This window comes from Mauremys reevesii, linkage group 5 (genome assembly GCF_016161935.1).
Source record: "Mauremys reevesii isolate NIE-2019 linkage group 5, ASM1616193v1, whole genome shotgun sequence".
NCBI lineage: Eukaryota > Metazoa > Chordata > Testudines > Geoemydidae > Mauremys > Mauremys reevesii.
In genome coordinates, this window is record NC_052627.1 from 31,449,595 (window position 1) to 32,598,603 (window position 1,149,009).

General features: G+C 41.1%; 8 protein-coding genes and 7 long non-coding RNA genes across 37 annotated transcripts; 8 read left to right on the forward strand and 7 right to left on the reverse strand.

The window, feature by feature from the left end:
* Positions 1-15,829: 15,829 nt before the first annotated feature.
* PAPSS1 (3'-phosphoadenosine 5'-phosphosulfate synthase 1) lies at positions 15,830-100,618 on the forward strand. 3 transcript variants are annotated; one of them, XM_039540682.1, is made up of 13 exons: positions 15,830-15,844; positions 16,096-16,151; positions 38,344-38,458; positions 46,068-46,303; positions 47,834-47,972; positions 49,579-49,697; positions 66,372-66,485; positions 68,119-68,230; positions 72,800-73,005; positions 75,462-75,597; positions 78,938-79,206; positions 91,441-91,670; positions 99,930-100,618. In XM_039540682.1, exons 3-13 carry the CDS (start codon positions 38,347-38,349, stop codon positions 100,066-100,068), a joined length of 1,812 nt encoding a protein of 603 aa, XP_039396616.1. In that variant the 5' UTR covers positions 15,830-15,844; positions 16,096-16,151; positions 38,344-38,346; the 3' UTR covers positions 100,069-100,618. The 3 variants fall into 3 exon arrangements, with proteins under 3 accessions (XP_039396616.1, XP_039396614.1, XP_039396615.1); XM_039540680.1 differs by lacking the exons at positions 15,830-15,844; positions 16,096-16,151 and adding an exon at positions 29,346-29,612; XM_039540681.1 differs by lacking the exons at positions 15,830-15,844; positions 16,096-16,151 and adding an exon at positions 29,698-29,826.
* A 143,423-nt stretch (positions 100,619-244,041) lies between these two features.
* DKK2 (dickkopf WNT signaling pathway inhibitor 2) lies at positions 244,042-390,352 on the forward strand. Of its 4 annotated transcripts, XM_039539390.1 has the most exons (6): positions 244,042-244,066; positions 276,705-276,779; positions 333,486-333,694; positions 385,630-385,780; positions 386,862-387,011; positions 387,584-390,352. In XM_039539390.1, the coding sequence occupies exons 3-6, from the start codon at positions 333,497-333,499 to the stop codon at positions 387,832-387,834; spliced, it is 750 nt and encodes a 249-aa protein (XP_039395324.1). In that variant the 5' UTR covers positions 244,042-244,066; positions 276,705-276,779; positions 333,486-333,496; the 3' UTR covers positions 387,835-390,352. The 4 variants fall into 4 exon arrangements, with proteins under 4 accessions (XP_039395324.1, XP_039395322.1, XP_039395325.1 ...); XM_039539388.1 differs by lacking the exons at positions 244,042-244,066; positions 276,705-276,779 and adding an exon at positions 273,426-273,549; XM_039539391.1 differs by lacking the exons at positions 244,042-244,066; positions 276,705-276,779 and adding an exon at positions 329,552-329,576.
* Positions 257,259-282,918, reverse strand: LOC120405686. The gene is made up of 5 exons (XR_005598770.1): positions 282,792-282,918; positions 276,487-276,708; positions 261,850-261,908; positions 261,693-261,776; positions 257,259-257,628 (listed from the first exon to the last, which is right to left on the reverse strand). It is a non-coding gene; the product is annotated as an uncharacterized LOC120405686 (long non-coding RNA).
* A 4,802-nt stretch (positions 390,353-395,154) lies between the features above and the next one.
* On the forward strand, positions 395,155-454,381 carry LOC120405684. Of its 3 annotated transcripts, XR_005598767.1 has the most exons (4): positions 419,536-419,594; positions 420,036-420,095; positions 441,560-441,702; positions 454,126-454,381. It is a non-coding gene; the product is annotated as an uncharacterized LOC120405684 (long non-coding RNA). The 3 variants fall into 3 exon arrangements; XR_005598766.1 differs by lacking the exons at positions 419,536-419,594; positions 420,036-420,095 and adding an exon at positions 395,155-395,610; XR_005598768.1 differs by lacking the exons at positions 419,536-419,594; positions 420,036-420,095; positions 441,560-441,702 and adding an exon at positions 395,158-395,610.
* Positions 454,382-472,507: 18,126 nt separating this feature from the next.
* Positions 472,508-491,632, forward strand: LOC120405685. Its single transcript, XR_005598769.1, has 5 exons — positions 472,508-472,630; positions 481,344-481,500; positions 485,031-485,631; positions 488,321-488,400; positions 491,400-491,632. It is a non-coding gene; the product is annotated as an uncharacterized LOC120405685 (long non-coding RNA).
* A 592-nt stretch (positions 491,633-492,224) lies between these two features.
* On the reverse strand, positions 492,225-587,127 carry LOC120405688. Of its 2 annotated transcripts, XR_005598773.1 has the most exons (4): positions 587,020-587,127; positions 497,323-497,360; positions 493,714-493,861; positions 492,225-492,304 (listed from the first exon to the last, which is right to left on the reverse strand). It is a non-coding gene; the product is annotated as an uncharacterized LOC120405688 (long non-coding RNA). The 2 variants fall into 2 exon arrangements; XR_005598772.1 differs by lacking the exon at positions 492,225-492,304 and having other exon boundaries at positions 493,255-493,861.
* LOC120405689 lies at positions 545,861-551,104 on the reverse strand. Its single transcript, XR_005598774.1, has 4 exons — positions 551,031-551,104; positions 550,500-550,629; positions 549,539-549,730; positions 545,861-546,430 (listed from the first exon to the last, which is right to left on the reverse strand). It is a non-coding gene; the product is annotated as an uncharacterized LOC120405689 (long non-coding RNA).
* Positions 580,004-595,704, forward strand: GIMD1 (GIMAP family P-loop NTPase domain containing 1). Its single transcript, XM_039539392.1, has 3 exons — positions 580,004-580,132; positions 580,811-581,223; positions 594,274-595,704. The coding sequence occupies exons 2-3, from the start codon at positions 580,834-580,836 to the stop codon at positions 594,532-594,534; spliced, it is 651 nt and encodes a 216-aa protein (XP_039395326.1). The 5' UTR covers positions 580,004-580,132; positions 580,811-580,833; the 3' UTR covers positions 594,535-595,704.
* A 762-nt stretch (positions 595,705-596,466) lies between these two features.
* AIMP1 (aminoacyl tRNA synthetase complex interacting multifunctional protein 1) lies at positions 596,467-662,583 on the reverse strand. 4 transcript variants are annotated; one of them, XM_039539386.1, is made up of 7 exons: positions 662,455-662,583; positions 627,205-627,338; positions 624,204-624,317; positions 619,463-619,624; positions 616,373-616,587; positions 611,159-611,327; positions 596,467-596,633 (listed from the first exon to the last, which is right to left on the reverse strand). In XM_039539386.1, exons 2-7 carry the CDS (start codon positions 627,311-627,313, stop codon positions 596,467-596,469), a joined length of 936 nt encoding a protein of 311 aa, XP_039395320.1. In that variant the 5' UTR covers positions 627,314-627,338; positions 662,455-662,583. The 4 variants fall into 4 exon arrangements, with proteins under 4 accessions (XP_039395320.1, XP_039395319.1, XP_039395321.1 ...); XM_039539385.1 differs by lacking the exon at positions 662,455-662,583 and adding an exon at positions 662,293-662,385; XM_039539387.1 differs by lacking the exon at positions 662,455-662,583 and adding an exon at positions 662,068-662,091.
* Positions 662,475-835,102, forward strand: TBCK (TBC1 domain containing kinase). 4 transcript variants are annotated; one of them, XM_039539380.1, is made up of 26 exons: positions 662,475-662,605; positions 668,406-668,634; positions 673,951-674,023; positions 703,671-703,785; positions 705,839-705,912; positions 710,506-710,647; positions 711,663-711,723; positions 713,797-713,858; positions 714,729-714,790; positions 716,239-716,387; positions 717,589-717,727; positions 720,000-720,099; positions 722,329-722,378; positions 722,794-722,923; positions 723,953-724,051; positions 726,924-726,986; positions 727,847-727,973; positions 728,677-728,727; positions 734,918-735,001; positions 741,331-741,416; positions 750,426-750,462; positions 752,751-752,912; positions 775,035-775,210; positions 804,334-804,509; positions 814,707-814,866; positions 833,968-835,102. In XM_039539380.1, exons 2-26 carry the CDS (start codon positions 668,442-668,444, stop codon positions 834,076-834,078), a joined length of 2,682 nt encoding a protein of 893 aa, XP_039395314.1. In that variant the 5' UTR covers positions 662,475-662,605; positions 668,406-668,441; the 3' UTR covers positions 834,079-835,102. The 4 variants fall into 4 exon arrangements, with proteins under 4 accessions (XP_039395314.1, XP_039395313.1, XP_039395316.1 ...); XM_039539379.1 differs by lacking the exon at positions 662,475-662,605 and adding an exon at positions 662,639-662,790; XM_039539382.1 differs by lacking the exons at positions 662,475-662,605; positions 804,334-804,509; positions 814,707-814,866; positions 833,968-835,102 and adding exons at positions 662,639-662,790; positions 778,931-779,038.
* LOC120405687 lies at positions 769,515-793,992 on the reverse strand. Its single transcript, XR_005598771.1, has 4 exons — positions 793,930-793,992; positions 772,776-773,050; positions 771,279-771,332; positions 769,515-769,889 (listed from the first exon to the last, which is right to left on the reverse strand). It is a non-coding gene; the product is annotated as an uncharacterized LOC120405687 (long non-coding RNA).
* Positions 835,103-854,444: 19,342 nt separating the features above from the next.
* On the forward strand, positions 854,445-892,345 carry LOC120406109. 5 transcript variants are annotated; one of them, XR_005599093.1, is made up of 11 exons: positions 854,445-855,705; positions 856,833-857,040; positions 857,608-857,723; positions 867,459-867,667; positions 875,334-875,383; positions 877,063-877,273; positions 879,917-880,043; positions 881,415-881,607; positions 884,021-884,079; positions 890,857-890,978; positions 891,718-892,345. It is a non-coding gene; the product is annotated as an uncharacterized LOC120406109 (long non-coding RNA). The 5 variants fall into 5 exon arrangements; XR_005599095.1 differs by having other exon boundaries at positions 877,063-877,216; positions 879,897-880,043; XR_005599098.1 differs by lacking the exon at positions 881,415-881,607.
* On the reverse strand, positions 884,676-962,839 carry NPNT (nephronectin). 5 transcript variants are annotated; one of them, XM_039540411.1, is made up of 14 exons: positions 962,330-962,835; positions 959,894-959,994; positions 943,267-943,317; positions 929,645-929,737; positions 923,764-923,856; positions 917,644-917,763; positions 916,696-916,815; positions 915,293-915,427; positions 914,215-914,337; positions 909,648-910,106; positions 892,089-892,184; positions 891,654-891,752; positions 888,036-888,292; positions 884,676-886,355 (listed from the first exon to the last, which is right to left on the reverse strand). In XM_039540411.1, the coding sequence occupies exons 1-14, from the start codon at positions 962,401-962,403 to the stop codon at positions 886,260-886,262; spliced, it is 1,917 nt and encodes a 638-aa protein (XP_039396345.1). In that variant the 5' UTR covers positions 962,404-962,835; the 3' UTR covers positions 884,676-886,259. The 5 variants fall into 5 exon arrangements, with proteins under 5 accessions (XP_039396345.1, XP_039396348.1, XP_039396346.1 ...); XM_039540414.1 differs by lacking the exon at positions 914,215-914,337 and having other exon boundaries at positions 962,330-962,839; XM_039540412.1 differs by lacking the exon at positions 943,267-943,317 and having other exon boundaries at positions 962,330-962,833.
* Positions 962,840-987,682: 24,843 nt separating this feature from the next.
* GSTCD (glutathione S-transferase C-terminal domain containing) lies at positions 987,683-1,111,577 on the reverse strand. Its single transcript, XM_039540197.1, has 12 exons — positions 1,111,478-1,111,577; positions 1,097,244-1,097,675; positions 1,091,792-1,092,268; positions 1,080,482-1,080,736; positions 1,079,689-1,079,782; positions 1,013,701-1,013,816; positions 1,012,827-1,012,871; positions 1,010,023-1,010,151; positions 1,002,375-1,002,508; positions 1,000,073-1,000,103; positions 994,821-994,890; positions 987,683-988,751 (listed from the first exon to the last, which is right to left on the reverse strand). The coding sequence occupies exons 2-12, from the start codon at positions 1,097,652-1,097,654 to the stop codon at positions 988,615-988,617; spliced, it is 1,899 nt and encodes a 632-aa protein (XP_039396131.1). The 5' UTR covers positions 1,097,655-1,097,675; positions 1,111,478-1,111,577; the 3' UTR covers positions 987,683-988,614.
* Positions 1,111,549-1,145,008, forward strand: INTS12 (integrator complex subunit 12). The gene is made up of 7 exons (XM_039540198.1): positions 1,111,549-1,111,683; positions 1,124,058-1,124,221; positions 1,125,755-1,125,907; positions 1,126,427-1,126,614; positions 1,135,396-1,135,555; positions 1,138,366-1,138,518; positions 1,142,404-1,145,008. The coding sequence occupies exons 2-7, from the start codon at positions 1,124,066-1,124,068 to the stop codon at positions 1,142,983-1,142,985; spliced, it is 1,392 nt and encodes a 463-aa protein (XP_039396132.1). The 5' UTR covers positions 1,111,549-1,111,683; positions 1,124,058-1,124,065; the 3' UTR covers positions 1,142,986-1,145,008.
* Positions 1,145,009-1,149,009: the final 4,001 nt, after the last annotated feature.

Below are 1,149,009 nucleotides of genomic sequence, written 5' to 3' on the forward strand. Positions count from 1 at the left end.
GAAATTGAGCCCTCACAGTTGTGAAGAAAAGCTTGGAAATGTGACCCAAGTATACCCGAAAGGCTCAAGAACCAGATCCCCAAATTCATGATTTTCGTTAAAATCTCATGATTTTTAGTGTGAGAGTTAGCCCTGATGGGATCTTTTAAAGCAGTGCATCTCAAAGTTGGGCCACCGCTTGTTCAGGGAAAGCCCTTGGCGGTCCGGGCCGGTTTGTTTACCTGCCACATCCGCAGGTTTGGCCCATTGTGGCTCCCACTGGCCGCGGTTCACTGCTCCAGGCCAATTGGGGCTGCGGGAAGGCCGGCCAGCACATCCTTCAGCCCGCGCCACTTCCCACAGCCCCCATTGGCCTGGGACAGCGAACTGCGGCCAGTGGGAGCCGCGGTGGGCCGAACCTGCGGACGCGGCAGGTAAACAAACCGGCCTGGACCACCAGGGGCTTTCCCTGAACAAGTGGTGGACCGGCTTTGAGAAGCACTGTTCTAAAGCACATAGTTACCACAGATTCCATAGCACTAATGAGTGAGAGGTGATAAACCTCTGCTTTCAACAGGATGGAGGTGTTAAATCTCTGTCTGCACATCTGAGTGTATAGTAGGAAGGCCAAAACCTCTTGACCCTTCTAATTAATTGTGATGGTTTCAGTATTGAGTCAGACCCACCAGTTGTCCCAACAGTGCAGTTACCCCTTTAATCATCTGCTCTTTAGAAAAACAAGTTTCCTTCAGAGATCTGTTTGCTGGAAGCATAGCCCATGGATCTGGTCTTCACCGGAGGCATTTCCCCGCTAATTGGGTTAGTGAAACAGCTCTTCTCTGAGCTACCAGTAAACTACTGTCTCTGTGAGCATCCCATTCAGCTCTTAGTTGGCTTCATGGTTCTTCAGGGCAAATTTCTCTAACACCCTGACCCTGAAGATTCATCTCTGTACTGGCCTCCATGTGCTTGATGTCCTAGATTGTTGGTCTTGTCACTGAATGCTGGTCATGGAATCATAGAAATGTAAGGATGGAAGTCATCAAGTCCATCCCCCTGCTCTGAGGGAGGACCAAGTATATCTAGTTCATCCCTGACAGGTGTTTGTCCAACCGGTTCTTAAAAGCCTGCAGTGATGGGGATTCCACAACCTTCCCGGGAAACCTATTCTAGAAATTAATTACCCTTTAATCTAGACAGATTTTCCTAATATTTAACCTAAAACTCCGTTGCTGTAGGTCAAGTCCATTGCATCCTGTCCTAACTTCAGTGGAGAACAATTGATCACTATCCTCTTTATAACAGACCTTAACCTATTTGAAGACTATTATCAGGTCCTCCTTCTTTTCCCAAGACAGAACATGCCCAGTTTTTTTAACCTTTCCTCATGGGTCAGGTTTTCTAAAACTTTTATCATTTTTGTGGCTCTCCTCTGGGATCTCGCTCTCTTTCACTCTTTGCACAACCTTGGACTTAATCATTACTCAAGAGTGGAATTTGTTCGGATATTTTCAAAGCATTTTAAATCTGAATGGAGAAGACACTTCAAACATGTATTATACACTCTGGAGTATCATTAATAGGAAAGCTCCAGTGTGACTTCAAGATTTGAGGAAATAGCATCTGGATGCACCACAGGAAACTGCCAAACATCTAATGCTCTAATGGGGTCCTGACAAATTAATGGGCTGGAAGTTATGGCTGTAGGTCAGAAGGAGGGAAGCTGTAGTGAGGTCATGGGTGACTTATCTGAACCTGAAGAAGGTTTAGATTCTATGGGATGCACATAGTTTTGGGCTGGTTATTTTACTTCAACAAGGAGTTGTTCATCCCATTTTCTAGTCCAATGAGAAATGCTGATTCCCTGGGCCACCTTGGGGAAAGACCATGACCTTTCTGTACTTCAGCCTACGCTACTGTAAATTTAACCAAGCAGCAAGCCACTGAAAACCAAATGCTGAATCTGAGCTAATTACGTTTAAAAAACTCATCTGTATTGTTTGAAAGGGAAATTGAGGGGGTCAGGGTAGGTGGGTAGGAAAGCGTATGAAGAAAAGCTTGTTTGTACCTTACACATTGGACGAAGTGTTCCTCTTTGTGAAAGCATGACCCTTGCTATGCTGCCAATGGTCACCATGACTTTGGATATCTGGTGAGTTAGTACCTGTCATCTGAGTTAGTACCTGTCAAACCAGATAAAGATGCCTTTATAATCTTAGTCTGGTTTAGATTTCTACCCTCAACTGCCCCCTCCCCAATGTTTGAAAGAAGACTACATGTAATTTGCTTATTTTGGCTTGCTTGTCCCCCTTTTCTACTTTTCTGCCCCCTATTTTTTGACAGGAAACCCCTTCCCCGCTTACTTACATCTCTGGGAAATGTCCCAAGAGGTACTAAATTCTCAGAGGACGAATACATTCCCTGAGCCAGGAGAGATCCATAAAAGTGTGCTTCTAAAACTTTAAATTACACAGAAAATTACAGAGGACACAAGTCATATGTCAGATCAGAATAATGCTTTATTGGCTGCTGTGCAAATAGATCCAGACTGGTGCTTGATGTGGTTTCCCACACTAATTGCACTAGGCACTCATCTGTTGTAATTTTCACTGACTGTGTGCATCTTCTGACCTAACTACAGGTTCAAGGAAAATCCCTCTGTTCATTTTTAGCTCTTTATAAAACCAAAAAAGGTTAAAATAAAGAGTCACAGTAGCCATAAAACAATCTTAAAAACAATACTTGGTAACTTCATAAGACTATATAAAGTGACCATATGTCTTGTTTTATCTAGGACAGTCCTATTTTTTCAGGATTTTGTCCCAGAATTTGAAGCAAGTTTCTCATTCTATGCTCAGCAGCTCCCTTTGTTCTTCTTCCATAGCACAGGTTACTCCTGTGGGCTCTTGGAAGCCACATGAGGAGATTCTCCTCAACACAGAGCCTGATCCTGCCTATATGACAAGTATCACCCCTTTGTCTACCCACCCTGTACCCTGAGTGACAGATGACCTATGCTTTTTATCTGGAGAACTGTATTCACTTTATATTGATAAGGGAGTCTGGCCAGCTTATTCCAATGAAGTAGACTGTACTGTGGTAATATTTTTACATTTACTATAGCACCCTTTATCTCAAAGCACTTTACAAATTATGCCCCCAGTTCATCCCTCTGTTGAGCCACACCTGGAGGACTCCTTTCTTGTCTGGATTTCTGAATTTTCACAGAGTAGCAGTGGAGTGCTGACTCTATGGCCCCATCTTCCCGTTCCGTGTCTCGGAGCAGATGTCCTCTACCCACACCCCAGGATGTCCCCAGGCTCTGTGAATGGCTGGGAGCAGGAAGGCTAGGACAGGAGGATATACCACTATGTGTACAATTTCCATGCAGAAATCTAGGCAAAAAGTTACTTCAACTCAGAGTTGTATTGCCTTCCTCTTGGTCCCCTCTGCAGCTGTCACTGAGGAGATTTCAGGGACCAAAGAGGACAAATTCCCAACATCTTTGGTGCACGGAGATAAATCACATCCTAATTTGATAACTGTTTATATATAGAGAGAGATCCATAATGATTAGTGCTGATATCATGAAAGACTACATAAAGAGTGTTTTGTTAAAGAGAGAGTTAAATGAAAGGAGGGTGAGAGGGAGGGAGGTGTTTAATGCATAGGGAAAGGGATATTGTTCCAGGCACATGAATCAGCATGAAATGTGAGTGGAAGAAAGATATGAGGTAATTTTATAATATCATGCAGTTTAACCAGATCAAAGGTGTTAGACACAGATGCTCGGTATCACAGGGAGAGAAACTGTACTCAGTATAAACAATGGCTAGTGGCTAGCCAGCTGTTCAAAATAAACTCTTAAAAGCAAGATCAGCCTCAAGCCAAGTAAGGAAAAATGTCCCCAAACTTGCCAAACCATAGGACAATAAATCAGTAAGAGTAGGAACAAATAAAATCAAAACAGTGAATTTTATATGAAAACACTGTTCCTGAATCAAGCAATTTAAAACATTAAGAGAGCGGAAAATAATATTTAACAGCAAGCAGAAATGAAATAATTGATTTGGAGAGAACTTCATGTCCAGCTCTCATGTTTTGAGTTACCTTGATTAGAGGAGTTTGGAATCTAAATTGTTTCTTGTTTGTTTCTAGTTGTCTTCTTTGTCATGATGGTTCCCATGATTATCATAGTTTATCAACTTCTGGTTTTGGAATTCTACAAGGCAAGAAAAGAGTGTGGAGAAAATATCAAGGGGAACTTTTATCTCTTTTTATATTTTACCTCACTCCATAGTCCAACAGTACACTCCACATCCTACCCCACTCCACTGGTTAGCAAAACAGTATTTTTAAAAGTTTAGACTTTAAAAGAAAGAAAGGAAGAAAGGGAGGAAAATCACCAACACAAACTGTGCGGTCAGTCTTGTGATTTAGCCAGACTGCTGCTCGTCACGAGTGCAAGTCAGCCCATGATAGTGTTACAACTGGAAGTATAGCTTGCTACAGAATCTTCTGTGTCCATTTGGTATACATTTAACAATATATAATAGAGTATATGCTACAAAATTTATGTATAAATTTCCCCTCATCATTTGGGGTGAGAGGTGGAGTGCTTGTTCACAAGTCAATACTATTGGTTTCAACATTGCTTAAATGAGAGGCTGGCTTATATGAAAGAAAACTTATATTTGAATGTGTATAACTTCCTGCCCATCCCCATTTCTAAGCACCTTGCCTCTAAGGATCACAGAGTGATTTACAAACTCTATTTAAATAATATTTATATTATTATGAAATACAAGTACTAGCTGTGGTATTAACAAGTGGGTGTTTCCAACATAATGGGTATCTGTTCTCTTGTCAGAAATAATAGAAAGTAGGCAATTAGCTGCTAAAGGTGTCGTGCAAAAGATTTTGTAATAGATACAGCTGCTCTGTGCTGTGGTACACTAAACCTCTTATGCTTCTCCAAAGCATCAGCTGTACACATTTTGGAGGCAGGTGCTGAAGGTGCTTCAGCTGTTAGGCCATATAGCCGCTAGCGCTGGTGACTCCCAACAAGCACTGAGACATGTGGAGAAAGGGATATTTTACTAGGGTTGGCAGGAAAAGGAAGCAAATTCCCTAGGTACAGTGGCGTAACCAATTATAATTCAAGGTAAAACTATAGTGGTTCCTAGCTTGGCTTCTGGGGATAGTTTCAATAGAGGATTATGGCTCGTCAGCCCTAGTGCCTTGGGTGTCTTTTCCAGTATTAAAGGGAAGTAGGTAACTTGCAGGTTTCCTTGCAGGGACCAGTCCATTGTGTCTGTCTTTGGGGGCCCCTCTGCACTTTCGCTGCTGGTAAGGCAGCAGTTCCTCCACAGCTCCTGAAAATGGGCTGCTCCAGTGGCAGTGGTGGCTAGGATAGATGGCCCCCCAGTGCCTGGCTGTATACAAGGATAGTCGTCCCTTCTGTTGGGTCCAATCCCTAATCAGAGCACATTGACCACTTCCGAGTCTAGTCACCAATGTATAGGGCACCTTATCTGCAATAGCATTCTTCAGGCTCCTGTCCCTTTAGCAACCCAATCTAGCTGCTGGCTCTATGTTCCCAAGAGTTCTCTCCAGACCCCTCTCTGCTCTATTTCCGCTGCTCCCCAAAAGTTTTGTGCAGCCCTATATCTAGCTTCAATGTCTGCCATCACAGCCTGCTCCACACGCAGCTCTTCAGCTTCTGCTCCCTTGTTTGGCTTCTCTACAGCCTGCTTCCCGGATCTGCTCCCAGCTTGCTACTCCATGCTTTTCTCAGTTCACTATACAGCTCCTCCAGCTCCAGCATATAGGGCTAACTTAGCTGACATGAGCAGACCCAAGTTAAGAAAAGACATGCCTGATCAAGTAACTGCTGAACAAACCCAAACAAAAGTAACTGCTGAAACAACTAACTATTGTGAATTTGTTTATAGTGTTTGTCGCCCTTACTAACTAAGAGCAGGTCTACATTAAGGGTGGGGGTCGAACTAGGGTACGCAAGTTCAGCTACGTGAATAGCGTAGCTGAATTCGAAGTACCCTAGTTCGAACTACTCACCCGTCCAGACGCCGCGGAATCGAAGTCCACGGCTCCAAGGTCGACTCCGCCACCGCCTTTTGCAGTGGTGGAGTACCGGAGTCGACTGCGGCGCTTCCGGAGTTCGAACTATCGCGTCCAGATTAGACGCGATAGTTCGAACTCCGAGAAGTCGAACTCACCGCGTCGACCCGGCTGGTAAGTGTAGACTAGCCCTAAACTAACTATTGTGGGTACATGTGTAGTAAACAAAGTAGGTAGGAACACCCTGAACTTATGCTTGCTTTCCACAATCTGCAAAGTGGTTGGTTCTTATGCAGTCTGCAAAGTGATTGGTCCTTATATGGAAGAAGTATAGATGTTAATAGCTAGGAAAGATGTATATAAACTGTGTAGTGTGTAACATGAATTGGAATTGTGGTATCACCCTGAACCTAAGCCCTGCATCTTGGCCTATCCTGTGTGGGCAAAGAACTGTTACTTGCCTAATAAAGCAACCTGAGTGATGAGCTGGAGTCAAACCGAGTTTTTGGATTCTAGAAAACTGGATGAGGTATTCTGGATAAGCCAAGTGAGAACAGGTCTATGAGGGAATCCCAATACAGCTTTCCAGCTCTGCTCTCAGCTTGCCATGAAGCCTCTTCGGCTTGTCTTGGTCTTTTTTTCCCAGAGAGAGGTTGCTTCTTGGGTGAAGTTCTTTCAGAGTTTCTGCCCCATCTCAATTGGCTAGAGGAAGGAGATATACCTCTGTGTGTCCACCCTGGAGAGTCACAGGTCAATGATCTGGGAATCTGAGTGCTTTATATCAATGTAGTCAATTTAGGTAAGGAATCAAGGCAGAAGATCTAAGCTAAAACTCCAAAATTACTGATGGAATGGATAAAACAGAATTTGTTTGGATCAAAATCACTTTGGGAAAGAATGGTAACAAAGGCTCTGTCTAGTGCTTGGAGTCTGCTACAGACCCCTCAGGATCCAATTTGGATATGGATAGAGACCTCTTTAATATTTTTAATGAAATAAGTACTCCTGGGAATTGTGTGACTATCGGAGACTGATTTCCCAGATATAAATTGGAGGACAAATGCTACTAATAATGGTAGGGTCCAGATATTCCTGGATCTGATAATCAACAGAGTTCTTCACCAAATAGTCATCAAACCAACAAGAGGTGATGCCATTTTAGATTTAATATTGGTAAGTAGTGAGGACCTCAGAAGAACTGATTGTAAAGGACAACTTTTGTTTGAGTGATCATGAGTTAATTCAATTTAAACTAAATGGAAAGTTAAATAAAAATATTAAGGGAATTAGTTAGGGAAGTGGACTGGACTGAAGAACTCAAAGATCTGAATTTGGAGGAGGCTTGAAATTACTTTTAAGTCATAGTTGCAGAACTATCTGGAGCCTGCATCCCAAGCAAGGAAAAAAATTCCTAAGGAACTGTTGCAGCCCACAATGGATGAACAAGCATCTTAAATAGGCTATTAAGAGAAAGCCGAAAGCCTACAAATAATGGAAGAAGGGATGGATCAGCAAGGAAAGCTACTTCTTGGAGGTCAAAAAGTGTAGCGAAAAAAGTGAGAACTGCTAAAAGACGAGCAGAGCTGGACTTTGCAAAGGAAATTAAAACCAATAGTAAAAGATTCTTTAGCCATATAAATAAAAAGAAAACAAGGAAAGAAAAAGTGTAACTGCTAAGCACTGAGGATGGGGTGGAAATTAAGAATAATCACAGTGTGGCCTAAACAAATACTTTGCCTCAGTTTTTAATAAGGATATTGAGAAGCTTCGGGGCAATGGCAGAGTGACTTACGTGAAGGTTGAGGGGAGATATGATTGATCTCTATAAATACATCAGAGGGATAAACACCTGGGAAGGAAAGGAGTTATTTAGGTTAAGGACCAATGCTGACACAAGAATAAATGGATATAAACTGGTCATCAAGTTTAGTCTTGAAATTAGATGAAGGTTTCTAACAATCAGAGGAGTGAATTTCTGGAACAGTCTTCCAAGAGGAGTAGTGGAGGCAACAAACCTAACTTGTTTCAAGGCTGAGCTTGATAACAGAGAGCATTGTACCGTATGATGAGGTTGCCTACTATGGCATATGGCTAATCTGGGACTGCTATTTGCAAATATCTCCAATGGCTAGAGATGGGATGCAAGAAGGGGATGGTTCTGAGCTACAACAGAAAATTCTTTGCCAGGTGTGTGGCTGGTAGGTCTCACCCACATGCTCAGGGTCTAACTGATTGCCATATGTGGGGTCATGAAGTAATTTGCCCCAAGTAAAATTGGCAGAGGGCCTGGGGATTTTTCACCTTCTTTTACAGCATGGGTCACTTGCTAGTTTGAAATAATGGTAGATTCCCTGTAATGTGACATTTTTAAATCAAGATTTGAGGACTTTGGGAACTCAGCCAGAGGGATGGGCCTATTACAGGGCTGCGTGGATGAAATTCTGTGGCCTGCAATATGCAGGAGGTCAGGCTAGATGATCATGATGGTCTCTTCGGGCCTTAAACTCTAAGTCCTAAAACAGATGTCAGTGTTTTAAGCATTGCAAGTATTGTAATGATGCTTATGGATCACTGCCACTTGTTTATAAAATTTACTTGGGAAGAGTGATTTTATTAAGGGAGTAACTTTTAGTCTGCATAACTTTAAATTTCAAGCCGTTTGATCCTGATGAACTGCCCAGATGACCAGATTAAGAGCAGATTGAAATGAGAGGGAACGTGGAGGGGAAAATATGAACAAAAATATGTTGATGATTCTGTTGGTGTTACCCTTAGCTTTAACATTCAAAGCATTCTTTGTTTTCTCCCTCTTTAGCTTTTAGTAGCTTCTTCCTTTTTTGCCAGTTTGTCCTTCCTATCCAGATGCTCCTAGATACTGGGACCTTTATTTTTCATTCTCTCCATACATCGTGAAATGTTATTCTATGGTATAATTCCCTAGAGAACAAAAAATCACTATTAAAAGGTTCTCTTTCCTGCCTGGCCATACTATACATCACTGCAATCTAACTGTTGATATGAAAAATTATCAATTGAGATAAGAGAATTTCTATGGAAACCCAGTAAAATCTCTAATCTCTAAAATCTCTAAAACCTCTATCAGTGAGGAATCCCACTGTAGATTACTGATTTCTCTGTGTGAATTAGTATGTAAGCGATTATAAATTTAAATACTATGCACAGGTAACATACGTCTCTTTAAAGACAGATTTAGACAAAAGCCAAACAAACCCCTATCACTTAAGTCATGAGCAAAAGAAACATAATACAATAAATGTGATCATGATAATGTGTTCTGTATACGCACAGTGCACATTGCCACATTAGACACTCCAGAAGGGAGCCATTCAACTACCCTATCAAGTTCTGTGTCAAAGTAAGCTGTGCCCTTTCTCTCACAATGGGGTTGGGGTGGGAGTGGGAACTTTCTCAGAAAGATCTCATTGCTCTAGTCTTTCTGACAGCAGATCTGTAGACTTCTTCTAAGATAGAACTTAAATGTGTGTTGTTAGTTCAAATATGTAGCTAACATATGCTAACATGTTCTAAAAGTCTAGTGAAAACAAGCAGTGTATGTCTTAACACATGCTAAGCTGGTCAAGTTAAAGCCCAGAACACAGGTACAAATTCCGTCTGTTGGAAAAATTCCATCTGATATGATTATTGTGTGTGATGGACGACCATACTACTGGGTGGATGACCAGCCAGCATTCTGGTTTCATAGTATTGTAGGGATAGGTTAGCAATCTGATACATCATCAAGTTAAGCACCTGAATCCAAATAACTGGCCTGAGTTTCACAGGTTCCAGTACCTTGACCATCTACAGCTCCCAATGACTTATTGTTGCTTGTTGTTACAATTCCTTGTGTCAGGTTACTGCAAGAAGGCTTTTGCAAAAAAGTGAGCCTTGCAACTCTGAAATGGTCATATGTGGGATCAGTCTTTTATCTGATATATTGTTCCACCTTCAATCAAAAATGCTTTCTCTCCTGCTCAATTGATCTGACACCATGATCAGTGTTAGTTGTATTTGTCTCAGAGGAATATAGCTGCTTCTGTTGGTCACAAAGGGAGATGCTGTCTGTAATGTTGCCATCCCTCAACCTGAGAATCTTTAAAGATGAAGACCAGCCTTGAACTGGCACCAGAACTGAACTAGGAATTTGATGAAGATGTCAGAAACCAGCATACTATGTTCTCAGGGCTTCTTCTTGCTAAGGAGGAGGGCTGCTGCATTTTTACACTAGTTGGAGTTTCCATGTTGCTTGAGCCCTAGACAGAATGAATTAGAATAGTCTAACCTGGGTATGATGAACATATAGATCCTTGAGTGAGAGGAAGATGAGTAGTTTTCTGGCAAGTTGTGGGCAGAGAAAGGCACTTCTCACTACTGTTGCTACCTGAGTATGCAGTAGAAAGCCACTACAGGTGATGCAAAATAGGGATAATATGGTTCTGTTTTCAGGGAGTGAGAGTAATCTGGCTGCAGAATTCTATACCACTTTAAATTTAGAGAGTAAAGATTTAGAAAGAGGGAACTGCAATAGTTAAGTATCAAAGGCATAAAATGTGTATTATAGCAGAGACTCCAAATAAGGACAAATGGTTGTAATTTTCTGAAATAGAATAGGCAGATTTATGAACAAGCTGTAAAAGAAAAGAAAAATCAAGAATGAGTCTAACATTTTTGGTCTTATGAGCAAAGTTTAGATTAGTTAGAGATATGGGACAAGCAAGACTTTTTAGCCAACAGGATGAGTTCAGTAGGGGAAAATCACTATCTAGCCAGAGAAAGAAGTGGTCCTGCCAGATAGAATACGAACAGCCTCCTGTGAGGTGGTGGGGGATGAAAGCACTAAGGGCCTGATCCACTGCTAACTGAAGTCATGAGAGTCTTTTTAGTTAGAAGGGATCTTACAGAGATCTTATAGGTAATATTCTATACTGCCTTTGATCCATACTCACAAACCCCATTGGGAGACCCATCACAGACTGAGGGTGGTATATGGCCCTAATTCTGTAAACTCCCACAAACTAGGAAGACAGAAGAAGAGATGTTTCTCAGAGAGGTTCTGAAGAAAGCCTCTCAGATTAGGCTGTTTCAAGCCTGCCAGTTTGGCAAATATCTCCTATATATTTCTTACCTTAAGGAAAATTATATCTTTTTATTAAAGATATTAGATTAGAAAATAAATTTAATCTTGCCTGCACTTTAATTACTGGGAATAAATCACTTTATAAACTGAATTCTAAAAGGGTTTTGATCATATCTGTCAGCTTAGCCCTTGGCTGCACTTAATTGAAATGCATATGATATCACAGAAAGTTATGTAAATAAAATAATATTTAGGTCTTGCACAAAATGATTCTGGGATTTCAAAGCATTTTCCAAAAATTAATTCATCCTGAAACATCCCTGTAAAATAGACATGATTATTCATATCTTACAGAAGGGAGACTGAAGCATAGAAAGGCTAAGGACAAAATTTTCAAAAGTGATCACTGATTTGGGGGGACCCAACTAAGGTACTTTGAGACACCTTATTTTCAAGCGGTACTGGGCATCTACAGTTCCTATTTTCTTAAACTGCAGAGTGGACATCCAGCAAATTAAAAATCAGATCAAGGTGTCTCAAGCTGAGCACCTGAAAATTGAGGGCACCAAAAACTGATGGAGTTTTTTTTAAGAATTAGAACCTAAGCGACTTCCCCAATGTTACACGTTGGGAATTGAATGCACAGTTCCTAACTCCTTATCCTCTGCTCTAACCAAAAGACTGTATTCTCTTTTGTAATTCTGTAATACAAATTTCATAATAGCTGTTTTTAATGTTTAATGCTAATATAGTAATGGGCCACATATGTGGTCTTTGTCCACATGCGTAACATTGGTACTCTGTAAAATGTTCCACGTTAAGTGCTTTTCTAACTCTTCTTTGGTGTCTTTGGTAGCCTATTCTATATATATGTTATCATGAACTAGTTGCCAAGGTTCATTTAAAAAATTGAAACCAATTTAAAGCTTAAAAACTTGACTGTATTTAAATTGATCCAACTTCATTTTATTCACTGGTAAAGATGAATAAAATAAGTTTTGTGAAACTTCATTAAAATAAATTGCTTCTGTGTTAAATTTTTTAAATGATGTGCCATAGTTCCACTGGCAAATGTGACATCAGGCAATTGCACCTGAAGCTATTTCCAAAAAGTAGCACTTAAGAGCCACTGCAAAATAAGTGAGTGGGCCTGGGAAACAACCATCTATTTAACTATTCAAGTATCTTTTAAACATAGTTAGAGGTACAAATTGTGCTCCTGTACTGTACTTAGGCCATGGATATGCATATTAAGGAATAATGAATTATTGAAAAGCACTCTGTTTGCAATGCTTTGCTCTCTATTTCCTACAATTCAAATGACTAAGGGAGACACATGTTTCTTACTTGTTTTACTTCATTATTTGTTTTACTTCAGGGTTTTTTCAGTTATTGTCCCTAGATTTTTCTCCTACTGTATTTATTTTTACGATTAAGCATACGTTTGCAAATAGATCTATGGCAGGGGTCAGCAACCTTTCAGAAGTGGTGTGCCGAGTCTTCATTTATTCACTCTAATTTAAGGTCTTGCGTGCCAGTAATACATTTTAATGTTTTGAGAAGGTCTCTTTCTATAAGTCTATAATATAGAACTAAACTATTGTTGTATGTAAAGAAAATAAGGTTCTTAAAATATTTAAGAAGCTTCATTTAAAATTAAATTAAAATGCAGAGCCTCCCGGACTGGTGGCCAGGACCCAGGTAGTGTGAGTGCCACTGAAAATCAGCTCACGTGCCGCCTTCGGCACGCGTGCCATAGGTTGCCTACCCCTGATCTATGGTATGCCTTGCAAATTTATTTTGGGGTCAAGCATAGTTGGCTATTTTAAAAAGGAGACAATGTAAATTATGTGATACTGGGGTTGCTGATGTTATGCATGCTTTTTTTTATTTTTAGTGGTTTTACGTGTTCGTTTGGAGTTTAGATATTATACTCAAGCAATTTGGATCAACTTATTCAGAGGTGGGCTATCGGAAATGCACTTTGTACTGCTCAGGATGGGCAATTACTTTTGAATTTGTAATTTGTTGTCTTGTTTTTACTGTTTCTGTATTGATTTTATTAAAAATGTTCTAAAAGTCTAAAGTCTCTTTCTCTGTCTCTCTGTTTCACTATAGAGTTCTGTCTAGAGCCTTCCCTATCCTCAGCCCTGACTGGTTTCCCACTAAAGATTTAAAGAAATAATATACCTCATATCCCTAGTCCTCACATCCCCAGGAAACATACATAATATTGGTAAATTTAACCATGTTTATATCTAATTTTGACTGTATCATACAGACTTTCTATAAATATATATTATTTAATTTATTAAATTCCTTGGTCCAATCTTATAAGCAAAATTCCATCAACTTCCTTTGCTTTCTCTAGCATGTCTTTTTGTTTATTTTCCTCTGCCTCTTTTAGTATTTAATAAACACAGCCAAATCCTGCATTCCAGGACTTCTGCATTTGGGCCCACAAGATCTAAAAACACAATTTGCTGTCTAACAAACACTCTTAAAGACATTTTTTCATGTCTAATCTAACAACCCATTCTAATCTAACATGTCTAATCTAACAGCACAATTCAGATAAAGAACTTTTAGTCATGGAAAGAGATCCTCAATTTTGTTGTAGGTCTTACGGTACAACTGAAATAGGCTGCCAAATGTGCCTATACTGCTCCTACTCTATAGTAATATACCCTATATTTTCACTGTAGGCATTTTGACCAAGAATGAGACAGAACAGAAAAAAAGATGCTTTGGGGTAAAATTTTCAAGAGTACGTAAGTGACTTAGGTGCCTAACTCCCATTGATGTTTGGTGCCTAGTGGAATCTTCAACAGTACCTAGGCATCTGTCTGTATCTTTAGATGTTTAAATGCCTTTTAAAATCTTCCCTAAAGGTACAGATATGTGCTTTTGAAAATTCCACTAGGCACCTATCTGCATCTTTAAGTGCCTATATACATTTATAAATCTGGCCCTTAGCTCTTTTGTTAATTTTACCCTTTATCTTGTTAATAACAAAGAGTTCTTGAGTTTCTATGGAGGAGTGAATATTTCAAAGATATAGTTATGACAAACTATCAGTCATGTCTGTGAAAGGAATGGGAATATGATATCTAAACATATTAAGCTGAATAACTATTTTGTCCCAGTATCATTTAAAAATAAGGTTCACCTCCTATTAGTTTGTCTTACTCTTTGGATGAAGAGGAAGAAGAAGCTAGAGGCAGTTTCCATAGTGGATATGAGATACATAATAATTTTGGAGCAAATCAACATATTCATGCGTATATGTTTGAGGATGATGGGCTTGGCGAGGTAGTGATCAGTGGATATTTACAAGTTCACAAGCTTCTCCCTGCATTTTTGTGAACATCTGATATGTTGTGTGAACAACTCAGGGCAATAATTTAGCTGAATTACACTGTTCGTAGAAGGGAGAAAAAATAATTATTTAATTTTTCCTAGGTATTTCTACTGCACTTTTCAAACTGAATTTTTCCGTGAGAGAAAATGTGAACATTATTGTTCATATTTGCTTGATTAAAATGCCCTGTGGAAAACCTAGTCTTTATCACACAAATATATCTGTGTTTTATACCATCAGAATGGTAGATGAAAATCCAAAACTTTTATTTAATTTGCCACTCCTGACTATTGTAAAAGGAAGAAAAACAGTAGAGCAACATTAGCTATCATTTTTTAAAAAAAAGAAAACTAAAGATCATCAGCTTTACATTATTTCTCATTCATTTGTGACCTCTAGTGGAGGACATATACCATTACAGATTTCATATCAGTGTAAATGCCAGTATGTAGGGACAGATCATCTTTTTTTGTTTCTTTCTCTCTTCGTCCCCCTTCCCCCACCCCCACTTGTGTTTTATTTTTTAAATGGCCCCAAATTTTCAATTAGAGGGTGGTTGAACCTAAGTGGCACTGTAACTCTCTCTCTGATACCACAGAAACCCTTATGTGCCCTTTACATATTTGGGACTGGACTGCTTGGGTTTTGGGTGGTGTGACTGGCTGTAGAGAAATGGACCCAAGGACAAACCATTTTCTGTGGCATCATTCACGTCCAAAATCACATAGATTTCCCCACATGAGTTTTGGTCCCTTAATTTCTGAGTCCATTCTTTTATGTATCCATTCATGATCTTAAAACAGTCCTTGGATAGTATAAATAGACCTTTTTATTTGGATTAATCCAATCAGTCTTGCTTTGGTATCTTTTTCTATTACATTCACTGTTACCAGTGATTTGTGATATTTTATGAATCTTTACCCACTTTCCAACAATTGAACTCACAATTGGGGTATGCCTTCTAGACCCTGATCACTACACTCTTTTACCAACCTCCCTCTTTCAAAAAGGAAAAATGGGGACATTTTACAACAAAAGACAGAGTGGTAGAAAAGAGCATTTACCTCTCTGTGATTCCTTTCCTGTTTTCCCCTTGTCTTAACCTCTCCCATTTCAATCTAGTTATTATGGAGCCATCTCTCCCTGTCTCCCTGGTTCCTCTAAGGGGCTGGGGGCCCCAGTGCACCTGTAACTGATTACCTGCTACCCAACTGGGCTTAAGGGAGGGCACCTGGGCCTTATAAAGGGGGAGACAGTTGTAGGGGAAGGATGGCTACTCACTTACTTCTCTCAACCCAGACAGAAAGTAGCAGCTGCATCCTAAGGTGACATATACTTAGTCAATGTGGGGATTATTGAAATCCCCCATTATTATTGCGTTTTCTGTTTTTGTAGCTTTTCTAATCTCACTGAACATTTCACAATCATCATCATCTTGGTCAGGTGATCAGTATAGTCCTAGTGCTATACTCTTATTGTTCAAGTACAGAATTTGTATCTGTAGAGATTCTATGGTACAGTTTGATTCATTTAAGAGTTTTGCTATGTTTGACTCTATGCTTTCTTTCACCTACAGTGCCACTCCCTCACCAGTATGACCTACTCTGTCATTTCTATATATTTTGCACCTGGGTATGTATTACTGTGTCCCATTGATTATCATTGTTCCAAGTTTCTGTGATGCCTACTATATCAATATTCTCATTTAATACTAAGGCAGTCAGGTTCACCCATCTTAGTATTTAGAGATCTAGTATTGGTATACAAGTACTTATAAAATTTGTGAATATTTAGTTGTCTGCTTTCATCTGATGTAACTGAATGGAACTCTTTCCTTTGACTATTTCTCTTCAGTTTCTACCTTTATCAGTTTCTATCCTATCCTCTTTACTAGGATATAGATAGAGTATCCTCTCTAACAAATCCTCCCCTAAAGGATGTCTCTGTCCAAACCTTGTGCTCCTTCACAACTGTCAGCTTTCCCCTAGCTCTTAGTTTAAAAATTCCCCTATAAATTTTTAATTTTACATGCCAGCAATCTGGTTCCTTTTGGTTTAGATGGAGCCCATCCTTCCTGTATAGGCTCCTCCTTTCCCAAATGGTTCCTCAGTTCCTAATAAACTTAAATCCCTCCTCCCAACACCACTGTCTCGTCCATGCATTGAGACCCTGCAGTTCTGCCTAACTGTTGACCCTGCATGTGGAACTGGAAGCATTTCAGAGAATGCTACCATGGAGGTCCTACACTTTGTATGGGTAGGTAGCAGGGCTGCTACTAGTAGGTCAAACTCTTGTACCAGATAAGAAGTGGCTACAGAGCTTCTTTTATAGACAAATACACCAGAGAGGTTTCCATAAGAGCCTTTAATGCACTGCAGGCTATAGCTATTACCAACCCAGGTATTTTATATATGGGGTCATCTAGTGGCTGAACAGTATAATACAGTCTGGTATTCCATTACAGGGCATTTTCCCTATAAAAACACTTTACAAATGAAGGGAATTAGGGATATTGTTAAAATGAAAGCCTTACTTCATACTGTATATTTCATATGCTTGAATTGTTTGTTTCTTTATTAAAAGGTAAATGGTAACTTGCTTAGTTCCATGGCAGGCAGAAGTCTCGATACGTGTAAGCACAAACAATGTTTAACTGTTTAGTGTTCCAGGTGCCTGACTAGTAAACAATCACCTGGACCTATAAAGGTTACCCAAGTTTAGTCAGAGGGGAACTCCAAAGGGTCTGCATTGGCTCTTCTGTTACTAAATGAGACCCTCCACAAGGAGTGCTCTGTAGCATCTAATGGTCTATTTGGATGTTTTGACATGCTGGGTGAGGAGAAAAAATCAAGTAAGGACTCACCTTCAATATCATGCCTGCCCAATCTCTTTTTTGATGTTTAGTAGGGGCAACTTATTACTTCCTGTATGTCATCTGCTCCTTTCAGGGTCAACCTCTTCTTGCTGTGTGGTGCCACTACCTCTTGCATGTCCACTGCTCATCCTCAAGAGTTGGTTGCTCCTCTCTGTACATCTGTCACTCTCTCCACCTCTACTCCCCTGCATCAGCTGCTCACTTGCTCCCTCTGCAGCTCAACATCTTTAAACAGAAAGCTGCTCTCACATGGTATACTGACTCTGGGTCACTACCAAATATAGTTGGAAGATTTGAACTACCAATCTAGGGGCAAAGGGGTCTGCATTCCTATTGCCAACCCCCTGAATGTAGCTCTCTTGTGAGTTTTTAATTATCCCCTAATCTCACCCAGTCCCAGGGCCACCCTTGCATGTTTGTAAAGCCCAATGACATTTCTGGGAACATAACTGCCAGGGGAATAAGGAAACGATATGGGTGAGGTAATATCTTCTGTCCAATAAAAGTTATAACCTTATTACCAACAAGTTGGTCCAATAAAAGATATTGCCTCACCCACCTTGTCTCTCTAATATCCTGGGACCAACATGGCTACAACTATACTGTGTACAACAATGGGAATAAGAGTCAAGAGGCATAAAGAAGGGTTTGAGATATCCCAGAATATGTATCCTGCTTTAAATTCACTCCCTATCTTATTTCAAAGTAACTTTCATGTGTGGACAAGCTCCAAAACCTGACATCCTGTCATGGTAAATGGCTGCAGTCAGCCATCTTGCATTTGTGATGGGGACCCCCCTCTTATACACATTGAGGGCCCACTGGCTAATGGAATAATGATGCTCCAGTGTATTAGCTAATGGAATAATGATGCTCCACATGGCACAAAGCAGGCATCTTTCTTCCGGCCTAGTGTATTTTAGAGCTATAACTTATACTATCATTACAGCTGTAAAACATCTGGAGTTAAAATTCTGTATGTGTCTGAGTTTCTAATTTTACAGACAGATCCCTGTGTCCAGACACCCATTCATTAGCTATGGAGTTAATCTTTAGTCTCTTCTAATCACAGTTGGTTCCATTGTTGGAGCATAGTCGGTTCACCTCCTGTTTCAATAAAAAGAGGAAGATGGTTGTGCCGAGTCTTTCTTATCTTTCTTTCAAGCACTCTTCACCTAATGTGATGGTCTTTGGTGTTTACATGAAGCCAGAGTGGGATGCTCTTCTTTACCAGCTCAAATCTTTTACCTGGACTTCCCCATTCTCAACAGTGACTCTCAACAGTTAACCCCATGGTGAGGTTGCAGGGAAGCAATGTCATCATAAGACAATGTCATAGGGTTGCCAACTTTCTAAGCGCACAAAACCTAGCACAAAACCTAGCCCCTTCTCTGAAGCCCCACCCTGCTCACTCCATCCCCCTTCCCTCCATCACTGCCTCTTACCCACCCTCACTCACTTGCTCATTTGCACTAGGCTGGGGAGGGTCCCTTTTCAACTGCGTGTTCCAGTTGAAAACTGGACACCATGACAAAGAAGGGGAGAGGTTTCAGAGCTGGGAGGAAGGGCTGAGGTGGGAAGGAGAAAGAGTCTTAAGTTGAAAGTTGGGCAGAAAGAGGTGTTCTGAGCCTGGAGTGTTTTAAAACTAAGGAGGAAAGAGGTTTTTGAGTTTGATAAGGCTGAATGTGAGGGTTGACTGTGGGAGGCGAGGGTCTGGTGGGAAATGGATGCTGAGGATGTGGGATCAGAGGAAGCAGAGGCAACTTGGGGGAAGACCTGAGCTGGGATCAGAATCAGTTGGGTTGGCAGGGATGAGTGTAGGTGGATGAAGATTAGTATGGATGAATTTGTGGTGTATTGAGGAGAATTGGCATGATAATAGCTAGATTGGAGGGGGAGAGGTTGGGAGAAGGAGAGAACAGTGAAAGGATCACAGGGATAAATGCTGGTCTCTTCCCTTTACAGTAGAGCATCTCAGAATGGAAAGCTGGGAGAGGGAGTGTGGTAAGAATTTGTGACCTTGGCAGGCCACTTGCCAGTTTTTGCCAAGGTTGCAGGGCAGGCATTAGCTAAGAACTGAGAAGTTCGTAGCTGGAGACCAGACCAGTTCACTTATGCATTAAAACAATAGGATTTAGCTCAAAATAGATATTAGTCTTATAAGAATCTTTTTAGTGTTTAAACTCTATAGAATGTTGCTGCATGCATTTGCAATGTCTATATTCCATGCTATAAGGAAATATGCAAGTTTGGCTTTATAACTCTGAAAATATTTGCTGTGAACTCAGATTGTTTTATTTCCTTCATTCAGCCTCCAAGTCCATAGGAAGCGCTTCCTTGCACATAATATTTCCAAGGTGCAATAGGGCCATTAACCAATCCTTTGTATTGAGATGTTCGTTGATGGCCCATCTCATTTTGATAGTTCTTCTAAACAGACAGGCACTGGCTATGGGGGGAAGTTACAGGAAAGTTTTCCATCTCTTTGCTGTTTGAATTCTCACAGGGCCAGAGACACTAAACTGAAGCCAGATATTCCCTGGGGTTACCTTGGGTCGGTCTGAAAGACATTTTGAATTGACAATTCATGACAGTTCTGTCACCCTTAGGATTTAGATTGCAACTCATTTGTGGGTATGTTTGCTTGTTTTAACCTGTAAATAATACTTTTATTTATTTTTTCCTAGTTAATAAACTGTAGTTTATTACAGGATTGGCTACAGGCGCTGTCTTTGGTGTAAAATGTAGGTATCAATTGATCTGGGGTAAGTGACTGGTCTCTTGGGGCTGGAAACAATCAGAATAGTTTATGATTTTTGGTGTAAGTGACTAAGTCCAGCTTGCCTGGGTGGCAAGATACCCTGGAGAGTCTAAGGGGACTGTTTGTGGCTCGATGGTAAGACTGTTACAGTGATTCGGAGTTCACATTTGTTACTGACTTGGTGAAATCTAATTATAGAACACACCAACAGTTTGGGGTGTCTGCCCTGTTTTTGACAGTCTGCCTTGAGGTAGGTACTGACAGTTGTGAGCCACTCCAGACAGCATGATAGTGAACAGGCAGCATTTTTCTTCCTACTTTGCCAACTTCCTTGGTCCCTCACCAAAACCCTTCTCCCATGATTCCTTGTCTTCGTTCCTGATTTTACACTGTGAAAAGCTAGCCAATCCCCAAAGGTGGGGAGGGGGACAGATGCCACTCCTTGATTCTTCCTCTGTAGAGAGAGAACTGAATTCATGTCTCCCATATCCTAGGCTTTTCCCCGAACCACTAAACTGCCTTTCTCAGATTTTACTCTTCCCAAGAACAAAGAACTCTCCTTCTAACATGAATTGATTCAGAATAACTCTGTTCAAGCTAATAAAGTTTCTCCATTTCTGATATACACTGATCAGCATCTGGCCAGCTTGATTTTTCATGTCATGTCATGATGGAAGAATGCCAATTAATTTATATATAATGTAAAAAGAAATTAAGTTTGTTAGGCCTTTAAATTAACATACCCACAGAGAAAAATGCATAAGTACTAATGGTAAGCTACAAGCCCCAACCTTTCTAGCAGGATGTCCTTTCCCTGTGAATTGTGGTTTTGGTTTTTTTTCAAGCATGTGTACAGAAGCACCACCTAGCTAGATTCCCCTTATGGCTCCAATTTCTACATAGTTTTGAGAACTAATTGTAGAACAAACTCCAAATGCACAAACCGTCAACTTCCCCACCCAAACTGCCTCCTATTTCTCACTAACGGTTTTACAAACCGTAAAATGATCTACATATGAGGGTATAGTTGGAAAACCTACAAAATCACTTTTGCTAACTGACAGATTGATGTGATAAAATAGCAGTGGACATATGCAACTGTTTTTTGTGGGTAAGTTTCATGTTTGTCAGTTAAAGATGTTCCCAAGAAGGGCTGCTGCTGATTCTTCAATCTTAGTGAATAGGGGGGAAAAAAACCCTCTTCAATTAGCTACATAAGGCTTTTTCCAAATGTCAAAATGGTTTCCTATACAAAGGTGTGTATTCCTTTGCAATTCATTGTTCATTTTAATTCATCCTGCTCAACCAATATTACAATGGCAGAATTAATTTAAAAAGTATTTCAGAAATCTTGTAATGTGAAAAATGGAAAACCCACTTTCTACACATACCAAAACTCACTTTTCAAAGGGAAGCTAGATTATGACACTGAGAGATAGATTCCAGCACTTTCTGGGCTTTGAAAGACCTGATGTTGTCTTGAGAAAGATGACTCATTAAATCCTCATAGCTCTAATCCTGTGTTACACTAGTGACCACCAAGGGAGAGGGATATATTGTATGATGAAAACTAGCTCCACTATTTTGCTTCCCAGCAGTATAATCCATTTGGAAAACTTATTTGCATATAATTTATAACCATTTAACATTTCTAATGAGCTCAGCCAATATTTTATTCATTCTAAAAATTAAGAGTGAGCCCCCTATAATTTTCCTGAATAGTGTTTTTAAAAATCATCCCATATTTCTGTGGTATATCCATTTATAGCATGAGATCCTAAACAGCTTTTAACTGTTGACAACCTCACAGAATGATGGTGTGACCAAGGTCCTAGTGGGAGCCAGCTATGGTCACTCAGTTAGGGTGAACTGCAAAGAATGGGGCAGCCAAACCCCCAAAAGCTGGTGGATAGTCCAATACTTAGATTCACCAAACCAGCATAAAACAGCTTCTTTATTACCTTACTGGTTAGTCAGAAGTCCAAACAACACAGTTTCCCTTAAAGTGATCCAGCCTCAGGCCTCCATCCAGGTACCCATGTCAAATATGATAATTTTTGTAAACCTTATTTCATCATATAAAAGAAAAGGTTCTACCAATCCCAAGGGCTCAGACACATTACCTCCCAGGTTAATGAATGTTTCAGATTTTACCCAAATAAACAATACAGCCCATTTTTTTTTAACTAAACTAAAATTTATTAAAAAACAAAAGAGAGAGAGTATGGTTAAAAGATCAATATACATACAGACATGAGTTCAATTCATTGAGGTTCAGATTCACAGCAGAGATGGTGAGCGTTGTAGTTGCAAAGAGTTCCTTTAGAATTCAGGTCATAGAGGTCATAGTCCAATGCCCAAATCTCATAATCAGGGCATACCAGCATAACTGGGACCTCAGTCTTGCGACTCAAACTTCCCCTGATGAAGTCTAAGCAGATCTGAGATGACAGAATCAGGATCCAAGGATCTTTTATACAATTTCTTGTCCTCTTTGACAAGTTGGGGGGCGGGGAACAAAAGGTAATTAGGATGACTTTGAAGGAGGTCCATCACCGGTACTTAGCTATACGAATTAACATAAGGCCATTTGCTTTTTCCTCCACTATTCACGGTGCATTTAAAATAGAGATCAATACCGAGATATCCCATGTTTACAATTCATTTAAATGATATCAGAATACAGCATAGACAGGACTGTTGATTACATTGTCCATCCTACTCATACATCTGTAAATACACAAAAACACAAGCATTATCTCCCCACATGTCTTTGGAGGGTTATTTATTTTGCAGGATGTTTAACCCTTTCTAGCCATGCATCACAGATGGCCTGTAGTTAAGGCGTGAGACTAGAATTGGGCTGCACTGAACTAGTCAGGCCAGCAGAAACTCACTACTGGATACTAGTGAGGCTCTTGCCCTCTTGCATTGGGATGCTGTTAGGATCACAGAATGTTACTTTATTTCAATTTAAAAAATTTGGATTACTTCGGATATTATGAAGATGGGAGCCACATCAGTACCTAACTGGAACAGGATTTTCCAGGCACTAAAACTCTACAGAAACTTGTGCTGAAACTGCGTTATCAGGAACGATTTAAATATAATCTGTACTTTGATTTCTGCTAGTGTTGCTGATTGTCTGCTATGTGGTAATCTAAATCTCTTTCTCTTTCTCCCCTCATATATGTTTTCTTGGTTTGTTTTCTCTGAGGCAGTGCTACTTGTATGGCCAGGATACCTTGTACCTATAATCCACATCTAAAACTCTTCCACATCATTTATGCAAGTTTCCTTGCCAGAAGTGTTGGTGAGGTACTTGTAAATCCCTTGCCTTCATCTGCCTGCTCAGTTACTACTATGTTTCCATCTTTCTTATCACTCTTAGACGGTACCTTAAGCTATCCTGGCTATACAAGTAGCACTGCCTCAGAGAAAACCAAGAAAACACCAAGAAAGCCATCCTTGAAATAAATTCCTTGACCCATAGAATCATAGAATATTAAGGTGGAAGAGACCTCAGGAGAACATCTAGTCCAATCCCCTGCTCAAAGCAGGACCAACACCAACTAAATCATCCCACCCAGGGCTTTGTCATGCCGGGCCTTAAAAACCTCAAAGGATGGAGATTCCACCACCTCCCAAGGTAACCCATTCCAGTGCTTCACCACCCTCCTAGTGAAAGTGTTTCCTAATATCCAACCTAGACCTCCCCCACTGCAACTTGAGACCATTGCTTCTCGTTCTGTCATCTGCCACCATTGAGAACAGCCTAGCTCCATCCTCTTTGGAACCCCCCTTCAGGTAGTTGAAGGCTGCTATCAAATCCCCCCTCACTCTTCTCTTCTGCAGACTAAATAACCCCAGTTCCCTCAGCCTCTCCTCATAAGTCATGTACCCCAGCCCCTAATCATTTTGCCCTCCACTGGACTCTCTCCAATTTTTTCACATCCCTTCTGTAGTGGGGGGGACCAAACTGGACACAATACTCCAGGTGTGGCCACACCCGTGCCCAATAGAGGAGAATGATCACTTCCCTCGATCTGCTGGAAATGCTCCTACTAATACAGCCCAATATGCTGTTGGCCTTTTTGGCAACAAGGGCACACTGCTGACTCATATCTAGCTTCTCATCCACTGTAATCCCCAGGTGCTTTTCTGCAGAACTGTTGCTTAGCCAGTCAGTCCTCAGCCTGTAGAGGTGCATGGGATTTTTCCTTCCTAAGTGCAGGACTCTGCACTTGTCCTTGTTGAACCTCATCAGATTTCTTTTGGCCCAATCCTCCAATTTATCTAGGTCACTCTGGACCCTATCCCTACCCTCCAGCATATCTACCTCTCCCCCCAGCTTAGTGTCATCTGCGAACTTGCTGAGGGTGCAATTAATCCCATCACCCAGATCGTTAATAAAGATGTTGAACAAAACTGGTCACAGGACCAACCCCTGGGGCACTCCGCTTGATACTGGCTGCCAACTAGACATGGAGCTGTTGATCACTACCTGTTGAGCCTGACAATCTAGTCAGCTTTCTATCCAATCCATACTTCTTTAACTTCCCGGCAAGAATACTATAAACCTCATCATAAAAGGCAATATATAGGAGGAAGAGAGAGAGATTAGATAGAGTGGACAACCAGCAACACTAGCAGATTTTATTAGTGCATAAATCAAAGTACAGATTATTTAAACAGGTCTTGATAACCCGATTTCAGTACAAGTTTATGTAGTGTTTTAGTGCCTGGAAGATCCTGTTGTGAGGTACTTATATGGCTCCCATGTTCATGATATGATATCTGAGCATCTCCAAAGTATTTAAAATAGAAATAAAGTAGCATTCTGTGATTCTAACAGCATCCCAGTGCAAGAGGGCAAGGGACTCACTGGTACCGGGTAGTGAGTTTCCACTGGCCTGACAAATTCAGCATACCCCAATTCTAGTCTCATACCTCCACTACAGGCCATCATTCTCTGAAGACATCAACAGTTAAAAGTTGTTTAATAATCTAACACTATAAATGGATATACCATAGAGATTTGGGATGATTTATGGTTTATTGTAATAAATGATAAATCCAATGTCTCTGTTCAGTCCATGATTTTTGGTGTCCAGAGACACTGCATTTATGGTTTATTACAACAATCTGTAACCTACTAACCCCTTCTTTTTGTCCTATGACTTTACATAAGAATGGCCATACTGGGTCAGACCAAAGGAAGACCTATCCTCCATGAACTTATCTAGTACTTTTTTTAACCCTGTTATAGTCTTGGTCTTCACAACATCCTCTGGCAAGGAGTTCCACAGGTTGACTGTGTGTTGTATGATAAAATACTTTTTTGTTTTAAATCTGCTGCCTATTAATTTCATTTGGTGACCGCCTAATTCTTGTGTTATGAGAAGGAGTAAATAACACTTCTTTATTTACTTTCTTCACACCAGTCATGATTTTATAGACCTCTATCATATCCCTCCTTAGTTGTCTCTTCTGCAACCTGAAAAGTCCTAGTCTTATTAATGTCTCCTCATACGGAAACTGTTCCATACCCATAATCATTTGTGTTGCCTTTTTCTGAACCTTTTCCAATTCCAATATATCTTTTTTTGAGTTGGCGCAACCACATCTGCACACAGTATTTAAGATGTGGGCCTACCGTGGATTTATATATTGGCAATATGATATTTTCTGTCCTATTATCTATCCCTTTCTTAATGATTCCAACGTTCTGTTTGCTTTTTTGACTGCCGCTGCACATTGAGTGGATGTTTTCAGAGAACTAGCCATAATGACTCCAAAATCTCTTTCTTGAGTGGTAACAGCTAATTTAGACCCCATCATTTTATGTGTATAGCTGGGATTATGTTTTCCAATGTATATTACTTTGCATTTATCAACATTGAATTTCATCTGCCATTTTGTTGCCCAGTCACCCAGTTTTGTAAGAGATGTAACTGTAGAGGTGTTAATGGGCCACTCTACCTTGAATTGTCCCTTACAATAGGTGCTACCTACTTATGCTACACAACCTGTTCCACTTTGCATTTTACTGTGATGCTGGGAGTTCCTTTCCCAGACCTGAAGAAGAGCTCTGTGCAGCTCAAAAGCTTGTCTTTCTCACCAACAGAAGTTGGCCCAATAAAAAAATATTACCTAACCCACCTTGTATCTCTAGTAAACTAATTAAGTAAGTCTAGGCTCTAAAATGTGTGTTATGTTTTTATTTTATATGTAATCATTTGTTACCAATAATTATCTTTTGAATCTCTGATCTTTGTTAAATAAACTTGTGCTTTTTTCACTATCAACATATTTAAGTGATGTGTGTTAAGCAGAGCTGTGATCTGAGGTGTAACTGGTAAACTGAGGGGTACTATTCCTTTGGGAGCAGCAAAACTGTGAATTCTGAGAGTGTTCAGGGGACCAAGGCCTGGACACTCCAGGGCAGAGGTCGGCAACCTTTCAGAAGTGGTGTGCCAAATCTTCATTTATTCACTCTTATTTAAGGTTTCGCGTGCCAGTAATACATTTTAACGTTTTTAGAAGGTCTCTTTCTATAAGTCTATAATATATAATTAAACTATTGTTGTATGTAAAGTAAATAAGATTTTTAAAATGTTTGAGAAACTTCATTTAAAATTAAATTAAAATGCAGAGCCCTCCGGACTGGTGGCCAGGACCTGGGCAGTGTGAGTGCCACTGAAAAGCAGCTCGCATGCCGCCTTTGGCACCCATGCCATAGGTTGCCTATCCCTGCTCCAGGGGGTTGCTCAGAGGTCTCCAGGGTTGGAGCATGGTTATCGCTAACTTGCAGAGGGACAGCAGAGCTTCTGTAGGTCAAGAGAAAAGTGCTTGCATTGTTCATGGCCAGTGGAATCAGGTTGCTGACCCATGGCAGGCACAGGCAAGGCTTCCTCATGCTAAGGGCAGCTGGTAGCGAGGCACCTCACAACCCTGGGTACGCCGTGGAAGCATCACAGCATGCAACTGAAAATAAATAGAAAATCTCACACAAAAATTAAGCTGAATATAGTAGCTAGACTTACAGTGTGGGAAACAGTTAACTAGGCCTGACCTAATTCAACCTAGTAGTAAAACAGAAGGACATTTTTAAGTTTTAGTTCTGCAGCTGGATGCTCTTTCTCTGTCAATCTATGGAAGTCTGTGTGAGATGACTCATTTATCCAAGGACTGTGACTGTCAATCTCCATCATGGTCAGTGTGTCCCTAGGTAACAAGGGATCATCTGCTTATAGTTCTTGAAAAGCTTCCCCCCACACCATACCCAGTGTTAAGTTCTTCATTAGCAGGCTGAATGTTACCTTATCATTCACTTCAGACCTCAATCCACAACTACAATAAATGTATTTCCTAATTCCATACATTTATTATTACTGACTTGCTAATTGTTTGTTTGTTTCTTACTTGCTAATAATTTATCTGGGCATATTTCCAACAATTTTCCCATTTCAAAGAACTCTCAAACTTTTGTAAGTGATTTAAACTTTAGATGAATACATAAACCTTGCAAGTCGGTACCTCTGAGAAGGTATCTTCCTAACTTGTGGTTGTGAGTGAAACATTCTCCTTAGAACAGGGCCTTTGTCAGATAACATACAATGTACAGACATCTGTAAAATGTCTAATTTATATAGTAAATATAATACATATCAGTGATTCAAAGTACAGATTGTCACTATCATTTCTCTTACATTTAGCACAAGTGATAAAGCAGTTGCTTAGGGACCTGCGAGTTCTCTCTTTCCAACGTCCATTAAGAAAAGGCTCCTAGAATACAAAATAACACAAAAGCAGGGGTCCAATGGGGTCTTGACTTCATTAAGATCAGGCACTGTGAGAGTATAATATTATCATTGGAACACTTCAGTGATTGCTTTTATTTTAATGTTCTTTTTGTTATGTTTTTGCTTTTCTTCTTTCCCTGTTTTGTAAGTTCCCTTGGCCACAGCATTCCCTCTTCACCTGTTTGCACTGGTGGCCAGCTATAGCTGGGCACATGCATTGTTCTAATTGGTGTACAAATTACATAAGCTGGACCTTTGATTATAGGCATCAGTGAATTCACTGCCCTCAGATTCTCTATAACCCCAGCTTTTAATGGTATGTCAGATGATATCATGAATAAACATTATAAGATGCATTTTTAAAACATTTTTCTTCTTTTGGGCACAATCAAAATAGGGCTGATTTTGTAAATCAGTCTTAAGAGGCAAATTTATGTGTTACAAATTCCTAACATTGCATTGGCACAATGCATTGCAAAGTGGTGGTATATTAAAATATCATCCTGTCAGGATATAGCTTGAACCTGACAACAGCGCAGCAGAATCACACATTGTGCCACAACAGAACGATGTTACAATGCACTGTGAGGTGTCACAATGTAATGTGACAATGGTGCAATGTGTCATGACAAGTTTTTATCATGTCATGATGTAACATGGTGATGATGTGAAGCAATGTGTGTCAAAAAATCCTTGATGTGGTGTGACAATGTTGTGGTTCAACAGTCGGGTGTTACGGCAACATGTCTTCACTTCCCCTTTCTGCCACTGGTTCCCTTCCCAGCTTTGTCTTGTCTATTTTGATTGTAGATAGCTCAATGCAGGCCCTGTCTCTTACTGGGTGCATGTACAGGGCCTAGCCCACAGGGCCTTGATGGTTGTTGGCAGTACTGCAGTACAACTTGTACAACTAAATCATTAAGCGCTGATGCTGTGTGCTGATGGGGAGTGCTTCACTGAGCTGCCACAACCCCGTGCCGCCGTCCCAGTCTGGGACCCTGGTCACACCTGAGGCCAGGGGCTTGGGGAGGACAAGGGGGCTGCTCCCTATGCAGGGATTTCTAGGCAGCCCCCCAAGCCAGGCTGGAGGGACCCAGCCAGCCGCCCCGGGGATGTGCATGAGGCCGGGCCTGGGCTACCAGCAGCACATCAATCACCCATCGCCCTCCCTCCCTCTGCCCCCGGGCCTGGCGCCTCCCCCCTGCCCGGCTCTAGGGGCCAAGAGAGCGAAGGACCGCGGGGCTAGAGCGGCCACACCGGAAGAGCCCAAACCCACCCCTGCCCTTCCCTCTCGGGTGTGTGCGTGGTACAGCCGGCTCCTCGCGCGTCACAACCCAGCGGCGCGCGCGCGCCCTCTCTTCCCTATGCGTAACGGAAGGCTGGGGCGCGCGCGGCTGCTCCTCCTATAGGTCCCTTCTGCCGTCTCGGCGATTCGGCGCGTGCCCGACCCGCCCTCCCGCAGCTGGCGCTCGCGCACGAGCAACTGATCGCTCAGCGCGAGCCGGCAGCGTTCGAAGAGTCTCTTCTCCGCCACTCACCCCGTTTGGAAGCCTCCCCCCCCTCCTCGCTCCGCGCGCGCCCTTCCGCAGGCGATGGAGCGGCCTGGGAGTCAGAGCAAGAAAGTCAAGCTGAGCAACGCGGTGCAAAGCTGGGTGAGCGGCTTGGGGAGCTGCACCGGTAGCGCAGGGGCGGGGGGAGGAGGGAGAGAAATTGGGAAACTGGTGGCTCTCTGTCTGCCTGTGCTGATGTGGCATTGCTCGTCCGCAGACCGGGTTGCTAGCTCCAGAGACGCGGCAGCAGCAGTAGCAGCCTGTGTCCCCGGCTCGCGGTCCCCATTGCACGGGCTGGGTCTGCAGTTTGCAGAAGGTGAGGGGCGGCGAGGGAGGATGTGCGTGCCGTTTGCACACGGGGTGTGTATGTGTGTGTGTGTGTGTGTGAGTTTCGAGCGACGGTGACTTAAATCCTTGGTACTTGGATGGGATAGGGTGTGGCGGTGCAATCGGATTGTAAATGTCTTATTGAAACGTCAGAATCTCCCTACCCAGAGAATGTAAATGTTTCCTTAAAATGAATATACCCGTGAAAGCCTCCCTGTCCCCGGCGAGTGAGTCTGGGTACCAGCGCATCTCTTCATTCACTGGGGCCCTGCCTTCAGGGGCCGTTCTTTATGTTTTAAAAGTTGGGCTCCGGGGGAAGAGGTAGGAAGGGGGGTTTGCACAGGGAAAAATGCAGATTTCAGGCTTTCACTCCTGTCTTTTGCACCTTGGTTCCTCTGCTTCAAATATGTTGGCAGAGGGAAAGATGAAGGATTCAATGTACAATGTAACCATTCATAAATCTGGGGCAGCTTAAGACTGAGGTTCTTTGTAATGTGGTGGCTAAATGGAAATCTGTCAAAGTAAGATTTAAGCCAAACAACGAAAACCATGGTTCTTATTCATAGAGGTGTGGGCATATGGGCAGATCAATTTACAGTGCAGGCCAAAGACACGCAAACCAGGGAGAAAGAAGAAGCCTTCCCTGAGAACACTTTTATGTTGTTTTTGTTACAGTGTGTGAAAATGATTGGGAGTTTGAAAATAATGCTATCTTTAAGCAGATGTGATTTGGAGAGATTGGCCTCTGTTCCTTGCCATAATAAATAATATTTCTTACTATACCATTAATATTGTAGAAATAATCAAGCAGCTAGTGTCAAAGTATTGCTCTGTAGTTTCCTACAAATTCCTTTGGTAAGGAAACTTCAAAATTGAAAACTAGTATGTCTTGATGTAGGACCACATGAATGTTAGACAAAACAGGTGGGATCTCTGTTCCTAAATTGTTTGGTGTTCAACTCTTTTCTTCGGTATTATTTAGAGATAATACTGTTGGTCAGAACATGTGCCTGTAAGTTGTTTCCATACTAACTTATTGTATCAAATTGTTGGAAGTTCTTAATTCTGTGTCAAGAATGAGGAACACGTGACATATTTTTAATCTTTTGCTCTTAAACTGTTTGTGTTCAGTTATTTTGGCTTCTAGTGTAGGAGAACCCTTTGATCCAAAATCGTTGTTGTAATTGACTACAATGGGTTTATGTAAGAATGAATTTTGTCCATTGTCTTCACCTAGTATTTTTGAGGAGTCCTTGTGGCACCTTAGAGACTAACAAATTTATTTGGGCATAAGCTTTTGTGGGCTAAAACCCACTTCATCATAGTGAGTTTCAGTCCACAAAAGCTTGTGCCCAAATAAATTTGTTAGTCTGTATCAGCCCTTGTGGCACCGTAGAGACTAACACGGCTACCCTTCTGAAACCTAGTATTTTATGACATTTTGGGCAGTTGGCATTAAGGGAATACTGGTTAAAATCAAATATTTTGAAAAACAAAACAAGTTTCTAGCAACTCCATGTGTTTTTAAAACATTTTAAAAAAAACCTGCTGGTCACTGTTCCTGCTGGTGTTTTATATAACTGAAAAGATATGTAAGGCTAGTCACTCTTATGTCTGTTTTATAGACAGTCTCGCTTTTTCCTGAGTTATAAACACTGCAGGGGATGTTTTTGTTTTGGTCTCATCTGGAATTTTAACAAACACCTTCCCCATGTCTGTTGGTTTTAGGATTGTATAAACTCACTTGCTTACCAAATCTAAATTGTCAGGGCAAATTTGCCTTAGCAGTGTCACTTAATTTTAACAATGTTTTTATTCATTAAGACAGCTAATGTCAATAGTCCATGTACATTGTTGAGTTTTCTCTAGTACTGTGTAATACTTAACTGTGGTGATGTGAGTAATCTAGGTAATAAGGTAATAATTGGAGATATACCAATCTCCTAGAACTGGGAGGAGAAGGTCAGGAGTCCAGCCCCAGCCCTGGCCTTCACTAGCATTTTTTTTTTTTTCCCCCCATGGTCTCCTCAAGGATTGAACTCACAATCCTGGGTTTAGCAGGCCAGTGCTCAAACCACTGAGCTATCTCTCCCCCCCAAAGGTAAAGTAGCAAATGCTATTAACTTCACCAGTATGTGCTGGATGTTCCCCTAAGTGAGGCTACTGTGGAAGTCAGCATGATACACCTCTACCCCCGCTATAACCTGGTCATGGGGAGCCAAAAATCCCTCCCACCGCGTTATAGCTGAAACCTTGTTATATCGGGGTAGGGGTGGCAGGGGTCTAGCAGTGATTTAAAGAGCTCCGGGCTCCGGCCGCTGTGGGGAGTCTGGACCCTTTAAAGCGCCGCTGGAGCCCCGCTGCTACTGCGCTACATGTGAACCCGTGTTATATCGTGTCGCGTTATAGCAGGGTAGAGGTGTGCTTTCAGTGTCAAAAACCTATGGGTGGCAGCTATGAGTCAGGAAACCATAAAAAGGTTCCAAAGGTTATAAATCCCAGAATACACCCCTTTCCTAACAACACAACTAATTTTTCATTTTGCAGTTCAAATTTAAAACCAAAGGGCTCAATACTATTCCTTCTCAAGTAAATGACAAAACCCCCATAACTCCAAATGAGAGCTGAATCTGGACTAAATCTCTTGAGAGCAGCTTTTAATACAGAGTTACACTAAGATTTAATGACTTTGTTAATTTGTTCTCAATTGAACATAATTGGGAAATTAAGCCGGTTTTCATGCAACACAAATTTTCCTAGTTTAGACAGCCTACCACCAAATTGTGCAGCCGGTGCTACAGAAAACGGGATTATTTATAGTGACTGATTCACAGCAGCCTCAGAAGCTCTAGCACCACTGCCTTAAATAATGGAAAATTACCTCTGTTTCTGTACCACATCTTAACCTTGGCTTGTTTATTTTGCAGTCTATACTTGGGCATGTTGCATTATGTTTGACAAACTATGATTCTCTAGCATTTTTGGCTGGAGAAGGGAAGCGTTGGGAGAGCTGACATAGACCTCTGTGTTCAGCTTGATTTTTGGTGAAGAATTTTCAACATTTGAACACTTGGGAGACTTAAATACCTCCAGAACAAAAGGGTTTTTCAGTAATTCTGTGGGTATGTTTCCAGCTGACCTCAGGGCTCCAGAAATTTACCAATCATATGAGTCAGAGGTATAAACCAACCAGCTAGGTAACAGCACAAAAAAAGAGAGGGGAGTAAGATGTGAGGCAATGGTTACCAGCTTGATCCACAGCAACAGCTCTAGGGCTTAGGATCAGCTGCTTGGGAAAGTTGAGAAAAATTGTCATGATTCCTGCCAGTTTTAATACTGCCCATAGGGTTGCACTGAAGTGCAAAAGCATCCAGTCAATCTTACTGTGCTAGCAAAACTAAGAGCAGCCGCAGGAACACTAGGGCTGTTCTTTCTAATTAAAGATAACGATAGTGCACCAATGTACCTTTGAAATTTTTTTTCAATGAAAGTTTGAATTCCACACTAATGGTTCAGACTTCTTCAGTTTCCATGTAAGATTCCCACTTGAACAGTAAGCAGGCGGGTTTCCCAATTCTTGCTCTGTCTGCCTGCAGAAGTTAACAAGGAGGCTTTTATAAAGCTACAACCAATGTATTAATTCAGTAGCCAGACAACTTTGGAATAGATTCAAGAAACAAACTAGTTCAGGTACATATAATAAATTGGAGATACTCCAGAAAGCTGATTGGCTAGTCTCACTTCCTGATTTCAAAGAAGAAAAAAATATGTATTTGGAACAGCTGGCCCTGCAGTAGAGGAGAACAAGAGTATCCATTCAGTCCTACCCACCCAGTCGTGTTTAACAGTAATAAGCCATTCACTTGTGAAAGAGTAAATGTTCTAATAGACAGACACTATAAATACTGATTTTCCAGAAAAAGTTTATATACCTTTGATACAAAAATATCTATACAACAACCCGGGAATATTACATTCATTCATTACAAGGACGTCCCAGTCTTATTACTTCAAAATAATTTTCTTTTGTAAGGAAAAAGTCTCAGGGAAGCATGTAACATACACTTACTATCTTAGGTAAACATACTCATAACACTTACACATTATTTATTTAAAGTGAGATTTTTCTAAAGCACATAAGTCACTGGAGTTCATAAGACTTGTGTTCTTAAGTCACTTGAGTGCTTTTGGAAATCTCACTTTTGGGATCTTAAAGTGACACAAATCAATATTGCACAATATTGCACTGTTGCACCAATCCGCAATATGCAGTAGTTTTAATTTTGCATATCACACTTAAATGTTATGAAAAATTAACAATGATCACTCAAAATGTGCAGTTTTCCAAAATATTAAGTTGATTTTAAATGTAAAATTTCAAATTATAGTCTGAAAGGTTGCAAAAAGACCAAAAAGTGCTAAAATAATAAGTACACAAAGTCTAAAGACAGGGTTTTTGTTTGTTTGTTTGTTTGTTGTTTTTTTTGGCTCTACTTGAATACAGTATTTCCTGGCAATACGTTTATGTACATCTAATTTCAGTTGGAAGAAGCGAACAGTTAATTTATTCAGGGATTTATATTTTACAATATAAATGCTGAGAAAGCCTTTATGTATATCAGAATGAATGGTGCCAATATAATAAGGTTTATCTACAGATGTGAATCAGCACTGGAGGGATATAATTAGATGAGCCATTCTTGTTGGCCAAATTCAACAGCACCTTTATACTATAAGATTTTTAACAGCCTAAAGGCCATAAATGCAACACTGCCACTGTTACTGGACATATGCACTGCTGTTCCTTCATGAGACCCCAAGAAGTATATCCCAACACAGGTGTCAGGCCTTCCTCTCTCCTGAGGTTGAATTCTACACATTGGCTACTCTTGGACCAGGACCTGGGCTACAGCTTGCTGGGTACCAACCATGACTACACCTCTACCTCAATATAATGTGACCCGATATAACACAAATTCAGATATAACGTGGTAAAGCAGTGCTCCGGGGGGTGGGGCTGCGCACTCCAGTGGATCAAAGCAAGTTCGATCTAATGCGGTTTCACCTATAACGCAGTAAGATTTTTTTTTTTTGGCTCCCGAGGACAGCGTTATATTGAGGTAGAGGTGTACATTCACAGAGCCTGCTGGGTGCTGTGCTGGGTGTGTGTGTCTCTTCTCCACTCCCTCAGCTTTCTGCTTGTGAAGTGTCTCTGCTAATTTATCCTTGGCCAGACGCAGACTCTGATTCTGAGTCTTCCTCCCTAGCGAATGACTCCACCGCCTCTGTCTGCTGCAGTTCACAGTTCTTTCAAGCAGCAGCAGAATGATAATGACCTGATCTTTGTCACTTTCATTGCTGCCTACAGCTTTCTCTAGAACACCAGGGAAAACTATGACTGCTGCTGCTGCAGCTTGGGAGAGCCAGCAGCAGAAGCTCTGGGATAGTGTGCCCTGGGTTTTTGTTTTGAAAGGTGTCTTTGCCCTGGTCTACACTAAGCTCGGGGGTCGAACTAGGGTACGCGAATTCAGCTACGTGAATAACGTAGCTGAATTCGAACTACCCTAGTTTGACTTACTTACCGTCCAGACGCCGCGGAAGCGAACTCCACGGCTCCAAGGTCGACTCCGGCAACTCCTCCTGCCGCGGTGGAGTACCGGAGTTCGAACTAGCGCTTCCGGGGTTCGAACTATCGCATCTAGATCAGACGCGATAGTTCGAACTACGAGCAGTCGAACTCGCCGCGTCGACCGTCCTGGTAAGTGTAAACGTACCCTTTGACACTGTGTGTTGGGGGATAGGGGAAAGCGAGAATGAGGATGGCATTGTGCATGCCACTGGAAATAGTGATGATGGATGAATGCTTCTTTTACTAGATTAAACAGGGTCTTTCTGTACATACAACTGAGGGAAAATACTAATTTTTTTAATACTTCAGGTTATTATTAAAGGAGATGCTAGTGTGTTGCTTCCCACTGACTGTCTTCTCCCCCCCCCCCCACCAGTTGAGACTGTGCGAGATTTATGTGGCAGGGGGAATAAGGTTTCTCATGCTATTGAAGATATCTGAAGCAAAAGTAAGGCCTTGTCTATACTACCGCTGTAAGTCGACCTAAGTTATGCTACTCCAGTTAGGTGAATAACGTAACTGAAGTCAACATAGCTTAGGTTGACTTACAATGGTGTCTGCACCACGCTGTGTTGACGGGAGACGCTCTCCCGCTGACTTACCTTATGCTTCTCGGGGAGGTGGAGGATAGAAGTCGCCGGGAGAGCGCTCTGCCATTGACTTAGCTTGTTTTCACCAGACCTGCTAAATTGACACCCGCTGCATCGATGGCAGCGGTGCCGATCTACCGGTAAGTGTAGACATGGTCTAAGAGCGAAGTGCTGATGAACATACTAAATATGGGTGGCTGGTATTTTCCCACTATTGTTTCTGCAGTGCACATTTTTAGTATTCTGTATCATATCTCTGAACTTCTCCTAATTAAGCATCTCACTTTGGACTCCAAACTACCTGTCCCTCATAAACCTCACTTTAAAACTAACAAATTGCTGAATCCAGAAAGTGAATTTAGTCATGTCAGTGTGTTTGTTTAAGCAAATTCAGCATTTTTTGAGAATCCTTTTCTAAGGTGCTTTGTGTTTTTGTTTTTCTCCTTTATTGTCATATCTCTTATGATCTGTTGTCTAATTACCTAATTTAGGCCTCAATCTTGCAGTGATTCACATGAGCAGCCCTCTACGCCTTTATGAAATCCCACTGAATTTAAGGGACCGCCCATGCTGAGCACTCTGCTGGTTTAGAGCCTTAGATTGTAAGGTCACCTTGACAGGAATGACTTGTTTTTTGACTAGATTGTGTCACACATGCTTACAGTGCTATATAAGTAGGTTATTTATATTATAAAATAATTCTTTATAAAACATCTTGGCCAAAGCTATTAACCCCTCTCCCCGTAATCCTTTCTCATCAACAAACGATGTCCTGGACAGATGGAAAACATATTATGAAAGTGTGTTGAACCACACACCTGCTGACAACTGTCCAGAACTATGTGATCTGGTAAACCGCATGGCCCGCATGGGGAAAACGCTGATCCTCTGTCACTTGAGGAAGTACGAAAGGCCTTCCCAAAGATGCAGAATGGAAGTGCTGCTGGACCTGATGGTATTCCATTTGAGCTACTCAAAAGTGCCTTGGAATCAGTGAGCATCGGCTTGCATCGACTGTTCTTAAAAGTGCAGGCATCAGACAAATTACCACCAGAATAGAAAGTTGGCATCATAGTGTCCCTGAACAAGGGCTAAGAATCTCGCACCGAGTCTGGGAACTATAGGCTGATCTCATTGTTATCAGTGCCTGGAAAGGTCTTTGGTCTCATTCTGTTTAGTAGGATGCAGCTGCTGCATGACAGATATTGTCATCCACAGCAATCAGGTTTCACTGATGGGTGATTGACACTGGATGCTGTCCCTATCCTCCGGCTCCTGGCTGAGCTGTGCTGAGAATTTAACCTCCTGCTTCACATGGCATTTATTGGTATCAAAGCGGTGTTCAGTTTGGTTGATAGGTCAACACTTGGGCTCAGACTGAAAGGAGTTGGCATTCTAGATGTCTTGTTAAACCTGGCACGCAATCTTCACACCAGTACTAGTGTGAGGAGTGCACTTTGAGTCATGGCTTTTGCTGCATTTCAGCACAATCTCAGGTGTGCAGCAGGGATGCATTCTAACCCTAGCACTCTTCTGTAGAGCCGCTGACTGGATATTAGGACTTGCTGCTCCATGTGTTGGAATCAAGGCTGGCCAAGAAGCGTCCACTAATCAAGACTATGCCACCGACATTGCCTTGCTTGTGGAGAAGGCAGAGAATTTCAGCCCTGCCCTTCAAAGTCTCCAGGACACCGCCAGCACTTTGGGGTTGAATGTCTCATGGCAGAAAACCATATAGCTATAAGACCATAGGCAAAGTGCTACATTTAGGTTGGAATGATAGTGGAAGGCATGTTAGAGGTTGAAAGAAGATTTACCTAAAGGCAGGGTGGTCTAGTTGGAAATCAGACCACATGTGCACAATTTGCAGGGAAAAGGACCCTTTTTGGGGAATTTAGAAAGGAGCCAAGATTAAGCCTTATAATGGGAACCTTGTTACAATCCTGTGAGAATAGTTTCTCTTTAATCTAAAGAATTTACAGTACTGCTGAAAAAATCTAACTAGTTTTCTAATTACCTAAATAAGGGTGTTTTTAGAATCTGACCTCATATTTTTTAGCCAGTCAAATTTGCGTGCAATAATTGACTAGCCCAGCTATCCCTATGGTGGAAAGTGGGGAGTTCAATATATGTAGTCCACACAGGTGGTCTGTTTAACTTCCTTTGTGCCCTTTGGCTTTATGCAGCTGAGGATCGACTGAATGTTATCTTTGCTTTTATTAGTGTGCCTGTCAGTTTCCCTTTGTATGCGTGAATAACTTAACCTAATCAACTGTCCTATCTACAGGGAATGCAGAGAGCTACCAATGTCACTTATCAAGCCCATCATGTCAGCAGGAGCAAGAGAGGCCAAGTGGTGGGAACGAGAGGTGGCTTTCGGGGCTGCACAGTCTGGTTAACAGGTACAGTCAAACCCTCTGCATGGATTTATGAAGCATTTCTTCATTTTTGTTTGCCCATTGTATCTTCTCTTTTTCTTCTTTTCAGCTTTTTCTTGCTAAATGTGGGTCTGAGGCTTAGATTAAAACAAAGGGGCTACTGCTAGTTTATTGACTTCACAGTCATAGAGTAGGGAAAAGTTTGCTTATGTCCTACAGAGAGCTGAGTGTTAGCTGTAAAAGGAGATATTCAGCCCCTTTTCTTTCTTTCTTTTTTTTTTTTTAAGAGGTTCTTGCAAGGGCAGTGTTCTGTAGAATCACAGGTCTCATAAAATACAAAAAGTTTGTGTAGGAGAGCAAATGTTTCTCTCTAAATCTGTGTAGTGGGATCCTGGTCAGGCTTGCAGGAATTTACTGTAGGACAGACAGTAAAATGGTCTTTCTGCTTTTAACATAATTTCAAGCAGGCCAAATAGTTTAAATTTGTGTAAACAAGACAGCATCATGCCAGGATTGAGAATTTTCTTCAAAATATCATTTTAAATGGCACTGAGTCATTCTCTTTCACTTTTGTAATGTCCTTTTTAACGTTTTTTCAAGATTTTTCCTTTTACTCTGGCTTTGGATTTCTGTGTCTCTTTTTGAACCAAAAAAACAAAAAACAAAAACCTGATTCAGTTATCAGACTCATTATTAAAGCAGCATATTTATTACCTGTGCTGCTGGGGCATTTTCTACACCAGAGTTGGACTATGTGTAAATTAACCCATTGTACTGCAGTGGTTTAAACCCAAATGGATCAGGGTTTATACCCCTACATATTTGCTTTCTGTTCACACTTAACACTGTTTTAAACTGCTTCAGTTGCAGATTTGTCTAGGTACCTAATCCTATCCCTCACTTCTCAGCACAACTTCCAGAAGCAGTGCATTATGGGAGTTTTAAAAGGCTACCAGTATATTACAGCACTATTGTGGGAGGACTAGTTGAACAATTACAGCTAGATAGCATTAACGCTGGCACTGAATCCAGCTGCAAATATAACCTGCTGCAGTTTCCAGCACCCTGTTAAGTGGAGCTTCTTGAGAGTTACCATTGCTGTGGGAACTGCACTGGCTGCTCATTGGATTTAGAGTGAAGTTCAAGGTGTTGGCTTTTGACTTATAAGGTCCTAAATAGCTTGGCTTGGTTCCTGCCTATTTATGGTATGGAGAGAGGTGGGCTTTGGGTTCCACAGCTAAGGTCATTGAGCTCGAGCCTCTGTTCAAAAATAAGCAAAGACGGAGAAGGCCACGTCTACACTGGCAAGTTTCTGCACAGTAAAGCAGCTTTCTGCACTGTAACTTCCAAGGTGTACACACCGCCAAGCCACTTAGTGCGCAGAAACAGCACTCTAAAAAAACCACCCAGATGAGCGGCGTAGAGCTTTCTGCGCCAGGGCTACAGCATTGCAGTGCCAATGTAGATACCCATGATGATTACAGCTTTGTGATTGGCCGCCGGGAGGTGTCCCACAATGCCTGTTTTCACCTCTCCAGCCATTGGCTTGAACTCTACTGCCCTGCCCTCAGGTGACCAACTGTCAGGCCCACCCCGTACATTCCTTTGCAGATTTGAGAGTCCCCTTCCTGTTTGCTTGGTGATGCGTGCAGTGGTCTCAGCGCATCTTTCCAGGTGGTCATGCCTGCTCCATGCACCAGGCAGTCCCCTGCATGGAGCAATGCCGAGCTGCTGAACCTCATCAGCATTTGGGGAGAGGAGGCAGTGCAGTCCTAGCTGTGCTCCAGCCGTTGGGATTATGATACCTACGGACAGATTTAACGATGCATGATAGAAAGGGGCCATGACCGGGACATATTGCAGTGCAGGGTCAAAGAGAGGGAGCTGCTGAACGCCTACCACAAGGTGCGGGAGGCAGACCACCAATCTGGTGCTGCGCCCATGAACTGCCAGTTCTACAAAGAGCTGGACGTGATACTCGGTGGCGACCCCCCCCCCTCCGTTGTGAAGCACCCTGTGGATATTTCATTGGCTCTTGTGCCAATCAAGAGTGGACCGAGCTAGGAGGAGGGAATCTTGATGAAGAGGGGGAGTGGGACCCAGAGGCAGAGGATGACTTGGAGGCCAGAGATGCATGCAGCCAGGAGCTCTTTTCTACTCCGGAGGAGCATATCCAGTCACAGCAGTCGGATCTTGATGAAGCACAAACAGGAGAGGAGGCCCCTGGTAAGTGGCTCTGATTTTGGGAATTGCTGAAGCAAGTTGTTGGGGGCAGAAGGGTTGCAGAAAGCAGGCTTGTCTCCCACTCATGCCTAATCTGAGCGGAACAGGCTGTTGATTGACTCCCTCGGTTCACGGGAATCTCCCTCAGAGATCTCCAGGAAACTCTCGTGGAGATATTGGTCAATCCGCTGTCACAAGTTCCTCGGCAGAGCTGCTTTGTTTCTTGCCCCATTAATGGTAACTTCCCTATGACACTTTGCCGTGATGGGTGCGGGGACCATTGCTGCACACAGGCTAGCTGCATAGGCACTAGGGCAGAAGCTGCAGGCTTGGAGAAGACCCCCCTTTGATTTCCCTGCTCACCCTCAGCAGTGAGACGTCTTCCATAATGATCACCTCCTGTGGAAAGTGTGGGGACAAGAATGATTATCAGGCCCCCACCTACAGTGCTGGCCCTGCAGCTACTCACCATTTTGAGGGTTTTGTGGCTCATGTGTGTTTGCCTGGGGTCAGCCAGTTAGTGACAGGTGTGTGAGTACTGGCTGTGTTTTAAAGCACTGAAACAGTGTCTGTGTTGCAAACAATACTGCTTCTGTTGCATTTAAACTTCACAGAGATCACCTTGGGAGCACAGCCTCCCTCTTTATTGGCGGAAGAATGGCTGTGCAGAATTAGAAAGGGGCCAAGAACAACTAAGGAGGACTTTATGCGTGAGCTTATGATGCACTCCACCACCGAGAAAAAAGAATTGAAGGAGTGGCGGGACAGCGAGAAGAGGGACTGAAAGGAGAACGCGGCACACCAGAAAGAAGCCACAGAGCGGCTCTTAACAGTTATGGAGCGCCAAGCGGACACACTCCAGGCGATACTAGCTCTTCAAAGCGAACAATTCCACGCCTACCCTCCCCTGTCGCAAAACTCTTTCCCATGGCCCCCACTCCCCCCACACTGTTATCAACCTCCTGGCTCCACTCTCTACCCACAGCATTCCACTCCTCCCTCCGCACAGTTCAGCACTGTGGACTTCCACTACCTACTGCACTCAACACCCATCCCACTGCAGTTTGGCCCTACTGAAGTCCAGCACCCGCTGCATAGTACTCCAAAGGAGAAGGTTGGGTATGATCTGTGGACATACACAAATCTGTAGCTGTCCCGGGACCCCTCCTTCTCTTGAGACCTTCCCTTCCCCCCATCACCCGCCCTGCTGATGATTTTCGTTTGACTCTCTCCTCTGGTGGTTGTCTTTCAATAAAGGAATTGTTTGTTTGAAAGCAATCTTTGTTCTATTAAGTGAAAGCAAAAAGAGCCCTGCAAAGCAACATACAATTATGTTAAAGTCCCTTCTTGCATCATGTGATCCAATCACCTCCTAGCATTACAAGCACTGCAGTCCTGAGCATAGCAACAAATATTAGAGGCTTTCAGCTTCAAATTGCTGCCCCAAAGCATCCCTGATCCTTATGGCCCCACGCTGTGCCCCTCTAATAGCCCTGGTCTCTGGCTGTTCAAACTCAGCCTCCAGGCGCTGAGCCTCTGCGGTCCAGCCCTGAGTGAAGCTTTCACCCTTCCCTTCACAAATATTATGGAGCATACAGCACACGGCTATAAGCATAGGAATATTGTCATCGGCCACGTCCAGCTTCCCATACAGGCATTGCCAGCGGGCTTTTAAACGGCCAAATGCACACTCCACAGTCATTCTGCACTTGCTTAGCTTGTTGTTGAACTGCTCCTTGCTGCTGTCAAGTTGCCCTGTGTACAGCTTCATGAGCCATGGCATTAAGGGTAGGGGGGTGTCTCCCAGGGTCACAGTAGACATTTTGACTTCCTCTACAGTGATCTTCTGGTCAGGGAAGAAAGCCCTTGCTTGCAGCTTCTTGAGCAGGCCAGTGTTCCGAAAGATGTGTGTGTCATGCACCTCTCTGGACCAGCCTGTGTTCATGTCTGTGAAATGCCCACGGTGATCCACAAGCAATTGGAGAACCATTGAGAAATACCCCTTGCGATTAATGTACTCAGTGGCTAGGTGGTCTGGTGCCAGAATTGGAATGTGCATGCCATCGATCACCCCTCTGCGTTTAGGGAAGCCCATTTGTGCAAAGCCATCCACAATGTCCCGCACGTTGCCCGGAGTCACGATCTTTCGGAGCAGGATGCGATTAATGGCCCTGCACACTTCTGTCAACATGACTCCCAGCAGTTGACTTTCCCACTCCAAATTGGTTAGTGACCGATCGGTAACAGTCTGGAGTAGCCAGCTTCCACAGTGCAATTGCTACACACTTCTCCACCGGCAGCGCATTTCTCGTTCTTATGTACTTGCTGCAGGGCTGGGGCAAGCTCATCACATAGTCCCATGAATGTGTCTTTCCTCATGCAAAAGTTCTGCAGCCACTGCTCATCTCAGACATGCATCACGATGTGATCCCACCACTCTGTGCTTGTTTCCTGAGCCCAAAAGTGGCGTTCCACTGTGATCAGCACCTCCACAAATGCCACAAGTAATCTTGTGTCATAGCTAGTATGCGTGGTGAGATCAATGTCACGCTCCTCTTGCCTGTGTAGTTTAAGGAATAACTCCACCCCCATTCGTGACGTGTTGGTCAGTGTGAGCAGCATACTAGTCAGCAGCTCGGGATCCATTCCTGTGGCCCGAAAGAGGCAGGGCAGGGCGTGCAGTATACAAACCATAGAAAGATGGCGCCAAATGTGGACGGAAGCACAGGGATTGCTGAGATGTGAAGCAATGCATCACGGGGCATTGGGACAGAACCCAGGATGCCCCGCAACCCCTTCTGCCTTCCCCCAAGTCTTAGCGGCAAAAGAGAAAGAGGTGCTCTGTGGGATAGCTGCCCAGAGTGCACCGCTCCAACTAGCGCTGCAAGTGTGAGCACGCTATTGCGCAGGCAGCTGTCAGTGTGAACACAAAACAGTGTTTTTCCTTTTGCGCTCTCTGAGCGGCGCTGTAACTGCTGGTGCTGTAACTTTGCAAGTGTAGATGTGCCCGGAGCGGGAGGAGGCTACTGGCAAAGCATTGTCTGTCAGGGCCCTTTTTCTTTGGTATAGTCTCACCCCCACGTCTCTCAGGGCCAAGAGAGCCTGAATCTGTAGGTGTTCCAGGTGCAATGCAAAGCCCATCTGTTTGAATGGGCATTGGCTGAATGCTGACCCAGTGGAATTTCTGTTTAGTGGGAAAATGCTGTCATGGTTTTAAGCTGTATTGGTCAGATGACCAGGGATAAAAGAAATTGTGGGAGGAAGGAGAGGTGCTGCTTCTTTGGATGACTGCATTTCCTAACTCCTGTGGTGGTTGGTTATTTTATTTATTTAATTTATTTAAATATATCTATATATCAATGTTACCTCGAGCTTTAAATGAACTCTGATGTGGAGTTCTTAAAGGTTTAAATTGAAAAAAATAAATAAAACAGTAATTTACCCTACTTGTTTGCATCACTCTTGGGTGTGGACTCAAGATGTGGCGTGTTAGTTTTATGGGGAACAAACTGTAGTTACGGGAAATTTCCCTAGCATAAATAAAGCTTGTGTGAAAGGTTTGATAATGACAAAGGTAGAAAAAACATCAACCGAGGAGCCCAGTCAAGCAGCACATTTGGAATTCAGCCTGTTATATCATGTTCACTCTTTGGGTAATAAGAAGTTGATGCCCTTGCTCTCCACATCTCTACACCACTATGCACCAGTCTTGATCAGCCTTAGTGGTAATCTTCAGACTTCTTTTTTGTCTATTGGGGAGTTGCATGTTATGTCTGCCGAGAGCACCAAGTATTTCATAGACATGATCTGGATTAGTCTAATGTTTTTGATATTATCTTGCAAGTGTGAAAGTCACATTGTTATTCTGCTTTAGTCATATAAATGAGCCAGGATAAGTTTTTAATTGCTGGTCCCTCTGACAAAAATTGGAATGGAGAGGGGAAAGTTTTTTTATGTTTAAATACAATATGCAAGTCAAAAACTTGGTCAAATAACTTTTTTAATATAACTTATTATCGTTGTAGTACAACTTCATCGTAACACACACTCACTAAACCAGGCAAGAATTCGTTTTAAACTGTTATAGTTTGCAGACCATTTCTCTGACTCCCAGTAACAGCTTTTCTAGACATGAACAGCTTTTCCAGACAGTTGCAGTAAGGACTTATTCTTAGCTGCCTATGTGGCCACCTTTCCAGGAAGCTGCCTCAATAATGAAATCTTTGTCCCTCAGTTTTGTTGTTGAGGAAGAGGTGGGATAAAGGACAGAGTAGGAGGATTAAGATCTATGGGAACAGAATGCTAGAATAAGACTATTAGGGGAAGTCATGTGCCTCAAGATCATGGACTGATAGCTCTGCTGATTTAGGACTAGAAATACACCACCAGGATTGATTCAGGTCTCACTGCTGGTTCCAAATATAAATATGGCAAATTCTAAGAACCTAGGTAAGCAGACTTGGAGGAAAACCAGAAGTAAAAGAATTGATTTCTGTCAGGATTCACAGGATGAAATTGGCCCCTTATTGCCAGTCTAGACTCCAGGCAGAGAGTTGGAAGGGCTGTTTCAGAAAAACCTTGAAGCTGCACTACAAAAGGATGGGATTTTCAAAAGTGGCAAGTGACTTAGGATCACAAGACTCTCCATGGGACGTGCTCCTAAGGTGCATCATCGCTTTTCAAAATCCTACTAAAAGTCTATAAGAGATGCAAAAAAGTGTAAGGCTATCTCTGTGCACAAAACAATACATGATTTTAAAACTGGTATAGAGGATGTCAGAGGGTTCTGCAGATGATGACCTCCCTCTGTTTTACTTTTTTGGACAGCACAATGGAAACCTAATTCTTGTTGGATCCCATAGATCGGGGTCGGCAACCTTTCAGAAGTGGTGTGCTGAGTCTTCGTTTATTCACTGTAATTTAAGGTTTGGCGTGCCAGTAATACATTTTAACGATTACAGGGGCCAGCAGATGGAACCCCAGACAGGCAGCGGGCTGAGCGGGCCGGCGGCAGCTGTCGACCCAGGGTTCCATCTATCCAGGGTTCCATCTATCCAGGCCCCGCAGTGGGCTGAGCGGGGCCAGCAATCGGAACCCCAGGCAGTTCAGCTCGCTGTCAGTCTGGGGTTCCGTCCGCCGGCTCCTGCCAGCCGGTAGTCGAAGTCTGGAACGAGAAAGTAACAGTGCAGTAAGCAGCTTCTTAGTGTAGACTGTGGAGCTCCTTTTCATATAGCCTCTCTGGCTCAATTTTCCTTCATCTGCTTAAAAATATTTGAGGGGAGTGTGAGAGAGTGACTGAATATAAATAGAGGAAGCTGATGGAGTTTAACATAATTTTTCTCCCATTTCTTAAAGTGATGTATGTTGAACGGTGAATTGGTCTAACTTTTTTTGTTTTTGATTTGTTTAGGGCTATCTGGGGCTGGAAAGACCACAGTTAGCATGGCATTGGAGGAGTATTTAGTGTGCCATGATATTCCATGCTACACATTGGATGGTGACAATATTCGCCAAGGCCTTAATAAGAATCTGGGCTTCAGTCCGGAAGACAGGGAAGAAAATGTCCGACGTATTGCTGAGGTTGCTAAGTTGTTTGCAGATGCTGGTCTGGTGTGCATCGCTAGTTTTATCTCTCCTTATACGCAGGTAAGCGTACTGCCCTGATACATATTTATGGTGCTACAGGATGCAGTAGTTTTGCTGTGCCACGAATATGTTCATATCACCAGTCTCACTGGAGAAAACACATGCAAAATATAAATCAGTGTCACTCATGGAAAATTTTTGAGCTCTAGGCTAAAATTTTAGTATGTAAGCTTGAATTTCCTTTGAGTTGCCTTAGAGATACAACTGTAGGTGACATTTCATGAATTTCCTAGACAAGTTAAACTTTTTCAGTATTAGTGCAGTCCCTGCTTCTACTAAATTTAAAATGGTAGCTGCCTTTCAGTGTAATATTGTCACAGCTGAGAGATACAAATTTGGTATTAGGACAAGGGGGAAAAGAAGAAAAGACAAACCACAATTTCAGGGTTTTTTCCACATGTCCAGCTTAGAGTCATCTGGATTTCCTTGCTTTTTAAATACCAAGAAGGTGGAGAATATGCTTGGTCTTTACTTCCCAAAATTGTGCCTAAATTGTGCAAGAAAAATATGCAGTTGAGCTTGCAAAATGGGTAACTGTGTTCAACTTGTTCGGTTGTTGTTGTATGCAGTTTTGCATGTGTATTTAGATGTGTTTTTTTGGAAATACAGCCTAAATGTGTGTGTACGTTTTATACTGTTAAGAATTTTTCATTGCGTCTGTGGAGATTACTACTCAGTGAATGAAGGAGAGAGAGTTGGTGAATGGACACCAGGGAGCATCTTTAAAAATAGTGTTTATGCATGAGGTCTATAGTGTGACAGTTTCAAAGTGAGAATTGCCTCAGTATTTCTCAGGGTGTTGCGGTGGAGAGTTCAGGGTACTGTAGCAGCCCAGAAGTTCTAGAGATGAGAAAAATACACTTGTTGGGTATGCACTATTGTGTATTTGTTTAGGGATCAAGAAATCTAGATTTAATATTTCAATGAATTGCTTTGTTAATGATGGCTGATGATTGGGAATTTTGTGACTAATAGTATGCTCTGAGCAGGACCATGTTTGTAAAATGTGTATGTGGTATTTGGGGCTGCACAAGCCTAGTCAGATTGATGTGTGTAGAAGGAAAGTTGGTGGTCAGTGGAAAGCCAAAAAAAAGGGGGGTGGGGGATTGAGAAGAGTTGAAGGATTCATGGGCAGTAAGCAACATCCCTTCATGGCTTCAGTGAGATGGGGTAGATGTATTACTCTCAATGGGAGGTAACTCCTAATATTTTTGAGGGTGTGGGGGGGAGAGAGTAGGAAATAGAATATCCCATTGTACATATGACTTGGGTATATAAATCCAGTTCTGTATAAACTACCTCTGAATTTGGTGTCAATTTTACTATGCAGAAAGCAGCAGACCAACTAATCATATGTAGTTTGTACTTTATGAAAAGAACATATCTGTTTTCCCCCTTCCCCCTGTTTTGTGATCACAATCTTAAATAAGCTAATGTCCTTCAGATATTCTTCTTTAATTATTTTTTTCTGATTCAAAATTCTATTTAAAATATGTTGTTTCTTTTCCCCCTTCCACCCTCCCCGTTCAGGATCGAAGCAATGCCAGGCAGATTCACGAAGGTGCAAATTTGCCTTTTTTTGAAGTATTTGTGGATGCTCCACTGCATGTCTGTGAAAAGAGAGATGTCAAAGGACTCTACAAAAAAGCTCGGGCTGGAGAAATTAAAGGTGAATCTAAGTATAGTCACATCTTTTCCATGCTAAACTTTGATGATGTTGTAATGATTGGCTTTATGGACAAATAAATAAATGGCACACTCCAGGCCACATTTCATTAAGGTGCATTATGGTCCAGTGGATAGACACTGGGCTTGGACTCAAAAAACCTGATTTCTATTCCCTGCTCTGCTGTAAGCCTGCTGTGTAACCTTGCTTTGTCTCTCTGCGACTGTTTCCCCTCTCACCCTTTATCTGTGTTCTCTATTTAGATTGTAGGCTCCTTGGAGCAAGAACAGTTTCTCCACTCTGTTTGTACAGTGCCAACCACCGTGGGGCCCTGATCTAGTTTCCACGTGCAGACGCTACTGTAATGCTCATAATGGCCTGCCCAAAAAGTAATGGAAAAGAAGTACATTCACAATCCTTCCTTCTGTAAAGCTGCATCATGAAGAACGCTTTTACAAATTTATTTTTGTGGTGCTGAAGAAGCTATGGTTGTGTGCTGATGCCCTGTTGCATTTTAATACCACAAATAAGCCCCACTAGAAAAAATTAAAAAAGCTGGAAAACATATCCTAATGGATTGGAATCAGTCAGCAATTTTGTTTAAGGATAACCTCGTAGAAGTGCCTTTTTGCTGGATAGTAGTCCTGCAACTTGTAGTGGTTAGCAATAGTCATTCTGCCTGTATTTGGAAGCAAAACAGTGTTGTATAGTATCTGCTTCAGCTACTTGATCTCATAGACTTTAAGGGCAGAAGGGACCATCATGATCGTCTAGTCTGACCTGCACGTTGCAGGCTACAAAACCTGCAATAAACCCATAACCTCTTGCTGAGTTACTGAAATCTTGATTTAAAGACTTCAAGTTACAGAGAATCCACCATCTTTTTCTCTAGAGAAGATGAAGCTATCGAATCAAAGACTGCTTAATGCATATCTGGATTTCCGTGGCGGTGATTATGGGATTGCCTCCCTGGATGAGAGGCATGATTGGTTAAAAGCTCCTCTGTTTCAGAGTAGCATATTAAGTAGAGATGGCAGAGAAAATTATATGGTGTTTGATTTGGGATGTAAATATAGTCTTTAGGAGTGTAATAGCCATGTATAGTCGGCTTTATTAGCTCACTTAACTACTTCAGCTTTATTAGCCATACCAACGTGCCAGAAAAACCACTGTGATGTTTTGCCCTTTAGAGTTCTGCCTGTTGAATCAAAAACTTGTTAACCAGTCTTGCGTGCAGATAAGCAAAATATGTAAAAAGATTATTTAACAATGCATTCCATATCAAAGCAATTACAATAAGGACAGGCAAAAGGGTGTCTAACTAGTAACTCAAGATTGTTGCACATTGTCCTTTTGCGTCCTTCTTCCTCATCCATGGTATATTCTGTTATTTAGTGTAGAAGGTTGCATTTAGAAAGATCAGGCAGTGATAATAAAGGGCCTCATTTAAAAAAAAAATTCAGTCACCATACAAAATAGCATCAAAGAAGTTAAAACTACGTACTCTGCCATACTGCGTGTCTGCCTACAACCGGGCAGCCACAGTCGAATAATACAAGAACCAGTCTGAAGTATGGAGGAATTTTCAGTTCTGTTTTCTGTCATGCAGGTTTTACTGGTATTGACTCTGAGTATGAAAAGCCTGAGGCACCAGAACTAGTGCTGAAAACTGATTCCTGTGACGTGAATGATTGCATTCAACAAGTAGTGGAACTTCTTCAAGAAAGGGTAAGGAGATATGGTGGTGTCTTCTGATATTGATTTAAATTTTGATTTAAATTTATCTCCAAATTTGAATTCTTTTAAAAATAAGTTTTATAAAACTAAAGAGCAATAAAAACTTTTTCCACAATTAAAAAAAAAAACCACACTGTAAAGATTTGTCTTTAAAAACACCCTGCAGAGTCTTAAAAACAAACGTTGTAGCAGTAAAAACATGAAAATGGAAATGCACTGTAAACAAAAATGAAACTTAATCCATTTTCATTGTCCAAGCTGAGAGACGCAAAAAGTGAGGCGCTCTGATGCCTCACAACTTGTTCATCAGTAATATCATGGTAAGGTGCATATAGCAACATTATATATAGTTATGAACATAAACTGAAATCATGGCTGAAGAATATCTCCCAGTTAAGTCTGGGGAGTGGTTAAACCAGTTTCTCAAAGACAAAGGGCAAGTTGATGCCCCAGCCAGCTGTGCCATTATTTACAAAACAAGGGGAGCAAGGACAAAGACTTGCATCTTAGCACAGAAACAGCATAGAGATTTTTTCCTCCTGAAGCTGGGCAGTCTCCTAGTTTCTAACTGGAAAAGCTTGTAAAAGGGGAACAGGGGCAAATGCCACAAGGGATCCCCCCGCCCCCGATCTGCCTCTGGCATGGCACCTAAGAAGACAGAGGAAAACAGCCATTGGATTCTGGAGAGGCTGGGAGGGGGTGTGGGTCCTGACCTGAAGAATTTGGTAACTAATCTTGCTGGAAGCGTTTGAAGCAAAATTTCTCACCAATCTAATATACTTTGTTAGGCACCAGTAAGCGTTTTATCTTGATGTTTCGTGTAACCATTTCTGACTTTTATGCCTCATTACTTGTACTCACTTAAAATCTCTGTCTTTGTAGTTAATGTACTTGTTTTATCTATTCCAGTGTGTTTAAGTTGAGTGTCTGGGTAACTATTTAAGATAATAAGCTCGTACATTATTCCCTTAAAAGAATAATTGACTTAATACATTTGAACAGTCCAAGAGACATGCATTTCGGGGGAGGGGAATCTGGGACTGAGGATGTGATGTGGTTACCCTGCAGTATAACCAAGGATGATGAGAGCCAGAGTGTAACTGGCAGGCTGCAGTTACTTTACTCACACACTCACACTCACACTATGTGACTTGCTGTGTTTGATTGACCAAGGTGGGAGCTACTTCAGCAAGCCATTCTAAGGCACCCACGGTGACAGAGCAAGGGTGACATAGCCCCTCACTGGTCTGAATTTTACCCCAGTATGTCACATAACCCCTGTCACTGTAGCACTTGAGCCCCTCACAGTGTTTAATGTATTTATCCTTGCAGCACCTCTGTAAGGTAGGGGCAGTACTATTATCTGTATTTTTACAGAGTCTCTGTGTCAGATCTCCAAGTGACTGGCAGAGCAAGGAATTAAACCTAGGTCCTCAGAGTGTCAGGGTGGCACCCTAACCATAGGCCATCATGCTCTGAATATTCTCATACAGGGAAATGTTACTTACATGATGTTATACAGGAGCGGTGCCAGAGTTTCTGGCGCCCTAGGCAGAATTCGGGGGACGGTATTTTGTGCCCTCCCCACAGGGTGCGCGGGAGCTTCCGGTTCCACTCCCATCGTGCCGCCGAAGAAGGACCCTCCACCGAAATGCCGCAGGCCACAGCGGCAGTCATTGAGCTGCTCAATTGCCTGCCGCTGTTTTCCGTGGCACGTCGGCAGAAGGTCCTTCTTCGGCGGCGCGACGGGAGCCGAACCGGAAGCTCCCATGCGCCCCATGGGGAGCGCACAAAATGCCGCCCCCTGAATCCTGGCGCCCTAGGCGACCGCCGGCCCTGCATATATAGGATGCTAGTAATAACGGGATCACAGGATCTCTTGCACTTCTTAGTAGGAAAAGCCATCTTTGTTCTAAAACTTCATAATTCAAGAGACTAGCAGCATGTGAGCCCATGTAATGAGCCTCCAGTTCTTTGCTTAGTGCACTGGGTCTGCTGTGCTGAATAGGATTTGGCATTTGTCTCAATTAAACAGGTTTACCCTGCCCCTAGCTTAGGCCATACTTTAGCACTTACTAAGAAGAGTGAGAGTGAATAACTATTTAGGGAAGGGCGTGGGAGATGTTCTTGCCATTTCTCCCCTGAAGGACAAAGAGAGTGAATCCATAAGGGAGGTGAGTGTTGCTGTGCCGGAGACCGTCTACACTACATCATTTATAGTGGCGCAGCAGTAGTGCTTCTGGTGAAGACCCTCTAAGCTGATGGGACAGAACTCTCCCATCGGCTTAACTCCTGCCTCCACCAGAGGTGGTAGCTATGTTGGCAGAGGAGCTTCTCCCATTCACATAGCGCTGTCTACACCAGTGCTTAGGTCAGTATAATGTACGTCACTCAGGGGTGTGGATTTTTCACACCCATGAGTGATGTAAGTTATATCAAAGTAATTTGTAGTGTAGACATAGCCTTAGTCTCAAGTGAATTATGTATGCTTTAAGAATCTATTAGGAATAGTATTTTACCTATAATAAGCATGTGGATTTTCTTCTTTAGCAATCCGTTAAGACTAGCAGAGGAAAAGCAGCAGAGGGAAGAAGGATTAAAAAATTTGATTTTGTTTAAAATAGCTATGGAGCAATCCTTATGCAAATGTTAGTATTTCTTGAATTTCAGATGATCAATTTTTTGAATGGAAACAAGCAACTTTGATGTCTTCCTGAAATCTGTGCTAAATGCATACATAATTCTCTTGACTCCACCACCTCAACCAAGCTTCACAATCATCATTGCAGTGTTTAGTATTAAATTGTTTGTTTAAAACTTATACTGTGTGTCACACACACACATATATATATATACACACACGCGTATATGTATATGGTGTGTGTGTGTGTATGGGGTGTGTGTGTGTGTATGGGGTGTGTGTGTGTGTGTGTGTACACACCCCCCCCTTTTGTATAGCGAAAAAAAATTCCCTGGAACCTAACCCCTCCTTTACATGAATTCTTATGGGAAAATTGGATTCACTTAACATCATTTTGCTTAAAGTCTCATTTTTCAGGAACATAACTAGTGTTAAGCAAGGAGTTACTGTACAGGTACAGTCCTCCACTAGGGGGCATGGAGAGCCACAAATAGTAGAAGGAGAAGATGAGTTTCGGTGGGGAGTTTCAGACTAAGAGTTGAATTGTGGAGATATATAAAAAGATGGAAGGTAGTAGTGAAATAGCAGAAGATGTTAGTTCTTGCTGGGTTTGGTTCATATGCTCTTTGGTGATATAGCTGAAGAAATAGCATCAGTGGGATTTGGGAAGGAGAGTTGATGAGAAATTGACTCTGAAATGGGACTGTGTGCATGTAGAGGGGGAAGAAGATACAAAATACATCTCCAGGGGCTCCTGGGAGAAAAGGTGTGAGGGAGACTAGAGAATAAGGAAGTACGGGAGAGAAGTGAGAAATCAAAGGGGGTTTTGAAGAAACCTTACTGGAAATCAGAAGAGAAGAGGGAAAGAAAGGACTTAGGACACAGATGAAATGTAGGAATTTGAGTTTCTTTTGGTTATAGTTGGTTTGGTGGCTGAAAAACCTCAAGCACCCTATAAAGAAAGAACCTTCTCACCGCTGCCCCACATATTAAAATTAAGAAACCTGAATGACAAACTAGCGTATAAATATGCTCTCCCTTTACCAATATGCTTTTTACTGATTGTGAAACCTATATTACAGCAGAATAGATAACGCTCAAACTTCCTTGTCTGTGCCTGAGAGACTAATGTTCTCATTGTTAAACCAGGAGGGGAACTGGCCTGTGTGTGATGTGAACAGCTAGAAATAATGAATTGTTCTCTAAGGGTATGTCTACACGGCAATTAGACACCTGTGGCTGGCCTGTGCCAGCTGACTCAGGCTTGTAGGGCTCAGGCTAAGGGGCTATTTAATTGTGGTTTAGATGTTCCGGCTCAGGCTTCCATCCAAGATCTGTGTCCTAGAGCCCAGGCTCCAGCCAGAGTCCAAACGTGTACACCACAATTAAATAGTCACTGAGCCTGAGTCAGCTACCATGGGCTAGCTGCAGGTTTTTAATTGCAGTGTAGACATACCTGAAGGGTGCTTAATTTTACCAGCGATATTGTTGCTAGGTATTTTTCTTTTGTTTATTGTTTAGGGCTAATTATTTTCCATTCCCTTCATTTGCTTAGTTACACATGGTCCCATAATCTGTTCTGAGGAAATTCTCCTAGCTGGCACACTTTCCAGGATGTGACATCCTAGATTCTGTCAGTCTTAAAAAACACATTGTGTTTGAAACACTGTCCCCTGTAGTGTTTTATACATTTCACAACAAAGAACAGCTATTAAGACAAAATCAATCAAATAAGATCCGAGCACAATTTCAGCAGTATGCCAAAAGCCTTGACAAACAAAAGAGGTATTAGCCTTTATTTAAAAAAAACAACCCTTCCCCCCCCCTCAAAAAAAACCCCACAACAAAACAAAACCAAAAAAACCCACAAACTTATGGTAGCTGTGTGGTTCAGGATATTACAATAACTGAGAACTAAGGAAACCAAGATATGGGCAGAGTCTGAATCACAAGAGCCTTCAGAACTCAAAGCCCCATACCCTCCAATCCACTTGAGTGTCAAAAGCTCAGCAAGATACTTGCGTCGGGGGGTCTCCTTTAAACACAAATGTGTAAGTCAGTATATATACCAACAGATTGCTTACTTTGTATTGGCAATAAGTAGGAAGAATTTCTCTCTTCTTATATTCAGCATTGATAAAGTGCTGTCACACACTTGAAATGAGCTCTGGTTTTGCGTAGCCTGAAATAGTGTTTTATAGAAATATAGCTTCTGTGTCTGAAAGACATGCATTTATGGTTGTTTATTCAGCAAACAAGAGGAAAAGCTTCTGTCTCTAGCAACATCCTTGAGATCATTTAAAAAATGGCTTTGCATCTCCTGTAATCTAAATTTGGTTTTATCATATTACTGTAAAATTAGAGTAACTTCATTAAATTTACTGGATTGGCTCCTGATTTGTAGAGTTGTAACAGAGCAGAATTTGGACCTATATCTTCTGGCTTTTTTTTGTCTTTTGGCAAAATAGTCTTGTCTTCTATGCTTTTCTGTATTTTTCTCTAGTTTTGATGATACACCTCTACCTCGATATAATGCGACCCGATATAACACGAATTCGGATATAACGTGGTAAAGCAGCGCTCCGGGGTGGGGTGGGGCTGTGCACTCTGGTGGATCAAAGCAAGTTTGATATTACGCGGTTTCACCTATAATGCAATAAGATTTTTTTTTTGGCTCCCAAGGACCGTGTTATATCGAGGTAGAGGTGTAGTTACTTTCTTATAATTTACACAAGCTGTGGTGCCTAGAACCTCATTGCTGCTCATCAGCCAGTTTCTCACTGGTATTTCTAAGAAGAAGCTATTTGTCATTAGGGTTCTTGGTCTCCCTCAAATTTCTTATTGATCATAGTTTCACCTCCTCTGGGTCAGCAATACCATGCAGGACATACACTGCCCATCCTATGAGCAATAACCACTAATCTGCAGGTATATAAAATGTATAAAATACAAGTTTAAATTGCAATGGTGTCACTGAGTCTTCTGCTGGGAAAGGATGATATTAGGCTATGCTCTGGGCAGTGACCACCTCTTTCAGTAAAATAAATGACAACTATGTGTGACTTTCCAGGGGTTAATTTTGATTAAAGAATATGTAATTTCATTTATTTTTAGTTAGACGGTAATATAATGGTATTAAGAAATAGTTGACGGGGGGGTTAATATTGAAATTGAAACAAAGGCCAAGGAAACCTCTGGGTGAACTCTTAGAGTTCAAATTAGTGTTGGTTCTGTTCTCATACAGTGCACTCCTTTTAGAAGAATCATACATCCCAGATGATTCAATTCTTATAAGTGGTTGATTTTTACAATGGGAATCGCAAAGTGTGGATGAAATCAACTTGTTTTAGAAACCATCTTTTTTTTTTAATTCAATTGAAAAACATCTCATTTACCGTAAGTAACTTCTTTAGATTTTGAACATATTAAACATGGAACAGAACCATCCAACATTCTAACTGTGCAAAATGTTGCTATTATTATTATTTATTTATGTATTAATCATCATCACCACCACCCACCACATCATTTAGCTGATGCTTTTATTCAAAGCAATTATTAATGCTGTACAGCATGTTATAACTTTACACAAAAGGAGTTAGTAGAGCTATTATACCTCTTAAGGTAAAGATCCAAAGAGATGCATTTTAAAAATTGCTCAAATAAACTGCAACAAACATAACGTATGAATGTGCACTGCACTGACTTCTATAGCATAAATACAAATGTGAAACAACTAAACAGACTATTTAACAGTATTGACTCATATTAATATTTATTTTGGAGTGTCCCAGTCTGTCACTGTGAATGCACAGTGTGGGGTAAAAAAATACAGGAAAAGGCTGATGATTACAGGATAGAACAGCATGTTTAAGTTGTAGTACAAAAACAATTGCCTTGTGTCACTGTGTTTAGCCTGTGATGTTGCTGAAATACTGAACAATGTGTTCTGTTAACTTGATGTGGAACAGTAGTCACACATAAGCCATAGAAAGTCACCCTGGAGCATTCATGTAGGGATAATAGATCAGTGTCCACCCTGCTGCTGGATTTATTTGGAAGAAGAAATGGTTTAACATGATAAAATAAAGTATTGTTTTGTGATAGACCAATATTAAGGTGGGTTGGAAGCTATTTTCCTTCATGCTGAGGTCCACAGATTCATTACAATGGTACTGCAGCGTGGGGGCAGAACCTGTCAGTTACTGGCAACAGGAGAATGTCCCACTTTCTGAAATAACCTACGATTTTATCTGTCTCTGCAGCAGCCAATGGCTTAGCAAGACCTTATTGCAGAGCATTATTGAGGACCATTCCAAACTTCATTTCCAATTTTCAAACTAACATTTCAGGTCAATATATCCATGGCTTTGTCCAGGGCTACATTCGGTTCTTGAAGAGATTGTCCCCTTAACTCCCCTTTCCTTTCTGCCCACCATTTCTTTTCTCCATTGTATAAGGCCAGAAAATTCCTGTGTGTGCAGTCAAAACTTAACCTGGTATCTGTAATAAAGATAAATGTGGCTATTTTCCATGGTGGTCAGGGACTTGATATCTTCTGTCGGGGTGGGGGGAGATTTTTACATTCTCATTATACAGCCCCTTTGAAGACAGCTAAGTCCAGGCAGGCATTCTTTCAGTCCTTTCATTTAAGCATAAAATCGCAGGTGGCATCAGTTTAACGAAAAAAATTAATAACTGTCCTCTGACAATATGTGCCTCAACATGGTTTCACAAGCAGCGTGAACATGGGCGGACTGTATTGCAAGTATGGTCTCTCTCTCTCTCTCTCAGCCTAAAAGTCATGTAGTCAAAGGGCTTCTGTCTTGCTGGTTGTAGGGAATGGGATTCAGATCTATTTTAGGCAGATGTATGGAGCTTTGGTCTGTGAAGTCAGGTGCTCAGACAATCAGTTCTGAGTTATCTTGGTGCCATGCAATAGGAAACTTTATGGAGAGCTGAGGTTATTCAGTCATTAGAAAAGTCTGCTTAAAATCCTGACCCCTGCCAGTTCTAGAAAGAGATTTTTTGAAGTAGTCTGAAGTACAACAGGAGAAAGTACCTCTGCACGTGGTTGCTAGATCAAGTTGCTAGATCAGGGTCAGAAGTTGCTCTCTTTTGCCTCCGCGCTATCTACAGATCTTTTAACTCACCCTAGCTGGAGTTAGACCCTCACTTAGTGCCGGCTCTCTCCGTTTTTGGGAGAAAAAGGACTACCTATAGCTTTGGTCATCTGAGGTCCCTGGACGCTGTTTTGAGTGGTACGCTGCAGAGCTGTGAAAGAACTTCAGGAGCAGTGTTGTCCTAGTCCTAGTCTCAACAACCAACCAGAAGGCCACAACACAAATGAAGGCATCCGTCATTTACTTCAGATTGGAGCATTGTGATCTGCTTCCCATCCTATTTCTAGGCTCAGAACCAGGGACAAGCAGAGTAGGACACTGAAACATCTAAAATTCATAATGAAGGCTTATCTTTAAAGCATTCCCATTTTTTCTGTCCTCAGCCAATTCTGTTTTGCAGCTGGATGACCGCCTCTTCCTTCTCACAACTTAGATCATTTACTGTTTGATCTTATGTGTGTTCCCTGTGTCTCAAGTCTCCCCACTGCTTGATGGGGAGGGAGTGTTTGAACTTGAGTCTCCCACCATTCGGGAGAGTGCCCTAAAACTGAGCTATGGGGTATTCTGCTGTGGGTCTCTTGCTCTCCCCTGTTAAAGCTGTTCTACGTTGGTTAGTTAATTAGCCATTTGGAGCAGGACAACTGGACCTCACCTCTCAGGAGAGCGTCCTAACCACCAGGCTGTCATCTCGCATTCACACTGTCCTGAGAAGTGGGAGACACCTGTTCAAACCCTCTCTCATTACAGCCGAGAGAGGCACTGAACTTGGGCGTCTCACCTTCTGAGTGAGTGCTCTAAGTAATAAGGGAGGCACCACCACCACCTCCTCTGGCATTTCTTGCAAAAAAAACTGCTTAGGTGCCTAACTCCAGAAGAGAAGCTATGGATCCCAAGCAGAGGGAGGCACCTACCTACAACTTGGACTCAGGTGCCTAACTCAGGTGCCTAAGGGCAGAACTTAGGACACACCCCTTTCCTTGGCATCTACTACAGGCTACTTTAGGTATCTCCCTGCCTAGTGCGCTGGTTTTTGTGGTTCCCATTCTTAGGTGCCTGTCTGTACCCGTTCATTGTATAGGGAGCCTAGGGTTAAACACTATGCCCAGTCTGTTCAGGCCTTTTCTTCAGGGCACCCTTTATTCATTGCATTGATAACTTTCAGCAAATTGCAAAATAAAACAGTTCAGCAAAGTCAAACAGCTACCTTCCCTTTTGCCAGAGCTTCCCTGTCTTCCCCGGTCTTCCTGTCACAGGGGTTAATCTGCCTCCTGGAGCCCCTGCTCATGAAACTGAGCAATTTCAGTCTTTGCCTGATATGCACCTGATTCCTATAATCACCTACCCCCCCCCATCCCAGCTGGAGCTGATAATCCCTCTACCAGACCCAACACCTGTTCTTAATAGGTCTCTGGCTCAGAACAGGGCTGGTTGGGCCCCAGACCCTTAGGGATCAAAAACCCATTACATGTACCTGTCCAGTAACTCTGTATTCTTTTCCTACCCACTCTACATCCATATTACCCTGTCTCACCCATTGGCAGATGGGTGCCCAGTTGCACAGTCTTCTTTCCCACAACTGGTGAATGCAAAGAAGCAGATTTTTTGAAGGAATCTACCCAGTTCAGCCCAGCAGCCACCCGCTGGAACACAATGATTAATTGAGGTCTCTGAGCACTGCTCCTTCCATGGATAACAGACTTGTTCTGACTGCGATAGTCGGTGTGTCTGAAAGAGTTTTCCGCACTGCTATTATGAAGGGGATTCTTCAGTTCTGGGCAGAACAAACTTTCCTGTCTCTGCGCACTACGAACTATGGGGGATATGAACACCAAGAAGCCAGATTAGCAGGGTTGCTGCTACACCCAGATATATATCTTATCTTAAAGTCAGTTTGGTGAACTGATAGATCTCATTGCATCTGGAAACAGTAGACAAAGGGCCCTGTGGCTGCTATTCGTGTGTTGGATGTTTGGATGTCTCTGTCTTATTAGAAGTCTGCTGTTGGAAGACCATCCTCCATCTGGGACCAGACAGGTTTTTAATGAATTCTTGGTTGAAATGATTATTGCTCTCATGGAGCCCCAAAGAGATATTAACAAATAGAACTTATTCTACTGGCTGGTGCAAAATTTACTGGCCAGTATGTGTTAAACCAGTGAAGCATAGTTGTTTGCAACATTGTTGTAATCATGTAGTCCTAGGATGAGAGAGAGACTAGGTAGGTGAGGTAATATCTTTTATTGGACCTACTGAAGAGGAGCTTTTTGTAGCTTGAAGGCGTGTACCTTCCACCAACACAAGTTGGTTCAATACAAGATATTACGTTGTCATGAGTGGGCATCGCCCAGGAGGGCTTTCTTTATAAAGACAATAGGAACCTGAAAGCCAGTCCTTATGTGCAGAAAGCCCTTAGTGAGGTCTGTAGGAATACTTTGCTGGAACTGAAGGATAAGGCTCTCTGTTTCTCACATGGCTCCTGGAAAATACACAGTTGTAAATATGCACAAACATATACAGAAATTCTGTATTATCTGTGCTATATTTTTGATTTGTACCTGTCTGTTTAGTGGAACAGAAATAGAATCTGTTGTGTGAAGCACAGAATGTTCTGGAGCTAGTGATCTAATGTCTATACCTTGATATTCAAAAATAAGAGTAAAGGGCACTCTGGAGGTCCCCCTGTGTCATAAAATTGAATTATTACAGGCCCACATACATCTTTCAATATTCTTTTATTAAGAAACTTAGGCCATTTCAAGCATAGGAGCCTAATATTTTCAATATCAACATAAAGCATGGCGTATGTAATCTTGAATCCACTGCATTTTCATCATTTTAATATAAATTAGGGAAGCAATAGAGTGCATTTGACACACAATTGATTATACCCATCTTTTAGTAAATTTTGAATAATTATTTTACATAAAACCTTCTTTCCTGTCTCATGCTCTCCCCGAAATGTCCCCAGTAGCCAATTGTATTCCTAGGCAGTCCCCCATTGAATCCTTGAGACCTTTTCTTAGCTAACTGTCTATCACAGAGGATGATTGGGTGGGACTTCTTTGAAGTCATAAGAAAAAGTGCTGAGTATAAGGTAACTTAACTGAGTTATAGATTTCTCACGGTGTGGGAAGGACTTACCGGATAAAATGTAATGCACAGGAAGAAATCTACTGAGCAGCTTGTTTCTAAATCTTCAGTGTGTGCCAGCACTGCATACTCTGGGATATCAAAAGATAAGTTAATGGAGAAAAGTTCATTGTTGATGTTACCTTGAGGAGATTTGTAAGTGTGTAAGAATAAGATTGGCAGTCAATTTCAGTAGTAAGAGGGGGAGAGAATGACTTAACATAATGGTCTTAATGAAATACATTGTTTTGCATCATAAGAGTGACAGCTATATTTTGACACAAATGAGGTGAATTGGTTTAAAGAGACTTCTATCTAATTCCTAAAATATGATTACTTTTATACTTCTAAATTGAAGATTTGAACACACAACACATTGTAAATACGTTCCACACCACTGTGGGCAGAGAAAAGCCTGCATCATAAAAAATGCTCGTAATATTAATTATGATGAAGAATTTCTATATACATTAAACTTCACTAATCTTCACATCATATAGTCAACACACAAAGTGGATCTCTTCCCATATCTCTTTGCAGAATTGAACAGCAGATATGGTATTTAAGTTGCATAAGTTTTCTTTATCTTTACGAAATATACCTCAGTGCGTTGATGGGGTATGCCATTTGGTATAAAAATAAAACAAAACTGTAGCTGATCAAATGAATAAAATACAAGTATAATTGGTTTGAGTTAGTTAATTTGCTGATTTACAAACTTGCACTGAATCTCCCAGTCATTAATGAGGTTCTGCTGTGGTTTCTATTTTATCCAATGCTACATTCTCTCAATGTATGTCATGTTGTCTATAACTTCTAGAAACAAGGATCGGGGAGGACTGATTTGCTAATAAAGAAAAGGTGTAGGAGTGAAACTTCCCCTCTGCGCCGCTTCCTCTTAAGTTGCTTTGTTTTACAGAATATGGGGTAACTTTGAAAACATAGGTGCCTAATTTGAACCCACAGTGTATTTAAACAAATAATTACATCTTTAAAACCATTTGTGCATGCATAAAATATACATACATATGCATGTATTGTGGTTTTAACTACGTTTGCAGCTTTGGCCTAAAATATGTTTACTGTTTGTCTAAATATTATTTTCACATGAAAAAACAAAGTGTATTTAAAATGTTGATCCATAATTGGAGCGGGCTCTTAAGTGCACTTGTTTTCACCAAGGCTATTTAAAGCAGAAAATATCATCAGTGTCATGTACCCAATTTGCTACCCGTCGGTCACCAAAACATTTAAAATTCCCAATGAACACTGATGTCTTTTTAATACTGTAAAATACTTGTGACTAATATGAATATACAGTGGTCACCATCAAGATCTTGACAGTTGTTTCACTGCAGCTCTGACCTTGTCTATGAGACTGTACTTGGACTACTGCAGCAAATGGTATTCTAAGCTGAAAGTATCAGAACTTTAATGGTAATTGCAGTACAGCAAGTGTCTGTACTACTTCATTTTTAATATCTGTTTTTTGTGGGCTTAACTCCATGTTAGTTGAATGACTGGTGTTACAAGTGACTATCTATTGGTGTAACTTAACTGAAGACTGACTGTTCCTTCCTCTAATAGTGTATGTTTTCCGCTACTATCTGATATGCTTAATAAATAGCTTTTTAAATACAATATGTATTCTCTTGAAATGCCTAGTTTTTATTTTTGTATTGGTTTGGCATGTAATTATATAAATGTACCCCAAAAAAAAAAAAAGGGAAATGCTTATAAGCACTGAGGGATGTTCAGTGCAACTTTATCAACCTAAAGTGGTCACTAGATGGCCTGCTAGCATAGCCTTTTTACTGAAATTTCATATGGTTTGAAGACATATGGATTCTTCTGGCTGCTGTTTTTAATCTAAAGTGATGTTTTAAATACTGTTTTTATATCTACCAGGAACACTAGATTTACTAATGCTATAAGTTATTTAAATGTCTGTCTCTTTGTGAAATGGTTTAATGTTCCAAAGTGAATTTTACACTGCACATAAAAAACAGGTTTCACAAACGAATTTTAACGTGCTGTCAAATATATCATTGAGTAGTGTTCACCCCCTTGGATGGGGGAGTGTGTGTGTAATATACACATTATACAGTTCAGATAGAGATTTTAATAGACATAAAATATGACTAAGTTTAACTTTCAAAGGGAAATTTGGTGCAGAAAATGGGGGAGGGGGGAATGTCATAATGTTATGGGAGAGCACAATGTTTTATTAACAATATACCAAAATGCTTTTACATTTAAGGAAAAGAGTCCTTCACCTCTCTTTGATGCTTATGGAGCAAACTGAAAGTTGTGCTTTTTATTTTTTTGTTTCTTGATTTTTTTTTTTTTGGTGGGGGGGAGGGAGCAATGGTTTGATTCTATCATTAGTTGAAGCTATAATTTTCTCATAGCCATGTGATGGAAGTTAAAATAAAAACAGAGGCTAAGCATTAAGATATATGAAAGATGACCAAATTAACATTGCAAAATTTTATTTTTAAAAATGAGAGATCTGGCAGCAATAATAGATGCATATCATTGACATATGCTTAGCTGGATCTTATGTAACTTTTTCCATTTAATTATAAATGTAATTGATTCTGTATTTTCTCATTATATTCATAATTATTAAAATTGAATATCTTCATTTTTGTTTTGCATTCTGCCTCTGCAGTAGATCAACTTTAAAAAAAAATATTTTTACTAACATTGTTATGGTAGAAAAATGTATGGATTTTGAAAAGCTGCACTGTGGAGTTTAAGATTTTTCTTTAAAATAAAGAATGTAATATTTAATTTTTTTCATGTGTACAAACACATCAGGCTTGTAACAGAATAACTGCCAGACTGTTCCCATGAACAAATTATTATCACTTGTAATCTTGTTTAGAAACTGTAAGGATTAGCAGATAGATCCTGGAGATTTCTTCAGTACTATCTTGCTCAACTGGAACTGTCTAGAAATGGTATTTTCTTTGTGTTAGGGATAAATAAATTGGATTCTTCCCGAAATACTTAAGGGAACATACTGACAGCCTAAATATTATTAATGATGCAGTTTTTGCTCTTTTCCTAGTGGACTATGCATCTCTGCAGCTTTTACCTCTAGAATCCTCCCTGTTGCTTGGCTCGCAACATTCTTATGAGAAGGTCTAGATGATGGTCTCTTGGGTCCTGCTTGCCAGTATCACTCTCAAATTGAATAACTGTATTGAGCTCTTTGAGAACCCTCCTTCAATTTTGCCTGGAAGCATAGATGACTACTGCTATGTTCCTGGGTTAGTCAGTGATTCCTGGTTTAGCAGGATTGTCTAAAATGGTTCTTTATGTGAAAGTGGAAGATAACACAGTATTTCTAATGTCAACATATGCCTTTTGAATCTTATATACCTCAGCATTTTATACCGCTGACCATCAGAAGATGACTGAATGCCAGGTGAGAGATTTGATCATGGACCTGATACGCTCACAGTGGCCTAAGCCATGGGGAAGGTTAGCAGATGCTTTCTGGAACATCTAAAGTTTGTGCATAGGCTTCACGTTCAGCTGTAATCTAGCCTAGATGTGACAAATGCATGGACCCTTGTGACCAGATTATGTGACCCGGGAAGAAGGGATGAAGTTTCCTAGTGAGTTGGAGGTGAAAGACGACATTTTTTAGAAACTGATGTTTCCTCTTCATTCAAGCTTACTGAGGGGTCAGAAAGTATCCTGAGGCTTTCTACCACATTGATGAATGGCGGCTGTGTACCTTCAGTGGAATGTGGAGATAGTGTCTTAGAGTATTTTTTAGGGCTTCTTGAGCTTTGGCATGTGTGGTGGGTCCAAACTCAGTCAGGTGCAGTGGAATGGATAATACTATCTGGTCAGTGCTGGAATCTTCTTTCCCAGGTAGCCCCATATGTATTCAGTTGACCTTATCAGCAAAGTAAGCAGACTGCTCTTCACATCAGTCGATGCTTGAGTCTGGTGTATAGGATGTACAGTCTGGGTTGAGAAGATGGTTTACTATGCAAAATAGCTCTCATAGCCATGAGTCTGCTGTGTTGTTTGTGGAGGAGTAGAATGCTCATTTTGCCTTCTTTCCTGCAGTGGCATGTATTGTGCAAATCTTAATGAACAGCTAATAAAACCAACTGCTTTTGTGCCATGTACGTTTGTTGGAGCTTTCTTTTCACATAAACTAGTTCTAAGAGATGGCATTATTTTCACTCTTGTCTATGGAGATTTATTAGTTACTAGTCTAATAATTGGCCAGCCAGTCCTCTTTTTTTCCATAACTACAGGTGCTTTATCACTTACTACCTCTCTGTCCCACCTTGATTTCTGCAAATGATACCCATTATCTGTCATGCTCTCTACTGAAATGATGCCAGTTGCAGAAAACATTCCTTTTTGCAACACTGAGAACAAACGTTCAGCGAATTACAGAAGCACCAATCTGTATATTAGTTGCAGGAAATGGAAGAATTTAGGAATAGATTTATATTCATGCTATGCTTTTGCAAATTATTTATTTTAATACTGTCTGGACCAGTTTTTTTTCCCCTGCATCAAAAGCAAAGCACAATTAACAGTTTTGCAAAAATGAACATCATAATCTAAAAATTACGGTAGCTGACTGACGAATGTTTCACTGACTTTAGTTACTAATACAGGTGGAACACTTGGTTGGATTCTGAAACTAGCCATCATTGGAGAGGAATTAATTTTCTGGTGAAATTATATGGTATTCCTCCTTTCCCTGCTTCAAATATAGTTATCATTCTTCTCTAAGATGGTGAATGGACACTTGTGTGTGTCCTGTACATCTCGTGGAATCTGTTACACAATACAGTATACATTTTTAAAATAGACAGACATGGAATAGACATTTAATTTTTATTTTAGACTTTAAATGATGTAGATTTGGATTTTGGGTTATAGCTATCATAGTACTTTTATTGTTGCTATCTGACTGCCATGTCATATATCTTGAACTTGGGAGGATAAGGGCCAGAGAAAGACTGAGGATGACAATAGAATACCAAGAAACAGAAGAGGAAGCTTGAAATTTCTTCATCTGTGCAGTTTTCTCTTGTCAAGACTTTAGTTCAAATCCTAATCCTACAAACACTTATGTACATGTGTAACTTTATGCATAGAGTGTTTGTTTGTTTCCATTGAACTCAGTAAAACTTCTTGCGTGAAACTACTCATGTTAGTGTTTCGATTGGTGTACTTGTATTATCCCACTATTTACATGTAATATTTAAATTTGTGCCAGTAATCAAATTTGCTTAAGAAGCATACTTTGCACCTGCTTGTTAACCTTGCTAAAGTCTCCTGTGCAATTAGTTGCTTAAATTCCAAAACGAATGTTGTCTTTCTGCTTAAGAAATAAATTAAAAATTTTTTTATTTGCTCTGACACTAGCTAATTTTGTAAATGACAAATACAGTACTAATGAAAAATTGTATTCAGTTCAGTGATAAATAGTTACTCTGTAGTTGCTAGAGTGTATACCATACTATATAATTATAAGAGTTCAGAAAAAGATTTCTTATCAGGGCACTTCACCTCTGGAAAAATTAGTACTTCTAGCCAGCAACTTAGCTAGCAATATATCAAAATTTTAGAATACATTTGGTTTTCAACTGAATAAAAATGATTTAAGATGTATACTGCTCAGTAGAGAGATTCTGCAACAATAAAATATTACCTTGACCATATGTTCAGCAGCTGAAAAGCATTTTGAGTGAGTATTGAATTATGATTTTTTTTTTTATGTAGGACATTGTACCGGTGGATGCCTCTTATGAGGTGAAAGAGCTGTATGTGCCAGAAAACAAGCTCAAATTAGCCAAAAGTGATGCAGAGACTCTGCTAACGCTGGAAATAAATAAGGTAGAGGAGTAATGGTATTGTGTTTCGCTGATTTGATTTCTGAAGCTGAAGCCAGAGCCTAATCTGTCATTCAGGAGGTATAGCATAGTACCTAAACTAGTTTACAAACTGTAACTTTTTAAAAATTGCTACAACATTTGCTTTTCTGTTCTTTCAGTATTTTTGAGTCTCCATGACCTCAGAACTAATTGTTAGCATTTAAAATAAATTTTAGTTAATTCCCTTAACATCTCTGTGACATATGAGTCAGATGGTCTGAATGATATATGTTTTCTAGTTTCCTAAGCAAAGCAGTCTCCTACCTGCCTTTTATTGATAGCTTTTTGTGTAAGGTTTTAATTATTTTACAAATGTTCAGGCTTTTTTATTTTTCTTAAAAACAGATTTATACTATAGAAGGTGACTCTTAGTAATTTCATCCTTTTCTTTTTATTAACTGAGTTAGATTATTTTTTCCTGTCACTTATTTTTCTTTTATGCCTTTGGCTATCATGACCTCACGCTGCTTTTTCACTCCTCTTGGCTTCCCTGCTGGATGCCTTGACCTACTCTGTTCTTATTTGATTAATTTACTGCTCTTCCAGTTCAGATTTGAGCCAGTCTTTTGAAAACACAGTCTGACTGCTTTTTGTTCCTTGTATTCTTCTTTTTTCAGAGGAATTGGGCCATGAGCCAGCAAAGCACTTAAACACAGACTTAACTATAAGCACATGAGTTTTCCTATTAACTTTTTAATGAGGTTACTAGTGCTTAAGCATATGCTTAACTTTAGGTGCTTTTGTGGAATCAAGGTCTGTCTGTCTTGGAAGGATGTCTTAAGATTTCCAGAGTTTTTTTCCACACCTGTGGATTTTAACACTTCCCCTCACTGCAGTTTACTAGATTCCTTGCTCTGCTGCCTTCTGTGAAGTTATCTGTTGCTTTTCAGAATTAAAGTAGCTTATTGGTCACTAGTATCAAGCTTCCTTAGTCTTTTATTGTAAATTGCTTCCTCTCTATTGGTAAGAAAATAGATCTGTCTAGAAAAATAATTCCCCCCTCCTTTTTTTTTTTTGTTACTAACTACCAAACAAGAATACAGCACAAGCTGTGGGAGAAATCTGCATCTTAATTGTCTCAACATGAGGTAAACAAAGTAGTAAATATTAGTCATGTACTTGTATTACATGCGCTCTTGCACAACGGATCTGTACAAGCTCAGCAAGCTCTTCCTTGTGAAAAGCTCTTGACTCAGTCTCATTAATGTACATACAGAAATAATAAAACGGTTGTGATACATCTCGCTGTGTGGCCTTTACTAAGTGTTAAGGGAGGAAATTCCCTGTAAACTGCAATTCATTTATTTCTAGCATAGCATTGGAAATTCAGCTAATGATATGCTGGAAATGTGAAAAGTAGCTCATATTTATAAATTGTGAGGAGGAAAAAGGCATTTTTTTCTGAATGAAGAGACTTTGAGCTCTATGCTCCTGATGATTAATGCTCTCTATTAAAAGCCGAGCTGTACTTACACACACATTAGATTTAGTATGGAGGATATATCTGTATTCTGAAAAAAATTCTCAAAGGTTACTTGGCTCAGTGCATGGAGTTCACTGGTGTTAGCATGTGTGTGTTTCTGTCTCTTTACCAGGTGGATATGCAATGGGTGCAAGTACTGGCAGAGGGTTGGGCGACACCACTTAATGGCTTTATGAGAGAGAGAGAATACTTGCAGTGCCTTCATTTTGACTGTCTTCTGGATGGTAAGGCATTTCAGTTTAAAAACACTTTTTAAAACCAATTGAAGCACTCAGCTCTGTAGCTTTGTTGTGGTACGTTGATTTGTCATAGGAGAGAACTGCATTAGATGTGTGTATCCTCTCCTGAGGACAGAGAATCAAAACTTGCAAATGATTAAACTTAATATGAAAGAATAACCTGCTTTTAGCTCCTGCCTTCTTGTGATTGGATTAGTTTAATAAATGAAAACTCTTCCACAATTAATAATTATCTTCAGCAATGTATATGTTTTTCAAACTTTTCTATTCACTTTTGAAAAACTTTGTCCTTCTCCAGTCTTGTTAATTTTTGGCATTCAGGATTACTGATAAATAACTGTTAGTATGTAACTCTAGACCAAGATTGTCTAAAGACATGTTTTGTGGCTGTGATGGAGTGAAGGGAGTGCAAAATGATTCTCTGCTGAGGCTTGGAGCAATGGCAGACAAAACCAAGAAGAAGGTTCATGCCCCTTCTGGTCCTCTTTGAAGCTCTGCTTGACTCCAACCCTGTCTGATTTTGCTTTTGCCTCTTACAGCTCCCCTTTGCTACAGAAATGACTCCCCCGTCTCACCATTTCCTGCGGCTATTCTTTGTCTGCCATGCTGCCTCCAACACTTGTTACTCCTGTCTTATCCCAATGTTCCAGATACCTATTCTCTCTTCATACAAATACCTCTTTATATCCCCATATTTCTTTTACAAATCTCTCAAATGCTAACCTGTATAATAAAATGCCATCATTATTTCATACTCTTCATTTGCACCACCCTCTGAGACTTCTCTCTCTTTCCCTACCATTCCATTTCTTTGTCTCTCTGCCCTGTAAAGCTCATTCATATAGAGACTTCAGCTTCTTTTCGCATCTTGTACGTGACTGAATGTACTGTTGTTTAACAAAATATACATCCTTTTGTAGTGGAACTATAAATGCAGATAAAAAGTTTAGTGAAAAGTTTTAAAATGGGGGAGTATTTTAAGATTCTTTGGAAGAATATCTGGTTACTGTTTTTGAAACAGAATGTCTCTCTGTGCATAGCTGTCTTGCAATTCTGTTATTTTGGCGGTTGTATCTGTAAATGCAGCAGCTTTCAGTATTGCCTCCATTTCTTCCTTTGATTCTTATTTAGGTCAGACACATGGAGAGAGTAGCACTGTAGGGAACATGTGGGAAGAAAGATGTTGGGGTGAGGGGTAGAAACACCTGCACCCCTGTCAGTACACCTACAATCTATCCTTTGATCACAGATCTTTCAACATTTCAGAGGCCTGTCATTTCACAGATGGTCATTTGAGGGCAGGTCCTTCAGTGAGGTAGAAAAGAAACTTCAATTTTCAGATTGAAGGTAGAGAGGAAATGTGGTGCCTAAGGAGGTGATAGCAGCTATTTGGTAGTGTTAGTTTGGTGGTATTCATTTTGAAACATGCTTTTGTCCCAAAATCACTTCTTCTGTTCACCTGTTCTGTTCCTTACATTTTTCTCTTTGTGTATTACCAGTTAATTACAAGCTAAAATTATTTTGAACAAATAACAAAATGCATTCCCCTGTTTTCCCCATTCTTTGTGCGAATAAAGTTTACTTCAGCACAATGCAGTTTCAAAGTACATAGCCCCCAATTTTTTCCTTCACGGCTTTAGTTTGCAGCCCTAGACTTGCTGTCACAGTTATAGAGCAAATTGCGCTTTAGACCCCCTTACAGTTCCTCTTGAGTGTACACCTCAGGCAACAGGCTATGCTGCCTTCACCTCTCTAGGTGGAACCCCATGGTTCAATCACTGCTACACTAGATCTCTGGGTTGCAGCCCGCACTGGTTCTGAACAATATTAATATGACAGGCCCCAACCGTGGTTAACACCTGCATGAAACTTCTGTCTGGGAAGCATAATTTATTCACCTAAAGATACATAGCATTCAGAGATGTGAGTTAAAACAACAAAACACCTACATGTCTGAATCTTAGCTAAACCTTGTCCTTTCCTTGAAAGTTCTGGGAAGCTTCATCCAGCCTAGGTACCCTGACTTCCAGGCTGGGGAAGACACTCTGCATTCTTTTTCTCTGTCTCTCCCACTTCATCTCTTCTGCTGCTTCCCACACCTCCCCACTCTTCCTTCTCTAGGCAGGTTTTTTTAACTGATGCTCATTTTGATCTCTAGGCTCTGGCTTTGGCAAAACTGCTCTGTAACTTGGCTGGTGCCTGGAAGCAACATCTTTCCAATTAATGGCTTAGCCACTGTTATCTTAACTTCCTTGAAGTTGTTTAGCCAAGTGGTGGTGTTTTTATTGTTATTTCACTTTCTGTTTGCTATTGCTAACAGCTCCTTTGATTTAATTCTGTGTAATCAGACTGAATAATATCAAGCAGGTAAACCGAGGTATATATTCTAGTCAACACAATACAGATATCTCCCTCATTCTCCATACTTGCACACCTGAGGTTTTAATAAAGTTGATGCAACCTGAAATCAGCTGTCTTTAAAGGGACTCTTAAAAAACAACAAGGAGGTGGGGGAAATATTTTTTTCCCCATATACTGCACATGCCTGAGTCCCCTCTGTGACATTTGTGGTTTTTACACTCACAACTTCCAATTAAAAAAATTCTCTCTCCCATTGCTGAGTGAAGGGCCGAAACTATGGAGTGAAACTGATTCTGCTCAAAGTGCATTCCAATGCACAAAGTGAACTGCATGTGAGACTCTTAGGTTGATAAGTTTAACATCAAAGTAACTGTGTTAATTATGTTACAAGTTTTTTTGTTGGGCTGATTATTATTTTTACATTGTCATTTGAAAAATAGGGAAAAGTGGAAAAATCAGCTTAAATTTTCAGAAATGACCCATGATCATGGGTGCCTCAATTTTTGAGGGTCTGACTGGGGCCTTATTTTTTCCAATGGGTGGGTGTCTAAAATCAGGTCCTTTTTAAGAGGTGTCTAGTTGGACACCAACCCTGCCTTAATTTTCTCACCTATGTCATAAGGCTGCTTAACTTCCAGGGTGTTTGTATGCATTTATTAATGCATTTTACAAAATTATAGTAAACCAGAGTTAGCAATTTTTGACTGTCAAGTGAAATATTAATTATGTAACTTTTTTTTGCAACGAAACCTTAGTGGTGGGCAAGTAGACTTTGGCTGATAAAAGGTTTGATACTTTTGCAACACAGTAAATGTTTCTCTTCTGTACAACTAAGTGCTTGATAAGTGCTGCTTTATCCTTTGATTGCTTTGGAAAACAAAGAATCTGGATACTAAGACTAAATTCTGAGTGCAAGTATGCAGCACACCTTTCATTTCAGTTTATACGAGAGACTGGGAATAAAAAAATACTGCATTTTCTCTTAATCTTTTCCAGCCAACTTCATCATTTTTAACTTCCTGACTCTAGGGGCAGGTTTGAAAGGTTTCTAAAATGTATTGTCCATAGATGCGAGTTTAGCATAAGGCCAGAGGTGAATTCCTAACCCCACTGAATTCATTGGCCAAACTCCCATTGACTTCAGTGGGGGCAGGATTTTGCCCTAGGTGAATACCCTGGAGTTTCTCATTCTTATGGTAAGTATGACATTAAGACTTCAAGCTTTTGCAGTTAATTTACAATAACTAGACCACTAGTCTCTCATAACCTAACTCCCTTATTGTTGTCAAGAAAAATAAGACTTCCAGCATGTAGTAATGAAGTAAATCTTTAAAAATTAAGAGCACATGTAGCTTTAGAATTGTCATGCTGTGGGCTAGTTTTGTGGGAAGTTGACAGTTGATAAGATTGCAACTAAACAAACATATGCTAAATGTCAGACCAACTCAGTTGTTAATCTGTTTTGAAACATATTTTCTGACTGAACTACTTGAACCCATATGTTGGTTCTCTAAATATTATAGTAGTAAAACTTAACTTTTGAATTAATTGAATAATATACACTAGCTGTTTTGATGTTTTTGATCACCTTCCATCACATTGAACTTTCCCAAGCATCTGACGTACAACTAACAAAAATGTTAGTGGGTACCAGAGGTTAAAATGCAGATTTGTGCCGAAGTGATTTTTAGATGATCTTCTGATTTAAAAGGCAACATTGAACAAGAAGTGAAGAGCCACCTTTTACTCTCTGAATGTCAGTTCTGGAACCACATATCCTAGTATGTAAGGCTGTTCCGGCAGCCAGAAAACATAGACTATCTTTAGACTCCAAGTATTTGTGTCTAGCGTCAATCTTTTGACAGATAGTTCTGTCTGTGTAGATTAGAAGGTTTTGGTACCATTTTTATTAGTGCACATGTTGACTGTGTCACAACCAATTTTTAAACATGCTGGTTCTTTCTCTAAGACTTGGTGCCTAGATTATTGTATAGCAACCTTGTATCTCATAGAGGAGCACAATCTCAAGTTTTTTATTCTAAAATTTGCCCCTTTAGCACCAGTTAAGTGTAATTACTTGAACCGTGTGTCATGGAATGTGTAGCTTGTATTATAACTTGTTAGAAAGAGAAGATTGGGTTTGCATATGCCTTTTGGTAACCCTTTGTTAAGTGTGTATTCTTTATCCTACAGGGGGAGTGATTAACCTGTCCGTGCCTATAGTACTGACAGCTAGCCGGGAAGACAAAGAGAGACTGGATGGGTGTACAGCTCTTGCATTGGTGTATGAGGGGCGTCGTGTGGCCATTCTTCGTAACCCAGAGTTTTATGAACACAGGAAAGAGGAACGCTGCGCCAGACAGTGGGGAACAATATGCAAGGAACATCCCTACATCAAGGTTGTTTGAAAGCTGTGTTATCTAGCTCTAATTAAAGTTATCCTGTTTGTAGAGTTATAGTTGCAAGTGGAGTAGAATTGACACCGGGAACTGTTTACCTTGACCCAAAATTCTTTGCTCTTCTCTTTAATTTTTAGACAAAAGTACAACTTTTTCTGTTTGATGCAGCTGATCTCTGTTGCATACTCTTCACTTGTTAGTGTGGCATTCTAACATCAATGGATGATCTGCATGTGAAACGTATAGAATGTGCCATAGAATCGGCAATAGATCAGAGAAGAGAACTTTCTCCTTGGGTACACTTAGGAAATGCAACCTTCTGTTCAAGGTGGGCCCAGATGGGTCATCAAAACTACTCAAGCAGCAGATGAACATGGTGCATATGGAGTGTATCTATCCTGTCTGAATATATAGTGGGTGGTTTGAAAGTATTGAAACATTGTCTCCCCTCCCATAGCGATAATTATCTTTCCTGTTTCCTTGCACTCTGCCTACCACAATGCACGTTCTGATCATTGAGTAGTCTTCATGACTGTGTCTTAAGGTTTGTAAACTCCTGTGTGTTAGGGTTTGTAAGCTCTATGTGGATACTGTATTAAAGATTACCTGGGTTATCCCTAGTGGAGATATTTTTTGAGTAGTCTTGTTGGCATACTAATGACTGAAAACCAGCTTATTTTTTAAAAAACTCAGACGAACTGTGAGTTTGTCCTAAAAAAGGAAAAGTTATTGATATGTTTAAAAAAATATATACAACTAATACTTACACAAACTTGAAAACTGCACACTGCCCTACTTTACATTAGCCTTTTTAATAACATAGCACCGTTGGACATTCTTGCGGGAGTATGACTATATCTGGAATATTGCATATTTAGCTGCAGCTAAAATTATTTCAATGATCATGCATTCCGTCCTGTACAATGACAGGTCCTGTGGATATGACGGATGGATGGTGAGATTGCAAGTTCAGTGAAAGCTGACAATTATATCGGTTAAAGAAATCCAAGACAATGGAATGCATACAACAGGTGAATGCCACCTTATAGTATGCCACCAATCGCAATATGACTTGGTTAAGATTGGTGTGGAAAATATGGGCCCTCTTCTCATGTCTGCTTGGCAGCTTTGCACCACATTGTCAGCCCAGAGCAGTAGATCTGGCCCCTCAGAATTCCTCTTAGTTAAGGGGACTGTCTAGGTATCATAGTAGTTTCTATGTTTTCCACGTGCCCCCTTTTTTCTGCCCTTGGGCCTCCATTTCAGCAGTCTTTTTTTTTTTTTTTTTTTCCAGAAAAGGGAATCGTTTTGGCATTCTTAAACTGCAGTGATCCCTAGCTGTTGTAATGGTCTCTTTGGAGAACTGGAAGCCCAACATAAGTTAGATTTGCCATCAAGTGCAACTTGGCTGGAGCAGATATTCTAGGCTTTGTTACTTCAATATCCTGATTTGTGCAGTTTAAAAAAAAACAAAAAAAAACCCCTTTCCCATATTACTGCCTTATTGTAATATTTTGCATGCAGGTGTGGCACAAATTTTGTATTCTTCAAATTCCATAATGCTGGAATTTAAGGATAAATTTGTGCACACAATTGCTCTTTTGTACAACTGGGCAGTTACTGTCTTAGCTGCTCTTTTGTGTATCCTTGCAGAAAGGCAGCTCTAGCCTTTCAAGAACATGAATTTCTTACTTGATTTCCACACATATACTACTTCTCTGTCTACTTAAAATTTGCCATACATTAATGTTTGCTGATAAAGGATGAGCTGACACTAATAGAATACTTCTTAAAAGTTATAAATAAGTAAATACCTGTTATGACACAGATCAATAAAAGTCAAGGCAAAATAAATCTAAAAACTTTTAAGTTCCCTAAGATTCCACTTATATTCACAAATGTAAATCATTGTAATGGATTAATAGTCATCCAAAACTTTATTTCCTTATTTGCTACTAAATTCTTGTTGTTACTTATTGATTTTGGGTTGACCAGGGTTTTTGTAGGCTTCAGTCCAATACTGGGAGTGAGAAGTTTGAACAACAATTAAATGGCATGTGACTTGAAGTAGGAAGCTTCCCAGGCATCCACATCTTTTGGCTGTGGATGTTGCGTAATTACACTGGTTAAGATGTTAGCTACTTTTCATTTCTATGCAGCAATGCATTGTGCAGTATTTTGAAGAGAAATACATGTGTCAGTCACGGATTAGTTATTCTCACCTTCTTTGCCCTACACTATAACTGATTCAGATCACATTTCAGTGATTTTAAAAATTACCACTTAGACTCAGAGTCTCTATAAAATAGAATTAACTCAAAACAGATTTTGGCAATTGCATTGAAGTGAAATCCTTTGGATGGGATGCTCAGGACAGCTGACAACTGTCTTCTGTAACTGAAGTGTTTTTGTTTTAATTTATATGCTGACAAAACCTCTTCTGCTCTTTCTCCTAGATGGTGATGGAGCAAGGGGACTGGCTTATTGGTGGAGATCTACAAGTCCTTGACCGTATTTATTGGAATGATGGTCTTGATCAATACCGTCTCAATCCTGCTGAACTAAAGCAGAAGTTCAAAGAAATGAATGCTGGTGAGTCACTTTTGTAGCTGTATTCTAGTATTCTCTGTATTATCCAGAAGTTTACTGCTGCAAGACTGAATGGGCTTCTTCCCTAGTGGGAACAAACATCATTTGTGGGACATGTATTTTGAAAATGCTTTCAGTATCTTGGAAACTTGAAATTCTGTCTTCCAAATGGAAAATGGACAGACATATTATTTTTAAAAATTTGGGTGAGCTGTGACTTGCCTAAGGCATCATAGCAAGTCAGTGACCACTGAAGTCCTGTCTTCCCAGAACCCTTCAGAAACCACTAGACAGATGCTCCACAACTACATTCCACAACTCAAGAAAAGAAGGTAACACTAGATTGTGGTGCAGCATGATTTTAAATAATCATAAGGTAGATGTACACTAAACCTCTCCCCAGTATACTACATAAGAACGGCCGTACCAGGTCAGACCAAAGATCCATCTAGCCCAGCATCTGTCTACCGACAGGGGCCAATACCAGGTGCCCCAGAGGGAGTGAACCTAACAGGCAATGATCCAAGTGATCTCTCTCCTGCCATCCATCTTCATCCTCTGACAAACAGAGGCTAGGGACACCATTCTTGCTAATAGCTAATTATGGACTTAACCACCATGAATTTATCCAGTTCTCTTTTAAACGCTGTTATAGTCCTATGTTCCCAGCTGGATAAAAGAGTGCAAGTCTGATTTTTTTGTTTGTTTGTTTTAATTCAGTTCTTCAGAAAGAATTCACTAAGCCATTGCAATATTGAGCCAAAAAGGTAATCTTCAAAAACAAGAAAGTGCCTTTTTTCTCCTTCCAGATGTATAAAGAGAGCCTGACTGTTTTCAAAACTCTCTGCTTTTGTTTGTTAGAAATAATGTGTATGTGTGTGTGCGAACACACACACACACACACACACACACACACACACACACACACACACACACACACACACACACACACACACACACACACACACACACAGTTAGAGGACTGGATTAGCTTGACTAACTAAAGACTGAAATCTGAACTAGTTGGAGAGGAAGCTGTTTTTTGTCAGGCTGTCTAAACCTGTGTGTGTCTGATAATACCTCTGAAACTCAGACTCCTGACAAACTCTTGATGGGATGGAGGGTGGGTACATGGCTTTTTTCTGTGAAAGATTTGACATGCCTGATCTTTCAGTTGAATGCCAAGAACGCTCCCACTTCAGTTCCTAGTCTTCAAAGAAGTCCTCCAGCAAAAACAGGGAAGACAATTGGTATTTCTAATGGCTTGAATAGCAAAAAATTAACCCTTTCTTGAAAATAAAAACTTTCAGACCTCCTTTGTACATCATAAAGAAACCAAAAAAGCAAAAGTATAGTTTTTTTTGCAGGTCACCTTTGATGACTGCCCTTTAAATGAGCCAAATATTATTTGTGTTCTGTGTGTTTAATTCTTTGGAATGCCTTTAGTGTTTTTCCTTACATATTATCTTCATTGCCTTTTACACTCTTTTTAATTAAATCTATTCCATGCTGCTCTTTGGGAACAAAACACATGAGCCTTGCAAGGAAACTAGCCTAACAAAAGGTATTAGCACTCTTTTGAAAGTATTTGGGGTCCAATTACTAGCTTCACATCAGAGAAAAGTAACCACCGTGTGTTAGTTTATTTGTTTTCCGTTTTTAGAGGTTCGTGTTAGATAAATAAGTAACAGACCAAGTGGTAATGGCTTGGCAGTATAGTTGTTTGTTCTTTGCTCTTCTAGCAGAGCAGCAACAAACAGGCTGCTAAGAAAGCACTATAAGGTGTGGGAGAGAGAGGTGAAAGATGGAACCCAAATCAGCTAAGGCCTGGGTTCTGTTTTATAATAAATTAAATTGAGTTTTCCCATATATACAGAGTTTGAGATGTAGAATCCTTACTTTAACTCTTAGTTATCCAGTGAACAGACAGTTGTCTGACACCTGAAAAACCTGTTATCCTGTTATTCATTGTTTCCTTATAACAAGGTGGTGGTGCTACTGTGCAGTCATACGTTATCCTCATGTACCTCATTGATTTTCAGTGGAAGGAGAAACACCGGGTTTTTTTGGTTTGATGTATTGTTGAAATGACTTTAAGGTAATATTAACTCTAGTCTACCTGTGTCAGCTGCTTACACTGCATAAACTCCACTATGATGATTAAAGGTGGAAGAGACGTATTAGGTTGTGTCAAATCCCTTTGTAAAAGGTAGGCTACATTCCTTTTATAGTGGGGGCTGGAGGAAGGGGAGGGAAGGGGCAGGAAGCAAGGTGGGATATTAGAAGAATTTTATTGGCATCTCCGATGTTCTGAAGACTGTGTGCTTCCTCAAGTTTATGGGCCGGTTATTTTGTAGGCTAGTTCATTAAGACCTCCGTGTCCAAAGACCTTTCATGTTCTGGGATCACTGATAATGTGATGCCTGTTTGGTAGAGTTCAGCAGCAAGCTACTGGATTTGGATCACTCTGTCAGCTTTATATTCAGCAAATGCCATTGCTGTTGCGTATAGAGAAAAGTTTGTGTATTCGATAACATTTTCTTCTGTGGATATTATGTATTCCTAAAACAAAACCAATATATTCAGTTTCATCCAGAATCCAATAGGTAGAGCCTTGAGTAGATACAAAATTTATATCCGCGGATATCTGTGGAGATACCTGTAAATGAGCAAGACCAGCAGGGCCATGGCCAGCAACCGTGCCAGGAACTGCAGCAGCAAAAGCATCAGCAGGTCAGGCTGCCACTTGCAGGAGCCAGTGCCCAGCCCGGGCAGCTCTTCGGCATGGCTGTACAGCCCCTAGCCCTACCCACTGGGGCAAGCACTAGGTTCACCAGCAGCTGTCCCTGGTCACGCTCCTAGACAGGAGACGCAGACCACTGCATGGAAGGGACCATGGGACCAGCTAGCTTTCTGTGGACCATGATTTGAGAACCTCTTGGTAACCAGTGCAGATCATGGATCACGGCTGCAATATGCTCTTGGAGAGATTCCCCATTCAATAAACAGACTTGTTATTTAGTCTGTTTTTCTGAATACATTGAAGGGGGAGTAGCTCTGTGTAGAGCTCATTGCAGTAGTCTGATTTCTGAGTGATTAACGTAACTGTATAGGCAATCCATTATTGACACAACTTGATAGCCAAAACCTGGACTTATTTTTTGCCTCTGCCCTGTGAGTAAGCTGTGACTCCATGCTGTTTGGCTAGTTCCAAAATGCTGATTAAAATACATAGAGCAGCGATCACAATTTAACACTGTTGAATCTTGCAGCCCACTGCTCATGGTCTGAACTTCGCAAATAGTAACACTAACCATTTTGGCCCTTTTTTTTCTTCCCATAGATGCTGTCTTTGCATTCCAGTTGCGCAACCCAGTGCACAATGGCCATGCTCTGTTAATGCAGGATACCCATAAGCAGCTTCTAGAACGGGGCTACCGGCGTCCAGTTCTGCTCTTGCATCCACTTGGTGGATGGACAAAGGATGATGATGTTCCCCTGATGTGGCGTATGAAGCAACATGCAGCAGTACTGGAGGAAGGAATATTGAATCCAGAAACAACAGTGGTGGCCATATTTCCATCTCCCATGATGTATGCTGGACCAACGGAGGTAGATAAATTCTGAGAGTATAAAAACAATTCCAGTGTTACTCTGTAATGTTTTGTATTATTGCGCTGTGTATTATTGTGCTGTGGTTTGTATTTTTTTTTTAAACTGGCAGTTGAGCCTTTAATAATAATCTTCTCTTCCTTAGCAAACAGCACCACAGAAATCCCTTTCCTATCCAGGCAAATATCCATGTTTCTATGCAGTAATTCCTGTTTGTTTTAGAGGGTTTAAAGTGGGAGATGGGAGACAGAGCAGTGTCAAATTTTTAGATGCTGTTTCCTTTTTTACAGTTAAAAAGACATGATGATGTATTATCGCTTCACCTTTTCTTTTTAGATGAAGTTGTGAAGTCTTTTAACATATTGAATAATTGCCAAAAAACAGGATTTTAGAGATCACAGTTTTATGTCCCAATTAAAAATGGGACAGTGAGGTGGGTGGATGGGTGTGTGTCTTTGGCAAACTTAATCTAGGGAGAATTGCTTTACAGCGTTACATAAAATGACTATGAAATAACTTTTGGCAAGATTTTATTTAGAGGTTTGCATTCAAATTGAACCCGCTAGAGGTTGTGGGATGCAGTGAAGAGAATTAAATGTTGACATTTGGGGGAGATTATTTGACTCGGGGGACATTGGTTCTATATCTCATTATGATTTATTTTTTTTCTTCAGGCCATGGGAAGTTCAGATACTGACTAGGTTCACAATAACTGAAAATTAACCATCGGATGGCGTTTTGATGGACTTAGTCTAGTTACCGTAGACAGGGAGTCCACATAGCAAAAATCAGCAGTCGCATTTAATGTTCGGTTACCTCTCATTGTTGGCAGGCAAGGTAGTTATGGAGCCTGAACTGCCTTTTGGCCCACAGAGAAAGGTAGCCCCAGATCACAGTTGAGTCATGTTAGCCAGGCACCGTGGGAAGCTTGAGCTGTTGCTTGCGGTGGATGTGTTGCCACCTTTCACTAAAACTAGACTTGTGCAGTATTTTAAAAAAATTCTCCTTTTTGACATTAACAATATTTTTGGTTTTGGCTGCTTGTTGTACTGTGTTGTGGTTTAAGAAACCACACAACCGTAAATTAAGTCACTTATGAATACAATGTCCCTGTTTCCATGTTTTCCAAGTGCAAATCTTGAGTGTGTAAGAGGGATTTGAACAAAACTACCCACAGCCTTCAGTCATGATATTGAATAAAATAAGAAACATCTCCTACTTTATGCAGCATTTCCAATGACCTCAGAAAGCAGCCTGCCAGTAATGTGTTGTAACCAGTTAGGGGAAAAAAAGGAAAAAAAAAAAGACACTCTTCCTTTAATCATTTTCTGTAGGTCATTTAGAAGACATTGGTACCAGATTTGTTTCTTTAGTGCAAATGATTTACAGAACAACAGGCAGCTGTTGAGCCAGTATGGTTATCAACAGGATGTACATGGTTTTCCAGTCTGTAAAGATTTAATGGGCATGTTTTGTAGGCCTCAATTTAGCATTTTTGTACTTTAAAAACCTCTTTTTATGGTGTGTTGGGTAACCAGCTAGGAAACTATATTTGCAGTCCTGACAGTTATCTCTGAAGGAAAAGAATCAATTCCAAAAAGGGCAAATGCCATATAAAAACCTTAACTGCTTCACCCACTGGGAAACAAGACCACATGCCAAGGTAGGGCTGGCTCAGGCTTTTTTGCTGCCCCAAGCAGTGAAGGGGGAGGGGAGGGAAGCCGCGATCGGCGGCACGTTGGCGGCAGCTCAACCGCGCTGCTTCATTCCTCGGCAGCAATTTGGCGGCAGGTCCTTCACTCCAAGAGGGACTGAGGGACCTGCCGCCGAAGACCCAGACGTGCCGCCCCTTCCCATTGGCTGCTTCAAGCACCTGTGTCGTTCGCTGGTGTCTGGAGCCGGCCCTGTGCCAAGGAATACGAATGCATCACACTTGGACAATAGCTGCTGATTATTTTCTTGCCTCTCACACTTACACTTTATATGATTCTAAAGCTTTTTGAAATTATTCTAATGAAACACCAGTGGTATCCTCCACCAGGTCTCATTGTGGCTGAGATTTCTTGGTTGCTATTAGACAGTATTAGCTATTAGTATGATAGTAGAAAACAAAATTTTCCTTTAGAGATCAGGAAAAGTCCACCAGCTGTACTGGCCCATCTGTATGTTGCTTGTGTAAGTGATGGTGTGTTTGTGGTGTAAACGTGTAAAATAGCAGGCATGCCTAACAGACTTCAGATGCTTTCTTTGCACCCATAGCCCTCATCAGCAATGGAATCCGGTACATGTGCTGTCTAGCTGTGGTCAAGGTGAAAATTCATACCAGTTGTACAGTGGTAATTCAGTAATTAGTTTCTGGTTCCAGTATTTGCACAGTACTTAGATACTATATGAGCTCCCTTCTTAAATGTTAAATCCTATGTTTCTTGCCCTGTTAACACTATTAAGACTTGCAGTATAATTTAATGCAGAATACAATGTCATGCATAGTAACTAACACACAGGATATTCATCTTTCAATAGGATATATGAGTATGAAGCAGCTGCAGAAGCAGGCTCTTGACTCTTAAAACTGTAAAAATGTGAATTTACATTTTTGCATGTAAATGTTTGGAGTAGGAAGGTGATTATAGGTGTCTGCAGCAGTCTGTTAAACCTAACTTCTTGCTGACACAATTATTTATTTCTAAACTTGCATGTTTATAATGTCACAGTAACATAACAGTCTCGCCCTATGATGGATCTTCTGTATTACTTTTTCTCAGTGGCTGCCTTAAAAGAAAAGTGTCTTTTTCTTTTGAGACATTTTAATTACTGTCTAACAGAGTGTGTCTATTTTATGTTATGTATGTTAGTTTATAGTTATTTTTTAAATTTTGTCTTCACATTATCAAGTGCAAAATTCTGTAAGCTACACTCTTGGAGTCTTAAAAAGTCACCTGCCCTGCAGGGAATTTTCTAACTTGCAGGGTGAATTCTATTGATTTCCTATAAAAGACACACCTTTCTTCAAGATAAGTAGAATTTTAAGGCATCAGGACTGTACACTGAACGAAAATGTGCACATGCACAATGTGCTGTACTTGTTAAGCTGTAGTTAATTTTCCCCCACATGTGCACATCAAAAAGATGTTCTGATTAAAGTGCAAAGGTTGACAAACATGAGACTATTTCCCATTAAGGAGATAAATCGATATCCGCTGAACTTCTCTATCATTTTTAGTCAATTACTTACTTTATATTGTACAGCTAAGCCACACACTGAAAATATTACAACCAGCAATGGAACAAGAAAATTTGCTTAAGATCTGATGGTATAACTGGTTATCCTAGAAGCCACAGAACTGTTACTTGGTTACAAAAAAATCTAGTTCCGTAAGAACCAAAGATATTTAATTGATAGGTGTTACTTTGTCCTATCAGAGATTACATCATAACAAGACTCCAAGTGGTTTTACTCATAGCACACTTAGATTGGGATTTCAAAGGTGAGGGAATTAGGTGCTCAACTTGCAGTGAAATTCAATGGGATTTGGATGCCCAAATCCCTTAGGCTTATTTTGAATACTAGGAAAAATATCTTAAAACATACATGGAATCACACGATACGTTACACTTTTGGAATCTGGTAAGTATTACTTGCAATCTGCTATCCACCTGTTATGTTAATGAGGATTTTATACACACAAAAGTTAAACGAGTTCCTCAGTTCTCTGAAAACAGTTCTCTGTGTTTGGCTGTAGAGGAATGTCAGTTCTGTTTAATGTGGCATAGCCTGTACACAGAATTTGCTTTTTAAAGAAAAAAAAATTCTGCCTTCAATAAATAGCTTAGCTATAGGGGGAAAAATGTGGCAAAGTCGAGCTGATGGAATGAGTGAAGCACTTGTAACTATGAACTTTACAAAAAGTAATGTAGGAAAAAAAAGTTATGTCAGTTTTTAAAATGTGTGAGTGTATATAAGTGCATATTAAAAACAAACCAACCCCGAAATATGCTTTAATATGTCAGTGCTGCTTTAAGATTGAAATTTTAACAAAAAGTCAGGAAATGCAAAGGTAAAGTTTCAAATAAGTGTTATTTCCTCCATTTTTAATTCAGGATATATTTCAGTCTAACAAGTAATCAGAAATAGTGCACAGATGCAGTATGGCTGTGTTTAAAATTGCTGTGGGAACTGTAACTTTCACATTTTCTGAATGTTAAGATTTGCAGTTTTAAAACTATATTTCTCTTGATGTAGGCGAACTAATTGTAGTAAAGTTATATTCTTTTAAGTTCCTGAATCTTTCTCTTGACATCCTAGTCTGCCTGAATATATTGCTAACAGAAATAGCAGTGACTTTGGAAATAGACAAAGGTACAGTATTTCTAGTGTATGTGACATGGGGAATACCCATCTTCTAAGACTCTAAGGGACAGATTTTCAAAAGAGCTCAGCATGCAATAGCTCCTGTTTAAACACCTAAACAAAGTGGACAGATTTTTCATTTGTGCTCAGTATCTGTTGAGACTAATGGGAGCTGCTGGGTACAGAACGCTCTTGAAAATTTTGCTACTTCATTGAGGTACCTAAATAGGTGCTGAGCTCGTAGAACAAATAGCCCCAATTTTGAGTACTGAACACTTCAGAAATGGTGTCCCTACATCTTCTGGATCTTTATAAGAGCGGCCATAATGGGTCAGACCAATGGTCCATCTAGTCCAGTATCCTGTCTTCTGACAGTGGCCAATGCCAGCTGCCCCAGAGGGAATGAACAGAACAGGTAATCATCAAGTGATCCATTCCCTGTCGCTCATTCCCAGTTTCTGGCAAACCAAGACTAGGTACACCATCCCTGCCCATTGTGGCTAATAGCCATTAGTGGACCTATCCTCCATGAATTTATCTAGTTCCTTTGTGAATCCTCTTATAGTCTTTGGCCTTCACAACATCCTCTGGCAAAGGATTTGTAGAGTTCCAGAGGTTGACTGTGCGTTGTGTGAAGAAAGACTTCCTTTTGTGTGTTTTAAACCTGCTGCCTATTAATTTCATTTGGTGACCTCTAGTTCTTGTGTTATGAGAAGTAGTAAACAACACTTCCTTATCTATTTTCTCTACACCAGTCGTGATTTTATAGACCTCAATCATATTCTACCTTAGTTGTCTCTTTTCCAAGCTGAAAAGTCCCAGTCTTATTAATCTCTCCTCTTACGGAAGTCATTCCATACCCCTAATAATTTTTGTTGCCCTTTTCTGAACCTTTTCCAATTCCAGTATAGGCAACTTGCATGCCAAATGGAAAAACTTCATTTCCTGTGTTTGTCAGTTTGGGCTCTTCTGTATATCTTGAAGTAGTTCTTGGTGAGAACTGCTCTTTCCCACAGGAATAGCCGTATGGGATCAGACCCAAGGTCTGTCTAGTTCAGTATCCTATCTCCATCAGTGGATGGTGCCAGAAAGCTGCAAGCAACTGCTTGATAGGTTGACATGGGGTAATATGGCCCCATGAAAGTCTCATCCTAATCCCTAATAGCTAATCTGTCTTCAACTCTGGAAAGTTGAGATTTCATCTCCTTTCTGCTGCAGAGCTACTCTCCTCCTCCATAACTAATGGGTAATGTTACCCATGGAATTTGGATGTGGTCCAGTGTTACTGTTGGAGTCTCCAGGACTAAGCTTTGCCCTTCAGCTCAGGCCACCAGATCTTCTGCATCCAGTGGTATAACAAAATAGTGGTTTAGTTTCTCCTGACCATTTTGTCTTAACTTTAAGTTGTATTTGTTTTTGTGCAGTAGTGACTTTATTTCAGCTTCTCTGGTACAGCACCTGCCCCGCCCTTCCTTTCCCCTAACCTCCCCTCCCCCCAAACACAGCAGAGCAGCCTTGCAACCATTGAACCAAGTCCAAGATGTGCTGTAGGCAGATTTTTGGGACCCTCAGGGGGCGAGCTGCCCTGCTACCATAAACCATAGACCCTCACTTTGCTAGGGTACAGGTTTGGGAAGGCAAATTGTGCCCAGCAGCTGTAAAGCACCCACCCTCACCCTGCCAGGACATGGGGCTTTGACTCAGACAGGCATGTGGGCAGGGTTGAGGCTCGAATATGGGAGGCTGAACCAGGAGCATGAGAATTTTAATGAAGAAAACCCCTCAGCAGGCTGTGAGGGGCTAAGTTGTGAACTCCAGAGAGAGTCTTTCAAAAAAGGCAAAAGCAAACCTCCCTTCATAATGCAATAATTCATATTGTTAATGAGCAAGTGTGGTTTAACCCTTTGTCTGACTTCCCATCCTGAGGGATGTGTTTGCTGAGGCTTTTTTCCTCCCAGACACACTTTCACAGCGCTGGAAAGGATTCATACCTATCAGATGTTCAAAATCAAGACTTTTAAAAATCTGATGCAGAGAATTATTCACCCAGAGGTCAAAACAGACATTGCTATGGACATAATTTTACCATTGTGGTAAAGGTGTGCAAAGATCCAAAACTTCATGCTATCAATCACTTGCTGGCAGTGGTCATCCATAGCCAGTTATCTCCAGCAGCTAGGATTGCTGGTGCCATGTATCAGCTTCATCCCCAGGAATTTTTTCTGAGGACATGGAACAACTCACTGGATGGAGAGGAAAATCAAGTGTCATTCCCAGATCATATCTGAATGTCCCTTTGTGGGAGGGTAAATACAAACAATATGCTGACAGGCAGTCCAGTTTTTCCATTAGACTTATTGCAGAAGCAAGCCTTGTAGGTAGGACAGCATAGTTGAAAAACAAACTTCCAGAATCTTACAGTACACATCCTTTTAGTTCACATTGACAACTGTGTCAGTGGTGTGTCTGAACAAAAGCATACAGCCACGGCCAAACGGGTTCAGACAGGGGTCCGTCAAGTCCACTGTCATATCTGTGACCATGGCCAGTAGCATTTACTTCAGAGGAGTGTACAAGAAACCGTGTAGTGGGCAGTTATGGGGCTCCCAGGGGAAGTTTCCTTTCTCTTTTTGTTAGAGGTTGGTTTGCTTATGATTGAAGCATGAGTGTAGCGGGTAGTGGGTAGCGATCGATCCCCGAATGTACTCCCTGTCAACTCCGGAACTCCACCAGGGCAAGAGGCAGAAGCAGAGTCGATGGGGGAGCCGCGGCCATCGATCCCGCGCCGTGAGGACGGAAGGTAAGTCAATCTAAGATACGTCAACTTCAGCTACGCTATTCTCGTAGCTGAAGTTGCGTATCTTAGATCGATTTCCCCCCCCCCCCCCAGTGTAGACCAGGCCTTACAAAACCAAGGAGTAACCAGAGGTCAAAGCCTCTCTGTGGCAATGGAAGTAGTGTTCTGGAAAGAGAAGAATCTGCTGTTTTTCATGATAGTTCACGTAAAAGGTGCAGACTAGAGGAAGTGGGAAAACTGAAGTTCTCCTCCTCCACTAGCCCGAAAGGTACATCAGACTTGATAGACAGTTACCTCTATTGCACTTTTAGAAAACTCCAGATCTCTTGAAACAAGAATTCCTTCATTTGAAGCTGGTTGACCTACAGCTAACAGCCTAGTCATAGGAAGAGAAGTGTAGTTCAGTAGAGATTCTCCATTCGTTTCATCGGTATTTTGGGGGTATCCAGACAAAATGTAACAAGGAAATTTTATTTATTGATTAGATGGAATCACGTTTCTGGTATGAGAGGAAACGGAAAGCGATCTGGGACACAGACTGTCTCTTTATTTGTATACTGCCCAGCATGGTGGGGCCCTTCTATTATTGTAGCATCTAGAGACAAATAATCATAAAGTTTGGGGGATCCTGGCTACACTAGAGTTTCTCCAAGCCGATTGCCATGGTGCTTGGTTGTAGGAATCCAGTCTGAGTGCGTAACAGCCCTAATGGCATTCTTTATGCAGACAGATCAGAGAATCTGAGTATCATCAGAATGACAGATTAGACAAGCCTGTGGCTGGCCTTTCCAGGTGCCATTACCTCTGAAAGGCAGGGTTTAGAATTAGTTGTTTTATCCTGTCGTTTGTAAGGAAAAGATTATTCTTATAGCTCCAGGATCTCTTAGACCCAAAATGAATTCTTCTTTCCACAGTTAGTGGGAAATAATTCTCGCATCATCTTGTTCCAATCCTTAGCACCTCTTTGGTCATCCTAGAGCTGTAAAGATATATTTCAAGCATATGAAGTACACATGCCAGTTGTACCACTTTTATTTCATTCTATCCAAAATGGCACAGCGTAGGTCTTCAAAGTTGCTGCAGGCAAGATGTTGTACCAGTTGGAATGCTAGGCATCCGAAAAACTATTTATGAAGCTCCCGCTACAGTGTTCCTAGTGGCCTTGCAGGAAGCCTCATCTGAGGAAGATTTGCAGAGTAGGTTTCCATTCCTCTGCAGAGGTATCTACTCATAGGAGGTGCTGCTGGGTTGGTTCCCAAATAATTCCTTTAAATTACAAATCTCTTGCAGTATATGGGGGGAATGTCGGTTTCTGCCTGTAATTCTATTACAGTAATTAAAACTCTGCTTATCCTTTCACTCAGTGGTTCTGTGGTACACTACTTCCTATTAGCGATGAAAGAGGAGAAAAGCTGTGTGACAGAATGAGAAATTTGTGACCTGGTAATTCTCTTTGTTAGCAGATTCTCTCCTTATTCAACCTACCCTGGTGGTCTGGTAAATGACTAGAATGCAATTTGTAACAAATTGGAATTTTTCTCTAAAGAAGACTTGATGAACACTTAATTGCTTTAAGGTTATTATATATAAATCAAGTTATTATTTTAATGCTAATCCGTTGCTGGAGGATTTTTACATTTTTGGAAGAACTCTTCTGGTGGCCTGAGCTGCTGCAGGGTGGGGCTTAGTGCTGGAGCTTACAGCAACACTGGATTGCCTCCAAATTTCTTAGGTAAATGGTATTAACCCAGTAGTGATGCATGAGGAGAGAAGCTGTTAACAGAAAATTATCAGGTAAGAAATCGCTCATTCCAATATAACTTTGATTATGACCTAAAAGTCATTCATCAGAAGTTAACATTTTTCTATTTAATTGCTCAATTCTTGTAATTTGCTGACTTATTCTACTGTGAAAACTCCTTATGATAAAAGAAAAGGACAGTGGGGAACATGCAGTCCTTTGGCACTCTGCCTTCCACCAGTCTCTTTAGTCTCTTGCCATCTTGCAGAACTTGCTAATTGATCAAACTGTCTTCAAGATGCCAGATGCCTCCTGATCTACTATGGCCACCCAGTGCAGTTTGGAAGGCCAGGGAAACGCAGATGGAGAGTTGTTTTTAGTTTGACTTCAGTTTGGCAGAAGTAAAACTGCTGAAAGTGGGTAAATGTTTATTTCATAGTACTGATTAACCTATAGTAATGCTTGCAATTAAAATGTTTATATATGTAATTTTTTTATTGCTCTGATGGGATTTTTGGCAGCGAATTACTGGGCTGCATGTCTTTTAGAGGAGGAATGTATTTCATTTTAAAATGGAAATGTGGAGCCAGATCACATTTCATTGATGGAAAGACTTCCTTTGTATTAAAATGTCATTATACTGTAGGCCAATAAATTACCCCAAAATAAAACATGTTCAGAGAAACTACTAAGTGTTCCCAAAAAGGATAACAAAGAAATTAGATTGCTTAATTTTTCTTCCCAACTGTGTTAAACACAAACGAACAACCCTTTTCTCCATCCTCAGCCCACCTCAGCCCCCCAAAATAATAATAATATAGTTTATTAGGATTTGCAGGTGGGATTTTCAAAAGTGCCTAAGGACCCAATTTCCAAAGGTGTTTAGGTGCTGAGAGATGCAGATAGGCACCTAGTGGGATTTTCAAAAACACCCGAGCAGGATTTCTGAGAGAGAGGCTTTGGGGAGCTTTGGATTTAGCAGTGATATGCAGAGGTGTTGAGAGCAGGGAGCCCAGAATCTCATCAGAAGTGCTCATAGCCACCTCCACTCTTGCTTGGTTCGCTGAGAGACAAAGCAGGAGTGCCCGGGGTGCAGAGTGCTTGAGCCATCTGTGCGCTACGTGTTCCCTACTTCCATGCAAAACAGTGCAATGTTTACCCCAACTGTGTGGTTAGAAATAGCCTCCTTCTTACTGGTTGGAGTATTGAATTGATATATTGAAGTAGATGGCTAATGTGTGAATCCTGTAGATTTTAATTAATGGTTTATGTTTCAGTGTGTTATATTGGGTGATTTGTTAACGACGGGAGTTTTTTAAAGTAACAATAGGTTGCAGTGTATTAATATGGGAAATTATTGTTTGTCCGTGTTACGTAAGTGATGTGGTGTTTTATACGTAACTATTTTTCCAGTAATTGGCATTTATGGTTGGAGATAAATGTTGCACATTTTATGCTGAGATGAAGAGGAAAGACATGTATTATGGTGGGTGTATCTGGGTGAAGTAATATACGTATGGCAAAACTATGGTGGATGGGTGAGCATTGAGTTAGGGATTTCTTGTGGTGGCTTTTTATTTCCTTTTTTTTTCTTTATTGTTGTATTGGTGATATATGCAGTTGAGCAACCGTACCTGCTTTTTAACATTTTGTTGGGACACTGTATATTCAGCTCATGGACCATTTTTTTTTCCTTTTTAGTACAAAATAAGAAGCATAGTTAATTGAACAGTGGTGTACTTTTAAATATGCATTTCCGAATTTTGCTGATGAAAAACAACATTGTGAGAGAATGCATAATCTTTTAGGGAAGTGCATTTTAGTCCATCAGATTAACTTTTACATTTTGGGGAGAGTATTGAGGATTGCTCCTAGAAATTGTAATATTACGGAATGGAGAAATAGTGTGTGCTTGGGCCTAAACTATTGCTGTAGTTTATGTTAGTATTTTATTAGCCTCAAGAATACTCCAGGATATGTGCTCCCTTGTGTCTCAGATCAGTGTTCCAAACACTATGCTAAATTACTGTATTTTAAATGTGTAAAAGACCCAAAGCAATCTTAGATGTCCTTGGATTGCCTGGAGATGAAGCACCACTTATGGGCAATACATATAAAAATGATGCAGATAACTGATTTAATTTTAGGCTAGGTCTAGATGAAGACTTGTATTTACATGTTTAAATATTTGAGGAAAAACTTGTGTGTGTTTAGACTAGGATGTGGAAGTCATTTCTGTATTATCAATCGAGGCTACCTGCCTATGGTCATTCACTGTTTGAAGGGCTAGAGGCACTCTTCTGACATGGCACGTTAGTTCAGTTACATTTCTTGATTTTTGTAGGCTTATCCGAACAGCACTTCTGCATTGCTCTCTACAGACAGGTTAATTTTGACGCTGCTGTTAAACATTAAAAACATAGTGATTTACACATTAGGTCTCTCTGTTGTAGTCTCTTGTCTTTTATAGTGGGCAATACCACATGTTTCAGAGGAAGGTGTAAAAAATCTCTGAAATATATCTACATTAACACTCCAATTTTTCACCTCAAGGGGAAACTTTCTTCCCTAGCTGTTAAGCTTATGTTTAGAAGGCTGAAACATGACAACTCTTTTAACTTCATTGTTGTTAATACAACTACAGATATTCTTATGCACGTGAACAGCTAATCTGTTTTGAATCTGATTGAGCTATTTACTTCCACGCTATCCTACACAAGGGAGTTGCATAGGCTAATTATATTACTTAGCGTTTGCCCTTATAGATTTTTTTTTAATTTAGTGCCTTTAAATTTAGAGGTCCCAGCTGACCATTCAATTCGTTATTCATTCCATTCATCTGTCATGTCAACATATTCTTTCCAAGCTATGTAGTCCTATTAATCTCCTACAGAAGCTTCTCCCTGCATCTTAACATGACATCCCTAGGGCAACTACAGCAATTGGTTACATGGAAAAGTAAGCGGGAAGTATTCATTGTAGCCTGACTGTCTTTTAATGAAACTTATCAGCTGGCAATGGGAAAACCAGAACTGAGACCAGTCAGGTCTTCATGAACCTAATAGCAAGTGCTCTGTTGAACACTCACTGATTTATGGCTGATGTAATATTGCTTTCATGCAAACTCTTGTTTTATATTTTAACTATAGAATAGCAACAAAAATATATACAGTGATGCACATCTTATTTATTTTCTTGGGACACATGAGACACCAGAGCATAGTTCTGCATCATAGGCAATAGTGTTAGTTTAGCAGTAGCGATAGCATTGTTGGTCATCCCCCTTGCCTCCCCACAGCTGCTCTTTGTCTCCTGTTCATTTATTTTTCCCAAATTGTGTTCCAGGTTCAATGGCATTGCAGGTCACGGATGGTAGCAGGAGCTAACTTCTACATCGTGGGACGGGATCCAGCAGGCATGCCACACCCTGAGACTGGGAAAGATCTCTATGAACCAACCCATGGTGCAAAAGTGCTGACTATGGCGCCAGGCCTCAAAACATTGGAAATTGTACCCTTCAGAGTTGCAGCTTACAATAAGAAAAAGAAGGGCATGGATTATTATGACTCTGAACAGTAAGTTGTTTTAATTTTAAAACTAAAGCATTCTGAGTAAAAAACAAATTTTTTTTTTTGCTAAGTCTTTCAGCATTTATTACCTAGTTTTTTAATAAATAGAAGCTTCTCAGAGATAAGAGAGCTTGGTTTGGGAACACTTAGTCTCAGTTCACACTTCTTAACTTGTTTTATGATCTTCATATAGAAGAAATTATTTTAAGCTCCACCTCTTTTGAGGTGGTTGTTCCCTCTGTGTGTCTAAAAACAATTTCTGTATATATATTACTGTTGTGCCTACCAGTGCAGTGCCACTGTAGGTGGAGATCATTTGCCATTTCATTTCAACCCACTTTCTTCAGGAGTTTAAAACACAGCTGCTTTCATTTGATGATAGTTGATATCGCCACAAGCAGTAAGGGTAGATGTCTTTTTAAAAAGACAGCATAAATTAGGTACATTATGTCTATAGCATACATCTACCCTATACTACATCTGTATGCTATGTGGTGTATCAGGTCTCAATTATACAGGCAGTTTGCTTGCCCTGATCACGTGGCCTGCTGAGGGGTGTTGTGTGGCATTTCTTTTTTTCCCACCAGTGGCTAGCCTCTGTGAGAGCTTCCTGTCCCTTCTGGATACTGACCTGGTCTATGAGTGGTTCTAACTTTTTTCTGTGTACACACACATCCCTAATTCTTGTTGCCTTCCAGTTCAGGGAATAGAAAAAACGTGGCTGTGCTGCAGGGCCTGCACATGTGACCACCATGCACATATTGCTGAAGTTGCAGGATCCTTCCCTCAGGATTTTTCTATAGGGTAGGAAGGGTGGTCTAGTGAATAGGGCAGTGGACTAGGACTCTAGAACCTGAGTTCAATTACCAGCTCAGCCACAAATTTCCTGTGTGACCTTGGGCAAATCACTCAATCTACCTCATGCCTCAGCTCCCCTTCTGTAAAATGGGAATAATACTTCCCTACCTTCCAGGGGTATATTGTGAAGATAAAATCAGTCAGTGATTTGAGGCATCCAGATCCCATGGTGATGAGGGCCATATAAGAGAGACAGTGCTTTTTTTCTCCTATCATTTGTTTGAGGCTACTGCTTGCAAGCCCAGGCAATTGCTAAGACGAGAGAGGTTAAATGTTTGTTTGTTTGTTTATTTTTTTACTAGGGGAGTGAGGGCAGATGGAAGTAGGGAGGATTTAAGATGATATTCTGAACTAAGATGATATCCTAAACTCTGCAAGATTGAAAGTGACTGAAGCTGTGTTTTTTCAGGAGCTAAATAACTCCATAGGACCATGGCTTTCACTCTTGTAGAGCTGAGCAGGCATTCCCATCCCCTTCACATTAGCTGGCTGACTGGGGGTGGGGAAGAGAAAAAGGTGGACAGACCTGCTATGTTCAGCCTCGCAGCAGTGCCGACAAGGATTATATGGCAAATTTACAGAGGGAAATGATGCAGGCATTTGGACAGCTCATATAACCATGTTGTGTCTGGGCCCTGTATGATGCTTAACTAACAATTTGGGATGGTTAAGTAGTTTTGGGTGTCTACTGAGCTGGAGTAATTTTCAAAAGTGCTGTAGGTGCTAAGGCGCCCAAGTCTCATTGAGTTTCAGTGAGACTAAGGGCTGGTCTATGCTGCAGAGTTAGGCATGCTTATTTACATAGCTCAGTGCTGGGGAAAATGCCATGCCCTGTGCAATGTAATTAAACCAGTTTAAGCCCCAATGTAGACAACTTTAGGTTGATGGAAGAATGCTTCCATTGACCTACCTACTGGCTCTCAGAGAAGTGGATGAAAGAACCCTTTTGGTCGCTGTAGTAAGTGTTTACAACACTTACAGGCCTTAGGGCATGGCTACACTTGCAGATGTAGAGCTCTGTGAGTGAAACCCGCCTTCATAGAGCGCAGTAGGGAAAGCGCTGCAGTCTCTCCACACCAACAGCTGCAAGCGCACTGGTATGGCCACATTTGCGGCACTTACAGCGGCATTGGGAGTGGTGCATTATGGGCAGCTATCCCAGCATGCAAGTGACTGCAACGTGCTTTTCAAATGGGGGTGGAGTGTGACAGGGAGTGTGTTGTGTGTATGTGTGGGGAGAGAGAGGTTTTGGGGGGCTGAGAGCATGTCAGCATGTTATCTTGTAAGTTCAGACAGCAGCAATCCCCCGCCTCTCTCTCTCTCTCACACAGCATTCCACACTAATGGCTTGCATGCTGGCTGTCTGAAACGGAGCTTTGAAAGGGCATTTTCGCATTCCTACAGGAGTTCAAAACGATGACAAGAGTGGCCACTTGACTTAAGTGGGACGTTTCCGGAGGCCGATCAGAGCACAGTAACCCAGCACCTCGTTCACACTGACACCTGTGCGTTGTAGCCAAGGCTCAGCAAACGTTATTCCTCTCACCGAGGTGGAGTACCAGCAGTGCTGTAGCTGCGGAATCAGAGCGCTCTACGTGCCTTGCCAGTGTGGATGGGGAATGAGCTATGGTGCCCAGGGCTCCTTTATTGCGCTGTAACTCGCAAGTGTAGCCAAGCCCTAAGTGTCTAAGTGATTTTTGAACGTGGGACTTAGTCCCTCTTGTAAATTTTACCCCAGTTTATTTTTTAAAAAGGCTTAATTTTAAAAGCTAATGTGGGATTAGGGACAGGGATTACGTACATAGTTTGGACTGGTGTTGTTTATAATAACTGAGAGCAGTAGAACTACTTAATATTTAAAAGTTACTAACAGCACCTAAATGTTTCAGCATTTGTATAAAATAAACTACAAGCTTTTATAGTAATGTCAAACTAATGATGTGAATATATTGTTACTTGAAGATGTCAGAGTATAGTGATATCATGTGCCATGTGGTCCTAAATCAGCAATGTTAGCAATGGCAAGAAAGTTAAATCATTGAGTCTACCCACTTGTAACATGGGATAGTGCATGGGGAGACTATCCGTATATTATACTGATAAGGTACTGTCACTGCTAGTGCATTGAATAAATATGCAGGCATGGCCAGTAGATTAACCTACTATTTAAGGGTCCTTGCAATAGATACAGTAGCAATTAATATTGAGTATTATATCCAACCAAACATTGGGCAAGTCAAGAGGAGTCTTCATGGAAAGGGTAATGTAAAGAGTAAAAACTACGAATGTGGGGCTAGAAACTAGAGAATTAAGCAACTGAGAAATGTTTTCTTTAGTTGTGTGAAAGGGAACCAGCAACAGATAGCAAAACTGAAATGTGACAACAGAACTCCCCTTTGTATGGTGAAGCACTCTCAGAAAAAGAGGTGCTTAGGAAGCTGAGTTTTAAATCCTTTTACAAAGGGAATGCAAGCCAACCACCTGGGGTCTCAGAGAGCTTGGCATTGCGGAGGGGAAAACAGACTTAAATGGGTTCTGTGCTTTTCCTTTTGTCAAATGATCAAAGCAGAATTGTCTAGCATGGTGTGTTACCATTTCTTTGCATTGCCGGATAGCTGATCTCACCTACCTTTCTGCAGGAAAACTTGAGCATTTTTGCTGAAGTTTTGTAGAATTTCCCCACAAGAGTACATTCTACTTCAGTGAACTACTGCATGCAGAAACCAAGATGGTACAGCACTATGGTCCTGTGCTAACCCTAATCTTTAATGTAACATTTTATCATACTTACCCACTGATAACTGACTCAGTTAACATTAATACAACCAAGACATTTGGAGAAACCTTCCAAATGAATTGTAATCATAACCGTGCACTAGGTGGGTGCAAAATCTGCTTGCTAGCCAAAAATATGCTATGATGGTAACGATGAAAAGGCAGCTGATTTGTTTAACAATCAAAAGAAACCACAGCAATCTTTGGAAAAATTAATAATTCTGTCTTAACACAGAACTCTGTGAGATCCTCTTAGCCATAGGAAGCCCATAAATACAGCTACCAGAGCAGGCTGTTTGTGCATGAAGCTAGTGCATCTACATATGCAAGGATAATTTTGTTCTCAACTGTTCTGCTGATGAACTAGGATGCTTCTTTATCCCACTCCGTTGGCCCTGATAATGGTTTTTGGTGCTCCCAATAGAAAATGGTAAACTTAAAATGTTAAACACTTATTTTAAAAGTGTGGGGGGAAACTTCAATTTGTTTAAACTAAACATTGCACTTTTCTCAGTAGCCTGCTATCGTTCTGCTATGAGCAGACACTTTCCTGGAGGTTAAGGCACCAGACAGAGACTGAGACTCTAGAAAGCTGGGTTCAGTTCCTGCCTGTGCCACAGACTTCTTATGTGACCATGGCCAAGTCCCTTAATTTCTGTGCCTCAATTCCCCATCTGAAAACAGAGGTAATATTTCCTTTCTCCTACCCTTTGTCTTGCCTATGTGGACTGTAAGCTATTTGGGTTAGTGACTTTCTTCGTATTTTTTGTATATAAAGCTCATAGCAGGGCACAACATTGACCCTGATCTCTGCTGGGGCCTCTTGATGCTACTCTAATGCAAAAAATTATTGAATGGTTAAACTTGTAATCTTTAAAGAGAGAGAGAAGCCCATGTTACCGGAGTGATAAGAACTCTGGTCTTGAAAAATGAAAGGAGATAATGAACTGTTAATCTGTTTTGTCTGGTTTGTCAATTATCACATACTTTGTTTGATTTTTATATAGTGATTACTGGTATAGTCCTGTTGTGTTACTGATATACAACATGAGTAATGTGAAGACCAAGGGGACAGCACCAAATTGTTCTCTGCTTGCATCCTAATAGAATATAGGTTTCCACATGTAAAATGCCCTTTCTCTCTCTATCCATCTTGTCTTTTTAATTGACTTATTGCCATTTCCCCCCTATTCAACTGTCTAGCTCTTTAGAACTGAGCTGCAACAGACTGTACTTGTTTTTGGGTCTCAGGCTTACACCAGGCTATAAATCTGGGGCATTATTGACCTTCAAATGCCCTTTCAGCTACAATGGAGGCATGAGGAATACTATGGAGCTTTTTCTTTCTTCCTCCCTCCCTCATCCCCACCCCCGCTATGGGTTTAATAGAGCAATATACCCCAAACGCCAATGCCCGCTCACAAAACATATTTCATAGCACTCTCATGGAGTGATTTTACAGCTTCAGTATAACAGAGCTCCAGTACAGTATGCTTTGGAGAAACTTTCATCATCTCACTGGTGCATATTTTGAAGATCAAGTTTTCTGTTTCCCACGCGATGTTGACAGTTTTCATAGCTGATTTATTCTTGTCTTTTTGGAATGTGTGTTTAATTGCTGTTGCTCCACAAATTGTAAATGTAAGTGGAGATGTTAATCCTTGTGCAGATCCTTCATGAAATTCCCTGCTGTACCAACCAATCCATATAGCTGCTCCCCAAAACAAAAATAGTTTAAATGTTACCAGGCTAAGGGGGAAATAAACTAAGGGGACCCACTCTCTTTTGTTGTTGTTGGCCACTTCTGAAAGCCTGTGGGTAACCTTTATTCTTGTAAAAGGTACTCCATCACATAAGTGCTACAGTCTGAAACACAACTGGCAGGAAAATAATTGTAAATAACTTGTGGAAGTATATATTGTAATATAACTTGGCTCAGTCAAAGCTAATTCCATCCTGTAGATATAATTTTCAGACGTGCCTAAGTCCTATTTTCAAAAGTGATTTAAGTACTTAGGAGCCTAAATTCCCTTAATTTAAATGAGATTTAAGTTTCTAAGTGCCGAAGTCTTTTTTGGAAATCAGACTTAGGTGCCCTTGAAGTGTCCACCCAACATCAACATTACTCTGATGGTAAAGGTGTCTTTCTCTCCCTTTCCTCATCCCATTTTATTCCTGCCCAATTTCCCATTCTACAGAGTAATGAGCCCAAGAACTCCTAACTCATCCAGGAGTCCTCCTTAGCAGTCCTCCTTGATCTGTGTTGTTTAAGATATTTGTTTTTCTCAAGTAGCACCTTTTTCATCTGGAAGCAAATTACCTTTACCAATATGTGTTATTTCAAAAGAATGCTGGGTCTTATTGAATCATAGTTTCAGTAATCAGAGGGGTAGCCGTGTTAGTCTGGTTCTGTAGAAGCAGCAAAGAATCCTGTGGCACCTTATAGACTAACAGACGTTTTGCAGCATGAGCTTTCGTGGGTGAATACCCACTTCTTTGGATGCAAGTGCAAATTCACCCACGAAAGCTCATGCTGCAAAACGTCTGTTAAGTCTATAAAGTGCCACAGGATTCTTTGCTGCTTCTACAGTTTCAGTAATGATATTAGACAAGGCTTCCTTTTCTTGCTAGTTACATCCTCCATTGCTAATACTCTAAGCAAACATTATTGGATGAGATCAGTAGCAGGTTTAAATCGGAATAGTTTCATTTGTCATTTAGCTAAACTTATTTATGCCAGCTGCTAAGAATCTGGCTCACTGGCTTTAAGGAAAGCCATGCATTATAAAAGAATGTTTGCTGGAGTAAAAAAGAAAAGTGAGGAAGAGGAGGAATAACTCCTTGACCAAACCAAAATTTAATTTTATGAAAATGTGTGTAAATCTTTTTTAGATATTAAAACTTCTTCCTGTTTCTTAAAAAATTAAAACTTTTTAATGCAGCAGTGGACCCCGAGGTGACTTTATAATAGTCCCTATAATTCTCTCATCAGAGGCTCTTAGCCATCTGACACATCTTGCTCGAAGTCTTCAGGTCTGTGCTCTACTTGGCTGCTCCTTAGGGGTGCTGTTGTTCAAACAGGGCCAGGAAGAGGTCAAATAGACCATGCCTTTATTGAGATGCACTTAAATAGCATATCTGAGTCTCTTTAAGTCCAAAGGCTGGTACCCTCTTCTGATCCCTTCTGGGAGCTTGAGCCTCTGTTCAAATTCCCACCCCATTCCCTGCCTCTAAACAGCTAAGTGTTGACATATAAATTGTACGCAAGCTTCAGAATTAACACCCCACAGAGTTAGAATGTGGGGAGTCCATTCCCCTACAGCTGACTTAATCTGTAAACGCTGCACTGTCTTATTCACAGTAGGAAATTAACCAGTAGTTTGCAGAAGGAGGCACCCAGTAGAAAACAGCTGCTTGTGTAGATAGGACAAAACTCTTTCCAACACAGTTATTGAGAGGCTGATAGACACCAGAGTCCTATCTATGCCGGGGAAGAAACTTGATAAATGTTCCCTATTTTTCGGTCTAATTCAGAGCACAGCTTTTCTCCGTTCCAGTACCCTCCATTTAAAAAAATAGTTCAGTTAAGTTTTCTTATCTGATGTGTGTTGTATGTTCTGTGTAGTTGAAGTACATTTATATATCTATATCTATATCTATTTCTCCTTTGTTTCCACAATCTGGGCATCAACACTACTGAGAGCAGGAAGATCATTCTAGGCTTTACTGTTCTCCACCAGACTACAATTCAGATCAAAAAGTTGTGCTGCTAACAGCTTGTATGGTATGCATTGTGAAAGGGGACTGTGGAATGCTTTCTGTACCTTGCTAACCTCCAGCTCATTACTAAGCATGGTTTAGCACTTAAAGCTAAACTCTGCCCTCTGATGCACACACTTGGTTCTCATTTGTTTCAGTCTGAACCATGTGCATGTGAGGTCAGTATTTGGCTTTTATTTCAAACAGACCAGGGAAGAATGAGTAACAAATACATGTTGCAAATTGAACAAATGAAGTAAGTAAAATTGCTGTATTTAATTTAACAATAAATCACTTTTGCTTAGGAACACTTGGTGGATTTTCTGACACTGTGTCTTTGTTTTCGACTGTGTTTAACTCTGATGAAGAGAAAGTAGTTTATCTGGTTAGAACTCTTGGGATTTTTCCTTCTTGTCACCCACTCTGACTGGATTACTATTGCCTTTGGTGTTTAAAATGCTGTAGGATGTTGATCTTGAGTAGTTAGATGATGATAGATAATCCTGATTGCTCTCAATTTTCCATGTCTCCTGCTGAATTTTACCTTTAGGAATTATAGCTGTAGGAAGATATGTGGTGGACCAGGATGAAACTATCTATCTTGAGCATGTGCGGACATACACACGTACCCCTTATTTATCTTAAGAATATATTATGTATATTTTATAGGGTGTATGTATTTTCAGGATTTTCTAGTACTCTTCATTAGCAGCATGTCTGAAACCACAGTTGTATTCTCAAATATCACACTCCAAGGTGGGGTTTTATGAAAGTAGTATAAAGTCATTATCAAAAAAAAGGAGGAGGTAAGATCAGTCTCGGCTATAACTTCCATCTTTTAAATTTACAGTCTCTTTTTATTTACATTTTTAGCCATGAAGACTTTGAGTTTATATCAGGAACCCGCATGCGCAAGTTGGCTCGGGAAGGACAAAACCCTCCTGAAGGTTTCATGGCTCCCAAAGCCTGGACTGTGCTGACAGAGTACTACAAATCCTTGGAGAAGGCTTAGGCCTCTTATTAACTGCAGATCAATCTTTGACGCTTGATTTATTACCAAGCAGGGGACCACACAGTCACCGTTCATGCTGCTTTGTTGTGGTGTCTGTCAGGAAGTTCTTCCCTGGAAACAGACTCTTTCTCCCGAACTTAGCATCATTCGTTGCCTGTCTTATGGGTTCTATTATGTATTGGCACCTAACAAACTGCTGGTTTTAATGTCTTCTGTTTTATTACAGTCAATACTCTTGCAGTAGGATTTTTAACTCTTGTCTTTTTTATATTATTTTTATGCCTCTGTCCTATGAACTCTGCAACTGTTATATTGATGCAAAAAAATTTTCATACACTATTTAAGCAGTCTGGTAGTTTTTGATTTCATTGTTTGCAGGATAAATGTAATGATTAGAACTATGGAAGTAAATGAAATATTTTAAAACTAAACTCAATACTTTTTCTGTCAACTAGTGATCACAGAAGCATTGTAACTTTAAGCTCTTGTTATATGTAATCTCAGAGAAAACTTCTTTATGCAGCTCAATTAAACTTTTTTGCTTTCTGTATTACATTTTGGTGTTTATTATTTTATTTTGTACTTCTCTTCTGCATTGGAGCAGCAAAGTGAGAGAAAATGCATAACTCATGAGTAGAAAAAAATACAGGCTTTACTATTAATTATATGTAATGCTTATCCCAGAGGTTTAGGGTGGTGGTTGGATTTCTTTTATTTGCTTGTTGCCAATGGTGTAATATGTACTTAGTGTGAATATTTTATCTAGTTGGATTTTAAGTGTTCCCAGTATTTGGTGCCAATTATTGTCTCATGACCCCAATACTAAAAAAAAAAAAATTGTGGGAAATCATGCATCCATTTTTCTAGTTACTTCTATTTCTGCATATGTTCTTAGGCAGCGTTCATTCTCACCAAAAAAATCTTCGTCTTGGCTACTATTGCAATATAAATACATGTCTCATGAGAGAATTTAGCCCAACATTTGAACTCCCTATTTCCATCTTTTCAAGAGTTCTTGATGCAAAATAAAATCTAGCCTTTTTTTCCCTAGAACTTCTTAGTTTATGTGTGGGGAGAAAGAGAGGTTTTGGGGGGCTGAGAGCATGTCAGCATGTTATCTTGTATTTCACTCAGAAGAGTGAAATACAACTTTCTGGCTCTCAAGTCTTTTTCAGTATAAAATAAAACTGAGCGATTGGGATTCCATCAAGTTATCCCCATTTACGGAGAGCACAGTGCTATCGCAGAGAGCAAAGAGGGAACACTGATTGCACCTATGCACATCAACAGCTTCTAACCAATGTCTGAGTGAGGGGGAAAATTGTAAAAGCTTATCACTTTAACATTGCTGTACAGATTTTCTTCAAACTTTGCTTTCTTTTTAGATCTCGGCAAGATCTACAACACTTGAGAAGTATGAACAAAATTGGCTCAGCACTTTCTTTAAGTTGCACATGCAAAGTTTCCAGTTGTAACATCTGGGTGAGCTAATGTTAGCAGCAGCTGAAATGTGGATTACAATGAAAGTTGGAGCTTGGCCTCCAGTTGTCACGTTTGCTAACTCCATTAGCTATAATGTCATATAATTACAATACTTTGACAGATAGTTGGTGTAGAGATGCAAACACAGAGGCATAAGAGCTCAGCTTAAGAATTGATACTGTAAAAATACAGTTTCCACTGTATGATGTAAAGGTCAGAAATCCAGTGTGAACAGGTAGGCAGGCTCAAGAATGTGGCCCCCCCCCACGTCATTGAATGTAGAGACCAGAATATAAAAAGGGTAATGGGCAACTCTAGATTCCACACTTCGGCCGCTTTGAGGCTGAAACTCTGTTACATTGTTAGTTCTGGATGTGTCTCCTAACCAGTCTCTCTCAAGCATTCAACTTTATTCTTGTTTTAAATAAGCAGCCCATACCATCCCCACTGTCCTTTGCAGGCTCATAAGGCTCAGCTAGGAGTGGAGAGACTGGTCTGTATGGGCAGCACTGGATCTTAGTGCAGCAGCTCTCTGCTCGCCATGTGCTTTGGCTGTACCTTAATCTTCTTTTTCTCCCTCTCCCAGTAATGAAACTGAGTGATTAATTCTGCTTCTCCTCTGTAGACAAACTGTCTCTTCAGAAGGCTTTTTCTGTGTAAAGAGGCATACAACAGAAATGCTGCTCCTTGCCACAGACTCCTCTGTGGTGTCTCATTCATGCCTATATAGTGATTCAGAACCTTTTCTATAGCTGCTCTGCAGCTTAACTAGAGTAGCTTCTCAGTGTCCTTTACTGCCTGGCGCTGGCATCCTTTTCTTTACAGTGGGTGCTACCTACCAGGGGGCCATAACTTTGAGAGCCTTATGAAGAAACTAGCAATAAGTGCCTTACACAGGTAGTAGCAGGACTAATGAATTAGAGAGGTAAATTTATCCCAAACCTATCCACGTAGCTTTTGGCATTTGATGTAACTGAAGACTGACCAAGGTGTTAAAGGCTAACAGGAACTATTTATCTCAGGAACAAGTGAAATTAACAACTTTTGGAAATACTGATGTAGCTCTGAATTGCAAAAAGATAAAGATGTATTTATTTAACGATAATAGAGCACCCATCCAAAGTTCTTCTTTTTGAAGATCATCTTCCTAAAGTATAACCGACCAGAGTTGATTCTGACTCAAAGAATTTGGATTAGACACAAATTTCAAGGTGACTTTTTTTTTTCCCCCCTCTCGCTCTCTGGCTAAAATCCTTACAAATGGGCAGTGGCCTCCCCTTCTGATCTTACACAGGGGGACCATATGGCTGTTCTCCGATACTTTTTGCAGAGCCCTGGAACTCTTACTCACCACTATCAAATCATTCTGACATATTGAGTATAATGGCTTAAAAAAGTAATAAAACACCAAAAAACTAAGCCCCTTTCCTGCTGATTTTAAAACCCTGTATCAATGATGCAGGGACAAACTGGACCCAGCTTTCCAAAATGCAAGAGTTAATGAGGTGGATGGAGTTTACCAAGTCCTGGTCTTTGGGGCTGAATAAGTGTTACAAAATGATTACAGCTCCTCAGTGACATTATTTATTCCAGATGATGCCAATTCCAGCAACATGCATTGAGCAACTTGAAAAAATGGTATGAGTTTTCCTGTGGAGTCACCAGGAAGCATAGAATGGAGAACTCAGGCTGCCTATTTTAAGGTTACACCAAACTGCTTGTGAGTGTAAGTTGTGTGGCGTAATGTTCCAAATCAGATGCCCTGGTTTGTGATGGAAAAGCAGCTAACAAAGACTGAGGATACTGGCTCCTATCTATATATTTCAATAAGGGATCTAAACACTAACAACTCAGTAATATTCCAGACATGGAAAATGTGGAATAGGTTGCATAAACTATTAAGGCAAAAGCCTGGAGATAACCCAAACTTCTACATCTGGAATAATTCTTCAATAAAAATCAGCAAGAATCAAATATACTCAGTGTTTTGGATGGGGAATAAAAGGATTTGAGTGATCATAGATCTTAGAGTGGATCTTAATTGCTGTGGGGCCAGTCCTCCATGTGCTTTGTATCTGAACTTCAGTTTTGCCCTAATTCATTGCCTTCAGTGAGATATTCCCGATGGCATGTGAATTAAGGTACATCTTCACTAACAACTGTACACATGTCCATGCTCATAGTTGTGCCATAACCCTTCTCTTTCCCACATCTAGATCCCCTGAAGCCTGTCTGAAGATGAATACAGGGCATGTAAGCCAACACACTTGAGTGTGGGTATATGCACATCTCGCACTAGCACAGTCACATATCCATCCTACGGGGCAGTAGGGATGAGGGCATGGGCCAATACCAGGTGCCAAATTTCAGTAGTTCTCCAGCCCCACTTCTACAATGCAGTGACCCCTTGGTGGTCCAATCTATAAAGATCCCTGTCTGCCCCTTGTCACTGGGGGTAGCGAACTTGCTGACCAACTGAGAATGTGTTTTCCGCTGCACTCTTTTGATCAATACAGGTGAACATGGATCATGTTCTGAGAGCAGCTGCCTAGTCCACCAAGCACACATGGGTGTTGGTCAATGTGTGGTTGGAATACACTGTCCTCCATGATTTCTCCCAGAGCTGCAGGAACTTTCATCTATACTGGGAAAATTTACAGAGGCTGCAGGAGGTGGGCATTTGTTGGACTCTGTCCCAGCGTCAGGAACACCTGAGACACCTGTACTGGAGACCAAAACAGTCACTCCAGGAGGGATGATCATATGTGCCCATTCTATGATAAACTGGACTGGGTGAATCTAAGGTCCCCAGTGCAGAGCCTGGAGTGGCTAATGACCCCCCACACCTCGACCCTGACAGCCTCATCATCTATTGGGATACCAATGAGGGCCAGGGTAAGGAGGCAGCAGGGACTGTGGAGGAAACCTCAGAAGTCCCACAGGAAGAAGAGCATGTCACTATGCACCTAGAGGAGACAGCTGAGCAATCCCCCACTGATGAGCCTGGGGAGGACTCTGAGCCAAGGCAGAGATAAGTACCGAAGGCTAGTAAGCTCTAATAGACCCACCCCTGCCTCTTCCCTGCCAATATCCCCTCATGCTCTGGTGCTACATGTCTGATTTTAAGCCCAGCCCCTGCTCCACTCTACTTTAGAATGGTCCCCAATTAAGACATGGCTGTAAATCAATGATTTTACTGAATTCCCATGAAGCACTATTATGTATTTGGCAGAACATGATCTTATATACATGCATCTTTCCTGCATAGGCTTCTCCTTTCCCAAAAGGTTCCTCAGTTCCTAATACACCTAAAACCCTGTCTCCTACACTGTTGTCTGCCCCTTTCACTGCATTAAAACTCTGCAGTTCTGCCTGGTTAATTGACCCTGTGTGTGGAACTGGAAGCATTTTGGAAAACTACCATGAAGATCCTGGACTTTAATCTCTTACCTAATAGTGTAAATTTGGCTTTCAGGACCTTTCTCCTATCTTTCCCTATGTCTTTGGTACCTACATGTACCATGGCCACTCCTCTCCAGCACTGCACATAAGTCTGTCTAGATGTTTTGTGAGATCTGCAGCCTTTGCACCCAGCCGACAATTTACCATGCAGTCCTCCTGATTGTCACAAACCCATTACTATTGCCTGGCTCTTCCTAGTAACTGGGGTTCCCTCCCTAGGAGGAGTATCCTCAGTGTGAGAGGATACTATGTGACATCTGGAAGGAGGGTCCCAACTATGGGATTGTTTCCTTCTGCTACAGCTTGATGTTATCTTTCTCTGAGACGTTCATCCTCTTTAACAGCATAGAGGCTGTCAGACTGGTGGTGGGACTGCTTTATTGTGTCCCTTAAAGTCTCCTTTGTGTACCTCTCTGTCTCTCTTAGCTCCTCCAGTTCAGCCACTCTGTCCTCAAGAGCCTGTACTGTCAGAGGGCCACGAGCTGCTTGTACTGCATGCACACCCATGCCACCTGTTCAGAATTGCAGAATGCAGATAATTGCACATGCTGCATTTAGTGCAATGAAGTGGATAGCCCTCACTCTGCTGCTGGACTTCTGCCTGCTTTATTTGTACTCCTGAAGTTCTTTTGGGGGGCGGGGGTGGGTTTATTAACCTAAGTTTAGAGCATGTTTGTTAGGTGTATTTGCCTCTCACACTCCCTTGCAAAACTCCCCCGTTTGCTGCTCCTGGCTTTTTAAACTCCTGTTCTACTGAGTTACGCCCCCCACCAGTCAAGGGATTACAGGACGTAGGGTGACCAGACAGCAAATGTGAAAAACCGGGATGGGGTGGGAGGTAATAGGAGCCTATATAAGAAAAAGACCCCAAAATCGGGACTGTCCCTATAAAAACTGGACATCTGGTCACCCTAGCAGGATGGCAGACTAGAGCCTCATTAGTAAGCTCTCAGCCTAGCCTTGCTGGCCCTTTGGCTCTGCACACAGCCCCCAGAAGAGACTGCACTGTAGTTTGCACGCAGCAAACAAACAAATTAACAAACAAACTCTCCCTAAGGGTCACATAGTCTCTCCTCCTTCACCTGGAGAACTCCCTCACAAAACTCCCCTTTTTGCTGCTCCTGTTGGTTAGCTCCTGACCTGAAGCTATAAAACAAATTATTAGTGAACTATCATTGTGCCCTTGTGTCTGTGCATTTCTTGGCCAGCGTGCTGTCAGCGATAGTCCTGGGGCCAAGCAGCCCAAGGGAAGGGATGGGTTTGGAAAATGCCTGGTTGGGGATAGGATAGTTGTCGAAAACTTACGGTTGTCCACAGTTACAGTTGTCTTTGTCTCCTTTGACGATTACAAAAAAGTTTGAATGATTTACCTGAATTAACCCTTTCTCCTCACCCTGGCTTACTGTCCTCTTACAAATGAACGTTGTGTGAAACGGGGGGGCCTGAAGGGGTGAAGGGTTTGGTTAGATATGGGAAAGGAAAGGGAATCCTTTGGTTGTCCAAGGAATATCACAGCAGTCCTATCTCCCTTTGAAGATTGATAGAGTTTTTTAACCATTCCCAGGCCCTGGTGTCTGGCATCTCCCTGCTCCTAGCCATGTTGAGAAGCCAGGAGAGGTGTGGGCTGGGTGCAGTATCCGCTTCAGCTGTTGCGAAAACACAATGCAGTGTTCCTTTGCAGTGGACTGGTGAGTAGCTTGCAGTGTTGATCACAAAGTTCAGGGAACAAAATAAAGTGGTGGTGTGTCTCTTTCCTTCCCTGCCCCTTTCACTGCTGTTTGCTGGACACAGGGGCTGGATTTTTCTGGTGATGCAGGGGCAGTTGGGGATGGGTGAATGTTCTTAGTGGTTTGCTTCTCTCCTTCCATGGAAACTCCATCTGCTAGCATAGAATATAATCAATTTCCTGTCAAATTGCCTCCTACACCCATAAGCATATTTCAGCAAATTTCTGGGGTAGCAGAAATTCCAGCTGGTTCTTGAGGTTCAGCAGCAGTGCAAATGTGGTTCACCTTCATAGCTGACCAAAACCCTTCATTCAGCAATATGTAGAGGGTTAATCATTAACAGAAACATCTCTCTGGCATTGATTGATGAATCATCTCCGTGGGACTGAAAAGCCACATCTCTCTCTCTCTCGTTCTGGTACCTTGAAAACTAGTGTGTTCTCCAAATGCTGGCCAGCCTTTAAAGAAGAAATTGGCAATTGGTAATATAGCCCCTTGAAGGACCTGAACTCCATCCCAACTGCCCACTTGAGACACTAAGAATTATTTTTAAAAGCATTGCTATATGTATCTTACCATTATTAGCCTCTGCTCCTTGGGGACTGCAAAAGTTGTCTGAGAAGCAAGGATAGTTTAACAGTTGCATTCCTGAAATGCTAAAAAGTATTGATATTGTGGCCTTCAACAGCAAAGTTATGTGCTGGGGGCCAGGAGGTGGTTAGCTTTGTCCAAAATAATTTAAAATAAATTGCTATCCTTGTCTTGTAGGACTTTGAGCTGCAGAGAGGGAAACCATTCCAAGGCAGATGGAGAAGGACCTTGGAGGACTTGCTCATTGATATGGAGACAAGGAACCAGGAGAAGTTTCAGTTCCTCAGAACACAGGAGGATCAGTTTCTTTAGTAGGAAGAGGTACTGATGAACCAGTTCCTGGAGCACGATGCACGCCACAGGGAATGAGTGCTTGCCCCCCCAAAATGGGAGCATGCCCTGGTGGTCACTCATACAACTGGTGGCTGAAAGAATTCGGGGCCTGCCTGCTGCCATGGGCACTGCTCCTCTGTGGGAACTGGCACCACCACCACCTCCAGCTGCAGTCTGATAAGGTGCTTCTGTGGTGGAGGACCCAACCCCCCTGAGTGACTAGGAGGAGCCTGCATGACTCTTGATACAAACACCCCTCCATCAGCACCTGAAAGCCCTCATAAAACTGGCAGCATCCGGTCAGGCACAGTAGCTGTCAACTCCGTCCCATCCCAGCACCTGCACGCAGCAGCTCCCTCCACAGCGGGACAAACTGCTCGGGCAACCCCGTTCCTCCCTGGGCCCTGCTTCTGGGCTGCAGCTGCTCCTCACCTTCTCCTCGCAATCAGAGGTGGCTCTGGGCACCTCGCTCAGGCCTCATCCTGCAAGAACCCAAGGTTCCTGGTTGCAGTTGACTGCAGTTCCGAGCTCCAGGTAGTAGTCAGCCCTATGCTTGCATTGCTCAGTCTGCAATGCTCAGAGCTAAACAGCAAGGATGGTGGCTTTCTACTTGCAGATGAGAGAGAGGAGAGAGCATGCACACGCTCTCCCTACCTATTCTCACACACCCTGGGTCTGCTGTTTCAAGTGCTAAGTGCAGAACTGCATATGCGATAATAATAATACAAAAAGCATCTGCAATATTTCAATTGCAATTATCACGGACAAGCATGCAGCTTGATTATTTGAACATACAACTACCATAATTGTGAGTGTGCCTTTTTTGCGCACACAATTGAGCCAAAAATCATGTGTGTGTGTGTGTGTGTGTGTATGTAATGCCTCTGTCTGTGAATGAATGATCTCTCTCCCTTTCTGTCAGGCCCCTCTCTCCTTCCCTCCTCCCTTCTAAGGCTAGTCCCAGCCCAGTGTTCGCTACCCGGCTGATAGAATGCCAGCAGACCAGGAGTTAACAACTCCCCTCTGCGGGGTTCTGTTTTTCACCCTTCTCACAGACAGGCGGCAGGGCATGCTCAGGGCTGGGCCGGTGGCTCCAGGTACCTCCAGTGCACAGGATTAGGCTGCTAGGCCCATCTCCATGGCAACCCTATGGCATGACACAAAGACCAAACCGTGCAGTCGATGGGCTCTGTTCACAAGGCTCGGACCCAGAGACTCTGGGCAGGGAGCAGCTTCTGGCCCTCAGAACCGTCCCTTGCTCCAGGGACCAACCCCCCACTGTGCCCCAATTGAGCAGGTGGGCAGGCTCCAGTCAGCTTCTGCCAGCCTGACTCTGCAGGCAGCAGGTGAGTCCTGGGAGAGGAGGGAGTGGGCGAGGGATGTGGGGTGAGGGGGTGAGGACTGAGCAGGGGGCTGGGCCTCAGGAGGAGAGGCGGAGCAAGGGTGTTCGGTTTTCAGAAATTAGAAAGTAGACAACCCTCTCCAGGAGACATCCCCAGTTGTTCCCTACTCTCCTTCCCCCGACCCTGAACTGTTTTCTGTAGCCATTTCCTCTCTTGTCAGAGGGAGCGGGAGTGGGAGGGTAAGGAGCAGAGCTGGCTCCAGCTCTTTTGCCACCCCAAGTGGCGAAGCAAAAAAAAAAAAAAAAAATCAAGTTGATCGGCACTTTGGCGGCAGCTCAAAGAGGACTGGGCGACCTGCCGCTGAATTGCCGCCAAAGATCTGGATGTGCCGCCCCTTTCCATTGGCTGCCCCAAGCACCTGCTTCCTTCGCTGGTGCCTGGAGCCAGCCCTGATAAGGAGACAAGTTCACATGATAATGAATGTATGGTGCTCAGGGAGTGAGACAGCCATTGTGTTTTGACATGCAGTTCCTCTTTAAAAAGTTTTACTTTTATGATACATGTGTCACTTTTAATAAATGTTACAGTTTCCTTGACTTGTGTGTGGACCCTCCTGCCTGAATAGGACATTTCTTCTGGTTTGGTATAGAGCCCCCAATTCAAATATCATTACTTTGATTTGTGTAACACTCTGTGGAGTCAGCACACTGCAAAGAATTATTTTTCCCTCCCACACCCACTTCACGCCCCCATAAATATCCAAATTCCAAAGAATATACCAGAAGGATGGGGAAAGTAAGATGTGCTCATAATGCACAGGTAGTTTTAACATGAGCAGAAGTCACAAAACAGAGAAAGGTTAAATAAACTTATTTATGGCTTGGTTCATATACACCTCTATAACTCTGTCCTCGGGAGCCAAAAAATCTTACTGCGTTATAGGTGAAAACCGCATTATATCAAACTTGCTTTGATCTGCCAGAGTGTGCAGCCCCATCCCCACTCCCCTGGAGCGCTGCTTTACCGCGCTATATCCAAATTCATGTTATATCGGGTTGCGCTATATTGGGGTAGAGGTGTACATGTAAGCAGGATCTGAATGACCTTTCCCGCCCCACTCCCTTGACATCTAGTGATGAGCTGGGGGAAAAGATTTCAGGAACAGACCGCATTTACATAAACATACCTACTCTGCCTAGGAATTCAGCAGAGGGAACTGCTTTGTCAGTGATCAATTTTGCTGGTGTAATGAAATATTATCCTGACTGTATGAGTAATGGGCAGCAGAACTGTACTTAGTTTGTCCTGATTGAATGGGTCACCTCAACTGAACCTCACTTGCTAAACAGGTGGTTGAGATGCCAAATCCCAGTGAAAGAGAGAGGGTGGGACAGGTGTTCTTACCCAGTGGTGTAGGTTCTGCCTAACATGTCCTAGGCACTATTTAACTCTCTCTTCATTGTTTAAAGATTGAGCTAATTAGACTCAATTGCCAGACCTTCCTTTGTTTAGTGATTATTAGAACTGAAATCACTGATAACTAGGTCTGAGAGCTAAGCTTTAGACCTGGTGTGGGATGTGTTAGTGAAAGACACGGCACAGCCTGCACTCTAGCAGTGAGGTTCCCCGCTAACTGGTGAAATCATGGAGAGCTCGGTTAAGTGGTGGGACCTCAAGATGTGGTGTCACAGCGGGTGCAGCAAAGAAGCTAAGGTGCAGCGTAGTGTATGACAGTTCAGCAGACAATGGTGGCAGCGTTGGGCAGCAATGCAAAGTGAACAGTAGCAACTGTGAGACAGTTGCAGCGGTGGCCACAGCAGATGAGGTCTTGATGGATGCCTTCCCCCCTCACTGGGGTGGGAGGTGTTGAACACATGCGAATGCTCCTCTGAATTCTGAGTCTTTGCTGACCAAGGACAGCAACTGTGGGGTGAGTGGGGTGTGATGGAGGAGAGGGGAGTGCCATGTTAAAGGAACATTTGTTTGTTGGACTTTTGCACCACAAGATGAGAAACTACCCAATGTACTCTGGGGTGGGTGTTTTTCTCATGCTATATACTTTTGAATCAAAGTTATGGTGTTTTCCCAAATTAATGCTGGCTTCCTTTTTTTCTTTTTATTAAAAGTTTTCTTTGCTACATAGAGACTCAGTATTTGCGAGAAGGGAAGTATTGCCTCTGAGAGGCACCCTGGGGTGGTGTTTAATTTTCCCAGATTAGTTATTGGGGGCTCAAGCCGGTTCTGTTTTGTATCATTAAGAGGAACCCCCTAGATATTGAACCTGGCCCTCATGGCCGATGACTCAACCTGGCAGAAGTTACATACAGAACAAGGAAACACAATTAAATTAATGTAACAATAAAGACACCAGGCACTGAACAGTGATTAAATGGCCCCTCATCCCCACTAAAATTTGACCTGTTTCAATTTTGGGTGTAGTCATGCATAATAGCTGATGAGTGCTGTTATCACCACACTCAGTCAAGTGTGAAAAGAGAATTTCTGAAGTTCTTCTGGACCCTTAAAGAACATTTTCGTCATTGAACTGATTGAGTGCTCCTGAAATTGTTAATGTTAACACTTGTTTGAAGTTAACACAAAAGCATTTCACAGTGGACCCAGTTCTATTGGGATCACTTTTTAAATGCTTTTGTGTTAACACCTTCAGCAGCACAAAAGCCAACCTCTGAGGTGTTAACCTTGTGGAGGTACCCTACCAGGAGTCAGTAGTTACAGAAATGAATGGCTAATTACATCGTTACAGAAACGTCGGCTAGAGGGGAACAAAACCCTCACAAAGGTATGTTGTCACGCTATGTATCAATGTTCTCTCTTGTGCTGTTTCAGCAGCTGCATATGGCGTGATGGTGTCATTTGGCACAGGCAGTCATCACCCAATGTCTTCCGCCTGTTCCAGGATGTGTGCAAATATGGCATCCAAGATTTTCCTTGTCTGCTGGGAATCAGCACCAGTGTGCACATGGGTGGGATCTGGCTAGCTGAAAAGGCTTTGCAAACAAATCCCATTTTGTGCCCACTCTGTGCAGAAATACTCCCCTTAACCATTGCATATGTTGTGGAGGGCACAGCAGGTCATGATTATGCAAATTGTGTTGGCCACATTTGCGAGGCCTACACACTTGTCTGGATGCCAATGAGCCTTCAGTTCCCCACTCCATGACCATTCTGCAACTACTCAGTTTGTAGCTGAAGTCACTTTTTCCTGGATCATGGATGTTGGGGTACCATTTTGTGATCCAAATTAGGAGCTTGTGAGTCTGGTCCCTCAAAATAACCATTGTCACAGACTACCATAGAAAACCATGTCATGTTTGGGAAATAAATTCCCATCTCCACCCTTGAAGTACAATCCCAATCTCCTCAGCACTCTGTCGTCATGAACCTTTCCTGTGTTTCCAGTCTTGGTAATCGTGAATAATCCTCTGTGGTACACTAAGCCTTGCAGAACAAATGAATTAGTAACCTTTTTGATTCACAAACTCACATGCCCCTTTTGATGGGCAAAGTATTGGGATGTGAGTGCCATTGATGGTCCCTGTACTGTTCAGAAAACCCCATCCTCTAAAATCCAGCTAGAATGTCTGGGTTATGGCAACCACCCATGTGTAGATGATAGTATTGATTGCCTTGAAGCCACTGCTCATCATCCCAGGTTTCCAAAACAATGTGATCCTACCACACCAGGCTGGTTCTCCTGTATTGGTGGCAACACTGGCAGTCTCCATATCTGTTCCATGGGACCATAGTGGATAGTCAGTTACCCTCTCAGTCAGCCTTCTTTGGCATGTCAGAAAGTTCTGGCCTGATTCTATCCATTATCTCAGTGACTACTGCACTGCAGAAACTTTTGCGCCATGAGATAGAGCAGGAGCAGAACCACATAATCGTTCACTTGTTCCAAGTCTTCCTCAAGTCTGGCAGAAGAGAGAGGTGAGTGGGAACTGCCATGGGCAAATGAGAGAAGGTGGTGGAGAGTACCAACTACATTCTGCAAGACAGTTCCTAGAGCAGGGTCGGGCAAACTTTTTGGCCTGAGGGCTGCATCGGGTTTCGAAAATTGTATGGAGGGCCGGTTAGAGGCGGGGGTTGTGGCCTGACCCCCACCTCCTGTCTGCTCCCTTCCCAGACTCCTGCCCCATCCAACCCTCCCGCTTCCTGTCCCCGACTGCCCTCAGACCCCCGGCGCCCCATCCAAACCCTCCTCTCATTCCTGACAGCCCCCCGGGACCCCTGCCCCCTTCAAACACCCCTTCTCCCTGTCCCCTGACTGCCCCCGGAACCCCTGCCCCTGACTGCCCCCTGCTGCCCCATCCTACCCCCCCCTCCTTCCTGACTGCCCCTGGGACCACTGCCCCCATTCAACCTCCTATTCCCCCGTGACTGCCCCGACCCCATCCCCACCCCCAGACCACCACCTCAAACTCCCCTGCCCTCTATCCAATCCCCCCTGCTCCATTCCCCCTTACCGCGCTGCCTGGAGCACCGGTGGCTGGCGGTGCTACAGCCGCGCCGCCGGGCTGGAGCCGGGCCACGCCGCCGCCGCCACAGCACAGAGCACCAGGTCAGGCTGGGCTCTGCAGCTGCGCTGCCCCAGGAGCTCACAGCCAGAGCATTGTGCCGGCAGTGGAGCAAGCGAGTTGAGGCTGCAGGAGAGGGAGGACAGTGTCCTGGGCCAGGAGCTCAGGGGCTGGGCAGGATGGTCCCACGGGCTACATCTGGCTCACAGGCTGTAGTTTGCCCACCCCGTCCTAGAGTGTCTTCTATGACCCGGGAATACTGCCCCCAAAATGGTAGTGCTAATGTAGCATACCAAATAGAGACAGCGTATGTGGACACTCTGCACATATGTGGGGCATATGGGCGATCATGTACATGATCAACTACCCAAATATGCTTGCAAATGTAGACCTAACCTTAGAGTCACTGGCCAACGTTTAGCTGAAAAGCCACAGAGGACATTGCGTCCTCCCTAGTTCAAGCATAAATTACCCTTCTCTGGTGTCTGCTCTTCCTAAGATGTGTGCAAATAAGGTCACTGTGTCTTCATTGAGTTCAACCTACTCCATAAGTGGAATAAAATATCTTGCTAAAACTATAAGGCGGCTAGAAATTCCAATCTGAAAGTGATGCACTTTAAGATCATGAGTGCGCTGACTAATGGATGCTTGAAAGAGAGAGCAACTGTTGGCTCAAAACTAGTACTTTGTCCTGGCACAAGAATTGGCTCTTGGAAGTTACTCAGAATTCGGGGTTGTTTGTTTGTTTTTCAATCTGAGAGCTTTAAAAGATGAGTTTGATATTTGGTATTTTCCGCCTTTCCTTCCAATGTATAATGTTAAAAAAAAAGTCAATAGACTGTATCATGCAATTTTAAAAGTGTAAGCCTGCCCTATGGTCAGTATGCCTGCTAGATACCACAGAGCTCTTGACAATGCAGCAGCTGTTAGTCAGTTCGTGATTTGAGAGAGGAACATGTAAGAGTTTCTGCACAGCTGTGTTGTTTTACCTTGAAGAAAGCCTGAGGGTTGAAATAGCAGGGCCTCTTTTAAATTTGCTTTCTACTTTCATAATAAACTTTGTTTTGATTATGAAACAAGTTGGACTTCTACACACCCTTCAAAGTGGAGATGAGGTTTCTGAGTCTCTTGCAAACCTCGTGCCCACCCTTACAATTTTTGGGGTTTTTACATGTATCCCTTTCATTATTTAGCTTTTATGAAAATGTTACATTTTGCTCCTTTATAGGGAGGGCAGGTAGGAGTGTGTGTGCACATGCACCAGTATCATTCTTGTGACATTACCAGAGCTGAGTGCTCTAGAAACACCATCTTGATATCATTTTGAAGCTGAAGGGGGAAGGCAGCGTCACTGAAAACTAGATCAGTGCTTTAAAGTACATCTGGAATTCTTAAAGACAATAAATAGTTCCAAGTTAAAACGGAGCACAGAGGTGTGCCATAAAATTCCATAAGACTTAGATTCAGTCAAAGGATTCCCTCTTTCAAAGTACTTATATGCAGAGTGGTTGTAGTCAGAAGGCTACCTGTATATAAAATGGCATCTTATTCAACGTAAATCCCAGTAGGACATAAGTGGTGCATAGGCCTCGTGCTATTCCTCTGCACTCGAGGGATCATATCCTAAACATCCCACTTGAAATTTCATCTCTTATTATTTACTCTAATTTCACTCTTCCCGTTTCATCTTAGAACAGCAGTTCTAAGACAGACCCAGGCCAGTGGGGTACAGGAGTCTGGTAGAGGGCAAATATACTGGTCACTGGATGAGTAGTTTTCTGTTCCCTGAGTGACCAGAGCAGGGGCTGCACTAGAGTAATCAGGAACCTGCTAGAACCAATTAAGGCAGACAGGCTGATTAGAACACCTGCAGCCAATCAAGACAGGCTAATCAGGGCACCTGGGTTTAAAAAGTCAGGTGAAGGGGAGCCCGAGGAGAGGAAGTGCGTGTGAGGAGCTGGGAGCAAGAGGCACAAGCAGCAGAGAGTGAGAGGGTGTGCTGCTGGAGGACTAAAGAGTACAAGCGTTATCAGACACCAGGAAGAAGGTCCTGTGGTGAGGATAAAGAAGGTGTTTGGAGGAGGCCATGGGGAAGTAGCCCAGGGAGTTGTAGCTGTCATGCAGCTGTTACAGGAGGCACTATAGACAGCTGCAATCCACAGGGCCCTGGGCTGGAACCCGGAGTAGAGGGAGGGCCCAGGTTCCCCCCAAACCTCCCAACTCCTGATCAGACACAGGAGGAGATGATCCAGACTGTGGGGAAGATCACTGAGATGAGCAAATCTGCCAATAAGCGCAGGACCCACCAAGGTAGAGGAGGAACTTTGTCACAGCAGTTATAACATCTTGCTGGGCCATTTCCTGAGGGTTGCTGGTTGGCTGAGATTAATTCGTTGAAACTATAGTAAAGAACAGAATTATCAGACATAGATAACCACCACCTAACTCTAATTCGCCGTCAGTCTGGGCTCTGCGGCAGTATGGGACGGCAAGCACATGGTTAGGGGCTCAGACCTTTAAGCAGGGGCTGAGTCAATAGTTCAATATCAGGAGATCCTAGCCTCTCCAGGCCAGGGAAAAAGGGGGAGTCTGTCACCCAAGGAGTGGGTGGCAGGGGGGGGACACAGGCCCTCCCTCTCCACTGCGTCCCAGCCCGGGGCCCTAGCAGCAGCAGAAACTCGCTGCTGTCAGTGGGGATCCTGGCTGCAACACACTGACATAGGTTCAAGCAGTGCTGCAGCCAGACTGGGGTTGGCTGCCCCCGGGCTACTTCCATACTCCCCCTCGTACGGTATCTGGGTCAGGCTAGCGTCCTCGGCGGTCTCAAACACCATCGGTTCCTCGGGGTAGCTAGCGATGGGCAGGCCCAGCTGCTCCTCGGGGTAGCTGGCAAGGGGCAGGCCCAGCCGCTCCTCGGGGTAGCTGGCAAGGGGCAGGCTCGGCTGGTCCAGCGCGACCTCTGGCTGGCCAGGGCCTGCTGCTGTCTTCCAGGAGGGAGCTCGGTCGCAGGCGTCTGGTCTCTCTGGCGGCTGGTTCTCCACTGAGCTCTGCTGGTGAGTTTTTATACTTCCGGGTCAGCGCCGTGACATCTGAGGGGCGGGCGCAGGACCTGGTGGCTCCGCCCACCTTGGTGTTAGGGGTGGTTCGTTCCTCGGCAGGGTTGTGGGGTATCCCACCGCCTTGCTACACCACTATATAAATCCATGGTAAGCTCACACCTTGAGTACTATGTGCAGTTCTGGTTGCCCCATCTCAAAAAAGATATCTTAGAATTGGAAAAGGCACAGAAAAGGGCAATGAAAATGATTAGGGATATGGAACAGCTTCCATACAAGGACAGATTAAACAGGCTGGGACTGTTCAATTTAGAAAAGTGATGACTACGGTGGGGGGATATGATCGAGGTCCATAAAATCATGAATATTATGGAGAAAGTGAATAGCACAAAGGTTTTATGACCAATTGAGGCCAATGGCAAAAACCCCATTGGCTTTAATGAGAGCAAGCCGTGGGGTCTTAAAATGTCAGATGAGAATTGTGAAGTCGGTGTATAACGTGTTGCATAAATCCATTATTGCATTATAAATAGGCTGGAGGTCTGGTGGCACATAGAGCACTTCTTTGTTGCTTGCCGAAAGATGGCTGGGCACATGGTGTTGGCTTTTCTGCCTCATTTCTAGCTGCTGAATCCAGTAAGTACTCTTTCACCTTAGGACCTGCTGCTGTTGCAACAAGGATGAAATGTAATCACAAATGGAGTGACATATACATTATCTGTATTAAAATGTGGTCCCCGCTACAAAAAATTAGGAGAAGTCTGCTATGGGGGGAGGGATAGCTCAGTGGTTTGAGCATTGGCCTGCTAAAGCCAGGGTTGTGAGTTCAATCCTTGAGGGGACCACTTAGGGATCTAGGGCAAAAATTGGTCCTGCTAGTGAAGGCAGGGGGCTGGACTTGATGACCTTTCAAGGTCCCTTCCAGTTCTAGGAGATTGGTATATCTCCAATTATTACCTTTATTACCTATATAATTATTTTATTTGTATTACCATAGTGCCTAGGAGCCCTAGTCCCGGACCAGGATCCTTTCTATTCAATTTAATTTTATATTTTGTTAACAACTTCCTCTATAAAGCCTTCCAGGACTTGCTCACTAAACTTTCCTTGTCTTTTTTTAGTCTGAACTGGAGCCCATTTGAGTCAAATGAAAACACTCCCAGTGACTTCAAATGTGCAGTGGATCAGGCGCCTTGAGAAGGAGGTGATGGTTTTAATAGTTTTAGTGCCAGAAATCTCTGTGCTGAGCACCATGCAATAGTAGTTCACTGTAAAATGGGCATAGATTTTAGGAATGTGAATTTTATTCCATACATTGACATTTACTCCATGGAATGACTTGAAAACACTGTCAGATACTTATCCAAAACATTGAGTGATGTAAATCTGGAGTTAACGCACTAAAGGAATTACCTCAGATTTTTACTAGCATAGCTGTGAACAGAATCTGCCCTCCAAGATTTGTGAAAATCTTTTCCGCTTTCAGACTATGTCTAGGTTATGAGCGACGGGTGTGATTCCCAGCTTACAGTGCACATACTTGTGCTAGCTCAATGAGAGCTGGTTAAAGTATAAATAGTAGTGTAGCCATGGTGGCATGAGCAGTGGTAGCACAGTTTAGCCATAATCAGGGGCGGCTCTAGAGCCCGCCTTTCCCAGGGGCGGCAGGCTGGGACGGTGGACCTGCCGCAGTCATGCCTGTGGGAGGTCCCAGCCGGGGGATGATGGACCTGCCGCAGGGCATGCTGCGACGGTTCCGCTGGTCCCGCGGCTCGGCTGGACCTCCCGCAGGCATGACTGCGGCAGCGAGCCGCCGGACCAGCGAACCGCCTGCAGCTGCGGGAGGTCCAGCGGACCCCCCCAGTCATGCCTGCGGCTCTGCGCAGCGGCTCGGGGGCGCCTCCCGGGCATGATTGCTTGGGGCGGCCAAATTTGTAGAGCCGCCCCTGGCCATAATGAATACAAACCTACCTGAACCCTGTGGGTATGTACTTGGCATGGCTAAGCTGTGCTGCTGTTGCCTATGCCACTGAGGCTACACTACTTTTATCCTCACGCTAGCTATCATTGAGCTAGCTCAAATATGTGTATGTGAGCTGGGAATCACACCCCTAGCTCAGAGTGCAGACATAGCCTCATTGACTAGTGATTTTGGGTGACTCAGCTTTTGGGTGCCTAATGTGAGACACCCTAAAAAGGCCTGACTCTCAGAAATGGCTGAACTGTGAAATGAGGCCCCATTAAGTGTCACTTTTGAGCACCCAGAAACTTAAACACTCAAAGTCTGTAGTTACTTTTAAGACACAATTTCTGGGTGAATGTCAGGTTGGGCAAATGTTACTCTCCAAAAGGCATCCAGGTGGAAATTTGAAGGCTGTGAAATTGAACAATACTTTGGCCGCATGAAACATAGACCAGATACAACTCAGTCCTACTTTCCAGGCAAGAATGCAAGTCTGTAGTTTTTACCCACGACCAAAGCTGAAGGAGCCTGTCGGTCAACCGTGCGCTCTTCTGTAGCTGGAGCTTCCCTGACTTACTAGCTGAGAGCGCCAGCAGGGCAGAAGTGAGGCACCTTTGGTGGAACGTGCCATCGGTGCCAACATGAAAAACACTATAAATGAGCTCTGTATGATCATTGCTAATTATTTAGAGGCCTTTATAAGTAACTTCTATTACTATTGCTTTATTGGTTATTTCTCTAAACCACAAGCTCAGATGCTTGAGTCAGAAGTCTCCCAATCTACTTGACAGTTAAAGATACATTGAGTAACAATTAACTACTAGTTGTTTTCAGCTCTCGCATTTACTGTTCTGCTTCAAGTTTTTCTAACTGTAGGGTTTTTGTAGCTAATTCTTAAACTCCAAATTAATAGGCTCTTGTGAACAATAGCACCAATTTAAGATATTTAGTTGTCAATTACTAAACTTCCCTCTTGGGTCACATTTTACATTTGTTTTATCATTTTTGTCTCTAGAAGGGCTAACTATCTTATTCGGAGAATAGCTAGCTTGCATACAGAAAACTGTTCAAATGGAAGCCACTAGTCAACAGTTGTGGTCTGGTTATTTCCTTCTTACACAAGTATTCAGCTCAGTGCCCTCTGTGTCCTTACTTTCTGTGTTGCAGTTGCTTCTTGTGAAACACCAACTCTAAAAGCTGGAGATAAGATTTTGGCTTTGTTTAAAGCCAGTGTGGTGGGAGGATGAACCCTCAAACTGAATCAGTGAAACACCGGATCTATTATAAATTAAAGAAATGATCACCTCATGTAATGCAGAAGATTTTTGCAAAGAATAGTTTATAGCTCACTGTTTTAATTACCTGTGGAGGATTTTTATTTTCAAGGGCAAAACAAATACACATTTCTAGATTTAAAGCAATCTCTAACTGAACAGGAAAAAAAGGGGGAATGAATGTCCTTTGCTCATTTGGATATATACCTGATAGAAAAATCTTCCTTTTAATCCTTTAAGTATTCTCTGGAGAACACATTTTTCCCAACAAAAGATGTTTTATAGAGCCCATAAAATAGTCATATAACTGAGACTAGAATGATCAGGTCTCTCTTGTGCTATATTTGGACATGAGCCTTGATGCTACTGGCTTCCATTGTTTCTCTCATCTAACTGTTGAATCATCATCAGTGAGAGAATTTGCTGAACATTTTCACTGAACTGCCCTATGGACATCACTTGCAACAGCTCTTTGATCAAACCAAAAACTGCTCATTTCACTCAAATACTCTGTTGTGTGTTTCACTTGTGAGTTTAAAAGCCACCAAAGGAGAGAAATGCATGAATGTCTCTGCTCTACTTATGCAGGTAGTCATTGCCTTTCTCATCCTGCAACATCCACATGCCTCTCCACCAATAGTAATCTCTCTCCCTCTTCCAAAACTACCTTCAAATCTTGCATTCAGTGTCACATCTTTGGAGCACAGATTTTTACACTGATGCTCAGGAAGCCTTCTCACACCAGTTTTATGAAGTCCATTTTGAAAGAAGTCAGCCAGATATCTTCAGTCTTTAAAATGGCAGCTTAAAGAAAAACTTAGCTGGATGTGGACAAACTGTGACTCAGGCTCACTGAGTGTCTCTGCAAAAACATCTCAAATGAGCTAGTTCTCTTCTTACGTGACTGAAAGTGGGCTATAAACATGCAGGGTTTGTTTGATGACAGGAAATGGGAAAAGCCACCAAGTGAACTGTGACAAGATTGCTTGGAACTTCATTGTGATGAACTTGGCTTAAATAGCTAAGTGAAGATTCTATAACATTTACTTTAGGTTTTTAAAAATGTTTTGGTCCATGACCCACAAAATGAACAAAAATGTGTCCTATTGCCCACCATATCCCACAATTCTTTGTGCCTTTGTTTCCTCAGGGGAGATGCATTTAATGTAAAGGATTCCTGTTCTGAAGATGACTCCACACTATACACATTTACTGTGCATTTTATGGTTACTGTGGGATATTTAATATTTATTCAACCTCCATGTGCAATTTTAATAAAACACGTGCCCATGGGGCATTCCACTCCTGTATCCTCTCTTCCTTTTCTCATAAAAGAGTCCTTTATTGTTTCAGGCTGAAAGTTTGTCTTGAATTTGGACATATCTGCAAGAAAAATACCACAGTTAAGAGTTTTATCATGTAAACTATGAAAAACTCAACCAAATTATGTCTCTCTCATCATGGATTCACAACTTGTAAAAAGCCACGTAATTATCAAACCCAACTGTGAGTGGAAACAGAGACGGTCCACACAGTTTAAAATGCCTCAGAAGGGAAGGGACTACTTTCCTCTCTTACTCTACATTTCCCCAGTTTATAGAGATAGGGGAAATGTAGTGTATGAGTATGGCTACACTGCATTTAAATACCCATGACGGGCCCATGCCAGCTGACACAGGCTTGTGAGGCTCAGCTAAGGGGCTGTTTAACTGTGGTTTAGATATTTGGGCTCAGGCTAGAGCCTGGGCTCTAGAACCCTGCACGGTGGGAGGGTCCCAGAAACTGGGCTGCAGCTGAGCCCAAACATCTACACTGCAATTAAACAGCCCCTTAGACTGAGCTCCACGAGCTTGAGTCAGCTGGCACAGGCCAGCCGTGGGTATCTAATTGCAGTGTAGGCATACTCTAGGAGAGGGGAATTAAAATAATGTAGGTAACGGTAAGAGAGGAGTTCATGAAAGGAAGGATGGTTTCATGGTTAAGGCTCTAAACTGGGATTCACGAGATCTGTGTTCAGTTCCCAGCTCAGCCATAGACTGACTTTGAGCAAATTGCTTCATCTTCTGGTGCTGCAGTTCCCTGTCTGTAAATCAGGGATAATATTTCCTTTCTTTCACCTTTTTGCAGTCTTGCCTATTTAGATCTCAAGCTCTTAGGGTCAAGGACTGTCTCTTACTATGTGCAGGAACAACACTTAGTACAATGCAGCTCTAATCTTGGTGGAGGCATCTAGATTATTATTAAATAACAGTTCTTTTTTATATAAAATTAGGGAAGGGAATTGGTGCAGCTGAAGAAATAAAAACAGAGAGAAAAAGAGGGGGAAATATTAAAGATAAAGAAGGACAGAAGGTGGATGAAGTAAGCAGTATCCATCAGCTAATTACACATTTCTATTTAACCCAAACTCCTTTTCTTCTCGTACGTCTACAAGAAACAGCTAACATATGACGGCTTTTCTGCCCAGGTTCATACAATGACACCCATCACTATAGTATGGGTGGGTTGGGAGTTTGGGGAGAAAATTAGTTAATATTTATGTAAAACCAATGTAAGTATATAAAAATGGGATACATCTGTCTGCCTCCTTCTGCCCAGCCTTTCATGTGTTCATCTTAGATTATGAGTTCTTCAAAGCAGAGCCTTTGGCCACCTTTGGTTGTGAAGCCCCTACCTCAATAAAACTGTGATCCTGAATGGGACTTCTGGGCACTATTGTAATCTAAACATTAAATAATGTAGTCCAAGGAAGGAGTTGGTGCTAGAGCTGGAATTAGAATGCAGAAGTCCTTTCATTTCTTCCTACCTTGGCATGCAGCTTTGCCATTTATTAGTCCCCAAAATCAGAAAGGCTCCTGTGGGCCTCAAAGCTTGGATTTGCTGAGGAAAAGCAGCACCAGCTTTTCTAAGTCTAAGGGACACTGAAGCAAATGAAGTTCTAAACTGGACCTACTTTAAACATATTCTCGCTGGTGTTTTGGTTAGGCAAGTGATTAGCTGTGACTTTTGCTTTCCTACTAAATTCTGTTCATTTTATTGTTGCCTTATCTTCCCAACTCATCCCCACCATCCCCCTACTGTGTCCTGTCTGATACCTAGATAATGAGCTCTCTGGTTCAGGGGGTATTTTTATTGTTACCTATTGGTACCGTGCTAGTCTAATGCAGCTCTGATCCTTGATTTGGGGCTTCAAGTCTATACTGTAGTATAAATAATAATAATGGTGATGGGGAAAATCCTCTAGATTAGCAATGTGTCATACACTTATTCTCCTGCTAGCATCACTTCACTTCCCAGAGCTGCTCTAACATCATCCATGATACTGATGCACAAACCAGGAAATAATCAAAAAGCCATCTTCATTTCAAGCTCCATTAGAAACACAGAAGGAAGGAGAAATCTTGATGTGCTCCAGACAGAGACATACCAAGTCAGTAAGGGGGGCAAAATATTTTGAAAATGTCTTAAAGGCTATTTGAAACCAGATGCAATAAAAGAGAAAAGAAATTAAATTATTTGACTAATATTGGGCCTCATGCTGACAAAACTGTCACTGAGACTTTGCATACATTAGGACTGCATGATCGGGTCTGTTGTTGTTTTTTTATAGCGAGTGTTGCCACTTCTTGTTCTAAAACTAGCTTTCACTTTTAGTCTAACCACTGTCAGATTTAATTTCTTAAATCAACACAGTTTTTTAATTTATGAGTGTGTGTGTGTGTGTGTGTGTATGGGGGGGGAAGCATCTGAAACTGGTAAACTTCTAATGGGTTTTTCTTTTTTAAATGTTTGTATTACTTAAAAATAGCCAAACTTTGTGTGTGTGTGTGTGTGTGTCTCCCTCTCTCCTCCCGCCCCCACCCGTAAGTCTGTAAATAAAATCAAATCATGTTTTGGCTGAGAACTTCTTTGCCAAGGTTTTGTTTTGAATTACCTTTTGTTTTTATATCAGGCTAAAACTGTAGGACATTTTGCAGTAAGGTGTGTTACACTACAACTAGTGTGTTAAACCTGGTCTGAAAATTTAGGGTTGGATCTACAGTGTATATACTAAGGTGGTATAAAGTACCCCTCTATATTTCTCTAATCCTGCTGCCATTTCTGGGCAGGGTCAATTTCCCTTGCACCAGCCTGATCTTCCATACCTTCCCCAGGGATTAATTTGATGTGTTCAGCTTTAATGAGGCCCAGTACTTGATAGGAAGAAGCTGCTCTGTTGATAGCTGTATCAGTGCATTCTCTAGCTACGTAGCCATGCCCCTTCTCTGTCAGCACTTCACATTTTTGGGGTTTTATTTGCAGGGCCGGCTCCAGACCCCAGCGCGCCAAGCATGACTGCGGAGGGTTCGCTGGTCCTGCGGCTCCGGTGGACCTCCCGCAGGCATGACGGAGCTGCCTGCCGCCCTCCCAGTGCACCATCCACAGGCACGTCTGCAAGAGGTCCCCCAGAGCCGCGGGACCAGCAGCGCGCCCCCTGTGGCATGCCGCCATGCTTGGGGCGGCCAAATTCCTAGAGCCGCCCCTGTTTATTTGTTCCCCACAGGCCTCCCACAGTCTCGGCAACTGCCACAAACTCACCCCTCTTGGACTTTCGGCTATTTGAGTCTTCTACTGCAGTCTTTGTTGGCAGAAGTCAGCTGAATCTAGCCCCTTGCCCTGGAAAGGCTACTATGTGTAATTGTGAGGGAAATGTCCCAATGGTATAGTCAATCCTTGACCTTTTTCCAAACAAGCTTTGTTTTCTTCTAAATTGGAATGAGTTGACTATGAGGCTGGGATATTGCCTGAAAGTCTCAGAAATGTCTTCATTTTTTATCTTACTGGATTTTTCTTTGCCTTATTATCTGTGTAGTTTTTGTAAAACTATAAAATGCTCAATAAATGATATTACATGGAAGAATAAACGTTTCTCCACACAGTTTTGTGCTGAACAAGCAGGACTGTAATATCTTTCCAATAGTTGCACGCTAAGCAGACCGTCTACTCATATGTGACGCACTTATTTCCATTCACTCTGATCTTTTGCCCAAATCAGAATGCAGGAACTGAATAGGATTACAGGGCAATTAGGGTTTTCTTTTTATGCAGACAGTTGTAGATTGCACACTAAATAAAGCATTTGAAACATTCACCTTTTCTGTCATCCAGCTTCTCTTGAAGACCAAGCTGCTAACATTGATTTTTTTTTCTGTGTGAAGTCCATAGCATGGTGCAATAATAAAAGAAATCAAAATATACCTGTAATAATTAGAATAAAAGTTACCACTCCTTAGATTGCAAGTCCTAGAGGGAAGAAGCTATGACTGCCTCTGTTTGTACTTTACCTAGCACAATAGGATTCTGAACTTGATCAGGGTGTCTAGGTGTTACTGTAATAAAAATAATTTATATAGTTCTCTCTCCAAGAGCTCAGCTCATATGAACTATCATAGCTAATAGCTAAATTTTCAAAATTCCATATACCTGCTTGCATGAAAACATGACCTGTGAGGGAAGATTGAAAAAATTGGGCTTGTTTCATCTGGAAAAGAGAAGACTGAGAGGGGACATAACAGTTTTCAAGTATGTAAAAAGTTGTTACAAGGAGGAGGAAGAAAAATTGTTTTTCTTAACCTCTGAGGCTAGAACAAGAAGCAATGGGCTTAAATTGCAGCAAAGGAGATTTAGGTTGCACATTAGGAAAAACTTCCTAACTGTCAGGGTGGTTAAGCACTGGAATAAATTGCCTAGGGAGGTTGTGGAATCTCCATCATTGGAGATTTTTAAGTGCAGGTTAGACAAACACCTATCAGGAATGGTCTAGAACAGTGCTTCTCAAGCTATCTGATATGGGGGACCGGCAATGTGCCAGGGACCGGTGCCATATTATTATCCTATTTGACAGTCTTATGAGGAAACTTGCCGCAGACTGGCAGCTGATAGCTCGCGGACCACCACTTTGAGAAGCACTGGTCTAGATAATACTTAGTCCTGCCACAAGTGCGGGGGACTGGACTAGATGACCTCTTGAGGTCCCTTCCAGTTCTCTCATTCTATGCGATGACTAAAATAGTAAAACATTAGATTTATCAGCATCAGAAGAGAAGGCAAATAAAATTGAGGCTTGATTCTGATTTCATGCCTGGGTAAACTGGGTGCAACACCATTTAAGTCAGAGCACCAGTGATGTAAAATTCATATCAGATTTTAAGTTAGTCTAATCGCATCTGCTTCTTCAAAGAAATGTGCATCCTTAGAGTCTCATCTGCTTTCTTTAGCAACAAAACCAAGTGTTTATTCCTGTTGGCATTGCAGATCAATACAGCTCTGGAACAGCCAGCTACGTTCCATTCTACATTATCAACCGAACAGCCAGCTACGTTCTGATTGTGCAATCTTTATAAGCAGAAAGAACACAACCTGATTTTTCAGATCTCAGGTTGTGTTTACTGTGCTAGCAATTACAAAACTAAAATAAAATATGTTATTTTATAAAATAAAACAAACAGAGAAAACCTCCACAAGCTGAAATGACACTTTTTCAGGGTTGACTCCTTGGCTGAGATTTAATGGGGGCCTGTGTTGTATGTCAGACTTCAGTAACATTCCCGAAGTCAACACAAGAAGAGGTCTTACTTTGCCAACATAAAAAAAAAGCTTGTTGCTTTCATGTGCATGTAGACATAAATCTTCATCTTTTAACTTGAACTAGAATTAACTTTCTCATGGCACCAGTAGTTTGAGAATCAGCATCTTTGAAGACAGAAGTTCTTCGTTCTCCCTCATTTTCCATATTCTTCTCTTCCTTTCCCCATTCCACACTTGTAATTATATGTAAATGACCACAAGAATGGTGCACAAAGCATTACAGGAAATGTGATCTATATCTACAGTATGCGGCATATTTTAATTCTTGTATTTGGTAATTACATAAGGAATTGTTAATGAAAAGCAATGTTTTTCATGGACCTGCACCAACCTACAGAATCCTTGTTATTTTCCAGTTGATTTATCTTAATAAAACTGTCAGGAGAAGCTTCTTAGAATTCTTCGTAATGTCCACTCCAGCTACAGCAGCACATACTGCTTAGCAATACCTCACTTTAATTGATTTTTCTTGGAAAAACTCTGTGTGTACCCAACTGCAAAGACAGAGTAGTTAATACTGGAGAATTGTGATTAAGCAAAGTTTTCTAGGTAAGCTCAAAGATAAAGAAACTTTTAATTGCAATAAGCTTTTATTACTGTTCCAGCTTTCACAAAGCCTGATTTAAATTCAAAAAGGCTTTTAATTTCTTTCCTTCAGTAATATGTAATACAGAAAACTCATGGTTTGAATTAGCTTCATATTTATGCAGAATATACTAAAAAATGTTCATAATTAACTCTTCTGTATTTATAGAATTTAAGTCCCTTGGCAGAACTGAAGTTGGTGCCACATAGAGTAGAATTTACCTCTTGATATTAGTAAAGACTTCTGTGAAAACTTAGCTGCAAGTAATACTGATGTGCACTCCACCCTTAAAGTTAGTTTTTCTCAAGTTGAGCCAGTGAGAAATTTGAAGGTATTATGCCCCGATTTCCCGCACCTCCCCCCCAATATTTTTTGTTTATGATTATTTTTATTATTAAGATACAATGCAAATGAATGTTCAAAATAGCTGGACATGTTAGTAAGCAGCATTTTTAAAACTGAAGGGAGTGGGAGGAAAAAAAAGGGGGACTGAGGTGAGGTGAGCGAGTAACTCACAAGGTTTTCTCTCTCTTTTTTTAATGCCTATTATGTGAATAGAAGGGATTTTATGTCATTCAGTAGAAATACTTTCAAAATAATTAAAAAACTGGGCTGGCTGACCTGACTGTGAACAAAAGGACTATATTCAGTAGACAGCAAACCCCAAATATATTTGAATCCATTTGGATCAGTTGCCTAAAACTGGCCAACTAAAGATCCCTGTAGGAGGCCTAGATGACAGGCAGAAGCAGGGGCGGCTCCAGGCACCAGCGCTCCAAGCGCGTGCCTGGGGCGGCAAGCCGTGGGGGGCGCTCTGCCGGTGCCGGGAGGGCGGCAGGCAGGCTGCCTTTGGCGGCTTGCCTGCTGAGGGTCCGTTGGTCCCGGGACCAGCGGACCCTCTGTGCTTGGGGCGGCAAAATGTCTAGAGCCGCCCCTGGGCAGAAGATAAATCCACACAAACACACTCCATTCCCCATCTCCTCTCTTCTTTGTGGCCTGTTTCCCCCCCTCCCCCCCGACCAACATCTTCTCCTCTTGACTCAGTTTCCTTAATTTTATTTGTTTGTTTTTGATATGTGATCTAAAAGTCCATGTGCTGGGAATACATGGGAAATCCAAATATTGTGTCAATATTTGGTCTTCTCTGATGTATGCTACTTCTGTACTTTGTTGTATATGTGGGCACCTAGAATTTGTTTAGTTTGTTATAAGAAAAAAAGATTGAAAACATTTAATAAATAATCAATTTTTAAAAAATGCAAAAAGCTTTGATTAAACCTTATTGTTTTTTTAAAGTGGTAACCAAGACAAAATCTTAAGTGTAAAGAATCTTTTACCAAGTTAAAACAAGCTTCACTCAAATATTTAACATAGAAAATAGCTCATCATATTTTTGCTTTGTCTCCATATAATCTGTTGGGTGATTTCAAAGCAAAGCTGATTGTGGCATTTGAACAGTGTAGGCATCTTCACTGCTGTGGTACAAAGACTACCATTAATTAAAAGTGGCAAAAAGAACTTGTCATTTTGCAGCATGATACCTCACTAGCTTTGATAAGTTTTCTTCTGCAAACTCAGTGGGTGAAATTTGCTCTCGTGCAGATGGCCAGCACAAGACCAATGCACCTCTTAATGGCAAAATTCTCAGTTGATGTAAATTGGAGCTCTATTGAAATCAATGGAGCTATGCCAGTTTACACCTGCTGAGGGTCTGGCACACAATATCATAAACCACCGAGAGCACAAATGCTGATTAGGTCTTGTGCTCTGCACAGGAGTAAATTTAACCAAGTATGAATGGACAAACCCACCCTTACATGAAAGGGCTTCATCATCTTTTAACAAACCATATGGTAAAAACATCTATGCATATTTTTCTGTTACCTTCAGGCACTGCAAAGCAGCTGGTATTAATGAATAAAAATAGCCAGTGAAATCATAGCATGTGGTTGTTAGGAAGGAACAATTTATAGCCAGGAGTATTATAGATTACTGTGGGGAGGGAGGACCCACAACCTCTGAAAGCATGCATGATTTCTGCATTTAATCTAGATCTAGGGCACCTGTACCGCTCAAGGCAACAGAATGCTGGACTGATTAGCAGGTATTAATTCTATTCTTACCACTGATCACCACAGGGAGTGGGAATCTGAGAACTGCAGTTTTTTAAAAGGGCCATTACTGTCATTTGTTTTCTTGTCACGTACAGCATGTCAATTTTACAAGGGAAGTTTCCCTCTCATATTTGGTGCCTATTGGAAGTATTTTCACAACCAGCAATCCAAATGTAAACCATAAAGCGAGCCACTAAAGGTGGCTGTTGTATAACTTAGTTTAATGTGAAAGCACCAGGCCTTGTAACATGAGGCAGGTATTTATAGCCCTCGGTTACATTTTCACACCTTTCTGTTTAGTAAGGTTCAACAGTACTTGAGTGAGCCCCTTTCTCTGACACAGAGCAGTGACTCATTGCAGAACCAAACAGGGGTAACAGGATTAGAAGATTGAACAGAAAAGTGAAGGTTGCTAATTTTCAGGGAGTAATCTGATTTATTGCAATGCCACTGTGTAAGTCAAAGTTCCAGCGTCACTCCCTCCTCCCAGCAAAGAGAGTGGAACACAAAGTGTTGGGCAAGGATCGGGTTCTGGACTTGAGGGATATTTTCCCCCAAATGCTCTGGCGGGTGCAGCAGCCACTATCAGCAAGACCACTCAATACAAACCAGGTTAGCATTCACTGGCACTGTTTCCCACCCTGCTCTGTGAAACCCCTCTGAGAAGCCAGGGAAGCACTGAGAGTTGGGGAGGAGGAACTGGACTGACATAGGGGCTGATCAGCAGGCCTCATGTTCCCTGTCCCTCTGCCTGGGGATGGGAACCTCTTCCTTTCCACAGACAGGGAGCATGGCAAGAGATCTCCGAGTGCAATCTTTCCTAGAGAGGAATGGGGTGGAGTGGGGTGGGGGGATAAGAGTGGCAATAAATCACAATACATCTGACTTGGATAGACAGCACCCACCCTCTTTTAATAGTGTTTCAACACTAAAATCTACTAAGCCCAGCAGACTGGGCAAACTGAACTGTGTCTCCTAGCAGCAAACTTTCTTCACATCTTCCTTAAGGCTCTGCTCACATCTATTTGCAAATAATGTGAAAATTGCTGTGGTGCTTCAGTGAACTGGTTGTTCCCTTCTACCAATAGCTATGGTTCAAACTGGGCTATGTTCTAATTGGGCAATAGTGCAAATTGTCTATAAAAATTATTGTCCCATCATAACATAATGATACTTAGCTCTGATAGTGATCCAGACCTGACTGAAATTGATGGGAGTTTTTCCATTGACTTCAATGGGCTTTGGATCAGGCTCAAACTGTGCTTTTTCAGCTTGAATTTTCAAGGGGGCCCAGGTGAACTAGGCAGAATTTATGTACTTTCTGTAACTCCTATAGACTCCTCTGAAAATTGCAGCCTACATTCACAGATCTCAAGCACCGTAACAAAGGTAAGTTAAATATCTTACTGTGGGTTTTATATTCATCCTGTAAACAATAATTTTATTTTATTTGCAGCTAAACAGTGATTTTGGCAGAATTCTTATTTGGAACCAAGAGTCAAAGTTCACAATGAAGAGCGAAAGCAGAAAGTGTGAGTATATTTAACAAGGGCAAAACTTTCATCACACTTAAGATAGCTAAAAAGAAATACTTTTTAAAAAACATTGCTTTTCCATGCTGTAACTGGCACAGAGATGTTCTGATAAAATAAGTAAAATAGCTATCATAAAATGCACATTAAATGGATTAAGAACTGCCTAACTGATACATCTCAAAAAGCAGAAGTTTCTAATTTCACCTATTACATTCAGTGTCCAGTCTTATGAGAAGGTCAGACTAGAGGATCTAGTGGTCCCTTCTGGCCTGAAACCCTGTGAATCCATTTTATGTATTTGCAATGAAAGGGAAGGAGGTCTGCAATGGGAGCAGCGGTGGCTCCAAGCACCAGCGCTTCAAGCGTGTGCCTGGGGAGGCTAGCCACGGGGGCATCCTGCCGGTCCCTGTGAGGGCGGCAGCCAGGCAGCCTTCGGTGGCTTGCCTGCGGGAGGTCCGCCAGTCCTGCAGATTCGGCAGCAATTCAGCGGTGGGTATGCCGAAGCCGCCCGCGGGACCGGCGGACCTCCCACAGGCGCACCGATGAAGGTTGCCTGACTGCCATGCTTGGGGCAGCAAAAAAGCTAGAGCTGCCCCTGAATGGGAGAGAGGCAATTCACAATATAATCTCTCTACAAAGATTCAACCCGCACTGTGAAAATGTCTGAGAACTCCTGTTTAGGCTACAAGAAGAGCTTTTATACAAAAAGGGGTAGGAATTTCAAAGGCACTCAGCACTAATCAGATTCTTCTGCCATTAAAGTCAACAAGAGCTGACTCAGGCCAGTGTTTACTTGCTTTTGAAATTCCCATTCCTGTAACTGTCCAGGGACATTTCATGTATCATGAAGGTTGTTACTGAGTGGATATTCCAATCTCTATCTAGCTGACAGCTGAACAGAGTAAATGTCTGTGATGTTTTGTGGCAAGCACTAACAAGAACTTAATTTCAGGAAAATTCTTTGGGATTAGGGAAGGCATGAACATCACCAAATCATAAGCAGTAGCAATCACTCAGTACTTGGGAGCACCAAGAGTATTTTGGCAGGCAGACAGGCCTGGTAAAGACTCTAATTACATTTTTTTTTAAATTTAAGCTCTTTTAAACTTGTTTCAAAAAGCAGTTTGAATTTTTTGTTTACTCTCCATTGTTGGTAATGACCTCTTAAAAGCTGGGAAATGTCACATCTTTCCCTAACCAATTTTGTCCTTTCCATTTGGTAAATGTCTGTGTATTTGTCTGATTCTAATATTCCTCTCTGGCCTGGGGGGTTGTGATCCCCTGCCGCCTTTAGTGACTTCCAGTGGCAATTATGGGTGCTCCTCTTAAATGAGACCATCGTTGAGGCTTGGTTTTCAAAGCTGCTGAGCACCTGCAGTTTCCATTGACTTCAGTAGGATTTGTGAGTGCTCAGCACTTGTCAAAAGGTCATTTGCTTTTAATATAGTTGTCACCGTCCTGCTAAAAACCAATCTTAGCTAAGGACTTAATGTAAAAATCAAAATTACATCAAGACAATTAGTCCTTCATATGGACAAGGCATTTATAGATAAATCAGACAAAATATAAGTTGAGATATTTGTTATGAAAACAGAACTCCATAGGTATGTAGCTAAAGACTTAAAACCTTTTACTCCAGAAATCCTGATATGCATAATTATCACATTTTTTGCTAGGTATTCATAAACTCCAATTCTTAGATGCTCACATTAGAGCCATTTCTCATTATATCCAACTGAAACTTGGAATAGCAGCTGCCTATCCTGATCTTGGCTTTTTTTTTTTTAGTATTTAGAAAGCAGCCAAAACCTTACATTTTTCAGGCATTTGGAGACTTCAGTGGCAGCAGCTGCCGATTAAAAAAAAAACCCACAGAGGTACCAGTATCTGTGCATTTGCAACAGAAAGTGAAACTTAGGATGCTGAACTCACTCCCCTTGCTCCCCAAAAGTTTTAAGCACTTCTCACTTCTGCTTGGGATTGCTTGTGCCAGCTACAGTCATGGTGATCCTGGCCTGCTGGGGGTTGAGGGAATGAGGAGGGAATTGCTTGGTTCCATGATTCTAGTAGTGTAGGGCAATGTCACTGAATACTGGCACTGTTTTCCACAGGTGGTGGTGATTTTATCTGATATCTCATTCCTGAGGGTGACAAAGGCAGAGAGAGCACAGGTGTTGCTGGTGTCCTAAAGCCCGGGCCCGTATGCTGCTAGCCCGTATACTGCACTGATGCCTGTGGTAGTTATCACCGAATGGTGTGGGAAAGTGTCCGACTGTGCAGGGAGAAACAAGGCTGCCATCCCTAGAAAACTTTGGCAGAGGATTGCAGGGCACCTTCATGAAAGTTTCATTGAGACCTCTCAGGCGGATTCAAGGGACATCCCTGTGTACATAAACAAACGGCTCTGCATGGTCCCCCCACCTAACTCTAGAAGGGAATGAAAAGCAGATAACAACTCTACCTCTCTTGGTTGAACCACTACCTTGTCTAGCACGAGTAAATTAGTGAAAGGTCAAAAAAAATGTGTCCTGCTGCTTTGAGGATGCCATCCCTGTAATTGAAAATGTATCTATACACTTACCTCAGGTTCTTTGCCCTGCATCAAGCTCACCCGTGCTTGACTGGTGGCACTGGCTGGACTGCAGTGGCATTAAAAACAGGTCCTGGCTCACTGCGCAGCTGAATCCCCTGGTTGCCTGTCTCCTATATTCCTCCTCCTCCTCCTTGTCCATCTCCTCACTGGTCACGGCAGGTGCTTGTGACCCAGGCTTCTTGGAGGTATCCATGGTGCAGTTGGGGGTGGGGATGAGGTCTCCGCCGAGTATGACATGCAGCTCTTTGTAAAAACAGCAGGTCTGCAGCTTGGCACCAGATCGATTGTTGGCCTCCCCGGCCCTCTGATATGCCTGCTGCAGTTCCTTGGCTTTCATTCAGTCCCTATCATAGCCCTTCTCCTGCAATATGCTCAGACATGTCGATGATTTTACAGCTGGATCGGAGCTGTGCCTACACAGTCTCTTCTCTCCACAGATCCATGAGATCCAATATCACCTGTCTACTCCAGGCAGGAGCTTGTCTGGAGTGTGTAGCTAGTATAGCTAGCTGAACAGTTGCACTCAACAATGGAGAGCTGCTAAGTGTGCTTGCCAAGCTGGGCAATCAGGAAAAGGAATTTCAAACATTCACAAGGCTTTAAAGGGCAAGAGGGCTTCCAGTCTCTGTGACCCTGGGTCAGTGGAGTTCACAATGGTGACCAGAGCAGTCAATGTGGGGCATCATGGGACAGCTGCTGGAGGACAGTTAAAATCAACCTAACTAACGCAGTGTCTGCACTCGCACTGCGTAGACATCAATACATCGATCATGGCCCAGTGCCGCTCTGGGAGGTGGTGTTACTATGTCAGTGTAACCGGGCGCTTAACATGGTGGGAGACCAATTTGAGTGTGGACACATGCACAACTAAGTCAACGCAAGCTCTGTTTTATCAGCCTAACCATATAGTATAGACCAGGCCTCAGAGAATGTCAAACAAAGGGGCTTTTCCTTCTAAGATTGGACTTCAGCAATAACAACAGTAGTGACATCTCCAGCCCATCTCAACTAACTTCTTCTCTTTCCCCACAAAAGGACAGTTAGTACATCTTTTATACCATCAAAGAGACTGCCAAACAAGGGATTTTTCTTTCAAAAACCTCTCCAGCTAAAGGGAAAGGAAACAGAAAAATCTTGTTAAAATGAAAGTCTTATTCAATACTTTACATTTCAAATGTTTTAACTGTTTTTCCTTCTTTTCTTTATCTAATAAAAGGTTAAAAGGATTTTTAATGGTGTGTTTGCCATGGTGCTAAGCAGGCAGAGGTCTCTGTATACCAAATCCTGAACCTTGTTTAATACTAGACAGTGACTAAGTTATAGTAAACCTTTGGCCTCTATATCCCATCTTAATTAATACAGTAGATATATGGTACTTAAGTGTGGAATGAAGTTGGAGGAGTTTCCTGAAATGTCTTTGCATGATTACTAGGTTACAGATAAAAGTTTTAGAGAGTGTAGTAGAAGGAAAGTATAAGACTGAGATCAGAAAAGGGAGGCAAGGGGCATGCATGTAAGCTCATTCAGCAGAGAGAATGATACCGTAAATACTGGAAACTGTGAATATATTTGTAACTGACCTTCAGGGGACAATCCACTTTTTAATCATTTTGTTCTTGATGCTTCCTATGTCTGAAACTCCAGTAGGATACTGAGCTAATTGTTACAAAACATGTTCCCAATAAGCAAATCAGGAAGGGACATGGAATCTGAGGAAAATCAAATGTGTGCTATGTTACGTTACCACTCAAATCAAATGCATGTCTGTCACATTATCACTTCCTGTAGTCTCTTCCACCTGGATCACAGTGACTACACTACACTGCATGATTGGCCTGCATGACTACAGTTGTCAGAATACATTGTAGAAGGATGAAAAAAATTGCTTATTGTTTAGCATTTAACACCTTATGTCATTTTAGAAGTACAGAGTGCTAGAATATGGGGGAGACTTACACACACACAAGCTATTGTAGGACTTAGGACATGCATATAAGAACATAACCCTCCCATTTCTCTTCCTTCTCCAGTCTACTATTAAATGCATCCATGCTTTTTAATTTATACCTCAAAATGACATTTGGAAATCTTAGTTTTCCTTATATTATATTATCTCATTTATAATAATGGTGGTGGGTGCTATAGAAAACAATAAGGGCTATGTTGTTACTTTATGATTGCCCTGTGTAAGGCTGCCCCTGGAGAAGCCTGAGAGAGAGTTTGAGACTCAGAGTCACATTGATCCTCCCAGTTTCCTTGCTACTCCAGGGAGGAAGTATTCAGGTCTATGTCTGGTATAGCATACTTCCCCTGGCACAAATATATAGGCTGGTGCATTGGGGGAGTGGAGGGGTGGACCCTTGGTTCTGCCCCTTCATAGACCCCCATTTGTGGGTTGGGAGGACACAACAGCTCTGTGGATTTTGCTTCCCCTCCCATGCTGCTAACCATGTTATGGGGAGCCAAAATAAAGCGGCACCATATGCTTCTGTCACTCCATTGTGCAGCTGTACAAACTGAGCCACTATGATACTTTGATAGGTAGAATATTAACAAAGGTTTAAAAAAGGGCTTTATTCTCCCCCCCCCACACACACACACCGGTTTCTGTGGGTAATTGGACTTTTAGTGTCTGGTCAGCAGTGCTGACTGGAGACTGCCAGGTTCCCTTTCTGACTGGACTTTCTGGTCAAAAACTGGGCACTTGGCAACCCTAAGCTGTGGCTGGAGGTCTGTGGCTGGGAACTGCGGCCAGGAGGGGAGCTGAGGCTGGAGCCAGGGCAAGAACGGAACTGGGAGCAGAGCGGGGCTGGGTGGTACTCTGTCCCTGCCCACCACGCCCCCCTGGACATTCCTAGGTCCCCACAGTTTGGGGACTATTGGTTTAGAGTGTTTTTAAGGTTGAGTTAACAGTTAATTAATAAAGTTGTGGCTTCTTAATTGAACCAACATTGCTTTGCTTGTGTTCCATTGAGTTGAATCCAGATCTAACCAGTCAGATGTATGTACAATGCATTAGATAAAGGATATCCTAAAAACCCTACAAAACTGATCAAAATCATCATGGTTATTTGCACTACTTTTCATGGATCATCAGATATCAAATTGTGATATCACGAGATAAAGATTTCCAGTTTCATCCAAAATTCATGGACCTTTAAAACTCTCAGTACAAATGCCTATTTATTTGAACTCGAGGTAAATTCTAAATCTTCGTCTTATCTGTTTGTTTCATAGAGTCTGATAAAACAACTTACTTTCAAACTGAAAATATCTCATGCTGTCATAAACAGTAAGTGTGTGTGTGTGTGTGTGTGTGTGTGTGTGTGTGTGTATATATATATATATATATATATATATATATATATATATATAGTTTACCTTTCAACGTTAGCCAAAATTTGGCAGGGAAACAAATTGCTCCACTAGAATCAATATTTATAAATTCTTCCTTAAGAAAATGCATGTTCCCCTAGCCAGACTGGGGAAACATTAGAATTTGATAACCCTGAAAATAGTGCCATTTTGAGAACAAATTGCTTTAATAGTGGCAGAAACTTGCTTTCTCCTCTGTTCAATAAATTAAATACATTCCATAACTTCTGCCTCCCATGTGTTTGCTGGACTTCTATTTCAAAATGAATAGTAAATCACATAATAAAGATCTGTAGTTTTGTTTACAATTTTAAAGGTAAATTTTGGTACTCAGAAAAATGTAGAACTGATGGACAGACCAAAGCCAGGTGTAGTTCAGACACATATTCAACAAACTTCCCACAGACAGCTCTGTCAATGCACTTCAATCCTGACTTGCTCTACTCTCTGCTTTGCCACTGACAGAGCACTGCCAATGCTCCTCAGTCCTGAACAGCTGTGCAATTGGCCATTTCAGTCTTCAATCCTGAGCTTTAGAATGCTAGATCTGACTTTGGGTCTGATCCAAAACACACTGAGATCAGTGGAAAGAGTTCCATTTACATCAATAAACTTTGAGTCAGGGCCTAATTGTACCCAGTTGGTTTTTATTTTGGGGGATGAGTGCATTTTAGTATTAAGACCATCCTGCTCCTTTTCGTTTTATTGGCACTGGGTTTAAAGTGAACCAGGAGTTCTAGAAATGTGCCATCTTGATACTGAAAATATATATTCTTCACTGCCCTGTTCAATTTGGCCTCTTACCAGTAGGCCACAAATCAGTATAAGGAATACAGGAGCAGCAATAGAATAATGATACCTAGCTCTTATATAGCCCTTTCCATCTGTAGTTCTCAATGCACTACAAGCACCTCCTACCTGTGTGTCTCATCCACCTATTGTATTTTGTCATTAACCAAGAATACAAACTCTTTAGGGCAGGGACTGTCTCACAGAGCACCTAGAACAGTGGGATTATAATCCCCGAATACGGCATCTATGCACTACAATAATAATACTAAAAATGAAACCTGACACTGAGCAGCTGACAGCTTCTGTGCCACAATACTAGAAGCCAATTGCAGAACAAGGGAGTGTGTCAATAAAGGAGAGACATGCACCTTTATGAGAGAAGAATGGACCACAACACTATAATTTTGGTACCTTTCCTTAGTGTCCCATCCCCACAGCTGTAGGACTTCTTAAATTCTATATAGTCCTCTTCTTGGAGTGCAGTATTTCTCCTGAGAACAAGGCCTGAGGGGTTCATTGATTAATAATCATAAAAGTTAGAGGTTGAGGGTAAATCAGCAATTCACATGAACACCAGGTGGGATCCATTGTTTTATTTTTTAAACTATAAGTCATTAATTAATTCACAACACTAAAGGCAACAAACACATTTGTAACACAATTGCAGCAAAAAATAAACAAACAAAACATGCTGTACTTTCCAGTGAAGAAATTGCAAGTAATTAAAGCTTTATTCTCAAACAATCTTAAATCTTTTAATGAATAATAGTGATTTTCTTTTTTAGATGAAGTAGACAGCTTAATCCTTTCCCCCCAAAGCCCTTATTTCTAAAAGCATTTCTTCATAAATATCTCTTGAGTCTTGGTATTATGTAAGTTAGTGAGTGCCTGGGCTATAATAAATATTATGTAGTTGACATTTTTAATCAACATTTGAATAGTTTGGTTTCAACCCAAAGTTATTAGTAAATCAAACAAATACAAGTACTGCTCTTATTTGTTGTTCATGTTGAGCCAGTTCATTCTTTCGTAAAACTCAGAGTATCAGGACCTGACAGCATACCTGGAATTAAATATACATGATTTATTATTTTAACACATCAGTTTTCAATAGGATAACCACTTACAATACTCATAATGTGATAAACTGTTGCACTATTGGAGATTCAATTCAGTTATGAAGTTTGTAATTTTGAAAGATGTGTAAACTTCTGTTACTGAACCTGTGTTTATGTATCTTTGCAAATAAGATACTTGATTGCATTTTCCAGTTCTCCTGCTGTTATTCTTTTGCTGGAGACCTGAGATTTCTTTTCCCCTTATTATTTCTATTGCTTTAAGTGTCTCAGTTTGCCAGCCTGTTGGGCTCATTTTGAACAACTGTTGTCATGTGCATGTCTTTTTCACTGCCAGCTACCCTCTCCTCCTGGTCTCACAAACAGCAGCATGTATCACATGCCGGAATCCAGATAGGAGCTGGAAATAGCATGAAAGTACCCTTTCCTGCATTATTTCAACATCATTCTCAGACACTGACACTGGGCAAATACCAGAAAACATTCACATAGAAAAATGATTAAAAATACCAAGAACTATATTAATCTAATTTTTAAAATGGGAACTTGAAAAACATTCAGATAGAAAAACAAAATAATACTATGAACTATATGAATCTGATTTTTAAAATGTGAATTTGTCTGACCTCTTAAAATAATGTTTATTCCACACACTCAGAAACATTGCATTTTGGGTTAGGTAGAATAACTGACGTGTGAAACCTGCTCTTTTTTGAGTACTGTGCAGGTTGGGTCATTACTGAATTAAGACTAAAATTATGAACTTTTATTAATTCCTTTGAAATTCATTGTAATAATCTTAGCATCAAAATAATAAAATTCACATGTTGGTCATGTACAGAAAATGTACAGTACTACTCATCATCTTACCTTAATATCTATTTTCTTCTGTGCAATAAATAAAATAATTTAATCCTTGGCTCAAGGAATATATCACACAAATATACCATCAGGTAGGTGTGGGTAAAGATCAAAAGAAAGCAAACAACTTCATACTGTCCATTCAATCATTCCAAATAGTAGAAATAAACCCAGGACCACTTCAATGATGATTGTTCAGGAAATGGATAAATTAATGAATCTTAATTCATCAGAGAATATAGAAACAGAGCCTAAAAATGTGGATAGATGCTCAGCATGAACAATAATTTCATTACCAGGTCACAGAAATAGCTCAGAGCCATTTCATTTCTATAAGTTTATCCTAATGGTATTTGAGATACTATTTGAGAAATGTTTTTTCTGGAGCTAAGAATTGTTAAACTAAGGGCTCACATCATTACTCTACATGTGTTGATCTTATCACAATTACCCATCTGGTCCAGCCTCTATGAGTCCAATTTAATATGTATCCCCTCCAACTCTGGTTCCTCAGCCTCTGATCTCCTCATTCCTATCTCTGTCTAGTTTGCTTTTACCTACTTTGGGATCAAATGTCTTCCCTCACCTGCTGGTTGCAGAACAAAACCACTCAATAGTGATTCTCTGTAGAACCACTGATTTTGATGATTGTCATGACAAATGCACATCTGGTTTGGTTGGGAGGGATTTTAGTCTGCAGTGGTGGCCTAAATAGGTAGGGATCTCCCAATCAATAGGCTAAAACAAAGGACTTTTTCACACAGCATCCACCACTTCACTCAGGGGTTGAGGGAAGGCAGTGAGAATTCAGATGAATTCTTGTTAGGAATTTTCTCTCTTTAAAATATTCATATTGTCAAGAATCTGAACTCCACAAGTGACCAACGGAGCTGGAAACAGATTCATTTTAGGAAATGGGAATGGAACATTCATCATCTCTGCTGTATTGCTATAGAAAAAGGTTTCCCTGAGTGGACCTGCTGGCCCCCCACTCAAACAGGGATAGGGTGACCAGACGTCCCGATTTTATCGGGACTGTCCCGATATTTGCTTGTTTGTCCCGCGTCCCGACCAATGTTAGGTCGGGACACTGGACAAACAAGCAAAGGCTCCGGAGCCCAGAAGGGCTCGCGCCCTCCCCCGCCCTGACTCTGCCCCCTCCTTCCCCCATTGGCTCCCTCCCCAAATCCCCGCCTCTTGCCAAGCATGCCATGCCCAGGAGACGCAGGGGAGTGCGGGGCCGGGGTGAGTGTGAGTCTGGCCTGGCCCCGAGCAGGCAGGACTCGGTACCTGAAGGGAGAGTAGGGGGGCGGCCCGCGGGGCCAGGCGGCGGCTGTTCTCCCCACCTGGGCAGCAGGACTCGGGAGCAGCCGCTGCTGCAGCTCCCACTGCCGCGGGGGGAGGAAGCGGCCAAGCACGTGGCGCTCAGCGGCTGCGGCTTTGGCACCCGGGCCAGAACCCCCCGGGCCTGCTGCAGGGACCCAGCAGCGCGCACGCTGCGCCCAGCCCCTGGCCAGTCGTGTCTGGGCTGGCTGCCCGGCTGGTGCAATCCCGCAGCGGAGGCATCGGCAGCCCAGCCCCATTCGTTCTCCTGCGGGACCCAAGCGGGATGGGGGGGCTGGGGCCTGCTGCCCCCACTCCGGGGCCGCCCGCGGGATTGCACCAGCTGGGCAGCCAGCCCAGATGCGACTGGCCAGGGGCTGGGTGCGCGCTGGGTCCCCGCAGCAGGCCCGGGCTCGGGGGGTTAATGGGTGCTAGAGCCGCAGCCGCCAAGCTTGGCCAGCGGCCGCTTCCTCCCCCCACGGCAGTGGGAGCTGCAGCAGCGGCTGCTCCCAAGTCCCGCTGCCCAGGTGGGGAGAACAACCGCCACCTGGCCCTGCAGGCCGCCCCCTACTCTCCCTCCAGGTACCGCGCCTGAGTCCTGCCTGCTTGGGGCCAGGCCAGACTCACACTCACCCCAGCCCCGCGCTCCCCTGAGTCTCCCGGGCCTCCCTCCAGCGCTTGCGGAGGGAGGAGGAATCGGGGGTGGGGGATTTTTTTTTTTTTTTGCTCTGCCGCCATTTTTTTCCCCTCTGTCCCTGTCCTCCCCCCCCCCCATGTCCCGATATTTGACCTGGGTGATCTGGTCACCCTAAACAGGGATGTGGTCTTTTTCTTTTTCATAATCCAGGATCCAACAGCCCACAGAGTGGATGGTCTCTCTCCTTCCTGGGGGATTGTCCTGGTAAACACTTTTCCTCTGACAAGCAAAGTCTTTACAGCCCAAGTTCACTAAGTATTTCATTATGTGACTAACTTTAAGCATATGAGTCACTGTGGAATGTTCATATACTTAAAGTTAGGCACATGATAGAGTACCTGCTGAAGTACCTCAGAAAATTGCAAGGCCAAATACAAGGACATCTCCAGAGTTCTCTGCAGCTCTGGGAGCCAATCTCTAGATCACTTTCTTTGGCTTCCTTTCTAGCAGTACCTTGGCATTAACTTTTACCTGCTCAACATGAGAATTCGGGTCTTCTATATCAATCAGCTTGACTCTTGAGTTTTAGAGGGAAAAGGGGTTTTTTAACAAGCAATTATTTGACACACTTCTACATCTTCTGCATATTACAGGGTTTATATTGTGATGGTGTGGGTTGTCACTGTGGAATTGAGGGCCTGTTTCTAGTCTAGGAAGCTTTGATTTTTCTGTGTCCATCTGCTGGAATTTGAACTTTCTCCTTATAAAACATTGAGAATTTAAACTAGCAGCTAAGAATTATCTTTCTTTTTCTGAATATTTCTACCACTCCTTGGTGTGGAGTTAGTATGTTTGGGGGATTTGGAGGGGTCTTCTGCATTTGTGTAGCAAATTGACACTCAAGATGGCACTTGTGAAAACACAAGGTCTGCATGACCAGAAGGCAGTTTTCTTCTAGATTGGGAGTGAAATTCTGGATCCACTGATATAATGGGAAAACTCCCATTGACTCCACTGAAGCCTGGATTTCACTCTAAGTCTAAAATTAGTATGTGGCAGAGGAGAGCCATTGAAACAGATCATAACTTGACCAGAAGTGGAGGATGTGCAAAGAAAGGGAATCATAGTAATTGATGACATAAAACCAATGGGGTGCCTGAGGGCTGTTATTGGGCTTACTTGTTAATATATGTGCTGATGTTTCTCTTAAAAACTTGTCAGCTTTGGCAAGATCAATATTTCCTTAATGTAGGGAATATTTGAAAATATTGTAAATATTGAGATAACCAAGGTATCCACTTGAAATACCAGCCCACCACATTCATATCATCAGCAACATTAGCTCATTTTACTGTTAACTGATTGCTAGTTTGTTTTCCTTTTATTATTACCTAAGGAAAACAAACTAGCAATCAGTTAACAGTAAAATGAGCTAATGTTGCTGATGATATGAATGTGGTGGGCTGGTAAATTCCATGGAACTAAACAAACAGTTTCACAAAGATTGGAATATTGGAGGCTCAGGGCCAGATCTAATGCATGTTGAGGTGGCCCTTAGATCAGGCCATAAATAAGCAGCTCAAGCAGATCAATATAGGAAAGCACCAAGAAATGTCATGGGAACACTAATCTCGAGAGGGCATCATGTAGACAACTGATTAGGGAGAGAGACTCCGGGCAGATTGTAGATGCTCTGAAACCATCTGCACAGGATTTGGGAACAGAAAAACAAGGCAAAGCAAGGTTCTCTCCCTGTGTAGATACTGAGAATATAGCACATCAGTTATCAGTTATTGTGGCATTAAATAAAGCACCAATGAGGACACATTTGGAATATTGTTGCAAGCAATTCTAGTCACCATTTTATTGAGAGGAAATTACAGATACTGAAAATGTGCAGCAGGTGGCAACCAAAATGATTTTCTGGGGACAGGAGGCAAGAGGTTTTAAACATATGAGTTATGCTGATAAACTTTCCAATATAGCTTAAAGGAAAGAAGTCTGGGAGAGAAGGGGAAGTTAAAGAAATAAATAATTTCCTGAGAGGTAAGGAACAGATTGATGTCAACAAGCTGTTTGAGTCAGAGACAATAAATAATTCCAAATGAAAAGGTCATGAAATGAAGTTAATAAGGACTTCAGGCAGAGTCTGGTAAATAGAAACACCCGCTCTACTCCATGATGAATTCGAGAAAGGTGGGGGTGAAACATAGCTCTTTTTTTTTTTTTTTACAGTGGAGGTTAAGGCCTCGTTTAAAAACCACCGAAGTCAATGGAAAGACTTCTATAGATTAGCTGCTCACTTAGCGAAAGACTCTGCTACCTTTACTCAGAGTAAGGGCTGGTCTACACTGAGAGCTTATATCATCATGGTTATGTCTTTCTCAAGGGTGTGAAAACTCCACACCCTGGAGAGATTTAGCTATGCTGACATAATCCCTGGTGTAGACAGCACTAGGTCAATGGACATATTCTTCCATTAACCTAGCTAATATCTCTCAGGGAGGTGGATTACCAATGCCAACCTAAGAACCTCTCCTGTCAGCATAGGTAGTGTCTACACTGAAATGCTACAGTGGTGCAGCTGTGGCACTGCAGCTATGGCACTGTAGCGCTTTAAGTGTAGACAAGCCCTAAGTAGTACCACAACAGCACAGTTGATTTCCAAATGGCTTAATGTGGTAGAAGCTACATGACAATAATGACAACACAATGGCAGTCAGTCTGCACCAAAAGGATAATAGGCTGTGCTGTGCAGCATATTATTTTCAAAGTAATAGTTCGATATTTCAGTGATCTCAGATATTGTTGGTCAATGTAAATCACTTTCTTAATACCATTGTCCTATTGAAGGACACTAGACCTGAGTGGATAATGTGTAGCAAATACCTGCACTGGACAAACACAGCCTCTTTTTCTGCCCACGTAATGGCCAGGAACAGATTGTGAGTCTCAAACATTTAGTCTTTATTCAAGTTTAGTCAATGGATTAGTTATCTGATCTGTGTTGATCACTGATCACATAAGTCATGTAATATTTGTGGCATATAGAGCATTTAGGCAGTGTGGGGACTGGGACTAGGAACATGCATAGTTAAAAACATAAAAATAAAAAGAGCCTATGCATCTGGAGGCCATTGAAGCTGGAGTCAGATAGACTCATCTAAGAATGAAGTGGAGTTTCATTGAACCGCCTCATTGTTCTATCTTGATTATTTTATTATTGTTTTTATTTTGAACATAATTAAATTCACAGCAGAGGGAAAGGATGGTCTTGCAGTTAAAAATGGGTCTGGGACTCTGGAAATCTGTGTTTAGTTCTCAGCTCTGTCACAGCCTTCCTGTGTGACTTTGGGCAAGTCACTTAATTCCTCTGTGTCTCAGTTTCCCATCTGTGAAATGGGGTTAATAAACCTTCCTTTCTCCTCTCCTTTGTCTAGTGTATTTAGACTGTAGCCTCTTCAGGGCTACCATGAATACAAACCGTGCCTACTATAATGGGGTCCCAATCTCTTGGAACATTTATGAGCTGCTGTATTACAAATAACCATCTGCTGTAGTGAAATTGAAAGACATGTTTGGCTAAGTTGATTTAGGTAGAAATAGCCATGTTATTTCTGATTCTTGAATGGATAATTAATTCTTAGAGGTCAGAATTCAGCAGGCATACAGCTTATTGGGTTTGAACAATGTATGCATATTGAGTGTATGGAAAGATTCCCACCAACTCCAGCGGGAGCTGGATGATCAGGATCATTGTCCATTACTTACTTAGCAACACAGTACCCACTAAACCCAAGACTGTAGCATGCTGCTATTTCACCACATTTCAAAAAACTTGATCCTTCATATTTCTCATTGTTCACTGTCCCCATCTACTTTCATACCTTGTTATTGTAATTACTGAGCATTACAATATTTGCATTACATTTCACTGTGTGCCTTTATTAGAATATTGTCATTCATAGGAATTGTGGTCAAACTCAGTTCTGTATATTTCAGTGTTTGTAATGCTTCAGATACTCACATGTGTAAATATCCGGAGAATCCCCTGAAAAATATCAGTCTGCAATTAAATGTAAATTCCTAAATGCAGAGGCTTAGAACCATCCTAAACCTATATAGGTCCTTTAGTATCATACTATAATACACACACTGGAGTCACATTTAGACTTAGTTTAAGCAAATACAACTTCCACGGATATCAATAGCCAAATTCAGTGGTGGTTTAAGTAATGGTGTAAGGTTTTATGTTAGCCATAAGTTTGTCACCATTGAATTTGCCTCACTTTTCACACAATTGGAAGTAAAAAGTGCAATTTATTTGAAAACTTCATGAATCGCAACATTTAGTTGCAAAAAATGTAAACAAAAATCAACAGAATTTGTATGACACACAGAGATCCAGACAAAGGCCTCATTATACTAGCCACTGTACAAACACTTAGCAAGAGATGATTCCTAACCCAAACAGCTTACAATTTGAGTCAATGAGCTAGACAAAGGATAGTAGAGGAAAAAGGCAAAGCGTCTTGCCCAAAGTCACAGAGCAGCTCAATGGCAGAGTGAGGAATAGAACCTAGGTCTCTTGACTCCTAATCCATCGCTTTAAAGTCATCACTGACATAAGATTGTTACACTAAATTAAATAAAAAGTTACTAAAGAAGTCAAAAAGCCACCATGGTGTTTATGTGCAGTCTTAATGATCTTGCTTCTCTAGAATGGTGCATAATTGTGTCCTCTGTTCGAGATAAAGGAGATGATGCTCATCACTTGTTAAATTAACATGTTAATTCAATACAAACAATAATTAGGCTGGCCATTTGTTCAGTTGTAAACTGGAAAGTGCTGTTTTGGAAAGGTTTGTCCCTACCTGGCACTGGGAGTGATTTTGTCTGGTATCAGCGGGCAGGACAATTTTGCAGAGCCCAGTGCTCTGTCCCTGCCAGCATGACCTTGATGTGTCAGTGGCTAACAACAACAGGCCAAACCCTAGCATCTTTTCTCAAGTAAAGCTGCCATTGGAATCCATGAGAATTTCACCTGATTAAGGACTTCAATTCTTTCTACGTTTTCTATGCAAGTATTTCTAGTAAATAATAGGATTTATTTTAAAATAACTGAATCTCTAGCCTTTGTCACTAATTTCAATGGGAGTAGAGTCAGGCCCAGTTAACAGAGTTAATTTCATTCAGTAAAATGGCAGCGCCTACTGAGAGACAACAGGAACATTCACAGTTATGGAGATTATTGAAATAGTGACTGGAACTTTTGTTTTGAAACATTATATGGATTTGTATTTATATCTAATGTTTTCAGTATTCATTTAGGCCCTGATCCAAAACCTGTTGAAGTCAATGGCAATCTCTTCACTGAGTGCAATGGGCACTGAATTAAGGCCCTTAACTAGCTAATAATGTAACAGAACTGTACTTTTCTAAAAGATTAACATAAAAAAAATTAAAAAAAAATCTTCAGCCCGAAAAATCCTGCTCAACTGTAGCATGAGAACAATTTGCCAGATAAAACAGGAGGTTCCAATTTTGCAGAGCTTTAGGGGCTCCTGGCAGAGAAGAAAGCTGTGCATGTACATGCTGACAAGTACAAGATAAGCAAGTTTTCCACTCAATGGAATCTTGTCAGTTTAATTACCCTCCAGTGTGTATTTGCCATAGCCATTATGGAAGTCAATAGTGATGATACAGGTTCTGCTAGTTAGCAGGTAGCCATACTGTTTGATTGAGCAAATGGGGCCCAGATTAAAAAGAAGAGAAAATACTGCAATAAAATTCATAGAAAGCATCCTTCTGAAACCACTTAGTGAATCTAGGCTCGGCAAAATTTTAAAACTAAAAATCTTTATTTAGAAAGCAAGTTAAGGTTACTAAGTGACCTATTTACAAAAAAAATGAGGAGTCCGGTGGCACCTTAAAGACTAACAGATTTATTTGGGCATAAGCTTTTGTGAGTAAAAAAACCCACTTCTTCAGATGCATGGAGTGAAAATTACAGATACAGGCATGAATATACTGGCACATGAAGAGAATGGAGTTACCTTACAAGTGGAGAACCAGTGTTGACAAGGCCAATTTCAGACTTGGTGGATGTGGTCTATGTTATATCCTTGGGGGCAGCCGGTTTAGGAAGAAATCACTTGAGGCCAGAGAGCAGACAGCTAACAAAGCTACCATTTATTTACAAACACGGAGCTCACCTGACCAGCTGACCTGAAGCTGGTTGGGCTATCCTCAAATAATCTAACCCAGTTGCCATAGGAACAAAAACCATGGCAACCAAATACATAACATATTCCTCCCCCACTAATAAGAACATCCCCTAAATAAAACACACACTAGACTAGAGAAGGAGGGTAGACTGCCTCCATTCCCGGCTAAACCCTGGGGATTATTTTGCCCCATAACCGTGGGTTCGCCCTAGCTAAAGATCCAGCTGATGAGAAGGCCTTCTGTCTCTAAGTGGATTACGGCAAACTTCTGGTGTTGTTGCACCTGAAAATACCATGGGCTCAGGCCTGACAATGGGCTCAGAGTCTGAAGCACGAACGGGTGAGGAGGTGGTATCAGCTTGTGCTGGGCAAAGGGGTATCTCAGCCGCTGGCAGTAATGGAGGAGAACAGTCAGGAACAGGTGATTCTTGATTCGGTGTCTCACCAGAAGACTGGAAGTTAGACCACTCAACTGCAGATGTGTCCTGAGGACTGGCATGACCTGGCAACAGCTGATCTACATGTCGCCGCCAGGTAAGATTCTCTGCAGTCCGGACGGTGTAGGAAACAGGTCCTGTTTGAGTGATGATCGTGGCAGGGACCCATTTAGTGCCGGAAGTATAATTCAGAGCCAAAACTGGCTGTCCCAAGCTAAAGGTTCGGTCTTTTACTCTGGGTGCCCATCTGATGACTTGATATTGCTGCTGACGTTGCACAATTTGTCGGGGTTCAGAATGTTTCAGCAGATCAAAGCAAGTGCGCAGCTGTCGTCACATCATTAGAAAGGCCGAGGATGCCTTGGTCGTAGCGTGAGGTGTGTTTCTGTAGGAAAGTAAGAAGATATCCAGACGCTTTTGAATGGAGTGTTGTCCCCTTGCTGATTTCAAAGTGTGTTTCATTGTCTGCACAAATCTTTCAGCTAATCCATTGGTGGATGGATGATATGGTGCTGAAGTGATGTGGTGTATCCCATTTGCCTTCATAAAACGCCTGAGAGACGAACTGTGGTCCGTTGTCGCTCACAAGTTGTTCTGGCAGACCGAAACGACTAAAGAGTCCCTGTAGTTTTTGGATAGTACTCTCTGCAGTAGTGGACTGCATTATAGAGACTTCTGGCCATTTAGAATGGGCATCTACTGCCACCAAGAACATGCTTCCTTCAAGGGGGCCAGTGAAGTCAACGTGAATATGTTGCCACGGGTTTTCAGGCCAGTCCCATGGGTGTAGGGGTGCCCACTGGGGTGCATTCCTCACACCCTGACATGACATACAAGCTTTTGCCTTCTCTTCAATAGCACCGTCCAACCCAGGCCACCAAAAATAGCTTTGTGCAATTTCCTTCATGCGCACTATTCCACAGTGACCGGAATGTAGCTGTTCTAACATCAGTGATCTCAGTGGTGGTGGAATAATGACACGTCTCCCCCACAACAAACAACCAGATTGGACCGATAACTCTGTCCTCCTGGACATGTAAGTAACAAGGTCGGGTGAGACTGGAGAGGTTCGTTGAGATTTTCCATGCATCATCAGGTCCATAACTTGGGACAATACTAGGTCAATGCGAGTTGCCTTCTTTTTCTGAGTAGCAGTGATGGGTGTATTCTCTACCTCTTGGTTTCTTCTTTAGTCATTCGGTGCACTTCTGCCCAGTTCAGCTGAATCTTCCCAAGCCAAGACCTACCCATTAAGGCTGGGTAATTACCTCTCACCACAAACAGTGGCAATTTAGCAGCCTGTCCATTGAGCTCCACCTTAACATCAATAGTGCCCAACATGGGCACAGCTTCTCCCGTATACATCTTCAGAACAGTTTTTGTTGCCTTAAGTGGAAGAGGCTGTAGCTTTTCTTTATACACAGTCTCGGAGACCAGTGAGACGGCTGCACCGGTGTCCAGTTCCATGCGTATAGGTTTGCCGTCCAACAACGGGGTTACCCAGTATTCATGTGAGCCCACTGCCAAAGACAAAACATGCAGTGGCACTTCCTCTTGCGATGAGGTGTCACCTTGATCATCCTGGGTCTGCTCTAGGGTATGCAGGGTTCCCCTTTTTGTCGGCCAGACCACAGGCCTCTTTTTCTTTTTGTTTACAGGCACACTCAATGTGTCCCTTTTTGCCACAGTGTCAACACACCAGGTCCTTACACCAGCATTCTGATGCTTGGTGACCCAGCTTGGTGACCCAGCGGTAACATTCCTGACTCTGCACAGTTTTGTGGGTAGGTTCTTGTGATACTTTTTGCACCCTAGGGGATGCATCGATGTATTGCGCCTCCCTTCTAGCCAGTTCCATGGAGACTGCAATATCAACAGCCTTCTGTAAGGTAAGCTGAGCCGGCGCTTCCGTATAGCTTCACTGTATAGGCCACACACTAACCTGTCACGCAGGGCATCATTTAACATCTCCTTAAATTCACAGTGTTCTGCTAGCTTTTTTAAAATTGCTACAAATTGTACAACTGTTTCATCTTCTTTTTGGTCTCTTTTGTGGAACCTATATCTTTCAGCAATTACCAGTGGTTTTGGGGAAAAATGGGACCCCAGGATTTCCACAATGTTACTGTAAGATTTAGTCTCAGGCTTAACAGGGTGTAGTAAGCTGCATAGCAGGGAGTAGGTTTTAGCCCCTACAACACTTAAGAATATTGGCACCTTCTTCACTTCTGTAATGTCATTTGCAATAACAAAAAGCTCAAAATGCTCAGTATACACATGCCATTGCACTATAGTCTCATCAAAAGGTTCCAGTGGCCCGATCAGAGTAGCCATGATTTTAGTTTCACTTTCACAGTCAGTGGAAACAAGCAGTTTTTGTTTGTTTCTTTGTTTGTTTATTTGTTCTTTACCTTGACTTCTACTGCCTTCTGTTGCTGGGGCAGCACCAGTATCCCACCCTTGTTGCCACTTGTTATAACCTTGGGGCAGCCGGTTTAGGAAGAAATCACTTGAGGCCAGAGAGCAGACAGCTAACAAAGCTACCATTTATTTACAAACACGGAGCTCACCTGACCAGCTGACCTGAAGCTGGCTGGGCTATCCCCTAATAGTCTAACTCAGTTGCCATAGGAACAAAAACCATGGCAACCAAATACACAACAGTCTACTCCGAATAATTGATGACGAGGTGTCAATACCAATAGAAGAAAAATTGCTTTTGTAGTGAGCCAGACACTCCCAGTTCCTATTCAAGCCCAAATTAATGGTGTTTGCAAATGAATTGTAGCTCTGCAGTTTCTCTTAGAAGTCTGTTTTTGACTTTTTGTTGTTGTTGAAGGATGGCTACTTTTAAATCAGGATCTCTTCATCAGCCTCACAGAGATCCCCTACAACCCTCCCCGGCCGTTAACCCGGACTCTGAATCAGGGGAAGGATCAGTCGGTAAGTGCTATAAACATGTAAACATTTATTTTTTAAAAAACAGGAATAAAAACTATATGAAAAGAAGGTCAATCCATATAGGGATCGAACAGAAATCCTCTTGGGAGAGTTCCACGAAGCTCTCGTAGAGGTACTCGAAAAGCCTCCGCAGGAGGTTCCTGGGGAGAGGTGCCTTATTGGGTGCTCCGTGGAAGCACACTCTTCCGCGCCAGGCCATCCTGAGGTACAGTGGGAGCATTGCCTCGACCAGCATGGCAGCATAGGGCCCTGGTCTGTGCAGGGATTCACGCAGCATGCGCTCTCTGTCTCTCCTAGTGACCCGCCTCAGGGTGATCTCGCTCGGCGACTGCTGCATCTAATTAGGGGAATTACTGTAATGTTACTATTGTGAATGCTTGACTTTTCCTTTGCATAACAATGACCGTCATTAACAGCCACGTGGTGGAGGCTGCAGAGGAAAAGCATACAGGGATCTTTCCCGGGGACAGCCGCGAGGGGCTGGAACAGGGTCAGACTTTATGTTTTCCAGATTGCCTGCAGCAGGAGGGCACTGCTATCCATTAACTGTTAAGCAGCCTAAAGTTTACGGCTTACCAGGCCTGGCTGCTACACGGATTCTGCTGTCCTGCCCCGCTTGTCCGATCTCCAGTGCAAGACCCCAGGCAATGAAAGCGAATGCCGAAAATTCGAACTTGTCCTGAGAGCGCATGAGATAGGTACCCTGTATGGTCTTGTTCACAGAAACTGAGTAGACTGTGTTCAGTGTTCGCAAACATGTATCTTTGCAAGGAAATCACTTCCTTTTTCCCATCACACAGCTGCGGCTCTTTCCCGAACTGCCCCGGCATCCCCCTCACAGAGGCTGGCGCACATTAGGCAGCGAAAGAAAAAGACTCGGGACGAGATGTTCGCTGAACTGATGGCCTGCTCCAGAGCCGAGGCGGCCCAGCAGAGCCAGTGGAGGGAGACCCTCTCTCAGCAGCAGCGCTCACACAGCGAACGGGAGGACAGGTGGCGGCAGGAAGACCAGCAGGCGACTCAAACGCTGCTTGGACTAATGAGGGAGCAAACGGACACGCTACGGCGCCTTGTGGATGTTCTGCAGGACCGCAGGCAGGAGCAGAGAGCCCCCCTGAACTGTATCTGCAACCGCCCTCCCCCGCCACAAAGTCCTGTCCCCCCCTCACCCAAAATCACAAGAAGGAGGGGCGGTAGGGGCCGTGAAAACTGTCACTCCACCCCAGCAGAGCGCTTATGTACCAAACAGCTCTCATTCCCTAAATTATGAGAATTGCTTCCCTTCCTGGCTCACCCAATCCAAAATCCCAGTTTCATCCCCCAATTGTGTAATTGAGTATTAAAAATAGTTTGCTGTTCATTACTGTTTCCGTCATGTTTCTTTGCAGAAGACTTTGTGTGAAGGGGAGATAGGGGTTTGTTAATTGCATAGGACAGCCACCATTACCAGGGTACAGACATGGGGGCAGGATCAACAGCAGGTCACACACAGAGTGCAGTCACTAGGCACCCGGGTCACTCTGGGAGGTGTCTGCTGCCCCAGGTCAGTCTGGGAGGTGTATGCTGCCCCAGGGTCCGAGCGCCTGGCATCCACAAATGGCAAGGCAGGCTGCCCTTACCATGCCCTTCCACCCTAGCCATGAACCTCTCCGATGCCCTGAGCCCCAGCCAGAGCCATCATCCCCCTACACCTACTCACCCTTCCCACACACCCCTCACCCCTTCCTGCAAACCCACCCCTTCCTGCACACCCTCCTGTAACCGTCCTCCCCCCAGAGACCGCTGTAGGAGCAGGAGCCTGTCAGTCCTCGAGTGTAGAAGCGGTCTGTACATCACTGCACATCATACCCACCACAGTCTGCGTCCCTGTTTGAACCCTTTAACGCGAATTCGTTAGTAAAGAAAACTTTGTGAATTAAAAATGTTCCAATAACTTTATTTTTAAACGTCTGTTGGAAGGGGGGAAACCTGGTGAACGGGGTATGTAACCGCTGAAAAAAGTCAATAGTAACTGAAACAGGGGCAGGTTCAGCTTCTCTGTAAAGAGACTGGACAGTCATAGGTTACCCTGCTCTCTGAGGAACCTAGCTTTCAAAGCCTCCCGGATGCACAGCGCTTCCCGCTGGGCTCTTCTAATCGCACGGGTGTCTGGCTGAGCGTAATCAGCAGCCAGGCAATTTGCCTCAACCTCCCATCCCGCCATAAAGGTCTCCCCCTTGCTCTCACAGAGATTGTGGAGCACACAGCAAGCTGCAATAACAATGGGGATATTGGTTTCGCTGAGATCCGAGCGAGTCAGTAAGCTCCTCCATCTCCCCTTGAGACGTCCGAAAGCACACTCCACCACCATTCTGCACTTGCTCAGCCGGTAGTTGAAGAGCTCCTTGCCACTGTCCAGGGCGCCTGTATAGGGCTTCATGAGCCAGGGCATTAGCGGGTAGGCTGGGTCCCCGAGGATCACTGTAGGCATCTGCACATCCCCAACAGTTATTTTGTGGTCCGGGAAGAAACTACCTTCCTGCAGGCGTCTAAACAGACAAGAGTTCCTGAAAACACGCACGTCATGAACTTTGCCTGGCCACCCAACGTAGATGTTGGTAAAACGTCCCCTATGGTCCACCAGTGCTTGCAGCACCATTGAAAAGTAGCCCTTTCGGTTAATATACTGGCTGGCCTGGTGGGCCGGTCCCAGGATAGGGATGTGAGTGCCATCTATAGCCCCACCGCAGTTTGGGAATCCCATAGCGGCGAAGCCATCTATGACGACCTGGACGTTTCCCAGGGTCACTACCTTTGAGAGCAGGAGCTCAACGATTGCGTGGGCTACTTGCATCACAGCAACCCCCACGGTAGATTTGCCCACGCCAAAGTGGTTCGCTACTGACCGGTAGCTGTCTGGCGTGGCAAGTTTCCAGAGGGCTATGGCCACTCGCTTCTGCACACTCAGGGCTGCTCGCATCCGGGTGTCCTGGTGCTTCAGGGCAGGGGCCAGCAAGTCACACAGTTCAAGGAAAGAGCCCTTACGCATCCTGAAGTTTCGCAGCCACTGTTATTCATCCCAGACCTGCAACACTATGCGGTCCCACCAGTCCGTGCTTGTTTCCCAGGCCCAGAATCGCCGTCCCATAGCATGAACGTGACCCATTGCCACCATGATCTCCGCGGCGCGGGATCCCGTGCTTTGTGAGAGGTCTGTGCCACTCTCACACTTCATGTCCTCACCGCGCTGCCGGAGCCTCCTCGCCTGATTTCTCAGCAGCTGACTGTGGAAGAGGTGGACGATAAGGTGCGAGGAGTTGACAACGGCCATAAGTGCAGCGATGATCGCAGCGGGCTCCATGCTCGCAGTGCTGTGGCGTCCGCGCTGTCACTGACCAGAAAAGTGCGGTAACAGATTTCCTGCCGGCGCTTTCAGGGAGAGAGGGCGGGAGTGACTGTTGAATGACGACAGTTACCCAAAACCACCCTTGACACATTTTTCCCCCAGCAGGCATTGGGGGCTCTACCCAGCATTCCAATGGGAAGCGGGGACTGCGGGAACTGTGGGATAGCTGCCCAGAATGCACCGCTTCCAGTGTCGACGCTTGCCCCGTTAGTGTGGACTCACAAAGTCGAATTAGTGTCCTTAGTGTGGATACACAAATTCGAATTCATAAGGTCGAATCAACAAATTCGACCTAAGTTAAATCGAACTACTCTTGTAGTGTAGACATACCCTTAGGGCTTGGCTGTAGACAATGGATTGTGTGATGTGTCCTGGATGGAAGCTGGAGGCATGTAGGTAAGTATAACGGTCAGTAGGTTTCCGGTATAGGGTGATGTTTATGTGACCATCACTTATTTGCACTGTAGTGTCCAGGAAGTGGATCTATTGTGTGGACTGGTCCAGGCTGAGGTTGATGATGGGGTGGAAATTGTTGAAATCCAGGTGGAATTCTTCAAGAGCCTCCTTCCCGTGGGTCCATATGATGAAGATGTCATCAATGTAGCACAAGTAGAGGAGGGGCGCTAGGGAACGAGAGCTGAGGAATCATTGTTCTAAGTCAGCCATAAAAATGTTGGCATACTGTGGGGCCATGCGGGTACCCATAGCAGTTGTCCCCAATTCTGAAATGGTTGTGGGTGAGGACAAAGTCACAAAGCTCAGCCACTAGGTGTGCCATGGCCTCATCAAGGATACTCTTCCTGACAGCTTGTAGTCCATTGTATATGTAGCTTAATAAGAAAAATATTTAATATTATTGATTTAGGGTAAATATATATCATATGGACTTGCATATGAGGCAGATTATTATGCTCATGTTAATAACACATCACTTGTTTTCATTTTTACAGCTATGTTACAGTATTTGGATTGGGGTCAGATTCCAAACTTTAGAAGTGACTGGTCCAATTTTTGATTCAGCTGCCACCTCCAATATTTAGTTCTTTTACTTTTTTTCCTGAATAAATCAGGCTCAGCAGTCTACTAAGCATTTTTTGTTTCTTTTCTCTGAATTTACCTCCAATTTTAAAATATTTTTTGAATAATGTAATCTGTGATGGCCACAGAACTGAAGGCATTGTTAGCAGTTGTGATCTAGCCATCTAATAAACAATAGAAAAGAATTATTAGCTGTCTAGTCTGTGATGTGATGCTCCTGCATGTATAGCCTTAAATCACACTTACCTGATTTGTTAATTTACCTTTTTTTAGATTATAAACTCTTCAGGGAAGAGACCTGATATACTTCTGTTTGCATAGTGCCTAACAGAGTGGAATTCTGATTTTGATTGGGGCTTTTAGGTAATACAATAAAAATAAATAACATTAACATATCTCTTGACATTACTACTTTTCAAGTTTCTTGCTCTAATTGAATATCTCTCTTTTCAATTAATTTTCCCTGAATATATTGTATTGACTTCCATCTTCCCAGGAAGAATCTCATTTATACTCCTATTCGCAACCTCTCCGGGTCCTTATTGGAGTTCACAACATATCCCAGGTTGCTATACTCTACAAATGTCATTAACTTTCTCTTAACTGTTTAGTTAATTAATGAAAATAATAAATAAGTTCAGACCTAAAACCTGTCTTTTCAACACCACACTAAACTCCTCTCTCAATATGATGCATTATTATTACCTTTCGTTTAGGTTCCTTCAATAAGTTTTCAATCCATGTGATAATGTTCAAATCCAAGCCAATTATAACGTTTCACTAAAATTCAGATACAAAATTCCAAATATATTATTTCTAATGCATTTCCTTCCTCTGCTAATTTCATAACTTGTATAAAAAATAATCAAGTTATCCAATAAGATTTACTCTTTATAAACCAGTGCTGGTTAGTTGTCATGATTTTGTCATTGTCTAAAGATGAAATTCATTCCTGTTTGGAGGACTATCATAAAGCCTTATACATACGCCTCTTAAGTCCCATGTTAGCCCCACGTTAAAAGTTAAAATAGGACTGAAGTGATGTACAGGACCTTGGTCTGTCCCTCTGCACTGGGATTAAGTTCACCCTAGATGCTTAGGGTTTCTTGCTGTTGAAAGTAATTGCCAGGATCATTCTTTTTAAAATATATCAGTTCCACATTAGCTTTTCTGTATCCTGTGGTACTTCAGGGGGGAGGGATAACTCAGTGGTTTGAGCATTGGCCTGCTAAACCCAGGGTTGTGAGTTCAATCCTTGAGGGGGCCACTTAGGGATCTGGGGCAAACATTGGTCCTGCTAGTGAAGGCAGGGGGCTGGACTCAATGACCTTTCAGTTCTAGGAGATTGGTATATCTCCAATTATTACCTTCTCCATGACTTTTTAGAAAAAATGTTAATGGTTTCATAAAATAGCTTATTTCTTTAGCAACCTTGGATGTATCTCATCTGGATATCCTGATTTCTGTGCATTCAAGTTTTCCCGGTTATTCTGTTACCTGCTTTTTACTATAGCTATGCTTACATATCTCTTTCAGCCTATTTGTCCCTGCTTCTGATTTACAACAGAAGTTACATATTTCAAGAAATCTCAAGACCGCTTATGCTTAGAATTCCCTTTTTTCTCCTAATGTACCAAGGACCTCACAGGGCAGAAGTCAGTATCCATTGACTGCAACACTTACAGTCATGCCCAAGTTTGAAAATTTAGTGTAACCCTTCTGCTCCTCTGAGCTGGCAGCAACAAGGGCCGGGTTCAGTATCCAGGGGTTCCTTTTCAATAACACGATGCAAAACTGGCTCGAGCCCCCACCCAGTGACGTGGGACAATTACATACCACCCCCCCGGGCGTCTCTAGGAGGCAATACTTCCCCTCTCGCAAGCACAGAGTGTGAGTGTAGCAAAATCCTTTTAATAAAGGAGGGAAACAATGTGGCATCACGTTGGAGAGACACCACAAACAGGACTATACACAAATCATAAGCAAAAAACCCCACCTCCAAGTACATTTGGCAATGTCCTTTCCCCCTTAGGGTCTTAAGTCCAATCACCCCAAAGTCCAACAACCCAAAAGTCTGTGTCTCTAGTCAGTGCCACCCCAGAGTTCAAAAGTTTATCTGCAGAGTTTTACCCCCCCCAGTCTGGGTGGAAATGGGAGGGGGCACGCACACAGGGTGTTAAGGGGCACCTTACGTGGGCCAGGGCCGACTGCTCCGCCTCTCCGTGGAGTTCTGCTGCAGCCTTCACCATGACTGGCTCCACTCCACCAGCTGTGCTGTTCCTCCAGCCGACCCGTGAACCATGTCAGCCGTCCCCGCAAACCGCTCCACACTGCTCACTGTTCCATGGGCTGCTCCAATGTACTGCAGACTGCTCCGCTCTGCCAGCCACTTAGCAATAGATCTTCAGGCTCCCCCACCAGTTAACACAGCACTCAGTGATCCCAGCTCTTTTAGTGATTTCAGCTCTTAGTGGTTTCAGCTTGTAGTAGGGGAGCCCTGGTGCTGGTGCACCATTGTCCCAATGTGAATTCAGGTCAGCAGTCTCTAGATGGACTCCTAAAGGATTCAAAATTAGCTCTGCTCTTCAACAGTGGAGAGAGGAGGCTGTGCAATTGGTGTTCCAGGCCCTCAAAAGGGGCCCATGTCATCAGGCACACACACCTATCCCCAACCTCCCTCAATTCACTGGGTTTTGGAACCCATGTCCCTTGTCCAGCAAGTACTATTTAATGTAGGTTGAGTCATTTCTGTCATAAAGCAGTCTCATAGTTCCTCATTCACATAATTAAGGTAACAGCACTTTTTTTCCTTCCTGCCCCAATAACAAAGAAATTGGGGATCCCACAGCTGTGAAAATAACCATCCCAGGCTGCTGTGTGTTATGCTAAGTGGAGTGGGTTTACCAATGCAAATGCACATTCCTGAAATTCCTTTGCCCACTCTTCATAATTTACCACCAGATGTCAGGGTAGAGCTCATCCTGACTCTGCTTACATCCTCCCCCCAGCCGAGAATTTGTCGTCCCGACAAATCACATTCCCTACTATACCAACTCACTGGTCCCATCCAAATGGCCTCAGATAGCCCACTTTAGCTTTCACAAACCTGTGTGCTAAATGTATTGGCTCCTCACTAATCACCCCAGGTGCATAGTAAGTTAACCGTTTCACTGGTCTTATTACCCTGTCTCGCCTATTGAGAATCTCTGTTGCTGTGGTAGGGGGGACATCCTCTTGAGTGACGGATGGGTAGGTTTCCTGTGAGTTCCCCTCGGATACTGGCATAGGCCCCTGCATTTCTAGGTCTAACAGTGGAGGGTCGAAGGTGCTTGGGACATCTTCCATCTGTATGTCGCCACTGTCCAATAATCTGTGTAAGTCATCACACGAGGGTTCCACCAGTGGCTCAGGAGTGTCAGGAATGGGCCTAAATACTTCTGCCATAGGATTTAGGGTGGAAGAGGAGGTGCTCTCTTTTGATTCAGCTGATGGAGACTGCAATCTTGTCTTCATCCTAGGATACACCATGGTTGTGTCTTCCTCATCAGACTCACTCTCAGATGTGCTGAGTAGGGGTAAGTTAGCTGCAGGGGGCTGGCTGTCCACGTTGGAAGGTGGCTTTGGTACAGCACCTTCGTTCTGCCCAGTTGCCCTGTTGTGGCCCATCTCATAAGGGCTGCCAACCAATTCCCCCACCGGGAGCAAAAGGTTTCTATGCACGGTCTTTGTCTGCCCTGGACCCTCTTCAGGTTTGATCTTGTAGACCGGCAGGTCTCCTAGTTTTTCCAAGGACCTCACAGGGCAGAAGTCAGTATCCATTGACTGCAACACTTACAGTCATGCCCAAGTTTGAAAATGTGGTCCTCAGTTTCTTCAACAAATCTAAGAATTGGTCCTAAAATTAGAATAACTGCCAACATTACAAAATCAGAACCCAACCAGAGTCCCACTGAAGTCAACAGATAAATAACTATAGTCATTTGTGGGAATAAGATCTGTCCCACAGATCAGTTGACAATACATCAAGCTATGTCTCTTTTATTCAGTATGAGCAAGAATAAAAATTCTGGAATCAGACTTAGTTGTCAATTAGAACAGAAGATGGAATGGAGTTTGCTCTTCTTGGCTGCTAACGGCACAGTGGCTCTGATTATGTCAGTAATTGCAGATAATAGTGATAAGACACCAACTGCAATAACACAACACTTTTACAGAGAAATTTTTCCACTCAGAGCTACACTTTAAGCACTAAATCTAAACCATATGAGGAAGGCAGGTATAGATCAATGAAATAGTTTTATTAGTAAACATCTACAGTACCATTTTTCTCGGCCTGCTCACCATTTTTCCTGCTTTCATGCTACCCAGATATATTTCACAAACCAGGAGACTTTGTAGTTCCATTTTCTATGGATTCTTTACAAAAAAAAAAGTCATCTGTATGAAAAAGGTATAGCATTGTTACTCAGTTGAGGTCACTTTCTATAAAGTAACAGATGGACCCAAACTAAAACCTGAGATCTGAACTTTGGAAAAGTTTCGATCAAGAGCCAGATCTGAACTTTATTGTGTGGGTCCATCTCTATTTAAATGATCTGATGTGGACCTGATAGATTAAATTCTACCTTATAACACCATTTTATATTAATAACTACATATATTGCATTATTTAAATAGGGTACAGTGTCCTTGATATTTCAGGTGGAGATTGTAATGATTAACAGCCTGCTTTATACACCAGGAGTTGAACTGCCAAATAAAACAGAACCCAACAGCAAGACTGCGAGCAACTATTGGTTCCCCTTTTTGCGTCCAGAAAGGAAAAACAAGTACCACATTCTCTTAGTTTTCCTTTACTGATAAAACAGTCTGATAATTTCTGTAGAAAATTCTCAAATAAATATTTGTTCTATACTCTATATACTGCAATATGCATTCTCCATAGGACCACCAATAAGATCTCTGCTTTTCATATCTTTCTCTTATGCTATTTAGGAAATTAAAAACAAAACAAAAACATGGTGGTCTGGGAGGAATATCAGCAAAGTTCAGGAAAAAGGCAAGAACCTTTTGAACTATTGTTTAATTAATATGCTTGCCAAAGGTCATGTACCCATGCAGGTCATGCCACAGGACAAAGAAACTATTACAGCCAATACATCCCATCTGCTAGCTGCCAATTACCCCCAACCTTTTTTCATTTGAACAATTAACATGCTCCCTCCAGGCTAAAATGAGCCTAGAAGAGAGAGAACTCTGTGCTGAAACCAAAACAAGTAAATGTTTCTTAATAGGTTTGCTTAGCACCTATGTTTCTATTTTCATTATTCTTTTATGTTCTTATTTGAAGTCAGTCCTTTTTGGAGAAGTACAAGCAAAAAGCAAGTCCTGTGGCAGGCTCTGGCCTCTTGTGAGCCTGAAGAAAATATTACATTTTAATCACTGGTAGAAATGCTTATTATTATTGTGGGTAGCTGGGTTGGTATGCGCGGGTGCACCCATGTTTGGCTTTTGCTGATAATATGCCAAATTACCAACCTGCCCCATATATCCTTATAATACACTCCCTGGACATATATTCTATAAAGTAGAGCAAATGAGATCATATACTGTACTGCTGGTGTATGTATTTATTATTCCTTGTTTGCCTTTGGAGAATAATGTGACTTTTTTTTCTTCTTTAACTGTCTGAAATAGTCCTTTTCTTGGTGGGTGGGAGGTGAGGTCTCCCCATATGCTTTTGACATATGTTGTAAAGCTCAGTAAGTCAGATGAAAACCAAGCATTTTGAATTACTTTCTTATTTCAGTTTCTGGAATTCCTGACCAACTTTGAGAGCAAAACCAGATGCTAGGGTTTAGGGGCGGGGTCTTCTAAAATGTTCTAAGTGTCACAGTGCCCAAGGCATCAGAACATGCATGAGTTTGGCTCTTTCTTACCCTCTCAACCAGGGTTGTATATCAAGAGGATCTCACCTCCAGGAAGCAGTGACTCACTAACTTAGGATTCTAGTGAGATTGAGGGGGTTTCCACACTGGACCTTCTGTAGGACTGTCTTTCTTTCATCTTAGAAGTTATCCCACCACAATCCACATTTCAACAGCTGTGTATGAAAAGTTATATTACAGTTCAAAGGACAGATGGTCTCTTCTGAGGCTGTACTCAATGCCTCGTGGTGACAGGATGCTAGTGCAACCATAACTCACCTAAACTTTGCCCGCTTCTGGAGATATAAAAATGTTGTTCCCAAGTGCTCTCTCTGGTAGTTCTTGACACCTGTTTCTCACTTGTGGTAATGCAGGGCACTAAGATACTATGGGTTTATCTTCATTGGAGATCTAGCTTAGGTTCAATCATGAATTTTCTCCATAACATGCTCCACATTCACACACCAACATGCCTCAGCTATGCCATAGTCATGCCCTGTGGTGAGGCAGCTGCCACATCCTCAGGTATATCGCAGACCCTGAGTTAGCTTACTGCTAACCCAGCGTAATAGCAGTGAAAATGCACAGCCAATCACAGATGTCAATTTTGTCTCTCAAGCTCCCTGGGCACCCAATCCTGTGTAGTATCTTGCCATCTGTCTGTGCTCTGATCCCTGACTGGAAGAGGCCTACTTTCATATCCCACTGCTTAGTGTCCTTGGTCCCTTGCTGCTTGCAGTTTCTCCTGCTTTAGTTATCTCTGGTCAGCAGTATGGTAGCAAGAAGAAAGCCTGGTAAGAAGTCCATGAATCAGTGTGCAGTCACCTGGCTTGCAGAACTAGGGGAGGACACAGCATCTTAGTGAGGCAAGATGGGTGCAGTCATCTTTGTTGTTATTAAAAAGGACATTAAGAAATATTTATCTTGTAATCCCAACTAACATTTAGTTGTGGGTGGATGAAGCACCATTATCCTTTTCCCCCTTGTTCCCAAAACCCTCCTCCCTCTCTCTTAATCATGCTGTGCAAAATGGCAGACAAGTGGAGAAGAAAACACTGAAAATCAGCAGCTTACAGTACATAAGAACAGCCGTACCGGGTCAGACCAAAGGTCCATCTAGCCCAGTATCTGTCTACCAACAGTGGCCAATGCCAGGTGCCCCAGAGGGAGTGAAACCTAACAGGCAATGATCAAGTGATCTCTCTCCTGCCATCCATCTCCATCCTCTGACAAACAGAGGCTAGAGACACCATTCCTTACCCATCCTGGCTAATAGCCATTTATGGACTTAACCACCATGAATTTATCCAGTTCCCTTTTAAACGCTGTTATAGTCCTAGCCTTCACAACCTCCTCAGGTAAGGAGTTTCACAAGTTGACTGTGCGCTGCGTGAAGAAGAACTTCCTTTTATTTGTTTTAAACCTGCTGACTATTAATTTCATTTGGTGACCCCTAGTTCTTGTATTATGGGAATAAGTAAATAACTTTTCCTTATCCAGTTCACTCATGATTTTATATACCTCTATCATATCCCCCCCCTTAGTCTCCTCTTTTCCAAGCTGAAGAGTCCTAGCCTCTTTAATTTTTCCTCATATGGGGCCTTCTCCAAACCCCTAATCATTTTAGTTGCCCTTTTCTAGTGCCAGTATATTTTAATATTGGAGATATACCTATCTCCTAGAACTGGAAGGGACCTCAAAAAGTCATCAAGTCCAACCTTCACTAGCAGGATCAAGTACTGATTTTTGCCCCAGATCTCTAAGTGGCCCCCTGAAGGATTGAACTCACAAGCCTGGGTTTAGCAGGCCAGTGCACAAACCACTGAGCTATCTATGCCCTGTAGTATTTTAATTATTGGAAAAGTATTCTGTGGCTGTTAAAGACAGATGTTAAAAGCAAAATGTGGCTTGCCATAACACAGTCCTTGAAGGCACTACTAGCAAAACAGTTCAGCCTGTTAAGGCCCCACCCCACAAGTGGTTTATTGCTGATCTTATTTTGCTTCATTCTTGGATTGTAACAAAATAGAATTTTCGCTTCAGTAAATGCTCCAGGTGGTCTCTGATTTCTTGGTATGGAAAGGCTTCCCACTGCCCCCATTACAACTGGCAAGCCATTTTCATCATTTATCACTTTATCTGTCACAAGATGAAGAAAGATTTGTATTGCATAGCTGGATGGTCTCCTCCCCAAGACCTGGAATAACTACTCTTTCTTCCACTCTGGGATTTGCAGCGGCCTGGAAAGTCTTCCTCCCCACCACCCCCAATCCATCCCATTCCCCCCCCCCCCCAAAAAAAAGAAGTGTCTTGGAGAGTTGGAAGGTAAAATTAACTCAGCATTTATTTTACTGGAAATAGTCCTTTACAAAGCTTCAGACCAGCCAGCGGGTTGCTTGGCTAGAAGATCAGCAAAGGAAATGGAATTTTTTTAAAGATAAAAGTTGATACTTTTATCATATGAAATACAGCATTTGCTTGAGCCATGCCTCCATGTTCACATGGCCCTGTGCTGTTGGTGGCTTCTGCTGGTAACTGCAAGCTGATGCCTACTTCCTGTCTGGGCATCTATGAAAAGCCTGTGACCATCTCTTGGCAGCAGCTTCTGCTGAGACAAGCCAAAGAAACATTGCAAAGAAATAGCAGCTGTTGGCCCCTGTTATTAGGATGAGTAGGATCCATACCCTCAGCACTAGCACACTGCCACACCAGCTTGGGTCCTGCCAGAAAATGAATATCCTGGGTTTGGAAAGGGTTTTTAACTGGCTTGGCCAGGTTTTTTTAATTGCTTTTGCCATTTAAAAGATTTAGTGTACCAGTTTCTCCCCCTCTCCCCACTTGGGACACATTAAAGCACTCTACAGTATACGCCCCTGTAGTCCAGGCTACGGCACCATGTTAGGGGAAGATAAGAAAAATGATAAAATAACATAAAAATACATATTGGGTTGTGTGTGTGTATAAAATAGTTCTCTAAAACATTTTAGTAATAATTAGTTATAGTTGGCACAAGACCCTCTTTTTTGTGGTGGGTGAGGGGTAATAGGAGTGGCCAGTTTTTGTTGTTGGTGGTGGCCAATGGCCAGTTTCTCTACATCTCGGAGGCGACAGCCCTAGGCCCAGGCCATTTCCTCCCACAATGCCCAGAGTGATCAGACAAGCTGTTCTACAACACCCTGAGAGTGGCACATAGCATTGTGGTTCTATGAGCAATAGGATACATACCCAGGTATCAGAGGGGTAGCCATGTTAGTCTGTATCCACAAAACCAATGAGGGGTCTGGTGGCACCTTAAAGTCTAAGATTAATTTAAAGATTTATTTGGGCATAAGGTTTTGTGGGTAAACCCTTCCACTTCAGATGCATGGAGTGAAAATTACAGATACAGGCATAAATATACATGAAGAGAAGGGAGTTACCTTACAAGTGGAGTACCAGTGTTGACAAGGCCAATTCAGTCAGGGTGGGTGTGGTCTACTCCCAATAATTGATGATAAGGTGTCAATACCAATAGAAGGAATATTGCTTTTGTACTGAGCCAGACACTCCCAGTCCCTATTCAAGCCCAAATTAATGGTGTTAAATTTGCAAATGAATTGTAGCTCTGCAGTTTCTCTTTGAAGTCTGTTTCTGAAGTTTTTTTTTGTTGAAGGATGGCTACTTTTAAATCTGTTATTGAATGTCCAGGGAGATTGAAGTGTTCTCCTACTGGCTTTTCTATCTTACCATTCCTGATGTCTGATTTGTGTCCATTTATTCTTTTATGTAGAGACTGTCCAGTTTGGCCAATGTACATAGCAGAGGGGCATTGCTGGCACATGATGCCATATATCACATTAGTAGATGTGCAGGTGAGTGAGCCCCTGACGGCATGGCTGATGTGGTTGGGTCCTCTGATGGTGTCACTAGAGTAGATATGGGGACAGAGTAGGCAATGGGGTTTGTTACAGGGATTGGTTCCTGGGTTAGTGTTTCTGTGATGTGGTGCGCAGTTGCTGGTGAGTATTTGCTTCAGGTTGGGGGGCCATCTGCAAGCGAGGACTGGCCTGCCTCCCAAGGTCTGTGAGAGTAAGGGATTGTTTTCCAGGATAGGTTGTAGATCGTTGATGATGTGTTGGAGAGGTTTTAGCTGGTGGCTGTACGTGATGCCCCGTGGTTTCCTGTTATTTTCCTTGTTGTGCCTGTCCTGTAGATACCAAGATATCTGTCCTGTAGATACCAGATATCTGTATTGTCTCTCATGACCAGATACAGTGCCAGTGCAGACACTGGGGATGACAGACACTATAGTTGCACTCTAGTGCATTAGGCTACCACATGTTGACTAACCTGTGATTGCTTAACTTGTGGTTAGCCTGCACTGAAGAAGTCAGAAGTGAAGAAAGCTACAGGAAACAAAACATATTAATTGTGCTGAGGATGTTCTGACGTAAAATTCTTAGATAATCTAACTCCATTACCTAAGGTCAAGGACCTGTAACGATGTAACTGTTCTCACTCTGTTTTCTGTGTACACACCTTTACCGTTTTAGTTTATACCTGTTTATAGACAGAGTGGCCATTTTGTTCTCAAAATGTTGCAGACAGTTAGTCTCCCTGAAAGTACTGGAAGACTTTCAGTAATGCCACTATGGCTTCAGCTCCCACAAAGGGAAAATCCTAACCATGTGGTAGAGCATGGTAACATTAATTGAATGGCAAGTTCAGCTCTGGGGACTGAGCATTCATTGGTATAAGCAATCAGCCTTAAAAATGCCAACAACTAACTGGGCAGAGGAGCATTTTGGGTAGGGCAGCCTCTGCTCTGAGAGCAGGAAATGGCTCAAATTTGTGTGGATCAGGCTCAGAAGGTGTGGATAGCAATTGATCTGGATAAATTATAAATGAAAACTGCTGCAGGGTCACAAAGTGGGCAGCACCAGTGGGCTACTTGTCTCCTGGGTTCTTCGTGTACCATACAGTATTGATGTTTGAGTAATTTAAAACATGGTTCTTCTTCCAGAGTAACTGACGTGCTGTCTTCCAGACAACAGCAAAAAAAATTGGCAAAGACCTGGGCGTTGCAGCCTGGAATGTAGGTTCACTTACAGGTAGATCAAGAGAGGTGGTGAGGCAATGGCTAGAAGGAAAATCCATATATTATATCTGGAGGAAACTAGGTGGTATAGCGGCAAAAGGAAAAATCTTGAAAGATGGATTTAAAATGTTTTGGTTCTTATTCTCAAGAAAGAATATGAATTGGGTAGCTGTCATCATGAGCCAAGAGAGTGCTGAGGGTGTCAGGAGTGTAGAAAGGAGACTGACTGACAGTAGTATGGCTGATGATAGAGAGTAGGTTTATATGTGTGATGGCAGCATATGCTCTGCAACAGGGTAGACTTATGGAAGAGAAGGAGAGCTTTAGAAATGAGTTGGCAGAGTTGATGGTTATGGTTGAGAGTAATACCTTGTTAGTGGTATTTAAACTGCCATGTCGGTGAAGGGAGCCCTGTAGAAGGAGTGGTGAGTAAATTTGGCTTTGGTAAAAGAAAGGCAGAAGGAGAGAGAGAGGTTGAGTGTGGTTGTTCAATGGGTTTTCAGAGGTGAATACATGGTTTGGGGGAGGGGGGGGGAAAGAGAATCCCACACGGTGACATCCTACAGTAGAAAAAGTAAAGCCCAGGTAGACTGTATTTTGATAAGAAGAGAACATATGAAAATGGTGAAAGATGTAAAGGTTACGTTGAGTGAATTTGTGGCAGAACACCATAAGGTATTAATAGTAAAAATCCAACTGCAACCTGAGAAAACAGGAAAGAAGATGAAATAGAGAAAGAAATTGCAGTGGTGGTTATGCAGGGGGAAAAGAATGGAAGAGTTCTGCCAAAAAGCAAAGGAGGGCTTTCATGCTTTGCCAACAACAATGAAGTCAGTGGAGGAAGAATGGAGGAAATTTAAAGAATGTTTCATTAAGGCATTGGAGGCAACATGTGGCAGAACAAGTAGTAAGATGGGGTGTTTTCAGAGAACAAGCTGGTGGTGGAAGTCTGATACACAAGAGAGGTTAGAAAGAAAGAATTATTTAGAGAGAGTGTGGGGTCCATTCACCACAGATGTGCCCCCTTGTGGCTGAGTCTAATAATTAGCCTTTGCCCCATCTAGTGCCCCCTTCCATCAATTGTTTATACTGTGGTGGCTCTCCCTTTCTGTGACTCAGCCCTCTGCCAGGTCACTCTATAGTCCCCCCCACCTGCAGGGTAACAAAGTTCTACCAGACAAGCTGTCTATATGCCATCTCAGGCAGTCTTCTGCTCTGACTCCAGGTCCCATACCACTTTGCTAGTGGTTGGTAGGGGAATCCAGGACTACCCACTACTCCAGGTTCCAGCTCAGGGACTCTATGACTAGCAACCTAGGTCTGCTCAGTCTCAGACCCTGCTGCTGTTTACCTGGGCTCTTTCCTACGCTACCTCTCTATCTCTTTGCCTATCTCTGGATTTATCACTGGAGCTTCCTCTGCTCCTCATGGCTACTTCACCCTTCTTGGCCTCTAGCTGGATTTTCTAGTCCAGAAAAGGTCCCAGGGCTTACTCTCTCACTGGAACTTCTCATTGTCCCTTACCAATTCTCTTTCTTTTAAGAGAGTGACTGCAGGCCCCTTCCCTGCACACCTTCCTACTTGTACTTCCTAGCTTTATACTCCTCCCCAAGCTGGGCTTCCTGTGCAGTTAATGCTTATCAAGCCGTGGCTTCCCTCCAGATGTGGCATATAAGGGTAATTGGCTGCTTCTGGCCCACATTAACCCTCTCGAGGCATGTATAGTGTAGACACCTTATCACAGAGAGTTTGAGGAAGCAGGTCATGACAATGAGACAATCAAAAATGCATACAAAAAAAGGGGGGGAGAAAGGCTAAAAAGGAATTTGTTAAGACAAGAATGGGAGCTAAGAGGAATTATACAGAAATTTGCTGAATGATGATGGTAGGAAATCTTTGTGTATGAAGGATGGAAACGGTGCTGACTAACCCTAAAGGAGTGATAGAGGTATGGAAAAAGCTGTTAAATAAGAAGAGAGAGTTGTGAGTGCAAGCATCACTAACAATTATGGGGAAACCTCAAAAAGTATTTATTTCTTTAGAGGAAGTAGAAGCAGCACTGAATAAGATGAAGAATGGTAAAGCAGCCGGTGAAGATGAGATAAGTGTTGATATGATCAAAGCCCAAGGAGATACTGGTGTAAAGTGTCTTAGAATCATAAAATCATAGACTTTATGGTCATAAGGGACCATTATGATCATCTAGTCTGACCTCCTGCACAATGGAGGCCACAGAATCTGACCTGCCCACTCCTGTATGAAACCTGTGTCTGAGCCATTGAAGTCCTCAAATCATGGTTTAAAGACTTCAAGGTGCAGAGAACCTTCCAGCAAGTGCCCCACACTGCAGAGGAAGGCGAAACCCCCCCAGGGCTTCTGCCAATCTGCCCTGGAAGAAAATTCCTTCCTAATAGGGGTGGCTCTAGGCACCAGCAAAACAAGCAGGTGCTTGGGGCAGCAAATTACCAGGGGCAGCATAATGCTGGGGCCCCAGCTCCAAACTGAGGCAGCGTCCTGGGCTGGATCCTGACCGTCCTGACCGCCCATTGCTCTGACTGGGTGCCGCTGGGGCTGTATGGCGGAGCAGGGGGAGCCGGCTCAGTGGGGAGTGTATCCCCGCCGCTCTCCCATGGGCAGAGGCCACCCCTGCTCAGGCGGGAGCTGGTAGGACAGCCCTGCCCCAGCCGCGGAGTGCAGAGGGTGGCGGCGGAACATGGTGGCTGGGCAGGCCGCTCCTCCAGCGCTGGCTGCGGGCTTCTCCTCAGCTTGGCCCCGCTGCCGCCTCCTCCCTGCTGCACTGCCTCCTGCCTGGGGAGGGGAGGGGAGCGGCAGCCTGGGCTGAGTTGAACTCGTGCCAGGGACAAGGCAAGGATGACCGGGGCTGGGATCCAGCAGCAGCCCAAAGCCCCGGCGGTGGGAGCGGCGGGAGACGAGTCCTCGGGCCAGATCCGCAGCAAGGTAAGAGCCAGGCCGGGCGGGACGGTCCCCGGACATCTGGGGAGCTTCTGCCTGCTGGAGCCCCAGAGGCTGCCGCATTCCTCTACAGCCCCGCACAGCGCTCCAGTGCCTGGGGTGTCCTCCTGCCTCCCCTCTGCAGGGGGCAAGCGACCAGGCAGAGAGGGGCAGCATCCATCTAGCCAGCCTCTTCCTTGGCCGAAGCCCAGCCCTGGAGCTCTCTCCATTACATACCCCTCGGGCTCCCAGCTGTATGGCCTCAGCTCTAGGAAAACACCAGGCAGGGCTGGGTCCAGTGTGTGTCCCAGCTTGTGGGGAGCTCTCTCGCCCCAATGACTAGCGCCTTACCTACGGCCAAGTACAGTAGTGTGATAGGAGTGATAGGAGCATGACGTGAAAAATATTGTGTCACGTTGCGTGACACGGTCATTCATGAACGTGTGTAGATGTGTTAATGTTTACTTGTGTGTACTGTGCCGCCCTATCAGCGCCATTCATGCCAATTTCCGTGTCGCATCGGTGCCAGTGGTTATAGGGCTAAAATGTGGGGACAAAAACGAAAACGACTTTCTGGTGCTGCCTACATGTGTAAAAGCCAAAAAAAAGTGGGGGGGAGGGCAGCCAAAAATTTTTTTTTGCTTGGGGTGGCAAAAAACCTAGAGCCAGCCCTGCTTCCTGACCCCAAATATGGCGATCAGCTAAACCCTGAGCATGTGAGCAAGACTCACCAGCCAGACACCCAGGAAAGAATTCTCTGTAGTAACTTTGATCCCACCCCATCTAACATCCCATCACAAGCCATTGGGCATATTTACCGTTAGTAGTCAAAGATGAATTAATTGCCAAAATTAGGCTATCCCATTATACCATCCCCTCCATAAACTTATCAAGCTTAGTCTTGAAGCCAGATATGTCTTTTGCCCCCACTACACCTCTTGGAAGGCTGTTCCAGAACTTCACTCCTCTGATGGTTAGAAACCTTCATCTAATTTCAAGTCTAAACTTCCTGATAGCCAGTTTATATCCATTTGTTCTTGTGTCCACATTGGTACTGAGCTTAAATAATTCCTCTCCCTCCCTGGTATTTATTCCTCTGATATATTTATAGAGAGCAATCATATCTCCCCTCAGCTTTCTTTTGGTTAGGCTAAACAAGCCAAGCTCTTTGAGTCTCCTTTCATATGACAGGTTTTCCATTCCTCGGATCATCCTAGTAGCCCTTCTCTGTACCTGTTCCAGTTTGAATTCATCCTTCTTTAACATGGGAGACCGCATTAGCTTTTTTCACAGCCATATCACATTGGCGGCTCATAGTCATCCTGTGATCAACCAATACTCCGAGGTTCTTCTCCTCTGTTACTTCCAACTGATGCCTCCCCAGCTTATAACAATAGTTCTGTTTATTAATCCCTAAATGCATGACCTTGCACTTTTCACTATTAAATTTCATCCTGTTACTATTACTCCAGTTTACAAGGTCATCCAGATCTTCCTGTATGATATCCCAGTCCATCTCTGTATTGGCAATACCTCCCAGCTTTGTGTCATCTGCAAACTTTATTAGCACATTCCCACTTTTTGTGCCAAGGTCAGTAATAAAAAGATTAAATGAGATTGGTCCCAAAACCGATCCCTGAGGAACTCCACTAGTAACCTCCCTCCAGGCTGACAATTCACCTTTCAGTACGACCCTTTGTAGTCTCCCCTTTAACCAGTTCCTTATCCACCTTTCAATTTTCATATTGATCCCCATCTTTTCCAATTTAGCTAATAATTCCCCATGTGGAATCGTAGCAAATGCCTTACTGAAATCGAGGTAAATTAGATCCACTGCATTTCCTTTGTCTAAAAGATCCGTTACCATCTCAGAGAAGGAGATCAGGTTGGTTTGGCACGATCTACCTTTTGTAAAACCATGTTGTATTTTGTCCCAATTACCATTGACCTCAATGTCCTTGACTACTTTTTCCTTCAAAATTTTTTCCAAGACCTTGCATACTACAGATGTCAAACTGACAGGCCTGTAGTTGCCCGGATCACATTTTTTTCCTTTCTTAAAGATAGGAACTATGTTAGCAATTCTCCAGTCATATGGTACAACCCCTGAGTTTACAGATTCATTAAAAATTCTTGCTAATGGACTTGCAATTTCATGTGCCAGTTCCTTTAATATTCTTGGATGAAGATTATCTGGGCCTCCTTATTTCGTCCCATTAAGCTGTTCGAGTTTGGCTTCTACCTTGGATGTGGTAATATCTACCTCATATCCTCATTCCTATTTGTCATCCTACCATTATCCCTAAGCTTCTCATTAGCCTCTTTAAAGACTGAGGCAAAGTATCCTTTCTTGCTTTGTTTTCTTCCCTCTCAATGTTAAAATCCGGCATGGAGATTACCTGGACATCTCCCAACCATCTCCCCCCAATTCCTAGTTTAAAGCTCTTTTAATCAGTTGTGCCAGCCTCCATCCTGAAAAGCACTCATAAAGACCAAAGCTGTGTCAAGGGGAAGCTCAGACTGGCTTGGTGTCCATGCAGCCATCACTGCACCGTCTCAGGTATTACAGTTCACACTGAAACTAAGCCTTGTGTCTACACAGGTTTTTGTGAAACTCTCACGCTATGTGACTAGCTCCATTCCTGCTCCACTTGTGGTAGCAATGCAGTGCGCTAGTATAACTGGCCAGTGGTGTTACTATGTGTTTGTGGGGATCAGGAAAGGATACCAAATGACTGAAGTGTGGAATTAATTGTGCCTCTTTGGAGGGGTAAGGGTGATGCAAATGATCCAAATACCTATCAAGGCATTACCCTGTTAAGTCAGCCTCTCAGAGTCTTGAGAGAGTTTTGGAAGCAAAGTTGATGTACAAGGTGGAGGAAAATAGAGGAGAGGGGCAACATGGTTTTAGGAAGGGAATGAGTACTATAGACACAATATTTGCAGCGAGACAGAACTCTAAAAGAATGATAAATGGAAAGCATAACTTCTATGTAGTATTGAATGGGAGTGGGGGACTTCAAGAAGTGGAGCTGATAGAGGAACTGTTTGGAGAGTCAAGAGCTAAGGTGATAAAAATACTTGAAGCCTGCCAGGAAAGGTCTACTGAAGCCTAGTTGAAACTCTCATGACTTAAGCACATGTTTAAAGTAATGTACACACTGAAGTGCTTTGCTGAATTGGGACCTAAATGTGCTAGATTATAGGCAGTCACCTGGTGACAATTTTGTTTGCTGTAAAAAGATCAATGCTGTTAAATTTGTGCAAGATGCTACTTTATTTATCAAACAGATGTGTAATGGTGAACTACTATAGGAAAAATACGACAGTGAGGTGGACATTGAGTTAATGGTGGCTATTTGGGAGCTTAGCATTTCGACAGAGCTGACTTTTTCTTTATTTGTCAAACTCATGTTCCTTCCCCATGCATGGAAGAATTCAGTTTGATTACATGCTAAATGTGACCACATCTTTGCTAAACCTTAAACTCTACCAGATCCACATTCATTTCAGTATTCAATTTAAAAAATTGTTATATTTTAAAAAAATCCTCCAATGGCTTATGGCAGCCTTCAGTATTTTTGAACCCCTAGGCCTCTCCTCCCATTCCTATTCCCTTCTGCTAGTCTAGGGCTAGACCTCTTCATTGTTTCTCCACATTATCTCACCACTGTTGGTACAACCACCTTCTTTTCTGTAACTCCCACCTCTTGGAACAGCCTTCTCGTATCTTTGCTTCTCTTCAGAGATTCACAGAGTTAAAGGACAGAAGGAACCATTAGATCATCTAGTCCAGGCGTTCTCAAACTGGGGGTCGGGACACCTCAGGGGGCTGTGAGGTTATTACATGGGGGGCGCAAGCTATCAGCCTCTACTCCAAATCCTGCTTTGCCTTCAGCATTTATAATGGTGTTAAATATATAAAAAGTGTTTTTAATTTATAAGGGGGGGGGTCGCACTCAGAGGCCTGTTATGTGAAAGGGGTCACCAGTACAAAAGTTTGAGAATCACTGATCTAGTCTAACATCTTGTATATCACAGGCCATTACATTTCACCTAGTTACCCTTGTGTGGAGCCCAATGACTTGTGTTTGACTTAAGCATATCTTCCCAAAAGGCATTTGGTCTTGATATGAAGACACCAAGAGATGGAGAATCTACTATTTTTCTTGATAGCTTGTTCCGATGTTTAATCACATGCAAGAGCCCTGCAGTATCCTGTATTGTCTCCATGTGAACTTTTCTGAACAATGTAATCAAGTCACCTCACGATCATCTTTCTAATAAACTGAACAGATGGAGATCTTTATGTCTTTAATTGAAATGCATCTTCTCCAGCCCTCAAATTACTTTTGTGGATCTTTTCCATACCCTCTTCAATTTTTCAACATCCTTTTTAAAGAGTGGACAACAGAATCGTATGCAGTACTCCAGTATTGCTCTCACCAATGCCATATCCAAAAGTAAAAATCACCATTCTGCTCCTACTCACTATTCCCTATGTATCCATCTAAGGATCATGCTAGCCCTTATTGCCAGAGCATTGCACTGGGAGCTCATGTTGAGTTGCTTATTCATTATGACTCCCAAATCCTTTTCAGAGCCCTGCTTTCCAGGATACAGTTCTCCATGCTGTAAGTATGGCCTGCATTCTTTGTTCCTAGATGTATAACGTTGCATTTGGCTGCATTAAAACTCATTTTGAATGGGCCCAGCTTACCATGTGATCCAGATTGCTCTACAGAAATGTCCAGTCCTTAACATTATTTACCATTCTGCCAATCTTTCTGTTGTTTGTAAATTTTATCAATAGCATTTTTTTTATTTACTTCCAAACCATTGATGAAAATATTGAATAGTGTCAGACCTTGTACCGACCTTTGCAGAACCCTATTAGAAACACCCTGGGCCTAGGGGGGACAGAGCCCTGCTGAGTGGGCTGCAGGCTGGAGCTGGGCCTGCTGTGGAAGTGGCTGGACTGGGAAAGCCAAGGCAAACTGGAGCCCAGGGGCTTAGCAGAGCAGGTCTCCAGAGCTCAAGAGGTGCCTCTGAGTTCCAGAGGGCTGCCAGAAGCTGAGCCTGCTGAGGGTGGTGGGCCTGGTGAAGCAGGGAGGGGAAGGCTGCAGCAGGCTGGGCCCAGGCTGCAGCGGCTAGCTTTGGGCAGCTGGGTACTGGGGCAGCAGCGGCCCAGGCAGGGGTAGGTTGGGACAAGGCAGCAAAGGCCCTTTGCCTGTGTGATGTGCTGCTGATGAGACTGAGTCTGGAGGGGGGAGTGGGGCTGACTCATGACTGCCACTGAGGCAGGCGGGGATAGTGGCGTAGGCGGGGTTCCCCTGGGAGGGGGGACCATAAATAGGGAGCCAGCACCGGGGGGTCAGGGGGGGCGGGGCCCAGAGCAGGCCGGGTCACCAGCCTGCCGAGGGCGCCCGCAGGCCGGGGCGAAGGACCGACGGGACCACGGCAGGAGGCGCGGGCAGGTGAGTACCGCCCGCTTACACACCCCCATTCAATTTTCCAATGATGACTACTTTTTGAGATCTGTCAGTTAACCAGTTCCTAATCTATGTAACCTGTGCTTTATTAATATTATATAGTGCTAATTTTTAATCAGAAATGGGGTGTAATACTATGTCCTAAATGCCTTACACAAATTTATTACATCCATATAGTTATCTATATCAACCAATCTTGTTACCTTGTCAAAGAAAGGAAGCATGTTTGTTTGACAAGACCTATTTTCTATAAAATCTTTTTGGCTGGCATTAATTATATTTTTATACTTTACTCTTTATTAACTGACTCCTATATCAGTTTTTCCATTATTTTGCCTGAATCGATGTCTAACTAGCTGGCCTGTAGTTACAGGAGTCATTCTGCTTGCCCTTTTTGAATATCAGCACAATATTACTCCAGTCTGTCATCTGTTTGTCCATCTTGATTGTATCAGGTCATGATCACTGGTTTCTAGGAAACAACCCATCTTCCAGTCCAGTAATCAATTCATCTTTATCCATCATAATGTCCAAAATACGGTTATCTCATGTTGGGTACAATACCTTTTGAGTTAGAAAATTATAATCTATAATTTCCCTCCATCTTCATAGTCCTCTATTTTCAAATCTCAACTGAAGATATTTTGTTTTTTCCTTCCTCGCCTGTATTTTTTCTCTTGTTCCACTATTTTATAACTTTATTCAGTTCTCAGTTTATTATTTACTGTAACACCAAAGCATTTGTGGGCGGTGTTTACATGAAATACTACATCTTTATTGTATTTTGATTGGTCCCAGTTCAAGCTATAAGTTTTCATGAATAATCTTTTGCTGATGGTGGGAAGATTTACAGTATGAACGAGACAAAATTAGTCATTAATGCAAAAGATATGTTTGGATAATTCAGTGTTTATGACTGGTGTATGTTCTGTCACTTTAGGGCCATGTTATTTAATTTTTATAAATGATTGTGTGAGAGAAAAGGCAGAGCACACTGGAAAGGATTTAGGTCTGCGAGAAGAAGGAATAGAAATATAGTACACAAGGAATGGTAATGGTTGTTGGAATTTTAACCAAGGTGTAAGTAAGGTGGGTAGATAGGGTAAAAATTCGAATGATCTATGCTGCAATTAAAGGTGTGATTTTCAGCTCATATTAACATACCTATGCTAGTTTTAATACAGCTAGCATGCTAAAAATAGCAGTGAAAATATGGCAGCTTGGGCTTCAGTGTGGGCTAGCAACATAAGTACATAGCCAGCATCCCCAGATGAGCTTGTACAGGCAGCATTGAAACCTATGCCACCATGTCTTCACTGCTAGCTGACTACATGAGCTGCAATCACACCTCTGATTGCAGTATATAGACATACCCTAAGACTATCTCCTTTATACAAGATCAAGTCTAATTTAAACTAATCAGATTTGGATGTTTCCTTGCTACCTTCAGAACACCAGCATCCCCAGCCTTAACAAAGGCACAATCCAAGGAATAGAAGAGGGACAATATTTGATCATGGTGTAAATGCAGTCCATATGTACTAGTTGTGATATAGTTAAGTCTTTACCACATCGATTCTTGGGTTCAGAAGGTCTTAACTTAATAGTAAAAGGGAAACATAAGATAATAGACAAAAAATACGTACAGCTAATCAGAAAATTATAAATGTATCAGAGGCCTCTTGCAAAATGGTACCAAAATATATTAGCAGACAGGCCTTTACCTCAAATACAATGTACATCCAGAAGATACAAACACAGATGTAACAGAAGGTGCAGTATAGCACAAGTTCCACAACAGTGCTAACAAGCATATGGCCTATCACAGAACATAGATCTACATGGTGATTAGCTATGTACCCTTCACCCCCATCCAATGGATATACTACAAGAGGTGGCATGTTTTCTAACAGACTAGAGATCACATAATCAAAAGTATTCGTCTCAGATAGATTGGGAATTCTCTGTGTGGCTCCTGGCATGGCCAAGATGGTCCTTTGCCACTTTCTTCATAGTAATTAGGCAGCTGTAATCCCTGATATGAGCAGTGGTTAATCTTCCAGCAAGTGGAATTTGGGAGTCACTACACTGGAACAACAGCACCCAATTCTGTCTACAGCATCATGTGCTTTCTTCTTATTATTTATTTATTATAGGGCAATGGATCAGAAGCGTCAGACTACCTCAGGATCAGCTTGTTTTCAACCCTCTGACACATATTCAAGCATTTATGACTCCTGTGCAAAAGCTTTCTGAACAAATCTTGCATTGCTTGTTCTCAGTTTATTATTTACTGTAACACCAAAGCATTTGTGGGCGGTGTTTACATGAAATACTACATCTTTATTGTATTTTGATTGGTCCCAGTTCAAGCTATAAGTTTTCATGAATAATCTTTTGCTGATGGTGGGAAGATTTACAGTATGAACGAGACAAAATTAGTCATTAATGCAAAAGATATGTTTGGATAATTCAGTGTTTATGACTGGTGTATGTTCTGTCACTTTAGGGCCATGTTATTTAATTTTTATAAATGATTGTGTGAGAGAAAAGGCAGAGCACACTGGAAAGGATTTAGGTCTGCGAGAAGAAGGAATAGAAATATAGTACACAAGGAATGGTAATGGTTGTTGGAATTTTAACCAAGGTGTAAGTAAGGTGGGTAGATAGGATAAAAATTCGAATGATCTATGCTGCAATTAAAGGTGTGATTTTCAGCTCATATTAACGTACCTATGCTAGTTTTAATACAGCTAGCATGCTAAAAATAGCAGTGAAAATATGGCAGCTTGGGCTTCAGTGTGGGCTAGCAACATAAGTACATAGCCAGCATCCCCAGATGAGCTTGTACAGGCAGCATTGAAACCTATGCCACCATGTCTTCACTGCTAGCTGACTACATGAGCTGCAATCACACCTCTGATTGCAGTATATAGACATACCCTAAGACTATCTCCTTTATACAAGATCAAGTCTAATTTAAACTAATCAGATTTGGATGTTTCCTTGCTACCTTCAGAACACCAGCATCCCCAGCCTTAACAAAGGCACAATCCAAGGAATAGAAGAGGGACAATATTTGATCATGGTGTAAATGCAGTCCATATGTACTAGTTGTGATATAGTTAAGTCTTCACCACATCGATTCTTGGGTTCAGAAGGTCTTAACTTAATAGTAAAAGGGGAACATAAGATAATAGGCAAAAAATACGTACAGCTAATCAGAAAATTATAAACGTATCAGAGGCCTCTTGCAAAATGGTACCAAAATATATTAGCAGACAGGCCTTTACCTCAAATACAATGTACATCCAGAAGATACAAACACAGATGTAACAGAAGGTGCAGTATAGCACAAGTTCCACAACAGTGCTAACAAGCATATGGCCTATCACAGAACATAGATCTACATGGTGATTAGCTATGTACCCTTCACCCCCATCCAATGGATATACTACAAGAGGTGGCATGTTTTCTAACAGACTAGAGATCACATAATCAAAAGTATTCATCTCAGATAGATTGGGAATTCTCTGTGTGGCTCCTGGCATGGCCAAGATGGTCCTTTGCCACTTTCTTCATAGTAATTAGGCAGCTGTAATCCCTGATATGAGCAGTGGTTAATCTTCCAGCAAGCGGAATTTGGGAGTCACTACACTGGAACAACAGCACCCAATTCTGTCTACAGCATCATGTGCTTTCTTCTTATTATTTATTTATTATAGGGCAATGGATCAGAAGCGTCAGACTACCTCAGGATCAGCTTGTTTTCAACCCTCTGACACATATTCAAGCATTTATGACTCCTGTGCAAAAGCTTTCTGAACAAATCTTGCATTGCTTGTGCTCATATACCAAGCTGGGGAGTATATTACTAATACCTAGCCAGAAATTAGTTAGGTAGGAAAAGATGGATTACTGGTGCAGCAAGCAGTTCTGGTATTAAAGCATTTGATGATTATGTGGAGGCTTCCACCTCCCTTTCCCATGGTGTGTATGGACAAAGGCGTATTGCAGGAAATATATACCAGTTCCTCTCTCATTGGCTTGAGGTAAGGTGTGGTGTGAAAGGTCCTGCTGGTACAAAGGAGTTTATAATAATAGGAGATATACCTATCTCCTAGAATTAGAAGGGACCCTGAAAGGTCATTGAGTCTAGCCCCCTGCCTTCACTAGCAGGCTCAAGTACTGATTTTTGCTCCAGATCCCTAAGTGGCCCTCTCAAGGGTTGAGTTCACAACCCTGGGTTTAGCAGGCCAATGCTCAAACCACTGAGCTAGCCCTCCCCCAGCTCTTTCACCACCCCATCAATGTGGGTTTGGGTGCTCTCTTCTGTTCTTTGTTCTTTCAAACTTACCATCCTTCCTATGATAAAGTGAAGGAGAAGAAAGGAGAGAGAATGTCTATGAAAGGGGACAAATGGTGAGTGGATTTTAATGATGTGTGCACCATTTTAATTGGGGAAAAAAGAAAAAGGGAGAGGGTGCAATTTCATCCACACCAATCTCTCCCTCTTTACTTTCTCTCTTCTTCCTCATTACAAATCTCTCCCTCTTTTACCTGTTCCCCACACAACCCTTAAATCCATTCCTCACTTTTCCATACTCTCCCTCCTTTTTATCCCCATTCTCCCCATTTTCTTTTTCCTCTGAACTTCAATACTCTGTCAGTCAGTTGAGAGTGGCCAGAAGGGGTTCTGATTGGTGAGAAATTGCTTGCGATGGAATGTTAATAGGATGTAGGCAGCACACCAGATGCAATATAAAATCCATGAAGAAGAGGTTAGTACAGTAATAAAAATATAACTATATGTGAAAGATGGGGAAGAATCTGAAAATGAATTACACTATGTGGACTTGAAAAACTCCTTAAATGTCTTCCAGTCAAAAAACCTCTATTGAAAATAAAAAGCAGAGTGGATGATAAATAACTACAACTCTTTTATTCAGGCAGCCAAAATCTGTATGAGGTCAGTGCTTAGGGCTTGCTGCTCATCCAGCTTGATCTAGCAAGCAAAATCAGGGGTTCCAAGTCTCTTGTGAAACTATTTTCTGTTTTAATCATGTAGAATCATCTCATGTTATCTGTCAGATCTGCCATGAATACATGATGTCATATATACTTCTGATCTGGACAGCTCTGAATAAGGGAGTGACTTGCCTGTGTGGCCACTACTGGGAAATATAAATGTGATCTTGACATTTATTGTTTGGCAGGTCTGCAACTTAATTCTGTAGTAAAATAATGGAACAAATATTTAGAGAAAAGGAACGAAAGTGACCTCTGATTTAAGTCCCATTGAAATCAATGGAAGTTGCATTCATTTACCCAGGACTGAATTTGGCAGATTTGTGAACATCTAGAAGATTACTGAACCAAGAGCTGAAAGTGGCATGGGTTTATGAAATACAAATCATGCCAGACAAACTTGATTGCTCGGGGGTGGGAGAAGATTTACAAGCTTATTGGATGAAGGGAATGTAATACTGCAGATGCAATATATCTGGATTTTAGTACAACATTTCATACTGGGTCTCAGAAAATCTCTCCCACTAAATTAATTCAATATTGGCTTGGATTGGAACACTTTCATGTGCTCTACAAAGTGGCTCATTGACTACAAAGAAAGGATAAAGAATGTTAAATGGCAGTATACTGAGTTGGGGGAGAAATTGAAAGGGATGCAGCTGGTATCAATGTTGTTAGTTTGTTGTGGCTTCAATAGCATTACTAATGACCTAGATGATAGGAGTAAATAATTAATCACATTAATAGAATTTGCAAATGGGACTCAATTAGGAAGAGATGGGTATATCAGTAGGGACAGAGAAAGATAGGGACCTACAGAGGTGAAAACTATAGGCCAGAAATAACAGATTCACCTTGCAAAAATGTAGGTTAGTAAACATTGGGAAAAATAAGCTGAAACATAAATATTCATAGGGAGGGAGAAACCTAAAAACCAGTACATAGGGGTGTTAGAGAGCAGCAAATTAGACATGAATTTGCAATGTGATATGGCAGCTAAAAAAGACTAATTTTGGATTGTGTATGGACAGACATTTTGGGCTATAGGGACTACAAGATCAAGCCCTTGTCTCTCTGTATATGATTATGACAAGACGGCATCTGGACTATTATGTTCAATTTGAAGCACCTCAAGGCAAGAGTTACATAAATATATAGAAAGAGCTCAGAGAAGAGAAACAAAAATGATCAGGTTAAGGGTGTTTCTACTCTTGATTTCAGAGGAAAGACTGAAAGATCTGTATCTGTGTAGCATGGCTAAGCAGCGACTATGTGATGTGTAATAACTTTTTACAAGCATGTGAAGAGTGTAAACACCAGAGACAGGGAAGAATTATTTAGAGTAGGACCTGGGGGTATAACTAGAAATAATGTGATGGAAATTAAATCTAAGAAAAATAGAGAATGCATATGGGAAACTGGTGAAGACCTACTGGGTTTTCCAAAGAGTCACATCCACCTTTTGGACCTTGCACTTACATGAGGCCAAGGTAGAGCTTACCAAAGTTGTTGGCTGTAGTGGAACCTAGGCAATCTCTAGTGCCTCCGGCACACTTCTAGCCGGGGTTTCTGGCTGAGCCACCCTGGGTCACTGTGTAGCTATCTCAACTATTGCTGTGTCACTTAGTTGAATTCAATTAATCTGTCACCAGTTCTACAGCCCGTTCTCCCCTCCCAGTGATCCTTTGCTGTTCATTTTAACATACATATATATAAAAAGGCTTTAATGCTACTTTAGCAGCTGGCACCATTTGCATCATTTCTGCATCAGGGCTTTGAGACCCTAGGCTGCCCACTTCATAGAACTGCCTCCATTCTCAATTGGCATTGTCCAGTTAGCTGTTGTTATTTTTTCTTGTTGTAGTCTCTCTCCCTATAAGCATTTATCATTACAGGAATTAAGAAGCAGCAGCCTAGTTTCTCCAACAAGCACGTGCAATATAGTCAATTTGTGTGCTCCTGACAGACAAGCAAGATGGTAGCATTTTATGCAACTGGCTGTGCTGTGGGATATTCTCAGAAATGATTCCACTAGCATCATGTCCTTGGTGGATATTATACTGATGGAAACACAAACATTCTTCTAGCTCCTATGAATTCAATGTGCATTTGGCTTTGAAGCCCCGGAAGGGGAAAATCTCAGAGCAACTGAGTGGAAACCTTACTAGGTTGTTGCCTATGTCTTTTGTTTCCTTGGGCCAAAAGGAAATCAGCACAGATACTGGCAAGCATACAGGCAGGAGCCAGTCATTCTCCCAGCAAAGGAACCAGATCCCAGATACTGAAAGGTAAAAACAAAGAGACCCTTCTCTTCTGGCATTTGTGTGTTTGGAAGCTGTCTGCTTGAGGCATTTATATTAAATGACTATGGCTTGTTTTGTACTAAGAATGAGGTCGTTCAGTAACAGGCACTGACATTGCTGTTACTGCTCTGCACACAGTGGTTTAATTATTCTCAATACAACAGTAAAGTAATTTGTCACTTTCTTGGCTGCTAGCTTTTTTTTTAAGTCACCTTTTAAAATATATTAAATTAAGTACCTAGAGTAGCTAATATCCGAAAAAGACTCAAATGCCAAAAGATCATTCTTGTTCTGTTTCCAGGGGCAAGTTTGACATACCTCTAGAGGCTATGGGCCAAATTCTGAATCAGGTAGTAGAGGGACTTGAACTTGAGTCTTCTACATCCCAGGTGAGTGTCTTAACTATTGGCTGTTCCAAAGTACAGCTTAATCTAGTTTGCTTTTTGTGAATTTCAGAAGGTCTTGGTTTTGCCCCAATGAGGAACCAGATAATTTTTAAAATCTCAAGATTTTTCACAGGACGGGGAAACCTTTTTCCATGCAGCTCTAGGACTTTTATTGATAGGCTTTGCTGACACTTGTTTTATGGAGTGATTTCAATGAAGAGAGTGTCTTCATGTGTTACAGAAAAGGAGAAATGGAAATACAAGCATAAACACAAAATTAGGTGCAAAGATGAGCATGGGGAAAAGCTGTGAAGGGGTCATAAAGGAGGCAGGGTGGAATGTAAGTAGTAAGAGGCTGAGGTGAGAAGTAGATGGAAATGAGAGCTGTAGGTGGGTCAGAGTTGTGCAGAAATATGAAGGCGAGGACAAGACTACCATTAAGAACCAAAGGGCTTGCAACAGGTGATACCCACCTAAATCCAGCCCAACTGTGGATAATATCCAAGAATGTGAAACTGCGAAAGAGTGAAAATAATAGCTCTGGCTTTATCATGAAGCCTGTTGTAGAGCAGATGCAGAATATTATTAGTTAGTGCCAGAGGAGGTGGATTCACTTTCTGTGAAAGAGTGGTGGGTGAATTTGATCCGCACCCCAAAATTGGATTATTGGCTATTTCAGCTAGCAAACACAGGACCTGCAACCTGATTTTTGTTATTTTGGTGAGCATAGAATGGGATTCACCAGAGAATATGTGGAATTGTTCACAATATTTTAGAAACCAAATCCTGCCCACTTTACTCCCACAACTGTAGGTGAGTAAAGCAAGCAGGATTAGGGCCAAAAATTCATCTGCACTCTGCATTTTTCTTAATCTCCTGTTTTCATTTCTGTAGTTTGTTGGTACCATGAAATCACACTTATGACTTAACATTCTCTGGATCCTATAGGCAATGAAAGTTAATATACAGGGGTGATCCACCCTCAGTGCTACAGCAAAATAAGTCAGGGAAGATACACATGAAAAATAAGTATTTTTCCAGTGTTCTTGAGCTGCTGGAAAAAACAGTTCCAAACTGGAATGTCAATATTTCACCCTTGTAACAAAACTTTGTCTGACAAATATGTGAAGCATCTTAACTACTTCATTGAGGTTTGATTTTCTTCATTAAAACTTACTAAATCTTGTAGCACAATGGTGCTTTTTCTTCACACTAACCACAATAAACATGGGAGGAGATCTATTTTTATTAAAGCCAGTTCAAGGCAAAATAATTTATGACAACCACAACAGTGCTATTGATGCACCAGTTTTGAGAATGAAAGTTTAGAGAGATCTCCCGGAGTTTCTCACCCACCACCATGTTCAGGAGTGCCAGGGACCCACAGCTGAACTGAGACCTTGCTCATTGCCTTCAGCTGGCTCAGATAATAAGCCGACCTCCTGATTGGCTGAAGAATCCAGCAGGCACAGTCTTAAACCCTGCAGCAGGCATAGGTCTCTGGCCACTCAATAGTGTTCCATGCCTCAGTAGTGTTTCTGGTCCTGCTCTCAGCTCCCTTATTGCTCCTAGTCCTTGCTCTGGATCCCTGCTTCTGCTCCTTGTCCCTGATTTGAGTTCTGGGTCCCTGCTCTTGGCTCCTGCCCCTGTTCTGGCTGATATTCTGGCACTGACTCCTGGCTACTAGCTCTAGCTTGCTTCTTGGACTTGGTATTTATCTTCTGACCACAGTTCTGACTGTTGGCTCCTGGATTCTGGCTCTTAGCTCTGGCTTACTCCCTAGACTTGATTACTTGGCTCCTGACTTGACCAGTAGGCCTGGCTACCTCTGTTCCAACTGTTAATTTAGCCTCCTGCCCTATTATGCAAGGCCACCCATGCACCAGTCATTACAAGGAGATGATAATGTAATGCTTTCACTTCTTTTTTTGGTGGGGAGGGAAAGGGGGCGGGGGTACGTTTACTTTTTATTCCTCATTTGAGGAACCTACACCAAGCCAGGTAATCACTGAATTTTGCTTTTACAGAGCGAAGTTTCTGGAGATTGCCTGTCTCAAAAGCACTTAGTAGGAAGCTTTGCACAATAATACACACATCACATAAAGGAAAATGCACATCTTATATTGCAGAAGATTTAGGTTAAGGCTAACATGAAACTTATTCATAAATGGTCTTTAACAGGAGTTTTCATCTGATTTGCATAAAGCTAGTCTGGGATAACAAAAGTTGTTGCATTCCTTTCACTGGTGGTTTAGTTGGCTAGTTGTCTATTTTTTTTTAACGGTTCAATGAACATTTCCTAAGTTTCTCAGGTTCTAAACCAGAGTCTCAGCTGCCCCAGGTCCACTTTTACAGTACACGCAACACCCCAGAGTCAAACAACTTAGTGCTACATACTTAGGTGAGAGTGAAATGTCCGTCTCTACATCTGCAGTTACGACATTCTTTCACACAATCTGTTTCTACTTCTTTAACAAAAGCCTTCATGTCTGATCTGATATGCCAACACATAAAATATGTCAATTTCTGAGCAATGAACACTTTAAATGATTAAAAACACTTATTTTGTTTTTATAAAGGCTTTTTAAAAAGCCATTTTCATTTGTGTATTTTTTTTTTATGATGAAGACTGTCTCTGGAACAATGGTCAATTTTATCAAATGGTTTAGGAACTGCAAAGAATGGCAAATCCAACACTGGTAAGACCTTAAATTATACAGTAGTTTGAGGAGGAAAATTGGAGGAAGATATGTAAGTCTGTGTCTCAAATGATTTTTAAGAACTATAGGTTCAGAACTTCAGGTCGTTGTTTTCTATATATAACACAATAGTCATCTTAGCATATGTGCAACGTGCCTCAGATGGCATGTGACCAGGATTCATCACCAAATTTGGTCCACTGGTTGGATCATTAGCTTCCCTGGCCTGGGCCGGGTACTGATGAGGAATGAAACATGAATGCTGATCCATGCCCCCTACAATATTCATAAAAATAGCTATAAGCAACTATATTTTTCACTGAGTCTTCTTCAGATTGTGGCTGGTCCTTACATGGATGTTCAACGAGGGAAAGATTGCAAGGGATTTTTCCTCAATACACACTTGTGTGAACCACATGTAGGCCCGTCACAATTGCAGTCGCTGCACTCAGGCAAGCACAGGGATTGCTCCAATCTGTGACACACAGAAAAACAAACTCTTGAGCAATAGTCAACATGGTTTCTGTAAAGGGAAATCGTGTCTTACTAATCTATTAGAATTCTTTGAAGGGGTCAACAAACATGTGGACAAGGGGGATCCGGTGGACATAGTGTATTTGGATTTCCAGAAAGCCTTTGACAAGGTCCCTCACCAAAGGCTCTTACGTAAATTAAGCTGTCATGGGATAAAAGGGAAGGTCCTTTCATGGATTGAGAACTGGTTAAAGGACAGGGAACAAAGGGTAGGAATTAATGGTCAATTCTCAGAATGGAGAGGGGTAACTAGTGGTGTTCCCCAAGGGTCAGTCCTCGGACCAATCCTATTCAATTTATTCATAAATGATCTGGAGAAAGGGGTAAACAGTGAGGTGGCCAAGTTTGCAGATGATACTAAACTCCTCAAGATAGATAAGACCAAAGCAGATTGTGAAGAACTTCAAAAAGATCTCACAAAACTAAGTGATTGGGCAACAAAATGGCAAATGAAATTTAATGTGGATAAATGTAAAGTAATGCACATTGGAAAAAATAACCCCAACTTTACATACAACATGATGGGGGCTAATTTAGCTACAACGAGTCAGGAAAAAGATCTTGGCGTCATCGTGGATAGTTCTCTGAAGATGTCCACGCAGTGTGCAGAGGCGGTCAAAAAAGCAAACAGGATGTTAGGAATCATTAAAAAGGGGATAGAGAATAAGACTGAGAATATATTATTGCCCTTATATAAATCCATGGTATGCCCACATCTCGAATACTGTGTACAGATGTGGTCTCCTCACCTCAAAAAAGATATTCTAGCACTAGAAAAGGTTCAGAAAAGGGCAACTAAAATGATTAGGGGTTTAGAGAGGGTCCCATACGAGGAAAGATTAAAGAGGCTAGGACTCTTCAGCTTGGAAAAGAGAAGACTAAGGGGGGACATGATAGAGGTATATAAAATCATGAGTGATGTTGAGAAAGTGGATAAGGAAAAGTTATTTACTTATTCCCATAATACAAGAACTAGGGGTCACCAAATGAAATTAATAGGCAGCAGGTTTAAAACAAATAAAAGGAAGTTCTTCTTCACGCAGCGCACAGTCAACTTGTGGCACTCTTTACCTGAGGAGGTTGTGAAGGCTAGGACTATAACAATGTTTAAAAGGGGACTGGATAAATTCATGGTGGCTAAGTCCATAAATGGCTATTAGCCAGAATGCGTAAGAATGGTGTCCCTAGCCTCTGTTCGTCAGAGGATGGAGATGGATGGCAGGAGAGAGATCACTTGATCATTGCCTGTTAGGTTCACTCCCTCTGGGGCACCTGGCATTGGCCACTGTCGGTAGACAGATACTGGGCTGGGTGGACCTTTGGTCTGACCCGGTATGGCCTTTCTTATGTTCTTATGTTATGTTAATTGTGAGGAAGAAGTAGAGCTAATGTCCTGCCCTGCATTGTGAAATAGGTGTACCATACGTGCAGGCTGCACCATTCTAAAGGATGTACACCACACCATCCTAAAGGATGCACACCATACTGCCTATGTGGATGAGGGCACTCATGGAGGGAATGTTCTATGTCTTAGTCATGATCTAGCTGTATGCTTTTAGCAGTGTACTGTGTTGTTGATCCTTAAAACTTTTGTTTATTATGCAGCAAGATTGCAGCAAATAGATTTGTGAGGGGAGGCTATTTTTGTGCATAAGTACGTTAAGTGCTAATCACAGTTTTTCACAGTGAGCAGTCTTTTCCAGCTCTTTTGACTTCCTGTTGCATTCTTCTCAAGAGCACAGGGTAAAAATGTAGTGGGTAGTAGGTGAAGAATGGCATGTCATCATGCTGATGAGGATCTTAGCTACGCATTCCCCTCTTATGCCATATTCTGGCTACTAGGCAGGAGAAAGCCCTGTAATTCCTGTCTACTCGTTACTTTTTACCTTGTGTTTATATGTGCAACATTCCACACCTAAGCTGTACAATATCTAGACCCATATGTTAGCCAGAATACTGTTCACACTGTAGGAAAGTAATAGAGGACAAAGACTGCTGTTGTTCTCTGGCATTTAATTTTTATAGCTGAGAAACCCGAGGTAAATGGGGTGTTACTCCTAGGCCAAGGGGTCACCTTGTTTCTATAAAACTGCTGGTTACAATGTGACATGAGTCATTGTTCAGCTGTTGGGAGTATGATGAGTGAGACGGTGATGTTGTCATCCTTGCAAAGTCTTGATAGACAAAACACCCAGAAGGGGAGCTTCTGACCATGAAAGAAAGAAAGGTCAAACTTCTTTCCGCCCACCTGCATTTTGATGTAATTCAAAGTTCAGGCAATCTGTCAAAGCTGTCCAAATACGTAGTACTAAAGTGAGCACACCTGAATTCTCTATATTGTACTTTGCATTATTGCATTATCCATAACTATAGACTGTAAGATATGTATCACTTCCACTGGTGAATCTCAAAATCATTCAGTTTTGGTCTAGTTGGGATAGCATAAAAAAGGTGCTGATGCTGAGCTGGGCCTATTGGATCTTCCAAACTGGGCAGGGGATCTCAGAAGAGAAGGGTCTTTTACAGGATCTCTGGATAGTGAGAGATTTTATTTTGAGCTGGATGGACCAGCACCCAAGCAGGTGTTACCAAAGGGCAGTATTCAACAATGAGAGAAATGAAAAAGCTACAAAGAGAATTTGTCTATTTTGGTTTCAGTTTAACATTGTTTTGTGTATTTTGTTATGGCCCCCTGGAGTCTCCTGTTAGATCCATACATACAAGAAGTTTGAGAAAAGTTTTATTCTCCCCCTTTCCTACCCTATACTCCTGAGCCTTCTAAATCCTCACTTTAGGCTGGCATTTTAGGAAACTCATAGTTAAGGTTCCAACACTAACCTTAACTCTGTCCCCATTTCCTCAATCCTCACCAGGTGCAACAATATAACCTGCACATAATCTGCCTTCTGGAAAATCTGAATGTAGTGAGTGGGAGATTTGCCTGTCAGTGTGTACAGTGGATGCTAATGGGAATAATGGTGGTCAGTTGCCCATATAACAAAGAAACATGGACTAATGGGGCCTGGGACACAGGGGCAGAGTTAAAGTTGGTTTGGAACCTTAAGTGCAAATTTCCTGTGTTTCAGGAATTTAAGTTTATTTATTTATTTTAAACTGTCATTTACTGTGTTTTAAAGTGTTTCAATATATTCTCAGCCTTAACTGTGTTTTAACTAAACATTTTATTTGAAAATTACCTGAGCTTTATTCAAATGACAAAAATGACTGAATGGCTTGTGCTTCTAGCAGGAATGAGATCTGCATTTTATTGGTAATTCTCATGAGACTTACAAGCTCTGCAAGCTATCCTGTCAGAATTTAGAATTCCCGTGAAGCATCATATGTAGTTCTCCGACAAATTGATAACCATCATGAGCAGAACAATATTGGAGGCCTCACAGAAATTATAAGCTTTGCTGGCACAGCCTGTGATGCTTGTAACTGCTGCAAGGCTCACATTTCATGCCTAACTAATGAGGCTTATGACTTTCTGGCAGAGCCCAGGGTTTAAAATGGCTTTAAAAAAAAAAAAGACTACATGTGGCTCAGAACCCCAGAGCCTCAGAAACAATCACTGAAGAGGCCCCTTTTGATTCTTCGCTCCCCAAGACACTGTATTATGAAGATATGGCAATCTCTCTCTAATTGAGATTCCAACCAAGAATCCATTATAAATCTAACTTTCGTCCTTTGCTCCTAAGTTTGAATAGAAATATTCTTTAGGCTTCAGTAATTCTGTGGCTTATCTCAGGCCATTTGGGATTTATTTTTTGTGTCAAGTAAATTGATCAACCCCAACCCCTGCCCTCCTCCCTACCCTTTTTTTTTGTTTTTTTTGTTATACAACTTTTAAAATTGCCAGATGCTGTTGGTGAGTGGTGTCTTGTGAGTGTTTCTGGTCAATAGCTTGAGGCTGGGCAGAGATACAGGGTGGAGTTGATATTATTTTTGGAATACGCAATGTGATATCTTACTTTGACGTTTATTGGAGAGATTGCATGGACTGCAACAGTATTTAAATCTTCCCTTTCCTGTAATTGTTCATTTCTATACTCTTACATTTGGAGGTTTGGAAAACCAATTATTTTTCTTTACTGAAAAGTCATGGGGTGAAATTGATCCATGGTATAGAGGGTCTGTCCGAGCCCTGCATGTCACTTTGCACTGAGGGGGCATGGAAGCAGGACTCTATAGGCAATAGCACCCACACCCACGCGCCTGTGCTCTGGGAAAACATTCTTCTCACCAGCCCTGTATGATCAGTGTGGAGGTTGATGGTGCTAAAGGCTGATGCTAATCACGGGAAGAGGCCATGGGACTTTGTTCACATGGATTGAGTAACTCTCTCTCCACACACATTATTCAAGTACTGTAGCATGGAGAGTGCTGTAGCCACCATTTGAACTTGTAGAGGATGAGATCAGGGCTGTCCTTACCCATACGCAAAGTACGCAGCTTCATAGGGCACCAGGAAATTTGGGGCACCAAATTTCCTGGTGCCTAGCTCCTGCTCTGGCTCTTCCCCAGGGTCCCTGCTCCACCCTGCCCTGCCTCTTCCCTGCCCCCCACCCTGCCCCCACTGCCCTGAGGACTCCAGAAGCGGTCAGGCTTGCACTCACTGGTAAGTAGAGCGACCCAGCCCCAGTCTGCTCCGCTCCACTGGCTCCCAGCCGCGCCACCGGCAAGTGCTGGGGGCGGGGGCAGTTCCCTTCTCCCCTCAAGTCTGGGAGCCAGGGGAGCAGAGCAGGCTGGGGCCAGGTCACACCACTTCCCGCAGGAAGTGACCAGTCCCTGTCCCCCATGGTGGCCTGGGGCAGCCTCCCCTGCTCCCTCCAATGAAGGCCTGGGGTCAGCCCCCACCACTGCTCCCAGCAGAGGCCTGGGGTGAGGCCCCACACAGCCCCCCCCCCTCAGATGCCTGGAGCCAGTCCCCCCCGTGGAGGCCTGGGGCCCCACACAGCCCTGGATGGGGGCATTTGTGGAGGTCTTAGACAATGCCCCTCTCCCGGGGGGCGGCGGTGACTCTGGACGTGAGCCGGGCCCTTCCTGTGGATCGCCCCAGCTGCAGCGGGCGTTGCTTGCCTCTCCCCCATCCGCGGGGATGGGGGGGGCCCAGCATTCTGCCTCAGCCGGTGGAGCCTGGGCCTTGGGTTGGGAGATGCATTTCACCTCTCCAGCCTACTTTCATTTCAGACTAGCTACTTAAACAAGAGCTGGAGACAGTGAAACAGTTCAAGTATTTGGGGACAATCCTCACTGATGAAGGATCCAAGGCAGAAATTCGGGCAAGAACTGTGCAAACAACAGCAGCAGTGGCAACGCTAAAGCCAATTTGGAGGAATAAGAACATCTCCCTGGAATCCAAACTGAAACTGCTGCATGCATCTCCATTTTTCTGTATGCGTGCGAGACATGGACTCTTACAGCAGAACTTGAATGGAAAATACAGATAGTAGAGATGAGATGCTTCTGTAAAATCCTGGGCATCTCCTATTTCGATGACATTACTCATGAAGAGGTCTGCAACATCATCACCCAATGCACTGGGTCATATGAAGACCTCCTGACGACCATGAAGAAGCACAAGATGAAGTGGTACGGCCATGTAACAAGATCATCTGGCCTATCCAAGATCATCTTCCAAGGGACAGTGCAGGGGAAGAGAAGAAGAGGTAGACAGAAGAAGAGATGGATTGACTAAAAGAGTGGACAGGAATGGATTTCACGGAGACTCAAGCACTGACACACAATTGTCAGGGGGCGAGACAATTGTTTGATTGCTCATCAATGATGGTGCCCCAACAACCAATGCGGTTATGGGAGTGATGATGATGATGATGACTTAGACTTCAAACAGTAAAGAAATTCCATATACTATAAACAATCTGTGGTTCTAGAAAAAATCACCATGACAGAATTACAAACTGAAGGATGGATTATGTCCATCACAGAAAGGGCTAGAAAATAGACAGTTCACAAATCCAGGGGCTCAAAGTTAGGCACTAAACCCATGTGTAGGTACCCAAATAGAAGTCACCTGATTTTTCGAAAGGCACTGAGCATCCAAATGCTCAGGTGGAGCTGGGGTTGCTGATCAACTCTATAAATCAGACCACTTCTATTTAGGTGCCTAAATATGGCTTTGGAGACTAAATTAAGTTTTATTTTAAAAAAATGAAAGCTTTGATTAGGTGGGACAAAGCCTGTAGCATTCACCAGATCTGTCAGGCAAGCTATAACACCTGTGACAATCACCTGTAAAAACCACAAACGCTCACACCCCAACTTGATTGGTGCTCACTGAGTTAGTGCATGTAGCAAGTTTGCTTTTACCTCAAGACACTTTTTGAGTTAAGTGACCAATAATGAGAAATTGAAAAATGTGGTGGTATTTTATTGTTTGAAAAAGTCTCATTCAACTTCAAAAATGGCTTGTCTGATTACTTCACACTAAACATTGTCCTCTGGGCATAGTCTAGACATGAGGCATTTTATGTGGAAAGGAACCTCTTTTCTCTATTACATGGTTTCAGGATCACCATATATTGGGCACCGTTTCACTGCTCTGATTATGGAATCATTATCATGACTTCATAATAATGTGTGGTCCAGGGATGTGAAGTTTAATAATTTTCTGTTCTGTAATTCATGAGAGGGAACGATCTAGTTCATAAAAACTGGTGGCTGCAATATAGAAGTTGGTGGGGGAAAGTCCTGATCTAGTCATTCTGGCATATGTGCAGAACACAAAGGATGCAAATGAGACATTGCAAAAATTATGACATCCTTGGAATGTTCATATGACTCATCTCACTGAAGGGAAACAGACCCCAGAAAACCAGAACTGCTTGATATAACCCATGATGAATCTCAGATATGATTCTGAGGGTTTTAGTTCCATTTCCTTAAATGTATTTTAAATGTCAATATGCCCTTTCGAAATGTAAACCCAACTAATATAGTCCAACTACCAATTAATTAATTTAACTGAGTGATAATACAAATAGGAAAGTTCAATTCAGCTGGGTTAGATTTTGTCTCTCAAATAAGGCATACACGGTACAATCTTACTGAAACCAATGGGAGCTATTCCTGCTCTCTCTATATGACTGAATTTGTCCATATATTTACAGAGAGTGACCTGAGACCTGTATGTCAAAGATGTGAATGGAAAGACCATAAATGTGCATACATAGTCAAGTATTTGTATGCCCAAATGATCATCATACGGTTAACTGGTTGTTTGCATGTTCAAATACCCAATTTTTGTGTCATCATAATTTTTGTGTGTACTTGCTGTAACAGCTGAAAATCTGTCACTTAAAATTTGTTCTCATTAGCTCAGAAAAACTCATGGATATTGCCTAAAACCTGATTCTGCAATCCTAGCTCATGGTGAATAAAGTCATTAGGACTAGATGCTATTTATCATGAGTGTGGTCAGCAGGAGTGGGCACTTGTGAGAGGTGTTCACCCCACACTTGCCTGGCAGGAATTAAAGTAAAGTGAGAAGGGGGTCTAATTAACCGGATAGGCCACTGCTGAGGGGAATCAGGTGGCTAGGTAATCTACTGACTGAGGGATCCCACTGAGGAGGAACAAGCTGGTCTGGATTTGTAAAGCAGGAAATTGGCAGCCGAGGGGGTGGCTGTGAAAGTCGGCAGTCACACCCTGGCAGGAAGGAGTTAAGAGGCTGGCAAACCCAGATGATAAGAAAGGGCTCAGGGAAAGGTAGTAAGGCAGAGGTCCCCAAACTGTGAGGTATGCCCCCTTAAGGGGCACAGATGAATGTTTCGGGGGGTGTGGCGAGGCCTGGACCAGCCCCCACAGTGGGTGGGGAGGGAACACCACCTAGATCCTCCCTTCCTCCAGCTCTGCTCTGCTCCGGTCCCACCCCCAACCATATCCCAGGTCCCATGCCTGGCCCCGTTCCCAACCTTGGTGCAGCTCTGCTACTGACTCCATCCCTGCTCCCAGCCTCGGCTGCTGGCCACAGCTCCATTCCCAGCCGGGGGCCAAGACTGGGGACAGGGCTGGGAGCAGAGTTACACCTGGCTGTGGGCCTGGCTGCCGGCCTCCACCACTGCCCTGTTGCAGCTCTCCCCCCCCGCCAGCCCCTGGCCGTGCTCCCAGCCCCACAACCAGCCCCAGACTCACCCCTAGCTGCGGTCCCAGTCTTGGGCCTCTTACCCTGTCGGTGTCTTCCACTCCCCCTGAGCCATGGCCCTGTGTCCAACCCTGCTTCGGGTGGGGGGCATGGAGATTGGGGGGGGGATGACCTCACAAGTTTGGGGACCACTGCAGTAAGGTCTAGAAGGGAACAGACTGACTGCTGGCTGGGGTCCCTGAGCCAGAACCTGGAGTAAAGGACGGGGCTGTGTTCCCTTGCCAGCCACTGGGAACATGGCACCATGGGACAGTGACTGAGAAGACTGCCTAAGATTGTTGAAGAAAGACTTTGATACCCTGGAAGGGGGAAATGGGTGTAGTGACCTGGCTGGAAGGCTGAGTCATAAAGAGGCAGCTCGTGGAGCATGAGAAGCTGCAGACTGTGAGGGAAAGGATGGAGAGACAGTGTGCAACTGTGTGAAGGAGCGCTGACCTCACAAGCTAATCCCCAGGAGGAGGCGCCATCCTAGAGGTGAGTAGAGCATTCTATTACAGCTCTGTTTGATTTATTGCATGTTCCCTAACAGTTTTACTCATGTTTGTTTGATGTGCTCTTCAGCATTGCCTACATAATTTTTTGTTGGTAATTCCTTTGGTTTTATTCAATTGTACATTACATATGCTCCATGAATTACACGTAATTCCATAATACGACATTGAGTTAAGTATTACACAGACTATTTTAGATTGCTTTGTAGGTGCATTTTGTTTGGCATTTGTATGCAGTTTTTCAAACTTGGCTGGAATGTTATTTGGTTGTTGCATATGTTAGTTTATGAGAACGTTTGGTATTAAAGGAGAAACAATAATTATCCCCGATTCTCCATAATTATTTAGGATAAGTTCTTCAATTTTTTTTAACTATTCTAAATTAAGACCAGAAATCAAAACTGGACCACTGAAAGATGAAAAACTAACGTCTCACAAAAACTTAAATTACTTAGTGACTTGATTGCCCTATCTATCAAACAAAAATCCTCCAAAGGCCATTTTGTGATATGATAGTGAGTTTTGGGAGGAATTTTGTTGGGAGTTTTCACACTACCTGCCACCATCTATAACTGCAACTCATGGGGTCATATTCTAATCACTTTATATGATCCGTTAGTGACGCTGGTGCCTAGGTCTAAAGCAGACTTTGAACCTTGTAATTTTTGAATGTTTAAGCAACCAGTGTTAGCGAACTGTAAAGTGAAATTATTATTTTGAATAGTCATTGCAAACAACCTACACAAGAGTACATCTCTTCTATATTTAAGGAGAGTGCTTAAATCAAGCTGAATTGATGGTTATATGAATTCCACTGCTTCAGGTGTGATTCTGCTCTGAAAGGTGATTTTTAAAATGGTATTGTGGGGATTCCAGAGCAAATTTGCTCAATTTACTAATAAAAAGATGAGTTTTCGAACTGTGAGCCATACAAAATCACCCTTCTGATTAAATTATGTTCTTTCACCTCTATCAGTAATGTAGTTCATGCAGGCCAGATACTGTCCTCAATTACATATGTTCATCACCATTGCCTTAAAATTCTGAACTCGACTATATCTGCAGCACCATTTGCGTTCATGAGTACAAAATTGAACATTGTAGTTGGCGCTTGATGATCCATGAAACAAAAGAGAATTCAGTTCACTCTCTTAGCTGTATTGGATCTGCAAAGCTAACAGGGGCAGAGTACTGAAAATTTATATTTGCCACTACAGGAGGTAGGTCTGATTTGAACCCACATATGGAACAGATCTGTTGAATACATAGGTGCCATCTGTACATAATTACTTTTCTGAGTAGATGCATTTTAGGCCTGATCCAAAGCCCATTGAAGTCAACAAAAAGACTCCCATTGACTTTGGATTGGGCTCTTCAAGAACTGATAGGTAAATCCTCCAATAAGGTTAAAACAGATTTTCTTTGAAGGTCTTTCAGATGCACACATTGTCTTCATATATGTTTGGATAATGTCTTGGTGGGTGCTATTGGGATAGAAAAAATAACAATTCAGTAGTTTGTCTTCTTAAATTTTCTATAGTTCTCCATCCTTTTTTCTGGACTACTTCTATTCTCTTAAAGGCATATCCGTCATGGTTTTAGTTAGGGCTGTCAAGCAATTAAAAAAATTAATCGCATGATTAATCATGCTGTTAAACAATAATAGAATATCATTTATTTAAATATTTTTGGATGTTTTCTACATTTTTAAATTGATTTCAATTACAACACAGAATACAAAATGTACAGTGCTCACTTTATTTTATTATTACAAATATTTGCACTGTAAAAAACAAAAGAAATGCACCTCTACCTTGATATAACACTGTCCTTGGGAGCCAAAAAATCTTACCACATTATAGGTGAAACCATGTTATATTGAACTTGCTTTGATCCACTGGAGTGCGCAGCCTCGTCCCCCTGGAGCACCGCTTTACCGCGTTATACCCGAATTCGTGTTATATCGGGTGGCGTTATATTGAGGTAGCAGTGTAGTATTTTTCAATTCACCTAATACAAGTACTGTAGTGTAATCTCTTTAGCATGAAAGTTGAATTTACAAATGTAGAATTATGCAGAGGTGAAAGTACGCTGGTTCGTTGAACCAGCAAGAGCTGGTACACAGCTTACTGTACCGGCAGGGAGCAGCTTCCCCAGGCTAGCAATTTAAAAGGGCCCTGGGCTCCCTGCAGCAGCTGAAGCCCCGGACCCTTTAAATCGCTGAAGGTGCTCTGGGGTAGCGGCAGCGATTTAAAGGGCCCAGGAATTTAAAGGCCCCGCCCCTTCTGCCTGAGGCCCTGCCCCTTCCACCTGAGGCCACCCCCCCTTGCTTAGGACCCTGGCCCTGCATATTGGGAAGTTCCTTAAGTTACTTCACCCCTGGAATTATGCACAAAAAATAACCACATTCAAAAATAAAACCATGTAAAACTTTACAGCCTACAAGTCCACTCAGTCTTACTTCAGCCAATTGCTCTGACAAACAAGTTTGTTTACATTTGCAGGAGATAATGCTGCCAGCTTCTTGTTTACAATGTTACCTGAAAGTGAGAACTGGCACTGTTCTCATGGCACTGTTGTTGTCGGTGTTGGAAGATATTTACATGCCAGATGTGCTAAAGATTCATATGTCCCTTCATGCTTCAATCACCATTCCAGAGAACATGAGTCCATGTTTATGACGGGTTCTGCTCGATAACGATCCAAAGCAGAACAGACCAACGCATGTTCATTTTCATCATCTGAATCGATGCCACCAGAAGATTGATTTTTTTTTTTTTGGTGATTTGAGTTCTGTAGTTTCCACATCTGAGTGTTGCTTTTTTAAGACTTCTGAAAGCATGCTCCACACATCGTCCCTCTCAGATTTTGAATGGCACTTCAGATTCTTAAACCTTGGGTCGAGTGCTGTAGCTATTTTTAGAAATCTCACATTGATATCTTCTTTGCAGTTTGTCAAATCTGCTGTGAAAGTATTCTTAAAATGAATATGTGCTGGGTCATCATCCAAGACTGCTATAACATGAAATATATGGCAGAATGCAGGTAAAACAGAATAGGAGACTACAATTCTCCACCAAGGAGTTCAGTCACAAATTTAATTAATGCATTATTTTTTTTAATGACCATCATCAGCATGGAAGCATAGCCTCTGGAATGGTGGCCAAAGCATTAAGGGGCATATGAATGTTTAGCATATCTGGCATATAAATATTTTGCAACGCTGGCTACAAAACTGCCATGCGAATGCCTGTTCTCAATTACAGGTGACACTGTAAATAAGAAGCTGGTAGCAGTATCTCCTGTAAATGTAAACAAACTTGTTTGTCTTAGCGATTGGCTGAACAAGATGTAGGACTGAGTGGACTTGTAGGGTCTGAAGTTTTAAATTGTTTTGTTTTTGAATGCAGTTATGTAACAAAAAAATCTACATTTGTAAGTTACACTTTCACAATAAAGAGATTACACTACAGTACTTGTATGAGGTGAATTGAAAAATACTATTTCTTTTGTTTATCTCTTTTACAGTGCAAATATTTGTAATAAAAAATAAGTGAGCACTGTACATTTTGTATTCTGTGATGTAACAGAAATCAATATATTTGAAAATGTAGAAAAACATCCAAAATATTTAATAAATTTCCATTGGTATTCTATTGTTTAACAGAGCAATTAATTGTGATTAATTTTTTAAAATTAATGGTGTGAGTTAACTGCGATTCATTGACAGCCCTGGTTTTAGTGTTAGGTACAGGAATGGTCAGTTCCATACAGCTCTTTATAGAGAGGGAGAGAGCACTAAGGAAAAACAAACTAGCTTGAGTTTATGTTTATTGACTGGAAATAAGCAGTTTTAAACTGGAGGGAAACTGGACAGGTTTGCAAATACCAACAGGTGTGGCAAAAACTAGTACCACGAATACTACTATCTGTTATATCTTAATTAAAATACAGAGCTTGCATCTCCAGTTTGGCCCCTAGAGTCTAGTATTTGCTGAACTGAGACTAATTTCTGATTGGCTGTTTAGTAAGACTTTGTGCTTTCAGTAAAAGGCAACATTAGTCACTTATTAAAACAATCAAAATCATGTATAGAAAAATCTTATGGAATTTAATAGGGACTAAACCAATATAGCACTGCAAATATTGAATAGTGTTCTACAGAAATTACTCTGAAACCCTACAAAATTTAATAGGGTATGATATTTTCTTTCTCTATTTTTTTATTTTAAAAAAACTGTAGAAAGATGATCATTATCTCTTTAATTATATAGGTCTTTTCTGTAAGTGCAAATTAGATAAGTCCTAAAACAAAAGGTTCTGTTGCTTCAGTTTTTTTAAGGTATTGGTAATATTTCAGATTCAAGGGGATTTCAGTAAAGAGGAGAGCATCTATGTGGAGAATTTACATAATGGAATCTTTAAAAGCACCAAGAGGAACTTTCACTTTCAAAGTGTAATTAGCTTTAAGACATTAGGCAAAGTCATATTGGTTTAAGGTCATTATTTGAGAGTGTAGGAAGGTATGGGAATGGCTGTGCTAGAGAAGGACGACACAGGATCAGAATTGGTTTTTAAGAGAAGAGACTCCCTGCTTTTGGGTATCTGTAAATGCTGAGAAACAAAAGGCTAACTGTATAGATTGCAATTGTGCTGGTAAATTCAGCACACAGCAGTTCCCTAAAATGAGTTGCAATCCACTTTGCTCACAGCCCCATAAATCTTCAGTATCTTTATACAGGGCCACATTCTAGCTTTAGATGGGCCCTAATCCTTTGTGTGTGTGTGTGTGTGTGTATGTTATGCCTCTGTAGTGTACACCTTTAAACTTGCTAGTACACACTGTATTTCTAATAGAAATTAGATTAATCTAGTTAATCAAGATTTTTGTACTGCATGATACCGCAGCATACGGCCATCCATTGCCTAAATAAAAGCTAGAAAAAAAAAACTTTCTAAGAGGGCGTTTGTGAAATCCCCATAAACTGAAGGGAAGTGATAGAATAGCGGGGGAGGGGGCCCTTCTGCTAGAAGTCATGTAAAAACTGTTTAATTTTCACTTTACTTACCCTCGGAGTGTTTTTATGACATCATTCCTCATAAAGGTAGAAATGGATTACTGAGCGCACACAATGAATTTGTATGAGATACAGTGAATATCCCACGAGTGGGGGAACAAGACATAGTTTGGAGCTGGAGCCCAGAGTGATTTATGAAGGTCATTGTCTTACTAGTTCAGATACTTTCCATATGTTATTGTAGAAACCCCCTTATGTATTGTATGTATAAAACATATGTAGTAAATTAGTTTCCATTTAATTTTCCCCCTAAATATGTTTTGGTTTAAAAATGACAGTGTCTGTTTAGTTGATCGGTAATGTCCTACCTTATTTTTAAAAGGAGCGCTTGAAATTGTAAAATTTTGAGATGACAATGGTGAGGTTTGCTTTGGAACCTTTGACAATACAGCTAGGAATCCCTTCAATACTAAAGCATCCCTTTGCATTGGATTTATGGCTTAACTTCTGTATCACGCTTAGCTGATGTATAGTATGTTCTGTATCATGACTAAAGCCCTGAAGGTACTGACCTCTTACAGTATTAGGGAAATACATGAATTGTTCTTTTTGCAGCTGTTGCACATTAGATATCTATCTCATTTTATTTAAAAAATAATTTGAAGATGGAACTGCTTCTATTAAAAGATATGCTATGGAAACATGATTACTAAAAACATTTTGGTATTTGAAGCACTAAAATTACCAATTTTAGCTTCTTATTAGGTGTAAAAATGTTTTTATTGTACTAGAGAGACTTTTATTTTATTTTATTTTACTGGTTCCTTAATATGTGAAGAGACACTTATTAACCAAATAAAGCAACCTCATCAAAAGCAAGTTGACCCTGAAGTACCTATTGAGTATAAATGGGGGAATAATTCATAACTATATTTATTCTGTGACTTTTGTGTCTTTCTGTTTGCAATTTTCTAGAATTTATTCATTATTCAGAATTCACCAAATTCTGCAGAAGTTATGGGCTTGTAGTTTGCTCAGAAGTAATTTGTCATGAGTATTCAAAATACACCGTGTCTAACACAATAGGGTCCTGATCCATGACTGGGTACTATCACAATACAAATAAATAGTAATAATAAAAATAATTAATGCTGTAAGTCACATGGTATGTTCCTAAGCCCATTGAAGTCAATAGAAAGACTCCCATTGACTTCAGTTGGGTCAGGCCTTGAAGAGTATAACTCTTAGAATCAGTTTTTAGAATCTATGGCATTATACATTCAAAATTCAGTCTCCACATTTATTTATTTTTTTTGCATTTTTTGCTTAGAATTCATTGTTTCAGTGACCATCCATTTCATCAAACTCATTTGCTAGAATATTTGTGGAAAGTGAATGTAACAGGAACATGAGCCCAATTGAAATAAATTTTGTTTAAAAATTCATTAGTGGCAACTTTTTAGCTGTGTTCTCCCAGATCTAGGACTAAGGATCAATGATTTTAGGCTTCTTTTCCCTCTGCAATGCTGTATGAGGCCTTTAAGGATACTCTTGTAACTCAAATACTGGGAATCTTAAAATCAGCTCATTGGCACAAAAAACTCAAATTCTAAAGATTTAAAATATTTTCATAAAGTTTAAATAACATCTGCAATAACTGATTCAGTTCCCTAGTTAAATCAACCAAAAACAAGCAGACAGCATGTTATTCAGCAAACATATTTTTTCCTCTTCCTTGTTGCTTCAATATGCAGCTGTGCAATATATCACTGTAGCAAAGTCACTTAGTGTACAATGCTAGTATGACTGAGGGTAAGTAGTACAGTAGCAGGTTTGCGGATGTCTTTCTCCATGTCCTGTGCACTCTTACTGTATTGGTGCCACATGGTTTTTTCAGACTTCAACTGTGTGTGAATTTGCTTCTGTTATGGGAGAAGAAATGTGGCTAAAGTTCTAACATCTGTTAAGAGCCCTGAGTAGCGTGTTGGATGAGCTCATCAGCAGGTAAGTCAGCTTCTCCTCAGCACTGCTATTGTTAGCTGGAGTCACTACTGTTGACCCACTGAGAATTACTAATGTACCTCAATGGACACAGGAGTAAGTAGTCAGCCAAATAGGTATTTTCCTTGTAGCCTAAGGGAAGGACAAACAGCTGTGAATGCAGCTTCCACAATTGTGTGCGTGCACAGGACACAAGGAAAACCTTGCTGGACTTTGTCTGGTTTACTCATTTGTCTGCTAACTAAGGATGAAATTCAGCCCTGTGCAGAGGACTGGAACAAGGTGTATGTACCTCTTAAATCTCACTTAAAGCCCTATTTTGAGGTCTTAAGTTGTTCACAGGCCCTGTGCTGGCCCAATGCACAGGGCTGAATTGTACTTCATAGGGCAAATTCTGCATCTGTCTTGATGGCTGCAGCTTCCATGTGGTTCCACTGCATGGGATGTGATGAGGGAGGATTTAGTGGGAATCCACGAGGGAATTCTGTGCAGCAGTAGGGCAGAACAGGGAGGGAATGGTCATGCTCTGCAGCAGCTCTCTGGCTTGAGGCACTGTATTCTTCTCCTGCATTCACTATGCATTCAACCAGCACTCAGCCTGGCTACTGGGGCTGGGCTCTAGGTGGAGGATTTGTCTCCTGCCATTTCTGTGCACGAACTTGTCTAGTTCCTTTATGGGTCCATTATTCTTTCCTACTTCAGTTGTTTGTCTGAGTAATTAATTGTCCTTTAGAAAAATATACTATCCATTCAGAAACTAACTTGTCATCGGCATTATGTATTTTATAACTCTCTTGAATGATTTTCTTAATAGTTTTTTCTCAGGACTGTGCTGAGGCTTACAGATCTGCAATCCAGGAATTGCCATTAGTGGCAACCCTTGATTCCTTTATATAATAGCGATTATTTTAATAATCCCTTTCATTGCTTCTCAGCACAGAGCAGTCAGATACAATGCATACTAGTTGCAGAAATGAGGCAGTGCTTGGGCTCATTGTGGAAGGTGCTGAGCACTTAGACCCCAGTCTAAAAAGATGCTTTAGTGCATGCTTAATTTTAAATTGACTTCAACTGGATTACTCAAATGCTTAAAATTAAACATATGCTTAAGTGCCCTGCTAGATTGGGAGCAGAGTGCTCAGCACCTTGCAGGATTGAGGCTTAGGTGAGCAAAACACTGCTGTAAATCAATACTAATATTAATACAATATTAATGTAAACAATATAACCTTTTTCCTCATAGGCTTAATGAACCACTCAAATGGTATCACCAGAAATTATTTCTGTAGCACATAAGTCTAGTCTCCTGTGGTTGTAATACTTTGGTCTACTTTTGGTTCTTGGGTTTAGTATGTGGTGGCTGGGTGGTGTTGATTGTCTGTGATACACTGATCTTGTCTCGCCTGCTGTATCTCAACCTTTCCAGACTACTGTACACCTTTCAGGAGTCTGATTTGTCTTGTGTACCCCAAGTTTCACCTCACTTAAAAACTACTTACAAAATCAGACATAAAAATACAAAAGTATCACACCACACTATTACTGAAAAATTGCTTGTTGAATTGAAGTAGAAGTGGGTGGCAACCTGGGCAGCAGTGACTATGAGATGGTTGAGTTCAGGATCCTGACAAAAGGAAGAAAGGAGAGTAGCAAAATATGGACCCTGGACTTCAGAAAAGCAGACTTAGACTCCCTTAGGGTACGTCCAGACTACCCGCCGAATCGGCAGGTAGTGATCGATTTTGCGGGGATCGATATATCGCGTCTCATCTAGACGCGATATATCGATCCCCGAACACGCTCCCATCGACTCCGGAACTCCACCGGAGCGAGTGGCAGTAGCGGAGTCGACGGGGGAGCCGTGGACGTCAATCCCGAGCAGTGAGGACGGGAGGTAAGTCGGGATAAAATACTTCGACTTCAGCTACGGTATTCCCGTAGCTGAAGTTGCGTATCTTACCTCGACACTGCCCCCCAATGTGGACCAGGCCTTAGGGAACTGATGGGAAGGATCCCTTGGGAGGCTAATATGAAGGGGAAAGGAGTCCAGGAGAGCTGGCTGTATTTTAAAGAATCCTTATTGAGGGCTCAGGAACAAACCATCTCGATGTGCAGAAAGAATAGCAAATAAGGCAGGCGACCAGCTTGGCTTAACAGTGAAATCTTCGGTAAGCTTAAACTCAAAAAGGAAGCTTACAATAAGTGGAAATTTGGACAGATGACTAGGGAGGAGTATAAAATATTGCTAGAGCATGCAGGGGTGTAATCAGGAAGGCCAAGGCACAATTAGAGTTCCAGCTAGCAAGGGATGTGAAGGGTAACAAGAAGGGTTTCTACAGGTATGTTAGCAACAAGAAGGTAGTCAGGGAAAGTGTGGGACCCTTACTGAATGGGGGAGGCAACATAATGACAGATGATGTAGAGATAGCTGAAGTACTCAATGCTTTTTTTGCCTCAGTCTTCACAGACAAGTTCAGCTCCTAGACTGCTGCACACAGTATGGGGAGGAGGTGAGCAGCCCTCAATGGTGAAAGAAGAGGTTAAGTACTATTTAGAAAAGCTGGAAGTGCACAAGTCCATGGGTCCAGATCTAATGCATCCAAGGGTGCTGACGGAGTTGGCTGATGTGATTGCAGACACATTGGCCATTATCTTTGAAAATTTGTGGCGATTAGGGGAGGTCCTGGACGATCGGAAAAAGGCAAATATAGTGCCCTTATTTAAAAAAGGGAAGAAAGAGAACCCGGGGACCTACAGACCGGTCAGCCTCACTTCAGTCCCTGGCAAAATCATGGAGCATGTCCTCAAGGAATCCTTTTTGAAGCACTTGGAGGAGAGGAAGGTGATCAGGAACAGTCAACATGGATTCATCAAGGGCAAGTCATGCCTGACCAACCTGATTGCCGTCTATGATGAGATAACTGGTTCTGTGGATATGGGGAAAGTGGTGGATGTGATATATCTTGACTTTAGCAAAGCTTTTGATACGGTCTCCCACAGTATTCTTGCCAGCAAATTAAAGAAGTATGGATTGAATGAATGGACTATAAGGTGGCTAGAAAGCTGGCTAGATTGTCAGGCTTAATGGGTAGTGATCAACGGCTTGATGTATAGTTGGCAGCCTGTATCAAGCGGAGTGCCCCAGGGGTCGGTCCTGGGGCCGGTTTTATGCAACATCTTTATTAATGATCTGGATGATGGAATGAATTGCACCCTCAGCAAGTTTGCAGATGACACTGGAGTGTAGGGATAGGGTCCAGAGTGACATAGACAAATTGGAGGACTGGGCCAAAAGAAATCTGATGAGGTTCAACAAGGACAAGTGCAGAGTCCTGCATTTAGGAAGGAAGAATCCTATGCAACAGTACAGGCTGAGGACCGACTGGCTAAGCAGCTGTTCTGCAGAAAAGGACCTGAGGATTACAGTGGACGAGAAGCTGGATATGAGTCAGCAGTGTGCCCTTGTTGTCAAGAAGGCCAACAGCATATTGGGCTGTATTAGTAGGATCATTGCCAGCAGATTGAGGGAAGTGATTATTGCCCTCTATTTGGCACTGGGGAGGCCATACCTGGAGTATTCTGTCCAGTTTTGGTCCCCCCACTACAGAAGGGATGTGAACAAATTGGAGACAGTCCAGCAGAGGGCAACAAAAATGATTGCGGGTTGGGGCACATAACTTACAAGGAGAGGCTGAGGGAACTGGGGTTATTTAGTCTGCAGAAGAGAAGAGTGAGGGGGGATTTGGTAGCAGCCTTCAACTACCTGAAGGGGGGTTCCAAAGAGGATGGAGCTAGGCTATTCTCAGTGGTGGCAGATGACAGAACAAGAAGCAATAGTCTCAAGTTGCAGTAGGGGAGGTCTAGGTTGGATATTAGAAAACACTATTTCACTAGGAGGGTGGGTGAAACACTGGAATGGGTTACCTAGGGAGGTGGTGGAATCTCCATCCTTAGAGGTTTTTAAGGCCTGGCTTGACAAAGCCCTGGCTGGGATGATTTACTTGGTGTTGGTCCTGCTTTGAGCAGGGGATTGGACTAGATGATATGATTCTACATGGCTACTACTAGGCAAGGAGTTTAACCTATTGTTCTTCTTTGTCACTACCTTCTGGTTGGTGATACTCCATGCGTGGGCCCTGTGTTGGCATCTTCCTATTTATCTATATAAAAAGTGAGTAACGCTTCTGCAGAATAACTCTCCTCTCCAGATTCTGGTAGGTCGTTGTCATCCTCTACAAGGAAAACATGCTCACCAGCCATAGTCTCTAACATGTGCTCAACTGTCCTTAATTGCCCACTTGCAGTTGGGAGGTGCCTAGTAATGGGAAAGCTACAGTACACTGTATCTTCTAAACCAGGCCTATATCAAATTGCTGCTAGTAACTGTACCCCTTCTGGAGGCATTTAGTTTCTGAATGTATAATGAATGACCTACGCCGCTGCTAGTGCTACAGGACTTCTTCTGTGTGGGAGGCTGGGAGCAATTCATCAGGTCCTTGAGAGAACTGTGGGCCCTATGTCTAGAATAGCTCTCATGCCTCACATGAATAGAAGAGCCCTCTCATCTTCACAAGGTTGTTGTGTTCTCTCATAAAACTGTATACCAAGGGGCATAATTGTCAGAGATTAAATCTAGGAAGTTCCTTGAGTCTATTTAGAGTGGTGTTTAGTAGGGCAGTAATGTATGGCAGATATGTATACCTTTTCCTAGCTCATGCATCATCAGAAGAATGGTCTGCTAAGTGTGAAATTTTCATTTTTTGTGATGGTTCAAGAGTGAGAACATAGCTTGACTGTTGGATCCCAGGTGGGTTTGCAGAAGTGGTGGGCTAGGAAACACACACACACACACACATATATACAATTTTAATTTGACAGTTGAATAAATTTGCTCTAGAATCATTGAAACATGTTATTTTTCATAGAAGAACAATACTGGAACAGTAACAGTAGTTGCTTTATTTGTATATTTATTTTGTACTGTCTTCAAATACACAAAGGAAGCACGTGTTCCAAAATCCTGAACTCCTCTACTTTGGAAAGGCATGACATTTTACTTCAATAAATATTTATTGCCTCTTTGTTCCAGCAGGTGGCGCCTGAGAACCTGAAATGCAAACTCTAATATTGATTTTAAATTCAAGTTTGTGTATAAAGTGCATCCTTGAGAGACTATTGCCTTGGTGGTAAGAATATAGTAGTTATAAGACATGTGGCTCAAAGCAAGGATGATCACAACTCATAAAAATAGAACTTGTTCCTAATATTTTATTTCTCGGAAGCTATAAATGAAACTGAGTAGAACAATAGTCAATACCCTCCCTTTATTTCCCTAAAAGGTGTTGATTCAGGAAAACACTTTAAATACTGTCCTTAAAGGCTTATGTACTATCTTGAATAGTTATGTTTTCCTGGTTTGGGACCTAACTACTCAATTTTGTATCTATCTATATCTATCTATCTATCTATCTATCACAATTAATGAAATTAAGTTTAATGGCAGATGATCATAATGGTCCCTTCTGACCTTAAAGTCTATGAGTCTATAAGTACTTATTCCACATGGGAGTGGAAATGGCTAGTTTTTCCTTTATCCAAAAGCCAACACTATAACTCAGTTACCTTCTTTTAAACGTTGTAGGGAAGGCATTTCAAACCAGTTACAGGAAAGCACAGTAGAATTTCAGTTAATAGTGAAGTTCTTGCTTGTTAATTTAATCCAATAGGGCTATATCCTAACTAATGGGACCTGGTGATTTTAGTAATGATTGAACATACACTGAATAATGTGACATGGTTCAGGTTTCAGAAGCTTGGCAGAAGTACACTTCCATGAACTTCCTATTCTGTGGGCTTATATTTACTGTCTCTCAGTGCCTAGCAATTCCTTCCACCATATTTTAGTATGTGTTTCTAAAGACATTTTACAGTTATTTAAAATATTCAATGACAGCTAGAGATAGAAAGTTAATTTTACTCCCCTTAGGTCATTTCTGTTATTACTTTCAATAACAACATTGGAAGGGGAAATAAGATCTCCTTGTGGCATATACACATCTACATTTAATAAACCTCAAATACAGTTGCTAAAAATTAATTACACTAATTTTCAAATAGAGCAAATGACTTAAAATGGTGAAATAAACTCTTAATGAGTCCTAGACCCTTATTAGACTAGCTGCCACATTCCAGAAGAAACTTCTGCTGGGAATTCTATTCTATTCAGTTTCTTACGACCTTCAGGATAATATTTTACCCCTGTGGCCATGAAGCCTACTGAGACTGGAAAAGTCCTATGGCTAGGTATTACAAACACACTTTAAATGAAGATCTAGCCCCTATTATTAAATATCATTACAAATGGACTCCTGTACTGAGCACTGAGATAATTAATGGTAAAAGTGGATGGGCTGTTCCCTGTAAACCCAGTTATAAATGGAGATGCTTCAAAGGAATTCTTCTTAGACTACATTTGTTTGAGATAAACCCAGGTATTTTTGTCTGTACCCATTAGCCCTTAGGTCACAAAGGGTGAGTATATTCCCTGATTATAGCCTCCTGGGCAACTTCCCAAACTCTGGCTTCTTGCCTGATGGTTGTAATGTTGGGAACCAGAAGTGGGGAGTCATAACGTATGGGGAATATATTCTGAAAATTAAGAGCAGTGAGAAGCAGGCCTCACACCTAGCAATTGTCCCAGCCTTTGCTGACTGCCTGGCTGCTTAAACTATGTTCCTCCACAGCTTAATAACTGTATTTGTGTCTCCTAACCCTAGTAGGGACTATACTTATTTTCTTAAACACCAGATTTTGAGAGGGGTGTCCAGCTGGCTGTGCACATGCACAAAAACCTGATTTACCCTTGGATGTCTGGCATGGATATTCGTATGCTAGGGACACACAATTAACCCTCCATGCCTAACTGAAGATCTGGCCCTATAATATTATAGGAGGATTTGAAATGGATACAATCCAGTACAGGAGGTCTGGTTGTCTCATGTCAGTATTAAGGGTCAAACCACACATCAATTAATTGGTGGGGAGGGATAGCTCAGTGGTTTGAGCATTGGCCTGCTAAATACAGGGTTGTGAGTTCAATCCTCAAGGGGGCCATTAGGAATCTAGGGCAAAATCAGTACTTGGTCCTGCTCATGAAGGCAGGGAGCTGGACTCAGTGACCTTTCAGGGTCCCTTCCAGTTCTATGAGATAGGTATATCTAAAAAAAAAAATCCTTTCCCCATTTCCTCCTACCCATGGAAAAGAAGCTACAACCTACCAGCCCTCATTGCAGGGAGAGAGGAGTAATTGTCTTCTGCCTTTCCATGCTCCAGAAAGTGCTGCTATATCAAGACCTCCTTCTTCAGAATGGAAAAACAAATATGTAGATAATGGGCTCTCACCACCCTTGCAACTGATCTAGTCACTTACACCTGTACCAAGTGGGTATAAAACATTAACATGTCTAAATGGCAGCATTTTACATGTACATACCATAAGGTATAGATATGAAGCATCAGACAATGGTAAATAAGGCCCATTTACTTTTAATAGGGTTCTGAAGGCAGCTCATACTCCACAGAGAGGTGTCAATGTGAGCTATAATATTGAATTAACATATGTTACAAAAAAGTAAATGCTTCAGGAATGAAAGACCAAAAAATCCAAACCAAACAAATAAAATAACCCCAGTGAGGGCTGCCAGTGAATTTAATGAAAGTAGGACTGGAAAATGTCCCTCAAGCCCCACACCATCCCTGAAAGGCAATAGCTGCCAAAAATCCCATTTGCGGCCTCCTCTCTGTTATCAAAATATCTACAATATACATTCATAGCTCAGACCAACTATAGCACACAGATTCTTAAAATAAAAGTTAATAAATCTCAAAATAAATATAACCTTCTTACCAAGTAATACATAGTATATTTTGATGCACAACTGAAATTTCAAGTCTACCGCAAGTCCCAGAAGCATGCATTTTCTAAATGAACGCATTCCCGCAAATACCAAACAAAAATAACTTCTCAACAGAAGTCTCTTGGGCTAAGCAAAATACCAACCCCCCGAGGACAATCATGCAGGAAAAAGTTAGTAAATAACTCATCGTAAACTCCAGCTTCTTCTGTGGATGCAGCCAATAACCATCATGCATGGATGGTGGTGAGAAAAGCAAAGATTATTTTCATCTTCTTTATGTGACAAATTCCTTTTCTCTCCAGATAAATGAAATAAAGTCCTCCACTGCATCTGGTATAATAAAGTTATGCTGTTACCCTCCTCCAGGCCAGATGAGGCAATCAGAAACGGACACTTTTCCCTTGCAGCTGCTGCTGCTTCTTTTGATCAAAACTGCTCTGTGTTGTTAGTGACTGTAAATCTGAAGAGGGAAGTATTTTTAGGAGATGTACTAGACATGTATCACCCTCGCCGGTAAGCATTCAAGACATTCTCTATGCTTTTTTTTTCTTTCTTGCATTTCCCAAGTACATATGAGAATCTAGGATGATGGTCCTTTTTTAGAGGGTTTGGAGGTTTTCTGTAGCAAAGGAGTGGTGTGCTTGTTCAGTGTACAGAATATCATGAACATTATTCAACCAAATGACTCCATAATTAAGGATCAAACATTTGTAAGTCCATCAGAATTGTGATAGATCTTGATGGATCTTATGTTATTGGGACCAGCCCTGGATCTATTCACCTGCCTACCAATCAAGTCCATAAAGAGACTGAACAATGTCTATGCTGTCAAGCCATCAGAATCCTTAAGGATTCTAGTAAAATTCAAATGATTGGGCCTGACTATACTTTGCCTCACCAGTCTTTTCCAATTGTTTTGTCAAGTTTTGGTTCTTGTTTAGATGCTTGGTCTCTCCGCAATCCTTTAAATAACTGACACTATGTTCTAGATAATGAATTCTCCAGGCAACATTTTGAAACTCAGCCTGCACATCAATTTAAATTCCAAGGCAATTTCATTACACTGTTTCATGGTATAATGACTGATTCTTGCTCTAATTTGAGAAAGTGGTACTATAGTTATTTGTTCCACTGGAAAAGAGTTTGGGAAACTAGGACGACAGAGATTAAGCATCTGAGTTGGTCTTTTATCCAGGCAGTTTCCTATTAAGATTTGCTTCATTATGGCTGTGCAAGAGGTTCATCTGGAGCCCTAAAGCTACCAAATCAGCTAGGGCCACAAATACTCAGCACAGCTGGCATGTACATAGCCCACATTCCAAGCTGACTTCACACTTTATACCCCAAACTTTATTTGTATTCTTTAAGTGGTTAGTGGCCGTGTCCTTTTCTTCCTGCTCTACCTACTTTTGTCTGGTAGCACCTCAAGTTGTTTATTTGGTGCTGGTGCTTCCTACGATGGTTAGCAAAGAGTCCATAAACACTATGGGTTGAGTGGGCAGCAGCCCAATGTGCCAGCTTCCTTGAAGAAGGAAATTAGGAGGACCTAGCACCCGCAATCCACCTTGAGGAGAGGTCATTTCCTTATTAAATAGCATAGATTTCATAGAGTTTGTGGTCAGTTGGTACCATCAGATCATCTGTGGTATACAGGAGGTATGACAAAGTTCCTCTTCTGCCTTGATGGGTTCTGCACTTTTTGGCAGATTTGCTTGCCTTAGAGATTCAGGGCAGCCCACAATGTAGCCACTTCTGCTAGAGCCTCAAACCTGCAGTTCACTCAGCTAACCTCATCACTGGCCAGCATGGGGAGAACAGAGAACAATCCCCGCAGTCTAGTGGGTTGGGGACAGGCCAGATCCCTTTCCAAATTAGACCTTCCCTTCTGGTGTTGCTCACAGACCAGGTCAACTCCTCCTGTGTCCGATCAGGAGTTGGGAGGATGGGGGAACCCGGGCCCGTCCTCTACACCGGATTCCAGCCCAGGCCCTGTAAATAGCAGCTGTCTACAATGCCCCCTGTATCAGCTGCGTGACAGCTACAACTCCCTGGGCTACTTCTCCATGGCCTTCCCCCAGCAACTTCTTTATCCTCACTGCAGGATCTTCCACCTGAAGCCTGATCACACTTGTACTCCTCAGTCCTCCAGCAGCACACCTTCTCACTCCTTGCATGTGCTCCACTAACTGATGGGAGGTCCTTTTTAAACCAGGTGTCCTGATTAGTCTGCCTGCCATAGTTGATTCTAGTATGTTCTTAATTGGCTCCAGGTGTCTTAATTAGCTTGCCTGTCTTAATTGGTTCTAGCAGGTTCCTGATTGCTCTAGCGCAGCCCCTGCTCTGGTCTCTCAGGGAACAGAAAACTACTCATCCAGTGGCCAGTATTTCTGACTTCTACTACTCTGCTGTACCCAACTGGCCTGGGTTTATCACAGAGGTCAGACTAGGTCACTGTGTTTGCTTTCCCCCAGGTCACCAAGAGATCCAGATGAGTCTGTATCAGTTACTCTTTTTATATTTTGGCACAACATTAACTTTCCTTCCAGTCATCTGGAACATAGCCAGTGTTGCAAGAGTTATTGAAAATCAACATTAATGGTCCAGCGAGCTCCTTGGTCAGGTCTTTTATAAGTTATCTGGATGTGCTGATTTTAAAATGTCTAATTTAAGTAGCTGCTATTTCACATGATCGTGAGGTACCAGTGGAATGGAAAGTGCTCATCATATAATACAGCTACCCTATCTGGTTTTTACCAAAATGCAGAACAATAATATTTAATTAGATGTGTCTGCTTTTTCTGCATTATTATTGACAATACTACCATTCCCATATCGTAATAGAACAATACCTTTGTTAGGAATCTTTTTGTTCCTAATATATTTAAAAATTCTCCTTATTGCCCTTAACTCTGCTAGCCATATATTTCTCCTTGGGTCTTTTGCTTCTATCTATTTTTTACAATTCTTACCTCTGATTTATATTCATTACTATTAGCTTCTCCTTTCTTCCATTTGTTATATATTTCTTCTTTTTTGCTGTTGAAGGGATTATCTCTGAGCCCTTAGTCCCTCTATGAATCACTCTATGAGTCACCCATCCGGTAGGGGAACCCAAATGTATTACCTTGCATTTGGCTGTATTAAAACACATTTTGTTGGACTGTCACCATTTAATCAGATTCTTCAGATCATGCTGCAATAGTAACCTGTCCTTCTCATTGTTTACTGGCCCCCGAAACTTTGTCACCCTGAGACAGAGGTGAAAGTAAGCCGGTACACCTTGGTTCGGTGTACTGGCAAGAGCTGGTGCACTGTCCCGGGACAGCCCGGCTTCCCCAGGTGGCAATTTAAAGGGCCTGGGGCTCTCAGCAGCGGCTGAAGCCCTGGACCCTTTAAATTGCCACCACAGCCCTGCTGCTGGAGCCCTGGGGTAGCGGCAGTAGGGCTCTGGGGTTATTTAAAGGGCTGGGGCTCCCGCTGCCTCTACTGCCCTGGGACCTTTAAATAGCCACTGGAACCCCACTGCCACTACCCCAGGACTCCGGGGACTATTTAAAGGACCGGGGCGGTAGAAGCAGGGGAGTCCTGGGCCCTTTAAATAGCCCCCAGAGCCCTGGAGTAGCAGCAGGGCTCTGGGGGCTATTTAAAGGGCCTGGGGCTCCTGCTGCCTCTATGGCTCCGGCCCTTTAAACCTCTGCCGGAGCCTCCGACTGCCACTGCTACCCCAGGGCTCCAGCAGGCTCCAGTGGCTATTTAAAGGGCCTGGGGCAGTAGAAGCAGGGCAGCCCCAGGCCCTTTAAATAGCCCCCAGAGCCTGCTGGAGCCCTGGGGTAGCAGCGGCAGCCGGGGGCTCTGGCAGCAGTTTAAAGGGCCGGGGCCATAGCAGTGGCCAAGCCCTGGGCCCCCGGCAGCTGCTGCTACCCCAGCGGGGGAGAGAGAGGGCACAGGGTGGGTCGGGGCTGGCTCTGACCGCCCCCATCCCACCCCTTCCACCAGAGGCCCCACCCCTTCCGGGGGCCAGAGCCAGCCCCAACCCAGCCCCATACCGGTAAGTCCCTAATTCTACTTTCACCCCTGCCCTGAGATGATGGATTAAGGCTACCAATCCCCAAAAACAAAAGCAAAAGGGGTGCCCCAAGGATGGGCTGGGCAGGGGTGGAATGGGAAAGAAGGCTTTCTGGGAGATCTGAGTCCTAAGGAGCCATTAACTCCTGGTTAATGGAATCTAATGCCAGTATCAATGACTAAACTCTGCACATTTGTTTCCTGTAACCCACGTAAACTGATATTCAGCCCTTGCCATCGTTTAATGGAGCAAACTTGTATGTAGTTTTGAGAAAGCTATGAATACAAAAAATAAAGAGTAATCCCATTAAAATGAGGTTAGAGGGCCTCCTGGTGTGACCTGCTGGTATCTGCCTCATTCCTGCTAGTGTTCTTTTGACCTTAGAGAGACTGAATGATCCTGGTTAAGTCTGATTACTATTGTTATATCATCAAGAAGGACTTTTTCCATGATCAGAAGTATCTGAGAGTCCTGTTTCTTTTAAGCCTACTAGGTCTAGACCTTAAAAAGCCCATACAATGAAACACTGAAGTTTTCTGTGCCTCCTTGGAAATCATTCTTTAACCTCTGTGTTCCTATCTACTTGATCTTGGATGTCCCGAAGTCCTTTTGGGATGTAGCAAGGTTCAATGACTAGGGCACAGGCCTAATAGCCATGAGATTTGGATTCTAGTCCTACTTCTGCCAATGGCCTTCTTGAGCAAGACACTTAATCTTCCTATACCCTTAGGGTACATCCATACTATCCGCCCGGGTCGGCAGGTAGCGATCGACTTCTCGGAGTTCGATATATCGCGTCTCATCTAGATGTGATATATCGAACTCCGAACGCGCTCTCGTCGACTCTGGAACTCCACCAACGCGAACGGCGGTGGCGGAGTCGACGGGGGAGCCGCGGACTTCGATCCCGCGCCGTGAGGACGGGTAAGTACTTCGAACTAAGGTACTTCAAGTTCAGCTACGCTATTCGCGTAGCTGAACTTGCGTACCTTAGTTCAAACCGCCCCCCCTAGTGTAGACCAGGCCTCATTTTCCCTATCTATATTCTTGCTAGGCATAATACAAACACATAATAACAATCCTTGCCCTGAAGGGCTTGCAATCTAAATACACAAGCGAAGTAAAAGAAGTATTTTCCCCATTTCACAGGGGGGAACTGAGGCACAGAAAGATTAAGCGATTTGCCCTTGATTACAATGGAAGTCTGTAGCAGAACTGGGAGGTTAACTTAGATCTCCTGGCTATTTAGATAGTGTCTTAACCACAAAACCACATATCTGTAAAATTATACTTAATTTTGTAAAGTGCTTTGGTGAAAAATATATGTAAATATTATAACTACTCTTCCTTTTGAGTTAGTGGTGGATGCTTTCTCTTATCTTCTGCAGAGCCAGCAGTAACTAATCCATTTGGTTTCTGCTTGTGGATACACAGGTTTCTTCCTATTCTAGAAATACATCAGCTGATGAGATTCCTCTTCACAACCCTCCAGGATATTGTAAGACACATGCAACTCGCTCTTCTAGGTCAAGAATAGTGATAACTCTTTCTACGCAAGAAATGGGTCTCAGTACTCAGTTTCAACAGTTACTCTGCGTCTTTTTCAACACTTGTGCCACCCTCGGCTTTTAAGAGCACTAGCAAAAGTGCTCAGTGCAACAAAGTGTTTTGGAAGTCAAAGTATAGAGCTGAAAAGCAACAGTAGAAAATAGAGAGGCGATCAAGCCATGTAATTCAGACCTGGATCCAACTGCTGCAAAGCCTCAGGGTGTTCAGATTAATGTTTTGCTTTCAAAGTTGAACAGGAGAAACTTAGGGAAAGTCTTCACTACCGGCCCTATCAGCGGGTAGCAATCGATTTCTCGGGGATCGATATATTGCGTCTCATCTAGATGTGATATATCGATCGCCAAACGTGCTCCTGTCGACTCCGGAACTCCACCAACGCGAACGGCGGTAGCGGAGTCGACATGGGGAGCCATGGATGTTGATCCCGCACCATGAGGACGGTAGGTAACTCGATCTACGATACTTCGACTTCAGCTACGCTAGTCACGTAGCTGAAGTTGTGTATCTTAGCTCGATTCCGCCCCCCCAAGTGTAGACCAGCCCTTAGTACTGGTCTATTGGTGTGAACTGGGGAGTAATGCCACCGACCTCAGTGGGGCTGTGCTTCTGTAAAATTGGTGTAAATGAGAGGTAAATCATTTATCTTCATTTATATAACTCAATACTATTCTTTATTAAGGAAACTAAGAGGGAATTTGTCATGCTCTGGGAATGCCTGTTCTCTCTCTCTTTCTTCACTTGCACCTTATTGACTGCATAGTTTTTGCTGTTAAAGATCTTATTAGTATATAATCGCTATAGAATGAAATAATAGAAAATTGAATCTCCATGTTTTGTTGATTTTCTATTAGAGGAGATTCTTTCCTTTTTTCATACTGTAAAATTGGGTTTATGTCAAGCTATTTTAGTGAACCTGTAATAAAAAACAAAAAAAATCTCCCTCAAAAAGTTTTTTGCTAGGGCCCTGTTAAGATAATGGGTAAGGTCTGGAAAACTCAGAGGAACAGACTTTTTGTTTCCAAGGTCCAGAAAACTCAAGTCCCTCGTGATTTACTGGGTTAGAGGTTTTCATCATGGGACTTAACCAGATGTAAAAAGTCAGCCTTACTTGTTCCAAATCGTACTCCTTTTTAAAATCTACTTGACTGCAGCTGAAGCTTGTGGATACATTCAGGATACATCTTGACTTCAATGAACCATCCACTGTAATATCGGCACAAAAGGAAGCAAAGAGCTTGATTCATATGAAATCAATCTTTTCAAAGCATTTTTACTGTAACATATAACAAAACATATCAGATTAATGGAAAAATACAGTTGTTCCTTTTCTATTTCGTTATCAAACAGGCAAAACCTAAGCCCAAGCAATTAACAATACAGTTAAACCTACTGGTTTTATGAATTCTCATCAACATTCAAAACCACAAATGCCTGAAATGAGATAAGAACATAAACATAAGGAAAGGAGATATAAGAGAAGGACAGAGTAGCAATTGATAATACATTTGTATTTAAAAGTCTTCTGATATCCCTCTCTCTCTCTCTCTCTCTCTCTTTTCACCCTGATCCCTTCCTCTCAAATTAACCTATATCAGATAATTATTTTGTGGGGGTGTTCTGAGATAATTACATACTATCAACATATAAAGGCTGTATCAGCCCAGGTTTTCAACAGAGTTTCAATGGGACAATTCGTGCCTAAAGTTAAGCATATACATAAGTCGTTGCAGAATCAAGGCCTAAATAAATGGCCTAATTTTCTAAAGTGCTGAGCACCCAGCAGTTCCTATTGAAAACTGTATTTGCTAGTTAGCCCAGCCAGCAGATGGATTTTGTGTGTGCAGAGGAGGAAAAGGAGACTAAAATGATTAACAGAAAACATGAATGGGCCTTCAGTTCAAAGCCATTTTATGCAAGTTTAATGGAAAATGATGATTAACTACAATTTTCAGTCCAATTTAAAATTAACACAAACATAACTGGTGACAACAATTTTTTCTTACATTTTTTTCTCCCATAAGTTTTTATTTCAAATTATCCTTTTTATGGTGGCGAGAAGTGTACTTTAATGATCAACTTGTAGAAAATGTCTTTTCTGGCACAGATTTTGTCATTCTTTCCCCTTGTGGGCAATAGAATACTACAGGACTTTCCCCATAAATGGAATATTTAAAGCACAATGAAAGGACATAGCAGATAAAAGCCATATAAAATTTATAAAAATACTAAGTTACATCTTATGTTTCCACTATATCTCTTGTAAGAACAATGAACTTCAAAGCAAAATTCTACAATATTATTTTCTAGTTATAAACATAAGTCTAATGAGTCTGCTATTTATTAGTTACAGATTGCTATAAGTATATGAACTTTGCTTTTTTTCCTGCCATTAACATTCCTAACTTTTAACATGCATTTAAATACATTAAACATTTGGATAGCATGCCAAACTCCCCTAACTACCTATTTCTTCAAAGGTCTGCACTAGTTCAGTCTCTGACAAATAATATTAATTCTTAAAACTATCCAACTATTATATGAGTATCATATGCTACATTTTAAAAACTTCTTAAATCATTTATCTGTGAAACTTGTTTTGATATTTCATGTTTCAAGGGCTACTGTTAACTTAAATACCACACTTCTGTCTGAATTTTTTTATCTACAGTTTTACAGTAGCAATCTAAGGGCTAGATCTTGGCTTTGCCACAGCCCTGAAGTATGAAGCGGTATTGAAGCTACCTCTTAAACTCCTCTGTGGCTGCGTAATTCCAGGGGCGATCTAGCTTCTTTGTATGTAATCAGATTCACTGTTTTGTCTATAGATCTGTATACTGGTAGTCAGTCAGTTTTCCTTGTTGTTGGTTTAGGTCTCTCATACATTAGCAGGTAAGAGAAAAACATGTTTAAAAATAGGAAACCGATTGATTGTACAACAACAAGGTAAATTGTCTTGCAGACTTGGGATGGATATAGTATCTGAAACTAATTTTAACCCATGAAAAAAATTACTAGTTTTCAAATTGATAGTGTCCCTGGAGCTATGCTTATTATGTGGAAATATTTATTTGCACATGTATACATAATGTATACATTTGTACTTACAGTGCTGCATATCATCTATATATGTGCACATATGTAGATATTCATAAATATGTATGCAGAGTATATAAAAGTGAGAATTACAGAGGTAAATTAACATATGAGACATAAGGCTACACAGTTTGTGGGGCTTCCAAATATCGTTTAAAACCACAGAAGTTAAACTATATTATACTGAGTATATCTTATATGCACTATATAATATACTGACCCTACAAAAAGACTACAAACATTTAGGTAAGTAAGTTTAAGGTTTGCTAGATTTGATATAACATTTGCACACACTGTGAAAGGAATGTTCTATACTATCCAGAACAAAATACTACCCAGAATACACACATCAAGAATTCAAAAATCCGAAAAAAGAAACTCTTTATGGTCATAAAAAGTATTTCAAAACAGGAAAGGAAATTACAGATTGTGAGGTCATTAAATTCTGAATGAAAAAAGCATCCTGAAAGTACATGATTAAAAAATCTTTTAGGGATATGACAAGGGGGTAAGAATGCTACTTATTATCCCACTTGGAACAACAGTAGACTCTCATATTAACTCAGTAAAATATCTCTTTGTGTGTCTTAGGCAAAGTGTTGCTGAGAAAGAGATATACAACATTGTCATATGTGAATTTTAATTGGACATCATTCCAGTTTTAATCCTATGTGATTTATCTTATCTAAATTTGCAATTAAATAACTTTGTACTATTATCCTGGGAAACTGAGCTGGCAGGGAACCCATGATTAATGTGTGTGGTCACAAAAGTTTGCCTCAGAAAAGTTATTTGAAGAATCATGAAGGCTGACTGATGACTTTGTATATGAGACATAGAGGAGAAGAGAATTAACCATACTTTGATGAGCAATTATATATCTGAAAAGGCATTATTGGAAGTGGGTGCTTAAAGAGAATATTGCTTAAATATTAGTGCATGTTTGGTGACAGGAAGAACCATTGGTTTGGCAGAAATGGTGTTTGAAAAGGAATGTGCTTTTGTTTTGTTGTTGAGTGGATTTCACACAAAGAAAATAAGTATCTTGGTCTGATCTGAAAGATGAAGTCATCCCAAATGTTAATTGAGACTTGACGTGAAACTACAAAGCCAAGAAGGGCTTCAGGATAAAGAAGTTTTATTGGTTACAAATGGGCACTGGATGTGAGACTGAATAGTGTACTAACAGGCTGAAACAGACTACTTTACGCTGTGAAAGAAGAGAACAAATTTTTCTGTCATACTACAGGTAATGTTTCAATGTTCTGTATCAAGGGTTATTGACAAGGGAGCAATGCCTTTGGTAGTATTCATTTTGGCATATTTATTTTTTTTACTTCTATTGTTTGATTTCCCTCCCTCTCTATTTCTGTACAATTGCCAAGACAACTTGAACTGAGACATGGAAACCATAACTAGAATAGTTAGTGACAGACACCTCAGAGAGGTTTCATTCTAATCTTGTGAGGCAGAAACAGGAGAAGTAGACTATGGTTTTAATGATGGCCAGGAAGGTTCTGGCAGGCAGCAGGGAGAGGTGGCATACAGAAGGGATTCAGTGGAGCTGCAACATCTGGAAAACCAGAATCACCTGACAGTCAATGCAGGCATCTTTACAGTTGCACATCTAAGATCTTAGGAAGCTGAGCTCCTCTCCTCTGCACCTCCCAGAGTAGAGTAGTGGTGCGCCTTTTTGGTAGCCTTAAAAAGCCAACAAGAATTCACAATGTACTCTGTAGAAACAGGTCAGTTTGTGCCACAATAGCCCGAGGAGCATAGAGAACAAGGGTCAAAGGTTTCCTGGAGGATGATGGGAGCAGACATGATAGAAGGGATCCTGACTGGGATCCATTAAGACAATGAAAATTGTATGTGCCTGATGCAGAAACATTTCATTGGAAACTATGGTGTGGAAGAAAGTATGTTCCTGCCATGTACAATTTTCCAGCCACTATCAGTTTTCTTTTTCATGGCTCCTGATATTACCTTTTCCAAAAGAATATTTCACACATTTTGTAACAACTTACAGTTAAGGCTACTACAGTAAATAAAGTTACTAAAAGTTGAAAAAGTATGGAACTGACCAGAGACAGTAATTTATAGATATATTTTATTACTATTACAGCACATACATCCTTTCCAATAATATAGAGATACGAAAATTCACATTACACATTCATGTAACACCTTCACTTCTAATCCTTTGCCAGAACTGATATTTGTAATGGAATATGTTTTGTTTTATTTTAAGCAAGTGGAATTCACACACAAGAATAAACTATCTTGATCTGATCTGAAAGATGAGGTAGTCCCAAATGCTAATTTATGTAATATAGTTGTTCAGCAATTCATATAAAATGTAGTTGTATAAGGAGAATAAATAAACAAACACTAAGGTGTTTGGTAACATACCTTTAATATGTAGAGTATCTTAGTGATGTATATGTTAAAGGATGGATGTGAAATGCTTGGTAAATGTCTTTATAAGATTTTAAATTGCCTTGATATGTTTTAGTCACTCAGTAAGAGTTAAGGCTGTTAAGGTGACTTTTCTTGTCTATTTTATTGGTAAACAAATGTAGGAACTGTAAGGATAAGACTTTTTCCACACTTTTTATACTTAAAAATTGTTTTTGATGTTCTTGTTATGTATTTTGAATCAGGATTGTGTTTACAGTAATCTTAACTGTAAATCAACTAAATTTGTGGGGATTATGGAGAGGAAGGAGCTTCTCTATAATTAGGCTGTAACTCATTCCCATTGTAAAGCTTTATGTCAGCTATCCTCTATAACTGTGGCATGGAAAATTGGTTTGGCTCAAAAATTGCCACATTTACTCAGGAACCAAAGGAAAATATTTTTATATTACCTGATTTGAACTTGAACTTTTGTCTCACATTTGTCTTCCTCCAGGTAAAAAATGGTTTGTTGTTGTCCATTCAGACTTTCAATTTAGATTAATTTTCTCATGTGCCAGTTATACGTGAAGAAAAATACTTTTTAGTTAAAGTTATGCATGATTTTTGTTATGGACAGTTCTGTATAGAGAATGAATAACTGCATTGCAGTTGGGGGAGTGTTTGAAACTGGAGGTTCTGGATGCTGAGTAGGGAACAGCTGGGGCTTTTGGTACCTGGGAAGGTGTGGAAGTGACTTAGAATTGGGGGATAAAGCAAATTAACGTCTCTGAAATGATCAGCAGTGAAATAGCTAACTATGGAATGTGATCGATCACACCTCTCTTAGATTTATTGTTTCAGACAATTTGCCAACTCAGGCAGACATCACCTTTCCAATAATATAGAGATATTTGCACTCAGAACATATTGGAAGGCTTTCATAGTCACCATCAAAGCAAATTTTGTAAATGTAGGCTTAGTTTTCTGATGACTATATTGCAGCAGGTGTTCTTTTCTCTTTTCGCACAAGACCGTGAGTTTTTATACCTGAACGGGGTTTGTATTTTTTATTTTTCATCTTCTTGTATTATCTCCCCCCACAATAGCTACAAACCAACTAGACTCCACATCCAGCTCTTCCCACTAGGAAACAGAATTATCAGGATGTCCTTAGAGTTGCTCCAGACTGTATAATACAATGAATAGTTCCAGAAGTAGATGATCCACCCTTGAAGTTATGGTAGATTTTAACAACTTCCAAATTATCATTTTCTACCCAGTTATATCAACACAAATCCTCTCATTTCATTGGTGTTTGGGTGTAAAGGAGAGCAAATTTTAGCCCAGACTATACATTTTTATTTCCCTTTTAAAACCATGTATTTTTTAACTGATTGACTGGAGGGAGTTTAAAGAGGATATGTTAATACTTAACTGCATTGCAATAAATACAGACTTTTTCAAGTTCTCTTTCATTCAGATTGGTCTGGATCTCACTAGCCTAGTTTATTTTTGATTATAGAAATTTATTTCAGTGAAATCATTCCTTTATCAGCAGGATCTATCCACATTTGGTTAAATTAAATAGCTTAAGAAACCACAGTGTTCTTTTCCCCAATTGCTTTGATCAAAGTCACATTTAAAAAATGTTTTATAGAATTGAGCTGGATCTCATTAATACAGAAATGATTATATTAAAGTCTTTAACATTTAACTATGACAGTACACTAGCCAGTCCCAGCTTCAATTTGACTGCAAGAAAGGACTATCTTTCTAAAAATCACCTTTGCTGCTGTTTGCTGTGTGTGCACATGACCCAGAGGCTTCAGCTTGCACTTTCTTTCTGATAAATTCAACAGTGATTATTTTTTCCTTTGTTGGTTTCTCCTAAAGTTTTAGCTCTTGGCAGATATAGAAGGCAGGCCAAAGATCAAAACTATCTGTGTTATTTTGGCTAACGACTTCCACTGGCACTCCATCAGGTAGCTTCAGATATTAAAGCAGGTAGCTTTACATTGGCTCCACCAAGACAGATCAAGAAAGTTTCAAAAGAACTTTCCATAGGGTCTGACTTACCTCATTCACACGTGTAAATCAAGAATAACTCCACTGACCTGCAGTGGCATTATCAGCGTGAAACTGGTGTGGGCCTGATTTTTCACCTACACTAAGCATATTTACATATCACTCTGGCAGCGTAAAGGGGTCTTAAAGTGGGCATAAACTTATATTATGCCCATTTTAAGGTACTTTTACTACCAGAGCTGTGTAAAGAGGCCTTTGTATAGAAAAGAATCAGGTCTGTGTGAGATCAGAATAAGGCCCATAGTTTGGGTTGCCAGGTGTCTGGTTTTCAGCCGGAACACCCGGTCGAAAAGGGACCCTGGCGGGTCTGGTCAGCACCGCTGACTCGGCCATTAAAAGTCCTGTTGGTGCAGGACTGGCAGGCTCCCTACCTGGTGCCACACGGCTGCTGGGAAGCAGTGGCATATCCCTCCACCACCTAGGTGATCAGCTCTGGGATTCTGGTTCGGCTTTATTTCTAGTATCCACCTTGATATATAAGGGCTTGTCTACACTACCAAATGTTGTTGACAAAACTTATGTTGACACCCAAAACTTGACAAAACAAAAATTGCCAGTGGGTGAGAGTGGGAGGGAAGAGAACCCCCAAGAGGTATAAAGGCAGTGGAACCTCCCTCTGCAGGAACAGCCCCTCTGTTCCTGGCATAGGAGGCATGCTGAAGGTGGAGAGCAGGTGGGGATTGCAGAATGAGGTTTCTAAGCTTGCTTATGGCTCTTTAGGGACTATAGCCAGATGTCATAAGTAAGAGCAGCCCCGTGACTTTCCATGGTCATTTGGCTCATTTCAAACGATAAGATTCCTTCTCAAGTGTTTCTTTAGTTCTTCGTAAATGTCTCTCCTACATTTGAAAGCCCACTAACCTTCACCAGTTTCTGTTTTACTCCTTTACTGGATTTTTTCCTGTTCTAAACTATATTCCTAATTTGAGATCCCTTACATCTCTGCTGTTGATCCCAGTTTGGCATTATTACACTTGGCAAGGTCTAGGTTGCTTTGTAATTGCAGTGACTGAAAGGACGTTGCAGGAACGTGTTTCCACAGCTTTGCAGAATCACAAGTTAAGAATGTGTTACTAGAATACTTTTTTCTATTATCCTGTGTATATATAGTTTATAATTCCAACTACTTAGTTTGAGGAAAACATTGAATTCACAAATACATACATGCACTCTCTTCACAATTTATGTGTAGATGAATTGCAAGTAAAATGATAGTAATCATTAATGAATGCAAACGTATTTATAAGGAATTCAAGTACTGGTATTTATAAAGAATTCATGTTAGGCTTTCTATATGGGAGCTCTCTTTACTAATTATACAAAGACACAATAGAAAAATGTCAGACATGCTCAGAAGCATTGTACAATGGACACAGAATGTCTTACTTGTGTTTAGTCTGAACTTTTACTCTGAACCTTGTATGGGCTTGTCTTGGAAATATCTAGGGTGAAATCCTGACCCCAACAGAAATCAATGGTAAAACTTCCAATAACTTCAATTGGGCAAAGATTTCATCCCCCACGACTTCCACTGCACAAATGCCTAGATAGGTAGTGAATGGTGGGGGCCATTACATAACTGATGCTCAAAGAGGGACTTGAACTCCTGTGGACTTTTGACACTAAAGATGAACTTCCCTTAAGAAGAGAGTATGTAACATGCTTGTAAATGTGTCTCCCCCCCCCCCCCGCCACAGTATGTAGACTGTATAGACAATAACAGCCCTCTAGTACTGTTGTAACTCCAGCTAATGGAGTTTCTTCTTTAGCTCAAGAGATAGGGTTCTGTGGTAGTCTAAACCCTGAGATGATCCTGTGAAGGAGCATGTTATATCTCCAGCATGGATAACCTCGTTACCTGATTTAATGTGGGTCAAATCCAGGTTCTTTGGAGCTGGCTATTTTATAACATGGTGGCCCAGGGTGTATCTCTCCACTCAGAGACATTATGCCCCATAACAAGGTTTTTGTTTTTGCTATGTTGCAATGTTAGGCACCCAGTGTCTTCAGAAATACAGTATTGTTCCACAACTCCTTGTAGCACATCAGAAAAAAGAATAGTGAATGTACCTTCATATTTATTCTAGATCATCTACAGAGAGTGATGTAAATAGGATCAAAGTTTTAGTATATTAAAGCCTTCACCTGGTCTAACAGAGAATTATACCCTTGCTTGGCATATGGCAAAAATATGTTCTGTAGTGGTATTGTGCAATATAACATCATAGAGCAATACAGTAAGTCATTATCACATGAGTGGTGGTGGAGATTTAGGTCAAATTCTGCCGGTCACAGTGCCAGCACTTGGGGAAGAATTATGATTTGTCTGCATATTGCTGAGTCTTTGTGGTTGGCACCCGAAGAGCTTGGAATTTTAGATGGAAACCATCCAAAGGAACTTACTGTATGAGACATACAGAGAACTTACTGTACTGTTAGATACAGTCCAGCTCTTATCTCAGTTGAAAACATAAAACAAAATAAAATTTTAAGACCCCTATACACTGATTATTTTTTGATGACGATTGCAGGTTGTGTGGAGAAAGAATGATTGCTCCATATAACCAATTTCTCAACTCAAACACATTCATCCTACTAATTAAGAGCTCAGCCATATAAGGACAAACAGTGGCCAGCCTGGGGGTCGTGGAGCGTCAGCTTACCACACGGGATGGCCAGGAAGGAATTCTGGCCCCTTGCAATAGATATCCTTCAAGAGTGATCTGGCAATCAGAGGAGTAGGAGTGCAGCATACTCATCACTGTGTGCCTGCCACTGCTTTCCCCCTGTCCTTCCTGTCCCTTTTGGGGTGTCTTTAGCCCAACAGGTGTAAACAGAGTACACTTCCTGCTTTCAGAGGACGTTCACTGGGGAGAAGTTTCTCGTGTCCTCATCTCCTCCCTGTTCACACAGACACAGTCTGCTTCTAAAAGTACAGCGTCCCTTTATATTTAGAAGGTTTGTGATGCATGGAGGGCCCAACCTACTCCCACTGAGATTTATGGCAAAACATTTACTGGAGTCCAGGACTGGGTCTGAAATAGAACACATCTGGAGCTCCTGAGCATTTCTCCTAACTTTTATATAATGTAAAACTAACAACAAGAACAGTTCCCCTACCTTTGAGGTAAATATATTTCCATTTTTTTGTTTCTTCATTTGAATAAAATATTTGGAGTCTGATTAGGATCTTAGCTTCCTGCTGAGGCTTATGTCTGTGATAGTCAGAAACTGGAACCTCAGACCCCTGAATACCACCCCAAACTTTGGAAAAATGGGATCCAAATGAACTCCTCTTTAAGAGCTAATCCCTCTGTTCACCTTTCAGCAAGTCACCCACTCTGCCTCCCAGTTGCTGGTTTCTCCTCTCATCTGACCAACCTTCAAGACACCCAGGGCCATCCTTACCCATATGCAAAGTACGCAGCTGCATAGGGCACCAGGAAATTTGGGGCACCAAATTTCCTGGTGCCCTGCGCAGCTGTGTGATGCTCCAGCCCCTGCTCCAGCTCTTCCCCAGGGCCCCTGCCCCTGCTCTGCCCCTGCCCCGCCCCTTCCATGCCCCACCCCCACTCCCTTGAGCTCTGCAGCAGGGTCGGGGCTGCACTCACCGGTGGTGGGAGTGCAGCAACCCGGCCCCAGCCACACCACTTGTGAGTGCTGGGGGGTGGTTTCCCCCTGCCCCCCAAGCTCCCCCCCACCTCGTGGAGGCCTGGGGCCTGCTCCCCCTCCACTCCCCGTCGCGGAGGCCTGGGGCCTGCTCTTTGCCCGCCGCCCCCCACAGAGGCCTGTCCCCCCCCCACCGGGGGGGCTGTATAAGGCCCCAGAATAGCTAGGGACAGCCCTGAAGATACCAACACTTTTCTTCCCCACTGAATGAAGCTGTCCCCTCTGTCAGCTGTTGAAGCCACCAATTACATAGATCCTGCTTGCAGCACTCAAGACATCAATTTCCTAGATGTCAGCCAACTGGAAATTACATGATATGTTAAAAGGTTTCCAATTAGAAGGAAAAAGGAGCCCTGTAATCAAGTTATTTTTCAATCTTCATAACTAATACTCTCTTGTCCATGAAAAATATTCCTCTTGCACAGAGTTTTTCAATAATGTCTAGTTAAAAAGTTAGCTGGAACAAGTCTGACATTATCTTCTTAAATAATCTCTGCTTCTTTGCACTTTTTCAGTCTTTTTATTTCAAATGCAGCCCGTTAGGAGCCAAGTGTGTTTCAGGGGCTGGAGGAATAGATTTCGGAGGAAAGATAAAAACAACTAAATATGTTAAGCTTGTCCAAACAATTTCTGAGGAGGGGCAGGGGGGAAATATGAGGACCTTTTGTCTGTGGAGTGTAAATTCCAAGGAGGGAGGGGGATTGTTTAGACTTGGAACAAAGGAGATGCAACATGGAGTAATGGGATAAAATTAGACAAAGGAAAATCTAGCTTGAACATCCGGAAAATACCTAACAGTGAGGTCTCTTAGATCATAGGATCTCCCATGGGATTTTATGGAAGTCCACTTGAGTGATTTAAAACTAAACTAGTACAAGTACTTGGAGATATATATATATATATATATATATATATATATATATATATATATATATATATATCTTGCATTATCGATGAGACAGGCAAGATTACCTGAATTCCATGTAGCTTTGGAGTTTAGAATAGGAGTATAAAATATCAATTCAATAAAATGCTATTATTTTATTTGTATTATTGTTGTTCTTAGGTGCCCCACTCATGGACCAGAGCCACAATGAGCTAGACACTGTGCAAACACAGACCAAAAAGACAGTTCCTGGCCCAGATTGCTTATAATCTATGCAATGCATACTTATAATGCTTGCCTCGTAATTTGATCAGTTTAATTACATCAGTGCACTGATTTGGACTAGTTGGCACCCCTTCTCAGACTGGACACAGCAAATGAAGAACCCATCACAAAATACCATAATTTGATTCTATCACAATGGCCATCTTTTAAGCATTTCCCCAGGATTTTTGTGTATAAAACTGTGTGTATGTGATATAATGGATTTTGAGTCAGTTTTGATAAAAAATGAAATATCAAGGATTAGGTGCCAGTCTTGCAAGGGGCTCCATTTAAATGGTCCCTTGTGTCTGTCCACACAGAGCGAGTGGCAGGGTCTGGGCCTCAGACTGCAAAGACACCAGCAGTGCCATACACCTACTGTTTTTGAGCATCTCCTTCTGTATGTCTGGTCCCCACTGGATATTTTTTCCCTTTAAACTAAATTAAGTGCTGCACTCTTTATTTTTTTCCAGAGGGGCTAATGCTCTAAGGTTTTGCATAAAAGTTTCACTCTTTGCTTGCACTGCCTGAAATGAGGCCTCTTTTCAGAACAACCAAGAAGACTCAACTTTCCTGAGTTTTTAACAACCATCAATCTTCTTCTTTGTCAAGGGGCTAAATGGTCTGAAAAATGTGCTGTTGGACAAGTTCCCCCCTAGTTTATCATGGAAAGAAACCTGGCCTCTCCATTTTTCACTCATTGCCATTATTCTCCCAGTGGATACGTTCTAGTATATGAACATCTCACAATTTTGGCAACTGTTTAAACTTAAATTTAATGTATGGGAATGCACTAATTATGCTTACCTAAATGTTATAGTTGAGTCAACATTCATTGTCAAGTATCGGGGGTAGCCGTGTTAGTCTGTATCCACAAAAATAACGAGGAGTCCAGAGGCACCTTAAAGACTAACAGATTTATTTGGGCATAAGCTTTCGTGGGTAAAAAACCCACTTCTTCAGGTTGTTTACCCATGAAAGCATATGTGCAAATAAATCTGTTAGTCTTTAAGGTGCCACCGGACTCCTCATTATTCATTACCAAAAGACTTTCACCTGAAGCACTTGTTTAAAATCTGGTATAAAATTATTAGGAAACATGGGCCCAATCCTAAACTTATAGCAATCTATGGGTGTCTTTACATTGACTTCAGGGTCTTTGGCTTAGGCTCTGAGTCAGATTTTCAACAGAGCTTTGTACCAAATATGCACTCAATCCAGCTACTTTATATAGGTGCCTAAATGGTGTCTTATAGGCTCCCATTTCAATTTAAAAAAAATGCTATATTTCAATTAAAATAGTTACTTACTTGCAGTTAAAAGACTGTATTATATATGCTTTGTAAGATCTTCCTAACAACTTGGCTCAGGAAAATAAATGAAATATAAATAGCTGCCATGGCAATAAGCATAAGAGAAATGGATATAATAATAAAAACAAAACTTGTATCCACAATCTATGGTTCTTTTCATGGGGCAGCCATGTTATACTATATTCCCTAAGCAGTCAAAATGCCAAAACCACAATTCTGGATTGCTCCAAGACTGGGAGTCTGTTCTCTGATTTCATGTACAATAAGAAGAATAGAATAAAACACATTCTAATCTCTACCCCATACTGACTATCTTTATTCAAGCTACTTTTTGGATTTTTTGGAAAGTGAATTTTGGATCCCTCTTGAAGTTGAGCCTAGAGAGCAGTGAAATCTAGGAAGGAACCATAATTCATCTACGACTTGAGTAGTACAAAACTTTACATAATTGATAGAAATTGATATACCAAAAGTGGCTGGTACAAAAAGTTGGGCTATAGTTTTCTATATAAGTACTTTGGTCATTTGGTATGACTAGATGACACCAATATGTATACAAAGTTATCAATATTCTTCTATTTTTTTACTTATCTCATCTGGGGTGAGGTGGGGTGGGGCATAGCTTATGTTTGTAGAGCACTTTGAAAGCCTCACAGTATGTCTACACTTAATTGCTTCAGTGGCACAGCTGCGCAGTGTAGACATTACCTATGACAACAAACAAGAGGGTTTCTCCCATTGGCGTAGGCAAGCCACCTGCCTGAGACGCAGTAGCTAGGTTGACAGAAGAATTCTTCGATTGGCCTAGCATTGTCTACACTGGGGGGTTGGTATAGCTATGTCTCTCAAAGGTGTGGATTTTTCATAGCCCTGGGACATGTAGCTATGTAAATTCCTGGTGTGGTCCAGTTGAAAAGCATTCTATAAATAGAAGTGCTATCAGTGTGTCGTGGCACAATGACAGTTTTAGCCATCTTTATAATAAAGCAATCAATTTATACTCTGAGCTGTCCATATACTGAAAAAACTGGCCGTGACGTAAGTTGTGAGTTGCTGTTAGGCTTTAGGGGATAACTCATGCTATTTTGGAGCATTGCAGCAGGTATGGAGTTGCACTGTCTGAACTTCTGAAATCAGGACCCAGTCACCTCAATGAGATGTTAATTTCTTAGATATAGCTTAGGAACTGCTCCCTGCATGAACCCTTTCTCCAACCACTGCTTCAGTAAAAACAACAACAAAAATTACATATGCACCAAAAAAAACCAGCATGGTGAGTCAGAGGTGGGGCAGTTCTGCACGACACGTGCTATTTATAAATCTGGCCATTTCTGGCTACCCTGTTCCCTTTTTGTCTTCAACATCCTGCAATGGCGAATTGCTTTTTAAAAAAAGTCTAAGTTCAGTGTACTTAGAATTTTTGACAATGGCAAAAATATTCTCTATCAATCCTTTTAAGTGTAGGTGAGCCACAAATTTAGATATGTCTATTCCACAGGTTCTCAAACTTCATTGCACCACGGAAAAATTACTACACGACCCCAGGAGGGGGGACCGAAACCTGAGTCCACCTGATTCCCACTGCCTCGGGTGGGGGAGCCAAAACCAAAGCTCGAGCCCCACTGCTCTGTGTGGAGTAGGGGTCAAAGCCGAAGCCCAAGAGCTCCAGCCCCAGCCAGGGGACCTGTAACCTGAGCCCCGCTGCCTAGGTCTGAATCCCTCAGGCTTCAGCTTCAGCCCCAGCAAGTCTAAGCCAGGCCTGGCAACCCCATTAAAATGGGGTCCCGACCCACTTTGAGGTACCGACCCACAGTTTGAGAACTGCTGGTCTATTCATAAAGTACTTATTTTCTCTATTAGTATTTCCCAAACTTTACTCCACTTATAGCCACTGTGTAGCAACTGCTATGTGGGCTACTAAAAGGAGGAATTTAAGTGAGTCTTTTTGGCAAGGTTGCTCTCCCCATCTAATGATGACAATGTTAGGTTGAGCAATAAATGTTCACTGTTAGTAAATAAACCTACTCAGCTTCTCCTCTCCAGAGAAATTGGAATTTAGATGATTACATCAAATATGAATAAGATTACAACCGCAGCTACCTCCGTTCTAACATCTATCATTGGATCTGTCATTTTAAACAATCTGCTTGGGGTAAGAAATGATCTCTCTAAAATGTGGCCCTATGTTATAAAATGCAAAGTATCTATCTTAAATACTTACATGCCCCACATTACTATCTCAATGTCTCACAATCTCTAATGTATTTATTCTCACAACACCTGCATGAGGTAGGGAAGTACTATTGTCCTCATGTTACAGATGAGAAACTGAAGCACAGAGCGACTTGCCCCAGGTCATAGAGGAAGTCCATAGTGGAGCAGAAACTAGGTTCCCCGAGTCCTAGGCAAGTGCCCTACCATTGAACTATTCTTCGTCTCTTCTAAATCACATAATTGTCATCAGTATGGATCTCTCTCTCCTAAGAGTCCCAAAAAGTCTTTCAGAGAGGGAATGGGTAAATGGTAGAATTGCACGTATTCCATCATATTTTTAGGGTGGGTATTTTCAAAATCACTTAGTGCTGGCTTTATTCTGCTCTTATTGAACTCAATAGTATCTCTCACATTGACTTCAATGGGAGCAGAGAGAGGTCAGTTTGAAGTGCTTTAGAAAATCCCACCCTGAGTGTCTATATTAAATTGTCTGTTATAGTTTTGGAAAATAAATTCTAAATCAATGATACTTCGCATGTACATTGTGCTTTTCATCCATAGATCTAAAAGTGCTTTATAAAGGCACACAAGAATTTTATCCCCTTTGTACAAATGGGAGGAAAATGAGAGATTAAATCCTACTGTTACACAGCTTGATAACAGTGAAACTAGGGATAGAACTCTCCTGACGGGCAGTTCCCTGGCATCTCCATTGGACTCTATTGCCTCCTTGTTATAATGTGCTTGCATTATTTTGTGCCCATGGAGATCATAATACCTGCTCTGGGGGCTTTTCTAAAGAGCAAGATAAAAGAAAAAGAGGAGCGGAGTCCATGGGAAAGGTGAAAAAGGAGATTAAACTGCTACTGTTGTAGTGACTGACCCAAAAGCTGCTGGTCTTTACAAAGTTTGGATACGTCTTTCATCCAGTTCCAGCTTTCAGGGTGGTGGTCGTTTGTTTTACTGTTTCTGATCCTTTTCTCTCTCTGCTGGAACTGAAACTGTACCAGAAAGGGAGTTTAAACACATGATGGGAGGTATCTGAATTTATAGCAGATTATGGTTTAATTGCCTTTTTTTACTTTGTTCTTTTTCTTTTCTAATGGTTCCAAAGTTAACTTTATAGCTGGCATAACTTGCAAACATTGGCTCACTTGTTAATCATTGGAATGGCATTTCTGGTGAATGGTTATATATAAAACTTTGCATCTTCAGTACTTTGTGCATTAAAGAGCACTTTATTTGCCCAAACGGAGACAATTTGTAGGATTTAGTGTTGCAGACACTATGAAAGCCTGTGTCAGCTTTGGAAAGATGCCTGACATATTCTTGTGTTCTATGTCACTACAAACTAGACCTGGACAAATAATTCACAACTAATAATCTATTTGTCATAAATAGCTAGTTGTTTGTCAGATATCCATGACTCGGTTGTAAATTGCGTGAAGTTACTTTTTTAGACTTTATTGGACAAATATTTTTTTCAGACTGGATAGTTGTGTACGAAAATTGTTTGCCTAATTGACCATTTGCATATGCACAGAATGTAACTTTTGTAAATGAATTTTTATATTTTCAGTTGTATGTGTGCAAATTAAAATGTCAGACCCAAAATAAGAACAGCATGCAGGGAAAATCTTTATAATAAAAGAATACCACAGTCTTTTTTCTTTTATAATTTAAGAATTTATTAGTTTTAAAAATCCAAATTCTAATAATATTACATCATCTCTTGGGATGAAGAGAATCCACTTGTGTTTTTGTGAGCCCAGTTCAATTATTTAGCTTCTGCAGCAGAGGGAAACCAGGTGTGCTGTACATTTTTGGTTGAATTGGCCCTTGGTTAACATTTTACTTGTTCTGCTGCCTGCAGGGATGAATAAACAGGACCAAATAAGGGACTAGAATCTTCACCTAGTCATAATTGTCCAAATGCAACTTTTTGATGCGCTGCTTCCACTACTGTACATTATTGTGTGAATTGGCAGGTATCACAATGGAGGCTGGGTTGATGACAAAATGTAACCCCAGCTCAGATTTAGAGCATTCTCCTATTAATTACAAATAATTTCTTATCCTATTCCAGCACCACAATGATCACCTTCTGGCATGTTTTTGTAGCTTCATGCATCCAGATCAGGCAGATTACATGCAGTATACACCTTACCTATATTTTAGAACTTCTGGTATTCAGTGACAGACCACAGAACAACAGTGCCAGTTAAAAATAATAACAACCTATCAAAATAAAGACATAGCAATAGATTAACTCCAACATTGTTTCATTGCACATGCAGCTGTTAGTTTGATCTGCTTCATTTTCTCTAACAAGAACTTTCTTATAAGTATGCCCCTTCAAGACTTAACAAGGAATGACACCTTATTTATTTAGAACATGTATAATAACCTATTGGAGAGACAAAGTGGGTGGGTAAGGTAATATATCTTTTATTGGACCAACTTCAGTTGGTGAGAGACAGAGAAGCTTTTGAGTCTCTTCCAGTAAAATATATATGATCTCACCCACCTTGTTTCTGTAATATCCTGGGACCAAAATGGATACAACAACACTACATATGATAATCTATATTTTTATCTTTCCATGTTATATTCATTTAAAAAATCTGTCCAAGTATACATCACAGACAAGTAGGCAATCGCTACAGGGTAAATAGCGAACAAGCAGATGTGGACGCATCATGGAGCACAGAAAAAGTCAGACACATTTGTCTGATCTTTTCCTTCTCTTTCTCTCATGGGACTCAAATATTATTACTTACAATTCTCCTTTGTTCTGTCTGGTTATTGCAAGAGTAATTGTTCAGCAACATATAAACTGGGTGTTGTTTATCTCATAAAGGGCTGGGTTGTTTGTCATTACTCCTGGAAGACTGTTGAAAGTGTAGTGGGTTCCTTAGTGCCTCATGGGTCTGGGACTACTCCTGTGAATAGGTTCCAGATGCCCAAGTATTCTGTGCTAGAGCTGTTCCTTTGGGGCAAAGCCTTCCCCCATGTGCTAGTCTTGGCACAAGGGAGACTTGCAGGGGAGGAAGGCTGTGAAATGGCATCAGAATCACTAGTTTCTGTCTGTTTTACTCCACATGTTGCAGTGTGATGAGTGGAACTGGAGAAAGAGGGTCAGGTGCCCAAAGGGACCCAGTGGTGTGGTTGTGACATCAGGGGCTTAGGAGTGCAAGTTGGAGCATACTGCTACCAGTCAAACATAGACTTCTCAACATAAACACTGGACTTTCTATATGCTCAGTAAAAATCTCTTTAATGAAACAGGTATTTCCAGGGTACCAATCATAGTACTAGAGCGCCTCAGGTTGTGCTTCCTGGCTAGACTGAGGCACATATTAAGTAGATCCCTACCATGATGTGTCCACTGGCCTCCTGATTGGTCCCTCTCCAAAATGTCAGTGGTCATGCACAATTAACCATCCAGGAGCTCAGCTCCACTCTGTGCAGGAAGCACCCATATCCTGCCCTTGGCTCTATGATGTTGAACCTCAATAGTTCCACTAAGACAGAGTGTAGAGAGAGATTTCTCCCTTTATGCCTGAGTTTTTCCATTGAAAGGCTCTCCCACACCTTTGAAAGTATTTTGTTAGGCACATATAGTACATAGCATTCCACTCAGCATCTATTATGTTTGTTACTAAAAACCATATGCCCTCCTCAGTTTCAAATTCTGGTTTCAGTTACATTAGTGTAAACTCAAGGAATTTCATCAACATCAATGGAATTAGTCTGGATTTACATCTGTCTAACTCAGTCCAAAGTTTGCTCCCAAATCTCCAGGTTTTGAGGCTGAGAAGAAATGCATGATTCATGGACTGGAGGACTTTGGAAACTGGAAAATTCAAGAACAAGACACAGGTTATAATAGAAAAATGAGATGACCCATAAAACGCTGATAATTTGAACAATATGAGCTGTGTTGTCCTGGTTTGCATAAGGGAATTCATAGTTGATATTTTCGTGAGCTAACTGGAATTGTTCTACCTGTATAATGTTGTTTTCATTTTCTGCTATTTTCTAGTTATTGAAATTAACCTTTAAGATGTGGCATTCCTTACGGACATTTGCCTTTGTGGTGTTCAGTGATCACTCAGAGCTTAAGGATCTTGCAGGAGATCTGTTTCATTCAGTGTCCATATTCTTATTGTCTGTGTATAACAACAAGAGTTTCATAGTGCCCCACCCAGACTCTGTCTGGAAAGGCACATCCCCTAAAGGCGCAGTCCCCAATACTATATCTTCCTTTCCAAGTCAAAACATAATAACTAATAAAAAACCAACATTAATATAACATGCAATTATTGTCAACAACTGAGGTGTGGGCAGTCATGGCTAGTGGTCAGAGCCAAGGTAAGGAACCAAGAGTCAGAGCCAAGGGTCAAAGCCAGAGTCAGAAACTGAGCTGGGCTGGAGCAAGGCTGTGGACAAGGCAGACATAGGTGCAATCACAGTTGTGGGCTAAACATTGAGCAGCCATGAGCACATCTGCTGGTTCCCCACAGCCAATCAGATGGTTCTGCTGAGGCTCACATGTGTTCATTAGTCTACTTGAGCTAGCTAGTCCCAGGCTTAGCTGCAGTCCTTCATTCCTAGCAATTACAAATACTTATAAACAAACCCAATAATTAAACTTGCAAACAATTTTCAATTAGTCTTTGAGGTGACCTGCTCTCATCTGGACCAGCAGGGGACCCTCCTAGAACATCAACACTGCTGCCATCTGGAGGCAGCAAATCCCCATGTTCTGGTTGTTTCATGATCTGGGGACCTGTTATTTCAAGCTGTTGTGGTTATTGCCTGCTGAAGACCCTTCTGGGCAAAACAGGAGACTCAGTGCTTCTTATCTTCCTTCCTTCTGTATTTTGGTATCACCTATTCCTCGGTAGTGTGTCTGTCTGTGATGATAACCTTTTGTGACACCACTGCTATTTCTCATCATAGAAACACACAGTGCCATTTTCTTGAAGTGGTGGTTCTCCAAATCATATTGAGTGTTTGTTTTGCTGTGTCTGTCTCCTTACACATGCGCAAGTCCACAGCAACCTCAGTTTCTAATTTTGTGTTCAGTTTTCTGTTGAACAAAATGTCATCAGGTGAAAACTCATGCCTCATCGGTGCCATTTTGTAATTTAACAGTGCTAAATATAGATGAAAGTCTGACTCAACTGTCTTTTTCACTACAAGCTTTCTTATTTTGACACTGTTTCCCACCAACATGTTGGATAATGGAGAGGAGTGGTTACATGTCTAGACCTGTACTTCAGTGCAAACTGCTTAAACTCATGCCAACTACACTGTAGCCCATTGTTAGATATTTTTGTGTGTCAAGTATACCATGTCTAGCAAAAATAGATTTGATATGCACAATTACCTGGTTTGCTGTAGTATCTTCTAGTAAGGCTGTCTCAGAGAAGTGAGAAAAATAGTCTAAGGCAAGTATTTTTTCCCCTCAGCAAGTGTAAACAAATAAACACCTTCTTTGTTCCAGGGGACCAGTTTTTCCTGTGCTATGAAACAGGCTCTTTTGTGTGACTTGTTCTGTATTTTTGGCAAATGCAACAAGCCTTGACAGTTTCCCTAATTTACTGTTCATTTAATGCCAGCATAAAATGTCTGTTTTGCTTAATTTTTTTTCAATCTGTAAATGATCTTCATATTTCCTTTTAAAGATATTTTTATGCAATACCTTAGGAATCACCATCGCAGTGCCTCTGAACAAATCCCACCGACAACTGAGAACTCCCGCTCAAAGTGAGGTGGGGCTGCAAATATGCTGTCCCAGCCACCCTGTGCTAATAACCTTGAATACTTTCTGCAGAGCTTCATCTAAGCAGTTGCTCTAGCACTCACAGTCCATATTTCATCTGAGACCAGACAAGGTTTTTGAGGGTTTTTGTTTTTGATTGACATGTACACAATTTAGGTCTGGACTTTGTTCCACTGTATTTTTGTCAAATGATCTATAGAGTGTATCTGAAACTCCAAATCTTTGGCTATATCACTTGATTCATTTAGATTTTTATAAAGAGTTTGTCTGTTTCAACAATATCTCTAATTATCCAAGCTGGGGCTTTATTCTTAGGGCTAACAGGGAAGGGAGAAAGCAGCCTGCTAAAAGGGTAAATCCTCAGATTCAAATCCATCTATATGTGTATTTTTTATATATTGTAGTTTCTCATATATGTGTATATAAGATACATGTGTACTATTTGTTAAACTATGTATATAATTTTACTATTTAAATATTTAGGCTTTGATCTACCATTGTATTCTTCCAATTTTACCCAGCATAATTCCACTGAAAGAGAGTAGCATGGAAGTGGTGAATCAGGCCCTTACTGTGTTCTATTAAGGAAAAATAATGCCAGAAATGGGGACCTAAGTGGTGCAGCCAATTAGACAGAGGAAGAGAAAGAAATAGGCACTGTCTATAGTACTGCAGTATTTACAATGCACCCATTGCAAAAGGATGTGGATGCTAAACTTTGTCATATCGCGATACAGCTAATCTCCTTTCACCCAGGCGAAAGTGGAGTTCCAATTCCATCATATGTCAAAGAGAATTTGATGGTCTCAACTTTTTCTTGACACCAAATTGGTGTAAAATTTGGCACAATAGCTACTCCATACAAGAGAGGACCAGGACTAAAATATTAAGGGTGCAGGAGGGCAGGAAGGGATTGGCAGAGCTGGAAATGCCAATTTGAAAACATGGACTTGTCATGTATTGCCTACCCAGGCAATTGTTTGCAAAGTAAACCAGAGTTGGGTCCTGGACAGCAATACATTTCCTTAGCTATTTTAGAATAATCTACAGAGAAATAGCACAAAATTGAAAACACATGGACAGAAAGTTGTATTTGGCCACTGAATATTCTGTGTAACCAAGTTAAGTCAGGTGTCTGACACTGTGACATTTTTGTCTCAGTAGGAAAGGAAAAGAACACCTGGAGACTGAGTGATTGGTGGTGGAGTTAACATTTTGATAGTTATGACACAATTTTATTCATTTTGTTTCCTTTTAATAAGTTTTTCATTTGCAAATTGATTTTTCCAACAATCTAACCAAAATATGATTTTGGATAGGAGCTTTAGCTTGGAAGACAAACTGTTTGCTGTTCCATCAAATCATATCCATTTTATCTGAAAACCATTGGATAGGATATATAATCTCTTGTGTTTTCTAGTGGGGAAGTCAGCATTATTGTCTCAATATGTAAAGCAAGGAAACAGCCAGGGCTGCATTAAGTAGTGAATATAGAGCACTCAACCAGTTGAAAAGGCAGCAAGGAGACAATCCTTTTGAAATGGTAGATATGAGAATGTAAATACAGTAAACAAGCCATCTAAGTGTAATTTCTTAGTTAGTGGAAATGTGCATCACATGCCCATAATTAGGGCCTGATGTTGTACCTCCCCACAAGTGCTACCATCCTTTCCTCCCTCAGGACCTAGCAAATGGTGCTCAGCATCCTGCAGCATAGAACCCTCCGGCTGCAAGATTTTTCTGTAATAGCGCATGGCACAAGGAGACTAATTAGGCCAAGATTTCAGAAGTGATTGATGACTTTGAGTGTCTGTTTTTGGATGGCCAAACTGAGACACCTTCTATGGGTTTGATTTTGAGAGAGTGCTCAGTACTTGCCCTCTGAAAATCAGGTGCCCCTAACGTATCTCAAGGTATGGCCCTTCAAATCAATATTCACCTTTGCAAATCTTTGCTTCAAACTTTGTCTATTCAAGAGACTTGAACCATCAGTAAGCAAACTGGTGGGTTACCTCCACTGTAAGCACGACGCAGACTGTCTACACTAGCTATGCTACAGGGTGTGCCATTAGGAAAGAATAATCCAAATATTTTCACTAGGTATTTATTAGTTTCAGTAGATATTATATGAAGTGTTTTATTTGAAAAAAAATCCTGAGAAATTAGACTAATAACTGACTTTAAAAAAAATAAAAGGGGTTAATTCAGTTGAAGCTGTATCAGCAAGAGGAGGCTAGCTCCACTTGTGAGCAATTCCAGAGACATTTTACCCAGTCATGTTCCCTAGCAAGATAAATTAACTCCTCAGAACAGTTTCACTGGTTAGTGATACCCTGAGGACTTCTGGCTTTTCCACATTAACTCTTGATAGGTGCCATGTACACCATAGGCCAGTTTCCCACACTCCTTACACATGTAAACTTCAAACCAAAGTCAGTGGGAGATTTGTTTGAGTAAGTCATACAGGATGACTTACTCACATGGATAGTACTTGAATGGTTTGCAAACTAAAAGATCAAATTCTGTCTTTGGACAGGTTCATGCAACTCCCAATGGACATTATGTGTACTGATTTTGAGGAAATAGCTTGAAACTAATTTAACTATGCTGGTTAAATGACATTACTTTTTTGTGCCTCCAGTGATCAGTTGGATAGTATATCAACATGTCTGATACAGATGAGGCATGTCCTTCCTTGCTTCAGAAGATGCTTCATACTGCTTCTTCACCCTGTTAGATAATGTAAAGAATGGAGAAAAAAGGTTAATTTTGGAGACTAATAATCACAGATATGGCATTTATTTGTTTTTTCATTGGACACTTGTGAGATTCACACATTTGATTTTTATGGGCTGCTGATATTTGTTCAAAGCCAATGGATTTTTAGGTTGTTTTGGAATTTGTAGCATGGTCCTATTAGTATCCAGGAAGTGGGCGGGCAAAGCCTGCCCACTACTAAAGGACCTCCCCCCAGCCTAAGGAGAGGATCCACAGGTCCGGGACACTAACTAAGTACGTGGGACAACTAATGAAAAAAACAGGAGCGGGAGTGAGGTCACAGGGCTAAACGAAGGGAACCAGATGGGGACACCGAGCAGAGAACCCCGGACAACGCCCACTGCTCCTCGAAGGCGTCAAGGGAGCCAGTGGACGCCGCCCAGAGGAACTCCGCCCGGATGCGTGAACGGACGGAGGAGCGGAAATAGGCCCCACAGTCGCAGGAAATCCCATCGGCCAACCTCCTCTCCCTGGTTTTATAGATGGCCAGTTTGGCCAGGACTAAGAGGAGGTTGACAAGGAGATCCCGCGACTTCGTGGGGCCACGGATAGGGAGTGCATAGACAAACAGGTGAGGGGAAAAGTGCAACCAAAAACGCAATAGGAGATCCAAGAGGAGCCAGAACAGGGGCTGCAACCTGGCGCACTCTAAATAAACATGCGCCAGGGTCTCCTTCACGCCGCAAAAGGGGCAGGTGTTGGGGACAGGGGTAAACCGCGCCAAGTACACGCCCGTGCTCACGGCCCCGTGAAGGAGCCGCCAACTGACATCCCCGGCGGGCCTCGGGACTAGGGCAGAATACAGGCTGGCCCACCGGGGCTCCTCACCCTCGAGAGGTGGCAGGAGGTCCCGCCATTTCGTATCGGGGCGGGACGCGAGGGTGAGGTAGTGAAGCGTGTGGAGCACGAGCGTGTACAGATGTTTCCTTGGCGTGGTCTGGAACAAACCGGCTGCAGATCGGGCAGCCGGCTTGCAGTGAAAGGGCGAGGGGGGTGAGTGGGGCCACGGGGCAGGGGCCCGATAAAAAGATCCACAGGGCCCGGGGTGGAAGGTGGGCGGGGCGTGCCCTCTCGCAGGACCCGGTCGAGGTAAACCCGAGCAGCGGGCAGTAAAGCGGCCTTCACCTCCTGAAGTACGCGCCGGGGGGTACGAAGGCTGGAGAGCCCCATGCGCTGAGCGAGCGTCAGGGGATCCAGCCAGTCTCCCCAGTCGTAGTCCAGGAGGTCTCCGACCCTGGTGACTCCTGCCAAGACCAGCCTCTGGCGCACCGCGGGGGACTCCGCCACCTGCACACGGAGCTGGGGGTTGTGTAGCAGGGGCTCCGCGAGGAGATCGACCCCCACGGTGGCCGCCACGGACCTGGTCGTTGAAAAGAGCTTCCAGGTCCGGAGGAGGTCTTGGTAGAAGACCGGCAGCCCAGAGAGGTCTCGCGGAAGACCTCTCGGATGGAGAGAAAAGAGCTGCCGGTCATATCGGAGCCCTCGGAAGCGGCGGAGGAAGGTGTGTGCCAATACGCTCCACGCCGGACTACCCACACCATACAGGAGCCTCTGCAGGGCCTGGAGGTGGAAGACGTGGACCTGAGTGCGCAGGCACTTCAGGCCCTGCCCCCCCTCCTCCAGGGGCAGGTGGAGGACCCCTGCAGAGACCCAGTGCGTTCCTGGCCAGAAGAACTCCAGAACCGCCGTCCGGAGGTTGGCCAGGAAATCCGGGGCCGGGACCAGGGTGCTGAGCCGGTACCAGAGCATGGACAGGACTAATTGATTCAGCACCAGCGCCCTCCCCCGAAGAGAGAGGCACCGGAGTAGTCCTGTCCATTTCCGGAGCCGCGCCCTCACCCCGCCCTCTAAACCATGCCAGTTCTCCGGCGGAGACGGATGCGTGGCAGAAAGGTAAACGCCGAGATAGAGCAGCGGACCCGCGCTCCACCGGATGGCCTGAAGCGCGGGTGGGAGGGAGCTCGCCTGCCACCCGTCCCCTACCACCAGGCCAGAGCTCTGGACCCAGTTGACCCGGGCGGAGGAGGCCGCCGAATAAATGGCCTGGCAAGCCTCCACCCGTTGTAGCATGGTGTCAGAGCCACAGCCACATCATAAAAAACTGGCAGGCAATCCTATTTCAAGACAGAATATTTGTTACAGAATATTCAGAACTATTAGAGATAGGACTGAATCTAAACCTCATGTACAAACATCCCTGAACTTGGAGGGAATTCAAATCTGGCTACAGCCTTTGCAGCTTGGGCCAATCTCTAGTCCACAAAAATGGGTGTCTAAAGTTAGAATTCAAAGGTCATAGTTAGGCTTTAAAATAAATGCTCTGGTTTTCAAGAGTGCTGAGTACCCAACAACTTGCACTGACTTCAAATAGAGCTGTTGGTTTCTCAGGACCTCTTAAAATCTGAGATACTACAGGTGGAGAAAAATAAAGAAACCCTCTCATCCTTCTTGTAAGAGAATTTGGCATAATGAGTAGGAGCAAGAGTTTACCACAAGCCACTTTGCATCCTTATATGTTCCACCTAGAAAAGGGTGCAAGCTGGAGTTTATCATCTTGAAAACTCCCATAATTCTGGTGATTTGGATAATGAGGAGCCCAGATCAAAACAACCTATAGTTGTGTGTTTTTTGTAGAACCAAAACCCACCATGTCTTGCCTATTCATTGCTTTGGGACAAAACTAACCTTTCATCTGAATGCCTCCCCAGACTTTGAGGTTTCAGATAAAATGGAATCCAGATCTGAACCTCATCAGGTTTTGTAAAACCTAAACCCAATGGATTAGATTTTACAAAACCAAATATATCCACTTCAGCCCATTTCTAGTTCCTGAATTTTCCAGCCCAGACTGTCTTGTCATTTTACTTGTTTATTGTGTAAAATATAGTGTTTATTTCATATAATTAACTGTACATAGAATAACAGTCCTTACTTTCAAATGAGCAAAGCCCATCTGTGGCAGGGCAACAACTCACTGGCATGGCACCTCCTGCTGGTCATCCTGGGAATTACCTCTTCCAGCCCTCTGCAGGCTAGTGCCTCACCTGCCACTGGTGCCTGTGTCCCTCCTGGATTCTGGTGCCCTTTCTTTTGGGGTTCTGCCCTCTGTAGTACCCCCACAGTCTGTGTCTCCCCACCCAGGGAGCCCCCAATCTTCTATCCCCACTTTGCCTCAGTGGCTATTGCAACTCATCATCTAGCCCCCATTTCCTGGGGCAGACTGCAGTCTATAAACCACTCATCTGCAAGCGGGGGTTAGACCAGCCGCCTCTGCCTATCTCTGGACTGCCCCTCTGCAGCCCTAGTATCCTTGGGGGCCTGTAAAAGGGTCGACTCACCCCTGCGGCACCTCCTGCTGGTTGCTCTGCGAACTTTAGCTCAGTCCAGCCCTGGAGCACCCTCTGCAGGCCGGTGGTCCACCTGTTCGTAGGCCCCCGTGTCCCTCCCTGGACCCGGTGCCCTTCTACATGGGGCGCTGCCCCCTAGCAGTAACCCCTTTCTCTGGGTCTCCCCTCCTTAGGGAACCCTCACCCTCTATCCCTACCTTGCCTCAGTTTTCAGCTACTGCCAGTCATTGTCTAGCCCCACACTCTGGGGCAGACTGCAGTCTCAGCCAACTCATCCCTGGCAAGGAGGGTTTGGACCTGCTGCTTTGTCCTACCCCTGGGCTGCCCTCTGCAACCCCCAGTACCTTTGGCCCACTGCTAGGCCGCAGCCTGGGGCTTTCTGGGCTGGAGCTCCCCAGCTCCTCAGCCTTCCCCAGCCCTGCTGCACTCAGGTATCTAGTCTCAAGCCCTAAGCAGCCAGAGAGAGACTGTTTGGCTCCTGGCTTCCCTGGCCTTTTATAAGGCCTGTGGCTCAGTTTGGGGCGTGGCCCCAGCTGCAGCCACTTCCCTAATCAGCTCAGCTTTTTGGAGCAGCAGCTCTCAAGCCCTGCTAGGCCACTTTTAAACCCCTTAAAAACCCCGGAGCAGGGAATCCACCCTGCTACAGGGCCCTTAACTCAGTCTGGGGCTTAGCTAAACTAGAGCTCACCAGCTCCCTCTGTCCTTCTCCAGCACTGCTCCACCCTAGATACCCTTCTCTGCTTCCCAGGCAGCCAAGTCCTTCTCTCTCTGAAGCTAGAGAGAGTGTCTCTTGAGCACCTGGCTCACAGCCCTTTTACAGAGCCAGCTGTGGTCTGATTGGGGTGTGGCCTCAGCTGTGGCTGCTTCCCCAATCAGCCTTTCCCCAGCCACAGCCCTCTCCAGGACTGCTTTTAAGCCCTCCAGGCAGGAGTGGAGTGACTACCCCACTATGCTATCTCTAAGAATCTATCCACAATGTATTTTCAACAATTCCTACTATTGCTTAATCCCATTCTGTCTGATTGATCTCTTTGGTGTCTAAAGCAAACGATGAATTGTTTTGAAGTACAGCTGTTTGAGGTTTTTACCCTAGCTTTATAATTCTGTCAACTATGCCACTTGATTATATACTCTTTTCTTGCACATCTTTCCCATAATTTTTTCAACGAGTTAGCAGTTCTCCTGATCATGAATGTGTAAGCTTCTAATGATATCTTTCTTGACAATTTTACTTCTGATTTGATGCCTTCACTACAAATATTTCCTAAATTTAGTTTTGTTTTTAAGATGGTTAAATGCTACAAATACAACTTCAGTATACCTCTTGCAGATACTAGTCCAGGACCTCTCTTCAATGGAACTTTGCTAATATATGCCAGTTGAGGATGTAGCCTTTCTTGTCTGTTTATACTAACAACTTCTTCTGTTTGCCAATTTCCTTCCTATGCAGAAGTATTTTCATATCTTTGTACATTCATTCTCAGTATGGTAAATTTTACCTATTGTATGGGTCCAATTGTCTAGTTTTAGCTCTGCGGGTGAAAAGGGACTGTAAATCCAAGTGCACCAACTCCTAGGGAATTTTGCTGGTATAGGGAAAAATCCTTGAGTGATATACAGCCAGCAAGTGTATGCAACGGATCTCTGCACCTCCTTTCCAGTCCCTTAGTGCAGGGTAAGTTTCAAGAGAAAGGGGGGCATAGTTCTATTGCTTCTGTGATTCAGCTATTCCTGTCTGCTGGAACAACTTCTTGATTAAAAGCAGAAATTTGCTATGGATTAAATATGTAACAGGAACATAGAGGATTAAATAACCATATTGTCCCTCCCACTCACAATCCTACCCCCACAAAAAAGGAATTATCTTAAACAGAAGTGAGCTGACATCCTTTCACAACTAAAACTTCTGGGTTAAAGATCAACAAATAGCAGCAATAAAGAATTATTGAAAGCAGAGAGAAACAGACAGAACAGAAGTAGAAGTAGATTGAATATGTTGAAAACCCAGGAGTAAATGACTTCATAAATTAATTTGATAAAATATTTCATTAATTCCTAACATCTGAAGAGCCCTCTATTGGTTTAGGTCCATTGAATAGAAATATTTGTCATACATAAGTTTAGGGATCTAGATGTCATTGTAGATAGTACAATGAAGCCCCCTGCTCAATGTCAAGTTGTGGTTGTTAAAAAAAAAAAGATGCAAGGATACATAAGGATTGGGATGGAGAATAATATGGAAAATATTATAATGCCATTGTATAAATCAATAGTGTAGCATCATATAGAATACTGTGTGCTGTATGGTCGCCCTATGGAAAATCTGTTATACCATGAAAGATGGAAAATAATAGGATTGTTCATCTTAGATAGGAGATGAATAAAAGGGAATACAAGTCAAGTATATACAATAATGAATGGTCTAGAGAAGGTATATCAGGGTTTTCTGTTCCCTCCCGCCAGTGGTGAACTGAAGCCGGTTCCCACCGGTTCGCGGGAACCGGTTGTTAAATTTAGAAGCCCTTTTAGAACCGGTTATCCCACAAGGGACAACCGGTTCGAAAAGGGCTTTTAAATTTAACAAAAGCCCCAGCAGCTCCCTGCCCTTCCCTCGGCCCCAGCTCACCTCACTCCGCCTCTGCCTCCTCCCCTGACCGCTCCCGAGGCTTCTTCTCCCGCTCCCCGGCTTCCCGCGAATCAGCTGTTCGCACAGGAAGCCTGGGAGAGCTGAGAAGGAAGCAGCGGCTTCCTGCAGGTGAGCTGGGGCAGGTGGGCGGGGGTGAGAGGAGGGCTCCAGGCGTCACACGGCTCCGGCCTGGCCCCCGACCCCATCCCCGGGCGGCGCGGCTCCAGCCCGGTCCAGACCATGGCCAGCCGGGCGGTGCAGCTCCGGTCCAGTCCCGACCTTGGCTGGCCGGGCGGCACGGCTCCGGCCCAGCCCTTGGGCCCGGCTGGCTGCGCGGCATGGCTCCAGCCTGCACCCAGACAGCTGGGAGCCCCAACTCCATCCCCAGCCGACCACGCCAGCTCTGGTCCCAACCCCGACTGAGCGGCCCAGCCCGGCCCCGTCCCATCCTGGACCCCATCTCCAGGAAGCGCGGTAAGAGGGCAGGGAGCATGGAGGGAGTGTTGGATAGAGGGCAGGGGAGTTGAAGGGGTGGATTAGTGTCGGGGCGGTCAGAGGGCAGGGAACGGGGGATTGAATGGGAGCAAGGGTCCCGGGGGGGGCAGTCAGGAAGGAGCAGGGGTTGGATGAGGCGGCAAGAAGCAGTCAGGGGACAGGGAAGGGGGGTGAATGGGGCAGAGGTCCGGAGGGGTTGTCAAGGAACATGGGGGGTTGGATGGGACAGGAGTCCCGGGGGGGGGGCATGACCCCCCTCATGGGGTGAGGAGGAGGGAACCGGTTGTTAATATTTTGGCAGCTCATCACTGCCCATAGGAACCCTAACCCTAGCTCCAAGTGCCCCACCCATAGGAACCCTAACCCTAGCTCCAAGTGCCCTACCCATAGGAACCCTCACCCTAGCTCCAAGTGGCCTACCCTTAGAAACCGTAACCCTAGGGTGGACTGCCCTACCCATAGGAACCCTAATGCTAGCTCCCAGTGCCCTACCCTTAGAAACCTTAACCCTGGGGCGGGCTGCCCTATCCATAGGAACCCTAACCCTGCCCTTAGGAACTATAACCCTAGGGTGGGAAGCCCTAGCCATAGGAACCCTAACCCCAGCTCTAAGTGCCCTACCCATAGGAACCCTTACCCTAGGGTGAAAAGCCATAACCATAGAAACCCTTACTCTAGTTCCAAATGCCCTACCTATAGGAACCCTAACCCTAGCTCCAAGTGCCCTACTCGTAGGAACCCTAACCCTAGGGTGGGAAGTCCTACCCATAGGAACCCTAACCCTAGCTCCAAGTGCCATAACCATAGGAACCCTAACCCTAGCTCCAAGTGCCCTACACTTAGGAACCCTAACCGTAGCTCTAAGTGCCCTACCCTTAGTAACCCTAGGGCGAGAAGCCCTACCCATAGGAACCCAATCACTAGCTCCAAGAGCCCTACCCATAGGAACCCTAACCCAAGCTCCAAGTGCCCTACCCATACAAACCCTAACCCTAGCTCCAAGTGCCCTACCCATAGAAACCCTAACCCTAGCTCCAAGTGCCCTAACCTTAGGAACCCTAACCCTAGGGCGGGAAGCCCTACCCATAGGAACCGTAACCTTAGCTCCAAGTGCCCTACCTCTAGGAACCCGAACCATTAGCTCCAAGTGCCCTACCCTTAGGAAACCTTATCCTAGGGCGGAAAGCCCTACCCATAGGAACCCTTACCCAAGCTCCAAGTGCCCTACCCTTAGGAACCCTAACCCTAGGGCTGGGGGCCCTATCCATAGGAACCCTAACCCTAGCTCCAAGTGCCCTAACCCTAACTCAGAGTGGCCTTCCCTTAGGAACCCTAACCCTAGCTCCAAGTTCCCTATCCTTAGGAACCCTAACCCTAGGGTGGGCTGCCCTAACCATAGGAACCCTAAGCCTAGCTCCAAGTGCCCTACCCTTAGGAACCCTAACCCTAGGACGGGAAGCCCTACCCATAGGAAGCCCAATCCTAGCTCCAAGTGCCCTACCCATATGAACCCTCACACTAGATCCAAGTGCCCTCCCCTTAGGAACCCTAACCCTCGGGCGGGAAACCCTACCCATAGGAACCCTAACCCTAGCTCTAAGTGCCCTACCCATAGGAACCCTAAGCCTAGGAAGGGAAGCCCTACCCATAGGAACCCTAACCTTAGCTCCAAGTGCCTTACCCACAGGAACCCTAACCCAAGCTCCAAGTGCCCTACCCATAGGAACCCTAACCCTAGCTCCAAGTTCCCTACCCATAATAACCCTAACCCTAGCTCCAAGTAGCCTACCCTTAGGAACCCTAACCCTAACTCCAAGAGCCCGACCCATAGGAACCCTAACTCTAGCGCGGGATGCCCTACCCATAGGAACCCTAACCCTATCTCCAAGTGCCCTACCCATAGGAACCCTAACCCTAGCTCCAAGTAGCCTACCCATAGGAACCCTAACCCTAGGGCAGGAAGCCCTACCCATAGGAACCCTAACCCTAGCTCCAAGTGCCCTACCCGTAGGAAGCCTAACCCTAACTCCAAGTGCCCTAACCATAGGAACCCTAACCCTAGCTCCAAGTGCCCTACCCTCAGGAAACCTAACCCTAGGACGGGAAGCCCTACCCATAGGAACTCTAACCTTATCTCAAAGTGCCCTACCCACAGGAACCCTAACCCTAGCTCCAAGTGCTCTACCCTTAGAAACCCTAACCCTAGCTCCAAGTGCCCCACCCATAGGAACCCTAACCCTAGCTCCAAGTGCCCCACCCATAGGAACCCTAACCCTAGCTCCAAGTGCCCTACCCATAGGAACCCTCACCATAGCTCCAAGTGGCCTACCCTTAGAAACCGTAACCCTAGGGTGGACTGCCCTACCCATAGAAACCCTAACCCTAGCTCCAAGTGCCCTACTTTTAGGAACTCTAACTCTAGGGTGGGAAGCCCTACCCATAGGAACCCTAAACTTAGCTCCAAGTGCGCTACCTTTAGGAACCCTAACCCTAGGGCAAGCTGCCCTACCCATAGGAACCCTAACCCTAGCTCCAAATGCCATACGCATAGGAACCTTAACTCTAGCGCGGGGCCCCTATCCATAGGAACCCTAACCCTAGCTCCAAGTGCCCTAACCATGGGAACCCTAACCCTAGCTCCAGGTGCCCTCCCCTTAGGAACCCTAACCCTAGGGCTGGAAAACCTACCCATAGGAACCCTAACCCTAGCTCCAAGTGCCTTACCCTTAGGAACCCTAACCCTAGGGCGGGAAGCCCTACCCATAGGAACCCTAACCTTAGCTCCAAGTGCCCTACCTCTAGGAACCCGAACCATTAGCTCCAAGTGCCCTACCCTTAGGAAACCTAACCCTGTGGCGGGAAGCCCTACTCATAGGAACCCTTACTCTAGCTTCAAGTACCCTACCCATAGGTACCTAACCCTAGGGCTGGGTGCCCTACCCATAGGAACCCTAACCCTAACTCCAAGTGCCCTACCGATAGGAACCCTAACCCTAGATCCAGGTGCCCTCCCCTTAGGAACCCTAGGGCTGGAAAACCTACCCATAGGAACCCTAACCCTATCTCCAAGTGCCTTACCCTTAGGAACCCTAACCCTAGGGTGGGAAGCCCTACCCATAGGAACCCTAACCCTAGCTCCAAGTGCCCTACTCATAGGAACCCTAACCCTAGGGTGGGAAGCCCTACCCATAGGAACCCTAACCCTAGCTCCAAGTACCCTACCCTTAGGAAACCTAACCCTATGGTGGGAAGCTCTACCCATAGGAACCCTTACCCTAGCTCCAAGTACCCTACCCATAGGAACCTAACCCTAGGGCAGGGCTCCCTGCCCTTAGGAACACTAACCCTAGTTCCAAGTGTCCTACCCTTAGAAACCCTAACCCAAGAGCGGGAAGCCCTACCCATAGGATCCCTAACTCTAGCTCCAAGTGGCCTACCCTTAGGAAGCCTAACGCTAGGTCGGCAAGCCCTACCCATAGGAACCCTAACCCTAGCTCCAAGTGCCCTACCTTTAGGAACCCTAACCCTAGCTCCAAGTGCCCTACCCATAGGAACCATAACCTTAGGGCGTGGTGCCCTACCCATAGGAACCCTAATCCTAGCTCCAAGTGCCCTACCCATAGGAACTCTAACCCTAGGGTGGGGCATCCTACCCACAGGAACCCCAACCCTAGCTCAGAGTGCCCTACCCTTAGGAACCCCAACTGTATGGCAGGAAGCCCTACCCCTAGGAACCTTAACCCTAGCTCTAAGTGCCCTACCCATAGGCAGTGGTGAGCTGTAGCCAGTTCCCACCGGTTTGCGGGAACCAGTTGTTTAATTTAGAAGCCCTTTTAGAACCAGTTGTCTCACGAGGGACAACTGGTTCAAAAAGAGGTTTAAAATTTAACAAAAGCCCCAGCAGCTCCCTGCCCTCCTCCCTGCCCCAGCTCATCTCACTCCGCCTCTGCCGCCTCTCCTGAACGCTCCCGAGGCTTCTCCTCCCCCTCCCCGTCTTCCTGCGAATCAGCTGTTTGTGCGGGAAGCCTTGTAGAGCTGATAAAGAAGCAGTGACTTTCCCCAGGTTTGCTGGGGCAGGGGGGCAGGGGTACGAGGAGGGCTCCAGGTGCCGCACGGCTCCGACCTGGCCTCCGACCCCATCCCCGGGTGGCGTGGCTCCGGCCTGGTCCTGACCGCGTCCATCCGCGGCGGTGCAGCTCCGGCCCGGTCCCGACCTTGGCTGGCTGGGCGGCGTGGCTCCAGCCCAGCCCCTGGGTCCGGGCAGCGCAGCTCCGGTCCGGCCCCAACCCCGACCGAGCAGCCCAGCCCCCATCTCCAGGCAGCACGGTAAGGGGGCAGGAAGCATGGAGGGGGTGTTGGATAGTGGGCAGGCGAGTTGGGGGGGTGGATTAGTGTCGGGGCAGTCAGTTGGCAGGGAACAGGGGGGATTGAATGGGGGAAGGGTCCCGGGGGGGGCAGTCAGGAAGGATCAGGGTTTGGATGGGGTGGCAGGGGGCAGTCAGGGGACAGGGAAGCGGGGTGGATGGGGCAGCGGTCTGGAGGGGGGCTGTCAAGGAATGTGGGGACTTGGATGGGGCAGGAGTCCTGGGGGTGGGCATGACCCCCTCATGGGGTGAGGAGGAGGGAACCGGTTGTTAATATTTTTGCAGCTTATCACTGCCTCCCCCACTCATAACACAAGGACAAATGGATATTCATTGAAATTAAAAGGTAGCCAATTCAAAACGGAAAAAAGAAAACATTTCCCTCCACAATGTATAATTAAAATGTGGAACTAGTTGTTATAGAAGTCACTGAGGCCAAGAATTTAGCAAGATTCAAAACGGGATTATATGTTTATAATGACATCAAGAATATCCAGATTTATTATAATGAACAATAACAAAAATTATGGAACAGTTATTAAACCTCATGCTTCAAGACTTAAACCAGTATTAGAGACCAGGATGAGACATATGTAAGGGAATACTATTTCACATCTGCCTTCTGCAGGCTACTTACCTTCCTCTGAAGCATATGATAGTTGACTAGATGGACCTTGGGTCTGATCCAGTTTGGCAATTCCTATGATCCCATGCCCATTAAATATATTAAAGCTTAGTATAAATATCATGTTGAGGTGACCTCTAATTTTAACCTGTTAATTTTCTGCTGAAGTAAGGGCACTGTGAAATACTGCTTTCAAAATTCAAAAGCAAATTTTGTCCTTTTAATCTAGATTAAAACAAGGTGTAGTCTCTAAGGCCTGGTCTACACTAGGACTTTAATTCGAATTTAGCAGCGTTAATTCGAATTAACCGTGCACCCGTCCACACCAGGAAGCCATTTAATTCGACATAGAGGACTCTTTAGTTCGAATTCTGTACTCCTCCCCGATGAGGGAAGTAGCGCTAAATTCGACATGACTATGTCGAATTAGGCTAGGTGTGGATGCAAATCGAACTTAGTAGCTCCGGGAGCTATCCCACAGTGCACCACTCTGTTGACACTCTGGACAGCAGTCCGAGCTTCGATGTTCTGACCAGCCACACAGGAAAAGCCCCGGGAAAATTTGAATTCCTTTTCCTGTCTGGACAGTTTGAATCTCATTTCGTGGTTGGACATCGGGGCGAGCTCAGCTGCACCGGCAGCAATGCAGAGCTCTCCAGCAGAGGAGTTCATGTAATCTCTGAATAGAAAGAGGGACCCAGCATAGACTGACCAGGAAGTCTTGGATCTGATCGGTGTGTGGGGCGAGGAGTCTGTGCTTTCGGAGCTGCGCTCCAAAAAACGGAATGCAAAGACCTACGAGAAGGTCTCCAAAGCCATGAGAGACAGAGGATACAGGCGGGATGCAACGCAGCGCTGCATGAAAATCAAGGACCCCAGACAAGGCTACCAAAAAATCAAAGCAGCAAACGGACGCTACGGAGCCTGCCACCACTGCCCCACCAGTGACCATGGACTCTGACGATGGGACAGTGTCAACGGACAGTTCGTCGGTGATGTTCACGGATGGGGAAGATGAGGAAGGGTTTGTGGAGGACGAGGCAGGCGACAGCGCTTACAACGCTGGTTTCCCCGACAGCCAGGATCTCTTCATCACCGTCACGGAGATCCCCTACCAACCCTCCCCGGCCATTAACCCGGACCCTGAATCAGGGGAAGGAGCAGTCGGTAAGTGCTTTAAACATGTAAACTTTTATTCTTAATATAACAGGAATCTGAAGTATGTGAAAAGGAGGTCTCTCTATATATGGGGATAGAACAGAAATCCTCCTGGGAGATCTCCATGAAGCTCTCCTGGAGGTAATCGAAAAGCCTCCGCAGGAGGTTCCTGGGGAGAGCTGTCTTATTGGGTGCTCCATGGTAGCACACTTTTCCGCGCCAGGCTTTCATGAGGTACTCAGGGAGCATTGCCTCCCCGAGCATGGCTGCATAGGGCCCTGGTTTGTGCTGGCTTTCACGCAGCATGCGCTCTCTATCTCCTTCAGTGACCGTCCTCAGGGAGATCTCGCTCGGAGACTCCTGCATCTAATTAGGGGAATTACTGTAATGTTACGCCTGGTCCAAAGTATTTTTAAAAAATCTCCGGACAGACGGCGTAGCAGAGACTCAGCACGCTGCTGCGTGACAAGCGTAACGGAAAGCCAAAGAATCAAATGGACGCTCATGGAGGGAGGGGGGACTGAGGACGCAAGGTATCCCACAGTTCCTGCTGTCTATGAAAAACATTTGCATTCTTGGCTGAGCTCCAAATGCTTCTAGGGTCAAACACAGTGTCCGCGGTGGGTCAGGGCATAGCTCGGCAATTTATGCACCCCCCACCCACTCCCAGAAGTGAAAGGGAAAACAATCCTCTGTTGACTCTTTTCCATGTCACCCTATCTTTACTGAATGCTGCAGATAGATGCGATCCTGCAGCACTCAACACCAATATCCTTGCTCCCCCCCCCCCGCCATGGGTGGCTGACGGTACAATATGACTGATATCCATCGTCATCATCAGCCTATTGGCACATGGGGCAGTGCAAAAGGACTGGTAACCATGCCGACTAGCATCAGTGAGGTCGATCAAGGGCGCCTGCTCCTAATTTTTCCTGGTAGATGGTGCAGTATGGCTGGTAACCGTCCTCATCATAGCAACAGGGGGCTGAGCTCCATCAGCCCCCACCCTTCATGTGTAAAGAAAAATTCAATTGCCCCTGGACTAGCAGAGGGATGCTGGGCTCCTCTCCTCCACACTCCTTAATGTCCTGTCTGGACTATCATAGCAGCTGGAGGCTGCCTTCCACTCATTTCTCACTAACAAGTCACTGTGTCTTATTCCTGCATTCTTTATTACTTCATCACACAAGTCGGGGGACAATGCTATGGTAGCCCAGGAAGGCTGGGGGAAGAACGGAATGAACAGGTGGGGTTGTTGCAGGAGCACCCCCTGTGAATAGCATACAGCTCATAATTTCAGCAGGATCTGACACAGAGCAGCTGTGCTCTCTGGTTCTCTGATACAGTGGTTCTCTAGTACACTTGCCCATATTCTAGGCAGGACTGATTCTATTTTTAGATACCAAAAAGGAGGGATTGACTCAGGGAGTCATTCCCAATTTTGGCTTTTGTGCCCCTGGCTGATCTCAGCCAGGGGCACTTATGACAGCAGCAAATGGTACAGTGCAAAAGGACTGGTAACCATGATCATCTTATTACCAATTTATGGTATGGTAGATGGTACAGTATGGCTGGTAACCATCTCTGCTGTCATGCAAAAGCAAAAGCATGCTGCTGTGTAGCGCTGCTGGACCGCCTCTGTCAGCGGCATCTAGTACACATACGGTGACAGGCACAAAAGGCAAAACAGGCTCCATGGTTGCCACGCTGTGGCGTCTGCCAGGGCAATCCAGGGAAAACGGGCTCGAAATGATTGTCTGCCATTGCTTTCCCGGAGGAAGGGATGACTGACGACATTTACCCAGAACCACCCGCAAAAATGGTTTTTGCCCCATCAGGCACTGGGATCTCAACCCAGAATTCACAGAGACAGACTAGACTGTGTTCATTGTTTGCAAAAATGTATCTTTGCAAGGAATTCACTCCCTTTTTCCCATCACACAGCTTTGACTGTCTCCAGACCTGCCACAGCATCCCCCTCACAGAGGCTGGCAAAGATTAGGCGGCGAAAGAAAAAGACACGGGACAAGATGTTCGCTGAACTTATGGGGTGCTTCCGAGACGAGGCGGACCAGCAGAGCCAGTGGAGGGAGGCCCTCTCTCTGTACCAGCGCTCACACAGCGAACGGGAGGAGAGGTGGCGTGAGGAAGACAAGCAGGCGACTCAAACGCTGCTTGGACTAATGAGGGAGCAAACAGACACGCTCCGGCACCTTGTGCATGTTCTGCAGGACCGCAGGCAGGAGGACAGAGCCCCCCTGGAGTGTATCTGCAACCGCCCTCCCCCGCCACAAAGTCCCATACCCCCCTCACCCAAAATAACCAGAAGGAGGGGCGACAGAGGCCGTGAAAACTGTCACTGCACCCTAGCAGAGTGCTCAAGTACCCAAAAGCTCTCATACCCTACATTTTGAGAAGTCCTTTCCTTCCCGCCTCACCCAAGCCCCCATCCCAGTTTCATCCCCTAACTGTCTAGCTGATAATAAAAAATACTTTTCTGTTAATTATTGTTTCCGTCATGTTCTTTTAGAGGAGACTGTGTTTGAAGTGGGGGGGAAGAGGGTTGGTAATTGGACAGGACAATCACCTTTACCAGGGTACAGACATGGGGGCAGGATCAGCAGCAGGTCACATACACAGTGCAGTCAGTAGGCACCCTGGTCGGTATGGGAGGTGGTTTCCAGGTTCTGTGTGGCTGGGGGGGTACGTGACTTTGTAGCGGGGGAGGGGGGTTACAGATCTCATGCAACGGTCCCTGTCCTGGACCACAGAGCCACGCAGCAGAGGAATCTGTATCCGTCCTCCCCCGCCAAAAGGCTACATAGCCCCCGCACACAGAGTCCCAAAAAGGAGGGATGGCAGGCTCCGTTGAAACAACCAGTCCGGCACTGCAGACCGCTCTGGGAGCAGGAGCCTGTCATTCCTCGAGTTTAGAGGCGGTCTTTACATCACTGCACACCCTACCCAGCACAGTCCGTGTCCCAGTTTCAACCCTTTAACGCAAAGTCATCAATAAAGAAACCTTTGTAAAGTTACAGTGGAACATGTATTTTATTTTTAAACATGTGTTGGAAGTGGGGGAAGCGGGGTGGACGGGGTATGTAACTGCAGATGCTAGTCAACAGTAACTTGGTAAAGAAACAGGGGCAGGTTCAGCTTCTCTGTAAAGAAACTGAACAGTCACAGGTCACGCTGCTCGCTGGTATTTGAAGAGTTCCTTGTCGCTGTGCAAGGCGCCTACATAGGGCTTCACGAGCCAGGGCATTAGCGAGTAGGCTGGGTCCCCGACGATCACTATAGGCATCTGCACATCCCCAAGAGTTATTTTGTGGTCCGGGAAGAAACTACCTTCCTGCAGGCATCTAAACAGAGCAGAGTTCCTGAAAACACGCGCGTCATGAACTTTGCCTGGCCACTCGATGTTGATGTTGGTAAAACGTCCCCCATGGTCCACCAGTGCTCGCAGCACCATTGAAAAGTAGCCCTATTTCTCAGCAGCTGACTGTGGAAGAGGTGGACGATAAGGTGCGTGGAGTTGACAATGGCCATAACTGCAGCGGGATCCGTGCTCGCAGTGCTGTGGCGCCCGCGCTGTCACTGAGCAGAAAAGTGCACGAACAGATTGCCCGCAGGCGCTTTCAGGGAGGGAGGGAGGCAGGGAGTGTGTGATTGACGGTTCAATTATGACAGTTACCCAAAACCACCCTCGACACATTTTTTCCCCCAGCATGCATTGGGGGGAAATCCCAGAATTCCAATGGGCAGCGGGGAGTGCGGGAACTGTGGGATAGCTTCCCACAGTGCACCGCTTCCAAAGTCGACGCTGGGCCCGTTACTGTGGACTCACACAGTCGAATTAGTGTATTTAGTGTGGATACACAACTTCGACTTCATAAGGTCGATTCCACAAATTCGAATTAAGTTGATTCGAAATAGTCTTGTAGTGTAGACATACCCTAATAGAGCCTGATACAACCCCCCCCTCATTCCCCAACTGAAGTTGATGGGAATCTTTCATTGCTTTCAATGGGAGTTACATCAGGCCCTTAAATTAGAAACAAAAGAAAATATTAATCCCAAACCCCACTGAAATGTGTAAGAGGTTATTTAATAGAGTTGGTTGAATGCATATGTGCATGATAGCTTTTCTTCATCTTGGTTGGGGTAGTGACAAAAATGAAAAATATAAACAAAATTCTGAAATATATTGCAGCTTTCCTATTATTCATTTCTAGGGATTCAAAGTTGTTTTTAAAGAGCTGGCTTTATGCTATTCTAGGTTATGGCTATGAGCCTTAAAAATGTACAGTTAAATATTTCCATAACAATGTAAGATCTTTTCTGTGCAAACTGCTTTCCCCCTTGCATTCATCATATACTTCCAATTTGTGGCATTATGGGATTCTGTTATGTGAGACAAAATTAAATGCAAGTAGGGGGTAGAGGCAGATAACAAAAAGAACCAAACAGCAGATTTATCAAAAGCAATGTGGATAAAATAAAATCTCCAACTGGGAGTTTGCACATTTTTGCAGCCTCAGGGCTGTAGTATAAATTTCTGTCAACACTGTTTAAGTGCAAAATTGCATTGACATAGTGTAATTGATACAATGATGTAACAGTAACACAGTTATGTATGATAACGCATAATCTCACAAACCTATTTATATAGAAAACCCTAATACAATATATAAAAAGTTATTTTTCTTAAAAAAACCTATAACACCCAGTTAGTTAAGTACCTAAATACAGATTTAGGTGCCTGGTTTTTTTACACCCAGTTTAGCCTAGTGCAAGTAGGGTGCAGAAGCAGACAACAAAAAGGGCAAAGGAGTAGACTGATTTTAATTAATGTGAATAAGTATATGCCCAAAATCTGGGTTCAAATTTCATAATTCCTAACTGATCACCAGTTCTACTAGAAACAGAGTGAAAAAAGTACACCAGAAGTTTAAAGCATGATACAGAATGCTTGGAATTTGTGGACATGAAATGTGTAAAGTTAGACCCAGTATAGCTTAAATATTTTAGTGTAAAAATGCTATTTTTCAAATATGAAAAGTGTTTTGCTCTTTAATATGTGACCAAAAAAAAAAAAAGAATTTAGCCTGTTGGTTTTCTGTTTTTGTTAATCTTCATCTTCATTTTTGGTCATCTTCTCCATGTTCATTTCTGTATGTTCTGTCACTGGTTGCTGTCTTCTGCCTTCTGTGTTCCGTTGTCATCATCCTTCTGTGTGTGCCGTTGTCATTTCTCATCAGATCTGGGTGGTCTGGGAGATCATGGGTACCATGTGATCGGAGTGGATTGTGATCCAGAAGGTTCAGATAGCTCTGATGGCCCAAAGGAACTGGCTGGCCTGAGTGGATTATAAATTTCACTTTTCATTTGTTCATTAGTTTGGTGCTCATTTGTCATTTGTGGGTTTTGTTTTTTGCATTGCCTCTTCAGATTGCTCAGCTAAAACACAGTGTAAGATATTTTGGAAAACTGAAAAAGAAATCAGTTTTGAAAAATACTAATATAGAATATGAATTACTAATATGCATATGAAATACTAATATATACATTAAACAAAAGTTCTACCGAAATTCAAAAAAACAAAATCAGCTGGGTTAAAAAAAATCAGAATTATTTAGACTTTTTATTTTTATTTTTGTGTCATCCCCCCATCCCTCCCGCCAACCAGCTCTTCATAGAGTTAGGGGCTTACCTGAGTTTGGGCTTATTTAGTACACAATAGCTAGTGAAGGCAACTCTTGCTATTGTCAGCTGTTCCTTATCTATGTTTCATAGGTCAAATTCTATGACCCTAGTGATCTTGCTTATTACTAACAAAGAATCCTGTGGCACCTTATAGACTAACAGACGTTTTGCAGCATGAGCTTTCGGATGCCGAAGAAGTGGGTATTCACCCACGAAAGCTCATGCTGCAAAATGTCTGTTAGTCTATAAGGTGCCACAGGATTCTTTGTTGCTTTTACAGATCCAGACTAACACGGCTACCCCTCTGATACTTGCTTATTACTGGGATTACACTGTTTGACTCTCCAAGCCCTCTTTAAATTCCTCGCAGAGATGATGGTTTGCCTGTCAAATTTATACTCCTGGAACACTTATTCCTCTGTCAACCCTGTGTTGCCTACAAAGCAACTTTACTCTTTTCACTTTCATTAGCCTTTATACAAGAGGGCTGAACATTTCCTCTTTTGTTTCAAGTTACTATCCCCCCGTTTCCAGAAATAACATATGTATCCAGCCTCTGAGGCTGCATTTCTCTCCCATATGGAAAAACAATAATGTATTCATATATTTGTAATGGGTTTTTGAAAACACATGGAAATTATTGTTTCAATAGTTACATTTAATACTAAATTATAAAACACCTTTGTATAATATCCAAACTATTTGGGAGGTAATGAAAATATACATGTGTAGACATGAGGTTTGTCAATTGCAGTTGTAATATTCAGAACCTATGTAAACTATTAATTGACAATATAGAATATATATATTCCCCATTTTTCAGTTTTATTACATACATATGTATGTTATGGTGTTGGGCCCAAGCTCGCTTTCATTGAAATCAATAGGATTTTGTCACTGACTACAGTGGGAGCAGGGCTGTGTTAAACGAAAATATTTTGTTACTATATTAATTATGGCTGGGGTTTTAAGGAGCTTTAAGGGAGTCAGGCACCAAATTCCCTTTGAAATTCAAAGGGATTTGGGTGTCTAAGGCCTGGTCTACACTAGGAGGGGGGTGTCGAACTAAGGTACGCAAGTTCAGCTACGCGAATAGATAAATTTCCATAGGAAGAAGATCTGAGGGGAAAAAGGAGTTCAGGAGAAACTGGCAGTTTCTCAATACAGAACTGACACCTAGCATGGGACATAAAAGGCAATAAGAAGAGGTTCTGTAAATATATTAGAGCAAGATGAAGGAAAGTGTAGGTCTACTGTTTCGTGGGGAAGGAGGGTTAATAATGGATAATGTCAAGAAGGCTGACACGTTTAATGCCTATTTTGCTTCAGTCTTCAGAAAAAAGGTTAAGATGCTTAAAACAATTCATATTAACAAAAAGTGGGGAAGAACGCAAGTCAGAAGAGGGAAAGAACAGGTTGAAGATTTTTTAGATAAGTTCATTTATTCAAGTCAGTAGGGCCTGATGAAATATACCCTTAGGTACTTAATGAACTAGCTGAAGGAATCTTGGAATCATTAGTGATTATCTTTTGAGAACTCAGAGATGACGGGTGTTGTCCCAGAGGACTGGACAAGTGCAAACATAGTACCTATCTTTAAAAAGGAGAAAAAAGAAGACCCTGGGAATCATAGACAAGTCAGCCTAACTTTGATTGATTGAAACATACTGAAACAAATTATTAAAGTCATTTGGTAAGGACCTAGAGGATAATAGGGTGATAAATAGTAGCCAACATGGATTTGTCAAAAACAAATAATGCCAAACTAACCTAATTTTTTTCTTTTACAAGGCCACTGGCCTAATGGATAAGGGGAAAGTGGTAGATGTGGTATATCTTGATTTTAGTAAGGCTTTCAACACAATCCTACATGACATTCTTGTAAGCAAACTCAGGGAATGTGGTTTAGATGAGATTACTATAAAGTGGGTGCAAAACATGTTGAAAGAATAGTTATCAATATTCACTGTCAAACTGGGATTATGTATCTAGTTTGCAGGGGTCTGTCCTGGATCTGAACCTATTCAATATTTTCATTAATCAGTTGGATAGTGGTGTGGAGAGTATGTCTCTAAAATCTGGGAGAGAATGCAAGCATTTTGGAGGACAGAACTAGAATTCTTGTCAAATAGGAGAACTGATCTGAATTCAACAATATAAATTTAAATAAGAGAAATGCAAAGTATTGCACTTAGGAAGGAAAAATCAAATGCACAATCATAACATAGAGAATAACTGGCTAGGCAGTAGCACTACATAAGAGTAGCTAAGGGTTATAATGGATCACAAATTGAATACGAGCCAACAATGTGATGCAGTTGTGAAAAAGGATATCATTCTAGGTTGTATTAACTGGAGTGTCATATGTAAGACAATGAGAGGTAACTGTCCTGCTCTACATGGCACTGGTGAGGCCTCAGCTAGAGTACCGTGTCAAGTTTTGGATGCCACACTTGAAGAAAGATGTGGACATATTGGAGAGAGTCCACAGGAGAGAAACCAAAAAGACAAAAGATTTAAATAACCTGTCCTATGATGAAAGGTTAAAAAATTGGATATATTTAGTCTTGGGAAAAGAAGACTGAGAGGGTACCTGATAATAGTTTTCAAATATTTTAAGGGCTATTATAGTGAGGACAATGATCAATTGTTCTCCATGTCCACTGAAGGTAGGAGAAGAAATAATGGGATTAATCTTCAGCAAGGGAGAATTTGTTTTGATATTAGAAACTACTTTCTAACTAGAAGGTTACTTAAGCTGTGGAATAGGCTTCCAGGGGAAGTTGTGGAATCCCCATCACTGGGGGGTTTTAAAAACAGGTTAAACAAACAGCTGTCAGGGATAGTCTAAGTACACTCAGTCCTGCCTCAGTACAGGGGGCTGGATTAGATGATTTATCTAGGTCAATTTCAGGCCTACATGTCTATGATTCTGAAAATAGGAGATGATGGAAAGAAAGGATCAATCAGTTTACATTAAGCCCTTCAAATTCTTCATTAAGAGCTGGGAAATCCCTTATTAAAAACTAATGTATTCAAATGTTGCTCTCTTTTCTGTTTGCAATTTATCCAAATGCAGACTTCGATTTTTATGAATTTGTTCATTGCTTAAAATTGTTTAGTGAACACTTTATGTAAGCGTATTTTGGCCTACGAATTGTTTGCAAACTATTCACTTTGTCTTTCTCTGTTCATTGTTCATGGTATGTTGTTGGTCACCTAAGTGAGATGGTATTGATGTTGTTACCTGGCTGAATGGCTGAAACTTCCATAAACACTAGGAGTGACTCAAGGAGATTTTCAGCTGGCAATGGAAATATTTCCAGGATCAGCTTTCCCACAAACATGCATTTGCTTCCATGAACATGCATGCAAACAAAAAATTAGTGGCATGAATGTTTGGAGAAATGAACAAAAAGAGTCACTAATATAATTGATACGAATTTGCAGTTTTTATTAAAATGTTTTTGAGTATTCTTAGCAGTGTTTGTCCAGCTGTATTCTTCATAATATAGAATACCTCACTCAAGGTGCTTTTCTAAATCTTTTGCCTTGTCCAAGCCTTACTAGCTCTTGCAATTTTTCATCATTGGCTAACTTCTGATGCTATTTTAATGAAGATCAGAACTGGCCTTATCAGTAAGTTCTCCCATACTTCTGATATCTTAGTTCCCTTTTTAGACCTTTTTAGTCTCTCTTAAATATTTCTAACCTTGGGCACGGTACTCTCAATGAATGTGTGGTAGTCTATTAAAAAAATTCAAAGACTTCTTTACCTTATGGGCAAACTGAAAAGCATTCTATTTGTAGATATACTGCATATGTAATATTTTTGGTATTTCTCTTACCTTGAATATTTGTAAAGGAATACTCAGATGGAAACAGGATTTTTGTTACCTAAGCGTTCATCAGTTGCTGTTGTTTGTTTCTCCCTAGGAGTTATAATGTTCTGTTAGTGACATCATAAGGAGCTCTGAAGGAGATGGAGAGGGAGAGGATTTTTACCTCAAATGATATATAAGCTGCTGGATTTGATGAACTGTTAAAAAGATCATGGAATGTTCCTAATAAAACAGAGGGGATGGTACATACAGAAAATATGATTAGTACCTTTTGCTTCCAGGGGCCTATAGTATCCCTCTCTTTGCTATAATAACCATAATACGGCTAATAAACACTTAAATAGCACTTCCTATCAATAGATGTCATAGGGTTTTTCAAGGGTGATTAGGCATTGCTATTTCTATTTTATAGATGCAGCTACTAGGGCAGAGATGTTAATTGACTTACTCAAGGTCAGCTTGGCCTCATCATTTTTCTGATGTTGTCTGATCTTTGTGGATGCTACCATCCAGGCTAATTCTCTTCACCTTGGCAAAAGTCCTGCCTCCCTTGAAGTTAATGGCAAAACTCCCAATTACTTCAGTGCGGTCAGGATTTCACCCCTCATTTTTCTGTGGTATTGGGTGAAAAGTTCTTCCTACCATCTTTAGAAGACCTGTACTGTGATGGATTTTGGTAGCACGAGTACTCCTCAAACTCAAGGGGATTAGCCACCCCTAGCATCACTGTGATTTGAAGGAGTTGCATGGAATTAGAATTGGACCTGAACTGAAAAATTGGGACCAATTCCAAACTTTCCCCAAGTTAAGTGGTGTTCAGTTGAGGACTTTGAGTTCAGGCCTATCTCTATATGGAATCTTTCAGGCCTTTACCTAAACTGTCAAACATAAACGCTGAAGAGAGACTGAAATGTGTTTGATTTAACACGTGAATCCTTCCTTGTTATACTTCACATTATATGGTGTAGCACATACTGTAAAAGAATAAACCATATTTGTTGTGTTTATTATACAGAAATTAGATTAACCCTGGAGTGGGATCTTCAATAATGCTCAACATTGTCAATGGTTAGTGACTGCAATGGTAGTACAGTTAGACCAATGACTAACTGTATAATGATTTGTTTTTGAAAATCCCATTCTATACAAGTGTGTAACCTGATGATGTTTGCTTTAGGATCAGTCCTGGAAAGTCAGTGACGGTTCTCACTTATTCCCTTCCCTCCCCCCCAGCCCCGACTGTTTTTGAGCCAATTGAAATGCAACATAATTTGACATGATCTTGAGAATATTAAAATTCCGTTTTCTGCTTATAGAACAGTTTAATATTTCTCAAGTGTTTTATCAGTGGAAGCCCACAAAATTCTAGAAATGTGTGATAATTGATAGCAAGAAACTGTGGGAAAAAATCTGAAATTGCTGCTGAAAAGGGCATTCCTTCTGTCTGCCACAACTGATGCGGACAGCAGAGTATTAAACTTAAAAATGAAATATCCTTCTTGCCTACTCTTACTACTTGATAGTGGTCTAATCAGAATCACGTGTGTGGATAAAAGAGCTGTATGCTAACTCCTTACAAACATAGCAGCATTGAAGGGGAGGAACATTCATTATCTTTAAGATAAGGGGAAAGCCATATTTTGGAATTGGAGTAGTTTCATTCCTGTCTTAAGCAATTCTTCAGCAGAGGAGCTAAAGCAATTTTGATTTATGTGTGGCTAAAAGGGCAAGGGACTATGCACACTGAAGCAGAGCTCTACCAATTGCTACCAACGCAATTGATAGATTTTTATACTTGCCAATATACTACCTCATTTTGCATCAATAGCGTTAGCATGTCAGACAAAGCTAGTGCTGCCAATTGGCTGCTGGTGATGTCATATCTGTTTCAATAATCCTCAGTAACTGCAGGAACATAAGCATTTTTTTTGGGCTCTATTTTTCTTTTATATTATTTCACAATAGTAATTAAATACTCTAGGCAGTGTATTATGCAGGGATTATTGCATTGACTCTCCCGTGACTGAAGTTCTGCTTTTGGCCTCATATTTCTCACAACCCTCTAGTTACTCACTGCCTATTGTATCTTATTGTACTATAAGGTCAGATGCTAGAAGTCAGAAAGTTTCCACAATAAGCCATAAAAATGTGACTTGTTTAAAATGCTGACTTCTGATAAACTGTGGGAAAAGGGCTAGGAATGAACCTAAGGTTATTATTTCTGTGGTCCCCATACCACCCCCCCAAAAAATCTATTGTGAGCAAGAAAGTCATAGTTCAAATAGCATTCAACAGGGGTAGAGTGTAGGAATGAGATGCTAAGCTGCAACATTACTGCTTATTCATACGCACACAATGAAAGGATTCAATCTAATGAGTTTTGAAAATGGGCAGCTGTTGTGTTTGTGTTCCCTCTTGGAGAGCTGAAAAAATAACTTTGCAAATGTGCAATGTATTCAAGGTTACTCAAGGATTTCTTATTTTTTAAATTTCAAGTGAATTTCATGCTGGTGAAAGGTAGCCCTGGAATTCCTCTATAGAGCCCTCAGTGATCCTTGATCTAGCCATCAGTTGTACTCCATTTAAATAGATTCACCCCCATACCCCACCAGTGTTCCTCAGCTCTGAGCTAGAAGGATGAAAGGTCCATTCATGAAAGGTCCATTCAGTCCTTTGCTTGTCTTCTGATATTGCGTTCCAATCTTTAAAAAAATGTATTCTGTGAAATTCACTGCCACAAGATATTGAGGCCAACAGCTTAGCAGAATTTTTAAAAAAGAACTGAACATTGACATAGGTAAAAAGAACATCCACAGTTATATTAGATAGCATAAAAATGACCTCATAGTTTATGACATAAGCCAACATTTGATGGCCTAGGTTTAAAAAGAAACTTTCCCTAATGGACAGGTTATTCTGTAATTGTCCATTGTAGGATTTTTTTACTCTTCCTTCTGAAGGATCAGGTACTGGCAACTGTCAGAGATAGGCTACTAGACCAAAGGAATCATTGATACAGTCCTATACAGCAACCCCTATGTTTTTCGTTTCAAAACCATGTTTCAAACCATGTCACAAAAAGTTTTCAAATGAGAATGGCTTTCTGTGACTAACACTCTAGGTTGTCTTTGAATTGGAGATGAAAGGCTCTGTGAGCTGTAGCCAATTTTCTAAGCCTTTCAGTCACCAATGTAGCTAAAACATTAGAGTTTGATTAAAGTTGCTGTTAATTTTTTGGACGTTAGTAAACTTCAGGGAGTTGCTCATATTAACATGTAAAAGATGAAGGATGTGAATTGCTTCACAGCATATTGTGTTTAATGCTATATTAGTCATTGCATTGAATAAAAAAGATTACAAATTAGTGGACTAACATCTTACTATTAGGTAGATTTTAAGAATATCATTACTATTATATTGATGAGAGATGCATCAGTATTTGAATGGTAAGGAACATCTCTTTTATTGTTGTTTTGCCAGAGGTTCTCTAACTAGGATTTGTGTTGTATTAATCATAAAAATGGTATACTGATACTTTATGAAAACTTTCTAAGCCTTGATAAGTTAAGACAGGACTATCTCCAATGAAAGAGAGTGAGTGTTTCACTAGCTCCAATATGAATTTGGGTTGTTCTTATTCAGCCCAAGGGTTTTTGTTTTATTTTTCTTTTGAATTGTTGCAGATTGAATGAAGGTGATACATTTTTCTAGTCCAGAAACAGACAAATGTACAAATTAGTCTAGTCCAGCAATTTTTTGACAGAATTTCTCTTTCTGAAAGACTTAGAGACCAAACATGACCCCAAACTGGGTTCTAGACTAGGAATCTTAAATTTCGTTTCTTTGTGTAATACTGAAATAACTTCAAACCTTTGGAGGCTTTTCTTAACTAGAAAGGGATAATAATTATGGAGGGGACCCAAAACTCCACTTTATTATAACTGAGTGTGTAGCACATAAGTATGGGCAATAATTATGAGAAACGTTTAGACCACTTATTAAGGCACAAAAATTTTGTTGTGTAAAATTAATTCTCAGGTTTTTTACTTTTTGCTTCTTGCTTTTTAAACTTTTCCTCCATTTCTGATAAAGCAAAACAGTGTTTTGGTCTTTTGGTTTTGGCCTTTTAATTGATAGGTTACTTCTATAATGCATGGGTTTAACTCTAATCTCAACCATACTGTTGTAAATCAGGGGTAACTCCACTGAAGTAAAAGAAGTTAGTTGGTGTAAAAAATGGTGTGAGATGAGAATCAATCCCTGTATCATCATGCATATATCACTTTTTAAAACCATGTGTGAATTTGTAAAAGGAAGAGGGCAAATGTCAGAAGAAAATTAAAATAAACCACTAGTTTTCCAACTCTTAGTGCTCCTGAGCCTTAGGTAGAAGTGCAAAGGAGAAGGATTTACAATACAGAATCTGCTTAGAAGGTCTGGTTTCGATCGCTGTGTAAGCAGGAAATGATGAATCTTGGCAGAGAACCAACAGTGAAACAAAGCAGTGAAGAAAGCTGATGCTGATGTTTTGGAAAGATGTGGGGGGAAAGCAGCAGGAAAGACAGGAGAAAAAAGCGACCCAGAAAATAGGAAACTGCAGACCTATATCATTTCGGCAGAGCTTGAGAAATTGGTTATCATTACCATCATTTTAAGAACAATTATTTGTTAATGATTATGAAGAAAAACAGGAAAGGGTTAAATCTCCAATCAATAGGCTGAAAATAGGGTAAGTGACTTGGGGATTCAGATTTAGCATAAAATATAGGTAGCCTACTTATGCTCTATCTGAGCAAATAAAATTGTAAGAGGAAAATCATACACTTGCTACTGGAAGAAAATTAGGTAGCTGATTTACAGTAGACTAGTGTTGGAGTTGAAATACCAGTTAATCACAATCTTTGTGATTAAAGGGACACTCTCAAAAATCACACATTTTACTCAGCTCAATTTATTAATATTCATTCAAATTATATATTCATAATAATTCAAATTGTACACTTGGCCACTATATGCAACTTTGTATTCCTGTAGAATAGAATAATGAAATCAACAAGTTTATATTGAAGACTTTCTTAAAATAAGAGTCACAGAGCCCATTGAAGCCAATGGAAAGACTCCCATTGACGTCATAGAACATGGTCCTTAGAACAAAGTTCTATAAGAATTTTTTTCTTGGTCATACATCATCATAGATGAAGATTTACTGTGTCTTTTTTCAAAAACATCTGATAAGAGAGTACAAGTATCTCTTATTAGAAAGAGAAATTCCCAGTTTGAAAAGATTTTGTATCAAAATATGGCCACTCCTTAAATACAACTGGAAACTCTAGTTGTACAGAACATGAGCATTCATTTTGCATAGTGGCACTTGTCACAAGGAGTACATTACTCCCTTGTGCCCAGAGATTTGCTTTTTGGTACAATCCAATCTGAGTTGTTTTAAGATTTATAGCTCTAAATGATTTAGGTCCTGGTTACTCAGAAACAACCCCACTCATGTAGTGTGATAATTTTACTGAGAGATAAGTTAACATGCTTGCATTAAAATGTCTTTGAGGGTCAGGAGAGGGCATTTTCAGTGGAAGATCTTAAACTCTAGAGCTGTGACCCTTATTGCTCTGCCAGAGACCAAATTTTCACTGCAAGTTTCATAGCAAGATGGAATGGAATGTTTCATAGCAGATTTTGAATGTGTAAAAACTAGTGATGGATGAACTTCAAAAAAAATCAGTTTCACTTACAAACACTCAGAAGTCAGATGCTTATCTGGAAATATTTTCAGCAGGTAGATCTGCAAAACTGGAATGGAAATCTCATAACTGACTTTCTGCCTTCCTATCGGTTGAGAAATATTGTGAGGCTGTGGAAAAATGGGGGAATAGCTAACTGGAATTTTCTGAACTTGACAAAGGTTTGGTTTCAGATAGGGGTGAGGCATGGGGTTGTCCCAGTCCAAACCAATTTAGTCTTCCCTAGTGAAATTCTAAAGCATGTAAGGCTTTGTAGTAAATTGAACAACTTCTAGGGCCTTAATGATGTGTCTCAACAAAGATTTTATATATAAGGGCATTTCAGATAAATCACGTCTTCAGTATGGCTATAAAAACTTTAGCTTTAACACAGCTCAGAAGATCCCAGGACTTTGCTGTTAGTGACTACAATAAAACTTTCTATCAAAAGAAAACCAGCTAATAATTCAAGGGGTCAAAATCCAGCTACGAATATAACATACCCCACCTGTTAACAGCTGCCTTGACTACAACTTTCTTTGTTTGTCTGTGTGTTTGTTTTAAATAGAGGTTCAGCATCACAAAAGACTAAAATATCTCCTGATTAGAATGTTATTTTAGTTCCTGTTTGGTTTTTAAATAAAGAATGTCCTATTGAAAAGAACCAAAAGGAGAATGAAAAATTATCTGTTTGTAGATTCACCATTCCTTCCTTCCTTCTACACAGGGCTGGCTCTGGCTTTTTTGCCTGCCCCAACAAAAAAAAAAAAAAAAAAAAAAAACTGCGGGGGGGCCGGAGCAGTGAAGAAAAAAACAAAAAACCCTGCAGGGTGTCCGGAGCCAGGGTGCAGGGGGACTCCCTGTGCTGCAGATGTGCAGTGGAGTGCGCACCCAGTCTAGTGGGTGGGGGGGAGGTGGAGGGAGTTGTGGGGGGAGAGAAAGAAGGGGGGCGGCCAGGGCTTCAGCCAGAGCGCTCACCACTCGGCCCCTCCTGCCGCGCCACCTGCCGGGAGGGCTCTGCGCCGCTCCAGTCGGCGAGGAGGGAAGGACGCGGGCTGTCCTGCCGAGTTTGCTGCAGGGCGCTCTCCTCCTCCATGCCGCTGCCCCCTACAGGGCGGCCGGAGCAGCAAACCAAAAAGAAAAAGAACAAGAAAGGGCAGCCAGAATGCCGCCCCTTGGAATCTGCCGCCCCGAGCACGAGCTTGCCCAGCTGGTGCCTGGAGCCGGCCCTGCTTCTACATACTTATTTTTATTATCAGCCTGAAGGGGGCACACATTAGGCAACAAGCCCACAGATCTTCACCTCTTACCATTCCAAACTCACCTATGGCTCCTTATGACCGACCGTGATACTCTTCTCTCTTCCCCAAGCTCTCATACTAAGAATGTTTACCCAGGTCATAATAAGCCTTGCAAACTTTAATTAGACTTTCTGTAGTTTATACAGGTTTTTCTGAATCACTCTGGCCTATCATTTCTCTGTGGTAATTCTGAGACCTAAAAATAATATTTTTACATTCATAGACTTTAAGGTCAGAAGGGACCATCATGATCACTTAGTTTGACCTCTTGCACATTGCAGGCCCCAGAACCTCACCCACTCACTCCTGAAATAGACTCCTAACCTCTGGCTGAGTTACTGAAGTCCTAAAAGTTTAAAGACTTATATTACAGATAATTCACCATTTACACTAGTTTAAACCTGCAAGTGACCCATGCCCCATGCTGCAGAGAAAGGCAAAAAACAAAAAAAAACCCAGGGTCTCTGACAATCTGACTAGGGTGACCAGATGTCCTGATTTTATAGGGATAGTCCCAATTTTTGGATCTTTTTCTTATATAGGCTCCTATTACCCCCCTCCCCCTGTCTTGATTTTTCACATTTGCTGTCTGGTCACTCTAAATCTGACTATGGGGAAAATTCCTTCCCGGTCCCAAATATGGTGATCAGTTAGACTCTGAGTATGTGGGCAAAACCTGCCAGGCATATATCTGGGAAAGAATTCTCTGTAGTAACTCAGAGCCCTCCCCTTCTAGTGTCCCATCTCCAACAGTCAGGGATTTTTGCTACTGGCCGTAGCTGGTGGGCCACATGAAACCTTCAGATCAGTGTCAGTTAATGAGAATTTTAGATAGCCTAGCCCTGAACATGATGAGGCTCTGGAGTGGTTGATAACTGCCTTCTTGCTGTTGTTTTGGTGCTTGTTGCCTTGACCTCTGTTATAATAGAATCCAACTGGCTCTAAAAAAAACAAATTCTGTTCTCAGATTCAAATGAAGCCTTGCCAACTCTTAACACGTCTCTCTGGGATTTTATGGCTTTACATAGGACCCTTAAACTGTGTCTTTTAGAGGCAGCTGCATTTGCCATAGTTAGCAACCGTTCCTATAATTCCACTTCTCATGCCAAGCTAAACTCAAACACCTCTGATGCTTTTTCTGATTTTTCTTTCCACTCCAGATAAGGCCAATATGTATTTTTGGAAAAAAAAATTAGAGCGGTTGGTATAATTAGGCTGTCTGTCTTCCTTTTATATATTTGTTTGGCAAAAGAACATTTTCCACATTTATCTGAGTTCTGAGAAAATAATATTTCATCTGGCCTTGGGCTCAGCATTCATCCCTTTCATCAGTCGAGCCTTGGGAATCTTTCACTGAATGTAAAAACTGCGCCCAGTTTGCCTCTTTCTTTATAAATAGCTGCTTTCCAGGCAGCGAGTAGCAGAAGAATATTTCTGGATGCTTCACATACATGTAAAAAAGGTGACTCTATTGAGAAGCAGATTTATTACCAGCTCTTCTCCTGCAAACCTGGTTATCCCTATTGTTTGCCCAGGCATTATCTATCCCTATTGGTGGCCAGGCATTAGAGCAGGGTGAACTGATTAGCTGAGTCTTCCGTCTGGTGGTTGGACTCTGTGTGCGTGTGTCCTCAACAGTGCCTCAGCCAAGGCTCAAACCACAATCCCTTTAATCCAAAGGCTCTTCTGGATGAGATAAAAAGGGTATTCCCTACAGCCCAAAAGGTAGGCTACAGAAAGGCCACTACTAATGACTTTGTAAAAACTCAGGTTTCAGTCCATGAGCCTTGTATAAGGGGCAATACATTCTTTCACTGCCCAGGAGCAGCCCAGAAAACCAACGGTGATTTTCTGAAACACAAACTGCCTACCAGTTTTCCTCTTCTTTTGACAATGCTTACACTCTGCCCAGTTCCCTGGTGCACCCATCACCCACACTCTGCCCTAGAGAGGAGTATATCCTCTTACTCCTCTGCACAGGCACACAACATGGGCCACCATCTAGCCCTAATTTGGGTTTCCCCACTCTGGGGAGCTAATATAGTACAATGTGGAATATACTGGCCACAGAAAAGCTTACTTGAATCAAATGTGGGAAAGCCAGACAAAATCTGGCAACCAGGCCATCTTTTCTCAACTATGCTGACTGAAATAACTCATTGGCCCCACTGTATGCTAATTAAGTTTATTCTTTTTTCCCTGACTGTACCGTTCCATCTTTCCATTGTTCTGTGATAGTAAGTAATACCTTGCTATGTTCAATGTCATTTTCTTCAGCGACTTTCTTAAAAAGCAAAGACAAGTCAACTGGAAATACTGAAGAGGATGGAGTGTTACAAACTGCTGCTGAAATGGCAGGTTGACGCTTTGCAGGAGAGGGGAACTTTCAGCTTTTTTGCTCCACCTCTAATTTTTTTCCACTCCAAAGCTGCTTCTGTTATTGCTAGGTCATGAGTTCAGATCTGCACAAGATTTAAACAACAGTTAAACCACAGCCAGACTTAATTCCCAGAGAAATCAGTTACTCTTGAAACAAAAAGGTGCAAAAGAAAGTAATCTATAAAAAGAAAAGGTGGTGAGAAAATGGAAGCCAAAATGGATCAGTACCTCCCTGACCAAATAGTAGAAGGCCTTGCTGAACATACACAGGGTTCCAGAACTGAATTATCCCAGACTCTATTTAAATGGAACCTTAGCCAGAGAGCAAGAACAAGTCAGTTTATTTCCTTTACTTTGGAAGAACAGTGTGGGAGAGGAGGTCACTCATATTTTGGTTCTAAATTACTAAGACCAACATTTTCAGACATGCTTAAAGTTACAGACCTAAATAAATTGCCTTACTGGGAGCTGCAAGTACTCAACACCTTTGGAAGTCAGATGGCTAGTTGTGGATTTGGGTGCCTAACTTAGGCACATAGATGTGAACATTTTTGTGGATAAACTTGGGACCAAACTTTAATTGAGTTCAGCTCACTGAAAACCAGCACAAAATGCTGAGGGAAGGTGTTATTAATTGCCCTCCTGTGCCAATGAGAAAATGGTAGCTGCATTTTGCAATTTCTGCAGCCGTTAGATCAATTTAAAGTGAAACCCATTTATACATGAATTATAATAGTCTAGCCTGGAGCTGACATAAATGAGCATTGCAAAATCTGTATTATAGGGGAAAGAGCAGGCTTCCCAGAGACCTTGGGAAGAGCCATTCAAGAGTACTGTTGCTACATGGACTTCAAAAGGAAAAAACTTTCTATATGCATGGATAAACAAAAGTGCACCTCAGGTATTGTGTATATAAATCTAAAATACAGAAAGTTTTGTTAATGTGGTGTTAAGGGCATGGAAAATAGGAAAGGTTCAGATAGGAATATTAACTTGGCCATGTTATTTATGTATCCATTGCCAAAAGTGACAGGTCAAAACTAGAATATTCTGGCCAAGTTGCTGCAATTTCATTAAATCTTAAATTTCAGTTTCAAACAAAATAACTCCTAAAGACCTGTGGTGTTGACTCTACCCCTTTTCCCGTGCTGTTGCCAACAGACGCCTTGCACTGTAACCAGCCGTCCTTCCTATCCATTCAAACTACTGCATAGGGCAGCTATTGAGTCTTCCACAGGACTGTAGGCCTCTCCGTATACCCTACCACCTTCTATGGGAGTGCAAAGCAGGAAGAGATCTGCTTCTACCCAGCGGTCCCTTATATGGGCAGCTTCCCACCACCTGATGACCAATCCCAGTATTTGTCAATCCCAGTGTTTCTGGCCAACAGCAGCTCTTTTAGCTAGAGAAGGTGACCTTTGGGTGGTATTCACTATAATGCCAGCTAAGGGTGTAACCCACTCATACCTGCCCTGCAACCTGGGGCCAGCTTTGCCTTGATTTATTCATTTCCATTTTAAAAAACTCTAGGTACCTGTTATATGGCCTTTAAAATGTTGTTTAAAGTGTCAGGAACATTCATGGTGCTATATAACTCATAACAAAGTGCCAGAATAAGCTAATAGCTCTTACTATAGTGCTGTAACATGATGGCAGGGATTATCATCCCCACAAGGATGCAGGGCTCTCCTGCTGACCCCTCTTATTAGCAGGAGTTAGCACCCTGCATAAGGCTTCTGCCCTGCAAACCTCCCAACCATAACTCTTCACTGCACAGCCTAGCTATTTCCCCTATCCTCTCTACATGGCTCCTCTTCTTCCCCTATCTTCCTTCCTACATCCTTGCTTCCCTCTTTAATACCCCATTCCACATGCTTCCTAATACCCACCTGCCCTGGCTTCCTCCTACCTGCCTGCTTTCCTTATCTTCCAGCATTGTGGTGGTAGGAGTTTATGCATAGTTGGGGAATTGGGGACCCAGGCTGGGCAGCTCTGGGAATGGAAGTGCCTAGCAGAACTTGACAGTTTGGTCTGCTTGTCTTTGCAGAGCTCAGTTAGTTTATGATGAATAAGGAGAATAAATCATTACAAATCAGATGGGACCTAGACTCAAACCACTCATGGTTTGATTTTCCAAAATCATAACACCACTGTGATGGGGGCATGCATGCCTCACACTGGGACTACAGGGATTAACTCCTCACTGTGGGCTGAGGAAGCCACGCCCACATGTGCCTACTGGGCATGCTCCAAGTGTAGTATAAGAGGGAGTGGCCCATCTCAGTCTGGGCTGACTGCTGGAGAGGAAGATGTGTTATAGGCTCCTGCTGAAGGTCTGCTGGTACTTCATGATGTGGAGGCCAGCCAGATGCAATGGCCCACAGGCTCTGGACACCACAGAGGGAGAGGGGACCGGGAGGGACTATGAGACCACAAACTGCACAGAAGCAGGTAGGAAGTAACCCAGGGAGTCTTTGCGGGGAGCTGGTTGGAGAACTGGAAACTATCTTGGTGTGTTTTGGCTGGATCCCTGCCAAGCTGGTGGTGGGCAACCCTACCACCAACAGGGCTCTGGGTTCGGACCCAGTGGAGAAGGAGGGCCCAGGTCCCCCATGCTGGTTGCTGCTCACCCTGGGGCAGTGGCCTGCCTCACTAGCTCTGCTGATTGGCCACTTGGCCACACAGCCCTGATTGGGAGGGTGGCCCTACTGACTCTGGCCGCTAGGCTTCACAGCCCTGAAAGAGAGGGTGGCGATAGGGATTCTGACTGTTAGATCACTTTGCCCTCACAGAGAGGGTGGCATGTAGATTGACTTTGGCCGTTAGGCCACTGGCTCCAAGACCCAGAGGGGTCATGCAGACTTGGCCCAGGCCCCACCCAAAAAGGGATGGGGTGTGCATGACCTGTGATGACCACCAACAATATTTAAAAAAAACAAAATCAACCTGTTTTGTCCAGTTCTAATTCTTTCTTCATTTTTCCTCTATGTAACACATTCCTTTTACCACACCCCTTCATTGTCTAATTTATATGGAGACACAGTAAAATAACACTGTGTATATCACTTCTATTAAGTGGTGTGTCTCTGATTTTTTTATTATTATTATTTTGGACACTTGTTGGCATCATATTCAGTGTTTGATTATTTATTTTTGTACTTATGGCTTTGTTTTTTTCTTTGGTTAGCTATTCTCTATATCCTCTATTTTCTAGTCTTTGCAGATTAATCCATTCAAGAAAGATACTTTGTATTGTTCTAGCAGCTGCTCTGCAGATATACATTTGTCCTAGTCAGAATGAAAACTCCAGTAATAAGCAAATGCATGTTGCCTGTAAAATAACCTGGCTACATGTTATTTTACAGGCAACATGCATCTCTTTCATATACAGTGGTCATACAAATGATTGATAGACCTCATTATCCGGAAGTACTGTTGTACTGTAATGTTACCAGATGGTATCCAATGGAGTGTCACGTTGTTTCTATGGGGAAGTATTCAGAAAATATCCTCTCACTTGTTAATATACTGTGCAATCAGTGATCTGATCTGGTGGTTTGGCTTTATGTAGAAAAGAATCTATCAATTCAAATACATCTTTACTCTGCATGTTATATCAAGGCCTGCAGGCATACCACTTCATTGTATTATCCCATCACATCTTGTTAGCCAAACAGCATCAAACATGGTCAATACTCAGATGGAAGAACATCAAGGAAAATCCAAGTACTGCAGGAAATGTTCTTGGTGAATCAGTAGGTGGCACTCTTCCCTTTATTAGCGTTCAACCTGTGCTCCAGCATGGTGCTAAAATACATCCCGCTATCAGAGGTGCTTCCTTTTTATGAAAAATAGCCATTGCCCTAACTTGTGGTTGTTAAGGATATCAACAGCTTGGTGGGTTTTTTTAACTAGACTAGCCCTAGATACCATGGTAGTGATTGGCATATTGTACACAGACAACTGTGTCCCCAGATAGATTCTACTATGAGGCAAAGCAGACAGACAGATGTTAACTAGAGCTATGTGAAAAATAGTGGTTTAGATCTGGAATGTGTGCTGTGATCTTTGTTTGTTTTACCCCCTAAGTTTTTGCTTTGAATTTTGGTTTCAAATTAATTTAAATTGTACTCAGCAGAAATTTATACTCTGCTTGCTTTGGTTTGGGACCATGCGGAAGCTCCAGATCCCAATGCAAAATCACAAATCCTGAATTCCCTTAAAACACAGTGTTTTGCCAATTCTTGTGATTTTTTTTTAACACAAGTCTGGTCATATTTAGTGTGTGTGGAGATGAGAGTTTATTTTTTTTAAAAGCTTCAGCTCCTGCACTTCCCTTCCCCACTCCCCCCAAAAAGGGGTTTCTAGTTCCCATTTAGAGAAAGAAGTTTCAATCTTTGGTTGTGGTGAAAATTGAAAACATGACCTGTGTACGTTACAGACTCAAAAACCAGAAGATAAAGAAAAAGAACCCAAAATGTATTGTGTAAATCTTTGAACATTATTTTGTAAATCTGGTGATAATTTTAGACAATCTCATAATTTTGTGGGGGCTTGACTCATGATTTTAAAATGCTTGGGGTTGTCAACACTGAAAACAAGACCTGGAAATGTCTAAAATTTAACCTAGGTTTGTAGAGCTCTTGGTGACCCTGGCTTCAGGTTTGTAATAATCCTATGTTCTGAGTTTCTATGCTGTAATTAAAATACACAACAACATGTTCCAGTAAGTCTCATTCTGTGCCATCCATACTGAAATGCCATTGTTCAGAACTGAAAGTGGATTAGTATATTTCTTATAAGGATGCTTAAACATCTTCATTTACCACTTGGCTTAGCTTGCATCTGGCTGGGATTCACCACTTTAGACTTTGGCATCTCTGGATAGGGTACCACTAAACAAAGACATCCATTCATTTAACAACTGGACACATGACACAAAGTTATTAGCACTTCAGGTTTGATCTGATATGCTAATGGATTGGTGTAGGCTTGCCATCGCCTTTGGTTTAGCCCTGAATGGTTTCAGGGTTGTGCTGTTTTACCACCAAACTATAGTTATTAGAGATGACATCCTGACTCCATTGGGAGTTTTGCCATAGATTTCAATTGGGCCATGATTTCATCCCTAGTTGAATAACACATGAGGACTATTGAGGCCCAAAGGCTTTCAGTTTGTAATTTTTCTCCTACTATGGAGGGTTCATAATTCTCACCATTTGGAAGAGTTTTTGTCAGCAGACGAGTAGGGAAAGCATGATTATCAGCATCTCGTGGAATGTCACTTGGAATTTCAAAACAACTAATTTGAAGAAAAGATTACATTTGGGCAGCATTGCTCTTGTCAATAATTCCAATGTCATTCACAGTCAAACTTGTAGTACTCACGAATTGCTCATGCTGCATAAGATCTACATCTTCCTGTTGCTGTTGACTACTGTCCTCATATTCAGGTATTGGCATTGAAATATCATGTGTTGCAGTTGCGGAGTTTTCATTATCTGTAGCATTGTTTGTGTGTTTTCCAGTGGTTTGAGAAATGAAGTTATTGGCTTTGAGCTCTTAGCTGCTGCTTCACTCAGTTGTTTTCGCCATCTCTTGCTTAGATCACTATGAAGAGGAGATTTGAAAGTGATGCATCTGCTCAATATGTAGCCTATCCACACTTGAAATATTCTTCTGTAAGTAAGTAGCTTATCTACACTTGAAATTGTCTACTGTAAAAACATGTACACAAATGCTGAATGGTACACAAATGCTGAAAAGACTTAAAATGAAGGAATACTAATTAAGAACATAAAATGAAACAGTCAGACATGTTATCCTTATCACTGAATCAAAACTCAAGCACACAAGGTATAATGTAACAGGCTGAGCTGAAGACAAAGCGATGACCTATCTATATATATCTATATATCTATAAACACAGATACAGACAGAAAGATACTATCCAAAAATTTCAAACACGTGTCCTCACGAAACTCACTGTACAAGATTGTCCTAACAAATTTTCACCATGAATCTGGGCCTATAGACTATGAAAGCCTATGATGATGACCAAGCTAGGGCCCAACCAACCAACCAGTCACCTCTTTAAGCTACCATATGAAGATGATAATGAGGAATTCTCACACAAGTAATTCTTTAGTCAACTAGATGTAAAACTATAAAGACACTAAAATGTAACAATTCTCTACCTTTCAACACACATTTGATCTAGCACCAGCCACAAGTAGTGGCTTGTTTATATAATCAGCTGATCTGAGAGGAAACATTCATCACGGTCTAATCTTGTGCCATCAAAATCAATATATTTTTATTATTTATGAACATTTTTAACTCTTTAATATGAAAATCTATATCAGATAACAAAAAAAAATCTTTTTTTACCAAATCACATCTCTTATTTGCTTAAATTTGCAGCTCTAAGCTGAGCGAGTGTCACATTTTGGTCCGATAGGGATGCGCATAAAAACAAATTGCTAAACTTATCAAATACCAAAAAATTAAAGTGTCTAAATCTGAGGCCCCCTTTGAGCTTGAGGCCCAGGCCAAATGGCTCTCCTGGACCTTCTCGGATTGGCCTTGGCTATGTCTGAGGGCTTTTAATATACTGCATCCTTTCATTAGAAAATTGAGACATATACGGTCTGAGGAATCACATATTTTTCTTTCTCTTTTGACAACAATAATAACTATGTTAGCCATAGACGCTGAATCTATTATGAGGTTGGGGTGGGGCTGAGGGGTGGTTATAGCTACTGTATTTCAAAGTTTTTCCAGTGATTCTAGTAGCTCAGTAGCTGTCAAATTCTGTATCAGGTTTCTGCCAATCCATACTCACTTTATTAAAACACTCAAACTAGCACACTTAAATGTAAATTTCAGCAAAATCTGTGATGTACTTTAAAGCAGAAGCCAATGGTTGTTTCAATTTTCAGTCACACAGCAAAATTGGTGTTACTGTAGCTGAAATATATTAGGCTTTTGCATATAAGGCATGAAATGTTTGAGAGATTCCAGTGTGCCGATCTGATTGATAGTTTGCAACAAGTTCATATCTCAGAAATGAATTGATGCAATTCAATAGCTCTACTACCTGGCAACTGTCCACTCTAATGTGTCTTACAAGATTCACTGAGGCTAGGTATTGGCTGCATCTATTTCCTTCTACTAAAACATATTTTTATCACACTGTAAAGATATCAAAATTGTTTGGGCTTTTTCATTCGTGGTGGTTTTGACCCTGAATAAAGCTTTACATTCGTTTGACAGGATTACTGCAGCTAATGCTAAATCAGTGATCGGTGACAGTGAAATGGCATTGAGAGACACCTGAGGTCAAGTTAAGCGTGATGAAGTGCTACCTCATACAATTTTTCCATAATATTCAATATTTCATAACAAATCCAAGGTGACAGTTGGAAGGCCCCCTCTATTGTTGAATGCTTTTCAATAGGATAGGAATGGATTAAACTTGTAATGAGTTCCAGAAAACCAAAGAAAATTTTCATTGTGCACAGTATCAAAAGATCATGCTCAGCAAGAAATACAAAAATAATATAGCCTGTGGGACTGGACAGCACAGGGGGATTCATAATAGGATATAGAGCATATAGTTCACCTTTTAAAATCTAGTCCAGGCGAGTAGTCACCAAAAGCTTTTACTGTTTAAATGTGATTGGGTGGCTTATGTGAAAAGAGATTAATCTCAGTCCTGTTTCCAGTGAACAAAAGTCCACATTAGAAAAAACACTAATTGGCACCAATTCTTTGAAGTTAATAGGAGTTGATGAATCAGGCTTTTTGACTGAAATTTCAGTGAGAGGCTAAGGATTAAATTGACCTACACACAAAACTATCTTGTCTCCAAGAGGTAATCCCTTCAGTTCAAGGCAGTGGGAGGGGCATGTACTGTACTGAACCTGTTTGGCTAAAGATCTGGCTGCTCTGAAATCATTGTCTAAGCCATCCATTGTTCGTGGGGATATTCATTCTGTTCCTATCAGCTAGGTGTTTGAAGTATATCATTATGTTTTATCATGTGTACTTTCAGTTTTGCAGGTCTCTTAGATCCTGGACTGAAGCCCATTGGAATCAGTGGCAGTCATGCCATTATTGTTTGACATATATACTTATTTTGATCTACCAGAACAGTGGTGAATCTAAAAAAATTTAAGTGGGAGTATCTTGTTGTTGTTTGAGAAGTACAGTATCCATAAAAATCTTACCATACTTGATGTCTTTTAAGATATCTGCCCTCCTCAGACAGATTTTCCTGACATTGACTGATCACGTATTTTATATCTGAATAAAAAATTGCTTGAAAATAGAAGGATATTTTAGCAACCATCTTATGGGATATGAAATTATGTTTTTCCTTTTTCATGGATGTTTAAACTGCTTTCAGAGAAGCACACAGGACAGATAGTAAGTGCCCTACTATTGCATTACATGTACTCAATTGTTTACATCCACTAATTTAGGTGCCTTGGCTTTTGGGTGCACAACTTGAGATCTATAGGTGTGTACCCAAAATTAGTAGAATACTTTTGAAAATGTAAGCCATAATTTTTAAAAAGCAATGCACCTTCTGTCTGTTTTCTTGGATTTTTTGAAGATTTCACTTGAAGTACTTTAGTTATGGGATATGTCTCTTTAAGCACAAGTTCATCGTAGCTAAAGAACTGACAAAGGAGCTAGTTTAAATAACAATATAACAAAATTGTGGGGAGGGTGGGAGAATTACTTCCTCTATGTAAGATTAGTTACAAGAGTTGAGTACATTATTCATAATGAAGTCTGAAACCAGGCTAGAGTCACCCTGAATTTGTTTTTAATTACAAACTCAAACCTCTAACTTTTCTAAAGTTCCTGGGCAAACTTTATGGTTTTACATAAAATAGGCTAAATTCACACTTTCCTGTGGTATTGGCATCAGACCAAGTGAAATTCAATATTTTGGATTAATCAGGATTAAATACATAAGTGAAGAGTCAGAACTAAAGAAAAATTAGGTTTGCCTGAACCCTTGTGATGTGTTTCTCACAGTTCTGTTAGCTACAAAAAGGATGGGTGGCTTCGTTAGCCACAACTATTACAAGTACAAATAGACACTGAGTATATTTCTCGGTATATATTTCAGTGAATATATTCAATCAGAAGCAGTAAATATAAGTTAGGTTTACAAACATCTCACAGTCCTGCACGGCTCTCCGTGTAAAAGCAAATTTCAAAGAAGTTCAGTGTGACAGGCTATCTTTTTTTCCCCCTCCCAGCACAAATCTTTATGCCAACTTCTCTTGTACCCCACTGTTCCCTGGGGAGCTTGGGCTCACTTCAGTATTGCTGGACAAGAGATAAAAAGGATCTGTTGAACACGTGTAGAACAGATGCTTAGGGAGAAAAACAATCTTGTCCAATTGCAGTATTACTCCATTTCCGCTGTCTCACTGTCCATGCAAGCACTGACCTATATGAAGCTAGTCTTTGGGCTTTTCCCATGCCAGCAGCAAAAAGCCCACCCAGGAGATCATTGCTGTAAACATTCATGTATCAAAGAAGTTGACACCTGCTTCCATAGGGAAAGAGGGCTATGCAGAGAAACAAAATGTGAATAGAATCAAACAGTGAAAGGGATCAATCCTGCAAGATGCAGAGTAGGGTGTACAGCAGCACAGAGGTGAAAAGAGCACAGTTGCTCAGCACCAACATTGGCTCAAACAGGCACTCAGTGTGGTATGCATCTAGGTGCACCATGCTGAGCAAGACTTGCCATGGCTTACTACTACACATGAGTACAGGGTTGCTCAGCAGCCATAGTGGATATCCCAGTGGGTGGAGTTGGGAAAGGGTTAGGAGTCATGTACTTATGTGGTGATCATAGGTATGTATGTAAGGTGATTAGCACTGGCCTAAAGATATATAATTTTTTCAATGCACAGTGACTTCTTACGTAAGTGTGCTCAGCTACAGGACTTAGTGATTCTGAAGAGCACAGGCAATACTTCCTCACAGAAAAAAGTAATTGGGATGTGAAATACCTGAAGGTTAGTGAGGGATTGTCAAGTGGGAGGGGTTCTTTTTGCTTGGTATTATGAGGGAGGAAGTATACTGCTAGATATGGTTTTTGTAGTTTGCCTTGAGATCCTTATTTGAGAGCCCAGCTGTCGCATCTGTGGCTCCTTAATAGCTATCTCAGTAGGGCTTAGATGGTGGAACAAAGCTGCCATGAACTGGTATATGGAAGCATGGATTACAATTGGCTATGAGGACTGCAATCTCTGGGGTAATAAAGATGAAGAGAGAAAGCAGGAAGAAATTGTGTGAAGCATAAATGAAGACTCAGCTATTGCATTGTGATTACACTGGTTTCACCTGTACACAGGAACTCCTGCAATAATGACCGCAAAGCAGAGTTTGGCCAATTTCTGCTGCTAATTAACATATAGAAAACAATATTTAATTTCTTTGCCACCTCAGCCAAAGCAGCAAACACTCTGTTCACTGCAAAGCACTATAGTATCAAAAACTAAATCCAAATGAAAACAAAACCAACTGTTATCTATCATTGGTTCCTAAGCTCAACTCACACACCTAATCAGTGGAGCAAACAGTCAAACTAAAAAGATGCCGAAGAAGCTGGACCACTACCTAAAATAGCAATATATGAATCACTTGGAAGAACTAATCAAAAACATTAACGAGTATACTGCTACAGATCCCTGTGCAGAACTATCATATTAGCAGACTACTGACCAGAGTGAAATATGCAAAACTAAGGTTCTAACCAAATACAGAAACTGGGAGGCACATAAATTAGAAATAGAACCTGGGAGACACAAAGCAAAGACTAAATCCAGGAAAAGTAACTATCTAGTCAATATGACAAAGGAGACTATACAGATGAGGTCTCAAGTATGAAGTCTCCTGATTTCTCTCAGGAAGGTGAGATGTTAGTGGACAAGATATCTAGTCTTTGGTCTGTGTTGGTAAATGTAAGGTCACTGGTTAATTTTATTTAACCATGATTTTATTTAAAGACAAGACCCCAAATTCTGCAGATATAACCAAGATCTAGTTGGATGGCACTATGATATGAGTTTTGGCACCATTGCCCCAGCCAGGTATTTGTGCAGCATGATACATAGAGGCCATGTGGCTCCTGCCCCAAAGATAGATCTAATAAAGTGTGTCTGTCTTGTGTTTGTCTTGTTTGTGAGTAGTCCTGTTAAGTATGTGAGTAATCCATAAAGGTTTATGGTTTATGCAGCTTTTCCCCCTGACATAGCCTTCACAGTTTAGCCTGATTCACGGATGACCTATGGCAGCTGAAGCAAGCAGAAAGATGGCTGGATAGCTGGTAGCTGAAATTTTGTATTAAAGCTGATTGATGGTAGCACAATGATTTCTTGAGGACTTATGCTGTGTAAAGAGGTAAGGAATAGTTCTGGATCCCTTTTCTGCCAATGCCTGTTTGAAGGAGAGTAGTGTCCCGGTTAGCTTTAAGGAAGTACTTGTTTGGTCTCTACTTTGCAGTTAATAAGTTGTCCAATTTTTGCCCTATCTCTAATACTGTATTATATTTTTGGCTACAATGATAGAGAAGGATGAGGCAAGACAGCTTCCTCAATATTTGGATACTTTGGAATCCTCAACCCTTGTCAATTTGGGTTCAGGTTTGCGTAACTCACACAGACTGCACTTCTTGTGGAGCTTGAGAGGCTTCCTGCCAATGGATAATCAGATGTCTGTGCTGTAACTGTTAGCTCTACGTGCTGACTTTGTTACTGTAGGCCACGAGGTGGTGTTGACTTATAGTGATCTAGATGGGAGTAAGTGAGAATACTTTTCAGGCAGTTACTTTCCTTACTTTTTAGGATCTCAGAAAGAAATATTGGATTGCAGCTCTCCTAGCCCAGACACATTCTTATTTGCCACTAGATTCCATCTTGTTGCCAAAAGGGCCATGGTAGGTTCTGAAGATTTCTGGGAAGTGGGAAAGCCCTGGACATATTTCCTTGTCCCCATCACTAAGGCAGCAGGGAGAGGCATTCACATGGAAGCTGCTTTGCTGGCACTAAATCCTTAAAAGATCCCTTTGTGCTCATGTGGACAGTTACCCAAGCTTTCTAGCTACCTGGCACTAGCAGCACCTTGCAAAGTGATCTCAATGCAGGGGAAGTTGTGGGTCATATATTTTGCATGCAAACAGCATTTTAGTCAATTAGCTTATTATATGGTAAAAAGGAGAAAGTAAGCTATTTTAGTCAATTAGCTTGTCAGAATAGTAGTTGATGCATGTGCAATTTTTGCTTTTTGTGGGCACAAATATGCACAAAATTGCAGGCATAAGTGACAGTTTTCCAAAATGTGACCATAGTAATCTGTAATCTGGTGTTTTCAGTAGCAGTGAAATGGTTTAAAAGAAGCTGTATGTCTTCAGATGAGTAGTGTAGTCCAACAAATATGCCATACTGCATTGCTGAGCATCATATTTCATTGCTTCCTGTGAAGTGACTTATGTTTGCTTGGCTCAAGAAAATGAAATGTATAGTAGCTATAATGTTGTGATGAAGATCTTAAATATAATATGAATAGTTCCCAAATCAAGTGACCAAATGGAAAAATAGTCCAGGTTCAGACATGAATACATTACTGATGACTTTGGTATCTTTTTCTCTCCTTCCCTCACTGGCGCTGAAATTGCTTACTGCTTATTACTGAAAATGTTAGTTACTAAGTTTAGTGTATTTCCTAAAACTGTTTCAGAAATAAACTTTTTTCTACAGACAGAAAACTCTATATCATTGGCTATCAACCTTTCCAGACTACTGCACACCTTTCCGGAGTCTGATTTGTCTTGCATAGCCCCACGTTACACCTCACTTAAAAAGTATGTGCTTACAAAATCAGACATAAAAATACAAAAGTGTCTCAGCCCACTATTACTGAAAAATTGCTTACTTTCTCCTTTTTACCATATAATAAGATAAATCATGTGGCATATAAATACTGTACTTATGTTTCAGTGTATAGCATATAGAGCAGTATAAACAAGCCATTGTCTGTATGAAATTTTAGTTTCATACTGAATTTACTAGTGCTTTTTATGTAGCCTGTTGTAAAACTAGGTAAATATCTAGCTGAGTTGATGTACCCCCCACCCCCCAGGGGTCTGCATATGCCTGATTGAGAACCACCTCTCTACATTAGCTGGTAAAACAAAATAATAGTAAGGAGATAATGACAACTGCAACAGGCATAACAAACGAACATGGAAAGAAAAGCTGTGATATGTCAAAGTCAGGTTGCAACACCCACATTTTGTTGAACAGAAAAGAACCTTATAAACTCATGGCCTAGATGTATATACATGTGCATTTTTCTGAACATATTTGCATGGAATAAATAACATGGTCAAGTGGCTTTACTTTTTTTAGTTTCCAAAACTATTGCTATTTTAGAGAGATTAGTTCCACTGAAGTCCCAGGTTTCCTGTTTTTATTATCCACACTTCACATGGTGGTTTAAACTAAATTACCCATTGCAGACTTTGGAAAGCATTCTCTTCAGCTCAGTGTAGTGTATTGCTACTTTTCATAGAAATCTCTCTGGGTTTACATTTTGAGACCAGTTATTTAGAAACATAGTTTTTTAGATCAATCTGTTCTCCTGTGCATACATACTCAGATGCTGCCTTTTGCTACATCCTGGAATCATAGAGCTATTCATTTCATAATGTCTAATTCAGCTTTGTTTTCAAAAACAAAGCAACCTCAAGCACAATTATTTGAGTACAGAACTTGGTCCCAATTGAACAAGATACTTAAAAAGAATTTGCCTCACTTTAAGCATATGACTAGTCTCCTTGACTTCAATGCGGGTACTCAGATGCTTAAAGTTAGACATATGCTTAAGACCAGAATTGGGGACCTTTATTGTGTTCCTAGACATTTCACAAACTTCATATGCTACAAAAATTTCTAATATTTAAATATCAGTTATTTTTTCCTATGGTTATGAGTATTCATATTACCTACTTTTTTATAGTAATATTAGTTAATTTAATGAAATGAAAATATATATCTCAGAGAACCCCTGTTCATACATAGGGATTCTAGACAGTCAATATTTTTAGTAGATTTTTTTTGGGGGGAGGGGTTGTTCTTTCCTGCACTCCTGCAGTATTGTGGATGGATAGTAATGCACATTTTAAATGTAGGAATTGTTAGAGAAGAATAATTATTTAGATTTTTATTGAGTACAGTATGGATTTGAATATATTTTCTTTAATGTGGCTGTGAAACTCCCTCCCTCACCACCCTCTTGCTTCAAGGATTAAAAAAGGTTAATCTGAACCTAAAAATCCAAATGAGATTAAAAGAAAGAGATGGATTATCCTATCATCTACAAAAGCACTGCAGTATATGAGCTGTTATGCAATTTAACAGGAATGCCGTGGAAATGATAATGTGTGCCATCAAACACTGAACACAGCTGTTCATCAATATTTTTCCCCAAGATGAGATGTGAACTATCAATGAGTTTTACACATTTGATGTTAGTGTGTAGGTAGGACTGAGGCTGAATTTTCTTTATGCATTTTGTCTTCCCATTTCTTATTATTTTTGTTCAGTAACAAGTGAGGCATCCTTGTTTTAATAGGTAACAAAAAGAGGTGTCTTCTATGAAAAAACATGAGAAATGGCACAATGAGATAAAACCACACTTTTTTTAGACTGGTGTTATTTCTCTAAGTCTCATAACATAACAATTTATCTCAAATGTATACCCCTCTTGTATGGACATCCCAAATTTGGTTTATTTAGTGAATGTTCTTCAGCGATCATGCCCTTTCTCTTCAAGAGCCTCTGGTCATTTTCTCTTGGGACCCAATTCTCAGTGTGATATCTCTCTCTCTCTCTCGCTCCTCCTCTCCTTTTAGGACATTGTCTCTTTATTTCCTTCTCTCTCTGACTCAGCCACACACTCTATTACTGGCAGTTCCAATCTTACCTTTCTTTTTCCCAGTGAAGACTCTCCATTCAGCCATGGAAGGATGTATCTTGCTAATATTAGTTTACGGCTAGGTTTTAGTGAAAGTAGCATGGCTTTAATGGCATGATTTAAGATGATGGAACCTCTCAAATGATGTGATGGTATAATACATAGACTGAGCATTTCAAAGTCATAGGGCCAAATTGTGCTCTCAGTTGCCCCCATTGTTAAGTCAATGGAGTTAGATGAATGTAGCCGGGGGAAGGATTTGGCCCAAAACATTTTATGTGGGTGCACAATGTACTATTAGTCTTACAGCCTTGTGTTTTATACAACAGTCTGTACCATTCTGTAGTGCAATAACAGTGTATAATTACCTACACTAATGTAATTCTTGGGGTCTAGATCAAGTAATGATTTATCTTTCTCTTGATGGTTAAAAATCCTTACCATAAACTTCAGCATATGGTAATATTCTTCCCAGATTCTCTTATACGTTTTCTTTTCATGCATTTATCATAGTATTATACATATTCTTGCAGCAGATATTACTCTTAAAAATATTTTCAGCTCCAGCCAATTCTTTTCATTTTATTAGTTTTTGTAGTAAGCTTTGCTGTAAAAAAATTGTTCAATTTTGAATTTTATTTTTTAAATAGGCTGTTTGCCTTCAGTCCAGATATTAGATATATCTAATCAAACTCTCGCAAGTATGTTTCAAAAATAGTTCTCTGCTTGCTTTATATTAGGATATAGAGACATGTCTCCCCAAGTAAGCCCAGACAGAGTCATAGAAAGCTCTGTATTATATCAGAATTTGACTTACTAGGAGAAAGACATTATTAATAGAAATAGAAGAAAAATGAGGGGGACAACCTATGCATCTAATGGACAGAAGAAAGAAGGAAAGAAAACTTTGATTTAATCTATTGATTTGCTGTTTAAATAACAGAACAGATGTTTTCTGTTATGTCGCTGGATAAAATTCAGTAGGCGCCAGTAATACTTTTGGACCTGTGGCTTCTGATAAAACTGAAAATTGACATCTGTTCTATTGTTTCTAAATGGATACGGCAGGTTACTCTGCTGTAGGTGGCTCATTTCATGGTATTTTTAATTAAAAAAAAATCTCTTTTCCTAGATCAAGACAAAACCAAGAAATATTTAGCCAGGAGTTTTTCAATCCAAAGATATGTCAGGCAGGATTCGAAGTCTTCCCATGAAAAGTTTAACATTTACAGTAGGCAGTTTCACACACAAATTTGCTTTGTTTTAAGGCTGCATCATTCCTGGTGCCTAGAGAAAGAAGAGCTTATCTTTGTTTGCCTTATTTCTATCTGCCAGCAACCTCTTTGAATGCATAATTCAATAATTATCTATAGTGGTTCTCAAGGTTACATGATTGAAATGCTAAGGTGTTGGAATGAGGTTGTATTAACATTGTCTTAGTTTAACGATCTTCCTCCCCCTCCTTCATACTCAAACATTAACCAGATCACCATTTAATGGAAGTTCAAAGGCTTCCCCAATTCCCCAAAAGGTTCAGAAGGCTCTGTGATCACTAAAAATACATGATTTTTGTTCATCTTGGAAACCACTTGAAGCAGCATAATTCCAGAACTCAGACTGTCTCCTGGTGATTGTGTTTGGGCCTGATGTAATGGGCTTTAGACTGAGCCCTATGGGAAAAAAATTAAGCTGAATCATCCATGTACACATGAAATAGACACAGATTACACATGCTTATAAATATTTACACACATAATTGATACAAAGGATGAATTTGTGCTTTAAGTACAAAATACAACTCAGTCATAACTCTATCATTCCAGTCTGTCAATATGTACCTAGTGTGTGTAACCTTGCTGAGGTGTCAGGGGTGACTCTATAATATATTATATATTATAAAAAGTCATCCTTTGTATCAATTATATGTGTAAATATTTATAAGCATATTATATACATATACATATAATATAATATAAAAGCAATCTTAAAGCAGGATTAAAATTCCTGTTTCATGTTTTGATGACAAAAATTAGCCCCCACATTTGGTACAATCATTCTTTATAGGTAAACTAAATTTTCACTGTAACTCTTTAGTAAAGCGATAGAGTCCTGTGGCACCTTATATGTGTCTGACAAAGTGGGTATTCACCCATGAAAGCTTGTGCTCCAATACGTCTGTTAGTCTGTAAGGTGCCACAGGACTCTTTGTCGCTTTTTACAGATCCACATTAACACGGCTACCCCTCTGATCTTTAGTAAAGAATTTTCTAACTTTTTTCAGAGGAAACATTTGAACATATTCCCATTTTTAAGTTTGGCCCCATTTTTATCACTTTTTCTTTGAGTTCCTTTTGCTAAACAGTCACAGTCCTCCAGAAACTGCAAATTTTAAAACACACATTCTTGTATCACCTAAGAAATTGGCCACTTTTGAAATTTTGAACTTAAATGCATAAAGAATTGTGCTCCTCATTCATGATAACCTAAATGAGCTATGTGAAGGATATCCTTGAAGAGCTGATAAAACTAGAGCTCCACGAGGCATGAGGTAGTGTAGTGGCTTGCTCCCGTAGCACAAAGGAGCATAAAGCTGCCCTGAGTGGGCTGCTGTTGATTCCCCTGACTGACATAGGGCTAGGATATCCAGCTCTACATGACTGGGGAATTGTATAGTTTAGGGTAAACTGAGTTTAACCACTTCTGATTTGGGGAATATGGAATTTAGGTTAGTTTACCCAATTTTGTTTTAAACCACTACACCACAGCTGGGGAAGAAGTTAAGCATGGGGGAGTAGTGTGACTGGATCACTACTGTGCTCCAGCACTCAGAATTTACATAATGGCCCTTTGAGGGCTTTTATTAACTGGCAAACTTTAGAACAGCCCTGGAGTTTCTCTAACCTATGTTGAGGGCAGAACCGGTCTGTGGATATCACAGGGATCAGAGAAGCTCTTTCAATCCAATAGGCCCTCAAAACCCACTCCCCATCATCCCTTCTCTCTCGTTACTTTCTTTCAGGGAAGGATTAGAGGCCCACTTCTCTTCTGTTGATGTTAGGTGGGTGTCTGCAATAACTTAGGCCTACTTCCCATACCTGTCAGAACAAGAGAGGAGGAGGGGAAGATTTGTGCCTTAGATGGGAGTCTCTAAGTCACAATGCCTCCCAAGGCTACTCCAGAGTCAACACAGCTTATGCACCAGCAATTCCTCAGGGCTGTGCACAGACAAGGCACAATCAAACCTTATGTGTCTAGGTAAAAGGAAATACATAAAAGCATATTGTGAGGCAAACCTTGAGATATGGTAAGAATGGCAATGGAAGGAGTTAATTTTGAACTAAACAAGGAGGAACCCCTTGGGCAATCTTATCTATGCAAAGCTTGAATTTGGATAAATTCAGATGCAAATTCGAGCAGAGATTAAAAGGTTACAGTCTATGAAAGAGCCCAAAAGTACTACAATTAGATTTCCAATAAATATCAGAAATTTTCATATTTTTGAGGAAACTAAATTTATCCCTGATTTTAGCTGAAAAACCCAGTTAAATCTTGGACTGCTGACACCTGGGATTTTTTAACACTGTACTATCACCATCTATAATCTTAAAAATTTTAGAGGCAAAACTATGCAAACAGTGGTTTTTCACCTTTTTTAACATACTGTGGGTTGTCTGATTCTCAATATGGAAAATAAGCATGTTGCGTAATGTCTTTTGTGGTATTGGAAAGAACAGATTTTTCCCAGATGTGGTGATGTGCAGTAAGCAATTAATAGGCTCCCTATTTTACATCTTATCATAAGGTCATTTTGTCCTATGCTGAAAGCACAGCTAATTCCATATGTTGTACTGTATGCAGAAAAAAACTCATGATGAACTTAGCAATAAGAACTGGACTAAAATACAAATACAATACTTGGAATCCAGCCTTCACACTGTAGTTAATCCCTATGGGAGAAGTTCATGGCAGTGCAGACAGCCTGTGAAAGGTCCTCCACACTACCTTAACCCCTTGATGGAGGATTTAAGTGGCAGGGCAAAGAATTACTTTCTATTCTTGGAAAGAAGAAAAGAGACTGCAAGCAGCACAGTACAAATTTTGAAACTGTAGCTTCTTCATGAAGAGGTCTGTCTCATTTGTGTAACCATCACTGATGATGCATTAGGGCAAAAATTATTGGCCTCCTACTCAATATTACTGGGCCCAATATAGGTGCTGAATATAACCCAATTGAAGTGTCTTGGCACCACAGTATTGGAAGCAAATCAATTAAATGGAATTAGAATTTAGATTTAAATAACACCTTTTTGCTTTCAAAGTAATATGAAGTGCTTCATTACTGTAGGTTCTGGTAAGAGTATGTGACCACTCGTAGCTGTAAACATCAGGATATCCAAGCAGGGCCGGCTCCAGGCACCAGCGCTGCAAGCAGGGGCTTGGGCCAGGCAACAGAAAGGGGCAGCATGTCCTGGTCTTCGGTGGCAAGTCCCTCCCGCCAAATTGCCGCCGAAGAATGAAGTGGCAGTGGTAGAAGTGCCAGTCACGACTTGATTGTTTTTTTTCTCGCTGCTTGAGGCGGCAAAAACCCTGGAGCTGGCCCTGTATCAGAGACAGCTTTCTTGAGAGAGAGAGAATGTTGGTGGAGACATTGAGATTATCCCCTACTTGAAATATACCACTAGATCTTTGACTTCCACTTTGTTCAGCTTTACCTGGGCAGACACCAAAAATTGATAGTTCCATATAGATCTTGGTTTAGGTTGCATCTCAGCAAAACATTTAAACACAGGCTCAATTCTGAGCACCTGAGTTGCCCCATTTAAGGTACTGAGATTAGTGAATGGAGATCTATAGTCCTAGATTTCGAGGCCAGAAGGAAACTATTGTAGTGATCTAGTCTAATTTTTTTGCATAATGCAGACCATAAAATTTCATCCATTAATTTTTGTATTTAACTCATAGCTCTTATTGAGGCAGACCATATCTTTAAAGAAGATATCCATCACATCCTTAGAATAGTTGTTGTATTGCTTAACCCTCACTGTTAAAAATTTGGCATCTTATATCTAGTCTGAATTTGTCTATCTTCAGCTTCCAGTCACTGAATCTTGTTATGCTGTCGTCTGCTAGATTAAACAGACCTAGTCTATCAGAACTCATTTCACCATGTAGGTATTTATAAACCAGGATTAAAATATCTCTAATCTTTTTTTGGATAAAGTAAATAGATTAAGCATTTTAAATCTCCAGTGGTAAGGCTGGACTTCCCGACCTCAAATTTCTTGTCGCTCTATTCTTAACCCTTTTCAGTTTTTCAACACTTAAGTATATTTAAGTGCTTTTCTGAAATGGAGCCATTCTTCCTAATCTGAAGCAGCAACCTTTCTAAAATGGTAGCACCCTATCAAGCCTCAGAATGTTCAAAAATTTGATTTGGATAAGAACCCAAAGTCTGGTTTCTTAATCAACCTTATCCAAACTTTCCATGCATTTTAAGTCTGGAAAATTGCACTAGAAATGCTCAAGTGAACAGATTTTTTTTTAACATAAGATTTGTGATGCTTCAGGCGAGAGGTATATGGCAATGGAAAATATTATGGGAGAAAAATAAACATATCGATGTCTAAAGTCACACACACATCCTCTTTTTATAGAAAAAATTAAGGTCCTTGCCCTAGATGTGGTTAAATCCCCTCAACTTTCATTGACATCAGGAGAGATTGAGGGCATACAGCAGCTTGCAAACTGTGCCCTAGGACAGCAACAGATCTGAAAGAGAAAGTGGTTGCTTTAAGGACTGGGATAGAAATACATAAAAAATGTGTGTGCTAATCTGTAAGAATTTGTTTACTATCTACATCTGTGTTAACAAAATAGTGCTATATTGTTGAAATGAACTCAGTCAAGTAATTTGGTTTTGGTATGCAAGATTAATGTGAGACAAATTGAATTATCATCATCCAGATTTAGGGTGACCAGACAGCAAGTGTGAAAAATCGGGATGGGGGTGGGGAGTAATAGGAGCCTATATAAGAAAAAGACCCAAAAATCAGGACTGTCCCTCTAAAATCAGGACATGTGGTCACCCTATCCAGACTCCAGAATGGAGATTTCAACATGCAGACGTCCAGGCCATCCTTACTATCTTTAGAATTTTTTCCGTGGAGATCAATTAAACTATTTAAATCAGATTTTCACTAGGCACTAGTTGAACTGACTCTGCATGGTAGAAATATAAATAGATTATCATCACAGCTATTCATGCTCCATAGAGCATAAATCTATCCAATTATAGATTTGCTTATCTGATGAGCTCAGGTTCATCTTAATCAGTATCAACCTGGTATATTCCTTGGGACAACTCCAAAAATATACAGTGGTGATTCACCTAACCTACCACTGGATGTCAGTGTTTACTGTACACAAATACAAGAGTATTAAAGGCTATTGTCTGGCAGTAAAAAATGAACTCTTAAAGAAATCAGCTGAAATGTTAAAGTTCAATTAATTCATTTTTAGTCTGTGGTAAGAATTTGATACTTTCGTATACAGTCAACAAGTTGAGTATTGAAGCTCTAGCAAATGTACTGGCCTGTCACTTATTCTTGTTTAACTCAGTCTGTAAATGTCTGGAGACAAAATCTGCAATGATTCTAGAAAGATTAGAGTGACAATACTCTGTTGGGAAATTAAGAGACTCAATTCCATGAATGCTCTTTGATTGAAGAAAAATCTTAAATTGGGGTGGAATGAATCACTTAGTAAAAATAAGTCCAGTGGAAGTCATCTCATTTGAGACTGACTCATCCCTAAGAGGACTCAAAGACTGACTGTGTATAGGCTAGACTGGGAACACACTACCCGAATGAAGTATTTACAGACTAACATTTAGTTGGTGATTTTAAAATACAATCTTTAATTTTTTGATTTTTCATATATATATTTTTTAATTAAAATGTTTAATCAGAAATCTATGCAAAAACTTCTCAAATATCTTAAAGTTCTTACTCTGGGAATTTCTGTATTTTTTCCAAAAAGGAAACTAAAACATAAAATGTTTTATTTGCATGTCTGATCATGGAACACTAGATACTGTTGACTTCACCACAGAGTCTGTACCATAGCTCATTTTATTTTTTTACCATTAGTTTCCTGGTATAAACCATTAAGGGTTTATTAATGCCCATTTTGCACTTGGTGACATAGTTTATATTCTTTCATAGGGAGAAGCCCCCTTTGGTTTATGTGAACAGTAAGTTATATGTGTGCATTTTTCAATACAATTATCATTTCAACACCCTGTAGCAGGATGATCACCCCGCTCATGCCCTGAAGGGCTTAAGACAGCCCTGGGAGAGGGCTGGGGTGGTGGAAAAGCTAGGCTGATTGGGGGAAGCAGCCACAGATGGGGCCACGCCCCAATCAGGCCACGGCTGGCCCTATAAGAGGGCTGAGGGCCAGAAACTGGAAGACACTCTCTCTAGCTTTCTTGGGGGAGAGAAGGACCTGGCTGCCTGGGAAGCTGAGGAGGGTACCTACGGTGGAGCAGTGCTGGGGAAGGGCAGAGGGAGCTGGGGAACTACAGCCTAGCAAAGCCCCAGGCTGCAGGCCTAGCTAAGGGCCTACAAAAGGTACTGGGGCTGCAGAGGGACAGCCCAGAGATACGCAGAGGCAGCCGGTCCCAAACCCCCTTGCCAATGATGAGTGGTTTACAGACTGCAGTCTGCCCCAGGGAACGGGAGCTAGATGATGACTGGCAGTAGCCACTGAGGCAACGTAGGTTTAGAGGGTTGGGGGTTCCCCAGGGAGGGGAGACCCAGAGTGTAGGGGTACTGCTGGGACAGAACCCTGATGTAGAGGGGCACTGGGGTGCAGGAGGCACACGGGGGGCCAGCGGCAGGTGAGACACTAGCCTACAGAAGGCACTCCGGGCTGGAAAGAGCTAATTCCTGAGACGGCCAGCAGGAGGCTGTTTTTAGGTGTGAAATTGCACAAGTATTTTTGCATGTGCACCTTGGGCCTTTCTGAACATTTGCACTGCTTTACTCAGAATTTTAGCTGGCAATTTTGCTGAGGTGATGTACAAGGCAGAATAGAATTCAGTTATCTTCTTCACACCTGTATTTACACTTCAGAGCTTAAGTTAGTAAAAATACTTAGCTGCTAACAGGTAGGGCTGTGTAATTTCACCGACGTTGAAATAAGTCCTTCCCTGTGAAATCTGATGTCCCCTTGTTCCTAAGTGCACCCAAGCAAAGGAGGCTCTTATCTCCAGCTGGGCAGGGGAGGGACAGGACTTGTCCATCTCCTGCACATCTACTTGGTGGGGGAGGGAGATCAGACCCACTTCCATCTCCAGGAACCTCCTGCAGTTGCAGGAAGCTCTACGGTTGCTGCCTTCAGAGTCCAGCTCTGAAGGTAGCACAGAAGTGAGGGTGGTAATTCCCTGACCTCCCTACAACAGGTTTGTGACTCCACCGCCATCCCCACCCCCACAATTCCCTTTTGTTCGTGACCCCTAAGGTTACAACAATGTGACATTTCAGATTTAAACATCTGAAAATGTGAAATTTAGCAATTTTCAAATCCTGTAGATGTGAAATTGATCATAATGGACCATGAACTTGGTAGGGCCCTACTAATAGGGCTGCATGTCTCTGAACTGACTTCTTGTCAGCAATCAATGACCTTTCAGAAAAGGGGGGAGGGATAGCTCAGTGGTTTGAGCATTGGCCTGCTAAACCCAGGGTTGTGAGTTCAATCCTTGAGGGGGCTACTTAGGGTTCTGGGGCAAAAATTGGTCCTGCTAGTGAAGGCAGGGGGCTGGACTTGATGACCTTTCAAGGTCCCTTCCAGTTCTAGGAGATTGGTATATCTCCAATTATATGAGTAGAAGACATACAAAAGGCAGATATGCTAAACATTAAAGTGCCAATTTTACACAAACATTTTCCTGGCCATAACACACTAGAAAAATATATAACGCATTGAGGTTGTGGGAAAAACTTTTAAAAAACAATCTAGAACATATACTGACAAATTTAGAAGGCTGGCTAAAGCTGCTTTGAAAATTTGGCCTACAATCTTTTTTTAAATCGAAGTGGAATATTTTTATTTGCTTTAATTTCAAAATCCCCAAGATACTTTAAATATAAAAATAAATCTTTTCCCTCTTCCATTTTTAAATACCATATTGAATCAATTTTAATTAGTTGCAAAATCTTATAAGGAGGATGTCCTTAGATCTCCCTTGAATTAGTTAACATATGAATCATGCCAACATTTGGTTTGAATTCTGTAAGCCATTTGATGAAAGCTAATGAGTAAAAGGAGAAAACTGAAAATTCTGATGCATTTCTTAACACTGTTGTGAGTAATTAAAACTGGGAATAAAGTAATGATTATCATGAGAATCAAAAGCTCAGGAACAGTTTATTCTTTGTACTTTTGAGCACTCCATAAATTAAATGATACATTCCATTTTAATATGCATTTAATTTAGTTACACTTCACACTTGTAATAAAAACATTTGAAATTGAACTCAATGTTATTTTTGTTTCATCTCTATAGATTTGTTATTTCTTAGTAGAAGACTGTCATGTTGCACGGTTTGCCTTAGCTGGTTCTAACCAACATATATGTGATTCATTTAGGGTCCAATCCAAGTAGGGTATTAGGTAGGAATAGATAAACTGTTCGGATAAAATAAGAATCCATCTTACCCTTAATTTTTGTTGAAAACCTCTCTGAGGCTCTTTGAGTGTCAAAAGTTTGGCTCTCTTCCTAATATAAATTTTTAGCAATAATTAAATAATAAACCATTTGTTCATATAACTCTGATTAACCCATCCTTAACTGAAGAGGAAAGAGATACTAATACACCTGTCTAATGTTAGAATTTAATTATTTAATGGATAACAATTGTAACCACTGAAATATGCATGGGAACCTTATTTAGGGACTACCATAAATCACATCTTAAAGGATCGTATAGCCTACACAGTTCCCATACACATTGGCCTCTTCATTGCTCCTACCTGGTCCAGAGGTTAAATTACACACTTTTGTCCATTGTGACCATGGTTGCTGGGAGATGCCATGCCGAGAATGGCCAATCAGGGCATACTGCAAAGAATAGGGCAGATGATCCCCAAAACAGGTGGTTTATTGTATAATTAGATTCACCAAGCCAGTAACAAAACAGCTTCTGTAATACCTTACTCGTTACTGAGAAGCTAAAATACAGTTCCCCTTAAGCAATCCAGCCTTTGGCTACCACCCAGACAGCCAGTCTAATATAGTGAGGATTGCTTATAATCTTATTACTCATATATAAAGTTCTACCAATCTCAAGAGATCAGACACATTACCCACCAGATCAATGAATATTTCAGATCTTACTGAATACACACTTACAGCCAATTCTTATTAGCTAATCTAAGATTTATTTTAAAAAGGAAAGAGTTACTATGGTTAAAAGATCATTATACATATAGGTATGAATAAAGTTCACCATCTCTGTTAGGAACAGATCCAAGAACTACTGATTTTATAAAAATCCTTCCAGAATCAGTTAAACAGGGTATAGTCCATGTGCAGAGTTTATTCAAATTCTTCCATGAGAAATCGCAGGAATAATCCACATGGACCTGCAGACCTCAGTCTTGCAGCTTGAACTTCCCCTGACAAATTTAAGGAATCTGAGATAAAAAAGGATCAGGCCCTAGAGTTCTTTTATGGTTCTCTAGCAAGCTATGCTAGCCTCTTGACAGCAGATATCACAGCAGGCATTCCTTGGATGAAGAATAGGTAACATACATTGTTGCTTTGAAGTAAGTCTCTGTTTCCTAGGCACACAACAGTAACTAGCTGCATTCATTAGCATAAGGTAATTAACCATTCAAACAGTTCATAGATAGTTTACTACAAACTTCAAAGAGAAAAATAGACAATCATATTACACCCCAAGTTTCATCTAGATGTTAATATTCCCTTTTGATCTCTGAATCAATAGACTATAGTAACAGACAGGAACAGAAGTTTATGATCTAATAGATATAAGTAAACACAGACAAATACAATTAGTATCTACTTGATATTCTCTGACAATACAGGTTTATATTTCACAGACTGTAGTGTACTTAATATGGCTTCAATAACTATCTACTAGAAAAGGCCCTGTTTACCATTTCAATACTTCTCTAATATGTCTTTAAAGGTTGATTTTGGATCACTTAGCCTGCTGGCTCAGTGTCACACCTATAATGGAGCATAGTATTAGAACCAGTAAAGTCACAGAGCTCTACAGAAGGTAGACACTTTAAAGGAATCCACCGTTGACATTCCAATACCATTATGATGGACACTGTAGAAGAGGTAAGATAGACAGGCATGGCACTGCTAAAGATGCACATTCTTAATTGGCCATGTTGTTATGGTCTGAAACTGCTGATGCACGTTACTAGTTTCAGTCTTTATTATTTCTACTGAAAACAATAGCTTTTAATTACCACAGCATGAAATATCATGTAACATCTTGTGCCAGCTCAGATTAGTTATGGAAAGGGGATCAAATAAAGAGAGAGTATACAGTTCAGTCAACAACATTTGATGTTATTAGGGTCTTTTAATTCTTCCTTCATCTTTATTTCTCTTCTCTTTTGTTGTCATTTGGAAGTGGTACTGAATGCTGATGAGACCATTTATTTCGCTTTGTCAAATCCCAGCCAATCATTTTCAGGCAATTAATTTAGTTACTAAGTATTTTCGGAGGTACCAGATGTTAGCTGCCAATAGGACAATAACAGATTACAAGTCTGGGTGCTATGTCCTTCCTGCTGTGTGAGGTTGGGCAAGTCACTGTGTGTCTTTCTCTCTCATGTCTAAACTGCAAGTTCTTCAGGGCACGATTTATATCTTATTTGTATAGTTTGTTCAGGGCCTCATGCTATGAGGTCCTGACCTTGACTGGAGTCTCTAGGTACTACAGTAATGCAAATAATAATAATTACATGTATTCTATTTTTGACTCTAGCCCATATTGAATTATTGATCCTTTAGTGATCATCAATTTGACTGACCTATCAGCTTTCTTCTGATAGGAATTTCAGTGCAGGCTTATTATTTAAAGTATCTTAATTGAGTTTCAGTTTCCAAAACATCATTACAAGTGCATTTAGTCACCCACCTCTTGCTGTACTTACATATTTCTTAGCCTACTGTATGGCTGAATAGATTTTTCAGGACCACATAAAAATGCTACTGTAAACTCATTTGCCCTTTCAGCTCAGAGTTTATGCAGACTAAGCAAGACTTAAGGCATGCAAAGTGTTGAGATGGGTTTTTTAAAGCATTTTTTAAACATTCAAGTACTGTTCCATCTTTAGCTCTGTTAGAGACAGCATGTTTAAATAAAACAGACAAATTTAGAGTGGGATTTTTGCTCTGCAGAGAGCTAATTTGATCAGACAGATTCGCATATTGTAATGGGTATTGTTTTTCCAACTGTCAGACATGTTATCCCTTTGAATTAAACCTAAAGTTAAAGATATCTTTTCCAAAATTAAGAATACCAAAATAGCTAAATTTCTGAATTAAGTCTTACAGAAACTTAAAGGATAAAAGGAGAGTGATAGAATGTTGTTCATGAAGTTCTTTCCTAATGAAAGACACATTGCTTGTATGATGGAGTGATGGTTAATGTTAGTAACAGAAATATTAAATTGTCTTAAACAAGTACCACCTACATAAATTACATTAGTTTGATCCCCTACCTTACTATTAATTGTACTGTTTAGCCACAGTGTCAATGTACAAATTACTAATACTCTGAATTTCATTCTAGTCTTAAATGTTTGGATCTGGAATTTTGATTCTGCCTCACAAAAAGCCCATAGTCAAACTTTGAATCTGTTGCAGGTTCAGATGTAGACCACTTGATGTAGGGTTTAAATTTGGACCCATCTCTATTTATTTGGGCCAAATCCAATTAACAGTAGCACATACTATCTCTTTGAAATGAATAGAAAAAAATGCTATAAAACTGCTTAAATCAACCTACCAGTGATTTTGTTAGCAGTGTGTATAGGCTGACTGCGTCTGGAGAATGATTCCAATATAGACAAATTCACATTGCTCCTCCTTCTGTTAATTTATGAGAATTTTTAAGATTTTATTTAGCTTTTCTCTACACATCAAAACTAATTTCTTATTGTGAAGTGGCCCCCTGGATTAACTCTGCCAATGATATCCACCCTGATCACCCATTTTCCCCACAAGCATCTTAGTGCTTTTTCCTATGTCAGCCCCTCTGGGAGAAAGTAAAAACGTGCTTTTGGTACAAGCCCCTTTTGATTTTGCTTATTGAAATTGGAAATAACTGGACACTTGCAATAAGATAACAAAAGATGTCGATGAAAACTGATTTAGATATTTCAGTGCAAATTTGTTTATGGACCAGCCTTGAATACGTTGAGATTTGGTTACCTCAGAAGCCACCTCATTCCTTGAGTGAAGTAGCTGCTATTGTAATGTAAGGATGAAGGTGTGGCTGAAAAGACCAAAGACCATCCTCCATTTTGGAAGGTGGGCTCTAGACTACAGGGAGCCGTAGGCTGAAGTCAACACCAGGCTTTGGTTGCTGTTATGTTATATAATATAATATTTAAATAAAAGTAATTTAAGTGCTAAATACAAGGTCTTCCTGCCTTTATATGAATAGCAACACTCTGTTTGGTAATGAGGAAGCCTGAGATCATCTTCAGTGCTGAGCTAATCAGGATGGGGTTGGAAGCAGGTCATACTCAGTGAGGAGGCCTTTAGTTGTGGAAATTGCATCATTCATCATTTTGTCAAAGCCCATGTTGTCCTTTGGGTCACTGCAAGGCCAATTTGTTCTTCAAAGCTTTTCCTGGAAGGAAAAACATAGTTACATTTTGAATGTGGAGATGTGGTAGATTTGAGAGGGTTCCATTTGTTACTGATTGGATGTAACTATTTATAATTTATATTTATAGTGAATACACTCAGAGCCCGAACTGGACACACATTTATAAAATGAAATAAATACACTTCTATTTCCATAATATAGGAAATCTCTCAGTTTTAGCCCTAAAAACTTCTTCATCAGAAGCTTTGTAATGGTATGCATGTTCCCTCCCTGCCCAAACCTAAGGGCTTGTCTCCACAGTGACTCAGTGTAGCAAGCTGGTGTGCTACTTGAAACCGGAGTACATCAAACTAAACAGAATTTTTAATGCACTGTAGCAGTGTCCACATGTTGAGTTAGCGTATGGCAAGCTAGTGCACTGTACAGTTAAACTCTGGCTTGTCATGCACTAACAGTAACCTGATGTGTAAACAATCCCTAAGAAGACTTTTCTCATGTATCCCATGAGACACCTAAGGAATGAGTGGCAGTTTTGCTTATAGACATGTGTTATTTCACATATACAAATTTCCTCCATTAGCGCTATATGCCTTTTTCTGGCTTCACCATTTCCTCCTTGATATTGAGCTGAAACACATGAAATGTAACTAGATGTGGCATTTTGTTTCTAAATATATATATAACTATATTGGTCACACTTTATCTTAAGATTCCATGTATAAACAATTTATAAAGGATTTATAAATGGTTAATCAATTGTTATAGGTTCCAGCAAGTCAATAGGTTGTTTATAACCATAGCTTATAATCATCTATAGCAGTGGTTCTCAACCTTTCCAGACTACTGTACCCCTTTCAGGAGGCTGCTTTGTCTTGCATACCCCAAGTTTCACCTCACTTAAAAACGACTTGCTTACAAAATCAGATATAAAAATACAAAAGTGTCACAGCCCACTATTACTGAGAAATTGCTTACTTTCTCATTTTAATCATATAATTATAAAATAAATCATGACCCCCGCCCCCCAGATTGAGAAACACTGGTAGAGCAGTATAAACATGTCATTGTCTGTATGCAATTTTAGTTTGTACTGATTTCACTAGTGCTTTTCATGTAGCCTGTTGTAAAACTAGGCAAATATTTAGATGAGTTGACATACCTCATGGAAAACCTCTGTGTACCCCCAGATGTACGCATACCCTGGTTGAGAACCACTGATATAGCACCTTTAACTGATCTACTTCTAACCATCTGTAATACATACTACTCATGTCCATAACATGCTTAAAGCAGCTGTTGCTAAATTATTAATTAATTTATAAATCATTTATTAATGGAACTTAATATGAAGTTTGGCTGATATATAATTATAGCTGCATCATTTATATTAAATCATAGTGTTTATATGTTGAACCTTGTGAGCTATTCTCTATATTGTGTCTTGTAAAAATTCAGTACAAATACAGTTAAAAATAAGGCTATTGCAGTATGGATAAGTTTTGTTGCAGAAATATATAGGGGATGCTTGGCTGGCATCTCAGTCACATCACGTGCTGTGAAATCTACCTTTGAACGGACAATCAGTGGGTCCAATAGTTTCTGATCAACAAATCACAGTGACAGAGAATGGGGAGAATGTGGCCTGCCAAATATTTTCTCAATGAATGTCAAGCAAAGTTATTCTTAGTCGCATTCCTCAGATATCAGCACTTACGAGGTGTTGCAGAGAATTAGAATGACTGTCTATAGCAGCAAGTTTGTTCGTTTATGCCCAGATGCTGTATTCACACACTCTATGCAATGGCAAAACTCCCATTGGCTTCAGCAGAAAGGGATCAGGGTCGTATTACAATTAATTCTATAGACAAACACTTTACATTAGGCCAGATTTTACCCATCTATCTGGATGTGATTTGAGGCCTGTATGTGGTGCTATGAAAGTTTATGAATGAAAGGCAAATATTTATTGTGTGAGTAGCTGAATGAATTTTGTTATGCAGCATAATGTGTACTGGGTATGTTCTTTTGCTGGCTCCATTTTGACAGAGGTATAATGAGTCAAGAAACTCTAATAAATAGAGTACAGCACTGTTTAATGATATTGAAGACTTAGGATTTGATCTTGCATTGAGAACTCTTCTGACATATCCCTGTGCCCACTTAGCTCTCAATGCTGGATAGAGCCCTATATCCAGTGCTTGATTACATAATTATCCATTAAGTCACATGGAAGGCATTTTGTGATACTGGAAAATCAGAAGACTGAAATCATTTATCCTAAGTTAATGTTTTGTACCAGCTCGGTCCTGCAAAGTGTGGAGCACTCTGGTCCCAACTGAGCAAAGCACTTAAGTATGAGTTTAGCTTTAAGCATGCTGGCTCTGCCTAGGCATACCCTGTGTCAGTTCAGTTGCCCATTGAAGTCCATAGGACACCACACAGGTGCAGCAGTCCACCAGCATGAAGATCATTGCGAGATCCAGGTGCAAATCTAACGAAACCAAGCTAAGTTCATGTTCCATGCTTCAGAAATGTTGTCCTTATACCCCCAAGCGAGTGTGTTACCCATGTCTTCAAGCAGGAATTTTCATTTTGAGAGAGCTGAAAGAGATGATTGTACCTCTCCAGCATATTTTTCCCAAATGCCATGCTAGGAATGTATTAATATCTCTTTGATACCACAGAGGAATGTAGAATGTGAAATCTGACAGGATTTCCTGTGCTCATTGGAGGAGAGGGCAAATGGGGAGAGAAGCTGGAGTGATGGAATCTCTGCTCCCTGTGGGAAGTAGGAATGGAATTTACTTCATGCCACACTTTCATGCTGGGACTCCTCACAGTTCTGCCAGTGGCATCACGGCATGATATTAAATCATCTGTTCCTAACCATAAGTTAATGGTCACATCTTTCAAATGACCTTGGGACAACCGGGATTTGAAGATATAATGCTTTTAATAAATAATAAAAATAGAGCAAATATCACATCAGTTTAGGGCTAGTTCTAGGTATGTTCATTTTAACTGTGAGCATAGCTTTATCTAATCTTGCTTAAAGCCTCATTGTATTATCACATTTTCTTACTGGTAATTTTGAGCTTCTTAAATATTATTCTAGTCAATCATTTCAATCATATCAGTTATATGCCACTGCAAAGCCCAAAGGTTTCCATTTTTGCCAAAGGAAAATTCAGGTTGTGCTTTGTAATCATAACCCTTTATGGCTGGCAAAATAGGAGAAACAGATTTTATGACTGCCTGAGTAGCAGAGGTATTGACTATTGACCTCAATGGGAGCTGAGGTACCAGTGCTTTTGAAAATCAGGTTATTATAAAATTTGTATCTCTTATTTTGCTGACTGCGGCAGTACTTGAATGTCAATCGGATGAGTGCCATGGGATGAAAGGTGCTATCCAGGTTTGATTATTATTATTATTTTGCTTATTATGACTGTCACACAGCTGGACAATTTAGCAATTTACCTTACTTCTTGCCCTTTCCTTCCCAGGACTCTCTTGTGCTCCCATTCCTTCTCTACTCCCAGGGTAAACTCACATACATATGCACAAATACACACACATACAAACACATATGCATGTTCTCTCTTTCTAGCTAGCTTTATTAACACCTATCACGTACTGACATTTCTATTTATAAGAATCAATCTCTGTGTTATGCCCAGTAGTTTATACTCTCCATTAATTCTAGCTCTTGGTGCTTGTCCTTTGCTCCTTTCTTTAATGTACAAACACTGTAGTAAATTAATACTCTTCCTATTCTTTGTCCTTTGTTTCAGATGCGGCTGTGTTGTACCTTATTTTGTATGTTGGAAGCATGCATTAGTTTTGAGTGAAGTGAAAGCTCCCGTATTCATTCTTTTCTACTTAAACAAGCAATTCCAGTTTTTAGAACAATTCTAGATCCTTCTGCTTCAGTGGAGTCTGAGATGAAGTATCTATACATACAATAAGAAATAACTAGGGTGCCTTAGTTGCTATGTCATGCTCACTGTCAGTAAATACTGATTTTTTAATGTAGATAAATAATACAGCAGGAGTGATGGCTTTTCAATATATGTAAACATGTAACACTGTAGATGGCATCACTCATGACTAGATGCAGGAACATTTGTGTTTGTCAGAGGTCTTCAACTGGAACCCATCTTAAATACTGTGGGACCCTCTTAATATGAATTTTAATGGACTTCGCATGAGCAATATCACTGTGACCCCACTTCAGCCAGGCACTTAAATGCATGCTTAACTTTAAATAATGGGATTACCCATGTGCTTACTGACATCAATGGGAGTGCTTGTGTGTTTAAAGATAAGCATATGCTTAAATGCTTTGTTGAACTGGGTCTAAATCTGGGGATTTGTTGCATTATAGCTCTGAAGAGGAATGGTTTTCCACTTCATTTTAAAACATGAGAAAAACATAGCGGATTCATGAGACCATATGCAGTATTTGGTTGTAGTGTTTAGATGTGCTTGCAATTATTGGAACTGGGAGCACTGGCTGTTGGGAGTCTGAAAGGACAGGAAACAGGAAGGAGGCGGGAGGATCCTCAAGTATAGAAGCTACAAGCTTTAGGGAGGCCTGGTCAAAATGTTGCCATCTAAACTGTTTGACAGAAAATTGGGTTTTCGGCTGAATGAAATTTTTCACTAAAAATGTTTGCTGTCTGTAGAAGATTTTGCTGAAAAACCAAACTCCTGAAAATGGAAAAGGTTTCCAGCCAAAATCTTTTAGTTTTCAGATGAAATATCTTGGTTTTCAAACAAAATATTTCAGTTTTCAATATGTTACCAAAAAGTTGGCATGTCCTGCATATGTTCCTGTCCTCCACATTTTCTGACCCCCTTCCCCAAATCCCCCAAAGCTGTGGCGGAAGAAGATAGATGGCATGTTAGAGGGATTGTTTAATGGAGAAGCAACCCACAGTGTAGCTGAGAAGAACTTTTTGTTCTCTAGGGAAGGAGGCTTGGGGCTGGGTTGTTGTGGCAAGAAACCCTCAGCACGTTTAGAAGTCACATGATAGAAGGCTGGAACACAAGCAGGTTCTCCTTGACCAAACTGGCCCTTAGGAAGGTTTGATTTGGAGAAAGATCTGAGGTTTGAGCTGGCTACTGTATAATACAAATAGGTTGGCTAGCCTTAGAATTCTTTCCCCTTCGCCCGCCACAAGAGGGTTGGGGGCAAGAGGGGAAAGACAAAGGCAGGATTTTCCTTTTAAGTTTAAAATTATAAAAGAATCTTATGAATGAGGAATTTTAAGCTGTTGGTTTTCCCCCACATTAGCGGTACAGGAGACATAACTGTAAGTGACTGCTGGCCAGCTGAATGCTGTTTGTTTTTACAGCACTGGAAGCTCTTTGAAAGCTCTAGGAGTAGGGATGTTTCTGAAGTTTTATTTCATTGTTTAGCTATCTGTCATCCAGAAGTGTAGTGTTTACTTAAACATTACAAGTTCAGTGTTGTAAATTAACAAGTCCTGTTGTAAATTAGAAGTCTTGGCTTTAAATTGTTGGAGTATTAATATTATAATTGAAAACAGCTCAACAAATGTTTAGCTTTTGAGAACTAACTTAACAGAAATACCTATGTTTTATAAAAAGAAATATGTTCCAAAGGAAGTTTCCAAAGTGTGTAAAAACCATATATATGGTCCCTCTAGCCAAGTATCCTGTCTTCCAACAGTGGCCAGTGCAAGATGCTTCAGAGGGAATGAACGGAACAGAGCAATTTATTGAGTGATCCATTCCTGTTATCCAGGGCCAGCTTCTCTAGTGATAAGAGAAATTTGCCACATAAAGGTTTGGGATATCCAGAAAATCAAGGTTTTGATGTCAATAATCCTCTTGAGCTTCTGTCAGGGCCAGCTCCAGGTTTTCTGCCGCCCCAAGCAGGGGGCGGGTGGGGGAAGCCACGGCAGCGCGATCGCGCTGCTCCACTCTTCGGCGGCAATTCAGTGGCGGGTCCTTTGCTCCAAGAGGGACTGAGGGACCTGCCACTGAATTGCTGCTGAAGACCCGGACGTGCCACCCCAATAGCGGACGGAGGGCCGCCCCTTGGTATTGGCCACCCCAAGCTCCTGCTTCTTTAGCTGGTGCCTGAAGCCGGCCCTGGCTTCTGTCTATGCTGCTGAAATATAGGGTTTTGTTAATACTATTAAATGTTTACATGTTTCCAAGAATTAGACTACAACTTACAGGGTATAGTTAAAACGCATAGGGTGTGGGGGGATCACCTCTTTTGTTTACTTTTCACTGATGGGAAGGACACTTTCCCAGGCCCCGCCCCCAGTGTCTACCAGCTCTCTCCTGGCTGCATCTCAGTCAGTGTCCCCACCTTAAATGCCTGACACCTGGGTACTTGCTGTCAATCTCAGAGCAAGAAGTGGCTTTTGAGGTAGTCAAGCCAAATCCACTGATGGTTTTGAAGGTCAGGATCAGGACTTGTACACAATTGGCACAGATATTGCCTAACTATAGCAGAACAAACACACTAACCACTGTTGGCAATTTTTTTTAATGGTGAATATTTGCATATTGGAAATTCTGATTCATGAAGATAGCTGCACAAATAACCAATTTTTCACTTTGGATTGGTGCAAAGCAATATTTAATTTTTTCATGAAATGCAAAGGTAAAAAAAATCAGTTTAGGATGTATTCATTTTAATAAAATCAAGGGAAATTACAAAATGAAACATATTTTAACTTACCATTTTTCAAAAGATCTGCGCCAGGCCAGAGGCGGGGGGCCAGGCCCGCCGCCGCTGGCCGCCATATTTACTCATTTGTCACAAACATTTTAGTTAACTATTTCAGGAAGACGTTTTATTTGCTTATAAATTTTATTTCATTTTATTTGCTTATTTGCTTATTTTCATAAAATGAAAATTCTCCATAATTAGAAGTTGAAACTTCAGCTGGGATGCTACTCCACTTCCTACGCAGGTGGTGGTGGTGTGGACAGGTGGGGTGTGCATAGGATTAAACTATGGCATCATCCCCTCCCACTCCATATACAGCCACTTCACCACATTTGGGTGGTGGAAACAGAGGAAGCAATCTGTTCCAAATATCTTTTCCCCCTGGAGTAAGGGGGAAGCAGTGAGTTAACTACGACTCCGAATTAAAATTTGGCCGTTGCTATGCCCCTTACTCAGGTTGGATTGCAATGTGCCAATCCAGCCCTGAGGAAACAGCTCACCAGAACGTGCATGAAAGAAAACCATCTGTCAAAGTAAAGAAAGGAAAAGTTACTTCGTAAATATGCACCTCTTCAATTTTAGAAATGTGTTTAAATTCTTCATATGACAAGGTGCAGTTGCTAGTTGGTCACTAGAGGGCATTTGACTGTCTGGGGAAGGTCTAGCTAAAGTGAATGCAACAGAAAAGGCAGACGTAGCTGCATTGTAATCGAGAAATGTTAGAATTACACTGTTTATGATCCTAACTCACTCACTTGGCATACCATACAATGGAAGGGAGCTTCAGCCCCAACTCATGGGTTAGGCAGAGAGATATTCTTTGTAATTCATTCTGAATTCATTTTCTCCAGTTCTTCATTGCACATCAGTTTTTCTTAATGTTTCTGAACAAAACAAAACAGATGCCATACTGATCCCCTTCCCTATGAAAGCTGCCAAAACAAGCAGCCCAGATATTATGAAATATCAAGCATTTCTATTTGTAACCACTTAATCTTGTACACATGTTAAAGGAAGTCAGGTTCTTGAACAGTTATTTTAAAAGCTAAAATACCAAAGCTTGGGTAAATCCTATTAACATCAATAAAAGTTTGGATTAAACAACAATTAAGTATCACCTCTTCATTTGACCCAGAACTTTCAATTCAAGGAAATCTGGAATCTTTGATTCTATTCCAGTCTTTCTTTTTTATACTGCACCAACCATGGTAGTACCTGAGGCTTAATTATATTCTAGTTCCTCCAGTTTCATCTAAAATACTGTGCTGGAAAACTCTGCAAGCCCATGGCAGCTCCAGCCACAATGGAAATTCTGTGTTGCTAGTGTGCTTTTGGATTAGGCAGTGTAGAACCCATGCAGAGGGACTTGATGCCTTGCTGCTGGCCACAGATGTCACATCTCTCGTTAGTTTGTAAAGAGGCTTGGAGTGAAATGACTGTATGTGAAGTTGTCCATGATGGATGAGTGGCCAGTGAGTCATGATATTTTCATATTATCCAAGCGCCGCCAATAAATAAATAAATTGGTATTTGTCAAACTTTTAAATAAGTAGGAGCACAAATTTTTCACATTTTGATATATCAAAGAATAATTTTTTTGGAGTACTGGAAAACTCTTAGGCATAGTTTTTATAAAAGAGCTTATAATGTAAGTGCCTCCTCAAGAACACCCCACATCTGCCTAAAGAGGGGTTTCTTGCATATTTCTCTGAAGCATCTGGTGCTGGCCACTGTGGGAGACAGGATGCTAGACTAGATGGACCTTGGATCTGATCCAGTCTGGAAATTACTGTGTTCCTCTACTGCACTGCTAGATCAGAACTAACTGTGTTAAATTTACAAAGGCAAATGTATAGATTGTAAACTTTTAATACCTACTTACTTTTAGATCACAGTTGCTCATCTTCGAGACACAAAGCCTGATCTTGCAGTCCTTGCCTACTTAAAATGTCCACTAACACCTCAATGGGAATTTTGAGTACCCAAGAAATATCTGTTCAAAACCACAACTCTGTTTAAAGATAATATAATAAAGGTTTATATATTTTTAAGAGTGTTATCATAGTGGACCTTTATGATAAATGGCCAAATCTAAGGGTCTCTACTCCATCCTACTCCTCCTTGACTTCTTGGTTTCTTCTGATGATCTCAATCACACTCCTTAAAATATTGTCTTTTCTTGGCTTTTGTGACTCCATCCTCTCCTGTCTCTCTTCCTACTCCTGTGATTCCTACCTCTGCATCTCTATCAATCATTCCTTTTCCTTCTCTCTCCTATTTAGATACTGACTCTCTCCTTGAGTCCTTACTTGCCTCCTTCCATTTCTTCCTTTACAACCTCTTTCTGGGTGATCTCATCTAACATTTCTACTCCCATGACCCACAAATCTACCTCTCCATTCTTGACCTCCATCCTGCTTCTCTCAATCCAATCTTCCATCTCAGCTTAACTCTCTGGCATCTCTTCCTGGACATCTTACTAGAGACTCAAACCTTAGATGCAATGATTGATGACAACATTATGAAACACATTGTTGCAGCCAGCAATGGCTTTGGAGAACTTCAGCATTGACACAGTGTTCCAGAAACAGACTGAAAACAAAAATTGGCATGGGGAGGGATAGGTCAGTGGTTTGAGCATTGGCCTGCTAAACCCAGGGTTGTGCGCTCAATCCTTGAGGGGGCCACTTAGGGATCTGAGGCAAAAAATCTGTCTGGGGATTGGTTGCACTTTGAGCAGGGGGTTGCACTAGATGAGGTCCTGAGGTCCCTTCCAACCCTGATATTCCATGATGTTTACCATGCCATTGTTGTAACCACACTCCTCTAAGACAGTGATATGTGGACTACTGATCAATGCCACATAAAACACTTGGACCAATTCCATTTATGGTGGATAATGGGAATTAAATGGCAAGATTTTGTTCCAAACACAGTGGTCCTTGAGCGATGCACTATCACAGGCACTGACACCTTTATAGTGAAAGCACAGCTGAGAGGGTGTAGTCATGTGGTCTGTATGTCTGAGAGTAGCATACCAAAGCTTGTCTCTTTTTACGAAGAATTGGAGACTGGAGTTGCATTAGGGGCAGACCAAGAAAACATTACAAAGACAATCTCAAGGCCAATCACCAGTTTTTCAATGTTGACCTCAATACCTGGGAGTTCTTAGCCTATGACAAGATCTGATGGCGGCAGCTGTGCCATCTTGGACTGAAAGATTTTGAGAACTTGTAGATTCTTGTAATCAAGAAGATATGTGAGGTGTAAAGCTAAAACCAGTGCACATTAATCTACAATTGTCTTTACTCATGGCACTTGCAGATGGGGCTGGAAGTCCAAAATTTGTCTTTGGTCTCCTGTTCTTTCCTCTAACATGCTTTTTGCTCCCCCAATCTCTGTCACTTATGAAAACACGATCTTCTCTCAGGCATGTTGTGACGATGCGGTTCTGGCGGGACCCAACTGAGAGTGCCAAATCAGGACCAATTGCTTAAACAGGGCAGTCACAGCCCAAGGCTGGGGTTTTTCCACCTCTAAGGCAAACCAAACCAGCCAGACAAAAAGGACTTTGGTTTCACCCCACTGGCTAATCACAAGTCACACAAGCAATTTCTTTAGACACTCCAGTCTCCCAGTATTACCACCAGTGCACTCGTCCTGGGGATGAATAGTTATGAAAACCAACACCCCAATAAAAGAAAAAGGTTCTCTCGATCCCAAAGGACCAAGCCCCAGACCCAGGTCAATATACACATCAGATCTTACCCACAAATCACGCTGTTGCCAATCCTTTAGAATCTAAAATCTAAAGGTTTATTTACAAAGGGAAAAAGGTAGAGATGAGAGGTAGACTTGGTTAAATGGAATCAATTACATACAGTAATGGCAAAGTTCTTAGTTCAGGCTTGCAGCAGTGATGAAGTAAACTGCAGGTTCAAATCAAGTCTCTGGAGTACATCCCCCGCTAGGATGGGTCAGTCAGTCCTTTGTGCAGAGCTTCAGTTTGTAGCAAAGTCCCTCCAGAGGTAAGAAGCAGGATTGAAGACAAGATGGAGATGATGCATCAGCCTTATATAGGCTTTTCCAGGTGTAAGAACCTCTTTGTCCTTACTGTGGAAAATTACAGCAAAATGGAGTCTGGAGTCACATGGGCCAGTCCCTGCATACTTCGCTGAGTCATAAGGCATGTTTGCCTTCTCTCCATGGGTCAATTGTGTAGCTGATGGTCCTTAATGGGCCATCAAGCAGGCTAAGCAGAGCTAACACCAACTTGTCTGGGATATCACCCAGAAGCACATCACCAACTTGAAATACAGACAGTATAGAGCCAATATACATAACTTCAACTAAAAATGATACATGCACACAGACAGCATAATCATAACCAGCAACCCATAACCTGGTCTTAGGGTATGTCTACACTACAAGAGTAGTTCGATTCAACTTAATTCAAATTTGTGGAATCGACCTTACAAAGTCGAATTTGTGTATCCACACTAAGGACAGTAATTCAACTTTGTGATTCCACACTAACGGGGCCAGCGTCGACTTTGGAAGCGGTGCACTGTGGGAAGCTATCCCACAGTTCCCGCACTCCCCGCTGCCCATTGGAATGCTGGGTAGAGCCCCAAATGCCTGCTGGGGGAAAAAATGTGTCAAGGGTGGTTTGGGGTAACTGTCATCATTGAACCGTCAATCACGCCCTCCCTCCCTCCCCGAAAGCGCCTGCGGGCAATCTGTTCGTGCACTTTTCTGGTCAGTGACAGCGCGGACGCCACAGCACTGCGAGCATGGAGCCCGCTGCAGTTATGGCCGTTTTCACCTCCTCGCACCTTATCATCCACCTCTTCCACAGTCAGCTGCTGAGAAATCGGGCTACTTTTCAATGGTGCTGCAAGCACTGGTGGAGCATAGGGGACGTTTTACCAACATCAACGTCGGGTGGCCAGGCAAGGTTCATGACACGCGTGTTTTCAGGAACTGTGGTCTGTTTAGACACCTGCAAGAAGGTAGTTTCTTCCCGGACCACAAAATAACTCTTGGGGATGTGCAGATGCCTATAGTGATCCTCAGGGACCCAGCCTACCCGCTAATGCCCTGGCTCATGAAGCCCTATACAGGCGCCTTGGACAGCGACAAGGAACTCTTCAAGTACCAGCGAGCAGTGTGACCTGTGACTGTTCAGTTTCTTTACAGAGAAGCTGAACCTGCCCCTGTTTCTTTACCCAGTTACTGTTGACTATCCTCTGCAGTTACATACCCCGTTCACCCTGTTGCCCCCACTTCCAACACATGTGTAAAAATAAAATACATGTTCCATTGTTACTTAAGAAAGGTTTCTTTATTAATGACTTTGCGTTAAAGGGTTGAAATTGGGACGCAGACTGTGCTGGGTAGGGTGTGCGGTGATGTAAAGACCGCCTCTGAACTCGAGGAATGACAGGCTCCTGCTCCTAGAGTGGTCCACAGTGCCGGACTGGTTGTTTCAACGGAGCCTGCCATCCCTCCTTTTTGGGATTCTGTGTGCGGGGGCTATGTGACCTTGTGGCGGAGGAGGACGGATACAGATTCCTCTGCTGCGTGACTCAGCGGTCCAGGACAAGGACCGCTGCATAAGATCTGTAACCGCCCTCCCCCGTTACAAAGTCACATCCCCCCCCCACCCACACAGAACCTGGAAACCACCTCCCATACCGACCAGGGTGCCTACTGACTGCACTGTGTGTGTGACCTGCTGCTGATCCTGCCTCTGTGTCTGTACCCTGGGAAAGGTGACTGTCCTGTCCAATTACCAACCCTCTTCCCCCCCTTCAAACACAGTCTCCTCTAAAAGAACATGACGGAAATAGTAATTAACAGAAAAGTATTTTTTATTATCAACTAGCCAGTTAGGGGATGAAACTGGGACGGGGGCTTGGGTGAGGCGGGAAGGAAAGGACTTCTCAAAATGTAGGGTATGAGAGCTTTTGGGTACTTGAGCACTCTGCTGGGGTGCAGTGACAGTTTTAACGCCCCTGGCGCCCCTCCTTCTGGTTATTTTGGGTGAGGGGGGTATGGGACTTTGTGGCAGGGGAGGGCGGTTGCAGATACACTGCAGGGGGGCTCTGTCCTCCTGCCTGTGGTCCTGCAGAACATGCACAAGGCGCCGGAGCGTGTCCGTTTGCTCCCTCATTAGTCCAAGCAGCGTTTGAGTCACCCGCTTGTCTTCCTCACGCCACCTCTCCTCCCGTTCGCTGTGTGAGCGCTGGTACAGAGAGATGGTCTCCCTCCACTGGCTCTGCTGGTCCGCCTCGTCTCGAGAGCACCCCATAAGTTCAGCGAACATCTCGTCCCATGTCTTTTTCTTTCGCCGCTTAATCTTTGCCAGCCTCTGTGAGGGGGATGCTGTGGCAGGTCTGGAGACAGTCGAAGCTGTGTGATGGGAAAAAGGGAGTGAATTCCTTGCAAAGATACATTTTTGCGAACAACGAACACAGTCTAGTCTGTGTCTGTGAACAAGAGTATGCACGGCACCTATCTCCTGCTGCAGGCAATCCGGAAAGCATAAACTCTGCCCCTGTTCCACCCCATCGCAGTGTCCCCCAACCCTTGGAATTCCGGGTTGAGATCCCAGTGCCTGATGGTGCAAATTTCATTGTCGCGGGTGGTTCTGGGTACATGTGGTCACTCATTCCTTCCTCTGGGAAAGCAACGGCAGACAATCATTTTGAGCCCATTTTCCCTGGATTATCCTGGCAGACGCCATAGCGTGGCAACCATGGAGCCTGTTTTGCCTTTTGTCACTGTCACCGTATGTGTACTAGATGCCGCGGACAAAGGCGATTCAGCAGTGCTACACAGCAGCATTCATTTGCTTTTGCATGACAGCAGAGATGGTTATCAGCCATACTGTACCATCTACCATGCCATTGTAAATTGGCAAGGTGATGATGGTTACCAGCCGTATTGCATTATACCTTCTGCTGCTGTCATAGGTGCCCCTGGCCAAGATTAGCCGGGGGCACAAAAGACAAAACTGGGAATGACTCCCCGAGTCAATCCCTCCTTTATGGTGTCTAAAAATAGAATAATTCCTGCATAGAATATGGGGCTAGTGTAGTAGAGATCCCGTGTTTCAGAGAACCAGAGAGCACAGCCACTCCGTGTCAGATTATGCAGGAATGATGAGCTGCATGGCATTCACAGGGGGTGCTCCTGCAACAACCCCACCTGTTGCTTCCCTCCTCCCCCAGCCTTCCCGGGCTACCGTTGCAGTGTCCCCTGATTTGTGTGCTGAAGTAATACAGAATGCAGGAATAAGAAACAGTGACTTGTTACTGAAATGAAATGAGGGGAAGGCAGCCTCCAGCTGCTATGATTGTCCAGACAGGACATTAAGCAGTGTGGGGGAGAGGAAAACAGCATCCTGCTGCTATGACAGTCCAGGCAGTACAGAATCTTTTCTTTACACATGAAGGGCGGGGGCTGATGGAGCTCAGCCCCCTGTTGCTATGATGAAGACGGTTAGCAGGCCGTCTACTTATGGGCTGATGACGAGGACGGGTACCAATCATATTGCACTACACCATCTACAGCAGGGCTGATGATGATGACGACGGATATCAGTCATACTGCACCATCAGCCACCCATGAGGCGGGGGGGGGCGGGAGAGGATGCTACAGTACAGTGCCGCAGCATCGCATCTACCAGCAGCATTCAGTACACATAAGGTGACATTTTAAAGAGTCGAGACGATTTTTTTTCCTTTTCCTTCTGGGGGTGGGGGAGGGGGGTACATTGACGAGCTATGCCCTGAACCGCCGCGGACAATGTGTTTGACCGTACAGGTATTGGGAGCTCAGCCAAGAATGCAAATGCTTTTCGGAGACTGCAGGAACTGTGGAATACCTTGCGTCCTCAGTCACCCCTCCCTCCATGAGCGTCCATTTGATTCTTTGGCTTTCTGTTATGCTTGTCACGCAGCAGCGTGCTAAGTCTCTGCTACGCCATCTGTCCGGAGATTTTTTAAAATACTTTGGACCAGGCGTAACATTACAGTAATTCCCCTAATTAGATGCAGCAGTCTCCGAGCGAGATCACCCTGAGGACGGTCACTGAAGGAGATAGAGAGCGCATGCTGCATGAAAGCCGGCACAAACCAGGGGCCTATGCAGCCATGCTCGGGGAGGCAATGCTCCCTGAGTACCTCATGAAAGCCTGGCGCGGAAAGGTGTGCTACCACGGAGCACCCAATAAGGCAGCTCTCCCCAGGAACCTCCTGCGGAGGCTTTTCGATTACCTCCAGGAGAGCTTCGTGGAGATCTCCCAAGAGGATTTCTGTTCTATCCCCATATATATAGACCTCCTTTTCACATAGTTCAGATTCCTGTTCCATTAATAATAAAAGTTTACATGTTTTAAGCACTTACCGACTGATCCTTCCCCTGATTCAGGGTCCGGGTTAACGGCCGGGAAGGGTTGGTAGGGGCTCTCCGTGAGGGTGATGAAGAGATCCTGGCTGTCGGGGAAACCAGCGTTATAATCGCTGTCGCCTGCCTCGTCCTCCACAAACCCTTCCTCATCTTCCCCGTCCGCGACATCGCTGAGGAACTGGCCGTCGACACTATCCCATCGTCAGAGTCCACGGTCACTGGTGGGGTAGTGGTGGCAGGCTCTGGAGCGTCCATTTGCCGCTTTGGTCTTCTGGTAGCCTTGTCTCAGGTCCTTGATTTTCAGGCGGCACTGCGTTGCATCCCAGCTGGATCCTCTGTCATGGCTTTGGAGACCTTCTCGTAGGTCTTTGCATTCCGTTTTTTCGAGCGCAGCTCCTAAAGCACAGACTCCTCGCCCCACACACCGAGCAGATCCAAGACTTCCCGGTCAGTCTATGCTGGGGCCCTCTTTCTATTGAGAGATTGCCTGGAGTCCTCTGCTGGAGAGCTCTGCATCGTTGCTGGTGCTGCTGAGCTCGCCCCGATGTCCAACCAGGAAATGAGATTCAAACTGGCCAGACAGGAAAAGGAATTCAAATTTTCCCGGGGCTTTTCCTGTGTGGCTGATCAGAACATCCAAGCTCGGACTGCTGTCCAGAGCGTCAACAGAGTGGTGCAGTGTGGGATAGCTCCCGGAGCTACTAAGGTCGATTTCCGTCCACACATAGCCTAATTCGACATGACCATGTCGAATTTAGCGCTACTCCCCTCGTCGGGGAGGAGTACAGAATTCGAACTCAAGAGCCCTCTATGTCGAATTAAATGGCTTCCTGGTGTGGACGGGTGCACGGTTAATTCGAATTAACGCTGCTAAATTCAAATTAAAGTCCTAGTGTGGACCAGGCCTTAGACACCTTATATGACCCCCTTTACCTAAGATTTGGTGCCACTACAGGACCTTGGTTGCAACCCATGTTCTATATGGTCCCAATTTATATCAATAACGTCACATTAATTAGGATTCACCTTTGATTCCTTCCTCTCTTTTGTTCCATGCATCCAAGCTGTATCTAAATCTTTCCACTTCTCTGTCTCTAACATTTCTATGAGCTATCCTTTTACTTTCTCTATGGGGAGTCAAAATTCTTGTCCAGACACTCACTGTTTCCCATCTTGATTAACATAACCTCTTCCTCTCTGGCATCCTTCACAAGCACATTCCCCCTCTATTCCAGTTGAAACACAGCTGCTAAGGTCATCATCCTTGCTTGTCTCTCTGTCATCACTGCCCACATTGAATCTTTCCACTCCCAAGTTACACCACATCAAGTTCAAACTCCTTATCTGGATCTCCAAGGCCCTTTGCTTTGCCTCTCTCCCCCACGACTTTTCTGCTTGTATCTCTTTCTGTGTCTCCCACACCCCACCTTCTTTGTTCCACCAGTGGTGCCAGTTTTATCCATTTGATGGCTTCTCACACAACCTTCTCTGTGCTTTCTTCTGTGCGTCCTCATATACATACACCAAGCGCGTGCTTGTGGTGGCATGCCGCAGGGGGTGCTCTGCCGGTCGCCGGGAGGGCAGCAGGCAGGGTGCCTTCGGCGACACGCTTGCGGGAGGTCCACCGAAGCCACGGGACCAGCGACTGGCAAAGCGCCCCCCGCGCCATGATGCCGTGCTTGGGGCGGCGAAATGTCTAGAGCCGCCCCTGCCTCTGCCACAATACCTATAAAAATCAGATGATTAATGAGGGTGAGCCTTAGAGGCAGATGGGGATAAATGATACTTTGTCTATTTACTATCATTTAAAAAACTGAAAATGAATAAGAAATGATTGTATCCCTCTCCCCCATCTTTCATGTGTCATTTGTCTTTTTAAACTTTGTAAGCTCCTTGGGAAGAGACTGTGTTTCTGTATGTGCCTACCACAAGGGGGTCCCAGTCCTGACTGAGACTTGTGGACACCATGGCACTATTAATATCAAATAATCTGACATAGAAGACAAAGATTTTTGTTAGGCCACATCTCAGAAGTGTTTATAAAATTCATTCACTAAGTTAAACCCTTTGAAAAAATTCCTTTGACAAGCCTTGCTTGTATTAAAAAGGAAAACAGCTGTTTTTAAAGCTGAAACCCTTCAAAACCATATTCTATGGCAAACAATTACATTGAGGGACATGACACCAACCTTCTCCCTAAATCACTTGATAAAGCCAACAAACTGAAATCTGTTCAATCTGGATTAAGCAGGCAGACTGCCTTCTACAGAAGAAAATCAAACTTGGGGTATTGAACTAACAAGAATTTTTTAGATTGTTTTCTTTATTTAAAAATACATCTGATATTCAAGTTTGGTGGCTTAAGACCACAATAAAAGTCAGGGTGGGCTTCATCAGAAAGTCACATTTCACAGAACATTTGTTATTGATATGTTGGAAAAGTGTCAGACTTGTGAGGGGATGGGAGAGTACTTGCATGATCTAGTAATAAGAAACAGTTTAGTGTGCTAGATTACTAAAGCATGGCTAATTTTGAAGCCAAAACCCACACATTCTTAACTTTCTTTCCCAGCTTTAGAGCCAGTATCTGCATACACTGCAGAGGATTATTCTTTGAAAGCAAACCCAGTGTTTAGCAAATCTGAAATTGAACAAACAGCACAATATACTGTTTTAAGTGGTAATATAGCAGAATCATAGAAGATTAGGGTTGGAAGAGACCTCAGGAGATCATCTAGACCAGGGATCGGCAACCGTTAGGAACATGGCCTGTCAGGGAAATATGCTGGCAGGCCAGGATAGTTTATTTACCTGCTGCGTCCACAGGTTTGGCCGATTGCAGCTCCCACTGGCCACGGTTTGCCGTTCCAGGCCAATGGGGGCTGCGGGAAGCGGCAGCTAGCACATCCCTTGGCCCATGCCCGCTGCCCCCATTGGCCTGGAATGGCAAACCGTGGCCAGTGGGAGCTGCGATCGGCCAAACCCGTGGACGCTGCAGGTAAACAAACCGTCCCGGCCTGCCAGCGGATTTCCCTGATGGGCCACGTGCCAAAGGTTGCCGATCCTTGATCTAGTCCAAAGCAGGTTACGTGTATTCTTGCTTTAAAAGTTTTGTGTTACTTGGATGTTTAATTTGTCTTGGGAAGTTCAAGGTCTGTCAAACTGACAGGAGTTATATTAAAGATCCTTTGGAGCTCTGACAATGAGGAATGTACTGTGTTTTCTCCCAGTTTACATTCTTCCCAGAGATCTGCTGTTGAGAGTGAAGTTTTGATAATCTCAAGAGCATCCTGAAAGGACAAGTTAATTTTTATGAACTCCATACAGTTGAACTCAACATTCCAAGCTATCATTCTTGCCTTCCAGAAACATTTGTCTTCTTCCTATATATTAAAAAGAACAGTAGTGTAATACATAAAATTGGGTGGGTGGGAGAGAGTGCTATCCAGAGGTAATTGTAATCTGGGTTGAGTAGTTATTCCTATATTCCAGTACAGAATACAGTAATATACTTCTGTTCTGCTCTGTCTAAATGGGCTGCCACATTCTGCACCAGATGGAGCTTTTGGCTGGCTTTCAGGTATTGCTATACAATTCAAATGGAACAATACACGTTTGTGATAATTAAGGATGATACATCTGTACAAGACTCTGACAGGCTGGACTGGGCCCTGAGAGAGCACAGAAGGGGCTGAGACAGTTCAAATCAGGGTACCATGCTAGGCCCCGCTGGACTGATTGAGGAATGAGCCCAAAGATAGGGCTATAGAGCAAGAGACATTATTGCGATAGGCCCAGCTGTAGTTGAACCCGGAAGGGGTTTGCTTTGTTTTTATTTCATATACAGACTGTGTGAAACTCGGCCGCAGGGCTGAGCCAGCAAAGACCCTCCACAAACAGGTGGAGAGAGTGTGCAGGCACACGCACTCGGCCAGGGGGCACTCGCAAGATGTGAGTGCAATCCCATTACAAAGATTTGGTGTAATTTACACAGGATTGCAAAATTACCATCAAACATCATTTATCTATAATAGAAAACACTCAATCTTTTCTTTTTTGCAATAGTTCAGTATCAGTGACCATTTATCCTCAATCTGCAAGAAATTCTTTGAGTTAATGGCAGAAGAAGCATTAAAGACCATTCTAATGGTATATCACCAACAATTTATTTACATATAGTTAGGGGTGAAAGTAATATAAAATTCTTACCAGTATGGGGGCCCAGAACAGGCCCTTGGAAGGGGCTGGGCCTCGGGCGGAAGGGGTGGGACAGGGGGGTCAGCCTACCCTAGCCAGCCTATTCACGCTGTCTGGTCCATGCTGCTCGGGGATTCAGCGGTGATTTAAAAGGGCTTGGGGCTCCTGCCACGGTAGTGGTGGCCTGGAGTCCCAGGCTCTTTTAAATCGCCAGCACCAAGGCAGCTGCCCCTTCCCTCTCCCTGACTGGGGCAGCGACGTTACCAGTACACTGTACTGGCCCACTTTCATCCCTGCACATAGTCTATAAAACATTGGGTGGATTCTATGGTTCAGGGGTGTGTGTGTGTGTATATATGTAAAAAATGAAGGTATATATCATATATTGGCAGACCAGACTCAGTTTGAATAGTGAGCTGCATCCCTATCAACATTTTAAAAAAAACAACTAACCAACCCTGGGTAATATTTAGCATCTAAAAGGGATCAGATCTGGCTTGTGAAAATGTTCACAGTTTTGTCTGGGTTTTTTTAATTGTAAAGCCTAATAGATAATTAAATAATAGATTCAGAACTTCTATTATAAAAGACACAACCCCCACAAATTCTTATTTTTCTTTCTTTTTTTCCTGTGCTGTTTTTATCTTGTACATCTTGACGCATATTCTTTCTTCAAAATCCTTAATTTCTTGCTCCCCAGATTTCCTCTCTCCATTCTTGGGGCTTTATAATTGTTTAGGTAGTAATAAAGATCTAACTCTAACTTACCAGATACTTCTGTGCTGATTCAGAATCAACCAGGGTTGAAATGAATTGGGCAATCTGAGTGATTTGAGTGCCTACCCTGTTGGGATACAAGTTAAATTTTCTGGGCTTTGAACTAAAGTTCCAAAACTTCAGGGAAGCCAAAGAAGATCTAGCAGGAGCTGAAAGAATAAAAAACATGAACTGGAAATAGTCTTAAAAACCCAAGAATTTCAATGTTTTCATTAATACATTATGCTTTGCTTTAAAAAAAATCAGAAAATCAAAGTCAAAGATCAAAGTCTCCATAGCCATCTAAACAAAAGTTAACATTTCTTCTAGATTAAACATGTAAATATAGTTGCAGTTTCTCCTAGGACTAAAAAGCAAGGGTCAAATGGTGGAAATAAAGGGAAAAACATGTAAATCTGTTTGTTCTGCATTTCTTGGCAGCTGTAATGTTTCAGTATTCTGGTACTTGTTATGCAGAAACATGGAGCTGCCCATGGTGGATATTAGTGAAAAAGGCAAGGGACCCAATGCACCCTGTTATAATTCCACTGATTTCAGTGGAATTCTCCAGGGATGAATTTGGAAGGGTTCTTCCATTGAGTGACCCTAGGAGAGAGGGAAACTGGGCAGGGGATGTGGGAGGGGGTGAAGGAGAGAAGGGACTGGATAAACAAATCAGATGAGATTATAGCAATTGCACCCTCCGCCAGCTCCTAGACTAGCCAGGCATTAGCTGACCCTGTTTGAAAGACAAGCTCTTCTCCTTACTGACCTCCCACCCACAATCACTGGGTGATACAGACAGAAGAAAGTAGCTGTGGAACGTGGGAATATAGCAGCAATAGCTCATTGTGTTGGTATCCTGTATTTGCACCCTCTGCCTAGAAGATAAAAACAAAAACAATCTAAAGTAAGACCAAAGTCAGAATTTTGGACCCCTTGTACTTGCTTCATCTGGAGACTGCATATAAATCCCTTAAAAAATATATAGTTTGACACCATTGTCTGGTGCCCTCTTGTAACTGCCCATCTAGCTGACTTTCAAGCAAGGATGAAGGAAGTTTTTGTGTTGAATGAGAACCAGCTTGAACCTTCTCTACAATCTTGAACCAAACCCAAAGCCATTGTTTGTACTTTCATTTTCTTGGTTTCATTATGTGCAATTATTATGTTTCCTTTCCCTCATTCACATCAAACAAGTTCCTCCACAGTGACCTGATCTACACCTAAACGGGTCTCACAAGGCAGTCTAACAAGAAAATCTAAACAACAAGTAGTTTTAGCAAATATGGTATAGAGATTAAATATCTGCATGGGATGGATGGATTAAGCCTATTTTATCTATTTAATGTGCTCATGACTGTAGTATCTACTCACCAAGGAAGTTTGGCACTTTACTTTTGATTTCATGAAAATATAGCTAAGGTGACAATATGTTTAGCACCTTCTAGATGGTTAAGCTCACTACAATATCAATTTAGTCCTATCCTTAAAGAAAAATAGGAAACAGAATTAAGCATGATCATACAGAAAGACAAGAGAACTCTGTGGCAAAAAAGAGACACTGCTAGATCTCTTTCAGTAGCCCGTGTTAGTGTATCCTCCAAAAAAAAAAAAACTACACTTGGCACACCTTAAAGACAAATTTATTTATGTATGAGCTTTCGTGAGCTAAAGCTCACTTGCTAGATCTCTGTACTGAGATGTTTCCAGATTAAACACTGTAGATATAATGTACTACATCCAGAAACCCCTGCAATATATTTCAAAGCCTTTTCAGAGTTTTGAATGCTGGGCTTTTAACCCAGTATTTTTCATTCATTTTATATTTCCTAGTTTCAGCTTGGAGAGGATGGGGAAGAGCCAAAAATCCTAAGGATGACATTATCTCTCTAACCCCTCCTCCCAAGAAGTCCCTCCTTAAGTCCTAAGAACTTAGGGTGACCAGACAGCAAGTGTGAAAAATAGGGACAGAGGGTGGGGTGTAATGGGAGCCTATATAAGAAAAAGCCCAAAATATCAGGACTGTCTCTATAAAATCGGGACCTCTGGTCACCCTATAAGAATTTAAAATAGGACTTAAATGGTGCATATATAAGCCTTGTTGGCTTTCTGCACAGCAGCAAGTTTATCCCTGTGAGAATGGCTGTCCTACTTTCCTATTTGCTCTGAAATGTTAATCCTGCCTATACTCCCCTCCCTCCCCTCCTCCAAGTTCTGGCTCCTGGATTTGTTCTTGAAACTGACTTAACATCTTACTGCATTCAGTACTTCTGTGAAGTATTGAATGCAGTAAGATGTTAAGATGTTAAGATGTTAAGACTATTTATTTTCACTGTTAATTTTTTCTATTTTCACATTTTGCATTTGACTCCCAAAATTGCCCCATCTAGTTTTAGGCAGAAAACATAATGACCATATGAATTTACTTCATGTAAAAATGTTCAGATGTGATTCCACATACATCAGAAAAAAGTGTGAAAATAACAGTTTTCTTAGTATGTATTATAGCTAGTTTCCTTCTAACCCCTGTTTTCCGCCCCTCATAACTTTCTGAAGCTTTCATCCTTGAGGTTTGAGTTTTATTTAAGGTATTTTTCTTGGGGGAAGTTTGAGCGAAAATGATTTAGCTGCTTGAGTGTAAGGGAAGTTGGGGCATACAGACTTTCCCAACTATAAATAATTATTCAAACTTTTTTTAGCAACTCTGCAGCTCTTGCAGCTGGGGATAGACAGTTAAATTTTGGTAAGGAAACAGCCTTTAGTAAGGCTTTGAGTGTTACAGCAAAATTAAGCTTTAGTTTGACTGTGTTATGATCTTTGAAAATTACAGGCGGCACATATACAGCATATTTTGCTGATAAAGTGCAGCTCAGGCATTCTTGGTGCTCAGAAGAGCATGTGTTCAGCCATAGTCCTGCAGGGGGTATCTGTAAGGACAGGGGAGGAGCAGAACATGCCACAGAACCACTGCTTCTTCCCTTCTGTTCCTGGTCCTAGTCTGTTGCCTCTTTCTTCTCTCTCCAATAGAGGTAGATGAAAGAATCCACTCTGTGGTGATTCCAAGAGACCAAGGATGAATTTCTGACCCCACTGAAGTCAATGGGAGTTTTGCCATTTGCTCTGTAGAGCCAGGATTTCATCCCAAGTATTTGGGCCAGATCCATCAACATCCTCCAGCTGCCACCAGGTCAGCAATGCCAAGCAGCTGTAAACACGGCTGACTGATCAATTAAGCCAGATTTATAGATATATAGAGTTTGATTTTTCCAGACCAGAAAGCACTACTGTGATTAGCTGACCTCCGTATGGCTACTTTCCATCACTGGGGCAGTGTAAAGAAAAAAGCTAGTCCTTTAATAGTGAGAAATACACGTTATGCATCAAATTCATCCCTGATGTAGCTCCATGGACTTCAGTGCTGTTGTACTTATTCAACATGAAGCAATATTGTCTGGTCTTTAAATTTAATTACCATAGCATAGTTTTCTTTGCCACATAGTACAGTAACTTATAGGGAATAGAAACCTTTTTCTCTGTGACTGGTTATGTCACTAAATAAAAGTGACTAAATCTTCCTATACCCTTTTATCTGCTGCTTTCCTCTCTGGTACCTAATGATTACTGTTGGAGTAAGTAAGACCATTTCAGTTTTTCATCCCCATCAATGGAAAGGAACTAGCTAGTTCTGTACCAAAAATTTTCCTTTTGGTTCCTCTTTCTCTCTGATAGGATCTGAGATAAACAGAGTAGTGGAAAGGGTAATCAATACAATTTGGATTCCACTTTTAATTCAATGAATGGGTGAAGGTATATTTAAGAATGTTTTGGGATAATATTTAAATTAATTAGAAATTTTAGTTTCTGAAAGCGATATTTGTCAATACTGATCATTTATTTTGTGTGTGGGATGGGGTATAGTTAGAAACATTTCCTTGTGATTAGTCATAGATTCATGCTTAGTGACCAGGAATGATAATACTCCATGACTGGCTTAATTGTCCTGATCTTCCTTTCATGTAAATTGTAAACTTCTACTGACCAAGTTCATCTTTGGCTGATCAAAATGCCAAATCTTAAATAGTTTCCATGTATGAGTAATGCTTGTCCTGGAAAAGATCAATGATAGCCACAGGGTGGACATTAACACACCCTGTTTCTGGCATATTCCTGGCCAACAATTTTTGCCCCAGGGAAATTCTGATTCCCAACCCTGAAAGATTAACAACTATTAACAAATGAGCTATGTAAATCCTGAATTGTAATTGGCCAAGCCAATCATGCTACTATGCAGTTAATTAATACTACACTGTTCTGTACTGTTTTTAATCAAGGAGGTGAACTCATGTAATGAGCAACAAGAATAAAACTCAATACACACCTGTTTGAATAAGTCAACATGCACTTTTAACCCATTTTATAAATTACTGCATCCTTTCCCTCCCTTCCTATATGGAATGAGGTGCTAGAAATTAGACAAAACTAACAGAACATAACATCTCCTGGTCCCTTTCTGGGAGAAACATTCTGTAGCTAGGGCACTCTTGTGGCAGAGCGGGGAATGGAACTAGGATCTCCCACAACCCATGTGTGTGCTCTGACTACAGAGCTAAAAGTTAAAAGACAGGAGCCATCACCTCCTCCTTCTGCTGCCTTTTGAATAGGCTGTGATCTAGTAGGCATGCGCTAAACACACCTATTCGATTGGGCCCCAGAGGCAAGATAGGTGTTACCCCCACCTCCCTTCACCTAGTTTGAGGATTCCTCTGACGTAGGGTTGGCAACCCTCAAGGGTTGGTCTGGAGTCTCCAGGAATTAAAGATTCATCTTTAATTAAAGATTATGTCATGTGATTGACTCTCCAGGATTATGTCCAACCAAAATTGACAACCCTACTCTGAAGGGCAGTCCTGTAATAGGTCTCCAGACACCTATTATGTCCAGGCAGAAACGTAGGCGCTTAAAGGACATTTACAGCAACACTTTAGCTGCAGAGTAATGCTAGATGCCTATAGGATTAGGTAACAACCAAGCAGGGGTTTTGTGAATTGTAGTGGTGCCTAAATCTGGGATTTAGGTGCCTGTGTCCCTTCTGTGGATCTGAGCCCCAGTACTGTAAGCACTGAGGGCCCAATTCAAAGCCTACTGAAGATGGTGGGAATCTTTCCATTGACTTCAGTGGACTTTGGATCAGACCCTTCATGCTAGTCTGTCATGAGAATTTCCATTGGCGTTAATATAGAAAGTGAAAGTGCACAGCTATGTTCAAGTGTGAAATGCTGCTAGGCAGCAAAGGTACTATGCAGCAGGGGCATTTGTACGTCAGTTTATTTTCCTTCCTTTTAGGTATTGAAGTGTTACCTCTCCCTTAACGCTCTTCAGTGAGCCCAAACAAAACTGGGAACTGCTTTATGACCATGATTGTGTTTTTCAGTAAGAAATTAAACTGCTGAGTTGGCCCTAGTGGGAGCGCTAAGGGAGGCACTGGCTATATCTGGGCTGTGAGAGCTGTCGCATGGAGTGGTGGAAATTCAATGCAGCTGGAAAACCTAAAAAAAAAAAAGCACAAACAATACACCTTTATTTTATATAATGTCTTTCATATAATCTGTATCCCACAATGCTTTACACAGAATTAAAAACAGATTAGAACAGGTAATTTTGTTTAAGGGGAATAAAAACATAGTACCGGAAACTGAACTCAAGCTGGTATAAATCAGGAATAGCTTAACTGAAGTCAATTGAGTTATGGTGTAACTAGTGTAAAATGTGTGAGATTAGAATCTGTCCTGTAATATTTTTCACATATAGGTTGTCACCTTAGCCAGTTAAAGGCTCTTTGAGATCCCTTCACTCAAAGTTTGCAACTCCCTTGAAAAAGGGCTATTTCCCACTTCTGAACTTTATATATATAATCAGAAAAGACTACATCAGCTGTCAAAATATGGACCAAATTTTAATACCCGTAACTAAGCAAAAAGTGTGTTTAAAAATTTCTTTTCCTTTTTGTCATTGAGTAAAAGGATTTTTTTTTAAATTTTCCTTCCTTCTTTCCAATTTTTCTTCTGCCAGTCTGTAACTTTTTCAGAACATTCTCATCTCTTAAAAAGTTTCAGAGTAACAGAAGGAAAAATGAAGAGGAAAGACATGAAAAAGTGGACAAACAAACAAATTAGCCATAATGAATGCATTCTGTGGCACAAAGAGGGAGAAGGAGGGGGAAAGTCAAAATTATGAAAAACTACCATTTTAGAATACATAATGTTGAAAATTAATTTATTTGAAGGTTTTTTTGGGGGGAGGGGGGAAATGGTAAAAAAATCATAAAACTGGAATATTTTTCCAAAAGTTTCTAGTTTTTTAAAAAAGTCCATTTGATAGTTGGATGAAAAATACATGACCAGCTGTAATTAAAGTAAACACCCTGATATATTTCTAGAACAAGTCTAAAAAAGTATTTTTTATGTGCAACAGTATGGTTAAAAGCATTCATACAACTAAAATTGTTTCCTAGTACCCAGAGAACAAGAGAGAGGCTCAGTTAAAGTTGCAAACATTAAGGTCCAGAGACAAACTTGAGGGATACATTCATCAAGGAGATATCTGCATACATTTTTAGAAATAAGAGAGCTTTAGTTAATCACATTTCAACTTCTGAAGCTGTCCTCTTCCTGAAGGGGAAAATGGAAGCTTACTTTTCCCTCCCTAATCGTGTGTTTGTGTGTTTGTGTGTTTGTGTGTTTGTTTGTTAAGGTTCACTGGCTGAATCGAAAAGCAAAATATGTTTCTGTTTTGGATCAGCCCAAAGCAAAGTGTTTTTGCTTTCTCGGTGAAACAAGAACATTCACTGGGTGGGAGAGAAAGTGAGAATGACTCCATAGCCTGATTGTTAGGGAACTCCAAATTTTCTGTGGAAAATAGAAACTTAAAAAAAAATATTTAATTGAAAACCCAATTTACTGTCAAAAATAGCTTTGGAAAAATTTTGACCAGCCCTATTGTTAGCCCTCAGCCTAGCCTGCATCTTGCGGGGATTCACTACTGTATTTGAGTTTTCAGCTGTTTCTGTGTAGAGAGCAATATTCTTAGTATTATAGGCTGAGCTGGTAGTGCCACCTATACAGTACTTAATATTCTCCCAACACTTCCCATTATAAAACACTATTTCAATTGCTTATAACTTTGCCAGACTATTCCCATATGGGCAGAAATTTTCCATGACAGGTGTTTGCTTCATGCTGATTTAGTTTTTTGTGGGGGAGGGGTAGGAGTGTAAGATAAATCAGTTCAACTGTTATTTAAAAAATACATTCTTCCCCCCATGTTTTTAAAATATAAAGTACAACTGTTTCATTGAGAAGCTTTAGCAGGGGTATGTGGGAAGAGGCATATCAGAAGTGTTCCTTTTGCTGTTCCTGTGAAAATTTCCTCAAATTTGGCCAAGGTATGAGCTTTTGAAAAATTGTTTTGCACATGCTCAGTAGAGACCATCTTAATCCGGCTTCTAAATTATCTGAAGATTCCATTCACACTGAGCGTGCACCATCCTCTCACAGTTCCTGGTGCTGACTAGACTGTGCATGTGCCATCCCCAAAGAGCAAGTGAGCATGCTCTATCCTCTGCATGCGGGGGCTGAACAGAGCTTTCCTTGCAATTGCTCCTCCTGTCTGCTGTGGCAACAGACTCTGGAATTGAGCAGTGAGACTGCAGCCTCCCCACCCCCCCTGCTGCACTGCTGCAGCAACTGAATGCAGTGGGGGAAGGAACGAAGTGGGGAGAAGAGGGCAGTGCAGGAGCCAGAGGATGAGGGAGACAGCAGGTGAGGGGGCAGCAGTGGTAAGGGGTCGGGCAGGAGACTGTATGTGCAGTAGATAGAAGCAGAGGAGGCTGGAGATGCAGATGGCAAGTGAAGCAGGAGCTGGTGGGGTTGAATAGGAGCAGAGGGGAGGGAAAAAGGACCCAGGACAGAGAGGTGGATAGAAGCAGAGAGAGTGGGACAGGAGCTATGGGAAGGGATGGGGGTGTAATAGGAGCAGAAGCTGCACCCTGAGCAAGTGGAGTACCCCTTAGCCCTCCTGCACTTAGAAAGAAACTCCAAAACTTGCATCTTCAGTCCTCGTGGAGAAAATGAACTGTCAAGGAGAAACAGTGCAGACCTTTTCTCCAAATCCTGTGAGATGCTGCAAGGCAATCCTCACTCCAAAGACTCTCATGTAAGAAACATACCATAAAATAGGTCCTAGCCTTTTGGACTGCTGGATTCTCAGTTGGTTTCCCCCATCCTCTGAACAATGCTTATCCTAAGTCACATTTATTTCTGAACTCAGTAGAATGGTAATAGGATGTATTTGGCTATCTATTATACCACCTTTGGAACCCCACATTTTTCTCTTTTCTTTGACCCTATACCCAGGGGCATAGAAGCTAATGAGAATCTTGTCATATGGTTCATGTTCAGACTACATACATGATATAGGCATTTTTTAATTTAAAGATAAATCATCATATTTAGAGTGCAATCCAGCTAGGTGCTCAGTGCCTCCTCTGAGATGTTCAGCATCCTCAGTTGCCACTGATTTCAGTGAAAGCTGTGGTTACTTGGAACAGGTAATTAGATTGTAGGTTTTATTTTCATGGACTCTCTCTGTATTTCTTTCTCTCAGCCACTGTTTTATAATCCCATAAGAGGCAATATTCCAAACAAATGTGTTCATCATTGATTTGTCTATTTCTGTTGATTTTAATTAAAATAAATAGAATATGTATTTTTTGAAACAAATACTAGTGAGTGCTAATATGGGGTTTGATCCTGCAACCCTTGCTCAGGCAAAAATCAGGTTGAAGTCAGTGGGAATGTTTCCTAATTGAGGACAACAGAACCAGATCCACAGTCCCAATAAATTAATTCCCTTATGGCCCTATTCTCTTACCTCTGAAGTTAATAGGCAAACTCACATGTACTTCAATGGGAGAAGGTTCGGACTCTTATTGAGTGGTTACAGTGTGTTCCTAGTTATACAAAGCATAGAGGAAGACACTGTCTGTCCCCCAAGGTGCTTACGAAATAATTAAACTGTCAATAAAGGATCACATTTTTCATCCCACATGGCTGTCTAATATAATCATCCACAGCTTTCTGATCAATAAGCCAAAAATCTGGTAGAAGTTATGCCATCAATTTAAGTAAGGTGTCGGGGGGGAAGGTTTGTTTACTTAAGTAGAGTTCTAAACTGATCTTGTATACTGTGGGGAGATGGGAAGCAGATCCCGCAAAACCTCACCACTTTATCCTTCTGCTCCTTTGTCACAAGGCAGTGAACTCTGCAGACTGAGGCTAAGGGAAGGCTGCTTTGTGAAATCCACTGTGAAGACTGGAAAGGTGTGACTTCCATGGTAGTTGTTCTCTGTAGTATCTCAGCTCCTGGCACACCCGTTTGAGAACTCTTCTGACTACAGGAAAGAAATGCAGGACATCTCTCACTGCAGTGATAAACCAGTGAGCTGTGTGTCTGTCCATCTCAGTGCGATTTATGTTTGAATGGAGGGCTAGTGTGCCTGTGTGTGTGTCCCTCCAGGGGTATCAGAGCTGATCGGGTGTTTCTATCTGGCAGCGTTGTAGGGATCTTTCTGTGTGGAGTCTGTTCAGATCTCATTTCACTAGTTTTCTGTGAAATTCAAGTTTCTTTCAAATGCTTTAAAATTTTTATTACAGAGAAGGATCTTTTCAACACATTAAATTGCCCCCCAGTTCCCAATCAGACTTGCGGTGTTATAAGTGAAAAAGAGGCTCATCCGTATACAAACTGAATGAGTCCCCTGATAAGTAGCCTTTTGCTTTTGCCCTGGTCGATGATTGCCCTTGCTTTCTCTCACAGGTTTCTGATGAACCAGATCACATTAGGGAAAGGTGTGTGAACAAAACGGGGGTGGGGGAAAAATTCTTTTCTCCTTCCTACAGAAATTTCAAAGCACTTCCCTCCTTCCCTGCTAGGAACTTTCCTATAGAAATGCCTTCCATGATTATACACGGATGCAAATGCAAATATCACCCTTCATTTCCTAACCTTATCCATGGCTCCATAAAGGGGCAAAAGACAAATGCTGTTAGCAAGAAAAACGCTGTCAGATTGTTAATGAAGTTTCAGTTCACCTTCATCCCCTCCCTGCTCAAAGGCTAGGATAGGGAAAACGTGAAACTTATAAACCTTTGCACTGACCATAATAAAGACCATTTAATCTTTAAAGTACAAAACGAGGACTTATCTGACCCTGGAACTCTAAACTACGCAACACAATTTATTTTAGGACCCTGTGGATTTAAGATCCAAGCTCTATAGTTGATCTGCCGCTTCTGAGAAATGAAACTAATTTTAAATCCATCCATACTAAAAATGAGTTCTGAAGCTGATAACCTCTTTGGATAAGAAAAAAAGACTTTAAAAAATTCCTCCATGTAAAATTGGGTTTAAAAAAATATCAAAGGCTTGAGTTGAAGTTTTTATAGGGTCACTTTGCCATTACCAGGAGCTCCTTCTAGACTACCACAAAGCCTAAAATTGGGACACGTTGGCAGAAACAGCCCTCTGTGTTCTTTTAAAAGCCTGCACAAGGCATTGTTTTACATGAGGTCATTGCTGGAGACACAGCTCCTTATCTCCTTCAAAAGAATCTAACCACAGCTTCACAGCCAGGCAAGAGAGTTCACAGAATCACAAGAGTAAAGGATGTTGGTTGAGGGGGCTTTCCCCTCTCTGCCCTCCCTCCTCCTTGCATGCCTTAGTGATTTCCTCTCACACAACTGCTGATTTAACAGAGAGAAGGGAAATGAAATTTCATTTATTCCTCCCCCCTACCCATGTAAAGGGCTATAATAAGTGGAAATGATTGATTCTATTTCAGATTAATAGCCCTGTGGAAGGACAAGAACCTGTGAAAACCCAGTTATTGAACTCCCCTCACCTCCCAAAATGTTACTGCTTACACTTAAGTGTGTAAATAAGCAACTTACAAGAAAAACTGTTCTCTCCCCTCCTGCCACTCACTATACACACACACACACACACACACACACACGCACGCACTAAGGAATCAAGGGTTTGTAACTACTCTACAGCAGTACAGAAGGTGAGCCTTTTGCGGTGAGTCCCTTTCAGTTAATGGGAAAAAGGTAAAAGCTGGATCTAGACAGATCCTGCCAGATCCTGCTGATTTTTGCACCCAAGTCCCCAGTTCCATTGCCTGTCTCTGGCTGTTTGCAGTGCTGCGATGCAGAAATGTGCCATACTCTCAAATTTTTTAGCACACTAGTAGCAGTTGGATGGGATTTGGATAACTGGCATGCCCAAATTACCGGACTCCATGTCCCAGATCCAGAAGTTTGTGGCACTGCAGCACCGAGATGTGCTGTATTCAGGATTTTTTTGGTGCACTGATAGTAGTTGAATGTGTTCTTTATTTGGATAATGGAATTTAGAGGCTTGGGCACAAAAATTGGCAGGATACAGAAGGATTCATGTCTTGGATCCGTGTTTTTATGGAGCTAGTGCTGAAATGTCTCGTACTGTGGAATTTTTCTGCACACTGCTAATGACTGGACATTTTTTATTTAGACAGTGGAATTTTGTAGGCCTGGGTATAAACATTGGCAGGATCTAGCAGAATGCAGCATTTTCTGGCAGGATCCAACTTTTACTCATATCCCAGATAATTAAGGCTACAATTTTGGCACAATTTTTTTTAGCAAATTTCACAGCAGAGATTGGGGGGGGGGAGGAACTCACAGAAAGGTCACCCAATGACCCTTCCAGAGCCCCTGAGGAAGCCTCTCCCACCAGCCTGACCCTGCTGGAGCCCTGTACCATCTTCCCTACAGCTCCTTACCGGCAAGAACAAGACCTCAAGTGACTGGTCCACCCTGTATCCCGACCTGGCCAGTCCTTGGTGCCAAGAGGAGCTATCGCTGCAGTTTCAGCAGCCGGCAGTTCTACTGCACAGTGCAGAGCAGGAGCTGGCCGACATGTTACACACAGCATGACTCAGAGCAGGACCTGGAGGCAGGCGGGCTGACTGGGCCGCGCTGCAGCACATTTTTTCCTGTCCAGGTTTTTAAAAGTCGGGGGCATGGCCCTTTGCCCCCCTCACCTCTGTCTCCAGTGCCTATGGAGCTGGGCCCAAACCTGCAGGAGGGAGCCACCACTGCAGCACAAACTCATCATGGGCTTTATTGAAATTCCTGATTTTATTCTGAACACCATGCCTAAGTGCCAAAAATCTTAGCCTTACAGATAGTCCAGTGCAAAGGGATATGTGTCCTTGAGTATGCTGACTGCTGAAACACTATGTGTATGTACATGTGTTCAGGAGGTGTGCTAGTTGCTCAGGGGGACACAGACAGATACAGCCCCCTGTGTTCCTAAAGAAGAGGGGATACTTCTCCTGTCTTCCAGCCAAAATGAGAAGAAAGATCTGCTGTTGGGAAGGTGGGTGCAAGGGGTGGATGAGAAGAGTCAGTTTCACTCTTTGTCATTCTGAACTGGGGGCGGAGGAAAGAGAAATCCATTGTGGAAAGCTATAAAAAGTAAAGGGGGCAGTGGGAGACGAGAGCAAAGTGAGAGACTGTCAGAACAGTGTGTGTGTAGAGATCTGTGCTAAGGACTTTGTCAGTGAGTTTGTCTAGATGTCTGTCTGTTTCTGCCTGTGTGATCCCGACTCCAGGGCTTCAGTCCCCAGGACTCACCCTGTCTGCTTGTCTGCCGGATGCCTGGAGCCCCTCACCCCAGCACCAGCTAGTCTGTAGGAGGAGAACGTGTTCTTTTCACAAACACTGGCTACAGAGGCTGAGGCAAAAGAAAGAAAAAGAAGACGGGAGGGGAATAAAAAGGAGGGAGAGAGAGAGAAACAAAACTAATCCCAGCCCTTGACGGTGCTGCTTGGATTGGATCTGGTTTGAGTTTTCTCCCTGCTGACTTGTGTAGCAAGAGAGGAGGAGTGGGGGGAAATAAGTAACTGACTCTTCGTCTGAAGTTTGAGCAAACCTGCGGGGTGACTCCACTGGTGGGAAGCTTTCCTGGGTGCAATTGCCTCATAGTTTATTGCTTCCAGTCACTAAAAAATTTCCTGAACTTCTCAAGAATCTGGAGGAAAAAGCTGTCACTTCACTTGATCTGAGTGTTGCTCATTTCCTATAGACTGTACTTTTTTTTAGGGGATTCTTTTTCCTGTCTCTCCCAGGACAGCGGTTTCCTGAGCGTTTGGCATTGAAATCTATTGAGTTGTTTTGTTAACAAACTTTGGGAGATTTTTTTTTCTTTTATCCCTCTGCTGTTTTTTAAATTCTTTTTTGGTGGGGAGGGGGAGATGATGCTGCTGATATGGAATAAGTGCTCCTGCTGTCTCCTCTTACTAGCCGTGATCCTGATGGTGGAGAGCTCCCAGCTAGACAGCTCCAGCTCCAAGGTGAACTCGATCAAGTCAACTCTGATGGGGGAGGCTCCAACGCAGGCAACCAACAAATCTGCAGGCATCCACCAGGGACTGGCACTTGGGAGCAGTAAGAAGGGCAAAATCCTAGGGCAGATGGGAAAACCTCCAAAGCACCATCATCGGCAAGGAGAGGTAGGACACAATTCATATACACATCTCCCTCTTTCTGTCACTAACATGTAAATGCTTATTTTTATATGTGATCTCTCTCCCTCTCTCCCTCCCTACTTCACATAGGTCTAACATTCAGCTTTATTATATTTTTTAAAAAGTCAGATTTGTAGTCCCTCTCTTCTTGACAGAGCTTTCCTTCCAAAATGAAATGAATTCACCTCTCCAAGACTGTCAATGACAACATTGTTTTTAGAGGAGTAGATGTAAGAGGGAGATTTATAAGGTTTTAAACCTTTTATTTTTCTTAAGTATCAAAAATTGACTAAGGGAGTCAGTAATCTTAAATGATTGTCTTGAGCATTTCTCTGCTGGAATTGCTCATAAAGACAGCTGGAAATAAAACCATTAATAATAATAATAATAATTAATAATTAATTAAGGATGTCGTTGCTTGCTATTTATTTTAGCAAGTCAAATTTGAACAGATGTCAAATTAGAGCTCAAAGTGAAAACGATGTTGCTAGTGATAAAATGAAACCCTTCATAAAAATCACAAGTAGGAGATAGAGCAGGAGAAATCATCTTGCGTGAAAGTGTACTAATGAGGGTCAGAAGGCTTCTAGTCTAATAGTTTAGCAAAATTCTTGCGCATAGTTATGTGTTTAGGGTGAGGTAGGAAAAGATTTGCCTATTTCACTCTGGGACACCCCGCAATGTTTGCAGATGTTTTCTTTGGTCATGGCCATGGTAGGCTGGGGACAGAATGACAGCCCTCAGGATGGGGAGGGCAAAGCTGAGCTGAAATAAAAAGGAGTTACAGTTACAGAAGTAGGATGGGAACCCGATTTGTCTGTGAACAACAACTCCTTCCTCCCCCTGCTTTGGATACACTCAAATCTGACTGAAACATTTCTGCATTTGTGTTTCCTGGACGGCAAATGATAAAGTAGCATTTTAAGTCATCAGCCCTCTATTGTCTTTTAGGTCGCCACTTGAATGGCACATTATAGTGCTTGTATAAATGGCATAGATAGAGCATGCATTATTTTGCGTTGGAAAATACGGGTTTTCATACAATCAGACACTAGTAGCACCTCCAGATACAGCTGCTTTTCATAAGCAACAGAGAGTGTTGCGGCAAGGGAGCTGCCAACATTCAGCACTGGAGAGGAAACATACTTGAGTGCCTGAAGGGTCCCTGTCCTGTTCACATCTTTCTTTAAAGCAAGGAAGAAGCTACAAATTCAAGTGATTCATTGAATTCACTGAATTATTTCACAGCAGCTTCCTAATAACTGGATGTAGCTATTTTGTTAGGAGTGCATGCAAAACTAGCAATATGTGATTAGGGTTTTATTTTAAGCTAATTACATGATTTTTGAAGCGTCCCTTCTCAGACCTCACAATGTTTTATAATTCACACAGAATTCCTTACCCCTGAGCAAAAGTTTAATAGCAGGTGCTGTAGCGAAGTCTCATATTACTAAGATTATTGCATTCTTTTACTACTTTTACATTTACTAGGAAACAATGGAGTATGACTTATTATAACTCGCCATTGACAAAATAAAGGAGCACTGTACATTTTTATTATTCATTCTTCTTGCTTTCTTCACTGTGTTTAATCACCAAGAGGCAGGTTTTGCCACCCATTCTCGCATCCCATAATATCTTGCTCTCTGAGCAGTCCCTTAGTTTCTGTGCTGCTGCTTCCACAGTAACATATAAGAGTATGGAAGACAGGATCTGGCTATTTGGTATTAACATGGTCACCCTTATTCAGGATAAGATGTCTTTAGCGCTAAAGACATGTTGATACTATTCACCTATTCCCAGTGAAGTCATTGGAACTGCTCAGGAGTAAGATTTGCTAATCTGAAGTATTTGTTCATGTATATTGGCTCTCAATCACTAGCACGAGTTAGAGATGTTCTACTACAAAGCACACTGAGACACCTATATAGAAATATAAATGTCCTTAGTGGTAAAGAAGATGCCACTTAGTTTACAGATCCTGTTTTCATATAATTTGGACTACAAATATATCTCTTCAGCCAAAATCCTGCTCAATTTACTCATGTGAATAGTGTCAATATTTCAATGGATTACATGGCTGAGAAAGGCAAACAAGATTTAGCTCAAGGAGCCCCATTCCTGCACTCTTTACTCAGGAAAAACTCCCATTAGAATCAATGGCTGTTTATCCTGAACAAGGAATACAGGCTTGGCTCCTGTTGAGAGGGTAATGTATTCATCATATTTTCTCATTAATGAAGCTTCATCCTCATTTGTGGCTACATCGTTAGGTGTGGGGTTGGATAGCCATGAAAATTGCTGAGATTTACAACCAGTAATTCTTAGACATTATTTCTTTCTCTCGTTCTTGAAGATACACAAGACTTCAGTAAAAAACAACAACAAATCTTGTGCTGATAGTTCATTTCTTTTGTTGACATTTATGGTTTCAGAGTTGGTAAGCTGCTGAATTTCTAAACAGTGGTATCGTATATCACAAACCAATTAAGACATGACATTTTAATAATTTTCTTAAAATAGAGCTTTATTAAATTAGTACTCTTCTTGATTTGTTTAGACAATCGGACATTGTTGTGGGAACTTGATATGTTTGTTAAAAGAGCAGCGCTTCCTACATTTTTCTCGCTAATGTTTTTTTCCATAGCGGGATTGATAGTGTGATAAAAACAGCAGTACCTTTTATTTCCTTGGTATTAAAATGTTGAGACTTCGATTTTATGTAGAAATAGAAAATGGTTTTTCTAATAATTAGGGCATAAAGTGCAAAGAAAAACTAATAAAATTTAGTGTTTGGTATTACGATAGCTACGGAGTATGGGCTCAGTTATTTGCTCATGTAAACTGACAGAGCTCAACTGAAGTCAACAGAACTCTTCCAGCAAAGAATTTGGTTCACGCTGAACAAGAGAACAATAGCTAACAATTAGTTGTTGGGGTGTATGTGTGTTTGTTTTTTTTGGTTAGACCACTATGCCTTTGGTGCATTTCTTACATTTATTTACATCCTATGATGAAATGCGACATCAAGATTAGGATTGACTCTAATTTAATCAATTAAAGAAATGAATGTGTTAATAGTCCATGATTTCTCTGGAATATTGATGTTTCCTCTAGCGATTGACACTTAATAATGCTTTCACTTAGCAAGGGATGATCTTGTACTTCTTTCTCAGGCAAAGCTCCTACTGAAGTCAATGGGAATATTCGTATGAGTAAGGCAAGCAGCATCTGGTCTCAGATTATATCTACGCAGCAATTAAATACCTGTGGCTGGCTTGGGTCCGCTGACCCGGGCTCACAGGGTTTGGGCTGCGGGGCTGTAAAACTGTGGTGTAGATGTTCAGGCTCAGCTTGGATCTCTAGCTCTGGACCCAATGAGTGAGGAGAATCCCATAGCCCAGGCTGCGGCCTGAGACCCCACAACAATTTTTATCTTGCAAGGCGAAGCCCTGTGAGCCGAAGTCAGCTAACCCGGGCCAGCCATGGGCATGCCTCAGGTCTTTTACTCCAATGTAGACATACGCATATGGGGCAATCAGGAGGAATACGATTTTTTAATAATTCTTGAACACAATTATGCCTATACAATAAGCATTATTTCTTTAAAAATAGCTATAACATAATTTAGCAGGTTTTCAATTGCAGAGAGTGAGAGATCATAGAATTGCTAAATGATTTGGATTTGGCTGTCCCTTCATTCCTGTCACTCCTCTTCTCGTTTTATGGTTGTTTATCCACTTTCACAAAAGTATAAAATGTACAAGCAGCCACGCTAGGGAAATTATATAGACATATGGGGCCATATGCGCCTCCATTTACTCAGTAAGGATCTGATTCTGTGTTACTAACTCACATGAATAATCCCACAAGGAAAGGTGGCAGAATCAGGCCCCAGGTTAGTTGCTGCTCCGTGAGGCTCAGTGAAATCAATGGCTTCTTTTCCTGAATCAAGTGAGCAGGAATAGTGTAAGAATGTGCTATTCTAAGGGCCTGGTGACATGCCATCACCTCCTCTCACTTTTCTTTTTAATTTTGATTTAGATGTGTGAATTCTGGGAACAGCTACCATTTTGGGTTCTTGAGAGTATGATTATGGAGTTATAATCTTTTAAAAAAATAATTTAAGGTTAATGAAAAATGCCAGATTAGCAGCACTGCAAATTGAATTTTTCTAGCCACTTATGTATAGTTTACACTGTGGCAGGGCAAGCTTTCCCATGCCGTCCCCCACGGCATTAACCTAAGAATTTTCATTAACCTTAAATTCTTACTCCTGGTTGAAAGTAATGAAGATTCCCTTGACTTCAGTGAGACTATATTTGTATGCTGTCTCCGCATCTCACTTCACCACAATTTGCATTTACCCTTCTGTTTCCTAGAGACTCTCCACTCTCTGTGCTTCAGCCTTCCCAAGTACCACTCACTAATGTAGGTATAGGTCCCTCCCGTCTTCTGACTCCATCCTCTCTGCTGTGCTCTATCCACCTACTAGCTGCAACTACTTTCCTTTACTAATGCATGGGTCCTAGTAGCCCCCCCCACGCACTTTTCCCTAACTCCAGCTACAGGCCCCTTCTTTCTTCTTACCTCTGCCAAGTCCAGTCCCTTCTCCCACTGCAGCTGGCCAAAAGAGCAGATACTGAGTAGCTGAACTGGATCTCCACTCCTCAATGGGCCTACCGTTTCGTGGTGGTGGTGGGCGTTGTTGAGGGAGTGGACAATAGCTTTGAGCTGGGCGAGAGAAAAGAACAAGGGGTTAAGAGGTTAGAGGAAAGAGCAAGTGAGAAATTGAGTGGGTAAAAAAGGCTAGTTAAGGGAGAAACAGAGAGTGAGGAAAATGGAGAAGATAAGAGGTTGAAACCAGCAAACCTTTGTGAGTTCAGATGGGGTTTTTTTTGTTTGTTTGTTTTTTGACTAAGCTTTATGTGAGCTGAATCAAAATGGCAGAGCTTCATCATCATTCACCAGCTCATTTACATACTAGTGTTTCCCAACTGGACATAATTACCAGCATGAACACTGTGACATCCTAGAAAATGCTAAGATGAGATTTCTTAGTAGCAGGCAAGTAAAACAGCATGAGACTCAGTAATTGACCACAGTATCCTGAGAACACAGCAATAAAAGGTACCAAAGACACCAAAAATGTAACCACAGTATCTTGAATTGCTAACAACCAAGACAGCACCAATTATTTAACCACAGGATCAAGAATAATTTAACTACAGTATCCAGAACTATATCCAGCCACAATAATTGTATGTAAGTAACCAGAATTGCTAGCATCCATAAAGGCCACCAAAGAAATTATTCTTTGCCCTCATCTTTAGCTGTCTGGAATCTGGACACTTACAGGCTGACTGTTAGCAATCTTGTTAAGTGGCCGAGAAAACTCTTTCTTTCTCTGTGGGAGAACTGGGCAGGAATTATTTCCTTTCTGTGTCTCACTTTGAGTCCCCTTTAATGTTTTGTTAACATCTTAATTTGGAGGAAGATCTCCCATAAAATAGTAGTATATTTATTTATTACAATTTATGACTGTTCAGATAACAGTGGCATCTAGAGGCCTTCAGCTGAGATTGGAGTGTCACCGTGCTAGAAGCTGTATAAACACATATCAAAAGACTGTCCCTATTCTGAAGATCTAACAGTCTCAAAAGACTACACAGACAAATGGTGGAGAAAGAGTTTGATAACATTTTTTCCCTCTGAAAATGGGTTTTTTAGCACCTACCTGAGCTCAAAGAAGCTGAAGCTTTGTATGTACAAATGATATACAGTTTTAATTGTAGCTAAAACTGAGCATTTGTATCTGTTGACAGCATGCTACATCTCTATCATATTCTGTTAGTTGAGTAAACATTCTGGGTCTTATTCCTGACTGCCTTACAACTACGTTTCCCAGGACATATAGTACAGTGTATTTAATTCTGCCCAACTGGGGCCCCTTGAAACCAGTTCCTGAGTTTGTTTTTTCATGCGTCCCTTTACTATTTTAAGCTTTGCCACATCAAGAATTAAGGTTTTATTCAAAAGATTTTTTATTTAAAGGCAGAGGCCTGGCCTCCTCTGTGTGGGGATTAAAGATCTGTGGCCAGATCCCAGGGCACTTTTTATAAGAAGTAGGCTTTGCCTTGGTTACCTTCACCAAACTTTCTTCATCCCCACAGTAAGTGTGCCATTTGGTGGATGCTTTCCATGCTTAATAGTGTGCGTCATGTCCATGGCAGAAGTGTCAGATGTGTAAAGATTGTAAATTGTCTAAGGATCCTTAAGCATTAAAGGAACTATCAAAAAGTAAAGTCCTGCGTACATTTAGGCTGTTAATCTTAGAAGAGCCTCAGGGGGTCCTTTTAAAAATTTTTAAGGGCTAGATTGTGCCTTTGGCATCCTTAGATTGAAACTAGCTTCCCTGAGCTGTGACTCTAGTGACACGGAGAGCCCCACACAACTGCCAAAGTCCTTACAAGGAAAACTTTCATAATTTTGGTTCCAGGTGATGTTTTGTCTGCAAAATTCTCCTTTAATTTTTACAGTGAAAACACAAATGTTCGTGTCTTCATTGCAGATCCATCCTTGATCAAAAAGGGACTTAATTTTCCTCAATGACACCTGCTTTGAATGAAATTTTATTAGGACTGTCAATTAATCACAGTTTACTTATGCAATTAACTCAAAAAAAATTAACTGCGCTTAAAATAATTAATTGTGATTAATCGCACTGTTAAACAATAGAATACCAATTGAAATTTATTAAATATTTTTGGATGTTTTTCTACATTTTCAAATATATTGATTTCTATTACAACACAGAATACAAAGTGCACAGTGCTTACTTTATATTATTTTTATTACAAATATTTGCAGTGTAAAAATGATAAAAGAAATAGTATTTGTCAATTCACCTCATACAAGTACTGTAGTGCAATCTCTTTATCGTGAAAATATAACTTAAAAATGTAGATTTTTTTTGTTACATAACTGCACTAAAAAACAAAACAATGTAAAACTTTAGAGCCTACAAGTCCACTCAGTCCTGCTTCTTGTTCAGCCAATTGCTAAAACAAACACTTTTTTTACATTTACAGGAGATACTGCTTCTTATTTACAATGTCACCTGAAAGTGAGAAACAGGCGTTCGCATGGCACTTTTGTAGCCGGCGTTGCAAGGTATTTACTTGCCAGATATACTAAACATTCATATGTCCCTTCATGCTTCGGCCACTATTCCAGAGGACATGCTTCCATAAATAAATCGTTAATTACATTTGTCACTGAACTCTTTGGGGGAGAACTGTAGTTTCCTGTTCTGTTTTACCCGCATTATGCCATATACTTCATGTTATAGCAGTTTTGGATGATGACCCAGCATATGTTCATTTTAAGAACACTTTCGCAGCAGATTTGACAAAATGCAAAGAAGGTACCAATGTGAGATTTCTAAGGATAGATACAGCACTTGACCCAAGGTTTAAGAATTTGAAGTGCCTTCTAAAATCTGAGAGGGACAAAGTGTGGAGAATGCTTTCAGATGTCTTAAAAGAGAAAAACTCTGACGTGGAAACTACAGAACCTGAACCACCAAAAAAGAAAATCAACCTTCTGCTGGTGGCGTCTGACGAAAATGAACATGCGTTGGTCCACTCTGCTCTGGATCGTTATCGAGCAGAACCCATCATCAGTATGAATGCATGTCTTGTGGAATGGTGGATGAAGCATGAAGGGACATATAAATCTTTAGTGCATCAGGCACATAAATATTTTGTGATGTGAGTTACAACAGTGCCATGCCTGTTCTCACTTTCAGGTGACATTGTAAACAAGACGTGGGCATCATTAGCTCCTGCAAATTGTAACCAAACTTGTTTGTCTAAGTGATTGGCTAAAGTAGGAGTGAGTGGACTTATAAGTTCTAAAGTTTTACATAGTTTTATTTTTGAATGCAGTTTTTTGTACATAATTCTACATTTGTAATTTCAATGTTTTTTACAACACAAATATTTGTAATAAAAATAAATATAAAGTGAGTACTGTACTTTTTGTATTCTGTGTTGTAATTGAAATTACCTTATTTGAAAATGTTGAAAACATCCAAAATATTTAAATAAATGGTATTCTATTATTGTTTAACAGCACAATTAATCACAATTAATTTTTTTAATCGCTTGACAGCCCTAAATGTTATCTTTGCTGCAAATGAAGATCCATTTTCCCTTTAAATTTCATGAAAACAGGGCAGTTTTCAATTTCAAAATGAAACTTAAAAACAATGGAATTTCAGTTTTTCAACGTCATAGTGAAAATTTCACACAGCTCTAGAACTAGCTATAAAAATGCATGTTACAAACACATAATGTATCCTTACATTCTGCCTTGGGGAAGGAGACATAAATGGACATATACAATTATACCAAATGGCCGAAGTACAAATCAACAGTGCTTTCCCTTTTTTCCCCATCATAGTTATGGTTCTCACAATAGTCGTTCTTGTGGCAGGCCCCATACCTATCTATGATTTATTAGTGCCATTGGGCATATAGACACAGAAGTCATTGATTCTGAAACGAGCATATCTAAAATCATTAATGAAAATAAAAAGCTTCCTCATTTAACAACTGCTTTGGACTTTCTATGAGTAAAGAATGAAGAAAAGGAAGATAACATTTTTTAAGCCCTTTGTCGAGAAATCACTTAAGCACTTGCTTCAGTCCCATGGCACTTACTTACAGTCTTTGATATGAGACAGTGTTCATATGACAGTTATGAATCTTTGAAAACTGCTCTTTGCACATATGTAGTGCATCTAGTACAACTTTTAATACATTTTAGCAATGACAAAGGTGGACTGTTCTGCAAATGCTCAAGGTATGAGGTGTTGCTCAACGCCACAGGAGCTCTGCCTCATTCTCTCCACATAATGTAAGTGTTAACCAGGCTGTGTATGCTTTTAAAAGTAGACCCATTAGTCCAGTGAATGAAAGGATAGGCTTCAGATCTACGCATTTTATAGTTTCCATTGAATGAGCCAGTGGTCTGCAGGACTTGTGACTGCCGAACTGAAATTTTGACTTTTTTTTTAACGTAGTGTTATTTTTAAATGGATGATAAAGAATACAAGCAATGGTATGTATATACTCTGCACTGCAGTAGCCAGCTTACATCCCTAAAACCACATATTCATCCATGATGTTTCCTGTATATCATTAGGACCACAGCCCTGGAAGTCACAAACCTTATGGGAAAAGATTCCTTAGCTGATACTCTTTTAGACGAGGAATTCTGAACAGGGTAGTCTCGAGACACCCTTCTTTTATTACATCATGTTAGACTTTGAAGGTTCCCCCCCATTCTGTTCAGTTTAATGAAATTCCCAAAGAGCCTAAAACTACACGGGTTTCAGTAAAACAAGATTCATTAGAAAGAGAATGAGAAAAATCATATTAAAACAAAATAAAAATATGCATAACACAACTAGTCTGAAACCATATGTCAAAGCTAATCTAGATGAGTACAGTTTGGATAGCTGCAATGGAAACGTTTTCAAAAGTGCCTAAGTGACTTAGAAGCCAAAGTCCCATTTTCAAATGATTGCCAGTGAGGCTTAAGCTCCTAAGTGCTAAATCACTTCTGAAAATGAGGCTTAGGCTCCTAAATAATTCAGATGCTTTTGAAAATTGTATCCACCTCATGCTTCTAGAGCAGCAGGTATGCTCTGGCTACTTTCTCTCGTAGTTTTCTTAGCTCTTATGTATTCATGTAGAATATGTTGGGGTTCTTTTATTTGTTCTGTTTTGTTATCTGAGCTCAGTCCAAAAATATTTACAGATTGGTGTTTAAAAAACATGGTTTCTTTTGCAACAGAGAAGCAAAGATGAGTTTAGGAGATCTTTTCCCTCAATTTCTCCTTCAGAAGAGGCTGCAGATCAGGCTACATGAAGCTGTCTTACAAGCCTCTGTTCCAGTAGGGATAGAATGGACTGCACAAATCCCATCTGCTACTTGGCTTCTCCTCTTCTGGGTTGAAGATTGGGGAGAACATGCCAGTTTCTATCCAGCTGCTCTTCATTATGGAGATAGGGAAATGAGGCTCTCACTTTTTCTCTTGACAGAGTGGTGAAAGGCTAGTGTTCTTAGAAAAGTTAGTTTCCCTCCCGCTTCTCTTCATGTGGGAGAAAGGCTCCATGGAGTAAATGTTGAGCCAAGATCATCTTCTTTCCTCTCTTCTTAAGAATTAGGCTTGGTGAATCTGCTGTTCCCTCCTCACCCACCTCCCTACAAACTGCTACTTTTCGTGAGAGAGTAGGATCAGGTGGAGAGAATCTGGTGTCAGTCCTGTCTTCCTCAGGGGGGAGTTGCTCTGAGGACAGGACTGTGAGTTTACTTTCCTACTGGTTCTCCTTCTAGTGGAAGTGTAAATGATCAGAGGATTCTGCCTTCTTTCCAATGAGGCAAAGGGACTAGATTCTGGGAGGTCATTCACATGTATTTCCTTCACTGGAAGAAATCAGATGAAGAGACGGTGCCCCATCCATTTCTGAGGAGAGATGATAGCTCATGGGGTGAGGAGAGTGTTGGCTCTTGGATAGGGGGATCTGCAAGGAAGGATGCTTGTCTCATGGACGGAAGGGAGCACACTGAAGTGACTTAGAGAGGGAAGAGTAAATTGTGCATTGCGAAGGAGGTGTAACCCACATGGGAGCTGTGTCCTTCACCAGTGGAAGAGGTCTCTGTCTGGGGTCAGAGAATGCATTCACCTCAATTATGTATCTGGGGCATGGTTATAGGGTGACATACATGGGAGGCAGGCCTCTTGCAGGAGAAAGAAGGTGGTATTGGTAGAGATAGTTAAATAATATTAAACAAGGGCATTCAGAAATAAACAAACCAACTTCCTTGTACTGCTGTACATGAGGTCATATTACATATTTGTGAATATGTGGATGCCACTAAGTGAGGTAGCAATTATTCTGGAATCCTAGACGTTTCCACATTTTAGCACAGACGGTCTGAAAAGCCATATTGGAGTGGTATGCAGTGTTGTTGAAGCCGTGTGGGGCCCAGGATGTTAGAGAGAAATGGTGAGAGCTAATATTTTTTTGTTGGACCAACTTCTGTTGGTGAGAGAGACAAGCTTTCAAGCTTACACAGAGCTGTGTAGGCCTGTGTAAACTTGAAAGCTTGTCTCTCTCACCAACAGAAGTTGGTCCAATAAAATATATTACCTTGCCCATCTAGTCTCTCTCTCATATTGGAGTTTTGTCATTCTTTCTCTTCAGTTTATCACCCAGTCAGGCGCAGGAATGATACCATGTGCTTTAAGTAACCAAACACATGGCGCAAAGAGTGAAGTAAACCGTTTGTGATCAGCTAATGGAGCTGAAATTGTTCATCCAGACTACTGAACGAATACTTATGATTAACAAATGAATTAGTAGCATTCAGGATCAGTTTATGAATGACTCAAAGAATATTATTCACCATGATATAACTCAGCTAGCTCCAATGAGGGAGCCAGGACTGGACAACACATGGGATTTGTATCTGTATGGAAACAGCAGATCCCGATGTCTCTGGAAGGGGCCAGGAAAAAAGGTGGGCTGCTATTCTCTCTCTCCCAACAAACTCCAGAGCAGAGCCTGATGGTGTACACAACATCATGTGCATCTTGTTAAAGACAATGTGTTCACTGAGGCCAAAGTTCTGTCAAAACTTATGTTTAAAAATCCACTTTTAATATAAAGTTTTAGTGGAAGGGTTAAACTGTTTAACTTGGTAAAAATGTATCTGCAATTGTTTAAATTAATACAGTGCTTTCAAAACGCTCTTCAGGAATGCTTGTAAATTTCTGTGCTTGCTTTTTTTTTCTCCTCCCCCTATTGCTATCTTCCAGAACCCCCTTCACAAGGAAATGGCTTTTTAACAAGAAGAATCCTCTTGAAATTACATTTCCAAGGGGGTCCTTGCCACAGCAGCTGCAACAAATTGCAACTGAACGTTAGTCTCAGTTGGTTCTCAGTGTTAAAATGATAGGTGACCAGACAAATATTTGTATTATAACTTACTTATTGCGCAATGGTTTGTGCTATGCTGAATTAATTGTCTAACCAGAAAATCAAGCTTTCTGCACAAAAATCAATATTTCCAAGCCCTTATACCAGTGCTTGAATTGAAGGTGCCTGAGGAAATATTCCTGACACTAATCTTATTTGGTTCTGTTTGATTTAGGGTCTTATATCATGGCCATCAATTACTGTGGCATCTGAGTGCCTTTCCGAGGGCCAGATTCCAATACCCATACTCATGCTGGTGCAGCATCTTATTCCTTGAGTATTTCCATCCATTTTGAAGGGGCAGGGGCTGTCGGAGAGGTAAGATACAACTCCGCATGAGTAAGGGTGGCACAAACATTCCCAGAGTAAGGAAACTAAACAAAAGACTTTCTAGCGTTCAGCTCCCCACTGCTGAACCATCCCTGCCAGGGATAATTAGAAGAGCAAGATGCCTCTGAAAAACAACCCTTTTGCCTTTGGAATACCAAACTGCATTAAATGGGAAGCATTTTCAGAATACTTTTTCCAGGATCCCCTACAAAAGTTTTATACCTTGTCTTCCTGATGCTCTGTTATAATACTTACATGGAAATTTTCTTCCTTTTGAGCCTCCCAGAACACTTTGCTGACACAAGCTAATTAAGCCTCCCAAATGCCTGTGAGAGGGGAAACCCCCATTGTTCTCATTATGCAGATGGGGGAGAGCCTTAATCTTGCTGACCCTCAGTTTCCCCAGCTGTACTTAGTTTGCTCCCAGGGATGTTGTGAGAGTAAATTTATGAGGACTAGATACGGGCATTTAGATCCTTCTCTATTCATTGCTGTGTCACATTGCTCCAGGGGAACTCAAGAAAATACTGCAGAGAACCTTGGATTTGTACAGGCTGATTCCCCAGTGCTCCCAGCCAGTTCTGTCACCTGGTGTGTGGATAGCGCCACGGCAGAGCCTTCTTCTCCTCCCTGCTACCGCCCATCCCAATTTTGGGGCAATTTACATGTACGAGTCACAAGGAAGGAACAGTCCCTGTGCTTCCCTACGGCATGTGATTGATTTGGCCCTTGCACGGAGTGCACAAAGGGGTGGGGGAGAAGAGTGCTTGCTAGACCCAGGGACCATATGAACTGTAAACATTTGAGTTGCTCAAATGCATAAAAGGTGCCACAGAGGACAAAGCAATATTATGGTTTCAGTTGGAGTTGTGGATATGTAAAACTCTCAAAACTACTGATTTGGTTGCCTAAATCCACATAAGTGTCTAACATTAGGCACCCATGTTTGAAACTGTTGGTCTAGATACCATCCTCCACAGGTCAGGAACAAAGCCAGGAATAAACCCTCAAATAGCTGCACAGGTGTTGCAGGTCAGAATTTAATTGGCAGAGCTGTATATGAAGGAAACCTGAATTTTATATACCTAAACCTGTTTCACACTTTAAAATAAAATATACAATCCTAAATTAAAAGACAACATAAATATATGTTCCGACAAAGTGGGTATTCACCCACGAAAGCTCATGCTCCAAAACGTCTGTTAGTCTATAAGGTGCCACAGGACTCTTTTCTACTTTAACATAAATATAGAACAATATAAGCGTTTTCTTTATCACTGGATTACAATTCAAAAATAGGAGAAACAAACTGGAATGCTGAGGGGCAGACAGTATCTGGTGGTTAAATATGAATCTGTAAGTAAGGCTCCTGAGTTCTTTTTTTCCCCACTCAGCTCTGTTTTGCTGTGAAACTGTAGGTACATCAGGAAATCTTCCTTTGTCTCAGTTTACTCCTCTGTAAAATGGATATAATCATTTTTAACTTTGCAGAGATGTTGTAAGGCTTAATTAATATTTGTAATGTGCTTGTAGAGACTCATGGGAAAGGCAAGTTGTAAGTAGAAAATCTTATTTTGAAATTTACATTAATTGCTTTACTGAATACAGCTAAAGAGGAGTTTACACACCATAATTCAAAACTAGAGATTCCCATGAACAGTGGGGAAGTTTTTATCCCTATCCAAACTTTGCAGCTCAGGCCCATCTCGACTTGCAACATGTTTGCTTTAAAAATAATGCTCTTGTGATATTTCAGTGAAAAGGACCAGTGCCTTTGTATAAACACTGTTCTCATTAGTTATCAGTGAGGGCTAGATAGGAGAGTCTTTAACAGAGGCAGACATGTGCGTTGCAGGTGTGAAGGGAATGCTCAAACTGTTTATGAGCACACAAGTCCTATGAACAAAAAGGGCTGAGAAGGATGTTGTAATTTTAAGGGGAAATATGTTTTAAGGGCCCATTAAAAATAAAGTGAAAAGGGAATAGCAAATGAACTGCAGATTGTCTGTGTAACAGGGATTGTCATTAAGAAAATCCTTTATTATTCTAAACAGGCATGTACTAGAGAGAGGTCAAAATAGTTTAGATACCATTGGACACTGGGGTATCCACTAAGTCATTCAGGCTGTTGTCTGAACTGAAGCAGTTACTGGTAACATTCCCATTCCCATTGAAATAAACAGGGAGACAGTGTAAGATGCTGCTGTCCTAACCCTTCTAAAGTGTGTGTGTGTGTGTGTGTGTGTGTGTGTGTGTGTGTGTGTGTGTGTACACACACACACACACTTTAGAAGGGTTAGGACAGCAGCATCTTACACTGTCTCCCTGTTTATTTCAATGGGAATGGGAATGTTACCAGTAACACACACACACACACACACACACACACACACATATATATAAATGGGGGGTGAAACCCTGGCCACATTGAAGTCAATGGGAATTTTGCCATTGACTTCAATGGGGCCAGGATTTCACCCCTGACATTTGGCCTCCTTTAAGACTTAAGAAGCCATAATTGCACTACACGGAGTGGGGAAAACAAGGAGAAGCAGGTGCCCTCTCTTGCATGATAGCTGTAGTTACAAGGCAGAAGCAGGCATAATGCTTCCAGGCATGCTGAGGCTCACCTGTAGAAGAACACCTGTAGAAGCACACTCTCAGCACTTCTTATCTGATGCACTGGGGAAGTTGACCATGGACACAATCTCACACTACCCAGATACCCCTTCTGGCTTCCCAGGGCTGGAAACAGTTGTGTGCGTTCCTTTGTGTGACCCATGAGTGAAATTCACCCCGTGTACAGAGCTGACACAAAAACTATGCACCATTCTAATTCTGCTTAAGCTCTTGGTCCCCTCTGCACAGGGGTGAATTTCAAGCCGGGAGAGCAAGTAGCTAAATTGTATCTGCCTCCTGGGTCAGTCAAGGGGGAATTGGAGGGACTCCAAGAACTTCTTTCTTCCTTAGCTGTCCTGCAGGGAAGTCAGAATTTGGCCCTTTGGGTTATATATATAATTTGGGAGCCACCAGGGCAGGGTTTCTCAAACAGGGGTCACCGCTTGTGTAGGGAAAGCCCCTGGCGAGCCAGGCCAGTGTGTTTACCTGCCCCATCCACAGGTCTGGCTGCCGCGCCACTTCCAGCAGCTCCCATTGGGCCGGAGCAGCGATCCGCGGCCAGTGGGAGCCGCGATTGGACAGACCTGCGGAAGGGGCAGGTAAACACACCATCCCGGCCCGCCAGGAGCTTTCCCTACATAAGCGGTGACCCCTGTTTGAGAAACCCTGCACTAGGGCAACATTCAAACGATGCCATGAAGGAGAGCTGCTGAATGAGACACGATTCATCTGGCACACTTGCACCAGATAGTTTTCAACAGCCCTCAAAATTAACCCTTAATCTGCTTTCCCAAAAATGATCTAACATTTTCAGTGAAAAATTGGATTAGGATGCAGCGATGTTGCAAGCAGAGCTGCAAGGAGATCCCTTCCTTATCTATCCTGTCTAAAACAATTGACACCTAATGAGTTCTGCAGAAGCACTTGTACATATACAAGTATCTGAAACATGAGTGTTTTAATTTTGGCCTTGCTGAAGCACTGGTACCATGCTCTTCTTCAGAGAAGTGTCTCCCAATGACCATGGCTTAGCGGTAGCAGCGGTAGTGGCTGAGGAAGGGCTCTCTAAATCAGATTTAGTTGAGTCTGTGAGAATACACCTCTACCCCAATATAACACAACCTGATATAACATAAATTCGGATATAACACGGTAAAGCAGCGCTACGGGGGGTGGGGCTGCGTGCTCCGGCAGATCAAAGCAAGTTATAACGCGGTTTCACCTATAACGCGGTACGATTTTTTTGGCTCCCGAGGGCAGCGTTATATCGGGGTAAAGGTGTAGTATGAACAACAGGGGCTGAGGCCAAATTTCTGGTTTTGATTTCCTCTCTTTCCCTGTGTACTATCTCAAATGCCTTTTCTGGTCACCTTTCAGTATTTGGTATATTGTATGTGTGTGCTTGATGGGGTGTGTGTGTGTGGACGGGGAGAGGATTACAGGGAAAGCATTGAAATGTGGAGTTGTGAGCAAAATAATTAGAAGGAAGCCTATTAATTTTAAGTTCATACCTGTATGGAGTGATGGCATGAGGCCGATTTTGAGAACTTAAGTGGGGTTTTGGACCTGCAGAAGGCCCATCTACCACCTTTTCACAGGGGTGAATTCTGGTCAAGATGATCCACTCTGTTTCTAATAAAGTGATCCATTCTCATGGTGGAGCCTTAAATGCTTAGAATATACAGCAAGAGCAGAAGAGATAAAACATGAATTTGCAGTTGCTCATCAGACTCTCATTGCATAACACACTTCTGTGCTGTCATGATGGCAGTATGTCCTACTACTCTTGATTACTATGTGTCATCGTATCGAACATGGGGGACCAAATACCACTTACCTTACTCACACACGTATTCCCATTGCCTTCACTGGAGTCTTTGTGTTTGTAAAGTGAAAAAACTCGGCCCTTGTCCAGTAAAATATCATACTGCTTTTACTTGATTTCCCCCCAAAAAATAAACGTAAAAGGCAGGAAATTGAGGTAAATTTCTGATACTTGAAGAATTTCGGATACATTCACCCTGATTACAGTTTATTTTCACAATATGTTTCACCACAAATATTTGGCAGAGGAAAATAACCCAGACATTTCCCTCTTCCTTCCTGTCTGTCTCAAGTGCCCTACATAACAGTGTTTTTAAGGTTTACTCTTAATCATAAACCTAAAGGGATCATTAAGTCTGGCAAGAAAGTCGACCCTGCAAATGGCAGATTATAACCACAGTGAACCAAAACATTTTTATCTCTGGCAAACTGTTTGCCACAACTCTACAAAATACTAATGTGAATGGGACCAGAATGCAAACGCTGAAACTAATAATGAGGGCTCTAATTTAGCAAGGGTAAAGTTAAGCATCTGCCTAACTTTAAGCATGACTAGAGTCCCACTTACTTCAGTGGGAATATTCATGTGCTTGGCGTTAGGCATGTGCTCAAGTACTTTGCTGAACTGAAGCCTAGGCTGTTGGTATCCTGTTATGAATATTTTGATATCAAGTCCATCTGGGGCCTGCTCTCTCTTTCATTGAAATCAATAACAAACCTCTCATGGCCTTCAGTACGGGCTCGTTGTCCAAAGAGGCTGCTTAGCTTCTGAATGAGATTGTTAACTTTTCCAAAGAGAAGATTACTGCAGGGTATGGGGGAAAATGAGTGTGGCTCAAAAAAATAAAAAATAGAGTAATAGGTTTAGGGCCAAATTTGCAGAAGTGTACAGCACGCACAGCTGGGACTGGGTCTTCAGAAGAGTTCTGCTCCTGTTTAGGTAGTTAAAGGCCATGGTAAGATTTTCAGAAGCACTCAGATTTTCAAGTCATTCAACAATGGGAGCTGAAGTCTTTTAAAAAGCTCTCCCTGTAACTTCCTGTGCTGTTCGCTGTCAGTAGTGAAGCTCTTCCTCCCAAAATTTCTGATCACAAGTGAGGATGAATAAACTTTCACAAAATAAAAAATCATAAACAGGTCCTGTAACTTTCATACCGAGCATGCACAATAAATTATTTGATGCTTCGAGATGCAGCTATTAAGCCATTTTTGCCCCCAGAAAAGATTTCGCATTTTTTGTGTGGCTCTTACAGCCCTTATATGTACATAACTCCCTTTGAAGTCATTTAGAGTTCTCCATGGACAATGGCTGAAAAAAATCAGGCCTTACAGCAGAATAAGCATAGTTTTCTCATAAGTAAATAGTAGAGGTGGTCAGCACTTTCCCCTGTTTTTGATGACCCAATCAGTTATAGCTATAAAATGTGAAACATTTTTGAGAAAATGTTTGTAAAATAGTACCTGTTTCATTCACACATTCACTGACTACCATATTAGTGCAAATTGTTTCTTTACCACTTCTCTTTTGCAATCAGTTTGTGCCCAATATAAAGGTTACACCATTGTTTAAGTCACTGCTTAATTTTACCTAGATACTCCATGGGCGTTGCACCCACTTAAACGGGGGATGAATTTGGTTCATTATCCCCATTTTTCAGAGGGAAGAAAAGAGAGACAGAGAACAGAGGCCAGATAGCAATTCATTATCAGAGTCAGGAATAGAACTCGAGGGCTTTCTTCCAGATCCATGTTAAGTTTACTAGATGAGGGACTGAGGGAACCTAATCAAAGTTACTTTGTATTTTAAATGAGGACTTTGCCCATTTTGATGTTGACCCGGGTAAGTTCCCTTACTTACTGTGTGCACGCAAGAAATTGCATGTGATCTGAAAAATATTGCATTCCCTTTGCGCTCTCCCCCAGCTGCAGGTTCCTGTTACAAGTTATTTAATAAATATATTTAATAATAAAAATATTTTCCCCCTTTGCCCTACCCTTCCAGCTGTAAACTCCCACCTTGTTTGGAGCCATTATGAATGCATATGTTTAAAATATTTAAAACAAAACAAAAAATAATCTTCTGCCCCCGTCTTCTACCTCCGAGCTGCAGTTTTCCAGCCCAATGGCAGTTTCTCAGCCCTTAGATTGCAAAAATACTTCACTGAGAAATCCAAACTGTAACAGTGCTTCTCCCAAGTTGACTGCCATTGCTTCCTCACACTGCTTCTAACTGCGTCCAAAATAAACCAGCCATGAAAAATGATGTAGACAATGAGTCAAATGGAGCCTGATGAAGCAGTTTAAACTGGGTGCAAGTGTAATGGGAAAACTGATTTGAAAGTAATCCTCTAATGAGTCTGGCTGTATTTTTGTCACAGGCTCTGACAATTGTGACAAAACCCATGACTTCTAGGTTGTTTGATCAAAATCCATGATGTCTGTCACCCCCATCTGGTTTGCTTTGAAGACATTAAGCTCTGGGTTCCCCGCCCCCACAACACAGTGAAGAGCATGCCAGCTGGCTTAGCAGACCAACCAGCCGTCTTGTCGGGGCTCTGCTCCAGAGCACGTCGAACACTCTGTGACTTGGTAATTTACCTGGTGATTATTAGAAGGCTCTCAGAATAACCCCTGATTCTTGATAAAAAGTGACAGAAACATATATACAGTCTTCTCTATGGCATAGATTTAAAGGAGCTTGTCTCCAGAGCTGGACTGTCTAGTGAATGGCTCTTAGCAGCCCTAGTTTTAGAATGTGCTGAAACACTGACACATGGTGTGAGCGGGTCTGTTTTCTGCTGCTTTTTCAGTAAATGTATTGATGACCATAGCTTAACTTCCCCGCCCTCCCCCCGAGCCTTCCTTTTCACTGGCATGCCATACTGTAGAGACACAGACTAAGATTTAACAAAGTGGGTGCCTAAGTGTAGGTTCCTAAGTCCATATTGGGGCAACTAAATAAGAGGCCTGATTTTCAAAATGAGCTCCCTGCAGTTTCCAGTGACTTCAGTGTTTCTTCAAAACAATGAGGAGTCCTTGTGGCATCTTAGAGACTGACAAATTTATTTGAGCATAAGCTTTCGTGGGCTAAAACCTAAGGACTTATGAGCCCAAGGCTATGTCTGCCCTACAGATCTTGCAGTGGCATAGCTCTAACACTGCAGCCGCGCTGCTGCAAGGTCTCCCATGTAGCCGCTCTATGGCGATGCGAGAGAGCTCTCCCACTGCTGCCATAATTAAACCACTATTCACAACAAGTGGCGGTAGCTATGTTGTCAGGAGAGCATCTTCCGCCAACATACCACTGTCCACGGCGGTGTTTTTGTTGGTGAAACTTTTATGTCGGTCAGGGGGTGTTTTTTATCAGCCCCCGGACCAACAAAACTTTTACTGACAAAAGTACTAGTGTAGACAAAGCCTAACTTCAGGCACCTGTGTTCAAAATCTCAGCCATACATCAACATTCACCGTGAGAGCCTCAGAAGCAACATTTACTAAGTTCTTTTCTTGTGATGAGTTATACTAAACTGAGCTACAGAATGGCTTGAAGGCATGAGAGTTCTAACTGTAAAATACTAAGGACATCACATTATCTTCACAGTAAGGTGGGACACTGTTAGCTGCAGAGGCGTATCAAAGCTCTATCTTATCTGACTGTGCAGCCCAGCCCGAAACCGTCCAGATGGAACTGAGTGAGAGTCAGTAGCAGGCAGTAGCTCAGCCCACAGCTGATTGTTGCTGGCCGACTGCCGGCCGGGCTGCCTGGGAGAAAGATCAAGGACTCAGAAGTGGGAGGAAGACAAGAGTCCATCTCAGAGATATGGGAGTAGCTCAGAAGAGACATCTGTCTGGGGCGGGAACCAGGATTCTTATGGATTCAGGCTCCATTTAGCCTTAATTAACTCCAATTAGCTGTGTGGGTCATTTCTCATTTTCGAAGGGATTTCTCGCTTGCTCTCTCAATAGATGTTTTAATCTATAGATCTATAAATGTACAATGCCAAATAAGAACAGTGGCCTAAATCCATCCCTTTGTAACTCCACTGTCTTCAGTGGTGTTATGCTAGGGATGTATATGGCCCGGTATTTTTTTTTAAAGTCACAATTGCTGCCAAATAAATTACAAACTTAGTCTGCTGGCTATTTTCACTGACCAAGGCCACGGAATGGCAGTCAGGAGCTGAGACATTCAAGAAAAATAGCCCCAGTGACAGGCATGTTTAATCCATTGTCCTACTTCAAACCCTTCTTCCTCTTTGCACTAGTTAGCAAATTAAAATGATGGAGTTGGTTTGAATGTTCAGGATTTTGTGTGGATCAGAGATTGGCTTGAACACCGCAATATGGCAATTTGCATGGGGTATACATGAAGACAGTAAACACAATTCCAACTGCAGTGAGTAAAGGAAATAGCCACATTTAAAAAAAACCAAATAATTTCTTTCTAAAAAAGGTCTCATTTAGTTATGTCTAATACAGTGAAACTTGCACCAAGGTCCTGTTTTAAGTGATCACTTTAAAAGTAGCAATTTATTTGACCTTTAACTAAAGACCACTTGACTAGGCATTTAATGTTTGCTGGTCTCTTAGGTGAGCTGTTAAGATAGATTTTACCATATTAATTCCAGTAATTGGCTATGTTATCCAGACCTGATGTTCTTCAGCAACGCAAACAATTATCACACAGTAAGATTGCATGTACTGTAACACTATACATATTATACTATAACTTATATTGCAATATATTTAGTACATATGTCCCATGTGTATTATATATATTATAATATTGTAAGCAATCTTCTTGTTCTCACGGTAGTGCCTAGAGGCCTCCACTTAGGTTGAGGCCCTATTGTGCCATGAAGAGTGTACATTCCAAAGCCCATTGAAGAATTTGAGACTCTTTCCATTGATTTCAGTGGGCTCTGGATAAGGCCCAAATAAACTAGACAGACAAAGAGTGAGAGAAAGGAAGTATTATCATCATTTTACCCATGGGGAACTGAGGCGCAGAAATATTAAATGACTTACCCGAGGTTACATAGGAAATTGGTAGCAAAGCCAGCAGATAAACCAAATTTCTTGAGTTCTAGTCCAGTGTTTTAACCACAAGACCATCTTTCCTCTGGATTCTACAGATACAGGGAGATGCTGCTCTATAATAGTGATTTTGACATTTCCAGACAGGTAGTGTATTATGGTTACAAATTTTTTCTGCATGACAATTATGTGATTTTTTTTTAATGCAATAAATATTAGGAGGATGATAAAAGAGAAGATCAAACTGGAAGGATATAGGAAAAGACTGGAGTAGAATCAGAGAGGGTCCAAGTGAAAAAATATGCAGAAAATGAGCTGTTTGAAAATGATTTTATGGATTTTTTTTAAAAGTGAGATTTTCCCTAAATGATCAATTTATATTTGGGGATTTTTCTATGGGAAAAAAAACATATATTTTTTCAATTTTTGAACCCATTTTTGTAAAAAAAAAAAAAAAATCCTCATCCTAATTTTTAATACAAAGTTTTAGTTTTGGAATACCAAAACCCCAGTAGTTTAACCAAAAAAACAAACAGAAAAACAAAAGATTGTAACTGAAAAAATTTACTGAAAATTTCAGTTTTCAGACCAGAAAAATTCAACCAAAATGAAATTTTACCACACAAATGTGATTCAAAGCCATTTTCATCAACAAAATATTTTGATGAAAAACTTTTGCCCTCTTCTGCTTTCTATAGCCTTGTAAATCAGCCTATAGAATTCTGGAGAAGGAATATCTCTATTAAGTATGTGGTATATGACGGATTAAAATTTTTGTAGAAGAGAATCATTTTGTATTTACTTTCTAATCAATACCCTAGTCCTGCTGTACATGTACAATTGACATTCTCTGTCTTGTCAATTTGGCTCAACATTTTGGATGAGAATCCAACATTTATTCCTGAATAATTTTTTAAATATCCATGCAGTAGCTGTGATTAACCCAAAGCAGGTGAGCATCAATTTGAGGAGGATCAGAGCCATAGTTTGAGCCCTGTGTGCGCAAAACACATTATAAAATGTTCATATAACATGGTATTTGTAGATGGGGGGGTGCTATATCTCAGGAACCCTGTGCTCAGACCTCAAATTTGGACCCTAACCCTACCCTGGGCCCAGAAAGTACATCAATTTTCAAGACAATCTGAGTAAGTATGTGGATTTAAACAGTAAGCTAGGCTCAACCTTTATATTATTGTAGTGCTATGCTATCACACTGTTATACTTTTATTGTATGGAGGGCAGTTCTGACCCTTATACAAAAACACTATTTTTTTAAAAGTGCAATTATAAGGCAGCTGTTGGTGCTGATTTCAATTATCTTATATTTTAGGTAATAGGGGATAGTTTAATTCAATGATATGGCTATTTGTTCCTTTTAAAAAAAGCATGACATGATTTAATAGGCAAACAAGGAGTTAGTTATTTTTAACCTTGTCTGCAGAGATCTGCATGTTGTATAACCCTTCAAGTCTTAGGATTTTTCCACTTTAACCCCAGTTCCTCACATTAACACTCTCCCCAGTGTGGTTACCATCACCTCACTAAGCATCCTATTGACAATACAGCACCAGGACAGACTGCTGTTCAGTGACACAAGGCAGTTCTTTTCTGCTAGGACCTGAGTGGATATTTTGATTCCACAGCTTTCAAGCCTCTCTCACGCCAGGACTGGGACTCAAATTCAGGACTCCTCTGTCACAGGATGCATTGGAATGAACCAGAAAGTTGAGAAACTATGTGGGACCTTGTATTGCTTTCTGAGAAGTAAATCTAGATACAACCTCTACATCGCCCTTCACTAGAGTACCACGCCTGAGCAAGGAACTCCAGCTAACGTTTTCAAAAGCACTCAAGTCCTGTTTTCAAAAGTGAGGTAGGCACGTAGGAGTCTAAATCACGCTGACTTCCAGTTAGACTTACGGTATATTCCCAAGTGCCTAACTCCCTTTTCAGAATGGAAGTTAGGCTCACAAGTCACTTTAGAAAATTTTACCTTCATTCTTGCCTTAACATCCATAAAGACACACACATTTGCTGACCAGTTGCTTTTTTGGCAGTATAAGTCACTCAACCTTTAAATCAGAAGCATGTGATCCCCCTCTAGCAGACAAATATTTTCCATCAACTTTTTGAAGAGAATAAAAATCTAAATAAATAACCTCCAAGGTTGAAAAGAGTCTATACACCAAACATTGGTAAAGTCATTCCACAGTCAAATAAATGTTCAGCAAAGGATCTTTTATTTGAAAATTGGATCCAGATTTTGCATACTGGGAAGGGTGTGCAACTGTGTCAAATGCAGGGGCAGCACTCTAGGTCTGCAAGCAGCATTGCCACAAGGTGATACTTAGTGTTCTGTACATGAAGCAATGCAGTCCTGAAAAAATTAAGCAATTTGTTTGTGTATCAGAATTGTGGTATTATGAACAAAAAAATATAGTGTCTTCCAGCTAGTTCAGAATGATATAATTCAGGACAGATTTATTTGGCAACACATGGTTTTGAAATTGAAGATTTCTTTTCTTTGAAGAAAGATGGAAAAGTCATTATGTACCAAGTGCATAAAATTAATCACGCAATGAGATTTTTATAAAATCAGACATTCTGTTCCCTGTTTATCTTTTATTCTAACATCACTTTTGCTTCACGGAATTCACTATTTTATTTCTTGTAAATTGAATTTTCGTGTTGAAAAGCATTTGCTTCTAAAATGAAGCTAAACTCCTTTATACTAATTATTATTCCTGGCATAGTATCCAGTCTAGAGGAAAGGAAGGAAATGTGGAGTGTTCTTTTACAACTGTAAAACCAAATGTAGTGGCTAATAAACAATTAAAAAACACTGGTAAACCAGGTGCAGGAACAACATTCAAGCACACATATCTATTTTAAAGCTATGTATCCATATATCTAAATTGCAAAGAAAATAAGTTACATTATTGAAAATCCAAGGACCTGATTCCTTCTGATTTATACCAGTTTCACCCCAGTGTGCGTCTACTGATTTCAAAAGCGTAATTCCCAGTTTATGCCACATACACCTCTACCTCGATATAACGCCGTCCTCGGGAGCCAAAAAATCTTACCGTGTTATAGGTGAAACCGTGTTATATCGAACTTGCTTTGATCCACTGGAGTGCGCAGCCTCCCCCACCCCCCGGAGCACTGCTTTACCGCGTTATATCCGAATTCGTGTTATATGGGGTCGTGTTATGTCAGGGTAGAGGTGCAAGTGAAAAATGATTGAATATGTGCAAACAAATATACAATTGGAATGAGTGAAATTCCTAGGAACTGAACCCAAGCCTTGTTGCTTCAGACTGAGGTGAATTACATGTTGAAATAGATTTAGCAAATGTTCATTTAAAATGCAGAATGATAGCTAGAAGAGGAGATAAATAAATTCCTGACTATAAAATTATTCAATGTTTATGAAGAGGGAGCAAATAATTTAAGAGTAGGTGTGAGGGGAGAATTTTCCCACTACAGTAACTCACCTTTTTTTTAATATACATTTTTTTGTATTAATAATGACACACGCACTGTAATTTCAATTAAAGAATTTACATTTTATCTGTCTTACACAACGGTAATCATAGCGTGTAAGTAGATCTACACTGTTTGTTTTTAATTGGCTTATAAGGTGATTAAGAAATTTGTCTGAGCTCCCTTTCAGACATATTTCACTCACCAATATGTTGCACTTTTAATATTTTATTTCAAAATATCTTTGGAAGGGAATTTAGAACCTTAGCATTAAAATACAACTATATTCTGAATAGGGACTTTGTAAAAATGGCATCATGGGCTTTCATGTTTATGTCTTTCAGTCACTCCATATAAAATGTGCTCAGTTTACAAATAAAGAGATGCTAAATCTAACTGCTGGAGCTGCACCCTGGGAGCAGAAAGTCAAGCTGTGTTCATTTTGGCTCACACATCATCACCAGTAATAAAGATTCTACAGTTGGAATTTGGTCAACAATTCTGTTGATGATGCACAAGTCAGAAGAGAATCCAGTTCACTCTATCTGTATCCAGCTGCATTGGTTCTGCAGAGCTAACAGGAGTAAAAAGTAGTAAAACATTTATTTTAGTCAGAAAAGTCCGGAATCCATATGACTCCAGACACAGACAGGGAGCAGATCTATTGAGTATGCATCTGACACCTCTATATAATCACTTGTCTCAGTAATCCACAGTTTCAGATAGACAGACTGAATAGTACTGAAGTCTGTGTAGCAGAAAACAGTTGCTCCTTAGGTTAAAAAATTTTTAGCAATTACTTTTTCAACTCATGAGGCAATAGTTTTTCCTTTAAATTGAAAACTCCTGTTCTTATCATCCCTCTTTCAAACCCAAGAGTGGGGTAAAAAACCTCCCTTTAGCAAATATTTTCCTCTTTTGCTGGCTCTTCCATTTGATTTGGGCTGAACTGTTTGTACAAAGTGGAGTTTTTGCTGAGTCCCAAGTAGCATCTTCAAGGCTATGAGGCATCCCAGGATTTTCTTTGAGAGCAGCAAGTGGTTTTCATATAAAGTGCCACTTATACCAGTACCTTCAGGGGCCAGAGGTGCTGCTGCCATTTAGTCTCCTTTGAAGAACAACAGAAGCAGGAAAAGATGATCTTGGGACAATGCTGAGACAGAATATGCCTGTTATGGTACCTGTAGCTCAGCAGGCTGTCTACTTCAGAGGAGCAAGGCTAGCACATATAAGACAGAAATAACCACCAAGGCACAGAGAGGGTCTGATTCAATGGACTTTGCATTAGGCTTCAAAAGAGAAATAATAATAATATAATAAATAGAGCTTTGCACTTATATAACTATAAACAGTACAGCTTAACTCTTAGGGCAAGATACTCAGCTGGTGTAATTTGGCATAGTTCTATTGAAGTCAGCGGTGCTTTGCCAATTTCCACCAGCGGAGGATCTGGCCCTAAATATATAACTTTAACTTCCCTTCTTGCTCCCCAGCTTAAATTAAAAAATGAACTACTCTATCACAACCCCAGCCCATCTAAGCTGTTTTAAATTTAAAAACTCAATAAAATATCCATTATCCTAGAGCAACATAGGCCCTCAGATAGTACAGAGTTTAGGCTGTACAATGGAAAGATGCCCACTGACTTCAATAGGCTTCGAATCAGACCCTCTCTTTATAAGGCTGTACAAATAGATAGATAGACACATAATTGTAATCAGTGGTACCCACCAAGCTTCAGTGACTAGTTTAATAAAATTGGAGGTGGAGGTCTTTCGAAATTTGCCTTATATATGCTCCCACAAACAAACTTTGGAGCCAAATTTTAAAATCAGGATATAATGGCTGTGTGTATAAAAACACGTGTGTACATCTCAGCCTAACCTGCTACTAAATTTGTGAGTGCAAATGCTCCATGTTTGAAAATATGGCCCTCAATTACAATACCTCTTCCCAGTCATCTTCCTATTCAGTAAGATAAGGATGCCAACAGTCTAACAGTTACAGAAAAGTGTCTAGGCTTACACTTATCTTTTTGTTTCTTCATGGTCATTCATTGTATGTTGTTGTAACCAAATGACCAAATCTATGCAGAATATCACATGCATTTTTAAAAATAATTCAGTGAGATAGTCATCTGTACAGCATCTTTTGTGACACTAGAATAATTTGATAAACAACTGTGGGGAAATATTCTTCCAGGGGAAATCGAAGACCCTGTTTTCCAGTCTTGCGAATCCTACTATATTTGGAGAGTAAAACAGTGTAAATTATAGTGCATATGGTAAAGATCTGAAGAAAAAAATGGCTAATTTCTTCTATGGAAATGGAGGACAGCTTGAGTTATTGTGGGACACAGAAGGAAATCATGGCCTTTTACAGGGACATTTTAAAATCCCTACACCATTTGCTAGTTTTCTCCTGTCTCACCTACTTAAATTTTCAAAAAGGCTTTTTAATGTATTGAGTGTGCTCTGGATCATACTTTTTTTTGAGCACTTTTGACAGCTTTCAGAGATTGCTGGTGGCTCCCAGCAGATTGTAATTCTAGAAACAGGAGCCTGATGCTAAGCATCTCCACCTGTTCTCCATTATTTTTCTTCAGAAGAAAACAATGCTTGGATAAGATTACAAACTAATGGAACCCATTTTCACTAAATAGGTACATTTGGTCATATGTGATTTGGTGGACCATAAAAGAAAATATATATATATATATATAATAGGCTGTTTTCAAAAGAGAAAAGCAAATAAAATGAAAAGTTTCCTAACTAAACATGTTAGATCAGGGGTGGGCAAACTACGGCCCAGGGGCCGCATCCGGCCCTCCAGACGTTCTAATCTGGCCCTCAAGCTCCTGCTGGGGAGCAGGGTCTGGGGCTTGCCCCACTCTACGCAGCTCCCAGAAGCAGTGTCATGTTTCCCCCTCCCCAGCTCCTACACGTAGGGGCAGTCAGGGGGCTCCACACGCTCTCCCCACCCCAAGTGGGAACCGTGGCCAATGGGAGCTGCAGCAGCAGGATCTGTGGCTGCACCTCCACGTAGGAGCTGTAGGGGGGACATGCTGCTGCTTCTGGGAGCTGCTTGAGGTAAGCGCTGCCCGGACCCTGCATCCCTGAGCCCCTCCTGTGCCCCAACACCCTGCCCCAGCCCTGATCCCCTTCCCACCTGCTGAACCCATCCCAGTCTGGAGCAACCTCCTGCACCCCCCAACCCTCACCCTCACCCCACAACCTACTTCCCCACCCCAGCCTGGAGCCCCCTCCCGCACCCTGAACTCCTCATTTCTGGCCCCACTCTGGAGCCCGCACCCCCAGCCAGAGCCCTCACCCCCTCCCGCACCTCAACCCCAATTTTGTGAGCATTCATGGACTGCCATACAATTTCTATTCCCAGATGTGGCCCTCAGGCCAAAAATTTGCCCACTCCTGCACTATGACCTATGCCAGTAAAGAACTTAGGCACACACTTAGCTTTAAGTATATGAAGTATACTTTAAGTATATACTATTCATGTGCTTATGTGCTTTAAGGGTCTGGACCCGAAATAGGAGATATTGGGAACTCAGCACTTTTGACAATCAGGCCATAAATGTGAGCCAGAAAAAACCTGGATGTTAATAGCAGAGCTCTAGTAGCACACTCCATACCTCAACAACTCACGGACAAAACTAAATGTTCACAATGCTGGGGTTCTCTGTGGCCTATCATATGGTCACCTTAATGAGGCACATCACTAACATACCATCCCGAATGCTTTGCAAAATAGACAGGGGCTGATAAACATAAATAACATCAGTCTCATCAAACACATAGCCACTATTACAATTCAGCAGACTTTGTTTGTCTTTGTGTAGGTGAGTATTGGGAGCGATGGGGGAATGGTCATTTCATTTTAATGAATTTATTGGGAAGACTATTATTTTCTTTTCATTTTCAATGCTCAGGATTTCAATATGTTTTAGGAAGTATCAATACTTTTTATTTTATTAACATTTTTGGGGACTACTTTTTTGTGCTGTGTTTTCTTGACAAAAAATAACAGAAGCTGCAGTGCTTGTCCCAGATACAACTAATAAACAGCATTACTCACAGACTGAGAGTCTGACAAGTGTGTTGTGGTATGTCACAGTAGAACCAGCCCTAGTGATAATATATTGAGGGAAGGAAAAACAGGAAATACAATTACACCCAGATTCTGTTACCTCTTGTATCATGTTTAGTAAAGTCTTAATCCATGAGTGGTCCCATTGACCACACTGGGATTACTCACTGAGGAAGGTGCTATTCAACGTGAGTGAGGCTCTCACAATAGGGCCCTGAATATATTACTCTAGGCATCCCTACACACCACTGCAATGATTTTTGTACAAAATATGCTTTGTGAGGTATCATCTGAAAACTAACACCACACTGGCCAATAATATCATTGTAAACTATGTGTAAAAACACTGTATGTTAAATTATGGACACGCGCTAATATTATGTTTTAAAGTCTGTGGGCTTGTCTACACTACCACTTTCTTTGGTATAATGTACATCACTCAGGAATGCTAATAATCCACACCCTTGAGTGACGTAAATTACACTGACCTAAGCACCAATGTGGACAGCACTATGTCGGCAGGAGAGCTTTTCCCACTGACATAGCTACCACCTCTCACAGAGGTGGAGTAATTACGTTGACGGGAGAGTGCTCTTCCATTGAGTTAGTGGTCTTCACCAGACACGTTACAGTGGTGCAGCTGTGCTGCTGTAGCTTTCTAGTGTAGACTAGCCCTGTGACTAAAAGATGTTTAAACTGGGCATGTCAGGGGGAGTTGATAAAAGGTTTTCTTCAAACAAATGAAAGAGGACAACACCGCAAACATGATATGGCCCAAATTAAATGGGCTATTTACTTGCCATCAGAGGTTGCAGAAGGAAGAGATAATTTGCATAGTAGCAACTACCAGCAGAGGAGGAACCATCAGGGATCCTTATCTTCCAAACCTCATGGATCCTTTATTGAGAATGAACTAATGAACTTTATCTAGGGGTACCCTTCAGAAGAATGTATTCAAAGGTTCACTGAACTGTAAAGATAAGGGAAGTGAACCCCTAAAGTTATCCTTTACCTTAAGAAGATAAAGAAACCAAATAATTTTATTTCTGTGATCCAAGCGGGACAGTAAAAAGCTGGAAAGAAAACTGTTGGTGAGAGAAAAACCATCTGGAACAAAGACTGCATCTTGATAGATGAAGTTCTAGACTTTTAGATGCATGTTTTCACTTTTTATTTGCTTGTAACCATTGCTACCTTTATTTCTTTGACTTGGTATCACTTAATCCTCACTCTTTTGTTAATAACCTTGTTTTGCTTTCATGATAATTCATCAGTGCTGGATAAGTTCGGTAAAGTGTGTGCTTCTAGTAAGCTAACATGTTACAATGTTATGCTGTTTCTACATAGGCAGTGAACCTAATACTTTTTCTGAGAGGGTCCAGTGATAGGGACTGGAAGGGTACTAAGGTCAGCCTGCAAGGACTATCCAAGTTGGGCAAAGCTAGGATGAGGCAAAGCTTCATAGCCACCAGACGCCCAGAGTTGCAAGGTACATGTTGACCAAACCCCTTACTAACCTGCGTGAACCTCAAAATGTCATAGAGTAACATAGTGCTTTATTTTTCTGGGCATGCTCTTTGTGCCCATATCTGAAAATTGAGCTCCTACAGATTATGTATGTAAGTGTGGGGGGGCACTGAAAACAATACAGACTCTTACCATGATATTAAAAATTCCTTCCACCTTGTTACTTACCATTGTTTTATACTAAAGTTTCATATAAACATGCTACGCTGTACTGGCATATTATAAATAACAAATAATCATAAATAACAATACATATATTATAAGGGTAGATTTGTTTCTAAGTAGTAGTATGATTCTATTAGTATTTCTCTTATTCGTATTTCTCTTTTAACAGAGATGAACTTGGTCCAACCAAGGTCTTTCTAGGATATGTCAGTGCATCAGACTGAAAATTCAGTTATTCCAGCAGGGGATCTGTATGTACTGCACATCTGTATACACTACACATAAGACTTGGTTTAATCTAACACAGGGGTGGGCAAACTTTTTGGCCCGAGGGCCACATCTAGGTATGGAAATTGTATGGCAGGCCATGAATGCTCACAAAATTGGGGGTTGGGGTGTGGGCTCTGGCTGGGGGTGTGGGCTCTGGGTGGGGCCAGAAATGAGGCATTCAGGGTGTGGGAGGGGGCTCCGGGCTGAGGCTCTGCATGCTGCCTCATTCTCAGTTCCTGGCCAATGGGAGCTGCGGGGGCGGCCACTTGGGATGGGAGCAGCATGCAGAGCAGAGCCCCTTGGCTGCCCCTACACATAGGAGCCAGAGCGGGGCCATGCTGCTGCTTCCAGAAGCAGTGTGGAGCGGCCCCCAACCCTGCTCCCCGGCTGGAGCGCTGGAACGGGGCAAGCCCCAGACCCCGCTCCCCAGCAGAAGCTCGAGGACTGGCTTAAAACGGCTGGTGGGCTGTAGTTTGCACACCCCTGTCATAGTGCCTAAATATGGATTTGGAAGCTAACCTTAAGCACTCTTTTTTGAAAATCTTGGCCACAAATACCCCACAATAAAAAGATTCAGGGATGAGAATATAGTTAACGATTCAGTTGATGATGCATGATCCGAAATTGCTCCATCTCACTCTCAATTATGTTTACTCCACAGTACTAGATAGGAGAAAAATCGGAACACTTACTTACGTCTGAAATTAAGGTAGATCTATGCTTAATATACATGTGGAGCAGATCCAGTGAGTCTGAAAGTGCCATTCGGAGAGTGACTTTCCTGAATGCAATCACACTTTAAAAAACATGTGTAAAGATATAAATATCAGTCCTTAAATGTTTATAAACCCAGTTGAGTTACAGAAATGACTGCTTTTTTAGCTCTGGAAGGTTTATTTTGGATGGAAGAGATGGGCTTGCTCCGATAGTGTCAGATTCTGAATGACAGCTCTGTAGCTTCCCCTGCTGTATGCAGTAGGACCCAACCCTTTTGCAAAGATTAGTTGATGTGCTATTTCAGAGAAATTAATAGGTAGGAACAAGTTCTCTTGTACACAGAATTGCTTCTAAAGAGAATGTTTTTTCAATGTTTTCCATGAGTCATCTACTGTTCTGAAATAATTCCTTAGAACTGAACCATTCCAACCAGTAAATAAGGTTACATTTTCTGGCATTCTTATGTTGCAGCATAATCTACGCTACAAACCTTTGCTCATGTGAAAGATCTTTACTGAGTAAATCCATTGAGACTCCCATTGAAGCCAGTGGGATTCTTTACATCAGTTAGAGCAACTCACATGAGTAAGGGATTGCAAGATCTTGCCTTTAGACTTTGTATTTTCAAAATTAATTCATATTTTTGTTCTGATTTTGGCTGGGGAAATTCCTTTATTGGCCTGATAGAGTAGGATTAGCCTAAGGATGACTCACTGCTCTCTGCAGGAAGGGAGAGGGGGAGTCTAGAAGGAAGGGCAAAGAAGCCTAGGAGCTCAAAGAGGTGAGATTTCTCCCACCCGGTGCTTAGGGAGTAGGTTAAAACTTGGGGAAAGCTTTATGCTGTGGGGACACGAACTTGTCGAAGACATTGTAAATAAAGCACACTGTGTTGAACCTATGTGGGAGTGTGTGAGAGCTGCTTGCTCAGTAAAACACATGGGGAGGGGGAACCCACCCTGTGACAGCTGGGCAGCCACAAAATTTCCATTCATTTGTATCAATTTTCTCCAAACAGGACGGATAACAGTAGTGCTGGATATAACATCTAAAATAAACCATCTTCCCAGAGTTTCGGCATTTATCCAGTCATTAAGTAGTGAATAACTTTACTATTATTCATGAAGCACAATAAACAAAACAATGATCTGGAAGACTTATGACCAAAGTTTAAGTCTAATGGATTCTCATTAAAACAATTGTGTTGCTCTTCTTTTGAACCTTTCAAAAACCTTCCTTGAGTTACATCTGATATAACTGATAAGGGCACTACTGCACATTCCTCATTAAATCTGTAACATACAGCTGGGGGTGTCTGTCTCGTGTGTGTGTGGTGGTGGGGAGCATTTGAAATAAATGGATAGGTCCTTAAATATTGTGGCTCAGGCTCATCTCTGTTACAATTTTAAATACTCGGATTTTTCGCCACTGACAGGAGAAAAAAGAGAAAATACATGGGGTTTGTGTTTGTACATATAGACTAGATATTACGTGAGAACATGAAAACCAGGAGTGAAATCCTGGCACCACTGAAGTCAATGGCAAAACTCCCACTGATTTTCAATTGAGCCAGGATTTCACCATAGGTCTGTATAAATGACGTGCATCCAGTCATTTCTGTTTTGTTACCAGACCACCTTATCCTCAGTCCCATTATTCTATAGAGTAGGTCAGTATTCTTGGTGTGATATAGCACTGCCATTCATACTGCCAAAAGTCAGCACTACTATATAATATATATATATCTGTATCTATTTACAGTGTTTCATAACTAGGTCCTAAAAATACAGCCAGCAGGGGAAATAATATTCAGGTTAATGCTTTTGAGGCCTTTGGTTTTATCTTTTTATTGTCTTTCCTATGCCATCCTTTGCTAGTCTATAATGTCAACTAATGCTTTTAGGATTTCTGGAGAAACATAAAATTAAGTTATTTCATTTAGGGCCAGATTCTTTTACCCTTATTCACACTGTATTATCCTATGCTGTGAAAAGTCCCACTGATTTCAATGTGAATCCTCACAGAGTAAAATATTACTCTATGTATGCCTTTAGAAAATTCGGACCTGACTCTCCACTACCTTGCAACTTGCGTAGTCACTTAGGTCTATTCACATGCTACCATCCTGATCTGGTAGTATTTTGCATCCCCTTTGCGCAAACGACTACACAAGGTGAAGGGCAGCAGGGAATCAGGTCCTTGCTTTTCTGTTCATACAATCAAATTAGTATGCAAGATTCATGTGTCCATCTGGCAAAAAAAATAACATAACATAGAGCTGTTAAATTCTATTGGGTCAATTGTCTATGAACTAAGACAAATAGCTATTTGCAGCTTCTTTTAAAAATCAGTATTTTGCCATCCTCGGGATTTCAGATTCGATTGATTTAATCGTCTTCAATTCCTCTATGTCTGAAGACCAATATCAAATATAGTATCACAGTTTAATATCTAATATGTCATCTTCTGGGGACTTTATCCGGTATTTTCAAACTAAACAACCTGGGAATCATCAATGCTACTCTGACTTGAGTAAGTACAGCTCATGTGGGTAAGGGTTTGCAGGATCAAGATCAGCGTTTGTAATGCACCATGTGAATGTATGATACAATATAAGTGTTTTGTAATAATAATAATTAGCAATGAAATATGGTATAAGAAAAAGGATTTGTAACACTATTCTCAGCAGCAGCTTCCTACATTAGGAAGTCTGATTTTGTAGGAACTCCTTTCTTTCATGGAGGCATCACAAGGGGGGGAATATTCCTGCTTCCTTTGGACTTTATGTATATAGTCATAGGATGCAGAATTAGCACAAAGTAGGTTACAGTCTGAATTTGTGCTATCACGACTGAGGGTGAAATATTAATGTGTCCCCAGGGTTCCCATGAAAGAACTCAATTCATGTTCAGTTGTATCGGAAAAGCGCTGTACATGCCTTGTACCCAGGGCCTCCCCTGTAACAAAAGTAAGATACATGGACGCGCTGGTAGGAGATTGGCCCATGGGCCACTTTAATCATATGAGGACTTTTTAAAATTACACCTTTGAGACTGAAGTTCAGTATGCATCTATGGCAGTGGTCTCCAAAGTGGGGTGCACCTTTTTTTTTTTTTTTTGCTTGGGGCAGCAAAAATGGTAGAGCCGGCCCTGCAGTGCAGCAGGGGGTGCGTGCTCAAAATTTTTTTACTGAGGGGGTGCACGATCAAAAAAGTTTGGAGACCACTGTTCTATAGAATAGGTACAGCATGGTTAGCAGAAGAATTAGCTTCCCGACACTGCTCCTTCTCCAACCAAGAAGGAGAACATCTATCAGGCAAGAAGCAGTTCACACTGTGAGTCCATTAAATCTTTAGGCTTGTTTAGGGCATACACCTTATTTATAAAACCATCTATTGTTTTAACTCTGCAGCATATGGAACATAAATGCTATGGCCTGAAGCTGGAATCTCCAATCAGGAAAAATCTTCTGGTTGTCAATGGGAATTTTGCCTGTGTCAGAACCGAGTGGCCCATGTAGGGGATATTTTCTCTTCATTTTTCAGGTGGGGATTTCTGATCAGATTTGCCAAGGTTTTTAGGCCACTAAACATGCAGGTAGCTGCTTAGTGGGATTTTTAAAAATGCCCAAGAAAGTTTGGCACCTAACTTCAATTGATTTCATTGACACTCCCATATGGGGTGGAGGAGGCGGAGAAAATCATGACCAGAGGACCCCCTCCACACACAGGTTTGGCGGTATGATACTAGGACTGTGTTGCTATATATGGTAGTTTAGGCTTGCAGGAGCACACACTGTACCCACTGTGTGACATTTACTATGCTAGATTCACGCAAAGGTTTTACTGTATCCTTTTTGTAATACTCCATTTGTTTGAGTGCAAATTTTCCTGTGGTTTTTGTATTCACGTGGGTTATTTGATGGGTAAGATTATTTGATGGATATAAGAAAGAGAACTGGTTGAGGTGGAGAAATATCATTCTCATAGATGAGGAAAGACATCTATCATTGCTTCACTGCTCCTCACTGACGGGGTAATGTCAGTTCAGTCTCCATGTGTCCTCTTTCTTTGCCTCCTTACAATGTAGTTATGGGGAAATAGTCCATCTCTCCAAAAGGCAGAGAACAATGTAACTATAATAAAAGAGTGTGAGCAGATTTATGTTATGATCCAGTACGTAAGTACATGTGTAACTATAAACATGCAAATAGTCCCATTGCAGTCAAATATTCATGTGCTTTGGTGGATTGGGCGCTTATTGAAAAATACGTATTTCCTTTTTGCATGTATGGAAAAATATTTTATTTTTAAGAGCAATTAAAATTACTTGTATAAAGTCTTGTCAACATTAAGATTTCTAGCTATTCAAGTTTTGACAATTACAACATGGTGTGGGGACAGCTAACACATTATGAGAACATACTATATAGACCATAGCACAGTTTTCTCTAGCAGGATTGTGAAATGCAAGAAATGACACCTCCACTCTTATTGTTTTCAGACGGGTTGTAAAAATGGATCAAATGAATATTGTAAAATATGGCACGGAAAAGGATAGAGAGAAGTATCAGCAGCAGAACTTGAGGTTAAGGGTGAGTCGTCATCTAGTATAGGTACAGTAATGTCATTGTTGTGTAAAAGGGCAGCTTTCTATGTATTTGCACACCAGCAGTCACTGGATTAGAACAGAGTGCTTGCTTGGCTTCCCAAATGCATATGGTTTCTCTCTCCCCTTGACATATATTTTGCAAGGATCTTTCCAGAGTTACAGACGCTGGGTCTGGTTTGCATTCTGGTCCCTTTTGACCATTCCTGTGGCATTAAACATGTCAGAGAGCATCCAGTGAAAGGATGTAGGACTGTTCATCCCTTCTCCTTTAGATTCTGGTGTAACGGGATGCCAGGACAAGCCCGGAAGTGGGAGGGGACCTGTCAAAGGGAGAAGAGGGTATGGCCAGAGCACATCCTGAGAGGTGCAGCTCAGAATCAGGTCCAAGGTTTGCCTGAGTCTATAATAAGTCTGCAATATACCATATAAATATATGTGTCCATCTGTTTTTATTCACATTTTTGCCTTGCTGTATTATTTTTGTTTTCTTGTTTATGCAAAACTAAATAAGAACAATTTAGGTTAGTCATACAACACCATCATCGTGTTTTTTTGTGTTGCTGTGAAGAGTCCAGGCTATTTCACATAGTGCCCCTTTAGTCTTAATTGGCCTTAGGTAGAGATTGATTATTGTCCTTAAGGTTGTAGTATTGTGACATGGACTTTACTATTGTTAGTGATGAATCAACCAAAGACCCAAGTGATACCATCATGTGACATTTCAAGGGGCTCTGCCTTCAACTCTTACATACGTATAGTCCTTCTTCATGCAGGTAGTCCTGTTTGACATCAATGGGACTATCTTCTATGCGGAAGAATTTCTGCATTGGGCCCCAATATTATATTTCACACTATAGTAATAAAGATGAAAGCCCAGAGTTGCATTCAGTGACTTAATTTTGAGTCCCATTCTGCAACCCTTACTCATGCTACCAACACTGACTCACTTGTGAGGATTGCAAAAGTGGGATCTGTTTTAACATATATTCAAGTCCCCATTTATGTCTAGATCCTGAATTCTGCAGTGCCATTGTGCAACAAACTAAATTCTGTGATATCTTGCTTTAAATATAAAAATGGGCATTTTAATAATCATAAACATGAAAATGATTAATACAGCCTGTGCAAGTGCCCTATATTATTTATTTTGATATTAAAATCAGACTGATTCATGCTGTCCAGTGTTTTCAGTTTTGGATACACATCTGTGCTTTGGAGATTGATAGCTGAGATTCAGTCCCTGCCAGCTCTCTAGCCAGGGGAATAGTACAGATTTCACATAATAGATTTTGCACTGTAAAGTCGAATGTAACAGAGAAGGTGAAGGGTTTTAGGTGATGACAGTTGTGGGCTTTGACACCCGGGAAAGCAGTTTGGGATTGTGATGTAAGCATGTTAGTCAGCTGTTCCTGCTAAAATGTTCAGCAGGGAAGTAAATAACAATGCTTCCATATATTGCCATCTGTATGTTTCAGAGTTAACAGTCAATTGAGATGAATAGTGCAGGTCATGCCTCTCAGTGCTATTGTTTCTGGTTGTCTCAGTTTGACACTGTAGCAGGGCAGCTACCCTGCTCGGGTGGAAAGCTAGGCTGACTGGGGAAGCAGGCACAGCTGGGACCATGCCCAATCAGGCCACAGCTGGCCCTATATAAAAGGGCTGTGAGCCAAGAGCTGGGTTAGTCTCTCTCTAGCGCTGGAGGGAGAAGGACCTAGCTGCCTGGGAATAGGGTACCTGAAGCAGAGCAGAGCAGGGCTGGGCAAAGGCAAGAGGAGCTGGGGAGCTCCAGCCTGGCAATTTCCCGGGCTGCAGGCCTTGATAAAGGCCAAAGACAAGTACTGGGGCTAAAGTGCAGCCTGGGGATAGGCAGAGGCAGCTGGTCTGACCCCCTTGCCAATGATGAGTGGCCATGACAGACTGCAGTTTGCTCTAGTGAGAGGGGGCTAGAGGATGACTGGCAGTAGCAACTGAGGCAAGGTGGGCGTAGAGGGGTGGGGGTTCCTCTGGGAGGGGAGACTCAGAGTGTGGGGACTTCTTTGGGGGCAGAACCCCAGAGAAGGAGGCACTGCGGTCTGGGAGGGACACAGGGGCCTGAAGCAGGTGAGATACTGGCCACCAGGAGGTGCTCTGAGTGGTGGATAGCTAATTCCCAAACGACCAGCAGGAGGTGTCGCACCGGCGAGTCTTCGCTTTGCTATAGACACTCAGTTCACATTTTCAAGAAACATGTATGAAACATGTAAACATGAGGGCTAGAAACATGTATTTTTTTTAAAAAAAAAAGAAATTATAGATGCAGTAGCATAATTCTGCAGCAATTTGTAGGGAAGGGATGGCTTCCCTGGTCAAGTCCACAGACATGGAATTGCTGAGTGTGTGGAGCCTTGCACATATTTTTATAACTGTGCAGCATTCTCTATAGGTGAAATCCTGGCTTCATTGGAATCAATGGGACGTGTACCAATGACTTCAGTAGAGCCAGGATTTCACCCTATTAATTAATTACTTTCTCTACCTTTTTGTGGCCTTCTTATTACAAAGTAGGTGCATTTCTTGAGCAGCAGTTTGAACCCACAGGGAAAGGCTATAACCTCTTCTTGTTTCCATGCTCTTGGTGCATTTGTAATTTCTCCTGGTCATGATTGCTGATGACTATTATGTAGAGATGGGGTCAGACCAAAACCCCAGACCAAAATACCCTCTTACTTCAGGAAAGTTCAGATCTGGATCCAACCTTTGTGACTTAGGCCCATTTCTACCACTCAGATATTCTGTTTAGACAGGGTAAATTAAATATCGCAAGAAATGACCAGATCTATTCAGGGCTGGTACCAGTACCACTCCCTCATTAATCATTCGCAAGGGGGATGCCTCCAGACTGAAGATGTCACAAATTACACATGAGATAGTTCAGGACCGTGACACCAAGCTTCCACAAATCCATCTAAAAGATAAAGTGGCAGTGATTTCACTCTTGCATATTCACCTCAAATAGACACTGACAGCAGTAACCGCTGGTCAAAAATGTTCCAAATTTCAAAATTTTCATAGAAATTTCCAATTTTGACTTTAAAAAAAAGAGAGGAGGGGAATACTTTCTGCAACATTTTCCCCCTGATTTTTGACTTTCTCTACATGGGGAGTAAAGATTTAGATAATACTTAGTCCTGCCATGAGTGCAGAGGACTGAACTAGATGACCTCTTGAGGTCCCTTCCAGTGGTATGATTTTCCAAAAACTTTCATCCTTAAATGTGTTGAAACATTAACTTCTTCCCAATTTCCTGTCTACATTAATAAACTCCTTACCATAATGTGTGAGTACCTACCTGAGGTTTAATTCCTGGTGCTTTGTACGCCTTAGACTCTGCTAGCTGATTCCATTTGGATAGTATTCGTAAATAAAAATGCATACTTCCAGCATTAATAATCATATATGAAAATTGTTTTTGGCAACCCACTGTTCAGCCATAGCAGTTAATGTGCTGATCAAAAATCCACAACGATCTTATTCTGGAACACATGATAAATAGCCAATTAGAAACCAAATTGAAAAGTAAAACCAGCAGAAATGGGTGAGAAGAAAGCAGAGATAAAAGGAAAAACAGACTGTTGAAAAGACGGGATATGGAACAAAGTACATAGTAACAAACCTTCATCTTTCAAGAAGTCTTTAGTGAGGCCTTCAAAAGATAGAGGCTTTTTGTCACAACTGATTTAATTCTGTATGGCTGCTTTCAAAAATTACCTAAAGTTACTTTGGTGCCCCCCATTATAATGCTGCTACTGGTAGTTCATCAACCAATATGAGCCACTCGGCGTGAGTCAAAGCCAGTAAAGGTTGGGTCATTCTGACTGCTCCCCAATCTTGGAACGTTTTTAACCTGTCTCATCAAAGATATCAATTTTAAAGTGGAATAAGTGACCCGCATTAAAAATCGATAGACATAAATTAAGCCTGGATCCAGGGATTCACAGATCCAGGCCCTGAGCTTGGAGGGGACCATGGACCCACAAAATTTACACCCAAAGTTTGAAAGGGAGGCAATGCCATATAGTGCTGGGGTCCACCAGGCAAGATGGAGCCAGGAATGCCACAAAGTGCTTTTGTTGTGTGCATCCTTTGGTTGGATTCGATCTGGAGCCCACTGGATGCATTTAGCTACTAATACACCAATTTAGCATTGAAGCTTTTGAGAAAGCGTCTTTTTTTCCCTTGGAGGTATCGTGTATATATAGTCTGTATAAACTCAAGTTAAAAATGCAGAACAGTTAAAAGAGACTAGTTATAGTCTAATGGCTAGAATTTGTCACAAGGACACACTAGCCTTCCACTGGGAGCCACAGTTCCTTCCCTGCTCCCCAGCAGTAGTATTTTATGGCTGGCCTATAGTACCAGCATAAAATTGTTACCTTCCGCCCTGCATACTGGCTCAGATGCACTGGCCTCTCAGGCTGAAAATAAGGCTCCATCCATTCCCTGCCCCTCCTATCCACTCCTCATCCACTTACTCCAGGGAAAGAGTAAGTGTGTGTGTGTGCCTGGTCTGCTTACTCTTATCCACCCTGCCCAAAGGGCCAGAGAGTTACATAAGGAGGGTCCGTATACTCTCTTACACCTCTAGATGGGTGTGTAATCGAAACCCTAACGTGCCAGTTGAAACATGACACCTAACCTAGGGCCAGAAAATGAATGGGTATGCAAAGGGAGAAAGCACTAGGAGCCCATTCTTCCAAAATGAAGCAGGGACTGGTCACAATGGCTGTCCCTATGCATGGTGGATGCACGCTGCACCCAATTCTTGGTAGTGTAATTGATACCACCCCTTCTTGTTCCCAAGGCCTCACTGAGACATAGTGCCTCCAATACCTCACCTGAATGCTATTGGCTACACACTTCTACTACAACTCACATGTAGTGTTGCCCATAGCATTTTAGTAAGAACTGGGAAAACCTGGTTTGTCAAATTCAGAATCCACTGAATACTTATATACTCTAGATTCCAAAGAAAGCTCAAAACTTTTATGGTCCGAGTTTTATTTGGCTCTGGGAAAGCATGAGGTCTGGACTGCTGCATATTTTAAAATTTTTATTCCCCTGGTAGTCCTAGAAATAAGCTGAGAATTACTCTCAAACATGAATATTTATTTTCTGCTTAACACAGGTTTTCATTTAGTAAGAAATACATGTTTTTAAAAATTGTTTCCCTGGGATAAACTATGCTTTAAATTAAGGGGAAGAAGGTTTTATGTAACTCAATAAGTTTCATGAAACCCAAAACTGTTTTTTGAAACATTCTAGAGGTTTCATGTAACTCCCTTCCCCAATTTGGAGCGATTTTTTTTCTAATTTATGATCATCAACCTTATCATCAGGAAGCTATTCACCCACAGAAATAGATACATTCATGTAAGTCCCATTTAATGCTAATGATAATTAAACAACTACAGTGATTTCCATTCACCAACACAGCAGGAATGTGATTTTTCCCTATACGTAGAACAGGAAATGACTGTAGTTTATCAGATACTCTGGTGTCTTGTGATATGGACAAATGTCCACTAGGGATTAAGCTGAGATCACCAAACTCATTTTCACTTGTGACCTAATCAAGATTTTAACCCTGGTCTCCAGAGCTGAAGCCCTAGTGCAACACCTGCATACAGCTCTGTCTATGCATAGCATGCAATTTGTTAGTTTGTTAAGATTCTCTTTAGGGATGGGCAAATTTGTGCTCTTGAAAGTTCAACTCAAAGCCAAATATTATTGTGCTCATGTTCTGCTTAGAAGAGGCAGTGAAAAAAGGAGCAGAAAAGGGGGGAAGAATAACTATACAGATGCTATCTTGGATACACTGGGTAGCACAGGCTTCCCATTAGCCAAAAAAAAAAAAAAGCATAGGCGTTTTTGTTTTTAATTAACCATGAAAAATAAAGACTAGACTGTGACTGGACTGCACAGCCACATGGGGGAGTGTGAAGGGGTAAGAACAATCACACCTGTGTGGGGGCTACCTGACCATTGGAGTCTGGGGCATAGAATTAAGAAGGTGCACAGCTCTCCCCTGAAGCAGGTGAGTGAGGAGGGAACGGGGAATTAGTGGAGACTTGGCTCCAGCCCCCCATCACATCAGCCAATACAGGAGGTGCCATTATTTGCTATCAGAATAAGACAGAAGTAAATTACTACTCCTTGGGGCAAGGAGAACGCAAGGGGGGAATTGTGCCTCGGTGGGCTGACTCTGAAACACAATGTCTGCTGACACTATTCTTGAGTCACGGCAACTTATTCACAGTCCCTTGCTAAAGTCCAAATCTAGCCCTAATAATTTACATTACAGGTGAAATATGCGTTGAGGACGTTGAACTAATTTTGTGAACCCAGAGAATAATTTGAAAAGTTTGAAAAACTTCAAACTCCAGTACACTTACTCATATATAATTATCTATAATGAAAATGTCTTCAAGGACAATCAAACTGCTAATTTTACAGTGCAGTCAATAGAAACATTCACACAAATAACAGAGAGAGAGAGGTAACCTGCAGTCCGGGTAATTGGTTACTGGTATGTGCCAGTTTGGGATTCAGCTACCATAAACTAGCCCCTCGTACCTTGTAACTCACTATTTATTTCTTATTAGGAGTGAATCCAGGAAAAAGCCAGTTGCTGTGCTACTACTACTGAATGCTCTGGTATGGAGTTGCTGTGGTGTGTCACTTGAAATCAGTATGATAGCACAGTAGTTGGAGTGGGGGAAAAAACACCAGGGATGCTTAGACTTTTAGGATTCTTTCCTGCAATATTGAAGATGGAACAGAGTCAATATTTGCACCAGTCCACGAGCAAGACTTGAGAATATATAGGGGCAATCCAATTTGCTTGGTATAAAAAAAGCTTGGCTACAAAGGCAGTTTGTTTGAATGACTTTTGGGGCTTGCCTTCTACACTAATGCCATAGCAAGGAGCCGGGAAAGCAAAAAACTGAAGGAAAAAGGAGATCAAAGTGGACTAGTGTGGTGGAAACAAATGCTGCATTGCTTGTTGACCGTATTGTCTGACAGGAAGCACGTCCCTGCAAAACATAGGCAGATGGGGAAGAATTATATCCTGCTAGCTCACTTCTCCTAAAACTGGCTTATTTGCAGATACGGTACCCTTTTCCAGAACAGAGTGAGAAATTGTTGTGAATGGAATCGGAGGGTGCAGACAGTACCATCATTTTCACAGCTGCCAGCAATTTGTGCACAGTTACTGTCGGGGGTTATTTTTCATTCTTGTATCTTAAAACAAATCCTAGATAGCAGATCAAGTTGGCAACCAGTTACTACATGCCCATGAAGGAGAGTAAGGGTATAGGGAGGGGATAAGAACCCACTTATTCTCCTACATGGGCTACATGGACCTGCACCCAGAATGGATGGGCAGGGAGTAGGTGGGCAGGGATGAGAAATAAGGAGAGTCTTGGCTCCACCCCTCAGCACACTGTCCAACACAGCGTGGAGGGCTGGGGTGGTGGTGGAATATTCTGGCACAGCAATGGGGTGGGGGAACAGGGAGGAGCTGTGACTTAGATGGATGTCTGTGTGGCACAAGGCTTGTGGAGTTATGGATTGGGGGAAGCACCTGCCCTCACTCAGGGATACACCAATGCACACAATCTGGCCCTGTGTTGGCTGTACTGCCATCTTCACAGCATTATAAACAGCCGCAGAGAGGGCAAGCTGAAAAGTTAAGGGAGTTATTGGTGCAGGAAAAGAATGAGAGTCAGTGCCTCCCTTTGTGGCGTAGCACAGTCAACCCCCTTGGCTGAAGGGGGCTTGCTTCTACTGGCACAGACTGAATGTGGCCCATCTCTTAATCCTCACAACACTGCAGAGAGGTGGGTAAGTGTTATTACGCCATTTATCAGATCGGGGAAGAGAGCCTACGTGGATGAGCTTGTGACTACTCACCAAGGGCCCAGTCTGAAGTCAGTGGGTGTTCTGCTTCAGTGAGAGCACGAACAGCCAATTCCGCAGCCAAGATTAGCACTCAAGGAATTCCTGGCTAGCCCCAGCCTCTCACTGAACCCGTGGCTTCTCTCTTTCTCTCACTATCAAATTAAGGAAGAAAATGAGAGCTGAACAAATGATTTGCAGCCAATAGTTTTCTTAGAGGAATTAGCCTCATTTTTTTTTTTTTGCAAACATCTGAGATCAAATCATGATTTCCACAGTGGAGGAGCTGATTGCCTGTCTGCTTGCACACACTGCTCAGCTTTAGCAGAAGCGTCAGCTATAGCGTTGTTCACCAGCAACTGTGCTTATGTGACGTTGAGAATTGGCAGTACAGTGAAGAAGCTGCATAGGCAATGAAGAGTTATGACAAGCTCCCCTCTCATCCACAGATTTTGTGGCCTCAGATAATAGGCAGCACTAAGGAAAGTGATACATAATAGCCATTTCCCACCCATATCCCATTTCTCATACAGCCACAGCCTGTTAGCCAGTGCTTAATTTGAAATGAAAGAGGTGCCGGGGCTCAAGCCATTTTTTACGTTTATAACTGATGCAGCAAGCCCAGAGGTGCCAGGGCAATGAACTGCCAAGCCTAGAGGTGCCAGGGCTCAGCCCTGGCACAAATTAAGCACTGCTGTTAGCAATAGTTGTTCCACAACAATGAGAATGCTCGCACCCCGCGCTGGCCACTTCAGCTAGCCTCAGACAGTTTTCTTAAGGACCTTCAAGTGGAGGATCTGCTTACTGCCCTCAGAGGAAGCAGCAAATAGTGACATAGTGGAATTCCACGTATGATATGCTGGACTAACTCTATGAGCAGCATGTAGCCACACAATAGTCCTACCTGCAATGCTCCATTCATTCCTAGAAAGACAACAGCTAGAACTTGACAGGGGCAGAGTGGTTGCTTGTTTGCCACTTGTTTGAGCTTCCTTCACACACAGGAACTCAAATTAATTTAGGGGTAGGGAAGGAGTTGGGCAGAAAGGGGGCAGTTCAGAGCAAAAATATAAAAAATGTTCAAAAAAATGTATGTCCTCTAAGGTATTTCTTATTGCTTGTCTGATGCGGCATTTGCCCCATACCAGTTCTGAAGAGATTAAGGTGGCAGGATAGGCCAATTATCCATATAGGCCCACCATCTGGAAAGACAGTCTTTGCTCACCTGACTGGCAGAGCAATGTAAGAGCCTGCAAGGCTTTATAAAGGAGAAATTGCACATGAAGGAGCAGCTGCTCCCAAGTATGGTGAGTCCTGTGACAGGAAACCAGTAACCAGCCACAGGGAACACATAAGAAGGGTCCTGTGGATGATCCACATGCATTTGTAGGCAGCTTTTGAGAGGATAGCTGTGGGTGCAGGCTGGGACAAGGAGATCTGGGCCCAATGTCTAGTGCCCTATTTGACTGGGAAGGCACAAGTGGCCTATATGGCTTTAACAAATGTGCAAGTGAGAGACTGAGTTGGTAAAGGTAGCCATCTTGGATAGGGCGGGCCAACCCACTGAAAAATATCGAAGAAATTTTGAACTACGAGATGGATGTAGGAGTCCACATCCTTTTGCCCAGAGGCTGAGGGACTGGACCACCCATTGGCTGAGGGAGATTATGGACACTTTGATCCTTAAACAGATTCTACAGAGCCTCCCCAAGAACACTCGAGTATGAGTCAGATGACATCAGCCTACCACACTGGACATGGCTGTTAAACTGACAGAAGAATTCATAGAGGTGGACCTCCCCAGGAAAGATGGCTGACTATAGGATCAAACCAGGGTAGTAGACAGATGGCCCCAACTTGTGACATTGGGCACAGATTGGAGCCCATTTCCATTTCAGATGCGGTATGGTGCCAGGGGGCCCAAGCAGTGGAAAATGTAACCCAAGCTGGAGGAAATAAAACCTGAGCGGGGGGGGGGGGTGTAAAAAAACTGAAACTGGAAGGATATGGATTGGTAAAAACTGGACCTAGGACAACAAACCATCAGGAAGGGAAAGAAAGTGGGGTCTCCTGAGAAAGGGGGAAGGATAAGAAAAATATGGAAATAGAGGCAGAAGAAACAAATACCCCAAGCCTGGTAGCCAGGGTTGAGAGGTCATCAGGTCCCCCCCTCCACCCATACACCAGAAGGACAGAGCCCAGATATAGTTTGGAGGGCTGGGAGAAACAGCGACCCTGAGCAACCAGGTGGAGGAAGGTAGGCCCTAGGTCCTACCACAAAGTAAAGGGGTTTAGGATAGGGAGGCTGATCCCATAGTTTGCCCATGATATGAGGACCTATGGGCAGAAGCAGAATTATGGGGGTGACCTCTGCCCATCAAATGCAATTTCTGTGGGTGAAGAATGGATGGACTCCACAAGGGCACCCCCAGATGACCATCCAGAGGGTGAGGAGAGACTCCAGCAGAGTAACACCTCGGGCAAGGGAGGAAGACCCGAGGAAAATAAAAAACAGGACCTGCAGCAAGAAGGGGAGATCAGTGACAGAGAACTGGGAACCAACAACTAAGTCAGTACTCTTGTCACTTGAACACCAATTAATTCCCCTCAGGCTGGACCTGACCAGGCCTAATTAGTGGATTAGAATGGACTGGGGGAGCACTAGTGAGCAAATTGCCCCATTAATGAAGGAGGTATAAGAAGGTTCAGTAGGGAAGTGCAGAGAGGCAAGCTAGTAGAACCAGAGCTAGGAAGGATCTCTGGGTAGAGAGTGATCTTTTCCCTCTCCTCTCCTTGGCAGAGAGCTGAGGAAAGATTGAAACTGTAAATGCCTATGGTGTATGGATCAGTAAGGTGGTGGGATGTTTAACAAGTGAAGGTCTTGGAGTCTGTGTAGACAGAGCAGAAGACAAGAGAGGGACATTGCCCTATCACAGCTTGTACTAAAAGTGGAAAAATAAGGATTAGTTTTACCACAAACTATGTCCTGATGTTTTCAGCCAATACTGCTGATGTTTTCAAAACTAAAAATAATCCACTTTTGAGGGTTTTTTCCATGGCCCCTTTGTGATTTCCCCTGAATAGTCCCATGACTCATTCACAGCCCTTGGCATTATGAATGCAGCAAAATCACTGTTTATGGGGGTCTTTTTTTAGAGTTAACATCCATGGCTGAAACAGGATAGTCTTTGAGGACTGATCCACCTGAATGCCATAACACAAACGGAGAGATGCACTTCCAGAGACACCTCTTGGAAAGCAAAATTCAGACTCTCTGGTTGCAGAGTCCTCTACCCCAGCCGTAATTCAACAAAGTCTTTGAAATGTGGTTTCTTGCCACCAAATCAGCAATATCTATTATGAATAGGCTCAGAACAGACTGAAACTGTGGGCAGAGGTGGAGAGGAGGAGAGCAGCAAACCCTGTAAAAACAAAGCATCTGTTATTAGATTTACTAATGCAATTTGAGCTTCCAACTTCCTGTCGTAGATCCGATCTGTAGATTATTCTGTGGTTTTATTGGAATGACCAAGTCTAATTTTGGGCTGAAAACATGAAATGAGTGTATCTAAATGAAGCTGCAGTGAGTGCTAAATATTATCTATCAGTTTCATTGAGGTTCCTGTATAATCAGAGCTGTGCTTAGTGGATGAATATTTAGAGCCATTGAGAGTGACATGGTGCCTCATAGCTGAGGAATCGCAAGAACTATGGTGAGCATGCTTCTCTTTGTGCAGCGGGCCTATCTCTGCTGGCCTGGTTGGGGAAGGAAGACTTACTGGGTGAATTATGGCCCTGCCTCTTCCCTGCCCTTTTTGGGTTAATTTGTGCCCCAGGGATGCGTGGAGGAAGCAGTCCCTGCAGTTCCCCAAATGCAAGAGCTGTGCTCATCCCCTGTCCTTGTGTGGGGTGGAAGGATCCTGGCTGTCTGCCCCCCTGCATACCCACGCAAGGACAGGTACAGGCAATCTACCCCTGAGCGGTTACCTGATTACCTAACCCCAGCAGTCAATGTAGTGAACCATGATCAAGGTCAGTCAAGCTCACTACTTCAATAAGTTTCAGCCTTTACATTTTCCAGAACAAATGAACTCAGCACAGGACAGTAGAGCAGCTGTGCTAATTTACCATTGTGTGAAAAAATGGATTTTCCATGATTTGTATAATTCGATGGTTTAAAGTTTTATTTATAAACTGGCTCAGCCACTGTTGATAATGGTACATTTCGTAACACAATGAAAAATTCCATCTTAGACTTTAAATTATTTCCACTCGTTTGATACATCACTGGCGAACAGCTGGCTCTCTCAAAACCAGTATCTCCAGGCAGATTGTTACAATGAAGACAAAACTCTACCCATAAAAAAGGATAAGGCTGTGAAGTGATGCAAACCAACAGAACCCAGGAAACTGAAAGCTGAGGCTGATGCTCTGTTAATTTCCCTCACTGTTATATTTTTTAAAAAAACCAACAACAAAGAAACCAAAAAGAAAAAAGAGATGCAAAAAGTTTTGGTTAACTTCTTAATTTAAAAGATACTGTTTGGATTACTTTCACACTCCGTGGTGGCATTTCCTCTTAACTGAAATCAGGAAGTACTCTACTGGAAATCTCACAAGAAAGCCAGTTAGTTCTTTAGGGCTTTCTAGCCAAATTCCTAGGTCAAAGGGGCTGGGATAACTTCAGATAAGTACTTTATTAAGTTTTGCCAAACCAAATCATGACACTGCTTGGTGAAGGGGCTGATTTATGGGGGAATTATAGTGTGATTAAGCAATGACTAAAGGGAGCGTAACTGTCTACAAATGATGATGATGATGTTCGTCCATCGTGTTCGAAGAAGACCTTGACATCTAACAGGTTGTGAACTGTCCACGGTGCATCCGCAAATGGCTGGTAAGGCCAATACAGGCATGGAATGTTCTGCCACATGTCGGGCAGACATGTGTGGGCACCACTGTTACAGCATTTGCAGCTCTGGCTTTATGGAGTGCACGCTTCTCTTGTGCTATGGCAAATACTGAAGAGGGTAAACACCAAAGGACAGATTTTCTCTGGTCCTTGAGTAGGAAAGTGGACACACAGGATCCCTTTACTTTCCTCTGCAATTCCCATGGAAAGGCAATGGACAGTTGCAGTTCCCGTGCTCAAGAAGCATGATCCAGTGTCCACTGAGGTCAAGTTGGAGTTTTCCATGACTTAATAGGCATTGGATTATATCCAGTAAGCCCAGAGATTGCTCTCCTCATATATCCCTGAAAACAAGTGCTTGGAGATAAGAAGGGGGCCATGGCTCCATCCCCCTCGTTGCAGCAGCTTGTAGAGTTAGATATGCTTATTGCAGCATAGGCTGAATACTTCTCCTGCATCCTGGGAGCTCAGAGAGGGATTGTGCTCCCTGAGATTCCTAGGTATACACTGAAAGTCGAATCAGGTTGGTTTAGGGAAATCAGATGTAGATACCCCATATGGTAAGGAGTAGGATGAGGAAGCTCCTGGTTAAATGCATCCCCCTCATTTAAATTACCAAATTCCAGTCAGCCCCCTAAGCACCTTCTCTCCCTCCACTATCCATGAAGCAGCAGTGTCAGCTTCTGAGGTGGCTACAAAGGAGAAGGAGTAAATGCCACTGAGTGAAGACTGGTAAATTCAAATAGCCAAGTGTTTATTTGTTATTACTACATGTTCATATGTGAGAAAATGGCCTTTTTAAATACTGCACATTGTGCAGGGAGCGAATTCTTTGGTTGGGAAATGGGCTTTGTGGATGTCTACACTGAAGTCAAAGGCGTGATTTGCAGCTCAGGTAGGCATAATTGAGCTAGCTGTAATCTAGCTAGTATGGCTAAAAATAGCAATGAAGACTGCAGCACAGGCTTCAGTGCATAGGCTGTAGAAGCCCAACAAGGCCCTCTGTGATAAACGAATAATTGAATTAATCATTTTGACTGTTTTTAGTAAAAAAAATTGGGGGAAAATTATTTCAAAAATTCCTCAACATTTTTTGACAGTTGTTAGGAAACTAATTTTTCTCTCAGCACTAGTTCTGAGAGACATGTTAATATCCCAAATTCAAAAAGTTAAATAGAAAACTAAATAAAATATTGAATATAATTTTAAAGCACACGTGTGGAAAGTCTTGAATGAATTAATGTGAGTTAACACAACAATATATATTTGCTTGTGTAAGTAGTGCATATGAAATTATCCTTTCAGTCAGATACAGCAGTGATGCACAATGACAGCTGCTTGGGAGCCAGTGGTAGGATTTCTGGAATGGGCAGGGGTCCTTATTTGGGTCTCATGGAAGCATTATGTCAGACCTGGAAGGACAAAGCTTCTTTTTCTCTCTCCTGAGGGCCATATTCCGCTATTCTCACATGAAAAAGTGTCAGAGAGGTCTTACTGGAAGAGAATTATGGTTTTGATGAGTACAGGAGTGTTCCATGTGTTCCTTCCTTAGTGGCAGTCATTCTAGGAGGATGTTGATACTGTTTGCTTTCAAAGTATTCCACTGATAGGTGTCAGTGGGAGCAGTGTGCATGCAAAAGAAGAATTTGTACCAATGTGGAAGTATTCAGTGTAAATATCATGAGTTTATGGGAAAGGTCTCTTCGTCTATATTCTTCACCATGACTTTGGAACCTTTCAAAGTAAAGATGCCACCTAAGTATTTAGCCCAGATTTTAGACAAGATCCAGTGCAGAGGACACTTTGGGAGTTTTACTCTCTTCCAGGTGGATCTCTACCAAAGATAAAACTGCTCATTCCTTACTTTGGATTACTGAGGTTTTATGTATTAATTACAGGCCTCAATAACTTGGAATGCATTAAAAAACACAGGCCAGATTCTCTCTTGCACCAAGATATGCTTGATCTAAGAAGGAATAAGGCTATCAAGGAGCTGCTTATGGCTTCCTGATTCCCTGGTTATGGCTTCCTGCCACAGCTCCAACATCAGCTAGAGCAGCCTATGGGCTGCTCTAACTTATAAAAGCTGGCCATAGACCCCGAATGACCATATGCCAGTTGTAAATTGCCATAGAGAAGCACACCTTCATTTCACCACCTTGTGGCCCCTTCTTGGATCTGATAAATTCTTCCCCCTTCTCCCCCCGGACATACCTCTCACATTTAGTTTTTCTTGCTTTCGTTTTGCTAATATGATTTGAACTATATGAATTAAGAATTATTGTGCATTACTACTTTATTTTAAATCCTTCTTTTTTCTTGACCAGGCATACCCTTGCACTAATGATAAGGAATGTGAAGTTGGGAGATACTGCCATAGCCCTCATCAAGCTACTTCTGCCTGCATGATCTGCAGAAGGAAAAAGAAGCGTTGCCACAGAGACGGCATGTGCTGCCCTGGGAACCGCTGTAACAATGGTACTTAAGCAGCTCTTCTTGTTTTCCTTTTATATATGACAATGACTGGTTTAATGGCATATATTGAGAACATATGTAAGCAGAGGACATGTGTAGTAGTAGTTCTGTTTGAGTTACCACAACTCCTTCTTCAGACCAATAGGAAACATCTCAAAAAACTTATAACAACACAGGGCTTGTATAAATATGTCATATGCTTTCTTCCTTGCGATTAGAAGAGATTCTGTGATTTTGCTCTGCTAGTAAGAAACCTAAGACATGATTTTCAAAACTGTGTAGGCAACTGTATGCCTTATTTGAAGGTGCAGTTATTTTGATTGCATGCTCAAACTGTATTTGCATGTGGCAATAGGAAGTTCGATGCATAACTAGCCATTTAGAGTGTAGTCATTCAGTGTCTGGTCAGATTCATGACCCTTGTGTTAATGCAGCGCTGTTGTGTTTCACACTAATACAATGTCAAACACAGCAGGGGAATGTTTACTATTTTTTTTAAATCCCCCTTTTCATTAAATTTTCTGTAATAGCATAGTACATTTCTATTCATTTAAGGTATTGCGAACCACCGCTCTGACCCCCTGTTCTTTTAGATTTTTAAGGTTTTTTTTAACAAAACCTATATTTCATGACTAAACTATGGGTGGCTGACAGATTACTTAAAATATGGATTAATTCACTGATTCAATAGCAAACTGGATAATCATTTTTTTTCAGTAAATGTAAAGAAGCAAATTCATCCGTGGTGTTACTCCACTAAAACGATGCCTTGAAAGTTATATTCTTGTTATTGTTTATATTGCTGATGCCCCACCTCAGATTGGAGATCCTGTGGTACGAGGATTTGGAGTCCCTGCTCCAAAATGCCTGGAATCCAAATAAACAAGACAGACATATGGTGGGAGGGGAAATACACAGGCACAGAGTGGTGAAGTGATTTGCTCAAGGTCACTAGCAGAGCCATCAATAGAACCCAGGCCTCCTGAATTTCAGTTCAGTGCTCTATTAACTCACAACACTCCCTCTCAGCCTCTACCACAGCCTTCTAATAGGCCTTCCCATTTCTAACATCTCATTCCCATAGGTATTTGCATACCAGTAACTGAAAGCATCCTTACTCCACACATCCCCGCTCTGGAAGGACCACGCAACAAGAAAAATGGCCTTTATTCTAGCAAGGATTTGGGATGGCAGAATCTAGGGAGACCACAATCCAAGCTGTCACACATAAAAGGTAGGATTTCTTTTGCAATATAGTCCAGTTCATTCACCTCGCTGTAGAAAGACAAGATACAGCAACGCAGACTAGGCTGATTTACAGTAATCTGCTATGAAATGTTGGGAGGTCTGGGATTATCATCATCTGTATATCTCAGGAATTCACAGACCACAAACGATATTATACCAATTTGCTTGTATATGTCAGTCATAGCCTCTGTGCTCGGAATAGCATTTGTTCCTTTACTGTAAGCCATGTGTCAGATGTGGTGGGAAAGTGTATTTTCCAGTTGCGCAATCTGTGCAGGCCTCACCTTACTTATCTTGTAATGATCATGCAATATGTAACACATGCCTTTGTGACCGTGAGGCTTCATTAGTTGAATTTCTCCTTATCAGGCCTTACAGTAGATTGTATTGACATCCTCCTTGCACCTCTCTAACTCCCCCCAGGCCTTGGTGTTTATGTACTTCAAATACCCGCCGATGAGTATCATATCCTCTGTTTCTTGGTCAACATTGAGCCAGACTATTCTGAATCTATACTTTCTGTCTCAGACACTGAAATATTTTGTTTGCTTTTCTTAGGGCATGAAGGAGACCCCTGCTTACGATCATCAGACTGCATTGAGGGGTACTGCTGTGCTCGCCATTTCTGGACCAAAATTTGCAAACCTGTGTTGCATCAGGGGGAGGTGTGTACCAAACAGCGCAAGAAAGGCTCTCACGGCTTGGAGATTTTCCAGCGATGTGACTGTGCTAAAGGGCTGTCTTGCAAAGTATGGAAAGATGCCACTTATTCTTCTAAATCAAGACTTCATGTATGTCAGAAAATCTGAATGAGGATTGGAAAAATGTTACTAACGGACTGTGAATTTGTGTATTTGCATTGCAGCATGGTCGGAAATGAGGATTGTAAATAAACACAGAATGGTTAAAGTAATGATTGTGGTAGGAATAGAAATCACCCCAAACTGCATTTGTTTTGAACTGGAGGTCAATGCGATGGCGGCTGGAGTTTTTCCATTATGCAACTTCTTTGTGTAAATAATTTCGACAGTTTGTGGAAAAAAAACTATTATAAAAAAGCAGAATGGAAATTATTGACATTTATCAAGCTGCATGGTCCCATGACTTTTCAAGAGTTCAGTGTTAGGGGTGGGATAGGTTTCCACCATGGTAATAGACTGTTAAATAAATTGTATACAGCATATTCCAACACAAAGCAGTGCTTTACAGGAAGACTTTTTCTGTCAACACATTATTGGCTACTAAAATATTAGTGATAAATCGCAGCTGTTAGAGATGGGAATAAAAGTTACTGTGAATGTCCATACATCTTGTTAATCAGGGCTGTCACTTGAAAAAGGAAAGCACTCCTGCAGGGCAAGAGTGCTGGATTTTGCAGGCCCCAGTGGGAGTGGCAAAATCTCACCACACAGTGATTTCAAAACACCAGTGGCAGTTCTTCTGATCAGAGGCATTTAAACAGGGTTTTTTTTGTTTAAAATATATATATAATTCTATAAATATTTAAACTGAAATGCCTTAATCGGTTCATCTTCAGTTACTATAATTAATAGCTTGTATTTGTCTCGGTATACTGCTAGCATACATGGGCTGAGCAGATAAAGCAAAGTATGTGCATGATGCGTCCAGAATGATACCCATTCAGTTGCTCGTAGACCTACTAAATATAGTTTTCTTGTCAGAACATGCTTGCATTATGGATAGTTCCATAAAGGTAATATTTTGAAAAGTTATGAACATCTGAATATGGAAGGTTATAACAGAAATTGTTTTGCAACCTTAACTATAAGAGATGCTGCCTGCATCTGCTACAATTAGATTGTATGCTAATAAATTAAATGTTTTATACTATAACAGTAACAATAGGCTGTTAGTGTAAATCTGGTTCTTCCATGATTTGGAGAAGCTAAAATGGATTGGATTCACCTTGCACAGTCAGCAAAAAAATTAAAAAGTTGACTTTTGCAAGCATCTCATCGCCTCTCCTAAAGAACAGACAGTAACATGTGATGCTGTCATCTATGACATGCTGCGAGCTGTCATGTGATGTGACACAACAGCTCAGACTGAAAAGAGAACAGGTTCTGGTTGAATGCATGTTAACAGTTTGGATATTGTTGTGAACAGTGGATTCACATTGACTACAGTGGATAAAGAAATCTGTTAACATAACTACCCTGTTCGTGAACTGGCTAAAACGAAGGATGTCCACCATCTGACTTCTTTCTTAATATCTTTGCACCTCCTCTTACTTTGCTCACTTATTTTAAGGAATGTTATCTGTGTAAACGTAAGTAAAGAGACTGGAATTTCTTTTAAAAATAGCGGATTATATAATTAACTTACTGAAATATCTGTTTCCACATTTTATAAGACAATGGCTCTCCCCTTTGGTTAATCAGTTCCAAACAGCTTGTGTACAGCAGAGTAGTTTACTTTAATTGTGAAGACCAACTTTTGACTTCCCCCCTCTCCCCCTTTATGGCACCTTTCCCCACCCTTGCATTTCTGTACCAGTGCCTTTTGTACAAATAATGGTTCATATACATCTTCTGACTCAAACTTTCTTACTGGAAATCAGATCTGAACTACGCTTCCTGTATCTCTGATAAGAATCTAAATTCCAACATAAATATCGGATTAAAGAGAATGATTTATAGGATAATAATTTTCATATGCAAGCCACTTTTTATTGTTAAAAAGGGAATGGTCTGTAGAGAGAGGCTCTCATATTCCTTAAAAAGTGATGATCCGATTCCAATCTCACTGTCACAAGTGCTACATTACTGCAACTCCAGTGACTTCAATGGAGTTACTTCAGTGCAACTGAGAACAGAAATAAAGTCTGGAAAGTGAATCATTTCAGCAGAACAACTGAAATATAGAGGTCAATTCCGAAACCCTTTCGTACACCATAACAGCACATGCATATAAGATCAGTCTCACTGACTTTAGTGTGTCTACTCGATGTGAGTAGGGAGTTGAAGAATTGTCCCCTCTAGTGATTTGCATCTTATGTCCTGACTTCTGCATAACCTCCCCTTCTCCGCACAAAACGTAGTATTTGGAGTAATTTATTTACAGGAAATGTTTAATGAGATGTATTTTCTTATAGAGATATTTCTTACAAAAAGCTTTGTAGCAGAATATATGTGCTGCCTGATGACTTTGTAATTTAGAAAAATAATGTATAATAAGATGAAATATATTAAATGTCCTTTTTCCCAAAAATATTTACCCACATTCCTTGCCTGCTGTTTAAGCGTAGGTCTTTACTGAATAGGGTGGATTGGAAGATATACTCAGTATTGCCAAAACATCATGAGTCAGGCCCCAAAATAAGTAGATCGGCTTAAAAAATCATTAGCTATTTTTAAAAATTGGGATTCTTTTGAGTTGTCATCTGGTTTCTGGATTTATAGGGTGCATTTGTTTCATATTTTCATATTTTTTACAGCACTGAGAGGGCTAGAAACTTTTTTTTAAAGCTGAGGTTTTCAGGCAGTCTCTTGACTGCCAGGGTTAAAAAAATAATAAAAATAAAAGCCTACCAAATATTATGAAACTTTCCATAAAATCACAAGAGTTGGCAACACTGTATACTGTACAGGCTGGATGCTGAAGTCAATAGGAGTTTTGCCATTTACTTTAATACACATGCCTAAAGAACAAAAAAACATTTATTTTAGCTGCTCATTAAAGAAGCAGCGATTTCTACTTTTCAATTAATGGTATCTGTTCACCGATATGTGGTATATATGCAACTGAGAGGTGAATTTGCCCCATAGGCTATCAAGAATAACTACTTTTTAAATAAAAATATCCCCATCTGCATGCATATAATATTCAGAGTCTAGGAAATCAAATAGAATAGCTGTTCAGATACCCAGTGATCACCGTGGTAAGAGAACACAGATAGAAATAGCCAGAGATTGTACTTAAACAATATGGCATATTGATATTAATCACAGCATGATTATTCTTGAAAACCTGTGAGGAAAAAAGTAGAGAAAACTGACATTTACCAAGGAAACTTCTGTTTCAGCAAAAAAAAACCCATTTTCCATCAAAAAATTTTGTTGGATATTTTTTTTTAACCAGCTCTAGTCAGTAGATGAGGCTGGGAGAAGGGAAAAAATTTCCTCAACAGTTTTGCTCTTTCTGTTAATGGCCATTGTCAGAGTTGCTGAGCAGTGGCATATTTCCTCTCATTCTCCTCGTGCCCTCTCACTGCTCTGCCAGTCAGCTGCTTACCTGCTCAGTGCAGCATAGTAGGAGATGAGAGAGGCATAGGGAGTGATTGAAGGAAGGAGGGACAAGACTGAGGTGATCAGGTGCTTGGGGTATGGAGTCCTCTGCTGACACTCCCTACACAAAGGCCTAAGGACAGGGGAGAAAGGGAGCTGCTCCTGTTGCAGAGAGTGTGCAGAAGAGAATCTGCTGTGTGAGATCCATGCAGATTACCCTTAAGGGTTTACAATACAATAAGAATGGAGTGGGATGGAAGTAAAGCCAAGAGCGGGGAACTAGGATATCTTGGGTGGGAGGCACAAACTAGGAAAAATTCTTTAAAAAAATGTCAAGTCAACTCTGCCATTTCCCCTGGCAGCACCAGGCGTTGCTTTCTTGCCTAGTCAAACCTCAGTGTTTCTACAGGTTTTGGGTGCGTCCAAACCTTTGAGAAAAACACTCAGTTTGGGCAGAGTTAGCATAGACAACAGCCTGTTGGTGGCCTAGGATTCCCAGTCCACCTTCTTCTGCTGAAAGGCAGCTGCAAGGGAAGGAAGAGAAGAAAGCAGGAGGGGGCTGCTGCTGCACTGCAGAACTCCATCTGTTCCCTTAGCTATTATTCTGAGCACCACTGCTGTGACTGACCCTGATGGATCTGCAACACAGAGTGGATCTCATTGGAAACTTGTTTATGCTGGCAGTTCTGTGCTATTTTTGGAGCTGCTATTGTTATTGCACAAGTGTCAATGACTTATTTACAAATGTCTGGTACAAATAAAGCCTTTGTTTTTTACAGTACCAGCTTGTTCTATGACTGTTTAGAAGTAGTTTGGTGCATGATGCATTTCCTAAAGCGGAGGAATGAATCTTCATGTAGAAATTAACCTTTTGAAATATATCAAGATCATTTTTAAAGAAAAATACAATTTAGAATCTTAGATGCTAGCAAAAAATCCCCCACCCCACAATTAACATAAAAATACTTTTCAAAATGATAGGCAGATTACAAATGTTAGCCCTGGGCTCCCAGGTACACTTGGGACACACATTCTCCTTTCTTATTGTCAAAGCGGCTCAAACGGTAATTAACAAACCAAAAATGTTATGAATTTAGGCCCCCTTTGTTTTCTGGTGATCAATTCACAAAGCCTTTCTGAGACTGCATATGTTTTTCATCCATATTTGCTGACTAGTTTGGGCTAGTGATTTTTAGACTGTGGATGGTTTGCAAACTGATTAGTAACTGTTCACGACAACTAACCGGAAATCACGAATTGTGAATAGCCTGGTACTGATTCCGCTCCCTAATTGACTGACTGATATTTTCACAGGAGAATAACAAATGTAAACAGTCATGAATAACACACTGCACACACAACACAAATACATTCACGAATGCCAATGACTGGTCAAATATTTGGAAATAACAACCTCATGAGCGGTGGCAAATTCAGAGCAAGCCATCTAGTTGCAAATATGTTTAAACCTCTTTTCCTCATTATTTGAGCAGTTCTAGCTATTGTAGTAATATAGTTATATTTAAGATGGAATAAAAAAATTCAATGTATGTGCTTTAAAAATGTGTTCAGTCAGTTTGTTGGGGGGAAGATAAAAAGTGGCTGAATTTTAACCTTTCAAATCTGGCATGCAGGTAGCCAATTGTCACAGAGGAAGAGTTACTTTGCATGGTCCAATAAACTAGTGGGTTAAGCCATTTAAAAGTTGTTATTGTTTGAAAGTCAGTGCTGATTACCATTGCTACTGAATATAATGGCCCTGCCTTTAAACTGGGTGGAGATGGGTGTTCATACAAAAAGTGATGTAAAGACAATAAATCCTATAACTTCACTAAAGACAATGAAATTACACTATTTTTTTTGGGTGTAATTTAGTGGACAATGAAATGAGCATATGTGCTCTAACAGAGGTTTTCCTTAGGTAGCAGTCTGTATCTTTGGAACAGGAATATCTGATTTCTGTCCCCCTACTGCCATGAAGTTCTGAGTGACCACAGCATGCATCATACTGACAGTCTTGACCTATGGATTTATCAGGTTGTTTTTAATTTCAACACACTCCTGGACTTTCTTGTTCTGTCCAGGGTTGAAAATGGGAGCACCAAAATAGCATGAGCAAGCCTGTTCTCATAGTACTGACAGGAGGTAGAATCTTAGTACAACGATTCCCATTGGCAAGCCTGTTTTCATGAGATTTCCAGCTCAAAATTTTCATACAGAAGGTTCAGATACTTTAGAGAAGTATCCAGAATTCTGGGTATTTATCCAAATCAAACTCCTACCGTCAAACCTTTTGAAGTTCACCTATCACTAAGCCTCAACAGGATATGCATTGTTATACAATTTTGATTATATATGCAGCATAGTATGCCTCCAAAACCTGAAAGTTAAAAATATATATAATGCTGGTAGTAGAAGTTAGAATTGACATGCAACCATTTGGCAAGGTGAACTAGTATTGTTTTCACAGTCAGTGCATAATCTATACATTCAAGGGAAAAAATACACCCCTAGTGTAAACAGGCACAACTCTAGCACAACCTAACCAAGTTCTTGAGTGAAACCTAGACTTAAACAAACATTCCAACGCCATCTGTATATATGCTGTACTGTAGTATACCATTTGTCAACTACAACTAATGCACTTTGCCTTTTGTGTGTTTGTGGGGGTGTGACTATTTCTTGAAGATAAATGTTTGCAAAGAGGCAATTCGTCTCATGACACCATAAATCTGTGTTTGTGATATCATAATTTCTGTGCCGGGAATGGTTTTGTTACCACCATCAGGGAAATAATTTATTTGAACAAGCAAACAGAAGGAGACTCTTAGTGAAGAGATTTTTTGGTACATACAAATATTTAAATACATTAATAATAGATTTTAATTTAGGCTTAAAAATGTTTTTTGAAGGATTATTAAAACTCATGCTTCAAGGCTTCAGCCAATCCAATATAAGGTGTTAAGATTCATAGAAGGCAAATTATCCCACAACTGCATACTGTAGGGTTTCTTGCATGTTCTTCTGAAGCATTTGGTGCTGGCCACAGAGAGAGAGAGAATACTGGACTAGATGGAACTTGTGTCTGACCCAATATGGCAATTCGTATGTTCCTATGTACTCTGTGGCAAGCTGGAAGGTTCTAAATTATAGAGCAGGGGTGGCCAAACAGTGGCTCCTGAGCCTCATATGGCTCTTTTACCGTTAAAGTACAGGTCACGGAGCCCTTCATGCCCCTCCCCCCATTCTCCACCTACCAGACTGTGTCGGGGGGAGCTTGGGGCCTCTGCCCTACGGTGGAGTGATGGAGCTTTAGCCCCAGGGGAGGCACCTGCTGGGACTCGGGGTGCACCTGCTGGGGCTTGGGACTTCAGTAGGAGCAGGGTTGAAACCCAGAGTCCCCGCTCCTCTCAGGGCAGAATCCCCAGCCCCAGTACCTTGTCACAGGCCAGAAGTCCCGAGACCCAGCTGGCGCACCCAGCTCTTGAACTTCTGAAGATTATTGTAAATGGCTCGGAGGGTCAGTAAGTTTGGCATCCCCTGTCCTAGAGCAATATCCCCTGGTTTTTGTTTCACCTCAGTGCAGCAAACTGAAAATGTGATGATGGCTTTGGGTTTATTGAATGAAATATGAAAGGGAACGATACAAGTAGTACCTATCAATTGTTATTTATTTTCATATTACATTTCAGTCATACTACAATGCCCCCCAGTTTTCACTGTGTCACAGATTTTTTTCAACTAGAGCATGTAACCACTGTATGGGGTGCCCCACACCCATCCCTTAAGGGGTTAAAGGTGGCTAGGTGGGCCCATTAACCACTTAAGCTGCACCTGGAGGAGGAACCAAGGAGCAACTAATTAAAGGATTAAGCTCAGCTGGGCAGGAAGAGGCAGAGCTTGTAAAAAACAGATAGCTGAGCACAGACAGGTGCTGTGGGAAGAGATCTGCAGTTACTTTCTCTGTGGCTAGGGAGAGTAGGTGCAGGAAGCAGTCCAGGGAAACAACAACAGGGGAGGATAGTGTAGACCATAGCTGCTGGTTGTGGGGTCCCTGGGCTGGAACTTGGAGAAGAGGTTGGGCCCAGGATCCCCTAACAGCTAGTGGAGAAGTAGTACCATTAAGAGGCAGTGAATTGGAAGCCTGTCTGGAATTGCTGGTACAGAAAGACTTTGGTACACAAACCCCCACCTCCAGAAGGGGAAAACTGCAGTGACCTAGCTGGAAGCAAGGCTGAGCTATGTGAGGGAAAGAGACAGAGTGAGCACCTGCAGGAAGGGGCATCAGACTGACTGACCTACTCCCCAGCCGTGGCTACAAGGGGAGGGTTTCTAGTGGTGAGTAGACTCCTTGTGACTTCATGTTATAGAAATTGCTAGAATGGGAGCAGGAGGTTTTGAAAGCCCTATAGGGAACATTCTGGTCTGCTCAGCTCTTTAGGAGTTTGGGCCACATACATTCAATGCTAAAGTGATCAGTGAAATACTCATGTTAGTATTGTTGACATTTAAATTCACTGTAGAGACAGTGAGTTGAATTCTGTAGTTCACAGCTCTCTCAGAACTAAAGCGGCTCAAAAATCAGGGACTATTTTGCAGTTATCTTTTTAAAAAATAGTTTTCTATTTTATTTTTTAAATATTTCATAGGCTCTAATTTTTATTTAAATTTTAACCAGCTCTCTTGGTTTTAATTTAAAAATTCTTTGGGTCTGCCTCTGGTTTTTATTGGTTTTTTTTTTTATCAAAATAGAGTTTTTGCACAAAAAATTGAAAATTTTGAAATTCGGGAAGTTTCCTCCAGCTGTGTTCAAAACTATTGTTTCAGACTGCATGCAGACTTAGGGAGGCAACAGTGGTTTATGCTTTGTTTCATATTTTCAAGGTTACCATCACAAGCACTGGAAACCACTTTTAAAAACAAAAAAATTAGGTTCTGAAGCATAACTTTGTTGCCATGAATGGAATTATAGAGAAAAAAAACTTGGTGTCTATATAGTACACTTACTGCTACTAGAAGTTGAAGTTTGTACTGCAATGTTACATTAATTTATTTTTTCAAATGTTTCATGAAATGAATATTGTTTGTGAGGAAGCAGAAGGAAAAGGTAGATGCACAGAAGGAGCCTGTTCTAAGAAGTATAAAGGGCATCAGGGAAGCTGGCATGAGCAGGAAAGTGGGAAAAATATTATGCAGAAATAACAGCACTGCGATGCAAATAAGTTGTAATAACAAACACACAGCAGACACTGCTATGTATGGAGTGGTATCATTCAATTAATCTCTTCACTAAGACACAGTGGCCAGATCCTCAAGGTACTTAAGTGCTGCTCTGCTCAGCACTGCAATATTTTCCCCCTAGGTGGCCTGCCAGTTGGTGCAATCCTTGTCCCAGAGCTAGGCAATCAGGATCCCTAATTAATGGGGATAGTTAGGAGCCTAAAAAAGGATCCTCAAAGCCAACAAGCTGAGCAGGGAGTCAGCTAAGCCACCAGGAGAGGCTTAGTCACTAAGTGGCTGACCTAGTATGCCAGGTTGACAGGCCTGAGAGAGGCACCTCAGCCACAAACCCTCTTCTCGAATTGGGCACCTAAACCAGGTCAGCCACATAAATTGCCTGTGCCCTAAAACTTTCGTCTGCTGCTGTTCAATACCTCTCTGTCATGCTACATTTCCCTGTGACCCCAGAGATCTCTTGTGCGTGTGCTGTGCTGCACCCGCACTCGCATCTCCTAGTGGCTTGCATCCAGCCATCCTGCTGTAGGGACTGACAGGTCTCAGGTCTGAGCCATGCTCAGAGAGTACCTACAGGATTGGGCCCCAATGGTGAGATAAGTGTCCCCTCACCTAGTTTGGGAATCCCACTTCAGGCCCTCTGGGGCTTTGGTTTGAGTTAGGATTCCAAACAGCTCAGTAGCTGTCGAGCTGGCAATTGCCATCTGGCAGAAACTTTGGTCCCTAGGGGACTTAGGTACCTACATGGTTAGGCAGAAGCAGAGTGACAGTTTTTTGAAAATGTCAGTGGCACCTAAATACCTCTGAGGAGCTGGGCTTGTGTCCTTGTCTCCTAATAAAACAAAGAGCAGGAGAACCTCATACTTCTGGTTTAAATGAAGGCCTGATCCACAGCCCACTGAGGTCAATAGAAAGACTTTGTCCATTGACTTGACTTCAATAACCCATTGAAGCCCTAAATATCTTACAAACCACACAACTGGAAAATGAAGTAGAGAGATGGTGATAATCCTTCAATCAAACAGTAAAGGAGGCAAAACACCAACCGGTAGAACCACTGACTACTTTCTTTTGGTTATATGTAGCCTTAACAGTAACATTTTCAGGTGTGTCCCACAGTCTCACTTGACAGCAGTTAACTGTCAGTTAACAGAAATCCTACTAGTTGCCATTCCTATCCTGGGAAACCAGTGCCTTTAGTATAGCTAGGATTACAAAACGCTCCTAAAGCAATATGGTAATTTAAATTACATTTTACAGACAGGCGAGGTGAATATGCAGTAGACAGAGATCTCACTCAGCATTTTTTTTTTTAAACAAATGATTCATGACAGTCATATGCTAAAAATGTTTTTCGGTTTCAAGTTTTAATCTATTGCGTGGGAAATGCAGCAATCTAACTCAGACCTATCAAATGGAGACCATGAGGATGTGAATTAAAAATTGTCTGCCACAAGGGGGGTGGGGACAGATGCATACTTGGCTGGCTGGCCGGCCAAGCGTGGAGCAGGAGTTAATTAATCTGCCTAGATTTCTTAATAAAGAAGGGAGAAGGAATATAGCTCTCTGTCAACTTAATTTTCAGTCTCTGACCTTTCACCTGAAGCACCCTGGTTTGAATCCAGCATCAACCAAAGGGACTGGAACTTATTCTGATGATGTGACAGTAACATTTTCTACATGTGCTGAGTTTGGCAGTATTGGCTTCGGTCCCAAAGAACTAGAGCTTCTAGCACAAATCAACTTTGGTCCAACTGGCAGTATTTGCTCTCTCAAAAAGAGGCCCCATGTGGAAATAAACCAAAGAGAACTTTTTTTTTCTTCCTACTGACACGTAGGCTCTTGAAGGGCCTGGTAACACACCAGTGAAGTTAATGAGAGCTTTGCCATTGACCTCAATAGGAGCAGGATCAAATCCAAGTAAAGTGGCAAGATACATGGTGGTAAGGTGTGTGGGGAAGCCTGTTGTGTTCCGCATTCCACTTGACCTGTGACAGGAGGAGGATTGACACTTTTAGCCTTATCAAAGCTTAAAACAAGCTTTCAGAAACACAACATTTATCACCTGGCAAAGCAGAATGATTTCATTTGTGGCCACCACAACACAGTCCACAAGGAGATGTGATAAATAAGCTGAGATATTCTGTTCAGCAGACCTGTTGACTTTTCATATGTGGGAAGAGTGAACATGTTTCCAGACAGCCTGCTGTAATATCCTCTAACCCATGATGATACAATTTCAGCACAATGCCCTAGAGGCTTGATGCACAGGATCCTGTTTATGCTAAACCAACTCTCACACTTGATACCCTGCATGCCAGGCTGAAGATTTACAGTAGTGACTCACCCATGTGCTTATTGTGGCTATGAAAGAAAGTGTCTACTTTCTTTCACTAAGGTTTGCAACTAAGGATATCATTAAATGCTATGAAATATTTGAGTGAGATTTTTCAAAACTAGCCTCCATTTAGCGTGCACAAATTCAGGGCACATTGCATGATGGCTTTTAAGCCTAGGTTGGGGTTATACATTTCCAGGGGTGCTATTTCTATCAATTACTTCACTTCAGCCCATCACTGTAATATCTGGGTGCCTTCCACAGAGAACTGATAGCAAAAGTGCAGTCGCTAGAAGACTTTATGGACTTTCTAGCACTTTTTCCTTTTCGAAGTAAAATCTCTGGGAATGTCAAATTAGGCTATGTGTGGACGGAAATCGACCTTAGTAGCTCCAGGAGCTATCCCACAGTGCACCGCTCTGGACAGCAGTCCGAGCTTGGATGTTCTGACCAGCCACATAGGAAATGCCCAGGGAAAATTTGACATGCTCCGGCACCTTGTGGATGTTCTGCAGGACCACAGGCAGGAGGACAGAGCCCCCCTGCACTGTATCTGCAACCGCCCTCCCCCGCCACAAAGTCCCAACCCCCCCTCACCCAAAGTAACAAGAAGGAGGGGCGACAGGGGCTGTGAAAACTGTCACTGCACCCCTGCAGAGTGCACAAATACAAGAAGGCTTTCATTCCCTAAATGTTGAGAAGTCCTCCCCTTCCTGGCTCACTGAAGCCCCAATCCCAGTTTCATCCCCTAACTGTGTAGTTGATTATTAAAAGTAGCTTGCTGTTAATTACTATTTCTGTCAAGTTTTTCTACAGAAGACTGTCTGTGAAGGGGGGGGGAAAGGGGGTTGTTAATTGAATAGGACAGTCACCTTTACCAGGGTACAGACACGAGGGCAGGATCAACAGCAGGTCACACACACAGTGCAGTCAGTAGGCACCCTGGTTGGTCTGGGAGGTGTTTTCCATGTTCTGTGTGGGTGGGGGGTACATGACTTTGTGGCATGGGAGGGCGGTTACAGAACTTATGCAGCCGTCCTTGTCCCGGACCACAGAGCCACGCAGCAGGGGAATCTGTAACCATCCTCCCCCGTCACAAGGTCACGTAGCCCCCGCACACGGAGTCCTGAAAAGGAGGGATGGCAGGCTCCGTTGAAACAACCAGTCCGGCACTGCAGACCGCTCTAGGAGCAGGAGCCTGTCATTCCTCGAGTATAGAAGCGGTGTTAACATCACTGCACACCCTACCCACCACAGTCTGCGTCCCTGTTTCAACCCTTTAACGCGAATTCATTAATAAAGAAAACGTTGTTAATTAACAATGTTCCATTAACTTTATTTTTAAACGTGTGTTGGAAGGGGGGAAATGTGGTGAACGGGGTATGTAACCGCAGAAGAAAGTCAACAGTAATTGAAGCAGGGGCAGGTTCAGCTTCTCTGTAAAGAAACTGAACAGTCACAGGTTACCCTGCTCCCTGAGCAACCTAGCTTTCAAAGCCTCCCCGATGCACAGCGCTTCCCACTGTGCTCTTCTAATTGCACGGCTGTCTGGCTGAGTGTAATCAGCAGCCAGGCGATTTGCCTCAACCTCCCATCCCGCCATAAAGGTCTCCCCCTTGCTCTCACAGAGATTGTGAAGCACACAGCAAGCTGCAATAACAATGGGGATATTGGTTTCGCTGAGATCCGAGCGAGTCAGTAAGCTCCTCCATCTCCCCTTGAGACATCCGAAAGCATGTTGAATGATGACAGTTACCCAAGACCACCCTTGACACATTTTTCCCCCCGGCATGCATTGTGGGGAAATCGCAGAATTCAAATGGGCAGCGGGGACTGCGGGAACTGTGGGATAGCTTCCCACAGTGCACCGCTTCCAATGTCGATGCTTGCCCCGTTAGTGTGGACTCACAAAGTCGAATTAGTGTCCTTAGTGTGGACACACAAATTCGACTTTGTAAGGTCGATTCCACAAATTCGAATTAAGATAAATCAAACTAATCTGGTAGTGTAGACATACCCCCAGTTATGCTCAGGCAGTTTCATGTCACTCCATGCAGTTGTCTATAGCACAGGTTCTCAACCATGGGTACATGTAGCCCTGGGAGTACACAGAGGTCTTCCGGGGGTTCAGCAACTCATCTAGATATTTGCCTAGTTTTACAATAGGCTACATAAAAAGCACTTGCACAGTCAGTACAAACTAAAATTTCGTACAATCACGTTTATACTGTTCTATATACTATACACTGAAATGTAAGTACAATATTTATATTCCAGTCTATTTACTTCATAATTATATGGTAAAAAGGAGAAAGTGAGCAATTTTTCAGTAACAGTGTGCTGTGACACTTGTATTTTTATATCTGATTGTGTAAGCAAGTAGTTCTCAAGTGAGGTGAAACTTGAGGGTACACAAGACAAATCAGACTCCTGAAAGGGATATGGTAGTCTGGAAAGGTTGAGAGCCACAGGTCTATGGATATGTCTACACTGCAGTTGGGAGGTGTGATTCTCAGCTCAGGTAGATATATACACATAAAGATAGTAGTGTGGCTGGTGGTTCAGGCTAGCTACCCAAGTACAATCCTGCCCAACCCCATATCTCATACTGCCTAGGCCACCAACCATGCCACCATAACCATGCTACTATTTTTAGTTCACTACTTCAAGCAGAGCTGGTGCATGTATGTCTGTCTGAGCGGGATATCACACCGGTCAGCTGCAGTGTAGACCTACCCTTTGTCCTGTGTGTACAACCTAGTTTAGAGGGCTTCTGTTTATTCAGTGGATTAACCAAATCTTCCAAATTGGGGGGAGGGATACAATTTCTGTGACCCCCCCCCAGTAACAATTCCTGAAATACTTTTAAATACCTATTAAAATCTATAATTTCCCAGGATCAGATCTAGTGCTAGCATTCTTTGTTTTTAATCAGCCATGCCAACTTGCTGTCAGTGATGAGAGAACTTTCCCCACAAAATCCTTTAGTAAATCTAAATTCAATTTTTAATTAACTTCTAACAAGCAGGTATCCCTTGTTAAATATGATCTTTAAAACAAGATTTGTAAGGATAATCTTTGTTGCTCTTTCCAAAGTCTCATCTGATGCTGCACACTGTTTCAGTTTGCCACAGCTTCCACCATGAAGACACAGATATAAATTTACCCCGCAGTACTTTTACCCATAAAGAACAGTCATTTCTTGCATCACATTTTTGTCCTGCAGTAGAATGCTATTCACTAATCATGTCTGTGAACTTGGTTTAGGGAGATCAAAGGAGGAATTCCATAATAAGTGCTTGATCAAAGAGTGTAATTTAACCTATTTTGTAATCAGTTTGATTTGGGGGGAGGTCTTGTCTAGTAAAAATAAATACATTCTAGAATGACTGGTAGTAAAATGGAATAAAAAGAGATCTCTGAAATTGTTTGCTAGTTTCCAGGGATTGCATGTGCCTTTCATCTCCTTCAATACACTGGAGATGCCTACAGAAGAAACAGATCCACAGTATCTTCTGAGTACATGATGTGGTTCAAAATATCCTCCAACAAATAGCACAGCACAAACATTTTCAACAAATTCAAATGAAATAGAGCTTGCATATAAGATAGCAAGGGTTATGTCCCCAATTTCTCCCATAACTTAAATTAACTAGCTTTTCTTATGTATTTGAATGGTATATGAATAAGATGTTGACCTATTTGAATTTGGAATTGTAGGAAGAGAAACTTCTCCAGAGCAACCTGATTTAAAATATTAATGCTCCTTTGCTGCAAAATGAGCTGCTTAACAGACACAATTTAATTTAGGGCCAGATTTTCAGAAGTGCTCAGCTCCTGCTCCAAAAATGCCATGCATGTTGAATGACAACATGAATCTGGCCATTTGATTTAGGTCTTTAAATGACCTCTGTGGAGCTGAGCTTTCCTGAAAATCTGGCTTTTAAGCTTTTATTCTTTCCCTTTTATAAGCGATTCAGCCATTTTATTAAACAAGATACCCCTGTAATTGATTGTGGTTGTCCATGACAGAGACTCTTTGTAACTGTTTTGAATTTGTCTAAAGGCCGATATACTAATGTACTGGGTAAACAAAGCCATCCATCTAACTTTAAAAAATGCTCATTTATCTTATGATAAAGGCATGAGTTGCCAATGCATACAAGCAGAGTAACAAAATATAATATGTAAAATAGATAAGAAAAACAAAACAGAATGTCACAACTATCACCCTGGGTTTCAAAAGCAATCTACTAGCAGGCGATACAGGAAAAAAGGAATAAAAGCAACACATGAATGGCTTAATCTAAAGGCTACTAAAGTCAATGGGAGTCCAAAAGGCTTTGGCTCAAACAACAAAAACAAACTACAGTAATTGAAAAGAAATATAATATAAATTGGAGGTCCCTATGATAAAGCACCAACTTATAGCTTGACTACCCCCTGGTAAGGAGGCCATCTCATACTTATGCCCATAAATCCTTTATACTACATCACAAATTCATTGAAGTACAACTTTGCATGTATTGTATGCCAAATATTCAAGCTGGCAGCTGTAGGAGCAGCTTATTTAGGGACTGCTGCACTAGGAAGGGAGAGGTCAAATGAGATCCTGCTGTGGCCAACTCTCTCCCTGCAGCATCCCCCAGACCCAGAAATGTGCAAAACCCTCCTCTGTCCCCTGCCATGTGGCTTTAAGAAAAGAAACTGCAAGGACGCATGAGCCAGAAGCCAAAGCCAGCAGAGAAGCATATAAAGCGGGGACTGATTGACACTAATAGGATTTTCCACAATTTTGACTGGATTGTCTCTGCCCTGTGCTGACTGGTGGTTTGCACCAATCCCATACTGCCCATCTCAATCTCTTCACCTCAATCTCACTCCATATTTGCCTGCCACTCAGACCTTCCTCTTCACCCCTGCTCTGACCCTTCACTTCTTTCCTTTTCCTTGCCTTTCTGTGTAGCTAATCTCCTGACAAATCCACTCTCTCACCCTCAAAAATGGCAGAACTATGTGCCAGTTGTCACCATCACATCGATAGCTCTGCTTGTGTGTTCTTATCCTTTTCCCCTACTCCCTGCCTGTTTTTGTCTATTTAGAATGTAAGCTTTTCAAGTAGGGACTCTGTTACTAGTATTTGTACAGGACTAGCACAATGAGACCACAATATTGGTTGGTCCATTGGCACTACAACAAATAACATGCCTTCCAATTATCTGTCAGAGGAAAAACTGCAAGAAGAAACTCATGGGGGGCTTCCTTTTCATGGGCCGCCTCCCATGGGACTTTCTGTGGGAGGGATGATCTCATCATGGTGAGATCTATTAAACGTACAACAGTCTCACAAGGTCAGTGGTGCAAATCTCATATCTTCAGCCACTTAAAATAAGACTGGACAAAACTGTACAACTAGATGACCTAAAAAGTTGTTTCCATTTCTAATGTCTAAAATCCTTTGATTTGCATCTTCTAGAAATTCAGGAAGTGCAGTGGCAATATTCAATCTCTTACAGACATAGCATGTGGAAGACAGAGTCCAGACTTTGATAGAATCTCTTACTTTTTGCTGTTTAATGTTGTTTAAACTGAATTGTTCCATAAATGGTTAGACACTCTTGATAATGTGACTAGAGTGATAGATCTTGGACTTGTAATGCGTTACAGATATCTTCATTTAATTGCATGTCTGTTATGAGTCAGTGACTCATTCCTTAAAATGTGATGTAAAGTCAAAAATCACCTAAATTCCGCAGATCTTTGGTGAAAACATCTGCAGAATTTGCCAGACTTTTCTGCATGCTTCTGATTGACCTGCAATTAGTTAGTATAATTTTCCACTATGCATTTTTTAAAAAACTTACTATGTAGTCTGAAGTGTGTCTGCCATATTCTGGAAACATGGAAATATTCCCCATAGTTCATTTTAAAAATCAAAATTCCCAACAGCATTTACCAAGTTTGCAATATTTTCCCAGTGATCTTACCCATAACTTCTTATCGCTCACTTACAGCTTTTCAGGACTCTCACTTGCACCGACCATCATTCTTCCATAAGTTCCTGTGCAGCAAAGACCAAGGCTTCTGGTTGTATCAGGAAATCTCTGTGCATATCCTATCTGCTATTGGAACGCTGCACCATTTCTAAGCCACTAACAAAACCTTGTAGTAGAATCCTCTTTTGTAAGTCCATTCAATTTAACATTCTCAGTCTTCGAGTTTCTTGATTTATAATTCCTTGGACTGTTTCTTTGTCCTTCATATGGACACAGCCCTTTTGATGTTATCTGCAATACTCACAGACGCTATGGGTTTTAATCTCTTGTCTTGCTTCAGGTTTCAGAGCATCTCTCACTTTTGCCCCCCACGCATTGATCGAGGGCTCCCTAGTGAAAGATCTAGATGCCTGTTTAACTACCGTACTCAGCATTTCGAAACCATTAGTCAGGACTTGGATTGTGGCCATCAGAATACGGATATTTTGGGGCATGCAGTTATTCCCATACTTTCTTCACCCCCTGCATCTGGAAGACCGATAAGATTAAACAAGATGCTGGGGGACTTATCTCATATTAAATGAATTTATGAGGATAAGTTAATAGCTGATTCCTGGCTATTAAGCTGAGCAAAGCTGAACTGGATTCAGGGATCTGCGACATGTTGTGTTACCACAACATGGCATTTGAGCAACATGTCCTGAGATTGGTGGGATGGTAGACTGTGCTGTCAAGCTCTTTACTATATTCTGAACTTCCTTGACATAGTAGGCTTGGCCATTGTCATTCTAATAAGTTAACCCTGTGACAATCTATATTAGCTGCAAGTCAGATGCATGATCCAGGCCAACTTATTGTCAGTGCAAACTTCCATTACTAAAACCCATTAAATCCCAAGGCTTTCATTGTCATAAATGACAGCTGCATTGTCATAAATATGCATCCTGTGCTGCTGAGTAGCCCAACTGTAAAACTCATCTGTAGGCACTATGCGTTCAACTCGTCACTATTAATTCACTGGGGTCCTTCCCTTAATTTCGGATTATCTCAAGTTTCTTCTCCCTAAAGTGATGTAACACTTTCTAGGGAGATTAGAAGAAGACCGGAGCTTGTAAAAGGAATAAAGACAGCCAGAGGAAACTTCAAGCCAATCTATGTCTCTTCTGTCAGTAGCAGATTTGATACTGTTGTCCTGGTCTGTTTAACATTCTCTCAGAAGCAGAACTCTTCTAAAGCTTCTTTCTCATCCTCAGATCATCCATCATACTGGGTTATTTTTCTATGTAGAAATCATAACGTGTTCTTTCTCTGTATAAAAATGTACAGCGATTCCACTTCCTTCAGTGAATTGTGCTTAATTACGTTCAAACAATTAAACCCTTGGGCGGGGGGGAGGAGGAAAATGTAAATATCCAGTGTTGTTGTTGCAGACACCTACATCCTCTCACATTCTGGCTTTTATCTCGATACAATCACCCATCCTTTTAAAAAAAAAATAAGTACACAGGGCCAGAGCCTAAGCTGATATAAATCAGTGTAGCTCCATTGACTTCAGTGGATTTAAACCAGCTGTCAATCTGGCCCATGATATCCTCCTTATATGTGGTGGAATTCAGGGGGATGAGTGTCCCAAAAATGTAGTCAACGTGTGAACCTGAGATTGATTCTGCCTTGACAATAGTGATAGTGAATACTTATGAGCAGAATGAAAATGAAAACCTGCCTATTCTGTTCGCCATGATGAAATAGCTCACATGTATCTTCTGCCGCATGGTGCAAACAATGCTTTCCTTGCCTGACAAGAGGTAAGATACTGAACCCAGTGGCAGTTGTCAGAGGACTGAGATGTGTAGGGTGGAGTCCAGGAGGTGACAAAAAGACAATGGAAAGCAAGATGGCTAATAAGGGCTGAGCAAAGAGAAAATGGTGACGGAAAGGAAGGGTGACAGGAAATGGAAGGAAAGGGGACAAAATCAGAGAACAGTATACAGGAAAGAAAGACAAGAGAGCTAGAGACAGATGTAAGACATCCTGCCTGAAATAGGACCTCTTGTCAAGTATCAGAAGGGTAGCCGTGTTAGTCTGGATCTGTAAAAGCAGCAGAGAGTCCTGTGGCTACCTTGTAGACTAACAGATGTATTAGAGCATGAGCTTTCGTGGGTGAATATATCATGCATCTGACAAAGTGGGTATTCACCCACGAAAGCTCATGCTCCAATATGTCTGTTAGTCTATAAGGTGTCACGGGACTCTTTGCTGCTTTTACAGACCTCTTGTCAGTTTTTGGGAAGAGAGGACTAAAAATTGAATAAGAACTCAACAGCAATAAAAATGATGGGAAACTGTACAGCTAAAATGAGCCACTGAAGAAAGGCTATTCATGTCCATTAGTGGAAGGGAAACACAGTGACAAAGGCAAGAAAATATTGATGGTATATATGTATGATGTGGATACACAGAATCACTGGTAAACAAAATGCTAATCTCAAACTATTCTTATCCTAAATGTAGTGAGATGCAAACTCAGTGTTATGTATCATGCTTTGCTCATTGAACAACAACACAATCTTCAAATAGTTTTAATTAAATGTAGCATTTTGGGATGTTTAAAACACGCTTCCATTTGAGAGGAAAAAATGGGGAAATAACATAGAGTGAACTCCTGGGCTTATTGGCGTCAATGGTAATTTAAAATTCCTTTGAAATAAAGGGGCAGAGACTTTATGCACTATGTAGTCTCTGGTTATGATGATTTTAGGGTAGTATTTGACCACCAGGGGGAACCCATTAATGAAATTTTAAAAAATATTGAGGATTACAACTTTTTTTTTTAAAGAGCTATGAAGTTAAAAACTAATGCCTCTATCCTGGAAGTTACTCTGGGGTTATGGATAAGTGTGATTCTCCCCCCACCCCACCAATAGTCAGTGGGATAAGGGAGAGGGGACTTCACAGACTTGAAACAAATTGCAATGACAAGGCCAAGTTAGTAGCTTGTAATTCAGAGGAATTAAGTGAAATCATTGGGAGGACAAAAAAAGACAGTGTTTATACAATTGCTTTGTTGGAATAAACATACATCTCCAAGGTGGCTGCATGATTTCATTTCGAGATGGAGAACAACTCCTTGGGTCATCCCATCTCTGTTTCTCATAATACTTCTACTAGTGTTCTGTCCAGTCTAGGTTTAAATGTGTCACTGGGAGGGAGTTTCTAACCCTTTATTTAGGAGACTATCCCATGAGTTTATAAATCAATGTGAGGTAGTTTTTCCTGGTATTCAGACGTTATTAATTTTATTCTGTTCTCACTCCCATTCTTTTGTATTCTCCAAATATTTTTTCTCCTTGGTGATATTAATACCCATCAAATATTTGTAGGTTGTCACACATAGTCATCACTGAACCAGTCTACATCTAATTCTTTTAATCTCTCCTCATGTAGTAAGTCATTCCCTACTGCCCCACAAAACATTTTGAATGTTCCTCATTAAACTCATTCCAACTTGTCAATCTTTCTAGAAGTGTCCAGAAATGAACAGAAAACAGTAAGAAAAACGTGATCGTATAAATATTCTTGGATCTGATTCTTCCTCATGCATTATAGGAGTAATTCTTGCTAACCACAAATAAGAGTCAATCCTATTTTGGGAAGGGAGTTTCATTAATTGATTTAACTGAAAGCATGTTAAATTTTCCCCATGAATCTCTACTAATGGCTCTTCAAAATTCAGTAATGAAAACTTAGAGCAAAAACCAGGCATTAGTAGTAACAGTAGAGAAATATAAGATGCAGCACTTGCCCCCAAAAGATTACAATCTAAATTAGTCAGACCATATACTTGGTAAATGTTCAAAAAAGCAAAGGGGTGCAGACACCATTATTTCCATTACTGTAGCATCTGGGAGTCTTAGTCAAGGACTAGGACCCCACTGTGCTAGGTGCTGTCCAAAGACAAGAACAAAAGGAGGTCCCTGCCCCAAAAAGTTTACAATCTAAGTACCAGACAAATAACTACTGATAGGCAGATGAGCAGAGTAAAGGAAACAATGTGACTCTATTGGTCATCCTGATTGGTAGTGGTCTGAGCCCACCGGCAGCCTAACTGTTGCCAAGCTTTTTTTTGGTAAGCATCATGTCAAAGGAGGGTTTTAAGAAGAAATTTGTAGGAGGATAACATGGAACTGTAGATAAGATTTGTGTCGGGAAGGGTTGCACATGCAAGAGGGTTATCCAGGAGGAAAAAGATTTCTCTTGACTCGTAAGAAATGGGAGGGAATTCTAAACATGGGATGGCATATTAACACTTGGGTGAGAAAAGGTAAAAGACTAGTTATGTGGAGGAAGGTTGTGAGAGAGGAGGGAGTGAGCATATTCTTTAAGGGCATGATCCCAAATCCATTGATACCAATGGAAGTATCCATTAACTTCGGTGAGATTTGGATAAAGCCCTAAACACACAACTTGTATACTATGGGTGAAATTCTGGGCCCATTGAAGTCAATTGGCATTTTGTTAGAATTTCATGCTATGTCTATATATTGTAAGTCCGATAACAAGTTGTACCTAAAACAGCTGACTGCTGTGATTAAGCACTTCCAAATACTGGGCCTGATTCTGATCTTGCCATGCTGATTTTACACTAGAATAACTCTCAACTGATTTAAGAAAACAAGCCTATAATTTGGAAAAAAAACACTTCTTCAAAACACTTCTTTAAATGGTTACGAAAGCAACTGGGTATCAGAACCTCAATTATCAAATGTCTCATCAAATATTGCTTTATCATACCACCTACATTTTAAATCTTCTGTTGAAAGAACCTAAATATGTGTTAGAGCCACAATCGGTCAATAAATTGAAGTCCATGCTTACTGAGATGGTTTGAATGTTGTGCAGTTATGCATTGAACATAAAACAACTCCATTTGGCACAATAGTTTCACTGGATTCCTCCCCAAAAGAGCAGATTCACTCTTTCTAATTCCAAAAAAAAAAAAAAAGGATGTAGTAATGAAATGAACTATCCTAGGCCAGAAAATGCAGATGTGCTGTGTGCTATTGACACCCAGTGCTGAGTCCATAGAGAACTATAGCCAGAAATGTCGTCCACACCCAGAAGTCTCTCTCGAGAATTAGACAAGAACTGTACCCACTCCCGACCAAACACACACTTAAAAAAAATTAACTGGTCTTGATATTGCTTTCCCCAGTTTGTACTTTCTCTCTTAGGCGCCAGTTTACCTGAATAACAAAACCCTTAAACTGTTGTTAATTTAAAAAATCCAATTTCACAGACGCCTCTTAAAATGTTTTTGAAGTGTTCTAGTTGGGCTACCATTTATTCTATCTGACACTTCACATATTGCTTGTCCCAGACTAAGACAAACCAATGAGTTGCTGGGACAAGAATCTTAAAGCAATCATTTCAAATACTAAAGGAAATAGCTTCTGCATACACAACTACCATGTCCTACTTTCTCACTGGCCTATGTGAAGGCTAATTTGTGAACCCCTAACTCACAATAATGAGCAGTCATTCTCACAAGCAGTTTCATAGAGTCAATAGAACTACTGGGAGTAGCTAGTCAATGGTATCAGTAAAATGGGTTCACAATAATGCCATTAATAGTCCTACCCACACTGGCTGGGTTAAAGGCATACATGTTTAACTTCTGATTATACTGGACCTATGCTTCAGCCTACACACACACTTCAGCAGTAGCTGGCATTCAGTTCCATGGCACTACCTCAGGAGTCTCTTTCTTCCTTCCTTCTCCTTTTTAAAAATAATTTCACTCAGTTGAGTTGTGGGTGGTAGGGGGATCACCGAAAGCTAATACATCCTTTGCCATTTGTAAAACACAAGTGATAGTAACAAACTCTCCAACTTAAATTCACAAATCCTCACTTGCAACTGAGAACAACATTAATTTACTGATGTTTACTGAACCCCCAGTTCAGAAAAGGATTTAAGCACGTAGTTTAACTTTCATGTGTAAATAGTCCAACTGAAGCCAATGAGACTGCTCATGGGATGAAGTGATTTGGTGAGTTGGTGCCATAGACAGAACTCCCTAGGACAGAGATTGTATATTCAACAGTGTGGAGTTGGAATATTTTGGTTGGTATCAGAGTACAGCACAAATAGTCACAAACAATTCTCTACAATTGCAGGGGCAAAATGCTGACGTTGAAGACTTTTTGTTGAACAGCAGAAAATACAATTGTCTGTCTTGAGCTATAGCATGACCGCCGCTATCAGCCGCTGTTTCTGTGTTTCCTAGGACAACTAAAACAACAATATGCACTTCCATAGCAACCCAAAACTATTATGTCATGATGCAAAATACATTCAGTGCATGTAGGGGGCAAAGGATGAAACATGACAACTTTAAAGAATAAAATCTTTGTCCAACTCGACTAAGCTTTTTCCCCACAGTAATCTGCATGCTGTAAAATCATACTAGCACTGCCTGTGTGAGCACATTGCATTGTCAGGTTTAGAATGCTTCCATACAGTAACCAAGATTGTTGGCTTTTGATTTGTGAATTTTTTGTACTGCTTGTCCTGTGCAGAATGAGAAACTGTTCTTTTTCCCCTTATATATGTGGCTTGGGAGGGTCCTGTTCAGTGTTTCACAGTAGGCAAGAAACTATGCTTGAAACTGCAGATCTATTTTGTGTTCCAGTTTAGGATCAAAGGGCTTGGAAGTAGTATATTTAGAACAGACACTACTAACTGAATTTTATTCCCAAAAGGGGGCGGGGAGAGTGAATTTCTGGAAATGGGCTTTTGTCCTGATTGCACTACCTCTGTTTAGTGAGATGTCTAATGCAATCTGAAATATCATTCATTCCTTAGAAGATATTTCCAGTACAGGACTGTTGATCAGATGTTCAGCCCAATTTGGGACTACATTATTTGATTTTCCTTTTACAGTTTTTGCTGACTTTCACTGGTGTGTTTCACACAAGCTGTAGCTGACAGGACTGCTATGCAATCCTACATTCTCTGCAAATTGCCAGACCCAGCATAGTCTGTCTTTTCAGAAGTGCTGCTGGTTCCAGACCTTTCTCCATGGCAAAAGAAAGGTGAAATTGGTCAGTGTCAAAGGCATGTTCCTCTAATCAGTGTCTTCAGAAATAGAACACAATGATATTTTTCTACTGAAACCTAGCTCCAGCTACTTTGCTCCTCACATACCTAGATTTAAATTGTTTGAGAGCCTTCCTCTAAATGCTAAGAATACAAAATAACAATGAGTGGTGTAGATCTTCTCTCTTCCAGACCTCACTCCCATAACTTTAATCATTCATGAATGTTTCAACTATTCTCCTCCTTCATAGGCTTTGTCTGTTGTAAGTACAAAGACTCTTTTCATTTTGGCTCATTAGGTTCACAAGCCATTTAAAAAAATTAATTTGTCTCAACCAGACAAATTATTCTAGAGTCTGGGTTGTAGATCAAAGGTGTTAACATGTCAACAAATTCTCATGACTCTCTTCCAAATTTACACCTTGCCGCAATTGTCTAGTACATTTTCACTATTTTCTCTATAGTTTTATGTGGCTAGCGCACATATCATGCTCCCCTCTAGGTTGGTAGTTACCAAAAAAATCTTGAAGTTTGGTGACCTTTAGGAGATGATGTTTTCTGTATTTCTTGGTGGGCATGTAGATACATCAGGTCACCAGCAAAATTATCATTAAATTTATCTTCTAAAGAAAACTTGACTTAGAGCAGTCAGTAACTGAACGGTCTTGGAGAATGAAATAATTCCTAGACATGTCCCCTACAAGAAGTGTTGCCTTAATTACAAAAATATCAAGGACCCAGACAAGCGGTGGTTAACAATCTGAGCTGTCCAGAGCTGAACAGAAGTCCTGGTATAGTTTAATCAAAAGTAGCTGACATGAAACTGGACACAATTTATATATTAGTCACAAAGCCATGCCACTATCATGATAGCTAGCTCAGTTCTGCAGAGTTATATTCTAATTCAATAACATATTATAGTGAAGTCAAGCCCCAAGTCAGAATAAAGGTACATTGGTGAGGCAGCGTGGGAAACTTCCCTGGCTGACCTATTTGTGAATACAATTATCTCATTTTTGATGGGGAAAGATCAGGGCTACAGAAATAAGTATTTACAAGTAAAAGCTATTATCTCAAGAACCTGGGGATTTAGCTGGAGGAAAAGTACAGTCACTGGAATGAACACTGACAAGTAAAATGTTTAATCCCCAAAGTTTTATTTCCCAAAACATAACATATTACCTTGAATACTCCATAAATAATATTAATGGAGAGATTTTGAACTGGAAATATCTAATGATATATGAGAGGAGGCTAAAACAGGTTTCACTGAGGCTCTTTTTCCATCTTGGTAACACTATTAAATGTTGCTTTTAAAATGTAAAGCCATTTATAATCAGTTTGGATCAAATCCTACAGAAGATCTTGGGTTTCAAATTTACAAATGCCATCTAAAGCAGCAGCTTGGGGAACAAATATTAATCACTGAACTATCAAGATTACTGAATAGAGAGATTGTTTTGGATCTGTATCCTGTGATATGACCTGACGCTCTAAGCCAATGGATAATTGTCTCAAGCCTCAGTTATGCTTTAACAAAAAGCACATAAGCACATGTAGGTTTTGTGAGAAAGTACATTCAGTAGAAGTGGCTAACAGAGCCAATAGCTCAAATGTAAGATCGATTTAAGTGGTGATTCAGTCATGTTCTAATACAACACCATTCAATAGAAGAGCAACAGTTTATAAAAATAACTAATCATCCAAGTTTTGATACATCTGGGATGTTGATAAGTATTATCAGCCTCATTTTGCAAGTTGAGAATCTGAGGTAAAAAGTTACTTGCCCAAATCCACACAGGAAACATTTGGGGGGGGGGGGGTGTCAGAGCTTCCTACCTCCCAATGCTATGCCTTAAACAGAAACTGCAACTCTAGGACAAAAATGATGGATCAGATCCTCAGCTGTTATAAACCAGCATAGCTCTGACCTCAGTAAGGATTTGACCTTGTAATCTGAAACAAAAAGTTTCTACCTATTCTTGGCGCAACAGCCAATTATAAATCCTCCAGCTCTGTTGGTGGTTCATATTTAAAGATCAGTTTCAGCATGATCAATGTAAACAAGAGTTTTCTTTGAGGGTTATTTCATATGCTGCCATTAATGTCTTAGGAAGTATGTACTTGATTGTGTTTTGTATACTGTTTCTTTCAAACCTTAGTTACTCACAAATATATTTTTATGAAGCTGTTTATCTAATATACCCTATTCAGTGTACTGAATAAGCTTGAATCTCAAATGTTTGCTAATTATACTTACACTCTAGCTTATCCTGTGATTTATTCTTAACTTCTAAAATAAGACATTGTGTTCTATATGCTGTTTAAAGACATAATTGAAAGGAAATTGTGTAGAATTGTTAAAACTCCTTTGGTACAGAAATGAGCTTCGCAATACTACAATGAAATGGATAAATTTGTGGTAAGAAAACTGATTTCAAAGTATATCCAATCATGGCCCATAGACTTTAATTCACCAGAGCACTTAAGTGTTTGCTTAACTTTAAGCATGCAAGTATTCCCTCTGAAGTGAACAGAATTAAACATGTTTAAAGTTAATCATAGATTCCACAGCCAGAAAGATCATTGTGATCACCTAGTCTGACCTCCTGTATAAGCAAGCCATAGAATTTCCCTGAATTCAATTCCTGTTTGAAGTAGAGCATATCCTTTAGAAAAACACCCAATTGCAATTTTTTTTAAATTGCCTCACTGGATAATCCTTCATGTTAAATTCATACTGGAAATAAGTTGTACCTTTTTATCTAGCTTCAACTTCCAGTCACTGGATCTTGTTATACCTTTTTCTCTGCAAGACTGAAGATCTCATTATTAAATATTTGTGCATGGGGCATCAAATCACCCCTTAGCTTTCTCTTTGATATGGCAATGTTCTGCAGTCACCCTTTCTAAAGTCATGTGCATAAGAGAACTGACCCAGTATTCAATATTCAATGGGCACTGTGCCTATATGCTTTGCTGAATCAGGATATGGTGGGGCAGATCCCACACCTCAGTCAGGAAGGTGTTAAAGATCTCTGATAACAATCAAGCCCAACCCAGCAGGCCTGCCAAACCTGGAGATGGACAGGTCCTTAAAGGAGGATCACTACTCAATGCAGGGCAGTACTCTGAAGGAGCAGAATTGCAACTCAGAGTTCCCGGACCACCGGAAGAAGGGGTTGCTGACTAGTGAAACAGCTTGAGAGCCTTGGCCATTCAGGCCCCCTTAGAAAGGAGAGGTGCTGGTACTTTTTCTCTAGCTTCCTGAAGCTGCTGCTTTTTGTAGACATACTGATTCATTGGTTTGGACTGTTTTAACTCCCCCTGTAAGGTGGCGGATGCCTTGAACATCACAGCTGGAGGGTTGTGCCTCAGATTCTGAGACAGGAGCAGCACCTACCTTCTCCCCAAAGGGGTGCTAAAAGGTATGGCATACTACACAGGGCAATACAGAATTTCTCTGAATTGGAACAGCCTGTGACACCGGCTGCCATAAGTGCTGTAATTGTCAGCTGTAGTTCAAAAGTCAACCTACACATCTATTGTAAAAGCACAAGATTGGGTACCAGTTGGTGTCTGCTACACACCACCAAATCACACTAGGAAACAGGCTGACTGCTTCTTTACACACCTATCTACAACGTGTAAGAAAAAATGTGTGATCATGGGGGAGTTCAATTTGAGTGACACCTGTTGGAGGTCTCATGCTGCCAATAAAACATCCTTGGAATTTCTAAACATTATAGATGACCTCTCCTAAGTCAAAGTGTTGCAGCCAATACAGAGGAATTCTCTATTAGACCTTTTCCTAACAGATACATTGGAACTGATCACAGAACTAAAAGTTGATAGTAGCTTAGGTACAAGTGATCATGACTTGATCCCATTTATAATGTGCAAGGAGAACAGTCCTGACCAGTAATACAAATACTTGGTACTTTAATAGGACCAATTTCACAAGCTTAAAAGAATTGAGCCAAATCTTCTGGGAGGAAGAATTTAATCAAAAATGTGAGTGATGGCTGGGAATAATTTAAGAACACGTCACTAGATACCTCAAAGGCAATGATGTTCCCAAATTTCACTTAATTTTCAAGCTGTTCTAGACTATTCTATGATTTGATTACTTTAAAAATATTTGTATAATTTGCTTGTTACTGGATTGTTTCACCCTCTCCTCTCATTTTGAGTCTTCTCATCTACTTATCAGTGTTTCTCGTGACTATTTACTTGCTTCACCAGCTTATTAAACTTCCTAAGTACACTTTCAATTTTTGATTATGGAGGACATGCGGGGCCTGATTCTGATCTAACTTATACTACTTAAATCAGGAGCAATTCCACAGAAGACAATAGAGTTAGTGATGTAAAGAATTTGGCACCAGTTGTATAGTTGTGTATAAAATCTCGTGTACAATTCCCTCTGCTTTGCAGTCTTCTGATTCTCCTGCCTGCTTATCTAAGGTCTGCTCATTACTTGAGGGTTCAGACAACATTTGTGCTTTCAAGAAATCTAGCTTTTCTTGCCTTTTGTTGTGCATTTTAATCAGATTTTTCTTTTCTCCATCACCTTGACAGTATATTAGATATACTTGGATTAACAATATCTTTTACACTTATTTGTGTAATGCTGTTTTGAGCTGGGAACTTTAGATTTCATGCTCCATTTTGGACAGCAAGGTCCCCTCTTCCTCACCATGTGCTCAATGTTGCTAGAGCTTAAAATGTTTTGAACATTTTTACCCTTTTTGAAAGATTTTTCTATACATTTAGGGCCTAATCCAAAACCCATTGAAGTCAATGGGAGTCTTTCCATTGACAGTAATGGGCACCCATAGTGGGCGCCCATGGTAGAACTGGTAGAAACTTTCATACTTGTAAAACAATTTCTAATTGAGACCGCTATAACTTAAGATACATTTTCCTGCCTTGCAAAGGACTTGTTTAAACTTGTTTAAATCATTGTAATCTTTGGCTCTCGCAACTTTAATAAGACCCAGGTGTATTAAACCAGATTATTTGACACATGTTAAGGTTCATGTCTGATATCAAATTAAGTATCTGGATGATTTATGGAAGAGTTCACCTCCCTTTCCCCCACATGAGGTTTAATACTAATCTTCAACCAGATCTTCCAACACTTTCTGTATTTAGACCTTCCCCACTTGAAACTTTCAATGTTGTTTTTATTATCACAAGAGGCTGATACCCAACCTAGCATCTGTTATTAGTCCCCTGTCTTTTCTCTCTCTGGGAGAAAGTCTGAGCCTAGTGTATATCAATGTGATTACTGGATTCTGATAAATTCCTAGGAAAAAAGCATTGCTTTCCTCTGTCTCATGGAAGTATTAGATTACACTATTACTCTATGCATTAATGTGTTTGGCTATAAAGGAAATTGTTGAGTAGTTTCTTAAAAAAACCCAACTCTCACCAACCCCCAACAAATTCCAAAAAGCATCAGAATACTTGCCATTAGCTCATACCCACAAGGATTGGCAAGATTGCATGTATTGGTATTGACAGATCTTTGGCTAGATTCGTATCGAGGGACACAGGTGTAAATTAAACCTCCTTTTGCCAGCCTTGTCCCCCACACCTTGGGATATTTCACCCTAAGAGAAGGTAGTTGGTGTTACATGCCACTTCTACACTCTTGGGGTTTGAAGTGGTAGAAGGAAACTTTAAAACACATCAAGTGTTCATCATAGGCTCCTATCAGTGGAAGCTGCCAGGGTAATATGCTACATCAGCATATCATCCCCAATCTGCTTTTCTTTCTATTTTCTCATATCACTGCCGCTTTTTGGATTGCGTTGATCCCTTGTGGTCCTTGGACATTTGTGGCCTTATTTCTATATATTTGTTTTGCTCTTTTTGGGGCAGGGGTTCTTTCCTTCACTTCTAACTTCAGCCATCTTTTAGATATGGATTACCACTGATTTTTTTCTCATTATTATTGTTTTGACTATACCGGTATTTGTCCAGTTGCTTGCTTTTCATATGTATGTGGTCAACACCCTAAAGAGCAGAGGTTTTGTGGCATCTTTATTTCTAACTAATATATTCAGTATGTCTCTAGAGCAGTTTGATTTTTCTGCTGCCTAAAGTATCTTGCATGATGGAGTATCATCCAGGAGTAAACTGCATAATCCTTGTGGCTTTCATATGGCATCCCTAAAGAGCTGCAGGTCAAAGTCGAGGAGCTACCTTTTGATAAAGACTCTTCTTGGCAAAAAACAATGAAGTCCTTCACAGAATGATAGATTTCAGGGCCACTTTGCGCACACTGTGAATATACACTCCCCCTTCCATGAGAAGTACCAGCCCTACTAGAGGCCTCGTTTGCAACAATACAACCGCCCACAGTCTAGGCCGTACGAGATTGGGAGACGCAGACAACACCAGCCGGAACAAGCCACATTCCAACCATCGGGAAACAAGCCACAATTTTGAAGGCTTGGTCGAAGGTCTGAGCGACCACTCCTTAATACCAATGCCAACCTACCCATTTGGTCATCACCTCCAATGCTTCCATCATGCTTGGCAACAGATAACACAGGACCGCTGAGTCCTGGAAATAGTACAGTCAGGCTACTTCATCCCTTTTATTTCATGCCCTTCTACCATTCCCCCTTCCCTGTTCCTCTTCAGGGAGCCATCTCACAAGCACCTACTACAAACAGCGATAACTCACCTCCTACAGTTAAGGTGCAGTGGAACCAGTTCCAACAGTGGGAGTAAAACCCCTTCCCTCTGTGTTCTAAGAAAAGTGGAGGATGGTGACTGCTATTTCAAAACAGTGGCTTTTCAAGTGGATATATTACTGTATTAGTTCATGCTACCAGATCCAGGATATTGAACCCCCTGAGGGCATCGAAAACACTCTACTCAGGCTTGGTCTACATCTGTAGCATTCCTTCACAGTGTACCTATTATTGACATATGCAAAGCCGCTACATAGGCATCAAACCATATGTTTGCCAAATACTACACCATCACATAAGAGTCCAGAGTGGACACCATAGTAGGCCATACAGTACTGTCTGGTACTACTGAAAATATAACTCCAAAGTCTGCCCCCAACCATAGAGGGTACTGCTTTACATTCACCTGGAGTGGACCATCCACAGGGTCAGCACTCGAAGAAGAAGAGAAGGTTACTTACCTTGTGCAGTAACTGAGGTTCTTCAAGATGTGTGTCCCTGTGGGTGCTCCACTACCCACCCTCCTCCCTTCTACTTTGGAGTTTGATTTAGAGGACTCTGCGGTAGAGAAGGATCTGAGGAGGTCAGGATGTGTGTGTGCTGAACAGTCTCCAGAGATGCCGCGAGACAGCAACTGCGCAGATGTGTCCTGACTAGACACTGCTACTGCGTGCCATCAAAAATCGGCTCGCATGCCACCTTTGGCACGCGTGCCATAGGTTGCCGACCCCTGATCTAGTCAATTGTCCTCGATAAGGAGGAGAGTGCAGAGCCTCTGCTGCCTGCATGGTGTCTGGGACGGCAACCTGAGACTGTACTATAATTATGTAGAATCCTGTCCATGTCATAATGTTGACCAATCACATGTCCCCTATTGGATAGTCTCCTTTTATCCCTCATCTCAGTGTCCTTTCTCAAGAGCTGCTGACTCTTTATCTCCCACTGGTCAGTGTCCTAGTTATGACCCCTTGTGCACACCTGCTTTGCAATGTCCATGAAAAGGTCCTTATTCTTGTGGTGGGAAGGGATAGCTCAGTGGTTTGAGCATTGGCCTGCTAATCCCAGGGCTGTGAGTTCAATCCTTGAGGGGGCCACCTAGGGATCTGGGGGCAAAAATCAGTACTTGGTCCTGCTAGTGAAGGCAGGGGGCTGGACTCAATGACCTTTCAAGGTCCCTTCCAGTTCTAGGAGATAGGTATATCTCCTATTATTATTATTTTTTAGCCAAAAGAGCTTCCTCAACCAGGGTCTCAGCATAGCTCCAGGCAACTGGTGAGACATGGTGGGGGTGCTTCTGGAGTGTTGTGGTGGTGGTATTGCCAGAATAACGATACACTGGGACGCAGGAGCAATAAACAAAATCTGGCTCTGCACCATCTTTTAAAGGGGAGAAGGCGTTATCCTGGAAACTTGACATCAGGGCATGGAGGTCACACAAGAAAACAGGTCAGTAATGATCAACCTGCAAAGTACTGTGGGATAGCCATGGGAAGCATGCAAAAAGTGGTGCACAGCAATTGCATGCACACAAACAAATGACTGAACTGCTTCCATTTCTGAAGCAACCCTAGTCCACTCTGAAGGAGGACTCCAGAGTTTGTAAGAGATGCAGAGTTAATGCAAAGTGATGGATTGCATCGTGTGTATGCAAACATTTTAAAAACCAGATTAAGTCCATTTGATCTTTAATAATAATAATAATAATAATATAACTCCATGCAGCCAAGCACTTACACTGGAAATTCTTCAGGACAGAGAACATCTCTTTTTCTTGTTGTGTACAGTGCCTAGTTGCCCATGATTGGGGCTCCTAGCACTACAGTAACACAATAATAAACAAACAGAATTTAAGTGACTTGCCACCAATGTCAGAGTTGTGACTAGAATAGATCGGGGTTAATTTTGAGCCTTGCACCCTACTCACTGGAGTGCACTGCCTCACCCCTTCAATACACTGAAAGATGTGAACTCCCATTTCTATTGACAATAATATGGGAATATTTAGTCTATACAGCCAGAGAGAATGAGAAAGCAATGGCCATTAACATGTGTTTGGATGGTACACAGCTTGACAGTGGCAATAAGGGTTCCCCAAAATGATGTAGAGACCATGTGTCTTCAGAAAGCACCAGACACCACTATGCCAATACAACTTTTGGTATTGGTCCATGTGAAAGTCCTGTTAAATATGAGGAAAGTCAGCTTTGTATCCCCTCCTCTGCCTTTCCTGCCTCCTGGGTGCAAAATGATCTGTCCCTTTCTGCATGGAAAAGCCTTAACTGACCTTTGCTCAGCTTCAGCTTTTCCCTGTTGTTTCTATATTGCAGTTATGCATTGTCAGATATTACTGTAACGAACATGGCATAAACCTATTAGGGCCAAACAGAATATCCTCTGGCACAATATATTGGAGGAAATGGGGGGGGAGGGGGGAGAATCCAAAACAGAGATTTGTACTGAATTTAATGTACACAATAGCCACAGCAAGGAATATTGAACTCATTCATTTTCATATTATATAGATTACAATCCTCTGGATTTACATCTATCTGACATGTCTGTAGCATTTCCTGATTGTCGTAGAATTCAGCTCTTCTGTGTTACAACACTCAGCTTGTCGGTGCACAGGGCCCTGGTTGATACTCCTCTTAGCCTTCATCTTTGCTTTAGAACGATGTCTCCTGCCTTGCTTTCAGTGTTTTAAATATACCCCGGGGGGCAGATTTTCAAAGGTATTTTGCAAATTAGATACAATTAACTCTGGCCTAAACAGAGACTGGGAATGGTTGGGTCATTACACCAATTGAATCTATTTCCCTATGTTAAGTTCTCCTCACACCTTCTATGGGCCATCTTAATTATCACTTCAAAAAGTTTTTTTTCTCCTGCTGATGATAGCTCATCTCAATTGATTAGTCTCTTCCTGTTGGTATGCGTACTTCCACCTTTTCATGTTCTCTGTATGCATAAATATCTCCTGTCTGTGTGTTCCATTCTATGCATCTGAAGAAGTGAGCTGTAGCTCACAAAAGCTCATGCTAAAATAAATTTGTTAGTCTTTAAGGTGCCACAAGTACTCCTGTTCTTTTTAAAGGTATTTAGGCAGCTGAAGATGCAGAAAGGCAGGTAAGGTTTTTTTTCAAAAGCACTGAAGCAGGTTAGATGCCTAACTCTCATTGAACCAATGGGAACATCTTTGTAAATCTGGCCCCAGATCACTTGAGTTAGGAGAAAGTGTTTCTTTTCCCTCTTTACCCAACATGGCTTGCCAGTTTGAAACAGCTTAGGCCAATGTATACTAGGGCAGTGGCTCTCAATGAGGGGTACACCTACCCCTTGAGGTACACACAGGTCTTCCAGGGGGTACATCAACTCATCTAGCTATTTGCCTAGTTTTACAACAGGCTACGTAAACAGTACTAGCAAAGTCGGTACTAACTGAAATTTCATACAGACAATGACTTGTTTATACTGTTTTATATCCTATACACTGAAAAGCCAGGACAATATTTATATTTCATTTGATGTACTATATATTTATATGGTAAAAAATGAGAAGGTAAGCAATTTTTCCTTAATAGTGTGCTGTGCCATTTTTTTGTGTATTTGTCTGATTTTGTAAGCAAGTAGTGAGGTAAAATTTGGGATATGAAGACAAATCAGACTCCTGAAAGAGGTACAGTGGTCTGGAAAGATTGAGAACCACTGTACTAGGGAACTTTTAGTGCACTGCAGTAGGGTCCACAGAGTCATGCAGCAGGCCAGAGCACTGTAGATTTACCCCACAATTTGCCACACAATCTCCGTATAGACAAGCTCTAGGCAATCAATACCCCTTCAGTTTAAGTGGAGATAATCCAGTTCAACTAGGCCATCCTCTCAAAGACATTCCACATTTCATGAACTTGCGGCGGTGCCTGGGAGGGTCAAGAAGGGTCACATGCCTCTCCCCAGATGCCTTGGGGGATGGGCACATTCAGCAGCTCCTCCTCCAGCGGGGCTGTACTGGTACTGCCCCCAGCCCTGTCTTCCAGCAGCGCTGTACCAGAACCGCCTCCAGCCCTGTCCTCTGGCAGGGCTGTGTAGACCCCAGAAGACGCAGCTGCGTGGAAGGGCGGGGGGCAGTACAGCCACACCGGAGGAGCTGCTGGCATGGGGCCGCCCTCCTTTTGCCTGAAATCAGTATTTGGCGCAGCAGGAGGAGAGAGGCCCCCCACCAGCTAACGTGGGGAGGGGACGGGGAGAGCGTGAGGGCCCAGGCTGGGAGCAAAGCGGGTATGGGTCACCTGAGGAGTCACGTGGGGAGGTAACTTTGTGTCCCTCCCTTGAGTCACCTATCTTGCCCTCTACATTCATCATTTAGTATAGCCAGTATCATTCTTCCTCGTTGTTGACTGCAGCTGCAATGTTCCCATCCCATGTTAATTTCTATTCCTTTTACTATTGTCATTTGTTCCAGTGTAAGCTATTATCAATGGGAAATCCACAGAATTCACTGGGAGATCTAGCAATCTTATTGTGATATAATTAGCCCTAGAACTAAGAAGGCAGTAAACCATCCAGTTTTCTTTGTCTGGTGCTGGGCTGTTGCTCATGTGTATTGTTAGGTGTTTGGACATGAAATTACCTGATTTGTTGTTAAAATGGGAATTTTGCATTGAATGATGGGTGTGCATGTAAAACTAGCTCCTGCAAATGATCAACTGGAAATTAAATACTTGGGCCTGGGATTTAATACTTTATTAGCATTCAATAACATCATAGCCCCTATAGAGCTTCATGGGACTATTAATGGATTAGAATGCTGCAAAGGTCTCAGAATTTGGCTCATAATTTTTTGAAGTTTTTCTTGAGGTGTCAGTAGCATTTTAACTGCTGTGGAAATCTTTAAAAAATGGAATTCTTGAAGTTAAACTTTAAAATTATAGAAACTGTGCTGCAGATAAATGTTAGCTTTTTAAAAGAAACTGTCAATTAAAGTTTCAGCAGCATTGTTCAAGTTTTGCCAAACATCTCCATTAAACACAGCTGCATAGTTTAGAATTATCTATTTCTGGTCATGCCTTTCATTCTGCTGACAACGTCATGTTAGAACAATGTTCTGTTACATTGTCATCAGTAAGCCTAATTCTTTACTGGTAAGACTTTAAAAATGAGGATTGTACTGCATATATCTAAACAATTAGAGATGATTTTATCTGGTCACAGACCGCTCATCACATTTCACTAATCCATATTCTAGTCATGTAAATATTTAAAAAAAATTGTTACCTTTATATATTGAAATAAAATAGAGGTTTCATATTTCCCTTCATATTACATATGTTACATATTTACATATTTCCCTTCAAGAAATCAAGGGCAGAATTTTTATCACAAAGACAGTTAAACCACCTGCTCTTGACATTGTCTAGATCTCATCCCTCTTTCATTTCCTCTGGATTCCTGTAGGCCTTCTTTCATTCTCCCCCCCAACCCCAGATAGGGGGGGGTTGGGGGAGGGGAGGAGGTGAAACTATTTTTCTTTGAAATCAGGGCTGACTTTCCTACAATATCAAACATAGCCCAGTGGGCTAAGACATCATATGACTTGAAATAGTTTTCTATGTTGCCCTACTAGCTAATCTAGGTAGTAATTGTACCATCCGTGTACAAATACATATCAGTACGTCAGACTTATTCTATGCCCATGGAAGTCCAAAACCTCAGAGGAACAACTGCAGGGAACCATTTTTGAGTGGTGGAATGAGAAGCAGAGAGACTATAGAGGGACTCCTTGGCCCACTGAATGTCATTTCAAAAGGGCATTCTCAACAGAAACATGGTGTGTGTGGGTCAGGGGAATGACAATAGCATGGCTTCTAAGGATATATCGCCACTGCATCTGGGAGCAAGCCGGGTTTACGGCAGCATGCTAAAAATAGCTGTATGCAGTACAGCCAGAGCTTGGGGCGGGAGTGGCCTGGAGAGCCCAAGCTCCAGCCCATCCTGTGCCTGGATCTCTGCTTCTTGCTGAGATAGATTCACAAGCTGCCAAGGTCTTTAAAAGCAAAAAACCTAGGGCAAAGGAGAAAGTGCAGATGTAGCACTTGAAGACAAACAGGAATCTTCTAGGGTGCAATAAAAGAGAAACCTATCCAAATGCTTATGATAGGATTTTCAAAAGAGTCGATCATTACCATAGAGAAAAATGGGAGCAGAGTTAATGTTGGTCTAAGTGCTTTGAGAATCCCACACACCAAGGTTTACAACGAAAATTATTTCCACTCTGATAGAAAATTTTTATCTGATATACTAATATCTCAATTTTGGACACAGTTTTTAATTCATGAGGCAATTTTACCCATTATAAACGTCATCCCCATTAAATCAGTATAAATATTACACATCACTGTGTACACGATATGTATAAACACTGAAGGGTTTTTATACTGAACATGTTAAGAGTTCCTCACCACCCAAACCTTCAGTATAAACAAAGTGATCGGAGACGGCATCTTCAGTCTCCCTTATTCTGCATCCATATGGCTTATGATGACCTATTAGCATTATGCCACTTGTACTTTAGTCCTTTAAACAGCCCCATGGCTTGGAAAATCTTCAAATGCCTTCTGTGGAAAACATATACAAAACATCCGAACGCTCACTGCTGAATATGCTAAATAAGCTAGATAATGGGAAACACATTTACAGCGTATTTTAATGGTAAGCCTATCCAATTTGTGATTTAAGAGGTCAAACTATTGGTTATTTTTGCATTCCTGGTAATTTAAGAAGCAGCAGACTGGGAAATGTGTACTCGCAGGCCTTATAAAACTGCCTTCCTTATTTTGAATAATAGGCATCTATTGTAAAAGCTGTGCTGATGGAAAAGCCCCTTTCCATCTTTACATACTCTGGCTGGACAGCCCACTGCCCATGAGGCCTACAATGAAAAATGAGCACTTAAAGGGCAGGGGAGGGGTCGATGAACTACAGAAAATCCCACCACCCAAGTCTCTGGAAAATTTGAATCGGTCCAAAAGTTAGGACCAAAAAAGCTGCTGACACCATATGGTAACATTCTCAGTGAGATTACTGCACTGTGCGCACGTTCTGAGAATGAGTTTCTCTCAGGAGTCGGAGCCAGTGCCTGAGCACTGGGCAGACTGAGGCTGGAAGAGATGAGAAAGGAACACAGTGAACCAAAAGAACTTCTGTTATGGGAGTTTTTTTCTGAAGACTTTAAATAAGGGCCAAAGTCTCTCCTGATGTAAGCTGGTGCAGCTCCAATGACTCTTATACCAAAAGTGATTTTGTGCATGGACCAGTCCAAAGCTGAGGGCCTGATTCTCCTCAGATTTACACCAGTTTTACAATAGTCTAATATAATTCTACTGACTTCAGTGGGACTACTTCTGTTTTACACAGGCATAACTGAGTGCAGAATCAGACTCCCATGTGTCTATAAATAAGCAAGCATGCTTTTTATGCAATATGGTATCTGCCTAATAGCTGCCATTAGTCCGGGAGAACTAAAGACACTGAGTTTAAAGAAATGCCCCTTCATTTAAGTAACTTGATTCTTCCATAGCAGCCATTTTAGTTTCTCTGATTGTAAAGAAAAAATCATGGTACCCACCTTCATAAAATCAACTCAAATAGTAGATAAGGATATTCACTGTGTTCTGAAAGTCTTTTTTTTTTAAATGTTTAAGGTGTAATTAGGAGGCTGAGGAAAAGGCAAAGCCCCTTGTAAAAAATACTTTGCTGCCATCTGAGAAGGGATGCTGCTTGAGGAAGGTTAGGCTGTAGCCTGTGAGAAATTTTCAGGCTTTGACTTGTTTCTCTATGCATTTTGGGAATCTTCAGTAGCAATTTCATTTCATGATGCCATATTGCTATTTTATTAAATCTTCACTGAAGACGCAGTGTTTTCGTCTTCTGATTTATGGCGCCTAAAGTCCCCTCTTACCAGCCCATTGCCATAGACAGCAATTCTGGAGCAAAGATCTGGTCTAGTCTCTCACTAAATAAGGACTAGATTGTCACAGCTCTTTTACTGAGTTCCATGGGACCATAAGGTCTTGCTCCCCCTTCGTCCCCTGCTTGTGACTAGCCAGGGGGAGGAGAGCGGGGTACTTGCCCAATACTCCCACCTAGAAGCAAGTGGGCAGAGAGTGAAGGAACCCTGGCTTCATTTCCCCATTTTGTTTGTCAGACTAGCTGGTAGAGCATACAGCAAGGAGTCAGCTGCTCTACAAAAAGTGAAATGATTTACTCCCCAACCAAAGTATCTGGGGAGGTATTCTGACTGAGTCACAGTCCATTCTCTGGTCTGCTCTTGGAGAAGTGCAAATGCTAATTACCCCTAACTGAACAGAGATTGTAAGGTTGGAGTCTAGCCCTGTGTGACCTTAGTCAAATCAACGATCTGCAAAATGGAAATAATACCAGTATAGTCACACCTCATGAGACTTTTTGAGGCTTCATCTCTTCCTGATACCATAGAATTTCCATATCCTTGGGTAGGAGGTGCTGTACAAGTGCAAAGTATTAATTACTGTTTATCCAGCTAAAAGTTTGTCAAGCTGCAGGAGGTTTAAATTATTTTGGTGAGAGCTTGTTTTGGGCTTGTCAAGGTCACAATGTGTTGTTTCACTGTGTACTTAGTTGCTAAATATATTAGCTGAAATAATCTCAAAAGTGTAACTGTGGTGTGTTGAGGACTATGTTGGAATTGAAAGTTATTGCTTCAAAGTGAGGTGCTTGCAGGCTAGTGGGCTCTGTAGCAAAGTGTGTGATTGGAGTCCATCTGAAAAGACCCAGCTTAAAGCAAAGTGGGGTGAGTCGAGGCGCTCTGTTTTACGGAGCAGCCTGTTTTGTTTCTCTCTGTTTTGGGGTTCTTGTGTTCTGAATTCTAAGAAATAGTGTTACTTTGAAACCTTACAGCAAGATTATTATTTTATATTTTTATCTAATCTCTTTGTGTGCTGTGAAAAACAATAATTACCTGTTTAGAAGGTATGTTAGCTCACTTCATTCTCACTACTTTTTCATTCATTGGTTCTTTCATTCTTCTCTTCAAATTGTGCATCCATCATAATTAACTATGTAATTAAATATTTCTGCATGGGGGTTAAGAAAAACAAGAAACCTAGTTAGGCTGCATGACACTCCAGTTTGAATGCCCTCTAGTGGAATAGTTTCACTGACAATAGACTAAATTACAAAAAGAGACCAGTTTGTTCTACAATCAGGAAAAATTATTGCTTCCTGAAATGATTCTACACAGTCTTGCCAATTGAGTTTGTGCTCCCATCCATCCTCAGGAAACCTCCGTTATCCATTGGAGAACCAGGCAGAATCAGGTGTGTGGGGTTTTTTTTGTTTGTTTGTTTTTAAATGGTGTCTCACACCAGTCTAACATCTACAAAAGCTGTTCATTCCTATATATTCTCTGTATACGATAATTAGATATACAAACAGAGGGTAATTATTTCTATTTGATAAATTGCAGAGCCATGTGATAGAGTGCAATTTCACACACTTTTGATTGACTCACACCTCCATTCTGCCCTCTTTTTCATATCCATATCCATTCCACACCTCTGAAGAGCTTCAGTCAGTTGCCATTTTTAATATCCTACCAGAGAACATTTCTCCTTAAAGGTCAAAATGTTCTACATTGACTTTGTGTGTCCAGCCTGAGATGCAGTAAAAAGGGCCTGGTTTTCAGACAGTGCTGATAACTCAGGCATTGAATATCAGAGCTGTCTAAGATGCACAAACTGAATTACCCAAAATCATTAGTCATTTTTCACATTTTTGGCCCAAATGTGAAATTCCCACCTCTAACCCCACTTAAAATATATATATATATATATATATACTAAAACTATACTGGTTTAAGGCCAATATTCAGTCCTGCACCAGTGACAGATTAGGTCCCAAAATCTTGAAGGCTCAGAAATAGGGGCTCTTTGCCACTGCAAAGGGAGATTCCCAAAAGTACATGCAGACACAGCACTTACTTCTTACCAAGGCTTGAAGCAAGGTTTCAGATTGTAAAGCTGTGACATGTTTATGTAGATAAAAATTAACTTACATTTTAAAACATGCTAAAATGACTATTAGTTATATTGTTTTTATTTTATTCCTTCAGACGTCTATAAAGTTGGATTCATGGTAATTAATATACCTAGAATTATAGATGGGGATATATAAGGACAAAAGTTGCATATAAATATTTTGAACTCTTTTTTTAAATCATTTCGACAATACTTTTTCTGTTACTATATCAGGTATTCTGCATATTAATAACACTTGTTTGAGAGAAACCTTTGATTGGCAAATCCATGAGTTACAATCATATACTATGGTCATTCCACAGTCAAACTGATTCAAATATTTATATCACACCATTGTGTGTTTTGACAGATAACTAACACAGATACACACTAAGATAGACTGGAAGGAGCATGGTCTACCTTTTTTTTAAGCATAAGATTAAAAACAAAATCCCTAAATTTCAGTTATTTAACTGACACCTACTTGCTGCATGGCCTTGGACAAACCATTTAATCTCCAAATTTCAGTGTAGCCATCTGTGAAATAGAAATACCTAGTCATCTGCCTCACAGGGGTTGTTGTGAAGACTGCAAAGATGTAAAGTCCTGAGCATTCCTTCAGTGAGATAAAAATGAAAATCTGAAAAGTGTAGTGTTTTTCAAATCAGTGTTTTCTAAAACCACCTTACACACATCATTTTAACAGAAATCCTCTAAAAGAAGAAATAAGATTTTTAATTTTTGTTTTTTATATTTTGGGAATATTTATTTTTCATTTTCTTTAATACAGATTTGGCAAATACATACTCCCTCTAGCATATGACAGGGAAATTATGAATGGCTGGGTCATATAGTATAATTTATAATTCTGTCAATCAGTACCATAGATATTTTATGTGTTAAAGTCTATGGCAGCTTTTTATTGACATGAGAAAAAACAAATGCGAAGGTAAAAGGAATAAACAAGACTAAGAATACCAATTGTCCAAATTATTTTCTCATAGAATGATCTGGAACTAGTTTTTTGATTGTTCTTTGGATGCATTCCAGACACACAACCTGCAGGACCATAAACACGTAGTGTTTTATGCAGTGTCTACGATGTCCATTGTTTGTTTAAATTGACTGTCTCAATCCTGACAATGTGGTGGCAGAAGTTTGTAAAACTTTGTCATACTGATGCCTCCACCATTTTTTCACTGAACTAAAAATGCACACATGCAAGTAACCATCAACATTTGCACCCACTTGAAAAATGAGTTTAATCCTGTGCATGAATGCTAGTAGATGCAGGTGTGTTTTTTCTTAGCTTTTAGTCATTCAAGTCCCATCCAAAGTTATGAACAAGTTGGCCCCAATTCAGCAAATTTCACAATTGGGTATATTATCCCCTCCATTCTTCCACTGGACTTGATCTTGCACAACTGAAGTCAATGGGAATGATGCCAGTGACTGATGGGAGCAAAATCAGTCTATTGGAATTCATGAGATCCATGTACAGCACTTAACTTTACAACTTTAAAAGTTAGGAAATTAAGGTGCTACAACTCCACCTATTATGAATGTAATAGGGAAAGCTGGTAGTGGCCCATATATTTAGGTCAATTAACATTTTCCATTATCCTGCACTCCTTTTTTTCGTATGAGTAAGGATTGCAGATTGGGGAGAAAGAATGTCAGTCATGTACTTGAAAATGTAATAAACTTAATTTTTCTCCATTGTTTGCAGAAGGCCTTTGAAATTTGGTAGGGAAAAACCCGGTGAAATGACTTTTTTCTTTGTCTCGTGAAATTCCATACAGATTTGGCTGAGATATAAACTTTTTTAAATTCTCTTTGCTCTTCTGTTGCTAACGTATCAGCAACATTTTGGCAGCATGTCAAAATAACAACCGAATGTGAAAATTCTAATCTAAGACCAAGCAGCAGACATTGCATAGGGAACCTCAGGAGGATGGAGTCTTTCTGCAATGTGTGGGCAGAGATTTGAGTTGACTAACTATTTACAGATTCTGGGAGTTGGTCGGGGGGGACTCATTTTGATTAGTAGCAACAGTTTATGTGGCATGGCAACTTCTTTTTCAGGTGTGTCTCTTGGGATGATTGTGTTTTAACCTATGGTCATCCCAAGGGACACACCTGAAAAACATGTTCTCATTGTGTTAACTGAATACTTAAATCATTTAGTAGCTTAAACATGACACATACCTGGCATCACTTTCACACACCTGGAGTACAGAGTGAAGTGTTCATGCAAAATTTCTAATAGCATATAAAGGAATCACTGAAGATATCCTGTATTAATATCCTGGGTCAGGCAATATCACCCATTACCATTGCACTTTTTTCTTCAAGCTACAACATCTAGCGAGGGCTCCAAACTTCTAAACTATGAGACCTGATCCTGAAATCCTTTTTTGTATGAGTCAGGATTGCAGAATGAAGTCAGTTTGTTGGGGAGAAAGAATGTGTCATACACCTGAAAATGTAATAAGTTTAATTTCAAATTCAGTAAACATGACACATTTCATAGACTTTTCCATATTGTATTTTATAGCCACATTTCTCATCCCTATTATAAAAACACTCTCACTCCACAGTTACTATAAGTGTAGACAGTTTATCAAAACTGCAGGTGTTTGCCAAAAGAGTTACTTCATTTTGGACTTCAGTTCATAGTTTAAAAATTAATATTTACTTTGGCCTGTATTTCGTTTTTGTTTATATTTTTCCCTGACAATCTAAGTGAAGCTTCTATGGAGTCACCTCAAGACAGCATAAGATGCTGGCTTTAAATGACAATGGAAAAATAGTGTAACACCAGTGATAATTAGGTGTGTCTTGTCAAGAAGTTTCTTATTTATTTACTTATGTTTAGAATCAATTCCAGGGAGCTTCTATAGTATGTTTGGATTTATTGCCCCAGCTACAAATTAAAAAGCTAAGTTTAAAAACTGCCCTTTTTTGATTGACCGTTACAAGGGCGACTCCAAGGGTTTTTGTTGTTGTTTGTTTTTTTTATAATTTCCATGTTGATATATTGGAAATGATTAAGTACTTAATGTGAGTATAAAAACATTATTAATTTGTTTCTAAAAATTTGAAAAATCATCAAAAATTATTAGAAGTCTGGATATAATTGTGATTCACAAATCAGTATCCTGAATCTAGTAACATTATTATGGGTTTAATGAGTTCTCCGTATGATTTTTTTAATCTTTAAAACACCTCAATCATCAATTTGTCAACCTTAAATATGTCATCAGCCTATTAATCCACAAGTGTAATTCTTGTAGCATTAAAATTAATGCATTGCTTTTCATGCAAACTTTGTTAAAATAGGGTCAAATCATTTAGATATTCTCGCACATAAATTCCATTGAATCAATAAAACAGTAGGCAAACCCAAAGACGGCTGGAAAGAGGTAGGTGGAAACTCTACATTAAGCATGCAATCTATTTGATTAATTGAAATGAGATCTTCTGGTCACATTACTTGTTCTGTAGTCATAAAGCAAGCATCTGCTTCTGCATCATCAGAAACACAGGAGGAAGTATTTAGGCATTAACCCTTTGATACCTGTGAGGTGGCATTTCGTGCTGAGACTGTGAATGCATCTCTCATTAACAAGTACAGAAAAGCGCCTGACCCACTGGCTGTGTGAGAGTTAATGTGTTTCTCATGCATATGATTGCTCTCTCTCAGTTGTGAGATCAGTTATAGTTCCTGGCCAAAGATAACAGCTAAAATGTAACAGATGCTGGTTACTCCACAGCTGAGGTGGAGTATTTTCTTTCATCCTCACTAGTCAGTGATAATGTCCCAATCCTCTGTTCACTGGAAATGTCAAGGGCGCAAGCAGGTGATTACAAACTGAAACCAATGGACTATTTTAATTGTGTTCATGTCTACAGACACCATGATGTTTAGCATTAGTGTCCAAAACACACACACGCACAGAGTAAATCTAAATAAAATGAATGAAATAAAATCACTTTTATTTCTCAAATGTTGTACAAATAGCAGTGATGTGCAGTATGTACTATACTAATATTTAGAACATCTTAATACTGCTTAGCATTTAACATCTTCAAAGCCATTTACATCCACTGGTTTAATATCTTTAGGGTCGCATGTTCTCAGGCTAAATTTGAGTGCCCAATTTTTTGTGTATCTAGGGCAGGTAGTTAGATGTTTTGAGGCCTGGTCTACACTTAAAAGTTTTGCCCTGGTGGTTATACAAGATCTGCACAGCAGATCAGCATCAAATTAATGGGTATATGTTTCTAATTGTGATACACTGGGAAAATACAGTTTTTAGTAGGGCTATCAAGCGATGAAAAAAATATTATGATGGCTCACAATTAAAAAAATGTATTGTGTGATTAATCACACTGTTAATAATAGAATACCATGTATTTAAATATTTTTGGATGTTTTCTACATTTTCTAATATTGATTTAAATTACAACACAGAATACAAAGTGTACAGTGCTCATTTTATATTTTTGATTAAAATATTTGCACTGTAAAAAACCAAAATAGTATCTTTCAGTTCACCCAATGCAAGTACTGTAGTGCAATCTCTTTGTTGTGAAAGTGAAACTTACAAATGTAGATTTTTTTGTTACATAACTGCACTAAAAACAAAACAATGTAAAATTTTAGAGCCTGCAAGTCCACTCTGTCCTACTTCTTATTCAGCCAATCACTCAAACAAGTTTGTTTACATTTGCAGAAGATAATGCTGCCCACTTCTTGTTTACAATGTCACCTGAAAGTGAGAACAGGTGTTCTCGTGGCACTGTAGTAATGGGCATTGCAAGATATTTACATACCAGATGCACTAACAAAAAAAAATCTACATTTGTAAGTTGCACTTTCATGACAAAGAGATTGCACTACAGTACTTGTATGAGGTGAATTGAAAAATACTATTTTTTATTTTTACAGTGTAAATTTAATAAAAATGTACACTTTGCTTTCAATTACAAAACAGAATACAATATCTATGAAAATGTAGAACGTCCAACATATTTAATAAATTTCAATTGGTATTGTTTAAGTGTGATTAAAACTGCGATTAATCGATTAATTTTATCTCAATTTTTCAGTTAATCATGTGAGTTAACTGCGATTAATTGACAACCCTAGTTTTTAGTAATCATGTAGCCCATACTGCTAACCATGCAATATGATCATGCAATGCTTGCTATCCCAGGCTGCAATATAAGGTAGAAAAGAGAGCTGCTGAAACTATCAGTTAAAGAAGATGTGAAATATTTTGGTTGTTTTCTTTTACTATATTTGTCCATATTCCCAGTTCATAATATATAAAGAATAAAGTAGCCTCCCACACTTAAATTAAAACATCTATCAAAAGACCATATAATTACGTACAACTTTTTGTGAAGCCATGGCTGTCTCAGTATTGTGTGCACACAGATCTCAGGTCTTGTACTTCAAGATACATGTTTTAACAGAAATTAAGGCTGATCAGCTAACACAAAATAATGAAAGTGTACATACAAATTAAATAATGTTAAAGGACCATTAAGGTTGTACACTTAAAATCAGAAAACAGCCAAGAAATCCTAAAGTTAAGAAAAGTTAACTACTATGTTATAGAGCTGTATACTTTACTGTTTGTCGTATAATGAACAACTTATTAAGCTACATGTTTAGCCAGAGAAAAAGAAACAGAAAATGTTAAGTATTTTATAGGCAATGCAGAAAAATTAACACTGAAGCTCTGAGGCAAGGGCCATCCTTTTAAGTGGAAAGCACCTACCACATCATGGGTATGATCATAAGCAAAACAACAACAAGATCAGTGTTTGGAACCTTAACTTTTGCATTCCCTGACTGCCTTCACATTGCATTACCAAAATGTTTTGATTAAAAGCATTGTAATGTAGCTGACGTATTGTAAACATGGACAACTAATTTCAGTAACAAAAAAGGTCAAATATCATTGCATGCAAAATGTAAACAGATGTGCAGCTGCACTTTGGCTCAAATTTGCAGGAAACATTCTCAAGTCACACTCCCTGCAGTAAAGGAACTTACCCTTGCCTACCATATTCACCTCAGTGATGCATGACAAGTGAGCTTAAGGTTTCATGTGGAGGACTATTAAAATGCTAATGTTTTGTTCAGCACAGGCAATGTCTCTTTTACATTATATATATCTAAAAAGAGAAAGTATGGCTATCTGTGCTTTACAACCAGAGTCCTTTTTTCTTCTTCCACTTCTGTTTCAAACATTAACAGCTGGAAACAGATTTACTTTCTGTGTAGTATTATAAAGTAGCAGTACAAATCGCTTAAGTCTAGATATACATATAATTCAGTTATACCGTATTTTCAGAAGCCCCTTGTTTTCATCCAAAATGAAAGAGCAAAAGCATACAGCAGTATAGAGAAAGCAGAGCCATCAGTGTTCAGATGACATTTTTGTCTTTTTCATTCAAAGGAGGCCTGCTTTCGTAGACGTGGCCGAGACAATATACTGTCTTTGTCCTTGTCTCTGACTGAGATAAAGGTTTGGCTAATGCTCAGGTAGGATGGGGGCAGACACCATGCCAAATGGCAGCAATAATATCACTTGCCTTTATCGAAGGGGTGTTTCTGCCTTTTGCTAATGAAGTTCACAACTTGAGGACTCTTCTGGATTCCCAAGGCATAGCAATAGCTGGGCCTGCTTTTATTCAGCTGCGTCTGTCAAGAAGCATTTTTATAGCTATGAACAATGCTGCAGTCATTGTCTATGCCTTCATTACCTTTACAATGGGTTACAGACTCATGCTCTAACTGATGCTACCCTTGAATGTCACAAAAAATTAGTGTAAAATGTGGCTACCCACTTACCTTTGCTTCGCAGGTGCATCATTTTTAGATTTGATTAAAAAATTTCCATTGAAACTGCTTTTCAGCAACAACATTGGGTTTTCAATTAAATGGCCTTCTTTGCCAAGTGCTTTTTTTTTTTTGCGAGATGATCTGCTTTTGTGTGCAGAAAATGTTGATTGGAATTGAGGGGCGGGGAGAGAATTGCACATCTGAAAACCAAAAAGTCTCATTAAGAGGCAAGAGCATGGTGCATCATGGAGGATGTAGTCTACCTATTAAGCTCAGCCCATGGAGGGAAACAGGAGCATGAAACACAAAACTGCTGCTCTAAGGCACCAACACAGCATTTCAGAATAAGAATATTTCAGTTTGGGGCCAAAATATTTCATTTTTATTTTTTTTTTGCCAAAAGTTGAAACTTTCTGTACAACATAAACTTCATTTTCTGACCAGCTTGAATGATTTTGCACCTGTTTTCCATAGACTTCATTATCTGCCAGTATGTTACCTGGTTGTAATTCAAGGTTTTGGTTTAGATCTAGAGCCTTAACATTTCACCATTTCTGAAGGAAGGGGCTGCCACTTTTTTCATAGAAATTCAAAATTACTCAGTGGAATTGAATCTGCTAGAAAGGAAGCCTGCTGCATAATTGAGTTTTCTTTTTAATAAAGAGAAAGTTACATGGGAACGGGCAAGTACCAAATGTTACAACCAATAACAAGTAAGAGAAGAACTGCCATCTTCTCCAGTGTTTCCCCTTCTCTCTCTAGCCATTATGGTTGCGGGAGGGGGACCTTAAAACCAGGAACTGAGTATAAAATCGTGCATTGATGTCTGGCAGTATTTGTAGAGAGCTTCAAACAACTCTGAGAGGTCTGAACGTTTCCATTCATCTCTCTGCAGACTGAGAGCCCTGTTCTCTCCATGTACATTGTCCTGATCATCAACATCCATTGGGATGTTTTGCTAACAGTACTCAGAGATGAACAGTGTGGGACCAGAAGCTAGGCTTGCTCAGTGAAGGAGATGATTTCCAGTGATCCGCCAAAGCCCAAGCCTATCAACCATCCTGAAAGGCTTTTGCCTAAAGCTAGCACCTTGAATGGTGGAATTTTATTTGTAGGCTACAAAGGGCCATTGAACTGACTTTCTGGTATTTCTTTGCTTTAATTGGCATTTTACATTGTAGACATGCCCCCAAATTATGATGGGAGTATTTTTAATAAATCAGAACCATATATAATCAAATTTGGTTGGATATAGTACTTCATTATTTATGGTAGACAGATATGACAGCAAGATCTTACAGGCTACAGGACCTTTTTTTTCCTTGCATGTCCCCCATGTGTCTTGTTCCTGTTGAAAGTGTCAGCTCACCAACAGTTTGGTTTCACAGAAAGCAAAAATGCTAGACACTCTGATTATGGAAAGAGTTGTCCTTAAAAGGACTGAATATATTGAAACGTACTCCTTGCTTTTTTAAATATTCTTTCTTCGTTTAAAAGCAAACTTCATCCAAAACCATCTCCATTCCAAAATGAAGACCATTATTGGTGGTCTTCAAAATCTATCTTTTGATAGAGCTCTAGGGTGGCAGACGTAGTAGTGAACAGACTTCCCTGGTGGTGGTGGTTTTAATAACATATGTTAAAGGTATTATTTCACAAAACATGCATTTATTATGTAGTTATCTCAGCTTGCAGGCATATGGCTCTCCAGTCTGTATAAAACAGTACATAACTATAACCCATAGAGAATCCAGGTTTACTTAGGTCCCCTGACTCTAAGCAAAAATAACAAAATAGCAAATGTGAATAGAAGGTTGCTTAAATGTAATGGTCTTTTAAAAATCCTATAAGCAAGCACAGCACTTGTCTAATTTTAAATTCCATGGCTTATTATCTTTACTGAGATGCTAGTAAAAGCTATTTAAATAAAAAAAAATTCAACACACTAGTTTCAACCATGCTCTCTAAATAAATCATGCAACCATATAAAATGTTTAAATGGCCAGATGTCATCTGATGTAGTAAGAAACATCTGGTAAGGAACCTGTCCAGAGAAGAACACTTTTTCCCCCATCTCTCCCTCACACACACACCACCTAGCCTCAGAAACAGAGGCCCACCCCATAAGGATCTCAGCCAGTCCCCATATTTGATGGTTCTCTGTTTGGATATGATATTGTCCTAGCACTTACTCCCATATACACATGTATCTACTTTTCCAATCAGCAAACTATCTTTAGGAGTTGACTGTTTTTGTTTTATTCTTTATCTAAACCGTGCTTGGTCAAGGAACCAAAACAGATGTCAAGCTTCTGAAACTCAAGAGGTGTGTGCAGAGGGAAACCTTTTTGTAAAAGCCAAATAGAGTTGCACTCAACTTTCTGTTTTCCCATTGTTGAAGCTGCTGCACACACAGTGCTTAGTGCTATTCTTGGGAGGAAAAAAGTGCATCACCATCCGTTCTTGGTTTTCTGTACAGATCATTAACATTTTTCTATAAAAATTAAAATAAAGTTACTCAAATTTGATTAACTTGGAAAGTTGTAGGAAAGTCTGACATAGTTTCCCTGAAAAGGGATTCAACAACTTGAAATTATTACACTGTACATTCATTCTGGATTAAGAAATAAGGCCCAGATCCTATGGTGCTATAAATCAGGGTAACTCCATTGAAGCTAATGGACATATGCTAATTTACATCAGCTAAAGAAGAATCATCACAAATGATTCCCAGGCACCAGCAAAAATGCCGTGGGGAGCCTGTGGGGGAGGGAGGAGGAATTATTGAAATTTTTGTGAAATAAAACTCTGGAAATGCAGTATCATTAGCAGGATAGTGTAAAGATGTTTACACTGATGGAGATATTCTGTTGTCCTGTTATGCTATATTTTGATTGTTATGATGATAGAATATAACCACTGCTTTGATGCATAATTTGTATAGAGTCCACTTATTTGTATGAAATCTGAGTTAGTCAAAGTGGAACAACCACATCTTTTTTAAAGTAAGTCCCTAAGTGTTCAATGGAGTTCTGGCATTTCTCTTCTTTGGTGTATAACATGGGTGAAATTGTGTTCAAAACTAAATGAACAAACACACTCCCTAGCTAAGAATATCAGTAAGATATTTACTTAGAGTGAGAGTGTACTGTTGAACAAGTGCAACCAACTGTTAAGGTTTAGAAATGTCTAATGCTTTGCTGAAATTATTTTCCTCCAATTTTTCCACCTTGATTTCTCTCTCTTATTGGGTTTTTCCCAAATGCAGCCCCAACCCATTGAGCAGCAGTAAACTGCACATACTTAAGAGACATAACTCTGTCCCTTGACAGACACTTTGTATCATCTTGCAGCTTATATCTAATCAATTATATATTGGTACTTGCTTCTATACCTTGACTGGATAAGCACGCACATACTCATGCATGGTGCTTTGAAATGTCATTTTCACACTCATCCCTCAGAAAACTCTATTGTATGTGTGTTTACAGACAGCCAACATGAAATAGGTGTGAGGAGGGCTGAAGAAAACTCACTAATACACTTCAGTTAATATTTATACCCTTTTTCTGCTGTAATTTGCCCAGCTCTAGGTCCTGATCCTGCATCAGAATCTGTGAACTCTCTTGTGCAATTTTGTTGAATATCTCTGCACTCTTGTGAAATCCTATTTACTTCAATGCAGCGCTGGGGCTTTTAGTAGCACAGTGTTCTGGATCCCTCATCCATTTGTATAGCCATCTTTGTTGTACACCTGGAGTCAGAGCCTGCAAACACTTGAGCAAGTGTGTGATTTGAAATCAGTGGGAATACTCAGGGAAGAAATTTATATAAGGTGTTTGCAGCATCAGGGTCTTAGACCTTCATTTCTTACACAGTCCTGAGAATTCTGTTGGTAATAAACAAATAATTACCATGAATACCTTTTGAAAAGTGGAGGAAGGAAATGAGCACCCATTTTTCACCCCTCTTATTTTGTTTGCTTCCTATAGGCCAGATTGTGCCTGGTGCTGCACAAGTAGGGGAGAGTATGGAACAAGGCTCTCGCTCACCTCCTTCAGACTTTTATGCCACTTTCGGAATGTGTCTAACACAAGCACTCTGTTAGTCTTAGTACTGCCACTGCCTTTGTCCCGGACAAGGACAGGTGGACTGGTGTGACAGGGAATGTACACCTCACTATGCAAAAGGTTGTTGGAGCCCCAGCTTAGAGGAATGCTGTATGAGTTCTCCTGCTGCAGCATAGCTCCTCCTCCACATCTTCACTATGCGGCTATCAAGCTGCTTAGAGTAATTCATGAGCTAGAGTGCCAACCTCACGGCAGACTGTCAAGGAACAGGGTGCAAACCCCAAACTAGCTGTCTGTTCTTTAATTAGATTTCACCCACCAAGTAACGTGAACTCCTAAAGCACGATGACAGCCTTAACATGGAATCAGAGGCAGTCCCCTTGGGCACTCCAGTCTATCTTGCTGCCCAGGCAAGCCTGCCTTTGTGATAGATGGCCCCTTGCACCAAAAATCACAATATTCAGATTACTCCCAGTTCCAAAGGACCAGTCACTTACCCCAGGTCAATTGTACTTCAGATCTCAAACCAGAGACAATAATTTTAGCCAATCCTATAATACTAAGTAAAAGAGATGAGTTATTTACAAGGTTAATGCGTGTAAACATACACAAATGAGATAGTCTTAGGTTCCAAAAGGTAATAGTAGCTGCTATAATATGCAAGCTATGCCTGTCCTTAAGGACTAACCTAAGCTAAGCAGCCTGGGGAATCCCTTGCTTATGCTTAGAAATATTGCCCTGTCCATATTCCAAGCAGCATAGTGATGATTTTTCTTGACAGGAATTTTTATCCCCTTTCCCCAAGAGCACAAGCTCATGGGACAAGGATTTGTTTGTGCACATCTCCAGTCCAAGGGTATGGGGAGAGAAATCAACAAAGTGTTTTGTCCATTGATGTTCTTCAAAGCCTTGTCTGATGTCTGTAGGCCTTCTCTTGTTGGGGAGGAGATGACACACCTCTTGTGGTAAACTAGTATTTCACACTTGGTAATGCTTCTCTTCTGACTGGGGTTTTACAGTTTTATAGTTACAGAGCAAACACTTACCAATATCATAAAGGTAATATTTTATCCCATGTTATCAGTAAGATTAATACATGCAGCATCCTATAAGGATTTTGTTAAGTCTAAACATCTTATAAGTCTAATATCTACTTTAACAGTACTAACTCACAGGTGAGCCAGACTGGTTTCCACCTATGCATTTGTCAGTGAGTCCCCAGGGCTTTGGCATGAGCTGGCACCTGGTCAGCCAGCATCAAGGTGGCCAATAGCATATATCCACAATTTAGCCATGTGTTCAGTGATGTACAGCAGTTCTGGTTTTCTTTTCTCAAAAAACCCCCCAAATCCAATAAATAAAAAAGCTCATCTGTGTATAAGCCTAGAAAACCCTGTGTATGAGCTGTACCACTGTACAACTTGCAGCATAAACATACCCTTAGGCTTGCAGGCTTTTGCAACCCCGATTTTCACTGGAATCTGAATTTCATTGCTCATAAACATTTATGGTACAGTGAGACTCGCCAAAATAAACTGCCATTGTTCCATGGGTGGAACTTTCACTGGAGTGGATGAGTCTTGCATGTTGAATGATAGGACAATATTACCCACTGATATTATCTGTTAAGTCATTGACATTTTGACATCTTCAGAACTATTAGTGGGCTGGCTACAGCTTATTGGAGTATATAAGTGGGTTTTAAAATAAAAATTACTCAAGATAATAGTGGCTCAGAAGTGAAAGGTTTAAGACTGTGTAATGAAAACTATTATTGATAGGCAGTTCTACTTCACTGATTAACTGCTTTAGGCAAATTGATTAAAATTCCAAATCAATACCAGAATATATGTGAAGCCTTAGCTTGTGCATATATATAATTAAAACCAAATAATTTAAAATAATTTCATTTTTATTTTACTTGTCAAGATCTGAATTCAGTCTTCTCAGCTGCTGCTTCAACGGCTAATACCATCTGTGAAAGGAAAAATGAAACTCCGTACACTGCTTTAGGTGCTAATGATGCTATCAACTTTTAGATGAAAAGCAGAAAATAATGTGCTCACATCTTGGTAGGTAAAAAGCTATTGTGTTCATTTTTCTGATTTTTTGGGTCAGACTCACTGAGTATCCTCTGCCTGCTTTGCAACATTCTGAGACTATAAACCTGGTTTAACTAGCCAGCTAAGAGCATGTGGTTGTTTTGCATCATCGACTTGGTGCAAAGTAGCTGGAGAATGCTGGTGAATCTGGCCCATCACTGTTTTATATAATCTCATTATGCTGTACTTGCATATGATAAATGTGCCAAGGACAAATGATTTTGCAGTTCTAGGCACTTTTTATGTAGCTGTGTAGTGAGGATGATTTATTAAAGGATATCATTCAGAGATTAAATATGATAGAAGAAATCAGTGTTAGCGTCCTCAGATAACACACAGATAGTACAAACCATTGTGACATTAGGCACATGCTCTATCCATGGTAGTTCCAGTATGGTGGCTTCCCTTGGGCTAATTGTAGTACCAGCCAGATGACTTCCACAGATTCAGTTTTGTTAAAGTTCCTTTGCCAGATAACACCTATTACAAGCCATACCCAATTTAAAGGCTCAAAATAGTGCACTTCCCACTCTTTTTGCCTGTTAGACAATCTGCACCAATGTCAAAACAAACTGATAAATTATTTGCTATTTATACTACTGGAGCCCCTTGAAACCCCATTGTGGTAGGTGCGGTACAAACACAACAAAAAGACAGTCCCTACCCCAAAGCCCTTACAATCTAAACAAAAACTGTGGTCTTTATAGCACAAAAGAATATAGTTGCACGATTCCAAATTCCGCAAGGTCAAAATAGGACCAGAAGTGGAGGAAGAGAGTTTTGGGGAGAAGGAAGCTCATAGGCATGTTGGGGAAAGGAAATGGAAGAGGGTGTGGAGGTGGGGAAAAATGAGTCTTTTGGCAGCTGAGGATGAGGAATAAGAGGATGGAAAGCCTAGAGATTAGCATCCAAATCCTTGGCGTCTCTTCCAAATATGACCTCCAAACATTGAGCTTTATCCATCGCTAGTGGACATGCTGTTGCTGTTACTTTGATTCTCCTACTGCCTCTTTTCTGAGTGTCAAGTCCTGCTGTCTTTATTTAGGGAAGCAGTCCTGTTGACTGCAATGGTACCATATCAATGTATAATTCTGTCCTATTCTGTATAGGTTCTTATACCATCCTCATCCTTGTGGCAGGTAATCAGATATACTAGTGCATTAATCAATATGACTCACATGTTTGTTCTTTTGTCCTCACCCCAGGGACAGAATGTTTGCAGTATACTCTTGTTTTAGTAGGGGTTGGGGATTTTTTGTACATGCACATAATGCCATGTTTTTATATTAGAGGGGGCAGGTTGAAGAAGTCTGCCTTACACTTAAAGCCTTTAGTTCTTATGGGAGATTGTTCCACAACATTAGATTGTTCCAAAGGCACAAGCGCATCAAAACTACTTGTTTGTAGAATGGTGTGGTTGCTTAGTTACAAAAAAATAATAATGTTCAGTGACATAAAGGATATTACCTTCAACCCCTTCTTTCCCTGAATGACACAGACTTGTAGGGGAAATGGCAAGAACTGGTATTACCTTTTTTTTCTTTTGTGAGTGACCGGTCATAGCCAAAGGCACCTGAGTATTATGCAAGCAGTCACTAAGGGGATGACTTCACATGTGAGCAAGCTAGTGCCCCAAGATGAAACTGAAGGTTAGGCAGGAATATTGTTGATTGCACACAGAGGAGTAACTGCACCACTGCAGCTGATCAGCACTTGCTGTTTACGCTGGCATGGCGCAGTACAGAGTGACACAGTGGTGGGCCGTATGCTCCTTAGCTTTGCCCACAGCAGCTGCAGTCACAAGGGTGATGGGAGCATTTGTGCACAATGGCAAACGATTTTGTGTGTTGGTGCATGATGTGCTGCAGGAATGGTGGTGTGCTGCAATGGTGTTGGTCACACCTGTCCTCATGTGTACCAGGTAAACTGCACCAACCCCTTTTGTCCCTCTCAAGTGCACCCGCTCAGTTGACAGGCCTGGCTTCCTGCACCACTCGGTAGTACAACCAGTCCCAGACTGGATCTCTGGGCTGCAGCCTCCCTGTTCCCAGCAATGTTGTTATGACAGACCCTACTGAGTTTGGCACCTGTAAGCCTTTTCATGCAGGAGCCTCAGACAGTGGCTGATTAGTGACTCAAAACAGTTTTTTCATAACAAATCATTATTTATTATTTCACCCAAAGGTACATAGCACACAGAGGGTTAAGACAACAAAGAGTCCTATATGCATATTTCTCCATTACTTATACATTAATCCTTCCTTTCCAGTATTTGTAAATTCCTCTCAGCTTGGCTAACCCTCATCTCTGGATGGGAGGATCAGACTGTCCTCCTTGCAGCACTTTCTGTCATGTGTCTCAGTCTGGGTGTCAGCCTCAATCTTCTTACAACCCTTTCTCCTCCCTCCCCCCCTTCTTCTTTAGCCCAGCATCTTTAAGGCTTTAATAGTCCCTTTGATCGTGGATTTTTGGTCTGGGAAGAATGTTTCACCAGACTAGCTGGAGCCAGGCAGGGGGTATTCCCCACCAATTAATGGTTTCCCCATTGTTTCCTCATGGACTCTTCCTATACCGTATCATAGCACTTTATCTTTGCCGTTGTTTCATTTCCTGTCAGTTTCTCTCTTACAGCTTCCTTTGATTTAGCTATCTGCATTCAGGCAGGAGAATATCACATAGGAAACAACATGCGTGTGTGATATTTATTAAAATAATTACATAACTCCCTCCATTCTCCATAACTGCAGTCTGGACAAAGCTATAAACAGCAGAGGTGGTTTAGTGGAGAAATGGTCAGAGTTACACTAATGATATTACTGAAGCCCGAATTCAGGGGACAAATTATCAGATTTCTCGCTGGAAAGGGATTTAACCTCCTACCAACCCGTTCCACAGAAGCCAAAAGTTATGTCTTTACCTTTGCGGCAATAGATCAACAATCAAAAGCCACAGCCCTAGCAGAAGTATCTTGATGGGCTGGTTGCCTGTGGGCTGCTCAGGGGCATGCTTTCAACTTCAGTGTTTGAATGAAGGCTGATGTTGTACCACAAGACAGCTGTGATGAATCTACACAAGAATGAGGGGTTGCTAGCGGTAATAATACCGCTCTAAACTAATGCAGTTCCCTGCTCCTTACAGGGTGACTGAGTAGCAGCAGACCACACGAAGCGACAAATTTTTAAAGAATGCTTGAGAGTAAACGAAAATGATGCTGGTTACAGAAAATAAATAGAAAATAATTATTTTCTATTTTATTTCTTTGGTTCGCAATGCTGGAAAAATAAAATAGGCGGTAGAGTTTCCTAAACCGCAAATGCTTCACCACAGACCATCTTATTTTTTTGCTGGTATCCAAACACAAGAGGCATGGGATGTCCCCTTTCATCTCTTTGGGTGGTAAATTGTCATTCAGTCCATGGAGAATAAAAGAAACAGATGCAAAGAAACAAAATCGTGGTCCTTGATTTTACAGGTTGGATGAAGCTCTCCATCCTCATAGTGCTGCTGCTAGCCCCATGAAGCAGCATGGTGTAATGAGGGTTATGGTGTGAGCATTTAGCTATGGCACTGTGGTTAGCACACAGTAACACTTTTGAAGGCACACAGGTTGAGTGTATCTGTAGAGACTGGTCAGTCAGCTTTGAAGGGATCCTAACTGAGTACAGCAATGTGGCTTCTTGTCAATGCGTTGGCCACCTGTGGGCAGAAGAAATCCTAGACATGTCCAATTCATCTAAAAAACCATAGCTGTGGCTAGAATGAGTTAGACTGCACATAGCCAGAATATGTGGGATAGCAGAACATCAGAGGGTAATTCATAATCCATAAAATATGAAAGTTATCAGAAGGCATAAACGTCCCTTGAAAGGCACTTAATCAAGCCAACCAATGACTAAAACCAGCAATCACTCCGATTTTAGTTGCTTGTGTTTTAAACAGGTCTTCCAAGAGAAATAATACTACAGCACTAAAGCAGCACTATGGTAAGGTAGAGAAGGGTTGGACCACAGCTGTGGAATGGTGTTGGTGAAGTAGTAAACACTTACTCCTGATTCACTATCAATTTGTGGCCTGAGGTACTGGTATTGATGACCATTTCCACAACTTCCAGGTATACATAGAAATATTTGAGAATCTCTAAGCAGCATAAATAATATCACAAATACTTATTTATCCAGAAATGTATCCCATGTATATGTTACACGTTATTCACTTGTCTCCTGCTGAAAACATTTAAATGATCCTATCAAGGAGCTGAAACAAGAACATCTGAGGAAGCACAAATTACAAAGAGCAAACAGGTGAACAGTTCACCAACAAACCTGTATTCTTTAAATTGTGTCTAAATGAATTGGCCAACAAAAAACAAGCACAGTCAAAGGAAATAGGGATTAGTTCTCTAATCCCATAAATGGATAAATTCCTAATGAATATTATTAATGATAAATAGTTTGACCAGGTCTATTGTACCATATTTTTTTTCTTTAAATAAGGGCTGGACTGTTGTAAATCCATACATATGCCACCTATAGCTGTTACAGCCTGATTTTTAAAACTGCATGTGCACAGTTAAGTAGTGCTCCTAGTTTGCATTGGCAGCTATTCTGAGTGAGCAAACAAATTGATACTTGGGCATGTGAATGGATAGTTATATGCTAACCTGATACTGTGCATGCAACCATAGTAACTATTAGATACCCAATTGTGCACTTGCATTTTTGTCCTCAACTGTCCATGATCTGTTTTAAAATCCAGGCCTTGCAGATCAGGCCGCATTCAGACTCCTAGGGCTAGTCTACACTTACGAGCCAGGTCGACGCGGTGAGTTCGACTTCTCGGAGTTCGAACTATCGCGTCTAATCTGGACGCGATAGTTCGAACTCCGGAAGCGATAGTTCGAACTCCGGTACTCCACCACTGCAAAAGGCGGTGGCGGAGTCGACCTTGGAGCCGCGGACTTCGATTCCGCGGCGTCTGGACGGGTGAGTAGTTTGAACTAGGGTACTTCGAATTCAGCTACGCTATTCACGTAGCTGAATTTGCGTACCCTAGTTCGACCCCGCTTCTTAGTGTGGACCAGCCCCTAAAGAAAAAAAATAAGCAGTTTGGCAAAAAGTTCCTTTTTTAAATAGCAAAGATGTTTACCAGAAACAGTGATTAATCAAAATGTTAAAAAACATTGATCACAAGGCAATGCTGGAAAACAGGCTTGCTTTTTTTTTTTATTTTCTTCTGAATGGAACAAATAAATGGCTTTGATACCACAACACTAACATGTTTTCTAAGTCTATCTTGATATACCGACAACTGAATCTTAAATTGTCCAACCATACTCAGTACCTCACCTGGATGCTTTTGTATTTCATTTACCACCACCCGCTCAGAAAAAGAAGATTTTAATTTAAAATCTGATTAAGATAAGTGGGTAATTTTAATTTAGTGGAGACAGTGAATCCCAGATAATTTATTTCAAAGACGGGTGCTTAATGTAGCCAGAAGATTTTCCAAAATATTGTAGCTGAAACTTATTTGAAATAGGATAGTCAGAAGGGGGGGGAAAGTGGATTTTTAGCTAAAAGTGGTAATTTTGATTAACTGGGGATGGTTTGAATCCACAGACAATTCACTAGACTGAAGCTGCAGTTGCATAACAGATTGTTGGGTTTCATGTGCTGAGTGATACTGAAAGACTTTCCAGTGTACTAGAGCTTAAATCCACGTGAAATATAATTTTTATGTAAATTTCCCAGCGGCAAAGAAAAAACTGCAATTACTAGAAGTAACAAGCCTACTCTCTAGTGAAAGTAGTGTCATTTGGCTTTTGAAATGCACCAGAAACCTTGAAGAGATTAACGTAGCGAGTGTTAGCAGACCCACCCTGGATCTACCCTCGTAACAAAGGTACCTGGATAATTTCATGATTTTTGTAATGGAAACAATCATTGCCATTGACCACAGAGCCATGGCATGTAGTCCTGAAACTGCAAAGGTCCAACTTCAAATGAAACCTAAGAAATGGATAGTTCTCCCTGTCCCTGTGAGGTCATCCAATTGTTTTGCTTAAACTGACAGAGACAAATTATGTGAAATATCCCAATACAAAAGATCTTTCTGAAGTGCCTCCAGAATTTAACCTAGAGCTAGATCCACAATGGAGACTTAGAATTAGTGTTTCAACACCTAACATTTAATGCCCAGCAGCCTTGTGGAATCCACAGCCCCAAGTTAGATGCCTGGCTTCCTATACATGCATAGGGAGAATTGGGCACTAAAGAAATAGAGCCACAAAAGCAAGCAAGCTGAATGGGAAGCCAATGGGAAATGCTGAAGAGACAAGTGTGGCCTATACTCTGCCCCTCAAAGGGACTTTGGCATCTAAATCCAGCTGGAGGGAGGAGCCTCCTGCCGCTCAGGAGTCACAGCTGTAAACCCTTGCCTGGAATTAGGCACTGGAGCCCTTTCTCTCCCTCCTCCCCCCCCCCAAAAAAAGTCACCTGCAGAGGCTGCTTTATAACTATTATCCATGTGGTTAGAGCACACTCAGGCTGGGGGAGACTACAGGTTCAAATCCTCCCTCTGCTTGCTGTGGAGCAAGGATTTGAACACAGTTCTTCTACCTCTCTGGGGAGTGCCCTAATCATTAGTCTGTGGGATAATCTAGGTTGAGGCTCTTCCAGTTTCTTCTGTTGAAGCTGTTCCACTTTATATAAATAATCACTGGGACAAGAACAAGGACAACTCGACCCACCTACATGCCAGGAGAGTGCCCTAACCGCTAGTCTGTAGAGTCATTCTCATCCTTTCTCTGGCCCAGTGATTGTAAAGCATTAAAGCACACCTAGTGGATTGGGCCTATCAAGCAAGATTTGTGGGACAAAGCCTAGTCAGAGGAGCCCACTGTGGCTTAGGCATGAGCTAAATGCCCAGGTATCAGGACTTACATGGCTGTGCTATTGCCTGCTCTATTGACTGTATATTATATTGCTTACTGAAGAATTCCCAGTTAAAACTCTGAGGCTTGGTAGATTCCTCTCCTAAAATCAAGCCCAGTATTATTAAAATTACTGTTCAGCTGGGAACCCTGACATACATGGTTGCAACACTCACACTTAGGAAAAACCTTCTGTATTTGTAATAGTTTTATTAACACCGTTAGCAAAGTTTTATAAGCACTCCAACATAGCAAGGTAGATAGAGAACACATAATTGGCACCTGAGCATCCATGTACTCACACCACTTCATGCATAATAACCTGAAGTGTCAGTCATTATCTTCATCATCATCATTGTCTTTGTCACCATCCCTTGGTTGCCATCTTGGTTTCTCCCAAGAGTTAGATCTCTCAAGACGTGCAGACTGCAATACAACTTCTATAATGTGTTATGCTGACACTACTATGCCTAATGCATATTCAGTAGCGGTTATTTGTATTTACTCTCTCCTCCTATAAGCCTTTTACCTAAGGTTCTTTAGCATGGACGCCAATTAGTTGCCATAGCATTTTTGTGGTCACACATCTGCTGATGTTCCTAACTTCAAATATCCCAAGCTGGTATAAACTAGCATCTTGGGGTTACCTGTCAACAGTTTAGTCCTTACAGGATTGTATCTTGTGATATCATAGGATACAGGCTTACTCTTTGTTAGCTGCTTATACTGAGGTCTTATGGCTTGTTTAGCTTAGCTATTGTCTTACAGGTCTCAGATCTGCAGGTCTGTAGTCATTGCTTTACTTTCTTAACTTTTGCCTAAGCTAGCAAATAACTAGAATCTATAGCACACATGCCCACAAGCAGATTTTTAGGCACGTAGGGGACTTTATCAGCAGAAACGTAGACACCTACAGGGTTAGGCAGCAGCTGAACCGGGGTTTTGAGGATCTACATTTTGGACTTAGAAGCCAACATCGGCAGTTAGGTGCCTATATCCATGAAGAGATTTAGCCCATAATCCGCAAACATTAGTGGCTAGTTGCTGCTCTCAGTAACAACTGTTTGAACCCATAATAATTCCACTGATATAAATGGAGTTACTCCATATGTAAATTGTTGTAACTGAGAGCAGAAAACTGCACTATATGGTTCTGATCCAGCAAGGTACTTAAGCACATGCCTCACTGGTTTCAACTGAATTACTTAAATACTTAAAGTTAGGCACGTGATCAAGTACCTTGCTGGATCGGGGCCTATATTGGCACTAACGCCTTTAGTGCTGCTGCCCTCAAAACCACACCCCTCTCTGCCCCAACACATCTAAGGCTCATATGTCTTTTAACAAAACTTTCATTTCATGACTAATCACTTTCAAGAATGTCCTCAACAAATACAAGTTCTTCATAGATGTCTTTCTTGCCACTTGTGTAATGATGTCAGCAGAATCATGAGTTCAAAGCTACAGTGCAGTGGTCTCATACAGGGCGGGTGCAGGTTCCTGAGATATTGGATAGTGGTCACATGTCAATATCATGGATTTCTGGAAAGAAGAGATGGAAAAAGACCTATTAGGCCACTGAAATTGGGTGGCAGGTTCCATGTAGAACTCCTCTACACACAGTAAGTAAGTATTAATGAATTAAGTCTGATTAATTATGGTGAACTACTCTGAGAGCCCAGTACTAAAAAATATTAGAAATGTGAGGTATTTCTTTTTGTACTATTGTAAAATGTATGCCACCTATATTAGTGATTGTAAATAATAAGGAAACCCATTCTTTACAGACAGGTTTGTCAGGTACCTTCAATGTACCTCATAAAAATTCATTCTCCCATCCACTTAACTCCTGCATCTACTTTGGAGGCTCCATGGAGCAGCCATTAAGCTTGTATTTGAAGAAAGTCTGGACGTAGCTCCCTTCAGACTGGTCAAACTGGCTTTTTTACATCCTGATTGTGCAGTGAGGTCTATGTGGGCAGATCCCAATGACTTTGCAGAGCCTCAGTGAAGTAAATAAGGCTTTGGAAGGGGAGGAGAGGAGTATGCCCAGTGGAGTTCATTGCAGGAATGTTGCTCAGGCCTTAATTGGCTAGAGGTGCCTGAGCAACACAAGGCACTTCACCCACATCTGTTTGAGCAAGCTGCTTTTATAATGCTCCTTGCCCAGGTATTAAGAACACAGTATCAACAATTTAACGGTTGCTTCCAATAACACAAGCTAGAGTGTCACCACTACTCCACCAGGCATTCTTTATAGGGATCCAATGGAGATGTGGGGAAGGTTCAGGGCTTTCTGTGCCAGCCTCTTCTTCCCCAGATCTGACCAAAGCTGATGCCTACAGGGTCCTGTGGGAGGAACTCCCTATGGTCGCTGTGGGTGACTGGGACCAGTTAGAGCAACCTCTCACTCTGGCCGAGTTCTTGGAAGTCTTCCGTCTCATGCCTACCAAAAAATTTCCAGGCATCAGCAAGTTAACCATAGAGTCCCACCACACATTCTAGAACGTCTACGGTGCAGAAGCCCTGTTATGTACAACCCACACCTTGGTGTGCAGATGGTGGAGTCCCCCCAGGTTCGCTGGAGAATGGTCCTGGTTGGTGCCACCAGAATTGGAGACCTCCTGGAGTACAACTGGAGGGACTGGGTAGACCCTGCAGTGCTCAACAAGTGCATGGGGCTGCCCACTCTGCATGTCCCGTGTTGTGTGCTCCAGGAGGTGAGGGAAGCCTTGCCTTCTGCTTCTCTTGCTTTTCTTGAGAGGGTCCCATGGGAGGATATGCCCCACGTCCCTCCCTCCCAGCCCTCCAAAACTTGTCATCGTGGCCCAGGCCCCTGTGAGCCTCCTTGGCTGCCCCCTGACTCACCACCTGATCTGGCTGCATGATATCTAGCCGGTCTGCCTCCAAATTGCACTCAGACAACATCTGTACATGCCTGTGCTTCATACCATACACTTCCTCTCCCTTGTATCCCACCTCGACACCAAGTAGCGGGACCTGCTGCCACCTGAGAAGGGCCAGGAACTCCAGTGGGCCAGTGTGTACTCCACTCTGGTTCCGCGGCCCATGGGGGATATTAGTTGGTGGCTCCTCCATGGAGCTATAAGCAGACATTTACCTGGCAGGTTCACAAACTCCCCTGACACCTCTCTTTTCTACAGCAAGAGGGAGACACTGGTGCACATCTATGTAAGGTACATCAGGTTGCAGCTCCTCTTCTGTCTCCTCCAGAATCTCTTACTGAGGTTCTGGCTGCACTTCTCCCCACACTTGCTCATTTATGCACACCCCATCCGTGGCCCCCCAAAGTGGTAAGACCTCCCCCTCAGCCTCTGCCTGGTGCCTGGCACTGGTCAAGATGGCCATCCATCATATCAGGAGGAGAAAGCTGGATGGAGGCCTGTGACTATGAGGCCTATTTCCAGCCCCTTATCCAATCATGCCTCCAGACAGAGTTCCTCTGGCCATGTGCATTGACTCCTTAGACATCTCTGAGGAGCAGGGGATACTGTGGGGAGTTCAACCTGATTTTAAACCTTTAACGTTTATTCCTGTCCCTGTTCTTTTTTTTTTTTTGTCGTCCACTCTATTCAGTTGAAACCTGGATCCAATGGCTCCTCCCCCTCAGCTGAGCGGGGTTGCCTCTAGCTTTTGGCAGGTCTGGACTTGCCTGTCCCAGTATCCACCAATAGTACCAGTGCTCCACCAGGCTGGCCCAAAGCAATTGTTCTCTGATTTTTTTTCAAAAACACTTTTTTATACTAGTTTGTGATTTAACCTGATTTACATAAAATGGCACAAACATAAGAAAACAATCATAGGGAGCAGGGTGTGGAAATACATATAGACAGTACAACTGGGAATATTTGTAGAAGTATGTTCCTTTATCTGCCTGCTGTATTTCAACAGTGGTCATCTCGGTGTGTAAGGCAGCCAAAAAAGTCAAAGAATTCTGTCCCTGACAGCAGAGGTGAAATTTCCCCAGCTATGCAGAAACCGTCAGCTCCTGAGCACATGATCCCAGCCACAGTAGAGCAAGGCCAATGGGAGGACTCTGGTAGATGGTTTGCGTGTTTTACTTAATTCTACTATTCCTTGTCATACTCAAATCTCTGTGAATCAAAGGGGTGGAGGGTAATGAGACTGGAGGTATGTGCCTTTCATATTTGTCTGCAATACTTTCCTGAATGGTTTAAAACATAGCTATCGATTCTTTATTACTATAGCCAAACAGAATTCCATCAAGCAATGTTCACTGACCCTGTAGATGTGCTGCTTCTGTCAGGCTGCAGCGTCAGTGGCACGGGAGCCTAGGTGAGAGAGGCTGCCGCCCGGAGCTGGGAAGTCCGAGTTCTGAGTATGCTTACCCTTCTCTTCTCTTTCTCCATGAAGCCTCATGGACTCAAAGCTTATTTGTACCCAGGATCTGTAAAAACTTTAAATCTGCTCTGTGCTGAGAGAGCCTTTCCCCAGTTGCTCACTGAGACATGAGGAAGGTATGACTGAAGCAGCTCTGGGGAAGGAGTCACTTGATGTTTTGACTTGTATAGGAGTAGGGTCAGATCACTGTCCTTTACTTCCCAGTTGTCTTACTTTTTATTCTTGCCTTGGGGTATTCTCCAGCCCTCTGTCTAGCTATTTTATATTGTGCTTGATCCTGTCCCCACTCCCCTGCCAGTTCATGCTGTTACAGATTTGGGGTTTTCTCTGGTGTCTCTCCCAGCCACGTTTATGCTATTTCAGGCTATGGACTTCCTTCTAGGTCTCGCCTCTCAGTTGCCTTCTGACTGGAGACTCTCTGTGGCACTACTTCCAGCATCTTGATATTACTCGGGGGGATGCATGTTCCTTTCTTTCCCTGCCCCTTCAACTCCTGTCTTCTCTCCACCCATGACCCCCGTTAACTTGTCCTAATTTATAGCATGTTTATATTTTTATTAAAGTTGGAGATGGTAGTGCTCCATATAGTTAGGGTTACCTAACACTTTCCATTGTAAGGCCTAGTTTTCAGTTACTTATAACTTTAACCATTCAAGCTGAAATTTTCCATGTCAGTATTGCAAAGAGACTTGGGGCCTGATTCTCATCTTATGAACACACTGTAATTTCAGAGTAACAACAGTTAAGTCAACAGAATGACATGACTATAAGTGTGATCAAAATCAAGCCCGTGGACTGTGGTCTTACAAAATATTTTCATTTCAATGGGTTTAAATATTTTAAGCATTTTTAAACTAACGTATTCTTTCTTGTCTCTTTTTAGAACACAGAAAATGTGCAAATAACACTGTTACAATATATGTGGACAGTAAACATTTGTTATTTCAGTCAGATAACCTTTTTCCATAGCTAGCAGGAACAATTTCAAATGACATACAGTTTATTATTTGTAGGGGATCATCTTATCCCTTAAATAATTAACTCAATCCTTTCCTCTTTTCTCTTTTTACTTTGTATAGACAAATGACTAGTCCATAAATCCCAGGCCAAACAACCTGTTGGACAACTTCCAGGAAGCGTTGAGACATCCACCAAAATATCAAAGAGTATAATTATACTTTCATCATGTGTTCCAGCTCATCTGAGAATAGTCAAGAGACATTAAAGAAGACAATCTCATCTGAATCTAATTATTGCTGACATGATGCTCAATATTGCTTATAGAACTCATCATCTTTGATTTGCTTCATTAAACAATGGCCTAATCAGTTCCCACATTTCTCTAAGTATTTCTTGAGAGGGTCATAATTTAACGGTGATGAATTCCATATCTGGGATTTCATGATGTATTCTGAACCACACTATCATATTAGGTTCTCCTTTAGTGAGCCAAAGTATTGGTATAACTCAAGCAATATGAAGACTTGATAAAGAGAAAGTTTTACTAGGTGTTGAAAAGTGATATTTTGTTTCAGAAAGGAGAGAGCAACCTACTGATACTGCAGGACTCTTCTGTCCTTGTAATGTTCTCATTACCAGAGTACCTGAGTATCTCACTGTCTTTGCTGTATTTAGTTATTATGTATACACAGATTGACTAATTGACTTGTGTAAAGTCACACAGGAAATCTATGGTAGAGCTGTGAATTAAACCCAGGTCTCCTGAGTCCCAGGTAGAGCCCTAACCACTGAATCATCCTTCCTCTCTTGCTGCTGCTCTCTTCTCAAATTATAAACTACCAGCTGGTATAACTCTGGGTCATCCACATTCTGGCTGAAGTTGTGCTGGAAACCACCTTGTTTAATCAATGGAAACCATAGTTGCTAACATTTCCCTGAGCATTATGGACAGGTGGTTTTTTTCTGAGAACAATGCTGGTCAGACTATGCATACTGTCTATAGCACAGTTTGATAACATAGTCCTTTAAAAAAAAAAGATTCAGTGCAATATGCGCTATAACTTTGCAATCATTACTCTGTGCCAGCTCAGGAGTGACCCTGCAGTCTTTAGGAGATTTTTTTTCTTTGAACTCTCCCCCAAAAGTCCTGTTGTGCACATATCTTTGCCGTTATAGTGGTTCCCTTGGCATCTTCCTTCCAGATTTCTAGGTAGTTTGGAGGAGGTCCCAGCACACACAAGTGGTTCTTGAGCTCCCAAGCTTTTCTTCAATGAATTATTTCTACCACCTTCATGTATGCCTTTTGCCCCACTCCCTTTGCAATCTTTAGGAAGAAAGGAGTTCTTCAGATGCACCCTAACTTGCAAGGCCTGCTCAGCAGTGCTTCAAAAATCTACCCAGTCTTGATTCAGACATGGTTTGGTGCATTCAGCTTCTCATGCTCTCTCTTGTGGCCAGATTCCACTGGTTCAATCAGCAGCTGAAAAACTATAGATCCTCACACTCGCTGTGTAGACCACTGTTCCTGGGGAAATAGCGGCCATCAGCGATACTACCATAAAGTGAGATTTACGCCTCGGTAGATGGTCAGTGCAAAGGTTATGAAGCATGTGAGTTGTACTTAGCCCCTCAAAATATAACTGAAGTATTGCATAGGCCTTTTAATGGCTCTCTACATAGGACCAAATGCCATTCAGCGTGAAGAAAAGCTTAAAAATCTGCATTTTTATTCCAGGAGACTAATAGGACTAATAGGATTCCATCTGTTTTATGGAGTCTCTAATGGAAAAAACAAGATGCCTTGTGCCAGCCTCCAAGGCACCGGGGAAGATCCTTGACAGTTAAGCTGCATCATATGTTTTAGTGTACCTATTTGTTTCATATTCAGAATCATGAGCTAGTGTTTGGCAAAGTAAGATTATGTCATCACTGTTGAGCCACATCTCTACTGACTATTCAGCCAGAAACAACAGCTAGAACCTAGTGTCCTTTGAAGCCAAATGAGTGTATTTGTCACTTTCCTACTATAAATGTTAAGTGGTTAGGCATGACTTTAAATGGCATCAGTATTGTCTGGTAGAAAATAACAATCTTAAAGAAATAAGAGGTGGTACAGTAGCTTTCCAGAAAGGTCATACAGACTTTCAGCAATTTACAGCCATCTCAGGTTCTTTTGGTCACTGCTTGTATAGCGGCTGGATCCATTTCAAATATTCCACATTAGGCTAGCCCAGTTTCCTACAATTTTATTATTTAGATTTGTATTTAGATTTCAGTCTTGGGCAAACTTCACACCAGTGGGCACCCATCTCTACACCTTTATATACATTTATACTCAGAAGTACACAGGAGATACAAAGTAATAACATCAATCAAAACTGCAGAGTTCCTTCCTCTCACCCTCCAAACAACATTTGATTACCAGGCATGTGCATTCCCATTATGCTTTCCCACCCTCCATTGCCTCAGCCCTCTGCTAATGCCTGTTCAAACAGACAGACTTTGCAGAATGCTTAGAAAGTCAGCAAATTCAAGCTACTTCTCACCCATGTTGCGGGGTGGGGTGGGGCTGGAGTGGTGGCAGAGCATTATAAAAGAAAGGGAACCTTACAGGGAACCTGCCAGCCGTCCCCTTCCTTTTAAAATGGGGTGATCTGTGTTCCAGGACCTCTGCTGATGAGAACTGAGGCCATATGACATGGGGAGAGGAGGTCTTTCAAGTTGGCAGGTTCCACCCATTTAGAGATTTATAAGTCAAAATCAACAGCTCAAACCCCACCTGGAAATCAGTGGATAGCCAATGCGGATCACAGAGCACTGGCAACATATTTTGCTTAATAAGCATGCTGCTGCCAGCTTAAGTTTTCAGAGCAGTTTAGGGAGTAGCCCCATGTAAAGAACACTCTCAAGTCCTATCTTGAGGTAAGATGATCGGGGCAGCAACAGCCGCATCTGAGAGAGAGACGAAAATCTTCTGACCAGATACAGATTGGAAAAAAAAATTCCTGTGCTCTGCTGCAATGTAATCAACTAACAACTAATCACCAGCAGCTTGCACACTTATTCGACAAATGACAGTCACAGTTTCAGTCAGAGGGAGAGATCACACTTGATTGTATTTTTTGGTTGCTTCCTACAATTTCCAGCATCACATCTGTCTTATTCAGATTGCGCTTTAGCCAGTTATATTTCATCCATCCCCCAAATTCCTCTAGAGAGTGAGTTAGGCATTCAACAGCACTAGCTGCATAAGGATACATACAGCACCCTAAAAATTGTCTGCAACAGATCTTAACAATAACTGAACCTGACACCCTGTAGTCAAAGCCTGGCCCCATTGAAGTCGATGAGAGTTTTGCAATTGACTTCACTGGGACCAGGATTTCATTCTTGATCCTTTGGGCACATCAGATTGAAAAGCTTCAAGCTCAGTTGACTGTGTTCTGCTTAGACTTATTTAACAGTCAGGAACAATAAAGAAATTGAATCCATAAATATGGAGATGTTTTTGGGCTTCTCCCCACACACACTGAAAAATGATCTATGATTCCTAGTAAAACTTATTGCAAATCTAGGGCCCATCTCTGCTTCTTCTGAAGTCAAAGGTAATTTGGGCACTGACTTCAATAGGAGCTGCCTGGTGCTCTCCAAAAATGGAAAAATAAATGGATTACTTGATGATTTTTGCAGAACAAGAGATTTTATCCATTGGAGAAACAATTTTCTAGGAAGCAGTTACATTGTTTTGATCTAACGTCAGTTCGACGGCCTGGGTTCCGCAAGTCTGCCAAAGAAAAGCAAGATACTGTGTAATGCAGCTTCAATAAAGACACTCAGTGGCAGTATAAATCCCCCCAAAAGAAATGATTTGTGATTTTGCAGAAATATATGTGCAAAGGAAGTAGAATTGCTTAGCAGCTGCTGTTTGAACTTCTCTCTTGTTCATCTTGTAAACCAAAAGCAACAAAGAGCATTTCGATTTCTATGGATTTTTTTTCCCCCTCAGAACTGCTAAAATAAAATTTATGTAGCAGTTGCAAAATACACATTGTTGGGATTATTTTTCATATTAAATTTGATTCATTGTTTCATTTTTCAGAAATACATGACATTCATATTTTATGCTATAATTCAATAGGGGACTAGACTGCTCAATAGAAGACAAAGACATGGAAACAAAATACTCTACCTACAAATCTGAATAGGAAAGCCAACAAAATGGCTCTCACAAGTTTGCCAGTAACTAAAAAGAAATATCCAAAGCACTTTGACAGAATGACCCCAGTATTCTCACCCTACACACTACTGTAATAAACTTTGTACAAACTATGCATTGTAAAGTATCATTTGAAAACTCATAATTTGCTGATCAGTATCATTCTGACAAAATGTATGGCAACTTTGTATGTGAAGTTATAAGATTCCACTTCGTTCCAAACTGAGGTCGGCAAGCAGGTCTGTCTAAAAACAAAGGAATGTGTGCTCTGCTCAATTTGCATTTAAGTGATAAACACAATTGTGAAACAGAAAGGGAAACAAAGGAAGCTCAAACAGGTGAGGAAAAAGTTGCAGGCACATCCATCCACATAGACATTTTGGCCTGGTCTACGCCAGCGGGAGGAGGGGATCGATCTAAGATACGTCGACTTTAGCTATGCTATTATCGTAGCTGAAGTTGCGTATCTTACATCAACTTACCTCCCGTCCCTCATGGCACGGGATTGACGGCCGTGGCTCCCCTGTTGACTCCGCTTCTGCCTCTCACCCTGGTGGAGTTCTGGAGTTGACGGCAGAGCGTTCGGGGATCGATTTATCGCGTCTAGACAAGATGCGATAAATTGATCCCTGATAGATTGATCGCTACCCACCAATCTGGCAGGTAATGTGGACGTACCCTTTGTCTTTTGGACATTTTTTCAAGAGGCGGACTGAAGCTATAAAAAGGAGGGACAAACACCCCAAGGCACCCTCTGTGTCTCTGTGCCCATCACATTAACTGCACCTGAAGCAACAAAGGAAGCCTTTGTTGGACTCTGGGAGAAGGGGGCCTAACCTAAAAAGTTTTGTCAGCAAGACTGTTGAGCGCATACGGTGAGAACTTTGTTTTAAATTTAATATAGTTGTTAGGCACCAGTTGCATTTTATCTTTCCTTTGCTTGTAACTTTTATGCCTTATTACTTGTACTCATTTAAAAACTCTCTCTTTGTACTTGGTAAACTTGTTTTATCTAATCCAGTGTGTTTAAACTGAAGTGTCTGGGAAACTCCATTTGGGGTAACAAGTTGTGTGCATGTTATTTCTTTTAAAGAAATAATGGATTTTATATAACTTGTACTGTCCAGGAGAGTGCTGGGCAGTACAGACATATTTTGGGGAGAAAATCTAAGACTGGAGGTGTGTGGGGGTTACCCTGCTGTATAACCAAGGCTAGTGAGGCTCAGAGTGTAACCCAAATGTGGCTGGCAGGCTGCAGTTATACCCGAACACTCAGGGTGTGTCTTGCCTGCTGGAAAGCTGTTTGTGAGCAACCTGTTTCAGAGCTACTTCAGCAAAGCATTGTAAGGCACCCAAGGTTGCAGGGCAAGAGTGGCACAGCTGCTCATTACTCTGGACTGTACCCTGATATGTCACATGCTGATATACTGTATATAAAAGTTTTTGATGAAATAATTACACAAACCAGTATGGTGAGCAAGACAGTTTTGGCAACCTGCTAAGAATTGAGTCCAATAGTGCATTCCTAATATGCTGTCCCCTATCCTAATGGAAACTTTGATTATTTTTTTTTAATGAACAAGCTGCTAGCAAGATTGTGCAATACCGCGGATTCTTTTCTTAGCATCAAAGACTTTTAAAGTAGACTAAGGAAGTAGCTTTCATTAGATTTCAAACCAGGCCACTTATTGTTTAGGTGCATAAATATGCCATTGGTAACTTAACTGTAAGTTCCCATTTCACAAATATTTAGGTATATGACCCTTTGCAACCAACCCATGCTGTTATTTAATGGTATTTGTGCTTTTAAAATACATTTCATATTACTCACTAAGCTTATTAGGACTAGTAGCCTTAATTCTTTTTTGCTTACTTCATTTTCTGCATGAATATGTGACAAAGTGTTAGCAGGCTGGTTTGATATCTGAAATAATTTTCATAATATCTATGTAACCCTTTTGCCTGTCTGAGTTGGCAGCAACAAGGGCTGGGTTCAGTATCTAGGGGTTCCGTTTCAATAACACAATGCAAAACTGGCTTGAGCCCCCACCCAGTGACCTGGGACAATTACATACCACCCCCCGGGTGCCTCTAAGAGGCAATACTTCCCCTCTCACAAGCACAGAGTCTGAGTGTAACAAAATCCTTTTAATATAGGAGGGAAACATGCGGCATTATGTTGGGGAAACACCACAAACAGGATTCATAATACAAACTATGACCAAAAGACCCACACCCCCAAGTAACTTTGGCAGTATCATTTTCCCCTCAGGGTCTTAACCCAAAAAAATCACCCAAAGTCCAACACCCTAAAAGTCTCTGTCCCTGGTCAGTGCAGCCCCAAAGTTCAAAAGTTTAGTTGCAGAGTTTTACCTCCCAGCCCAGGAGAGGGGGGGTGTGGCGGTGTTAAGGGGCACCTTATGGGGTCTGAGACTGACTGCCCCACCTCTCCATGGGGTTCTGCTGCAGCCTTCACCGCAAGCCACTCCACCAGCCATCCCATGAGCCACTCCAGCCATTTCACGAACTGCTCTGCTCTGCCCTGCCAGCTGCTCAGCAACATATCTTCAGACCCCACCACAGCACTCAGTGATTTCAGCTTGTAGCAGGGGAGTCTCAGTGCTGGTGCACCATTGGCCCAAAGTGAATTCAGCTCCATAGCCTGTAACTAGACTCCTAATGGAATTAAAATTAGTGCTGATATTCCACAGTAGAGAGAAGAGGAGGTGCAATTGGTGTTTCAGGCCCTCAAAAGGGGCCCATACCATCAGGTACAAATACCTGTCCCCAGCCTCTCTGAATTCACTGGGATCCCACAGCAGCCAAAGTGACCATTTGGGCTCATGCTAGGCGGGCTGGGTGTGCCTATGCAAACAAGCTCAGCCCCTGAAGTTCTTTTCCACAACTCGCCATAATTCACCACCAGATGTCAGGGTAGAGCTCATCCTGACTCTGCTTACATCTACATGATAGCTGATTTCAGTTTCCCGACAAAGGACAACTTTTCCTATCCAATTCACACTGCAGAGTTTTCTGCACTAGTGTTGTGCACAGAACATCCCTTCATGGCTGTGGACATTCTCCTCAGACTGTGAAATAGGCAATAGAGATTGAGGGTGCTGACCGCAGAAAAGAATTTTCTCATTAATGAGCAATGTACATAAAACTTTACATTATACTTCTTACTGGGCATGTATCCAATCCATGTTCTTAGAAATTATCAACTTATGTGGATGTAGAGGGAAAATATACCTCAGAGTTTCCCAGTATGGAGCTTAGCCAAATCTTCCTTAATGTCCATTTGTAAGAAATACTGGACATTAAGAAGTTGGGGAATGTCTTGTATATAGTTTTAGGATCTGAGAGTTGAGACTTACATATTTTTGTGTGTGTCGCTCAGATTCTACTTTTTCCTTTCCAAAGCCCACACACCAGAGGCCTAAGTGTATACATTTAAATTGTCTGAATTCCATTATGAGAAATAAGAAGCAGATAGATTTTTCACAACACACATTGTCAAACATCTGTGAATTCTTTTTACACCAACTTTTTTTCCAGATGCAAATTATCCACCTTTCCCAGGAAATAGGAATAGGATGAAATATAATAGGAACAGGATTCTATAAAGGAATAGGATTTGGGATCTATTATTTGCACAAACATCTCACAACCCTTTTGTAACAACTTGTTGTGACCTTTATTTTAAATCAAACAAAACAGTCTAGTTTGGCAGCCAACTAAAACATCTGTATCAAGGACAAAGAAATTAGTCCATGTTCACATGCAAAGATGATTACAATCAAATTCAGACATCAATAATTGATCCCGGATGTTCTTCAACTTCTTGACCCATAGCTGTCAGTCGTTGCTGCTGTACTTAGAGAGTCGGAGAGTTCTTTCTTGTTGGTATTTTTCCAAGGTGATTTGGCAAGTACTTTAAAAGCTTTGAAGAGTCAAATCTAGAATTCATACAATAAATACGATTTCTGTATTCAATCTAAGGCCAGGCCATAACAATTAAATTATCATTTTTTCCAAGGTACTTTAATCAATTGGTCTGAAGCATTAAGATCAGAAAAAGAACAATTGATAGTTTGGAAAGGAAAGCTGATTTTTTGTTTTGTTTTTGGATATAAGCAAAAACAAAACAAAAACCCCCCGAAGATTCCTATGATAGCTTTGAAATACAAGAGATGTCAATGATACACTTGATATAAGATCACCGTATGGTACAGATGAGAAAAGGTATTCTTTTGCACTATGTATAGAGGCAAGTGTTTTACATTTCCCACATTTTTAGCCTTTATTACAGTGAAAGCTTGAAGATATTCTCAGTTATAGGGGAAAAAATAGGCTAAATTCTCAGCTGGTGAAAATCAGTATAGTTCTACTGACTTCCTTTTTTGGTGTATCTGGTCCATTGTTTTATTTATGTACTTTTATAGTGACTAAGAATGTGCCATCCTCTTACTAAAATAATAATTAATAAAGAGAAAACACAACAGCCACCTAGTAGCTGAATGTGACAAACCTGTCAGTTGCAAAATGGCCACTTGAAGATTGTAACTGCTTGGCTCTGCCAAATTTAAAGGGTCAGCCACCTGAAAGGCATGCTGCGGGGGAAATGATAACCCTGAAGTACAGACTGTTAGAAAAGACCAGGAAATCACCAATGATGCGGCTATGGTTACTTTGGTGGTGGTTTCATCCTAATGGCAATTTATATATTGATTTATAAAAGAGCAATAAAAAGAACTGTAAGGAAAAAAATCAGTGACTAGTAAGAGAAAATACTATCAATAGATAGCTAAGTAAGAATAATCTAAGAATTTTCAAAACAATATTTCAGAAGTTCAGTATTGTTGCTCTTTTAATTTTTCCACAGATATGAATGGTGCAGGTGTCTCTGTATAAAGAACTACATTAATTTAATATCAAGTTTTCAGTGAGCCACTCAAAAGTCAGGAAAAGACAAATCAGTTTAAGTTGTAGTATGTGGCATAAGTATAGTTTACTATATACTTTTCATATAAATAACTATCCTGAACTCTCTTTGGTATACAGAAAATAGTACATAAAACTATAAGTGGAATATATGTCTATCTAAGGTTGTAGGACAACTCAATTATGTTGAATTATTTGAAAATGTAACATGGTCCTAAAATTGAGAATCTATAATGATGAACGCAAAAGGGTTGAGTTAAGGGAGCACATTCAACTTTAACTTTTGCATCTCTTCCCTTCACAGTTTAAGATTATATTAATGTAGATGCGTACATTTAATTTCCTAGTGGGAAAAAGGATAAAATGGACAAACTCAAAAGAAAGTTTCATTCCTCATGACATCCAAGAGCTGCTGGTTTTCAAAAATAAATAAGTAAATAAATTAAATGTAAAAAACTGCAAATACAGGTGCAAAGGCCATAGTGAAATTATTTGGCTAGACATCACCTGAACTCTGCCATCCTAGGACAAGACCTTTGGGACTTATCTGCCCTTAGAAGAGGAGGAACTTTTTAACCAGATCCTGAGTCACACTTCACATTATTTAATGTCATCATTGCCATTTAACTAAAGTTATTTCTATTTAGAAAAAGGTTTTCTTGCTCACAGGACATCTGCTCCCCACACTTAATTCTGCAGCAAAGTGTTATTGTTGAATTGGTTTCACAGTTACTTCTGTGGCAAGTAGACAGGCAAATTCAGATGCAATACACTGTAAATAATGGTGGATGTTGCACATCTGTAAGTTCTGTTTTTTTATTTTGGAGGCATATGCTTTACTGAATATGGTCACTGGAGCTAGAGATTTTCCAGGAACCCTGACAAGAAGCCTTTTGGAAAGGGTAGATCAAAGGAGATGCCTTGTACACATCAAGTAGCCACCCTCAATCCAGAATGTAGCAGATTGGTAGCATCACATAAGTTCTTGTGAAATTCTACACAAAGCAGAACTGGAACTCAGTCACTGATTTCCTTGCTGTATAACTAAGCAGGAGCAAAAGTGGTGAGGGACTTTAGTTGCTATTCTCTGGTAATTATTGCCAAGATGTTTGCATACTGTTTCAAAGCATAAACCATAGGGTTTTCCTATTTGTTTTGTTAACCCAGGGGTGGGGGAGAGAAGAGGGCAATGGGGGCTACCACCCCCGCAATGGAAATATAGGGGGGTGGAATCTATGTTTCTGCCTCTAGAAGCTGTTCCCTTTAAACTGCATGGACTCTGACCTCAGCCTCTGACATATCGCACAAGGAGACTTGTGGCATCTCTGTTAGGCAAGATACAAACCATTTAAGGTTTTATAAATTAAAACCAGCACCTTAAATTGCATCCAGAAGTGAATTGGCAACCAGTGAAGATCTCAGAGCCAAGGTATAACAGGCACCCTGCTGGAAATGATGCTGTGCAAGTAGACCAAAAACTGAAGTTTCTGAATAGACTTTGAGGGTGTATCCCACTTAGAGCACATTACAGTCTCCAGTGCTGAGGTGACAAGATTATTATATCTGACATTTTCCTATCTCTCTTTCTTTTCTTTTTTTTTTGCGGGGGGCGAGGGGGGCGGGATGGTTTGTTTTGTTAGCTTGTAAATTAACGTCAACTGGCAGAAGGAAGAATAAAATCTCAGCTAAAGCTCAACAGAAGGACAAATATCTATTTTCTTGAGTCTCACTATGGTTTATTGAGAGAAGCAGTAGCAGCTTGCAGAGTTTCTGACTCAGCTGCACACACGCTCTCCTGCCCTGTAACCTCCTCTAAGGAGTTTTCAATTGCAGCCATCTGACTGTGGATATTTCTTTCAAAAATTGCCATATGTCAACCCCATTTGCTAATCTAGGAAAGAGGATGGATGCAAAAACTGATGATCTGGAGATTGTGGGTTATACGATTGGAGAATTCTTTACAGCAAAAGCTTCAGTTAGCGAGTGACTCTGACAAAGGGCTTAACTTGGCGGCTAATGGTCTCATTAGACCTTCCCCAGTTGCAGTGGGGAAGGTCTAGGTTGGATATTAGGAAAAACTTTTTCACTAGGAGGGTGGTGAAGCACTGGAATGGGTTACCTACGGAGGTGGTGGAATCTCCTTCCTTAGGAGTTTTTAAGGTCAGGTTTGACAAAGCCCTGGCTGGGATGATTTAGTTGAGGATTGGTCCTGATTTGAGCAAAGGGTTGGACTAGATGACCTCCTGAGGTCCCTTCCAAGCCTGATATTCTATGAAACTGATGATTTCCCTAAGAAATTGTCATCTTCTGTACTTAGGGTGAAGAAAGTTCTACACTGGTCAGGAAAGCAGAAATCTTGAAGAACCATTCTTACTCCTCTGCTGACTGGTTGTTTGCTCCAACTACCCCCCTCCTTCACAGTTTCCTCACATCAGCCTCACCTCACCTGTCTGCCATCATCCTTCCCACTATCACAGGGGTGGCCAACCTGAGCCTGAGAAGGAGCCAGAATTTACCAATGTACATTGCCAAAGAGCCATAGTAATATGTCAGCGGCCCCCCATCCGCTCCCCCTCCCTGCTCCCAGCACCTCCCGCCCACTGGCAGCCCCACTGATCAGCGCCTCCCCCTCCCTCCTGATCAGCTGTTTTGTGGCATGCAGGAGGCTCTGGGGGAGAGGGGGAGGAGTGAGGGCATGACAGGCTCAGGGGAGGGGGCGGGAAGGGGTGGAGTGGGGTAGGGCCTGTGGCAGAGCCAGGGGTTGAGCAGTGAGCACCCCCCAGCACATTGGAAAGTTGGTGCTTTCACACCATCCCTCTGTTTGTACGTACTATCCCTTTCCCTCAGCTTGTGCTTGTTTTGTCTATTTAGATTGTAAGCTGTCAGGACATGGAATGCACTTATCCTATGTCTGTACGTTAATGCATATAATAAATAATAGTAGCAGCCATGTTCTTGGAACCTAAGCAGAGATGATGATTAAAGTAGGGTGAAACCTTACTCTTTTTATCCTGTTTAAGCAGAGAGTGTTTAGGGCGCTGAGCCCCTTCTTGGCACTACGAGTGACGCCAGAAGTACTTATGTGGCCCCTCATTGTAACAGCAAGGCATATTTAACACAACAACAAAAAAATCAAAATATAGAAATTACTCAACGCACTCTCAACAAGTTTTATTGCCACCATCTTATACTTCAATTTTTATATTACTGATTGATGTCACTGCTAGACTTTTTGTTTTCATAATTGTGCACAGAAAAATTCCCCCCACTCTGCCTGTCAATATCATGCCAGGGGCACACAAATTAGCAAAGTACTAATAGCCCAAGATAACAACCAAACATAATATTTAATCAACAGTCAAACATATGCTGGGCAAGCTAAAAGCATTTACTTAATGCTCTAAGGAAAGCTGAAGTATTGTTGAAAGATAGCGTTATTCCTAATGGTATGCCAATGTTTCCTTTTGCCTCAGATAAAGACCATGTGCTGGGCTGTTATGCACCAAACAGGTTTTTCTTAAAGAAAATAAATACTCAAGTTTTTTTAATCCAACAGTACAAAATAGGTTTTAGTGGATTAAGCTACCCCTGCAGTTATACAATAAGAACAAAGTGTTATAGATTCTTTTAAGGATGACTTGTGCCACAATCCTGCAACTGGAATTGTGTGGGCAGATTTTGGATTCCTCAGTTTATGGATGCCCACTTGAAACACCTAAAAGAGTCCTGATTTTCAGAAGTTGGCTATTCTGTACTTTCAGGAAATCAGGCCATCTTAAAGTATGTCAAATTGGGCACCAAAAATTGAAGCACTGAAAATTACTGGTCACTTTTGAAAATCTTGGGCAATGTGTACTCTTTATCTCTCCCAGCTCCACACAGTTGGTGCATACAGAAGTTACTTGTTCTTGTCCCATATACTTACCATTAAATCACCGATAGCATGTTTTATTATAGCCAGTCATCACAAATTATGAGACTGCTAAGCCTATTCTTACTTTAAACCAACAAATCATATAATAGGCACAGAGATTTGTCACAGCAAACAAAGTATTTTTTTTATGTGCAGGTTATATGGGCAAGATTGACACACACAAAAACAGTGGCTTCAGGTATTTATGGTATTTTATGACTTTCAAGTAATACGGATGTGTTTAAAAACAAAGAATACAACCAGTGCTGGAGTAGCCCTCTCTCAGGATACAATCAAGCCCTCTCTACCAGTGATGGAAATCCTGGCGCTCATAAAAACATTTCTGAAGAGCAACATTTTGCCTTAGAATTGGCCCAAATTGCACCTAACAGCAGATATTTAAAAAAATATATATCCCATTGAATGATATCATCTAACCTCTGCAATATCTTCATCTCTACAGCACTCTGTAAATTAAGTAGTATGCACACTGTACTGAACTATTGATTTTTCTCACTATTTTTCAGGAATTAAGAATGAGATTCTGTATTACACCTATAGAGTTAGCATTACTGTCCTTTTAAATGTGGAGGATCACCACCACACAGCATGGAAGTGTTTAAGATGTGCAGAGGAATTAGGTAAGACTCTTTTTACCCTTTTTAGTACCTAATTGTTTTCAAACTCCTGACACAATTAATTAGAAAATAAGGAATTACCAAAGAGATTCCTTCTGTCATTTGACAATCTAAAGTTGTATGTACATGGCTGGTATTCTGTTAACATTCTACAAGACCCTATTCTCAATTTTCTCCATTCTTTCATGTAATAATAGTTTTGGTTAAAACTCCGGACACACGGTACATTGGACAAAGTTTGAAGCTCTGCTTCTTTAATAGCTTTTCTTGTAAAAATGTCCAATTTGAATATTAGTTCCTTCACCTTATAAGAAATTAGGGGTTCACAAATTAGAAATTTATTAAACTGTTGAGATAAGACTCATAACAGTAAAGGTGGGAAAGAGCTATTGGATCACCTGCCAATGAAAGATTGTTCCCGACATTCTGCTGTCTACAGCTTTATCTAGTTCAGTTTGAGATGACTCGACTGATGGAGCTTCCATTACTGCTCTTTGGAGATAATTCCATAGCTTAATGGTAGAATATTTTTACTTGACAGCCTACATTTTTCTTTATTAATATCAACCCATAGCTCCTTAGCGCATGCTGTCCCTCCTTAATGCTTACACCTTTCAAATATTTGTATTTAAATGTTTTAGACCCTTTTAGATTATTCAAAAGCATCAAGTTGTTCACATAACTAGTGGTCTTGGGGCTACCATAATAATTGTTGTTGTTTATCATTTCTTTACCGTTGTATTCACAGTATGTTAGGTGCTTTCCAGAGAGAGAGAGAACAAAAGTGTTTGCTGGATCTCAGTGATTCTGTCCCAAGATCTTAGGATATTCCACTTCTTTCTATGCACAGGATTTCACTGATTTCTTCAAGGAGGAACCTGACAAAGTACGACGTGACCTTCCCTCTCCCCTCTACTCATTTCCCCTTCTTCCCCTTCCTACAACTCTCTTGTTCTTCTCCCCTATCCTGGATGCAGAAGTTTCTCGTCTTCTCTACTTTTCTAACCCCTCCACTTGCTCCAGTGACACCATCCCATCCATTTACCCTGCTCCCTAATCGCCCATCTCTGGCGCTCTCCCCTCACAATACAAGCATTCTTTAGTCACGCCCATCTTAAAAAAAAAACACTCCTGACCCCACTTGCCTCTCCAACAACTTCCCCATCTCCCTGTCCTCTCTAAGCTCATTGAACATGCTGTCTACAATTGCTGCCTAGAGTTCCTCTCCTCCAATTCCATCCTAGACCCTCTCTTATCCAGTTTCCTCCTCTTGCACTCCACTGAAAAGGCTCTGACCAAAGCCTCTAATGACCACGTCCTGACAAAACTTGACACCAGTACTGCATCCCCATCCGCAACTGACACCATTCACCTTGCTCCTCGTCTTAATATCTTGTACTCCCTTGACTTCCATGGCTCTGTCCTCTGGTTCTCCCCCTCTAATTGCTTCTTCAGAGTGTCCTTGGGGGAGGATACTCCTCCCCCTCACCCCTACCCTCCCCCTTCCAGCTTTCTGTGGGAATTCCACAGGACTCTGCTTTGGTACCCCTTTCTTCTCCCTCTACACCTGGTCTCTGGGTAATCTGCTCCACAAACACAACTGAACTACCATCTTTATGCAGATGCCTCTGAGAACTCTGTGCTCCAGACCTATCTCCTGTCCAAACTCAAATCTTGCCCTGTCTCGCTGACAACTCCTCGTGGATGTCAGCTTAAACTCAACATGGCCAAAACAGAATTCCTAATCTTTCCCCCAAAGCCCTCCCCATCTCCCTCTCTCTCTACAGACAATACCACCGTGCTCCCTGTCGCTCAGTCCTGTAACCTGGGCATCATCCTCAACTCAGCCCTCTCTCTAGGTCCTTACATCCAGACTATGTTTAAATCTTGCTGATTCTTTCTGCATAACATGTCTAAGATATGGCCTTTCCTGTCTAGCCACACAGCTAAAACTCTCATCCATGCTCTCAGCATCTCATGTGTCAACTCTGGAATATCTTCTTTTCTGGCTTTGACAAGTGGTGTTTGTCCCACTCATTCAAAATGCTGTTGCAAAGAGCTTTTCCCTAACCCATCATTTTGATCACACCACCCCTTTCTGAATTGCCTCAAATTGCAAGCTATCTGTCATCACATTCAAGCAGGGCCGGTGCAACCATTTAGGCGACCTAGGCAATTGCCTAGGGCACTGGCATTTGGGGAGCGCCATTTTCTTCAGCAGCGACCGCGGTGACCAGATCTTTGGCCGCCCCAGTTGCTGCCGGCATTTAGGCGGAGGGAGCTGGGGCAGGGCCACCTGCAGCAAGTAAGGAGGGGGGGGGCAGGACGCGGGGAACTCCCTGCCCCAGCTCACCCCTGCCCCGCCTCCTCCCCGAGCACTCCGTGACCGCTTCACTTCTCCCACCTCCCAGGCTTGCGGCGCCAATCAGCTTAGGCGCCGCAAGCCTGGGAGGCGGGAGAAGTGAAGCAGCCACAGCATGCTTGGGGTGCTCGTGCACGGAGCAGAGGTGAGCTGGGGCAGGGGGGGTGCCTCAGGGCAGAGGGTGGGGAGCTGCCCCGGGGGGGGCCCCTCAGGGCAGAGGGGGGGAGCTGCCATGGGGGGGCACCTCAGGGTGGGGGCGCGGGGGTGGGGAAGAAGGGCGCAAGGTGGAAGTTTCGCCTAAGGCACGAAACATTCTTGCACCGGCCCTGCATTCAAGGCCCTTCGTGGCCTATCCCCACCTTACAAATCATCTCTCATTCACTATCAAGATATTGCCAGCCATCATAGTCTACTTGTTGAATTTTCAGAGAACATCCTCTTTCTCCCATGCTGCCCCTCACGCATGGCAGGCACTCCATGTAAACGTCTCTAAAGCTACTTCATTATCCTCCTTCAAAACCTGCCTTAAAACTTTTTTTTTTTTTTTGCCATGATTCCTACAAAAAACTTGACAACAGTTAGGCTGCTGGCGTGCTGAGACTGGTACCTACCAGGCTGGCCAATATTGTCTCATTGGTTCCTTGTGTTTCCCTATCTGCCTGTCTGTATCCATCTCTTGCCTCGTACTTAGATTATAAACTCTTGTTATTCTGTGTTTGTACTGTGATAAACACAATGGATCCTAGTCCATGGCGCTGTCATAATATGAGTTACTAATAATAATACTAATTATAAGTTTAGAAAAACTGATCCTGCAAACAGTCAGCACTGCCCCTGCCTATATTCATATTATTGGGAAGCAATACCCAAATGCCATTAAAGGACTCAGCACTGTAAATTCTTATTCAAGTGGATGGTCATCCCACTGGTTTCAACAGGAGTACTCGTGGGAGGGTGTGAAGGATTAGGCCCATATTATGTACTTGTCAAACTCCGCCTATTCAAACAGTTGAAACATGTAACTGATATTGATAGCGAATGTTCTATTTTGTTAAGAACAATCATTTGATTTGATTTTTTGCTTAGATCAAAAAAAAATAAGTGAGGAAAGACAGTTGCCATTTTTTTTAAAGTAAAAAATTAATCCAAATGATAGAAACATGGACATGGTGTGAATGAAAGTCTACAGCAGCTGAAATGAGTTAAATTCCAACCCTGCGAGCTGCAGCATGAAAGCAGACCTTTGGGCCCTCACCCAACTCCAGATTGAGATGAGCTGGAAATATGCAGATGTGGAAGTGGTAATAGAGTCCTGTGATTGATACCGAACCATGTCAATCTAAACACAGGAGTTTTGTTTTAAAAGCATCTGAGTGAGAAGTAGTGTGGTTCAGTGGCTCAATTACTGCCTGGAGATTTGGGAGACCTGAGTCCAGTTCCTGCTTTTGCTATTGCCATTCTTTGGGTAAGTAATTTAATCTGATGGTCTCTCTCTCTCCCCCTCGCTTCTTTTGTTTGTTTACACTGCTAGCACTTCAGGACAGGGGCTGTCTCTTACAAAGTGTCTGTACAGGGCCTAGTGCAATGGATCCCTGATCTCACTGCGGCCCCTAGGCACTACTGAAATACACGTGCATAACAATATTTGTGATTATGATAACATGTCCTGTAAATCTTTAGAATTTAAATCTTAAGTCAATCTAGTGTGCTTTTATGCATCTTTAATTAAGTATACGTTTCATTCTTAATTGCATTGATAACTGAATTCACTGCACTTAAAAATATATAATACAATTAAAAAATAAGCCCATATTAAAGCCTTAATGAAAATCTCTCCTTCCCCACTCTCACCCCAAATAGTCCCACCGGGGGAAGGTGCAGACCCAGCAGTTTTAAAATTTCTCACTCTTTTTGTTGCTTCTTACATTCCTACCCCAAATTCGCACAGAAAACACACAGAAATGTCCAGCATTGCATCTCAAAAGCATTATGATCCAGTGAAGTTCAAATCCTGCAAAAGGAATGGTCCAAGAATGTGAATGCTATAATATGGCAAAATTATAGCCACCATGAGGAAAACAGACATTTACATACAGCTTGTGAAAACTATTAGTCACTGAGGGGGAGTCCGGAGTATATGTTGGAAGCAGGAGAGTAAAGTCTCTTGGTTAATAGTATAATTTGCAACTCAAGCATGTACACACAAGTTTTAATTCCATCCTGAGGAAGTGGCATAGTGACTGTGGCCCAGACTCTCAAAGGTACTTAGGTGCTGTGATGGGGCACACCAACCCCACACTGGCCCTGAAGGGGTTAAACAGAACTTGTGGCTGCAATCAGCCTTGCCCTGCTACACCTGAAGTAGGTATCGAGCCTGGAGGGAGGAGATGAAAAAGGAAAAGCCTAGCTTCCTGGTGGCTGAGGGAGAGGGAGTAAATCTCTTTAGGTAGTTTTCTGGCTGGGGCTAGAGCCTACTTACAAACTACCCTGAAAATGCCTTGCAGGAAGGATCATCTGGAGACTCCCAAATGTTAGAGCTGCCTTGGGGAAGGTAAACCTGGTGCAGAGCCTTTTTCTTTCTTTTGGTTCCTCAACTAGTGCGGATCCCTTTTGTTCGGGTCCTGAAGAGTCAGGTAGGAAAGACAGAGAAGAAAGCTTAGCTGCTGGCTGTGTTAGGAAGCAGGAGAGCTGCCTAGCTCATTCTCACAAGAAACACCTTAGGTGCCTAAACTGCCTGACTCCAGGAGAGCAGTTCCTGTTTGTGAATCACTACTAGAGATCGGTGCCTCCCTGCAGCCTGGTCTTAAGCATCTAACTGTGAGAGGGGTGGAGCTTGGGACACAAACCCCTTCTCAGCATTTCCCTTTGGCTACCTTAGGTGACTCCCTGCCTAGAATCACATTCTAAGCTGCCCATCTCTCTGTTCATTGTACAGGCATTGTGGATTGCAGCGTATTCATGTGATTGTCTAGGCACCTAAAAGTTAGGCATTGTGACACTCAATGCTGAAGTACCTTTGTGAATCTGGGCCTGTGCCTCTTCAGGTCCCAGGACATCACTTCAAAAAGCATTATAGCTGTTGAAATTTCCTGTCTGTGCACTGAACAGGAGTAATCTCAGAAAGATCAAAGTTTTGAAACAGTAGGCCCTGTAGGTGGGGCTAGAGAGTAGAAGGAAACAGTGCTGGGTGTGTTCTGAAATAAGTTTCATCAGCTCCCGGTGCTTGGGATTTATCTATTTTAGCATGACCATGGTGAAAAATAGCTCTTGATATTTCGAAGTGCATGGTAAATTACCTTATGTAAGGCCGCACCTTAGTCACATACTTAACCATAACCACTTTACTGGATGATGATGAATTTAAGAACATGTTTAAGTGCTTTTACTGAATAGGGCCTAAATATGATTCTAAAATACAAAGAAGGCTTCATACTGTATTGTTTTTTCTAAGAAACTCAAATAGAGAATAAAAAGAGTGATCCTCTCTGTAGGAAAATAAATGTAAAACTTTGATGAACCAGACCAGTTACCATGATTGTACCCAAAAAGGAGAACCAATAAAGTCCTCTGAGTAGTTTTTATATTGGAGAAGATTCAAATAAGATGGATGCTCAATAAATTTCCAAAAAAGAGACAGAGGAAGAGGAGTGCTTTAAAATGACTGGGTTCTAGTGGTATCCAAGTGAAAAGGCAAATGTCTCACACAGCATTTTGTCTATGCCAGGAAAAATCAGGTGTGTAAATCACCACCAGTGCAGCTCCACTCGTTGTAGCAATAGTGGAAACTGTAGTGTAGACAGGGTGAAGGAAGTGTTAAGAACATCTATGTCCTGTCTACACTACAGATTCCACCAGTGTTCCTGTACCAGGGAACAATTACAGGTCCAGAATGCCAGATTGTGTGAGATGCAGTCACTGTAGAAAGTTAGTTCTTGGTTAGCCAGGGGAATTCCTAGTTGTTCAGTATATTTTTAATGGCTTTTGTTTTCCTTTTCTTTCTGTGCCTCTAAACCACCTTTTCTTTTTTTTACCCCTCTTTCTTTCAGGGTCTGTCTTTCCTCAGAATAATTCATGTGAAGTACGTTTTAAAATATTTGTTTTCTCAACTCTGTATGCTTACCTTTTCCTCCAGTATTTTCCTCAGTATGTGAGAGATTTGGTATTCTTTAACCGTTCATCACTCCTTTTACTTAACTGAAGCTCTGAAGAAAGGAACTTATCTAGAGCTCTGATCAAATCAGGAAAAGCAGATTATCTAGGCTCTCTTTTCTTCAGCTTGACCTGTAATCAATGAAGACATCTTCACATAGCACAATTAGCCTCAGACAAGACAAGATGGAGCACAAGATCAGATAGGCCATACATACTTCAGCAGATCTCAACTGGGAGCAGATAGTCCTGAATCCCCCCCCCCATATTAGTTCAGATATTTTAGGTCTGTTATACTAAAAGGGAACAATATAAAGCAACTTGTTCCTTTTTAAATGGAGTTACCCACACAGCTCGGTTTAATCACAACACTGGATTAGTTTTGATTAAAGAATAAAATATGTTTATTTAATAAAAGCAGGTAGGGTTCTGAGTCAGTACAAGTATAGGCCTTAAAACCAGAAATGGTTACAAGAGAAAGAAAGATAAAATGCTGCCCCGCTATAACGCGGTCGTGGGGAGCCAAAAATCCCTACTGCGTTATAATGGGGTTTCAGCTATATCGGGGTAGGGGCGGCAGGGCTCTGGCGGTGATTTAAAGAGCTCCAGGCTCCAGCCACTGCGAGGAGCCCCAGGCTCTTTAAATGACCGGTAGAGCCCTGCCGCCGCAGCTCCGGGTAGCGGCGGCAAGGCTCCAGCAATGATTTAAAGGGCCCAGGGCTCCCTGCAGCAGCCGGAGCCCCAGGCGCTTTAAATCGCAGGCAAGCCCCACTGCCACAGCCCCAAGGTAGCAGCGGTGGGGCTCCAGCAGTGATTTAAAGGGCCCTGGGCTCCGGCCACTGCGGGGAGCCCCAGCCCTTTAAATCGCTGGCCAAGCCCCGCTGCCGCAACCCTGGGGTAGCAGTGGCAGGGCTCCAGCGGGATTTAAAGGGCCTGGGGCTCCCCACAGCAGCCAAAGCCCCGGGCCCTTTAAATCACCGGTGAGCCCTACTGCTACCGCGCTATCTGTGAACCCGTGTTATATCGGGTCATGTTATAGTGGGGTAAAGGTATACTAAATCTAGGCTTGGTTCAAGGTAAAATTCTTACCACATGCTCCCAACAGCATTACTGACCAATGTTCAGGTCAGGATCCTTCCCAGAGTCAAAGAGCTGGATTCTTTTGTTATCTATGGTTCAAGAGAGATGGCTAGGGAGACATAACTTGGCATTTTTGCCCCTACTTTTATAGTTGTTGCCCTTTAAAATGCATTTTCTTGAGACGGAGTGACCCCTGGATAAAGTTCTATCCAGCTGAGAGCAAGGAGACATGGAACCTAGTGGGAAAGAGATGTTATGTTGTTTCTTTTTACCTGTGTATGCTGAAATGCAGATAGTCTTTGTCTTCTTTCTTTGCTCTCTCTGTCTTTGGCCTCTGTCTACAGCTTTTATGGAAATGGTGACTTCCGTGACCAGTTCTACCAAACTGGGGCTATGTGAATTTGAACATGTGCCTTTGACACCATCGGGGGAGGGAGGCTCATAACCTTACACAACGTTGCTATATACACTTCACTATGATGATATTGACCTGTGAGTTATTAATTTTCAAATGATACCTCACAGGGCATATTTTGTACAATGATTATTACAATAGTGTGTAGGGAGTGAATACAGTGGAGCATTCGGTCACACTATCTTATGAGGTTTGTGAGTTCAAAATGAGCTTAGGGAGTGCCTTACCTCTGAAAATCACGGAACTTTTATTTAGGTGCCTGAACATCCACAAAAGGTATCTAACTTTAGGCAGACAGGGCTTGAAAACGTGTGTCTACATGTTCTAAAAAGTGATGTGAAAGTTCACAAATAGTAGTTTGATGTAGAGAGACAAAAATGGCCAGAGCTGTAGAGAAGAGAAATTGGCTAATGGTGGTGAATTCTAAGTTCATATTACGATAAAATTAATATGTATATGTTAATAGTAAATTATAAGCAAAGAGAGTATCCTAGATATTAACCATCCACTGATTTGACACCACCAAAAAATCATAAAATATTATGTGTAATCTCTCAAAGAATAGCTTTCTAGCTCTGTCTGATATAGAATCACTTTATTTAGGCAATATGGGGAAACCATAGGGAATATGCATCCTGCAGCACTGAAGAAATTGCTCAGTGTTGTGAAAAACATAAAATTGTTCCTGACATATAAAGCACACTAAATAATAAAGACATTACAATTTTATGGCACTCCTAGGATGAATGAAAATCTGTTTTGATAGCAGATTTAATTCTCTCTAGTTATAAAACACAGAGATTTACACAAAATGTTGGGGAGGGGGAAGATTGGTGATATATGCCAGAAGTGTCACATTGTAGTATAGCATTAATTAATATATTATGAAAATATCCTGAGACTTAAAATATGTGGGCAGAAGTATTAATGGCAATAAGATATTCTTGGAAAGGATACCTATGTGACTTCAGAATTATATATTTCAAGCTTCAAAATGAAACTACCACATGTAAACAATAAAAGTGAAAAATAAGAGGTCACTTTAAATTTGCCTTGCTAGGCTAGTGCACGTGTTACAGATATTGGGAAGGGGAGGTGGGAAAGTTCTCCTCTCACACTTGTTACAGATATTGAATAAGTGATTGGAAGACAGCTGTTGAGGATAAAGTACTCCTCAACTGCTGTAAAAGATTATAAAGCCATTTCAGACATGAAATCCAAGTTGGCATATGCCTCGTGTTAGTCTGTCAGACTCCCTATTCCGGACAGCTCTTCTTTAGGTTCAAGCACGCTTGGCCAGTCAGTTCCTGACGCTGAGTCGTAACTTTCCAGATTTCAACTGTTCTGGCATTTGTACATAGAAAACAGGAGAAGAGATCCATGGAATTCCCACTGGTGGGGTGGGGGGAGCAGAAACATCTGCCAATGCCTGACTGAGGAGCAGTTTTATTGGCTGTATTTCATAGCAACGCGGAGTCCAAATTGGCTCAGCTATGCTCTGACCAAAAGGTGCCCAGAGCACTGCCGTCAAATAGGATGATAAAGGTGTGCGTGATGAAACAGCCAAATAAAGGCATAAATAACACTATAAACGTTCTATAAGCATGTAGCGCTACATTCGGATGTGTGCAAGCAGGTAGGAGGGGGATGAGAAGAATCAGAGGATGCAGGAGCTAGTCACAATGGTAGACGCTGCATTCCCCTAAATGCTTGACTCTATCACTATGGAGTCAGGCAGATGCTAAACACCCCATCCCCCTATTTGCCCATTAGGTGCATGCTAACCCAAGCCCTGCTGTTACAGTAGTCACACTTGCCTTCTGCTAGTGGGGGGGTCGGGAGGGAGGTGGCACTGTATCTAGTCTCTCCATGAGAGTTGGTGGGTAGCATGGAGTGTTCCAGACCTCCACAGACTGAAAGAGCACTTACACGTCGGTATTACACTGCCTTCCTATGGAGCACCAGTAGCTGAAGCGTAGTTATGGTTGTATGACAGAGTTCAGTATTAAAAAAGGGCTTTAAATCTTTTTGTAAAAATCTCATTGAAATGGCAGAAAACCAGACTATAAAACTGAGAGCATGGTGGGCCATATGAAGATGTAAAGGAATGCACAAATATTTCCCCTTAACACAACTTATTTCCATTGTTTTAAGGTTTTGGGTGTGATGAAGTGTGTCTTGAGGATACCTTAACTGCCACTAAACTTAACTTTTGTTTGCTAATATATAGTGATAGACAAATGACCAACAGTCACAGCAGAAACACAGCAAACATTAAAGAATCCAGAAGTCTGATACTAGTGCAGGTAGTTACACTTTCCCTTATAGCAGCCTATTTTCAGTTGGTTATCACTTTGACAAACTTAAACTGTTTGGGCTGGAATTTTCCATGGTGGGTTTCTGCCTAAGATTGACGTGGAGAAAGTTTCAGCTAAAATGGTTCAGCCCTTTGCAAGAATGAGATTAGAGAAAAATACTGCCCAAGTTAAAAAACTCTTGCACACGTTTTGTTGAGAAGCACTAGCGCTTCTATGCTTTGGAGCTGGGGTTTCAAATTTGGCAGGGCTGGCAGCCGGGTGGCAGGGAGGTCCCGTTTCCTGTCTGCATGAAAATTTGGCCAAGTTACAAGCCTCCAAAAAAAAAAAATCTTGGTTTGCACATATTCAGTGGACACTTGTTACAGGTTAGCAGCTAAATTCTGTGAAAATTCCATCTACAGTGAACATGATCCCTTGCATCACAAATGCTATGTGCCAACTGAACTAAGTATATGTTCCGTTCCTATGACTGCAGGAGCTGCCCAGGACTTTCACTTGTAATTATTATTCTCATTGCTGTGAGCCACTGAGACACCAGGCACTGGGACTTAGAGCAGGGAGACTCTCTCCTGTGGTCTCAGTGCTCCCTCCGCTGATACCAAAGCTGTGTGGAACAGAAAGCAGCCCGACTCTAATGCGAAGGAGTGAGGAATAGCACAGGAATGGGTTACATAGGGAGGTGGTGGAATCTCCTTCCTTAGAGGTTTTTACGGTCAGGCTTGACAAAGCCCTGGCTGGGATGATTTAGTTGGTGTTGGTCCTGCTTTGAGCAGGGGGTTGGACTAGATGACCTCCTGATATCTCTTCCAACCCTGATGTTCTATGATTCTCTGATTGACTAGATGGGGCGTGATGGGAGGGGGAAGAGATGCAAGACCAGGTGGAAGGGGGATATGGGCGGGAGCAGAGTGGGACAGAAGATGTAGGGCTGGGGGAGAGATTAGGAACAAAGGGAAGGAAGGGGAGAGAGGTATGGGTGTGCAGGGAGAATAGGGACAGGCAGGAAGCAGAGGAGTTAGCAGCAGGGGAGAGAGCAAATAAAACATGTAAAGCAGGCACACTAGAAATACAAGCTTCCCATACTGCCCTATTCAAGTGCCTCACTGTTGTGAAGAAGCCACCTGTAGATGTGAGGAGATAGTTCAGGTTCCATTCACATTCAGTCTTCAGCCTCTTTGCTAGAATTTATGGCAATATTCCCAATGTGAACTAATTTGCAACTGTTCTCCTTAAAGGTACCCTAATTCTCTCTCCTCAGATCTCTCATTTATCCAGATCTAACTTTGTCTTCTAAATTACAGTATCATACATTCCTTCCAGTTTTAAATAATGTATGATAGGAGATTGTGTGGGGCAATGTGATATGTTATTCAGCAAATATGGTGCAGCTATGTATGGAGAGATTTTATACAGCATTTGTATTAACCCAGTGTTGTCAGTTCGCATAATTTTATCTTCAGTGTTAAAATATTTGGATCTCTTCTTAAAGCCTCAGCTTCTGCATTCATGGAAATAAATTAGTCTTTTTCGTTTGTCTTAAAGTAAGTTTCTAGCCCTCAATCTTAAAGGATCAGAAACAAGAAGGCAAATAAATAATTCAACAGATATTTATGATTTGTAAGCAAATCTCATGACCTTTGGGGGTTTGACTTTTTTTAATGCCTTGAGTTGGCAAGAGTGATTAAACTATCAAGAAATACAGGTAAATTAAAACCAACACTGAGAAGTATAGGACATAATGTTACAAAATAGACTATTCACCACCACCAGAATAAATCTGAAAGTGAGAAAAAGAGAAAATACACTTCTGGTCTAGGCAGGCCAGTGCTTTAAGCTGCTCAGCCCTACCACAGAGAGGCTGGAGAATTGAAAGTTGAGAGCAGTACAGCACAGGCAGCTCTGTTGTTTGGCCTGCAGAGCTGGGGTGAGACGTTATGGGGGAGGCATGGCTTGTGCAGCAGGCTGACCTTTCTTTTTCATAGTTTGTCTGGCCCTGGGGCCAGCATCTGCAGCCTTCAGGGATTTGCGTAGCTCAGAAAGCCATGTAAAACTTTTGCTGGATCAGGCGTATGGTGAGCGCCCTTTTCCAGAAACATCAGCCCTCTTTAACTGTTCAACTTTTCAACTGTCCACCTGTTAGCACATTTGAAAGGAAGTGCTAACATTATCTAATACATATCAAAATGACAGATACATAGAATAAATGTATCCTGGAAAGAATGCATTAAGTGAGTTAGAATAAATAAGGTTTTGCAGTTCATGATGTAGGAAAGTAACCAAATGATTAATAGTCCAATGAAAGATTATCCTCATTTGATATTTCTACAATAGTAAAAAATCCATCCCAGCTGTAATTTGACACAGGGACCTCTAGAGTTTTTAAATCACTTCTGAGTTCATGTACTGTGCATTGTTGTTCATGTCTAGCTTTTAATAACTTTTGAAGGTGATGAATGGATAAATATTGTAGCAATATGACGACTCTTTTAACCTCAAACTGTTTTGGGGTGCTTTTATGTTTAGTAATACAGACACCATAAAAATCTGATGGTGAATTTTCTCTACTTCATGAGAAAATAATATAATGTGACAGATTCTCAACTATAAATACTATCGGTCATGGGGAAGGGTATTGCCCAAGTGACATAAATATTCCCAAGTACATGCACATTTAATCATTTTAAAAAAATCTCAGAGATTTGTTTCTGTTGTTTACCCAGTTATGATTCTGGAAGTTCCTATCACCTGAACATTTTTACACCCCAAACCTATAAAGTGTTCTGTGCTGGCAGGTGCTGGCACCCATACAAAATCTTATAAATTAGGGCATTAGTAGGTAGAGACCAGTTTTGCTCCAAGGCCCATAGCTGTGGAGCTGTGTGATTAATGGACTCACCAAAGTTTAGGTTTCACCTTTGTCACTTTTTAGACTAATGGACTTAAGTAATGTTTCTTCTGTCCTATATTCTTATAATCTTTGGCGAGTGTAGTCTTCTTCCCTTCATTGCATGTACTGTCAAAAACAAGGGCACCCTGACCGGAGAGGGCACTCTAAAGAGAAGCTTCTCATTTAATAACTTTCCATATTAAAAAAGGGGGGAGGGAAAATAACAGGGATCAGTGTGGATTCATAGGTCTCTAGGAAATCCAGTCACCTGGGAACAAAAGGGGTAATAGTATGGTGTATGGGGCATGGAGGAGCTGGGGTTTTAACTTTTTTTCACTGAGAAGGTATTTTTTCCCTCTATACCAGTTCCTATCCCAGCCTAAGACAAATGATTGGTTTGTTTATTTGTTTTCAGATCCTAAAAGAGATGAAAGGTCTTTTGTGTGTGGGGGATGCTGAGCTCCTGCTGAAATTCTTTCACCACCGGAAGCAGAGAAGTCTATTCTATACGGAGTCCAACCTCTGGAGAGCAGACATTTACTGATTGCTCTGTCCGTTATCCACAGTGACAGGTGAAATTCCCTTCCCAGTTCATTATATTTATAGAATTTCTGATGTATTGATACTATATATAATAAGTGGTCCTTCCTTACTGTAACCTTGCTCAGGAAGAACCTAGCAAAATATTTGAAAAGCCTAAGTTTGAGATGTAAAGGTTTTTGGACAGAGTACCTTTAAGGAAGAGCCTTATGGGAAAATGGAGCAATTTTAATCTCTTCCTCCCCACCTCCCACTTGAATGTAAAGTCTCAAGGAGGAATGAACCTCTGGACCAGATTCTCCCGGGAGCAGGAGTGCTGCACCTGGAGTGAGTGCAGAGAGAATGCCTCATGTCCACGTAGTTATTCAGACAGTCATGTAACCACAGTCCTGGTATGATTTTAGGCTGTGATTTTATATATATATTTTAGTCATGTCTTTTTCTCTTGAGAGATCTCATTGTGTGGGCTGCAAATGCAAAGAAAACACACAAGGAAATTTTAAAATAACTCGAAGTGGAGTGCTTTAAGTCTTTCTCTGATAGTATAATGCTCTGGGTCCAATCCTCAGTTGGTGAAACTCCACTGACTTTAGTGGAATTACACTGTTTTACAGCAGCTGAGGATCTTGCCCATGGTATTTAATGAATCCATTACAGTTTGTGTGTCACACAAAAGCAAAAAATCATGCAACTCCTGTACTGGAGATATCCCATTTAATCGTGTTTGTTGTCACCACAAAGTTATCTGCCATAATAAATCAGTAAGGGTATCAGTATTTTGTTGCAGGTATTTCAATGAAGTGGCAGATGTCAGACCTGCTTTTTATGTTTATACCTAAATTATGCCATGTCCCTGGTAGCTTGTGGCATGGTACAACCTGTAGCACCCAGCAGACAAAAGTAGAGGTGTGACATACTGCAAAAGTCAGTTTACTGATATGTATTTAACATGCCACAAAAAGTTTATTGAATTTTTAGCTATACCGGCTCTTAGTATGTTCTGTCATTTCACAGAAAATGTTCAAATAATTAGGAGAGAGTTATACACCATTGACTCTGACATTTCAAAAAATAATTTCAAATGGATATGTATTCCTGAATTTATTCTTGCTGCTGTGTGCTCATTAGCTTTTGAAAATTTAGTGTGCCTATCTTAAGAAAATGGTAGTTTTAAAAGGAATGAAACGTGAAATTAGTACAATATCTGTTCCAGCATGCTATTTTTTTTAAATAAAAAAATTGTGTTTTCAGAACCAATGTCATATACTAACTTTGGAGCTAATGTTGGCTTATGAACCCATGTTCTAGGATTCATATACATCCTAGAACATTATTAACATATATCTCCTCTAGACAGTGTAATTTGGAAAAAGTTGCACCATATCAATTATTCCACCTAAAAGCAAGAATGTGCTGTGATCCAGTGAACCAGTCTGTCAGGTTCAATCTAATGACTGTTTTTTTCAATAATCCCTCTCTGCCAGACCACTTTGAAATCCACTTGCCCCAAAGTGGAAATGATACCGATCTGGAATAAATCCTATTTGGGAGCATAGAAGGATCCTGATGATCACTGATTACACATTGTACCCAGAGAAAACATAATACACTCTAGCCATGTGGCAGGTAGATGAAAAATTGAGCCCTGTGTGTGTGTGAATATTTTCATGATGATTTCTTAATGTTTCATTTTTGGTAGTGTTTTGCATGTATTGCAATAGCTAAAAAAAAGGAAACGGTGAGGCACAATTAGCAAATAAGCCATAGGTATAGAAGTTAACGGTCAGCATGTGGCTGCTTTAAATAATAGGAGTCTGATGCACAAAAATTGTAGTAAGAAACAGGGCTTTATTTCCAAGCCCCAGTCAGATTATATGGGTTAGATTCCAGTGGCTATTTTTGCACCTTGATGTTAGAAAATTGAGCAGACTTTTTAAATCTTAATTCAAAGTTGTCAGCTTTCCTTTTGGTTTCAGTTATTAGGCAGCTTTTTGAGTTCCGTTTCCTTTTGGACAAGCGAATGTGATGCTCCTTTTTTCTTTTAGTTCATCAAAGAACCCCTAGCAGTGTGCACACTTTCCTTCCTCAGTCAACTAAACCTCTAGGTCTCATGAACTGACTCTTTCTTACTGCAATCCATACCAGCACACCCTGGTTGGATGGTCTCTTAGCAGCGACCTTTAATGGACTGAACACAACTGGAGAAAGGAAATTCTATAGACTAATATTTCCGCTAATATCTTCTTCACAGGGCATTTTGCCAAAACCTTAAGCTGCAGAATTTCCTTCCTATAGTTTTATTCAGATTTACCCTTGAGTATTTGCAGTGATGGCTACAGCTTTTAATGGACTAGCTGTAACTAAGGATGGTCTCAAAGGTAGATAACAAAAAGTAGAAACAATGTGCAGTCTGTACCCTGAACATCTGTACCAATGTCTTCGTAGATTTTCATCATTGTCCTTGTCTGACTGCTTATCTTCCTGAACTATTTCCATGAAACAGCCACTCGTGTTACAGAATTTCCTCTCTCCCATTCTTTTTGAAGGGCTCAGCAGCAGTTAAAATGACAGAATTTCAGTTGAGAGGGAAGTTTTAGAGGGATTGCTCAACATTTTACCAAGTGCAGGAAGAATTTATTTCAGGCCATTTTTTGGGGAATCACATCAGCAATATTTCAACTCCGTAAATATGTATGATCTATACGAGAGCAAGGCCATCATTTCATTTTGAAAAAAATAAAAATAGATTTGAACCTTGCCTCTACTGTGTGGTTTTAAATTAACTTTTTAAAAGCATTTTCTCATTTTGCTTGAATAGGTGTGAACTTCAGCATCTGCTCTCGCATTAGTTTTATATTTGTGCAAATGCCATTAATTCCAATGGAATTACTCCAGCTTTACCAATGTAAGTAAGATTGAATCAAGAACAGAGAGAGGGGTGAGCTCTCTCTATCAATAGTCAAGACAAGTCTTCATTACCATCCATTCTCCCATAAGGTTTCTTTCATAAAGAAAACAGCAGTGAGGGAATATGGTTCTGTGGTTAGAGTGCTAACCTAGGCCTTAGGACATCCTAGTTCGAGTCCCTGATCTTCCCCAGGCTTCCTGTCTGACCTCAGGCAAATCACTTCATTTCTCTGTGCCTCAGTTCCCCAGGTATGATATGATGATATCACTTCCTATCCTGACACAGATGTTGTGAGGCTAAATTAAAAATTGTGAGGTGCTCAGATATATAAATTCCTCGATAGTTTGCTTCACTTAGATTTGCAACTGCAGATGAAGTCTGCTTTTTCAAAACTTTATACTATGTACAAATTCCTTTTCTTTTTAAGCAAACATTTTTAGAAAGCATCTGATATTGTACTATAAAGGAGTAGTATGACACTGGAGACTTTGCTAAATGTAGAGGCCTGATCCTACAAGGAGTTGTTTGAAGGCGCTCACTTATAACTGTTCTGTATTCAGTGTGCATTATAAAGTGTCTATTTCATTGTAAAAACAACAGGAACCAATTAATTTTACTGTCTCTTTTTCAATTAAACATTTGTATTTGCTGAAGATGGAAATGAAAAAAGACTGAAGGTGGGAAAAGAGAAGAAAGGAGGAAGTGAAGGAGAAGACAGGTAGTCCGGGGGTGTTCCATGAATAGAGATCATCCCATATATTTTCAGCAAACTACTGTATGTTGTTTGACTCCACTAAGTCTTTTGTATGCCACTATTTTGGGCAATCCCAAGGTCTCTGAATCTTTCAGACTACCAAAGACAGTGACTTTTACATGCTTTCCTCGTGGCTTACAAAACTAGCACGGCAGAGATGGTGGAGGACCTCCCGTTTGCGTGCGTAGAGGACTGGACTTAACAGATTTCGCAACTAGATGTGCTGCCTTTACTGGTTTTCTCACAATGTGTGGACTGCGTATCCAAATCAAGGGAGATTGAATTTATGACGTCTCCGTTCTATTACTGAGAGAAACCCAGAAGAGAATTGAAAATGTATCACTTTTAAACAGCAGAACCTTTAGAGAAAAAAAGCCATACAGAACTGGGCCAAGGAATAGAAACATCCCTCTGTAGCTACTGATTTCTACAGTATGCAAGGCAATTAGGCAATGACTTTTTCTGGCAAAGGCGAACAGGGCAAGAAGAAGAGAGTTAATGGTAAGTAGTATTTTGTTACCTATGCCGTCAGATAAATTGCTTTACAAGTCTCTGATACCCAATAAAATGAGTTGTAAATTAAGGTTATAAATGTTTTACATTTGCACCAAGAAATGCTCTAAAGAGCCATAAAGCATTGCCACTTAAGAATACTTCTCATGGAAACTTGTGTAGACTGCCTTATAAGCATATTGTCCTGGTGCCTGCTAGTGAGAATAAAATAAAAACAAGTGTTTGTGCACATCTTTGTTTTCCTAGAAGTAGAAATATAGATAGAGCACAAGAAAGTCTGTCCTATTTGGTATTTCTGGCTTGCCAAAACCAAGAAGCACTGGAACTCCAAAATCTCCAGACCACAGAGGCTTGGAAAAACACCCAAACCTTCATGGGCTTATGTGAACAGAGTTTGAATCCACTCAAGCCTTTGCACTTCACTAGCCATTAGTGGTGAAGCATCTCCATAGTTGTGGTTTGTAAGATTTTACATTAGCTGGAAGTTGCCTAAGAGCTAATAATTCTGAAATTTGCAAAAGAAACCGCTCTCATATATTACTGTTTTTCTATTATAAATATCTCTGTCTTCCCACAGATGGATTTGTGTAGGAAATCTAAATTAAATCAATAAAAAACTAGCCCAAATTAATCCATATCCAGTGTGAATAGGTTTTATGCACAGAAACGATCAGAGGTATTTTCACTGTCTAGTGTTAATCTAGCTATGGGGAAGAAGGCTGCTTTTCTACAGGTTTATCCTATAATGAAAAAGTTCAGCACTATTTGCGCTTAATGCTTTAGGAAACCCAGTTGATTTGGAGGTATTACTTCCCAAATAGCAGCTTCCAAGCTTTTGACAATATTTTTTATCAATGAATTAGATTATACAGTGTTGATTTTTCCCAAATGTTGTTTGTTTATCGTGATGTAAACTTCAGTGAAAGATCCTGTAGGGCTACCCTCTACACCAGTTGGGCTCCACATGGACTGGGAGATGGAACAGCTTTGCAATGTAGCTTTGTACTCCTCCTCAGTTCTGCGAAGCAAGGTTCCATTCTAGCCGCCAACAGACTAGCACAGGTATTTGTGATCTGTAGGCTACTAGATTTTCATGGACATGATGCTAGTAGTCCAAACCCATGGTATATAGATGAAGAGGTGTTGTGTCTGCTATTCCAGCCCAGATAGGGTAACAGCTACAGAGGCACTATGTGGCAACCCTGAGGCATACCTGCCCACAGGTTGGTGGGAAGGTCTTTACCCGCCCAACCCTTGCAAAAAGTCAGATAATGTAGCCTGTATGTGGGAGGAAGTGAATTTCACCCATAGGAAGCTTCATGGTAGTACATTTCTGCCACAACTTTAGAAATGTGTGGGAAAGAGCTCTCCTGAAGCACCCCTAAAATACTTGATTGAAACTGCCAGTACATGGGGATTTGTTGTTTTCAATTAATTTGGCAGTTGAATCTCTTTTCTTCCTTTAGGAAAAAGGGGGTGATTAGCATATTGGCTGTTCAGTTGACTGACCCCTTTGTTTAAAAAGAAAAATTAATAATCAGCCAAGAAACTCAGATTTATAATGCAACTTTTGGATAGGATTATTACTAAGCAGTTAGCATTCTAGAATAGGGACGGATTTATTGCCATGAGCTCAGTGGCCCCATTTACTTTTTGTATGCAGAAAAAAAAAAAGTCAGATGAGGAATTTGACCAAAACACGACAAAATTAAGGAAATTTAGCATTAGAGTTAGTGCCCATGACAGTGAAAACAGAATGCAGTTTTCAGTTACACAGAGAACAGATTCCCAATGAAAATCAGTACATTGCCAGTTTACTAAGCTTGTACTGAGAAAAAACAAACGTCTGAGAAGCGCATGTCCCATGTCTAAAGGTTCACTGTTGTGATATAATTCATGGGTGGGATTTTCTAAAACACCTTAGTGACTTAAGAGCACAAGTCCAATTGAAAGTCAATGGGATTTGGGAACCTAAGTCACGTAAGTGCTTTTCAAAATTCTTCCCTATACATTTAAAATCAGTTCCTAAGAGAGCTACCTCCTGCTTAGTGTGGGGCGGTGCTGAGCACTCGAGCCCTGACCTTACAAAGTGCTTAAGCAAGTGCTTACTTTAAGCATGTGAGTAGTCCCCTAGACTTGAACGGAAAATCAAGATTGAAAAATTTCTAGGATCTTTGTGATTTTATTGGCTTATTCTAAGGTTGCTACATTATTGTGAGAAATATAGCTACTGTATAAACAAACATCTCTATTACTCGTGAAGTGTTTTTAAAGGTTTTCAGTTTGAGAGGTAGGGTTATTAAATTTACAGTATTCTACCTCATCGCATATTTCATTGAAGGATCATAGAAGTTGCCAGTTTGGAGTAAAAATAATTTTTATATCTACTACTACTGTTTTCCCCCAACCCACTTAAGTATTGGTTAAACAACAGCACTATTTATGTTTCTTTAGCTAGCTGTTCACACCTTTTGCTGGGAATTACCCCCTCTCACCAATGCTTCTGAAACTATAGGTTGGTCACTGAGTTAGTATCCAAATGAATCCAGTGCATTTTAAGTACCATCCCATTGCTTATTTTTTTATCCATTCTATGTTGTGATCTGTTAAACAGATTTTAGTCTCAGAACCTCAAAACCCTTGACCCATAACCATTATTAACCATGTTCTCCCCCAGAATGCAAGTCATTCAGCTGACCAATGAAGACCAGCTGGATAAGAGAGTCTGAAGATAACTGAGTCACCATTCGTATTCCTGTAAGTACTCTGTTGTGCTGTACTTGGGTGTTCCTAATGCAACCGACAGAGACATGTCCGTATCACTGACTTATGTAAAGAGTAGTGTATCCTTCTCATGGGTGGCAAGGCCACCAATAAAAGGAGGACTATAAAAATGAAAAAACAGGGATCTGGGTCAGAAACAACAACATTTGAAGTCAAGTGTAGCCCTAAATCTAGGTCCAATCCTGCATTATGTTTAAGTGCTTCCTATGAGATGCTGAATGCTTTCAACTACCATTAACCTCAGTGAAAGCCAAGGGCACTCAGCACCTTGCCAGAGATGCTCATCGCCTTGCAGGATTGGGTCCTCTCTGAAGTGTAATCAGCCCAGTTAATATTTGATCTCAGGTAGACTACAAGATATTGGACACCTTATCTGCTGTTATGTTATGTCATCACTCTCAGATAGCTGCGTCAATGAGCACTCATACACAATCCAAAACAAGTTAGCAGAACCCAACAATTTAAGAGCAGGAGGCCATGATACAACTAATGGCATTTACAGAAATTGCAAACATAAGTCAGCTAGTACAAAAAATGGCATTTCTTTAAGGAATTATTTATACAAACAATTAGTCCATAATCTAGACAGAAACAAGAGTGGGAAAAAGATGTATACTCCAACCCATCAGCTGCCTTTTCCAGCAGCCTGATTTATAGAACCAAATAAAGTGAGTGAATTTAGTGAGTGGAACTCATTTACTATAGAGCGGACATTAAATAAATGATAAATTCTAGGCATTAGAATTATGGTAAATGGTTAAACAGAATGCAGCCTGAATGTGGAGGCTTGTCTTAGGTCCACAACATTTGTCAGTGTTCTGCTGGTTCCCGACTCGTACTGAACGGTTTCCAGGAATGTACTTAGCATGTGACCTTTACGTGGCTGCACAGTTTCCCCAACTGTTTTCATAGCTCATAAAGTGCTTAGGAAGCGTTTATAAAAAGTGCTCAAGGAAACTGTGCCACAAAGAACTTGAGCTTCATGGGTCTCAGTGGTGCAGCTTTGATTTAGTTCTCTAAGAAGGGATTTTGTATTGTAAATGCCTAGTAACATCTGCATACGGCTCCTCCTGGGATAGCACTGAGACACTCAGGTTTAATGTGTGTTATTTGGCTGAGATTCTTCGACATGTGATGGTTGACTTACCTCCCTCATGAAATCACACATGCAAGTGTTTCTCCTCTTCACTTATTGATGGACACTTTCAGTTATCTGACTGTGATGGGAAGAGATTATGTCATAAATACCATAGCAGAATCCACAAAGAATCCTTTGGAATGCAACATATGAATTATCAAACAAACCCAAAGTCCCTGACTTATGGTACTTGACCTATTGACCTGTGAGTATTCAGATACCTTCTCACGTATGCTCTAACAGTTTATTTGGAGAGATGTAGCCAGAGGAGTGTTACAAACAAGTTCTCACTATATAGCTCTCAAGAGAATACTTGGATGGAGTAAGAATGATAATGATTTAAGAAACAATGGTTAGATAAACTTAATTAACCAAGCCAAATTTATCACTAGTGTGGAGGAATTCTTTCGCTTGACCACAGAAATAGAATTGATTTTAACTGTACATTAACTTCCAAATTATTATCACCCAACTCAACTGAGATTCAACAAAATTAATATATAATAATCAAATTTTCACAATATCTTCCCTTGTTTATAACCTCAGAATATGACTTCTATTGTTAGTTTAACTGTAAGTCTTCAAATGCAGGACCTTCCAAATACCAAATAATTTCTAATTTCTCGTACTGATCAGAGGGGCATAGTAACAGAACGGGAGAACTCTTAATCAGTTGGGCTAAATAGTTTAGTCTCCTGTGAGCTGTAATACTTTGGTCTAATATTGGGCTTAGTGTTCAGGTGCTGGTGTTGGCTTGTGGGATGCAGGAGGTCAGACTAGATGATCTGGCAGTCCCTTCTGGTCTTAACCTCTAGAACAGGGATCAGCAACCTTTGGCACGCAGCTCGCCAGGGCAAGCCCCTTGGCACTCCGGGCGGTTTGTTTACTTGCTGTGTCCGCAGGGTCAGCCAATCGCGGCTCCCACTGGCCGTGGTTCGCCGCTCCAGGTGGCCAGCACATCCCTCAGCCCGTGCCACAGTCCCCATTGGCCTGGAGCAGTGAACCGCACTCACTGGGAGCCGCGATCGGCCAAACCTGCGGAGCCACGTGCCAAAGGTTGCTGATCCTTGCTCTAGAACTCCTTTTAACAATAGCACTGCTTTAGCTCACTCAGGGCTGTTTTAACAAAGGTTGAGTATAGTCTGTCCTTCAGTTACAGCAGGGGTTCTCAAACTGGGGGTCACAAGCTTATTACATGGGGGGATCGCAAGCTGTCAACCTCCACCCCAAGCCCCGCTTTGCCTCCAGCATTTATAATGGTGTTAAATATATTTAAGTGTTTTTAATGTATAAGTGGGGTCACACTCAGAGGCTTGCTGTGTGAAAGGGTTCACCAGTGTAAAAGTCTGAGAACCCCTGAATTACAGGAACCTGATTTTGTGACTTTGTTAATTATGTACCTACTGTGGAGAAAATAATTGGGTCATTATCTAAAAGGAACAAGTATGTGACACTTCTCAGAACTCATTTGATCATGAACACCAGCTGCAACTGCAGTTACTCATGTCCCAGTTGTAGTTTGGTCATTTCCTTTACCTTTTCAGTACCTATGATGGTTGTGATGTTGGCAGGCCAGGTGTCAGCTCATGCCAATGGCCCAGAGCCTCACTGAATACTGACAAATGCATAGCTGGAAACCAGTCTGGCTTGCCTGTGGGGTGTGTATCGTTAAAATAGCTCTTAGTATAACAACAATGTATATAGACATTAAAAATGCTTCATGTATTAATCCTGCTTATAATATCTGTATCCCATGGTATGAAGTTATATTGAATGTTTGCATTCTAATTGTGTGATTACCTCATTTAATGCATCTTTTCCTATTTGGTGAAAGTGCTCATCCTGCAAAAGAGGCATCGTGTAGCATCAAAGGACAGGGACCTTATAGACTGCATTCCTACCTCCCTCAAGGAAGGGGAGACTTGTGCATGAACTCATCTCCTCAGCTTGGATTCTGGGCTAAAGGGGATAAAAATCCCTGACAAGGAGAAACTGGGACCTTTGTCCTGTCAGGACTCTGAGGGGCAAAGGTGCCTAAACATAAGCAAGAGATTCCCATGCTGCTTGGCACAGGTCAGCCTTAAGCTTATTATAGTAGTTGCTTATTATAGTAGCTTATATTACCTTATAAATCTCTGACTGTAACTCATTTGTGTTTCCTGTTTTAATTATAAAAATAAATGTTATTTACAAACTAAAGATTTATTACAGGTATTGTTTGGTTTGATGTGAGTACAGTTGACCTGCAGTAAGTGACTGGTCCTTTAGAAGTAAGTTGAGTATTGTAATTTTCTTGGTGTAAGTGACCATCTATTTATATAGTCCAGCTTACCTGGGTGTCAAGATAAACAGTCCCTGGGGCATTCTAGTCCAACTCCATCATAAGACAGAGTGCTTTAGGAGTTGACACTTATTAGTGAGTTGGTGAAATCTAATTATAGAACATAGAACCCCGTTTAGGGATTCTGCCCTTTATTTTGACAGTCTGTCCTGAATTTGGCACTCATGGTCGTGAGTCACTCCAGACTGCATGACAATGGTATGGATATATTCTTTGTCCCAGTAACAAAAAAGGGGCTCCCTTGTGATTTGAAAAAGAGAGACAGTTAATGGTCTTTATGTCTTTTGGTATTACCAGCATAGGTGGTGGCCAGCTTTCAGGTCAGTTCTCTCAATTTTCCATTCAGGTGGTGGTGGTTTGAGGAAGTGCACTGCTGAAGGTATCCTAGCATTTTTATCCTGTTTTAGGGAGAAAAATGTGCATTACATCTCCTTCCAGGATAAGGTTTCTGATGAATCAGTGGAGAAACTGAGTTTACGCTCTTCAGTCAGAAACGATTATGCCTGCATGTCATCTGGGAGTCATTTTTTTTTCTCCATGTCAGCTTGAGTTCATTTTTCAATCTTGTATTTCTGGTTGGCTGCAATATGTTTGTATTGTTTAGACCAATCACTAGTTTATTTCCTTTTTTACTTTCTCACATTATTCCCTCTCCACCCCAGATCAAGAGTATAACCATGGCTGATCTGAAAAATATGATATTGTAATATTCTGCCTTCTCTCCTGTCTATTAGATGGACCTCCTCAAACGTTTATCATTTCATGGTTGTCCCACCCTCTAGCAGCTGGCCAAAAGATATATAAAAACCCTGCTCTGGTGGAGAACCAGATTTTCCTTATGCTCAAGTGACAGAGATTTGAATTGAGCTAAAGTTTGAGACTTTTCTATTATGTATGCAGTAACCTGAAAACCATGCTGTCTGTGGGTCAGTGGTCATGCATTATAATACTGTAACATATCCTGAAAATAAACTTCAAAATCTTTAGCCTAACAGCCCAGTTCTTGTGCCTCTAGGGAAAGAATGGCCAGCACACCTTTATTTATGGTTGCAGCATTATAAATTTTAAAACAATTTATACTTTGTTGCTGGAGAGAGATTAGGTATAAAACATGAACACCTATTGTTATGAAAGGGGAAAATATTTTTTTTTCTACAGAACACTAAAAAGCTATCAGGATCAATTCAACTCTTTGAATAAATGCTTATCATTTCCTTGTAAATGAAGAGCCAGATTTTGTAAAGCTAGCCTCTATTTTCACACCAGTAAACTGCAAATCACAGATAAGTGCAATTGCAGTTTTGTGCCTGCATCTATTTGATATCAAAGTTAATTTCAGCCACAAAATACTTGATTCAAGTGGGCAATAAGGAGCTAGCCAAGTGACCTTAACTGAGTACACAAAGGGATTCAGATGCCAAACAAAAGGAGGCCCAGTTATGTCTGAGCTAAAAATGTGCACCCTCCTATAATTTTACACAAAGCAGAACACAGTGGAACATGAGAACCTCAGCTAAAACCAGATAATGCCTGGGGTGCAGGGTGTCCTTAGCCCCAGCACCAGGTACCCATATTGCCCAAGGTGGGAGAGGAGAGCAAGACACGTAAGACACAGAGTGGGTGGAACTTGGCTCTGCTCCTCAATGGAGAATGTACTCCACACCAGGTGTGGGGTGGGCAAAGGGTTCATCCTGTCTGGAGTAGAAAGGCAGCTGGGAGGTAGATTGCCAACAGGGCCTTTAATTTCCGCTAGGTGCAAAGCAAAGCTTGCAACACTGACTTCTTTTGTCTTCTACAGTGATAGTACCTTCACTATCTTCAAGAGACCATCCTTGATGGAAGCTGAAGTACATTTATTCAGCATCTTTCTTCTAGTGCCACCTCCTTGCTTTCTTCCTGATTCTGCTTCCAGAGTGAACTGTGGTAGAAGGAGGTCTTCTCTTTCCTGCTCTCACCTATATTAAAAGGCAGAGTACCTATCAGACACTTTGATAACAACAATTATTTTGTGTTCAAAAGCACAAATTAGTATTCAAGAACACTGAAAACAAACAAATACCACAGTTTTAAAACAGGGTTCATATAAACTGTTTTAGCACCTAAGCCTGAAGTTCTTAGTCAGGAACAACACCAATTAGAACAATAGAGTAGGTGTATCGTTTGCCCACCTTGGGGACTGGGGGGAGAGAGGAGAGCTTTTTCTCCCCCCGTCTAGTTCTGCCTCAAATGTTCGGCACTCTTATTGAAATTGACCAAATCTCAGCAGCTTTCCATTGCCACCTTATAGCTCCTTGTTCATTTCTGTTTATAATCGGACTAAAAATCTCTACTATAATAAAAATACCACTCTCATATTTCAAATGAAGTTCTTTTAAGGTAGGTTCTCTTCTAGGAGTCAGTTTTGCTACTGCTTACTCCAAGTAGTGTTGAGGCGCCATCAAAACAAGTCACTCTTCAATTCCAGCCCAACATGAGCATTGGGTGGGTAGGAAATATAAATGTATGTATTCAACTAAATGGGGTTAATTCCTTCTTTGCTAAGTTAAGCTTCAGTCCGTCAACTATTGCCAAACAGAAATGAGACAGTGGCAGCTAGCTCCAGCCATTATTAGATCTGGAGACAATTCACCAAGGAAAGGCTCCAGGAACGTCCTTTAATCGGTGTCCCGTTTAGTCAGAAATGGGGGTGAGGGGGGCTCCTCATGTCCATACAGGACATGGGCAGGTAACTTTTCTCCTTACTCTACAGGTCAGCTGGCCATTTGCACAAGCATTTCCTCCAATAAAAATGTGTATCTGTTCAACATTTAGATAAGTCTGCCTTCCTTAAAATAGTCATTTAACACACAAACTAACAAAGCAAAAGTGGTAATATGCACTTTCTTCTATGGTCTCAAGTTGCAGTGGGGGATGTCTAGGTTGGATATTAGGAAACACTGTTTCACTAGGAGGGTGGTGAAGCACTGGAATGGGTTACCTAGGGAAGTGGTGGAATCTTCATTCTTAGAGGTTTTTATGGCCCGCCTTAACAAAGCCCTGGCTGGGATGATTTAGTTGTGGTTGGACTAGATGACCTCCTGAGGTCTCTTCCAACCCTAATCTTTTATAAAACTAATGCAGTGATAAAATGACAGCAACACTCCAATACACTATAGCTTTCTTCTAACGGTATCAGATGTTCAAATCAGGAAGAGTATATAAAACATGTAGACTGATCGGGATTTTTATCTATGTACAATCTAATTCACAGAGGAATTCATAAAGTTGAGGGAACAGTGTATGATCTACTCTAATCAAAGTTTGTATAGAATGTCAGTGCCACTTCCCAGAAAAGAAAATTTTCTGTAAACACAAGAGAAGCTCTGATGACTTCAGGGTATGATCAGTCTATTTAGTGTGAAAAGAGGCCAGATTCTGTAGAGAGTTTCTTCACTCTATTCTTAAGGCTGCCCTGGTCTTCAGCAAACCCTGAATAGGGGAGGCATAAGTCACTTCCCCTCAGCCCCTGTGCTGGCACCAGCACTGAATCTGTGTCCATGCATCTGCCCCGAGCCTTTTGAAAGAATGAACATAATAAGAACATAAGAACAGCCGTACCGGGTCAGACCAAATGTCCATCTAGCCCAGTATCCTGTCTACCGACAGTGGCCAATGCCAGGTGCCCCAGAGGGAGTGAACCTAACAGGCAATGATCAAGTGATCTCTCTCCTGCCATCCATCTCCATCCTCTGACAAACAGGGGCTAGGGACACCATTCTTACCCATCCTGGCTAATAGCCATTAATGGACTTAACCACCATGAATTTATCCAGTTCCCTTTTAAACACTGTTATAGTCCTAGCCTTCATAACCTCCTCAGGTAAGGAGTTCCACAAGTTGACTGTGCGCTGCATGAAGAAGAACTTCCTTTCATTTGTTTTAAACCTGCTGCCTATTAATTTCATTTGGTGACCCCTAGTTCTTGTATTATGGGAATAAGTAAACAACTTTTCCTTATCCACTTTCTTCACATCACTCATAATTTTATATACCTCTATCATATCCCCCCTTAGTTTCCTCTTTTCCAAGCTGAAGACTCCTAGCCTCTTTAATCTTTCCTCATATGGGACCCTCTCCAAACCCCTAATCATTTTAGTTGCCCTTTTCTGAACCTTTTCTAGTGCCAGTATATCTTTTTTGAGATGAGGAGACCACATCTGTACTCAGTATTCGAGATGTGGGCATACCATCGATTTATATAAGGGCAAGAATATATTCTCAGTCTTATTCTCTATCCCCAATAACAATAATAAAGCATTGTGAAGGGTGTTGCAAGATCGTAACAAGGTAAAGCATGGAGCACATGAATTCAGGAGGGCTGTTATCAAGACTGCTGTTTGTACTGACTTCTGCCATCCCATTTGACTGTCCTGACTACAATAATTATTCTGGATTTACACTGGTGTAAAGGAGAGCAGAATTTACCAACATTCTTCTGAGTTTATAGAAACATCCATTTTATTCTTCTCAAATTTAAACAATCAGGGCTACCAAGCTGATGATTTCAACATTCATCTAACCTTGATATGAAACACAACAGTTACTTCTTCCCTAAGGACTATCAAAAGGCTAATAAAGTAACTACCTAGTATTAGCTTGCAGTCCTCGGACAACAGTAAAAAGTATAATGTTTTGGATGAAAACATCCCAGGATTTTATTATTTGAATACGTCAACAGAAAAAAGAAGAGTGACTCAAATTTTCATGAGAAATCTGCCTCTAGGCAAAAAAAAGCTGTATAATGGGACTTAATATCAATCCTGCCTAAAAAGCATCAGAACAGATACTGAAAGACAAAAAGCAAAATCAACTGCAAGGAGTTTTCCCAAGATTCTATTTCACTGCTACAATGGATGGTTATTCTGCTACACAAATGTTCAGTGCTCTGAACAATCTAACAAAATCATACTTATTATGCCTGTTTAATGATTATACAGGAGAATCTATAGGACTACCTCCACCCTTATACAACACTGACTCTCAGTCCTATGCTGTAGGCATTAGTGAGCATGATTAGATTATGCCCTTGTGTGTGCGTCAGCTCAGGTGGAGCTAGAGGTTTGAAAAAGGCACATTGTGCTCCTGATCTCATTCTGTCCATAAGTTCCCAGGATGACAAGCTAATGCTCCCTGTATGATCACATCTGCATGTGTGTGTGATTGTATCACACATGGGTGCAGTTACTGTAGATGTAGGTCTCCGGTTGCGTTTTAATAAAAGGCCTGATTTTTTTTTTAAAGCTGCTAGTCGCCTTAAGAAATGGTGCCCCCAGGAAATAAAAGAAAGTGGTACACTGTTAAACCCTCCCACATTTCAAATTTAGAAGTAATGTAATGTTGGCTCTGATCCCATTGAAGATGACTGCATACTACTCACAGATTTTGAGGTGGTGGGGGGTCTCCTATCATAGAGGTCTGTAAGTTTAAAAAAACAAAAAACAAAAAAACCTTTAAAGCAGCCAGTTTTATGTTCAGAACTGAAACCTAACACTATCATCAACAAGTGGACATTTTGATCTCTTTAAATTAAGTATGCAGGACTGAATGTACTCAGCCTGATATCCTCTCTAATGCTTGAAGTAACTCCATGGACAGAAGGTCCGTCTGCAAAAGTTGCCTGCAAACCCCACTCTACGAGGGGCTCAGAGCCGGTTAGGCCAGCCCCGAAAGTCAAGAGAGAGGGGCATTGCCAGGGGATGCACTCATTCAGGTATTTTGCTTTGTTTTTCCTGTTGAAGCTCTGACTCAGTTTGAAACACTGCCCACCCACCCTCCGGGGAAACTCCTCTCTTGGGCAAAACAGCTTTGTGTGAGGATGAATCAAGACATGTGTGTCATTACTTCTGTGTGTGTAGTTGTTTTGGTTTGTTCTTTGCATTTGTCACAAACCTAATTAAATAAGCCTTAAAATGTGCCTGCCATGATATACAACAGCCCTGCCTTGAATCACATGGGCTCTTCGCTGAACCAGAATGGGAACAAAAACAACAAAAAATTGGAATGCAGTACTTTCTGTAGGAAATAAAATTCACTCTCCCTCCCCACACCCTACCCCTTCCTGCATTCATATGGCACGCAAGAAACCATCAGAACAGTTGCTTAGAGTGGTTGATGGGGGGGGGGAAGATGGGTCTCTGAGAACTTCATATCTAGTTCCCAGAATGTTGCAAGGCTGTAGAATATGCTGTGACATTTCTGTTTGATTCCTTGTTTATATAAAACCCTCTTCTTTCTTTCCTTATAATCGATGAAACCTGACAATCAAGAGGAAAATAAAGTCTCGGAGAAACTAGTTTGTAAGAGAGGCTTTTTTTGGTGCGTCAGCTAACCACTCCATTAAGCTTATCATGTATTGTACTAGTTTGGCACCTTGCTTGCCCTACTAAAGGTAAAGGATTGAATACCGTCACCGTTTCGCGTGCTAATGGCACCTTAGGGCTCTGTTTGTTTAAACAATGCTGAGGGAAGTTACCCTTGCAAGAGGAGAAAACAAAACCATTGTTTAACACCCACAAACAACTGAAAATAGTGCTCCTCGAAATGATAAACTATACAAGACATTATGACATGACTTTAATCTTAAACTCCTGTTTTCACATGTTTAGAAGTTTGTGAAAATTCTCCTTAGAATCTAAAAGCTGTCCATGTTTCATCTCAGTTGAATTATTTAGGAAATCTGAAGGAAAATCCCAACCAGACATCTTTGAGCTGTTCTAGAGTGAGGGGAAAATAAAGAAAACCAAATAAATATTGTTTCAGCACTGAAAGAGGGTTTTTTTTGGCTCAACAGTAACTCAGAAGGACTGGACAAATAGTCTTTGCACTTACATAGTCTAACTGTCAGGCTTCTTCCACAAACAGCTGAGGCACTAGAACACAAAGGCTGTGCAAGTATTGTATATATATTTATAATAGCAAAGATTCCCCCTCTTTTTTAGATAATGGCTGACCCATTTTTGTTCAAACTTTCAAAAAATTTACCCGGAGGCACAGAGCACACATGTATATTTTCAGCTCCAAGGGTGGCAATTTGTCAAAGTTATAGCTAACTGAGAAAAAGGCAACCTACTGTATTTACTTAGGTCTTTAGGTTTATGTCAAATATCCCTAATAGGTCCAACCAATGCTCAGATATCTGCCAAAATCCAAAACCAATTCACACAGTTGTTGCCCCTCTGTTTAACCTGTTGTATTTACACATATACATCTGGCTGTGATTTCTTCCTGTGTACCATGCTGGAACAGAAGAGCTTTCCTTCCAGGAGTAATGGTTGATTCCCAGAAGCAACTCTGCCTCAATAATTTATTCTCATTAGGGAGATTAAAGCAGAGACAACTCCCTTACTGCTCGCCACAGCTTCCCCCAAAGAAATTGTAATAGAAAACTAACACCACAGCATTTTCTTCCAAAAATAAAAACAATCTTACACAATCAGAAAAAGAACTCACAAGACTATGGCGAAACAGCATTATTTGAACATAGCACAGGGCACAGTTTAATTCAACAATAAAGTTCATGAAATGATGAAACACTTGCCTATCCAGCCCTTAGCAGACATGGAAAACCAAGATGTCACTTTTAAGATTGTACTTCCTTTTATATCATCTGATTATTAAACTGAAATTTCTCTTGTAGCCCTTACAAATAATGACAACTTATTTGCCACACTTACCGGTATGTTTATTATGAATAATCAATCACAGATTCTTTCCCCAAATGGGCAATACACAAAAGTTTCCCTTAAACTCCTCTCTTTCTCTCGGAGATTGAAGTGATTGGTGGTAGAGCAGTATAGATTCAATAATAACCTTACAAAGATGTACTACCTATAATCATTAAACAGAGTAAATCTAACCAAATAAGAAACCTATGCACCAAATAGGGCCTGGCTAATAAACACATTTCATACTTACACTTGAATAGATGAGGAAAATACAAGGGTGAAATAGTAGTAAGTGGAGAAACTCAGAAGGCCCCCGATCCAGTTGACATCAGTTCAAAGCCAGAGAGAAAGCAAGAAAAGGGAACTAGGTGTGGTGTCTTATTCCCCACATTATGCAGATATCACAGATGAATATCCATATTTGTTCTAGTACCCAATCATCATAATTCCTGTCCCGATTCCATCTGTGGCATTCTGTGTCCATAATTAACATTTGTGTCAATCTTTCCCTAATGACTCCTTTGCATGTCAGTGTAGTCTAACTACTTACCTATTGCCTAGCAACTTAACTGCTACCCCCCACTCCCAAACTCCCCTATTACAGAATTTTACAGTGCATTGTCCCTTCTGTGGTCTCTTGTTTACCTTCTCTGAATGAAATTTGAAAATTATGACCTTCTGGACTGTACTAGGTTAGCTAAAACCCAGCCTTTAGCATAAACTCTGATAGGCCTCATACTAATACAACAAATCCTTAACATAGCAAGCCTTATAACCCAATTATTTACGTTCACCTACTTGCCCCTCGGTGCTTGTTTCACACTAATAAGCAAAACATCAAGGTCAGTCATAAACCCCTTATAATATCATTACACTTACCACAAACAGCAAACGCAGGGGAAGTAGGGGAAAGGTCAACACTTGTATGATATAGAAGCTCTGATAGTGTCTTGCATGTGCTTTTGCCATTTATGAATTTATGTAGAGTGGTGAAAGTCATATAACACTAATAAAATCAATTATGGCCAGCCTATTGGTATATATTGTATTCTAGGCAATCAAATCAATTTACTTTCCTTCACAAGAAACCCCATATAGCTAAACACAGCACACAGGAGACAATTACAAAAAGAGCTCAATCACCTTGGAAATACTTGACTGATGAGCTTGCTTGTTCTAGTTAAAAAGAAAAATACTATAAAGGTAGCCTATTCCTACTGCCTGAAGCCTCAGCTCACTGAAGTGTGTAAACAGTCCCACTGACCTTGAAGCACTTTGCTGACTCAGGGCCTTACGTTGTTCACACAAACCATAATTCAGTTACAACAAAGAAAAAACCTAAAACACGCACTAAACCATGAACTTCTTTTGATAAAAGAAAAAAAACTGCTGGATTGCATCCTTTAAGATAGGTTCATAGGTACCAAACAAACAAACAAACAAACTACCTGTATATGTTGTTGTATACATGTTTCGTGGGTTCCTTTTTTCAGCAAAAGAATTTTTTACTGCAAGTCTCATTCTTCTAATACTCTGTCCTGATTTTCTTTGATACTCCTTAGGAGTCTTTGTTTAGATTCTCCCACCATGACTGACAACGAATATTAATTACTCACGTAAGTAGCCACTGAATTCCCTGGAACTGCTTACATGAAATATCACTACTCAGTGTTAGTAAGGGTGGCAGAATTTGGTCCTTCAGTTGTAAAACCTTTGGGGCAGGAACCTGTCTTTTATAATTTTAAGCACACCTATGGGGATGGATGTATAGAGAGATAGATCCTCATATCAGAAGAATATGAAATATTCAATTATGTGTCGTTTTGAGTGTCATTTCTAAATGCATTTTCTTTACAAGAAATCCACAACAGGTAGAAGCAGTTTACATTTCCTGCTGGCTTTCTTTACAAAATAAAAGTAGGAAAGACAGAATGACTGAATACATCTGTATTTGGCTATCCCACATTAATGACATTAAAAAATAACAAAGAAGCACAATGTAAATGTTTTTTTGAGCTGCCAGGCACATTATGCAAGCCAATTGGTGGTCAGAAAGTACAGCACACTTGCTCAATTAGTGGAGCACCCCCACCCACACCTGTAGCTAGATTCAATATCTGAGCATGCTGTATGCTATTGCAGCCTTTCTTTTTACCAGGATCTTCCTGGATTTTATACAGTGTTTCTACTGTGTGAGGCAAACAGGAGATGACTTCCTCTGGCCAACCCAGTAGGAACTGCTAATCTTGTCTCAGCTGGAAGTGACTTTCTGCATACCTTGCAAACGTAGGACCAAATTCTGTTTAGCTTCTCTGGGGCATTCTTGCTAACGTTAGTGGCCTTGCACGGGAGTAACTGAAAACAGAATTTGGCATGAGACGTCACTGAAGGATCAATTTTATAGCCTACATAATGTACATACTCTATTCTACTTATGTATAAAGAGCTAGGGTTCTTTGGAAACCACGGTTACTAAAAGGCATAAGATTCCCTTCTAATGAACATAAGTCCTTGAGTCTTAACATCTCTGTATTGCAGCATATTTCCTTACCTGAACAGTGAATTCCTTTGAATAATATTGAGCTCTGTTACAGGTGAAATTATACACCCCAGGGATGGCATCGTTAAAGTCAACCAGAATTTTGCCATTGACTTCAATTTTACCCCAAGACTGTAGCTACTGCTAACAGATCCAAACAAGGGACACTGAATTTTTTTGACTAATTTTTTAAAAAAATCAGTTTTCTGATGGAGCAAGCTTTACATAGTAATTGTATTTTTTTTATTTATTTTAATTAGAGGATTTTCTTCTTCCCTCAATGTTTAAAAAGGTCTTTGGGCAAATCAGAGAAGGCTACCGCTGAACATACCTAGGCTTCCTTTCCTTCCCACTATCCTTTCTCTCTATGCACATTCCCATTGACTGCATCTTTAGTTTCACTATTGCTGCTGCAGTCACCATAAACACCTTCTTGCAGAGACTCAGGAAGGGTGTGCACTACTGGCAAAACAATGAAACCTTCCATAGACTAGGTTAAAAAAATGAATATTCTTTCTACTTTTCTGTTGGTTACTTAATAAATAATAATAATAATAATAAATAATATCAAGGACAAAATTTCCAAGTGGAGTTGTGATTTTCAATTTAATGGTGTCTTTAAGTCAGATGGAAGCAAAATTATGTGTACTTAGGGATGGTCAAACTTTTTTTGGCCTAATTTGGGATCCACTGTGAAATCATGGATTTGAAACTTGCTGGTTCATATTACACTTATCACACACCTTCAAGGGAGGCACAGGGAAGAAATATATTCATATAAAACATATAGAGTCAAATCCTCAGCTGGTATAAATTGTCATAGCTCCATTGAAGTCAGTGGAGGAACTGCCTCATAATGAAAAATGGAACAGAAGGAATAAGAGAAAAATAAGAATGAAGAAACAGACACAATAGATGTACTCTGCAAACGCCACCATTAAAAGCTTTACCATTTTGCCTTTGCCGGTATATAATGTTAAAGCAACATGCTCTCTGGTCTTGATCCTGCAAGGTGTTGAGCATTCTGGCTCCAATAAGCAAAGTGTTTAAGTATGTACTTAACTTTACGCATACGAGTAGTCTCCTTGCCTTACTGGATCATGGCTAAAGAGCTCAGTAATTTGCAGGGTTAAGCCCCGTATTTGTATAAGAAATATTGTGACTACCGTGGGAAAATTAATTACTTGCCAAGGCATCTGTAAAGATTTTAATGTACTCAGACACCCAATTGTACATGAATAAGTTTTATGGGGGGGAGGCGTCTACTCCTAAAACATTCAACAGATTTCCTCTTAGTTAGAAAAAAGAAAAAGCAACTCAGTCATTACTCAAGGACAAACCCATCAACATAGGTTTGAATTATAGAGGTGGGGAACAGAAGGGGGAGAAATATTCACTTCATGAGCCAAAAAATTACTTTGAGAGGTTCATAACACCTTGAATTCCACAAGGTTTGCCCATCCCTAGAACCAAAGGAATTTTTTTTAAAACCCCACATGATAAAATGATTTGTGCCCTGGGGAAAATGAACAAATCCAGGTACCTTGTTTGTTTTAGTCTCATCTTGAGTTCCAGTTACAGAATATCAGAGCTCCAGATTAATGTTTTTAACCACTTCCTTTGTACTGAGAACTGTGAAATAGCAAATCCAAATGTTTGAACTGTGACCCTCACTCCCCACTCTCAAAGTTCCTTTGGCTGATTCTTTCATGAATATAAAATATAACAAAATAAAAACCATTATGTTGGGAACTAAATAGTTTACAAGAATTTTTTTTAAAAACTTCACAATCTGGTTTCAGGCCCACCCCAGGGTCTGAAGAGAATTAAACTTGGTGATTTAAGCTCAGCCCCATAGAGGAGGTTATTCTGCATCACCAAACCAGAACACCTTATTTTGCAGAATTTGACACTTCTCTGCTGTCTCCCTGAATAAGCAAAATAGAACTTGACATGCATGGAAATTAGATTATCTCTTACCCCTAGAGTTGGTCATCTTCCCAGGTCAGGGTTACATGAATGAAGGATTCACATTTCACTGCTTGCACCAGCGCTATGACTAGACAGAGATCCTGTCTTTCTTGAGTTTTTTTACAGGGATTTAAAAAACATAGAGAATAACACAGGTTTAAATAAATCATTAGCTACGGAAGTGTGTTTAAATTGGGAATTTGGTGGTTTTGTTAAAAGAAGAAAACACTGTCACATGGCCCTTCTGAAACATAAGGTTTGCATTGATTCCCATAAATTATAAATAAACATTAGAAAAAAAACATTATGAAATTTTGGAACACTGCTGGTGGGGCCTGTGAAAGAAGAGACACTGCAAACGAAAACAAAGACTATTTGTCAGGCATTGCAATCACAAGCAAGCAGAAAACGGATGGTTTTGCAAGCACTCTTATGTTTCACAAATGTTTACAATGTACGAAAAGCCTAACGGCACTTTACAAAAAAAAAAAGCAGGGAAACAACCACAGCGACATCATCAGGACCACCATAAAAAATTCTGGGCCCTCAAGAATTTGGAAGTCCAACATGGGCCCCCTTGATTGAATTAATCAGAATTCAGGTTTGGTATTAATATATATATTTATAAAATACATACGAGTTCTGTTAGATGTACTTTATTTGTTGGTTTCACTTTTGGATTGCCAAATGCAATCCAGTTGTTGAAAGTGTGTGTCAACTTTCTTCCTTGCTGACCAGTAATTTTTGCCTCAGAAACTATTGCTGTATTTGGTTTCAAATCCTCTAGATACCCTAAACATATGCTTACCTTTAAAGACATGAGTAGACTCATTAAACATGTGCTTAAACCTGGGCACATGTTTAAGAGGCCTGATGATTTGGGGCCTTATGGACTAAGGCACAATCATGATATTACATATATAAAAGCTTTCTGAATCCTTTGTATATCATTTTAAATTTGACCAGGTACATGTGTCTGCAGCCAATACTGCATCAGGATCTATAGCAAGTGTTGTAGTTTCACGCATCAGAGTTCCCCAGGGAGGTTCAGAACTCCCCTGAGGACTTGCCCTTTGATAAAACCAATCTCTTCAACAAGAAAATGGATGAGTCTTCGCCCTTGTTAAAAGACTTCAGGACAACCCTCACCTTACCGGACATGTATGCTCTTGCCTTGAAGAGGAAGCACCATAAACAGGTATAAAAGTCATGGCCTCTTCCACAGGGCTTCTACCACCAACCACCATACAGACTGCCACACTAGCATCAAAGGGCACAGAGACCAAAGTATGCAGCCCCATGCACCCCAATCTGAATGTCATCCTCCAGCTAAAGGTTACTTTTGACAGGACACTTGGAAGTTGTGACATAACAATTATGCCAACCCCACCTGTTTCTGAAGTCTGTTTTGGTGGCCATCCAGCATGCTGTGCCTGAAGACATATAATAGATATCATCCACATTGGCTACACCATCGAGTTCCTCTTTCTCCACTGCCTGGGGCTAGCAGCAGCATCCCGGGTCTTTATGAAGGTCTTCTTAGTGACAGCAGCACAGATGAGAAAATGTCTACACCATTTTCCCATATGTTAAGATTGGCTTTTAACAGGCAAATACCCATCTAGAAGTTCAGTTGGCAACTGGACCTTGTTCCACCTCTTTGCATTCTTGGGAATCTGCGTAAACATGGAAGACTCTACTCTGACTCCCACACAGATCATAGACTTTATAAGAGTGACCTTGAATTCAACCACAGCAAGGCTTATCTCCCTTTGAACAGATTCCATTCCATGAGCAGTCTGATAAATCAAGTCACTCTCAAACTCCAAGCTAACGGAGGACAATGGCAAGACCAGACATCCCAACCTGGGCTCTCTTTACCTCATGGCTTGGTATGTGGGCATGCATCACGCTTTGGCTGTTAATGTTCTGAGGCCGAACAAACTACTCTTAATCACAGCAGGAAACATTCTAATAGAAAGTGTTATCTAGCCAACTGGAAGCATTTTCCTATTTGGGTGCAACAGAACCACTTATCATCAGGGTCAGCAGGTATGCCTGCTATCTTAAACTACCTCCTCACTCTCAAGATGTCAGGTCTTTCCATTAGCTTGCTGTGGGTCCACCAAGCAACAATCAATGCATGCCATCCTTCAATAGATAACCATTATATTTTTACTCATTTGGTATCAACCAGATTCCTAAGGGTTTGACTAAGACCTTTCCACCAGTAATGAAGCCATTGTCACATTGGGACCTCAGTCTCATACTTTCCACATTTACTTGGTCACCTATCTATGAAGGTCACCTTCCTAGTCATCATTATATCAGCCAGAAGGGTGGGTGAACTGGGGACCCTCATGGCCAACCTGCCATATGCTACATTTCATTAAAAACGGTATCCTTTCATCTCCACCCAAAATTCTTCTCAAAAGGTAATTTCTGAGTTTCACATAAACAAATCAATTCACTTACTGGTATTCTTCCCAAAACTTCATGCCTCCAACAAGGAGAAAGCCCTCTTTCTTTCTACGTCAGACAAACATTGGCATTCTGTCGATCCTAAAACTGTTTAGAAAATCACCTTGAGTATTTGTTGCTATAGCAGAGTGAGCACAGGGACAAGCAATAACTGTTCAGAAACTCTCTACATGGACTTCTGACTGTGCTCTTCTTTGCTGACAGTTGGCACAACTCCCTCCCCTGGTTGGACAGTGAGGATCCATTCCACTAGAGCACAATCTTTGAGAAGGACATATGCAGGACATTTGTAAGTTAGCAACCTAGAGTTCCATCCACACTTTCACAAATCATTACACTTTGGTCCAGGTCTCTTCCACCAAAGCAGTCTTTGAGTCTACGGTGTTACAGGCATCTAGATCACCTGCATCCTCATGCCCATCCCTCCTTTCATCTCTCTCATCTTTCATCTCATTGTCTAACTTCAAATACTAAAATAATTCTCTCACCCCAATCCTGCTCTGATTGAAGTTATTGGAAAAAACACCCTTACATTTTGATTGGATCTTCTGTTCTACAAAAACATTATTTCTTCAGATTAGCTATCTGGAACCAAATCACATCCTGAAGAGCCTGCGAACCTGAATAATCTTTCTATTCACTGAAACAAAACAGAACAACACAAATTAAAAAAAAAAAACAACCACCCATGGTTGCTTGCAATAAACTGGTGATCAACCATCTGTTTCTCATGGAAAAAATAGAACTGTGCATTGAACTGACACACACAAGCAAAATTACTGCGGTCTGGATAGACTGATTACATAGTAGAAAAGTAAAGACACCATAATGAAAAGTCACTTCAGATTGCTCTGTGTCTTCAATTAAGATTTTTGGCTTAAGCAGGTGTAATGTGATGGCAAGAAAATCACCTGGCCATTCTTTATACCAAGTTCTTTGCCAGGAAGAGAGCATTACACACTAAAACTGCAGGCTTTTAAGGTCAGTTGCAGGACAGGATGTTGGAACCACATTACAGAAAGTACAAAAAGCCTGCTCCATTTCCTTGTTCATCATAAGTGGGTTTTGTGAGCCAAGTGTTTTCTGTGTTATATAGCCAAGGGCATGCTAGAAACAGGGGGTGAGGGGGAGTATACTGCACTTCTATGGAGTTGACAGCCAAAGTGCAGTAGCCCGATACCAGCGGGACCCTTTTTAAGAGGGAGCATGTTTCTCTCAGTTAGGATGTTAATTCTTTATTCTGTCTGTTTTCTGTCAAATAAAACATCCTTAACTCTTTAGTAATAAATTACACTAAAACATGTCCTATGGTACCTAGAGGGATAACCATCTGTATTTAAGCTGAGTGATTTTCTTTGTTCTTGGAAGTACCTAAAAGGTTCATGTTTGTTATGATTTAAAAAAAAAAAAAAAAAGACCCAGAACTAGAATCTTTGTGCTGCTGTGATTTTTGTCACTTATCTCCTCCTTCCCATCCCATATTCCTCTGCCCTAGCCATCCTAGGTTTTTCTATAGCTCCCCTCACTATAGAATCTCAGCTGTTTCGCTTCAGCTAACAGATTGGGTTACTATTTTCCCATTGGGCAAAACAACTAAAGTTTTGCCTTATTGCCTGTAAATTGCCAAGCACCTTTTAATCTGCTCATCCAGTCCTTCAGTATTCAAACTGTTCTTCCAGTTGTGGGGCCCTCACTGAAGTGATATTATTGGGTGTATCTTTGGGTGTGCTTTGCACTGAATCCAGGATGTATTTAAGTCATCCAAAATGGTATCTTTGGACATCGGACTCAGTAGGGCAAATTCTGCACTGAAATACATCTTGTGCAAGCCTAATAAAGCCAGGTGGGGTGTATAGTGAGCTCAATTTGGTGCAATTTGTTTTGAAATAACTAAAAAGAAAGTTCTCCCATTCTGATCACCCCAGAAGTCTAGTATTTTATATAGATTTCATGTATGAAATGTCAGACAGCCCTTCTGTGACACTAAGTGTTTTGGGTCAGCTGGGCTTCTTTCACTGGGATGCAAATGGGTTTTGCCTATCTGATATTATTTCAGCTGGTAAAGGGCATCCAGTGAGCTATATCTCCTCCTGATGCTGGAAGACAACTCCCATCTCTTGCCCACAAAATGCACTCATCAGGGCTTGTACATACATACTTTTCTGGACTTGTGGGTGGCATGTCTGGCTCCTGGCTCAGTAACTCCTCCTCCCCTTCTCTGAGCTGGCCATCTCTAGTTCTCTATATTTCAGGCATTCAGGTTACCCAAACTTTTGGGATCTTATGGTGCCTTTCTTCTCTATAGCCTCCTAATAGACTCCTTGTTCAGAATTATCAAACCAACATTTTTATTTCAATTTCCCCAGTTGGTGTTTGTTGGTTTCTGTGGAAACTGCTTCACTTACGCCCCAGAACAGCAGGTGTGATACCTAATGCATAAACTAACTTAGTTGGCTTAGTTACTTGCCTAAGCATGTGTACATAAACTGAACAATTGCAGACATTTAACTGCCAAGCTATTAAAAATGTGATTGTAGATAGCTCCAGATCAAGCTAAATCTCAATGCTTCAGATTCATAGCCATTTTATAATCCATCCTGCTCCATCAATTTTCTCAACTAGAATATTTGATACCCCAGTTAGGTGTCTAGAATATACTAGCTATGTATGTCACTGTAAATAGTCATTTGGGCAGAAACAATTTACCTCTTTGGTAAATTTCCTCTCTAGTAGGAAGGAACAAATTTTTTCAAGTTTGTTAGCCCTCCAAAGATTATCATCTGTGCAAAAGTGAAGCTGCTTCATGCAAATGGGATTACTTTTAATATTTCATTTTAATAGTCAATGAATGCCTTAAACTGGGTTTTTAAAATGCACTAAAACCAAAAATTGTTGTTTTTTCCCCACTAAGATGCTTTGGGATTGGGATAGCTCAGTGGTTTGAGCATTGGCCTCCTAAACCCAGGGTTGTGAGCTCAGTCCTGGAGGGGGCCATTTAGGGAACTGGGGTAAAAATCTGTCTGGGAATTGGTCCTGCTTTGAGCAGGGGGTTAGACTAGATGACCTCCTGAGGTCCCTTCCAACCTTGATATTCTATAATATGCCCTCAATTCACTCCTGAGTTTTGACAGTCAGATCCAGGTCTCTTGGAAAATCTCACTGTTAGGCACTCCCTTATGGAAATCGTGTTTGGGCATCCAGAGGACATATAAGATACTGATAGGTCCTTATTCAGCCAAGCACTTAAGCATGTAAGTAGTCTACAGGGGTCAATGGGACTACTTGCATACTTAAAGTGCTTTGAGGGAATCAAGGCCATGGTGCCTAAATGCCATTTTCATACAAGTATCCTACGCTTAAATCTTTGAAAATTCAGCCCTGTATATGAAAAACTAGAATGGAAATCATTTTTCCAATGTTTAAGAGGAGACTGCAGAATTCTGTGGCATTTGGCTTGCACGTCAGTGAAATGGCAAGCATGTCACACATCTGATATTCAGCTGTTTTCTACCACAAGATAATAGTTATATCACACACTGTGTGGTGCACCACAACAGAAAATGAGGTGTGCCACATGACTTTCATTTGAGCGAGATGCATAAAACATATGACTGCAAGCTATAACTCCCACTGCTTCCTTCAGCAATCTAACCTTCTGGTGACGGTAAATAGTATTTGAAAGAGAGCCAAGAACAGAAGTCATATGATCTTTGGCCTTTGTATGATACAGAATATTTTCACAAAAATATTTTCTGGGATAAGCCATAGTGCAACAGTTTTTTGGATTATCTGGTTCTTGGCCTTCCAGCAATAAGATAAATGTGTTTCAGATAACTTTAGTTCCAGTTGGGCTGACAGTCTATGTTTGGCAGCTAGAACGAGACACCATGAACCAACACCACAAACTTAAATCTGAGTCCAGATATAGGGTTATTATTTGTTTTCACACTGACAATGGGCCAAAGGTTTTTTTTGCTCATTTACTCATAGGAGTCATCCAGTTGAGGTCAGCGTGTCGACTCACATGAGTAAAGTGTGCAAGATTTGGCACAATATATTTGAGCAGTGCAGATGTGGAAACCACTCCACCGCCAGAGACAAAGAGCAACATCCATACTACAGGCAAGAAAGGATTTGAATTGATTTCTGCTGACCTGTTCATGCACTGAGACCCATCTAGACAATCAAGAGAACTCCCTAGTGGTAGGGTTTATTGAAAAAACATGCTCGGTTTCTTCACATTATAATATAGGGAGTGCCATTAAAAACCAATGCTTCCCTGCATCTGTGTCTGAGATACCACAGCATTTCCTTACATAGAACACAGAATATTTCCCCAAGTATCCGTAAATAAGGTGGTATCTCAGATATCATTGGGTAATAACTCTGGATAAATACTGACCTTTAAATTGTGACCACTGCATATTCACAGTTGTATTGTAATTTTGGGTATGGTCTTACAATGTTTTAAAAGAAACTAATTATGAGACTATTGGACAACTGTACAAAAAATCCTGTGAACAACTGAGTTTTTAAAAGTAAATTTACCTTATGTTTGTGCTTCTTTTACATTCCTTTTCTACAGTTAATATGGCAAACAGGTTTACTGGCAGGAATGTTCATGAAAGCAGTAACATTTAAATGAGTTTTAGAGAATAGAAACAGAAAGAACAATCTGAATACAAACAGTGATCCTCCTGTTCATATTGAAGAGTGCTTTAATCCACAAATAGTCCCATTGGTGCCAATGGAACTAAATGTGGAGTGTAGTTTGCTATCACTGTCTGGTTCTTAATCTCTCTATAACTCAGTTCCTTACCTCTAAAATGAGGATAATAGTATTTTCTTTCTTCCACCCTTTGTCTGTCCTGTCCAGTGGTGACCTGGAGACAGTTCCCACCGGTTCGCGGGAACTGGTTGTTAAATTTAGAAGCCCTTTTAGAACTGGTTGTCCCGCGAGGGACAACTGGTTCGAAAGGGCTTTTAAATTTAACAAAAACCCCAGCAGCTCCCGGCCCCAGCTCACCTCACTCCGCCTCTGCCTCCTCCCCTGAACGCTCCCAAGGTTTCTCCTCCCCCTCCCTGGCTTCCCGCGAATCAACTGTTCGCACGGGAAGCCTGGGAGAGCTGAGAAGGAAGCAGCTGCTTCCCGCAGGTTTGCTGGGGCAGGGGGGCGGGGATGCGAGGAGGGCTCCAGGCGCCGCACGGCTCCGGCCCGGTCATGACCTCGGCTGGACGGGCGGCGCGGCTCCGGCCCAGTCACGACCTCGGCTGGACGGGCGGCGCAGTTCCGGCCGGTCACGACCTCGGCTGGACGGGCGGAGCAGCTCCGGCCCGGTCACGACCTCGGCTGGACGGGCGGCGTGGCTCCGGCCCAGCCCCAGCCAGCTGGGCGCCCTGACTCCAGCTCTGGCCAAGCGCCCCGGCTCCGGTCCCAACCCCAGCTGAGTGGCCCAGCCCGGCCACGGCCCAGCTCCCATCTCCAGGCAGCGCGGTAAGGGGACAGGGAACATGGAGGGGGTGTTGGATAGAGGGCAGGGGAGTTGGGGGGGGTGGATTAGTGTCGGGGCTGTCAGAGGGCAGGGAACAGGGGGACTGAATGGGAGCAAGGGTCCCGGGGGGGCAGTCAGGAAGGAGCAGGGGTTGGATGGGGCGGCAGGGGGCAGTCAGGAGACATGGAAGGGGGGTGGATGGGGCAGGAGTCCCAGGGGAGGCATGAGCCACTCATGGGGTGAGGAGGAGGGAACCGGTTGTTAATATTTTGGCAGCTCATCACTGGTCCTGTCTGTTTAAACTCTTCAAGGTAGGGACTGTCTCTTACTTTGCATTTGTACATATATTTTGTACAATGCCCTGATTTCAGCTAGGACCTCTAGATGCTATTGAAATGCAAGTAGCAACAACAACTGTTGTTGCTTCTATTACTAAAATGTTCTAAATTAATTTAAGTTCTTAAACAAAGGTCAACTACACATTATGGGCAAACTTTAGTGACAAAATACATTCTCTATTGTTTATAATACCTCTACATGCCTAATCCTAAACTCCTGTTAGGATTAGATACTAAAACATTTCCCTACTAGTTTTATCCCTTTTCACTTAACAAGCAATGATATTTTATATTCTTAGCTAGAGCTGCATGAAGAATTTGGAGTGAAGAATTTATCTGGTGAATTTTACCTTTTTCTGTCAGCAAATTGTCTACAAAAAGTGTTACATCTTTCTCAAATAACATTTGAATAACAAATGTTATGATGAAGAATTCTGAAAAATTCCTGGTCTGTAGATCATTTGTAAGTAGTACATTATAAGTAATTTATGTTTGAACTTCTAGTTTTCAATTAACATTATTATTGCAGACATTTATTTGTCACCCAGCACCAATTCATACCTTATATGGTGTTTCTTTGCTTCCTGACTGGATGAACATAACACTTAGAATAGGGTGACCAGATGTCCCAATTTTACAGGGCCAGTCCTGATTTTCAGGTCTTTTTCTTATATAGGCTCCTGTCACCCTGTCACGATTTTTCATACTTGCTGTCTGGTCACCCTAACTTAGGGTCAGGTTTATGGTACAAATGGTGACATTTATTAAATTAAAAATTCACTTTTCACTCTCTAATATTTGCTAAAATTACATGGTTTATGCTAACAATTCTGCCAGGCGACTATTTTTACTACTTTTACTACTCTATTAAGAACCAAGGTTCGATTTAGCCCTGCTCGTGTTCTAGTTTTTCTGAATGTAATTTTTTTTCCCATTGCAGAATATCTATAGCCAAACAGAGGGACTCTCCCATGACTGGAGCTCAGCTACAAACATGTATCATCTCAACAGTTTCCATGTATTTTTGAGACAAATAGCGCAGGAATAGCTCTGAATGCTTCAGGAATCCATCTTTGAGAATACTCCTATCAATGCTCAGAGGAAGGCAAAACGAAGGAAAACTTAGATCTAGAAGTAGGAACTAGGAAGAGAAGATGATGGTGGCTACTGAGGCAGCACTAAAATTGACTCAGAGGAGAAGGAGACAAAGATGGTTGGAAGCAGAAGTTCTGGGACGTATATTACCCTTGAGTGAGTATCTGACAGAAGCTACTTATGCAAGAAATGCCACCTGTTAGATCTTCTCCGCCATCACCTCTAATGATTAAAGATAAAGCTGAAGACAGTGATGGAGAGGAGAATTGATGATGCAGACAGAACAGTGTTTGCAGAGACCTGTCAAACAAAAGGACCTGGAATGCAGACTGCTAGAAGAGGAGATGACCCATGGAAGAATGTGACCACGGAGAAGGAAGAGGAGACCAGCTAATGGAGGTAAATTAGGAGTTAAGTAAAGGTTTGCTGCCTTGTGGAACAAGAATAAAAGACAGATTCATAATCAACATCAGAAAAGGACAGGTCTATATCATTGGGGATTGCATACTAAGAAGAATTGCATTCTAAGAATCAAGGCCACATTTATCTGACTTTGTCAGATCTTGAAACTCACAGGCCTGCCTCACAAGATCTGTAGAATGTTCTGTCTGTTAGGGGTCTGTTGATGACTCCTCATTCCGTGTTCTCATAAGTGGGAAAAAGAACTGCCTTCTTCTGAATTAGGTTGGATGTTCGACAAGGATGCATTGCTGCCCCAGAACTCTTCAATGCTGCAAGTTGAGCAATTCTCCCAGCCAGCAATTTTAAACATACTGCAGGCCCATGCTGTGTGTGGCACTCCAGTTGAGATTGTCAGTGATTTCCCCTACCTCAGCTCTATTGTCAGTTACATGGGTAGCATCAAGAAAGAACTTGAAGCTTGAACTGAAAAAAGCATAAATCAGGAATGGGGCACATCATCAAGAACATCTTTATCAATCCAAATCCTGTTAAGTAACGATTCAAAGCTGAGGGTACGTAATGCTTCAGTGGTTAGTGTTCTGACATGTGGGACTGAAACATGGCCTCCCACGGTAAAGATTGAAAAGTCAGACACCATTCAAATGAAGCATCTCTGAGTGAATAAAATTATCAAATGGTACAAATTCTACTCAAGTGGAGACATCCATTTTCTAACTCAACATGTACCACTCTCAAATGCTTGTTCAATGCTTGGTATGGTCATCTGATTTGAATGCCTACCAACTTCCCTGCAAGACTCGTTTTGTAAATTGTATGGAGGGGGGTCATGGCCCAGCCCCCACCTTCTATCCAACCCCCCGTACCCTGACGGCCCCTCTGGGACCCCTGCCCCATCCACACACACCCACTCCCTGTCCCCTGACTACCCCCACACCTCCATCCCCTGCCCCCATTCAACCCTCCTCTCATTCCTAATGGCTCCCCGCCCCATCCAACCACCCCTTCTCCCTGTCTCCTAACTGCCCCCAGCCGCCCCATCCAACCCCCCTCCTTCCTGACTGCCCCCCAACCCCTGTCCCCATTCAACCCCCTGTTCCTCCCCAACCCCTATCCACACCACTGCCCCCCTGAGGACCATCCCAAACTCCTCTGCCCTCTATCCAACCCTCCCCCCCCCGCTCCATGCCCCCTTACTGCAGTGCCTGGAGCACTGGTGGCTGGCAGCGCTACAGCCACGCTGCCACCACCACGCAGCACAGAGCACCAGGTCAGGCCGGGCTCTGCAGCTTCACTGCATTGTGCCGGCAGCGGAGCGAGCGAGCTGAGGTTGCAGGGGAGGGAGGACAGCAGGGGAGGGGCTGGGGGCTAGCCTCATGGGCCAGGAGCTCGGGGGCCGAGCAGGATGGTCCAGCAGCCGGATGTGGCCCGCAGGCCGTAGTTTGCCCACCCCTGCCTTATCCCCAACCACTAGGTAAGGTTGTGTTCAGAGACTAACCACTAGGCAGGACTTCCCTCCCTGCTTACAAGCAGTCTCTATCAAAGGCAGTTTAGCTTTTGCTATTACACATTAGACTTGTTTAACCTTAATCCTTTTCTCACCCATTGCTCATATGCATGCACTTACTTAAAATGGCGACATTGCCATCCATTTCATCACATCTGAATGTTGACAAGCTGTTCATAAAGAAATAATGGAGCCTACAAGCTTTGGAACATTAACATATAAATGTTAATTTCCTTCACAAAAAAACATTTTTAAATTATATCAGCTGGAGATCAGCACTTGCATCTGTTATAAATTATCTTGCCAGCTGCACCCAGTGAGTTTAGAATGACTCCAGCCCCCTCAAACTCTCATTACAAGTAAAATAAAATTAAAAAAAATAATACTTCCTCAGTTTATCTACAGATAATAAAAAATGCTCATCTTTTTCAGTAAGCTGTTTGACTCAGGAGAACCCATATAAACAATGAGAGACATATGAAGCGAGGTGGGGAGGGGGGGGAACAGTTTAAATAATTTTCAGAGGCCTCAGGAAAAATGTTGTATATAGAGGAATACAGTGAAGCCCTTTAAAATAAAGACCTGATAAAGAAATAACCTAGTTACAAGAATAAGCTTCCATTGTGCCAAAAGGTAAAAGGCAATAAATAGTAAATTGACTTGATAGAAAAATAGATCTTTTAAATAAATACTTTTCAGTGAGCCATATGCAAGGACAGTATTCAATAAAATAACAAAGACTTCATATAACAATGCTACTTGAAAGATTAAGGGCAAAAGTTTTAAATGTGGGGGCCTAAGATTGGGTTTCTAAAGCCAGGATTTTCAAAAACTTAGATTCCAAATACTATCTATAGATACCTACTTGATTTTCAGAAGTGCTGAGCACCCAATAGCTCCATTTAAAGATAAAAAGATTTTTCCCTTGCTTCATATAGGCTAAAATACAAAAATTATTTTTAAAAAAATCAAAAGTGTTGGCTATATAAGAAGGTAGATTCTTAAGGCACTATAAATGTAAACTTTTGAATCTTTCCCAGACCCAATTTAAAGTAGATCATCTGGAAAATTTAGAAACAGAGTAGAGCAAATATAGGACTGTAGGTTCATCACTATGAATATGGCATCTCTGACCTTTAGGCATGCTGCATGTCATTCTAAACTGTGCTGACTGCACAATCTGCTAGTTCTCCCTGAGTCTGTGAATATGTTTCTCTAACATTTTTCACAGTGTAATAGGAGACCATGATTTACTGATAATAATCTGCTGTATTGTACCATTCCTTAAAAATTCCAATATTTTAACACCACTTTTTCTTGAATTGTTCAGTAACATAACGGTTACTACCATTCATCCACAGCAATACGTGGGCAAATGTGTATGGTTATGGAGATGTTAATGACCCAAAAACCCCACAAATGTTTCTTTCCTTTTATGAATAAAATCTGATGTGACTATAGATCACGCAGCCAGTTTACTACATTGGAGAGATGTAGTAATGACTGGAAGATAGCTAATGTAATACCAATATTTAAAAAGGGCTCTAGAGGTGATCCTGGCAATTACAGACTGGTAAGTCTAACGTCAGTACCGGGCAAATTAGTTGAAACAATAGTAAAGAATAAAATTGTCAGACACATAGAAGAACATAAATTGTTGGGCAAAAGTCAACATGGTTTCTGTAGAGGGAAATCATGTCTTACTAATCTATTAGAGTTCTTTGAAGGGACCAACAAACATGTGGACAAGGGGGATCCAGTGGACATAGTGTACTTAGATTTCCAGAAAATTTGGTGAGGGATCTCACCAAAGGCTCTTACGTAAATTAAGTTGTCATGGGATAAGAGGGAAGATCCTTTCATGGATTGAGAGCTGGTTAAAAGACAGGGAACAAAGGGTAGGAATAAATGGTAAATTTTCAGAACGTAGAGGGGTAACTAGTGGTGTTCCCCAAGGGTCAGTCCTAGGACCAATCCTATTCAACTTATTCATAAATGAACTGGAGAAAGGAGTAAACAGTGAGGTGGCAAAGTTTGCAGATAATACTAAACTGCTCAAGATAGTTAAGACCAAAGCAGACTGTGAAGAACTTCAAAAAGATCTCACAAAACTAAGTGATTGGGCAACAAAATGGCAAATGAAATTTAATGTGGATAAATGTAAAGTAATGCACATTGGAAAAAATAACCCCAACTATACATACAATATGGTGGGGGCTAATTTAGCTACAACTAATCCAGAAAGATCTTTGAGTCATCGTGGATAGTTCTCTGAAGACGTCCATGCAGTATGCAGCGGCAGTCAAAAAAGCAAACAGGATGTTAGGAATCATTAAAAAAGGGATAGAGAATAAGATGAAGAATATCTTATTGCCCTTATATAAATCCATGGTACGCCCACATCTTGAATAATGCATACAGATGTGGTCTCCTCATCTCAAAAAAATATACTGGCATTAGAAAAGATTCAGAGAAGGGCAACTAAAATGATTACGGGTTTGGAACAAGTCCCATATGAGGAGAGATTAAAGAGGCTAGGACTTTTCAGCTTGGAAGAGAGGAGACTAAGGGGGGATATGAGAGAGGTATATAAAATCATGAGTGGTGTGAAAACAGTGAATAAGGGAAAGTTATTTACTTGTTCCCATAATATAAGAACTAGGGGCCACCAAATGAAATTAATGGGCAGCAGGTTTAAAACAAATAAAAGGAAGTTCTTCACACAGCGCACAGTCAACTGTGGAACTCCTTGCCTCAGGAGGTTGTGAAGGCTAGGACTATAACAGAGTTTAAAAGAGAACTAGATAAATTCATGGAGGTTAAGTTCATTAATTGCTATTAGCCAAGATGGGTAAGGAATGGTGTCTCTGGCCTCTGTTTGTCAGAGGGTGGAGATGGATGGCAGGAGAGAGGTCACTTGATCATTACTTGTTAGGTTCACTCTCTCTGGGGCACCTGGCATTGGCCACTGTCAGAAGACAGGATACTGGGCTGGATGGACCTTTGGTCTGACCCAGTATGGCCAATCTGACATTCTTATGTTCTTCTTATGAGCACTACACTGCACTGTCAGAACAGTGAACACTACAACTCAAATTGCTTATTCTCACAAAGCACTAGGCACAACATCAGTGGAGGCTTATTCCTTGATGAAGTCAATCTAGTTACTTGTATTCTGCTGTGGAAGAATAGGGCCATGGAGAAATACTGAAATCTGCTCAGGGAGTGACATTCTTTTGTCATATGGTCTAGACTTCTCTGTCAGAACAAGTCCAGAACTATGCCAAATAATTAGAAGGGGATGGAGCCGTGACGGTGTTTCATTTGGACTTGCACACCAATACCAAGTTTGATGGACTCTGTGTTCACCAACATCACCTCGACATATATGAAGAGATTTATAATGAGCCGATTTAATGAAGAGACTATCTATTTCTCGCCTTGCCATCTTTATTCGGTCTGGGGAAAAGAAAAAAAGAACATCCTTAAAAAACACATAGTATTTTCCTGCCCCTGGAAAGGGACTAAGTTAGCTTTTCCTTACTGTTCTGGAACTTTAAAGATTTCTCTCCTCTAACCATCTCAACCCTCCATGAACATTTTACAAGCATAAACAACTTGTATGTGAAAGGCAACATTTACATAGTGTTGTCCTAATTGTCACAAACATGGTCTCCTGCATTCCAAATGGCCTTTAAACCTGGCCTAGCAACCACCTCTTCACAACGATAGCAAAATATTGTTTCCTGCCATGAACTATAGTTATTTATAAATAAAATGCAACATTCAAGGAAAAATGCAGAATTCTGTATAAACCTTCAAGACAAAGTGGTCTAATGAGCTGCGAAGTGCAGATGTTTTTCCACAAAGTTTTTACAGTGTTTATTTTGATTTTTTTTTAAATCACGTTCTTTTTCAGTTATAATTTCTGTGATATTTTGAGCTTATGGGTTTTATTTTGATCTTTAGGGTGCAGTCCTCAAGATGTTGACACAAGCAGAAAAAGGCCTAATGCAATGAAAATGATTGATTTCCATTGTGCAGGGACCAGATCAATGAAAAAGCCTCAGAGGGAGATTTTACAGCCTCTCTGACAGTGAGGTGGCTTCTTACTCTATCGGGTCTAGTCAGCAGGTCCAGACGCTACATGGCCAAATTCCATTAATGGGAGATGCAGTGGACCACATCAACTACTCATCTACATACCCAGCAGTGACTTTTACAAGCCAGTCACACACATGCTCTGGCATGAATGTACGTGTTGGGGCTGAAAATTCCTTCCCTCAGCCTTGCTGTGTACTTTGGTATGTAAGTGTGCATCTGCCTCAGGATTAACCACTAAGTACAGGCTTTTCCTGGTATTGTTTCCTCATGTAATCCTCATTCTGCCCTCTCCTGAGGCTCTGTTTTGTTTTAATTCATTGCCTACATGTACAACCACTCATTCAGCATCTTCTTTAATGCATTCTCAGTCTCCTCCCCAACTCTTTATTGGTATTGCTCTAGGTCAGGGGTTGGCAACTTACGGCACGCATGCCAAAGGTGGCACACAAGCCAATTTTTGATGGCACGCAACGTGGGCTGAGCTGCTCAGCCCGCCGCCACTCTGGGGTTTCCACCGCTGGCTCCTGCCAGCCGGGATCCCACCATCAGTCCCACTCAGTGCCCGCTGCCAGCCTGGATGAAGGAACTCCAGGCTGGCAGCGGACTGAGACCCTGACTGGCAGGATCCAGGGGCCAAAACCCCAGAACTGGCAAGGGCTGAGCCGCTCAGCCCACCTCCACTCTGGGGTTCCCACTGCTGGCCCCTTGCCAGCTGGGGTCCCACAGCTGGCCCCACTCAGCGCCCGCTGCTGGCCTGGGTGAAGGAACCTCAGGCTGGCAGCAGGCTGAGACCCCGGCTGGCAGGAGCCAGCAGCTGAAACCCCAGAGCGGCGGCGGGCTGAGCCGCTTAGTTGCTGCTCTGGGTTCCGGCTGCTGGCCCCTTGCCAGCCGAGGTCCCCGCCACCGCAACCCCACTCACCTTGCTTCCGGTTGGAGTTCCAGCACAAGCCCCCCTGCCAGAGAGGGTCCAGGCTTCCGCCCTGCTCAGCCCTACCAGCTGCCAGCTCCACTCACCTCAGCTGCCGATCTGGGGTTCCAGCCGCTGACCTCCTGCCAGCCGGGGTCTGGATCTCCAGCCTTACTAAGCCTGCTTTCCATCCTGGAGTCCCAGCAGGCCACCCTGGGCTCTGCTCCTGGCCTTGGATCAGTGCTCTGCAGCCTGGGACAGTGAGGGTTGCACATGAGGCAAGAAGGGGTGCAGCTCAGCACACCCATCTTAAAATTGCTCATCTCAACTCTGCACTTGACCTTGTGCCTGCCTTCTGTCGCCATTTTTTCCCCACTGAGAGTTGAAGGGAACATTTGACAAAATGGCAGCTCCTAAGAAAGCGAAGCTAGATGTCCGATCATTTCAGCCTGCTTGGACAGACGCATTTGGATTTATTGAAAAGAAGGGCCATTCTATTTGTGCTTTCTGTTATGAAAGTGTTGTTTGTCACACATCAAGTGTTCGACAACATTTTGAAACTAAGCACAAGAAAACCTTTCTTGACGAAGCAGACAAGACTGAATCAATCAAAAAGGCAGTAGCAGCCTATGAGAAGCAAAGCAGTGTTTTTTAAAAGCTTAAGTGTAAGTAAAAATCAAGCTACAGAAGGAAATTACAAGATTGCATAGTGCATTGCAAAAAACGGAAAGCCGTTTACAGATTGGGAATATATAAAAAGTTTTTCTCAGCAGTTCGGAGATTTTGTTCAGTGATTTGCCAAATAAAGATACATTCATATCTAGAATAAAAGAACTGCTCATCTCTGCCAGAACAGTTGAGAGATGCACAAGTGAAATAGCAGAAAACATTAAGGAAAAGCAGACGACTGCACTGAAAGACACAATAGTGTTTAGTGTTGCAGTTGATGAGAGCATGGATATAAACAACGTTCCACGTTTGGCAGTTGTTGCAAAATATTGTGCTTCCGATGAAATCCAAGAGGAACTTTGTTGCCTAAAACCCCTGCATGGCACAACAAAGGGGGTAGATATACTGGAAAGTTTTGTAAACCATTTTGAAGAACGAGGAGTTGACATCAGAAAAATATTTTGTGTGACAACAGGTGGTGCTTCTGCCATGGTCGGAAAACAGAAGGGATTTGTAAAGTTACTTGAAGATCAAATTGGCCATCCAACAGTCAAATTTCACTGTATCATCCATCAAGAAAACCTGTGTGCTAAAATTTCTAATTCAGAGCTTAATAATGTGATGAATACAGGGGTGCGAATTGTCAATTTCCTTGTTGCTTTGACTCACAGACAGTTTCAAGCACTGCTAGAAGAGATGGACAGTGCTTATAACATCCCACTTCACAACAACCTTCGGTGGCTAAGTCGTGGCAAGGTTTTGGTGCGCTTTGTAAACTGTAAACAAAGAGGAATTGTGCAAACAACAAAGAGGAGTTCTTTCTGGTGGTCCAAGGGGTTTAGCTAGAACTAACAGGGATGAAATTGAACAAAGGATAACTTAGACGGTCTACCAAGAAATATTTCTTGAGTGTGATGCTATCGTACTGTAAAATAATCTGCCAGGGGAAGAGATTAAATCTCATATCTTGAGTGAATTATTTAAAACCAAACTGGTAGAGATTTAGAGAATATACTATGGGTAAGGCAAAGATTAGGTCATGGATAGTTTTAGTAAAAGTCATGATAAAATGGAAAGGGACTGGGCAGCTACGGGGTGGCTGGGAGCTCTGGGGCCCCCACCACCCATGGGGGCTCAGAGCTTCAAGGACAAGCAGCACCCCACGGTGGCGGGCGCGGAGCTGCTGGTGTCTCCCTGACACCACTATGGTGGCCGAGGAGCTGTGGGGTACCCGCCCCTGCCTGCAGCGGCTGGGACCTGTGGGGTAACCCTGCTGCCCATGGCAGCTGGGAACTTGGGGGCCTACTGCCTCAGGTGGCGGGGGGTACCTCAGCTCCCTGCTGCTGTGGGAGGCGGTGGGACCTTGCAGCTCTCAGCCACCAGGGCTGAAGTCACAGAGGTCTTTGGAAGATATGGATTCCATAACTTCCGCGACCTCCATGACAAAATTGTAGCCTTAACTTTAGAGAAATGATTGAGTCTTGGACTACAACACACCTTTCTGCACAGATCAGCACAGATTTGTATTGAGATATGTCATAAATACACCATGGCAGTAACACACAGATTGCTTCTCACCATGCCTTTCAACCATAGAGTACCATAAGTTTTGAAAGGGATGGGGCCAGAAAACCCAGTACTCTAGTACCAAACTGAGGAGTGTCATCGGGGAGCCTTCAGAAACATGTCCCTCAACCTGCAGCTGGTTTCAGCAAGATGATGCACAGGCATCTGCAATTCACATTCTGTATTCCCAGGTCTCTCTCTCACTACCATACACAAACAGGAATGACTTGGCTACACAAGGAATCCAGCTGAATCTTAAGAATCTTTGAGAAGATGCCCCTTGTAACAGCTATTCACTGATCCCTTCTTCCCTCCTGAAGTCATCCTCTTCCTGACCCCCTCCCCTCACACTTTAACATGGTTCTCCCCAGACACATATAAGATCCAAGGGAACTCTGATTGTGGCTGACCTCATAGAATGGTATGAGGTTATGTCCATCCCACCGTTTGTCTGACTTGTCTCTACTGATTGTAAGCTTCTGGGGACAGAGACTGTCTTTCACAATGTGTTTGTACAGTGCCTAGCACAATGGAGCTCTGATCTCAGTTCAGGCCTCTAGGTGCAACCATCTAGTCACATCTCCTTTCCACATGGCATTTGCTTTTTAAATTGCCTCCACCTATTCTCTCTGTGCTGCATAATAGAGACGAGCATATGGACCTCTTTCTAAAAAGAGACTCCTCAATGATCCTTATTTGTGGCCATAAAATTCAGTGGCTGTTTATTTCTGCATCTCTCAGACTCTGGGCAATGCCCCGTCACAGTCACTGACCTTCAAGCATCCCCAGTGCTTCTTTGGGGGTGCTGAACAATTTTTTATAGTGGAGATGCTGATGATGAAAACCATGCATTTGGTGTTTGTTGTTACTGCTTCAAGCCAGGGGGTGCGGAAGCACCCTCAACACCCCTAGTTCCTAGGTCTCTGTAAGGAATGTGCATCACTGACATTACACAAACTATGTTGAGTCTCTCTCTCCTGTACCTCCAGAACTAGCCCTCAGCTGTCTTAGAAAGTCAGTTTTCCTGGTAAATGATTCTCCACATGCTGCTTGCCTGAAGAGACAGAGAGCTCCCAAAGAGGGAAACAGAGCTGTGAATTAGGTATTTATGTACTCAGGTTACTATATACAAGTGCCAAGAGGAAGCGAAAACATTTCAGATTTCATGAGTAAATGCTGTGAAATGTTTCACATGAAAGGAAGCTGCCATCCAATGCCAGCTTGATGCTGCTCATAAAGAGGAGTCCGTTTAAAAACACTCATTAATCATTCTCAGCATGATAGGGATCTTCAAACACATGATCAGCACAGGACAGATCATCGGGCTCGAATGTCCCAGGAACAGTCATTTGTCTCAGACTGTTAAATTACAACTTGCTGTTCTATGCCATGAGCAAAGAGGATTCTGGAATACTGGATTTTACCTCATCACATATTAAACACAATTCCAGAAATAGGCCAACGTATTGCACATAGAAAAGTTACACAAATGATAATGCATCTGTCTGTCTTACGTCCTTAAGCATCCATCACTAGGGCCTTTCAATGCAGTTTAGAAAATGAACTACTTCAATTTATAGAAATATTAAGAGAGTTGGATTTTCAAAACTGCCAAGTGATTTGGACTCCCTTGCAATTTCCATTAATTTTCAAATCCCATAGACAGATATAGATATCTCAAACCAAATATTTCATGGACATTAATAGGACCCGCACAGCAAAAACAGAGCAAAGCAACGTAGTAAACAGATTACAAACACTTAAGTGTATGGTAGAATAGGGAGGCATGACACTTCCTCCACAGTTAAGGTTTGCCTGCTTTTCCAGTATAATCCTATTTTGTATTCTCTCTCTCTCTCTCACACACACCTCTTTTTTTAAAAAAGCTGCTTTCAGGCTGAAATGGCTCACCGGCTTTCAGCTCTGTAGTTGATTAAATCTATTCATCAAATAAATTATTCAACAAAATGGTTGTTTCTGGAGTTCAATCAGCTTTACTTAAGCCATCACTTTGATTACCAATATACTAATACTTTTCTTTAGGTCTCTCCAAGCAATTCATCGTGGGTTAATTTGAACGTTTAGGACTTGATCCTGTAAATTGCTGAATACCTTTTGCAATGTGCTCATCATCGTTAGTTCTTACTAAATTCAATGGCCCTCTGTACAACACAGGAGACTTTGCAGGATCAGGCCCCTGAAGCACAGCTCCATGCTGGGAATGCCATTATGGGTGTAGTTCCAGAAGGGAAGTTGACTCAGGGAGGTAGAAATCCTCCTTGAGCTCTGTGCATACAGAGGAGATCACACTGCTTCTACACCTTCTCAGGGGAGTGCAGTATACTGCCCATGACAGGAAGGATGGTCCAGTGCCCAGCATAGCAGCTTAGGACTTGACACGCACATTTATTTCCCTACTCTGGCACAGCCTTCCTGAGTGATCTTTGGCAAATCATTTAGTCTTCATGTGCCTCAGTTCCCCATCTGTAAAATGGGGATAAGAACACTTCCCTACCATACAGGGGTTGTGACATTAAAGATTGTGAGGTGCTCAGATACTGTGGTAATGGGAGCCATATAAGAAACCCCAGCCAGCTTTATTGACTCAGGCATGGTCAGGGCCATGGGTAACAGAAATAAGCAATCAAAATTAAATCTGTGTTCTATAGATAATTATTGTCCCAAAATTATGCTAATTATGAACAATCCCAGAACACAGGTACATAATTGCCATTTGTATTCCATTAGGCACCAGCGTTAGGCCTAATCTGTGCTTGGTACATGGTACCTAATAAAACAATGCAGTAACCCGAATTGGTTCAGTTCTCCCACCATCCACCCCCACTCCTCCCATCTCTAGCACTTTTAAGAAGTTCACCCAAAGAAATGACCAGGCAGAGATTGCATCTGCAGTGTTAAAGGCTCTTTCCCAGTTATGCTTGGGATGACATGAGAGGTAGTATGGTCTGTCAGGATCTCAGATTCAGGAGATCTGGGTCTGATCTGGCCTTGATTGGCTGTATGAAGGCAATCACATACCTTGAAGTCATAGGTCTCAGCTTCCTCATCTACAAAGTGGTAATAATATTTACTGAAACTTATTTGCTTTGAGATTCTTGAAAGATTCTTCAAGCTCTGCATTTCTGACATCTCTATGAAAAAAGGAAATTTGGGAAATTTGATACGTTTTTCTCAACGCTGAATATTTTGAACCTAATAAAGCAGTACTCCTGAACCCCTTGAAATGTCTCACTTGCAAGTAATAAAAGCTTGATCTATCCACATTGTATTATGGCTTTTGTTTTCAATAAAAGGCCAAATCTTAAAGTCTTTTCTAAAGGAAAATTTCCATTGAAGTCACCACTACCACCACCTTCACTGCAGCTGAAGCGAGTGACTAGCCTTAAATGTTACATCACTGAATAATACATCAAAAGCAATAGCTGTTATTTGAACCTGAGAATGTCACTTAGAATTAGAAGCTTTTTCATTTTCAGATAACCATCTAACATTCTAGAAGATATAAAGTAAGAAAACATTAAATAATCTGTTCAATTTAAAAAAAAATCATGTTTGCTCATATTTACCTTATTGGAAAAGGTTTTAAGACCATATGGGAAACAGCTGATTAATTTAGTAGGATATTTTTAATATGGACCATATTAAAGACTTAAGGTCCTTTTCTTAAAGTTTGTATGCACCCACTAAGCCTAAAATAGGGTATTTCCTGTCTATTTAAGTTTAAATCAGAATCAGGAGTCCAATTTTCCACTATTTGCCATTCTGAAATCCTTCCCCAATGACAGCATGCAAATACTGGGGAAAGGCAAACTATAAAAGGGTTCTCAATATAAAATGGAAAGGAGCCATAGAGGGGGAAAGGGACTGAACAGTTTAATTTACACAGAGAGAGAGAGAGAGAAATGTCAAATTGCTCAGAGTACAGTATGATTAAGCAGAAACTCCTGATTCTGATCTTTTGCCTTGATTCAGACACTGCCACTATCTTTGGGCAAGTCATCTAGGCCCAGCTCCTCAAAGGTATTTAGGTGCCTTACTCCCATTAATTTCAATGGGATTTAGACACTTACATACCTTTAAGGATCTGAGCCTTAGACCCATGCTTAAGTGCTTTCTTGGATTGGAGCCTTAACCTAATGCTTCTAAAAGTGCTTTAAAAGGTAGGGGCCAGGATTTTCCAAAATGGATGCCTAAAGTTAACATCCTATATCCAAAGCTACACACCTGTGACCTGACTTTCAGAAGTGCTGAGCAACCAGCAATTCCCACTCATCACTTCTGAATCAGCTTACTTAAGCAAATACTTTTTTTTAAAAGGGACTGTTATATTCACAAGAAATGCCATTCATCTCCAGAATTACCTCCTTAGTGTTCACTTGTTTTGTATCACACTAGAAAAATAATGACTGGCTTTTTGGTCCCCAATATTCCAAAAGCTTATATCTTGGGGTACTTGAACTCTGAGGAAAGTGAGAGAGAAACTGAATGCTAACTTAATTTTTGCTGCTGCCTGCTCAGTCACTTATTTGTAAAAACTGGAAAAATCCTGACTCTCTTTCCATGTTGCAATGGGTACAGCATGATTGGAACCTTGCACCTCTGTACAAATTTACCCAACTGTAAACTCAGAAGGCATGCAGATTTGTACGCAGATGGTGTTCTTTTGTTTTGTTCTTTTGTTAAAATAATTAACTAGAGTGTGTAATTTGGAATGCTCACTTAAGAGAAAACCTACTTCAGCAACCTCCTTCTTTCCTTTCATCTTATTTTCTTATTTTCCCATCTGTTTCTCTTCTGTTTCTTTTTTTCCACCTCCTAAAAATTAAATTGATTTTTTTAAATCTCTTGTTGGCTTAACAGGCATTTAGTCTCACTGTGCCTCTTGAAGGCACATTAATAAAATATATTTATGGTTGGAAAATCTGTTGGTTCTCAATAGTTGAGAAACAGAAGTTGGTTTGTATTTAAGTGGACTGCTTGTTGTGTGTTCAGTATAAGCCAGGTATTCACACCACGAGGTGTCTGTTAGAGATTACAGGCTGTCTCATAAATGCATGTGTTTAGGAGAGATGGGAGAGAAATCTATGACAGAAAGTATGGTCTCCTCTTACCCTGAAGGAATTAAGTCCAGGGGCCATAATATTCTTTTTAGTTTTTAAATGTCTGTGGTTCCTTGTTATCCTGAATTTGTGAATCTGTGCTTTTTACGCAGAGTGATCATGATTTTCAACAAGACAAGCAGGTTCCAATGTAGCAAAAAATAACAAACATTGCTAAGTGACAACTGCAAACAACATGGGCTAATATGGTTCCACCAAATAAGGGAATGTTTATAAAATATCGGCATTACCTAACAGGAAGTGTTTGAAAATGTTAGTCAGGCTGGTTTAAATATAAACATATTCTGATTGTGAATTATCCAACTTCTACTCCGCAAAGTTTCATTTGTGATATTTGATCTTTAGGACAAAAATCCTGGTTTAAACCAAGAAACTAATATTCCAAAACATCTTAGGTTAGAATGTGAAAAATTAGGGTGTCAGTAGGTCACCTCTCAATATGCTTACAAATCTATTGTATTGTTCCCTAAAATTACATATGAGCATTGAATCCCTGATTCAAGGAGGCGGCCCTGAGAAGGATGGTCTAGTACAGGGGTAGGCAACCTATGACATGTGTGCCGAAGGCGGCACACAAGCTGATTTTCAGTGGCACTCATGCTACCCGGGTCCTGGCCTCCAGTCTAGGGGGCTCTGCATTTTAATTTAATTTTAAATGAAGCTTCTTAAACATTTAAAAATCCTTATTTACTTTACATACAATAGTTTAGTTACCGTATATACTCGTTCATAAGCTGAATATTTTTGGTAAAAAAGCGTCGCCTCAAAGAGCGGCTAACAAATGGGTCTACACCAAAATGTGATGATTTTAAACTCTATGGAATCATTGAATTGAATATCTAATACATTGTCGTTTTGTTTACTTGGAGCATCTGTGGGCATGGAGCCCCTCAGCTCCCAGTGGCACCACTTCCCGCAGCTCCCATTGGCTGGGAGCGGCAAACCGTGGCCATTAGGAGCTGAGGGGCTCCGTGTCTGTGAATGCTCCAGGTAAAGAAAATGTCCCAACCTGCCAGCGGCTTACCCTGATGGGCCAGGAGCCAAAGTTTTTCAACCCCTGAAATATAGGGTCAGCTTATGAAAGTGTCATACAGTTTTTGCTGTTTTTACTTATCCATTTTGGGGGGTCAGCATATAAACGAATGGGCTAATGAATGAGTATATACGATATATATTATAGACTTCTAGAAAGACCGTCTAAAAACGTTAAAATGTATTACTGGCATGCAAAACATTAGAGTGAATAAATGAAGACTCAGCACACCACTTCTGAAAGGTTGCTGACTCCTGATCTAGTATTTAGGGCATCAGTCTGTGACTGGAAACCTGGATTCAATTCCCTGCTCCATCAAGGATTTCCTATGCGACCTTGTATCATTTAGTCTTTTTGTGCTTTTGTTCTGCAGCTGTAAATGAGAGATAATAGCATTTCACTCACAAGGGTATTGTGAAAATAAAGACATTAAAAGACTGAGGTGCTCAGATATTACAATAATGAGGGCCCGCATAAGTATTTTAAATCGATAGGAAAGTATCCCTAGTCATGTATAAATGCTGTTCTGAATAGGGATATTTCCTAATTCAGAAAAGAAAAGTAAGAGGAGACCCTAAAGACCACAATATTTTCTTGCGGAGGAAAATCTATCAGTTATATAAAAATATTCCAACAGCTTGGCACACCTGTATTGTAGGTCTTCAGTGAATAGCAACAACACACAGCAAAATGTGTTTTCTATTGTGGTTTACAGTGCCAATATTTAGACTAATTTTTCTTGACATTTTCCACTTCATATCATTACTTTTTTCATCAAAACAGAAAAAAGTCATAATAAAATAGATTCCCCATGGGAAACATTTTTCCTGTGTGAAGAACTGTATCAAGAACCTTGGCCAATGTACAACTACAATATAATACAGTATAATGTGATTTTGTCTGTGCTTTCCCATCCACCCTGTCTTTATTCTGCTAAATGCAGTCTTGCTTAATTTTCCTTTAACTTTAAAGCACACCCTATATTAATTTGTACTATGGAAGTAAATTACCTACATTTATCTCAGAGTTCAATATTCTCTTTTGGTCGGACAGATTTTGCTTCACCAATCAGTCAGGTGAGGTTTTATAAGTCACTCACACTAGTAGAGAATGTAAATCTCTACCATTGTTACCTTATTAAAGTTTGAAGGTTGAGGTTATAACATGAACTAAGCAGGGACCACGGGGGGGGGAAGGGGGTGGCGAACCTAACTGAAAAAAATGCAATGAACACAAAGAAAAAAAAAAACCAACAATCTTTCCTCTCAGGACTCTTTGGCCTGAGTATGGCCTCCTCTTCACTCCCTGGCTGACAGTTGCAGCCTCTTAATGGAACTGTCAGTCAGGAGATATTTTTTAAAGGAAATGGCCCATTAAGAACCTTCCCCAAAGGCCTGACAATCATCTGAGGAAGAATTGTGCTGGGATGTTTTATTGGCACTAACGTCAACGCGGAGTGAGAGTCTCCATCTCTAAGGAGCGGGTGTAATGAATGTGTGACACATAGTAGTGCTGGTAAGAGATTGGGCCAGGAAATAAAAAACAAGTCACTTAACCAGGATCAATACAAAAAGGTGTGTGAAATTTCAAAGATTTAATAAATAAATAAAAATAGTCTACACAGCATACAAGATCTTTAAGTGTACAAAGGGGGAAGCTACTGTCTAAAATTTATCCCCATGAGTCACCAATAAATCCTGACCATGAACCAACTCTGTAGGTTTGGGTGGTCAGGAGTTTTGCTAAACCCATCACGAATCAGGGCCTGCAGAAGAGCCCATCTCCACAATCTAACAAGTATAGCTGGCCTGTAGTAGGCTTCCTATTGGCATCACCACCTGACTGGAGGAAAAAGTCAGCAGATCAGGTCTTAAGCCCAGCAGCAGCAGTTTTTTTGGCTGCTCAAAGCATTTCCCTGTGGCTGTGATAGCTGCTTTTTTCCAACCCTGTTCCTGCCTTGGACCCAGCCTTGTTTCTGCTTTGCCTCGCTCCAGGTAACCCAGCTCTGACCCTGGGCTCCAATTCATGACTTCATGAGCGCTGTCTTCTGGAGGTCACCGATCAGGATGTCTTGCACTCCTAATGTTTTCTTGAGCTGCTCATTGTGCACTCCAAGTGCTCCAATAATCACTGAGGTCATCTTTGTTCTAGTTTTCAATAACCGTTCCACTTCATGGTAGAATTCCTCATACTTCACTGTCTTCTCTTATTGTTTTTCTTTTATGTTTGTCTGTTGGTATGGCAAAATCAATTAATATTGTCTTGTCTGTCTTCTCTTCTACAACATCTACATCAGGCCTGTTTGCCTGCATCATTTGGACCAGGACAATTGCCAGATCCCATAAACTCTTAGCCTCTTCATGCTCTAGAGCACTTTCAATTTGGTAGTTGAAATACTATATGCCTCGTTTAAATCTATACTTGCCAAAGGCTCCGATGCAGATCTCATTATGAACAGAGAGATATTCTCTCCCAGCCAGGCTCCTGCAGGTGCTGAACACGTGCTCCATGGTCTCTTCCTTTTTGGAACACAGTTCAGGGAGCAGTTCTGTTAGTTTTGTTTCTAACGTAATTAAGCCATAAGAACTGTTCTCGTGCCCTCAGAAAGAGGCTGTCTGTCTCTCTTTTGAAATATTCTTCTCAAGCCATGAGTTTGTTAACCTTTAGTCATTAGTGGATTCTTTCTCTCTCCACCACTGTTCATGCATTGATTTCTATGTAACCTTTCAGAGTCTTTCTTTGACAATTTGCTTTCTGCTTTTTTTCCCATGTTTTCTTGGGTTGGGATGCACATTCGGTCACTGCTTGTTGTCATGGGCAGATGATCTTTTACTCTGGATGACTCCTCATGTAATTTTGATATTAAATTCCTCATTATCTATTGCTTCATCTACAGATAGCATCTTCCTCCAGTATATCGTCAGATGTTCATCCTGTCTACACTTTGGCTGATATTCATTACTTTATCCATCACCAAAATCTTTCTTGTTCAGACGTCATATTTTTTCTTCTCCTTTTAATTCCATTTGATCACTCTGGCAGTTGTGTACTACCTGTATCACTGATATTATTTATTATTAAATATAAAGTTACTACCTCTTTCATATGCTAATGAATTTTTCTGACTCAGTAGGCACCATTGCAGGGGGAAAAGAGACCTTCAGAATACTATACAGCCTGTGCAGATATTTTGTGGGTTCCACATCTACAAAGAAAATTCTAGCTTACATAAGGCCCCTTACTTCTGCTCGTCTAGTAAGGAGCAAAATTATAATTAGAAGGTTAATACCTTAACTGAAATCTAATATATAGCATGCAAAACCCCACCTTAAAGAAATGCAATCTTCAGATTGCTTTTGGAATTGGGTATTTTCTCACTTTTTCCAATTTTTATCTATGCAGTTTTAACAGTCTCAAGACAGGGTGTTTTGAATTTTATTTTCTAGGGTAACTTTTAAAGTAAAATGGAGACACAAAAGGTGGAAAAGGGAACTAAGAGGCTAACAAAATCCAAAGAAAACATTCATTGGCAGAGTTAGGCATGTCATTGGCCAATTGGCAATTGCTCAGATCCTTAGCAAAGTCCACAGTGATCTAACTAAGAGGCACCAGCACCAGCAATTTAGAAAACACAAAGATCTACAATCTGGAAGAAATGCACACATAAATAGCATCTCTCTCTAGAAGTGCAGACTCTCAAACAGTGAAAGGTTGTCCTGGACACGTTCAGTATATAATTTTCAAATGTCCATTACTTTTCATATTATCATAGAATAGTAGGACTGGAAGGGATCTCAAGAGGTCATCTAGTCCAATATTATCTAGACCATCTCTGAGAGATGGTCACCTAACTTGCTCTTAAAAATCTCCAGTGATGGAGATTCCACGACCTTCCTGGACAATTTATTCCAGTGCTTAACATTTAGAAAGTTTTTTCTAATGTACAACCTAAACCTCCATTGCTGCAATTTAAGCCCATTGCTTCTTGTCCTATCCTTAGAGGTTAAGCAGAACAATTTTTCTCCCTTCTCCTCCCGCCTTTATGTACTTGAAAACTATTATGTCCACGCTCAGTCTTCTCTTCTCCAGACTAAACAAACTCAGTATTTTCAATCTTCCCTCATATGTCATGTTTTTTAGACCTTTAATCATTTTTATTGCTCTTCTCTGGACTTTCTCCAATTTTTCCACATCTTTTGGCCATATCCTTCAAGGTGCTGAGTGCCCTTAGCTCCCACTTGTAACTAGAGTGCTCTGAACCTTGAAGGGCTGAACTCTTTCGTTGTCTTTCCAGTTTTCTTTCTGTTTTGGTATTGGATGTAGGGTACCCCTTAATGAGGACTATTTACATCTTAAGTTAAACTGCATTTTAATTGTAATGTGATTATATACAGTGATAGTACACACACATCTGAAACACTGGTCAAAGGGAATGTTACAGAATTAGAGTTGATGTAGAAAAGAATGATGAAAATTATTAGGGACATGGGAAAATTCTTGTATGAAGAGAGACTGAAAAGATTAGAACTGTTTACTTTTATCATGTCCTTCCCCTCTTACTCATTTCCTATCTAAGGTAATTAAAATGAATGTTAGACACAAAATCAAGAGGATATTCTATGTAATTGAAAGGTGGCAAATTCAAAACTGATAAAAGGAAATATCATACATTATTAGACTGGGAAATTCATTGCTACAGGATGTCATTGACACCAAGAATTTAGCCAGATTCAAAGAGGACATGGACACCTATAATAGTTAGGGCCATAATTTTTGTCACTGAGGTCATGATGGTCACAGAAATTGTAAATTTGAATAGTCAATGAAATCTTAGAAATGGCTGTAAAGGCACATTTGATTAGGCCCCAAACCAAATGGCATTTCCACTTCATGCACAGGGTTGCAATGCCACTCGGGTTTAGCCTGTCTGCCCTTCTGTCTCCATCTATGGGGATTGTGACCACATGTGCCAAATTGCAACACCCAAAGTAGGGAGCTGGGTCCATTCCCCTTGGGACAGGAGCTATCACTGTGCGGTGAGTGAGGGGTGCGATCGATCTCCAACTCTTCGCCCGTGGCCTTACCTTTCAGTATCCCCACTATATTCTTGTGCATATTGATATAGCAACATAGCCTTAAAAATAGTTAATGCTAACAAAAATGTTGGAAAAGTTATAAAATCTCATGCTTCAGAATTTAAGAAAAATCTCTAACTATTTGGGATTAGGATGAGATCTTCATGTAGGGAGATTGTTCTACGTATTCCTGCAGCAGGGATTTTTGCATCTTCCTCTGAAACGTCAGGTGCTGCCCATTGTTCGAGAGAGAATACTAAAATAAACAGACCATAAGTCTCATGCAGTGTGGCAATTCCTATATGCTTATACAGGGGAAAAAATGTGAGTTTTTTTACAGTTGGAAGTGCTCAGTCATAAACATAAGACAAAAATGATAAAAGATTTTCCTTGTACTTTGACACACCAAAGAAACAACCAAAACTAAACCCGTATCATATTTAAGCAATGGCCAATAACAGAAAATTTCAGCTCACGGGTATGTTTTTAAGGTATCTGCAACTCAGCAAGTGCAAACAAGAGGTGATAGTAGCAACTTTTATCGTTAAGATTGGAAAACTAAGTGAATAATTTAAAAATACCAACAGAGAAAATAAAAGAATGCAAGACAACGTATGTGTAAATAACTGGCGCCTTGAATGATAAACAATAGGGATTATCAGAACTTCCTGTTCCTTCCCTTTCAGTAGTAAAGGATTTTAGTCTACACTACGCTCAATAGTATATTATCTAGTCCAGTAAATACCATCTCTACTGTTGAGGCTTTAATGACAATTTCCCACAAATTATTCCATTATCTAATTGACCTTACTGTTATTCTACTACTTTTTCCTAAATTCTACTCTATCTTTCCCCTTTGGGAATTTTTCAGTCTGCCAAAAAGCACTCGTTACTTTGCAGCACTAGTTGCAATTTAGCAATCCAAAAAGTGTTCTTCAAAATATTCCATAAGCAGTTGCAAGTTAATGCCAGAATGAAATTAAATATCTATATTCTTCCAAGTATGAGTTCATATTCTCTCTACTAAAATGGCAGTAGTGACTATATGATTCACTATACTCCAGATTTGGTTCACTATACTCCAGATGTGAACTTTCCTAGGTTCAGATTATGACCACCATATTCATACTGAATAGTACTTTGACTCTATGAATGGTCCTGCTGAAGTCATTGGATCTATTCTCAGAGTAAAGTGCTACCTACCCAAGATGGGTAAAGCTATCCGAAATTGGCCAAAAAGTTTGTGAGATATATGGATGGGTTATGTTTCAGTCCAATATACAAAAAGGAGCCAATTGTGAAAATCAGATTTGGATTCAGATTCACTTTCCTAAAGTTTGGATGTGTTCAGGCCTATCTCAAATTATACACAGAAGAAAAAAAATCTATAAAATAACAGATACATTGCAATTGTTTAGGAAGTTTAGGGCCTGAATCAAAGCCTATTTAAATGAATTGGAAGACTCCCAGGGATTTCAGTAGACTTTAGTTCAGTTGTATTAAATTTTACAAAATATTGTATTAAATGATTTTGTTTTATCTAGTAGAATTCTTTGATTTTTGTCTTAAGTCAGATAGGGCCAGATCCTCACCTAGTATAAATAAGAGTAGCTCTATTCATGTCAGTGTTGTTTCAACAGACAGTGTTGTTTCAACAGTACACCAGATAAGAATCGAGTTCATGACTTCTAAAAGTTTCAGTCACAAGAAATGGCCTGTATTTTGGTATAAATTCTGTATTTTTGTTAAAATGGGCTTTTTTGAAGTAAGCTGAAAACCATGATGTAAAAATTTGTGTTTTATCTCTAGGCTTAATGTTTTGTGAAGCTATAAATCAGAAAAAAGGAACATTTCAGCAATGTACAATCATTCTACATTTAAACTTTAAGCTTTGCAAGCTTTATCTTTGTTGTAGATAGGCTTCATCCTGCTCCCACTTAAAGAAAAACTCTCATACACTTCAGTGGTGCAGGATTGGGCCCTGTAGTAGAGACAAAACATTCATTTTTTATAATTCTCACTTTCAAACTTTCAAGTATGCTAATGCTATAATCCTGTCCTTTCAACTTGTGACTGGACCCATTGTCACAGCACGTTATGCTGTCAAAAACCTTGGATCACAAGGTTCTTGACAGCAAAGTGATATCTGCAATACTTGGAACAGAACAGCACTTCTACCATGCAACAGTAAAATTCAACATGGAAGTCAAAAGCCCACCAGCCATAAAGAAACAATATCAGCCAACAGAAGTTTGCAGAAATGTGATCTTTCCAGAGTAATGTATAACTGCGGGGAGGGCAGAGGAGAAGGTGAATGAAACTTTAAAGATTATCATCTGATTGCTCTGATCTTTAGGCTTGAATTGTCTAGTATTACACTTTTCGGTAGGATGAGGAAATACCATGATACTGTCACTGGTACAAACTGGAAATTGCCAAAGAAGTAAAATGTGAAACTAAAGTTTCCATTAGCTGAACACTGATTGATCATATATTTAAGCTCTTTGGGACAGAGAATATTCATTAACAAAGTAAATTGTAACACTTCACAGATTACTCTGTTTAAATACCTATTCGGCCCATTTTTTTGTCCTACTACAAGGAAACAGAGGGAGAATCTGGCAGAACAAATGAACACAGATACACTGGTTGTGTAGTTGTGATTATATTGCCTTTATCAGCTGGTGGGACTAGCCCCGTAATGTCTTCTCCAATAGTGAGATGGCTGTGCACACACTGCTAATAAGTAGAATTCTTGTTCCATTTGGGTTGGATAAAATCATGATTCTTTTTATTACAAGAAGGGAGAGGTTATCCAATATGGAACTTTGGAAATAACATTTTTTAGTTTAAATTATTTCTTTATTTACTCATAACCTATTCTACTAGGGAATTGTTAAAAATAGGAAACTGTTAATTACATTAACATTGTTAATTATATTAAAGAAAAAGGATTTGGTTTTTAGTTTTTTAAACAACGTTTATTAAGAATACTTCTTGGAAAGGAGGACATCAATACTGATCCTTTACAATGCCTCTGCTCAGCGTGGCAACCTCATCACATTGCTTGTAAGAAATAAATGCCTGATTAAAATAAAGAAATACCATCACAACAAACTGTGGTCTGTGCTGAGCAAATGACATGCTACCACCAGCAATGTTTAAAAAAGTTTACTCAATCACAAAAACAGATTTCACAAAATGTTGGTGATTTACCTGAGATAGCACCTGGTGTCATTTTTAGCATAGACTATACTTCCAACTTGCAGAACAACCTATACAGCATATAACCCTAAAAATTAAAAATAAAATAAATAAAATATTTGTTCAGGTATTTAAAGTGCAAATTCATTATAAAATGATAGCTTTGGGTTAGCATCACTGCTGCTTTGGGCTCTGATTCAGCTTCTTCAAACCCAAAACATTTGTCTTGGTAAAATAACAATTTAATAAAAATCGTGAGTTATATTGTTAAATGAAAACCAACTGCCTGATATCAGAGGATTTGGTCTGATAATTCCAACAAATGCTTGTAAATTACCTTTTGGAATTAATACGATTTTTCTGCTTGAAGATCCTCAGTTGAAAGGTAATAGTGAGGACACCATTTTTTTTTTCTCAAAAGAAAACAAAATAGCTTTATAGTAATGTTCTTTCTTCTGGCTGTGGATGTTAAGCCATTTATCAAACCACTGAATATGATCTGTTTCTCCTTTGTGAACCTTTCAACACATGGAACATTGGCAATGCTCCTCCCTATCCCTCGAGAGTGTCATCTGGATTATAACCACACTAAGTGGGATTAAACCACTTGTAAAGAAATGGATCCTTTCTCTTTTTTTTTTTAAACCTTAAGATAGCCTCATAAAAACATTAAAAGGAACATTTGTGTGTTTCTCAGGCCTCATATTCAGCTTTACAAGTTCTTTTGGAGCAAAGCATGACTGGTTTGAATTTTATATTTTCACTATGTTGCAAGAATCCTAGTTATCTGTGGGCATGATCATGTCACGCCCATTGATGAAGGCAATGGGAATTTTGCCTACATGACGACTGCAGTACTCGGGCCCAAATTTATAGCTATAAATCTACAACCACAACCCAAAAGTCAAAAGGAAGATCAGCGATAAGTAAAGCAGCAAATAAATTTTCTAAAACTGTAGGATTACTTAGGGCTTGGTCCAAGCCTATTGAAGTCAATGGAAAGGGACACACACACCCCAGTCCCACCTCCCTCCTCCAGGTTAAGGCCTGAAATAAGTACCACAACTTATCCACACTTTTTATTCACAGTTTAAAATATATCCATATAGCAGAGGATCCTATTGCCTTTGCACTGGGCCACCCAAGGATTCAATTGTGGCCTTTAGCATCTGCGAGAGAGACCCCTCTGCAGAAAGCAGGGTGGGGACTAGGGTGACCACATGCATGACCACTGTGCTAGGGACTCTATCGCTGCATCTCATGTGACTAGGGTGTGTCACATGAGATAGCAGGTGTGAAAAATCGGAACCGGGATAGGGGGGTAATAGGCACCTATATAAGACAAAGCCCCGAATATTCAGACTGTCCCTTTAAAATCAGGACATCTGGTCACCCTACGTGTGACACCAGACCACCCTAGTTACCAGCCCATTTCCTGGCATCTTCGGCTGAGTTGGATCCCTCTCTAGTCCCCAAGAGCCTACAGCATGGCAGATACGATTTTAAAAGGGGCGGGGGCAGCTAGAAAGAGTCTTCTCCTTCTTGGTCTGCAAGGGGTTTCCCATCATCTAGCTCATCTCCCTTGTGGCCTCACTCCAGAATTGGAAGCAGACACACCCTGACAGGTTTGGCTTCACCAGCAGCAAGAGAGAGGCAGGCCTGGCCAGGGTGCTTTGAATGGGAGATGAACTCATGAAGAGGTGCATGAACGGATACTGGAAGGGAAATTAAGGGGTGGGTAGCCAATTAATTTGGTAGGGAGGATAGATTTTTGTGATGCAGAAGACAATGTGAGGGGAGGTGGGAATGTCAACGGAAGGAAAAGGTAAAGACCACCACAAAAAAGGACCTTATAGTAACTTACATTTTCTAAAAAAGTTATTGAACTGTTTGCTAACAAAAGCGGTCATAGTAATATCTGTATGTGTGGAAACACATTTTTATTATTATATCTATAGCAAATAGCTTTACAAGACTTGGAAATAACATTTTAATCTTATGTGAATGAGAATTCTCAGGGAACACCCTGTTTGTGGTGTACATGGATTGCCCTGCTATCCCAATGTATATAAATATAAGGTTCCTCTTAGTTTAACTGTTAGCATTACAGTATAGAGTGATGGTAATTATGTTCCAGTTCAGCTTATATTTTGAACTGCTTGAACCCTGTAGGCTGAAGTTCACCATGCTTGCTTTCAGCCCAAGTAAAATTCTATTTGAGTTACCAAAGCACAAAAAAGATGCATTGCATGGCTTAATCTGCTCATTCTAACTCCTTCCCCAATCTCTCCATCAGCCATTTCAGATTTTGTACAGGCTTTTTAAATCATGCTGTACCCTGCACAAACAAGCTCAGCACACATGAAACTAGATTTTAGCAGTCATACAAGGATACTCTCAGACAAAGGATATGACTACACTGCAACCAGAAAGGGCAAAAGCAGCAAGATCTAGCTAGATCAAAGCTAGCTCACTCAATGATAGCAGTGAAGCTGCGGCATACAGGCTGTGGCTGCTTCAGAAATTGCCCAGGGTGCTGGGAGCACAGGGCTCAGGTTATGCCAGCACCTTTCCGTTTTCTTTGTATTCCCTTGAATCTCATCACATACATTGAAATACTTTGGATATCAGTGTTTCACTGTGAATTCACTCACTTTCCCCTCTCTATTGCTTGTTTAGTAAAACAAAGAAGAAAATTCAATTTTCAGAAGTCAATTAACATAAGAATTTAGTGCAAAGAAAACAGGCAGGAAAAATGAAAGTTATCATTCCAATAGCACCATAGTATGTCCCCAGAGCACATATGTTAAATAGCATATGCAACAATATAAAATATTATATATGCACAAGTGGTCCTAGTTATAGTTACTGTGGGAATCGTAACCAAGACTCAAAGGACCAGATTTTCAAGATGGGATCTACAGTGTGCTGAACTATTGTTCTCAATTGGATTTTTCACATCCCTTCATTCTACATTAGGTACCATCTTTCTGTATCCTTTCTGTGCCATCCTGCTGTCAATAGCTACCATTACTATGAAAACAGTGCACTTTCCCGCATTCAGAACATCCATAAAACCTCTCCATCTCTGACACGCATCGTAAGCTAGTTTGCGCCAATTGAGCCGTCAGAAGTTCTCTGAAGTCAGTTCAGCTGGTTCTCTATCCATAGAGACCAGTTGATTGAGACATTTGTAAATTACATTTGGCACAACTCTGTGCATACAGCATTTATCTTCCCAGTTGTTGCAATTAGGTCCTGACATTTGATTAAATGTGTAGCTTACTCTTCTATTTTGTTAATCTCTCCCTCTATCATCTTGCAGTCATCGGGTATCTGCAGTTGTCAGATAATTCATCACTTTTCTATTTCTGTGTTACTTTTGGACTTTTCTCCAAAATCATTTCCTCTCTTTTTGAGTATGACATATTTGTTTGCTTTTAATGGGCCACTGAGCTATTTCACATTAACAGACAAAATGGGGACTTGATCAGCAAGAAATAAATCACATATCTAAAGAACCCAGCTTTTGCTTTAAACTGTCTCTTGACTCCTGACACAGTTTACAGGATCTCTGATCAATTTAAAATATTCACTGTAAAAGTTTTCAAATTCAAAAGAATACAAACCCATAAAACAAGTAAAGCATTTGATTCCTGGTTTTAATGTTAAAAATATAGCAAAGTGGTCTTCAGTGATTTAGTATGATTTTAGTTCATCAAGACTTAAAGGTTAGTTGTGTGTAGAATAGTGAAGTCATTGAGGTAACAGTTTTCTCATCCCATCCCCCTTATTGATAGTATGGCAGGGAGAATGAATACTATAAACACACAAAATAAACTACAGATACTATTAAAAACTAGATTGCAGGATCCAATACTTCAGGCCTTACGTAAACAAAGGATATATCTTTAAAAATGGATATGTAACGTTAGGCTTTTAAGTCTATATTTAGGCACCTAAATCAGTGACCTTGTTTTCAGAAGTGTAATACCCCTAGCAATTGCCATTATTAAAAAAAAAAATACTTGAGCTCTGGATTGGAAATAGAAATTGTCTACACAGAAGATGAATGCATCTCTGTTCCAGTGAAACTTAGTTTGGATTTGATTCAGTTGAAAATTGCACGTTGCTCTTGCATTTAGTGTTTTTTTCACTAAACTTTCACACCTAAAGGAAAACGTCACTGCACACTGCAGTGCTTGACTAACTAAGCTGCATGGTGAAAAGGGAGAGAGGGCTTGCGTGGCCAACAGGGCCGGCTCTAGGCACCAGCGCAGCAAGCAGTGCTTGGGGCAGCCAACGGAAAGGGGCGGCACGTCCGGCTCTTCAGCAGTGGGTCCCTCACTCCCTGCTGCTGAAGTGTTGCCGATCACAGCTTTTTTTTTTTTTCTTTTTTTTTTCCCCCCACTGCTTGGGGCGGCAAAAATGCTGGAGCTGGCCCTGGTGTCCAAAAGAATCTTGTTTCAGCTCCGGCATCCTGCATGAAGAAAGTTTAGGAGTCTGGGCTGCTGCACATGGTCATGGACTAAGAGTCACAAAAATGGAATGGCCTTTGTGGGGCTTGTATAAAGGGTTTAGGGAGGGTTGCTGTGCAATTTGGAAGGGAGTAGGAGGGAACCAAGCTCTGATGCATCTCTCTAGCTGTATGGATCCTAATGTTCCCAGGAATAGGGCTCCCACCTAGGACCTCCAGGATTTTCAGTGGTGTCCAGTCAAATTTTTTTCCAGACTATGGAATTTACATGTCACTGACAATGGTTTGCATGCCAGCAGAGTTTTGAAGTCCAGGAAAGCAAAGTCTCCAGTCTTTTTTTTCCATGAAATTTCCTTTTAACACTCAAAAATTAGGAAATGCCCAGTCAAAGTTGCACATGAAGTCTTACCACTGCTAATTGTGTATTTGCATTGTGATTCAATCTTGATCACACATTTTCTCAAATAGAACAATAGAGCATTCTTCCTATTCTTCCTACAAACTTAAATAAAATACATACCTCAGAGACAGGGGCGGATCTAGGATTTGCGGCGCCCCAAGCAGGGCGGCACGCCACGGGGGGCACTCTGGCGGTCGCCGGTCCTGCGGCTCCGGTGGACCTCCTGCAGACGTGCCCGTGGAGGGTCCACCAGAGCCACCTGCCGCCCTCCTGCGGGACGCTGCCCCAAGCGTGCGCTTAGTGCGCTGGGGTCTGGAGCCGGCCCTGCTCAGACAGAAGATACCCTATCATATCAAAGTCAGAAATTTTCAGGGCATGAGGTGCAGTTTAATGCTCAATTCCCATTAAAAGTCATGGCTTTCAGTATCTCCCCCTAAATTGATCATTATGAATCAGTACAAGTTAAAAATATGAAAAATTATAAAATACTACATATTCATCTAAGGTTATCAAATGGTGTGTAATACTAATACGTATAGCATGTGATCAGGTAATTAAAGACTATCATAATGCACATGCACAAGTAGAGCGACCAGATAGCAAGTGTGAAAAATCGGGACAGAGGTGGGGGAAAATAGGTGCCTTCATAAGACAAAGCCCTGAATATCGGACTGTCCCTATAAAATCGGGACATCTGGTCACTCTATGCACAAGGGATAATCTCTGCTTTGGCATTTTCTGATTTTTGAGTGCTGAACCATGTTATCTTAACATGCTCTTACATAGCTTTCATCTGGAATTATAATATGCATGTATGCTATCTTATTTATTTACTGTTTCTTTGGCAGCCATCTTTGATCTTTTGCCTCTTCTCACTCAGGAGTGCTTTCAGAAATAGATACTTGGCTGAAATAACTGAATGAATCTCTCAAGTGCTGACTTTTTAAATGTTAGAGCCCAAAGGACGGAAATCAAATTGTAAGCTCTGCTATAAGAGGCAACAGACTGTATCTTAATCTTTCACTAGAGGCAGGTTCTAACCTTTTAGACTGCAACTGTGGAGCTCTCGCTCTGACATCACGTCTCCTCCTTTGCGTTGGTTACTGCACATTGCTGCTTTCAGGATCCTGCCATTCTCTCTCTGAGCCCAATTCTGTTGGTGTAACTCTGTTGAAGTCAGTAGAGCAACACCAGAGGAGAATGTGGCCCTTTGTCTTTAAGAACAGTAGACATAACTCATCAGAACAGGAGCCATATTTCCTTTATCATTTAAAGGCCACAGTCTACATAGTGGTTAGGTCACAAACACTTATTAAGGTACAGTTATACTCTGGGAAGTGGCTAAAGAAAATGGCATTGAGGAGGTCCAGATTTACTGTCTATCGATTTCCAGATCCAATTTGCTCATTTATGAAATAAAAGGTATATTTCCTAACTTGCCAAGCCCTGCAACTCAACTTGGAATAAAAAATGGAGCTGAGTTCTTTACTTCTCATGTGCCAATGCTGAAGATTCTGCAGTCAAATTCAGTCCCGTCTCACCTCTGCAACTCCATTCTTAACCTGGTTACCCAGACGTAACAAAACGCAACTCAACCTTAACTGTGGAGCCACAATTGGCACTTTCATAAAAACTAAGCTTGAGCTTTTAGTTACTTCTGACATCTTTAATTTCCTTAGTTTTTGTCATGACACATAATACATGGTTCTGTTTCTAGCTGTCAGACTTTGTTAACATTCAGTGCATAGTTTTTTAATGTCACGTTAATATTGTGATTAGAGCGGAGACATTTTTCTGCAATGCAGATGCAGTGACACCAAGACATTTTGCTGAATTCTATCAGTTTCTCTACATTGAAAACCCAAAATTAAAAATCAAAATGTTTTCTTTCAAAATTTTCCAAAATGAAACATTTTGATGTTATTCATTTTGGTTTTGAAAGTTCCTTCAGTTTTATATAAAAAATAAAAATGTAAATAAAGCTGCTCAAAAGCGAAACAAATGATTTTTTTTTCTCTCCTTTAATTTACCAACATTTTCAAAAAAAATGTGTTTTGGGTTGATAAAATTAATTTTTATTTGGTATTTGGGAATTGCCGGCAAACTGAAAAAAAAATCAGTTATTTACAGATTTAGTTGTGATACAAATCAACAAAAGCAAAGGAATTCAAAGGTGTTTCTGGCACTCTAATCTCAATTCATTCTCCTATTTCTTGGTTGTAGCAGATGCTGTATTAAACTTCAAGCACCAGTCTGAGATCTTTGTAATGCATTGGAAGACTGGAGTATAGTCTTTAAGCATCTGTTGTGTAAATACTACTGATGGATGTACCTTGGATGGTGCAGAGTTTTTGCTGAAAACCCTCAAAGGGGTATACTAAATCTCCAAAAGCTTTATTTAAACCATTTCAGAATGAATCTGATCAAATAGAGGTCTTGCGTTTCCTGGTTTATACACTTCTACCCCGATATAATGCTGTCCTCAGGAGCCAAAAAAATCTTACTGCGTTATAGGTGAAACCGCGTTATCTCAAACTTGCTTTGATCCACCAGAGCGTGCAGCTCCACCCTCCCGGAGCACTGCTTTACTGTGTTATAGCCGAATGCATTATATCAGGATAGAGGCGTAGTAATACAAAATATTCTAAGCACTTGGAGACCAAAACTGTAATCTTTACTCAGACAAACCTCCCAAGACTCACATCTATTTGACAGCAGTGTGTTTCAGACATGTACACTGTGAAGTCTGTCATGTGAGTAAACCAGAAGATACTAACTATAGTATATAGCCTGCAATGCTGTTGATATCTCAAGGCCTTCTTTCCACCTCACCCAATGTTTAGGTTTAAGCATCCAGGGTCATAAAAGGCACCGGTGCCACCCATATCTTCCTATGGATTGCAATCACAGTCAGTTCCTGCATTCTAATTTTAAACACAATCTTTTGTTTATCAGCAATAAGGTTTTTCTTTACATACCTAGTGTTGTTTCTCTGTGTTATTCAAAAAATAACATTTCAGCTGCTGTTAAAGTTGCTTTCAACTCTGATTTTTCATTTCCTCTGGTTAGCCCCTCTCAGCAGCAGAAGCAACAGAAGAGAGCTCGTGGCCCTGGAAGACTGTGTGGAAATTAATCTGGGTACTCTTAGTTACCCACTTTTGCAGAATATATTGGAGTTAGCTTAGTTTTCACTTAGTGTTCTCCTGCCCCACATTTGATCTCCCTTTCTTCTACTGCTCATTCACAGATCAGTGTACAACCGTGAGAGATTTACTGCATTTTTTTCATTTCAGGTTGCCTGTTTTGTGTTTAATTGGGTGGTTTATTCTAGTAACAACACAACAATCTATTTATAAAAAAAATTATGCTGTGCACATCACTATGGTACCTGATAACACAATGTTGACAGAGCAAGTTTGTGGCACATACAGGCAAAGTGTGCATATGTTTGTAACAGTGGTTACCATTAAAATATTTACTGTTTTGCCTTTGGTCTAGTAATGTTACAGGTGAAATATTTCTAAGTCACATACTGTAGTAATGCTAATAACTTGCAAATAGTAATTGTAAAGATTTTAATGGTGCCTCTGCATAGTGGCATCTGGAGAACCTAACAGGGTGGTAGATTAAACGTCATCTGAACATTCCAGTATGCCACATTGTACAGTGCAATGGTAGTGGGAGGCTTAATTCATTAACTGTGTTGAGATTCTCAGAGGAAAGTTTCAATAAGAAAAGCAAAGGACTCATTCTCTCTGTTCTTCCTTCTCCTTCCCTTTAGGTTGTAAAAAAAGAGTCAAATGTCAAACACAACTGTACTGCAAGGTGTATTTGCCAACTCGGTATACGGACAGCCTCTGCCTACTGGTGACAGCTCACCCTCGCTGGACATTTATCAGCCTAACCCACGTAAAAGGCAGGAATGATCAGTAGCTTTTTCCCCCAAAAGTAGCCCGACATGGTGTATTGCAATAGGGAAGCCTGGAGATGACAACGGTTATCCTGTTCCTCTGACATAGCGCTTGCAAACTCTAGTCCCCTCTGGCATGGAGAATAGTGCTGGGGGGTGGGGAGAGGAGGTGAGAAAAGGTCCCTCTATTTTGGTTGGATTTCCTTCCGTCTCGCTGATGGATGTTCTGATGGTTGGGCGATGTTTACTGAACTAGACGCAAAAAAAATCAGCTTTGCCATAAAAAGCCAGAGGAGAGAGCTTAAGTCTATTATTGATTGATGAGTACTGTTAATACAATCTTCTGCAGGAGAAAGTTGCCTAACATTATGAGGCAGCTGGTAGTTTTGTGCTCTGTCTTAAACTGTCCTTTTTTGGGGACAGTTAGTGAGAAAGTTGGCTGGGTTAGGATGTCAGAGGCACTCTTCTGGTTCCAGCAGTTTCCTGGCTAGTCTGGGAGAAATCAGATATAAAAAGTTTTCTTTTTTTCTAACTGGAAAAGAGATTAAATTAATTTCCACATAATGAACATGCAGTGAGCCCTCGGGCTGCTGTTGCTAATTGCTGCCTAGCCAGGCTATGAAAATCCAAGGGGAAACAATACCAGCCAAAACATTCCATCTATGTTAATAGGGTGCAGAAACAACTTACGGAATTTGAAAAATCTTTCGGTGCTGATGAATATCTAAATAAATTGTGTTCGTAAAGGATGTTCAAAACTTAACTAATGACAGTGTTCTAGTGGGAGCAGAAAAGCTGAATGGAGGAGCCTGAGCACTTCAAATGGCCTGATGCTTCATTCCTAAGGAAATATTCTTCTAATATTCATGAATTGTTTTGAAAGACATATGTGCTGGTGCCAAAAATATTTCAGGTTAGCAGCTATGAAGTTTGTTATATTTCTCATGGCTTCAAGGCTCATGTTATATTTTAAAAGTGATCCGTGAGCAAGGAAAGGCACAGTGGTTTGTTAGAGTGCCCAAACTTTTCTCCACCTAAGACTAGCCAGGAACTAGAGGAACTCTAATTTGCATAAAATGGAGCAAGTAGCAGCCAACCTTATCTTTAAGAGGGAGATGGAGAATGTTTCCATGAACTGCACCTTTTTTTTTTTTAACCCACAACACTGAGATCATATTGGGAAAATATTAAATTAAGTACTTTTTACTAGAACCAGTGTCAATTTTAATATGTAGGCACAATTTTTAAGGACTTCACACACACAGAAGCATCGTAAGACACGGGAGATAATTGTTCCACTCAAGTTGGCACTGGTGAGGCCTCTGCTGTAGTAATTTATCCAGCTTTGGGCACCACACTTTACAGAAGTTGTGGACTAACTGGACAGAGTACAGCAACAAAAAGGAAGTGGTTTAGAAAACATGAGCTATGAGGAAAGGTTGAAAGAATTGGGCATGTTTAGTCTAGAGAAGAGGAGGCTTAAGTGGGGAAAGAGGAAAAACAGTTTTCAAATATGTAAAAGGTTATAAAAAGGACAGTGATCAACTGTTCTTCATATTCACTGAGGGTAGGACAGAAAGAAATTGACTTAATCTTCAGCGAGGGAGATTTCTAACTGGAAAGCTAGTTAAACACTGGAACAGGATACCTAGGGAGGCTGTGGAATCGCCATCATAGTTCTTAAAAACCTACATGTTAGATGGTCTATGATGGTATCTAATCCTGCCTCAGTATGGGGGCAATGGACTGGATGGCCTCAGAAGGTTACTTCCAGCCCTACAATTCTACTATTTCTATGGCCCTCCAAGAGAGCATCGCCTACATTGGCAGCATGCAATAGGAGCCAGCTAATGCACATCCTAGGTGTCTAACTGCTACACTTCAAGCTCTTCAAGGAAGGGAATGTGTAGTATTCCATTTGTAAAGCAGAACACAAGTAGTGGTATAGAAATGTAGAATACATGACGGTGTGGCTTATACAAATAATGTTGATGTGACAGTGTTGCCATGTTCATGTTTTGTTTGGGGATTTTTTTTGTTTGTTAAAACCTCAGCTCCTAGAGTCATGTGATTATATGAGAATCTGAGCTTTCATTTTATAAAAGAAAGTAAGTCTCTGGCCCTCATGTATGTGTGTGCACGTGCACACACAAGAAGTTTAGAAATGAGAATCCTAATTGCTGAAAAAACAGAAGGCAAAAAGAACCCATGATGTTGTTTTTAAAATCTCATGGTTCTTAGGATAACTTCATTATTTCTGGGACCTGATTCATGATTTTAGGATGCTTGGGGTTGGTAATGTGGTTGAAACGAGTTTGGGATTATCCCATTATTCACAAGCGGTGAACCACTTATTAATTTATACAGCCTTCCCAAACAAGTGTCTTTAAAATATGTATACTTCATCACACCCTCATGAGTTTTGTTTATACTCCTTTCTTACAACAATATGAAAATATGCATAAATTAAGTAATACATACAAATAGAATGTCCCTCCCCAAAAGAGTTTACATTCTAAACAAATAAGACAAATGAAGAGTGGAAGAAAGGAAGCATTACTGTCCCTTTTTACGACACTCCTATTGAAACATCCCAGAACTACATTTGCCTTTTTTGCAAAAGTATTATACTATTATTCATATTCAATTTGTGATCCACTATAACTTCCAGCCCCTTTTCTGCAGTACCGCTGCCTATCCAGTTGTTCTCCATTTTGTATTTATGCAATTAATTTTTTCTTCGTAAGCTCATTACTTTACATTTCTCTTTAATTTATTGATTTCAGACCAATTCTTAAATTTATCAAGACCACTGTGAACTCTAATCCTGTCCTCCAAAGTACTTGCAACCGCTCCCAGCATGGTGGTCTTCACAGATTTTAAGTGTAATCTCTACTCTATCTTTCAAGTCATTAAATAAAATATTACTATTACCAACCCAGAACAAACCCCTACAGAATCCCACCAGATACATCCTCACAGTTTGACAGCAAACCATTGATAATTACTCTTTAATTATGGTTTTTTAACCACCTTACAGTTGTTTCATCTAGACTATATTTCCTAGTTTTCTAATGAATATATCATAGGGGACGGTGTCAAAAGCCTTATTAAATTCCAGATACATCACATTTACTTCTTTCCCCTATCCATTAGGCTAGTTATTGTGTCAAAGAAGGAAATTAGATTGGTTTGAGAAATCCATGTTGGCTATTACTTGTTACCTTATTATCCTGTAGGTTTGAACAAATTCATCGTTCAATAATTTATTCTAGTATATTTCCAGATATCCAGGTTAGGCTGGTGTTCGTGGTCTTTCAAAGTGTTCTAGATAAAGATTATAATAATAGTCACAGATAAGTATGTACTTGTTTTTAGGTGATTAGAGTAATTATGCTGATTTTGGGGGAGTAATTAAAACCTAGAAACAACTAATTTACAAGCGTAACAGTGGTACTGTGTTTTACGTATCTGTGGCTGTACTGGAAAATAGGTCATTTCCATATGCTTAATAACTGGGTTCCGTATACATAAGGCCATTGGCAGTGAAGCTGTGCAATAAGAAATTTGCACCTAAGTTATAACCTCAGCTTTGCTCACCAAAATAAGATCCTCCTGTATGAAGAAAGAGCTCCATGAAGCCATGCTGCAAATGACCTATATTCTTTATCAGACCCTTCTTGTTCCTCTCATTCCAGGTGGGAAAAAAAAATTCCAAGTCTTCAGTTTTTGAATGTCATTTGCTACAGCTTGCACATCAACAAACATAGGAATCACAGTGGGTGAAGGAGGCTATACCAGGAACAAAAATATGTATTAAAGAAGAAAGCTTGTTTTTATTCTGATCCGTACGATTCAAGGACTTAATAGCTCTTTGGCTAAGGTTGTGGTTTCTCAGCTTTACATTCTCCCCCTCCCCCCCACAAACCAGTATTTTTTTTAATTGTTATCCATTTCTTATTAGAAAGAACAGACCAAGATGAAATTAAAGAGCTTTTTCTGATGTCTCAGGATGTCATTAAGTTCTACATTCCACTCAATTGCTTCACAATTAACTTTCAAAAACCTAATCATTGATCAAGCTAATGCACTAAAAATGACTCTGAAGGAAGCAAACACAGGAAATTCTTATTGTAGTTTCCAGATCCCAAATGTGATCAAAAGAGGACATGAAAATGAAATGGAAGGAAGAAAAAAACCCATAAGTTTTAATAGCGACATCAACCTATAAGCTATAATAGTTCACTCTTCTTCTCCATGCCTATATAGTATAGGAATGGATGTTGTTTTAGGGCCCAATTCTGCTGTTGAAAGTCGTGAAAAAAAAATCCATAGTCTCCCAGATTTGTGAGTTTACTGGTGATATTTTGTTTCTTATATCCCTCCGTAAGGAAAGGGAAGTCCAGTTATTGTACACACCTATATCCCAACCAGGATTCTTATTTTATCTTACATAACTATATTCCATTGCAATTGTTCTCTAATTATCTTGTGTGCATCCAGTGTAAGGCTTGGAGGAGAAACTTTTTATTTTATTTTACATTAATACAGCAATACTTACCAGATCACTCTTTTTTTGCAAAATTCCTATTAGATAGCCAGTTTTGAATCCCTCTCACTTCTGCTGATGAGCATCTCGATTTTGTCACCAATACTGTTTTACTCTTTTGCTGAATGAGTCAGGTGAGGCACTGCAAGAGAGCTTTACATGCAATGCATTGCTATTATAAATTTGTGCTAAATACTAGGGCCCAAATCTTCAAAGGAACTTTGGCATTCCTCCACTCAGTGTTGCACTGCCTAGCCCCTCTGAGTATGTCTACACAGCAATTAAACATTCACAGCTGATCCAGGACAGGTGAGTCAGGTTAGTTGGGCTGTAAAATTGCATTGTAGACATTTGCTGCTGACCTGGTGCATGTGGCTGATGGGTCAGAAATAGGTGCCACCCTCCACTTGGGATCCTGTGCCCTGAACCATGCCCCCCAAATTAGGCATGTAGGCCAGGTCAGCCATTTAGGTAGCCCACGACCTAGCAACCAACACACAATCTCCCCTCCCCACTCATGCTCAATACTCCTCTCACACTCACCCTTCTTTTCTCTGTGTCCTTTTGTGCAGGTGCTCTGCTGATCCCCAACATTGATGGCCTGCATCCAAATCCTCCTGCCACAGGGTATGGCAGGATTTAGGCACACTCAGAGCAAAGCTATGGTATTAGGGCCAGCTGACAAGATAGATGTTCCCTTGTCTAATCTGAGAATCCTCCTTTGGAGCCTCTGGAAATGTCAACTTGAGCTAAGGCTCCAAGTACCTTGTTAGCTGTGGGTGGCATTAGTGCTTAGGCAGCTTTTCAAATGCAGAAACTTAGGTGCCCAGAGGGTTATGAGGCAGCTGAATGACAGTTCTGAAAAGATCAGTGGTACCTAAATGGTGAAGTTGGGATACTAAAGAGGCAGATAGGCCCAGATCCTTCAAGGTATTTAGGAACCTAATAGATGAAAATATTTCAGTGGCAGACATTGCTTTTGTGATTAAAAATTTTGTAATATTAATAACATTCTCAACAAAAAAAGGCAGAAAAAAACCCCACTGCTTAGGATGTAGCACTGACTGAGATATAATTATGAGTTTGCCTTCTTTGGGCCACTGTACTCTCAGCTCATGATTAGGCAGGTGCCACATCCTGCAGTGTCCTCTGTTCTTCCTAGGACATTGTATGTGTGAAGCAGTTTGTCTTATGGCTACCCATACAGCTATACTATCTCTGCCCTATAACTTTTATTCCACTGTTTATTACCCTCAGTCCACAATGCAAGTTATTACATAGGCTGACCAGACATTTATGCATTCACACTGAATAGTTGCTACAGACATCCTTTTATATCTGACTTCTAGTGGATCACACTGAGTGCCAATGGAAGTCTGAAGTGAATGCCTGTACTAACAGGTTAATCATTACAGCTTTACAGGAAGAGAGAGTGTTAGCATGAAAGCTAAAGAGCTTTTAAATAAGTCTTAACACTTTATGTTATGATCTTCTCAAACCTTCCCTAAGCAGAGTCATGACTGATCAGTAATTGTAGATAGGAGACCTCCCAGGAAAACCTAGTTGCCACAGAAAATTTTAGTAGTGACTCAGTAAGTGGCACTCTTAATAGCTAATACTTTGTACTTCTACAGTACCTTTTATTCAATAGGCCTCAGAATACTTACACACATTTAGCTATAACTTCACACAACTCCTCTGAAGTAACAAATATACGAAGATCGCTTCAGTACTGAAATGCAACCATACCTGGGGTGAAACAAGGCAACCTTTTAACAGTACACAGCAACACTACACAACCATTTAGGATAGGAATATGGAATACTGTATCAATTGAAGCTGAATGGATTTTAGGTAGGAAGAATGTACAGCAATTACTTGAGGTGGAATTTATGTCAGTCAACTTCTCTAGCACTTTTTCTTTTAAGAAAGGGGCCACAGGTCGTTAGTGTCCACAAATTGTCAGAAACTTGGTTTTACATCTCTTCTGAAAGAAAACACTTCCAGCAACACAGCATGCTAGAGACTGCAGGGAAAATGCCACCTGCTGAAACACCAGCATCTCTCTCTACAGCGTCCTGTGTGTTCCAGGTTAGGTTTCCTGATAGAGTACTAATCTGGCCTGGCTATGCTTAGTTTGTGAGATCAGACAGGATCCCTGAATGAGCTAGTAGGAGTTATTTGTAAAGAATGGAGTCTATGCCACAACAGTCAAATCAGTCAGTCCAACAAAAATCAATATTGCCATATTTAAGAGATTATGTGAATGTGAATCATTCATTTAATACAATTACTTTCCAGTAAAAACATCACAGTAGTTACATTGCATAAATTCTCTGTTATTTCTGGGAAGAGATCTAGAACATCAATGAAACATTGTGTTTCTTTTGTTTATGTCTGGTGTTTCACACCATCAACTTGAGTCTGATCATCCCTGTAAGAATTCACAATCTTTGTCAGAAGTCAAACCAAGGGCATGTAATAAACTGTTTAGTCAAAGGCAACAGTCATCTACGGCTTTTGAAAATTCTGTGGCAGTACTTAATGGCTACCTTAAAATATCTACATTTTGTAGAATATGGATCAGCCTAAAACAAGCTACTATCATCAACCTGATTAAATAAGCCCTCCACTCTCTACATTTGCTTCCCCTAGATCATTACATATCATTAGGAAATAGACATGAATTTGATGCAAGAGCCTAATAATCAGGGGGTGCTGGAGCAATTTTTATAGACTCATTGAACCCATCTATAAACCCTGTATATAATGGAAACCATTTCAAGCCAGGGGATGCAGCAGCCCCAGTACCCCTAGTTCCAGCACCTATGCTAATACTACATCCTACTGGCCAACTGTTTTAAGTGTCTTCCTTATACTGGTGCAATCCCCTTGTGCAACTGCGAGCAGAAGTGAGCTCTGTAATTCTGAATTTATTAACAAGAGTTGTTAATATGTGAGCAAGTATAAAATCAAGCTCACTCCCCCGAATCTGTGTTTGGCTGTTCAGGAGTAACAGTAAAAGCAGCAAAGAGTCTTGTGGCACCTTATAGACTAACAGACGTTTTGGAGCATGAGCTTCGAAAGCTCATGCTCCAAAACGTCTGTTAGTCTATAAGGTGCCACAAGACTCTTTGCTGCTTTTACAGATCCAGAGTAACACGGCTACCCCTGTAATACTTGACAGGAGTAACAGTGACGTTTCTATATGACAATACAATAAGCTGGTAATCCTAAGTACACACAGGAAGCATATTTTACAAAGTCAATATTCAGAATAGAATCACAATAACTTTAATTTCCTGAGTTTTGCAAGGTTACAATCTCACAATTAACATTTCGTTAGCATGTTACTTTGTATGGAATTAAAGTGGTTGTCAACCAATGAACAAAACCCTCACTGAACGTGAGAATAGTTCTTTACTGTGATGTGTGTGACAACCACGGAACAAGTTAAACAGCTCAGATCAATTTTTAAGAAGGTAAGGCCTTGTCTAAGACCACCACCTTCTAGTAGAACCAGATGATGCTTCCTTCCACCATGCGGCCTTGGGGAAACTGCAGAAGGAGTCATTCAGAGACTCCAGATGGTCAGAGCAAAAACAGCCAAAGCAGCGACCTTTGGAGAACTTTGTACAGTTTTGACTAGACTCTCTCTGACTGTGCTGATTGAGCCAACCCTCCCCATATCCCACCCCCAGTCTCTTCACCTCAGCTTCACTTAGGGTGACCAGATGTCCCAATTTTATAGGGACAATCCCAATTTTTGGGTCTGTTTCTTATATAGGCTCCTATTACCCCCCACCCCCTGTCCCGATTTTTCACACTTGCTGTCTGGTCACCCTAGCTTCACTCCATACCTTCCCCTCTTATCCCCTCATTCTCCCCATCCCATCCTGTCCAGCTTATACCCTCCTAACTAAATTCACACACACACACACACACACACCCAAAGAAACACCACACACCACAAACCAAATTCAAGGAACTAACATGACGTTTGCTGCCATCACACTGTTCATTCTGCTTGTGCGTTCTAACCCTTTCCCCAGCTGTGTCTATCTTGTCTATTTAGATTATAAGCTCTTCAGGCCAGGACTGTCTACTACTCTGATTGTAGAGTGCCTAGCACAATGGGGCCCCATTCTTGGTAGGCTCGTAGGTACTATTGTAATAAACATGATTAATTGTAGTCTACAAACAAAAGTTGTGCCACTAACTATACCAGTATAGTTAAAGAAAGCAATACAACCTCCCTAGTGTGACTGCAGTGCCTTACACCAGTAATGCTTATTCCTGTACAGAAAGAATAATCTATGCAGCAATAAAGCACCTTTATACCAGTACAACTGAGTAGCTGCACCAGTATAACTGGGTTGTTGTTTTTTTTAAACAAAACAATCATATTGGTACAAAAGCCAGTCACTACATCGACACAGAAGAAAAAGAAACCCTGCTGCAGCAAGTCTCAGAGCTCATGTCAATTGACTCGGACTTGCACGGAGAGGCTAAAAAACAGGGTAGACATCTGGGTTTGAGCGGGAGCCCAAGCTCTGAGGCGCTCTCTCTTCATCAGGTTTCAGAGCCTAGGCTCCAGCCTGAGCAGGAACATCTACACAACTATTTTTAACCCCACAGCACAAGCCCATATCAGGTGACCTGGGCTCTGAGACGCGCTGCTGTGATTTTTTTTTTCTTTGTAGACAAACCCTGCGTGCTCTGTAGAGCAGGCCTAACCACATTCATGTGTTACCTGAAATTTAAACGTCAAGAATTTCAGGATGTTTAGAGGATCACAATGAGCAGATATTACTTTAAAGCAGCAAACACAGAATAATTTACTATAAAGTTAGGGCCTGACAAACACATGGAAAAGAGAAATACTTTGGTAACTTGCTCTATGCTTACCTCTAAAAATCTGTTTAGTTGTCTGTGTGATTCTGAGTCAAATTGTCTTCTAATGTATTCCTAACCCTCATCTGGCTTCTGTTTTTGCACAGGTGTGTGCCAGGCAGCAATCCAGATGGAGGCATAGATTTTGACTGCTAACTGATACCAGCTGATTCTTTGCTTCCCATCATTAGTGTGATCCACTGATGCAAAAAGTTTCAATTTCAAACCCTAATTTGTAGTTCTTCTGCCTTACACCACTCTCAAACAATAACATCCTCTCCCTTATAATTAGTGTGATCCTATTCTGCATACTCACTCTTAATAGCTTGGCTAATTCACTCCAAGCTGAAAGTCTGCATACAATTTATTTTACCAAGTTAAAATAATAATAATAATTTCAATCCGTTTTCAAACAATATGGGCAAAACAAAACAAAATAGATAGTACATCCAGTTCTGAGGCTGTTGTGTCTAGCTCAAAAATAAAAATCAGGTTGGAAGACAAAAAAAAATATTGCACAATATTTCCTAAAGGCACAAGGAAAACAGAAGTTATCAAGTAAAAGTCAGAGTATAATTATACAGGAATGAAAAATAATATAAGATGCCATGTGGAAAAGAAATGCATGATTTTATTATTTGGAAATAGTATGTGATTAAAGACTGTATTGTAATGCACTTGGTAGACACCGACATGTTGCCTATAGAGTAAAACAAGGAATGAAGATTGCTAGTCTAGGCTGTGACATGGAAATGGGCTTAGGAGAATGAAAAGTAGATCCAATAAACTGGCAAGATTACTCACCTGTGCCCCCACAGTTTGATGAATCTTGCCTTGCAAAACTTTCCATACCTCAAAGACTAGATTGTGTGTGGAAGTCCTCCAAAAGGAAATGTGTGACTGCAGATCAGTAGCATATGAATCAAAGCCTTAACCACAGAATACAAATGTGTACAAATTGAGATGGATACTCTTGGAATCACATTTAACTGTGAAGCTTTCATTGTTGTATGGGACCAGATCCTCAGCTTCAGTGAAATTATACCAGTATGCACCAGCTGAAAATCTGGTCCCATATGTCTTTAGAATAATTTGTGAAACTTCTTTACAAATCTATATTAAGCTTTTCAAAGAAGGGTCTGCAGTAGGCACCACCTAGAATTCAGTCTCCTCTTAAAACTTCAGCTATATGACTATAGCACTGAGTTCTTTTTAGGAAGTCATTTAATTACAACTGGCACTTTATCTGGAGCAGGGTGAAACCTGATACGTTTAGAATTTAAATGCTTAAATAATCGAGTCTTACAGAAATATCTAAATATATTGTTACTTGTTTAATCATTCAGATGTTATTTTATTTTGACCACCAAAACATTTCCCTGCAAATGTAAAAACCTAGGAGAGTATATTTAGCTTCAACATATAGTTCCAATATTTTGGTGGGAGTGGAGGCTATTATTCTCTTGTTTCTTTTGGATTTGACATTCAGTTTATATTCTCTTCATTTTTCTTTTTATGAACAGATTAAATTACTTTGTAAGACCAATGATCTCTGTACAGCATATCCGAACATGTAATTTCGCTATAGTGGAGGTATATTCTCTCATTCAGTTTAATACTTGGACAATGCACACTTAATCTCCATAAAATGTGGGGTTCTGACAGATGCCATCATTTTAATGCATTCCTCCTATACCACGCTAAAAACTAGAAAGCACTGTAAATACATTTAAATTTCTACAGCTTTTCTTCGTAAAAGTGTCTTGATAGAACTGGAAATGAGTTCTGACTAAATAAAACTAGGAGTTTTAGGCCAGATTGATGATATCATGGCTGGATTAACCGTTTGACTCACAAAGCTTGTGCCTGGAGCTTCTGCATGGTTTGAGTTCCCAAATGCCTAGAGGCCTTATCCAGAGTTAATCTGAGTCCCCAACACCACTGGCAATACTATACATTGCCTATAATGCATAGAGAAACTTGGAGGAGGCAGCAAGAAGTGAATTGTCCAACTCTAGTACAGTTTTTACTGTACTTTAATAAAATAAATCCTGGAAGCAGGAGAGTCCAGGAAATTAAACTTGACTAAAATTAGATTGCGCAATCTCCTTCTTGGGTCTCAGAAAACAATTCCAGATAACAATTTACATTTGCCTTTTGTCTTCTGTAGTGAGTGCCAGCCAACTTCCCATCTATTTCCACTTGCTCTGACATGTTACCCAGCAGTCTCTTATATGTCTCACTGAAGAAGTGATCTCTATTTTACAGCTTTTTATTTGTATTACTGTAGCCTCTAGGAGTTCTAGTCATGGACCAGGACCCCCTTGTACTGTAGGCCCACCAGTTACTGACAAGTGGAATTCCCTAGTTGTTCCTCACCTGGCATCTTTTAGTTTCATGACTTTGCCCTTTAAAGAAAATGTAGAGTTTCATAAATTAATGTGTGCTTGAACAGCTGTGTGAAGTTACTATAGCTAGAATAGGAAGCATTCCTTACTAATAAATTCTCTCTGCCTGCTGTAGCAGCTCTGTTCCTTTAGGTAGCAAGCAAAGAAATGAGTTTCCTCTGAATCCATTTGCCCTCTCTTAATGGATTATCAATATAATGATTAAGGATGGGTGAAAATTTTCCATCAACACACATTTTTTGGGGGGGAAGGGGAGGGGGGAGTTGGGTTTTCAATGACCACACCACACCTAAAGCGGGTGGAATGTTGTCTGGGCTTGCCAAGGGAAGGCAGCTGTGCTTTATGGCGGCGTGAGGGGGACAAGGTCAGAAACTGCTGCAGAAGGTGAACAGTGGTCAGCTCTGCAGAGCTGACTTACCCCCCAGGAATGTGAGGTCTGAAGGCTATTGAAGGTGCAAGCTCTGGGCATTGGAAGCTCCTTTTTCCACACAGCAGGCAAGGCAGCACCCACCCTCCCTCACTTAGAGGTGGCGAATATCAGGTTGGGTTAGGACCTGCTGTGGGCACTGCACTAGTTGCTCCTTTCTAAGAGAGACTGACAAGGAATTTTTCCCACACCACCACAGTGGCTTCAGTGGAGTGAGGTTTTTTTCACCTTCAGCACAGCAGGTGTCAGGATGGACCATTTCTGATGAGGAGAAAAGGTGGTAGGCCATATGTCGCAACTTATTTCATAAGTGTGGGGCAGATGTCCAGTGCAGGTATTCCATAGGGAAGACATCCAGTGACCTGATAAATGGCCTGGTAAAGGACTTAAAAGGAGGTGCTGGTTAAAGGGATAGAACAGGGGATGGACGTTGGAGACTCCTATGATTGGTATGGCAGGGAGCCAACCCAACCCGCTCTTGCCCATTCTCCTATGAAGGGGTTGGATGGTAAGGTCCAAGCCATAGGTTGGCTGGGGGACCTGGATGGAAAATGAAGGGGGGCTGGTGGAAGCCCCGGCTTATGATTTAAATAAGCATGGATTTGCCTGCACTGTACACTTTATCTGCCAGGTAGTCCCAGACATCAATATAATAAAGTGGCAGCCTGATTAAAATCCATATCAAGTGTCTCCTTTCGGCACACCCAGACAATGAGGTGAAGTGTTTTGTGAAAAGGGTCTGCTTCCTACAGAATGTTTTGACTTCTGTTGGGAAAAAAAAATGAAGTTTTTTGGATTGGACTAAAATGTTGATTTGGAAATGCTGCTGTGGTGCCTCATGGGAGATGTAGTTCAGGTGCATTGTGTGCCCACATTCTCCTTTATAGGACGGCTCCCTGCCTGGAGTACACGCATCATGGCAACTCAGCAAGAGGTGTCTGTAGTGCATACGAGGAGATGTAATGTGGCCAGGGAGCCTTGCCCATAGAGGAGAATAAGGACATGATGTACCCAAACTACAACCCTCAGACAGTTTCTAAACAACATTTTTTGGAGGACGGGGGAGAAGAAGAGCAGGGGATTGAGTAAAAATTTCCAGTACTTGTTTTTTTCCTGAAAACTCAAAATTTTTCACAGGGAACAAATAACTGATTTCTGACCCATTCTAATAATAATTTAATAGATAAACATAAACAAGATTTCCATCCTGAACGACCTCAATGTAAGAGGTATATTGTCTGTAGCATCACTGAGTCTTGCTTGACAATACATCAGAACAGGATGTCCTATAAGAACTCACAGTGAAACCTGAGAATATAAAAAATTCAAATTAAGAAGACACATTATCCAGAAGAGTTATAAAAGATTTGAGAATATTCCCATTCCAGTCTACAAAAGCAATGCTTCAACCAAGCTTGGGAGTATCTCAAGATGTGTTATAAAACTGATATGGTCTTCATACAAAGCAACTATAGTCTGACACTTAAATCAAGGCATTTATAGAGTCATAAAAATCACACTTGGGGAAAAAAAGTTCAACAGATGAATACTGAAGTGTGTGTGGGGGGGTGGGGGATTACTGCTTTTCAACATTAATAGAATCACATGAGCAAAGTGATATAAAACAGCAATTAATTTTGCTATTAGAAAAAATTGCAAATTGATATTTCTTATAGGCAGAGGAAATTCATATTGTTCACAAAGCCTAAAAAAGTGTATTGTTAAATTTTCCACTTATGAGCAAAGTTTCTTTTGTTCTTGCTTTATTTTGCTCTTGCAGAATGACTTCAGCATTCACTAATTTAGGAGTGCCTAGACTATCAAAGACTGCTCAAATTATCAGTGGTACACTAGCAAACTAACATAAAACTCAACAAAACCTAATTAGATTAAGAGGAAAAAAAATTAAAAACCATTACATACATTGTAAATACCATTTAATACATTTTCTTTTTTCGCATCTATTCCAAAATATATGACTTGTAAAATAAAAATATATCTAGCCTTTAGCTCATGTAGGACCAGAAAACATATGATAAACAGAGAGTAATCTTTCCTTTAAATTTCCTCAGAATTACTACCACTTATTCTTATACTTTTAGGGGCACATTTTCAAACCAGCATTACACTGCCTTTCAAAACTTCACATTCAAATCCCACTTTTGTATGCCCAAATTGGATAGATGTGCAAATTCTCACTTTATACATGCAAATGCTCATTTGTGACCACAAACGATGTACACATAACATTTGCTTGGGCATTTGCTGAGGCCTTGAAAAGGAAGTTTGGCCTTAAACGTATTTAGTTTTTTAATCATTTCATCATGAAACACTTTTTCAGAGACAGTAATAATACACACAGTAACTGTATTAAGCTTATCCTTGTTGGAAATGTTTTTAAAAGATTTTTACTGTGGACACCTGTGGATTATCATAATATTGTGAGTTTTCAGAGCTGTGCTAGTACTAATGGAGGTGTAAAGAAACAACAAGGTGACATTTCATGTGCAGTGACCACTATCTGTCAAGGAACTCAGCAAGCGGTCATCCTGGAAAGGCACATTACCAGCACCTTCTCTAATGTATAACCAACAGAAGACCTCTGTAATATGAGTGATATCCTTTGGTTTCAGGGTGTAGTGTCTAAAGTTGTTCCAATACGACTGTATGACCATTTATAACAAAGGATACTTCAGCCTCATCAGCTACATTAATTATAATGGGACATGAGGTAGAGAACAGAGGAGTAACTAGAAAATAGAAGAGGGGAAGGGAAAGAGAAGGGGCTTGATTTGAAGCCAGAGATGTGCCAGTACTCATCAGTGCTAGCACAGAGGTCTCATTGAGAATAACAAGGCTTGGTTGGTTAATATCCATTGGGACTCTTAAATAAATACATACATGCATGCATAGGAGTATCCCATTCCACTACATCAACTTAAATGAAACCTTGAATTGGGAGCAATGGAAAGATAACTCACTGAGAAATAACAAATATTCCTCCATGAGCCTGCAAAAGACTTACACATCTCTATCTTGTCTGCCCATTCCTAAAATTTGTCATCCATCTTGTATGCAGTGAACCAAAATGAATTAGTTAAAGTACTAGATTATTTGAGGGAATAAGACATCCCTGTAAAGAATTGTTCGAGATTGTGTTTCCCCACCAGTACAAAATAAGGTCCTCAAGAAAAGGACAAGGAATAGGCTGCATTTTATCTCTTTAATAAATATTCTCTCTCACACACTTCAGGCTATTCAAAATAATAAAAGAAATATAATACAACTTTAAATGAGAATTTATATATCACATTCTTTATGGCAGCTGCTTTTATTTCATTTTAAATTAGCAAAGCCTTTACGTTGAGTCTTTGGAACTGACCTTACAGAGCAGCAATACTGTTAGCCCCAAAGCACATGTTTCCTATTTAGCATTTCTAAGGTAACATTCCTCATGAGAGTGGGAGAAATGAGACTGCAACTTGCAAGAAAAATAAAAATCCATGTCTTTTTTGAATGGTGTTAGTCAGTATGGACACTTGCAAATAAGAAGGGGAAGGATATAGTCTTACAAAGAGCTGCACAATATATTCCCCAACGTTTATCTATTCCATTAGCATGCCCTACCAAGCCAGGCTGTGCCATATGGGAGGTTGATTGTATTTTGTGATCTCAATTTGAAATGAAAGGTCTGATTTACCACCATGTTACTTCAGTTTTACACCAGTGTAACTCCAATGGATTTGAAAACAGTCAATAGAGCTATGCTGTAGCTAAAGCTGTTGAAGCCAGAGTTACTCTGATTTACACCAGAAGAGCATTTGGCCTCCTGTGTGCACAAGGAGGGCCATGTTATGATTTCTCCTGGAAGCATAATTTCCAGATCCCAGAATTTTGTGCATGGAAAATCATAGCAATCATAATGTTGCTTTAGCATAGTTATTTTCAGTTGCTTAGTTCAAGATGCTCACATTATGTGCTCATTCTTCAAGGTTAAGCTTCTCACCTTCAAGGCCCTGCACAACTTTCTTTCCACGTTTGATGTAATAAAGGGCCATTATCCATTTTCAGATTCATGCCAGGCCTAAAACTCCCTCCTCTTTTACATGTACAATAATATCCCTGCTGAAGTTAGTGGTAAAACTGCCATCAACTCCAAGGGGAATAGGATCAGGCTCCTTGTACACCAAATGAGCTCTCACTCTTGAATCAAATCACTCCTTTAAAAACACACTTCTTCCACAAAGCCTTTCAATAAAATGAAATAATAAAATCTCAGTGATTTAAAGGAACTTCAGCTGGCATATCAGAGAGACTGTGTCTGTACTGTGTTGTCTATGTCCAGTTTAGACTGAGGCCAAGGATTTCAAGAGAAGCCTAAAATTTGGCTTCTAAGTGCTTGCAACCCCTTCCAGTTAATTGCCATTTGCAAATTTTATAAGTGTTCCCTCTACTCTATCATCCAAGTCATGAATGTACATTTTGACTAGTTGTATACCCAAAACAGATCCCTGAACGGCCCCCCTAGATTCACTGTCAAACTGGGAGGGTGTATCATTGGTTGAAAAACAAACTCAAAAAGTAGTTATCAATCAGTTGTGCAACCACCATATAGCAATATATCATGTTTTTAAATAACTGTGTGCGCTTGGAATCCCTTGAAGAAAAGGACCATGGTGAAATTCACTGCTGTGCAAAGGGTGGGCATAAGGACCACATGCCAGTGAGTTCCACTTAAGCCAAAGTTAAGGTGATGTGTAGCCAATGTGCTACACCCCTGCACAATGGTTAATTTCACCCTCTATAAATAAAATCTGAATTGTTTCTCCAAATTCTTTATTTATGTCAATAAATGAATTATGGGCATTTTTGTCTCTTTTTCCCCCCCCCAATAGCCTTTATTATCGTCATATCAATTGTACAGGATGTGGTCATCAACAAGATACTATCCATGGCCAGCCAGCTAATAGAATGGCAGATTCTTAGATTTAAACACAGTTTGAAAGAGTGGGTTTAATTTATTGCATTTTGGACATTCAGTTTTGCATTCACTCTGTTAACCTCTATAAAAATGTTCTGCCGTGCCATTTGAATTCAGAAAACAAAAAGGTGTTCCTTTTAAGCTAATAGGATTCCTTTGGTGTTCCATGAATAAGCATGGACATGTTGGGTCAGAAAAAGCATACATGCCAGTACAATTTTAAAAAACTGATATGCTAGCACTTCTGTAATATTCTCCAAAACCAGAAATTCAAAACACCGTGGATTCATTTGCATAGCCTTTCGCCTCCCTACCAGTGCCAAGTCCCACTAGCCAAGAGTTCATAATATCGAATTATCGGGGGGAATGGAATAGAGTGCCAAATATTGTGAAAGAAATACTGACTGAATAACAATTTAATAGTGTTATCTTCTGCTTCCTGTAAACATTCAAGCTCCATTCTGCTAATATGGGTCTTATTTTTTCCTTTCATGTAATGAACTCATTAATTTTCAGTGTGTATAGGGAGATTCTTTGCTAATCAGTTGGAGACGGGATGGATTTCCTGATGCATTAATGTATAGTATGTCAATCCTATATACTTTGTTTGGATTCCTGGTCCCAATGGTGGGTTAAGAACTGCAGCTCTAAGTAGCAATTTCCTGGGCCTGGATGTGTTTGAGAAACTGATCATTCTTTCACAATGAGGTTATCGCTTGACAGACAGAGCAGAGGCTGTAGTAACTCTACACTTGCACTCTGCAATCAGTGTGCAGTGGTCTAGAATCTTTACTATTCTCTGCTAGTTACATTGGACTCTACTTACTATACATCTGCTGGAAGATATTTAGCCTTACACAATAACTCCAAATAGCCTAGGTGCTGATTTATACTTTAAGGCCTCAATTCAGGACAGCACCTAAGCATATGCTTAAGTCCATCCTTGTTCAGAACAGCTCTTTAACATATGTTTATTGGAACTTAAGCATGTGTGTTTGAATGCTATCTTAAACGCTATTCCTGAATCAGGGCCTGTTTACTCTATGCTACAATGAGAATCAAAGAACATGTACATTTTAAGTACAAAAATAGGTTGATTTACAAGAAATAGTAGAACAGAGAAAACATGGGCACAGCAGAATATAATTTAGGAGGAAGTCATGTGCCAGTATCTTAACTAGGAAGATGACAGATTTTCTTCACAAGCAGTGAAAATATATTGCTTTGATCATTCAATTATTCGAATTTGAAACAGAAAAGAAAAAACAAAAAAAACTTTTTCTCTCTCCTTACAGCAGGATGACAAATTAAAATGAGTCGTGTGAGGTAATGGAAAATGTTGCTTGTAATAAGTTTGTGTTACCACATTACAGTGTTTTTTTGTTTGTTTTCTTTCCTCCTACCAGTACTTCCATTGAGGACAAATATGGTTTCCAGAGCAACAGTTATGGGTGTGGCTGCAAACATCAGAAGGCTAGGTTTTTTCCCCCTTCAATGAAAAACACCAAGAACATTCTGGGAAAATTTCACTGACAATATGGAGAAAGCACCACTGAAAACATGAGCTGTAGAGAAATCAGTGCAAAAAAATAAAATTCTTTACATAATGAATTTACACTCATTTCAAAACTAAACTGCATTTGAAAACATTATATATCCATTGGTTATGTGAAATGAGAGGGGAATTATACTCTTTTGCTGACTTTTCCGCATCTTTACTATTATTATTATTAATCATGTTTATTATGGCAACTGACATCTTCCATAGCTTCCAGTTCTGAGTCACATTGCTCCCCCTTACAACAGGAGGGAGACTGCAGCTAGCAAGTTGCTTGTGAAGATACACCAGCCCAAGCTTGCCCTTGTTCAACAACCTTTCTAGTCCACCAGCTACACATCTTCCCTCACAACCCATTTTGGTTGAGGCTGCCACACCAGGATATATGACACCGGAGTCCCTGTGGCAGGAAGGCTGGTGCTTAACATCAACCACCAATCAGTTCTTTGTCACAGACTCTACTGCCAGCTGGCCCACCCAGCTTCGACCCACCATGTTGTCAGTGGGCCTTTCTTAACCAATTCCAGACTGGGCAAGGCCTCTGTGCCGCCAACCAGCACTGTTCAGGTCTACAAGACAATCCAAGCTGCAGTTGCGGCACAGATCACAGAGTGATACATGTTGTTGAGAACTACCTGCTAACCAAATTCAGTGATCCCCGAGAATGCCACTTGGCCACTAAGAACACTATTGCTTGCCTCAGCGAATATGCACCCTTTGCGGGGGGGTGGGGGGGGTGGATTCGCTCAATGGAAAGAAAAGCAAAGGGAGAGGGGACATTGAAGGGGATGGGGCAGAGGGACAGGACAGAGCAGAAGAGGTAAAAAAAATCTGCAGTTTTTCCCCTGAAAGCCACGTGGATTCCAGTGTCTTCAGAGTTGAGGATGCTTCGGAAGGAGTAGTCCTGACTAGGCCCCATTTTACTTACTCCCCCGCCCCAGTCCTGCAGTCCCTGCTTTGGCTGCTTTTGCAGTTAGCTTTCCTGGGACATCAGCATGTGGCGTTCCAGCCATGTGACTGTGTAGGGCTGTCTCCTCTATGTCTGGGTTCTGATAAAGGACCTACTAAATATTGTGTGGCAATAATTTATAGCTAAATTTCCAACAGTGATATTAAATTTACATGCACCAGAATGGAATCCACTCATCTCTCCCACAAAAGCCAGTCTGTATTAAACCATGATTTAAACTCATATGGTTTAATGCTTCTTATTGTTCAGTGTGTACATTGGGTATTTAACCAGGTGGATAAAACTCTTAGTTGCCTACATAAGGAAGGGACAAGAACTGAAGAGAAGTTGTGGCTCAGGGCTTTCCACAGGGCTTGTAATTTAACAGAGCTAATGGAAACATGTATGTGACTTTGTAATTCTGTGATGTAATTCTTACATCAAAGCCAAACTGAAATAAAAACAAACTTGTGCACGATTGATTTCTAAATCTTTGGTAAAAAGTAATTAGCACGAGATAAAGTCTCTGGGAGGGAAATTGAGGAGGCTTATTATGAGGGGCCAGATGTCAATTATGTCCAGCTATACCATAATTACAGCATCTCCATACAAAATTGTATCAGGATGCACTCTAACCTACCCTCTTCGTCTCTACAAAGTTCACTGTGTGTTGGATCAGGCCCTCAGTAAGGCTCTGTAATAATCAGCCCACATTCATCACCTACCATACAGGTCAGCCAGAGAGTGGATCATTTGCACAATGATCCCAGGCTGGGATCAGAGCTAAAAAGCACTGCCTAGCAGCAAATCACACTACGACAGTGTGTGTCTGGTGAAGGAAAAGGGAAACACACTGTTGTTAACTAAGCAACAGTGGGAATAGGATCCGGAAGAAGCTGCATCCAGCTTTTCTGCTTTCCCAGGCCAGTCACACAGAGTAGATAGTTCATAGATTTTTAGATTCCAAGGCCAACAGGGACCACTGTGATCACCTAGTCTGACCTACTGTATGATACAGGCCACAAAAACTTCCCCCAAAGCTGGGGGAAACAACCTAGAAAAAACGGAAGAGTTCTCATCAAAGCTTTGAAATCCTGAGGAAGCAGAAAGTATTAACTATTATTTATGAAGGGACTAGGTGACTGTCTGCATCCCTAGGTGCCTAAATACCTTCCATGTGTATCCTTTCACAATGATCAGACTTGCTCAGTTTACAAGTAAAAATGTTTTAGTTCACTGCCAGCCCTGCAAACTCAACCTGGAATCTGAGAGTCAAGCTAGATAGTTTCCTTCTCCTTTATGAGCAATACGCAAATCTGCAGCATACAGCTGACTGGAACTGTAAACATCAGGTAAATGCACAAAGTGGAAAGAATTCAGCTCCTTCATTGTGATGTTCTTCCCTTTAAATGTTTGGGTGCTTTGTATTCGCCCAGTGAAGACACTTGGTTTTGTTTGTTCTGGTTTGTCACCAGAACACTAAAGCCATCACAGCAGATAGCTGTGTTTCTACCTCCTTCTCTATAGCAATGTTTGCTTTGCAGGCAGGGGCGACTCTAGACATTTTGCTGCCCCAAGCACGGCAGCATGCCATGGGGAGCGCTCTGCTGGTCGCCGGTCCCACAGCTCCGGTGGACCTCCTGCAGGCACACCTGCGGGAGGTCCACCGGAGCCCTGCCTGCCGCCCTCCCTGTGACCGGCAGAGCGCCCCCCACGGCATGCCGCCCCAAGCACGTGCTTGGCATGCTGGGGCCTGAAGCTGCCCCTGTTTGCAGGACTAACAAATAAAAAGTCATAAACGTTTGTTTTTGTCACAGAAGCAAACAGATCTGCCTCTAATGACACACACAGAGCCAAGCTGTTGAATAAAAAGGTATTATTTTTACATCATCCTTTTCAGAGTAGAACTATGGATATGTTTACACAGTAAAAGGGGTAGTTTACTTCAGCTAGTTTGAATCCAGCTAGCAGGAGTAACAACAGTTGTGAAGACTGCACAATGTAGCTGACAGCACAGCTAGTACAAGGCCACCATGGATCCTAGGCAAGTACTCAGCTCGCTAGCTTGCTGTGAAGCCTGTGCAGGTATTGAGGTGGTCAAAGTTCGAGGGTGGGTGCTGAATAATGCTGGCATTCCTGTTACATAATTCAGTCCTTGACAGTAGGGAAATACTTTAGTGGCAGGGAGGCTAACTCAGATCAGCATGTCTCAGCCAGCGGATCATGACCTAGATTGGAAACCACCCATTGAAAGGGGATGTTGGGGTGGGGGGAGGAATGAAGTCCCATGGTCACTACTTGTATGTCTACACTGCAACTTGGAGGTGTGATTTTCAGCCTAGCTAGATAGGCACACACTAACTCTGCTCGAGCAAAAATAAGAGCATGGCAGCTTGCGGTATAGGCAGTGGCTCAGTGTTGGGTGGCCTAGGCCTCAGCTGGCTACCCAAGCCACTGCCTGTTCCACAAACATCCACATTGCTATTTTTAGTGTGGTGACTCATATCTGTTAGCAGACAAAGGCAGCATATCATACATGACTAGCAGGCAAAAGATGGTCCTACAATCAAACCTGTCCAGCAACCACATGCAACAACTTCTCACATAATGCAGGTTTGAAGGGAACAAGTAACAGCGAATGTGGGTGAAGGTGGCTCCAATTTACATACTATTGGGTATTCCAGGCTGGGAATCACAACTTGGCTGCAGTGTAGAAAGGAAAGACAAGCAGAGGTTTGTTTTCTCTTCCCCTCTCTTATCTCTGTTGCTGCATATGCTCTGTCTCCGTCTAATCCTGAGGCAGATCCTCCGCTTGCCTGTTCTCTGCACACCTACCCCAAACCCAGCTATTGAGAACTGCTGCTGCAAGAGGCTGGGGAGTTTGCTCTACTGTGTTTTGAAGTAGCACTTTCTCTGGATTAAGTGAGTACTAGCAGCCATCCTTCCTAACTCCAACTCAACAGCACCACACTTACGCAGCTGCAACGGCTTATGAGCTATTGTAAGTGATTGCCTCTTTCAAACCACAGCCAAAACATCATCCTAAAGAACTGTGGGACAAGCTGAATCAGTAGGTCCTTTCCATCTCTAGAATCTATGCTGTGTGTTTACAGACCATTCATACAGGCACCTTTCCACAGGAGAAACTATGTTCAGGACCGTGTCAGAGATTTATGATGCTGTGATTCATCACCGATGGTTGATAGATATGACTAGACTTAGCAAAAGAAAAAAATTCTGCTGCAATGTAGGGTTGGTATATTTGTTTTCCTTTCACATTGGTACACAACAAGAATGGTGTATATAATCTAATTATAATATGGTATTCTAGAACAGGGAGTAGCAAGAGACCATTTTATCCCTTACTCACTAAACTGAGACTTGCCTGGATTTCTTATTGTGTAACACAATTGAATCTATAATTCTTTCTAGATGGAGTACTTGGACTCCATTCTATTTATACAGGACATTGTACAGCTCCCTGGGTTTCTTGTGATTTCAGGGAAGGGTGGGAGCCTACATCTGTGTGTGGTAATCCATCAAATAGCCTCACTTGGTTTCCCATAAGTGAGAGTTCACCAATTCACATCTTCAATTATTTATTGTGGCATTATCTTAAAATAATGAGAGTGCATATGTGGAATAAAGTTGTAAGGGATGGGAATGTGTGGGAACTGAAAGTAAAAGAGTGGTGGGAGACACCACCCATCTGGAGAGACCACAGGTTACAAAAATATGGAATATCTCATTTATGTAAAAAATTGCATTGCACACTATTAAGTTACTTGCAAACTGATCAGATGAACCCAAGAACAGCTGATTACAATATATCTGTCATGTTACTGTAATACAATAAGTTAATACTATAGATATAAGAATACAGTTTCCACCTGTAAATTTGATTGTATTTGTTTTGCCTAGGATTTTCAAAGGAGCCTGAAGGGTTCAGGCACCCAATCCCCACTGATTTCTTCAATGGGATTTGGAGCGGATGTTCCTTAGGCAACGGTGCTGTTAACTCCTTCAGTTCCTCTAGAGTGTACCCTTTAATTGTCATGCCTGGCTCCCTGCACCTCACTCTGGGTGGAACCACATGGTCTAACCCTATCTTGGCTACAGCCTTCTATTTTCTAACCGTGTTAATCTGACAGGCCCAATTTATATAGTACCTATGAGCCCTTTTTCACCAGGGACCTGTGAGGTGGTTAAAGTGACTCAAGAACAGCTTCTTCAAAACTAAGCATTAAGTATTCATTTCTCTTCTCCCCCCCCCCTCCAAAAAAAGGTACAAAAGCACAGAAGAAAAAGTAAAAACAACAGGCCTATATGCATGGGCCTTACTCACACAATCTGGCAAGGAGAGTGGGTGTAAGTTCAACTCAACCCAGCTATACCTACTCTCTGGCTAGGATAAACAGAAAGTCCTGCTTGCAGCATGCTCTCTTGGCATCTGCCTTGGTAAAACAGCCTTGTTATGTGGGTGAAGGCCAAGAAGTTGCGTTTTTGTGGATATAAACATGGCTAATGAGTTTGAGGGTTGATTTGAATGCTTATCCAGGCCCTTGTTTTACGTTTCCTGAATGCTTCTTTTAACATACCCTTATAATGTAACCCCATAGCACCCATCTCTCTCTCACACACAGTGTAGTGCATTTTATTAATATGGTATTTCCTAGTTCACCACAGGCTCTTTTGAAAATTATAGCTTTTATTATTTGGATTTCTCTAATAATAAACAGAAGGGTTCACCCATTCAGAGTTCTACACACCCAGCAAGTTACAAAACTAAACAATAGTTTACCCCGCTGACAGCCAACAGTACTGAACACTCTGAAAAACAGGAAGAACACCTTTGTTGTACAGGAAACACCTTGGTTAGTTCTCTGTAAAATTTGTGCTGTGAGAATGACAATCTTGTTGAGGATCTCAGCTTCGAAGCTCCACTCTAAATGTAACAAGTAAATAGCTGCTCAGAACAGAGATCTCTAGCATAGAATGGGAGCATATAAGGATTTCTAAAGAAACTTACAAAAGCAGTGAGATCAGTAACTACTGCCTTTAAAATAAAATAGAGGTTTGCTTTTCATCATGCTGCTCAAAGCTTAATAAAATGTATATTTTCTTTAAAATTATGTAAAAAAATAACTTCTTGTGAAGGTGAGAGATTTACTTGTAGGATTCTTTTATTTCAGCAGCCCTTTGAAGATTCCTGTAATAATTATCCTGCATTTTTGCACCCTTACATCTGATATTTTATTTCAGTGAAGGATCTTTGGAGAAATGGAAGACCTGCTTACTTTCACAGTACCTGTGAAACAGGCTGATACTGCCACCTTGGGGAAGATTCTTTCCACATAGTTCAAGGATTTTGAGTATTTGTCATATAAATCGATTTCATGTTTTCCCAGTCATATACCCACAAGAAGAGGACTTCTTATATCTCTCTACCCATGCACTCATAAGATTTTTCAGATGGCTCCCAGTTCAGTGGGCATTAGGATATATACTGTAAAGAAATGCCTTTGTGGTGGCAAAAAGTAGAGTTACATTTTAGATTAATTTAGCAGTGTTTCTTTGGGTACGTCTACACTACAGGATTATTCCGATTTTACATAAAACGGTTTTGTATAAAGTCGAGTGCACGTGGCCACACTAAGCACATTAATTCAGTGGTGTGCGTCCACGGTCCGAGGCTAGCATCGATTTCTGGAGCGTTGCACTGTGGGTAGCTATTCTGTAGCTATCCCATAGTTCCCACAGTCTCCCCCCACCTCTTGGAATTCTGGGTTGAGATCCCAGTGCCTGATGGGGCAAAAATCATTGTCGCGGGTGGTTCTGGGTAAATGTCGTCAGTCATTCCTTCCTCCGGGAAAGCAACGGCAGACAATCATTTTGCGCCCTTTTTCCCTGGATTGCCCTGGCAGACGCCATAGCATGGCAACCATGGAACCTGTTTTGCCTCTTGTCACTGTCACCATATGTGTACTGGATGCCGCTGACAGAGGCGATACAGCAGTGCTACGCAGCAGCATTCATTTGCTTTTGCATGATAGCAGAGATGGTTATCAGTCGTTCTGTACCGTGTGCTGCCATTGTAAATTGGCAATGAGATGACGGTTACCAATCCTTCTGTACTGTACTGTCTGCTGCTGTCATGGGTGCCCCTGGCTGAGGTTGGCCAGGGGCACAAAAGACAAAAATGGGAATGACTCCCCGAGTCAATCCCTTCTTTATGGTATCTAAAAATAGAATCAGTCCTGTCTAGAATATGGGGCAAGTGTACTAGAGAACCACTGTATCAGAGAACCAGAGAGCACAGCTGCTCTGTGTCAGATCCCGCAGAAATGATGAGCTGCATGCCATTCACAGGGGGTGCCCCTGCAACAACCCCACCTGTTGCTTCCCTCCTCCCCCAGCCTTCCAGGGCTACCGTTGCAGTGTCCCCCCATTTGTGTGATGAAGTAATAAAGAATGCAGGAATAAGAAACAGTGACTTGTTAGTGAGATAAAATGAGGGGAAGGTAGCCTCCAGCTGCTATGATAGTCCAGACAGGACATTAAGCAGTGTTGGGGAGAGGAGCCCAGCATCCCGCTGCTATGATAGTCCAGGCAGTACAGAATCTTTTCTTTATACATGAAGGGCGGGGCCCGATAGAGCTCAGGCCCCAGTTGCTATGATGAAGACGGTTACCAGCTGTTCTGTACCATCTACCCAGGCGCCCCCGGCCGACCTCACCTGAGGCCAGCCAGGAGCACTCACAGGCTGATGATGAGGACGGATACCAGTCCTTCTGCACTGTACCGTCTGCCACCAGGCTGATTATGATGATGGATACCAGTCATATTGTACCATCTGCCACCAGGGAGGGGGGGGAAGGATGCTGCCTTTTACTGCCGCAGCATCGCGTCTACCAGCAGCATTCAGTAGACATAGGGTGACATTTAAAAAAGTCAAGAGATGATTTTTTTCCCTTTTACTTCTGGGGGTGGGGGTAGGGGGTAAATTGACGAGCTATGCCCTGAACCACCCCGGACAATGTGTTTGACCCTACAGGCACTGGGAGCTCAGCCAAGAATGCAAATGCTTTTCGGAGACTGCAGGAACTGTGGGATAGCTTGAGTCCTCAGTCCCCCCTCCCTGAGTGTCCATTTGATTCTTTGGCTTTCTGTTACGCTTGTCAGGCAGCAGTGTGCTGAATCCCTGCTGTGGCCTCTGTCTGGAGATTTTTTTAAAATGCTTTGGAATTTCATCTTCTGTAACGGAGCTCTGATAGAACAGATTTGTCTGCCCATACAGCAATCACATCCGTACGGTCCATGCTGGAGCTCTTTTTGGATTTGGGACTGCATCGCCACCTGTGCTGATCGGAGCTCCACGCTGGGCAAACAGGAAATGATATTCAAAAGTTTGCGGGGCTTTTCCTGTCTACCTGGCCACTGCATCCGAGTTCAGATTGCTGTCCAGAGCGGTCACAGTGGTGCACTGTGGGATACCGCCCGGAGGCCAATACCATCGATTTGCGGCCACACTAACCCTAATCCGATATGGTAATACCAATATTAGCGCTACTCCTCTCGTTGGGAGGAGTACAGAAACCGGCTTAACGAGCCCTTTATATCAATATAAAGGGCCTCTTACTGTGGACGGGTGCGGCGTTAAATCGGTTTAACGCTCCTAAAAATCGGTTTAAACGCGTAGTGTAGACCAGGCCTTTTACTTCAACATTGCTGTTTAGTATTGCCAACAAGATGACCACAAGCGGATTGAGATCCTACTCGGTCTTTGACAGGGTGCCCAGACCCTGAATTAGCATGCAAACTCATCCTCTTCTTGTAGCTTAACTTTATTAGGCCACGTCCACGCTACATAGTTTTGTCAACAAAACAGTGGAAGCGTACACACAGCAATGCTCCTCCCACCAGTTTAACTCTCCTGCTATGCCAACATAATAAAACCACCTGGATGAGATGCAGAGTTATATGTGACGCAGTGTCAGTGTAGACACTGCATTGCTTATGTCACTCTAATTGGCCTCCAAGAGGTGTCCCACAATGCTCATCATGACAGCTCTGATCACCATTTTGAACTCCACCACCCTACAGCCAGGTACACAGGCATGTATCCCTCTCCTTTTAAAGCCCTGGGAATTTTTGAAATTCCTCTTCCTGTTTGCTCAGCATGGACAGCTCACATAGCATCTTCCCAGCTGACCATGGCAGCTCCCTGCAGCAAAGACACTCCTTCCTGGAGTACACCGGAGTTGTTGGATCTGCAGGGAGAAAAGGCTGAGCAGATTGCTCAAGGGGTACAAGAGGGAGACACAGCAGTGCTGTGCCAAGATCTAGGAGCTGAGGCAGGCATATCAGAAGGCAAGGGAGGCCAACTCCACCACCAAGAGCCCTGTGGATACTTCAGGGAAGGGGGGCTGGAGGCAGCAGACCTGGAGTGAACCCTAAGGATGAAGCGATGGACGAGAAAGTGGAGTTGGAGGAGAATGGAGGACAAGCAATAGGACAGTCCAGTGGCATGGCGAGCCAGGACCGGTTTTTAACTCCGGAGGGGTCTAGCCAGTCCCAGCACTCCTGCTATGGCACGCCTGATGCAGGAGAAGGGCACTCCAGTAAGTACTTGTGCTTCGATACTGCAGGGAGAAATGAAGTAGAGCTTCCCCGCCCCCCATCCCAGCCCCCACAGGGTAGAAAAAGGATAGAAATAACCAATAGTAGCACTGTATGCATCTGCTTCTCATTCCTCTGTGTTGCTAAACAGAGGGGGCCCTGCAGAAAAGTTTGTTGATGCACACTGGGATGTCCCAGGAATCCTTCATAGAGATCTCTAGGAAATGTTCATGGAGGTACTCTGCTGAAGTTTCCTTGGGAGGGCTGCCTTGATCCTTCTCCCATAGAAGGAAACTTTGCTGTGCCAATCAGCAATTACATCTGCAGGCACCAAAGCAGCACACAGGCGAGCAGTATACAGACCCGGTCTGCAGCCACACGCATGCAGGAGCTGTGGTTATCTCGCTCCTGAGGGCATCAGCTTCTATCACCCCTGCCTGTGGAAAACTGTGCCAGTATTCAGCATAGTGTCCCAAGGCACTCAATGATCCCCCTCTGACACTCCCCTGCCCTTTGTCCCATCTTACCCCCTCCCCCTTGTGCCCAATTCACCATGGTTAGGGCTCTTGGCATGCTGTGTGCCTGCCAAGGGAAAGTGGTGTAATGTAACTTTTATGAATCAAGGCTGTGAGGGCACTCCCAATAGTGCCTCGGTCTATTGTTTCTTCAGCTTCTGCAGATGCAGCCTTGAGTCTGCTCCTGCACACTGGCCAAGCGGCTCCGGCTGATAAGGAGATGAACCAGAGGAGTCAGGACAGCCTGTTCAGGGAGGTGCTGCAATCATTTGATGCTGCTGATAGTGAGCAGACCTATCAATGGAAAAACTGAGAATGGATAGCCAAGAGGAAACAGGCAGGAGTTGATGATTCAGCTGGTCGAGGAGCAAACAAACAAAGTCCCTGACTGTGCTGCAGGTGGAACACATTGATGCTCACCTCCCCTTGCAGCCCATTCTGAACTGCCTTCCAGGCCCTCTCCAAACTCCCCCCACACATTCCTTGTATACTACAGTATTCCATGCATTCCACCTCTAGGACATGTTTCACAATGACAGTTGGATACACCCAGCTGCGAGAACCTCATTAAGAAGTGCTCTTCATTGTCATGTCCCTTGTAGGTAATAGAAAGGTTTGTATAGCTGTCAAAAAAATAAATGAACTTATAGAAAAACAATGACTCTTTATCGATCTTCAATCCCCAGTGGTTGCTGCTGAAATTTATACACAGTGGCAATCAGAGCATTTGCCGAGTACACTCAATGCACACACACCAATCACTACAAGGGCCATACTACAGTACAAGAAAACAATGCCTGGCTCAATGCATTATACAAAGACATTACTGGAGCGATTTGACAATGAGCCCCTTCAAAACACTCCCTCATTGGAATAGCCCCGCTAACAGCCCTGTATCTGGCTGCTCAAAAGCAGCCACCAGCCACCTCAAGGCTCCACCACTGCAGCTTTCCTCCCTTACTTTCACACGTTATGCAGAGCACAGCAGGCTGCTATGACCATGGGAATATTTTCCTCACTGAGGTCTAGCTTGCCAAAAGGAGCACTGCAACCCTTTAATCTGCCAAAGGCACATTCAATGGTCATTCTGCACCTGCTCAGCTTGTTGAAGCATTCCTTCCTGCTGTCAAGGTTTCCAATGTAAGGCTTCACGAGCCACATGAGCAAGGTGTAGGCTGGGTCTCCAAGGATCACAGTTGGCATTTCCACACCCCCAGTTACAATCTTCTGGCCTGGAAAGTAAGTCCCTGCTTGCAGCTTTCTACACAGTGTTCCTGAAGATGTGTGCGTCATACACCTTCCCTGACCACCCCATGTTGAGGTCTGTGAAACAACCCAGGTGATACACCGGCACTTTGCAATACCATAGAAAAGTAGGCCTTTCTGTTGATGTGCTCCATCGCAAGGCAGTCTAGGGTCAGAATGGGATGTGTATGCCATGTATTGCCCTGATGCAGTTAGGGAATCCCATTACTGCAAAGCCATCCACTATTTCCTTCACATTGCCCACAGTCTCAGTCTTTCATAGCAGGAGGGGATTAATGGCCCTGCACACTCACTTCAGTGCAACCCCCACAAACTGATTCACAATGATTGTTAGCAGTCTGGAGTTGCCAGCTTCCACACAGCTATTGCCACTCACTTTTCCACCATTAGGGCAGCTCTTATTTTGGTGTCCTTGTGCTGGAGGGTATAGGTGAGCCTCACACACAGTTCCAAGAAGGTGGCTTTGCACATCCAAAAGTTCTGCAGTCACTGCTGGTCATCCCATAGGTGCATCATGATGCGATCCCACCACTCAGTGCTTGCTTCCAAAGCCCTGTACTGATGATCCACTGCATGTAGCTGCTCTGTGAATGCCATCAATAATCTTGAATTGTTTCTTTCCATGGCATGTAGCAGGCCGACACCCCAGTGTCATCATCAGATCCACAGCTCATGAAGTACTGCAGGATCAGCCATGTTCTGTTTGTGATGCTCATCACAAAATTAGAGAGATCAGTGCAGGATTCATGCTTTCAGGCAGAGATAGTAGATGCACAGTTCACAGGTGCAACTGAAAATACAGACCCTGGACTTCAGAGAAGCAGATTTTGACTCCCTTAGGGAACTGATGGCCAGGATCCCCTGGGAAACTGATATGAGGGGGAAAGGAGTCCAGGAGAGCTGGCTGTATTTTAAAGAAGCCTTATTGAGGGCTCAGGAACAAACTAGGCTAGGGTTTGGTTTTCACAATGCTATAGTCTGATGAACTTAGTGGAGATTGAACGATTCTTTCACTCCTAGCGATGGCCCCTCCATAGCAAGGATGGAGCATATTGGCAGGATGGGGAAGCTTGGTCCCATACTATGACTACTCTGTCTAAATGGAGGGGTTTAAGTTCAGATCCTCAAAGATATTTTAGGTACTTAACTCCAATTGATTTTAGTGAGTCAGGTAACTAAATATCTTAGAGGATCTGGGCCTTAGTCTCTAGTGCCGTGAAACCATCTTAGTGCATTTATAGATTGAATAGGTTTCAGGGTCATTTATTTTAAATCATGCTGTGAAATATTGGTAGGTACTACAAAATGGAAGTTTAATAAAGTCATCATAAAAATACAAGAAAATTGTTTTGTACACCCACATCTCTCTGGCATTATTATGCATGGTTTAAAAATATGGGGAGGTGAACATCACTAAAACCCTCCTCACTACCCCTAAAAAAGAGTTCTGGTTCAAACGGTTGGTAAAAATGAAGGTATATTTATGGAAGCCATTTTCAAGTGGTCCCTAGGAAAATCAGAACTCAAAACTGCAGGCAACTAAAAGGAAGTTAATGGGTGATGCTGATTATTGGACAGACTTATCAGGTATAAATGAAGATTTCTCAGTAATAGATTAACTAGAGTATCAGTGCGTATCAGTCTCTGTGTGGTAGACTGCTGTTGTCAGTTTCAAAGTTCACAGTGAAAACCAGCGGAGTCTGAATGAAGTCTTGGTAGAGGAAGACTTACAGGAAAGTGAGGTAAGTGACACACTGAAACAGAAAAGTTATGAATTTAGGAATGGGGGGGGGAAAGCAGCAAAAATCAGTGATAAAAAGCTATACTTAATACTGTAGAGAAGCGTATGCACCCATCTTGCTGTGATTTTCCTATGCTGATCTGCATCCCTGTGCTTGATTTTCTAAGGTTCTGAGCACGTGCAGCTCCCTTTGACTTCAGTTGGTGGTGGGGATGTTTGGCACTTCTGAAAATCCAGCTCAGGGTGACAAACAGTCCCAGGTAATAGGGACAGCAGTTGGTGCTTATTTTTAAACACTTTCCTAAACAGGTTTAATGAATCTGAAGTGGGTAAGGGGAGATTATTAATTCAACTCTCTCAATTTTTTCTGTTCATTTTCGGTGAAGTTAATAAAGTGCCTGTTTTCCTAGCTTTTTCCATAATGATTAGACAGCTATTCCCCCACTTCATTAATATGTCTTAGAAAGTTAAATTTCTCTACCTCAATAGTCAGAGGACGGATTCATGAGTTTGTTAAGCACTATCGCTACATGTAAGATCTAGTGTGTCTCCTGTAACATGAGGGCTAGTTAAAATAACCTCTTTAACAGGTACAACAGAGCCTAAATAAATATGCAATATTGGGTGATGAACATTCTAAAAATATTTACTGAATATGACTTCTAGGAATATGCACACTGAATATCACAGTCCTTTAAACAATGCTTGTGAAGTTTCTAGTGTCACTGCTTACCAAGACCAACACTTTATTCACAAATATGGGTACTGTCTTTTTGACATATCCCTGAAATCCTAATTATTTTTAACTATAAAATTTATATAAAGCCCATTTGAGACAATCAGTGGTCTGGATCCAGGTAGTAAAGGCTCTTAAGATACTACATTACTTTAAATTAATAGGCACTATAAAGAGGAGCTCTCCTTTTAGTTGTTATATTTGTGTATGTATACATTGAAAATAAATTAGTTGTCTGTCCTCTCTATCACCATCAATCATCATCTTTCCCTTCCCTAGGTCCTACAGTGATTGGTGCTATACAAATCTAAAATGTATCATGCAGTGTGGTTGTAGCAGTGTTGGTACCAGGATATTAGAGAGGCAAGGTGGGTGAGTTAATGCCTTTTGCTGGAAACTTCTGTTGGAGAGAGACACAAGCTTTTGAGCATACACAGAGCTCTTCCTCAGATCTGGGAAATGTACTCAAAGGGCAAGTCTACACAGAAACTAGATATCCTCTGACTCACAGTGCTCACTCTATGGTGCTATTGAACAGCTGTGTGGACTTTTGGGCTCCTGGAGCTCAGAAGCCTGCACAGCAATGAAACAGCTTCACAGCCCAAGACAACTGGCCTGTGCCAGCCATGGGTTTCTCTTTGCTGTGTAGACATGCTTAGAGTGTCACAGGTGGAACACATTGTTTACCATAAGTACAGTAACTCCTCACTTAAAGTCGTCCCAGTTAACACTGTTTTTGTTATTAGGTTGCTGATCTATTAGCACATACTTGTTTAAAGTCACGCAATGTTCTGTTATAAGGTTGTTTGGCTCACACCCCACTCCGCCCACCCATCATTCCAGCTGGGGAGTGGGCAAACCCTCAACCCCACTCCCCAGCAGGAGCGCTGGGCAGGCTGAGCGAGTCAAGTCTTCAGGCCCCAACCCCACTATGCCCCTGCCTCAATCAAGCTCCACAATCATTTGTGCGTGCAGTGTTAAATTATTTATCAAACTTATACTGCTTATGTGTATGATGTCTTGTCTAGTGAAAAAGATTTCCCTGAAACTTAAGCTCCCCTATTTACATTAATTCTTATGGGAAAATTGATTTCACTTAAAGTAGCATTTTTCAGGAACAGAATTACAAAGGAGAAGTTACTGTAGTTAACACATTTCAAGGGACCATTCAAGATGAAGTAGCCTGTTAACATGAAAAACTTCAATCACCACCACTCATACATTAAAAACTCTGGAACATACCGACACCAGCAAAGGAAAGGGCGGGGGGAAGCAAAAGCTTGTCTCTCACCAACAGAAGTTGGTCCAATAAAAGATATTACCTTACCTACCTTGCCTCACTAAACTGGATTAGACAAATTTCTGGAGTTCCAACCTGAAGAGTCTGGAATGTTGGCCACGGCAGATGTTGCTATGCCAGCATCACCTTGGAAAGGGGCAGAGGGCGCCTGTTCTGGAGTGTTTGTTCTGGAACAGGAACCCCTTCTGAATCCCCCCCTATTGACAGCTTTGGGATAATTTTGGGACAACATTGACCTGTGGTACTGCTCAAGTGAGTAACTCCAACAGCTGTTTGACAGAGGGGAGACTAAGATGAAGACAGAGCCCAGAGGGTGGCTGCTGGAAGAGCATGTGAGCTACCCATGTGGTGGAGGACAGGCTCCCCAGGTTGTTCCCCATGTTTTGTGGGGTTTGAGCTGCTTCCATCATGCCATCAGATTTCGAGGGCTAGATGTAGGCTTAACTCACAAAACGCAGCCATTTGGGAGTTACAGAACCTACTCCTCTCCCCTCTATTCTCTCCCAGTCACCTTCTCCTCTGTAGGGGCTCTCCCACCTCCTCCCCCATTGTTCTCTCCTTAGCTGGATTGTTTCCCCTACATTGGACAGTTGTCCTCCTTAGTTTCTCAGCTCCCTCCTGGTTGTTCTTGATTCTCTCGATATGGGAGATCTGCTGATGTGGGACATTTGCTATGGCACCTCAAATCGGGGTCCCCTATTTGTGGATAGCAAGGGTGGACAGTGGATACGGAGGAATGCTCCTTGGAGTCAGCCACGGGTACTTCTCTGACGGGCAGTGTGCAGAGTCAAGTGCCAAAGGGCTTCAGTCAAAGCAGGTCAAAGTGCTGCAAGGGGCAGTTTTTACGGTTTACTGGTTATTTCTGAAAGTTGCTTAGGTATCACCCAGCTAAAACAGTTGTTAATATTTGTTCTGGATTTGCTGAAACAGGTGTGTGGACAAAGGCAGATACCATGTCTGACACTGACGAGATGACCATCAATCTTCTCTTGGTCGGAAGGACCCAAAGTGGCAAAAGTGCTTCTGGGAATAGCCTTCTGGGCAGCTTTGACTTTGACAGCCATCTATCCCCAAGCTCCGTGACCACATGCTGCCGTCTCGGATGCAGCTGCCGCATCTCAGGCTTCACACGCCGAAATGGCCATGAGCTAGCCCTGCGGGTTCACGTGATGGACACTCCAGGGTATCCTCACAGCAGCCTGAGCAAAGAAGAGGTGCAGCAAGCGGTGAGGGCAGCTCTGGCTCAGCACTTTGGAGATGAGGGCCTTCACCTAGCACTCTTGGTCCTGAGAGCTGACTTGCCTCTTTGTGAGGAAGAAAGTCACACAATTCAGCTAGTCCAGGTAAAAAATTCTGTACATACTGGCAACTCTATTGTTTTCAGAACTAGGAACCCTCAAAACAGCATCAACTGAAGTAGAAAGGAGACAGGTAGGTGCAGTTTACACACACCCCTCTCCCTCCCACAGTCCAAGCTTGTTCTAGCTAAAACTCAGTGGCATTTCTGTGCTGCAGACAAACTTTTCATGTTAAATTTGATGGAAGAAAGTTAAACACAGAATAGGTGGCCAAGTATTATTCACTGTTATCAATTATAGGAGAGCAGAAAGGGGCCTGTGAGTCTGGTTTACCCATTAAGAATGTTTTTCTCCCCTCTCCTCCCTCCATAATAGGATTTACATGTATTGAGGTTTATCATCAAGGACCTAGACCTGTTGAGAAGAAATGCTACTTTAATCATTTGCAGATAGACGCTAAAACAAACTACATTAAATACAGGGTGAATTAGGGTGTTCTGAATTGCACAAAACCCAGAGGAACATCAAAAATAAAATTTCCACCAGAACCTTAACTCTGCCCCCTAAAACACATGCATTTTCCAAGAATTGTACTTGGTGAATGTTAAGTTTGTAGATATTTTAGCTACAAGTTATTATATAAACAAGAGGAACATTTGATCAAAGCCACTGCTATTATCGTAAGACAGTAGAAACTCAGAGTTACAAACACCAGAGTTACAAACTGACTGGTCAATCACATACCTCATTTGAAACCAGAAGTATGCAATCAAGCAGCAGCAACAAAAAAGCAACACAGTACCATGTTAAGCATAAAGTATTAAAAACAAAGGGAAAGTTATAAAAAAGGTGACAAAGTAAAGAAACTTGGTTTTTTGTTTAAATTAAGATGCTTAAAAGCAGCATTTTCCTTCTGCATAGTACAGTTTCAAAGCTGTATTAAGTCAATGTTCAGTTGTAAATGTTTCAATAAACCACCATGTTCCGAGTTACGAACATTTCAGAGTTATGAATAATCTCCATTCCTGAGGTGTTCATAACTCTGAGGTTCTACTGTACTATTCTGCTTTTTCACAGCAGTTGTCTTTGGATCATCTCAAAGCACTTTACAAATAAAGAAAGTTTGTCAAAACTCCCCTGTGAGGTAGAGGTTATTCCCATTTACCAGTTGAGGAAACCACTGGTGGAGATATTAAGTGAATTGCCCGTGGCCACACAGGTACCTTTAAGTATAGCTCAGATCATCTACCTCTCTTATAATACCAATAGTGTTCAAAGCTAAGCAGGGAGTAATATACTTTACATTTCTTTAGCAACTTTCCTGTGGTGGGGATTCACTATAACAAATGAGTGTTTTAATCTCCCTCTCCTTGTGCTGGGGTGGAGACTCCTCCCACAGCCTTAGCAGTTGGCTGGAATTCACCCCAAAATTGCTCTGACACTTAGCAACAACAACAAAAACGGTCACTCACCTTCTCATAACTGTTGTTCATGTCCATTCCAAACAGGTGCACGCATGCATGGCAGCTGGAAAACTTTTCCCCTAGCAGCATCCATCGGGTTGGCCTAGGCACCCCCAGAGTCGCACCTACATGGCGCTCAATATAGCGCCCTGCTGACCCACCACCCTCTCAGTTCCTTCTTGCCAGCTACTCTGACAGAGGGGTAGGAGGGTGTGGTGTTCATGTCCATTCCAATACCCATCTCAAAGAACAATTACAAGAAGGGGAGTGACTGTTTTTTTCCTTCAAGTGCTTGTTCATGTCAATCAGGTGACTCACAACCTCAAGTTCAGGAGGCGGGGTCTGAGTCATCCACTGATTGGAGCACTGCTCTTCCAAAGGCCGCATCATCTCTGGCCTGTGGGGTGATTGCATAGTGCATGGAGCAGCAAGGATGTCAACCATTGTGTCAGCATCCTCTACCACCTCCTCTGCCCGGATCCCCAAGTTCTGGGCCACCCGTCGCAGCAGCTGTTGTAGGACCCTGTTGTCCTCCAGGGCCAGGGCTATCGATGTCCCTGCCACAGTCTGATCTGGGGAGAATGAGGAGGAAAGCCCTGACAACAGGCCCTGCTCACTCCCCTCAGCACCCAGGGGGTCACATGGCACCCAGTATTGCTACGCTGCCACATCAGCCGCCTGCAGTGCTGGGGCCGCTGGAATTGAGATTGTTGGCACTGAGGTCACCAATGCCAGTGGGAGTGAAGGGAAGGCTCTCAGTGGCACTGCTGCTGGTGGTGCCAGCAGTGCCTGCAGAGAGATGAAGGACATGGATCTGGACCTTGAGCCCTGGTTCTGTCCTTGGCACTGATGATATGTCCAGGGTGTCCAGAAAGGCCAGAGTCGGGAGTTGCCACTGCGGTGGCCATGGCGCTGGATAGGGCTGGCAGTCACACCAGGACTTGGACCTTCTGTTCCTGGTCCTATTGGAGTGGTAGGATTCTGACTCTGAGGTCTCCAAGGAGGACGACCATGGAGGAGTGGTGTTCTGTGGTGCCAGCGAGCGGTGCCGGGAACTGGGGGACCAGTGCAGTTACCCCACATGGGTGGACTGTGCTGGGGAAAGGCACGCTGGAGATGGATATCGTGCACCATCATAGCTGGCTTGCCCCTTGACAGAATTGGGGGCTGAGCAGTCATGGGCGACTTGTCTTGCATCTTTCGGGAGGACAGTGTCATGAGGTGCACAAGGTCCAGAGGTGCCACAAATGCCTCTGGCATAGAGGGGAGATGGAGCTCTCCACCATGCCAGTCCGGAGCGTGGTGAGGGTTCAGACTAGACTGGACCCCCAAGGGGGCAGGAGTCAATGAGACCCTGGGAGGCACAGGGGCCGAGGTGACATGGCCCAGTTTGGGTCTCCCTGATGCAGGCTCCTTGGGCTTGGATGGAGGAGAGCAACCCCTCTCTGGGGTTTTCTTTTTCTGGGGCATCGGGGACTAAGACCGGGGCCTCAGAGAAGATTATGTATGGGTGGAGCTGAGGTGGTGCAGTGACTCCTTGGGGTCCTTTCTCAGCACCGGCTCATGCATCGTTGGTGCCGAAGCACTATGCACCGATGAGGAGGTGCTGGGCATGGGTTCTGCTGACCCCAGGTCAGATTGTGGCCAGGATGCTGCCTCCATGAGAAGGATTTTGAGCCTTTGCTCCTGGTCTTTTAAGGTCCTAGGGCAAAACCCTTTGCAAATTCTGCACCTCTCCTTCTGGTGGCTCTCCCTGAGACACTACAGACAGGAAGAATGCGGGTCACTCTTCGGAATACATTTTCCACAGTCCTCTCAGAGTTTGAACACTGGGGACCAGGGCATACCCCAATGCCGGGGTGGGGGACCCCCAAAAGGAAACTTATGACCTAACTACTGATACTAGGTGCCACAAGTACTCCTGTTTTTTTTTAAACTAACACTAGTAAACTGAGAACAAACTATAAACACGAAGAGTGGACACTGCCCAAACATGCTTGCAAAGCAAGAGTAACAAGTTATTCCACCTAACCGTCACTGGTGGTAAGAAGGAACTAAGGGGGTGGCGGGTTGGCAGGGTTCTATACTGAGCACCATAAAGGTGTGACTCCAGGGGGCGCCCAGGCTGATCTGACGGATGCTGCTAAGGGAAAAGTTTTCTGGCTGCCACGCACACACCTGATTGGAATTGACATGAACCACCACTCAAAGAAGAACCTATTTTATCAGTGACAGTCACCTTAATCAGCAACATGTCGTCCCAGAGTCCCTCAGTCAATGATCAAGGGAATCTGTTTACCATTGAGCTCTGGCTGATCCCTATGGAGTGTATGACGCAAGCTTATGGTGCCTCAGTCCAGAGCTCTGACTCTGGATCCTGGTTCCTCTAGCAGTTGCTGGATCTCAGGCTGCCTCATACTACCAGATGCACAGTGCAGCACACATCTATCACTGTGTTGGCTGCCACTTCTTGCCAGGAGGGCTTGCAACAGGGCAGAATTTCCTGCATTCTCTCCACTCAACCAGTTTCGCCTGCATGCTCATCGACTCCGCGAATCAGGGCCGCAGAAGCAGGTTTTCACAGCACTATTGCTATTTGGGGCTGGGGGTGACTGTCCCACACACCAGCACAGTGGGCTTCACACTTCAAAATGCTCTCATTTTTTAAAATGAGAGCAACAATGCACAGAATGACTGCCTCAAAAAATTATTTTATATATATATATAAAAAAAAGATGACCTTGGCAGACTTGAGAACCAAGTGTTTTGAATTCTTGCCCCAGTTCCATGCTTTAATTTAAATCTAATTTAATTTAATTTAAAATAAACCACAATGGTTTCACAATAGAAAACTGTTAGAGAGTCACCATATATTTGCTTTGACTACAGTAATTCCTGCTCAGGCAGGACTAACCTTTTTTTTTGGGGGGGGGGCGTGCGCAGGAGTTAAACCCTGCTAAAAGCTCAATTCTTTTCTGTTCCTCACAGACAACTGAAAATTATGTTTTTCTGGATGTCTAGTGGGGGAAATAGTTTTGGTGATGTTTTGGGAGGGCATACTGGGGGTGCTGGAGGTTGTGGTGGGAGAAGAAAATCCGCTCTTGAGCTTTTCCATTGAAAATTTCTCAAATACTTCTCTTATGAATGAGCTTCTTTGAAAAAGTCAGCCAGCAGGGGGAACGTTGATTATCATTTTCACAGTGTCTATACTGAGCACTATAGGGATTAACTTTCTAAAGAGCTACATAATGTTACTCTGACCTAGTAGAGAAAAATCAAGCTCCCGTTAAAAGGTGCTTTTGGGATAAGGCCCACAGGCAAGGAAAAGGAGAAATCAATCAGAATTCTTTGTATTAGCCTTTCCATATGTTATTGGACAACTAAATTTCTCTGTTGGAAGAGAGATGAAAGATGTTAGAAGATAAGCAAATGGGAGATGATCCTGTCTCTCCCCCACCCCCACTGAATTGAAACCTACTACTTTTGTTTCATGTTTCTGTTATAATTATGGTTCACAGTTGATAGAATGGTTGCCTATTTATTTCTAAAAGCCCAGATGTTATGAGATCATCAACCAAACAGGGCGGGGCAGCTAGCCGAATCTTGGAAAAGTATGTATATTCTGAACAGTAGTGTTTATACTTTAACTGTCCTAAAATGACACTGGGACCATGAAAACCTTTTAGCAATCAGCAACAATTCTTGATAAGTCACAGCAATCCTCTACATATTAGGGGTAGCATATTGATAAACCACGTAGAATATGTTTACAGCTTTCTGCATTTTCATTTATTGGTGTGGTCTTGTGAATTGAGCACAGGACTCAAGGCCAGAAATCCCCAAATTCTAGTATTGACTTTAATGCTCACTTGCCTGACCCTGAGCAAGCCACTTAACTAACAACATTAATAGGCAGCTGCTTTAAAACAAACAGAAGGAAGTACTTGTTCACACAATGCACAGTCAACCTGTAGAACTCATTGCCAGAGGATGTTGTGAAGGCTAGGAATATAAATTGGTTCAGAAAAGAATTATATAACCTAAATTGAGGACAGGTCCATCAATGGCTACTAGTCAAGATGGTCAGGCATGCAACCCAATGCTTTGGGTGTCCCTAAACTTCCAACTGACAAGGAATGGATCACTCGATAACAGCCCTGTTCTGTTCATTCTCTCTCTCAAACATCTGGCACCAGCCACTGTTGGAAGATAGGATAGTGAGCTAAATGTATAGACACTGACTCAGTGGGTGCTCCAGGGCTGGGGGGGGGGGAAGTGGGTGCTGAGCACCCCCCCATCAGAACCTCCCCCCAGCACCTCCCTACTACCTAGCTCATTTGCACGGTCTCTTATTCACAATATACAGTCTGCCTCCTACCTTTAATCTTTAGATTCCAAGCACTGGGGAAGAGAACTCACCCATCTAGCAGAAGCTTTCAATCCAGCTTTATTTACCACATCAAACTTCTCTAAGCTCTCTCCTTACTGCCTCTGCTTACCAACTTTATATCTTCCCCTTGTTGAGCTAATTACCTCATTAGCACCATTGCCCCCAGCTGGCAACAATCCTCACTGTTACTGGTTAATTGATTCCAATTAAGCTCATGATCTTATATGCAATTACCTACAAGACCAGGGTACTAGATCTTACACTGTCATACATGCCTGTCTTTGTCTGGTATTGGTATATGTGCCCCTCACCACAGTATCTCATCATTTAGCTCAGCGGTCCCCAAACTTTTCACAGCCCCTCTCTCTGCCAAGGGGGAGGGGAGGGGGGCACGGACAGGGCAAGGGGGACAAGGCTGCGACTACAGCTGGAGGCGGGTCTGGGGCCAGGAACTGAGCTGTGGCTAGGGACGGAGGCTGAGGCTGGAAGCAGAAGCCGTGGTCCGGGGCCAAGGCTGCGGCCGAGCAGGAGGCAGAGCTGGAGGCAGGGGGTATGCCCCACAGTTTGGGTCCGCTGATTTAGATTGTAATTGGAATGGCTTGAAGCTGCCTGCGTTGCTAGTAGCTACCTAACAGCTGCCCAGTCACCTACATCAGTCTAAGTTCCCTGTAGCAAGGTAACCAAATCCAGGTTAACATTGGTAAGTTCTGGTTCAAACTGTAGAATAGAACAGTGGCTTCCAACATTTGTTCATTTGCAGACCCCTAAATAATTTCAAATGGAGGCATGGACTCTTTTCAAATCTACTGTCCGTATATATGTATATATAGAATTCTGTTCAGTCACTTTTCAGTTTAAGCCTTTCCCGAACCCCTTAGACATAGTCCAGGGACCACAGGTTGAGCACCACTGGAATAGAGGGTCTGGTCTATTGTTTTTCCCAGCTCCTCCCATTTCTGATATTTTTCTTGCAGTATCCCACCCCTAACTGGTTTCAGTTATGTTAATTATCTTACCAGATGGCTTAGGAGAAATAACTGGGAGTTAAGGTTATAGGCTGCAATTTAGGTTCAGACCTGGGTATTGCAGACTGCCCTGTAGATTGTCCTTTCTGGGCAACTGATGAATATAGAGAGTCTATATTCAAATTACATCTGACAGCTGCCCTCAATGCTGTTGCCTGTAAATTGGTGCTGGTTTGACTATAATCATACGCTCTTGCTGAACATTTCCCAGTATATTGGAGCAATTGCTCATCAGCACCAAGAGCTGTCATTCATTATACTTTTCAGACATCCATCTTGTTTATCCAGATGCTCAATGAGTACATAACACAATGGGAAGGGTTAATAAGAAGGCATGGTCTGAGGCGTAAATTTACTTTAAAAATACAGTATTTGAAATTCATTAATTTTACATTCACATTTCATGTCACCTGTTTTCTGCATACACAAAATATCAAAATTCATAAAGTGAATAGTCCAACTGCACTGAAAAGGAGTCAGCTCTAAAAAGAGGGAGCGTGGCTGACACAATCAAGTATTTCATATTGACCTAAGATTTTGTACTGCCCCTCCATTTCCCTCCCTACCAGGCTGTAAGCACCTCCCAGGAAAATGAGATTGGCATTGCATGATCCTTAGGCGATTTCATGAAGTCTTTTGCTCTTTTCCTTTCTCAGGATAGAGAAAACTGTTTGCAATAGGTTTTATTTTGCAAGATGGGAGTGGCAACTGTTGTAAATGATGTTATGGCTGTGGTGGAAAAGCTTTAATCAGAGAGAAAGCTTCTGCAATATGATCTAAAAGGTATCAGACTCTGGCTTGGATTCAATGCTCCTGAATGCTGAGGAGATATGATGAGATAACTGGCTCTGTGGATATGGGTAAAGCAGTGGACGTGATGCATCTTAACTTTAGCAAAGGCTTTGATAAAGTCTCCCACACTATTCATACGAGCAAGTTAAAAGAAAGTATGGATTGGATGAATGGACTATAAGGTGGATAGAAAGCTGGCTAGACCATTGGGCCCAACGGGTAGCGATCAACGGTTCGATGTCTAGTTGGCAGCGGATATCAAGCGGCATGCCCCAGGGGTCAGACCTGGAGGCAGTTTTGTTCACCATCTTCATTAATAATCTGGATGATGGGATGGATTGCATCCTCAGCAAGTTCACGGATGACACTAAAATGGGGGGAGCAGTAGATACGCTGGAGGATAGGGATAGGGTCCAGAGTGACCTAGACAAATTGGAGGATTGGGCCAAAAGAAATCTGATGAGGTTCAGCAAGGACAAGTGCAGAGTCCTGCACTGAGGGTACGTCTACACTACGGGATTATTCCGAATTTGCATAAACCGGTTTTATAAAATCGGGTGGAGCGCGGCCATACTAAGCACATTAAATCGGTGGTGTGCATCCATGGTCCATGGCTAGCGTCGATTTCTGGAGTGTTGCTCTGTGGGTAGCTATTCCCTAGCTATCCCATAGTTCCTTGAGATCCCAGTGCCTGATGGGGCAAAAATCATTGTCGTGGGTGGTTCTGGGTAAATGTCGTCAGTCACTCCTTCGTCTGGGAAAGCAACGGCAGACAAGCATTTTGTGCCTTTTCCCCCTGGATTGCCCTGGCAGATGCCATAGCATGGCAATCATGGAGCTTGTTTTGCCGTTTGTGACTCTCACCGTATGTGTACTAGATGCCGCTCACAGAGGCGATTCAGCAGCGCTACACAGAAGCATGCTTTGCTTTTGCATGACAGCAGAGATGGTTACTAGCCATATTGCACCATCCAAACCCTTCCCTAAATTGGAACTGAGGATGCTCATGGCTACCAGTCCTTTTGTACCCTTTGCTGCTAGTGCCCTGGCCGATCAGCCAGGGCAAAAAGCCAAGATTGGTTACTAGCCATATTGCACCTTCCATTGTTTTGTACCATTAGCGCCGATCAGCCAGGAATGACTCCTGAGTCAATCCCTCCTTTTGGTATCTAAAAATAGAATCAGTGCTGCCTAATATAGGCAAGTGTACTAGAGAACCACCGTATCATAGAACCAGAGAGCACAGCTGCTCTGTGTCAGAGCCTGCAGAAATTATGATCTGTATGCTATTCACAGGGGTGCTCCTGTAACAACCCCACCTGTTGATTCCGTTCTTCCCAGCCTTTCTTGGCAGCATTGTCCCCTCACTTGTGTGATGAATTAATAAAGAATGCAGGAATAAGACACACTGACTTGTTAGTGAGAAATGAGTGGAAGGCAGCTTCCAGCTGCTATGATAGTCCAGACAGGACATTAAGCAGTGTGTAGGAGAGAAGCCCAGCATCCCACTGCTAGTCCAGGGGCAACTGAATCTTTTCTTTACACATGAAGGGTGGGGGCTGATGGAGCTCAGCCCCTGTTGCTATGATGAGGATGGTTACCAGCCATATTGCACCATCCATCCACCAGAAAAATTAGGGCCAATAGGCTGATGATGAGGATGGATTTCAGCTTATTGTACCATCAGCTGAGGCTGATGATGAGGATGGATTTCCATCATATTGTAAGCAAGGATGTCGGTGTTGAGTGCTGCACTATCGTGTCTATCTGCAGCATTCAGTAAAGATAGGGTGACATGTAAAAGAGTCAGAGGATTGTTTTACCTTTCGCTTCTGGGGTGGGTGGGGGTGGGTGAGTAGATTGCCAAGCTATGCCCTGACCCGCGGACACTGTGTTTGACCCTAGAAGCATTTGGAGCTCAGCCAAGAATGCAAATACTTTTCGGAGGCTGCAGGAACTGTGGGATAGCTTCAGTCCTCCAGTCCATGAGCATCCATTTGATTCTTTGGCTTGTCATGCTGCAGTGCGCTGAGTCCCTGCTATGGCGTCTGTCTGGAGATTTTTAAAAAAGGATTCTGAATTTCATCTTCTGTAACGGAGCGCTGATAGAACGGATTTGTCTGCCCTTACAGCGATCACATCCACATGGTCCATGCGGGAGCTCTTTTTTTATTTTGATTTCGACTGCATCACCACCCGCTGATCGGAGCTCCACGCTGGGCAAACAGGAAATATTCAACTTTTCCTGTTTACCTGACCACTGCATCCGAGTTCAGATTGCGGTCCAGAGCGGTCACTGGTGCACTGTGGGATAGCTCCCGGATGCCAATTAATCCGATATGTTAATACGTTTAAAGAGCCATTAAAATCGATATAAGGTGCCTCCTAGTGCGCCTAGTGTAGACCAGGCCTGAGGATGGAAGAATCCCATGCACCGCTACAGGCTGGTGACCGACTGGCTAAGCAGCAGTTCTGCAGAAAAGGACCTGGGGATTACAGTGGATGAGAAACTGGGTATGAGTCAGCAGTGTGCCCTTGTTGCCAAGAAGGCTAATGGCAACACTCCTACTAATGCAGCCCAATATGCCAGCAGAGGGAAGTGATTATTTCCCTCTATTTGGCACTGTATTTCATCCAGTTTTGGGCCCCCCATTACAGAAAGGATGTTGACAAACTGGAGTCCAGCAGAGGGCAACAAAAATTATTAGTGGGCTGTGGTATATAACTTACAAGGAGAGGGTGAGGGAACTGGGCTTATTTAGTCTGCAGAAGAGTGTGGGGGGGGGGGGGGATTTGATAGCAGCCTTCAAGTACCTAAAAGGGGGTTCCAAAGAGGATGGAGCTTGGCTGTTCTTTGTGGTGGCAAATCACAGAACAAGAAGCAATGGTCTCAAGTTGCAGTGGGAGAGATCTAGGTTGGATATTAGGAAAAACTATTTCACTAGGAGGGTGGTGAAGCACAGGAATAGGTTACCTAGGGAGGTGGTGGAATCTCCATCTTTAGGGCTTTGTCAAGCTGGCCCTTAGAAACCTCTGGCTGGGATGATTTAGTTGGGGTTGGTCCTGCTTTGAGCAGGGGTTTGGTCTAGATGACCTCCTGAGGTCTCTTCCAACCCTAATCTTCTGATTCTAATGTTCTTTCCACAGGCAGATTCCCATGACCAAACATTCCTTATAATCAACTCTTGTGTGTCTTGTTCTGGGCTTTGGGAGACTTTGTCCCAGAAGAACAGAATTAATTTGACTATCATAAATGGTGATGTGGTCTCTAGCTGTAGATGGTGCTTGACACAGTTAATCATACATAAAGGGTACATATTTAAGAAACCTGGGGTAGATAGGGACAATGTATACAAGACCTTTATATTTCTAATGACACTATGTATTAAGAATTCAGGCCTCACTGATTTTTTGAAACTAAATTGACTAATCAACCTAATTATTACAACACTTTAATCTGATTTAAAACTGGTAACTCAGTATTTACACACTATTAGAACACTTGATGCAATTTGGCTGGTATAGTCCATGTTCTGCACATACCTAAATACTCCCTATTGAATATGATATTCCTCACTTTGTGCCAATATATTGTACATTGTTGCTGTGTGAAGTTAAACCACCCATGTATATCACATCACGTGGAGAAGTGGCTGCATTTCCATGGTGGGTGAAGAAATTCTTCTACATCAACTGTGTATAACACTGAGGTCCTTTAAGGCACCAATACCAAGATCCAGAGTGACAGTTCTTAACCACGTGAATTCAAATTAGTCTTCTCTGAAGATGTACATACCAATCCCACTTCAGGAACAGGCTGGGTTCTCAAACATACCTTCAAGGAGCAATACTGCATGATGTGAAAGTGTTTTCTACCTCTCATTTCTAAGATAACCTAAGCTATTAAATTACTTTATAAAAGCCTACTGGAACATTCAGATTTGGATTTTTAAGAATAAAAACTGTATTAGTCTTACCTGTTTCATGATGACAGACTTAATTTTTTAATATTTTAAAAATAAATAAAGTTCTCAAAATATAAGAAATTAAAGACTGGATTCTGTAAAGCATTGGGCCTTAAATCTGTTAGATTTAAGCTCTTACAGCAGAAATTGATGCCTGGGTTCTATGGAAAAATAATGGTGGACTAGAATTCCTTATGTTCCCTCAGTTTTGGCTATACATCATATTTTTTTCTTATCTGCAAGCATACCCCCCAGAGTTTGTACAGAGCACCACTGAGATCAACAGGACTCTACAATGGCAAAAAGATGTTGATGCAAGCTATGGCCTTGCAAGTCCTAGTTACAGACACTTTTGCTTAAATTGCATTTTAGTATCAGATGCTTTTGAAATAAAAATCCAAACGAATACTGTATGCTACAAGCATAAATTTGCTCTTGCATCACCCACTCTGCTTACTTATTTGAAAGAATATTGTCAGATTTTTTTTTCAATTTTTCCTTTATTTACCAGTAACTCCTGGAAGATTAAAACTGAATAGTGTTTTCCTTGTAGTGTCACCCATGTTAGCATGCATACAGTAAAAGGTTGCTAACAGGTGCGGGGGGGAGAGGGACATTTTCTTTTCTTTGATGAAAGAGCAACAAAGCAGCAAAAGCATACAAAGAATTATACTGATACGCTGAACAGAAAAGAAAATAAAGGTGTCACATTTTGAGTCTGATTCTTGAGTGTACTTTCAAACAAAATGTACACAGTAAATACAATTTACTGTAAAACAATGAAATGCAAACCAAAAAAAAGGAATCTTGAAACTAATTTTATAGGCAACGAGCTTTAAAAGCTTTCATAAAAACAGACCCAACTGAGCTACATTAAAAGAGGGAACATAAGCATCAGTTAGCAGCCCTACCAGGGAAACTTGTTTTTTCTCCCCTCATCCATGACTATACATTTTAAAAAAAAAAAGATAGGAATGCTCTATTTACAGATATGAGTCCATCATGCAATATTAACAGTTCTCAACTGTATTTTTAGTATTGCTTGGCATCAGATTGTTTTCACAAACACAGTATGAATGTCTTACATAATCAACTTTCATATCTTAGTAGGAAAAGATCACTGTTCCTGTATTTCAGAAGCCTTTGTGGGACCAAGAGATGAAGTTATTTTTTTCTTTTGGATGGAGTGGGATGCAAATTCCATACGAGAGCTTTATACAATCTGCTTTATAGTGACCAAAAAGAAGTCTCTTGACCACCTATCTTAATTATAAATGGTATTAACACCTTTGAAGGTCAAGGAATCATAGCCATTTTCTTGCAATTCAAACTGTATGACCTGGCTTTCTATTCAGAGCTTATTGGTCTGTCAATACATACATACACAATCTATTTTGGTGTATGGGGAGGGAGATGGGAACAAGAAATGATAACTATTGGAGATTTGTTTTTCATTACAGGAACTTCTGGGTCCCACATGGAAAAACTTCACTGCAATTCTATTTACGCATGCAGACAAGGTAGAAGAGGCAGGATTAAATGGAGACAAATATTTGCATATTGCCTCTGATATCCTGTTAAACCTTTTGAGCTCAATACAACAGAGATACATTTTTGTAGACAACCAGGCAAACACACTCCAAGAGGAAAGAAAAACAATCTTAAGAAAAATCATGGAATTTATAAGACAAAATAGTTACCAGGTGCTTCTAGTTAAATAAATGGATGGTGACAAACACAAATTATCTCTCAGGTACTCATTTACTGACAGCCATCTTCTTTTCTACTTTGGGATAAAATGACATGCAGAGACGAGGACTCTAGAAGTCAGCACTTAGTGCTTGGGGTATTCATGCCCAAGTCAACATTTGCATTTCACTTATCATAAAATAGATGAAAACTGTTGAGACTACAAAATTAGTTACCATAAGCATGTATAGTATGCCTATCACTCTACTATCTAACAGCCATTAATTATCACACCAGATCATGGATTCAGGTTGAATTCTGGACAGCGTCCCTATTACTGTGTTTACAAATACTATACCACAGACCATTACATTTTATATTGTAGCTCACAAAGAGCAGGTTGCTGAGTAGAAAATAAGAATATGTATGCTCTAAACCATTATAGTGTTGCTGTGCATTATTGAATCGCTACCACATCCTGCCTGAATTGCCTGCCCTTCAGATTCTTATTTTTTGCACTTGATTCTACAATCTTTACTAACATATATGTTAGATCTTACAGTTTGAAAGTCTCATACTCTAATCTATTTTTCCCACCTTGATTCATAATGAATCCTAATTTAAACAGCTTCAACTTCTTAAAGAATATCAGACCTCGTTGGCTGTTTAAATAGCTCCCATGTTTTGAAGATTATTTAGAGTATTTGGAAGAACTAATTATTGCTGCTAGTTCCCAGATGCATGCAAAATTAGTACTGTGGGGGTATATATACAAAGCACATTTAAAAACATTTGTATTCATCTTTCCTTTGTGCCTGTCTCTTAATTTTATATCATTGTCATTTTGTTGTTTTCCCAGCTTACTGAATGACATTTGAATTCTGGAAAATTCAAAGACTGAGAAATGTATTTTATTACTTCAGTGGTTAGACAATAGATGGACAGTAAATGAAACACAAACACTTGGAAGTATATTTAAACAGTTATTGGGGATTTGAAAAGGTTAGTTGTGAATTGATATACTGCTGCCATTGTCAGCTCATGACTTTATATTAATTGTGGCTACTTCCTTTTAACATGTGATGCAGTAAAATAGCTTATTTTAAAGTGTAAAAATTAAATTAGCTGTTCCTGTTTCAGTAAAGTATGTGATTCTGTTTACAATGTGTGTCTGAAGAAATTTCATGTAGAAGTTAAAATACAAAAATGGATTCACTTGATTTTTGTTTCATGCATCAGTGCAGCACTAAAATTGAATTAAATTAATTTTGTTGGTCAGAATCTATTCTTCAGTGATGATTTACGGGTATGATCCACCACATTCACTTCAGTTAAATTAGAAGTCTCTGCTTAGGAGCAGCCCAAAACTACATGGGCAGAGGACTATGACATGAGTTCCACCTACCCACTGTCAGATCACTAACTCTACACTACCTGAATACCTGGCATTAAGGACCTTTCTCCATGAGGGCCCCTGCTTCCTGAGTAACTCTGTGGGTCACAGTGGTTCTCAACCTATTTACCATTGTGGGCCGCATCCAATACTACTTGTATGGCCCAGAGGATGTCACAAGGGCCGCAGCTCAGTGCTGATTGGGCCGCAAGTGGACCACGGGCCGCAGGTTGAGAACCACTGGTTTAGAGTGCAGAGTACTTCTCCATCCCTTTCTAAACTAAGCTCAAATATCCTCAGAATCTGCACCCCATATTCTACTGAAATAGGCTCAAGCATTTAATATACCTAGTTAATAACTGTGCACATTATTTAATTTGTCTAATCTGCAAAGTGAACAAGGTGAATGAGTGCATTTTGAAAATGTCAGTCACACATTCATACTTTTGGAGAAGAAGAGATAAAAGAAAAATGAATCAGTCATGCCTTGGGGGTTTATATTCATGTCTTTATTGTGCTTGCACTGCTTTCCATTTAAGCCTCTGAACAGTTTCTCAGTAATTAGTTTTATTTATTTGATTCCACTGCTGGCCATGGTCTGAGCCCTGCAGACCCCCTTCCCCTTCACTTCAAATGGAACTCCTTTGTATGTAGCAATGCATTGGTCATTAGTATGAAGGTCAGGTTGAATCTGCTCCCACATCTTCTTCTTGGGATTAAGTTCCTTCTCAGGTTCTCCTGTTTAAATAAAATAAAATAAATAAACAAACAGCAGACATGAAACAAAAGGAAGAGTATGGGCTGTATATACATGCGAGAGAGTGTAGTAACATTTTACTTTGAGAATTTATTCAAAGTGATATTGGTTGCCAAAAAATTGTCACTTCATCAAGCCTCAGAGTGAAAATTGTCAAGATCATAAATCTTAATTGTATTTTTTGGGTTGGGTACTTTCTGATCCTTACTTGACAGTACTGTAGGTCCCTAGAGAAGAATATGTATTATAGCTAGCTATATAAAATTATCACAAGGCGGTAACATTGTGTCAGCATTGGGATTACAAAGGAAAAATGGGAAAAAAGTTTTTATTTAATGATTTTGAGATATGTCAGAAACACAAAGTAAATATTGAACATAGGAACACATTGTCCAGGCAGGCTTAGGCTCATCTACAGCACTGGGCAGTGAAGTTTTATATATCTGTTTTAGACAGTGTAGGCATATGAAATTTGTGCTGAGTAAATGTGGAAGGCACCCAGACAATCTACAACTGTGGAGGGTGAGAGAAAGATGGTCCTGTAATTAGAGTGCTACCCTGGGACTTAAGAGACCTATGTTCAATTCACTTCTCTACTACAGACTTCCTGTGTGTCCTTGGACAAGTCACATCTTTACGTCTCATCTCCCCATCTGTAAAATGGGGAAACAGTACTCCCACACAGATGTTGTGAGGATAAATAATTAAAGACTGTGAGATAAAGAGGGCCATGCAAGTACCTAACTAGCTTTTTTCAACTACTTTTGTTGAAATGCTGCAAACAGCTAAAGGATGAATAGTGGAACAAAAAATAAATAAATGTTATATCTGTTCCAAAATATTCCTCCTGTTTGCATTTCTTGCCTGACAATTTTAAAAAAATGACAAGGAAACCAAAAAATTAACCTGAATAAATTCCTCTGTTGCCAGTTTAAAGACGATTTATACTGAATGAACTGCTGTGTGCCAACATCATCTTTCATGATATAAATAAAGCATAAAAATCAATTCGTTGTACCATTTATTTTCCTTTGCAAAGACCAAATGGATTTCAGATCTCCTAAAGTAAAACAAGACTCCGTCATTTAGCCACAATGCCTTGGGGTGTTTTTAACCCTTTTTATGAGATTCATGTTAGTAGACTGACGAGCACAAGGGAAATTATAAACACTTCCACTGGGTTAGGGCCCAGTTTAATAATAGATAGCCTCCAGGGGAATTAATGCCATTTCACTGTCAATATTTCAACTTGCTAAGAGACTCAATTCAGCCCAATTATTGCACATACAATTCAAATGTTATGTTTCAAAATTCACAGCACATATATACTTTATGGGGAAAAAATTATATCCCCAAAAGGTAGCACAATAGCTAGTGTGCTAGGAACCAACATGACTCATCAACAAGCTGTGCTCTCCTTAAGTGATCAGAGGGGTAGCCGTGTTAGTCTGGAGCTGTAAAAAGCAACAAAGAGTCCTGTGGTACCTTATAGACCAGGGGTCGGCAACCTATGGCATGCGTGCCAAAGACGGCATGCGAGCCAATTTTTAATGGCACACTGCGGCCGCCGCTGGCCCCGCTCAGCCCACTGCCCAACGCCGGCAGTGGGCTGAGCGGGACCGACGGCCGGGACCGCGGCAGGCAGCAGCATGCCATTAAAAATCCTGCCTGGCCCCGCCCGCTCTTCTCCACCCCCCACCTACCGCTCTCTCTGGCAGGGGCAGGGGGCAGAAGCAAGCTTGGTCCTGCTGGCTGCTGCTGTAGGGCAGGCTCCGCCGGCAGCCAAGCTTCCCCCTCCCCTGCCTATTCCCCCAACGTGCTGCGTCATGCCCTGTCTCCTCTCACTCCCTGCCACCGATGGCCCTTGCGAGGGAGGGGAGAAGAGGAGCCCCAGTGCCCTTGCTGCTCAGACTGGGAAGGAGGCGGAGAAGAGGCGAGGACGGGGCCTTGGGGAAGGGGGGGTGGAATCAGGGCATATCCCTCCAGCCCCCTGATGTAAGCCGCTCAGTTCAGGAGGCTGGGAGCACCCCCCCCCACCCCGATCCCAGCTCACCCCCCAGCCCTGACCCCTGGACCTCCCACGACCCCAGCCCTGACTCCTGCACCCCCCTCACATGACCCCAGCCTTCTGCCCTGACTCCTACACTCCCCACACATACCCAGCCCCCCCACACCTCATGCCCTGGCTTCTGCATGCCCCCAGCCCTCTACCCTGACTCTTGCACCCTCCTCACACACACCCTGCCGAGTCCTGCACTCCCTACACATACCCAACCCCCCACACTCCATGCCCTGACTCTTGCACCCCCCATATCCCCGTCCCCACCCTGAGCACCAAACAGGAGCTCCTGCAGCCCCCGCCCCCTACATTCCCACCTGCATGCCTTGCACCAAATGGGAGCTGCCCAGGTAAGTGCTCCACACCCAAACCTCCTGCCCCGACCCTGAGCCCCCTCCCTCATTCTAGCTCCTGGCCAGACCCTGTATCCTAACCCCCAGCCTGCTCCTTCACCCCCACCCTCAGCTCAGTGCAGAGAGAGGGGAAGAGAATGGGCCAGAACCAGGAAGAAGTTAGGTACCCACTGTATGTGGGCCGGGCTGGGACCCTAGACTGGCAGCGGGCTGAGCGGGACCGGCAGCCGGGACCCTGGCTGGCAGGAGCCAGCGGACGGAACCCCAGACCGGCAGCGGGCTGAGCTGCTCAGCCCGCTGGTCTGGGGTCCTGGCCGCCGGTCCCACTCAGCTCGCCACCAGTCTGGGGTTCTGGTCACAGGCCCCGCTCACGCTGCTGCCAGTTTGGGGGTTCTGGCTGCCAGACCCTTGCCAGCTCCGCCGGCAGCCAAGCTTCCCCCTCCCCTGCCTATTCCCCCAACGTGCTGCGTCATGCCCCGTCTCCTCTCACTCCCTGCCAGAATGGGCCAGAACCAGGAAGAAGTTAGGTACCCACTGTATGTGGGCCGGGCTGGGACCCTAGACTGGCAGCGGGCTGAGCGGGACCGGCAGCCGGGACCCTGGCTGGCAGGAGCCAGCGGACGGAACCCCAGACCGGCAGCGGGCTGAGCTGCTCAGCCCGCTGGTCTGGGGTCCTGGCCGCCGGCCCCACTCAGCTCGCCACCAGTCTGGGGTTCTGGTCACAGGCCCCGCTCACGCTGCCGCCGGCCCCACTCAGCTCGCCACCAGTCTGGGGTCCCGGCCGCAGGCCCCACTCAGCCCGCTGCCGACCTAGGTGAACGGAACCCCAGACCAGCAGCGGACTGAGCGGGCCGGCGGCGTAAGATCAGCATTTTAATTTAATTTTAAATGAAGCTTCTCAAACATTTTGAAAACCTTGTTTACTTTACATACAACAGTAGTTTAGTTATATATAGACTTAGAGAGAGACCTTCTAAAAAAATGTTAAAATGTATTACTGTCACGCAAAACCTTAAATTAAAGTGAATAAATGAAGACTCGGCACACCACTTCTGAAAGGTTGCCAACCCCTGTTATAGACTAACAGAAGCATTGGAGCATAAGCTTTCGTGGGTGAATACCCACTTCGTCAGATGTATCTGGGTATTCACCCATGAAAGCTTATGCTCCAATACTTCTGTTAGTCTATAAGGTGCCACAGGACTCTATCGCCTAATGCAATGAGGTTCTCTTCCCTGACTGGTTAACCAACAGGTCTATTCTTAACATTAGCCAATAACAGCTGCATACTACTTAGTTGTGATGGTGAGATAAAGGCAAACACAATTATCTTGCATGTGCAATAAGGTTCTTACTGGCTTATATGAGGAACATTCATTAAGCAAGAGAAGAATAACAGAGGGCCCCAAAATGCATAAGGAAGGGAAAAAACAAGCCATTGTCCTCAGATGGATGAGTGGACACCTGCCATTCCAACTCTGCCAGCTAATTTTTGTCGTTTAGACACTTCAGAAGACTGGGTGCTCAGCTCATGTACCCTTGTTGATAGTTATAAAGAAAAGTTACTTCAGCCTGGCTCTGACTCTGTAACTTCCATAGCCTTTTTTTTTTTTTTTAATTATTAAATAGGCTTCCAGTGCAGGCCAACTTCTCTGTTGAATAGGTTGGCCTGTGACACTGCCAAGATTCAATGCACCAGTCAGAAATTATTTCTCACAAATGGAGCACTTAATTACGTCAATGTCTTAACACTTGCAGAACTAATTGTATGCTTTAAATAATAAAAAAAAAAAAATCTAGAAGACTATCCTGTACTACATTCACAAAAAGTCATTCCTTTATACCAAAATGGATATATACCAACTAATAGTTATTAAGTAGAATAGCTGCTAAACAACTGTACTGTTCAGAAGGTGAAATCTACCTTGTTCATCCCTTCCCCAAATATTACAACAAGCAAATGAATTTTTCAAAGATAAACTAAAAACTGACTTTTATTACACAAACACTTTCTGGATCTTATTAAGAGTATCTTTGGAATCCCAAGTTGAGCTCTCCTGGGATCTGTGGTGAGCTTGTATTAGATTAGCACAGGCACCACTTTTAAACATTACCAGAGCCTCTCCCGTACCCTGCTGCTTTGCATCCCTTTCTCTCATAAGACAAATAATCCTCTGAAAGGATATCTAAAAATAAAATGGAGTAAATTATGGCCACAATGATTTTCCCAGCCTCTTCTCATGGATGTGAAACATGCTGAATCTGCCAAAGAACCAAATGAAATGTATCAAACTGTACAAGTGCTATCAAAGTATTAAAAACCTAGGATAAAAATAATAATGCCATCTACTGCTCTTTAGAAAGCAGTCTGTATCATTATTAATTATTAATTTAGAGATAGGGAAACTGAGGCACATAAAATGAATTTAACTTGCCCAAGATCACCCAGCAGTGAGTGGCAGAGCCAGGAACAGAATCCAGGGCTTCTGATTGAGTGTTCTGTTCACTAGGCAACATACCACAAAAGAGAAGCCAGTTGGCCATGCACTGTAATTGTGGTAGATAGATCTTTCCATCTCACCACAGCTCAGTGATTTGCATTAAAATCTATCTTAGGGTTTTATAATGCTGCCATCATCACAGCACCTAGGTACAAAGAAGGTAAGGAAAATGTGATTCAGTACCTCGAAGCAATTTAACAGAAATATACATTAATTTACCACTGGGAAAAAAATGTAGGACTGAAGACAGAGCTTACAACAATGGTGTTAGTTTCTTATCACTGGGAGAGGTAACTGAGCAAAAAGTGGAAAGCATCCAAACACCAAATTTTGATTAAAGGAAGTTGTTTATACAGACTATCCACTGCACAGCAGATTTAGAATAATCTGAATTTCTCTTGTAACTGGTTAACCATCAATTGAAACATGAACCGTTTTAGACCAAAAGTAGTATTTTAACCATAAATCTCAAGTGACAAATTTGTGGTTGCTGCAGCATTTCTCCACCCTATTTTTTTTTAAAGCTTCTATTGTACTGTTACAGAGAAGGAAGGATTTTACTGCAAATTGTGTAACTATTAAAAATGGCTGTGTGTGTGAAGTGGGGTGGAGGAGAAGGGCGTGTCTGTATGTGTGTCGAATCATTTGCTATGACCTTCATCAAGCAGGTGATTTCACTAAAGTAGAATGTAAACTTTATGAAGTTCTTAATACGAAAAAGACCCCTTTCAAAGTTGCAATTTCTTGTGGTTTTGGGTATGAAAAGTGTAAGAGTACTTTCTCATTTTTGTGAAGTAAAATTTAATTACATTTGTTAATAGCAATTGCATAGCCCAACGTCCCTTAACAAGATATTCTCTAAAAATACAGAAAGGGGGGAATTTGAGGAAATTCTTCAGTTTCTGCAGGGAAAAAAAAATTGTAAGTCGTAAATGTTGTTATATCGGAAATGGCTAATGTTCATGACAACTAAAATGAACATGGAAAGTTACCCAGTGCCCTCCCAAAAGACTCCCCTTCACCATATACAGTATCAGTCTGTTATTTTTAAACATGAGTCCACTCTGCTTGACTTGGGACAGCTGGGTCTGCTTTGGGGTTGCTTTTTTGTTGTTGCCGCTGCTGCTACACAAGCTTTCAGTCTTCAAATTAAAATCAGACCCAGCTGTCCTTTCTATTTTAATTTCAGTGACTCAAACTGAATGTTCGTGGTTTAAATTACTCACTTAAAATCTATCAGTGTTTAAAATTATTATTACTAGTCTTGGAAATTAAACTGAATTTGAAATAAATAATGTCAATTCCATATTCCTGATACTGCTATTGTTGAACTGCTTGGTTAGCTTTGCTTTTAAGAAAGCAGCAACTAAGCCAACCTTGAGACTTTGGTATACAAAAGCCAAGTAGGAAACATCTCCCATTAATTTTAATGAGAACTGAATTTAACCCTCCTAGTCAGCGTTTGAATATCTCAACAAAAAATTCTTTCCAAACTCAAGATATTTCATTTTAAAAACAGTTCAGGTTTGAAAAAGAGTACAAGAAAATCTGCAAAATCACTTAATTGCTTGGACATAAATAAGGAGATAAGTTATATCAACTTGGGTCTTTTTTTTTTTTTTTAATCCAAGTGACTAACAATTGGCAACCTTCACATTTTAGGTTATAAAGACAGTCTTTAAAATTTAGGTTCAGCACATACATTGTGTGTAAATTACAGTTTTGAACAGCTGCTAATTATTGCCATTAGACAATGAATTTAAAACAGCAAAGAATTCAGAGCTGATTTTATCAATAATGCAAGATGACACTGGGTTAGGGAACCTTCTTAAAAGTAGTAAAATCCATCAGGAATTAACTGATGTCTGAAACAGTCACACATGTACAAGCAACTATCACGTTGATAAAGACAAAGCAATCAACTGCTGAATAATCCCCAGCACTCATTTAGAATGATCAAAGATTGAACATTGCATAAGAATAACCAAACACAATGTAAGCAATCTTCTAATGACCAGAGTAGTGGTTCTCAATCACACGTACATGTACTCCTAGGGATACGTAGAGGTCCTTCCAGGGGGTACATCAACTCATCTAGATATTTGTCTAGTTTTAGAACAGGCTACATAAAAAGCACTAGCGAAGTCAGTATAAACTAAAATTTCATATGACTTGTTTATACTGTTCATATACTATGCACTGAAATGCAAGCACAATATTTATATTCCAATTGATTTATTTTATAATTATATGGTAAACATGAGAAAGTAAGTAATTATTCAATAACAGTGTGCTGTGACATTTTTGTATTTTTATGCCTTATTTTGTAAGCAAGTAGTTTTTAAGTGAAGTGAAACTTGGGTATGCAAGACAAATCAGACTCCTGTAATAGGTACAGTAGTCTGGAAAGATTGAGAGCCACTGGACCAGAGGACTCAAAGGACCAGTCCTTCACTGCTTGAGAAATTAAAATCTAGTAATGGTTGAACCTGACTGAATTTTTTAGCACAGGGATCGACAATGTTTGGCATGTGGCCCGGTAGGGTAAGCCCGCTGGCGGGCTGGGCCGGTTTGTTTACCTGCTGCGTCCACAGGTTTGGCCTATCATGGTTCCCACTGGCTGCGGTTCACCGTTCCAAGCCAACGAGGGCTATGGAAAGTGGTGGCCAGCACATCCTTCGGCCCGCGCCGCTTCCCGCAGCCCCAATTGGCCTGGAGCGGCGAACTGTGGCCAGTGGGAGCCATGATAGGCCGAACCTGTGGACGCAGCAGGTAAACAAACTGGCCCAGTCCGCCAGGGGGCTTACCCTGGCGGGCTGCGTGCCAAAGGTTGCCCATCCCTGTTTTAGCACAAAAGAGGCAGTCAAAACTGTATGCACAAATATATGATAGTATGACTAATTAGCCTCCAACATCTGGTAATTTGTTTAGCCACTGCTAACAATGTGACCCAAAAGTTGGGACAGTGCCTCAGTCAATGGGCCATTAGAAACAACTCTGATAAGGCTGTTCACCAGTCATCAGGGTTCTGGCAGATTAAAACTTTGGTGGCTAAAGACAATGGGGAGAAAAGCTGGTAAGATAATGTCAGGCTCTCAGGCCTGGTCTACATTACAGAGTTAAGTCAATGTAAGGCTGCTTACGATGACCTAACTCTAACATCTACACTAAAACATAGCTCCCACCTACGTAACTCGCCCACTACACCGACTTAATAACTTCACCTCTGCAAGGGGCGAAGTGATTAGGTGGATGTAGTTAGGCTGATGCAGCGTCAGTATAGACACCATGCTGCTTACATCAATTGTTGCGGCCTTTCAGAAGCCATCCCACATTGTCCCACACTGACAGTTAAATCAGAGCAAGCGCTCCTGGGGAGGATGCATACTGACAACACAAGGACTGTAGTCAGTGGTAAGCTGGAGCCCATTCACACCGGTTCGCAAGAACCGGTTGTTAAATTTAGAAGCCGGTGTAGAACCAGTTATTAAAGGGGCTGGCGGGTGACTGTCCTGTCCAGCCCACCTGAGCTCCCACCTGGGGAGGCTCCCCAGCCCGCTCACAGAGCCCCAGTGAGCCTGTCGCTTTAAGCAGCATGGTAAGGGGGCCAACCCTGGGAAGAGGGGTTGGATAAGGGGCAGGGAGCAGCTGGAGGGGGTGGAGGTTCTGGGGGGCGGTCAGGGGCCAGGGGCGTTGGGTAGGCATGGGAGTTCCGGGGGTCTTTTGGGGGGTGGTGGATGGGGTTGGGGCAGTCAGGGGACAGGGAGCAGGGCGAGTTGGGTTGGGGGTGGGGTCCTGGGGGCAGTTAGGGTGGGGGGTCTTGGGAGGGGGTGGTCAGGGGACAAGGAGCAGGGGGGGGGTTGATGAGTTGCGGGTTCTGAGAGGGGTACTCAGGGGTGGGGGAGAGATAGGCACAGGGGCTTGTACTCACCGCACGGTTCCCTACCGGGTCTTCGGTGGCACTCAGGCGGCGGGGGCCGGGGGTCTTCACTCCCTCTGGGTGAAGGACCTGCTGCCAAAATGCTGCCAAAAACCCGGAGTGAGTGAAGACCCCTCCCCCCCACACACACACACACTGCTGAAGTGCCGCCGAGGACCCGGTAGGGAACCGGTTATTAGGATTTTGTGAGCTCATTATTGAGCGTAGTGTGAACATAGATTCATTGACTATAGGACTGGAAGGGACCTCGAGAGGTCGTCAAGTCCAGTCCCCTGCCCTCATGTTTTGCATTTGTACATTTTAGTTATTTTCCTAAAGAAAGGTTGATTCTCATTAGATAGTTACGATTATAATATGTTGATTGACAACTAAAAGAGCCTTTACACTAAATTTGGTGCTTCCTTTTGCAAAAGTGATTTAATTACTGCAGTGGCTGTATGTTGACATAACTTAGGTTGACTTAATTTTGTAGTGCAGACTTGCCCTCACTGAATCAGACTTACCTAATGCTTCAGAACAAACCTTCCATCATGGTAGGCAGGATCAGTGAAAAAGTACATGCCTGTCTTTGTGTGTTTCACAGGTATTTTTTTTTTTTACTGTGATTAAATCAGCACTCTCTCCCTTGTCCTACTTCCTCATCCCTAAAAATGAACCTAGTGAAATGTACTAAATTACATCCGTTTTGCATTTAAATTTTATGTGACATCTTGCAAGTTATTTACTCTTAAACAACTAAACGAACCTTCCATGCTATATATTATTTACACTTAGGCTTGGAAGGATTAGACTTTTTAATGGTAAATGTCAATTTCACAATACACACAACCTGAGGAAAAATATTTCCATTGATGATGTTTGAAATTTATAGGTAGGCAAAGCAAGAAAAATGCTGCTTGAGAACTTGAATTTGATTTGAGGACACAGACTTTGTTGACATGATATGTAGACAATTTGTGTTTTAATGGTTATAAGATTTAAAAAGTTTAAGCTTTAACATATGCTGTCATTAAATAATTACTGTCTTCCCGCCCCCCCCCCCCTACTGTCTGATCCCTCATAATCTCCCACAACTGTGAAAATTTAAATGGCCAAAATCTGAAAATTTAGAACACAATTTTTCAGAACTGAAAATTTAAAATCAATAAAAATAGAAAAAAGCTTAAAAATAAACATTTATAATATCCATCAAAATTTTAGCTTATTTATACTGTATGAATGCATGATTCCTTCCATCTTGTGTGCTGCTTTATAGCAATTACCTTATTGTGATTTATAAATACACTTGATTCTTGCTAAAAACTGACTGTCATGTAGAAGTGTTTCTTTCACAACTAGCAAAAGAATATCTTTTATATCAAGTTGGCTTGCTCTAGCCTTTCCTCATATTTATTTATCTGTTTTGTATGTTTTCATATGTAATGATTGGTTCTATTCTAGAACATCTATTTTGTGCTGTTAAGAATGAATGGTGTTATCCTCAAAAAACGTTATTGGCTTTGTCTTGTAGCTACCAGTTTTTCTGAACATTTTTTTTTTCCTCGTTGGTGCTTTAGAAAGTAGTTGCCATATTCTTTAGCTAAAATGGATATCTCCAGAAGTCAATTTTTTAAAAATAAAATGGTTGTAAAAATCTTCATTTGGCATTATCAAAGCTCCCCAGATGTCTCTGGCTTCCTATCAGAAGGAATTGGTTGTAACGCATACCAAACGCTCTATCATAGACTGCAGGCCATAGGTTTAGTTCTAAAGTACAACTTTCACACTACATTTAATTTATAATACAGCTTTTGTGAAACAGAATGGTCAATGGAATATCAATATGCACCAACACCTGGGAACAATTTTATAACAAAAGGCGGACACAACTGACTCTCACTAGGAAAAGACGTTTGGAAATCTAATGATGGATTAAAGGTTTCCTTAAAAGTAATTCTAACTGTTTTGCTACAGAAGTGCCCCATTAGGCAGGTGGCTTGGTGTGAACGAACAGACAGGATGCAATGTAACAGAGCTCCGTAGCGCTGTGATAATTTTCCTCATTTTCAAATGTCAGTTCTGATAAATTATTTTTGATTTACAAGTTTGGATTCAACATAAAATATGACATGACAAAGAGCAAGTCAAGGCTGACCCCTCAAATCTGTCAGCAGGATTACCACAAGCATAAGGGAATTTGAAATTTTTTTGAAACAATGGGTAATAAAGATAATGCAGCTAATGCAGGAGTCAACCCAAGGGAGACACTTTTCACCCATTTAATTTAAAAAATAAAATCACTACTTTAGTAGCTTTAGCAAGAAGACATAATGTGGGACAGTTCCAGGTTAAATGTTTACTGTTTTGATCACTGTTCTTAAGAGAAAGCTAACAGTGTAATATGCAGCTCACAAAGGACATCGGTAGGATCACATTCTCACTAAGGATAATCTGTAGGAGGGGAAAGTTTAGAAGGATATGATTTTAAAATCTCTTTAAAATTAGAGATAGGCTCCAGTGTACCCATGGTGAAAGAAATTACCAGCCATAACACCAATGTATTTCCAACTACAATTCTGATTCATACTATGTGAACCAGTATTTCTATAATTTAACATTGGGGATGGAAAACATTTACATGGGTACAATTTGGGTGGATTAGGAATGGGGAAAAAAGGTCACATGAATCATACTTGTGTGCCCCAGAAATTTTTACTTTTGTATTTTGGTTCAATCAATCATTCTTTTACCAAACAAATGTTGATGATAGTGAAGGACAAAAAAAAACTGTTGCAGGATGTAAGGCCAATGAAGGGGCACCATTTACAACTGGGTTGGCAGGGTTCTTCCAACTTTCCGCCTCCCTAGCCCTTACTACCTTTGTAGACACATGGCGTCCTATCAGAAGGAAGCTGTTGTAAAACATATAAAGCCTTCTATCATAGGCTGCAGGCCCGAGGTTTAGAACTATTTAATTTATAATACAGCTTTCCAGAAAGAGACTATGTCAATAGAATATCAATATGCATGAACATCCGATTTTTGGTTTGGACTCAGCATAAAATATGCTTAAGAGAAAGAGCAAGTCAAGGCTGACCCTCATGATGCTGTCACTAGGATTTTCACAATAGCAAAGATTATTCTGCAGCTTGTGCTAACCACTGCATGTCCATTAGAACTGATAGCATAAAGGAATTTGAACATTTTTTGGAAACAATGAGCAATAAAGAACACATATATGTTTTCTATTCACAACAATGTGTTTCTCCAACAGCTTTTTTTTTTTTTGAAGGCAGATAATTTCAGTGTTTTGCACTCTTCAAGTCTGCCTATTAAATAGATTGACATAATTAAATAGCACATTTTCCTACAGAATGAATCACCAGAGTGTCAGCTACACCACACTGGGAAAATGTCAAATCAAGAGGAATCCAAGATCTGAAAAAAAGAATGCGACTGAAAATATTTCATCTGAGGGATTCCCTTGATTTCACAAAATAACTGGCTGCTTATTTTGTAGATAAAATAAAAAGTGGTTAATATATGGCAACTTTGTTTTCTTTACAGTTTTGGCATTTATTGATGAGTTAATTTTGTTTAAGATTATGAACTATTTTTCATGGTACGTAAGTGTGCACATCTCTTATGATATATTTGTAATGACTAGCTCTGTTTATATTTTGAGACTGCCATGTAACCATTTTCTTTAGAAATTCTTTACCCTTCAAACACAAAACACTTGAACAGCAGATTTGGGGTGCAGTTGATCAGTACTATGAGGTAAAGGAAACTGTGAAGACAAAAGTCATTTTTATTATTGGAGATTTCTGGATTTTAATTCTCATTGTAGGTAATCTACAGTGCATGTGATATATCTTAAGCAATAAAATGGTATATTTTAAATATATAAAACTAAAAAAGAAAAAAGTGCTGCAATACTTATTTCCTCTTTAAACAGGATATTATTTTTAATACATTCTGAATTACAGCAATAAGGTACAGCAGCTAAGTCTTAATAAAATGTGCATTTCATCTATTTGAAAAGCACTAGTGCAGAGACTTGGCTTCCTTAGTAATATGCCATCCAAAATATTTTTTGTACCGGAAGATTACATTAAGAAGTATGTATATAAAAGGTATTCTGTGGAGATAAGTATTCAAGAAGCAGCGTGTCCTGCCTTTTCAGTAGTGTGTCAAGTATGGCACTACTGAAAAGTGCCAGAGAGATGATAGCTTACATTAAAAAAAGGCTGCTATGTGCATGTGAGATAAACACAAACACATAGCAACCCAATTTTAAGCAACAGTTATTGTAGGAATGAATCAGACAATATTGACACATACACACACACACACACAATCTATCTGGATGATCATTTTCAGAAGATGACAACTTGTGCTTGACAGTGGATGGCTCCGGGAATCGATAATGAACTGTGGAGCTCATCACTGCCGGTCTGGGGTTAAGCTGAACCCATGACATGGAGCAGGGGTTCTCAAACTGGGGGTAGGGAGTTGCAAGATTATTACAGGGGGGTCACAAGCTGTTAGCCTCCACCCCAAACCCCGCTTTGCCTCTAGCATTTATAATGGTGTGAAATATATTAAAAAGTGTTTTTAATTTATACAGGGGGGGGGGGGGGTCGCACTCAGAGGCTTGCTATGTGAAAGGGGTCACCAGCACAAAAGTTTGAGAACCACTGACATGGAGGTTATAAGCTCCACTACCACAAACAATAATTTGGCATTTTGGTTGATAGAGTCAACAGAGAGGCCCAGAAAAGAAGTGGAAACTGAATATCCCTCATCTTCAGGTGGTGGGTTTGACAGAATTGTGATGAGACACCTGGGTGGAGAAACATTCAGTACCACTACCTGTGTAATGTTTATCTGTGAGCAACTAGAAGACAATAACTATACCATACTGGGCTGTCAGTACAGCACCTTTCACAAAATCTACACTCACTTTACCTGTTTGGGGGCTAGAGGGATCTTTCTCCCCATCAGGATACAAATTAGCAAGACCAGGTTTGATTCTATCATAGCAAACTGTCATTTTCAGAATTAAAAAAACATTTAAAAAAATGTAAAAACATAACCAAATACAACATGTTTATTGGAGCCAAAGATGATTTGAAGAACGCAATGTTCAAAACTTTTCTTCAAAATTCACCTTAGAAATAGATGTTTCCCAGAAAACATTGTGCATATATTTATGAGGTGAAGGATGCAGAATTGGGAGTCAGGAAACCTTGGTTCTATTACTAAGTCTGGTGCTGACTTAGTGACCTTGGGCAAGTCACTTAGCCTGTCTATGCCTCCATGCCTCCATTTGCAAAATAGAAATATTGAAAATTACCATGTTCATAAAGAGAGCTATGGATGAAAATGCACAATGTGTTAGGTATGATAGTTATTATTTCTCCCACAATCCCCAATTTTTGGCTTTCAGTTAGATACTTTAATCCTTCTTTATGCTATGTATTCACAGAATACTAGAGTATTCTTATAAAAATATGAATTCTTCACATGCTTGTAATTTAAATCAGAAATTTAACTCAATTTATAATACTTGTTGTATAATCAGCTCCAACTGAGAGACCACTATGAGAGTGATATGCAAGTTCCTGGCTACGCATTTTTCCCCATTTCCCCAAAAATACTTATTGCTTACCAGGAAAACCTTCAAAAGTGATTCTTTCTCCAGGAACAGCCCCACTGGGGGGAGCAAGGATCTCAATCTTCTCTGGTGAGCTGGCACACATCACCATTGCTTGAGATACCACTCCCCTCATCTTTGCAGGCTTCAGGTTACAGAGTAATACTACCATCCGGTTCTGCATCTGCACAAAAAAGAATAGACATTCATTTAAAAAAAAAATTGTAAGGAAATTAAGTTAGGGTTTTGGAAGTTATTTTATTACAGAAAAAAGAGGATTATGAGGGAGAAAGCTTAATACATGTAATATGCATATATACAGTAGACTGCATATTGCTTGTGTACATGTAAATATGCTAACAACAATAATACACTAAAAATAATGACCACTCTATAAGCCTTTTTAGGCTGTCAATAAAAGCCAGGAAACAGACAATTAAGGACGAAATGTTCCAGGCTGTCCTCCAGCACCTAAACACAACAGGGTACAATAGGAAAGCCTCTAAGGTTGAGCCTTGATGTGCCAAAATATTAGATAATACATATTTTACTCATTTGCCATGCTTCTGTTGTTTTGGGTCACAACTTTAGGCCATCTTTAGTACAGTGCACTTAGCAGAGGAATTTTCTTTAAAAAAATAACCTACTACAAACTAAAGTTAGTATATAAAAAAGAAAAAATGTATAATAAAAATGTTTAGGTGGTTTAAATTTCAGGATGCAGATTGGGCTGAATAGGAATGTATGGCACAGATGTAAATACCAAAGACAATTTTTTGAGCAACTGAAAATGGCGGTATGTACTGCACACAGCAACTTGCTCATTTAAAACAACACTTGTGTTTTTATAGACTCATAGACTTTAAGGTCAGAAGGGACCATTATGATCATCTAGTCTGACCTCCTGCACAATGCAGGCCACAGAATCCCTCCCATCCACTTCTATAACAAACCCCTAGCCTATGTCTGAGCTATCGAAGTCCCCAAATTGCCGTTTGAAGACCTCAAGCTGCAGAGAATCCTCCAGAAAGTGACCTGTGCCCCATGCTGCAGAGGAAGGCGAAAAACCTCCAGGGCCTCTGCCAATCTGCCCTGGAGGAAAATTCCTTCCCGACCCCGAATATGGCGATCAGTTAAACCCTGAGCATGTGGGCAAGACTCACCAGCCAGCACCCAGGAAAGAATTCTCTGTAGTAACTCAGATCCCAACCCCTCTAACATCCCATCACAGACCACTGGGCATACTTACCTGCTGATAATCAAAGATCAATTGCCAAATTAATTGCCAAAATTAGGCTATCCCATCATACCATCCCCTCCATAAATTTATCAAGCTTAGTCTTAAAGCCAGATGTGTCTTTTGCCCCCACTACTCCCCTTGGAAGGCTGTTCCAGAACTTCACTCCTCTAATGGTTAGAAACCTTTTTCTAATTTCAAGTCTAAACTTCCTAATGTCCAGTTTATATCCATTTGTTCTTGTGTCCACATTGGTACTAAGCTTAAATAATTCCTCTCCTTCCCTAATATTAATCCCTCTGATATATTTATAAAGAGCAATCATATCCCCCCTCAACCTTCTTTTGGTTAGGCTAAACAAGCCAAGCTCTTTCAGTCTCCTTTCATAAGACAGGTTTTCCATTCCTCGGATCATCCTAGTAGCCTGTCTCTGAACCTGTTCCAGTTTGAATTCATCCTTCTTAAACATGGGAGACCAGAACTGCACACAGTATTCCAGATGAGGTCTCACCAGTGCCTTATATAACGGTACTAACACCTCCTTATCTTTGCTGGAAATACCTCGCCTGATGCATCCTAAAACCGCATTCGCTTTTTTTACGGCCATATCACATTGGCAGCTCATAGTCATCCTGTGATCAACCACCACTCCGAGGTCCTTCTCCTCCTCTGTTACTTCCAACTGATGCGTCCCCAATTTATAACTAAAATTCTTGTTATTAATCCCTAAATGCATGACCTTGCACTTTTCACTATTAAATTTCATTCTATTACTATTACTCCAGTTTACAAGGACATCCAGATCTTCCTGTATGATATCCCTGTCCTTCTCTGTGTTAGCAATACCTCCCAGCTTTGTGTCATCCGCAAACTTTATTAGCACATTCCTGCTTTTTGTGCCAAGGTCAGTAATAAAACGGTTAAATAAAATTGGTCCCAAAACTGATCCCTGAGGAACTCCACTAGTAACCTCCTTCCAGCCTGTCTGTACTGGGCTATCTTGATTATCACTTCAAAAGTTTTTTTCTTACTTAATTCGCCTCCAAGAGTTGGTAAGACAACTCCCACCTTTTCATGCTCTCTGTATGTATATATATCTCCTCAATATTATGTTCCATTCTATGCATCTGAAGTGGGCTGTAGCCCACGAAAGCTTATGCTCAAATAAAGTTGCTAGTCTCTAAGGTGCCACAAGTACTCCTGTTCTTTTTGCGGATACAGACTAACACGGCTGCTACTCTGAAACCTGTAAATAATGAGAGTAAGCACTGCAACCAGACCCCATTAGAGAATATTTTGCCCTAGAAAAATTTTTTAAGTTGATTAAAATTGAAGCAGAACATTTTTAAACAAAACAAACATGTCTTCAAATTTGCCCTATCCCATAAAAAATTGTTCTCAGATTGAGATTTTTGTATATTAACAAATTTTTAAAGCAACACCACATGACTCCTTTTGAATTTAATAAAATTTACACATGTGCAACATTCTGAATATTTAAGAGGAAATTTAACAAAAATCAATTTTTCTTAGCATTAAGATACAAATCCCTGAAAACAAGAAGGAATAATGGAAAATAGACAATTTAAATATATTCTTGATATTATACATCTACTGTGTACATACAGTACATTTTGCAGGTGATAGTTGTATATTTTAAGCCACTGCTATGAAAGTAAATCCCCCAAAACATATGATGATGTAGAATGTCAGTGGTTCTATTTTGTTTTAAATATTTGAAATGCAAATATCTGAGATAGCCTGGTGCTGAATGCTGCATAACTGAGACAGACAGATGTACTGAATAAAAGGGACAGTGCAATAGTCTTATGCTCTTTATTCATGCTTGGTTTTGACTGATTACAAAAACAATCCTGGGATAGACAGTGTAGCCTTTAACACTGAAGGTGACGCAGTGCAGAAACAAATGGAAATATGTTGTGGATGTGTATAGGCACATTTAGATTGAAACAAAATGGAAATGGGAAGGGTTTTGAATTACCTTCTTCATATACCCTCTCAGTGGCTGTGGTGGGTGATCAGAGAGCTTTCATATTATTTATATTCTGAAGAGTTCATGAATAATGTTTCTAGGTACAATGGTACAGGTTAGAAAAGGATGTGTGCACTTGTAAACTTTAAATATCCAGATGGTTTTCTTCCATTAATGTTTCCAGTAAAGTCAAACTAGTATCCTTTTCTGACTGGCTAAGTCTCTACTTTTCCAAATGTTTCTCATTATATTATTTTCTTATATTGTAACACATGTGACGATGATTCAGAGGAACTTTAAAGAATGGGCATGAAGACATTAACAAAACTAAACATTTTCTGGATACACACAAGAAGATGATTGTTTTATGTGCCTCACATTCCAGTAAACACAGGGGTAGGCAACCTATGGCATGCGTGCCAAAGGTGGCACGTGAGCTGATTTTCGGTGGCATTCACACCGCCTAGGTCCTGGCCACCGGTCCGGGGGGCTCTGCATTTTAATTTAATTTTAAATGAAGCTTCTTAAACATTTTGAAACCTTATTTACTTTACATACAACAATAGCTTAGTTATATATTATAGACTTATAGAAAGAGACCTTCTAAAAAGGTTAAAATGTATTACTGGCACGCAAAACCTTAAATTAGAGTGCATAAATGAAGACTTGGCACACTGCTTCTGAAAGGTTGCCGACCCCTGAGTTAACATCTCAGGGCTTCAGGATGCCTAACACACATTTTTTAAACAAGTACATGAGTGTTGTTTATGCAGCTTACACTTAAATGAAACTTGGAATGTTACAGGTATGACAGAAGAACTTGGAAAATGTCTTTGTGTAGACTTTTAAAAAAAACAACATTACTTCTTCACTACAATATCAGAAACAGTATTATTTGAAAGTGAGCATTACCATAAAATTTGCTTTTACTTTAAATAACTTTAAAATATTCCTTTTTTAAGTGTTTGCTAGATGTTTCCAATTCTAATATAAAAAGTGAGTTCTGGAAAAGATCTAATTATTTTAAATGTCCTTGTGTCTGGTATATAGTTTAGATGGCCCAAGATAAAACCTCAGATCCAAATACCCAGGAAATCTTTGAAGATGGGAAATTGGTGACCAATATCTCTATAACAGACAAATCCAGAAGCTGGGATTCAAACTATCCCTCTACAACACCTCAAGGTTAAAAAAAGATTCAGATTTAGACACAGGTTTTAAATCTTGGACCTCTCCCTAGTAGGAACCATATGATAATAATTAAGCAGCTTTAGATCCAAAGACTAAAATAAACAGCCGTATATGACCAAAAGCCTATGTGATCATATAAAAATATCTGAAAAACCAAAAAGGTCAGCATTTTTCTAATAAAACTGCTTATAAACACACAAATTATTTTATGGAAGCAAAATAAGACATATAGAGAGAGAGATATACCTATCTCATGAGACTAGCAATTTTAATCTCATTAACACATTTGTATTTAGGATAAATATGCATTTTAAACACTGTTATGATAATTTAAACAAAATAAGGAATAAAAATAAGGGAAAAATATGGAAAACATTAAAAAAAATAATCACCACAGATTCATAAAAAAGTTAGAATTAGAAGGGATCCATCAATCCTGAACCATTTACTTACGGCATTATGTGCCCATCTATATTATTCCCTCAAACTAGCCGCTTGAATGAAATATCAATATTTCCTTTCAAACGTTTTCAATGAGACAGACATCTTTTAAAAGCAAGAAAGTTTGTAACAGCAAGAGTACTTACAGCTGCACTAGTACAGCTTCTCATCTAGTTTAAAATCTGCCCTTCCATTGTTAAAATATTATTTTTAATAAACAAAATAAAGATTAAGACTGCTGTTGAAGAACGTCTTTCCTATAAACCAGGAGTCACTTTACCAGAATTAGCATTAGCCAGGATTCTTTGGGACTTAGACAGTATACATTACGCAGCCAAATACTGTATAAAAGTAATTTCATTTGTACCTGTTCTAGAGGCACATGCTTTACTAAGCCACTGACAACAGTTCTTGGGTTTGCTTCTCCAACATCCACCTCCTCGACATATAGAGAATCCGCATCAGGGTGATTTTTTGCAGTGATGATACAACCGACACGAAGGTCCAGACGAGAAACATCCATAGGTCTGGAGTCATCACTTCCAGCTCCTGGCAGCGGCTGCTTCTTCTCCCTCTTCTCTCCTGTAATAGTGAGTTTAATTAGATGCAGTAATAACTCCCTAAAATGTATACATATATACCAACTTGTATGGACAAGAGAAACTACAATCTCAGTGTGACATATAAGCACAGTAGTTCAGTTCATTTAGTATCACTAGATACTTGTGTTCTGAAGGAAGAAAACAAAGGAAGGACTAACTTCTTACTTCCACCCATTATTTCAAATCATGTCATTCTTAGACCTAAACTACAATCACTGGTTACTATTTCCCACAAATATTAAAACTTAACATTACAAACAAAATGACTGTATATTTTATTTTTTAAGTTAAAAGTCATCTTGATTTTAACTGTGGCTATTTTGTATGAAAACATAGCGTTATGTATGATCTGAAAGTAGTCATAGCAGCAGCAGCAAACTTAGTACTGGTAATTCACCAGCAAAACGGAAACCCAGTATGATACCTAATTAAAAAAGTGATGCAAGAGCCGTATAGTCTTCTTGGCCTAAAAAAAAATAAAAATAAAAAGCCTCCAAGAATGTTGCATATTGATAAAATAAATTGATATTTCTCTTGCACCAATACAAAGATATTTTAATCACTTCTCATCAAATTATTGCTGGAAAGCTGGTTTAAGGTATTGCACCCTTTATCTTAACCAAATGTTTGCCATATGCAGAAGGAAGAATCAATACATGTGTTTGACGGAAAATTATCAAAAAGGCATCTTACGTTTCAATTGATTCATAGCTGTTACTCATAATGATTTAAGAATTGGCTCATATTAGGACTCATACAGATATTCTTCTCTTTTTTAAATTAACAGCTCACATTTTGTAAACTCTCAGGGCTGTAATAAATGATTTTGTACATAAGAACACGTCTGCTGGTTTGAAGATGAGACGTTCACATTTGGTTTACTGAATTACAATCCATGGGAGTAGCATCTTAATTAAGACATGTGTATTCCAGATGTTAGTATTTTCATCTAAAGAAGCTGGATCTTTCTAACATTTCTACCATGATATGTAAAGTCAAACGACGAAACATCATCTTCAGGAAGGAAAAAAGGGACAATGAAGCACCTTTCTTTTCACTTGTAATTTAAGTAAATAACTTTCTATACATTTTTGTTTATAAATGTTCCAGTACAGGACTATGCCTGCACAAAGTGGCAACTTTCAAAAATAACATAAACAATTCTTTATTAACCTTGTAACCACTAGATCCCACAAAAAGATGCTAAAATTGTGCATCACTTTATTGCTTTAGAGATGCCATCTGGTCTCTACTTCAAATTTTATGAATCCCAGTGAGATCCTAGTCTGTGTCAAAAGTCTTGCATACTGAAGACAAGGAAAATGATTATACCCATCTACAGAACCAAATGCCGTTTCAGTCCCTTTACTGCCATAGGGATGTCAAAATTCTGAAGAAGATCCAGAAATAAATCCATTTCCATCAATGGTGAATTGTACTATTCATAAACTGACCCTTCCTAATCATGCACTGAGTTGCCAAACAGACCTTTGTGGAAATGTAATCAGTATTTTATAAATACTCTTACAGGAAGGTTACTAGAGGCAGCTAATAAATATCAAATGGAGTCAAATATATTCGGGTAAAATATTTAAAGTCCCAACACGCAGTGTTAATTTCCACAAATAAATAATAATAATAGGAGATATACCAATCTCCTAGAACTGGAAGGGACCTTGAAAGGTCATTGAGTCCAGCCCCCTGCCTTCACTAGCAGGACCAATTTCTGCCCCTGATCCCTAAGTGGCCCCCTCAAGGATTGAACTCACAACCCTGGGTTTAGCAGGCCAATGCTCAAACCACTGAGCTATCTCTCCCTCCCACCCAAACAATAATACCACTAGCGTTGGTATGGATGGATTTAAATAGGTTGCCAAAGCTCATTGATTAAGAGAGTTTTCCGAAAAGAAGCAGAAGAAACAGTCGAACTACATTGGGTTCTACCCTTTAGTGCTATATTACATTACTACTTCTTACTGAGTACCATATATGCTTGTTCATAAGCCAAATATTTTTGGTTAAAAAGTGACGCATCAAAGAGTGGGGGTCGGCTTATAAACGGGTCTTCACCAAAATTTGATGATTTTAAAAACTCTATGGAATCACTGAATTGAATATCTAATACATTGTCGTTTTGTTCACCTGGAACGTCTGCAGGCATGGAGCCCCTCGGCTCCACTTCCCGTAGCTCCCATTGGCTGGGAATGGTGAACTGCAGCCACAGGGAGCTGAGGGGCTCCCATGCCTGCAGACGCTCCAAGTAAACAAAACATCCCGCCAGCGGCTTACCCTGACAGGTCAGGAACCAAAGTTTGCCGAATCCTGAAATATAGGGTCAGCTTATGAAAGGGTCATACAGTTTTTGCTATTTTTACCTAACCATCTTGGGGGGGATCGGCTTATAAACGAACAGTCTAATGAACGAGTATATACGGTAATTTCTCTAAGCTAGTTTATGGGCTGTTGCTTGCATTGTATAAATGGTAGAATCAAAATTGAACAATGAACCTCAGATCTGAGTTATTTAATTTCATGCGCTGTGGCAGACTCCACCTCAACATTTCAGTATTTTATTTATTATTTTGAAAGGGAAGACAACCTACAGTTCAGCCACATTGACACAAATCTGCCCAATATCCAACTTAAAATTTTAAGTGCCCCAAACCTATTTGATTAAACTTTTTCATTATTTGTAAATACTTCCTTTCTCCAGGAGTTTAAGGGTTAATGTGTATGAATTTTTCCTACTGTAGCTCTACTGATTGCTCTTTTCTATCCTCTCCAATAAAAATGTAAACAGCAAGTGTTCAAATTAACTGTTGTAGATGCCTAACGGATTTGAAAAATGGAAATACCTTTTTTTTCTGCTTTCTCCTTTTTTTTCTTTTCTTCACTTCCACCTTTAATTTGGTCTTTGGGACCAGAAGGAGAGGATGTGACAGGTGTAGGCTGTGGTAAGTCTTCCGAAAATGAAGCTGCTGAAATGGTTCCACTGGATGGAATTGGGATATGTTTCACTAAAATTAAACATGATGGAAGTTAAAATGTTATTTAATTTCCTTAAAACTGTAATTGAAATCAAGGCATTTTATCAGAAATATAAAGAAAATGTAAAGAAAAGCAACATAGGATTTAGAAAATAAAATAAAAATTATTTCAAATATCCAGCTATGTCACTTTACTAAAAAGACCTCACACACCATACAAGCTACAACAAAATTTATTCTGATTAAATAACTGTATTATTGTTTTTATATTTGGAAACCTAATATTTTTCCTCAAAGAAAATGGATAACTTTAAAAATACACAAAAATAGAAACAAAGCAAGAGAGGTGATTCCATCAGTGCTATGGCTGCCTGTTTCTTCCCTTCCCCAGCCCTATTTCATCTGAAGTTTAAGTATATTCTTAAAAGCAAAACACAACTTTGTGTAAACACATACTCAAAGAGAAAATGAGAAGGTAAGGCCCAGGCAAAAATGTATGCCTATGCTCAACTTTATGTATGTGACTACTTCCACTAGCTTTAGTGAGGCTACTCATGTGCATAAAATTAAGCCCAAATGTAAATAGAGAATCAAGGATTAAATCACCAGGAGACAAAAATAATTTGAAAAAGCAGTTATAGCATAATTATAATTTTCAAATGGTGTTACGAAGAATATAAAAGTTGTAGGTCACAAAACATAATGGAGACTATAGCAATCATATGTCTTTTTTTTCCCCCTAAAATGATACATGATTGATTGAGATTGCAAAACCACTTTTTTACATACAGAAAATATGTGAACCCTCAAACCATTTTTGAGGTGGGGGAGAAGTGGAGGGATAAAGACATGAGCTTGGGGTTTAAATGAGCACAGGATTGGGAGCCTGAGAGAGAATTTGAACAATCATTGTTTCAGTCAATAAAATAAAAGTCGTTTTGGGGCATCAAAAACATTTCTTCACAGATATATGGTAAGTACCAACGTGACAATTTAAGACATTCCCAAATGTTACATGGAGACGAAAGTCCCATCCTCTCCATGTCTGTTTTATAGAAGGTAATCTTCTTAGGCAAGAGCTGTCTTTATTTTGTGTCATGAACAGCACTGACTCCACTGTGCTTAATAAATAATATATTCGGTAAGTCATACTTTTAACCACATACATTTGTTATAACACTTTGAGGAAAAAGACTAGAGGTTTCTATGTAGGAAGAGCGCCCAGTGATGGAGGGCTGGAAGAAGAAACTTCTAACAAGCCCCAAAAGATGTATGCTGGAGATACAGGATAGAGTCTGTGAGAAGAACAAAAAGTTAACTGGGGAGACAGAAAAAATGAAAGGAGATCACATGTAATGTGATATGTAAAGTTACTGTTAACAAAATTTGGCCTTTGCAACTAAGACATCTAACCTGTTCTAATGAGGTTTTGAGCAGCCTCTCAGACAAGTATTAAGGAAAACCTTGACTTTGTTCTCTTCCCTCCCAGATAAACATTGATTTATTTAAATACAACCATAGTTTATATTTGATTGTTAATTTTGAGAAACAATCACTGACTATCTATCTCTAGAAACCTTTATCTTGAGAGGCAGAAAACACAGAATTTTTAGACAGGCAGTGATTTGTACCTTAAGAAAGGCCAGAGATGGGGGGGAATGGTGGCATAAAATGAGATGACTCACTGTTATAGTAATGAAGTATGTTGTGCAGAAAATTTTGCATATTGTAAAGCATGGGATAATTAAACTTGTTTGCATGTGTTACAGGAAGTGGGTGGTAACTACAGCAGTAGTTAAGATATGTGGTCATGTATAAAGTATAGTACAGTTTTCTTTCAGATCTTAGCAATATTCGTTTCATATTAGGATATGTCATAGTATGACATGATTCTGCCACGGAGGTCACAGTTTCTGTGACTTTACAGGACCTCTCTGACTTCTTCTGGGGTAGGGCTGGAGCAGCTGTCAGCTGCGGCTCCAGAATTGAAGCAGCGGCTGGGGTTGGGTCAGCCCCCTGGGGCTCGAGCAGCAGAGATCAGCCACTGCTGCAATGGCTGGCAGCCCACCCCGGGGGCCTGCCAGAACAGCAGCTGGGGTTGAGTCAGCCCCCCTGGGGCTGGGGCAGTGGCAGTCAGCCCCCAGCAGCGTGCTGTTTGTTCCCATTCCCCGCCCAGGATATTTTTAGTAAAAGTCAGAGACAGGTTGTGGGCGTCCATGAATTTTTGTTGATTGCCTGTGACCTGTCCCTAACTTTTACTAAAAATACCATGACAGAATCTTAACTTTACTGATAAGTTATTCTGAGATTGGGTACTTGCAATATTTATTTGGTTGGCAAAGTGAAATATGCTGACAGCCCATAAATTAAAGCAGCTTTCCATCACAGGACCACTACAATCTGTAAGCCTGTTATCCATACAGTGCAACAGGGCTACTTCATCCAACAAAAATCAACAGTAAATGAGATGTTCTTTTCACAAGTAACAGCAGGTGGTCCTGTAAGTACTCACTGCACATTCGATAAAAAGATAATGGCATGAATAGTTCATGTGCTTCCAAAATGAAAGGAAAGGGTCAAAGCTCCCGTGGTCTTTACTTGGAGAAGACATCATTCTGTTAATCAGTTCCTTAGATTCATAGACTTTAAGCCAAGAGAGACCATTACATCGTCTAGTCAGATTTCCTGTATATCACAGGACATTAAAATTCACCCAATTACACACGTACTGAGCCCAATAACTTGTGTTTGGCTAAAGCATAAACTTCAAAAAAGGCATCCAGTCTTGATCTGATGACATCAAGAGATGGAGAATTCACCACTTCCCTGGTGTAAGTTCCAGTGGTTAATCATCCACACTTAAAAATTTGTGCCATATTTCTTTAAATATGTCTGGCTTAAACTTCCAGATATTGGTTCTTGTTATGCCTTCCTCTGTAAAGAGAAAGAGTCCTTTAGTACTCAGTATTTTATCCCCATGAAGGCTCTTATGCAATGTAATCAAGTCACCTCTTAATCTTCTTGTCAATAAAATGAACAGATTGATCTCTAAGTCTTTCACTGCAAGGCCTTTTTTCCAGACCTCAAATCATTTTTGTGGCTCTTGTCTGCACCAGCTCCAATTTTTCAACCTACAGTTCTGGTGTCCACATTTTGAAAAGCATGTAGTATTCCAATATTGGTCTCACCAATGTCGTATACAGATGTAAAATCATCTCCCTAGTCTAACCCACTACTCCCTGGTTATATATCCAAGTCTAGCATAAATACCTTTTAATTCTTTACCACCTGGATCCCATATCAGCTTTTCCATTATTTTGCTTTGGACTGTTGTCAGGCTAAGCAGCCTGCAGTTACAGTTAAACTTGCCCTTTGGTCACCAGTACAGGAAAGGCTTCTTGTTCCTTCCATTCTTAAAAGATGCATCATTCCATATGCTGATTTATATGTTCCTTGTAGTGTGAATACATAATAGACTCATAAAACATGTTCTTCTGTTCAGTAGAAAAAGGTCTTGCATTTAGTTCTGCTCTCTATCCACATAAATTGCTTAAATGAAGTAGTAAAGTCTATCCAAAACATTTGTCAAACAGGATATTAATTCTCTATCCTTTTTATATATTACAATTACAGCCTGGAAACTTTGTATACATAGAGGCTTGTCCCTTATGTGTAATCGGAATATTTTTCTGTAAAATATTTCTGTGAAATATCAGTAGACACCTCCTACCCATACCTGCCTATCCCACATCTGAAAAGAATACTGAGGTGAACTATTGCAGGTTCTGAGCCATTGGAAAAAAAAAACAGACTAATGGAGAGTCTAGCATATCAAAGGAATTAAGTCATGTGAAAGGAGGAGGTTGATGCTCTGCATTTATGAAGTGGTGGCTCTTTTGAAGACTGCACATGTTGATTTAACAGTGGAACAGGTCAATAATGGGAAGCAGTAAAATCATGCTTTACTGGATTGTATCTTATCTGGTTTCCAGTACTAGAAATGTGAAACAAGTATACTAAAAATGGTTGTTGGGTTTTTTTTGTTTTGTTTTTGACATATTCCTCAAGAACATTTGTTTGCGGAAAATGAAACACTCATGCTGGATTTGGAGAACTGCAGCTTCCTCTTTTTGTTCCTTTTCTCTCAAAAGTAAAATTTCATAAGGGTGAGGACTATATCAGCCCCGGGCTTAAAAAGATAGACCCAGACTGGGACAATGACAGAGGAGGAACGGTGGGATAGCCACGGGGCTGAAACTCAGAAAAGCTACGTTCTAATCTCAATTCCGCCACAAAATCCCTATCATGCCAGGCACTGTACAGACATATAGAAAGACATGGCCCCAACCATGAGTAAACTTTTCATATGTAATTGTCACTTCTGCAACTTACAAGAGAACTCATATACTTTAAGTTACAGAGGTGGTTAACCACCGAGAGGTATGGCATTCCAAAGTGTCACCGAAGCAGCCAAAAAATGGATGTGGATGTGACTAGAAGAATATGAATCAGGAAGGATTAAACAAGTGATCAAAACAGCAGTCAAAGATGGTGACAGGATCTAAGCCCACACATGTGAATATATAGTTCTCCTTCCTTTCTCTCTCACCTCCATTCCGAATTTCTGCCTGAATCAGCTCCTGTTTCAGACCCTCAATTTCTTTCTTCAGTTTAGCATTTTCTACACGAAGCTTCTTCTCTTCTCTGAGAGATGCCTGCAGGACTAAAGTTGACACAATTTACATTAGAAACTACAGGCTCCAGTCATTACACATCCATTTGCTAAGTGCTGGATGTCACTTATCTGAAAAAAATTAGTTAAATTCAAAGCAAATAAAGGGAATATTTTTAAAATATTTAAAAATCATCATTAGAAAAAAGATCTCATACATTTTATTACAGTTACTGACTTTTTATTAATGAACACAGACAGTGGTTTCTCAAATATCAACTTTCATATATTCCTCATGGACTTGCATCTATATCAAAATCAAGCTACTTTTTGTTCTCCTCTCAAATTCCTACAGTGGCACCAATCTGAATCTATAACTTTGTAATCAACTATATGAGGTTCAACAAAATTCTCTTTCTGTATGCATAACCTATATTTGTAAACACCCAGATTTCTGTCCTGATATACAATAAAAAAAAAATCACTGAATTTGGCAGACTAACTATAGAATGTACAATGAGGTTACACTGCTGTGAAAGTAAGGACAGTCTTATTTAAGCAAAGGAAAAAAGGTTTTATTCCCTGTGCGCTCACAGGCATCCTGGGTGACCTTCAGCAATTCTGTGCCTCCATCTCTCCATTCTGAAATGGTAATGCTGAGAGGCTTATTCTATTATTCTTAATAATTGTGAGGCATTCAAGATATTACATAAATTAGCATAACAGAAAAATAATAAATAAATGCAAATGGATGTCTGAATTTGGTAGGTGTCATAGCAGAAGTGAGGAGGGTTCTGAAGATGACAACTAACAAATCAGTTCAAGGAGGCATCCCACGCAAAAGGAAGTGATAGAAGAAAACATGAAAAATGTTTTAAGAGTTTTGACTGCCCATTTTTCTTTACTTACAGAGTGGAGACCGGGTGGGGGAGAGGAGGAGGGAAGGGAAGAGGACAATGCAATAAGAGACCAAGAAACTTGAACTTAATTCAGTACAGCAGGGAGCCAGTGGAGCGATTCAAAGCAAATGGGAAGGTGGCACTGTCAGACACATGGGTAAGGAAGATGAATTAAGCAGCTGTATTTTGTATGGACTGGAAATGGTATGTGTGAGGGTTGGTGAAGTGCTTATGATAATCAAGACGTGAACTGACAAGAACTTGGGAAAAGTTTTAGTGGCATGGATTTTTGAAGTGAAGTGTGCTAGAGGAAAAAGAGGCAGGATTTAACATGGATTTAGATAGGAGAGGAAAGAAGTCAAAGACAACCCCCAGTTTATGGACCCGAGTGCTAGGGAGAATTATGCTATTGTCCAGAATGACAGAGAATGGAAGAAGGGCAGGACTTGGGAGGAAAGATAAGAAGTTGAGTTTTGGGCATGTTATATTTCAGCTGATGGTGAGGCATTCAGGAAGAAATGTCAGTCGATCTACCAAAGCAGAAATTGTGGGAATTTCATATACAGGATTAAAACAGACTAACTTAAACCAACATGCTGCAACAATGCCAGTGCACACATATCTAATTTTTTTTGGTTAACAAAACAGAGTGATGAATGAATGTAAGAGAGAAGGCTGATTCCCATCTATGGAGTGATATTTCTTCTATGATACAATGAACAATGTACAATGAACTATGAAGGGCAGCACTGAAGTTGATACATTTTAAAAATGTATTTAAAAAAAATATGGAGGCACGTATTAAGACTTTGCTTTGTAAAGATGACATGGCAAAAGAGGAGTCTTTGGCCCTCTGATACTGACTAGACACTAAGTTTTGTGAAAGCTTTAAGAGATGAACAAGACTATTTCATTATCAGTAGGATAGAAGTAAATTTTTGAGAGCTGTCAAGTGTTCGCTAAATTGAACAAGGCATGAATGAAAATAATGGTTTGGCTCATAAGCAGAAGATGATTATGCAAGACTAATAAATGCGGTTTCCAAATACAGAGTAGAAAGAAGAGAAATGTAGAAAAAAAAAAGATTAAGAATAAAGCTTGAAAATAGTAGTAGAGCTCATGGGGGAGGGATAGCTCAGTGGTTTGAGCACTGGCCTGCTAACCCCAGGGCTGTGAGTGCAATCCTTGAGGAGGCCATTTAAGGATCTGGAGCAAAAATCTGTCTGGGGATTGGACCTGCTTTGAGCAGGGGGTTGGACTAGATGACCTCCTGAGGTCCCTTCCAACCCTGATATTCTGTGATTCTATGATATTTATGATGGAGCACCTTCATCCTTTGAAACGTATCACTCTGTTAAGAATGAAAAGCCGTGTAGTAACTATGACCGACTCGAAATGGAGTTGTTTCATGAGAATATATGACTAAATATTAGACTACGGAGGACACACACCCAGATCATAAAAATCCTGGTTTCTGGAAACAAGCTGGAGCATACATTTACATATATGGAGTGTTTTGTATTCCGTTGTCAGAAAGTGGTCTAACATTTACATCAGAGTCAGGCAGAGAGTTTGCTGACAGCTTCATAGAATCCTATACAGCAGGGGTGGGCAAACTTTTTGTCCTGAGGGCCACATCTGGGTGAGGAAGTTGCATGCAGGGCCATGAATGTAGGGCTGGGGCAGGGGGTTGGGGAGCGGGAAGGAGTGTCGTGTGTGGGAGAGGATGCAGTGTGCAGGAAGGGGCTCAGGGTAAGGGGTTGGGAATGTACTAGGTGGCTCAGGGAAGAGGGTTGGGGTGCACAGTGTGGGAGGGGGCTCAGGGCAGGGGGTTGGGGTGCAGGCTGTGGCAGTGGGGTCAGGACAGGGAGTTGGCATGCAGGAGGGGTTCAGGCTCGGGCCTGGCACCGCTTACCTGGAGCAGCTCCAGGGTGCTAGCGGTGTGCACCAAGGCCAGGGCAGGCTCTCTGTATATAATATTATAGTATAATAGTAACCATCTGATTAATAAATTTGCTTTAAGACATTGACTTCCTTACTAGCTTTCTCCTTTAGAAGAGCAACTTGCTGTTTGAGGTATTCAATGACTTGATCTGCCTCTGCACCCTTTTGCTCCAGTCTGTTCAATACTGCATTATTGGCTGCCATCTTTACCAAAGAACGGGCTAAAAACCTGAAACAGGAAAGGGAGAATAATATGAACATTGCCTTAATGTAATTAACTTTACATTCTTATGCCACATGAATCAGGACTAAAATCAACTGCTGATGCAGTAGGAACATTTGTTAAATGAGCAAGCTGGGCTCCCTCCCGCTAAATGAAAACCCAAACAAACAAAAAGCAATGTTAACCAAATTCTGATGTTTGCCAGCTGCGTTTAAATATTTTGGAAGAAAAGCCACCCTACTCCAAACACCCATCTGTAGAAAACATGTTCCTGATGCACAGCAAAGCACCAAACCCCCTACCTTCCCAGAATGAAAGGCAGATCCAGAGACAGATTAAATGAGCAATGGAAAACAAATTAAAAACAAAGAGGGAAAAAGATAAGGGAAATAAGTTTAGACTGAAGGACAACGTGTCTCATATTTGTATCTGAAACATTTATGAAATTTATCAACCACAAAATCTATTAAGAAGAGTAAGAATGCACAAGAACAGCCAAACTGGGTTGGACCAATGGTCCATCTAGACGAGCATCCTGTCTTCTGACAGTGGCCAGTGCCAGATCTTTCAGAGGGACTGAACAGACAGGGCAATGTAGAGTGGTCCATCTCTTGTTGTCCAGTCCTCAAATATCCTCAAATAACCCCAGAGCATGGGGTTGCCTCCCTGACCATCTTGGCTAATAGGCATGGATCTGTCTTCCATGAACTTACCTAATTCTTTTTTGAACCCAGTTATACGTCACAACATCCAATGGGTTGACTGCATTGTGTGAAGGAGTTACTTATGTTTGTTTTAAACCTGCTGCCTATTATTTTGATCAGGTGACCTCTAGTTTTTATGTCATGTGAAGGGGGAAAATAACACTTCTCTATTCACTCTCTCCACACATTCATGGATTTATGGACCTCTATTATATTCCATTAGTTGTCTCTTTTATAAGCTTAAAAAGACAGACTGTTCATGTCTTCTCAAATGGAAATTGTTCCATATCCTTAATCATTTTTTTTGCCTTTCTCTGTACCTTTTCCAGTTTTGATACACCTTTTTTGAGATAGGATGACCAGAACTGCACACGGTATTCAAGGTGTGGGCATTGCATGGATTTATATAGTGGCATTATATTTTCTGTCATACTATCTATCCCTTTTTCCTAATGGTTCCTAACATTGTTAGCTTCTTGACTGCCGGTGTATCACAGGCCCAAGGACTCCCTCCCTCAGGGGGTCCCATGGGGAGGCAAATTTGCATTGTATGTTGCTAACACGGTTGCAAGCATTGCAAGGCATTTCGGGGGAGGGTCAAAGGTGTGAGTATGGCGTGAAAGATTCCTTTGCAGGTGGCAAGAGGCCAAAGGGGGAAGGAGGAAGAGAGTAGAGAACGAGTTAACTCGACACTTCAGCGAGCTCCGTCTGGAGATGAAATGCTGGCCCAGTCCAAGGTCATGGGCTTGACAAGAAAGTTTACAGCTGCTTTCACATCTTACCCAGCCCCGGTCAGCCGTAAAAAAAAAGGAGAGCTTAGCTGAGCAGGGCTGCAGAGATTGCAAAATGAGTGAGATGGTGAAGGCCAAGGGGGGGGGGGGGGGCGGCGGAGGGAGACAAAGTCTCTGAAGCTGGTGTGTTTTGGGAAAGCTGAGAAGGCCACAGAAAGCCGGTTTGGAATGGTACAAAGAGCACCAGGAACAGAGGACCCTGAACAAAAACACCCCCAAAGAACCGAGGACTTAAAAACCCTCCCGAGAGCCAAAGCGAGCCGGAGATCACAGCAGACTCTGGACAGCCCATGCACGGGACAAGAACTCCCATCCACCCCTCTCACTCTTCTTCTTACGTTACACCCAGGCTTGGCCAGCCTCAGGTCGTGCGTTTGTGAATATGAAAGTGGATTAGGGCTGGGGTACTAACGGTTTCTTGCTTCCTTTGAGTGATGTGGGAGTAGTCCCAACACTCACCATTGTTATTTTATTAATAAAGCTTTAAAAATTAGACACTTGGTATGCTCCGTCATCTCCTACCCTAAAAATCCTGTGGCCTCAGCCTGATCACCTGATGCCACAGGCAGACTGGTAACATGAATCTGCCACAGCTGCACATTGAGCATGTTTCCAAAGAACTATCCATAATGACTCCAAGATGTCTTTCTGGAGTGGTAACAGCTAATTAGACCCCATCATTTTGTATATGGAGTTGGGATTATTTTTTCCATTGTGTGTTACTTTGCACTTATCAACACTGAATTTCATCTGCCATTTTGTTGCCCCAGTTCAGTAACTCTTCGTAACTCTTCAGTTTTTGGTCAGATACTTAGGGACCCCACTATTTACTACTTTCCAGTGTGAAAACTGAATATTTATTCCTACCCTTTGTGTCTAATCTTTTAATTAATCAATTACTAATCCAGGAGAGGACCTTCCCTCTTATCCCGATTCCTCAGTTCGCACAAGAGCCTTTGGTGAGGGACTGTGTCAAAGGCTTTCTGAAAGGCCAACTACACTATATCATGGGTCATCTTTGTCCACATGCTTGCTGATATCCTCAAATAATTTTAATAGATTGGTGAGGCATGATTTCCCTTTACAAAAGCTGTGTTGACCCTTCCCCAACATATTGTGTTTATCTATGTGTCTGATAATTTTGTTTTTTATTATAGTTTCAACCAATTTGCATGGCACTGAAGTTAGGCTTACTGGCCTATAATTGCCAAGATCACCTCTGGAGGCTTTTGGAGGGGGAAAAAAAAATCAGAATTACATTCAGCTACTCTGTAGTCATCTAGTACAGAGGCTGATTTAAGCAATAGGTTACATACTACTGTCAGTAGTTCTGAAATTTCATATTTGAGTTCCTTCAGAATCCTTGGGACATTACCTTCTAGTCCTGGTGACTTATTACTATTTAATTTATCAATTTATTCCATAACGTTTTCTATTGACACTTCAATCTGGGGCAGTTCTTCAGATTTTTCATGTAAAAAGAATGTCTCAGGTGTGAGGTGAGGCTCCCCTCCCTGCCCCAATCCTCTGCAGTGAAGACTGATGCAAAGAATTCATTTAGCTGTTCACAGCAGAAGCCTTCTCTTCCTTTATTGCTTCTTTGGCATCCAGTGCCCTCTTACAACTTCTAAATCCTCCACATAAGTCAAGGAGTTAGAAGGCAGAGGAATACATTACAAATTTATGGTTATCCATAAACATTAAAAGAAGAGAAAAAAATCACTGTTTTGTTTCTCTTAAGGGCAATTCTCAATCCTAACTACACCATAAAAGGAGGAACCAAATACCCCCCACATCCCTCCCCCACCTCTTTCCACTTTCAGAGCTATTTTAGTTCATATTTTGAATTCACCACTTCCTCTCCAACTTTTGACTGACGGCAGGGATTGAGGGCACTCTGTTGATGACACAGGAAAGAAACAGAAGATAAGAGGACAGTCATAAGAACATTAGAACGGCCATACTGGGTCAGGCCGAAGATCCATCTAGCCCAGTATCTTGTCTTCTGACAGTGGCCAATGCCAGGTGCCCCACAGGGAATGAACAGAACAGGTAATCAAGAGACTAGGGACACCATCCCTGCCCATCCTGGCTCATAGCCATTGATGGACCTATCCTTCATGAATTTATCTAGTTCTGTTTTTGAACCCTGTTATTGTCTTGGCCTTTACAACATCCTCTGGCAAGGAGTTCCACAGGTTGACTCTGCATCGTGTGAAAAAATATTTTTTTGTTTGTTTTAAACCTGCTGCCTATTAATTTCATTTGGTAGCGCCTAGTTCTTGTGTTATCAGAAGGAGTAAATAACACTTCCTTATTTACTTTCTCCACACTGGTCATGATTTTATAGACCTCTATCCTATCCACCCTGAGTCGCCTCTTTTCCAAGCTGAAAAGGTAACATCTTACACTAAATTTATACAAGGTGGCTAGTTAAACTTTAGTGATCCTTGAGAAATATGTAAACTATAATTCTCTCAAGGGAGTGTAATACTAACAGAATAAGTTTGCCAACAACAATAAAACGCTACTAAAACTTCAAAGTGATTAGAACGAGTACATTTTATAGTTATTAGCCAAGTTGGCTAATGAACTGAGGATCGGGAAATGAAGTTACATGATTACACCAGATAGACTTTTCCCACTTGTCAAACTTCCTGAGATCTAATATTATAACAGAGAAGAAACAGGTATTTGCGATATTGTTACCAAGAGCCAATAGAACGAAATGAACTGTAGTACTGACAATGTAAGAACTTGCCAATATGGAGAGCTAAGAAGATGATATACATAAAAAACAAAGTTTCTTATAGGTAAATCTCTGTTTAAAATTGTGTACTTAATGTAAAATATAAAACATTAAAAGCATTAACTGAAGGTTAAAAAAATTGTGGTTTAATGTTATGACAATCCATAGCTGGGATTTGTATATTCATGTTTTCCTATCACTTGTTTTTCTGCCTGTATAATCTTTGGATAATATGCTAAGACTATACGAAGAGGAGAAAAAAACTAAATACTGTAACTTGGTAGAAGACAGGGCCTAAAGGAAAACATATCTTCTGACCTTCAATTGTACCCAAGATCCAGAAAGTCACTCAGAAAAATCAAGTTATTGGGATTTAAGAAAACTACATTTGAAAGGCTGCTATCCCTTTTATATAAAATGTAGACCCAGAAAACATTAAAAACATGCTTTGAAGACAGCAGGATTCTCTAACATTACTAAATGATATACTCAGAGTTACATGAGTTATACACAGAATTATATTCAGTGTCAGGAATCAGCAAAGGAAAGCCACAAGAGCGGTCATGCGAACCTCCCAGTAGTATGTTTCGGGTGCCCAGGACAACCAGCACAGAGATAAATCACTGTGGGGCAGGGACTGGGGAGGACCCTGCTGGTGGCTCCTACCCTGCGCCAGGCTCAGCTCCTAGTTCTGGCTGGGCTGAGGAGGAAGGGACTTCCTCTTCCCCTGAATGGCATCCAGGGCCATGTCAGACCCACTCGCAGATTCCTCCTCTGGCTGTAGGAAGCTCTGAAAACTACCCCCTTTCCCAGGCCTTCCTGCACCCATCACTCCTCAGCTGCAGGGGGAGGGATCACCATTCAGGGAGCTGCTCCCACATCCGCCCAACTCCCATGCATCCAGACTCCCTTATACCCAGACTCTCCCGCCAAACCTCACCCCCACACACAAACACACAGAACCCCCACAATGAGCTCCACTCCCCATGCACCTGGACCACTCCAACCAGCCACCTGCACCTGGATCCCCACCCTAGTGAGCCCCAACTAGAAGCACCTGGATCCCCAACCCACTGAGCTCTATTCCTCCGGCATCTGGACTCCCCCCCCCCCACTGAGCACCCCACACCCAGACCCCCCCTTCCGAGCTCTATTCCCCTCACACCCAGACACCACTCTGCTGAACCCCAACTACCTTCACTTGGACCCCTGCAGAGTCCCATTACCGTTGCACCCAGAACCCTCCAACAAGCTCCTGTGCATCCAGATCCCCCACTGAGCCACCCACCCCCAGATTGCACCACATAAAACCCTCTCAACCTGCAACTGGATCCCCCACACTAAGCCCCTCTACATTTGGATCCTGCCTTGCTGAGCCTGCCTGCCCAGACCTGGTGCACCTGGTATGGAGTGGCAGGGTTCTGGGGTGTTTCTAGGGCAGGCCTGGTCCTTTTGCTGTGTCAGAGTTGGGTGCAGCCTCACTGCTGAGTCCGTGTCCTGGGGAGGGTGTGAGCTGCACAGTGATCTCCCACCTCTGTGCAGCCAGTGGCCTGTGCTCCCCAATGCCATGCTGGAGCCTCCACATTTATTGACAAATAAAATTAGCAGAATTTTAAAATATTATGTGGAGAATTTTAATTTTTTTGGCACAGAATGCGTCAGGAATAATCACCAGGCCTGCTCTTAAGCCCAGCATCAGCACCAGGCGAAAGGCTGCTTAACATTTATGCCTGCATCTGCAATTGCTCCTGTGTCTGCCTTGCTACCAGTCCTGCTTGGTTTCTAACTCTGGCACCAACAACTAGACCTGACTGTCCCAGGCCTGAAACAGAGCAGCGGAAAGAAATATGTAAGTCTTTACAGTTAGAAAAGTGATCAAGTATGTTTTCTTGATGTCTTTTGTCCTGCTTAAATAATTTTGTTGAAGGATTTCCATTTACAAACTTTATTATGAAGTTTACTCCATTCAAGTTTTAAGGTTGTAAAGATGTATCTTTTGATAAGCCCAGTGTTAAAATCACCATTAAACCTAAATGAATCCTTGCTATGTAAGATTAATGCCTTATAAGTAAAAGAAGCATAAGGAGATCTACAAATTAACACTTGGACTTCAGAATCATCCTATATTAACAATAATCAGAAGAACACAAGAACCTGTCTGTATTCAAACAAAGGTTCTTGAAAACAGCTATATCAAAAATAGGTTGACACAGAGTTATTAGGCATGTATTTAAATCCCAGTGAGAAGAAATAGTTGTTAGGTCCTAATTTATTTATTTTTTTTAGTTCTTTTATAATGGATAGTTGAAACTGAGAGCATGAGTTCCTAACCGTATCCATATGGTTCTACTTGTAATTTGAAATGGAACAGGTCAGATAAGCAGAAAGTTATTTTCAGAGGGGGATATTCCTTGACTGCAATATATCCTAGAAGCAAATAATTAAAATCTGTTTGTTAAAATATATAAAGCATTTATTTAAATTTATAAGGTTGTTGAATTCCACCTTAATTCCTCCATTTGACTCAAATGGATATCATTTTGTTTTCTACAGACATTTATTGCGTGTCTGCTGCCTTATTTCTAATGTATAGGTGTTTGCATTGCCATAGTGACAGAAGTAGCCTGTGAAGTGATATGGCTCAATGCTACAGTCCAGATGCAAGCCAAATGTTCACAGCCTTGAAAAGGAGTTTGGATTGGGTACACAAATTGTACATCATTTTAAGATTCAAGGTGCTATGTAAATAAGTGTAAGAGTATCCTTATTGGCTGAAATAATTTTCAATTAAAATCTACAGATGTAAAACCTTTAACTGGGTTGACAACTGGAAGACCCACCTGGAATAAGCAGTTTACTCTCTGTGGAAAATGTCACTTCTTGATAGAACACAGAAATAAGAGAACCCAAGAGGTCTTGGAATTAATGTTATAGTCAGTGGTCTTTACCAAGATGTTAAGAGGATTATTATCAATCTATTCAGCAGAAGGAAAAGAAGAAGCATGGAAGAAAATACATTAAAGATCCCTTCCAACCTAGCAGTATCTCCTTCTGCTCTAGTTTTTTTTAAATGAAACAGGTAAATTTTACAGCCAAATTCATTCCTAGTGTAAATCCAGTGTCTTGGGAGGGAAAAATTTAATTTGGAATTTGTGTCTGTAGAAAAAACTCTGTGGCCACTTTATTACTAAATGGAGTATTTTGAACTAAAAGATGCCAAATCAGAGAAAGGAAATCGGATGACTAATCTGAGCAGAGAAAAAAAACTATACTTTAAGTGTGTTCAGTGAAGTCATCTGATTAACTAAAATTCTTTGCTGCTTTTAAAATTCTTCAGTTAATCTTAAATATCTGGTATTCTATCAAATCATTTATATATCAGAGATCTAGAATTGGCTGAAACACTTGTTTTCATTACATGAAGAATGATTGACAGTGCCTGGATAAGGCATGTATGTCTTGTAGGTATAATAAAATACTATACTGATATCCAGAAGCTGCTTAATTTCTATTCTGATAACATTAGAAAACTGATTTAGAGTCAGATGCTAATTCAGTTCTATAAGTTCTTAAAAAAAAATTAGAAAAACTAAATCTAAGATTATTCATGTGAAAATCAAAGGTAACTCTGCTAATACACTAATTGAAGAGGGCTAGTAAAGACTTTCAACATTTCCTTACCTGCACTTCTTTCAGTATCAGAGGCTTCCCTCCAGGGGAAGCAGGTTTAACCTTTGCCAAAATACAGATGATATAGAATGCGAAAGCAGGGTCCCAATGAGAGAAATTTCCAATTTTTGAAAAACTATGGAGGACAAATAATAAAAAGATCTGGAGGTCTTTACTCCATTTCCTATACACAGATTTTCTTGACTACTAACTTTTTTAAATAGTTGCCTATATTCTTTAGCAAAAAGTACTATCCCCTGCATACTTCGGCAGTCCCATATGTCATAAGCAAAGAGAAGGGCTTATTTTATTTACTAGTTTATAAAAGAGAAGACAATTAGGGAGGGGCCCAAACAAGACAAAATTAAAATAGATATTCCATAAGAAAATAATACTTTGCATTTACACAGGAAGCACTATCAGAGAATTTCAATATGCCTACTAACATTCTTAGACCAGAACTGACATATAACTCAATGGTTCTGACTTAAAAAAGGGGGAAGGGGGGGGGGGGGGAAGAAGAAAGGTAAAAAAGGAAAACACAATCAAGAAGATGACTCTGTTATAATTCCTTGCTTTAAAAATGTTTTTAAAATGCTTTTCTCCCTTTTTAAAGTGTTGCCAGTTACAAATGTCTTTTGCCATACTGAAGAGCTAATGCTAAGGTTCTAAAATTGAGAAATAATAAACTGTTTTTGGAACCTATCCACAATCCTGAGATGCATTCAATTAAACTGTTTTTGGGAGAGAGATAATTTCATCAAGAAACTGGCTTTAGAAGCCAACTGGTTTCTCAAAACTTTAAAAAAAACAAACACACACACAAAACACAAAACTTGAATTTCCAATACTGTACATTTTTTCAAATTTTCCGAGGACTGCCTAGTTCATATAATCACATATAAACTACAAAAATAGCATTACTTATTCCACATGACTGTAGGATCATTTCCCATACATAAATATGTTTCTCTTTGTATATTTGCACCGAACTCTATACCAATGACTTTACTTTTATTTTCAGCTGGGTATGGGAAGTACCAATACAAATCCCATCAATTAATGGACAATGTTCCCACTTCCTCTTCCTACAGAACTGTGTCTCCAACCTTTCTACTTATTTCAATACAAATCATAACCATTTGTGTTTGTCAGCCTGAAGCTTTGCTAAGAGCAAGATTTTTAGATTAATATTTGTCCTCAGAAATCCTTCATCATTACTGCTGCCCCTCTCTCTCACACACACACTTCTCCACAATAAAAGAATCAGGTTGGCATGGTGACTTAGCACACAGATACCATCAGTTAGTGCTTCAACCTTATACTTTCAGCGCTCTCATGCTGAGTTAGTCTCAGAAATTAGGTTTCTACATCTATTTTGTTCTAGCCATGGTGAGATTCAATGTTGTCACGGGACAGCCAATCCTGTTCACGATCAATAGCCATGTACAAACACTGAATAGACAGCAACCACAGGAGGGGTGGTGATTGCTACAAAATATATTGCTCCAAGTGCATGCCACTTTCATGGACAGGCAACTCAATAGGCCTAGGATCAAGCTAAGAACTATTAGCAGAGAAAAATACAGGCCATACAAATAAAAATGTTATTTCCATGGATATTCACTGAGTGCATTAAAAGTTGTTATTACAGCACTGTTTCATTACAGACATGGGACTAATTACATTCTGCAGCTAACTCATTGAGAAGAGCATGAGGAAGACAAAATTCCTTCAACACAAATACTAATATAATCACTAATTTAAAATACAGGGAAACCTTTAAAACTACTTATATAGGGATAATCACTTTTTCTGTCTGCAATTTGTTGTAACAAATAGCTCTCAAACAGTTTCAGATGTCAATATTTTTTCCCCCATGAGGGCTTTTTCAGCTCTTCATTTTGGCCAAGTTGCACAGTGATGCACTGTTTTACTCTAAGTATTTTAAATTGCTGCATTATCACCAATTTTGCTTCTAAAAAGAATACTTTGTTCAAATTAGAGGAAGGAAGGGAACAGCTTTTATTAAGATGGTTGTTCTTCCTATACTCAAGGCTTCTTGGCAGACAAACTTACAGAAGACCATATATATTATAATAAAACATACCAGCTGTTTTCCAGACTCTGCTGTCCTTTACTCTGAAACATGCATGATCTGACAAGCTACTTACTGAACCAAATGTAAGACGCACACATCACCCTGTACTACGGAAAAGGAGGGGGAAAAAGTGACAAAAATAGAAGAAAGGGTGGGGGAAAGAAAATACTTGTTTTTGACAAAACTACTACTTTCTAAACCATCAGTCCAGTACGAGCAGTTGAATAGGTGGCTAGCACTTGTCCCAACTTCTGTTATGTCAGGGAATGATGATTCATCTTTTGAAATACTTTAAATACATCTTCTTTAAGGTCTTTTCCTCCTAATTAACAGTTGATGAGATGATTAGTTAGGATCTGATCCTGTAGCCAGTGAGAACTGAACAGCTTCAGGCAGCGCTAACCGATGACTAGACTAGCGCTATTATTCATGACCACATTTAGATTTTAAGCCAAAAAGACAATGTGTAATACTGAGATACTGAAATTTTTATTTGAAATAAATCATTACATAGTATCATTGTGACACCCAGTCTCTGAGTGAGAGTAAGAGTGGCACTGTTAAAGTGAGAGCACAATATTCACAAGCTATCAACTTCTGTGTAGTCAATCGGGGGTAGCCGTGTTAGTCTGTATCCCAAAAACAACGAGGAGTCCGGTGGCACCTTAAAGACTAACAGATTTATTTGGGCAAAAGCTTTCGTGGGTAAAAACCTCACTTCTTCAAATAAATCTGTTAGTCTTTAAGGTGCCACCGGACTCCTCATTGTTTTTGTGTAATCAGTGTTAAACAGCAACAACAAAGAGGGTTAAGGAGTGAATTATTAAACAATTATACTTGTACACTTCTGCCACAGGTTAAACTCACATCTTTTGCAATATGAGAGTCACATATGATTTATAAATTTCCAAATTGTTAATACAACCCAAGAAAATGTCAGGCCTGAAAAATGACTTCTCCTCCTGACTATCAGGCTTTACCCCAGCTGCAGAACTTTGCTTTCCTAGTCCTAAGAGCCTTGCCCTCCCTATTTCTTAAAGCTGGAAACATTAAAAAACAAACCAACCAACCTCCTCACAAGAAACATCACACAAATAAAGGTGCTTTTCTAGGAACTGTTCAGAATTCACACTAAAGAATGAAGAGTTGACTCCAAAAACTCAGATAGGTTGAAAGTGGCTATAAGGCATTCTACTGTCATTTTAAGAAAAGGACTTCAATACCTAACTTTTATGTTTTTACTAATTATTGGTAGCTTTCACCCATTCTATTCCCCCCCTCCTTTTCTGATTATTCTAGAAACCTGATTATCAATGGATCATTTTCTCTCTCACAAACCACACTGGGAACAGCTCTTCTGAGCATCTGTACACCAGCCCCAGAATAATCCTGTTAGATTATCCTTGTACCTTCCTTTGTCTATAAAGTAGGTTTCAGGCTTTAAGTTGCATGATGTAACTTAAAAAATAGTAACAAACAAATGCTTTTGTAACACTAAATGCATACAGTAATATTTAGCTAACTGAAGAAATATATGACAAGTCATCCTTGTTTGTATAGTCTGTCTGCCACTTCTGGAAAAGTTTTATTTTAGAATATAATTTACTTTGACAGAAGGCTATTCTCCTTCCCAGACATGTACTCCTCTGTTTCTCTTAACTGACCCTTTTTCTCACAGAGGTAAATTCCCTTCATCTGGAAAGGTGAAATATGTAGTGTCCTGACATTAAATGACTGAACGTCAGCCCCCAACAGCCACTATATTCTCTCACATTAGGGAAAATACATATAACATTTTAAATAACAAAAAGGCAAAAAACAGAATCTGGGCTCAATGCTCACATGACAAGTATTAGCTTGATACCAACCTAAGATGAGTTTGAAAACAGACTCTAAAATTATGACTGGTTGCCAGGAACCAACAATAACTTATGTTTTTCTTAGTTTGATTTTTTCCCCCTAAAATTTTTGACTCGGCAATATTGATTACCCATATAATTCAATAAAATATCATATTCCAGCATGTAGAAATAAATCTCTCTGAAAGGAGAGCTTACCCAGCAAGTTCTAAACAGGAGACCTGCAACTAAAGGGCAAGCCAAGCCAAACCATTAGCTAACAACAGAGAAATCACAGAATGAGTTTATATGCAGTACAGTATAGATATATGAATAGATTTTAAAGCCTTATCATGGGCTTAACATGAATGAAAAGTTTCCTTTGAAACCTCTATACAGTAGACATTAAAAACTGAACATCTACCACCTGCAGTAGACAAAATTACTACAAATATTGTGGTATTTCCCATTTTAAGTGCAGGGCTCATATGCAAATACTTCAGTGTAGTAATCATTCATAGCTTAATTCCACCTATCATCTGAATAATACTTTGGTCAGTGTACTACGTGGCTCAGATGAAAGGCAGAATATGGCAACCTTCCACACTTCTAGGAGGCTGGTCCGAATATAAGCCAGATTAGTAACGTGTGACCAAAAGCTTCCACTGCCTCACTGCTGTTTGTTGATCTTAGTCCAATTCCCAGTGCACATTTGTCCACCTCACAAAAACCATGACTATAATTTGCACCCTTTTTAGTCCCCTCAGCAGAGGTGCCAAGGACTACATAGGGCACTGAGACTTGCGGAAAGCCTACATTACAACATTTAATCGATCTAAATTATATTGACACAGCCACCACAGTAATTTAATCGGTTTTACATGTCCACACTAGGCTGCTTGGGTCAGCAGTGCATGTCGTCACCAAGAGCGCTTGCACTGATTTAACTGCCCGTGTAGGGCATTATGGGAGTTTCTGAAAGACAGTTACAGTCAGTGTAAGCAACACAGCATCTACACTGACACTGCATCCAGCTAACTACATTGACTTAAACACTACACCTCTCGTGGAGATGGAGTTATTAAGTCAGTGTAGTGGGCGAGTTATAATGGTGGAAGCAATATTTTAGTGTAGACCAGTGGTCTCCAACCTTTTTATGCCCAAGTTCACTTTTGAAGTTAAGGGCAACCCAGGATCTACCCTGCACCTTCCCTGAGGCCCCACCCCACTCACTCCCTCCCCCCGACCCCCAGGGGCTCTGGGCTGGGGCTGCCCCGCCAGGAAAGAGCCGCTGGAGCGCAGCCGAGCGGGAGAGGTGTGGGGCTCCCCGGCAGTGCCGGGGAAGTTTATCAGTTCGGGGGACCCCGACCGGCTCCTTGCCCCTGTCCGCCGGCTGCCCCGCCTGGGACAAGTCTCGCCTCCGCAGCCCCTCTTCGCTGCGTGTCTCTGGCGGGCAATCCACACCCCGGGCTGTGCTGCACACCCAGGCCCTGCCCGCTCCGCGCTGCTCCCGGACCCACTGCGCTGCCCCGTGGGCTGCAGGGCTGGAGCAGCCTTTGCGCTGTACTGCAGCGGTCCCGGCCCAAGCCGGCCATGGCCCATGTGCCCAGGCTGCTGCACAGGGGCGTTTCCTCTCCAGGCCCGGCTTGGAATCCAATGGGGCAGTGAGGGGGCGGGGCTGAGGCGGGGATTTGGGGAGCGATCCAATGGATGAAGGAGGGGTGGAGTCGGGGCGCCTTTTTTATGTTTGCTCCCCCTACACTTAGAACCTGGCTACGCCACTGGTTCCTCTTGGCTCTTTGAATCTGATTACCCTGTAAAGTTATTTCCATCCTGATTTTACAGAGATAAACTTAATCTTTTCTTTTAATAAAATTCTTCTTTTAAGAACCTGATTGATTTTTCATTGTTTTAAGATCCAAGGGTTTTAGATCTATGTTCACCAAAATTAATGGTGAAGGTATACTCTCAAGCCTACTCAGGAAAAGGGGGTAAGGACTTGGAGGGGGGGAGGAATTAGTCTCAAATCAGCCCAGAAAAGGGGGGGGGGATTAGGGATTTGGGAAATATTTGGGGGAAGGCAGAGTTCCAAGTGGCTCTCCCCTAAGATTAGGAACACGCTTGATGGTGGCAGCTTACTGTTAATCTAAGATGCTAAATAAGCTTAGGGGGTCTTTCATGCGGGCTTCCACATCTGTACTCTAAAGTTCAGAGTGGGGAAGGAACCCTGACAGCCCCTCTCTGCCGGCACTGCCCCCTCAGCTCCCATTGGCTACAGTTCCCTGTTCCTGGCCAATGGGAGCTGCGGGGGCAGTGCTTGCAGGCAGGAGCAGCGAGCACAGACCCCTCCCCCTCTTCTCCCCTCCTCCGGGGCTGCGCTGGATGCTTCCTGGAGCGGTGTGGGGCCGAGGCAAGCAGAGAGCCTGCCTTAGGGGAAGCCCTGCTGCGCCTCCAGAGATCGTGATCGACCGGTTGGTGACCACTAATGTAGACACTTACAAAGTTAGGTTGATGAAAGCCTCCTTACGTTGACCTATCTCTGTAATGCAGACAAGGCCCTGACACTAAAGTTCTCCTCAGGTCACGACTGAAACAAATGCAGAAATGTTTGCTACTGCATGGGACAGAAAATCTTCTGGACTGTCAGTCCAGCACGTTTCATCACCAAGAACACAAGAAATTAAACAATACTGTTAATACTTACATAGTACAAACACTTCTTGTGAAATGTGTCTTAACTTGTGGCTCCTGCTGCCTGCACACCAGGGTTAAGATATTATTCTTCTAAATGGTAATATCGGAATGTTATGATAATCATGTCCCGCATGCCCGATAGGAGGCACATATGTGCTCTAATGGAATAAACATAACACCCTTAGTGTTAAAACTTTTTTCTTTATTTCTTGGTCCTTTAAAGTTGGTTTCCATACACAAAATAAGTCTTTGGGAAGAAAAGGCTGACATGTAAAATTGAGGGGCAAGGGTTTTAAAAAATACAGGCACCTAAAAGCAGGCTGATTTTTCCAAACTGGTGAGCATCCAATAGCTCTCACTGAAGTATGAAATATGAATTTCAGGGTGAAATATTCCAAAGTGCCTAAACAACATAGAAGCCTAAATCCCATTCTTAGAAGTGACTTTTATGCCTTTGAGAAATTCCCCCTAAATCTCATTGAAAAAAATCAATAGAACTTAGGAGGCTACATTACTTTTGAAAATCTTAGTTACTATTTATTTCTCATATTCATTTCTAACAGTGTGTGTTCCTGATTTTAAGAGGTGCTACCCCTCTTAATTATATACACACACACATTTTAACATTGAGAAATCTGGCCCTCAAAAGCAAGGGGATCCACTGCACCCAGTTGTGCCTGCAAGGTCACTGTGATTCAGTATGATTCACTCCAACAGGAGAGCAGAAAGTGTTTGCACTGCTATCATCCTTTTGGGGGTCCTACTGTGGAAAGGCAACTTTAAGCTGTGGCTAGGGCTTTTGTAGGTAATCCACTGCCCAGGAAATGTGCTGAACCAGTGTACTTCTGGCCACTCTTGTCACAGACTCTCCTCTGTTGCCTACTTTGGGGATGTGGTGGCTGCCTCTGGATGCCCAATATAGAGATAGCATCTCAGGGCTGAATATAGTTCAGGAAATGTAACTTTCATGTCTCATTACATCTCAAGAAAACCCCACTGGGTTTTTTCATGGGCAAGCGTGGGGGAAAAACAACTATGAAAAAGTTGGGATCAAACGTGTATAACCAAATCAAAAGTTGGAGTCCCTAGTCAATTCTCTCATTCTTGACAGAATGAAAACAAAGAGTAAGTGAATTTTATATACACACCATCATTTCTTTTGGTGAGAAGCTGATGGTCACACTCCTTACAGAATAAGTATAGATGAGAACTAGAGATAGTTTTATTTACTGAAGTTGTTTCTGAATTTTCATGTATATAGAAAGGGTTTTTTGTTGTATTATGTACATAGTGCGATTTATGTAAAATAAGCATGTTTGTTTTTCATAACCTTATTCTAAAGAAATTAAACAGGGAGAAATTTAATGTGATCATCCACAAAACTACAACTACAAAATTAAAGTGATCAAACAGAATTGCCTTAGCTATGAGACGTTACACAAACAAGAGTTTGATTACAGAATAATTCATTTTAAAATACCTTCTCTAAACTCTCTAAAACTGTATTAGTTTCCTTTTGGGTCTGCAGGAATTCTCAATGATAACTATTTTATATTTAAAACATGTAAAAATTCTTTCCAGCAGGTAAGGAATGTTTCAAAGACAGCCCCCACTTATCTATAAAGAGCTGAACTAGAGATGCAGAAAGGAAGTGTCAACTCAGCATTAAATATAGCTTCAGTAACACGACGACATCTTTACACTTAATTCAAAAGGTATATGTTTCAACTAGATAATACAATACTCCTAGCAAGTTGAAATCTCATCACAAGAGTCATCCTGTGTACTATAATTTTTGGTACCAGCTGCTGGCATTTTTTATTCTTAAATATTAAACAAAAATACTGATTTCCGAATTTCTTGACTTTTTAAATTCCCCAAATTAACATCTGTCAATAAGAAAAATACATTAAGCTGATAATTCAATGTAAAAAGCAAAAGTAGTTCTTAATCACTGTGATAAACCAAATGCAAGGAGCTAAAAATAACCATTATCAGTTCATGAAAGCATGCAGCAAATAATACGCAGCTGTAGAATAATACATCTAAAATGAACAAGTACAACATCAAAGACTCAATGTCATCATTTCCATTATATACTAAAATAACTAATTTGGATGTTTTTCTACATAAAATCAGTTTATTAAGAACTGTGTGAAATTTAATTGAAAGCAAAAACATCTGTCCAAAAATAATGGCAATAAACATATTTTAAAGAGCAGCAATGAGTCTCACTTATAAAAATATAATCAATTTTAAATATCTGACTTGCAGTTTTATTGTCCCATTCATAAAATAATTAAAAAATTAAACACTCAGCTTCCCCTTTTCACTAACTTGTCCAAGTAAAATTCAATTTCTCAAATGTAAAACCAGTTCAATACTTTAAAGCAAAACAGAGGGAAAAAAAGTGATCTTTTACATTACCTAATGAAGAACAAATTATTTATTCAGTTTGGGAATGAAGAACCTATGCTAGTTTCTAAGTCACACTGATTGCTAATGTGGGCTGACAGCAACTGGTCCTTGTCAGTCATTTGTAGTCACACTTCACTTCAACAGCATACTACAGTGGTATCTGCCATCTCATATTTTTGGAAGGATACATCATCTTCAAAATCAGTCTTTTGCAAGAATGTCATCTGCAGGGTTAATCCAAATTTTGTAATTTTTTTGCCTAAAAAGTACATTATCTAAAAAGGAATATGTCCACAAATAAACTGACTACAGTGCTTCTTGGATCAATTATTGCTATGGTCCTCAAGAAAAAAACAAATAAAAAGCAACCACAAAAAATTCCTCCCTTTAGAAAATCCATCCTGAAATATTTTGTTTTTCAAAGATATTTTACACGTTCTCTTTTTCATTTCAGAATTCCCTGTACACTGTCATAAAAGTTTTTCAGTTTATTGGGATGGAATCTATTGGTTTCCAGCAGGAAGAGAAAAACTACAGAACTCAGAAGCTGTGACTGTACAAAAGCAACATATTTGTTTGTGAATGTGGTGGATTAAGTATAGATATAAGAATGTTTGAAAACAAAATGCCCGGTTTCATATGGATTGGGTGTAAAATAAAAAGCTATGTTGTGGCATAGACATTTCAGAACTATACTGGTTTGAATACAAGACGATTAATGATAGAAAGCTGTCCCTTTACTACACAAAGAACACTCCCTCCCCTTTCTATAGTGTGTTACTTAAACTTTCTTTCAGTGAAATTGATCTTTGCAAGGCAGAGATCAGATGCTCAAATTTTTCTTTATTATTTATTATGCCAGAAAGACTTCCTAGTTTTTATTTAGAGGGGAACTGTTACTACGACAGTTTTCATGAAAATTAACCCAAATTGCTGCTTTCATTATCTGTTTTTATTTTTAAACGTTTCTCCTTAAAATGTTTGCAACACAAACATTTGACCTTTTGCTAGTACTGATGAGCCAAACAAGAAATCAATGAGAAACAAAAGCGATATTGACTGGCCTATTTTAAGTGTCCAAACTGAGTGAAATACAAAACCAGCACAAATTCCATTATGAAAACAAAGAATATTTTTAAATGTCAGGTTTTATTAGTAATGTTAGAACATGCTATTTAAGCTTTGCAATGTCCTTCTAAATCGTTCTGTTCCAGTCTTAATTTTTTTGTTGATCTGTTCAGAATGACTAGAAGTGACTGAGCAGGAGCATGTCTTAAAGTGGCCCATCCAAACTACACCATTACCATTCCACTCTCACCTGCCGCATAAACTGGGATTCCACAGCCTGGTCACTCCAGCTGACCCAGATCTGGCTGAAGCTGCCAGCATCCCTAGCAGTAGAGGCTTGGCCCAGTTTTCGTGGTTCCTGTCCTTAGATAGGTTTCAGACCTGCAAAACTCCTAAATTTTGTAGAAGCAGGGCTGAAGAGTGGATCTCCACTCCTGTAAAACTTAGGGAGGGCTGCAATAGAAAAGTAGCACACTTATAACCACGGGAAACACAGATTTTTGGTTAATCTTGGTTCACCTGCATATGAAACATACCACTTAAGTGTAACCTATTAAATCAAACAGTAACCAAATAAAAATTGAAAGCCTTCAATAAAAATTGAATATCTAGAAGAGGGAAGATGCAATTAAAAAGTTTTAATCATGAAGACAATGGCAAAAGGCAGGCAAATCTTCCCTCGCAGGCAAACACAGGAAGTAAAAAAAATTAATATTCCAAACTGCAGCAAAGATTACACATACAAAACCACCTTTTCAAGATTCTGCTTTTAATTTTTGTAATACTCCTGCACACATTACACCATCAAAACCTCTGTTAATTGTTTGTAATGTTACCTACAAAAAACTGTTATAATTTGATATTATTTCCCCCCATTAAATTAAAATTACAGACACTCAATGGATGTCTTAATGAAAAGTGTAGCTTCAAGGAGAACTAAACCAAGAATTTCATTCCACTAACTTCTAAAGATCTGATCCTGCAAACACACACTGCCTGGCCGCTAAAGGGACTATGCAGTATATCCAACAGCAAATGTTTGCAGGATTGGGCCCTAAGGAATTTTATTATTTATTCTGTGTAAGGTGGGCCATCTTAGCTGAATTATTAGCACTTTGTTAACTACAGGACAGCTACATCTGCTGGAAAACATGAATACATAATAAGAGGAAACAACATAGTATAAAATATCAGCATCTTTTATCCATTGTACATCAAAAGTTTCTTCTGTTTTGAGTGAGAGTGAGAGTGAGCGTGAGAGAAGGCATTTGGAGGCAAGTGCTTTGAACTAACTATTTTAAACTGAACTGATTTCAAATTGACAGGCTTCCTTTATGTGTAGTTTGGGCAGAGAATACGTAAATGTATGTACAAAGGGAAACATTTTTCCTTGGCCACTGGAGATGGACAGGATGGATGAATGCCACTTGAACTAGTAATATCTGTCAAAAAGAAAGCAACTTTTTTGAGGACAGTCATTACCTCTTGCACTTTTCATCTGAGAACCTCAAAATGTTTGACAAAAGTAAGTTTAATATCACTGTCCCCTTGCATGAGGTCAGACAGCAGGCTAATAGAAGAGCAAGGGATAAACCAATTCGCCAGACTCCCAGTTCAGTGCCATTCCCCTCTGTCTATGTTGATGCCCATGCTGTTTAAATTCTAGCAGCTATAAGACCATTTCAGCCAGAAGTTTTCAAACCTTTTTACAGTAAGCTGAGCAGGGACATGAATTTATGGCCTTCAACTCCAGAGCAGCTGTTGTTAAAAGGAACTATGTTCAGCTATGTGCAAAGAAGTACATTCTTGCTGAACTAGCAATCCCTTGCTGTTCAAGCCAATTGAGATTGCTGGAATGATCCACTCACTTATCTTGTGAGTCTGAAATAAGATGCCACAACAAAGCTGTGCGTTAAACTGTAATGGAGAAACACTCTGGAATAGAAACTAAACCCAACAGCCAAGGCGTGCTTCTGAGAGGAGGGTCCGGAACTAAAAGACTAAGCTGTAAAAACATAAATTCATGCTCAATCAAGGTTATGTCAGGAAAGCTCCTGGAGAGAAGGAAATGGAAAGAAAAGCCTTCTGTAATAGGAAATTTATGCCAAGAAAACTGTACCAAATATCCTCACAAAGTCTACAGGCTCAATAATTTTTTCAAGATCATCAGTACATTTTATGCAATCCACCTCTCAGCCCCCCAATTCTGCTCATCTAATTGGGATATATATGCAAAAACACACCAGAGAGTCACTTATGACATGGATCCAGTTTTCTTTAACACAAAGACCAAAAATTTCCAATTAGCTAGCTAGCTGAACAAGAACTTTTGTTTGCAAATGTACTTTTCCCACTTGTTTTTATTTAAATGGAAACAAACAGGTTATTATAGAAACATCAGTTTTAACTCCACAATTAAGGCTGTATGTAGACATCCAATATAAGTCCTATTTTCAACCTCCCTCTAAACTTTTGACTGCAGCAACTGATTAACTTGCAAACTGATATACTATAAAATGGGGTAGAAGAAAAATATTTTTACAGATTGAGAGTTTATCATTAACAAAATTAAATGCTAGGTTATCCAGAATGACCTTTGTTTCAAAATTATTCTTGGGCTTGTATGATTTATCAGCCCTCATGCTCTCAGCATAGAAAAACATTACCTAACTCCAAATTTCACAAATATTTTATACAATGAACCATAGACGATTTTCTTTAGAAACTGTAAGCAACAAACATTATTAAATATGTCTTAGACTGAATAAAAATGTTTTGCACTGAAATATATCAACTATATCTACTTCAGGTCTCTGCCTCTCCTATCTGATTAATCTGCGTCTTGATCCTGACCTGTTTTGGTGGTTATTTTATTTACGATTTTTAATATATTTAAAATATTAACACTGGAATTTTGTAAGTGTGGTATTTACCCAAGCCACTGTCTTTCACACAGGAAAACAATCAAAATGGTTTACAAAACCTGTAGTAAAACACTGAGAAAACCAAAAGATTTGAAAATAGCCTCGAACTACTGATCCTGCACGGATTGCTGAAGCAGTAATATTTGGAAAAAAATAAAGAATTTGGTTTATTTTTGTGCTGCTTAGTTATTGCATTTTATAAAGTAAAATAAAGCTTAAAAGAAGTTAAAGTATTTGTCAGAGGTGTAGAGAACATTCAGATAGGTGCCTCTTGTTATAAGTCTAAATAAATATGCTTTTAACAGTTTAGGAATATTTGAATGATTATTCTGACAATCTATTTAGAAGTATCTGGATCAGCTGCTTCCTTTCAAGCAAAATAATAATTTATTACCTCCAATAAGTGCTTAATATATTTAAAATATTAAGTTTTGTATGTCAATTCTGTCACTATTTTGCATCATGCTGACAGGAAACATGGAGGCTACATTTTAAAGGGGAAACACCTGCTTGAAACATGCTGTATACCTACTGTGAATTTAGCAATTGAAAATCCAATTCCATATTTTAGTTGATCACATATACAAAAAAATATTTGGAAACTGACTATGAATATGGACAGATCACACCAAGAACATAAATTCCAGAAGAGGCAAAGTTGCTTTTGTAGTGAGCCAGCCACTCCCAGTCCCTATTCATGCCCAAATTAATGGTATTAAATTTGCAAATGAATTTTAGTTCTTTGCAGTTTCTCTTTAGAGTGTTTCTGAAGTTTTTTTGTTCAAGTATGGCTACTTTTAAATCTGTTATAGAATGTCCAGGAAGATTGAAGTGTTGTGTAACATCAGGAATGGTAACATACAAAAGCCAGTAGGAGAACACTTCAATCTTCCTGGACATTCTATAACAGATCTAAAAGTAGCCATACTTTTTCTTGGTGTGATCTGATAATTATGCCTCTTTTTCCAGATCAATTGTGCATTTCCAGATCACAGTGAACATAGGATAGCGTCCAAAAAGCTCTGACTAAAATTGGGGGGGAGGGGTGTCAGGGGGACCAGTTTGGTTGCCTGCTTGCTTTATTTGGGATCTTTAGACTGAGATCAAAGTCTTATTAAAAACATCATATTCTACCTAATTTTAAAAAATATTTACATGTATTTGGAGTGCATTTCACCCTGAGCAGCCCAATGGTTCTACTGTCATTTTTTATATTTAATGATGCTCAAAATTTATTCAGGCACCCTGCAATTTTATTTAGGATTCTTTGGCAAATAATAAAAAAAAACTCTATAAAACTATGAGAGAATATTTCCCGCTTCCTTTCCCTGCATGGCCACGGGTGGTGTAAAAATCCAAACAGCCAGTTTAACACTTCCTTCTTTTATCAGGAAACTCATAATTTGACATCTGTGTTTAGTTCTGTATATGTATAGTAATTTCCCCTGCATACATACAAAGGTGTACTGTATATATATTTGCATAAAATTGAAGAGATGCTTAATAGTGAAATAAATATTGTAAGAAGTATATATGAGAGGCATTTGAAAAACTTCATAATCTTAACAGCAAAAATGTTCAGATAAAACCTTTATTTTTATTTTGTATCTTGACAACTCTTTTGGTTAAAATAATTTCTACACAATCTACAAGCTAGAGCATTCTTGGTAACAAAGTATTTAACAATTCTATGGTGTTTAAAAACTGCAGAATACTATCTGCCAATAGCACTTACAACAAATTTCTAACATCCATCTCAAAAGTGATCAGATAACATTTACCCTCATCTGATTGCAAAGTACTAAGCAGCAAACAAAAGACAAATATTTAAGATAGAGTAAATGTTTGTCTTTACCTCCTATTTAAAGGAGAAAATCGGGGGGGGGGGGGACAAACTCCCATGTTAGTGCAAAACTGTTCTTCACTAAAAAAAACTCAGGGGCAAGTGCATTAGTAAAACCACGATTCAGTATATTAGACTGGGACACAGATGAACGTCTCTCTGAGAGATGGAGAAAGAATGTTTTTCTGTATGCATATTTCTTCTAAAAGTCAATCCCCAATACAGATCCTTATCCTGTCCCTTTACCCCCAGACAAATAGTAGATGAGTAACTTCTTTTTTTAAAAACTATGATAATGTTACTGGAGAAAGCAACACGCGCATTCTGGTTTCCTCTGAAGAAACCAGCTGTCATCTTTATGGCACTTGAATTCTTAAATCATGCTAAGTCAGGAGATGTTACTTGTCCTCATTCAGAGACACTGCAAGAAGTGCCCAGACAACCTTTGGGAAGCACACAATCAGATTAATGGAGATTTACACAATCTACTAATTAATGTTTTTTCCAGCTAATCACTGTGACTAGTTTGTTATATTCTATGTGGATAGGAAATCAAATATAGGGCTGTCTGGCCGGCTTTCACAGTCAAAAGGGTCGATCTCCCTCTTGTGGAGTTTGATCATGGGTTTGGAATATGATATCCATGGTCATCTGGATCCCAGAAACACACTATCTATCATTCCGAACATAACCATTATTGGCTGCTTTTAGCAAGAAGTGTGGCTGTACTACCATTACCACTGTGCCTTGCTTAGAGTGGGGAAAGTCAATGATTGCTACACACAGAAGCCTAACCTAATGCTATAGTTATGCCAATTTTGCCCAGCTTCAGCTCCTTTCCTCTTCTTTTCAGGAAGCAATGACTATTCACAGGTTCAGATGCCCTTTACACCAATGACATCCAAGATAATTTCCAGCCTGGGTTCTGGCCTTGCTCTGGATTGATGACTGCCCATCAGGATGATGAAAGATATACAACTCTTGTAAGACTTTATATATCTTGCCTCTTCAAACCTGCAAATTCAGTAGTGGCCCTGATGGAATACTGGCAGATGGATAGGCCATAACGACCTTTTCCGTATCCCTGAGAAAACTGAAGTCCTGAGCACCCATGTCCACCTACAACATAAGAGGCTCCCCTCTTACGTCATGTCCTTATTTTAAGGTTTCAGCCATGCTCTTTCAATTGAAAGCCCCATGGGCCAGACATGGTACAAAGTTTTGATGTCTCTCCCCTCACTTCCCCCATTACACAATTTGTACAGGACACACCTTTATTGATTCTGTGATTACTTCATAACACAAGCTGTTATGCGATTGCTACCACATCTCACGTCAGCAAGCAATTATGCTTTGCTGTCATGAACCCTAGGGTATAGAACTTTCTTTCTTTTGTCACTGATCTTAATAAATTTCTCCCCACTTTTAAAAAGCATCTTAAAATATGTTTCTACAAGTCTCTTTGGTGTGACCAATATGTGGAGTCAGTCACATATTACCATCCATCCAAAAGTGTTCCTCTGCTATATCCCTCTCTCTTATTTATTTGAATTTTAAGGTGGTGGTTTTAATTAGATTATTGTATTTTAAAATGTTATGCTGCACAGTATTCAGCGTGCCTCGTTTGGGAGGATACTTTAAAAATAAAATTTGTATTATTGCCATTTTAGAAAGTTTTCCATCCAAGTATTCAACATGAAAGGGAGAATAAGGATCCTCAACTACATGATTGGGAAAATATGATCTACCACCATGATGCTGGAAAAACAGAAAGTGAACTCATTCAGAAGCAACATCTTTGCTAATTTTATGGAAGTGAGAATGAATAAAAGAAATTACATGCATAACCAATCTAGTGCTGATGACACAATCAGTTAGATAATTCTGCAGCTCTGACCAAATAGATAACAACAGCTGGATTGAACTGTATTTGTATAATCCTTTCATTGAGAAAGCATCTACTTGGTATAATGCTTTGCAGAAACTGAGTGACACATGAAAACAATTTAAACTGCTAGGTATGGAAAAGTTTACCATTTTAGAACATGCTGGCTGAAATTCAGTTTTTATGGAGGTGTAATGTATTAATAAATAAGTGTTCACTAATAATGTGTTACGTGATAAGTCAGTTTGTTGCTGTTTTCCCTCCTCAATATTTCCCAAGTCAGCCTATTTTGTTATTTAACACTGCTTTTTAGTCTTAGTGCAAACCATGTCTTGTCAGGGAAGATATGTAAGCAAGTGTAAGCCACTATGGTAGGGCCCCGCAGCTTTTATCCTTCTTTCCTACGTCTTTGGAATTGCAGAATTGAATGGGGCTAACAATTTAGAAGAGCTTGTGTATACCTAAGATATCCAACTACTTCCAAAGACTGAAAATAACAGCCCATAGACAGCCTTATTTAAGATGCTTAAGACAGTTTTTGAAAAACTACTGTACAAGAAACTGACTAGCCATATTTGGAGGCTAAACATTGCCGGGGTGTGTGTTTATTTTTGGCATAAAATATAATGTTGGAAAGTGGTTCTACTAGTGAGGCCTGCGGGCAATGCCCTGGTGAGAAGCTCAGTCCTGCCCCACTACTATTTACAGATGGCAATAAGGGGAAGAATGTTAGGATCTATACACGTTGGGGGCTGTGTCGAGACTCTGCTTGGTGCTCCATCTTTTATATTGGCCTCTGATTGGATAGTTTCCGATAAATTTAAAATTCCCTTCTTCCCAGACCCTCTTCCAGCAAGAGGGATATATTTAAATTCCCCCCCCCCATCCTTAAGAACTTCCTGGTTACTGCTGGGATGAGATGAGGCGACTGTAGTCATAGATCCATAGAATTTAAACCCAGAAGAGACTATTAAATTGTCTTCTCGGACATACTATATATCACAGGATACTACTTCACGCAGTTACCCCAGCATTGAATCCAATAACTTATGTTTGACTAAAGCATAACTTCTAGAAAAGCATCCAATCTTGATTTGAAGACATCAAGAGATGGAAAATCCACCACCTCCTTTAGTAGTTTGTTCAAGTGGTTAACCACCCTCCCTGCTAAAAATGTGCGCCTTATTTCTAAATTTAAAAATATACAGCTTTAGTTTCCAGCCACTGGTTCTAGTTATGCTTTTCTCTGCTACCTTAAAGAACCACTTTAGTACTTGGTATTTTCTCCCCAGGAAGGCATTTCCGCTCTGTAATCAGTCACCTCTCAAATGTTTTCAGATACTAAACAGATTGAGCTCTTTAAACCTCTCACTGTGAGGAATTTTCTCCAGCCATTGAAGTATTTCAGCATCAGTCTAACCAATGCTAGCTCAGTGGTTTGAGCATTGGCCTGCTAAACTCAGGGTTAAGAGTTTAATCCTTGAGGGGGCCATTTAGGGATCTGGGGCAAAAATGTGTCTGGGGATTGGTCCTGCTTTGAGCAGGGGATTGGACTAGATGACCTCCTGAGGTCCCTTCCAACCCTAATATTCTATTATTTTAATGCTGTACATCTATTCTTCCTCACTACTTCCTTGTTTACATATCTAAAGATCATACTAGCTCTTTTCACCACAGCAAAGTATTGGGAGCTCACATTCAGTTTCTTGTCCACCGTGACCCCTACATCCTGTTCAAAGTTACTGCTTTCCAGGATACCAATCTTTCTCTGTCTTTGTCTCTGCTGACTTCCAGTTCTCTGCTTTAAACATACTTCCTCTCTGGACCAAGTTAATGGTTAACCTGTTCCTTCCTGAATTTTGCCTTGTAACCTCTCCCATTTCTCATTAACTGCTATCACACACAACCTCCTGTTGCTATTATTCCTTTTAGTGAAGATTAAAGCAAAATAAGAGCTTGCTACACTGCTGTAGTGCTTAGTGAAGATGTCACCTACACTGAAGGGACAGCTTCTCCTATTAGCATATGTATTCCACCTCCTTAAGGACTGGCCTATACTGGGGGGAGGTGGGGGGAAATCTAAGATACGCAACTTCAGCTACGCTATTCGCGTAGCTGAAGTCAAAGTATCTTAGTTCAACTTACCTGGCCGTCCTCACGGAGGTGAGTTGACTGCCGCGGCTCCCCCGTCGACACTGCTTACTCCTCCTGCCGAGGTGAAGTACAGGCATCGATTCACAGATCGATTTATCGCGTCTAGACTAGACATGATAAATCGATCCCCAATAGCGGGTAGTATAGACATACCCTAAGAAGCGGTAGCTATGTCGACAAGAGAAGCCCTCCCATCGACATAGCACTGTCTACACTGGGAGCTCAGTCGATATAAGTGTGTCAGTCCGAGGTGTGGATTTTCCATACCCCTGAGCAACGTAGCTATACCAACGTAAGTCTATAGGATTTCAGTCCTCTGCTTTCTTTCCCAATGAAATATGAAAGCTACACTTCTCTTTTGCCATTTTCTTGCTTTTAATATACTTGAAAAACTTTTTTCTTGTTCTATTTTACATCTTTTGCTTACAGTACCTCATTTTATGTCTTACTCCCATTTCATGCTTCAATCCAGTAATTACAAAATGAACAATTTTCACTAACATATCTTGCTATTTTGGAGCTGGTAACCTTCCTCCTACTCAAAAGTTAGTTTGAGTTTTAAAAAATCCTGTGGTAATCCTGGACATACATGAAAAAGACACTCTGCTGTTTAAAGTTCAACAAGTATTTTATTTGAAGCATTACAACCTAAATCATCTCCACATGGCTCGGGCAGAAACATGACACTTTAGTCCATCACCTGCTTTTTGCATTTGAATTCCAGATCAAGGCTGCAACTAGCTCATTATCAACAGCAGACTAACATATAATGCAGTGCTAATCCCTGGTAATAAAGATTTGTAGGTAATGTAAAATACAGAAAAGACCACTTTAAAGATTGTCTGGACACTGCTGGCAAAGCAAAATGGAAAGTAGTAACAGTTTTGGTAAACTGAAAAGTCCATAAAATAGAAAAACATGCACAGGTATATTGGAAGAAAATCCAATAAAGACATTCTTTTGAAACAAATGAGATGACAAACGTAAAATGTATCAATATCCCACTGGCCAGAGATTGCAATATATAATTAAACCATAAACAATAAATCAGAACATATAAAGACAACTACTAGCCTGAGACATTCGAAGCAGTGCCATGGCAAGAAATCCAGAATCCCTTACTATCCACAGATGATGGGAATGGGAAGGGTAATGGGATTTCCACCTGAGGGTCCATGCTTTATAATACTCTTTGTCTAGTAGGTCTCTGATAAACCTAAACTCCATCTTCCTCCCTGCCTCCCCACAACTGCTGTGTCTTTTCTCTATTCCCAGAGCCTCCTGGCTACTGAAATAGGTACAGGTCTTCATGCTTCTCTTCCTGCAGGCACTCCCCACTGCTGTGAAAAGATGGGATTTCAATACTATAGCCCTCCCCCTCTACTCATGGCTGCTGTGATGGGTGAACAAGTCTCCCTTCCTTATCCCCATAACTCAGCATCTGGCTCTGCTGCTCAGAGCTTCCTCAAAGTGCAGCAGCCCAACATGAAACTGACAAGATTGTTGATGTTTTCATTAGACTAACAGCAAAGAAACTGGTGACTCTCTCATTAATTTCACTCCATTACTGACTGGCAAAGGAGCAGAAGCCCTAGATCTGTCTGCAGATTAGGGAGAAAACAATGCATCAGCAAATATAATGAACAGAAGTTTCATTTTTAGAAGTTTAAATTATGTAGAAATTTATTGATTAGGTCTCCTTGTATTCTTGGGAAAACACCACACATACTACTGGTGAACAGATACTTTGAGCTATGACTACAATGTATAACATAAGATTATGGTCTCACATTTCAGCTCTAATTGCATTGTCCTGTCTTATTCGTGTTGCTGATGCTTATTCATGTTTCTCATTTCTTTTCATGTTCTGGGGATACTGGGTGGTTGAGTCAGAAGCATTCAGCAGGAAAACATTCTTACACCCTGTCATCCCTCCTTCCAAGCTTGGTTGATGTACTGTAGCCCAACAACTTCAGCTTCTGCTCCCAATTTCCTGCAAGACCTTGGTTGCTGGACATTCTCATCTCTTCAATATAATCTATAAATAGTAGTAACCTTGTGCTCAAACCAAGTAAGAACTGTTGCCATTTTCTTTAAGGTACATCATTTCAACGTACATATATTTATTAAATAGTGAAGACAGAAGAGCATTATAAGCCATAAAATTTCTAGAACCAAAACAACTTTTTTTAGCATACCAAAACCAGATTGTCTGTGTTGCAGGTGTGGTGTTTAAACCTAATCCCTTGCAAATTATCCATTGAGCAGTAATCAAGGCCCCATGTCCAGTGTTGCACATCAGACTTGAATTATGTAGCAGAAACCCAGATTCATGAAGAACCGACCTTCCTAGCACTCTCACTCTTCCTCCTCCATCTCAGTTCAATCTGTTATAATCTGTACAGTATTATTTACTTTTGGTTAATTTTATGTCTTAACACTCCCCCCCTTCCAATTACATGTCTTGGAAGGATAGCGCCGAAGAACACACAGCATTTTTTGGCCAAGAAAATGTCTCTCATATATTACAGAATAATGGCAAAACTAAATCCAGCCAATAAAAGAGTACAAGGTCAAGAGACTTGCGATTTTCAACTCTGGTCCTAAGCTACATTTTGTACCTTGCTAATGCATGAAGAGGCCCTATATTTGACAAAAAGCTATGGAAACAACCATTAATGTAGATATGCTTTTTTTAAAAATATCTCAAGGCCACATATTTTCATTATAATTAGGCTTAGCTGAATTTATTTTGTATTATCTGTTGAAATTAACCAATCAATATAAATTTTAATAGCATGAAATTATGGGGGGGGGCAAGACAATTATTTAATGATGGAAGACATTGAAGTTCAAAAAGTTAAAACTTTATAAATAGTTAAAACACAAACTGTCAATATCAGGTCAAAATATACATAAAATAGATTGCTATAAATCAACAAAGGGAATCACTGGAGTATGGTCCAATGAAATATTTTCTGAAAATTGTAACTAGAGTTATATATGCAGAGACTGTTTATGAGTTGCTGAGTAAATAAATTATTAAATGCAAGACACATCAAAGAAAAAAGGATAAAAGCCAGGATTGACAGATTAGATGAGCCTGCATACTTACAGAGAGAGGAACACATCTCTCAAAAAATTACAGAATGCTTCAATAAATTACAATTCTTATTATCCAAAAATTGCAAACAGCAGGGTTTCACTGATTTTATGAAGAAAATGAAAGACCCTCTTGCACCACTAGTTGCTCAAACTCTTTAGGATGTCAACATCAGTAAAATTACCAGTTTTGAGAATCAGCATAAAGTGTGCTATTTTCATGGTAAGATGTCTTCAAAAATATTAAATAAATAAAACAAGGATATCAAACATTAAGGACATGACCAGAAAAATGCTAGGAATGCACTGCGGCCTACTTTATGTCACATCAACCACTTCGTATATTAAAATCTTCTTTACAGCAAAAGTTGGCACGGGCATACCACTAACTAACTAGGATGCCACAAAAGCTTCTATATATACTGGGGCCCCCTTCACTCAAGTTCACATGGAATTTTAGGATAGCATGAATTGATTTGTCACATTTAGCAAGAGCCTGGAAAGCTTCAGGAGGGGGGTGGTTTTTTCTCTTTATAATGTTAGGCAATTAACTTAGGGCAGGTCTGCACCAGTGCAGCTGCGCCATTCTAGTGCTTTAGTGAAGATGCTATGTCTCCTGTCAGCGCAGTTAATCCATCTGCACGAGATGCGGTATCTATGTCAACAGGAGAAGCTCTACACCGGTGTTAGGTTGGTATAACTACATCACTCAGGGGCATGGATTTATAACTACATTGCTCAGGGGTGTGAAATCGATGTAAGTTTGTAGCTGTAGTGGCTCCAACCTCTGTCAGGTAAAATACATAGCAGTTACATCAACTAACTAAATAGACTTAAGAAGTCATACAGATATTTGGAAGAAAAACTATTATGGAGAACATTACTAACTTGCAAAAATGGACAGACACTGATGCATTGTTTGGTCCTTTTTCATCCTACAGATTTCTCATCTAATGAAAGGTGTCAAATCATAGACTATCACCGTTCAATCAGAGGTTAAAATTATAGTTATAATCATGTCAGATCACCTCAATTAAGGCTTCTATTTTTCCAAGTTAAATTGTTTTCTTGTACATTTTATGCCCAAATTTATTTCCAACTCAAGTTTTATAATCTGTAACCATGAATCTTGAAATAAAGAATATAAGCAACTACAGAAAAGTCAGAAAAGACTCTGATAGTTCCAGTGGCTTCTCTTGCTATTTTCATATATGCCAGACATCTTTATTTTCCTTCTTGAGAAAGCAAAATATTTCATTTCTAATCTGTCCCTCTAAATTTATCTCCTGGTCTCAGCATTAGGAGTGAAAACTTGTGTTCCCATTTTATCCCGAATATTTTTTTTAATTGTTTTTACAGAAGGTACTAATAAATGTATAATAGGAAATAAGCCAAAAAGGTCTTTTCCATGTCTATGAAATCTAGCTAGTATGTCGTTTCCTAGCATAGGAACATTTATCCTTTATCACCACATATCAATGTCTGATGTGCAAGACAATTCAAGATCCATGGGGCCCTATTATTCTCTCAAAAGAAACAAAGTAATTCCCAATGAATTAAAGGTAGTTAGACAAAAAGGAAACAACTGTGCCTCTGTTGATTTGCTCTAAGATTTTCATTACAAATTTTCTGAATTACATCTGTTAAAATTAAACATGCAGCTCCACTCACTGTTTCAGAACTGGAGCATTTTATGCTACTAGCCCCTTCACTGGAGTTATACAATATTCCACCTAATATTTTGCTAACAAATTCATAAGTGTATTTTTAAATCACTTACATTTCAATTTAAAACACTCCCCCTCCAAGTTTTTAAAGGAAATCTTGTCGTTACCAACAACCAATGAAGCATATTAATCTTCAAGTTCTGTATTTCTATATGGAATTAAAGTAATGGAAAGTACTGATACCCTTGGTGGGGATGTATAGAATAGCTACCATAGATATGAAAAATAATCATGTATTGAATTAAGATGAGACAGGTCTCTGGAGACACTAGATATAATAGCTGAAGAAGAAAGATTAGCCACATCATGCTTTACTAACTAATGGCTGCCTGATTATACATAAATTGCATCACCTATGAACCTAGGGTCTTGTCTACACTACCTGCAACTTCAGGTATGTGAATAGCATAGCTGAAGGCAATGTACTTAGATCTACTCACCGCAGCGAAGACACCGTGGTAAATTGACAGCTGATGCTCTCCTGTCAACTCTGCTTGCACTTCTTGTTCTGGTGGAGTCTATGGAGAGCGCTCAGTGGTCAATTTATTGTGTCTAGTATAGATCGACCCCCGCTGGATCAATCGTTGCCTGCCCTTCCAGCAGGTAGTGTAAACAAGCCCTTTGATTCTTAATGGAGGCTCTGGTAATTCTTTCTTCATAATTTCCAACCTCCTCAAAGCATAATGAAAATTCTGTGGACTGAACTGTGCCAATAAGACAAGATTAGAAGTGAGAGTAAAGAGCAATAAAACAGAAAATCTGATTATTGGCCATGACCAGGGTCATGTTTACAACTTGCAAGACAGTGAAATGAAATTCTTCCAAGGTCATGTTAGAGGGAGAGGGAAAGGTGATCTTGGCACATCACAGCAAGGCAGTTGTCATTCTCTACCGAATATTATAAAGCAGGTAGTTTGCTTATATCAGACACTTAGTAACTTCTGTAATTGGAACATTGTTTATAAAACTTTCCCATGGTTCATAAAGCTCTCCAAACATAAGCAGCATGGTATAATTGTCAATTAAGGATAATATAATTGTATACTTATACCGTGTCTTACATCCAACATATATTAAACCACTGAAATGCAACTATCCTTTCAGTTAAGGATAGCAGCCAGCAGGTGGAGAACATCAAGAGTGCATAACAAAGGTAAGATGGTATTTCTGACCAAAGGCACTGGGGATTAAAGTTTTATTAAAAGCATTCATGACATCTGACCATTCATGAAGGGCAGAAAGAAATTGCTTTTTATGCTCTCCACTGAAAGAGCCACAAACAGTAAACTGCATGGGATGTGGAATGAATCTGAAGGGCCAAAAGCCAGGAATGTGTATGTAAGATCTTAACTACAGTTTCTTTTCAGAGTCCACAGCTTGGACTGGGGCATGAAGGTTAGCTAACAAAGAGCAATATATGGCTAAAAGAAAGAGGGGGTAGATAAACAACCTTGCATGTTTCAAGTTGATGAGCGAAGTCAGCATGACTCCAGATGGTGAGCTGTAATTGGGTGTCCTTACTGCGAGTTATAGACACATGAAGCGCTGAGAAGGGCCTCGAAGTTAACTCCCTGGTGCAGGAAGGAGATTGTGGTACAATATCCCTCAGATGCCAGACAGAGTTCAGGGAGAGGCTTAACATGATTGACATGAGTTATAGACACCCTCCCCCTCACAACAGATGTATGCCAATCCTAGACCACAGAAATGTAAGGGTAAAACAACTGTTATTTTAAAATATTAATTACTGCTGCTTTGCTTTTAATCTACAGCAGTGGTTCCCAAACTTGTTCCACCACATGTGCAAGGAAAGCCCCTGGCAGGCCGGGCCGCTTTGTTTACCTGCCGCGTCCGCAGGTTCGGCCGATAGTGGCTCCCAGTGGCCGCGGTTCGCTGCTCCAGACTACTGGGGGCTGCAGAAAGCGGCGTAGTCCCATATCACTTATGTAATACACAATATACTTTAAGATTTAAAATGTGTGTATGTATTCATATTTTAAATCTTTTCAAATGTCTCTACTGAGGGTGGCGTGAAGGAGCAGTTATGCTACTTCATTCATTCATATTTGTACTATATTAAGCAAAAGAGTGCAAGTGTATAAAATCATAGTTGTAGTCAGAAAAGTTTGTACACAAAATGATGCCTTTGAAGTCAGCAGATCTGTTCTATGTCTGCATTCTAAATGACATTCAAGGCCCCATGTATTTTGTGGCTATAGAATATACTCATCCATCCTTTACCACAGAATTATCTTCCAGAATTTAAGCTTTCATTTACAAAATAATGCCTCTAATGCAAAAAGAGCCTTAAAACTATAACTCAAGTGTTAATCAAAACAGTACTGACTTCCTGAGCCTGCAGACAGTCTGAAACAGTAACTCAGAGGGGCATTAACTGTCATTTGACAGATTGTTAGCCCTGAAACGTGAAGTTTAACAACATAAATGTGAGCGTTTAACTATTTCACTACTCATCGTTTAACCTCAAACATACACCTAAGGTGTTTAGCTATACAGTTCTCACACGTGGTCCCACACAGCCCCAGCTGCTTAAGGCGTCAAAGTCTACAGCTTCCCCAGATAACTCCTACTATGCGGCTGGGCACTGCTGGTACAAAGACACGCTGCTGATCACTGAATAGCGTGAAACAAACACCACACCCGAACGGCGACCGACTTGCACACTCCACCCGAAAGGGAAGCTGCTGCGGAGCCTGCCCGGCAGCACCCAGGTCCCTGCAGGAGGAGGCAGGACGGACTTGGCGCCGCCTGCCCGGCGAGCACCAGGCTCTGCCAGCAACAATGCCCGCGTGAGCACGCGCCTGCTGCCGTTAGGGCCCGTTAGCTCGGACGGGCCAGCGCAGCGGGGAGGGAGCCGGAGCCCAGGCCCTCTGGCGCAGCATCGGCTGAGCGGACGGAGCGCTCCTAACCGACAGCGCCGCGGGGAAGCGCAGCCACCGAGCAAGCGGCCTGCAGAGCCCGGATCACCGGGGAAGGCCAGAGCCCGTCACAACGCGCCGGGCCGGGCTCGGTAACTACCGGCCCCACGATGCCCACAGTGCAGTCACCTCCGAGGGCAGAGCCGGCCGCTACCCTGGCGAAACTGCTCGGGGGGGGGGGTCCCCTGTGATTGCGGGGAGGGGGATGTGCGCGGTCCAGGGCGGGGCTGAGCCCGGCTCGCGGCTCCGCGCGCACACGGGGGGGGGGGAGGGAAAAGGAACAATGGTGGCCCCGTCGCGTTCTACCCCGCGCATCAGCACAAGAGAACACGGCCCGACCCGAGAAAAACTCACATGAACCGGGAGAAGCCGGAGCCGAGGTCACCGCCTCCGCCGCGGCGCCCGGATTAGGCGCGAGAGAAAGGACCCCTCAGGGCTGCCCTCAAGAGCGCCTGCCATTGACATGGATTGTGCAACCTTAGCTCCCCTCATGAGCCCTTTACAATAGCTACGTACCCTCCGCAAAGCGCCCGCGTCTGTACCCCGAATTCACACGGGGAGAACCTCGCGTTACAAATAATTACAGCCGCTAGGCATCAGCGGTGTCACCCTCTAGCCCGGCAACAGAAACCAGGGTCCTTTCCTAGCGCCGGCGCTTAGTGCTGAGGTAAGAGACGCGAGGGGGCCGCCCGTTCTGCGGCACCTGTTCGCGCACAGGGGGTGGGCGCTCGCGCTCGGGAGGAGGCGGCGGCGGGGAGTTTCGGAGACGCGCAGCAATGTTTGGAGTAGCAGCAGCGGCGGCGCGAGGGCCCCTGTAGGTGGCTCGTGCCTCCCGCCCAGCAGCTGTAGCAGGTACCCGTCCTTGTGCCCTGTCTTGCCCAGCTCCGCTGCGGACTCGCTGCTCTCCCGGCCACCGGGCTCTGCTGCTCCCCGCGCGCCGTACTCCCGGGGGAGGAGGGTCCTTGCAGCCACTACTACCCTGCTGGGCCCCGCGCGCCCTACTCCCGGGGGTGTCTTTGCAGCCAGACTCACGCGCCCTGTGCACAATATTCTACTGCCCCTTCACCTAAGCTGTCCACCTTCTGGTCCCTTTTTTCCATTTCCCCAATTAAAATGAATAAAATTATGTTCCTTGGTGAAAGAAAAGATGCATAGGATTGTATCTAGCCCATCCTCTTCCTGAGAGCCAGTGCAGGATTCTTCCTTGCAAAATATTGCTGTTTCAGTGCTTTTCAGACTGATGCCTTTAGAGCACTTCTGTATGCCCCCCAAACTGCAAATCGTATGAGTCTTTCAAGAAGGGATTCTTCTTGCTAATTGCTTCAAGGACTGAGAACTCCACCTGCTAGAGGTGAGGGGAAAACCATCTGGTGAGTGTGGAAGCCAGTGCATTAATTTTTGCAAAACTAACAAAAAGAAGTTTCAAGTCATTATCCGTATGAAGATATATTCACTTCATGGTAAGTTTAAACTTGTAGTGAGTTGCTTTCCTGAGTCTGCAGATAGAGAGCTACAGAGACTTTATTGCTCTTGATAGCTTTGCCAAGTAGGTGCAGAGTAAATTTACATGACTTCCTTTCACTTTCTCTTCTGCTTTTCAAAACCCTAGGAAGCATAGTGAAACTGATAAAAGTCAAGTCAGTGTGGTTGCATGGTAATCTGTGAGCAAGGGCTGAGATGGAGTCCCCAAAATGACAGCTGGAGTAGAGAGGAGAGTTTGGGGAGTAACAGAGTAGTGGATTCCTAACTGCTGAAAGGATGAAGGCAGAGAGCTTCTTCCTTCCAGCAGTCTATAATGATGGGGAGAGGCATAAAATTTATCACCCAACAGTTACCTAAACAAAGATAGAGACCCCTGATCAGGGTCTTGGGAAAACAATATTTCCATCGCCCATTTTCTTGGGGTGAGACTACCTTCTCACGATGTGTTGCCTTTGGCTCTTCTGCTGGGCCTACTCTCAAATATCCTATCTGCTGCAGGCTTGTAGGTAATGGATAAGTCTATCAGGTCCTCGCCCAGTCTGAGACTTTCAAGCTTTCCAGCAGCACTTCAAGACTTCTAATTAAAATAAATCTTCATGTCTGGGAAGCTGCTTCATGTCTTTTATTCCCTGAGTATTTGTGGATGATGCCTAAATTGAAGGGGTAGCAAATATAAAGGAGGACAGAACTTTTAAAGTGCAGAGTAACCTGGAGATAGTAAAGCATGCCTTGCTGCAATGAGAATGCCAGTATTGAGCCATGAACCCAGGAGAGAAGAAACAAATATTGTGCATTCAGAGTTGAGGGAAGTGATCAAGCAGCTGCAGTCAACGTATTAAAATTAGCTTATTTTTATGTTGTTTTCTTAATAGTGTCCAAATATTACTTTTCTTTTAACAAAATGCCATAGTTGTAACTAAGGGATTGGAACCATAAGTGTCCACAAGAAGATCTTGATGGTCTGAAATATGAAAATGTTTGATTTAAAAACAAAACAAAACAAAAAACCTCAATCTTCTAGTAGTTTGTTTTAGTTGTAACCTTTATAGAAAAAGGGGCTTTAACTAATTCTATTAAAAGGCTATCTTACTTTCTTCCATGCCTGGATTTTTTTGTTAGAAAGAGTGAGGCTAACACGTACATACAGCAAACATACAACAACTTCCGATTAATCTTTTCCCACTTTCGCGTCCTCCTTCCAATAAGAGAGACTGGGGAGTGATGGTGTCTGCATAGTTTCTTGCTTTCACTGTTTTACAAGTTGAATTGTTCTATAATGAAAATAATAAGCACCCTGGGACGTGAAGGGACAGGAGACATGAACATGTTTAGCTCTTCTATATGATATAAATAAGCCTCTTCCTCAATTCAGTCTGAGCTGAGACCTAGTTTTTGGATTGTTCTCAAGGACTCACCAAATACACAGTCTTTTTTACATAATTTTTTCTTTAATGAACAAACCACATCTGAGATTTGTCAACAATTATTTTTGCAAAATCTAATGCACAAAAATTGCAATTGGGGGAAAAAACAGAATTGGAAGTAAAATCGAGAGGAATTCTTGAAAATTACAGGCAGGTATCTTACTTATTGTAGAGTGAATATAACTGAAATGTGAAATAAACAAAGTACGACTACAGTATTTAAGTGGAGGACTTATAAGGTTTATGTCTGCTAAACTTAATAAATGATACAATAAATCCATTAATGTCATTGTACAATAAGTTTGAGAGATCCAGTATATTTCTGTAAAACTGATTCCACTTATTTTCTTTTTTCTTAAATCTACCTAAATATTAAAATATGTAGGTGGCTACATTTGGTTCCTCAACTAGTTTGGATAGCTGTTTTGTACTTGTAGAAGGATTGCTTCTCATTTCAAAGATCATCTGTATAGCCAAGGGACTTTTGAAAAGAGGAAGTAAGCATATTTAAGCATACTTAAATGCCATCACATTTTCATTCTCAAGAAAAGTCTTCACAGTAGGAAGTTATTGGTCAGAATCTCACACTTAGTTTCAGAAATCTGAATGTAATTTGGTAAAAGCAGTTTAGTGAAGCAGTATTGTTTCCATTAAAGTTTACACTGTGTAATTCCATGTAAGTATAACTAACTAGTTTACAAAGAGGTGGAAAAATGTCAAGGTAGTATTTTAAGTGTTCGTATGATACATTTGACCACCAGAGCCCAATTCACTGCCTTTTATGTCCAAAGAGGTTGTTCTGTATCTCTTGTACTTTTAGTACGTTATTGAAACTGAGTTTTGTCCAGCCTGTTAACTATTTTTGCATATTTTTATTATGAATACCAATTTTAAATGAGTGGTTCCCAAACTGAGGGCTGTGGAGTGCGTGCTCATGGTCATTGATAGCTGATTGATCACATGGTCTGGTTTTCCTTTTTTGCTTCCAGCTGCTACATTTTAATAAAGACAGCTAAAAATGCTTTTTTTCCCCCCTTAATCTTGCTTTTTCTAAATTAGCAGTTGCTGTAGTTGCAGTGGGAATGTTAAGGGTTTGGGAATGGAACAGAGGATGGTTCATGAAACAATTTCTATTAAGATATGGATTTGATTAAAATAATCAACTACATTAGAAACATTAGTTGATTACTCCTATTTTTTTAATTATTAGGCAGGATTGTTTTAGTCTGTTTTAATTCTGGAAAACTGCATGATTTAAATAAGAAACAAAGTACCTATATTTGCAGAATTTAGAAACTTATATTTGTATTTCCTTTTCCTATAATTAGAGGTGGACATTCTAGTTCTAATACCTATTACGTTTGCTGAGGAAGACTTATTCATCCATGGTTTGTGCACTGGGAAGACTTTCCAGCGTAGGGCTTGAGTCTGCAAACATTTATTGCCAGCTGTAATAATCACTAAATGGGACTACCCATGGTAGTGTGTGCTCTACCTGGTAATAAGTATTTGCAGGGTTTGGCATTAAAAGAAAAAGGTACAGTGAGACTCATTAGTAGTGTTCACCTCACATATGAACTTATTAAAAATATTAAGGCTGACCTGAAATGATCAGTTTGGTTCACTGACTGTGGTTAATCCTTCTGTTTCTTTAATAAATCATTTTAGTTGTAAATATGAAACATGTTTTGATAAGCGAAATTTATGTATCCAAAACATTTAAGGTGGTTTTGTTTAATAAATATAAATATTATATGCTGCCTTGTGTGTTTAATTAAATTCCAGTTACCATCCTAATGTGGCTTGACACAAATCATGAGCAAAGAGTTTAACAGAAAATCATGAATGAATTATTACTTATTTAACATACTAAAATGTACAGTTAATAAGCATCTGAAAATATTAAGGTGTAGAGTTGCTTAAAGAGACGTATATTTATAGAGTTGCCTCCTAAGTAGAAAAAAGATGTACCTTTCTTTAGAAAATCACTGAAGTACACCTCTACCCTAATATAATGCTGTCCTCGGGAGCCAAAATATCTTACCGCGTTATAGGTGAAACTGTGTATATTGAAGTTGCTTTGATCCACCAGAGTGCGCATCCCTCTCCTCCTCCTCCCCCCGCCCCCGAATGTTGCTTTACCGCGTTATACCTGAATTCATGTTATATCAGGTTGCATTAATCGGGGTAGAGGTGTACAAATTGAAATGCTGATCAAAATAATTTATTTAAATTGAGACGTTCCACTTGGTGATTTAAATTGCCTTGATTTAAAATCAGTTCACCCTGAATGCCAAGTTAAAATTCCGTATTACTCATTTTATTCTTTACTCTATCTTCCTTTCTGTCCTTCCACTCACCTCTGTAGTCTGTTTCTCACATGCCATGTGCACACACAAGCACATGCTGTCTCTTTCCCACGCACTGGCAACAGGAACAATCATGTCTAATGATGGCCTACGCTTCCAGGCTTCACAGCCCAAAACTGATTGGGCAAATGGGTTAAGCAAAGTCATACATTCAGCTGCATCAGATTCTGATAGTTGGTCCTTCGCTTCAAGACATTAGCATGCCAGCTGAAGAGGCATCATGTGCCACTTTGGGGAGTATGCGTAACCTAACCTGTCATACATATATTTATTGAGGGGTGCGGGGAGAGAAGGGTACTTTTGTTTTTGTTTTATTCTTGGATTGCATAGCTGTTACATATTTTTTCAAAAAAAGTGCTAGTGAAATTTTGACTCTAAATAAATTGAAATGCCATGTAATGCTTGGCCCAGACTAGGGAACTTGCTTCCCCCAAGAGATAAGAATGATGATGGAACTCACCTCTTCCGGAATTAAAAGCAAAAATCATTTTTTTTTAATCAGTGTTTCCAGTAACTTTTTCACATACAAACACCTCACTTCCACTCTTATGCATGAACATAAACAGCAAACAAAACCTACCAACTAATCAAGCTGTTTCTCCTACTTGTCTGGGAAAGAAGTAGGAGGAGAAGAGAAATTATTATTTTCTATTTTTGAATACCTTACTTATGAGATGTTGATCTACTCCAGTAATGAAGGGTTATATGAGGTACTAAAGATACCTCCACAAATGGTGTTGAATTTTGAGAAAGTTAACGTGTGGTCTGCTAGTATGTGATGTGGCTTTAGGAATACATTTTTCTTTCATTCCATTTAAAATCCATCTTTAACCATCAAGATAATGCAGACTCTGTTTTATTTTAAGACTGCTTAGCTTCTTTTGTTGGTTGCTTTATTTAACTTGATATTAACGCAGTCTTCACTATAAATCTAAAGTTCATTTTTATCCCTGAACATTGCTTAACACTGTCTAGCTGCTCCATTACTTTTGTAATGCAACGGGGCTGCATAATTGTGATACTGATGCACAAGTGTATATATTTTTTTGTTTTACTAAGGGTTATGCTTCAGTGGCTTTATTACATTTAATCTATTCTATCTAATATTTTGGCAATATTAATCATTTGTTAATCAGCAAACCCTTTTTGCCATACTTAGAAATTCACCTAAAATCTTTCATTTTCTTTTCAGGAGTGTGCATTGCTTGGAAGGATTAAAGGGGAAAAAATGTTTCCCTTGAAGGATGCTGTGATGGGTGCCTCCACTTTCTTTGCTTCAGCTCTGCCACATGATGTCTGTGGAAGCAATGGTCTTCCTCTGACGCCAAACTCCATCAAAATTTTGGGCCGTTTTCAAATCCTTAAGACAATCACCCATCCCAGACTTTGTCAGTATGTGGACATTTCTAGAGGAAAGCATGGTGAGTAGTTTCTTTCCTAGGGAAATTGCATTTTTATGCAAGAAGGTATTTTACAGTAATGATTTTCTTGATGTGTGAAGGTCGCTGCCGCAGTAAAATTTTTCCTTTGTTGCTTACATTGGAGAAATTGTGTGAATTTTGTTTTCAAGTCAGCAGTGTGCCTCTACCTGGACTCACTGTGTAGCAGTCTTATTGCTTTGTCATTACACATAACAAAAGCAGATGTAAGAGAGGTAATATCTTTCATTGGACCAATGTCTGTTGGTGAAAGAGACAAGTGTCACTCTTAGTACCTTTCCCAGACCTGAAGAAGAGCTCTGTGTATCTCGAAAGATTGTGTCTTTCACCAACAGATGTTGGTCCAGTAAAAAGATATTATTTCACTCACCTTGGCTCTTTAATATTCTGGGGCTGACATGGCTACAGTAATGCTCCATAAAAGCAGATGTAGGTTGTTTGGCTGAAGGTCTCTGTAATCCAGTTATCCGCATAACACGGAGTGATAACTTTTAGGTATTTCCTTTTTTTCCCAACAAGTTCTCATCTCTCTTTTCTTTCTCTGTCTCCCCCCCCCCCATTTTGTTTTCATTGAAATCTGCAGATTTTTCTATTCACTTGCCTTGTGGATTTCTGGAATTTATCAATTTGTCTCAATTTTTTCACATATTTTAATATCTTTAGCCTTTCTTTTAACCTTTAACCTTTGAAAGAAATATGTTCTACAGAAGGAGATCCCAGCAATTCCCTCCCAATCGTCTATTATGTCTTGAATTTTAAAAAGGAGTGTGAATTTTGTAAGGTAAATTGGCTTTAAAGTAGAAACTAGGGCTGTCGAGATTAAAAAAATTAATAGTGATTAATCACGCTGTTAAAAAAAAAATGAGTACCACTTAAATATTTTTGGATTTTATCTACATTTTCAAATATATTGATTTCAATTACAACAGAGAACACAAAGTGTACAGTGCTCACTTTATTTTTGATTAAAAATATTTGCACTGTAAAAAACAAAAGAAATAGTATTTTCAGTTCACCTAATACAAGTACTGTAGTGCAATCTCTTTATCATGAAAGTTGAACTTACAAATGTAGAATTATGTACAAAAAAAACTGTACTGAAAAACAAAACAAAATGTAAAACTTTAGAGCCTACAAGGCCACTCAGTTCTATTTCTTGTTCAGACACAGACAAACAAATTTGGTTATAATTTGTAGGAGATAATTCTTGTTTACAATGTCACCTGAAATTGAGAACAGGCATTCACATGGCACTATTGTAGCCAGTGTCCAAGATATTTATATGCCACCTAAAGATTCATATGTCCCTTCATGCAGTGATGAGCTGCCAAAATATTAACAACCGGTTCCCTCTCCTCACCCCATGAGGGGTCATGTCCCCCCCCCCCGACTCCTGTACTGTACCATCCAACACCCCCATGTTCCTTGACAGCCCCCCCCCATGCCCTATCCACCCCCCTTCCTTGTCCCCTGACTGCCCCTTGCCACCCCATCCAACCCTGACCCGGACGCCGGGGCAGGAGCCGAGCCGTGCCGCCCGCCCGGACCCGGACGCCGAGGCAGGAGCCGAGCCGCGCCGCCCGCCCGCCCCCGGCCGCCGGCCGCCGAGGCAGGAGCCGAGCCGCGCCGCCCGCCCGGACCCGGCGGCCGGACGCCGAGGCAGGAGCCGAGCCGCGCCGCCCGCCCGGACCCGGCGGCCGGACCCGGCGGCAGGAACTGCGCCGCCCGGCCGGACCCGGCGGCAGGAACCGCGCCGCCCGCCCGGACCCGGCGGCAGGAACCGCCCTGCCCGCCCGGACCCAGCAGCAGGAACCGCGCCACCCGCCCGGACCCGGCGGCCGGGCAGGAACCGCGCCGCCCGGCCGAGGTCGCAGCTGGACCCTGGGGGCAGGAGCCGCACCGCCCGACCCCAGAGTCTCGCCAGGACCTCGCCGAGCGGCACGCCGCCTGGAGCCCTCCTCCCGCTGGCACCCCGGCCCCAGCTCACCTGGTGGAAGCACTGCTTCTTCTCAGCCCTCCCAGGCTTCCCGCGTGAACAGCTGATTGGCGGGAAGCTGGGGAGGGGGAGGAGAAGCCAGAGGAGCTTCAGAAGAGGAGGCGGAGTGGGGTGAGCTGGGGCTGGGGGAAGGGTAGAGAGCTGCTAGAGTTTTAGTTAAATTTAAAAGCCCTTTTGGAACTAGTTGTCCCTCCAGGAACAACCGGTACTAAAGGGGGCTTCTAAATTTAACAACCGGTTTGCGCGATCCGGTGCGAACCGGCTGCAGCTCACCACTGCCTTCATGCTTCAACCACCATTCCAAAGGACATGCGTCCATGCTGATAACTGGTTCAGTTTGATAACCATCCAAAGCAGAGCGGATCAATGCATGTTCTCTTTCATCATCTGAGTCAAATGCCACCAGCAGAAAGTTGATTTTCTTTTTTCATGGTTCCGCACGTAAGTGTTGCTCTTTTAAAACTTCCGAAAGTACACATCTTTTCCCTCTCAGATTTTGGATGGCACTTCAGATTCTTAAACCTTGGGTCGAATGCTGTAGCTATTTTTAGAAATATCAAATTGGTACCTTCTTTGCATTTTGTCAAATCTGCTGTGAAAGTTTTCTTAAAAAGAACATGTGCTGGGTCATCATCCAAGACTGCTATAACATGAAATATATGGCAGAATGTTGGTAAAACAGAACAGGAGTTATACAGTTCTCCCCCAAGGAGTTCAGTCACAAATGTAATTAACGCATTTTTTTTAATGAGCATCATCAGCATGGAAGCATGTCCTCTGGAAACGTGGCTGTAGCATGAAGGGGCATACTAATGTTTAGCATGTCTGGCACGTAAATACCTTGCGACAGCGGCTACAAAAGTGCCACGGAACGCCTGTTCTCACTTTCAGGTGACATTGTAAATAAGAAGCAGGCAGCCTTATCTCCCGTAAATGTAAACAAACTTGTTTGTCTTAGCAATGGGCTGAACAAGGAGTAGAACTGAATGGACTTGTAGGCTCTAAAGTTTTACATTGTTTTGTTGAGTGCAGTTATGTAAAAAAAAAAAAATCTACATTTGTAAGTTGCACTTTCACCATAAAGAGCTTGTACTACAGTACTTGTATGAGGTGTATTGAAAAATACTATTTATTTTGTTTGACATTTTTACAGTGCCAATATTTGTAATAAAAAATAACAATATAAAGTGAGCAGTGTCTACTTTGTATACTGTGTTGTAATTGAAATAAATATATTTGAAAATATAGAAAAACATCCAAAACTATTTAAATGGTATTCTATTATTGTTTAACAGTGTAATTAATCATGTGATTAATTTTTGTAATCGTTTGACAGCCCTTTTAAAAACTATTAACTATCAAGGAAGAAACAGTGGATGTATTGTGCTTGTGCTCTGTGATAACTTTGTTATAACTATTTAAGGTAATACTTCCAAATAAACTAACACTTTCCTACTAAAATATGGTGACTAGGCTGACACTAATTTTTATATAATATGCCTGGCAGGGGCAGAGCATTCCTCTCATTAAAAATAGCAAGATCAATGTTTGGTGAATTTTGATATGTTCTTGGAAAGTATTTTTGTTTTTGAAAGTGTGTTTCATATTACAGAAAGCTATCAGAAAGGTATGTTGTAGTGAAAATTAAACATGGAGGCTTCTTTAATACAGGTAGTCTTGACTATTCACAAAAATGTTTCTTTAGTAACAGTTTTAAAGATGACAGTTTCTTGGTGTTTTGAATTTATCTGGTATCAGAATAGCAACTGTGTTAGTCTGTAGCCGCAAAAAGAACAGGAATATTTGTGGCACCTTAGAGACTAACATTTATTTGAGCATAAGCTTTCGTGGCCTACAGCCCACTTCATCAGATGCATAGAATAGAACATATAGTAAGAAGATATATATACATACAGAGAACATGAAAAGGTAGAAGTTGCCATACCAACTCTAAGAGGCTAATTCATTAAGATGAGCTATTATCAGCAGGAGGAAAAAAAACTTTTGTAGTGATAATCAAGATGGCCCATTTCAGATAGTTGACTAAAAGGTGTGAGGCTACTTAACATGGGGAAATAGATTCAATTTGTGTAATGACCCAGCCACTCCCAAATTCAAGCCCAAATTAATGGTATCTAGTTTAATTGTATCAAATTAATACCAAATTAATGGTATCACCCACAACTATTTCACATTTGGGGACAATATATACCTTCAAGTCAGCAGCAGTGCTATGGGTACCCGCATGGCCGCACAGTATGCCAACATTTTTATGGCTGACTTAGAACAATGCTTCCTTAGCTTTCCTCCCCTAACACCACTACTCTACATTGATGACATCTTCATCATCTGGACCCATGGAAAAGAAGCCTTTGAGGAATTCCACCATGATTTCAACAATTTCCATCCCATCATCAACCTCAGCCTAGACCAATCCACACAAGCGGTCTATTTCCTGGACATTACTGTGCTAATAAGCGATGGTCACATTAACACCACCCTATACCAGAAACCTACTGACCGCTATACTTACCCACATGCCTCCAGCTTCCATCCAGAACACACCACACGATCAATTGTCTACAGCCAAGCTCTAAGATACAACCACATTTGCTCCAATCCCTCAGACAGAGACAAACACCTACAAGATCTCTATCAAGCATTCTTAAAACTACAATATCCACCTGCTGAAGTGAAGAAACAGATTGACAGAGCCAGAATAGTACTCAGAAGTCACCTAGTACAGGACTGGCCCAAGAAAGAAAATAACAGAACACCACTGGCCATCACTTTTAGCCCCCAACTAAAACCTCTCCAGCGCATCATCAGAGATCTACAGCCTATGGTTGGATATTAGGAAAAACTTTTTCACTAGGCGGCTGGTGAAGCACTGAAATGGGTTACCTAAGGAGGTGGTGGAATCTCCTTCCTTAGAGGTTTTTAAGGTCAGGCTTGACAAAGCCCTGTCTGGGATGATTTATTTGGGGATTGGTCCTGCTTTGAGCAGGGGGTTGGACTAGATGATCTCCTGAGGTCCCTTCCAACCCTGATATTCTATGGTTCTATGATTCCTCACTCTTGCAGATCTTGGGAGACAGACCAGTCCTCGCTTACAGACAGACCCCCAACCTGAAGCAAATACATTTTGAAGGATGTATAATGCGGCTATATTCAGTGTATGCCAAGATATTCACAGTTTTCTAAAATAAGTAGGCATTCTCTTTGTCACTAGCTGATGAAATGTTGAGATAATGCTGTGTGTCCAGATTCTAAAATTGCTATTGGTATATTCTTTTAATCAGAGAGGCTCGTGGTGACTGCTGAACACTGTGAAAAGAGTCTGGAAGATTTGCTGCGAGAGAGGAAACCTGTGAGGTACAGTATCAGGGAAAACATAGGGAGAGAACACACTAACCAAAAGCTTTAAATACCTTATTTAAAGTGCAGACACAAATTTTCTTTAACAAAACAAACAAACAAACTACGTTTATAGATCCATATGAATTTAATACTTCTATTGGCTAATATTTAACCCTTAAAGCACTGTCTTCCAGACTGCCAGACTTAACACTTGCTTAGGAGTGTTTGTGTATATTTCTTCAGACTCTGAAAGTTGAAGAATTTTAAAGAGAAATGTTTAAAATTAAATACTTTTCTGCACATTAAACCTTGTTTTCATTTTAATAAGTGAAAGTTAAGAGAAGGGATTAGCATTTACATAAAAATCAAAATGTAAAAACAGTGTTTACAAAGATTTGGCAGTTCAGGTTTACACTTCGACACAACGCAAAAATTTTCACAATACATTTCTACATACGTAATACAAATGTAGGTGTGTGCAAAAACTCACAACACAGTTCTAATGTGAAGTTCTCCAACAAATTTGGTCCTTGCAGATACTATAGTAATTCCATGGTCATTACTGTGACTCTTATTGCAAATTTAAAGTTGTAATTACTGTAAGGAAAGAAATATTGTTGTTAGTGGTTTCAGAAGAGCATATTTTAGGTAAGGTACTATCCAGATATGTTCCTATGACTTAGCACATAAACCTGTCTTTATCTGTATATGTAGAAGGTTTATACACAACATGAAGACCATGTCAGTAGCTCCCTTACAATTTCCTCTCTGTTTATTATGTGAGTTAAGTAGTTTCTGTGGGCACTATGTGTCCATATTATATTTCCATAATAATTCATTGTTAACACTAAGGTTGCACAGTTAACTGTGCTGATCTGTATCTGACACAGTAAAGAATGAACTTTTCCCTTTGTGCATACCAATAAGAATTACAATACAGTATTTACATATTAAATACTAATTCTCAACTATTATTGTAGAGTTTTTGGTACTCTGTAAGGTAACATAACATGATATCTAAAGATAACACAATATCTGAAGACTGCATTTTAAGGAGCAAAGTTAAAGGTTGAATGCAGAACCTTAACTTTCATACTATACCTGTATATATGCTGTGTATTCATATGGGGCCTGATCCAATGCCCATCAAAGTCAATAGGAAACTTCCATTAACTGTGGTGGGCTTTGGATCAGTCCCTTTCATACTCCTACGAAGCTTTAGAAATAATTAAAGCAGGAGAAACCCGACCCCCCCTTACCTTGCTCTACTATACCACTTTCTCATGGTCTTCCCAAAAATGTATATTTTAGTGTGGGATGTGAGGGAGCACAGATTGACTACTCCCTCTTGGCTAGTTTTGAGAAAAGTCCACTTAAAATAAAATAGCTATTTGTTTTGGATTAAATAATAAAAAAATGCCTGTACAAAGGTGACCTTGTAGTTAATTTTACAGTAACCCCAGCAACAATAAAACAGTCGTTCAAACAACCTTCTCCCAGCCCTCCTCCCCACCCCCCAAAGTCCTGTTTTCCCTTCTTTTAGGGAAATAGCCTCAATCTTCTCTAAAAGTCTTCTTAAATAATATCTTTTGCGGCAGTGGCTCCTAGCTCTTTTGCTTGTGCAATGCATTTCTCAACCCCCCTGACTACTGTTTATTTTTATAGCACTTGAAGATATCTTAAGTGTCTTAGGGAATTTCAGAAATGATGTACTAACTTTGTTCAGTTGTTATAGTTTGTCTTTACAACAAGCAAAGTTATTCATCCTCAGTAATGACTAACTGCATTAGTATGCAGAATTTCAGCCATTTTTGCTGTGGCTCTGTCCCAAAAGTGGGAGAAATTTGTGTGGTGATTTTTTTGTTTGTTTATTTTTTGTGTGTGTGTGTGTGGGGGGAAATCTGATGTTGGGTTTTGGATTTTTTTCCATTTAACACAAAAATTCTGAAAAGCTTTTACTGAGATGTTAAAATAAATCTGAGTTCAGGTATTGAAACTTATTTCTAAACAGGAATTTTTAAAGAAATAATGAGCATATGAAATGGAAAGTAATTCCTATGTCCTCAGTATAGTAGGTGCTACTGCTGCAGTTGATAGCATAAAAGCTAAGTTATGCTTCTCTTCAAGCAATATTTCCAGTGAGACTAAGACAAATATTTCCCCTTTACTTGTCTTTTGTGAGACCCATGAATAGCCAGAAATAATTTGGACAGGAGCAATTCCCAGTTATTTGATCTGTCTATGTCTATTAGCTTTGTAGAGAACTGTTTGACTTTTCCCACGTATTCTGATTGCATTAGTCTATGATGATAGAGCAGGTTTAATACCCAGAGCTGGTGTGTATGCTATTGTAATTAATTTAATAAACTGTTTATGGAATGGAGAAGCTGCTCTTACGGTTTCTAGATTAGTTTTTCCCACACTTGCCAGAAACTAAGTCTTTTGCACCTGTACCACAAGTTGATGTAAAGTCAGCAGGAAATCTTCTATTAGGTTAGTGCTGAAATTCAAGACATACCATTGTGGACTGTCCAGCTTTCCATACATATTGCAAAATAACAGGTTATCCAGCTGTCTGGTAGTTATTTGCAGTTAATTATCTAAAGTCATGCATCACTTATGGCACACATTACTTGGTCTGTTTTACGTTTTTTCTTTTAAAAGTGAACAAGAGCATCCTTCATGTTTGAAGTTAACTATCCTCAAAGTTTGACCAGGACCTCTTACCTATGGGTGGGTTCATCAGAATTAACAGGTTTTTTTGGACTCCTGGGCTCTGCTCTGCTGTGGGATAAGCACAGTGTGGTAACTACTTTACTGGGAAATGGGAGTATGGAGCCACTGCTGCTGGCCCTGGGGCTGCCCATGTTGCTGGACTCATTCAGTTCTCTCCATTTCACACAGAAAAAGTTACTTCCAGAACCTGGAGGATTAGGCATTTAAGAGATGCAGGGCTGCCTGCAAAGTGCTGATACTTACCACCACTGCATAATGGCTCAGGCCAGACTCCGTCAGGAGATAGAGACAAAACTATCCCTTCCATGCCTGGGAGACCAATTAAAACCATCTCAGTGATGTTAGTCATGGGGAACAGTGGAGGCAGTGCCAGGAATCGATGTATTCCCAAAAGAACAACATTAAATTGCATTTATGACAACATTTCCATAGAATGTGGGCAGCATGGCTACACAGGCCCTTGAGGCACTAGAAAAAGCCCGTCAAATGTTTGCACATGTGCACCCCCTCCACACATACACACACACGTTAGGTTCCAGATACCTCCTAATGAAACAGAGCCAAAGTTCTGAGAACTTCCTTCCTACCACATATGGGCAAATGCCTCACATCTTGCAACTTTCAGAATCCCCTTAGGAGAAGAGGAGAATAAATAACTTCCAACAGTGGATCAAGGTGTGAGTGGGCTTAGGAGATGAATCCTGTTCAAGTGGTCAAGAGTCCTTATGGCTAACCAGTGATGGATTCTCACCACTGACACTTTTTAAATCAAAATTGAATGTTTGTCTAAAAGACATGCTCTAGGAATTATTTTGGGGAAGTTCTATGGTCTGTATTATACAAGAAGTCATACTGGGTGATCACAGTGGTCCCTTCTGGCCTTGGAATCTATGAATAAACTGATCTCCAAATTTGTGGATGGGAAAGTGTTTCCCTGGGGCACATTGGCAGGAACGTGGCAATATTGTCACCTTTGAAGCACAGAGTTGGGATTGCGTGTTAGGCTCCCATGCTTTATTCTATAGCGCTGCAGAGGTGTGGTCCAGAACACTGGATGGCTTTGTTCCATCCTGTCTGTTTTTTCTATGTTCTCTGCTTTGTCATATGTCTTGGGAGCCTGCTGTATTTTAAATGCCAAAGCAGTTGTTCATCTCTAGAAAACAACAATATTAGTTCACCAGTATTGTTAACTGCTGAGTCACAAACTAGCCTATTCCAGACTGTTGATTAGCCTTTACCTGGTGTTGGGGAGGGTTGGCCTCCATAGCAATGACTGGAACTCGGGAGACGGGAGTTCAGTTCCTGGTTCAGCCACAGATGCAGTGTGTGCTTAGATCAGTCACTTTCTCTTTCTGGCCTCAGTTCCCCATCTGTAAAATGGGAGACATAATCCTTTTTTCCATTCTTTGTCTTTTGTGTTTGAGTCTGTTCTGCAGCATGGGTTGTCTTTTACTACGTGGCTATACATGGGGCTTCCAGGGATTGTTGTAACATATAATTAACAATCCAAAACCTTGATAGAACTTCCATTTATAGTTGGAGCTGCAAACGTGTATCCTAACTAGTGTGAGTGTCCTAACTTCTGTATAGCTTAGACACTCAGGTTACCTTTCCTAGACCTGAAGAAGAGCTTTATGAAGCTCAAGCTTGTCCCTTCCACCAACAGTAGTTGGTCCAATAAAATATATCACCTCATCCATCTTGCCTCTCTTCGCAGCATCTGTAAAATGGGTTATTAGTCCAGCTCATGCTCTCCCTCAAAATCTAATTAAAATAACCCTTATTTGTGTGGCAATAATCCAGGTCCCTCCACTCTGAGGAGAGGAGTTGAAAACTGAAAGATCATGCTGCATGGTGGGAGTAGAGACGGGAGAGAGTGCCACCTTCACACATTTGGGAACTCTTAGAATTCCCCTGCCGCTGCTTTGGAGTGGCCAGGCTTTGTGGAATTTTTGGGGTGGAGCCAGGTGCAGGAAGGTTTGGAGTTAGATCATCTACTCTCTTCAGTATTCTCCCTTGTTTACCATGGAAATATTCATATGGATAGTTCACCTGGAATTAATGATATTTGAAGCAGCATTAATTCCTGTGAGTTCTCTTCCTGGCTGCTGTGATGAAGTCGCATGGGATTCTGGTAAGTAGCACAGCTCCATTTGAAACTGTAGTGCCATAGGGAAGGTAAGCAACAGCAATGGTGCTAGTGACAAGCATTGATGTGGGAGTCTCTGGTGACTTTCTTATCCAGGAGCATTTGGGCAGCCATGTCTCCTTTTTATGCCACACCAATTCTGTCATCTTGAGAGGACATGTACAAGTAGATTATTCTATGTAACCCATTCAGTTTCTAGGGACAATGTCCATGGGCTTCTCAGTATGGGAAGGCATGATCTAGATAATAGTTTCTTGTTCACCTAATCATAGTAACTTGCAGTGTAGTTTTCCTCACTGTAGCTTTAATTTTCTTAACAATTGCTAACACAAAATCAGTTTTGAGAAATATCTTCGAGACATTTTAGGACCATTTTTTTGTAAAAGGGCCAGGCATTTGTGCACACAATAGTTGCACTCCTGATTTGTATGTCCAGAGATTCATAGAATCATAGAATATCAGGATTGGAAGGGACCTCAGGAGGCCATCTAGTCCATCCCCCTGCTCAAAGCAGGACCAATCCCCAACTAAATCATCCCAGCCAGGGATTTGTCAAGCCTGACCTTAAAAACCTCTAAGGAAGGAGATTCCACCCCATCCCTAGGTAACCCATTCCAGTGCTTCACCACTCTCCTAGTGAAAAAGTTTTTCCTAATATCCAACCTAAACCTTCCCCACTGCAATTTGAGACCATTACTCCTTGTTCTGTCATCTGGTACCATTGAGAACAGTCTAGATCCATCCTCTTTGGAACCCCCTTTCAGGTAGTTGAAAGTAGCTATCAAATCCCCCTTTATTCTTTTCTTCTGCAGACTAAATAATCCCAGTTCCCTCAGCCTCTCCTCATAAATCATATGCTCCTGCCCCCTAATCATTTTTGTTGCCCTCCGCTGGACTATTTCCAGTTTTTCCACATCCTTCTTGCAGCGGGGGGCCCAAACTGGACACACTACTCCAGATGAGGCCTCACCAATGCCGAATAGAGGGGAATGATCACGTCCCTTGATCTGCTGGCAATGCTCCTGCTTATACAGCCACAAATGCCATTAGCCTTCTTGGCAACAAGGGCACATGATTGACTCATATTCAGCTTCTTGTCCACTGTAACCCCTAGGTCCTTTTCTGCAGAACTGCTGTGTAGCCACTTGGTCTCTAGTCTGTAGCAGTGCATGGGATTCTTCCATCCTAAATGCAGAGATTAGGCCCTGAAAACTTGGCCCTAAGCGTCTAGTGAATTGCCTGTAACAATGCCTGTGTATGTAAGATATTCACAAGAACCACTTCTTAAATATCTTCAAAATGAGCTAAACGAAATACCTGAAAAATCTGAAGGGAGAATGATAAAATTCCAAAGTCCATCAAGTTCTGTAAGGTCCATTCTCACCATTGTTTAAAGCTTTATTAGGTTTCTAAAGTTACTCTCTGCTTACCACCACTTTGATACCCAGAGGTGACAAGTTAAGATATTAAAAGATGGGGAATTAAAAAAAAATTGAGCTATTTTAGAACTATTTCTTTGGGATCATTTTTCCAGACAATATTAAAGAAACTTTAAGCAACACTTCATTGCTGTTATATTATGAGTTATGTGTATTTTTCCTTGCGTGTCATGCCTGAAGTGGTTTTATTTTTCATTCCTTGATGAAGTTGATCTGCACTTGTATTCTTAATAATAAAAATGCCAACAAATGTAGCATTCAGACATTTAGCAGACTTCTGGCACCTCCAATAGTGTTTCTGGATTAGTCTTAAATTTGTGACTAGGGCGGTCTACGCATATTTCTTTCTTTAATACAAAATAGTTTTCATATGTTTTGAAAGTTATGGTTTAGAAAAACTACCAGCGAACCATCAGAGATAGAGGTATAGTATGTTGTACATGGACTCTTTGATAGGAAGCAGGCTAAAAAAAACCTAGACTTACAGATGGGTGCAAGTCTTCTAAAGCCTGAAACTTTACTATGGTTGGAGTTCAAAAGCTGCACATGACGAGGACATCAAGAGATGCATCTACTCTGCTTTGAATCAAGACAGTGGGCTCAAACTTTCCATGAGAAACCCATGTGCTATAATGAAGGTATACTGAACAAGGGTAGATGATGTAGTCAAATGCACTAGCATTAATAGACAGAATCTTTTAAAAAGTAATTTCTCTCTTGCCATGTATAAGATACAATACTTTGGGGGCATTTACTATCTTCTGAGTTTTCCTTCTAATTCTTTGCCAGAGGTTTATTTCCAAAACAAAATGTATTTTAGTGAAAACATGATGTAAGAATAACATTAGTCACGATTGTTTATTCATTATCTAAAGCTAATTTTCTTAATATAGAAATCAAACACTTTTGTAAATAACGAAATTGGAGTTGGAGCTAGATTGTAAAATACAATCAACTGTAGCATTCCTTGTATACAATAGATATATTTTGCATTTGTTCTTTTATGTGAACAGTTACGAATGTTCAGAATGTTAAATAATGACAACAAAAAACAGCTTATGTGAGGTATTGAATACGTGAGGTATTGAATACATGCCCAATCCTGTCCCATAGAAGTCAATGATGCTTTACCATTTTCTACAATGGGTGCAGTAACAAGCTGTGAGTATGTGTGTGGTGTGCGCATATACAATTTACTATATGCCATGTAAGTTACACTTTTCTTAAATTCTAAACATGTCCTATGTGTGAACTATAGGGTTTCTCTACACAGGCTTATATTTAGGGTATAGTTTTTCTTTCCTCACATGATAGAGGAACCAATACAAATATACTGTTTTTCTTCTGCCAAGGCATACTTCAGTTGTATTTTTGACTTTAAAAAAAAGTCATGGTATGTCTACCATATCTCTCTAATGTAAAATAATAGTAAGCATGGGTAACGCACGTAGCTGAATTCCTGCTTTCATTCTATTTTACCCTGTCCCCGTTACAGCTCCTCATAACTTTTTCTAACAAATTCCTTTTCTGCTGAAACTGTCGATGCCCAATTTTTCGGGAAGAAAGGTTGGTCAGAATCAGTGGGACAGTGTTTCATTCATTCAAATGTGGAGGAAGGAAAATATACTTTACGCTGCAGTGAGAAATTTTGAGCGGACAGAGTTTTAAACCATACCTTCTCCAAAAATCCTAGCAGAGCAGTGCCGGCCTCCTAAGGGGAGGTATCTTGATCCCGTTGACACATTTCTGCCACAGACTTTTTAAGAAAAAAAACAGGAGTATTTGTGGCACCTTAAAGACTGACTAAGTCTATGCATCCGAAGAAGTGAGCTGTAGCTCACGAAAGCTCATGCTTAAATAAATTTGTTAGTCTTTAAGGTGCCACAAGTACTCCTGTTTTTTTTGCGGATACAGACTAACACGGCTGCTACTCTGAAACCAGACTTTTTAAGGGTATACATAGAATCCCATTTAGTATAAGTGTGCATGTTATCCCCAGCAAACCACCAGACTGGACAAAGAATCTACCAATGAACATCTGATTTGTGAGTGTTCAAATCTTACTGGTTTACATGAGCTACAGATGTCATAGAAAGCTGTTAGTGTTTTTCATCTTGGTTCTAACCCCACCCCCAAAAAAACCCTTCTGAAAACCCATACCAGAGGGAGCAGGAGCAGTATGATGGCCTCAGATTACTACTTTTGGTCACTGAATTTGTACCCATCCATGACTTCTAATTGTAAATGCTTGTAGGGAAGTCCTGAACCCATGTGAGTTTACATCAGCTCAGATCTTAAGTCTTCTGTGAATCTCAAAATAGGTCTTTCCCAGTTCTTCTGTAACACATTTTAATTCCCCAAAGTGCTTCTCGTGGTATTCCTCTCAGTTCTTTACATATGTTTCTAAAATAGTATTCTAAATGGAGCATTAAACAGACAAATTAGAGATGAATTTATTTGGATATGTTAGCATACTCATGAGCTTCTCTAATGGTGTCTTGATTTGTGATCTTTTCATTTGTACAATTGCCTCCACTTTTCTTGGGTGCAGTCAGACTCCTTAGTCACTGTGTATTTGTTTGTATTTTTGGCAAAACACTGGGATCTATATCAATGTGATACATTCTTTAACACATCTCATCTGTTAAACACCTTATTAAATTCTTTAAGAATACCTTTTAAATCTGAATCAGTAGGTAAGTTATTATGCATCCACTTGATCACCTGCACTTGTAGTCTGTTCATCAACCAAAGCTCATGGGACTTCCTGTTCCACTAGTTCAAACTACTGAGGGTATGTCTACACTACGGGATTATTCCGGCTTTACAGAAACCCGTTTTTTAAAACAGATTGTATAAAGTCGAGTGCACGTGTCCACACTAAGTACATTAATTCGGCGGTGTGCATCCATGTACCGAGACTAGTGTCGATTTCCGGAGCATTGTACTGTGGGTAGCTATCCCATAGTTCCCGTAGTTTCCCCCGCCTTTTGGAATTTTGGGTTGAGATCCCAGTGCCTGATGGGGCAAAAAACATTGTCAAGGTGGTTCTGGGTATAGCCTCACCCCTCCCTCCGTGCAAGTAGCAGACAACTGTTTCGTGCCTTTTTTCCTGTGTGAACTGTGCAGACGCCATAGCATGGCAAGCATGGACCCTGCTCAGCTCAAGACAGCAGTCATGGATGTTGTAAACACCTCGCGCATTCTCGTGCAGTCTATGCTGAACCAGGATTTGCAAAACCAGGTGAGGAGGAGGTGGCTGTGGCAGTGCAGCAGCAAGAGTGATGAGGACATGGACACAGAATTCTCTCAAACTGCGGGCCCCTGCGCTTTGAAGATCATGCTGGTAATGGGGCAGGTTCTAGCCATGGAACGCCGATTTTGGGCCCAGGAAACAAGCACAGACTGCATAGTGTTGCAGGTGTGGGATGATTCCCAGTGGCTGCGAAACTTTCGCATGCGTAAGGGCACTTTCATGGAACTTTGTGACTTGCTTTCCCCTGCCCTGAAACGCAAGAATACCAAGATGAGAGCAGCCCTCACAGTTGAGAAGCAAGTGGCGATAGCCCTCTGGAAGCTTGCAACACCAGACAGTTACCGGTCAGTCGGGAATCAATTTGGAGTGGGCAAATCTACTGTGGGGGCTGCTGTGATGCAAGTAGCCAAAGCAATCATTAAGCTGCTGCTACGAAAAGTTGTGACTCTGGGAAATGTGCAGGTCATAGTGGATCGCTTTGCTGCAGTGGGATGCCCTAATTGTGGTGGGGCGACAGATGGAACCCATATCCCTATCTTGGCACCGGAGCACCAGGGCACCCAGTACATAAACCGCAAGGGGTACTTTTCCATGGTGCTGCAAGCACTGGTGGATCACAAGGGACGTTTCACCAACATCCACATGGGATGGCCGGGAAGGGTTCATGACACTCACGTCTTCAGGAACACTACTCTGTTTAAACAGCTGCAGCAAGGGAATTACTTCCCAGACCAGAAATTAACAGTTGGGGATGTTGAAATGCCTGTAGTTATCCTGGGGGACCTAGCCTACCCCTTGATGCCATAGCTCATGAAGCCATACACAGGCAGCCTGGACAGTAGTCAGGAGTTGTTCAACTACAGGCTGAGCAAGTGCAGAATGGTGGTAGAATGTGCATTTGGCCGTTTAAAGGCGCGCTGGCACACATTACTGACTTGCTCAGACCTCAGCCAAACCAATGTCTCCTTTGTTATTGCCGCTTGCTGTGTGCTCCACAATCTCTGTGAGAGTAAGGGGGAGACCTTTATGGCGGGGTGGGAGGCTGAGGCAAATCACCTGGCCCCTGATTATGCGCAGCCAGACACCAGGGCGATTAGAAGAGCACACCAGGAAGCGGTGCACATCAGAGAGGCTTTGAAAACCAGTTTCATCACAGGCCAGGGTATCGTGTCACTGTTGTTTGTTTCTCCTTGCTGAAGCCCCCTGCCGATTGACTCATTCGCTGTAAGCCACCCACCCTCCCCCTTCGATTACCTCTTGCTTCCTAAGGAAATAGTCACTCTCGTTTAAAAATCATGTATTCTTTATTTATTAATTATAAAAAAAGAGAGAGAACTGTGCCTTTATGCATTCTCCATTTTTTAAAGATACTGTTAGCACAATTTTATCACTCTTTAGTCTTGTGATGCCACTTAGAGTTGAGTGAAAGCTATGGGAGCTTCCAAGTTTGTTTTGCATTTTGTTGGTTTTCTTTTGTATTTGTTGTTTGTTTGTTGTGTTTTGGACCATCCGAGGCACTTGTAGTTTTTCTTGTTTCCTTTGACATTAGTTCACTATCTATTGCTGTCATAATAAGAACTGTGTCTCTGTGGTTGTCTGATCTTATTTCTCACTTCTATGATGATATGGCTACCCTGTGTTTGATTCTGGAGCAAGGAGTCAGTTTTATTTCTCAGTGCAAAATAACCTGGTTCAAAGTTAAGGAAGCTTCTTAGATCTTTGCTCCTTTCTTGGAGGTGGCAGGGGGGAATGATGTCCCTTTGTCAAGCTTTGATAGTTTTGTTTTTCATCCTTTGGGCTTATTCTCTTTCACCATTTATTGAATTGGGGAGGAATCTTATCTTCTATTAAGAAAAACAAAACAAAATCTCCAGATTTATGCTGTAAGTATTGTGAAAATCCCGTGGGAACTTCAAAGAAGCAGAATTACGGATAGGTAATTTTCCCTTTCCCGGTTCCCCAATATATAAAGTTTGAGAGTGGCCAAAACAATTTTAATGATCTTGAAATTCAGGTAAGTGCTTCACTGCTGAGCTAGTAGCCCTAATTCTATGTGTCTGAATGTAAATATTGGGTTCCTCATATCGAGGAATGAGTTAAGAACATTTTTCTTTCAACATAGTAAAGAATGGCATATATTTTGCTGTTGGGAGAAATTGAAAGATGAGGGGATGTACTGGATAGTGTAATGCTTACTTAGTCTGTGAGTAATTTGGCTTCCAGGCATGATTTAACTTCATAAATGTGGATTATGTCAAAAATATGAAGGGCATGCATGTCAATCTTTTTTTCTAGATGACTGAAATCCTATATCAGGGATTGGCAACCTTTGGCCCATGGCCCAGCAGGGTAAGCACCCTAGTGGGCCGGGCCGGTTTGTTTACCTGCCATGTCCGCAAGTTCGGCCTATCGCGGCTCCCACTGGCCGCAGTTTGCCGTCCCAGGCCAATGGGGGCTGCGGGAAGCGGTGCGGGCCGAGGGATGTGCTGGCTGCCACTTCCTGCAGCCCCCATTGGCCTGGGATGGCGAACCGCAGCCAGTGAGAGCCGCGATCAGTGGAACTTGCGGACGTGGCAGGTAAACAAACCAGCCCAGCCTGCCAGGGTGCTTACCCTGGTGGGCCACTGGCCAAAGGTTGCTGATCCCTGTCCTATATAGTGACTGTCTGCTACTGGTAATTTTCATAGTTTCCAAAAGAAACTATTCTGTTGTTGTTTTTTTTAAAGTAAGTAAAAAGTCTACATTCTATAGCTATTTGCATAAGCATCTGATACAATTGCAAATGATATGTTTTGATCTGTGATCTCTGGAGATCTGCAGAATTAACTTTTAATTCAACAAGCTTTTAAATGAGTGCTGTAGACGTGCTCTTTTTTTTTTTTTTTTATCAAGGGATGTGTATTTGATGCCTTTAAATGGAAAATTTCCCTCCGATCCATGAGCAGACAACTGTATCATGGTCTTGTATTCTAACCTGTATGCACTAATTCCCCCAAAGCCTCTCCCCTGCATCTGCCTTTTTAACTTGGTCAAATGATGCTAAACAATTAAAGTTAGCCCCAGCCATTCTCAACTGGTTCATTAAAGGAGCTGTTCAAAAGCAATCAAAAGCCATTTTTATGATGGCAAAAAATGCACACAGAGTTAGATTTCCATTTTGGCCTTAAGCTTAACTTGCTTTTATTTTATGACTTCACTAGTAATACAATGTTAAGTGGTTTAAACAGATTTAGAATATAGTAGATTTGTTTCATTTATAATTATTGATTTTGAAAAAAATCTTCCTACCTAGAAATGGTATATTTGGTAGTTTCTTTCAATAGGTTTATTTCTTCCTTAGGATGTTATTTTCATTATTGCCACTTCCCTATTCAGGGTTGGCAGTTTGTATAGCCTTCCTCTAAAACTCATCACTGCACACCTGGCTCTCTCTCTAAGGTTCGCTGATATTTGGCCTCTCTATCTGATATTTGGCTTCCCTGTTGGTTGTCTCCTATCCACAATCATTGTAAGGGCCATCTTACCAATATAACCCTCGGGTCTCCACCGGACATGTCCATACCAACGTAGCGTATCCTGCTTCAACGTGTCTTCAATTGGGACGAATTAGGTCCCTCACAGCCTCATTTTTTTCCCTAACTCAGTGTGTCCAACCATTTGACCATCTCAACATCTTCATTTCTGTTGAGAGCATATTGATTTCTTTTCTTGTGGCTGGCAAAATCTGTCTATACGTCGGGATGGGTTGACTTACAGTTTTATACACTCTACCTTTTATTAGCATCTTTTTGTCACAGAGAATTGGGGTCAGCTCCCGCCATTTGCACTTAATAGCTTTGGTATAATTCCAGGCATCACTCATGAAGACACCATTGACTGCTGCCATTGATCCTAGGTATTTAAATTCTTTCACTCTTCTAGATCTGTAATATCCTTTTATGGTGATTTCTCCTCCCTCAGTTATCATAGCCTCAGTCTTACCAATGTTTGCGCTAAGTCCCATGGGTTTAAAACTATATTGCCACTGTTCAAAGCTGATTTGTAGGGTCTCACAGTCTTCTGCATATATCACTAAAACTTTTAATAGGCAGCAGGTTGAAAACAAACAAAAGGAGGTATTTTTCACACAATGCAACAGTCAACATGTGGAACTCCTTGCCAGAGGATGTTGTGGAGGACAAGAATATAACAGGGTTCAAAAAAAGAACTAGATAAATTCATGAAGGATAGGTCCTTCAATGGCTATTAGCCAAGATGGGCAGGGATGATGTCCCTAGCCTCTCTTTGCCAGAAGCTTGGGAATGAGTGTCAGGGAATGGATCACTTGATGATTATCTGTTCTGTTCATTCGCTCTGGGGCACCTGACATTGTCCACTGTCAGAAGATAGGATACTGGGCTAGATGGATCTTTTGGTCTGACCCAGGTTGGCCGTTCTTCTGTTCTTAAAGCTGTGCTATAATAAGGTATCAGTCTAAATATAAACTCTCCAGAGACCCAGGCCCTGTTAATGAAGTCATCAAATAAATACTGTGCCCAGGAAATACAATATGGCATGTGAACTCAAGTCTCATTGGCACAGATTGCAGAGTCCTACTGGAAGTTCTATATTCTTTTGCAAATGAAGCATATGAAACATGCTGCCAGAACTACAGTATTGAAACTTTTACTTCGTTGTTGGTCACATACTATAAAGGATCTCACTGTGGCCCCAATCCTGTCTTTAGAATTCCTTCGGAGTAAGTACATCCATCATTACATCTCTAAGACTTAGTTCCTTCTTGTTCATTCCTCACTTTAAGAAAAAAATATAATATTCACGTACCCCTTTTCCTTATACTTACATCAAATTAAGCTTGAATGGTATAGCAGTTGTGAAGGCAGTAGGGATTTGAAAGAGAAATTATTGGAATAAGTTTAAACTCGAAATTATATTCAGCTATTAAAATGTTACATTAAAACAAGACTTCCAGTGCATAACCCTGGCAGCCTTCTATGACAGCACTCTTTCATTTACTCATAGCTTTTCCTTTGATTAAGTAAATATAATCCTTCTGGCCTTGGTATAAAGAGAGAAGCTGTGCTAAATTAACCATGGCATAGTAAAACAGATTTGGTGATTTTTCTTGAAGAGGCTGCAGCAAAGGCTGCAATTGGTAACTGTATGCAATAATTTTTCTCCCTCCTCCCCTTCTCTCAAGGAAAAAAAGAGATGGTTGTAGGGAGGCAAGAAAAATAGTGATGGAATTAATCAGCAATTTCCTGGCAGGAAATCTTTTTGAAAAGTAATAACTTTGGTTGGCTAATGCAAGTAATACTAAGGTTTGCTGTTTTAACAGTTTCACAGCTGAATAAGCATATGGCCTCCTCTTGGTAGCATCTCAGTTCTAAAATTTAAAACTTTTGAGTGGTCTTTGGGTATTCATTCAGCTGAAGAGTAACCAAGGACAAGTATGTTTTTTTTTTATTGTTATGGTTTCTGATAACTGTCCTTATTGGTTCACTGTGGCAAACCAGTCTTGATGCTGAGCAGTTATTACTATTCCTGTTCCTTGATGCAGACAGCCAATATTTTATATTATTTGAGCTCAACTATTCACTTGAGAGAGAGAGAAGGAAACTGTACCACTTTTTAAACTTGTAACACAAAATATTGTGATGGTTGTAGGTAACTGGATCATGTTTTATTGCCTTAATTGAGAAATAACATAATAAACCACACTTGATGATGACACAAAGTATTAGCCAAACTTGTAGGTAGTGTAAGTGTAAGGTATTTCTCCCAATTATAGTTCTCCTCATACCTGGAAGAATGTAGTCATTTGTGATAATCCTATATGGATGTTTCACCTATTATACATTAGATTAGATTTACACTGTTGTAAGACTTGACATCTGATGTGTACTTAATACTCCTGAAGTTTTATCATCAGTGGTGAAATAGAAATAATAGACCAAAACCTCTTCTGTTACATGGCTGTGACTTTGATTGATCTCAGTGAGATTTGCACCCATGTAACTAAGATCAAGATTTTGGCCCAGAGGGAGCTCCTCCTGGGATCTGGACTCTTCCTTCTCTTTCCCTACGCCCTCCTTAAATTCAGCGATCTTGAATTTTTTTCACTGCCTTCTCAAAATGAACTTAATATGCAGAGATGTGAGAGTACCAGCAAAAGTCATCCTCTTCCATATGTAACTTTGGGTCAATCAGAACAGCAGTGAAAATGTCCAGATGCTATGGGTGCTTCAGAATCCTGGACCCTTTTATGAAACTGCATAGAAGTCACAAGGACACACTAATTCCAAAGCACGATCTCTATTTTTGTACATATACAAAATAGTGTCAAAAGAAGGTGAAGATTGCTTATTTTTCATCTTTACTGCTTCTTATACTTGTCTTTGTCTCCTTGCCCCCAAACTTTACCATTCAAACTGCCAAAAAACAAAAAAAAACAAATTTCTCAACGTTTCATTTGTATCTGCTTAGTCTTTATCTCCTACATTGAGACTTTGGGGTTCATATGGGCCATGGGACTTATTTCTACCTTGACCCTCTTTTCTCAATGGTCCTAATATAATGATGCTGTTCTTCTCTTGATGGTGAACTTTGTTCTCCTGGTAATGAGGGTATAGTGTGGTGGAGCTCTTGTCAGCAAAATGGGAATAGGCAGTTTTGCACCTATTTGTGGCTGTGTATTCTGAATACAATACATCAAAACTTCTTATAAACTTGTCATTCCACTTTGGTTTCTGCTGATCTTTTAATTGCTTGGGATTGTTTATTCTTTATAATCTCACTAATGGCTTGAGATGGAATTGCAGATACGTTGTGCACTCTGGAATGCCCAGTATTCCTTTAAGTAATACTTTACTGTATAGTCTGCAGCATTTCCGATTCTTGCTACCTTATTGTGAGTCTCATGATATTTGGTGCTTTTGAAAAGCTTCTAGAGTTTCATGTGAGAATCTCTGCTTTTATTTTATTTTGTTAGTTTCTAGTTCTCTTGGTTGTGGAGAAAAGCTTGAAAATGTGAACCCTAAAAACCTTGCAACCCAATGGTGTTTGTTTTTGACTTAACAACCATAAGATTTTTCATGATTTTAGGGGACTGATTCATTATTTTTGAATACTTGTGATTGGCAATAGTGATTCTGTTGCTTTGTATTCCAGCAGTACAAAATTATGTGAATGTATTTTTTCACTCATAAGACTTATGCTGTAAAATCAAAAGCCTTGTTTATTTTTCTAAGACCCCCAAATTAAGTTAATTTAGGCTTAATCTGGGCCAGTTCTTCTTTTAAATGCTTAAGTAGGATTTAGGTGTCTAATATTAGGCACTGAAGTTTGAAACTGTGTCAATAGCATGTTACTCTGATAATTGTACTTTTAAGAGCAGGGCTAATATTTATAAAATAACTGAAAATGGTTATGACTTGTGACTTTCTCCCTGATGTCATTTGTCAATTTTGTCTTCCGCTGACTTTTTGAAAACTGATCTACAGTCAGAAAGTCCACTAATGCCACTGGGATTTCTAGGTGCAGATTGGACTTAATTTTCAAATGTGTATGTAATTTTAGCATTGAGTAAAAATGAGAGATTAATAGGTGCAGGCAGGCACTGTACAGGCTTCCCTCCCCACAGAACCTGAGGCTTGTCCTTCAAAACCTCTGCTATCCTAGTATTAACCTCTCATAAGACTGCTAATTGTACCAAGTTGTGTGGTGGTTTTGTTTGGTGGGCAGATGCCCACTAGGGACTACAAGGGAGATCACAAGTCTTATTTTTACTTATGACCTCAGTTGAGATTCAAAATTCTGAGCTTTATAAGTAAATGGCTAGTGCATTACAGCACAGTGTGCCTCATAGCCTTCACACTGGTGAATAGGTCTAGTTATCAGGGCCAGGACAGACTAAAGATGAGACTCCTCAGAGTCTGGGAATCTGTGTGGCATTTAATTTTTCCGATAAGGATATTCTTGTTTTAAAATAAAACTTTAACCACAGTCTCCCTGGTAAACTTATCCTGGCGATTGAAAGTATTTAAAGAGAATTGCTGTGTTTGCTTGTGGGTTGTAATCAAATCATGATGGAGACCATGCCAACAACATTAACTCTAAAATGTGCAGGCCTAGTAGATGTACTTATATTTTGATTTAGTTAAAACCCATAATAAAATAACCTCTACAATGGGGTGAAACCCTGACCCTCTTTGATGTTAGTTCTGCTCTTCTGTCACTAGTTTGCTCTCTTTGGAGGGGCAGAGTTCAGGAGGATGTGAGAGGTCTGTATGGCTCTCGTTTCCGTTAATGAAATGGTGAAGCGTGAGGTATGGTAATAATCCTAGTTAAATTTAGCTTGTTGTTATATGTTCAGGTGTCATTACATGGCTTTTTGGTGGGAAATTTTATTTTAATGTTATCTCCCCTATTGTCACCTTCATATCCTGTCATATTAGTAAACTTTTTACTTAAGAATGCATAGACCAGCATCTGGTTTTAAGAGAGTTCTGTTTTAACCTAATTTTTCCATCTGGTGACCCTTTTGGCCTGAAAGCTTGTCTGTTGCATCATATTTGTTGGTCCAATAAAAAGTATCTTATTATTTTACCTTGTACATCTGGGCTGACTACAGCGTAGGAGAAGTGGTTTGTCCCTGGTCAGTCAGTGGCAGAGTCAGGATCAGAAACTGGGAACATGGATCACAGGTATTTTTGCTCTAAGCACTAAACCACATGGCTTTGCAGATGTCATTAGGGTAATTCTTTATAAGGTGTATCTGTTGTTTTCCAAAGGACTTTATTCATTCACTTCCCCTTTTTATAGGATGAATGCTATAGACCTTAAAGAAACTCAAGGTGTTAAGCTTTAAAACTTCTGCTTTATAAGCAGCTAGGCCCATTAAATCATTCATAGTGACAATGCAATGAAGAAGAAAAATAGCTCATCTATTAAAACATCCTTAAGTACAGTATGCTATGTATTGGAAACAACTTTTCCTTTTCTAATGATACCTTTGTTCATTTTCCTCATGATTTACATTAGCACTGAAATAATACTGAAGGGTAGGTCTGCCTGCTGAACGCTTCACAGCCTATGATGTGATTTCACTCATATAGACACTTAAACATTGCCTTCAAAGTCATCCTTATGCTTTTGAAAAGTGTAATAAAACCCAGCAGTATTTTGAATCACAAGTGGTGTGAGCCAGATGAAGATGTGGTACACCAAATACCCTTATGCATAAGTTAGAGGCTTCCTGAGGAGTTTATAATAAAAACTTAATATTTTTTGTATTATATTCTGTCTGCTACATTCTCTTCCAGTTCATATAATAATATAAATGCTTTCCCAACTAAATTAGCTATGCTTACCATCACAATCTCAGTGCAGCTTTTTTAATCAAATAAATAATAAAGTGCTAAATAAAGGCATTCCCACCTACATCAAACTCCTGTTGTTCCGTGTAGAGTTTTTTGTAATTTATTTACCCAGGAAGACTCACGTCACATGCACATCTGGTTTTCAACCAGGTCCTGCTTTTTATCCAATTTTCCAGCTTGGTTGATGAAGACATAAGGAGGTCAAATGACTTCCTCAAGGTCACATAGTGATTCAGCATCTCAGCTGGGATTAGAACCAGGCTGCTGTAACCATTGGGCCACACAAACTCTGTATTCTAAACTCCTCTACGGGGGGTGAACAAGTTAGTAGTCTTTCTGCGTGGTATTCTGTAAGCTAACTGCAAACTTCCCTTCCTATTGCTTATAGTTTTGCATGTGCTACAGTAATGTCACATTAAGGACTTATTCACATTACAACAGTCACAGCCTCATCCTGTCCTGTTCTCGGAGAAGATTCAAGTCTGTTGTGATCAGATCCCATGTGCTGCTAAGCTCCTGAGATCTGGGTGTAGTTAATGTCACCGTTCCTGCTCCTGGTCACTCAGGCGCCGTCCCTAGGTGCAGACCCTGTGGAACCTTGCAATCCTGCCACCTGACCCTGGAACCAGTGTCTCAATCCTCCCAACCCCCAGAGTTGCATAGGCATGTTCCTTCTATGTTCCTTTTATGTTCCTTCCTTTTATGTCTGACTTAGAACAGCACTTCCTCAGCTCTTGTCCCCTAGTTCCCCGACTCTACTTGCACTACGTTGATGACATCTTCATCATCTGGACCCATTGGAAGGAGGCCCTTGAGAAATTCCATCAGGATTTCAACAATTTTCACCCCTCATCAACCTCAGCCTGGACCAGTCCACATAAGAGATCCACTTCCTGGACACTAAAGTGCTAATAAGTGATGGTCACACAAACACCACCCTATACTGGAAACGTACTGACCGCTATACTTACTTACATGCCTCCAGCTTTCATCCAGACCACATCACACGATCCATTGTCTTCAGCCAAGCCCTAAGATACAACCACATTTGCTCCAGTCCCTCAGACAGAGACAAACACCTACAGGATCTCTATCAAGCGTTCTTAAAACATCAGTACCCACCTGGGGAAGTGAAGAAACAGATTGACAGAGCTAGAAGGATACCCAGAGGTCACCTACTAATGGACAGGCCCAACTAAGAAAATAACAGAACACCGCTAGCCATCACCTACCGCTATGTAAGTGGATCAGAGAGAGTTCCAGCTCCCTTCTCCCAAATGAGGTTTTGGTGAAGGGTCATTCAAAGGAAAGGCCCAACTGGCAAAAACCCATTGTTCAAGCCAAAGGAGCCAATTAATGCTAATAGCCCTTGATGGCTTTTTCACCACTTTCCAGACATAGCTTCACTGTGTCAAGTTCCTGCAACAAAATGGATGATCTAATCCTCAGTGACTATTATGCTTACAAATAACATTAATAAAACCATATATAGTTCATAACCAGACACAGAGTTATTCCCCAAACTGTCACAACAGTCATGACATTGTAACAGTGAAAGACAGTCATTGTAACCAGTTACAAATAACATGATTTGGTTTGTGTCAACACACCATGTTTTCTGCTGTTTCAACCTTATATTTGCAGCCATGAATACTAGACTGCCTTAGAGTGTGTCTATCAGTGCATTCTGACTAGCTATACCATAGTGCACTAGCCACTGCCAAAGAATATAGATGTGGGTTTTTTTCCCAACCAACTCCTAATCCCACTAGGATTATGATAACAGATGTGGCTGTTCTGCAGCGCCCACTATTCATCTATCTTGACAATGGTGTGAATGCTTTGTCTAGGAAAAGGAAGTGCTGCTGAGAATCTTAAACTGGCCTTTGTCTTCTGATTATTACTGCCCAAAAATCATTGTAGCCCAGCTTGCATTCTGGGGCATTACATAAATGTGGGAGCAGACAGCTATGATAGGACTGAAAAAGAAAGGAGGTATATTTTTCAGTTAATGCTCTGAATATGCTTTTGCTAAGTGGTACAATGTGCAGGTTCCATATTCAGGCTGCCATTAACTTTCTTTTTAATTGTGCTTGTGTGAACCTACAACCTGCTTATTCTCATTCGGGCTTGCAAAAATATTTTCTTTATCTTCCTTTGGCTATTTATTTTCTCATGTCATTTTCTTTTCAACAACTTCACAGGTCTCTCTCTTGAATCCAACTATCTCAGAATTCCAGTTGTGTGATCACTAGTCCTTGTGGTCTAAGAATTCATAATACACATATTGAGGAATTTTTGTTTCAGCTTCTGAGCCATCTATGGTGCTGCCACCAGCTGTCAAATGTATTTTGCAAAATCCCTTTTCCCACTCCTAGGCAAAGCAATTGTTTTCTTTGTTAAAAAACAGTGGTATTTGAAATAACTTCTCGGAGGCTAGAACAATGGAATGTCACACAATAAAATGGACAGTGCTGGTAATATCAAATTACTGTTGTGAAACTGAATAGTAAAAAATAAATTGTAATAATGATAGCTGACACGTGTACAGTATCTTCCTGTAGAAAATAGCTTCAGATAATAGCTAAAGTAATAGGTCATCCTCTGTATAGTCAATTGCCAGAGACATGGAGGACTCAGAATAATGAGTGACCTGTTATAAGGGTTGATTGCTGTTAGTTCACAAAGGAGTTACTTTCTGCTCTAGCTTAGGGAGAAGCAGATGTTGACATTCTGGTCTTTAGGAGAACCTTTTTTTTTCTTTTGAAGATGCCTGAAAATGCAGAAAAATTAAAAAGGTCCTTGATAACATCTTTCTAAAATGGACAGATGCACACTTTTGTTTGTCCTGAAATATAGAAGGTCAGATGTCCAGGCAAAGATCCTAACCACGTGTACAATCTCTAACATTCTTTTCACTTTTTCCAAGGGGGCAGGCTTCTTGCTAAGATTGATAAGACCTATAGGAAAAAAGAAGCACTCTGTGTCTGCCGCTTCTCATTCTATTTCATACTTTGATTTCAGTTGTTGTTTTTTTTTAATTCTGACACAGCAGAGTTTAGAACTGTGCCTTGGTTCATGCCAAAGAAAAATGTTAGCCTAGACATTAATCAAGCAGTATCTCTCCCTCAACCCAAAATGTGACAAAAGAAGAATCTTGAATGTGGGCTGTACTCTTAAATGTTACCTGAGAAGGACAAATGCTCTGAGAAATGGATTATCCCATCATTTCCTTTGGAGTAGCACAAAAAGGCAAACCACTTCCAAAGCAACTGTTGCTTTAGTGGTTTAGTTCAGCATACTTCCAGGAAAGGTTCTCTTATCTCCAATCTGTTTAAAAACCCATCAGATCAGAGGTCAGGCTAACTCCTGGGTAAAAATGGAAATGGCCTCTATAAATCTGTAATTCCATCCATTTGTTTTCTAATCATGAGGGTGGACACATTAATCATTAGGCGTAGTTTTTGGCTAATAAATTCTGAAGGCTGTAATATAGTATTCATCATTTTTTTTTATTTGCCTTAAAAACTCTTCTTTCCCCACTCTAATTCAGCTCATTTATATTGCTTTTAAGAGCTTGCTAGTATGGATTTTTGGAGCTACTTGCTCAAGAATAGGAATTTTTTTCCTCCTCCTAAAAAGGATTTCTGAGAGAACAGCTCCAGTAATCCCTGTACTCATTCCGCTGGTGTTCTGTACTGTTGATGTTATCCAGTTCAGTTTTCTTTATTTTTTGCTGTACTAAACATGGCACATCTTTTTAACACACCAATGTCATTGTTAAATAAGCACAACTTTTAAGATCCATAATCCATTTTACTTCCAAGAAGCAAGGTTTCATGGTAGGCCAGGGTGTTCAGTAATATCATACTTGTCTCTCTTGTAGTGCGATGCCTAAGTGAAAAAAAAGTTTTAAGGCATTCCAAAGACACTTTAGTTGTAGTTTGTGTATTGACAATTTATCTTGTTGGTATTAACATCTGTAATGGCCTTCTAAGCAAGAACAATACTTTGGATTAATTCTGAAATATTATTTTTACGTGGTTATAGAAGGTGGTAAATTCAGAAGCCTCTAAGTGACTTAACATCATTAGCCCCATTGAAAGTCTCTTCCTTGCCCCCTTAGGAAAGTGAAACCATGAGTGACCTTCACCTGACACCCTATCACATGGTGTTTAAAGGCCTACATATCTTAATTTATACATCTTCCATCCCCCCTTGCTAGTCCTTTATATATCCTCCCCCATGTGCGTACACACTTTAAGACAGCGGTTCTCAAAGTATGGGGTGGGCCTCCCAGGGGAGCCACGGGAATGTGTTAAGGAAGGCAAGAGCTATGTGTGGGCTTTTTTAAGAGCTCTGGCTGTCAGTCCCATGTGACTGGGGCTTGTGCAGAAAGGCTGAGAACACCTGGGAGGCAGGGATAAAGGAGACAACTGGAACTCCACTGCTCCGGGGCCAACAGCTGGATCCCCATCAGCTGGGCTCGGGCTCTCCCCCACACCCATCCATCACTGGGAGGGGGTTCAGGCTGTCCTTTCTCTCCTCTCCCCCCCCCCCTCCTCCCCATCACTCATCTGCACGCGGCGGGGCTCTGGCTGTCAACCCCAGGGTGGGAGCAGCAGCAGCAGAGATGTAAGGGCGGTCATGGGGCATTAAGTCTGCTGTGAAAAGTGATATTGACTTTTCACATTGCCACCCTTACGTCTGTGCTGCTGCTGACACGGCGCTGCTTTCAGAGCTGGATGCCAGTATATGTACTTTGAGTGGCGGAGGGCATAAATGACTACAGACACAAAGCAGGGGGGCCCAAACAAATAAATTTGAGAACCACTGCTTTTAAGAGATACTGGTATAAATCTTCATACTATGGTACTTCTTATTTCTTACCTGCTTTGATGAGCAATGAAGTGGTTGACCATGATATTAAAGTATTACACCTGCTAAGTGAGCATCCATTAAAATCCTGGGGAAGTTTACACCATGGAGCTATTGTTTCAAACTCCCTGCAAATTTGGGCAGACCTCTCTTTATAAGTTACACTTCTTTCGTGTTTTGAAGCTTTCTCTATGTCGGTAGTAGCTAAAGACTTTAGAACGGTCGTACTCTGGATAAGTCAGAGATTTGTCAGGCCCTTCCCCATCCTGAGAAACACTGATGTAGCCTAAGTCATCTTATTCACTTGGAGCAAGTAAGTAAATGCTTACTAAGGAATCAAGTGTGACTAAAATCCATTGCCATGGAAGGGGTAATGCAAGGTCAGTGGGATCTCCAGGTGGCAGTGTAAGTTGGGAGGGTGCAGCATGTGCACCCCCACAATGCTGGGACAGTTCCATTAGCACTTGTAGAGACTTGGAAGGACCCAAACCATTCTGAGGAGGTTAGACGCATCGCTAGCCTGAAACAGTTCTCTTGGGGAGAACAAGGACTGCTGTTGTGCCTGGCCCTATGTTGGTGCATAAAGTGCCTCTTCTACCCATTTCTCACTCATTTGCAATCATTTAAGTTTGCATACGATTGTCAGGCTAATAGCAGTTAAACTCAAATCATAGTGCTAATAACCACAAGCAATACTTTTTCCTAAAGAAAGGTATCCAATATACACAGTATTAAAGTTTTGGTAATAGGGTATTTGTTTACTTATGGAAGATATGCAGACTCTGTTTCTCAGTGACCATTGCACTGAGATGCTATGATGATAGCTTTTGGCTACTGGGAACCAGTGGAATTTGAATTGATTTTTTTCCACCATTTAAAGGTTGATCAATATGAAAAGCAAATATGCCTGTAATTTTACATATACATTTTTAATCCATTTTGTCAGTCAATGAAACTGCAGAGATCAGGATGACAGACCTTTTCTTTTATGTTTAAAAACAATGTGGAGTCCAGTGGCACCTTAAAGACTTCTTCAGATGCATGGTGTTTATGGATGTTTATCCATGCATCTGAAGAAGTGGTTTTTTTAGCCACGAAAGCTTATGCCCAAATAAATCTGTTAGTCTTTAAGGGGCCACTGGACTCCTTCTTGTTTTTGTGGCTACAGACTAAGATGGCTACCCCTCTGATACTTTTATGTTTAATCATTCTGGAACTGGTATTTAATGACAGAAAAATCTGAAGACATTTTCAGGCATTGTTGGAGTAATTTTGTGGCCACATTTTTACCCGTTCTGTGTGGTCACTCAATTAAAAAATGATAGGTGTGCAGCTGAGGCCCTCTAGTGTAACAATTGAGCATTGCTTTACTCAGGCAGATACCCATTTTAAGAAATTTATTTCAAATACAAAAAAAACAGGAGTACTTGTGGCACCTTAAAGACTAACAAATTTAAGGTGCCACAAGTACTTCTGTTTTTTTTGCGGATACAGACTAACACGGCTGCTGCTCTGAAACATTTCAAATACAGTCATTCTAAGGCCCTTCCGTTCAAAGGACCACTTTGTCCTACAGTGTGTCTGATGACCTGTTAAGAGAGACAAGGCAGGTGAGGTAGTATTGTTTTTTTTATTGGACCAACTTCTGTTCGTGAGAGAGACAAGCTTTTGAGTTCTTGACATCTGGGTGACTTACTCTGAATAGTACAGCTAAATACAAGATGGAACAGATTGTTTAGCGTACATAGTTAATACATTTTTCAAGGGACCATTCAAGGTGAAGTGGTTAGTTAACACCCCCTAGTCGGAGGAAGGAATGGGAAGCTGCTGGTGGAGGGGACGAGAGTTGTGTTAGTGGGTTTATATACATTGTTGTAATAAGCCATAAATCCAGTGTCTCTTCAGTCCATGATTTTTAGTGTCTAGCAAAGTTATGAATTTAAGCGTCCAGGCTCATTTTTTAAAAGTGTTGTGCAGGTTTCCTTTGAGGATGAGAACTGATAGATCGGATATAGAGATCACTTTGTGAAAATGTTCATGCACAGGTAATATGGTGATTTTGTCTTTTATTATTTTCCTGTGTGAATTCATTTGAGAGTGTAATGATTGTCAGGTTTCACCCATGTAGTTGCTGTTGGGGTATTTAATGCACAGTTTGAGATAAACCACACGTTTTTATAGTCATGGGTAGGAGCCATTGATTTTGAAAGGTGTGTTGTGTGGGGTGTCGATAATTGTTGCAGTGGAGATATGTCTGTAGGTTTTGCATCTGTTGTTCTGGCATGGTCTGGTGCTGCTTTGAGTTGGTGTGTCCTGGTCTATGGGGAGTTTGTTTCTGATGATGAGCTTGGAGAGGTTGGGGGTTGTTTGAAGGCCAGAAGAGGGAGTTCAGGAAAGATTTCTTTCAGAATGGAGTCTCCATCAAGTTTGGGTTGTCATTGTTTGATGATACCCTGTATGGGTTCCAGTGTGGGGCAGTAGGTGACAACTAGGGGTAGGCAGTTGAAGGGGGATGTTTATTCCTTGTATTGAAGCAGGTTCTCTCAGGGTATTTGGGTGGCCTGTTCCATGGTGCGATCTACTTCTCTGTGGATCATCCTTGTTTGATAAAGGTGGTTTTGAATGTGTTACAGTGTATATCCTGGACTTCCTCCTCAGAGCATATTCTGTGGTATCCAAGTGCCTGTCTGAAGATAACAGATTTCTTGGGTAGTTGTTCTGAAGCAGATCGTGGTGTCCAGGAAGTTGATGCTGGTATGAGAGTGTTCCAGAGATAGTTTAATGGATGCATGGTGGTTGTTGAAGTTGTGGTGAAAATCTATGAAGGAGTTTGTCATCAGTCCAGAGGATGAAAATATCTGTGTAGCTCCAGGTACATGGTGTATTTGTCTTCTTTGTAAGATAGGTTGCCTTGCACACCATTTCCCTACCTGACTGTGAAATCTTCTACCTGCCACTTTGTTCTCTATGTTTTGCTTGACAAATCACTGGTCATCCAAAGACCCCTTTTCTAATGACAATATAAACATTTTCAAGCTCTGTTAGAATGAAATAATTTTTGTTAGTAGCTTTTATTATGCATTTTATTGTGAGAACTTAGGAACAACTAGCATACTGAAAATGTGAAGAAACTACTTTTTCAACTAGCAACTACATAATGCTAAGTTTTAGTACAGTCATATTCTTTGTGTTTGTCCCAGGAATGACTAGGATGGACCTGGTATCCTTACATTGATCAAGCTCATCACCCTTGGTGTTCAGGTAGTAGCATTGCTTTCAGGACTGTATTGGTGTATTCGCTCCCTTGCACCATTATTAAAAATAAATTATTCAAAATTTAAAAAAAAATTGAGGGAATCTGAAAGACTTTTGCATGCGGGTCTTGCCCTCTAAATTTAAGGGCCTAACTCTGATGGTGTCTCTTTATAAAAAAGTGTTGGTTGCACAATTGTTAAAAGCTTCATAAATGTACAATTCCTGTCACACCTAGTGAAGGTAAACATTTATGCTGGAACTGCCTGGGAGACTGAGAATATTCATACATAAAGGAATTTAAATAGCAAGTGCTTTTCTGTTTCATTTGTTACTAATGAAGATGTCTCTAATAAACCACGGTGTTTTCTTACTCTGTCTGCAATGAAATTTTAAATTTTTATTTATGATGTCCATCTGTTGCTGTAGAACTGTTATGTGACTTCACTGGTTTAAAACTCTTACTAGCAACATCTAAGTGTGTATCTTAAACAAGAGGCTCACCTTGACAATCAGCCAGCTTGGGACATGCTGGTTTTGTTTGTTCTTTTTTAGATCAGGGACTGGACCTGAAAGGTGGATGGATAGATGTTTGTTTTCATCTAAAGTCTAGAAAGTCTGAGTTGCCAAACAGTGTGAGAATGTATTCAGAATAAAAATAAATAAATTAAATTGAGGGAATCTGGAAGACTTTTGCATCTGGGTCTTGCCCTCTATATTTAAGGGCCTAACTCTGATGGTGTCTCTTTATAAACAAGTATCTGTGCAGAGGGCTAGCCAAGAGGAATCTGTTTATCATTCTGATGTTTCTCATGGTTCTTGACCAGACAGTTGTGGACTCTGTGTGTGCGCGTGTGTGTGAGAGAGCGCTTCTTTTTTACTGCAGGGGACGCAATAAGCGTCTATGAAAGTTGTCACAGTAATTGGTAACTTTCTTGGGGCGCATGCACATGTTGGAGTGACTTCTACTTTAAGTTTCACCATTATATCCATGGAGAAAAAAATGCACAAAACAAGGATCAGTTTTAATGCAGTTTTTATTTTTTAAAGGTGAGGTGAGTGTGCTACATACTGCTTTATACGCATGTAAATTATACTATATCCTGCAGATTCCTGACACCGTAGTGTATGGGTGCTGGAGAACATTTGTTCAAATTAAATCTGTTCGGGGAGGCTGGCAGCAGCACTAGTCTATTCTGTCGCAAGTGAGATTAGTGTGCTAGTTCATTTTCAGTTCCTTGTGGGATAATACTGTATATTGCACAGAATTCAGTAGAGTTTATCATTGATGTCAGCCTCTCCTTAAGGGGATATTGATGACTAAGGCAAGATGGAGAATTTTGTACCTTGAATATTGAGTATTTATAAATGGCACTTGATACATGAGGTACATACAGTATTCGGTATTGATCCCTTATAACCTTTCTGGAACTGGAGTACTCTGGTTAGCTGCATCTCAAGTAACTGCAGTGATCACTATGTTTTTTCCTGCCCTCTGTGCTACCAGCTTAGAAAATGCTGTGTCTCAGTCCAGTTGGAGGAGTGTGCTAGTGCTATTACTGAAGGATTAACTTTTTTTTATTCCCATCTTTTCAGGCTAACCACTTTGATACACCTAGTGTACCGCCTCCACTGAACCTGGGGGAATTCCCTCTCCCAGCCACCTGAATTTATTTCATTGGTGCATTTTGTAGGTAAATTCTAAAGTAGAGCTGGTAATACTATGTAGGAGGAACTGTCTCTGGCCAAAGGCAATTATATGAAGGGGTGATTAACAGTTCACGGGAGTGGGAGTGGGGAGTGCACAGCATTCAGAACAAATCCTTCAGTCTGAGCATTAAGTATATGAGACTCAAAAGATTAAGGAAATAATCTAGCTGCAAATAGAATATGGGAATGGAGTAATTAGTTGACCTTCTGGATGCTGCTACATACCTGTCTTCTCCTGGCATTATCTCTTTGTTTCTCCTCTCCCTCCCCCCAATATAATTGCCCTAGCTCAGACACGATCCCACGGTTATACACCTACTTTATCCCAGCAAGCTTGCTTTGCATCTCTTGCTTGTGTTCCTCACCCTAGCTAATCAGCTATTTACCTTCCCCTCCTACCTCTACCCTCACTAATGCTTGTGATATGCTCTAGAAAGTTCCAAATACTAGTTTTGTGGTGACTGGAAAAAAACCCACAACCTTTGGTGCAGCATTAATGCTGCTGCTAGATAGAAAAAATAAACTGTCTGAGGAAATCTGGTGACATCAACTAAACTACTGCTAGGAAGCAGCAAACATAGCTGAACAATATGAAAAAATATATTTTGGTTTTGCTTATTTAAACTTTGCCTAAGGTTGGGAAAGAGCTTTGCAAGCTCCTTATGAAGCCTAAACTTTGCAAGTCTGGAGGAGGGTGGGGAAAAATTGCCCCCCTCAACCTTCATCAGTAGATGAGAAGGAATAACTCAATTAGAGTCCAGTGTAACAAAAGGAAATCAAATCATCAGTATCCATAACTTACATACTTATTTGCAATTTTTTAAAAAAGGAAATGGGTACAGTATGTTGTTCTACTTTTCAGCTTTTCAAGGATTTTACGCATAGCATATGAGGTATTGCAGGGTTTGCAATATATGAACAAACATGGAATGGTCCACCGAGCACTCTCCCCTCACAATATCCTCCTGGATCGAGAGGTAAGGCTACTGGAATATCCTCTTAAGCAATCAAAGTCAGTGACACATCGTACATTTTGGGGCCTGGCCAGTGAGAAATGGCTTTAGGATCCTTCTGGATGAAATATTTTCTATAATTGAGACTTTTTATAGTCAAAACAACAAGTGTTCTCAAAATGTATAGAATTTCAGATGTGTTTACAGGTTAGTCCCTTTTCCACATCTCCCAGCCCAGGTTTTTTACCCTTTGTCTCTTTTTTTTAAGGAAGTTGTGCTATTATGACTTTTTTTTTTTCTTTTTTTTGTATTGGTATTCCTAGGCCACCTTGACTACTGCTGTAGGATAATTTAACCCTTAAGCATAGTTGTGGATAATGCTGCATATCTATCTATCTATCTATCTATCTATCTATCTATCTATCTATCTATCTATCATTATCCACAACTATGCTTAAGGGTTAAATTATCCTACAGCAGTAGTCAAGGTGGCCTAGGAATACCAATACAAAAAAAAGAAGAAAAAAAGTCATAATAGCACAACTTCCTTTAAAAAAAAGAGACAAAGGGTAAAAAACCTTTTTTTATCTCTCTCACTCTCACTCACACACACACACACACACACACACACACACACACACACACACACACACACACACACACACACACACACACACACACACACACACACACACACACACACACAGTTTAGTATTTGCTTTTTAAATGGTGGTGTATTTTTGTTTCATAATCTGAGTGGATCAATACAGTCCCAAGTTCTGATCGTTCTCTCCATCTGTCACAGATTTTCTAGTTTGCAGAAAGGAATATGGATGCTATGTACAAAAAGCAAGAAAAACCATAATGGATGTAGTCAGAGCAGTCACATCAGTGCATTGAAACGAAGGAGCCTAATTGTGCTTTTTTTTTTTTAACTCCTCTTTAAATGAGCCAAATAGTACTACCACTGTCTCTCATCTCAAATCCTACCTTTGCAATGAAGTGGGAAAGGGAACAGGCAGAAACACTGTTGTTCTGTTTCTTTGCTTTGGATAAATGACATGTATTTCAATTTGATGAAAGCTGAGTTAATAGAAAATGAAATCCCTGAGGAACAAAAGTACTCAGGATTTTAAGATGGTATTAAAGATTTAAAATAGATGACAGGAGACAGGGAGCTGGAGAGAGCAGTTACATGGACTTTTAAAGGGTTGATTTCATCATCCCCCCCCCATTAAATTGCTTAAAAATCTGATGTGTTGTAGTCTTCACCCAGACATCAAACCCATTTTGGTGCAGCCTAACATGTGACCATGGTAAAATGAGAGTTTGTATGTCAGGCTTGGGCCTAGAGTTATTTCTTTATAACTAAATAACCCGGGAAAACTTGGCTTTATAGTGGGAGTGTTAACGTAACCTTCTCTAAAGCAGCACAGATGTCCTTGCTCTGACTTCAGAGAGGAAACAACTGTGGTAATGTATAGGGGTAATATGCAGCAAATGTTCTTTTAACATCATTATGGATGGGAGATGAATGAAAAGGAATGAGTTAGTGTCAGAGAGAAGGTTGGTAATGAAAGTTAGGTATGGAATTGATGGGAAGGGAGGAAGGAGAGGACTGAGTAAATGAAATGATAAATGGAATGAGGGAGAAGAGAAGAAGAATGCACTCCAATTTTTAAACCTGAGTGGAAGTAGTTGGGGGGAAAAATATGTTTTGGATGCAAGAAGAAAAAAATGAAGGAACATTGCTTATGACTGCACAGAAAGTAAGGAAACTTGGCTTAATATTCTCTTAGTGTGGTGTTCATTTTATTTCCCAGTATGCTGCCCGCACAAGTAAACACTCTCATTAATTTCCAATAAAGTTTTGTCTGCCTGTAGGAATCAGGACCTGAGAAGCTGGGTTTTGTATTTTTAAAAAACACTTGGGACAAATAGAAAATTTCAGTCTCCATCTCTTTCTGACATTTCTCAGATTCCTAGCACAATTTAAAAGAATTTATATATTTTTAATTCTTTCTGTGTCCTATGTAATAAGTAGAGTTTCATTGCTAATATATTTTTTCTTTTACAGGGGCATATTAAATTGGCTAAGTTTGGACTATACCACATGACAGCTCATGGTGTTGATGTTGATTTTCCTATAGGGTAAGGATACATACATGCAATATAGACCTCTTAGGCATTGTATATTTGATAGTAAATTGTTGGGAGCACACACTGAAATGTATGAAAGCTTGCAAGGAAAGATTAAACATTAATTAAGGGGAAATATGCCTGTAGAACTTTTTTTAATCTGTAACTCTGTGTGCTTTGTATTTTTGGGTGAGTGAATGAATAATTAGTTTTGAAGAAAATGTTTTTGAGTCACTTTAACCACCTCAGTCATCATTTGTTCCTGGAGTCTGAGGTGCTAACCATGGCTGGGCCTGTCGCATTAACATGGTTGGGAACCAGGGGGTTGCATCCCGGAGATCCAATCTAGGAGTGGTTTGACCACAAGGTTCTATCCAATGAGAGGTACAGGAAACCACATTTGTCAGCTGAGGGGATACTCTTCGGAGGGACTAAAAGGAGTTAAGGTGCAGTTCTCCTTGTAACCGTGACACCTAATAAGAGTCAAAGAGGAAATGGGTACATATATAGACAACAAGAATATCCAGAGTTGTAATTAATACAAATACAGAGTTTTGTCTTAACCTAACAACTAATTATTAGAGCTTAGATTTATTTTTGTGGAGACAGATTATACCACATATGCCTTCTGTGGGATTCTTACACACCTTCCTCTGAAACATCTGTTGATGGCCACTTTCAGACACAGTGGCCCTCTGGTCTGATCCACTGTGGCAGCTGTTATATTCCTTTGTAGAAGTTGTTAATGTGACATCTGCTTTCAGTTCCCAAATAGTATAATTATTAGCCTGGTATGCAGGCCAGATACAGGAGATGGGTAGAAAATGAATAACAAAACTTTTACGTAATCACAGTACACCAAGAAATGCAAATACATAATGAATACAGAATGAAAGTAAATAACCCTTATAAACATCCATTCAAGTTATAGCTGAATGCAACATGCTTAAATCTATTCATTTGGAGTGTCCAACCTGAGATGCCCTGATGGGATCAGATTGGGGTGTCTAACTGTAATAGAAACAATGCAGATTTCAGAGTAGCAGCCGTGTTAGTCTCTATCCGCAAAAAGAACAGGAGTACTTGTGGCACCTTAGAAACTAACAAATTTATTTGAGCATAAGCTTTCGTGGGCTACAGCCCACTTCATTGGATGCATGTAGTGAAAAATACAGTAGGAAGATGTATATACACACAGAGAACATGAAACAATGGGTGTTACCATACACACTATAAGGAGAGTGATCAGTTAGGGTGAGCTATTATCAGCAGGAGAGAAAAAGAACTGTTTGTAGTGGTAATGAAAATGGCCCATTTCCAGCAAGTGACAAGGAGATGTGAGGAACTGTGGGGTGGGGGGTGGGGAGAATAAGCATGGGGAAATAGTTTTACTTTGTGTAATGGCCCATCCGCTCCCAGTCTTTATTGAAGCCCAATTTGATGGTGTCCAATTTGCAGATTAATTCCAATTCAGCAGTCTCTCGTTGGAGTCTGTTTTTTGAAGTTTTTTTGTTGTAATATTGCGACTTTTAGGTCTGTAATTGAGTGGCCAGAGAGATTGAAGTGTTCTCCAACTGGTTTTTGAATGTTATAATTCTTGACGTCTGATTTGTGTCCATTTATTCTTTTACATAGAGACTGTCCAGTTTGGCCAATGTACATGGCAGAGGGGCATTGCTGGCACATGATGACATATATCACATTGGTAGATGTGCAGGTGAACGAGCCCCTATTGGCGTGGCTATGATGGTATCCCCTGAATAGATATGTGGACAGAGTTGGCAACGGGTTTTGTTGCAAGGATAGGTTCCTGGGTTAGTGTTTTTGTTCTGTGGTATGTGGTTGCTGGTGAGTATTTGCTTCAGGTATGGGGGCTGTCTGTAAGCAAGGACTGGCCTGTCTCCCAAGATCTGTGAGAGTGATGGATTGTCCTTCAGGATAGGTTGTAGATCCTTGATGATGCGCTGGAGAGGTTTTAGTTGGGGGCTGAAGGTGATGGCTAGTGGCGTTCTGTTACTTTCTTTATTGGGACTGTCCTGTAGTAGGTGACTTCTGGGCACTCTTCTGGCTCTGTCAATTTGTTTCTTCACTTCAACAGGTGGGTATTGTAGTTGTAAGAACGCTTGATAGAGATCTTGTTGGTGTTTGTCTCTGTCTGAGGGATTGGAGCAAATGCAATTGTATGGTAGAGCTTGGCTGTAGTCAATGGATTGAGTGGTGTGGTCTGGATGAAAGCTGGAGGCATGTAAGTAAGTATAGCGGTCAGTAGGTTTCCGGTATAGGGTGGTGTTTATGTGGCCATCATTTATTAGTACTGTAGTGCCCAGGAAGTGGATCTCTTCTGTGGACTGGTCCAGGCTGAGTTTGATGGTGGGGTGGAAATTGTTGAAATCATGATGGAATTCCTCAAGGGCTTCTTTTCCATGAGTCCCAGATGGTGAAGATGTTATCAATGTAGCGCAAGTAGAGTAGGGGTTTTAGGAGACAAGAGCTGAGGAAGTGTTGTTCTAAGTCAGCCATAAAAATTTTGGCATACTGTGGATACTGTTCCTGACGGCTTGTTGTCCATCTTAGTGTGGAATGTTGGTGTAGAGGGCTTCTATATCCATAGTGGCTAAGATGGTGTTTTCAGGAAGATCACTAATAGATTGTAGTTTCCTCAGGAAGTTCAGTGGTGTCTCGAAGATAGCTAGGAGTGCTGGTAGCATAGGGCCTGAGGAGGGAGTCTACATAGCCAGACAGTCCTGCCAGGGTGCCAATGCCTGAGATGATGGGGCATCCAGGATTTCCAGGTTTATGGATCTTGGGTAGCAGATAGAATACCCCTGCTCAGGATTCTAGCGGTGTGTCTGTGCAGATTTGCTCTTGTGCTTTTTCAGGGAGTTTCCTGAGTAGATGGTATAGTTTCTTTTGGTAACCCTCAGTGGGATCAGAGGGTAATGGCTTGTGGAATGTGGTGTCGAAGAGCTGCCTAGCAGCCTCTTGTTCATATTCCGACCTATTTATGATGACAACAGCACCTCCTTTGTCAGCCACCCACAGTTTCATCATTTTTTTCAAACACAGAGTTTAAAAAAAGTTAATTAACAATACAATTTTAAACTTTAGCCTTAGAGAGTAACTCTGATGGCAAGGCAAATTCCACATAAATTCACCACCATTTAGCCAAATACTTTAACCGTAAACCAGTTGGTCAGCTTAAATAAACTGCAATTTCTAGTTCTAAAAGTGTCCTTAGATATTAAGATTTAAGTGACCTTTAATATGCCTAAAATTTATGTTTTTATCAAAAGCAAATTTATTTTGGTTCATTTTTATTTTTTTGCATGTTACTTCATCACTTCATTTTCCTGGATAATGTTTCATGTATTGATGTGCCCATGTGTGAGAAAAAGATAGCTTGGTATTGTCCACTATTAGTTCTCCTTCCCCAATAAGTAGTGGTCCTCGGCTTTTCTTTGTCTTTCTCTTGCTTCTAATATATGCATATAACTTCTTTTATGCACCTTGGTATGTGTAATTCATTTTATGTCTTAGCTTTTCTGATTTTGTCCCCACATACTGTCCCTGTTCTTTTGGACTCATCTTTAGCAATTTGTCTGTTGTCCTCTACCTTCAGATTTGCAACCAATTCCTCTTTGCGTGAAGAGGACTGCCCCCCAGTTGCTTCTTCCACGTTCTGAAACAAGAAGTTGTCTCCAACACATTCCAAGAACCTATTGTTTCAAAATCTTTTGTAGTTCCCTGTAAGTGAGAGAATAGTTTCTTCAACTTCTGAATTATATTGGTCCTCAAAGTTTTACAGGATCATTCTCTGTTGCCCCCTTGCTTTTTTTCCTGTGTCCTTATTAGTAACTTCCTCTATATTTATCTCTTTTTGTCACTTCAGTAACTTTCTGGCTCCTGTAGTCAGGCTTCTTTTGACGCTTTGTAATCTTTGGGACATTTTTTAACTAACAACGGACCTTTGGCTTCTGAAGCTACGAACATCAGCAGCTATGGCCTCTCTACCCCCAAAAAAGTTGACTTCTCAGTTTTAAGTATTGTACCATCTATGGCTGATTCATACTGAACAAGCTTTAAATGGAAAAAAATTAAGATGAGTTGTTGAGGCCATTGTTGTTTTTTATTTGGTTTATTTTCCATCTGTTGCTTAACTAACTTAAAAGTTGTCTGATGGCTATGAACTGAATATTGGGAATGATATAATTGTTGACATTATAAAGAAATCAACAAGGAAGAACACATACTGAAAAAGCACTTGTAATTTTAGGTTAAATACAAGCATATGGTAAAGTTTAATGAACATTTTTTCTGTTGTGTAAAACACTTTTTAAAAAAAATAAATCTTGCCACCATTCACTCCTGCTCACAAAAAACACTTGTATAAAGAAAAACATGGATTTTTCATATACTGGATATTACAGTGGCTCTGTCTGCAAAGTTTGACCTACTATGCTTTCGGGGCATTCTAAAGTTGCTGTGCACTTTTAGTGAGTTTTTGCTTTTATCCTTTTTTTTTTTTCAGTACAAGAACTTCTTTTTACTAGTGTAGTTGACAGTGTCTTAATGTACAAATTCTTACCTCTTGTTGCATTGTTATAGGTACCCATCATACCTGGCACCTGAAGTAATTGCACAGGGATTTGTCAAACCTAGTGATCACACTCAGAGTGAGAAGCTGCTGCCCTCTGGCCCTAAATCAGATGTGTGGTCTCTTGGTATTATTTTATTTGAGCTTTGTGTGGTATGTTACTGAGTAATTCTTGTGTGTTTGATTATATGACACTCAGCGAAGAATTTTGTGTACATGTGTTTTCACTTTATACCTATGTCAACTCAAGAAAAGCTGTTTTGCAAGTAATGGTTAAATTAACAATAACTATTCAGTGGATTCTAATGATGCTTACTGTTGGAGCATAACACTGGGAAAACTCATCTTGTCACCAAAGAATTGAGTTCCTGTGTGGTGTCATGGATTTATACAGAAGATGTTGCCTGTGGCTCCATGACTTCAGATAAATTTCAGTAACTTAGTTTTCACTAGCTATACATGATAAATTGGACTATTTATCACAAAGATCATAATGTTCTATTATTCAGACAGTAAAACTGTTTGTCTTTAATCTTATTATATTAAAAAGAATGTAAGTTATCTGAATTGTATGGTCAGGGCAGTGAAATCCAATAGTTAGAACAAGCCATTGGAAATCAGGAATCTTAGCTTCGGTTTCCTGCTTTGCTAGACTTGCTCTGTGACCTCAGACATGTTATTTAACCTCTTTGAATGGCTTCCTCATCTGTCAAATGGGAATAACATTGGTTGAAAGCCACTATATAAAAACAAACTATGACTATTTGTCGTAGACATTAAAAACTAAATTATAGCTGTTCGCAGTGATGTGAAAGATTACACAATATTTCCATGGTAGTGTTTGTGTTTTTAAAATCCTATTCTTTTTGAGTTTTAAAAAAAATAATCAGGTACATTAAGAAAGCTCATTAGGAGTACCTCCCTGAATTTACTTCCAGTTTTAAAAAACAACCAACCCCAAAAGGTAAACAAACATAAATAAATCTTATGGTTATGATAGTGGAATGGTAGCTTTGCTATAGTTAAGGTTGAGAGTTGCTTACTGTCTAACAGATAACTTTTCTAAGAGCTCTAAAATCTATATGCTGACTGACTTTCTTTACATATACTAAGGGTTGCACAGGACATGTACTTGTGACGGATTGACATAAGTTTCTATTCCATTTAGGGTAGAAAACTGTTCCAGAGCTTGGATATAGCTGAAAAACTAAAACTTCTGCTTACATTAGGTGAGTGACCTAAATGTAACTACAGGGTTGAATGCCGGTCTTCCTAAGTTCCCAAATAAATCTATAACCAGGATGATACATAAACTCAGGATGCACGTGCCTAAGACAGATTAATTTTGGAGATGCAGTTTTGGAAAGCTAATGGGCATCTAGCAGCTTCACTTGATCTGGTATAGGGGAGCAGCAGCAACTGTGTGCCAGATATGCACAGCAAAGGAGCATTGTGCTTGTAGTGTGTTGAATGAGTGTTGAATGGTGGGGTAGAGGAGGAGTTGCTGAGAGGAACCAGTCTGATGGTTATTTATTATTTGGTATAAACAAGTCAAGAACACCGTCTCTGTGCCAAAGGTAATACTATGCAAGACACTAAACAGATAAAGGAAGGATAACTGTTCAGGCAGTGACAAGCATGTCTTGCTCGTTCTAGATTATTTTTTTTTAATAGTCTTCTTTTTTTAATTTGTCGACTGTGCTGCAGTCATGGAGGTGTACGTGTGATGGGGCCAGTAGAAAGACTTAACAATTATTGAAATGCCATTCAAGCTTCTTTAAAAAGAAAGACCTACAGCAAAGTGGGAGTGCTGCGACAGACTGACCTGGGAACTATCAAGTGTGAGGGAAAAGAGGCAGGTCCTCAAATTGAGACCTGAGGATGCATGTTAAATTGGTCTAAAGCTGTCTGCAGTACCTTTAAAGTTAACTACTGTTAACACAAATATCCTTTTTCTTCAGCAAATTTTCTTTCTAAATCTCTCACTATTTAGACTAGTTACTTGATCACAAAATAAAACCCATGGAAGCTGTCACTGTTTCAGAATGTACCTGTATTCCTCCTCACCATGGTCCACTCCAGGAGTGTCTAGTCAGGTCTCTAGCCTTTACCTGTCTTTGAGCAGGGTTTTAAGACAGCCCAGGTCCCTGCCTTACACTGTGATATCCCCAGCAAGTCAATTTGCTTAATGGCCATCACCTGTGCTTTGCTTTCTCCCTGAGGATTATGAACAGCGTATTGTGGGCAGTGACAAGTTACCACACAGCTCTTTCTAAATAAGCACATTTATTCTTAAAGTGAAAGTATTATGAAGAAAGCATAATAAAAACAATAAACAGGCTTAAACACACACTAAATATATCAGGAGGGACCTGGCAGTCTTGTGGAGCTCTAGGAGGCCAAAGCCTGTCCTATCCTTCCTCAAGAATCCGGGCCCCCATTGGGCAGCAGGTCCTGTTGGTTTGTAGGATCAGAAAGAAGGCCCTGAGTCAGTTTAAAAACAGCCTTTTTGTGCCAAAAGCCTCTTCGTCTCTGGAAAACCCAATCTGAACCAGTATATGCAAAAGCAGCAAAGAGTCTGGTGGCACCTTATAGACTGACAGACGTTTGGGAGCATGAGCTTTCGTGGGTGAATACCCACTTCGTCGGATGACATGCATCTGACTATAAGGTGCCACAGGACTCTTTGCTGCTTTTACAGATCCAGACTAACATGGCTACCCCTCTGATACTTGACAGTATATGCAAGCCTCCCCAGGACGTGGTTTCTCTCTGGAGGTGTTTACAGCTTAAGTGATTCACCTTAACCACCCTCCCACACACATACTGTCTATTGTTCCCAGAAGAGTTGTGGTAAACCTCCCACAGTGGTCCATAAACTTAATATGATAGGGTCCCCAAAGATATTTCATGGGATTCCTATTTTTAAAGGAAAAAAACCTAGAAATTGTAAAGCTCTCAGATGCTATTGTGATGAGTCACCATAAAGCCAATGAGGAGTCCGGTGGCACCTTAGAGACTAGCAGATTTATTTGGGCATAAGCTTTTGTGGGTAAAAAAACCTGCTTCTTGAGATGCTTATGCCCAAATAAATCTGTTAGTCTTTAAGGTACCACCGGACTCCTCGTTATTTTTTTGGATACAGACTAACACGGCTACTCCTCTTATACTTGACATAAATCCAATCAATCAAATACATACTTTAAGAAATTGAGGTGAGGGAGGAGGAAATTTTGTGTGTCTTTTTAAACAGTACCACTTTCTCATTATACATTTGTTTTTCCTACTGTTCTATTTTGTAGGCTGTGTGGATGACATTGTAACCGTATTAGCTGAAGAACATGGTTGTCTGGACATTATTAAGGTTGGTGAATTAGTCCACTCCTCAGTGTTTTCTTAACTGAAATGACTTGTTTTGTACATTTTATAGGATTCATTCTTTTTTCTTCTTTGCTGAAGTGAATCCAGTCCAAAAGATTTGTAACTTACTTGATTACTTTGATTTCCATAATATTTTATAGTGATATTTTAGACTTTAGATGCTGAAATGCATAGGGCCATCAGTATTCAGAAGACCTCCATCCTTTCCCAAAATTACTGACAATCCAAATAAAATGTAGACAATACTTTTCAGACTCTCATGATACACTAGTAGACGACCCAGTCTTCAAGTGATGCAGATTTTAAAATCTGTTTTTGGTGTTGTAATGACTGGTAAGCTAATCTGTGACGCTGTAATAATTCTATTGGTATATAATTACACAGCTGAGTCCAGATTTTCAAAAGCAGCTAGTGATTGGGGATTGGCCCTGCTTTGAGCAGGGGGTTGGACTAGATGACCTCCTGAAGTCCCTTCCAACCCTGGAATTCTATGATTCTGTTATTGTGGTTGGCTCAATTTTTGGGTGTCCGGGCTGAGAAACTATAAAGATGTGGAATGATTTTTTCAGGGGCAAGAATGCCCCATGTTTTTAAGGTTTCTCAAATTGGACACCCAAAACCATGAGTCAGTTTTGAAAATCTTGGCTTTCATATATTAATTCTGACTTCTAGGACATTTTGTCCAAACTAAAAACTACACTCATGACAGAGTAGCCGTAACACTTCAGGCCCTGATCCAGCTAAATCCTTAAGTATATATGTAGTCCCATTGACTGCAGTATTTATGTGGCTTGCTGGATCAGTGTAGTAGTAATCAATTGTTGACAATATTTTTTCACCTTTTATGTTCCAGGAACTTCCTGAAAATGCCATAGCTCTACTGAAGAAATTCCTTACATTTCAACCTTCCAAAAGGTAAGTATTCAATCCAGATTTACAGTAAATTGAATAATTCTGCTGGGCCTAAAGCAATTAACTAGATGAAGCTGAACTGTATTCAATATTAATATTGACACGAGTTACATAAATGTACATCCATGTATGCTCAGCCATATAGTAATGCATCGATTTATTACCTTTGTACTACTTTCCATCATCTTTTAACATTTCTTTTATTTGTGTTGCAAAAATATCTTGTGAGTAAAAAGTGAACGCATGCTGTTAGATTAAACCAGAATTATAGCACCTGTTGCTGTAATTTTTCCCAAACAGGCTTGTGTTTTCCCAGCCCATGACTAAACAGAACAGTACCAAAAATGACCATCCAATAGAGCTGTTTACCGTATATGATTGTTTCTTTTTTAAATTCCAAGAAAAAATATTTGGAACAATTGTATTGTAGGATGAAGCACTATGGGTAATTAATCAGAATTGAGACTAATCAACTCTGTTTGGGGAAAAGGGGAAATATGCACGTTTATGTTGTTTGATGTCTAAAAATGAGTTATTTGAATCAGGACTCCTGATTATTTTTTATTTTAATAAAAAGGAAAAGACCAGCTTTATTCTTAAAAAAAAAAAAAAAAAAAAGCAAGATTGAATCTTGGTGTTTGGAAGTCAACTGTTTAGTCACTTTTAAATTGACAGGTTTTACTGATTTCTTCTTTGGAAATTTGAGGTGTTTATTATAGCTGTACCATAACCAACATGATTGGTGTTACTTCAGAACACATTCTTGCGTACTGTTGCTTGAAATGTTGTAGGATTCTTGGTCTCAGGATATTAGAGAGAAGAGGTGGGTGAGGTAATACCTTTTACTGGGACAACTTCTGTTGGTGAGAGAGAGACAAACTTTCGAGTTTACACAGAACTCTTCTTCAGGTGATCTGAAAAAGAGCTCTGTGTAAACTTGAAAGCTTGTGTCTCACCAACCGAAATTGGTCCAATAAATGATACTATCTCACTCACACTGTTTCTAATGCACTGGCATGAGTGACCTCTCTTTTAAAAAAAAACACTTTAAGTACAGCATAGAGCTACTCACTAACTAACGGTGAAAAAAGGTTCATTTATGACCAAAAGAACACTGGATTGTCTCATTGCGTTACCTTTGTTAATTAGTTTATATCTTCAGTAAAGACAGAAGAGCCTAACTTCGGTTGAGAATAAGAATACTTGGTCATAGATAGGCTGTATGATGTAGAATATACAAAATTATTGTAAATAAACTTGCTCACAGTGAACTGATTGCCATATGAAGCTTTGCATTTTGATTTGATTAACAAGATCATTTATTTGGTGATATGAGAGTCCACGATCTTACCACTTCTGGTTTTTTTTATATTAGCTTGATTTTTTTTTAAAGGGCTTTACATTTTTTTTCTTACTTTTCTTTTTTGCACTTTTAAAATGTTTTACTCAAGGCTAACTCCAGACCAGTTACTGTGTGACAATGTGTTCAGTGAAGTGGCCTCTGTATACCCACCCTTCCACAAATCTGCCAGTTTGTTCTCCTCCTCTCTGAGATGTGCTAATTTAACTCTTCCAGAGGACATCACTCAGCTGTGTAAAGGTAAAAGTGAGTAGCAGGGACGGGGTGTGGCAGAGAGAAGAGGGAAATAAATAAAATGTTGCCTGTAGAGGACAGAACATGAAGGAATTGACTTTTTTTTTCTGTTTACAGATTGCTGAAGTATTAATATTACATTTTTGTAGCAAGATCTTATTGTTTCCTAATGGTCAGAGAGTAGTATTAAGTGCCTATGTGTCTGTGGGGGCACTAGAGGATGGAGGGAGGGTATTTCTGATCTGTGTTCTTTGTTCACTTTATGCATCATCCTCTGTAATAGTCACCCATTCATTGTCCTTGACCTGCAGTTTTTATGATGTTTCTCAGCGTAGTTCTGAGGTTTAGGTGCTGATTTTTTTTTTCATATTACCATGTGGTCATTTGCAGATGGGGGCTCGTTGGACATATCATGTGAGGGTTGGCTGTAGCTCCATTATTAAAATTTATATAGGCAGCTGGGTATTGGAAGTACTGGAAATCATAGGCTGTTGTCAGTTGTTATAAAGCACAATCTGTGTGGGAGAGGCTACATTTATAAAAGTCTATACTAAAACCTTGCACTTACCTGACAGTATGTTCAAAAGTGATGGGATTTTCTTTTACCCTTGTTTGAAATCCCCACTTGAGTGAATGGGCTGCCATTACCCTTTCCGATAAGCTCAGAAGTTTCTTATTATTTTTGGATATTCTTGATTGTTAATATTGTGAAGCTAAAGTTACAATTGTTAAAATTAAAGCTGAAGCCAGTACCAGCATGTGTGCGCTGCATATGTGATATTTTGGTAAATTGACGCTTTTAAACATGAATTACTGGTTCTGTTGTTGCTGTTTACTCTTAGCTCTTTGTATTGTGGAAGAGAAATACATTTTGAATTATGGGTAAAATAAGCAAAAAACACACTTTCACTCAGTGTCCTTATCTGATTTGCTTAGTTTGCTGGCACCAAATCAAAGGCAGACATTCTTTCACTTTTTTTTCTGAATGGAAGACAACCTTATAGTGTGTCCAGCTGCCTTTGTCTTCCCATGAGCCTTGCTTTAGATATTGCAAAGGGAAGATCACTTTTCTTCTAACTCTGCAGTAGGCCATATGACCTTTCACATCTAATAATCTCTTTCTAACTAAAATGTGTTTAGAATGATTGTGAAAAACATGAACTGCTTAAAAAGCTGTAATTAATTTTAATTTGGCTTCTGTTAATAGATGAAGACTGTGATTACTTAGCAGAAAGATCGATTGAAGAGGTGTATTATCTCTGGTGTTTGGCTGGAGGAGACTTGGAGAAAGAACTTGTCAACAAGGAAATCATTCGATCAAAACCACCCATATGCACGCTTCCCAAGTAAGGAAAGGAAAACACTTTTGGGGATGGAAACATGAGGAAAGGGATGGACACAGAAAAAAAGTTGGGTGTTTTTAGAACTTCCAATATAGTTTCAGAGAGCAATTTGAAAACAACATCCTGAGTAATAGTAAAAACCTCAATACTTCCTCGTATAAGCTACTATCATTCACTGTTATTCCACTTGATTATATACCACCCACACTTACTATTGCCTCTGAAAAATTTGCAATAGTGTATGGAAAGTTCAAAGTACAAATTATCAACAGGCTGTAAGATTCCATTTCTTAATCAAACGATTCATTTCCAGTATACCATAGCACTAAACTGCTACGTTACTCAGTACAAAAAGCTACATATTTAGTTACTATGCAATTTAGTAAATTAAAATAAAAGCTTGGCAGTTCTGTTTACATTTACATAGACTACAATCCCATACAGTCAACACATTTCACCAGAGATCAATCATTTTTTTTCTTTTCATAAAAATAATATTCTACTGTAAAGGATTTATGGAATTGTGACAACTTAATGTACCCTGGAACTATATCCTTGTTGAAATCTTTACAGTATGTTTAGGCTCTTGTCCTACAGTGTGATATCAGTGGGTGGAGCCCTGTGCTCATGCAGATCAGATTGCAAGATGGGGCATTTAAGTAATATGTAAAATCAGCTGTGTATCTCCAACAGCATATTTATTTTTGCAGAGCAAAAGAAGATGACAAAGTTAAGGTTTGGTTGGTGGCATGAGATGGGTGAAGCTTTAGTGAGTGCAAAGTAATAAGTATAAAATAACACACATTAGAAAAAATAATCCCAACTATACATACAAAGTATTTCTTCACACGGGACACGGTCAGTGTGTGGCACATGTTGCAAGCGGATGTTGTGAAGGCCAAAAGTATAACTGGGTTTTAAAATGAATTAGATAAGTTGCTGGAAGATAGGTCCACCAAGATGGTCAGGGACACAACCCAATGCTCTGGGTGTCCCTAAACCTCCAATTGCCAGAAGCTGAGACTGGATGAAGGGACGGATCACTCGAGATCACCCTATTCTGTTCATTCCCTCTGAAGCATCTTGCATTGGCCACTGTCAGAAGACAAGATACTGGGCTAGATGGACCATTGGTCTGACCCGATATGGCTGTTCTTATGAGTGATTATATGACAGCAGATAACTGACTCAACTCTTTATCTGTTAATTTCCAGAGTTTCATGGGGTGGGTGGGAGGGGCGGAGAGTGTGTTTAAGCAGTAGAATTTTTGTGATGAAAATCATTTTGTGTTAGGTGGCCTCCATTAAAACACACTTTCATCCTTTCGTTTTTAGTCACTTTTTTCACTTTTTTAAATGACTTTCTGTATTATTTGGATTGTAATCTCTCTCTCTCTCTCTCCTCTCTCTTACACACACTCACACACATTTCTGCTTCTGAGTTTAATTAGTCCCATTAATATCTATACTGAAGATGAAATGTTTCTTCATTCAGTGGACAGATCCTAATTTCATCTCATTAGTGAGAAGCAAATAGAGAATCTGGTATTTAAAGATTCATAGTTTCCAAGGCCGGAATGGACCATTGTGATCTAGTCTGACCTACGTCCTGTATAACACAGAGAGGGAAAAAAAACTACGTGGCCAAGTGCTCCCAGGATTTGAAACCATGACTTCTGGTGTGGAAGGTGGGAGCCTTACACCTGTGCCCATAGCCTGCCTAGACCCAGGTGAACTTAGTTTCTTGAAAATCAGCTCAGTACAGTATGTTCTAAAATACTCATTCTGTTGGATCTCCCTCATTTGGATGTATCCATAGTTGTGAAGAATTACCCTGCTACAGCCACACAGATAAACACCTTATGAGATCCTTTTGAATGACAGATATTTATTTCCCCCTTCCCTCACAATGCAAGAAGCTGGTGTATTGCCCCCTGTTAATCCTGATCTATGCCAGGATGAGGAGCAAAAGGGAATGTTAATCTCATTCCGTTCCGCTTTGAAGGAGCTGTAAATGGTATTCTGATGTGTGTTCAATATCTAGAGAACATGAGAAATACGATATTTTTCATTCAGAATTATTTAAATATTACTAGCTTTTGAATGCAGTCAATGTAGTCAGGAGTACAGTATAATTCTAGGAGTTAGTGTTTTATTTTCGTTAAACAGCTGATTGATGTACAATTTTGCTGGTTTTTTTGTTTTGTTTTTTTTAGTATGCAACATTATGTCCTTTAAAATAACCAGGAATTGGTGTTCTGTCTTTCTCTTTGAAGCTTTTTGTTTGAAGATGGTGAGAGCTTTGGGCAAAGACGAGATAGAAGTTCCCTCCTAGATGACACAACTGTGATACTGTCGCTGTGTCAACTCAGAAATGTAAGCAAAATCCATTCCCAGATGCCTAGAGAGACAAGGTGGGTAAGGTAATACCTTTATTGGACCAGCTTCTGTTGGTGAGAGAGACAAGCTTTTGAGCTTACAGAGTTTTTCTGCAGGGCTGGGAAACGTACTCAGAGTGTCACAGCTTCATGCATTTTACTGTTTTACTAAATACATTTAGCTGCGACATTCTGCATACATTTCCCAGACCTAAAGAAGTGCACTGTGTGAGTCAAAAGCTTCTCTCTTTCACCAACAGAAGTTAGTCCTGGAAAAGATATTACCTCATCGACGTTTTCTCTCTAATATCCTGAAACGGACGTGGCTAAAACAATACTTTATACCTTCTTAGCTGCTTGTAACTCAATTACAGAAACAATTTATATTTTAAGGAATGTAAGAGAACAAGTGCTGCTGTTCTTTCAAAATACCGTTTTAGGCAGTCCCTCCTGGACACTTGCCTGCTCTGGATCCAATAGAAATCTCCTTGGCCAAAGTTAATTAGATTCTGAATTACATATTAAATAAAAAAGAAACCATTTTGTCTGGGAGAAATTACTGCATTTTTTTGTTTGTTTGTGATAGTCCATTATATTGCATTAGCCATATTTTTACTGGGTAATTGTGACATCCAGTGGTGGCTTAAGTTAATAATAAAGAATGAGTCTAATCTATTTTTACTTCAGATGATACATCTTTCAGAAGTTTCATTTCTGTCTAAGATCAGTGGACTTTACTAAATGACATGTTTACTATGGTTGCTGGGTTTCCCATGGTTTAACCTCAGTCTTTGGAAACTTGAAATGAATCTGCAGCTGTTAGGCAACTGGTTTTAAGATATCACTCAGACTCCCTCAAAATTACTGAATATAGTTCTGTTTCACCTCCATTAGTAAACCACATTGATTAAACAACAACTAATCACGTTATTGTTAGGGTGCTTTGGGTGATTGCTGATTCCAGGTTTTACCATATTTCTTACTGAAATATATTTTTTTCTCATTGTCAGTTTACGTGTTCATTCACATGCGGTTTTTATTGTAGAGTTCTATGTTAATGTTGCACAATTGGTATTTTGTATTTAAAGCAATAAATAGTATCCAGTATTAGTTTGGGGGAAGATGCCATACAAAAATTAAATAGATGTTACAAATGGATAGCTCAGAATTTTTGTCCATTTTGGCTTGAATCCCTTTAATTTCTAGAGTGTTACAGGAAACGAAGCATGAGGTAATCAAGTCTGTGCACTCCACATAAAAACATGCTGATGAAGCAACAAAACGGCACCATTTTACATTAATACATGAAAACTGACCAGAGAAATGTTTTATTACAACATGCAGCAACTACAGTGGGATGAATTTTTGGCACATAAAATCAAATATCCATGCCTAAAGATACAAATGCAGTAGTGGATAAATATACAGAGCTTTCATTTTTGAGAGGATACTAGCCTGAATCTTGCTAATCTCTTAGCCAGATTTGCAGTGTTAGTTGAAAGTTTTATCTTTATCTTTTGGAATCTTCCAAACATAACTCATGGAAAAGAGCACAATGATTGTAATCAAAAAAGGATCAGTGATGAATGAATTGAGAGTCTGAACTGCTCTGTCAGTCCCCAGGGGAGATGGCACTATACCCTCAAGTTAGAGATTTGAACTGCATGACAGAACACTGCAGGGAAGATGGTATTAAACTTTAAGTACATCGCACTGAAGATGTCTATAAACTTCAGGCTTTAAATCCAGTCTCACCTGCCTGTAACCCTCCCGAGAACGTCTCTATTACTGTCCATCTCTCAGATGTCATTACTAAAAATGATTAATGAGCATAATTTTATTTTTTATGTAACAAGCAGTACCAAAATCTGTTGTTGGTTTGTAGCTACCTGAATCAAAAGTTCTTGTCAAAGAAAAAGAAAACAGCCATTTAACAGTGTTAAACATTCCCACATACTAATAGGTTATGTGAACAGGATTGCTCAAAGTGTAAACAGAATAGCTTCCATTTATTTTTAAGAATCATATTAAATTTTGCCTGCTACTTATCATTTAAGGGTGGACATTCCTTCTCTATCAGAACTAAATTAATATTTAGCCAAATATTAGTACAAACAGTTAAAAGTGACTGCTTATAAGTAACACTTTTCATATTCCTCTAACTGTACCCATTAAGGTACTGAGAAGCATTTTGATGTTAAATACTTTTTTTTAATCTTAATTTCAGAGACTGAAAGATGTTGGTGGGGAAGCATTTTATCCATTGCTTGAGGATGAGTAAGTATATATAATAGCATTAATTATTTTTGAGTGTCAGTTTGTATTATAGTGGAACGTTACACAACTGGACCAAGGTTTTCATAAAGAGAAATCCAGTGTTAACCTCCTATATCCTATTTAGACACCTGAAGTCAATAGGAGCTGCTGTCTGCTCAGCACTTTAGAAAATAGGTCTGCTTATTTAGGTATCTAAATGTGAACTGAGAAGCTTTAGTTACCCGGTCTTGCAAATCTGGACTTTGGTATTTAATGTATAGCACTGAGGGCACAAATGCTGATTTTGACATTTTGATCTCCTTTCAAAATTGTTTTCTAAATTAAAAGCACTTTCCAGTACACATTCTTCTTTTTACATCTAATTGCATTTATTATTGTTTAGCCAGTCTTCACTGCTTTTCTCACTCTATTCCAGGCAGTCAAATTTACCCCATTCAAACAGCAATAATGAGCTATCTGCAGCGGCCAGTCTTCCTCTGATCATCCGAGAGAGGGACACAGAGTACCAACTACACAGAATTGTTCTATTTGACAGGCTACTGAAGGTATTGATTTTTAACAGTACTGCAATAATCTCAGTTATCCATTAATTGAATGGATTAATTGATTCAGTTAATTAATTAGAGATTCCTAAAGAACTAAGCAATTGCAAGTGCAAGCAGAGAAGTGAGAGAGTAAGGAGAGAGGAAAATAGAAGAGAACTAGATGCAGAAGTGAATCCAAGAGAAGAGGGAAAATAGGAGAAACTGCAAAAAGTAGAGGCAATTATAGAAATACCTACAATAAGAAAGGTCTTAAAAATAGAAATGGAAATAAAATCTGAGTCATTTCTATTAATACAGTTGCATATGAGAGAGGACACTGAAGCATTTCATATATTTTCTAACAGCAGTAGGCAGTGCACACAGCTACCGAATTAAATGTGAGTGGTGTAGCCTCAGATAGGACAGTAACACGTTTGCATTGCACATCCTGGACGAACACTCTACTTGCACATTCAAACAGTACTAGTCTGTACTGTGATATCACTGTGTGGGGAGAGAGGTTTATTCTTATGGCATGGTATTTTGAATTTTCTCAGCAATATGGTTGTACACATTTTCGTGTGACATGTGTATGTAAGAATACACATAAGTACTCATGAAATAAGTGATGGGTTCATTCTGATTTTTTTTTACACATTGTAATAAGTATTGCACTAACTCTGAGACATTTTTTAAAAAGTCAAGTATATATACTATGAAAAGGAATACTTAATGCAGAATGAATTAGAAACTGCAGACATTACTTATATTTAAAGCTTTCAAATGTAACAAAACATGAAAGGCACTTTCTTTCCTGTAAAAAGGGTGTTGGACTGGATTATCTGAAGCAATAAAAGTAAATGATTAATCCTTGTCTTTTAGAGAAGAATGCACGTCTTTTAGATTGTAAAATGTATATACATTAATTAACAGTGTAAGCAGATTTACTGTATTTGAGTCCAGTGGTGGAGAAATTTTTCCTAAAGGAAGGATCTTGTTGGTTTCAAGAAAGTAGTGTATTTTATTTATTTATTTATTTATTTATTGCAGGCTTATCCATACAAAAAAAATCAAGTCTGGAAGGAAGCCAGAGTTGACATTCCTCCACTTATGAGAGGCTTAACCTGGGCTGCCCTGCTGGGGGTTGAGGTAAGAGTAAGAGAAAGGATGGTTCACACTAATTACAGATACTAGGGAGCGATGAAGATTGGATAGGTACATTTTGTACTACTTGGAATAATGAAGTGAGAATAATATTTGAAACTATGTGAATAAATACAATGTTGGGGCAATTTTTGCTTCACTTCATGATTTCCGTTCTATAAAGCCAAGGAATGTTGAACTTGCCTGGGTTTCAGTTCATTTTTGACTTTTCCAAAAAAGATAAGTGCCTAGGCATCCTTGGCAATATTTAACAACAATTTATTGTTTGTTTGTTTGTTTGTTTATTTATTTATTTATTTATTTATAACTCCAACAAATACACTTATCAATCCTCTCTCCAATCAACAAGGGCTAGAAAAAAATAAAGATTCGGAGGAAAAAAAGTCTCCTTTCCATCCCACTATGATCTTCCAGGGTGCAATTCAGACCAGTGAAGGGTTGTGTAACTATTTGCCGTGCAACCTGGGGTGCCTTCAATGCTTCTCTGCTCTAGCTCCCAATCTAGGCTATTCTCAAACAGCATGCAGGTTGTATCCTGAGTGTCTATGTATATCCACAGTCCTGGTCTAGCAGCTCTGACCCCAGCAGCCTGTCAGCAAACACCAGCCACAGTCTGGCTTCTAGCAGCCTTGGTTACTACTTGCAGGATGACCCCACTGTACTCCCAGTCCTGGATTTTCCCCAAAAACCACGTATTTTGCACTGTGCAACCCTCTTCTGGACAGTCCAGATGTGTTAGGGCTGTTGCTCTTTTAAGGTAAGATAAGATCCCATGGGAAGCAAGTTCAAGGGGAAAAACAGTTTGAGAGTTGACAGTTTTTCAAAGAGACATTATTAAGTGTATAAAAGCAAACTATCCCACTGTGTAAGATAGGAAGTATGGCAAGGGACCACGCTGTCTTAACCAGGAGATCTTTAATGATCTGAAACTGAAAAAAGATTCCTACAAAGAAGTGGAAAATAGGTCAGATTACAAAGGGTGAATATAAACAATAACACAGGTATGTAGGGACAAAATTAGAAAGGCACAAAATGAGATTAAACCAGCTAGAGATATAAAGGGTAACAAGAAAACATTCTACGAAGACATTAGAAGCAAGTGAAAGACCAAGGGTAGGGTAGGTCTGTTATTCATTGGGGGTTGGGGGGGAACAATAACACAAAATGTGGAAATGGCAGAAGTGCTAAATGACTTTTTTTGTTTCAGTTTTCACCAAAAATTTTGGTAGCAATTAGACATCTAACTTAATGAGTGACAGTGAAAATGAGGTAGAATCAAAGGCTAAAATAGGGAAAGAAGAAGTTAGGAATTACCTAGACAAGTTAAATGTCTTCAAGTCACCAGGGCCTGATGAAATACATCCTAGAATACTCAAGTTGCTGAGAGAGGAGATATCTGAACCATTAGCAATTATCTTTGAAAAATCATGGAAGACAGGATAGATTCCGAAAAGGGAAGTATAGTGCCAATCTATAAAAAGGGGAACGAGGACAACCTGGGGAATTAGACCCGTATCTTCTTAACTTCAGTACCCCGAAAGATAATGGAGCAAATAATTAAGCAATCAGTTTGCAAACACCTACATGATAAGGTGATAAGTAACAGTCAGCATGGATTTGTCATGAACAAATTGTGTCAAACCAACCTGGTAGCTTTCTTTGACGGGGTAACAAGCCTTGTGGATGGGGGGGAAGTGGTAGATGAGATCTATCGTGACTTTAGTAATGCCTTTGATATTGTCTCGCATGACTGTCTCATAAATAAACAAGGGAAATACAATCTTGAATCAACTGCTATAAGGTGAGTGCATAACTACATGGAAAACCATTCCCAGAGAGTAATCAGTGGTTAACAATCAAGCTGGAAGGGCATATCGAGTGGGGTCCTGCATGGATCAGTTCTGAGTCCAGTTCTGTTCAATATCTTCATCAGTGATTTAGAGAATGGCATAGAGAGTACTTTTATAAAGTTTGCGGATGATACCAAGCTTGGAGGGGTTGCAAATGCTTTGACAGATAGGATTAAAATTTAAAATGATCTGGGCAAACTGAAGAAATGGTCTGAAGTAAATAGGATGAAATTCAGTAAGAACAAATGCAAAGTACTCCACTTAGGAAGGAACAATCAGTTGCACACATACAAAATGGGAAATGACTACCTAGAAAGGAGTACTGCGGAGGGTGATTTAGGGGTCATAATGGATCACAAGCTAAATATGAGACAACAGTGTAAAAAAAGCAAACGTCATTCTGGGATGTATTAGCAGGAGTGTTGTAAGCAAGACACGAGAAGTAATTCTGCTGCACTCAGCGCTGATTAGGTCTCAGCTGGAGTATTGTGTCCAGTTCTGGGTGTCACATTTGAGGAAACATATGGACAAATTGGACAAAGTCCACAGAAGAGCAACAAAAATGATTAAAAGTGTAGAAAACATGATGTATGAGGGAATATTGGAAAAATAGGTTTGTTTAGTCTGGAAAAGAAAAGACTGAGGGGTGGTCATAATAATTTTCCAGTACATAAAAGGTTGTTACAAGGAAGAGGGAGAAAACTTGTTTTCTTTAACCTATGAGGATAGGACAAGAAGCATGGGAGATTTAGGTTGGACATTAACAAAATGTTTCTAATTGTCAGGCCGGTTAAGCACTGGAATAAATTGCCTCAGGAAGTTGTGGAATCTCCATCTTTGGATGACAAACACCTGTCAGGGATGGTCTAGATAATACTTAGTCTTGCTGTGAGTGCGGGGGTCTGGACTAGAAGACCTCTTGAGGTCCCTTCTAGTCCTACACTTCTTTTGATTCTATATATTCTAAGGGCTTTTTGTTTATTTAACGTGTTCTTCTTACACTTTAGGGTGCCATTCAAACAAAATATGATGCCATTGATAAGGACACTCCAATTCCTACAGATAGACAAGTAAGATTCCTTTTTAGTTTCAAGTACTGTCACTTAAGATAATGCCAAAGGTTTTTTTCCTCCTGTTAACTGTAAGTCAACTGTTTTACTGCAGCTGATGCTGCTGATTGTTATTTAATGTTAAAGTTTTTTCTCCCCGTTTTGTAATATGCTTGTTCAGCAGAAAGCAAATTGGAGGGCCACCAAAAACAAACAATAGTAACACAAATTTAACAAGTACATAAAATGAAATCTTGTATTTTAGTCAAAAACAGTATTTTGAAACAACCAAAGGTAAAGATGTCCTAAACAACCTAGCAAAAATTTAAAAAAAAAAAGTCCCTCTCTCCTCAATACTTATTATGCACCTTGGAATTAGATTCTGAAAGACACACATCATCCCCAAATCCCATCAGCTTCAACTGATGCTGAAGGCATGCAGTACTTGGCAGAAATGGGTTCCTGTTTAGTTAGGTTCTCCAAGAAGTCCTGTCAAATGGCTTTTCAACTAGCCCAAGAATTTTTTTCATTGAATTTGGCCTTTTATTATAATAAAGAACAAAGTGACATTAGCATCCTGAGAGATGCAATTTGAGAGTTGAGCTAGAAATCAGTACAACAAAAAATGCCCTTTTTTATTTTTGAGGGGAGGGGCTGTATTTCAAAAGAATTCTTTTGTATTTTTAATCTGTGTGTGCAGCTCATGGAATGCTCCCTTTTTCCCCAGTTCTGTTTTTGAAGGTGAGGAAGAAAATGGATTATGTTGGTGGTCTGACCTAAATGCATTGGCTGTATTCCAGTTCTTTCAATGTTGTGGATTTCTGTGGTGCCACCTCTAATATCCATGTTCTCTTTTTTTTTAATGCTTGTCTGTATTGCAGATTGAGGTTGATATTCCTCGCTGTCATCAGTATGATGAGCTGCTGTCATCGCCAGAGGGTCATGCAAAGTTTAGACGGGTATTGAAGGCCTGGGTAGTTTCTCATCCTGATCTTGTGTACTGGCAAGGTGCGTTCAACATCTTAGTAAGTTTAACCATTCAGTTGGAAATCTGTACAAAAGGGAAGATTTACTTTAAAATATATAGACACTTCCTAAGTAGATCAAAATCAAACACACACATTTATTTTCTCTGCTGTTTCTTTTTTTTTTGTTCAGGATAATTTAAACTTGGATTCAATTGTTCATTTACAGCTGTCAGTGTAGAAATGTCTGGAGAATATATCTGTGGCTTACTGAAAATTTAGCGTTCTTATACTTTCCATTCTATTTGTAATGTACATTTGCCCCAATTATGTTTTATAAAAATTGATCTTTTGTCTTGCATTATAGCATTCCTTAAACTTCATCCACTTTTGTTTTTAAAATGTTCTGTTGGCTAATGCTACTGAGTGCAAAGTTAAAACTGCACTGAATAGTTATTAAGGTAGATTTTTTGGGGAGTAACTTGCTGGAGCATTCCTGAAAAAAGTGACAAGGCTGGAAAAAGTCCAAATAATCTACTTAGTGCTGTACTTCTAGGTTTTAAAATATTTTTATTTGCCTGCAGTTTTCATAATGTACTATACAAAGAAAAAATAAGGGTAACATTACAGGTGTCTTAATCCGTCTTAAATATGCAAGTCTCTCTGATAAATGAATGCATTTATATTGTGTTATGATAGTGAAAGAGCAGCTTTTCTTAGTTTCTTTGCATTTTTTCTTCCTTCAGGTCTTGATTCACTTTGTGCACCATTTCTGTACTTGAATTTTAACAATGAAGGTGAGTACCTTCTCTCTAGAATAAAACCATATCTCCATCCGCCTCGTGTGCCCACGCATACAGTATGTACATGTGCTATATATACCACATTATATATCACAAACAGGGTATAAACAAGATTTCAGTGAGTTTTAACTTCAAGGGAAGTTTGAAAGTTCAGTTCTATTACTAAAATTGTTTGGAACAAATGGTCTGTCGCCCAGTGCTAAATTTTCTTGAAGGATTTATTTTTTAATTTTAACTCTCAAACTAATTACCAGATTCACTTGCAGATACTGAGAACATTTTATTCTTTTTCGAGTGGTTGCAGATGTGTATTCCACGCAAGTGTGTGCACTCCCAGTGGACCAAAGTCAGAGAACTTTGTCTAGCAGTACTCATAGGGCTGCCTCTTGTGCCTTCTGGCCCCTTAGTCCCTCCCTTGGCTATTTAAGATTGGTGCCACTACGACTCCCCTCAGTTCCTTTTCATGCTCCACGTTTGAGTCAGAGCATTCTGTGTGGTATTTACCTCACCTTTCTTTCTGTCCAGTATTTCTGGAATTTTCTGTACATAGTTAGTTAGTTAGCTTAGGTTTAGTACCACCTTAGGTTTTTCATTAGTAGTAGTTAGCAGCAGTCTTTAGCCTGATGGGATGCCCTCACCAGGTTTTAAACATTGCCCACCATGTGTGCTTACTGTGCCTGGGAGAGGGACACATTAATGAAAGGTGCTCCGTCTGCAATTCGTTTAAATAAGAGAATGCAAGTGGTGAGGGGCTCGTTAAGCAGCACCTCGTGGAGCAGGCCATGAGACCCGCTTCAGCACTGGTCACTTTGTCCAGTCCCACAGAACCCTTCGAACCAACCTGAGACATTGCTCCAGGCTTGAGGTCACTTTTCCCCTAATACAGGGATCGGCAACCTTTGGCACACAGCCCACCAGGGTAAGCCCACCTGCTGCGTCTGCAGGTTAGGCCGATCGCAGCTCCCACGGTCTGTGGTTCGCCACTCCATTGGCATACCAGGTAGCATCAGACTTGCTCTGTCTCTCTGTTCCTGTTTCCTCTATAATTCAGGAGCATTCACCTGCCATGGCTGCCGCTGCTTTTTCTGCTGTGTCCTTGGTGCCGACTGGTTTGGTCAGAGAATTGTCTCTCATTCATCAGCAACATGTTCTACAAAACACAAATCTCAGTGCAGACTTGGGGTCAGCCTCCTTTTTGGCACTCAGTGTCTTCACTGCTGGACCCATATCTTGGCACCAACTCTGTTTTGGGATTGGTACCAGCCTCTGCTCGGGCACTATTGTTTGCTCTGGTACTGAGTGGAAGTGCGATGCTTCTTTCAGTACTGAAGGCATTAACTGCTCATCTATCCTCAATATCAATGCTATCTCTATTATAGTTTTTGGACAAGAATGGTCATTTGCTTGCTCCGTTAGGGGTGGTTCATCTGTTACCATTGTCTGACTTCAAGCACATATCGAGATCAAGTTCAGAGTCATCTTCCTCCTCGCCCTACCTTGCAAGCAATGCTCTTGGAAGTCCTTAAGACCATCCTCAGATCACTATTGGTACTAAGAGCTGCACCTTTCCTGCAGCAGGGGTAGACACTCCTGGTCTAGTACCTAATGACTACCAATGTCTTACCCTTATTCTCATTGGCCTTCTTTGAATTTTTGGGACATTCCTCAGTCTGCAAGATCCCGTTCTTCGACCCGTTCTGGGGCAAGGTTACCAATCCTGGCTGCAGTCTGTCTTCCTTAGCCACCTCTATTTCAGACACAATCTGAGGTCATTCCTCCTGAGATGCTCCAGCCCAATCCTATCATACAGGAACAAAGTTCTCCCTCAGGAACCTCCATTCATCCTGCTCCCTTCTTCTTCCTCACTGCCTGACTCCATGGTACTGATCTGTTCTTCTCCTGTCCCTGAAGATGTCATGCCAGGACCTCTTGAAGCCTACGGCTTCTGCCCTGTGTATTCAGGGTAAGATTGTGCAGGAGAATATGCATAAATTGCTAGATATTTTTGAGTCCTTAACTCCAGGGAAGATGGCTCTACCGATTATATAAAGCTTGGAATATCCCACCTACCACAGAGCATTCTGAGAAATTGTATTACGTTCCTATGAAGGGCTTTGAGTGTTTGTATTCCCATCCATTCCCAAACTCTCTCATTGTGACAGCAGTGAACAACAGATTACAGCTGAGGAGATGCAAGTCCATGCCTACGGACAAAGACTCTACTTCATCATTACAGATGTGTTTTGCAAATCAGCAGGCACTGTTATCTAAATATGACTTTGTCCATCAGGATACTATGTCCAAATTTGCACATGAGTTAATGAAAATCTACAAGGAAGAGTTGAATGCATTTATTGCAGGGGGCCACCTGGTGATCAAAATGTTGTTGCATTTGGCTCTGATCATGTCAGACACTTTCTCCAGAATTAAGGCATCAGCTGTGACTATAAGAAGGGCTTCATGGTTACAGAATTCTGTCCGAGCATAAAGGACTTAGTTTACATTCGTTGGGGTTTTATTTATCACATCTATTTTTCTGACATTCATCCTTCACTGTTAGGCAGCAGGAAAGAACATTCATGGCCCGCCACACAATTTCCACAATCAGATGTGGCCCTCAGGTCAAAAAGTTTGCCCACCTCGTCTTAACCTCTGTGGAGGCCAATTCTGAACTGTCCCATAAGCTGCTGGAATATAGGATGTTATCCACCTGGAAATTGTTTGCAAGGAGACCACTTGACTCTTCATTTAATCCACAAAGGAAACAAAAAGATGAGCATGACAAGCTGCTGGAGATGCACAGAGTTGTGAGACTCAGTTACTCCTCTCAGCCTCAGGAAGTGGTAGGAGCTTTGCTGTAGCTAAGCTGTGCCAACTCCCTGGCACACCTCCTTCTTTGCCTTGCTAGCAAACTTCTCAGGGCTCTCCCAGCCCCAACCTTGCCTAGTACGTAACTGTCAGCTCCAGTGCCTGAGTGCTTCAGAGATGTCGCTGCAATGCACAGCCCTATCATTGTCCATGCACAGCAGATTTTAAGTTTGCTGCTCCTTTAAAGAGACAAACAGCTGCTTGACTGGAGATAACAACCACTTCAAGTCAATCAAAGCACTGATTTGGTTTAGATAAAAAGTAAAACAGGTTTATTCAATCAAAAAGAGAGATTTTAAGTGAGTTCAGATATAAGGGATAAAGATAGAAAAAGTTACAAACAAACAAAATAACTAGCTTAAGAAGTATAGTCTTTGTTCCAGGTCGCTTCCTTAACAATCTTCCTTTTCTAGCAATGTATGACTAGCTCTTAGCTAGGATGCCCACAGAGCCTAAGACACGGTTTTCCTGGTCTCTTCAAGGGAAGGATAACTTAGGGGTTCTCTACCCCTCTTTGTCATCCTGTAATTTTTTGAAAATCTTCTCTCTCAGAGTTCATTGGCCCTGCTTTAAGAGGCAGGAAGGGTTCCTGGCGGTGCACTCTCCAATCCCCTGTCGAGACTGTTAAGTGATCAATTTTTCCCCACTTGCTTTCCTGATAGCTTTGTTTGCATGGCATGCAAATATGCTTTTCTTTGTCTTTTGGTCACAACTTGCTCAATTACTGGATTCCTTTGTCTTGAAAAAAACTATTTAATGCCTGGTTTAAACATATTTTAACTACTGTATAATCCTCTGTAGGTTGAATGTACAAACATCACACAAGCATATTAATGATCAGTGAATTATTGATTTTTTCCAATGACATAGTACATGACTCCTTTTAGATACAGATTAGAATAATAGTGAGTTGGGGTACACTGAGCTCGTCAGGCCAGCTGAAACTCACTGCTAGATACAAATAAGCCTCTTACATTGTGGCACAGAGATGCTCTTAGGGACACAGTGAGGAGAATGAAAGAAATGACTTAAATCTTTCCAAGTCAAATGCCAAGCACCCCCTCATATCAAAGGAATGAAGACGCTGCGCCTACATTTGTATGAGGCTTGGGAAAAAGTACAGGTTAATAATTGCCTAGTCAAGATGAAAATGTGAAACACCTTTAGAAAAAACTTCGGATGAGGCCTGAAGGGTATTCAGAAGGTTCACCATTAGGGTCTGCAGCTCACTAACTCTTCTTACAGAAGTTGTGGCCACAAGAATGCCTTTTGGCACAGGAGAGAGAGAAAACAAGTTGCCAAGTGCTCCAATGGAGGACCCATAAGGACAGTCAATTCAGTGTTAAGGTCCCACTGAGGAATTATTTCCTTTACTGGTGGAAAGAGATAAATGATCCCTCTCAAAATCTGACTACCATGGAGTTTAAAATAACAGATTTCCTTTGGACCAGAGGCTGAAACACCAAAATTGCCATTAAGTGGACTCTCAGTGAACTAATAGATAGACCAGACGACTGAGGGAATAACAGGTACGCCTTCTGATATTGTTTGTGAGTCATCTGAGTGGAATACACGTCTGCAACAACTCGAAGAAAAGACCTACCTGTCCAGTAACTGTTCTTCGAAATGCAGGTGCAGGCATGTATTCCATGGCCCTCCTTCCCTCCCCTCTGAATCAAAATCTCAACTCTGATGATGTGTGTGAAGGACCTGAGGGGGTTTGGGGCTTAGCCCTTAATTAGCCAGGAGAGGGCGGGGAGAAGTGTCCAGAATGTGTAAGCACCTCTCCGATGGTACTGCTAGGCAAAGTTCTCTGACTTTGGTGCACTGCATGCGCATACACCTAAGTGGAATACATGTCTGCACCCATATCTTGAACAACAGTTACTGTACAGGTAAGTAACTGTCTTTTCTGTCCTGAAAGACAAAGTGCTGAAATTTTGGGGAGAATACACTGTATCCTTCAGGTAACAAAGTGGTTGAATCTCTACTTTAGGTACAAAATTTGTTTTTACCCATAGACCTGCCAGCAGCACTTCCATAATATACATATATACATGCCTCTTTTTCTGTGACTGTTCTGTAGTGGAGCCTGGTTTCTACTCTCTTGATTCTAGCTTTCCAAGTCCTTAGCTCAAGTAAGATTCTACATGAAAACCAGATAGCTTAGTCTCAGTCCAGGCAAAACAAAGATTTGTTCGGAGAGAGGAATTGAGAGGGATTGTGACTGCTCCATCCATTGATAGGATATATATACCCTTTGTCTTGGTGATTCACAATCTTGATGGGCTTAGTGGCCCATCCCAGCCCCTGGATTCTTATGTCATTGCACATTCCAAAGCTGTCTCTCTCATATCCTGCTAGTTTAGAAATTGTAACCTTTCCTGTCATTTGCAGACAGCAGTACAATTACACATACTTAATCATTTCTTTGCCATTGATAGGACATAAGAAACCAATCAGGAGCAACTTTTATCAGTGCATAGTAAAAATAAACAGTTTAGGATTGGTAGGAAAGTTTTGTTGTAGCAGTTGTTTGTGTTCTAGTAAAGCTTGAGACCACAGTCTAGACCAGAATCCCATTTTGCTAGATGCTGTATGTACTAGGGAGAGCGAGGGAGACCAAACCACATAGGGCAGATCTTAGTCACATCACTTATTGTGCTTTTGGAAGGCACTCAGGTACTATGGTGGTGAGGGTGGAATAAGAATTTCTATACAATAGAAACAGTCTAACAATCAAAATTATAATTAGAAGAGGTAGAAAAAATCTGAAATGAAGTGTCTTGTCCAGTGTCAAGAAGTCTGTGGCAGACTGTGTAATTGAATTCTGATCTCTTGAGTTTCAGTTCAGTGCCATAGCCACAAGATTATCCTTCATTCCTAAAGAATTATTTTAAAAAATTCTATTGCAACTACAAGCAGACTTTAGGTAGACAGATGTGGTCACTCAGGTTTTGGAACTTGGACAAGGTTAATGCCTATATTACGATAATTGATATGGGAACACTACTGATCTGAAAGTCCCAAATGTTTGTACTTCACCTCAAAACCAATACATGGTAAAACTGAATTTATTTGGATTGTTCATTGCATAATCAGTAGCAATAGGATATTTCTTGAGTAGCTTTAAAATATTTTTTTTAAAGGAAAAATGTTGTTTTTCACACACTTTACACTGTTAGTTACTATGTATACAGACTGATAACAAATCGGGTATAAATACTTCTTTAGTAATGAATGTTTTCCAGCGTAAAGATGTTTCGTGTACACTCTACCTTCCTAGCTAATGTTGCTTGTCCTAATTCTTTTTTAGCTCTTGCCTATGCCTGCATGTCTGCTTTTATTCCCAAGTACCTGTATAACTTCTTTTTGAAGGATAATTCTCATGTCATTCAAGGTAGGTTGGTGTTTATTTTCCCTTTTTCTTCTAATAAGAGAGTTTATGGAGTAGTTATTAATGCTGTGTTTTCAGTACATTTGTTTTTTCTTTAGTGGCTTTTTAATTGACAGAAGTAGAAGCATAACCTTCCAGCCTTATAGAAATAACTACTTATACCTTCAAGTAGCTTATTAGAAGACCAGGGTAGTAAGCGAAGGAGCAACGGCAAAACCAATACAAAAATAAGTAGGGAAGCGTGTGAAGATGAAAAACTAACCAACAAACAGAAGCAGCGGCAGCAGCAGCAAAAAAAAAAAAATGCTTGCTGCTCTCTGAAGCAGTTTTAAGCAGGAACCAATCAATGTAATGAAATCAGAATCCTAGAAGGACTCCCTCTGCACTTCCTGTCATGGCGGTCTATCATTGAGGCAATCTAAAGCCACTTTATTGCAGAATGCCATTCTGCTTCAGAGCAGAAGGCGAGAGGAGCAGTAGATACTAGTGTGTTTAGAGAATACATTTACTTTAGTAGAGGGTCAGGAGTCTGAGACACACTACACTACCCCGCCGGCGGTGCGGTCGCGATTTAGATTTCAGGGATCATATCGATATCTCGCGACATCTATAATCCGATCCCCGAACGCTTTCTTCTTCCGAACACTCCACGAACGGCCCGTGGTGGCGGCGTGGGGGAGATGGAGAGCGACATCGATCGATCGTGAGAGTCGGGGGTCGGTTATTATAGATATCACTTCGACTTCAGTTACACGTTTTCGCTGCTGAAGTTGCTTATATCGATTTTTCCCCTTAGTGTAGACCAGCCCTGAGGGGAGTGCCCTATGCCTACACTTAAAGTGCTATGGTGGCACAGCTGCAGTGCTTCAGGGAAGACACTTGCTACGACGGGAGGGATCATCCCCTCACTGTAGGTAATCCACCTTCCTGAAAGGTGGTGGCCCAGGTGTATGGCAGAATTCTTCTGTTGACCGAGTCCTGTCTCCTCTGGAGGTTATGTTGGCTTAACGGTAGCTATAGCTACACTAGAGAGCTTCCAGCAGCACAGCTGCATCGAATGTCAATCTAGTATAGCCTTTCTACACCGACAGGAGAGAGCTCTCCTGTCAGCTTAATTACTCCAGTGCCCATGAGCGGTGGAAGCTATGTCGGTGGGAGAAGCTGTCCTGCCAGCATAGCGTCAGGCACACTGGCACTTAAATTGGCATACGATAATAAATGGCTAATTCACACCACTGAATGACATAACTTATGTCGACTTAAGCTGTAGCGTAGCCATGGCCTGTATCTGTCAGGATTGTAGATTTTTCACACTCCTGAGAGAACTAGCTATATGGATGTAACTTTTCAACATAGACCAGTTAGTAGATGAGTTGTATGACTGAGCTGAGAACAAGTCTTCCGGAGCCCTGAGGAAACTACTTCATAGCTCCTGGTTGTTATTTTTTGGCCTCAATAGTCCTATAAGTAAATAGGTGGAGGGATAGGCTCTCAGTTCCTTTTAACATGGAGAGAAAGTGGAGAAGAAATTTGGGAGGATTCGGAAGCCTCCCAGAGAAGATTTGCTGAAGCCATCCTATTTGAATAACAAATATAAAAACATAGAGGATCTTTACTTCAATCCACACTCTGATCACTAGCCCTTCAATGCCCACTTGACAGCAATTCTAACAAGCATTATTCTAATTTGAATGATTTAACTCCTTGTGCTGTTTGTAAGGGCTTGGGTACACTTGCATTTTATAGCGCAATAAAGCCTCCCAGAGTGCTCTACCTTACTCCCCGTCCACACTGGCAAGGCATGGAGAGCGCTCTGACTCCCTGGCTAGAGCGGTCTTGGTACTCCACCTCCCCGAGAGGATTAAGAACTGTTGCGTATTGATTGAATCGCTGCAGCTCCAGTGTAAACAAGGAGTAACGTTATTACGCACTGATTGACCACCGGAAGCATCCCATAATCCTCTTAAGTGAAGTGGTCTCTCTTGTCTTTGTTGTGAACTTGGGAGGTGGAAGTGCCCTTTCAGAGCTCCGGTTCCGAGACGGGCTGCTTATCTGGTCCGAGAAAAAACCAAACAGCTACGGTTTGCCTTTGAGTGAGTGAGAGAGAGGTGGGGGAGGTTGGGAGGGTCTGAACTTACAAGATAGAGTGCTGACACACTCTCAGCACCCAAAAAACCCACTCTCTCTCTCCCGTCACACTCCCTGTCGCACTCCACCACCCCCTCCTTTGAAAAGCACATTGTAGCCTCTTGAATGCTGGGATAACTGCCCATAATGCACCGCTCCCAATGCAGCTGCAAGTGCTACAAATGTGACCACGCCAGTGCGCTTGCAGCTCTCAGTGTGGACAGACTGGAGCGCTTTCCCTAGTGCGATCTACGAAGGCTGGTTTAACTTAAAGCGCTCTACAGCTGCAAGTGTAGCCATAGATTGATGAGTCAGAAGTGTGTCTTAATAGCTTGGTTAGGGCATGGTCTCTGTTGACCTAACAATGTTTTTTGTCTTGGGAGTCAAGTTGGCAGCTGTATGAGAAGGAACAGAACATTATTCTGCAGAAACTTTAGTTTGAGCATACAGGAAAATACTTTTGAAATCTCTCTTGCTTTATTTATTTATTTATTTATTTATTTAGCAGAGGGGAGATAGAGATGGAAAATTAATGCTAAAAAGGTAGATGTTATTAAACATGATGCATAGCTTCTCACTTTTTCTCATTGGTTACTACGATTTGTACCTGTTTAACAAATAATAGATCTTGTTGAAATGCACCACATGCACTTATAATCCACAAATAAACGTTATTACAATACTTTCCCTGTATGTCTTCTCCCTTCATCTCCAAAAAGACATAGGAAAGTTCTCAGACGGTCAGCAAAAATGATTGGACATTAAGATTGGGGTAGACGGTAATATGAGGAGAGACTAAAAGATTAGGACTGCATAGTTTGGAATGGAGATAAGTGAGAGGGGAGGTGTGACCAGGACACATGCAATAATGAATGGCATGGAGAAGGCCAGTCAGGAGATATTCTGTTTGCACTCTATCATAATTTAAAGGCAAAGGGGCACTTGATGAAACTAAAGGAGCATATTTTTAAAGAATAAAATCAACTATTATTTTATACAATAAATAATTTGCCTGTGGAATTAACTACCTTAGGCTTTTTTAAGGCCAGTAGCTTAGTGAGATTTTTTTTTAAAAGTTGAGACAGTGATATGTAGAAGAATATCATTTGTAGTGTTGCTAACTAGGATATAATGAGAGTTCTTGATCTTCATGTGTCCAGGCCTGAAAAAATTACCAGATGGGGATAGGAACATGGTAGGATATTGCATAAGTAAATGTATTATGTGGTCTTTACATCTTGCACTGCAGCATCTGGTATGGGGATATTGGACTAGCTGTAATTTTAGCACCTCATCCCTTAATGGAATAAAAATCTTTCCCAGTGCAGAAAGGTGCAGCATATCTCATTTCTGAGCCTGCCCTAAGCAGTTAAAGCATAGTTTGTCAGATTTATCAGATGCATTTCCCCATATGAAGTAAGATGTAAGAGCAATTAAAGGTTTTTAGCTATAGAATATCAAATTATGACAAAGAATAATTCATATCATAAAATTCCAGCAACAGTGTTTGTTAGGACCTAAATTATATGTTTTCATGAAGGATTGTGTCTCTTCAATAGACCCTTCATTAATCATGTAATCCCACACAATAATTATATTTTATGAGTCTGGCTATACAAATAAAAATTATATTTAATAAACTATAGTATATCTGTGCAGAACCACCATAGGCACAAATTCCTTGTTTAAAAGGAAATGTGCTTTAGGGAAGTTAATTGTGAATCTGTTTACATCAGCACATATCTGAATGTATGTGATTACTGGCTTTATATGGCTTGGTCTGCACTACCAGCTTATGTCAATATAGCTACGTTATCCACACCCCTGAATGACATTTATTATACAACCTAACCCCTGGTGTAGACAGAGCTATGTCGACAGGGAGAAGCTCTCCCGTCGACATAGGTAGCATCTTCACTAAGCGATACAGCAGCGCAGAGAGTGCAGCTATGGTACTGCAGTACTGTAAGTGTATAAAAGCCCTGCACCTTACCCATGGTTGCTGGGTATTTTATTAACTCATGTGTGAGCACTGAATGTGGGGAAAACTAAATTAAGCATGGCTTGTCCAACGAGCTTATTTGAATAATACATGCATACAATGAGACTGGGGGCTTGTCTTCACTGCAGTATTAGCTCAAGATATAACTTGAGTGTTGCCCCTAACATGACTCCTGTTCATGCATAAAAATCTCTAGCTTGAGTTAAGTGGTACTTTAAACTTTAGCTAGCTGTTCTGTCAGAATATGAGAGTTAAAACTTGAGTGATGCTGACGCTGGAGCTAGTAAAGCAGTGAGGATGGAGCTACGCTGTCTTAGTTTTCACTGCCTAAAAAGGTGTGATTTTTATGGCCAGATAACAAACACATGATTGTTATCTTGTTGCAAAATCCTAAGTGGAGACAGGGGACTTGTGCCCAGGGCTATGAGGTCCAAATCCACGCCTTGATTGTGGGAGCCCTGGGCGCATGGGACCCTCACGACGAGCCGGTGCTGAGAGTGTGCAGAGTTGGTCGGTGCTACGCCCGGCTCACGAGACAGCTCATGGTGTCTGACACCATCAGGTGGTCCAGAGACATCTACACGGAACACATCAGAGGACACCGTCAGTACCAGGTTGAGTAATCGAGAATGCCGGTCAGGGCAATAACCCACTTCCTTCCTTCCCTGACGAACCAAGGGATGCACCCCACCCGTGTACTTATTCACTACACTAGTACTGATTTGGACTCTAAATACATTCTGTGGGTGGCGTACCCCAGACCACTTATCCATGGATGTTTTAAAAAACTCCCGCACCCCAGTCTGAGTCTGTGCTGGTTATGTACTATGTATGCATCTTGTGAACCTTGTAACCGATACTTATAATCCCTCATAACTCAAGCCTGACCCCAGATGTACCTCCCTCTTAACTTGTGTAAATTTGATTTTAAACATTAGCTTTATTAAAAATATTCATGATGAGGTAGATCGGTGAGGTCAGCATTATGCCTCCACCCCTCCCATGCCCACACCGACATGTGATTAACCTCATCTAGTTTATTTTACAGTAAAAACCAAAGTGCCTTGTATTCACTATGTTTTACAGTGGGATAGCTGATGCGCATTAATTATCCTCGGGTAAAACACATCTTTTTTTGGTCAGTGAAATCAAGCCCTATATTGCTAATCCAGTCATTCTGTGCTGCTGATCCATTGTGCAGATCAAGGGTTGATTTGCAGTGTGAGAACTCTCATTGGAGCTAGGCTAACTCAGGGTGTTGACTGAATGAAGATAACTCAAGACAAAAGACAAGCCCTGATACCAGTATTTGTGAACTGAATGCTTGCAAATTAAGGAGGGAGCAGTTTGGGGACTTTCTAAGGCACTGTAGCAGCACTTACTGACCATTCACTTAAGAAGCTATTATTAAAGGGTGTCTGGCTATGACTCCTTGGCATGAAGATGCTGCCTTAGCAGAGCCTTTAATGGAGGGACCTGGAAATCTCTGCCATAGGGGCAGGGTTATGCAGTGTCAGGCAGCAGCACTGTTTGGAAAATTTGAGCACTATGTGGAAGGGAAAGAGAAATGCAACCTGTCATGAAATTGCAAGGATATAGTCTCTTGATTCTGATTCTAAGAGAGGCTCCACTTGCAGATAGAAGGCAAATGAAATTGTGTGCAAGGGAGAGGAAGTGGAGAGAAGCCTTTAAGGGGATGAGCTTCCATTTTGGCTCCTCCAAAATTAAATGTGAATGATGATTAAGGCAATTGGGTTAAACTATCCCTTTCAGCTTGATGTGTAGAACTCGCGAGATGGTAGCTATGTTGACAGGAGAAGCTGGTCCTGTCACCATAGTGCTGTCTACATTGGGGATTGAACTATATCACTCAGGGGTATGGATTATGAGCGACATAGTTATAACAGCATAAGTTCCTAGTGTTAGACCAACCCTAAGTGTAGAAGTGATAGAAGCTGTGTATGTTGAAGATGCACATGGTATAAACAGGGAGAGGAGAAAAAACTTAAAATGGCTTTTTAAAAATGTATTTAATCCTAATGGATAATATAATAGTTAAAATGGTGTTGCATGTATAAAGAAAAGTGCAAGCTTCATAATTAATACTGTTCCAGGTACATGTATTCCTTGTGTGTGAGTTAAGTGTGCAGTTGTGTGTTGTTCTCTTTTTTGGCAATGATCTTAAACATTTTTGTCATTTCAGAATACCTGACAGTGTTCTCCCAAATGATTGCATTCCATGACCCAGAGCTGAGTAACCATCTCAATGAAATTGGCTTTATTCCAGATGTAAGTGCTAAGGGTTCTTGTAAATGCTGTATAATGAAGCCAAAGAGGAGAAAAAAGGAAGAGGGGGGAATTCTAATAGGGTGTTCCTAAATTGTTGCTGACACAGTGAAAGTTGCATACGGAAGAACTTTACTTCTGACACTGGAAGTTTGATGTGGACACAGTGGCAAAATGAGGACAGAGACATGCATATCATTAAGTGGCAGGCAGCAACTGTTATTAAATTTCAGCACAAGGGAGGGGCACTACCTGCCATCACTCATAATCTCTTATACTAGGCATTTATTTAGCTCAAGTGGGTCAGGGTGGGGGGAGGGAGAGAGGGCTACAGGACTCCTTATCATATAACCCGTAACTGGCACCAGGATTACAGGACTCCTTACCATACAACCCATAACACAAGATATGCTGTCCTCACCCTACCCCCCAATACTCAGCCCTACCATGAGGGGGACAGAGGGTGCAGCAGGGTGGGGACCTCAGCCAGTGAAGACCACAAGGTCTCACCTCCAAAATCCCGGGCCTTTCATCTCCTGGGAACTGTTCATTTTATTCTCTTAACTGCACTGGAAACTGACCACAAGTTTCAGCAAATAAACAACTTCATCCCAGTACCTCAGTTAGGTACTAAGTGAGTTCCTACTTAACCCACTATGGCTTGCAGGTGCTGCGAGGAAGGCAAAAAACTTCATGGTCCTCCTCCAGTTGTCCCGTGGGAGAAAAATTTATTTCATAACCCCCTGAACAGGCAATGGGATAGTCCCACAGCATCTGTCAGGCCAGGTTCCCATTCCTAGTTTGGGTGGGTAGAATGGTCTGCTTGAATTGAGCCAAAAGATGCTCCATATGGTCCCTGCCTTGAGCTAAATCCTGGGAGCTGGGGAGTGCTAGCCAATCAGCATGCCTCTTCTCCTCGCCAAAGGGTGCCAGAGACTCCCAGGGTAGGAGCTATTTATTGTCCCTTGGCAAGTGTCTCCCTCCCTTGCTACTGGGACTGCTCCCCTTTCACCCCTTGGCCCCTACCAATTGATTCTGGTGGGTGGCGTTTCTCGAAGGGATTATGATTAAGGCTCAGATTTTGTCATGGATATTTTTAGTAAAAGTTACGGACAGGTCATGGGTAATATAGACAAATTCACAGAAGCCCGTGACCAGTCCCTGACTTTTACTAAAATTATCCATGATACAATGGGGAGGGACTGGGCAGATGCTGAGTGGCTGGGAGCTCAGGGGGGCTCAGAGCTTCAGGGTCCCCCTGCCCACTCCCTGGGTGGGGGGAGCTGCGGGAATCCTCCTGTCTTCCTCCATGGTGGCAAAGGAGCTGCCAGTGTCCTCTGCCGCGGTGGCAGGGGAGCTGCTGGGGTACCCCTCTGCCTGCGGCGGCTTGGGGGACATTGCCTCAGGCGGCAGGGGTACCCCACGACTTCGGCGACCGCCAAGACAAAATTGTAGCCTTACTTATGATGAGATAGTTAAACTTTTTGTTGTTGGTTCAACTTAATTCTTAAAAGAAAAATATCAATTTTTCTTGACATGGAAGATGCAATGATAGTGCTTACAATCAGTTAGTGAATGAGTGTGTGAAGAAGCGATAAAATACACTGTCCACTGCAAATTAAAAACAAAGTTTTTTATTTTTAATGTCAGGGTCAAAATGTAAAAAGTATTGACTTGGAAAAAAACACGAATATTTAGTGACAATTTAATGTTTTTAGTCCATGAAACAACTGAAAACGGAATAGAAAAATTGTGCAAGTTAATTAAATACAAACTTCATGGACTACTTACTTTTTAATGCATGATGTCAGCTCTTGCAAATTAGTGAGTAGATGTATGTCAGTGAACCTTCTGGAAATGTATTAAATCAAAGTGTCTGACCCAGAAACTTGATTCGCATAGGGAAAGTAGTCTCTTCAAATGGGAATATGTGAACTGTACAATAGCAAAAAAAATAGGGGAATATATTCATTAAAAAAGAAGAACTAGGTGTTCTTGATATTATAGCACCTTGTCACAGCTGCCACCATACTTCGCAAATATTCTCCCCTTTGTCCAGAGCGCCATGCAGTTTTCAGTAGTCTAGAATGCTGAAGTCATTTGAATAAAATGCCTGTCCAGAAAATTTAGTTACATTTCATTCAGATTTATAATTTGAATGTTTCCAGTAATAGATTTAGCTAACTTCTGTCACAGACTAAGGCTTGGATCTACACTTAGGTTGACGTAGCTAAACTGGTCAGAGATGTGAAAAAATCACACCCCTGATCGACATAATAATGCTCACCTGGTCCCCACTGTAGACACAGCTATGTTGATGGAAAAATGTTTCCATTCCAGGGAGGTGGTTTTCCTACACCAATGGAAAAACCATTTCCATCAAACCACGCCACCTCAACATTACAGGGTGATGCCTGCATAGCTATGGTGACATAGTCTCTGTATTGTAGACATACCTTAAGCCTGTACTGAGGTGACATATTGAAGACAGTAAAAAGAAGCATTGTTAACTGATATGGACAGCACTTTTTAAAAGTCTGGTCGGGTTATAAATAGAACAATTAAAAATAGGTGGCAAGCTTTATGACAGTATACAATCAGTGTAGGTGGGGAGAAAGGGACATCACCATGGAAGAGGGGAATACAGGTTCAGTGGGAAGAGGGGAAATATAGGATGTTTGGTTCAGGACTGTATTTTCTGAACAGTCATGATTATCATTTTATCAGGAAACTATGTTCTTTCAAAAATGTTAAAGTTAAATCAATGCTTTTGCAGAAATTGCCTGCTGTTACAGGGCCAAATTTGCAAAACTGATTTTTTTCATTTACAACTTCTGTATGAATATGTGTATACTCATGAAGTGATCAGGAGTTTCATATTTAAAGTATACTTATGCATGTAATGATCAAGTTTTGCCAGGAAAACATAAATTAAGTCTATTGTACAGGGTTTTGGTTTTTTTTTGGTAACTGTTTCAGGGAGATAAACAGGGTTGTTTATAAATGATCCAACTTGAGACAGGATATAGCGACACTTAAAAACTAACGTAATATGCCCAGACAGCTGAAGAGAGTGGCCAATGTAGTGGGTTACACACAAATGGATAAAACTTACTCCGGTGTAGAAAAGACCTTACATATGCATCACTTCAAGCTAGTGTCAAGGGGGAAGAAATGAGGGTTTTATGTAGATGAAATGCACAGGACTCTGAAAAGCAAAATGCAAGCTCCCAACATGGGGCTGGGGCGAAGGGCTGTAGCATAGCCATGCAAACACACTATGGCCATTAATTCAGCATGTGAATTAGAATAGCAACATAGAATATGTACATATGTACGTTCCCTGACCCATTCTTTTGCCTATCCCTATCATTGCCATCCATACCATCCTACATGGACCCACTACAGAAACCCATCTGCAGAGCTCCTCAGACAATGACTCCAGTCCTGGGCCTCTTGAGGGCCCTCAGACAAATTGTAGATGAGAGATGAATAATTAAACAACATTTATTTGTACATATTTTTATTTATTTGTATTATGGTAGTAGCCAGGAGTCCCAATCACTACGAAGACTCCACTGTGCTGGTCGCTATACAGATGCATAGGCAGACTCAGGCCCTGTCCCAGAGAGCCAGAAGCCTAAGAAAATTGACAAATGAAGGGAGTAGAATAGAGAATCCAAAATATATACCAATTATGATGCACAACTATACATTTAAAAAAAAAGTATTTATATCATACAAATAAATGTATTGGCAATCCCTGACTTTTCTAAAGCCTCGCTGCGCTTCCTAAGAGGAGTCATTCTTCCTAAATCACCTGTCACATCAAAATATTTCTTTTCCCTGTTCTGCCTTTTAGATTAGTAAGAGAGAGGGGTGTTTTTGCACCTGTAACAAGACAGCCCAGATCCATCAAGGTGAAGGATATGCACTTCAGTAATGAGATCCGAACCAGAGTTTCGTGCTTGAGTACTAATCCTATCAAAGTAAACCCTGATTAATCTTTCATCATTGAAAAGCAGGCTCCTGCTGCAGGAAGGATTGTGTTTCCTGGCACCCTTCCATTTACTTTGGGTCATGTAGCTCTCAGAATATTGAACGCTGCTGAAGCTTGAATAGTTGTGAATATTGTTAGCTGATGTGGTGCCTGGATTAAATATATTGCAGTGGCTATGTGATTTACATGTAAATGGAGATATCCGTAAGGTGAATTTCAGTTTTTTTTTATTTTTCACTGTTTTGTAGTATGAACTTATATAATGTTTTATAACATCTGTTCTGTATTTTGCTAATAATTCTAACATCAAAATCCGTCCATTTTTAAGGGAAGAGAAACAAGGAAATGAGCCACGTTACTAGAAGGAAAACTGTATCCATAAATTATTCTGAATAGCTTTCAGCTGCAAATAATGGAAGCTAGACACAGTTGTCAGCTGGCCATTAACAGAGATGACAAGGTCTGGCTGCAGTTACTTAATATCATCTTGGTAATGCTGCTGTCATAGACAGACACCTGAAATTGGATTCAGTGATATGCAGGAGGTGTCTATAATAAGGCTTTGTTTAACTAGAGTTAAAAGAACACTGTTGCCAACGTATTTTTCGTTCTTTTTATTTTCCAGTTTGTTTATAACTACCCTTGGAAGCCTGAATTAAACTGTCCTTACTGAAGTATACTATTCTCTCTTGCAAGCACACACTTATTCAGTCATGAGTGTTTGATGGCTGGTTTTTAATTTTCATTTAATAGGAAAGCAGTTGTTTTTTAATTTACATATTTGGGATGAGAGATGGGGAGGTTTAATCCTTTACATTTATCTTGTCTGCTTATGGGTACTCAGTCCCCAGTCCTTCAAACACTTATGCAGGTGCTTAACTTTAAGCATATGAATAGTTCATTTAAGCACTTACACAGTGCCTCAGAAATTAAAATTAAGTATGTGCATAAGTGTTTACAGTTTCAGGGCCTTCATTACCAGTATCTGGATAGGGCACTGAAATAGGAGGCATGAAATTACAGTTTTAGTCCTGCCGTTCTGCCACAATATTGCTGGGAAACCTGGGGCAAGTAATTTTAATTCTCTGTGCTTGACTCCACTTTGTCACAAGAAGTCAGTGAGGCCAAAACTTATCAAGATTCAGAAAAGTACTCAACATTTATATGGCTATCAGGAATATGCAGGGTTGTCACAATTATAAAAACTTTGGAAGGGACATTAAACCTGATGCTTCAGGATTTAAGCCAGTCTCTAACGATACTATTTAGGAGGAGACCTAATGTGGGAGGCAGACTATCTCACATTTGTCCCCTTTAGGATTCTTATGCTTTCTGAAGCATCTGGAATAGCCTTTGTAAGAGACAGAGTACAGAGAGTCAATGGATCTTGGGTCTGATTTAGTATGTCAGTTCATAAGTTCCTGTAAGTATTTGGTTTGTGAGGAAAAAAATTTACCAAAGTTATGAGTGTTTGAAAGTCACACTAAATATATGTAGTAGATATGTTTATTCAGTTTGTAAATTTGGTACTTATTTAAAGAAATGTATATCACACGTTGGCAGTTACAGTAATTAAGTTTTCTCTTTTAAGACTTGCCTTGCCAATTAATAAAAATACTGAACTAAAATTGTCTTCAGACTTGGGTTGTTTTGTAGATGATGATCCTGTAATATATTTTACTCCTAAATTGTGATAGATACTCACAACCTTAACTCTACCTTAACAAAGCTTTTTCTGGGAATTTCCTTCTCAAAATGGATACTTAACGCGTAAATCTACTTTTTGTAAATTCTCAGAAAACTCATTGTGCGTTCAAATGATAATTGCATTAATTTTGGGGAGGATAGGGTGTATTTTTCATAGATTTAAAAAAAAAGTGGTTGTATCGCTGCTTTTATGTGTACAACTAAACTCAACCTTATCTATTAAACATTGATAATTATGGGACTTCAACTCATGATCTCAGGCTGTTTCTCAGATAAATGTACTTTTACGTTGTATTGAAAGTATATATTTTGATTCATTGTTTTTACTAATTCTCTTTTGATGTGGAAGTTGTTGAGCTGATCTTTTTTCATGTGACTTAGTGTTTATGAAGTTGAAATATTGCTCTTATTGAGTACTGCATAATTTTTTAAAAAAATACTGAGCAGTACTCATTTGAAGGGAAGATGCAGGGAGACCCACCAGCCTGCAAATCCATTGCAGTTTGAGCTCCAGTGGAAAAAGGTTGAAAATCACTGCAGTGAAAGTTTTAGCCAGAGTCCTAGCACGCAGTTATTCTTCCCTGGTGTTGCTAGGGGGCAGTATTTACTAAGAATATTTTTATGTTGAGTATATTGGTTTGACTATGTAAATATGGCAGCATATTTGTTTTAAATTCCTGTTTGTGAGGCAAGTACTTCAAACCAGATACATGTTGTTCTCCTTTTGGATCTTCATTTCCACTTTTGACTTGCTACAGTGGAATAAGAAGACATGAAAGAGGGATACTGAACAGTGCAGTAGCTCTCTCTTGTTTGCAATAAAAACACTGGAGATAAATGATCATAATATTTTTATACTTACCCCTACCCCTTCTTGTTGTAGCATTATATATTAGAAAATAACAAGGATAATTTCCCCTTCAATTCTTATTGTAATTTCCCTAATAACTACCTGCTACTTTAAGATTGTCTGGCCTAATTTTTTTACATATTGGGTAGTTGTCAGGATTGGTGAATGATGTTTGTAGCCAGGTCTGTGTTTTAGGGATAAAGTTTTTGTCTATTTGTCATATTTAAAGCATGTTAACGTTTTGTTATGCCCAATAGTTTTGTATATTTCTTTTTCTTATGTGTGTTGAAAAAATGTGTACACAGCTTAAGCTGTAGGTGTTTGTATTTACATTCTGTGTGTGTAATTTTGAATGTATGCAAGTCTACTTGGCTAATAGCTTTTTTTTTAATCAAATCATGAGGCTGAACTGATCTACTTCCAGTTCTCAATGAAATAATTTATGAACAAGGGGGACTCAAGTATTTTGCTGTGATCATTTTTTATCTCAAAAGCAAAAAGTATGTCTACATGGGGATAATAATCTGCGGCTGGCCTGGGCTAGTTGACTTGGACTCATGTGGCTTGGGCTGCGGGACTGAATAATTGCTGTGTGGATATTCGGACTCAGGCTGGAGCCCAAGCTCTGGGACTCCGTGAGGGCGGAGAGTCCCAGAGTTCAGGCTGCAGCCCAAGCATGAATGTCTACACAACCGTTTTTAGTCCACAGCCCCGCAAGTCTGAGTCAGCTGACCCAGGTCAGCCGCGCTTTAATCTCCATGTAGATATACCTAAAGAGAGAGCCTTCAGCATAGCTGAAGGCTTCTTTTCTAGTGGACGTACTGCACATTCTTGCATGTGAACAAATTATTACAAACGTGGTGGCAGGGCACAAGCACTGTTGCAGGCTTTTCAGATGGTAGTGGGGAATATGAAGTTGTTGATGGAATGCTTTACAAAAATACATGTGTGGAAGTAGATTGTGCTGGTGTATCACATCAACAGTGGTAGACGAATTTTTACCCCCGTATAGTAAGGTCCATTCATAAAGACCTGTGCGAATGCTGAAAATACTGGCAAGTTTAGTCATCTCAGCTTTTCTGCCACTGTTATGAATAGCTGGTTAGAAGAAAGGTACACCTAGAGTAGCTATTACAATAATTTTTGGAGAGCTCTATCCAAAGAGTACTGCAATGTACATACATTCATCAGTTCACAACACCAGTTAACTGACCCAGTTAAGAGTGTATTAAAAACAAAAAAACACTACTGCAATATTAAGTGTGTTCATTTAGTCTCTAGACATAAGGAAATGCAAAATGAAGGTTCATTAGCAGCACTAACTTCTGCATTTCGTGACGTAAATACTAAGCTATACATTTAACTAAAAAGAACCTCAGCAGAAATGGAAAAATACTGCATATGTACAGTTCAGTTGAGTTAAATTTGATATTGGAATTTTAACTTTTGCATTCCTGACTTGCAGTGACTTTCTGAGCAACTTCAACTTAGTATCCACATAGATTTTTACCTTTAATTTTGTAAGCATTTTCTTTAAAATTAAGAAATGCTTGAAGTGGCATAAGCACCTAAACTGTCCCAGTTACTGAAGAGGGCATACCTTTTTAACTGCCTTTCATATTTACAGTGCCATACATGCATAATGTAAACTGTTTGAAAGCCTTACAGTAGCATAAAGTTTTTACAGCCCAGAAAGCCCTTAAGGCAGCATAAATGCTTAAGATGCCTCATAGCAGAATAAGTGCCTGCGCCACCTCAAATCCTTCACATGATATAAACTTTAGGAATAAGTACCTAAACTGCTAATAGCATACAATACACTGGTAAGTGCTTTAAGTCCTTAAGGCTGAATTGTACCTGTTGCCGTTCATTGAAAAATGAACACTTGGTACATTAGGATCACATTTAATAGATGTCCATACAGGAAGAAGGGAAAAAGAAAAAAAAGCAAAGCAGATGTGCTCTTCTGAATAAGTGTGAATACCCACATCTTGCTGAATGTTCTGCTGCATGGAACAATTTCCTGTTGTTCATAACTTCATTATCTAAAGTATTTTGTTTTTCATAGTTGGCTATGTACTCTTCAATGAAGATTCGTTGAATGCCAATTTTCAGATGTCCAAGATCAGTCATTTTTGAGTTATCTGTATGTGTAAGTGGGATGGGAATTGTGACCATTTAATAAAACAAGGGTTTGGTTTTTTAATTTTCAATTAAACTTAAAAGTGGATGAAATGATTCTGCTCAGCCTTTTGTAAACAAACAAAAACCTCTTTAAGCAAAGGAAAATTCAGCCCCAAATGTGAAGTTATCTGTAAGTTACATTTATGTGAAAATGGTCTTATCACTGAAACTTGATATGCTATACACCTTTAAATGTAATAGAAAATCAACCTTGACAAGGCCTTCAGCTCATAACAAAATGTGTTTTTTATCCCTTCTCTTCCTCTTGTAGCTGTATGCTATTCCTTGGTTTCTCACAATGTTTACACGTGAGTATATATTTTTTTCCTTTGGTTAAATATAAACACTATATGTTTAACTTCTCCCATTTCTCCATACAATATACATTTCAGTTTAAAAGGGAAGAATATAGAGCCTTCACTCCTAGATGGCTAGTTCAACTTCACCCCAGGTTAACTGGAGTCCATTTGGGCTTCGGTTTTGTACACTGAAAACCAGTCTTCTCAGTTCCATGCATCTATGAGAAAACCAGCCTCTTCCAGCTTTAGGGGAGAAAACAACTCCCATTTCAGAGATCTCAGTTACGTGTTCAGGCTTCCCCTAGTTGTAATTTGACAGACCTATCCTCCATGAACTTATTTAATTATTTTTTGAACCAAGTTATACATCCCAGTATCCATGGCAATGAATTCCACTGCAATATGTCAAGAAGTACTGCCTTATGTTTGTTTTTAAAGCTGCTGCCTACTAATTTAATCAGGTGATCCCTAGTTTTGTGTTATGTGAAGAGGTAACACTTCCCTATTCGCTTTCTCCATACTGTTCCTGATTTTATAGATCTCTGTTGTGTCATACTGTATATCAAGGGTGGGCAAACTTTTTGGCCTGAGGGCCACATCTGGGTATGGAAATTGTATGGCGGGCCACTAATGCTCACAAAACTGAGGGTTAGGGTGCAGGGGGGTGGTGTGGGCTCCGGCTGGGGATACGGGCTGTGGAGTGGGGCTGGGGATGAGGGGTTGGGGGTGTAGGAGGGTTCTCCAGGCTGGGACGAGGGGTTTGGAACGCAGGAGGAGGATCAGGGCTGGGGCAGGAGTTTGGGGCACGGGAAGGGGTCAGGGTGCAGGCTCCGGGCAGTGCTTACCTCAAGCAGCTCCCAGAAGCAGCAGCATGTCTCCCTTCTGGCTCCTATGCGGAGGCGTGGCCAGGCGGCTCTGCGTGCTGCCTGCGTGGCCAATGGGAGCTGTGGAGGCAGTGCTTGGGGTGGGGGCAGTGTGCGGAGCCCCCTGGCTGCTCCTATGCATAGGAGCTGGAGGGGGGACATATCGCTGCTTCTGGGAACCGCACAGAGTGGGGCAAGCCCCAGACCCTGCTACCCGACTGGAGCACCCAAGCGGGGTAAGCCCCAGACCCCGCTTCCCAGCGGGAGCTCGAGGGCCGGATTAAAACGGGCCATAGTTTGCCCACCCCTGCTCTAAATAGATTCCATGACAACTGGTACTTTTTCTTATTCCTGAAACCAGGGATCAGTACAGAAAGAGGAAGCCCTTTCATATATAATTTGTCACATTTAAAAAAAAATAGAGCCAATTTTTTTGAAGTGAGAAAATGATAGCAACTTTGTTGTGTTAAAGGCCAGCATATGCAAATACACCTTAATTGTATAAACCAGTACTTTACTATTACACAGATCTGTTACTACTCTACCATGATTTTATGTTGTTCATTGGACAAAAGGAGTATTGTACCTGGGAAAGGTTAAATGATGGAGATGATTCTATATGGAGATAATGCATTCTTTCAATTGTAAAGTAGGAATAATCCAATATACTTCCTCCTCCCCTCTGAGATATGTTTTCCAATTTCATATCAGATGGTATTGGAGTTATTTAAAAAAATAATTGATCAGTTTTCCTATTAGGAAAAGAATGTGAGTTTTATATACTGATGAAATATCAAAGAGTTAAAGATTGCCTGTGAAATAAAGCAGTGTTGTCTATTGACTACTATTGGTCCATTCAGTTAAACCTTTTGTGAGCCTAGCAATTCTACCCATTTTTCCTCTAATCACAAATAGTTGTTAATAAAATTATTTAAGCATGTTGGATTAGGATAAAGGTATCCAGAGTATTTTATGCACAGATTGCCATTAGTCCTTTTTTCCTGAAAGAAAAGGTTCAGAATGTCTTCAAAGGAGAAAAATCGCTTCTGAAAGCTCAGTCAGCTAAGAAGTATGGCATACATTTGTTTTTCACTCTCCCTTCTCCCCACCTCCGGTAGTATACTCATGCATAATTAAAGATGGTTCCAAAAGAGAGAGAAATATCACTAAAGTGTGTACTTAGGACCAGAAAAGAAAATAATCCATAGAAGTAGATATTTAATATTGAAATGAAGTGTTGATTGCCATAGGGAGTAATAAATCTACATATGAAAACAAATCTGTAGCTAAACAAGTTTAGTCTTGTTTGTTCCCAAATTAAAAAGCAGTAACCTTGAGGCAACATTAAAACTTACAGAAGGTTAGTCATGTATATTTTTAATCCTTAACATTGTTTGTTATAATTAATATTTTGTTGCCTGTGACATCTTGCAGACGTCTTTCCACTGCACAAGATTTTTCATCTGTGGGATACGTTACTGCTTGGCAATTCTTCCTTCCCATTCTGTATTGGAGTGGCTATTCTGCAGCAACTGCGGGACCGGCTTCTGGCTAATGGATTCAATGAATGCATTTTGCTCTTTTCAGATTTACCAGGTATATAAATGGCAATTTTTTTTCTTTTCTGGTGTCCTATTTTTAAGCATTCTGTTGAATGTGTGTATGTTTATGTCAAATCTTTTATAGGTTTGGAAAATTAGGCTTTTGTGAACCTATGATAGAGTGTTTGGGGCCTGGATCACAGCCCACTGAAGTCAAGAAAGTCTCCGTTGTCTTCAGTGGTGCTTGGGTAAGGTCCATTATCAGGGTTCCAGTAAAGCATGGAGAACTCAGTCAAGTTTAGAATAATTTAGAATAATTAATGAGTTGAAAAATTTAAATCACTGGTTGACATACGACAAACAGGAAGTGGTACAATTAGTCAAATTTATCCTTAATGAATTACGCATTCAGCTTTGCTCCATCTGGTATTACTGTGGTTATTTCATTATATGATGTTAGCTCTATTCTTCCCTCCTTCAGGAGTACATTTCTTGCTACAGGAGCAGTCACTAGAGCAGAAATACAAAAAGTAATTTAAAAGCCAATAAAGAAGCACTGTTTAAAGCAGTCTGCACTTGAAATTTAAAACTCATAAGAGACTGTTTACATAGAAGTGCAGGCTACCCCAGGTTCCTTTAGCCACTGGTCAGCAGCTCTGCCCTCTTATTCAATGGATACTGATGTGACTTAGCTCAGTACAAACAACTTGTGTCTCCTGAAAATATAACAGTCCAGCATGAGGCTTCAACCTTACTTCTGAGCAAAAACTTTATTAACTATTAATTAACTATTAATTTTGTCATGAATACCCCAGTCCTATAAACACACACATGCTTAAACTTTACTACTGTGAGCAAATGAAATCAGCGGGACTACTCACAATAATAAGATTAAGTAAATTCATAAGTATTTACAGGATCAGGGCTTTAAGATAGTAAACTTCTCAAAACAGGGAGCTGCAGGTTAAATAAAAATTGTTTTTTTAAAGAAACAAGAACAAAATCAGATTTTATGTAAACCTTAATTTAATTTGATATCGTGTTCCATATTATATTTTAATTCCTTCTGCATTCTTGGTCAATTCAAATGCCTTTCTTAAAGTTTAAGAATATCCTTTGAAGTTCTGGAAGGTGTGGGCCAGTTCAAAGGATCTCCTTCTCCCATTCTGTAGCTGTTTGGCTAAATGCTTTGGCTAGAGCTCAGTTCAAAAATATTTTAATTACTTTCTTGCCCAGGTCATTTCTCCTGATTTATTTCCCTGAGTGTATCTTAAGTATATTTTTCAATTAATCTTAAACCAAATAAATTGTTTTTATGTTCTTATAGGTGTACTGTACATTCTAATAGCATTGTGTATGAATAAGAAGTTATTAGTTTTCATAGTACTGTAGACCTGAAATATGCTTATGACTCCTTTTTATGATAACCATTTTCAAATTATGGAGTATTGTAAGGATTTTTGGAGATTTAAAGTACTATATTGTCTATTGACAATTGAAATATTGTCTAATCTTATGGTTTATGACCCTGACATTATTTAGGATTATTGTGATTTATTTTGTGTGGTGCAAGATTTCCAGAAACCATAAATATGTTATGTTCAAAGCACTTTTAAAACTTTACTAATTTTGTAATAAAATATTTGATACGTCAAGTAAGAACGCTGTCCACCACACCCTGTGTTAGAACACATTAAATATAGACTACACCAGGAATTATTACTTGTCTTTCTATTCAGAGAAATAAGGAGTCACCAATGTACATATACTGGGGGGAAAAAAAGAGAGACTATATGAAACATCTGAACCTGTTTTTGAAGATTAAAAATACATATTTAGAACCATAATATGTGAAGAGCTCCATTAATAGTAACTGTTGCTGAAAACCCTTGGTGCTCCAAGGTGTCTGTAAGAGTGCTATGTAAGAGTGCATTGGATAGAATATGTGACCCTTTGTTATTAATATACAGATTTTGAGAACTCAGTGAGCTTTTATTTAAATTATAAACAAGAAAATGTTAAAACACTACCATCTTACAACTTTGAGGAGCAATAAAATAGACTTAGACTGGAAAGCAAGTCATTTTCATTGGCAGCCTGATAAGCCATTCAGGAATTTTAGGCTGCCGAGTAACAACTGATTTTAGATTGAAATTATTGCAGATGTGTTAAACAGTGTCATTTTTTTCTCCTCAGAGTGACCCAGTTTTAGGTGAAAGTTGTCTATGAATTAGTCTCAGAAAAATTTCAACCATGGCATAAAGGTTATTTCAATCAAAATAATGAATACCCTGCTTGAGGCATACAGGTGACTAAGAGCATAATGAGGCTAGTTCTTTAAACCAAAAATAAGAATTATGTAGGAAAGTCAGACATATAACCATAATCATTACATGTTAAGAGAAGATACTGATTATTTAAGTTTTTTGCTACACTAATGGTGTATTTTATTTCCAAATAATGCTGATATTGTCTGTCTTTATGATTATCTTACTGTTGTTGTATTTTTCAGAAGCCAATTTGGGTTGCGTTTTGAATTCACTTCAGAACTCTAAGCGATACTGTGTTATTACCTACAATATTTTCTATGGTACAAAAACCCCCAACTCATTCAACCTGCATTTGTTATCACCTATTCCTCCTTTTAAAATGCTTCTCAGAGGTTACCTGACATGTTACCATGCTACTGCAATTTGGTTCCTCCAGTAACATCAGAAAAATTAATAATAAAACTCTGTTAACAAGTAGCTTGGTATAATGTGATACACTGCAGTTAGCAAGGATATGTCATAATTAAAATTTATTAACATACCCATATTGGCAGTCTGTGAACTATGACTAGGCTCATGGGTGTTCGTGGCAGCTTGAGGCAAAATTAAATATGGGCAGACATGAATGCAGTTGACGTTGTATTCTATATCTAAATTATAGAATCATAGGGTTAGAAGGGACCTCAAGGGCCATCTAGTCTAACCCCCAAGAGCAGAAGCCACCTTCCCCAGGCCAGTGAGTAATAATGCAATTTCCATAGCTGTTTGGGAAAGTTAACAATGCCAGTAAAAGGAGGGGCATATGTAATGCCATCCTCTGTGTGAGACAGGATCCCTGGGTTGCAACCTGGAGCTGGGGTTCCACTGTGCCCTCTTAACTCTCCAGCCTATCACCGTGCTTTGCTAGTGACAAGCAGCAAACCCCTCCAGGTGCTGTTATCACTCAGTACAACAGCATGTGGAGCCCCACACCCTGCTAAATTGCATGAATGTTCCCTGAACCCCTCATGAATCATGCAGTAAAAGGCACCAGCAAATCATAGAATCATAGACTATCAGGGTTAGAAGGGACCTCAGGAGGTCATCTAGTCCAACCCCCTGCTTAAAGCAGGACCAATCCCCAACTAAATCTCCCAAGCTACCAACCTTGCACCCCAGAACTGTACCATCTTGCCCTGGTCAGAAGTCTGACCAGTGTATATTCATTACAGCAGATCATGACCTTTTATATGATGTCTTACATGGCATGTTTCGTATGAAATATCATACCCATATATAAATGATGGATATGGGCATTACAGGGTGATACTTTGAGGTACAGCGTGTCACTATATGATACTTGAAAATTATCTGAAAACTTTTTACAAAGGCAATGACTTTCTTGATGTGTTGGCTGTGTATTGTTTCCTATGATGGACAGTGCTTGGTATTTTTTGGGAGATCTATTTATAACTGAAGTTATCTAATCATTTTATGCAGCTTAGATCATATGGCTTCGAAGTAAAGTTAACCTTTCTGAGCAGAGAGAGAAACAGGCTAATTAAAAATACTTTAATTTTGGAAACATACCACCAGTAAATCACATTTTAGGGTTTGGGAGTTTTATTTGGTAATCCATCTTTGTAAATGCATTAAGTGTTTGTTTCTAACAGTCATTTGAAATTGACTGTATATGAAGGGAGTGTTCCTCCGTAAAGGGTTTAAAAAAGTCTGATTTCATCCTTCTGTATTTTGTTCTAAAAATGAGTATTGCTCTTTTGCTTGTCTGTAAGCTTTCAGTTCTTACAGCTGTCAAGCAGTTTATATCACATTACTCAAATAATACCTATAGTAAACCATTAAGACGCCACAGCACTGAGAGAGCCTGTATTGTGTAATATCACAGTTTGTTAAAGTTTTGAATCCTGCATCTGACAGCATTATACTCTAAGCTAAACTATCTGAACACTGATCTTACTAATGGAACCCATAACATTACAGTGTTTACCTCAAGACAAGAAAAAATTAAAATGTTGGAAATAACCCCCACACAGATATTTGGCCTTATTGTAAGGGTAGGTGCTAGCCATATTCTTGATTAGGACAGTACATATTTGTCATCAAAACACATTTCATTGGCTCATCCATTTCCTCCCAGAATTTCTTGTCTTGTAACCAACAAGCAGCATCCCAAGCTCACTGTTATCCATCCCCTTTTCCTATACTTGCATGCATGCATGTCTAGCATTTTGGGCAGACCTGTCTCCTACAGTTTCTGACAACTCTGTCAGCTTATCAGGGTTTCTGTCTCATTCTCTAACTTTCTATGCCTATAATTGTAGGTAGAACACAAACTAGATATGACTATGCTACTTAGTTCAAGGTGGACTTTTTTATTTTCTGAGCAAGTCAATCATGTTATTCATAAGACTTGTAATTAACGTTAGTATTGCAATTTTGTAGGAGCAGCAAATTTATGACCAGTCAATAAGCACTTCACATTCTTTGGTAATCTATGCAGTTTTAGCGTAATAGTAATTTCCTCATATGTTAGTAATTAGTGTTACAAGTTTCTGACCAGATTTTTTTTTTTTTTTAACTACCATGTATCCTGACTGGAATATCTAGTTTTAAAGGGATACTGACAAGGCTGGTACAATATATATAAAATTAGATTAACTTAGTTTAAGTTTATGGGAATGTTTATGCATTTTATGTTGTCTTTCTGCCTACTCCAATGCTTGCTTTCAGAAAGAACATACAAATATGCAAAAGTCCTCTTCTCTTTTTGCGACTTTAGTGCAACACAGGTCCCTGGGTTTCTTATTTATTCCAATAATATAAGCATCAGAAAAACATCCATTGACCAAAAAACAAGGCCAACCTTTCAGCTGCAAACTCTTTGTTTTGTTTGTAGAATGTGAGAATTTGAGATTTAGAACAATTCAATTCCAGACTATCCAATGGTGTGTATGCACAAGGAGACAGAGATAAGGTTGTACAGATAAACACAGCTTTGGCATTAGAGTGCTTAACTGTGAAGCCTTAACATAGGTGTGATGGATTTGGAGTTGCCTGTAATTTATTATTACTGTATCTTGACCAGGCTACTATTTTTTTTTACTGTATATGCATATATTGAGTAATGTCATTAGCAGACACAAGGCCTAAAACTGAAGGGGGTGCACTCAGAGAGGGACCGAAGAAGGGTCAAAGGTTCAGCTAGTCATGAATCATGACAATAGGTCATTCCTCCAGAAACTCAGTTATTCGAATATTAATAATTGGATGTAGTTAAAGCTGCTAACTGTTGTTCAAAAATTGACTTACCATAGATGCTCAGTGCATTGGTGGTGAGGGCCGAATAAACACCTAGATAGATCTCACAGCTCTAAAAGAACCCAAATACTAAAAAACTATGGAAATTCTAAACCGAGGTTACATAAACAATTCTAACATGCACATTTTCACTGATGGAACCAGAACTAGCTACTAAAGATACTTGCACATCAGAGCTTGGCTGCACACCTTATGGTGAGAATCTCTCCCTTGTGGTAAGCCACAACCTAACTTATAATTTCCTGTCTTCCTGGACATCCTCTGCTCACCCCTATCCATGATCCAGGTCTAACTGCAGAAGTCTGTCAAAGGCACAGACAGCTATCCAGTGGTGAGCTAGAGCCGGTTCCCAAGAACCGGTTGCTAAAATTAGACCTCCGTGGCGAACCGGTTGTTAAAGGGCCAGAGAATGGGCAAAGAACTCTGGTCCACAGGCCGGACCATCCTGTTGCTCCCAGGATTCCCAGCTGGGGAGGCTGAGGCCCCCCCGGCCTCTCCCCCGCTTCCCCCCAGCTGCAGCATGGTCAGCCGCCGGCACCAGTTGAGCAGCTCAGCTGAGCTCAGGAGTCATCCTGCTGCTGCTTTTTGAGCGGCCCGGCAAGGTGTGTGTGTGTGTGTGTGTGTGGGAGTTGCTGCAAGCTCCAGGGCTGGCCAGAGGGGAGGGGGCAAGTGGAGCAATTGGCCCGGGCCCTGCAAGGGCCCCCGACCCCGCGAGGATGTCTCCCCCGGGCCTTCCCCCGCTTCCCCCACCCCACAGAGCCGCAGCGTTGCCAGCAGCTGGGCAGCTCAGCTGAGCTCTGGGCTGCCAGCAAGGTAAGGGGGGAGGGGCTGCGAGCTGCAGGGGTGGGGGAGAAGTGGAGCAATTTGCCCCGGGACCCCAGCCCCACGAGGATCTCTCTTCCCCCCCCCCCCCCCACCCCGCAGAGCTGCAGCGTGGCCAGCAGCTGGGCAGCTCAGCTGAGCTCCTGAGTCGTCCTGCTGCTTTCAGCTGCCGGCAAGGTAAGGGGGGGGGGAGGGGAAGTGGGGCAATTTGCCCCAGGCCCTGCAGGGGCCTCCGGCCCCACGAGTATGTCTCCTCCCCCTCCCCCTTAAATCAGAACTTTTTATAGGGAACCGGTTGTTAAGATTTTGGCAGCTCATCACTGCAGCTATCCAATGCCCAGCTCCCATTGAGTTTGTGGCAGATGAGTGCCCAACTTCCTTTTCTGCCTTTTGAAAATTTCCCCAATAAGAATTAAGATTTTAATTGTGAGGTAATTAAAATGCAACACTCTAAGCAGCTCGTGTAGCTCTAATCAATAACACTGAAGATTGTTTTATATTAATAAATGCCTGTATATTGTGCAGAAATCTGCATATGTGAGAAGTTTGAAGTTTATAGAGTATTTAATTTTAAAGTTAGGGGTTGAAGAATCATGACAGTATTTTTACTTTTTTTTAAAGGGCTTATTTAAACTTTTTACACTACATTTTAAAAAAAATCTTTAAAAATTTCCTCCTTTAGATTCAGGGGCAAAGGGAAGAGAAGATTAGAACAAGTCTTTTAATAATGGAGCTCTTGTCACACCTTAACTATGCAGTCACAACAGGCATCTCCGAAATAATGTTCCCAAGCTCAAGAAATTTGCCTCTTGTGCAAAACGTTTTGCAAGGTGATTGTCTCAGAGTTAGTGGCGCTATCCTGCTCTACCAAATGACTGTATACCTGTGAAGAAAAAAACAATTTTGGACTCTGTCAAATACATACATATGCAGTAGCCATGGTATAATACTATACTTGGGTAGTTTCATATAAAAAATTAGATTGAAAGACAACAACCATCAGACTATAAGACAACAAAAAATGCTGCATTCTTTATTTTTCCGTTTCAAGAAGAAGAAACAGTCTGGATTGATATTTTTGAAAACATCTTGGTCCCACATGTTCCCAGTACCTTTTTTGTGTTTGATGGCTTTGTTGAGATGCAAGTGGTGGGCGTGTTTATAAAGCAATTTATGAAGATTCATCACTGATAAATAATCGAATTTGTGAAACAGAAACCATGCATATCTGCCAATAATTCTTTTTTATGACTTGTTGGCAGAAATGGGGTGGAGAGCTGGCTTTGGTACAGGAGCAGAGCGATTTGTTAGTGCACACCTGCTCACCAAGGATGTTCTGTAGTGTCAAAGCCTGCAAGATTGATGTAAATTTACCTGAAGCTGCAACTCCTTTAATTATTCACATTTTCCACTTGTAGCTACATGATGTTCTTGCAGCTCTATTTATAGCTTTCACTATGATGGGATTAAAAAGCAAAGGAAAAACACTAAAGAAACATCCATTCTTTTATTTTTATTTGTGCTTCTTTTACTGTGTAGTTATTACTGGCAGAAAAAAAATCACATATATACTCTTTTCTAAAAGACAGCTCTAGCTAAAAGGCATATTCATTTTAAAGTAGGTTGCTAGACAGTAAACAAGGAAAAAGTCATTACGTAGCTAGAGCCTTCTTTAAAACAGCTCTTGTTGAGCAGGTTACATCTCTCCTGTTTTGATACTAGCTCTGCATTTTCTTTATAGCAAAAGGAAGAATGTGTTAATGGAATTATCAGTGGTTCTCAACTGGGGATCCCTTGGTGGGCCACCAGCAGGTTTCAGGGGGGCTGCCAAAATAAACCAGAGAGCAGTGCCAGCATTATACTCGCTGGGGCCAGGGCAATTGCTCTGCCACTTAGCTTCACGTGGCCACCTATGGCGTGGGGTGCTGGGCAATTGCTCTGCTTGCTGCCCCCTAATGCCGGCCCGGGCTTTTAAACTACTGAAAAACAGTTGTTATGGCACAGGTGGGCCATGGAATTTTTATAGCATGTTAGGGGGAAGGGGGGGCTCAGAAAGAAAAGCGGGGGCTGAGAACCCCTGGGATACGTGACATCGATTTATTAGGGCTAAGGAACAAAACATGCACAGCCAACAAAACGTGGAAAGTGAAAGCTGTCAAACCTATCGGTAGCCCTAGGCATGGGTAGAGAGCAGAAAATTTCTTGTTACTTTGATTTCATTTAATTTTGCTGAAAAGTAGGTGATTTTGACAACAGAAACATTTCAGAAAAGTCTTCCTTCCCCTTACTCCTCCTTCCCCATTTTCTGTTTCATTAATTTTTTAGGTGCATTGATCCTGGTTCAGTCCCTTACTGAAATGATTTTTTTAAAGTGTTTGCAATCTATTCTTATTCCGTTGTAATCATGGGAGTTGTGCCAATAGAGCAGGTCCATAATATATTCATTATTTAAATCTTCATTACTCTGAATGTTTGTTGGTTTATTACATAAATATATGAAGTCATATGTTTTTCTCCTGAATGAGACTTTAGTACTGTATTTCCATATTGAGAAGAATGTCAGAATGATCTCACTGTGAAAGTAACATACAGCTACAGTGAATCCTGCCAGGAAGATGAAATTGACAGTGTCACCAGTTCTGTGTATTAGTACACAAATAGAACAGAAATTACTGATATGATTTTAACCGCAACAACTGTAACTAAATGAGATTAAGTACATGGGAAAGGTGCTATGTATAACCTGAAAAGCACATGCTTTGAGGTTTCTCTAAGAAACTAGGTTGAGTGTTTCCAGAAAGTACTGTATAGAAAGCACATTTAACTCGCATTGTGAGATGCCTTTTTTCCTTCTAAATATGTGTTTGGGCCCAGGCAGCTGTAGTGTGAAGGTGTTAAAATTCCTTGCTGGAATTTATAGATCTGTATTTCACTGCAATTTTTTGTGTTTGTCATGGATAAAGAGAGAGAGTCTGTTGTCACAAAAAATTAACAATAATATTAAAATGGGAGCAGCACAGCAGTGTGAGAGGGAGCCTGTGACTCTAGGCTAAACAAAGGACTGAAAAACAAGGTCTTCTGCATTCTATTCTAAATTCTAACACCAACTCCCTCCTAAGTCACTTTAACTTTTCTGCTTTACTTTTCCAGTCTGTGAAACTGAAACCTGCACTCAAAGAAATGACCAAACTCTCTCCTCCCTAAAACCTCATGAGACTATTCAGTTTCTCCTCTCCCCACTGTATACCTTTCATATCTTGTTCTGCAGGTCCCCAAATCATAGATATGCTTGCTAGTAACCAGCCCCAACAGTATCCTGGCAGACAATGGTTTTCCTGGAATGGAGAAGTGTAAAAATCCCAGTAGCCATTATGGGCTCAGTCAACTTTGTTGAAATAAAGTTGTGGAGAAATTGATTATTGGGCAGATCATTAGTGAAAAGGTTCCAGGAGAGATGATACCATTCCACCAAATGTTAAGACGCCTACAGAGGGCCAGGTGGAACCTAGGAATAGAGGTGATGGAACACTTACCCAACAGAGTTTGCTTCTTATGTTTCAGGGTCTGCTGTAATTTTTGTGAGACGGAAAGAATCAATTTTTGCTTATTTCATCACTGCTCAACCTTTTTTGCACAGTGCCATGCTAGTGATTGCAAGGGCCTTGGACCATCATTTGGTATTAATTTATATTCTGCTGTAGTGTCTAGGCACAATAGAAGGAACTAAAGCAGAGCAGCAGCCTTAACCTGTTCTGTCTGCAAGAAAAAAGGTCAGTTCTCTAACCTGATGAGTTTTCTTGTACGTAACACTGTATCAGGCATAAGTAATACATGAAATTAGAGAACTTTTGAGACTCTTATCCAAATGACCTGGGGCCTCCTGTCAGCATCTGAGTCCTGTTCTAGATCTCTTTCACTCAATGAACAGCACTAATTCTGAGGTTTCCTTACAATTACAAACTTATCTAAGATGGCCTTGATTAAATTGTAAAGTGATGTAAACAAAATATCTAGAAAGTCTCTGACTAAATATGTTTACAGATGGACACTCTTCATTACTTCTGTGGGTTTATGGTAGCCATTCATTGATTTTATTGCAAATTAAATATTGGTATGGGTGGGGGTGTAGCTTGTTCAGGAAGGACAGGCAGGATAAAAAGGGAGGCAGTGTTGCATTATACATCAACAACATACACTTATTCTGAGGCCCAAAGGGTGAGAGGCAGACCAATTGAAAGTCTCTGGGTAAAGATAAAAGGGGTAAAAATGGGGGAGACATCAGGATATGGGTCTACTATACACAGCCAAATCAGGAAGAGAAGGTGGAGGAGGCCTTTCTAGAACAAACAACAGAAATATCCAAAACACAGGACTTTGAAGTAATGGGGGATTTTAAATACCAAAACATATTTTGGAAAAATAATCTGGCAAAACACAAAATTTCCAAAAAGTGCTTGGAATGTATTGGGGCAACTTTTTGTTTCAGAAAGTGGAGGACGTAAACAGGAGAGCATCTATTTTAGACTTGATTCTAAGCAACAGGGAAAAATTGGTTGTGACTCAGAAAGCGGAAGGCAATTTGGTTGAAAATGATCATGAAATAATAGATTTCATACTTCTAAGAAAAAAGAGAGAGAGAGCAGTGCATAAGAACGGCCGTACTGGGTCAGACCAAAGGTCCATCTAGCCCAGTATCCTGTCTACTGACAGTGGCCAAGCCAGGTGCCCCAGAGGGAGTGAACCTAACAGGTAATGATCAAGTGATCTCTCTCCTGACATCCATCTCCACCCTCTGACAGACAGAGGCTAGGGACACCATTCCTTACCCATCCTGGCTAATAGCCATTTATGGACTTAACCTCCACGAATTTATTCAGTTCTCTTTTAAACATTATTATAGTCCTAGCCTTCACAACCTCCTCAGGCAAGAAGTTCCACAAGTTGACTGTGCGCTGTGTGAAGAAGAACTTCCTTTTATTTGTTTTAAACCTGCTGCCCATTAATTTCATTTGGTGGCCCCTAGTTCTTGTATTATGGGAACAAGTAAATAACTTTTCCTTATTTACTTTCTCCACATCACTCATGATTGTCTATACCTCTATCATATCCCCATGGGAAGAAAACCTTAGGGAATGAGGAGTTCAGGAAAGTTGGCAGTTTCTCAAGGAGACAATAATAAAAGCATAACTACAAAATATCCTGATGCAAAGGAAAGAAAGGAACAGTAGTAAGAGGCCAGTATGGCTCCATCAAGAACTCTTTAATGACCTGACAATCAAAACGGAATCTGACAAGAAGTGGAAACAAGAACAAATTGCTAAGGATCTGCACAAAAGAATTGCAGAAGCATGTAGAGACAAAATCAGAAAGGCTAAGGCACAAAGTGAGTTACACCTAGCAAGGGACATAAAAGGCAATAAAAAGAGGCCCTTTAAATACATTAAGAGCAAGAGAAAGATGAAGGAAGGTGTAAGCCCTCTACTTAACAGAGAAGGAAGCTAATAAATGTATACATCAAGAAAGTTGAAGTGTTTTAATGCCTATTTCACTTCAGGATTCACTGTAAAGGTTAATGTTGCTTAGATACTCAACGCAATATTACCCATAAGGGGGAAGGATTGCAAGCCAAAAGAGGAGAAGAATAGGTTAAAGAATATTTAGATAAGTTAGATATATTCAAGTCGGCAGGGCCTTTTGAAAGTCATCCTAGGGTATATAAGGAACTAGATGAAATAATCTCAGAACCATTAGCAATTATCTTTGAGAACTTGTGGAGAAGAGGTGAGGAGACTGGAGAAGGGCAAACATAGTACCTATCTTTAAAAAGGGGAACAAAGAGGACACTGGGAATTACAGACTGGTCAGCCTAACTTTTGAAACCTGGAAAGACACTGGAACAAATTGTTAACCAATTTGTAAGCACCTGGAGGATAATAGGGTTGTAAGGAATAGCCAACATGGATTAAGTCAAGAACAAATTGTATGAAACCAGCCTAATTTCCTTCTTTGATAGTGTTCCTGGCATAGTGGATAGGGAGGGACCAGTAGATGTGATATATCATGATTTTTAGTAAGACTTTTGATTCAGTCCCACATGACTTTCTCATAAACTAACCAGGAAAATTTCGTTTAGATTAAATTACTATAAAATGGTTGAAAGACTATACTCCGAGTAGTTATCAATGGTTCATTATCAAACTGGGAAGGTGTATTTAGTGGGATCCTTCAGGGGGTCAGTCCTGGTTCCAATATTTCAGTTAATTCTGTATTTTAATTAATGATTCGGATAATAGAGTGAACAGTATGCTTATAAAATCTGCAGATGACACCAAGCTTGGAGGGGTTGCAAGCACTTTGGAGCACAGGATTAGAATTCAAAACAACCTTGACAAATTGGAGAATTGTTCTGAAATCAACAAAGAAATTCAGTGAAGACAAGTGCAAAGTACTTCACTTAAAAAGGAAATGAACAATTACAAAATGGTGAATAACTGGCTGGGCAATAATACTGCTGAAAAAGATCTGAGGGCTATAGTAGATCACAAATGGAATATGAGTCAACATTGTAATGCAGTTGCATAAAAGGCAAACCATTATTTTGAGGTATGTTAATAGGACACAGGAGGTAATTATCCTACTGTACTTAGCACTGGTCAGGCCTCAGCTGGAGTACTGTGTCCAATTCTGGGTGCCACACTTTAGGAAAGATGTGGACAAATTGGAGAGAGGAGAGCAACAAAATTGATAAAAGGTTAAGAAAACCTGTATGAGGAAAGGTTAAATAAACTGGGCATGTTTAGTCTTGAGAAAAATAAATTTAGGGGACACCAGAAAACAGTATTCAAATATAAAGAGGAGGTAATCAAGTGTTTTCCAGGTGCACCGAAGATAGGCTTAATCTGCAACAAGGGAGATTTAGGTTAGGTATTTGGAAAAACTTTCTAACTATAAGGGTAGTTGAGCTCTGGAATAGGCTTCTAAGGGAGGTTGTGGAATCCCCATCATTGGAGGTTTTTAAGAACAAGTTAGACGAACACCTGTCAAGGATGATCTAGGTTTACTTGATGCTGCCACAGCACAGGAAGCTAGAGTTGGTGACTTCTAAAGGTCCCTTCCAGCCCTGCATTTCTTATTCTATGAACATGCCAGATGGTGGTATTTAATTTCTCATTTTAAGAATTATACACAGGCGTGTTAATGTTTTGAAAGCATAACAAATAATTGTTGGCTCCATGGATCCCTCTGATTTGATATGCTATTCATTAAATGATCAAAAACCAGCATTTAAATAGTATTTTGTGTCATGATATTAGTACTCTTAGACGTACTTTTTTCAGTTTAAGTAATTTATGTTGTATCCTTAATACAGATAGTTCAAGGAACTGCTGACACAATGGCAGTAACGAAAGAAAAGTTATTAAAAATGTTGGCATGCAAAATTGAATTGAAATTAATAGTGTTTTGCACACTGTTCATATAGCCATATGTTGTACTGTATTCAATTAAATGTGTACTATTGCTTCTTTTTTTATTTGTTTCTCCATTGTGCACACATGTATATATGAACTTGCAGTTATATGTGATGTACCTATTTGGAAAACATTTTGAGAATTAAAAAAGCAAAGTATCTTTATATGAAGGTGATTTCTACCTAATCTCAACATTTTCCTAGCTACTGCCTTCTAAAACCGTTATATCTAACTAGTAAGATTATAGTAGTTTTAGCAAACAACTTCAGCAATCAGTTAGGCTAGGAAGAAAAAGAATAAACATAAACTTATCTGCTAGTAACCCACCCTAAAATAACATTGTGATAGATGATCATTTATTCTTTATCTGTTTCAGCTACTATTATGACAGATATGTTTTTAATGGTGTACTTTTTAGACTAATATTTTCATCTTGATTCCTAATGCCTGAGTTGCCATCTCCATTCTCAGTATAGCATCTGGCAGCAAAACAAATCAGAGGTTGAAGATTTTGGTGTGCTCATTGTGGCCCTACATCCTAATTTTTAGCTCAATTATTTTTCTGCCTCAGAGAGAGAAGTAGTTCTAAACGCCTTCACTTCTTTTAATTCACCAATCGGGCTGAACAGCGCACCAGAAAAAAAAAGCCCTAAAATGCAGAGCCTCAATGATTGGTTTGGCCTGCAAGGATTTGGACTGATCTGGGAAGACTTCCAGCCAGCTGGATTCTCCTGAGCCTTCTTCCCAATTATGCACTAAGACTACTGTCCCTCCATGTAGGATCCATGCCACAGCTCAGGTGACCAATACCAGTGGTATTGCAGCCCCTACTTGTCTTCGGCTAGAGACCTGATGTCTGGCTGGCATGATCTTTGTGATAGGCATGATGAGCTTTGAAACCAAGCACACTCCCGATGGGGGCCTCTATGCAGGGTAGAGTTGGGGGAAGTAGAATGTCCTGATGGCTAATGGCTGAAGTAAGCCTCATTTAATATTTAGAATTTACAGATTTCCACACACAAGAACAGTCAGTCTGGAATTTTTTCTCCATTCCTTTCCAAGAAGGAGGGCAGTTTCTGAGATGCACCTGTGGAGCCTGCAGACTCCCAAAAGTCAGTGAGAATATTTAAATATGAAGATATAGCCTACCTTTATTAACTCTTTTCTAACACCCACCAGTTAAATCCAAAGGGCCCCCCTGGAGAAACTATTCCCAGTCCATCAGGCCGTCACTTCCCAAGGGTCTGTACCCAGAAACATCCAGATATAATTTTTTTTGCCACAACCGGCCTTTGAACTGTGTTCATTTCTGGACAATTTATAATATGCTGGGGGCACAATCCTATGGTTGATTCCTTTGTTTCTGGGTTCAACTAATCATCTATTCCCATTTAAAAAAAAAAAAAAAAAAAGCAATTCCTCTTCTCCCGATGTTGTAGACAGAAAGACTGATGGCTCCTTAAGGAAAAAGAATATTACTCTTCCCTCACAACAGTCCAGAACTGAGCATTCTATATGCAGCTAAGAATCTGAGTATATCTTTAAGCTCAGATCCCATCCTCACCTACCAGCCAGAGTGAGAGATTTAAAAAACAAACAAAAGAAAAGGAGTAAGTCTGGTGACAACTTTTATCCATGATGCATGAGAATTATGTCATCATGCCAGGCCATGAGAGATGAAGAGCAAATGGTGATTAACAAAGCAGTGGAGACAGACAACTACACAATATGTTCCCAAATGCAGAAAGTAAACTTAATAAAAGAGGACATTGTTTTTCTCTGGCCTTTCAGTACAGTCCTCAAGCATTGTTAGCACTAATAATGAGTAAATAAATATCAGACAGAAATGTGATTTTGTTTTAAATTGATTGTGTCCCTTTCATCATGGTACCTTAGTATTTTTGTATGGCATATATAGGTAGCTTTTAATCTTTTATCTCTGTGCTGTCATCTCTACAGAAAGGTCACAAGATCAAGCTGTCTGACCTGTTCAACTCCTTTGCTTGCAGCCTGGTGGTGTCCTTGGCCACATAAGTGTTAGGTGTTTGTGGGTGTCCGCGGGGGGGATGGGGGCAGGACAGTAATAGAATGCTTGTGAGAGAGAGGTCAAACCACAATCTTAACCTTAGCTTTTCTCCAAAATAAGTAGATGCAATTGATCTTGTCCACACTACTTCTTGACATCTGTGTCCTCTTCCCAAAGGAAAAAGTTTCTGAGATGGATTAAATTGTGCACAAAGACCTATTCAGTATAATTCTTCACTAAATAAATACCATTTATGTCAGGATTTGCTTCAGTAATCGTTTGTTCAGCACACTTTTTCTGTGAACAGTTAAAACCAAAAAACCTTCCAAGTGCAGTTGTCCCAGGCATGTTCCCTTAAGTTGGTGCTTTGTGTTTTTGACATCCACTCAAAATGCAGACAGTCCAGGATTTAGAAAGGTTGCTGTATTGTACTGAATCTCAGATATTCCATAAAGTCCATGTTGCATTACTGATATCAGTTATTTTTCACAAGCTTTTAAGACTTCGGTTTGCGAACAGAATATATGGCTTATTGGATGGAGTTACATTAATGACAGGGTTTTGAGTTAGGGCAGCAGTGCATGTCATCCATGCCTTCCAGACTTTATCAACCTAGAGAGATTAATGATTGGCTTTGTTAGAAAATATAGCAGCTAATTTGCCAGTGTTTACTTAAAAGATTTGTTTATCCAGCTCATTAAACCTTCAGGAAATAAATGTATTAACTAGGTATATTTAATGGTACACAGTAGCCTTTAGCAACTTTCCAGCCTAAAGAGGAGCGGCTAAGGGAGAAAGCTTGAGGTTATATTTTAATTTTGCTCCAAAAATATGACGATTATTGTTTTGATTTGTGAAAGAAAGTTCTTACATCCTTACATTCTTAAATCTGTTAGTCTTTAAGGTGCCACCAGACTTCTCGTTGTTTTCTTACATCCTGATAGAGGCGAAAAGCCATCCATCTTCTTTGACAGAATGCCCTAAATGTGCTCTGCTCTTTCTGTGATAATATTCACTAAAGATATATTCATAAAAACTAGCCGTGTCCATATCACCCGTTTGTCACACCGAGGCATCCTTCTCACTTCAGATTGATTGTGTTGACAGGAAGGAGGCAGTAGTTATGCCTGGAGAGGAGAATTCAGTATATAAGGTTCAAAAGGGGAACAAAATCGTAAAATAAGGTTCAGGAATATAAAATATTTTTGTGGGCTTAGTATTTTTTTAATGTATAGCAAAAAGCCCTTTGTGTATGTTAGATCATTTATATTTGGAAGTGGGAATGACATTTGTCATATAACATTTGACATTTTGTGCAGCACACAAAAAGTTCTATCTCTTTTAATGACCAAATTATTTTCATAAATGTAAAACTCTAGTAATAGGAGACAAAGTTTTTAATGTAGAGTAGTGGCTTACCTAGTCTGTGCAGTTGAGTTTTTTACTAGAAGGTTGCTGCATTTTGGTAAAAAATTAAAATGTAGGGAGGAGAACACCATTGCTCAGGGCCAAGATTTCCAAAAGTGACTAGTGATTTTTTGGATGCCTCAATTTTTAGATGCTCATCTTTTGAGACTTCTAAGGGCTCAGTTTTCAGAGAGTGGGTGTTTTGCATTCTCTGATAAACAGGCTCCCTTAAGATGTCTCCAGACGGACACCAAATATGGAGGCAACCAAAATCACTTGTCACTTTTGAAAATCTCAGCCCAAATGTCAAATATTTTCATGCAGGTTTAAAATTCCTCACAATGGAATGTTGTCAGGTTTACAAACAGTTTTCATTAACTGCATTAGCAATCATTTTTAAAAACAAAAAGCACACATTTGAAATTATGCTAGTCCTACAAAACACAACCCCAATACACTTCTGTGAGCATGCATGTTCAAGTAGTATTCATGCACCTGCACACAGCTCTCTTCTTTTCTGACCCTCTAGCTCTGCCCTCCCTATGCACCTCTGATCACTTCTTGGGAAGTGACACTGCCTTCAATTTTACAACAGCTCTGCTCTCAGAAGGGCATAGGTTCTTTAAAATTACACATACAGTGTGTCTGCTAGCACCAAGCAGTCAGACATAGTTGGGAAGTGATCTCTGTGTGTCTGCTCATGATCCAGAACTCAGTTGCTAATGTACATCACATTTTTGGCATGCCAGCTTTAGCAGTATATTTTTCATATGGAGTGGTGTGAATGTGAAGAATGTTTCTTAGTTCTAAAACAAAATATTACTGCAAAGTGGGAACAATTTTACTATCTCTGGAGCACCAAACATTTGGCATCTTTATACATGTTCTGACTTCCAGAGTGATGAACTGTATATTTATGCAAAATGTAAAAGTATTAAAATGAGAGGCCAGTATCTAAAAGAGAAATCAAAAGCCTTTCAAAAACATCAAATATTGGAAAAGGAGTGGAAAAGGGAATATCCAGGTCTGTATCAGTGTAATTCCAAGCTCTTGCTGTGTACGCGCAAAAACCAGAACACAACAGTACAAACAAACAAACTGTACTTAACTAGAAAGGTTGTGAAGCCATATACATACAGTGACTGAAAACAACTGTGGTTAACCTGTAAGAACAACAAAATGCAAAGCAGAGGATAAATAAGATTTGAAGGTTTCTCATAGATGATAAATATTAATACTGTATCGTTAACAAGTATTCTGTGTCTGAATTTCAGCAAGTTAATGTCTTTTTTTTTAATTCCCTAAAATTAAAGTTTAAAATTCTACTGTACTGAAATAAATACCCAATTGCTTTTTAAAAAGCAACTAAATAAATACTCATACTACCTGTATTATTGTGCTTCATGTCAGTGGTAAATATTCATCTTACCGTCAGTTTTTGCATGCTTTATTTTAATATTTATATATCACATAATTGAAAAGAAAAGAGCACTTTTTTTTCCATTCCATGAAAATACCAGTGGATACCAGTGAATTGACTGAAAGGCTGTAAATTGTTCTCAGATTTTTGATATTACAAACCAGTTAAAATTCACTGTTATGGTTTATGGTTTCAGCAAAACATCTGTAAGCTAATAGTTGGCTTATATCCTGAACTATGAGAGTAAATAATATTCCTTAGAACTGTTTTAGCTTTTCTAATACAACTGTGAATTTTTGTAGTATCCATATAAATGTCCAGGCCTGGTTTTGAAGCTTTTCAGCCTCAGGGTATCTAGTGGCATTGAGTTCCATTTGTGAGTTATGTATTCTATCAAAATACATCTTTTTACCAGATGTCTTCCAGTTTCACTGCATGTCCCTTTGTATTGTATGAGAGGGTAAAAAGAAGTGCCTGACTTTCTTTCTTTTAGAAATAGTTATCATGGCCCGCTTTCTCACCTTTGTTGGTCTCCGTATGAATGTCTCTCCGTGCGTCTAATCATTCTTGTTACCCATCTCTGACCCACTTCTCTTTCTGTCTCTTTTTTTAAGATAAAGTGACCACATCTAAATAGATTTTTCCAGATGAGGGTGTAGCATTTATTTGTATAATGGCATTATACTATTTTATCTCCAATTCTGTAAGCAAGCTAACATTTTGTGGATTGTCTTTGATTGCCACTAAACAGTGAGCAGAGATTTTGATCAAACAATCTATAGGGGCACCCATGTCTTTTCCCTGAGTGGTTGCCATTGATCTGGAGTTCCGCCAGGTATGTGTATAGTTCAGATTATTCCTTCCAGTGTGCATTACCTTCTGTTTGTCACTACTGAATGTCATTTGCCACCAGGCTGCCCACTGATAGTCTTCTCTAGTCTTGACTGACCAACTGATTTTCCCACCTCACTGGTCACTCTTTTTCTAGAACATTGTTAAAATATTAAACACCAGTCTTACTGGGGAACCTTGCTGTTAGCCTTTTGATGGGTTAAAAATGGCAACAACTAGCTAGCCTGTGAGATCTCATTTTCAGGAAAACTTTCTTGATATTCTGTCTAAATATTTACTTTCTTAATTTCACCTCATTACTGCCTTTACCTGTCGCATGTCTGCATGTACTTACCAAGATAATTCCTCTCCTTCCTTGACTTCCTTGTTTTAACAACTTTGGGGTATGTGTAGACTGTTATGTCTTCCCACAATTTTCTCAGTTTTACTTGGGCACTGATAGAGGTGGAGGTGCTCAGATGCCTTTTTAAAACTTGCTAAGGCATCCTACTTTTATCTCCCTTCACACACAAGTATTGCTGAAATTTTCCTAGCAGCTGTGTAAAATATGCCAAGAATCCCAGTTGTAGGGGATATAAATCATGATCGTATCAGGCTGGAACTGTCTCCCTACAGAAAAATAAGAAGTTGTAAACATGTCAGAGAATTTAGTTGAAGTTCTCATATCTATACAAATAAACTGAGCCTTTTAAAATGTGAGCAAATCTGTGTAATATCAAAGCCTTGGAACCTATATTCTGAGCCATAGAATTGATGCAGTTTAGCAAACTTTGCTTAAATCAGAAAGCCTGCATTAGTTTTGCCACTCTCTCAGATTTTCCTGGAAAATATTAGTAAACAGAAACTTTTTACCAAGTCACCTTAGAGGGATAGCTCAGTGGTTTGAGCATTGGCCTGCTAAACCTAGGGTTGTGAGTTCAATCCTTGAGGAGGCCACTTAGGGATCTGGGGCAAAAAATTGGTCCTGCTAGTGAAGGCAGGGGGCTGGACTTGATGACCTTTCGAGGTCCCTTCCAGCTCTAGGAGATTGGTATATCTCCAATTATTACCTTTTTTATTACCTGTAAAATGAAAAATTAGTAATTACATTGACTAGTAATACATCATATAAAAGAGCACATCTCGTTGTCAAAGAACTTGCCATATAATACGCCTGAGAAGTATAATCCTGCATGAATACCCTTGAGTTGGAAGCAGGGAGGCTGTGATTTTATCCATGGCCACAGCAGGAGGCTTGCTAGTGCTGTCATTAGAACTCAGGAGTTCTTAGCTCCCAGCCTGTACTCATTAAGCCCCTCTGTCAAGAAAGCATTTAAGCACAGTGACTTTAAGGTGACTTAAGCGTGTGCTTAAATGTTAAGTGTTTTTTCCAAATAAGGATAGCTTCCTGAATAGACCAAGTCTTTCTCTTTAAACATCAAAGAAATTGAAGTAAGTAGTCCTCTCTAACTGAAATAGTCTACCTTATGTTCCACCCTAAACTTGGTAGTGTCATAATGAATTGCTATCCGTCCCAGAGATATCTAGAACTGATACATCCAGTGCTGGTTATGTCGTGTCTTGTGCACTGTCATAAGATGCAGGTTAGGGTAATTCTACACACTTGTGTATTTGTCCCATTTATGAGACTGAAGGTCAGGTGAAACAAATCAACTGGTCCTTTTGCTGTGCTCAAGAAACCATGTATTCTTATTAACTGCTTTGGTCAGAACCGCAACACCCTTGATTTCAAAATATACATAGCCTTGATGTTATTACTTCTGAAATAATGTTTATCATTGGATCACTTTTGGTTACACATTTCTTCATTCTTCTTTGATAATTTGCAACTGGTGATAGTTTATTTTATATTTTAAAACATTCCCAAGTTCAGTAATGTCGTGTCATGTACTTCAGCCAGCATGCTGTCCTCTGAGCTGCAGCCATTTCTGGATTGAATTCAAAGTAAGACTAAGACAAATCCATTTTGTGTGCAATCAAGCACAAAATAATGTTGAGATTTCCTGTTTTCCAGTAGACAGATAGCATATAGTTTTGTCAAAAATAGCAGGCAACACAAAGTTCAAATTCAGTAACTTTGTTACACTGGACTCTTTCAATCTGGGAAGTAACAGCTTTTAGCAACTGTAACCATAGCACAGAGGGCATTGATTTTTGGACCAGCTGAAAGTTCATGCATCATGTAAATAGCTGTTACTTGACTTGCTTTCCATTGTACATCTACATGTAAGAGCGTTTTGGCTTACAGTATGCCAACAATTTTACTGAAGTACCTTTACTATATAAATAATTAAATTTATCTACTAAAATAACCCTATAGCTTCAGTTGGTTATGGTATTTTTTCACTTCCTGTCTTAAACAGTTGTATAATGTAACTTTGCTGCCACTTTACATTCCCGAGGTGGCTGCATTTCAGTGGTTAATAAAATGAATCTCTATATAATTTGTCTGTAAAGTCTCTTGGATGTCTCTTGAATTAACTAAATGGTTACTAAAAATTGAAGATATTTTTTCAGGAGTCATTTCACTGGTCTAACTGATTTTACTAACTTTCACATCTGGGTTTTTGCTTGTTTTTCAATCCTTGGTCAGAAATCGACATTGAACGTTGCGTCCGTGAATCAGTCAACCTTTTTTGCTGGACCCCTAAGAGTGCAACATACAGGCAACATGCACAGCCTCCAAAGCAAGCCAGTGACGGCAATGGCTCAAGAGGTTCAATGTCCTGCTTCACAGCAGATTATCAGGATGCACCTAAAAGTGACCTGGTGAGCGTTTTAGGATTATGCTTTCCTGTCTTCTCCAGAAAAGGGTGTAGTGTTAAGGGTAATGCTAGAAAAACTTTATTAAGAAAATCACACCTCTGTTATATTGTAATTCAGGTTTGGCTTCTTTTAGGGCAATACTTTATTATTATTCATTACTAAACGTGTATGTTGTTATCTCTTTAAATTTACAGTAATGTTTTAAAATGCCTTAGATCTTTCTAAAACAGGCTTTCTGGAAAAGGTGTGTTATGAAGTTCTTATGTTCATCAGACAAGACTGGCAATATTACAACTTGTGAGTTAGTGAAACTAGAAATGAGTAGCACCGATTATCCTAACCAACTGACAATAATGCTTTTATACCTTTGCTATGTGATTTTTCCCACTCCAATCGTGGCTTTTAGTTTCAAAGTCCTCACGTACCTGCTTCCTATATTTCTATGTACTTCGTGTCCTACATAATGAGTAAGACCTCGTGGCCTTCACTACAAGGCAACCAAGTGTAATTCCAGCACATTTTTCAAATATGGTAATGCAGAAGTTGCACAAATTCACTTCAAGAAGAGCTAGGAGTAGAGCCTGAGATCTCCAATACATATGACCTAAGTCTCTTCCACTCAGCCTGCTCTTGTGCTAGATCTGTGGGGCTGGCTGTCCTGCCTGCAACCGCTGCTCCAAACACCTGGAACTGTTGAAGATTGAGGGGTGTGTTTTGTTTTGAGGAACAGTTTATTGCAGTGAATGAAAGAACAGCTCCTTGGGGGAGGCAGTGCCTTCCTCCCGACCTGTACATGTTGAACCTTCTGATTTTTGCTCTGGTTTTAATATCAGTGTGATCTTTTAATTTTTGTTTCAGTACCATTTTGATCCTAAAGCTGCTGTAAGGAATGTGCCAGTAAAATTATTTTATCTTGTGCCAGGACCACCTCCTACCCCATCTCCACTCTTTCAGCTCTGTAAAGCATTTTATTTCCATAACAGAGGATTATCAAGGGCCTGGCTGCAGGACTATGAGCAAGGTCTTGCTACTGAAGAAGAATAGTGAAGGGAGTAAAGTTTCCTGGAGAGGGTCAGGAAACTTTGCACTAATGCAAGACAGGCTGTGGTCACTTCTGATTGCTTTTTCCATCTGGCATGTCATGTTACAGTTGTTGTTGTTCAAATCTTGTAAGTGAGCAGATCTTGGGTAATAGTATGTGAATGAGTCCTTGTGTTTTCTGTTACCAGTGAAATTTTTTCACAAAGAATAGATCTGTACTCTGTAGCAATTTTGCTTGGCAAAAATAATTTCCAGATGTCCCCTTGTAGCTTCTGTTACTCTAGCCTAATAGTTATTTCATTGTCAAATATGCTACCTTAGATTAAGGACACTGGGCTATTTTAAACTTTCCTTCCTCAGCAAATGCTCAAATCTCCTGTTTTTATTTTGCAAAAGATTTTAAAATAATTTGTACCTGTCCCATCTTGAATCAGAATGTTTGCAGAGCTGGCATTGCAATTGCAAGAGAGATGCTTACACAAAGTGCATTATTATTCAGAAAGTTATGTTAGGTCATTAGAGTTGCTTCCATCTGTTCCTTCTTAACCATTGAGAAATCAAGGCAATGAAATGTGTGGCTTAAATGTACCTTACTATGACAAATAGGCTTTTCAACCTCCTTATCATCCTCTGACAAGCACCAATATTTCAGTATCTTTGTTTTACATTGTAATACAAAAATGAAGGATGGGACTTATGTAATCTCTTTACAAAAGTGAAAAGCAAAATATAAAAAAACTAAAGAGGAGCTACACGCTGGCTTAGCCGTTGTGGACTATAATCTTTCACGGTAATATCTTAACTTAAAAACAGAAGCTCCTGCTGCTTATTTTTCATTATAATTATTAAGGCTACAGTTGGGATTAGGGTACAAATACCAGTAGGCTTCCAGTTTCTTCAAGCTGGTTTTTCCCTAGGCCTGGCAGCACTACTTTAAAAGTCCACATTTCTTCATTTTGTCCACTCCTCTGCTCTGAGATGGACAAGTGCTTAGCATACCATAGTCATGGGACCTGCTTCAAGTTGAAGAATTCGTCCCCTGCTCAGGTCATGAAATATTTGGCTGTGGAGTCATATCCGTGTGTTTTGGGCACTTGCTTGTAATATAAATGAGCTCCTAAGTATGGTAACTCTTTATTTCTGAAATATCAAGATGGCCGTGTTAGTGGTCCTCACTTGAGCTAGCAGGGTTTTAAAGACAGGGACTGGACTGAATAGTCGAGAAGACGTTCAGGGCCCAACAGTCTTAAAACACGACATACTCAAATGTCCAGGACTCAGTAATGTGCAAATAACCTGTGTCCCTTTTCCCTATTCCGCTAGACACAATGTCTTTTTTGCTCTCTGTTCAGTAACCACAACTGGTTGCTTCCCAAGAATAAAGGATGTAGAGACTTGCACCTCCAAAGGAAATGTTGTCCTAACAGTCCTTTTCTTTTTTCTGAGATGGCAATGATCTGACACCTTTTATTTTTTAAAAGGTTTTGTTTTGAATTTTTTCACCTCAAGTGTCTGCTGTTCACTGGCAGAGCTCTATTCTTATGCAGGGCTTTGTCCGGTATGTTTATCCATACAGCGTACATAGTTATGATCATTTCAGTAATTTTCACATCAGTGTAATTGTTATAATAAAAATGTTCCTGTAGCACATCTGTTTCCAATCTGAGGAGGTGCAGCCACCTTCCCCTTTTCTTATGGATAGATGGGAGTGGGGGGATGTCTTGAACCTTATGGAAGAGTGTCCTGACAATTTTTTTTGGCCTGTCTTAGGAAAGGAGACTGAAAGTGATTGGCTTGTTTGGTCTAGCAAAAAGAAGGCTACGAGGAGATATGATTGTTCTCTGTTAATACATTAGGGAGGGTAAATACCAGGAAAGATGAAGGACAAATGGATATAAACTGGCCATGAACAATTTTCTAATCTTCAGAGGGGTGAAGTTCTGGAACAGTCTCCCAATAGGTGGTGTGAGGGCAAAATACATAATTTAGTTTTGAGAGAGAGTGGGAAAATTTATGTGTTTGCTTGTATGATGAGGTTGCCTGTGATAGTAAAGGGCAGAGGTCAACAACCTTGGGAGCTCACTTCTGGTTTGTATTATGGTCCTAAAAGCTCATGCTTTAGAACTTCATCTGGCCACCTGCGGGTGTCAGGAAGGGATTCCCTGCTCCAATGAATTCTGTTTATCTCCTTCTTCTGAAGCATTAGGGATGGCCATGGCTGGAGATGAGACAGTGTATGAGAGGGGCTCTGAGCTGGTACTGAGCATTCTTTCTCAGGCACTTGTCTGGCTGGTTCTTGCACACATGCTCAGGATCTAATTGATGGCTCTATGGGGGTCGGGAAGGACTTTCCCTGTACATCAGATTCGCAATGAGCTTGGGAGTTTTTTGCCTTCCCCTGCAGTGTATGTGTGAGTGTATGTCACTTGCCAGGATGATCTTGGGTATATCTCACTTAATCATTGGTGTTGAAAGCCTTAACAACTCACCCTTTTGGACCTCTGACATCAATATCGGCATTCTATCCCTCCAACAAAACCTGTTTTCTCGTCACCATTACATTTGTGAGGCGAGTGTCAGGAGTGGCAATGTCCTCCATGCATGTTCCACAATGATGAAGTGGTGCTGAGAACTCCACAATCACTTCTCCCCAAAGTTAACTCTTCTTTCATTGCCTCTCAGGAGATTATTCTTCCATCATTCTGTCCCAGGCCACAGCATCCGACCAAGAAGCTGTGACACAACTTGGGCATCAGAGGAGCACTGAATTGCACTAAACATACAGAATCCACGAGAAGGTCAGGCACACTGTTTGTCTCCTTTCATCCAAAGTGTCAAGGACTTGGAGCTTCCAAACCATCCATTGCTGTGTGGCTCAGACTGTGCATCATGGGGGCCTATAAGGTGTCAAGCATGCCTGTTCCAGAAGAAATCAAGGCACATTCCATGGGATCTGTAGAAACCTCATGGGATTAACAAACAAGTGCTCCCATCACTGACATATGCAGAGCGCCCATGGGCATTGACTAATACCTGTATCAGACACTATAAAGTGGAGTTCCTGTCTTTCGCAGAGACCTTTTTTGGCAGGAAGGTGCTACAGGTGGTGGCCCAGTATTGCCTTTTGACAAACCTTAGTGGGCGGGATTCCTTTTTTAGCTCATTCTATTTACTTTTTCCTTATCCCTCCCTACTTCTGTTTCACTGCTTGCTACTTCCCAGACATAACAGAGCTGTGGCAGATGCTGGGCTGCAGAATGAAACATTTCTTACCAGATAATTTCCTTTCTGCTAGCAGCATCTCCCACAATTCTACCCAGCCTGGATGGCTCTGTATCCAAGGGGTCAGCTTTTTATTTGGACAGTTACTATGCAGACAATTGCCTGTTGCACATAGTTAATAAGTTGGCATCTGATGATGATGTAAATATATTTCTACAAGTTTCACCCGGCTTTGGAATGACTCATCTGGCGACAAAGGAGACATGGCCAGCACACACTGTGCTGCAGCTTTGATTTGCTTCTGGAAACTGCAGTGTGTTGGGGAGCAGCCCAGAAATAACAGAATTGTGGCAGATGCTGATAGCAGAAAGGAAATTATTGTGTAAGGAATTTTCCATTCTCTGTTTTACAGAAGGGGAAGCTGAGGCATAGATCTTGTAACTTGATCAAGGCCACAGAGAACACTATTGTTAGAGCCACGACCGGATATTGGGACTACTTGATTCCTCATCCAGTGCTTAAACCACTGAACCACATTTGTTATTGAAATATTATTTGTATCATCGTAGCATCTAGCATACATAATTTGTATTACCCGGACATGGACCAGAACTCTATTCTGCTACATATTGTACAAACATAGAACAAAAAGGATCCCAGCTCCAGAGAGCTTACTATCGAAGTATAAGATAAGAGACAACAGATGGATACAAATACACCTGGGAGTACAAGAAAACAATGAGTCATTGTTGGTCAGCATATAGGCAGTGGTCAAAGCACACTCGCAGCCTCGCTGTTGTCAAGCTTGTTATAGGCATCATGACAAAACCGAGTGTTGAGGGATTTTAAGGAGATGATGAGGTAGCTTTCTGGATAGTTACAGGAGTTCCCCCGAGTGTGATGGGCAGTGGGGAAAAGCCAGAAGGTGCTTGTTTGAAAACGTAACGAGAGAGATGGAGGCTGGCATTTTTGGCCAATTGAAGGCAGGAGTTGGCCTGTCAGTGGTGAATGAGAGATGATAGGTAAGATAGGGATAGGTGAGCACTGAAGAGCCTTGAAATTGAAGCCAAGTTGCATGTGTTTGATGCAAAAGAGAAGGGAAGCCAGTGGAGGGATGTGAAGAGGTTATAAAACCAAGGAGACCCAAAAGTAAGAGATCAGTAGACATGCATGAACTAGTCGAGTAAGACATTTTTCTTAACCTTGAGAAAAGTTCAACTGTCTGAGCCAAAGTACTGGCCTTATCAGAAAAGCCTCTTTGACATTGCTCCACAATTCCTTTCACACTCCTAAAGGACTCTGGATTATACTAAATTTATATTGGAACTCTTATTTTTATATAATTATTTTATGCCATAAGCTGTATTTCCCCTGTAGACCAAAGCCAGCAATAGACTCATCCAATCCACCAGTGCCAAGGAGTTAAGCAAATGTTTATGGTATGTAACACAAATGAAAAAAAAATTGTAGTTTCAGCTGCTTTCCCTTTTGTTGTTTTTATTTTTCCTTCTCCCTCCTAACACATGTTGTATTTTATGTGGAGTGCCTCAGTATGATGGCTGCATCCCTTCTGAAACTGAAGGAAAATCAGGCTTTCCAGGTACTATGGCAGCATACTAGTTTACCATGTTAGAATTTACACGTAAAGATTTATGAATATACTCAGTTGTTTTAATGATTGAGGATCTGAATAATGTGGACAATTGTACCATGAGGGAGATATTCAATATGAAGGTATAGTCTATAAACATGTTCATTTTTACGCACTGTAGTTTTTTTGGCAGACTTCCAGTCATGCATATGTGAAAGTTAGTGTGTCTAGTTATCATAAGAGGCACCTGGGGAGTTTAGATTCCTAAAACCAGTTTAGTCTATGTCACTGGCCATCAGGAGTTATGTTAGTCTTCAAGTTTCTAAAAGTTCTTTGAGCTCTTTAGATGAAAGGTATATGTAAGAACAAAGTAATGTTGTTGTTCTCTTAATCCTAGGGCCATCTTTCCTTTGACTTCCTCACCCACCTCTCGTAATAAGATCTGCGCCAGGGAAAATTTGCTGCCATTGCCTGTAATGGGGCTAGATTCTAATCTTCAGTGTACAGCACAATCAGTAGTGGATTTCAGAAAATCCAGTGTACTTGCAAATCTAGCTCTTACAAGCACATTTCTCAAGACCTCTCTTAACTGCCTTCCCACTCCCTGAAACAAACGCACTACTTCTGCAGTATGCTTGTTTCTCCACTAACCTGGTCTCCAGTTTCATAATGATGGGTTACATTTATCTTTTAAGGTTGGATGTTTAGGAGTGGGAACAGATGGAAAATGGTGGCCTTGATGGATAAAACATAGACTTTACAATGAGGGTATTTTTACGACTTTTTAAAATTTCAATGTTTAATTCTAAACACTGGCTGTCTCCTCATGTATTTGTATTTTTCTTTAAGCTGCTTGACTTTGTCTCTTGAGTGCTTTTTATTGACTATCCAAATATTTGCATAGTATATATCGGAATGTTACAGTACTTTGGTTACCAATAAAATTAGAAGTGTTTGCCCCTGGGTAAGTATTTTTCTCCCCAAACTATCAGCTGGTAAAATTAAACCTGTTTTTACCCTTAGCATTACTTAACTTTCTTCTTCTTTGTGACATTTAATTGCAGCTGCATTAAAAGGCTCAGAAACCTACCTCCTCCCTAGACTTCCCAAATATTTAGCTTAATCTTTTACTCTTTCAGCCATAAAACATGTCTCTACTGAGATATAATCTCAAGAAGGAAAGAGATGCAATAGGATGTATTACGGCCTCAGATGGAGTATCTACTATGCTGACATTCAGCTTAGCTACCGCTTAGCCTTTTAGTGTAGTTTAGTTTTTTATTAGTTTGATAGGTCTTTTATTTGACTTTTTTTTCCCTTCAAACACCTCTTCCTTCCCCACCTCTCTTCTTGGGGGCTGTTGTCATTGCCATTGCCATCGCCATGGTATGTCAGGATACCCAGGCTTGAAGAGCGGCAGCCTGCAAGGAGTTCATTTCAGTTAATGATGGACATTCCAGGTGCCTCCACTGTTTGAAAGAGACTCACATACCTGACAGTGTAACAGATGAACATCTTTTAAAAGCAGATGTAGAAGAAAACAGAGAAATAAAATTTAGACTCCTCATGAGGGAGTGAACAAATTTGAGCTGTTGAAAAGTGTGTTTTAACTGGTGAATTAGGCATGTCATAATGATACATCAGAAGCCAGCAAACACTTAAACTTATTGGGAGCTCCAAAATTGGCAGCGGATGCTGATAAGCTTTATATAACGTTTTCAGAATCTCTGATCAGTACAGTGCTCCAGTGTGCCCACTAGACAAGTGCCCATGGAGAAACATGGAGCATAATAGGGCCTCTCATGGTGTTTTTACAGCTGCTCCTTAGCAGGCCCAAAATACCAGTTTTCCCTTCCCGAAGACCTTAGAAGTACTAGGTTTTCTCTACTGCTGACTGTCAAAGAAGTCCAAAAATACTATCTGCTGCCAGGTCCTACAGACCTCCTAACTGCAGGAGAGTAGGGGGGTTTTGTTTGTCTTTTTTTTTTTTAATGATAACTGCGATTTTAGTCGTCTTCCAGCATTTGCACTAATCCTTAGTGTTTGTAGTAGTTGGTGACTGACTCACTGTAGGTGAACCTAGAAAATTGCCTAATTTCTGTGAAATTTAAATCAGTCACTAGAAGCTGAGAGCTGTAAGATCCCTACCAAGATGCAATTTGAACATCTACACATCAGAAATGGTTGATTATTTGTGTAGTAGATTTTTTTTAAATGTGTATTTTACACACGTGCGTGTACGCGCGCGCGCACACACACAGAGTGAGCACTTTGAAAATTATACAGTCTGATCTCTTTTAGCCACAAGTAAGAAAGTTAGTTATGACAGCCTTGTTAAATGGTGTGTTGTGCTGACTGATTATATTAAAACTGCTTAAAAAGAGTACCTTCTAGTACAAGTTTGTGAGGAAAAACCCATTAAGGAATATAATAACCACATGAGCTACAAGGCAAAAATGAGCTCAAACCTAGTTTGAAGTAGCCAATCCTTCACTCTCAAAGCAAACTTTAAAACTACTGACCCAAGACATGGAGGTGAAATCCTGGCCCCTTGAAATCAGTAGCAGTTTTTCCATTAAGTATTTTGGGGCCAGGATTTCACCCAAGATGTCTGGTCATAGCCATGAGTTTTAAGTAGGAAAAACTCAGAACAATCTACTAAACTGCAAAATGAACCAGGGATCTTCAGTAACAAAGGTACAGATATCTGCCACTTCAGCTACATGAATAATTCCAGTGGATGATAGCAGTAGTAAGCTCTTATCCCATATGTAGCTCAGTCACTAGATGGAGTCCAGCACATTTAGCCACCTTGTTACACACTCCTGTTAGGGGAAAAGCTTGGGACGCTCATGTGACAGATATGGCAATTTTCCCTAATATCTTACTATATTGCATTTATATATCATTGGGGGCCAGAGACCGTATGTAATTCCCTGAGAGGAGGTGACTTCAGTCCTTCAGGAACTAAGAACATCGGGAGGAGATTAGGAAAATTCGCTCAGTTGTTACACCTCCAGTAAGGTACCACTACCTGCAGTCTTGCATATAGTGGTTCAAATTAAACTCTCCAGGGAGCAACAGACAAAGAAAGGCCTTTCGGATAAATAGCTGGAGTATAAACTTACTCAGGCCCTTCTTTCTAATCCAGTAAACAGACAGGATCTTCTGTCCAAGGTAGGGTCCCCAGTCTTTAGGAAAGGTTTGGAAAGACTGACACCTGCTAGAGACAGAGGTTGGAGTTGGGTGACCTCTGTTACGCTTTTTAGCATGCCTGTGGGATCTTTTATTGTTTTAAATATGTTTTCTCTTTAATGCGTTCATTTTAAGAATAAATGTACTTGCTTAGAAACTGCTGTGTGGCAACTTATACCTGTGGGCAATTATGCTGTTTACAGTCTCTGAAGGGGGAGAGCAAAATTCAGACTCTGGCGTGTTCAAGCAGTCTGGCTTGCTGGGAATAACACAGTGTAGGCAGGGCACCGTGAGCCTAGCAAAACCCCAGTCAGGAAGGAGAGAGATGTAGGTCTCCGCCCAAGAGAGGTAATGGCTGGAAGCCAGAAGCCTAAAAATGGATGATGCCCTTCCTGGACCACAGAGGGGGAGTACAGGTGCAGTTGCCCTGAACTATGACAGCTTGTCCCAAGCACAAGGACTGCACAAATTCAAATCTCAGTATGGGCCATCTCCATTGTAGATTGCTAGTGGGGATTGCACCTAGGATTTTTGGCACCAAAATCAAGTGTGCGGAGCACTTGATTGTGATCTGCAGAGAATTGTGCTGGCTCTTCTTCTTTGTTTCTAGCTGCTAAACTGCTAAATATAAATAAATATAAATAAATGCTTTCCTGGTATCAGTTTTCCAAGTAAGCAGTTGCTGTTTGCACAGAGATGATACGTGGCCACAAATAGGACAGGAGGAGGTGATTTAGAAAACATTATCTTTTAAGATGTTGTCCACATTATAAACAATCTTGGAAACTTGGCCTGACCTTCAGTGTAACTGCTATGTGATTTTTCTTAAGACATTTTATTAAGTCTAATTTTTGTGGCGACAGTTGTGGGCATATTAGGATGCATGCCTATGGGACCATAGTCATGCATGCTGATATATAGTGCTGCTAAGTCTGTATCTGATTCATGACAAAATATATAATAGTTGAAATGCAGACGATATTGAGTTTCAAATTGATATTGTAGTCTCTGGAGATTTGAAGCTTAAATTAACCAAAAGGAAGCATTGCAGTCCTTTGTGTACTCTATCCAATTTTTAAAAATATAAATGTAATGATTATGATTTAGGGATTTTTTCTCGCAGAAGATAAGGCTTTAAAATCAATAGCCAAAGAAAATAAAACAAGAAATATACTAAGTTATTAAATAACAGCCACAACTGATAATTAGGGCTGTCGATTAATCACAATTAAGTCATGCGATTAACTCAAAAAAATTAATTGCGATTAATCGCAGTTTTAATCACACTGTTAAACAGTAGAATACCAATTGAAATGTATTACATGCTTTTGATGTTTTTCTACATTCTTAAATATATTGATTTCAATTACAACACAGTATACAAAGTTGACTGTGCTCACTTCATATTATTTTTATTACAAATATTTGCACTGTAAAAATGGCAAACAAAAGGAATAGTATTTTTCAGTTCACCTCATAGTACCATAATGCAATCTCTTTATCGTGTAAATGCAACTTACAAATGTAGATGTTTTTTGTTACATAACTGCACTCACAACCAAAACAATGTAAACTTTAGAACCCACAAGTCCACTCAGTCCTACTTCCTGTTCAGCTAATTGCTACGGCAAACAAGTTTGTTTACATTTACAGGAAATAATGCTGCCAGCTTCTTATTACAAGGTCATTTGATAGTGAGAACAGATGTTTGCATGGCACTGTTATAGCCAGCATTGCAGGGTATTTACATGCCAGATATGCTAAACGTTCGTAAGCCCCTTCGTGCTTCGGCCACTGTTCCAGGAGACATGCATTCATGATGATAATGGGTTCTACTTGATAACCATCCAAAGCAGTGTGGACCGACGTATGTTTATTTTCATCATCTGAGTCAGATGCCACCAGCAGAAAGGTTGATTTTTTTTTATTTTTTTTTGGTGGTTCAAGTTCTGTATTTTCCCAAATCAGAGCGTTGCTCTTTTAAGACTTCTGGAAGTATGCTCTGCACCTCGTCCCTCTTGGATTTTGGAAGGCACTTCAGATTCTAAAACTTTGGATTGAGTGATGCAGCTACCTTTAGAAATCTTGCATTGTTTAACCATGTGATTAATCTTTTTAATCACTTGACAGCCCTACTGGTAATCTAAAATCTCTAAAGAATGTTATGGTTGGTTATCAAATTGTAATCTAACTAGAGTTTATTTTAATTAAATGTAAACTGATTTGTAACAATCTGCTTTGTTTCCACCTTGATAGGTAGAATTACAAGAGCATGTTGTAATAATCTAGAGATTTAGATCAGACAGATTCCTATTTAGATGATGATTAAGAATTGAAAACATATTTTGTCCTGATTTGCAGTTTGTGAGAATCCTTAGAGTATGATTGGCCTGCAAAAGTATGCAGTGTATTACTAGAGTCAAAGTATTCTGTAAGTGTCTGTGCCTTAGGCTCAGGTTCTGTATCCATTAATTGTCCAAGCAGTTCCTCTTTGCACAACTTTTCAATGATCCCCACATTTGAGTTTACAGCTGTGTGTATTCTAGACACTGAACCCCTCTGACCTCCCTCAGTTCCATGACTGATTTACAAACAAGTTTTATAGACTTGAATCTTCAAATATAAAAACAAAAAAGCAAATATATCTATGGTTCCAGTGAAGCTAGTTAGATGCAACTTCCTCTGATGAACGTTTATCCTGCTAAGAATCCTCTAAGACTTCTGTGTGTAGCATTAAAATCAGATGATCTAGAGGAAGAAACTCGCCTTTCCCTCATTTTTAGGAATGCTAAATTTTTTTCTTCTGTTTTGGAGACTGTTGTTTAAAAATGGATTCTGGTCTCCTGTAGCTCTAGAGATCAAAGAATCTTGATCTTTTAAAAAGTAGAGAGTATTTGCAGTAAAAACAATGCAAATGGTAACTAGTATAGTGGAGAATAAAAATATGGGACCTAATCTTTCTCTCTTCCCATGCCTGGGACTCATTGAAGGAAGTAGTTGTATGCTGGAGAAATGAAGGATCAGGCCTGTAATAATACATTAAACAAGATGCAGCACAGCCAAGAAATGTGGATGGCAAATATTGAAAAAGCTAAAATAAAAATATTCATCATGGTTGAACTGAATGGGTTATTTCATTCTCCGAGCTTCCTGAGTAATTTGGTCATAGCTGGTTACCACAGCGATGACAGTCTCTGACCCACATGCAGCACAATAAAATGTAGTTTCAGGATGTTAGAAAAGCTTTCCAGAATCCAAAAAGTCTCTCTGGCCAATAAAGTGCATCCCCATCCACACTAAAGTTTAATTATGGTCTCAGGCATAGTGGGCTCTGCTAAATGACAGGGGAGGTTTTTGCCACCTATCTTGGTTAGTGCTCATTTGACTAGCTGATCATTACTGGATGATCTGTTTCCCAGCTGGTGCCCAAATGCTCGACTAATTATCTTGGCTCCCCTCTTGGTGATATGACAGTGTGTGACTCTCATTGCACACCACTGCGGAAGTTTTAGCTGGGTTGGTAGAAGGAAGGGAGTCTCCTTTCTGCGTTCTTGACCAAGCAAGTAGTAGGTTTGTCTTAAATAAAAGTCATTCTGTGGCATATCTTAGACTGGACCTGCCAGTTAGAGTGAATTGTTTCTCTATGGCATCTTCTAACGCTATAACTCTCTGAAGATGTCCAAGCAGTTTTGTATGCCTCTTATCTATCCCTTATTTTTGCAGCAATAAGTTCTACTTGTTTCTCTTAGAACTGAGAATGTTAATCGTTAAAGCCTGAGACACATTAAGAAGAAAAATAATTAGAGGTTCTTGTCCTGAAATCAGGGCCGGCTCCAGGCACCAGCTGACCAAGCACGTATTTGGGGTGGCACCTTGTAAGGGGCGGCCAATCTTGGGATGGTGGGGGGGCACTTGGGTATTTTTTTTATTTTTATATTTTTTTGGTTTGGCGGGGTGGTGCTCGAGGTTTTTTGTTGTAGTTTTGGTGGCATGCCGCGACGCTCGGGGGGGTGGTGTTTCGGCGGGGCGGCGCTCAGGGGTGTGTTTTGGCGGCACGGCACTCGGGGGGTGTTTCAGCGGTGCTCAGGGAGGGGTGTGCTTTGGTGGCGCAGTGCTCGGGGAGGGGGGTGTTTCGGCAGGGCGGCACTCAGGGGAGGGTGTTTCGGCGGTACGGTGCTCGGAAGTGTTTTGGCAGCATGGTGCTCGAGGGGGTGTTTCAGCGGCGCTCGGGAAGGGGTGTGCTTTGGTGGCGCGGCGCTCGGGGAGAGGGGGTGTTTCGGCAGGGCGGCACTCAGGGGGAGGGTGTTTCAGCAGTGTGGCGGCACGCAGGTGGGCTGTTCCAGCGGGGCGGTGCGGCGCTCGAGGGGAGGGTGTTTCAGCAGGGTGATGCTTTTTTTTTTTTTTTGCTTGGGGCAGCAAAAATGTTAGAGCCAGCCCTGCCTGAAATCAAATAACTTGGTAGTGTTAGCTGTGTAATCCTTTCACTAATAGCTGTTGGGCACGTTCTCCATTCTGACATATTGTTTAATTACAAAATGAAGTTTTTTAAAGTGCATTACTTTTGATAGTCGTGACTTACTAAATAATTGTTCAGTGCTTTATGCACTACAGTTTGTAACTTTATTTCATGTTACCCTCCATCCACAGGTATTGTACAACAAACCATGAAGCATTGAAAATAGTGTGATTTTTTTCTCTGACATTTGTTTTAAAAGAACAGTTAGAAATGTATCATGAAAACCACATAAGAAAATAAGTCCATGGGAACCAACAGATAGCATACTTGTGTAAGCCTGTTGTAAGTGCCAAATTCAGAACTGGATGCATGGTTGTTTAAGGAATACAAGTCTCTCACATTTGAGCATTAACGCTGGCTATTTTTGTGAGAGACATCACTACTAGAAATAAATCTTTTGGCAGCTAATATGTATGTGTGGCGCGGTTTCCTGCGTATGACAGTTTTATTTCATATTTGATTAAAGAGGCCATCTTTTTATCATAAAAATAGTAGTCTGTGTCTACAAAAGGAAAATGAAAAGAGCACCACGGTGCCTATTAGGTTTCGTTTTAGTTCAGAAATAATTCACTGAGTAAATCCACTGGGTGTGCTAAAAATATGCTTTAAGATTAGAATTGGTTATAGAATTTGCCATCAGCTTTGCTCTGCTTCTGGTAAGCCAAGTTTGAGTCCAAAAACAGACCTGGTCCATTTGTTGTTACTTTCTGTTGTGTAGCATAGTAAAATACTGGAGATTAACAGAAACATTTTTTTCTGTGTAAGGCGACATGAGAAAATGGCTTTCAAAGTCCTAATAACTGTATAAAACAAACACACACACCACTTCTCCACACCCCCAAATCATCCTGGAATAATTTTCTTGTATGCAGCATATCATCACTAGATTTTGGGGTCATTTTAGTGAAGACCTAGATCCCTGTGCTAGATATAGCAAGTGTTATAAAGACATAATAAAGGTATGTTGGAGCTAATAGTTGAAGTTGTGTAATATGTGGGATATGTATAATATAATAAATAAATTAAACCACCCTGCATTAAAAGAACAATAAGGTTTCATTTCTCCCATTCCTCCTCTCCCCCCATGGCTGTTTGACTTGATGTTCCTCTTTCCCCAGGCTCCATGTCTCAGTTCCTGTGCCCCCTGCAATCTCCCTGTCCCCTCAGTTCTACCCTCCTCTTATCCCAGTCCTCCCCTCATCCAATCTCAACTCCAGGTCCCATTTCCAGAATCCTGTGGCTCCTTGTCCTGGACCTGGCTCCTCACCCCTCTCTGCATTTGAGTCAGGCTTTTTCTGCATTCTCCTGCTTGGTGTCTAAGTACCAACAGGAGGAGCATTGAGAGCATGGAAGATACAGTCTACCAGCTCTCAATTCCTTTGCTTGATGCCACAGCTAGCCTTGTGCAGACAAGAGCTGAAATTGCAGGGAAAGTCCTGCTCAGCCCCTGTACCTCCAGGATTGGGCATGCTCAGTGCAGATGGAATCTTCAGAGAATTTAGCTGTCCGTCTCTAACCAGTCTCTGCTGAACATATGGCAACTGAGATTGTCAGGGACTTACAACTTGGCCAAATGTAGGCAGATTTTCACAGGGAGGGTAAAAGGCACATCCCCCAACAACAGGCATTGGTATTAGGGCTGCCACAACCCCTGGCTTGAAGTAGTAATAACAAACAATAAATATATGGTTTCCATCAGCAGCACCCCCCACTATGAAAATTGTTCCAGCACCCCTGAGACCAGGGCAACCCGCCTGCCAAATTTCAACTCCCTGCTCAAATGCATGAAGGCATTACAGCTTCTCAACAAAACGGTTGTAAAAAATTTTTAACATGGGCAAAACAATGTATTTCCCTCCTAACCTCATTCTAAGAAAACCCCTGAGCATGTTTTTTCTGAAATTTAAAGAAAAATAAATCAGCCTGAGGCAGACATCCAGCATGGAAAACTTTGTCCTGAATGGTGAAGTTTCACTAAGTTATAAATCAGGAGTAGGCAACCTATGGCACGCGTGCCGCCTTGATTTTCAGTTGCACTCACACTGCCTGGGTCCTGGCCACCGGTCCGGGGAGCTCTGCATTTTAATTTAATTTTAAATGAAGCTTCTTAAACATTACATACAATTTACATTGTATGTAAATTAAACCTTATTTAATTTACATACAACAATAGTTTAGTTATATATTATAGACTTATAGAGCAAGACCTTCTAAGAACGTTAAAATGTATTACTGGCATGCAAAACCTTAAATTAGAGGGAATAAATGAAGACTCAGCACACCACTTCTGAAAGGTTGCCGACCCCTGTTATAAGTAAATGAAAACAGTGTCTTATAATGGAAAGTGTTGGACAGTCTTAACTCTCGAGGCTTTACTAGCACCGTATACAAACATGAGGTTGTGGGATATACGTTTGTTACCCTAGCTTGGAGATTACTGTGTTACAAGTAATGCCATGATTGGGCCAATAATTTTTTTTTTCTCTAGCAACCCACAGGAAACTGTGACAGGGACAACACAGAAAAGTCTCTTACTCAAACATGGAATTTTAATTTGTAGTGTTTTAAAAAAATCTTTTTCTGAATATGAGAAACAATACTTCCCATGTTAGGATCACCCCTTTTATCTCTTTAAACCTCTAATGAGCACTCTTTAATGATTGAATTGTTACTCTTGAATTGTTACAATTGTTACATTATTACATGTGGTAATAGAAAGAGCGTGCATGGTCCTTAATTGATACTTTGTCTTTAAGTGGCTGAAGTATCAATGATTTAACCTGCTTTGGTTTTGATTGAAATTATTTTGATTATGTTTACAACGCCTTAAAAGTTTGTGATGATTAAAAAAGCAGTGCTGTGAAAGTAACACTGTTCCTGCATCAATCTTCTCCCTATTTTAACCAATAGTAATACCAGTATATTCCCACCAGCAGCCACAGGTGTTTTAAGCACCCTATCAATTAGACTTCCACAAGCAGAGCTAGATGACAAGGGACTTAAAACACCAGTAGCAACCAAAGCATGTCTGTTATAGGGGTCCTAACGTTGAAGGATCTAAGCTGGTATTAAGAATGGTAGGCAGTTTTTACAAAATTTCTGTGGTGTAGACGAGGTCTCTCTTGTCGCATTCATGTCCTTTTAATACACTAGCAATACGCTATTACTGCTGTGAACATTCTAGAGTAAGTCAAGATGTGAAAAAGGAAGCTGTATTTTCTCATCTCTATCTCATTGGGCAAGAGTATGAACTAAAGTTCTGTACTTTGGATGACGATGTAAGTGGAAGAAAGAACACTGCTTGGTTTTCAGATTCCAGGCTGAGCTTGCAGTGAACATAGTCAGAAAAACCTTGGTTGGGGCCCTAATCATGGAAATACTTATGCACATGCTTAATTTTATACATGCCCGTAATCCCATTGACATTAATGGAACTATTCATGTGTGTAAAAGTTTATAGGATTGAGATCCTGATTTGTAAATTGAGAAAATATATCGAAGTCACAAAGAGGATAAATGTGGAGCACAGATATCATTTTGAGTACCTTTGCTGATTATAACCATGTTTTTAAACTTTGAGAATCCTGCAGATGAAATATGGATCCTAAATACTTTACTGAAAAGTATTTAAATTTGTCAGTGATAATGTATGACACAAACAATGTATTGTTGTCTCTCAGCAGGCCCTAGTAGCAGCTAACAGACTTTCCAAAGCTCTGCTGATGTTGCTAATGCTTATCCATTAAATAGAAGGGACTCTACCAGAACCCCAGAAAAAATCAATATCTGCCAAATGGAATTGGTCCTAATTGGAGGGGGGGATTTTTATGTTCATGCTAATACAGGTTTTTTTTAAGTCAGGTATAAAACAACAATTTAAAACTACTTAACAAAACAAGTATTCTTCCATGAACATTTCTTTCCTAAAGCTAAGTAACATAACTTCTTAATAAGTCTAATTACTTATAATTTCCAAAGGAAACAGTATCCAGCAAATAAGTAAGAAATTAATCACTGTTTGAAAGTGCAAGAGGAAGTTGTCACTTCATTCCAGTTTCTTCACTTGCATGGTTTACCTTTGTGTTGATTTACATTAACATGTGCTTTATGTGTTTAAGACACAGCTAGACTGCAGCTAAGCTTTATAATTTAAAATGGATTCCCACAGTGGCAGGGAGAGTTATTTAACCTTTTACTGAGCCAGCAGTAAATGAGACTTTGCAGCATGCCCACCCAGCAGCATGTAGTGGGGAATTTTCCTTTCTGCTGTGCAAATTCAGCTTAATCATCCAGTTATGTTATTCCAGGGAGAAAGGTGGATTTGCTTAGTAACTAGCAGTTCTGGCAAAATGACAGTTTGTTTATGCTTTGTATATTGTGAAAAAGTGTGTGTGGTGTTTACCACATTATCAGATCTGTGCATTCTTGATTGAATATGAAAGAATAACATGAAAGTGTCTTTCTATGAGTCATCTTTAACAATTTACTTTTTCTCCTTGTCCCTTCTGCCAGACATCCTTTTCTTGTTTTCCTGATTTAACTTACTGCCCCTTCCCTAATGTCATTAATAGTGGATTTAAGCATGAATGTCTTCAGCAGTGGCATGATGGTAAAGCAGTTTACACTTTTGAGGCCATCAGTATGTAATACTAATAGTATTTTGTTTATAAACAAAAAGGACAATATTAATAAGGGCCCACTACCCCTTGCCGAAGTTCTTAGCAGACTGTACCTGCCTAATTATAGAGACAACAAATTTTGAATCAGTTTGAATAATATTGAGTAGCAACATCCAGTTAGTTGTTGGAGAGAGTTTAGAATGTGTAAAACTCTTTTTGGGATAGAGGCAAAATCCATAAAGCTATCACCTTTTCATCCTTAAGACTGACCTCACCTGTGATATGTACAGAAAACTGCTATCTGATAATATCTAGATAAGTTGACAGGAATTCAGCTGGCTCTGGGCCCAGTCACCTAGCAACCCAGTGTACTTGGCTGGCCCTAATAAGCCGTTGCTAAATGGCTGTGCTCCCTGATCAGGGGGAAAGGGCCAACCGATCATTTAAGCACTGCAGCAATGGCCGTACAGTAGTTGCTCAGTGCATTCACACCTGCAGCTGTGCCAGACCAGCTTCCTGCACCAGCCCTTGTTCCTACCTTCCTCAGAACTCCTGACTCCAGCCATTGACTTGTCTCCTGACCATGCCTTCGGTTCTGTCGCTAGGCCAGACTCCTGACCACTAGGTCACATCACTTCTACTCTGTTATGTGACAGTGGTGAATTGTGATTGTGATGACTGACTGACGTGCTGATCGGCATTTTGCTGTGCATATAGCTAGTCTGTGCTTCTTTTTTTTTCCCCCTATCCTCCCTCTCCCCTGTCTCATTATTATTTCACCCACCTGTTAGGTCTTGTCTGTTTAGACTGTGAACTCTCCAGAGACGGGGCTGTCATATACAATGTGATTGTACAGCACCTAGTACAGTGGGGCCCTAACTTGTTTGAAACCTGTTACATTTAGGTGTAAAGCATTGTGCATGGTAAGAGAGCCTTTTTTGGTTTTGTGTATGTTAAGTGAGAGGGAGCCAACTGGTACACTTAGTGACAACTTTGTAGTAAGAGTCATCATTGGTCTGCAGCAGTCTTTTCCAGTTTACAATATATTTGTAGTTGCTTGTAGTCGTCTGCTTTCTTGTTTCCTGGGTGAAATAATAAGCAATTATCAGATCAAGCACTAGGAAATCTGCTTGGCTAAAAACATGGTATAAGCTTATCTCAACTTTAAAAGTCATTGTGTCTCATTTCTGAACATAGACACATACCGTAGGTATGACACAGATAAATAGATCGTGTAGAATGCCACCTTCAGCAGAACACATGGTTCCTAAGGCATTTGAACTTTTGCAAAAAATCGTACTTGGTCCCTTGCTTACATTGAAATTGATTTAATTCAGGGGTTCTCAAACTTCATTGCATCATGACCCCCTTCTAACAACAAAAATTACTACACAACCCGGGGAGGGGAGGAGCAAAGCCTGAGCCCTGCCGCCTTGGTGGGTGTGGGGTGGGGGGTGCAAAGCCAAAACCCAAGCCCTGCCCCACAGCCTGTAACCTGAGCCTTGCCATCCAGAGCTGAAGCCCTCATGCTTCAGCTTTGGCACCGGGTGGTGGGGATTCGGCTTTGGCCCTGGACTGCAGCAAGTCTAACGCCAGCCCTCGTGACCCACTTTGAAGCTCCGACCCACAGGTTGAGAACCGCTGATTTAATTCAATGCTGAAATACCTCTGTTTAAAAAAGGCTTTTTTTTTTAATGTGATAAGGAATGCCAAGTTCATTTAAAAACAAAAAGCAAAAAAACCTGCAGCCCACCTTAAGCCATTCTGTCTCCTGGACCAAAACTCAGCTAAATGCAAGAGCTATTATCAGATGGAACTGCTAAGTGCAGGTCCAGCAGAATGAGAAACACTTAATTTCTTTTCCATAAAGGTGTATCTGCATGTGAAAGCCAGGATGAAATGCCAATCAGAAATTACAGCTTAATGGAAAATGAGATGGAAGCTCTGATTGTGTGGCCTACCGGTGCTTAGAGCTCTTTAATCTTTCTGAAGCTCAGCTTCTAATTTCAGAATATTTATGTAGCTTTAATTCCTAATATTAAAAACATTAAAATTCCTAATGCCTCCTTTGTATTAAGAGCAGTAAATGCATATAGCTTTGTAATTCCCAGTCCTGTTTAAAAGTTAATGGGGTGAGAAGAACAAGTGCTCTAATTTAAAGGATTTAGGAGGTAGTCAAGGAAACGCATGGGATGAGAGTAGACTTCTAATGCCAGCTCATATAAATCTTTTTTCTAAATCGTGCTGTCTGTTAAGCAACCTTCCCTGGTGAACAACTTCTCATAGCTGAATTTTCTAAAATGAGATTCCACACTGATGTTAGGATACGCGAAAATAAAAGTTCAGGAATTTTACTACAGTGTAACTAGGAGCAGATTTGAAAGGACTTTTAAAGAAAAGGGCAGGAGAAACAGTGACTTGCAAGTGTTTCCCAGCTCAGGCAGTGAGGTCACTGCCAAGAACAGTGAGTGGAACGCTGTTGTAAGTGCTCTCTCCCTAACTAACTGTCTTTCATTTTTCTGAGGAACAGTGTTTGATTCATCCCTATATTTTGATTGCAGTTTTCTGTCGCGTAGTTTTGACCCTTAAACCCATCTTTTTAAATAACTATAAACCACAATTGTGTGTGTGTGTGCGCATGTGAGGCTTTTTAATGCATACCCTGGTATTGTTCACAGACTGGATCCTTAATTTTACTTTCCATTATTTAAAAAAATAGTTTTTCAGAGAATTTTTCTCTGTATGCAGTATGGAAAACCCTAAATAGGTCATATCAGAAGGGTAACAGAAGAGAGTAAGTTATAAATGCCTTTTCCTATACTATTTGGACTGTATTTGTTAATTTTTTCTCCTTGGTGTCCTGGTCAATTGGACCCCTTCTTTTTTTACACCTGCCTGCCAATGAGCCTTACTGCCTTTAGAGCTGCGGTTTGTAGCCTAGTGGATTCTTTTCAGCTCTCGCTTTCTATTGTTTTTTTATTTTTAAAGTAGGCATTGATTCAGCAAGTACACGTTTTAACTTTCAGTATGTAAGTAGTCCCAACGACCTCCATGAGACTATTTGCAGCTTAACATTAGACAAGTGCTTAAGTACCTGGTTGAATCAGGCTCTTAACTGGGAGCTGTTTTATATTCACAGCTTGGTGGGTTTTTTAAATGAATTTAAAATGGCCACAAACTGCTGCTGAGAGGACAAGTAATCTTTTTGGAGGCTTATTTTCGAATGGCTTCTCTCTCTCTCTCTCTCCCCCTCAGCTGGAACCTGGTGCCTAACTATAACACCACCAAAAGGCCTAAACAAGGGATGAGGCCAATCACTGGGTACAGTTAAGAATTCTGTCCAAAAGTCTAGTCATCAACGTAAGCTAAACATGGCTATAGCAGAGCTCTTAATCTTCCTCCAAGGCCTCCTCTGCATCTTCTTTCTCAATCACTGTGGATGGCACCACTATCCTGCCTGTCACTCTTGCCCATAATATGGGCATCATCTTTGACTCGGGTATCCAAGTCCTCATATCCAGGCTATGTCTAAATCTTGAAGATTCTTTCATATAGATTTAGGGTTTGACTAAACAGCAAATTAGCGCATGGCAAATCTGCAATACTCCAGCATGCTATGCACTCACTGTCCATGTGGACCTTGCTGCTGCGCCCTAAAAGTTCCCCAGTATGATTTGCGTACTGCTGTTTCAAACTTTAGGGCACAGTAGCAGAATCTACATGGACAGTTAGCGTGCAGCATGTAAGTGCACTGCAGATTTACACCACAGCTTGATTCACACTTCTGCTTCGTTTAGACATGCCCTTAAACTATAAGCACTTTGGCGTAGAAACTGTCTTTTTGTTCTATTTGTACAGAGCCGAGCACATAGATCTTGGCCCCTGAGTAAGGCAGGTAGGCATTATGGTAATACAAATAAATGATGATAATAAGTAGGTGGAGCTCTAGCCAACATCAAATATCACTGCTGTCACAGCAGATTGTGGAAGATGTGAAACTATATTTAGTGTGCAGAAAAGAGTATAAAGAATTTGGTTGGACTGTCCCAAGCAGAAAAGCAAGCTTGAGAGTAAACAGATTTTTGAGCTGTGAGCAATAGTCTTTGGAGTGAGGGCTCTGTGCCCGTATTGCTATCTCACACCTAAAATGCCCCCAGAAGTGGAAGTGATACAAAACATATCCCGGAAATACCTGAGAAGAATTGAACAGACTTGGTGGGCTCCTTGTGACTTTTTAAACTCAAGTGCTAGACATAAATGTAGAGAAAAGTGCTTTATATGTTGACAGTTTTTTAGAGAATGTCCATGAAGAATCTTTCTCTGTGAATGGGAAGTATGCAGGCATTATCAGATACAGCAGATAAAGACAAACTTTTAAAGGTAGTTTCCCCCCCCCCCCCAAAAAAAAACAGTTTTATATATGGAGAGTAGAGCTGTTTTTTTTTCCAACTGTATTTTCACTAACAGTCTTTGGAGGAAGAAATGACTCTAATAAAAACAGTTGTTAATGAAGGAATTGATTCAGCAGTTCTGTTTCCTGCAAAACTCCACATAAATTATGGGAAACACCTTGATATTCTGGGACATCATACAATACAGATGGATATTAGGTATCCTAGATCAGAAAAGGAAGAGAAGGAATCATAAGAAAGATGGTAATGAACTTTACAGGTGGCTAATGCCACTTAGGATATTTATTTTAATTGAGTTGCAATTATGTTATGGTTACTCAGCCGTTAACAGGAGATCGTTTCTTAGGCTATGTCTACACTATGAGTTAGGAATATTATTTCCCTGCTTGTGTAGAGTAGCTCTCATCAGGCTAGCATGAATACAAATAGAAGGGTAGCCCAGGTAGCAGCAGTGGAGGCACAGCTGAGTCGGGTTGAATACAAGCTTTCCTGAAACCACTGAATATGTGTTGAACACAGCTCAGCCGTGCTTCCACTGCTGCTACTGTGGTTACAGTGGTATTTATACTCCCGGTAGCTCAATGAATGCTAGCACGAGAATGTGTATGTGAGCAGGGATATTGCATCCCTAGCTCATAGTGTAGGCATAGTCTTACCTATGGCGCACTTGTTTGCTATTTACCCGTTGGGGATAATGAAGAATTTTGATGATTATGACTTCTATTATACAAGCATAGGAAATACCAGATTTAAGGTTGCCTGTTCAGCCTTAATTCTTCCCCTGTGTACATCCATCCTGTGCACTGAATTAGGCAGCGCGCTTTGGGCTCCAGCAGCTGACACTCCAGGCCAGGCTCCAGCAGCAACTCTGCTCCCTCCTCAGCACCGGCAGCTTCCTTGCAGGCAGCTTCTTTCGGACTAAGTTTGTAACCTTGTCCCCTTCCCAGCTGGGGGTAGGGGATAAAAACAATGCATCCCCCTCCTGGCTGGAGTGGGGGGGCGGTAAAAAACATTCATCCCTCTCCCTGCTGGTGGGGTAGGTGTATGAAAGCAGCATAGACCAGTGCTGCTCCTGCTTTGCTAACTCCAGCTGCCTTGGGCTGGCAGCCCCAGTGTCATCACCTCCTAGCTGAAAGTAGCTGCCCCATACGTAGGGACATGCAGCCCAAATGTGCCTACTTTTAAGATGCAATACAGGCACAGTACAGTACAGTATTTGCTTTTTCTTCCTTTCTTTGGTCCCCACTGCTCCCTAATTGGTTACTTCCACTTTCAATGGTGTCCGGTTGACAGGTCAGTCTGTAACTCTGGTGATCGAATCTTTGAGGTTCTGCTGTATCAATATAAGCTAGCACATGTTGGCAACACGCTGCTGAAGCAAGGGCTAGCGCTAGCAGTAATTACTTGAGTTAGTTAATACCAGACCTGATCATTCATTTTTCATTGCACTGTTGTTTTGTTTTGTTTTGGGGGGCGGGGGGCCTGGAAAATGTTGATTCATCAGAACTGAAACTATTTGCAAACAGTTGATTGGTTTTGACAAATCTGACTTGAAATTTTGGGGGGTAATACGTTTCAATTTTCTGAGTTTAAATGACTTTTTATTTTGAAGTTTATTAAATTTAGACTTAAAGCTTAAAAAAAAGAAAGAAGATCAAAACCAAAATGAAATGTTTAGGAATTGTTTTGATTGACCCGGAGCAAATTTTTTTTCAGATTTTTGATTTGCAAAAATTGTCAAGATTTTGACTTTTCATCCCAATTTGAGATGGGAAAATGTTTTGATATCTTGAAAATATTCATGGGACAGGAAAACCATCTTCTCCTCTGCTCTATTTAATATTCTGATCACAAGTGCCTCAACGTCTCCTGTTCCCTTATGTATGTTTCCTCATTGAGAAGTAAAAATTGCAAAGCAAATGATAAGCTAGGTACTGAATCAGTATCAACATACCCATGCATATATACAAGAGATTAGGTGGCAAAGATAATTCTATGAACTATGATTCTGTTTTTCTCTAGGCATAAAATTCAGCCCCCTATACCCTTAGAATAATCCTGTTTTTAAACAGCATATTATATATTTAACTCTTAAAATCAATGCAGTGATGTTCACCAGTAATATTCGAACAATTTTTAGATTTTTAATTTTTCTATTTTGTATCTTACGTCTGGGCTGTATTTACTGTATGATGTGCATATAATTTGTCCAGCAATGTTAATGGGAGTAATACCTGCACTGGGGAGAAGTGGCCCCAGCACCTTGTTGTGTATGGAAGAATTGCATAGCACCCATTTGGATTTTCTAAACAAAATAGCTACCTTTTAATTAACACAGAAAAAGTATTCCATCAGTAACAGTTACCAAAACAGTAGCCTAAACAGCTTCCAGAAGATGCTCACTCTAGCAGTTCCCAGCTATCCTGCACAGATTTGTCTCCAGACAAGCTGGAATAATTCACTGGAAACAGCTGAACACTCAGAAGTTAAAAAATTTCGCCTATGTTTGACCTCAAACACAGTAGGAGCACAACAGTTGCATAGGGACAAATTCAGCCCTGGTGTAAGCAAGAAAAGCTCCATTGGAGTCACATACAGCAGGACTACATTTTGGCTGAATGGAGCTGAATTTAGCCTTTGTACATACGTGACTGACTTCATTAACTCTTTACTGCTAGGTTAAAATATTATGCAAATCAGATACCTGTAAATGCCATTACTAGGCAATGAGACAAGTGGACAAAGTGGTGATAGGTACATGCTACTTCTGCAGACTACAGTAAAACACAATGCAGTGGTGCACTGAAGCCTCTGAACCACATGTCCTGTGCTGGATTTTCTAAATATAGAAAAAAATGTTTGCTTTGGTATGGATGCTTTGAAAAGTTAAAGCTGGTAACATTTGAAGCTGAAGTATTGAGACTTCCACATAGAGATCCATTAGCTCCAGACGCAAAATTGCTGTGGGGTTACTGGTGAAAATGATCTAACTCACTTTCGCTCAGTCCTGTTTAGAGATAACATGGGTGGCATAATGCATTCTACTATGTTAAGTCCTTGGGTATTTTACCATCTCTCATGAGATCAGCCGTGATTTTCAACAGACTCTAGATTTAAACACCAGGGTGTTGGTAACTGGACATTCTCAATGAGTTTGCATGACTGGAATTCACTTCCTTGTATCACTCTTACAGAGGTTGAGTTTGCTGGCCTTTTGAGCATGCTGCAAAGTATATCTGTTTGTCATGGCTTTTTTTTTTTTATGGAATTCATTGGATTGGGTAGAGGTGATTCTTCTACAATGAGGAGCTGATTTAAAATTAGCTTCTTAAAAATTCAGCCATTTCGCAATTATAAATAAGCACTATGGTTGGAAAAGCTCTACCATACTTTGTGGCCCACCTTTCTGCATTTTGTGATCATCTCACTGAAATTCCCTGTACATAAACTCTACTGTAATTTAGTGGTTTTGTATTCATCAGCAATTATCAATATACATTGTTCACAAAATATATTTGTGAATAAGAACATAAGAACATAAGAACATAAGAAAAGAAGAAAAAAATCTGGTAAGACCATCTGTCTCCCAGCCCAGTATCGACAGTGGCCACAGCCAGGTGCTCCAGGCCCTGAACCTAACAGGGCAATGATCAATGATCCTCTCTCTCTCATCCTCCCATCCTCCTCTAACAGACACACCAGGGACACATTCTTAACCATCATGGCTAATAGCCATTTTTTATTATTTCCCCCCACCATTCCCTTTCCCCTTTTAAACATTTATATATAGTCCCTACCCCCTCTCCAACCTCCTCAGGAAAGAGTTGACTAAAAACTGTGTGTGAAAGAGAGAAGACTTTTTTTTTTTTTTTTTTTGCTGCCTATTAAATTCATTTTGTGACCCCTAGTTCTTGTATTATGGAATATAATAATAACTTTACTTTTCTTTTTCTCTTTTCTCATCATCATTTTATTTATATTTTATATCCCATGTCCCCCCCCTTCTCCTCTTTTTCAAGTCCCCTTTCTAGCCTCCCTCTCTTCTCCTCTCATATGGGACCCTCTAAACCCTAATTATATTTTTTTTTTTTTTTTTTCTTTCTTTTTTCTTTTCTTTTTTTTTTTTTTTTTGAGAGAGAGGAGACACATACATACACATGAGATGGAGATATGGGCATGGATATATATTATAATAATAATATATTCTATCTCTTATTCTATATTTTTTTTATTTTAATTTTTGCTTTTTTTTTTTTTTTTTTTCTCGCCTCTGCACACATCAGACATCTTCAGAGAGATAACACACGATAACTCCAACTTTTTTTTCTGACTAAATAGCCCCCCCCCCCCCATCATGTTGTATGTATAGTTTGGGTTATTTTTTTCCAATGTGCATTACTTTACATTTTCCCACATATTTCATTTTTTTTTTTGTTGTTGCCCAATCACTTTTTTGAGATCTTTTGAAAGTTCTTCACAATCTTCTGCTCTCTTCTATCTTCTAGAGAGTAGTTAGTGTCATCTGCAAAACTTCACCACTGTTTTTTTACCCCTTTCAGATCATTTGAAAAAAATTGAATTGATTGGTCCTAGGACTGACCTTGGGAACACCACCACTAGTACCCTCCTCCATTCTGAGAATTTACCATTATTTCCTACCCTTTGTTCCTGTCCTTTAACCAGTTCTCAATCCATTCTCCTTGATTGCTTAATTTTTTTTTCGTGAGAGAGCCCTGAGGGACCTGTCAAAGGGCTTCTACAAAATCTAAAATCTCTATGTCTCTCGGATCCCCCTTTGTTTGTTTGTTTCTTCAAAGAACTCTACTCAGAACTCTAATAGATTAGAATTTCCTTACAGAAACTGACTATTGCTATTGCTCAAAGTTTTATGTTTTTCTATGTTTCTGACAATTTTATTTTTTTATTGTTTCAATTTCTTTTTGCTAATTTGGCGTTAGAGACTTACGTCTGTAATTGCCAGGATCACCCCTCCCCCTTTTTTTTAATATTTGCGTTTTTTTTAGCTAACTTCCAGTCATTGTACGGCCGATTTTTTTTAAACAGGTTACAAACCTTGGTTAATAGTTCATTCCATTCACATTTGAGTTCTTTCAGAACTCTTGGGTGAATGCCATCTGGTCCTGGTGACTTGTTAATGTTGAGTTTATCAATTAATTCCAAAACCTCCTCTAGTGACACTTCAATCTAGTGACACTTCAATAAGATGCACTGATTCACTTTGCTGGTGTTCAGGATGCATTATTTTGTTCGTTTTTGTGTGGCTTAATTACATGTGTTTTTTCACAATAATAACAGAAAGCAAAAGCACCACAGATTCTAGTGCTTCTGAATATTTGTGAGAACATTCACAATGGAAAGGCTGTTGGGCAAATAATCGAATATTTCTGTGGCACCACAATAAATTAGCTGAGTGTTCCCAAATAATTTTTATAAAGCTTAGCTCATCCAGAAACAATACCAAGTGACTTAGGTGACCAATAATATGGTTCAATGGGGGAATAATAAATAGTGAAAGGGCATAGGGAGAGATTCTGTGCTGCACCTCAAAGATGCAGGCCAGAACTCACAGATCAGGGGAGGTTAAGGTAGCTCTAAGTCATCTTTGCATCCTCTTGATCCTGGGCTACTCTGGGAACTGGAGTAGCCTCTGGCGTAATTTAGATAGCTCCATGGAACGGTCTAAATTATGGTGGGTTTCCCATTTGACCTATGGGCCCTACTGCTGCCCAGAATCTCCTCCCCACTCACTTCACATCCATCCCATTCCTGACATGTCCTCTACATGAGGGCTTTCGAGGGGATCCTTGAAGGACAACTTGTGGCTGTCTACAACAGTTCTTGAACTGGGGAAGTCCTCCTCTGGAGAGATCCAAGGCTTTTAGGGCCCCTTTACCTTGCATAAAATGGCTGGTGTGAAGGGAAGGATCTTATCGGTAGTGAACACTTCATGAACCAAGAACAGGCTAAAATTTGTTTTCACAAGCTATTCCTCAAACAGTTGCAAATGACATGTTCTTAAAAATCTATTTATGGATAATTTTCAAACAGAACATAGAGCTAAGTTTTTTTAGATAAACTATCCACAATGAATAATTTGAAAAGTTCTAGATGCAGTGCTATATGGCTTATCTCAAACTTGTCTGTAGTTACAAGAAAGGAATGTTTCTATGCAAAACTTCACTTTTATATTTAGGATGATCATATAAAGCAGAAGTTGCAATGAATGCTGGATAATGCCTAAACAGTTAAGTGAGAAACTAGGTGAGGTTATATCTTTTATTGGAGCAGCTTTCGTTAATGAAAGAGACAAGCTTTTGAGCTTACACAGAGATTTTCTTCAGGTCTGTGTAAACTCGAAAGCTCATCTCTTTCACCAACAGAAGTTGGACCAATAAAAGATATTAACCTCACCCACTCTGTGTCTCTAACAACCACGGACCAACAGCTACAATAACACTGCAAATAAATAGTTACATCATTTTAAAGATTTTATTTTTCTCTCTTTAAAGTCTAGGGACTCTATCCAGTTGAATGACCTGAAGGCGGAAGTGTCACCACGGATTTCAGCAGAAGATCTGATTGACTTGTGTGAGCTGACGGGACCTAGTCACTTCAAAACGCCAACAAAGAAAACCAAATCTAGCAAGCCAAAACTGCTTGTAGTTGACATCCGTAATAGCGAAGAGTATCCTTCATATTGTCTCATTCACCACTACTCCTGCCTATTTTAATTGCGCATGATAAATAATTTAAATAACACTAAGATATGCAGCAGAGAGTCTTAAGGTAGGAAACTCTTTCTCTGTGGAAAAAAGGGCAAAGAAGTTTCCCTATAAGTTAGTCTCTCTTGCTCCTCAGGCCGTGGGCTGGATCCTCGATCCCAGTGAGATCACTTTGTGCCACTGGATGTCTCACAGTGACGTTAAAGCTGCCAGCAGCACCTGAAGATTCTCCTGACGTGATGGAATTTTGGGCTGGTGTAAAGCTGACATAGCTGGTTTTACGCCAGTAGCTCTCTGCTCCACTCCTTCTCCTCCACTGGTTCAATGGATGTGTCAGGAGAGGGGATGAGCTTTTGGGGACTAGAGGGCAAGTGGAAGGGTTGGTATATGTGGTGTTCTGCCAATCCCCACCTAGAAAAAAAATTCCTAAGGAGAGTATTGTATTGGTGTGAGTTAAAGTAGCCCCGTGGCTGCTCTAACTTACTCAGGGAGACTGTTCAGCTACCCAGCTGACTCACGATCAGAGAAGGCATAAAGGCAGCCTACAGCCACCTTTTTCTCAGTGCAGCTGAGTATTGTACCCAATATATTTTTCATTACATCCTTCAAACATGGCTTTTAATTTAACATATACAACTTCGAGGATTTTTTCGTTTGGCTTCTTTATTTTTTATTTTTTTTTTTTCAATTATGTGATTCTTTCAGCAAGGAGCATATCTCTGTCAGCAGTCTCCATCTAAAAGTGAGAGAGATCACAACACATTGTTAGGTGAGTCTCTTAATGTCCTAGGCAGCATTTTAAAGTATAGTTATTTATTTGTAATTACTTATTTACCACTTTATAAAAAGTTCCTTTCATAACAGTAAAGCTGGTGCAGATTATTGCTTTTGAAGGATATGGACCTAATTTTTCTGGGTAACAGGCTGTGATGTCTCACTTAAAGGATCAGGTCCCAAATTCCTGCTTCTGTACACCAGCAAACGGATCACAGTAACGTGGGTTGTCACAAAATGTTAGCGCAAATTTGATTTCAATTTAGATATCCACAGAATTAATACATATTGCAAGTATATATTCTGTACTATGCAAAATGTACCATGCTGTATGCATCTGAGGAAAGAGCTGTGAATTCTAAACTATAGAATACCTATTTAAGCTTTCTTTTAAGACAGTATGAAGTATGACAGTAAGAATATATACTTGATCTAGAAGAGGAGGGTTTTCTAGAAAGTGTCCCATGTTTATTTTTCTTTAAACAAAGTTTCCACTCGGTAATGGATCAGTATTAACTATTTAGGGATCATATGTGACTTGGATGATTTTTACCCTGAGCTGACATAGGTATCAAATGTCTTAATCTTTTAAAATCTTTGTTACTGGCTTTTTCAGGAGTTTACAGCTTGATAAATCCTTTCTTTTAAGGGGAATGGTAAACTTAGGAAGAAGCAGTGACTAAAGTATTTTCCTCAATGTTTAATATTTGACACTGTTTACTGCAAAACAGAGCATGGTAGAATTGGGAGACTATTCCACATCGTAACTGGAAAGATGCCAAAACTTGAACGCTCAACATAATCTGCTGTTTAGATAAAATAAAGAGGATCAAAGCATGGAAGTGTAATTTTTCCCTTGTATTTATTAATTTCATGCATCAGTTGAGTTTCAAGTTAGTCACAGGCTCAGGTATCTAAATCATTTGACTCATCATTGTCTGGACTTCAGTGACTTTTTTCCCCTCACAAAATTAAGGTTAATTTTTAAGCTATATTCATAGTAAGGGTCAAAGCAGGAAATACTTTTAATTTGTTCCTCTTTTCTATCTACCATGTTATTTAGGAGGCCAGCAGAAACTTGAGCTATTATACAGGAAATAGACCCTTTATCATAAAGAATGTAGCTATTATTCTCATCATAAATCCTCATCAGAATTTCACTAAGTAGTTCTCTTGTTAGCAGACTCACCATTCCAAGATCCTGGTCTGTCTTTCTGGTCAGTCTGAGGCATATTAATGAGCGGTTCAGTGTGGGAAGCTGCGGTTACTCATGCTGTACCTTTTCTGTGGATAAATAGCAGACATCAGTCTCTAGGGTTGTAAGAAGTGAGGAGTCTCCTTGCTGAAAAGTGAGCTTGTACTGGTAATAAAATAATCCATTGAGTTAGTTGACCTGTTATCTGGGAATGTCCCAGTATCTCCCAGAGAATATACTATACATAAGAATTTGACTGACTGTCAGGTATTCTGAACACGTAGGTGAAATCCTAAGAAGAATGCATCACCTATGCTATTGTATATCCACTCAGGTATGGGAGGTACTCAGCCTTCAAACATTTTCATCTCAATGCAAAAAAGTCTGTATAGTTTTGCTGTATTTCCTGTTATATATTACTATTACCTATCTTCAGAAAAATGCTATACCGCTTTGTGAGTTTTATAAGAGAATATCTCAATATGCACAATTATAAGAGAATTTCTCTATAAGAGAATCATTTTGTAATTTATTTTAATATTTCACTCATATGATGCCTTTTCATGCACAACTTTGTTTTACAAGAAAGAGCAGAATAGCTTTTAATGTGATTTGGTGGGAAACACAGGACTTTCAACAGGTTTCTTGTTCATGATGTTTTTAAAATAGTGTCCAGCATAACTTCATTATAAGGCTGTCCTTGGATACTAAGGAATTGCTGTATTGTAATGTACATATTGCGAGCGTAAGATCTAGTGACCCCTTTCTTCCAAGATTATTTTACCAAGACAAAACTTTGTAATGAAAAGGTAATGTACTCTGAGCGTTTTCTATTGCAGTAGAAAGTCAGCAGTTCTGTTGTAGCCTCTTTTCATTAAACATGTTAGCAGAAATACTGGCAGTGTTCCATTCCTTTTATGAAGGTCCTAGCTAAGTACTTTATGGTCTTTCAGTCTTTCACAAAATCTCTGCCTTTGTAATCAGCTAAGGACTGGAATGGTTAAGATGGTCATTTAAGATTAGAAAGAATACAAACCACAAAAAAAAAACAGTCTGCATAGTTAGTTACTAATGTCATTACTCTAAGTAAATGTATTTTATTCTATTTAAAGGTTAGGTCAGTTGTTGCATTGAGCAGCTTAGTATACTCAATATGGGCAAAGTCATGTTCTGTCTAAAAGAACTGTCCTATTTTTAAACTTTTATCTTACTTAGTACTATTTACAATGGAGCTGTGAATAAGAACTGTTTGTACAGTTTGTGGTGGGGACGAGATTCTTTCTTCCAATTAGACATGAATAAAAACAGTAATTAGTGGTTTTGGGTTCTCGCTCTTATTAATCTTTCAAAAGTTTTTTTTGTTATGCTTTCCCATCATGCAACAGTGATAGTCATCAAACTGGTACTGTTCACACTAATCACATTTAAGAAAGGCATGCTAGTATTAATCTTAAAAGATTAACTCTTAGCTCCTTCCAATTCAACTTCTTGTAATTAAAGCCTGCAGTCTACTAGCCTTCTACAAGTACTGCCATAAATAGTGACTAATCTCCATACTTCTGACTCATATGCTTTTGAAGCAAATTCTACTTTTACTTCCCTGCTCCCCCAAACCTACTTCTGTACCCTAGGAAAAAAAAAAGATGTCTGTCATGCTCACCTGCACAAATAGTCATTTCTGTTATAATTTTATTCAAACTAGTGGAAGAATGGCCCAGTGTTGTGTTTTTTCTCTTAATTTGTACCCAAAAGATTTCACACACGTTTTCATGTTCATTACTTGTTCATAAAATCTTATTAGAGCAGGACATTTAGGTCTGGATGTATAACAGGAGTTAGTTGTTGTGACTTTGGAGCAGGAGGACTGGATCATGGGTGCCCTACGTCCTGGGTGAAAGGTCTAACCACCAGGCTATAAAGTCATTGCTGGGTTGTGCTCTCTGGCCCAAATAATTCTTGGATTTTTTATCCAAAGTGGAACAGCTTTAAGAGAAGAGATTGAAAGAGAGAGACATCAGAACACAGCATGATGTTGTCCTTCATGATGGAAGATGATGCTGATGACAGTATTATGGCTTATGAGTACTGAACAGTTGTGGCTAAACAGACCGATGCACAAGTGGCAGTCCTTTCCACATGAAGTGCGTAGCTTGATGCCGAGGAAGAGATTACAGTCTGTGCCTGCTGAATCTGCCACTGTTTACAACTCAGCCTCTGTGCCTCAAGATCTATACGACAGTTTACCCCGAATTGGGTAACCCCATCGTTGACTACTGTTTGCCAGTGTGGTCTGTCAGTTGCTGATGACTCTCAGCTGTTAGTCTCAATGTCGCACTGTTTCAAATTATGCTTCAGTGTGTCTTTTGAAGCATTTCTTTTGGCCACCTCCTATGTGATTGCCCACTCTCCGTTTGCCATACAGCAACTGCTTTGACATTCTGGTGTCATCCATCCTCAGCACATGACCAGCCCAGCATAACTGTGTTGTGATAAGCCTGGCTTCAATCCCTGTGGAGTGACTACATTCTAGAACTTCATTATTGGTAACTTTATCCTGCCATTTGATGCAGAGTCTGGAATGCAGATGTTGTAAGTGGAACTTATCTAGAAGCTTAATATGATGCCTGTAGAGAGTCCAGGTCTCACACCCATACAATAAGTTGGACAGCACAACTGATTTACAGACTTGGTTTGAATTTTAATATCATGTTGCCACCAAACTCTTCCTGATAGTCAGCCAAATGATGACCTGGTTTTGTTGATATGATTTGTCAGTTCCTTGTCTATACTAACAAATCTACAATATACTACCATGATAGTGAAAGTCTGTAACACCATTTAGCTGTATGTTTCTGATGGTGACTTTTGATTTCATGTAGAGTTTCCCTGGTGCAGATTGATACATGGCCTCTGACCTCTGTCTTTTTCAGAATATCAGCCCGTATCTTTTTGCAAACTTTGCAGCTCCATTCATAATCAATTGTGTCTTGTCTAGAGCACAGGCATTGAGACACAGCAGCTCATGAATAACTGCCTGAAGACCTTTGTGGAGGATTGCAGCCTGTTCCAGAGAATTGGAAACATATCTTGATACCAGCATTAAGGGCTCTTGTAGCATAATAAGCATTGCTGTATAGAAGATATTAAATAAGAGTGGACCAATTATGCAGCATGCTTAAAACCTTTAATGACAAGAAATGGGTCAGACAGACCACCATCTACACAGACTTTTCCAAGCATTCCATCATGAAATAGCCTCAGAATGTTGGTGAATTTTTCTGGACAACCAAACTTATGTAATAATTCCCAAACCCACATCTATTGACGGTGTCAAATACTTTAGCCAGTTCAGTAAAGACAGTGTAAAGGTCATGTTGCTGTTCTCTGCATTTCTCCTCCATCTCATGGGCTACAAATATCTTGTCTTTCATTCCTTCTGTTGGCCTAAAATCACATTGTGTAGCGGGGTGGTCACCCGCTCCTGCCCTGAAGGGCTTAAAACAGCCCTGGGAGAAGGTTGTGGCTGAGAGTTGCTAAGCTGGGCTGATTGGGGAAGCGGCCGTAGCTGGGCCATGCCCCAATCAGGCCACAGCTGGCCTGTATAAAAGGCCAGTGAGCCAGGAGCTGGCACAGACTCCCTCTAGCTTCTGAGAGGGAGGGACCTGGCTGTAGGGACCTGAGCAGAGTGCATGAGTGGGGCAGGGCTGGGGAAAGGCAGAGGAGCTGGGGAGGCTCCAGCCTGGAAAGCCCCAGGCTGCGGCCTAGCAGAAGGCCAACGGGTACTGTGGGTTGCAGAGGGCAACCCAGGGAGGCAGCAGGTCCGAACCCCCTTGTCTATGATGAGTGGCTTTTACGCTGCAGTCTGCCCAAGGGAGTGGGGGCTTGATGATGACTGGCAGTAGCCCAGACTGAGGCAAGGTGGGTGGGGATTAGAGGGTTGGGGGTTTCCCAGAGAGGGGAGACCCAGAGGCAGAGTGTGGGGGTATTGCCAGGGGGTAGCACCCAGATAAAAGGACACCGGGGTCTGGGAGGGACACGGGGCCAGTGGCAGCGAGACATCGGCCTGCAGTGGGCGCTCCGAGGCTGGAAAAGAGCTAATTCCCTGAGACAACCAGCAGGAGGTGCCACAGGGGTGAGTCCCACACCGTCACACATTGCAACTCTGGTAACACGCATTTAGTTATTTTGCATAGCAGATAATCAAAGAGTGTTCTAGTCAGAACCTTTCCAGTTATAGAGAGTAATGAGATACCGTGATAGTTGCCATTGTCAGACTTTTCACCTTTCTTCTGTATATGGTGACAAAGTAGAGTCTTTGAAGTCTTACAGTAAATCTTCATTGCTCCATATATTGAGAAATAGTCCATGTAGTCACCTCAGCAGGATTTTGCCTCCATACTTGAATATTTCTGTAGGAATGCCATCATATCTGGGAGCTCTAGTTCTTCATGGTACTGATTGCACTGCTGACTTAGTCAAGGGATGGTGCTGCATCCATGTTGTCATTACAAGGTGGCTGATCCATTGCTCTTACTGGCGCCTCATCCGTGATGTTGGACAGTGTGTTCAAAAGATCACTGAAATGCTTGTGCCACCTCTGAAGGATTTCTCCTTTATCAGACATCAGTGTTAGGCTATCTGCACTCTTCAAAGAGACTGTAATGCTGTATTGGACCATGTGCATCTATCGAAGCAGCATAGAAGTCCTTGGGCTTCCGAGGGTCAGCATAGCCCTGGATTTCATCTGCCTTGGCATTCCATCATTGATCTTGCATGTTTCTGAGCTGAGATTGGATATCACAACACAGATTCCTATATGTTAAAACTGCCTACAGGGATAAAAAAATGTGATTATACATCTCGTGGTTTTAGTGAGTAGCTGTTGAATTATTGCGTCATTCTCATCAAGCCGATCTCGATGACATTTTGCTCATCAAGATGACGAGAGCGGCTTGATATGATATGCGTAATGTTGCCCACTCACTGTTTATGTTAGCGCTAGAATATCCCATAGCCCAATAGTTAAGGCATTCATTCACCTGAGAGGTAGAAGATCCCGATTGAAATCCCTTCTGCCCCTCAGATGAAGTGGGGACTTGAACCAGGTTTCTCCCACATCCCAGATGAGTTGCCTAACCACTGGGCTAAAAGTTTTATATGGGAGGTTCTCCTTTTTCTCCCCAGATGTTTTTCATGAGCTCACCTGAGAGGACTGATCTGGCAGGCATGCTCAGATTGTACCTACCATATCAGGGAACTTAGGTGGCTGAACACCTGTTTTCCCATGGTTTGTGAATCACTCTGGGGCTTAGGTGGGTGATAGGTGTCTGGAGACCTGGAGAGAGGAAGCAGTGCACATGTCCTGCAGAGACAGGAACATATGTGGCTAGGGAACTTGTACTACAAAAACGTAGGTGCCAACTGAGTGTAGGCACGTGCAAGTTTCAGCGGAAGTTTTGTGCATCATAGTGGTGCCAGAACTGAGACTTAGGGACCTAGCTCCTTTTGTGCATCCAGACTATACCTAACAACTTCTAGGAGTTGTTGGCTTTTACATACTAACCCTTTCATAGGTGTCCCATATGATACACAGAATTTCTTGATTTTAATAAGGCTGTAAATAAGAATTTGTCTAGCACCTTTTGTCTAAAACCTATAAGAACTTTAAAATATTAAATAACATTCTCAAAACCTCTGTGAAGTAGGCACGTAATATCCCAATTTTAAAGATGTGGAAACTGAAGTATACAGAGTAAATGCTTCTCATTGAGTCAGTAGTGGAGCCAAGACTAGAACCCCAATCATCTGATTCCCTGTTCAGTGTATTAACCCCAGAACAGTCCTACATGTCACTGGAACTTCTTGCAGTGCTTAAGTTTCTGTTGAAACTAAGAGATGCAGATGCTTGTGAAAATTTTAAGAATAAGTAAATAACAGCCAAAATGCTTCTGAAATAAATGTAGTCAAACTTTACCAATTCTGGGTTACTGAGAACGAAAATGATGCTTAAAATTGTTGATTGGCTCTAGTTTTCAAGATATGCTATTGGGTCAGTATATACGACCCTTGACTTGGGAATAGCGGAGGATAAGTGAGTTATAAAGGGAAGGGATCTCAATTTAAACCAGAAATAACTAAAATACATCTTTGACTGGATCTATGAATAAATCTATGACTGAGTTTGGACAGTATTTGCTTTTTAGGCAAAACAATGAATGATGCAATCTGAAGCTGGTATTGCATCATACATGATATGAATTGCATCATGTTATTCCTAGAAGTCATGGATGATGAAATCATAACGAAGCTTATATCACTCTGCTGAACAAATTGCCCTACATCAGCTCTAGAAATCATACAGTGTCGTGCTCTCTTATTTGTCAGTGTTTGATTTTGCAAAGGGACACATTTCTGTTTAGCCAAAGTGAGCAGAGATGCCTCGTACTTGTGTGAACAGTGCAGATAACTTCTGCTATGTTTGTGGTGAAGTGACTTTTGCATCACAAAAGTGCAGTATAACCACTATGGTTAAGAAAGCCTATCACCTTTATTTTGGCTGCAAAATTGGAGATCAGGACAAGAGGTGGGCCCCACACATATGCTGCAACACTTGTGCAACAAATCTTCGCCAGTGGTTGAACAGGAAAAGGAAATCTATGCCTTTTGCAGTGCCAATGATTTGGAGAGAGCCAACAGATCATACCAGCAATTGTTACTTCTGCATGGTGCCTCCAGTTGGGAAAGGTGTGTCAAAGAAGAAAAAGTGGACTGTGCATTATCCAAACATTCCATCAGCTATACGCCCAGTACCCCACGGAGAAGGACTGCCGGTTCCTGATGCACCAGAATCATTCTCACTTGAGTCAGACGAGGAAGAGGATGAAACTTCTGGTCCTGAACCATCAATGTTACAGGACCCACATTTTCTCCCATCCTCCTCCTCTGAACCACACCTCATAACACAAGGTGAACTGAATGACCTTGTCAGGGATGTGGAACTACCCAAGAGTAAGGCAGAGCTGTTGGGCTCCGGACTACAGCAGTGGAATCTCCTGGCACATCAAAATACATAATAAATAGCACATTTTATCTCTGAAGCAGACGACTTCTCAAAAATTGTAGACCAGTGTAATAAAACAAACTCTTTCAAACTTCAGTTTTGAGTTCAATTTCAGTTTGGGAAATGTTCTTCCATTTTTAGTTAGCTGAGATTTTGGTCATACTTCATATCTTTAGCTATGGATAAAACCTGTTTTAAAAGGAATTAGTAAAAAACGAAATGGAACTCCTGGGTTGGTTTTATGAAAAAGCCATCTACAGCACCGTATCAAAGTCTCTCTCTCTCTCTCTCTCTCTCTCTCACACACACACACACACACACACACACACACACACACACACACACACACACACACACACACACACACACACACACACAGAATTGCTGACACTTTAATTTGTGGTAGAACCTTTGAGTTCATAGTACTTGATATCAAAAGGGTTAACTACTGTAGTGAGGGCAAAGTAGTTGCTCCATGTGGAAGAGTTTCCTGGCTGTTTAAGGGTAGTTAAACCTTTACAAGGCTGCATGCTGATAAAACAGACAGAATGATGTGTCCCTGAGCATAAATCTCTGCTTCCTCCTGTGAAACTAAGTACTCATTGACCACTGCAAAATTTGAAATGATTCCATCTGTCACTTTTTAAACAGCAAATAAATTTTCATGCTATTAGTTTTCCTGTGATGTAGCAGCTGTTGTTTTCAATATGGGTAAACAATAAATGAGGTTCTTGATATATACTAATCCAATAAGAACAAATTAACCTGTGTCACATCAGCCGGGGGGGAGAAGGCGGGAGCTGCTTATACATTAGACAGTTTGTTTCATTTACATATATTATTGGTATTAGTAATGAAGAGGAAAAAAGATACCCCAAAAAATTCATCGTTTACAGGTATGAGTTAAAACTGTACCATCCAAATTCTGTGCTAAAATTGAAAGTCACATTGACTTGAATGGGAGTGGTGTGTAAATACAAATCTGAGAGCTGGATTCACTCCTGGTTGTTTGTTTGTATGTATTGTGGTAGCACTTAGAGACCCCAGCCCCACTGAGCTACGTGCTGTTCAGCAGATGTGGATGTATCCAGTTTCTTTTTTCATGTTTCCCTTAACTGTGTTGCCCGTCAGCTTTAATCGTGGCCACATTTCAGGCAGCATCAACATTCCATTTGGCTCAGCATTCACGGCAGAAGGAGAGCTCGTCCAGTGCCCCGCTACTGCCACACTCCAGAGCTTCAAAGGAAGAGTTGTTGTGATTGTAGGACATGTGGTGAAGAACACGGCTTCTGTAAGTTTATAGCTATAATATATACTAACTCTAAATAAATTTATGGAGAATAAGTCCATCAGTGACTACTAACCAAGGTGGGCAGGGATGGTGTCCCTAGTCTCTGTTTGCCAGTGTCTGGGAGTGGGCGGCAGGGGATGGATCACTTGATGATTACCTGTTCTGTTCATTCCATCTGGGGCACCTGACATTGGCCACTGTTGGAAGACAGGACAGAGTTAGATGGACCTTTGGTCTGACCCAGTATGGCCTTTCTTAAATAATGTCCAGGGCCCGAATGTTAAGTTTCAGGCACCAAAAAATAAATATCCCTGTCTGTTACTTAGCAAATTGATGCCTATAGACCTCCGTGCCCACCAGGATCTCCTGCACAGGATGGCATGGAATATGAACCAGGAGGTGATAAAGGTGGAGGACCCCGTGGTGACTATTCTGTCTGTGGAAGCTCCATCAAGGGTAGCCCTACCCCTTATTCGGACCATCCAAACCACCACCAGGACAATCTGGCAGATACCTGCGTCCATCCCCCCGTCTGCTAAGGGAGTGGAGTGGAAATACTTTGTCCCCTCGAAGGGCTATGATTATGTGTTCACCCACCCACAGCCCTTTTCACTCATGGTGGTGTCAGTGAACGAAAAAAAACGGCATGGCCAGCAGGCCCCAGCGGCGAAATCAAAGGATGCCAAGCACCTTGATTTGTTTGGGGGGCAAAGTTTATTCCTTGGGGGGACTTCAGCTCAGGATCGCTAATCAGCAGGCGCTCCTGAGTTGTTACGATTTTAACTCCTGGAACTCCATGCTGAAGGTTAAGGCATTAGTATCTCCTGAGTCCAGAGAGGAGTTTGGGGCTTTGGCGGAAGAGGGCAAAACAGTGGCACGGACCTTGTTGCAGGCCTTGCTGGACACTGCAGACTCCGCCACACATACGCCTCATTGCTATCCCCAAGGACAAAGTATCTTCTGGCTGCAAGCCTCCGGCCTGCCACCAGAACTTCAGCAAACACTGCAGGGACCTCCCCTTTGATGGAGAGGGCCTGTTTTCGAAATAGACTGATTCAAGGCTACAAAGCCTTAAGGACTCAAGGGCGATGATGAAGTCCCTGGGCATGCACACACTGTCTACCCAGCAGAAACCCTTCAAACCCCAGCAGCTGCAACAACACTCCTATCCTCCTCGGCTGAGGCAGGATTTCTATAGGAGGCGGGGGCATAATGGCAGGAGGAAGCCCTCCAAGCCCCCATCTGGGCAAGACCAGGGCCCGTCCAAGTCTTCGTCGGGCTCAAAACAGGCCTTTTGAAAGGACGCCCGAGGACAGTGTACTGGACTTCGTTCAGGATCCTACCCCACTTTTCTTGAATCGTTTATCCTGTTTCCGCTATGCTTGGTCTCACATAACCACGGACTTCTGGGTCCGCCTCATGGTGGAAGTCGGATACTCTCTCCAATTTTCTTCCTCCCTGTCCCTCTTCAGGGACCCTTCTCATGAGCAACTCCTTATTCAGGAGATTCAGATGCTCCTCCGCATGGGGGCGATTGAGGAGGTTCCGAGGGAGCCTTATAAGGGGCAGGGGGTTTTACTCCTGATACTTCCTAATCCCCAAGGCAAAGGGCGGGCTTTGGCCCATTCTGGACCTGCACAGACTCAGCAAGTTCATGGTAAAGTTGAAGTTCTGCGTGGTTTCCTTGGGCACCATTATACCTTCCCTGGAGACTGGTACGCCACCCTCGACATGAAGGACGCGTATTTCCACATAGCGATTCATCTGGCGCACAGATGCTTCCTCCACTTTGTGGTCAATTGCGAACACTATTAGTTCACGGCCCTTCCCTTTGGTCTCTCCATGGCCCCCCGAGTGTTCACCAAATGTATGGCAGTCGTGGCGGCCTTCCTTTGTCGAGGGCGGGTGCAGGTATACCCTTACCTCAATGACTGGCTTATCCGAGGACGCCCCAGAGAACAGGTGCAGTCCCACCTCCAATTGGTCACGGACACGTTTAGTCGGTTAGGCCTCCTTCTCAATGTGGCAAAGTCGACACTAGAACCGACCCAGAGAATAGAATTCATCGGGGCGGTTCTGGACTCCGTGCTGCTACAAGCCCTCCTGCCGGACGCTCGTTTCCAGGCTATAGTGGGCCTCATTCGGAGCCTTCAGAGCTTCCCAACCTCGTCGGCAATGAGTCTTCTCAGCCACGTGGCTTTCTGCACATACGTGACCAGGTACACCAGACTTCGACTCCGCCCGTTACAAGCCTGGCTAGCATCAGTGTATCGCCCAGGTTGAGACAGCCTGAATTTGATGGTCACTGTCTCGGAGCAGGTCCTGGCCTCTCTCCACTGGTGGCTAAATCCCTGGATGGTATGTGAAAGAGTCCCTCCTTGTCCCTGGTCATGGATGCGTCAGCCCTGGGATGGAGAGCCCACTTCAGGAACATTCAGACACAGGGCCTATGGCCCCTGCCCATGCTCTCCCTTCATATCAACGTCCGGGAGCTGATGGCAGTGCACCTTGCCTGTCAAGCCTTCCAGGAGTGGCTGCAGGGTCATTGTGTGGCGGTGCTCACAGACAACATCATTGCCATGTTCTACATCAACAAACAAGGGTGGGCCCATTCCTCCCCGCTCTGTCAGGAGGCCATTCGACTGTGGGAATTCTGCATAGCCCACTCCATTCACCTGGTGGCGTCCTTTCTAGCCGGGGTCCAGAACACGCTGGCGAACCACCTGAGCAGGTCCTTCTACTCCCGTGAGTGGTCACTTCGACAAGATGTCATCCACCCCATCTTCCGAAGGTGGGGGTTTCCCCAGGTCAACCTGTTTGCCTTCCGCAGCAATCGGAAATGCCCGGCTTTCTGCTCCCTCCAAGGCCACTCTCCGGGCTCTCTCACAGATGCCTTCCTGCTCCTGTGAATGGATTGACTATTTTACGCCTTTTCCCCATTCCCCCTTGTGCACAAGGTCCTGCGCAAAGTATGCAGGGACAGGGCACGAGTGATTCTGGTGGCTCCGGCGTGGCTCAGACAGCATTGGTACACCACACTATTGGAGCTCTCTGTGGACGCGCAAGTCCCATTGCCTCTTCTTCCAGACCTGATTACTTGGGATCACGCTCGCCTCTGCCATCCCAACCTACGATCTCTCCACCTCACAGCATGGATGCTGCATGGCTAAACCCTTCAGAACTTCTCTGTTCGGAATCTGTACAGCAAGTCTGGATGGGCAGCAGGAAGCCCTCCACTCGGGGCACATATACGGCTAAGTGGAAGTGGTTTTCATGCTGGTGCACTCAGCACACTCTCGCCTCCTCTCCAGGCCTCTGTGCCTCTCATTTTGGAGTATCTCCTGGACCTAAAACAGCAGGGCCTGGTGGCATCTTCTGTCAGAGTTCACCGTGTGGCCATCTTGACTTTTCACTCAGGTGCGAAGGGCCACTCTGTCTTCACCAATCCCATGGTTGGCAGGTTCCTCAAGGGCCTGGACCGTCTCTACCCACAGGTTTGACAGCCAGTCTCCACATGAGACCTTCACCTGGTCCTCTCCAGACTCATGGGGACCTCGTTCGAGCCGCTGGCCACCTGCTCCCTCCTCTACCTCTCCTTGTCGCTATCACGTCGGCACAGCGTGTCTCTGAGCTCAGAGCCCTTACCTCAGAACCACCCTACATGATCTTGCATAAAGATAACGTGCAGCTTCGGCCTCACCCGGCCTTTCTTCCCAAGGTGGTATCAGCCTTCATATCAGCCAGGATGTTTTTCTCCCGTTTTTTAATCCAAAACCACACGCCAGTTGCCAGGAACAGCGGCTGCACTCCCTCGATGTCCGTAGGGCCCTTGCCTTCTACACTGAGCATATGAAGCCGTTCAGGAAGGTGACCCAGCTCTTTGTTGTGGTGGTGCTCCGGATGAAAGGCCTCCCGGTCTCCTCTCAGCGGATCTCTTCATGGATCACGTCCTGCATCATGCGCTTGCTATGATCTGGCCCCTCCCTGCTAACTCCCAAGGGCCCAGGCCTCATCGGTGGCTTTTCTGGCCCAGGTGCCAATCCAGGAGATCTGCAGAGCTGCAACGTGTCCTCGGTACACACTTTTGCTTCGCACTATGCCATCGTCTGGCACGCCAGAGACGATGCGGCGTTTGGTAGAGCAGTACTACAATCCACAGTGCTTCACTCCAACCTCACCGCCTCGGTAAGGCTTGGGAGTCACCTAATTGGAATCGATATGAGCAAACACTCTAAGAAGAAAAAACGGTTACTCACCTTTGTAACTGTTGTTCTTCGAGATGTGTTGCTCATATCCATTCCAAACCCGCCCCCCCCTTCCCCTCTGTCAGAGTAGCCGGCAAGAAGGAGGTGCTGGGTCGGCTGGGGTATATATCGAGCACCATGAAGGCGCCAATCCAGTGGGCTCCACAGCCAACCCACCGGGTGGTGCTAGGGTAAAAATTCTTCGACAGCCATGCACGCAGCTCGCACACACCTAATTGGAACGGATATGAGCAACACATCTCGAAGAACATCAGTTACAAAGGTGAGTAACTGTTTGTTTTTAAGCTTGTGGAGGCAGTGATCAGACTTGCCTCTTTATTTCTGTGGCTGGACATTAATGACTTTACAAGCCAGTGAGGAGTGGAAGTGCTTCTCTTGAAATTTTTCTTCTGAGAGGAAATTAAATTGGAAACTTTCCTTTTGTTAGTAAAGGTCTTTAACAAATTATCTTACCTCTCAAAATTCCTTTCTGGGAAACAGTATAACTTTAGTTTAATCAAAATCTCTTAAGTCCCTGCCCTCAGAAAGGACATGAGTTAAAGGCCTGATAGGGAAGATTAGAATGCTGTGAACTACCAGGGACTCTTCATATGGCTAATAGCACCAGAATGCATCAGTTTTTTGGCTTTGTTTGAAGCACTTCACTATATCCCTAAAGGAGGGGGAATATAAATAGAAACGTCCGTTTTGGTCACTTACAAAATAAATTTAGTGATTGATAAATATCTATTCACTTGGATGGTACCAAACAGGGGTAGTATGTGGGCTGACTATGCAGCAGATCTAGAATAGTTTCAGATCAGTAAGTATCTTGGCATGTGCAGTTATGTGCATTAGAACTGAGTAAGTCTATGATAAATATTTCAATGTGAAAATCAATTTAAATAATCACAATAGCTCACTAAATGGGTGAATACATAAATCCTTCCCCAGAGGAACAAGTGCAAAATGCATAAAATGTTAAATGCCAAGTGGAGATGATTTAATGGACGTTTTAAGTATTTGATGGTGGGTTACGCAGCAGCTTTCAACAATTACATTTTAAACCACTAAACATCATCATCTATCTTAATAAGAGCTTTACCATTCAACGACTTCCTGGGAAAAGGGGACAGGGAAGAAAAAATGCCTTGGTGTATCAATGATGAGTCTCATTATTGAAGACATCCCACACATTTCTAAATCAGTTGTCTTGAAGGATCATTTTTGGAAATACTTTATTTGAAACATAAAGGCAACATGGGTACTAATTAAAAAATAGATCAAAGAAAAAAACTGAGCAAACTACCAATGGAAGTTGTCTTAAGTAAAGACTGAGTAAAGACTTAAGGATTTGGCCTCTCCAGCAGTCATCTGTGTGAAGGGTCCTGTACTTCCCTTCTTGTATGATGTGATGCCACTTTGTATACTACCCAGAGTCACCTTGGCCTTCTTGCTGCCATATCAGATTTCAAACTCATGTTTTTATTTATTGTCCACTCTACCCTAGGCAAGGCTTGAAAAATTTACCCCACCCCTACTAGACTGAGAACTAAACCCACTAACCAGCATGAAAGGTACCTGTGCTATCCCATCCCCAAAGCCATGCTCTCTGCAATCTAAGGAAACGCAGTGTTTGTGGTTATCGGTAACATTGTCAATCTATTTCATCTATTACATTTTGAAAAATGTAACTTTGTTCATATTGGTTTTGTTTTATGATTCTTGATAATGTTACTGCTTCCCACAGAGAAATAGCAACAGAGAAACTGACCAAAGAAAAAGATTTTCATAAAATACTTGCACCGATCAATATTTTTTCCCCACAAATCAATCGAGTACTGGAACCTCACTTGAAGAGACTCATTAAAACGATCCCTATTAGCTCTTTATTGCTGGTACATGTATCAGATTGCCTCTGCTCAGAAGGTTCATAAATCCATACCATGTGTTTCTGCATCTCTCTATAAAAACATGGCAATACCAACTTCATTCTATACAAATGTTTGAAGATGTATTTCACTAAGTTGAAATTGGGGGCATGGGACTGGACTTGTCCAAAATAGTAGCTATTAATTTGTTGTTTAACTAGCTTATTGTTCCATGTTCAAGTCACTAATATGAAAAACAGCAAATCAAAGTGTAAAACCAAACAAAATTTGAATGAAAAGTTGTAATAAGCTCTTAATTTTTAAGTGTCCAGTGGCAAACTATTCCAAGTAAAAATGAATTAGCCACTAATTGTTTAATCCTTTGATGTGAGCACCTACAGTCTTTGTTAGTGCCGAATTCAAAAAAGGCTCTAAAATGATCAGATAGTTTAGATGTATTGATTAAATATATACAGGACAGAAGGAATGGATATGAAAAATGCTGCTGAACAATGTGTCTGAATAACTGTAATTAGAAAGTGGAAGATCTCATTTTAATTTTGCATTAATATCTTGCTTTATATCAGTACAATGACTGTCTCTGAATAGATTTATAGAGAATTCTTCCTTTTCTATTTGCATCCTTTGTTCTTGGTATAGCTTACCCATGATGAAACACTTAGACTGGCTTCAGAAAGTACTTTCTTTCCATATAGACAAAAACATTGCTTTCAGCAGGAGAAGCAGGAACACAGCAATAGTAAAGAAACTAGTTCTGTTTTGGCTTCATTTAAACACTTCCGTAGGCCAGGATTAAGCCATGCTAAATCCTACTTGTCAATAACCCCTTAATTTAACTCGTCCTAAAGATTAAACGAATAGGTTGGCTGACGTATGAGAGCCTGACTGAATATGCTATTAGCATGGAGAGAAATTGAGGTTGAAGCTGAGTGTAGTTAATACAATGCACTGAGTTCTGGCCCCCTGGAATGTTTGTTGCCTTGAGGATGGCTGTAATTTTATGTGAGTTTTGCAGCGAATACCGAGCCTTCCTTACTGGCCAAATAATGGCCTATATCTGGGAACAGCAGGAAACCACTAGGAAAAAAGGGTGATGGGAGAGAGTTAAACAGTCTGAATTGAGTCTGAGCAAACAACCTTTAAATGACTGAAATGACAATGCCTTACACTCTCATGCTAATTAATGCCCCAAACATCCCCGCCCTACATTTGTACATGGGAAGTGGACTCTTAAATTCCAGCATGGATACTGGATAACTGAAGAGGACCGTATAATGGTTAAGCTGATATTTGGATTTGTACAACAGCAGCTCTTGCTTAATTTGTGGCTGATGGAATTTCAATGCATATTTAAATCATTGATCCAAGTTTGAGAGTCAGTGAGCTAAAGATGGATCAATGATGTAAGTCACAGAAATGTGGCGAGGGGCTAGTTCTGTGGGAAGGAGGGTACCATTTATTTATCCAAAAATATCAATTCTGATGCATTACCTGGGGGGGGTGTGTTATTTTTAATTAAGTCCTGCTTTTATCAGTGTTACAGCCAGGATGATTGAAGTTAGAAGAGATCAAGTGACTTGACCAATGTCAGATTGTGAGTTAGTGGCTTAGCCTTAATAGTGACACACACTGCTACCTGGGCTGGTGTTCTTGGAGAAATTTTCCTGACTTGCCCAGATTATTTAATACATTTCTTATTTTTAGTTAACTGTTTAACTGGAAACAATGTTTTCAGACCATTTTCCCCCTGATAGTAATACAAATCCACAGATTATACTAGCCTAGCTCTGTAATCTTCAATCACCAGCCGATCATTTCTCAGCAGTGAAGCAATCTCTTTAACAAGAAGGCAGATTTCATATAGTAACGTTCTTAATCTGTTGTTGATAATAATTAGACTCTGCCTTTTTCTTACTGTGGGAAAATGTTTGATAGAACGCTGGGAATAGTGTAGGATCTCACTGCGGAGAGATGGCTGGTGAGTCATGGGGCAGAACTAAATGAACCATCAATCCTGTGTTTTTATAGTTGTACAGTGAATCCTCAGTCATGGTGTTTGAACTTTTGATTGTTACATTGATTATTTTGACCGGGTAAAGTCATTGCTTTATTATTAATCCATTATGTAGATCATTTTTTAAATTGCAAGCTGTTGTACCATAATACTGTAATAATTCTCACCAGTCAGGAGTAGCTATGAGATAAGATCTATGAATTATCGCCAAAGCAAAGACAAGCAATCTGGGTTTTGTATGAGGTCTTCTTGCCTCTTTACAAAGCACAACGAAAGATTTAAGTTCAACCTCTCTTTAGTATGACCTATTCCTGGCCCAAGAAAATATCTTTTACCTTATGAAAATGACATATTGTCTGAGTTTGCATGGTGATGCTTTCACATGGGAACCTTTCCTTTCTCTTAAAAAAAAAAAAAAAAGTGAGGTGGGGAGGAAATAGGTAGCAACTGAAAACAGATTATTTTATGGCATTGAGAGACAATTATCAGAGTGCATTTTTGCTGGCTACATCTTTATATGACTGAAGACTAAGTGTGGCACAGTACTGTTTGATAATTGCTTGCCACACTTCTGAAAATCAGCAAAGTTTAAAACATAAACAGCTAGCTGTTGCATTTAAATATTAAAATAATTATTTTTAAATAATTAAATTACATTTAAATCTATGTTCAAGTCAGCAGGTAAGGTAGTCAGTGTATAATTACTAATGTTGTTAATGAATGTTCTCGTTCCTAATTATCTTAGTACTGCACTAAAGATGTTGCATTGCGTGTTTAAAGTATTGAATTTTGTACTGAAAAGTTTCATGGTTTTGATTATATGGAGGCTGGGGATTTTCAAAGGAACCTCAGGATGTTAAGTTCCCAACTTCCAAGGAATTGCAATGGGATTTTGATGCCTAAGTCCTTTACGCTCTCTTGAAAACCCCAACCAAAGAGGCTAGTCTCTGCAGGGTAAAGGTTGGTGCTACTTTCCTGTTTATAAACCCATATTTTGATACATGCACACCTTACTAACTTAATTAAAAAACAAACAGAAATCTCTCAACTTTCACATGGGTGAAATATTAACCAAGGGAGCCTGATTTACACGTGTATTTAAGTGCCTTAATATGCAGGTAGGCACCAAGCTGGATTTACAAAAGTGCCTAAACATCTTAGGGCAGTGGTTCTCAAAGCTGGTCCACCGTTTGTTCAGGGAAAGCCCCTGGCGGGCCGGGCCGGTTTGTTTATCTGCCTCATCCGCAGGTTCGGCCAGTCGCGGCTCCCACTGGCCGTGGTTCGCTGCTCCAGGCCAATGGGAGCTGTGGGAAGGGCGGCCAGTACATCCCTCGGCCTGCACCGTTTCCCGCAGCCCCCATTGGCCTGGAGCAGCAAACCGGAGCTACTGGGAGCTGCAATGAGCCGAACCTGCAGATGCGGCAGGTAAACAAACCAGCCCAGCCCGCCAGGGGCTTTCCCTGAACAAGCGGCGACCCCTGTTTGAGAACCACTGTCTTAGGGTACATCTACACTTTGAGCTAGAGATGTCAGTTCCAGCTTGAAGAGACACATCTGCGCTAGCTCTAATCTTATTAGCATGCTAAATGTAGAGTGTAGCCCGGCACCGTGAGTGACAGGGGAGGGACTAGCTGCCCTGAGGACATATCCATCCAGGGCACTAGATACACACTCAAGATGGCTGGCCCCTCATGTCACTTGCACCGCTTCTGGTTTTAGCTGTCTCCTCGAGCTGGAGGTGTAAATTTCAGCTCAGTGTGTAGATGTACCCGTCGGCACCTATCTGCATATTGCGGCACCTAAATACCCTTGTAAATCTGGCCCTGGGGCAAATACATAATAAAATGTGCATGGTCCCAGTGCAAACACGATAAAGTCCATATGATTCCCAGTGGACATTTTATGAAGTTGGGGAGAAAGAGAGCTGCTGTCATCACCAGTCTACACTTCCAAAGGTTACAGGATCACAGGAGAGTGATTCAGGGCTGTAAGCCAGGAGGTCATCCTGAGTTGTTATCTAACCCCTACAACTGGCCTTAATTACTTGTACTTACAGTTTGCAGTACTACACAGACATTATTTAGTTAGGCCTTACATTGCCCCTAGCAAGTAGGTTAAAAAAATAAAGTTAAAAAAGAAACAGATTCAGGAGAAGTTTCCTGCTGTTCCTTTGCCAGCTCATAAATCAAAAGCAGCCCAGCCCAGAAACCCCAAATATGTATTATTCTTTTATCCTTGATTAGGTTAATGCCTCTGACAGTTATTAGAAAGTTTGGGTTATTTAAGAAGGAGTTTGATCTGTCTATCTGTTTTATTACACTTAGATGTTTCTGGTTCTAGGAGGCACTAATGGGGAGTTGTGGAGCCCTTACCTTTACCTGCCCAGAAATTTCCATGAATTCTGGAGGAAACACTGACATGAGGGAAGAGAGCTTGGTGCTTCAGCTCCCCTGAGCCCTATTTGAAGGCATGAAAGATGGATGGGGCAGTAGTCTGGAAAAATGGGTAAACAATGAGGTGGCAAAATTTGCAGATGATACAAAACTATTCAAGATAGTTAAGTCCCAGGCAGACTGCAAAGAGTTACAAAGGGATCTCACAAAACTGGGTGACTGGGCAACAAAATGGCAGATGAAATTCAGTGTTGATAAATGCAAAGTAATGCACACTGGAAAACAATCTCAACTATACATACAAAATGGAGTCTGAATTAGCTGTTAACACTCAAGAAAGAGATCTTGGAGTCATTGTGGAAAACATCCACTCAATATGCAACGGCAGTCAAAAAAGCAAACAGAATATTTGGAATCATTAAGAAGGGGATAGATAAAAAGACAGAATATATCATATTGCCTCTATATAAATCCATGGTACGTGCACACCTTGAGTACTGTGTGCATATCTGGTCACTCCATCCCAAAAAAGATGTATTGGAACTGGAAAAGGTACAGAGATGGGCAACTAAAATGATTATAGGTATGAAACAGGAGGAGAGATTAAAATGACTGGGAATTTTCAGCTTAGAAAAGGGACGACTAAGGGGGGACATGATAGAGGTCTATAAAATCTTGACTGGTGTGAAGAAAGTGAATAAGGAAATGTTATTTAATCCTTCACATAACACAAGAACTAGCAGCAGGGCCGGTGCAAGGAAGTTTCGCGCCCTAGGCGAAACTTCCACCTTTCGCCGCCCCCCACCCCCTCCGCAGCAGCTACCCCCCTGCCGCGGCAGCTAACCCCGCCCAGGGAGACACGCCCTCCACCACCACCACCACCCCCATCCCTGCTGCGGCAGCTAACCCTGCCTGGGGAGACTCCCTCCAGCGGCAGCTAATCCTGCCTGGGGAGCCTGCCCCAGCTCACCTCGGCTCCACCTCCTCTGCTGAGCATCGCCGTCGCTCTAATTCTCCTCCCCTCCCAGGCTTGTGGCACCGATTGGAGGAGAATTAGAGCGTGGGCTGCATGCTCAGCGAAGGAGGCCATCGCTCTAATTCTCCTCCCCTCCCAGGCTTGTGGCGCCGACTGGAGGAGAATTAGAGCGGGGGCTGCGTGCTCAGAGGAGGAGGCCGTTGCTCTCCTCCTCCTCCCAAGCTTGTGGCGCCACTCCACCTGCGTGCTCAGAGGAGGAGGCTTTTTAGGCGCCCCCAACCACTAGGCGCCCTAGGCAGCCGCCTAGTTTGCCTAAATGGTTGCACCGGCCCCAACTAGCAGTGATCCAATGAAATTAATAGGCAGCAGGTTTTAAAAAAACAAAAGGAAGTATTTCTTCACACAATATAAAGTCAACCTGTGGAACTCTTTGGCAGGGGATGCTATGAAGACCAAAACTATAACAGGATTAAAAAAAGAACTAGATAAATTCCTGGAGAATAGGTCCATCAGTGGCTATTAGCCAGGATGAGGAGGGATGCAACACCATGCTCTGAGTGTCCCTAGCCTGTTTGCCAGAAGCTGGGAATGGGCAACAGGGGATGGATCACTTGATGATTACCTGTTCTGTTCATTCCCTCTGGAGCACCTGGCCTTGACCACTATCAGAAGACAGGATACTGGGCTATATGGACCATTGGTCTGACCCAGTATGACCATTCTTATGCGAAAATTAATTATAATAATAAAATGTTTAGTACAGAAACTCCCCAACATAATGACCTCTCAAGATAGCAATGATGTGAGATAACAACCTTGGCAAATAATGCATTTTAAAAATCTTGGCCTACTAGGAAACATATTTGTATACGTTTCCATTCCCAGTCACAAATCTAGCATTCTGGAGCAAAGTCACTAAAATATAGTCCAACAAACAAATGTTTATTTAACGTGCCCCTCACTTTTCCCTCCACCGCACCCCACTCACCGGTGTTGTCCTTGGTCAGTGGAGACTCAGAGTTCAGAGGTGCTCTCACATGAGTACACCTGCCAGGTGGGGAGCAAGAAGGCACCTTGCTCGCTCTGGCCATTGCTGTTCATTGTGCCACCGTTCACTCCACCACTCTGTTGCCAGTGGCCCTGCGCAGTCACCTCCTGCTGCCACCTGCCACTGTGACCTCTGTGAGTTGGTCTCTTGAGGTTCCACCAGCTCTCCGTGATTTCAGCTGAGCTCTCAGTGGGGGAACCTCCCTGCTAGTGCAGTCTGGGCTGGACACAGAAACATTGTCCCCACAGCAGGACTAAGCACTTAGACCTGATTATCAGTGAATTCAGCTGCAGTGGTCACTTAACAGAACAAAAGGCTATCTATGGAGGCTAATCTATGGAGCTCTGTCTTTAAACAGTAGAGAGGGACAGGTCCCCACCCTCTCTTGATGCCCTCAATCAGCACAGGCTAAGTACAGTTCTACTGCCCTTTACTCATACAATAACAACAACAACATTTCATTCCCCTCACCACCACCCCCATTCAAGTGGTTTGTAACCCAACCCCAGCCAAAATCTATCACTTGCTCAACACAGCTCTGTTTGCTAGATACCTAAGGTAGATTAGGTGTGAATGTAAATACAATCTGGTCCTGAAGCCTTTCCCCCCCAGCTCCAGCTCATCACTAGCTGTCAGGGAGAGCTCATTTAGACTTCGCTTACAAATCATCATTTGAAATTATTAGGTTGGCCAACATCACCGAAATGAATGCACTGACATTGTCATAAAAACAGCAGCTGTATAAGGAAGCTAGTCTATGTTCATACTTTTCAAATCTATTATACTTTCAGATGCACGTATTTTATCATACACTGTATATGCTTTTAAAGTGTGTATTAATGTTTCAATTTCAATTAAGATTTCCGAACAGTCACTAAATTGGCATGTAACTAGTTCACAAAACTGGGGTGTCTGTGTAGGGAAATCACTGGCTCATGTGCACCCTTCTTGAACTCACTAAGTCTCCAGGTAGACAAGCCCTTAGTATTAGAAGTAGTTGAACTAAAAATACCTTCTCTGAAGCCGTGGGATTCAGTGTGAGTGTCTGCAACAGAGAAAGCTTGTTCATGAATACTAGTGAATAATTTCTTTGCTTAGTTCATGTCTACTGTCCTTCACTAGAATCGAGGGCAACCTACTGGTTCTGTTTTACAGTAAAACAGCCTGCAGTCCCCCAGCTGAAGCTTTTGTAACATATGTTTACAAAGCAATAGAAAGAAATGAACATTTGAGGAATCTTGTAACAATCTACAGGTCATACAAAGTTTGGTTGAGAGAGATCTCTAATGTGAGTAACTCATTTGCCTTCTGATTCTTTGTATGGCTTTGCTTCCTTGTACTGATGATTGGTCCCAGCATTCTTTCACTTAGTATTCTGGTACAGTATGCTATTCCTCCTTCCCTCCCCATGCACCCTTTAATTTTCCCTTGCCATAGGAATGTCTGTGAAAGTGAGAAATTTAAACATCATTACCTTGATGGCCAGCCTGCAGAGAGTTGGGAACTGACTGTAATCCATTATGGCTCAAACGGCATTCTGTCACAGGAATCTTCACTATATACATTCTAAAATCATGATGCGTCCAGTGTAATACAACTGGTACCCTTGAAAGCCATGTGGTTTTACTGCCTTGAGTAGTCTGGTATAAACACAGTTTGATAAATGATCCATAGGGGCATCTAAGGTTCTCAGTTAAACCATAGAGATCATTATGGCTCCTGATACATGATGGTACTTAAATGATGGAAAAAAGGGTCAAACCTACTGTGTATATTTGTATGTAGAGCTGCTGAAATATGGCATCCAACACTAGGTTAAAATGAATTTGCTTCAACTATGCCTGTGCCTCTTTTTGAGTATTTGAGTAAAGGAGTTTTATTCACAAGAATGCTTACATATTAAATATTTGCAGGCTCAGTAGTTCACACTGAAAAGGGCATATTTTATGTGGAATTAATTGGTGCTTAACCCAGAAAAGGGGCAGAGTTCCCAAGTCTATCACCAGAAACCTGGGATAGTAGTGGTTAAACAAGCCATTCAAAGATCTCCATGCATCCTCCACACATCTGCTGCCTCTCTTTGAGAGACTTAAAGCCCTCTTCGTGAAGTTACACTTCTCCAATCAAGGAATAAAAACAATGCCATTCAACTTTTGTTGTTCAGTGACAAATAAACACAACTCTAATTTTGAATATTAACTAGTGCATTCTTGCAAATAACTGTTTTATCTGTCCATAATATATAAAAAATATAAATCTGAGTAATTGATACATTTGAGGAAACCACGATCCATTTGTGAAGATTGAGATTTATAAGAAGAGGGGGAGACACAAGAATTGTACGTGTCACAAGGATGGTTGTAATGGAGATTTGAATAATACTTGCACAATTTATTTATATTCCAAGAAGCCTTTTAAAAAAAAGTTTTACAGGTTATTCCAAACTAACCACCCCCAATTTTTGGCTTCTGGGCTCACAGTACCCTGTAAATCAGGTCACTTTTATTTAGTTGCAAAATAAACTGTTTAGGTGCCCAATATTTAGGCCCGTAGTTTGATAGTTTGTCAAAGTATTTGAAAAAGAAAATATGAGCCCCTACACAATGATTAATGTGGTAGAATGACACAATGGTCTGAGGACATGGGGGAGACTAATTTTTAGTATTCTGAAATTAGAGTTTCTGCTGCTGACACCCTAGAAGAAATCTATCGGTGGCTCGGAAGGTCACACTACTTCATAGCATTTGTATGTCTGGAATTTTACTCTTTTTAGACTGTTAATTCTTAGTCTGTGTTTGAGCAACATTAATTTTCTCTTTGTATTGTTTATTTTCTCATGTATTTAAAGTTTTACTATGTGATATTTGTACATAACTGTTAGGTTGTGAAAAAGGCTTGAAGTTGATGTAAATATTTGAAATAATCTTTCCTCCCCTTTCCCTCAAGCAGTACACATGCCAGAAATAACCCTTTCACCTTTTTCGATAATGCAAGATGCATACCCTGTACTTTGGCAGGATAAGATTCCAGGTGGCATTAGAACCTTTTTCTGTACAATTCCATCTCCAATCTTATAATGAATGTGGTGTGGGATGCACAAGCTCCTGTTCTTTTCTCTCTGGCTGACTTGCCTATCTGCAAGAAGCAGGAACCAATGCATACAAGAAGAGAAATATAAAAAGTTAATATTTTAATTAGGGAGACTGAAGGAAGTTTTAGATAGTGCCAACAAAACACTTTTCTAAATATAATGTAATGCTGAATCCTACAGCTGTTTCCCCTTTTAGGACACAACATACAAATAACAGAACATGAAATTGTCAGTGTCCTTTCTCCCCGCTCTCCTCCTCCTCCTCCTCCTCCCCCCGCCCCCCAGTAATCAGATCAGGTAGTTGTTAAATTAGGGTCAAACCCTGGTGCACTCCAGCTCTGCAGCATGGAGCCATCTGATGCTGTGCAGCGCAAATGTTCCCCAGGGCTGCAGAGTTCTCTTGGTGTGCTGGGATTAGGAATTAGAGAAGGAGTTTGTATGGCTCCCTCATAGTAATGTCTGTGCCCCTGTCCTCCAACTCTCACCCACAACGTTGCGGGTGCTGGGGATTACATCAAGGGAATACAGTACATCTCCAGTCTCCCAGAAGAAGAGGATGGGTTCTCTCTGACTGCTGGAGATTAAATGAGATAGCTTGGACGGCACCTAAAGCAAGCTCCTGGTTGACCATTCTATAATGGTATAGTCTGGCAGAGCAAACACTTCCCATTATGCTTATCAGGAGTTGAAAAACACATGCACAGTCATTCAAAACTCTGTGTATGTGTGTATTTTACTTTAAATACTACTTAAGGATTATGGTCCCTGCTCTCCCCTGTGGCAGCTCTGGAAGAGTTACTATTGCCCTAGAGTTGCAATAACCACCACAGGCAAAACATGGAAAAATGGGGACAGGGAACCACAGAGAGCAGTTAGGGTGTGGGTATGTCACTTTCTAAGTCCCCGACCTGAAAGATTCTGTACCTTGCTCTGGCAGACGGAATACAAAGCCTCTCTATCACCTTTCTACACTGGGAACAACTGTTCTCCATTGGTTGACTTATGAGGAGCTTGATTACATGCAGGTAGGAGGCTAATACATGTATTACTTCTGTCTGACTGAGCTATGATTTAGGCCTTGACCAGGGTGTCCTTTTTCTGTCCAGGCTTACTGGCAGCTGACAATATACACATGACTCTGAGGTGGTTGACATGATCTAGCTGCTTCAGTTTGTGATCGTGATGATATTGTCCTCGATGTTTGTCCCTGGTGGTCTTTGATAAGTCCTGTCAATGGATTTCTTTGTGTTTCCTGATGAATGGTCTCTACAGTTCTCCTAAATGCTTCTTGTTACCCCTTTAGCCTCTCCCCCAGAACAAGCACGTACTCTCTTACTTAATTTTTCATTAGAATCAGTGCCTCCTCCTCAAATTCCTGTCACTCTTTACTTGCAAGAGCTCTTACTCTGCCGCTTTGTCCCCATCTCACTGTTACTTTTCCTGTCCTGCCTTTCTCCTGACTATTTGGATACTTGCTTCTCCTTGCTCTATGATATCCCTCCTCTCCTCAGAACACCCAGTTAGCAGACTCTCTTCCTCTGTTTCTCTGATGGTCTCCCCACTCCAACTGCTGTTTCCCAGTTGTCACAGGCCTCTCCAGACTGGTTGCCGTGGGGCTCCCTCAGCACACCAGCAGGATTTACATGGGCCATTTGTCAAATATGCAATGAAAGCTCATTTATAACTATACCCTGATTACTGGGGCATGGCAAAAGTACTGTGTAGCACAAGATTTATGATGTACAAACCCTAAATGAGAAGCAATTATGTGTGATTCAGATTCACTTCTTAGATCAAATGAAATGACAGTCATATTAACACCAATGTGTGCTAAATCCCTATTTATAGTTAAAATTTAAAATATTCATAGACACTGCATGTAAAGCTTTTGAAGAGTTATGAATGCGTAAAACGTGATAGATATATGATGAGGTATAGATATGGTATGAGATAAATATGTCATTAAGAGCGTATGGTAATTTTTCCAGCATATTGTTGATGAATATAGCACAGTACTACTTTTTTTTTTTAAAAGAAACACATTCATATATCATCCATATACGTGTTTGTGTGTGGTTAGTGACTGTAAAGATAGCGGGGGAGTCTGAATATGCCTCAGTAATAGTTCAGTGCATATCACAAGCAGCTCTGGTTCAGAGAGCTTTCCATGGATGCATGGTATTTATTCCTCTGTTGCAAGCTGGCATCACTTGGCAGTTACATATCCCATCTTGCTTAATAGCCGTGTGTGTGTGTGTGTTTGGGGTTTTTTTGATCCTTTGAATCTTCCATTGACTGACAGAAGCCAATGGGGAAGGTCTTCCCTAGGGTAGTACCTCCATGAGACATGACCCTGGGAATTCCCTGACTATGATCAGCTGTGACCCCTTATATTATCTGAACAAGTTTTCAGTGATCACAGATCATGTGCTGAATTCTCACTCCCTATTCAAGTCTAACCTGAATCACTTGGAAAGGAATGCAATAACTTTGTTTGACATACAGATGTACAAAAATGAATTATGTGCATATTTAACATGCCTTTACAGCAAGGATGTCATAAAACACATTACAAGGTGAAAATTCCAGCTAGGGAAGAAGTTTAATACCTTGCTACTATTAATTGTTGTTGTTTGTCGCCCTTAAAGGAAATGCCTCTGTCTTTCTGTTTTAGGATTGAGCAGGTAACGCTGAAGCACATCATCTTACGCCTTGGTAGCTATTGTAGTGTCATGGTCATTTAAATGGGAAGTAGACAAAAAAATTCTTCAAGCTACGGTTTAGTGTGCCAAATTCAGTTCAGGTGCCAGCACCTGAATGGAAGTTATTGCCCCGTTGGAGTTGGTAATTTAGTTGGCTGCACAGAAGTAATTCTTAGTACTTTATACTTCCTGTGAGTTGTGCAAATGGATAGTACTTGATGATAAATCAGGAAGGAAACAAATGTTGTACAGACTTTTTAAATTGTGGGTGTGGGAGATGGCTGTGTGTTTTCCAAACAACATTTGGTTGGGAAATTGAATGTCAAGCACTGATCGTAATGACAGATGCTGGGAATTGGATGGCTATGGAGAATTTTATCTCCTCTTTTACACCACTAGAGGATGGTCCCTCTGGATCAAATGTTAAGGAATCCTAATAGTGATGGGTGAGGAAACTGGACCTGCAGATGCCTGTACAATACATCATCTGGAAAGAGAATGTAGAGCTACCAGTGTGACACTTTTCACGACCACCAAATTCAATGCAATGCATACAAACAAATCATTATGGGCTGCTATGCCATAGTAGTTAGTAGGAAAGCAATTCTTTTGTGGGGTTCACAGGTGAATGCAGATATTATACGGGGATATTATTAAGGTTATCCTCTGTTTCACTTTGCTTTCTTAGCTCAGAAAAAGGAGTACGATACACAGCATACTAACGATGTGTATCTGTTTCAGTTTGCAGCTCATCTAGTGCAAATCAAATATCCAAGAGTCTGCATTCTGGATGGAGGCATAAACAAGATCAAGCCAACTGGTCTTCTGACAGTTCCTTCTCCACAGATATGAGCAACTACAAATTTTGAGAGACTTTAAAGTTAGAGGGTTCTGTCGACTGTGTGTGAGCATCATAAATCCTAAGGGCATTATGACATCTGCGGTATACAAGAAATCCAAAGTGATCAGTGTCTTTCCATGTGGATCTGGAGTGAAGGAGCTTTGATTTTATCATTTGACATGGAACTTCAGTTGGACTGGATGAAAAATGTGAAGCTTTAAATCTTGCAAGGGACTTCCTTCAGCAGCAATGAAATCTGCATCAAGCATTGTCAGGTTCCAGTATAACAGCAGTGTAGCTAAGGTAAATATTTAGGGTCTATACATATTTCAGCAAAACAGGAGAAACCATTGCCAGAGAGATCACAGTTGCATTAAATAGATTATTGTTAAGAAATATTTTAGAGCGTGAACATTGCAAGTAATAGGCTGAAATTGTATCACACACATCTTTCTACAAATAACATTTTTTTCCTATCAAATCTTTAAAGAATAAATGCTGCATTTAGTGATCCACTTTTGTTCTGGGCAGCTGTTTTCTGATCTGGACAGGAAATGGAAATAAATAAATCCCAAACTGGAAATCACTGTTCAGAGTGCTGCTGAATATATCCAAATATATACCTTCTTTTAGAGAATTGTTCATTCAGCTTTCATTTACTCTGTTATTACCGTAGCTGTTTCAGAGTAGGCCTCATCCTGTGCAAATAATTTCCGGAAACATGAGAATTTATAAAATATGCAGAAAAATAGGCTTCTGACTATACTTTGGGAAGTGACAAAAGATTAATTAGCCAAGCCAATTAGTCCATATTTGAAACACTTATAAAGGAAAAAAAGCCGTTCTGTTTTTTCACACCATAGGACTCCCCAACCTTTCATAGAAATGTACATTCTAATTGAAGGTGGAAAAGGTGTATTGGGCAGGGGCGGCTCCAGGCCCCAGCACACCAAGCGCGTGCTTGGGGCGGCATGCCACGGGAGGTGCTCTGTCAGTCAGCGGGAGGGGGGCAGGCAGGGTGCCTTCGGCGGCATGCCTGCGGAGGGTCCGCTGGTCCCACGGCTCTGGTGGACCTCCCGCAGGCACACCTGCGGAGGGTCCACTGGTCCCATGGCTCCACCAAAGCCGCGGGACCAGCAGACCCTCCGCAGGCACGCCTGCGGGAGGTCCACCGGAGCTGCGGGACCGGCGAGCGGCAGAGCGTCCCCCGCAGCATGAGGCCGTGCTTGGGGCGGCGAAATGTCTAGAGCCGCCCCTGGTATTGGGTGATCTGCTTTATTCCACCTGCCAGTGTAGTCCCTTTTTGAAGGACCACTTCGTGAGTCTGAACTTTAAAACTGAGACAGCAATCATATCTCTAAAATATAATATATGCCAGTGCTGCAGTTGAGTGAAAGCAAATACCACAAGTGGGATGAGATGGTTTTGGGTAAAGAGAGTTTGGAAATGACTTTTCTTGCAATCAGAAGCCAAGAGTGTCAAAAACAGAGAGCGGGCAGGAAATGGGGTCTGTCTGCTGCCAAGGAGCTAAAAGGGAGGGTGACTTTATTTTTTATGTTATGTTGTTTTGGCTTTATTTATGTGAAACTCACCTTTTTGGATATGGTGAAAAATACCTGAATTCTATACCTCACAGTTCTAGCTTATCCCCAGTTTAGCCCCAGCTTTGCTATGGTTCCAAAAATTCATTTTTCTAAGTAATTTTTTAAAAAAAAACTGTAAAAATATACAATAATCTATATCTTCCTGTACATCACTGATAAAAGTATAATATTTTTCATCCATGAAAGATGTGATGCAGGCTGTAGGCTCCCTAAATCAATGGCATTAAAATAAATGTATTGTGCCCTAATGCCCTGAAAGCAAGAGCCAGTGAGGGAGAGCTGATGTTTAAAGGGAAAAAACTTTGAGATGGTACTAAGATTATTCCTTTAACTTTAAAATTAGAAAACTTCCTTATACATCCTTCCGGGTATTATTTGCTTTTAAAATGTGGTTGTAGATATTAAAGTAGCTTGTAAAATAAAAAGCATTAAAGATTTGTTAGTGTGAGCAGATGGGAGTTTGTCATTTGAGTTGACACAATGTTCCTTTTTTTTTAGTGTGGTCCATGAAATATAAAGGTTTACAATAAAAGTACAGTGTTAGTATACAAGGACTTACTCTGGAAAAAGTGACTAAAACTAGTGCTTGCCCTAGTTTGGAAATTCATGTGATGATTTGGTTTTAACTTTGCAAATAGAGCATTGCAGCAGCTCAGTATATTTACATTTTTCTTTCCTTATGTCATAAAAGATTAATTTCCAATATTAAGCCATTTGAAGAAAGGCTAAACACAGGCCATGTGCTCTTCTGTAGATCGCCGACAAGATTATCTCATAACTCCTTACACTGAAACTGTGGAAGATCAGCATTCTAGAGGGAGCTGTTCCACCAGAGCATTGGATCTGGACTGCTCAATGAGCAGGTTTTATTCTGAATTTGATTCATAGGCTCACTTGTGGCACACCATTAGCAATTCTTGATACCACCAGGTGACTGTGTTCTTAGTAGCCCTACATACTGCATTATTCTTCATACTGGAAATATATGTCAAGAAAAAAAATTCCTCTGACACCTTTTGTCTGAGGAGTGCTCTAATTTATGGTAGAGACTACACAATGGCAGTGCTTTATATATGTGACGAGGTGGTGGCGCATTGTCTGGTCCCACGTGAACAAGGAGTTGACTGCAACTCAGTGTCTCCCTCCATTTATACAGGTGCTCAGAAGGATGGGTGGCAGAGGGGAGAGAATGCCTTTTGGAAGGTAGGGCTCCACAACTAGTATCATCTAGGACTCATCTGAACCTTAAGCTCTAGGAAGTTTTCCCTGTTTCTTTTTACAGGTACGTTAACTTAAGTTTTAGAACAAGAAAGCAAATTACTTTTTGAGGAAGTAGCTCACAGCCCCTGTATTTTCTTCTGTTGATTCATTCAACTAGTTTACGATATTTGAAATGTAAAACATTTATTGACAATTTTCTACGTTAAAAATGAGATCAAGTTGAATTAACTAATAATTATAACCTTTGTTATAATCTTCTATACAGGGCAAGTTTTTGAAAAGAGGATCAATTAAAGGGGTGGTGTTGGGTGATAGTTTGTGTTGCAAGTTCTTGTTTATGGTAAATCTTCACGTGGACAAGAGTCAAAAAAAAAAAAAAAAAAAAAAAAGAAATGTGCAAGACCAGGAAATGCATTGAGCAACATCTAATTACAGTGAAGCAATTAGAAATGTGTTATACCATTTACCTTAACACTTGCATAACTTAAACCGGACCAGATTGAGTTGCTAATGTGTAGCACTACTTATTACTTTGTTATTGACATTTTAAAAGGCTGAATAGAGGGAATGAGGATATAGAAAACTTCAGACTTTTAAAGAAAGGAATTGCACCTCATTTCTAGACTCCACTTTTATTGGTGTGTCTCAGATATGTTTTTGTTACAACTAAAAGGTACCACCACGCACAATGGGTCTTGTCAGTCTGAGAACTCTGCATGAAAATCTGTGTGTGTCTGGTTTCTGTTATGCCAGTTCCAGCACTCAGTGACAAAAATTGATTTTATCTTTTCCTCTTAGAAGTGTGAGATTCTTGCAATTGTTTGGTAACTTGTTCTCGCTACAAAATTCTGTTTTTATGCTATCTAGTTTACAGGAGAAAAGTAGACCTGTGTTTTGGTCATTGAGATTCTCACACTACCTCTATTCCACCAGTTCTGGCACTGCTGGGAAGTCCTGCTGTTGACATGGAGTTATGCCAGACTGCCAGGATGTCCAATGAAAGCATAGAAAGATGACATCAGCTATGCCCTTCTTCTGGTAGTCCCATTCCCCCTTGGCCTTTACAGGCCATTATGTAATTGCTGTTCTGCCAGTACATTCTCCATAGCCCCAGGACCCAGCCCAGCACCATCCTCTGATATTTTCATTATGTTCTTCTTCCAAAGGTTTTTCTGGCACCCAAAGGTATTTGTATAGTGAGTTTTTTGGGCAAAGGCAGTTAGTTCTCACATCCTTGATCTCCCTCCTGCCTTTATGCTTGGCAGGGGCCTTCCTTTCTGGCTAAAACTTTGTCCCTTCCTCAGCCTCATTCCAGAGCAAGTTCTCCATGGTCCATGTTGCCAATTCAGGGTGGTCCCCACTCATGTAAGGAGTTGCCCAAATGACTGTTATGTGCCACTCACCTCAAGGCAGATGCAGGCCAGGTTCCAATCAATCCTTTTTCCCCAGGACTGCACCTTGAGGTGGTGGGCGGCTTGCATGCTCTGATGACCCTGAGAGCTGTGCTGGAGGGAGCAGAATTCCTGGAAGGGCCATCCAAATCACACAGGTCAAAGAGTAGGAGCCAGTTTAAAGGCAATCTACCAGTAAGGAGTACTGGTAAGGAGTTGTGAATCAGGCTAACAACCTATGCAAAAATACTTTCTGGTATGGAAACAATGCAGAGAGAAGACCAGTCTGCCACAGATTTGACAATGCAGGCATTGACAGTGGAGAACCACAGTCTGTTGGACAAAAGACAAGATAATTCCAGCCAACCAGCAATCCAGCTGAGACGACGACGATGATGGAAAATCAAAGTTGCAGGGAAGGTCTTAATCTGAAATGGCATTAAGGTTAAGACAAAAATTGGGTGTTGGAATGTTAGATTGCTTTGGAGCACAGGTAGACTGATACAAGTTATCAGAGAAATGAAAATTTGGCCTAAGTATACTTTGAGTAAGAGGAGGTAAACTGGATAAGACAAATTTGTCGGAAGGTGTGATTGTTTTATATGCTGGAAGAGAGAATGTTGCACACTGGGAATATGTAGGCTTATTATTGAACAAGGAAGCTACTAAAGCACTGAAAGAATGGAAACCTGTAAACTCAAGAATAAAGACTACTCACTTTGTGACGAACTTTGCAAAAGTCACAGTTTTTCAGTAGTATGTGCCAACAAACAACAGAAAAGAATGGTTCAAAGACAGTTTCTATTGATTGCAGAGCCTCCTTTACAAGATCTATTAATATGTCATTGTCTCATGGAAGCTCAAGATGCACAGGTTGGTGGTGTTAATACCGATATGAATACATTACGGGCAGATGTGGCATTCCCTAGACAGATGACAATGATGAATGTTTTGTTGAACTCTGCGTCCTAAGCAATTTTTGCATTGGGATTACACTTTTCCATATAAACTGACATGGATATTAAATGATGCTTCGCCTAGAAACAGTGTTTTGTATTATTTTGAATAGGATGAAAATTTCTATTGACAAAGTACTCAGAGAGGAATAGGCTGGATTTCAATCCAGAAGGTTGTGTTCAGACCAGATTTTCGCATTTGAGAAGACTCATTGAGCAAGGCTTAAAATACCAGCAGAAGATAATTTCCTTGATTTCACAAAATCATTTGATAGTGTCCACACAGAAGCCCTCTGGAAGATCCTGAGACACTAAGGAATTCCAGCAAGGATTGTTAATTTGGTAAAAGCTTTGTATGCCAAGTCTGTGTGCTGCATCAGGACAGAGAGCAGAGACCCACAATGGTTTAAGATTGTTACTGGCATAAGGCATACAATCTCCACTTTTCTTCTACCTTGTAATGAGAAAAGTGACTGTGGCTGCTGAGGATAGTGATGTTTTGTTCGGGAAAGAGAAAAGATGCAAGATTTAGATTTTGCAGATTATATAGTTGTATATGGGTTGTATATGTGTCTGGATTTGGGCTTGAATAGCAGGGTCAACCACCCAAATCTCCCTCATGTGAGTATTGATGACACAAGAAGGATGCTCTTCGGGGCATCTGTTAGCTGGAGTTTAAAGCCATGGAGTATACATTGAAGGAGTTGATCCCTTCCCAGGAAAACAGAACTTCGTCAACCAGAAGGCTGTGCCTTACATTGTCATAGAGTGAGACACACTGAGCTCTTGTCTTTGATCAGAGGTAATCAGGATTCTTGACCTAAACAATAGATGATATGTGTAGTCTCCAGAAATGCAGACTATAACGTACAACAAAGGCATGCCATTATATTTGGTCTACATTTGCAACCTGGGTATAAGCCCTAATGAAGCTTCTTCAGTCAGAGAATGTTTATATTTTCTCTTACCTGGTTTTCACAAAGGCATGAGTTCATATGTTGGTATCAGGAGCTATGAGAATCACTGTGGCCTTGTTATCCCCACATTTCTAAATATCTTTTCCTATCAAAAGGATTAGACAGGCCTACCACTCTCCTGTATGAAGTTGGAAACTTAATTTGCTCTTGTAAGCCTTGTCCCAACACCTTTTGAGTCACCATCTGTGTTTCCATACTACTATTCCCTGGGTACACCCTGCACAGATCCACTAAGAGAGGAACTATTATCTCTTCCAGAAGATTATTTCTATCTAGGAGGAACCAACTCCTTTTAATCTGTGAAGACAGATTTGACATCAGGCTTGTGTGTTTGGCTAGAAAAACATATTTTTTTCCTTAACTGATCCCACCTTTCTAATGCCAGCATCATCATCCTTTTTGATTTGCAGCTTGCGAAGCAAATTGATGTCAGAGATGACTATCTGTTTTTGGAAGAAGTCTATATAGTCTCCCAGGTAAGTGTTAGGCTATTAATTTTGTGGTGAACAATGCCCTAAGTGATATCACTGTAATATCAGTAGGACAACTAAATCTGTAGTCTATTCATTATCTTAACAAACCCATTTAGTACCATCATAATCACATTACTGAACAAAAGTTAATATTGCAGGGGGCCGTCCCAGCTGTCAGTGTGAAATAATCCAACATCTATTATGCACAGTTTAAAAAATATGACTGGCAAAGTGTAGGGATCTGTTTACAGTGATTACACTGTATTTTTGGTGTCATTCACTGGATGAGTTTAGATTAGACATAATATATTGCTTGCAAAGCTTTTGGCCTCCTTCCAAAACCTGTTCAATCATACTGTAAATCACTACGATGGTTTTGTTCTAAATCAACCTGTTGTGGTCTCTTGGTGTTATTACTACAGGATGACCTCAGACAGTACACACTTCTAATTCAACTATTTTATTTCTAGATTAAAATTTTATTGTATGCTTTAGCAGCCATATTCCATGATGCACTGATACATAACGATGCCCAGGACACAGTAACCTGTCTGAGGGAAGAGATAAAGTACATAAACACATGGATTTATGCAGCAATCATTATGTTAAATGAGATGAGCATAGCCAGACGTTAGAGAGCCAGCTTCAAAGTGATTACATTATGAATTACTGACTACAACAGTCTTGAACTGAAGGGGGCCAAAAATCTTTGCCAGATATGGTATCTAGCACAACATACTCTTAAAAAGAAGTCTTCATGGTTTTAGTTCTGGTGAAAGGTGCCAGTTTGATGGATCGGGGAATAAAGGCTTAGAACTGAAATCTTAGAAGTCTACAGAACAAGAATATGGCATAATTTTTTTTGTTTGTTTTTTGTTTTTGGGAGGTCCAGTGTTTAGGGTGCTAGCTTGGCTGTTGGGAGGCCTGTACTCAGTTCCCTTCTATAGACTTCCTGTGTGACCTTAGGCAAGTCACTTAGTCTCTCTGTGCCTCAGTTTCCCCATCTGTAAAATTAGATTAATAGCACTGCTCTATCAGGGGTTCTGTGAGGAGAAATACACTAAAGATTGTGGTACACTCAGATACTATAGTGATGGGGACCATATAGGTACATAAGATAAGGTAAATACTTCGTTCTTTGGAACAAGTGAGTCCTTTGCTTTTCTAACATATCAAGCAGTCAGAAGCATGTGACAACCTGACTCCACCACCCCAATGTAGGGAAAATGGACCTGGAGCTACGGAATAGAGCAGAGAGAAGCTTGAAGGACAGGGAGGACCTCATCCAGCTGGGCCATGGGGTATGTCCCAGGGTACTCCTGGACTCTAAAGAAAAGAGTCTGGTGGGGCTACAGGTTCCCCTTCCCACCCCCAAATCTTAAAATGACTCCTAAATTTCCTGGGGGTAGGAGCCCATAACCAGCCCCCCTGCTCCCAATTGAGCAGGAGGATGCGGGCAGCAAACATTTCTCCTTGCTCTAGAGGATTGGGACCCTGCAGTGGAGGAATCCGAGAATTCCCTAGAGGGCTTCAGGCACTGTGGAAAGCAAGCTGTAAAATACCTCATCAGTGTCACTGTAAGGCACCTTCGCCTGTGAAGCAGGCTACCAGGGCAAAGAGACCCACAAAGAGCAAAAAGAAAAAAAAAGTGGGGGGGGCGGGGAGGGATTGTGCTCTCTGACTCTTCCTCCTCCCCCTCCTCTGCAGAGGAAGGAGAGCTATTGGGCTTTGTATCTGAGCAGGCTCAGGGGAAGACACAACACAGATTCTCCCCTTGTCCCCGCCCACAAAGTTTGAGGCCATGTACAGAAAGGTTGTATCTACCGTACAGATCCAGCTCAACAGGCTTCAGAGAGCAAGCCTCAATGCAAATTTATACCCTCAGAAGTCTCTCCTAAGGCTTCAGTTCCCCAGAATTTCCTTTGAGGATGTGATCATGGAGGAGTGGGACAAGCCTGACAAAGGCAAACATATCAGTAAAAATCTCCTCAGGTTCTACAGGCTATAGGAGCCAAAGAACTCTCTTGCTGAGGTCCCAAAGGTCACTGCTGCTGTTTCATCCCTAGCAAGTGATATGGTTATCCCCTCAGAAGGGGAATTCTTCCCTAAGGACCAGACAGGAAAGTGGAGGCCAATCTCATAAAAAAAACTTTGAGGCCTCTTCGCCTACCTTGAGGGGGTGTCTCACAGCAACGTGCTTTGCTAGAGCATGTCTCCTGTCTGGAGGATCTCAGGGTACTAAGGGATAGAGATCACACTGATTTCAGCACTACTCTTAAAAAAAATCTCCGTAACAACAGTGTTTATAGCCAAAACTTCACTGAATACAACGAAGTTTTCAGCCAGTGCCATGGCATCCACATGCAGCTCCATCCTTGGAAGGTGGATTCCCATTCTAAATAGATTGTGTGCTCAGCAAAATGTACAGGCTCCATTCTCTTTAGACCAAAGCTAGAAGAAGTGGTTGTGGAAAATTCAGCGAAATACAAGCAGTTCCTCCTGTCCTTGTTAAATGCCCTCATGAAAGAATACAAGCTGATGTTCAGACAGAGATGCTCCTTTCCCCTCTCTACCTTGCAGAAGTATCAGTGAAGGGAAAGCAGATTCTCTACAGGTAAGCCCTGAAATCAAGGTTTGGGGGGAAAAGCCCAGAGGTGACCCCGCAGCTTCCAAGACCACCTTATGACAATGATCAGGTGTGTCTACTCCCAGAGCTGAAGCTAGGAGGCAGGATTTCCCACATCACAGAGCAGAGGTATGCATCCACAATGGACACATGGGTGGAGGACACAGTGAGCCAGGAGTACTCCCTCAAACTTGAGGGCTCCACCTTATCCTTTCTTCATCAAGTCACTCAATTCCAACTAGCCCCGAAAAATGTGAGCCAATCCAGAACAAGATTTCTCATCTTCTGGATAGAGGAGTATTAGAAAGCCTGCCCTCAGAAGAAACATTCTTATGGTTTGACTCCATCTTCTTTATGGTTCAGAAGCTTGAGGTGGGGGAGTTAGAGCCATCCTCGACCTAAGAGGCTCAGCAGCTGGCTGACAAGGACACAATTCCAAATGGTAACCTTGGCCTCGACAGTGCCTTGTTATCTCAAGGACACTTCCTGACATCAGTGGATCATAAGGTCATGTCACTGCAGACTCCTGAGATTCCTTTATGGCAGGAAGCATTACCAGTACCAAAACCTGCCTTTTTGGACTGTTCAGTCCCCAGGGTCTTTACAAAAGTAAGGTAGTGATCATAGCCAGGCACAGGTACACCATCTCGACGACATGCTGATAAGAGCCCCATCCCAAGCCAAAGTGCACAAAGTCACAGCTCAGACTCTGGACCTCCTGAAAGCATATGGCTTTGTCTTCAACATAAAAAAGAGCTCTCTGATTCCTTCAACCATCATCTCTCACCTAGGATTGGACATAGATAGAAAAATCTATCCGTCACTTGAAAGGTTCTAGAAGATCCAGGATCTTGTCATCTGTGGAAGTCATACTAGAGCGCAGTGTCTTCAGCTTTGATTCCTATACATGATACGAGAAGGCCAAACTCAATTGTGAAGATCGCACAACAGGTGCCTTCAATCCTTTCTTCTGGAATCACTCCCCAGAACTCATGAAAGACCCAAGTGCAAGTCCCAATCCAGGCACTCAACCTTTCCAAACTTGTCCCCTTTTCAGGAGTCTGATTTGTCTTGTGTACCCCCAAGTTTCACCTCACTTAAAGACTACTTGCTTACAATATCCTACATAAAAATACAAAAGTGTCACAACACATTATTACTGAAAAATTGCTTCCTTTCTCATTTGTCTATATGAAATTTTAGTTTGTACTGACTTCACTAGTGCTTTTTATCTAGCCTGTTGTAAAACTAGGTAAATATATAGATACGTTGATGTACCCCCAGGGTACGCATACCCCTGGTAGAGAACCATTGCATGAGAATATCTGCAAAGGCCTGCCCCTATGCCTTCCTCACTACTCATACGAGCCTGGAGAGCTAGGGTGCTCATCTGGGTTTTCAAACCACCCAGGGAACATGGAACTTAGAGGAAACATAAATCTTTTATACCTGAGAGCAGTCAAGCTAGTAATTTTTTCAGTACTGTGAACTTAAAGATTCTCGAAAAAGTTTGTACACCCTTCTACGTAAGTTCTCGATCTCTCTGAAGGGAAATCACATCCCAGTTCAGGCAGCCAACGCAACTACTGTAACGTACATAAACCACCAAGGAGGGACAAGGAGCCCAAAGCTACATGTAGAAGTGATGAAAATAATGAAATGGCAGAGCAGTCTCTCCTGTCTCTCAGAGTGATGCACATAAAAGGGGAACTGTACCAGAAGGTGGACCGGCTCAGCAGGTGCAAGCTCAACGATCTGGAGTAATGCCTCAATCAGGAGGTCTTCAGTCTGCTATCGAGGACATTCGTTCTTTCAGCCAATTTTGTTTGCAAGCCGCAAGAATACAAAGAATCCAAGGTACTTTCTCCAGGGAGACAGATTCCGACTCCATGGCCCAGATGGCCCCCAGGTCTACTTTGTGTTCCCACCTTTCCTTTCCTGGGGAAAGTGATTCAGAAAATAAGACGGGAGCAGGAGACGGTCATATTGATAACTCCCTATTGGGCAAAGAGACCTGGTTTTCCAACCTGATAGACCTGACAGTAGTCTCCACTACAATTACCATGGAGACCAGATATCATCTTGCAAGGGCAGTTTCTCCATCCAGATCCAGACCAGTGTCAGCTGACAGCCTGGTTATTGAAAGGAAAGCTTTAGCAAAGTCTTCCAACATAATCAAGAATTTGCTAGCTTCCAGGAGAGACATGACTTTAAAGGCATATTCTGTAAGGGACCAAGGCATAGGCATTCTTGCCTAGCGGTCACAGTTGGGCTGAGGTCTGCCCATCAGCGATGGGAGTCACTGGGCTGGAGTTGGAGGAATTGCAAGGCCAGGTCTCGTAAAGAAGAATCAGGGTCAGAGTCAGCTGGGATCAGAGATCACAGGCAGTACCAGGTTAGAATTGAGAGGCAGGAACTGGAGTCGTAGTCAGGCTGGAGTAAGAGACTAGAGATCAGGAGACGAGGTGAAATCTGGTGTTGCAGCAGGCCAAAGTCTGTGTGGTTGCTCAGACAACTTCCTGGAGCAACCTCTGGGGTTAGGTAGGAGTATTTGGCCAATTAGAGGGCTATAGGATACTGTCATTCTGAGTCACATGAGTGGTATTTTCTGTAGCGCCTACTGTCCATGTGGCTCTCTATCTGTGCCTTTGCATGGCTTCCAGGGGGCACCGTTGGAATATTAGCCACCCCAGGCTCTGTAGATCCAGGTTCTAGTCCCCAGGTCCTTACATACTCTTGCATCTGGTCCAGGTTCAATGTCTGGGGCCAAGAGCATGATATGGACTCCGGGAATCTAGGGTTTGCAGTCCTTTTGGACTTCCTACTGGAAGGCATAGACAAGGGCCTTCAATCCAGGATCATAGCATCAAGTTTCTGCTCTCAGCAGCATCTTTTCCATGGTGTCTGGAATTTGTGCAATAGAATCCCCAAATCTCCACTTTCCTATGAGCTGCCAGATTGGCTCAATGGGATCTACCACTAGTTTTGAAGGATCTAATAGATCATCCCTTCTAGCCACTCACTTCAGTGACTGTCTTTTACCTGTCCATAAAAACTTGTTTTCTGGTCTCTATGGCATCTGCTAAATGGGTATCAGAGCTGGTGGCATTGTCTACGCAAGAACTCATTGTGTGTTCCACAAGATGGTGGTACTGAGAACTCTTTTCTTCCTAAAGTAAATTCACCTTCCATATTTACTAAGAAATCATCCTCCATTCATTCTGTTCGAAGCTTCAACATCTGACAGAGAAGAAGTGGCAAACCTTAGATGTCATAAGAACGCTGAAAATCTACATCAAGCACACAGAATCCATGAGGAGGTCAGGATGCCCTGTTCATGTCCTTCCAGCCTAAATGTCAAGGATTCAGAGTTTGAGTCATCCATCACTAGATGGATTGGGCTCTGTATTGTTGAGGCCTACAAGGCATGAGAAACCCCTGCTCTGGAAGTTTTCAAGGCACACTCCAGAATATCTCTAGCTGACTCATGCAGAGCAGCCACTTGGTTTTCAGCCAGCATCTTCATCAAACACTACTAGGTCAGCTTTCTATCAAAAGCAGATGCCTTCTTTGGCAGGAAGAAACTATAGGTGGTTGCCCAAAAATGTTGTTGCCATTTGAGAAATTCTTACAACAAAGAGAAAAAAGGGACACCCCCCCCACCATCTTATATTCCAAATCTCCGTTCACTGCTCACTACTTCCCAGATGTCTCTGTTGTGGAGACACTGGGATACAGAATGGAAGATTTTCCACTAATCTCCTTTCCGCTAGCAGTGACTTCCTCGATTCTACCCATGCTGGATAGAATATGCGAAAGGGTCAGATATTTTATTTGTGTTGGATCATAAAGATGCAGGCCATATGCCAATTATTATACATAGTTGTAGTGTTCCCATTGAAGTTACTGATACTCTTCTCTGAGTTTTACACAGTTTGGGAATGATTCAGCTGGCAGCAAGAAGGAACAGGGATGGGTGGCCAGTGCACACAGTTTTGCATCTTTGGACCACCTCTGTGAGCTGCAGTGTGGAGAGGAGCAGCCTAGATGTCTCAGAATTGTGGGAGACACTGGTAGAAGAAAGCAGATTATCAGTAAAAAAATCTTCCAGGCTTCAGAAGTCTGGGACAAGAGGGGGAATATCTGGTAAACGTTGATTTGCATTTCTTGAGTGTTCATGGTTACAAGGGGGTACAAACTTTTTCGAGATTCTAAGTTCACAGTACTGAAAAAGTTACCATTTGTGTCAACCTTATTCATCCAGAGGTCAGTTATGTATTCACATGCCCATAATCTCTAGCTAGGTTTGCTCAGACAGCAAGGAATAAACATTAAGTCATCAGTACTGAAGGATTATCATCATCATTATTGATTATGAGAGTTGATGTTAGGTTTCAGCTCAAAAGATTACACAAACTCATATACAGAAGCCTCGCTTCACAGTTGAAATACAGCCACCTCTAAGGTGAAACCTGGTGCAACACCGTAAAAAGTTTAGGACCAAATGTGACTAATACTGTATCTAAATGAAGCTTCAGAAGCCATTTAGGTAGGGAGAAGATTTGTAATTACAAGGGCTGGAATTTGGTCGACACTAGTGTTTACATCCCTGCTCTTAACATAAGTGCCATTGGATTGTAGATGACTACAAGTTAAAGCACCTCCAGTAGTCCAGTGCTTTAACAGCAAACCTTAAACAAGGGCCAGCACTAGCTCAGAGGGAAGAGTGGCACCCACTGAATCCAGTGGCTGCAAAGCTGTACCTTGAATGAGGGAGCAATCACCCCAGCTCCTACCCGATCTCCAGGTGCCACGGTAGCTGCTCCTGCCTCTCCAGGTCTTGCTTTCACCTCCACCCTCCATAATTGCCACAATTACTGCCTGCCAATTAGCAAAGGTGGTCCTTGCCCCCTCTCGCTGCTGGATTGAGACCTGACCAGAATCTGTTGGGCTCTCAGCTCCCAATAAGCCAATGGGGAGACAGTAACTGGAGCTAGGTGGTATGGGGTAGAGTTGTAGGGGACACGAAGCTGAGCGAGGGGTGTTTCTAGATGCAGGGGAGAAACATAGATCATCCCTCCCCATCCCCGTAGATTCCACCGCCCCGACTGAGTCCCTATCACAGGATGTTAATTAGAAAAAAAAGACCTGAATTTTCATTCTCACAAACATATTCCAAAATATATTTGTGATGAAGAAACTGGAGTAGTGGAGAGGTTAGATTAATAGATTTTTAAGGCCAGAAGTGACTATAGTAATTATCTAGTCTAACCTCCTGCATAACACAGGCCATCAGACTCTGTGAATTAATTCCTGCCTCAAGTCCAACTGATGTGCTTGAACTAGAGCATAGCTTTTAGAAAAATTCCCATCTTGATTTAAAAATTTCTGGTCAGGGCGAACCTACCTTAATACTTAGTGAATTGTTCCAATTAGCCTCATTGTTAAAAATGTGAACATTATTTCTGGACTGAATTAGTCTAACTTCAACTTCCAGCCATTGAATCTTGCTATGCCCTTGTTTGCTAGATTGAAGAGCACTCTATTATCAAATTTTTGTTCCTCAAGTAGGTACCAATAAACCATGATCAAGTCAACCTGTAACCTTCTTTTTGTTCATCTAAACAGATTGAGCTCCTTCAGTATATCACTTTTAAGGCATGTTTTCAATTGTTTAATCGTTCTCATTGCTTTACTTTGAATCCTCTCCAATGGTGAAGTTTGGAGTTGTGGATGTCCACTTGCTAAATCCTTCAGTCATCTTTATGGTGTATATATGAAAAACTGTATGTAGCTTCTGCTACAGTTAAGCAATAATGAAATATGGTGCAGTTTGCATTGATTAAAATACTGGCAGTGGTATCAAATATTAATTTAGATTAGCACATGCTGTAAAAATAAATACCTAACTTTACATTCTAGCTCTCCTGTAATAAAATCAGATCATAGCTTTGCCAATAACCATCTACAAGGCAGAAATTGTTTTTGTACATTTTTAAAAAACATTGTCCTTTTGTTCTATTTTCCTTCCAATCTCTCTTTTTTAGGACTTCAAAGTAGCCTTGTGGTTTGAATTTGTAGGAAAGTGATGTGTGGAAGATGCGAAGCAGACCTGAATGTCTTTGAAGGTTGCATGGCTCCTGTATATCATGCTCTTAAAGAGCAACTGTGGTTTGTCATGGCTTGTCCACATTGGGATCAGAACTGCTAGCTCTGAGCTTGTTGAAACACAGGAGAGGGCTAGCAGAGTTCTCTTATGGCATCCCTAAACCAGAGTACACTGTATTTTTTGTCTGAGAATTGTGTTGGAACCATGTTCAAAAATAGTGGTTTGAGCATTGGCCTGCTAAACCCAGAGTTGTGAGTTCAATCCTTGAGGAGGCCACTTAGGGATCTGGGGCAAAAATTGGTCCTGCTAGTGAAGGCAGGGGGCTGGACTCGATGACCTTTCAAGGTCCCTTCCAGTTCTAGGAGATTGGTATATCTCCAGTTATTACTTATTACTATATAGGAGGCTAGCCTATAGCATTGTTTTACTATCATGGTTTTCCTTAATAAATAAATAACATGGCCTCAGAAATTGTGCTAGAGCCCTGCTAGCAACAATCTCATTTAAATATGCTTCTAGCCAATATGGTTTGACTCCACTTCTGTGGCTAGTGAGGCTGGCTGGAAAACAAGAATTCTGTTTCATGAAAAATGTTGAGGCTTCACAATTTGTTTTTGTTCTGTGGTGGAATGAAAATGAGACCTTTTGAAAGTTTTCATGAAAAAACGAGAGAGAGAGAGAGGGAGGGAGGGAGACGCACCCTCCAGAATATTCAATAGCCTGCTGGTTAGGGTACTCACTTTTCTAGCCCAGTTAATATTTAATAATTTATATAAAGGGGAACTGCTCCAAGAGGAAAGAAAGAGAAACTGACTTTGTATCCCAGTGGTTAGGGCACTTGCTTGGGATGTCAGAGACCTAAGTTCAAGTCTATGCTCTGAATCAGGCAGAGCAGGGACTTGAACCTGGGTTTCCTACAGTCTAGATGTGTGTCATAACCAGGCTATTGGCTCTTCTGGGGTGGGTGTTTCTCTGGTTTTGACCAAAAATTCTATCCTGGACCAGAGAATTATTTTGACAAACTGGCATTTTCTGATGAAAGAACGCCTGAGTTTCCCATCTATAAAATGGGGATAATAGTACTTCCTTTCTCTCCTTTTGCAAGCTCATTTTGGGGAAAGAGATGCATACCAAGTACAGGAGCTAGCACAAGGGTGCCCTTATCTCAGCTGGGGTCTGTAGGTGGTACTATGATATCAATAACGAATAAGTGGGAAGCTACACATTTTTGGTGCATATCTCTATTTTCCCCTCCTCACCTTTATGTCTGTATCAACGGCAGGAGTTGGTGTAGAGCAAATCTTGTATTTTACCAGAGCTGTACCAGAACCAAAACTTAGGATCTGAATGCCTTGTAAACTTTGAGAAAGTTGAGATCTGGATCCAAACTTTGAGACTTGGATCTATTTCTCTGGTACTTACTGTTTAAACAATATAGTATGTGACATGTTGCAGTTATTGTAATTGTAGATGCTATTCTGGTTTTCTTAGCTTCCATACTCTCATGTTGTTATACAAAATGAATGCACTTGAACAGCAGAGCTGGGATCCCTGTTCATTCTCCAGATATTCCCAACGTGTTCCATCCATCAGCTGTCTGAAGGCAGGTTTTTGTCCTTAATATTTATTCACCTGGCATTATCACAGCAAGCTGACTCCAAAGTGAGTCATGGTTACACCTCTTTTCAGGCATCTCTGTAAGGGGAATTTTATCTTGCTTCTGGGGTAAATACATAATTCTGGCACCACTGAACACAAAAGTAGCAGAAGAAAGATTTATCATGCTGTGTAATTGTTGATATTACTTAAAATAACAAACGTATAACTATCTGGGGATTCAGGAACACGTTCTATTAGTGTATGCAAGATATTTGAGAAGTTTTAGTTTTCCAGCCATTACATTGCATAATTTGATCTGCCCTCAGCCCTGTTCCCCACTCTAAATACCTCTCCCTCTTAATCCTCTGAAGCTTTAATGATCCCATTATGTTTCTGGCACTTTAGAATTCTACTTCAGGCAAAGTTGTTTCTGCAACCCCAGTTCATTGAATGAAAATGGGAGCTGGATGTTCATGTTGGAACTTATTGACGCTGAGTGCTACAGGTTTCCACAGCAGAACCAGTTAAAATTCTACAGTTATAACTCTGCATTGATTAAGGTACTATTATGGATCCTGTTCTAAATGTAGGAAGATACTGTAGTTTCTGCAGGTATTTGGTGCAGGGAGTATTGAGATTTTAGTAGCCGTTACTGTAATATAGCTAACAGTTTTCTTGAAAAGGAGGTTAAGAACTTTCAAGTCAAATGGAGGGTATTGTGAGGAGTTGCACCTCTGTACCAGTCGAGGGTGTTGTGTCTCTAGAAATTCCTCCACAGCAGTGTTTTAGATTTACCCATAATGCTTTGCACTTATCTAGTGCTTTTTCATCCAAGAATTTCAAAGTGCTTTACAGAGGCAGATAAGTGTTATCCACATTTCACACACATGGGGAAACAGAGCCACAGAGAGCTGAAGTGACTTGGTAACACAGCTGAGTCAGTGGCAGAGATGGGAGTAGAGCCCAACTCTTGTAATAAGCCTGAGTTCTAACTAATCTAAAACTGTCTCCTTCACCTACACAGGTCTTTCTCATTTCTCCTGACCACCTTGCATTGCTTCCTCACAGCCAGTCTGCACTGCAAGTTCATGCGCTACTAAAAACTTGCCACAGATTTCCTCTACTGACCCCTTAAATAATCCAATGTCTGCCCAGCGCTCCCCTACCTTTTCACTCTGATTTTACTGCAGTTCCTGGCCCCTCTCTCCTCTTTCACATGCCTAGAGTCCCCTTCCCATGTGCTCTCCTTCCCTGAAAATGTGTGGTTTGAGGGGGTTTTTTGTGTTTCTTTTGAGCTGTCTCCTCCTCTGAGTAATTCATTTCTTATTAGCACATGCCTGGAGCCAGTGACATTAGGATCAGGATTAGTAGTGAGATGAGACAGCTGTTGTACAAGGGGTGGGTGGGATGGAGAGAGGTGGAAAATTCCATTCTGAAAGGCATCGCTTTCATAATGAGTCATCAAGAGGAGTCTCCCAATGATGGATGGAGAACTGTGGGGATGGTGGGAGGCAGTTGAAGGCAGCAAGGAGTTATTCTCTCATTATTTCTTCCTGACAAGATAGAATAATTGACACTGATGTCTGTACTTCAGACTTGGCTCATCACTTGTTATAGGGACACAGGCCACCCTCGTGGACTGGGGTGTCTCAAGAGTTATTAGATTCCTAGGACAGCGGTATGTGCTGTCACCTCCCATTCCAGCAGATGGATTTGCCTTTATTTTTTTTCTAATAAGCAAGGAATCCAGACGTTAAAGTGCCCACATTTCATGTGCTGTACATAAAAGTTTTGCGTTAAACAGTCTCAGTTGCATAGTAATAGAAACATGAGGGCAATAAGAATATATTAAGCTTGCCCTTAACTTGTGCATTTCCTGACTTTCTGGTATTTATATTGTTATGAATGTTAATGTTGCATTTATATATATTTCTTGTGTTTTATTTCTTTGGATGTCCTCTTCAGAGAAGAGGAAAAAAATCTCAACGCTTGTCTTCTAAATCCTGACTCTTCCGTCTCTATTCAGGACCACACACAGAGACACTCTCTCTCTCTCTCTCTCCTCCCCTCCATGTATCCAGAACTGAGCCCTGACCTAGTCAAAGTTCCAGCAGTGAAGGTCTCAAACTTTGTTCTGTGTGCGGGTGCGCCTCAGACACTCAGCAAACTTTGGGGGGGGGGGTGTACACACACCCCTAAGGATTTAGGTGCCTAACCCAAATCTGAACATTTTGCCCATGGTTTGTGTGTGTGTGTATTAATATACAAATATATAAACTCAACACTTCAACAACTACGCTCTCCCAAAGTACATGGCTGTTCAGCTATAGGGGTCGGGTGAGTATCTTTCTAAGTACCATGTTTTACGTTACCGTACAAACAAGGGTCAAGCTGTAAATACAAGGAGGGGCCAGGTCATGATAAATCAGCAGAGTCAATTAACTTCTCTGTAACTCCTGTTTGTGTTTGTTTTAAGAATTTATGAGAAACTGACAAGCAAAACAAGGACAAATGTGGAAATTAGAACACAAGCTGGTTGCTAACCATTGTCTTAAGTGGGCATGAGTCATTGTTACAGCTCAGTTAAACTACAGACTAATTAACCAAACCTAGTTTTACTCACAAATACGAAAAGGTCTGTATTTGTGAGTAACATTGATAATTCAGCCTTCCCTTTCCCTCATCCACTTGTTTCATCCACCCACACTTCCTTGTTGCTAAACACAACTGTAAACTCTTTAGGGCTCTTTGTACAGTAGGCAACTGTTGTGGGGTGGCTACTCGCTCCAGCCCTGACAGGGTTAAAACCAGCCCTGGGAGAACAGCCCAGGCTGAGTGGGAAGCAGGCTCAGCTGGGGCCGCACCCCAGTCAGAGCCCAGCTGGCCCTATAAAGGCTTGAGCTAGGAGCTCAAGCAAACAGTCTCTCTCTGCGTTCAGAGAGAGAAGGGCCTGTCTGCAGGAAGCTTAACCAAGTGCCTAGAGTGGAGCAGGGCTGGGGAAAGGCCAAGGGAGCTGGGGAGCTCCGGCCTAGGAAAGCCCTAGGCTGCAGGCCTAGGGTAAGGCCAACAGGGCACTTAGGTTGCAGGAGGTAGCCCACACATAGGCAAGGCAGAGGCAGCAGGTCCAGACCCCCCTTGCCTGTGATGAGTGGCTGATACACTGCAGTCTCGCCCCAGTGAACGGGGGCTAAGTGGTGACTGGCAGTAGCCAAGACTGAGGCAAAGTGGGGATAGGTTGTGGGGGTTCCCCGGGGAGGGGAGACCCCGAGACTGAAGGATGTACTGCCAGGGGGCAGCATCCCAGATAACGGGGCACCTGAGTCCTGGGAGGGACACGGGGCCAGCGCTAAGGCAGATCACCAGCCTTCAGAGTGTGCTCTGATGGCTGGAGAGCTAATTCCTGAGACAACCAGCAGGAGGTGCTGCAGGGGTGAGTCCCACATCGCTACAGTAACACAATAGGGTCCTGATCTCTCGTTGTGGCCTCCAGTTGCTACTGTAATATAAATAACATTTTTTAATTAATTCAAAATTACAGTTTACAAAGGAACCTGATTAGTAAGTTTTAAGTAGTTGAAAAAAATTAGAGGCAAAGGAAAGAGAATTTAGAATATGTCAGATCAGAAATGCATATCTGCTGTAGCCGTATTGTACTGTGGCTGAATTTTAAAAGGGAGTTGATCATTTTGACCAGTAATGAAGTATGTAATAAACAACATGATACAGGTAAGGAGAATCCAATATAGTACTTCAATAAATAAACTGACTGCCCCAGTGATTGGGAAGGAATCCTGTTCCTTGCTTGCATTTTTAGCTTGGAGCATACTTGTTGTTTTCATTGCATGGAGGACTTTTGCCTTATTCTGAATTTTCAAGTATTTGGCCACTTTTAGAGGCAGAATGAAAGAAAATGGATTTGTGACCTGATCCAGTGTATCAAAATCGTCTGTACCTATATCTTATAGGTTCATATGACTCCAACCTACATTGTCCACCTTTTCATTTGATGTAGTGTATTGTCTTAATGTTCAGCCCAGTCCTTGATTTAAGATCCATTCATACAGTGTACAGCCTCAGCTTCTCAAGCAACTTTGTGTCCTGAAAACAAAACAATGACCAGGGATCCTCCAACTAACCACTGGTTATGTTTTTAAAGGACCAGAATTGGAGGCTCCAGCAATGTTGTCACTTCTGTTCTTCTCATAATAAGTCCAGAATAGCATCAGCAGGCTAGCTAATACAGTAATAATAAAATACCAGTGCAGTGGGGAATAAATCAGCTTCGGTTATCCTTTCCTGCAGCAGAAAGGACATCACTAAGTGCCAGACTTTTCAAATGAACTCACCAGTTTGAATAAAGCACTTTTCGAAGATCTGACTCTTATTTAAATGCTTAACTGGGACTCAAGATCTTTTGAAAATCTGGCCCCAATAGTGACTGCTGAGCACACGAAAATCTGCCCTCAAAGGGCTCAGAATTTTTAGGGTGCCAGTGTTAAATGGTTTCAATGGGAAATGCTAGCAGTGCAGTCACTCCAATAAATAATCATTACTAACCTGTTGCTTCCCTAGTATTTTACAGCTCTAGTTGTCTACATGTTCTGCCTGCAAAACAGAGTGAATCTGGTCCCTGAATGAACCATTCAGTGCTGAAAGATGACCTTGCTGTAGTCTCAGAGCAGGTAAAAAGAGGTCCCCTAATGCAGTGCTTCTCAAGCTATCTGATGTGGGGAACCAGCAATTTTTTTTCCAGTGTGCCAGGGACCGGTGCCATATTATTATCCTATTCAACACTCTTATGAGGAAACTCGCCGCGGACCGGCAGCCAATGGCTCGCGGACCGGCACCAGTCCGCGGACCACCACTTCGAGAAGCATTGCCCTAATGCATCTACCTTGCTATTAGCCTTTTAAGTTATCTGAAAAATCCTCTGAGAGTTTGTGCTCTGCTCCCTTTAGATCTGCTTCAGACTTCACTCTCAAGGTAATGCTTTTAAGAATAATGGCGTTTAATACATTCTAATGCTAGAGACTTGAAATTAACTTTACACATTTTGGCCCTGATTCAGCAAAGTACTTGAGCATGTGAGTAATCCCAAGGATGATTGCAAGTTGAAGTCAATGGAGCTATTTGTATGCTAAAAGTAGGTGTGTGTTTAAATAACTTGCAGCATCAGGGCCTTTATCTTGTTCTGTCTGCAGTGACTTGGAGACAAACTACATCAGTGGCTCTCAAACTTTTTTACTGGTGACCCCTTTCACATAGCAAGCCTCTGAGGGCGAACCCCTCCTTATAAATTAAAAACACTTTTTATATATTTAACACCATTATAAATGCTGAAAGCAAAGTGAGGTTTGGGGTGGAAGTTAACAGCTCGTAAACCCCTGAAGGGTCCCAACCCCCAGTTTGAGAACCCCTGAACTAAAGCAAAAGATCATCAAAAACCCAACTTGTGTTTGAGCCTGCTAAAGGAGCTGAGCTATTCCTTTCTATCTCACACTTTTTTATCATTTTCATTAGCGTTTGATCAGACTAAAGAGCAGCAGTTGCCACCACTGTCCTCTTTTTGGAAAGTAAAACAAAAACAAAAGCCCACCCACGAACCCTGTGTATCAGCAGAAGCAATGTCATTTACATTAAAACAGCAAAAAAACATTGCAAGCAATGTGAGCATGTGCACACATTTCCTGGAATCTCTCGTGATCAAATTACCCATTGCACTTGTGTGTAGTTAGTGTCAGAGAGAGAAGGGGTCCTTCATGACTGTTTGCTGAGCTGCAGTTTACAGTTATGTAATATTTTGTTTCAGGAGCGAGGTTGATGGGAGGCAGAGCCGAGGATGTCTCTACTCTTGGTGAAAGCCACAAGGGGGGAAAAAAATCTCATTAACTCTTGGCCAGTGGACGTTATGCAGCCAGAATACTCTATGTACACACAGCACGTTGTAATTGCTGAATGTTTCTAGGCTGATGTTGAAACCCTGCCAAGCTGTCAATCACAATCTAAAGTGTAAAACAGTAAGTAACCTTTATCCAGTCTAGTTCAGCACAAGAGCCGCAGAAAAGCTATTTGTATGTTCAAGCAAAGCTACTGGTGTAGAGAGGCTCAGTGGATTTGAGTCATTTAGAACTCTCACGAAACGTAAATTTAAATCCTGACTGATCATCCTGTAGTTAGATTCTGACTTTCTTTCTGTGCTCTAATACATTTCAGAAGTGTTGTGTTTGTCACCTCTCCCCGAATCTAAATTTTGACTGGCTTGATTCTGGTAGAATTTTGAGAGGAAGTAATGGGAACTGTTAGTTGTAACTTTTATGTGTATAAGCAATCTTACTGGAGTTCGCACACAATAATATGCCTATAATTTAAGTTCCCCTTTTTGCAGAAAACCATGGGATTTCTCACTTATAGCTGCATACATTGTAACTTTGTGTTTACTCCCCAGAACTAACCATAATCCATATTATACTGTGAAATGTCAAGCAGAAAACAATATCTGTACAAAAGGTAGCTTTTTGAGCTTATTTTTTTAAGTGTGTGAGACAAGGTGAAATAATTTGCCTTTTCATCATTGATTATTTTAGGCTTGGAAAGCCCCTGTCCGTGAAGAAGAGTCGGTATGGCAGAAGATTGGAATATTGGGCGTAATACAGATCTGTCAGTCTATCATCACTTGAAGAAAGAATATCATTTATGAGCGGTGAGTGCTCAGACTCTTTCCTCTGCCGCCTTTCCATCTCACCACAATAACTCTTGGTTCCTCCTTCTCCCCCACCCCCCACACTTTGTTTTTTAATTCCCTTTCCCTGTCATGTCTCTGTCTGTCCTCAGATTGTAAGCTCCTGGGGCCAGGGCGTTCCCTTCTTGAATGTTTGGAAAGCGCCTAGTACATTCGGATGCTACTGCAAACGAAGAAAAATTAATAATTTAAGCCATGTATTGACATGTACAAGCCCAGTCACATATGAGTGGGCCTTAAGTGACAAATATTCTGAGTTCACGCTGTCATTTTGAACTCAACTGCTGCCTGAGCAGGAGGAGAGCAGGAAACTGAATTGCAAACTCATGGTGTTTCCTTGCACTCATTTTCCCCTGCCAGTTGAGGTTTTCCTTCCCCTCCAAAAGGATTGCAAACCTCTTAATCCTTTGAGAACCCAGATATTTATGCCAGAGGCTCGGTATTTCAGTGCTACTCCCCAGGCTCCACCTTCCCCATCCGCCTATGGCAGTATAGCTCCATATGGAGTGGTGATGTCCTCGTCTCCCTAGCAGCAGCTATTGGTAACTCACCCCCCTCAGAGACTTCATGTGTATGGAGGGGCAGCCCATAAGAATTAAATCTGATAAGGTCCGTATTAATTCCCACACTGGCTTGGAGGAGGAGTCTCCCACAGCAAATTGCATCCCCTGACTCCTTCCATTTTCTTCCCATCTGTGCCTCGTAACACAGGTGCATGTGTGCACACACAGACCAAACAAGGTGGAGAGTGAACACAGGGGTTCTGTTCCTACTGCTTTTACTGCGTTTTGTCTTCCCTAGGAGAATGCACCAGAACTGGATTCCAAAAGTGATGTTCAAATACTCATGTTTTTCAATGCATCATGTTCTGTCCGAGATTATGCCTTCATATTCATTATTTCAACAAACATTCCTGCTACTAAACCCATGTGCATGAATATTCATGGATAGTGAACACACATTGTGTCTGAACATAGGCAAAGCTCATTCAATTTTTTTTATTTCAACAAATATTTTGACTGTTTTAATATATTTGCCCAGCTCTAGCTTTAGCTGGACATTCAGACGTCAGGTCTTCAGCTGGGACAAATAAGCCTAAGTTAGGGACCAAACCTCATGGGGTTTTGGTGAACTTGCGGGGAAAAAACCTTTCATTAGTACAGCATAGGACACTAGGATTGTCCTTCCAAATGGAGCAAACCTGGGAAACCAAGATGTCTGGTCACGAGATCTAGAGAGAGGTTGGCTTGAACATGTGACTAGCAACCTTCTGACTAATGGAAAGCAAGAATGGTTATGAATGGAGAAATATCGGTGATGCTAACAAATGGGCTGTGCACAGAATTTTGTGTGTGGGTTCTCTCTTAGGCTGGAATTCATGCATGTATTGTATATATGGCAGCAGCTGTTTTGATTAGAACAAGCGTGGGAGAAGTCCTTTGTACTTGCAGACTGGGTTTATTAATGTGTGATGATTTATATGATAGAGGCAGGCGCCATGTTCACTGTAAAACTGTTCTCCAGAGAAACCTGAGATCGCATGGTAAATAAATGGTTTCTGGGCAGATTAATTATACTGAATTACACTTAATTAGAAGGAATGCTTTACTGCAGCTTAATCCAAAGATCCCTGGGCCTGCAGAATCCCATCTGGGCCTCTCTACACTACATAAGAACTGCAAGTGCAGTTTAAAGTTACGATCAAATACATTTCTGCTGACAGAATTTGGCCATTAGTATTTTCAGTATCCACAAAACCAGATTTGGCTTTTAGAAACAAAGCTAGACTCTGCTGCTATCTGAATTCTCCTTTTCAGTCTCAAGTCCTCTCTTTATGAAGTTCAGGGTGATTAAAATAGAGCAGTGGTTCTCAAACCTCTTCAGAGGGCGGGCCACCTCTTATGAGGAAGGCTTTCTCAAAAACAGCCAGCCCTCCCAGTCACACTGGCTTCTTCTTTTCCCCCACCTTCTCCCATCATCTTTGTCCTCAGTTTCCCACCCACACAAAATTAATTCCCCTTCCCTTTTTCTCACTGACCGTGTTTCCAACAAATTCAGTCACATCGCCTCACATCCAGATAAATAAGATCATTTTCTTGCCCACAGTCAAAATCAGTTCTCCTCAACCCCTTCCCTTACTCCATTTCTCGTCTAGGCTGCTTGGCTGCTGCCTGAGGCATCTTACAAGCCTCAGCCTACTCCTTCCCTCTGCCTCCTTCAGCAACCTTTTTCTGGCTGTAGCTCCATTTGGTTCCCAGCTCGGTCTTTCTCCCCCAATCTCCTATGCCATTCGTGGCTCCAGAGCAGCCTCCTTTGTCCCCAGTCTCAACTTTATCCTCTTTCTGCCCATCCCCTCAGAGACACTGGGTAAGTCTGCTTCCCCTGATGTAACTCTTACTCCTATTCTCGCTCCTCTGGTGGCTCCCTCCAATAGCAGTGGTGCCTTCAACTGTCTTCCTCTGGTGGACATGGTTCTCTCCTGAGGTGATATCTCCATGTAGTGGAGGTGGCTCCTTTGTTTGTTCTCAATGGCAAATCTGAGCCTTTTCTAGATATTCCCACTGGAAGCAGCACACCATGCCATGGTGACTCTGGCAAAGGCTCCATCAGTTCTCAGTACCAGCTCCCATATGTTGGCCACTCCCTTTCCTCCTGTTAGAAAAAGTTGAATCCTGCAAAGCCAAATAAAGAGTTTGGGCAGCATTCAAGCCATACAATACAAAATGTTTCATACAATAAAAAAATATAGAAATTGTACTCTTTCTCCTATGTGCCAAGTAGTTTAAAGTGACAATAAGAGTCCTATGGTGTATTTGTTTAAATATGGAAAACATGGAATTAATTTAACGTGTACACAAAGAACAAAACAAGAGGTAACCTATTAATGTCAAAAGTGATGCAAGGCAATTTTGTTGTCCGGCAACCAGTGACGAGTTTAAGTAAGCTTGAAATGTATCCATTCTAACTGTACTACACTAGAATAATGTTTTTCAGAAAATATTAATTTGCGCCCATCATCCATGATGAGCTGAGTTTTGTACAGAACAACAAGTGAACAGGGTTTTTTTCCCCTAAATCTCAGCCATAATAATAGATTAATGAGATGCACATCCGAGCTACCTGACGGAGCTAATGGGCCAGATCCCCAGGACCAGCCATTTAGTGCTTGGTGCATTGTAGATTCATATCTAATGTGCTGTACACTATTGCCTAAATATCTCTTCCAACATGGTTGCTTCCCAGGTTTGTCCCACCCAACTGTTATTTTTCCCCAGATGAATTACCTTTCATTTTTAGAAGTTGCATCTAATTCTGTTGTTTCCTGTTCAGGTTTCTAATCTCTTTAGGCACCGTTGTAGTATTATTCCCGAGTCTTGATTGGTATCTGCATCTCCTTCCAACTTAATTTCATCTGCGGATTTCAATATTGTATTAGACACTCCCTGTTATATAGATCATTGATAATAGTCTTTCCTTTTTTAATTTTTTTTTTGTTTTTCTTCCATCTTCCAATACCTCCCTAATTGGCCACAACTTTTCAAATATAATTTCTGACCAGTAGCACTATTCCTCCACCTCTTCTTCTTTTCTTATCTCTCTATTTACATTTCAACTATGAGAATCATCCCACCATCTCCATTATATGCTCTGGATAATAATATCAGTCCATTAGTAAGGCTGCTTTCTCCTGTAGCTTGCATTTGTGTAAAGACATTTTAGCTTTTCCTTCCTGATGTTTCAAGAACCAGTTCCATCTTCTGCTTTATTTGTATGTTGGAAATACATACCAGATCTTTTGAGTTAGGCAAAATTTTCCTTTTTCTGAATACCTGCAGTTTAAAGGCCACTTAACAAGTCCTGCCATCTTTAAACCTAGGTGGTGAGTGCCCCTTCTATTTCAGTGGAGACATCTAATCCAAACCACTTTTCAAAATAGAAGTTGTTCTGATGCTGTATGTATGGGCTCTTCTTTACCAACCCACCACCCAGCTGGTCTTCAGTGATCATTCCTCTCCTTTCTTTGCTTGCACAAGAAGCACTTCCCTCTTCACTTCTCTTCCCAGATCCCTCAGGTGAAGCAGTGTCACAGCAAGTCTGTCTTTCTTGGTGTCAGTTGTTCCCACATAGACTATATGACATTCCTGGTATACTTTGGACAGTACCCTTACTGTAGTATTTTCAGAATCATCACTCAACATTACTTTTATTCCCAGTGACTCCCTTTCACAATGTTCTTATTGTTGATGGTCAATCTTTTCCTTATTTGAATAGTCACAGAGTAAGAATGCTAGATCAGCCTTGTTCTTTATGATCCACTTATTCTGTAACACCTAATAACGATCCAGAACCAGGCTTTTCAATCTCCTTCAAATATCTGTAATTAGCTAGGGCCTTGGTTGATATCTGTCTCAATCTTGTCCAGGGGCAACATGGTCAGTACACAGAGAGGATAGAGAGAAAAATGTAATGAGGAAAGATGATTCAGTGGTTAAGGTGATAACTTGGGACTCAGGAGACCTGGGTCTCCAAGTCCTAGTTCATTTCCCTGCTCCACTACAGACTTCCTATTTTACCATAAGTAATTTAATTTCTCTGCCTTGGTCCCAAAATGAGGATAATAGCACTTCGCTACCTCACAGGAGTGTTGTGACGATAGATACATTAAAGATTGTGAAGTGCTCTGATATTGTAGTAATGTGGGCCATATAAGTTCTCTAAGAATCTAGAACATAGATTGTGCTCAGAGAATATTCTGACATGAAAACAGCCATGTAGCTGCAAAGAGTCTTAAACCTGAAATGACCTGAAAAAGGAGGTGAAATAGAAAGAGAGGAAGCTGCTGTGGAAGCGTGACTCAGAACAAGAAGTGGGCAAAACTGATGACCTCAACCAGTTAAGCTCACTCCACATTCTAATGATTAGCTTGGGAAAGTGACCCACTGATCCTTTGGCACATGCTGCTGTCAGGATCGATGAGGTGAATCATTTGGACCCAAATGTCGAACACTAGAATGAAGGGCTTGTGTTTGGTGGGTTTTTTTGTAACTCTGCTGCTGCCTTAAATTTATACCAGCATTGAGGAAGTGAGTAAAACTATTTTTTTCAATGCAAAAAATCCCTTGAAATCAAACTTGCCACTAGACAAGACATAGCAGCTGGTTAATAATCTCCAGCTTCATCTGCATCATTTTGGTCAAAATCTTCAAGTTTGAACTGATGTTGGAGATGTGACAATGAACCCTACTGTTCAGGTTATTTCTTGGTTTTTCATTAATTAATATAACTATGTCTGTCATGTTAGTTTTATTTGTTCTACATGACTGGTTGTACATTGTTAGGGCTTGATTTTCTGTTACTGTTTTGATATGATGATGCTGTGATTAACTCTGCTATTGTTTCCTTTTGGTTTGGAGCCCTAAACTATTATTTTTAAGAGTTCTGACAGTATGTTATGAAGTTGCTTGGATGTAGCAGGCAGTGTATATTTTAGGTACAGTAAGCAGGATGCTGTTTGCCATTTGATACTATGACTTTTGTGCAGTGGTATTTGAGTTGATCATGTTGCTTTAGTTTAGGCATTAATAAGGCATGCCAGCACCTCTTCCTGTGCTGTCAGCTGAGATGTTTAGTATGTTGGTGCTGTGGGCGCTGTGAGGTTCCTTTTCCTCAAGGAGTGCTGGGAGGGGGGCTCCAATAGACAATACACACTATTTGAATTTCCAGTAATGTGAGAGACCACATATCTCAGTGGGTAGGGTACTGGATTCACACTCAGGAGACATGGGGTCCCTTCCTGGCTCTGCACTGCCCTGCTATGTGATGTGGGCAAGTCACATCACAGGGCCTTTCATACTGTGTCTGTCTTGTCTATTTAGACTGTAAACTCTCTGCGACAGGGATTGTTTCTTACTGTTTGTTTGTACAGAGCTTAATGCAATGGAACCTAGTCTCCACTGGGATTTCTAGACACTACTGTAATAAACAACAAATGTAAATGTTGAGTTATTTAATATTCATTTTTTTTAAATAGTTATTGAGTTTCCACCTCCAGTTTATTTGCTGTCTCTTGTCCAGTGAGTTATTCCATTGCATTCTGTCTTGTGGTAAACTATAAATTGTCATGGGATAAAAGGGAAGGTCCTTTCATGGATTGAGAACTGGTTAAAAGACAGGGAACAAAGGGTAGGAATTAATGGTAAATTCTCAGAATGGAGAGGGGTAACTAGTGGTGTTCCCCAAGGATCAGTCCTAGGACCAATCCTATTCAATTTATTCATAAATGAACTGGAGAAAGGGGTAAACAGTGAGGTGGCAAAGTTTGCAGATGATACTAAACTGCTCTAGATAGTTAAGACCAAAGCAGACTGTGAAGAACTTCAAAAAGATCTCACAAAACTAAGTGATTGGGCAACAAAATGGCAAATGAAATTTAATGTGGATAAATGTTAAGTAATGCACATTGGAAAAAATAACCCCAACTATACATACAATATGATGGGGGCTAATTTAGCTACAACGAGTCAGGAAAAAGATCTTGGCGTCATCGTGGATAGTTCTCTGAAGATGTCCATGCAGTGTGCAGAGGCGGTCAAAAAAGCGAACAGGATGTTAGGAATCATTAAAAAGGGGATAGAGAATAAGACTGAGAATATATTATTGCCCTTATATAAATCCATGGTACGCCCACATCTCGAATACTGTGTACAGATGTGGTCTCCTCACCTCAAAAAAGATATACTGGCACTAGAAAAGGTTCAGAAAAGGGCAACTAAAATGATTAGAGGTTTGGAGAGGGTCCCATATGAGGAAAGATTAAAGAGGCTAGGACTCTTCATCTTGGAAGAGAGAAGACTAAGGGGGGATATGATAGAGGTATATAAAATCATGAGTGATGTTGAGAAAGTGGATAAGGAAAAGTTATTTACTTATTCCCATAATACAAGAACTAGGGGTCACCAAATGAAATTAATAGGCAGCAGGTTTAAAACAAATAAAAGGAAGTTCTTCTTCATGCAGCGCACAGTCAACTTGTGGAACTCCTTACCTGAGGAGGTTGTGAAGGCTAGGACTATAACAGCGTTTAAAAGAGAACTGGATAAATTCATGGTGGTTAAGTCCATAAATGGTTATTAGCCAGGATGGATAAGGAATGGTGTCCCTGGCCTCTGTTTGTCAGAGGATGGAGATGGATGGCAAGATTGAGATCACTTGATCATTGCCTGTTAGGTTCACTCCCTCTGGGGCACCTGGCATTGGCCACTGTCGGTAGACAAATACTGGGCTGGATGGACCTTTGGTCTGACCCAGTAGGGCTGTTCTTATGGTAGGACTGTAATGACTCCTGCAGATGGGGATGGGGATGATTGCTGTCATGTTCCAATATCAGTGGCAGGTTATCAACATTCACACTTTCTCTTTAGAGTCCATTTGGTAGGATGCTGCAGATAAGCTAGCTAAAGATGGTTATTTGCTCCTCTATCTGAAGCTAAAAGTTGATCTTTTAGCAATAAAATACAGTATATCCAGAATATAATCCCCGTAGTTACACTCATCATGGCTATAGAGGCCCTGAAAGATAGTTTAGGGGGACACCAATCCAATGTAATAGATGGTCCTAGTGGAAGCCTATTCCAGAGTTTAACTACCCTTATAGTTAGAAAGTTTTCCCTAATATGTAACCTAAATCTCCCTTGCTGCAGATTAAGCCAATTACTTTTGTTCTGCTTTTAGTGGACATGGAGAGCAATCAATCTCCATCCTCTTTATAATAGCCCTTAACGTATTTGAGGACTGTTATCAGGTCCACCTTAAATTTTTTTTTCTCAAGGCTAAACATGCCCAGTTTTTTTAATCTTTCCTCAAAAGTCAGGTTTTCTAAACCTTTTATCATTTGTGTTGCTCTCCTCTGGGCTCGCTCCAATTTCTCCACATCTTTCCTAAAGTTTGGTGGTCAGAATTGGACACAGTACTCCATTTCAGGCTTACCAAATGGTGAGCGGAGAGGGACAGTTACTTCCTGTGTCTTACATATGACAATCTTGTTAATACAGCCCAGAATATTGGCTTCTCTCTCAACTGCATCATAGTGCTGACTCATATTCAATATATGATCCACTATATTCTCCAGATCCTTTTCAGCAGTACTACCACCTAGCCAGTTATTCCCCAGTGGGTAGTTCCTAAGTGTAATACTTTGCACTTGTCTTAATTGAATGTCATCTTGTTGATTTCAGACCTGTTCTCCTATTTGTCAAGGTCATTTTGAATTCTAATCCTCCAGAGTGCTTGCAACCCCTCCCAGCCTGGTGTCATCCACAAATTTTATAAGCATATTGTCCACTCCATTGTCCAAGTCATTAAGGAAAATACTGACTAGTATTGGTCCCAAGACTGACCCCTGTGAGACCCAGTTTGACAGTGAATCATTGATAACTATTCTTTGAGTATGGTCTTTCAACCAGTTGTGCACTCATATTATAGTAATTTCATCCAGATTACATTTCCCGAGTTTGCCTATGAGATTGGCATGTGGAACTGTTTCAAAAGCTTTACTAAAATCAAGATACATCACATCTACTGCTTCCTCCATCCATTAGGCCAGTAATCCTTTCAAATAAAAAAAAAGAAAAAAAGGTTGGTTTGACATGATTTCTTCTTGACAAATCTATTCTGGCTATTCCTTATAACCCTGTTATCCTGTAGGTGCTTACAGATGGATCAATAGTTTGTGCCAATATCTTTTGCAGTTATGAAAGTTAGGCTGGCTGGTCTATAATTCCCCAGGTTCTCTTTGTTCTCCTTTTTAAAGATAGGTGCTATGTTTGCTCTTCTCCAGTCCTCTGAGACTTAGCCCACCCTCAAGGAGTTCTCGAAGATAATTGATGATGATACCGAGATGGCGGTTAAAAATCTGGTCAGCAGCACAGCGAGGGGCTGGGGCTAAGGCAAGCTCCCTGCCTACCCTAGCTCCATGCGGCTCCCAGAAGCGGCTGCCAGGTCCTTGTGGCCCCTAGGCACATGGGCAGTCAGGGAGGCTCTGCGCGCTCCCCTGCCATGGAGTGTCCCTGGCTGCCCATGCACCTAGGGGCTGCACTGCAGGGACCTGGCGGCCACTTCCAGTAAGTGCCGCCGGGACCCTGCACCCTGAACCCTCTCCCGCACCCCCACCTTCTGCCCCAGCTCAGAGTCCCCTCTTGCACCCAAACCCCTCAACCCTGGCCCCACCCCAGAGCCCACACCCTTTGCCGGAGTCTTCACCCCCCTGCACCCTAAACTTCTCTCCTCCCTGGCCCCAACCCACAGTCCACACCCCTAGCTGGAGCCCGCGCCCCCTCCCACACTCCAAACCACTCAGCCCCAACCTGGAGCCCCCTCCTGTACCCCAAACCCCTCATCCCTAGCCCCACCCCAGAGCCTGTACCCCTAACTGGAGCCTTCATCCCCCCTCCGCACCCCAACCTCCTGCCCCAACCCAGTGAAAGTGAATGAAGGTGGGGGAGAGCGAGCAATGGAAGGATGGGGGATGGAGCAAGCAGGGATGGGGCATCGGGGATGGGGATGGGTTATTTGGTTTTGTGCAATTAGAAAGCTGGCAACCCTAATTGATCCAGTGTTTTTGCATGCCTTTGTGTAAAAGATGAGTTCTGTGTGTATTTGTAATGTACTTTAACCATCAGCTCCTGATTTTCTTCAAAGCCAGTGCTGCCCTTATTCAGTGCCAGCTTAATCAATTGAGTCTGAAGAGTTTCCCCCACCAGCAGCCGTGTATGAGGTGGCCCTCCTGTGGGTCCAAACAGAGCCGATGCTGTCTCGGCAACTCCTCTCATCTTTTAAAAGAAAAACCTGACTGACTATCAACAAAATTTGCCTCAAAAGAGGAGAGAGAAAAAAGAAAAACTGACAAGGTAAGCATCAAGGACACGGCGATCTGAACTCGCTGCACCGTCAGCAGCTAGAAAGGAACAGAGCAGAGAGTTGGTTGGGGCCACTTCCCCTTTTAGACCCTCAGAACCCGCCAGGATGGGCCCAGTGGACACTGAATTCTAGAAGGTTCCAAAGCTCATGGCGTAGATGCCTTGATCCCACAATGTGAATATGCCGAGATGAAATACTCCAGTTCTAAGTAAGTAAGTAATGGATAATGTTCTCAGTAACATATGCATAATACAGTCCATAATGACCCGGTGCCTGCCCACTTGATGAACTGTCAGTCTACTGTATAACTGCTGTAGGAAAGGAGAAGCTGAAGAATGAGGAGAGCCAGATGCTGAACAGAGCAAAAGTATCAGATACATATTTTATCTATATAGTGTGTTACAGGTATCCTATTGTGACGAGGACTAATGGCCAGTGATTTATTTAAATTACAGGGAGGTGAAAAAGAGTATCCCCTGTATAGTTAAGCAACAATACACAGCAGATGTGTTTGAAAAGGGGTCAGTATCAGTGCTGGGTTTACAATAGCTCCAGTGGCTCCATGGAGCTGGGCCCATGCTTAGAAGGGGCCCTAGCCTGCTCTGCTTGCACTGCGTCCCAAGAACCTGCTTACTCGCCCCACTTGCTCCTCTCCGCTCCCTGGCCCCACCCCCTGCTCCTCTCAGCCCCCTGGCCAGACCCCAGTGGGGTCCGGCACCTCCGGCTCCGGGCAGTCTCTGCTTCCCACCACCTGAGGGGCCCCGCCTGTCTCCCTGAAGCTGAGCTGCCTGGGACTGGTGCAGAAGCCTGGTCAATCTCAGCCAGGTGGAGGAGGCGACAGTGTGGATGGCTTGGCTGGGCCCCTCCAGGCATGTGCGTCTTGAGGGAGCCAGTCCGGGCAGGCCTTGGCCTGGCTGATTACACCAGTTCTGAGGGGCCAGAGCAATTCCCAGTCCTGGCTGCGCTGCTGGCTCAGCCTGACAGGCACAGTTGTTTCCCAGAAGAGCTGGTGAGTGCAGCCAGGAGGCAGGGCTTGGGGGAGTGGGTCTGTGGGGCAGTGCTGGGCTGTGAAGGGGCGGGGAAGATCTGTGTGTGTTGGGGCACTAGGGAGTGGGGAGTCTGAAGGGGGTGCTGGGCAATTGTGGTGGGGCTGTGAGCAGGGGTGGTGGTGTGCAAGGCACTGTGAATTTGTGGGTGGGTGTGGGGGGGCTTCTGGCCATAGAGAGTTGGGGCGTAGGGTGGGGCTGTGTGGTGTAGCATGGGCCTGGCCCCGAGGGGAAGGGGCATGCTGGCAGCACAGGGCCAGGCTGGCCACTGTGCGTCTGACAACGGCCAGTTTGTAAATAGTGCCCTTGCCATGCCGTGCCCCATTGCCTCTGGCTGGCCCCTCGCTTCAGGGACTGACCTCCCCACGCCATGCTCCATTGCCTCCACGGGAGCCTACAAATATGTTTGGCGCCAGGCCTGCAAAAGGTTAATCCGGCCCTGATATGATCAGGACCACACTGTTACAGCTCTTTAACCTCTGACAGTCTACCAGAGGCAAAAGTAAATGAGGGGAATCATGCTGTACAAACTGGCTGCCTTCCCAGATTTCCCTCTTCCAGCTTTCCTGTTTTTAAATAATGTTAATTACATTCGATTTTTCAAAAAGAGAGGCTACTATATACATTCACGCACTGGCCAACCAAGAACAATGTTCTCTCTCTTTTTATCCCAGTGTAGTGCTGAAGGACTGCTCTTTCAATGAATGGCCAGGCACTCTGTTGGCAAGTAGAGAGAATGTTAAAAGCCCTTTGGATATAAAAGAATTACCCCTGACCTTCTGATTTCCCAAATTTGGGGCCGACTGATTTATTCAGCTTTTGCTTTAATGAGGTGTTAGGGTGGGAAAGTGATAAAAAGCTGATTTCCATTGTAGTTCTGCCAGTGCTTCCTGATGGAAAAAGACACCACCCTGATGTTAAGAGCATTTGTGTAAACAAAGCACTTTGGGAGGCATAATGTAGCCAGGTTATAAGAGTAAATCTAATGGAGTTTAATTTGGTTGGGAGATGAGATGCAATAGTCTTATTAAAAGCAGAAAACCTTCCTATGTGAGAGAGGTTACTCCACATTAGGAAACACCTTTAATCTTTTGATGTCCATGGTAAAGAAGAGAGACAGTCAGTCCCAAGAACAAAACATCAGATTTGTCAAGATGTTGGAGTATTTCTAGTTTCCATTGAGGACAGTGTCTTGCTACTTTGTTAAACATGTATTGTTTTCTGTTTTGTCTGCTTTCTCAAACTGCCAAGGAGGTCCACTCTTGTACCCTTATGAAATCTTTTCCCTGCAGGATCAAACTTCCTTATTAAATGTATTCAGAAGAAGTCTTAATTACTGTGAAACAAAAAGTATTGAAGTTCTTTTATAACTGAGAGATAACGTAGACTCCTGAGGAGCTCTCTGAACGTTGGCTAAATATATTATTTGCTTTCCAGAAAACCTCATAATTATAAGATTGGTGACTTCTATGGACTCTTTAACCATCTCTGTGATGTAAGAGTTGCAACATGATGCCCTTGCAGTGCATAGCATTTTTACTTGTCTTCCAGAGGTGGTATTTAGTGGTTAGAGTGGAGAAATGGAACCTAGATCCATGGGTTCAGCTCTGACATTGACTAGCTGTGTGATTGGGAAGTGGAATCTAGCAGAACATTGCATGCTTCATAAATTTAGGAGGTGTAATGAGAGTCAAAACATAAATTTTCTTCGAAAATGTTCTAAAAAGCATATTATATCATTTTTGATAGGGTCACTAATATTTGTCCTTTGGGCACGTTATTCCATAATTGTTCAGTGTGGGGTTTCTTGGTATGGTCCATTGTTGGAGACAGGATATTGAATTAGTTGAACTAACTGGTCTGCTCCAGCCCAGTAATTCCTATGCAAGCCTTCAATAAGACACTATGGGCCAGATCCCCAGCTGGTGTAAATCAGTATATCTCTGTTTAAGTCAATAGAGATGTCGTCAATTTATAAGAGCTGAGGATCTAGTCCAATGTGCATAAAATCCACATAATCTATTCATGTTTTTCTTGCATATATGAAATTTCTGCTTTGTGTTAGAGATTATTTTGCCTGTATGACTTGGCTCACTTTGGAATTGTGAACCCTTAGGTGAGTAATAGAGACATCTTGAGGAATGCGTAGACTATTGAATTTATAAACAAAATAAACGGGCAGCTTCCAGCTTAGACAAATTTAGCACAGTATCTGCTGCTGTTACCAGAGTGCTGATTGACATTTTAGAACTGTGTGCCTGCCAACTGCAGGAGCTCTAGTTCAGGTCCTGTCTGTGGTGATGCGCACACGCAGACTCCAGTCACCATACAGTGAGACTCTGCTAACTGAATTAAGCCTGCTCCAGTACTGTGTCTTTTTGTCTACTACAAATTGGCAGTCAACCCATTATATCCCAAAGGTGGGTTTCCAAAATACAGGCAGTTGTTGACTCAGCTCCTTCCTGTTCCACATCTCTGCACTTTCCTGATTTTGGACCAGCTGTTCACTGGTCCAGACCCCAACATAAACTAGAGGAGATATAGATATATCTATGTATATGTATGTATGTACAACTTGTGCCCAGCTGGTGATGGCACCAATGGCACCCCAATACTGGGAATAACAGTGGCAGAAACCTAATGTTCCTTCGTGAGTTGTAGGAGGCAGAGTTATTGGTGGCCACAAAGTCATGCAGGGAAGGCTTTTAACCTAATGCTGCTATTAAATTTAAAAAAAAATCATAGTCTGATATCTGCTTTTATTCTCCAGTGACAACCTTAGCAACTCGCTCCCATCTGTGATTATAATGGTGTCTAGAATTCCACGTTCAGTTTCTGGACACCTCAAAACCAGGAAGTTGTCACTAAATTGGAGGGAATTACCAAGAAAAGCAATAAAAATGGTCAAGGGGCAGAAGGGATTAATTAAAGAGGAAAGATTAAAAGAACTAAATGCTCATGCATGGCCCATGATGATTACGGTGTGATATGAACCATATAAAGGTATCTTGGATGGTTTCAAGGAAAGGAGTAATTTGAAGTTAACCAAAACAAACATTTTGACTTAATGTCAGCAAAAACTTCCTAAAAAAGAGATCTGTTGGAGTGATTGTTTCTATTCAGTAGTGGTGGAAGCCCAAGTAGGAGCAGAGCCCTGAAGTGTCTGTGAAGGGAGGTGGTGGAAGCTCTATTGTCTGTGCCCTTTTAAAGGCGGGGTCGGCAACCTGTCAGAAGTGCTGTGCCGAGTCTTCATTTATTCACTCTGATTTAAGGTTCCACGTGCCGGTAATACATTTTAACGTTTTTAGAAGGTCTCTTTCCATAAGTCTATAATATAGAACTAAACTATTGTTGTATGTAAAGTAAATAAGGTTTTTAAAATGCTTAAGAAGCTTCATTTAAAATTTAAATTAAAATGCAGAGCCCCCGGGACTGGTGGCCAGGACCTGGGCAGTGTGAGTGCCACTGAAAATCAGCTCGCGTGCCGCATTCGGCACCCGTGCCATAGGTTGCCTACCCCTGTTTTAAAGTGTATTAGAGAAAGCAGCATAGACTGTATAGTTTGGATCAGACTCACTGAAGGATGAATAGACAAGATGATTTAGTAGGTCTTTGTAGTCTCTAATTTCTATTATTCTGGGTTAGAACTGGGCAAAACATTTATGGACAGTCATGTTAAATTTGTTTATGGTTCATTTCACATGGTTTCAAACCTCCAGAAATTTGAAGAGACTGAATTTTTTTTTTATAGTGAACTGTGAGAAAACTTGGCAAGCTGCTGAGAATTTGCACATGTGAAATTTGAAAACGATGCTGCTGGAGAAAGTGGTATTCCTATTTCCTGCACATACACCAAAACAAATTCCCCAAAATATATGAGCTAAAGGGAGACCGCAGAGCTGGGACTCTGGAGGTCCTGCATTCTGATTCCACTGTCACTGCTGAATGGCCTTAATAATATTTTGCACATATGCAGCACTTCACAAAGATTATTGAGTTACATATTTAGCTAGATTTATGAATAGGTAAATTGACTTAGTTACTGCTCCTCATATGACTGCATCATTTTTTAGATGGGGGTGTGATATTGGAAGTGGGCTTCCTACATAGATCTGTGCAATTTGTTCTCTGCTGAGTTTCAGCATGGTCACAGGCTCAGCTACATCAGCTAATAAAAGCTCAGTTAAGGTTGTTGGCCTACGGTGCACAATTTTTCCTGCAGTCAGAGTTCAAGCAGAGGGGTCAGACAGAGAAATAAAGGTAAGATACATCACAGAAATTCCTACAGGCAGGGCCGGCTCCAGGCCCCAGCATGCCAAGCACGTGCTTGGGGCGGCATGCCACGGGGGGCGCTCTGCCGGTCGCCGGGAGGGCGGCAGGCGGCTCCGGTGGACCTCCCGCAGGCACGCCTGCAGGTGCTCCACCGGAGCCGCAGGACCAGCGCACGTCTGTGGGTGCTCCACTGGAGCCGCGGGACCAGCGGACCCTCTGGAGGCACGTCTGCAAGAGGTCCACCGGAGCCGCAGGACCGGCGACTGCCAGAGCACCCCCCGCGGCGTGCCGCCGTGCTTGGGGCGGCGAAATTGCTAGAGCCGCCCCTGCCCACAGGCAACGTTGAGCAGAAATTAAAGAAAAAAATCTGTATCTTAATCTTTTGGGATTTCATTAAGGTCAAGATGCTTTGTTCAGTTTGGTCCTCACTCCCTGTTGCTATCAAATACACGGATTTGTTTCGATGGTTTAAAAAAAAAATCCAAATAAGTCTAAACATTTCAATTTGACATTTTCTAAATTCAGTATTTTGATTTATTTTATTTGAAAGTACTATTCACTTTTCACTTTGAATTTTATTTCTGTTTTTAACTAATAATAATAATAATACTAAACCCCTCAAATGAAAAAAAATGTTTTGGGTCGAAAGACATATATAGTTTGACTCCAAATGAAATTTTCAACTTTTTAGTTTCACTGAAAAACATGAAATATTTTCATTTTAGGTTGACCTGAAACAATTTTTGTTACTGTTTTAATCACCACACTGAAAAAAATCAGTTATTTGCACAGCTCTAATGGCAGAGGACTATGACATGGGATTAAGTGGAGAGTGGATGCAGACAACTATCTAACTGGTTGGGCCAGGTAACTGAGAGAGGCACCTTCTCCCACCCCCACCCAGTGCCTCACTGGCATGACTACCCTGCCCCATTCCCAGCTTTGTTTTTTCCTTTAAAGAGAAGAAGGGTAAGCTGGGAGCCAAGGGAAGAGGTATGAACTGGAAGAGTGAGCAAAGGTGTAGAGTGATTGGACCTGAGAATGTTGATCAAAGGCCATAATAGTGAGAAATAATTGCTCTGATGTGTTGTGCCTAAATGTACAGCCTGAGCCAATAGAATTGGCAGGGTCCAGTCCTGCTCCCACCGAATTTTAATGAGAATTTGATCAGTGAAATCAAAGGAAGTGGGTTCTTGCACTAATTCTTGGGATATGTTTAATCTGATGGTCATTAGGCAATTTACATAAAGATTGTTACACCTTCTAAATGAGAGCCTAAGTGTAGAGAGAGAAGAAAAAATGTGAAAAATATGGAAATATCCCAAATCAGTTAAGCAATAACTTGCAAAGACCTACTTATATTTCGTCAGTGCAGGCTCTCATGCAATGGCATCTCGGTTAAGATCCTAATCATTCCATCTTTTCTGAATAAATTAGAGCAGATTAGTTAATTGGCATGTGTTAAAATAATTTTAATTAATCATGGCCTATAGATATCCAGACTAATTGAATCCGTTAATTTTTTTATAATGAAACACTGAGCCCCTCACACACGTCACAACAGAGGACACACCAGCATTACTGGACTCATTTCATTCCAAAAGAGGTGTCACCTTATTCTATATAACCTTTATATTCAAGGCATAGGAAGAAACAGACTGTTTTTGGGACATTCTTTACAGCTCTTCCTGTAATTGCTTGCAGAAAATTAAACTTACTATTTTTCTGAAAAGAAAAATACCCAAAAATATGTAAACATAATTGTGGCTGAACTGTGTTAAAATATGTTCAGAAAGATGGGATGGTATTATGACTAATGTGCTGGACTGGAACTGAGCAGATCTGCATTCTGTTCCTAGCTCTGCCAAAAACTTCCTGTGGGACCTTGGGCAAGTCACTTAATCTCCTTGTGCCTCGGTTCCCTATCTGTAAAATGGGAATAATAATACTTGTTTTCTTCCACTCTTTGTAGCTACCTTAACTAACTTATCTATTTTGTTTTGCCTGTGAGCACAGAAAAATACCGGTTATCCTCATATAGAGATCTGTATTTTAACGCTGGTAAAACATAAATTTCCGAACATACATGGACTTAATTTTTTTCATTAAAACTTGTCAGCAGAGTCACAAAATCTACTCACATGTCCCTTACTATGTTGAGGGATGATCATTTTTAGAATTACCGATATTTCACTCACCCTGAAAACTTTAAAAGGCTGTTGTAACAAGTTTTTATGCTGTCCTCACAGGCAAGAAGAAACATTGTTTTAACATAATTAGGCCATAACCATATTTTATCACCGATGTGTAATCATGGATTTTATTTTTATTTTTTTAGTACACTAAGGGTCTAAGATGCAGCAGACAACATCCAAACGGTGCCGTCAGGTGAGACTTGTTCCTGTATACCATGTATCTCTTTGTGTAGGAGCAGAAAGATGGCCCTGATCCAGATCGGAGCTGCTGTTGCATGCTTCCTCCAGCCCTGCCCAGAGAAAACAAACACCATATAAAGGGTACAGAGAGAAGAGCTGGTGTTTGACAGCTGGCTAATTTTCTTGGCTTTGGGCATAGGCGGCGTAATAATAGCTAAGTGTGTTTGATAGACTGCCCTGCTTCTTCACTGCTATTAGGAAAATACCTTGAATTATTTAAAAAAAAAAAAAAAACCCTTAGCATTCCATGCACGAAGGGTGTGACTGCTGAAGTAGGAAAAAAAAATCCTGACATCTCAGTTCCTTGTGTCAGATAATTCCTGTTTGCCTAACAGCTGTCTCAGAGGTAAATTGGTCCCTAGTGCCAGAATAAACACTCACGGGATCCTGTGGGTTCTGAGGCAGGGAAACGTTGTTATTCTTGGGGCAGGGTCCTGAAAACTCTATCGGGCACAGTGCTTATTATTGGACAGAGTCCAGGTGGGAGATTGGGCCCTTAACTTTAAAATATGCAGTTGAGGACAAAGAATTTAATTAGTCCCTCAGAGCAGTTTATCTCTAAGCTTCAAAAAGCTCAAAAGAAACAGCACGTACAAAGCTGTAAGGACCTGACCCGAAGGCAATAGCCTGCATACCAAGACCTGATTCTGAGCAGCCTTCTGGCCTCCCTTTACGCTGCTCTAACAGCAAAAAGGGCAGGACACCAGCTAGATCTCTCCACTGTGGAAGCCCCCTTCCCCTGTAAGGAATGACCTTGAGCTGCCCTCCCACACAGTCCTCAGACAGGGGTGTGCCCAAGCGATGAGTGAAAGGTGGTCTGTGGAATACTCCGCACTGCAGCTATTCCAGGCTTTCAGATGGCCTCTTTGGGAGCATTGCAGCCAACTGTAAACTTAAACGCAAGGCTAGTTTGTGCCAGAAGTTTATGCTAGCAGCCCTATAATTTAGAATGCAGCATAAATTCCCCCTTTTTCCCCCATATTCTGTGGCCAGTTGAGCTTGGTTGCATCTCAGAATCAGGACTCCAGACAATAGGCGCTCAGGAAATAATAATAAGAAGATATTCTGTCCCAGTGAAATCAATAGAAAAACTTCAGTTGGCTTCATTGGGACCAGTCACAGAGAAGACAAGACTTTATATAGTCACATTATTTATAATAATTTTCATCTGCCGTGGTACATGTCATTTTGAAATATTCCGTGTTAGGAAATTTTGTATTAACATCAGCAACTCCTCACTGTACATTAAAAGGACACTGTCAACTTTGACATCTAGTTTTTGTTTTTTAATGAGTTACAAGTACTTTCAGACATACCTGTTGTCTAATTCCCTGCTAACTTTTGTGATTTTCCTATTTAAAAAAAACAACAAAAAACCTCTCCTTTGTTGCCATGTGAAAGACCCACACAAACAGGGGAAAGTGACATAGGAGGAGAGAATAAACATTGCAATACACAAAGTAACCTGAAAAAAATATATTCCCACTTCTAATCTCTCTCGGCTAAAGTAATCTTCAGTGTAGCTTGTAATAATTGGAGGTAACACAGTTTCACACAGAGGCATGGTTTTAAAATTCATAGTGTCCTTTTAACCACTTTGAGAATTATTATTTGTATTATTGTATCACCTAGGAGCCCCAGTCGTGGACTAGGATCCCACTGTGCTAGGTGCTGTACAAATAGAGTCCTGCCCCCACAATCAAACTGTACAACAAGCAACAGCAGATGGATACAGACAGATGGAGTGCAAAGAAACAATCCAACAATATTGGTCAGCAAGGCAATGGTATCCGCACCGGGGCAGTCAAACCGTTGTCAAGCTTTTTGTGGGCATCACACCAAGGTGAATTGAAGGAGGATAATGAGATGGCTTTGCAGATGTTTATGGGGCGTTCCTCCTGAGCATGAGGGGCAGCATTAGAGAAAGCTTGGAAGTATTTGTTTGAAAATTTAACAAGTGGCCAATAGAGGCTGGTATCATTTATGGGAGTAGACAATTAGATTGAATGAGAGATGGTACACATGGTTCTGTAAAGGGCCTTGAAAGTGAATACAAGCAGCTTAGTTTATGTGACAGAAAATGGGGAGCAGTGGAGGATGCAATGAAAGGGATGATGTGGCCATATTCCCTCTCTCTGGCTAGTAGAATGATCTTTGCAGCAGCATTCTGAATGGATATGAGCAGGGCAAGACTGCATTTGTCAAGACCAGAGAGAAAGATGATATCAGGATGTGAGATAATGAGTTTTAGCCGTATGGATGGATAAAAAAGGCCGTAACTCTAGAGATGTGGTGCAGAAAGAATCTGCAGACATAACCTGGATGTGAGGCCTTAATGAAAGGTCTGTGTCGAAGATGATGCCCAGGTTATGAACTAGAGTGACAGTCAGGTTAATGGGGGTGTCCACAGTGATCAAGAAGGAAGGTAATGGAGAGGGTTTGGGAGCAAGTTTGAGCTCTCTTTTAGCCATGTTGAGGAGATCTCAGAAAGACAGGCTGAGATTTTAGTTTGGACCGAAGGAGACAGGTCTGGAGAAGAGAGGTTCATCTATGAATCATCCTCATGGAGATGGTAGTTGAATTTTGTGTTTTGTGGATGAGAATACCTAGAGGTAAGATGTAGAGAGAGAAGAGAAGAGGACCAAAAAGAGCCCTGAGAAGCCTCCATAAAGGAGTGGGGTGAGGAAAATCTTCCAAAGGACACCCTGAAGGAGCAGTTAGGAAGGCTGCTATCAAGAGTGAGGGGAGAGTTGATAGCAGCCTTCAACTACCTGAAGGGGGGTTCCAAAGAGGATGGAGCTAGGCTGTTCTCAGTGGTGGCAGATGACAGAACAAGAGGCAATGGTCTCAAGTTTTGCAGTGCGGGAGGTCTAGGTTTAATATTAGGAAAAACTGTTTCACTAGGAGGGTGGTGAAGCACTGGAATGGGTTACCTAGGGAGGTGGTGGAATCTCCATCCTTAGAGGTTTTTAAAGTAGGCTTGACAAAGCCTTGGCTGGGATGATTTAGTTGGTGTTGGTCCTGCTTTGAGCAGGGGATTGGACTAGATGACCACCTGAGGTATCTTCCAATCCTAGTATTATATGGAGAGAACTAGGAGAGAACAGAGTCACAGAAGCCAAGGTACACCCAGTTAGCTATAAAAAGGATTTTTAAATATAAGGCTGGCCAGTACAGACCATCACAAGTGTCTAATGAAAACCTAACAGGAAACGGGGGAACACCAAGCTGAAAGGGCAAATCTTGGAACTACAAAGCTCAGCCCCACAATTTTTGTTTAGATGTGGCAGTTAAACAACACAAATGGGAGTTTGGATATTGAATGTGTAATCTGATCTGTGAAATGAATGGGAATAAGGGAGACTGGCTCAAACTAAGATTATACTAAGATTAGGGCATAGGGGATCTCAAAATAAACCACATAATTGGTCTCAATTGGAGAAATTGACTGGGGAATATGCACCTTTCCAAAAACTGGGTTTGAAAATAGGAGTTCTGGAATTCAAGCAAAAGGTCTAGGTACTAGAGACAAAGGATGGGGTAGGCTAGTACTCGGAGGTGGTACTGAGAATTATGTCTCTCAAGTGCTTGGCTGACTGGTTTTTGCTCACATGGTCAGATTGCCAAATGTGTAGGCTTGGAAGAATTAAATTTTGATTGACAAATGTCAGTAAACAAAAATTTCACCATATGCACACAGTCCAACAACAAGTATTTCCATTGATGCTCATTGAAATTTACAGATGGGTAAAGTAAGAAAAATGCTGTTTGACAAGTTACTAGAGTTTGATTTAAGGATTTTTACTTTGTATATTCTGACATTTGATGTTGACAATTCTGTGTGTTAATGGTTATAAAATTTTAACTTTTGTATCTGAACATGTCATCTGACACATACACCCCATAATGTCCCACAACTTTGATAATTTAAATAGATTAGAAATAAAAAAGTAAACCCATAATTTTGCATATTAATTTTAAATTGATAAGAATTGAAAAATGCTTAAAATAAACATCTATAGTATCAAAATTATTAAAAATAGCTTGTATTCTTCCAAGCCTATGTATGTTGGAGTCAAGAAGGAATTTTCCCTCAGGTCAGAATGACAGCAACCTTTTTTGGGTTTTGCTTTCCTCTGCAGCATGGGGCCTGGGTTGCCTGCCAGGATCATGTTGGTAGATCTTGCTTAATCAATTCCCTGCCATTGCAGAGGCCTCAGGTTTTGGGACCCTTCTATTCTCTGCTTCTGGCACACAATAGTTTAGTCTCATGAGAGTTGTAATACTTTGGTGCAGTTTCAGTTGTTGGGGTTTACATGCTGGCTGGTGCTGGTGGTCCCCTCTGGCCTTATGCTCTATGACTCTAATTTGTGTGGATTTCATTATGGCTAATATCTGTAATAAATGCCAAGAATGATGTCTTATAAATTCAGTCTGTGGAAATTTCCCTTAAAGATATGTCCCAGGTGATACAAATTACTTTTAGGCAAAACCTATTTTGATACCCTGATCTCGGAGGGGAATCGTAGCTGTTGAAGCTGAGATCCACAAGGCGGGGACTGAGGTGCTGCATTGGAAGAGGAACTCTGGAACCTGGGTCTCTCACCACCCAGGTGAGTGCTGGGCGATAGTCATATTCCCTCTCTCTGGGCTAGTGCTTAATCCACACCTATTGGATGGAGCGATAGCCAGGGGAATATGTAGATTGTGAACCCCCCTGGGACTTGGACGTGAATTGGGTGAAGAAATGCTTAGTGTTGTCAAGATTTAGGCAAGACTTCGGTGTGCACATGCCAGCTGCTGAAATTCAGGCACGTTGGGGTGCTTTAGAAGAGAAACATAAGGACATCAGGTGCCTGCAGGGTTAGGTGGCAGCTAAGAAGGGGTGTTGTGAATGCCAAGGGCTTCTAAATTGGCAGTTACGCACCCAAGTCCCCTTGTGAGTGCCACTCTAAAGTCCTTATGGATCTTAAGCAAGAACAGGGAATGTTTGTTTGCTGAATGTTTGACAAGCAGCAAATAGTAAAAAGTGGAACTATGGTTGCACAAAGTGAACCAGTGGAACTAGTAAATGCTGATATAGAAGGAAACTGTAAGGGAAAAAGGAAATTTGTGTGAGTCCTCCACAGAATGTGACTTAGCATTTTCAGAGTTCAAAAAGACCCTTGTGACTGCTCCTGGTTTAGCTTACCTGTATTTTGAAGCCCTTTTTATATTGGACACAGGTGCTAGTGCTTATGTGGGGAGAGGGGCAGTGTTAACATAAGGACTATTTGAGAAGATATTGGGGAGAAGGAACAACGAGAGCATGGTCCCATCATTAATTTCTCCTCATAACTGAAACAAGCCACAGGGCTCTAAGCTTTGGCTAACCACTTACATCAAAAGAGGTAACTCTTACAGAAATGGAAATTGTATGTGATCCATTACAGATCACTTAAGTGACCATGGGAGTGAAGGGTAAGATTATTAAGCAAATATAACTTTCACTGCTAATATTTTCTTTGTGGGAATGGTTAGCATTGTGGATGTGGAGCTGCTATGTAATAATGTAAGAATATTGATCTGCTGTAGTAATCTTATGAACACTATATGGGACCTGGTCAGTGAGGTGAAGTTACTATATATTGGGTAATGACTTTCCCAAATCAATGCATTAATCTAGCTTAATAGGGAGCTGTTGGTAAAACAAGCAGGAAAGCAACACACTGGATCTAGATAGTGGGAGATCCTACCACTAAATCAGAGGGGAGTACAGTGGGTTGTGAGTTTGCCACCAAGACCCTAGAGCAGGGGTAGGCAACCTATGGCATGTGTGCCGAAGGCGGCACGCGAGCTGATTTTCAGCGGCACTCACACTGCCCGGATCCTGGCCACCGGTCTGGGGGGCTCTGCATTTTAATTTAATTCTAAATGAAGCTTCTTAAACATTTTAAAAATCTTCTTTACTTTACATACAACAATAGTTTAGTTCTATATTATAGACTTATGGAAAGAGACCTTCTAAAAACATTGAAGTGTATTACCGGCATGCAAAACCTTAAATCAGAGTGACTAAATGAAGACTCGGCACAGCACTTCTGAAATGTTGCCAACCCCTGCCCTAGAGGATTTTGGAGTGCCTATAGGAAGCTTAGACCTACCTACATCTCCATGTGGAAGATGGATTAACACCTGGTAAGACAGGTCTTAAAAACAGACTATACATACATCTATTTTTGTGAAAGGCTTTTGTTCTAAATGCTTTGCTTTAAGACAAGGTGGGTGAGGTAATATATTAGACCAACTTGGTGAAAGAGACAAGCTTTTGAGCTACACAGAGCTCTTCTTTGGGGATATTTGGTTACTGGATACAGACGGTCGTAGCTCCAAGAGAGAAGAGAATTGCAGGTATCAAACTCAAGTTAGATTTACCGAGGCAATCACGGCTGCAGTCGGAAAATAGCATGATTCCATCCCAGGTGCTGACCTGAGGCCTGAAAAGGGGGTAGAGGTGCAGTTGGCCTTTAACTGTGATAATGCCATTGCACTATCTCCCCCCAGACTCCATGAAATATATATTCAGAGGACCACGACAGCATGGAGCAGTGTTACACACAAGGAGAGAGAGTTCTTTAAGTACTTACGCACTTTGTAAAGCTGCACCTTATTGCAGTAAAAGCAGCTGTTCTGGGGTATGGGCTATACTTGTATGCCCAGAATTTATTCCAAATCTTGACCCGGACTGAGTTGCATGATCCATAGCCATTTTAGTTTGTCATGCAGACTTCTAACATGTTTGTTTTCCTCTTGCAACTTTTCAGTCTACCCATGTGCAAATTTAAACAAACCCAAACGTCAGTGGATTTTGACTGTTTATGGTCTGGAAAGACTGCAGTGAAAAGCCTTGTGATTACAGTTCACAGCTGAACAACAATGTGTAATGGTGAATGTGATTTAATGAGCACGGGAGTTTTATAGTAACCTGGTGTCCGGTTTTCTTGACTACAGAAATAATAAATGGAAATTTCTGCTACATATGGTTTTGGTGAAAGCCAGCTGACCCTCTGTTAACTAAAATTCCCCTCAGATAGCTGAGAAACACAAAAGGAAGATTTGGAACAGTTTGTGTTCAAGTGTAGGGACATTAAGTGATGAAATTAATCAATGGCAAACATTTCCAAAATGAAAGTCTGTTACATCCTAGTTCCTTTATAAGCTCCAAGGTCAACTTCATCAGCTTGGTACCATACAGCCTAAAGTATTTAGTCTGCTGCTCCATGTAAGTTATGATTCATACCTGATGTAAAATTAATGTTACAAATTAATTTGTAAGAATTATAGCATTCCTGTTGTCCTGATTTGTAGAGACATTGATTGGAAGTTGCAAGTACTTAGCAACTCTTTAAACATAGCGTAAACTGTTTTTGAATTGATACTATCAGCTAGTGGCTTGAAGCCAATAGGAGTCTTTTCATTGACTTCAGTGGGGTTTGGATGGGGCCAAGACCATTATCGTACAAAAGCATCATAGTTAGGGGGGGAATAAGTGGCAGATAACACACAAACATCAACTCCTCCAGTAGCTAAGATGCAAAGGTAAATGAAAAAACTACTATTGTGTTTTCTCCCTTTGAGAGAACATGGAGTCTGGGGGTAGATTCTGTGGATGTAAGGTTTTGTGTTTGACTCAATTTAGCTCCATCAGCTGTCCAGCATGCCATGGTTTATCACAATCTTCAGCCCCTTTGTCTAGACTTCTCTCTTAAGGATCCCCGACTATGATACCCCCAGGAAGGCTTTGCCACACTTCAAACAATTTGGATGGGATTTTTGAAAGCAATCAGCATTGGCCCACCTTTGCTCCTATTAAAGCTTTACCAATAGCTAAAAACTCTGCACTGGGAACAGACTTAGGCCAACTCAAAGTTTTTTTTGAAAATCCCACCTATTGCATTTTTATGTGAGTGGAAATTAAAAACAAAACCATGTAGCTATCACTTCAGTTGTACTCAGTGCCTGTAATTTACAAAGATACTTTTTATTTTCAGTCAGTTTGGGAGGAAAGTTAACATTTCTTCAAAAACTTAAATTATAAGCCAGTTAAGATGATATACAGTACGTTTGATAACTGTTTCCATTAGAGTTTAGCGCAATATCTTCTCATTGACACTTAGAATGGATTTTTCAGGAGGATTTTCTTTAGAACCAGCTCTGCAATGATTGAACAATAAAGGAAATAGGTAGCTATAAACAATGTCTTAAGGCTATATTCAGATCTTACATAGTCATCTGCACACCCAAAATTGTGTCTTGAATGTATGGGAAATGGTAGTCTCTACTAGTTACATCCCCAATTAATGAACTCCATGTGGGCAGACCCCTCTGTCCTTGCTAACTCCCACTCACATTGGTGACTCTCTGCATGGATTCAGGGGGTGAGCCTGCATAGAGCTCATTGCAAGATCAGGGACTTTGGCAGGAGGAGTAAGAATCATGCAAAAAGGGGAAAAGATGACCCAGCAAGTTAAATGTTGTCTCCTCTCCCAAAATGGAAGTGGACTGAACAAGCTCACAGTCACCTAAAATACTTCTTTTTAACCTTTTGCAGAGGGCTGGTGACTCTTCAATAGACTCCATCAATCAAATCAGGCAGAGTAATCTTTAGAGGTAAGTGATGAACTATCCAGGGGCAATCTTTGACTAGAGGTGGTTTGGAAGCTGAGCCCTTACATACTGTACACCAACAAAGTGAAAATGTAGCTGTTTATAGTATTATTTTTGCCTCTTGCTATAATGTTTGTTTAACCCATTCAAGCATATACAGTGGCATAATATTGTTGTATACTGCAATACTGATGAAAGGTGGTCCATTTACTACTTATGAAATGCATCAATAGGAGGAGTTGGGATCTCTGGATCTTGATTAATGTTGAAAGTGCAGATGGTATATTACAGGTCAGTGCATTATTTCTGCCCTAACAAAACTTCCATATGCCCAGTCCTAACTGCAGAATGATTAAAACCTGGGTGGGCCTTTCTTCTGTAGATGGACTAGAACCTCGACGGGCTGTAACATGATTTGGTAAGACAGTTAAAACATATATTAGTGCAAAGTATGTTTTAATCCTTTTAGGATGAGCTACTAAATCCAAAAACATGGTAGATTCACTAAGCCAAGAAATGTCCTAATAAGAGTTTGAAATAAGGATTTGACGTCTTGCAATGTCATCCTTAAGGACAGGGTGTGCAGGACTAGACACAGGTTTTTGTTGAAACCAGAAATAACTTTTATAAGATCGTACATAATGATACATTGCTCTTACATTAGTAATTTACATTTAATTATTTTAAAAAGGTCATAAAGCTTTTTGTCGTCTGGCTGTACCTTATTTGAAATTTTAAGGTTGTCTCCCTAGAACAACAATCTATTAGTTTGCTTCTAATATAAATATAAATTTGTCAAATTTAAAACTGATCTCATTGCTAATATTAAAGCTTTTTCATTTAAAAAAGGCTAGACAAGCCAAGTGGAGAAATTCAACATTTCTCCATGGAGTTGTACATTTACCACATCCAAAATGGATGACTAAAAGAAAAAGCCCAATAGTCTGACAAATACTAATTCCATCTAGAACTAACATTTTAGCTCTAAATGTTGTTGTTGTAGTTTTCTGAGCAGTCTGGCAAGGACCTTGTACAGATGCAAGATTCAATGGTCAGTTATATTTCAATGCATTAGAGCAACTGACTCACTTGTACTGCTGAGATGGGTTGTAATAATTACTATCAGCAGGGAGTGTGGCCCATCCTATTGTCAATTGCAAAACTGCCACTGACTTCAACAAGTTCAATGCTGCAGAATGCAAAAGCACCTCCTTGGCAGTGCTCAGCATCCTACACTCCCAGAGAGATCAATGGGAGTTAATAGTAGGCAGCATCTTGCTAATCAGCTGGTATAAACTAATTTAGGACCATGGCAACCCATTGAGTTACACACCACTACACCAGCTGAGGATCTGGCCCTTTGTTTTCAATCATAACCTCATGAAAAAAATCACTAGTATTTAGGGCCAAAAGATAGAAAATGTCAGGACACTGCTAATTTATCAGTGGTCACCAGCACAGGGTCAAAGAACACACCGAGCTCATATACTGTATTTTAGCTTGAAAGCACAGCTGCCATTTACCTTGCAACTGGAATCTAAATATAAGAAACATAAATACATTAGTAACCACACACATTTACACAACACAGTACTAGCAATATTAAGGGATGCAGCACCTACTCTACATAACTGCCTTTTGTTACTATAGATACATCAGAATAAATGCTATTTGATATGTAACACGCCGTTCTTTAAAAGTCAATGGCAGTAAAATAGCCAAAAGTTCAGGTCCAGGCCTCAGTTAACTTCAAATTATGAAGTCAGACAAATCGCACAGCATATCATCATCATCAGTGTAATGGTACCACTATGGCAAAACACACAACAACAGTTAATACTACCACTGTGAGCTGGAGATCTCTTCTGATGACATTTAGCCACACTTGCTCTCCCATCCCCTCCCTGCCCATTTAATATGAGCATTTTTCAGGCATGGTACAAGATACCTTTATCACACACAAAGTATGTGGACAAGGAATAATAGTAAAAACACCCAATATTGGCTTGAAGTTTGCATCCTTACAGACAATTTGCATTATTTTAAGTAGAGTTTCACTGGGCTAATGAGGTGATCACTGTCCATACTTTCCACTTGGGCCCACAGGTTTCTTTTAACTTGATAGGAATAGGATTAAAAGGAAAGAGAAATTGTATATATTCTTTGCCAGTCTAGTGGTGTTGCTAATGTTCTTCAGAGCAGCGGCCTTTCCTCAAGCTCACATCATCTAATCCAATGTCCCCGGTTCTGCCTTTCCCTTTTTCACCTTTGAAAATAACCTGGGGAAGGAAATAAGACACAGTCAGATGTAAACTTTAAAGAAAAAAAAAAAGACAAGACTGGCTACCTGTTCTGAAGGGTTCCAGCCTCAAGGAACTTAGACATATCCCTGGATGGTGGTATTTGTAATGGATAAAACACTTTCAGTGATCTCTGGAAGTGTGCTTACTCTGCTGCTGGAAGCAGAGTTCAGCTTTGAGGGAGGAATCTCTGTCTCCAGGGGTGGTGATCCTTCTCTTTAGATATATTTAAATCATTCCTCCCAGTAATCACTTTATCCATTGCTCTAAAGAACCGTTGTATTGTGAAAACATTTTCCCTCCACATCCACATTGCAAATTGATCAATTTGAACAGTGAATGTATTGTAAGCTGGATCTAGAAATAGTATCCCCTATATAACATGTTCCAAGCTTCTGGGGAAATGTGCTAATCTAAACTTTGACTTCCTACAATGTGATGTAGCAAATGCTGCATATCTACTTATTTAGATAACTAAAAATACACCTAGTTTGAACGAGGGAGAGCTCAACAGATTTAAAGTAGGATGAAGAAGAGAATATAAGGTGAGAGGACCATGGCAGAATAATATGCTGTAGAATGTTCCCTAAAGCTAAATGGGCTCAGCTAGAATTTAGTACCCATTTTATATTTATTTTAATCCATCCATAATCACTCGTATCAATCACCTGCACTGCTGCGATAAAATCCAAGACTAAACTGTTGTAACATGAGCAAATGTTGTTGTTTTGTCCATGGTCTGAAAATTAATCAAACATTTGAGCAAGATTCCCTCATTAGATAGGAGAACCTGCATGCTCCCCCCACCCAAAAAAAACCCCCGAACAGGATATGTACGCAGTGACCCTGTCGAAACTAGCGTTTAGATAAATTCATGTAGGATTTTGCAATACACCTCTACCTCGATATAACGCGGTAAAGCAGTGCTCCAGGGTGGGACGGGGCTGTGCACTCCCGTGGATCAAAGCAAGTTCAATATAACGCGGTAAGATTTTTTTGGCTCCCAAGGACAGCATTACTTCGAGGTAGAGGTGTACCTTACTACAATCAGACTATTACTGATGTAGAAAAAGTCAATACAGAGAAAAGATCTATCATCAATTCTGTAAAATAATGTTTACATTCCCTTTAGGCTTTTCGGATTAATGAGGGAAGTTAGAGCAAAAAAGACAATATATATATATTAGCTTAAATTTTCAGAAACAACAACATAGTTAAGGTGCCTCCAGTGGGCATCAAAAAACAGATCTAATTTTTCAGAAAGTGTTGGAAAGCTTATAGGTGTCTCAAGATGGGCATCCAAAAACTGGGGTACTGAAAATCATAGCTGATATTTTAAAATATCTCGCAAATGCATCTGGTTGTTTTATATTTGGTTTTTCTGTGATAGAGGGGCTGTTTGCTGAGCTATGGTGTGGCCTTAGTCTTTTAAAAATAGTCTATAGGCTCTTGGAATAAGGAGCAGGTGTTTATAAATCCATCTCTAAGTGCTGTCGTCCTTGTTCACAAGTTCTAGTGACCTCCTGTATTTGTTTAGTTTTCACTCAGGCAGAGTATTTTTACATACGATGGAGGAAAAACATGGGCTATTCATCTCTTAGGTCTAGTATCAGCCTCCTATACTAAAACACTGAAAACTGTATAGACAGCTATACTTACACTTTTGATGCCTGAGTCCTGCAAAGTTATTTGTGTTTGTCTCCAGCCATGGCCACCATTTCTTCCCCAAACTGCTGGTCCATGAGCACCATTTTTTCTTAAAAACACTTGGAGTAGACCAGAATGTAGTCCAGATACCTTATGCCTAAAGGACAGACACAAGTCCCCTGAATGAGCTAACTGGCCAAGTGGCAAGACCAGACGTGCCACTTTTCCCTCTTTGCCTTTGGGTTCAGAGATAGTCACATACTGTCCACCTGCAAAAGAAAAGGCAGCTCTTTTTAAATGTTTCCAAGTATGGTCAGTACCTTTCACGTACAGAGACACGTGTACTTAATGTGCCATCAATCTTGCAAATTCCTGTGTCTTGGGGATTTCAAACTCCAGGACTTAGAAATCACTGTTGTAAATGTGTTGCTTTGCTGCATTAGCTGTGGTAGAGGAGATTTAAATTTCCATTACAAGTCATTGACTCTTCACTAACACCGCTGCATAGGAAACTTCACTCAAAAGCCTTAACGATAAACTAAGCCTCCTAAATATTATTCTAGATAGCAGTTATGAAATGACAAGATTTAGGCACTCATTAATACATGTGCATTCTGGACAAACAGTAAAATTTTTGAAAATTCCCAAATCCCATTTTCAGAAGTGACTTAGGCATTTAGTAGCCTAAGTCTCGTTGCACTTTCCAGTGTGTCTTCTGTTATGTTAGATTGTTACTGTACATGTGAACATCATTCAAAAACCCATTAATATCCCTATCCCTTTGGTGAGAGATACCTGCATATAAATGAAAACCAGGGGACCTCATGGCAGGGCAACATTTATAAAAGCCAAAATCAAACATGTAAGCCCAATAAATTCTTCTAGTGATCCTTTTTATGTAGGCTGCTAAAACTATGATAAATGAGACTTTAGGTCTTCTAAATATCCCATAACCATACCAAGAGGATTTTTTTAAAAACTTTGAACTCATTAAAGCTAGAGCAGCATTTCGAGGTTGGCATGAGACCCAACTCATTTTTTGCAAATCTAAGCTGACTGGAAAAAAAATTACAAAATAATAATATCCAACTGAGAGCTCCATGTTCTAACCATAAAACAAATAGCCTTGATATCACAGCAGAATGTCAAAAATCAAAATTCACTTTAAAGGTCTTAGTATTAATTACGTTATAAAGGTTCCATGAAATCTGAGCTGTTGAAGTCAGTGAGCCTGAAAATGCTTTTTCCATATTGTAGAGATGTACAGAATTTACTAAATTATAATAGTTTAACCTTTTACTCTGAGGTTTAGTCAGTTTTAGTCTAACTAGATTTGAATATTTCTTGTTCAGTTTGATCGTTATTGTTGCCTAAATGTTTGTTCTAAGCAAAGCTATGATGATTTTCTTTAAAATCATCTCTTTGCAAGAAAGTATGAATGTGATTTTAACAAAATAATGTGCCAAGACAAAGAAAAAAGTCCATAATCTCAGTCTTCAATTCAGCAAAGCATCTGCCTGAATTCCATGAGACAATCACATGCTTAAATGCATTGCTGAGTTGGCTCCTCAGACAGGAACAGAGTCATGCAGTGTGATCTGCTTAAAAAAGTATGGTATGCTTTGTCTACACTTTGTTTTTGGAACAGTACAACTAAATTGGTAGAAAAAACATTCAGTTAGTTCAGTATGACCCTCTAGCATGGACAAAGTTATACCAGGATAACTGCATCCACTCTAGAGAGTTGCACAGATTTATCTAAATCAGTAGGAAAACATTCATAGTGTGTATGTAGACAAGCCCCTACAAGAATAGACCTTCATAGGTAAAGACCTTCACCTGATTTCTACATATAAGGTAAACCTAAAGAAATAGTACAGCACCTTTAAAATGTAGCTTCTGATAAACCACTTAAAAAAAACCCTAAACATCAGGGCTTTGAAAGCCAAGAAACAATTGGCCAGCTGTAAAGAATAAATCTGTGAAATGATTGGGGTTTGGTTTGGTTTTAACGGTTTGTAAGTAGCAGCAGTGTATGGGTAAAAAGCTGGGAACATAGAATATAACTGGAAAAAAATGTATGAAAGAGTTCCAACCAGCTGGCCAAGTGATCTTTTTGAAACTGATGCTTTTCAAAACAACCCTGGAGTAAACAAAATTCATGCACTTTAAGTGAGTACACCTAATCAGAAACTCATTGTAGGCCACACTTTGTTCCAGGTCACAAGCATCTTAAAAGTTATATGTATGTAATGCTAAATGATGTCTTTTCTGAGCCTGAGTCACATGAGAAAGGAGTGGTGCTTAGAGGCACCATACCAATACAGTCAGGAGCAGGAGGATGGAGATCATGCTCCTTACTACATCTGTTGAACAGGTTTAATCAGTACTGCCCCCAGTGCAGCCTTGGTGTACAAGGATGATGGCCCTGACCTGACTCCATCAGATAAGCACTCTATTACAGTGCTGAATACTTTGGTCCTTGTGCTGGAGGAAAAGACTTCCTCCGCCCCCCCTCCCCCATTGGGGCTATGATTTAACTCATAGTATTTTACAACCAGGGAATGCATTTCCTTTCAGTGTCTACAATCAGTCACATGAGGCATTCTTTCTATGATGTAATCCTATAGGGTCTAATGGAGAGCTAAAGGTGTGTGTCTAATCTCCATCCCTTTGGTAAGAGGGCTGAAGGGGAATGCATGGTCAGGACTGTATGTTTAAAACAGAACGTCACCATATAGCTCTCAGTACTATGTGGAGACAGATTTGGCAGCAAACATTGACTTGTGTCCAGCCTTGATTTTTTTGTAAACTCAGTGTATTCTTTTTGTAGAGAGAGCAGATTCTCTGAGGTGTATCAGTATGGAGTGGTTCACTGCCCTGAGTGAATACCAGCTAGGATCCAGAAAGAGCCTGTGATTTGTGGCCTTTGTTCCATTCAACTCAATATTCAAGGTCCGTTTTTGCTACCTGAGATGTACGCTGTAAATTTTGAAAAATTATGTATAGTAAAAATCTACCCTCCTTCCCTTTTTACTAAAACAGTTTTCCTGTGTACATACTTCTGTAATATTTTATATTGGATTTCTGTAAACTACGCTCTGACTTGGGAATGTTAAGGTAGAAACAGAACTTTGTATTTAACAGTAGAGCCAAAATTATTTCTAGCTTTGCCCACAATTTTAGTATTACCATGCTAATAATTATGTTGGCATGGCAATTTTAAAAATATCTCCTCATATCCTTGAACTATAGATTTTGCTTCAAATAGGAATAAATAAATTGGGCCACATTCCAAGTTCTATTCCCTATTCAATTAAGGAAGCTAAGAAAGGAGGAAAGAAAACACTTTCCTGTTCCTATCTAGAAGATACAGGCTAACAAAGAGGCGATTCCCCAGTTGAGGTATAGTGATGTACTTCCATTCAATGTTGTCATCAACACTGAAGTAGCAAAACCCCCACTACATTTAATGGGAGCAGGTCCTAAAACCATTGAGTGGTAGGCCATTTCTTAATTTACTGTCAATTAGCAAAGTTTTGAGAATCTCCTTCTGCACAGATTAAATGTAATGGGAGCAGGCTTGGGTTCTTAAACTAAAACAGGTGTGACTGGACAAAGTTATTGTACCTGATGGATCTCTAAGTGGTTCCCAGTGCAAATCATCATCTTTATCTTTGATCCATCCACACAGACCACTATCGAAGTTACAGCTGTGCACCAGGATACCTGCGAAGAACAGACCAGACAGACACATAAGAACAGTCCTTGATCCTTAAGGCTGGAGGACCACTCACCAACTTTCTGACTGGATAGAATTTACAAGTGCAATATATTGAGCTATACAAAAAGAAGCTACAGCAATATTAACAAGTACTAGGCAAATAACAGCATCACTTAATATACTATTTAGAGCACAAACCTGTGTTAATAAAACCCACATTTGTAAAGGAAGAATTAGACCAATTAGTTAAAGGGACACAGTTAAAACAAAGATGGTATAAAAACAGCTGATATGCAGGTATCCTGTAAAACTGTATCCTGAATAGTAAACTTGATAAGTACCTGGATCATCGTTTGCTTCATCCTCATCTGCACTAATCCCTCTTTCAATTTCAAATATTTCAAACAGATTATTGCTCACTCCAGGCTGTCGTGGAACTGGAAGAGAAAGTAATTTTTAAAGAAATGAATGAGGTAGATAAAAATAGTCAATGACCTACTTACTTATCTTTAATAAAAGGCAGAGAGAAAGCCTCAGGCTTATGCTTTTCTTGATTAATTCAATATATTTAATTAAATCTCACATGAAGATTCATAAACTTCCCACCTCAGTGATTTATGCTAGAACATTTGTCTCTGTAAAAGGTGATTCAAAAAATTCTGAAGGCTCTGCAAATGAAGGGCGTTTAAAAAAAGTTCTCCGCAAATACATTTTCAAATAAAGAAAACAGTCAAATGTGCTCTCTGCTAAAGCCTGAGCTGCCCCAAGTCAGCATCTCAAAGGATCTGGATTACTAACTTTCACTGCCAGTAATGGGAATCTGAGGTCACACATGAGAGAATCTGCAATAATACCCCATGCACCTGACCAGCATTTAGAAACACCACAGTATAAAAGATTAGAATAAAACTTGACAATAATCCCTAAATGATGAAGATCAGGATTATATTTTGGAATAGGTGATACAGTTTACAATACTGATGCCTGAGGGTCAAACAGTAATCTGAAGAGATAATCGAGCATGCAAAGGAGAAAATGCAAGGTTTGTTTTAAACTTATTTCAGTTGAGTAATAGTCTACCAAAAAATCCAGGCTTCTGCCTCTGTGCTTTCTGTCCTCCTTTGGCAATGTTGGTTAAATTTATTCTAAAAACATAGCTTAATGTAGCAAAATAATAGAACCCTGGTCTTCCATTTACTAGAACTTTACTTAATACACGTGCTGAGTACTGCTCAAGAAAGAAACATTGAGGGACACTGGACAAATAAGTGACATAGCAGTTTGCTCCCAGTCCCTCTCCCCCCGTGCTGCTGCCTACACCTCTTCCCACCCATAGCCTCCTCTCCTCCTTTTCCCCAGACTGCACATCATTCAGTTCCAATGCAGGAGACGTGGCATTTCCAAAGGACTGTAGATTTGACATCACAGCCTCTTGATTTGGTGCTTCCCAATCCTGAGAGCTAAGCACTGTGTGCACGTGGAAGAAGAGGGATAAAGCTCCACCCAGGAGCACTAGAACCCCTCTGAACACAGACCCCAATGCCGCTGCCTTGCTGTGTGATCTTGGACAAGTCACTTATCCTCTCTACACTTTATTTTGCCTACCCCATAAGGATGTTGCAAGGCCTCACTGAAGAATATTAACTGCCAGACTAAGTTCTTTGGGGGCAGGGACTGTCTAGTCTGTGTTTGTACAGTACCTGTCATGGGGCACTGGTCTCCGCTCTACTGCGATACAAATTATAATCACAGGCCTCCCAAGTGCCACTCATTTCTCTTTAATGTCACACTTGCCTCCATTTTCTCACACACTGCAAGGCAGCATGAGCCAAAATGTCTCCTGGTCTCATCCTCAGGCACAAGGGAGAGAGAAGGGGGGATAGACAAGAAGCTCCTTTGCTGCACATGCACTGCTTCCTTCCTGCCTAAGAACTTCCAGCACAGCTGGAGCAGGAGAGAGACTGGAACTCCAGCCTGCACACCTGGCAAGACACATACAATGGTCAGGTAACAGCTGTTACTACAGTGTGAATTGTGGGAACTGGGGATATCAGTTCCTGTATTCCCCATTGCTTCTCTCACTTCATGCACATCTCAACCCCTGCCATACTCATTGCTTTCACTACACCCTTTTCCTATCTCCTCCAGTTACCTGACTCTCCCCTGCTCTAGAGCCAAATGCCTTCCCCTCTTCCCCTGACCTGAAGGACTCCAAAATGGCTGGAAGTATTTTTCTGAAACTTTCTGGGTAGAGAGCATTGATAATTTCAGCCCTAAAGAGATGTGTGAGAGAAAGTTATGAGCAATTTAAAAGGGGAGTTTAGAATGGAAGCTGGAATTCAACCATAATCATAGCTGTCACTATAATACAGGCCCTGTGTCCCAGTCGTTGCACTCAGCTGTATAACAACTACACAGAAAGGAAATAATCTCTTTGCCCATGAGGGAGTCTTGGCTATGAAACTTGGAAAAGCCAGGACTCCTTGAAATTAAAAAGGCCCTTGAGGGATTCATATTTGCAGAATATGGAATGTCTGCAATGATTGCGTATACTGCTACTTAAATACACTGACCTTGAAATTCCAGACAGTTCCAGGGACCCTTACTCTACTAAAGATTCTCAGTGCTGCCTTGACTCAAGATATTCTGTAGCATTCTTCTAACCACATCTGTTGCCAAATTTAGTTTTCCAGATACAGTACACAAATGTTGTGTCTGAAGGACAGCTGTAGCTAAATAGATTATTGCACTTGTTACAGCTGTCTTGAAAATTCCTCTTCCAGCCACACACCTAGCACATCATTAATGACAGTAGTAATGTATTTCAGACTTATCCTCAGATATTACAGCTCCCTGTGGTGCTTAGAATATTTATGGTTTGACTTAATTATTCACGCCACCAAAACATAAGAACTAGAAGCATGCTTGCAATTCAGTTTTAAAATAAATTCTAAAATATACCAATGGGCTTTTTAGATGACTAAAAATAAAGATGAATTTAGTGATTTAAGATTCTGACCAGAAATGAATATGGTTATTTCTATTAAATCACACCCAAACTGAGGAAGAACACACTTTGCTTCCAGTGCAAAAAAGATTCTCTGGCTAAAATGTGTAAACACCACTGTTGAATGTGTACTCTAACTTGTCAAATCCAGGGAACTGGAAAACGCTCAGTAATATAAACAGAATCTTAAATCAGGATCAAATAGGTTTTATAATATATGGTTACAACTTTGGGAATTTTAACAAAATAAACAGGTAATGATAAGAGCTTGAGCAAACACAAATATGTGCTTTAAAGGTAACAAATTACATGTTATGAGGAAGATATTTTTTAATCCTTGTATGCAACATTCATGTATGTTAATAATCAAGCAAGCTCCCCACAGACCAGGACCCACCAACTCAAAGAGGCAATAGACCCTGCCATAAAAACAGACATAAAACCTGCAGACATATCTCCACTATTACGATGATTGAGCACAACACACCTTTCAAGATCCATAGGTTCTACACATACTGACCACCTCATCTAGTGCACTGAATGGCCCAGTAATTGTGTAGGTGAAATGAGACAATCACTATACTCTTGAGTGAACTCACACAGAAAAATGATAAAAGACAAAAACACCATATTGCTTGTGGGCAAATACTTTTCACAAAACGAGCATGCCATATCTGACCTCTCAATTCTCATCTTCAAAGGAAACCTGCACAACACAACCCTGGGAGCATAAATTCATAATTTTGTTAGACACCAAAAATCATGAACTCCATAAAGACACTGGATTTATGGCTCATTACAAATACCTAGAACCCACTAACCCACGTTTCTCCTATAACTGCCCATTTCACCTGGAATGGTCACTTGCAACATGTTAATTCCTTCCGATAATCTGTTCCACCTTGTATTTAGCTGTGACACTGACAGTACCTTTCCCAGGTCTGAAGAAGAGCTCTGTGTAAGCTCTAAAGCTTGTCTCGCTCACCAACAGAAGTTGGTCCAATAAAAGATAATACCTCACCCGCCTTGTCTATTAATCAAACAAAAGATTTAAATAATCTGCATTAAACTGGATATTTTCCCCTCATATTTCGGTTAGCTTTAAGAACAGTTATTTCTCTTATTATTTTCTTCCGGGGGAGGGATAGCTCAGTGGGGGGGGAGGGATAGCTCAGTGGTTTGAACATTGGCCTGCTAAACCCAGGGTTGTGAGTTCAATCCTTGAGGGGGCCACTTAGGGATCTGGGGCAAAAATCAGTACTTGGTCCTGCTAGTGAAGGCAGGGGGCTGGATTCAATGACCTTTCAATACAAGAACTAGGGGTCACCAAATGAAATTAATAGGCAGCAGGTTTAAAACAAATAAAAGGAAGTTCTTCTTCACGCAGCACACAGTCAACTTGTGGAACTCCTTACCTTAGGAGGTTGTGAAGGCTAGGACTATAACAATGTTTAAAAGGGGACTGGATAAATTCATGGTGGCTAAGTCCATAAATGGCTATTAGCCAGGATGGGTAAGAATGGTGTCCCTAGCCTCTGTTCGTCAGAGGATGGAGATGGATGGCAGGAGAGAGATCACTTGATCATTGCCTGTTAGGTTCACTCCCTCAGGGGCACCTGGCATTGGCCACTGTCGGTAGACAGATACTGGGCTAGATGGACCTTTGGTCTGACCCGGTACAGCCTTTCTTATGTTCTTATGTTCATTGTAAACTCTTTAGCATTAGGAATGTCTTTGTCCATTTGTAAAGTACTGTAGGTCATGTTCTTATACTCTCTCTCATGTTGAATAGCACCTACTCCACAAATAATCCCAATGACTTCAGTTTGACCCTGTTTGCAGAGCAAAGTCTAGTGTAAGTAAGAGTATTAGAATCTGGCCTTTTTATTTATAGTGCAATACATCATTTTTAATAATAGTTTTGCTATTTTGTTTTTAACAACTGTTTTGCTTATACATTAATTTTCTTGGCGTTAACATTACAAAAAAAACCCATATAAAAGCTCTGCATATCCTGAAAATAGTTAATATTTATGCTATTGCATGGTTAGTGTAAGTTTAATATGCAAATGAAGATAATCATTAACCTCCTCAGCAAGCCAACAAACCAAAATGGAAAAGCTCCAGAAAAGAGACTGAGCCCCAGTTGTACACAAGAACTGACTCCTTCCCCCAAACCCTATCAAACAAATGGCATTTGCAGCATGCCCATGTTATTGAGTACAGGCTATTTCAGACCAAGGAAGGGAGCAAGTTTCAGAGTCCTGGGGCCCTCACTGAGAATGCCCTGCTCTTCTTTTATAATGAGGGTGATTCAGCTTGAACTCCTCTTCCTACTGGAGCTATGGCAGTAAGACACCGGGAAAGAGAGAGTCTTTCAGATAGGCAAATTTAGCAGTAATGCCTACACAAAAGATTTAAGATCTATTTCAGCTAGGTGCTTAAGCACATGCCTAACTTGAAGCATGTGACTAGTGTGATGGATTTTTGTTGAATCAGGGACTTATAAATTCTTAAAAATCCTTAATGAAATTGACTGCCAATTGATAGCAAAAACTCTAATCGCTACACAGGGCATTACAAACAAAAGTGAATCAGTTTGAAAGATACCACAACAATGTTTTAAAATGAAATAAAACAGAATAAGTAACCATCAAAGAGGGAGTATTCTGAAAGTCCAATGGCAAAGTATTGTAGAATTAGAGCTGGATGAATAGTGAAAAATAAGTTTTCAAGAAAATGCAATTGAATAAAAACTACAAAATTTGCTTTGACATCCAGAGATCCATTTTACATGCTATTCATAGTCAGGAGCTGGTACCTGGCTTGGGAGTTCATTGGGCTTCACACCAGTGGATGGAGCAGCACTGACACCTTATAAGAGAAATTTTCCATATGAGGAGAGATTAAAGAAGACTGGGACTTTTCAGTTTGAAAAAGAGCTGACTAAGGGGGAATATAATAGAGGTCTATAAAATTATGAATGGTGTGGAGCAAGTGAATACAGAAGTGGTGTTTATCCCCTTACATACACATGAAGCAGGGGTGACACAATAAATTAATAGGCAGCAGGTTTAAAACAACCATAAGGATGTGTTTCATGAAGTGCACAGTAAACTTGTGGAACTATTATCAGGGGGATGTTGAAGTATAACTGGGTTCAAAAAAGAATTAGATAAATTCACGCAGAGTAGGTCCATCTAAATGGCTATTAGCCAAGATGGTCAGGGACACAACCCCAGCCTCTAATTGCCAAAAGCGGAGAGTGGACAACAGAGGATGGATCACTTGATAAATTGCCCTGTTCTGTTCACTCGCTCTGAAGCATCTGGCACCGGCCATTTTTTGGAAGACAGGATATTGGGCTAAATGGACCATTTTGTCTGACCCAGTATGTTCTTATGACCCTGCCATTTTTCCTCTACTAGCCAGAATCCAAGGGAAACTGAATGGCCCTGTAGTTTTCCTCTCCTTTCCTAGCACTCTATAAGGAGATGTATGGTGAAGAGGGATTTGAGAACACAAGCACGTTGCCTATAAACTTCTAGATCTTATGTAACCAACAATCAGCGGGTGCAATTGTGATGGGTCAGTTCAGGGAAACGGTCTCCTTTCAGATACATTTATTATCTTGTTTCTATTCTCTTCCCTGAGCTTGCCCCATCAGCCAATATGATGTAGTGTCACTTCACCCTATGCTATCAGTACCCAGGACCAGTATTGGTGAACTCACTGTCCTATTCTGATCTACTATAACCATTTATCATAACAAAGTTCACCCTGTTAGCATTATCTTTTGCAGCTTTTCTTCCACACATTGTAACCCCTCCACCCCCTACCTGAGGGCAGGAGTTTAGGGAGACTGGCCAGCAATGCATGGCAGTATGACTCTGCAATAGCCATGTTCCCATAGGAGGGAATGGGAAGTATTTTGGCCCCATTCTGATGTCCCTAAATTATGCAGGTGCCCTGAGAGCTGTAGGACATTCTGGCAGATCTTTGTGCCTCCAGAGGTTTGTGCCCGCTGCCTGCTACACGAGACCCTTGTCATTTTGCCTACCCCACTTGCAGAATGAATTGCAGGAAATCTCACATAGGAGATGATAGTTTCCTGGCCCTTGCACAGGTTTTCTAGCTTTACAGGACAAAGTGGTCCCCAAGTCACTAGATGAAATTCCACTTCCAGTCCCTGTTTACCGTATAGACATGAACATTCATGTATAGCAAGTTTAATATAACTATGTATAATTTAGGGCCCCACACTAAGATTTCTCCAAATATCATCCAAAAGACCCCTTCTAGTGTTAATTTCACAAACTTTGAGAATGCTTTAAAAATGCCCTTTTCAGTGCTGGATTCTAGTGAAAGGAATGTGCACTCAGATCCAGCAAACAAGGGAGCTACCATATAAGACACAGGAGCCTTAACATGGTCCATATGTACTCTTCTTTCCTAAGACCGCTAAGTATGCTGAGTGGAGATCCGTGGGAGAAAGAATTTGGCACAATTATTTCTTCTGAGCTTTCCAAGCCTTTTGTGTGTACTTACTTAGCGTATCAGTGTAGTTTTCACTTTACTTCAACTGCTTGATAAGACTGTTAAATATAAACTTGACTTCTTCTTAGAAGATTCCATGAACTATATACACTGCATGGTATTTCTCAAGGAGGCTGTGCGGTAGAACTACATAGTTGGGTGAGCCAATACACTAATTCTACAGCATTCCTCAAGTTATTGAGTAAAGTTCTTCATAAAGGGATGGGAGAGGGGAGAGATTTTTTTTTTTTTTTTAAACCAGCTACGTAAGACCAATTCTCATGCTGCCTTTTAATCTTGAAAAAGTCTTGTTACTTCTTTCACCTGTTCGCCAATGGCTAAATTTGGGAAGCTGAGGTATGGTGAGTATATTTTGGGGTTATTCATGGTTATGGCCCTCAGTTTTTTGGCGATTCCAATAACAAAAAAGAAACTGAGAACTGAAGCATAGCTTCATATTGTTATTAATAATACTAAAATAATAACAAAAATAGTAATATAATGCAGTTTAAATGTAGCTGATTCCATACTGGAGCAATTATGCATGCAATTCCCACTTGTCAATAAATGTAATTAAAACATAGATAAGAAAGTTCCATTCTTAAAGCAAATTAAACTTAGTTAAACTCTTTCTCAAAAAATAAAAAAATTAAAAGAGGAATAGTTACGATGTCTCCAGTGCTTACATATATTAGAAATAGCTAAACTAGAAAACTAAACAGTCAGGGGCTAGCTAGGTCATGACCCTCGGTCCCTGAACCACCTTGAGAGTGCCTTCCTATTTTGCCCCAGGCAGGAAAGGAGATTAGTGTGTCTGGAGTTGAGGTGGGGGGAAGAGGGGCAGAGGTTAGACTGGGGAAAATGTACATCATCTCACCCCACCACAAGCCACCCTACCTGGCTATGGTATGTTGCCTAAAATTCTGCAACCTGAGGCCCCATTAATTTTTACATAGGGAACCTCTCCCCCCTTTTACGGAGGGTTTCCAATAGCAGCTACTGATAGGTCGTAACTGAAGAGCAGCTGTATTGCATATTAGCAAGGACCTGGGGGACACAGAGTTTCTTCATGGACGGCTTTGTGCTTCTGGCAGATTTCTTGAGAGTCTGGAAGGTCTGCAGGCTTTTGGGTGGAGAGAGGAACATGATGATTTTGGGAAAACTCTTGCAGTCTCTCCCGTTCTTGTGTATCATTATACATAGGAGAAGGCAACATGGCCCTAATCCAAGTAGAGCCCAATTCTGTATTCTTCAGGCAGGTATAATGCCCACTAACTTCTTTAACCTAACCCTTGTTACTGATATTGAAGTGCATTTTTATAAATGTAGAATTGTTCAAGACCTGTCCTATTAAATCTCTTTTAAAATGGAACGGCTTTTCTTTCAGCAAACAGATCTAGAAGATGAACAATGGCTATACAATCAGTATGAAACACAAACACACCATCATAAACAGCAAGCACAAGCTTGAAAGAATCAAATGTGAGCACAAAATTGCATGGAAGAATGTTGGAAGTATGCGATTTACCCTTTACATAAAGGATTCAGCTCTATGACACAGCTCCAGATGCCACATAACAATGAAACACCTATTTTCATAAAAACATTAAGCCAAACTCATTTTGAAAAGGTATCAGAATATTGGGCCAAACTAATCCAAAATAATGTAACTCCACTGACATCAGTGACTCGGGGTCTACATTCTTTACCTTTAGCATTGTCTCATTTTGATGGATTCAAGGATTACACAGCCACACTTGCTACGCCTTCTAAGGCAGGGGTGGGCAAACTTTTTGGCCTGAGGGCCACATCTGGGTATGGAAATTGTATGGTGAGCTATGAATACTCACAAAATTGGGGTCTGAGGTGCAGGAGGGGGTGCAGGCTCCAGCTGGGGGTACGGGCTCTGGTGCGGGGCCAGAAATGAGTTCAGGGTGCAGGAGGGGGCTCCAGGCTGGGGCGGGGGGATTGTGGTGCAGGTGGGGGGGGGGGGTGAGGGCTCCAGCTGGCGGTGCGGGCTCTGGGGTGCAAGAGGGTGGGACCGAGGGGTTCGGCAGGTAGGGGGGATCAGGGATGGGGCAGGAGGTTGGGGCACTGGAGGGGGTCGGGGCACAGGCTGTCAGTGGCACTTACCTCAGTTCCTGGAAGCAATGGCATGTCCCCCCTCTGGCTCCTACATGGAGGTGTGGCCAGGTGACTCTGTGCCCTCCTCCATCCGCAGGTGCTGCCTCTGCAGCTCCCATCAGCCATGGTTCCCAGCCAGTGGGAGCTGCAGGGGTGGCGCTTGGGGCAGGGGTAGTGTGTAGAGACCCCTGGCTGCCCCTATCCGTAGGTGACGGAGAGGGAATATGCTGCTGGTTCTGGGAGCAGTGCAGAGTGGGGCAAGCCCTGGACCCTGCTCCCTGGCAGGAGCTCGAGGGCCAGATTAAAAGGGCCAGATCCGGGCCATAGTTTGCCCACCCCTGTTCTAAGGTCTTTTCAGTCTTAAGAGCAACCCAAAAAATTCAAGTATCAGAGGAGTAGCCGTGTTTGTTGCTTTTACAGATCCAGACTAAGAGTCTTGTGGCACCTTACAGACTAACAGACGTTTTGGAGCATGAGCTTTCGTGGGTGAATACCCACTTCGTCAGATGCATGTTATCCGACGAAGTGGGTGTTCACCCACGAAAGCTCATGCTCCAAAATGTCTGTTAGTCTGTAAGGTGCCACAGGACTCTTTGTTGCTTTTCCCAAAAATTCATTAACATAAAACAAGCTTTTTTATAAAAATGGGAATTGAACATCCAAATCTTTTAGGTGGCTTTGAAAATCTCAACCTTAAAGACTAATAAATTCTGCTCATTAAGAGCCTTATCCAAAGTCCATTTTAGTCAATGGAAAGATGCCTACACACTTCAATGGACTCTGGATCAGATCCTGAATCATTGAATATTAACTCCGTACTACATTCCAGCAAGTTTTCGTTCACGCTGTGTCAATATCAGGAGAAGATTATCCTTGCTGATAGATTCCATTGCCTCATCTGACTAAGTGGTTCAGAAGACAAGAATAGTAAGTCTATGAACAAAACCCAAACTATCGTCTGTTTTGTTTCAGACGGTGAGATGGTCCATTTTAAGTCCTTTTTTAGTCCTATAGTAAATACTGGTAAAAGAGTAAAATATCAAAGTAATCTAAAACCTTTCCAAAAAAGGACCACGTTATCTAAATGTCAGTCTAACCTACACCAGTCGGTGTCATCATTAAGCAGACTAATGAAAATTACAGCGGTCCGAATGACAGTGCTAAGCAGCAGATTCAGGGACATTCTGCAGTGGATATTTCAGAGAATTTAACCTAGTGTAGTGCTTCTCAAACTTTTGTACTAGTAACCCTACACATAAGCCTCTGCGTGCAACCCCTCCTTATAAATTAAAAACATATTTTTATATATTTAACATCATTATAAATGAGGAGGCAAAGTGGGGTTTGGGGTGGAGGCTGACAGCTCATGACCCCCCCCCCCCAATCTAATAACCTCGCAACCCCCTGCGGGGTCCCAACCCCCAGTTTGAGAATCCCTGACCTAGTGTATGGGACAGGAAGCCAGAGAAGCAGAGACTTGCCAAGAATATATTTAGGAAAAATAAATAAAAAACCCTGAGATGTGTGTCTGTTTTCTACAAGAACATTATCAGGCATATTGTCTTTGCTGATCTGATCAGTAATATGCTGAGGCACCATGACTTCATTGCTGGATACAGTCAAATGGTGCTGAGGCATCACTCCCCTTCACTATGTGCCCCATATCCTGCCACCTACTGAAGCCCCTTCCTCCCATCCAAGTATAATATACCAAAAATGTCACCCACCTATTGGTGGTGGTCAACTGAGCTCCCAGAAAGGCCCAACATTTGCAACACTGAGCTATCATTCCGCTGCAGCACTAACTGTTGGAAACAACAAGACATTATACTGAAGAAGTTACTCCCTCAAGCCCTTTATGTAGTGCAGGCAGGGCTAGAAAGCCAAGTCACAATCTCCCTCTATCAGCAATAGCTACCCACCCCAGGGTAAAAACCAGCCTGAAGGTCCAAATTTGATAGCAGCTTTTAAATTTTAGGCAAAGGCAGAACAGGATTGGCCAATATGCCCAGTACTGCCCCCTAGTCTATGCCACAACGTGTCACCTCTCACCATTTCCCAGTTTTTCTGACTGTCCCACTGCAGTGTTATTGTGAGCCCTCAGCCATGCACTGAGGGGGAACTAGTCTAGCAAAGCCAGCACAGTTCCTGGAAATAGTTTACTATGCTCAGTTCAGTCCTGCATCACCGTCAGCGAGGAGGCTGACCTTAGTAACATCCACCAAATCATCCCCTTCCAGGTGTACAATGATGGTTGCAACATGTGTGTATTGCTGCTGTTGGGTCAGTGGAGCAGGGCATGATCTTTTTCATGCCCCCTCAGGTCCCACCTGGGGACGACAGGGACCTCAGTGCAATTCACACTTCCTTTTGTGGTTGGCTCGCTGCTAGATGTCAACAGGGAACAGCTTCTGTTGCCAGACATGGGTATCAATCACGGTCATCCCTAGGACTTAAGCATATGGGTGCTGGCCAAGATGAATCATGGGTGGCTGACCAGAAAATCTGCTGGAGTGTTAGAATCAGCCTTAGCAGGACATTTTAGGATGTTTATAAGTCTCTGAAAGTTCAATAAACCATATCAAATGGAATTAGCAATCAAGAGAAACTATAAAGAGCTTATCTGACCATAACTTTTTAGTTAACTTCTCAGCTGATGATGTTGGAGTTTTGATTGACTGATTGATCAATTTGTCAGTCTAGAAATAGATTCAGATTTTGATCCACTTTTGGAATGTTGCTTCTCCTTTTGTACAAGAAGGAAATAAATGTCAATATCCACAGCTGTCTCATGCACTCATGCCTCAAAATTCTGGGCAGCTTTGAACCTCTATCTAATCTATGGCATTTCTAACACGCCTGTCATCATAATATCTAAGCTCCATGAAACAATTTTTAAAAAATGCATACGCTAAAGGGAAGTATTTGCACAGTCTCTTCCTTGCTCCCAGTATGCTGTATGGATTTTTGTTTGACTGTTTCTACATCTTGTCTTGCCTTATCTACTTTCCCCCTCCCCCTCCCATTTGTCCAACTGTGAGTGAGTCTTGGAGAGATGTCACTACCAGGGTGGGCCACTTAACAAAGAAGGGAATGTTGCATTTGAATATGGTCAGGCAGTGTCTGGTCTGATCTGATCTGGTGACACAGAGGATTCCACCTGGGTGTGTAACCCAGGGGCAGCTGCCTATTTGGGGAGTACACTTAGAATCAGTGGATAACTGATTGTAACACTTTCTTTTAGGTGACCCCACTACAGTGCTCTGTCTGCTATATGCTCCACTTTGGCGAATGAGCCCACGACAAAATCACAGGAAGGGAGATGGAAGCAAGATACAGGGGATAAGGAGCAGACGGGTTCAGAAAAGGAGGGGGAGGAACAACTTGAGCTTGACTTTGAACTTGGCCTTTGCATTACAAAGGAAGGTGGGAACAAAGCTCTAAAGCTACCCAGTAATTTACAGCACCAGCCAGGGGTGGGAGCAGAGCTGGGTAGAGCTAGTTAGGTCAGGAAGGCTGGCAGCTCCTTTGTGCTATGTATAATGCTTCAGTGAAGCCCTTTCCTCTGGTAATCCCTCACAAACAGCTACTCTTGCTGTTGCTCTGACATTCTAACAATACACACATACATACAGGTCCTGTACACTTAGGAAAAATCCTGATGTCCAACAGGTCCCTTACTCCTGTGGAAGGGAGCTCCAGTGCTGACCTGACTAATCCTAAGGATGATGAGGCTGGTGCAATGGGGTGATGTGATGCACTGAGGCCCAGAAAAGGGTGGAGAGCCTATTCATACAAACAGAACATTGGAAGGGGATGGGGGGGGGATTTTAACTTTAGGAGGGACAGGGAGAAAATTCAGGCCGGACAAGGAGGATGGTTTTCACCAACTGTAATTTTTGCACTAAATAGACAAAAAACATCTCTTTACGACAGGAATCTAACATCTACATAGGAACCATGATTGCAGCCATTACGTACGTTTTCAATCTGGAACAATATTGGGGAACATAAACAAAGCAAGCCAGTATAGTGAAAATACATGAGAATTGCCATCTTTTCTGAATGAGCTGAGTGAGGGAATGTAACAGCTTCCTTCCTATATGCTACACACTATCCCCTCCTTAAATACAAGGACATTGTTCCTTATCCACACCTGAAAGCTCTCTGTGGCAGTAGAGAGGCCAACAGGCGTGGCTCTCTCTATGCTACATAGTGCTGAGCACACTGATAATGCTCACTGAATAACAAACAACAAAAACAGAGCTGTGATGGAAACTGTTTTGCAACCGTGACTGCAGGTTTCACTTCCAGAGTGAACATTATAATATGCTCACTTAATAAGTGCCTTGGGACAGGGGCTGTGTGTTTGCTGAGTTGAGGGACAGTGCCCACCACATTCTGGGTGCTATCAAAATACAAATAATTTAAAACATAAATGACAACATAGCAGGCCTGCTGCAGGTTATCCCAGGAGTGCCCTACAACTTGTCAACATCTAGAGCATGAAAGGAATCTTGAATCTTTCTCACACCTTTGATTTTATGTATATCAAATAAATCTTTAATATGGGATGAAGAGAAGGGATAACATTAGATTAAAAAGCACATATCTATGGATTTGATATGGAGGGTGGCTGAGTACCAATATGGCCTATTAAAGTCCATGACAGTAGCAGGTGCACAGCGTGTCTCAGAATCAGGCTGATTTGTGTACTGAAGTGTATTGAAGGATAAATAACTGGTCTCCGGCTATGTATACATTTCACAAACTACTAATGGCTACTCCTGAGCACTCGTAAACAAAAACATGATACGCTCTCTGCAGATAATCTCTTTTCCTTGGTTCCTGGCAACTACAAAAATTTAAGATCACATTGAAAAAGCAAACAAACAGCTTCCAGAATTCAAATCCCTATATCTTGATCGCTATATAAATGAAAGCACGCTTCCCAAAATAGAAAAATCCTATAGAATTAGTAGAGAAAGATATATTTTATAGGTTTTTTTAAACTGACCTAGGTAATTTTCTAGTAAATTGTATTTCTGCTATAAAATTCTATAAAGATGGTTCAAAAAACTTGTAGATGGGAGATCACTGGCTGCTGAATTCTTTAGATTTTTAGAGTAATTTCTATAGAATCCTATTCCATTTTTGTAGAAACCAAATTATTTCATCCCTATTAAATTCTATATGTCTTTTCAATAAGGTTGACAGAACTGTAACCTTATAGGAGCTATCAGAGGAATTGTCATTTAGTTTCTCAAGGCTGCAAGCTACCTGAAGGGACTTTTTCCCATTACAGAACACTCATTATCTTTACAAAACCGCAAACATGTCATGAACAAAGGACTAAATTACCACTCCAGGCACACAGAGCACAGAGGAAATTAGGAGTGACAGATACAGCTTTATATAACATTTAGCATTTTAAAGACGTTTCCTCTTTGCTACCTGCAGCTTGTAGCAGCCGAAATGTGCGTCTCTGCTAGTCATAACTAGGCTGAGAAGTTACCTAACTATAGACTTCGCTCTTGTGGGTGATCAGGATCAGTCATCAGAAATACAAAGAATACTTTAGTAATGTAGGATCATAGCAATTAGAGATGGAAAGGATCCATTACAACATTGACTTGTGGGTCCATCACCTTACTGAATATTAAATCGACACTATCCTTTACCTAGAAAAAAGGCTGAGAAAGCGTGCAAAGAATATTTTACGACAACAACTTTAGGCTGGTATCAGCTGAGTCTTACAGTAGCATATCAATTTAAAAAGCATTACTCTCCAGTTTTAGAAACTACTTAAGGGCTTGATTCTCCTCTCAGGGTATGGCTACACTGGCGATTTGCAGCGCTGGAAAGCCTCCACCAGCGCTGCAATTAGTAAGTGGCCACACCTGCAGGGCACTTCCAGCGCTGCAACTCCCTGGCTGCAGCGCTGGCCGTACACCTCACTCAGCATGGGGAATAAGGATTCCAGCGCTGGTGCTGCAGCGCTGGTCATCAAGTGTGGCCACACACCAGCGCTGTGATTGGCCTCCAGGGTATAAGGTGTATCCCAGAATGCTTTTATAAATTACTCTCTCTGTTTTGTTATGCAGCCTCTCTTTGTTTTGTTGTGAACGAGCTCTGTGCGGAGCTCCGTTGCCGTTGCAGTTGCAGTTGCCGCTTATCTAAAAAACAAACAGATCTCCTGTTTGCTGTGATCATCTGTACCTGGCTGTAAACAATCAAATGAGATTGCAGGCAGGCAGTGAATGAAACAGCGGGGAGTCGTGTTGGCTGCAGGCTGTTTGCAATTAAGAGTTAAGACTAAGGGGTTGGAAACATGTTCTGATTTTTCAAGTCAGGAAGCTAAACACACAGTGTTTGCTCCAAAAATCCACTCTCTCTCTCCCCCCGCTCCCTGTCACACTAGACCCCACTCCACCCCCCTCTTTTGAAAAGCACGTTGCGGCCACTTGAATGCTGGGATAGCTGCCCATAATGCATCACTCCCAGCAGCGCTGCTAATGCTGCAAATGTGGCCACACACCAGCGCTGCTCCTACACAGCTGGATGACCAGCGCTGCAAACTACCAGCGCTGCAAACTGTAAGTGTAGCCATACCCTCAGTCTCTCCAGTTTATGCCGGTGCAATTCCGCTGATCTCCAAGTAGTTACTTCTGATTTACACTGGTGTAAGTGGGAAGAGACTCAAGCCCTTAGACAGATAATTGGAAATTAGAGAGAAAGTAAATTAGAGATGCCAGACCATATTAAGAAATTCAGAGATTCTGTGACAATTCAAGAATGCTGATAAATACTAATGGGTGAAATCATGGTGCAAAAAGCCAGCATAAGGCTCTTGCACCACTTACATCTCACATAAGCCCTATTTTGAACACTTTGGGACTACTCATCTGAATAAAGTTACTTACATGCTTAAATGTGTGCAGGATCAGGCCCTTATAAAGTAAATAAGTTCCTTCAATATAAATAAAATATAACAAACAATTATTGCTGTCTAAAATACATTTGAGGATGTAAAAGTATATTTTTACAAAAACATTTATATTTAAGATTCAGTTTCTTAGACTGAACAAGTTATAGTGATTGTTTAAAATTGACCCTTGAAAAACACTTCTAAAGATCCTTTGAATCGTTCAGAAACAACTTTTTATCTTCCTTAATTCTTTCTAATTCATTTTTTCTCCCCCACAAAATAGTCAAACTGCCTGCAGCAGATAAAATATTACCAGAAAAACAAATCCTTTATTAAAAGGATGAAATATTTTACTGCGTAATCATAAAGAACACACCCCTAGAAGCTACTGTATAGAAAGCAAAATCACAAACAAAACAAAAAACCCACAAGTGCCTGTCCACCTGCTCTGAGACAGCAAATGTTTTCCTCCTATGTTGCTTCAGCAGCTTTATTGGCTGAAGAAAAGGGCTGATCTAACACACACTCCCAATCTCTATAATTAACTGCAGCCACAGTGCTAAAGATGAATTAGGGTGTTGAGTATTTCTTGGCAGGCATGTGTAACTACACGCACCAGCAATGTCATTTGTGGTATGTAGTAAAGCTTGCACAAGAACACTGCAATATCTTTCAGAAGCTCTCAAAATGACACTTCTACATACTATGAGCATCTTCAGTATCATGAACTGATTTTTGTAGGCACATTCCATAAAACAAGCCTCAGTATTATATTTAATGTGTTTTTGTTATGGGTTAGCAGTAAATATTAAAGAGACTACTACATGAATCCACACAACACACAAAGCCTTACTGGTTCATACATCAAGTGCTATTCATGCAGCTGAAAGAATGCCCTATGTTACAGTCACTCAACACCTCAACTTTTAAACCTATTGTCCAAAATATTCAGAAGAACAATGGACGTCAACAATGCTAGGCCAGGGGACTGAACTGAAAACCTGTTAACTTCTGAATGCTAAAGTGAGCTGTTATCTCTATTGCCACGTAGATTTAATATGGCCCATATTTCAATAGGATAACAAGAGGTACAACATACTTTATATTCACAGAGACATGCAATGTCCAATGGCAAAGGTCCATAGGGCACTGAAGTGGTAAAGGCTATCACAGTGTCACCATTTGCAATTTCATATCCTACATGCCATCCATGAAAATAATTTTCTGAAGACAATAGAATGCAACACTTCCTTTCACCTGCAATTTACACATCCTAGTCATGAAAGAACATATAGGTGTACTTACTAAACACATCCCCTCGTGGTTTCTGAGGTTCTATTTGTATTCTGTTGTCAACTGTAAATCCTTGGGGAGAGGTAGTTTCAGTGGGAACAAGAGAAGAATCTTTAGTTGTTAACTGTGGGGATCTTGCTGTTGGTGTAGGTTTTGATGTTGTAGGTTGTGGAGGTGTTGGAGGCCTTGTTGCTGGCTTCAGTGGTGGTCTTGTTGTCATCGGTTTTGGTACAAACCTAGTAGTTGGCTTGGGTGTACGCCATATTGTTGGTTTTGGTGTAGGTTGTACTGTTGGCTTGGGTGCAGGCCTTACTGTAATAACAGCTGGTATATGTGGTGGTCTCAGGGGCTGTCTTGTACCTCCGATGTCAGGAATCCTATTGGTCATACCGCTGCTGCCCTTCGGTAGTGTAGTATTGCCCTTGAATATATTATTTGGACGAGATGGTTCAATCATAACTTTAGGAATAGCTGAAAAGAGAGTGAAAATTGGAGACAATTGGTATTTGAACATCTCTCCACACAAACTAAAATGTTATATCATCACAGGAATATACATAGAGTATTTGTTGAAATTAGTTCCTTTTGTTTAGTTTTCCACTCAACCTCCCCCCCCCCCCAAGATTTTAGTATTAATACCGCTGTATTATCACATGCATTTATAAAGTCATGGTATCTTGGTATCATCATGGTATCTTGAGAGCAAGTTATGTGGTTAAAATGATTAAGGACAACCCATTACCAAAAAGGAGCCTATACTCAATCCCCTGCAGCCCCAAAATGGATACCTTTAAGGGACAGAAATGGCAAAACCTAGCCAGGAGGGGCAGTTAGTGGAAAGCCTGGTCAGAAAGATGCATCTTATGTTGAGCTCTAAAAGTGACCAGATTTGCATGCTCTCATAAGCAATCTGTCCAGCCAAGCAGGAGTGAATTCCAGAGGCTAGTTATGGCAACTGAGTGTTCTGCCTCTGCAAACACCTCCCTTAGGATGATAGCTGAAGTATTCTACAGTTGAATGTAGGGGATCATGACTGACAGAGAGAGTTTGCAAGATAACTGGGACTCTAAAACATACTCACACCATTCTGCCCCATTCAAAAGGTGGGGCAAACACCTTCTATACTAGATTCCAAGAAGCTTTCAAAGGTAGTCTGAGGTGCCACATGTAGTAGTAGTCTAGGAACTGGTTTACACAGAAAGTTGCATTGGTGTAACTAAACTACAATGTTTAACTGATTTAATAAAACTGGTGTAAAAACCCTAGGTAGACACACCTAACTGATTTACATCCAGTTTATATTGGTGTAATTCACATTAGTAAATTCAGAGGTGCAAGCTAAACCAATGTAAGAGTGTCTAAATTCAGGAGTTTGCTCTGAACTAACTAAAATTGTTGGGGTTTTTTTAAATGATTTTTGTTAAACTGGTGCAGCTATTGTCTGTAGAAGAGGTCTAGATTTGAGTTAACAAAAAAGAGAAAAGTCCACATCTAAGACGAAAGGGTTCAATCTCTTGTCCAGCCCCAAAAAAGTGTTTCTCGCCAATCTTGCTACCTTGGAGACTTGGAGTAGAGAGGAGTCTAGTCTTCCTCAAGATTTGACCATGGGTGGACAGAGACTGGAGGAATAGTTACTGGTTTCGCCAGTTCTTCAAAATGCTTCTTCCTGCCAATCAGCATCAATTCTGTTTTATACAGCTTGAATCTAAGCCACTTTCATCCAGATCCCCTATCTGCCAAATGCTGGGAGGAGCAAGATGGCTATGGTGACCAGATGTCCCATTTTTAAAGGCACAGTCCCGTACTTAAGCCCTCCTTTGGGTGTCCCAATTTTTTCTTAAAAATGGGCAAATTATCCCGTATTTTCTCTCTCCCCCCGACAAACAGTACTGGCGGGTCCAATCCTGCTGCTGGCCAGATCTCTATTTGCCAGCCGCCCTCCCACCAGCGGGAAATAGGGGGATCCAGTGGCCAACGATGGGGGTGGGTGTGCAAAGCCCATGCTGCGTGCCAGCTCTCGGCCAGTAGGACCCTGCCCCCTGTCCCATTTCCAGCCGGCACTGGCTGCGCGCTGCAGTGGCTGGTGAGTGCGGGCATGCCCCAGACAGCAGCCAGTTACGTGTTACCTCTGCTGCCCACTCATTAGCCCTTTACATGCTCCACCTCTCACTGACATCTCCCTGCTTTGCCCCTTCATCCCTCCCCCAGACCAGCTGCTCCTCCATATCCCCTCTGGCAGGGCGCATCCCGCTCCCAGCGCCATGCGGGGAACCAGCCTCTGGTCAGAGTGCTCAGCTCACCAACAGCGTGGCCTGCAGGCTCCTTCCAGGCTGGCCAGGAGGAGCCAAGCCCTGCACAGTACTGGCACGGGGAAGCCCCTACGCTAAGCCTCAGCTAAGTCCTGGAGTGGCAGGCAAAGCAATTTCAAGCCTGTTCACATCCTGAACTTGCAGACTCCACAGGCTTAGCACCCTCTTCACTCCCTACCCCTCCGCCCTGGGTCCTGCCCCCAGGGAGTGTGGGGCTGTTCCATCCCCTAGGCACCCTCCCCTGCTGAGCCACCTCTCTGGCTGGGTTCGCTGAAGCCCCTGCAGTCAGGTTCCCTAGGCCGTGGTGCACAATTCATCCTTAAGGCTTAACCCCTTCCTGCCTGTGCTGTAGCCAGGGGACAGGAGGCAGCTGGGTTATGTCGGTGGCCAGCAGCAGCATGGAGATGTTAGCTGCCTTTCAACACTGTGCAGGCAGGAAGGGACAAGCTGCTTCCAGTCACGGAGAAGGGGGGGAGAGGGGGCGGGGAAGAGAAGAGATAAGTTCTGCAAAGACACTGGCCACATCACCCCTTCCCCCCTCATCCTCCCCTGTGGCTGGAAGCAGCTCCTGTCCCTTCCCTCCCACACAGTGCTGAAAGGCTGCTGCTGGCCACATTCTGGTGTGAACCCTGGCAGAAATCTCGGGAGGGGAGGACATGCGACCCCTTCCCCCCCTCATCCCGTGAGAGAGAGGTGTCTGGAGTCTGTGTGTCACCTTTCCCTCTGTGTCCGGGGGGGGGGGGGGAGAAGAGGTAGGGATGTGTGTGACCCCTCCCTGTGTGAACCCTAAAGCCTTAAAGACAGTAAATAGAATCCAACTGTGCAGTAGTTCTTCTTACCGGGGACACAGTCAGCTTGATGTTAATTTGAACGTTTGTACTGCATAGTTCTGATCGATTGCCACTGAACTCGCTTGAACATGAGAACATGATACCAGGTGTCCCATATTCAGCATAGGGAAATATGTTCACCCTAATCTTGGCCCCCAAAAAGGAGACTTAGAGCCACCTAGTCTCACTATTATGTAGCGTGCCATGTACCTAATAATGGCAGCATATTGTCTCACAGTTTGCCCCAGAATCTTCATGCAGAAAGAGTGACAAAATGTAACTTGGTTGGTCTCCAAAAGTGAGAGTTCCTATGTGACTGGGAAGAAAGAGCCATGAGTATTATAATGGTCATGTATGCTTTACTATTTTATTATTTATTTATATTACATATCACTCAACGGCCCTAATGACAGTTGGGGTCCCATTGTGCTGGGAACTGTGGAAACACCAAAAGAGACAGTCTCTTGCCCAACATAACCCTCTGAGATGTCTGAGAGAACCATTTCAAAAGCATTCCGTCCACCAGTGTCTGGTCCCTTAGTAGAGTCAAACCCCATCTGATTATCTACAGTACTGTAAGCTGTTGAAAGATTTAGTAGTATCAGCAAGGACATCTGTTGATTGCCCCAAGCACCCAGGTCTCCAGTGAATCTTAATTTATTTTGGCAGATATTTCAAAGTCTTACATGTTTGCCACCTGACAGTCATCAAGAGTATGTATAAATCATACAAACTGCAAATCTTATCCTTCTTTAGCACTGGTTTTGCAATCTGATAGTGAGTATGTCCATTTGTTATTCACCATTTTCATGCCTGATTTCACAAAGAAATAGCAAATTGGCCAGAAATAGCTCTATCCATTAATAAAGTCCCCCAAATACTAAAAGGCTAAAATCTCCCCTAGTTACTTAAATATATTTTAAAATCCAGTAGCACGCAACAAACAGTGATAATTTAGTCCCCAGTTCAGTTAAGCACTGGGGGCTGGCTGAGCTACAAGACTGGCACGGAACTCACAGAGTGCATACAACAGACAGAGAAGGAATAAGATGTACTATATGATCAGGCCTTACCCCAGTTACTACACACTAGCATTTGCTCAGAGCAAGAACAATCATCTATATCTGTCAACAATTAGAGTCATTTATAGAATGCAGCTGTGAATAGGGTTCGCTGGATTTCTTTCTAATAATGAAAAGATCTCAAGGAAAAATATTTTTATCCAAGCATGTTAAGACTCATAAAACTTTGAATACAATATCTGATCCTTTATTATCTTTCAAAAACTTCTGAGTGAAACTGAGCCTGATACTATGGCATCTCAAAATTTACCATGTTTTTCAGTTTTCCTAGTAAACGGCCTTGGTGTTTGACATTTGGCTTCTGAGTTCATGACACCCCTCCAGCCCCAAAAGAAAAAAAAAGGAGCACATTACATACGCAGGCAGTTTATTCCATCGCCTCTGTATCCTTCTTTACATTTACACTTGTAGGTTCCCTGGGTATTGTAACATCGTGAAAAGCTGCCACACTGATACTGGCCAATTGAGCATTCATCTATATCTGTGACAGAAAATCACATAAAAGTCATTCACATGGGAGAAGGAACGTGCCTCCCTCTGCCAAAAAAACCCAACAATAAACAGATATCATCTAAAAATATTCTTAATTTTAAAAATTCAATACCATTGTATCACCAGTGAAACTAGGAGAATTTTATCCTAAATTAATCTTTTTCATAGATTTTAAGGCAAGATGAGATTATAATGATCACCTATATAACACAGGCATATAACTTGGCATAACCATATTTAATATTTTGCTGTGGCAACAGATAGAAATTATAAAATTTACTTGTAGAAACTATAACCACTTTTTAAAAGGTGACCTGTAAGGGTGGGAAATAATTGAGCTAGTGATTTATAAGGCCCTGAGCCAACAAAGCACTTAAGCCTGCTCTACATCTGTGTTTTAACCACTATTACATCAGGATGGAAACGGTTTACAATATCTTATATTATTTCACTCTACTAATGCCACAAACAAGGTCCCCATACCTGCAAGTGCTCTGTGCAGGGACTTCCCATTGAAGTAACTGCGAGCACGGCCACATGTGAAGCAACACAACTTAATCTCCAATATCACTTTTCCTTAATATGATCATCACCAGCTGAAGCACTGAGAAAAATTAGTGAAGTTCACTAAGGCCCCAGACCAGCAACTGCCTGCAAGAAGCCCTAGTGAAATCTATGCTGAGCCACTTCCAGGATCAGGGCTTAAATGTATTTTTTTTTTTCATTTCCATATTCAATGTAATTCTATTTCATAACACACACAAAATTAATATAGGATAAACTAAAGCAATGTGTTTTCAGCCTCTCAACTCATAATAAGGCGATTAATACAGTCTCTATAAGCCAACTAATATAGCAATATAATAAACCTTGGATTAGTATTACAGGAAACACACACTTGCTATATGCATGCAAGACTCACTGAAATAAGTGTATTTTATTACCGTGGCACTGGTATTTGCCTCCAATGTACATCAGGTCGAAGCCTTTATGACACTTGCAGATATAGCTTCCAAAAGTATTAACACATTTCCTAAATCTGGGACAGACAACTCTCCCAGTCGCACATTCATCAACGTCTGAAAACACAAATTAATTGTATTTTTAATAATATAGCTAAGACATGATCTACCTCAAATTGATTCCAACTCTCAAAAACTGAATGGTCAAAAATCTTTTAAAAACTTCCTTTTTGCTCCAGTCTGGTAGCCTTATAGCAATGCTTGGGCGCTACCATATGGAAGACCTGAACTCAGTTTTTGGTTGTGCTCCCTCTATATCCCATATCTCTTGTGCCAATACAGAAAGCACGGCAAGAAAGAGAGAGACATTGTGCTCAGATTGGTGGGAGTTAAGTTTAGAAATTACCAAGAGTAGCCTTACTTTACATTGACTATTCTGATTGATTTATATTAGCTGGCTCAAGGTTGTAGAGAGAATCCCAGAAATGCTGACAGATTTTGAAGGGTGTAGAGATCAGTTTTCCTTGGACAGAAAAATAGTTACTCAAACACTGGACATCAAGGATGATGGCATAAAGCAGAAACAAACAAGGGACATGCCCCAAACAGATACGTCAAACATCCAAAAGAAGTACTTAATTTCTCAAGCACTGGGAGCCTTTAATTAGTGGGCTGTAAACTATAAATAATACACTGAATTGCAGGTAAGTAGAATCAATAAACATATTTGAAAAATCATTCAGACAAAATGTTTTGAAACATAGTTCTCCTTGAACACGTGTGTATATATTTTATTCTATACTATAGAAGTACACTAAACTTCAAGAGATACATGGCTATCATCGTAACTACACCACCACATATGTGGAGAAGCTGTCCTTCCTTGATGTCTTGATATCCTACTGGCTATAAATGAGAGCTTTATACTACTGAACAGGGAAGATTCCCAGATTCCCTGTGGAATGCACAGCACTTGATTCTACCTCTGGAAGGGCTCAAAATATTGGTCCTCAAATCCATGACATTTTTATGTCTAGAAAAGCTGCTTCAAGTCATTTATAGAGGTTTTATTGCTCCCTCTGAGTCCTGCACAGTTTCGCTATGGCACCTGATTTTACAGGCAAAGGGATATGAAAATATAGTCCCAATAATTTTTTTTTAACTCTCTAAAGTTTGCTGAAAGTATTATTTCTGTAACATGTGACAGACACAGAATACATGACTGGCACTGGTTTGAGAATACCTGAGTAGCGTGGCTATCCAAACACACCTTACTATCATGTATTCCCTATATATGTGATAAATTCATGGAAACTGTGTTTTGGTTCAAGAAGAAAACATCCTGAGGAAAGCAGTGAAATCAGTAACCGTGACTAATAACTTACCTATGCAGGTTCTACCATCAGGCCCTAGCTGCAAGCCTGGAGAAGGACAGTGGCAGCGTACCTCTCCTTTCACGACATCACAGCCGTACTGGCAGTTTGCCATTGAACAAGAAAGAGCATCTAGGGAGAGAAAGTTGCACATTTAGACCAAATATAAGGACTCAGCATCATACAGGTAAATCGCTGGAATCTTTGGAGCATTAAGGTCCAGTCCAGCGACCATGAAAGTCAGTAGAAGACTCCTGCTGACTGTAATAGGAGTTGGGTTAGGATATGCTGTAAATTTGTGCTCTTCATTTCACAGATTGTATTTATAAGAGACATTACGTCACAGAGTACAGATTTTAGCTAGCTGTGTTGTGGCACACAATTCCCATGCTGAAAATAAACCCCAACGTGCACTGCAAACCCTTCACGGATGGACTCATTTGAAAATGCCAACTCCTGACTGCAGTGACGCTGGTTCAATATCTTTAATTAAAGGTCATTGTCTCTCTCTCCTTCTCTGTTCATATACTCAAAATATCTTCTTTTATGGGAGTGAGAAGGAATCTGATCTCTAGTAAGATCACAGGACAGTGGTATACTGTGGAGCCAACAGGCATCTGTTGCTTTAACAATTTTACATGTATGAGGCCATAATATAGCAGCATTGCACATGTCTTGCTGCTGAGAGCACAGCAAGTGCCTATCCCCAGAGGCAGAACAACAGTGATTTACACATCTGAACAACAGATTGGTAAAATTAGACTCAGCCAAACAAGAATAAACAATTTGATTTTATTAGTTGTATTACCCATTTTTCCAGATTGGTGCACAATTTTCAGAATGAGGAGGCTTTTGCCTTGGCACTCATCCTTGTCCAGTAGATATTTACTGAGCACCTCAAGGGATTAAAATACATTAACTGGAGTTTGAAAAAAAGAAAGCTAAGGAGTCTTGACATACTAGAACATGATCCATCTGGCATAAGCATGTATCCATTCAGACAATAGCATTTGTAGCTACCGTAGGTATTCATGCATCGATGTTTGCATGGCCGAGGCTTTAATCCACACTCGTTTAGATCTGAAATTAATAGGGAGAGGAGAGAACAAGGAAACAAACAAATTACGCACACAAAAAATGAGCATTTGAAGTTGTTCTAGTTGGGAAACGATGGGGGAAGGGAAGAGCCTTTCATATCCAGCCCAGCTCAACTATGATCAGATTTGGTTACGTGAGCACTGTTCGGTACCACGTGTGAAGTAAATAATGTTGTTCGGTTCATTTACAAATTAATCCACTCCCCTTTATGTCCACATTACAAATTCCACTCTCAGAAATGGCACTAACTGGCACCATTAGCATTAATTGGCAGTAACAGGAATTTCACCAGAGACGACATTGACCGAATGTGTATGGAAGCTGACCTACCATCTCACTTCTGGAGGTATTCCCTTTAGACTGCTTGAGGAACATTAGTGGGGCAGCATGGGAAAGCTGGCATTGCCACTGTTGTAATAGTCTGGGGGAGAAATTTGGCACTTTATTATCTAGACCTGTCAGTCCAATACGTTTTCTGAGTACTGTAAAAGTAAAATGTAAAAGGCTGGGCGGGGAGGAAGAAGCTAGGTATGTTTTTACCTATCTATTGAAGAAGGTATTTGGCATTGCTAATATATGTGTTAAAGATTACCTGTGATTCTGGATTTCCAGTTTAAACTGGACTACACAAGGAACTAATGAATTACACATTATGAAAATGTTCAACCTACAATTGTAGCTTTAGCAAACAAAAAATTTGTAATGGAAAATAAATACTGAGCTATGAATGCCCACAAAATTCAAATTCAGTAAGAAAGCACGGATATGCTGGTGGTATGAGAGGGAGTACTGACTTAGTACAGAACTAATAGTGCATGGCCACAATTTACATCTTAAAAGAATAAAAATTAAAAACCCTGTTATTCATAAACCCACTTACAAATCTAGTTGGTAAATTATTATGTAATTACAGATTGAAATTGTGGCTTGCTACTGACCTGTAAATCACTCTGATTTAAAGTATTGTACATTATGTGCCAGATCCTCAGTTGATGTGAAACGGTATAGTTCTGTTGAAGTCAATGTAACTATGCTGCTCTATACCAGCTAAGCACCTGGTTACTCAAAAGAGTGAGGTGGTTCATTGTCTTACTTAACCACACAATTTCACTTAAAACATGTTAATTTATCAGAAGCAAAGTCCTAATGAAGACAAGGTTTACTCATCTGAGTAAGTATTGTAGGGTTAAGACCAGTATTTGTTTCTGCTTAGAGTGGGTTGGCTACACAGATAAGGTAAAAGTGTCTCTCTGGAATACATTTGGAAATTGCAATCTTTGACCAGTATTGGGAGAATAAACCTTAGGTTTGCCAGTGCTTAAAGGGGATGTGGATGATGTAGACTGAAGTTTCAGGACCTTCATAAGATGGTGGATGAGGAATAGTTGCATATTGTCTGTGGACTGCACGCTAAGGGAAGGAGACAAGATGTTGAGTCTTTGCTCCAAAACAGGAAGGTGGTTGGGAAGGATTGTGAAGAATCTGCCTTAGCTTAGCTACTGGGGGGGTGGTAATTGTTTCTTGGGCACTGCTGCCAAAAGCAAAAAATATCAGAGTAGATTACATAGGAGATGGGTACATATTTTACTGCTTCTTGTCTCTGGCTATGAGGATCATGATCTTGAAGTAAGAGTTCTAGCTATTGGTAATTTGAGTAAATGGGATAGTGAAATGGAATGATAATGAAAGACCCATCAATGGCTATTAGCCAGGGTGGGCAGGAATGGTGTCTCTAGCCCTCTGTTTGCCAGAAGCTGGGAATGAGCGACAGGGGATGGATTACTTGATGATTACCTGTTCTGTTCATTCCCTCTGGGGCACCTGGTACTGACCACTGTCAGTAGACAGGATACTGGGCTAGATGGACCTTTGGTCTGACCCAGTAGGGCCGTTCTTATGTTATAATTGAGTGGAAGGAGAACTTTGTGATTTTTTTTCCCCCTAAAAAATAAAACCACAGTGAAGTCTGAGGTGAAACAGTGCACTAAAACACCTATGGCTGGCCTATGTCAGCTGATTCAGGCTCATGGGGTTCCGGCTGCAGGCTATAAAATTGCCATGGAGACATTCAGGCTTGGGCTGGAGCCTGGGCTCTGGGACCCTCCCCTGTCACAGGGTTCCAGAGCCTGGGCTCCAGCCTGAGCCCAAACATCTGTGTGGCAATTTTATAGCCCTGCAGCCTGAGTGAGCTGACATGGGCCAATTATGGGTGTTTTAGTGCAGTGTAGACATACAAACAAAAGACACTAAGGGTATGTGTATTTATATTGTAAACTCAGACCTACTTCAGGAGTTGTTTGCACCAAACACACTAAGTACTAACATGATTATAAAAATAATATGACAAGTTCAGGGGCTTTTCAATAAAAGTGGATATAGGTTAAGGAAGGGAAGTGTTAACACTAGACTTGTAAGGGAAAATTTTCAAAAGTGTCTATGTGATTTAGGAGTGTAAGTCCTATTGAGAGTCCTTGGACTTAAGCTCCTATGTCAATTAAGCATTTATGAAAATTTTATCCAAAATGAAAAGTGTCTTTAAATCTTAATTATGGAGTCACCACCATGGATCCATACTTTAATGATGTAACAACTGATTTATGCAGAAAAAATTATTTTAAACTCAGATTATTAATTGTAGATTACATTTTGTAGCATGAGTTCAGACTAAAGGATTAACAACAAATTAACTCTCAATAAGAAAGCGCAAAGGCAAAGGAGAAAAACATTTTTAAATCTAATGGAGCTGTATGAAGGGTCCTATTTTGGCTCTCCCTTGATGTTGAACCATTAGGATGTCAGCCATGCTACCACTGAAACAAATCTGCACCTTTGTTTAAAGACCAGGCATCTTCCAAGTATTTGCTTCGATTTAGATCTTGATAAACATGCTGTATTCAAAAACCAATCCTGGGACTGCTTTCATTCACATGTAGAAGTGGAATTAAGGCTTGGTCTACACTAGCAACTTATGTTGGTATAACTGCCTTGCTCAGGGGTGTAGAAAATCCACACCCCTGAGTGACACGGTTATACCAACGGTTATAGCAACTTAAAGTGTAGACAGAGCTATGTCGATGGGATGGCTTCTCTCGTAGTGTTAACACTACAGGAGGTGGGGTAACTACACCAACAGGAGAAGTCCTCCCGTCGGCCTAGGTAATGTCTTCACTGAAGTGCTACAGCAGCGCAGCTACATCAGTGCAGCCTGTTAAGTGCAGACAAGCCCTTAGTGAAGTTAATAGAAATAAGCAAGTTATGTTTTGGCTGAAACCAAACAAAAATAAAGGCACACGTGGAATGGAATCTTTATATACTCTGGTTATTCTTAGAATGTGTTACTGATAACCATCCTTCAGCATCATGGCCTTCAATTCTGTACTAAAAATATTGTATACCATGTGGCAGGATATTCAAAGCCCTGTGGAGAAGTCCACTTATTTAAGAGCCATAATCTCCCACTATTACATGGAAAAGAAAGTGTTTGTCATCACCTTAGATTACCTAACTGCAAAGCCAGTGCTTTCAAAATAGGCTAAAATGTTACAATGTGCTGCTCTGTGGGCTTACTAACACATCTACTGTCCAATTGTATTTTCCCAGGTGTCGCATTTTAACCCCTCTTTGCCAACACTACTGTAGCTTCTTTCCCAATTTCAGTGTAGACAGGTATATACTCTGTACATACAGCATGTAATATTCAATTTCTTAGGTCAGCAGTCACTGGGAGGTTCATTTGGTTCTTCATAAAATCTTTTATTAACACAATGATGGTTCTCTTCATATAGCGCCACACTCAGACTATGTTCAACAGTGTGTCCTTCTCAAAAGTTTATAGATATTTTGCATATGGGCAAGAGGAAAAAATGGATCAGCCAGTATGCAGACGTACTGCATCCCTCTTCTCAGCTCAGAAACATTTCTGCTATTAGTGTTCTCCATCATCTTCAGATGCTTCATATTTTTGTTGTTTACATATGGTCATGTTATTCTTAAACAGGTTCAGGCTAATGTTAGCATTTACAGGGTCACGTATAGCAACACACTGACTATACTGCAAACATATGGTGGTTTTAAGAAAGGTCAGGTTACTTATCTAGAGATATCAATTTGGCATTTCAAACAATATCTATAATGATAGCTCGCTTAGAATAAATACTCCATCAAAAGGGGGGGGGGGGTGAAAAGAGCAGAATTTTCCTCTAAAAGATTGAAAGATAAAAGATTTTAAAATCAGAATGTTCCATAAATAAAACTTGTTATATTAAAATAAAAATAATGTACAACACTCCTCCTTTTGTTCCTTAAGAAATTTATAATGGAATTAAAAATACAAGGTGCATCAACATCAAATGAGGCGTTTAACAAGTCCCATTATGCTGCTGACTAAGATCTTCATCCATTATTCCAAACTAGACAATTTTACCGTTAAACCACTTAAATTCAAATGCTGTAATTATACAGTCAATACAAAAATAGCATTCTTAGCTGCAAGTAATAGATTGAAAAGTGCTAAATGTAAAAGCAGGTTGGGTATTGGATGAGCTTGTGAAAGCAGGTCCAGAACATAAGCGCAGGCTGCTGAACATAAACATTACATTTCAAAAGGAGAGAGATGAAAAATGTAAATACAGTGGAAGGACAACTGGTGGTGTATGGTAAATCTAGGTGTAACTTGTTTAACTAGTGTAGAGGCATTGCTCTGAGGCATCATCTTGGATAAAGATTGATTTTCTGTATGCAGGCATGTTTCTTTCCCCAAGATTATGCTGTACACTCTACTTAGTTTTCTTTAATTATCCCCTTCAACGAATCCCAACAAAGGCCTAGCATTCTTTTGTATAATCAAACTTTTCTTTCTACTTTTTAACTTGGACCAGGCAACACAGTTAGAGGTCAAAAATTCACTATTGAATTTACTTAGATTAGGCTAGAAAAGGAAGCCACTGACCAGAAACCAAATAAAATATTCAAGCCTTTATCACCTATACATAAAAAATAGATCAGTTTTCATTTTCAGTACATCATCAGTTTCACTTGAGAAAGAGAGAAAGCAAATTTGCACACCCTCAGACATGGTCTATGCAATCACACCATTTGTCTAATAGACAACACAATAATAGTCAAACTATGAAGTTAACAATAGTCTTTCTCTGAAACAAAGCTGGAAAATAAATCATACTGTTATCTTCACCTGAACCCGATAAACAATTTCCATTTCTCTTGGTTTACACCTGATCTACACTTAAAAGTTTTCACCACGAGCACCATAGCTGTGCCAGTCTAACCCTCTGTGTATGGAGCTATGTCGATGAAAGAATGCTTATGTTTGGGAACGTAGGATTCTACATTGATAGAAAAACTCTTTCCATAAGTGTAGGTTGTGTCTACACTAAGGCGTTATAGTAGCCAGCAGCGGCTCCAGGCACCAGCGCTCCAAGCGCGTGCCTGGGGCGGCAAGCCACAGGGGGCGCCCTGCCGGTCCTTGCGAGGGCAGCAGCTTGCCTATGGGAGGTCCACCAGTCCCGCGGATTCGGCGGCAATTCAGCGGCGGGTACGCCGAATCTGCAGGACCAGGGACCTCCCGCAGGCGCGCCACCAAAGGCTGCCTGAGTGCCATGCTTGGGGCAGCAAAAAAGCTAGGCTGCCCTGATAGTAGCATAGCTACGGTGACCTAGCTATGCCGGTATAGAAAGGAATTTAGAAAAAGCAGTGCACATCCTGAAAGAACAAAGCAGAAAAGAAACAACAATAGGAAATTAAAAGGATTATCAAAGTCTTTTCAGAATACAGGCATACAGCAATAACAGCATCAAAGAAGTGTAACTGCATATTTGCTTTGCATGCCAATGATACTGCAGGCCTGGCTTTCACATGGCAGCCATTAATTCATCGTACTTCAGTACATTTGCAAGAACTTTTTATTATCATATGAAGCCATGCAGGTGGAAGGAGCACACCACCTGAAATAAAGGACTTTCTCACCCCTTGAAGGCACATTTGTTGCATGATGATCCAGGGGGCGAAATAGAGGTGGTTCACTGTGCCGATCAGTTGGGCTTGTATACAGGTGCTCAGCTTCACGAAGGGGGAAAAGGCATAATAATAGTCAAAAGGCCAAATCCCTGTAATGATGTATTACTTTATTATGTCAAAAACCATCAATGCAGACTCTACCAACTGCGTTAAAAAAGAGAGACGTACATTGTGTTTGTAAACTGGTCCTGGAACAAAAGCATTCAGAAAACCAGTTGTGGAACACATGCTACTATATTTCTTTACATTTTATATAGAAAATCATCCTTTGTCTACTATAATACATCACCTGTCACAGAAAACACTGCAAACATTTTATATTGCTAACACAAATCTGTGAGTCTTTAACTACTTGTGCTACAAATCAATTCACTAAGTAGCAAACATATAACACATCTTAGGCCAGGGAAACAGCAACCACTATAGAACTAGTTGCAAATTTTTGAAGAATATGTTTTGCAAAAAATGCTGGTAGTTTTACGACTAGCTTACAAAGCTGGTAAAACTTTTTTAAAACTTTCAGCATTCTTTTAACTGTCTCCAGCTACCATCTGTCTCAAACACTGACCCAAACTGCAAAATGAGGTTGAAAAACAACAACTGAAGTGTGAAGGTCACAAAATAAGATGTTTATACAATGGGGAGGAGTCTGTTACTGCTAGTACAAGGGTATTGCAATTTAGCTACCAACTCAATTTAACCTCCTAATAACACACTCATACAAAGGTGCCAGGCAACTGTAATTTAGTGTTGATGAACTAAAGCAGGAGTTAAAGGTTATACTCCAGTGCCCCTGGGAAAAGTGATTGACTTTCAGATGTAACCAGTCAGTTGAAGTTCAGCATCTCATTATGAGATTTCAGGTGATCCTTTACTTGGTTCACAAGAGGTAGATTAATATAGATTAAATATATAAAATATAATGGGTTCTGAATAGATTAAATATAATGTCTAATAACAGCAGTAACACCTTTTATTCATATAGTTACTTTCATCCAGTCAAATCCAAAAGTGGTTTATACCCTGGAGATATATATATTTTCTCTGGAGATGAGTGCATCAGACCATCTATGCCAGCAACAATACACAATAATGCTTTTATTGTAGGATGGGAATTGACACACCGTCAATGGAAACACAAGGGGAATTGTTTTATTCAGGCATAACGCAGTCATTCAAATTGCAATCTGATTAGGACACTGTGTTAATGATCCTAATCTTGTGATTTGAAAAATGCTGTGAACAGGGCTTCAGTTTACAATTCAACCAAAAGACATTGAGTAGGATTTTCTAAAGTGCCTAAGTGACTTAGGAGGACAATGGGATTTGTGCTTTTAAGTTACGTAGGCACTTTTGAAAACCCTACGCCTCACTTCCAGTAACAGTGTGTCGCTGGAACACTGGCTCAATACTGACTAAGAGACAAGATGGCCACCCACCAAACCATCTGCCATTCTTCATCTAGCACTCTGGGTTTCTGGGAAGTTTCTCAGGTCCAAAGCTGTTTTAGCTCAGGACATCAGAGCCTGAGGTGGTTTGTGTACCATACATAGGATACTGTACAGCTAATATATGTTACTGTGCATCTAAAACGGTACTGAACACTCTAGGTAAAGCTCTAAAGTGACCAAGACAGCATACTCATCAGAATAGTAAAATCACAGCATGCCATCCTTACGAGTGTTGGACCAGAGTGAAAAGTAAAGACGACACTAAAGAGGGGAAATAAGAGCAGAAATAAGTGGCGGGAGAGGAAAGGCCGGGGGGGGGGGGGGAGAACACCACACAGCATTTATTTCCAAAGAAGTCTGTCAGGAAAGGATTAGCAAATCTGAAAATAATATATTTTAAAATAAAAATATATTTAGAAATCAGTGTGCCATAGAAGGATTAGTAAACAACAGCCTGGCTCTGATATTCTCAGTGTTTCCTACAACATCCCCATCTGCTTTTTCAGACAAAAGGCTATACAGATTTTTCTATCATTTTAGACAATTGCAGAGGATGACTGAGTCTGTGTATGACATATTACTTCATATATACACGCCTTAGTCTCACAAGTTAATAGAAGTCCTGTATTATAATTGTGTGTAATGTTCTGTGCTATATAAATCACTCTGCATTTTTGGAGATCAGTTACACCAATGGAAGAGTTAAAACTTCAGCTATAGTAATTTAGCAAGAAGGGAATAACATTGTTTTCAGCTTTTAATTATGAATTGTGTGGGGTGTTCTAGGCAGTTTTGGGTTAACAACACTGCAGCAGAGAATATTTCAATTAAAAACATGTGCATTAAAATTTTTCAGTAAAATAAAAACTATTTCATTATCAAAACTTAAGCTTGGTGCCTAAATTCCCTCACTACCTCTGTAAAGGGCCAGGTGCTACATCTTTTGGACCTGATTCAGTAAAGCACATAAGTATGTGCTTAACTTTAAGGAATTTGTGACAAAAAACACTCCTGTATTCACACCCTGTACACTATTCTAATAATCTTCAAGGTATGCCTTGTAAGATGTCATTTGAAAACTCATAATTTGCTGGTCAGTATTGTCCTGGTAAAATATGTGTGGCAACATTATATGTGAAATTGTAAGTATCAGAGGGGTAGCCGTGTTAGTCTGGATCTGTAAAAGCAGCAAAGAATCCTGTGGCACCTTATAGACTAACAGACGTTTTGCAGCATGAGCTTTCGTGGGTGAATACCCACTTCGTCGGATGCAAGTCCGAAGAAGTGGGTATTCACCCACGAAAGCTCATGCTGCAAAACGTCTATTAGTCTATAAGGTGCCACAGGATTCTTTGCTGCTCGTGAAATTATAAGACTTCCCTGTATGTTCAGGACACAGACCTGACATCAAAGGAATGTGTGCTCTGCTTATTTTGCATTTAAGCAGTAAACAGAGCCAACAAGTGTGAAGAAAACACAAAGGAAGTTCAAACGGGTGCAAACCCAGAAGGGAATATCCTTCCACATAGATTCTTTGGCTCTTCGCTCTCAGCTAGAAATATTTTTCAAGCAGGGGACTGAAACTATAAAAAGAAAGGACAAAAAACCCACACACCCCTCTCTCTTTCTCTCTGTCCATCACATTCACTGCACCTGAAGAGACAAAGCAATGGTTGGACTCTGGGGAAAAGGTCTTGATCTGAAAGTCTAGTCAGTAATCTGCTATGGTGACACACTTTGCTTGAATCTAATATAGTTCATTAAGTTAGGCACCAGTAAGCATGTTATCTTTATTTTTCTTGTAACCATTTCTGACTTTAAATGTCTTATTACTTCTACTCACTTAAAATCTCTCTTTGTAGTTAATGAACCCATTTTATTGTTTTATCTAATCAACTGTGTTCAAGATGAAGTGTCTGAGTAACTATTTGGGGCAACAAGTTGTGTGCATATTATTCCCTTAAAGGAATAATGGACTCAGTATATTGCACTGTCCAGGAGAGGGTTGGGCAGTACAGGACATACATTTCTAGGGGGAAAATCTGAGATTGGGAGTGCATTGTGGTAACCCTGTGGTAGTTTTTAAGGCTGATGAGAACCAAGGTGTGGCTGGCTGGTTGACTGAAGCAGACACACAGACATAGCTGGGAGTGTGTTCATGCTGGAGACGGTTTGTGAGTAGCAAGACATTTTAAAGGATAGTCCTGGTTACAGGGCAGGGGTGAGACAGCTACTCATCAGTCTGGATTGTACCCTGTATGTCACAGAGGTGCTAAATCCCATTAACTTCAATTCAATGTACCCACATACTTAAATGCTTTCCTGAACTGAGGACTTTACCTGTGAAAAATGTCAACTGAAATCACACAATGACTGCAGGACTTTAGAGAGATAGCCTCAAAATTTGGAAATTATAGAAATTTTAAACATCTTAAAAATAGGGTAAATTAGGTTGGGGGGGGAAGAGAGAGAGAGAGAGAAAGTTCTATTCTACTTTTAATAGGTGTTGTCTAAATTGCTTCTCCTGCTTAAACACTAGTGATGCCAGTGACTCTGCATATTCAGATAACAGCATCAGAATAGCGTGGACGTAGTCTTGTAGACATCAAGGAAACACTTTGATTGATTATATATTTAATACGTTTATATTAAATCCATTAACAAGTAGCTTTGAAGCAGCTTGACTCAGCCCTGATACAGTATCCCTGAGGTGGCAACAGCTCAGTAAATGTTTATTTTGTTTATAAGGCCGTGTCCGTTTTGAGGAAGCATAAGCATGGGATGTACGGGTGGGTAAGGAACTCTTTTGTATTTTTGTACTTTTGTAAGTCAAAGGACAATGTTATGACCAGGAAGACAACAGGTGACAACAGTCAAGAGGTCATCTGTTCACCTAAATACAAAGGGGTGAAATCCTCTTGATAGAGTTTTCACCTCCTCTTATTCCCTCAATGTTGCTCATTGTGGAAAAGCACAGACTTGTGGATGTAACTAAGAAACAGTACCCTAAAAGGAGAACCCCAAAAGTGGACCAAGATTCATACTGACATCACCTAATCAGAATTGGACAATGCAGATTCCCTGATTCAATCAGAAGGTCACAACAGGAAGTCCAGTGGGACAATACTAGCCTGAGTTTCACTCACAAAAGACCAGGTAAACAAGGAAAAAGCGTGCTATTCTTGAGATTACCACAACACCGCTACTATGTCTGATATTCATACTTTCCCTTCCAAGGAAAGCAGAGACAAAGACATTGCAGACTAGCCAGCTAACCCAAGAATGATGTCCGCTAGCATGATGGTACCTGAGCCAGAAGTCATTGCCTGTTCCGCAAACTGCGGTTTCTAACTGACTCTGAAGTTTCAAAGACTATAAGCTAAAGAACACACACTTAGGGCACATCTTCACTGGCAACAGCGCTTTATCGTGGCTTATGTAGTCACGGCCCAGTGCTGGGAGAGACCTCCACAAGGGGAATAGCTACCAGTGCTGGGAGCGTGGTTCCCAGCACTGGTGCACTGGCACTTTAAAGCACTGAAACTTGCAGTGCTCAGGGGTGGTTTTTTTCACACCCCTGAGCGAGAAAGTTGCAGCGCTGTAAAGTGCCCGTGTAGACAAGCCCTTATTTTTCTAAGTAACTTATTATTTCTGTCTCCTTAACAGGACATTTGAACATCTCTGCAGGATGCCTGCCAGGAAAAAAAAATACTGTCCTAGCCTTTTTAGGTAGAGGTGTGTGCGTGAGGCTGAGACATTTTGTACCTCGGAGGAGCAGAGATTAAAAAGATTTAAAAAGTCATTTAATCATTTGTGTTGTGTCAGCTTTGTGATTTGATTACTTATGCCAATGCAATAACTTGACCAGTTCTTCTTCTTAAATTGCTCTCTTAGTAGTTAATCAGTTAACTATTATTGTTAACTCCTTGATTTGACTATTTATAATATCAATATTCATCATATTGTTTACAACTTTAGAGAAGTATAAGAAATTATCTAACTTAGCACTAACACACCAAATTAGTTTTCTCTGATCAACTGGTGATGAGGTATAAAGCAGCCTAAATTAAAGGGACTTTAATTAAATACCCACAGACCACTGGACTCAAGTGCTAAGAAAACTCTTATTATCATTACACATGTTACATCTGTAAAAGACCTAGAAGATGAAGTCCATTATTCTGCAAGAGCAGGATATACAGTACATTCCCTTTATGAATGCTACACAGGTATACTCAGTTAATTGTTTATAAATAAGCAGAAAATTTAAGCCGCTATGCATAACATTATTTAATTTTTTTAGGATAAAAATTATTCTGTAGTCTCATGTGCAGGCTTTTTTTATTATTATTATTTAGTTAAAAGATTTGTTTTCTTACCTTGGTTGCAGGTTTTTCCAGTATACCCTGGGAGACATTTGCATTTGTTTGGTCCAATACATTCACCATGTTTGCATCTAGGCTGACATATAGCTGCAAGTAGAACAACATATATTATTGTTCTGATCTAATCAACAATAATATTTTACTTTAATGAAAGCAGCACAAATACTATTAATACTTAGCCCTTGTACATCACTTCGCATTTTAACACCACATTGCTCACATAAAGTGTATTTTCAACAATAAAAACAAATACATATCAGGAGACTGACCAATACCGTAACAGGGCGAGGCGAGTGAGGCACTTGCCTCGGGCGCACAAAGCGGCGAAGGAAAAAGAAAAGAAAAAAAAAAGCCGCTGGCATGGCCCCACCTGCCCCCGCACCACCCCCACCCCCGACTTGCCCCCCCGCCCCCGCCTTCCTAGCCCCAGAGCAGAGAGTCCCTCTCTCTCCCTTGCAGCTCCATGCTGCCTCAGGGTCCTAGTGCCCCCCATCTCAACTGCCAGGGCAGACTGACTCTGAGCCTGCCCTCCCCTCTCAGACCCTTTCATCTTCCAATGGGACCCTCCACCAGCACAGGGAACCCCCCCACCTGCAGTCACCGCTCCTGCCCCATGCTGGGCAAGGAGGCAGCCCCATCCCTCACCCCCAGTGAGGCTACAATCAGGGGCAACAGCAGGGAGGAGGCGCACGCAGCGACCCCCGGCACCCACCATGGAGGAGGGGAGGGAGATTCCTGGACCTGAGAGGGGCCCTAGGAGCACCTGCAGTGACAGTGGTGGGGGTGAGTGTGCTGCTGGGGGGGGGGCAGGAAAGGGGGGCTCCTCCCCCAGAGCTTGCTGCTGCTGGCAGGGAAAGGGCTGGGGGGAGTCCTCCTCTCTGGCCCCTGTCCCGGAGCAGCCTGCCTGCACCCCAAACTCATCCCCAGCCCTGCCTCTCCCCACAGCCCATACCCCAAGTCAGAGCTTTCACACCCCCACACACTGCACCCTCTGCCTGAGCCCTGTGACCCTCCAGCACCCCAACACCTCATCCCCAGTCCCAGACAGAGCCCTCACCCCCTCACACTCCTACTCTCGCCCTGAGCCCCTCCCACACCCCAAACCTCCCAGCCCCAGACAGAGCCCTCACCCATACTCTCGCCCTGAGCCCCTCCCACTCCAAACCCCTCATCTTCAGCCATAACCCACAGCGCTCACCCCTGCAGCCCATCCCTCTGCACCTCTCCCATCCCCAAACTCCCTCCCAGAGCCTGCACCCCAATCCCCTGCCCCAGCCTAGGGCCTGAACCCCAGACCTCCCTCACCCAAACTCCCTCCCAGAGCCTTGGGCAGGTGGAGTTTGGACGGGGGTGGGTTCTGGGCACCACCAAAATTTCTACAAACCTGCCACCTCTGATCCTGCCCTGCAGACCTGAACTCCCAGCATTCTCAGGACATGTGCTAATCCCTAGTGGCCACTGCTGATATCCAGCACCTCCCTCCTCTCTTAACCTGTGAGTCCTTCTCTGGATTGGAACTGGACTGGAACCAAAAGACCATCTTGGAAGCAACATTACCAGCCCAAGCAGTCAAAAATCATGAGTTAGACCCCCTACAATCACAGGCTCTACCGCCGTCATTTAATTCATTCTTCGGCAGCAGGCCCTTCCCTCTGAGAGGGACTGAGGGACCTGCCGCCGAAGAGCCGGCCCCGGGGGAGGGCGCAATTTTATATTCTTGCCTCGGGCGCAAAAATACCTAGTTACGGCTCTGCCCTTCTGAAATTAAATGCTACAGTGTTGGACTGCTGTGGTGTTTTCCCTGTCACAGGGATATTAAATTTAATTATATTATGGTCACTATTACCAAGCAGTCCAGCTATATTCACCTCTTGAACCTGATCCTGTGCTCCACTTAGGACTGAATCAAGAACTGCCAATCCTTTTGTGGGTTCCAGGACTAGCTGCTCCAAGAACCAGTCATTTATGGTGTCAAGAAACTTTATCTCTGCATCCCATCCTGATGTGACATGTACCCAGCCTCTCTAGTCTCCCTGAGTATTTCACAGTCACTATCACTATCCTGGTCAGGTGGTTGGTAATAAATCCCTATGGCTATATTCTTATTAGTAGAGCATGGAATTACTATCCATAGAGATTCAATGGTACAATTTGGTTTATTTAAGGTTTTTACTTCATTTGATTCTACTCTTTCACATATAGTGCCACTCCCCCACCAGCACAACCTGTTCTGTCCTTTTGATATATTTTGTACCCTGGTATTACTGTGTCTCATTGACTATCCTCATTCCACCAAGCTTCTGTAGTGCCTATTATATTAATCTCACTCTAGTTCACCCACCTTATTTAGACTTCCAGCATCTGTATATAAGCACTTAAAAAACTTGTCACTTTTCAGCTGTCTGCCATAAGATGATGCAATTGAATGGGCCTCTTCTTCCCCAGTTCCTAATACATCTAAACCTCTGCTCCCTACACCCTTGTCTCAGCCACGCATTGAGACCCTGTAGTTCTGCCTGTCTAACTGGCCCTGCGCGTGGAACTGGAAGCATTTCAGAGAATGCTACCATGGAGGTCTGGGACATCAGTCACTATACCTAAGGTCTTCATTAGCCTTATTAAAAACTGAGGCAAAGTATTTGTTTAAATGTTGGGCCATGCCTAGATTATCCCCATCCTCAGTGCTTAGTGGTCCCACTTCTTTACTTGTTTTCTTCTTATTTATAGAGCTATAGAAGCTTCTCTACACATTTATTTTCCTTGCTTGGGATGCAGGCTTCAGATAGCTTCTGCAGCTTCGACTTAAAGTAATTTCAAGCCTCCACCACATTCAGATTCTTGAGTTCTTCGGTCCAGTCCACTTCCCTAATTAATTCTCTTAATTTATTAAAGTTAGCTCTTTTGAAATCAAGGACCCTTGTAGCAGATCTATTTTTGTTCATCCTTCCATTTAGTTTAAACTGAATTAACTCATAAATAATGCTACGTTTTAGTCAAGGGGTAATTTTAGTAAAAGTTATGGACAGGTCATGGGCAGTGAACAAAGATTTCATGGCCTATGACCTGTCCATGACTTATACTATCTACCCCGACTAAATCTTCGGGGGCAGGAGTGGCCTGTGGGCACCGTGGGTGCTGGGGGGGGGAGGAAGTGTGCGTGGCCCGGGACACCCACTGGTGCTGGGCAGGAGCAGCGGGCACGTGGCCCAGGACCCCTGCTAGTGCTGGGGAGGGACTGGCAGGACTGACATGTTCCCTACCTGGCTCTGCGCCTCCCCAGAAGCAACAACATCCCCCTCTCTCTGTTCCTAGGTGAAGGTGTGGCCAGTGACCTCTGTGCTCTGGCTTCACACCGAGCACCGGCTCCGCAGCTCCCATTGGCCAGGAACTGAAGCCAATGGGAGCAGGGCTCAGAGGCACGGCCAGCGCACAGAGGCCCCTGGCCATGCCTCTGCCTAGGAGCCAAGGGATGTTGCCACTTCCAGGGAGACCCCCCTCCGAGGTAAGCACCACCCAGAGCCTTACCTCCCTCCTGTTCCCCAACCCCCAGCTCTGAGTCCCCTCCCGCACCTGCTGGGAGAGGGGGGCCCGGTGGCCCAAGACTGCCCAACAGTGGCTGGTGCGACTGGCCCAGAGGCTGCCCAAGCTGCTCACTGGCCCCCAGGCCAGCCGCACCGGCCACTGCAGAAGTCACGGAGGTCCCAGAAAGTCATGGAATCCATGACTTCCATGACAAACTCGCAGCTTTACTCATGATCACTTGAACCACTAGGATCCTCTTCAGCTTAAGATCCAAAGCCTGTATCTTAGCTCCTGGCAGATACCACACACTTCTGTTCTCCAGGTCAGCTCTGTCTGTTCTTCTTAATAGGGAGTCCCCAATCACGTAGACCTGTTTTTTCCTGGGGGTGATGTGATTTTCTGGCTGCCAATCCTCTTTTATTCTCCCTTGTAATCTTCTGCAAGTCATCCTGTATCCTCCTGGGGCTCTGAACTCTGGGTATCTCCATCAGCTTCTCTCTTCTTACAGGACTAACCGATCTTCTCTTCTTCCTTGCCCTTCCCTCCTTCAGTTACCGCCTGCTGTGCTCCTTCTTCATTTTCCAACTCAGCAAACCTGTTCCTGAGCTCTATTTCTCCTTCACCAGCCGATCTTTTCCTCTGCCTGGTCACATGCTACCACTGACCACTGTCCTCACCCAGCAGTCTCCCCTCTGAGTTTTTCAGTCCAGCTTGCATCTGCAGGTCTTGACTTTTCCCTTCAGCCTCCTCTTGCCTTTGCTCCATCATCTGAGTTTCGAAGGGAGTTCGAGCAACCATAATTTCCACCTGCATCTTCAAGCCTCAGATCTTCTCTATCAGGCTACACTTCATACAAAGCTCTTTTCAGGTACCCGCTCTAGGATCACGTACATCCCACAGCTTCCACATCTGGTCATCTTCATTGTCTCTTCCATGGCTTTGGTCACTACCACTGCTGCCTCTGTACCTGTCATTAGCCTTCCTGCCATAAATTCCTGTCAAGAGTTGTGTGGGAGGGGAAAACCCAAACACACCCCAAAACAAAACAAAACCACTGCACCCCCACCCCAAATTCTGCTTACAAACTCCCTTGTTCACAGCTCTGTTTGCTGCACCTTTACCACTAGCAGACTGTTTGGTTGCCTTTATAGGCCCACCCTATATCAGGGAAGACCCGCCCTCAATCAGGACTCTGCTTCTCTCACAGTACACTGCCCCCTACCAGCGTCTACAAACTGAACAAAGGGGAAAAAAAAACCACGCAAACCAGAAAAAACACATCACACCCACAAAAACCTCACTCACTGCCCCTAAAGACCAGGGACTTATTCCTCCCTTCTCCTCCAACAGAACCCCCACTCAATCTCCTCTGTTTACAGCTCTGTTTGCTGCACCTGTGCCACTGATCCCGTGCCATCTGATTAAAAGATGACAGAATTTGCAGTTTACACAATTGCACCCACTAAAGCAATTTAGGGTGGAAAGAGTTTGTTCTACCTGCATCCATAAATCACAAGTAATGCTTGTACTCTACCACCTGGAAACTGGTTTGGTTTAAAATGAAGAAATTAAAAAAAAACCACCACCATTATCTGGCCCGTGACGTTTCTTCTCCATTCCAGAGAGGGCAATAAGACCTTGATCAACATTCTTTCAATTTAAGATTTGTTTCTGATACAGAACATTACACTTAATGGGTTTATCTGGCAGATTGGTAACTGACTTGCTGCCAAATCTGTCCCAAACAGCATGTGAGTAGCAATGTTTTTTTTAGTTGCCACTTTATTTGAAAGGCATAGGGGTCACTGTTGGTAAAATGCAAGATGTTTTCCTCCAAAGAGTATCCAAAAGAATACAGTTATAGAAATTAGATTGTTCTGTAGTCTAGGACAGGGTGACCAGATAGGAAGTGTGAAAAATCCAGGTACCTTTTTTTCCAGCGGCTGGAGGGGTTGGGTGGGGTATAGTTGCCTATAACAAGACAAAGCCCCTAATATCGGGATGTCTGGTCACGCTAGTCTAGGTCAACATCTTTCAATTAAATAGCTTTTTTCCTGTTTAAAAATGCTTATTGTTGTGATGATGTTGAAACATGTACACCAAATGAGAGAGAGAATATCATACCATCCGTGAACCAGCAAACCTTAAAGGAAGCATGCAGGGCCGGTGCAGACATTTAGGCGACCTAGGCGGTCGCCTAGGGCACTAGGATTTGGGGGGCGCCATTTTCTTCGGCAGCAACTGCGGCAGCTGGATCTTCGGCCGCCCCGGTTGCTGCCGGCATTTAGGCGGAGGGAGCTGGGGCAGGGGAGAGCAGGAAGGGCCATCTGCAGCAAGGGGGGGGGGGGCATAGCATGCAGGGGAACTCCCTGCCCCAGCTTACCCCTGCCCCACCTCCTCCCTGAGCACGCCATGGCTGCTTCACATCTCCCGCCTCCCAGGCTTGCAGCGCCAATCAGCTTAGGCACCGCAAGCCTGGGAGGAGGGAGAAGTGAAGCAGCGATGGGGTGCTCATGCTCGTGCACGGAGCAGGGGTGAGCTGGGGCGGGGGGGTGCCTCAGGGCTGAGGGTGGGGGATAGGGAGCTGCCGTGGGGGAGTGGGGGGGGAAGGGGGCGCCTCAGGGCAGGGACACAGAGGGGAGAGCGCAAGGTGGAAGTTTCGCCTAGGGCGCGAAACATCCTTGCACCGGCCCTGGAAGCATGATACATTCCTAAAGTGAATTCTCTAAAATTCCCAAGGCAATTATCTGCCTAGCCAATTTTTGTTTAAAGTGTTGCCTTACTTAGGGAACTGATGGAAAGTATGTTTTGATTAAAGAGTAGTTGAAACCTCATGGAAAAATAAAAAATATTCTACTGAGAAACAATTCTGCTGGCATCACATTTATTTTCTCATTTTGGTTCCCTTTTTATTTTTTTTAAATTAACAAGGACACTTGCATGAAAACAGGATCTTTGTTGCTTTATACTTCTACTTTCTAGTTGCTCACTATAACCATCTGTTTGTGATATCACAATCATTTTGTGCCAGTAACAAAGGGTGATGGTGAAGAAGCAGCAAAAGGGTCTGTGGGATCAATCTTCCTCCCATTAGAATCAATGGGAAAAGTGACTTTAATGGGAGCAGTACTGAGTCAGTGCCTTCAGCTGAGCAATATGAGTGGACAACTACTAAGCAACCAAGATCCCATTTTAATGCAAATTTTAATAATAAAAGAGATGATATACTGATATAGTATCAATAGAAAAATCTGCAAACAGGTTTTACATTAGATTTCAATGGATCTTGAAAGAAGATTCATGCACTGAAGAAGAATATTTCTAGATAACATATCTTTTAAAAAAATTAAACACTATGGCCATATCCTTAAGCTGGTGTAAGTTGTCAGACCTCCATTATTGGATCTCTGACAATTTACACCAGCTCAGGATATGGCCCACCAGATGACAAACGAATTCAGTAGAGTTACACTACTCTAAGTGAGAGATGAATCAGGCTTTTATCTTTGTTAAAACTCAAACATGAAAATGTTTACATATTTTAGTGAAGGAATATTTGATTCTTAGTATTTGTCTACACGGGGACACTCAGGAAAGTTAATTCAATTGAATTTTTAAAGTGGATTAGTTCAGTGGTTCTCAACCAGGAGTACATCAACTCATCTAGCTCTTTGCCTAGTTTTACAACAGGCTACATAAAAAGCACCAGCAAAGTCAGTATAAACTAAAATTTCGTACGGAGAATGACTTCTTCATACTGATCTATGTACTATACACTGAAATGTAAGTACAATGTTTACCGTATATTCCAATTGATTTATTTTATTATTATATAGTAAAAATGAGAAGGTAAGCAATTTCAGAAATAGTGCGCTGTGACATTTTTATGTCTGATTTTGTAAGCAAGTAGTTTTTAAGTGAGGTGAAATTTGAGGGTTTGCAAGACTCCCAAAAGAGTACAGTAACCTGGAAAGTTTGGGAGCCACTGGATTAGTTAGCCTGCATTCTGAAGTGAACTAAGATAAACGGAATTAAGGCCACTTTAATTCTGGATGAGAAAGCCAACACTGGGGCTTAATGCAGTTTAACTAATCTACTTTAAATTCACACCCTAAGTTTATTTGGATGAACTTTACTAATTATCCCTGTGTAGACAAGACCTCAGATAAGAGGTCCTGTAACTTTATCATCCAATGCTGCCGTTTTCATGTGGTTGTTTGCTTTGATCCTGCTTGAGAGGAAAGGAGGGTGAGGTAATATCTTTTACTGAAACAATTTATGTTGGTGAAAGAGACAAGTTTTCAAGCTTCACAGAGCTCTTCTTCAAATCGGAAAGGTAATCAGAGTGATTACCTTTCACACAAGTTGGTCGAATAAAAGACATTACCTCACCCACCTTGAGTCTCTCATATCCTGGAACCAACACAGCTACAACACTGCAAACAATAACAATGAAAGATATTGACAGGGGCGGCTGTAGACATTTCGCCGCCCCAAGCACGGCGTCATGCCGCGGGGGGCACTCTGCCGGTCGCCAGTCCCGCGGCTCCGGTGGACCTCCCGCAGGCGTGCCTGTGGAGGGTCCACTGGTCCTGCGGCGTCGGTGGAGCCGCGGGACCGGCGGACCCTCCACAGGCACGCCTGCAGGAGGTCCACCGGAGCTGCGTGACCAGCGGACCCTCCGCAGGCATGCCGCCGAAGGCACCCCGCCTGCCGCCCTCCTGGCAACCGGCACAGCGCCCCCCGTGGCATGCCGCCCCAAGCACGCGCTTGGCGTGCTGGGGCCTGGAGCCGCCCCTGAATATTGATCTTGTCAGTCAACCAAGCAGCTGATATTGCACTGGAATGTGGTCATAGTATATGCCTTCTGTTTTCTATGCTATGTCATCACACTTAAATGAAAAAAAAAAAAAAAAACACTGCCAAAATAATTATTTGTAAGATGAAAGTCAGACATTAAATATGGAATGCAGGTTCTGTTATTAAATCAAATCCGCTTTTAACTGCTAAAAACCCAAAACTGATACATTCATGCTCAAGACAAAGTAAGGATGATGCGATGATGCATTACTCCACATATGAAACAAGTGTTTGGAAATCCATATTTGACATTAAACACTATGCATGAAGAACTCTGTTTATTAGCACATATTTTGTGTATTTTAAGCCACATACAGTTGTGCTTGATAGCTGAAATTCAATATGATGTTTTGATTAAGAACGTGAACACACAAAAGTAAAGATTTCAGAGGAAGTCTCACAGCACCTGTAACTCAGCCATGCTGTGCATACAGTTTATAGCATTTCCACCACTGTTCAACACATATTTCTGCATAAGGTAAGGAGAAAAGGTGGACTTTGCAGCACAACCTGAAGGCTGACAAATTCAGGCTGTTACAGAGGGAGAAAGAGAATTCCAAAGGGCCACAGCCTTCACGAGCTGCCATATGGAATCATAACATTTTTTTATAATCACCTTTGTGTGGAAAAGCAGCATGAGAAATTTCAGTCCAAAGAGTAATTTTGTTCCATAAAGTCAAAAGCATCTACAAAATACACGTTTATAATGTAGACTGATTCCTAATAGGATTTCTATTTTGTAGCTGTTGCTATTACTATAAATTTCAATATCAATTGCTTCCCCCAAAATTCCTTCTCTGCATGTTTTGAAACTGACATCCCAACAGGTAGTAAAATACAAGCAAAGATATATTATTTGCACACATTTGGTAAGAAACTTTATCATCTCCATTTTTAGCTTTATTCATTTAACCTGTTTGCACTTGGCTGAAAAAATCTTGGACAGCTGAATCAATCCATTTTGCAGTGAAAATAATCCTGTCAGTGATTGACTAGCCAGATACTACAGCTGAAAATAGGCATGGCACTAACTGTCCCTTTTAACTTGACCGAAGATCCATGTATAAGTGTTTGTTTAAAAATGTCAACAGTTTCTCATAGTGATTTCACCAAATGCTTGTGGAACAAGAATTCACATGACTATTCTAGACTAGGCTCAGGCAAACCAGTTTTTGCAGTCACACAGAATTAGCTTCTAAACTAGCCTCCAAGAGAGATTACTCCTGAGAGAATTCTGTGCCAAAGAATTAAAAATTCTGCACACAATATTTTAAAATTCTGTATATTTTATTTGTCAATAAATAAATGTGGAAGCTCCAGCATGGCAGTGGGGAGCACAAGCCACTGGCTACATGGAGGTGGGAGATCACCCTGCAGCCTCCCCACCCCAGCTCCTTGGAACACGGACTCAGAAGTGAGGCCACACCCGACCCTGACACAGTACAAGGGCCAGGCCTGCTCCAGAAACACCCCAGGGCCCTGCACCTCCATGCCATGCTCACCAAGATAGCGAGAGGGACAGTCTCACATGCATGCCAAGCCCTGGCCCCAAGTGTAGAGCAGGCAGGCTCAGCCCAACAGGATCCAAATGTGGAGGGGCTTAGTGTGGGGGAATCCCGGTTTGGGGTGAGAGAGTTCTGTGTGGGGCAATCTGGGTGCAGGTGGCTTGGTGTGGGGTCCAGGTACAGGAGGGATCTGGATGAACCGGGGCTTGTTGTGGGGTTCCAGGTGCAGGGGAATGAGACTCTGCAGCGAGGCCCAGGTGAAGGTGGTTGGGGCTCAGCGGGGGCGGGAGGGGTGTCTGGGTGTGGAGGGATGGGGTTCAGCAGGGGATTTGGGGGCTCAGCAGGGGGGCCAGTGCTGAGAGAGGGAGGCTTGGTTGGGGAGGGTCCAGGTGCTGGGGCTCATGGGTGGGAGTCCAAGTGTGGAGGGATCATCAGGGTGGTCCAGGTGCAGGGTAGATGGGGCTTACCAGAGTGAGGGTTCAAGTTTTGGGGGCTCAGTGGGGAGTTATCCAGATGCAGGGTGGGGGTCCAGATGCAGGGGGAGTGAGACTCAATGGGGGAGGGAGGCCTGGGTGCAGGGGGTTTTGCATGCAGGGGAGAGGGGCTCAACCAGGGTCCGGATGCAGGGGGAATGTGGCTCGTGGTGGGTCTCGGTCCAGAGGGTTTCCGGATGCAGGAGGTGAGGCTTGGCAGGGTGGGGGTTCTGGTGCAGAGTGCTCGGGGCGGGGTTTCTCTGTATGGGGGGATCCAGCTGCACGGGGGTTGGGCAGATGGGAGAGCAGCTCCCATACAGTGAGCCCTTCCCCCATTGCTGAGGAGCGATAGGGGCAGGAAGTGAGGGGAGGCGGAGCTTCCTGCACCCACGGGAGGTTTCCAGGTGTGGGTCTAATCTGGCCCCAGCCCCAACCACTCCCTGCAGAGGAAGAAGACCCATCCTCCCCTGCCCAGCCAGGACTAGCAGTCGAGCCCACTGCAGGGTAGGAAGCACCGGCCAGGGTGTCCCCAGCCCACCCCAACCCATGGTGATTTACCTCTCCAACAACTCCTCCAAGTGCCTGAAACAACACACCCACACTGCCGGGAAGGTGAGTGTGACCACTCTTGTGGCTTCCCTTTGGTTGCCCATCAGAAAGTCATTTTTCTGTGGGGAAGCAAAGAAATCGGGGGTGAGGGAGGGAGAGATGAATTCTGCACACATGCAGTCGTGCAGAATTCCCCCAGGAGTAGGAGATGGATATTGTGACAGACAATAGAAATTCCAGATTTTTCTACTAAGGTGTCCCCAAGCATCCTGGGATCTTTTTTGAATGTCTCCAGCTACTTCTTTTTTAATTCATCCTTGAATATCACTTCAATGCAGAATATACTCAATCTATATTACTCTTCACTGTTTTCTCCCTTTTCTCGGTTTGTGTGTCTTTGGCTTATCTTGTTCTGTAGAACTTCCTTCATATATTATATCCACAAGATGTTCTATCCATATTGCCACCTGCTCTCCGCCTCCTCAATTTAAATCTGAACTTCATCTCAAATCTTCAGAAGTCAGATGTTCAACTTGACCTTGAACTAACTTGTTTTCTACCTTTCCCAGATCACCGACATCAAAAATAAACCGTCTTGACCATTCTTCTGCCAAAACTGCTCTGCTTTCAACTGCTCTTCCTAAGTAATATGAACTTTATATTACTCCTTTATGGTCCCCCTAAAATGCAATTTTTTGAAGTTCAATTTGTCCAAATGCAGCTGCTCACATATGCACCTGCCTGGAGACAGTAACACATCACTCAGTCTCAGATACCTGTATTGGATGCCTGTTCACTTCAGAATACAGAACAAAATCTCTCTCCTAATCTTCAAATCCTCCACATACTTCCCAATGCTTCCCCTGAATCTCCTTCTCCTGCCCATTCCCTGCGTTCCCCCAATGCCAGACTTCTACATTGAGGGAAACAAACGTATTCACATACAGGAACCTTGAAACAGGATCCCTGTTACACTGTGACCAACTGACTATTCCCTCTGGTTAATTACTCCTTATCTCTCTCTAAAAACCACCAATGTCTTCTCCCTGAAGCCTGGAAACTATGCCCCCATCACCTTCCTAGCATATTTACAGGTACAAACAACATTACTTTTTTTTTTTTTTTTTTTTAAACACACTCAATAAAACTTTAGCAATTTGCTTTATCCACATGAATTCTGACCTAATCTACCTTATAAAATGGACCACATCAGCTCTTACTTTTACTGCCCAAATGTATATAAAATAATGTCTAACCTACTATACAATAGATTCGATTATAAAAATATGTCTTACCCAAGGAATACGTTTCCAATATACTATAACCATAACATACAGTATAGAATTACTCACTACAGAATAATGTTATTTTCTAAATAACAGAATTAGACGTACAAACGTACAATTTCTAGGCAGTACCGGGATTACAATGGCACCAGTGGCGCCATGGAGCTGGGCTCATGCTCAGAAGAGACTCCGATTCCACTTGCACTGCACCCCGAGACCCCACCAGCCCACTGGCTCTCCCCTGCCCACCACTTGCTCCACCCAGCCAGCCAAGGGCTCCTCTCCGCCCCCTGGCCCCACCCACTGGCTCCTTAATACATATTATATAAAATATTACATATACATGCATGCTTTTTCTAAAGACTCATTCAAAACATCTTTCAAAAACCATTTACACTTACCTATAGCGTTCAGGAGGCACAATGTCAACATTAAAGTTAAGCATAAGTCTCTAATGTTAGATGCACAACTACTACATTTGTACAAGTAACTCAGGACTATTCAGTTTGCACATACACATGGCAATTGTACATCAAGATTATATATGGCGAACAATGCGACTAGCTGTGGTAATAAACTCTTTGCTTGATTATAGCTATTTGCAGTCCTACAATGCACATGTAAATTCAGACCCCAATCCCTGTTCAGCAAAGCACTCAGGCGCATACTTAACTTTAAGCACATGCTAATGCCCCCACTGAAATCAATGGGACTTAAGCATGGGGTTGAAGTTAAGTATGTGTTTAAGTGTTTTCCTTAGAAACCAAGTGAAAATTTCCCCCCGAAAAAGTAATCATCTATTTATTTAATTTTGGGGCAAATTTTGCAGTTTACATGTTAAGTGGCTGTAGTCACTTCAACAATATTTTATACAAGTGCTCTTCACCAACACAAATGTTTGTTTTGAAATATTTGTTACCTGAATTTTTCACAGATTCAATAATCACTGAATTTTAAATTCCTGATAAAGGCAGGTTAGCGTGAGTACCATCATGTTTGGTTGCACTGGAGAACTTGGATCTGATTTACACATATTTAACACCCATTGGCTTCAGTGAAGTTACTCCTTATTCACAGTGATGTAGGTGAGAGCAGAATCAGGCCTCTTGAATTCATCTGGTTGTAAATGTGGCATTGAAAGTACATTAGATTTCCAGACAGGAAAAACATTGCTTGGACCTTGAACAAAAGCCCATGATTATTTAAATATTAAATTTACATCAGTCATTAGATTTGCAGTTAAAACAGTCATCTCTCTATAAATTTCCTCCCACCCCATCAAAATAAATAAAAATAAATAAATTTTAAAATTAATATCCATTAAAGTTTCTTTATACTTCTCATGTAAACTTCTGATTTTGAGACCATGCCACCAAGACATAGGCTTGCCAAAATTATTTCAAGAAATATGTTCAGCTAACCTTTGAGCTGGCACCTTATTCTGGCTATTCTCTGCCTTAAGACGTAGAAAGCTGCAAAACAAATGTCCAAAAAAAGAAATTCCAGATTTTTTTTTTTTCCTGTAAGGAAGATGGACTTGGCTTGGGTTTTTATCAACTTGCTACATTCCTGGAGACTTACACACATTTAACAGTCAATGCTTCTCTGAAATAAAAAAAAAATTCTGGAACATATTTAAAAATGGAAACACCTTACTATTTTGTTCTGAAATGTAACAAATACATTATGTGATACAAAAGTGATTACAATTAATGATGTTATGCTATTCTTATTCAGTCAGTCAGTGAGCTTGGTAAAGAATAATAGCCACTTCCCCCAGCTGTAAAAATTATCTTATTTCAGGGTTCAAGTTCAATGTTTTCAATAACAGAACATAAACACGGTTTTCTTAAAGAGACAGTATCCTGTCATTTAAATATACAAGCTCATATAGATTTTCCCATATAGCCAACATAAAGAGTTAGCATCTGGATACTAACTTTTCTGTAATTAAAAAAATGTGCACTTTACGTACCGGAACAGTTGTCACCAATAAAGATGCTGGCATATAAATTGCTGGTCATCTTTACAGTGTTTCAATTTTGATTGTCATCTAAACTAAAGCTAATACTTAGCAACCTTTTCTACTCTTACTAACATATGTAATCAAATAACCGAAAACAAAATAAAATGCAAACACCAGATTTGTGTTTCCCAGTTCAAATAATTGCGAATAAAATGGACTGTCAGTTACGTTAAGTAGCACTGATTGGGACGTTATGTGATTTTACTATAAGAGCCTGAAACTTACAGTTCTTGGTTTTCTAGCATCACAGGATGTGATTCTGATTTCACTTACACTAGTTACATCAGTGTAGAACAGGGGAGAAAAAGAAGACTAAGTCCCTAAAGTTCTGTTCCAAAGCCCATTCAAGTCAGTGGAAGGATTTCCATCAACTTTGGAACAGGCCCTAAGCGCTACAAGAGAAAAATCTAAATAGCCAAACCACATTACTGAAAAAAGCTAGATTAAAAAATTCTTGTATTTGAAGGGTGGAATGGGTGCAATCTGAGAGAGGAGGATACTGTTTCTTTAACACCACTTAAAATATTTTCTGATATTTTAAAACAACATGCTTTTGAACTGAAAAATGTAACTGAATAAAAATAGCAAAACCACAGTGTTTTTACATAGCAATGTTAAAGCAGTAGTGCAGTTCTGTATACAAATGTCTATTATTTTTTTAGAATATTTGAAGATGCACAAAAAACTTCTGTTCCTTTACATAGAATAGATATGCAATATATTGATATATATCTATTTTATACATATGTGCAGTCTAGCGAATAATACTGGATTAAATTAGACCCCAATCCTGCAGTCATTGAAGTCAATGACAAAAATCCTATTGATTTTAATGGGCCCTCTAGGAAACAGACAATTTGTCTCAACCCAGTATTTCCAAGGCTGGTTAGCGACACAAAGCATGGTTTTGCTTTTAGTTGAGATAAGTGAATCTTAGACCATACAGAATTGCATTTCCATTTAAAGCATTGTTATGCCCAGAAAACAGGAATCCTAAACAATGAGGCCTATTTTCACATCAATGCATGAAGGGATTTATATGGGTAACTCCCATCAATGCTAATGAGAGCTACAAAAAACCTCCATGCAGGCATCAATGAGAGTATAAACCCTTGTGTTTGCAGTTCTCTTTAAAATGTTTATCAATATATTACACCATTTAGAAAAATATTTATTTTATCTCATAAAGACAGGAGCAGCAGCAGCAGCATCTACCATATAGTTTCTTCGCAGCTATTGTGAGAAGGCAGCATCATGCAAAATTTCCAGCAAAGCACTTGGTTACATCTGCATTTCTAGCACCCTCTGTGTATACTTGTGAAAGCCCCACTCCTTGGTGTCAGTAATATAAAAGCTCTGCATTTTACTATGTTTGGCTAAAACTACCAAGCCACTGCTGCATGACTGAGGCTGGTTTGTGTAGTCTTATACAGTACTTTTACCAATGGGATGAATATTGAATTGTTTAATTCCTTTGACTGCCCTGCACCTATGCCATTAAAACATAATCACAATTACTTCACTGGAAGCTGGTAGGAAATTTGATCATTGGCCTATTTTTGTTAAGATCTCTTTATAAGATGCTCAGTTACCTTAATGGTGGAAGATGATTGATAGATGCTATTTTAAGTACACCTATCATTTAATTAAAGACGTCTCAGGACATCTCACAGAGACTTTGTTATTGCTAAGGAGAGTTCCATTGTTGGATGGCTGATGGGCATAAATTATATCACTATTAAAAAAATAAAATCTACTCTAGGAATTTCGGTTAAACACTTCCTACTGATATGCCACTTCTACCTTTCTGTCCAATAGCATTATATATTTGAAGACAAATGGCCAAATCCTCAGGTGGTATAAATTGGTACCAGTTCATACCAGCTGAGGAGCTGACAGAATAGCTACCAATTTATTTCAGCTGAGGATTTAGCCTTCATATTTGCACATATTGGAATGTAGGAAGAAGACTTCTTCTTACTACTGTCCCTAGCAAAGGAGTTGTCCAATCTGCATTCAAAATGAAACTTCAAATTGATTTTTATAGCTATTTTTTTCAAAAGATTTACATTTTAGTTTCTACTTTATCTTAATAAAGTCTCTCATTCTCAAAACCTTATTTACTAAAATACATTTATATCTTGGCTGTTATTCTTCAGCTACAATTTCAGACACTTTAAAATGGAAGACAAATGTTCTCTGGGCAATGCACAGCATGAATGTTTAGTGTAGCTTAACTTTGTAAAACTGGCATACAACTGAGCTGCAAATAGGCATGCGGGCAAGTCCAAAGCAGGTGCATCTTACATAAGAAATATATGGACATATAGAAACAATCTTGTATGGCCACTGAAAGAACCACAGAAACATTTGTAATCTAAATAGAATCTTGGTTCTTGTTTAGCAACATAGAAGTGAATAATTCAATCAAATGGACCAATAAATCAAACAAAGAAACACTGTTCCGATGATGAACTCAGATTATTGCTTAGATAAAGTAATGGGGGAGTACCCTGAAACAAACCACACTGAATTGTTGGTAGGTACAGAACTGCCACACTCATGCTGAAAAAAATCAAGAGTTTCATGGGCCATATAATTTCATTTATAAGGCACTGCATTGAAACAATATCTTTTTCATCCTGTACCTGAGCTAGCTGTTATGCTAAATCCCAGAATAATCCTCTTCAGTATACAGTAACGTTGGATGCATTGTTTATACACGTCATCTAGCTGGTTAACATATTTCTCAGCATGGTTGAGCCAGATCCTTAGTTAGTGTAAATCAGCACAGCTTCACGGACTTCAGTGAAGCTTTGCTGATTTATACCAACATCTGGCCCAACAGAGACATTTGCAAGTTTAGGCCTGGATTGCCCTCTCATATAGAAATATCCAGGGGAGGCAACCCTGGTGAAAAGACAACTACTGTACCTTCATAGGGTATTCTCTGAACCATTCCATCAGAGGAGGGCAGTTTCTCCCACCCAAGAACTGCCCTCAAGCTCTGTGGATATCCTAGAATATACAGAGGCCAGGGCTGGTCATAAAGAGGCTCATTACCAGCTCTGGGACTCTGCCCCATCAGACCACTGGCAGTGAAGCTCCATTGGAGATAGGCTGCCAGGATTCCCTTGAGCTGCTGTTGCCTCAGGAATCTCCATCTGCCCAGGAATTTCCCATCATAGATATGGAGGCTCAACAATTCAAGCAGTCTGAGGCTGTATTAACTTTCCACTAGCTTTTCTGCTAGTGCCTGGAGAGGGGTGTGTGTGTGTGCGCATGCGTGAGTGAGTGAGAGAGAGAGAGAGAGACACAGACAGACAGACACACAGTGAAGTGGGTGGGATGACCCATGCCCAAATCTTTCCTATCTTGGCTCATCCCATACCCAGCTGCACATTCCAGACCCATGGAGGTGGCCTTGGGAATGGACAGCGTGTCCATCACAAAGCTGGTTACAAAACAGAAGTTTTCCACATAGAAGGTCCCCTTTGCACTACAACAACTGAGGGAACCATTGAACCCTAGCTGATTCATCAGTTAGTTATCTTAAGCTAATCAAGTGGCAGGCTTGTCTTGTAACAGTTATTCATACACGCTTTTAAAGTGCATTCACTGCATGCAGGCACATATGTAAAAATGCATACAATTTAATTAGGAAAAAAAAAAAAAGAGTACCATGGGTATCTATGCTGTAAACAAAATACTCTGGAGGAAGACAGGAAGTTAGGGGAAAAAAACCAAACATGAACAGGGCTTTAATTTTGTGCAGCACTTAGATACCACAGCAATAGGCATTATGTAAAAATCCAAGAGAGCTTCATCTTTTTAAGCATCCATATCTTGCACTTGCTGCAGACACACTACTACTACACCAGTAAGGGTTGCACAACTGGAAATTTATGAAGTAATTTCAGTTTTGGAATTTAAAGATGCAAAAAGCAAACTAAAGCTGAAATGCTACAGATTACTCCACAAGGACCAATCACTGTGTACATTCACAGGCTCACTGAAATCAAGGGAGCTCCAAACAACTGCAAGGATCTGCCTGTGCAGGGCAATTTGAAGGATCAGGGCCTCAATATCTGAATCTCTCCATTTTTATTAATACATAAAATAAACTACCAATTAAAATATTATATTGGTTTTAAAAATTTCGGTCACTTCAAAGTTAGCCCTTGTATGCCAGGTTTAATCCACAAGCCAAATCTCCACATCAGACCTATAAATCCCAGAAACACTGTTTGATCCTTCGCTGGCTTTTATGGTATAGGGTCAGTATTTTTAAAGGTCTCTAAAATTAGGCTCCTAAATCCCACTAGGTCAATTTTCTGAGTGCTGAGCACATACAAGTCTCGTTGTAGTCATCTGGAGCTGCAGGTGTGTTCAGTGCCTGTGAAAATCTTGCTATTTTTATTTAGGAACCTCAATATGGACTTAGATAGCTAACTTAAATTTGCACTGGTGTTCACAAACTGATTCTGGGAAAACATCAGAGGCATCATCCAAAATGCTTGGGAGCTCTTGCAATTATTTCAGGTGTTGTAGCATCCCTTAAAGAACGTGCCAGTTTTGGAAGGAGGATTTGGGAGTATCATTATAGTGTTCTGAGAACCTGGGAGGCGCGAGACTGAGATATGAATATTGTGTTGGAGGCACTTGTTCCAAAGTTTTATAGCCTCGGTTGCACAGGGAGTGGGATTGAGCTCCCCCTTGTCTGTTTATGTAAAACATACATTAGATGTTGTCTGTCATGACTCTGATCTTGTGGTTCTTGATGAGGGGAAGAAAATGGGGGCAGGCATTGCGGACATCTCGGAGCTCTAGAGGTTTATATGAAGTGTGGTTTCTGTAGAAGACCAGAGGCCATGAGTCGTGAGATGGTCCAGGTGTGCTCCCCAGTTAGTGAGGGATGCATCTGTCATGATGATAATGGAGGGAGGATCCTAATGGAAGGGGACCCCAAAACACAGGTAGAAAGGAAGGGTCCACCATATGAGCAAATCTTTGACTTTTGAGGGCATAAGTCTGCTTAGTCTGTGCATGTTGGGTTTGTAGACTGGCTAGCCAGCCCTGTAGGTATCGAATGCACAGGCGATACCATGTGGCCTAAAAGTTGTAGGCAGTGTCAGGCAGTGACCTGTGCTCTGTACTCTCACAATGAGGTTGCTCAGTGTGTGAAATCTGTCCTTTAGAAGTGATGTGAGACCTGTGGTGGAATTGAGTTGGGCTCCTATGAAGTTTAGTTACTGGGTAGGATGTAAAGTAGATTTGTTTATGTTTATTTGCAGGCCAAGGTGGTGGAAGCAATTTACGGTTGTGTAGGTCACTCAAATAGCTTCCGACAATGTGAGAGACTTCAGGAGACAGTCATCCATATAAGAAAAAAAAATAATGATTCCTCAATCTCCCTGCTCCAACGTCGGAATGATTGTTGACAGTGTAACCATCCTGAGTTTTTGTTTCTTGACTAACCTGTTTAATTGTTGAAGATCGAGACTAGGTCGCCATCCCCCCCACTTTTCTTTTTGGTCAAGAAATAGCGGGAATAAAATCCCTTCCCTCAGCATTGAGTGGGTACCCACTCCACTGCTCCTAGTTGTAGAAGATGGTGCACCTCTTGACGGAGCAAGTGTTCGTGAGAGGGGTCCCTGAAGAGGGATGGGGAGAGGGAGTGGGTGGGCATGGCGAGGAAGGGGATGATATAGCCTGATGGGATGATTTCTAGGACCCATTTGCCATAGTGATAGCTTCCCAGTTGGTGAGGAATGGGAGCAGATGGTGTCCAAAAGGATGGATGGTTGCAGTAGGCGCTGGAGAGGGTGGGAGGTCTTCTATACCCTTGACCAAAGCTTCCGATCTGCTTGTTTGGTGGAGGGGGTTGAGACGCTGTGGATGGTGTGTGTGTGGGGGGGGGGCATCATTGTTGGGTTCTTCGTTTTTGCTGCAAGTAGTTTCTCACCATCGAAAGGAAGATATTCAACAGCATTCTGTAACTCCCGTGGGATGGAAGAGGAACCAAATCATGAGGCTCACCGCATGACAATGGCTGTGGTGGTGAATCTGGCAGCCATGTCAGCAGCATCAAGGGCGGCCTGAAGAGCCGTATGGGATATCATCTGTCCCTCATAGACCACAGCTTTAAATTATTGCCGCTTGTCCTCGGGAATGTCATTAATAAATTCCATGAATTTAGTGTAGTTCCTGTGGTCATACTTCGCTAATAGAGCCACATAGTTCACCACCCTAAATTGTAAGGTGGAAGATGAATACACTTTGCAGCCAAATAAGTCCATCCTCTTGCTATCCTTATCAGATGGGGTAGACCAGAAATATTGCTGTTTATTTTTCTGGTTGGCCTCCTCAACCACCAACGAATTGGGCAACGGGTGTGTAAAGAGAAACACGGAACCTTTGGAGGGGAAGTAATATTTGCGGTCCACTTTCCTGCAGGTTGGGGGTATAGTGGTCAGGGTCTGCCATACGGTTTTAGCTGGTTCCATGATGACCCCATTGATCAGCAATGCTATTTTGGAAGAGGTGGTGGGTTGTAAAATTTCGGTAAGCTTGTGTTGGTGTTCAGACACTTCCTCAAAAGTGATCTTGAGCTCATCGGCAACTCTTTTAAACAAGTTCTGGAACTGCGTGAAATCGTCAGCTGTTGTTGGTGGCGGAGGCATAATAGCCTCCTTGGGCGAGACAGATGAGTGTTTATTAATTGGAGAGGTGTCAGGTGCAACGTCCTCTGCTAGCTGAGCTGTTGGTTCGTCTCGTAGCTTGGCATCATTGTTTGTGGTTGCAGTTTTTATCTCTGAGGATTTCAGCGCTTAATTCTGTTGGGAAGCAGACTGCTGGCCCAGGTCCGATGCGGGTCTGAGGTCAGTGTCCTTGCAGGTCCAGGCTTTAAGTTTACTATAGTGTACACATTTTTGGGGTACATGGGATTCTCCCAAACATCATACGCACTGAGAATGGCCATCAGAAATGGGGATGGCGTCTCTGCATATTATGCATCTTTTGAGGCCTGGAGAACCAGTTATATTGGGAGTCACTAACTCTGAGGTAAAGATTTCTTTTTTTTTTTTTTTAATAGGAGGTAAGTAATAACAAACTTATCTAAATAAGTAACAAAAACTAATTAACTACTAGAACTGTATCTAAATAAAGGCTATGAAGAGTGAAACTAGTGGGACTGCTAAACTCTGTCTCTGGACAGGGATGGTAGAGAAGGAACTGAGGAGTCTGGGCCATGCACGTGCTGTTCAAGCACTGACAGGGTGCGAGGCAGGCACCACCTGTGCATGGCCTGTATGAGAACTGCTGCGAAAATCTCCGATTGAAGACACAGGGACACACCTTGACCTGGAGTGGAGCACCCACAGGGACAACTCTTGAAGGAGAAGAGATAAGCTTTGCAAAGACACAGGCCAGATCATCTCTCCCCCATCATCCTCCCCTGTGGCTGGAAGCAGCTCCCATCCCTTCCCTCCCACATAGTGCTGAAATGCTGCTGCTGGCCACATTCTGGTGTGAACCCTGGCAGAAATCTGGGGAGGGGAGGGGACCCTGCACGTACCCTCTCCACCCCCAAGTGTTGCTTTGGGAAGACACGGTGCCAGGTACTGGGAGAGGTGGGTCTGTCCCAAGGGCCCAGCCAGGCATGGAGGGCAGAGAGCACCGGGCAGGGATGGGCAGATCGATCGGTCACCCCTCCCCATCTGGAGGAGGAGGGTCAGGTCATGTGTCTATGCCAGCTTGATCTCTCATATTAACCACCACCACCTTGAAATGGATAGCTGGGGGTAGATTTGCAATTTAGCTTCCTGCACCGGAAAGACTCAATTTCATTTAGTTTAACCTCTCATCATGAGCTATAGACAGAATTTTCAAAAGGACTCAGCATCCATAATCAGCCAGATGTCCTCTGCGTCCCGCACAAGAGTTCGGCTCCCATTTAAGCACCAAAAGGAATTGCCAGTTTTTCAGTATGTTGGAAGTCATTTGGCCGTAAGTATCTCAATGGGAGCTGCTAGGCGCTGAGCTCTTTTCAAAATGTGGCCCCAAGTGTGGGCATGGAACACTGAAAAATCCATCTTTGAGCTCTCTTGAAAAGCTACTTGAGAGTGAAGAAGTTGTAAATAATGGATTTGGAGTTTTATGTTTTAAAAAATATGGCAGAACAGAGAGAGAAGGGAGGGATTTTTGTCCCCATTTTAGTCTACAAAATATTTTAAAGGGAATCTGAAAAAATATATATTCTTACAGTCACTATGAATGACGTCATCCCTATTAAATTCCAAAATCCAAACAGAAAAAATATGAAAGATTTATGTAGTGGGGATTAGTATAGATGCACTTGCTGCAACAGAACCGCCCCTTACAATATAATGCCACTCAAATAATGGCATCAGAACTGCAGCCAGTCAATTTTTCTGAGGCCTTGGCTACACTTGGCACATTATAGTGCAATAAAGCCGTCAAGAGTGCTCTACCTCACTCCCCGTCCACACTGCGCTCTGATTCACCTCCGGAACTGTCCCACAATGCCTGGTCTAGCCACTCTGGTCATCACTTTTGAATTCTGCTGCCCTGTCCTCAAGTGACCAAGCATCAGACCCACCCTTTAAATTCCCTGGGAATTTTGAAAATCCCCTTCCCGTTTTCTCAACCAGGCGTGGAGTGCTCTCAGCACATCTTTCCAGGTGGCCATGCCTCCATGTGCCAGGTGATCCCCAGTATGGAGCAGTGGCAAGGTGCTGGACCTCATCAGTGTTTGTGGGGAGGAAGCTGTGCAGTCCCAGCTGTGCTCCAGCCATAGGAATGATGATACCTTCAGGCACATATCAAGGGCCATGATGGACAGGGGCCATGACTGGGATGAGGTGCAGTGTCGGGTTAAAGTGAAGGAGCTACGGAATGCCTACCACAAAGCCCGCAAGACAAACGGCTGCTCCAGTGCTGTCCCACAACCTGCAAATTCTACAAAGAGCTGGACGGGATACTTGGGGGCGATCCTGCCTCCACTGCAACGACCACCATGGACACGTCCAAGCCCAGAACAGCAAGTGGGGGGGGACGGGGGGGAGGAGGAGGAGGAGGAAAGCACGAGTGATGGTGCTGAGGTGGGGGGAGACACCCTGGAATCCCTAGATGCATGCAGCCAGGAGCTCTTCTTGAGCCAGGAGGAAGGCAGTCAGTCGGGGTGTCTGGTGCTTGGGGAAGGACAAACAACAGAAGAGGTTCCTGGTAAGCAGCTCTCTTTTCAGGAAGGAAGTTTTTAGGTATGGGCTCTTTGGGCAAGAAGGGTAAGGGCTGCATGCATGCCTAGATATGGAATAGCGCATTGATGTGGTCTATCACATTGCGGTAATCGGCATCCGCGATCTCTTCAAAAACTCTCAGTCAGAACGTGGGCAATGCACCCGCGCAGGGTTATTGGGAAAGCCAGCGTGGTTCTTGTCCCAGTCAGGCTAACATGTCCATGCCACTGTGCCGTGAGGGGCAGGGGGACCATTGCTGGACACAGGCAAGCTGCGTATGAGCCAGGTGGAAGCCACATTGTAGGAGAAGACCCTCCCTTTACTTTATTAGTGCATAAAGCAAAATATACCTTAGCCCAGGAAAGCAACAAGCACTGAAAGTCAGTGTACCAAACACAGCCACTGCACTTAACTCCCATGCAGAGCACCAGACATTACTGGTGGTTTTCAGCCTCAAATTGCTCCCTCAAGGCATCCCTAATCCTTGCAGCCCCACGCTGGGCCCCTCTAATAGCCCTGCTCTCTGGCTGTGCAAATTCAGCTTCCTGCTGAACCTCCAAGGCCCATGCCTGAGTGAAGCTTTCACCCTTCCCGTCACAAATATTATGGAGGGTACAGCATGCGGATATAACCGCGGGGATGCTGTCTTCGGCCAAGTCCAGCTTCCCATAAAGAGAGCGCCAGCGGCTCTTCAAACGGCCAAAAACACACTCCACAGTCATTCGGCACCGGCTCAGCCTGTAGTTGAACCATTCCTGGACGCTGTCCAGGCTCCCTGTGTAAAAGGTTCATGAGCCACAGCATTAAAGGGTAAGCGGGGTCTCCAAGGATCACAATAGGCATTTCGACTTCCCCTACGGTGATCCTCTGGTCTGGGAAAAAAGTCCCGGCTTGCATCTTCTTGAACAGGCCAGTGTTCTGAAAGATGCATGCGTCATGCACCCTTCTGGGCCAGCCTGCGTTAATGTCAAGGAAATGACCACGGTGATCCACAAGCGCCTGGAGAACCATGGAGAAATACCCCTTTTGGTTAACGTACTTGGAAGCTAGGTGATCTGGTGCCAGAATTGGAATATGTGTCCCATCTATTGCTCCTCCGCAGTTAGGGAAACCCATTTGTTCAAAGCCAGCCACAATGTCATGCACATTACCCGGTGTCACAGTTCTTCTGAGAGGACGTGATTAATGGCCCTGAAAACTTGCATCAACACAATTCCAGCCATCGACTTTCCCACTCCAAACTGTCAGCGACCAATCAGTAGCGAAAGAAAAAGACTCAGGACGCTGAATTGATGGCCTGCTCCAGAGCCGAGGCGGCCCAGCAGAGCCAGTGGAGGGAGACCCTCTCTCAGCAGCAGCGCTCACACAGCGAACAGGAGGACAGGTGGCGGCAGGAAGACCAGCAGGCGACTCAAACGCTGCTTGGACTAATGAGGGAGCAAACGGACACGCTCTGGCGCCTTGTGGATGTTCTGCAGGACCGCAGGCAGGAGCAGAGAGCCCCCCTGAACTGTATCTGCAACCGCCCTCCCCCGCCACAAAGTCCTGTCCCCCCCTCACCCAAAATCACACGAAGGAGGGGCGCTAGGGGCCGTGAAAACGCTCTGCTGGGGTGGAGTGACAGCTCATGTAACAAAAAGCTCTCATTCCCTAAAGTATGAGAATTGCTTCCCTTCCTGGCTCACCCAATCCAAAATCCCAGTTTCATCCCCCAACTGTGTAGTTGAGTATTAAAAATAGTTTGCTGTTCATTACTGTTTCCGTCATGTTTCTTTGCAGAAGACTTTCTGTGAAGGGGAGATAGGGGTTTGTTAATTGCATAGGACATCCACCATTACCAGGGTACAGACATGGGGGCAGGATCAACAGCAGGTCACACACAGAGTGCAGTCACTAGGCACCCGGGTCACTCTGGGAGGTGTCTGCTGCCCCAGGTCAGTCTGGGAGGTGTATGCTGCCCCAGGGTCCGAGCGCCTGGCATCAACAAATGGCAAGGCAGGCTGCCCTTACCATGCCCTTCCACCCTAGCCATGAGCCTCTCCGATGCCCTGAGCCCCAGCCAGAGCCATCATCCCCCTACACCTACTCACCCTTCCCACACACCCCTCACCCCTTCCTGCACACCCTCCTGTAACCGTCCTCCCCCCAGAGACCGCTGTAGGAGCAGGAGCCTGTCATTCCTCAAGCGTAGAAGCGGTCTGTACATCACTGCACACCGTACCCACCACAGTCTGCGTCCCTGTTTGAACCCTTTAACGCGAATTCGTTAGTAAAGAAAACTTTATTAAAAATGTTCCAATAACTTTATTTTTAAACGTCTGTTGGAAGGGGGGAAACCTGATGAACGGGGTATGTAACCGCTGAAAAAAGTCAATAGTAACTGAAACAGGGGCAGGTTCAGCTTCTCTGTAAAGAGACTGGACAGTCATAGGTTACCCTGCTCTCTGAGGAACCTAGCTTTCAAATCCTCCCGGATGCACAGCGCTTCCCGCTGGGCTCTTCTAATCGCACGGGTGTCTGGCTGAGCGTAATCAGCAGCCAGGCGATTTGCCTAAACCTCCCATCCCGCCATAAAAGGTCTCCCCCTTGCTCTCACAGAGATTGTGGAGCACACAGCAAGCTGCAATAACAATGGGGATATTGGTTTCGCTGAGATCCGAGCGAGTCAGTAAGCTCCGCCATCTCCCCTTGAGACGTCCGAAAGCACACTCCACCACCATTCTGCACTTGCTCAGCCGGTAGTTGAAGAGCTCCTTGTCACTGTCCAGGGCGCCTGTATAGGGCTTCATGAGCCAGGGCATTAGCGGGTAGGCTGGGTCCCCGAGGATCACTGTAGGCATCTCCACATCCCCAACAGTTATTTTGTGGTCCGGGAAGAAACTACCTTCCTGCAGGCGTCTAAACAGACCAGAGTTCCTGAAAACACGCGCGTCATGAACCTTGCCCGGCCACCCGACGTAGATGTTGGTAAAACGTCCCCTATGGTCCACCAGTGCTTGCAGCACCATTGAAAAGTAGCCCTTTCGGTTAATATACTGGCTGGCCTGGTGGGCCGATCCCAGGATAGGGATGTGAGTCCCATCTATAGCCCCACCGCAGTTTGGGAATCCCATCGCGGCGAAGCCATCTATGACGACCTGGACGTTTCCCAGGGTCACTATCTTTGAGAGCAGTAGGTCAACGATTGCGTGGGCTACTTGCATCACAGCAACCCCCACGGTAGATTTGCCCACGCCAAAGTGGTTCACTACTGACCGGTAGCTGTCTGGCATTGCAAGTTTCCAGAGAGCTATGGCCACTCGCTTCTGCACACTCAGGGCTGCTCGCATCCGGGTGTCCTGGCGCTTCAGGGCAGGGGCCAGCAAGTCACACAGTTCAAGGAAAGTGCCCTTACGCATCCTGAAGTTTCGCAGCCACTGTGATTCATCCCAGACCTGCAGCACTATGCGGTCTCACCAGTCCGTGCTTGTTTCCCGGGCCCAGAATCGCCGTCCCATAGCATGAACGTGATCCATTGCCACCATGATCTCCGCGGCGCGGGGTCCCGTGCTTTGTGAGAGGTCTGTGCCACTCTGACACTTCATGTCCTCACTGCACTGCCGGAGCCTCCTCGCCCAATTTCTCAGCAGCTGACTGTGGAAGAGGTGGACGATAAGGTGCGAGGAGTTGACAACGGCCATAAGTGCAGCGATGATCGCAGCGGGCTCCATGCTCGCAGTGCTGTGGCGTCCGCGCTGTCACTGACCAGAAAAGTGCGGTAACAGATTTCCCGCCGGCGCTTTCAGGGAGAGAGGGCGGGAGTGACGGTTGAATGACGACAGTTACCCAAAACCACCCTCGACACATTTTTCCCCCAGCAGGCATTGAGGGCTCTACCCAGCATTCCAATGGGAAGCGGGGACTGCGGGATAGCTGCCCAGAATGCACCGCTTCCAATGTCGACGCTTGCCCCGTTAGTGTGGACTCACAAAGTCGAATTAGTGTCCTTAGTGTGGATACACAAATTCGCCTTCATAAGGTCGAATCCACAAATTCGACCTAAGTTAAATCGAACTACTCTTGTAGTGTAGACATACCCTTAGACATGTCAATTAAGAAATAAGTAAAGGGAGGCCCATCGATAATTATTAACTTCCTTTTAAAAAAGAAGTCCCTTGAACAGGGGTTGGCAACCTTTCAGAAGTGGTGTGCCGAGTCTTAATTTATTCACTCTAATTTAAGGTTTCGCGTGCCAGTAATACATTTTAATGTTTTTAGAATTCTATAATATATAAACTAAACTATTGTTGTATGTAAAGTAAATACAGTTTTTTAAATGTTTAAGAAGCTTCATTTAAAATTAAATTAAAATGCAGAGCCGCCCGGACCAGTGGCTAGGACCCAGGCAGCGTGAGTGCCACTGAAAATCAGCTCACGTGCCGCCTTCAGCACACGTGCCATAGGTTGCTTACCCCTGCCCTTGAATAATTTCAGACTTGACTCTGTGCCTGAAACAAATCTAAGCAGTATGATTTTGAAATATATATATATAATGTCAGATTTTCAAGGACAATTTATGGGTTAACTAAAACCAGCTGCTGTGACTAAATAAGAAATATTATGAAAATATGATTTAGAGATGGCATACTCTTCTATTTTCTGTTAGAAAATTGTTAATTGTGTCTTTGAAACATATTCAGAACACTACCATAATTCTGAAACATGGAACAGACACACTTAAAGAGAATACAGACCATAGGGAAAAGGGGGGAGAAATCTTTAAAGTTTATGTGATGTCTTCCATGCTGCCAAGAGACAGAATGAGGGACTCTTTCACCCTCCCAGTTCATAGCTGCTAATTGCTTTATGACAGCAACACTAACTTTCAAGACAGTATCACATTTTATTCCTAGAACTGTAGGGACATTTTCATGCCAACTGTACACAAAACTGAAAGAATTAAGCTCATCACTTTTTGCTATGGGGCAATAAAAATTCACTTTCCACTGTTAGTGATAATGGCACAAAATATGTAACTATGAGCCAGTCACTTCCTGAAACCATAATACTGGATGCACATCAAAGCAGAATTGGCAGCGGTGGGGACTTGAAGATCAAATATGAAACACGGATTGGTTTCAATCTGAATGTTACCACCGTGATGAGCTGAGTTCATTGTCACAACAAAAGTGAGAATTTAGCTGGGGAAGAGGAAATCAGGAGAACTAAATACTATTTAAATATAGTAAAACTCACTTATGCCTTGCTGCTTAAGAGTATTTGTAGTATGACACACATGCTCTGTTTGATTTTCATTTGTATATTTGTGTTCTAAAAGATAGCCATAGATTCTATTACCTCTGAGCACAATCCTTCCCTATACAAATGTTTATATCAGGAAAATGACTATTTCTCTTACAAACTGCAGTTCTAAAATCCAAAGGACTGATGATGTGGGCCCATAGGTGCTAAATAGAATTCCATGCTTGTTATATTCCAACAGCACTTTACATCTATTTTTAATTAGTCACCTTTTTATTATCCATTAAATGCTGTATTGTATTAAATTTCTCCCTTTATAAGGGGTAACTATTATTGTTATTTACAGATTTGACCAAAACCTTTGCTTAGAGACTAGATTGGGATCTCCGCTGCCACTTTCTTTCACCTGCTGCTTTACTCTCACAGCACTGCAAAATGAGCAGTAATCAACGTTCACCTCTTAGCTCTGCTTGTATATTGTTTAGCAGAAATTCATCTAATTTTGCAAGCTTATGCCTCTGGATCAAAATGCAAAAGTTTCCAAAGGTCTGATCCTGAAAATACCTATGGGAAACTACTCACAAGTTAAGTATATATTAAGTGTTTTCAGGATGAGATCTCCTTCTCCCACCCTGGAAAATAATCAGCACTTTTGTATTGCTCAGGTTACCAGTGTAATGCTATTTTTAAAATTGATTTAATGAAGTCTTATTTATATGATTATCAATAGTTATAACAAGGATTATAACAATGCAAAAAAATTCAGATATTTCTCTATTAATATGTGATCTATTAAAAGGACACTGTCAGGTTGATTTAAACCCATAGATTGGGTTATAAAAGAAAGCTTTAACCTAACACCAATAAGGAACATTTCCAAGATGTTTTTGTTCAAATTCCAGCAATAGGTTGTTTGTTTTCCCTGGGATGTAAATATTTCCTCCCTGCAGTTTTTGCAAACCAAAATACTGCAGCCCTCTGTTAGGGCATGAGAGCCAGAAATTGAAATTGATAAGAAACAAAAAAGAAACTGACCAGTCTATTTTCATTGCCTAAACAAAATTTAATGCAAAAATATACCAACAGTATTAACAGCAAAAGAGTAAATTACGTTCAATATTTCCTTCAGCTTTGATTATCTATGGTGCTATTAATAACACAAATTGCTTCTTAAAATATGTTTTCTTAACCTGACCGTGTCCTTTAAATATGCCCCATTTATGTCATAAACCCTGCAATTACACCTCTACTCCGATATAACGCAACCCAACATAACACAAATTCGATATAACGCGGTAAAGCAGTGCTCCAGGGGGGCGGGGCTGCACACACTGGCAGATCAAAGCAAGTTTGAGATAACGTGGTTTCACCTGTAACGCGGTAAGATTTTTTGGCTCCCGAGGACAGCGTTATATCGAGGTAGAGGTGTATGTGTGTGTGTGAATATGTGAAAACTATTAATAGTCGTGTACAAGCCCCTTCTAAGTGGCTAAAAGCCCCAGCAGTGATGATACTCACGTTGGCATTGCCCCCATGACTGACGGGCCCAGCCCCAGCAGCAATCAACTCTACTTCCAAACCGACACAATCCCATAGAGGAGACTATTTGTCTGGGCCACCTGCACAAGATAGTTTAAAAAAACAAACAAACAAAAAACACCCTTATCTACAATTCATAAATCCTTTTTAAAGAAAATCCATGCTACTTATTTTAAAATAAGTTCTGGCTAACATACCTGCTTTAATATTAGCATGTAGTATTTCTGTCCTAGTGTAGAACTCGGACAGTGGGGGGGGGGGGAAGGGTGGTGTTAACCAAAGAGACATTTTAAAACCAGAAATAGCCGCATCTAATGTACTTTGTAACATGCTCACTGCTGCCACTCACAGGATGGCCATAAGCAATATTAGATATCTGAATTTTACAAAATGTATAAGTAACAAACTGTCATCAACAGAGTTTCTACTTTGATTTCACAAATCTGAACTAATGGCTAAGTTTGAAACCTGTCCTAGATATCAGAAATTAAGACAAGTTTCTGTCTTGCAAACAGGCAATAATGGAAAGAGGGGAGTTTAATTTTTTTTTTTTGCCTCATCCCTGTGAAATGAAATACGTTACATTTGGAGTCTTAAAGATTCAGAAAGCAATGTCAGAAAATTAGTACATTTTAGTAACAATGTAAAACAAAGCAAGAAAAAATACTATTTGAACTAATTATAAAAATAAATATTTGGTATGTGCATGTTAATTGATTTCCATGTATAGTAAAGCATAGTTAAAGTTTTCATTTGAAAACCTATTCAGTCTTTCATTATACATGAACTACTCCCTGATTTGTGTTTAAATATTTCACCATATTTGACACAGTTTAACCATACTGATTACACACATTCCTTCACCTCAACACTCATTTTCACATTTCATTTATCTAGATTCAGGTTTAAACTTGAGTTGCAATTTTTTTTCAGTACGGTACATTGTTTAAATGCCTCTTGGCACTACTTTTGGTTTGCATGTTATAGGAAGCATTTTTTTTTAAATCTTGCAGTATATGTCCATAAGCACTTGATGATGTAACAAAAAATATATACAAGAACAACACTTAATTTATAGGCACATGTACATACAAAATGTGTGTGTGACACACACTTCGTATAAATAAAATTTGTATAATTTAGATGCCATGAAAGACAGGCTACCAAGCCTCATACCACTTTAAATTGCTTTATGCCAGGTGATGTGCAAGAGGGTGCCTTACTTCTCACTAGCCTCAGCTAGTTCACAGCTGTCAAAGTCTTGAGAAGTAAGAAACCAATTCAGTCTTCCCAGTTAATTCATTTCAAGACCACAGTAAAGTTTATGACAGCCAGGTGTGCTTTTTTTTTTTGGCTTGGAGAGTGGTGAAGAAGAGAGAATGTAGAGAGGGTTCCACTGGAGGCTAAAACCTCAAGGCTTCACTTGTTTTTGACCCTAGTTTGAACTCCACTCTCCAAATTGAGAATGCTTTGCATCAGTCAGACCTTCTACATACATTTTTAATGATCCTCTAAAGGATCAAATCATCCAGGACTTGTTGTGATAAATTATACATAGATAATACACAGGTTGGAATTTTCAGCTGTACTGATAGCCTGTAGGAGTATCAGCTGCATAATAAAGTTAAAAGAACTCTGGAGTTGTTCAAACCTGTCATAGCATGCATATCTCTTTACAGCTGAGATGTTCATGTAAGACACTAATATTATATGTATAGCTTTTCAGTATTATTTTAACAATATATATGAGTGCAAAAGGGCGGGAGAGACTCACAAAGGTTAAATCTGGGGTGGCCACACAATTTTTTAGTGGTGGAAAGAACAAAAAAAGATGTAAATCTCATCCCTCCACCACACACGTAAAAAGAGTTTATTCAGTTCTTCACTTTTGTCTATCATAGACTTCTCTTTAGAAAAAATAAAATCCTGCCATTAGGTAAGTCAAGGTTTCAAAAGAGGACAATCAATTGCGGCTGTTCAGTCATTTGCTAAACTGAAGGTACAAACAATGCGACTAACTTGTTTATGACCTGACACTCGGTGTTGAGTTTGCCTTAGTTCTTTTTCTTAGCGTCCCACCACGAGGGGAAAAAATAGGTTTGGATCTCTCCACTGAAAACTTCTGACTCTGCAAAGTGCTCAGGACTGGCTGTGCCAGAAAGGGTCGGAGAGCTGAACGGCTAGTCTCTTGGGCTTCACAGGTGTCTCGATCAGCTCCACTGCACAACTCAGATCCCCGCAGTTCAAGTGCCTGCAAGCTGTCAGCTTTGTACCCTTCTCTCTCCCCCACGAGCCTGAGCGCAGGGGGTGCAGGTGCTTTTCGTTACATTTTGTTATAACCCGAACCTCCAGGGCCATCTCCCCCCAGACCTGCCTCCCCCGGGAGCCCCGGCCAGAGGGTCTCTCGCGCCTTACCTTCCGTCAAACTCCGCCGCAGCCTCCAGGTGAAGCCAGGCCACCGCGAGGAACCTCAGGAAGAATAAATCCATGTTTGGAGGAGGGGGCACGAGAGTCTGGGGCTGCTGCTCGAGCGGCGGCGTGGGGAGGGATGCAGGGCAGCACAGCTGCTCGCCGCTCCTCGCTCAGGCACTCGCAGCGCCGCCCTCCGCCCCGCCGCGCTGAAAGCTGAACGGCGGGGGCCCCCCGGCTGCTGCTAATCCCGGCTGCTGTGGGAGCCGCCCGGCCGCGGCAGCAGGTCTCCGGCAGCCGCGAGCCCCTCGCGCTCCCTCCCGGCGTGCAGGGGCCGGGCAGCGCCGCCCGCAGCCGGCAGGGGCGCAGTCGGGCGCGCCGGGGAAGCGAAGCGAAGCGGCGTGTAGCCGAAACCCCGAGCTCCAGCGAGCCCCTGCGCTCAGCCCTGCTCGGGGAATGGCTGAGAGAGGCAGGCACTCTCCCGCCTGCCGCCTCCGGGGCCAGCCCTGTGCACACGGGGCCAAGCACGCTGTCGGGGCGCCATGCCTAGCAGCCCCGGGGCAAAGAGCTCCTCCCTAGCACGTTGCACCTGGCAGCGCTTAAAGCGACGCCGCCACGACACAGAGCTGCTGTACAAATACCACCTTACCCAACGGCGCTACCCAAACACCTGCGCCTGGAGGTTTTCGTTCAACTTCCCGCCAGGGGCTGCAGCAGCCCCCGGGACAGCCCAGAATTGGACGCCCGCCCCCACCCCTTCCACTTTCCATGGGCTTTGCCCGTCCGTGCTGCACCGCCTAGAAGCGCCTCACAGAATCTCAGCCCCTGCAATTTAGGCAGGATGAAAGAATTTTAAAAATGATAAAGAGGCTTGATTTTTGCAAGGTGCTCAGCAGGTACTGAGTGCCCTCGGCACCTTGCTGGATCAATAAATTGTACCACAGCCCAAGCCTTGTTTAGTTTACTGGTGGGAGAAGTTACATTGATTTCCAGAGGGTTATTCATGTTCCGGGCCTGGTGGTGGAAAGTTCCATTGTGCCAGAGGCGCAGTTTTCAATCACAAGCCTCAGGCCAGAATTTTGGTTGATAGTGTTGCTATCCTGGGCTCAAAACACTGAGCTCCTTGAAGACAATGAACGATCTTGAATTTTGACTCAATAGTCTAAGGGAAGCCAGTGTAGAGAGCAGAGGACTGGTTTGATATGCTCACAGTAGCCAGTACTGCTGTACCAGCTGGAATTTTCTAAGGGCTTTGCATCTGGGTATAATGCAGTCCTTTTATCCAGGCCAGAGAGATGGCAAAGCTGTGTACAACTGAGGTCACTAGTAATAGTTTAAAAAAATGCAAACTGTATTTTTAAAATATTACCGTAATTATCAAACACATTCCACGGTGCCAAGTTATGGTACATTTCAGTCTTTCCAAATACTGAGCAAAAATATATTAATGAACCATTTCTTTTTAATGGCTCCTGCAGACACCTGTTTATTTACGTTGGTAGAAAGCATACACTTGTAAGTACACAGACTGATGTTTGGCACAGTATAGTTATACAGATTACACAAGTATGTATTCTGTATACAGTTAAGTACAGTAGTTGACACTAATAATACAGTGGAGTGTTAAACAATTGATGTTATTATGAGTAATGCATGTAGTTATTAGACATTGGGTCAATTAAGAGACCTATGTAAACAATGGAGACTATGGGTCCTTTCAGATGGAATTTGTACCATTTTTCATTTGTGCATATGGGACTTGTTCCCATTGAAGTTAATGGCAAAACTCTCATTTACTTCAGTGGGAGCAGGATTGGACCCATGATCCCTCCATATTACTATGATGGGCACAGTTAAAGTACTTGGATAAAATTATTTCTTAAATACAAGTTAATATGAGGTCGCAAATATTGTTTTCTAAGAGATCCCTTTATGGACCTAACCATTCACAGGGGGAAAAGTAATTTATGGAAGATTTCCTGTAAATAGGTAGTATTAACAAGAAAGAGCTGTAAACATTCAAGTGGCCAGATACATAATAGTATTAATTATCTGTGACACTACAAAATGGGGGTCAAATTTACCTCCACTGGTACTAGAAGCTGCAAATTACACCACACAGCCACCACCCATGGACACCAGGAGGAATTTAGCTTTGGGATCCAGAGAAATCCTGCTGGTGGGATGTGCTGAATCAGCCCCTAGCAGTAACTTCTATCCAGCTTCCTTAAAGTGTTTTACAAACATTAATGAATTAAGCCTAATACCCAGGTGATTATGGTACTACTGTATCAGGGGGTAGTCATGTTAGTCTGTATCCACAAAAACAACAAGGAGTCTGGTGGCACCTTAAAGACTAACAGATTTATTTGGGCGGAAGAAGTGAGGTTTTTTACCCACGAAAGCTTATGCCCAAATAAATCTGTTAGGCCTGGTCTACACTGGGGGGGGGTGGTCGAACTAAGGTACACAAGTTCAGCTACGCGAATAGCGTAGCTGAACTCCAACTACCTTAGTTCGAACTACTTACCCGTCCAGACGCCGCAGGATCGAAGTCCACGGCTCCCCCGTCGACTCCGCCACCGCCATTCGCGGTGGTGGAGTTCCGGAGTCGACGGGAGCGCGTTCGGAGTTCAATATATCGCGTCTAGATGAAACGCTATATATCGAACTCCGAGAAGTCGATCGCTACCCGCCGACCCGGGCGGGTAGTATGGATGTACCCTTAGTCTTTAAGGTGCCACTGGACTCCTTGTTGTTTTTAAGGTGCTATTATTATTCTCCCCCAGTGTATATAAAGACAAATTGAGGCACAGAGAGATTAAATGACTTGCTCCCAAAATCACATAAGAAGTTTGCCACAGAGCTGGGAACACAACCTACATCTCATGCCTTCCAACTCCATACTTTAATCACAAATCCATCCTTCCTCCCCATATGCAATTGAACCCTATCCAGTTGACACAAAATGACCACAGATGCCAGAGTACCCCAAACACTGAATCACACTCAGGCATATGTGTAAAATGTATTTCATTTTCATTTCTAGGCAATTATGTGAATATTTTCTGAATTGTTCTTACTGTAATACTTGTGACATACATGGATCCCTATGAAGTTGAGCAGAGGCAAAGAATCAAAGTTGTCTGTATAGCTGTCCCGCTATTTCCATGTGCCTGTTAGTTTCAGTTCCACAGTTTTGCTTCACAACTAAACTAATAGTTACTTATATATAAAATTAATATATGTAACTATTACCCCACCCACATGACTATCAGACATGACAGCACCAAATTAAAAGTTACCATCTTGCTTAGAAATTTTCTCTGTTATAAGAAATAAACGTACAAAAAGTTGACAGTGCCACAATTATTTCATCCGAAACTACTTGCAATAGACTCTTTAAAAGCAGACTTTTATATTTAATTAAAGTTTCTTTAAAGACAACTCTGTCATTAGAGATAATTCTGCAGCAGTCTCCTGGATTCCATTACAATACTGAGCATTTTCTCTCCCTATTTAAATAAATTATAGCTTTCAATTAAGAAATGGGGCCTACAGAAAGACACATTGTTTCATTCCACAGCTACCTTATTGTGTGTTTCTTTTACAAAATTTTCTAACTGGATTCTTATCAACTTTGTCCCAAAGGTATTTTGTATGTGGGACCAAAATGATAATCCCAAAAAGGGATTTGCAAGTCCTCTACAACAGGATCTATTGGATCTATCTGAGCTCTTCCTGGTGCCAATCACTGAAGTCTAGAAAAACACGATTATCCACTGATGCTATTTGAGAAGAAGGGATCCAGAGAACCCTCTGCATTGTGAACCTTTTCAACAAAGGACAGGCAAGCCCTCTGAATAATGAGGGTAGACATCACTGAACACAGTGCTTCCCACAACCCATCACCAACATCTCTGTCTTCGCCAGACTAAGTTTCAGCCAGCCTGCTCTCATCCAAGTCCCGAGTTCAGCCAAGCATTGAGAAAGCAGACACACCACAACATCTGGGTTCAATGAAATCAATGTAGAGCTAAGTATCTTAAGGAGCATGGTTTAGTCATGCTTCTGTAACAAGGTTTTCTACATAATCATGGAGTCCTGTTGTTCCCATAATGTGATGAGTCTTGTCTGGCTCTTATAAGCCTTCAGGTTATCGGTTATTGAAATTCCTCATATAGGTCTCAATACCTCGTTTTACACATTGCATCTATACCAGATACTTTTTTTATTTTAATTTTAATAAAATTAAATTTAAAAATGCCAAGCTATGTATCATCCATGGAGCAATGGCACTGCAGCCCAAACCATCTCACTATCACCCCCCAGTGAGTGACAGACTGGAACCCTGGTACAAGGGAGCCATCAAGGCTTAGGAGTAATTATCCAACACTGCATCCCCTCCTCCCCTACAGTGATTTATCAGTAAAGTAAGAACAGAGGCATACATACCAAATTCCTGAACATCAAAACTGCACTCTCTTGCCTGGTAATTCATAATCCAGTAAGGGCCCACAGATGAGTAAAGAAAAACCCAAAAACTTTATGTTCAACTATATGAAAAGCTACTGACAGATCCTTAAAAAAACCCATCATGGATATCCGATCACTATCGACTACCCATCACTAGAAGATTTTTTCTTTTTTTAATAAAAAGCCCAACAACAATAGCAAGTCTCTTTGTCATACCCAAGCTACCTGGCAGACTGTTAGGGATCAAGAAACCACGAGAACCTCAGAAGAAGCCAAACTTGCAGCACCACAACTCCTTCTCAGTAACCTTAACTACAACAATAAGGGGACAATAACTGGTGAGATCTCCAACATGAAGACATGTTCTTGAGCATGGTCCTAATGGCAACGCATTTGAAGGGAGTTGGCAGGCTACCCAAATGTTATCTCAGCCAACAATGGACCTAATACCAGCCATCCTGCACTGTTTGACTTTAATAAGCCATTAGGGGCATGAGTCCAGTTCACAAGTCAGAGCTCCTTGAGCTTCTCAAGAATCTTAGAAAGCAAAACTGACCAAAACAGCCAAAGAGGCATTATATCTGTTCTCTGGACAAAAGCACCCAATGAATCCAATCTTTATCATCCATTAAATTCCTTGCAGCAAGAAATACTTGACTAATCGCAGGCATAGACAAATGTAAAATGATTTACAGAACCATGCTATATGATAGCATAAGCTATAGTATTGTCCTTTTAAATTATTTTCTAATATGTTTATGCCTTGTTTAAATTGGTCATGGAAATGGCATTAGTATCTTTCTAGCAACAAACTTGGTTAAAATACCTAGAGAGACACCTACAGAATGTCATATTTTTGTGTGACCTAGGACTTAGTTCCAGTCTTTAATCTGATTCTTTTGGGGTGTTTTCAGAATGGACATGAGCTGCTATGAGCTGTGGCGAAGAGATAATGCTGCACCTGAAGATATTTGTAAACCTTTGGAACCTTATTTTCTACTCTGTTTCATTCACTTTAAAGTGATGTAACTCCATTGGCTCCAGCGGTGATACACGAGTGTAAAGTCAGTGCCACAAAAGTAGAAAATCAGGCCCCTGTTCTTGATAGTTTCCTCTGGAGCTACCAAGTCAAGTGAGTTTAGGCTAGCATTCCAAAAAAGTTGGTCTAATTATATTAAATTGCCTGTTTCTATATAGCTTTGGTATTGTGTAGAAAACCCAAGTTAAACTCTGGGATGTCAAAGATGCTTTGCAGGCAAGAAAGAGCAATGTTGGTGTTCATTTTCCTGTTTGAGAGTTTCCAGATATTTATGGGATTAATGACCAATTCCTTTGTTTAGATCTGTTTTAATTTTTGGAAGTTCTTTAAAGGATACTGATTTCCATTATATAGTTTGGGCAGCTGATAACTTCTATTTGCATTCATGCCATAGAGTTCTTTCAGATAGAATTTATCGTGTTTTTAAAAAAATGTATGTAAGGCACACATATATGACCATGATGGGTGCAATAAAATGCCTAACCTAGGGGGAAAAAAGATGTTTGAGATAGGCAATCCAGTAAGTATTTTAGCTGTTGTCCAATAGTACTTTGATCCTAATTCCTTTAATTGTGACAGTCTGGCAGGATCCTGGGGTAAATGTAATGGGCCATATGCTCAGATGTTATAAATTAGAATAGCTTTGTTGAAGTCAAATTTACACCAAGGAGCTGAATGTCTGATTTTAGTGCATAAGGCATGGATATTTTAGACATGTATATTCCAATAAATTTCATATAATGCTATTTGATCAGTTTGCTTTTGGATTAAAGTTGAAAAGCATGGCAGTAATAGCAGAACCTTTTGTGAGTCTTACACAGTACTGTGCACCTCAACATTTTGTTTGCTGTTTTCATTAGCAAGGATTTAAGGAACTTTAAAATGTTCATAAAATTCCTGTCTCTAGAATATATTAAGAGAGACAGTAAACTGGCATAGATTTAAGGTGGGTTTAAGTGCTCAGCACAAATGGAAATGATGCAGTTGTAGGGTTATCTGCAGCTTTGGATATGAAGCTACCACTCCCTGACAATTCTCTTTTATTCTATTAAAACAATATAGTGTGATACAAGTTTATTTTATATTCTGTTTTTTTAATGAAAATTGCCTTCAAAAAATTATAGAATTATTGTAAATATCACACATAATGAAAACTGAAAGAGAGAAAAGTAAGAGGTGTAGGCTAGGGTGAAAGATTTGCTTTAAAATGAGATTTGAGAGGAGATGGAAAAGTTGGGGACTGATTCAGTAGTAACGAGCTTAAAGTTAGGCACGTATTAAATGCCTTGGCTGAATTGGGGCTCTAAGGTAGAGCAACAGAGAATGTCTTTCACCAACAATGTGGAATTCTGGGGAGGAATAAGGAGATGCCTGGGAGTAGACAACAAGGTGTTGGTGCTGGTGGTAAGGTGGGGAGTGAGAAGAGCAAAGGGAAGGGCTGTGAGAAAAGATGGAACAAGTCCATGGAATATTTTAAAAATCAAAAAAGGTAGTTTGCGGATGGCACCAAAATTGGAAAGGTGCAAATAAAAGAGAAGTTCAGATTGTAAAGTGTCCTGGATAGAGCAGTAGGGATACCAGGTAGTATGAGGAGGTTTGGAATTAACTAATATAAAATACTACACAAAGGGAGAGGAGATAGAGAGCGCTGACACATAATAGGGAGAAATAGCCAAGCCGCTGCCACTTGTCACATTTAATTGAGTTTCTTTTCTCTTTAATACTAATACTTTTGAATGTAACCATACAGGATAGCAATAGCAAGGAGGGTGTGGATTTAGGATTAGGAAGATGGAAGGGGGAAAGTGCCCATGAAAAGATCTCCCTCTACCTTAGAAAGTGTTCTGCAATATGAAAAAGTTTGAGAACCACTGTCCAGGCAGCTCACAAAATATATTGCAGAAATCTGAATAGGGAAGATAGTGCAAATTGGAAAAAAGAACCGTTAACTTTACAAAGATGTCAGCTCCTGAAGGCACTGGGAAAGAGTCCAAACAATGAGGTGTCATTTTGCTGTGGAGAAAGTAAAGAAGGAAGTGTTATTTACTCCTTCTCATAACGCAAGAACTAGGGGGCACCACATGAAATTAATAGGCATCAGGTTTAAAACAAACAAAAGGAAGTATTTCTTCACACAACGACATCAACCTGTGGAACTCTTTGCCAGAGGATGTTGTGAAGGCCAAGACTATAACAGGGTTCAAAAAAGAACCAGATAAATTAATGGAAGATAGGTCCATCAATGGCTATTAGCCAGGATGAGCAGGGATGGTGTCCCTAGCCTCTGTTTGCCAGAATCTGGGAATGAGCGACAGAGGATGGATCACTTGATGATTACCTGTTCTGTTCATTCCCTCTGGGGCACCTGGCATTGGTCACTGTCGGAAGACAGAATACTGGGCTAGATGGCCCTTTGGTCTGACCCAGTATGGCCGTTCTTATGTTCTCTTAGGCTACACTCTTAATTACATCAATTCTCAGCATTCAATTTTTACGCCAACGCTTCACACTAGGAATTTGGTTTTAATTCGCGAGCCATTGCATTCGGGACTGGCTTTGTACCGCACCCCGGCTTGCAAGTAACGCTTGCTTGCTCAGCTCATCGGGCTTGCGGTGTGTGGCATAGGATCAAGCAGCGCATTAGGCTTCCATCCCGCAGCGCTCCACTGCAGCTCTGTGCAGCTCAGTCCGGACATGACTCCGATTCTCTGGCCAGCCACACGGGAAATGAACCTTGAACGAAAATTTGAATTCACATCGTGACATCGCTGTGCTGCGCAGCCTGTTCTGTTGGGCAGGCAGCGACTGCGAGCACCTGCAATCAGGCCCAGCCAGCAGCCAGAGCGAGTCAGCAGAATCTGACAGAGGTCCCCAGTCCTGAGGTGACTGAAGGCCAGAAGTGCTCGCTCGCTGTGTGGAAGTCCAGGATCTGACGGCTGCAGGCGAGGAGCTGCGCTCTCGAGAAAGCCGAAGAACCACAAGCGGCAAAAAAAGGAGTTGACAGAAAGATGGCTGCAGTGCAGTGCAAAAAGTGGAAGAGGAAAGGCAGGCAGACAGACAAAAGCAGGAGGGTCCAAGACCGGCCAGCGGGAGCCGCCACATGCCCGCAGTGCATACGAGCGTGCCCATGCCATTGCCACGGTCTGCCACCAGTCAGTAAGTGCCGACGGGTAGGTTGACTCCAGTGCCGGACCAGTGACAGTTCCTTGAGGTTCCTGGGGAAGATGAGGAAGGGTCTTTGACAGAGGACCGCCCCTGACTCGAACAGACTCCCGCTCACCTCTCATCATCACCTCCCCATCCGCCTCACAGAGATCAGAACCCAGAGATCCCCTCCAGGGAGACAGGGTCAGGATCAGAACAGGGAAAGATAAGGGATTTTTCAGAAATTTTTATAAAGAAAAAAAAATATTATTAAAAACAAAAATTAATATATTATATAAAAAATATAATAAACATAAAAAACAGAAACAAATGAAGCAAAACAAACAGCAGGTTCTTTATAAGGATAGAAAGAGAGCAGCTGTCCTTTGAGCAGCAAAAAAAAAGTGGAGAGCAGTTTATTGGGTGAGGTGCAAAGCACGGCTGTCCGCCATGCCATCCTCTGTCTCCGTCTCAGAGCCCTCACGAGCATCAGAGCATGGCCAGGTAGGCCTGCTGTGCTATCGCTCATTGAGCTTCTTGTCGCGCCTGGCTGTGTCAGTAGCTCGTCATTCTCTCTTCTGGAAGTGTTGTGTGAATTAGTATGGGTGGTGTTAGTACTGCATTCTTACTGTGCAATTAGTGTACTAACTTTTACTTTGCATAACTTGCTTTTTTTGCACTTTGAATTTATCGCCCACAGATGTTGCCTTTTTTAACAGGTTTTACTTTGCGCTTCGCGCCACTTTTACTTTTTGCAAGCAGAATGACCCTCGGTCTTTGCCACTTATGGCAGGCCTCAGCAGAACTTTTACTTTTGCTTTACTCTTTCCACTTTTCAGCGGGCACCAGCGCTAACCAGCATGCACTCCAGACTGACTCCACAGCAGCAGGACAGCTAAGCTAACTGATGTGCTTCTGGGATGTAGCTGTCTGCGGCCTCCCAGGACTGCGCGCTGCTCTCCAGTCTCTCCTAAGCGTGCGCTGCTCTCAGAATGGCGAGAGCGATTGTTCTCTCTTTGGTCTTTGTCACTGTTACTCTTGGTGACTTGACTTACTGACCTCTTTGGTCTTGTTCACGTTTGTGTTACACACAATCTTGTCATTGTTTGTTTCACACATGTATGTATTCCTTCACACAGCTTCCTGCCATCACCACTGCAGAGGCTTCCCGGACTGCCCGGCTTCCTCCAGAGCCTGGGGGGACTGTTCCAGGACGTGAAAAGAAAAGGACAGTGCGAGAGAGCCAGAGAGAGACAGGAGGAGCAGAGGCAGGAGACAGCAGAGCCAGAGGAGTCAGAGGAGGAGGAGCCACCAGGGCAGAGGGACACACAGGGCGGCAGGAGGAGCAAGGGGAGGCGAGGGAGGGAGGAGCTCTGCGGAGGAGGCGCTGCTTGGGAGCAGCGCGCGCGAGAGGCGAGTTCTGCAGTCCATCTGCTGAGGCCTCCCTGGCCCCTGCAGCCCCCCCCCCTCTCCCCTCCCCCAAAAGACAGCACTCTGGAGGAGCAATGTCCCAGGAACCCCTCACCCTGGGAGGGGTGTCCGAGAGCTAGAGACAACTAAGCTGTGTAAATTTGTGTTGTTAAGAGAACAACTACAAGTTGTTTGTACAAGCTCTTTCCACCAACTCCCAGTTCAATATTACATTATTCAAAAGCGGTGACTGTTTCTGTTTATTTTTACTGACTGTTGTGTCTAAGACTGTTCTGTCAGACGACTTTCTGTTACTAATGTCTTCTGTTGTAATGTCACTGCTGCAGTTGACTGGTAATTGCTGCAGGCTGCACACACAGTCTGCACACACCAACACACTGCAGCTGCAGTGTGCTGTGGGCACAGACTGACTGGGTCTTTCCTTGAGGTGTATGCTTGCAGTTGGTTGGTGTGCAGGCAGGGTCCGTGCTTGTGACTTCTGGTGGTGCGTAGTCAAAGTCACGAGGCATCCCCCCCCCTTCACCCCGTCCCCTCCCCTCATCCAGGCTCCAGGCACACCCCCCCACCTCCCCCCACCCCCCCCACCCCCCCCCACCCCCACCACTCCCCCCCCCACCCCCCCCACACAACACCCATCAAACCCCGGCACCCCCCTGCCCCCCTTCACACAAACCCACCCAAACCCACACACACAATGTGCTTCAAACAGAACCAGAATTATCAACAGATAAAACAGAAAAAAAGATCAAAATTTGAAAGATTAATTACTAAAATAAAATTATTGTTAAAACGTCCTTGGGGTCCTGGGAAAAAACGTCCTCAATCAGTGGAAAAAAAAATCAAGTGACAGGTCACAGGTTTCCCCTGCCTGGTCAGTCCGGCTTTCAAAGCCTCCTGATGCATCCCTGATTTCCGCAGGATATTCTCATGCATCTTCAAGTGTCTGGCTCTGAAACAGCAGCCAACCGGCATTGCCTCAAACCAGCCTCCCAAAAGCCCAAGGCCTTGCTCTCACAGAGATTAGCAGCAAGCAGCAAAGTCTGCAGCAGTCGCTGATGTCCGAGCAATGATGAGAGCACCGAGTCAGAGTCAGTCCGGCAGCACCCTCCAACACATTCCTGCACACTCCAGCCGGTAGTTAGTTGAAGAGTTCAGTCAGTGTCCTTCTCGCCTGTGTAGGCTCTCGCAGGGCAGGGCTTAGGGGGCAGTCAGCAGACCAGAGGCCTGTAGTAGGCATCCATCATCAACCTGCACATCCCCTGTGGTCCGTTTGTGAAAGCCACTGGAAAGGCCCTGCCTTGCAGCAACTAAACAGACCAGAGCCAGCGAACCTGCCCCGCCCACCCGCCCATGCCGTTGCACCGCTGAACGTCTATGGTGGTCCCCCACTGCTTGCAGCACCACCAAAAGCTGTCCCTTTGTTGTCGTACTTTCTGGCCTGGTGCTGGGTGGCTGGGTGGGGGATGCCAGGATAGGGATATCCCCACCCCAGTGCCATCATCCCATCCCCGGCGCCATGGGCATCATGATGGCCTGACCATCAGCCAGTCACTGGACTTGAGAGCAGTTTGTATTTTGAGAATTGTTACTTGCGTGAGGGCAATCCCACGCCAGATGACCCCGCCAAAGACGTTTTGAGTGGCCACGCGTCTTGGCGGGGACCGTTTCCCAGAGGGCTATGGCCACTGGCTTCTGCACAGTCAGGGCTGCTCGCATCCTTGCTGCCTGGGCTGCAGGCAGGGGACAGCAAGTCACACAGTTCAGGGAAAGTGTCTTCACACAAGTCAAGAAGTGTGTCCCCCCAGCTGTTCTGTGTCATCCCAGCAGCCAGACCTGCAGCACTATGCGGTCCACCGTCTCTGTGCTTTCTCGCCACCCCCAGCCCCGCACACCACCCACCACCAACATGACCTCCCCACCCACGTCACTGCTGCCGTGCCTGCTGCCCTGCACTCTCTCTGCGCACCCTGCCTCACCGTGCTGCCCCTCTCTTCGCGGTTTTCATCTGACTGTGGAAGGAGAGGAGGTGTGCGATAATAACGCAGGATGCAGCATGCCATCGCAGCGATTGAGCGCGCGCTCTCGCTGCTGCGCAGTGCTGTGGCGTCCAGCGCTGTACAGAGACAGAGAAGAAGGAACAGATTTCCGGCCGCGCGCTTTCGAGGAGAGAGAGGGAGGCGGATTGTGTTCAATTTTTTACCACATTTCCCAGCATGCATTGGGTGAAAATTCCAATTCAATGGGGCAGCGGCGGGTGGGAATAGCTTGGGATAGCTTCCACAGTGCAAAGTCGGCTCCAAAGTGAATGTGGTGATTGGACTCTCATTTTTGAATGTGTATAGTATGGATACACAAATTCGACTTATTAAGGTCGAATCCACAAATTCGACTTAAGTAGATTCGAAATAGTCCTGTAGTGTAGACAAGCCCTTAGAGTTTAGCTAGACGATGTTGTCTGCTCCTCAGGAGGCTAGAATGACAGACTTGTGAAATTCCCAGTTTCTGCTTCTAAAAAGGCTAACGGTAGTGAAATTATAGGGAGAATACAAATAGATTTTTAAATAAGAAAAGTAGGCATAAGGCTAAAGATCAGCAAAAAACTATTTACATAGCATAAGAGGTGCATCTTGTGTTGTAAAGGAGGAAAACTATGCTAATAATCCTCCCCCAAAAAAGTATGATCTTGGGCCCCAATACTGCAAACATTTAGCATGTACCTAACTTTACTCACATGAGCAATCCCATGGCTAGCCTGTGCCAGCTGACTCAGGCTTGCAGGACTTGGGTGATAGTACTGTTTAATTGTGTAGATGTTCAGGCTCGGGCTGCAGTCCAGGCTCTAGGACCCTGCGAGGTGGAAGATTACCAGAGCTCAGGCTTCAGAGGGGTAGCCGTGTTAGTCTGGTTCTGTAAAAGCAGCAAAGAGCCCTATGGCACCTTATAGACTAACAGACGTTTTGCAGCATGAGCTTTCCTGAACCTTTACATCACAATTAAACAGCCCCTTAGCCTGAGCCCTGCAAGGCTGAGTCAGCAGGCATGGGCCAGCCACAGGTGTCTAACTGCAGAGTAGACATACCCACAGTGGTCTACTGAATTGCTGAAAAGCTTCAGGAAGCAGGTGGGTTTTCAGACATTTTGCAGCACCCACTGAGGGGATCCAGCTTCTTTCCACTCCCTTTTGCACTATAACAGCAGCACAAAGCAGGGGCAGGAGAGGTGGGGGTGAGGGGAAGGGGCCTTAGGGTTCAGGCCACTAATTTATCTATTTGCTGCTTATTGCTGTTTACTTTCATTCAGCTTTATGGGGGTCAAGTTCAGCTTTGATTTTCTTGGTTTTATCCGTTTGTTACAACAGCTACCTAATCTTGCTTGTCAGTCATCCTTAGGGAGAGTAAAAGCCACCTTTTCTGGATGGGTCAAGCCTGAGGGCATAGAGAATAAATGTTACAATCTGGAAGATCATTAAAACAAAGGAGCATTTTCCACTTTTCCACAATGAAAGGAATTACCTGCACTCACATGAAAAGTAGACAATGTTTACAGAAAAGTTACATTACTTAACAAAAGCTATGAATTTTGGAGGGGTTTTAGGTATCAATGAGGATAACTAAATAGATTTTAAAATAGCTTTAAAGGAAGTTATTAAATAGCTCACAAAAACCGGTCATTGGTCACAAAATTGGGTAACTGGGCAACAAAATGGTAGATGAAATTCAATATGGATAAATGCAAAGTAATGCATATTGGAAAATATAATCCCAATTATACATACAAAATGATGAGGTCTAAAATTAGCCATTACACTCAAGAAAGAGATCTTGGAGTCATCTTGGATAGTTCTCTGAAAACCCACTCAATGGGCAGCAGCAGGCAAAAAAAAAAAAGCTACCAGAATGCTGGAAATCAGTAGGAAGGGATAGATAGAAAGACAGAAAATATCATAATGCCACTACATAAATCCATGGCACACCCATACAGTGAGCAGTTCTGGTCACCTCATCTCAAAAAAGATGTATTAGAATTGGAAGAGAAGAGCAAAAAATGATTAGGGGTAGGGAACAGCTTCCATATGGAGGGAGAGAGAGAGGAAAAAAAGACTGGGACTGTTCAGCTTAGAAAAGAGGCAACTAAGGGGAGGATATGATAGAAGTCTATAAAATCATGAATGGGGTAAGGAACATGAATAGGGAAGTATTATTTTCTCTGGGTCACCCAATGAAATTAATAGGCAGCAGGTTTAAAACTAAAGAAGTACCTCTTCACACAACACACTGTCAACTCTTTGCCAAGGGATGTTGTGAAGGACAAAAGTATAAATGGGTTTAAAAAAAATAATTAGATAAGTTCATGGAGGACAGGTTCACCAATGGCTATGAGCCAAGATGGTCAGGGACACAACCCCTTGTTATGGTCATCTCTAAACCTCTGACTGCCAGAAACTAGGACTGGATGATAAGGGATGGATCGCTCAATAATTGCCCGGTTATGTTCATTCTCTCTGAAGCACCTGTCGTTGGCTACTGTTGGAAGACCAAATACTGGGCTAGATAGACCATTGGTCTGACCTCATATGGCCATTCTTATGTTCTTAGCTTTGGTACTGCTCTTTTCTGCATTGCACTGGCTCTTCCATTGCCCATTTTTTATAACAGATATTTCATGAAAACCATAGTAGTGGTGTTTTGTGCCTGAACATTTAAACCGAATCTCTGCATGTAACAGTCAAAGAATTAGCTCAATACCCAAATGCAAAAAATAAGAAGTCTTGATTTGCATCCAATACCCCAGGTAATTTATCCTGAAATCCTATCATCCCTATATGTAAAGGCTGTGTATATCAAAACAGCCAGAAAATCTACTTGCAAGCTTCCCCCCACCCAAGGTAAAGAGAAGCTTCTGTTCAGATTACTTAATGACAAAATTCAATGTCAGCAACCAGAGGGCCATATTCAGGGAAAATGTGCCTTTTTAAAAAAATTTTGCTTAACTTTTTATATTCAGATATAGATACTGAATTCTCTGTAATCCCTTACTGGGCAACAACAGAGCTGTAGACCATTCCATTATAAAGTCTGCTCATCTGATGTCACTGTTGCTCTAATGGTAGCCTGAAGACTCCCCTGCACCAAAATGACTGTATATTCAAGAGTTATGTTGGGACTGAGACCACTGTTTGCACGGCAGGCCCCAAAGGCAAGAATGCTGCATTGTCGAGAGATACAGACCAATGGAACAGACACTAAAATATGGCTCAATCTATAAGCCAGATCATGGTCAATGTTTAGGGATATGATTGAGATCCTGGGACATTATGAGCAGAGCATAATCTTGTGGTTTTAGGGCCTAACCCAACACTCAATGAAGTCTACTAATGACTTCACAGAGATCAGAATCAATATCTACTATTTTCAGTGAGATCACTATAGGTTAACTGTCAATAACAACAACAACAACAATACTTACAGCAGTATTTACATAGCGCTTTTAGTTGAGGATCACAAGCATTTTGCAAAAAAAAACCAAAATCAGCTAGCTCAAGCTCATGCTTAATTAAAAAGTTTTTTGTTACAAGTACTCCTGTTTTTTTTGCGGATACAGACTAACACGGCTGCTACTCTGAAACAAAGCATTTTGCAAGCACTTAAGTTTCATAACACCTTTATGAAGTATAAGGCACAAAAAAGCTAAAAAAAAGCTCAGAAACAGAGGAAGTCAGTGGCAGAGAGAGACAGAAACAGAATCTAGGAGTCTTGAATAGAACGGATTGTGAACTTCACTAGACGTTTGTCCATCAAAAAATGTCAATTTGTTGAAAGTGAAACGTCACAGGAACATACCAGATTCGACAGAAGTTTCGTTGAGAGATTGCTTACCTCTAGGATGGAATTTCCGGTCAGAACAAGACAGAGAGACACACCAACCAATAGCCTGGTGATTAGAAGCTGTAAGAAACCCAAGTTCAGTACCTGCTCTGCCTGATTTGGAACAGGGACTTGAACCCAAGTCACCCATCCCAGGTGAGTGCCATAACTACTAGGCTATAAATTGTTGTGGGATGGGAGTTTCACTCACTCTGGTGTTTCATTAAAAAAAACTTTCAAAAGTCTCAGTTTCATCAAGAAGCAAAACTGGGGAAAAATTTCCAAATACTAAAAAATATTCATGGAATGGGAAAACTGTTTCATGCCCAGCTCTAGTCAACACTTGGTCTCTTGCTTTAACTGCCAACCAATAGTTCCTAAGATCATACATGACAAGAACATGTAATATGTTCAGGCAATTATGGCATGTGTGTGACCATATCCAGCCTCTGAACTATTATTTATTCAGTGCTTACACAAGATACAGAATTCTGTGCAGCCCCCTGTGGCTGCATGCACACAATTCAGAATTTGAAGCCCCACTTATTAAGCCGTTTCTTTTTGTGAATATATTAAATCTGTGCTCCACAGTCAGCCTATTGGTTTCTGGGTTGATTTTAAGAGATTGGTTTTGATGTACAAAGTCCTCTATGGCCTGAGACCTACTTATCTAAAAGACTACCTCTCTCTCCAACAAACTGTTGCAGTATGGAGTTCAGTAGAGGAGCCTAAATTGGAAATCTAGTGGTATAAAAGAGAAGGAATTATCCATTAGGTTACTGAGCCTTTGGAACTTGTTTCTACCCTTAATCTACAACAGCTTAAATTTGTTAGCCTGCTGTAAGGAACATCTCTTTTGCCTCACCCATAAGGACATGGGTATTGAATAGGACTAGGCAATGCAGGGATGAGAGTCTGGTTGGGATTTTGTAGAGAGGTTAATTATTATTTGCTGGGTTGTTTTATTTGATATTGCAGTAACTGGCAACTCTCTTTATTTATACATGTACTTTTAAAAAATTGCCAAAAGTGCCCCATTGGAGGGATGCTCTTTTGCTGCAGAGTAGGAAAATTCACAACACAACATGCACAGACCTAAAATGGGTATTTGCATATACACACAGGCAGTTGGACATCACAACACGTGTACACATATTATAGGTATTTGTACTAGCTGGGAGCATGCAAAAAATAATGTGCACAGATGCATGCAGGTATTATAACAACTGGCCACTAGCTGAAGACCCATAATGTTCTTTTAGAGCAGTTTTTGTTGAATGAATCTTTTTAAAAAATTAAAAAATTCCAGAATTATTGCCTGTCTGCTACACTATCATAGCTTCCATCCTACTATAATGACATATATTATAGTTCATGAACTATAACAATTGGAGTATGAAAGCGAATATCCGTCCATAAATAGAATCTACAATTTATGCTGAGGTACATGAAAAAAATGTTAGCTGGTCAAAAATTACAGTACATCAACAGGAAGCAGCACAGTTTAAAAAAAAAGATCAATTACTGTAGGCTCCAATTAGAGGGGCATTTACAAAGAACGGAACACAGGAATTGCCACAATGGATCAGACAATGATACATCTGGCTCAGTAACTTATCTCCACCAGTGGCGAGCACTGGTGCCCTGCTTCAATCTTTGTAATAGACTGTTGTGAAATAGCCAACCACTTCCAGTTGAACATGAAGACTTATATCCCTCATAATTGTTAGCCTGTCTATTGTAACAGTGGATGTTCTATATCCTTGAAAAAGACTATTCCTTCTTAAAAATCCTGCCAATAATTCAGCCCCAGTGATATCTTGTGACAGTGAGTTCCACAGACTAATTCTGCATTTTATTAAAAAACATGTAAACTACTACATACAATTCTTTTATACTTTACCTTTTTCTTCTTTTTAGGTCCTCAGGCTCATGAGTTCACTCCATATGATGCCACAATATGCACTATTTTGATGATGTTACCACAGAACATCTTTTGAGGATATTTTCTTTGTAAAACTATAAGAAGATCCATTCAATATAAGCTGTTAACATGCATATACATCATTTTATGTAAAAATCTTTAATGTGTCATTGCATCTGCATGCATGACAGACTGAATACAACCAGGTCTTAAATAAATCTAGTTATAAAACTGCATAAGCAGTCCTTCTCACTGTTCCAACTCCAACAGCGATAAATAACCCACTACTGGATCCATAGTCCAGCAAATGCCAGAAGGCTATGTTTTTAAACACACACTGAAAATCAGTATAGCTGAGCTTTGCTAGAGAGTGTTCCTCTCAAACAACTTCCCTCCCTCCCACCTCCAATCCATACACAAGAAGCACCTCACCTCATGTGATCTCAGCTGTCTGTAGGCATAAAGATCATGCAGTACATTTGTAAGATGTTCTTCAATGGAAAAGTAGCTGCTTTCTGGCTTTCTTCATAATCCATAAAATATGGCATTTTAATACCAGACTCCTCCACATTTATTACTTAACCATGAAAATCCATCCATTTCCTCCTTGCTTGAACACATTTCACATCAAGACCTCATTTCTTAGCCATAACATGTTCACCCAAGGCCTGGGGAAGCTTTAGAGCCCATCAATGCCTCTCTTTCAGTGTACAGAAGAGTTGCTATTGTGTGACACATTCTTTAATTCTTTCCTCCAAGGGACTGAGTGTGCTCCCTGTGGGGAACGAAAGCCTGGATTGGGTTTTCCACACAGTGAGTCACAGTCCTGCCACTGGGGATGGATTTACTGTCCCATCACTTCTCTCAAGAACTCTCCAGGGGTGACATGTAACGCTTTTGCAATTTTCTGCAACATATATTTTACATGTTTATATTTGCATGTTTTGTCCTAGTTTCTTGAGTCTTTCACATACTGTAATGTAGTGTTTCTGTGTTAATTTTTATTTGCCTAAGGATGTCTATTATGAGATGTTTCCATTTCAGCTTTATTGATATAACTTGGAATTTGGAGTATATAATCATTATGGATTGTGACTTCCTGTATATGACCCAGTGTAAGACTGGTATCAGTTCATAGTAGGTTATGAGACACTGACGAGAATAACATCCTCTTCTCTTTCTAAAATGTGTCTTCTATAAGCCTCTTAGTAAAATCCTAATTATAGTCTGAAAATAATATACACAAATAGCAACAATCAAATACTTTTAAAAGTGTTACAAATTTTGATTGCTAAGTAACAATGACTTTCTAAAATAAAATACAGTGCCCTAGAAGTACATTGACATATAATCCTAAACTAAAACAGTTTTTAATTTTTAAAAACTGTTAACAATTAAAAAATATTCATGGCATGAGATTTGGATTAGAAAACAAGTATTGTGAGAAGAAAAGAAAACCCACCATCACCACTATTCAAAAGGACACCACCACTTAGCAGATGAAATTACAACCTATGTAGTTTGGTGGGAATTTTAACATGAACTATACATGTTGACGTGTTACAGTAAACAGAAAGACAATCAAAGAGCTTTTCTGAAATTAGACTTAAGTTACAGCAAGTGTGATATACATAGCTAGGAAGTGGAAATGTCTTTTCTTTTTTATTCACTGTATCCTAAGGCTTTTATGTCTATGAGACTTTAGTTTGTCATCAGTTTATCTCAGTTTCATAGCTACTTGTATTTCTGCCTGATTATCTACCTGATTGTTTTAGTGCCCAAACAAAAAACCTGATAGGGCTAGATTGTCCAATTACACTGTGTAACTCAAAGTGGACATTTTTAGTATCAGAAGAGGATAACTGGCACCAAAACTGGTAACCCTGGTGCATCAACCAAGGTGGTAATGAGGAGCTAACCATGCTCTGAGAGGGCAAATGCACTGAAAAGAAGGTGTGATAAATACAACAGTAGGCATAACCAGCAGCGACAGGGGCAGCATTAAATTATTTCTGTGCTCTCAGATCACTTGTTGCCAGATAATCATGATGAACTAGACCTGGCAGAGGAAGTGTACATACATAGCTGATCAACATGACAAGCAAATGACACTGTCTTGTCTTGTAGCATTTTACAATCCCAGATATCACAACAGAAAAAGTGAGCTGAAGTTGGGCTCTGTACACTGTGCATCTGTGTTCTTGAATTGGTAGATATGATGCTTATTTTATGAGATTTCTATTGAAGATCTGGTTAAACAGAGTTGCAATACAATCTAATATATGTATGCCCCTAGATTATTTTATGATCAATCTGTGAAATGCTTTCCCATTGTTAATACATTATTGACTTTCCACTGTGTGCCTGTGTCTTATTTGCTTTGGCCACACACTGTACACAGTTGCTGGCTGTGTTCTCCATGTTGTCGTTATGTTACACATTAGCCTTGGTGCTTGTGTGAGCTATGACCCATGTTGCTTGGATGTCTGCTCCATTCTGGTATCTCATACTTTTTACCAGATTCACCCATCTGTGATAGTGCTGAGAGCTTGTTCTGGGCTTATACCTTTTTTTCCAGTTTCGCTGCATTCCAGAGCCATTTTCCTCTGCTGTTTTACTGTTAGTCTTGGGGCAGGTCTACACTAAGAGCGGGGGTCGAACTAGGGTACGCAAGTTCAGCTACGTGAATAGCGTAGCTGAATTCGAAGTACCCTAGTTTGAACTACTCACCCGTCCAGACGCCGCGGAATCGAAGTCCGCGGCTCCAAGGTCGACTCCGCCACCGCCTTTTGCAGTGGTGGAGTACCGGAGTCGACCCCGGCGCTTCCGGAGTTCGAACTATCACGTCCTGATGAGACGCGATAGTTCGAACTCCGAGAAGTCGAACTCACCACGTCGACCCGGCTGGTAAGTGTAGACTAGCCCTTGGTAACATATTTGTTTAAGGGGAGAGGGTTTCTGGGTGATGCCGTTTAGTCAAGACACTTTGCAACAATTTACACACCCTTTCAGCTCCTTATTGGAAATTCTGTGTTCTTTGTAACCCTTTGTTAATTTAACATCTCATTTGTTTAAAGTCAAAAGGTTAAATTATGGTCTCATTAAAGTCAATGGGAGTTTTGCCATGACTTCAATGCAGCCAGGATTTCACCCATTGTGCATACTGAATAGTACTGTTCTAACTCTTAAAACCAGAGGGAGGAATGACACTGACAGTTTATCCCTGTGATATTGGCAGGGAAGCTGCTAAAGCCAAATGGGGAGCGTACTGGTCGGGGGAAGGATAGAAGATGCCATCTACTGGAAGCGGGAATGTATGGTAGGAGTATTGGAGTTTAATGACTCAGGGCCTGTGATTGATAAACAAGACTGAGTTTTGGTAAACTTTCAACTCTGGTGCCTGGCTTACATTTCTAAAGAATATTGAATAATGGCTAGAAACTTATTTTTATTAAGTTAGTTACTAAATAGGTTAGTACTGGAATGGCCGGTAATTAATATTACTGGTATTCAGTATTTGTATTAATAGCACCTAGGGACCCCATAGCAAGCATCAGGCCACACTGAAGTAGGTGCTGTACAAACTAGTAATAAAGACCGTCCTTGCCCTAGAGAGGTTCACAATCAGGGCTTGTAACAATGTGCAAAAAAGTAGATGAAACAGACTAATGGGTGAGGGCCAAAGAGTCAATGAAGAATTTAATCTCTGGAATCACTGACTGTTTAGTCAGTTAACAGAAAAACCTCAAACTGTTCAGTTTTGCTCCAAATGGTCTCATCTCAACCACTAGTTCTAAGGAAGTAAGAAAGTACGTAACAAATTTAAATTCTTGAGCCCATGTTTGTTTTAAATTACAAGTTAGCATATAAACCATTTGACACATATTACAAAAGTCCAAAGTCTGTTACTTTTCCACTCAAAAATGGTTTGAGTAATTTATTTTTAATTTACCCAAAATATGTTTCCTCAAGCCTGAGATTAACCAGGAGAATTTTCAAACATTTTCAATTATTTTGAGTGGAACCAGGGATTGTGGGAAGGGGCAGCTTTTTACACCCTTAACTATGGAGTCATGCATCTGGTCACTAAGAGAGACATAATTAAAAGTCAAATGAAAAAAGTTCTGAGCTTCACCTTTTGCATATAACTTTAATCAGTTATTCCTTTAGGAAACCTAAAGCTTCATTTAATGTTTTGGTATAATTTTGGAATTTGCTAGAAGCTACTGAATTTAACCCATGAAAGCCACTGATCGTTTAAGTTAAAGTTTTTGTATGTGGAATGTTTTTGTGTATCTCCTTTTTGTTAATGTACTGTATAAATACCACTTTAAAGGTAGCCTTGTAAATAGGTAAAACATGTTATTAGGAGCCTTCATTCTTTTCAAAGTAGTAATTTTGGGATAATCTAGAGCAGCGGTTCTCAACCCACGGACCATGGGTCACATGCAGCCCAATTAGCACATAGCTGTGGCCCAGCTGCATGCTAAAGGCCGCTGGGCTGTGCAGCGGGGTTCAGGTTCCCGACTGGCCCCACATGGCGGGGTGCAGGGCTGCCGGCTGGCCCCGCGGGGTCGGGATCTGCTCCTGGCCCCACTCTGTGGGGTCTCTGGGCGTGAGGCGCTGGGCATAGGGTGTCTGTCAGGGGGAATTTGAGAGGAAGGGAGTGGGGCGCTGTGGTTCTTAATCTGCGGCTCACAATGATAAATAGGTTGAGAACCACTGATCTAGAGGAATTCAGATTGAGTCACACACCAGCAAACATGAAATCATACACAATGATCACAGGTTCATGGGCGAAAACATGGTTGCTGCAGAAATCACATATGGAACTTTCAACTTTACTATTATCTGTGCTTACAGAAAAGATTTAGGAACATTTGTAAAACTGAGGGACTGTCACCTTAGATATCCAATAATCTTTCAAGGAAGAACACAATTCTAAAAAAAGAACAGGAGTACTTGTGGCACCTTAGAGACTAACAAATTTATTTGAGCATAAGCTTTTGTGGGCTACAGCCCACTTCATCGGATGCATAGACTGAAATATATAGTGAGGAGATATATATATACGTACAGAGAACATGAAAAGGTGGGAGTTGCCCAACCAACTCTAAGAGGCTAATTAATTAAGATGAACTGTTGTCAGCAGGAGAAAAAAAACTTTTGTAGTGATACTCAAGATAGCCCATATCAGACAATTTGACAAGAAGCTGTGAGGATACTTAACATGGGGAAATAGATTCAATGTGTGTAATGGCTCAGCCATTCTCAGTCTCTATTTAACATTTCTAGTTCAATATGGTTCTAATAAATGAAGAACGGAAATCATGGGCAGAGCATGTTCACTAATCCCAAACAAAAATCTTAGCTGAAAAACAGTTAAAGCAGATAGTATGTATAAGAAAAAAGATTAAAAAAAAATTATAATGAGAATAACTGTGCCTCTTGGCAGGACCTGCTGTTTGTCACAGTTATATCATTATATTACAAGATCATATTAATTCTTTGAAGTCTGGTATCCAAAGTGCCATTTCTGCTATTGATTCCATAAGATTACTTTTGAAAGCATGTTCTAAAGGTCCATCAGACAACTAACTGGAAGTCAAGTATTCCCGTGCCTGGAAAAAATCCCAATCTAGAATTTTTGCAGTCCCACGAACAAAATGTTTTACATGCATCACTGTAGAAACGAGTAATAAATAATTTGACAACAAATATGTCTTTCATAATTAACTAGTAGAACAATATCAATGTCATCATCATGCATTTCAATAATATTAAATTAAGAAGATAATAAGGACGCATACCGCCCGCACCCAGGATGTATGTATTTGTGTATTAGTTCCACATAAATACAGCAATGCTAAAATGTATTGAGAGATTTAGAAAGCAGCTAACTCAGAAAGAAAAAGGGCAGAAATAAAGACATCCACACACAGATGACTACCTTGACATTTGCCCAGAATTTTCTTCCCTGCTTCCTAGGATTACTGGGTTTTTTTCCCTTTTATTCAATGGGCATCTCGTGGGCAGATGTCTGCAGATGTTAGCTCAATGTTAGCTCCCAGCCCCAGCCCCTTCTTCCTTATTCATGGATCCAAGAGAAAACAACAGGTTATTCAAATAGAAACTCTAGAGATTTTATAAGTATGATATCAACTTATAAATGTAAGTTCATAGAAAACCATCTGTTACAGTAAGATACTAGACTAGGATACTGACCAGAAAAGCCTACCCCTTAAATCACCAGGCTTAAAACTAACAGCATAGGGCTTGCTTAGATAGCAAGCCTCTAGAGTAGACAAATGGAGCTTGCACCGTGTGATTTACCCTGGTGAGTCTTCCTTCGGTGCAACATGCAGCGAATAAAAAAATTCCTCTTTCCACACTTTATGCCTGGATTCAGTAGAAGTCAATTTAACTGAGATGGTATCCAGACTTGGAACAAGTTACTGCTGCCTCTAAAACTAACTTCTCTTTGGGTATGCCTGAGAAAATACAGGAGGCATCAGATGCTGTTATATATTTGGACTAGATTCTCAGCCCACAATGTGCAGTTTCTTCGCTGTTACTAGAATGATACAAGAATAAGATCACACTTTCTTCCCTGACCTGGCAAGAAGTTAGTGTAAAAGCATCATAGTGTAGTCAAAAATTCAAGATGCGGCTACGAAGTTACATCTGCTTGTGTAGGCCTGCATCTCTAAATGAAACAGCATGTAGGCTTCCATTGCCATTCACACAAAAGGACACCTAGACCCTTTGGAGATGTAACCATAAAATAGATGACATCCACATTGACCAAACCTTAGTTATATTTTAAACAAACTGCAAAATTCATAAATGCACCAAATCAGTAGACCCCTCAAGCAAATTCTATATTCTATTTTGATTTCTGTTAGTGTCAGTGAATGATGCTACTAATTTAAATTAGGATATAAAGATGCTACTACACAAGAGGTTCATTTTCCTTTTACTGTAACATATATATGGTTGATATTTTCACAGGGTTCCTATAATGCAACTGTGTACAAATTTTAAATTTAGTAAAAATAAGTGAAGATGACAGATAAAAATTCAGCATTTCCAAATATAACCATTTCTCTGTTTTAGGAATGGCACAGACATCAGCCAGCACTGGTAATCAGTTTCTCAATCTAAGATGAAGAGCAATCCCTGCCAAGGTTAGTGGTGAGGTACGAAGCATATAGGTGTCTTTTTTTTTTTTTGGTGAATAATGCAGATTCAGCGACAAACACATTTTGTGAATTCATGTCAATTTTGCCAAAATTATTTTCTTTAAAAAAATCTAAAATATCTAAATGTTTTGTTTTGACATTTTTAAATGAAACATTTTGATCTTTTGATTCAAAATTACTTTTTATTTCAAAATTTCCTTTAATTTTATTTAAAATGTTAAATGCTCAAAATGGAAACAACACATTTCAATTCAGGACAAATAAAACATTTTATTCAACCTGAAATTTTTATTATCATTTGATTTACCAAAAATGTTGAAAAATTTCATTTTCAGAATAATCTGAAACATTTTTTTTTCTTTTTGGCCAGCAACCAAAAAACTCTGTTACACATCCAGCTCTAATCAGGAGGCTCACACAGTGTCTGCCTGTCTGTCCGTCCAGTGGATAAACAGAAGGATTTTGCTCTCAGAGGCTGTCCACGCTCTCAGATTCCTGAGCACAAAATTCTCATGCCACACATCCAAAGAAATTTAAAATGTTAAAAACAAATTAAGAGATTAAAAATATGCATTTTGATGAGTAGAATGATGCAGAAAGTATTTCAAGGATCTTTATGAAAAACAATACTGTTACAACAGTGCAGACTTTTTATAACAAAAAGTCAACAAATGCCATACAGTATGTACAATCTATTATTGTATAGACTGCTCATAAAAAGTTACATCATAAATATGTGACTAGATTTTTCAAATTTAAGTACAAAACATTCAGCAGCTCTTACTGTCCATCTGGAAACCTACATTACCGTCAGATAAATACTCAGCCTGTGAACATAAATATGGTTTTCAGCTGTAATTTCAAATGTGAAAGACCAGCAGAGATGGCAGTACTTAAAAGAAAATCACCTTTCCAGCAATGAAACCAAACCTTTTCCAACATTTACTGGTGGATATTACTCTGTGGGCAGGTGAATGGTTCAGAGGATTCTCATTATGAAAGCCAGCAGTCATTTAATAACATATTACAAGTAGGATTTGTGATGCTCTGTAGGCAGCCAACTTTCCAAACCTTTTCCTGCTACTTCCTTTTCTGAAGACTAAGGGTTCAGGATGTTTGATGCCTGCTTCCCAGCAGTTTGAACCCCTGGATGTTATCAGGCATTGTTCATGATTGATGCCTAAATTAAAATCAAATATAAATCTTTTAACCTAAATAGGGACACCCACTACCATGTTGTTCTTTGGAGAGCAACTTTCTGGCTCCATGGACATCACTTGGACAGAGTAGTTGCATTCTTCTGCAGCCCATGCCCGATCCAGATCCACCAGCCCCATACAGTGTTTTCCTAGAATACCAGAACAAAAACAGCAACATTAAAAGACTTCCGTATTTTTTAGTAGAAATATATGATGTACAAAAAAAAATTCCCTTTGGCATTAGAATCACAGAAGATTAGGGTTGGAAGAAACCTCAGGAGGTCACCTAGTCCAACCCCCTGCTCAAAGCAGGACCAACCTCAACTAAATCATCCCAGCCAGGGCTTTGTCAAGCCGGGCCTTAAAAACCTCTAAGGATGGAGATTCCACCACCTCCCTAGGTAACTCATCCCAGTGCTTTACCATCCTCCTAGTGAAATAGTGTTTCCTAATATCCAACCAAGCCCTCCCACACTGAAACTTGAGACCTTTGCTCCTTGTTCTGTCATCTGCCACCACTGAAAACAGCCAAGCTCCATCCTCTTTGGAATCCCCCTTCAGGTAGTTGAAGGCTGCTATCAAATCCCCTCTCACTCTTCTCTTCTGCAGACTAAACAAGCTCAGTTCCCTCAGCCTCTTCTCGTAAGTCATGTGCCGTAGCTCCCTGATCATTTTCGTTGCCCTCCGCTGGACTCTCGCCAATTTGTCCACATCCCTTCTGTAGTGGGGGGCCCAAGACTGGATGAAATACTCCAGATGTGGCCTCACCAGTGCCAAATAGAGGGAAATAATCACTTCCCTCAATCTGCGGGCAATGTTCCTACTAATGCAGCTCAATATGCCGTTAGCCTTCTTGGCAACAAGGGTACACTGCTGACTCATATCCAGCTTCTCATCCACTGTAATCCCCAAGTCCTTTTCTACAGAGCTGCTGCTTAGTCAGTCGGTCCCTAGCCTGTAGCGGTGCATGGGATTCTTCCATCCTAATTGCAGGACTCTGCACTTGACCTTGTTGAACCTCATCAAATTTCTTTTGGCCCAATCCTCCAATTTGTCTAGGTCACTCTGGACCATATTGCTACTCTCCAGCGTATCTACCTCTCCCCCCAGCTTAGTCATCTGTGAACTTGCTGAGGGTGCAAATCCATCCCATCATCCAGATCATTAATAACATTAATGAACATTATTCAATTACTAGTGACATCAGAAAAACTTAGCAGTAAATAACTTAGAATCTAGAAGCAGCCTAATCCAGATGTACCCAACATCTCTAAATCTGCTTTCCTCCATTTCACCTATATTTTTATTTACACTCGCCAAGGGACAGTAGGTAACTTCTCCCCATGGAAGTCTCTGGAACCCACTGGCCTGCTGGGGGAGAGGGGTGCTGATTGGTCAGCACTCCCCAGCTCCCAGAATATAGGCCAATGCAGGGGTCATATTGAGCCTCTTTCAACTCCATTACAGTAGCCCACTCTACCCACCTGAAGTAGGAATGGGAACCTGGTCTGACAGATGCTGCAGGTCTAGCCAATTGCCTGTTTAGGGGGTCAGGACAGGGCTGCCAGGGGGCGGGGCGCAAGTGGGGCAATTTGAGAGTTTTTCGGGGCCCCTAGCCCAGGGTCCTTCACTTCCTCCAGGGGCCCCAGAAAACTCTCGCGGGGCTCGGGCCCCCGGAGCTTCTTCTGCTCTGGGTCTGCAGCGGCAATTCAGCAGCGGGGGGTCCTTCTGCTCTGGGACCCGCTGCTGAAGTGCCCCGAAGACCCGCGGCGGGGGGTCCTTCCGCCCTGGGACCCACCGCCAAAGTGCTGGGTCTTCGGCGGCAATTCGGCAACGGGAGACCCCAGGCTCCCTGAATCTTCTGGGCGGCCCTGGGTCAGGATGGAATTTTTTCTGCCATGAGGCAATTGGAAGGGCACCAGGGAGTTTTTTGCCTTCCTTGCAGCACCTTCAAGTCACTGGGGGTTGAGTAGGAACACAGTTAATTTCTAACTGAGATATTGGTGGAGTTGTTTATTCATTGCAACTTGCAGTCAGTTTCCAATGCAATTAAGAGAATAAAATGAATGGTTCCCAACCTTGGGCTCATGTGATAAGGTGAACCTTTGTGGGTCAAAGTCCTCACCCTGCTGCAACCCCTGTCCCTCTCACAGGGGAGAAGGTGCTAGCACTGAGAGAGAGCAGAGTACTGGGGGGTAGGCTGAGGAGAGCCTAGCCTCCATTGTGAGCCTGCCTACCTAATGCCAATTATGGATTATATGGTAAAGATCCCTGTAACCCTTGTATTGAAACCAATTAAATGCCCGAATTGGAGAGTATGAATAGTGGGCAAGTAGCGCCCCCTCCCTTGTGTTACAGTTTAATAAAAATTGCAGACTGCCGCTTAATTCTATGCATGTCTCTGTCCTCATCAGTTACATACAGCCTAATTACTTCTAGAAATGGAAATGAAAACTTCATTTTAGAAACATATTTGGGAATAAATCTGAGCAACTGTAGAGGAAAAGTCTGAATTGTTCTTGGGTTAGAATTTCGTAGGATAGTAAAATAAAGCCAAAGGTATATGTTTTCTTTACAGATTTCAGGTGAATATTATTCAATACATTTGGTTTCTATCTATGTCCAAACTATCTGAACAATAATTCACAGAAAAGGTGGAACTTTCAGCATTTTCACAACTCTTACAAGAAAGTTTCGTCAGTATCTTGAGATATATTAAAGATTCATGATTATAAAGTCCTGAACAAGATGCAAAAGCTACTATAGTCTCTCCTTTTCATGCTCCTGTGCTCTTATCTATGGCTTGATAAAATAATACAATTTAATACATTTGGGATTGGAGAGTCATTACAGTACATTCCACAAAATCTGGCACACAGATGCAGAGCTGCATATAATTTATTTAAACATTTCTCTTTAAATATTAAGCTGTACTGAGTTCAATCTACTTACTATTTTTCCATAACAAATGGATGGTCACAAGCATTTTCTTCTGCATAATTAAAATGCAGATTGCTGAGTTACACAGAAAACATAATGCTTCACCTCTACTAAAATGGTTCCAGCGATTGGTGGAATTTGGACCCCTCAGCTGATTTTAGCATGAACACAGCTAATTCTGATTGGTGGCTTTGAACACAATAGAGACACAGATTGGTTGGGAGTGATTAATGGGGTAGGGGGGTGGGAATAGTTCAGGGATGTGACAGTCTGGCAGCTATATTTGCTTCCCTGATATAGATCTTCCCCTACCACTCCCGTTTTGGCAAATGGATTATAAATCTTGCCAAGCTTGGTCTGTGGTTAGTTGCACTGTAGCACTGATCCCTGTGTTTGAGGTTAGAAAGAAAATGTCCTTCAATGGCAGATTGACAAACCTCTGTGCACATGTACACACCATGTAATTATAGTGATGTCATTGTTACTTATTGTTCATCTGGGAGACAGGGTTGGAATATCAGTCACAACTTGGGCCCTGTTCTCCTGCTGGTCTCACTGGGATTTATCTTAGATATATGAGCCAGTGCTGGGATCAGATAGGGAATACTAAGTAGGCTGGATTGATGCTTGTGACATCGCTGCTTGGGCCTGGATGCTATTATTGGGCACAATGGGTATCAAAATGCCCAGTTTGCACCACAGAGAAGAGTGGGAAAGGAAGTGATTATGCTCTGATGGAGGAGGTACAGAGGTCTTCATTATTTAACAGGGAATTATGTTTTTCTGGGTAACTGTTTGGGTTAAATCAGCAGTTTTTTCATCACAGATACCCGACAGTAATTGGTACTATATAACTACCACTGATAGATAAACAGGCTGAACTGTTGTGACCAGGCCTTTAAGTTTGAGGTGTTTATCTGGTGACACGTGAGCAGTATGACAAGTCAATAAACCCGTACTATTTTACAGAAGTTGTGTGACCCACAGTAAGCATTGCTACATATATCATTTTTTTTCAATCTTAAAAGACTGGAAAAAAAAGCAGAATAAGCCACTTTCTCACTATCTACAAATATAGAAAAAAAAGACACACACATCCCTCCAAAATTCTTCCCATGCTTTCAATCATTTAAAACCCTTCGTTAAAAAGAAAATCTGAAGTGCATTTGATGTAGCTTTTCAATACCTGATCTTGTCTTGTCAAAAGAACATGAATCTAACACAAATGTGGTCTGACCTTCAGTTTAAACAAAACTTAATCCACAGCAACCACACCCCCATAAAGATTTTTCAGTAGAATAGAATAGTCTAATGTCTAATGGAATGGAATGGAAAGGAATAGAATAGAAAAAATTGTTAGTTTTAAAATAAAAATACCAATGAGGGTTTTTTTTCCCCTTGGGGAAACATGTTTGTGAGAAAAAATGTACAATTTCTATGAGACAGAGAACATACAAAAAGTTGAAATAATTCAAAAACACCTGACATTTGTATCAAAAGGCTGACAGAAGCTCATTTGCTGTCCCTTCCCTCTCTTTTGAACTGGCAGTTTCCTTCCCGTCTCCCATGGCTATCTCACAAGCAAAAGAGGAGACACCCTTCTCAGTGGGTGGAGTATAATTGTCAGCTGTAACCCTGACAATTTTTTTTCTGTCTAAATACAGTGGGATAGCAAAATAATCATATCTATTTTTAAGTAAAATGGGAAATTATCTCAGAATCTGCAGTATTTCCTTTAGTAGTCTGAACTATAGGAAATACCTTGAATACCGCAAGTGCAGCTTTTAAAATGTATTTAGATTAGTTGCTCCTACTGCCTTTGATGTATTTCATAAGTGTTTTTGAGCCAAAAATATCCACCTTCACTCCCCAACAGTGTCTGCCCTATCTTGGCTTGAATTGTTGTTGGGTTTTGTATTTGAAACCAGTTTGTAGTCTCCCTTTTCCATTTAGAAAATTAAATATTGCAGAGGAATGATACATCCATCTGCCACAGCTAAGCTAATTCTTTATCCGCTCTTGAACATCTGTCATTTGTCACTATTCTACACAAGAACTAGAGAGGAACTTGAGCTGTAAGATGTTGCTCTAGGTTCAGATATCATCCAGCGAATGTCTATGTTTTGGGGACATTTGCATCTGAGATCTAGTAAAAGCCTTTCCTTGAAAAAACAATAGCCTTCCCCTTTACTTTGGATCAGCCCCTCTTTTTTAATTAATACATGTCTGACTTGAACCATAACGGCCAACAGGTGAGGGCATTTTCCAGCACTTAATGAGTCACTGAAGGAAGTGAGAGACCAATGCACATAGCCCAGCTGGTCATTAATTGCATGGAAATACACAACCTGCAGGTAGTTTTTGCTATTATATACCATGACCATATAAAAATGTAAAACAGAAAAACATAATTTATTATTTAATACATCAAATAGCTAAAAGCTGAACTGCACATTACCACAGATATATTACTGTTTTTTCCACAAACAGTAGATAACAGAATAGTATCAAATAGTAGATCAGTTGGAGCCAGTACACTAACCATTCTCAGAATGCTGCTAGATTTAATTATCCTTATTTAGTCTTTAAAAATTCACTCTGACTAATGTATCTAGCTTGTTCTTACTAGTGAAGTTCAGTATATAGGTCTGTCCTTCCTGTATCTTTCCTTGATATTTCCCTTCATACAGGAGTTACAGCAACTTCCTTTCTGGTCACTTAAGTCCTTCGATTTCAAAGAAGTTTTCAATATCTCTGCTAAAGATATTCCTATCTTTGCTACTTTCTGCACAATTCTTGAACAGTTCCCATCTGGCCTTGGATGTTTGTCAGAGAGTTTTTTAAATGATTTATCACCAACTACTATATCATGTTTAATATATCTAGGGGTTTCATACTGCCACCCATTGCAGAGTATCTAAATACTTTTCACGGGCGCTAGATTGGCTTTAGAGAGGTCTCTAGTGAACTTCAGGAAGTCTTCTCCCTTTTCAGGGTATAGAGGGGGAAGGAGCTGGTGCAGAGACATAATGATCAATAAAATGTCAAATTATACTCTAGCTCATATTTTAAAAACTTCAGCCAGGAAAAATGCTTCACTACAACAGTGAAAAAAGATGCAGCAATAGAAACACTCACTGCTGTAAGTATGTTGAGAAAACAGCAATTTAATTCCCTATTGATAAATGTACCAGTGCTTCCCATATATCATAAGCTCAGCCCATCACAAAATACACTGCGCATATTCTGCACAACAGCTGATCTGTGGCAATGCATACCTATTAGTCTGCGTTTGGGTGGAAGCTGAACAGCTGTCTGATCTGCAAATCTGCAAAGAATCATGTGCTCCTAGAATACAAAGTACAGAAATATGGTTTTATGTCATTACTCTTTAAAACAGTTATTTAATTTCAACATAAAAAAACTATTTAAACATTCAAAGGTACCAGAAAACTATGTGTATTGAATATTTTTCTATTAAAATTAATTTATACTTGTACTTATTTCAGCTCCACTTCAGCCTTTGAAAGTGTATATTTTTGGGGCAGGGGCAGTGAGTTTGTCTCTGGATCAGACTTCTCTATTTCCATTCAGCAGGGGAACTGGACACAGCCCCCTACTACAGGGCAGTGTTCTTGGGTGGCATACTTCAGGCTGCTTAAGCCCTTCCCATATGCACCAATTGGCAGCCAAGCCATCCTGCTGCCGCAGGGTGAGTCTTGGACCTCCTCTCCCCATTTGTGGGTAGCATTCAAACTGGAGTGTGGGGGCACTCAAACATCCTGTGTCTGCTATCAATAATGATTCCGAAGCAGGAAAGAATCATCATCACCCTTGTTGGGGATAGGCCAACGTTCCATTGCTCAAATCCCACCCAAATCAGTATAGAGTCAATTTGAAACTGGACTTCAGTGTTCCACACCTTGACGTGGGGAAACTCTCTTAACTCTATAGCACAAAATAAATTTAAACAAAAGTAGAAACCTCCTTGTAAGATATCAAGAACTAACTCTGACTTCCATTTTTAGCCTTTGGCTAGCAAGACAAATGAAGCAGGGGTAGATAAGTTAACCATTCTTGCAGTGGGAGGCGAAAGATTATGATGCAATGACAACTAAAAAGAATGCTCCTAAAAACTATACTAAGTGGGACAGCTGAAATTTCAAGTGCTAAGACCTAGCAACCACAACCAGAGCCGTGCTAGGCATTAGCAGACTAAGCAACTGCTTAAGGCCCCAAGCAGCAAAACGGAGCCCCCTATTCACTTTTTATTATGTTTTGGGAGGGGCAAAATATTCCTGCTTAGGGTCCCCAAAGGGCTAGCACCACCTCTGGCAAGAACTATTTCAGAATTGTCCAGCTTTATAGAGCCCTCTGTAATGTCAGATGGCAATACAGACATGAGAAACTTTTCTATGGAACGTAACAGAGAACCAAAGTTAGAGGTCTGAAAATGAGCACTGCTTTCTTAAATCAAACTAGGTTATCCTTCCATTCTTGGTTATTCATAGAATCATAGAATATCGGTTGAAAAGGAATCTCAGGAGGTCATCTAGTCCAACCCCTTGCTCAAAGCTGGACCAATCCCCAACTAAATCATCCCAGCCAGGGTTTTGTCAAGCCTTAAAAACCTTTAGGGAAGGAGATTCCACCACCTCCCTAGGTAACCCATTCCAGTGCTTCACCACCCTCCTAGTGAAATAGCGTTTCCTAATATCCAACCTAGACCTCCCCCACTGCAACCTGAGACCATTACTCCTAATATAAAGAGATGATTTTTAAAGGTTCAGCCCCTGCATTAGGTGAAGGGAGGGCAAGCTCAGATGTATCTGCCTGACTTCTAACGTTTTACCAGCTATTAGGGCTGCTGGAACAGCCGTTTGGGAAGCTTAAAGAAGCTGGAGCAGTTGGTCAGGGCAGGAGGAGCTGCTAAGAGAAAAACCGCAAATTAAGACACCAGGCAGAGGCTTCCAAAAGCACCTGGCTTTGGTACAGGAGGGGCAGTCGGAGCTAGGGGGAGAGGTACTGGAGGAGTCTCCAATTAAGGGAAAGCAGCAGCAAGTAAAAACAACTCTGAGCTGGGAAGCTAAGCAGTTGTCATTTCAGTGAATGAATAAAGGGTAGCTCCTATATCTCAGGCTGAAACATAGCCTAGGTAGAAGTCTCCAAAGAAACAGGCTCAGCTCAGTTTTCTCATATAAAGAATGAGCCACCCAACCCAGAGAGCCCACTGCCCCCGCCAGCTCTGCAGCTTGTCAAACCAGATCTGAACTCTGAGGTAAGCATTATCACTCAACTAACTTGAAAAATGAGGACTGGCTTGTGAATACACAAAAACATCTGACTTTACGACTATGTAATTTCCCCTTCAAAAAAATAGCAACCTGTCACATTTCCTGATGGTAGATATGGTGCAGCCATTATCAGGACAACAAACATCTTAATTAAAACTATCCAGCTTTTCGTGTAGTTAATTTGCTCTCTGGAGAGAGCAAATTCTGCTAAGTTGTCAAAGCTAAATATGTGAAGTAGTTTGGTTCCTACCTTCCAACAATCCCTCAGGAAAAGATAAAAAATGTAGCCTCCGAGTGTCTTTTGGTGCAAGCCTACAACCATCATAGCCCTAGTTTTGCAACTTTAACCTCTAATGAATCAAGGCAAAATGTTCCCATCAGAAAAGTAAACTGATCGCAGGTAGACCAAGGTGACCAACAGTGAATGGATCCCATGTACATGGAGAGGTTATATCCCTGTTGGTCTATTATAAGTCTTGTTATGTACAAATAAAGTAAATTGGTTTAAAAAAATCAGATTTATCATTATATGGGAACTGTCATTCTTCTTGATGTCTCCTTGGATCTCTCAAAGGAAGATAAGAAAAATGAATTTAAGATGGGAACTAAAGGACACAGACAATATCTGCCCATCACATTTGAATTTTAGTCACTAGCCAATAATTTTAACCAATATATTAATATGATACATAAAAATTCTTATAGCTATCTGTATAACCAAAGTTAATTATAATTAAGGCCATGATATTGTTGCAGAAACCATAATTTTCAGCACCCACTGCAACTGTTTTTGCAATGCCACTCACTGAAATTTGGCCCAGCCACCCCTCTGTTATGACAGGGGGCAGCCAGGTGAAATTTTAGAGAATGACGTTGCGATGTGGCACCACCAGGGCTCCCCCTGGCCCCAGCCCTATGGGAGGCACAAGCACTAGCACCGTTCCCACATACCAGCAGCCATAGTTGAAGTCTTCAAGGTCGTGCTGGAGCTCTGCTGCTCTGCAGGCTTGGCATTGCGATCTGGCGCATGGGGTCATAATGCCACTGAAATTTGTCCTGGCTGCCCTTCTGTCATGATGGCAGAGTGACCAGGCCAAATTTCAGTGAGTAATGTTGTGCCAGCCTCCCACAGCACCTCCAGGGGTCTCTGAGCTGGGAACTGTTCTAGGGTGCAGGGCTTCAGGCCCCCTCATACCATGGGCATTGGAGGAAAGGGGCTGTATCCATAGGTGTGCCCCCCCACAACCACCAGGCCTCCAAGCATGGAGGCAGTGGTGGAAGCAGACCAGGACGATGATCTCAAGGACTTTGCCTTCCACAGCTGACAGAGAGAGGAGCTGGATGGAGGGGCTTGTGCCTCCTGCATGGGTGGGAAAGGGGACTGGCGATACCAGCCCCCGACAGGGACTTCAAAAGTGGGGGCCTCCGTTTAAGGTAGAGTGGCCTGTTAACACCTGTGCAGTCATAGGACAAAAGGAGGGGGTTAGTGGGTTGTTGCAATAAGCCATAAATCCAGTGTGTCTGTTCAGTCCATGACTTTTAGTGTCTTGCAGAGTTATGAATTTAATTTCCCAGGCTCATCTTTTGAAAGTGTTGTACAGCTTTCCTTTGAGGATGACTAAATGCAAGGTGGAACAGATTATTTAGCATAAGTAGTTAACATTTAGCTGTGACACTCGGAATACCTTTCCCAGACCTGAAGAAGAGCTCTGTGTGGCTCGAAAGCTTGCCTCTCTCACCAACAGAAGTTGGTCCAAAAACAGCTATTACCTCACCCACTTCATCTTTCTAATATGCTGGGGACGACATGGCTACAACTACAATGCATGTGACAACCTAACAGTCCTCAGACTTAACTTATTTGTAAATCTGTCCCAAAAAACTTTTACAACATTGACAAGTAGTTCGTAAAAGCACTTTAAAAGTGACATTGACACAGATATTATTTCTCTGGACACAGAATGCTAGGGGCTAAAAGGAACGTGTTTTTTTTCTTCCTACTGTTCAAGTTTCTCAAGGTTCTAGGGACTTTCTGCAGTTAAGTTACTGTGTAACATCAAGAAACCTAAGATGTCCACAGGGAGATCTGAGAAGACAAAGGAAAAATGCTGGTGAGCATTTCCAAGGTAGGTCCTCCAAATACAGGATCATTACACACAGAGGCGACACGTAGTGATAGTGTGCGAGGGGAGGAAACAAGAGGGGGCAGAATTTAAAGGTTCTGGTGGTATGCAGTGGGATTCAGGGAAGGGCATATAAGCCCTGGCAGAAATCTGAGGAGGGCATGTTACCCTGCGTGACCCCGCACATCACCTCTGATTACTGAAGAGGTGAGAACTGGCTCAAGAATTACATATAAGGAAGCAAATTTAGGCAAAAGAAATGTTAAAATCCATTCGTCCATGAATGAGAATTCACTATTGAACAAAAAGTCCTCTTACTTTGAAATAATTTTTTTTTTGTTAACACTACACCCAGTTACACACAGGAGAATGATTCAAGAAAGAGAGTAATACAACTATTCAAAGGTTTGTTGATCAATTACATTTTAAACTCATCTTAAATCAAATATGACATATTAAATGTATATTAAGTACTTTAGAAAGCCATTTTAATTCAAATAATTGCTAAAACAATCTTAGTAAAGAATTGTATTTATGATTTATTCCTATTTATAAAAGTGCCTAACCAATGCTCAAGGTGCAAATTAAGGAAAAGCACTATCATTAGATAGAGAAAAATCTGAAGCTTACAATAGATTGTATTGCCTTTAATAGGTTGCTGTACAGAAAGAAAGCTAGTTCTTTAAATATTTTCAGATAAGAGCTATTTGAAAATGAGTTCTCTAGAAGCAAGCAGTATACAAAACATTCTACTATACATTTAGTTAGGTCTATATACCTAAGAACAATCAATATGTACACAAAGTCTATACAATGAGTGGTATCCAGAAGATTTTAAATGAAACATGTCAAAACATGAATCCTAGGAGTGTTTTACTCATCTTCACTAAGGGATAAAGTTCTTTTATGGAGAAATCATCTGATTTTATTTTACTGAAAATAAGCCTTTTTTAAAAAGTGGAAGGAATGTGAGTAGATCTGAATTACTAAACATTATTACATTGTGTGTTCATCCTCATAATTAAAAGATAAATTCATTCCACTACAAACCACAGGGGAAATGCAGAAAAGGGCACAAAAAGAAAATCTAACCACAGAAATACCTTTACATACCTTATAGGATAAAACTTCCTTGAACTGATGACTGAAACAGAAAAGGAGATTGATTCAATCAACATTGGAAATAACCAAGATTGAAAACAGAAGTAATTTTTAAACACTTGATTGAATTTTAAACAAAATATTTTTATCTGGAGGCTGTGAAGCTGTATTCAGAAGCTGTATTCAGAAGCAGAAACTATGACAGCTTGAGTAGAAAAGGCACATTATATACACATTATATGTAATTTTATGTTTTATTGTACTATTTATTGAAGTTTATTCTTTAACCATTATAAATACTACACATTTTTATAAAACTGGCTTTATCCATAGTTTACATAAATACTCTATATTGTAGGCACGTATATCCCTTACAGCAGTGGTTCTCAAACTGTGGGTCGGGACCCCAAAGTGGGTCACGACCCCCTTTTAGTGGGGTCACCAAGGCTGGTGTTAGACTTGCTGGGGCCCAGAGCCAAAGCCCAAGCCTCACCACTTGGGGCGAAAGGTGACGCCCAGCACGGTGGGGTTCAGGCTTTGACCTCCCCTCTGCTTGCGTGGGCTCAGGCTTCGGTACCCCTTCCTGGGGTCATGTAGTAATTTTTGTTGTCAGAAGGGGGTTGCAGTGCAATGAAGTTTGAGAACCGCTGCCCTACAGTATATACACACTGTGTCTGCCATACCATAAAACTGCATTATTTGTCACTAGAATTGAATTAAATACTTTGTGCCCAGTTATTGTGGAATGTTTTCTAATATTACCAACTTTAAGAAAATTAAATTGTAGTCCCAAGGCTGAACTGCTGCACTGAGAACTAGATAGTCTCTTATGTGCTTTAGAGCCTTTAAAATTGTAAATGTTAATAAAAACAGAACACTTTGCATTTCTACAGCACCTTTGAGCAAAAGATCTCAAACATCTTCACAAACCTTAATGAATTTCCAGTCTAAAATTGTAATTAACTTGAAGTTAAATGATAGCATCTAGTCGACCTTTAAAAAATAAGTTGAAAGTAGTTTCTAATATTATATCTGCCCCTAAATCCCTCTGCCTATTTTTGCCACTTTAGTTGTATTATCCTGTTTTTTTTAATATTTTTTCTTCTTTCTTGCTATGTGAAAGATGGAAACAAACAAAAGAGGAAACATACTATACAAGATATAGAACAAAACTGGGGGAACATAAAGTGCTGTCGAATGCACAAAGTAATCAAACTGAAAAAACAAATAGTTATTCTTTAATCACTTTCAGTTACAGCAATCTTAGATGTTTCTTGTAAAAGTAGTAAGAAAAATATTTTCAAACAAACATTTTTAGGTTGATGAATCCCTTTTAAGATAGAAAGACTTATTTATGTCAGACAATATAGACCCAAAGGGTGTTGTATTTTCTAATAAAACTCAAATTTTATAACCTTGGAAATTCAGAAGGTAAGAGTCTACTTAAAACCATAAACCAGTCTGAAAATATGAAAATACACTATCAAAGCTACTGAATCTTAACTCTGTCCTGAAACACTATAGCCTTCATTCCCATACACCTACTTCTTAAGATGTGTTATTTTTGGACCAAGGGCGTTAAAAAGGCCAAAGCCTAAGGGTTATGATCATGGACATCTTAAATCTGGAGAATACAATCAGTACAGTTTGTGGTAGAAATATCAAAAAGATTAACCTAAGAGTAGTGGGCTTGATTGATCAGTTATTACTTTAGTTTTATGCCAGTGTAAATCCACCAAAATCAATGGGGTTTCACTGGTGGTGAACTGCAGTAACATATTTGTCAATCAGTGCCATTGTAGCTGACTGCATATGTAACTGACTGCACATATTATGTGTCTAGGACTGAGTGTGATACTCCCCCCTACCACACACACACATCTCATTACCCATTACCATTTTCATGAAATTTCCATAAATTCATTATTTTGGAGTTGGAGGTGAGTACAGTACATGTTGATTCACTAGCACTGTATCTAACAACACTTTTATAATTGGTGGCATATAAAATCTTTGTGAACTGCGTTAAATAGCTGTCTTAACACCAATCCAGGAATTAGTAAAGTATCCCTTTTCTCAGTGGAGTGTGTATTTCTGGAAAGAAGGCTGTAGGTATTTTTGTGGTCACTGATGAGGTGAACCTGTTTGTCCTGGACAGTTAAAGTCAACATATAGTTTTTCAGTGTTGACACAGCAACTTTATAGGGCAGAGTTAAGATTCTTTGTCCATTTACATACGTTTGATTTTTTTCCCCTCTTTATAGTGCAAATTTAACTTTACATTTCCAGTCCCTTGTACAACTAGATTCTTCACCTTCGTGGAAATGTAAATTTCACTGTGTTCTGAATGAAACCATAACAGCAAGGGCAGATGACAAAGGCTGCGTGAGCCTTGATGCAGTGCTCAATCACCATATCTGTTGCCACGCCACAAGCATGCAGAGCCACCTAAAATATATATAAAAAAAGAGACCTTAACAGCATTGTTCTGTTCTCTTACAACTCTATTTCTTAGCAGTTTTCTGGCTGACTGAATTACCTGAAAATCTAAAAAAAATTCCCCATGCACTGCAGTGCAAGCTACCGGGTGAGGCAAGAGCCTATTCCCAACCACTCACCTTGTGTGCCTCATGGCTCTGTCAGACATTTCTTTTGCTCATTTTAATGCCAAGGCAACTTCATGAATCATTCATGTTGGTGGAGAAACTATAGCTGCTGAACTAAAGTTACTTGCCAATGACATTTTACAGTAGGTACCATACCAACTCAACTGAAGATACATATAAAATACATTTTAAAACAAACTCTCATGCTGGTTAGTGAACAATTTCAGTGCAAGTAAGAAATCCTTAGAAATGTACAGAAATATTTTAAAGCTAGATTTTATAATAAAAACAATGTGTGAAATACAATAATCAGGAACACACATATAGGTCATATTATGTATCATCTCTCATTGAAAGAAAATCTTAACACACTTTTGACTATTTGGTTTCTGTAAAGCCAAGAAAGAGGAAAAATATATTTAATCAAATTTAGGTTAATGAGACAGCACCTTTTTAGCTGAGGTATTTGGTAAACAGGCATTTGTTTGTCAGAGACCATAAGCAGGCAAAGATTTTGTCATTCCATTGTAATTTTCTTTGTTTCTTTCTTTCAAGATGCATTTGTACACCAGGAAAAAACATTTAACATGTCATTTAATCATGACAGGCCAGATTGTGAGTGTGTGTGCATGTGAAATACAGAAGGAGGCTCCACCTCTCACATCTCTGCAAGTGCTAGTCATAACTACACTCACTGTGGAAAGCAGGTCAGCTCCTTTGACACAAAAGGGGCAGGAGGAGGTGAGGTCATTTATCCACCCCAAGCCCAAAGGGTGGGCTAGGCACACCGGGAAGAACAGGCTGTCACGGGTATTTTTAGTAAAAGTCAAGGACAGGTCACAGGCTTCCGTGAATTTTTCATTACTGCCAGTGATCTGTCTGTGACTTTTACTAAATATATCCATGACAAAATGGATAGCCTTAATGATAAGGGACAAAACTGTAGCTTTTAAAAAAATGGAAATTTACAGAAATAAATTTTCCTTATATCAACATTTTGTTTATATATTTTTCTCTATAGGAACTTGTGCATAAAAACAGGCTCTTTCTGCCTTAAGTATTAATCTGTTCCTCCTGCTTATTCCTAACATGGTATCACAATTCTGTTTGACTACACGATTGGCTAAGATGAAAATTACATCACAGACTGTGATTTCATGTGGAGAACAAGCAATAGGAACAAATGAACCCTTAAGGCACAAAGATCATGTTCTCATTTACATTTTCGTAACAGAAAATAAAGAAAGCAAAACAATCCAGAACATAACAAATTTCCCAGATTCTCCTAGCGATGGAAAAAAATGCTAATCAGCCACAATTTTCAGTCATTCGATAAAATTCCTTTAAGTGCTGGGAGGAAACAAAACAAAAAAAGAAATAAGATAGAATTGCTTCTATACAGTGTTTCATAGGAGGTCAGCAGATCTTTAACAGACAAATAGTAAAAACTAGTATGCGGTATGAGTGGTGAGCTGAGGGTTTGGTTGTGATTTATAATTAGTAGCTAAGATGTTTTCTGTGACTGTATTGACTTGTTAGTATTTCTTGACATACATTGATCTGTGAATAATTTAATTCAATTCTCAGGCACTGAAGCCTTGATCTTAGATCAGTTTTCCAATATGTGACCTTTTGGATACAGGGCTCAAGTGGATTAAATTCCATTCCTCCTTGAGGGACACTGCTTATAATATGCAAGATGAAACATTTCAAACATCTAAAAGTGATGTCAGAGACTGGTGACATACCATGGTGATATTTCAAAACTTTCTGTACCACATGAGCATGTTATAAAAACCTGAACACACATTCTATGGAAGATTAGTTGGTAAAGAAGACTAGATTGATGCACAGAAATTCAGGAACAATTTATGGCCTTGATCTTGAGAGATTTGAGTTCCAGATGACTAATAGGTTCTCAGTAGTGCTCAAAATCTAGCCACAGCTGCTGTAGAGAAAAAGAAATCTTCACTCTTTTCCATCCTCCCTAAAATAAAACCTTTGGCTTTGCTTCATTGCGCTGAAATCTGTAGATACATGGAAACAATAACAAGAGTGGAAACCATACAAAAGGATACAAAAAGACAGGGCCGTAACCAGGGCAGGATGAATGGGGCAGCCGCCCAAAGCACAAAGCTGCTGGGGGAGGAAAAATGGGGCAGAAACAGAGGCGACACGTAAAGCCCCGGTCCGGCAGGGCTTGACTTGGGCCAGCCCTGCTGCAAGGGGCTGGGGAGGGAGCACCACCTCCAACCCCTGACTCACCTCAGTGGGCCACCCAACCTGTCTGGGTTGTGGGGAGGTGCAACCAAAAAAACTAGGGGGCATGTGACCCTGCGTGCCCCCCCCCGCCCCCCACATCATCTCCGGGTGGAAACATGAAGAAAAAATAGTGGGGGGCGCAAATATGCTTGCTTGCCCCTGGCACTAAAATGCCTAGTTAGGGCTCCATAAAAAGATAGCTAACACTATGACGGAAGTAAGGAAATCAAATTTTCATTATCACACAGTGTTTAATATTGATATTGCATCCTGGTATTGCAGAGGTCTGAGAAAAAAATTACAAGTCATGGCCAAGATTTTCAAAGGTGACTAGTGATCCCAGGTGTACCACTTGAGAAACCTTACTAAGGTCTGATTTTCAAATGCTGGGTGCTCAACACTTTCTGTTTAACCTTCCCACTTTGTATGTCTTGTCTACTTAGGCTGTAACAGCCCTTGGGAAGGAACGGTGTCTCACTATGTGTTTGTACAGTGCTTGTCACAATAAGGGCTCTGATCTTGGTTGGGGCCCTCTGGGCACTATCTCACTACAAATAATCATATCTATATAAAATGTGCCAGTCTGTCACAATCTTCGTTGTTACCAGACTAAATTTTAACAATTAAAGGCCAGATTGTGCCACTAATGCACAACCTGGCATTGAGGCACTGTGGAACCACAGTGCCCTAGTTGTCCTGGAGCTTCCCAGAATTCAGGAGGCGCACACCCACTGCACCACCCCTAGTGTGCATTCCCCTCCATGACCAGTCATAACCCTATATCCTCTCCGTGCTCTTTGGAGTGAATAGCGCACCAGGGCGCATTTCCCACACTCAGTGGAACTCAAAGATTGCTACTGGGGTTGGTCCCAATGAAGGAAGCACCTGGTTCATGTACAGGGAAGATTCCCATGTGTCGTTCCCTATTATGGAGCCATACACGGGCCAGAAACAATCTAGCCCTAAACAAATATGCTACAGGGACATAGGTAGCTACTACTGACTGATTACATTGACTTTACCATTTTGATAAAGGCAAGTTAATCATACACAGTATCCACATAAATGGTAGATCTTGTTATGGGATTATATGCAATAATTATACAGGATTCCAGCCAGTGTATTACCAAGACCGGTATTAAATAATACCCCTCCCCGCCACTATAAAACATAAACCTAGGTACTATGGAAAAATATCCACCCACAAAAAATACTTGAGTCCAATAGGTGACCATTTTAATGGTTGTTAATTTTCTCTATGGTCTCTGAGCACTGGAGAAATTGCAGCATATTCTCCCTTTAATTGAATATTCTGCACACAGATATGCATGTGCGTGTGCTTATATAAATGTGTTTTAATTAGTCTTTAGCATAGAAGTTTTGAAACAGGTTTAAACTCACATTTAAAGGTTTACAGTAAGATTTTTGACTTCAGAAATCAGAAGGTAAAATAACTTAAATCCCAAATTTGTGTAAAAACAAAACAAAACAGATAACAATGTGCTACTGTTGTCTGCAAATTGCTTTATGTAAGCTCAGTGAACAAAGCAATCAATCAGTACCTGTAGTAGTTAATACAGCTGCACACAGAAGGATCAGAAATATGCTTGTTAGTGTAGGAAAAGGTGTTATGGTTGTATATAAAAACAAAGGAGCTGAACAAAAAATTAAAAAACAAGAGAATATTTTTAAAAATCACAACTACCAGGTTCAACACTGACTAATTCCTGTCCTCTCCCAGTTCTCTTGTGGGGGGAAGGAGCTCTTCTTTCAGTGTAGTGCTAAAACACAGATCTGGTACATATAAAAGAAACAATTAATTGCTGCTAACTAATATCTGTAGAGAATTATTTTATTGATCCTGCATAACCTTTAAGCCAACTGACTTCTCCTTTCAGCTCAGCAGATTCCACATAGTTGAAAACTGGTTGTCATTAACAACATCCAATATGGAGTCAAGTATCAGAGGGGTGGCCGTGTTAGTCTGGATCTGTAAAAGCAGCAAAGAGTCTTGTGGCACCTTATAGACTAACAGACGTTTTGGAGCATGAGCTTTCGTGGGTGAATACCCACTTCGTCGGATGCATGTACCCATATGTACTGCTGTACATTACATGTCCTGAATGTTGGGACACTTCAGCGTGGTTTATCATCTGCAGACAAGTGGCAGGAAAAGGAGGACTTTTCAGGAGACCATATTTCTCTTTAATCTTTCATTCTTTCTGTATCTTTGCCAGATTAAAAGAGAATCTAATGCACCAGAAAAACCAAGCCAAACTTTTCAATTTTTTTGCTTAGGTCAGCTCTGACAGCATCAGTGCTATAAAATAACAAACATCATTAAAAATAGCTAAGAGCTTAAGGGGTATTCTGAATATTGACATTTAAATGAGGACTCCAAGCAATTCAGCATTACGAAGGTTTTTCCTACTTACAGACTCCAGATCCTTGCTGTGCTTAGTAGCGTGAATTAGATCATATATTCGAATACTCTGTTTTGGAACCCTGTTTTTCATTACTCCATGCATTTAAAATATTGCAATTTGATCTGATGAATAAGAGGAATTATTTGGCAGACAAGTTCTTCTTAACTTACATTTGAAAATGTGAAGCTAACAATAAGCTAGCAGCCAAATAGAACAGCACAACTTTATCTGAGGTAGCTCAAAACAGTTACACATATTCCCTACTAATAAAAATCCAGACAGGTCAAGACTTCTTTGTCAGGTTTATACAAAATGTCATTTTTTGCCTCTTCCTTATTTTCCAAGTACATAATATACAGCAACAAAATGAACCATGACAGGTTATTTTCTGCAGTGATAACAAAAACAATCTTCAGTTTGTTATTATGGACATCCAGATGAATATCAAAATAAACTGCCTGCTTCCATGTTTATCCTCAAAGCCATGACCAATGACTGTCTCAATCAGGAATATATCATTGAGCACAACAAAGTTACACAATGCTTAAAGAACATTTGAGTTGGGGCAGATTGGTTTAAAATGTTCTATATGCAAACACTGTCAAGTAGTCTATACTGTCTGTACTGCTGCTATGCCATTTTATGAACTATACAAACAGTATTCCAAATAATATGCCACGAGAAACTTAAAATACTTCCTTCATAATCAACTATATTCAGGGTACATAGAATTATTACATTTGAGAAAGTCTTTCTAGAACCTTTCAAGAACCATATCAGTTGTCAATTATCTCTATACTGTTTTATTTCTGTGTAACAATACCGCTTGGCTGTTATGTCATGTTTAACAGTTATAATTTGCAAATTATAACAATTTTGTCAATGTAACATGATTATTACCTATGAAATAAGAGTGCAAATGTACGCAATGTGAAATAGTTGCACTATACTTCTGTTCCACAAAGGCAAAATTAGCCAGTTTGAGTTTGAAGTGAAGCAGACTATCAAGGAGAAAAGACCTCATCCTGGGAAGCACATGATCTTGTACTGCAGTCTTAGAGCCCAGGCTAAAACTCAGAAGTATAACACATACTCCTATAAAGTTCAACTCTCATAGGAACATTTAATTTAGCCTCAATCTCAATAACAGAAAAAACTGAACAGAGATTACATTGAATGCAAAAACTAGTGATTAATTTAAAGGATGAACTACAGTTGCATGTTTTGTGTACAAGTTCTGGATAGAAGTAAATTATAAAGAAGATTCTGGCTTTTGGAAAAACACCTAGGGCTCCCAGTGTGAGATTTCTATGATTTACCATAGCACAAATAGTTCAGTTGTATAGCTGGAAATGAATGGGCCTAAATAATCAACCCTTCATACTTGCCCCTGAATTACAAGATTAAAGAAAAACAAAACAAAAACACACTTGAAAGCACTGGAGGATGCACCACTGAACCACAAATCTGCAGTTATGTAAGCAGCCTAAACTGCAGCCAGGACAGGCCTGCAAGATGGGTTACTTGTATGGCAGTCAGAACACTGAAAACTAGGAGTATACCCAGCCTGGGTATAAAGTCTGGGCCTTTAAATGCAACCTTTCCCCTCTCACTCACTCTGATACATATCCACTTGTTCCTTCTCAACTTTGCAGCCCCTTGCAGCTAGCTGGTGGGTGCTTAGAACCAGGGTGGACCAGCAGCCCGCCTATCTGCTCCCCACTCCCCTAAGTCCCCTGTGCAGCTGGTGTCCCGCCCCACACTGCCATGTGCTGCTCCTGTCCTCTGCCTTGGAGCTGCTCCAAGAGACTCCTGCTTGCTGTACATAGGGAGGAGGGAAGAGGGGGGCTAATATCAGGGTATCTCACCCTCCCCCCTGCTCCTGCACCCCGCTTACCCCATCTTCCATAGAGCAGCGGGGGGGACACACAACGGAGGGAGGTAGATTCTAGGCTGCTGTCTCAGGTCTTAGCAAGCTGATTTAATTAACAAGGCAGTGTACTTAAGCCTGAGGTCAGCTACTTAAAGGGGAAATGCACATTTTTTCTCTTACACACAAGGTGTGTCTCTCTGTCTGCCCTCCTTGCTTTCCTGTTGTCTTGCAGAGTGTTGTGAGAGTTAACCCTTGAGGGCTTAGTCAATTGCTAGTTCATTTAGCAGTAAGGCATTCCCTGGGAAATATCCCATCCTCCGACTCCTCCACCTCAATCAAGCGTCACAATTTCCCTGGAACCTTAACCTCCTCATTTACATTAATTCTTATGGGGAAATTGGATTCGCTTAATATCGTTTCACTTAAAGTCACATTTTTCAGGAACATAACTACAACGTTAAGTGAGGAGTTCCTGTACTTTAATTATCTTCTTAGACACCAAACTCTTTGGAACAAGAATATCTACCTCATCTGCGTTTTGCACATTGCAGAGAATAGTGTGATCACTCAACAAAAAACTAAGAATAGGGGGATAATATTGCCTTATCTCCTAACTGTAATACATTCAAAGCTGATTTCCTGCTGATAGAACAAAAGTTTATATAGCATCAGAAATGCCTGGCTTCATATTCCCAAGTATTGGAATTGTTTGTAAGTATATTTAAGCACCAACAGAAGGAAACATTTTTTTCTTAATAATCAGTAGACTCTAAAGTTGGAAAATCAATCACTTACCCCAATATTAAAAGTTCCTTTAAAATAGTCCAGGTTTGCTTGAATGAACCAAATATTGTGTAATCCTAATTCATCACTTCTGTCTTTAGCACGTACCAACGACAACTCCTTATTTTCTATCAGCACCACCTGGATTTCATATACAGGAAAATAAGTCAGCAATATTGCTCTAAATTCAAAATAAAATGATACTCGCTATACAGTACCCCAAAATTCTGGTGTAAAATCTTTACTTAATTTCTTGAGACTGGTGATGAGATCTCCCCAAAAGTGATGTGCTAGTGAAATAGATGGAAGGCACTCAGTATCTGCTAGTACCAAGGGACTGACAGATATGTTCTGTTTTTCTGAACAGAATTTTTCTTTTTGCAGTCAAGCCCTGCATCTATTTGGAACTAACCAAACTTTTAAATTCTAACATTTGCAAACGTTAGAAACTAAAGGTTCTGTGCTGGTAGGGGGTTGTTTTTGTGAGTGTGAGAAACCTTTTTTTTTTTTTTTTGCACAAATATATTACAGAAACATGTTTAATAAGACTGTATGATACAACTCCACCGGCTCCTTCTTGCCTCCTGCACAAAGTTTGACATTAGAATCCAGAACCTTCTCTCTCTAAAAATCAGTGCTTTCAGTTAGGTCAGAGTTGATGGGGATTATTTGTGGCCCTGTAAATTTCTTGTGTATATAGTACTTCAGTTTCAAACATTGTTAGCTTGCCCCTTTCACAACCATAACACACACACACACACACACACACACACACACATATATATATGAAAAAAGCATATCACAACATGCTTAATAGTCACAATACTATGTTTTGTTCATAAAAATACTGAGAACGGTATAAAAAGGGGTGGGATTTTCAATTAGTAATTGCCTGATTAAGAAGTTTCACTGACAACTGCTTTACCGAGGTAGGTTAATTTTATCTTCAGTTCTATAACTCATAGTTCTGCTTTGTCTACACCATATATCAAGACAGAAGGTGTCATTTTGTTCTTTTGATGCAGCCTCCCTAACTCTATCACTTTTTAAAGCAGATATTCTCAATGTAATGTGTCCTATTCCTTCACTGGGCATGATGGCTACTCTGAGTTAGGTCCCTGTTAGAACAGTACATACCAATACTGGTACTAATACTTAGCTCTTAGAAAAGAAATAAACCTTGAAAAGATTTATAACAGCAATCATATATAGTATAAGTAAACCCCTTTGTTTCGAGTTTAAACTGATTTTTACTGAAAAAATCCTGGGTTCTACAAAAAGTATTATTTTTTTTCCCGATTTTCACTCTACTTTGTGTCATTCAAATATATAAAAATAACTTGTTTTCTTAGGAAAATATAATACATTGCATGAGATATATGTATTATGATAATACATTAGTCTGTGCATATTCAAAGCTGCCTGTTGAAGTAAGGCTATATGTATTAGTCTAGAAGATACACACAATAAACAAACAGGCACGCACACAAGCTCTGAAGTGCATGCGCACCCGAACGTACTGACGAATCTCACGCCCATCATGTACACTTTTCAAGCTTTTAGCAGATAACTGTTTAAAGATTTAACACACTAAAACAGGAAGAAAACAAAGATCTGTTTCAGAACACAAGGAAGTATTCAAAAGTTTTAAAAAAACAAAAACAGGAAAAAAGGATGAAGTTGAGTGTATGTGCGACAAATTGTGTGGCCCAATTATTACATGTAAATATTTATAGGCTAATAGTTCTAAGTCTACAACCGTAAATTGTTTATTCAAATGAAAAGTTTTATTTGGGGATTAGAGATATATTGTTTTCTTAAACTCAGAGATGGCATTGTGTTTTGAGTTCTGTTTTTAGTTCTGCAGCAAATCACATTGAATTCCGTTCATCAAAGCATTAATCTATTGAATACTTTCCTCCCATCCTTCCATCCACCAAAACAGACCCTATTTGCCCAGGAAAAATTATTATTAATAGTTTTTACACCAATTTTCACCTGTTTTTGTTGTTGCAGTAATCAACACCGATAAATTCCTGGGAAAAATTAAATAACAACCGAAAACAAAGGGCCCTAAGTATAGGCTGCATCTAATCGCCACACAAGTTTGAGGAAATGGAGCTGGTGAGCAGTTGCAGGTTTTAGTTCCTAATGTTATTTGTTATTGGAACCCTACTATTCACGCTGCAAGTGGCTGGAAATTAACCAACCCTTTCAGATTCACCTGGAGCCTCAAGCCCAATGAAGGAAACATCCTCTCGAGACTTAGGACAGAGCTGCCTTCAAAGGGGAAGGCAGTGCTTACCTCTTTTTGCTGTCATGAGTGTATGTAAGATGGGGAGTCAGGCTACTTCCCACAAAATGACTTTAGGATTGGTCAGAAAAGTGGGGCAGTGGCTCTTCCAGAGAGCCTTCAATTCAACACTTCAATTCAGCAGAGAACTTAAACATGTACTTAAGTGCTTTGCTGTACAGGGATACAATTATCCATGTACTGCTACAAGTTAAGCTTGCACTTAAATCACCAATGAGATGATAAGGCCCTGAGGACTTGGCACTGTTACTAGCATCTTTTGAAAGCTGCTTCTTCTAAACTGTCTTTTTCATGGGTGACACACACCGCACAATTCTGTAGTACAACAAATATTGACATATGCACAAATTCAGAACCTCACAGTAGAGTATAAATAAAGTCTCTAAATCATCACTGTTAAAGCAGTCTTTGTGGTTTCCATCTAGTGGCTTTTTTAAAAAAAGTTTTGAATAATCAAAGTCTGGAAGATTGCATTGCCCATATATTTTTATTGAGACTTTACCTGGCATGATGGCAACAGGTGAGCAAGAACAATTCCTACATGGCCCTGTGAAAACCAAAAAACACGAGTCACTTTTCAAACCGCATGCAGCTGACTCCCTTCACAATGACCCCCTTCAAGAGTGACAGTGTCTTTGTAAAAGCAGCTCAGATTCCAAAGTCTGTACCTTTGCCCTGTGTCATGTGGCAGCCTCAAGATCCACCACCTCAAGCTCGCAGGATGGCTATGCAGGCACCCTTCCTCGGTTAACCCTCTTCTGTACTCTTTAAATAACTCAACTCAGTTCAAAGTCCCCACTGGGGTCTACACTGAGTCTAAATATACCCTCAAAATAAAGTCTCTTCCTTCTCTTCGCTCCAGCCTCAGGCTGTCACTCAAAGCTCTTCACTCTCCTCAAGTCAGAGACCTCAGCCTTTCTTCCTGGGGCTGGGTTCAGTTCAATCTTTATCTTTATTCCTTGCAGCACTCATCTGAAGCTGCCTTCTACAGGTATTTGAGCAGCCAGGCTCCTCTTTCTAGGAGCACACTTTCCAGGCTCCTTACTCTGGTGAACTTGCCTACTGAGCTCTCATGGGAGCTCCTGTCCTCAGGAGCTTCCAGCCTCTAACATCCACCTTAACAGGGCCCTGGTAACTTTTTATCAGGCTCATTAACTAATTAGCTTCCAGACCGCTGTCTAGCTATTTAATTATTTGCAGGTGGGTCTGAACTCGCTTGTTCTCCCTTACAGGATCCTGTCACAGGTAGGCTGGTCCATGATTCCCCTGAAAGGACCATCCACCATGAGACTCTGTTTTGTAGTCATGTCCTACTGGAATTGTAAAAGAGAAAAAAAAACAATAAAGTTGCATTTTATACAGAGAACATACATTACCCCTCCACTGCAAAAATCCACAATCACATCTCCAGGTTTAGATAACTTTGTCACCATGGACACCAGATTATTCAATTGCTGCTGTTTCCTCAGAGCACGATCACTGGACATCTTTCCTGAGGATGACAACAAAGGAAATAAATAGATGTTGAATAATTTTTAATAACTATTCCACAATATTTCTAACTAAATAGTTAGAAGAAAACTGTACTGGAAATCCTAAGAATTAATGATGAGATTTTTCAAAGCTGTCTAGACAATATAGACAACAAATCACATTTGGCAGATTTGAAAATCTCAGCCTAAATATTTTTAAATTGTTCAACGTATTTCTTTAGCACATTATGGAACTATGTATTCATGTTGTTCCTGTTAAGGCACCCAGATGGCTTTGCGCACCAACAATTACAAGCTGAAGCAAATTGTTGTTATATAGTAATCAAACCCTCCAACTCTACCTTAAAGTGTATTTTCACCCAGTGACTCAGGCTCAGAAACTGAGCTTTGACTCAGATTAGAGATTTTACAGGATAAAATCACGTGTGGTCTTTAAGCACCTTGTCTTAGATTGTGATACTCTCACTCATGTTGAGTACCACCTTACACTACAAGTAGACCCCGTGTATTTAAATGACTCTATTTGTAGAATAAGATGTTACTTGTAGCTGTCTGTAGAACAACTGGAATGTCCTAACTCCATACAAAAGAAAACTAAAACCTCGCTGCTTTCAACAGTACTTGTTAAAGGCCATGAAATAGCTTCTTGAGATGGAATGAATTTGTTTGGCTAACATTTATATATTCCAAACATGCTCTTTGTATCAGTGAAACTAATGAAGTGTCGAGGGACCTTGTTATTTGTTCAGATGAAGAAAAAGTCCATAACATCCCTTTTCTTTGCTCAGAAAATATTCAGAGCTGTAGACATTTCTACAAAATGTCATTCATAAGCTAATCTTTGAGGAAAGAAGAAAAAGTACCTAGACAACTTTTCCTTCTTTTTTCTTCTCATTAAACTTTTATGCACATCATGTATGATTACTTTTTTGTTCCACATCCTCAGAAATATAAATACAGGGCCTTCTTTGAGCTTTCCATTATGGTTGTGTGTGCTGGATATTGCTTACGAACTTCAGGCTTTGTTTGGACTTGAACCACTGAAAGGATCTGTCTCTTCTGCAATATTCCTTGCTTGTCTAGTCCACAAAAAATAAGCTTCTGCTCAGAATTAAACGAATAGAGTTTTAAGGATAACTTACTACAAGAGCAAAGTACCAAATAATGACTTCTAGCATATTTCCAAAGAAAATGTAAGCTTCCTGATCACCACATCTGCAGGAACAGCTCATCTTTTCCCTACCAAATTGGGGCAATGTCTTTGTAATTAAATAATCCAACTTTATGGGCAGATTGTGATATCTTTGCTCATGGTACGTAAAGTCAATGGATCTACTTGTGGTAAAAGAGTATCACAATCTAGTTCTTATTTTTCAATTAAAATATAAGAGATAGACTTCTTACATGTAGCACATTCTATGCCATCTATGCAAAGAAAACAGAAAAAAGCTGAAGAAGATGGTACAGTAAGCAATAATATTGAGATGTGTACAGTATTCATCTATGCTAAATAAAAATATTCTGTGTTAAAAGTATTCTTTCAGTAATTCTTTCAGAGTTTATAAATAACTTGAAGCTGCCTAGAAAGGAAAGTAAGAGTTCAAAATTACTTACTGAAATAGAGAAAGTAGTATTTTGAGAACTGTGACTAATTTCAAAAAGTTGAATGTTTATTTTTCTTTTTGGTCTGGTACTGATGCCTGAAACTCCATAACACACTAAAGAAAGAAAATAGCTTACAATCCATTCCTGGCTTGGCTAGAACCAATTTTCTTGGTTTTCCAAAACAATCAATCTGAGAAAGTGCTGCTTTTGATGAAAGGTCCTCAAGTAGTCCCCTGGCATGTAACTTACCCTCCTAGGGTAATTTTCTCTTTCCCAGCCTGGCTTCCCAGAAACTTAAATATAAACATTATACCATTTTTGTTGTCATTCAGGCACTGTCCTTGATTTCCTGCAAAGCATGGGCCTTACTTTCAAAGTTAAGGAAGAGATTTAAAAAAAAAAAAAAAAGAAGCAGCATTTTTGCTCCAAAGTCAGAAAAATGCAAAGAAATTCTGCACATTCTGATCAAAAGTGGTAGCTCCAATTTGTAACACGAGAACTAGTGCCAGACATAGCATTTCATCCAATAACCTGGGCATTTGATTACATTTTTTTCATTTTTTTTAGCCTAAAACAATAAATCACCTCACACAATTTAATTTAATTTAATTGTTCATAGAGAAAGATAAGAAAACATAAATTACACTTTTGTGTTAGAAACATATTGTTGTGCTTTTTAAAATCATTCCTATGTGACATCATACCTCAATGATGTATTCTAACATTTGGTACTTCCTGATAGGAAATCAAAAGGTAAAAACAGAATCTCCAAAAATATATTAAAGAATATTTTTCCCATTTCCCTGACTGCCAGAAGCTGGGACTAAACGACAGGGGATGGATCAATTGCCCTGTTCTGTTCATTCCCTTTGAAGGACCTGGAATTAACCATTGTCAGAAGAAAGGACAGATGGACCATTGGTCTGACCCAGTATGGCTGTTCTTATGTTATGTAACAAAGAAAGACTCAACTACACTTTCTAAAAATGGTCATGAATAACACACACACACACCCCTTTCCTTTTAGGATTGGAAACAAAACTCCAGACACAACAGGTCTTTTTTCCTATTTTGTCCTTGGTACAAAAATCCAGAAAACTATGGTTTAACCTGTATAGAATGTTAAGATGGTTAACACCAGTCTTTCCCTGAGTACTGTACAACAGACAATTAATATAACTAGATCATGCGTGCCTAAATACTCTTATTCATCTGTTCTTTCTTAGTCTTCATAGAATCTAGAAGTAAGCAATATATATTTTTCTTAGAGCCCAATAAGACAGTCTCCTGACACTTCTTTCTTTGAAGTTTACTCCTACAAGGTAAAACCTTCTTGAAGAATGTGACCTTTTCTCACAGTACATTGCAACACCAAAGTAAAACATTTTTCTCTTTTGTAAAACTCTGCTGACAGCCTGCCATACATGCCCAGCAGGTTATATTTTTCTTTTTCATTTGTGGTCACAACAAAAATAAATCTTTTGGATTCATGAGCTGAACATTGTTATTAATCCACATCCTGTGATGAGGAATATAAAAGCCTTCACAGCATTAAAGGGCCTCTTGGTTTGGCCCAGAGAATTAGTACATTTTAGCATGCTGGAAAACTTACAATTTGACATCACCTTTCTGCAAGATTAGAGGCCTTGTAAAAAGTCACTCAGTGCCCAAAAAATATTTTCAGATTTTTCCATATATACTTTGGTTCAGTATCACTTTTGTTTTCTTGAGTAGGTAAATTTCAATAACTACATGTTTGAGAGCTTAACCCTGTTTAACTTTAACTCTCAAATCATTTCCACTGAATGACATACTATACATGCAGTGTTGCCAACTCTCACAATTTTACCTCAAGTCTCTCAGTAGTTTTCTTAAAGATCCAGCTTCTGGACTTATGTGATTACATGGGTATCTCAGTTTTCATTTTTTTTTTAAAGTAAGTTTGTTGTCCTCTAGTTATGGAGAAAAGCTTGAAAACGTGACTCCAGTGTATCCTAAAGTCTCAAAAACCAGAAAGTAAATAAAAAGAATCCCAAATTTACATATTTTATAAATCGCATGATTTTTTGACACTTGATACCGGTAATACTGTACACCTAATTATTCTCTAACACATAACCAAGTCTCTTTCACCTTGAAGATTTTACCTCAGAACAGTTGAAGTCATGGCTACCCATGCCTGTCAGTAGTTTCTACAAACACATCATTTGTCATTTCAAGCCACATCCACAATTCAATATCCTTACAATAATTTCCATGCAATTATTAAACAAAGCATCATTCATTAGACAATTCTTCCAGGTAGCTGATGAAAACTGACAGCCCTGCTGCCATTTAGCTGTAAATAAATATGCTTCCTGCTCAGAAGGAATACCACTTTAACAGAGTGTTCAGCTAACTTAAACAATTAAAGAAAGTCCATCTATCGATTAGCTAAATGCAGCAAGAAGAATGTTCTTGCTACAATTTTTTGAGTAGGCTTGGTGTGTATTAAGTATGTATTACTCATGCACATATTCTTCCTTTGACTGCCATGAACTCCATATCCAGGGTGCATAAATTAGCAGAAGTAGTGTGAACGGCATCTATTAATTTGTTTTCCTATTTAAACAAAAATACTTTTTTATAACCATACCAAAGAAAGGAGCCAAAAAAGTATATTAAGCTTCACTTCATTAGAAACATTTACACCAGTAGTTCTCAAACTTTTGTACTGGTGACTCCTTTCATATAGCAAGCTTCTGAGTGCAACCCCCCACTTATAAATTAAAAACACTTTTTTATATATTTAACACCATTATAAATGCTGGATACAAAGTAGCTCATGACCCCCCCATGTAATAACCTCGCAACCCCCTGAGGGGTCCCGACCCCCAGTTTAAGAACCTCTGATTTACACTTTATTCCTGATAAAAATGCTGACTACGGTGATAATACAGCAGAGTGTGCAACAATTGTGTCTGTTATACATCTGTCTGTGCACATATCCCCAGAGATCGGGGAAGAAGGTGAATAGCCATGTCAAAAGGTTGTCAGCATCCACTGCCTGGATTTTAGTTTAAGTATTTACCACTTGGTACAACAACCTAGTCCATTCCAAAAGCAAAAAATCTGTCCTTCAGAAATATTTTATGAGCCTGAGGTCTAAGCCATGTCTGGATCCACAGAGTGGGTGAGAGTCCATCAGAGGCAGATAAATCACCTCAACCTGCCATTTACCCTCTGGGGCAGTGCAGCTCTGTACCGACCCCCAATACAGGGCTGTGCCTAAAAGGCACACTGTAGCCCTTAATGATTTTGGCAGTATGTTGCTTTTCTTATGTGTAATTATATTACTGTTGCACAGCTTTATGAGATATATCTCGATTTTAGTACGCCTTTTGATACAGTCACACATGATACTCTCATAAGCAAACTAGGGAAATGTGGTCTAGATGAAATTACTATAAGGTGGGTGCACAACTGGTTGAAAGACTGTACTCAAAGAGCAGCTATCAATGGTTCATTGTCAAACTGGGAGGATATATTTAGTCGGGTTCCTCGGGAGTCAGTGCTGGGTTTGGTACTACACCTCTACCTATATAACGCGACCTGATATAACACTAATTCGGATATAATACGGCAAAGCAGTGCTGGGGGGAGGGGGGAAGAGCTGCGCACTCCAGTGGATCAAAGCAAGTTCGATATAACGCAGTTTCACCTATAATGCGGTAAGATTCTTTGGCTCCCGAGGACAGCGTTATATTGAGGTAGAGGTGTATTTTATATTTTTATTAATGACTTGGATAATGGAGTGAAGAGCTGGGAGGGATTGCAAGCACTTGGACATGGGATTAGAATTCAAAACAACCCTGACAAAATTAGAGAATTGGCCTGAATTCTACAAGATGAAATTCAATAACAAGTGCAAAGCACTTCACTTAAGAAGGAAAAATCAAATGCACAACTACAAAAAGAGAAATAATTGTTTGTTAGATCAGGGCCTTAGTCTGCACATGTTTAAATGTTTCAACATCACAAACAAGGAATACAACAGAGGACTTAACACATCTTGCTGGAAAACATTTAACATCTACTGTCAAAAGTTAGGCTAGAGGAAAAACATTAAGGCATGTACTGTTATAGTATCTGTTTATTTTTATTTTTTATGGTAAAACTAAGTAATATTTTTAGACAATCAAGGAGAAAAACAAACTACAAATCATGATTTTTGAATATGTGGGTCAATAATAAAAAGGTCAAGAGGGCCAACTGAACAACATAAGAATGTTTGTTTTTCTAATTTTTAAACTTACATGCCATTCCTTTGGCTCCTATTAGTCAACCTGGTCTCTGTTAAGCTAAGCTTTGTAAAATGGCTTATCACAGGCATAAAAAAAATAACCTTGTCTCATATATACCTTTTTCATTATTTCCTCAAAAGCCCAAGCAGCTAGTAAACTGCCCTTAAACAACTAAAACAGGAACTTGCGCAGATTCTTTTTTATAATTTAACTGTATTAGAAGAACTTATTTGGACAAAAAACAAACAAAATCAATCTATAAAGAAACAAGTACCACTGGGAGCCATTAAAGACACATGAAGACTTATGCTAAGCTTCCACAAAATTAAATGTAGCTAATTCCTGCTTGTAAAATTGTTTTTCTCAAATTGACATCTTCATGCTTCCCAAAAGGCATCTGTTTAACATCTGACGTGAAGCAAACTAAACAAAACATGCTGCTAACATTCATTTTAGATTTTGCTCTCACTGCAGCACTTTTTATCCTCTGTATTTTTTACTCTGTTCTTCACCTGATTATGAAGAATCTTAACATACTGAGAAAAGTCAGTGAGTGTTATCCCCACTAGCATGTACCTGTGAAAAAGGCACAGGTTAGTGGGACTGTGACATTACATGTACAATACTGTCAACCCCAAAGTTTCAAAAATTGTAAGTCAGGGCACACTGGAAATCGTGAGATTGGTTTAAAACTCCTCAAGCTTTTCTCCACAACCCTGAGAACTAGGAATTGACTGTGTTTTAACATGAAAGCTGAAAATTTCATATAATCATACAATAATGACTCTCTCTTAATCCTCTTCTACCACTGCCCCCTCTTCACTTCTTCTCTTTCTCCTTCCCTTCTCTCGATTCTCCTCTCTCTCCATCTTCATCACTCTTACCTTCTCTTCTTCAGAGCTCCGTGAGCTGCAGCCATCAGAGGGCAACATAGTCAGACATCTTCAGCAATATATACACCTCTACCTCGATATAACGCTGTCCTCGGGAGCCAAAAAGTCTTACCGCTTTATAGGTGAAACCACATTATATCAAACTTGTTTGATCCACCGGAGTGTGCAGCCCCGCCCCCCCAGAGCACTATATATCACGTTATATCAAGGTAGAGGTGTATATATAAACCTAATTTTATTTATATTATACATATATATTTTACAGAGGTGAAACAGACAGAGTTTAAATGGCTAATTCAGCGAATCGGTATCAGAGCTGGAATTTAGATCTCAGAAAGCTTAATTCTGATCTCACAACAACTTTTCACCAATCTAACACTATTGACAACAATGGAGTTACTTCTGAGTTACATCAATGTAAATGAGATCAGAATGAGACCAAGTGATCCTGGCTTCCAGTCTTAAACTGTATTCAAGAACATATCCCTCCCTCTTTTTATTCAGTTAATGTTTATATGGGCTTACAGTGTAAATGTTAAAAATTATCAGTCCTATAATGCTCAACCTTTCAGATAGAGAAGTTACACTAAATTAAACTCTCTGAGTTACACCTTATGCTCGTTCCAACCTTACAATCCCTTTATGACTCATTTTATTAGACTTTGAAAAGGGTATGTTGTTTGATTTTGGTATTAGCTTTTAAGCAGCTTAGGCTCCAGTCACGTAAACAAGTTTACTTTTTTAAGAGAGAAACCTTATAAACTATCAGAACATGATTTACCCCTTAGAAAAAAACAAAAACAAAAAAACCCCTATAACCCTTAACATTAAGAGCAATTAAAAAAACCAACCTACATTTTGGAAATAATACTAAGGGAAAGTATTACAGTAAAGGATTGCCAAAATGTTTCCATTCAAGTTAAAATAAACTAAGACTCTCAGCTTAAAATAGTAAGCAAAACTGATCTGCATTAGTTTATTAAATAAGAATGAAAACAGTACTGAGCAAATCTACATCGCTCTTCAACCAATTTAATTTACTTGTTTTATGAAACATGTTGCTGTTAGGGAGAAAATTAAAAACATCTTAAGAATTGTTCATACTCATAGGTGAAATTCGCTCCTGTGCAGAGAGAGAAAGCGAGAGCACAAAGCCTATATACCACTTTCGTCCCACTAAATGGGACTTAAGTGAGGCACAGGCATCATGCTGGCCCTCTGCATTGAGGTGAATTTTATCACAGTGTAAGCAAAACATTCACCAATGAACTTTACTGCAACACTGTAGCTTTATGTTAGCTTATTTATATTCCAATACTTTAAATGTTATTTTTAAATACTGATTTTATGAAATGACTTACTTGGGTATTCTAATGCACTAGCTTTTCACCCAATGGAGACCTATATATTTATTATTATTTAGATTGTATCTGGCGATAGTTTGAAAAATAACCATATTCCGAGTCTTTAGATGAAATGGCTTTTCCACACTAGAAAATTTTTGCTTAAAATTTCCCACGGTTGCTACTATCACTTCACTTGCACCAATGGTGGCAATAGCAAGAATGATAGTACACAAGGCACCAGCCTCATTTGCCATTTTAAGGTAGACTGAACATGGTTAGAAAATGAACCAGTGCGTTAACACTGGAAGCTGCTTGGAGTCCTGTATACACCAGCACTGTCATAGTTGCTTCCTCCAGCAAAGCTGAACCCAATGTAGCAAAACAGTACCACTGGTAGCTGAACTGATTGTAGCACAAATTTTCTAGCATGGACATAGCCTATACGAAACAATGCTTCATAAAGATATTATTTCAGTTTTACAGATATGTAAATTGAGACTTGCCAAGAACAGAACTCAGATATTTTCATTCCATCTGCTGATCTAACTACTAGAGTGTTTATTATTACTGAATACTAAATATACTGAAATATGTATTTTTGTGTGTAACAATTTAAGCATTCATGTATCTACAAGTCAGTACTTAAGCATGTAATTCAGTATTATGTATCTCCTTTGCCTTTGTTTTCTCTTTTTATTTTTCCCTTCCATTATATAAATTTGAATCTCTCATCTTCATTCTGTCCTTATCTGTCTTCTCTTCCCTTTTCTTTTTCATCCCTCTCTTTCCTTTCCTGTCTTGTCTTTTTTCCTTCTCATTGTTTTTCAATATCATCTTATTCCTATCAGTTTCTTTTCTTCATTCCTAATCTCTCTTCTGTGCCACATTCTGTCACTTCCCTTCCCCAAACCCACAATCTCACTACTTTTTGGTAACCAGTGCTCTTACTCTTTCTTTTTGTTTCTAATCTTGCCACCCTCTAATCCACCCTCCAGTTCATGATGATTCAGCAAAGGTGCTTGAGTCAAGAAGGAAAAGGGAAAAAAGGAAAATCAACACAAACATGAAAAAAGACTCAAAGGGAAAAACAAAATCTAGGTTTAAAGCAAAATGTAGTCCTCAGTAATAATGAAAGAAAAAAAGCATATTGCATGAAAAGATGAAACAGAAGTCCATGCAGTACCTTTGCATAAGATGACCAAAGCCAAGTGCAATGAGGAACGTCATCTCAGCAGTACTGGATGAAAGGTCTGAAAGATAGCTTACAATCCTATAATCATCCACTGAGTTTCACCAGTGCACTTGCATCCGAAGAAGTGGGTATTCACCCACGAAAGCTCATGCTGCAAAACGTCTGTTAGTCTATAAGGTGCCACAGGATTCTTTGTTGAGTTTCACCACACATTTAACATACAAATCACTTTATTAGGCTTTTTTGTTGTTTTTGTTCAAACAGACTCTCACCATTTTGAATTTTCCTCAGCAGAGAGCACTAAAGAGTTTGGGAGACAGAAGAAAAGGTGGGTGTGGAACAGTTATAGCATTTGCAGCTATAATGGCATGAAAAATCTTGGATGGTGACAGAGACTCTTCAGTCACTACAAAATGAAACACTCAGTGTGTGAAGTGTTGTTGAACATACAAATTCAAAATTAACTGGGCCATTCCAACAACTGAACAATATACCATATATACTCGATCATAAGCCAGTTTGTTTATAAGCAGACCCCCCCCCACAAGATGGATAAGTAAAAATGGAAAATTTTTGTGACCCGTTCATATGCTGATCCTATAATTCAGAGCAAACTTTGGCTCCCAGGCCATCAGGATAAGCCACTGGTGGGCTGAGATGGTTTGTTTACCTCAAGCGTCCACAGGCATGGGGGTAAACCTAAGTAAACAAAGTGTCCCGGTGCGCCAGCTGCTTACCCTGATGGGCAGGGACAGCAACTGTGGGGAAATTTTTTTGGGGGGGGAGAAGCTGGGAGTCAGGGGATTAACGCCTGTGACCACCCCCCACATGACCCCACCCCTAGCCCGGGACCCCCACACTCTCCCCATCACATCCCTTCCCACCTTATCTGGGGAGGGCCAGGGGAGGATGTCTCTGGCCTGGCTGGAGCTGCTCCAGGAGGCTGGGCAGCGTGGCCACAGCCTGCTCTGGCAGGCCAGATCAGGCGGCGCGGCTGCAGCATGTTCCAGCGGGCTGGGCCAGGCGGCACGGCCGCAGTGTGCTCCAGTGGGCCGGGCGGCACAGCCACAGCCTGCTCTGGGAGGCGGAGCTGAGCGACACGGCTGCAGCCTGCCAGCCCTGGAGCTGCAGCTGCTTCGGAGGCTGGAGGGAGAGTAGCATGGCCAGAAGCGGAGAGACTCTGGCCCTCCTCTTCCCTTCCGGCTCTGCTGGCTGTGCTATCTCTCCTTGCTCCCTCTGCTGTGTCCCACCTCTCCCTCTCTGTACCCGTTCATAAACCAACCCCCTTCTCTGGTGCTTCCCTTTTTTACTAAAAAAATTCGGCTTCTGAATGAGTATATACAGTATACAATATGGCTGTTTATTTATACACAGACTTCAGAATGAGACACTTCAGTTACATATGTTGCATGAATTAAACCAAATGCTCCTTGTCTTCATATTCTGTGGTGAATCCAAACTAGTCTGCCATCTCATTCAGGGCACCACTGCAATTATCAATGCTTGTTTAGCCTGATCCTGTGTAAATATGAGATTTATGGACAGGGCCAGCTCCAGCGTTTTTGCCATCCCAAGTGGCAAAAAAAAAAAAAAGCCGTGATCGGCTCTACCGCCAGCGCTTCACTCTTCGGCGGCAATTCAGCAGTGGGTCCTTCCCTCCGAAAGGGACTGAGGGACCTGCCACCGAATTGCCGCTGAAGACATGGACGTGCCGCTCCTTCCCGTTAGCCACCCCAGGCACCTGCTTGCTGCGCTGGTGCCGACCCTGTTTATGGAAACTGTTAGGCTGGATCAATACTGATCTATAAAACAGTGCCTCTGTTATTTATATAGTTTTGCTTAGTTAAAAGGAGCAAAACATTGTTTAAAAGTTCATGTGAAACTTTCAGTGATTAAGTGCTTCCATCATACAAATTTCATTTAACATGCAGTAACTGATTGGCTACTTGTAGCTTTTTATTTTTTTTTTGTCCAGTTTGAAAGACAAAAAAATCAAAGCTAAAAACAGAACTGCAGGTTAAAAGTATTCTTGTAAACATTAAACACAGTCAAATACTGTAAATACCTAATAAAAGCTAGGAATGTTTTCTAAGTGGTTTTAAACCACACCACTGAGTTTTAACAAGTGTTTTCTGATCCTCTGACTTCTAAGAGCAGAATCTGTTTTCTGTTGTGCCACCTGCTCCTACTGTAAAAGCAGGCCTTCAGTATTAAAGCTTGAACCACCTCCGGGATTGTATCCGGAAATAAGTTAGCTTGTATCACAACATGTATGCATCACAGACTGAAAAAAAGTGTGTTTTTGATTAGTACTTTTCTTTTCCTCACCCTTACTTAGGTCTGTGTTTTCTGACTCTCCTTCATATTATGAAAGAGATGATGAATGTGTAAGGGCCAATACCAAGTGAGATGGCAGAGTGTCATTTGGGTATAATTAAGTTATTAAATTCAAGTACTGACTGATGGTCATATACTTTTTCATACCGTTTACCATAGCTGGGTATGGTTACCTGGTATTTCTCAGATATTTTAGTTTCACTGTGGGTATCCAGATTGGTTCAGAATCAACATTTTAATACCTATCCATTTTAAATATTTATCTTAAGAACTTTTTGCATAATATCTCTCTGTCTTGACTCTTTTGATTCAAAGGGTTTGCCAAACCACTTTGATACACAGCTTCCCTGCAAGAATGCTCAGAGGCTTTAATACATTAACATTTATTCAGAAAGATAATTTGCCAACATCTCTGCTGCATTTATATTTGCCATATATACAGTAATTATCCATATAAACAGAATTAATACATTTGGGGAGTTCATTTTCCAGCCTTCTCCTGCCCCCATTAGCTTTTTCATTGTCTTCAGTTTGCACATATTACACCTGCACACCTGATACACCACACCCAGAACCAGATAAAGCACACAAATAATCCAAAAACCGCAAATGATTAGAATTTCACAATAAACTAGTGCAAGAAACTTAAAACAAATATTTCCTTGTTCTGTTTAAATATGTTACAAAACAAAAGTAATAAATGGTTAAACTACAGTTCTGTGTACTGTGTGTTAATTGATGCAGTCCAGTGTCTCCTGGCTAATACACATTGTCTCATTGTACATCCTTCAAAGGAAAGGCTGTGAAACAAGACAATTCTTTCACACAAAGGAAGCAAGAGGTGATTTTACTGATTAGCCAACAACCAACCAATGTGTGAACACTAACAATTTTATGCCATTCCTTTTTCGGAAAAGCATACTTTTTTTTTTTAAAGTAAAATTGTAAAATAGTAGCTTTGTTTTATTTTTTTAATTATGTTTACTCATTTTAAAAAAATCACAATCAGCTATTCTTTAGGCTTATACTGAAATTTTCTTGAAGAGCCAATTAAATAGGGAAAAACTTTCTGTGTATCATTTCTGAATGGTGCATAAAGATAACAGTGGTATTTCTGAACTGTTGTTACACAGGATTAATACGGATTAAAATACTTTCAAAGAAGCTAATTGTCTGTGTAGTTCTCAAACACAAACGTATTTTTTTTACGTAAAAGCAAAGAAGAGTTATCCTTATTGATATAAATTTAACAGATTTTCAGAACATAACTCATGCTCACAAAAATTTCCAGTTTAGCTAATCCTGTAAAATCCAAAATAAAGACAAAAATCAGCCCAAGTTTCCAAGACTCTGAATTTATACAATTATTATTTAATAGGTACTCCCTGCCTAGCTAACAGCTAATCCAACTTCAAAAAGATTCTAGCTCTCTTGCATTGCACAGCTTTTTTCAGGGTGGGCCTTTGCTTTATTTTTAGACAATTTATGAAAACAAAAGTGTCAAGAAATCCATAAATCCCTTTATCGGCCTTTGAAATAGAGATGAGGGTCTGGATGGAAATAAAAACTGTGTGCTCTGCTGTGAATGTGGGCACCAGCCCAGTTATATACTCAAATCCTCTTAACTTCACATTTAAAAACTGAAGGAAGGAGGACGACAGAGACTTGGACAGTTTGGTCCTCATATAGCAAGCTTTTCTGAATAAAAGCAGGCTGATGAATAATGTAGCAATTCTCTACATGTGTCTGTTTTCATGCTAGTTAAGGATGTGCCTAACTGCACAGGTTCTACCTGTGGCTAAATGCAATTAATTTCCATAAATTGCCACTAATGCAATATACTTAAAACTGCATTGTGGACATATTGCATTAGTGCTCCACAAACTCCACTTACTGCCTATCCACTTCCAGACTGAATTTAAAGGCCTCGTCTGCACCTGAAAGGTCCATAAAGCACAAGGCTATCTCAAAGTCTATTATCCCACAAAGACAGCTAGAGAGGATGCAACTAAACTGATTTATGACAAGACTCTTTGGTCAATAGGGCAGGCTATTTTCAAGGGGCAGGAGCCTAGCTATGGAACACCTTACCACAGATCATCAAACTAAACCTAATCCTGACCATGTTTGGGTCTAAATGCAAACTTACCTTTTTGAGGGGGACCAGCTTCTCTCAGGACCAATCAACAACAGAGAACATGGATGGAAATAGGAGAAGATGGAATGATAAGAAGAAACATCCCAAGAGGAATAGTTGATTTCCCTGACTGGTTTTATGAAGGCCCACTCTTTCATCCGGTTATGTTGTAACTTTGTTTTGTGAGAACCTTTTGTTTTACCAGCTGTTTGACTCTTCTAATATGTCGGATATGAAGTATATATTTATGGACCATCTCTACAATATCTTGCTTTGTTGGAATCCATTGCCTATCTCAACAACAAGATAAATTAAATCAAATAACTTAACAAAGAGGTTTGGCCCTCACTTACCAAGCAATGCCAAAAATGACAGCAGACCGAACACTTCTCAAGCCACCTTTCCTTCTTTGGCCCTCTCATCCCTCCAGCAACGTAACTTACTGCACCCAGGCACCCACATGCTTACTCGCTGCGCTGATCTGAGGAGTTGAGGAGCCAGGAAGTAGAGGAACCACTGGATGTAGGGACATGGAGGCCTGAAGAGCTGTATTGGGGTGGGGAGGATACCACAGCAGCTGTAGCCACAGCTGATTTCCTCTTGTGGAGGGACAGGAGGCTGCTGTATTAGACCAAACCTTGGATTCCACATCCTTTTAAATGTACAGTGTGAGCAGCATCCATACACTGGCTATATATCTGGCCTTTCAAACACACTCCTGGCATACACACTCCAATGTTGCGATCCCTTCTTAGGAATGGGGCCCCCGCAGCCCAGCTGTCCTAAGCCTCAAGACCAGTGCAGACCCTCCAACTCCCCCTAATAGCTCTCTCACATCCTCTCCAGAGCTTCTTCCCCCATACATACTCTTGATTACTGTTTCACCCTTCAGAAACTTTGTGACAGTTAAAGCAAGACGGACACAGATTTTACAGAGGCACGTCTAAACTACATCCTTTTTCCTCATAGACAAAACACAACAGTTATTCAGATCTACAGAAAAATGAATTCTTATATGCAAGACCGTGCCCTCAGATTCCTCACCCTTCCTGAGACTCCTTTGGATCTTAGTGCCTTCCAAGGGGTCCATGATTCTTTTGCGCACCCCATCCTACCCAGTCTTCTCTTCTGGCTCTGGTCTCCCCAAGGATAGTCAGCGAGAGAAACAGCTCAGATCAGAATTTGCCATTTTATAAAGTTCCAGTTCCCTCCTGAGTGGCTCCAAGGTCCTCATCAGGTGATTTGCTGGTTAGTTCCAGCCCACCTGCACTATCAGACTGGGAAAACTGATTCCTCTAGGCTGCTGCCAACTCCTTGAATTAGGGTACTTCCATCTGAATGGAAGACCATCCAGGCTGACAACTCTTGTTTGCTCTCCATTGTTAGCCCTGTGCTAGATGCAAGAATTTCTCCTGACACCTCTTGGGTGTTTCAAGACTTCAGTGTCAAAGTGAAGGCACAGTTCAGGTTTACAATCAAAGTAATGTTCACAAAACAGAAAGGATTTGCATATTAATATAGACATACAGAATTACACTCATCTATCACAGATGCTTGGGCGAGGAGCATGCCAGCTACCCACTGCCCAATCCCCACATCCCTGACCTTACCTCTTGCAGCCAGCCAGGTCCCCCACCCACTGAAGAGAAATAAGAGCCCCTGACAAAGATGGTAGCCCAGGGAAAAGTTCAGTTCCCTTCACAAGAAGGGATGCCTGAGACCAGCAGTAGAGTGCTCAAAATGCTTCATATTCAAAGTTTGATGCTCAAGACCTAGAGACAAAAAGCCAAATGCTTGTATCTCCAGCAAAATTTTGGAGACTTGGTATGAACAGATATGTGGTAGGAGGAATAAGATTGAACGTCCTCACACTCCCTTCTAGCACTGGGTTCTCTCCATCAGAGAAGGGAGGAAGGACAACAGAGTTTACACCCAACTCTCTCTAATGTATTTTAATTGTTGTGTGGCATTAAAATAGTATGGTGACAGCTGCCTTAGAAATACTTTGACAGGGAGACATTGGACCACAGTCTTTAGTGGGGAACTAGATTGATATATAATGAATAAATTGCATATATTCAGTCATTCGTAGATTATCTGTTGGATTTTTGTAAGCACTTCTGGAATCGATTAGAAGCCAGCAGAAATTAACAACAAACTCCTTTTCAGTAGAAATGAATTTCTCATTAACATACATCAGCTTTCTAACTTTTCCAGTAGCTAGATTCCTGATAGCAAATGGGGTCCTAGTGGTATGCCCTCCCATTTAACTTCAAAAGTAAATTCTGAGAAAAAATTCAGAAATAAATACTAACAAAGTGATATATCTAAGCAGACTTGGTCTAACTTTCAGCACATTGTTCCAACTTTGCAAAATATCCACCTTCTGGAAAAGAAAACTACATCCTTTCTACGGACAGTGAGAAGACATGGTCCACCAGTCAAAATGAAATGAGCACACACAAAATTACAGATTAAGTAAAAGATTTGTGGCTACATACCACTTGACTACCTCATAAATTGCATGTGATTTCTAACACTGGTGAATGAATGGCTTATATTCTCTCCATCTATCAATTGTCATTTAAAATGTAATTTCTGATTAAAAGATTCATTGAGCTAATGACCACTTCTTCTCATACATACCTGGTATTCTATAAATTGAATATTAAGATATATTCATTAATACATTAGATTTTACATATCTGTTCAGCTAATTATTTGATTCCATCTTGTGGTAGTGCCTATTATAATTATTTATACATCAAGAAGTTTTTCAAAATTCATGTATAAAACTCCATTTAAATGAAAAGTGAAAGATATTCCTTTTGCAGAGAACCTTATTTAATTTTTACTTTTAAGTTTATGGATTGTTAGTAATATGTTTAGCATCTGTAGTTTTCCCCAGAAACTTATTTATATTGTTTTTGTATTTATGATGTGAAGTTATAAATAAATCTCTCAATAAAAATAAAGTATAATTAGTCTAAATATGGACCCCACAATATTGGCCAAAACAATAACCAGCAGGACAAAAATGCTAGTCGAGGGAGATCAAGGAATGTTTCTACAAGATCAGACTATAAATAGCTCAGAATATCCACATTTTAACCAAAATGGAATGTGTATCATCATAACAGAATAGGCCTAATAAGGAATCAAAGACAAAAGTAAGTTTAGACACATAAAGGCTATTTGTCATAGGGACTTTTGTTTGGTATATTTGATGGGAAGAACTTTAACCTTAATATATACAATAGGATTAAGCAAATGTACACAAAGCTAAAATTTTGTTCTTGGGGAGCATGTTATCTCTTTTCTGTCAAAAATTCTCTCACTAACCCAGAATGCACAGGAAGACATGCAACACCTGTACTTCAACTGTACATCTCATCAGATCTGGAATTTAGGCACAGAGAAAAAATTAGCTGTAAATAAAATATGCTTGTAGGTCCATAAACCTATTTATAACTAAACAGAGTAGTTTAGTTCTCAAACTTTTGTACTGGTGACCCCTTTCACATAGAAAGCCTCTGAGTGCAACCCCCCTCCCTTATAAATTAAAAACATGTTCTTATATATTTAACACCGTTATACATGCGGGAGGCAAAGTGGGGTTTGGGGTGGAGGTTGACAGCTCGCGACCCCCCATTTAATAATCTTGCGACCCCCTGAGGGGTTCCGACCCCCAGTTTGAGAACCTCTGGAGTAGAGGCACTAGTATGAACTTCCAACAACAGTTATGAGGCCAGTATATATAGTTCTCCCTCTGTTATTGTATCTAACGTATAGCAGACCTCTCAATATCCCTTAACCATACTTTTAATATGCTACTGAATCATTTTAGCTTTGGGAAGAGGGAGAAAAGACTCCCAAGAATAAAACTAGTTACTATGATATTGACATCATAGGCAAATTAGCCTCAGGATCCAGATATAAATCTGTTTGCTGGAGAATAATACAGATGCAACACATAGTGTGGTATAAAACCCTGTCTACACTAGTAAGTACACCTCCACCCCGATATAACGCGACCCGATAGAACGCGAATTTGGATATAACGTAGTAAAGCAGTGCTCCAGGGGGGGAGGGGAAGGGGCGGGGCTGCGCACTCCGGTGGATCAAAGCAAGTTTGATATAACACGGTTTCATCTATAACATGGTAAGATTTTTTGGCTCCCGAGGACAGTGTTGTATTGAGGTAGAGGTGTATTTCCAGTTATACCAATAAAGCTATACAGACATAACCCCCAATGTGGACACTTTTATTCTAATATAAGCATGGGCTCTTACTGGCGTGAGAGACTACATGGGGGTTTTACCAATATAACTATAATCAGTTTACATTCACGTTAGATTCAATTACAAAAAAATTTTCCTTTCTAGACAAGGGCTAAAGTAGGAGAATTAACACCATTTGTAGGAACAGGATGTGCGCTGAACCTTCAATATAACTAAAAACATCAAGTGATATTCAACACTAAGAGAAGGTATTTGTTCAAATGGTATTTGGCCAGGAGGCCATCTTGCCTTCCACATATACCACATAGTAGTGAAGTCTAACAGTCTCTAGACATAAAAATCTGGGGGCAAGTGGTAAAATAGTCTTGATGTGTTCAACTCTGGAAATCACTTCCCCCTTTGATTCAACAGAGACCAAGTCTCCTGACTTTCAAGGGATGTTGTAAAGCCCATCTGATCTCTCATGATTTTGCTTCAGTGGGGTGTTGGGCAAGAGAGCTGGTAGGTTAGTATAATGCTTGTTTTGGAAAGGTCATATTTATCCCTAACTTATTTTCATTATTATAACAGGCAAGTATAAAAATTCATCATTTTGTGTAGTCAACTGGAATTCAGTTAGTGGATTAGGTGAGCATTTTCAAGCTGATTCCGTGATTTAATCAAGCAATAAAAACTGTCACAATGGCAAAACATTCCTAAAATAAATTCTACTTATAAGGTGCATAGGTCTTACACTGGTCTTCTGCTCAAAGGTCAATTTCACCCAATATGACCCAATATGCACAAAGGCTCTGCAAATGTTTGTTGGGGGAAATATAATGCTTGCCAGGTAACCAGGTTCCCAAAGAAATATTTGATGTTTTATTTTTCCTCTTCTCAACTTATCCACATATACATATCAACTACAGTTTATATGTAACATTTCATCAAATCTAAAGATTCATGAAATTAGATTACAAAAAATTAATCATGGGATCATAAACATTCTGCATTTCTCCCAAGTTCCCTTGCAAAACACTTCACATTATTTTGCAATGGTCACACCTTAAAAATAACAATGATTTTTCCCCTTATTTGCATGTCTGTCAATGGGAGTGACAGCATGGAATAAATTTTCACTTCTGAGGTAATCTTTTTTTTTTTTTTAAAGTGAGGGGAGATTTGTAGTAAAAAGGCTCTTAATTTGTAGAAAATTGTAAATATAAAGGGTATTTCATAGTACTAGATAAATTCACAGTTCAGTATTTTACAAAGAGCTTGCGCATTCAACTGCTATCACAGTGAGAAGAGATCTCACTGAATTTATATGCCGCATGTACTATATTCTCATTATTTTTAACTTTTTTAAAATTGTGTCAGTTTATTACAGGAAAAAGAAGAAGGGGAACCAGTTTCACAAAGCTTTGTCTGGGAGTTACAAGTCTGGGCATAAATTGCATTCCAAATCCTTATTTCCAGATGGAATGGATATAAATCTATTGCGGGTAACAAATTATTACTACAACAGTCCTCTTGCTTTTATACTGAAATTACATTCACATGCTGCAACTAATCAATTTCAGGAAAATAAATTATCAATTTAAATATGACCTGTAAATAATTTCTGTAAATGCAGCAGTAACAGTCAGGGTTAGAGGGACCTTTTGCATATAATTAGTTTAAAAGTTAATGCAACATAAGCATATTTTAAATTTGAGGTACATATTTTACTACTAATCTATGTTGACATCAGTGGGAATTTGGAGTAGAATATGACCCAGAATATGCTGAACTACACTTAGCTACTGGTGACATACAAAACATAATGCTAAAGCAGAAGAAATGTTTTAAAAAAATGCAAAATCATCTTCATTAAAGAAAGAGAAAATGCCACAAGGATATTAATATTTCACTTTTCTTCAGCGTTATCAGTGTACTGTAAATACATGAAAAACTAGCAAACAATATATACAGATGATCACAAACATGGAAAAGAAATGGCAAAGAAAGAGAAACTGTAAATGATAGAAATATCCCCCTCTCAATCACTTTCCAGGAGGCAGCCCGGGCTCAGGCTCTCCTCCCCCCACATCCTTCAATCCCTCCCTGGGAGGTGGTGGCGGCAGCAGGGCTCCAGCTGTCAGCCCCAGAGTGGCAGCAGCAGTGCAGACGTAAGGGTAGCAATGGGGTGCTATTTAGTGCTCCATTGCCACCCTTACTTCTGCGCTGCTGCTGATTCGGGATTGCCTTTAGAGCTGGGCACCCAGCGAGCAGCCGCTGCACTCCACTCTGCCTTCAGAGCTAGGCGGTGGCATATGTACTTGTGGAGGGGGGGGGTGGCATAAGCAACTACAGACACTAAAAGGAAGGGCATGATCAAATAAGTCTGAGAACCACTGCTTTATATAATTGTCCATGATAGTCTGGTATACAACACTGGTATAGTTGGACGCAATTTAAAAACACAGATTAAGGATCTTGTAAGAATTTAACAAATGATTTGACCATACATAAACATCAGATTCATTATTTAAAAAACAAAACCTGTATTATATAAATAGTGTTCGCTTCCTTGGCTGTTCTGTTGTCTATAAGAATATTAATCTTCAGACATTCATTATGATTAAAGTTATATTATTAACATAGTTAATTATTTCCATAACAGAGATTTACAGGAGTCTGTCCTAAAAACAATCCTGCATGCACATGAGTAACTTCATATAATATCTAGTTCAATTCAATGAGAGTACTCACATGAACATGTGTTTTCAAGATTGAGGCCTTAGTATTTGTCATTAAAGCATATTACCATACCAAACTGATTAAAATGATTCAACAGTTGTCCCTATATAGTAGTCTCATTTTATTTTAAATCAACTATCTTGCTTTGTTTCATTTTTAGATATGAGGTGACATAAATACGGATAATGTGTATTCAGTTGGCTATTTACTCCTAAACCTATATGCTATCTTTCTAGGGGAAAAAATATTTACAAGTTTAGATTTCTGAAATGGCACTTTTTTTTTTTTAACTAAAATATATTAGGGGCTTTTATTTTCTCTGAGTCTAGTAAATATAAAGTAAGCCACAGCATAAATAAAATAATCTTCACTGGTTAAATGTTTAAGATCCAATATTTTAATTTGTAAATACTGTGTTAAAGGAATTATTGTGACAGCAAAACCATCCATGAAAAACAACAACATTGAAAATACATTTGTTTGAAATGTTTTTGCAAAATACAATTCAACAAATTAGTTCAGAGATGAAGTATCTGAAATGTAATTACAAACTGAGAATGTATTAGATATATCATGCAAAACTAATACATATAAGTTAAAAACAACATTTATTAGGAATGGGCATCCGCTGTCTAGCCCACTAAATTTTAACTCACCATCCATCTAAATCTCTGTGAGGATGAAATCTGGGGCAATATAATGACTCCAGCTTGTAAACAGAACTCACAGCTGGCTTCAAAGAGAAGTTCTACTTAAAGACTGATGACATGATACAGGCCAACATCTCCTGAACATATTTGTACTTTTGGACTAGATTTTCAAAAGTGTCCAGCACTTCCAATTGGGACCATATTTCAAGAGATCAACTTCCACTTAGGCATCTAAATGAAACAACCAGATTTTCAAGAGTGCTCATCACGTGGGTCTGATGGGTGCTCAGCACTTCTGAAAATCTGGACACTTTTTTAAAATGGGAGCTGTTGTGTGTGGAGCTCCTTTGAAAAAATGGCCTATACTCTTTGCTTCAATTGCCTTTCATACCCACTTTAACATATTCATATTACAGAGCAAAGTAGTTTTGTCTTAATTCTCTACTTCCTCCTACTTTCCTAATTTTTAATATTATGTCCCCAAAACTTTCTGATCTGTTTACAAAAGGAGAGTTATCTACTTTTTTTGTTAGACAGAAAATATTCTGTCACTTCAAGGTCTTCTGTTTTGTATTCAGAATAAACAAGACAATAAGGGCATGATCCCACGATCACTGAAGACAATGGAAAGACTCCTATTGACTTCAGTAGGTTTTAGATGGTCCTTAAAACTTGGTATGGAATACTGGAATCTACAGAGTACTTTATACAATACAAGTATCACATCTTGTTTCTGATTCTACCTATTTGCTAGCAGAGCTACCTTTTAACATGACTAGAGGAAAGCTTTCAATAATTTTCACAACTCCATAATCCTCTTTTTTAATCAAGGTGCTATACAGTCGTTCTGTTTAACACATTACAACGCAGATCCTTGCTCCTCACCTAATTATGTTACAATTTTCTATAATCAACTGCATTTGCCAAAAGCTGGCCCAAAGCTCTTAAATGATACCAATTCCTTTGAATCTGATTACATAGCCTCATTATCTGCTGTCTCTGAGCTTTTGTTTTATAACAGTTCAATTGGCACAGCAATTGCTGCTGTTTGATTGGGGTTTGTCAAATGAGATGTTTGACTACTCCGTCTCTACTTGCAAGAAGGTAAGGATGGTCTTGCAAGTGCGGAGTACAATGTTAGCTGTTCTTTCTCTGACCTGCCCAATCTAAATGCAACTTGCTGATTTGTTTTCCCAATGGCAGGGGGGAGGACTCTTAACATGGTGATTCTCTATTGCAATTTCCAATACTGGAGGAGTGTAGACATCAGTAATGCTTTTTTATTTTTAATGTGATTCCCCGATACCTGAGACAAATTTTTAACCGTGATAATCACAAAGCATAAAGCTTCTGCAATCAGAATTTAGCTGACTGATGACACAGGAGACAAAGTAGGATACAGTTTTTCTTCTGCAGCTAACAGAGGTCCCAGTCCTGGGGTCTGGCTGAATGCAAGAAGTTGCAAAATCAGGGCCAGAGACTGCAATGAAGTGCTAGGAGGAAATACTCAAAAGCTGGTTAAGCCGTCTATATGGCCTCTGGAACAGGGGCCAATGATCTCGTCCTTTGGTTTTTGAAGTATGGCTAATTATTCAGCTACTATCTAGTTATAATCTGAGAATGTTGTTATAGCTTAAAAAAATACAGTTCTTTAAAATAAAAAAAATCCATTACTATATTATAATCCTAAAAACATTTTAAATAAAGAAAAAAACTGCATATGAAAGGTGCTGAAACAATAGATACAAGTCTGACTGTAGGAATTCTGGTTATAAAGTTTTCCAAATAAATAAAAGTCTGCATAAGAGCAGAGAGGAGAGTAGGTTTTTTTGTTTGGTTGGTTTTCTGCAAAGTAATTCCCCCTGGAGGAATCTTGGACTACTGTTTACTTTTAAACAACAACAAAAGTCTATAGTGTGTTTGCGTGCATGCATAAACACACTCCCAAGGCCAGCGTCTGAGCTGGAGTAAACTGATATAGTTTCACTGAGGTCAGTGGAGCTATACTGATTTATACCAGCAGAGGATATGGCCTATATACACTCTTTTTCAAAGCTAAACAAATTGTCTTAAATTACTTGAAAACAACAAGATTTGCTACAAACAGGCCTCATTATTATAAGAGTTTATTATTTATTTCATCATATTTATTTGCTTGAAGGTTGACAATTTTAGCAACTCTTTCACACACACAAAAATTGCTCGAGTGACAGAAGATAAATCTGCATTTCATTATCATAAGCATCAGTAAAAAATTCACAAAATATGCTTTTTATTTTATTCATGCAGCATTAGCTAGATGTGTTATGACAGGACTAAGTAGCCTTTTGTGATACTTAATTTCACCCTAAAGCTGTTTTTAGTTAATTTTAAAAACACAGTAATCTTCTCATCAGTAACAAATATCACTGCTAAATTTAAGAGACCAGAAATAACATAGCTGACAGAAGTTAAATGAACACTATGTTCTGTTCCTCTTAGATACATAGAAAGATGAAATCAATAGGAAATTAATATATTTTGGAGCACTTAGGTATGTGGCATATTTTAGGTACAAAACAGACGTGTATTAAATAAAAAGTAGGCCCTAAATTTATCTCACTAGTTTTTTAAATATGTTACACAGTGATTCTTTTAGATAGATACATTTAAATGGACACTAATAAATTAAGACCCTGATTCTACTAGCACTCACCTTGCTTAATTTTTTACACATGAACTTGACGGCACTACTCATGTGTATAAACCTAAGCACATGCATGTTTGCAGAACTTGAGGCATTAATTAAGCCCAAAACAACAATTTTATAAAAGAATGATTTTATAAAAACTAAGAACAAAATAAATGTTTCTATGCTTTTTTTTGAAATTTTTTAATATATTCTGTTCTTAAAGAAATATTTCCCCGAAGTGTTTCAAACGCTACAGTTCTAAAGTGAAACTGTCCTCATTCATTTTCATTGTTCAAGCTGAGAAAAATGCAATAAGTTAATAAAAGGCATACATGTTGACAAGTAAACTAAACTGTAAAAATTCTTTCACTTCAGGGTTACTAATGAATTTTATTTTCTTACAATATATGAGTTTCCAAGCTAGAAGTATCCCTTTAAACATATTCAAATAAACTAATATTGGCAAGTAGAAATATGATGTTGTAAAAACCAGAATGTTTTGATGCACCATCAAAACGTTCAGTGTACTCTAGACCAAGCAATGGTTAGGTCTGTATTAAAATAACAAACTCTAAGGAAACTGCATTTATGAGAAAGACAAAAATGTATATATTCATAAACTCTCTTCCTAGAGGTTAACTTAATCTTGCAAGAGAGTCAGGAAAGGTTACAAACTGAGGCATAAAATCTGCTCACCAGCCCCAGTGATGAAAAATTAATGAAGACATTTTAGAGGGCCCAATTCTTGGGACTCAAAGACTGGCCACATGTGGTGAAGTGAAGTGTGAACAACCAATGAGTTTTAGGATAAATCACTGTGTTAACTCTACTGATCATTTTATATTGTGAAGGCTAGTTCCACAACACAAATAGCTACAAACTTTGTTTTTCGAGGTATTTTTTTTAAACAACCCTGATACTGTGCCCTGGGTGGGAGTATACAGTACACAATGCTCTCTACCATATACTTTACAATCAACAATGCTCACCCGCTAACTGGAGTGTGTAACTGGTAGACCCATGAGGGATGGAGACACAAACACCACTCCCTTTCCGGGTGAGGTTCCCCTCATCTCTCCTACCTGTGGCATGGACAGGTTGGGACTCTGCAATCCACTGGGGTCTCTGGGCAGGCCAGGTGGTGTAGAAGTGGCATTGCCTTCATACCCACCCTCAAGTTTGTAGAACTGGGGGCCACTTGAGCCCACCTAAATTCTGCACTGGAATGACCCTGCTGACTAGTGCAGGAAGGATTCTTCACTGGTTAATAGTTTAATAAAGTTGTGGGCTCTGTATTTAACCATACTCTGGCTTGTGTGCTTTGTTGCTTCAGTGTCTGTGTCAATATACACTGCCCACTGTATGCTTGTCCTATTTCTGGTAAAATATTTACACCACAGTTTATAAGCATCATTAAGGCACAGATGGTGGAAAGTAAACAAATCTGCTAACTATTAAACAACAAAGATGATTTTGGAGGTAGAATATGGAAATAATACAACCTCAATTATTTTGTTTAGAAAGCACTTGAACTCTAAGATCTAAAAAAAGCCTGATTGTCCTGAAGATTTGATATAGCACCTCTACAAGGTGTAAGTAACTTCATCCAGAATAAATCACTGCAAACCAATATTCCAATATAGATCAACAGAGATCACAACTGCGTCAAAGTGTCCAGCACAAGTATACAAGGAGGAATGCCAGATACGTATTGCAGATAAGTTGTAAAGTTGTATGTCTGGCACAACTGTTTTTCAGTATCACATAACACTGGCTAAAAATTGCTCCATGTCAGCTCAAGTTTATTACAGTGAGGTCTTCTGAGTGTGTCTAATTTTTTAATCAATAAATCATTTCTAGTCTTTTAAAAAAAGGAAGCATGAATGAAATAGGAGGATATAATGAACGAAATTAAGACCTGACTACATCCATCATATGACCTATATACAGCATTACATCACATTCAGGTCTTTCCATTAAGCTCATTCTTATTCTCCTTCCTCTTTTCCAACAACATACTGTAAAAATAAAATAAACATGAATAAATGTAACTTCAGGTCAATGGTAACCTCAGACTAATGGTTGAATCTCCAGCTATATTGGCTTTTATGTTTTGCAAAAAACTAAACTCAAAGAAGTCACAGGACCAAATAAAGCCCTGTAACTAGCCCCCTAAAAACTCAGTTTCTACTTCTATCTTTTTATTACTATGTTTTTCTATCACCATAGTAACACTATCTACACAGGAAAGGGCTTGATTTTCAAAAGTGATTGTGGTTAACTGCACACTAATTTCCATAAGCAGATGCACAAACTAATATTTTCAAGCGTAAATGGCCATTCAGAGAACAGAGTATTTGCATGTGCAAGTGGACAGTTTGCATATACAATTGCTGTAATTGTACATTAAAAATGAAAATGACTGAGTTGCTTTTTTCATTATGATCTTCATTTAGGCACATCAAAAATTACCCATTACTGTAGTTTCTGAGCACATCACAATATTTAAAGTATTGCATCTATAAAATGGAGATAATAGTATTTCCCTCTTGCAAGGATAAATACACTGAAGACTGAGAGGTGCTCATATACTACAATAATGGGGGGGGTCACAAATACTTAAGTTAGATAATTTTATTAACACTAAATAAATCAAACTGAGGATCTAACACAGTGGTGGGCAGCCTGCGGCCCATGGGCAGCCCATCAGGGTAATCCACTGGTGGGCCACAAAACAGTTTGTTTACATTGACCATCCGCAGGCATGGCCACCCACAGCTCCCAGTGGCCGTGGTTCCCACAGCTCCCATTGGATGGGAACGGTGAAGTGGTGCTGGCAGTTGCCCACCACTGATCTAACAGCATTGACCTGGGCCAAGCATTGGGCCAGTAGGCACTGTGCAGGGGACTGAAGTCCCACCACAGCATCCTAAACCAGCTCATGGTACGTGGTCACCACTTAAGTCTGAAAAACACCCTTAAATCACACAAATTATGAAGGGTAACAGTTCTGCAATGGGCAGGACAGCAAACTACATAAAAGGTCTTTGCTATCTCTATTTTGTTGAGCTTGTTGATGCTTTGTTGAGCCATCTCTCGTTCTACTGAGAAATCACACATTTGGTTATTTACCTAGTTAGTACTAGTGCTTATTAATGGATTCAGATTTAACTATTTCCCAAGGAAGAACTCATAAATCAAGGCTATCAGCAAATCTTTCACATATAGGTCCCAAAGCAATCTTTAAATGCTAGACCCATAAACTACTAAAGTCAACAGAAAGATTTGTTGCAACATCCCTTGACTTCAATGGCTTTGGATCAGGCCCTTAACATAGGCGGCGAGTTCCATACCCATGTGGTGCTCGGGCACCAGCAATATTCAGAGCCCAGGGCCCAACTCCACCACCTGCGCCCCCACCCAAGTGTCCCGTGGCCCTGACTTGCTGCCCCCGCCCCCTGCTCGTCTTTCCGGGCCTGGGAACAGAGCGTCTCTGTCTTTGTCTCCTCCATGCTGCTTCCCTGCCCACCATCTCGGCTGACAAGGCAGACTGACTCTGAGCCTGCCCTTCCACCACAGACCCTTTCCTTTTCTGGTGGGACCCTCCATCAGCACAGCTCCCCTCCCCCCGCCCACAGTCACTGCTCCTGCCCCATGCTGAGCAAGGAGGCAGGCCCATTCGTCGGCTACAGTGAGGGGCAGCAACAGGGGAGGAGGCGCACGCAGCACCCCCTGGCACCCACCACGGGGGAGGGGAGGGAGATTCCTGGACCTGAGAGGGGCCCCAGGAGCACCTGCAGTGACAGTGGTGGGGGTGAGTGTGCTGCTGGGGGGGGCAGGAAAGGAGGGATCCTCCCCCAGAGCTTGCTGCTGCCGGCAGGGAAAGGGCTGGGGGGAGTCCTCCTCTCTGGCCCCTGTCCCGGAGCAGCCTGCCTGCACCCCAAACTCATCCCCAGCCCTGCCCCACCCCACAGCCCATACCCCAAGTCAGAGCTTTCACCCCTCCCACCGCACCCTCAACCCTCTGCCCTGAGCCCCTCCAGCACCCCAAACACCTTAGCCCCAGTCCCAGCCAGAGCCCTTATCCCCCACGTTCCTACTCTCGCACTAAGCCCTTCCCACACCCCAAACCCCCCCAATGCCAGCCCCAGACAGAGCCCTCACCCCTGCACCCCATCCCTCTGCACCCCTCACATCCCCAAACTCCCTGCCAGAGCCTGCACCCTGCACCCCAATCCCCTGCCCCAGCCTAGGGTCTGCACCCCAGACCTCCTCCCTCACCCAAATTCCCTCCCAGAGCCTTGGGCAGGTGTAGGGTGGAGTTTGGGCAGGGGCGGGTTCTGGGCACCACCAATAATTCTACAAACATGCCACCCCTGGCCCTTAATTAATAATTGTACTTATGTGACTTGGGCAGAGTGATAATCAAAAATAAACATTCTCTCCTAATTTCAATAACATCAGTAAAAAAGAGGTGCCATGCTTCAAAAGGCACTGAGAAGTTCTGCATACTGGGATAAAAATGCTGTCTCTTACATTTTCACAACATTAAACATGCACACTGTAGAAAGAACCTGCTTTACAGAAGAACTCTGGATGAGTCATTTGAGAAAAAGAATACCTCTCCCCCCTAAGATTTAGAGAGACTCGGACAACAGGAGTATGACTTGTTATTAGGAAATTTAGACTTCCATCCTGAGCAGTTATATGATACATGTATGGAAGCCTTAGGTTTGCTTCAGCTCTTCCTAACATTTGACATATCACAAAATCATAGAAATGCAGGACGAGAAGGGACCTTAAAAGATCATCGAGTCCAGTACACTGCACTGAGGCAGCACTAAGTAGTAACTAGACCACCCCTGACAGGTGGTTGTCTAACCTGTTCTTAAATATTTCCAATCATGGAGATTACAAAACCTCCCTAGCTAATTTGTTCCAGTGCTTAACTACCCTTATAGTTAAAACATTTTTCCTAACGTCTAATGTAAACCTCCCTTGCTGCAATTTAAACCTTTTACTTCTAGTCCTGTCCTCAATGGATAAGAAGAAAAAATTCTCATCCTCTCCCCTTTATAACAACCTTTTAAATAATTGAAAACTGTTATGACACTCCCCCTCCGCACCTTAGTCTTCTCTTCTCCAGACTAAGCAAGACCAATTTTTCAATCTTTCCTCTCAGGTTATGTTTACTAGACTTTTAAACATTTTTGTTGCTCTCTTCTGTACTCTCCAGTTGGTCCATTTCTTTCCTGAAGTGTGGTGCCCAGAACTGGACACAATATTCCAGTTGAGGCTGGTGCTGAGTAGAGTGGAAGAATTACTTCTTGTGGCTTGCTTACAACATTCCTGCTTATACAACCCAGAATGACGTTTGCTTTTTTTGCAACAGTATTACATTGTAGATTCATATTTAGTTTGTGATCCACTATAATCCCCAGACCCTTTTCTGCTATACTCATTTCCCATTTTGTAATTCTGCAGTTGATTATCCCTTCCTAAGTGTAGTACTCTGCATTTTTCCTTGATGAATTTCATCCTATTTATTTCAGACCATTTCTCTAGTTTGTCAAGATTATTTTGAATTCTAATCCTGTCCTCCCAAGAGCTTGCAACCCCTTCCGCAAACTTCATACGTGTACTCTCTATGCCATTATTCAAATAATTTATGAGGCTATTGAAGAGAATCAGATCAGGACAGATCCCAGTGGGACCCTACTCGATATGCCCTTCCAACTTGATTGTGAACCATTAGAAAAACACACTCAGAGAGTATAGTTATCAACCAGTCATGTACTTACCCTGTCATAGGTTTGTCTAAGCCATATTTCTCTAGTTTGTTTATGAGAGGAACATGTGAGACAGTATCAAAAGCCTTACCAAAGTCGAGATATATCACATCTACTACTTTCCTCCTATCCTCCTATCTGAGGCAGATTGATTAATAACATTAGGATTTAAATGGTCATCTTTAGGTTTCAGATTAAACCAGCCAATGAAATGAATAGGGCAGTTCACATCTCTCAGAGCTATTGCTTCAGGCCGTCTGCAGACTCAGGGAGACAACACAACCATGATAATACTAAGTTAATGTTTTCAAAAAAATTTCCTCTAAACTTTAAAGGTTAGAAAAATAAAAAGTAGGGAGAGTCTCAAGATTCTCTTTATACTACAGAAACCAGCTACCTTAGGAAATCTGTCACTAGTCAGAAAAACAGTAGGCCTCCAACAAGATTACAATATAGTTACTGAACCTTGATTAATATAAATGAGACCTGATATAAAGTTTAGCCTCATTCAAGGAAAGAAAGGATTGCTCAGGGGTTAGGGTCTCCCATGTTGTAACACACTAGGTAGAATAGGGGAGACCCAGCTTCAATTCCCTGATAGCCACAGACTGCGTGACCTTGGGCAAGACATTTAGCCTCTCTATGCCTCAATTCTCCATCTGAAAAATGGGGATAATAGCATGTCACTATCTCTCAAGGGCATTTTGAGGATGAATACATTAAAGATTATGAGACATTCAGATACTATGGTGACAGGGGCCACATAAAGTATTTAAGATAGATAGAAGGAGAATTAAAACATGTAGATCTCATTTACACTGTAATACAAGTAATAATGATAAATCCCTTACCTTAGAACTCTCTAGACCAGTACACTTGTTTTAAAGTTTCAAAGGATTATAAACCTGGGAATAAGCAAATATCCAAGGATTGAAGAGACAGCAAGATTATGCCCAGAATACCCATGAATAAGGTAGTAATTCTTAATTCTTTTATCTTAGTCCCTTTATCCCTATTTTTGCTGCTGTGTGTTACTGCAGAAGAGCAAGTCAGTAGCCTTTACTTTCCCCCTTGACAACAGAATCTCACACAACACTGTTGAGTTCTGTGGTGAAACTGAGTGTTATGACCTGAAGCCAACATATCTTGGTGTCATTCTTGACCACACACTCACCTTTCATGGCCACCTCAAGAAAGTAGCCTCCAAAACAAAGACTCGCATCAACATTATCCAAAAGTTAATGGGAACAGGCTGGGATCAACTGCCCAAGCACTACAAACATTGGCCTGGACCTTGGTGTACTCAGTCGCAGAGTACTGTGCACGAAGCTGTCATGCCCAACTTGTGGATAGGCAGCCAAATCAGACCATGTGAATCATCATGAGAACTTTAAAAATCAATGCCTCTACAGTGCCTTTCTGTATTAGCCAACATCAAACCTCCAGCTATCTGTCGAGATATATCCACAGCACGAGAAATTAAATGCTCTGAAGACTACCCGGAACTTCCCATCTAGCGGGTTATGGACAACATACCCAACAATGCCTGAAATCACAAAAACCATTATGGACCACATGCAACCATCTCTCAACTCCGGATCCAGCCAGGGAATGGCCAAGTGTCTGGATCTCATCCACTGTTCCAACAAGCACATTATCACTGACCCAACAAACCGTCCTCCTGGCTTCCACCTGCCATGCAGACTTTGGACCGCACTGAATTGCATCCGAACAAACCATAAAAAATGTGGCTAGTTGATGCACAAGTGGAAAATTAAAGACTCCCTTTGTGCAAGTGCAGTGAGAACATCCAAACCACTGAACGCATCATAATGCAGTGCCCCAAATATGGTTTCAAAGGTGAAATGGATGATATCCACAATGTCAAAGAGGAGGCCTTGAAATGGCTTATGGACCTACAAGTGAATCTACAGAATGTTTCTCTGAAGACTCCATAGGTGTGAGAAAGAGACCACAGAGAAGCACAGCAGTGTATCTTTGAAACACTGATGCTTCAAAGTGATGTACCAGGTATATAAGGCAACAATAAAAGCAAGGTTTATTTAGAACTCAACAGAGCTATAATTCACACATGATGATACAGCAGAGAAATCCATGGATCCTACTAACAGTTCTGTGGAACATAAATAGGTGCATTAATATAATCAACGCAATTTTGCTTCTTAACATTGTTGCTTCTTCATCTTTTTGTTTGTTTAAACATAGAATGTTAAAATTCTTTTTGAAGCTTGGTAAATCACTTTGTATCGGCACTCTGTACAGTTATAAGCATAAGGTATGTATTTTAAGAAGTTTCAATGAAAGATTTAACGATGACTTGAGAATGTACTCAGAGAAAGAAAATTGCTGAGCCCTGTTCTGTGACTACCTGGAGGAACACAAAGGGTACTGTACCCTTCCTCTGAAAAAGACCAAAAAAAAATATCAATACATTCTTAGATGTGTACTGATAGAGAGTTTTCTTGCTGGTACTGCTTAAAGAAATAATCATTTCTGTTCTAATGCTACAATTTGACTACATCTTCATGAATAAAAATCAAAACAATGTAAATCATCAATTTCAAGATTTAACATCAAAATGCTCTGGATCTCATTCCAGGTTGATTTAAAAAACACCATTAAGTACCATGTTTTAAATTACATTTGGCTGAAAGAATGAGTTGGTTTGTCCAGTTTACTTACCTTTGATAATTCTTAAAGTTACTTCTCCTGTACAAGAAAACAGAAATACTGCTTGAAATCATAGTTCCACTCAAGTCAATAGGAATTTTGCCACTAACTTCAGTGGGGACATGATTTCATTCATTTTCTGCTGCAGTCTCCAGTTCATCCCCACACAAATGTAATAATGTTCTTTGTCCAAGAGATTTGTGAGGGCATAGAATAACCTATAAACAATGAATCCACAGTATATTACTACAGATGAACTTTGGATACAAATTACCTATATGTTTATTTTGTATTTTTTTTTAAATTATAAAATTATATTAGAGCACCACCTTCAGGTCAGCTCAAATCACTAGACCTAGCGGGACAGATTCTAACTTAAATTACCATGGTGTAAATACGGAGTACTTCCAAAGAGCTGAATGGAATCACTGTAGATTCCAACCAGTGTAATTGAGATCAAAATCTGGTCCAATGCCTCAAATTAAAATGCAACAATGAAATATTTTGGTGATGGTCTGAATTATCTTCTGCAAAGAAACAACTTAGTTACAAGTAAGGTTACACAGGTTGCGCTAAGTAACTATTACCGAAGTATATCGACCTACTTCCATTGAACAAAATGAATTAATGATCATGCACATCAACTTAAATGGAGGTGTTAAATACAGCTATTCATAAAACTTGAACAAAGCAATCGAAGGGGAGAAGCTTAGTGATTACCCTTTAAAAGTGAGGAGAAATTGTACATGCCTTATACTGATTTGGGAAAACAAAAGTTATGTAATTCAACAGCTAGCTTGTTCCCTCTGTGGGAAAAATTCTCATGGGGCAGAACTCTCATTGTTTTCCCCTCAGAAGTTCCTCCAAATTTTCCTGTTGGTGAAGGTGACAAGTATAATGGTACTCTTCCATTGAACGGTCTGACGGAGCATTCAGACTCCAAACCTGTGACTATCCAGAGAGACATGCCAAAACCAAGGGTCACTATGTGGATTTTCAGTTCCCCATGGCAGCAGAACTCCTGCAGGAACTCTGCATCCACATAGGCCCAACTTGCCACTTTCCAATCAATACCATTTGGACAATGTGGGCTTCGCACTGCAACGTTGGTTAACCAAAAGAATGGTTATAGGATCAAAACAAACTTACTCTGTACAATGCCCACAGGCTTTCAAGGAGGAGGTGGCACACTATCACAGAGCAACAGTTCTCCTCCCCATATCTGGGACCCACTCACTCTTGGTGCTTCTGTGATACTAGAAGCAGAAAAGATGAGACAGACCTTGTGATTCATTTGCTTGTACATGTCTTTTATACAATACTTTATAGTTTACTGAAAATAGGAGTACGAATGTTTGAAAATACTTTTAAGAGGATATCAGAGATTTTTGCAGGTTATTAGACTTCATAACTTTAACTTGCAAAGGTTATTCTTTAACAGGCAAAATTCTGTAGATTCTCAATTACAAATTTTAAAGGGGGGAAACATATATTTTGGTTTGAAATTGTCCTTGGTTTTTCTCTCTCATAGATAACTATGTATTTTTGGAGTTTGTTGCTTTGAGCCTAGTTTCTTTTCTTAGTATGTAAGTTATACAGTATATACATTTCTTTTCTTAGTGTATTTTGTCTTTATAAACATTGACCTATTCCATAAGAAAATAAAACATTCAAAGACTAGTAGGCCATATAATCAAATCTCTGAAGTTCTTAATATTTGTTAAGACTGTAAAATAGAGCGCATAATCATTTTACATAGATTTAAAGTTTCCAAATCCCAAATTCCAAATTTTATTCTCATGTAAATAAGGAAAAAACCTCCTCAAGATTTCTCTCTGCCGCATCTTTTTTGATCAAACAAGTATTCTCAGTAACATTCAGTCTTCACAAAGAGAAACCCTGCCTACTAAAAAAAAGTTATTCCCTTAAGCTTGCACAGTTTGATAAATACTGTGGATCACTTAATGACAGAAAAACCAAAAGCATTCATTCTCCAGTGCTGTCATTTCCTATTTAAAAGACTCTCTTGCCAACAAGGATTGACAGATTTACGGTAAACTCTTTGTTTTTGTTATCTGTCAGGTAATGAGCCATGAAACTCTGCTACATATCAAACCCATGTCATCATTTGTTGCCACAGGCTTTAAACTTTTCATTGAATGGTCTTTGTCTACATTCAGATATGTTCTAGACACAATTCAGTCATAAATATACCTAGGAAATTCTTGGACTTTTGCCAAGTTATTGCTAAAGAAACCAATATCCTGTCATGACTCTCTTAACCTTTTACTAATTTAGCTCTCTCTCTCTTTTATATATATATATATATATATATATATATTCACATTTAAAAGAATGAAAGCACATATTTCTACCAATATTATATATAAAGCTGCTATTACAAATATTCAGCTTGTTATGGAGAAATTTACCATTGATATTAAAGTAATCTGTCCTATGATTTTCTAATTTGCATAGTGAAGATTTTTTTCTTCATAACTTTCCTGACAAGCAACTATAACAGACGTTGAAGTGCCTGAATAAAAAACATCAGCTTAATTTTAAACACAGTGAAGTTGCATTTGACCTCACAAAGTCCCATATGTAGACAACCGTTTTTACCTACCACCCTAAGCAGTAACAGCATATTCTTAGAGTCATATTCCAACAGGATTCTTACTTAAGAACATAGTTCTAGAGTAGTCTCAGTACATACTACGACTGAAATATTTTGGAGTATCAGAATGACCATTTCTATTAAAATCGAAAAACAACACGCACACAACAATACTTGGGAAAAACTGTATAAGTAATTATTTTATTTATAAAGTACTCCTTCTTCCCCATTGCACAACAAGATCCTCCAGGCTGCTCTATGAGGACCGGTTTCAGAGTAGCAGCCGTGTTAGTCTGTATCGGCAAAAAGAACAGGAGTACTTGTGGCACCTTAAAGACTAACAAATTTATTTTAGCATGATAATCAGATCCCCACTCGGAGCTGGGTTGCGGAATATGGATCTGTTTAGGACACTGGGTGAAAACTTGCCCCCCTGAAGTCCACCCCAAAACAACCCACTGATTTCACTGGGGGGTCAGGACTGCACCCAGTACCTTATGCTGATTAGCATACAGTTAGAGGTAGGGAAAAGCCAAACTTCTCAAGCGGCGTCTGGAAAGCTAATTATGTATTTCAGATCCATTTTCAACCTGAGCCAGGCTTCTGTTATATAGACCAAAAGATTACAATCAAGGTCTATATTAGCAATGAGTGTAGTATCCTGCTGGGAAGCTTGAGTTTTTTTCAACCTATACTTGTTTGGAAAAGAAGGCTTGCAAGAGCATGGAAAGCAGCTGAGAAGCGAGATTAGAGTTTTGTCCAATTCATCATATTCCCCTTGTTCCAGAATAAGCCTGGGCCTTTTTCAGCATTCTTTGTGGAAACTGTCAGAACAGACCAAAAAGCTCAAAAGAGCTAAGTCTGTAGGGCCAAGAGGTATCAGAATCAAAATAAATAAATAGATAAAATAATCAATGTCCCATAAGGTCCAAAAACACAGGAAAGAGTTTAGGGGTAGGATTTTCTAAAACATCTAAATGACTTTCTACCTTTGGTGTTCATAGGGTTAGTGAATTAATGCTGACCAAGTGACTTCAACACCAGTGCAAAACCCAACATCCCAGTCCTACATGTATTAAAGGGTTAAAGCAAATTGCTAGCGTAAGCTGAAGTACAGGCTTCATGTCATCTCCTCCTGCATCAATGGGATTTAAAAAAAAAAAAAAGCATGTCCTACTGCTTTAGATTATAATATAATTGTTTTTAATACTGTTACTATTTTCCTATTTCTCTATGATTCAAGGTGTTCACATATGGGACTAGCTCAATTTCCTATTTGTTTGTCTTTGCTGTTGAATACTTTAAAAGTCAAAAAAGTACGTGAACTCCTTCTGATAGTGCTATGGGAAGATGCCAGAAATCTGACATGAGACATGAGCCAAAAATTAACTTTTCAGAAGCTATTCCAGAGCATCTGGTCAAGAGTGTTCTAAGTAGGAAATAATTAATACCACCTTCACTAAAAAATACTGAACACACAGTAGTCTGGCCTTTACTTAGCATAATTAAAAGCCTTTGAGTAACAAAGGCTATTTGGAACACATTATGAATTGCTCATAATAAAATACTTATATACATTTGATATGTTCTTACAGCAACATTGTCTTCTCCAAAACTACTGATTCGAATTCTAAATACACACACAGTTTAAAACCTCACTTTCAGGAAGAGTCAAGACATTGTCTAATGTGGGACTGTATCCAGTTCAAGCAATGCATTCATGCTTCTTAATGTGGAAATCTAAAAATACTGCAACTGCAGATGGAAATAATAAGTAAATATAACAAGCAGAAGAGCTCTTCTTATCTCAGACTTTGTCATAAATGATTCAGAGTTTGAAACAAAATCTGTCTCAGAATTTTTAACGAAGACCAAGGTAAATGGAAAAAAAAATGTATGTGCAGCCATTTGTACAATGCTTGTACTTACAGCATCTATGACACCTACACTTCTAGCATAAGCGTCAAATTACGAATTAAGTATATTTTATATACAAAAGGCCTTGTACTATGAGATCTGTTTTACTTCAGTAAAATGCAATATATGATTCATAAACTCCTGACCAAATCTTAATAAACAGTCCGCACAAATCTACTGATATTGCACAAAACTTAATGGTAACTAGGACTTTTCAACAGATATAAACTAATGCCAGCTGGGAATACTTTCCAAATAAGGAGAATTAAGTTGCAATATGAAGTCTTTTGAAGCAAATCTTCTCTCAGAGAAACAGGCTAATCTTTAAAGAATATAAATCTTTTTAATTACTGTGATTATATATGTCTCTAGTACAGAGTCAGGACAACTACATGTGTTAAATGTAAACAAGAGCTTTACAAATAACTTCCTTTTTTGGGTGTTTAAAGTACTAAATAAAGTAAAGAAGGAGTCAAATAGAACTTCAATAATCCAACAAAGACCCCAGCAAAAAAAACCAAACAGTTCACTGTTAAATAAAAATGTTCTGACAATTCAAAAATTGCATTGGATTATCCAGTTTCTTTTATTCTGAACTGGGGAACCTGAAAACCCTCAGAGAAAGTACTATCAGCTACTTATTAAGCTAACATTTATTCATAAAACTATCCCAATGTTATATACATATTGTACTTATCAATCAATTGTAGTGTTTCATAATGGTTTTGCTATAAAAAAAATTCATAGTTCACTAAAACAAACAATAGAAAAAATCCACATTTTTTCTCAGGTTAAGAATAAATTCACATTAATAATTATTTGATAGCCTGACATGGTGTAATCCTGTTGGACAGATGAGAGATAGTGAAACATGTTAATATGGTAGGTAAAAGATTATCACAGCATACCCAAGTCACACAAATTACAAGTTCTCTGAACTATGATCAAAATTCTCAAACTCCAGCACTATATATAGAGCCTTGTGCAAATACAAAATTTGTATCCGCATCCGATCCACAAACATGGTCTGTGGATATCCGCAGATCTGCAGGGCTGTAGATATAGAATTTGGATCCGCATCCATCTGCGATCAACAAACAGGGTCCGCGGATATAAAGTGGATATCCGCAGATTTGCAGGGCTCTATGTATATGAGAGCCTGATCATGATCTCAATGAAGTAAGCTAGAGTTATACCATTGACCTCAATGGCAGTAGGATTAGGCCCTGAATTTGCAATGAAAGGGATATTTTACCTTAATACAATTTCAGGAGATCTAGACAAAATATTACATGTAAGAGGTGTCTACTGCCTCCCTTTCAATGCACTGTTATGAAATTCTTAAATAGAATTAAATTACCCTCATAGAATCTCAGGGTTGGAAGGGACCTCAGGAGGTCATCTAGTCCAAAAACCCTCACCACAACTTGCACAAATTCTTCTGCATGTTTCAGATATGGATACACCCGGAGGCTCAAGATGTTAGCTATTAGCTGCAACATTGAGAGAGACTTAGGAAATGCTATGAATTGCTCTTCAAACCAAGTGAAATAATAACAAAAGCTATTAAAATGCCCAACCACAAATGACAGTAACTGATCCTTTCTTGGCTACCTCAGGAGAGAGGCCCAGAATTGGAATTGGAGACTGTAGTAGTCTCTCTCTCTACAAGCAGCCCTTCCAGGACAGGGGAAGTAAGTACTAAAATGCAGTAAAGAAGATGTGAGAAACACAAAGAACACTGTAACCCTCAACAACAATAAAGCCCAAACACACATGTGGTCTTTAAAAAGCTCCCCCCGAAGAGGGCATGAGTTCTATCAAATAATTAAGTTTGAATTTGTCCCATATAACATTTGCCCCTTTTGACATGTTTGGGGTATTTTATTAGCTAGGAAGGGAGGGACCGGTGTTTTTGATTTATCTTTAGTCAGTTATGCACAGATTTTTAAAGGTATTTAGGCATTGCTGTGTTCTGTGTTGCAACACCTAAATAATTTAGGAACCTGAATCTCATTTTCAAATCTTCAAATCTCATTTTATCTCGTCTTATACTAGATTGTAATCTCTTCAGAGCAGGGACCATCTTTCTATTCTGTGTTTGTACAGCACCTGGCACAAGAGGGCCCTGAGCCATGATTAGGACAACCGGAGCTACCGCAATACATCATTGTTTAAGACACCAAATGTACTGATAAAAATCTTGAAAGCACTGTCAACGAATGGGCACAAATGGTTGCTGCAGCAAGAACTGCAGCTAGACCCATTCAAATGTGGCATGTCCTTTGGGGAGTTCTTCGTCTGTGCAGATGTTGTTTTCCATTTATCTCTGCACTAACAGCTTGTCATCCAAATAGATCTTGCTGCCCTCTAGTGGCTTGTGAAGATATATAAACTACAAAAGTTACATTCCCCGTGGCTCATGGAAACTAAAAAAAAAACAAAAAAAAAACCCTCCCTTAATTTGTCATTCAGCTTGGAGCAATTCATAATTTTCTCTCACTTCTATTTAAGAATAAATTGTGCATAGTTGGACACTATACCAACAGGGATCAGGAAGCCTGATGTCTTGATGCCTTGGACTGCTTCAGGCACTATAGCAGAAATACGGAGAATTACTACCTTCAGATAGCTGTTGTACTGATAAATGAAAGGATTACATGAATATTCTTGAGTCTACCACATCATGTGGAAAAAATAAAGTTTAAACATGCCAGGAAAAAACTGCAAAGAGTCAAAGAAAAAATCTTGATTTAAAGACTTTTTATGCTGGTAATTAAATGTCGCAATACCAGCCTGTAAATTATGGGTCCTCGTGAAATGACCACAGCCAGAAAGTGTCACTGGGTGACACAGAATATTATGCCTAGAAGAAAGGAAAGTCGGAATAATTTTGGGCTAAATTATACCATAGTTAACTCCAAAACATCAGTAAAGCTGGATTTGAAAATCTGATGAATGAATATAAACAAAAATCCTCAGAAAAACAGGAAGGCTCTTTATAGCAGTAAATATCACAGCACTAATGGAAAACATCCATGAAGTGGGCACAGTAACTCTTTTAAAATGAACACTGCTAGTGCAACTTTTTGAATTAAATTATACAGCATCCAGAATACTCAGGTCACTGCTACATCACAGCAGATTGTAAAGGAAATTAATGTTCTTAACTCTTCAATGTTTTTCATCAGATAATAAATAATATATTTCAAATCTTTTGTGACAAAATAAAGATAGACATTAAACATAACAGATTTTTATCAGCAACAATAATATTCAGGTAATTATATGGTCTTAATCACCAGTATCTGAATACCTCATGCAAGTTACAATGGAGCTTAAGTAAAATATCTAAGATCAAATCCTGATCCTGAAGTGGCAATGCTCTCGTTGACTTCAATGGGGCCAGGGTAACACCCAAAATGTGCAGAAGGCTTTAAGGGAGCTCATGCCCCCATAAGAGGACACCCTATTCCTAAAGAGTATGTTAAAATTTTATTCCACAGTTTAAAAACCCAGAAGATGATAAATATATCCCAATTAACAAAGATCTGATAAAGAAATATTGAAACTATACAGGCTATTTACATAAAAATCAGTTTCCTGTAAGCTGGAAAGGCTGATACATGATCATCAAACTGCCAGAAAAATGGTCATACCTACTACTGGAAAATGTCTTGATGGCTGATCTAAGTCCAGGTCAGGTGGCCTGGTACAAGGTAGATACTGGCGAGGCCTAACTACATAATCATTACAGACAGTAATCACTTCCCAGACCATTTGTCCATTCTGCCAAGATCGCATGCTCCTGGCTGACTAGGAAGAAATAGCTGATCCCACGCAAAGGCTAAATCCACAGTGGGCAGGCATTAGGTCCCTGTGAACCAGTTAGAGGAAAGCTGGAAAAAGGGAAACACTGGATATAAGTGAATTAATCCGAAGTGATAAAGGATGTATTGTATGCATGTGTGTATACACTTAGTTAGGGAGCAAGCCTAACAACTGCCTTCATTTGGCTTTGTACATACTTTGCTGGTGAAGTTCGGATCTTTTCTAAATTATGAGCTTTTCACTTTTTGCTGCATTCGATGGAAGTCCAGTTCTGAAGAAGGGCCAACAGTTGCTGATTTTGTATGAGGACCTTATGGAGGAAGTAAGACATGACAGGACTTTGTCTTTATAGTTCTTAATACACTATTCCAGCTGGACGGCATATGGAGCCAACACTATGAAATTACAGCATTGCAGGAAGGGCCTCGCTGAAAACAATCAAAGCTTTCCATTAGCAGTGCACGGTCTCCTCAAGAGTAGGGTTTCTGCCCTGGATAAAAAGACCCAAAAAAATATATTTCACCACCATTTTTCTACAAGCTTACGCACCATGACACAGCACTACCTCTGCATGCTGCTGTTCGGCTGTACCAAGGTAGCACCACATTAATGGAGTTGATCTCACTGTTTTCTGGCTCCATCTCACCTGCCAGGCTGTCATTATATTTCAGCCATACTTAGCAGAAGGCCTCTTTGCAGAACAGATTTGTCATTTTCCCTGGTCTTGGTATCCCCAAACATTAGACTCCTGGAATGAGTCTTTTGCTGATCACTATCCTCTGCATCAACCGAGTCAGGTTCTCTCTGCATTATAAAAGCAGAGCTAGGCTAGCCAGCAAATCCCCTTCCTCTATATATTTGGCTTAAAAGATTCCTTACAATAACTATACAAGTGCACTAATTCTAATAAGTACTCAATGAAATAGTCACATTTTGGGACATAGCACCTTAAAAATGTGCAAGGAACAATGCAATTTAGAGTATGAAACATATAAACTTGACTACGGGACAGAGAAGGACAACAAAAGGCACCAGGTGTGCTGGAGTCATAACAGTACCATCCAAAGGAGGGGAGGAAGAAAGTTTTAAGATATTTCATTACTCAATCCCACTATATATGTCATAATATCCAATATCAAATCTACTAAATTATATCTAAAATTAAAGAAAAAAAGGTATTTCTTTATTATCTTTCCATATTATATTTGCTGTATAGTATGTCATGTTGCCCTAACAGGTGGAATTGTAATGCATGTATCTAAGGTCAGAGATCAGGTTCCTGTGAGAACCTTAACTCTGAATTTCCTCACTGTTGTGACTACAATCTCACTAACTTAATCTTATACTAATATAGGGCTTTTTTTTTCCTGTATGCAAAATCCAGGTGTATGTACTTTACTGACAAACAACCATACTAGTTATTATCCTGGGAGAAGACCTGAAAAAGTGCTTCTACAGAAAAGGAAATGTGTCACTTGCACAACAGGAACTGAAGAAATGAAACTCCAATAATGAGAAAGTTTGAATAATTCAGAGTCCTCAGAAATACCAGCAGCAGCTAATAAAAGCATCACCACATCATCAGGGACTAAATAAAGAAAGTCATCATTCAGTAAGAAAGGCAGCCACCAAAAATGTGAAAAATATCATTCTTAGCAACTAATCTAGAAATACAATACACCGTGTACAAAAACACTGAATAAATTAAGCGAATCAAAGGCTGGAGATAAATGTTAAACAAATAGTCTGCTGTTTATCAAATATTTATGAGGAGGATGTTGAAGATAAGAAGTTTATGAACCAGAGCAAAGACTGGGCTGTAGTTTTAAAAGAAAAAAAAAATCTCCTGGCTATCTCTGATGGATGAGCCCTCCCTGCAAAGATCATACCAAAACTTTGTTTCAGTTGGTCTAATCATGTCTACACATTGCAACTTAGTCTAAAGTCTCATGATGTAATTTCAGCTCTGCAAAGAATGATAAGAAGAATATTGTTTAAGAAATACCAAAGGATATTAGAGCAGATTATCTTAATATTTAACAAGTCCACCGACTAAAACCTAGTCCTGCAAACATTTAAGGACATGTGTAACACTGACCCAAGGACCTCCTGATGCTGATGCCGACTGGCAGAGGGCACAGGGCACTGATACTCAATAGGTGCCCCACAGGCCAAATGTGGCTTCCTGCGTGGCCCACCAGTTCACCTTAAAAAAACAAGGCAGCTCCTCACGCCTCACAGCACAACCCACGTGGACAAACTGACCTGGATGCATAGAGCACCTGACATTGCTGCTCAACCCTCACCCCATGAATATCCCTCCATGTGCCCTAGGTACATTCCTGCCTGCACACAGCCCTTAACTACCCATTCCCTGCACCCTGAGCTACCCCCTTCCACCACACTGCCCCTAGCTACCCCTGCTTGCACCCTGAGCTACCCCCTCTCTGCACACAGCCCCATCCCTGCCCCTCTTGCTACACCATGAGTGGTTTTCAAACTTTTTTAGCTGAGCACCCACCCCCAACCTTGAATTATAATTTTTCGTTGTGCCTCCCTCAATCCAAACAGGCTGGGTGGCCTGCTGAGATGAATCAGGGGGTGGAAGTGATGCTCCCTCCCTGGGTCCTGCTGCACGGGGCTGGCCCGAGTCCCACCGGCCCCTGCCCCTACCCCTACAAATACAGATGTCAAACTACGCCTATGCCCATCACCCAGGGCTGACAACCTGAGCCCCGCCGTCTGGGGCTGAACTCAAAGGGCGCCAAAATATAAGTTTGCCTGGGGCCCAGATGTGGAAATGGCCCATTTCTTCCATTAGTGATATACATGAAGCACAGTAACTGCAACATGGCCTAGCCTCGGCAGTGTTGCAAGATGTGACAAAATTGAAAATCAAATGTCATTCTCACAACATCAGCGACTGTTCAGGAAAAAGCAACAGCTGCTTCTCTTTGGATAACGTGGGGCTAGCTAAAAATAAAACGCCTTTCCTTGTAAAGGAGTGTACACTGGAAATGCTGGAGGAGCTTTATGCCAGAGATAAAAACAAAGATGACATTGTGAACCATGTGAAGTAAGTTCCCCTGTCTGTTTCCACGGCAGTGCAAATATTGGAGGTAATTTATGAGGATTGTTTCTCAACATTGCTTTCCGATTTAAAAAATGCCAAATACATGCCTCTTGCAGGGGACGAATCAAGCTATTTAAGTGACACTTCCCACTATAGCTATTTGTTAGATTTTATGATGGTGAAATTTTCAAGGAAGAATTTTTGCACTTTATACCATTAGAAACCTACACCACAGAAGAGGTCATTTTTAAAAAGGTAAAAGGCTTTCTTGAAAAAAATAGTTTAGATCTGCAGAAAGTAAACTTGCTTGTTAAAGACAGAGATCCCTCCATGACAGGGAAAGAGAAGGGCTTTGCTTTACATTTGGCAGTGATACACTCTTCATTAAATACATTTCACCACATCATTCACCAGACTGTCCTGTGTGGTGACCTGTCTGGGGACTTGAAAAAAACAATAGGTATTGTGATGAAATTAGTGAACTATAGTGAACTCAACTTCTAGCTTGCAACATTGTCTTTTTAGAACTCTTTTACAAGACATTTCAGCCAAATACAGTGACCTGTTGCAGCACAACATTCACTGGTTAAGTAGGGGGCACATGTTAGAGATGTTTTGTGCAGTTCAAAAAGAAATAGAATTTCTTTCAAACCACAAGACCAACAAGGCTTGCGAGTTCCTGGAATTTTTATGAATGATGTCCCCTCTATGTCACAGGTAGCTTTTCTGTAAGATATTACTGGTCACTTGAATTCCCTCAACTTGCAGCTTCAAGACCATGCAAACAGCATCGGAGATCTGCTTAAAAAAGTGTGCCTTCTTTCAGACACACTTAATCAGAAAGATGTTGCACTTTCCCACATTGCGTGTTGTTGCTACAGATGATACTTCAATGAAACCGATGCAAGAATTCCTAAAACACTCTGACCAAAAACTTTAAAATGCAATTTGAGAATTTTAAAAATTCCAAAGGATTTGCTTTTATTTGTTCATGATCAGTTTGTTGTCTCCGCTGATGGACCTTGCCCTTCCGAAGCAAAGAACATTCTTGATTCAATTGATGAGGGTGCCTATCAATTAAAAACTATAAGGCGTCAGAGCTCACATGTCTTGCGAGCAAAATTCAGAGAAGTGGAACTTTGTGATTTCTGGATTCAATATGCTGACCAGTTTCAGAATACCCAGAATCTAGCCTTCTATCTAATAACAATGTTCAGCTCAACGTACTTCTGCGAATCTGGGTTTTCTATCATGAACATTATAAAAAACCAACACAACTGTCTGACAGATAAGCATCTTCACCTGTGCATGCACCTGGCCTTGATCTCTGAAAAACCACTCTTCACAAAGCTTGTCAGAGATCATCAATGTCATTTCTCCCATTAGAGATTGTCACAAACACAGATAATAATGTTGATTTATTATAAATGTGCACTCAAATGACTTAAAGGAGGTCAATGACCCTAGAAAGTCTGCCATCATCAACAGAGAGCTGGAGAATTTTGACATTAACATGACCACTCTCTGTGAAACCAGACTAGCTGACACAGGTTCTCTACATGAGATGCATTACATCTTTTTCTGGCACGGAAAAAACAAAACTGCTGTGAACATGGCATGGGTTATGCAGTCAAAAAGTCATTAGCATTCAAAGTTGAATCTCCCTTTACCACATCAGAATGTATCATATCACTAACAACATGTACCACAAGTGGCTTTGCCAATATCATCAGTATATATACGCCAACATTTCCCTCCATTTCTGAAGGGAAGGACTTGTTCTATCATAACTTAATAACATCATCACTAAGCTACCATAGGCCATGCAACTCTATCTATTGGGATTCTTCAATGCTAGAGTCAGCTCAGATCACAAGATGTGGCCACTATGCATTGCCGTTCATTTTTCCCCACTCAGTAGTGGCCAATGGGAAGACTACTGGAGCTCTGCACTTGCCAAGGAATTACCAACACCTGCTTCCAAGGCAGTCATTGCTGGGAGGTCTCAATGACAAGACACCACATATCTGGACACTGATACCAACTGGATTTAATGATCGCCCATAGAAAACACCCCAGGCTATTCTCCAAAGTTGCAGTTTTCAGAGTGCAAACTGTGACACAGATCATGGGCTTCTATCCTGAAAAATAAGGCTTTCACTGCAGAAATCCCATTGTATTAAACAAAGATGCTGTCACACATTAACATCAACATGATAAAGACTGGTTTGCAGCATACTCTGAAGAAATGCTCCCAGTCACTGAAGCCAAACACTCTACAGTATACCTCCACCACAATATGAACCCCTCTCCAGAGAAGTGTTAATTTCAGAGTGGCCAAGAACATATTGCAATGAACAGTAAGGCAATGTGCTCAATCATCCTTGATACAAACATCCTTTGAGAATGGAGATCTAGAAATTATGTGATGGAATCAACAAATTAATAGGTCCTTTAGACAAAAACACTGCTCTACTTAAATCTCTTAATGAAGTTATTTCCCAAAGCAAACAGATGCAACACTGGGTGGAACACTATCACAAACTTTATTCACATGAAACCACTGTTTCTGAAGTGGCTTCAACTGTGATCCCCAGGCTCCAAACTATCTAAGTCCTTGATCTAGAACCACGTATAAATGAGCTTGAAAAGGCAATCACCTTCCTAGCAGCAGGAAATGAAAAGATGGAATCCTAGCTGAAGTACTGAAACAAGGAGGACAGGTTGTGCTTACATAACTGCACAACATCTTGATTGCCTGCTGAAGGGAAGGAGGTGTACCACAAGACATGAAGGATGCCATCATAAGATTAGATAAAAATAAAGGAAATGGGAGTGACTGCAACAACAAAAGGACCTCTCGCCTCACGATTACTGGCATGGCATAGGTCATTCTCAACAAACCAAATTCTTGATGAACATGTACATTGAGCAAGTCAGCATGTTTTCTCTCTATGACAAGGATGTGTTTTGGCACCAATGTTCTTCAATATATTTTTCCGTTGACTCATTCACCATGATTTCTCATCTAGCAGTGAGGGTACATATCTCCATACAGGAACAGATGGAAATCTATTTAATCTAAGAGCAAAAATCAATGTTAAACATCTGTTGACAAGAGAATTTATTTTCACCCATGATGCAGTGCTCAGTGCACATACTAAAGAGGAGCTCCAGAAACTTTGCAATAGCTCTGCGATAGCTTGTGATGAATTTGGACTAACCAGGAGTCTAAAGAAGACAATGACTATGGCACAAAGTCTGCACCAGAAGTTTTAATAGCTGGCACTACACTAGAAATTTTGCACAAGTTCTGCTATTTAGGATCAACTATACTGAATAACCTGTTTCCAGGTTAACTCTTGCATCAGAAAGGCGATTACTACATTTGGTCAACTGGCAAGAACATGAGAGGTAACAGAAAACTGACATTGAACACCAACATATGGGTTTACCAGATGTGCATCCTGAGCATGCTGCTGTATGGTGACGAGACCTGAACCATCTATAGCAGGCATGGGAGAAGGCTAACCACCTTCCATCCCTGCTGTCTTTGTCATACTTTAAGTAGCAAGTGGGAAACCCAAGTTCCTGATAGTGCAGTACTTGAAAAAGCAAAATTGCCAAGCTTATTTGGTATTCTTAAGCAGCTGTCTTGCTTGACTTGACCATGGTTTGGATGAATGCATTCCATAGGACCGCCTATCTGGAGAACTTGTGGATGCTCCAAGGCCACTGGGTGATCCAGCCTTAGGATCAAGATATTTGCAAGAGGAATTGAAAACTTTCAATATTGACACTGCAAGCTGGGAAGAGAGAGCTAGCAACAGGCTACAATGGAGGGCTGTGCTTCATCAGGGACTCAAAGAGGCAGAAGAGGGGTAGCTGAGAGAGAGAAAAGTTAAGAGAAAAAAGAGGAAAGCGCAGAAGGCCTCAAATGCTAGTCGTGCGCCTGTTTCATCATCTGGCTCTGCACCTTATGCCTGCACATCTGTGGCAAGGACTGCCACTCAAGAATTGGACTTTTTAGCCACTCATGACACTGCAGCATGACACTTAGTAACTGAACAGCTTTGGTGCTTACACCATTGTCCTTTGAGATGGAGGGATGCCATCTATACATCTAGAAACAGACAAAATTAACTATTATTATAAATTATTTATATTGCAGTGTCACCAAGAGGTCTCAGATTGAAGTTCCATTGTACTAGGCACTTCATAAATATAATATAAACAACAGTCCCCATCCCAGAGAGCTTGAAGATTAAAAGACAAGGATAAAACAGGTTGGGCAAAACAAACAGGAGTTGGATGGATGAGGATAGGATCGAAGAGGAGAAGTAATATTTTTGAAGAGACTAGCTGCATACAATTCATAGGTGTATGTGCAATTCATAACTTTAAAATGCTTAGAGAAAAGTTAATATTGTATGTATCTGTGAAATTAGGAGGAGGTATCAGCTAGGGCTTGTCTGCACAGCACAGCAAAGCATGCCAAAAAGGTCCAATTTGTAAAGCATACTAACATGCTGTGTTCCACCTGCCCAATGCAGATCCTGCAGGCGTCCTTTAAAAGGGACCTAGTTTGCTTTAACATCAGAACTGTTGAGACTAAATTTATCTGAACTAGGTCCCTTTTAGAGCACGCCAACAGCGTCTAAACAGGGCACATAGAGCACAGCACATTAGTGCACTTTACTAATCACACACCACTTCCGTGCTTTGCCAGCACCATGTAGACAAGCACTCAGTTACAAACGAACTCTCACCCTGCCAAAGGCCAGATGTGGGGCACAATATGTAACAAAGTGCCAAAATGAAGGACAAAAAAAGAAAAAAAATCATGCACAAAACTAAAATTCTGTGGGAATCATTCCTTAAAAGTAAATAAAATAATAATGAAACTGAGGTGATAGAGTTATTTCAGATGTAAATAATTTTCAATAATAAAATATGGGGACAACAAATTCCGCACAGGTAACCTGGGGATCTGAAATGATGGATATCTGCAAGGTATGGTTACAGAAAGGGCTTATTAAGAATGATGGATACAACTTTCCTAAGGTGATAGACTCTGAGTTTTCCAGACTTCAGACTGGAAAAATACAATGCAACTGTAAATGTTGTTCAGACTTTTAAAATAAGTATGGAACTGAACTGCAGCAGTAGGGAGAGTTTAATGAGAAGCAGTTCTTCATTCATTTAAGCTTCACTGGGATTGTTACCCATGTGGTTTGCAGGCAAAGAACTGTCTGATATGGAAAAATCAGCTAAAAAAGAAGGATGGAGTTCCTGCTTTTAGGATGCCTGAGATGGAGAAGGGCTAGTAAAACTATAAAAACAAACCTTCAAAGCCCTTCAAAAGTTCTGACAGGCTTGGAAGGGAAATAGAGAACTTTCAAGTGTTTCTTTTAACTCCTTTTTTATAGAATAAATTACTTCCTGGATCTTATTTTAGGAGCACTGTTAGACTTGATTTTTAAAGCAAAACACCACATTTTAGACTCTGCTGCTGCAATCCTGCTATATTTCTCTTGACTGTCATGAATTTTAATAAAAGATCAATACCTCCATGTACTATGTGCCCTGAAAGCCTCTCCCACGCCTACTTGTGCTAAAGATAATGCCAAAATAAAACAGTTTAATCTGTGACACTAAGTAAAATGGTGTTACTCTGTGATGTATCATGAACTCTTATTATATATCACAAAAGGAACTTGGAAGTCTTGTCATTACCATATGCCACAAATCTTCAGAATATTATTGAGAATTCAGTGAGACTGTGAACATATAACATGTTTGCTGCTAATCAATTTTGTGAACACTTACAAAACAACTTCAGTAGGTATCCAAGTCACCTATATTTAACAGCCCAGAAAAATAATTATTGGGGTTTTTTTCAACCACCCCTCTAACACTCTCAGTTAGGGTTAGTACAGCAATCTGCAAGCAGAAGAGGAGGTTACTCATCTGTGCAGTAACTGACGTTCTTCGAGATGAGTGTCCCTGTGGGTGCTCCACTCCAGGTATTGGTGCGTCCCTGCGCCTTCGCGCCAAGATTTTTACAGCAGTACTCGTACCGGTCGCCCACGCACAGAACCTGTCCCCCCCGCCTCCCCCCCCCCACACACACTCTGAGTGTACCTTAATAGTACGCATGCGCGACCTGAAGTAGAGGGGAGGAGGCTGGGTAGTGGAGCACCCACAGGGATGCTCATCTCAAAGAACATCAGTTACTGCACAGGGTGAGTAACCTCCTCTTCGAGAGAGAGATGACCCTGTGAGTGCTCCACTCCAGGTGACTTAAAAGCAGTGTATCTCAAGGAGGTAGGGACTTCAGATTTGGTAGGAATGCAGTAGATTTAAAAATTTTAATAAAGTTAATGTTTAAAATTAAATATACACAAGTTAAGAGAGAAGGTACTGTACATCTAGGGTCAGGCTCGAGTTATGAGGGATTACAGGTATCAGTTACAAGGTTCACGCGATACATACTTATCACATAACCAGCACAGACCCAGATTGGGGTGTGGGAGTTTTTAAAGCGTCAGTGGTAAGTGGGCTCGGGTACGCCACCCATGAAATGTATTAAGAGTCTAAGTCAGTATCAGTGAAGCGAATAAGTACATGGGTGGGGTGAGTCCCTTGGTTCGTCAGGGAAGGAAGTGGGTTATTTCCCTGGTCAGCGGTCTCGGTTACTCGAGCTGGTACTGGCGGTGTCCCATGGTGTGTTCTGTGTAGATGTCTCTGAACCACCTGATGGTGTTGGACACCATAAGCTGTCTCATAAGGCGAGCGTAGCATTGACTGACTCCGCAGACTCTCAGCACCGGCTTGTTGAGGGGGTCCCATGCGCCCAGGCTCCCACAATCAGGGCATGTATCTGGACCTCGTAGCCCTGGGCTCTCAGGGTGTCAGCCAGCGGGGTGTACTTCGACACCTTCCGTGCTCGGGCCTCATGGAAGGCCAGTGACCTGTTTTCAAATGGCACTACGACATCTACCATGAGGACCTTCTTCTTTTCTGTGTCGGTCACCATAATGTGTCCCTTTGGAGCACTCCGCAATGGAGACGAAGAGTTCCTAAAGGGCTTGGCTCTATCCAAATAGAAGGACAAAGCCCTGCGTACAGCTAACGTATGCATTGTGGATTCAAAAGAGTTTGCATGTGATTTAGGAAAGAAGGTGTACTGGCTCATGGATGTGGAATGACAAATACACCTTTGGAAGAAATTTGGGGTGTAGTCAGAGAGCAACCTTGTCCTTAAAAAATAGCACATACAGTGGGTCTGCCATCAGAGCTACTATTTCTCCTGCCTATCTGGTGGAGGCGATTGCCACTAAGAATGCTGTTTTCATAGAGAGGTGTAAAAGGGAGCAAGTACCTAGGGGCTCAAATGGTTGTTAAGTTAAGCAGGATAATACTAAGTGAAGATCCCACAGACGGGCAGGACATTTAATGTTCGGCTACAGAGATTAGAGTCCTTGGTGACTGGATGAGCAAAAACAGAGGTATCGTCGATCTTGTCATGAAAAGTTGTAATAGCAGGACTTTGAAGGAGCTGAAAGAAAGGCCAGATTGCTTAAGGTCTAATAGGTAGTCAAGTATGAGCACAAGCGGTGCCAAAGTAGGTGGAAGCTGTTTAGTTGAGCACCATTGTGTGAATCGCCTCCACTTTCGGAGATAGGTGATGCGAGTAGATTGTGTTCTGCTATGTAGGAGCACTCGTTGAGTCTGCTCAGAGCATGCTAGTTCGTTTTGGGAGAACCATGTAGGAACCAAGCTTTGAGGTGAAGAATGGACAGGCTGGGGTGAAGAAATTAGCCGTGTTGCTGCGATAGAAGGTTCGGAGTGAGGGGCAATGAAATCGGTGGGCAAATTGACATTCTGGTGAGGAAAGGAAACCACGGTTGCCTGGGCCATGATGGGGCAATCATAATTACCGTGGCACAATCTGTTCGTATCTTTGTCAGAACTCTGTGGAGAACCGGTATCAGGGGAAATGCATATAGTAAGTCCTGGTCCCATGAGATCACGAACACATCTCCCAGGGAATGTTTGACCAGTCCCACTCTGGAGCAAAATTCAGGACATTTTGTGTTTTTCGCAGTTGCGAAAAGGTCTATGATTGGGTAGCCCCAAATGCGGAATATGTTGCAGATGATTGTGTTGTTTATCTCCCATTTGTGATCCCAGGGAAAGCGTCTGGTTAATCTGTCCACAGTGGTATTCATAGCCCCGGGAAGATAGGCGGCTGGTATCCGGATGCTGTTCGCAAGGCACCAATTCCAGAGCTTCATAGCTTCTGTGCAAAGCGAGTGAGAGCGAGCTCCTCCCTCTCTGTTTACATAGAACATGCAGGCGCTGTTGTCTGTCATTATCTGTACATGTTGGTTTCGGATCAATGAGAGGAAGTGATGGCAGGCATTGCGTATAGCTCTAAGTTCTAGAACGTTTATGTGTAGAGAGGTTTCAGTTGAAGACCATAGCCCCTGGGCTATGTGGTGGAATATGTGTGCCTCCCACCCTGTGAGGGATAAATCGGGAGTCATTATGAGGGATGGAGCATCCTGGAGAAAGGAGACTCCTGTCCACCATAGGAGAGAGTCTCTGACTCTGAAAAGTATGGATATAGGCTTCTTTAGAGCATGTACATTCGGTCTGTAAACCATGGCCAACCAAGCTTGGAAGCACCTCATGTACAGTCGTGCATTTTTGACCACGAAAGTGCATGAGACCATGTGACCTAATAGTTGTAGACAGTCTCGAGCAGTGACCTGAGGACTGTTACGAAGTTTCGTGGCCAGTAGTTTTATGGTATTGAAGCAGTCGGGTGGGAGAGATGCTATTCCTGTCCGGGAATTGAAGTGTGCTCCTATGAACTTCAGGTGCTCAGTAGGAGATAATATGGATTTGGTTTTGTTTATTTGTAGGCCGAGGGATAGGAAGTAAGCAACGGTGAGCTGCATGAATCGAAGCACTTTGTTGAGCGTTGAGGCTTTGAGAAGACAATCGTTGAGGTAAGGAAATATTATGACCTCTTGTTTCCTGAGGTAGGCAGTGACTACGGCTAGGAGCCTGGAAAAAACATGGGGGGCGGTGGATAGGCCGAAGGGTAGCACCCTGTATTGAAAATGTGCCGAGCCGAGGGTAAAACGAAGGAAACGTCTGTGGACCGGACATATAGTCACATGAAAGTAGACATCCTGTAGGTCAAGGGCTGAAAACCAATCACCCTGCTCCAGCGCTGGGATTATAGTGGTGAGGGTAACCATTTTGAACTTTTGCTTTTTGATAAATGTGTTGAGCTGCCTGAGGTCAAGGATTGGTCACCATCCCCCAGTTTTCTTTTCTGTTATGAAATAATGGAAATAGAAACCCTTCCCTCTGTGTTGTTTGGGCACGACTTCCACTGCTTCCAATAGAAGGAGATGTTGTACTTCTTGGAGGAGCAGTTGCTCATGAGAGGGGTCCCTGAAGAGGGACGAGGAGGGTGGTGGTAAGGAGGCAAGGATCGGAAAGGGATGGAATAGCCAATTGTGACCACCTCTATAACCCACTTGTTGGTGATAATGTTCTGTCATTGATGGGAGACATGTGGTGTAAGCGCTGAAGTGGGAACGTTGTTTTCTATACTCTTGACCAAGGCTTCAAAACTGCTTATTAGTTGGAGGGGGTTGAGACGCTGCCAAGGAATTTGGACAGCGATGCTAGTATCTAGGTCTCTGGTGTTGCTGTTGTTGCTCATGTGATCTATGGAATTGCTGGGCATATGCGGGGTAGTGTGGACGCTGGTAAGGTTGATATCAATATTGTCTCTTTCTGGTTGTAAGAGTTTGAATTCCTAGGGGCTGGAGAGTAGCCCTTGAGTCCTTCATTAAATGAAGTACATCGCTGGTCATTGAGGCAAAGAGTTTGTCATCGTCGAAGGGAAGATCTTCAATGGTACTCTGGACCTCTTGAGGAAAGGAAGAGGAGGAGAACCATGAACCTCAGCGCATGACCACTGCTGTGGCAGTGGATCTTGCTGCAGTATTGGCTGCATCGAGGGCCACTTGAAGAGCAGTACGTGAGATGATTTGCCCCTCAGAAACTAGAGCCATAAATTGTTGTTTCTTTTCTTCTGGAATGTCATCAATAAAGTCCATGAATTTGTTGTAGTTTTTGTGGTCATATTTTGCCAGAACAGCAGTATAATTAGCAATGCGAAATTGAAACGTGGAAGATGTGTATACTTTACATCCAAGCAGATCTAATTGCTTACCATCCTTGTCGGACGGGGTGGAGCACGGAAACTGGTGTTTGGTCTTTTGGTTGACTGCGTCTACTACCAGCAAGTTTGGTGCTGGATGACTGAAAAGGAATTCAGAGCCCTTGGAAGTACTTGCAGTCCACTTGCTTACAGGAAAGTAGGTTTGCAGCAGGAGTCTGCCAGATGGCCTTAGCGGGTTCCAAAAGGGCTGCATTGATCGGTAATGCAATCCTAGAAGAAGAAGAGAGCCGCAGGATGTCCGTTAACTCATGCTGCTGTTCAGGAACCTCCTCCAAGTTAATTGTTAACTCACTGGCAACTCATTTGAAAAGGCCTTGAAATTTTGAGAAGTCATCCAAAGATGTTGGGGGGGGGGATAAGGTTTCATCTGGGGTAACAACTGGGTTGGAGGCAGGTCGTGACTGATCCTACAGTTGTGAAAGTGCTGCCTAGTGCCTTACATCAGTGGCAGGTTCGTAAACTGGCAGTGCCGGGCAGGTGTTGCGCCTAGCTGTGGTGGCATAGCAAGTGTGATCTTGAGAATAAGGTGCCCATGGAGCCCAATATTGCCACTGCGGTGGGAAGGGAATGGGTGGTGCCATTCAGGGGTTCACACACCAAAGGGTAGGGTCCTGAGAGTATGATGAGGTAATTTTTCTATGACCTCTATTGATTGGGGTCTGAGGATGGGAGATTTGATATGGTGAAAATTCCCCCTGCAGTCCTGCTTCCTCATCACTGGAGGAAGGCTGTCTGGACCCTGACTGAGCATTTGGAGAGAAGTAGGCATTGAGTAGGGGTGACTGGAGGATAGATGACACCAGCAGGTCCCTTGACTGTGTAAATTGCGGTGCAGGAGCTCCTCTGTGAGGTGAGGACTGTGCAAGAGGAATCTGTTGTGAAGAAAGGTTCCTCTGCACCAGTGTCCTGAGCATTGTTTATTGCCAGCCAGTTCAGCGGGTGCCAGGAGAGCAAGAATAGCCTGCGGGGGTCAGGCATGTCAACATGTGTTGGCACCGCTTCCGTCGCAGTGCCGAACGGTGCCATGAGAGTGGCAGGCAACTGGAAGCCTGAAGCCTCGGCACTGGAGCTTTGTGCTACCACCGCAGCTGCAGGCGGGCTTCACACGGCGTCGGAGGAGCCCGGCGTGTCAAATGTGCTCAGCCGTGGAAGTGCTGAGAGGAAGACTGTAGACCTGCTCGGGAAGTCTTCTCCTGCGAAGTTCCCTTTGCGGGTGAGAGAGGTTGCTGTTTTTATGAAGTTTTCTTGTCTTTCTTTGGGGGCTGGGGGGAGCGCAGGCGCTGAGGCATGTAGCTGAGTTGATGCCCAGGTCTGAAGCTGACCCTAAGGATTTCTGAAGGAGGAGCAGTTTTAATTGCCGCTCCCTGTCCTTACGTGCCCTGGATTTAAGCTTGCTGCAGTGGGCACATTTTGGGGGCGGATGTGGGACTCCCCAAAACATTTTATACATTTTGAATGGCCATCTGAAAGAGGGATGGCATCATTGCAGGTAGAGTAGTGCTTAAAGCCTGGGGAGCCAGGCATGTTGGAAGCAGCTGCTGCTGACAGGAACGGGAAAAAAAAGTGTTTTTTTGTTTTTGTTTGTTTTAGAGAGAAAAGGACAGGGGGAAAGGTATCTAAGTACTACTGGTAACAAACTAACAAGGAAGGTGTGTGAACAAAGGAAAAGAAAATCTCTAACGAGTCTGCTGAGCTACATCTCATGCCGGGGATGGTAGAGAAGGAACTGAGGAGAGACCGGTCGTGCACGTGTACTATTAAGGTACACTCAGAGTGCAGGGGCAGGCTCTGCGCGTGTGCAACCGGTACGAGTACTGCTGTAAAAATCTCCAAGCAAAGTCACAAGGACGCACCAACACCTGGAGTGGAGCACCCACAGAGACACCTCTCGAAGAAGTGCCTTTTCTTTAGTGGAAGATTTATCATACACACAACTTTTCTAATGTGTCTGAGGTTTAGGGAATGTGACTTGAATCAGTTTTTCAGGACCTGAATTCAAAGCCCACTGAAGTCAATGGAACGACTCCCATATTCAGACACAAGTCCTCGCATCAAAACACCGAAGAAATAAATTCCTTTGTTGACCAACCTTAACTGAAATTATTTTACCACTTCCAAGTTTTTCTTGCATAGGTTTATTTTCAGCTACTTATGGGAAGCAGTAACAGATATCTGTGCATTAATTACGAAGACCAAAAACTCTGCAGGTGTAATTAAAATCAATGGACCTGCAGCCATTTACCTCAACAGGGAATTTGGCCCAGTAGGTGTTAAACTGTTAAAATTACAACAGAATTACTCTTTTAGGTTTGTTTATTTTGCTTTCCTATCTTATCTCTGTAGCATTATTTCTTCTATTACTCTAAATTTCTACTGGATAATAACTGGAGGCAGCTTATTATCCATCCAGAATGATATTCTCCAAAGCATTTTGGAGCCCTCAGTCACTGAGGCTATTATGTTGCCTGAAGACATCTCTCTACACAAATTTGGTTTATATTCAATATAGCAACAATATGAATTGATATTAAAATAACAGTAATCTAGAATCAACATGAAGTTCCACATAAGAGAAAGATTGTTCAAATAAGGTAAATCCTTAGGCATATAGGACCAGATCAAAAGTTCATTGAAGTCAACAGGAGTTTTTTTCATCCATTCCAGTGAATGACTGATCAGGCCCATAGTCTCTTCTTGATTCATGAACATTTCCCCTCCCCACCACTATGGCTAATGCTGCAAGTACTGAGAAAAGGATTAAAATACGCCAAAGTTCAGCCTTGGCAAATTAAGGAGCCTCCGTACTTCTCCTGTTGAAAGGTCAGACTAAATTAAAGTGATCTCAGAATTCACAGTACTGGAAGCTGAAGTCTAGCAACGGTCCTAGAGGAAAATATACTACTTAGATTGTTTTAGTGGAATGTTATTTACTTCCATAAAACCACATCTCCACTTTCCTGCCTGCTTGTTATCCACCAGTTTAATTTTTTAAACATTTCTACATTAGAACACTTTAAACTATGTATTTATTGTTCTGAACCCTTCATATCTATGCTTTAACAGAACTTAAAATATGTCTATTTACCAATCAATACTCATAAGCCCGTCAGTATACTATACGATATTATACTTCCTATACTATACCTGCATCAGATCTTTTCCCATAAAATATCCAAATTAGAAGTACATTCTCCCACATGTGAAATTAATTTATATCATGATCACATACCCATAGCTCTTGTTTTTCCTTCTTTAATAAGGCAACATAAAATTATGATTAGATGTCTTTCTAAAAAATATATTCTAGTTCAACCACAAATTGGGCTGGGTGCAAGCTGTGACAAAGTGGGGATTTTCCCTTGTTATGTTGTATGTGAGTCTTACTGTTGTGCCTATGTTAGCTTTACTGTTTTGCATGAATACTGTGTGTGCCTCAGTTTCCCTGTGTGCTGCACCAATACCTCGGTGGTGGGAATAGGGATGTGTGACTTTGGCTGAGACCTCTGGGGCAGGTGAGGCTGCTCCAGCTGCCTGCACATATGCTATGACCAGTGCCCTTCGTAACCCAAGACCCAGAAGGGGGATGCAACTAGGTGACGACCAGGTGACTCTTTGCCCGGGAAGCAAGACAAAGACAAGGAGAAGGAGCAATGCGGGAGTCTGAGGTTGGGTCGCTGGAAGCTGGACAGTCTGCTTGTGGGGACTGGAAGACGGGGAGTCCAGACTGACTTGCTATGGGAAGTGCATGGTGTGGAAGGGAATGCTGAATGCTCCAAGGTCAGACCCAAGAAGGTCAAAGCTCTGTAAGCTTCCTGCCCTGGCGACAGTATGCTCAGAGAGAGGAGACATGCTACCCCAGAGTCCTGACTGGCTTCATATGCAGTAGTTCCAGAGCATCGCCCAGTGACTCAGTGACACAAGCATTACTCACTAACATTTTATGGCCCACATTAGGCAGAGGGCTAGGCTAGATGACTGCAACGGCCCTTTTAGTCTTAAAATTCATGAATCTATGAACATAAGGGGGACAAAATCACTCAAGAAATGAAATATAAGTTAATATTTCTGATGCAGCCCAGGTCAAGAAGTTGTTGCCATCTGATGGTTTTGGTGGTTGGTGCCCAATCAGTTGATTCTATCAGACACTTCCTAGTAGACAAGTATAGAAATAATAAAAACCACAATTACTTGCCCTGTTGGCAGTCTCTGCAAACACCAAAGAGTGCATAGAAGGCAAATTCTCTGATGACATAACTAATGGAGTTATGCCAGCAGAAAATATCCCAGAGACTGAACTAGAGAGGGTTGTCTAATCTAGGTCCGGCTTGAAGCACATTGGCGGAGCAGTGTTGGGAAGTTGGCACAGAGCCCTTCATTCTCCAGAGATGTCAATCTGACAATTTTAACATGCACTACATTCCATTCTTTAAAACACAATCTTAGAAAAAAGAAGTCTGACTACTAATATTTATTTTATTTTTTTACTGGCTACCTCTAAACAAAGAGTAAACCAAGTATTCATATGCCCTCACATAAACCTATTACATTCCTCACCTGAACATTTTACTTTATTTTCAAGATACCTCCTAATATAAGAGGCCTCCACATACTTTATTTAAAATATTGGAATATAAAGTTTCCCTATGGAATCAGCACTTAGGGTGAGAATATGTGCATGTGTGTATGGGGAAAAATAACTGATATGATGCTCTGTATTTACAAAACACTAAATGTGATCAATAAGTTCAGTCCTTGAGAACTGACCTCAGAGGAGAAAACAAATTGCTTTGCAATACTGTATTTTAAAAGAATGAGAAATCTGCCTCCAAGATCAATGTTTGCCTGACTTTCAAAATGCATTTTTTGCCCTCCAAGCTAAATGCTCTTCTATTTGGTAGAGATTATTATTCCTGATGGATGCCATTCTGGTGCCTTGAAAAATACAAATCAAAATGACCATGTGCTAGCCAAATATCTGTAATTAATTTTTCCTTTTGTCAGAAAAAAACAACAAATTTTATTACATCTTTATATGCTAATGGCCAGAGCATGACTTACAAATAACCCAACGCCACATACAGGATGCTAGAGTATCTCTCTGCATTTTCAAACATACCAGAATAGACCTCTGTTGTTCATCTCAAAATAGAGGTCCCCCCACTGTTTACTTTCTCAATTGCCTGCCAGCCCTTTATTAGCAGTTGACTTGAATGCTAATAGACTCGTATTGTATGATATACAATACATACTGGTCCACCATGGATATAAGCATCTCCCATGTCCTGTCTGGAGAAGTTTGTCTCAAGATACACTAGCTATGAGTGATCTGCTTTTAACTACAGACCTATAAAACATAGTTTTTAGTATACATACATTACCCCTCACATATATTCTATATATACATCTATCAGTGATTATGACAAGTGTGATACAGGCTTCCAGTTGAGAACTTACATGACTGCTCTGGTGAACTATAGGATCTCTGTATCCCTATGCCCTCTGCCAGTTGACATCAAAGATCCTAGAGTCACAACCAGGCACAATGGTTCCTGAATGCTTAATTCATCTCATCCATTTGCTCACATTTCTCTAATTAATTTCTGTTTTTCCTCTGCCTCACCAGTAAGACAGAGAACAGGCACAGTTTAAACGAAGAGCAAAAGAGCATTTAAATTATAACTTTTGCAATGTAAGGACCATGTCTACTTTTATTTTTGTACAGCACTTACCATAGCAGGGTACCTAGTCTTTGGTGGGGTTTTTGGACACCACAGTAATATAAATATTTAATACAAAGAAATAATATGAAATGGTAAACAAGGGGTCAGCTTCCACTTTTCAAAATTCAGGCCAAACATACTTAAGAGCCTAAATATGGATTTAAGAGCCCAAATTAACCTTCCCATTTTTTAAAATGTTGGCCAAGGCTTTTAAGTTCCAAAAATGGAGAACAGAAATAGCTTGCAATAGCATATAAAGAAAAAGGAAAAGTTATATTTTACGAGTATTTTTCCACTGTTGCTCCCTCATTTAATTAGCCATCTGAGGAAGAAAAGCTGAAAATTAAATAAATGATAGGTCAGGGAATACATAGTAACATTCACAAAAACTTTACAACAGACAAAGTTGTATGCTAAATTTTATCTTTATGGCAGACTTATAAAAGTCTAAAAGCGTTACTACGAACATCACCTGCAGGTGCCATACTAATACATCTGATGAGTACCTTATTTACAGGAAGTTGGAAATACTTAGCAAGGTTAGATACACAGTACATGAAATATGAACAAATATAGTGGTAATCTGTCATTGAGGAAGGCAGAGGTCAAAGATTAATAAATGTCACCAGGTTGCTACAATTGCTTTTGGGAAGTTAATCCACATAACATCAGGAATAAAAAGGAGTAGATCCAATTTTAAAATATTAGTTTACTTTGTTCCTATTAAAGTACTACTTTTGGAAATTGCATTCCAATTAAGAGTGATAAAGGCTTAATACATATTAACCTAACCGTAATTTTGTTTTAGAAATATTATTTAACAATTGGATACATAATGTGAGTGAAATTCAATTCACAATACTACAATCTTTAGTTTTGCTAAAGTAAATAATCCCATTCAGAAAACACTGAATGAAATTCATTTCAGCCTAAATAAAATGTGCTAGTATCGCCATCATCAAAAGCTCTTTGCTGTAATAAGTAACTATGACAGCAAGGTGGTCCAATTAAACTTCTGTAGTGAAAAATGTATTCTATGAACTTCAATACGTTCACAACAGAATACAAAGTATTAATGTTTAATTTAAGATAGTTTAAAGCTAGTACCAAGTATATTTTTCATACTATTAAATGAAAATACTATTTGGCAGCAAATTAAATTAACTGTGGATAAAAACCAAAGTGTACCTGAATTGAAACATTTGCTCCCATTTCTCAATGTATATGAACATTAATAAAAGGAACTTTATTTACCAAATTATAGGAGTAATCTATTTGAAAGCCACTTTATACAATAGAAATGCATTATTCAAACCCAGATTTAAAACCTTGTCACATCCAGCCACTTTGTTTTCCTACCATGTCAAGTAGGGCCTAATAATAAAATACTAAGAATTTATATAGCCCCAATCAGTCTCCGTCAGTAAAAAAGCAGATGACATACAATGTAGAAGAAGAGAAGAGCTGAACAGGTAGCTAAATCTAACTGAAAGGCAACACTAGTTCTGTAACCTATATATTTTTTTCTTCGGTATAGCTCCACTGTTCTGTACAGAAATCATAATCCATGGGGTCCCTCACCAAACTTGCTAAAGAAGGTAAAGTTGTTTTGGGAGGGAAGGGAGGCAGAAACCTCACACTGCTGGCACACGTGGTGAGCTAGCTACGCCCTTCCTAAATAATATTTCCAAAGATGATACAAAACTAGATTTTTTTTATAAACTAGGATTGAATAAAACACTGATAACTATTGTGCAGATGCCATTAGTGTGACTATTTCAGCAAGCGTGCCAGCAGGAAAAGGTATCCACTTCTAAAAAAAAAAATTAAAAAAAATAAAAATCTTCCTCCATTTAGTTATCCAGCCCTCCAGATGTTTTAATCCAGCCCTCAAGCTCCTGCCAGGGAGTGAGGTCTGGGGCTTGCCCCACTCCACACAGCTCCCAGAAACAGTAGCATGTCCTCTTCCGTCCAGCCAAGGGGCTCTGCATGCTGCCCCCACAACTCCCACTGGCCGGGAACCAGGGCCCATGGGAGCTGCAGGGATGGTGCCTGCGGACAGGGCGGCACACAGAGCCGCTTGGCCGCGCCTCTTCGTAGAAGCCGGAGGGGGGACATGCCGCTGCTTCTGGGAGCTGCTTGAGGTAAGCGCCACCCAAAGCCTGCACCCCTGACCCCCCTCCTCCACCCCAACCTGCTGCCCCAGCCCTGATTCCCCTCCCTCCCGCCAAACACCTCAGTCCCAGCCCAGCGCACCCGCCTGCACTCGAAACCCCTCATCCCCAGCCGGAGTCCTCACACACACACACACCCCACACCCCAACCCCCAATTTTGTGAGCATTCATGGCCCGCCATACAATTTCCATACCCAGATGTGGCCCTCAGGCCAAAAAGTTTGGGCAGGATACTCTGTGAATTATGACTCCCCCCTCCCCCAGAGAACTGGATCCAGCACAAGAGAAATTTCCAAAAAATAATGGCCCTTATGAATCATCTCTTCAGACATTTTCCTATCCAAAAGAAGGAATCAGCCACCTAGATACAGTGTGAATGGAAACTGCCAGTCCCATATTCAAAAGACAGGAAGCAAAGAAAAAGATCAATTTGACTTTCACAAATGTTAGAATCTTTTAATATAACTTTTATCTGTCACCTTTATGCAATTTATCAGCCAAACTAGAAAATTATTTTAACACAAGGGCTCTAGCCACCACTGACAAGAAGTCTGAAACAGCATTGTGTAATGCTGACAGATCCTATCTTAAAGGTTATTTTTCCTTCAAATATTAAAAGAAACTGGGCAACAATAATGCAAGCAGTTGCGTAACTTTCCAGTAAGAGAATTTCTCAGCAGGAAACCAGCAACAGAAAGTTAATCTTAGGAAGACAGATATATTAAATTATAAACCATAAATCTATTCATGGAGCAACTAAGGGCTGTCAGGACTTTGAGGATCGCACCTACATCAAACATAGGTGCCACTAATTTCTGAACTGAAGGGCACCACAAAATAATACTACATGGCAAGAGAACTTAATTCCATGTAAAGAGGAAATGTGTGTGTATACGCCCTTACGGGTCTTAAGTGGATTGAATTTGTTATTTCAGTGTGCTGCCCATTGAACCAATTTCTAAGATGTTTGTGCTTTTCAAAAAAGAAAGCAAACCTTTCCCACTTTTGCAGAGGGATGTTACTTTTCACTAGCTTCATGGAGGTTGGCAGTATATGTAGGACTTAAGAAAAACTGTATTATACAAGTTGTACTTCTCAGCAGTCAAACCGCCCATGAAAAGGACAAAAAGTACTTCTGGACCAGTGACCTGTTTCTAAGTGCTCTCTGCCTACACAGAATCCATGGACAGCAGACTGCCAAGGTCCTAGCAAGGTAGGGGTACGGCAGCACTCCCAGCACCCAGAGTTCCAGCACCTATGTGGTAAGGTAAAAGGTCAGGAATAGGCCAAAATTATCATCATGATCCCAACAGTCTGTTTAGAAAAGCTCACATAAAAACAGAAGCAGTACACTGGCATTAAGATTCTAATATGCCCTTAGGCCATCATTTTTAGAGTACCTTCCCTGAGAACTCCCCGTTATCTGGATATGTATTTCTTCATTTTGCAGTTGTAAATCTGGAATAGGCATGTCCCAACATCTGTTTTATGACACCCTAATGCAATTCCCATTCAGAATCCAGATGTTCTGGAAATGTCTGCTCAGGAAACCAACCTATAAATTGGAATCTCAAGAACAACCATTGCCAACAGGGTGGTGGCATGAATACAAAAATTCCAGAGGTTACTCACCGACATGAACAGACAGAACCTGCTACCTGTATCAGTTGATATAGTACAAGTCCATGACATCACCTGTAGGAATGTAAGTGAACTAGATTCCCACAAAAATTCCCTGCAATTCCAGCAGCTTTATGAATAGTTTATGGTTAGTTTGTAACCATTTGGAAGACAGTGGATACTATATGACAGGGGTTGACAACCTTTCAAAAGTTGTGTGCCGAGTATTCATTTATTCACTCTAATTTAAGGTTTCGCGTGCCAGTAATACATTTTAACGTTTTTAGGAGGTCTCTTTCTGTAAGTGTATAATATATAACTAAACTATTGTTGTATGTAAAGTAAATAAGGATTTTTAAATGTTTAAGAAGCTTCATTTAAAATTAAAATGCAAAGCCCCCCAGACCGGTGGCCAGGACCCGGGCAGTATGAGTGCCACTGAAAATCACCTCGCGTGCCGCCTTCGGCACCCGTGCCAAAGGTTGCCTACCCCTGCTGTATGAGATGACTGCAAAATGTCACCATGACTTCTAACATAACAAACTGTTTTAGTGCACTCCTGCAAACATATTGTATCCTTCTGGCCACTGAGTTAAGCAATCTAGATAAAAAAATAGGTACATAAAATAATGTATCAGTTGGAGACATGATGTCAGACATCTCAGAAAGGATAGGATAACAATTATGTTCCTGTTCTGAATTCAAAGACCCAGTTGCCAAAAAGCACAAGTCTTTTCTTCTAGCAAACACTAGTCCAACACTAGCAGCTCATTTTTTGGTGGTTGAAAGCAAGATCTAGATTTTATTTTTATTTTTTGAAGATTTGGTGGGCATTTTTTGTTGGCACTGCCTAATTTTCTCTGGCCTTGCCCCAAAACGGAAGCCTTGCCAACTTAACTAGAAAGCCACCACAACTATCTATTTAGTGAAGATGTACAACGAGTTCTTGAGACCACACAAAACACTTTAAACTGACAAATTCTTCCTGCTGTTGAGAGTCTGGGGAACTTCCTCTGGGATTACATCACAGAGACATCAGAGAACATAAATCTTTTCAATCTATTCCTGTATCCAGTCCTTAGCTTGCATTTAAAGCAACTGGAAATTATTCCATTTTATGTGGCAATTAAGGTTTCTAAAATACAAGATAAAACTCAGAAGTTCGGGGGGGAGGGGGTGTTGCGGACCAGGAAATATTAGGATTAATGCCTTAAGAGAGGCTGAATTACACTTCTGTGCACTCCCCCTCCAGTGGAGGTTTGGCAGTTTTTACTTTCTTATTTTTAAAGCAGTGAGGGTAAAACAATCGTGAAGAATTACTACTCTGTCTGAGGAAAATAAGCCATAGTGCACAGGAGGAAAATGAAAAATAGACAGCAATGATTTTTGTTAAACAACATTATGGCTGGCAGGCTGAGGAGCTATCTCCTATGAAGGAAAAAAAGTCTGAATCCTTGAAGAAAACACATTTGTAGTCTGAGTAACTAGATGCCTCAAGAGGTTCCAAACACATTTGTCAAGGCTCTGAGAAGAGATCATTTTCTGAAATACTGCTGAGGCATGAACCAGACAAAAACATTCAGCGTCCCAGGAGAATTCGGTATGCAGGTGTTTGAGCTCACAGGAATTTATAGATGTGAATAAGAATTAAAGGGCCCAGCAGTGCATGGAACTGTACATATGCAACAAAACCTACCAACTCTTCTATGAAGTCAGAGAACACTACCTAAATGTGCTGGAGGAGTGAAAGAGGAAATCGTAAACCTACAAAAGACAAAAATGGTGTAAAGTTTCCAAGTCTAGTTAATGTAAGATTTTTTTTTTTTTTGCAAGTGACTGGAATCTGCTGATGCTCCAGAGGGAGTGTATAATTCATAACAATACTCGCAATGCTGATTAGTATGCCATCACGAAGTTGCAGTGGAAAATGTAACAATGGACATAAAGGAAAAAACCCAACATACATTCAAGGAAAGTACCATACAATTCCATTGTTCCTACCAAATCATTACGTCGTTTTATTAGAAGAAATATATATTTTATAGGAATAGCTTGAAGAAAAAGAAAATACAAAAAGAAAGGCCCTACCTTCTCCAGGACTGACTGCTGCTGGTAGACTGTTCCAATCTAGGGTCCACCTAGGGCACGGATGTGGAGAAAACTTTGCTTCAATACCGCTTTCCTGTGGGTAAGAAAAAAACGGATCCCTCAAAGACAGATTCAAACAGGCCTTATGGTTTAAGCCTATGCCCACTGAAGTCAGTAGCAAAGTTCCCATCTACTTTAATGGCGCAGGATCAGGCTCTAAGATCCCTTAGCTACATGGCTGGACTACTGCCGTTCCAGATCATAGAGTTATATTTTCTTTCGCTTTTATCTTCCTATATATTTTATGCAGAAATGAATGGAGATTTTTACATTTTCTTTTCGTCTCCAGGTACTCATATCTCTGAACAAACAACTGAAAAAATCATAGAAGACAGAATATTAAAACGAAATACCAAAGTAGCATTTTATTTTTGGCTCTGTAACAGCCTAATTTTTTTTGTTTCATAATATATATACCAATACCATTGTGTACTTTAATAATTTTAACATCTGGTTTCCTCCAGTCATAAACTTTATCATTTTTTATTCAGAAGTTAAATAACAAAAATATATATAAATAAAAAAATATAGCTCAATAGTTCTCAGAGAGAAGCCAGAATATACAGGTAGCCCTTAATGAGCTGATGAAGGCTTCCAAAGGTGTTTTCCAAGCACTTCTAATTAGTTACTACTTAGAGATCTGTACCATCCTAAATTCAGGCAGAACTATAATAATATTATTATTATTAATTATTATTATTATTGAAAATAATCAATGAAAATGCTGAATTACCATTAACTTTGTCATGGTTGGCCTTGGACCGCCTATAAACTGATAGTCTTCATGTTCTTCCTCTAAGTCATCAGGAATTGTATAGAAGTCTCTCAGCTGCTCATCTGGGGAAGACAGCAAATCTGGAAATTGGAGAAACAGCATATTGCACTTGGCAGCAGCACTCTTTACTCCAGGCACTTCCTGAACTCTGTGGTACCAACTGGATATCAGAGGCAAATCTAATATCTTTTTGTTGTGCTTCTTGATGAAAACCTAGATGATAAAGCAAAAATCTTACTTAGTACTCCCATTTTTTGCATTCAATCCACAAAAGAGCTGTACTCTAGAGCAAAGCTCTGCTCCTCCCTTTTCCCCAACATGTTATGGATGCTGGTGGACAGGTGGATGGGACAAAAGCTGACTTCACACCACCTAGAAGCCTCCCTTCCCCCCTAGTCTGGAATTTTTCACTGTCCATTTGCAGATTCTGTAACACCTTTGTGTTGCCCAAATACTGGATCATAATTATGAGTCTGGTCCCTGAGAGTCTTCCTACTATAACAGTTATAACTTTGGTTTGTAGTGATGTTTCTGCTTTAAAGAGGTGCAGAAGAAGGAAGAAGAATCCAGGATTAAACAGTGAAAAGTAAAGTATGAATAGTCAGCCAAAATCCTTATGATACCTGTTTGGACCAAGTAGTCACTTAGTTATTCCAAAAAGCAGTAGAAAGGGAGAGGAAACACAAAGCTGAGTGTGGTTCACCATAATTAGTTCTGGTTCATATTTTAACTGATCTTGAAGGGACAAGGGGCTTAAAATACCTAAGATACATAGTTAAAATAGATATCATTTTATTTTGTTATTTATATATAGCACTCAAAAAGTGTGCTAGCCATTTTACAGACAATATTTCAACTCTGAAGGCTTACTTGACAGAGCCATTTCTAAGTGTGCTAGAAAGGAAATCTTGCATCCTCTCCTGCTGACTTGGAGATGTGGTGTGCAAGTATTTAAATTGAAATAGTACAATTTATTTCAGTCTTAGTTTTCAGTGGTTATAGATGGCCTAAAATGAGAACCAATTAGCGAACATCTCTCCTTACTAGAGTAACCAGATGTCCCGTTTTTATAGGGACAGTCCCGTTTTTGGGGACTTTTTCTTACATAGGTGCCTATTACCCCCCACTCACGTCCTGTTTTTTCACACTTGCTATCTAGTCACCCTACTCCTTACACATATGATTCAGATGGGATGTAAATGCATAGGATACATTACATAGGACAAGGTCACAGTGAATAAACTCTTGGGAAAATTTACTGTGAGTGTAAACAACGAGGCAGAGTTTAATGCCAAAATCAGATAAAAGACCTTGTCATGTTTGGAACTGGCTGTATCTGGATTTTTAAATTACTAGGTTGTAATTTTTATTTTGCACCATCATCAAATAATCTGTACTGAAACAATCTGTTCATTTTAAATTGATTTTCTGCATTTAGAATGGGCTGTTAAATAATGTGCACATTACTAATGTCTTTCTGGGGCAGCAGTGGATCTAGGATTTTGCAAAGGTCAGTTGGTAGGACCGAAATGCAAATAAGTAATATTATGTAGGATTGTTGATTAATCGCAGTTAACTCATGCAATTAACTCAAAAAAATTAATCGCAATTAATCACACTTTTAATTGCATTGTTAAACAATAGAATATCAATTGAAATTTTATTATTTTTGGATGGTTTTCTACATTTTCAAATATATTGATTTAAATTACAACACAGAATACAAAGTGAAGACTGATCACTTTATATTATTTTTATTATAAATATTTGCACTGTAAAAATGATAAACAAAAGAAACAGTACTTTTCAATTCACCTCATACAATCTCATCATGTAGTGCAATCTTATCATGAAAGTGCAACTTACAAATGTAGATTTTTTTTTGGTTACATAACTGCACTATAACACAGAACAATGCAAGACCTTAGAGTCTACAAGTCCACTCAGTCCTACTTCTCGTTCAGCCAATCACTGAGACAAACAAGTTTGTTTACATTAACGGGAGATAATACTGCTCACTTCTTATTTATGTCACCAGAAAGTGAGAACAGACGTTCGCATGGGTCTTTTGTAGCTGGTCTTGCAAGGTATTTACATACCAGATATGCTAAACATTCGTATGCCCCTTCATGCTTCAGCCACCAATCCAGAGGACATGCTTCCATGCTGATGATGCTCATTAAAAAAATAATGCATTAATTAAATTTATGACTGAACTCCTGAGGGGAGAAATGTACGTATGCAGCTCTATTTTACCTGCATTCTGCCATATATTTCATGTTATACTAGACTAGGATGATGACTCAGCACATGTTCATTTTAAGAACCTTTCGCTGCAGATTTGACAAAATGCAAAGAAGGTACCAACATGAGATTTCTAAAGATAGCTATAGCACTCGATCCAAGTTTTAAGAATCAGAAGTGCCTTCCAAAATCTTAGAAGGATGAGGTATGGAACATGCTTTCAGAAGTCTTAAAAGAGCAACACTCAGATACGGAAACTACAAAACCTGAACCACCAAAAAAGAAAATCATTGCTTTGGATGGTTATGGAGCAGAACCCCTCATCAGCATGGATTCATGTCCTCCAGAATGGAGGGACATATGAATCTTTAACACATCTGGCATGTAAATATCTTGCAACACCCATTACAACAGTGCCATGAAAACACCTGTTCTCACTTTCAGGTGACATTGTGAAAAAGAACTGGGCAGCATTATCTGCTACAAATGTAAACAAACTTGTTTGTCTGAGCAAGTGGCTGAACAAGAAATAGGACTGAATGGACTTGCAGTCTCTAAAGTTTTACACTGTTTTATTTTTGAATGCAGTTTTTTTCCCCTACATTTGTAAGTTCAACTTTCATGATAAAGAGATTGCATTACAGTACTTGTATTAGGTGAATTGAAAAATACTATTTGTTTTTGACAGTGCAAATATTTGTAAAAAAATAGTGATCACTATACACTTTGTATTGTGTTATAATTGAAATCAATATATTTGAAAATATAGAAAAAAATATTTAAATGAACGGTATTCTATTACTGTTTAATTGAGCAATTACATTTTTAATCATTTGACAACCCTAATATTATGCTAATTCCTACATCACTAAGACAGAAAGTGAATTTCAGAACATCTACTGCTTTGTACGAGCAATAATCTTTGAGATTTTGGCCATTTTGCAGAGAGATCAATTATAGCAGTTTGTTGGTGTCACACATCCTTCTCTTGCCTCCTGCCATCCTTGGTTCTCTTCACACTGACACATCGTACCTCCTTTCCACTTTCTCCTAGTCTTTATACTTTATTTACCCCTCAGTTTTCTTCCTTCCACATCTCATTGTTTTCTGCTACTTCCCTGAGCAGACAAAGGAACAAAATGTCAGCCACCAGGAAAAAGTAATGACTCACTGAGCTGCCATAACTGCTCCCCCTTGATCCTGCAGAACCCCAGAACCTGCTACTCTACTCCACCACCGCTGCACCTCCAATTCTACCCTCTTCTCCTCTGGATCTGCCACCCGTCTGCTCTATTATTGCCAAACTTTGTGTCTTATTGCAGCTGCTGCAATGAGAAAAAAAAGACTATAGCAAAGAAGACAAAGAATATTTTTTTAAAAATAAGCTTAACCAAAATAACATTATCTACAGAGATGTCAGAGAGTTTGGGCTTTTTTTTAAAGCAGTGAGATGTAAAATAGGTTTCCTTCAGAAAATATTCCTCAATTTAAAAAAAAAAAAAAGTTCAGGAAAACAAAACCTTGAGCTATGACTTTCATTCTGTAATACTGTAGGGTACAATCATTTACTTCTAAAGAAAATGAAGTTGAATGGTAGACAAGGTTTTCTCAAGCTATTTGAGTTAGATCAGTGGTTCCCAAACTGGGGTTTGTGAAATGTTACAGGGGGTTCTCGGGAAAAAATTCCCTAATGGCAGAAAGAGCTGTCCCGAGGGACTCTGGGCAGCACGGGGCCAGCAGCCCGGAGCCCCTGAACTTCCAAGAGCTAAGCATATCAAAGCAAGCATATCTATCACACGGAGGAGATTTAAACTTCAAGACTCATAAGAAATGGAAAGGGAGGTGGATATTTTTTGCTGTTTTTAAAATTAAATAGGCAGCTAGTATTGGTTTTTAAATTATTATGAAGAACAAGTTTAAGTTTTGTTGTAATGTGTGTTGTTTGCCTGGACTGCACAAGACCTGAATGCTTGTGTAGAAGGAACTCTTTGAGTTGGCTTCTTAAATACCTTCATGCTGTTTCACATCTGATACTCCTTGACGAAACATAGGAGCCTAGTCTTATAACAGGATTATTCAAAGTGATACAAGCTACAAAAGTGAGATCTTGGAAGAGTGTTGCTGTTTTCATAATGTAATAAAAATACTGTCATGATAAATAAAAATTAATAATAAATAGTGTATAATAAGCATGTCATAAAAACAAATTTTATATTTCCAAGATCACTGCTTTATAATTTATACTCAGATAAAGGAGAAAATCCCTTGAAATATTCATTTTGGGAGGGAGGGGGTTAGCGAGACTTGACATTTTAGTGAAAGGGGTTCACAAGTTGTTGAAGTCTGGGAAACACTGAGTTAGATCAACAACTTGGTAGATGTTGAAAAAAATGGAAATGTAACAATGGAAATGCCTTTCTGATAGTGTTTTTATATATTTAAATGAATCTATTTTTCCAGGTCTCTCTCTACAAGATGTCTTACCATTCTAGCCCTTCTTGTAAATTAGATTAGCCAAATTAGGAGGTCATTGGCCTGTGAGATACTATGCATTGTTGCCATGGAAATGACTATGCTACAAAACAGAAGACAATTATTATGGTAAACAAAAGCAGCTAAGAAATAACATGCAAGAGAGAGAGAGAGAGAGAGAGAGAGAGAGAGAGAGAGTGAGTGTGTTTTGGATGCAGGAATTGGTAAAGGACACTTAAATGCTCAAAAAAACAGTTTATCTGTGGTTTTTGTACTGTTCTTACAAATTAATCATAAGTAATTAGTAATAACTAGAGTGCAAAGACAAGACTAAAAAGTATTAGGATATTTAATTAAATATTAAAAATATTTAAAAATATTAAAATATGTCCACATATTTAGAATACATGTAGGAAAAGATTTACTTTGCTGAGGAAATTGTCTTTAGAAAGCAATTCCAACATGTGCTTTTCTACTTGACAATAAGAGTTGAATTATGAGTGTTTTTCTCCCAGATGAAAAACTATACTTTTCTTCTTCTTTTATTAAATTTAACAGCTACAATTAATGGAAAGAATAATTATTAAATAAGGCTAAACCTGAAAAGACAGTATAAATGGACAGGGGCGGCTCTAGGAATTCCACCGCCCCAAGCAGGGCAGCGCGTCGTGCAGTGCGCTCTGGCAGTCGCCGGTCCCGCAGCTCCGGGGGACCTCTTGCAGACGTGCCTGCGGAGGGTCCGCTGGTCCCGCAGCTCTGGTGGACCTCCCGCAGGCATGCCTGCGGATGCTCCACCGAAGCCGCGGGACCAGCGGACCCTCCGCAGACACGTCTGCGGGAGGTCCACCGGAGCCGCGGGACCAGCGGACCCTCCGCAGTCATGCCTGCGGGAGGTCCGCCGGAGCCGCCTGCCGCCCTCCCAGCAAAATGCCGCCCCAAGCGCGCGCTTGGCGCGCTGGGGTCTGGAGCCGGCCCTGTAAATGGAACAAGTATATTAAAAACAAGTTTTTGGCCTCATTATGTTGATATTGGTAATTAGTTACGACTTGTTAATATTTGCCATGTTGCACTTTTTAAACATGTACCACTGAAGCTCTTTATTTAGAAGGTAAAAATAATGACGACGTGTAAAGAATTAGCAGCTACAAACTCAATGATTGAAAAAGGTATAGTCTAAATGTGGTCTAGGTCACCCTATTAGTGTAAGTGGTCAGATACATTTTAAGATGGACGTTGAACTCTACTGTTTCTGTCCACAACAGTGTAACAACTGGATTCAATACAATAGAGGGCTGGGCAAAACCGTGTTATAAGTTATCAAATATGGGTAGTATAGCAGTAGGAGACACAACATAACCATCTAGCAGAGTGATCATTCGCTTTGAAGGTAAGTGAGATAGCCTCACAACGTTCCACCCCAGAGTTAGTTTTTTATTTAAATCATAAGCCCCTGAAAACACAGTTTTATATCATTATCCTTGGTGCGATCTAATAAATGGCAACATAAACGCATACAAGATGCCCATCTCAGAGAACGGTGGTTTTGCTATGGCAGGTGTACTATATCTATGTTACGGTTGGTTGTTTGAGGAGGTTTTCTGTTTTGTTTTGTTATTTTTGCTATTTTCATTGAGTAGCCAAGAATTCTAGCCGCACCTTTAATTAAATGCAACTGGGTTCACACAGGACTCACAAGCTGCACAAGGTTAAGGCTCCAAGGCCATGCAGAAGCAGCAAATAAACATATAACTTCCAGCACTACATATTGTAATTCTTCAGACATGTTTTACTGGATTACTGAAATCCACAGAGCATCTGAATCAGAATTTTTCCCAGGCATGGCATCAATAAGTCAAACAATCATAAAAAATTATGCTAGGCTTATTTAGAAAAGTCTTGGGGAAAATGAATGAGGCTGGAAGGTCTGATCATTGTTAAAATATTAAGAAAACATTTTGTTTTGTAGCTTTTATTCATTGAAACAATCCTTATAAAGGTAATTGATAATCCTCAATTACCCATGGTTGCAAAACAAAAACAAAAAATAAAAAAACACCGATGTATTTCTAATCTTGGGTCTACTGTAAAATAACTTCTTCACAACTCAAAGGAACAACCTTACTGCTACTCTTGGGTGGAAAATTCCTGTGACAATGCACAGAGTCATCAGGAAATTATGTTTTTTACCAAGAAAAGCTATACAGCGGGTTTTACTGCACATACTAACGTGAGTAAGTGCTTTTCTTGATTTTGGAGATTACTTCTATGAATCTGATTGACAGTATGTTCTCCCAGAACTGCTTTTGTTTTCAACCACCAGCAGAAAAATTTAGCAAAATACGAAGCCTAAACTCACACAGCTCTCTTTTTGGCAACAGACTCTGACAGGCATTCACTGACCAGTTCAGATAGCAAGCTTTCCTGAAGTATAAATACTGAACATCACCAATGAAACAGATATCATTGCTATGTTCGTTCAAGTGCATTTTATATGCATGGGGCTGCTAAAATTCTCTCATTTCCTCACCTCTGTCATTAGAGTGCATTCTATGAAAATTAAATACAGGGTAGGTGCTGTGCTAGAATTACTCAAAGAGTAAAAATAAATGAAGATATAAGACCTCTTGTGCAAGAAATAGAGAATAAATTTAAGTCTACTGTCAGTGTATTACCTAATATATTTTCCTGATGAAGAGCAACTACTACAACTGCCAAATCACAGAGGGCATATGATGGATCAATAGTGGTGGACTACACTCATCCCTCGCCCCCAAGACACTGCTAACATCTCACTATCCAAGGTGCCCCCACTGGCACAAAGGTGTCCACTTCCTTAACTCTGCCCATGTTGTTCTGTGCCCTCCTGCCCTGTGCCATGATGCCACCCTACTCAACTATGTACAGTGAAAGAGGGATCTCTGCAATCAGTGGAGTTCGCACGATTTGTCCATAATAGCGCTGCTTCCATTCAACTCAACGAGCTGTTAATCCTGAAGCCTCTTTGCATCTTGTCTACATGGGATTGTTTTGACACCAAATAATTACACCAACATAGCTGCACCAATACAAACCCATAGTGTGGATGTTCTACACTAGTGTAAAAAGTGACTTGCAGAGGTATGGTTTATCTTGGTTTCAATGGTATAGCTAAACTGATGCCGAGAAATCCCAGAATAGACAATCTCAGGATTGTCTCAGGACCTCCTATATATGGACATCTTAGCAACAAGTGCTACAGTAGTGTTCTTGTCGCAAAACCAACCTTGGACAGGTAATAAATCAGTGGCATCGCCACAACAGAGTCAAAGGAATATTTCCTCCGCCCCACAGAAAATGTTCCCGGAATTGCCCAATAATGATAGGATAGTAAAAAAGAAAAATTAGGTATAAAAACATTAAAAAGGAGAACAACCAATCTGGCTGTCAGAAGTCAAAATGAATCAGGTATTATAAAAGGAAATATTTAAAGACAAAAAAAATCTTAAAGTTTAGCTCCAAGGAAATCTCAAGATATTAGAGACTACTAGAGGTGAAACTTTAATACTAACTTCTGAGGAAGCTTGCCATTGGATGATACTTGAATAACACTTAAGTTTCGCTGTGTGAAAGGAAAGACAAGGTCCTACAGCACCAGGGGCGGCTCTAGGCATTTTGCCGCCCCAAACACGGCAGGCAGGTTGCCTTCGGCGGCTTGCCTGCCGCCCTTGCGGCGACCGGCAGAGCACCCCCAGTGGCTTGCCGCCCCAAGCACGCGCTTGGCGTGCTGGTGCCTGGAGCCACCCCTGTATAGCACTAAAATACCATTGTCGTCTCTGCATTCCTTTCCTTTCAGTTCCTCCATAAAAACCCCTCTCACTTTTCTAAGAGACATTCATTTTCTTTTAGACATGTCTACCCACATCCTGATAAGATCACACAAAGATTCATGTTTCAGCTGAAAAATGTTTCAATTTAGGGTAACATTCATATAAATAAGAGAAACAACAAAACTTTATTAAAATCAAATTTTGCCTTGCCCCATCAATATGCTGTTGCCAGAATCAGCATGCAGGAAAAATTACAGCTATGACTATCTCAGTCTTACTTACTTTTGTTTTACCCGCATTACAATGCACTTTTATTAAAAGAATGTCCATTAAAAAGCTGCCTAAGACATCTTGATGTTGGTTTCTAATCTTGTTAAATCATTCATTTTATAATTCTCCCCCCATTTATACTTTGGACTTAATGAGAGCAGACAGATTCCATGATCATAAAGTGGGTGTATTCAACTTTAGTAAATATTCACTCTGCTTAGGCTACAACTCAATCAGCTGATTAAAACGACAAAGTATTACCTTCCATTTATAGTTGGAAAAAGATTGAGTTTAAGGTCAGGTTTAACTAGCACATCTTAGTTAAGCCAGACCTAAACTTGACCACTTTTCCTAGGCAAGACAAAACTTACTAAAACACTCTGAAATTCCAACTATTTCTGGGGAATTGTCTCATAAGACTGTTCTGAATCTGATTACTGTCAGTAAAGATACACACACGTCTCCCGTCAATTGTGTCTGGTTTTAAAGACAGGAATTGTTTGCTGCAGCAATGTAAAGATGAAGTTAGGTTTAAATGTTACAGCAGTGTAGAATCAGTTATCAACAAGCATAAAATAATCTAGCTGGATTAATGCTAACTGTTTGATGTAACGGATGAGATGAAGATGTGTTTTGTTGAAAATAGGAGTATCTCCTGATTTGGAGGTATCCTCAGCGTGAGGAGCAAAATTAAGATTATTTGAGCACATGGAGTGATGGTGGTTGATTTTATGAGTAACTTTAATTTTGAATTTACGAGTTACTGTTAGTAACTGAGAAAAGTATAGTATTCTCTTAATAAGGGTTTTTTACTCTTTAAGTATTTGGTATTTACAGACGTAAATCCAGTTTAACAAGTTTTTAGTTTGGGAATCTACATACATTTAAAAATATTTAGGAATTGCTTCTTGACAGGAGTCTTCTGGAATCTGCAAGTTACACAGTGATAGATTCCCCCCTCCCACATAAACATAGCTTCCTCTCTCCTGATCTCCAGATTAGACTCCTTTTATCTTCCAGGTAGTGCTCTCACCTGCCACACTCCTCCGATTGGATCACAATTGATCCCCCGTTGCTTCCCCCTCTCCTTGGTATGCTGCTTCAGGTATGGAAGAGGCTACTGTCTGGGATGTCACAGCTTTTTACCTGAGTGTCATGGAGCATCTCTGGCCCCATGACTCTGAAATAACTCCCTGCCTCACTTTCCTCCTCCCCAGAATTTTCTCTCTCTCCTGGCAGGTCACATGTCTCAGTCCTTCAGCTGGGTCATTCTGACCTCAATTCTCTTTTGAGGTAGGAAGTCCAAATTAAGTCCCAACAAACAAAAGAACTTTCTCCCTACCTGGGCTCCTTTCTAGCCTGTCCCAGCCTCAGTTTCCAGTCCCTTCCAGGTTATCTTTAAAGTCTCTGGCTCTAGGATAGAGCCCTAACTCTCAGACTTCTTTCCTGGAGTTTCTAGCACCATGTCAGACTCTCTGGGCTATCTTTTAGTTTCTGTGAGGCTCTGGGATAGAATCCTGAGTCACAGGCTCCTTCCCTGAAGTGCAGGGGCGGCTCTAGGCATTTCGCCGCCCCAAGCACGGCAGGCAGGCTGCGTTCTGCAGCTTGCCTGCAGGAGGTCCGCTGGTCCCACGGCTTCAGCGGACCTCCCGCAGCCGTGCCTGCGGGAGGTCCAGAAGCCGCGGGACCAGCGGAACTCCCGCAGGAAAGCTGCCAAAGACACCCTGCCTGCCACCCCCGCGGCACCGGCAGAGCGGCCCCCGCGGCTTGCCGCCCCAAGCACGCGCTTGGCGTGCTGGGGCCTGGAGCCACCCCTGCTGAAGTGCCTTCAGTCTACTGCGGACCCTCACTTCTGAAGAAGTCTGCCCGCTCTCTGTGGTCCCTCCCAAGTTGACCGATATTAGTCCTCTTACATGGCCTGGTGTCCATTAAGTATCACCTAAACCTCCCTAGTCCCACCTTCTCAGTCTGGGAAACAGCTAATTAATTATGGCTTAAGTATGGCTGGCCCCGTCGCCCCTTAAAGGAGCCAGACACCAAGTGACACTGAGTTTCAAATGGCAGACATGACATGCTTTAGCAGACCCAGCCAATTGTGAAGACACACACAGCACAAAAATAAATGGCAAATGGAAGTGCTTGAAATAAGTATTAAAAGAAACACCTTTTTGAACATCCTGTGTGCCAGAAGTATATTTCAGCACACTCTAATAGTAAATAGATAGGATTCATCTGGCCCCTTACCAACAACTGTCTCTCAGATATTTTACATTTAGTATAGATTTTTAGATGGTATAAAAAACTCGTCATTCCCTGTGATACACATACAAAACAATTAAGGAAAACTATTTTGTGCCATGTAGGGTTACACAGTAAATACTTTGCTTGACTGTGTCTTATATCAAGTAGTTATGTAACTTTTCAGACTCTAACAGATATGGACACTATTTATTAACTACAGAAGCTGTTTTCTTACCAAGAATTGATGGATGCATGGCAAAAGCACTACATCTGCCAGAGTGAAATAAAGCCCCTCAGCAAAAACATGCTCCAGAGGTGGGAGATCAGAGGTTTTTGTTTTCCTGATGTGAGAGGGCTCCCTGTTGGTTGCAGCAGGTATTTCCTGCACAACTAATTTTGAGAAAGCTACTTTCAGTTCCAAACTTGCAGGTTCTCGGTCTTTGATTTCCACTACTGTTCCTTCTTCTGGGCTAAGATTTTTTGTTGCTCTTTTAATGAGGGCAGGTGTTGCAGTCTTATCACCTGCCTTTTGCTGTTGAAGTTTCTGCCTTCGGATTTTGTCATCATTGTGCACTCTGACAGGTTCTCCTAGCTTCTTCTCAAGACGCAAAACCTCAGGTGGAATGGCCTGACACTGATCAGGAGATGCATTCAATAAGCTCTCAACAGCCTGAGGAATGCTGATCTCACAAAGTCTGGTCCACTGACTAACCTGTCATATAAACATAAACAAGCACAGTCTCATTAGAATTGTTTGGATTATAATGCAGACATTCAAAATTAAGGGCATGATTTAAATCTTGGAAAGAGCTTCCATATAAAGGCTGACACTCCATCCTTAACATGCCACGCACACACACCCCTTCCCATGTGTACTTGCAATGTCAAAAATTCAAAGTATATATACACATATATATATGCATGCTACATTGTTTTAGGTGAACAGAATGAAGTTTAAGCTCTCTGAATTTCCTTGCTTTTGTTAGTTTACATTAAACCCTTAATAGATTAATTTCCATTATAAGTCTGGAAACTAATTTTTTTATATAAAAAGAATTAATGGTGGTATGGTGTGGTATAAATGTCTTTTATCTGCATGAGCCATGACTAAATTACATTGGTCATCTCAAATGAGTGCCAGTAAAAACGGAATATCGCATCATCTATGAATCCCACAAATGCCATTTATTTTACAGAAAATCTATTTCAGAAATGTTTTACACAATGTTGGGAATGCTTTTCTGCTTGTGATGGCAGAAATTCAAGAACTATGAGTCCAACTGTAATGATATCTTAACAAAATTCCAATTTTTCTAATTATTTCCCCCCTTTCCTCCATTATTTCTACTTAAATTTTTTACAACTGTCTTTAAACTCAAACTTCTTGTTTGATTTATTCTCTGGTGCAATAATCAAGAATTTATGGCATCAAATACTCTTCTTTAGCAGTCTCTTAATTCACTATCACTCTTTCACCATTGCAACATCTCTCTCCACACACACACACACACACACACACACAAAATTAGTTGCATAATCTCAGATTATAATCTCTTTTCACTGGGATGCTATGGATTTTCATGGAAATTGTTTCCCCAATTTATTTGTAATAGTCTGTAAACTACACGCTTAAATGCTACCCCTTTTTAGGAATCGCACCATATATCAAGCCAAAATTTGATCTTTACCGTTGTCCTTGGTTTCTTTTTTTCAAAATATCTCCAAATAATCTTATATCAGTGAAATCCAACTCTTACCTGTCCTACGTGAAAAAAAAGTTCCTTTACAGTTCAAATTACAGAACAAAAAGCTCTCCACATCCTTTGTTTATATATAAACACTGATAAGAGTACATATTCTTAAAATAGCAACAGCCATAATTAGCAACAGTAATAATTAGGAAGTACAAGTTTATTATTAGTCAAATCTGCACCAAGTACTATGTCCAGCGGACAACTCCACTTCTTAGAATGTTTACAGTAGCCCAGTCTTGCCAATACAACTTAGTTTGATCATTAGTCAAAGACCCTTTCTACCAGGCAACTAATTTTTGTTTGGTCTCTTGGCTTATTGCTTAAATTTCATAACTCCTTAAAATACCAAATTTCGGAGTGTATGTAATTTAAAATGTATTAAAATTAAAGGTTAACAGAAATTATTGTTAAATACAAAAAACTTCTAAGATCCTAAATTATTAACTATATACATGGATAGACTTAAAAGATACAACTCCCCTAACTACCTCCACTCTCCATATTTTAGCATCATGTAACAGGCCTGATTTACCATTATGTTACTTCAGTTTTACACAATTATAATGGCATTTCAAAGGAATTATACCAATGTAAAAGGATGATAAAATATAGTAATGAATGGAACGAAGGGGCTTACCCATGGACAGGTTTGACAAAATTGAGATCCAGGGAAAAAATTTAAAAAGCACCTAACTTAGAAAAACCTACATCCCATTAATGAAATTTAAGACCCTAAGTACCTAAATCTATTTTGAAAATAGGATTTAGCCATATTCAATAATTTTATCCCCAGTCTTGAGATTATAAATTTAAGATCTGATCCTGCATTCCTTGCAAACCCAAAATGGGTACTGACTTCAGTTTATACAGCCTCATTGATACCGATTGGCTTCAAAGAGAGTTTTGGATGTTTAAGGTATACAGGAGATCGGAACCTAATAGATTATGTGTTTGAAGTATTTTATCTTTCTCAGGGCAAGGCCCTGCATATTCCACAGCCATGGAATTTATTGCAGAATTGCATTTTCGTTAAAAAGAAATATTGTTTCCAGTCTTTACGGTTGTAGAGAAAACTTCTAAAATGTGCACCAAGTGTAAACCAATGTAGTGCCATCTATCTGGATTGGCAGAAAATCTGAAATAATAGTTTGAACATGAACAGTCCCATCCATCTAAAGCAGAACACTAAGACTCCACAATTACGTGGCTGCATAATCTGGCATTTTCCCATGATGCTATGGAATTCAATATTTTGCTGCAGCCAGAAACCCAACATTTTGTTTACTTTTTGTCAAACTGTGCTACTGGGAACTGCCTGCAGCTGTCTATTACCCTGCAGTTTTCCTCAAAGGAAGAAATTAATTAGATTAATCTATGCTCCCTGCAATGAATCCTGGACCTAAGCAGCAAGCAGGAGGCTGGTCCAGCGTGTAGCCAGGGAGTAGAGGTGTAGGCTTGACCAAGGAAGCTGGAGAATAGCAGAGCAGCCACGGCCCTGATAAACTGCTGAAGACCACTAAAAACTAAAAGGAGGATCTGTGCTGGGTCATCTGGATAACATTATGGGAGCTGAAGGCAGAACGTGGAGCCAAGGCACCTGGAGAGTGTACAGTAATGAAAAACCCTCTTCAAAAATAATCAGGGCTGAAAATAAGCAACAATAAATTTTACAGCAATGAGTATTTTCATAAGCAATAGTTGTATTTGTTGTTTTGGGGAATAGGAATGAAGGCTATTTCATGATAGTAGAACAAATTAATGTCACAGAATTTGGTCCAGAGTAAATATGGCCATGGCTAAGGGTTATTATACAATTAAACTTGAATGAGCTCAGGTCACTGGACAGACCAGAACTAAAGACTATAAGGTTACCTTATGACAGAATATATGTAGGAACAGTTTAAGAAGATATTACACCTCTACCCCGATATAACGCTTCCCGATATAACACGAATTCAGATATAACGCGGTAAAGCAGCGCTCGGGGGGGGCAGGGCTGCGCGCTTCATTCATTCATTCATGCCCACCGGGGGGTATGCCAAACAACACACCAACTCCCCAGTCTCTCCTATGGGGGGCCATTCGCCTAGCTGGTTCTGGCTAGCCAGGTTTTTTTTTTTTTTTCCCCTGACCTGAGCGTCGCAGGTATTATTGGCGGCCTCTTTTTCTCCTCTTGGGGGGGGGTTCTGCTGCAGTGCCTGTCTGATGTTTGGTTGTTGCTTGGTTTAGTAGTATGTCTATATCCAGCCCCTCCTCCTCTCCTTCTCTTTCTTCCTCTGGAGTTGATGGGTCCTCTCCCAAAGGTGGATGTTACTGATGGTGTCTGTCCCAGGGCGGATGGAGAATCCTCCTTCTGGGGCAGCTATTAATGAAGGTCTGATCTTTCCTGGTGGTTGTTTGGTTGTCCTCCAGTTTCACGTTGGAGTTGAGAATTTTTCTTTCATCTTTAGAAAGCAAGCTCTCCAGATGCTCTCTCTGTGTCAAGGCTGCTCTAAGCTCTTGCCCTCTTACTTTGACTTCTGCGTCTGTACTGATGCCTGTGCCCTGCTGCTCTGCTCGATGATGGCTACTAGGGTAGTAGGTGAAGGACTCTTACTTCTTCCATTCAGTGTGACTGTGTGACTGGTCTGTTTTTGATGGAATTGAGATGATCTTCTTCTTCTTGTTTGTGTTGGATGATGAGGCCAACCTGTGATGATGTGCGTACGTACGTCTCTTCTTCTGCATCTGCTGTTTACTGTGCGAAAGGAGTGCAAAGGTCGCGGCAAAGTCCAGGTCATCAAGCTGGGTCCACATGACCATTGGATTAATCCAATCGATGACGAGAAGAAAGAGAAGTGGTGACAACAAGCATCCTTGTCTGACTCCGGTTCGCACCTGGATGCGCGCTTCAGCGGATCAAATCAAGTTCGATACAACGCGGTTTCACCTATAATGCGGTAAGATTTTTTGGCTCCCGAGGACAGCGTTATATCGAGGTAGAGGTGTATTTTTTTAAAGTGGTGAACAAATAAGCAGATCTTTTAAATAAGATGGTGTAGACAAGTAATAGTCATACTGAAAAATTAAATGAGTACATGGAATTTCTAAATGGCATTAAAGAGTTTCACAGCTTAGAGTACCTGACCTCCCTTTCTGGGATGTAAGGAGTAGGCTCTTCATGGAACATGTTCTGCCCTCTACCTGCATTACCATTGGATTTTTGTTTGTTGGATTTTTTTGCACAACAGTGCCTTTCACTTTCTATGGTACAAAACAAAGGGGTTTTGTTGTTTTGTTTTTATATTTAATCTTTTAAATGTTAGAACTAGACTGACTCAAGTTGTAAATTATCAAGCCTTTCCTAGCACAAGTAGCCCATAAGCTTGGTTCTGGACCTACACTACTATGTAACTAGATTTAATTATTATCTTCTCTTTTACACACCTTCCAAGCCCTTAGTTCAGGATTCTGTATTTATCTTAGAAGAACTGATGTCATCCTGAACACCTGTGTATAAAGAATGCAATTCGCTGATTTGATTTAGGGGTGAGTAATAACACCAGCTCTCACACACAACCCTAAACTCTGAGAGCATGGCAGATATAAAAAGTAAACTGAATTTCTTTTAAAACAGATAGCAGCAGATTTTCAATAGGTCTAAAATGGAATAGCTCCAATTTCTATGAAACTACACTACATTATACCACCTGAGGTATACCTGGCCCATATTTTTAATTTTAAAGCTACTTATATTCTGTTAAATATTTAGGGTGGGTTTTTTTTGTTTTAAATCATTACCATTCACCAGAATCAGTACAGCCACTGTTGTACCAACAATAGGAAACTGTATGATAAAATATCTTAACTGGCTTTTCCAGCAGACATCAACATTAAAACCCAATTTTTAGTGTTAACTATATTTAAATATGTAACAGAAAAAGATGCACTCACTTCAGCACAGGCTTTTAGGCACGTCTTTTTAAACCCCAAAAGTTCCAAAACCAACTTCTTTGATGGATCTACCTCATATGTTTTCTGTATTATGTGTCTCAACACAACAGAAAGTCCAGCGCGACAGAATTTGCCATTTTCTTCAACTATAGCAGGCAAACAGCAGCTCTGGACAACCAAAGGGAGTTGACACCTTGAGATGAAGTGGACCTCTAGGCCATCAGGCTGTGCTTTGCCAAATACCTGGTCATCTGTACTGTCACTAGCAGGCACTAAGAAAACTTTGAATAATTTGCAGTCACAGTAGGACAGCAAAAACAAGGATATTGATGTGTGGAGAGGAAAGATGCAATCTTCAAATTGATGGGAGTAGGCCAGGTACAGATGTTCTTCAGTAACACCACCTTTCATTTTCCTTCAGAGCTGAAGTACCTGAAATAGAAGTCAGAACAATAATATTTATAAAGAATATAGCATTTAAGTTTTTTGTTTTAAGACTTGAAATAATGACTGTTGCACCTGTTTGAGACAGGTGATTTTAACACGAGACAAGCATTCTTTTAAATATTTGCCAGTTCAAATAACAAGATATGTACTGCAGTCCCCTCTGAGATATGAGTGATTGCAGATGTGTACTTATATATATTTAACATGTCACAAATGAGCCCCACTCACACTCAATAACTAAGGCCCCAATCCTCTAGCTATATTCACACAGGTCTACTCATGTGTATGTGTTTGCACTATCAAGGCCTAAGTGTGGAAAAGGCACTGTATTAAACCACCCATTCTGCATTTAAACTCATCTATTCTCTGCTAATAGATGCTCACCCCCAAAAGCTTGAGGGAATATATTAGCAGTTATCTGTCATGAAAGAAAACAAACTAATCATGAACTAGAAATGAATATGACTGAACTGTTAGAAATGGGTCTAGACGTGGTTCTCAAACTTATTTTACTCTTCTTTGTGTCTCTACTTGTTTTCGCCTTCCTCCCCAAGTACATACATCAGCACCAAGCTCTGAAGGCAGATCAGAGAGGCTGCTGGCTGGGCACCCAACTCTGAAGGCAACGCCACACCAGAAGCAACACAGAAGTAATGACAGCATTGTGGAAAGTGATATTCGGCAATATAACTGTTCACAGCAGACTTAGCGCCCCATTGCTACTCTGACTTCTGTACTATTCCTGCCACCCCGAGGGCTGACAGACAGAGCCTCGCCACCTCCAGGTGAGGGATTCAGGGGGGGGAGGAGAGCCTGAGCCAAGGTGGCAGGGTTCCAACTGTCCCCTTTATCTCTGCCTCCCGAGTGTGCATGGTCCTTCTGCACAAGCCCCAGCCACCTGAAGCTGACAGCCACAGCACTTAAAAAACAAGACAAAACACACAGCTTGCACCACTCTTGACACATTCTCACACCTCTCTTGGAAGGCCCACCCCACAGTTTGAGAACTGCTGGTCTAGACTCTTGACTTCCCAATTGTCTCCTATCCTTTCCAAATTTCTTCTGCCCCTTCTTCTTCATATGGCTGAGGTAAATGTAGAGCAACAACTATAATTTTACGTTTAGATAGTTAAGCTAGATAATTGCATCTGGAGTAGCAGAGTGTTCTGCTGGCGATGCCTCCTTCATATTTGTGAATTGGGCATTGAGTTCCATGGTCTGTCCTGGGTGACCACAGTCACACATTGGAGAGTCTGTAATTTTCCATTATTGCTGCAAGTATCCGCATCTGCCATGGTTTGTGCGGATACGGTTTAAGGCTGCCCATAACCTTTGTGAGAGATCGAAGCCAGAGATCTTCTGCAGGTGGCCTTTCATGAGGTGTTTATTTGTGACTTCTTGTGAATTCCATTCAGCTTTGTAAGCTTCATCAGGGTTGAAGTTGCATTGTTGAAGATTAAATGCCTGGGTCCAAAAAAAGCTTGTGCAACTTCAAGCAGGATGAAGGATTAAGGTCCTGGTGGATGGGAAAACGTACATTTTCCACGATCCTCTGAAATTTCTGAAGGGTTGTGGCATCATGGCAAATGGATGGGGGCACAATGTGCAACAGCACTGGCAGCCAAGGTGTTGGGGTCGAGTTGAGGGTTCCAGTGATGCACCGCATTGCAGTGTTTAGTTGTATATCAACAAGTCAAGTATGGCTACTTCTGGTCCATACCGGTGCATAGGCTTTGGCTATGGAGTACACAAGGGCCATCACCGATGTCTGTAACACTGATGCTTATGCTCCCCAGCTTGTGCTTGCCGTTTTCTGGACCAGGTTGACCCTTGTCTTCATCTTGGCAGCTACCTTCTTCAGATGGTCGTGGGAGGTTAGCGTGTGGTCCAGCTTCACTCCGAGACTGGTCGGAGTGAGGTCATGTCACACAGTGTTGCCGCAGAAGGTCACTTTCAGGGTGTGCTTAGTGTTCCTGTTATCAAGATGGAATGCAGTGACTGTTGTTTAGTGAGGATTTGGTTTGAGCCTCCATTTCCGGAAATACTCCTCTATTGTGTTTAGGTTCCTGTTCAAGGTGGACTTTATGTCACTGAAGGTGGCTGCTTGAGTTGCCAGGGCAAGGTCATCCGCATATGCAAATTATAACAACCTGTACTTAAATTACAACAACCTATTAAGGCCTAAGTTTGTGGGTATTCACCCACGAAAGCTCATGCTGCAAAACGTCTGTTAGTCTATAAGGTGCCACAGGATTCTTTGCTGCTTTTAAAAATAATATGAGAGAGGATGAACCTATTACACCTCTACCCCAATATAACGCTGTCCTCGGGAGCCAAAAAAATCTTACCATGTTATAGGTGAAACCACGTTATATCAAACTTGCTTTGATCCGCCAGAGTGCGTAGTCCCACGCCCCCGGAGTGCTGCTTTACCGCGTTATATCCGAATTCATGTTATATAGGGTCACATTATATCGGGGTAGAGGTGTCGTTCTAAAAATCTGAAGGGCATGGTGGCCAAAAACAAGTACTTTAATTCATTAAATACTTAAAAATCTGTGCCATCAAGCATCCTCCTCGTTAGCAAAAAGAAGTATCAAATTTAGTGTAAAGGTTATGTCTAGTTGCAAATCAACATGCCTTAATGATTACCAATCAATGAGAATCAATGTTTCTTTAGGAAAATAACTACAAAGTACAAATTAAAAACAACCTTAAAATTAAAATCAAGGTGTCCTGCCCACTGATTTAAATCCCAATTAAAACGATAATTTAAATCACTTTGATCAAACTGATTTAACTCAATCAACCTTGAGCTTCTGAATGGTTTTATGCAATTTACTATTTGGTATTCTTAAAAATGTGTAAGCAAGCACTTAGTAATTATGGGAACAGGCACTCTAAAAGTTAATAAATATATAGCAGTCAGATCTCTCCTAATATTATCATGCATTTTTTAAAAATCTGGTATTGCTCATGTGTGCGTGACTATAGCAGTTGATTTTATGAGGCAGATTTGTGTTTCTGAGATCACTATAAGGCCAATACAACATATTCATGTAACCAGAAGACGGCATTAGTTTCTATACTACAAATGAAATCCAACTTCTGTAGGGTCATTCACTGAAGGCAAGAGCAAGCAAAAAACAGACAAGCTGAATGCACCTCACGAATCCTATATGTGTGCATCTCAAGCACACACAATTCATTTAAAGAGAAGTTTGACTTAATTAAAATAATACTCATGGCTCACATTAATATTCTTGTCATCATATGAAAAAAAAATCAATTCAATTTCCTTAATACTTCATTCAAGAGTCACAGTTTCCTCTATCAATCTTACACTATTCGCAGGCAGTTTAAGAATTATGATGCAATAATTGTTCTGCACCACCATCTAATAAAATTCCCATCTACTGCCTTATAAATTGCAATTCATATTGCAATCTTTAGACACTAGATGGCATCCTTTTGGAGCAATCATTGTAGAAGCAAATACCACCACCGGAGAAAGGGTATCTTAACAGTACAAAAAACTGCCATTATGAATGTTTTGTATAGAAAGCAAATGACTCTGGACCAATATTATTCTTTTTTAAAAATATCTATTTAATAACATCACTATAACTGGGCCAAAACTGTTGTTCTAGGACTTAGGTATGAAAAATTGTCTAGTCCATCTTAGAGACTAAAGTAAAGATCCAAATTACTGCAATGGTTATATTATGGTATTTTTTTTTAAGTGATTGATCACACACACAGTGCAGCACTAGGGAGGATACTGTAAAGAGTATTGCTGTGCAGTCTGGCTGCTCAGGCTCGGTCACCAATCAACCAAGTTAACTCTGCAGTGAAAGCAATTCCTTAGTTGATTTCTAACAAGGTTTTGAAAGCAGCTACTCAATGGAGAAGTAATGCCCACCCATGCTGCTGCTATTGCTTGCGCAGAGTTTTCTGAAACATAAGGAAAGCTGTTTCCACAATCAAGTAGCAATAGAAACTGGGTTGGGTTTTTTGTTGGTAAATGATCATTTGAAGTCTCTACAAGTCTCGTAAAAGAAAGATCTTAAAAACATAAACCATGGATTTTCCACTAGCTATCCTAACTAATTTTTTTTAAAGCCATAATTATCCAGTGCAGCAAGAGACCTTTGAGTGTCATACATATTTAGGATATGTGCCATTCATATAAAATGCCTTTATGTAAGTCTTCAAAGAGTACATTTACATTTAACAGTTTTTACACCTTCATGTGACAGTTGTTAGAGAAGTTAATTCCCTTCCCCTGGAGGAAAAAAAAACTGAAAGCATAAGCATTAGTAAATATTACGATTAACAGCTTTCAACAGAGGCAGCCATTGGAATTTAGAACTTATGTACACAAAAAATGGCTGAAACAACTTTGCTGATGATCATCAATCATTGCATTTAGGTAGTTTCAATCCAAAGTAAACTACGTGTAAATTATGAACTGATGAAAAATAAATTATTTTACGAGTGCTGCTGCTTTATAATATTGTAACACAGGTCTGAGTTCTGGAGCAGGTAACTAAGGGACTAATCTTACAAACATTTAAGGCTTGTAATTAACTCACATGCATGTTTGCAACTTAGGGTCTTTTCCCCACCAAAATCACTTTCTCCCTCAGATTAGAAGTACTTGAGGTTTATAGTGATTTTGGGAGAAACCACTCTCTTTTCAGCTTCTGAGATAGTTAATTTAGATCAGAGGAATTAAAACTCATTCTATGGAGTTGAACAAAGTAGGGTCCATCCAGGACAATATACTGTTCTCTGTCAATAGTGGACCTCCCAAAAATGTCATGATGAGCTTCACTCATTTAGGAAACCACTACTTCCATCATCCAGCTGCTTCTCTACTCCTCTGTCCATCTTGACTTGGTGGCCTAGTGGCAGATTTTGTTTTCAATGCCAGAGAGTTCAAGTTCAAATTTCAAAGACGCTTTGACAGCCCTGGTGAAATATACACCATCTTTAAACTTGCAAGAAGTCAAACTCAATTATCACAATAGTCCCTTCTGGAGTATATGAGTGAAATCCTGGCCCTAAAGAAGTTAATGACAAAACCCTCATTGACTCCAACGGGTCCAGGATTTCACCCTATAAATCTTAATTCTTCATTTCTCTTTTTTTGTTTTCGGAATCTACCACCTTTCTTAAATTCCACTGTTGTAGCACCACTGATGGTATTAATGGTGACAAAAGAAGGCCATGTCTATGCTGGGGAGGGTTTGTACTGGTGTAGTTATCCCCAGGAAGCTGCACTGGTTCAAGTCACTTTTATACCAGTATGGAACACCTGCACTAGGTTTTTCCACTGGTACAGCCATATCCATGTAACTACACACAAAAAACCCCCCTGAGTTCATAAAGACTCTAGTACAGATCAGCCACCACTATTTTAATTGCTATATGGTTTAGACCTTCCCTGAAAAAGTTTCAATGACACAGTGGTTAACACACAAGCAGCCAGTCTATAACTAGCATGCCCACTATTGAAACAAAGGTGAAGCTGCAAAAGGGGTAATGATGGGGAAATTTTTAAAAAATTGCTAGTGAAAGCACAGCCTAAGTGATCTCTCTCCTTTGTTTTCTTGAATTCAGTTTATGAGATAGTTAAGATAGAACAGCAGTATTAAATTCATTCTATGGAGTGAAACAAATTACATTCTTAATTAGGTCCACTTAGGACAATATACTGTTCTCTGTCCACAATGGACACCCCAAAAATGTCAGGTTTCTTGAATTATTTTGAAGCAGCTTGAACTCCTACGGTGAGAGTCTGATTGTAGTTACACTAGTGCAAAGTAACTCTGCTGGTGTCAATACTTCACATTTATGCCATTTTAATCATGCTGGCCTGTAGTCTGCACCCCTCTCCCCCAAACTACACAACAAAACGAATAAAATTATATTAAACAATGAACACCTCTTCTGGTTCACCCTTATCTTACTTGGGTCTGTCTTGTAGGATGTAAACTCCGTTAGAATTGCAATATTATCATGCATATGCGCGCGCTTCTGCCAGGCGCTTTAAGGCTGTCAGTTTCTAAAGTCCCCTGGGTCACTTCCTACCCCGCCTAGTCGGACGTTGGCGTTGTGGGAGCGGTTCCCCGTAGGTCCCCTCCGCCGGCGCCCCTCTCCGGGTCTCCGGTATGGCCTCTGCCCGGCTGACGTCCCGGTCCAGGCTCCCTGGCTCTCCTCCCGCAGGAGCTGACGGTCTGCGTCCTTCTCCCCCGGTGGTCAGCCCAGACTGAGCAGACCTGCAGGCTTTTATACTGGTCTGCCAGTTGGAGCATGCCCAGCAGAACTTCCTGGGCGTGGCTTCCTCTGCTAGTAGAGAAGGGTTAACCCCTGCTGTACCAGTGCGGGGCTGCCCTGCCCCGTCACACACTGGTACAGCCATATCCATGTAACTACACACAAAAAACCCCCCTGAATTCATAAAGACTCTAGTACAGATCGGCCACCACTATTTTAATTGCTATATGGTTTAGACCTTCCCTGAAAAAGTTTCAATGACACAGTGGTTAACACACAAGCAGCCAGTCTATAACTAGCATGCCCACTATTGAAACAAAGGTGAAGCTGCAAAAGGGGTAATGATGGGGAAATTTTTTAAAAATTGCTAGTGAAAGCACAGCCTAAGTGATCTCTCTCCTTTGTTTTCTTGAATTCAGTTTATGAGATAGTTAAGATAGAACAGCAGTATTAAACTCATTCTATGGAGTGAAACAAATTACATTCTTAATTAGGTCCACTTAGGACAATATACTGTTCTCTGTCCACAATGGACACCCCAAAAATGTCAGGTTTCTTGAATTATTTTGAAGCAGCTTGAACTCCTATGGTGAGAGTCTGATTGTAGTTACACTAGTGCAAAGTAACTCTGCTGGTGTCAATACTTCACATTTATGCCATTTTAATCATGCTGGCCTGTAGTCTGCACCCCTCTCCCCCAAACTACACAACAAAACGAATAAAATTATATTAAACAATGAACACCTCTTCTGGTTCACCCTTATCTTACTTGGGTCTGTCTTGTAGGATGTAAACTCCGTTAGAATTGCAATATTATCATGCATACAGTGCTGAGTACCCTGCCAGCAGTTAATAATAATAATTCCCCCACCCTTTGAATTTCACACCTCGCCTTACCATCTATCATCCAGATCTTTTTCTCCCCACTTCCCTGGGCCTGCATTAAAAGGAGATTTATTACAATGTATCCTCTTCTCCCATACTACAATCTCCTTAACAGAGCCTGCTTTGCCTATTGCTTTTTCCCCAGCTGCTCTCTTGTAGATTCTCAGTGTACTACGGAGTAGGAAACAGCTATCAGAGACTGCACTAGAAAAGATGATAATAAGCAATTGCTGGCTGCAGACAGACAGAAGCTTAGACTGAGTGTAGACTCAGGTGCTGAGAGTCAGGCAGAGGAAGGACTAACCTATTACAGGGCTTAACTGCTTACAATAGGAGACTTTAAAAAACACTACTGGGGTGACGGTAGCCATCTCTTCGTCTATTCCTACTGAATGTTCGGAATGAACAAAGCACAATAACTGGATGTTTCCCTTAAAATAATCAGCAGTGAACTAATTAACAATGTTTATATTAATGTGTCATCATTAGGGTTCTGAGAGAACATTATGTTGAGTTGAACAGTGACACAACATTTCTCAGAGCTTTTTTGGAAAGTTTCAGAGTTCTTTGCAGAGTAGACAAGACTATATTGGTTCATATTTGGAAAGTTATTTTTGCAACCAGAGTGGCTAAGAAAATGTTTTTAAATTAAATCTTAAATTCTCCAGAGTGTTTGACAGAGGGAAAAAAACCTCATATCTTTTTAGGCAAATTATCACTGTCCGTTTCATATCTATGCTTTAGACTATGTCTTCCCAGTAGAGAAAAAACATTGTTCCATAAAAATTACTCCAGTCCTTAATATCTTAATACAGAATTAATTTTCAGAATATAGTTCAAACATGGTTAAATCAAAACAATTTGTCAGAGAAAAAGAATAAACCTCTAAAGAGATATAATAGGTCACCCACAGAGAGTTTGGGTTGTTTCTGGCTTTTTCTTGGCTCTTTATATAGAGCCTCTAGTAACAGAGCATCAGAAACCTACACACAAGATTTAAAGATAATCTGTAGTAAATGGAGAAGAAGAGAGAAATTTGTGCTCATGCCCTTTCTTTTTGTTTATGATATGTAAAGGTGGTAAAAGTGGGGGTTGGGAGTTGTTTAATTTAAGTTAATTTAATTTAATTCTTCTTGTTTTACATATAAAACATTCAAGGCTGGAAGACACTGTGATAACTGGAAAACTGGAAAACTACCGAAATAGTGACATCACAAGAGCCAAGAGAACTCTGGGCAATTGAGAGGGGAAGAGATTTTTAGTCAGTGTTTAAAACTTTTTGTTTTTAATGTTTACAAATATGTAATTTCAGTTACTAAAATCCCAAATAAAGTGAGCACTGTTAAAGATTCAACCTCCTTGCCCTTTCAATTAAGGTATTAGAAGTCTCAATAAACATCCCTGAGACCTCCCAGAGGGTCCTCCAGCATAACCAGAGAAGACCGCATTAGACATTCCTGATATTTATAAAACAAAAAAATTAGGGGAAAAAACCTTCAAAACAACAAACTTTTCAGGCCTTCTTTATATATTATAAAAGCAGCAAAAAAGGCAAGAAGACGATTGTTGAAAAAATCCTTTGAAGGTCATCTTTAAAAAACCTCCAACTTCTATGAGCAGGTAATCTATCACAATTCCAGTTTCAGAGAGGAGTTCTAGGAAAACCTTCCTCCCTTGCTTACACAAACGAGTTTGCAAAGAATTGGGCAGTATATTTTCTGACCTCTAACTTCCACAGTCAACTGTACCAACTGCACAATTATATGCTCAGCTTGGTCTCTCAGTTATATTTTCCATTCATCTTTGAAGTCTGAAGGCTTAGATTAATCCAGCAGGTTTCTCTTGCTCTCACTCTCGTAGCCATCAAAAACCTTTTAGTCATGAAACAGATAATTCATTACCTCAAACATTTATCTAGCAAATTTCTTATTCAGCCTCAGACAGATGGTGGTGATCAATGCAAACCCACCTGCTATGTTCAAAAGCACCTGTTTTTTATTCCCAGTTAACTGTTCTCTCAAATAGGAGCTTTCCCACTCTCTCTTTAATATTGCAGTTTCTATAGTTAATGATACTGACTTCATCTTATTTTAAAAAATGACAACTGTACATGAATACTATACAAAGACACATTAAATATGGTTAAAAATGTAGTAGTTCACATAAGCCTACACCAGAAAAGTTACCATATTGCTGACAACGGCTTCAGCTGAACACAGTAAAAGTACATGTGTAGACCAGATCAAACCATGTTCAGCATCATTTCAGAAAAGAAAATCATTGTTCTGTTGTTTATCCTGGTCTATACTTGCTGTTCAACCATGTACAGGTACTGCTGATGCTCACTGCAGCAACAGTTAATTTTCCAAGGTTACACTAACTCTTAGCAGAGTTGAGCAATAATAAATTTAAGCAAAATTGGACAGGAAATAATTACAGGGATTAGATATGCACTTTCAAATAGTTGTCATTCCTTTGAAAATCAGAATGGAGTAATGTGAAGAGAACTAAGAGGAGGAAGGAATTTTTTGCTGATCATCTTTTTCTTCCAGATTGGTTTGGTCGTTATTTAACATGAGACTTTTTACATTTCCTCTAGCACAAGAAGTTTGAAAGTGTGTAAGACAGAGATGGCAGAGTCATTATTAAACTGTTCCAGACACGATGGGCTCTCACTCATGCCTGTAATTACTGTTCAATACATTATATACAGTTATACTTGGCTCTTGTTCCAGTAAACAAGCAAAGTATTTTTATTAAGTGTCAATAGGTGACATAGGGACGGGACTAGTGGGTTTTGCAGTCCAGCCTATCGCATTTATTAATGAATAATTAAACATAAAAAAGGTTTTAACAGATATTGTCAGTTCAAGTTTTGTCCCAAATTCAGGACTCTTCTGAAAAAAATATGACCATGAGAAATATGTCTATGAACATGTCTTTAAGAAAAAGTGGAAAAAAATATTTTGAACAAATCTCTTAGGGCTAGTCTACACTTACCAGCCGGGTCGACGCGGTGAGTTCGACTTCTCGGAGTTCAAACTATCGCGTCTAATCTGGACGCGATAGTTCGAACTCCGGAAGCGCCTCGGTCGACTCCGGTACTCCACCACTGCAAAAGGCGGTGGCGGAGTCGACCTTGGAGCCGCGGACTTCGATTCCGCGGCATCTGGATGGGTGAGTAGTTCGAACTAGGGTACTTCGAATTCAGCTACACTATTCACATAGCTGAACTTGCGTACCCTAGTTTGACCCCCGCCCTTAGTGTAGACCTGCCCTTAGTGTTTGCAACCCATTTTGAGTGTTCTTAGTAGTGCATGAGAACCAAAAGTAAACAGTAACTGAAAGAAAGTGAAACTGATCATTACTAGGGTTGTCAAGTGATTAAAAAAATTAATCGTGATTAATCGCACTGTTAAACAATAATAGAATACCATTTATTTAAATATTTTTGGATGTTTTCTACATAGAGTAGTGCAATCTCTTTATTATGAAAGTGGAACTTACAAATTTAAAATTATGAACAAAAAAACTGCATTCAAAAATAAAATAATGTAACATTTTAGAGCCTGCAAGTCCACTCAGTCCTACTGTTGTTCAGCCAATCGCTCAAACAAGTTTGTTTACATTTGCAGGAGATAATGCTGCCCACCTCTTGTTTACAATGTCACCTGAAAGTGAGAACAAGAGTTCTCATGGCACTGTTGTACCTGGTGTTGCAAGATATTTACGTGCCAGATGTGCTAAAGATTCATATGTCCCTTCATGCTTCAACCACCATTCCCAGAGGACATGCGTCCATGCTGATGACGGGTTCTGCTCGATAACAATCCAAAGCAGTGCGGACTGATGCATGTTCAGTTTCTGAGTCAGATGCCACCAGCAGAAGGTTAAGTTTCTTTTTTTGGTGGTTCAGGTTCTGTAGTTTCCACATCCGAGTGTTGCTCTTTTAAGACTTCTGAAAGCATGCGCCACACCTCATCCCTCTCAGATTTTGGAAGGCACTTCAAAGTGCTGTAGCTATTTTTAGAAATGTCACATTGGTACCTTCTTTGCATTTTGTCAAATCTGCAGTGAGTGTTCTTAACACTAAACATATGGCAGAATGTGGGTAAAACAGAGCAGGGGACATACAATTCTCACCCAAGGAGTTCAGTCATAAATTTAATTAACACGTTATTTTTTTAAACAGCATAATCGGCATGGAAGGATGTCCTCTGGAATGGTGTCCAAAGCATGAAGTGGCATACGAATCTTTAGCAAATCTGCAGTGGGGAGCTGGAGCCGGTTCTTACCAGTTTGCAGGAACTGGTTGTTAAATTTAGAAGCCATTTTAGAACCGGTTGTTCCGGGACAACCGGTTCTAAAAGGGCTTTATTTAACAAAAGATCCGGCAGCTGTCCACCCCGCCCCCGGCCCCAGCTCACTTCCCCCTCCTCCCCTGAACTCTCCACCTCCCTTCTCCTCCCTCTCCCCTGCTTCCCGCGAACACAGGCAGCAGGCAGGTAAGCTGGGGCGGGGGGATGCGAGGAGGGCTCCAGAGAGGCACGGTGCGGCCCAGTCCAGTCCTGGACGAGTGGCTCCGGCCCGGATCCGGCCCAGCTCGGGCCCCGCGGCGCCGGTCCCGGTCGAGCGGCTCCAGCCTGGCCAAGCTCGGGCCCCAAAGCGCCAGTGCTGGCCCCGGTCCCGGCCGAGCGGTGCCGGTCCCAGCCAAGAGGCCCCAGCCTGGCCCGGGCCCTATGGCCCCGGCCCTATGGCGCTGGCCCCGGCCCGGCCGACCGGCTCCGGCCCGGGCCCTATGGCACCAGCCCCAGCCCCGTCCCGGCCGACCGGCTCCGGCCCGGCCTGGGCCCTATGGCACCAGCACCAGCCCCGGCCAAGAGGCCCCGGCCCCATCCCAGCGGACCCGGCCCCATCCCGGCCAAGCGGCCCCAGCCGGGCCCGGGCCCTATGGCGCCGGCCCCTGCCGAGCAGCGCCAGGCAGCGCAGTAAGGGGGCAGGGAGCGGGTGTTCGAAGAGGACAGGGGAGTTTGGGGGGTTGTGGGGGTGTCAATAGAGGTTGGGGCGGTCAGAGGGCAGGGAACAGGGGGATTGAATGGGGCATGGGTCCCGGGGGGGGCAGTCAGGAAGGAGCAGGGGTTGGATGGGGTGGTGGGGAGCTGGCAGGGGTTCCAGGGGCAGTCAGAGGACAGACAGAAGGGGTGGTTGGATGGGGGAGGGGTCACGGGGGGCCATCAGGAATGAGAGGAGGGGTTGGATGGGGCTGCAGGGGGCAGTCAGGGAACAGGGAAGGGGGGTGGATGGGGCAGGAGTTCCAGGGGTGTGTGTCAAGGGAATGTGGGGGGTTGGATGGGGCAGGAGTCCGGGGGGGCGGCACGACCCCCTCGTGGAGTGAGGAGGAGGGAACCTGTTAATATTTTGGCAGCTCATCACTGCATATCTGGCATGTAAATACCTTGCAATGCATACAAATGCCTGTTCTCACTTTCTGTGGCATTGTAAATAAGATGAGGGCAGCATTATCTCCAGTAAATGTAAACAAACTTGTTTGTCTTAGCAATTGGCTGAACAAGAAGTAAGACTAAGTGGACTAATTGTCAACCTTTTATTTGGTTCATTTGGTGATTTCCCTGTTTATTCATTGCTAATAGCTCTGCAGTGAAAGCTAGTTATGAACATGTCTGGATCTCTTAGCTATTCATGTATCATACTGGCAAGGACTAGGTTCCTGCCTTCTGCCTCGTCCCTTTACCAGAAGATAACAACTGACTAGTGTTACCAAGTCATGGAGAGTCTCTATTAGCTCATGTAGTAGAAATCTGTGCTGCAGGACTTAACAGTCAAGATTCAAACCCTGCTGACAGACCCTCCTGAGGGCTGTTACATTCACAACCTGGACCATGGTCTCTGCCATGCATCCATGGCAGTGGGAGCTACGGAAATAGCTGGTAATACAGAAGGTGCAGGGGGGTGGGGGGCAGTTCCCCAAGACCACGCCAGCAAAACCCATGGGAAAGTAAATGAAAAATTGAGGGTGAATGCCCCAGGCCCCTGTGATGAGTGACTATGGACACCCCCACATAACAGAGGACTCACCCCATATCCTCAACACCTGTCCCTCACAAAGGTTCTTGTGCCTCAGCGGTTCACCCCACATCCTCAGTATCTGCCCCACACTGCAATCCCTGTGCCCCAGGGCTGCACCCCACATCCTCAACACCTGCCCCTCCTCGTGTCCCGGGGAGGCTTCATGCAACATGCTCAGCACCTGCCCCACACCACGGTCCCTGTGCCCTAGGGATGCACCCCATATCCATGGCTCCTGCCCCTCCCTGAGGTCCCCATGCCCTGGGAGTGCAACCCATATCCACGGCACCTGCCCCACACCACGGTCCCTGTGCCCCAGGGATGCACCCCATATCCACGGCACCTGCCCCTCCCTAGGGTCTCTATGCCCTAGGGGTGCACCCCACATGCTCAGCACCTGCCCCACACCACGGTCCCTGTGCCCCAGGGATGCACCCCATATCCACGGCACCTGCCCCTCCCCGTGTCCCGGGGAGGCTTCACCCCACATCCTCAGCCCCGCACTGCTCAGGGCTCGGCTCGGCTCCGCTTACCCCAGCCCCGGCCCCAGGCCGCAGACTCCCCGTTCCCCCGCCTCAGCCCGCTCAGCCGCTTCCTCGCTGGCTCCGCCTCTTCCTCCGCACGCTGCCGCCGCGGTGCCTCCTCCCACCGGCCCTTCCCGCCGCCCGGGCTCCGCTCTGCGTCACTCGCCGGGCGCCGGGGACCGGCGAGCGGGACGGAGCCGGGCCAGCGGCGAGGGGTAAGGAGCGGGCGGAGGCTCCTGGGAGGAGCCGGGTGAGGTGGGCCCAGGGCGGCGGCAGGTCTGGGGACGGGACGGGGCACAGGCTGCGCCCCCCATACCGTCCGTGAGCCCCGCGCTGGGCCTAACCCGCGAGCGGCCGGGCCGAGCTCGGCGCTGCACAGCCCGGGCAGGGACGGAGCCCGCGGATACACCCGGCTGCACCGAGCTGCCCCGGTCCAGAGCCGAGGCTTCCTTCCGGGCCCGGCTGGGAGTCGGGCTCAGGCTGTGGGACCAGCGGGGCAGCGTCGTGTTATTGCAGTGCAGGGGGCTGGTCCCTGGGCCGAGCAACTCCCTCGCTTTTGGCTTGCTGGTTTCAGTCTTTTAGGAAACTTAACACTGTACAAACCATTGGTTTATTATCGACCTAGTGACGAGGCCCTTTCCTTGCCCCCTTGTAATGCTGAAGTTTCCTTGAAGGAGAATGGCCACTTTATTTTGCTTTAATCTTCAGTGCAGTTTTGTTTTTTGTCTTTTGCTGTACACAACGAATAATTTCCTTGTCCTGCCACACGGATGCACATACTTGATTTTTGTAGGTAGTGTTGAGTTTAGGTCACTATAGTAACTGATAATGGAAGGTTCTCATTAGCTGTGCTCCTGGGTGCTGCTGTTATAAACAGCTAGCAGGAACTTGTTTCTGTCAGGGAATTGGTCCTAATAAGTCTTTTCCAACTCTGATTGTATGTTTTTTGAACTTCACTTGAATACTTAAATCTCTTTCAAGATTAAAACACATTTTCCTTTGAAGATGCAGTCTGTATATTCACACCTGAGTTAAATGCAAACTAGTTAAACGGTTAACATTGGAATAAAACTGAAAGATTTGGCTCTGGACAGTTATTCTTTATTTGTGGTAGTACCCCATCATGTGATAAGTGCTTTCCATATAGAGAAGAAGGCATAATCCCTGCCCCCAGGAGCTCACAATCTAAAACCAGACAGACAGCAGGTTGAGGGATTAGATCAACAAATATTCAGTTAAGAATACAATAAGTAATCTGAGCATAATTTATCTTCATTTGTAGCATAGTCAGCCTGTGGTTTAAAATTTGCAGTGGTGAAAGACTATAATCACTTTTTGACCTTTATATTTTGATTTTGTATATTTAAAAAATTCTCAAGACAAGGAATTAGTAGACTTGAGATCACTGCTCCCTTCTTAAAGGGAATCTAATATAAAGCTGTACTTGGCACTGGTATGACTGTTGCTGGTATATTCTGTTCACTTCTGGTGTCCACAGTTCAAGAACAATATTGATACATTGGAAAGGGTTCAGAGAAGAACCACAAGAATGAATAAAGAATTAGAAAACATGCTGTATAATCAGAGACTTAAGGAGCTCTCAATCTGTTTATTTTAACAGAGAATTAAGGGGTGATTTGACTGCAGCAGTCTGAGTACTTGGTGAACAAATATTTAATAGTGGGCTCTTCAATGTAGCAAGAAAGGTATGACACGATCCAGTGGCTAGAAATTAAAGCTAGACAAATTTAAATAGGAAATAAGGTGTAATTTTTTAGCAATTGGAACAACTTACCAAGGGCCATGGTGGAGTCTTCATCGCTAGAAATTTTTAAATCAAGATTGACTGTTTTTCTAAGAGAGATGGTCTAGAAATTATGGGGAAGTTCTATGGCCTGTGCTATACAGGAAGTCAGGCTAGATAATCACAATGGTCCCTTCTGGCCTTGGAATCTATGAATGTAAATAATCTTTACAGCCAAGGTGGTATATTACAGAGGTTAAAATTGTGGCCTTGTGATTGGTCCCCGAGTTCAGTTTTAACCAAAGCTCGATCCTCCACCTGAAAATCTTCATGAAGACAATATCTAAGGGTTCTCCAGAACCTGGTGAGCTTCAGTAGGCAAATTGTTTATTACACAAGGTGATGCGTTGATTAGGAATGGGTGGGGAGGATAAACAATTGAGATATAAACCATGAAACAATTAACCAGTGACCTAAATCAACAAACTATAACATGCAGTCAGGCAGTATCCAATATCTTTATGGCCTTTCCCCTAAGTGAGGCAGTTTTTAGGCAGCAATCAGTAAGTCATGTGAATGCAGAAACAAAGTGTGTCCTCAATCCAGGTTCCCCTTCAGCGTGTCTGTCTACATACCCTCCTCTCCAGAAAAATCTCCCCAAGATGGACACTACAGGATCACCTCAACTCCTTAACCATTCTCCTTTTCCAGGGCCCACTGGTGAAAGAGATGGACCAATACAATGGCATGTGAACTAGGGCAAGAAAATTAGAAAATAGGAACTAAAACTGAATCTGAACAGCAATTAGCATGACCTAATACAAAGATGAAAATATGTAGTTGTTAGAAGCAGGTAGCCTCCAAGAGAATTGTTGGGTTTCCTGGGCTAGCGGGGAAGAAGGGAGCAATTATAGAAAAGCTCAGCTGATACTTTGCTTCTTTCTTAATCACAAAGGAACCTTTGGAGATACATGCTCTAGATCCCTACTTTTCATGTAATAAAGCTGGAGGTATTCTTTAGGACTGAGGTTTCAGAAGAGGAGGTGCCGGAATAAATGGATAAAGAACAAGTAGTCACTGAACCAAATGGTGAAAATCAGAGTTCTGAAGGAACTTACGTGGCTGAGCTACTAACAAAAAATTCAGTTTCATTAACATAATTCCCTCTGTGTGAGGACTGGAGAGTAGCAAATTTAACTTTCATATAAAAAGGCAGTGGGATGGTCCTGGTAATTACAGACTAATGAACTGCACTGCAGTACAAGGAAAATTGAATATAAAACAAAAACCAGCACTTACTCTGCAAAGGAAAATTATTAGGGCTGTCAAACGATTAAAAAAAACTGTGATTAATCGCACTGTTAAACAATAATGGAATACCATTTATTTAAATATTTTTGGATGTTTTCTACATTTTCCAGTATATTGATTTCAATTACAACACAGAATACCAAGCGTACAGTGCTCACTTTATATTTATTTTTATTACAAATATTTGCACTGTAAAAAACAAAAATAGTTTATTTCAATTCACCTAATACAAGTAACGCCTCACTTAACGATGTAGTTATGTTCCTGAAAAATGCGACGTTAAGCGAAACGATGTTAAGCTAATCCAATTTCCCCATAAGAATTAATGTAAATGGTGGGGTTAAGTTCCAGGGAAATATTTTTCACCAGACAAAAGAGTCTCTCTCTCTCTATATATATATATATACACACACACACACACACACAGTATAAGTTTTAAACAAACAATACTGGTACACAGCGATGATGGTTGTGAAGCTTGGTTGAGGTGGTGAAGTCAGAGGGTGGGATATTTCCCATGGAATGCCTTACTGCTAAATGATGAACTAGCAATTGGCTGAGCCCTCAAGGTTTAACTCGTTAATGTAGCCTCACACTCTATAAGGCAGCACAAATGGAGGGAGGGGAGACAGCATGGCAGACAGAGACACACCCTGTGTGTGAGAGAGAGATGTGCATTGCTCCTTTAAGTACGTTGACCCCACTCTTAAGTACACTGCCTTTTTAAGTTGATCAGCAAGCTGAGATGGCAGCTGCTGCCAGGAAGCTCTCTCCGTCGAGCCCCGTCATGTGTCCCCCTGCTCTATGGAAGATGGGTAAGTGGGGAGCAGGGGTGAGGGGGACACCCTGACAGCCCCCCAGTCACCCCTCTTCTCCCCCCGACACAGCAAGATGGAGGCTCCAGGGAGCAGCTCCAAGGCAGAGGGCAGGAGCAGCACATGGCAGTGAGGGGAGGGACAGCTGAATGCCTTACTGCTAAATGATGAACTAGCAATTGGCTGAGCCCTCAAGGTTTAACTCGTTAATGTAGCCTCACACTCTATAAGGCAGCACAAATGGAGGGAGGGGATTGATAGCCTGCTGAGCAGTTGCTGCACAGGGAACTTAGGGGAATAGGGAGCTGATGGGGCTTCCGGTCTGTCCAGGTTCCAAGCCCCCACCAGCTAGCTGCAAGGGGCTGCTCTTCCTGCAAGCAGTGGACAAAGCAGGCGGCTGCCAAACAATGTTATAAGGGAGCATTGCACAACTTTAAACGAGCATGTTCTCTAATTGATCAGCAACGTAATAATGAAACAATGTTAACAGGTACGACTTTAAGTGAGGAGTTACTGTACTGTAGTGCAATTTCTTTATAATGAAAGTTGAACTTACAAATGTAGAATTAGGGACAAAAAATAACTGCATTCGAAAATAAAACAATGTAAAACTTTAGAGCCTACAAGTCCACTCAGTCCTACTTCGGCCAGTCGCTTAGACAAACAAGTTTGGTTGCAATTTGCAGGAGATAATGCTGCCCACGTCATGTTTACAATGTCACCTGAAAGTGAGAACATGTGTTCGCATGGCACTGTTGTAGCCAGCATCGCAAGATATTTATGTGCCAGATGCGCTAAAGAGTCATATGTCTCTTCATGGTTCAACCACCATTCCAGAATACATGCATCCATGCTGATGACAGGTTCTGCTCAATAATGATCCAAAGCAGAGGAGACCGCCGCATGGTTCATTTTCACCATAAGAGTCAGATGCCACCAGCAAAAGGTTGATTTTCTTTTTTTAGTGGTTCGGGTTCTGTAGTTCCCACATCCAAGTGTTAATCTTTTAAGACTTCTGAAAGCATACTCCATACCTTTTCCCTCTAAGATTTTGGAAGGCACTTCAGATTCTTAAACCTTTGGTGGAGTGTTGTAGCTATTTTTAGAAATGTCACATTGGTACCTTCTTTGCATTTTGTCAAATCTGCTGTGACAGTGTTCTTAAAATGGATATGTGCCGGGTCATCATCCAGATTGGTATAACATGAAATATATGGCAGAATGCGGATAAAACAGAACAGGAGACATACAATTCTACTCCAAGGAGTTCAGTCACAAATTTTTTAACAAGCATCATCGTCATGGAAAGATGTCCTCTGGAATGTCCTCTGAAGATGTCCTCTGAAGCATGAAGAGGCATATGAATGTTTAGCATATCTGGCATGTAAATACCTTGCAACGCCAGCTACAAAAGTGCCATGCAAACGTTTGTTCTCACTTTCAGGTGACATTGTAAACATGACAAGGGCAGTATTATCTCCTGTAAATGTAAACAAACTTATTTTTCTTAGCAATTGGCTGAACAAGAAGTAGGACTGAGTGGACTTGTATGATCTAAAGTTTTACATTGTTTTGTTTTTGAGTGCAGTTATGTAACAACAAAACAGAACTAATACTAGGTGAACTTATAAGGAGCTATGATTGCAACAGTTGTTGGTGAATAATAGAATTGCATGAAGTAGCAAGTTGCAAAGAGGAAACCGACAAATTTGCTTGCATGAACAGAAACCCAAGGATGCCAACACTAATAAAGCCTCATGCATTAAACATCTTAACTATTCATTGCCAGAACCAGACGCTGCTCTATCTTCTACAGAACTGAAAAAAACCCTCTGATCTATGAATATATTTAATAACTGACTCTATTTTTATAAAATAAAACTAACATTCTTAAATAATATAACTTCAAATAATTATAGTAGAAATAATAATATGTTTTAATGTTGTCATATAAATGTAAAAATGAATATAATAGAAAAAAATATTGTAATATTTGTTCAGAAATCAATAAAAATTAAAAATTTTTGAAAATTGACTAATTTTATAGTAAATTTTTTTTAATGATTAATATTTTATTTTATTTTATAAATTTAATTAATATATAAATCTATTTTTTTAAATAATAATTAATAAAATAATATTATTTTAATCAACTTTAATTTAATTGCAAAGGAATTTCAAAATTAATGAACATCCACTCCTTTGGAGAACCTTTTTTTATCCCAGCAGAGGAAGAAATTAGAAGAGAAGGTGGGGAATGAAGGACATACAGGACACCTAACAACTACAGACAACATCCAGACCCACAGGAAGTGGAACCCCCCACCACAGCGGAAACAGAAGCAAGCAGCCAAGAAGGACGACACCACCTTCAGGGAGATAACAAAGACAAGCAGCGTGAGCACCAAACCTAGAGATACCTGTATGGACCAGGAACTCTGGGTGGAAGTGGGATAGTGCCCATACAGAGGTTGGGGTGGAATGAGGCATGATGGATGATGGATGATGAATGATGATAATGAATATGGGAAGAAAAAGCCCTTCTGTAGAAAATAAAAAAAAATGTAATAGAGGTAAAACTGTAAATATTTAGAAAGATAAAATATCAATTTAGCCAGGGGGTATTTGCAGTTTGCTATATTATAAGTAGGTATTTAAAAGTTGGAGAGTAAAGGGTGGGCAATTTAAAAATTTAAAAAAGGAAAAGAAATTGCTGAAAGTAAATGAAATTAAAATTAAATAGAAAGACCAAAAAAAAAAGATATGGGAAGTGAAAAAAAACAAACAACAAATTTTATTTTGACATGACACATTGAGTTTTGATTGACACAAACAAAATTTTTTAATCCACATCATTTCTTTATTGAACTATTAATAATTATTTCAAACTATTAATTTAGATTGTTAAATTAAATGAAAACTATTAATTGAAAAGCTCTAGAAGATAAAAAGTAATAGTCAGTAGTCAAAATAATAAGCAATAAAAGAATAAATAAAGAATGGGATTGATTATTTATAAGTGGTATATGTCTGTCATATAATACAGTGTGCAGTTCTATACTATTATAAAGTTGTCTTAATAAATTCAAAAATGTAAAGATAATCAATAAGAGGGAAAAAGGAGTGCAGTGAGTAATAAGAGAAAAAAGGTTAGAAGCAAATGGAGAGAGAGAGAAGAGAGAGACATGAGAAGAGACACAAGAGGAATGGAACATAATATATAAAAGGAGATATATAAGAAGAAACACAAATATGAACAGTAATATAATAATAATAATTAAGACTTCTAAATATATTTACAAAATATAAAATAAATTTAATAAAATAAAATAAACATTAAAAATGAATTTAAAAACAAAAAATTTATAATGATACAAGATTAATTAGAGTGAGGCCAGGAGGTTTATAGGCTTCAGAGGAGGATTTAATAGTACAGACATGGAATAGAATATATTTATTTAAGGGTAATGGAATTTTGGGGTTTTAGGGTTTGGTTGGTTTGGTTTTTGTGTTTTTTAGCCTTTCACTAAAGCCTCTCTCAGGCCTCAAACAAGTGAAAGTGGGAGGTTATTTCATAATTGTCCATTATGGGGTTATTACCATTATGGATACTACTTATTTTTTATACTATACTATAGTAGATACTTTATATATCACTTTCATTACCTTTATTTACATTGCTTCACTGACTTTATATATCAATATGATGTTACAGTGTTGTGTTAACACTACTTTTCAGGCGCGGAAACTGTTTTATGCATTTATTTAAATTAACGCCAAACAAAACCAGGCATTTTAGGTTTAATTTTATGGCATTTTAATGCTTCTTTAAATCTCCACTACGATCTCCCTAATAAGGTGTAGTATGGCTATTGTTATCGGTATTTCCGGTTAGTGACGGTAATCGATCGTATTATATTGGCCTCCATCGATAGTGTTGCACTGAGTGTGAGTGGACGCTTGGTAACCAACCTGGTGGTCAGATGCAAGCAGTGCCCCGCTGGGAAACTGAATATTTTTAACTTTTAATTCCTGAAGTTCTCATAACAGCACGGCACATCAAAATAAAAAGCAATGTCAAAACAAATCAAGATGGGTCGGATCCTGGTCAAGATGTAAAAAAATCCAAATCCGGGAAATCCGTTCTATCAGCGCTCAGTTACATCAATGAAAAATACAGAAGAAACCAGAAAAAATCACAGACAAGCCCCATAGCAGCGCACTGCAGCTGCGGAGTCAAAGCCAAAGCCAAAGAATCAAATGGATGCTCACTGCCTGACTGAATGGTGCTATGCCACATCCCCTGACTCTGAAGTATTTGCATTCTTCTTGCTCCCAAAAAAAATTTTTTCTCTTGGCTCAAACACAGTGCTTCAGGGGGTAGGGCAAATGTTGGGTCACCCCACCACCCACCCACCCCACCACCCCCTCCCACCCAAAAATCCTCTGACTCTTTTCTGAAAGCTGATCTCTACTGAATTTACTGGATTCTTTACTGAATGCTGCTCAACTTGTTCCCCCTTGTTCACTCATCCTGCACTCACAGGTGACTGATATCCATCATGCCCATCCCGAAATCCATCTCTGCTAATCAGCAAAGGCATGGTAACCGTCCACCGCAGCCGCAGCATTTGGTATAATTTTTCTGTGGATGGTATTTCTGTTATGAATTTGGCCATATGGCTGCAAACCATCAGCTCATAGCAAACAGGCTGAGCACACCAGCCCCAAAAGAAGAAGTTGCCCCTGACCTGCAGGTAAAGAACTGGGCTGCTCTATCAGTGCCTGCTGCTTCTCAATCTGTCTGATCTATCATAGCCTCATAGCAGCTGGCAGCTGTTTCTCACTTCTCACTCAGTGGTTATTCCTCTTATATTTGCATTTAATATTAGTTCATCACACAAGTGGGGGACACATGCTAAAACACACCAAGAGGGCTGGGAAAACGGAAGTGGAGCAGGGGCAGGGAAGACTGGGGAAGCAGCATACAACATACAGTAAGAATAGCATTCCAGCATACAGATCATAGCTTCTTTCTAGTTCTATCTATGATACGGTCTCTCCTACGCACTTTCTATTCTTAGTACTAGGCATTTTTTTTGGAATTTAAGGATATTATGAGACTGGAGGAGGATTCCCCTTTTTTTTTTTCGCGCTTTGGATGATCGCCAGGGGCACTTTTTCATCTCATCATTCATCATTCATCATTCACCATTCATGGATATGGCCCCAGTCGGGATGTGGCCCAGAGTCTCCTATCCCATTCCTCTATCCAGGGCCATTTATGTACAAAACATGGGAAGGTGCAATATGGCTAGTGGTGCAATATGGCTAGTGGCTCTCTTGGCTTGATCGCAGGGGCATGGGCAGCAGCAGCAGCAACAAAAGGACTGGTAGCCATGATCATCCTCAGTTCCAATTTATGGAAGGGGTGGATGGTGCAATATGGCTAGTAACCATCTGCTGTCATGCATGCAAAAAAAAAAGCATGCTTCTGAATCTGCTGCGCGCCTGTGTGAGCGCATCTAGTACACATACGGTGAGAGTCACAAAACGCAAAACAAGCTCCATGATTGCCATGCTATGCGCATCTGCCAGGCATCCAGGGAAAAAGGCGCGGAATGCTTGTGCCGTTGCCAGGCTTTCCCAGACGAGAAGGACATTGACACATTTACCCAGAACCACAATCATGCAAATTTTTTTGCCCCATCAGGATCTGGGATCTCAACCGAAAGTTCAGGGGGGAGGTTATGGGCGGGATGGGGATAGCTAGAATAGCCCAGTGCAGTAACCAGAAGGAAATCGACGCGACGCCGACCGCGACACCACATCACGATTTTTTTGTTTTTGCTTAGTATGGCCGCTTCCAATTCGATTTTAAAAATTCTTTTTTACAAAATGCAAAAAAGAATAATCAAATAATCCGTGAGTGTAGACAGAGTGACAGAGTGACTAAGTGATTGGCTCAAGGCAGTCTGTGACAGAGGGGGAAATTGAACCCCAGTCTGCCAAGCCCCAGTCTAGTGACCTAACCACTGGATCGTCCTTTCTTTCATTACTGTAACGTTTGTCATACTGGCCACTGTAAATGGCAAGATGCTGGACCAGACAGACAGTGGGCCAGTATAAAACTTCCTATGTTTTTGTGTTCCGGTAAGAGACCTGTGCATGTAAGGAGAGCAGATCATCAACCTTATTTTTGCAGATCAAGTCCATTTTTAAGTTAGCAAATGAGCATCTCACTCTGGTAAATAAATTTTCCCACTTTCTTTATCTTAAAAAGCAACAAAATAGATCTTTTTAAATTGAAAATTCATTTTCATGCTGAGCCCTTGTGTGCCAAGTTTCAGCCTCTGCATATTTTAAATAGCCTTATAAACCCCCTGAAAATGCGAGATTACAGTAGAGACAGACAAATTCTTACCTGTGACAGTACTGGTATGCAGCATTATTATGATATTAACCTTGAGGTCAGAAGAGAGATAGAAAGCCATGGTATGCAGATCAAAGGATTGAACACAAACAGTGCTCTTTTTTTAACAATTCCTTGACAGTGGAGTTCTTAAAAGCTGAAGTTAGAATTAGATCTACGAACTGTTACCTGTTAGAAAACAAAATTGTCCTTGTGCTGTTGGACTCAACATTGCTCGTAGTCATTTTCTCAGAGTTCTTTTAATTCAAGAAATCACATTTAGCCTGACGGCATCCTGAGTTTGGCTGGTTACTAATATCTGTTCTGACTATGTCAATATGTTATATAGAGACTTGTAAACAGGAAAACTCACAAGAAAGGAACTTCAAGTTCCTCAAGCAGTGCATTATTCCAATGTCTGTGATAAGGGTTCTGTTATCTCACATACTTTATATCTTTGGGTATTTAACAGAGACCTAGAGATACAGTGTATGCTACTGAAACGCAGACCGTAAATACTGAACAAAGAAAAAGAGCAGGTAATACAGCCCACAGATCACAAGAGTGGCCTGAGCAGTTACCATAGGTGGATGTATGAGAGAGGAGGATAACCACTTTCCATGTGCATTGAATTCCATTTTTATAGACATCAAAGCAAAACTGAGTTGCCCTGAGATGGGCTTACACTGTAGTCTTTGCTTGATCAGTACAAAACCAGAGTTACTGGCGTTTAGGAGATACTAGTAGAAGTTCTGTGGCCACTGAGATATGATTTGACAAGAAGCAATGATTAAGGAATAGAGAAAAGGTTCTGAATAGAATTCTTAGCTCTCTGTTGGGTCCATTGATAAAATCCTTATGAAGTCTATTATATGCTGAACTCCTTGATGATCTTGGTTGAGTGATTCTCTAGTGTCTTGTGAAAGCCCAGCATGAGATAAAGACTCCTGGAGACTTCCAGGCAAGCAATGATGGAGCGGCTTGTCACTGCTGGTGGATTGTCCAGAGAGGTTAAAGCTCACTATTCTCACTGTGCTTAACATAAAAAAGAATTCAGTCAGGCAAGGCTCTGCAAGCTGGAACCAGAGTACATGTCCAAGCTGTACTTTTTAGGAGAGTGGCATGAACGCTCTTTTAAAAGAGTTTTCTAAATTATAGGGTTGGAAATAAGAAATCCCAATAAATGTGGCATGATGATAAAAGGGATTAGGAATACTTACATCTCATGCTTTTTAGAAAAGACTGAAAGCCTTATTTGCTGTAGCTTTCCTTAAACTGAAATAATAAAGATATATTGCTGATTTGGGAGAATTTCTTCTTCTGTAAGGAGGATCTCTTATGTAATTGCTGTTTCCTGGAATTAATGTTGCTGAGACTGACAGCTCCTTGCTTATCTAGGTAGAAAGAATTAGTTATGTAGCTTAACTGAGCAGAGAAAACTCAGATGTGGAAAAAAATTGCTGCTATCAAGAAAAGACATTTTAAATTTAATTCTGTCCCTTTCCCTTATTTCACCTCATTGTATATTGTAGCATCTCAAACCCTAGATAATTTTTACTTGTCATCAAATGTACTCAATAATCACAAAAGAACTTGGACAAATAATAGCCTGGATACTTAATTTCCTTGCTTTGTCAGTTAAAATTAAGCCATTGACATCTGGATTTTATCATTTTTTTTAAACCAAAAATTGTGACGTAACTGTTCTAGGTGTTATAATGAGAAGCTATTGTTCTGAAAAGTGAAATTGTGTCTGCAAAGAAAATTGTTTTTCCAAATACATGTTGGTGTTAGTAAGCAACCAGATGAAATGCAGTGTGCATGCAATGAAAGTTAAGTATTTTATTATATAAGGAGGAAATCTACAGCCTATTAGTTTCTTTTCTTAAAGCTGTCACTCACTTTTAATTTATTACACTTGAATTTTGCTTATGTTCTGAATAATGATATTCTGAAATACGCGTTGCATTCTCATCAATACAGCACATTTGATTTTCTGACTTTGGGTTTGCCAAATTCAGAATCTGACATTACTTCAGCTGTGGGATAAGATGCTGCTACTCTGTCTTTCTAGAAGACAGCAAATTCAGTGTCTCCTAATGGAGGTGGAAGGTAGTTGGCTTTTGTGGCTTTGTTTATCAGTTTTGTTTTTTAAATTCATATCTATGCCTAGAACTGATGTGATAAATAATGTGTCCATTTCTTCTCCTGAAAAGAGCTGTCTGTGAGATTATTAGCTGTTGTGTCATTTGAGTTGTACTCCACATGAATAAAGTTCAATGTCCTCTTTTACATTTCCTTTCAAAGAAGCTACTATGGCTGCTACAGTGAACCTGGAACTTGATCCCATCTTTTTGAAAGCTCTGGGCTTCCTGCATTCAAAGAGTAAGGATTCTGCTGAAAAGCTAAAAGCTCTGCTTGATGAGTCTTTGGCCAGAGGAATTGATTCAAGCTATCGTCCTTCACAAAAGGTATTCACATGAATAGAACATGTAGGTCATTTTTATATGCAGTATTAAAGCTCCAGCTATTCCTGTTTCAAGTTTTATAGCTGAAGAACTATGAGAGTCAGAAAGGGGGAGAAAACAGACTTGCAGAGTACCTATGTTATTACTTGATCACTGACCTTTATGCATTTGATTCTGGTGCCATTGATGTTAAAGGAAAAATTCATAGTGACTTCAGTGGCACAGTGTCTAGTCCTGGAAGAGAGCTGTTCCCTGTTAGGGTGGGAGGGGCTCTTTGTAACATGGTGCTTTCTGAATACTTTTATCCTGGCTTTGGTGGTGGTATGTCTGTTACTTCTGTACCAGGTTGCTCATCCATCCTGAATCAAAAATTAGAACTAAAAGCTCATAAAAATGCAGGGTAATTATTGTTGATGAGTGTAAATCTTAAGCAGTGTAGCCAGATAATGGTAAAACCACATCAGTTTTCTGTACATTCTGTTGATTAATTTGTATGCGGCAAGAAGAAGAAAAAAAGTTGAGGGGCAGGTTTTAAAGTCAAAATGATTTCCAGAACCAAAACAACTAGCACACCCGACGAATGAAAAAAAAATTGTGTCTCATGTTCTATTCTGTATAGGTTCTTATAACATGAGCATCACTGTAGTGTCTGAGCTTCTTCCAGTAGTGCATTAAGCTAACAAGTACTAAACACTATTTAAGATGGAGAATATTATATTAAAGGGACCCCACCATTAACCTACTGCTTTCCACTGCCAAGTGGATAACCTGTATTAAGTGCCCAGTTGTGGTTTCTTGTTCCCAAAGTAACTGAAATTTCAGTCATGGCACCTTGCTCAGTCTCTGCTTTTCACACATATTGCTTTGGCTTTGGGGACTAATTTAATCACTTATGTTCAAAATTGACCGGATTATTATCCATCACTGACACAAATAAGCAGTTATTGACTTGTGTTGAGATGCATATCAAGATTTATTGACCCAAGAGGTAAATATTGACCAAGATTAAGCAAAGGTCAATATTTTCCTCCCAGAAGGAATGAGATATTGATGTTCACTGACACCAGAAGCCAATTTATATATGGTTACGTAAATTGAATTTTGTCATCAGAGCTATCTGAAAATATCTGCTCATTGTGGCTGTGAATTTTGGAAGTATGAAAGTTTTGCCTTTGATATTAACGTTCCAAAGGGAAGATGCACTTAGGTATCCAGAAAAATAAACAAACCTCTCTCTGAAAAGGTGAATAATAAGAGGAGATGGAAGTGAGGTAGAATTCACTCCAGAGGGCCACGGTACACTTATTCACATATATGATTTGATTGGTTAATGTTGTTCTAGATCCCAGTAATATTTACCTCTAAGAAGATAAAAAAATGGAAACACTTGTTATACAACTGGTTATACAATGTTGTGCCATTTTTTAAATGAGTGTATAGAAAATGTGATGCTTACCTAGATTTGTGACCTAAGCAGTTGCAAAGTAGCAAGTGTCTTATGTGTTATGTTTATCAGCATTTTTTTCATCTTTTTAGGAAGTAGAGCAACCCAAAGTGTCTATTACCAAGCCAGTTTCCAGTAAGCAGGAGCCTAAAGCTTTGTCCAGTCTGCCTTCAGGCAACAATAATGGCAAGCCCATCACAACAGAAAAGGTGAAAAAAGAAACAGAGAAGAGGACTGCTGATAAAGTAAGCCCAATTTTGGTTCTAATACTGAAATAATTGTGGACTAAAAGAGCTCCTTTTGTGCTTGAATTTAAAATTATTATTCATCCAAAACCAAATTGTTCACGCAGAACTTGGCTATTCTGACTCATTTTAGCTGCATCTGCAGCATGTCACCTCTCACTCCATAGGATCATAAGTTAGCACAGACCCGACAGTACAACAGAGGATTTATCATAACTTTTCCCAAATGTCTTTATATACTACTTTTCGTTGGGAGGAGAAGAATCAATAAACTGTTATATTAAAAAAAAAAAAGACCACTGAACCTTTTACAAATCATTGTGAGTTGTACAACTGATGACTTTTCTACGCTTTTAGTTCACAAATGTTTTGGTGGGGTGCCAGCTGTATTGTGCAGATCCACAGTGCATAATTTACCTACTTGTATTTGTAAATTAATTAATGCCAGTTAGTTGTTTAGATAACAACTAACCAATAACTTTTCACATTTTCACCATCTCTGTGTGTGGTGTTTAATAGATGAAAGTGGAAATTGGTGAAGGAGTTGATGTTCCAAAGAAACCCAGGCTAGAGAAGCAAGAGGCTCGTTCGTCCCCTATCACAGTCCAGACTAGCAAGGATTTATCCATGCCTGATCTGTCTAGTTTTGATGAAACCAGTGCTGATGATTTTGCCATGGAAATGGGCTTAGCCTGCGTTGTTTGCCGGTAAGTGACTCATGCTTTGTCAGACACACACACACTCCTTCTATGAGTTCTTCTATGAAAATGGACAAATTAGTTCTATATTTGTCATCTCTGTGTCTCCATATCAAATTAGACCAGAGGTTTTTTTATTTTATAAATAATCTTAGACCTGATTGTAGAAAGCACTTCAATGGGACTTAAGCAAGTGACTTCCTGAATACAGATGCTTTCCTGAAACGTGAGGTCTTTAAGAAGAAAAATATCTAAGTCACAGTAAGACAAATATCAAGTCTTTGGAGGAATTATTTACCATAACAATGTTTTGCCAATGGTAAGACTTCTGCACATCTTGGGTGGAGGGGGAGAATCATTGAACATCGTAAGTAGCCAGTATATAAATATAGCACAACAAGTATTAATTTTAAATATTGGTAGCCAAACTTGGCAGTTAATCACTACGTATGAGCAGTGCACTTCAAGTTAGGGTCTATTTAGAAGTGTTTTTTAAAAGTGACATTGATAACATATTATGTTTGTTTTTCCATGTTTCCAAAATGATTTTCAGTTGGTTTACAAGTAAAAATGGTTTGTTTTTGTTTTGTTTTTTTGAATGGCCAGCCCTGAAAATTTATCTTGGAATTCATGAGTCAAGATGGGTTTGTCTGACTTATGCATCTTCACCACTAATAATGACTGAAATTGAATTTAATTGACAATTCTGTTGGTGACGTACAAACTTTGCAGGGCTAGTAGAAGGAAAAAGTAGCAAGCATGTATTTTGTGAATACACACTCACATAGGGATCAAAGTTGTTGAATAAGAAAATTTATCTTATTTATTTACTTACTTACTTATTCAGTCATTTTTCAGGCTCTTGCTGTGTTAATTAAGGAGTATCTCGGGTCCAACAATGGATAAGTTGTTGCAGTTACAACTTCAAACAGTTTAATTGTGGTTTGAATTTTTGTGTCAAGTTATTGCAGACTTTTATGATGATTGTTATAAATGGGAGAAAGTCTTTTTTAATCTTTTATTAAAGACACAGAAAAAGAAGGAAAAACAGTTAAAGCATTTGAAATGCAAAGTATTAAGTAAAGCTTTCATTTTAACAATTTACATTATTCCCTTTTAGCTGAATAGAGTCTTTTACCCCTATTTGACAGACTTTTTAGATGGTATTAATGATGGTATTACCTGTCCTTTTGAGGGGCAAAGAGAAAAAATGAGTTTAGATGGTCTTGAGCTGTTGCTGCTGCTGTTGTCCATGAAGTCAGATCCCATTTCTTTTAAGACAAAAGACATGCACAGAAGAAGTAAAAGAACCGCCAAGAAAGAAAACACAGCTTTTGTCTGTGGAGCTGATTTTCACTTGCAGCATTGCTGCTGGAGAAGCACAAGCCCAGCATATGTTTTTTAGCCACTCATGACTTGGCAAACTTTTACCATTGTCAGGCTTGTTAAGGCATTGCTTTTAGCTAGCCTTTTTGGTTACGGGTTTATAGCTCTGTTGCAAAAGATGGAACTCCCTGGGCCATCTAAGCCAGATTCTTATTAAACAGGTGAGAGAGAAAGAAGAGGAGAAATGAAATGGGGAAAGAAAATGACACACTAGAAAGGCACTCAAAAGGCAGTGAAAACAGAAACCCAAAGTTCAAGTGATTATCCAGGATTTAGTTGAAGCCATTGGAGGTGTTGAAGTCATCTGGTTCCCCCTCTCTGGCTCATCCAGATCAGAACATATTTCAGGATCAGGATGATGAAGGTCCAACAGTGTTACGGTGAATTCCTGTGAGATAGTGGGGAGGGCAGAATCCATGAAGGTAAAGCTTTTTTTCTTCCACTCCACCTGTCCCTTTAAGTGACCTTCAAATAAACAGTGTTCAAAAAGGCTGACAATCTCGTTCCTTAAAATTAGCCAATCAAAATACATTTTGGTGAATTCAGCTATAAATATTTCCTCACATAGGGAGCCTTGAATACATTTTTGTCACCATTTCAGGTAACTGTACCTATATTTCCCCCCTTGTGGTCCACCCAGAGCACCCAGTATAGGCTCCTCAGCATCATGTTTCCGCTGGGTAGGAAAGATAGAAAATGTGGCAAAAGACCATCTTGGCTTAACCACGAGATCTTGCATAATCTAAAAAATAAAAAGGAGTCACATAAAAAATGGAAACTAGGACAAATTACAAAGAATGAATATAGGCAAACAACACAGGAATTCAGGGGCAAGATTAGAAAGGCAAAGGCACAAAATGAGCTCAAACTAGCTACAGGAATAAAGGGAAACAAGAAGACTTTTTATCAATACATTAGAAGCAAGAGGAAGACCAAGGACAGGGTAGGCCCACTGCTCAGTGAGGAGGGAGAAACAGTAACAGGAAACTTGGAAATGGCAGAGATGCTTAATGACTTCTTTGTTTCGGTCTTCGCCCAGAAGTCTGAAGGAATGCCTAACATAGTGAATGCTAATGGAAAGGGGGTAGGTTTAGAAGATAAAATAAAAAAAGAACAAGTTAAAAATCACTTAGAAAAGTTAGATGCCTGCAAGTCACCAGGGCCTGATGAAATGCATCCTAGAATACTCAAGGAGCTAATAGAGGAGGTATCTGAGCCTCTAGCTATTATCTCTGGAAAATCACGGGAGACAGGAGAGATTCCAGAAGACTGGAAAAGGGCAAATATAGTGCCTATCTATAAAAAGAGAAATAAAAACAACCCAGGAAACTATAGTCCAGTTAGTTTAACTTCTGTGCCATGGAAGATAATGGAGCAAGTAATTAAGGAAATCATCTGCAAACACTTGGAAGGTGGTAAGGTGATAGGGAATAGCCAGCATGGATTTGTAAAGAACAAATCATGTCAAACCAATCTGATAGCTTTCTTTGATAGGATAACGAGCCTTGTGGATAAGAGAGAAGCGGCAGATGTGGTATACTTAGACTTTAGTAAGGCATTTGATACGGTCTCGCATGATATTCTTATCGATAAACTAGGCAAATACAACTTAGATGGGGCTACTATAAGGTGGGTGCATAACTGGCTGGATAACTGTTCTCAGAGAGTAGTTATTAATGGTTCCCAATCCTGCTGGGATATATATATATATAACAAGTGGGGCTCTGCAGGGGTCTGTTTTGGGACCAGCTCTGTTCAATATCTTCATCAACGTCTTAGATATTGGCATAGAAAGTATGCTTATTAAGTTTGCAGATGATACCAAACTGAGCGGGATTGCAACTGCTTTGGAGGATAGGGTCATAATTCAAAATGATCTGGACAAATTGGAGAAATGGACTGAGGTAAACAGGATGAAGTTTAATGAAGACAAATGCAAAGTGCTCCACTTAGGAAGGAACAATCAGTTTCACACACACAGAATGGGAAGAGACTTTCTAGGAAGGAGTATGGCAGAAAGGGATTTAGGGGTTATAGTGGACCACAAGCTAAATATGAGTGTGATGCTGTTGCAAAAAAAGCAAACATGATTCTGGGATGCATTAACAGGCATGTTGTGAGCAAGACATGAGAAGTCATTCTTCCACTCTACTCTGTGCTGGTTAGGCCTCAACTGGAGTATTGTGTCCAGTTCTGGGCACCGCATTTCAAGAAAGATGTGGAGAAATTGGAGAGGGTCCAGAGAAGAGCAACAAGAATGATTAAAGGTCTAGAGAACATGACCTATGAAGGAAGGTTGAAAGAACTGGGTTTGTTTAGTTTGGAAAAGAGAAGACTGAGAGGGGACATGATAGCAGTTTTCAGGTATCTAAAAGGATGTCATAAGGAGGAGGGAGAAAACTTGTTCATCTTAGCCTCTAAGGATAGAACAAGAAGCAATGGGCTTAAACTGCAGCAAGGGAGGTTTAGGTTGGACATTAGGAAGAAGTTCCTAACTGTCAGGATGGTTAAACACTGGAATAAATTGCCTAAGGAGGTTGTGGAATCTCCATCTCTGGAGATATTTAAGAGTAGGTTAGATAAATGTCTATCAGGGATGGTCTAGACAGTATTTGGTCCTGCCATGAGGGCAAGGGGACTGGACCCGATGACCTCTCGAGGTCCCTTCCAGTCCTAGAATCTATGAATCTCTCTTCGGCAGAGACTGGAGTTCCCTTATTTACACTGTGATATCCTCAGCAAGCCAGACTACCTAAAAGGCCACCAGCTCCACTTAACTCTCTCTGCGAAGGCTATGCCCAGTGTAATTGCCAGCGATGACAAGTTACCACACAGCTCTTTCAAAGCTAGCACCTTATTCTTAAGGTGAAAGCATTACAGAAAAAACATTAAAAACAATAAAAGAACCCGCATGCATGCTAAAGAGCTAACTAGAAGTCACCCCCAAATCCAGCCTCAGGCAGTGGTGTCAGCCTTCAAAACCACAACTGGGTTTCACCATAGTTACAAGTCTATAACTGTCTCAGATTCAGAACCAGAACAAAGTCTGGCCATTTTAGCTGTTTCTTTATACAGCTCAGGCTATGTACACACCTCACCTTATGTCGATATAAATTATGTCACTCAGGGGTGTGAATAAGCCACCCCTCTGAGCAATGTAAGTTACACTGACCTAAGCACCAGTGTGGACAGCGCTGTGTCAGCAGGAGAGGTCTCTCCTGTTGGCATAGAGCTACTGCACTAGCAGCGCTACAGTGGCACAGCTGCAAGCTCTGTAGAGTAGCCATAGCCTCGGCCTTTTGTCACCAGTCTCTGGGCACAGATAATTAGCAGACAGAAGCCCTCTGCTCAGGGCATAACTTCAAAAATCAGGTTTTTTGCATAACTAGAAATGGGGAATTTACATTAGCTTTCCTCTAGGTATTTCCCAAGAAATATACTTAACACTTAAACTTTACATTTAGTACAATGGACTCCAAAGATACTTAAACTGAATTCACTAAGATTTTTCAAGAAAATTGTAGGAAGTTGCCATATTTGTTACAACTTTATCCCAGTTCTTCTAACTAAAATACAGTTTGGACCAGTCTTTCTATCTTCAACTTTTGCTTACCTTTATAAAAATTATATTTAATAGTCAGAGTTGAACTTTTGTTACCTGGGGCAACTTAGAATACAGGCCTGTGCACGACATCCCAACCACACTTTAAGACAGTAGCTAAGATGCTGTTTATTAGATTTATTACAGCAATGTAAGAAGCATTCTTACTCTGTCAAATGTTTTATTTACCTGTCCTTGTTTCCTCAGTACTACTCAAGGACACTAATACTTGTGTCCTGCTATAGCCTTGAATTAGAAAGTTTGTTTATTTTAATTAAGGCTTACTGAGTGAGGCTTCAGTTGCTAGGGCTGGGATTTCCAGTATTAACTCCCGCTTCAACATTGATGCTTTTTTGTTTAATCTGAGCAGAAATACTGAATACTGTAAACAAATATGGTTTAGACTCTTTTAAAAATCTAAAAAAAAGTGTCAATGTTAAACACAACATTTTAACAATAAGGTGTTGAATTCTTCTGTAAAGTAAAGCAAATACATATAGTGTTTTGAAAGTGAAACTTTGTAATATTTGACTAACTGCTAATGAAAACTTCATATCCAAATGTGAAACACTTAGCTAAACTGCATTAAGAAGAAAAGGAGAACCCAAATATTATTATAACTTATTTGCATTGCAGTAGCACTGAGGAACTCCAATCCTGGCAAGGACCCTGTTATGTGAGGCAGTGTACAAACACAGAACAAAAAGACAGTCATTTGCCAATTTATCTGTACTGCTATCTGTGTTGTTGCCATTTTACACATAGGGAATCTGAACTGCAGAGAGATGAAGTGATTTGCTCAATGTCACCTAGCAAGTCACTGCAGAGGCAGCATTAGAATGGAAGTGTTCTAACTCCCTGAAACGTGCACTAACAGTGAGACTGCTTATTCACTTTTCACACTATTGTAGAGTGGGAGCTGCGTGCAGCTTTGCAAATTAGAGGAGTGCAAGTAGCAGTTCTAGAGTGACCCCAATTTTATTTTATTTTCTTGGGGTTTTTTTGTTTTTTGGTTTTTTTTATGTCAGTCTGGGAGGGAGGGAGGTACAAAATCTCCTCCCTCTAAGGCAGAGGTGGGCAAACTATGGCCTGGGAGCCACATCCGGCCCTTCAGCACCCCTAACTCCTCATCCACAACCCCACCCCAGAGCCTGCACCCCCAGCCAGAGCCCTCACACCCTTCTGCACCCCAGCACCCAATTTCATGAGCATTCATGGCCGGCCATACAATTTCCATACCCAGATGTGGCCCTCGGGCCAAAAAGTTTGTCCCCCTTCTTCCCCCAGCTCTAATGCCTGGCCCTCCCTTCCGCCTACAGATGTTTAAGGAAAAAACACAAGTCACTAGTTATGGGAACCTTAAAGAATCAAAAGCAAAAATATTACAAAGGAAAATGTTGTGCGTGACTTGCAGGTGACGTTGAAGTCCTGTCAAAGAGAGAGCATTTAGGAAGAATCCGCATTCTGTTTTCAAGAATAGCCTTCTAAACTATAATGAATAAATTAATTTTGTCTCCATTTTTAAAAGATACAAAACCATTCAGGCTGTCTCTTGATTTAAAGACTAGCTTAAAGTAAGTCAGGCCTTGACTTTTCTTGGCATGAAAAGTTTATTTTTTTGTAATCCATCCAAAATTGTCCTTTATAGTTTTAAAATATGGAGATTAGTCAGTTCCCTTGTCACGTGCAGTTGAAAGAGAGATGCTTTGTTCTGACCCAATCTATTTTTCAAGAATCAAATGGCTTCTGAAATATCCTGAATATAAATAACGTGCTCCAGAATTTCTGAAACATTTCCTCCTTTGTTTTTTAAATAGCCTAGTTAAAAAAGAAATAGATTTTTTTCAGAAATTGTTCTTACAGCTATATCAACAACCTCTTCTGATTTCATTTCCTTGTTATATAAAGAAAAAAGGTACTACCTTTCCCCACCCATCCACAAATAGAGTTTCCATGGTTACCTAGGTACCTGCTCCTCAGGGAGATGAGCAAAAGCAGCTTAGCAATTAAATAGCCTGATTTGTCATCTGAAAGAAGAAATCATTAGGAAAATGTGATTTGACCACAGACATACTTCCAGTCTTGTGTACGTCACTAATTTGTCACTTACACAATGTGATTCTTTTCAGCAGAAGCCCACACAAAACTAAATCCTCATCACCAGCTTACATATTTGTTTCAAAGCAGAACTGCATAGCCACTCCTTTCTGTTCCATCTCTCCATGATGTTGGCGTTATCTTATGTTTCTAATGTCTGCCTGTGATAGGGAGCGAAGAATGGTTACTAAAAGTTCCACAAAATAGTGTACTACTTGCATCCTGGGTTTTTTTGACTCCTTTAACTGAAAGAATTAGTCCTGGGGGAATTCCGTGCCAAAAAAAATTAAATTCCCCACACAATATTTTATTTTAAAATTCTGCATATTTTATTTGTCAAAATAGCACAGTATAATCACACCAGTTTCTGTTATTTTGGTAATTTATTTTAAAATACCTGTCAGCAACTATGTCTGTAGCACTACAGACAACAACAAAAATGCAGGAAATATTTTTTGACAAATATATTCCTTACTAGGCATATTAATACATAACTATGAGTAATAATTCATTGAAACTACAATACAGAAACATATTTCCCACCTCCCTCAGAAGCAGGGGAGTCAAGGATAACAGAGGAGCTGAGCGAGAGGGAAGTAATTGCTGGAAGGGAGCCTGGGTGTAAACTTGGAGGGTTATTGAGTGTGAGTAGGAGAAGTATGGAACAGATTTTGGGTGGGGGGAAGGATTGTTAGGGAGCCTCTACCATGCTGACCCCTAACTTCTCTCATTCAGTCAGGCACATCTGCTCCTACCCCCATATGTACCTATACCCCCCATCCCTATGTGTCCCTGCACCCCCTGTCCCCAGGTGTCCTTGCACCCCCACTCTGCCACTTCCCTCTCCCCATGTGTCCCTGCAGCCCCCTGTCCACTTGTCCCTGCACCCCCACTCCCACTCAGCCCCTACCCCAGACTGTCCCCCAGACTAGCCCTTCTGAACCCCAGTCTGTGACACACACACCCCAGCAGCCCCACGTGCCCCATGCTGTCCATCCACCCCATATTCTGTGCCTCCTGACCTGGCCCCATGGGCAGGGTGCTGTGAGAAAGGCAGCCTCTTTCTCTTCCCTATCTGCAGCTGGGGCTGCTGGGAGTGGCTGCTCTCTGTTCTGGTGCCACAGCAGCCCTTGGTGGTCAAAAGGAGTAATTGCAACTCCTTTCTGGCAGAATGTATTTTCTGTGGACGGGGGGGAGGAATTCTGAATGGCACATGGATTCTGCACGGGCACAGTGGCACAGAATTCCCCCAGGAGTATAAGAATGGTTGTCATTGAGACTCTATTTGTCGTTGAACAATACAGTTCAACATCTTACAACAATATTGTTCCCTAGGCACTCAGATACTATAGTAATAGTACTAGTAATAGTAATAGAACATTTTTCATAGCTTTATACATGATAAGGGAACAAACCAAATGACTTTTTCCTTTACAGGTGACTTGTAGATGTGTTTATAATAATAATCTAAATTTCTTAGCTTTTCTTTAGAGTCTACTTCAAAGCAACAAAAAGTTTGTAAGATGGTTGTTAGGAAGAACTCATAAGTAGAAAAGGGATTTTTTTCATTTTGCCAAGAATAGAAAGTGTATCTATAGCGTAAGCATATTTCTAATTTTTTATATTAAGCCTTGCAAAGATTACAATGACTAGATAACCTTAAAGTGCTTTCGTCAGTAACGTGTTCTCAACTGTTTGTTCTGCAGGCAAATGACAGTTACTTCTGGAAATCAGTTAGTAGAGTGTCAGGAGTGCCATAATCTCTATCACCAGGATTGTCATAAACCTCAGGTGACAGACAAAGAAGTCAATGATCCTCGCCTCGTGTGGTATTGTGCCCGCTGTACTAGGCAGATGAAGAGAATGGTAAGAGTCAGCTTTTTGTCTAACATGAGTAGTATTTGGAGACAGTAATTCATTTGGGCTGTGTGATAACTGAAGGGCAGGGGGAGCTCCCTTATGGCCACCCAGCCAGCCAGTTAGCTGTAAAATCCCTCTTGGTGTCTGTTTTCTGCTTGCTTTACCTGTAAAGGGTTAAAATCCCCACTCTGTCACTCCACGTGCAGGAAGTGGGGGCCCACAAGGATTTTAAAAATTAATACTTGCCACTCCAGGCTTGTATTACACTCCCAGGATTACAGCTTCTCTCTGGCCTTGGCTTGGTAAATGCTGCCACCACCCAAATGCAAAAAAACTCCCTTTGAACCCAGGAAGGAGCACTTGGGAATTCCTCCCTGTGGGGTACCCTTAAGCCCTTTCTCACACATACCTGTCTCTGGGGAAGAGCTGAGAAAGAAAACAAAGGAAATTAGCTGTGGCTACCAGCTAATCAAACAACATGCACAAACCTCTTAGGACACTAAAAATCCAATCCGGTTCTTAAAAAAAGTAAATTTTATTAGAAACAGAAAGAAAGAAAATACATCTGGAACTTAGGCTTTTGCTAGATTTTAAAAGAGAAATTCCAAAAATCAAGCACCCAAAATAGCTTTCTTGGGGGTTCAGTTTAAAGGTTACAAGCAAACAAAAGCATCTGGGATTAGCACAGAAGAGATCCACAAGCCAAAATAAGAAATAAACCTGATAGCGTCTAACTAATTTCTTTAGTAAGCAGGCTGTTGACTTCTGAGTTTCATAAGGAGTCAAAATCTGTTGGTAAAAAGTGTCTTTTGGTATTAGAAACAATTTTTATAAAAGCTGAAAATAACATAAAAGTAAGTTACCACTGGAGTAAGAAAACATCTTTATTTGCACTAAACATAAATCATTAGCTCATTCATCTGGAATTCTGAGAGCTTTTAAAACTGCGACGTTATACAGAAGAAATTTTGTTAAATTTTGAAGCTACTTTGTGATAACCCAGCAAAATGTTACCTGTTGAAATGACCTTTCTATTAGGAAAATCTCATTTAAAATGTTTTTGCTATAGTCAGTGAAAGTTATCAATTGATTTCAGTAGTCGTTTTAGTACTTTGATTATCTTCAGTCCTTTGAACTCAGGACTGCTTACTTGTGCTCAGTAAATTGCACTGAAGTACCATACTCATCCACCGATATAAATATTTCACGCTCACTGTGACGTTCCCTTCTGGTGTTATCTGGACTGGTCTGCTAGGTAGTCTGCTAGGTCACTCCAATCCTTGACTCTGGGAGCCAGCCTTACCCTGCTCTGCTGGCATGGAACTGCTTACCCAGCCTCTGGCATGGAACTGCTCCTTGGACTGTGCAACCGAATGACACTAGCCAATATCTCCGGTCCCAGACCACTACCCTAGGAACCTCTGTCTTGCAGTGTCCAGTTATGCCTGCTGAATGCTGCAAGTTTATATCAGTTCATCAATTTAACAAAGAAATTGATATGTACCAGACTTATTATCCCAAGGGGAGTTTCTGACACACTTCAAACCAAACACACTGCTGCAGATAGAATAAACAAACAGATTTATTAACTACAAAGATAAATTTAAGTGATTATAAGTCAAAGTCAAATAACAAGTCAGATTTGGTCAAATGAAATAAAAGTAAAATGCATTCTAAGCTGATCTTAACACTTTCAATGTCCCTACAAACTTAGAAGCTCCTCACCACAGGCTGATTGTGGTGATGTCTGTAGATATAAGTGGAAGAGAGAGTGCATGGCAAACGTCTCTCCCTTTTATCATGTTCTTTCTTCCCTCTTGGCTTTGCCTCCCCTTTCAGAGTTAGGTGAGTATTACCTCATCGCAGTTCCAAACTGACCAAAGGAAGGGGGGTGACTCAGTCACGAGTCTAACAGATCCTTTTGTTTCCTAGGCCAGCGTCCTTTGTTCCTGTTTGTCCCATACGTGCCCTGATGAGGTGTGAACTGCCTCTTTGTTCTTGGAGAGTTTTTGCCTGGGCTTTCTTTAAGCCATGAGGATACATTTTCAGCCTATATACATGAAATTATATATACTATATACATGAAATTATAACTTATAACCTTACTAAAACATTACTGTAACAATTACTATAACATCACTATAACAACCATGCTCAGTGCATCATGACCCTTCCGAAGACACCTAACATGACAAACTTTGCATTGGATACCACACAGTCATTTTATAAAGATGAACATGGGGGCATAGTGTGTTCCCCCAAGGTACAGCACGTCACACTCACCTCCCCATCAAACTACCATACGTCAGCTTTCCCTTTGCAGGCTACAGTTTCCTTTTGCTACCTCAGTAAAAATGCTGCCACCTTACCTGCTTTCTCTGAAAAGAGTCCTGCAATCTGCTTCCCAGAAGCTAGTTTCTAACCATAACCTTTCCCAATATTTTCCTTCCCTGTCCCTTCATCCACCAGTGCCGTTCACTCCTCCATCAGGTCGAACTACTGACTCCTCCTCCCGCCTCTGTTTACCCTCTCAAATATATGGTCCCACCCAGCGTGCCTGTCAGTTGCTGGAATCTTCCCATGGTATGGGACTCAATCTCACCTACCTGTCAGCTGGAAACCTCCCTACAAATCTAAGCTGGGTTTCCACCTGACCTGTTTTCTCAATGCTTAATTTCCAGGTCTCATCTAAGATAGTATTCTAATGGCTAATGTTGTGATCTCAGAATACTCATGTTTTTTATTGTCACTCTGATTAAATCTTTGTTGTTAGTACAGAAACATAACTAATTTGAGTTTAATTATTATTTATGCAGGCTCAAAAGACTCAGAAACCACCTCAGAAACCAGCTCCTGCAGTAGTTTCAGTAGCACCAACTGTGAAAGATCCATTGGTAAAGAAACCTGAAATTAAGCTCAAGCTGGATACCCCAACAACTTTCCTAGCATTCAAGAGGACAGAAGTCAAGGTGCTGTACATTAAACTCTCTCTCTAAGGGCTTGGCTACACTTACGGTTTGCAGCGCTGGTAGTTGCAGCGCTGGTCATCCAGCTGTGTAGGAGCAGCGCTGGTGTGTGGCCACACTCACAGCTACCAGCGCTGGTGTGTGGCCACATTTGCAGCATTTCCAGCGCTGTTGGGAGTGATGCATTATGGGCAGCTATCCCAGCGTTCAAGTGGCCGCAACGTGCTTTTCAAAAGAGCAGGGTGGAGTGGGGTCTAGTGTGACAGGGAGCGGGGGAGAGAGAGAGAGTGGATTTTTGGAGCCAACACTGTGTGTTAGCTTCCTGACTTGAAAAATCAGAACATTTTTCCGACCCCTTAGTCTTAACTCTTAATTGCAAACAGCCTGCAGGCAACACGACTCCCCGCTGTTTCCGTGCCTGCCTCTCATTTGATTGTTTACAGCCAGGTACAGATGATCACAGCAAACAGGAGCTCTGTTTGTTTTTTAGATAGCAGCGGCAACGGAGGAGCTCCACAGAGCTCGTTCACAACAGGGAGGAGGATCTCATTTGATTGTTCACAGATTGATCACAGCAAACAGGAGCTGATAAGCAGCTCTGGTAGAAACGGAGCTCCGGAGGTTCACAACAAAACAAAGAGAGGCTGCATAACAAAACAAAGGGAGTAATTTAGTTAAAAGCATTCTGGGATATCTCCTTATTCCCTGGAGGCCAATAAAAGCGCTGGTGTGTGTCCACACTTGATGAGCAGCGCTGGATCACCAGCGCTGCAATCGCTACACCCCAACCTGGCCAGGTGTACAGCCAGCGCTGCAGCCAGGGAGTTGCAGCGCTGGATGTGCCTTGCAGCTGTGGACGGTTACTAATTGCAGCGCTGGAAAGCCTCCACCAGCGCTGCAACTTGCAAGTGTAGCCAAGCCCTCAGTGCTTTTATTTTATTGCATATATGAAATGTTCTTGCTTAAATTTTGTACAGCTGTTTTTCCCTTGTCAGAACCCCACCTTGCTCTTTAACATAATCAAAACCCCAATACAGGCCCTTATCTGTATTCGGTAGTGCTGTAACATAGTGAATTTTCAGTTTTCTGACTTTTTGATTTTATAAGGAGGGGAAAAAAGTAGATTGTTCTGGTTTGTTTTTTTTAAATGGCATTTCTATAAAAGTGAGAATTCTTCACACTCATAGAAAGGATAGCAATTCACATCCTTTCTTAAGTAACATGCATACATTTGCAATTGCAAGACTTCTCTTATGATACTGGAGAAGCCCTGTTGCTTCTGTAAGATCTAATTTGTGAGATTCCTTCCTCTTCTATACCTTGTCCCATGTTTCTCCTTCTCTGGGTTATTTTTCTGTGTTAAAGATTGTCATGAGGTGATAAAAGGAGATAAACCAGAAGCCTCAGCAACAGCATAATAAATATCTTGAGTAGCCTAACAAACTATGACCCCAGTCCAGCAAAGCACTTAAGTGCGTGTGAAACTGTAAGGCTGTGTCAGTCAAGCTGTCTAGAGTGGCCCATGAGTGTGGGTGCCAACTTCAGGGCAGACTGTCAAGAAGCAGGGCACAAACCCTCAAATGGGTTGTATGTTCTATAGTTAGATTTCACCAGCCAAATAACAAGTGAGAGCTCCACAGACTCTGTAACAGCCTTACTACGGAGTCACAGACTGTTCCCTTGGGCAGTCTGATCTACCTTGCCACCCTGGCAAGCCTGCCTTTGTGACAGATGATCTTTTACATCAAAAGTCAAAACAATATTCAGGTTACTCCCAGTCCCAAAGGACCAGACACTTACCCCAGGTCAGTTGCACCTCAGATCTCCTACCAAAAACGGTGCTGACAGTCAGTCCTGTAATAAACTAAGGCTTTATTAACTAAGAAAAAGAAACAAGAGTTATTTACAAGGTTAAAGTAGGTAAACATACACATACGAATGTTCCAAAACATAATAGTAGCTGTTATAATATGCAAGCTCTATATATCCTTTAGGGCTAATCCAAACCAATCAGCTTGGGGAGCTTGCTCTTGCTTAAAAATTTTGCCCTCTCTGAATTGCAAGCAACATAGTGATCACAATTTCTCTTTAACGGGGATTTTTATTCCCTTCCCCCAGCGTTCAGGCTGCAGTGGGATGAGGGGCTTGTATGGGTACCCACTTCATGGATGTTGGGGGAAGCAATCAAATAAGTCTTTTGTTCATTGATGCTCCACAATAGTTTGATTGGTGTCTATAGACCTTCTTTTTTGGGGGGAGGAGATGACACCTCTTGTAGTATTTCACACCTGGTAATGCTTGTCTGTTGACTGTGGGGTTTACAGTGTTAGCAAGCATTTTTATAGTTCTAGAGCAAATACTTAAATATCACCTTATAACATAGGATACAGATGTTATCATTAAGATTAATACATGCAGCATCCTACAAGCATTTCATGAAGTCTAAACACATTCTTGTAACTCTGATATCTATTTTAACAATGCTAACGCACAGGCAAGCCAGACTGGTTTCCAGCTAGGCATTTGTCAGCATTCAGTGAGCCCCAGTGGCCTTGGAATGAGCTGGCACCTGGTCTGCCAGTGTCACAGTGTCTACCTTATGGGGGGCTATGCCAGCATAGCTAGTGTAGTTGCAGCATTCAATGACAGAAGAAGTTTTTCTGCTGGTGTATGAATACTATCTCTCCAAGTGATGTTGGTGATGTTGACAAAAGCATTCTTCTGTCAGAATAGCTGCGTCAACATGGGGGATTTTATGGCATAACTCTTTCTGTAGGGGGTTGTTTTTTTCTGGCTAACAGAGTTGTGCTGATGTAAGTATTAGGTGTAGACCAAGCCTAAGCATGCTGAAATCAGAAGAACTATTCACGTGCATAAAGTTATTCATATGTTTAACTGCTTTCCATGTATGGGAGCCCATATGGATAATATGATGCCTATGATGCAAACAAGTATTCATGTGAATAACTTTATACATCTGAAAAGTTACTCGCATAAATAATTGCAGGATCAATGCCTAATTTCAGTCATAATTCTCAGCATTTAGAAACTGTATGGATGTGCTGGTGGGGAGGAGAAGGAATATGGTTTGAGCAGAAGATTGGAGGGGAGAACCCTTAAGCCTTAACTCAGACTCACTGAATAACTTTGGGTGAATTATTTAATATCCATGTATCAGTTTTCCTCAAATGTAAACAAAGGCTAACTATTCACGAGGTGTTATGAAGATTAATTACTGGTTTAACGCTATTTTAAGATGAAGTGCTGAGTATTATTTATTGTAGCGCATTAACAGAAACACTAAATGGAAACAAATCTAGTAACTTTTGTGGACAGTTTAAGTGTGTATGTGGTGAGGGCATGGAAGGTACAGGCGGACAGGAATCAGGAGGGCTGGGGGGAAACACTGTTTTTATAAAATGTTCAAGAAACTCTGGTATCTGCATTATTTTCATTGCCTGAGGTCTGATTATGTGATAGACCATCTGTTATTTTCTTAAAAAGCAGCTCCAGGTAACAGAATCACACACAATCTAGTGGACTGCCTTTCTCATTTATACTTCACAAGTGTTGATCTTTTTAATTACTTCAGATAGACTGTCTTTTTATGTAGTTTAGTGAAGGATCATTGTGCCATATGGTGTCCTGTTCTCTGGTTAGAAAAAAGGAAAGAAATGGTAATACTAACTTCATTTTCAGTGAAGACAAAGGCTCTGCACCTGTCTCCTTTCCTTTCTCTGTGTTGCTTTTGGGTGAGATGATCCAGGATGAAATATAAGAATATTGTCTAATGGATATTTTTGTGTAAAGAATCTGAAACTGAAGTCTGATCAGAACCATTCCTGCTATGTGTTCAAACATTACTAATATAGGATTGATTGATTTTAGACCACAGCAGCAGTTTCGGGGAACTCAACCGGTACCAGCATTTCCTCTTCAGCAACCAGTGGCCTTACTGGATGGGCGGCTTTTGCAGCCAAAACCTCCTCCACCGGTCCATCAACCACCAAACTGGGATCAACAGCACAGAGTACCAGCGGAAAACCTGCAGCCTCCTCTAATAACCAGAAACCTGTGGGTTTGTCCGGGTTAACAACATCGAAAACAGGGCTAGGGTCAAAAATAGCTTCCAGTAACAACACCACAAACCCTGTTCAACTAAAACCTCTTCCACCTCTGACCTTGGGGAAAACAGGTCTGAGTCGTTCAGTGAGCAGTGACAATGTCAGCAAAGTAGGTCTTCCTAGTCCTAGCAGCACGGCCCCAGGCAGCAGCAGCCAGGTGAATAGTGGGAATGGAAGCAGTAGCACAACAGGTAACAGCGGGAGCAGCACCAGCAAATCAAGTGCAGATTCTGGCAATCAGTCACTGTCCCTAAAGGGCCCGACTTCTCAGGAATCACAGCTCAATGCTATGAAAAGGTTACAAATGGTCAAGAAGAAGGCTGCCCAAAAGAAACTGAAGAAGTAACAGAGCTGTCTGTTAATCTTGTTTCTTCAAAACAAAAATATATGTGAAGTATAACATAATTCATTTAATAAATATCCATGCAGCTAATTTCTAGATTGGCTTTTTTTTCTATAATATGCTTAACAATGTAAATCTGTATATTTTCTCCATCTACAGCAGACTGTAAATATACTGTATGCTTCAGATCTAGCGGACTAAACATGTCCCCTTTCTCAAATTTGAAGAAACATTTGTTCCTATTTGTTTAAAGTTTGCATAGACAATGTATTGTAGCATTTGCCAGTGGTGATTTAATAACTAAGGATACGATTTAGTCACGGAGGTCATGAGTTCTGTGACTTTACTGGATTTCCGTGACTTCGACTTCAACTGTCAAGGGTGGGGGCGGAGCCGGGAGCCCCCGAACCGCAGCTGGAGCAGGGGCTGTGCCACTGCCTCAGCCCCTATGGCAGTGGGGCTGGGGCTGTCAGTTCCCTCCATGGGGCTCCAGGTGTCATTTCTTCCTTCCCTCCTCTCCCCATTATTTTTAGTGATAGTCATGGCTCCCATGCAATTTTTATTTATTTATTTATTTTTATTGCCTGCAACCTGTCCATGACTTTTACTAAAAATAACTGTGACAAAATCTTAACCTTAGTTATATTTAAGGATTCAGAATGGTTTATGATGTTACATTTGTTTATACATGTTCATAACTTTCTAACAATTCTCCTTTGAGAACAAAACTTTGTTTGGTGTCTGTGACTGACTTTGGGAAGTTTGATGAAAAACCTTTAAGGAAGTTGTATTCTGTATTTGGCACTACTGTGACCACTCCTGAAATGCTGTGTCCAGTTCTGGGGTCCGCACTTCAAGAAGGATGTTAAAAAATTGGAGCAGGTTCAGAGGAGAACCACGGGAATGGTTAAAGATTTGGAAAACATGCCTTCTAGTGAGAGACTCAAAGAGTGAATCTATTTAGCTTATCAAAGAGGAGGTTATTTACTAATTATAAGTACCTACATGGGGATGGGGAACAATAATTTTGATAATGGAGGGTTATTTAATATAGCAGACAATGGAGAAATAAAATGGAAGGTCTGGAAGTTGAAGCTAGATAAATTCAGACTACAGATAAGGCAAAAAAAATTAAGTGAGAATAATTCTAACTATTGGAACAATTTACCCAGGGTTGTTGTGGATTCTCTGTTATGAGGTTTACATTAGGATTGAATGTTTTTCTAAAAGATGTGCTGTAATTAAATCACAGGTATTGGACTCAAACAGGAATTAATTCAGGGAAGTCCTGTGGCCTGTGCTATGCGAGAGGTCAGACTGAATTATCCATAATGGTCCCTTCTGGTCTTAAAACATAACATGCTCCTTTTTTTAAGCTCAAAACACTCAAACTTCAGTATTTGTAAGTATTATATGTAGGGAAACACATTTTTATATATACGCTTCATGAATTATACTTGATGCATTATCATGTTTAATCAGCATGTTAATATAAGTATTATACATCTGTTAACCTGTTACTTTCCTGAGGCTAAAGCATTTCTCTCACAGTGAGTTTTCAATGGAGAAGTTGTGCAGAATTAATGAAATTCCAAATGAGAAAATTCCATAGGGAAAACTATTATCTGAAATGGATTCCATGAAGAAACTATTTAAACATATATACTTCGATTGAAAGTGGCCATTTGAAAGAGCGCATTTCATTTTCAGCTATCAAGGAAGCTTATTAGCAGCCTTGTTTTCTTTCTTTCCATAACTCACCATGGCACAGAGGGGAGCAAGAGCATTAGAAAAGAGACATATAGGCTCCCTCACCTGAAAAAAATGGAGGAGCAGATACAAAATGAATGTTTCAAAGTATGAATGTTCCTTTGAGTTCAGTGATGCTACAGAAAACCTTAAAAGATTCTGGTTTTAAGAGGAATGAAAAAATAGAAGTGACGGTGTGGTAGAGACAACTGTCTGCAGGTTTAGATCTTGAATTAAACACTTATAACACTTTACTTTCTCCAGCTGCTGCAAACGTGTAAGCCATTGATTCAATTTCTTGTGTTTTGGTGATGTGAGGAAGGGAAAGCTGAAGAAAAGAAGACATGCCAAGTGTTAGCTTTCTTATGTGTATTTCTAAAGCACCTAAAATCATGAGATTATTTTAAGTATTCCACGCTTTATCTACCAGCCACAAAACTCACAAGTTTTGCTTGTTGCAAGGGAATAACATGTCAGCATAGCCAAGGAAATGCGGCCCCAATCCCCTTAACTGTTCACCTTCCATCATAACAAGCATGATGATGATTTAAAATGTGTGATATGTTGAATTCAGCTTTTTCCTAGAAAAGACAAGGGCTAAGAGACCTTCTGATTCTCAAGTAGTAGTTTTATTTACTGAACTAAAGAAAAATCACTGTCAGGTGCTAGTAGAACTTACATTCTTTTTCAGCTGTACTATTTCCTGAAAGAATAAAGATTTTCTTTTCTCTCCTTTTTATTGTCTGTAAGCTGCCAAAATAGTTTGAGTAACAGCACAGATAATAAGAAATGTGTATGGCCTCTGAATCATCCCTATTTCCACCCTCATTCTAGCACAGAAGGTTTTTTAATGACAACATAGGGCAGAGGGTGGAGACATTAAACCAGTTTTTTTGTGCAGACAAGGAATTTTTCTTTCTTGTAAATGGTATTCTGTGGAAATGGCACATATACTATGAAATGAAATGTAAAAAATAGATTTATTTATTAGCAAGTTTACTCCTAAGTAAAGCATTTACTTCATTGGTAAAATTTATTCTGGCAGGAAAGCATCAAAATCCTAATTTGCAAGTGGTCTTAGCATAGCCTCTGAACATGTCTATAGTTTTGCTCATGGATAAATGTGAGGGCCCAAAACCTTGAAACTTCATATTATGTGGTTTGCTTTGGGTTTGTCTGGACTAGAAAAAAAAAAGTGTATAGTTTATTTGTTTGTTTTTGTTAGCTAGTTTGAGATAGCTAACCAATTTGAAATACCACTAAAGCAGCTCACCTCGATGTAGTTTAATGCTGTTACAATTGTATTATGTGATAGGGAGTTGGTGATGGGTTGCCTCCTTCCTCTTTCTTTTTGGAATATTAATGAGGCCAAATCATTAATACAAGTCTGTCTCTTCCCATCTAGTCAGGCCAGGTCTACTTTAGAAAGAATTTGCTGATATAACTTTACCAGTAAACCCCGCCAGTAGAGAGACAGATAATATCAGCAAAAGAGTTATTTTGCTGGTATAGATTGTACCAGTTCCCTAAATGAAATAAGCTATACTAGCAAAAGGACTTTTTTGACCATGTAACCGCATCAAAACATCCATTACTGCCCTAACTGATGTATCATCAATAGTTTCCAGTGTAGACCTGGTCTAGGGCAAATGCTTAACCTGAACTCATCACGCACAAACTGTTGGAAAACAGAAGAGAATGCAGGAATCAACGGCTTCTCTGCTTTAGGAAGCATAGTCAGGACAGAAGGAATAAAAATTCCACCTGCCTGCAAGAAGGGAATGTTCATTGTACAGTGTTGTTCAGTGGAACCTACCTTACAGGCCAAGGAATCTGTTCCATGACAAGTGCAAGGCTCCAGAACTGTCATAAAGTGTGATCTATTATTTGGAGACTGGAGAGCAGGAGTTTGAGGTTCTAGGTCAGGGATCGGCAACCTTTGGCACGCGGCCCACCAGGGTAAGTCCCCTGGCAGGCTGGGTTGATTTGTTTACCTGCCGCGTCCGCAGGTTCAGCTGATCGCAGCTCCCACTGGCCGCGGTTCGCCGTCCCAGGCCAATGGGGGCTGTGGGAAGCGGCGGCCAGCACATCCCTCGGCCCATGCCACTTCCCACTGCCCCCATTGGCCTAGAGCGGCGAACCGTGGCCAGTGGGAGCCGCAATCGGCCAAACCTGCGGACACAGCAAGTAAACAAACCAGCCCGCCAGGGGGCTTACCCTGGTGGGCCGCGTGCCAAAAGTTGCCGATCCCTGTTCTAGGTTGACTCTGCATTATTGTGTGATTTAGAAGTAACAGCATCTCTCTGCCTTTGGCCAGATCTACACTACAAATGTTTGTCAGCATAGCTGTGTGGTTGGGATGTGGAAAAAACTCACCCTCTAGCCAACATAGCTATGCTGGCGAAATGCCCACTGTAGATGTAGCCATGCCAACAGAAGAGCGCTGCCTTTGGCATAGTTAATTTCACTTGGGGAGGTGGTGTTACTATATTGACAAGTAAAATTCCTTCTGTCTGTGTAAGCTGTGTCTGCAATAGGGAGCTCTGCTGGTATAAGTATACCAGTAGAGCTATACTGGCACAGTATTTGTAGTGTGGCCAAGGTCTTAGCTTATCCATCTTGTAAATAGGCGGTCTACTATTTTCCTTCCTCTCAGAGGTGTTGGGAGGCTTACTCTTCATAAATGGCCAAGTTCTGATCACTTTGCTTTCGCAAAATGCTACTTTATAAGTGGTTCTGCTGGAATTAATTGGGAATCTTATGGTGCAAAGTGCTATTCATTGTGAGTAAGCATATCAGAATCTGGCACAAAGTTCTCTGAGAGCCAGGAGTGAAACATGCTTTTCACTATTACAACTCATGATTGATCCTAGAGTAAGACAGAGAACTAATAATGTTCACAAATCAGTAGCCTAGATTACAGCTAGGGAAGGACAGAACCAAACTAACTGCTCCACAGCAGTTTTCTCAGTGTATTTTTAACCTTGTTCGGTGCCTAAATGGCACTTTATAAATACTGATAGATTGATAAGATAGATAGATATAGACAAGTGCAGTGTGTTATCTGTTTGAAGCAACTGTTCATTTCCTCTGCTCTGCTACCATCATGATCACAGCATGGTCTCTAGTTGATAACAGAACGGAAAATAGGTCTTGGATCTATGTTCTGTTGTGCTTCAGGCAGAAATGTATTGTTTTTAAAAGAAGACAACACAAAAGTGCAAAAATATATCTTTATTATTACAATAATTTAAAAGGAGAATTTAAAAATTTGTGTGCAAACAATATTGCTATAAATGGAATTTACAATAAAAAATCTGGATTCACTCAGCATTGTCATAGCTATATTTTCTATTGCAATTATTGGGTCCATTCCTGCAGCCCTTTCTCATACAGGAAACCCAACCCCACTGAAGGACTGGGCCTATTATGTGCATTTTTTCTGAGCTTTCATAAAGTAAAAGCAGGAGTGTTCTTGAAGTTTAGACGTAGATGCTAACACACTGAAGTGTATTAATTTAAAAACAAGTATTGGAAGGAATAATTCTCCATGTTGTTTTCACAGAAAAAGTGAATAATATCCTGTCTAGGACAGGGACTGCAACAAAAGGAAAATAGTGCAGTAGGTGGCTGCCAAAGATAAAACTTGAGTCCCTGTGTCACTGTTTGGCTTTGGAAAGTACTGGGCTTGAAATTGCTGTGCAGAGCACAATGGCATCACTTTAAAAAAAATCCTATTGAAGAAGAAACACTGTGACAAAGTTGGCGCCCAGTCCTACAAACACTTAAGCAAGTGCACAATCCCATTGACTTCAAGTAAGTAAAGTGCACATGCTTAAGTGTTTGCAAGATTGGTGCCTTACTGGTTTACTAAACTGGAGCCCACTCTTAGTCCATTGAAGTCAATGAGAGTTTTGTCGTTGATTAACAGGAGCAGGCCATTCGAACACTGAAGTCATGTCTGCATTAGAAAAAAATTGCCCCCCTCCCATCACACCTTTACTAAAACCGGTTTGCCTCCACTGATCTTAGCAATGTAGGGAACCCTAATGTAGATGGGTCTCTAGTGTTTTAAGCACTGTCTCAACTAGATCTGCTTTAAGCAGGTCCCATTAGAATTTTTGCCAAATTCCTCCAGTGTAGGCAAGGCATTAATTCAGACAGCTTCTCATCGTCATCTTGGCAATGCTCTTGGCTTGAGTTTATTTATTTTAAAAACAGATAAAAGTTGGCAAAATAAATATATTCTCATTCATTTATAATAGTTAAAACTGAACA

Excerpts from the sequence above, each read along its gene's own strand:
- GSTCD (XM_039540197.1), bottom strand. The coding sequence starts at position 1,097,654 with ATGAAAGGTGGTGTTACTGAAGAACATCTGTACCTGGCCTACTCCCAT. Across the intron at positions 1,092,269-1,097,243 it reads GCCTAAAAGCCTGTGCTGAA|GTTAGTCAGTGGACCAGACT; the intron begins GTGAGTGCATCT and ends TTTATATGACAG. Across the intron at positions 1,080,737-1,091,791 it reads CATGCATCCATCAATTCTTG|GTTTTCATCAAGAAGCACAA; the intron begins GTAAGAAAACAG and ends TTTATCATCTAG.
- NPNT (XM_039540411.1), bottom strand. The coding sequence starts at position 962,403 with ATGGATTTATTCTTCCTGAGGTTCCTCGCGGTGGCCTGGCTTCACCTG. Across the intron at positions 891,753-892,088 it reads TGAAGCAAACGATGATCCAG|GTATCCTGGTGCACAGCTGT; the intron begins GTACTTATCAAG and ends TGTTCTTCGCAG. Across the intron at positions 886,356-888,035 it reads AGGACTCAGGCATCAAAAGT|GTTATTTTCAAAGGTGAAAA; the intron begins GTAAGTATAGCT and ends TTCCTTCCCCAG.
- TBCK (XM_039539380.1), top strand. The coding sequence starts at position 668,442 with ATGTTTCCCTTGAAGGATGCTGTGATGGGTGCCTCCACTTTCTTTGCT. Across the intron at positions 722,379-722,793 it reads TATCCATTGCTTGAGGATGA|GCAGTCAAATTTACCCCATT; the intron begins GTAAGTATATAT and ends ACTCTATTCCAG. Across the intron at positions 741,417-750,425 it reads AAATTGGCTTTATTCCAGAT|CTGTATGCTATTCCTTGGTT; the intron begins GTAAGTGCTAAG and ends TTCCTCTTGTAG.
- INTS12 (XM_039540198.1), top strand. The coding sequence starts at position 1,124,066 with ATGGCTGCTACAGTGAACCTGGAACTTGATCCCATCTTTTTGAAAGCT. Across the intron at positions 1,124,222-1,125,754 it reads GCTATCGTCCTTCACAAAAG|GAAGTAGAGCAACCCAAAGT; the intron begins GTATTCACATGA and ends TCATCTTTTTAG. Across the intron at positions 1,126,615-1,135,395 it reads TTAGCCTGCGTTGTTTGCCG|GCAAATGACAGTTACTTCTG; the intron begins GTAAGTGACTCA and ends TTTGTTCTGCAG.
- DKK2 (XM_039539388.1), top strand. The coding sequence starts at position 273,447 with ATGATGTGGAGGCCAGCCAGATGCAATGGCCCACAGGCTCTGGACACC. Across the intron at positions 273,550-333,485 it reads CACAAACTGCACAGAAGCAG|CCGTGATCCTGATGGTGGAG; the intron begins GTAGGAAGTAAC and ends TCCTCTTACTAG. Across the intron at positions 333,695-385,629 it reads ACCATCATCGGCAAGGAGAG|GCATACCCTTGCACTAATGA; the intron begins GTAGGACACAAT and ends TTTCTTGACCAG.
- AIMP1 (XM_039539385.1), bottom strand. Across the intron at positions 611,328-616,372 it reads AGCATGTGCCTCTAGAACAG|ATGCAGAACCGGATGGTAGT; the intron begins GTACAAATGAAA and ends TTTTTTGTGCAG. Across the intron at positions 596,634-611,158 it reads CACTTTTGAAGGTTTTCCTG|GAGAACCTGAGAAGGAACTT; the intron begins GTAAGCAATAAG and ends TTATTTAAACAG.
- GIMD1 (XM_039539392.1), top strand. The coding sequence starts at position 580,834 with ATGTCTGACACTGACGAGATGACCATCAATCTTCTCTTGGTCGGAAGG. Across the intron at positions 581,224-594,273 it reads ACACAATTCAGCTAGTCCAG|GAACTTCTGGGTCCCACATG; the intron begins GTAAAAAATTCT and ends TTTTCATTACAG.
- PAPSS1 (XM_039540680.1), top strand. The coding sequence starts at position 29,553 with ATGGAGCGGCCTGGGAGTCAGAGCAAGAAAGTCAAGCTGAGCAACGCG. Across the intron at positions 66,486-68,118 it reads TAACGCTGGAAATAAATAAG|GTGGATATGCAATGGGTGCA; the intron begins GTAGAGGAGTAA and ends TCTCTTTACCAG. Across the intron at positions 68,231-72,799 it reads TTTTGACTGTCTTCTGGATG|GGGGAGTGATTAACCTGTCC; the intron begins GTAAGGCATTTC and ends TTTATCCTACAG.